Below are 1,153,433 nucleotides of genomic sequence, written 5' to 3' on the forward strand. Positions count from 1 at the left end.
AAAAAACTAGCTATACTTTCCTTCAAAAATGAAGAGGAAGCTGGGTTTGTTGTTTACACATGTAATACCAGCTGCTCAGGAGGCTGAGGTAGGAGGATTCCAAGTTTGAGGACAGCCTCAGCAACTTAGCAAGGCCCAAACAACTTAGGGAGACCCTGTCTCAAAATTTAAAAAAATATGAAAAAGGACCTGGTGATATGGCTCCATGGCTAAGGGTCCGTGGTTCCAATCCCAGTTGCCTCTCCCAATAAATAAATGAATAAATATATGAATAAATATAAAAATAAAATGAAGAGAAGAGTAAGATTTTCTAAGATGAATAAGAATGAAGCAAGATTTATACCTAATACAATTTACATAAAACAAATTACTCAAGTTACAGCAAACACCAAGTCTAATATTTTTTAAAGTAATTTATTGCATTTGGCCATATTTCTAACAGATCCTCTTTTGTGGTAATAAAAATGACCTCGGTTCTGTGGCTTAACCATTGTGACATGGACTTTTCCTTCACTGGGCTTTGTTGTAAGTTCCAGTTCTCACGAACTAATTTAAGTCTAAACAATCCTTTGGATTCCTTACAGCAGATCAAAGGATTTGATACTTATGCTTTTGCCACCCTAGATCCAGGTTTTAAATTCAGAAATCCCTAAGTTGTTATAAAACTCTGCGCATGACAGGAAGTGAAATAACAACAGGAGACAATGCTCTCACCGATCTGACCCAAATTTCTTGTGATTTATCTTTCAGTTTGCTTGGGGCAATCTTAGTTTGTGGCTCTTTTCCTGATTTGATTACTATTTTTTTAGAAGAAAACACAAGTGGTAAATTGTCATGTTTTTGGATTTGACAATGAATTCTTAGGAACAACACCAGAGACATGAGCAGCAAAAGTAAAATTGGACATTAAAACATCATCAAAAAACAAACAAAAAATACAAAACACCTTTTGTCCGGCAAATGATTTTATCAAGAAATTGGGAAGATAACTGCCTGCACAGCCAGCCTACTGGTCCCTGCCAAGAAGCAGCAGCGGGTGGGAAAGTGGTGGCAGTGGTGGAGGATTGGCGTGCAGGTGACAAGCGCCAGCCACAGGCACAGAGTCCGACATGCCTGTGTGGTGGGCCTGAGGTGCGGTGGGTCTGAGGCACGGCAAGCCAATGCACTGACCTGCCATCCCCGTGGGGGCCAGGCCCTGCTATGATGCAGATACCTGCTGTAGAATTCTGCTCCCCCAAATCTGCTCCATGCAGCACTCACTGCAGCCCGGAACCTGCCAGTGTAGATCATCGGACAACCTCAACCTCCCCTTCCTGACCTACAGGGAGTAAATGGAAGTGGAACAGACCCCAGTGTAAGTTCAGACTTGAGGGTTGACCAATAGCATTAGTACTTTGCCAAACCCTAATTAGCATAAATTTGAATCAATATCATTAGCACTTTTCCAAACCCTAATTAGCATTAGTTTGGATCGATAGTATTGGTACTTTTTTCTAACCCTGATTAGCATAAATTTGGACCAATAGCATTGACCCACGTGCACTATATCATGCTCTAGAATAGCATACTCACTGGGAAACCCAGGTATTGATTTTCCTCTTGCAGGGCAAGTGTTCTGTTTCGGTTTCTATTCTTCAATAAATCCTACTCTTACACTCACACATACTTATCTGTTTATTTCATTATTCAAATACATGAGATGAGAACTCAGAAAGAAGGAATTAAAAATGAACTTCTGGGGTCTACTGCAACGCTGGAAGGTATGGCTCACTCTGAAGAACTGCAACTCTTCTTGGTGACAGAGATCTACAGCTTGTGCAGACCCACCTACCAGTAGAAGCAGAGAAACTCTGGTTTCACAGATAAAGAATGGGAAAAAATATTTACAAATGATATATTTGATATGGATACAATATTTGGAATGAGTGAGTGCTGCATGGAGCAGATTTGGGGGGAGCAGAATTCTACAGCAGGTATCTGCATCATAACTTGTTATGGTTTGGATATGAGGTGTCCCCAGAAGCTTCTGTGTTAATGCAGGAATACTCAGAGCTGAAATTATTACATTATGAAAACTATAACCTAATGCATCTACGCTAGGTTGAATGGACTAACTGGATGGTAACTGAAGGCAGTTGGAACAGGGCTTGGGGAAGTGGGTTACTGGTGGTATGCTGTAGAAGGGTGCATTTTCCCTGTCGTCCCTTTCCCCTCCCTCTCTATGCCTCCAGGCTACCATGACTACATCAGTGTTCCTCAACCATGCCTTTCTGCTATGATATTCTGCCTCACCTTGGGTCCACAGCAATGGAGCTGGCAGAACCATGAATATATGTGAAATCACGAGCCCAATGCAAACTTTTCTTTCTCTGAATTGTTCTAGTTCTATATTTGGGTCATAGCAATGCAAATATAACACATAATTCAACAATAGAAACCAAACAATCTGATTTTTTAAATGGGAAAAAAAAAACATTTCTCCAAGGAAGATAAACAAATATTCAGTAAGCATGTGGGGAAAAAATGCTCAAAATTTTTAGTCATCAAGGGAATGCAAATCAAAACCACAATGAGATATCACTTCACACCTACTAGAATGGATGTAACAAAAACAAACAAGAGAAAAGAAAATAACAAGTGTGTGAGGATATAGAGAAATCAGTATCATTGCACATTGATGAAAGGAAATGGTTCGGCCACTTAGAAAGGAGTTTGATAATTATTCAAAAAGTTAAATACAGAATTACCATTTGACTCACTGATTCTATTCCTTTATATATACCCTAAATAATTGAAAACAGATAATCAAGCAGTTAGTTTTCCATGAAAGTTCATAGCAGCATTACTCATGATACTCAAAAGTTGGAACAACCTGAATGTCTACCAACAGGTGAATGAATAAAATGTGTTACATATTTTAATGGAATGGTTTCATCCATGAAAAGGAAAAAAGTGATATATGCTATTTACATGTACCTTAAAAATACTACATTAAGTGAAAGAAGTGAAGCAAAACCACAGATTATACGGCACTATTTACATGGAATATCAGAATATCTAGAAATAGAAGTAGAGAAAAAACAGATGGAGTTTGCCAGGGGACTAAGGAAGGGGGAATAGGGAATGACTGGTTATAAGGTTTCCTTCTGGGGTGATAAAACAGTTTTAGAATGAGATTCGGTTCAACTGGTCTATTTATCTGTATTTCCCCCAATACCATAACTTTACAGTCAGGTATGAAGTTGAGTATTATCAGGGTCCCAACTTCACTCTCCTTCAAAGCTGTGTTGGCTACTCTAGGTCTTTCACTTCTCCATAGAAACATTATATCAGTTTGTCAATACTTAAAAATATGTTTCTTGTGGTATTAATAAGTATTGCTTTAAATTTATAGATCAAATTGGGAAAAACATCTTGACAATGTCGAGTCTTCCTACCCATGAACATAGAATATCTTTCCATTTATTTATTTCTACTTTGAAATCTTTAATCAATTCTGTAATGTTCATCATGTAGATTTTATATTTTTATGTGTATACATTATACATAATGTAATGTATTTATACCTAACTATTTAATTTTTTGTGTGCAGATGTAAGTAGTTTCAATTTAAATTCATTGTCTATTGCTGAAGCAGAAGCAAATTTGACAGTAATTGATTTTTGTAACCTTGTATCATGCAAACTTGTTGTAATTGCTTATTAGGTCCTAAGATCTGTTTGTTGATTCTTTAGCACTTTCAACAAAGTTAATTGAATCATCTGTAAACACAGACTGTTTTCTTTCTTCCCAATCTGATACCTTTTATTTATATTCTTGTCTTATTGTATTAGCTAGGACATTCAGCATGGTGTTGAAAATGTATGGTGAGAGGGGCATCCTTGGTTTTCTATTGATCTTGGAGAGCTTCATTTTCTCATCATTAAGTATAAGGTCAGTTATAGATATTTTTGTGCCCACTTTATCGATATAAGAAAAAAATTAACTCTGTTTCTTGTAACTTGTTGAATTTTTCCAAAGGATTTCATAAGAATTTATTGAAATGATTCTGTATGTTTTTCTTCTTTAGGCTATTGATACGATGGATTACATTGTTTCTCAAACGTTGGAACAGCTTTAAATACCTAGAACAAATTCTAATTGGTTGTAGTGTGTAAATCATTTTATACACTGTTAAGTTGAACTTGGTAACATTTTATTGAGTATTTTTCATCTATATTCCTGAAAGATTTGATTTATAGATTTTTGTGTTATGTTTGTCTTGTTTTAATATTAGGGTAATATTGGTCACATAGAATGAGTTAGAAAGTATTCCCTCTACATCCACCTTTCCAAGAGAGATTGCATAGAATAGGTTTATTTTTTTCTTAAATATTTTGTGGAACTCACAAATATTACAAATGTTAATAATATTAATATTCCATTGTTGAACTTATCTGGGCATAGTGTCTTCTGTACTGAAATGCTATTAATTATTGATTCAATACTTTAATAGTTACAGGTCTATTTATTTATTTATTTATTATTTTTATTTTTTTAATGTAAACAAATGGAGTACAACTTGTTTCTCTGGTGGTACATGAAGTAGAGGCATACCATTTGTGTAATCATACATTTACATAGGGTAATGGTGTTTGATTCATTCTGTTATTTCTTCCTTTCCCCCCACCCTTCCCACCCCTCTTTTCCCTCTATACAGTCCCTCCTTCCTCCATTCTTGCCTCCCTCCCACCTCCCATTATGTACCATTATCCGCTTATCAAGAGAGATCATTCATCCTTTGGTTTTTGGGGATTGGCTTATCTTACTTAGCATGATATTCTCCAACTGCATCCATTTGCCTGCAAATGCCATAATTTTATTATTCTTTATGACTGAGTAATATTCCATTGTGAATTGCAGCTATGAACATTGATTGATATGGCTGTATCTCTGTAGTATGCTGATTTTAAGTCCTTTGGGTATAGGCCAAGGAGTGGGATAGATGAGTCAAATGGTGGTTCCATTCCAAGTTTTCTAAGGAATCTCCACACTGCTTTCCAGAGTGACTGCACTAATTTGTAACCCCAACAGCAATGTATGAGTGTACCTTTTTCCTCACATCCTCACCAACACCTATTTTTGCTTTTATTCTTGATTATCACCATTCTAATTAGGGTGAGATGGAAATCTTAGGGTAGTTTTGATTTGCATTTCTTTTATTACTAGAGATGTTGAATACTTTTTAGCGAGAGACCCCCCAGGTCTACTTAGATAGTGTATTTCTTCATGTGAGATTTAGCAGATTGTGTCTTCAAAGAATTGGTGCACTTCATCTATGTTATTATATGAGTGGGCACAGAAATATTTATAGTATTCTTTTATTATCTTTTTAATGCCTATAAGATCTGAATTGATTGTTTTTTCTTATATGACATTTTTAACTGGGAATCTCCTTTATTGCTAGTTTTCCTGACTTGTGAATTTTATTTGATTCCTTTTATCTACATATTTTGATGCTCTATTGTTAGTCATATGCATATGAAAATTGCTATGTCTTTTTAGAGAATTCACTCCTTTCTTACAATAACTTCTTTCTTTTGAAATCTGTTCAGTCTGAAATTAATAAAGCTACTTTTACTTTCTTTTGATTAGTGTTAGGATGGTTTAACTTTTTCCATCCATTTACTTTTAATTTGTGTTTTATATTCACAGACGACAAAGTTTGGTAATATTGTTTTATCCAGTTTGTGTCTTAGTGGTGTATTTAGACAATTCCATGTACACTGATTATTGATATAACTATTCTTAAATATTTAATACAGTTTTCTGCTTACTGCACTTTTTATTTGCTCTAAATTATTTTTTTAGTTTTAATTATTTTTAATTTGTTTTAATTGGTTATATATGAGAGTGGAAAGCATTTTGACACATTGTACACAAATAGAACATAACTTCTCATTCCTCTGACTGTACATGGTACCGAGTTACACCAGTATTGTAATTATACGTGTATATAGGATAATAATGTGTGTCCCATTCTACTGACCTTTCCATCTCCACCATCCCAACCCTCCCCTCTCTTCCCTCTGCACAATCCAAAGTTCCTTCATTCATCCCAACCCTGCCCCCCACACATACACACTATGATCAGAATCTGCTTATCAGAGAAAAAATTTGGCCTGTGTTTTTTGAGATTGTCTTATTTCACTTAGCATGATATTCTCTAGTTCCATCCATTTACCTGCAAATGCCATAATTCCATTCTTCTTTAAGGCTGAGTAAAATTCATTGTGTACATGTGTCACATTTTCTTTTATCCATTCATCTGTGGAAGGGCATCTAGGTTGGTTCCATAGTTGTGAATTCAGCTGCTAATAACATTGATATGGCTGCATCACTGTAGTATGCTGATTTTAAGTCTTGGGATATAAACTGAGGAGTGGGATAACTGGGTCAAATGGTGGTTCCATTCAAAATATTCTGAGGAATCTCCATACTGCTTTCTATAGTGGTTGCAACAATCTGCAGTCTCACCAGCAATGTATGAATATACCTTTTTCCCAACGTCCTGGACAACATTTATTATTGCTTTTATTCTTGATAATTGCCAATGTGACTGGAGTGGGATGGAATCCTGGAGTAGATTTGATTTGCATTTCTTTAATTGCTAGAGATGTTAGACATTTTTTCATATATTTGTTTATTGATTATATTTCTTCTTCTGTGAAGTAACTGTTTAGTTCCCTACTGTTTGGGTTATTTGGTTTTTTGGTGTTAAGTTTTTTGAGTTCTTTATATATCATAGAGATTAATGCTTTATCTGAGGTGCATGTGGTAAAGATTTTCTCCATTTCTCTTCATATTATTGATTGTTTCCTTTGCTGAGAAGAAGCTTTTAAGCTTGAATCCATCCCATTTATTGATTCTTGATTTATCTTCTTTCACTTTAGGGGTCTTGTTAAGGAAGTCAGATCCTAGGCCAATGTGGTGACAATTTGGCCTACTTTTTCTTCTAATAGTCGCAGGTCTGTGTTCTAGTGCTTAAGTCTTTGATCCACTTTGAGTTGAACTTCATGCAGGGTGAAAGATGAAGGTTTAATTTCATTTTGTTACATGTGGATTTCCATTTTTCCCAGCACCATTTGTTGAATAGACTATCTTTTCTCCAATGTATGTCTTTGGCATGTTTGTCTAGTATGATATTTATGTGGTTTTGTCTGTGTATTCTATTCTGTATCATTGGTCTGCATGTCTATTTTGGTGCCAACCATGCCATTTTTGTTACTATTGCTCTATAGTATAGTTTGAGGTCTGGTATTGTGATGCCTCCTGCTTCACTTCTCTTGCTAAGGATTGCTTTGCCTGTTCAGGGCCTCTTATTTTTCCAAGTGAATTTCATGATTGCTCTCTCTAGTGCTATTAAGAATGTCATTGAGATTTTAATAGGAATTGAATTAAATCTGCATAACACTTTTGGTAGTATTGCTCTTTGACAATATCAGTTCTGCCTATTCAGGAGTATGGGAGGTCTTTCCATCTTCTAAGGTCTTCTTCAATTTCTTTAGTGTTCTGTAGTTTTCATTGTAGAGGTCTTTAATCTCTTTTGTTAGATTGATTCTCAAGTATGGTATTTTTTTGAGGTTATTGTGAATGGGGTAGTTTCCTAACTTCTCTTGCAGTGGCTTCATTGCTTATGTATAGAATGCATTTGACTTTTGGGTATTGATTTTATATCCTACCACTGTGCTGAATTCATTTCTGAGTTCTGGAAGTTTTCTGGTGAAATTTTTGGATCTTCTAAATATAGAATTGTGTTATCAGCAAATAGTTATAGGTTGAGTTCTTCTTTTCCTTTTTGTATCCCTTTAATTTATTCCATCTGTTTGATTGCTTTGGCTAGAGTTTCAAGGACAATGTTGAATAGAAGTGTCAGAGGCATCCTTTTCCTGGTTCAGTTTTTAGAGGGAATGCTTTCAACTTTTCTCCATTTAGATTGATGTTGACCTTGGGTTTCGTACAGAAAACTTTTACAATGTTTAGGTACATTCCTATTATCTGTAGTTTTTCTTGTGTTTTGAGCATGAAGAGGTACTGCATTTTGTCAAATGCTTTTTCTGCATCTATTGATCATATGATCATATGATTCTTGTCTTCAAGTCTATTGATGTGATGTTTTGCATTTATTGACTTCCGTATGTTGAATGAACCTGGCATCCCTGGGAAAAACCCCACTTCATTGCGGTGCAGTATCTTTTTAATATGTTTGTGTATGTGATTTGCCAGAATTTTATTGAGAATTTTTACATCTATGTTCATCAGGGATGTTGGTCTGAAGTTTTCTTTCCTGGTGGCGTGTCTTTGTCTGGTTTTGGTAGCAGAGTGATACTAGCCACACAGAATGAGTTTGGAAGGGTTTCCTCCTTTTGTACTTATTGGAGTACTTTGAAGAGTATCGGTGTTAATTCTTCTTTGAAGGTCTTGTAGAACTTGGCTGAGAATTTGTCTCATCCTTGCTTGGTAGACTTTTGGTGACTTCTTCTATTTCAGTGCTTGAAATTGATCGGTTTAAATTATGTATAACCACTGACTCAGTTTGGGTAGATTGTATGTCTCTAGAAATTTGTCAAAGTATTCAAGATTTTCTATTTTATTTGAGTAAAAATTTTCAAAATAGTTTCTAAGTATCTTCTGTGTCTTAGTAGTATCCATTGTGATATTTCTTTTTTTCATACAAATTTTAGTAATTTGCATTTTCTCTCTCTCTTCATTACTGTAGCTAAGGATTTGTCAATTTCATTTACTTTTTTAAAGAACCAACTTTGTCTTTTGTCAATTTTTTCAACTGTTTCTTTTGTTGCAATTTCATTGATTTCAGCTCTGATTTTAATTATTTTCTATCTTCTGTTATTTTTGGTGTTGCTCTGTTCTTTTTCTAGGACTTTGAGATGTAATGTTAGGTCATTTAGTTGTTGGTTTTTTATTCTTTTAATGTATGAGCTCAATGCAATGAACTTTCCTCTTACACTGCCTTCACATTGTCCCAGAGATTTTGGTATATTGTATTGGTATTCTCATTTACCTCTAAGTATTTTTTTTATTTCCTCCCTGATTTCTTCTGCTATCCGTTTATCATTCAATAGCATGCTATTTAATTTCCAGGTGTTGGAGTACCTTCTTTTTTTATTTTATTGTTGATTTCTAATTTCAGTCCACTATGATCTGATAAAATGCAGAGTAATATTTCTATTTTTTTTTTTTGTATTCGCTGAGAGTTGCTCTGTGGCATAACATATGGTCTATTTTAGAGAAGGATCCATGTGCTGCTGAGAAGAAAGTTTGCTCAATGATGGAAAAAATATGCTCTATATATCTTTTAAATCTAAATCATTGATTATATCATTTAACTCTATAGTTTTGTTGTTTAGGTTTTTTTGGAATATCTATGCAGTGATGAGAGAGTGGTGTTAAAGTCACCTAGGATTATTGTGTTGTGGTCTCTTTGATACTTGAAATTTGGAAGGGTTTGTTTAATGTAGGTAGATGCTCCATTGTTTGGAGTATATATATGTAGGATTGTTATGTTTAGTTGATACATGATTCCCTTAAATAATATGAAATCTCCTTCTTTATCTCATCTGACTAACTTTGGATTGAAGTCCACTTTGTCTGATAAGAAGACGGAAACCCCTGCTTGTTTATGCAGTCCTTGTGAGTGATATGTTTTTTCTCAACCTTTCACCTTCAGTCTGTGGATGTCTTTTCCTAGGAGTTGAGTCTCTTGATGACAGCATATTGTTGAGTCTTTTTTTTTAATTCAATCTTCCAGTCCATGTCTTTTGATTGATGATTGATGAGTTTAGGCCATTGGCATTCAAGGCCTACGATTTGTATTCACAGTCATTTTGGGGTTATTTTGGTTCTTAGCTTGACTAGTTTCTACATTGATTGACCTTTCCTTTACTGTTTTTTTTTTTTTTTTTTTGGTTTGGTTTTGGTTTTTGTTTCCTCCTCTTGAAGTATTTTGCTGAGAATATTCCTTAGTGCAGGCTTTCTATTTCTGAATTCTTTTAACTTTTGTTTATCATGGAAAGTTTTTATTTCATCTTCAAATACAAAGCTTAATTTTGCTGGATATAAAATTCTTGGTTGAAATGCATTTTCTTTCAGAGAACAATATATATTATTCAAGGACCTACTGTCATTGAGGGTCTGGATTGACAAATCGGCTGAAATTCAAATTGGTTTCTCTATATGTAATTTGATTTTTCTCTCTCACAGTCTTTTAAATTTTGTCCTTATTCTGTATGTTAGTCATTCTCATTATAATATGACTTGGTGTGGGTTTGCTGTGATTTTGTACATTTGGGGTCCTGTGAACATCTTGTAGTTGATTATTCATTTAATTCTTTAGTTTTGGGAAGTTTTCTGATGTTATGTCTTTGAAAAGATGATGTACTCCTTTGTTTGGAATCTCCATGCCTTTGTCTATGCCAATAAACCTTAAATTTGGTCTTTTCATGTTATCTGTATTTCTTGGAAGTTCCGTTCATGATTTCTTACCATTTTCTTCGTGTGGTCAACTTTACTTTCAGGAGTATATATTTTGTCTTCATTGTCTGCGGTTATGCCTTCTAAGTGGTCTAGTCTGTTGGTAATACTTTCTATTGAATTTTTAATTTGGTTTATTCCTTCTTTCATTTCAAGGATCCCTGCTTGATTCCTTTTTATCTCTGCCTATGGAAATGATCTGTCACTTCCTGTAATTTCTCTCTGATACCAGTCTTTATTTGGAAGATAACTCTAACTATGTAGTTTCTTAACTCCTTCCCTGACATTTCTTCTACTGCATTGTCTATGTATTCTATTGTAGAAACATCTTGGTTTGTTTGAGGTGCTTTGCTCCCTTATTTTTTCATGTTGTTTGTGTGTCTTCTCAGCTAATGGTATGGATCAGAGGTAGTACAGTTTCTACCCTGTAGTCTTATAGTGTCTCTGAAAGCTTCCAGTACCTTACCTTTAAGGGGGTGTTTTAGTAAGCTTTTTAATTGCTATGACTAAATGATCTGATCAGCACAATTATAGAGTAGGAAAAGTTTATTTGAGGTATCACAGTTTCAGAGGTCTTAGTCCACAGAAGACCAGCTCCATTCCAGGGCTTGAAATGAGGCTGAATATCATGGTGGAATATGTGGTAGATGGAAGCAGCTCACATGATTTTAGGAAGCAGAGAGATTCCATTCTCCAGATACAAAATATGTACCCCATAGCCATGTCCCAATCCCCACCCTACTCCCACCATGCCCTACCAATTCAATTAATACCATCAAGAATTAATTCACTGATTGGGTTAAAACTGTTACAACTCAACCAATTTCTCCTCTGAACCTTCTTGCATTATCTAACACATGAGATTTTTGGGAAAACCTCACATCCAAACCATAACAGGGGGAGACCAGTATTAATAGCACCCAATGCAAACAATATACAACCTTGAACCAATGGCTCCTACTAAGTCACTTACAGTTTTGTTGCAATAAAGAGATGATTTTTTTGATTATTGCTAAAATGGTTTACCATTTAAAATGATGAATAATGAGGGGAAGAGAAGTAGTATAAGATGTGATGTTTATGAGAGAGAAGAGAAGATGGGGTAAAAATTTATAGTAAGAGTGGGAGGAATTAATAGTGATTGACTGATAATATGAGAAATGTGACAAAGAGAATCCAGGGAGGCAGATGGGTAAGCAAAAATGCTTACAGATTTTTTTAAAAAGTAAAAATTTAAGAATACACAAACACCAAACGCACAAAATTACAACAGATCCAAACCAAGGCACATTATAATGAAAATGCCTAACATACAAAATAAAGATAGGATTTTAAAAACTGCAAGAGAAAAGAATCAGATTACATGCAGGGGAAAATCAATATGGATATTTGCAGATTTCTCAGCCCAGACTCTAAAATCTAGAAGGGCCTAGAACAACATATTTCAAGCTCTGAAAGAACATGGATGCCAACCAAGAATCTTATACCCAGCAAAAATAACCTTCAGATTTGATGATGAAATAAAATCTTTCAGTGATAAACAAAAATTAAAAGAATTTACAATTAGAAAATCTGCACTACAAAACATTCTCAGCAAAATATTTCATGAGGAAGAAGTGAAAAACAAAAAGTCAGCAAAGGGAGGAACTACCCTAAAGGAAAAGCCAAATAAAGGAGAAACCAAGTCAAGTTAAAAACCAAAAATAAGTTAAAAACCAAAAATAAGCCAAAATGACCAGGAATACAAATCTTATCTGAGTAATAACTCTGAGTGTTAATGGCCTAAACTCATTAATCAAAATACATAGATTGGCAGATTAGATTAAAAAGAAAGATCCGACAATATGTTACATTATCATTGCCCAGTGACAACGTGTATGCTTCTTTTTCACAGGAACAAAAGACCAAAGACCTTTATTAGAGGAAGTGTCTGAGTTATATAGCAAGCATAAGCCAATCAGAGTCGGTCTGAGATATTAGCCTATCAAGGGTCAGTCACTAGGCAGTTAGCAAGCATATGCCAATCAGAGTCAGTCTGAGATATTAGCCTATCAAGGGTCAGTCACTAGGCAGTTAGCAAGCATAAGCCAATCAGAGTCAGTCTGAGATATTAGCCTATCAAGGGTCAGTCACTAGGCAGTTAGCAAGCATAAGCCAATCAGAGTCAGTCTGAGATATTAGCCTATCAAGGGTCAGTCACTAGGCAGTTACAAAGATCGCCTCATATACAGCAGGCAATCAGAGTTACTTCCTGAAACTTGTTTATGAGTACGGCTTATTCTGGCAAGCTGCCAGGCGCCATCTTAGAGATCAGGCCACGGTGTGGCTCTGGGGCCCTCAGAGCCTGCCCCTGACACTACATTCAAGAGACTCATCTCATAGAAAAAGACATCTACAGACTAAAGGTGAAAGGATGCTAAAAATCATACCATGCATGCAGACTCAGTAAAAAAACAGGGGTCTCCATCCTCGTATCAAGTTGACTTCAATTCTAAGTTAGTCAGAAGGATAAAGAAGGATATTTCATACTGCTGAAGGGAACCATAAGTCTGCAAGACAAACAATTGTAAATATTTATGCCTCAAATGTGTGCATCAAACAAATCCTTCTCAATTCCAGAGAAAAAATAGATTACAAAATAATAATACCGGATGACTTTAACACACTGCTCTCACCACTGGCTAGATCCTCCAAACAAAAATTGAACAAAGAAACTATAGAATTAAATAATATAATTAATGATTTAGACTTAACAGTCATATATAGAATATTTTATCCATCATCTAGCGAATATACTTTCTTCTCAACAGCTCATTAATCCTTTTCTAAAATAGACCATATGCTATGCCACAAAGCAGCCATTAGTGAATATAAAAAAATAGAGATACTACCTTGTATTCTATCAGATCATAATAGAATGAAATTAGAAATCAAAAATAAAATAAAAAAACAGAAACTATTCCAACACTTGAGAACTAAATAATATGCTATTGAAAGATGCAATGATAACAGAAGACATCAGGAAGGAATAAAAAAATTCTTAGAGGTAAACATGAAAGATGATACAACATATAAAATCTCTGAGACACTCTGAAAGCAGTACTAAGAGGAAAGTTCACTGTATTGAGCTCCTACATTAAAAGAATAAAAAATCAACAACTAAACGACCTAACATTACATCTAAAAGTCCTAGAAAAAGAAGAACAGATCAACACCAAAAGTAGCAGAAGACAGGAAATAATTAAAATCAGAGCTGAAATCAATGAGATTGCAACAAAAGAAACAATTCAAAAAATTGACAAAACACAAAATTGGTCCTTTGAAAAAGTAAACAAAATTGATAAACACTAGCCACACTAATGAAGAAAAGGAGAGAGAAAACTCAAATTACTAGAATTTGTGATGAAAAAGGAAATATCATGAGAGACATCATTGAAATACGTAACATAATTAGAAGCTGCTTTGAAAATTTTGAAAATCTATACTCCAAAAAAATAGAAAATATTGAAGACATTGACAAATTTTTAGAGACATGTGATCCTCCCAAACTGAATCAGGAGGACAAAAACAATTTAAACAGATCAATTTCAAGCTCTGAAATAGAAGAAGCCTTTGAAAGTCTACCAACCAAGGAAACCCCAGGACCAGATGGATTCCCAGTCAAGTTCTATAATAACTTTAAAGAACTAATACCAATATGCCTCAAAGTATTCCATGAAATGGAAAAGGAGGGAACCCTTCCAAACTCATTCTATGAAGCTAGTATCACTCTGATACCAAAACCAGACAAAGATGCATCAAGGAATGAAAACTTTAGACCAAAATCCCTGATGAACATACATGCAAAAATTCTTAACAAAACTCTGGCAAATCACATACAAAAACATATTTAAAAGATAGTGCACCATGATAAAGTGGGGTTTAACAAGGTTGGTTCAACATACAAAAGTCAATAAATGTAATTCATCACATCAATAAAGTTAAGAATCATATGATTATTTCAATAGATGCTGAGAAAGCATTTGATAAAATACAGCACCCCTTCATACTCAAAATACTAGAAAAAATAGGGATAGCAGGAACATACCTCAATATTATAAAGGCTATATTTGCTAAGCCCATGGCCAACATTATTCTAAATGGAGAAAAACTGAAAGCATTTCCTCTAAAAACTTGAACAAGGGAGGGGTGCCCTCTTTCACCACTTCTTTTTAATATCATCCTTGAAACACTAGCCAGAGCAATTAGACATACCAAAGAAATTAAAGGGACACAAGTAGGAAAATAAGAACTCAAGCTATCACTATTTGTTGATGACATGATTCCATATTTAGAGGATCCAAAAAATTCCACCAGAACCCTTCTAGAATTAATAAATGAATTCAGCAAAGTAGCAGAATATTAAAATCTATACACTAAAATCTAGCACATTTCATAAGTGATTAATCCTCTGAAAGGGAAACTAGAAAAATCACTCCATTCACAATAGTCTCAAAAAAATAAAATGACATACCTGGGAATTAATCTAACAAAAGAGGTGAAAGACCTCAACAATGGATACTACAGAACACTAAAGAAGGAAATTAAAGAAAATCTTAGGAGATGGAAAGATCTCCCATGTTCCTGGATAGGTAGAATTAATATTGTCAAAATGGCCATGCTACCAAAGACAATATACGGATTAAATGCAATTCCAATTAAAATCCCAATGATATTTCTCCTAGATATAGAGAAAGCAATCATGAAATTCAGAGAATAAGAGACCTCGAATAGACAAAGCAATCCTGAGAAAGAAGAGTGAAGCGGGAAGTATCACAATACCAGAACTTAAACTATACTACAGAGCAATAGTAACAAAAACAGCATGGTATTGGCACCAAAATAGACAGGTAGACCAATGGCACAGAATAGAATACACAGAGACAAACCCACATAAACACAGTTACCTCATATTAGACAAAGGAGCCAAAAACATACAATAGAGAAAATATAGCTTGTTCAACAAATGGTGCTGGCAAAACTGGAAATCCATATGCAGTAAAATAAAATAAACCTCTATCTCTCACTCTGCACAAAACTCAACTCAAAATGGATCAAGGACCTAGAAATTAGACAAGAGACCCTGCACCAAATAGAAGAAAAAGTAGGTCAGAATCTTCATCATATTGGCTTAGGACCAGACTTCTTAACAAGACTCCTAAAGTGCAAAAACTGAAAGCAAGGATCAAAAAATATTATGGATTCAAACTAAAAAGCTTTTTCTCAGCAAAGGATACAATCAATAATGTGAGGAGAGAGCCTACAGAGTGGGATAAAATCTTTTCCACATGCACTTCAGATAAAGTACTAATCTCCAAAATTTATAAAGAACTTACAAAACTTTATACCAAAAATACAAAGAACCCAATTGATAAATGGGCTAAGGAACTGGAGTAGACAGTTTACAGAAGAAGATATACAGGCAATTAATAAATATATGAAAAAGTGTTCAACATCTCTATTAATTAGAGAAATGCAAATTAAAACCACCCAAATATTTCATCTTACTCCAATTAGAATGACTGTTATAAAGAACACAAGCAATAATAGGTGTTGGTGTGGATGTGGGGAAAAAGGCACACTTTTATATTACTGGTGGAGTTGCAAATTAGTGCAGCCACTCTGGAAAGCTGTATGGAGATTCTTCAGAATGCTTGGAATGGACTCACCTTTTGACACAATTATTCCACTCCTTGGTTTACACCCAAAGGACTTAAAATCAGCATACTACAGTAACACAGCCACATCAATGTTTATAGCTGCTCAATTCACAATAGCTAGGTTGTGTTACCAACCTAGATGACCTTCAATAGATGAATGGATAAAGAAACTGTGATATGTATACACAATGGAATATTATTCAGTCATAAAGAAGAGTAAAATTATAACATTTGTAGGTACGGGGAGGGAGTTGGAGAATATCCTGCTAAGTAAAATAATCCAATCCTAAAATAACAAAGGTCAAATGTTTTCTCTCATAAGTGAATGATGATACGTAATGGGGATGGGGAGGTGGTAAGAGAACAATGGAGGAACTTTGGATTATGTAGAGGGAAATGAGAGGGGAAGGGGGCAGGGATATGAAAGACAGTGGAATGAGACAGACATCATTACCCTGTGTACAAGTATGATTACATGAATGGTGTGAATCTATATCTTGTACAACCATAGAATCAAAAAATTGTACCCCATTTGTGTACAATGAATCAAAATGTAGTCTGTAAAAATAAAAAATAAAAATAAAAAGGAAAAAAAAAAGAATACACAACAAAACTGTCCTGTGCTATTCAGGCATCCCTTTCCTCAATAAATTGATGCATGAATAATATTTGGATTTAAAGATGGTAGAGGTGTGAAAGGGCCAAAAAAAAGGAAAGTCTCAATGGAAAATTGAATGATTTCTGTTGGTTTTCAAAAATTTTCTCAGCTTCCCTCATCTGCTGATAGGTGGGATTTTCTGTAGTTTGGTGTTAGCTGTAGTTTGGTGTTAGCTCCAGTTTGGTGGATCCAGACTGGTTGGGTGGGTGAGCAGATAGCAAGATGCCCTCACACCCTCCTGCAATCTTCCCACCCTTTGTAGTTGTCCCCTTCCATCCCTGCACACCTCATGACTCAAGGAGCTGGAGAGAGCCAGTTTGCTCCAGTTTCTCCAACATGTGCTCCCGCCAGGAACTACCCCTAGTCTCTGACTTTCCACAGTCTTGCCAGACCCAGACTGGCCCATGGAAGCCCAGCTACAATCTGATGGAGTTGGGCTTCAGCTTCCCCAGGTCTGCCTTTCTACAGTCCTAAGATCTCAGTGCCCTTTCAACTTGCAGAGAGACCACCAGGGATGCGCTCACACAAAGGAGCGACCCTACAAAGAGGCTGCCAGATTTCTTTGTCTTTGCTTTTATGCAACTTTAATATTTGAATATGCCTAGGTATCATTTTATTTTTGCATTTATCAATTTTGGTGTTCTTTGAGCTTCCTGGATGTATAGTTTTATATTTGACATTAATTTGAAAAAATTCTTCATCATTATTGCTTCAAACATTTCATCTTTTTCCTCTTTTTATGTTACCGTCATAGGTAATGCAGCATTTTTGGTAGTTGTACCAAAATTCTTGAATATTCCTTCATTTTCAGTCCTTCATCATTGTCTTTTGTTTTGAAAATTTCTATGATAAATCCTCAAGATCATAGGTTATTCCCTCAGATATGTCCAGCTTAGTAATTAAATCATCAGAGTCATTTTTCTTTACTTTTTTTAGTCTTAGAATGTACTTATCTCTCCCCATCGATTCCTGCATGCCACTTTGTTTATCCATTGGAGTTCTATTATGGTCATATTGTGTTACTATAACAGAAAACTACAGACATGGCAATTTGTAGAGAAAAAAAATGATTTTGGCTCATGGTTCTGGAAGCTGTTGATGTCCAAGATCCAGGGGCTGCATTTGCTGTGTGAATGCCTTATTGTTGTGTCATAACACGGTGGAAAGCATCACATGGCAAGAGCACAAAAGATAAAGCAAGAGAGGAGCAAATTCACTTTTATGAAAAGCACAGCTCCATCCTAACTAGACCATCTGACTTAATCCATGACCTAATCACTGCTTAAGGAACTCACTTCTCAATACCATTGCATTGGGGATTAATTTGCCAACACACAGGCTTTGGGAGACACATTCAAACAATATTAATCCTTAGCATATTCATTATAATTGTTTTAAATTCATATCTGATCATTCCTACAACTGACATTTCCACCTCTGGTTCTGCCTCCTCAAACTGTCTTTTCTGTTTTTTTTTGTTTTGTTTTGTTTTTGTTTTTTGGCTTTAAATTATTTTAATAGATAAACCTGATATGTGGGGTAAAAGGATCTGTTCTAACTATGCCTTTAGTAATGTGTTGGTAAATAGTGGGAAATGGGATGCGTCCCACATTCCCATATCATGTCTTCAGTGAGCCTGTGTCTCCTCACAAGTGCTCCTCAGTTCTCTTCTCAGCCTTAGATAAGGCTGGGTAGGAAGAATTGTTTAGAGTTGCAGATTTCTTTTTCACTAGGTCACCCAGGCTCTGATAAACCCCCAACAGCTTACATAGTTTACTCAGACCTTTTACAAAAATAATAGAAAATTCAGGTATATTTCAAAATTGGACCTTTTCCTCTCTATTTCCTGCAAGCAGAAGAGGATTTCTTTTAATTGTGAGAATGTGCAAACTCCTGGATGTAAAACTCTTAAAATGTGGAGGCTGACACCCCAAAGTAGCATTCCTCTAAAGTTTTGACTCTCCACTTTCCGTTTCAAGTCATTTGTCAATTGAAGTTTGAGTTTTCCTACCCTGGCAACTGCTCTCACAGAGGTTTATACTCACTGGTTTCTGCTCTGATAAGTTATGATTTTCCATACTTACCTGTCTGTCTCTCTATTTTTAGGAGCAATGCTGTGCCCTGAAACCTGACACTTTTAATTAATATAAGAAGATCTGTTGATTTTTTTCAGTTTGTTTACCTTCTTACTTGTTAGGACTCAGTGACAACTTTCAAGCTCTATGTATGTCAGACCAGAAATTGGAAGTAGAGGCATTTATTTTTGAAACAATGTAAAGGTCTAATGATAGGTTGAAAATATTTCCTTGTAGAAAGATCTTAGGTATCAAAACAATAATGCAGAATTTTGTGACCAAGCAATAATTGTGGGTACAAATTGCTGAAAATATATAATAGGAAAAGCAAGGTCAATAATATAAAAATTTTCAGAGCTCCACACAGGAGATTAATGGGGCTACTTCATGAAGTGCAAGCTTCTTAGAGGCAACCTGTTTAATGAACAAGTATAGCACCATCAACTTTTGAGAAAGGGCTGAAGACAGCCTAGCATTTTTGAACCATAATGAGTCTGGATACTCTGAAATCTACTTCAGTAATGAGACCACAATGGATCGGAGGCATGGATCTCTGAAGCAGTCATGAGTTAACCTTTAAAAATCATTGTGAGATATACTTAAGAGAAAGAGGTGAAAACTCAAATTCTTTAATCTCATTAATTGGAAACTTCCACTGTACACACTAAAAATCAGCTTCATTATAACTGGAGGCCTCAACTATATAAGAGTAGAAGTTGTTTTTACCAGAATATTATTTGAAACTAAACTAGGGAACTTAAATTAAGAGGGAAAGAGCTTTAATCATTCATGAATTCTGGAAAAAAAAAAAAAGAATACAACAGTCTATACTGGTTACATGTTATCAGAATTGACTTTTCAACTCTAGCTGGAGGCTGTCATATTTCTCTTGAGCATGCATTAATGATGCATTTGGAGTTCCAATTAAAAATTCAAAGTGAGAAAATAACAGAAGTTCTCTGCCCAGCTTGAAAATCAGTCTATGATACACTCCTGCCACATCTTCCCTGAAATGACCAAACACATTCAACAGAAAAATCCAACATTTTATCATCAAGAGTTTCTAATAGCAAATGATAGAATTTATTGAAAGAATATTAATTTGCTAACAGAATCACCAAGTGTCCTTTGAGATCAGTGTTGGAAAGGAGGCAGCATCTATGGTGTTTATAAACTATGAGATCTACCTACTATTGCTTTATTCTACTATTCCCCTGTGTCCATGAATGATAAAGGCTCCTTCCCTCTTAATTTAAATCCTCCAGTTTAGTTTCGCTATCGCTATCAATGGATACTGAATGTTTTTGTTTGCTCCACTGGCACTACAGGACAGGAAACAGGATGCCACTAACATAACTCCCCACAGCCAGCCCATTGGTCGCCTGCTAAGAAACAGTAGCAGAGCAAAGGGGCATGGGCTTGGGCCAGCGGGAGGGCCTGAGGGTAGGTGGGCCTGTACCTCAGGTGCGCCAAGGCCCACCGACCTGTCATTCCACCACCACTCACCCTGACCCAGTGCAGACACCCTCTCCACGCAGCACTGCAGCTCCAGACACCCCTACCACTGCCACCAGGCATGCCCAATTCAATGTCCTCAACTGCTGGCTTGCCAAGAAGTAGGGAGAAAATAGAAGTAATGCAAACCTGAATGGGATTCAGGACTAACAACTAGCATTAGTATTTTCCAAATATCATCAACACAAAATGTCAAAGCTATTCAACTTCCAACTCAAATAAAATACTCTTGTGTCCCTAGTGAAAATATTTCTCCCCTTAATATTAAAATCTCTAACAGATGCTAAATGGGAAGCAAATATTTTGCGCCAACAGATCTGAGGCTAATCATAAAAGGACTGTTGCCACCTCAGAAAGTTGAAATGCTTTCCCCAAGAGAATATCAGGCTTCTCCAGAAAGTCCCTCCCAAACATAGTAGATTTCAGGCTGGTAAAAATAGATTATCTTTCCTTTAATCTCATGTTAAAGGATTTATTCAAGATACCCATATAACTTCCAATACCAGATAAACATGACCCCTGCTTTTCCTTCTAAGTGTTTTAGAGTCAGATGGGCCTGGGTCACTTCTTACCAGGCCTTTGACCTGCAGTGTGGTCTTGGGAAAGTCACATAATAACCTTTGAACTCCAGTTTCCCCGCTTGTTAAAATGGAGATAATAGGATGTTCTGTATAGGACCTGTCATGAATAGGGTATATATAAAATTTGTTAAATGTATTTCTAAAAGTTATTGAGAGCCTGATTTGTTTAAAGATTAAGCATGAGAGCATTTTACCACTTTACCACACAAAAGGAAACTTAAAAGCTCTCTCAGCTTTTCTTTAATGCATGTTTTAGATATAATGTTAAATTGTGTTAACTAATTTTCATATAGACTCAGGACTCAATATATGTAAACTTCTTAAAATGACATTTAAGAAAGAGTGTAATGTGCAGTAGCAAAAATGGGACAACAGTGACTGAGATTGGGGTCTCTGATGACCTCATGGCTGTGGCATGCCTGGTGCCTGGGAGTGCTCCTGTGCAGGGGCGTAAGATGCCTAACTGCTGTGGCAGTACATTGATCTCAGGCACACAGCTCTTGGGCAGGAAGGAATTCTTTTGCTAGATAACCAGTGTTTCATCAGCTCCTTTCTCTGGTTCCTGCCCACCTTACAGTAACTTTGAACAGTGGACTTCTTTAAGAGCTACACAGAGCTCCTAACATTGCACTTTGCAGCTTTGAAAAAAGTTTACGTTAATGTCCTAGTCTCTGTAACTTTCCTGAAAACAAAGAATAATGCTTACATACATATATAAAGATTACTGACATAACTCTTTAGATCTTCATTTCCATCAGAGAACAGAGTTCCATCAGATCTCGGCTTAATCTTCAAAATCTGTGTTTATAAACCTTTATTTTCTGATACTCCTTTGTCCCTCACTGAACTTGAGAATTTGGTCATGCTGGTCATGGCAAAAGAGGAAGCTCCACCTTACCTGAAATAAGGTTCTGCCTCACAACCCTGCTGCACGTTAGAATGGCTCCAAAGTAAGCTAGACTTTAACTCATTTAAAGTTGTGTTCAAAAGTTTGATGTTTGTTGTAAAGATTACTGTTCACAGCAAGGTGGATGGAAAGTTCCACTGACCCTTCACACCCACCTGTCACTCAAGAGGACCCCCTCCCATCCTAGTCTATAAAAACCCTGGGCAGTCAGGGCCACTTGTGATTTTCTCTGGGTCTTTATACACCGGGGGTCTGGGAATTTTGCCCGAGAGTCAAATTCCAATAAAGCTTGCTTCGGCCACTTTCTGTCCCATTTTATTTGGCTGCTAACTGTGTCCGCCGAGACCTGCTGAGTTTACATTTGGTCCCGTCGTTGAGCCCACCGAGCCCATCTAAGCTTACAGTTAAGATCAAACTTAGAGATTGAGATTAAATACAGAGGTCAAGAAAAGTCCATATTTGGGTCTTGCCCTCAAAGTCAGCCTGAACCCAGGGAACAAGAGAACTTCTCTAAGGAGGTTTGCAACTCTGGGTCACACAATCTCCTGATCAAGGAGATTGATGAGGTCACTAGAGGAAAAGTCACTCAGTGCACCTGCTGCAAAGGATGGTCAAGGAAAAAGGGAGACATCCCTGGTGCTTTCAAGGGAAGCCACCTCATCGAGGAGACCCTGCCTAACCAATGGCACTAATGGAGCTAAGAAGCTGCTCTTAAGTTCTCTATGAGTGACCCCTGTGGGAACTCAGCTGACTCTTTAACAGACAGGAACAGGTCACTTTGACCAACTTGATCTTAAACACCTAGCAAAACAGTTAAAACCAAAATATAGCCATTCTTGGGCATTTAAAAGAAATAAAACTTAAATGTAACTTAAGATATACACTTGTGTTATCCCACTAGATTAAAGACTAAAAGCTACAAAAGAGATTCTTAGGCAAATGTGCCTGATAACTATCAAGAGAAACTGCCAGAGTCAGAAGATTTAGTCAGTTTAAAGCCGACAGACACAGGTAGGCTTAATCTATGTTTGCTAGTAACAGAAGTATAGAGATCTCTACTAAATGTTGTGTTTACATTCCTGATAACCTGGACAATGTTAAAGTTCCCAAATAAAGGCCTTATCCTCTCCAGCCTTTGCTAGGCTTTGTTATGGGAACAACTTCTCAGTTCTTCCACCCCCTGGTGAGGAATTATTGACTTCTGTCATCTTTATGATATTCATTGGCACGTTCCAGATTCTGCAACATTTATATTGTATCAATCTCATTTCAGTACTCATGTCTTTTTGTTCTTCTCTCATAGAAGCACCCATCCCCAGATGCCTTTACAACCTGCTCTTCCCCAACCAGACTTCTACCATGGACCCCTCAATTAACCCAATTTCTAAAAAGGGAACTCCAAACTGCTTTCCCCATGCTGACCCCTTCCAGCTCGAAGAAGCCAGATCGGTCATCACCCCCTTTCCCTACAGCAGTGAAGGAGTTCCTAAAATTAGAGGGGTGAATGAAGTCAGAATTGGGGACAGGCAGTTAGTGTAGAAATAGGGGATCAGTCAAATTGAGGAAATGAAGTCCATGAAAACCATCTGCCTTTGGAAGTCTGGAAGGAGAATGCACTTTTTACATCTCACCAAAAACCAGCCCCAGTCACTTAGGCAGGAAGGAGAGAGAAGGCTTTGGAAAGAACTAGAGAACAAAAGATTTTCTTATAAAAACAGAAACAGGGGAATGTAATGTACAAAGCTGCTCCCCTGACCTTTCCGGTGCAGTCATTTTCCCCGCTTCCCAACCACTCTTCAATCTGTGAACATCCTAGCTAGCTATTGATTCATCAGTCAGTTTGCAGGTATCCTTCTCCAATATTAGTCCCCTGTTAGCCCAGCAGAATTCCACTGTCTCCTGTAGCTACCCCGCCATCTTTTCTCATCCTTCTGTCTGTCCTCCTCACTTTCTCTATCCCCCTGGCTTTCACACTCTCTCTAGTGAGCGCCCTTTCTCATTCTCTTTCTTTTCTTCTCATTTTCTCTCTTACCCTGCAGGGAGACACTCTGTTTGTTTAATAAACTCCCTTATGTGAAAAAAAAAAAATTGGAGATAATACCAACTACTCAGGGAAGGAGTAGTCTTTTCTTTTGTAATAAGGTAAATGGATTAAAGGGTTTATCACATTGTCTACCACTATGAGAGACTGATTCATAGAAACAGAAGTAACATTTAAGTTTTTTTTTTTTTTTTACAGCAACTTATCATAGTCACTAATTGATCAGAGGAAAATTAGGATTTTATGCTGGAGCAGGTTCTTGGGGCTCTGGCACAGGGACCTGGAGCATCTGCGGCAATGTGGGGAGTTCCAGAGAAGTCATGTTTTACAAAACCATGCTCTAGTATGACAATGGTAACAACTGGGACAGATTCAGTGTAATAGGTGGTTAACAGCCCGTCACAGGAACAAGCGGTATTAAAGGGGCTGATGAGCGTGGATCTGGTGCCTGTGTTAGTCCCTTAGTATAGATAAGAAAAAGAGGCAAATCATCCAAAAATATTAAAGGACTCTTGCTAAGAGAAGTTAAGAAAAAACACTCCACTCACAATGGGAGTAGGGTAAAAAGAAAGAAAATCATAAATTGAATGCAAATGATGTCCTTGAAATTTCAAAGCACTACAGTTGTTCAATATTTTTGAACAGAATAAAAAAATGACTCATTATTTTTGAAAATAGGAACACTCCATAATGTTTGGGTTTTTCCTTTATGAAACAATTAGTTTTCAAAGGAAATTTAATTTTGTTTGTCAGTGTTTTTCTCCAACCAAATGGAAAACTCTTATTGAAAGTTAATTATATTTCATTTCTAGAATTTGTAAGAAAAGAAAAGAGGGGAAAAGGCAGCTTCTGAGCCATATGTTTTACAACAGGAAAGAAAATAATACTCATAATCAACTTTCAGCTTTAGTTTTTATGTTTATATTTTGAAATAATAACTATAATTATGCATTCTCCTTTTGAAAGTCCATATTTATTTCAAGTCACATTTACAGAGCACATATCAAGTACTGAGGTAGACAAGAGGATTCAAAGATGTATCAGGTGCAGTGTTTGTGAGGGAGACCAACATTCAAACTCAATGCTCTCCTACACTGTGGACAAGGCCCTGCCTGACTTTCTGAGCCCATTTCCTGTCAATTCCTTCCTCTTCACTGTGTTTCAGAAAGACAAGTCTCTTTCCCAGTGTCTGGAGGAGGTCAAGCATAAATTGGCCTTGGGTTCTTTGCATTTATTCTGTCTTCTCTCTGAACACCATTTGCATGACTGTCTTCTTAGCATTTACCTTGAAGGCCATCATCTAACAGTCTTAAGTTAAAATACAACAATATCCCACCTGTCATTCACTCCCTGACTCCCTGCCTCGTTTTATGATTTTAGAAACACTTATCATTATCCAAAAATATTCATATGTGTGTGTATTTTTTCCGTATTCCAAATGTAAACTGTATTAGCCTATGGTTTTGGTGTGACAGTCACTCTAGTAATAGGAACAGTTCTTGGCACACAGTAAAATATCAATAACATTTATGTAATGAAACTGCTAACACAGTGTTAGACTAATGCACCTGATTTTCAAAAAGCAGAAATTCAAAGCAAAATTAAATCACTTAATTTCTAACTACTTAGGTTTTGGAATTGCTAGGATGTTACACTATATTTTCAGAAGGTTCATTGCCATTTATATACATCAGGTTCTTGAGGAAACAAATAGAAAACTACCCCTAGGGCTCGGGATGTGACTCAGTGGTAGAGTGCCTGCCTAGCACGTGGCGGGGGGGCCTTGGGTTTGGTACACAGAACCACAAGAAGCAAAACAAAACAACAAGAACAACTAAACTACCTTGGGCATGGTATATAAACGTATTCCATGTGAGTTCTTGACAACTTCAGTAATCTCAGTATAGAAGTGACTTTTATTAAAACAATAAAACAATTTAAGCATCAATTATATTTCTCAACATTTTCCACATTTGGAGACCTGTTCCTAAGGCTTTGAACTAATTTGTACTTATCTATTAAATACAGGGCCACCCCATCCAGTCCCATGCTGTGAGATTTTGTTAATAATGGTTTATCTAATTTTTAAAGCCTGTGCTCAAAGGGGAAACAAGAACATTTTTTTCTTTGGCTCCTTGCGGAGAGATAAAATGGCTTGAGGGATGAAAGAACAATAGATCAAATGTGAAACCACACATCTAAAGCTGGAGTAAGAGAGCAGAAAAGGAGATAGTAAGGTACCAATGTTTAAAGGATGAGACACTCAAACTAGAGAAAGATAAAAGTAAGATGAGGAAGAGAAAGGATTTTGCCATATTAACTTTTTCAGAGTAAAGCAATGTGAATAGTCAAAGCATTTTAATATTTAGCTAGTGTATCCTTGTCACCCAATCCTGATGGATAATTTAATAACAGTTACATAAGAGATTAATGGACAGAAGAGAAATCTATGTAATATAATAAAAAATGTAAAATACAGGGGAATATCACAGTAATACATGGGTGAGACCAAATAAAATCAGTTGTATTGATTTCAATAAATTGATAGATACTGTTTAATCATACAGGAGAATAGAAAGACTGAATAATCTAAATATGTAATGATTCTTAAATTAGTTGATATTTAATTCAATTTGAATCAAAATCCTGATCTTTTTTATTTAGTAAACTATTTTTAAATATTCTAAAATTTCTCCAATTTCAATATAAAAATATAATCTTTCTCTAAATAATTGTTCATTATTTATTCCAGGGAAAATTTATACTTGAATAAATGGAAGCAAACTCTAAAGACTACATGGAGGCCAATAGTAGATATCAAAATTACTTAGTCAACAAAATTTAAATAATATGAAACTGGCTACTGATTACATAGATAAGTAAGCTGAATGGAAAGTCCAGAAATAAATCAGAGTATACTTAATATAAGTAAGATGTTATTTTTTTTAAATTAGCAGTAAATATACAAGTCATTCAAAAGTAATGGCAAAATAATTGATCAAAATGGGAGGGGAAGGGAAAATGCTTTTCTTACTTGAGGCATCAAAATAATTCCAAAATAAGTAAAGAATTAATAATAAACCATGAGAGCAAAATATAATTAGAATATAAATATGAACATAGTATGTAATCTAGAGAAGGGCTTTTAAAACAAGACACCTATGGGAGCAATGAAAAATGAAACTGTTGATGAATTAAAGAGTTCTATCATCTAAAACACAATAAATAAAAGATAAAGAATTAGACAAAAACATTACATCCAAAATAAACCTTTGCTCTTTTTTTTACAGAACTCAAGTCTTATAAAATATCAGAACAATTCAGAAAAGTATGAAAAATAAAAGAAACGTCACTCCCAAACTTTCCCACACAGATTTTCCCATAGCAAGCATTTTGATAAATTTTTGTTCAAATATTGTATTCTCTGCATTGAAACACATAAAATTGTAAGCATATTCTTTGTTATGGTTTGGATGTGAGGTGTCTCTCAAAAACTCACATGTGAGACAATGCAAAAAGGTTCAGAGGAGAATTGATTAGGTTGTGAGAGTCTTAACCCAATCCAGTTAATTCCTCGTGGGATTAACTGAGTGGTACCTGGAGGCACCTGGGGTGTGGCTGGAGGAAGTGGTTAATTGGGGGCATGGCTATGGGGTATATATTTTGTATCTGGAGAATGTACTCTTTCTGCTTCCTCATCACCATGATGTGAGCTGCTTTTCTCCTCCACCTTCTTCCGCCATGATGTTCAGAGGAATGGAGCCAGCCTTCTACCGACTAAGACCTCTGAAACCCTGACTCTCAAATGAACTTTTCCTCCTCTGCAATTATTCTGGTCAGATCTTTTAGTCACAGCAGCGAAATAGCTGACCAAAACTTTTTTTACTTTTTATGTATGTTATTCTGATAATCTGCTTTTCTCCAAATAATATTCTGGAAATGTTTCTGATCTCAAAAAAAAAAAAAGTTTCTTTTAACATGCAAAATAACACTGAATGACTTAAATAAAATTTCACCCAATCTACCCCTGTTCCTGGGTTTGCATCTGTATAGTAACTTGTGTAATTACACTAACATTTTTCTCTCTTGAAAGGTGCGCTGACAGTAGGGACAGTATCCACTGGTGTCTCCTTTTTTGATCCCAGGGCCCAGCTAACATTAAAATATCTGAAATATTTTCTGGGTAAAAGTTAGAGGTGGACTAGATGCTTTAGCATACCTCATTTTGAAAACAAATTGGAGACCATATATAATCTGTAGGAACCAGAAGTAAAATTTGAAGTCTGGATGTGTTAAGAACACAAGTGGTAGGCTGAGATGTAGCTATGTGATGAGTACTTGCATAGCATGTGAGATGCCTGAGGTTCAAACCCCACTATTGCAAAAAACAAATAAGCAAAAAAATCTATAAAACATGAGTCATGGAGATAATGGGTGATAAAACAGTTAATTATGAAAATTTATTATTAAATCATATGAACCTACATCTTTGAACAAATTAAAGGCCAAAATAAGTTTTATGAAATAATTTATTTTTACAACTAATGTAGAGAAATTACATATTGTTTTTTTCAACCGAGCATAAGCTATAGAGACAAAGAAAGTAGTAGACAAGAATGTTACATTTGAATAAAAATACTTTAATAAAAATTATAATGCTATTTTCTTTTCTTTTGGTTCCCCAGAATGGATCTGGGTGAGAAAGAGAAGGGGCTCACATTAGAGTCACTGCATTTCTGTACAGGAATTCACTGCATTTCTGTACAGGAATTCAGAGGCACCCAAATATCAATATACACAGATTTTAAAATAGAGCTAATTCATAATAGAAAAATGACAAAACCTATAGAAACTGTGACAAAGGAAAAGCTAAATCAGTCCATGATTGATTAGCAATGTCTGCATGAAGAGAAGATTAGGGAACGATGACAAATGTGCCATTTCTAGAGAAATCACTCTGCAAACTTCCTGTGGTGTAGATTGATTTTTGTTGTTCAAATTCCAATCTGTCAAAAGTTCATGTATTACAAAATACAAGGAAATATTTTCAACCATATAAAATTGCTATAATTTTTCTAAGTATGTTCCTTTATCTGTATTCATCTGTTTGTGGACCAATTATAAGTACTTAAGAAACTGACACAAGCCTGTGGACCATACTTTGCAGATCATAGTTTTGTACAATTTTGATAAGCAGTTTCAATTAAAAAATGAAATGTATTTTTAAAAATTCAAAGCCCAAATATGCTAAATATGTACATGGTTTATTTGTCGTATTTTACACTATGGTAGATACTTATCATAATAAAGTCTTATGTAATAATGATTATACTCCATAATATGGGACTTAATTTCCATCATCTGATTTTAAACCACAGGTCAAAGCTAGGAACTTTGTGATTACTCAAGGTTTTATATAGTAAAGGCCAAATTGATTTTTAGTACCCTTTGTAATATACTAACTGCTCTCTATAGACAAAATATATTGACTTTTACTTTTATCTTTCCATTTCTCCTCTATAAATAAAACGATTATTCAAGTATATTCTTGAAAAAAATGTTAGCTAGAGTTCACGCACTTTAGGAAACAAATAACTAATATAATCTCAGACAGAATCTTTTCCAAAGAGCTAATTAGTTTCAAAAATTAGAAGCCAACAGGATTGCCCACCCTCACCCTAGAGAGGCCTTGCTTCCCTGTAATACACTCACAACTCTGTTAATAGTTAGAGTCTGGCAATAGAAACCCAGAGGTTGAGTTTTTAGTGCTGTGAGACCATCCCAGGGCAGCATCAATTTCTGGCAATGATAACACATGCAATGGCTTTCCGGCAGGACACAGCCACAGGGTTCCTGGCAGAGTCACTGAGCAAGGTTTTTGTAAGCAGATCCATATCATTTTTGACAGGACTAACATATGGCTTTGAATTTCTGGCCAAAGACTCCTTCGTGGTTCCTATCAGAAGAGACCCTACACGCTCTTTGGCAACACTGCCACACAATGTAAAGGGTTTAATTCCTGGAACTATATCGCCACGATGATTTGCTATAGAGCAAATTTCAAAGTTGGTTTCCTGCCAACACAAAATTCTATAGGTCATGTCAAGGCCAACACAGCAGTGAGTTTTCAGCAAGAAGATATCGAACTGATCTTTTAATAGCCTTCATATTCACACTTTGCCATATTCCTGTTTCTCTATATATTGGGTATAAATGAAATATTTTCTACACTACTGCAATCGTGTAATGTGTTTTGTGCAGGTGCACAAGAGAACACTTGCAGCAGCATTCTCACTTGTCCATCTATTAGAACAAACTGCAATTATTTTAAAATTTCACTTTAATTTGTGTAAGAGCCAAAGCATATTCCTATTAAAAGTGAGGATGGAAAGAACAATAACTTCCCACAGCTCAAAAGGCAATTGAATTCCTTTGTCCCTTTACTCTGATCACAGACTAATTTAGAAACTTAGTGACTGCAAATATCTGAAAGGAGGAAGCCCTGGCCTTTAAAAGGTAATTAAAGTTCAGGATATACAATAGAAAGTAGCAGTATATCCTTCACTGGAGATGATGTATCGTGCTATTTTCCTTAAATAGTGCTTTGCATATGCATATGTTTAAAATACTGTTCTAATACTGCTCTCATGCCACTGCAATTGACCATATCATGTCACATTTTCCTGATATTTTCACCACAACTTGAAACAGTCTGCTTGCGGTTAAATTGCTAAGTACTGATTCAGAGGAGAGGTAGCTCAAATTAAAGATCACAGAATCACTACACTTGATTTGATTTATGTAAAATATAAACAAATGAACAAGAGAAAAGCAAGCATTCTTCACCTCCAACTAATCAAAATGCATTTAAAAAATGGTTATCATTCAATAAAAACAAACAAAAAATGATGCTGAACTATTTGTCTTGGTATCTCTAAAGTCTCATTTTAACAGTTCATTTAGTGAAGCTTTTTAAATTTGTTTATTTTCTTCCTTATATAACATTGTCTCTAAACTGAAGTGTATTCAAACAAGTAATCTTGGTGATGTATGCACATTAACTCTAAGGTATACAATGATTCGGGGAAAGATCTAGGTGAAAGGCACAACTAATAAAACTAACTGTCAAATGAAAGCTATATGTATGACTGTCATTTCTCTGTGTTCATTTTGGTATGTCTGAGAGACAGAAAGTAAAATAAAGTTTAAAAACAACTAGGAAGGAACATTTTCTGAGTGCCATTTGGGACTCATGCACTATGCTGATGGATGGACTACAGGTATATTTCTAAGTGAGCTCTTACTTCACTAAAGTGCCTTCACCAAAGCTTGCAAAAAAGCATGGAAACCATTATTTTTCTTTTTTCTTTAACATGTGCAAAAGCATCTTGCACTAGGAGAAACAAAGGTTTTACTTGTACAATGATCATTCTAATAATTTTTAAATTATTTCACCATACCTGAAACAAAGTCTAAGACATGACTGTCACTAACTCAGTATTTCACTTATTTATTTGTCTAATCAATAAATAGCTATTGAATAACAAATGTGTTAGGGACTCAAAGTGTTTGGGTGTACTTTGTTCTTACATAGCTCAACATGCTAAACTTCAAATCAACCAAAATCAAGGAAGTCATCAATAAATAATTTTTGCCTTGCCAAAATAATGGGGTTAAAGAAGAATAGAAAGATAAGATTTACAGTCCAATGATGTTGAAAAGTCTCAAAATACTACCAATTTTTCATTCGACCATGTGAAATCATGATTTTGTTTGAGAAATTAAATGTCATACAGTATTTAATATTTAACATATATTTAATATTTAGTATATATTTAGTATTTATTATATATTTATACCGAATTTTCATACTAAATTTATATTCAATTTTAGTGTACATTTAGAATTTAGCAATTAAATACATATTTGATATAATGATAGGTATGCCTCATAGATTTTATGGCTTCAGATGAAGACCACTGCAATAAAGCAAATATCACAATAACATTATCAATATGAATTACTTTTGGTTTCCCAGTGCATATAAAAGTATATTTATAGTATACCATAGCCTATTAAATATCTTTATGTCTAAAAAACAAAGTACATAACTTAAAAATATTTTGTTGCTAAAGATTGCTAACAATCATTTTAGTAGAAATGGAAAAATAGCACCCTATTATAGACTTACTTCACATGGGGGTGCTACACCTTCAATTTGTACAAGAATCAAAAACAAAAGCACAGTATCTGTGAAGGGCAATAAAGTAAAATGCAATGAAATGAGATATGCTTGAATATAGCTGAATTTTAATGTAAATAAGATCGGAATGTGTTGCAAGAAAAACCAGTAACATAAATATAAGTAATGAATGCTCCATTTTTCAATTTTGTGTTAACGTGGAATCATCAAATAATAGCTCACTAAGTACCAATGTTTTAAAACAGTTTGAGAAACACCAAGTGGACTGTTTCAGACAACCAATGGCTTAAGCCCAAGAGATGGCAAAAATACAGGGGAGCAGTAAATCTGGCTTGGTAGAATCACTCAGAACTAGCTACAACCACTAGCCCACAGATTATAGGGAAAGGTGGGTTCTCTGGCTTCCCCTCCACTCTAACTGGGGAGGTCTGTGTTTCTTGGATGGTATTTACAGCAGACATAGGTCAACAAGGTGTTGTCTCAACCTTACAAAGCCTGAGGTATCCGTGGGGAAGTCAGAATGTCTGCCAGCTTCGACAGGAGAACAGGAAGAGATGTCCTGGTAAATTGATCAGAGTTCAGTGAACTCTTCCAAGAATTATGGGTGTGTTTCTATGCCAGAATAATGGGAAAAAAAAAAACCTTTTGAGACCTCTAATACAAATTGACCCATTTGTCTCATGGGGAAGGGAAATCACTGCAAAATTTCAAAGCACTTAGTAGGTACCAAAGAAAATCTTCAGATAATGTGTTCATATATTATACTATTTTAAGAATGAGAAAAGAATTCTTAGAAGTTAGATAAATATTTCAGAATTGTAGAGCTAGCACTGGCAGAGGTCACGTTGGCATGCAGGCTTGGCTTTCTTCCAGGCAGCTGGACCCGGCTGGGGCTCCCCATGGGTCTGTAGTTACTTTCTATCACAGAGGATTGGGGGTGGGGATGAAAGGAAAAAGCATTGTCTTCTAGTCATTTCAGAGCAGGGAATTTGCTGACCATGTCCCCTGCGTTTACTCTGTACATGGGACCTTTCCCATGGTGTCTTTCGATGGGGCCAGGAATCTCACATTTCAACATGAAACCCTGAGTTCCTCAATCTTTTTTCTTTTTTTAATCATATTTTTCAAACATAACGACCACAGGAGAAGAAATATTAGCAAAAATTCATTAATTGTGCCATGATTTTCTCCCCAAGGAAAATAATTTTAGAACAACTCTTCAGCATTCATTAAAGCCATAACTATTCCATAGCATAGAAAATATGTTTGAGCTCCTCATGGTCGTGTTTCTAGTGGCTTGTTTTCTGTTACATACTTTATCAAACTGTGGTACAACCCAGGTACAGTTTAAGGTAACACATTATTAGGCCTCCTGAGAGAAGTGTAAATGAACTCTGACTTGTAAATTGGCTTATTATTTTTTTGTGGTACATCATTAGCTATAGAAAGTCTTTAGACTTAAATGTATTATCGACAAAAGTACAGGTCTATCATTTACAAAAAGTACCTTATCATTATTCAAGGGCATGTGATAGCTGAGCTATAAAATAATTATTTCTTTAATTCTACTCATGTTATAATTATTTTTTCTGATTATAAATGTAATAACTATTCATTGGAAAAAATGTAGAAAGATAGAAAACCACAAAGAAGAAAATAAAACTGCTTGAATTCCACAACTCGAGATAATTACTATTGCCACATAGTCTTCCAACATATGTGTGCAAATAAATTTATATGTTCATAAAATTAGGACAATAGTACTAATGGTTAAGGGACAAATAGTACGTGTTAATGGATTGGTTTTTCTCACTTGGAAATAAATCAGAAGCAGGTCATTATATAGTAAAAGATTTTACAAATAGTTACATGTGTGGACATAAAATTCTTAATATGCCAACATTTCTTACCTCAATATAGTCAATACTCTATTATTATTTTTCTTATTTCAAGTTTTTAAACTATTGAGAAAAATCCTAACAAGAACATACTTATAGAAAACAAAATGCAATCAACCTCTATGATGGTTTTTTTAAGAAAGAATTAATGGAAAAAGTAGAACAATATGTATTACTAAATTCTTTTGCCCAAACAGTTGTAAAAATATTATGCCTATTAGCAATAATATGAAATTGTTTATTTCTCGTCATTGCTGACAGTGTCTATTGTAGACACTTTTAAACACTTACCAAGTGAGCAGATTAAAGATTTTAGTCTCACTTTTATTTAACTGCAAGTTCTGGGTTATTAAGTGGAACAAATTTCAATGTCATTGTTGACAATCTGTAGTAACCTTACTTTTTTCTGTAGAGACTTTACTTTTTTATTGTATTCATTTGTTCATTCACTTAATCCATACCTTCTGTGCTCTTGGCATTTCTTTCCAATTACTGGAAATATGGTGGTGAAGAAGACAAACTTCTGTGCTCTTGAGACACACTCGCTCCTGCAGGGAGAGAGAAGATAAGCAGAACGTTAAAGGTAAGTGTAGAGCTTACTAGAGCTGCTGTAACAAATGATCACAAACTAGATGAGTGAAAATAACCAAATATTGTTCTATCAGAGTTGTGAGGGCTACAAATCTGAACTCAGTGTGTCTCCAGGTTCATACTGTGTCAAAAGGCTCTGGGGAGAATCCTTTCTTCCTCTTCCACCTTCTGGTGGTACCAGGCGTTACTTAGCTTGTGGTTTAGTACTCTATTCTCTTTGTGTATCTTCTTTTCTTCATATATATCCCCTGTGTTTCTGAATCTAGATATCTCTCTGGAAGACACCACTCATTGGACTTAGGGTCCACCCTAATCCAGTATTACCTCATTTTTAACTGAATTTCATCTGTAAAGCCTCTATTTCCATATAAGGTTATATAGGCACAAATGTTGGGACTTGGGACTTAAACATACCTTTTCCTGGGAGGACAGGACACAATTGAATTCACTACTACACTAAAGAAAAAAGAAAGGTTTGAATCTCAATTTTTAAGACAGAGAAATCGGAGAGGTTGCGAGGCCTACATCAGATATATTGACCAGGATACTTCTCTGGGAAGTTTCCACTGAGCTAAAACCTGAATGATAAGCAGGAACCAGCCATATTTTGCCAAGCAACAACATCAACAACAGAACAGCCATTGCAGAGTCCCTAGTAGGCAGAATGCAATGGGATATGTAAGGGTTGAAACACGTAGGACTTGACAGAGCAGGTGTTTTAGTCAGCTTTTTTTCTCCTGCTGTGACTAAAAGATCTGGCCAGAACAATTTCAGGGAAGGAAAAGTTTATTTAGGGGCTCATGGTTTCTGAGGTTTCAATCCATAGGCTGCAGACTCCATTCCTTGGGGCTCAAGGTGAGGCTGAATATTATAGAGGAAAGTGCGACAAAGAGAAGCAGCTCACATGACGCAAGAAACAGAAAGATCTCCATTCTCCTGATACAAAATATACACCCCAAAACCAGGCCCCCAATCCCCACCTCCTCCAGTCATACCCTGTCGGGGTTTCTAGGGCCCCCAGCCTTAGGCATGGTCAAGATGGCGCCTGACGCTGAGCCAAAAGCGGCCAGCTATACAGTAAACAACCAGCGAATTCCAATGATTGGCTAGTTAACGATGTGACTAGAGCATGCCCCCCTCGTGTACCCATCCTATGCTTGCAGCTGTCCGCGTTTATCTCGTGTACTCTCCCCTGATTGGTTGAAGTGTATATAAGCCTGGTGGGTGGGAGAGCGAGGGGGCGGAAGAAGCGGCGAAGCGGCGAAGTGGCGAAGCGGCGAAGCGGCGAAGGCGGAGGTTGAAGCCAAGCTGGAAGCTGGGAGTACGCGGGAGCTGGAAGAAGCTGGGAGAAGGGAAGCTGGGAGTGCGCAGAAGCTAGGAGTAAGAGAAGCGTAGGAGAGGGACTGTGCACAATAAACTTCCAAAGCTTCAGACATTTGTCGTGTCTCTCTCTGCGGCCAGAGGGGACGTGATAATACCCCACCTGCCTCCAGTCACCACTCAGTTCATCCCATCAGGGACTGATTCACTGATTAAGGCTTTCACCACCCAATCATGTCTCCTACTTGCATTGTCTTACACATGAGCTTTTTGGGGACATCTCATATTCAAACCACAAAAGTAGGATAAAGACATTATAATCAAACACAGTCTAAGTAATCTTTCAATACAACTGCTATTGAATGGTTACTATCTAGGCAATATTGAAATGAGTTTTACATAATTTACCTAACACAGTTATTTTATTATCTTCTTTTTGAAATAAGAAAATAAAGCCTCAGTCATTCTAAATTACTTTTCTTAAGGTTATAGAAATAATTTAGGAACATTTTTTATGGATTTGTAAGTGCTCTTTATATTTGAAGTATGCTAACATATTTCTTCCAATACATACTTCTTTTTCATTAGTCTTTGAAGATTTTTAACCAACTGTACTAATATAGTCCTATTTAAAGATGTATTAACTTATCTTTCTACATACCTACAACTGTCAATTGTTGTATGTGTTGTGCCTTGAATTATGTAATTAAAAAGAAAATGTCACCATCATGGATTAGGGTTAGGCCTTTATAAAAAATAATTATTTAACATGTACTTCTTGCATCCATCTAGAAAATATTTTGAAAATAGATTGCATTTAGTCTTCTACTACAATATCTGAGAAGAGTTATATTGTGATGAAGGCCTGCTCTCTGTTACAGCCTTTTCCTTAAACTATTTCACACAATTTCTTCTGGCAAAATACATTTTTTTATACCAGGGCATAGTACAATCTCTAGTTTTTGATTTCAAACGACTGAACATGAATGAGGTTTTGTTTTTGTGATATCCTTCTCTACTAGATTCCTGTAATGCTGTATTTCTTTCACCAGGAGGGCTTTTTGCAAATCATACTATAATATTTCAGTATTATGACCTTCAAGAAAGCATAGTTACATCATTGATAACGCTCTTCTAATTTCTCATCAAAATGACAATTTCACCTCATTTTTAAATATAAATTTTTATCATCACTGTCATTGGCTTAAATGAAGTATCTTATTTTCCAAATCAATCATTCACTAACTTCCAAGAATGTCATATCCCCTTAGTTGTAAGTTCTGTATTAGATGGCTAGTCCTTCTGACTGAATCAAATATCAGATTATATCAGAAAGAGGGAACAATGGGATATGAAGTAGCCTTATTGGCCTGGTAAATGATTTGGCAGAAAATTATTATTAAAAATCTGGTTGCTAAATTATACAAAAATATCTGACCATATGTAAGCTGCTCACACAATAGTGTAGTAATAATAGTGAAGTACATAATATTAGTCCAATAAGAAAATCAAGAACAGATTTCAAAAAGGAAAACAACAAGTTCTCTTCAGATAACGATTCTTAGCCATTTATACATGACAAATTAGTTAGATCTCAGTTTCAGTAGATTTCAAGCATAGTATGAATTCCAGACTAAAAACAACAACAACAAAAAAGAGTATTGGTATAAAACTTAGTATAGAAATCTTACAGAGAAAGAAGAAATCCTACCAATTTTCTCACATAGACGCAATTCTGTTTAAACATCTACACTAGATCCATTTATATAATCATAAAATTTGGATGGTTCACTTTAAGTTAGAGATTCTGAGAACTGTGCTCAGAAACTTACAGGAGCTCTGTTATTTATTTTATGCTATTGTGGTTCTATTTTTTTCCTCTAAATAGTAACTCTACACACAAATTCCTCAAAACATGATAAATAAAATTAAATTCCCTTATTATATACACCAGTGTAAACAAGGAGATTAAATGATTTGTTTTGTATGGTTTATCCTTATTCTTTTCCTTGAATAGAACAGTTTAGAAACTGTGACCTTTTTTTCCCCCTCTTTTTATGCCATCTGGGTAGGCAAACCCAATTAGCACATGTTGAAAGCTAGCAACACCTTTTCCAACATTTCAAAGTTTTGGCAAGCTTTAAAAGTTACTGTGTCACATAAAAGCTCATTTGGCACATTACAAGGATTTGCAGTATGAATTTATCATATGGAATGATCATTTTCCAAGTACACAGAGAACATACAGCACAATTGGATTTGGAAAGATCAGTTGAAATAAACTTCATCCTTGTGGTTCTAGGATCAATTCACTCAATCTCTTTAATGGAGTTCTTCACCTTTGTTACTTATGCAGAAGACAAAAAAGAGTACCTTCCAGAAAATCCCTGGCCTTGGTCTGAGATGGTCTTATTTCTGGCAATGTATCAATTCACTAAAGGAATCTTAGAAAGAATGGGGATGAAGACTCCAAGTGTTTAATGCAGGTTATATGAAATCCCCAATTCCTATGTCTTTCTCATTGTGCTAATGTCTTGCAAGTTGACTCAGAGCTCACTAATCATTACTTTTCTCATTGTATGTACCTGATGGTGGCTACGAGTTGTCCACCACCTTCTCCTTTTTACTCGATAGCATGCATTAGAGAAATTCTGTAGGGGTATGTGCTTGTCTGTTGTGGTAGATAGGCTATGTTGCCTTGTTCACCACCTGTTCTAAATTTCTTTTAGGGAAATTTCTTTTATTGCAGAGAGCAGACAATTAAATATTACATTTCCCAGACTCCCTTGCACCTGCAGTTCAAGATGTAATTTAAGACCCACCATGCCTAAATGAGTCTGTAATTAAGTTAAGTTGTGAGACAGGCAATAGCCCTTGAAACATCTATTTTGCTGTTGCATATCAAGCAGTTACAGCAGGGCTGTGGGGCTAATAACCATGGAAGTAACTTCCTATCCCATAATCAAAACTCAAAGAGCTGGGACAATAGCTACCCCATTTCTAAGATTCTGGATTATAGAAGAATTGTCACTACTTTTGGTGGGGTCAGTTCTATGGAGTTTGTATCTAATGTCCTTCTACACATCTCAGTCAGCCCTTTCAGTAATTTGAATGGGCTCCTAATTCCCAGGATTAAATATCTTCATGTTTTGAAGAGCTAGTTTTCAACTGCAACTACTACATTCTGATTCACACAGTGGTACTGTACTCCAATGAGATTGCTATGTCCTTGATATCAACCCATATTTATGGAATGATTTAAGCTCTGACCCATATTCTTTTATCTCCTCCTTGCACACACCAAATTGAAAACATGGAGGAATTATTTTGGAATTAAAAATATCACAGTAGCTCAAGAAAGTGGCTTATTCTAAAACTCTTTGACATCAGGGTAGATCACTTGGAGACTACTCTTAGTTTCCTGCCAGCATTAAGAATGAGATTAAGGGCATAAAACACATATTTGCACACACACACACACACACACACACACACCATTAAAGCACGTATGTTTGTTGCTCTATTGTAAATCAACTACTTCCCCCCAATCAAAATGCAATAGTTTGCTTAAAACCAAAACTGTCACCATGACTAACATTCCCATTCTTTAGTTTATAGTATTTTGTGGTTTAGATTAGGTGTCCCCCAAAAGTTTATCTGTGAGACAATGCAAGAAAGTTTAAGAGCCAGGCTCAGTGACTCAGCCTGTAGTACCAGTGGCTTGTGAGGCTGAGACAGGAGGATTGTGAGTTCAAGCTCTGATGGGCTGACAGATCTGGCTCCATGAGAATGTTACAGGCCAGACTCTAAGGGAAATGACTAAACAGACTCCATTTTGCTCTGAGACTCCATGTTATGTAGGAAATAAGCTTCTCCCATGGGAACACCCGCCTCTGTGCCCATCATCAGTTACTTGGTGTAACATGTTTAACAATATACAATGGCAACTCCTATGTAGTAAAGAATTGCTCTCTCTTGATTCCTATTGCTCCTAAACAATGTACCATGTGAACAGTGATTGTGTGGATGTTAGCAACCATTCATTAGTTTGTACCTAGGTAAGGGTCATTCTGACCCACTTCCCCCTCTGTCGATGATCTCATGATGCTAATGTGTAATTTCGGATCATAGCAACAGACACTTATGATTAATGTGATTTTTGGTATAAGAACCCCTACAACCCTGTGGTCAGGGCTGTTCTCCAAATAGCCATTTTTTGGGGCATTGTGTGAGACAGTTAGCTGGCCAGCTTAATAAAGACTCTCAAATTTGGACTTCTCAGTGGTGATCGGTCTGTTCTTAAGTTGCACCCCATAACAAAAGCCACCCTCAGCAAAAGCGAGGCTCTAAGCAACTCCGTGAGACTGTGTTTCTAAATAAAATACAAAATAGGGCTGGAGATGTGGCTCAGTGGTCAAGTGCCCCTGAGTTCAATCCTCAGTACCAAAAAAGAAAAAAGAAAGCTTAAGAGGTGAAATGAACCTAATCAGTACATTAATCGCTTGATAGGAATTAACTGGGTGGTAACTGTAGACAGGGTGTGGCAGGAGGAGGTGGTGCCCTGGAGGCATGACTTTTGTCCTTGTTTTTTTTTTTTTTAATTAATATTTTTTTAAAATTTTTTTTAATTGTAAGCAAATGGGATACATATTGTTTCTCTGTTTGTACATGAAGTAAAGGCATACCATTTGTGTAATCATACATTTACATAGGGTAATAGTGTTTGATTCATTCGGTTATTTTTTCCTTCCCCCCCACCTCTCCCACTCCTCTTTTCCCTCTATACAGTCCTTCCTTTCTCCATTCTTGCCTCCCTCCCACCCCCTACTATGTGTCATCATCCACTTATCAGCAAGCTCATTTGTCCTTTGGTTTTTTTGAGATTGGCTTATCTCACTTAGCATGATATTCTCCAATTTCATCCATTTGCCTGCAAATGCCATAATTTTATTATTCCCTTGTTGAGTGGCACTCTATCTGTGATTCCAGCTGCCCCTTCCCAGTTTCCAGTTGCTTTCCTTGGCCATACTCTTTTGCCATGAAGTTTTGCCTCACTTCAGGTCCCAAGGAGCAGAGCCAGTCACTTACAGACTAAGACCTCTGAAACCATGAGTCTCAAAATGTACTTTTCCTCTAATTGTTCTAATTTGTGAAAAAGCTGACTAAAAAATGGTATTATGTTATTTTTTACTTCTAAAATCATCCCTGATACCTAAAATGTCTCTATGTCTTACTTATTCTTCTATGACAATCATATTTCCTCAAGGGAATCATGATGTAATCAGACCCAATAAATCTTGCCACACCTAAGTCTATATGTGACATTCTTTCATTGCTCTCAGTTCCTTCATTTGAACAACTCTACACTGGAAGAGTAAGTGACCACTAATTCCTTCCCATCTGTTGTTATCCTTCTCATTCAAGCTCTTGATATTTCTTACTGGTGCATTGTGCTGACCTGGTCATATTTCTGATGACCTGCTGGGGCAGATATTTAGATAGGACTTTGCCTAGGGCTCTTTTAACGGGAAGAGTAGATGCCTTAGAGGAACATGACTCAACTCCTCCTAGGATGCTCTAAAGGCAGAGCTGAACCTTCACTGATGAAACCAACTGACAACCCTTCCTCTTCCAAACATTTGCAATTTTAAACCTTCATGCAATCCCTATATTTTTCACATATTTATGTTTTCTCAGTGACATAATAAACTGGGAACTGGGGTTTATGCCAGGGGCCAAGCAAGACTTATGTTCCATGCTTACAGTGTATCACACTGTAGGTTTAGATTGATCTAACCTGACATCAAGGGTGTTAGAATAAGATGCACCCTTGAATAACTGTAACATATTTAAGTTCCAAAATAATTCTTTATGCCCTTATTTCTGTTTGTCTTTTTATTGATTCAATTTTATTTTTTGGTATACTCTTTAAATAAGATTTTTTATATAAATAGATAACTTGTTACTCAGAGCTCTTGCTACCAGAATTGAAATCTGTCCAATGTTACAAAAATAGCTATTTCTGAAATGATGCTTAGTCACAAAAAATCTGATTTACTGGTGCTGAAATGTCACTTTTAGAATTATCACCTTGTCATAGGTGACCAAAGGCCATACTGAATGGGATCAGCTTATCATGATTATACTTCAGGCTGTCCCACAATGATTTTTAAGTGGCTGACACATGTCAAGTGTCCTAATAAAGACTGTTTCAAAAATAAATGAGCCAGGTGCAGTGGCGCACACCTGTAATCCCAGCAGCTCTGGTGTCTGAGGCAGGATGATCATAAGTTCAAAACCAGCCTCAGCAATGGCAAGGCATTAAGCAACTCAGTGAGACCCTGTCTCTAAATAAAATGGAGATGGGCTCAGTGGTTGAGTGCCCCTCCCTGAGTTCAATCCCCAGTATCAAGTCCCCCCTCCAAAAATTAAATAAATGAGATGAGAATCTACAAATGTACAGTGCCTTCAATAGATAAAATTTTATATTGTTCTTTTAAAATAGATAAGAACCAATGATAGCTTAGTATGTTTAAGGGAATATTGATTCTCATATTTTTCATGTATTATAAGACAATGCATAAATATTATTTAATTGCTAGACCTAACAACTACTAAAGTGTCATGTATTACCTACATTGATCTGAAGAAGCAAAAGTATAGGCAACTTTGTAATTCTTGCCTTAATAGCTGGAATAAGCCAATTTGGGGCTGAAATGACAATTTTCCTTTGTGGCTTAAATGGTTAAGCTTGTCAATAAGGCAAATGTCCTGCAAAGACTCCTTGTTTTCTAACACATCTTGCAAATACTTATGTAATGCAAATCCTGTTCAAAAGACTCAATCTTATAAAAGAAGAAAGCCAAAAATTTGAGTTCCCAAACTGAATGAAAATGTGTTCATCCCTCCCACTTCAGGGAGGTGTCGAAAAAGACTGTCAGTTTCATAATTATGCCTTTTGAGCAGATGGGCGCTAAGACATTCTGTGACATTTGAGAAGAAAATAATTTTAAAATCCTAAAAATAATAATAAAGGAACTTATAAATAAAGTGCATGCTCCAGCACACAAGTAAAATATCTTAAAGTAGGAATGGCTTTTTAAAAATGACTAGAGAACCATTTGTTAGCTAGACCTTTCTATGTTTACAGTACACACACCATCAGGTTTTACAGCAGGTCATAACAAAAGACAACTCTGCAGAATGTTCCAGAATAGCTGCATGAGTTTGGAGACTATGAATTTATGTAGTATGAATCCACAGTTTGGTTCCGCCTTGAATCAACCACAGGAAATAGCTGGTGCAGTGAACAAGGTTAAAATTACAATATAGGGCGGGGAGGTGTGGTGGGGGCTAATTCTCAACCGTTGTTCCATTCATCCTCAAAGAGCAAGTAAAACAGAACACAGGGATGTAACTCTTGGCTCATATTCCTGTCACAATCTGAAGGCTACCTGGTTCTCTGAACTGCCAGTGTATTGATGGATGCTAAAGATTTCTATCCCCTGAATCATCGCACCCTTTCACAGCACTGTATTTTCCTGACAGCGTTTCTCTATGTCCAATGGATAGATAAGCACCACAGCCTTAGGTGTGAATAGTCTATCTGCAGAAGTATGAAAAAAAAACATTGACAAGTCTTTTGTGTCAAGTTTAGAAAACTAAGGAACAGGAGTTGGGAGGAAAGAGTTCAAAGCCACATCATATTTTGGTTGATAGATGGCACATTTACCTGAGTCCTGAAATTACCAGGATTGTTCTAATAATTTGATGGTCTCTGATTTTTAAACCTTATGCCTTTATTTAAATCACATGAGTAATATAGAATTATCATAGTAGAAATAGAAAATAAAGATAAGCAAAAAGGAATGAAATAGAAATTGCCCACAATTCTACTTCTTAGAGGTTTCTGATTAATACTGGTTCTTCCTGGTATTTTTCTTTTCTTTTTTTTTTTTTTTTTTTGGTACCAGGGATTGAACCCAGTTACATTTAACGATTGAACCATATACCTAGCCCTTTTTATTTATTTGTCTGGCTTTGAACTTGTGATCCTCCTGCCTCATTCTCCCAAGTTGCTTGGATTATAAGTGTGCGGCGCCACCATGCCCAGCTTCCTGGTACTTTTCTATATTCCCATGTCTATGGTGGCAAGACTGAGGTAGTTTTTTTTTCTTCACTCTTTCAAAAGTTGCTTTTTCACATATATTTTTGACAACTTTATTAAACTTTTATGATTTTGATAAATATATAGCTTATTTGCACATGTAACATACATACTACAGTTTATATAAATATATATATATGCATAATGATTATTCCTACTACATTCTCCATTTCTTCTAATAGTACCTATAATAAGTACTATATTCCAGACTGTGTTACTTAATGTGGGTTATTTCCAATATTTTGCTATTGTAAATATTTTTGTGATTGATTTTCTGTTATATCTAACTTTTAAAATAAATTTTATGAATTATTGAAATTAATTTTTTAGAATTCTTAGAAGCAGAATTGATAGGTCAAAGACGATGGAGATGCACATTTCTAAAGATTTGATATATTGTCAAGTTCCCTTCCATAAAAGCCATACAAATTTAAGCTTCTACCAGCAACTATTGGAAAATTCAATCTCTACACCTTAGTAAACCCAAATATTCCCTTTTCATTTCTCTTCATCATATAGGGAAAATGTCATTCATGCGTTTTCATTTGCACTATTTGATTATTAACGAGGTTAAATAAACAACCTAAATAATTTTGTTGGAAAATTCTATTTCTTTTTCACAAATATTTTTCATGACTTTCTTAGGATTTAGTTGTACATAATGAAAACTACTAACACTTTTTCAAGCAATAGGAATATATGTAATACAGGACATTATCTGTTTATAAATCATCTTAAGAAATAGCACAACAGACTAGAATCTGAATGTGTCACCTGGTTGATGGTGTTGGTGACTTGCCACATTCATTCCCCTTACCAGTCAATTCACCATGCTCCAGCAGCTGTACTGACTCATAACTCCCTGCTTTGCCATAACATTTGGTTTTGGTCAATGGTGACTGCCTCACCCTGGAGGTTAGAGCATCTTTCTCCCCAGGAAAAAGTAACAGACAATAACTAATTAACATGAGGGCATTAAGGCAGTTGATGCCCCAGACTTCTCTACAAAGCTAAAACTCGCCTTAGGCATAGGCTACTTCTTGCTAAGTCTCTTCCCATTCTAATTTGCTTCCTTTATTTCCTTCCCAAGTGTATTCCCTCAATTAATCACTCATGCAAATGGATCTGTTTCTAGAAGTTCTGAGCAAACACAGTGAAAATGAGAACAGTACTACACAACACTCCCACCATGAATGGTTGGTGGACCAATTCAAAAGGAGGATCCAGAGGGCTATAACTCCAATGCAGTTCAAGGTTTAATATACATAAGTATAACAAATGACCTGGATCCTACATTTTTCTAAAGTTACCAATTGGACACTGGTGCAATCACCATGGCTATTGTACCTGAACATAGTGGGTTTGCTTTTTGGTGAGTGCAAAACCCAGAAGCACAAGAAGGAGATTCGAGTCAAAGAAAGCATTGTCTTCCCAAGCAAAGAAAGCAAGGGGCTTCTATTGGGGAAATGCATACAAATTCACTAAAGAAAACTCATCATCACATGCAGAAGTGGGCATATTCTTCAGTATGATTTTACAGACCTACTTCTTCATGTATCACACATTCAAAAAAGGCAGATAGAAATAATACCTCTGGTTTGAGAATTTAGCATTATAATGAGCAAAGTTTACTTAAGGTCACATAAAAGGAGTGGTTTAAGATAACTTATAATAAATTAATATTCTGGGAATAGGGAAAATTGTTTAATTTTTGTATATTTATGTATTCATTATGTTTCTGCTACTCTAGGGTCTAAAAAATTGTACTTAAGTTTCTGACTTTCTGTCCATTATTTTTCATGTGATTCTCAAATCTTTGTTTATAAGCGTCATTAAAAAAATGAAAACCTCATGACAGTTCTGTCATGTGCAGATTGTAAATGTCATAAATGAGTTAGATTTTTCATTTCAAATATTGATTTTAAACTTGAATTCCACTTTTATTTTAATGTTGTGACAACTAGAGTGATTTTGTTTACATGTCTTTTATACTTTTTTGCAGCCTTTCATTATTGGATTTTTATTTTTTTTCAGTTGCCACATTTAAATGATGACATAGAGTGGAGATTTTTAACTTTAATTGAGATGTGTAGAAGAATAGCAAGCATATTAAAATATGTGACCAAGCCACAAAGAAAGAAGTTAGAAAAAGGAGGCATTTCAACAGAGATGGATCTGACCTCTGGGGGAGCCAGTGCAGATAGTGGAGAGAGCCAGAGAATGTTATCTCACCCTCATTTTTCTTCATATTGTGTCCAATTTATATTACATTTGAGAGAAATTTTCAGCGTTTGGCATTTAGGTAAAACCAATTCTATCACCATTGCAGGATTTTTATTCTCTCCATTCCCACTTTTTGGATAATTTATCTTGGAATTTATAGGACTAAGTTTTTCCAAATTTCCAAGAATTGTTTGAGAGTTGTATGTCTGCGGTGAAATTGCTTCTGTAAATTCAGAAGTTGGAAGAAAATAATTATATGTTTTTAAGTAGCTAAATATTCAAACTTTTTCTTTTTTAATAAACTTTACTTATTAGAGCAGTTTAGATTCACAGGAAAACTAAGCAGAAAGTACAGAGGTTTTTCAATACCTATCTGCCACCACACACACAGTCTTCCCCATCATATGAATATGTAATACATGATATATAAAAATGATGAGGCTATGACAGATTATTATGGTATGACATATTATCATTCAAAGTTCATAGTATGTGTTAGGTTTCACTCTAAGTGTTGTACCTTCTAAGAGTTTGGACAAATTTATAATGGTATATATCTACCATTGTAGTATCATACATAGGTTCACTATCCTAAAATTCTTTTCTCCTCCTATTCATTCCACCTTCCCCATAACCTCTAACATGTGCTATTTCTTTATTGTCTCTGAATTTGCCTTTTCTAGAATGACATAGTGAGAACTGCATGATATGCGACCTTTACATATTGGCTTCTTTCACTTAGTAATATGCATTTAAGTTTCCTGCATGTCTTTTGGCTTGATATCTCATTTCTTTTTAGTTTTGAACAATATTCCATTGTCTGGATATCTCACAGCTTACCAATTTGCTACCTGAAAGCAACTTTTGCTTCTAACTTGGTAATTATGAATAAAGCTGCTATAAACATTTTGTGCCGTTTAATTTTTCAGTTTCTTTTGGTAAATATCAAGAAGTGCAATTACTAGGTGATATAGTGAGAGTATGTTGAACATTTGTAAGAAATGATCAAACTGCCTTCCATCCTTACTTAGTACCTATACAACTTTTCAATACTACAAGCAATGAATGAAAGCTCTGGTCGGTCTACATCTTAACTGACTGCTTTTGATAGTATTCTGGATTTGGGCCATTCTAACACATTTATAGTTCTATGACAATGTCATTTTAATTTTAATTTCCTTGATGACATGTGATTTGGAGTATCTTTTAATATATTTATTTTCCAACTGTATGCCTTCTTTGTGAGTTGTGTGTCAAGGTTGTTGATCCATTAAAAAAAATTAAGTTATTTGGTTCCTTATTATTGAATTTTAAGTGTTCTTTGTGAATTTTGGATAAAGTCTGTTATCCCATATTTTGTTTGCAAATATTTACTTCCAGTTTTGACTTTTCCTTTACTCTCCTGACAGCATCTTACATACAATAGAATCTTCAAATTGTAATTGTCTGACTTATCAATTCTCTCTCTCATGGATCATGCTTCAGTGTTGTATACTAAAACTTTATGTGAGCTGAAAGTTATTTAGACTTTCTCTTGGGTCATCTTTCAGGAACTTTACAGTTTCACATTTACACTTACGTCTGTGATACATTTTCTATTAATTTTTGTGAGGAATATAAAGTCTTTTTATTTTATTTAATTTTTTGCTTGGGAGTATCCAATTGTTCCAACATCAATTTTTTTTGAAAAGGATATAAAGAAAACTTCATTCCTTTGTTAAATATAAGTACAATGTATTTATGCAGATCTATTTCAGACAGTCCATTACCTATCTCTGTTCTATTTGTTTATACTGTCACCAATACCACACTATCTTGATTCATATAGCTTTCTAGTCTTGAAGTCAGGTAATTTCAGTGTTCCAGTCCTGTTTTTCTTTGTTTTTTTGAGTTTTTGTTTGTTTGTTTGCTTGTTTTGCTCATCTTCATTATTGTGTTGGCAATTCTAGTCTTTTGCTTCTCCATATAAACTTTAGATTTAGTTCACAACTATGCACAAAATGACGTGTTGATATTTTTAAATTTGGGATTATACTGAAGCTATAGATAAAACTGAGAACTGAAATGTTAACAAGTATCTTCCTATCTGACTTTGTAATATATATCCATTTATTTAAATCTTCAATTTCTTTTTTCTGATTTTTGTAATTTACTTTATATAGAATTTGAATACATTTTGTAAGATTTATACCTAAGTACTTAATTTGGGGAAGTGGTAATATAAATAGCATAGTGCTTTTAATTTCAAATTCCATTTGTTCATTTCTGGTATATAGGTGAATGTTGCTTTTTGCATGTTAGCTTTGTATAAGGAAATCTTGCTCTAATTATTACTTTCAAGGGGTTTTTTTTGGCACTTCTTTCTACATGGATAATAATGTCATCTATGAACCAAGACAGTTTTATTTTTTTCTTTCCCAATATGATACCTTTTCTTTTCTTTTCTTGTCTTGTCTTGTCTTATTGCATTAACTAGGACTTTCCAATACAATGTTGAAAAGTAGTGGTGAATGAGGACACATTTTCCTCATTCCCAGTCTTGATATGAAAGCAATCGGTTACTTATCAGTATGTATGATAATAGCTGTGGGTTTTTCGTAGATATTTTTTGTCAAGTTGAAGTTGTTACACTCTATTTCTAGTTTACTGCATGTTTTATCATTTAACATTGGACTTTTGAAAATGCTTCTATTTAGTATGATTTTGTGGTTTTTTTAGTCTGTAAATGTGATTACATTAATTATTTTTGAATGTTGAATAGCATTATGCACTTGGGATAAATTCCACTTATCTTAATGTATAATTATTTTTACATATCATTGAATTCAATTTGCTAATACCTTGTTAAGGATGTTCATATCTAATTTCTTAAGAGCTATCAGTCTTTAGTTTTTCTTCTACTTTAGTTTTTTGGTTTTGGTATTAAGTAATATTGGTCTTATAAGAAGTATTACCTCCTCTTTGTTCTGAAAGAGACTGTGGAGAATTAGTCATGTTTGGCTTTTCACTAAATTATATCTGTAAAGTTCCTTTTGCTATATAAAGTAACATTTCCTATATTGCAAAAGTTAGGATGTTGACAAGCATGAAATTCTGCAAAGGACAGTCAGAAAAAAAAACTCAGAAGTCACTTGATTAACCTGTCATTTAGACTTTAGCATGAATTTTACTTCATTTTCTGAGATAAATTTTAACTGGAATTTATGAAATCTCAAAGTCTCCCTGTTTTGGTCAGTTTTTTCACTGCTGTGACTGAAAGACCCAACCAGAGCAACTATAGAGGAAGAAAAGTTTGTGGACTCATGGTTTCCGAGGTCTTAGTCCCTAGAAGGCTAGCTCCATTCCTCAGGGCTTGAGGTGAGGTTGAACATCATGGCAGAATACTGTGGCAGAGGAAAGAAGGTCACATGTTGATCAGAGAGTCTCCACTATCCAGATACAAATACATACCCCACACCCACCCCCAACAAACCACTTCCTCCAGCCATACCCCACCTGCCTCCAGTTACAACTTAGTTAATCCCATGAGGGATTAATTTACTGATTAGATTAAGGATATAAAGCAATCATTTCTTCTCTGAACCTTCTTGTGTTGTCTCACACTTGAACTATTGGGGGACACCTTCTTGTGTTGTCTCACACATGAGCTTTTGTGGGATGCCTCACCTTTTCAGGAAAAGGTGGGGCCATCAATTACAGCTAAAATTTTGCCCAGGAAATGTCCAGTGATATTTCAGGATTGTTCTGTAATTAATCTTGCTCCTTGGCACTGTCCCCTAAATTTGTTGATATTTAAAATGGTAGAATGCTCAATTTGAAAAGCATGGGCCTTGAGACTTCCATGTAAGTGTTTATTCTACTATGTCATAGAATCCCCCAGTGATGTTGTATGGTCTCCGACGGGCTTGGGCATGTCATGGTTCATCAGAGAGACTTACACTCTTAAGCAGAGGGAGCTTCTGGGCTACCCGGTTTTATGACAATTTCCACACATACAGTGATCAATTGACTCTGAAGTCTGCTCTTAGGTTTTGGCTGCTGTGATTACATTTCCTACACAGACAGCTCTCCATGTGGTGGCCAGATTGAGAGGAGTGTCTCCCTATCTTAAAGCACCCTCTAGATGATTAACCCTTCTTCAATTCCTCCCTCCAAAGCTCTGGGGAAATCTGAAGGACACACGTGTCTTCAGAGCCTTTCTTATTATGCCATATCTTTACTGCATGTGCTGAACATCGGGCAGATGTGCTCATTCTGTCTCCTGCTTATTTTTCTTGAAGTGGTTTGCACAGCAGATGTTCCAGTAAGTGTTTTCTCCTTCGTCTCTTTCACAATTCTGCTACAAAATAGGCACTGTACATGTGCTATTGCCCTTCAGAATTTTGAAAAGAAAATTATTCATAGTCCCTTTTCCACCTCAATGGAAATTGCCCTTTTCCTTGTGGGCCCAGATGTAAATTTTTAGAACAACATATCCCATCATGATTTTTTGTTTTTCTTTTTTCTTTTTTTCTTCCATGTTGAGGTGCCTTTCCCTGAAATCTGATTACTGGATAGTTTTTCTCTAATTTTAGACTCTCCTGCTTCTTCTAACCCAGTGGTATAGTTAACAGGTCAGTTTTGTCATATCTGTACTTTTTAACCCACTGATATTCTGGGTTCCAAGCTTATCATCCAGCCTTTTATAATTGTTTCACAATTCAGAGAACATCATAAAGGAAATATATCACTCACTGAGAATCTTTGTAAATTTTATTAAGTATTATTTGCAAAAATTATACATTGAATTGTCATACATGCATTTTATAGCCTTATACACTATTTTAATAACATTGGAATCCATTATATACTGATATTGAAGGCATTCTCTTAATATTTCAGGAGCATCTAATACATGCTGGTTTTGTGCTATCATGCAGGGAAAGATAGGACCGCCTCTAATTCATCTTACATTCAGAGTCCAACACCCTGCCTTGCTTATAGAAGCATTGATTAAATGTTTGTGAAATATAATTCACATATCAAAATAGCAACTAAATAAAATAGGCCTATTTTATCATTGAAAGGCAACATGCTATAGTAGTGAGTAGTATGATTTCCAGATTCAGAAAATCTGAAATCAGTCAGGTGTGGTGGCACATGCATGTAATCCTAGTAACTTGGGAGGCTGTAGCAGGAGGATCTCAAGTTCAAGGCCAGTAGTGGCAACTCAATGAGATCCTGTCTCAAAAATTAAAAAGGGCTGGGGGTAGAGTTCCCCTTGGGTTCTTTCCTCTGTACTGAGGTGTGGAAAATGAAAGAAAGAAAACCTGAGATCACCTTCAGATTCTGATATGCCTCAGGTGAATACTTTTTAACATTTCTAAGTCTCAGTTTTCTCATCTGTTTTTTGTGAGATCAAATGGGGTAATGTCTACAAAATCCTTCTTATACTACCTGTTTCAGTCAACTCTCATCTCTGTGACCAAAAGACATGACAAGAACAATTTTAGAGGAGAAAAGTTTATTTGGGGCTCATGGTTTCAGAGATCTCAATCCACAGACAGCTGACTCCATTGCTGTGGGCCCAAGAGAGGCAGAACATCATGGTGGAAGAGTGTGGTTGAGGAAAGCAGCTCAGGACATGGAACCAGGAAGCTGAGAGACACTCAACTTACCAAGGAGAGATTAAAACCTCCAAAGGCACACCCTCAATGATCCACCTCCTTCAACCTCATCCTATTTGCCTACAGTTACCACCCAGTTAATCCCTATCAACCAGATAAACACACTAGTTAAGTTAAGGCTCTCATAACCCAATCATTTCACCTCCAAACTTTCTTGATTGTCTTACACAGAGGATTTTGGGAGATACCTCACAGCTAAACCATAGCACTGTCTTCGTGTGTCTAGCATATGTTTTTGCTGCCAAGCTGTTGCCTTCATTATCTGTCCCAGGCACGATGTTAAAGTGCTGAGGGACAGAAGAAGCAGATTGCTAGAGCACAAAGAAGGAAAAATTTCACAAACCTCCCAGACAATATGAAAAATCAAGAAACGACAGTCAGAAAATTCAGAAAACAACTCTTCCTTCAGTAGGAAGAAACTTCTTAAATTGAAGGTGAAATTCTTCAATTGTAGGGTTAATGAGAACTAAAGAAATGCTCTAGCCAAGCATGAGTCATGTTAGCAGAGATGTCTGAGATAAGACACTGAAGGAAGGAAGTCCAACCAACAACAACCAACCAACACCTTCACTCATGCGGCTTTCCTGTGCAATACAGTATGGCTGAGGTGGTTTGCAGAAACAATTGAACTATGACTGGGATGCTGTGGTCAGTCAGGGCAGTATCAAGTCTAACTTACAATGTACTTTAATTAAACCTTGCTCCATTCCTATGGTATTGAGTAAAGAAAACCACAGATACTTTTAAGGGGAGAGACTGACCATTTACTCAACTGAACACATCAGATCCTCCTCCTTATGGATACCCAACACCCAGAAACAATGAAAAATGCTTAGGTAGTTTCAGACTTTTCCCAAATATTACAGAGAAGACTTTTCTTAACTTATTTACTGTTTGTCTGAAATTCAAACTTAACTGCACATCTTTTTGTTTATTGCTTTTGGCATTTGCAACCCTAGATGAGAGGGATTCCTTTAGGCTATTTGCTTTTTACCTTTATAGAAAGCATCATAAATTCCCTTTCAAATCATGCCAGGTAGCAGAAAACAAGAACCAAGATCAGTGTGGCCCTAAAGCCTAGGGTCTCTCTAAGTTGCTGAGACTGGCCTCTAACTTGTGATCCTCCTGTCTCAGCCACCAAATCACTGGGGTTTACAGGTGTGTGCCACTGTGCCTAGCTAATATTTTTAAGTTATTAGCTTTGTTAACCTTCAAAAGAAAAACCTCTGTATGATAAAGAAAATTCTTATTCCTACTTAATATATGAGAAAATTGTGAGAGGGATATTTTAAATTATGTGATTCCTTAAAATAGGGATTTTAAGGCCAAGTTTTACTGATTGACGTACATTCTTATAAGCACTATGCTATTATCTTCAAATTATGTAACTTAAGATATAATATAAAAATTACATTTATAGATTAAAAAACCCTATTTTCTCCTGTCTTAATAATGCTTGTCTGAATTATCTACATTCATCACTCAATATCAAACAAATAACAATATATCCCAAAGATGACAATGAATCCACTAGGCTGGACTTCACTATCTCAAAAGTCTTTTCTTTGCCTAGAGAAATGAAAGTTATAATACATGTCCAAATTAACTCTCCATCCTCACCTTTCTCTTTAAAGTCAGTTCTCACACAAGGGTCAATACTCAATCCTCTTTGGTCTGTTTCCAATAGAAACATTGCTGCTCCTTCCCTAATAAGTGATCACTCTAATACAAAATCACTTGACTTCCACATTTCAGTGAATTAACAAGACACATATCATAAGCAAATATCAGGGTGTCATCCTTGTGCTCCCAGGAATTCTAAAATCTTATCAAATCTTAGACCTAGTTTACTAATGGCTGTCTTGAGGATATATCATTCATTATTCTGTTCATTTCTCTTGTTTAAAAGCTTTTATTTCCCCTTGTGGCTTTTCTTTCTGACATTTTCATGCCAGATTGAGTGTGGGCTTTGCCTGAGGGATACATTCTTAATTCTTTTCATTATTAGTGTCCCCATAATTTGAATAGGTAACATCACTGCCCCTATTCTCTTGCTTGGGAACATCTCCAATGCTTTCATATTCCAGTGCTGTTTCTGATGTTTCTTCCTCAAACTGTCGCTTTTAATTAAGGATTTTTCTCAAAAGCCTTGGCTTTGAGATTTTGTAACTCCAAAGACAGTATTCATTATTTCAATCTCAATATTTTTACTACACCTTATGACTCAATTTTGTTATTTCTGAGTTTAACATGTCAGTTACTCACACAACGCCAGCAATGATATGTGAACCCTCTGTCTTAGTCTGTTGGAGCTGACATAATACAGTACTATATAATGGTGGGTTCATTAGCTACAGAAATGTATTGCAGGACTGAAGATTGGAAGTTCAGCATCAAGGAACTGACTGATTCATTGTCCATTGAAGGTCCTCTTCCTTTTATAGAGCCATCTTCTCACTCTAACCTAACATGGTGCAGTGTTATGGGAGTTCTCTAAGACCTTTTCTATAAGGACACAAATCCCATTCTGAGAGCTCAAACTCCATGACCTAATAAGCTTCCAAAAGGCACATCGCCTAAGATCATCACCTTGGTAATCAGGATTTCAACTTAGGAATTTGATGGGGTGGTGTTTATGGGTGACATAGTAGACCATAGTACCCTCAAAGTAAAATTTTTCCACTGAAGTTCTGCAGTAATATTTTCCTGTCCTTGGAAATCAAGCCCTAACTCCACCAAGGCTTCCTCTCCAAGGATTCTACCTTACAATTATTTTGCCTTACAATTTGAGACCCTATATTAGGTTGCCTAAATCCTAAAAGGAAATATACATTTTGCACAAACCAGGTGGTATCATCTAATTTTTAGAAATTCTATCTTTTCTTTTGGAAAAATTATTGTACTATTATGAATTTTTGATATTTTTCATATAAATTTTAGTGAAAACCATCAGATTAGTGTTATGTTCCTCTTAAAACCCCATATAAATATCAGTAAATGGATTTTTATGGGTATAATTTCATAAAAAATCAGAGCAAAAAGTCCATGTGTGGTACCTATTGACTTAGCATATTATATAGCTGAAGTGGGAAAAGTTGAGAAATTATCAAAATGTCTTAGAAATTGTCACCAATGAGTCCTCTACAAATTAGGTTGAAAATGAGGTTAAAAACAGAAAAGTAGCAGGTTAGAACAAAACTGGTATAAGATAATAGGAAAGGTAGCAGGAAATGACTATATAAAAATATGGGTATTCTAACTCTAAGATACTTCCCCAACTCTGTCTTTTCCAGGCGTAATAAGCCAGAGAATGAATACAGAAATTACAGTTGATACATGGATACCTTCATCAAAAAATGAAATGAGTATGAACCAAACAGTGAGACAACCAACTCTCTTTCACCCCTTTCTACCACAGTGTTCTCAGCCAAATCTACCCTCTCCCAGCAACATATTGGAAAGATCCTCTTTGAGGAATCTGATTAGCCCCAGAAAAAAGACCTGAGAAAATTAATATTAAACAGACCACAGAAAAAGCCAAAGAGATAATCTTTCAGAGAATCTCACATCTCTGTTTGTGTGTGTGTAGTGCATTTAATTCTAAATAGAAACAGAAAAACTAAGGATAAAAAATACATGAATATAAGCTTAGACATAAATTTCAAAGTCTGATAAAAAGCAAAAAGGAAATAGAAAATTGAAGGGAACCTGGAAAAGAGAAGAAAATTTAAAAGTTAATGTTAATATATATTGCATATTTTACAGGTTAAGTATGCCTTATTGTAAATGCTTGGACCAAAAGTGCTTTGTATATTCATTTTTTTATTATGCAATATTTATGTACACATAATGATATATGTTAGAAATGGAACACAAATAAAAACATGAAATTCACTTACATTGTATGCATCTACACCCATGATCTAAAGATTACTTTTTACAATACTTTTAGTGTGCCTACACTTTGACTGAAAATCATAACCTGAAGTCAGGCATGGAATTTTCCACTTGGGACATCATGTTAGCACTCAAAAATTTTTCATTTTGGAACATTTTAATTTTTTTTATTTTCAGGTTAGGGATGTGCTATAGTTTGAACATGAGGTATCCTTTGAATGTTTCTCTTAATGCAGGAATATTTAGATGTGAAAAGATTAGCTTGTGAGAGCTGTAACTTAATCAATTCATACTAGTTTGAATGGACTGACTGAGTGGTGACTATAGACAGGTAGGGTATAGCTAGATGAGGTTTATCATGCACGAAAAGAGTGTATCTTCCCTGCAACTCCTTCTCTCTTTCTTTCCCTTCCAAAACCCCACATTCTCTCTGCCTCCTGATCCCATCACAGGCTGAGCAGCATTATTCTTCTGGACTTTTGCTTCATGATGGGCTGCCTCTTCTGAAGCCCAGAACAATGGAGTCAGGTGACCATAGATTGAGACATATGAAACCATGAATGCCTCCCATTCCTCCACTAAGTTGTTTTTTTTGTTTTTTGTTTCTTTTTTTGTCAGATATTCTGGTCACAGCAATGAAGCTGACTAAAACTGAAATTGGTACCAGTGGTGACGTCATTGTGAATAACTCAACCATATAGTTCAGAAGCATTTAGAAATGGTTTGTAGAAAGAATTTTGAAAGTTTTAGAAACACAGGCTGGAAAAGCCTTAGAATGTTGTAAACAGATCTTAATGGGTGATTCTGGTGGGAACTTCAATGACCAGAATGCCTATAGGAATGCAGATCATGGTCAGGATATTTCAGAGGGTAACTAGAATTCTTTTGGAAATTGGACTAGAGGCCATTCCCTTTATATTCTGGCAAAAAACATGGCTACATTTTGCCTATGTCCTGAGGCTTTGTGTAAGGCTGACTTAAACATGATGGACTAATTAATCTGGTAGAAGAAATTTCAAAGCAGCACAGCATTCACTAAGTGGTATGGATATTACTAGAAGATTTTAGCCAGGTTTACTGTGAGACTCAGGAATAGAAAACAGCTAAAGAATGTTTGAAACTTGCAGTTTGGCCAAAAAGTACTTGTAAACCTGGGAACAAAGAAAAGATGTGCATGTTGAAGAGAATACAACTCCTAAAGAGATACTAAGTACTTTGCACAAAGACAATAGAAAACATAGCTTGAGGGCATCTCAGGAATTTCTAAGACTGCACATTCTACAGGTTCCAGGGTACAGAAGAGATAATTCCTTTGAGAAGAAATCATGGTGATACTCTCCTTGCACAGGGCATCTAGGAAGTTGTTTCAACATGTTAAGCCATGCAGTCACTCAGAAGCCATTGTGATAGTTATTCCAGGGAAAACAGGTATTGCTTAAGATGACACCAGACCTTAGTGTCATCCATGTAGTACTGGTTCTGAAAGAATGCAGGAAGGTCAAGTTAAAAGATCATCAAGTCTTCCAGTGGAATTTTAGAGGAAGGCCTTGGAAGCCAGGCAAAGTGTAGCAAGGTTGGAGTCCCCACAGACTTCTCTTGAGAGTTTGATGTGTGAAGCAGTGAAGGTGAAATCAGTGCTGAAATGGAGACCCCATAAATTAAGAGATGCTTGTAATGTTGATTTTTTTTTTTTTTTTACCAAGAGAAACTGCTGGTTATGGAACAAGCTGAGCTAAAACGTGTGCATGTATATTATAATTGGCAAGGCCAAAGGAGTGTGTCTGCCTGAGCCTTTAGGAGAACACAACACAAGGCCATGTGTCTCAGATGCTGTCTGAAGTTACAGCAAGAGTTTTAGGACCTGTTTCTCTGACTGGGTTTTGGGCTTTCTTTGGTCTCATCCCTTCTTTTTATGCCCCTTTTTCTCCCTTTTGGAATGAGAAAGTATGCCCTATGTCACTGTATATTGGATATAGTAAACTTATTCTTCATTTTTACAGGAGCTAATAACCAAGATTTTGCCTTGAATCTCAAGGAGACTTCGGACTTGGATTTTGGGACAATATTCAAATTGTTAAGAGTATAGGATTCTTAAAGATGAGCTGAATGTATTTTCCGTTATAAAATGGACATGAGTTTGGGGGCTGGGGTGAATTGTATGGAATGGATTTGAGGCACCTGTTAATTGGGGAATATTTAGAGGTGAAACAGATTGTGAGAGTTTCAGCTTAATCATTCCATCCTATTTTTAATGGACTGAGTAAGTGTAGGCAGGTAGGACGTTGCTGGAGGAGATGGGTCACTGCGGCTGTGCCCTGGAAGGGTGCATCTTCCCAGAACCACCTTCCCTCCTTCTCCTCATGTGCTTCCTGACCCTGCCATGAGTCAGCAGCTCTCCTCTGCTGGACCCTTTCCCCACAATGTGTTGGCTTATCTCTGGCCCAGAGAAATGGAGTTGGCCAACCATGAACTGAGACCTCTGAAATTGTGAACCCCAAATAAACTTTCCCTCCTCTATATTGTTATCTTTGGATATTTTGGTCACAAAATATGAAAAACTGATGAATACTTAGTCTTTGTGTATTTGTATGTGTGTGTTTTTATTTATATATGATATAAATATGTACAAATAAATTTATGAAATATTTTTATTTTAAAAGTTTTCATTTTAATATTTAATTACTTCAAGTAAAATATTTATTGGTATTTCTAAGATCAAAGTGAGAAATGAATAAAGTCCTGAGTACAGTGTTTAGTACATATGGGATATTCAGTACTGATAATTATTATTTTTTAAAGTTTTTTATGTGAAGTAAAAGTAATCAACCAAAATAAAAATCCATGCTGTCTCTCTATATCTATATCTATATCTATATCTACACATATGTATGATTTTCATCACAAATGAAGAATGATGATCTTTCCTAGAATTGATATGCATTCTATTTTAGATGACAAGTGGTCCCTGTCTCTGACATCTTTCCATTGTTCACTTAATGCTAGATTGAATTTATAACTTTTCAGAATAGAAAAATCTGAAAAACACAGAATATGTGCACAGAATCTAAAGAACACCCAGACAGCATGTAGGAGGATCCATCGCATTTGTTTTTACTCTGGCTTCCTTCTCTACACGCATTTTCAGGGCCTGGGAGACTTGAGGAAGTGCGTGTTTACATAGTATTCAGCTCCTCACTTCAGTCCTCTGCTCCACCAGGCCTTCTTTGGGTGCACTGCACTACAACTGGTAGGTAAACCGCACCCGATGATGTGGATGAAACACCACAGCTCTGAGTAGCAGCAAAATACACAAATATAAAATAAAACTCAAAGGAAATACGTCAATGCATCAGGTTCAGAAATCACAACCTAAAGCATAGCTATTGCTATAGTTAAATGAATTCTCCTTGAGTTGAGGTGATTTTTTTTCCCTGCTGGCATTGTTATCAGGTTTGGCTGACCCTGTGCTTATTCCACGCTGCTCTGGCACATTAGGCTGCTACTACTGTCTCCTACACAGCAGAGGGAGCTGCCTCTGAGAAGCAAAACTACTTGACACAATTTGATAAAACAAAGCAAACTCTTCCCTTTCTTAATGTTTCAGAACATGAAACCCATCAGGTTTTAACAACATGGCTCATTTTATTTTGTATTATTTTTTCTTCTTTTCTAATTCATTTTGTAAAAGATAGATGAGCATTTCTCTCATAAACTTTTATGTAAATAAACTCATCAATAAAATATTGACTTATATTCACAAAAAAGCATGCCTTCTACATAATACAGTTAAAATAAAGTTCTGTTGTAAAGAAATAAATAGGATTAGTAGATAGATGTTAACATTTCAAACACAAATCAGAGCATTTTTTTGTTCCCCAAATAGATGTGTCCACATGAAGATTAGCTGTTTTGTAAGTGGCAGGTTTTCATAACTGCAGGCAAATCTAGAAATACTGTGGCAGAAAATGAAGATAGTTTAGATACTATATTCTCTTTCAATTATAGTTCCTTCTTCTGTAAATATACTCTAATTTGAGAAAAAAGTCATATTGTAATTTCAAATGTGACTGATACTTACATAAAGACATCTTCCTTAGTGCTTCTGCACTTTATTTCCCAGGTGAATTATATTTTAACGTTACATAGTAACACCTTCCCAGATTCACCAAACAAAACAAAACAAAAAAATGAGTTTTATTATCTCTAGATAATAAAACATGGATTTCTTTCAAAACATGGATTTGATTTTATTGCCTCCTCAAATTTAATAGTTCCCAGCCTTTTCGCAACGTTTGGTCATGTACACTCTTCTTCCCTAATTCTCCTTTTCAGTCACTTTATTTTATCCTTACCTCTGTGTGTCTTAACTTTTGAGCTAGGTATTCTGTATAGGTTATCATAATACAAAAACAAAATCTTGTGAGGTATACATTTTGATTTTTAACTCAGATTTGTCCAAATTTCATTTGTGTCTCTCTCTTACAGTTCACAATTTATTGAGTGTCCTGGCGATTTTAGTTTTCTACTCTTTTTATGGTTAGCATACAGGGCAGGTAGCTAAAAAGTAAAGAAATATTCTTATCAAAAATCACAGTTCATGGCAGTTATTGGAAATGATAAAATATAATAGACATCAGCTCAGAAATAAAGAAGAAAAGTCACAGAACAATTTAAAGGTATTAGTATTCTGATCCCAAATGACATCACCCAGAGCCACATGGCAGCTCCTAATGATATGGACTTTTAGAGGGTCTTTTCTAAGCATTTACACATCACACAGCATCCCAGAACCAAGGCACTAAAGGTTTTATATTAATGGACAAGTGCAATTCAGTGTTAAGATAAAGTTAGAACTGTTGGGGCTAATGGAGTACTTTCAGGAATAAACCTGTAAAAGCCTCAGTGATCCATCTTTGCATCGCTCCAGGGTCTACACAAAGAAAGAGAAAAACAACCATGCTGCAGGCCCAGACGCGCTCTACAGTGGTGCCCATTAGCTCTTGGAGAGAATACAGACACCGTCACCTAATGATAGCAATTTCCAGTCAATCTAGCAAAAGACATGACCTGTTCTGGGTTTCCTGGAGGTTATAAGAACATTGACTAATTTACTGAGCCACTATAATAAGATAACCAGATGGAGAGGCTAATGGGCTGAGACAATGACAGTTAAACATTATTTGCTAACACCGGTATAGTAGAGAGTGGAGTACATTATCGTTCAGTACTTACCTTTTAATTAAAATAATACTGTTTTCAGCATTATTTTAATACAGCAGTTAGGCAGCATGGATTCAGAATACCAGCCCTTTTCTTTTTCCCTTGCATTTTTTGGGATGACTGCTTTAGCAAAGTCAGATTAACTGAATATTGCAGTATTTTGATCCCACTGTTCGAACAGCCTGTTTAATTGCTTGTTTGTCACTATGAAGTTATTTATCTGGTGGTACTGGGGATTGAAACTAGGAGTACTCTACCACCGAGCTAGATTCCCAGTTCTTTACATTTTATTTTGAAATAAGTTTTTATTAAGTTGCCCAGTCTGGCCTAGAACTTTCAATCTTTCTGCTTCAGTCTCCAGAGTAGCTAGAATTACAGATGTGAACCACTGTGCCCAGCTTCGAGTCAATATTTTAAAAGAACAGAAACAAATGTAGCAATACTTATAAAAATCAAAAAGCTTAAAATTGAAAATAAAATCTGTTAATATTATTTGGTATAATCTCTATAACCTACATTTGAATACTTTCTTGTAGTGATTCCATAAGTCATGGAAATTTTAAATGTCATTAAGCTTCTGTTTTCAAATACTTCTTGGTTGTTTATTACATCCACACATTAAGGCATGGCCATAAATAAATCCATATCAGTGAAACAACACTCTTCTGTATCTGATTCTGTTAAAAATATTTTAAATAATTTTGAAAACATGTTCTCATCAACCAGGATCTGATCACATAGTACTAGACCTGAGTATCTGTGAGATGTATTTGTAACACAAAGCCTTGAAGGTATATTTCTAACTTCCTATCTTTAAGTATTTTTCTTTTATCTTCACCTATGAACTTCTTCCCTTTCATCTTTTAAAAAATGTTTTTGTTTGCTTATTGTAGTTATACATAATACCATAATTGTAGAGGTTCTATTTTGACATATTCATAAATGCATATAATTTTTTAAAATTTTCAATTATTGCCTCAATTATTGAGTTTTGGTGCCAATACATGAGTGACAAAAATTGATAGCAAAAATAACTGAATTTTAATTAAGTAAAGGAAAATGTAAAATTTCCATTTTCAAAAATAGTGGAAATCCTATATTTCATTTTACAACTTACCTGATGCTGTTCAAGAAATATTTGTATATTATTGTTCCTTAATTTTTTATTTATTTTTATTAGTTCTTTTTAATTATAAATGATGGTAGAGTCAATTTTGACATAGTTATACAAACATGGAATATGTCTTATTCTAATTAGGATCCCAGTCTTGTGGTTGTATGTGATGTGGAGATTCTTTATGGTGTATTCATATTTGTACATAGGAAAGTTATGTCAGATTCATTCCACTGCCTTTCCTGGCAACTTTTAATTTGAACATTTGAAACACATGTCATCCCAGTTTCCCTTTTGTCAATTCTGTCCACGATCCACTATTTTTCCTTGGACTGTTCCATTCACACATTTGAACTCCTTCTATCTCTGCACCTTGTTTTACTCTCTCCCTTTCTTCATCCCTCAATTATCCATTCATTTCTCCTTTTTGCCACCTTTCGTATTTATTACATTTTTCTTTGTCTTCTGAATTTACCAAATTGTCATTCTTATTTCAGTACTTCTATGTTATTTGAATGGTAGTATTATTTTTAATTTTCCTTTCTTGGCTCTTTGTTTTGGAAGACTTGCACACAAACACTGGCAAATCTAGTCACACACACACACACACACACACACACACACAATTTATTCCTTTCCATCCTCCTAGAAATGTTTAAAAAGTGATAATTCAGTCACCTGTCTGGAATTTATTAAAGATTGGTCAACTAAAGAGTATTTATAAGAATGAGACTATAGTTGAAGAAAAATGCTTTTAGAGATTTATTCTAAATTGAAAATTTTATTGTTCATACAACAAGTGTGGGAGATAATATTCCACTACAAGTAATTTAAATAAAATCATATCCACTTCTTGCATGCTGCCATACTATTGCTATCATATTGATTTACCCCCCACAAATTCTCTGCAAGGAATTTATAAAATACTTACTCTACAGTTTTAGACCATAAAGCATTAAATCTTTAAGAAAACTGTCATCTTTCAAACCCTAAGTCTTCTTGAATTAGCTGAAGATTTTTAAACCTGACTTGGACTATTTGATAATTCTGTGATTTTGCAGAAGGTGTTAATTTTCTCTACAACTTAGTTCCACCTGAAAGTGAAGAAAATAACAGCATTTAGCTCATAAACTTATTGCCAACTATATTAATTTTTTTTTTGCTTAAAGATTCATTCTTAGATTGCTATGTCTATGGATTTTGACATGTGCACCATGTTATTTATCCACAATTACACAGTGTCATATACAAAAACACAAAAGTTTCACTGACCTAAAGATATCCCTTCTGCTTCACATATTCAGTGATCCCAAAACCCATCCCTAAATTCCTGGCAACCACAAATCTTTTTAATATCTCTCTGGTTTTGCCTTTTTCAGAATTCAAGCAATAGGCAGGCATATAATATTGTGATCTCTTTGAAATGGATTCTTGCCCTAAGCACTATGCATTTGAGATTCATGCGGTTTTATAGCCAGATCAGATCAATCATTTCTTTTTATCGCGTTTCAATTTGTTTACACACTCACCTATTGAAGAAAATCTTAGTTGATTTCATTTTTTTTCATGATTATGAGTGAAGTTGCTATAAACATGTCTGTGTAGATTTTTATGAGGAGATATGTTTTTCTATCAGCATGCTTGCTGGTTTATATAAATAGGATTATGTTTAGCTTTGTAAGAAACTGGCACACTTATTTCCAAAGAAACTGTTCCCTTTTGCATCCCCTCTAGCAATGAATGAGAGCTCATCTTTGTCCTTACCAGCACTTAGTGCTGCCTGGTTTTTGGATTTTAGTTATTCCAATAAGTATGTAGTTGTATTTCATGACTGTTTTAATTTTCAGTCAATTCCCTAATGCATATGATATAAATCATCTTTCAAATCCTTATCTGTCTTCTGTAATATATTCTTTGGTGGGGGATCAGTGGAATTCTTTCACCCACTTTTAACTGGGTTTGAATTTTGGAGATATTTGGGTACAAGTGGTTTAGCAAATAAATTTTTATAAATACCAATGTTCTTCAACTTACTCTGGGATTATGTCCCCCAAAAAATCCACCATAAAGAATAGTAAATTATTAGTTGGGGACTGTCTTATTTTCTACTAGTGTGTGACTTGTCATTTCATTCTTTTAACAGTATGTTTGGTAGAACAGAAATTTTTTATTTAAACATAATCCAAGTAATTTTTGTTTTAAGGACCATAACTGATGTTTTATCTAAAATTTCATCATCAAACTGAAATTCAGATTTTCTTTTTTAATATCTTTTAGAAATTTTAATTTTGCAAGTGACGTTTACATATATTGACATTTTGGATTAATTTTTGTAAGAGGTATAAAATCAGGTTCTAGGTTCTCTCTTTCATATGGAAATTGAATTTTGTCAAGCACCATTTATTGAATATCAGTGATGAGAAGGGACATTTTTGTTCTGTTCTTGATCTCGGGAGGGTAATAACTTTTACTTTAGCTAATGAATTGCCATTCTATATGTCAGATAGCCAAATTGGATATTTAAAAAAAAAAAAAACACAGCTCAAATCTGTAGTTTATATGAGGTAAATTTTAAAATAAAAGCTTATAAAGTTTAAAACAATGACTTTGGAAAGCAAGTGTCAAGTTCTGAGGGGAGGTCACTATCATCTTCTAAACAGAAAATGACACTGATACCTCATCTTTTTCTGTAAAGACCAGCAGTTCCATTTGGACCTCATTTTTTAGAATCTTATGTTTACTCACAATACAGAAGAAAAACTGTAACTATACAATAAGTGTCGGTTGTCTCCAATTCTCAAAAAATTATTTTGATTTCTGAACCTTCTCTGTGGCCTCGTTCTGAGATGATTCTTGAAATCCCATTGAAAAATGTCTGTTGGGATAAGTGAGCCATGATGAAGAAGTAAACATTATTAAAACATTTTATACTTAAGAATGAAAAGCAAACCTTGTACACCTGTCTCATAAATATTCTTTCAGTAGATTTTTTTTTCCCTGTCACTATTCAGGAGGTCATGATTCATTTATGAAAAAGCCTAAAAATGAGCAATAAGTTATGTTTAGAAAAAAATTCTTAGACTATAAGACATTATCCTACCTTTCCCCAATTTTTCATTTCTTGGTGAAGGTAAATTCAATGGTTAACATTAATATTTTGTTAAATAAATTCCATTTCCTTTAAAAACTATATTAGACATGTTATTATCGCCACTAAATTTGGGAACTGTTTTTTATATTTGTTTGATTTGCTTGACTATTATCCCAGTGGGTGAAACAGATAAAATCTGTGTCATAGATTTAAATTTCTGCTTGTTCTGAAAATGCTCTTCATGATTTCTTGTTTATTGATAACTGTTTAAAAAGTGACTGATGAGACTTTTTAAAAAGTTTAACAAAAGCTATTATAATGTGAACAAACTAGTTCTTTGTCAATAAGTGATTTATACATTTATTTAACAAAGTTCAGTTTATTTGTCCAGTTTTGGGTAGTTTCTAATCATTGGAATTAGCTTCCATTATGAAAGAACTGGACTTGAATGAATCTCTGGTTGAAAATGATATCAGTCTGGAACTCTTCCTACTTCCTCCCCTCCCCTACTTCTCAGTAAATTACCCATGGAAGTGGGAGAAGAAGCTACAAAAACCTCAAGCTCTAAGACTAGCAGGCATCCCAAAGAACTCATCGCAGGAATCCCCAAAGTGATTAATTTGTGGTAGGATTGTACTTACTAGAAGAGCACCTGTTGAATCTTCCCATCCAACATGGTAGCAGGCATTTGTCAGTTTCTCTCCATCTGCTGTAGTCTCATAGATCCTGGGTTTGTATCATGAAGTTGTCTCTGTTTTGTTTTTATGTTTATTATTTTGCCCAGATATTTTGTAAGAAAGGTGTCAGAATATTACTCCTATACATCAAGATCCTTAATCCTGCTTTCTCTTATTTATTCATAAACTAGTAGAAATATCGAACTCCAGAAAGAATTGAGTGGATGTAACTAGAGCGGATTTGGAGGTAGGGTTGGGGTGCTCTCTATAATAAATCCAATGTTGGGTGTACAAGAAAACATGACTGAAGGATAGAAATAAAAATATCTATTTTAGTAATATAATCATTAATGTAATAATCATTAATATATTAATTTGGTTTAGAAAAGGAAACAAATAATGTGTAAAAGAAATATTTGATCTGTGCACACAGAGAACCTACTGTAATCTGGAAATATGTCAGAAACTAGGATTTGAATGTAGATTGTGCCTGCCAACCTGAGATTCTCTATTAACCATCTCATCAGTGAGACAAAAAGTCATACACTGATTTGATCTGTGGGAGATCGGGAGAAAAAATAGGGATAGTGGGAACATTCCTTAACATTGTAAAGGCTATCTATGCTAAGTCCATGGCCAATATCATTCTAAATGGTGAGAAACTGAAAGCATTCCCCATAAAAACTGGAACAAGGCAGGGATGCCCTCTTTCACCACTTCTATTCAACATCATCCTTGAAACTCTAGCCAGAGAAATTAGACAGACCAAAGAAATTAAAGGGATATGAATAGGAAAAGAAGAACTCAAACTATCCCTATTTGCTGATGACATGATTATATATTTAGAGGAACCTGGAAATTCCACCAGAAAACTTTTAGAACTCATAAGTGAATTCAGTGAAGTAGCAGGATATAAGATCAATCAATGCTCATAAATCTAATGCATTTTTATACATAAGTGATGAATTCTCAGAAAGAGAAGTTAGGAAAACTACCCCATTCACAATAGCTGTGAAAAAAATAAAATACTTGGGAATCAATCTAACAAAAGAGGTGAAAGACCTCTACAATGAGAACTACAGAACACTAAAGAAAGAAATTAAAGAACACCTTAGAAGATGGAAAGATCTCCCATGTTCCTGGATAGGCAGAATTAATATTGTCAAATGGCCATACTACCAAAAGTGCTATACAGATTCAATGCAATTCCAATTAAAATCCCAATGACATACCTCACAGAAATAGAGCAAGCAATCATGAAATTCATCTGGAAGAATAAGAAACCCAGAATAGCTAAAACAATCCTTAGCAGGAAGAGTGAGCAGTGGGTATCACAACACCAGAGCTTCAACGATACTACAAAGCAATAGTAACAAAAACAGCATGGTATTGGCACCAAAATAGGCAGGTGGATCAATGGTACAGAGTAGAGGACACAGACACAAACCCAAATAAATACAGTTTTCTCATACTAGACAAAGGTGCCAAAAATATGCAATGGAGAAAAGATAGCCTCTTCAACAAATGGTACTGGGAAAACTGGAAATCCATATGCAGCATAATGAAACTAAAGCCCTATCTCTCACCCTGCACAAAACTCAACTCAAAATGGATCAAGGACCTTGGAATCAGACCAGAGACCCTGCACCTTATAGAAGAAAAAGTAGGTCCAAATCTTCAACATGGTGATTTAGTATTAGACTTCCTTAACAGGACTCCCACAGCACAAGAAATTAAAGCAAGAATCAATAATTGGGATAAATTCAAACTAAAAAGCTTTCTCTCAGCAAAGGATACTATCAGCAATGTGAAGAGAGGGCCTACAGAGTGGGAGAAAATCTTTGCCACTCATACTTCAGATAGAGCACTGATTTCCAGAATATATAAAGAACTCAAAAAACTCTATACCAAGAATACAAATAACCCAATCACTAAGTGGGCTAAGGAAATGAACAGACACTTCACTGGAAGAAGATGTACAAGCAATCAACAGATATATGAAAAAATGTTCAGCATCTCTAGTAATATGAGAAATGCAAATCAAAACTACCCTAAGATTCCATCTATCCCCAATTAGAATGGCAATTATCAAGAATACAAGCAACAATAGTTGTTAGCCAGGATGTGGGGAAAAAGGTACAGTCATACATTGCTGGTGGGGTTGCAAATTAGTGCAACCACTCTGGAAAGCAGTGTGGAGATTCCTTAGAAAACTTGGAATGGAACCACCATTTGACTCAGCTATCCCACTCCTTGTCCTATACCCAAAGGACTTAAAATCAGCATACTACAGAGATACAGCCACATCAATGTTCATAGCTGCTCAGTTCACAATAGCCAGATTGTGGAACCAAACTAGATGCCCATCAATTGATGAATGGATAAAGAAACTGTGGTATATATATACACAATATACAATGGAATATTACTCAGTCATAAAGAATAATAAAATTATGGCATTTGCAGGCAAATAGATGAAATTGGAGAAAATCATGCTAAATGAGATAAGCCAATCTCAAAAAATGAAAGGATGAATGATCTCGCTGATAAGTGGATGATGGTACATAATGGGGGGTGGGAGGGAGGTGAGAATGGAGGAAGGAGGGACTCTATAGAGGGAAAAGAATGGTGGGAGGGTTGGGGGGGAAGGAAAAAATAACAGAATGAATCAAATACCATTACCCTATGTAAATGTATGATTACACAAATTGTATGCCTCTACTTCATGTACAGACAAACAAGTTGTACTCCATTTGTTTATAATAAAAAAAATAGGAAGAATTAGTATGATTTAATTAAAGAAATATGACCCATTTTTCTTGATTATTATAAATTTTATTTTGAAGAAGGAATGTCTTAGACTAGTGGTTCATATGAGCATCATTCAGAACTTGTTAGAAATATAATTTTTAAGGCTCCATAACCCTTGCTGAATCAGAAACTCTGTGGTTGAAGATTAGCATTCATTGTATTAAAAACTCCTCCATGGAATTGTGAAACACATTCAATACAATTTGGACTACCTAATCTAATGTGTATATATGTGTATGTGGTTAGTCATACTAATTAAAATAACATAAAATTGATAGTGGAACAAAATGATTTTCATTGAAAGGAAGAGAGAATTACTCCAAAGATACAAGAATATAGACAAAATCAAATTAGACCATTACCTAGCACTATATAAAAGGTTAGTTCAAAATGAATCAAAACCTAAATGTTAGAATCTAAAACTGTAAAACTCTTTAAAAAAAACAGTGGGAAATTTTCACAGCAATGAATTTTGAATTTGCCAACAATGTATTAGATATAAAACAAAGTGCACAGGCAGAAACACTAGAAAAAGACAAAATGAACTTTATCAAAATTATAATACAATTTTGATTTTTTTCCACAGGAAAATAAATTTGGAATACAAAGAAACATCCCATAGCATGGGAGGAAATACTTGCAATTATGCAACAGATACATGTTTCTGCTAAGGGATTATTGTCCAGAACTTATAAATAACTCCTACAACTCAACAACTACAAAAACAGTGGTGTGCTAGTCAGCTTTGTCACTGAGAACAAAATACCTGATAAAAGCAACTTAGTGGAGCAAAGAAGTTTGTAAGTTCATGGTTATAGGGTGTTCAGTCCATGGTCATTTGGCTCAAGGCAGAAAGCATCATTGGTGGAAGGGTGCGGCAGAGTAAAGCTGCTCAACTTATGGTTTCAGAAGCAGAGGCAGAGAGAGAGAGAGAGAGAGAGAGAGAGAGAGAGAGAGAGAGAGAGAAAGAGAGAGAGAGAGATGGTTGGAGAGAGATGATAAGCTCAGGTCACACCTCCATTGACCTACTTCCTCCAGCTAGGTCCCACATCTCAGTAATGCATTCAACCATCCATGGACTACTCCACAGAAATCAGGACAGAATCCTCACTATCCAATCTCTTCCCAAAAGCCCCACCTCTAAACACATGAGAATTTGGCACACTTTCCAGATGCAATCATAACAAATATGTCACATTCATATTGGTTTAAGTTACAGATATGATCTCAAAGCCAATCTCAAATGCAGTGATTTACTGAAGGCAACATCCTCCTGAGGGAAAGCAATACTATATCTTTATGTGACAGAGGTGGGAAAAAAAAAAAAAAAAAACTAACGAAGGGTTCATCACACCTTCTTTATAAAGTTCCTACTTGTTAATCCAATCTCATTGGCGCTAAGTTTTAACACCTGAATTTTAGAGGAAACACAGTAAAACTGTATGAATGTTAAAAGGAAGAACCTTTTTCTTTTACTAATACAATATGATTTTTAAAAATGTAGAGTTAGTTCAGAGGGAGACCAGGCGTGTCTTTTCTCTTTTCTCATGTCCTTGAACTGGAGGGGAAAAGAAGTTTCAACTGGAGAAGCTGGTGTAACCATACTTAGTTCCATTGGTTAAAATCTTTTTAAAAAATGAAGGTGAAAAAAAATATTAGCCCACTTACTCCTCATGGTCAAAGTTGGAATTTTAGAATATGTTATCTGTCACAGGCTGATCAGTTTGTTTTCTCTAGCCTTGGATTTGGCTCAGAGTCAGATTTCAATGAATGCTTTTCTGAATACACTGTTGAAATACAGATATTTCATTTGTATAATGAGAAACATATCCTCAGAATAAAGGAGATAATACTTTTTAACACATCAGCACAGGGTAGAATCTGAAGGATGCCTTTGGCAATGTAGGTAAAAGCTGAAGTTCAGTTTCACTTGCTTCCTGTTTGGATTCTTCTTACTGAATTGCAATACACTTGTTTTCAGCACACAAAATCAACAAATCTTGGTATATATCACCAGGAGAATAAATTAATTTTATTATTTGACTTAACTACTTTATCATGTAGTCCTCTTTTATAGGCAACTTATTAAAATATTTTTTTACACTTGTATTTTCCATTCATTGGCCACAATATCTAAACTTAGGAAATGTCAAGGTTAAGTCTCTCACCTAGATATAGAAATAGAATGACAAAGTATGACAGCAGGAATTGTATACGATATGCCCCTTCTACTCAATCATGTGTAGCATGTCACTTCTCGTCCAACCTATCATAAGAGCCATTGAATGTATTTGACAGGACATATATTTGACTGTTGGAATGATGGACGTCTCTGAGTGTGTAGACCTAGCTTGATGGGAGGAGATTATGAATGTGTGGCATCGAGGGCAGGTTCCCTGCAGTGAAAACTGAATTTCTACCTGACGCTGCACCAAGGTTCTGGGATATTTGTCCTGTTATGATGGCTGACGGTTTGCATGTGTTTTAACTCTGGCAATCAGTCAATCTGTTCTTGATGGGTAATTGCCAGCAGGAACCTAATTTTTCCACATCAATTGTCACATACGTCTCTAATATTCTTATTCACCGTTAACTAGATTGACGATGTTGTTCCAGACCAGAATAGAAGGAAAGTTACTCTTTTTTCCTAGAAATACAAAACAGCACAACTAAATTCTGCAAATAAAACCCAGCAAATCTTTGAAGCAGTTACTGAAGGTTAAAATAAATGACAATGTTCAATGTCATATTCATGCATTTGTATGTATAAAATTGCTAATATCCTATTATATCATACCCAAAAAAAGTCATGTTGGTTTGTGAAACAGAAAGTTATGAATGTAGTTTGAAAGTGGGACTTTTAGAATCACTCGAATTTTTAAATCACTGTAAATTTTAAATCCAATTTAAAATAGACAAAGTACTTATTTTTCTTAAGATAATAAGTCATTTTAAGTCCATAAATAAGCTGATTATTGATAAAATGGAAAAATCCTAATTACTAACACTTCTATCCCAAAATAAGTTCATATATGTATTTTCAGATACAATAATACATATAATTTTCTACAACTCTGACTGATACTTTTTACCAAAAAATATGGACCATTGTTATTTATAAGTGATCATTTTAAGGGATGTTGGATATTCATTCCACCAATTCTCTATCAGTGTGTATTTGGAGATTTTTGCAGCTTTTAGCTTTTATAAATTATACTTTTATATATAATCTTGATATTACATATATGAAGACTTCCTTTAATATTCCCTTATGAATAACAAAAAGGAATTGCTTAGATGAAGGATATGCAATTCAGATTTTAATATCTAATGTTTAATTTTTCAGAATTTAAACTTCCAGCAGCCATGAACAAATGTCTTCACTTTCACACCAGAGGATATTTTTGGTAGCCAACTTAATAAATTAAAAAAAAAAAAAAACAAGTTTACCTTTACTGTTTTCATTAGAATGAATTGATTACCAATGGGTAAAACATGATACGTGTGTATTTGAGTACTCTGACTAAAATGGATATTTATAAATCTTTTGACAATTTTCCTGACATATTGTATGCAATTTACTTTGTAAACTTTTTATTTGGAGATAATTATAGGTTCATGGGAAGTTGCAAAAATAGTGCAAATGCTTCCCGTATAACGGCACCTTATTCTTTCCTTATACTTGTATTTTTTATAGCTGTAGCACAACATCAAAAGCAGAATATTGACTTTGATCAGTAATTTGGTGAGAATCCTTTGCATATTAAGGTTATTATATAGTTGTGATAATTTCTAGGTTGCTAATTATTTTTATGAACCACCTGTTTTTTCCAATGGTGATTGAGATTTTTTTCTTATACAGTTTCATGTTTTATTTAATAAAACGTATCATTTTTATGGTGTCTGCTTTTAGTATTTTTCTAACTTCATTCATCTATTTTATATTGTTACGAGTAATACTAATACTGGTGGTAGTAGTAGTAGTAGTAGCAGCAGTATTTTTGGTACTTGAGATAAAACCCAGGGGCACTTTACACCTAGCCAGTTTTGTTCTCGCTGAGGCTGATCTCAAACTTGCAATCTTCCTGCCTCAGCCTCCCAAGTCACTGGAATTACAGATATGCACCAAGGTGCTGGGCTTAATTGTCTCTGGTTTGTAAAAAGCAACATTATAAAGTACTAAATTAAATATGCATCTGAAGGTATGCATATATACTCATGAATACTTAGGTTGTTGGGTCTCTTTCTGGAGTTTGGGGTTTTATGTGAATGATTTTTGAACCACCATGTGACCTCTTTTTTTTTTTTAAACTATTATAGTTTAAGTGCATTTTTAACTTTTGAAGATAAAATTTTTCCTCCATTATCCTTCTTTTTCAATATCGTATTCCTATTATCACACATTATTGAATCTGTGTGTGATTTGTGATTTTCAACAATATGAAGTTCCACTGTTCTGGCAAATAAAATAAAATTAATTTTATAAATCATTTTGGAGAGAACATTAGTACAGTGCCAACTCTCTCACTTTCTAATCTCTAATACTTCTCCTTTTATTCACGTCTTTTGTCTTGCATGTTATATGTGACCCAGCTTTTCTACAAGTCTTTTACCTTTCTTGTTAGGCGCCTTTCTAGGTATTTCATAAGTCACATGCTCTCTGCTCACCCCACTAGTTTCTTAGCAGTTGGGACCATTTTAAGGTTCCCTAATCCCTTCCACTACTCCAAATCTAACTGGGATGAGTGTTTCTTAGTCATACTGCCTGGACATTGGACAGCCTTCCCAGGCAGTAAATCTTGGAGCAACTCAGCAAGCCTGACTTGCCCTCCATCTTTGCAGAACTCCTTTGCAAAACCTTGTGGATGGCAACCTGGCAAGGGCAAATGCTCAGTGGAGAGTCTGACTCTCACAGAGATGGTATCTCCTGCTTCTTTTGTCTCTGCTCAGCCATTAGGTGGTGTTTCCCTGGAGAGTTCTCACAGTGACTATATCCTTTGCCTTTATTTTTGGACTTCAGACCCTTTCACTTCCCCTCTTCAGCAGATGACCTGTAACCTACTTCAGGAAGACAAGAGAGACTCTATTATACTCTTAACTCCTTGGCTTCCGATCACATCACCTTACCAATTTACCTGAGTCCGCTCCCACCTACTTTTCCTCTCCTTGCTTTATAATAGATGAGTTGTCCATTCTTCTTGCAGCTTATTTCTCCACCAGTGCTCCTGTTTTCTTGAAGAACTTGCCCTATTGATTTCCCCTCTTGTTCTTCTTCAATAAATTTCTATCTAGTGGCTTCTCACCCTCAAATTTAGAAACACTCAAGTTTCTCCCATCTTAAAAAAGAATCCAATTTTCGCATGTCATCACAAGTTACAGTTCTCTGAGGTTATATAACATTTCTAATTATTTGTCCTTTGAATTGGTGTTTTCTGAATACCATGGTCAGAGGACTATTTGTTTTATCCATCTTTTCAAATAACCAGTGCCACAATTATTTTATTTTTCATTCTTAAATGTTTATATTTTTAATGCATTCATTTTGCTTTTATTCATCCTTTTACTTTAAATCTACCCCACTCTAATTTTAGTTATAGTCTTTATGAATACAGAGCATGCTCTTTTTTCTCACTTATTTAATTAAATGCTGACTTCATTCATTATTGTTTTTCTTGTTTCATAATAAAAGTATGTTGCTTCTATTTTTCTTCAGATGTTACCTTTAGTTGCATTTCATATACTCTGATATATAGTCTTGTCAACTTTGTTTTTTCTATTAAGCCTGTAATTGCAATCTTGATTTCTCTTTGACCCTAAAGTTATTAAGAATAGTGCTTTTAGTTTCCAAGTAGTTTGATTATTTTGGTTTATTTATTATTAATTTCTGAAATCATCTCATAGAAGTCAGATAATGCAATCTTCATAAGATATACTTTGTAATCTAACTTTTAAGAAATGTTCATAGACATTCAAAACAGGACATATTTTCAGTAGGGTACAACACTTCATATGAAACCATTACAGTATCATTGTTATTAATCATAATATCCTATCCCTGTTTTTTTATTTTCTTGTAAATTTCAGTCTAACAGCTAAATCAAAATTTTCCAGTAAAATTGGGGTTAGAGCAATATCTTCTGTATTTGGATGTTATATATTTACTTGTATAAATATTGGGACAAAACATATTCATTTTGAAGTGAATGTTTAATCCAAATAATATAATCTTTATCTAATTTCTTCACCTGAACTAATATCTTACCCATTAGTTTTAGTTTGTAATATAGTTTGCCCAATATGTTTTTGTTAATCTCTTTAGAGTTATTTTTTGATAAGTTATCCATAATCACCATGTAGACAATTTGTTCTTCCCTTGTCTTTGAGAATTATATTTCAACTAAATTTACTTATAACTGCATTTATTTAAAAAACCTTCTGAAATGTTATAAAATTCAAAAGGTACATAATGACATATTTTAAAAAATAAACATTTCTGTGTTCTGATTTCCAGGTACCCATTCATTGTTCTCAGCAGTGACACTGTTACCTCATAATAGAGACATTTGTGAAATGGATCATGTATTCATATACATTTGTGCATATATATATTTTTTCAAATACATTGTAGTGTATTAGCATATTGCATTTTCCAATATATAGTTTCTTTATCTCTGCGACTATACATAATTCCTTTCTCTTCCTAGACAACTGCCAACAATATGGCTTATTTTAAATATGCCATTGTTTTGCTGTGTCATAACTTCTGCCTGACTTCTTCCTTTCAGTTAACATGTTCATTGTACACCAACATTCTTCTTGTTCATTGTGTCTGAGTTTTATGATTAATAGCTCCAAAGATAGTAATTAAAATTAACACACATAGGAACAATCAAAATGCGTTTCAAAATTAGCATGCTGTTGTACTGAGTTAGGTGATTGTGTAATCAGATTAGTCTTAAACCACATGCATTGAATTTGTTGACTTATTGATTAATGTGAATAGAGATTTATTACAGGAATATTTGTTTCTTCAGTCTCTTTTGTTGCACAGGTGGAACCCCAGTACCAATAGGATAAAAATGCACGAGATGTGAAGTCTAGCATCACATGGGTACAAATGCATGCATCTCTAAAGGTATACTCTTTACTTGTATTCCTGTGGAATTGTGCTTTACAGATATCCTACTTATAATCAATTTTATGTTGGTTAATTCCCATAGAATAGAAAGAAATTATATCTGTACATAAGGTATTTTCGAGTACATTCTGACAGAAGCAAAACCTTTTAATTAGATGCCATGAGAACCAAATCCTTTGCATAGTTTTATGGATCTGATAATTAGAAATATTAAGCACTGATTAACAGCTGACTCCATATGTTTCAATATTTATTTATTTTTCTCCACTATTCCACATGTTTCTAATGCCAGGTGCAAATAAGACAAGTTTGCTTAGTGATTTGACCACTGGCCCTACATGCTCAGCTATGAATGAGTCAGCAAATGGGCAATAGGATGATTTTTGGAAGCCATTAATACTCTGAAGCAGGTAACTATAACAATTATACAAAACGGTGACTACTAAATGCATGAATATGCCCTCTAAACCCCAACTAAGTGTATAAAATGTCCTCTTTGTCTAAGACTTCCTTATCTTTTTTGTGTTTCCATGAACCTCTTTGGCAATTTGCAGCATATAGTCTTTTTAGAGTAATAAATGCATAAAATAAATAATTGTATGGAAATATCGGCATAGAATATTAGGTATAGTAAAATGCTTTATTATTATATTGTTACAAAATATAATTTCCATGATTTCATGAGTGATAATTGATATTATGAGATGGTTATTAAAATCCTGTGATATTATATAATGTAGGAAATGCCTATTATTGAAAAAATAATCACAAGTATTGCAAGTTACCTATGGTTTAATGTCTCCACTCATAAATAAATAAAATAATAAGTAATTGATCATAGGCATGTACTTTTCCCAAAAAATTCACCTATGCTCTCTGATTTCTATCCATTGGCACACATGTTAAGACCCTATGGCATTCAAGTTGCCAATTACCACGCGAATACCACTGGAAAAGGAAGAGTAACAAAGGGATCATGGTAATGGAGCAATATGGTGATCCAAACCAATAACTTCTGCAAATTTTACAAAAAAAAAAAAGATAATGTGGTCAAATTTTTAAACTGGACCCTGAGGGAGCGTCCATGAAAATGTGGAATCTTGAAGTTAACAGTCCAGTTAGCTTCTTGGTAAATTCATTGTCATTTACCTTCATGGTAGAACAACATGTGGATTATATGTATATTTAATTTCCAGAAACTTTTCTTCCTAAGTTTTATCTTTTAACTTTCTGTGTATTTTCTGATAATGGCTCTAATTCCTCAAATCATTTAATTTCTTTGAAATTTCTAGCATTTTCTGCTTGCTTGTCTTCACTGAAGAATGTTTATACCTGTCCTCTATTGATAGTTGAGGTTAATCAAAAACTATGGGAGATACTTTCTCTACTTTTTATTCCAGATAAAGAAAGAAGAGGATGGCGAAGAAACTTTACAGTTTCACTTCACCAGTGAGAATATTTAGCAGTGTTACAATTCTCTACTTGGAGTCTTTTAAGACAAGGGAAAGACAGTTTCCACTGAGCAAAAACTTTCACATAATTATTGAGTTAACTAAAACTAGGTAAGATCAAACATCTACTAACCATATTGTTGACAATATCAGTGGTCCCTTCATTTACCTGAGTTAGTCTTCATCCATAATTAGTGCCTTTCCCTGTAATGCCCTTCCCAAGGGAAAGTTTATATATCTTCCTCCTGTAGAAATCAGGTCTAGCCATGAGAGTTTTTTAGGTCAAAGTTCATGATTCTCAGTCAGGAACAATTTTGCCACAAGGGGACATTTGTTAATATCTGGAGACATTTTTGGTTGCCATGACAATAGGGAAGAGTTGTCACTTTAAATTGGTCAATGGTACACAGAATGATCCCTCATAACAAAGAATAATCTAGTCCAAAAGTCAGTAGTACCAAAATTGGGAAATCCTGCTTTAGTTGTTATACTGTGAAAAGAAACAATTTCCTTCCAGGTAGAAAATTTGATAGTTATTTAATTAGTTATTAAGTTCTTCAATAATTTTCCACAGAAAGGTTACTACATGAGCTTGTTCCTTACAGTAAAACATGGAACTATGAAAAAATTAGGAAGAGTCTGAGATTTACCCTATTTAGAAGCTAGCAATTTAACCACCCACTGTGCTGTGGAACAGACAGAACACAAGACTCCTAGATCAGGCAAAAACTAATTACTCATAGAACAGATGAGGAACATTAGCATCATGTTTTAGAATATCTACTTTGAAAAAGTCTTAAGAATTCCAGAAAAGTATTATTGAATGCCCCCAAATCACAACATAAGTTAATTTCTAGGTTCTTTTGGGAAGCTCTAGAGGGTTTCTGCTTCTTTAGGGAGATAAATCTCTATGATTGACTCAGAATTATACACCTCTTTCTAGCAGAGACATTGATGGACTTTACTCTGAACTCCCTTTTCAGAAATGTTTGCATAATGAACAGACTTGGAAAAAGTGAAGTCCATCAGTGATTCTCCTTACAATTTGTACATAATGGTGGGAGAACCAAAAGAAGCAGAAACCCAGTAGAGCTTCCTAAAAGGAGCTAGAAATTAACTTATTTTGGAGTTTCTATGCCTTTACTGGAATTCTTAAGCCTTCTTAATTTTTACCCGTTTACCAAATTTTACTCAGTTGACTAATTCCCATTATAGTTTTGCTAATGCCCAAATTAATAATAGTTGCACTCAGTTTCTAGCAGGAAATCTAAGGAAGATATAAAATATGGTTCCCCTATTCTCTAAGGATATATTTATTTCAATCTGTAAAGCTTCATCTGCCTCACTGAGAACTAACTTGTAAATCACTTACCAATTACTTGAAATAATGAGTATACTAATTAATATTAGTGCAACTGATGTGTTGTAAATATTTTACAAGGGATTTGTTACCTGTCATAATTTTATGTATTCTGTTACATGATAAATCATTTCAAAAGGTTAGTGTGCCTTGTGAATAGTTTGTAAATATTTGCAAACAATTTATCTCTTATAATAGTCCATAAATAATTTGTGATTTATACATTAGCACACACTTATGATCTGATGTTTACCATAAATATTTGAATTCCTGGAAATTCATTTAAAGCTATAAGCCCTGAAGTGATCTATCCTAGTTTGCTGTGAGAAGAATAGCAACAAGGCTTTTCAGGGTTTTGCTTTCATGAGAACAATTGCATATATATTTACAGTTGTGTAGTTATTTAGATAATGTGATTTCTAATGGAGAAAATGCCACATTTAAATAATAAAAAATAATTTATTAAATTAAATGAAAGTCAATTTTCAAAATAGTATTTTCAGAGATTGATCTAGATTACAAAAAAAAGTTACTATTTCAAAATCTCTTTCAAAAATTTCTTTTGCAGTTGGCATCTCCATATACTTGAAATGGAGTTTGCTCACAAATTCAGATAATTATTTAAAAAATGAAACAAAAAATTATTTCTCTTCCCTTTAATATCCATTTAATATGCTATCCTCTTTACTTCCAAATGACTTGCCTCTTTATTACATCATTTCCTTCTAAACCCACTCAAACCTATGCTTATCATTCTTCCACCAGTGATAGCTTTCTCAAATGATAGCGGTATTTCTTGTGGATACGTATATGTCTTCTGATTAGAAAGGTAACAGAAATGTAAAAGTTCTACAATGATAGAATTTTGAACAGTACAGGAAAATAAAAATAAGCAAATACAACCCTCAGAAATATGTATCACCATAACTTGGGCAGATATCTTCCATTTTGTAATCTTTTTTAACAAATTTATATTCTCATGCACTTTTGCAGATGGCTTCCCACTTTAGGTTTACTCGAAGACTTGAGAACAGGTTATTGACTGGACGAGTGTTGATTAATAAAATAAAAATGCTTCTGAGGAAATACAAATTATAAGTAGTGATAAGTGGTGGGTTTTTTGGTAGCATTTTTATATATTAAGACTTTTTTCATTGGCAGCAAATATACATATAATTTTTAAGTGTCATAATTTCATAGTAATGATACACATTTTAGTACTTTCTATTCCCTTTTCTCTTGTATTTAATTTTTATAATGTGACAAGTGATCCTCCAAATTGGTATTACTAGTGGGTCAGAAGTGATGGGTCCCAATTTGCAGTTTGAAAAACACCTTTCTAGGAGACTTCTTCCATACAAGATCTAATAACATGTCCTTAACAACTAATGCAATTTTCTCTGAGAGCTAATGAATTTCTTCAGTTTATTTGCTGTAGTTTTTTTGCTCAGGATCTCTCTGTGGCCACCCTGGGGTGAGTTACTGTTGATCCCATCTCTGTCCACAGCAGAGTTTCCCAGCCTTTGGTTCAGTTTTATTCAGTTTAGTACCAACCTCATTAATTCATAGGTGTTTGATCCAATCAAGACACTCTACCTGGGTTTCTCAGCAGTAACATTACTAACATTTTGTACTGAATAATTCTTTGTTGTGGAGGGTTTTCCTATATGTTACAAGATGGTTAACAGCATCTTTTACCTTTAATCCCCACATGTGAGTTATAACACTACCTACCATTTATGACAATTAAAAATGTTCTCAGATATTATATTTGTAACCTGAAGGAAAGCAGGGATCATTTGAGTTGAGACCCGCAGTTCCACATGTGCAGATACTTAAATGGGAGAAATTTCTGAAGACATAGGAAAAGAAATTCAAAGGGAGCCCACACCGTAGGTCATTCTGCGATCCCTCTGGTTGCACCTTCCCTCTTGCTCAGTTCACCAGTCCCAGGGAATGCTGTGCTCCTCAAGGGCCTCTGCAGCACGCACTGATGTGGTGGCCCAAGCTATACCTCATGTCACTGCTCACCTGAGGAATTCTGACTCGGCCTTTTTTGTACTTTCTTTGGTCATAAAAAATGAGGATGTATTCTCCGTTGCTTTATTATCTATCCACAGACCCCTTTTGTGAAGTAGAGTAATATTATTCAGAAGCAGCAGCTATATACACAATAGAATATTGTCCAGCCAATAAAAAGAAATGAAACCATGTCATCTGAAGCAACATGGTGGGAACTGCAGGTCAACATGTTAAATGAAACAATTCAGCCACAGAAAGACAAAAACGACATGCTCTCCCTCATGGTTAGATACTAAGAGGTCTGAAAGATAGAGTAGAATAGTGGTCACTAGAGACTGAGAAGGGAAGCAGGGAGGAGAGACAGAGGGAAGTTCAATAAGGAGCACCAACACACAGTTAAAGGAGGAATTAACTCTGATTTCTATAGCATAGTAGGGTACAACAAATCTATAATGTATTTCAAAATAACTAAAAGAAGACCACAAAATTCCCAACACATAGAAATGACTAATATTTTAAAAGATAGATATATTTACCTCCTTGATTTGGTTATTACACATTGTATACATGTATTCAATTATCAATATGTACCCCATAAATAGAGATGCACAAATATTATGTTTCAATAAAAATTAATTATTGGCACATAACATTTAAATTTCCATTTTAAAGAGCAATACATAGAATTTAGTTAAAAACATTTCATCCATTTGTTCATGCATTCATTCATTCCATAAGAGAGTTCGAAGCCAGAGATATAACAGGAAACAAAATGGTCTTTACTTTCACAGAAGTTAAATTTTAGCTCTGGATAAAGATTGTTACCAATGCCCCTTGTTTGTTCTAAATGTAAAATAATCTCAAACAAATATTCTAAATGAAAAAGTCTTCATAGATTTTTATGTAGAGACACAAAACATGGTTGGGGTCAAGTTACAAATACTTAATTTTTTACACTTATTTCACATGCGTAAATGAAATAGACCCCAGGCAATGATACAATTTTTATTGTGTTGTTTCCATATATTATGACACTTTAAAGTCAGACCATCCTATTAAATGGGGTAATTTTCAACAGAAATAGCATTAGATAGATCTAATCAAGTCCCTTCATTTTTAAGAGCATAATCTCAATTAGCCAGGTTTCCAGACAAAGGTAGGAAGAGAGTTTGTTTCATTTTAAGTGCAGAGTCTTCATTAAAATAAATCAGGGATGTGACACATGTGAAATTAAAATCTGTTCTTCCCGTTCTTTCACCTGCCACCTCTCTCCAACAGGACCTCATCCTCCTGCTCTTCCCGTCCTTCTCCCAAGGACCCCTCACCCACTTTGGATTATGCACCTTGACTTCACATCTATCGCCGTCTACCTGTTTACTTGCAGTAACTGTTTCGTCCTACTTTTATTTACTCATAGGTTTTAATGCGCAGGTACTAGTTTCAACTCTGAAGTTTCATAATTCTTAAGCACTGACAATGGTTGCAAAGTATGATAACTGAAGAAAAAGAAAAAAGGCAGAATCAACAAGGCAACGCCATACCTTAAGCCTTTGTTCCCACTTAAACCCTGAAGGAATGTTCCCAGTTGCAAGGGCCAGGACTTAGGAATGACCAAACTATGTGATAAAACTAAGAGTATCATAGCCATATTTCCTTAGCAATTAAGCACACTACTTGGGAGGAAGTGGCTATCAGACCAGGTTCTGATCTCTAGGAAAATTCCTTCCTGTTTTTCTTCAGTGACACCCAAGAAGGGTTTTTGGAATTCTCTTGAAGGGATCACCACAGCATAACTTTCATCAGATATCAGCTAAGCTGGTTTATTCAGGAAGCAATCTTGATACAATTCCAGTGGGTCGATTGTTGGTTTCATTTTGAAGAGGACATACTGTATAATTTTTTACGATCATATTGGCTGAATCAATGCTAAACTAGGTAGGGCATCTAGATTTTAGTATACACTGGGGCTGCCACAGATGCACCAACATCTAAGCTCGTTTTACTTAGAAGTCAATATCAGGTTTCCTTATTTACCATACTTGCTAGTATACACATCTTGACAACTGCAGAATTTCCACATTAACCTCACCATTGAGACAACAGTAGTTTAGCAGAGATCTGAACAAGGGTCATACCACTCCCTGAATATTTTATTAACAGCCCTATCCTCAGAACCTTTAGAGTGACAGGTCATTGTAGGCTCAGCAGTCACTGTTTCATCCCACAGTCTTCTTTAGATGTGATAGCATACTTATTGTAGTACCACCTTCATATTATAGCACCAGTCCCGAGGATTCTGTCACAATAGAAAACAAAACAAAACAAAACAAACAAACAAACAAAACCAGACCATCTCTTCACTCAGCAGCGGGGCAGATCCAATGAAAAATGCTACAGGTCTTCAGCATGTCACTATTTTCTGATTGCTATTGCTCTTTCAAAATAACCCCATTCAATTTTGAGAGTCTAAGATGTGTCCAATCAGTCATTAACATTGACTCTGGTATGGAAGAGGATAAAAATATTAACAATCAGTTGTTATATGCCAGGTACCTTTCTAAGTGCTTTAGATAACAACTATAGGATTTGGAAACCATATGGTTGTCTTGATGAGTTTGAATCAGATACTATCCCCCAGAATATGTGAAGTATATGTGAATATGTTCGTTGGTTTGTTGTATATATTTGGATTACTTAAATCACTGGAAGGAACCAGCAAATGAGACTCAAAATGTTATATATAATGCTCATTGCATTATTTTATCTTGGGTCAAAGAATTTTACATCATATAAAAACTGATGCCAAATGGATTTGAGGCTGCCTAAGATTCAGTGTATGGCAAGGTCTCAGCCATTTTACCTGTATTGACAGGGATGATCTAAAACTTGCTAGTAACTAATTCTTCTGTAGTAGCATGTCTATAAATGTACATGCTGCAAATTGAAAATATGGTTAAATGTGATTTTCAGGGCCAAAAGCAGTAAATCTGTCGTAACACTTCTTTTTTGAGATTCATGATGCCATACTGATGAATCTGTGATAAACAGGACTTGGAAAGCATAATACTATATTGGGTTTCTGCAGACACTCATGTATGTTGAACATAAGGCAGTTCTGAGCTGTGCTACAAGTGGGAAGGCAGACACATCATTTGCTCTGAGAGCTCTACCACATGCAGAGCTGCTGCTTCATATTTGTGACTCTCTTGATCTTCTTCCATTCTAAGGAGTTATGGAAGGTTTTGGGTTTTAGCTCTGACAAGACAACCAGCGCTGCCTGGTATGGTGACTGCTCCATCATTTCAAATCCCTTAGTACCTAATGATTAGCAGAGTGCTCTGTCAGCCCACAGTGAGCGTGTAACATGAATAAGAAATAAACCTGTGCCATTTGCACCACTGAGATTTGGGAGTTATTAGTTCCTGCATCAAGTCTATCCTCTCCTAGGCTGATACAAAGTGGAATTATAATTAACATGAAGGTGAATGAATAAGCAAGTACAGAACATCCAAAAACAAATAGAGAAGAGCTTGTAACAGTGGTTTTCATCCCTTAACATGTGTCAGAATCACCCAGAGTGTTTGTCAAAACATAAATTTCTACTACTCACCCCAACTAGAATTTCTGATTCATAAATTTTGGAGTAAAACCCACGCAATTCTTATTTCTGACACATTTCCAGACAAGGTTTCTGCTACTGAGTTGGAAACTACCCTTCGAGGGCCACTGGCCTAAATATCTTTCAAATGAATAGTAATGATAATAAGAATATATAGATTTATCATGCAACAAATCTATAAAGATTCAAGTAAGCTTGTTCTCTGTTACCAATGTTGATATAATCAAATAAAATTGACTAAAAGTCTATGGTCAGATATAATAATATACATAAATGTTTTATTTTGCAGTTTAGACATGATATGCTTTTAATTTTCCAAAATTGCTAGCAACTTGTGTTTGTCAGTTTTCTTTCTCTGTGACCAACACCTGAGATAAATCAACTCAAAAGAAGGAAATGGTTTACTTTGGCTTGTAGTTTCAGAGGTTTCAGTCCATAATTGCTTGCCCCATTGTTGGTCTGCAGCTGAACGGTATATGAATGGCAAGAGTCTGAGGCAGAGGAAATCTCTGTTATCTCATGTTAGCAAGAGGCAAAAAGATGGAGAGGAAGTGTGGTTCCAATATTCCCTTTAAGGACACACTCTGATGCTCAAACTTCCTCCCATAAGGCCCCACCTCCTGAAGATTCCACCTCCTCCCAACAGTACCATAGACTTGTGACCAAGCCTTTAATATATGACCCTTTGAAGGATATTTAAGGTTCAAACCAAAACAGAACTGAAAGCTTATTTCCTCTTGTCCTATCTATTCTTTCAATGATATCTTGGCCCAATCCCATATTGAAAAACATGAGGTTCCTTAAAAAGAAATATCAGTAGCATATGTGACTCAAAGTTTTACTTCTCCCCTACAACGCTCTCATTTCCCTCTTCAGACTGAACTTGCAGAGGGGAATCTCTGGGAGCACTGTGTCATCTCCACATCAGCAACCAACTCCCTGGTGCTTCTGTTTTCTCAAGAGTTAGGGTTGCAACGGGAGTGCCTTTTTTTGTTTGTTCGTTTAATGATGGCCTGGTGTTTTAAATGATCCCTTCTTGATTGCTTGAAATTCTTGGAATGTAAATAGTCCTGTATTTCTAGTGGCAAGATCCTAAGAGGGATGCTAATTTGCAAGGCATTGTGTTTGAGTATTGCAGGAGGTCATATTTGGGGTGATTATTCATGGGGAATTTAATTCTAAGATACTCCACTGGTATTTGTGGCTCTGTGCAGGACTCAGGTCATCTTTAAACTTACCCATTCACCTATTTGAAACATGCCTTTCTTGGTGTCACTCTGCATCAAGATTGACCACATCTGCAGGGTCAGTTCTCATGGCTCTGTGCTTTCTGATCTGAAACTAAGTTAGATTCCAAGGGGAAAAAAGAACACTCTTCTTCCCTTTAAGTAAAAGTCTCCCTTTAATTTTAGAGGGAATTTTACAAATAATGTAGTAAAACTAAGCAGTTTTTTTCTGATGTGGGTGCTACTCCTGCGTGACACTCAGTAGAGCTTTGTGCCTTCAGAAATGTCTAGACGAGAGCACTAACTTTTATGTTTAAGTATAACTGACATTCAGTGGACATGCATCAGAACAGACACTCAGCACTCTGGTCTAGGGAATTGGGGGGTGTTCTGGAGGATCCAAAAGAAACACTCAAGCTGGCCTTGGCCATGTGCACTGTGATTTTTCAGCTACTTGGGACACTGAGGCAAAAGGATTACAAGTTTGAGGCCAGCCTCAGCAATTTAGCAAGACCCTATTTCAAAATAAAAAATGAAAACTGAAAAGGACTGGGGATGGAGCACAGTGGTAGAGCTCCCTAGTTCCATTTCCACTGTGGAAATAAAAAAAGAGAGAAGAGGAGGGAAGGGAAGGGAAGGGAAGTGAAGGGAAGGGAAGGGAAGGGAAGGGAAGGGAAGGGAAGGGAAGGGAAGAAAATAACAAAGAAAAGAGGCAAAAATCAATACAAATCTTCTAGGCTCCAGATGCATTTCCTGATTCTCACTTCTTTTTTCAATGTCCCATGCACCTTTTCCTAAATTTCTTTCCTTTGTGCATATCATGTAGTAGGTGTTACTAGCCAAGAACTAGACACAATTTGAATCTGGTCTTGGAGAAATTGATAAATTTATTTCCAATGATCTGAATATATCTATGATTATCCCTACTACAGTTTGTAAAATCTCTAGGTAAGAAAATATTTTCACACCATTGTCTTATTTTAAATAAATAAATATTGGGGTGGTACTGGTGATTGAATTACTGGTGATTGAACCCAGGGGTGTTTAACCAGTGAGCCATATCCTCATCTTTTCTTATTGTTTTATTTTGCCACAGAATCTTGTTAAGTTGCTTAGGGCCTCCTACATTGTTGAGGTGGACCCTGAGTTTATAATCTTCCTGCCTCAACCTCCAGAATCATTGGGATTATAGGCATGGGCCACCATGCACAGCCTCCACTATGTTATTTAACTTTGCATTGCATGGTAAATAATTTATTTTTAATCATGGAGATTATATTTCTACAACCAAATTACATTCCCAGCCCACAAAATAATTATCTCATAACTTATTTTTAGATAACTAACAAAAGAAAAAATATATATGAAGAGTAGTTAATATTGAATGTTTGCTAGGTATTGTTCTAAACTGATACTTTCAATATTTGATTTAGTTTTCACAGAAATCCTAAGAGATGAGTCATAATCTTCCCCACTTTGTAAATGAAGAAACAGAGGTTAGCAGAAATTGAGGAAACCATCAAACATCTGAGCTCTCTCTGACTTCAGAAGTAGAGGCTAACCAAGTAGTCGTAAGTCAAAGAAAATTCTGGATGAATTTTAGACATAAAATTAAGCCCCCAATAAGCAGATGTTATCATCTGTGCATATGATCCAAGAGATTAGATAGGCTTAAAACCAAATCAAATTTATACATAAAAATTAAATATTAAAAACAAAAAATGCTTCTATATTACACATACACATAGCTTACAATTGTTTTGGTTCCAGGCTTCTTTTCAGCATTTGGGAGGTTTATGAGAACAATAACTCTAGAAACATGGTCTTGAAATACTGACCAGAATGGTGAAATATGGACTCCTTCCTTGATGACCTGTAACTATAAAAGAACATTCTAGAAGACTATTATTGACATAGCACATCATTAAAAATATATCAAAGTAAGTCAAAGTCAGTAATCAAATAATTAGAAAATATAAAAATATTTTTATATTATAGGTACATGCACACACACATACAGACACAAATCTTGAAAATAGGTTTTGTTTTTGGACCATTGAGATTACAAAGAATTTTTCTTTATATTCTCCCCCCCTTTTACATATGTTCTGTATTTCAATAGTAATAATCTTATAATTAGAGGGGAAATTTTTAAAATTCTGCTGATTTTGACCTGAAATATCTTATTTTACTTGTTTTAGGAATCATAAAAGATAATATAAGTGAAAAGGTAATCATGCTACATGTGGTAGAGAAAACATGATGGGTCACATACCACTTATTTGCTATGCTCCTGTTTTTCCAGCAACAATTCTCTGAATGTTCTACATTTCAATTCAATTCTGAGTCTTAACTACCTGGAGTTAGTGCCAGTTATTACGCAGGTTAGAATTTCAGTCTCATAGGACTGCCCCTACTTCGGAAAGAAAGATCAATTGCCAGCTGTAATTTGGGGTGGTGCAGTGTACCTATTCTTCTGTTCAACTTGGCTAAAATTTCAGGGTTTCCCATAACTCCTCTTCAGGTTCAATAATTCACTAGAATAATTCAGAGGACTCAAGAAATCACTATGCTTATGCTTATGGTTTTATTTTCAAATACTCTATTCAAGAACAGTCCTGTGAAATAGGTACATGGGGCAAGGTGCTGGGGCGGGCATTGGCACTGTTTCCATGCCTTCTCTGGGTGCTTCAGCTTCCCTACTCATCAATGGGCTTATGTGTTCTCCAACTGATAAACTCCCAAACCTAATTTTTCAAGAGCTTAAGGAGGCTTTGTTACTTAGGCATGATTGATTAAAGCATTGGTTATTGGTGATTGAACTCAATTTCTAGATCTTTTTCCCAACCTCAAAGGTCAGCAGGGGAGTGGGGCTGAAATTAGTTGGATTTTCAGGCAATCAGACTCAGTCCTAAAGCTACCTAGGGTCCTAGCCTATGCCATGTTATTAGCAGAGCAAAACACTCAGAAAATTCTAAGAGTTCTTAAGCTCTGTGCCAGAAACCAAGGCAAAGATCATGTGTGTGTGTGTGTGTGTGTGTGTGTGTGTGTGTGTGTGTGAGTGTGTGTATTTGGATTCATAGATATGGTATATATGTACACATTACAGTCACAGATAAAATCTATTAAGTATTATTGCTAGTCACGTAGAGGAAAAAAATCTTATTACATCAAAATGATATTTAAAAATATTCTCTGTTACTTGTAAGTCATGCAATAGAATTTATTTCAATCTCAAATGTAAAAATTTATAAAGCTGTCCTTCCTAATTGCTAATCTATCAGTCAATCATCGTGAACTTTGCAGCACAGCAAGTACCACTTTGTCATGGGTACCATGAAAAATCATCTTTCTCTCATTAAGACATTCACCATTTCACAAGCCAGCTGACAGGTGATGGACCATTACCAGTTTCTACAGTTATTAATTCCCTCTATTTAGATTCTGGGAACCAAAAATGTCTGATGAAATAGCCTGCTCCCCACTGTGGCTAGGCCGTCCTGGAATAATTTCTGTCAATTTGTCATGGGATGTCTTCTTCACTTAGAAGTGTCTTAAAAATTAATTCAATGAATAAATGCTTAGATACTCTGTACAATTTTAAGAGGGAACAGTTGTAAATAATGCTTTTCTAACACATTTTAAAATTTTAATTAATATTCCAGGCATCATGACCTAATTGTGATCAATATGGACAAGGGCATGCAGATATAGAGTAGTTCCCCTTATCCAAGGAGAATATATACTAAGACCCCCAGTGGATACCTGAAACCCAGGATAGTACTGAACCCTAAATATCTTTGCATTTTTAAATTCATTCTTACTGTCTATGTTAGCAACCTCACCAGACAACGTTTTAGAAACATTTTTATTTAAGTTGAGAAATTTTACTTTTTCATTTAGAGGAAGCACTATCAGGCTTCTATTTGGTCTATCCAAATTGCCAGCACCACTACTCTGACATCTTTTGGCCATTATTAAGTACAATAAGGTTTTCATGAACAGAAGCGCTGCAATAGCACAGCACTTGATCTGGTAACTACGATGACTATTAAGTCACAAATGGGTAGATAATGCATACAATGTGGATATACCAAATAAAGGAATGATTCGAGTCTCAGGAAAGATAAGCAAGACTGTAAGTTTTCATCAAGCTCCTTAGCACAGTGTGTAACTAAAAACTTATGAATTGTGTATTTCAGGAAATTTCCATTTGACATTTTTTCACTGTTGATCTTCAGTAACTGGAACTATATAAAGTAAATCTCAGTAAGGGGGAATAATAATAAATGTTTTGAGTGTTCCTATTGATTTATAGTACTATATAAGTCTGAGAAAGGGTGACTGTATATTTTAGGAGACAATTTTTAAGAATTTTACTATGCAATAGGCTTTATATGGTATAGAAAATTTCTGATTACTTTATTATTTAGGTGGAGAATCAAGATTTACAAACAGATAATGCTAAGTAATAAGGTGGAATTAGTAAAAATGTGAGGTAATAAGAAAGAGGCCTACAAGTTGGTGTCTAAGTTCCAAATAAGCAATACAAAACAAATAATAATACTTTAGAGGAAGAAAAGAATCTTCAACACAAATCTATTTTTGCACTTAGAGTCTCAATTTAAACAAAGTAACAGAAAAGACTACCGCTGATTTATAATTCAATCTAAAAAGTTATAGAAGTCATATCTCTGGAAATTATTTACACATTTGCAATACCCAAATGTATCTGTTTCATCAACAAAACACCACAATTTCTTGAAAAAGACATTTATAAACCATCCATAATTCTAGCTTCATAAGGTAATTACAAGCAAATTAAAACTAATTTAAGCATCTACCCATATAACTTAACAGAGCATTATATTTCATTATTTACTTGTCCAGACCTTGAAGAATCACATTAATATTTGGGTTGATGTCTTAAAATTTTTGGTGTATTTGTGCTATTCTCTTTTAACAAGAGATTGAAAATGAAGGGTTATAAAAGCCTGATGATATATTTTTACAAAGAAGACATACTTGAAAAGGAAATTATTGTATCCATGCAGCAGTTAGTCAATATTTCCAAAATTTTTACATTTCTACAGAGAGTAAGATAAAACTACATTTAGCTAGCAAGAGTTAGATCCTCAGGGATACAACAGTGCTAATGACTGTAAAGAAATAATGATTTCAAATACCTAGCTTATTAGCATACATGTAGGTAACTTACTTCTCTCTCAAATAAGTGATAGGACCTTGAGAACAGACATATATAAATTAAAGAAATACTCCAGGAAGAGTAATTTATCTTACCTTTGATGGCATATTATTAAATGGCTTCTGTGATTGCTCAGGGGATAATATCTAGTGCCAGGAAGGGAACTGGTGTGCTGTCCCTTTTGATACATTCATTTTTAAGGAGGCAGATTCCAAAAGGCTAAGGTGTTCTTTGAAAAGATAACATCAAAGACAGATAAACAAGAAAAAGGGCTTGAAAAGAATTGAACAATAAAATAGAGAAAAGTAAGTGTGACCTTGGAATGGGTAAGAGCAATCAATAGATTTTGAGAGTAGAATATTTAAAAAGATTATTGTGGAAAAGAGCACTAAAAATACTACTACAGTGAATAATAACAAAATTTTTTCTGCTGGTCCAAACTTCAGTTAGGATCTTAACCTTCTTTTAGCCCTATTTATCTACTTCCTTGTAAATATCCAGGTTTGGGAAAGAATTCTGCTAAGGCAGTTTAGCAAAATTCCCCACCTGGGATATCTGTTCAACTTCAATGTCTGATCATGTTCCCCATTTTTTATCATCTCCCAGGTGATGTTTGATCACCCTGACTGGTGCTCAATCAGAATCCTGGTAGGTTGGTTTAGTCAGAATCCCCTAACCCTTGATAGTTCCTCTTGGTGATTTTCTATCCACTGAGACTGACTTTGCTCCTTGGCTGTACACTCCCACCTGCCAATGCTGTACTAAGTTGAGTCCAGTCTCTCTCCCACATGCTAAACTCATCTGCAATGACCCCTTCGCCTACCACGATGATTCTTTACCGTACGTTAGCAGGTATCATTGAACATTTTTGTGATTTGTTTCACTGACATCAAAGTAACTGGCTCAAGATATTTTAAGGTCATGGAGACATTTAATTGATAAATTGTTGTTTATGGATATTTCTGGAATTGCTTATTTTTAGGCATAAATTGTGCTTTTCAGTAGCAACAAAACCCCTGAAATCTCAGTAGCTTAGCACAACATTGTAATCACCAGCACTGTTAAGTTTGTTTAACTGGCTGCATCTGGAACCTTTTCCTTAATAGTAACTCAGGGAGCCAGGATTTGTACCAGCTACATGAACAGGAAAGAAAGTATGAAAAATTCCCACCTGCTTTTAACTGCCTTAGGCTACAATTGACAGATCACTTTTGTACTGGTAAGAATACAACCAGGAATCTTAAATCTACCCATCAACGATACTGTAATGATAATCTTCCTGTGTTCTATACGAAAGAGGAAAATGATCTGATGAGTGAGTAGCATAGTTTTTACCAGTATACTTTCGGGAACATATGAACAGTTAGATGAGTTACCAAAAGTTTTTACAAATATACATTTGAAAAGAAAACTTACCACATTCATAGAGCAACTAGTCACCATTTCCCAAATTTATACAGAGGGAGTAGGGTAAAGACATGTACATGAGTGGTGTGTATGCGCATATATTTTGTATTTATTTGATAAAACTTTGCAAATATGTAAAGAAGGCTTCTCTGGGTCATTTGTAAGTTGATTAATTTGTTTACATAACAAAAGAAAGAAGATCTAAATCATAATTTGAGATATGTAAGCTTATCAAGGAAGAATAAAGTACGGAAGAAGATAAGATGAAAATCTTTCTAAAAGGAAAAAAAAAATACTGATTCTTCAATGTACCAGTTTTAAAAATGTGACCATTGCCAAGTTCTGTCAGAGAAATCAGTGTTAAATGTTAGATAATTGATAGATCTATCAAATAATGCTCATTCTGTTTTGTTTTGTTTTGTTTTGAAGGGTCCATATGTTAAGATTGATGATATCTGACATGTACCAAGAGTGTATGGAAAGGTTTATTACTCATATTATAGGGCTTTCTCAGAAGAATAGAATAGGCTCCCAAGCTTGTCTGTAATGGTTCTGTAGGAAAAAGGAAAGGAGACTGGCTGTGGATTCCTAGGCACAGATGGGGTTTGCATAGTTTGAACTTCCCATTGACCCCAAAGGGGAGTGCACTCAAGTTTCTCATCAGCTCACCCGGATGTGAGAAAAAGGGGGAAAGTTAAGGCATGAGACTTGAAATTGGTATCAGTCAAAGTCAGATAGGGGTCATACTTTGTAAGTATTTCTGGATCCTGTTTGGAGTTTATTTTAGTCTCATTATATAAACCACCCAGAAAATTCTACTGTTTCAATATTTTAAACAGGACTTGTGCATTGGAACGATTATGAATATTAATAAGAAATGGGACAACTTAATTTTCATGATCTGAAAAGATTCCTCAATTTTTGAAAACTTTTACATGCACAGATCCTTATTATTAACAAATAAAAATTACAGAAATGTATGATAATTTTTCTATTTCTGTCTGGCAGGTTCCTTGACTGTCCTTGGGGTACAAACACTCCAAGAATAACCCTTGGAATGAATTCTGGAACTAGAAAACTGAAAAGTTGTATTAAAAATCAGTATTCTCACAGTAATTTCAAGCAAGAAATTACTTGAAATCACCACGGATTTTTAATTAATCAATTAATTAATTATTTTTTACTACTGGGCTTTGAATCAGAGATGCTTAATCACTGAACCACACTCCCAGCCTTCTTTCTTTCTTATGAGAAACGACCTCATTAAGTTCCTGAGACTGGTTTCAAACTTGAAATCCTACTTCTGTCTCCCAAGTCACTGGTATAACAGGTATACCATGCTAATGCACCCGGTCAATTTTTAAATTTTTTAAAAAAAATTTTCTTTGATAAGTACACCACTTGAGATTTTTGTAAGTGTATAATACAATATTGTTTTGTATAGGCACAATGTAGTACAGCAAATCTCTTGAATTCTTTCGTCTTGTACAACTGAAATTTTATGCCCATTAATAAATAATTCTTAATTGCTCCTTCCTCCAGCCCTTGTCAACCACAACTGTATTTTATTAATTTTTATTGAACACCAACTGTATACCAGGCTCTTGTGAGTAGTTCATTGGCAATTTGAAGCAATTCCAGAAATAGCTTCCTGGCTGTTTCAGTCAACTATTTCACTGCTGTGACTAATGGATCTGACCAGCACAACTATAGAAGAGAAAAGGTTTATTTGAGGGCTCACGGTTTCAGAGGTCTTAGTCCATAAAAAGCTGGCTCCATTCCTTTGGGCTCGAGGTGAAACTGAACGTCATGGCAGGAGATAGCTGAAGAGGGAAGCAGCTCACAGCATGGTGATCAGAAAGCAGAGAGAATGAAGTCCCCACTCTCCAGATACAAATTATATACCCCAAAGTCATGCCCAATTCCAATCTCCTCCAGTCATATCCTACCACTCCAATTAATCCCATCAGGGATTAATTCATGGATTGGGTTAAGATTCTTACCACCCAATCATTTCTCCTCTGAACCTTCTTGCACTGTCTCATATGTGAGCTTTTGGGGAACACCTCACATTCAAACCATAACACTGGCCATTCAATATTTGATTTATGGATTGGATAATTCAACAAATAGAATGTGTGTTCTTATGTCTGATATCAACTACAACTACCAAGTCAGAAATTGGCAGATATGGAGAAAGAGAAAAACTAAATTCCTGGCTGTATTTTTTTTAAAAAAATTCTCAAATACTAAAGTAATCACATAGTTTGGGGCTTTGTAGATATATATAATTCAACATATAATGGAATGGAAAAATGTTGAGAATCATAAATTCTTGTCATTAGAAAGAGTTCAGATGTCATCTAGTTTAAATTCCTAATGAATGCAAACCACTTTGTATATTCTCTGAAGCTGGTCCTCAGACATCCATGTCAATACTTCCAGTAACAGATTTTTACTACTTGCCAAGACAGGCTCTTACATTATTTGTAAAAGTGGAAAAACTGACTTACCTTAACTTGAAGGAAATCTATCATTCTTGTTATGGTATTTTTCTGGATAATCTTCTTGAGTCTCTTTTGATGGCACTTTTGTTGTTATCCAGGGTTCTAATGTGGTCCCCACTCCCTTATCAATCTACAACACTGTCCATAGTTTATTTATGTGATTCCCAAGACTCACCTTCAAAATCTAATATATATAGCACCATCTTTCTTTTGAGTGTCAGGTCTACATATCTCGTCAGCTCCTGAATCATACCACTTGAAAGTTCATAAGCCCTTAAAACTCAACATGTCCAAATAAGAATTTATTGTTTCATGCCACAAACCAAGACATGCCTTCTGTGACTGCTATCTCAAAGAATAACATCAACATGTATCAGTTGCTCAAGACAGAAATATGGGCACTGTCCTTCTAAACTTCCTCCCATTTCTTCAAAATCTTGCCTACTTCTAATGCCTCACTTTGCTGTTTCTACTTCCTAAATACCTCTCATATGGAGTCTTAAGAAGGGTCATTGCATACATGCTAAGAACTCCCCTCTCTTGAGACATTTTGGCTTTGAGTCACAGTTGTATCACTTACTACCTTAACCTCTCTATTGACTGCATCCTCATTTACAAGATGTGATTAACAATAATTTCAAAATCCTTACCTCAAAGTATTGTTGTGCATTATTAAACATGAAATTCTTGAATCTATGCATGCTAGATTAAAAACAATTTACGAATCTTAACTGTCTTCTCCATTTGTTTCTGCTTTCAATTCTCATTGGAATTTTTTTAGATAAGTCCTTTGCCATTTCTCCAGTGCTGTATAACAGTAACTACTAACTCATCTCCACAGTTCTGATCTATGATCTTCCATTCAGGCTTCATATGGAATCCAAAATATGTTTATTGTATTGCTAACATTCATTTATAAGCTCCTGGTTATTACTAGCATGATTTCCATATTCCTTAAATTAAAGTCCAAACTCCTTGACACAGTCCCTCCTACATAACATGATCTATCTCCTGATTACCTCTCCAACTTCACTTTGTACCACTTCTTCCCTTACTTATTGTGTTTGGTTCCTTCAATTATTCATGTATTTTCTGATCACTGAGAAATTTCCCTTTTTGAAATACTTTTCACCTCATCAGTCCTAAATGCAATACTTCCAATCTTACTAATTATGTGACTCTAATATGTGTTTCAATTCTGACCCTTTCTTCTTACTGTGGCTCCTGTGAATGGAATACAGTTGCTAATTTTCTTGTCTATAAAATATCCCTAGAGATGATATAATCTCTAATATGACAAAGATGAGTGGCTGATACATAGTAATACTTATTAAATATTCACTTCATAAATAAATGCATTTAGTTGAAATCTGCCACTGCACACTCTTTGTTGTTTTTGTTGTTGTTGTTGTTGTTGTTTTTTGGGTTTTTTTCTTTTAGCATCTGGAAAAAGAAATAAGCAGGTTCCTCATTCTTATGTTAAAATCATCTCAATCTTTTATGACAGAAACTTTTTGCCCTTTTTGAATTTCTTAGAGAGTCTAAATTTCTCTAATTCATCCAACAATTCTTGTATGATTTTCAACATCTCACTAAATCTACTCACCATACTGTAGGTGAACTTCAAAGTGCAAGTAAACAGTCTCCTACTCTTCATCAAACCATGATACTGAGAATTAAGATGATCTTCTTGTATAAGAATCAGTGCTCTATGCATTTTTTCATGATACTTTGATCAAAAATTAAATACATTTTTTTAAAAAAATGGAATCTTCCAGAAAGTGACATTGATAGGTTTTAGAACTCTACACACACACTAAGTATTCCTTTCTCTCTTCCCTAGGTAAGCTCTTTAACAGATATAAAGTGTGTTCTGAAATGTGCCCTGTGGAAAACTAACTCTACAGGTTCTCAATAGCTTTTATTTCAGTAAAAAGTGTTCCACAATCTAATAAAGTTGGGAAATACTGAATTAAAAATACTTCTTTACTATAGAAATTCTCAAAGCTTTTAATATATTAATGTGCACTGAGAGTCGATAAAATATGCAGATTTCTCTTAGGGTTTCTTGACCTTGTAACCCTTTTTGTGCAAAGTATATCAGGGACTAGTGCAAAATCGGTTTGGGAAATGTTTTTTTCTAAGTAATAGATCTCCTTAAAAAAGTAAGATACTATATAAAACTTGGTTAATTAACTACTTCAAAGACCTTATTAAGAAATATTTTAATACTCCATGTATCTAATATGGAAAGTAAGTCATATAGTCTCTCCTTATTAATACATTTATAGTTCTGCTAGAATAAACTGGCTCTTTCTATTATGCATATTTCTTCTCTCTGAAATCAGATGGATCACTCTCATAGATATTGTGCAGTTGTCTGTTTTTGATTTCCTGCCTGCTGTGAACTAAATTGTATCCCCCTAAAATTTATATGGCAAAGACCTAATCTCCAACATGGCCTATTTGGAGATAGGGCCTATAAGGAGGTAATTAAGGTTAAATGAGTTTCCAAGGGTGGGGAAGTAATTCAATAGGATTAGTGATTTTCTGAGAGGAGACAGGGCAGAGCTCACTTCCTGTCTGCAGGTGAGGACACAAAGAGAAGGCAGGGGCAAGCCAGGAAGAGAGCCCTAATTAGAAAACTGGATCAGAAACCAAACTGCTGAAACCTCAGTCTTAGATTTTCTACCTCCAGATTGTGAGAAAACATATCTTCATTGTTTAAGATTATAGCGTTTTGTTTTGGTGTTTCGTTATAGCAAAGTAGACATACATTTACCTGATTCATCCTTACCTCCAGTATAATTCTGGTGGATTCCCATTACTATCTAAAATCAAATGTGTATATCTCTAAAGGGATACACACATCTAAACTCAAGAATTTGGATAATATGAACATTTTTGATCCCAGAATAATAGTCATATAATTCTTCCATTATTACCAGTAGGATAGCTTTTTCTTAAATTTGAAAAATCTGAGCATGCATGTCATTTTAATTTTTTCATGATTTTGAAAAACAAACAATAATGGATATAGAAAGGGTAAAATTCATTCTGACCCTGCAATCAGCTCCCTGAACCTATAAGAAAATGACCTGGATAGGATAAGTTCAGGCACATGCCTTATCCTCTCATCTCCCCTTTCCACCAGCATTCCTATTCCCAGAAATGCTGGCCTGGAAATTAGAGGAATGAGTGACATCACCAGAGCCTGGTGACTGATCAGGGAACTGTCAACTCACATAATAAAAGCTCTCCACATTTCCATATGTTCTTTGATGATTTATTACGATTTTGATTTACACAGTAGAAACAATGAGCCTAATCTCTTCCAAGAAAAGAAGAATGTCAGATATGGAGAGATCTATTTCCCATTCATGATACCAGGTTCTCATCATTTTAATTATTCATTCTCATTTAATCCAGATGAGCTTGACATTTACTTTATTATTAGAGAGATTAAAATATATTGAGTCCCTGATTTAAAAAAAAGAAAAAAGCCTCTATGCATCTCAGAAATAAGAATACATTGTGTCATTTGCAAATGTATATGTAGTTATCTGCAAAGGTACATGCTTTTCTTGGTGGTCCTTAAATCAACATTTCCCAAATGGGTTCTATAGAGAATTACTTCTTCAGGTTTTTTTGTTAGGTATTAAATAAAGAAGGGTTTTGTTGTGGATATATTTAGAAAACTCAGGTTAATAATACTGCAATATTTCTGATATTCAAATGTTAAATTTGCTAATTTTTTTTGTTTGTTTCTTTGCTCTCATAGAGAATATCACCTGTTAATATTGTACAGCATATTTTAGAAAATGCTTTTTGTGGAAATGTTTGGGCTTTCATGTTGCATGATATTAGAGTGTTATTATTTGTTTTTAATTTATTTTTATTTTAAAGATTCATTTCATGTGAAACACTAGGAAACTATAAAATACAAACTTTGAATGTCCACACTCATCAATCTAAAGAATTATTTGCTGGTTGAAAACATTAAAGTAATACATGTAATCAAGCCATGGAGAGAAGCAAATGGCAGCAAATTCACTCTGCTCCATGGGTGGATAAAGAGCTTCCAACTTTTCTTTATGCAGGGTTATATGTAAGGTAAGTATCTGTGCTTTAAGGCATCCTTCAATGCAGTTTGTCAGCAGCATCAACCTCTTTTGGAGACTACTTTTAAAGGAATCTTCTCAGACCTCATTTCAGACCAAGGGAATTAGACATGTTGGTGTGGGACACACTAATCTGTTTTCAAAAGTCTTTCAGGTAATTTAATAGATGCAAGTATTTGATAACTACTGATTTTGCATATTAGAATATGAGTGATGACTCAAACCTTAGTCATGGAGTAGATTGGGTACTTTTGTAAGACCTTTTACCTCTGGACTAGTCAAGCTCCGGCAGAGTGGCTAAGACAAGAGTCAGTTAGTGAGCAGGGCAAGAGAATACAGCAGGGCAAGAGAATACAGCATATGTCTGAGGGCAGCAGCGAAGGCTGGCCCAGGAAAGCACAGTGGGTGTTGATGGTCATAAGCAGAGGTTTGATAACAAATAACTGGAATTCACAGGAATTGTCTTGGTAATATAGACAAGAGAAACAAGGTATGCAGTCTTAGAAGAACCGGGATCTAGAGGCTCAACAGGGCAGGAGGAACTCAGAACTTCAGGGAACAAAATAGTAGGCAACATATTTTGTTATAGGAACAATGCTGAGACAATGTCACTATATATGTGTTTACTTGGAATGGATGACTTTAAAATGTACTTTTGACCCGTGAAGTGGTGCACTGCTGTAATTCCAGCAGTCCAGAAGGCTGAAGCAGGAGGATCCCAAGTTCAAAGCCAGTCTCAGCAACTTGGTAAGGCCTTAAGCAACTTATTGAGATCCTGTGTCACAATATAGAATGGTCTGGGGATGTGACTCAGTGATTAAGCACACTTCAGTTCAATCCCTAGTACAAAACCAAACCGACCAAACAAACAACTTAGTTTTAATGATGTGTAACCCAGTCTTCTGAACTTTCACGTTTTATGCTGTTCTGAATTAAAGGCAATTAAAGGTTACATAACATTTACATAATGGCAAATATGCATTAATAAGAGACCATGCGGCATCAGAAATTAGATGTAGAGTAGGGGAGATTGACAAAGACCTGGGCAAGTTAATGCCATAAGAGCCTTGGATTCCTCAAAAAATAAACTACCAACACTGGTTGGATGTTATGGGCCTATGGAACAGAGTAAATTAATGTCTTCAGCCAGAAAATAATCCTGCTTCCAGCTCTTCATTAAGCATGGATATATGGAATGCATTGACTTTCTGTGTTCTGATTACTATACTTACAGCTATGTCTTGGAAGTTTGATACCACCACTAAACTCCAAGTGTGTTTTGACCAGCTGGGTTTAGATGTGAAAAAATGATATTCCTTATTTGGTGCACCTCTATGATCTGTTTTTCTTTAGTGGTCTTGTTAAATTATTGAGTAATATTAAGTTATCTGTCAACCCAAATCCCCAAATTTAATTAAAATGTGTAACTGCTGATAATAGACAAAGGTTTGCAGACTAGAATAATACATTTTCTTCTTTTCTCCAGTTGTATGGCCTCCGTGATTATGTAGTGTATGTTTGCCTCTGCTGCACTCAAGCTACTGATGAAAGTGTGGCCCGAAGCCCAGGAGAGATGCTGGGGGCATCTCCCTAGAGCCCTCCTTCCACCCACACTGCTTCATTATTAAATAAAACTACTTGAAATATTATAATTTTATGTACTTTTTATTTTAGAAAGTACTTGGGTTTTTTGGCATCCTGCAAGTGTCTCTTATTATTTATATCCTCCGTTACAGAAGGTCATACATGAAATATGATGAGTTAGAGCTACAAGGGTATGAAAATGTAAAGCACAGTTACTCCTATACACATATCCATCAAGCTGCTGACTTCAGATATTTACTTATGGCTTGATACAATAAGTAAAAGCAAACTCAGCAGTACTAAGAATATTTACGAAAAAAGTTAATCAAAATGCTTATATAATCTGTATTGTGTCACATTCATAATTGATTTTAGGCATAGTTTTAATGCCCTTCCTCTATAAATACTCCATGAGTCTCCTCAATTTTGAAATTAGAACCTGCATATCCTTCAGAGGTTCAATAAACATTATAGTATAAAATCAAATTTCTAATTAGAAAACTATTGAAATAGTGCATAACTTTCTTTAAGAGGGCTCTTTAACATTTCAACATGAACAATAAGTAGAATCAACATCATTCCTGCCTTCTAGAAGACAGTGCAAAGTTTTTATATTAGCTAGGGTCACAATTCGGAATTATAATCATTCTTCCATGATGAGGGAGAAAGAAGAACTCTGGGGAAATCATTTTGCACAGCTAAGCACATGAATGGACCTGAAATGGAATGAAAGTGACCTGAATAGACAAGTTTGCTTCCTATTGTTTAGAGACCCAGACAATCATTTAGCTTGAGTGGTGACTAAATGCAGAAGCCTTGCATTCTCCTTAGTTACATCAGGCTTTCAGTATAAAAATGATTGACTTTTGGGCTTAAAGGATCGATAATCCCATATTAGATTCTTAAGTCCTCTATTGAAATAGTGCTAACTTTTTAAAAAAAATGTTGTTTTCTCTGAAAACCTGATGACCCCTCATACAATATCATGCCTGCATTTTTCAAAACAGGGCTTTCTCAAGCCTACTCAGGTAAAAATCTGATTTTTTTTTTTTTTTTTGCATTTTTGTTTTAATCATCAATAGATTTTCAAAGCTCTGTGTAAACTTGTTCTGACATATGCAAATTATTTTAAATAGTTTTATATGAGGGTATTTAAAATCATCTTTGACTATTGCTTCCATAAAATTTGGAATTAAATGAATAACAACTATTAACTTGGTTCTTAAGAACATCCAGTAGTACCACAATATGTTAGCACCCTTTAGAATGTAAAACTTGCTCTAATAAATTATGGCATGAATTTCATAGTTTCATTTTGTTTAAAAATGAAAGTAAGCCAATCAGATCAGTGAGTACATCAAAAGAATGTCCACCGTGAGTCTCGGAAGTATGAAACAGCATCACACTGCTAAGGAAGTCAAGAGAAAATGATTCAACTGATATGAGAATTATCTTCTTTGTTAAAGAAATATGAATGCACATTTTTCTTTTTTCTAGTTAGTGGTAAATTTTTAAACAGATCTTTCCCTCCTTTAAGATCACAGACCTATAACTTCTATAGATACTTAAATTTTTTTCTTGTGTTATATGATTTTATTAGAGGAAGGCCACATGTCTATAAAAAGAATTGTGAAATATGTTAGCTCATGAACCACATCTTGTTTCTGTTTTATACTTTTTAGGACCTCCCTATCTTGCCATGAAACATACAGAAGGCACTTAGTAGATACCTACTGATTCTTAATGAATTGCCCTGACATAGGCTAGAAACATTACACAAATATAAAGCACTCAACCTTATGTGAACTGTGGTATACCAACCACAAAATAATATATTTATTTTTCAACATGTTTTTCTTTTATTGATAAAAACTACACAAAAGCTAATTGATCATCAATTTAAAAAGCAATGTTACACATCATGTTGTGTTTAGAAATTGGTCAGGTTGGCAGTTTCACTTATTGACCACATGGTCATTGTTGGCATCTACCTTTAGTCCCTGTGGGAATAATTCTGCTGGTCTTCCCATTCCAAGATCTTCACAAGTCTCTTTCTGACTTCCTACAGTGAGGGCTGCCAATGGGAAAACAAAACAAAACAAAACAAAACAAAAACTCCTAATATTGTGTACAATGTGTGTCTTGAAGGAACATTCACTTAGATTTATTGAATTTTCATTCCAGTAGTTTTATCAAACTTTGTGGCCAACTTTATTTGTAGTCTATGGTAAAGCAAATTTTCTTTTGGTACAACATAAGCGTTAATGCCCATGTTTAGAATCAAAAACAGAATCACTTGACCAGGAAAAAAAATTAAATCAACCAAACAAGAACATAGTATTTTTAAAGGAAAAATAAAAAGAAAGCAATTGAAATAAAGTCTGTGAGCGCTACACACAACTAACAAGGAAAACCATATTCTTTCCCCAACTTCCCACCCACCATTTACCTGCCCCCTGTGGTTCTCCAACCCAGGAACCATGCAGTGTAGAAAAATCAAATATACAAACAAACCTATAGATAGCTAGGGTGAAATCTATTTTTATAAGAACTTGACACTCTGGACTATTTACATCCGGGAGCATTTTTGTTTGTTTTATATTTTAAAGCAAAGAAAGTTTGGTAGTTCTCCCGGTTATGCTGCAGGTGCATCCGCTGCCTTCTGTAAGCAGTTTTGGTTTTTCTTTTCTCTATGCCATTTATGGTTTTTTGTTTTTTGTTTTTTTTTAACAGGAACGATGAGCTTGCTTGATTGAGCGGGTTTGGACACCCGTTCTCCTTTAGGATGAAAGCCCTCCCTCCCCCCGGCGATGTCCCCCATGAGGAGTTGGCTTCAGCTCTAGTTTGTTATTCTCTCCAGGTAAATGGCAGGTGCAGCCGACCTGGCGATGGTGGCGATGAAGCTGTGGTCTCGCCCGAGCTCCAGGCTGGGGCTTTCGTCCTGCTCTGGAGACACTGTCTCGTAGCCCTTGTTGACGTGCAGCGGCTGGTGAGCCTGGCAGTACCCAATCACTGGCTGGTCATAGCTGTAGTAGGGCAAGGGCTTCACGTGGTGTGGAATCTGTGTGTGAGAGATGGAAAGACCGGTTGATCACAAGAATGCTTCAGAAAGGTAAGACAATACTCTGAAGATTATGTTTTTGTTCTCCTTGCTGTTTCAAGTCATCAAGTATGGATGGAACTACTAATAAACATTATTTAGGAAAGAAACAATTTCTTTCATTTAGCATAATTTATATATGCTTTGCATATACAACAATGTACAAAAAATGTACAATGCACTATCATCTAGCATGGTAGCCATTGCCATATCCCCATTACAGAAGGTCAGAAACAACCTAAATGTCCATCAACAGGGAATTTTAAACATTATGTACTTCTGTGCATTCAAATGCAGACAAGCAAACATTACAAATATGGGGAGGATATTTGTGTTTTAATATGGCAAGACATTAAATACAGTGAAATTAAGGTGCAAAAGAATGTACAGTATGGTTCTTTTTCTGTACATATTTTACTTACATATGTATTATAAATATGTTTTATTTTCATTTGTACTTTTTTCCTGTATTTCAAATCTTTATAATGGGAATGTATAACTTTTAATTAAACTTAAGTGATAATCCCATAAATTATTTCTAATAATTCATTACTTAAAATATTATTCCAAGGAACTCTGGGATCATGGAAGAAGACATATCTTTGTGTTCATAACATGTAATGTTATTATTTATGTTCAAGCCGAGAAGCTAAATGTGTGTCTACTGATAATGTAATAAATACAAAGATGGTCTACAGAAACTCCTTTAATAGGAGAACCTGAAAATATTATAGTACTTTTGATTTGATTTGCTCTGCAGTTTTTTATTAAACCACAAATTTCTGATAAAGAAAAATGTATTCCAGTGTTAGAAAAAGGAAATTTGATGATTGCTCAATTCTTAATCTCCTTCTAGAACAGTTGTCATAACCTGTTAGATTCTGACACTGTTGATTAAGGATCCAAAGATGGTAGAAGTGCAAATGCATCACTGCCCTGTGAAGTTAGAAGTTGTGGCAGATTTTAAACTCCTGTCTCTCAGCTCCAGTTCCACTTTTGTCATGGGCTTTATGATCCTGGAGTTGGAACTTTGTAGACTGCATCCCTTTTACCTGTTTTAAGAATGGCAAGGCTTAAAAGAAAGAGAGTAACTGCTCTCAGTGTAGGCTGTCTCTCTTCCTTCTGCAGGGATTCATCCAACAATACTACTTCCATTTTGTCTGTTTCAGTTCTTTCCCATAGTAGCAGGTGATGCCTGTTTTCAGTCTTACCAATATTTGCAGCATATGAACATTTGGTCTTATTATACATAACACCCCTCCTGCTCCACCCCATCATACACACCAGATACCAAAACTAGAGAAGTCCGAGGGTCATCTCCTCATAGCCCCTTCTCCAAACTTTTAAGTTTAGTGGCTTCAACATTTTCCTTTTGTTCTTTCAACATGAGGAAGGAGTGCTGGCTATTTCCTGAACTTGTCTCTGTGATACGTTAGCAGTATGCTAGTCTTTTCATTAGTTAATAACTCTGTATATAATGTTAGCCCTTAATTAAACTTATTTGTTAAAATAACCGATATGGTTCCTAACTGGACTATGTTGTTTAACTAGAGCAGAAAGTATCAGAATAAAGTAAGGGTATATTGTTCCATTAGAGCTTCACATTTACATGAATGCAAATTTGTGTGTGTACTAGTCACATTGTGCATTTTTAAAATCTGGAGATCACAGTTAAAGATGTTTCTGAAGAATACTTGTTCAAATCACATATTCAGATTACAGTTTAAGTCATTGCAATAACTCAGATAAATTCCCACCCTGCTCTTATTATTCCTTCTTAATGTATATAATTCAATATTTTTTATGATGAGGTGGGAAATTATACATATAGATAGATAGATATAGTTTATTTTTGTGATGAGGCACATTAACTTCTAAGGAAAGCAAACATTATTTTAAGCAAGGTTTAAGAAATAGTAATAAATCAGAAATAATATAGAATTCCTCATCATATGGTTGATATAATCTTGAATATACAAATCCATTCTCAAAAAAAGGAGGTTTTGAAAAAAATACATGCTAGGTTAATTGTGATTGACATAGAGATATTGTAGACTTTAGACATTTATTTTTGTGCTGACAGCAAGATCAGAGAACAGATTTTAAGGTAACAGGTCTAAATTACTAGATAGTAAATATAAAGTTAGGTCTAAACTACCTGACCACAAATCTATGATTTTGATATTATTATTTCTTATTTAATTAGACCTTCCTCTATGTATCTGTACAGGTTCAGACATGAAATGTTTGTCAGCAAGTTCTATCTTGGGAAATCTCATAGGATTTTTGAAGTGTGTCAGATAGGAAGAGATATGCCCAATGTGGTGTCATAGGTCACCACAACTCTGACAAAGCACAGCATTGGAAGCAGAGACCTTGTTCTGGCATTCTAGACAGGATAAATATTTTGAAGAAGACCTACCTAAGAGTAACATAATCCACTCTTTTTTTTTTTTTGTTATTAACAGGCAGCGAGGTATAGCTTGAAAACATAAAAAATTCAACACATCATTTCCAAATGACACAAATATTCACCAGGTGTTAGACATTTGTTCCACAATTTCTCTTAAAGGAATACTAATTTTATCCAAATTAGCCAAATTACTAAAAAAAAAAAAAAATTAACATTGAGTCTGACTCATGCTTCTATCAAGGTCTTGTAACACTGCAAACAGTCTTTCTCCAGTCATTTCAATGAACACATACTTGAATCACAAACATGTATTAGGAGTGAATATGACAGGAATTCAGAGTCTTCTAGACTCTTCTGTGCAACAGTAGCTCATAGCTGAACAACATCAAATTTCAAATGAGAATTAACAATTTCATAGCTAAGAAATCCTATTTGTCTTCAAATTAAGTTGACTCAACTGTCAAGGGAGCTGCATTAATTACAGAGTTTTAGGGTCATATATTATATAATTTCTGAATATTATATAATCCTGAAATTTATTTTACTATAACAGTTGGACTGGTTTTGTTGATTTTATTTTTGCAATATACAAGGGTTCATTCCATTTTCTTTATTGTATTTTAGACAGGCTTAGAACCTCTTGCAAGACCAGAAGCCATTATAAAGTTGCCTTCTGCAAAACTGACCAATGGCAAAAATTCAAAAACCAAGTGAAATGGCAAGCTTTGAAAAGATAGCACAATGTTTGTTCATTTATTCTAAAAGTCTATTCTGTAGGGCATTTGTAATCAACGGAATTTGTGGTTTCTGAGCAGCTGAGAGACTGAGGTCTTGTACTTTATAGTAATAATGTACAGTACATTAACCACCTGGGTCCCTCTGTGTATCATTGTTTCCTTTCCAGTAGTCAAAATAAAGTATCCTTAAGCTTCCCTGAATGCAGTTTTGGTATTTTTGTAAGTGTGTTCTCAGAGCTTTTCCAAAGGGTCCCAGTGCTCCATAAGTTCTCTGATGGGCTCCACCCGATTGCTCAGCAGAACACCACTATTTAAAGATGTCCTAATTCCCACACTTGATTACACATTGGCTGCCTTGGCAGCTACACTTTACTTACAGACAATGGGTATGGGCCACAGAATTAAAGAATCACATTGAGAGAATATATTATATTATATTGAAATTCTGTCATTCACTTATCTGAAGTAAATGAGCACTTTAATATGAATCACATTTAAACATCTACAGAGGCATATTTTATAACTATATCTGAAATAGGTTGCAAAGTGGATGAGCCATAATTATGACTAATTATAAGTCACTTTAGCTCAAATTTCGAGTTTCATGTGAATCCTCTGAAAAGTGGGATAATAAGGATATCTCATTTACCTCTATAATAAATTTCAGATGACCCTGAAAGTCCTTCCTGACTTTAAAAAAAAAAAAAAATACACCGAAAAGACACGTTCCTACATTTTTTTTTTTTTTTATTCCACACTGATAGTATCTTTTCTGGAAATGTGCCCTGTCTTTTGTCTTAAGTTTTCATTCAGAGAGATACAGGCCATGAGGGTCAGAGAGTGGCTCATTATCCAGGACTTTCAGTTCTACTTTGTGCACTAAGAAGCTGGAAACCTCCATGTGTGTTCTGGTTTTCTGAAAGCATCATTTACCCTTTGCCAGGATATGTTTTCCTTCCAACGCACTGAAGGGAGTGAAAAACTGACACATTCCTCTCAAATACTGGGGCTTATACTGCTAGTGATTTAAAGAGAGAAGTTAGGAAAAGGGAATATTTTTAAATCTGGGATGAAGACTGAAATTATACTCATGTACACCTTCAAAATCTGCAAATTGACTTGGATCCCATAATTTTGCATCTATAATGATTATATTTAAAATGAGAAATGAAAGAGTATAGTAAATGTGAGAGAAATATGAAATGGATTCTTGATATATTTGAGCAAAGGCTTTTGAAGTTCAGTTTTGTTATGAGCATGAAATTCCAACATTGTTAACCTCTTTTCTCAAATGTATTAGCATTAGTTGTAAGTAGTTTAAGAGTCTGATCGTTCTTAAATTACTGTGGACTATCATTAGTCTTATTTATTAACTTTTCATGAACATTGTTCACATTTCAGTATGAGTTCTTTCAATTGAAGTCATAAAAAGTTGATTTTCAATTTCCTAAATGACATTTGGTCTCTAATTTCCAGAAGTAAAGGATAGTGTCTGACTATTCAGACCATTTAAAAAGTACCATCATATAAATCCAGATGAAGAATTCAATACAGTTGAATTGCTTAATGAAGACAGACACTTGGTTTATTGGAAGTAAAACTGATTAAAAATGAAGGGCAATAGCTAAATGAATATATAACTTAAACTTTATTCCAATGAGTATGTGACAAGAATGGAAAAGGAATAAGTACATGTAAACAAGTTTGGGTATTTTTTTTTTTTTTTTAGGAATTTTGATTGAAGCTGATAGAATCTCAATTATTTAAGTCATTTGAATAAAAGTGACGCTGAGTTGGCTCATAGACTACAGGAATGGATTTAATAACTAATTTGAAGGGTGAACAAAGGCACCACTGAGTAACAAAAACACAGACTTCACCAGATTTTTCTCCATCAAACATGCCTAATGTCTTCATACCCTGATTACCAAATAACTTCCTACACCTGACTGAACTCAAGACTATCACAGTTCCTAACTTTTGTGTATTCAACCAAGATAAGTGATGAATATCAAACCATTTTATCATACTACATCATTTGATCCCATTTACCATATAACACTCTTCTTATTTTTTTTTTAAATGCAGACTTTTCAATTGGACAACATCAACAATCTAAGTATTAGTTTCTTTTCATTTAAAAGTAAAACTTTCAAAAGAGCATGGCATTATGTATAAAATGTTTGTTAGAAAGCTTATTTTATGACACTACTTTGAAAAATTATTTTGAACTCAAAAGTTAGTAACTGTTCTTCTATATCTGGATGGAAATTTGAGCCCTGACCTTTGAGTACTAGCTCTCTAATTTACCATTCAAATAAACAAAGGTTATTTTACTTAAAGGGCATTTCTCATTTTTAGTTTTTGATTTTTGCCACCACTAAGTCAGAACTCAAAGAAACCTCTACAAGGTAGAGAGGAGAGTGTTTAAAAAAATACTATCATATAATTCAATGAGGCTGTAGGGAAAGCTGGTTTGGGCTGCTGAGAGTTCCTTTCCAGAAGTATGAACCCCTCATCCATATGATGTTTTTGTACTGGAGAGGAAAGACAAGAAGACTGAAGCGTTTCCTGGCAAATTAAAATCAAGGAGAATATTAGAGGTACAGAAAGAAGAGGAGCTTAGGTCTCACTTCCAGAACTCACACCAGAACACTAAGGAAGGACAATGCCCAAACCAGAATACTAGAACTTCCATTTACAAAATCTCTGTATCTGCCATCTTTATTTATTTATTTATTTATTTATTTTTGGACCCAGGGGCACTTTACCACTGACTCACATCCATGGTTCTTTTTATGTTTTAATTTTGAGGCAGGGCCTTGCTAAGTTGCTAAGACTGGCTTTGAACTCACAATTCTCCTGCCGTAGCCTCCTTAGCTGCTAGGATTATAGACATTTGCCACCGTGAATGGCTCTTCCATTTTATTTCTTGCTGTTCACAAATTTCTTGCCTTCCCCAATAACTCTTCGTTTTCTCTTGGCCAACCCCACAATCAATTAGTTAATGATATTGAATGAAACCTCTTTAAGAAGAGTACTATGCCATTCCTGACATCTTAACACTTGATGCACATGGAAACCTGACTCAAGAAGTAGCTATAATAGAAAAGAATCTCAAGAAATAAGAAAGATTCAAAAAGATTCAAGAATTTAAGAGATGATAAATCAAAGAGATTACAGCAAAGGGCAAGATTTACTAAGAATAAATAAAAACAGAAGTAATGTGAATTGCATTATTATTGAAATTTGTCAACTAAAACATTTCTTTGATATATTATGGGTAGTCACTTATTTGTCAAGTTAAGGAACCATAAAAGTCTTATTCTTTCTCCATTTTGTTTTAAAGATTACATAAGTAATAAATATGAAAACTATCATAAAAATTAAAAATAATTCATTACATTTATTGACCTTGGTTTAAAAACTATCTTCAAAGGAAAACAAACCAGATAAAGTACAAATTGATAACTGATTTACTTCTACTTTGTTCATGGGCTAAAATGTATATGGGAGCTCTAGCATGTGAAATGCACAATGCTAAATACAATCGATTTGGCTTTTTACTTTGCCTGGACTATTCAGACCATTTTCAACTTAAGTGCTGACAAAAGTTGCTATGTAGAACTTGTTTTACTTGTTCTGTTTTTATTCAAGGGTGAAAATGTGTACTATTTGTGCACTCACGGTTGTCCAAATTTTAGCTTTCAAGTCAGTCGTGGGATATCAGAACAAGAACATCCACTTACATCTTTATTGCTCTCCTACTAGGATCTGTTGTCTCTGAGGTGTCGAGAGAGTTGATTAAGTTAATGAATGAGGTACTAGCTGTTCTTTGAAGTTAGCTTTGACTCCATTAACGGGGAAGCTTATTACATTAGCAGCCCTCTCAGCATTCAGTGAGGTTTTGGGCTAATGAGCTGGATTAATTACCTGGTATTAATTTCTAAATTTTCCCGCTATAGTCCTGGCCTCTGAAACAGGAAGAGGAAGATCTTCCCAATAGTGTATTGGAAGCAAATATCCTATCTAAACATATCTACATTGTTTGCTTACAAAGTATTTAAATAAAAATGGAGAGGATGACATTTCAGATCACATTATTTTTCTCCTCTGTGGAAAAACAAATGTAGAAGTTTCAGTAATAAAGGATGATGCACAAAACACAAGTTTTTTCCTAAAATGGTGATCCTTATGTGGATCTAGATTCCTTCCTGGAAAATTAAATGCATACAAAAGTAAACAAACAAAACCGAAATGTACCAGCACATGCAATTGATTCAATTTAAGATAATTTTGTTTTAGTCCCTTCTGGCAATTTGGAAAAGGAAATGAAAGCAGGGATATCTGCGCTAGGGAAGTACTATCAACATTGGAGACACTTTGAAACCAAGACCCTTCTCACTTTCTTCAATGTGCAGAGGAGCCTTTTCTATTCTCCATATGAATTTGCATAGTATTCTACTTGGATTCATGTTAAACAGTTTATCTGCCATAAATTGGTTTTATATAAGACTGTGCCTGTTGACAAACCAGAATGTAACTGATATATTTTCCCTTTGAAGACATATTCACTTTGTGACTCTAATCTAACAATGTAGTGGGCACATGTTTTAAAGTTAGAAATTATTTAACAAACATAAAATTGAAATGAAATTCTCATATAAGGGAGGTGATTGAGTTTCTTCCAGGCATGTATCTTTGTAAAACAAAATTTCATAACCTGGGTAGAACTTTAAAACCAATTGATAGACACAGAAGGAGGAAAGTCCCAGAAGGTTTAACACAATTGATAGAATGAAATGAAATACCATTTAAATGGGACTTCTTGGGAGATTGGCTGTTTCCAATGGAAAAAAATCTTGAGATGTATGTTTAATTATAAAAATAGAAGATGCCCTTTAAGGAAAAGCAATTAAAATTTTTATTCTGATTGAATATATATTAGAAAAGCATAACAGTGATTCATAAATAATAGTGCTTTCATACTTTTTATGAAATGTCTAAAGGTCTAGGTCAATGCCTGGATCTCTGCCATGGGGTCTATACTATTAAGGAGTAATTATATCAAAGTGAATTTGCCATCATAGTTCATGTATTTATGTGTTCATTCATTTATTCACATGACAAATATTTACCACAGGGCTTGGCAAAACCTTTTTTTATAAACAGCCAGCAGTTAAGTATTTTAGGCTGGTGACCCATTCAGTATCTACTGTAAGTACTGAACTCTGCAACAACAACTTAACTCTACTTAACTCTACTTTTATGCTGTGAAAGTAAACTTAGGCAAAATGTGAATGAATAAGCATGACTGTTTCAATAAAACTTTATGTACACTGAACTTTGAATTTCATTGAAGATTTATATGTTACAAAATTAATCTTTCAATGCTTTTAACCATTAAAAAAGCATTAATCATTTAACTCAAGGTTCATTTATCTGTAAGCTAGGCATTGTGTTAGGTTCTAGATACATACAGAAGAGTAAGTACTATCAACGTTGGCGCTTTTTAACAACTGACAGAGTGAGATGAACATGATTACGCTTCCCTGTGTTTTAGACCACATGATCCATATCAGTGAAACACAGAAAGAAAAGCACTCCTAGCATTACAGATTTCTACTGAAGATCCAATTCTTCTCCAGAATAAAGCTCTCAGTGGCTCCCATACAAAGAGTGGAACTCACACAACCTTGGTACTTGGAAGTCAGACTTGAACCTCCAGGTGGGAGTCTGAGGTCACCATTCAGGTCATTTAAATCAGATGTGCTCTGGCAGCATAAAAGCCCGGTGACCTTTTAGCAAAGATCTTACAGGACACTCTTAAGCCAGTGAACCTGCCCTCAAGTATATGATGGCTCATCAGGACCCAAGAGCACTTTGGTGATTTTGTAAAAGAGGTTAAGTTCAGGGGCCATCTAATCATAAACTGATTCCTCCCACCCACACTTTTTCTTGTGGAGAAGTTAAAAATAAACCTTTCTATTTTTCGATCTCACTAAACCTATTCCTGCACCTGGGTCTTTGTACTTACCATTCTCTTTGCATGGGATTTCCTTGTTTTTTTTTTTTTTTTTCTTCAGTGGGTTTATGCTAATCTTTTGAGTCTCAACTTAAATGTCATGTTTCAGAGAGGCCCTCTCTAACTACCTTGCCTAAAATGCCATCCCAACTCCATTTACATATATAGGTCAATCCTGTTTCAATTCCCTGTTTATTTTCTGCTCAGCGTTTATCAAAATGTCGAATATTCTTGACAATGTGTGTCTTTTCTCCTTTACTCTCTGTTTTCCCCAGTGTTAGCCCCATGATGTCAGTTTCTGACTTGTCTGCTATTGTCTGCCTAAAACCCTTCAATAAATATGTGCTAAAAGAATGTGTAAGTGTATGAGAGGTATGTGGTAGAGGACTGTGTTTCATTTCAAAGAGAAATGCCTCAAAAACTGTAAGCTGCTCCCTCTTCTTTTTCCTTTCTACTGTCTCCCTTCCATTCTCAGCTATGAATTTAAACAGGAGGTCTAGGATCACACTCAAACATATTTAATCTACAAATACTTACATGCATGGCATTGTCATGAGAGCTAAAGACATTAGAATTACCAAAGCTATCCATGACCTTAAGTTTTTTTTTTTTTTTTTTTTTTTTTTTTAAAACCTATAAGAAGAGAAACGTGAGCAGAATTTTATACTATAAAATGCCACACTGCAGGAATGTGAAAACCAAGGGGATGGGATGATTACTGACGGTTGCTGTGAAATCACCAAGAGAAAGTCTGGTAAACACAAAGCTTCTGAACACAGGCAGTACTCTGGGTCAGTCATTGAGGCATGACTGCATATGTACCATGGGGTATACCATGAGGTTACTCCTTTACAAATCTTAGCGCTCTATCCAGTTCATCCACAAGTTGCCCTGGTACAAAATGAATTCCACACTCTTGATCTTTTCAGACATCATCCTCAACTCTCAACCCCAAACAGCCTTAGTCTCTTGCAAAGAAAATCATTCCTAAGTTATAATGAGCAGTAGAGACTGACCACTACCCCAATGTGGAAGGGCAAGACCCTGCTACAGCTGCTTTCTCTGCTGCTTCTGAAACTCAAAACAATCAATTCCTGCCTGCCACCCCTAATTCAGAAACAGAGAGAAATGCAATACTTCACCTTCCTTTCATTTGCCATTTGGGATTTTTTTTCAACCATGAAAACTGCCCTTCAAGCAGTGGTTATCAGCCCTGGATGCAACTTTGACACATCTGTAGTTATCTTAAAACTACTTTTTTCTAGTCCCTATTTCACATCAATTAAATCAGAATTTGTTGGGTATGGCTAGGCTATTCTATTTTTATAAAGTATCCCTGGTGATTCAAATGTGCATCCAAGGTTGACAGCAGTGCTTATTGTTAAATTTAGGTTGCTGTGGCTTAAAGATGTAAGCCCAGCAGGGAGCACCAGCTATGATTTACCTAATTCCCTATTCCTGCCAGGAGACTGCTTGACTTAAAACAAAGCAGACTACTTTCTAATCAGACGCCAACAAACATGGTGTGCATGTGTGTGTTTTTGATTTCCCAATTAAACTATCCTTTTTCATAAGTTCAGTTCGTCACTACTGATTTTATTTTGTCTCACCAATTTGGCTTTTTCACTTGATCCCATACATAGTCTTGTCAGTGATTATACTGCCATCTTTTTAGTTATCATCAATTCGGTTATATATATACTCTACTTTTTTTTCTGAAGTTTGGGCTAATTCAGTTGGGTAAATTGAACAACTATCATTATATACTTGTTTTCTAAATAGCTGCTTGTAGGTGAATTTACCTTGCCTTAGTAGAGAAGTGCCCATAAATGTTCAGTCAGCTGGAGAACTCCTTTGGCTAAACATTTTCACAATCCACTCCTTTTATTTTTTTTAAAGTAATTTAATTTACTGGGATGGTAGTAATAGCCCATTCCACTTTGCACTATGGGGAAGAAAGGATATTTTTATCTACTTAAAAGCTAATAAAGACTCCCACTGTTGAAAAATATTCAAACCTTCCAATTATTTCCATCAAGCGATAAATTTAAAAGAAAAGAAAAAGAATTAAAACTCCAAAGTGTTAGCAAGTAAGCAATAATGATAAGGAGAAACTTAGGGAAGGATCATTAAATTCATCTTTGCTTTAAAGCAACCTGATGCTCATACACATAGGGGGCTATAAAAGGATGTCCTCTGACACTGGCAATAATAAGAGTCAACACTTAATTGATGAAATTAGCCATCTGTGGTAATAAATCATAGGAAGGAATTATCTGTATGTGCAAGACTACAGAGAGCAGCTTGAAGGAGTTGATTTTCCATCCTCTACCACTACCCCTAGTTCCAGCTGGTACTCCCAAGTTCACAGGATTTATTTACTTGTATCTCACCACTGTGCTCGAACACACCACCATGTTCACATGTTTAGAGTTCCACACCACTACAGAGCTGGCTTCACAGAATCCCTTAACCCTTATTTCAGAATGAAGCTAAATCAAGTAGCTAGATTGTTTGACAATACTCCAGAGAAGTGGAAAATTCTACCATGCTACATTTCACTGTCTTTCTTGACCAACACCCCAAATAAAACCTTTTCTGGGCATCTGTACCCCTCTATACCATTACTATACTCTTCCTTCTTCTTTCTACATTTCTAGTTTTCCCACCCCAAACCCCTCCCTGACCACTTAAACTCTAGTTCCATCACTAAATACCCTTCATTCCAAACCAAGTCAATGAATATGTATAGCTTCCTCAGCTATTTATCATGATTCAGATACCCTGTACTTTTGACCATGGAAGCAGGCCATTTGTCATCTGACATATTCTAGATCTGCATGTTTCTAATGGATCCTGAACTATGGCTATTTAACCCTAGTCAGTGTACCTAGCCTATGTTACTATCTTCTACTGCTCTTTTGATTTGGTAGTTCTTATTTCTGACTTGTATTTTAACACAGATGTGCCATAGTCTTTCAGCAACAAGTTTTAATGTGTATTATTAAGAATGCTTGGGCTGGAGTTGGGGATATAGCTCAGTTGGTAGAGTGCTTGCCTCTCAAGCACAAAGCCTTGGATTCAATCCACAGCACAGCAAAAAAAAAAAAAAAAGAATGCTCAATGGAACAACTGGAACAACTAGTTTTTTGCAATGCCAACTGAATTGCAGTCTGCTGGTTTATGACAAAAATAGTGTTATTTATCATAAAAAGTTATAAATGCTTTTTAAGTTACTTAAGTAACTTTATTAAATGATTACAAATAAGTTTATTTTTTTTCTTATGAAGTTAAACCCAAAGAACACCTCTTGGGACCAACATTAGTATTGGGATATTAATAAAGAAAGAATTCAAAATATCTTGAATAGATTTAATTTTCTGTGCCTTCCAAATGGCCATGTGCCCAATTAGTATTTTGTGTACTAAAAACATGGAAATTTATATTTAACTAACCTAAGCATTATCAAACTACCAGAGTATGTAGACAATGCTGTTTCCCATCTATTCCCCCTTGATTGGTAAAAAGTTTATATAATCTGACTGATAATGCAGGTGTGCAAGAAGGAACTGGAGAAAATGAGGACAAAAGAGATACTGGAAAGGCATCCCCTTACTATCTGTTGCCTTTGGTCATAGGTCTGTGTAGATCAGAAGTTAATGAAAAGGTTCATAAAAGATTTGTGACACACTGAATGTAAAAACTTCATACATTTGCCAAAGAGCACATTGTTCCTTTTTTCTGGAGAAGAGCAGAGCTCATATCCTTGATCTAGTTAGTGGCAATTTTATGGTGGAACGCTATTATGAATTGAATGTTGCATCGTCCCAAAATTTATATATTGAAACCCTAAACCCGAGTGTGACTATATGAGATTATAGAACCTCTAAGGAAGTAATTAAGGTAAAATGCTGTCATAAAAATGTCTCCTGATCTGATGGGTATAGTATCCTTATAAGAGGTGACAGAGGACTTTTATCCTCTCTTTTTTTCTCCTTATCTTTTTGTCATTGCACAAAGAACTCATGAACACACAGAAAGGAAGAATCCTCAGATTTAATCAGCCTTGATATTACCTTAATCTTGGGCTTCTGGACCCCAGAATTGTAAGATAGATAGATAGATAGATAAATAAATAAATAAATAAATAAATACATTTCTGCTTTTTAAGCTACCCAACTTGCTCTGACTTGTTATGGCAACCCAAACTAACATAGATTTTCACACTGTGATGTGAGTAACTAATACTTTAAAATGTGACCATATCATTGGAACTAGGTGATAGAGGCCAGATGAATTTTGACATACATGCTAGAAAAAGCCAATGTTGCTATGAAGACATTGTTGGTAGACATATGGATTTCAAATTTCATTCTGGTGACGTCTCAAATAGAAATGAGGAGCTGGTTTTTGGAAATGGTAGGGTCCTTGTTCAAGGTAACAAAGAACTGTGTTATAGTTGGTGAAAAGATTTAATGCAAAATATTGGAGATGCATCCTGGGTTCTCCTGGCTGCCTACAGTAAAATGTGAGAGAAGAGAGATGAATTGGAGAAAGAATTGTTAAGCAGAAAGGAAACAATACTTAAATATTTGGAAGATCGTCAGCCTGTCCTTAATTATAAAAACTGAGAAAGTCATAGCAGAACAATCATTTGGAAAAGAGATTGTGGAATTACATGAGCAGAAACAGTATAAGTTTGAAATAAAGGAGACAGAAAAAAATGGAAGAGAAGGAAGGTTGCTGCACTTCTGGGATTCTACAGGAGAGGACAACAGAACTATCCAGCAGCAAACATGGTTCTCTCAAGAAAAAGAAATAATGGACCTGAGGTGATTTAGGGATTATCAGAACTGAGACTTCTTCCACATCTTCAAAGCAAAGGCTTATTCCTGATTGATGTCCACATGCCACACCATTGCTTCCTGGAGCTTTGGGGAAAGACCTCTGACTAATAGATCTAAGTGGGTGGAACTGCCATCTAAGACCCTGGAGGTGGGACTACTACTTCAGCTGGTCAAGAAAGGAATGCCAATTGAGTGGGCTTGTAAGGTGGGGTATCAGACCAAAGATTATTCCTGATCCTTAAGATCCAATGGAATATGTTTTGCCAGGCCCTGAACTTGCTTGAGACCCATTACCCTTTTCTTCCTTCTAATTTCTCTTTTGTTTTTGGAATGGGAATGTCCATCCTATGCATGTCACACCATTGTATTATGGAAGCACATAGTTTCTGTGATTTCTCAGTTTCAGAGTTCCAGAAGAATTTTGCCTCAGGATTAAGCATACCTTCATTTTCCTCTTGTATATGAATTTAGTGATATTTGGGTGAGACTTTGAATTTTAGAGTTGATACAAGAATAAGTTAAGATTTTGAAGACTATGAGAATAGAGTAAATGGCATTTTGTATGCAGGAAGGACATGAATTTTGGATGATCAGGAGCAAAACATTATTACTGAATGCTGTATCCTCCCCAAATTCATATATTGAAATCTGAACCACAAGGATGGTTATATTTGGATATAGAGACTCTAATAAAGAAATTAAAACTAAGCAAGACCATAAATTTGGGGCACTGGATCCAATAACATTAGTGTCCTTTACCAGACAAGACACCAGACAAATCTGCTTTTGTCTTTGTGTCTCTCTTTTTTTCTGTCCCCACAACAGGAAGAATAAGTTATATGAGCATGCAGTAATATGGCTGCAGTCTACATACCAAGAGAAGAGACCTCAGAATGAAGGTCCCTTCACTGTATAAAGGAAGAGTTTGGGTTAGCACTCTGTTTTTTAAGTGTTACAGTACCAACACTGCTGGTACCTTGATCTTGGACTTCCACCCACATAACGGAAATCAATTTCTATTGCTTAAGTCACCCAGCCTGTAGTATTTTGTTATGGTGGCATAAGTAAATGTATTTGGACACCATCACCGTGGTGTGCTGAAGTTTTGTGTGAAGACATGTGGATGACTTCACAAAGGTGGAAGAAATGTTATTACAACTGATAAAACATTTTGTGAGAAAGCATTATTTATTACTTCTGCAGTTGTCAAGGGACCCTTTCTTAAAAGAAGGATTATTGAAATTCTGTAACTTTATAATGGAGTGTAGGGATATAAGTGCCTTTCATCTGATTTATCCATTCTGGACCAAAGAGAAGACCCCAAGATCTGTATATCAGTTGTCACAATATGCTGAGATCTTTCTACTGGGAAAACTCTGTGTTTAGAAGAATGATGATTCATATCTGTCTTTCTTGAACACTGTTATGGTTTGGATGTGAGATTTCCCCCAAAAGTTCACGTGTGAGACAGTGCAAGAAGGTTAAAAGGAGAAATGATTGGATTGTAAGAGTTTAATTCAATCAGTGAATTAATCCCCTGATAGGGATTAACCGAGTGGTAACTGAAGTGGTAGAGTATGGCCGGAGCAGTTGGAAATTGGAGGCGAGGCTTTGGGGTATATAGTTGCATCTGGCAAGTGGAGACCTCTCTTTCTGTTTCCTGATCATCATGTGAGCTGCTTCCCTTTGCCACATTCTTTAACCATGATGTTCTGCCTCACTTGGAGCCCCAAGGAATGGAGGCAGCCTTCTATGGACCAAGACCTCTGAAATCGTGAGCCCTCTAATAAACTTTATCTCCTCTACAATTGTTCTGGTTAGGTCTTTTAGTCACAGTGGTGAAATAGTTGATTAAAACAAACATCTTCCCCATCATCCACTTCTCAATGCTGTTTTTGATAGTTTTTAAATGAGGCTGAAGCTGTGAGGGGTTATACATGAGTGGGTTTTAAAATTTTCTTCCTTATGCCTATTTTTTTTTAAATGAACATTGAAAATTCAAGCTGGAGACATTACAGATCTCTGTATAATTTCTGTTGCCCTTGTTGTCCAGTCAAGGACTATGAAATTAATACAGTTTCTTAAGGTCCTACAAGCCACAGTGCTCCTTACCTTTTTTATGTCACTGTAAAGGATCATGACTAGTGTAAAGGTGTCCAGGTAGTGTAACACAATGTATGTGTTTATTCAATGTAAACATGTAAAAATATGCAGTATATTTGTTACTCTCCTTTTGCTTCCTCAGATCCTTTGCCCATTCTTTGCTGCCTTGCCTTGTACCATGGAAACTCATTTCTTACCTTGATTCCTCCACCTTGTTCTTTGCCTTTGCTAAATATGACATGCTCAGCAGTAACAGGAGACAGAAGTCAAGATATTTACTGACTTTCTATGGTTCTGGAATGTCTGGTTTCCGCTACAGCAGTGTTTGCCAATATGGGACAGTTTTGCTTCCCAGGGAACTTTTGGCAATGTTGGGAAGCATTTTAGATTGTGGAGTTGAGGATTTTTCTAGCATCTAGTTGGTAGAGGCCAGAAATACTATTAAACATGCTGCAATGTGCAAGACATCCCCACCCAACAACACAGAATTATCAGATCTAAAAGGTCAAAAATACTACTGTTGAACAATTCTGTGGGCATGCTCTCTCCTTCCTCTTTCTCTCTCCTCCTCTCTCCATATATCTATATTAAAAAGATATGTAAAGAATAATTCCTATTAGATAAATCTTCTAAAATTATCAGTAGCCTTCATATCTGTAGCTCCTTCTACATCTAGCAAGATGGTATGTTCACTTTGCTCCTCAGGTCATGCTGGAGAAGATGGGAAAGAACTCTTTCTGTTTGCATTGGGATTTTCTACCAACCCTTGAAAATCCTTACTCAACTCAGCTCTCATTTCTATAAAATTCCCTTCATTGAACTCTCTTTGGTTAAAACTCTTGAGGCTGCAGTCTTTCTGGGAGTCTAGCTGATGTGAAATTTAGGTCCATATACAGTAGTTGACATTTCACATTATGTTCAGATTGTTTAGAGGTAGAATGGCAAAGTCTTTCACTAGTCCTAAGTGCAAGCATTTATTGAGGACATTTCTCTGCCTCCCACCTTTATACGTGCTTGATGAAAACTAACTTACCTAATGTTCACAAGAGTTCTATGATTTGGGTGCTAATCTGATTCCTCTTAAAAAGGGTAAAATTTAGGCATAGGAGTGAAATGTCTTGCACGAGGTCACATACTGAAGCTGGCTCTTAACCATCAGACTTAGCCATTACCTCAATAATAGGCACTCTATAACATCTCCAGATACAGAAAGCTGTAGATGACTCCAGTTAGTCAATGAAATAGGAATCAGTGGCAAATTTTCAGACTGGCATCTGGGGCCACTTTTGATGGTATTCCACACCAGAGTTTTGTGCCCGCCTTCCTTTTTTCTCTGTCCTTAACTTCTTCCTACCTCCTGTCCTTCCCTTTTACTTTTTGCTTCTCCTTTCCCTTTTTTTCTTGTATGCCTCTGTACTTCTACTCTTTCCTCTCTTTGCCTTGCCCATTTTTCCAAAAGTTACATTTGCTTCTGGAATCTAAATGTTAGAATGTCCTAGGTTCAGTTTTTATTGAGAGTAGCACTCAAACCATCAGGAACAGAATATTAAATTTTGCAATATAACATTATGCATGAAATATTAATTAAGCCTATTCCTGGGATGTAATGAAATGTTAGACATAAAATCATTTAAACACTAGTTTTCCAAATGCCAGTGACTTGATATGACAATATAAGCCGATTTCATAAGAAATTCATAACATATAATCAATTGATTAATAAAGACTATGTTTAGACAATACAGAAAAAACAGGTTTTAATTGATGTGCATATTATAGAGCAGTAGGAAGCTTTTTAAAAGACAAAGTGATATAATTTATGTAAGGGCTTTGGTTTGAAAACATAAAAAGTTGATTTTTGAAAGCAATAGTTCCTCCTTTCTAAAGAATTATGACATACAATTAAAGTACAGTTATTGCTTCACATGCAACAAACTTAGAGACAGCAAATTCTTCCATTCATTTTCCACAATAAATATCTATTAAAATACTTAATATCAAAAGCTGAGTGTGGCTGACACTATGATAAATTAATGCGTTGGTGGAAAAGTGAAACAAGATTTTGTTTTAGAATGAATATTGGCTTTTCATTAGGTCAGCTCAAATTTTGTAACATGTAAATGAACTACCTAGAATTGACGGTTTCATTAAGGAAGTTTAAATACTCTTTCTAAAGATACATGAGTCATTTTCCAGGGGAAAATATCTCCAATTTCTATGAATAGTTGAGAGCAGAGCCCACCATTCTCTTCCCGTATTTGTAAATGGAAAGACTTAGGACTAGATGTTTGTGTTTTTATGGGCAAAAGGATACCTTTAAATATTAAGGAAATAAACATTCTGTATTTGTTCATGATGATTTTTTTTTTCTGGAAATATCTCACTTGTAGGATATGAACAAGAATAGTCTCCCTTGTTATTTCAGAAACTTCAAAGAAATCAGGGTAAGATTTCTTCTTCCTAATACTCTTCAGGGTTTTAAAAATTGGGGGAGTAAATTAATTATATTGCTCATTCTTTGTAGAATATGGAATGTGCTGGGGATGCATAATATTGAAATTCTCATGAAAGTGACATGTAGAAATATTTTCTCTAGATGTGTACATCACTCTAATTAATGTTAGAGTTATTGAATGAAGAATCTTGTGGTACTGTTTAAGAAATAGTGCATGTTTCTTTGAGGACCTCCTCATAATCACCTGTTAGCTTGGGACTATAAAGTATGTACTTCATTTCATAGCCATAAAAGAGGTAGGTGAAGGTCATTAACTTTATAATGGAGTGAGAAGGGACATGCTACTTCTTGGGTTCTTAAACTGTGACTGCTACTTATGGAACCCCTTTAAGTTAGACTAAGTCTACCCTAAAAAACGTACACAAAAATGCACACAGATAATGAGGTATCCAATGATTACAATCATGTTTTTCTTATTCCCACTCAGATGCAAGAGTAGGAAAATGTCCTGATAAGTAAAATGAAGGAATGAATTAGGATGATGCTTTCTGTGTTCTGCGTTTTGTGTAAATATAAAGTCCTTTCTGTTATGGATACTTGACATGATAATTTAACTTAATTGCATAAGTAAAGAGATGACCTTGGGATTTGAGATTCCCCTGTAAAGAAACCTGTTTGCAACTGAGAAGAAACCCCAGTGTCTTAAGGTTCTCAGGTTGCAATACCCAAGGTCCTCCAGCACCTTGCTTCTCCAAGTGTAGCCTACAGGGCAGAACTTGACAGAAATGCAGAACCTCAGATCTCACCCCAAACACACTGAATCTGAATCAACATCTGGACAAGGCTCCTAGGTGACTCATGTTTCTATAAAACTTTGTGAGGCACTGCTTCACAGATCAGTCATTTGGCAGTAATCATCTACCAGAATGGCAATGGTATTTACACTGATTTGCATCCCTGAGTTTCCACCACCATGCCTAGATTGAACTGCACTAAAACCAAAAGTGATATAAATTTTTATAACTGAGAAATGCTTCTTTCATACAAATAGTAATAGTATCAACTATTAACTTGTTCAAAATACAAATTATTGCACCTCATCCCAAATCTCTGAGTTTGAGGCCCAGGCATCTATATTTGCATAAGCCCAATAGATGACTCCACACAGAGCATGGTTGCACAGCGGGATCAGAAGTTATCAAACAAGCAGAAAATAGACATTCCAAAATGGAACTGAAAGGGAAAATGAACTTTTTCCCTGTGAAAAATGCTGTTTTAAAGTATTAGTATGATAATATATGTGGACTAGACGACAGTTACTATATTTTCTTCAACTTCATAAATCCTTGTCTTTCAAATCTCACAAAATACTATCTCCTTTGGGGAACCTATTCCCTAATAAGGTACCTTTTTGTTGTTTTGACTACCCACTCCCATTATCTGTACTGACCATGTCATGGTTCTTACTTTCAATAATTGTCACCAGGTATGACAGGAGAATTACTTTATTAGGGGTAGGAGAGTAGGGATTGTCTTTCATCTTTGTAACTCCCAGGTATCTAAGACAATATCTGTGACATCATTGATACCTAATATATGTTGGCTAGATTAATGTTTTTTGTTTGAGGTTGAAAAGTCCATTTGTGCCGAGTTATACTTGGATGTTTTATTCTAGTTCATTCTGTTTTTTTAAAGACGAAACATTATCTGTAAGATCGTTTTGAGATATTTTGTTTCAAAGAAAGCAATATTTAGTACCTCTCCTTTTATATATTAAGCATTAGAAAAAAATCTAAAGTCATAGAAGGTCTTTTACCCCCCAGTAGTACAATTGAAACATTTGACATAACATAAAATATGTCTCCATTTTCATGCATTTAAATTTCTAATTGTTTCTAGGTCCCTTGGAGAGCGTTTCTAGGTCAACGAAGTACTCACACTGTGCTACATTACATGTTCTAGTTAGTTCAAGTCTTGACTCTGTAACACTCACAAAATAGAGTGCTTGCACAAGTTATTCCTTTATACAGTTTTGGGGAAAAAAATCATAAGAAAAATGTGACTATTTGACTGCCAAATGCAGCTATTAGAGGCCTGATTGACAATGATATTCTTGGCTCCTTAATATTTATTTCCTCTTCTTCCAGGTTGGCTTCTGATCCAGTTTTAATCCTAAAAGAATTTTTATTAAAGTGACATTGTTAAATATATAGCATTATGATTATTGATTTCTAACCTTCATCTCCTCTCACTTCCAATGTACAGAAATGATCAAAGGAAGAAAAAAAAAATAGGAGAAGGGATACGGGGTTGGAATCACTGTATCAGCTATTTGGACACAGTGCAAAGTACCATCCACTTGCCATGACCTTAGAGGATCTTTGTGAGATTTAATGCAGCAGGAACCAGACAAGAAACAAAACAATGACTGACTCAGAACACTCAGTCTGATTTAGATGAGATGTGGCAAAATTCCACTAAAATGACCTTATTTGTAAGAATGAAGAATGGAGGTGAAGTGGGACAGCAGAAAGGGCTCCACATGGAATTCTTTTAACCACTGTGTTTCCACAGCATTCCTAAATAGCTGCCTGGGGGATGTGAGGCCCAGCCTGTCACTTAGAACAGCTTTGTCTAGAACACTCTCCTGAACCAGCAAGAAGTCTGCACGCTGTCCCTGGAATCAATGCCAGCTGCTGAAAGACAGTTCAGTCTAAGAACAGCTTTCCAATGTGCTTCATGTGGACCAAGCATACAGGAAGTCCAAACTTCACACAAATATCTTTCTCTTATTATACACCAGAGCCTGGTAACTTCTGTTGTCCCTCCTGATCTGGTATCTGAAATTCTGTTTTATTAGCAGCTCTTTACTGTCATACTGAGAAGGTCTTTAACTGTCTCCATATTAACAGTGGAAGATTTGAGGAAAACCCATCCAGGTTATTTTGATAAAAGATGTTGTCTAGGATTTCCCTTATCAAAAAAGAGGGTAAAAAGGACAAAATAAAATTTAGGGTACAGGCATAAGACAAATGCAAATATTTATAGGGGATTATGTAGGAATGGAGTTATAGATGACATGTTCACACACCCCATTTGTATGCTGAGATATTAATCCCCACTGAGATGATATTAGGAGGAGGGCCCTATGGGAATAGTTCAGTCATCAGGGTAGATCAGTCATGATGGAATTAGTGTTTTATAGAAGTGATCCCAGGTACTCTCTCACTCTGCTCTCAGCACATAAGGATACTGTGTGAATAGAGCCATCTGTGAATCAAGAAGGGGCCCCTCCTAGGACACCAGATCTACCTTGACATTGGATTTTACAGACTCCAGATCTATAAGAAATAAATTTAAAGTCACTCAGTCAGTGGACTTCTTTGTTACAGCAACCTAGTATATTGTGGAGAATATACATGGACACGTCAAATCAGACATGTTTCATCACCTTTCACATAAAAATATGGCTTCATTCCAGAAGCTTATTTGAATGAAAAAGTATTACTTTCTAATGAAGTAGATTCCAAACAAAGGAATAATTAAAAGCAAATGAAATATAAAAAAATTAAGTTAAATAATTCTCAAAGATGTGCTCTTTACACAAATATAGCACATATAATGAAATCTATAAATGCAAAAATATTTTATAAAAAAATGGACAACTGGAAATACAAAAAAAAACCTGAATAATTATGTAGAAGAATATAGGAAGTTTAGTCTTGAATTCAATATATTTTATATACTAGACATATCGATAGAATTCCTAATTCCATTAATACAAAATATCTTCAATCTAAAGTTGTTATAGATAAATGGAAAAAAAATAGTAGTATAAAGAGAAGCACAATATATTGGCTTTAAACCACTGGTTTCAGAGACTGTAAATTATTCCTGGGGAGACTAAATTGGACAGTTATCTTAAAAGAATAGACCATATCGCAAAAATTTTAAGCCCTTATTCAGAGATTATAGATTCCTTTAAAGATGGCCTTTAACTTTTATTCTTTGTGTTCTTTTATAACATATATGCAGTATCTTAACTATATTCTTGGTTAAGTGAAAGTTTTATGTACGAGAGTATTCAGAGAAGCATTATTTACAAGATGTTCTACCATCATAGAATGAATAAAATACGTCGCATTTTTGTCATTTAGAGGAAAATCTGGAACCTCGATTTTTTTTGTTTTGTTTTGTTTTAGTTTTAGACAGGAAGAATGCACATAAGTGTACTAACCATTGTTTCAAGAAAATAAAGCAAACAAGAAAATAAAGTAAATTTGTAGGGGAGATTTTAAGAGATTTTCTTAAGAGATTTTAACAAATTATTAGATTGAATAAAAGGAAAGATAGTCATAATATTGTATGAATCACTTAAATCGCTCTCTGAAAATATGTATAAAATATGATGCATGCATTTTTCTTCTGTTTATTTATATATTATAATATTTTCTTCAGTGAGACACATTCATTTATCAGTATTTAATTTCACTTGTCACTAAGTCAGGCCCTGGGAGACGCACAGCAGACAAAACAGACAAGGTCCCTGTCTTAGACAGTTCATGGTCTGTTGGAGAAGAGAGACAACACATTGGTTATGCTAGGAAGTCCTGGCAGTATCATGAGAAGGCAGACAGACACTCCTAATCTGGAGCTCTGATATTATATACCAAATAATGAAGCCAAATTGGGAAAGATGACTTTTCTGGCAAAGGTAGGAGGCAGGTGAACACAAAACATTTTTGAGGTACTGAAAGTCATCCATGGTGAAAGCAGCTCTGTGTCTGTGTGTGTGTGTGGGGGAAAGAGACAGAGACAGGGAAGAGACTGGAGGTTAAGTAGAGATAGGAGATCAGATACAGAAGGACTTTTAAAGTTCAGGGACTTGGACTTCAACTTAAATTATTTCTTTTTCTACCATGCGGATGTGAACATGGGAACGTAGGGGGTGAGAACCACAACTCTCTATCCTAAACACAGTTTGGACCCTGATGACTGAAGGTACTTGACCTCTTCCTCCCTCTTCTCTCCTACCACACACACAATCTAATCTCAAATCATCGTGTCTTTATTATTCCATTGCTTCATTGGCATAGCTCTTCTGCTGCAAGAGTCTTTGGATCAGTCAAGTAAACTGCTGATTCAAAAGGAGACACCAACAGGCAGTTTTCACCTTAAGATTCTTTGAATCCCTGACCTGAAAATGCTTTCACCCTTTCTACCAATTTTAAACTGTTATGGGATGATACACAAACCTGATACGGACTCTGTGTGGAAATAACACATTAAATGAAATTTTGACTCCTCAATAAACCTACCTCTCCGTTTCCTTCCTGTTCAAAGTCCTATTCCACAGCAAGCAATTGGCTTAGCCTTGTCTTATTATCATCAGGTTATGCTGGTGATATGCGGGGAGGTGACTTTGCACAGAAGAAGCGATGTTATTTTCAAACATATTTAAATTAAGACAAATAACCACTGAAAGAGTTATTTTATTTGCCTTATTTTAGTGTATTTTAAATGTTCATAAATTGTGGTTAATATATATATATATATTTTAAAACTGCCTTTTTAGCCATTTTTAAATCTTACAACTCAATACATTAAGAGCAATCACAATAACATCACAGTTCACCCCCAGAACTTTTTCTCTTCCCAAATTGAAACATGGTATCCATCAAATGATAGCTCCCTTTTATACTCCCTCTTGCTCCTGGCAAGCAGCTATGTAGTGCAGATTTTGAAGAAAATGCTAATGTGAAAATTCTCTCAGGAACACTACACTAGGGAATTAAATTATGATAAAATTAACTACCTTTTATGAGTGACAATTGTATGACATGCATTAGACCTTCTGTCCATTTCTTCTCAAATTTACAATGACTGTGAGTATTTTCATTACATTTACAGATGGTTTAGCTGAGGTTGTCTATAGTGCTATTAGCAGTAAAACCAGGATTAAAAATTTGGCCACTACATTGCGTATTTCAAAATACCATTTGACAACACTATTTCCCATACAAACCTTTTACTCTACTGGGATATACATTGCAAATCAGTTGCTTATCTGAGATCAAATAAAGGGAAAATAAATTCATTGGCACTCTGTATTTTAACTGCAACCTCAATTAAGAACATTTCATTAATTATAAATTAATTTATGGTATAAAAGATATAACAAAAATGCTCAGTAATATCTAGACTGTTCATTAGGAAAAATGTACAACTGAAGGGTTAACAAGCTATTTTTGAATTTTAAATAAGGTTGCTACTTAAATTGTCTCTATTTAAAATAATTTTGAAGGCGAGAAAATGTAAATGATTAATTTGGGAAATTAATTTCCAAATAAAATTTCCTATTTTGAACTAAAACAACTACAAAATTCATGGTATATTCATATTTATATGAGTTGACATTTAATCCTGGCTATAGTTGTACCACAACAAAGAAGCATAGATATCTCTCGATTAATGCTTTTGAAAAATAATTCAGTTTCTTCAGTTCATTGCATTATTCACATAAAAAACTAATAACACTTTAATTCATGTGTTGTAATTCTATGCAAACTTTGAAAATTTTTATGAAAAAGCATATGTAATGCGTTAAAAATTTTCCATATGTATGGTGTGATGATAACTGCAGGCCAAGATCCCATTAAAATGCATCTGATAAATAGATAGATAGATAAATGAATGATATGTGAATGCTGTGTTTTAAATTGGGCAATGAGAGAAAACTGATATTTAGGTTCTTCTGCTTGTATTACTATACAAAATTTTAAAGTGCTTTATTTTCAAAATTAGATATTCACTCTAATTGTATTCATTTAAGTAGTATTTATTATTGGACAGTACTGCTTTTTCAGATGATGAATGTAATATTCTCTTTATTTCATGCATGAATTGCTTCCTGTGATTTTTAATATTCCTTCTACTAAACAACTTTTAAAGTATCACAAGAGTGCTGGGCAGTTTTTTGTTAAGAATGAATATCTGTGTGATTTTGTTTTACTTAGTTTCACAAAAATTAAATTCTGTAAAGAGAGTTAAGTAAATATGCCTTAAAGAAAACTATTCGCTTAGTCCCAGAACATCATGAATGCTTTGATTCTATAATCAGTTATTTTGCACAAAACTAATTCAATTTTTATGTGTTCTAATTAGTTATACATGACAATAGAATGCCTTCATGCATTTTGATAAATCATACATAAATGGAGTATAATTTCTCATTTTTCTGATTGTACATATTGTAGGATCACATCAGTCATGCAGTCATATGTGTACATGAGGTACTAATGTCTGTTTCACTCTACTGTCCTTCCTACCCACATACCCGCTCCCTTCCCTTCTTTACCCTCTACCTAATCTAAAGTGACTCTATTCTTCACTAGTGCTACTCCGCAACACCTTTTAGTGAATTAGTACTTTGGAAAAAACATTCAGCTTTGGCTTATTTCACTTAGCATGATATTCTCCAACTTCATCCATTTACCAGCAGATGCCATAATTTCATTCTTCTTTATGGCTGAGCAATATTCCATTTTGTGTATATACATACATGTGTGTATATATATATATATATATATATGTATATATATGTATATATACCATATTTTCTTTATCCCTTCATCTGTTGTAGGACACCTAGATTGGTTCCATAGTTTAACTATTGTGAGTTGAGCTGCAATAAATATTGATGTGGCTGTATTACTGTAGTATACTGATTTTAAGTCCTTTGGTTATAAACCCAGGAGGGTGATAGCTGGGTCAAATGGTGGTTCCATTCCAAGTATTCTGAAAAATCTCCATACTGATTTCCATAATGGTTGCTCCAATTTGTGGGAGCAATGTATGAGTGTATCTTTTCCCCCACATCCTCCCCAACATTTTTTGTTGCTTCTGTTCTTGATAATTGCCATTCAGATTGGGGTGAGATGGAATCTTAGAGTAGTTTTGATTTGCATTTCTCTAATTGCTAGAGATGTTGAGCATTTTTTCATATATTGTTAATTGATTGTATATCTTCTTCTGTGAAGTGTTTGTTCAGTTCCATACTCCATTTATTGATTGGGTTATTTGATTTTTTGGTGTCAATGTTTTTGAGTTCTTTATATATCTTATAGATTAATGTACTTTATCTGAGGTGCATATGGTAAAGATTTTCTCCCAGTCTGTAGGCTCTCTCTTCACATTATTGTTTCTTTTGCTGAGAAGAAGCTTTTCATTTGAATCCATCCCATTTATTGAGTCTTGATTTATTTTCATGAGCTTTGGGGTCTTGTTAAGGAGGTCAGATCCTAGGCCTGCAGGGTGAAAATTTGGACCTACTTTTTTATCTAGTAGTTGTAGGGTCTCTGTTCTAAGTCTGCCTAAGTCTTCAATCCACTTTGAGTTGAGTTTTGTGTAGGGTGAGAGATAAAGGTTTAATTTAATTTCGTTACATGTGGCTTTCCATTTTATCAGCACCATTTGTTGAATAGGCTATCTTTTCTCCAGTGAATGTTTTTGGTGCCTTTGTCTATTATGAGGTAACTATATTTATGTGGGTTTGTCTCTGTGTCTTATATTCTGTACCATTGGTCTATATGTCTGTTTTGGTGCTGATACCATGCTGCTTTTATTACTATATCTCTGAGTATAGTTTGAGGTGTGGTATTGTGATGCCTCCTGCTTCACTTTTCTTGATAAGGATTAATTTGACTATTCTGGGTCTCTTATTTTTCCAAATGAATTTCAAGATTGCTTTTTCTGGTTCTATGAAGATTGTCATTGGGATTTCAATAGGAATTGCATTAAATTGTATAATGTTTTTGGTAGTATGGTCATTTTGACAATATTAATTCTGCCTATCCAGGAGCATGGGAGATCTTTCCACTTTCTAAGGTCTTCTTCAATTTCTTTCTCTAGTGTTCTGTAGTTTTCATTGTAGAGGTCTTTTGCCTCTATTGTTACATTGATTCCCAAGTATTTTTGTTTTTGAGTCTACTGTGAAGGGGGTAGTTTTCTTAATTTGTCTTTCAGTGAATTCATTACTGATATATAGAAATACATTTGATTTACAAGCATTGATTTTATATCCTGCTAAGTTGATGAATTCATTTATTAATTCTAGAAGTTTTTGGTGGAATTTTTTGAATCTTCTAAATATAGAACCATGTCATCAGCAAATAGTGGTTGTTTGAGTTCTTTACCAATTTGTTTATATTTAATTTCTTTCTTCTAATTGCTCTGGTTAGAGTTTCAAGAATGGTGAATAAAAGTGGCGAAAGAGGGCATCCTTGTCTTGTTCCAGTTTTTAGAGGGAATGCTTTCATTTTTTCTCTGCTTAAAATTATGTTGACCTTGGGTTTAACATATATGGTTTTTACAATGTTGAGGTATATTCCTACTATCCCTAGATTTCTTTATTATTTTGAACATGAAGAAGTACTGTATTTTGTCAAATGCTTTTTCTGCATCTATCGAGATGATCACATGATTCTTGTCTTTAAGTCTATTGATATGATGAATTACATTTATTGATTTCCATATGTTGAACTAACCCTGCATCCCTGGGATGAACCCCACTGGCTCATGGTGTACTATTGTTTTAATATGTTTTCGTATTCGATTTGCCAGAATTTTATTGAGAATTTTTTCATCTATGTTCATCAGGGATATTGGCCTGAAGTTTTCTTTCCTTGATGAGTCTCTGTCTGGTTTTGGTATCAGGGTGATATTAGCATCCTTGATGAGTTTGGAAGGGTTCCCTCCTCTTCTATTTCATGGAATACATTGAGGAGTATTGGTGTTAATTCTTCTTGAAGGTCTTCTAGAACTCAGCTGAGAATTTATCTGGTCCTGGTCTTTTCTTGGTTGATAGGCTTTTGATGGCGTTTTCTGTTTCATTATTTGAAATTGTTTTGCTTAAATCGTGTATGACCTCCTCATTCAGTTTAGGTAAGTCATATGTCTCTAGAAATTTGTCAACATCTTCAATATTTTCTATTTTATTTGACTAACAATTTTCAAAATAGTTTCAAATTATCTTCTGTATTTCAGTTGTGTTTGTTGTGATATTTCCTTTCTCATCATGTATTTTAGCGATTCAATTTAAATAGAGGCTTATGATGAACTGAGTGCCAGTTTGCACTCTAGCTTACACCACAGAACTAGGATTTTTGTTTTATTTTATCCTATCCAAATTTCCTGTAGACAATTTTCTGTAGTTGTCACTTTTATAATATGTCTGCAATTAACGCTCAATTTCCTAATAGTTTAGAAAATTAACTATTTAGATGTCAGTTCTTAAAGATGTATTGCTGCATACTTTATCAAAGAATGAAGGATAATTGCTTGAAACTTGTGATCTTGTTAATATCAGCATCTACTTTTTGAATTGTCAGCATAAACTTTGGGAATGAAAACTTCTGTGATGATTGATGTGCTGTATTTTATTTTATTTTAGTTTTGTTTTTTCTATTTTAATTTTTATTTATTTTTAAAAATTATTTATTTATTTATTTATTTTTTACATACTGCATTTTGGTTCATTGTACACAAATGGGGTACATCATTTTGTTTCTATGGTTGTGTACGATGTAGATTCATACTATTCATATAATCATTCATGTACATAGGGTAATGATGTCTGTCTCATGCCACCATTTTTCATACCCCCTCCTCATTTCCTTCTACATAATCCTAAGTTCCTCTATTCTTTTCTCACTCACCAACCCCCCAACCCCATTATATATCATCATCCACTTATCAGGGAAAACATTCGGCCTTTGGTTTTTTGGGATTAGCTTACTTCACTTAGCATGATATTCTCCAATTCCATCCATTTATTTGCAAATGCCATAATACCATTCTTCTTTATAGCTGAATAATATTCCTTTGTGTATATATACCACAGTTTCTTTATCCATTCATCTGTTGAAGGGCATCTAGGTTGGCTGTATTTTAAATGAAAGTTTTCTTCAAATGGTGGAGGGTCTACCATTTTCTTTCTCAAATTAAGCATATGAAACTCATAACAAAATAGAAGGATTAATCAAAATATAGCACCAATTTATAATGATATAATTTATAAGGTCAAATGTATTAATACCATATATAGGTGGCTCAGGAGAATTCACAAGATTGAATTTTGGTTAAGAACAGAAAAAGAAGATGTTTTGATATCTTTGGACTATTTTAGCAACCAATCACCTTTTGTGTGACAATCCAGGAAGGATCTTTGTCTATTTAATTAGATTGTATTTATAGTGTTCACATTATCTACAAATAATTTCATTTGAACATGTTTTTAATAAACTTCTTCACAAAAGACCATACAAAGGATAAATTGTTACATGGCATATGTTTAGGTATTAAGTAAGAAAATTCTTTTCTCATATTTATATATTGAGAGGTTGTAAATAACTAGTGGTTAATGAAATTGATTCTGATGCACAAGAAGTTTAACAAATTCTTATTTAACCCGATAGCTCGGCTTCACACCATCATGTTCTTAGTTTTATTTATGATGGATATTAAAAGACAAAGAATGTACAGAATTGCTGGAGGAAGAGAAAGTCTTGTCTGTGAATAAACCAAGAATAAAATGAGCTCAGGGCAGAAATATCTGTAGCATAAGTTAATCAGTGATAAACTTGACCAAATCCTGCAACATACGCACTTCAGCTGAGTGAAACCTCACTGCTTCTATTTTTTTAATAGTTTGTGAGTCCAGAAAATAAGAGTATGTTGGAAAGTTACATCTTCAACTTTCACCTTAAATTCAACTGCATCTAGAAACCTGCCCTAATTGTTTGGGGAAAAAACAACAATGATTCTTTCCTATTGTTAGAGGGAAAAAAAATAATTCTAAACGAACCATGAACCATTAAAAATAAGCCACACATAAAATGTTGTTTTATAATCAATCAACTTTTCTTAAATTATTAATCAAAAAGGTTTCCTTGGTTAAGAAAATTGATAAATTTCCATGGAAGAAATTTGAGAAAACACAGATGATGAATAGGTAAACTATTATCTGATTTTCCAAGATTTCCAACATTTGTTTAGCAGTATTTCTACAACATTTTCAATTCAGTCATGGATTTCATTATTATAATATTCTAAACTTAAAAGTAGCTCTCATTGAATTTAATGAAAATTATAAATATATGTCATGCAGCTCTTTTAGTCCTTGAGGGAGTTGTCTGATTCAATTTCCCATTACCTTTTCTGCATTTAAATCTACAGAGGAGCAAAATAACAAGAGAACTAAGAGCAGAGGAGTAATTTGGTTTTAAAAATATCCGGAGGAGGTACAGATTAATGCAGACAATATTCCCACTTCTCTGATTCCGGCTCTTTAAGTGGCCCCCTTTCAATTTCTTTATCTGGTGTCAACAGGCTACAAGATTGTTGCAAAGGAATACATCATTTTCTTGGTTGACAAGCCAAAAATAGTTTGCTTAACGAATGCAGAGTCAACTGGATTTTCATATTGCTTCCCTTGCTGTTTCTTTTCTTCATGTTGATAGCATCAAAGTCAAAGTCACCCCAATCAGCAAATTTCTGACACTGTGATTGGCTGAACACAATGAAAAGTTGTTGGGGAGAAAAAAAAAATTAAATGTCTTTTTTTTTTTTTTCAACTTTTTGATTCAGTGACTTGGGGAACCAACCTAAGGCATATCTAAGGGACGGATATAGGATTGTCCATATCTGAAGAAAGTTAGTACCTGGCAAAGCAAATGGAGGGTCAGTGACTATGTGGTAAAGGAAGCAGTGAACTGTCAGACAGAAAAAGAAACTCTTTACTATGAAAAAAAGAGAAAGTAGAAAATAAGAATAGAAGTTCATTGGATTAGACAAAGGGGAATGAAGGGAGGAGAGCAGGAATGGGAATAGGAAAGACTGTAGAATGAATTGGACTTAACTTTCCTGTGTTCCTATATGAACACACAACCAGTGAAACTCCACATCATGTACAAGAAAACTGGAATCTTAGTTAGAATAAGTTATACTTCATGTATGTATAATATGTCAGAATACATTCTACTGTCATGTTTATCTAAAAAAGAACAAATACAAATAAAGGAAAAATAGTTCTGGAAAACATGATGATTGGATGGAGAAAGTTTACTCCAGAGATGAGTCAGAGTTATGTTATAGTTTGGATTTTAACTTTTCCTCAACGGTCCTTGTGATAAAGGTCTATTCCCCAGGGTGGTACTCGTGGGAGGTGGTGTAACCTTTAAGAAGTGGCGCCTAGTGAGATAGAGATCTTCAGGTCACTGGGGGTGTTTCTTTGAAGAGGACAGTAGGGTAATAGTGACCCCAGCCCCTTCCTCTTTCCCTCTCTCTCTCTGTTCCTCCACCATGAGCTTCCTTCCCTCATGTGCTGACTCGCCACAAATTCAAAGTAGTGAAGACAAAAATGGACAAAATAATCTTTTTCTCTTCATAAACTGATTACCTCACGTATTTGTTTTAGAAATAGAAATCTGCCTAACACAAGGGCACGACTGACCCGAGATTCAAATTGGTATTAACAACATAGCCTGCCTTTACTGGCAATTTCTAGTCCATAATTGTTTTTGTCTCTTTTGCCCTCTGTATTAATAGGCATAGTCTGCTCTGCATCTTCTCAAGTATTATTTTCTAGTGTTTCAAACACTTCCAGAGCTCAAGATTATCAAATGGGAAGCTCATTGTCTATTGAGGTAAATATGAAACACTTAATATTTAAGTGTGCTGTTAAAAATGGAGAATGGGATTAAAAACAGGGAAAAGGAAGATAAAGAGTCTATGGAATTAATGGGAAAATGTAGTGCATGGATCACAATGAACAGTATTGCTCTTTTTTGTGAAGATTAAGAGTTGTAGGAAATACTTGTGTGTCAGTGGAAAAAGTCTGCATTGTCTAGAGCACACTTTTCTGGAACATCTGATTCTGATCCAAGGAAGTTATTTTTCAACCATGAAAAGTTATTCTTACCTACAAATAACAAATCTATTCTGTCAGATGGAACTTCAGTTGCTTTCCCTTGCTCTCAATGGAAAAATCCAGTTTTTGTCTAGTTGCAGATTCATATCACCAGGCTTTTACTCTCTATATAAATTTGTGCCTCTTTGACTTCTTTCTTGAACTAATTGTAACATCTTCCTGGTAACTTCATTATGAATTATGTGGGAGCCTCAGCACATGTTCGCTTGCATCTCCAAGAGATTCATGATTTTATCATTTGAAAAGTGCTTTCTATAACAGAGTTAATATGGGTAAAAACACTTAGAACTTGCCTGTTATAGGTAAAGATGAATTAACTTTGCAGTTGTTGCTATTGTTGTTGTAAGAAAGCATTCTTGATTCTAAGTGCCTGGATACGGTCATGATTACAACCAAAGAAGGTCGGAGTTTAGTGAAAGAATCAAGTAAATAAGTAGTTCCAATACAGTGTGTTAAGAAACATAATTGAGGTAAGTACAAGGTCCTGTAGAAATGTGGACAGAACAGCAATTGACTGTGGCTTAGGGTCAAGAGAAAAATGTGTGGGTGGGAGCAACATTTGAGAGATTAGTAAAGGAGTTAACCAATCATATTATTTGCCCCAGATATTCCTGATGAATAACTATAATCAGATATTAGAGTTTTAAACACAGAATCAGGATAAAGGCAATGAGTGAATAAGCTCTTTTTTACTCAATCAGAAAGAAAATGAGCTTGAACACAAGGTCACATTTACTAGTACTAGAAAGTCGGCAGAGACACAAAGTGTAATGTTCTCTACTTAACCCATGTGGACTTAGCAGTGTCTGAGATTAATGATGGCCAAGGAAAAATGAGAGAGATAATTTCAAAATAAGTGCAAGGAAGCTTATAAATCAAGGTTAAGTTCAGATCAAAATTTAATGCTGACTTTTTAAAGGTAATCACATAAGTGAGAAAAGTAGTAATACAATTTTGTACTACTGAGATCTCTGTTCAATGTCATTTTATACTTTCACTATCAATATAACCTCAACAAAAATAGCCAGGGAATTTGGGGAAGGGACTATTAATGTTGTTTTATATTGAGAACTCTTAAAAACAAGGAAGTGTTTATACCAAAATCTGTGATAATATTGATAGATGATTTCATCATTTATCATGTTTAAATATTTAATAATGATAAATGTTTTTATTCTATTGTGCTTATAGTTTCCAAAATAGTTTCTACATGTAGTATTTCCTCTACTTCCCAAATATAATTGCAACAGAGATTTTCTCATATTTTAGAGATGAAAAAGTTTAGTTAGTCTCAGAGAAATAGTTTTTTTACACAACTAATACTTGGCACCCTGCCTTTCTGGTTCTGCAATTTTGTGCCTTTTTTTCTATCGCCAATTGCTTCTCAATAAAGAAATAACCTGCCAGGCACAGTGGCACATGCCTATAATCCCAGCAGCTTAGGAGACTGAGGCAGGAGAATTGCCAGTTCAAAGTCAGACTCAGCAACAGCGAGACACTAAGCAGCTCAGTGAGACCCCGTCTCTAAGTAAAATACAAAATATGGTGGGGGAGGCGGCTCAGTGGTTGAGTGCCCCTGAGTTCAATCCATCATACCAACAGCAACAAAAAAGATATAACCTTATGCTGTACTTAGGAGATCCAAGGGGTCATGACATTCAGGACTGTGAACCCATTTAGGAAAAAGATAGGTTTGAGAATTAGAATTAGAAGGGTGAGCTATGACATTAATCTTCATTTTCTTTAAATTCCAGGAGAATTACAAAGGTGGATGATCAAGGATCCAATTAGGCCAAGAAAGGAAGCAAGATTTTCTCCTGCCTTTCCCACACCCATACAATGATATGTGAGGATTATAAATAATTATATATATTCTAATGGTTTATCCCAAAACTGTTATATTCAGTTTAGTTTCTACCATCTAAGACATATTTATTGCAAATTTTAATGAATGACACAGGATTCTCAAGGAAAAAAACCCCATATGTAGTATCCATAGAGGATACATTCCAAGATTCCCAATGGATACCTGAAACCACAGATCATACAGAATCTTAGCATATATGTAAACACTACTATTATAGTAGATCTGAAAACCTAGATGGCCACTAAGTGACTAATTCATAGGTAGCATATAGTATGGATACAGTGGACAAAGAAATGATACACTCTGGGCAGGGTAAAGTGGGATGGTGTGAGATTACATCTTTCTATTCTGCATAGCACACAATTTTAAAACAAAAGTGTTGTTTATTATCAGAATTCTCCATTTGATCTTTTTAGACCAGGGTCAATCATAGTTAACTGAACCACAGAAAGTGGAGCTGTAAATAAGGGCAGTGCTGAAACTCTATAATTTCAATAATGTTAATGGTCACCCAAATGTTGAATAGTATAAGCATAGATCTTGACTGTCTTCATTGCATAGGACTCCAAATTCCAGTTTTTCCTTGAATTCAGAATGAGCTGTTATTTTAAGTTGCATACCTATAGTATCAACAAATTTATTTATCAATGACCCCCAACTTCATAAAGTGTACCAGGTTGTGCCCTTTACACGTCACCCAGCCATAGAGATGAGATAATTCAACTCTAACCCACATTTCACTTACTTTCCTTATCTTTAGGAAAGCACCCTGGAGTTGAACTGCAACCATCCAGAAGAAATGCAAATTGTCTATATTCATAACAAGCCACCGTGTGTGTTAACAATGGCAGCAATCAAAGGGGATACCAACCACAGAGAGAACACAGGAAAAAGTGACCCAGTATATGAGATTCACCTTTAGGAATCTAATCTTCCTGTTTTATATCATTATAGTTGCTCCTTAGTCTCTTGTCCTCACCACCCATTTCTGCTCTCAGCTCTAGAATAATCATTTCCCTCTTCCAAGAAAAAAAAAATTTGCAAAGGATAATTGCTTGAGTGACACATAGGTCTTCTTTGGGAGTGTCTGTCTTGCCATATAGATAGATGAAGAGGTAAATTTCAGAAAATAATTAGACTTGGTTTCTAAGTTCCAGTGGCTTATGATAAGAGGGTTTTTGTTGGTTTCAGGAGGACTTTGTGGCACCTCCTTCATTCATGCCATGCCCCATTTGTCCTTGCATATGAGTCACAATCATGAAGACTCCAGGATTGAGCCAGAAGAGTCAAATTCTGTGCTCTCTATTATGGATAAATGCTTTGAAGGGATGGAATTCATTTCATGCAGAACAAAGTGATAATCTCTTGTTATTCTTATCTTTTTTCTGTTTCCTGGTAGTAGTGAAAACTCTTTTATTTAGGATAATTGCAAACTCTCTTATCTTCAGCTCTTCATTATCTCACTTCCAGATGGTCTTGTTCTCATTTTCAGTTTCCAGAAGCAAGAGTCTTCTTCTTGGTTAAAGTACTGGGAGCTCTTTCTTGATGGCTCTGCTGGAGGGAATTGGGCAGGTGCTTTTCCTTGCTTATCCATTCTCCATGGCTATGTTCATCTTTTCATTACTGCAGGAGATATTTTCTTGCATCAGACGTTTTGACTTGCTCTTAGAAGTATCAAAGCAGATTTTCCAGACTGAAGGAAGGAGAAACTGAAAAGTCGAACTGAGTTCACAAGACTTCCTTTCTTAGGCCAGGAGTAAGGCTGTGCCTTACTGGCCATATTGTGATGCTTGCCTTTCAACTCTGCAGGGTATTCCTGGGTTCTTCTGTTTCTGGTACCTTATATTTTGGTCTTCCAAGAAGACCCGACATATTAAGAGTTGCCATTCTTCAAAGGGGCAGAACCCTTTCCCACTCTCTACTGTGATTATTTCAACAATGCTGCAAAGTCTTGTCTATTTGAAATAACAAAATTCCTCATTCAAACCTACTCATACTCACTGCCAATTTTGAAACAATGAAAATATTTTTGACTGCAGAATTGGAATACCAGTCTTATAGCAAGAGATGCATCAAAGAATTTACAGAAAGGTAAATGAGAGTATCACATGGATATTGAAACATCAAGGAAGAAAAAGGGCTCAGATGTTTCAGGAAGAAATGGGAGGCTTGTACTTGAGCATAAGTGCTCAGAGAATAACGAATCCTATCTACTAGATATATGGGGAAGCACAATAGTATTAGAAAAACAGCAAATGCTGCTGAATTTTATGCACAACTTTCTAGAGTTGTGAGGACCAACTAAAGACACAATTTCAGTGCCTATTATGTTCTCATACAGAAAAGTGTCATCATGCAAATCGGTGAAAGAATCACGCATGTGGAGCTGCACAGACCACAGATACACGGTAGATAAGCACTGCAGGCTTCAGAGCTATACTTATTTATTTTGCCAACAATATTTGTCATAGGAAATCAAGTCAGAACATTGTAATAAGCTAGTTTTCAATATGAAATGGACTTTCAAACCCCAAAGAATTGTTGAGGAAGAGCAAAATACAAAAACCAAACGAAGAATTCTTAAGTAGTTTAGTGTATCACCCTCTCATGTTTCTGTATCAGATCTGGGTCATAAATTTCATTACTTCCCAGTTTTCTCTATTATATCATTCTATTTCAGAAAGAAAGTTAGCTCTTGTTTATCTAAGCATACAAACCTGGAGGCAGGCAGAATATCTAAACTATAAATGTTCATATTTAGAGAAATGGTGTTTCCCAGCTATAAAGAGAAAGAGAGAGAACTTGCAGAGTTGGAAAAGATCATATGCATGTTTTTTATACAATACTCCTTCTTATGTACCACTATAAAAAATACAGGTTAAATCAACTTAAAATCATGGTACAAAAAGAAAGTCAGAAACTCTTACTTTAAACATTAAGTAAAATATTAACCCCTACAGACCAGGAATATATGGAAATGGAATAATGCAATTACAGAATACTAATATTCACTCCAGGAAAGATGACAGATATTTATTTTCAAAACACTCTGCTAGGAACCATGCATAATCTAAAGACAGAAAGACATATCCAGAGGTTTGGTGTGTTTGTGTGTGTTTATGTGTGCGTGTCCTATTAAACCATATACCTGTGACACAGGGTAAGTTATGTTAAATTTCTAGTAACTATTAGGGAAAAAAAAGCATTTCAGATGACAGAAACTGTCTTATGCATAATAATGCTTCTGCTGCCAACGATCAGTCATCGGATAAATATGTGGTGGGTACCTTCTATAGATCAATGGACCTCTCAGTTCTGACTTGTGTCTTCAAATAAGGATGATAACTTGGCTCTGCCTGAATTCCTCATGCATGGCAGCTGGGAAACACATTCAAATAAGTAACCTGGAGCAATCAGAGTACTCACTTTATTTGCTTCCTATCTATCTTGGATCAGTGTCTTGCATTGCTTAATGTCTGTTGTCTGAAAAGCCTTTATTTCATAATTTTTGAGTTTTTTTTTTAATGAATCTTGTGCCTGCTGTTCCATCCTCATGAAGAGTGAACATCTTTATTGATACTTTAAAACTAAAAATAAATAAATAAATTAAAAAGCCCATTTTCTGGTTCTAAAAGTGGAGCTTTAGCAGTATTGAGTAACTTTTTGAATTTTTTCATAGAACATGGAAGTATGACTTAGTATTCCCACTTAAGTCTCCAGGCAAGTGGGATCTAGAGGTCCCTTGAATAGGGAGAATTATTTATGCCGTTTACCCTCCTCTGTTAGTATTCTTCATACTGGTTTACTGTTCTTTGACTCTTTCTCACCATCAAAGAGGGTTAGATACCAAAGGCATGGATCACAGGTTGGCCAACAATTGTCTCTGGCTGCTTTTGCACTACAACACACTTGAGTAGATATGGCAGAGACTATTTAGAGCTTAAAGTCTAAACTTCAATCAGCCCTCTATATTTGAGGTTTCTGCACAAAGAATTCAACCAATTGCAGATACATACATACACACACACATACACACACACATGTATCTATAATTGTTATTAAATCATGTCCATATTGAACATGTACAGACCTTTTTTACTTGTTATTATTCCTTAAACAATATAGTATAAAATCTATTTACATAGCCTACATTATGCTAGGAGTTCTAAGTCTCCTAGAAATAATTTAAAATGCATAGGAAGTAGGGTATAGAATATATGTGATACCATATCATTTTATATAAAGGACTTAAACATCCTTAGATTTGGGTAGTTATGGGGTCATAGAACCAGTTTTTCATGAATACCAAGGGACAACTGTTTACTATTTCTCTCTTTATATAAATAGTTTAGCAATTCCTAGAGAAAAGGAATCAAGAAGAAATTCAGACATCATTTTCTCTAACCATTTTACTTTTATTTAAGACAAATCATATTTTGTTGATTTACTTGTGGTCAATGCCTAGATATTGAAAAGCTATACCATATTTTGATACGAGAAGTCCCTGGTAGGTGTTCTTCTTCTCCTTGTGCTGTTGGTAAATTTTGAGGGCACTCTCAGGGGCTGGAGCAGGAGAGATAAAATAAACTGTTGTAAATGAAGAGTCAATGACTTGGGGATTGCAAGCCTGAACAGAGTATCTTTCATTTCATCATATTCTGGGACACTGACAACCAATACAAACTTATAAACAGCAGATTGAGATGTAGGAGGCAAAGTGCTGATTTAATTTAAGAAAACAGGCCTCTGAGAAATATTTGCATTCTTACAAACCTGTGAAAAAGTCACAGACTCAATTTACATGTCCCATTAAAATATTAGTTGAGTGATGATTCTTCGTATTGTCCAGAGCAAAGATTTCTGAATTCTAAAAATCCTAGTGCAGCAATATTACACTTATATTTTGGAGAGGATTTTAAAATTGCTATCAACTAGTAACCTGTGTGAGCCAAAATTGGGATTTATATTGAGTGCTAGGGAAGTCCCTTTAGGGACTAAGAATTGCAAAGCAGTTGTCCGTCTCCTAAGCAACACTACTTGGAGTGAAGAAGATCTGGTCTTATAGAGTGATTGATAGGACCAGAGGTGATTTCACTTCAAAGTAAGCGGAGATCACTATGTAAGGGGTAGCTTATTGAGACTGACCTTGTTAAATTATCTGAATATTTCTTATACTCTGAAGAAAGATCCCTATCTTTAGAGCAGACATAAGTAATATCTGCATTAGTCTGAAAGGAAGCCAGATCTCAAAGGAGGAAAGTGAGCCCCAGGGATAGATTGTATACCTGAGGATAGATTGTACACCAAAATCTCTAAATGTTGCCAAAATATGAGATGTCTGCTTTACCAGGCATCTTATTTAGTTTGTTATAATTTTGAATGAAAAGTTTTTGTTTGTTAAAGTTGCTTATCACTGACATAAAATATTCCCCCCTAGTTCTTTTATTTAGCCTAATTAAATTGATTTATTAACTCTAGATGATTTTTATTGATTTTGCTAACCAGGGCCCTATGCTGTTTCTTTCCAAAGAGTGATGATTTTATCTCTTTTCCCAATATTTAAGTTTTATTTTTTTATAAGATATTTCAACTTGGCCTATTGATATTTTTAACTGGCTTTCTTAAATATGGGGTGCTCTCTTGTGCCTTATACGATGTTTAGCAGCCTCACAACCTCTACCAACTAGATGTCATGGTATTCATACTCCAAATGTGACAACCAAAATGTCACTGGGCATTATCAAATATCCTCCCAGAGTGGCAAGATTGTCCTAAATGAAAATCACAACTAGAAGAGTTATACTATGTCTGAGTATACCACAATGAATCCTACTTGTATAATTATAATGCATGAATTTAAAAAAATAATAATAATAGAAGGGAGACCAGTAGTGCAGAGTAAGGGGCAGGAGGGAGGAGAGAAAGTGGAGAAACTAGGGAAAGAGATTGATAAAATGTGCCACGCGTATGTGTGAGCACGGCACAACAAATGCCACTATTATGCACAAGTATAATGCACGAATCAAAAGAATTCAGATTTCAATGTTAAATTTAAATAAAAAGTTATAGAGATTTATAGAAGAATGTCTTAGTAATCTAAGAGTGGTATGACTTCACTAAAAACCATAAAAGAAGATATCACCAGATTTTGTTTCAAAAATATAGTATCTTCTACATGGAAGTTAGCTAATGAAAAAAGTTTTGACATGCATGCAGATAGAGTGATAATATATTCAATACACAGTGCTCTTATAACATTAATATTAAACTGAACAAACACATGAATAGGCCATGACAAATAAACATATGAAAAAACACTCACATCCACTAATAATTAAAAGAAGAAATTTTTTTTTACATTTTAATAATTCTTTTAGTAGATAATATTGTGCATATTCATCATTTATATAATATATATATATATATCTTGAACTTATTCCTTTTAACTGAAAATTTGTATCCTTTGATCAATATTTCTCCAAGCCACCATTCCCAGACTTTGATAAAGCATTCTGTCTCAATTTGTGTTAATTCAACTTTTTCAGATTCTTAGTATAAACGAAATCATGCCATAGTTGTCTTTCTGTACCTGGCTTATTTAATTTAATATAATATCCTTCAGGTTCATTCATTCATTGGTCACAAATAACAGGATTTCCTTCTTTTTCAAACCTGAATAGTATTTAGTTGTGTACATTAACTACATTTTTTGATCTATTCATCCACTGATAGACACTTGGAATATGTCTATATTTATGAATAATGCTGCAGTGAACTAGAGAATACAGATATTTCTTTGACATACTGATTTCATTACCTTTGAACACATATTTTATGAGTCCAGCACCACTCTGACACCAAAGCCGAAGAAGGACACAACAAGAAAAAAAAAAAATTACAGACCAATATCCCTGATGAACATAGATGCAAAGATCTAAACACAACATTAGCAAACCCAATTTAAAAGAACAATAAAATCTCATTTGGCAGGATCAAGTGGGATACACTGCAGGGATAAAATATATACAAATCTTTGAATGTAATATATCATATTAACAGAATAAGAATGAAAATGTGATCATCTCAATTGGTGCAGAAAGGGATTTGAGGATATTTAAAATATTTTCATGATAAAAAGTCTCAACAAATGAGGCATAGAAGAAATGTACTTCAACACAATAAAGTCCTTATATGATAAATCCATAGCTAACAACACGCTTGATTGCAAAAAACTGAAATATTTTCCTCAAAGAGCAAGAACAAGGAAGGAATACCCATCTCATCACTTTAACTTAACATAATACATAAAATCAAAGTTATACCAATCAGACAAGAGAAAGAAACAGAAGGCGTCCTACCTGGAAATTGATATAAAAAAGTTAATTTACCTATTTGCATATGATTTGACCTCATAGAGACAGTCCCCAATTTACAGTGGTGCAGCTGACCATCTTTTGGCTACACAATGGTGAAAGTGGTACACATTCAGTAGAAATCATAATCTAAATTTTGATCTTTTCCTTCCCTAGTAAATTGCAGTATGAGTCTGTCTTATGATGATGGGCAATGGGGCCGAGTCACAGTTTCCTATTCATTATGCCATCACAGGGACTAAGAAACCAATATTCTGTAGTATGATGTCTTGCTAGGTAATGATATTTTGTAAGTTAGGTATGCTAAGTGCATTTTTATCTATGGTATTTTCAACTTATAAATGGTTTAAGAGATTATAACCCCATCAGCCAGATGTGGTGGCACACACCTGTAATTCCAGTGGCTGAGACAGGAGGATCTTGAGTTCAAATCCAGCCTCAGCAAAAGTGAGGCACTAAGTAACTTAGTGAGACCCTGTCTCTAAATAATAATAATAATAAAAGAATATAACCCTAAAATAACTGGAAGAGCATCTGTATGTAGAAATTCCAAAAGGTCTGATTGGAAGATTGTTCGAGCTAGCAAAAAAAAAAAAAAAGAAGAAGAAAAATCAGTAATATTGAAGGATATAAAATCAACATACAAAAATTACTTTCATTTCTATACAATAAAAATGAACTATTTCAAGAAAATGAAAAAAAGGACACTTCCTAAGGTATAAATGTAACCCAAAATTATAAGATTTGTTTACTGAAAACTACAAATCGATGAAAGAAATTGAGAAAGATGCAAAAAATGAAAAGATCCTATGTTTATTGATTGGAGGAAAAAATACTCTTAAGATGGTCATACTACCAAAGTAATCTACATAACCACTGAAATCAAAATTTCAGTGATATTTTTCATAGAAATAGAAAAAAAAACACAAAATTTTTATGGAAGTATAAAAGACCATGAAAATTCAAAATGATCTTGAGCAAGAGAACACTACAAAGCTGTAGTAGTCAAAACAGTTCTGCACTGAACTAAGAGTGAACCAGTGGAAAAGAATAGAGGGCCAAGAAATAAAATCTTATATACAGTCAAGAAAATAATCAATAGTGAAGACACTACCTACCAAATAGTTAGAGAAACTTGAAAACCATATATCTGATAAAAAGTTAATATCCAAAATATGTAAGGAGTTCAAACAACTCAGTAGTAAGAAAACAAATGATCTGATTAAAAATGGGCAAAGAATCGGAATAGATATTTCTCAAAAGCAGACATATGAATGGCTAACAGGTACATGAAAAATGATCAAGTCATTGGTCATCAGAGAAATACAAATAAAAGTCCCAAGATACCACTTAACATCTGTTTAATGGTTATTCATAGAAGGAGGAAAGACAAGTTTGGAAAGGATGTGGAGAAAAGGACAGTTTTCACCTGTTGGTGGGGAATATAAAGTAGTGTAGTTATAGAAGATAGTGTGCCATGTGATCCAGCAGCATCATTACCTGGATAAATACAAAGGAAATAAGATCAGGGAAAATCTTTCCAAAGAGTATATTGTAGAAAACAATGAATGTAGCAGACATAAGAATGCTACCCTCAGAAAGGCTTGCTTGCACTGCTGACACTTTGGATGGCATCTCATAACTGGCATATTGGGAATGTTTCCACCAAGTAACTGATAGAGTGGTTCACCATGCCTCAAAGATTTGTGCAGATAAATGCTATGCCAAAAACCTGCTTTTCTTCTTGGTACCCGGAATTTTGTTATGTGCCAAGCAGAGGATGTTTTCCTATTTTTCAGTGAAAAGGTTGAACATGAGTCTTTAATGAGCTTTCCTCATAGATGACATTTCATACATGTTGTCACAATTCACTGCTTGAGGAATTAAGCAAGTCCCTTTGGGAGAGGATTCTTACAAGGTTGTACTTTGGTTTCCTTCAATTTGCTCCATGTAAACTTTCCCTTTTCTGATTTTGCTTTGTATCATTTTGCTGTGATAAGTCATAGACTAAAAGCAAACACTGAGTCCTGGAAGTCCTCCTACTAAACCAGGAGGTGACCTGAGGTACCTTTAACATAAAAGGATAATTTTGTCCATATTACCATATTTTACCATATAATCATTGCCCAAGCATACTTTTCGCACCCTGTTGTTTCAGTCCCAAAACTGGTTTATAACCTTTTATCCTGTAGTCTTCACATGGTATAAATCTTTCTGTCATGATGCTTTAAAGGTAAACAGAGCAGCAATGCATTCACCAGTGGTATATGGATGCACATTTGTCTTCTCAAGAACTGTGAACCTTGAGCCTAGAATTCTAGCATGTGCATCTAGTATATTTCTGAAAACTGACTTGAATGATTTGTTTAGAGTGCTGCTGTACTAACAGTAAACACTCCCTTTATGAGTGGTGCTAAGGACGGCACATCAGATAACAAAACCTATGACAGTGGTGTAGTATCTTTGGACAAACTAAATTTTGTTAAGTCCATACTCTGCAATACTGCAGTAAATTTTCTCAAGAGTAATTGTGTTTGACTATAATGCACAAATCAATAAGAACTAATGAGTTAACTTTCTTTTCCTAGACTAAAAAAATGTTCCCTAAACTATTGCAAAGAAATGATGTATGACGATTTGGATTATTCATTTTTAATGTATATTCATGAGTATTCTTTTTATCCTAACCTTGCACAGAAGACAGTTGAGTAATGAATGACTTTTAAGTAATACTGGCACAATATTCCTTTAAAAACAGCTTCACATGATGTTTGTACTCTGTTTTTTGCAAAAACAAAATTGAAATAAAATCTGTGATAATTATATGATGAAATACAGAATATAGAAATAGGCAAATTCTTGTAAGAATTTTAATTGTTTCATTACTTCTGGAGACTCATTTGGCACTAGTAACAAAACTTATTATATGTATACCCTTTGATTAAGTTACTGTGTTGACTGAAATTTTACATAAGAAAAATAACATGAGAGCACACACAAACACACAATTTTGAAATATGACTCATAACTATGAAAAACTGGATACTGACCATCAATACAATACTAGGTAAATAAGTCATGACACATCCAGGTATCAGCCATATTCCTGTTCTGACTTGCAGGTATGTCTGGTTTTGTAGTCCTTATTTTTATTGACTTATGCCCTTTTTAATGCCTTGTTAAAATATTTGATCATTTCCACTGAATATATCCATATAAGATGCTGCACATACATATACACTATACCATCATGCTATGAAAAATTGTTTAAGAGAAAAACACTTTTCCAAAGTGATTATGGTTTGGTGTGTTAGAAACATTTCTTAAGCCCACCACTAGTTAATCTAAGTCGATGCCAACCACGACATAAACAAAGAACAGAATTTGTCAAATTTCCTAAATATTTGAGTTGTTTGTCATTCATGCTAACAAAAGTGAATAGACAACCCTTGTCATAATGAAAGGATTTACCATGACTCTTTTGCCTGAGAAAAGCTGTTCTCAAAACCTTTTGAAAGTGTAAGGTAAATTTTTAAACAAGATTAGAAGCCTCATAGGAGAACAGGAATCAAAGCTCTAACTTTTCCTTTTGAGGTTCAATGCTTTCTAATCTCAATAGATGGAGAATATCCTGACAAAGATCCACCTGTGAGAAAAATCCCTAGAAATGCTAATTAAAATACCCATTCAGTTAGACATGTGCCAACTTACTATCATATATATTTTTATTGTCCTGTCTAAACTATTTCTGATTTTGCTTAATCTTTGATCACTTTAAATACATTTCAGTATGTTTACATGTATATTATCTTAGCCCTTATTTTAGAATATCCTATGTCACTCTTCTGTAGGAAAACAACTTATTTAGGTAAGTGCTTTTCTTTAAAAGTTAATGATTTTCTTTCATTATCTCTTGTTTTTCACTGGTTTTGGCAGAGAAGTTGATGCCAACTCAGTTTTGGTTCCACCCTAAGAAAATTTGTCTCCCCCACACACTCCACCTGAGTATTTGCACACCTTTTTCATTACCTTTGCAGTTCAAACATTGATTTTTGGATTTACATAAAGGAAGTTTATATCTATTTCATCTAAAAGACTGTAAGTTCCTTTAGAATTAATAAACAGATACTTCCCAGTTAGGAACTTTGTGATTATATTTTAAGTACTGAAAGTGTGTTTTTAAATTCTGCTTCCTACTTAAGATATGTTGATAATCTCTGTGGTACTCTTAGCTCTCTTTTCCCTGTCATGGTTTTCATGAATTTCTGGTTCACCATCTACAAAATTGAGTAGCATTTTTATCATATTAATCCTTCATTGCCTCCAAATGAGTTGTAGGGAAATAGTAACATCTCAAAGTCCAGACTACTTTCCTAAATGGCAAAGCACTCTTTCTTTCTGCTACATAAAAGAGTAAAAAAATGAACCAATGATCATATAGATATATGATTTTTATTACTTTTGGGGTTTTAGCCTCTAGAACCTTATATATTTGTTGTTGTTGTTGTTCAGAGTGTCCAAATTTAGGTTTAGTAATTTAACTACAGGTTAAATTACTTAACTAAAAATGACTCTTGACTGTTTCTATGTATAATATCCATAACTATTTTAAACATTGAAATAAATTCAGTTATAAATATTACCCAATCTATTAGAAGAAAAATTCAAATTTACTTGAGAACATGCAATATTACAAATAAAATAAAGATTCCTAAATATGAAAACATATTTTAATATGTATGATCCCCTTTAACTAATAGCTTACCTTGAATATTTCACAGGGTATATGAAAAATTCCATAGGAACTTTTTTCCAAAACTTGTAAAAATAAAAAATATGCATCATTTGTGGTCATAGAAAGGCAATCAACAAATAGATATGAAATGAATAAGAGTGAAAACATAGCAATATGAATCCAAAACTTGTCTGGGATTATTAGAAAATAAATGTTTTAACACTTTAACCAATTAGCACGAACATAATGGCGTAAGGCAACAGACATGTCTGTTTTCATAAGTTCTACAGGCCAGAAGTTGAAAATCATTCTCATTGGGCTGAAATTAAAGTGATGTCTGGGTCTTGTTCTTCTAGATCCCAAAGGGAGAATTAGTTCTCTGTGTCTTCTAGATTTTGGTAGCCGCCAGCATTTCTTGGTTTGTGGTCACATCACTCTATACTCCATTACCAACATCAAAAAAATCTGTGCTCTGTCTTCACATTAATTTCTCTTCTGTGTGAGGTCAAATCTCCCCTTGTTTGTCCATCATAGGGGTACTTATAATTTTATTTAGGGTCCACACAGAAAAGATAGGATAATCTCTTCAGCTCAAGATCTTTAATGTAATCATATATGCAAAACCCATTTTCCTAAGATGACACTTACAGGTTTCAAGAATTAGTACTGATATGGTGGGAGCCATTATTCAGCCTGCTACTGTAAGAATAAACAAAATTAAGATGTTCATATAGAGCAAAGCAAATGATCAGAAGCAGAACAAAAAAAAAATCAGGATGCAAATTTAAATATACCTAAGAACTTAATTTTCAATGAGGTGTATACTTCAAATGAGTGGGAAAGCACTTTATTCATAAATAATTAGGCACTTATAAAAAGAAACAATGCATTTCATAAATGAGGATATGCCAATGACAAATGTAAACATAGAAATGTAAATTTAAAAATAATAAAACTTGAAATATCAGTGGAGAAAACTTTATTGCATGTTTTTATTTTTATTATTTTGGTAATAGGGATTGAACTCAGAGGTGCTTTACCATTGAGTTAAGTTACCAGCCCATTTCACATATTATTTTGAGTCAGGGTCTCACTAATTTGCATAAGCCTTGATAAGTGACTGAGGATGGCCTCAAACTTTCAATCCTCCTTCCTTAGCTTCTTGAGTTGCTGGGATTATAGGCATGTGCCATCACACCCACTGTTAGTGGAGAAAAGTTATAAAAACACACTCATAAGATGCACTGCAAGTGAAATGTTGGCAAAGGAACTGCCACTTTATAAGAATGTGAAAACTGACACAAATCCACTTGCAGTATGGAATTAAAGCATACTGAGACAGCTAGCAATTCTATTTCAAGGAACTGAGTCAAAGGAAATAATGTGCACTGTTTATCTATGGAAATGCTCTCTGAAATACTTTGATGAACAACAAAATTCAACTACGAGGACAAACTAAATGAATTGTAGTATAACTACATCATTTGCCACTGTGCAAATACTGCATATTTTATAGTGAATGAATCTGTAATTATATGGAATAGATAAATATGTTCCCAGAATATGTATTATAAACTTCATAGTGGCCTATATAGATATGCCAGTACATACACATGTACATATATATGCAATGTATATTCACACTATAAAATAAATATATATGATATACATATATAAGATAGAAAATAAAATCTTTACCATATTTTTTGTATGTCATGATCAAGTTTTGATTTTTTATTTTCAAAGTTTTTAATTTATTCCAATATATAGTCTTTTATTTTCATTCTAAATTATCTATAATGTTCAGATTATTGCTTTCTAATAAGATATTTCTCAAAACATAAACAATATATGTACTTTTTTGTTTGTTTTGCAGTTCTGGGGATCAAATCCAGGGTCTCATGTGTACTTGGCAACTGTTGTATCATTAAACCTTATCACCAGCTCCAGTACATTGCTTTTGAAAAAGCACCAAACAATTATAAAGCCACAGAAAAGAGAAAGATGCAATCAAACTCTCATTACCTTGAAGAAAGAGTCACATTTAGGATTTGCACTTGCTTTTATCTCTTGATGCACATGCATTCACACACACACACACACACACACACACACACACACCACCAATGCTATTTTTAAATATGCATAAATACTGTTGATGTTATTTTGGTATACAGTTTTATTTTTCTGAAGAGGATCCTGAAGTCCACTTCCAAATTCCTAGAACTGGCACAGGTTATTTTTGGAATGTGCTTTAACCTGCCTCATTGATGTAGAATATAGTTTGTGTGACCAGCACCCTTTTCCACAATCACTGTTAGGAAATTCACAAACAATATAAATTGCTGAGAATTTTATTCTGGATTATTTTTTTAGTTCAACTCAGAAAATAGATGGCAATCTTCTTATTGTAAGGAGATGTTTTCTTCCATTTCTTTTCCATTTTAGCAGAAACATAAAGAATTCAAATTATATAATATCTCTGTCCTCCAAGCCAGCTGTGTTTTGTGTTTGTCAGATGTTCCAAGTGATTTTCAAACAGCTGGGGCTTTTTCAACCGTATTTTACCCCAATTATCTTTCTCCATGATCTTAAAAGTTTTCTCAAATGATTTTCCCCTTGATTCAATACACATGTTTATAGTAAAAAAAAAAAAAAATAGAAAATAGAGAATGAAATGACAAAGAAAATCAGAGATGGCTATAATTGCACCAACCAGTGATAAATAACGTTAACATCTTTTTAGCTCTGGTTAGTTTCCTATATACGTATACATAAATAAATCTTATCATATGTCTTGTTTCATAGCTTTATGCCTGATAACATAGCTTTAATAGTTTCCGATTTTATTAAGTGTGCTTGCAAAGCACAGACTTCAATGTTTGCAGTCCACTGCCACCAGCTCACCACCACCTGCTCCTTCCCTGGTGTCCCCTTATCAGTATGTCAGCTCTATCCTTCAATTGCAAAGGCCTCACGTTAGACTCTTTCATGAATTCTTTCTCACAACCCACATGCAAACATCAGAAAATCTTAAGAATTTTACAAAAGATATAGAAAAATAATAAAATAGTAATTACACTCATAACCTGCATGATTCCTAGGACCTTCTACTGCTAATCCCTTAGCCAGCAATCACTATTTTCTCTCTTTTCTGATCTTATGAGGGAAACCTTTCTTTTAATCTGCCATCCCTACCTTAGGTCAAATGTAAGACAGACCATGTAGTACTCTGCTTAGAACCCATACACTGAAAATTAAACCCAAACCATGCGCCTTAGCTTACCAGCTCATGAGAACCTAGATGATTGCCCTGTGCTGCCCTTTGACCTATTCTCTCTTCTCTCTCACTTGGCTCCAGTCCCAGCTGCTATTTTAATGAACCTTGAACATGCCAAGTTTGCTTCTGAGGGACTTTGTACTTTCTATTTGCTCTGCTCTAAGACACCTCCCTAAACTCCCTGTGGCTCATTTCATACACTTTTTCTCACTTCATATAGTTCCTGTCCAAATGTCACCACCTCAGAGACTTTTCTTTGACCAAACTGTTAAGAAAATCATCACCTGTGATTTCTTCTTCCACATTCTGTTTAGTATTTCTTCAAGCATTGATCACCAGCTGATACTATGTCATATTATTGATGTACCCATTTTGTTTATCTTTCATTTCCTCCAGGGTGTAAGTGGAATGAAGATACATTATCAGGTTTTTTTTTTAATCACTATGTTTCTAATACCCTGAAAGTGAGTAACACAAATCAATTGATTTAACCATTCTCCTTAAATAAATGTTTTTTTTTTTTATTCCATATGAATGATGCTTCTCATTTGTGAATGTGTCTTAACAGTAATTAATACTTTATTTTTTGAGCACTCTATGATAAATCATAATCTTATCTGCCCTGACTTTTGATTTTTTCTTTTATATTCTGCACTTGCTTATGAGGTTAGGTGCTTATTTTCACATTTTAGGTACTATAAAATTACTTTGATGTCATTTATATAAATATTTTGCTATATAGTGGAACAATCAATACAGGTCAGGATTTTTTTTTTTTTTTAAATCCTGCCCATGTTAAATTGATTTGCCAAGAAGTCTTAAAATATGTGAAAATTATATTTTAAATGTTAAAAAAAAACCTTGTATTTACAGTCTGCAGGAACTTAACTTCCTTTCCTAGGTTTCCTTTTCAAATTTTTTCACTAAAATATTAACATTCTTACTTCTAAGGAAAACTATGCTTTGAGATCAATGGATAAACATAAAAGACATGCTGATTAGGTTTGAATGTGTCTTCTGAAAGAAAAAAAAAAACATCCATGAGACTTAGTCCTAGTTGTTAATCAACATTATATACTCTCTTACCACTTACATATCCATCTAGTTATTTTTAGAAGTACTTCTCTATTCAGTAGTACATCTGATAATATTATATACATGTTGAAAACATTAACAATGAGATCCACTGAAAATGAATCAGGAGATATTTGGATTTGACTGATTTGAAATAAAAATGGAAATGGTCAGTCCACTTAATTGAGAAAGTGTCCTCCCACTCCACTCCATCTCCACCCTCGCTCCATCTTTATCTTGATGTGTCAGACAGGAACCCTTCTTTTCCAGAGTCATTTCTTTCTGTTAAAGCTGTATTTCAAAAGGCTGTCACTAACACACTTAAATACAGAGTTCTTCACATCTTGTAAGTCCTCCAACAAACGGTTTTGTGTGTGCATGAATTAATGTTATGAGAGGAAAATAAGCATTAGCACCTCATATTGCCTTCACCTATGTATTTTTTCCAAATCTATAGTTGACACAAAGCTGCTTGCAGAGGTTTAAAGACAGATGAATAGACATTGCGAAGACATGTGAGGGTCAAACAACACTGTGAGGGACTCTTGAGCATCTAGAAGGCACAAAAGGGACAATGAATACTGGCAGGGAGGAAAGCAGTTCACCCAAGAGCTCAGTGGGAACAGTGCACCAGCCACTCTCCCCTACATGGTAAGTTTGCCTAAGGCCACCCACCCATCTAAAGTTGGCTTTCAACTTTCTGGCTTTCATTTAAGTCAGCACATCTGCCTTTGTTTCTGTCATGCTTATATCTAAAAGATGAGTGGGTCTATGTAGCTGAGAAAGGCCAATATGTGACAGCTGTACACAACAACAGAACTGATATCATGTGTGAACCCATCCCAAGAAGGGCCCCATGCTTGCACTGTTAAATAATCTTTGAACAAAATCCTCACATTTTCATTTTACCCGTCCCAAACACCAGTGAGACAGCCAAGTAGAATCCAAGTCCTCAGTGGTTGACAGTAATCCATTAATTGATTTGTAAAGTAGGAACTTGCCGGAACACAGGATGGGAAGACCCACAATACTGCATTTCTGCATTCTTTGGTCTCATTCATTGCTTTTATTATATAATAAGTTTACTCATTTACTTTTTTTATACTCATCTCCCATTTTCCTCGCTCCTATTTTATCAAGTGTGTTTCATAAGAATTGTATTTCAAATACTGAGCTTATTTTTTTTTCCAGCAGCAATAAAACATTAAAATAACTTATACTTCTTTTGATAAATGGAGTTATTTGAACTTCATAAAGCACTAAGAAGAAATTTATAGTGTAACTGAATAATAAACATAGCTAGTGGAAGTCTTTGAGGTCTGGAAGGAGGAATGAAACAATGTATATTTCCTCCCATCTCATATATCTAATCCAATTTTCAGATCTAGGATCCATTCTAGTCACTTAAACACCACATAAACTTCTTTGACATTTAATTATATTATGTATATGCCTGGTACTATGGAAGAACCGACAGAATGAAAAGTTCATTGAGTGTTTTCCTGGCTGCTAACCAATGAAATGCTGTCTGGGAAGGAATACTGGTTAACGAATGCTGATAGGTATAAGGGCTTAGACAGTAAATTCTCCACTCTGAAGACACAGTTGGGAAGGTGGGAGCTTGCTAAACCCTAAATTGATTGGGAATATTTGTTAGTATTGCAATGAGATTTAATAGGCTCAGCATGAGTTTGATAAGAACTGGTATCACCAAGAGACACAGTTTAGTGTAATTATTGGCTTTAGTGTATACAGGTCTCCTCTAGCCCTAATGCATCTCTATGAAGGAGACTGTTACAAAGAAGCTGTTTTGCAAGAAAGGAGTGTTTTTGTACCTAGACTGAAAATGGAATATCTAATCTTGATCGGTGGCTACACTGAATTTATATGTTAAAAAGGAGTTTTCAAAAGTCAGATTTAAAGAAAGTTTGCTTCTTTTTCTGCTAAACAATTCCTCAGACCTCCTAAAGGGGGAATATGTATACATATGTCATACAGAAAGGTATACAGAACATCATCCCACTGGGGAATTGTTTATAGGAACAATTTTTCTTGACCTAAATCATCATGAATGGTATAATCTTGTGCCTGTCAGACAAGGACCATCTCTCATCAGTTGTCTCATCAGATGTCCTTTATCAACCCTGGGCTTTCTTGATTTTTTCTTGTGTCAGAGAAATATGAAAACCCAGGTCTGCAGATAATTTCATGACAGGAAATCCTGAAGATACAGGGGACAAAATTTTTTATTGCTACTTTGCTCTTTATGTCTCATATTCTTTCTATTTTCATTTAAACTTTATTAAAAATATAATTCATGCATTTTAAACACAAATAAAATGTATATAAACTGTAAATAAAATTATCTCACTCAGCAAAAAATTATAAAATAGACCAAGTTAACTTTTGGTACAATACTTTTTTCCTGAGTTGTGGCTTGGGACTGATTGACAGGATTTAGGTTTCTTTCCTCTGTGGGGGTGGGGATAGGGTAGATAAGAAGAATGGTGTCTTCTTTTTGTTTAATGAACTTTTTAAACATAGTTTTAGATTCACACAAAGACTGAAAATAGTATGAAGAGTTCCCACATACTGCATGTAGTTTTGCTTACTCTTAAGACCTCATATTACATTAGTATTATGTCATCACCATTGAACCAAATTAGCACATTATTATTATCCAAAGTTCATTCAGATGTTTTTAGTTATTACTGGATGTTGATTTCCTATTTCAGTATTCCCCACTACATATGATCTTTTTTGTCTCCTTGACCTGCTCTGTGTTGTGACAGTGTCTCATACTTTCCTTATTTTTGATATTTGTATTTGTCAACTTTCCATTACTCTAACAAGTATCTGAGAATCAACTTACAAAGGGGAAAAGCACATTTTGGTTTACAACATTGGAGGTTTCATTTCATAATTCATTGGCTTGGTTACTTTGGGCCTGTGGTAAGGCAGTACATCATGGTGGCAGCATGTAGTGAAGCAAAACCACTCATTCTATAGCTGAGATGCTAAAGAGAAAGAGGAAGGGACTGGAGTCCCACTATTCCATTCCAGGGCACACCTCCAATAACCTGAAGACCTTTCCTTAGGCCCCACCTCTTAAAGGTCTATCCTCTCCCAAAAGGTCCTTCCTAGGGACCAAGCCTTTCATACATAGGTCTTTGGAGAATATTTCATATCCAGGCTACAGCACTGACTTTGAAATTTTGAAAATTGCTCAGGTGTTTTGTAACCTGTCATAAACAGGGATTCATCTGATGTTTTTGCCATAGTTCTTCTCAAATTATGAGTCTTAGTCAGGTGCCATTTTCATAAAATATATCTGTGGTGCATATTATCAGCATGGTATATCACTGAAGATACTAATTTTGATTGATCACCTGTTTGAACTGGAAGTTTTTAGTTACATTCACTGTAAAGTTACGCTTCTTTCACCTGTTTTCCACATTGTAGTCGTTGGAAGGAAGTCAATGTGCGTAGACCACACTTAAGGAAAGGGCATTTATGTTTCACCCCTTTGAAGGATTAGTATTTATATTACTTTCCTGGAATTATTTTGCACTGGAGATTTATCTATTCTCCTTCTTCTTTTTACTTTTTACTTAATAATATAGTGTGACTCAATATTTATTTAATTTTGGACTTACAGTATAGTTTGATATTTATTTGACATTATGACAACATCAGTACTGAAAAGACTTCAAGATCCAAAGAAATGTTTTTGTAAACTTTTTTGTGGTATTGGGGAGTCAACCCAGGGCCTCACACATGCTGGGTAAGCACTCTACCATTGAGCTATATCTCCAGTCCAGAAATACATATTTTTCAGTATAATCACAAGTCCTCTGATCAAAGGTCATGGGTAGATTTTAGTGAAGGATGAGTCTCAAATCTTGCTTCTTCACATCAAAGAAAGCTATTCAGTTGCTGATGAGGAGAGGTGGCAACATCTTTGCCCAATACCTACTATTTCATATGTGTTACAAATAATGAGAATACTAACTGTGAGAGAATGTTCTCAGGCAAATTTTGGGAATATTAACCGTTTCCCATATCTGTGACTAGATTTTAGGTTGAAAAATAGTATATTTATGTTGTTAATAAAAAGTAATGGAAACAAGGAATAAGCAATTTCTAAGGTCCAGGTTCTGAGTCAGATGTAGGAAATCTCTGGTCTTGGTAGCACCAGGTAAATGATTATTATGACTTAATGGTAGATGGAATTGTAAAGTGCATCAAATCTGTTTTGGAAAGCATTTCTTCTTTCCTCCTTTCTTTTTCTTGTATTTCAGCAGAAATCTCAGCCCATGACACTCAGTGTTCTGAATGCTGATTTGGCCTTACCTGTCATTAGGGTAAGCATCTTATAAACCAATGAACTGAATACCTCATGGTTTAACTTGTTACTTAACACATTTGACTAAATCACCCAATTTTTTTTTTTATTCATTACTTAATTCCATTTGGCAAACTTTTAAGGAGTGGCAATTCCATGTTAGTCATGGGCATCATGGAAATCAGCACAGTCTAGGAGAGGTAGATACATAAATAGTTGTGATCCAGTATGATTAGAGCAGCATTGTAGGTATAACTCCTTAGGGTTTTATTTTTCCCAATGGTATTTATGTTTTTCAATAAGACTCCAGACCAAGAAATGCTTACTTCAAAGAAATCATTAATTGAAGAATTTTAGACCTAAAACAGAAAAATGATCATAGGTATGGTATTTGTTCCCTGGGATTGATCTTTAAACTACCTCTGGGCACTGATGTTGACAATACAGTACAAAGTAAGTACCCAATAAATATTATTTGTTCATGTAAGTTTTTGTTTTATTTTGAAACAAATTTAATAGACTTTATTTTTAGAGCAGTTTGGAATTCACAGAAACACTGAGTGGAAGGTAGAAATATTTCTCACATATGCCCTTCCCACAAATAAGGACAACCTGTCTAACTCTCAAAATGCATATGCCTTTTGATTCAGTCATTTTGTTTCTAGGAATTAATTCCATAAAAGTATTCTCATATGTGCCAAATAACAAATGCAAGCTATTATCAGTGGTACATGCTTTATATTAGTAAAATATGTTAAATAGCCTGAATCTTCACAGGGTAAGTTGGGCTAAGTAAAACATAAATATCTATAAAATGGACTACAATAATTTTTTTTTAAAAAATGAGGAAGATTTCTATGAGGAAAATATATCCAAGGTAAAAATATTGGGTAAAAATTTGACCGTGATACCAAAGTAGGGTTTTAATACACTATTGGTTGTATAAAAAATTAGAAAAAGAAAGAATATATGCAGAGCATTTGCTTGTAATCTGGAAAGGCCCTTAAAAAACTAATGGTGAGTGATGGTGGTGGGGAAGTGTGGAGAGGTAGAAGCTAGGGAGATGGGGACATGAATAGTTGATAAGTTCATTGTGTTTATTTCCTGTTAACTTTTTGCCTTTTGAAACACACAGTTATATTTATTTAAAATAAATAAAGCAATATATAAGTTAAATAATTATATTTGAATGAGTCTTCAAACAAAAAGTATGCCACTATATGCCCATGTCACACTTAAGGTTGGACCAGTTCTGTAAATTAGGAGTCTATTGTCTGCAATCAACAGAAATCTAACTCAAAGAGCTTAGGTAAAAGGACTGCTGCATTGCTTAGGTTATGGGACAGGACCTAGCCTGGGCCTGCCTTCAGAAGCCAGGGACTCAATGTTTAACAAGCATATCCTACATCTGTCTCTAAATTATGTTGCCCTTTGCAAGTCCATAAGGCTGGGAATATGGTTGTTGCCAGCTGAAACAGATGTTAAACTTATTAATATGTCTCAGTTTAAATGACCGAATATATGTAGTGGCATAGAACACAATTTGGCAAATAGTGCTGTGCAGTTAGTAAAAGGAGGAATAGTAATTTAAAAAAATAGTTATATAGTTATTTTTGTTAATGCATTTATATGAGTGGATTATTTTGAAGACCATGAAATGTTTGAGGAACCCAAAAAAGTAGAACTTATATAAAATCATAGACTGCATTAGAGGTTACAGTAAAAACTGATTTTGGAAGTATGTATAAAGTAATATATATCAAAGATGAATGGGATAAAATGGAAAAGATGTGGGTAGGAACAGAATAGAATGTTGATAGAAAGAAATGAATTTTTGTATTTTGCTTATTTCAGCTTCTGCCAATAACTAGTGGGGCTCTTTGAAATCTTCTGAAATTGTACTATTTTTTCTCTAAAAGTAATAATATATTCCATTTTGTTTATTGTCAGTTGTTGCTATTCTTATTGATTTGGGGGGTAGAGTTTCTTATATACCTGTCTCTATTTAAACCTTCCAGAATAACCAAAACAACATGGAGAGATCAAGGTCAAAATTCAGCAACTATCTTCTCCTCCCTACAACTTTCCTCTGTCTGCCTGGAAAAGGTGACCTTGCTTGTATTAGACAGAACTGGAGACAGAAAATATTTTATGTAAAGGAGTTCATTAAAGAGACACATGGCAGCATAAATCATTAGAAGACCCTATCCCATCAGCTACAGCAGCTTTCAGATCATGGTCCCCCAGTGCTGCAGTGGCTGCTTTGACTGTGGATCTGAGGAAATCTGCCACAAAATTAGTGACCTCTATCCAAACCCAGTGTTCTCAAGCTGGCTACTGATCAGATGTATCTAAGCATTGCCAAGGAAAAGAGATATTCACATGGAACCATTATAGCAAATAATAATCTATATTTTTAAAAAGACTCCAATATAACTTGAATGATAGTCACTCTTGTATACTGTTTCAATAATTATTTCCCAGCCAGCTCCATATTTCATAAGCTGAGTCAACACTGTGGAATCTCATGAAAGTCACCTGGTGACATTAATCTGAAAGCCTTCTATAGTCCTCCCTTTTATATACTGTTCTCCTTTCTTCAGATTTGTGATTTTCTTCGGATTTGCTATTGGATTATCTGAACTCTGCTTTTACTTAGAAGTAACAAGTTTTCTAGTACTTTAAGGACATTCATGCTCTTTCATATAAAAGTCAAATAAGAAACAGAATGACTGCAGGTTTGAGGGAATTGTCCCCACATCAAAATACAGGCCATAGAAACAATGAGACGGCCATGTAATTGTGCCCTCTACATCCAGATTAAGCCAGATTACTTTATTAAATCCTAAAATTGTGATATGTGGTAGGTTTATTTGCAAGGGTCAAAAAAATCTTAAGAAGGAAGTGGGACTTGTTCTCTAAGGACTTAATAGAATCAATCCAAGGAGAGAGAAAAGAAGAAAATTCCATATGGCAGGAACAGCCTGAAAACTATGGTCTGTGCCAAGAGCAGGGCTGGTTGTTTCTAGTATCAATGGAAGCAAGTGGTGTCAATAGTTGGATAATGTATTCTCATGATATGTCATCACAGTGTAGGATCAGATTGTGCATTTGATTTCAGTTGTTGCTGAGCCAAAGCTTTTGTTGGTGTTGTAGTTGACATGATTACTATACAAATAAAAGGCGGAAGATCAAAGTGGTGCAAAGTGGAGTTAGGGTTGGGATGTGGAGATGGAGTAATTAGCTAACATGTTCTAGTTATGTGACCTGGGAACATAACATTTTTTTTTCACAAAAATATGACTTTTTTTTTAGTGATAAATAATAGCCTTGGAAAGGTTAAGAAACTTATTGGAAGTCACATAGCTAGTAAATTAGTGAGATTCATTCCATAATTCTGTGCTTAGCACTAGAAAGTCCTGGGAACAGTCAGAATTGCAACCAGGAAATAAGGCCATGCCCTTACAACTACCTTGGAAAACTTCCTTTAGTATCACTTTAAAATGAAAAAGTGCTTTAGAATGTACTTAAGTGCTCTTTGAACGAGAGATATTTCTAATGATCCTATCGAATGTGTGTTAATGAATCTGAGCCACAGAACAGCATCATCTTGCTTTAGATATTGCTTTCACATTAAAAGACTGGTTTTCTTCTCTTGGAAGAAGAGGTGTGGTATTTAGCATGGAGAATATTATTATTCATAAAACATGATCATGTTAGACAAAACACTAAGGGGTTTCATGTTCTCTTAAACTCTGAGGGAATAAAAATTCAGAGCATGTTCTTTTAAAAGCTAATGAGAATGCAGATGGCAACCTGAGCTTGGATGTTGTGGTTTGTGCCTTTCAGTCCAAGGGAAAAATAACTACACTGCATATTGTTTGTAATATATATTTATGCTTCAACTTTTTATTTCATAAACAAAAAAGGGCAAATTAAACATTACTTAACATAAATGTTTTCTTTCAATTCATTTTGAAAATAATGTGTCATTGATTTCATGTGTTCACTTAGTGAGTGACTAGTAGGTAAGAACTTAATAGGATATAGTCTTGTAAAGTAATATCATAATATCAAATCTCTCCTCAAGAGAAATAAAAGTAGAAAAAATAATAAAATGCATGGAAACTCTTTTCCTCACAGTGACAACCCACTGACTCATCACGTTATGGGACATGAAATCTGAACTAAAATGGTCCCCCAAGCCCCACTGCTAGAGAAAATGAGTGTTAGCATGAGAACATAACCAGTCTTCCCTTTTGCTATTTCTTAAATAATAATAGTGGTGCTTTCTGTATGGTCTGGATCTGGAATGTTTCCCCCAAAGCTCATGTGTTAAAAGCATGGTGCCTAATGCAGTATGGTTCAGAGGTGGGGTTTTTTGTCTGTGATTGGATCATGAGGGTTCTGGCCTCATCAGTGGATTAATCTATTTGGTAGTTGAATGGATTCCGGGAGTTGGAATGTAGGTGAGAGAAGTAGGTCACTGGGCCGTGCCCTGAAGGAGTTTGCCTTCATTCTTGTGTGCTGCTCTTACTCTCTCAGCTACCACGGGCTGACCTGCCTTCCTCTGCCATGTCACCCTGAGTGAGGTTTTGTCTCACTTCAGGCCCAGAAAAATGAGACCAAATGACCTTGGATTCAAACCTCTGAAACTGTGAGTCCAAATAAATCTTTCCTTCTGTAAATTGTTCTTCTTAGGAAATTTGGTCATAGCGATCAAAAGCTGACTAAAACACTTTCTCACTCTGTAATTTTTTTAAAATAATCTATTTCAAGTAGAATAAGAAATCAAAGACTTTATCATAGCAATAGTGATACTTTGGCATTGTTTTCAATCTTCTTAGTTATTTTCAAACTACCATTGTGACTAGAATTTTAAGTGAGAAAACAAATGATATCATTTGGATCTTGTTGGGATATATGACTCACATCCCAGAGTCATATTAAAATTCTGCTTTCATGTGCACTCATCTGTCCTTCTTCTGATTTCAAGAGTCCTACCATGAAAATCAAATCCATCCAACTTTTCACTTTTTCAGGCATTCTAACTCATCTGTACAACACTCGGTGATCTGAATCTTCAACCCCTCTGTCCCTTTCTCACAGCACCCCTTTTTGTAACAGTGACAATAACAAGAAAGGTTTTCACTCCCACATGTCCCTCCACATGCCCGTTCCACTTTGTCAAGTTTTAATTTTTTTTTTTTTAAAGGAAACTTAAACGTGCTGTATTTCCTCAATTCCCATTCTATTCAGTCCAAGATTTGGGTCATACCACTATAGTGAAATTGTTATTTAATTGTTATTAAATTTAACTGATGTTTTATAAGTTGTCATTTTGTGTGGACTCTTTCAACCTTCGGTGAATTATTTATTTATTTTTAAAATTTCATTTCTTAATATTAGCACTCCTCATTTTTCTGTCGTGGGACTTCTCATTTTCTCTTCTGTTTTATGTTCTCTAACACCTCACTGTATCACATTAGAAAAGACAAGACTCGGGCTAGATTAGGTCCAGAAATAAAGCAGTGCTAGTTTGTAGATGAATGGAAAGTTAAATTTTACTCCATGTTATTATGGAAATAGGAGTGAAAAATTAGGATTCTAGAATAAACCATTGTTTTCATTTTAGTCTTAAGCCCTGAGAATTTGTTTCACTAAAAGAACTTTGTGGTAAAAATAGATTCAGTTTTAGATACACTTTTCTTAAAGGAATTAGACAGATATCACTACCCAACTGCACATAATTGTTTTTACTGCTTTTTTGTCTATAGAGAATTTCTTACAACACATCAATTGTCATAAAATTAATAAGAGACTGAAGCTCTTTTGATTAAAAATAATAGAAAAGTAAGCTTAAATATCAAAGTGGTGATATCGATGATACACATTTATAATTTCATATTATATAAAACTGTGAATGCTGTTATTGCACTAATAAAATTGAAAATCACTGAGGCACAAAGGGAACTGGAAGCAGCTTCAGTATCTGAATTCTCCATTTCCTTAGTTCTCTGGATACTGAGAAAATTAGGGCAAACTGGTAGGATATTGCCTAATGCATTTAGCACATTCAGCATTTGCACTAAAAATAACCTGATTAAATACATGTCTTGCTATAAAATCATGGGTTATGTCAGTAAACTGAGTAGGAGTATATACTCCCACTGATACTTGGAATAAAAAATACATGGGTAAATATTGATGAATCAGAAATAAGTAAATGGGAGACTGCTTTTAAACAGTCTTTGACCAGGGCTCAGAAAAAATGAATTCCTCCCACAACAAAACATGGCACATATAATCACGCAGAAACACAATGCCAAAATTTTTATGGCAGCACATGTTTAAATATATTCCCAAACTGCAAAGGAAAACTTGAGAAAATCATTAAAAGTGAGTAGGACAATGCGTATGTCTGCCCCTCTCCCCTCCAGGAGGGATTATGTTCAAAACAGAAGGAAGATTGCACACTTCTCTAGGTTTTAGGTACAATTGATGATGGATGGTTAGCTCCTTTTCTCCTTGATTCTAGCATAATTCCTATATTTTTAAAAGACAAAGACCATCATCATTTCTGAAACACCAGACAAAATTTAAAGGCATTCTTATAGATGTTAAATTTACAGAACTGAATTGAATCAAAACCCCAGAGACAACATGCATTTCAATGGAAATCAGGAAAGAGTATAATAAAAACAAATCACAAATATTGATATCACTTTGCAGTGAATGGCTTGCAACACCTCCTGTGACTTCGCTGGCTCTTTGGTATTAATTAGTAGACAATGGACTTAGCAAATACCAATCCTAGAATGTAGAATGAATTGGTGGAGTTTCTCTCCACCTTATAAAAATTGGCCATGAAGAAAATACAACCAGTTTATCAAAACTGGCACAAAGGAACTCTCTAATAATTTCACCCTCCCTACTCCTCTGTGCCTTCTGGGCCACACTATAACATAGAATATTCCCCAGAAAATGTTGGCACAGACTCTCATGACTTCTTTTGAGGGAATCCTAAGAAAACTAATCTATTCCTAATTTTATGGGGATAAAGTGAGTTTAAATAAATTCTTGATAACTAAGCAAAGTAAAACAAATTAAATTTGGTTTATAAGAGTATTCACTAAAATTTTGATAGTATGAAAATATGATATTGTAGAGTCAAACAAAGATTATAACCCAGGGAAAAAATTACCCTAAAGGATACTTTTCTTTGTTAAATTGCATATGCTTAGAACTTTCAAAAATAAATGAAATAAAACATAGACTTTATGGCATTAGACCTGAAAACAGGATGATAAGAACTGAATACATGGGGAGAATAAGATGACTAAGAAAAGGCAGGAATAAAAAGTCAATTATATATTGTAATATTTATTCATTTACAAGTAAACTACAATGTTACAGCAGAATTGAAAATGACATTAAGGGAGGAAAAGTAGAAATGAACATAGCAGATTGAACTGAATAATTCTAATACTGAATCCAACTAAGAACTCATTAGCTATTAAAAGAAGAGATTAGTATCAGTGTAGTGAATCATCATAAAATCAGTAATAGGGAATGAAAGAGAGACAAATGTTACCTTCTTTACATGAACACCTTGAACCTTTGGAGGCAGAGTGCTCACTACCTTCCACAAGGGAGTGAAACCAACATGTACAGAAACCTTTGTCTTCTCAAGGAAGAAAAAATAAAACAGCACTAACCATAATTCTTCAGGAAATGAAAACTAATCACTTAACTCTGAAGTTAAGGCAAATATTAGCTATGAAGTGGGGAAGGGAGGGAAAGTGTGGTCCTCTGTCAAACTCATGTCAGAGATGAAGTTTTTACAACACACAGCTGTCCACTGACCAAAGGGTATTTGAAGTAAATATTCAACTCCACAGAACTCCTTCTCCAGCCAATAGTTCACTGTTATAAAAATAATAAAATTCCTCCAGTTATCTCTGAGACAGTGAGAAACAATACTCATAAAACATTTCTAAAGCACTAAAGGTACTACACTTTCAAAAATAGCATTTAAAAATTACAAATCATGTTCAAAAATGACAGGAGAAATCCACAATAATTCAAAAGTGAGAGAAGCAGAAATGGGACAAAATTAAAACAGTTTATTTTATTGTTTTTACATGGAATGAAAAGACCATGTATGTATCTTAATGTCACAATTAGAATATGAGTTGGGGGCTGAGGCTATAGCTCAGTGGAAGAGTGCTTGCCTTGTATGTGTGAGGGACTGGGTTTAATCCTTAGCACCACATTTTAAAAAAAGCAAATAAACAAATAAAATAAAGACATGCTGTCTATCTACAACTACAAAAAATTAAAAATAAATAATATGAACCTATTCAAGAAAACTTTACCATGGTAGAACTGAAAATAAGTTGGATACCATACTGATCTCTAGAGATTCTTAAATGAAAAGATGGGAAAATATATCAAATCAGAAAAAGAAGCATCAGAAAAAATTAAGATGAAAAATTAGAAGCAAGCAAAACGTGCAGAAACATAATAGTAATTAAATTTGCTAATATCTGAAATTAAAACAAAAGAAAAGATTATCAAATCCAGTAAATATGACCATTTGAAAATATATCAGTTCCTCTCTCTCTTTGTTTTTTTTTTTCTTTGTTGACTGTACTTAAAAACTCAACTCTACTAGAATAAGACAGTGTAACAGTGTGACATCAAAGAACAAACCCTTGATGTCATGTGCTTCCTCATAACCTGCATTTGCTTGGACTGCTGGCTCTGGCAGAACGTGGGTGCCCTGTCATAAGTGCACTTAAATCAGTCTATGGAGAGATGGAGAGGCCATGTAGTAATGAACTCTGTCTTCTGTCCACAGAGAGAAACTTCTTCTCAGGGGGCATCCCACCCCAGTGGAGCTAGGTGACTGCCACGCCTGGTAACTTTTATGGAACCATGAAGAAAGCTGAGTCAGATTACCCAGTGTGGCAGCTGTGAATTCCTAACCCAGAGAAATCATACAATAATAGATATCGGCTGATTTGAAATGCTGAATCTTAGAATAATTGGTTATGTAGCAATGTATAACTAATACACTAAAACCTATAAACATATGTTTCAAAATGACAGTATTCTATCTTTAATAATCAATCTTAATACAAAGGGACAGAAAAAAATCAGTATAAGAACTTAGACAAATGCAGGTATAGATACATATTAATATCAATTGGATATGTGATTAAATTCAACAATTATTATTATTACTATTAATATTATTATTATTACCAGGAACTGAACCCAGGGGCAATTAACCACTGAGCTGCATTCTCAGCACTTTTTATTTATTTTTTATTTTTGAGACACAATCTCACTAAGTTGCCTTAGGGCCTTGCTAAATTGCTGAGGTTGGCTTTGAACTTGTGATCCTCCTGCCTCAGCCTCCAGAGCTGCTGGGATTAGAGGTATGTGACATGGTGCCTGGCTCAACAAATATTTTGCAGAACAATGCAACTCTACTCTCTCTTTATAACAAATAAAATAAAAAATAAAGATTTATTTTCTTTTGTTCTATTTTAAATAATTATTAAAATGAAATATTTAAATATTATTAAAATGAAACCAAATAGGTGTAAATACATATTCATATAGATCTATTTTAAACAATTATTTAAATGAATTCATATGGAAGTAAACATCTATGATTACATATTCATATAGAAATTATGAAAGTGTAAAATTAAGTAAGTTCACTGTTAATTATTCATAGCTACCACACAACACACACACACACACACACACACACACACACACACGAACAAAGTAAAACAGTGAACTATTCCTACAAACGCATAAGCAATATTTCATTTTTGTTCCGGTGAAAAGGATGAATTAAGTAATTTGTTGGAGAACATATGGTTAACTACCAAGAAAATATACAATTTGATCCCTAGATCATTTCTTACATTAAAATAAGAGCTAAATGAATTGTAGCATCATATGTTATAGAGTAAAACATTTAGCAAACAAAAAGAAAGACAAATATTCCTTCATTCATGAGGAACAAGACCTCAAAATCTTAATAATAAGCAAAATAAAAGTATAAGTGTGGAGATTAATTATACAAAACTTAAAACTTCCATCTCTCAAACACATAAAAAATTAAACAACAGAACAGAATATTTGGAAAATGTATGCTTTGAAATTTATATAAAATATTACTTAGAAAAATCAGCAAAAGCATGTAAACACATATATTTTACTTACTAAATATGATGTAATACATGATGAATTTCTTGTTGCTTTTGTGAATACTCTATCAACTAGTAAGCTTTACTTACATAGAAAGGTCTTCATTCAGTGACCAGAGAAAAATGTGTGCTCCAATGCAAAACCATGTGCTAAGGTTTGAATATGGGCTACTTGTATTCTTCAAAGGGTCAAGTGTTGAAAAGTTAGTCCACAGTGTGGTAATGTTGGGAGGTGGGATCTTTAAGAGGTGGAGCTTATTGGGAGTTCCTTAGGTAACTTGATATTGTGTTCTTAGAAGAGACTTTGGGTCTGCAAACTCTCTGGCTTCCTGTTTCAAAGGAAATCTCCTCCCCTCACATATACTCCTATAATTTTTATGCACCATGAGATAATGCAGCCAAGGGGAACCCTTGCCAGGATATGTATCATGTAGCTTTCAATATCCAAAGCTTGGAGCTAGATAAACCTTTTTTAAAAAAATATAAAGTTAGCCTGCCTCAGGTATTTCATTATAATAACACAAAATGGATCATTACAACATATGTTGTCTATAGTACATTCCTATGGGGTATCTTATTCTCATATTTCATTTTCTTAGAACTATGTCACAAAAACTCTGAGAGTTTTAGATAACTCATAATAATGCAAAAATAATTTTTATCTTTAGACATGCTAGTTTTATCTTCCATGGTAGAGTTTCAATTGACTTTTTCCAACAACCTGTTTGTCATGGAAGACCCATTTGCCTCTATTCATTATTATTGTTTTTAAGATGTGTTTTCTTTGTATTATCATTTTTTTTGAGTAGTTATAACACTTGCTTTTTCCCCTTATAAATGTGTGTGTATAATATAATTTTGAGTATGTATTTATTTTTATATGCATGATGGTTACAGATCACATATAAATAGAATGTTTCCAGAATCTCCTTGGGGTATTTTCCCGTTCAATCAATAAATGATAAGCCATTTGATAATTTTTTATTCTAGGTAGCACCTATGTTCTCATCTCATTAAATTAATTAGTATGCTGCTTTTTTTGAATATTGGTTATGATTGTCATACTAAGGCAAAAGTAAACTGACAATAATAATACATGACACTAGCCCTAAAAAAATGTTAGATTCTTATTGGGGACTTACGCTGTGCATTATTATTTGTACATATTTGGCATTTGTGAGTAATTGCTGAAAGAACAACCAGTTAATACTGATTTAAAAGTACCAAAGGAGTGTTAGCATTATTCCAGGACATTTCAGAGGTTAATAAAGGTGATGGGTCATAGGAAGTTTCTAATGGCAGAGTAGGAATTGGGAGTGGATTTGACGGACTTACAAGAATGAACAGAGTTTGAGTGGGTGGAAGAAATGATGGACTACTTCCAGAAAAGAGAAGTGGTGGGAACAAAAGCAATCAGGACAAGTTTCAAATATTCCATGTAGTAATCAACAAGTGGCACTTCCAATGTACCTGATTCTTCCAGTCAAGAAGCACTTTATTCATTATTTACTTTATTTGTCCATATTTTCTAAGCATAGTAATATGCTAGACAATTTTCTAGGTGCTACAATACAATGATATAAGCTCAAGTGATTCCATTGGTCATAATTCTAGTAAAGCAAAGGATAAAACATTGTTATTTATTGCTAAATGTCATATGACGGAGAGTGGAAGGAAATGGAAAAACATAAGGAGAAAAAAAATCTGCTTTACATTTTTAAAAAGCCATCCTAATTGATGGGTAGAGAATTGGATTGCACGAATACCCATTAAATCAGAGAGGATAGTTAAGCGACAATGACTGATTCGAATATTCTTACAGTAGTAGTGGTTTAAAGAAGTGAACGGGTAGCTGTGGAAGTACAAGAAAACAGTCTGATTCAAGATATTTTCTAAAAACAGAGTGACTTGATAGACCAAAGACTGAATGTAGTGGAGAATGAAAGATATTACTAAATACTTCTAGCTAATTTACTTGAGTATTTGTGCAGATGGGTGCCTTTTCTGACATGGAAGAGACTGAGGTGCAGAGCAAGGATTTCTCTGGGTGATGGCTATGGAAGCAAGTTAAAAAGTCCATTTGGTATGCATTAAGTATAAGATGATAGATAGACATCTAAATAGAGTTGTCAAGTAGGCTTTTGAATATATTGTCTGAAGTGCTAGGGACAGGTCAGAGCTAGAAATACAAACTTGAGCATATACACTGTGTTTAAATTCATGAGACTGAAGGAGGATATATAGGGAGAGAGCGTAGAGGCTGAGCCATCTGAAAAAGAGCCCAGAGCATTAAAATATTCAAAGGTTAAGTCACAGAAAATTCCAAATAAGAAGAATGAGAAGGACCAGGCAGTAAGATAGGAAGAAAACCAAAAGATTACGGGTGTGCAGCTTCCAAGAGCAGACGTTATTTTCACAAAAGACATATTCAATTTTTCTGAATATGTTCAAACAAAATCAAAGAAATGAATATTGGATTTGCTGCCAAAGAGTGATGGATGGCTCTGATAAAAGTAGTTTCACTATAGTTAAATAGATAGTTGTCATCATAGAATAGATGAGGAGACAATGAGAATTAAGATGAGATAGTATATAAGCATGTCTGTCTACAAAGTTTACTACAAATAGGACATAGAAGTGTCATGGAATCCACATAGAAACATTTTTTTCTTAATATTAAATATCCAAGATTTTAATAAAATGAATTTGTGAATCACACAAAGATCTTAGAAAAACAAAAGGAAAAGATGGAAGGAAAGAAACACATACTTTAATAAAGTAGCAAAGAATTTAGTATTAGGAATGAGAAACAGATGGCTTTGAATCTAGGCATCATTTCACAACAGATGTATAATCTTAAATAAGTTACATAAACCCTTTAAACATCATCTAATCATGTATAAGAGGAAAAAGAATAAACTTTGCAATATTAAGAGCTGCAGGATGTATGCCCAATATTTTGGAATAAAAGGTGGCTGACTGGATTGTCTCTAAAATATAAACTGTGATACAGAAAAAAATTTAAAATATGTATATATGTGTATGTATATATATTATATATATACACACACACACATATGCACCTTTTGAGGGTTTTGATATTTACCCATAAGAAATAAAATAACTAAAAATCCAGAAGGATATAGCAACACTTGAAACAAACTGCATTAAAATACTTAAAAATTATGTTGTACCATCCAGAAGAAGAGTTCAGTCAGTCATAAGAGCAAAGATAAAAGAAAAGTCACCAGGGAAGATGCTTGTCCCGCTGATTCAAGTACTATGTAGCAAAGAGTGCACATTAATCATGGCCTCAAAATATCTGTTCAAGGAAAAGTCATTCGTGGAGTAGAAAGTTTAGTAGCCAACAGGATGGATATTTCTAGTCTTAAGGGAGACTCATCACAATCACAAGTGGCTTCCAGCCATCTCGGAAGCTTTCAGCTTTGATTCAGCCAGCTCCCTTGCTTTGCTTCAGTACTCACTAAGCCACCTTCAGATTCTTGTGCCCATTCATCTCTTAAGGAGAATGCACTGATGTACTGGACTTTTGAGTAATTTTCTCTCCTGAGACCATTACTACTCATGGTAAATCAATAAAGTGGTTTCTGATTTTTATTTGACTTCCTAGAGTGTTGGAATATAGAGGAGATAATATGCTGGTCACATTGACAGTGTTTCTGGTCCTTATGACCTATTTTTCCATTGTGAAATAATAAACACAAAAGTTGGTATGTGGCTGAGTAATATGAGCATTTTAGTTAGCAAGGTTTAGTCTCTTAGGACCTAATTATTCTTGAACACTCAAAGAGAAAAGTTTTGAGTCTTGAAAGAGAAGGATCAAATTCCTGAGTACTTTGCTTATAATTTATTTGTTATACTATTTTCAAATTTAGTATTTTGGATGATGTTAAAGCACTTGTAAAATTATTAGAATTGAAGGAGATAAATGTAGACAAATTGCAAAACACACTTATTTAACTTGTTATCCAGTGGTTTTGTCCCAATGGTTACTGACTATAAGTCTTTATTAAAACAAAAGCCCACAGTACTGCATGGTTTAGGCTAAATCGTTAGGACCATAGTGATGCTGTACACTGCACACTATAAGTAGTATACCTTGATGAATTGATTGCATGTATTTCATAGCTTTGAAACAGATTTTATTTATTTCTGAAATGAGCACTTTAAATGACCAATTTGCAGATCCATGTAAAAATATTTATATTAAAACAAAATCAGCCAACTTATTCTATTTTTCTTTAATTGTGTATTTGAGGTCAACATATTGAGTACTGATAATATTGCAAACCTGTTGCTTAATTTGAGGCAGTCCCAATACCTATCAATATAGAAGGTGCTATGCCTGTTTTTCTATCCCATCATGCATGATTTAGAAGCTATCTCTCTGTGGGAACTAGATATTTACTTATAATAAGATAAGTTTTATTGTTGTTATTTACCAAGAATGATAATTTCCATTTGCACAGGTATTCATTTTAAAATTAAGTGTCCAGAGGAAGAAGACAATAGACAAATTAAAAGTTATTTTCAGAATACAGAAAAAAAATACCATATATTGATTAAGTAGTAAAAGATTTGTTGACTATGTTAGACTAGTCTTGCTTATGCTTGAGTGTTTGGATTTAATAAAAAGAAGAATCATTTTCATTACTACCAATTTTTGAATTAGCATGATCTCCTGTGTGTTTCTCCTTAACATTAAGCGACCTGACAGCAAGTGACCACCTGACTGCCTGAGCATGTCATTTAGGGCACTATTGAGTTTTCTAAAGGGTTGCTGCTCCTTCCAAAACTGCAGTAAATGAGGAAAGCTCTTAGAAGTTCAAGAGCAAAGACCTCCTCCATTTCAACTCTTTCATAATTGCCTCTTATTTAAGGCTCAAATCCTATATGCATAGTGTCTAAAAATGGAGCCACTAGTAACATGAAGTGGAAGCAATATCATTGTAATGCATATTTCAAAGAGATTCAGTGCTAGTTCACTTAACTTTGTGTGCTTTGAAGTGTTCAGAGAATGAAATGATGACACTTATGAAGAAGCTGAAAAATTTCTTCTCAAATATTAGTGTAATGCTGCCCGTTGAGAGAAGACAAAAGGGAAGTGTACAGATCCATTAGAGAATTAACAATTTCTTACTACAGCTATCAAGTTGTGGGTGACATAAATGCTAGGTATGACTGAATTTTCCTTTGTGTTTTCAAAAACATTAGACCTTGATTCTTTACTCTCCAAAGACACTTTAACTAATTTGAGCTCCTGAGAGCACAGTGCCTACTGCCTTTTCCTAATACCTGAAAGTAAATTTGTCTTTCAGCTCCCAGTTTCTTTTTACCCTGTAGCTCTGTAAAAATGAAATGCATTTAATATGCATAGCACTAAACTTATTAATAACCCCAATTCACCTTTTCAATCTTCTTTTGTGATTCCCACTTTCAATGCACCCTGTAAATTATTCTTTTAAATCCTAGTTTCTAATATCTAATCATGATTAGACCTTGAGATCCTTCTGCAATTTCATATCATAAAAATGTGCTTATTGAATTCTTCCCACGACCCATCTGCTTGGAAGAGCCTATATTGACCCTTATTCCAGTTGTAACCCTTCTTGTGTGCCAAAGGGTCTATGGAGACAGGGGAATGCCCCTATTCAATACCTGTGCAGTCTTGCAAGCCTACATTATTAGAAACCAAGATCTCACATTACTATTGAAATGATCCCAAAGTAGTTCCCCTGGAGATGGGCATACAGACATAAGGTAATAGTTGACCAACAAATACTAGTTGCATAGTGATATCCCTAAGAAGAGCCTAAATCCTACCTTGGGAGTGTCCATATAAATGTGCATAGGCTGCTCATGGACAGGAATAACAAGAAGTCCCTCTCTTTTTTTGGGGGGGTGGTGGTGCTGGGGATTGAACTCTGGGCCTTGTGCATGCTAGGCCAGCACGCTACCAACTGAGCTATATCCCCAGTCCTTGAGATATATCCCCAGTCCAAGAAGAAGGAAAGAGGAGCACCAGGATGCAGGCTAGGTGTAATCATTTGTCCTTCACTCCTAACCCATGATTATTAGGAACTAAAAGATTCAGCTTAATCCTACCAAAACTAACTTTACTGATCATTTCATTTCATAGAGAAGCTGGTCACTTATCACCCTGGAGCTCTTAAAATCTGCACCATAATCTGATCTTGATCAGATACTATTATGTCATTGCTCTTCTATTGGTTAGGCTCCCCTGCACTCTGTAATAAGATGTAAACTAGGATTTTTTTTTTTACTGCTTAGAAATCTATTGCTATGCATAGATTAATTTTACTCAGTACCTTTTTGTTAGATAAATGTGTGTAGAGAGCAAGATTTATATTAATCTACTTCTCTCTTTCATTTTTCTTTGAGTTGTTCATATTATTAATGTGCCTTCAGAAAGTAAATGCAATGTATTCTGGTGTTTTAACAGCTTCTTGCCTTTCTCCAAGTATTATATCTCAGCCTTGCATTTTAATTGATCAAGATTGGAGACTTTATAACTTTCTCTCATATATCTTGACCAAATTTATTTTTAAAATAATAAAATTACAGGGAATGAGGAATCATGAATTGTCATTTAGTTTCATCCACCTTTTACTGGCAGGAATCCACAGCATCCTTGACAGATGACCAAAGACTAATTGTTCATCCAATTAACCTTAGACTTCCAACAGCATGTATTACAGGACGCTGAGCAGCTTTAACATGACTGATTTATAATATAAACCTCCCAGGAGAGAAAAAAAAATCTCATCATGTTATATGTTGTACCTAACAGTAACCTGATGATGAGAACTATTGCTTTTACAGGTAAAGCTTGTGACTCTGAATTCTCCCACATCCAGTGTGCTATTTGCCATGTTTTCCTTACCATCACCAAAATACTCAAATACTACACAACAATAAAATCTTACATTTAAGTCAGATATTTCTATCCTACTTTTATCCTTTTAACTGTAGGCCTTTCCTTTAAATATCTGAACTTTTTAATTTCAGTAATTGGCACTAATATGGTTTTATGTTTTTATTACTTTGTCATAGTTATATATAATACTGAGGTCCATTTTGGCATAATCATACATGTGTATAATATAATTTACCCCACTTGAGTTCCCATATTGCCTCTTTTCCTCCCCTTCTTCTCCCCATTTCCTTTATTTTACTCTCCTTGTCTTCCTTCTACTCATTTATAGTTTTGTTGTTTTAGATTGATACTTTATAGATACACATAAAGGTGAAATTCACTGTGGCATATTTACATAAGTACATAGCATAATTTAGTCAATTTCATTCCATATTTCTTCCTTTTGTCTACTCTTTCTCCTTTCTCCTTTCTCCTTCTTCTGGACGTTCCCCCAATTTTTTTCTGCTTATTTTGGTTTGGCTTCTGAATATAACAGACAACATTTGACCTTCGAATGTCTGAGTGTGTTTTACTTCTCTTAGCATGATGTTCTGCAGTGGATCCATTTACCAGCAGATGCTATATTCTTCTTTGTGTCACAATGAAGCTTCATCGTGTATGTATATTTCCTTCATCCATACCATGAGAACTGGGCAGCTTCCCTAAGTGGGCTCTTGGGAACTGCACTACTATAAACATGGAAGAGGTTCTATCACTATCATATGCTGATTTTAGTTCTGCAGTATAAATACGTAGGAGCCATGTGTTGGTTTCATTCCTTCATTTCTCAAAAGACTTTTTGAGGAATCTCAAAAAAAAAAAAAAAAAAAGCAGTATGGTTATGCTAGTTTGCAGTCCCACCAACAATGCATGAGTGTGTGTTTTTTTCTACATCCTCACCAGCATTTATTATTATTTGTATTCTTGATGATTGCCATTCTGATTGGAGTGAGACCAAATCTCAATGTAGTTTGGGTTTGCATTTCCCTAGAATGTTGAACATTTTGTTATGTATTTGTTGGCCATTTGTATTTCTTTTGAGAAGTGTCTGTGTGTTTTTTGCCTGTTTATTGATGGGTTATTTAGTTTTGAACCTTTATTTTCTAACTTTTTGGATTTTATTTTTATTCTGGCAAGGAGTGGTAAAGAGTAAGAAAATAAATATATTTTATCTCTGCCTGCATTTTTTTAAATCTTTTAAAATAAGTTGTCAGCATGTGACTGTGTGTGCTTTTGAGTGTGTGTGTGTGTATGTGTGTGTATGTTTATGCATGAATGTACTAATGCCCCAGGGAACATAATAATGGAATGTAAGTAGAATGTTTTTATCTTTTAGATTCTGAAATTGTATGTTTTCAATTTTGTGCCATATAAACTTAGATTCTATTTCTAAATTTAAAATTAATCATTACATTATCAAAATGTTTTAAAAATGTTATTATCAACAAACATTGCAGAAAAATTGAAAAAAGTGCTTATTTAAAAGTAGGTAACATTGTTTTTAAAAAACATATTTAAAGTACAGTGAACTAAGTTGTGCACATAATGTTGATCTAGTTTTCTTTTTAAATCACAAAGTCTGCTTTGAATATTTACCTCTGACCTAATAAACAAAATATAAAAATCTAAACAATACCATAGTTCTAATTATGGTCACCTTTCTAAAATAGAATGATTTCATGTGGTTATAATTTAGCATAACTCAGTTTTAATATTTAGCAAATTACTTAATTTTAGGAACATTTTAATTTGCTTTTACAAAGTTAATGACATTTTACCTCCAACTTGTTTAAAGGTGATGATACTACTGAAGGTTTTTCTTTTTAATTGTATCCATAATTTCAAATATCTAGGCAAATCATGGTTAACAACATAGATAGTTGTGTTACTCTAAGTACACGCATTTATAAATGTACATATCTTACACATGTCAAAAATATATATTATGCTATATATAGATAAAATGGATAAACATACACAGATATATAGTGAATATAGTATATATATGTTACAACTTTCCAAAAGTGGTTTACCAAAACTGGAAGCTATTTTTAAACTAGTTTTTGCCTCTGTAATTAAATTGATGTCTGTGCATAAGCACATAATTGTCCCTTAAAATAATCACCCTCACTGCATCTCTGCCCTTCTGCTCTATGCATATTTAGGAAGGTTTTATCTTTTGTTTGGTATCTACTTAAATAACCTCTTCCTTATATGTTTCCTGTTTATTCTAGTTTTGCCATTAACTCTCATCTGTATTATTTTGTAGCATATATAATCTGAAACACACAATCCGGTAGCTAATAAAAAGATGTATCCCTTGATACCTGATCATTCAATATTTCAACATTTACTATAATGACTTGCAAAATGGTTTATCCAAAATTCACAATCTAAATTGAAATCCTGCTCTAATGAATATGTTCACACACCAATGAACATGTTGACATCTGGGAGAAAGGATATTAGAATGCTAACATCTCAGTTCAACCCCTCTGTTGTTGTCATTAAACTCTCCCCCATCCTTTCTGAGAACGTAGCCTGTCATAGGCCTCAGTGTTGCATCTAACAAGTTCTGTGGGCACTACCACACTGGGTGCAATTTAAATGCAATCTTTGATATTTTCTCTGCTTTTCTCTTAAAAAAAATACATACTAGTATATATTTGTTTGTTGCAGTATAGAGATAAAACACAATCAACATCTTTGTGTTATCTTTGTGTTCTGCTCACAAACACACCAATTTTGGCTCATTAAATATTACACAACTTGTTAAGTGGTGTCTTAAAAGCATTACATTCTTCAGAAATCCTTGAAAAAATTTTATATGAGTGGTTAAAAATGTTTTAGTAATTTGAAGGAATATGTCTGGGGGTTTGCTTACCATGACAACCCATGAATCTTTTGCCATTCACAATAAGGTATGCAGGCTCCCACATTCTGAAAATTTGCTTTATTATACACTGCTAGGTACAAATTAGATTTTAATACTTAGAAATGTCTGTATTCTGTTTTATTTCATTTGCCTTTGTTTAGCATGTCTGAATTTCCTATAACCAATTTGATTATAAGTAATTTGAAAGTTTATCTTAGACTTTGATGTTTCTTTATTGAGCCTATATTATGGTGAATGTGAAGCAGGTGTTTCACACATGTATTCTAGTTGATTAAAGCAGCAATCTCACACACACACACACACACACTTGCCTGACCACCAACTGGTTTCCACATCTCATGATTTACTGCAGTTCATTTTCTAACTGTTTCAGTGCAACCTTGAAGTAATTCTTCTTTCCACACTGCTTAATAGGACAGAGAAGACTAAGATTCTCTTAGGTCCTGGATAAATATTTGTTGAAGTGTGAAGGAATATTTTACCTTTGTTATTAAGGTTTAAATTATTTCAACACATGTCCAATTTATTTTACAAATCCAGTTTCTTATACAAAGATGTGTTAGACTGAATTCACTGAACACATGAAGACTGAATTTAAATAGCATTCTAATTCCAAAATCTTGCCATTTCATTTAACTACAGTTTTGGGGTTGAGGCAGGAAGGATAATTAAAAGCCATCTATGATGTTTTTATTATGCTTAGAACAAAAGTATCTGAAAATTTATAGATATGATATGATATAACTTGATGAAGCCAGTTTCGTGCTCTGGGGTTTCAATGGGAAGTTATGGAGGATTAGGGGAAAAAGAACCAGTAATATAAGATGAAGTGATGGAACCAGGAGCTAAAGAACCATAGGAATGAAGACATGACTAGATTGATCCTGTTGAGAGATGAGGGTGCATGTGGTACGCTAGACACTTGGTGATACTATTAGGAGTGTTGGAAATTTAGAACATGCCCATTACGCAGGAGGCATGATCACGAACTGTTTGGAGTTTGTGATGACTGATATCTACATGAACCTAAATGTGAAATATGAATTCAGAATTGGGGTGAGTGATTATGGTTGGAAATACAAAGTTGGGAATTGTTTAACATAGAAATAATGGTTGAAACCATAAAAGTAAATGAACTCTGCAAGGGAGTGATCACAAAGGGTGAGGAGTTTTATTTGAAAGCTTCTATTTTCCTTTAAAAGAATTCTCTGTGACTTATCCATCCACATCCCTGCAACAAACTCTGATTGTAAATATGCCACCTCTTCTTACTTCGTATAGATATTTTAAATGGGTCAGAGTAGTCTAATTCATAAATATGTCTATACCCAACTTATTTTATCTATGATCTGGAGACCTAAGGTATTTAAAAAAAAACTTAAAATATACAAGCTTTCCTTGTGTACAATATAGTTTTCAAATGTGTGAGGATGTGATCATTATTAAAACGAGTGGAGGACAACCAATGATTGATCTTTTCCTTCTAACTATATATGGACATATCCATTTGCAAATCAATATTTGTAAATATGATATATTTTTAAGAAATAAAACAAATATAATAAAAGTTATTATTAATGTAGTTTTAAATTGCTAGTCTTCACAGCTGTTTAACTTCATCATAATTATCTCCTAAAGTAAATCTTATGATTACAAAATGTTTACATGTTAATTACAAAACACTTGAAAATAGAGACTATCTTAAATCATAACAATTTAAATGTTCTCCTTCTTGGAGAAATTTGCATGAACATCAAAATATCTAGTTTTCTCATTTATACACTTCTGATAGAGATAATCTATATACGAAATGTGTACTGTTTGGAAAGGTGATTTGTACATAAAATGCTCTAAATAAGAGTAGGCTAACAATAATGCATATTTTATTACATGGCAGTACTTGAAGAAATGCCAAATGAATAATTTCAGACAAAGCTGAAGTCACTTATTCCACAGTAGATTGTGGTCAAGAATAGGTATTTGGAAGACCACAAAGTTCTGTTCTTCCCTTTATTTGTAAAAAGTTAACCATAGGAAGAATACACTAAGTTAAGTTACTAAGTTATTTCAATTTTAGAAAGTTAGGTGATTTGGAGGAGATAGTTAATTCTAGATACTTATAGACTAATGCTAGTCTCAAGCACACATTTTATCTAAAGGAATCATTCCTGTGGTAACATGATAAGTAGTATGTAAGACACCAATAATACTCTAAATTAGCTTAAAAGAGTAAGTCTTTGGTGTCTAATTTATTCTTTGTATTATATATCCATAGATTCAGAACTTCATCTGTATTGGCCAAGCCATGTAAATCCTTAGGTTGATTTTATTCTTTAAAGTACAATGAAAATAACTGATCAGATTGCACATGCTAAGTGTTTGGCCTTCATTTATATTTCAATAAAGCTGAAAAAAATAGCCCTGGTGGGGCAGTTAATGTAAACAAATGTGGGTGGTTGTTTTCTAACATGTGCATAGGTTTATGAAGTGAGAAGTACTTGGTGTCTACCTAAAAATACTAATTTAGATTTTCTTAAACTCTTAATAAATGGTAGAGTTAAACACAGACATGACTTTTTTTTTATGAGGATCTCTAATTCTTGTTTAAAAACATAGTAAGGAAGTGAACTTTCTGACTAAAAAGTTTCACTCATACTCTTTTTAGTCTTGTATTAATATTTCTAAGCTTTAATTATTTGAGACAAAAAAAAGAAGTATTCTAATATTAAATGAAAATAAAAATGGGATTGGTTTCAATTATGAAAGTGTTTTCTGGGAGACAAAATGTACAATGAGAAGCCGGGCATGATGGAGCATGCCTGTAATACCAGCAGCTCAGGAGGCTGAGGATTCCAAGTTCAAAGCCAGCCTCAGCAACAGTGAGAAGCTAAGCAACTTAGTGAGACCCAGTCTATAAATAAAATACAAACGTGACTGGGGATGTTGCTCAGTGGTTGAGTGCCCCTGAGATCAGTCTCTGGTATTCCCCTGACAAAAAGCACAATGAGAAAAGCAGTAAAAAGTTTGTCATACAACCTGGCAATTCACACCTCTGTTTGGGTACATGTTTGTTTATGCATTCACAACATCTTTGAAAAGGTCACTTAAGGACAGTTTCTATTTATAACTGTAACCTAAGCCATGACTAGAAAAATAAGTTTCATCAGAAAATAGATGATGAATATGGGTTTGAAAGGAGTTGAAAACATTTGGATTGGTTAATCACACAATCAGAAATGGACAAAACCAACTTATAATTTAGCAATGTCTTTGAATTTCTAGATCATTGCAGAATTTCCTAAATGCAAGGAAATATTTGTTTTTCTTTCTTGGTATCAAGAAAATTAGATTGTATAAGGTTGGATAGAACCTGAAGAAAGACAAATAGATCAGAATATCAATGATGAACTTATTCCTGTCCTAGTTTTTGAAGATATATTTAAAGGCAATTTTCTAGTGTTCAAATATAAAGCTATGTGATTAAAAAAATAAAAATATGAAAAATTGCTCAAAATATCTGATTAATATAGGTTGAAAATTCCTAATCTGTAAGTATGAAATCCAAAATGTACTCAAATTCAAAACTGATTGGTAACATATGCTACATGGAAAAAATTTCACAACATGAAACTTTGTTTCATGCAAAAAATATTTTAAATATTGTATAAAATTATCTTCAGTCTATGTGTGTATGGTACACATCAAAGATAGATTTTCTATTGAACCTTTGATCTTATCTCTATGAAGTCTATATATGCATATGGAAATAATACAACATCTGAAACACTTCTGGTTCTAAACATTTCAGATAAAGGGCATTTGTAATTCCTCAGAAAACTTGGGGTAGAACCACAATTTGACCCAGTTAGCCCACTCCTCGGTATATACCCAAATTATTTACAATCGGCATACTATAGCAAACTGCCACGTTAATGTTTATAACAGCTCAATTCAGAATAGCTAAGTTATGGAACTAACCTAAGTGAACTTCAAAAGTTGAACAAATAAAGAAAATGTGCTCTACACACACACACACACACACTCACACACACACACACACACTCAAGGAATATTACTCAGTTATAAAGAAGAATGAAATTACAACATTTGCTGGTAAATGAATGGGACTGGAGACTATCATGCTAAGTGAAATAAGCCAATCTCCCCAAAACGCAAAGACCGAGCCGCTGCCTGTGTGCAGCTCCAGCAACGTGCCCCAGCCCAGGCCCACTACCCTTGGTCTCTAGCAAAACCCAGGCCCAGCCCACAGTCTAAAGCCCCCACCCTGCATGGTCTAGTGCCCATGCTGCAACTGGATATCACGTGTGGTTGCCTCTGCCACTATCATGGATTATTCCCAACCTGAAAGCCACCATCCCTAGTGGGGAAGCTCCTGTCTTGGGACACCACATTATCAAGTATCTCTTAGGCATCAGGCTACTGCAGGTTAGGAGGTTTAAACAGTACAGTATAGTTTTATTATATAATTTTTTCTTATTTGTAGTGGTATTACTATTATTCCTTCTTTTCTTTTTTAAATTATTTTTCTCACTCTATTTTCCTCTTATCTATTTCCTTGAAGACTCTCCCTTTTCTCATGCTACAACCAATTTCTTTTGATTCTGCTTTCACTATTCCAATTATGTACCTCTATAGACTCGTTTCTTATCTCATTAACATTACTTCCTACACCCCTCCCCATCCTCTTTGTCCACAATTAGAAATTGTGGACCTCATTACAAGCCTATTGTTTATGCTGTAGATAATAATTGAACTCATCATCTCTGTTTATTAAGACAATAGTGTTAATATCTTAATAGGGACTATTTGGGTTAAGGATGCATATTGTTTGTATTGTGTGCTGCTAATATTGACATCCCATTTTAAGGTGAGGTATTGGAAACCTGCAAGGACACTATAAGTCTGTAGGGGAAAAACTGCAATATCTTGGATTTGCACTGCTAGAGGGGAAGATCCACAAACAACATGAAAAAAACAAGGGAAGAAAGTGTCCCAAACAAACCTAGATGCTATATCAATAGAATGCAATGAGAGCATGGTAAAAGAAATGTCAGAAAAGGAGTTCAGAATGTACATAATTAAAATGATCCAAGAAGTAAAGGATGAGATAAGAGCACAAATGCAGGCAATGAATGATCACACCAATAAACAGTTAAAGGAGCAAATGCAGGAAGCAAAAAGATCATTTCAAGAAAGAGAGATTTTGAAAAAAAGGAAAAAAAAAACAGAAATCCTTAAAATGAAGAAAACAATAAACCAAATTAAAAACTCAATAATAAGCATCACCAACAGACTAGATCACTTGTAAGATAGAAGCTGAGACAATGAAGACAAAATATTTAATCTTGAAAACAAAGTTGACCAAACAGAACAGATGGTAAGAAATCATGAACAGAACTTCCAAGAATTATGGAATATCATGAAAAGACCAAATTTTTTAATTATTGGGATTGAGGAAGGAACAAAGATAAAATACCAAAGGAATGAATAATCTATTTGAAGGAATAATATAAGAAAATTTCCCAAATCTGAAAAATGAAATGGAAAATCAAATACAAAAAGCTTATAGGAAACCAAATCTACAAAATTGCAACAGATCCACACCAAGTCACATTATAATGAAAATACCTAACATAAAAAATAAAGATAAAATTTTAAAGACTATGAGAGAAAAAAATCAGATTACATTCAGGGGTAAACCAATACAGATATCAGCAGATTTCTCAGCCCAGATCATAAAAACTTTAAGGGCCTGGAACAGCATATTTCAAACTCTGAAAGGAAGTGGGAGCCACCCAAGAATCTTATGCCCAGCAAAACTTACCTTCAGATTTGAGGATAAAATAAAATTCTTCCATGATAATGAAAAGTTAAAAGAGTTTACAAACAAAAAGTTTCACCATAGAATATTCTCAGTAAAATATTCCATAAGGAAGAAATGAAAAACAGCAATGTAAGTCAGAAAAGGGAGAAATGACCCTAAAGGAAAAACCAATTAAAGGAGAAACCAAGTCAAGTTCAAAACCAAAAATAAGCCAAAATGACTGTGAATACAAGTCATCTCAATAATAACCCTGAATGTTAATGGTCTAAACTCATCAATCAAAAGACATAGACTGGCAGGTTGAATTAAAAAGAAAGACCCAAAAATATACTGCCTTCAAGAGACTCCTCTCATAGAAAAACATACTCACAGACTAAAGGTGAAAGGATGGGAAAAAACATACCACACACATAGGCAGTGAAAAAGCAGGGATTTCCATTCTCATATCAGATAAAGCAGACTTCAAGACCAAATTAGTCAGAAGGGATAAATGAGGACATTTCATACTGCTTAAGGGAAGCATAAATCAGCAAGACATAGCAATAATAAATATTTATGCCCTAAACAATGGCACATACATGCACATCAAACAAATCCTTCTCAATTCCAGTAACCAAATAGATGACAACACAAAAATACTAGGTGACTTTAACATACCTCTCTCACCATTGGAGAGATCTTCCAAACAAAATTGAACAAAGAAACCATAGAACTCAATTACACAATCAATAGTTTAGACTTAACAGACATATATAGAATATTCCATTCATCAAGGATCCAATACACTTTCTTCTCAGCAGCACAGTATCCTTTTCTAAAATAGAATATCTAAAATGTTATGCCCACAACTACTCTTAGCAAATACAAAAAAATAGAGATTCTACCTTGTATTCTATCAGATCAAATGGAATGAAATTAGAAATCAATTATAAAATTTAAAAAATTACTCTAAAACCTGGAGACTGTATAATATTCTATTTAATGATGCATGGATAGCAGAAGACATCAAGGAGGAGATGAAAAAGTTCTTAGAAGTAAATGAGAACAATCATACAATATATCAAAATCTCTGGGATGCTATGAAAGCAGTACTAAGAGGAAAATTCATTACATGGAGTGCATTCAATAAAAGAAGAAAAAGTCAACAAAGAAATGACCTAATATTACAGCACAAAGTCCTAGAAAAAGAAGACCAGATCAACACCAAATGTAGTAGAAGACAGGAAATATTTAAAATCAGAGCTGAAATCAATAAAATTGAAACAAAAGAAACAATTCAAAAAATTGACAAAACAAAAGTTGGTTCTTTGAAAAAATAAAAAATCAATAAAACCTTAGCCACAATAATGAAGAGGAGAGAGAAATTCAAATTACTAAAATTATGATAAAAAAGGAAATATCATGACAGACACTATTGAAATACCAAAGTAGAAGCTATTTTGAAAATATATACTACAAGAAAATAGAAAATCTCAAAGACATTGACAAACTTCTAGAGACATATGATCCACCCAAACTGAATCTGGAGGACATACAAAATTTCAATAGATCAATTTCAAGCAATGAAATAGAAGAAGTCAACAAAATCATACCAAGGAAAGTCCGGGAACAGATGGACTCAGTCAAGTTCCACAAGACCTTCAAATAAGAATTCATTCCAATACTCCTCAACATATTCCATGAAATAGTAAAGGAGGACCCTTCCAAGCTCATTCTATGAAGCTAGTATCACCCTGATACCAAAACCAGAAAAAGAAACATCGAGGAAAGAAAACTTCATACAAATATCCCTAATGAACATAGAAGCAAAAATACTTTGCAAAATTTGAGCAAATTGCATGCAAATACATATTAAAAAGATAGTGCACCATGATCAAGTGGGTTTCATCCCAGGAATGCAAGGTTGGCTCAACATCTGGAAATCAATAAATGTAATTCACCACATCAACAGACTTAAAGTTAAGAATCGTATAAATATTTCAATAGATGCACAAAAAGCATTTGATAAAATACAACACCCCATCATACTCCAAACATTAGAAAAAAAGGGATAGTAGGAACATACTTCAACTGTGCTTACTTATCTATGCTTCACACTTATCTATGCTAAGACTACAGCAAACATCATTCTAAATGGAGAAAAACTGAAAACATTCACTCTAAATGTTGGAACAAGGCAGGGATGCCATCTTTCAACACTTCTATTCAATATTGTCCTTGAAACACTAGCCAGAGCAATCAGACTGACCAAATTAAAGGAATATGAATAGGAAAAGAAGAACTCAAGCTATCACTATTTGCCAGACATGATTCTATATTTAGAGGATCCAAAAAATTCGACCAGAAAACTTCTAGAACTCATAAATAAATTCAGTAAAGTACAGGATATAAAATCAACACTCTTAAATCTAGTGCATTTGTATTCATAAATGATGAGTTCTCTGAAAGAGAAATTAGGAAAACTGTCCCATTTGCAATAGCCTCAAAAAAATAAAATTCTTGGGAATCAATCTAACAAAAGAGGTGAAAGACCTCTACAATGAAAACTACAGAACACTGAAGAAAGAAATTAAAGAAAACCTTAGAAGTTGGAAAGATCTCCTGTGTTCATGAATAGGCAGAACTTTCAAAGGCATTATATAGATTTAACACAATTCCAATTAAAATCCCAATGACATTTCTCATAGAAATAGAGAAAGCAATCATGAAATTCATGTGGAAGAACAAGACCCAGAACAGCCAATGCAATCCTGAACAGGAAGAGTGATGCAGGAGGTATCACGATACCAGAATGTAAACTCTACTATAGGACATTAGTAACAAAAATGGCATGGTATTGGTACCAAAATAGACAGGTACATCAATGGTACAGAATAGAGGACACAGAGACAAATCCACATAAATACAGTTATCTCATACTAGACAAAGGTGCCAAAAACATACATTGGAGAAAAGATAGTTTCTTTAAAAAATGGTGCTGGAAAAACTGTAAATCCATATGCTGCAAAATGAAACTAAACCCCTATCTCTCAACTTGCCCAAAACTCAACTCAAATGGATCAAGGATCTAGGAATTAGACCAGAGACACTGCACCAAATAGAAGAAAAAGTAAGTCCAAATCTTCATCAGTTTGGCCTAGGACCAGAGTTCCCTAACATGACTCCCAAAGCACAAGAAATTAAAACAAGAATCAATACATAGGATAGATTCAAACTAAAAAGTTTTTTCTCAGCAAAAGGAACAATCAACAATGTGAAGAGAGAGCCTACAGAGTAGGAGGAAAATCTTTGCCACACGCACTTCAGATAGCGCACTAATCTCCAGAATTTATAAAGAATTCAAAAAACTTTACACCAGGAATAGAAATAACCCAATCAATGAATAGGCTAAGGATATGTGTAGACACTTCACTGAAGATCTTCAAGCAATCAACAGATATATGAAAAAAATGTTCAACATATCTAGTAATAAGAGAAATGCAAATCAAAATTATCCTTAGATTTCGTCTCACCCATCTCACCCCAATTAGAATGTCTATTATTAAGAATACAAGCAACAATAGGTGTTGGCGAGGATGTGAGGAAAAAGGTACACTCATACATTGCTGGTAGAGTTGCAAATTGGTGCAAATACTCTGTAAAGCCGTGTGGAGATTGCTTAGAAAAATTGGAATGGAACCACCATTTGACCCAGCTATCCCACTCCTTGTCCTATACCCAAAGGACTTAAAAGCAGCATACTACAATGATGCAGCTACATCAATGTTTATAGCAGCTCATTTCACAATAGCTAGATTGTGGTACCAACCTAGATGCCTTTCAATAGATGAATGGATAAAGAAAATGTGGTATATATACATAATGGAATATTATTCAACCATAAAGAAGAATAAAACTATGGCATTTGCAGGTAAATGGATGGAGTTAGAGAACATCATGCTAAGTGAAACAAGCCTATCCCTAAAAAACCAAAGGCCAAATGATTTCTCTGATAAGTGGATGTTGATACATAATGGGGCAGGGGGAGGCAAAAATGGAGGGAGAAAGGATGGATTGTATAGAGGAAAATGAGGGTGGGGGAAGGAAAGAGAATGAGACAACCATCATTACCCTATGTACATGTATGATTACACAAATGTGACTCTACTTCATGTACAGAGAAATGAAAGTTGTCCACCATTTGTGTACAATGAATCAAAATAGTAAAAATAATAGTAAAAATAAATAAGACTCTTCTCTCTGATATGCAGATGATAACACACAATAAGGTTGGGCAGAGAAGAGAAGTCATTGGGTTAGACAAAGGGGGTTGAAAGGAAGGGAGGGGTCGATCCAAATAGGAAAGACAGTAGAATGACTGGGACATAACCTTCCTGTGCTCATATGTGAATATATGACCAGTGCATCTCCACATCATGTACAACCACAAGGATGGGAAGTTATACTCCATGTATGTATAATATGGTAAAATACATTTGACTGTCATGTATAACTAAAAAAATGTAAAGTAATGTAATTTCTCCTTGTGGGTATTATATTATCTTTGTGACATTGATTTCAACCAAAAACCTTTGCTAAGACTGAATTTTATCATCAACGGTAAGATGTGTTAATATCGAATCAGGTTTCATGAGCTGATTACTTGTGGAGATGAATATTTTCCAAAGCTCTTGGTGGAACTACTGCTGCTCAGTCAATACACCGGCTTCCTTGTTGTCTTTGATCGTGTGCAGGCCAAAGTTTGCAAGTCGCTACTCCAGGGCATTGTGTGTACCTTCGTGTCTTGTTTCTAATCTTCATTTATTTCCACACATTTTTCCAACAGTCTTTTCTCCTCTTGTCTCTTCAATTTATTTTTAGTTATAAAGACATTGGTGAAGACAATATCGATAAAAATTAAGCTAATGAAGATTGAATATTCATGAGAAACTGTGTTCAATGCTTTCTGTACATATCATTTAATTCTGATTACAATTCCATACAATAAGAACTGTGAAGGAGTAAAAAGATTCAGAAGCATTAAGTATTTTCTCCAAGGTTGCACAGTTAGTGAGTAGCAGGTCTGGGATTCAAATTCAAATGTTTTGCTCCTAAGATCTTGTCAACTCAATGTGCAATGTATTTCCCAAAGCCTATTCGGGGCAGGAAGAAAACTGCAAATGGGTACTAAGGTTTAGTTTAGACTATGAATTGTTTATGTAGGTCTAAGATGAATTGTTTTTTCTTTTCCCCTCTGTTCCAAGAACACTTTAAATTCTATTACTACTATTAATCAAAGTAATTTACAATATCAGGAAATCAGAGGATTTTCTCAAAGTTGTGTGCAGGTGAGATGAAAGTTAACTTGGGATAATCTGTCATCTTTGGCCTCTCAGAAGTAAAGTACTGAGGAATGGAAACAGAAGAAAATACTGGAGATATTCAAGTTATTTTAGTACTATTTGTATTTGTGAGTCAGCTAAAAACATAAAAGAGACACCTAATCATCTTGATCATTCAGTTTATATCATTGTAGGGAATGATTTTGGTTGAGTAATCCAAAAGCATATTTGAACTCTTTTACTCTGTACAATAGTAGTTTTTCTCTCTCTAGGACAATAATTAATTCATTTAAGAAGATTTTTGCAATAAATTTAATGTCTATCCCTAAATTAAGAATGATAAATTATTGAGGAGGGACAACTAACGAAAAATTTCAGGTGCTACCCTACTATCCTTAATGATAGTGAAAAAAGACTTCAACTTGCAGCAACTTATTCTGATTTTCTTACCTCAAGAGTCTTTGCAAATTAGGTTTAGAATCCACTTTCCATTTTTCCACTCCTCCTCTATTCTGTATCACTCTTAGAGGAGCCAAAATGTCACTCTCTACTTGAAACTACTATTAACACTTAACTGAGTTCTGAAATGTTATAGTTTCTTCTCTGAATCACAACTGGAATAACATCCACAAATTCATAAAATGCATTTTTAAAGAATTGGTGATATCAGAGTGAAATTATATTCTCAGTTTGACAATTAACATGGAAAGTGTAAATAAGGACTCATAGATGAATTTAAAGAGCTCAGTAAACTCAATACACCTTTGAAATGGATCTAGGAAAATTTCAAAAGTTCAAAATTGATACTAAGTTAATAATCAGTTATTTAGGTATTCTTATTCTCTTATTGAGAAAGCAAATTTTCCTCCTAACTTGTTTTAATTTATGGAATTATTTTGTACTTACTAACAATTATTGTTATGAAATGCCCCATCCCATAATAGAAAGAAAAGGATTTGGGCTACCATTAAGGGAGCCAGATTATCCCATGTCCTCTGTAACACAAATATTCTTCATTGAAATATTTTTGTAGCATTTTCCCAAGGATATTTACCACAATACAGTGTTAACTATAAAATGGTTAAACAGAGAAAAAGAAATTAAAAGAGTACGTGAGGAAAATAAGAAATGCTTTCCAATTATTGTTGACAACAGATGGGAAGTCAATGAGGAAGAGAGATACAGACATTTTATCCTGAAATGACAATTTCTGAAAGGGAAAGTCTCAAAGCATGAACGCTAGATTGTACTAGCATTCCCAGTCAGGTGTCAGAGGAGACAAGACTCACAGGGGAAAGTGGAAAAAATGCTCACTTAAATTTTACTACAACTGAAAGCATTTTATTGCCCTTAAATTCTCCAATGGTGATTTTAAAGTAATAAGAAACCAATAGACTACTTTTCCTGCCTAATAACTTAATACTGTATAATAACTTTGCCAACAATGCCCATTTTATTTATAATTAAGTGATTAATTTTATTTTTTAACATTGAAGCCTTAGTTGCACATCAAGTCATCCTGTTAGATCATTTTGATCCTGCCATTTCCAACTAATCATGCTTTTAAGTAGAGATAATTATTCTGGAAGCTGTCATGAAAATAGTGTTATTGAAACATTATTATTTCAACACAAATTTACTATCTAATGAAGTAGATGGTAATATTCATAAGCATATGTTTGAATATATCTTATATTTCTTTATAAAATAATATTTTACCTACAATTTTTGAAGAATTTGGGTAATTTCTAAATATTATATTTTAAAATATTAAATCTTAGAAAAATGCATAAAGGTGATATTCGTGCCTTTGGCATGAGGAGTACATTCAAGTTTAGTTTACATTAGGAAATTCTTGCTTTACCAAATGATTCTAGAATTTTTCTTGTACTTGCTTAGTAATAATTGTTGAGAGTCTACTACATATTAGGCACTGAACTGGATCTGGAGGTACCGAGTTGAATGAGGTAGGATCTACAGGTCAAATATTGCTTCTACAGCAGAAGAGATCTCCATTAGCTTTGCTTTCAGGGTCTTTATCACACTTTACTCTTGAATATCATTGATAATGATAAATCTTTACTTTTCCTTTAAAAATGAGTTTCCTCATAAAGTGGTATTTGGTGATGACAAGGAAAGAGAACTTAATTTTGAATAAAGTTTTAGAGGAAAACAAAATAATCAACTTTACACCCCTCTTAAAAAAATAGTTTAAATAAAACTAATGAAAGTCAAAAAGGTTCTGAAAGTAATTCCAAAAGGACCTCCTAATTATTTGGGCAAAGGCATTTTTTCAGAAATTATTCACAAGTCCAGCCTTTTGAAGGACAAAGTTGCTCCTTCCCTTCTTTTGTAACTTCAAAACACATTCTTAGGCACTTAACAGGTGCTTATGTGTCCTTGATGAAGTCATGAAGTCAAGAAGTCATGGAGCCATAGAAGTGAGTATGCAAGTTCTACTTGCTGATCCTAACATACAGAAAACAAGATCATAAAGTAAACAAAACCAAAATGATAGCCAAAAGAAGAAGATATATTTTCACATAAGCCCTGAGTAGGTATAATTTCTCAGTTTTGCATGAAAATAGAGAAGAAAAAAAAAAGATGGGTGATGGAGTTAGTATTGATAACTGAATTCTTGTTTCTAATCATAAATGTACTGTCTTTGACCGTATATCCAGGAAAATGTCACTTTTAATTTACTGTGTTTTAAAGGCATTTGTAGCACTAGGGTGTGCTGGGAATTCATTACAATGAAATACTTTGAAATCCTCAACTGTTCAATGCCATATAATTGTGAGGTCCATCAAATATATAGAAGGCCAAGAGTCAGGTGGCAACTCGGAGAAAAGGATGAAATCTACCCTGTGAATATACTTATTATATTTTCAATGGAAAGTTATAAAAAGTATGAAAAGATATAAAAATGTAAAAGGAATAAAAATAAAAGGTAAATAAAATATAATCAAATATTAAAATATACTAGAAATGAAAGGAGTACAACTTTTTTAAAAAGGTATTATTTTCACATATCAAATGGGGAAAATTTGATAAGGAATATTACCAAGGCTGTGAGACAAAGGGATCAAATACATGCTGCTTCTAGGAGGCAAAATTTAGATTTTTTTTCTGATGTCAATTTGATATATTTACTTGACTGGGACATAGGATGCTCAGAGAGCAGGTCAATCATTATTTCTGGGTATGTCTGTGAGGGCATTTCTAGAAGAGATCAGAATTTGAATTAGGAGGACTAAGCAAAGCAGATGACCCTGTACAAGTGAAATCCTGGATAGAACAAAAAATAGAAGAATGTTGATTCTGCCTAATTACCTAAGCTTGTAGGATTCCATCTTCTCCTACCCTTAAGGCACATGTTTCCTAGAACTTCAGGCATGGATTGGACTTTCTGATTCTCAGGTCTTCAACACTGAGTGAGGCAACGTTTCAAAATCTTCACAAACACACACACACACACACACACACACACACACACCATTCATTATCTGTTTCTCTGAAGAACCCCAACAAACACATTCCAATATGTTCTAACCTTATGGAAAATTGAGCATTATATCTATCATTAAAAAATTATTTGTAGCTGAGGGAATTAGCTTGTTGGTAGAATGTTTGCTTAGCATATTTAGGGTCCTGCGTTGAATCCCTGGCACATCAAAATTTTATTTAAACTTTAACTTGTTATATTTAACATCCTTGGATTTCATTTGAAGCAACAGCAAAGTAAGTGATATTCTATATTAGTGCCCAATAAAAATAGAGGAGGGGCTTGTCCTATTTTCTTAGGAGTACAAAGTGATTAGGATATATCTCTGAGATTCATCTGTATTAGGAAAGAAGATCAACTATTTATAAATATATGGTTGGAGTCAGTTATTCCCATTTTGGGTTCAGAGACATTAGAGAATTTTCTTCATCTTCAAAATTGCCCCCAAATCCCAAAGTTAAGTTCTGATGTAAATGGAAGGTTACACATGGTGACTCTTTTTAAAAACAGTAACTATAACATTATAATGTAGTCTCCAAGTGACAACTGTTGATGGCCTGCTTCCTATTAGACACGAATAGGTAAATTTAAGTAAGGAGAAGTGAGAGTAGTGGGTCTGGATGACACCTAGTTGTAGAAGAACATTGCAGGACCCAGAGCAGGAAGAGAAGAGGAAACGAGAGGAATCAGTCGATGGTCAGAGTGTACAGTTTGTAGTGTGTCAAGGTCCATTCTTATTATTTTTACCTGAAAATTTTCTGAGAATTTACATTTAATCTATATTCCAAATACATCTAAAATTGTTCTCTGAAAATATCCTTTTAAAATTTTTCAATGAATTATAATAGTCTGGATTCATTCTTAGGTGTATGTGCTTATTATAAATAAAAATGGATATGTACATACACAGATGCCCATCTGATTTAATTCTCACAGAAAACTTTTCACATGAGTTTTTCAAGTTTATTATATAGGTGAAGGAGATGCCACACAGTAAGTGAAAAAGTAGGACTCAAATATTAGTTCTTATATATAAGTAATTTCGAAGTTGACAGAATATTTGATAATAATTAAACATTTTGAAATTTTGACATCTGATAATAATGTAGTTATATTAACAAAATTAGTTTCTGTTTTGGGAATCACATATTGAAATATAATCAGATAAATAATATGCTTTCTGGGACATAATCCAAATAATTTGGAAGCAGGGTAGATAGTTATTGAGCGTGGGCCAGAGTTGAAGGTAACTGAGACTAGATGGTAGTCACGTTTATTATATAATACTGCTTATGTGTATGTTCTTTATAAAATATGAAAACAACTTTGATTCTAGGCCTTTCTCCAAAGTTCATGCTTTAAAACACTCAAATCATTTCTTTATAAATATTTACTTGAATAAGAGTGACCATTTCTGTTTTGGGGGAGCTGATATTTTCTCTTACATTTTTTAAAATCTGTGTTAGCAAAAGTTAAATGAAACATTTATTGAACTGCTAGTATATAATTTAGTTTTTTTAAACTAAAGTTTGACAAAACAAATAAACAATATATCATTTTCAAATAATGTAGTCTAGAATTACTGAGCCTCATGTTAAAAGTTCTTATTGACAATTTTGTCTCTTAATCGTCCCTTCTGAAGTTATTACATGTCTTACTTAATGATGGATCACTGTTGCCTAGAGATTTTTAATAGAGAATTATGGCATAATGTCACCAAACCCTTACATATTGTTTGACTGGATATCAACTTAGAGTTGGATAAATCATTTCTTTTAAAACACAATATGTTCTCTTCATTTTGAAAAATAAAGTGGGATTTTTTAAAATTACCAATTAGGAGGCATTAAGAAGGATTGAAAAATACATTCACTGGGCCTCTTTTAAGCTTAAGTGTTACAGAGTTGCAAATGTGAATTCATTTTAGTGAATTATCACTCCCCAAACCTACTTTCCTTTATCCTATTTGTCTGCTTTTAGGCCCAAGAACAATTACTTTTAGATTTATTAAAAAGTCTAAATGCAGAATCTGACTTTCAAGAAACTAAGACAATCAGCACAATAAATCAATGTACATAGCGCTGCTGCTAAATGTAATAGTAAACAAGAAAGTGCAAATGAGTAGCAGGAACTGAAACAGAGTGTGGTGGAGACCAGGAACACATTGGCAGCTCTCTGTTGGACCTCCGCAGAAAGACTCTCCCAGGTGGCATGACTGAACAGAGGCTGCAGAGGGACCTGGGGGCAGGACCTAGAAGCAGAAGCAGGCAGGTGGAAGGAAGCATTGAGGACACTAAAAATAAATATTTTTCTACTAAGCCATTTTCAATAAAATGCAAATACCACTAGGGAACCCAACATGAAATATTTTCAGTCTTTTTCACTTCAAAATGAAAAGGCTATTTATAAACACATCTATAGCATGAGTGTTCTTCATATGAATGGCGCGGAAATGACTAGAACTTTGAGAAGGAAGCCGGAAAGAGAAGCTTCTGAACACGATTCTGGTTCAGTGCCTGTTATGGTTTAGATTGAGATGTCCGCTAAAAGCTCACGTGTGAGGCAATGTAAGAATGTTCAGAGATGGAACACTAAGTTTATGGGAGGTATGACCTAATCAGTGTATTAATGCACCGATGTATTATCTGGACAGTAATTGTAGGCAGGTAAGGCGTGACTGCAGGGAGTAGGTCACTGGGGGTGACTTGATGGTTTATATTTCGTCCCTGGTAAACGGAGCTCTTTCTCTGCTTCCTGGTTGTCATTCCTGATGATTTCCTCGACCATGCCTTTCTGTCATGATGTTCTTTCTCATATTGGGCTTAGTGCTGTGGAATTGGCAGTCTAAAGACTGAGACCTCTGAAACCATAAGAAAGAATAGTTATTCTCTCCTCTACATTGTTTTCACTGAATCTTTTGGTTACAGCAATGCAAAGCTAACTAAACCAATGCCCTATCTAGAAGCATAAGTAGAAGTGAGAAGGCTCTAGATATCTGAAAATAAGTTTATAAAATTGGAAACGATTCCAGAAGGGGTGTGTTTTGAGACCAGGGTGATGTGAATGAGATGCCTAGGGTGCAAATTTTAAAGAGGCACTCACACTTAGAGGTTTGCCGGGTACTTGAAACTGTTGAGAACCTGCTTACTGTTCATGTCCTAAGTACCTCAGATTCCTCATGTTGACCTGGTCCAGGCACCTTAAGCAAACTTCACAGATGATATATTGCTCACAAATAATATTACACGTTCTGAATAATCACAAACACAATGTTCAAATAGATACAATTTTAGAATTTATCAGGTTATCATTTTATACATATGCATGTTTCTATATACTAATTATATAAATATTTGTCAAATATCTATCCATATATCCATCTATCTAACTGCTAGCTAGGAATTTCTGTTACCTATCAGAAAAGGTACCCAGTAATGTTAAAGAATTTGTCGTGGAGAGAAAAAAAAAAGATTCTTTTAATCACGAATGCTTTGGGATAGTTAGCATATTCAATTGGTTTTCCTATTTTGTACTATTGTGTACGAATCTTTTTTTTTTTTAATGGGGGTTTACCAGGGATTAAACTCAGGGGCACTCAACCATATCCTTAGCCCTATTTTGTATTTTATTTAGAGACAGGGTCTCACTGAGTTGATTAGTGCCTCAGTGTTGCTGAGGCTGGCTTTGAACTCAGAATCTTCCTGCCTCAGCCTCCCCAGTCACTGGGATTACAGGTGTGTGCAATCACTCCCAGCATACATGCAAATCTTCATAAATAATCACATTTCTTTCCACAACTATATACTAAGAACATTATTATATTTAATAACTGTAAAGTTGAATCTACCTAGAAATATTCCTGAATATAGCCCCCATCTGGTAGGATAAAGATAAAATCTTCATAATGAAGTAAAAATGGTATTATAAAAAGTTCTCATGATAAATGCAAATAAATAACCTTTAGATTTGAAAGGAAATAAAAACAATCTTTCTGAGGGAAAGTGTGAGAATTAATAAACAATTACAGAAAAAGGAAGGTTTTATCAGCTCAACAAATATTTGGGAAATGTGCTTAAAGCAATTATAAAGTTAATTCCCTACAGAATCTTTGGAACAATAGAAACTTTACATATTAATTGTTGCCTTATTTTTTTAATTTTTTTAGTTGTCAATGGACCTTTATTTAATTAATTTATTCATATGCAGCACTGAAGATCAAACCCAGGGCCTCATGAGAGAATTCTTATTGACAGGCATGGTCTATGCCAAACACTTTGAGGAGTCCTTATTTCCAAATATTAACTGGTAGCAGGTCATACAAATCTATATTCATATAGATTCATACAGATCTATATTCTCCACTCTATGCCCTCCCAGGTGTTCTTCTGTCCTTCAAAAGAGCATGAAAATAAGATTTTTTCTGGGTTAAATGACAGCACAGAGTTTCAATAAAGGCCGATAGTTGCTTGTTTGGAAAGTGATGTGGGAATGATCGTGCAGAGAAGAGAGTACTTTGAATCAAGGAAAATCAATCATCTGGAGAATTATTTCTCTTCTTCCAGGTTTCCAGCTTTTGTGCTCAAGAAATTCAGCATTATCAATATGATTCTCTTCCACCTTTTCTTGGGACAGCACAGCCTTACTCTTGGAAAAAATGAAAAATTCTCCACTATGATAACTGTGTAAAACTGAAACTACAAAGCTGGAATATCTCTGACATAAAATATAGTCCCATGGAAAAAATTATCCAAAATACTCTACACATTTCTAATAATAATGATGGGGCAAAAAGACTGCATAAAATGATTATGTCCTCAATTATGCTTCCATAGAAGAGAACTTTAAAAAGAAAATCTAGTTGTTCAAAGAAAAAATTTCTGTCAAATTCTTCCTACTGCACAAAAGAAAAAACAAACTTTGCTAACATTAATACCAAACTGAAACACTTTAACAACAAATGCTTGACACTAGATCATAATCTTCTTGTATTTGAATCTGTATTTTATGGCCAGGGGCTATAGCCCAGTGAAAGAGTGCTTTCCTAGCAAGTAGGCAGCATTGGGTTCGATTCCAGGCACTGAAAAAAAATTATAAAAAGATAATAATGAGAAAGCAATCTCTTGAGTGGTGTGTATTTTATAACTGAAAGTTTTTTCCTAGTATTTAAAAGAATACTAATCCCTTAAAAGTTGAAGACAAAAAAGCTTTAAAAAGGAATGCCAATGTTAAGTTCCTTTCATACAAAGAACTGATTTATATTTCTATTTTTTCAACTTATTCAAACAAAAACGTAGTAGTTAATTAGCGGTAGGTGGAGAAAAGAGTACAGTCCTGAGACAAGGGTATGAATGGTGGGAGAACCATTCTTCCTGTCCACAAGTGGCAGTCTTTTAGTAACAATAGATCATGATTTATGTTTCATTTTTTGACCCTCCACCCTTTAGAACCATTTCAACTTAGATTCAGTTCTTCAAACTTTTTTTTTGTCTCACAAGTTTTCAAGTTAAACATAACACTGTCTCCAAACAAGTTTTCCCATCCTGGATAAACCCTTTCTGCCCTACGGATTTTCATGCCTCATTTTTTCTCTCCTTTTCAGCTATTCACATCTTTTCTACCTTCCAAGTCCTAGTTAAAGGTCAGTGTTCCCCAGTAAGGGATGCATGTACTAGAATCTCAGTGAAGGAGGGAAAAGTTATGCAGTGAACATAAGAGAACATGAAACATAGGGAGATTGTGGATTGGAACTAAGAAAATTGATTCAAATCTTAATTCTATTAATAATTCAGAGATGTTGTGCAGACTAACAAAACTTCTGATCCTCCACTTTGATAACTGAGTGTGAAAATAATTGTGCATCTACAGTTACTTCAGGTATTAAGTGCTATGTTTAAGGAAGACATATAAGAGGTATAAAAATGAATTTTATTATGCATATTTGTCTATTATGGATTCAACACTCTGAACATAGTAGGCACTTAACAGATGTCACTCTCATCTCTCACCTCTGCTCATCTGAAGAGACAATGTCCCAATGACATCAGAAACTTGTGTTCATGTCTGTGCTTCATAGAAACTGGTCCAGTGTTATATACAGTATTTTCTCTCTAAATATTCTGCTCATACTTGACTGGTTCTTAAAATTAGTTAATCCTTGCTAATTATAGGGAAAGTGGAAAACAGAGAAAATTATGAAAGGATCAAATATCACAACTAAGATTTATGACATATCAATTTAATTTCAAACATGTCTTACTGTAGACTCCTTTAGGACGTCTAAGAGATTGACACTATTTCTAAATATATTTAATCCCCAAGGAACAAATTGATTTTGGTTAAATAGAAGCAGCCAGTTTGGGTGTATCTGGAGCCCCACTTGGGCTGAGGGCCCAGTTTTGCTAACAGTGCACATTCAGGGAACACGGTGAGCAATTCTATTTATCTAAGAGTTCAGCCTCTTGCTTGGGTTTGCAGGTGCAGCTGTAAATTTCAGGTGATTTACAGAGTGGGAAGCACACCAAATCTGAAATTATAATGGAGCTCAAGGCTCACAGCATCTTTTGTTAGATGCTCTGGTTTTATGATTTTGGGTGGGTGCCACCACATTTTTCTTCCAAGTGCAATAAAAAAAATGATGCCATTCAAGCTGAAAAGCTTAACAACCACTTTACCTTTATTGAATCTGTAGCTAATGTACTGAAATAGCAGGGGTTTGCTGCAAATGTAATTTGGGTTTTTGTCTGGGCATCTCTTCATGCCTTAAAATTGGGTTTGCATTGAGCACACATGAGTTACCTAAAAGATCTAAAGATAAAGACACAGGCCTGACCTTCCTATTACGGACAGATGTCCACCTAGACCCAATGAGAGGAAAGTACTGACTTAGAGATCATGGACATTTACTCTGGAAGCCATCTGGTAGACTAACTGGATTTAGATAGTTGCTTCATCTTACCAGATTCAGTTTTTCTTTTTTAAACAATGATTTGACAGAGTTGCAGTAGATGATCTTCATGTTCCTTCAAAGTCCAGAAATGTTCTCTTCCAAGGAAACTGGCATGCTTAGATTTTTTAATTAATTGATTAAGTTTTTGAAACTCTTTCCATGTCACCATAAGAAACTTGTCTCTTAAAGCAACACTGTCTTCTACAGAGTTAAACATAAGTTTCTGATACTGAATTATGTTAAAATTTTGGCCCTATTTGCTCATCACAGAGGAAACAATTCCTGTGATTACAGGGAAAAGGAAGAAGGAAAATAACTACTTTTATGATTCTTGAGTTTAAATATAGCTCACTTTTACATAAAATTGAATCATATTGCACATACATTAAAAACTCAAGGAAACTTCATTTTTTTTCTAATCTTATTCAGATATAATTAGTAACTTTGACCACTTTCTAACTGCTTTCCAATGTGCTGGTGAGTTTCACCTGCATTACTGAATGTTATTACAACAGCCCTGCTGAAGGTCACAGGATGAGAAAGGAGAATTTAGATTCCAACTCCAGTCTTCTAATTCCAAATGTAGCATCATTTCATAACAACTTTTCTATTGACTCCACCCCTCCTCATCACCCACCACACACTGGAAGTGCCACTCAACCTAGGCTTCTGCTAGGTTGCAGCTTCATTCCACCTTCAAAGTCATTCCTGCTTTCTGACACTGTTGTCCTTCACTCCTAAACATTTTTTTTAATCTTCCTCTGACTGTGCAAAATTTAGAACTGTCAAGGTACAAATGAGGTTCCAACACCCTTCAGTAAATTTAAATGAAAATTTCAGATTTTATTTACTCACTTTTCTGATATAGTGCCTTTTGTCTATTATCCCTCTAAGACAATTTCCTGTTCCTTTATGTTATTATTTATTAAATTTGTATTAGCCTATCAGTTTCTTCTTGAAAAAGTTTATTTTTTTCTGATCAATTAGTACTTTATAACAATTTCCTACTAGGCTGTTAATTCAACAAAAAATCTTACTTTCATAATCCTGAAATATTTAAATATGATAAGGCATTCTTAACCATTTTGGAACTCAAAGTGTAAGACAGGGTATACATACACCTAAAACAAATAAACTAAAATACTTCATAATCCGATTAATGACTAAAGTTGGCTTATATGTTATTATAAGAATAGTTGTAGAGCCAGGTGCAGTGGTGCACACCTGTAATCCCAGCAGTTAAAAGGCTGAGGCAGGAGGATCGAGAGTTCAAAGTCAGCCTTAGCAAAAGTGAGGTGCTAAGCAACTCAGTGAGACCTTGTCTCTAAATAAAACAGAAAATAGGGCTGGGGATGTGGCTCAGTGATTCAGTGTCCCTGAGTTCAGTCCCTGGTACCTGCCCCCTGGCAAAAAAAAAAAAAAAAAAAAAAAGAATAGATGTGGATGGAAATGGTTTATGGCAAGGATGATAAATTATAATATCTATCAGTGAAAAAAACTACAAATCATTGAAAAAGTGACTTTTTTTTTTTAAACAGGGAAGAATTTTGCTATTTGACAAAGCAACACATATAAAACAGAAGTATGGATTATTCTGGGAAAAGGATATGGGCCAGTGTCGCATAGCAAGTTTCAGTGAGAGGTAGGACTGGGTTCCTGACTAGGTACCTGTCTGCTGAAAGCTGTTTTATGCTTTGCTGAAAAAGTTTATCCTGATATTAGGAGACACTACAGGTTTTTCAGTTTTGTTTTGGGAACAGCAGAGGTTTGATGCGATCAGATCTGGTGTTAGAGAGATAAGGCTGAGTACAATGTGGCTGATGAATTAGGAAGGAGGCTATTGTCACTAGTATAGATGCGGTGAAGAAAGAGAGGTTAAAAAATTGATTCAAGAGACGTTCAAGAAATATAATCAGCAAAACAGAATTGAATTGAGATAGACTCTGGTCCCTCCAGATTGTTTTATTTTTCTATTTTTTTTTATTTTTAATACAAGTCTGCCTTTATTTCAACATCCAAATTGTTGAGAGCACCTGTCACCATCTAAATAGAACTCAATTGCTTTCTTGCTCTTTTTCTTTTCTTTTTTAAACAAAAGAAACTGGTCCTTGCCCTTTAGAGGTTAAAATTATTTTTGAATGAAACACTAAGTTGTAGATGATTTATCAAGGAAATGATACCCAGGACACGTATTTTAAATTACTTCTCCATGGTACTACTTAAAATAGGTTAAGTGGCATGTATTTCTGCATAGAAAAAATGTGTTAATCCTAAAGAAGAAAGATCTTGAAAACAGAATGTTAAACTCTGTTTCACAGTGTATACCAAGAGTAAAAAGCATTACAAAAAGTGTTAAATCCCAGATTAAGTCATTTTCCAAAGGGCAAAGAAACAAAAAATGCAAAAATAATTCTGTTGGTTTTCTGCAAGAACAAATGCAATAGCAGTACTACCTCTGATCTTACGTTACGCTAATCTACCATACATAGTATCAAAGGGATTTTATTTTCTCAGTGTCAAAAAATGTAGCTGACTTTTCTTTCCTGTTGTGGATACCATTTAAAATTCATATGCATCTGCTTCTCCTCAAAATTGTAGATGCTTATGTTTTTGTTCCTTAAAAGTTTCTAATACTGAACAAAAGTCTAATCTCTCATTGCAGTTTCTGTCTATAGCAGCTGCCACTCCGAGTAGCAATCTTATAGCTTTCACATTCCCCTTCTCTCCTGGCAACTAATTCTTGATTTTCCTTCAGGAATGCAATTTCATTCCCCAGAGATGTGCTATGATTACTCTCAGCCAACAGTGGAAGAACATTTTCTATTGTTAGACATTTACTTTTGCAGTTCTTTGTGCAACTAACTGATAGATAGTCCTGTGATAAGAATGGACCAATGAGAGGTGAGCATTAATATTTTAGGAGGCCCCTTGGAGGATTTTGACTGTCTGGTAAAGGAGTTAGTATGTTGAGAGTCTGCTACCTCTTTCCCTCGTCATACACACAAATCTTTACTTAGTGGCAAGGTACCCACTGAAATGGCAGTCTTATTTCAGTCTAAAGTACCAAACAGAGTGACCAAAATGTGGATTGGGAAGACTAGTCAAACAAAAGGAGTAAAACTCCTGGATCCTTAGATGTGCATAGAAATCACTCTCTGAGGAAAAAAAATTATGTCCTGATTTCATTATGATTTGCCAATTATGATGATATAAAGACTTTCTTAAAGCTCAGTAAAATCTACTAATCACTGGTCATCCAGCACACCACTGCCAGGTACCTTTTGACAAAAATGACCTGCTGCTCTTTCTCTATACTATCTATATTAAAATGTCATCTATTGTTTTATTAATGAAATATTTATTGAGCACATATCATACTCTAAAAACTATTAAAAGCATTTGGGATTCGTCAGGATGCAAAGTAGAAAAAAGAGCATCTCTGCTTTCCTGGAGCTGAAGTTCAGAAGAGAAAGACAAACAACAATCAGAATAATAGACATTATGTTACATTATATTTTTAGAAATTATTAAGCCTTATATAAAAACACAGAAAGAAAAGCAGGAACAGGGTAAATAAAAGACAGTCCAGTGACCTGAGAAGGAAAATTGCAGTAAATTTAAATGGGAGTAGATATGATATGTTGAGTCAGGGACATACAAAAAAAAATTGTGAAAGAGAGGAAATATCTAACCACATCTGGGCCTGGAAGAAGATCACTACAAGCAGAGGGAATTGCCAAGCTAATGCTCTTGGTCAAGGGCTTCAGTGGCCTGCAGGAGCCATCAGGAACCAAGTGAGCAAGGGGAGCGGATAAAAGAGGCATCGACCATAGGATCATGGAGCCCTTGAAGGTCATCAGTGAACATTATTGCTCAAATAACTAATGGGAATCACTGACTCATATCTAGGACAAAGACTGACAGTTATGAATGCCCTGCCTCATCCTTTTTGACAATCTTTAACACTAATTCTTGCTCTATGAGATGAATTTCCCCTTAGGACTCAAAATATTCCAGCAGAAAAGAAATTTTTTTCCCTCTTAACCGACAGAGTCCAAGCTACCAAAACTTTATAAATTTCCCACTTTGCTATAAAAGAAAACAAACTCTGATTTTTTTCTCTTGTTTGACAAATAATAGAATCATATCAAATACTTTATCAGATTTCCTTTAAAACCAAACCAAATTATAAAACAAATTCCGGGAAGAGATTAGTGCTGGAGAAAATACACTTCACTTCCATAAGCCTGCTTCTTTGCCCTTGATCCTCTCTTTAATGAAACCACTAAAAGCATATAAAAAGTCAGATGATTTCTAATAAAAATTAGAATAAAAACTAGCAAGTGAGACCATTAGCATGCCAAAAATGTAAAAATATATTCTGAAAGCAAGTAATTCAGATGAGTCTAGAAAGTGGGTCTAAGGGCATTCTCTTGGAGGAGGACAAATCACCCTCCTGTTGGCTTGGTTCCGGAAGTGCTGGTGCTTAGATCTAGGAAAGGTTCATAACAGCTCTCATCCAGGTTGGGTTGTGTTGGGGTGGGTGGCAAGAGAACACATAAGAATGCCACTATTCGAAGAGTAAGTAGACATGGTGTAACTCGTTTAGATAAAGCCTGATGTAGATGTGTGTTTAATGTGGAGGACTGAAATAAGCAAATTATACAAGAATTACACATATCACTGGTTATCAATCACTCCAGCAACTGAAGAAATATAAATTTGCAAAAAAATGATGTTATTGTTATCAGTTTATATTGTCCAGTTAATATTATGTAAGGTAAAATATGCAATTTGATTGAAGTATCTGTAAAGACAGCCTTTTGTATATGTAAATGAAAATACTGAAATAGACATGTTACTAAGAGAGAGAGTAGCCCACATGCATCAAACATCTAGGTTTTACCTCAGCTCTGCTTTCTAGGAATTTCAGTTATGGGATTTAATCCTGCTTAATGTTATAAAAAATTATCTGCAAAGTTTCTTTTACTAGGAAAAAAATAGCCTAAATACTTAATAGAAATTAACATTTAAAGTACTGTTTAAAATTAATTAAATGATTTGGTGCCATGAAAAATAATATATATATATCAAATAAATCAAAAATATTTCTTTTTCCTTACTTAAATTAATCTAGATATATGTTATAAACTATGAAATTTGGGATTTTATGAATATCAAATGATTTCATAATTCTTTTTATTTGAGAGACACATTTATTTAGAAGTATCATAGATGGAATTTTGGTATTCAAGAGTGAAAACATGCTTTAGCAAAGTAGTCTTTTGTATTTTAATTACCAATTAAATGTCCTACATTTTTGTCTGTACTGATAAAGGAAACCATTACACTTTTAGCAACATCTTTTCATGTCAGCAGTTCTGCCTCTTTCCTTGTTTTTTATGAAAATATGCTCTTGTAAATATGTTTTAATTGATGCCTTTTAATTCAATAATATCGTTTGATCTCTTCTAATGGGAAGACAAGCATACACTGTAGACATTAGAGGAATCAACCAACAAAAACACCACATTAATAAAGAAGTAAATGACTTTTGAGAAGAATATAATGAAAAAAACAAGATATAAATGAGCAACTGGGGAGGTTTCTCCAATAAAGTACCACAATGCAGTCTCAGGTAATTCTTGGGGCTATTAATATGTGTATGATTTTATTATGTAAAAAGTTTTATATAGCCATTCATAGAAAATTGATAATGACATTTGTATGAAAAATTAAAAGGGCCATTGACATTGTGATGATTGATTTTATGTGTCAACAGGACAAAGGGTGCCTCATCTTTGGCTAAATAAATGTTGATTGTTTCTATGAGGGTGTTTTGGGTGAGATGAATATTTGATTTGGTAGACTCAGGAAAGCATAGTAAAGCAGATTGCCCTCCCTAATGTTTATGGGCCTCATCCAACCCAGTAAAAGTCTGCATAAAACAAAAGCCTGATCTTCCCTCAAGTAAAGGAGAATTCCTCCTGCTTGACTGCTTTTAAACTAGAACTTAAGTCTTTTCCATTCTGAGTACAAACTGAGACACTGTTTCTTCCTGGGTCTAGCTGCCATCTTTCCAGCTGAAACCACAACATTGCTCCTTCTGCTACTCTTGTCTTTGGATTCTGAATGGATCCATATGTAACAAGCTTTCTTGGGGCTCTAGTATTTGGACTCAACCTGAAGATTTTGAGATGCATCAGCCTCCGTAATTGCATAGACCAAATTCTAATTTTACTGACTCTGTTAGGTTTGTTTCTTTGGAGAATGCCGACTAGTACACTGTCCATCCAATTCTGTAGTGTTCCCCATTATTTGGCAAAAGATAAACAGCTTCATCACTGTAGCAGACTTATTCCTTTAGTGACAATAGATATGTCAAGTAATCCATTGACATTTTACTCTGTTAACTACTCTTTGATAGCAAGCTGTTCTTCCACGGCAATTTTAAATTATAGGAAGATTGTACTACGGTCAGAGAACATGAATCTCTATTATCTTAAATATTGTATTTAATATTGCAATTTTGTGAATATTTCTTGAATTGTTTAGAACTTTGTTTCTTACTAATTGAATTTATATGTGTCAATTTTTAAGACCCTAAATCCCTAGCAGACACTAAATAATTCAGATAGCTGTACCTTCAAAATTCTGATACAGTCGCCAAGAGAATATCTTAAGAGTCAGTTGTCTCTTCTCAGGCAAAAGACCACATTACAGAGTTCCTTCAGATCAACATATAGAAGAAGACATGCTACTGAATTTACACTTAAAACATGGCTATATTTTCCAAAGCAATTTCCCATATTTTTATCTTATTTGTACTTCAATTATTTTTCAGGGTGTATTGGGGATTGAACCCAAGAGCACTTAACCACGGAGTCATATCCCTCAGCATTTTTATTTTTTTATTTTGAGACAGGGTCTTGTTAAATTGCTTAGGGCCTCACTAAATTGCTGAGGTTGGCTTTGAACTTGAGATTCTCCTGCCTCATGCCCTGGCTTTCTGGCTTCACAGGCTTGTGCCACCATGCCAAGCTTGTACTTTATTTTTTTTTTTTAAGTCATAAAGCAAGAGGGCAGCCAAGTATCTGTAACTTAGTGAGGGGGTTGGAGGATACAGGTTGAGTGCAAGCACATTGGAATAAGATGAGTGAATCCACTTCTGTCACTTGCTGTTTTGTTCTGCAATTCATTTATTCTCCTTTCCCTCAGTTCTCCATTTATAAGACAGCTAATGATGTCACCTAATCGTAGGGTTGTTTTGAGAAATATGTACCTGTTAGACACATTGAATACTGCTGAGTACACATTAGACACTCAATTAGAGTGGGTTAGACAAAAGTTTACCTTTTACTTAAGGTAAGTGTGTGTGTGTGTGTGTGTGTGTGTGTGTGTATGTCACTATAGATTTGCTTAGGAAGCCCCTATGATAGTGGAGCTCAATTATGTTTTTCTGAATCTCAGGCATATTCTATTTGTCCACTCCTTTTTTTATAAAAGAGAAACTAACTAGACTTTAGTGATAAAAGAGGGATTTACGTAGTGATTTAAATATAATACTTCTTTCTATAACCTCCAGAGTTATAAATATTTTCCCCAGATTTAGAATATTGTGATAAAAAAAGAATTAAGGACTAGAAGAAGAGATATCAAGAGAGTAATGAATACAGACACATAGACGGAATGGAGGATTTGTATAACATACAGTAAGATTAGGAAAATAAAGCATGCTAAAAGAAGAAAGCCCCACCAGGTATGGTGGTGCATGCCTGTAATCCCAGCAGCTCTGGAGGTGTAGGCAAAAGGATTGGAATTTCAAGGGCAGTCTCAGCAACTTAACCAGCCCTAAGTAACTTTGCAAGACCCTGGTCTCAAAATAAAATATGGAAAGAACTGGGGCTGTGGCTCAGTGGTCTAAGTGCCCCTGGGTTCAATACCCAGTATGAAATAAAGAAAGAAAGTAAGAAAAGGAGGAGGGGAGGGAGGCAGCGAGAGAGGAAGAAAGGGAGGAAGGAAGGAAGGAAGGAAGGAAGGAAGGAAGGAAGGAAGGAAGGAAGGAAGGAAGGAAAGAAGAAAGAAAAAATTCCTAGTTTTACTATAGAGACACTGAGAGTGAAATAGATCAAGGCAACTGGCTGAGAGTTGATCTAGTTTTTCCAGAAATTTCCCCTCTAGTTTTTGAGATTAAAATAGGAAGATGTACTTAGTATTGAATAATAGATGCATTTTGGTAAGTTATTTGGCCTCTGTTAGGTTTGATTTCCTATGTCTAAGTTTAAACAAGTTGTATTTTTTGGAGATTGTTTGTTTCACTTCTAACAATTTAACCATTCAATGATTTAACTTCTGTTTTGTGTATTTATTCTCATATCCTAAATTGTAAGACTGCAGGAGACTATGAAGCCCATGAACACATAAAGCACCCCTATGTTTGCATTCTTTTTTGTTGTTGCTGTTAGGAATTGCCCGAATAAAATTCCTCCTGTGTATCTTCACTGAGAAATTTGATTTTTCTTCCCATGTATAACTACATGTCACTTATCTCCAAGAGAAGTGGAGTTGTTTCACTTCTCCGTCAGAGTGGTCTGATTCATTCACAGTTTCGATTTCTTGCTAATGATCTATTGGGTGTACTTGGCTTTCTCAGTTCAGTTGTCAACAATCTTTGCAACAGGCACAATCTCTGTCCTTTCTTAGGAAATTTGCATGAGTCTTGACTGGTGCTTAATCTTGACATAAGCATTGCAATCTGCCAGAATGATAGAATACTCGCTTGTTTGAGAAAAGCATTTCTTCATTTTCCTCTTTTTAGGAATCTTTATATAATATAGTGATTTATATTAATCAATGGTAATAAAGGTTCTTAATATGTGTAATTTCAGACAAAAGCATGAGATGAGAATTTGAGTTAAGAAGCATGATGCTGGTTTTGAATTTCTCAGGCTATAAAAGAATGTCTGCTTTATCCCTATAATGACATTTATATAAAATAACAGACATATATGAAATATGAAATACATCAATAAAACCCAGAGTTTTAGTGTGGGCCTTTCTAGAGTCTGAAGCAATTAATGTATTCTTATATGAAATAAAGCACTCATTGGCTAGAATAGTCTTTCTGACAATCTCTGGGCTGTCCCTATGCTTAGTATAATCATATTCATCTTGAGACACAGGTATAGACTCTTGCTCATTTAGGCATATTTTAAAAAGACAGACTTTTAATTTTTTTGCATTGCTGTAAGTAATGATGCTTGCACCACTCTTTCAACTACATTAAAATCAAGAAAAACAGGACTATCATGGGCACATATCAACAGCACTGGTATCATTTAGTGCCTTTGTTTTTTATCAATAGGTCTGCAGGTAGTGGGTGCTTGTACTCCTGGAGCACAGTCCCTGTCAGGGTAAAAACACGTCCTTGTGAGATGAAGAAGACTTGGTTAAATGACAATTCATAGCATCACATTGAAAATGCTATCTTCAAGACCTAGCAATCACCTGTCATTTGCTGATTTTACCTACAATTGCTATGAGCTTTGTTCCTCCTTCAGAGAGGTGTATAGAAAGGGTCATAAAGTCAGCTACCACTTCTCAGGTGAGAGATAAATGTTGAGAAATGCTGTTGTCTTGAGAGGATGATTCCTAAGGTCATTACTCTAGACTAGATACAATAACAATAGATAGTAACAGCATGACCTTCCTGACTGAGAGAGATAAAGAAGGTTGTACTTTGAGAAAGAGAGGAAAATATACACATATAAATACAAATATATAGAGAGGTGCATAAAATAAATCTATGATAATATCAAGGGATGCTCTATAAATGCAATTTCTCTGTTAAACTGAATTCTGTTGAATCATGTTTGAACAATCTAAGAACTGAAAATGAGAATCTTATTCACATATATGTATTGACTTTGAAAGAGAATTACAACTAAATAGGAAAGTGCATCTTTAATAAATGAAGACACCTAGCTGGAAAGATGCTTTCTTATTTACAGGACATCCTTTTGTTAAGGGTAATGCTACCTGTATAAGCATTTTTGTAACCCCAAACAGGTTCTATTTCCAAATTGTTTTTATGTCCTTCAATTAAGTTATTTTGTGAGAACAAAATTTCAAATCACATACCATCACATTAAAATTCAAAATTGGAAGCATATTAACTGCAACTTATATATATGCTCCACTGGACTTTTTTTTAAATATATTTTTTGGTATCAGGGATTGAACTCAGGGGTGCTTAACCCCTGAACCACATCCCCAGTCCATTTTTATATTTTATTTAGAGATAGTTGCTTAGTGAGTTGCTCAGCACCTCGCTTTTTTGCTGAGGCTGGCTTTAAACTCTGAATCCTCCTGCCTCAGTCTCCCAAACCACTGAGATTACAGGTGAGTGCCACCACACCCAGCTGCACTGGACATTTTTACCTCACATATGCCCATGGTTTTCACTGAAACTCTTCTATTATTTGCAAACTTGTCTATCTCCCCAATCTCCAAAATTCTGGGAAGAAAGAACATCTAACTTCAAAGATCCATACACTTCCATATAATAATTCAGTTATTGTGATGAAGTTACGATAAAAGAGGTATAACTAAATGTGTGTATTTTTCTATGTCAGGAAGTCTAAATTCAGAGGTTATTAATGTTCCCAAGATCACACAGCTTAAGTAATAGATATAGGAAATGAACCCTGAACTGCTTGACATACATTTGACATTGTTTTTAACATACTTTTCAGTTAGGGGGTTCTATATTTATCTTTAATTTGATAACATAGTTATGTGGAACAAGAACTAAACTGATTGTATTTTTCTTTTAAGTGGTGGAATTCTAGTCAAAAGGTAGAATATAGAATAGACTAATTACCTCTTAATGTGAAACTATGTTATCCAAAGATGGAATAGAATACTTAGGAGATGGAAACTTTCTCATCCCTAGAATTATTTATGCATATATGTAAAAGCTATTTTTTGAGAATTTGAATGATCTGATTCCAGCATCAAATACTGGAAAGGTTTGATTCCTTTACAATCTCCATTCTTACTTATGACCCCAAGCAGATTTTATTTACACATCATCTTTCTTCATTACAATTATATACTTCTTGTATTGTTATGATTAAATTATCATTGGGAATTAAAAATATTCCATACTCTCACTTCTGGGTAGGTTAGGTTGCCTCACTATACTGTCTAATGGCACAATGAATGACACTTCAATTATGGATTGTTTTAAGAACTTATTTAGCATTGTGTGTTCATTCCTTTCTCTTCATTAGCTCCCTGTGAACTTCATGGGTGGGCTATGCCCCTTTTGATACCCACTCTTCACTCACCTTCCTGGAGGAGATAATCAAGATATACTTATATTTCCCCCAAAAGCCTATGTGTAAGAAAATGCAAGTACATTCAGAGGAGAAATGATTGGGTTATGAGAGTCTTAACCCAATCAGTGAATTAATTCCCTGATGTGACTATCAAAAGTGCAATACTTATTTAATGCAATTCCTACTAAAATTCCAATGACATTCTTCATATAAATAGAAAGAGCAGTCATTAAATTCATTTGGAAAAATAAGAGACCCAGCATAGGCAAAGCAATCCTTACCAAGAAAAGTGATGCAGGAGGCATAAAAATACCAGACCTTAAAATATACTACAGAACTATATTAACAAAAATGGCATGGTATAGGCACCAAAATAGACATGAAAACCAATTGAACAGAAAAGAAGACCCAGGGACATACCCACATAAATACATTTATCTCAAATACTAAGTAGACTAAGTGCCATAAACATACATTGGAGAAAAGATAGCCTCTTTAACAAATGGTGCAGGGAAAGCTGGAAAACATTTGGAGCAGAATGAAATTAAACACCTATCTCTCAATTCAAAGTGGATCAAGGACCAAAGGATTAGACCAGAGACTCTGTACTTACTAGAAGAAAATGTAGACCCAGCTCTCTGTCATGTCAACTTGGGAACTGACTTCCTCAATAATACTACTAAAGCACAAGAAGTAAAATCAAGAATCAATAAATGGGATTGTATCAAACTAAAATGTTTCTTCACAGCAAAGGAAACAATCAAGAATGTGAACAAAGAGCCTACAGAATGGGAGAAAAATCTTTAGAGAAAATCTTTACCACCTGCAACTCAGATAGAGCATTAATCTCCAGGATATATAAATAATTTTTAAAAACTTAATACCAAAAAAAAGAATAAACCAATTAATTAAATGGGTAAAGAAACTGAACAGGAACTTCACAGATGAATAATTATGAATGGTCAAAACTATATGATGACACATTTGAAATCTCTAGCAATTAGAGAAATGCAAATGAAAACTACAATTAGATTGAATCTCCCATGAGAATGGCAATTATCAAGAATACAAGCAAAAATAAATGTTGGTGAGGATGTGGGGAAAAAGGTACACTCATACATTGTTGATAGGATTGCAAATTGGTGCAACCACTCTGGAGAGCAATATGGAAATTCCTCAGAAAACTTGGAATGGAATCACCATTTGACCCAGTTATCCAAATCCTAGGTTTATACCCAAAGGACTTAAAATCAGCATACTACATAGAAGCAGCCATATCAATGTCCATAGCCAAGCTATGGAACAAATGAATAAATAAAGAAAATGCAGTATATATTCACAATGGAATATTGGTCACATAAAGAAGAAAGAAACTACAGCATTTGCCAGCAAATGGATGAACTGGAGAATATACTGCTAAGTGAAATAAGCCAATCTCAAAAAAACAAAGTCTGAATATTCTTTCTGATATGTGGATGCTAACCCATGAGAAAAAAGAGTGGGGAGGGGAAGATTAGAAGTTCATTGGACTAGACAAAGGGGAATGAAGAGAAGTGAGGGGGATAGGAATAGGAAAGACAGTAGAATGAATTGAGATAACGTTCCTAACTTTATATATGAATACATGACAAGTGTAACTCCACATCATGTACAACTGCAAGAATAGGGTCCTAATTAGAATAAGTTATACTCCATATATATATATATATATATATATATATATATATATATATATACACACACACACAATATGTCAAAATACACTCTACTATCATGTGTATCTAAAAAGAACAAATAAAAATATTCTCTGATGTGATTGAGTGGTAACTGAAGGCAGGTAGGGTGTGGTTAGAGGAGGTGGGCATGTGTTTGGAGTACATATTTTGTACGTGGAGAGTGCAGTCTCACTGTTTTCTGATCATCATGTGAGCTGCTTCCCTCTGCCACACATTTGATCCAGGATGCCCTACCTCACCTGGAGTCCTGAGGAATGGAGCCAGCAGTCTGTGGACAAGAGCTTTGAAATGTGGGCCCTAATAAACTTTTCCTCTTCTATGTTGTTCTTGTCAGGATGATGAGTCACAACAGCAAAAAAGCTGACTAAAACAACTTATTGATTGATCAATGATTTTTTTGAATTTCCATTCAGAAGCCATTTTTGGATGTTTCTAGGGAATGAGAAGAGAGTAAAAGGCCCATGTAAACTTGAGGCCCACAACATCATTAGGTCTATGTGATCTGCTCCCTCCATGGTCATCTTAAGTTTATAGACTTCAAGAAAGTTCCTTCCAAGGCAATATTGTAAATTTCTTATGCAGTTTCTATCCAAACCTATCACTCTATCAGACAAGTATTATCTTTTCATCCAATGTTTATCCCTAAGTTAAGACTTGTATTTTCCTAGATATTCACTTAACTTCTCATTGAATATCTGAACTCAGATGATTTTGAGTTCTCCGATTGCTAAAAGTTTAGATTTAAGTGATATTTTAGAGTAAAGGAGATATCTTACACCTTTCTTTTCTTTTTTTTTTTTTTTTTTTTTTTTTTTTTTGCCGGTGCTGAGTATTGAATCCAGGGACTCATGCACACTAGGCAAATCCCCAGCCCAGATTTCCCTACTTCAAAGGAATAAATCAGATAGTAATACACTTGTTTGAAACATAGATACTGATGGAATAAAAGGTGAAAACTGTACTTTTAAACAAAGGAGAGAGGACTGTTATCATGTGATGGCCCTATTTCGTATATAGATGAAGAATGGGTTAGGAGTGCCACGTTGCATATTTTAAGAAAGAAATACTACTCTTTTTGAAGATTAAGGAGAAAATCCAGAATATCACTTCACATTTTTACAAACGTTTTGAATACCCAAATTTCCATGTTGGAATGATTAAAAGTATTATGAAGAAGAGACATATTACTAGTTCAGCGATCAGTCAGAACCCTACATCTGATTTCGCTTGTTAGCTAGAATGAAAGGAGTAGGCAGGGATGAGTCTTGGTCCTGTTCCAAATCCCATCCCTGAACGGAAGCAAAATAGAGTAACGTGGCAATATTCCTTCCAGGGTAGGATAGTACTCTCGCCATGGAAAACTCCCCTTATCTAACCTCTCTTCTAGAACTATCCTACGTTAAAGAACTGAGTCTCTTTGGGGCCACTAAAGGTTTCAGAGGTTAATTCAAACCTATCTGTACGTTCTGCCACGGAGCAGCAGCCTCAGTTCTCTCCATCTCTCTCTTTCAAATCTTGAAGAGAGCGCCAAGATGAAATGATTATGATGCAGTGATCTCATTTTGAACATTTTCCTCAGGGTTTTCATCGGCTCTGCTGGTTACCTTTCTTTCCTTAGAGCAATTTCAATTTCCTTATGACTCAGCAAGCAGCACTTGGATCGATACTGTATTTTTTCCTCCTTCAGTTTTGGATTGGCTTTTCATTTTTTTTTTTCCCAAAACAAATGTAAAACCTTTTCCTTGCAAAAGGCAAAAACTTTGAAAACTCTAGACTGTATCCTTTTGCAAACAATCCTTGATTGATGTGTCATGTTGTGTCACATCACTTTAGGTAACTCCTGTCTCCTAGCATTGTACCAGTCAACAAGCAAGTGAGAATGATGGACTGAACTGAACAAGAGGCATTAGGATGCAGGGTGAGGCTTGTTGCATGGATTTCTTTGAGACTTTACAACAAATTCTTCCACTGAATACAAATATGAAAGCCTTCAAATCGTGTTTGCAAACCAAATTGAACACAGATAAGTCCAAATATAAAAGACATAAAGTTAAAATAACTGGAATACAGCCAAAACCCTAGAAATACCTTTTCTGCTCATTTCCTCTGGGTATAATTGATGTGAATCTAAATGTGTTTGTTTTAATTTTTTGTTTCTTCCTTTTTATGAATGCTAGAAGTTAGCTGCTGTAATAAATCCTTCAGGGACCTTTCAGTTGAAGAGATATTTGCCGTTAGCTTAATGTGTAACTTATGCTACAGTGATCCTAAAACCGCAGACGATACATTCCCATCACTGTGTACAGGCCCTCCCACTTGTTAATGCTGTTTTAAGGTGTAACCACTGACTTCACCTTGTGAAATAGGTCACTCTTGTGGCTTCACGTTTTAGGGCCGTATGTTTCCTAAAATAGAATATATTTTGGAAAAAGCTTGTCTGTGTATTCATATTTCTTCTCATTCCAATTAGGAATAGAAACTCACTTGTATTCTATAACACATCAGACTGAGATTTTATTGACTTTTGATATCATTTGGAATTTTCTAGAGAACTTATTGATTACTATTGCCACGTTAACCAAGCAAGCTCTACTGAATCAATTCCACTATAGTGGCATTTCCTGTTGACTCAGATGTTCTGTTCCCATACAAGACATTAGGATCTGGCTAATGTATCAAAGGCTGAGTCAGGAAAAGAATGTAAAGTCATCAGATGGAACTGAGGATATTTTGTAAACTGAAGTCAGTCAGTCCTTAGTAATACTGAAGATATTCTCAACCAAAAAATTCTCAAAACAAAGTTAGATTTTATTTATTATCATTATTGACTGATAAATTTAATAGCTCAGGAAGGTGCCCAATTTAAGTCCCAGTCTATATACTCCTACACAAGTCTGAATCACATGTATTAAAACTCCCATATCTTCTATCTATAGACATATGTTATGGTCAGTTTTCAACAATTTTTTTTTAAGTGTGAAAAGGAAAAGAAAAAATATCTCTCGTTTATATAGCACCTTTCAATCAGAATATTCTTTGTACACTGTACATGGTTAATTTTTCCCTTGAATACCCGTGTTAAACTCCCACGGATATATCAGCAATTTCATGGGGCTATTTTAAGATTATATTAGAGAAAAGATTTAGCAGAATAAAAAAGCCTTGTGGAGCCTTCCTTCAACTTAAGGAAGTTCAAGTTATTTTTATATTGTCTACATTTATGTGAAAATATTGCTAAGAACATAATAAAAAAAAAATATCCAGTGGATTTGCAGCGGGTGACATGTAGGTGGGAGCCTGGTCACTTAATAAAAAGAAATATAAAAAACTTAAACTGAGTCAGACTCAAATGAAAGGGTATGAAGTAGGTCTATGATTGTTCTGAGAACTTTTCTGGACAGTCTTTTTAAATTTTACACCCCATTAAATTACCCTTTGTGCCTTTCTCTTCTTGAGTATCTGTGTTCTCATACCTTCCTTAACCACCCTATTAAAATTATTTTCAGGAAAGGATATGGGATCTACTTAACCCTATATTTTTTCTAATGTTAGCAACTTTACCTCCCTGAGGTTTTATGTTTTAAAATCCAGTATAACGGTAAGGTGAGGCAAAGAAGTTCATGTGTCATGATGAAATAGCTGAACTTTCTTTTTGCCTTTCAGGTTGTATAACAGAATAGCCACCAGTTTTGTAATATTTCTTTCATTAGAGTCACCTTAAATTTAAAATGCAGACTGGCAAAACCAAGAATTCTCAGGGGATACAGCTTGGCTTATTCTGAGGCTGATTTGAAAAATGAATGGGAGGTGGGAAAGGGTATATGATTGATTTTTTTTTATAAAGGTCAGACCTTTAGGGGGAACTTTAAAAAATATCTGCCAACTCTAGATGTATACTTAAAACATGGCTGGCATTATGTGCAATGGAAGTTAACTTATGCTATTAAAATCGAAATACAATATAACCAGAGGCAAAATGAATTTATTTAATCTAGAAAATAGGATTGAGAATTTGTACTTACAAGATTGTATGAGAACTTGAGAGAAAGCCATAGAAAGAAAACAATACCCAAGTACAAGAAAATATTCCATGAAATAACAACATATGAAGTCAAAAATGGTAGTGATAACAACAATAAACTCACAAAATATTTTGCCTTTTGTACAATAAATTTTTATACTTGCTTTCTTATAATATGCCCTTCTGAGTGAATGATAACATGATTCAATTAGGATAGAAGGAGACATTTTCAACATAAATGTAAAGGGAAGAAATTTAGGAAGGCAGAAAACAATTACCCAAGTTGGAATATTGTCAAAACACAAAGATGAATAGTTCTATCTCATGCAGATTATTCAGGATCTTTACTACTCACTAGTAGATAGGATCCTTTATTTCTCACCAGAAAGATATATGCGAGTTCTGCAGGGTTTCCTGTTTGCTCAGCATTTTTTCATATTTGTGTCTTCTCCAGGAAGAATATACAGTTTGCATTTGGATCTGTTGAGTTTCTGGGAGAATCTGACAGGGTTCTGTTCTATGAACAGAACCTGTTGTGTGATAAACAACCCTCCCTGACAATCTCTCTCCAAATCCCATCTTATTGAATAATGATTCTGTGGGTACGGTCATAACACCCTGAACTCCAACTCCACTTGGAGGGTTTCCCAAAAGTTGAACTGAAACCTTTTGAAAACAAAAAAATAATTTTTCCTTCCAAAAGAAAAAGAAAAAAAAAAAAAACACAAAGATTTTAGGAAATGACATTTTTGGCAAGTAGAGGCATGTGGTAGGAGAGTGAACTTGGCAGCTAACTCTGTATAGTTATCTTTGATTCCTTTGTTAAACAGAGTACCAGGCCTATTCCTTTCCTAATATCTTATAGGCTTTTATTTTCCTCTATCTCTATGCATCTTAACTTTATGGAATGCTAAATATTTCCCCTTTCCAAGCGATTTTTTTTGGTAGGACAAGACATGAGATTCAGTGAAAGGGCTTGTCAATATTATTTGTAATGCCATAGAAATGGGATGCTCCTGAAGTGGCCTCATGTTTATTATGTAGTAAATGTAATCACCACACCCAAGGCTCACATGAGTGCAGACTGTTAAATGGTGAGATGGCAGGAAATTACACATAGAAATGCTTGGACACATAGGGGTTATTAGATCCCTAATAATCCACACTTTAATCACATCTCCTTTGTACTAAGATTTGTTCTTGAGTGAATTCAGGGCACTGCTTTTAACTATGCTTAGAAGTTCTACATCTTACAGACCACACAATTAGGCTGCAACACACAGTACTGTGTTGATTATAAAATCTTTGAAAAAAATCAATACAGCATCAGCATGGTCACCCATATTTTAAAATGGAATACTTTGTTTTGTAGAGAACAAACATTGTCCCAATTTCCATACACACAGAGATGCCTAGGTAGAACAAAAAATAACTAAATAAACTTCCACTTAGGAAAAAATATAAAACCTTTCCCTAAACTTAAAACTTCAAATGATTATGTCTGGTATATTCATAAAATATTAACCTTAGAAAATTTCTAGTTCAAGCTCCTGATATTACAGATAATGGAACTGGGCATCAGGGAGACTGAGGATTTGATCAATATTGCATAGTAGTTACTATACACCTAGAGAACAGACTGCAGTCTACTTTAAACAGGAACTAGTGTAGCAATCTAAGTAACTTTACCACATTTTCTGGTCAAGGAAATGTTAAGTTGTCACAGGTATTGAATTAAAAACCTTGTTTTTGCCATAACTTTTGTATTCAAAGCAAATTTGTGTGTATACAGACTTTGAGATGATCCCAAAAGATCTCTCCCTCCCAGTCTCAAACTCTGGTCTAATTCCCTCTCACTGAGGGATCAAAAGCTGTTGCTTGATTCTAACCAATAGAACAGAGCAAAGTTGATGGGATTCCTTTCTGTGGTTAAATTATAGATCATTATAACTTTGGTTTTGCTGATAAACTATCTTCCTTATTAACTTTAATGAAGACAGCCGTCTTCCATGCGATGAACTGCACTATAGAGACTCCACCTGGCAAGAAACGGAGGGCTACCTTTGACACTCAGCAAGGAACTTCTTGCCCCAATCTCACAGCAAGGAACTGAGTCCTGCATAAAATGAGCATGAAAAAGAGAATTCTTCCTCATATGAAACATCAACACAGGGCAGAACCTTGATGCAACATTATGGCGACCCCTAAGTAGAAGTCTTAACTCAGCCATGCCTGAACTCAGAAACTGTGAAATATGAATATGTGTTGTTTTAAGTTGCTCAATTTGTGATAATTTGTTATGCCCCAATAGAGAAATAACAAAATTTGCTTCTGAATGAAATAGCAGTGCATAATATTCAGAGTAAATCAAGAAAATGTAACTATCATATAGGAACATTAAAGTTTTCCTGATTTTAAAGACAGATAAAAGTCAGAACTGTGAAATCTCCCTTAAAGTCACAAATCAATACTGCCACAGTGAATCTGTAAGAGCAATAATGGAAATGACATTAATTAAGGGAAAAAATGTTATTACATGGCAAAATGTCTTTGCTCACAATGAAGTTGTTCTCTCCATGTTACTATTTGCCTATATCTTTCACTTCTTTGAATCAAAGTTTGGGTGATACTTTCAGGAAGCCATTTCTGACCTCCAGGGTCCATATTTGGTTTTGTTTTCATCTGACCTCCATTAAGAACTGATCATGTCATTTATGTGGTACTTAAGATATAGTATTGGTACTGCTATAAGTATTACAATGTACTTAGGCATATCTTGTCTTCTTAATATGGTCTTGAATTTTCTTAGTGGTCCCAAATTTCCTAAGGGCATATATAATGCCTTTTCTCATTTTCTAACAACAGTGTAACATAATATATGACAGAGAAGGTAAACTGGGTTTGTTGAGGATGCTGCCAATTTTGGACACATAAATCATTTATGTACTTTCTATATAAGAAGATAGTTCAAATATCAAAAGTTTTCAAGACATGAGAAAATCCATTTGCAATCTAGCAGTACGAAATTAGGTAATTCAGCTCTTATTTTCAGTCTTAGTGTATTCACTGGCACAACCTCATTTCCTGCCACTTAGTCAGTCATCTCTATATAAATAGTCTGACTGTGAACCAGTTCTGGGGGAAATAAAAGACAGCGAGATCCTCTGAGCAATTATTGATTTCTTTTTTGCCATTCAGCTAGGTAATTAGACTAATGTTTTGCACCATGTTTGAGTTGTGTGATCGCCTGGTAACCCCAGCACATATGAGGTTAACATGTATGCTTCTGGATAACATTTTACCATATGACCTTATTGTTAATAACCATGCTTTGCTCCTGGAAGTCAAATTTTTAATAGGTGAATCATGTGAAGCTGGTTGACAGATTGATATCCCAATTCTGATGCTAATGTACTTAAACACAAGAGAACTCATGAATGGTGTAGAGAATAAATTTAAGTATTGATTACTTCTTTTGAAAGTCAGTCTCCTCTGATAATTTGAATCTCTTGAAAATTTATAAGGTTAATGTTTCCTAACTTAACAGCAAATCATATTTATTATAAATAACATTTAATAAAAATTTTAGAATCTAGAAAAAATATTGATATTAACCAAAATTCTCCCTCTCTCAGAGCATCCTTCTTGGTTCAGGCAACTGTAAAATCGGAGTACTTTGCAGAAATCTCAGTCCACATTGGACAATTTACATTTGGTTTGCTGTTTTCCTTCTGAATATTGTATGTAATTTTCCTTCTAGCTGAAATTTTTTCTAAACACTCTTTGCTACCTAAATCCTGTTCATCCTTCTTTCTAATGTTAACACTTAAGAAAGTGCAAACTGACTTTGAGGAAACAAGCATTGCTTTGTCAAACTTTCTATGCATTCCCTAAGTACCTTGCTCTTACTACACATGCATAAGACATTTAATGTGCTTGAATCTTTGCATATTTCTGTGGCTAGACTTTAATTCTAATGAGAGAAAAGACAAGGTCTCACTTACCACTGTACTGCTAAAACAGGTGTGACACTAGCTATATGGTAAAATAGTGTTAAACATTTGGTAAATGACAGGGATGAATGAAAGACATGAATTGATACACATTATGAGTATACTTAAAGTGGTTAAATAATGAAAATTTGATTTTGAATAGGTATGTGATATCCTATCACATGAATAAACATTTTTTTTTTATTTAGAAAGTTTGGTTTTGTTGTTGAACATTGCTATTATATCTAATGCTTTGCTATTTTACATAACAATTCAATAGTCAACTTTGTAATAGAATCCTAATCTCTATTTCTGATGATTTGCTCAGAATGAAGTCCTAGAAATAGAATACTTTTAAGGTTCTTGTTATTACTGCCAGATTACTTTTGTTAACACATTTTTTTTTTAATTTTGCTTACTTGGTAGGTAACAGAGTCAGCTCTTCTCTTAAAATTGCATGATGGAGGTTGAACATTCCATTTTTATGTATGTTAGATATTGATTATAATCAGTTTCATCTCTTATCATTTTTGGAATTTCTCATTTCCAGATTTATATGCCAATATCTCTGTTCTATTTTACTACTGGAGCAGTATTTAAATTTTAAAATTGTCTTTATGTTCATATATTTTACTCCACAATGACAGAAATTAGAAGGTTCTGCATGAGACAAAGGAGCCTATGAGTAAAAATAGCCACGGGCTCATTAAAGGATAAAAAGTCTGTATTTGCCTTTTTTTAGATAGATAAATGTTTCTGTGGTAAAACTTGAGAAGGTAAAGGATGTGTCTGCACTAGATATCAGCTAAATCCTACAAAATTCTAATGTCAGGAGACTTCCCTCTTTAATACTGCTCAACAATACTTCTTTTCTAATGCTTCTCCATGATTTACACATTCTCCATATGTACTCATTGTATTGCTTTTAGATTATACACCGATTTGGTTTTAATCCTCTAAATTCCCGGGAGGTCACCTTTGTAGTCTCATGTTTACTCCATTTCTGATATATTTTGTTGACAATGGCTATTGGGAAAGGAGTAAGTTATGTGTGAGTGTGAGTGAATAAATACATCAGTTACGGTTTTAAGATCCTTGTTGCTATTGTGGAGAGTGGGGATATGAGGGAATAGGAAAGTTGAATTCTAATAACTGGTAAAACTTACCAGAGAAAAAGACTCTGACCTTTGCTTGTTTCTCTTTAGTTTCTAAAACATTCTTTAATACCTAATTATCTACTAGCATTGAATAATCATTCCTAATGTGAAAAAGTTTGATGTATTTATACATTTAAGGACTGGTTTCTTCCTATTAATTGACACATCTGTCTGGATGCCTCAACTAAAACTATTCTTCCAAAGAAATCAACAAATTTTGGGATAGAGTGTTGGGACAGATGACTCTTACTGCAGCTGAATTTTATTATGGAGTGTGGCTAAAGATGCATCTTTCCTTATAGGGGTATGAACATGGGAACACATACTGAATAAGAGTAGCTATTGACTCGAAATGCCAGTTACGAAAGAAATCATCCTTTAACTTGTTGCCATCTTTACAATAATTGAATTTAATGTGCTTTTCTCCAGTTGTCCCCAAGGATTCTGCTCTCTAATCAAGTCTAATTGGTGTTTTCCCTGGAGGTAAGAGTTATACACACACAGTAAAGAATTAAGTGTGCTGAAAGATTTTAGAGGGAAAGGGAGGTGATTTTTTTTTTACAAATCACTGAAATTTGAATTAAATTCTCTTAAATTTATGTAAAAATAATGTTCTTTCACAATATCTCTTACTTTAAAATACACTCAAAAAGTGAACAATGTACCAATTTTAATGCTGGGTTCAAGAAGCAAAAACTTCCTGAAATGTGCATTGTTTCATTAAGATTAAAAAATTATTACAGAGTTTTTGGTAGTTTAAAGGTTTGTCAAATATGTTTAAATTAATATTATTTTTACTGAAGTATCTCTGTTAAGGCATTGTGTTGTAAGAGAAATTTAATTTTCATGTTCCTTAGGTAAAAATATAGAAAACTACAAAGGATAATATAATGAATACCTATTAGCCTAATAGGTACCTAATAGTCCACATTAATATATGTCTATGATTTTTCATATTTGCCTCAGACACTGTTTGTTAACAAGTTCTTACACACAAAATTGAACATTATCTTTTATGTTCTGTTGTTTTCTTCCTTTATCATATTCTAGATCCTTTCTTCTTAAGTGATAGGCACTACATTATGAATTTGAGCTATCTTTGGTCCATATTTTTATATATAAGCTGGTTATACATGCCTTAAAAAATTGGATATAGTATTCTTACTTATCCTCTTGCACTTTAGCTCTAATTTGTGTGTGTATGTGTGTGTGTGTGTGTGCGCGCGCGCGCACATGCTCATAGGTGTACAGACACAAAACTTGTTGCTTAGCAATAGAAAATTTACTCTAACTTGATAAATGGTAATAAATATAAATTGATAATGCAATGATTGGAAAGAGATAATAGTACATGAAGTTCACATTGTTAAAGTTTTCCAAATAAGAGGTTTTTTAAATTTTATTTGTTTTAATTAGTTGTACATGACAGTAGAATGCATTTATACATTTTGACAGATCACACATAAATAAAGTATAATCTCTCATTTTTCTGATTATAAATATTGCAGGATCACATAGGTCATGCAGTCATACATGTATATGAGGTAATAATGTCTGTTTCACTCTACTATCATTCCTTCCCCCATACCTTTTCTGTTCACTTGCCTCCCCTCTACCTAATATAAAGTATCTATTCTTCCCTACCTGCTGTACCCCACCACACTTATTGTGAATTAGCTTCTGAATTTAAGAGAAAACATTTGGCCTTTGGATTTTTGGGTTTGGCTTATTTCACTTAGCAGAACTTTTAATCTCTGGTTTTCTAAGTATTAAAATGTTAGTGTCTTTAAGTTTGCATTTGATAGAGTATACTTTAAAATAAGAAAATTTTATGAATTGAGGGAAATTTTAAAGATCAAGCCTTTCAGTTAGGTATGATGGTCATGTCTCTTATCCCAGTAACTGTGAAGGCTCAGTCAGGAGGATTCAATTTCCAGGCCAGCCTCCACAACTTAGCAATATGGTGTCTCAAAGTAAAACAGAGGACTGAAGATGTAGAGGACATATGGGCTTAATCCCCAGTACCACAAAACAAACAAACAAAAAAAAAAAAAGAAAAGAAAAAAGAAAAAGATAATAATAATAAAAATCAAAATTTTTTGATATTTAATGTAGAAGGATCTTTGGTAGCATTTTGAAAGTTTTTGTAAACTACTAATACATTTCATTGTGTTTTGAGCAGTTTCTTTTTGCTCTGCTTCATTAGCAAAATTTTTACATTATTTTAGTTTCTTTTGAATTAAAGAATCTGAGGTGAGTTACAAGATGGCAGACTAGAGGGTGACTGCATTCCATGTTGCTCCAGGACTCAGGATTCAAAAAGAGGAGGTATTGAGAAACTCAGGACCAACTCAGAGTTGCCAGGTGAGTCTATCCCACTGGTGAGGCTCCCCAGCCAGGGCAGTAGTCCCGGAATGCAGGGAACTTCATGCAGAAGAGTTGCCCAGGGAGACTCCCACTGGAGAGATGAACCCAGACAGCTGGGAGCATCACAGAGGAGGGCTGCCCAGCGAGAGACTTCCCTGCAGAGTGAGGCTTCCTGGACCGGGCAGTATGTCTGGCCCACAAGAAACCTTACAGAGGAGGGCTGCCCAGTGAGAGACTCACTTGCAGAATGAGGCTCCCAGTCCCAGGCAGTAGTTCTGAACTGCAGAGAACCTCTCAGAAGAGAGCAGCCCAGCAAGACTTTCCCACAAGGTGTCTTCCCCGCCAGGTGAGGCTTTCCACTGGGGCAGTAGAACCAGAGACACAGGCCCAGACTAGCCATGCCCCAGCCCACAGTCTAGTCTCCCTTTGGCTGACCATCAGTCGACAAGTGGAGGCACCTCTGCCCACTAGCAGGGAACATACACTACCTCAAGGTCACCATTCCAAGAGGGGAAGCTTCTTGTGGAGCACTGAATTATCAAGTTCTTCCAAGACTTCAGGATACTGAAGGCTAGGAGGTGAGTTATTGGAAATCTACAGGGACACTATAAGTCAATAGAGGAAAATCGCAATATCTCAGAGTTTCATTTCTAGAGGGGAAGTACTAAGCAATATGAGAAAACAAGGGAAGAAAATGTCCCAAACAAACCTAGAAACTACATCAATAAAATCCAATGACAGCATGGCAGAAGAAATGTCAGAAAGGGAGTTCAGAATGTACATAATTAAAATGATCAGAGAAGCAAACGATGAGATGAGAGAGCAAATGCAGGCTTTGAATGATCACACCAATCAACAGTTAAAAGAGCAAATGGGGATGCAAAAGACCATTTCAATAGAGGTAGAGATACTGAAAAAAATCAAACAGAAATTCTTGAAATGAAGGAAACAATAAACCAAATTAAAAACTCCATGTAATGCATAACCAATAGGATAGAAAACCTGGAAGACAGAACCTCAGATATTGAAGACAAAATATTTAATCTTGAAAAAAATGTTGAACAAACAGAGAAGATGGTAAGAAATCATGAACAGAATCTACAAGAATCATGGGATATCATGAAAAGGCCAAATTTAAGAATTATTGGGATTGAGGAAGGCACAGAGAAACAAGTCAAAGGAATGAACACTCTATTCAATGAAATAATATCAGAAAATTTCCCACATCTGAAGAATGAAATGGAAAATCAAATACAAGAGGCTTATAGGACTCCAAATATACAAATATACCACAAACCAACACCAAGGCACATTTTAATGAAAATACATAACATACAAAATAACGACAGAATTTTAAAGATTTCAAGAGAAAAAAAATCAAATTACATTCAGGGGGAAATCAATACAGATATCAGCAGATTTTTCAACACAGACCCTAAAAGCTAGAAGGCCCTGAAACAACATTTTTCAAGCTCTGAAAGAATATGAATGTCAACCAAGAATCTTATACACAGCAAAACTTACCTTCAGATATGATGACGAAATAAAATCCTTCCATGATAAACAAAAGATAAAAGAATTTACAAAAGAAATCTGGCACTACAGAATATTCTCAACAAAATATTCCATGAGGAAGAGATGAAATACAATGATGTAAATCAGCAAAGGGAGGAACTACCCTAAAGGAACAGCCAAATAAAGGAGAAACCAAGTCATGTTAAAAAAAAATGAGCCAAATGAATAGGAATACAAATCATATCTCAATAATAACACTAAATGTTAATGGCCTGAACTCATCAATCAAAAGACATAGACTGACAGATTGGATTAAAAAGAAAGATCCAACAATATGCTGCCTGAAAGAGACTCATCTCATAGAAAGAGATACCCGCAGACTAAAGGTGAAAGAATGGGAAAAAACATACCATGCACATGACCTCTACAAAAACCCAGAGTATCCATCCTCATATGAGATAATGTGGACTTCAAGTCAAAGTTAGTCAGAAGGGATAAAGAAGGATATTTCATACTGCTTAAGGGAAGCATAAATCAGCAAGACATAACAATCATAAATATCTATGCTTCAAACATTGGCTCATCCATGTACATCAAACAAATCCTTCTCAATTCCAGAAATCAAATAGACCACAACACAATAATACTAGGTGACTTTAACACAGCTCTCTCCCCACTGGACAGAGCTTCCAAACAGAAATTGAACAAAGAAATCATAGATCTCAATAACACGATCAACAATTTAGACTTAACAGACATATATAGAATATACCATCAAACAAAAAGCAAATCCACTTTCTTCTCAGCAGCACATGGATCCTTTTCTAAAATAAACCATATATTATGCCACAAAGCTACCGTTAGCAAATACAAGAAGATAGAGATACTACCTTGTATTCTATCAGATCATAATGGATTGAAATTAGAAATAAATGACAGAATAAAAAACAAACTACTTCAACACCTGTAGATTAAATAATATGCTATTGAATGATAAATGGATAACAGAAGACATCAGGAGGGAAATTTAAAAATTCTTAGAGGTAAAGGAGAACAAAGATAAAACATATCAAAATCTCTGGGACATTATGAAAGCAGTACTTAGAGGAAAATTTATTTCATGGGATGTATTCAATAAAAGAAGAAAAAATCAATGAATAAACAACCTAACACTACAGCTCAAAGCCCTAGAAAAATAAGAACAGAGCAACACCAAAAGTAATAGAAGATAGGAAATAGTTAAAATCAGAGCTGAAATCAATGAAATTGAAACAAAATAAACAATCAAAAAAATGGACAAAATAAAAAGGTGGTTCTTTGAAAAAACAAACAAAATGGATAAACCCTTAGCCACACTAACAAAGAGGAGAGAGGAAACTCAAATTACTAAAATTCAGAATGAACAAGGAAATATCACAACAGACACGATTGAAATACAAAACATAATTAGAAACTATTCTGAAAAATCTATACTCCAACAAAATAGAAAATCACAAGGCATCAACAGTTTTCTTGAGACATATGATTTACCTAAACTGAATTAGGAGGACATACAAAATTTAAATAGATCAATTTCAAGTAATGAAATAGAAGAAGTCATCAAAAGCCTACCAACAAAGAAAAATCTGTGATCAGATGGATTCTCAGCTGAGTTCTACAAAACCTTTAAAGAAGAGCTCATTCCAATACTCCTCAAACTATTCCATGAAATAGAAGAGGAGAGAACACTTCCAAACTCATTCTATGAAACCTATATCACCCTGATACCTAAACCAGACAGAGACACATTGAGGAAAGAAAATTTCAGACCAATATCTTTAATGAACATTGATGCAAAAATTCTCAACAAAATTTTAGCAAATCACATACAAAAATATATTAAAAAGTCAGTACAGCATGATCAAGTGGGTTTTATCCCAGGGATGCAAGGTTGGTTCAACATCCAAAAATCAATAAATTGTAAATCACGATATCAACAGACTTAAAGTCAAGAATCACCTGATTATTTCCATAGATGAAGAAAAAGCATTTGATAAAATACAGCCCTATTTGCTGATGACATGATTATATATTTAGAGTAATGGGAAATTCCACCAGAAAACTTTTAGAACTCATAAGTCAATTCAGTAAAGAAGCAGGATAGACGATCAATGCTCATAAATCTAAAGCATTTTTATTTATAAGTTATGAATTCTCAGAAAGAGAAGTTAGGAAAACTACCCCCATTCACAACAGCCTTGAATAAAATGAAATACTTGGGAATCAATCTAACAAAAGAGGTGAAAGACCTCTACAATGAGAACTACAAAACACTAAAGAAAGAAATTAAAGAAAACCTTAGAAGATGATAAGATCTCTCATGTTCTTGGATAGGCAGAATTAATATTGTCAAAATGGCCATACTACCAAAAGTGCTATACAGATTCAATGCAATTCCAATTAAAATCCCAATGACGTACCTCACAGAAATAGAGTAAGCAATCATGAAATTCCTCTGGAAGAATAAGAAATCCAGAATAGCTAAAGCAATCCTTAGCAGGAAGAGTGAAGCAGGGAGTATCACAATACCAGAACTTCAACTATACTACAAAGCAATAGTAACAAAAACAGCATGGTATTGGCACCAAAATAGGCAGGTGGATCACTGGTACAGAATAGAGGACACAGAGACAAACCCAAATAAATACAGTTTTCTCATACTAGAAAAAAGGTGCCAAAAACATACAATGAAGAAAAGACATCCTGTTCAACAAATGGTGCTGGGAAAACTGGAAATCCATATGCAGCATAATGAAACTAAACCCCTATCTCTCACCCTGCACAAAACTCAGCTCAAAATGGACCAAGCACCTTGGAATAAGACCAGAGACCCTGCAACTTACAGAAGAAAAAATAGGTCCAAATGTTCATCATGTCAGCTTAGGATCAGATTTCCTTAACAGGACTCCCATAGCATAAGAAATAAAAGCAAGAATCAATAACTGGAACAGATTCAATCTAAAAAGATTTCTCTGAGCAAAGGAAACTATCAGCAATGTGAGAGAGAGACTACAGAGTTGGAGAAAATCTTTGCCACTCATACTTCAGATAGAGCTCTAATTTCCAGAATATATAAAGAACACAAAAATTTTTACACCAAGAATACAAATAAACCAATCAAAAATGGGTTAAGGAACAGACACTTCACAGAAGAAGAACTACAAGCAATCAACAGATATATGAAAAAATGTCCAAAATCTCTAGTAATAAGAGAAATGCAAATCAAAACTACCCTAAGATTCCATCTCATCCAAATTAGAATTGTGATTATCAAGAATACAAGCAACAATAGGTGTTGGCGAGGATGTGGGGAAAAAGGAACACTCATACATTGCTGATGTGATTGCAAATTAGTGCAGCCACTCTGGAAAGCAGTGTGGAGATTCCTTAGAAAACTTGGAATGGAACCATCATTTGAACCAGCTATCCCACTCCTTGGCCTATACCCAAAGGACTTAAAATCAGCATACTACAGAGATACAGCCACATCAATGTTCATAGCTGTTCAATTCTCAATAACCAGATTGCGGAACCAACCTAGATGCCCTTCAATTGATAAATGAACAAAGAATAATAAAATTACAGCATTTGCAGGCAAATGGATGAAATTGGCGAATATCATGCTAAGTGAGATAAGCCAATCTCAAAAAACCAGAGGACGAAAGATCTCGCTGAAAAGTGATGATGATACATAATGGGGTGTGGGAGGGAGGCAAGAATGGAGGAAGGAGGGACTATATAGAGGGAAAAAAGGAGTAGGAGGGGTGGGGGGAAGGAAAAAATAATAGAATGAATGAAACACCATTACCCTATGTAAATGTATGATTACACAAATGATATGCCTCCAGTTCATGTACAATCAGAGGAACAAGTTGTACCCCATTTGTTTAAAATAAAAAAATAAAAAATCTGAAAAACCATTTATTGAAAAATCATTTTTCATTGCTTAGTATATCCATATTTTTGTGACTTACAGCAATTTAAAAAGTAAAAAACATGCATTTTATGGACAACTAGTTTACTTTTAAATTACTCGGTATTGATATTTCTAAGTTTTTCTTTTTCCTTTTTCAGAATAAAGGACTATTTTGCCTTTAGGAACAATGGTTAATCAACTAATAGATCATTACATCATAATTACATGCTATTTAGTGTACTTAGGGTGAAGTATAAAATAATGCCTATGATAATTGGAATTTTAAATCAATACACAATGGTTAAAATGAAAATATCTTATCTTTGTTCTTTATATTTTAATATTAAATTAGAATATAATTATTTCTGAGTTTAAGAATATAAAATTTTAAAAATTGCATGTTCATTTGTTGCTTTTAGAAATTTTATTTTTCTCATGTTCGTCATCACTGAAGATTCAATTCAATGTAAATTTTAACTTTTATGAAAATGAAATTGCTGTTTGACAGTCGAAGTCAGAATAACTTTTCATAAGATGGAATGAGAAGTTACAGGGATGAAGATTCAAGGGAAATGCCTTTAAAAGACATGGTGAATCATTGAAGCAAATCTGACATCTGTCTATCAGATATTCCAGAAAAGAACTTAAACAAAGAAAGAAAAGGAGGAAAGTCAATGATCCAAAGAGTACTGACAAAGAACTGTTAGGGGCCACAGGAAGTCAATTGCTTCAAATTGGTCAGAATCCCTGGGTGCTGGAACCTGGAGAGTGACAAGTTCATGACTAGAGAGGGAACTGAATTTTTCTGAGACAGAAACAACAGTCACAGCCACACCAGAAGAACAATAGCAGCCACAGCCTAGTCCCATGTGAATGAGAACCCCATTGGCATTTGATTTTTCCTTAGTGACCATGAAGAGTGGAAGAACATCTTTATCATCTTGAGCACAGTCTGTTTGAACCCAGAATTCTGCAGGGCCTCATTAGAATCAAGTGTGAAGACACAATGAAACACCTCCAGGCATGTGGTCTATCGGTTTCTTCCTTTTTTCAGGTGGAATTGTTTTCATTTACCTTTATAATTCTAATACATGTTTGCAATTTCAGCTATTACCTAAGAATATGAGTTTTCTGAGATGAGAGACTTGGTTTCATTATTTTCTTTTAATTGTTTTCTTGCTGTCTTTTTTGCTTTGTGTTTCTTTTTTTCTTTTTTCACCAGAAATACTTAATGACACTAATTCTACTTTTTTAGAAATCTTAACATTTTGTTTTAAATTCTTCTGGATTCACTCTTAGGAAAAAAAGTCTGCCCCCCCGCCTTTTTTTTCCCTAGTATCCATTATCAGAAATGAATGGAACATATTTAGTCCCTGTTATTCAAGATGAAAAAAAAAATAACAAACATGTCTTTCATATAAGGCAGTTTTAAGTTTTTGCTCTCTCATTTTTGTTCCAGTATATTTTAGTTTTTATATATGCTTCTTTAAAACCTTAACAATATTTTAATTGTATATTTTATTGTAATATAGCATAGTTATTTACAAGTAATTCCAACTGGAAGAGGTTACAATTATTGCCAATTGTATTTTTATGTTAAAAATATATTATGAACCCCATTAGTGTTCCTCTGTGTGTGAAAGTGGTACTCAGTTAAATCCATATTCATTCCTTACATACCTTTTGATAGACATCATTATAAATCACAACTTGGTTTAAAATTGAATTCCTAATAAAAATTCCTTCTTCCACAGCACTTGGCATGCATTGCTGTGCCTCAGAATCTGAGATTGAGAAGCCTGAACAAAGTCAAATTTCTCAAAATATAGTAATTTCTTTTTGGTATTGTGTGTATGTGTTTGCTTTTTTGGTTATGAAGACTATTATTTCTGTATATGGAGGAGTCATCTGGGCTCTTACACCATTTCCATTAAATTTTAATGAAAAATTCATTTACTAATTAATATATTATAATAGTAAAATGATATGAAGAAAATGAGAGTACTCATCATCCTACTTTAAGTTAAAAATGTAAAAAAGGAAATAAAAATGGTAATATAGGGGCATATTATAACATTTTACTGAGTCAATTTAATTCTATAGGAATGAGATTATTATCTTGAAAATAATGTGAATTAGCAAGATGGATTTAAAGAGGTCTGCCACCGAAAGAGCTTAGGAGGCCACAATCTTGACTATTAGTGGCCAGCTGTTTCCAGTCGTCGGAAAGCTGAGGCCAAAAATAGAAGTGCAGTTAATGGAAACTTGTCTCCTGATCGGGAAAACAATAGTTGTTGAAAATGGGGCTGGGGCAATTTGCTGGAAACCTTTCAGGAGGAAGTTTATTTTCTCTAAAACAGGTTATTAGCTCTCAGGTCCCCCAAATCAGAAAGCAGGACGGGATTATTACGACAGAGCTGCCAGTCAGGACTCCTCTCTATCCTTTCCTCCTGCATAGACCTGCTTCCCAAGCCTAGTTTCTTGGGTTCCAGTGTTACCCTCTTTCGATCCGGTGCTCCCTTTGTTGACCTAGTAAAATCTCATGTTTTTATTATGGTCACAGAGACTGAAAACCAGGATATCTTGTGACTGCTGTGTACCCTGTATCCTGATCTGTGCTGCATTTGTCAAGTCCATCATCTCAGCTCTTATGAGTCTTTCCACAAGCCTTTCTTCTATGGTGACAAATCAGTCACTTTGACTGAGGAGTCAGACAGAACCAGTCCTTTCAGGATCACCACGTTTTAGTAGCAGTCTAACATATTCACATAAGAGCAAAGCACTTCAGTGCCAAGCTTACAGGAAAATTCTGTAGCTGGACAAGCTGTGGTTTGAGAGGCTGATTGATATGAGTCCAACCAGAAAGCTTATCAAATTACCCCAATGGGATATGCATGTTTGGGGAATGGGGATGGGAACAAGAGGAGATGAGGAGATCCCTATTAGCAAACAAAAGTTAAAAATATCTCAATATACCCTACTCTTTGCTTCAGGCCCACTTTGCCTACAGATTTTTTTCCTCAGGAACTGCAGAAGTTGGAGAAGAGTTCAGTCATTAAAAATCTTGTTTAAAAATATTTCATCAGTCATCTCAGTTCCCATGGTTTGGGAGAACAGAAGTTGATCACTGTAGATAAGTTCTAAGTGATTATGAAGGTCTGTTACACTGATCCTAACCTTATCAAGATTAGGAAGTTTTATTGGTAACTGATTTAAATTAAACAAACAAGTAAGGGAAATGCGATTATTTAAAATGCCTTTGAATTCTATTTTTGTTGGGCATTTTATAATCGGCATTGTGCTAGACTTTGTTATACTAACTCATTGAGTTTTCACAACCCACAAAGTACATATTTCTAAAATTATAACCTTTTTTGGAAAGAAGAAAGGGGATTAAGGAAGTGAAGTATCTTGCCCAAGTCATAGAGCTAATTAAAACTGAGCAGGGAATTCAAAGCCAACTCTCAAAGCTCGTATCATAACTACTATAAGGTCTACTTTATGCGCAAAAATCACATAGTGTTTAAAGCTGAAAATTGAAACAAAGAATAAACCCCACAATAGGCAAAGGTTTAATCAATCTATAATTTTATCCAAAGACTTAAGCATGTATTAAAGGTTTATACACAGTGTGTGAATACAAGCCAATTTTTTTTGTTAGACTAAAGAATTAGAATGAAAAATTGTATACAAATTATGATTACAATTATATATCTGATTTAAAACAAAAGAAGTATGTTGGGTATGGAGGAGTAAAAGGAACAAGAACCAGTAAAATAGTTTTGTCCTTTGACAATATGTTCTAAAGGCTTTTAAAATGTTGAAACTTTTAACTTAGTTACATTTCTTTCAATCTTATGAAAGAGTAATCAGAGTGAATAAATACTTATGAATAAAAAAGTTCACTAAAATGGAAAAAAGTAAACCACTTACATGTCCAAGTGGGTACTTCCAAGAAAATTATTTTACACATATAAGATAATAATTTTATATATTTATTATGCCTTCAAAATGTCTTTGATGATCACAAAATAGTACCTCAAAATAACAGAAAGCAGAATTACATTATACAAAGTTGTATGCATGATATTATCATGAAATATGAGCATACATAAAATAAATATGCTAACATGTTAATAGTACTTCTTCCTGGGGAGTAAGAAAATGAATGATTTTCTTCTTTATCACTTTCTACATCCTATAATTTTTTTCTAGTATCATCATATATTATTTTTACTTAAAATAACATAAATTACTCTAACTTCCAAACATCCCTTAATAAAAATGATAAATAAATTTTAAAAGATATTTAAATGTTGACTTGCAGAGTAAGATCCTGCTAGATTGTAAATTATAATAGTGAGGAACACTGATTTAGATATACTTCAATTCCCATTGCCTACAACTCTGTGCTCCATAAATGCTAGCAGAATGAATATCGCCAATAAAAAGATGTACAACATTTGAGTTGACAGCTAAATAGGAAATAAACCTTTTCAATAATGTACTTAAAAAAAAAAGAAACTAAAAATTGTCACCATACTGTGGGATTTTTATGGAAAATCTATATATGCCTGTGACTAATAAAGACTAATAAATAATGCTTTTGTATGTAAACATTTCCATATTGTTAAAATGACAGGTTTTTTAAATTCATTTGAATAAACTAGAAATGGTTCAAAAAGAAAATCATGATAAAAAATAGTCCCTAAATGCAGAAGATACTATTACAACTCAGGGGACTATAAAAAACTATAAAAAACCCATTTCTAACATTTATACAAAATTCTTCAATATTATTTATCATATCAAAGATTAAACTGCAAGCATTTGAAAAAACCAACACCCTCAATTGGAAAGCAAAGTAAAACAAACATTAAGAAATTTTAGGGAGAAATGACATTAAAACTTTTTAAGTATTTTTTTCTTAATGTAATAAAACATACATATCCCAAATAAACAGCAAAATTATATGTAATAATGATCAATAGTCTTTGACTATTTGGTTAACAACTCTTTGGAGAATTTATCATTAATGATATTAGACATGTTTAAACTTGCGCAAATAATATTTTAATTCAATATTTGGGGAACATGGATTTACTTTTATGGGTGCATATTAGTTACACAGAATGGGAGTTTATTGTGGCATATTCATGTGTACATAAATGCCTAACTCTCTTAAATACTGATCAAACTGAGGATAATAACCTCTATTTTAGAAATGTAACTTTTAAAGCCAAGAATCAATAAGGATTCACATGACCAGTTCCTTTATAAAACTTTCTTGTATGTGATGTAATAAAAACCAGCAAAGACAATAATATGAGTGAATATGGAGGAAAAAGATATATTCTTACTTGAAGATGACATATTTTACTACCTGGAAAAACCAAAGGAAATAAATTGAAAAAAAAAATAGATTTAATAAAAGTATTTGCTTAAATGATGGGTTACAAAAATAAAAATAACTTTCCTAGGAACTCTAAATAACCTTTTAGAAATGAGATGGTTTTTAAAAAATTGACCAAAAATTCAATACCTTGAAAATTATTGAAAACCATATGTGTAGAACATTTACAATGAAACCAAAGACCTATTCTATAGATTTAAAATAATAAAATAAATTAAATCTCTCTCATTATTCAACGAGAAATAATAAACAGAAAAGCCAATACAAGAAAGGCATTGATTCCATCAAAATTAATCTATAGTTTCAGGGAAATTTTTTGAGTGTAATTTTTTCACATTCATCTATAAATCTAAGGGTGTAGCTCAGAATATATTGAAGAATGAGAATAAAAAAGAACTTGCATCACAATTGTTCATGTTTAAAACTGTGATGCTAATGCCAGAACGCACAGAAAGATCTACAAAATAAATTACAAAACAAAGAGATACATGGAAAATATAAAGTATTTAAAAATGGTTTTGAATTAACTGCTTAACTCTTTAAGCAGTAATGAGTCAATTCTCATATGCCAAAATAAATTCAAGAGGGTAAAAATGAAGAGTAAAAAGTTTTCAAAAATTTAAAGTAATTTTTAATTTGATATTTCCTGCAGGTATACAGCAAGAATTTTTCCTAAAACTCACACTGATGCCAATGAAAATATTAAAAAGTTAGAAGTGAAAGAAAAATAGAACCACAAATCAAAATCAGTAAAAACTGGCAAAAACTGAAACATGCAATGCCCTTAATTTAAAAATATGTATGTGTATATATATATATATAGCATACACATGTGTATTCATAATATATTTTATATATGTACATGTATGTGTATATGTCAAAGAGAAACACAGAGCTGACTAAAATAAAAAAATAGTGTTTTGAGCATGAAGGGATGCTGTATTTTATCGAATGCTTTTTCTGCATCTATTGAAATAATCATGTGCTTCTTAACTTTAAGTCTGTTGATATGGTGAATGACATTTATTGATTTCCGAATGTTGAACCAACCTTGCATCCCTGGGATAAAACCCACTTGATCGTGGTGCACTATCTTTTAATATATATTTGTATGCGATTTGCTAAAATTTTCTTGAGAATTTTTGCGTTGATGTTCATTAAGGATATTGGTCTGAAATTTTCTTTCCTCGATGTGTCTCTGTCTGGTTTAGGTATCAGGGTGATATTGGCTTCATAGAACGAGTTTGGGAGGGTTCCCAAACCTCCTCTTCTATTTCATGGAATAGTTTGAGAAGTATTGGAATGAGCTCTTCTTTAAAGGTTTTGTAGAACTCGGCTGAGAACCCATCTGGTCCTGGACTTTTCTTTGTTGGTAGGCTTTCTCTCAGCAAAGGAAACTATCAGCAATGTGAAGAGAGAGCCTACAGAGTGGGAGAATATCTTTGCCAACCATACTTCAGATAGAGCGGTAATTTCCAGAATCTATAAAGAACTCAAAAAACTCTACACGAAGAATACAAATAATCCAATCAACAAATGGGCTAAGGAAATGAACAGACACTTCACAGAAGAAAATGTACAAGCAATCAACAGATATATGAAAAAATGTTCAACATCCCTAGTAATAAGGGAAATGCAAATCAAAACTACCCTAAGATTTCATCTCACCCCAATTAGAATGGCGATTATCAAGAATACAAGCAACAATAGGTGTTGGCGAGGATGTGGTGAAAAAGGAACACTCATACATTGCTGGTGGGGTTGCAAATTAGTGCAGCCACTCTGGAAAGCAGTGTGGAGATTCCTCAGAAAGCTTGGAATGGAAACACCATTTGACCCAGCTATCCCACTCCTTGGCCTATACCCAAAGGACTTAAAATCAGCATACTACAGACATACAGCTACATCAGTGTTCATTGCTGCTCAATTCACCATAGCCAGATTGTGGAACCAACCTAGATGCCCTTCAATTGATGAATGGATAAAGAAACTGTGGCATATTTATACAATGGAATATTACTCCTCAATGAAGAATGATAAAATTATGGCATTTGTAGGCAAATGGACGAAATTGGAGAATATCATGCTAAGTGAGATAAGCCAATCTCAAAAAACTAAAGGACGAATGATCTCGCTGATAAGCGGATGAGGACATATAATGGGGGGTGGGAGGGGTTAGCATTAGGTTTAGGGTTAGGTTTAGGGTTAGGGATAAGGAGAGCGGTAAGAATGAAGGAAAGAAGGACTGTATAGAGGGAAAAGAGGGGTGGGAGGGATGGGGGGAAGGAAAAAAATAATCAAACATCATTGCCCTATGTAAACGTATGATTACACAAATGGTATGCCTTGACTCTATGTACAAATCGAGAAACAACATGTATCCCATTTGTATACAATAATAAAAAAATAAAAAATAAAAAAATAAAAAATAAATAAATAAATAAAATAAAAAAATATGTACACTCTTAAAAGTTTTAAAATCTAAATGACTGGGGAATGCATGAGAAAACAAAACAATTAAATTACCTAGGAGCCAATAGATTGTGACCCAAAATATTGACTTACTACTTCTCTGGCTGTCCAGTTGTCAAAATGCTGTAGAGAAAGAAGGTAATGCTTAAGTTATAAAGTGGGAATCCTAATATTCTTCTTAGTAGATAAAATAGCACAATTTTCTTGGATCTGACCTTGCTGATGTTTATTAAAAGCTTTAGAAGTATATGAAATTTGACTTGAATATTTCATATTTATATATATGTAATATATTTCTAATGTCTGTGTACACAAACACAAATACACATATGTATATACTTTGTTATAAATACAACTAAAGCATTTCTTCCTTAAAGATTATACATAGATAATATATACACAAGCACATATATATATATATACATATGAACATGTACATGCATATATACATATACAGACATACATTCTATATATGTATGTATATGTGTATATGCACGTAATAAAATTACACATGAATATTTATGTATGTATGTGTTTTTGTGTGTCAATATATATTCATATATGATCTTAAGGAAGATATTCTTTGGTTATAGTACTGAAATAATAAATTATAAAAAATAGTCTTCAAGTTCAATATCAGATACTACATGAACAATGAAATTTTCTCTAATGGTATAATCATTGTTAATTATAACTATGTTATAGTAGTATAGAAGTATACTTATTGACATGGAGTGTTTTTATATGTGCACACACATATAGTTATACAATGCAAAATGTTATGTATAAAGATTTTATACATATATGTATATATATTGTTTTGCACAAATATACAAGGATCACAGAAGTCGTATTCCAAAGTTTAAGTTATTTTCTATGGATGGCAATGTATTTCCTTGTTAACTTTTCTTTTTAAAATGCAGTATCCAGGCATATTTTTTAGTATTAATAAAATATATTAAAAACTAAAACATAGCTCACTTTAAGCAAAAATTAATTTGATAACATGGATCCTGAATTATTCTTCTCATTCAAAATCATTACCTTGGTTTTGAGTTCTATTCGGAATTTATTTTAATTATCCAATAGACTTTTTTGCAAATTCTAGTTTGGACCACTGCTCTGTGTGTGCGTGTGTGGGCGCATGCATGTGTGTGCATGTGTAGTTTGTTAAAATTTGTTTTATTCTACCATGGAGACATAGTATTTAGTACCTAATACCTAGTTACCATATCCAAAGAGAAGGATATTTCTTTTATTTTTATATTAACTGTTCATAAACTCAAGTTTGTAGCTATAAAATATTTAATAAGTAGTTAACTTAGTTGATACATTCTGTTTTATCTTTTATGAGAGAAAAATATAAGACTAAATTTTTTCTGTTAAGACATGTCATAAACCTATAAACCTATATAAAACAGACATATTTCAATAGTTATTTTGTTTGTTTATTTTTGGTTTTTTTGTCTATAAAACCAATGTAGCTAAATATGCCAAGGCAATATTTCCATTTAAACTCAGAACTAGAATGGCGATATCATAAAAGGAAAAAAAGGAAAAATTTAATTTGAAACATTTAATTTATTAGTCTATTCCTGTAGACAGGTAAGATGATGAACATTTCTGTCTTTAGATTATCTACAATGAATGTAAAATTCATGACATCATCTTAATCAAATTGTACTCATCTGTTTATAAATTACATTTTCGATTTTAGTTTTGAAAATGCTTCAGACCACAAACCTCCTAGCTAGAGGCAGTTTAGATAAAGAAACCGGGTATTGATTGTGAGGAATAAATGCTTTTATATATACTTCAAAATATAGCTTTTTGTTTCTATAGTCTTACAGACAGAAATGAAAAGTTCTTTTGTTTGAACTATGTCTTTCATTCTCAGTGAGATTAAAGTAAAAAATCAACCATCACTTCTTTTGATATTTTCATGAATCTTAAAGATTATTAGTGTTCAGTATTGGATTTATGTGAATTTAAGTAATGAAGGTGATGATAATAGAACGGAAACTTGGCAACATGCACATAATAATAATTTGGCTCCAAAGATCCAAGGATACTGATTGAAGCAAATGGAAGATCAAGTTAACTGATGATCCAATTAGCAAAGAGGCAGGCAGGCAAAAGATTGTGATTCAACCTGAGACACTGCCCCAGCATATTCTCAGAGAATGTGTAAGTGATCTAGAAGAAAAATTATACTTGCTTCTATCTTTCTTTGTGTTTTATTTCATGCAGGAGAGGAAAATAGACAAAAAGAGAAGAGAAGGAGATAAAATGAAAGAGAAGAGAGAAGAGAAAAACAGGGGAATGTGATTGAAATAGAATGATTACAAGAGCAAGCATTCAAGCCATAGCTGGAGGTATTGAACCGGTGCTCATCTGCAGGTATTCTGTTCTGTGACCTGGTCTTAGATAAATGATTCCACAGATATTCAGGGAGTGCTGCTATTCTGTCAAGAAAAAAGGATCTAAGGTCATTTGCCAATGAATGTCCTATCCAGGGTCAAAGAAAAGAAATAACTGTAGCACACATGCTATCAAAAGCAAGATGGAATCTTAGGTCCTGGAGCTGGATTTCATCATCCTACCACAATAATTCTATGCCGAGAAGGATGGGATTATGGTTGTGAAAGGTCACCCAGCTAGCTCCCAAGCACTGAATGACAATTAGAGTCTAGTCTCATGATTCTAGATCCAAAAGTACTTTTTATATTTAGTCCCCACAAATAAAAATTCCAAACAGAAAAGTGTTGAACTTCACAGCAAATGATATTATGTCCTGACCATTTTAATATTTGGGTCTACAAGTTTTATCATTGTGGCTAAGTATAATTTATGTAATTATCAAAAACTGCCTCAGAGACTAAGGGATCATATTGGATCTTGTCAATGTTGATTATATTTTTTAGATTATTTCATATTGATATTTCCTCAGACTCAAAAAATTAAGAATTTTTGTTAGTGAACATTGAAATTTAAACCTGAACTAAATAAGAAAAGCAAAAAAGCCTGCTTATATATAATATCTCATATATATGTGTTTTAGTCAGCTGTTTCACTGCTGTGACTAAAGGATCTAACCAGAACAATTTTAGGGACGAAAAGTTTATTTGAGGGCTCACAGTTTCAGAAGTCTTAATCCATAGAAAGCCAGTTCCATTCTTCAGGGCTCCAGGTGAGACAGGAACAAAATGGTGGAAGGGTGTGTCAGAGCAAAGCACTTACATGGTAATCAGGAAGCACAGAGAAAGAGCCCACTCTCCAGATACAAAATATATAACCCATAGCCACACCCCCAATTAACTACTTCCTCCAGCCACACCCCCACCTGCCTCCAGTTACTACTCAGTTAATCCCATCTCAGTTAATCCATTAGGTATTGATTCACTGACTGGGTTAAGATTCTCACAGCTCAACCTTCTTGCATTGTCCCATTGCTTTTGGGGAACACCTCACATCCAAACCCTAACAATATCGTTTTATATATATATGTGTGTGTGTGTGTATAATTTACATATATGTGCTTATATATAATTACATATTTGTGTTTATATGTACATAAATAAGAACATAAACACATTATATATGTTTATATAACATATAAACATGTTTCTACATAAGCTTTATATATGCTTATATATATTTATATGTAAACTATATTACAAGTCATGGTATAAATAATAAAATAGAACATCGTGTTTCTTTAGTATTCTCAGTTTAGCAGTGAACCAATCTAACTTTCCAAAAATCAGATATATTAACAAAATATAAAATAGAATTGATCATAATTCATACCCAAAATATAATAATAGAAAGAGAGTGCCACAACCTTGAGTTCATATAGAAATGGCGAAATGACCACTTTAAACTGGCAGTCATCTTTGACTATTGTGCCAAAAGGGATGGTTACACAGAGCCAACACAGGAAAAACAGAGGGCTGCAAGGGACAAATGGTGGAGGAACTCCCAGAAAGAGAGAAGATCACCCCAGAGAGAAAGAAGGGCACACTGATGGGGGAACAGATCTGTGACTGGAGTCGTAGGATGATTACTAACAAGGCAACCAGAGGTTTGGGAATTTCAAGGGAAGGACAGTAACAGTCCCAAAGTCCCACATCCATGAAAGAAGAATGAACTGAAAAGAGGAGGCATCATTTAAAGGCTGCTCCGTATGGACAAGAAGAAAATTAAAGATTCTGCATAAAGATAAGAGAATCACAAAGTCAAAAGACATGCCAATACTTTCCCAACATCACCCTCCAAGAAGTTTGCTAAAGAAAAAAAAAAAAAAAAAAAAAAAGAACAAAGACATCATCCCTTGAGTATAACAAGGGGGAAAACTCTTAAAGAAATGTAGCTCACTCCTGCTTGAAAAGAATCACCTGTTATTGTTGGTCCAAAAAAAAAAAAAAAAAAAAAAAAAAAGGAATCTCAAGGTAAACAAAGGAGCAGGCAACACCCTTACAAACTTACTTTAAAGGAAAGAAAATCAATGTATTTCATCTGTTGGGTATTGGAATGGAGAACATTCTCACAGATCCACTTATTCAAACCATTTCTTCTCCCCTAAGGTTTTACAAGGGAACTCTACCAAACACAACCATTATTACAATATTATTTTATATCTTCACAGAGAATAAAGAAAGTAGAAAAGCACCCAGACTCTTCAGATTAATGAAAGTTAACCTTATTGTCTAAACATTTACCTACACCATTTCTACACACACACAATTATCAATCTCACTTATACATATTATGTAAAATTTCTAAATAAAATATTATCAAAAATGTTTTAAATGTGACAAAACAATGCATGATGATCAAGTGGAATTTATTATAAGAATGTTAATATTTGATCCTTTGATATAATTTATATTCATAGACCTAAACAGAAAGATGATGATTATTTCTGCAGAAACTAAGGAGGGTTTTATAAAAATCCAACACTTATCCCTGATAAAAACACTTCATAAGGTAGAAATTGTGGACTCTTGCTTTGCACAGAAAAACATTTATACCTTAGAACTAGACCCAACTTTTCACTAAATGGGAAAATACTAGATACATTCCTACTAAGACTATATAAAAGGCTAGGTTGCTCAAAATCTCCACTAACTTTTAGAATTACCTTGGAGATGTTAACGAATGTATTCAGAGGACAACAAAACAAAACACAACACACACACAGACACACAAACCCCAACAATTAGAGTTATAATAATTGAACACAAACTAAAAACATATCTTTCCAGATGGTACAGAAGGGGTGAACAAACTCTAGCTCCTCCACTGGCCATCTGCTTTTATAAATAAAGTTTTATTGAAGAATAGCCACGTTCATTCATTTGTGTATTATCTATGTCTGCTTTTGCACTACACAACAGAGTCAACTTGTGACTGGCAATAGCTCCTTAAGCAAAAGTTTATTACCTCAGCCCTATGATAAGATTAACACAATCAGTAACATGTCATTAAGGTGGCAGAGCACAAAATGAACAGGCAAAATTTAATAATCTTTACATATGAGAAAAACCTAGTTAGAAAAATAGAGAACTAAATCCAAATTATAATAACAGAAAAAATGGAATACTAATAAAAAGGTCTCAAATTGATATGAGGAAAAATAATATAAGTGGACGTTATCATACGATAAACATGTCTTTCCAAATCACTGGGGAAAATATGGACTTTTTGCATAAAAAGTATAAGGCAATTAAAGAGTCAAAAACAATAAAGTTGGATTAATAACTCATATCAGAATAAAAACTGAACAAGATATATAAAATAACAAATGAAGGAATACAAATACAGCATGCCCTCCACATTCTGAATCTGTGGATTCAATCAACTGCAAATCAAAAATACCTGAAAAGAGGATTGCACTTTTACTGCACCTGTGCAGATTTCTTTTTCTTACCATTATTTCCTGATCAATGTAGTACAACAACTACTTAAACAGCATTTGTATTGTATTTGGTATTGTAATAATCTAGAGATGTTTCAAAATACATTGGGATAATGTATGTAAGTTACATGCAAGAGACATGACTTTTTATATGAGACTTGAGCATCAGTAGATTATTGATATCAGTTGGGATCATGAAATCAACATCCTGTAGATACCTAGGGACAACTAGAATAGAAGAAAATATAGACAATTTATAAACTGAAAATGGAGGGTTTTTTAAAATTCTGTTTCAAAATCAAGATGCAATAAAGGAAAAGATATTAATATGATAAAAATTTTCACCAAAATAGCCCACAATTAACAAAGGTAAAATAAAAAAAGATAATTAAGGAGAAAATACTTGCATCATATGCTGCAGATTTAAAAAGAATTTAATATATTAAGAACTAAAATATTACATGGGGATGGATAAATAAAAAATAAATTGCAGAGTAGCCTACATTTGATGTGTGATTTAGAAAATAAGTAACTCTCATGGTGCTATTACATTGCTAAAATTGCCCCAATTTTAGTTATTTTAAACACTAGAAAAATTAAAAGCAATTTAAATCTATTCTAAGTTATTATATGAGGAATTCAGGTAAGAATTTTTAAAAATGGGAATAGTTTAACACTTTTGTAGAACTGTTAAATTACCTGTGTCATTTCTCACTGATCTTTTTTGAATAGTAAGAAGCTAGATCCATTTAGGGAAGATTTTGCAACATATTTGGCCCTTTGATTATTATTGTCTAAACATATATATACCCTGGGCATACATACAATTATCCATCAATTTAACTCATACATATTTATGCAAAATTGATGCAAAACTTACATGTCTTTAAACTTATAGTACTGATGGTGATATAAACAACAATAAAATTGTTATTATTTTAGAAAACTAAATGTGTGCTAGCACTGTTTTATGTAGTTTCCTCATATTACCTTCTCTAAGGTAATAAAAGCTCACTAAGCCATTACCTTTTTTTTTAACATATGAGGAAACTGAAAAAAAAAAAAAAAAAAGGTGTTGCTGAGTAACTTCAACTTCACATTGCTTTTTATGATTCTCAGGATTCAATCCTGGAATCTCAACTTCTAATCATTATCCATCAATATCAATTTCCATGTACCAGCCTCAGAAATCAATTGAGAATTTTGTACTTAAGAAATTTTGGATGATCAGAACACCTGATTCGGAGAAATGATGAGTTGAGGTGAGACTAGACTTATGTCAGACCTTAGTGAGCTTGCTCTATGATGATCATTAGAAGCATCTCAAATTTCAACATTTTTGTCAAGACACTAGTGACTGGAAAATCTGTTCCCAAATCCTATTTCACCACTTCATGGACATTTTAGAAAGTTAATTATCTCATGTAGCTTCCACCTGTGCCTAACTAGCATCCCTCTTCTATCTAGGGAAGCTGTTCAGAGGTGATGCAGCACCTCTTTCCCAAACTCTAAATGATTTAAAAACTATGTATCTTGTTTATCTAATCTTTCCCTAGTTCAAATAACAATCTTTATCTTACTTAACTACTTCTATTTACAAATTTTTTAAATTTGTTCTAATTAGTTATACATGACGGTAGAATGTATTTATGCACTTCATTGATTAAAAAGTACTATCTTATTCTGGAATATAGATGGAAGTCAATAATGTATGGACAAATTGTATACAGATATTTAGCTGGATAGTGTGCAATTCAAAAAAATGTGTTATATAGCCATCATCATGAACTTTAAAAATACTTCCTCAGCCCTTTCTCATGATCCTCTCAAAAGCCATAGGTCATTTCATTTCTAAATATTGTTTGGTCATTGGAAAACATATAGAAGACTCTGAAACTCCCATTTTGGCACTTGGTTTCAGTGAGAAGACCACAAAGAAGAAATTATGTAAGATTGTGCATGTAACATTCGAAACCTAGTCAAATATAATTATTTTAACTTTCATATCTGCCCATTATACATAACTATACTGTTGCTTTATTGCTTTCATTTGTTGGTTCATTTCTAACCAACACAATCCAAAATAAAACAAATCATCAGTCTCTGAACTTTCCACTCTAAAGGGCTTCATGTGGATCTTAAAGAATTGTACTTGTGGGAAGATCTAAAGAAAAATAGACTTCCACAGAATATTTGTAACCTCTGACATATCATCATTGACTCTCTCAATAGAGAAAGGGTATGGAATTATGAACTCATGATGCAGTAGACTCAGAGATAAATAGTTCAGTTCTCTAACTATGGATCCCACCCACCAGTTCACCTCTCTGTTCAGGTAAAATGTTTCTTTGGTTACCTCTCTCAGTCTAATTCTATACTTTCTGATACAAAATTATAAACTGGTCATAAATTTTGCTTATAAATATTTCATTTGGTAAATTTCTTTTCCATGTTTAGATCTTGAACAGCACTTCCTAGTTGTCTGCTTAAGGATGGCAGCAGAGACAATCCATGTACAGGCCCTAGCTATTGCACTCTGCTACCAAATTTCCTGTCAGGTCCATGATATAAATGTGATTAATACTCATCTCATTTGTGAAGATTCTAGGGCAGAGTTTTGGAAAAGCTTTTATGCCTGAATATATGTTTTCTTCCATTTTAGGTCTTCCGAAAAATTATCTTAGTGTAAAATACAATCTTTTTTTCCAGCAAACCTAAGGACAGCGATGTATACCAAGAGTTCCCAAAACATGTTCCAAGGAACCACAGATTGTTAATAGATTTAATCTGAAAATGGAAAATAGTCAGTGGCCAAAGTAAAATTGAAAGTGAAATACATCTAGGAAAAGATGATGATTAATTTTCATTTCAAACTGGGGAAGTCACAACATTTTTAATATTCATCATTGCCCTACAAGAAGGGAATGAATTCGATAGCATTTTCCAAACATTTTTATATCCCACACCATTTTTCAAGGAGCATCTTAAAGTACTGCTGTTCCTCAGAAATTTCTTCGGGAAATATTGATTGAAAAGGAAATGTGATAAGAAACATTGAAACACAGCTCCACTGAATGTTTTGGGATTTTTAAGTCTTTCCTACTAAATTATTCCAAGACCTAAAAGTACATAAAGATGTTTGGAATCACAATTTCATAATTAGAGGACTATTAATTAGTCTGAACCTCAGAGAAGAAGGCATGACGATCAGCAGTAAACAAAGCACAAAAATATAATCATACAAAAGTTAAAGAAAAACCAACCATATAAAGTCATGCATTAATTACCCATTGAAATTAAAGGAGTAAATACAGCCTAACAATCTTAGTAGTCCACACCTTTTTAGGATATTCTCATCTCTTTAACTGTAGATTTCTCCTTATTTAGAGGTGAACCAGGGCCCATAGATTTTCCCTCCCAAATCTGAATAGATTTGTCCCCTGTGAGGAGATTTTTGATCGATTTTTGATGGCCTTACTCAAACAAGTTTATAGAATAGCTGGTTCAATGATCTAGAAGTAACTCTCCTAATTAGATACATTCAAATATGCATATCATGCTGAAAAATTCAGATAAGTAATTTAATATTATCATGGGCTTTATCAAAATATTTTATTAAAAATAAACACAGATAAACAGTAGATGGGATTTACAGAAGATATACTTCAGCTATTCAAAATCTCTGTTCTCTAAGATGAAATCTCTCTTACAATGAAATAAGATTCCTCAGAAGTCAGTAAGCAATCTGTTACTGAAGGCATTCATACACATGCTAGAAGATTTATGATAACAATGATAATGAATTAACAAGAATTCAAGTGCTGGTGAGAAATCAGACAGTATTACTATAGATCTCACTGGACCTGGGATTTCAAAAAGCTTTTTCTTTTTTGCACAACATACTGTAATATTATTCATTACATGTAAATAGATTGGTTTTGTCTACATAGCATATCTAAAATGATCAGTTTTGAATATACTTAATCCATCTTATCAATTATCTTGTTTATAACTGATTAGAATGTCCTAGTGATGTAGCTCAGTGGTACAGTGCTAACCTACAGAATGTGAGGCCCTGGGTTTGATATCCAACACCAAAAAACAAAACAAAACAAAAAATTAAACTGTTGGATTGATTTAATAGCTAGAGATAGTTGAGCTGATTTTTCTACATAATGCTTTTAATCACATGATATTACTTTGGAAAGTTATGTTAATGTTCCAGTTTTTAGTATGAGCAAAGCATTAACTATTTGTAAAGTTCTAAACTGTATTTGGTGATTTATTTTAAATAAAATCAGTTAAAAATCTTTTGAAAATAGCTTGAGTGACTTTTTAAAATAAACTGACTCTCCAACTCAGCAAAACAGTTTTAATCACTTGATTCTAAACCTGATCACCATATATATAAACATTAATGTGGATACATGATACACATACATGTTATGTATGTGTGTTTGCACATATATACATATATATGTATACACCTATACACATTGTTTATACACAATTTAGTTTGCAAATTCATGCACCTAGCTACATATGTAGTTAAAAATAATGATTCAATAAATTAATTTGTCATTATAATATATTATAATAATAAATTATAATATTACATGTTTCACTTCTTCAGAAAAGTCATTTTCCAAATATTGGGAAATGACATTTCATTTTTAAATGAAACAAAGGAAAACACTTTGGCAAAAAACACCATTGTTTAAAATATAAAAGAGCCAGACTTAAAGAACAATCCTAAGTAGATATTTTCCTGTTATAAAATTTTAGCACATCATTTGCATTTCTATTTGTAACTTATCTACTTTTTATAGAATTCTGTGTTAATTTCCAAATCTATTTCTATAACACTTGTGGAAGATGGTAGACTGATTTTCTATGGATAAAAATACTTCATATTTAAATAAGCTTCATAAAGATGATCACCTTTAAATTCTTTACCAGTTTGTATACTGTCAAATTGCTGCACCACTTAAGCCATCAGAGATACAATGTGGTCATTATAAAAAAAAATACCTCATACCAAGTTGTGTAGCCTGTACAATTATCAGTCAAGTGCACAAGTATTATTTAAATTTGGTATTCTCAAAACAAAGGCACACTTGAATGATAAATTAAGCTAAACTGATTTATCCTCCAAGCCAGTGCACATAGAACTCAAAGTATAGACCTCAGAATGACTTATCCTTCCCAGTCATGACTTCTGACAAAAAGAACCAAACAGACTGTCAGAGATTTAAGTATTTCTTTACTGTAATTTTAAACTCTAGGTCTGTCCACTATCTATCCATTAATCCAGCAAACTCTGTATGTTGAACAATTAAAACAACAATTTGTGCCTTCAACACTCCATCTGATTGGAATGTAAAGAGCCACAGGGGTAAATAGATAGTGAAAAATGTATCAGTGGTGTTGAGCCCAGTGCTGTTTTTCTTTTAAAAAAATAAATAAATAATTAAGAGAAATGGCTAACTTCCACACAGTCTGTGGAGGGTGGCAACACAACCCCAATTACTTACATTGACAACTGAATTAATCTCCTTCTTTTCTTTTTCTCTTCTCAATAACATATGGGCTCCATTCAGCTGTGGAAGATGGTGGAACCTCACTGGGATCACATCTGTTAGGTTTACAGGGTGAATAAAAGCACTCAGCAGGCTCCTGTGCTGCCATGTGTGTGAATACAGGTGCGAATGTGTGCCAAGTCAAGTCTCTGTCCTTGGAAAAGCACTTCGCCTTGTCTCATAGATGTTTAACATCATTGTCTCTTTCGTACATGAACACCATGAACTCTCTGTCCTTCATGGGAAAATTTAAAATACATGTAATTATCGAAAAGTCAATATTTATACTATTTGGAATTTCCATTGCATACACACTCATACACTTCACTTTATTTTTTAGCAAACATTTTTTCATGAATTGTATCAAAACAATTACTTGAAAAACACTTTAGATAATAAACATTCTAACCTATGTAGTAGTGGTTCAAAAAAAATAGGGTGAAGAAATGTGGATTAGCTTGAATACAAAGATGACTATTCATCAGATAGGTACATATTTAATTTCTTCCTCACAGTGGTCCAAAGTACTACAAATTATGTGCTGTTCTATCAACAGACAAACAAAACAAACAAACAAACAAAAAACAAAAACAAAAAATTAACATGGCTTATCTCAGAGACAAATTTTCATGAGGTGGAGAAGTTTCAAAACAGTACAAATATTATAATTGGACAAAGTTTATATGTTTGGATTGTTACAAGTCACATGTCATTTTAGTCTTCCCACAAGAGAAGCACTTTACTCAAAATTATGATCTTGAATTTTGATTAGTTAATTAAGCTATCATCTAATTAAATTTTAAGTCAGTCTGATTTTTAAATCTCTTCACTGAAGGCTGCACAGATTTACAGGATGTTCCTTGTACCGGAAGCCCATTATTTGGCAACACTGCACATGCACAAACATGATAAATAACTATATAAAAAAGTTTCTATCAAGTAAAAGAAATTCTACAAATTTTTGAAACAGAGACATTAGAAAAAAATCCAGAACAATTACTGTCAATGGTACTGAATTTGGGAAAGAGAATATTTTGATGAGGATGCCCAGTATATTTAACTAAGATGCACATTCTTAGGTTATTTTAATTTCAGAAAGGAGGTGGTTGCTTAACAACTGCTGTCATAGCTCCACTGAGTCTAAAAGCAACCCACATACTTGAGAACCTGAAATGAGGAGGATAGCTCTGAGCTGAATTTTAGCTTATGCAGTGCAGAATAGACCCTGCCTGAGAATGCAGTCACCTTCCATCCTATATTTAGAGAAAACCTAGCTCACTGAAATCATACTCATGAGGGGATAGAAAAAAGAAATGTGATCACACAACACCTATGATATTTCATTTTTATCTAAAATAAAAATAAGACCCATGTGTAAAGAATAGTCATTGTTATTAGCACTCTCTTAGGCACAAAGGAAAGAAAAGTGTATCAATTTTAATGTTCTGAATTCTCTTACAGATTATTTATCTTATTGTAAGCTCTGTAGACTTCTGTGACATCACAACTGATTTGTCTATTATTGATCTGTAGTAAATAGACATAATATTAGATGTGTGGAATGAAAATAGAAAGAGAGGGCTGGGGAGATAGCTCAGTCGGTAGAGTGCTTACCTTGCAAGTACAAGGCCCTGAGTTCAATCCCTAGCACAGCAAAAAAAAAAAAAAAAAGAGTGAGATGGAATCTCAAACCCTGAGATCTTTGTTGAATAGAGTAAAGCAGTTTTTCCCCCTATATTAACTTGCACATACAATTCCATGTTCCATGAACCCCACCTCAATCAATAACAGCAGTCCATTGACTCCACAGAGGGAGGAAGAACTGTACAGACTTTCTGAATGGGAAGAATTAAGCCATAAACAAGAAAGTATTCAAAATAGTGGAAATTTGACATAGTAAAAATATTTTAATTGCCTAATTTTGCCAGATGTAAACTCTAGCCCCTAAAAAAATGGCTTAGATTATTCCTATGTCCATAGTCTCCTTCATAATTTCTTTTTAGAAATGGAATGAAATGAAGGACAGGGCATGAGTGAATGTCTTCTGGTGTGAGAAAATTTACCCAAAAGAAATGTAAACCTCCAAGAAAACTCTGTTCCCTTATAAATAATATTCCTATGTATTTTAAAGATGATCTTGGGAGTCACCCATATATTTTAATACATTTTTTTCTGCTTTTCAATTAGTATAAAAATAAAATAAATATTCATTATGTGGGGACTATTATTTTCTTTTAAATAAGAAAGTGTGCTTCAGCCAAATCACTGCTTTAATATTTTAGCAATTAGCGATTCTAAATGGCATTTTTTCTGACTGAAAAACATTTGGAAATCAGCAGATTATATAACTATTTCACATATATTAAAGAGCCATTGAAATAATTTTGCTTACATGCTGCAAATCAACATTTTACTTCTATATAACAGGATAATTTGAAAACGTTCTGAAAAGTCAGTACAGTGGTGGGTGGTGGTACAAAATAATGTCTCCTGTTCAAATCTGCATTAATATTTTTATTTTTCACACCCATGAAGAGTTTTCTGAGCAAACAGAATCCAGACATATTGAAACTTACAGAAGATGGTTACTAGATTGAAAAATAACTAGCATGTGCTAACAGAAATATAACATATACATACATATATTTACTTATAATCTCTCACATATTGTAGACAAATTGTCTAATTTTTCATTTAGCAGTTGAAATATTTTGAGAAGTTGAATTTTCCAAAGGCAGAACTTAATTTATATGAGAATGTATTTTTTGATTAACTTGTATTCACAAATCAGCAGAGAAAATTTTATGAGCTTACAGTGTTGTAAAACTCAGTTAATTGCACAATTGAAGAAATATGAGAGTTTTACCCTACTCCTTACGGTCTAGTGAATAATGGGTTCATTAAAAGATCAAACTAAAAATTAAATGAACTATAGATGTATGTTTATATACCTCAAGATAGAAAAGAAATTCAATAATTTATTCGACAAACACACAGAAAGATGCTGAGATGAAGAGGTGAAAAGAACCACAGAAATATCTGCCTCATGAAGCTTGAATTCTGTCAGGAGGGGAGAAAGACTAATTAACATTTATATCTAAATTATGTTTTACGATAGAATATGATAAATATTATTGAGAGAAAAGATGCTTTAAGAATTGTAAATAGACTGCTCATGGTAACCCATATGGAGAAGGTGATATTTGAACAAAACAAGAAGGTAAGAAATAAACTCTACTGATCTCTGGAGGGAAATGTCATATGTGGAGGATACAGCAATTGCAAAGGACGCTAATGTAAACTCATACTTGATGTCTTAAAAAAACAGGAAATTAGTGTAGCTGGAAAGAGAGAGTAAATGAAAATTTATTAAAACTATGAATGAACTTATCAAAAATATTATAGATTTTCTTACCATGTGTCTGACCACTTCTGAACATTAAAGACAAATTGAAGAGCAAAAAACCAAGCAGGTTAAATATTGGTAAGAATTATAGCAAAAGACAATCTACTAGATAGCAAGCACTATGACAACTTCCCTCATTGGGGAAACCAACAGTTCTTAGAGCAGTGTTTTTTTTATGATGACTATGCTAAATCCATCTTGAATATTGTTTAATGACTTAAAATATCTTGGTAGAAATGCAGACTGAAAGTTATTGACATACAATTTTTAGTAGCTGCATAGTGTGAGTTTTTAAAGAATTAGATCACAATATCATAGATTTTAAAACTTCATACTGATTTATGATTATCTTTGTCCTCTAAACTTCCTTAATTATTTTCAAAACAATAGTCATTCCTGATTTTAAATTACACATTTATTTACTTACACTGTGTCTACTAGGGCAATGCTTTTGTTTGGTTCTTTCCTGTATACTGCATCATAAAATAGTTACTGTTATCTCATAAACTTCTATACGTATTTCTTTAAAAAATGAATAATTTATCCTCTACCAAATAATCCATTTGAAATAAGGAATGTGGTCAAAGATTTATTTACAAGGATTACTGAAATGATCATTCTTGTAAATAAAATGTAAAAAATCCAGATAACCTTATGTTTATAAAATCAAAGTAATGGTTAACAATTGTGACATCTGTTTGAGAGAATATCACAAGAATTATCTGTACAGAGAACATTTGATGTTTACCATTATGAGGAAATGGTCCTGCAGCTTGCTAAATAAAAATAGTACAATGCCAAATCCTCTGACATTCAATTGACACTTGTTGAATCCAATCATATTGAATAGAAATACTAGGTTTTAGTATTGTGGGAGACATAAATCTACACAAATCCCCATAATTTTGAATCTTTATTTTCTTTCTTTTTCTTTTGGAAACAAATTCTTTTACTAAAGCAAATGTTTCATCAGAAGCCAACGTGCATACATATACTTTAAATGGAGGTGTATGAGTTGCAGGGGGGACAGTGAGAGGAGAGTACACCAGAGGCACAGAGTCCTTATTCCTGAACCCTCATGCTCATTCCCACATTGCCACCATGGAAGGCCTGTGGAAAACCCTTTAGGAGGATATCTCTTTAGGATATCTCTGAGTAAGCTGGAAAAAAAAAAAAAAAAGAAGAAGAAACAAACAAAACAAACCAACATTTAAGGAGATTTTTCTGGTTTGTGATCCGGAAGAAACTCTCAAAGCCCAGAGTGTCATATCACTCTGGATGTGACTTACCAAAAAAAAAAAAAAAAAAAAAATCTGGGGTCAGAAAACAATCCCTTTGACTTTAGCTTAATACTTTTTAACTATCTCTTTTATTTATTCAGTGAGGACCCTGGTATCTTCAAAATTTACTAATCCATCCATAAAAATTCATACACACACACACACACACACACACACACACACACACACAAATACTCTACTTGTGGTAGTAAGAGCTCATAGGAGTAGGTACCCTATAGATAATTTAGCTGATAATTAGGTACCATATGGATGGAGAAAAAGGTACGCACTGAGTATGTGAAGATTATCTCTTTTGATTGTTTTTGTAACAAATTGTCAAAAACTTGGCAGCTTATAACAACAAAAATTTATTATCTTGCAGCTCTGTGGTTCAAGAGTTAGGCATGGATCTTCTTAACAGGCTAAAATTAAGATGTCAGCAGTGCTGTGCTCCCTTATGGAAGTTCTAGGGTAGAATGCATTTTCTTGGCTTCTCTGTCTTTCAGGCGCTGCCTGCATTTCTTGCATTTTTGGCTAATGGCTCATTCATTTTCAGAGTCAACACTGTCTCTCTCTAACCATTCTTCTATAGTCACATATTACTGTTTTTCTTTTTCCTGCTTCTTCCATTTAAAAGGACCCTTGTGGGTCCACTTGAAAAATCTAGAATTATCTCTCTATTACAGTTGATTAACAACCTGAATTCCACATGTAATCTTTATTCCTTGACCATATAGCCTAAAAGATTACAGGTTTCAAGGTTAAGATATGTGTCTCTGTATTCTGCCCATGAGAAAAAGCAAGAAGATTTATAGAAAATATTCCCAGATGGCAAAGGTTTTTTTAATTGCTGACTCTTTACAGTCAAGGTACAAGGAAAAGTAGTAAAAATGTGAATTTATCTATGAGAAAATAACCTGACTAAAAAATTAAAGGTCAATCTCCGAGTCTTTAAAAAAATATATAGTCTCTAACTTCTAGAGTTTCCAGGCCACTTTGGCTACACCCAAGTATTTCTTTTCCTACCTGCTGCATTATAAATAGGCCAGAAGTAAATTATATTCTCCCTTATTAATCAACCTTGCATAAAATTAAATAACCAGGCTTGTTTTTGATTAATTATCTATCCCCTATTCAATCATGTTTGAAACAATGTAATGTATTTTTAGCAATAATCCACATTCATGGTTTAGCAAGAATTTGTATATTGAGTTACTTTTCATTAACCAGGGGCTTTTGAAGAAAACAACATGAGACATGTGGATTGATGACAGAGAGAAAACTTGAAAGTTTGGAATATCGAAGTGGAGCTAAAAGATAACAGGTATGAGTAAGAGCTTATTAAGACCAAGGGCTAAAATTGGGTCCCTAAGGATAACACAAGAGGGCATACCTGGCTGAGATTTTGGTTCATTTAAGAAACTGCCTTTCTTTCAGTTTGACTTGGACTTGTTCTCTGTATTAAGTTCTGTTATATACCACTGCTTTATTTTTCACTGCATACTTATCTAGAATCAAACTGCCCTAGTTTTAAAATACTCTATTGAATTGTTCATCAGATAGACCCAAATTGATAGATCTCCCTGGTGCATTCAAGGGAGTTTTTGAAAATATTATCATGTTCATTTGAGTTCTTACCATTTTTGGTATCTCTTAATTAGCTTTATTTCCAGGAAACCCCAACTGACTTTTTCAATAATAAACTAATACACTGAGTGGGTCAAGGGTAAATGTAATTGTTAACTGAAAATCATATTCCACAGTTTTTTAGCTCATTAATATGTTGAATTATTTTGCTTATCTTTCATAAATATTTCTTTAAAACTACAAAAGCTTACTTTATCTAAATTTGATAATGTTTGTTGATGACATTGTTGCCTAGAGAAATTAGAACTTTGAGTCACACTATTTAAATAAGCTGATATTCTTTTAAGTAGGATAAATAAAAAGAGAAACATCTGTAAACAATTTTCATTACAAATAAATAACAGAAATGGTACTTTTCCTATATTTCAAGTGCTTACTAACAAGCTAATTACAGAAAGCTTAGGCCAGGAGATGGGGTATACTTCTTTTCTTAATTATGTAATTTTTCCCATTATACTGGGAAAAATGTCCTTTCACTGATAATTCAAATGTTTTAAAATGTAAATGATATCTGTCAAATGTGTCAGCATCAAGATTATGACTATTCTTCAAGTACATGAATCCAACTTAGCAAAAATGTTGAATGCCAAGTGTTCCACGTTCCATCTAAGGTAATCTTCGCAGCAATAGTGGTGGTAGGTTTGTTTCCTACTACTTAGAAGAACTGGAAGGAAGAGGCATGGAGTTCCTTTCCTGGGTTGACACAGACTGATAAAATCAGAATTCAAACACAAGTCCATACTCCTACTCCATTACAGTGCCTTGAGGAGAGCAGCATGCAGCTTGAAGCCATGGGTTGTCTTTTATTGAATGATTGGATAATGTTTAGCAGACCTTCCTGTCTCTCAGTTAAGCTGTGTTCACTATTTGTCTAATGGCATTTTTATATTTTATTGAGAACAAAATTAGTTTTCTTGGGAAACTCATTTGGGGAAGAACGTAAGAGAGAGGAAGAACTATTTGCCTATAGAGAATATGAAATGAAAGATTATTTATTAAAAAAAAAGAAAACAGAACAGAACAACAAATGGCAAAATTGAGTTGATTTGGGATAACCTGGCATTTCATTTTTATGAAAGGAGAGCACAGCAAAAGACAAATGATCTTTTATTTTATACCTAACAAATATCAAGCATTTTCATGTATTTTATATCTTTATGTTCACACCACAAGATTGTTTTTATAAGCCATATGTTGCATATGGAAACAACTTAAGAGTCATGGTTTAAAATGCAAGCCCAAATATATTTGATAGAAACAAATAAAATTGAGAGGAACACAGGTATCTGCCTCTAAGACTATACATTGTCAACAATTCAGCATTTAGCATTCTGTCAAATAATATCAAAGTATTGATTGTGAAATGAAAACAAAACAAATCACTCTTCTCAAAACCATAATGATTATATTGTTATTGTAATTAGAACATTCAATTTTTTTTTTTTACCAATCATGGAATTACAAGTAAAAATATATAAATAAAGCTCAGAATGTTAATAATGATGATGTAGCTATTGGAAACATTTGATAATGAAATTAATTCATACATTATTTTATTTTAATAAGAAAAATATAATGAAAATATGCAGTTAAGAACTTATTGAAAGCAATTTTACTTAAAAAGCCTGATGCAGTAGTGAGTTACCCTTAGTACATCTGACTCAAATAGTAGAAATAATAAAATGAAGATTTTAACATATTTTCAAAAAAGTACCTTCAAAGATTTAGTCCTATTCCATAAAAGAGTATGAAGTCTTGGGTTGAATTCACCAGTATAAGAAAGTATTTTTTCAGTTCAGTAGTAGAAAATAAAATCTGCAAACGGAATGAGATCAATGTTCTGTCTGTCCATAGAAGGAGGTTTTCATGGTGGTGTTAGGTAGCCACTTGATTCCGTTGATCAAGTGGATTCTTCTAATCTCTACAAATACTGATGTTTTTCTATATATTTTACTACTGGTAATGTTAATGTGGAAATACCCACCTACTTGAAAGTGAAACAATAAAAATCAGTGCTTCAACTGCCAAATATTTTCTATAGTTTTATGTGTGTATAGATTATGATGAGTGAGCAAAACATGGATATTACGTTGCATAACTAACTATCTTGTAAGAAGTGTATAACTTGATCATTTGAGTAGCTGTAATTGTAAAGAAGATACAGCTACATCAACTGCATCGATTTAATTCTGAAATTATTCCTTAAGACAGAAGTGAATCATGGATGGAGTGTTATGGAACCCTCCTAATTAAATGGCACTTATGCTACATGATGCTATTACATTTTATAATTATAATACAATTTTCATTATAGAGAATAATCTGTGTCACTCCATGCATGTGAGAAATATGATGGACTAAAACATTATGCATATCTCAATAGTGTTAATGTAAATATTTGTGAGAGTTTTGAAGACCTTGAGTACCCTTAAAGGATCATAGGTCTTATGTCTGAGACATAAGGAATCTGCATTCAGTATCTTAGAAGGTTGTTGGCACAATGGAAAGAATATTGACTTTGAAATTAGAAAATTCATTCTTGAACTCCATACACTCTCAGCAAGTATTGTGACCGAAGGCAACATCAAATATCAAATACTTGAAAAAAATTGCAATAAGGTATAAAATTACCCACCAGGAAATGTTATGGTGAAAATCACAAGAGCCACACTCTTGTCAAAGTGTGGCGAAGAGACTTCATTCTTGGAGCACTATTATTAGGAATAAATATTTCTCAATTTCTCGTATGTCATGGTTTGATGGAATGCTCCTCTTAAAGAATATATGTACTCAACCAAGAATAAAACTAGTATTAAATTCTTTACTTACCACTGTTCATAACAACTATGGTTATATGAAGAGGTCTTTGCAATGAAATAACTACCAAGATGCTAGAGGGTGGCTTAATTCACAAAAACACTTTTAATGTGAAAACATCTGTGGTGTAAAATGTTAATTGGTCTCTTTTTATTTTCTCATTCCCTTTTATGTCAGTTGTCTCCCTATATCAGAATATACTTTGCTTCTCCCATTAGGCACATTCAGTCTTTTCTGATCATTCTTGTGAATTCTACATAAAGGCTAAATAGTACTAGGATGCTAATTATCTTGATGATACTGAGTAATTAATTCATCTACATAAAATGCCTTTATTCAAAGGAAGATGTGAATTGCTATAATGCAAAGAAATAATCCAAAGAAAGCAAAACTGTTGAATACAAGATGTTTCATTTTGATCTATAGTATTTGTACATTTTATTTAGAGAATAAAGTGGAAAAGAAATGTCTTAAAATGTATCTATTAATAATAAATCATTTAGGAAGAACCAATTTTTCTGAAATTGTAGAGTATTGGTCATTCTGGTATTAAATTTGCAAATGAATCTTTTGGTAGGAATTTTTATAGATAAATATACTGAGAAACCAGTGAAGAAAAAAGTGATCATTTCATCACAACTTTTGCTAACTAAATCACAATTAGTAGAATTTTTGCAATTATTTTAAGTTCACTAAAGGTTTCTTGAAAATAAAAATAAAAAATGTTTCCTTGAGACAAAGAGCAAATGCTGTGACAGATTATAATTCAAGAAATGATTAAATCAAACCTGTGAACATCTCTCCATTTTTGTAATCTTATCAATAGTTTTAAAAATTTTAAATCTGTACTTAAGACCGACAGATTTCCTGTGGTTCAAGTTAATGGCAGTGGGCTGTGAATCACTTGTGTCCTTGAATGGATCATTATGAGACTTTGGTATACGCATTCAAAGAGGAGAAATTGAATATAAGAGACAGAACAGAAAGTCAGGGAGGAGAGGTAATGAGGAAGAAAGAGAGAAAAAGATTAAAAGGTAGGATAAAAAGAGAAAGGAACGGCAGTAAAAGTGGAAAGAGCTTATCACTTTTTCTGATAACACTTAATATTCACACTAAGTAAAGACCAGAAAGAAAATGAGAAAATAACCAGGTAGAGGAGGAGGAGGATTAGGAGTAGGAAAAGGAGAAAAAGGATGTGTGTGTTTATGTATGTGTAGCTTGAAATTGTCCATTACTCTACAACTATGAACTAGAAAGTCAGTAATATAGGACTTTTAAATTAGGTATGTGCATATAATAAAACAAAACATATTATTTGCAAAATTTTATAAGATTTTTTCATTTACTTTATGAGAACTCTTATTTCATGTCAATAAATATACTTCTGCAAAAATGGTATAAAAAAACTTTTTTTCCGTTAGATTTCTTCTCATCATTTAGCTATTATAAATAATGCTATGATGAATCTCTTGAGGGTATAAAAATTTCATCTATTCTTAATTATTTTCTTAGGATTAATTCCTATGAGCAAAATTACAAGCAGTTGGTACTGCAGAATTCCAAAATAACTAAAACAGGGACAGTATCATTAGGAAAGCTTATGCTAATTTATATTTGACTAAAAAAGTCTTTGATATCATAAAGCTCCATTTTCATACCTTGGGAAACACTGATATTCATGATATGGTCTAATCTTTGCTAATTAAAAATAATAATTTACTTTGTCAGCAATATTGCTATTCATTTGAACATGTCTTTACATTTATGTCTTACATGCTTTGCTTATTTATGATCAGGGCACATTTTTTCTTTGAATATTTGTTATATTTATTGATTTTGTATAGGTCTAGGTATGTTGGAAGCAAGAAAATTTAGCAATGCATTTTCCCTTTGTGTAGTGTTTCATTTAAATAATATTAGTTGGTTTGTTATATATATTTTTTCTAAAGTGAATGCTATTTTTTTTAATGATTATGACTATAGGGCTATTATGATACAGAATCATTAGTGTTTGTTAATTTATTTAACTGAATATCTTACCAAGTCCTCTGATTAATCAAAATCCTTTAAACTGAATATGATTTTTTTTTCAGTTAGACAATTTTCATATTTACAAGTGAGGACAACTTTTCTATCTACTCCCCAGTCCTCACAGGTCCTACATCAATTATTTTCAATGTATTGACTAGAAGTACTAAAAATGTGTAAACTAATAGTTATATTAAATTGTTTCTCTAGCCTTTTGCCTTTATTATTATGGTTTGAATCTTAAATGTTCCCAAAGCTCATATGCCAAAAGACTTGGACACCAGTCTGTGATGCTACTGGGAAATAAATGGTGGAAACTTTAAGAGGTGGGGCCCAGTGGAAGGAATCTAGGCCATTAGAGATGTGCCCTTGAAGGAGATACTGGAATCCTACCCTTCTCTCTCTTAGGCTTTCCAGACACCATATGTAAACAGGTCTTGATCACACACTTCCACCATGATATTGTGGTTCACCAGAGACCCAAAGCAATAGCGCCATATAACCATGAGCAGAAACCTCTGCAACCATGAGTCAAAATAAATCGTTTCCACATATAAGTTGTCTATATCAGGTGTGTTGTTGCAGTGATGAAAAACTAACAGAGCAACTAAGCTTCAAAATTGTTTAGAAATACATACATCTTTAATATTAAAAAAACTAAATGAAAATTTAAATTTAAATTTAATTTTTCAAAATATATCTGAAAAGTGTAGTAACAAATTTTTTCAGAGTCAAGTTCAAAAATATTCATTCAAAAAATTATCCTTCCTTGCGATTATACTTCAACAGCCTATTTTCCCTGAAATTTCTATTCTATTCTATTTTATTTGTGGTACTGGTGGTGGTTTGGTCGTTGAGTTTAATTAACATTTCCATAATATGCCATTCATTATATTGATGATTTCTAGTATTAGTACAGAATTATATACAATATATGATTATTTAATTTCCTTCATTAATTTTTCTTCATAATTATTTAATTAATTTCCTTCTAGTTATGTCATTTTTCATTTGTTTCCTTTGCAAGAGGATTGATTTCTTCTTATTTCTTTAATCTTCTATTATTTTTGTTCTAAATTGTATTGTGAATAAAGAATGTATACAGAATTCCTTCCACTTTTCTTTGTATTTGCAACACTGTAAATTTTATGGTAAATTTTATCTTTATTATGTAATGATTACTAAACTCTTACTGAAGATTTTATATCATTTATGTGTCAACTTCAAACAAACTGAACAGTACATTAAGATGAAAGGCAGATAATTACGTGTTTTAATATATGAAACTGTGCTCTGATACCCAAAATTTTAATTTTTGTTTTAAAATGCTCAATTGAATACTTAGTGTGTTTAATTTTATTTAATTATCTTTTAATGTATTTAATCTAAGCATGTTCATTTAATCACAAAACAGATTTATTTCTAAGTTTAACTAATTTTCTTACCATCATATGACTTATTATTTCTGTGATACAGATGCACTATTAATAAAGAGCAAAGATTATAGATTGCAGAGTAATTTGAGTTTAGGAAAAGCAAAAAAGGAAATTTTAGTTATGCACATGAAATAAAAATTGAATAACATCCCTTTTCATTGATGATGAAGTCCATTATATACCTTGACTTATGATTCATTGTATATCTTCCAAATTCTCAAGAAAATATAGCAAGAAATGTAAACTGGTATGGATCTGGGGGTTAAGTGTCATGCAATCATCAAAAATATATTTTCTCTTTGTATAAAAAAAAGCTATTATAAGAAAGGGAAAAAAACTGTAAAATATTTCTCTAATATCCTTATCAAGATTCAGTAACACTGGTTCCACACAAGTAGAATATTTTAAATAATGAGCAATGAACTTTACTGAGGAAATGCTTATTGGGGAAAATAAAAGTAATCTTTGCATATTTAAAGGCAATCTGATAGCAGACATAGATTAATTACTGAAAAAGCCCAGTGTATATAACTGAAGACAAATGAAGCAATCAAAGGTTAAAAATAGCAAGGCAGTAATACTGGGGGGAGACGGCATGTAAAGCAGATGTAGGAGATAAAGTGGATGTATAATATGAATTTCAGGAGGAATAATAAAACAGAAAGGGATTATGGTAATTTAACCATAGTGGTGGTAGAATAATGTGATCACAAGTTATAAAAGAGCAGTGAAAAATTACTAGCATCTGATCACAACAATGTTTTAAAACATAAAACAAACTCTTTAGTTGGAATCCAAAATATATTTGGAAGGCCTGGTGTCAGGTAAAACAATCAAATGGGCAATTTAAATGTTAAAAGTGACTATGCCTTCACTAATTTCAAAGCTACAGTGTTTTGAGGTAAAAATATCATGACCTAAAAATTTTAAATCCACAAAACTCAAATGTGCGAGAGTACAATTATGTTTCTAGAACTATCTTTAATATCTCACTGGGAAACCCAACCTGCTTCTTAGCAGGAAAACTCATCTGGTTATTTCTAGTTAATTTAAGTCCTGCTAATTCCAGTGAAGATATCTATAAGCCCATATTTCAAATAAAAGCCCATACTTGAGTTCTTTTGTTCACTTCATTGACTCTAAAATCACAGTAAGATATTTATAGCATCTAAGAGTTGGTGCCCCTGTTCCTTTTTATCAGAGTGTGTCATATATAGGTGCTTTTTGTTAACATGTTCTTTTTGTGTAGACCAGGCTTTGGCCAAGATTTTCTTAAAAGGGCCATAGAGTAAGTATTTTAGACTGTATGAGCCAATACTCTTGTTGCAACTCAGGACTTTGTCACCATAGTATGAAAGTAGCCATGGAAGATATGCAAATTTATAAACATGGCTATATTCTATTAAGTCCTGATTTACAAAAACAGAAAGTAGGCCTCATTTCATTCATGAATTGTAGTTTGCTGAACAGTGGTACACAAAGTTTCCAAAACTCTTCCTAAATTATACATGATTTAAAATTACCTTTACACTCGGTTTCCCAGCACCATTTTGGTTTAGTTTGTTGCTGTTGTTTTGGAAGAGAACACAAATATCTTGAGCACTGTTGTTCTTAAAGAGTGGCTTGTTTTCTGAACAGAGGTACATGCATCCTCATCTCCACTGAGTTCACTCTTTTTCTTAAGTGCTCCGTTTCTTTTAGAATCATGAAAAAACATGGGATCTTCTTCCAGACCGTTTGCCTATATAGAAAACTCAGAAAGATGTTTGGGGTTCTTAATTGTACATACATCTACAGGTGCCCATTCTTACAAGGCTATAGAGTACAATCAATCAAAATGATTGAGCTCCACAATTACTCTCCTTTCCAATGCATGGCCATTTTAATCATGCCCCTAACAGTCCTGTCCAGTCTTGTGTCCCTGACATAAGACACCCTTGTGTTTCTGGTGGGGCAGGACGTCAACAAACTATGCATTCCTTTTTATTCCCTCTTCTTCCTCTATTTTTATTCTTCTTTTAAACATTTCTTTTAACTAGTGTTCCCCACTCCTTGGATTTTTTTATGCTAATCATGTTCCAGGAAGTAAAACTTGCTTTGAAATCATTTCGGTGTACTGCTTTTCATCAGTCTTTACTATAACAGGCAAAAACCTGGTATTTTTCCCCCATTGGGTCAAGGAATAGGGATGAACACATCATTTGATATCTCAAGGTACTAGATGGTTTTCAGTGTTAATTCTTCATATATCATTTTTTTGCAGAACTATAATAATTCTATGTTAACAAAATAGTGAATATTAAAAAATATAACAACATACCAGCATACAAAAAATCCACTTTTATGAAAAATGTCTACTCTCCTAATCCATTTATGAAATTTCCTCATGTAGCTTGAGCAAGGATTCAAATCACAGTTTAGCAAATAACTTACAGGAAATAAAAAGTTAGGTTTTAAAATTTAATTTAATGTGCAAGGGTTTGTATGGAAGGTACAAACAATATTATCTATCAATTCAGATTTAGATTAAATCTTCAATGTATAATTGTGTAGTCATATGAATTATTTGGTTGGTGTAGTTAAGTTTTTACCATTAAGTCCCATTTGCCCATTAGTTTTAACTTTTTTCTCAGAATATATTTAACTTACCATATAAACCATAGAAATGTGGAATATGAGACTTTTTCCCATGCAAAAGTGTAAAAAAAAATAGGTGAAACAAAAATGGCAAGAAAAAGAATATGAAAATATGGAGAAGACAGAAATCATCTGTCATCATTCTTGATGGCATAAAAATCACCCATTTCCTTGCCCTATTTTCCTTAATAATAGCGTACCTCTTATAATAGAAGCTAAAATCTGCTACATTCTCAATTTAGCCTCAGTTACATCTTACTAGATGTTCCTGTGATGTGGGGGTTGCCAATAAAAATTAAGAAGTCTTTGGTGGCAATTCTGGGAAAGTGTTCCCTCTGTGCTAAGAAGATGTAACTACTAATGATGGCCTCATTGCTTCCTACTTCTGACATTATGTTTGCCAGGGACCCCACCTCCCTAAGACTCACTCTCTGAAAGACTCATAGCATCCAGAAGAATTGATACTCTCATTGTTATGTTTTATTACAGCAATAGAAATAGATAAAATCAGGAATGGAACAGGTAGATTGGATTTACTTCAGGAGAGACCAGATGCAAGTTTCTGGGTGACACACATACCCCTGCAGTGGAGTACCATGGACCTGTTAAATGCTCCTGGTAGCAGTGTGTGTACACATGCAAGTGTTACCAACCAGGGCAGCTCACTAGAGTCTTCAAGTTCAGTGTCTGTGGGTGGGGTGGGGGGGATAGTCATGTAGGCATGCAGCACTTCCGCTACACAGCTCAGCTCTTCAGACTCCCATTCCACAAAGCACAAACAGGCATTCACCAAAAATCACACTGCTACCATAAACACACTGCCAAACTGCTACCTCATAGTCAACAACTACTTTAGAAATATAAAACAAAGTTACAAAATTAAAAAGAAAAAACAGGCAGAATATTCTAAGAGCTCAGATGATCTCCCTGGAGCCAGCCAAGGGCCATCCCTAAAGACAAACCCTTCTTGGGGATGTGTAGGGCTAAAACAATGCAGACCTTCTGACTTAAACCTTTCCTGCACACATCTGAGAGGGCAGGATGTTTGGGGCTATACTCTGCATCCTATGATTATAAGAGGAAGGTTGAGAGATGGAAGAAGCTGTCCTAGACATTTTCAAACTTGATTTATTGCTTCTGAACTACCTAGCTGAGAACTCTGTATGTGAAATATATTAAGAAGGTTTATTATTTAATCCATTTTATTTTGTTATTCTCTTTTGTTTGGTGAAATGAATATTAACCATTCTAGTATGTAATGCACAGCATGACATATAACAAAATTTTGAAGGTTAAAAATATATAGATTCTGATGAAATTGGGTCTTAGAATGAATTGTAGATAGGACAAAGGTTGTCTTCTTTTCCTGTCATTTCCCGGTCTTATTTCCAACATTAAGTAGCTATCATATCCCCATTGCTATTTCTAACAAGTATAAAATTCTGATAATAATATGTATTCTTTTTTTCCCCTGGTACTTGAGATTGAACCCAGAGTTGCTCTACCACTGAGATACACCTCAGCCCTTTATATTCTTTTTTTTTTTTTTATTTTTGAGACAGCATATTACTAAGTTGTTGATGTCTCACTAAATTGCTGAGGCTGATCTTGAACTTGCAATTTTTCTGACTCAGTCTCCCCAGTCTTTGGGATAATGGCCATTGAAGGCAATGGAGACATACAAAACTGTCAGGTCAAAAGGAAACTCAGGAATCTGACCTGTCACAATCTCCCTTATCTGCCCAAATCCCCCTGCCTGCTAAAAGCCAGCTTGCCAAAAGTAACTGAACAACTTGTCCCCTGACCAGGTCCTGCTAAATCCTATAAAATTCAGACACTTCTTGTAGACAGTCACCATTTCCCTCTTGAAAATGTGCCCCTCTGCTGTTTAATAAAGCATCACTGATCTTTCTTTTTCTTTTTGTATTCTCTTTCATTTGCTTTCCTGCCAAAACCCATGGTGGGGTTTGGGGCTCTATCCCTCCCCATCCTAACTAACCTCTACTGTCTTTTTTCATCTCCCTTTCATTTCTTTACTTCTTTTCTCCTTATAGAAAGAGGCCCTTCACACCCTCCAAGACAACGATAGTTCAAGGGTAGCTAGTATGCAACCAGAGATCAACCCCAAATCTGAGCTAGACTTTTGCTGCCTTATTGCCTCTTGGATGGAGCAAGGACTTGTATTGCGTCCTTTTTTGGTATTGGAGGCATGCTCCTTCTAACCCTATCCTCTCCAATTCCTTCCTTCTCTTACATATTCAGACTTCCAGATTGAAGGCCACTTTCTGCCATTTTGTTCCCACATAAAACATTGGCCATCTCATTCTTCAGAGAGGTAATATTTTCTGGTCTCTCACAGAGGTGCCCTGCCTGAGACCTCACTTTTTGGCTCATCCAGACCCCCAGGGTCCTCCACCATTGGGATTGAAGTAGGCGACACTTTCTCATTCTCCTGTGGAACTCTGTCTGGTTATGGGAAACATCAAGGGATGATTTGATCTTGACCACCACCAGTCAAACCTCTCCAAAATGGGGGCTCAGCAGTCCATTCCATGGACTCCCCCTTAGGTTGTCTTATTAAAAATTTCAAAATCCCCTACCTCCAATCTGATCTCAAAAGCAAATGCCTTATTAGGCTGAGTACACAGATCTGGCCACAGTATAAATTAGACAACCTTAGTCAATGGCCCAAGTTTGAAATGCAGGACCTTTGACCCCAAAATCCTCCAAAACATACATAATTTCTTACAATGAAATGACAAATGGCCTGAGGTTCCTTACCTCCAAACTTTCTTTTACTTTAGCTCAAGGTCCTCATTATACCAACCTTTCTCTGTTCCACAGTCAATTCTCACTGACTCCCTGCTCCGTAAGCCCCTTAGGTCATATCCTAACCACCAGCCCACCTCTTTGTTACTGCCCCTGAAATAGTAGATGAACCTCCACCCAAAGTAAGTAAAACTGGAGGTCATAAAGAAAAGTTTTATAGATGGGCGTGCCTAATACCTATCATAAGAGACTGTCAGAGTCACAGGCTTTTTTCTAAGTCAATTTGAGATGTACAAATCATCCTAACATCCTACATAGGCAGGCTTGATCTGTTTCTGTGTTTGCTAGTATGATTATCAAGCCCCAATATTGATCCCTCATATTGGTCTAAAAGAGGTAATGCAGAACATAAAAGCCTTAACTGACAGAGATAAAGTGATCTCTACTAAACATAGAGACAATGCCAGAAGAAAGGTATTTTGCAAAAATCAAATGTCATTAGACATCTTAACTACAGCTAATGAGGACATCTGTGACATTACAAAATATTGTGTATAATAACTCTATCAAATGGGCCCACTTTGCTGATCCCCACCTGCTTCCTTATACAAGAAGCAATTAACCTGCAGCCCTGGCTGGCCTCTGTAGACAGGATATGTCACATTCCTAGCAAACTACCTGTTCACTGCAAGAGAAATGCAGGCCCAAAATAATGTTGATAAGAGGAACATGAGGTACCCTGAATTTGGAGACTTTTGTGAGCAGATCTTGAAATTGGGAGATAAGGGTAGTTCCTGCTAGCCATCAATCTGTAAGAATGTATGGTTAGGAATCCAATTAGAACTGGTCAACATGGACCAACGTGACCTAGAGTCACCATGATAGTGGGAACTTGAAAGTCTGAAGTCACCCTGCTATAGTCAGAAGTCAAGAGGTATTTTGGATTCCCTCACCCTTGGGAATGTCAGTTCTGACTTGCTTTGGTTTCTTTTCTGTGGGAGAAACTTGGTGCACTGGACAGACGAAAGCTTGAGACAACTGAAGGCAGCAGGCCTGGGCCACTCCCTGGTGCTTCATGAATGTCTTCTGTCCCAATGCTGACCCTCACAGCCCTCTGGGGTACCAAGTATCAACCACTGTCTGTCTGTTTCTGATTGACTTGGCCTGATGGTGGAAAGCACCCTCACCCAATGAATCTTGGATCCTGAGATGAAATCTCAGTCTGATCTGAGGTCTTTGGGAAAGAGGTGACCCATTAATTCCCAGAGTATGAGCCAAACAATCTCTCCATCTGTCCACACTGACTTCCTCTTAAACAGGGGCCCATTATGAGAGATTCTCAAGATAGAGCTCCCCTACCTTTAAAATTAGAGTACCTTCTCTAGACTCTCATAACACATTTTCTTCTGTACCACCCTCACCTGGCAGGGAAAAGATCAGAGAATCTGTCTCATTTAATTAGAGTAAAACTACCCCTCATCTGACCTCCTTCAAGAATCCACATTATTTATTTTCTGTAGTGGAGATAACACCCCGAGCACTAACAGGCTTGCCTCAAATTGAGAAGCAAAATATGAAATCATGGCCCTGTGAGTATGAGATTCCAAAAGGACAAAGGGAACATGTAAGAAATTTAAAGAGCACAACTAACTAGCAAATGTCCTCCCTTAAATTAAAATAATTATTAAAAAAATTAGTTAGTTTCCTCCATTCTGAGTGAGGCCCTATCCGGAAGTCATGGAAGGAAAGGCACAAACTGCTGACCCCTAGAGGCTCTGGGGTTGGGGAGATGTCTTCTAGCTAAAGACACAACTCTTTTGACACAGGAGCCCACGTTCTGCTCTCTTTCATTTTGTTGTTATTTGTTGTTCAGAGGGGATCCTCAATCTCAAATGTAATGGTAGGGAAAGACCAAACCACAGCTGAGATTAAGGAGATGCCTAATAATTTTCTGCATCCAAACCTGGCCAGATTACTAACTAGGGAAATGAAAACTGGTTTTCATCATTAGGTTCTGCTCCAAACAGCTTTTCTTACTTCTTAGCTTCAGTTAGATCTCTCCAAGGCTTACAGTACCTGCAGAGCTTTCAAGATTTACAAGGCTTGCAAGAGAACTGGTTGAGACCAAAGAAAAGAAAGTGTCACTTTTAAATCCAAGCCCCTTGTGGGACCTAAATGGTTGGCTATATTATCTTCTCTTAGCAGTCTACCATACTGCTTTCTTAACAAGGTCCTTCCTAAACTCTACAGCACAAGAAGAGAAGATGAAATGTTCTCATATATACAAGTCTTCTTTACCTTGATAATCTTTACTAAAGATTTCAGGGCTCTCCCATTCTTTCAATATCTGGACTGACTCTAATCTGATACAAAAGTGCAGTCTGATCTGATAAATATGTTCTGCATTCTCCTTTACTAATTATGGTAGTGTTATTTATTTTTAGAACTCCTGTTTTTTAAAATTCTGTATTTTTGAGCTCATAGTTTTTTGGTGAATTCATATTCGATCCAGGATGCCTAAATTAAAATGTTTCCTGGGAAGATTTATTATATCACTCTGTAGAGAATTTTACACTCTGTCTTTGTCAGAGGACAAATTTTCAAGGTTAAACTCTCAAATACATTGGAGTCTCCTTTTACAAAAACTTGAAAAAGGACATAGACATAGTGATGTTGGGAATAGATCTGATAGTTCATTGAGGACAAATGGCACTTGAGATTTTGATCTAAGTGTCCTCCACGGCTGTTATACTTTAAACCTAGCATTTCCAGCTGCATAGGCCTCTGTTGTTTAAGGAAATACATCATAAATCCATAATAGGAAAGTCCAATAAGCCTACTTTGATTTCTAACATCCTAAATCTAATAGATGCTTTAATAAACATCTGTAGCATTGCTGTCTACATAGAAACAGCAGCAATACCTCTGTTTCCTGTCTATTTTACATATGCGTGCACACCTGTGTATTGTGTTGTTGTGTCTATATATATGCTGTGTTCGTATATCATGTACATGGTCACAAAATTGGCATATGGATAAATGAGTGCTCATAAATTAAAGTTTAAAAGAGAAATGGATCCAAATATCTTTCAGTTCATGAGACTTAAAAAGTTCATTTTAAATTAGGTAAACATAAGAGAGTAAAGATGTCTTAAAATTACTAACTCACATATTTTTCTAGGTGGTCAGACAATTAATAGAGTGATGGCTTTCAGAAAGTAATATCCATCATTTCTAGGATTTTTCTCCAGTTGGGAAGAGACAACTAGTACTGTTAACTACACTTGTCTGATATCTTGGCTTTTATAGTTAAAAATTAATAAATTAAATTTAACATCAACATCAATGTGATTAATCATAAATGTGTTAGTTACAGAAGACATCTGATTAATTTATTAAGTTAAAGTACTAAAACATCAACTGCTAAATATAAAATCAAGTACTTTTGACTTGTTACATTCCGCAAGGAAATATATTTAAACGTTAAATCTGTTTTTATAAGTGGAGAAAAAAAGAGTTTAAGGTTACTTTGTTTCTGGGTCTTCACTAAAGCAAGCTAAGAGTTAAAGTTCTAACAGGTATAACTCAATATGCAAAGAGTCTGAAAAGTTTTAGCTGTGTTTCAATTAAAGTACTGTAAATAGCATAAAGTATTTAGTCTTTTTAAGAGGAGTAATTTGAAACAATTCAGAAATTCCATAAGGATTCTTTCAGAGTGTGATTTTAAAAAGGGATCAACAACTAGGAAAAAGATATAAGAAGGTCCTACATATAGAAATATGTTTTAGTATGAAAGTAGAAGGAAAAAGAAATGTTTCTGACTTTCTGACTTTTGTATGCTAAAGTAAAAAGTTGTAGAGTGTCTAAGTAATTTGCAGAAGATTTGTGGAGGGTAAATTTCAAAAAGTTTGCAAGTAACTAAATTGGTTATATATAATTAGCATAATCTATTAAAATTATTTAGGGCTTTTTGCTAAGGTCAAATAGTAATGTACTGATGTACACCAAAGTTTAATCCTTTATAGGTTCAAGTAACAAGAATTTCTTAAAACATTAATCTGCTTTTATCTATCAAGATAATTTCTTGTGTCTGTTAAGTTTTATTATTTACAGAAATTAGTCTTAATGAATTTAAGGTTCGTAGAACTCTGGATAAAGAACTGTTAAAGATTCGGAATTATAAAAATTATATTTCCTAGTTCATGGCTATTATATAAACTGAAAGTTTTTACACTTGTTAATTTCATTTTGTACTTTTCTTATAAACTTTATTACCTGTTAGGACCTTACAAAATACAACCCCTAATATAACAGCTGAGCTAATTTGAGATAATCGTCCATCATCTATAGGTCAGACAGTAAAAAAGGATAGCTTACAGCACTACCATTGACCCTAAATATACAGGAGGGGTAAATAACTGTAAAGTTATAGATATTAAAAGTAAAGCCCTGTGCTCTCACTTTAAGACTGGTGAAAGTGGCTTGTTGGATGTTTAAGACCAAAACTTAGAGACAAAAGTTAAGGGAAAAAAGGGCCAAAAAGTAAATTGCCAATATATGACTCCTTCCCTCTGAGGTCAACTTGAACCCAGGAAACAAGGGGACTTCTCTAAGACCTGTGTGGCTCTGGGCCTCATGACCTCCTGATCAGGCAGATTAATGAGACCCTGGAGAACAGAAATCCAACCAATGCACATGTTGTACTGGAGAATGAACATCCCTAATGTTTCCAAGGGAAGCTACATGGTCAAGGAGACCCTGACCCAACCAGGCAGATTGTACTAATGAAGCTAAAAGTCTTTTAATAATTTCCCAAGAGTGAACCCCTGGGGGAACTCAACTGACTCTTAACAATAGATAGGAACAAGGTCAATTTGACCAGCTTAGTCTTAAACATCTAGCACAAACAGTTATAAACAAAGTACAGACATACCTGGACATTTAATAGAAAAGACAATAGTTCTTGTAATGGAACTTAAGAAGTACATTTGTGTCAGCCCCACAATCCTGGTGCCCCAAAAATTCTGAAGAATTTTTTTTCTTTGAGAGACTCATATTTATACCTGCCTACCAAAAATTGGATTGGTCTCTATACCTTCATATTCCTTACTCCTCAAATTGACGTTTAACCTAAAAACCAAAGTTTGCCTATCCTGATAATGGCACACACCAGACACAAGAGGGCCCTCCAGTTTATTCCCTTACTCATAGGGCTAGAAATATCTGCCAGGATTGGCACAGGACAGTGATATTGGGAACCTGTATTCACTACTATAAAAAACTGCCAGTACAGGTTTTTAAAGATAGCCATCAGCTTGCCAATTTGGTACTGACTTTATAAAATCAATAGGAATCCTTGGCATCTGGTGTCCTGAAAAATCTTTTGGGCCTGGATCTTCTTCCTGCACAAGGTAGTCTCTGCCTCTTCCTTGGAATTTAACCAATTATGATCCCATTTCTCCTGATTATCTTATTTCTCTCCCTTCTTCCATGTTAGAAAACTTTTTGAGAGGTTTCTAACAGAACTTGTCTCTGCCATCTCCAGGGCTGCCACCCAAGAACATGTGAAAGCTTTGTTCCTCTTTCAGACTCTAGAAGATGTCCCAGTGACTCCCCTTCTTATCAGAAAGTAGCCAGATATGATGATGTAGACCCAACTCATTATACCTATTTTAAATGTCTGGAATGAAGGAAATGGGGACATACAAAACCCTCAAGGAAAAAGGGAGCTCACAATCATACTGAAAGTAAGCCCTCCAAAAGTAATTGACCAACTCATCCCATGACCTGGCTCTGCTAAACCCTATAAAACTCAGACCCTGGTTGTAGCCTGTCACCATTATCCCTCTTGAAAATGCCCCTTTGATGCTTAATAAAGCATTGCTGATCTCTTGGGATCTTACTCCCCAACTTTTTCTTTTTGTATTCTCTTTCATTTGCTTTCAGGCATGCACCACTGCACCTCGCTCATTTATGTGTTCTTGAAGTCTATTTTTACTTCCACTAACATAGTTCAGTATTTTGCAGAGTGAACATTCAAAACATATATTGTATGTTCAATCTGGATTCTAGTTAGAACAGTTTCCAAAGAGATTGTGCAATGTTATTCTTTCAACAAACAATGGGGGAACTTTGTCTGCAACTTACAGGTGATAAAAATTACTCTGAAGAAGATATTCATGTCATTGTAACCTTAAGGAAAGTGGTTAATTATAACCGTTGTTCATTTTTCTTTTCTTTTTTTTCTATTTCAATAGAAATAAAAATATTTTACCCCCAAAGGATAAACTTTGATATAAACCTCTGGTAATTTAGATGTGCTACTTTAGAACCTAATGTTCCAAAATCTTGTCTTCTGCATACCTGTGTTCTTCAGGATAATTTTAGATTTTAGGCCTCTGTTATAATCTCCAGGCCCAAATATTTGGTTTTGAAGTAAAGATGAAGTTTTTGCTTGTGTGAAAAAATGACATTGAGAATTTGGTAATTTATTTTAGAACCTGAAGTGGACCTCATTTTCATACTCATCACATTGGATGTTACATTGTTTGTAATGGCATTCAAAAGTTGTTAATTTGAAATATTTCTATTTGTGGAAGTTTGGCTTGTAGACATTTGCAGGCAGTTTGTTAGTTTAGGGGTGTTATCTTGTATTTCTAAATATATAATAACAAGACAGCAATAAATGAAGTATAGTATGTGAGAGGAATCATGCATTACAGCCTCTCAACAAATGGTCTTCTGTCTTATACTTCATTTGCTAGCACAACATTGTTCTAGGCCTAATCTTTACCATTTTTTTTTGTAAATATTTTTAGTTGTAGATGTACCCAATGCTTTTATTTTATTTATTTTTATGTGGTGCTGAGAATCGAACCCAGTACCTAATATATGCTAGGCAAGCACTATACCACTGAGCTACAACCCCAGTCCTCTACCACATTTTATTTAAATAATTTTAAAAAATTTCTCCTCATTTCTGTTTCTTTCTAGTTAGATAAATTTGTCTAAAATCTTTTAAAATAGTTTTGGATTTGTAGACAAGTTGCAGTGACAATAAATAGTTCCCAAATGCCCCCACCTTCTTTCCCCCATTTTTAAGATCTTACATTACTTTGTTTCATTTATCCAAACTAAGAAACCAGTCTTGGTACATTTTTAACAACTTAACTCCATAATTGGATCGGATATCCCCAGTTTTCATCTAATGTCCATTTTTCTCTAGTACTGGATAATATCCAGGACTAATGTTTTATATAACATTAAATTTAGTCATTATGCCTCTTTCTTCACTCTGATAGTATCTCGTACTTTATTTTTGTTGACTTGCAGTTTTGAGGAGGCAGTGTTAAGTATTATGCTAATGATTTCACAATGCAGGAGTATATCAAAACATCATGCTATATACCTTAAATATTCACAATATTTGTTAATGACACCTCAGTAAACTTGGAAGAAATACTTCACTCTTAGCTTCAGAGGTGACCATGTGGTTTAAATCTCTCCAATCAGAACAAATCTTAGGATCTTATTCAGGAACATTTTTTTTTGATGGGTTGTCTGACACCAACATATACTACAGCCATGATGTGAGGATATAATGATAATGGAAGCTGGAAGGAAAGCAAGACTGAGACAAAGCTAGAACAATCTTCTTCCCCTAGTTAGAAAAAAGTTTTTGAAAATCTTGAAATATTATAAAGACTAAAAAACAAAATTTTTGAAAAATATTAACAAGTTCCTGATACCATTCATTTACCTTTTAACTGACTTTACTTAGGGGAAATGCAATAGTATTATGTTGAACTTTTATTCAGTTTATGAACCCTTTTGTATCCAGTGGTGTCCTAGAGCTAGCTTGTATAAGCTTGCTGGAACCAGTTGTTAAATTTCTAGAAAGTTTTTAAGCTGGTTATTAAACAAAACCATTGTTTAAAAGTACATAAATTTACAATTAAATAATTATATTGAAAACATGATAAATGCTAATGATAAGAGGAAACTAAGATTTGGATGTTGGATGTGCCCACTGCTACTGGATTCATTTTAAATGCTTCATGGAGAAATTCAAATATGCACAAAAGTTGAAAAATTAATGAATCCTGTAAATTCCTATACTTCATTTCAACAATTATCAACACAGGAAAATCTCACTGCATCTACTTTCCTATGCTCTTCTCCCAAAGTTCTCTATACCCCATTATCATTGTAAATGTACAGTCTCCAAAAGAGAAACCATTTCTTTAACAAAACCACAATGTCATTATCAAAATAAAAAAAAAATTATCCTATAATTTCATCTACCCTCAGCATTAAAATATCACTAATTATCTTGTATTTTAAAGTTGATTATTTTTTCTTCTCCTCTAAATTTAAAAACTCCATAAATTTCACAGTAGCCTTAGTATGACCCAGCAGAGTATTATAGTGCTGGTCAGGCACCTAAGCTATCCTTTCATGGACTTACCTCTTCAGCGTTTGTCAAAGAAAACAATGAAATTTCTAAATTAGCACATTACATGAATCCTTAATTACAGTTTCCTTTTCTTATGGTACAGCTCCATGACCAACAGGGCAGAAACATTGAGTGCCTAGTAGAGACATAAAGCCTGACCACAAGACCACTGGCTAAAGCCTGGCTGGGAACTGCTAAAATCATAAAGTCTGACCTGATAGATGAAACACTCAGCAACCTTTCTGACTCTAGTAGACCCTACTTAACATTGTGGAATGAACCATGCATGTACTAGAATTGGACTTTGTCTATTATTATCTAAATTGTCTCTGACTTTTTTTTTTTTGTTTATATTTGCTTACTGAAACTTTATCCAGACCGCTGTTGTTTTCTTTCAGTGGCATTTGTTTTAAGATATGCTTTCAAAAACAGCATGTTTGGGATTCACTGACTTTCACTGAGAACATTTTTAAAAATTCACTTTTATTACTATAGCTGTTGAACATGACTTTATTTTCATGTTTACCCGTATTTTTAGCCACTGCCTTTAATTTCTTTTCCTACTTTTTTCTATTTCAAACAAGACTTTATTCTCAGCTTCATGTGTAACCCTTATATTTTAAGAAACTTTTCTGTGCACTTATGGAATTATGGGTTGTTTGGGAATTTAGTTAAATCCCATTGCATTGGTATTTTGCAGAAAATTCTCACATTTTATATTTGCTTGAGGCTATTTTCTTACTATGTTTCACGAAGGCTAAAAATAAAACTTATTTTATGTACTGTTAGTTATTTCAATTATAATTCAGGTGGTAACTTGAATGAAGTATGTGGTCAGAAATCATTATCTTCAAAGACAATATTCTATTGCCTTTTCCAAATTCTTAAAACAGTCATAAAAGGTAATATACTCAAAAGACATCCTTAATATTGCTTTTGTGTGCATTAAAATGTTTTTTGATAATCAGCTTGTTTTCATTTAAATTCTTAATGATTCCCTCCAATGGAGGAAACTCTACTGGGGATATGTGCTGAAATGTCCTAATTATAGTGGAGCTTTGATAACCTGGACAGCATTTCATAAAGAGCTCAAGTGATAAATAAAGGCAAACTTTGTATTTCTATTATAGAAAATCATCTACTTTTGAAACTCCCTTGTCCAAAATCACATATTTTAAAACCAAAGCAAAATGCGTATAATAGAAATCATAATGACAATCTTTAAATTAGAACTCAGGCATTCAAATTGCCTCCTACTATCTTTAAAATACATATTTTCCTCAACTCTCTTCTTTTTGTTCCTATAAGCTCTATGTGATTGCAAAGATAAATGATATATCATCCCTTTATCTTTGTTTGGCTCGTTGAAGCCATGAACACAATTCAGCAATGACTTGATGGATTTAACTAAAGCCCATTCACATATCTATCCCAAATTCAAAAGTCTATTTCAATTCTATTCAATTTAAAAGACATTACTAAACTTCCACTATATGCCAACATACATTAAAGATGGTAGAAAGATAAATACATATAGTTCACTCTGCTATAATGATTGTTTTAAAAATGCACATTGGTTTCAATGCTACTGATCTATTAGGGAATAATTTGAGCATAATAAAAAATTCACATTTGCTTATGCATGATTTCATCTGTGAGAAAACAGAAGTTGAATGCAGAATACTGCACCCAGCTGAATTGAGCTACCACATAGGAATATATAAAATACACACGGTAAGCATCTACAACCTGCCTCAGTTCACAGAATGTGTTATAAGCCCCAGTGAGCTACCTCTCATGTTAAAATTTTCCATCCAATTTCATATAGCTCTACTTCTACCTCTTCACAATAACTCAAAAGTTGGAGAGTTCCTGTCTTAAGCAGAATTCTAAGATGACCTACAGTGACTCATTGCTTTGCCTTATCCCTTGCTCTTGATTTGAGAGATTTGTAACTTGCTTTTACACAATGAAACATGGCAGAGGTGATGGAATATCTCACCTGTGTTTATGACACATTGTATGCCAAAGGTGAAGAAAATTCAAAGACAGTTAATTTTAAAGGTATGCGCTTCAGAATGATGTTCACCTAATCAGGTGAGCCCTTTAAAGGAAGAACTAGAGGTCAGAGATGGAAGAAGTTATATGGTTTCCTGCTGTTTGTGAAAAGGCATTAGCTGGGCTATGAATTGTCCATCATGGGAGTTGCTGAGGGATTCTGCCCTGTAATCCAAAGTCTATTCTGCCAATAACTTGAATGACCTTAGAGGAGGACTGGAGCTTTATCAGAGATGATAGCCTCAGCTGACACCTTGATTGCAGACTGAGAGACTCTGACCAGAAGAGCCACGTGGATTCCACCTGCCTTATGACCTACGGAACTTCAAGACAGAAAATGAGTGTTGTTTCAAGCTACCAAATTTGTTGTAATTTGTGAAGCATCAAGAACAAAACAAATAGACTTTCTGTTACCCATATTTACAAATTTCGAGTCTTTCTCAAGCAGAGTGCCACCTTGATAGTATTCATGTATTTCCTAACCATTCACTTTGTGTAGAAGTATATGATTCTTATCTTTTCTCAAATGTCTCTGATAAAAAAAAAATTGTATTGTCATGATCTAATATCTTTTTCCCCATAGGCCCTGATGATTTTTCTGTGCAATTATGTACAGCAAAGTGATTTTTAGAAATACATATGTAAGTAGTATAAAACCAGCTATATTCACAGAAGGTGTGTGGAGAAAGTCTTGCACAAATATTTATATCCTATAAAGAGTAACATCTTCTTCTAATAGTATTCAATATAATTGTCATGTTGACCCTCATCTGTGTTATTTAAAAGTAATAAATAGTTAATAAGGACTCTGAAGATAAAACTGGGTTGTGAAGAGGGTTTTTTCCAATTTCTATCCTTATAAACAGAAGATCACTCTGACACTCTTTTAGGAACTGTTAACCCTTAGGTGGATTTGTTCTATTTCTACCTTTCATAATTTGAGAAATCAATTTGCTTACTTCTTTGACTTTAAATAATTTTGTGTTTGGTAATTAGAAGAATGAGCTAAATGTGGAGTGTATGAAACAGTAATTTTGTATAGGATTAATCAAGATCTTAGAAGAACTTTCTTTTAGTTGTGCATGGTGGTGCCCACCTATAATCGTAGCAACAAGGGAGGATGAAGCAAGAAGATTGTTCAATGGAGGTCAACCTTAGCAACTTAGTGAGACCTTGTCTCAAAATAAAATAAGAGGGGCTGGGAGTGTGAGTCAGTGGCAAAGTAGAGAGTCCCTGGGTTCAATCCCCAGGACTGCCAAAAAAATGTTTTCAAATACAAATAAAATAAATCTATAACAAAAATTCTTACTAAGGAAAACTCTTTAAAGGAAGCTATACCATTTACCAAACAGCAGTAGCACCAAATCAGTCTATATTAGATCCAATAAATTTTATACACATTACTTCTTTGATTCCTGCTTTCTAATGAAAGACATTGGTTGTCTATTACTAAAGAGTAAAATAGAACCAAGTTATAGTTGATATGAGATTGCTCCAACTACTACAATAATGGGTTTTCATCAAGAAAATAAATGCCCTTTACCTGTGTCAATTCTATGCATATTTTACTACTGCATTTAGGAAGTAGAAAATTTGTTTTGATTTCATAGGTTCGCAGCTGAAGGAAACTTTCTGGAAGATGGATTCTACTTTGAGAGTTACTTGTACCTGATTTAAATGAGTTTCAGTTCTTTCGAATTTGGGTGCTGGAATAAGACTTTGTGAATATTGGAATGGAATATACTTCCCATATGAAAAAGACATAAATTTTGGGTACCAGGGTTGGAATGCTGATGGTTTGAATGTGTCCCCCCAAAAGTGTGTGTTGGAAACTTAATTACCAATGCAACAATATTAGGAAGTGGGCCTAATGAGAGGTGATTAGATCAAGAGGGCTCAGCACTCATAAAAAGATTAATACCATAATACTTGCAGTGGGGTCATTATGACAGGAGTCGAGTCTTTATAAAATGTTGAGTTTAACTCCTTCTTGCTTTCTCTCTTTTATCCTTTCTTCTCCCTTCTGCCATGGGATGATACAGCAAGAGTGCCCTTGTCAGATGCTTACCTCTTGATGTTGGAATTTCCAAACTTCAGAACTGTGAATTAATGAATTTCTCCTCATTGTAAATCACTCAGTCTCTAGACTAAAACCTGCATTCATTTCTTATTCTAAAATTCCCTGAAACTTGTGTTAGCAAAACTCACATAAATACAAAATTTCTGGTTACACTGCAAGTAAAAGTCATAGAAAAATGTATAAAGATGATAAATGGGAACAGACTATATTACATCTGCTTAATTTATTTCTTCATTCAAGTTACAAATAAGTAATAGTTTATGATGAGTTTAGGACATTTGGAAAACTTATGCTCATGTTTTTGCAGTGGGTCCCTACAGAGGCCTTTGTCAATGATCATCTAACCCTCTTGGAGGAGCTTCCCTTTGCTACACCCACATAGTATATCACCATAGGAAATACCAGATCCCTACTTGAACTCCTACATAATCACCTTTGGAATTATTTGCATAGTTGACTTACTTTGGAATAGGGATATGACCCAAGATGAGGCATTCAATTTCTTCCCTGGGATTTAGAACATGAGGTGATTAAGAAATAAATAAAGTTCTTGTTAATATAAAAATACTAAAAGGTAGGCCTTTGTGCTATTGGATAGTCATGATTCCTACAGGTCAAGAATGAGAAATAATGAAGCAAATGCCAGAGAGAAATGGAGATAGCAGATTAACTGGAAAAAGCTTCATGGCAGAGTCTTAGAGTGTCTGCCTTCCCCATAGTTTGGTTTTCCAATTGTCACACATTTCAAGAACCAATGTTTTCCTCTGTTCCTTTCCACTAATTTACATGGGTTTCTGTCACTTACAAGCAATGGGATCCTGATTATTAAGCTGAGAGTTTTCAGATAAATGAACACATTACTGAGCTTCTTAAGTTCTGCTTTATGCTTCCTCAATTAATAAATTTAGTAAAGTTTTGATTTCATAGTGATATCTCTATTTAAAAGCACTGGTGTCTTTCTGTAGGGTTCTCAACATTTGGGACAGGAGACCATGAGGTAAGGGAAGGTAAAAATGATGCTATGTCCAGGGTCCAACTTTCCTCTAACCAGAAAGAAATATGATTTATTTTCTTATGCAGCTTATTTCAGAGAACTTGTTCTTAAAGAGAAATTAAACAGAAATGATTCAAAAAAACTTACTAATTTTGTGAAATACATGTCCCAATTGTCATTTTAAATTTCCTGCTCTTGTAAGACAGAGAATGTCCTTTTCCAATATTTCTATGGCTTTCCATCAGACATATAATAGTCACATAATAAATGTTTGTTGAGTTGAAAAGAAGGACAGGAGCCATGTGGATGTGGAAATTTGGGTTTGTGATGAAAGTCACACTTTAGAATCACACTTCATATCTGATGCTTAAAATCCTTTAAAATATTGATAAAATAAAAATTCAGTGTTAATTGGAATTCTCTATTTTGACTGTCAGTTCTCTCGTTTAAAACATTAAAACGGGTATCATGTATAATTGACTGAATAACAGCAAAAGCCATTCTGAAGTGTTATGAATATGTTTAAACAAGTGCAGGACTAGAGGCTGAGATGTAAAGACTTTCAATTTTGTGGTTTCTAGATTAAATTCTGCAGTGTGCCTATGGGCCTGACCACTGTTCACAGAGGAGCTTTGAGGATTTTTGATGATGTGGAACAATCAGTGGTGAAAGATCAAAGGCTGGAACATTGAGGGCAAATATGGGTTCATGCATTTTAAAGGCAGTCATGCCTTAAATAATTTCAGGGCATGGGATGAAGCTGCTGGTGCTAGGGAGATGGGATTCCTTTCTATCTCAATATGATAAGGAATCCAACATACCTTCTCTTTAGATGAATGGGAACACAAAGCGACTTCTGAGTCTTTTCAGCCTAACTGAAGTTCCATTAATCCACTCAAGGAATAAAACAATTGTCAAAATTGCTGCACTATTTGTGATCATTTTATTTCATCTGTTCCTTAATGTATACCATGTAAAATTAAACAAGGAGTATAAAAGGTAAGCATGTGGTAAGTCATTTTTAATACTAAAACATACCTAATATGTTTCCTGTGATTGGTTATTTGTTACCATATTGAATTTACATGAACATTACAGTTTTCTGTATCAGTATGCTCTTACTTTAAAGTGAATTAAATATGATTTTTATGAACCCTTGTACATACAAAGGTAAGCAAATGAACAAAATATAGAATTTACTTTCTATTAGTAGACAACTCTGAATGATAACTGGTAACTACATATTATCTATGATCTAGGGATTGAACCCAAAAGCCTCATATGTAATAAGCATGTGCTCCACTGCTGAGCTATACGCTTGGCTCTGGAGGACTATATATTTTAATCTCAAGCAAACTTACTAGCTTGACCTCTTTGGAGGAGCTCTGGAATGTTTCAAGAAAATGGAAACAAATTAGGCCATGAATTTGAGGATCTGATATATTATTGGAATGAAGGATGAGGTTTGGTTTTGTTTATTCATTGGCAGAGGTAGTGTACACTCAAATGTTCCATAAACTAAGGTATATGAACCACATCAATCCCTAAGAGAAAGTTAGGTGGAGGGCTCAAGATCAACACCACATGTCCTCATCAGTCATGTGACTGGCAAGGAACATTGCTTTGAGGAGAAAACAAAGCCATCTCACATATTCTGCCTTTATAGCTTGTTTTCAAAATCAAATAGAAAAAACAAAGTAGGTGAATGTGTCTTGTGTAAAGCTCTAAAGAGTTGATGGATACAATCAGGGTGTGTGTGTGTGTGTGTGTGTGTGTGTGTGTGTGTGTTTGTTTTAATTTGTCTTCTAGGAAATTTTCTTAGAATGGAATCCAGTGTGAGTTGAAAAATTATGTTTGGTGGTTTTGGTTTTTGTTTTTTTTGTTTTGTTTTGTTTTGCTTTCATTTATTACCTCTCTGCAGAAAGTCTGGAGATCAGTACAGTTTGACTTCAGGCTCTGGGTACTAATGGTGTAATTTCTAACAGCCAATCCGCAACAAACCCATAAAACTTTTCTTAATGGGATTTGCCTTGAGCACCATCTGTAATTAGGTAGGGGGTTTCCACTGCAACTCTATTACTGTGATGTCTAGGTGAGTCTCTCGGGGCCCCTTTGGCCTCTGGGTCTCCAAGCTCTGCGGCATTCACTGAGCATTAGAAAAGCATCAGAAAATGCTCAAGTGTGTGTTTACACACACATGTGTGCACACACATTCACACATGCAGCATAGTAATTATCCATCAGCAATTCTGTAGTTACCAAATGTGTCTGTACTATGTGATTTTTTTTTTCCTGATTTTATCATTACTTTTTTTCTTTTGCACATATTGGCTTTTTCGGTGTAAGTACAATCCAATCTAGAGGCACAGAAGTAACCGCAGATGCCGCACCAGAAGTGTGCTGATGACACCATCTGCTTTCTGCAATTCTCTCCTGGTCATTGATTTCTCTGGGAGATTTTCTTCAAAAGAGTTGGACAATCTTATGGCATGTTGTGTGACATATGGAGTGCTTTTTCACTAGTGACTTCAGCATGCTGTAGTGGAAAGAGCAAGGGATGTGGAATCAGAGCGCCAGATTTAGAAGTCTGGCTAGGTTTCCTCACTAGAAAGAGTCAAGCATTCTTCCTGATCTCAGTCTCTATAAAATAATGATAAATTATTATCAAAGATGCCCAACAGGTGCTTCAATGAATGAGAAAACATTAAAAGACTCAAAAACAATGAAGCAATATTTAAAAATAAATCATCATAATTTTATTTTCCTCACACTTTTATTAATGGTATCTGAATCATTTTTTATCATCCAAAGGAATCTCTTTGACCCTTTATCTAGTGATATTTACATCCTTTTTGTCAACACTGATTGACACTTATTGATCTGATATGATTTTTGAGGTATTAGACTTGTTTGAAATTTCTTTTGTAGTAGTATCTTACCCATTTAAGTAAACAGCTATAAGATCATGAAATAAAAGTAATGGGAGAGAAAAGACTGGGGCTGAGAGAGAAGGGGAGAGAGAGGGAGAATTGAGAGATAAAAATAAAAATAATAATGTCCATGGATATTGACATTATGTTAAAATCACTAACAGTCATAAAATAAAGGAAATAGGGAAGGGAACACATTTCCTTATTCTCCACATTATTCCTTGGCTTGGTTCTTATTGTATTCCTAGCCTTGATTTTTCTTGTTATGTCTGCACTGATTGATGAGTGTGGGACCAGGTTCCCTGCTATGCCCACAAGGGGCCTGATTACTCTCTCTCCATCTCGGTCCTCATCACCTAATGCCTTATAAAACCCCACATGGTCAGAAGATACTGCACTTCCCTCTATCCAGGTTTGCCAAATAGAAATTATATATTTGATACCTATCTTACTCTTGTTTTACTTTTCAGAATATTAAGAATTACTAAGGAGGAGAGGTCTGATCATTTAGCACCCTGAAAATTCCGACAACTTTAATATCAAGGTAGTTTTCATTAAATTGAGAAGAAAAGAGGATGGACAGGGCAGAGAGGCTAGTGGGTAAACGTTAGTGTCTTAAGCCTCAAAAATGCATCTCAGACTTTAGGACTTTGACCTGGGAAATGATCACTATAATCACATTGACTTTTGCATTTACCCTACTTCTATTTCATACTGCAGAGTGGCTGAGGCAGAAATAGGCATAATGAGCACTGGGCTGTCACATTCAGAGGTGAGCACATCCCAAGTGACTGGGCTTTGAGCCTAGAATGCAACACTAAGTACACTTACAATGAAAATAAAAATACCCACTTTGCATACTTTAAAACTTCATGATATACCATCAATTCGTTTCATCTGAATCTCATTAAAGTAATCAGTAGATAATTTGTAAGAGAAATATGCTATCTCAAACAACATATGTATAGTTATCCCATTCTCCTACTATATGAGCTGCCAATTACTACATTTTGAACCTTTTTTCCAAACTGGATATCCATATGTAGAAGAACAAAGCTAAATCCCCACCTCTCAGTCTGCCCAAAGTCAGCTCAAAATAGAGTGAAGGCCTAGATATAAGACTGCAAATATAGAAACTTCCAGAAGAAAACAGGAGAAACACTTCCCCATTATAGGCACAGGCAACAACTTCCTTGATAGGAATCTCATAGCTCAGGAAATAATTCTAAGACTAGATAGATACGATGGTATCAAATTTAAAAGCTTCTGCACAGCAAAAGAAACAATTAGCAAAGGGAAGAGAAAACCTACAGATTGGAAGAATTTCTTTGCCAGTTATTCTCTCACAGGGGATTAATATGCAGAATATATAAAGAAATAAAAAAATCGGCACTGAAAAACATAACCCATTCAATAAATGGAAGAATAAGCTAACAGACACTTCTGGAAAGAAGAAGTACAAACAGTCAATTAAATGAAAAAAATGCTTAACATTTTTAGCCATCGGGGAAATGCAAATCAGAATACATTGAGATTCTATCACACTCTAGTCAAAATGACAATCAAGAGTACATATAACAATAAATGCTGAGAAAATGCTGAAATAAAGAAACACTTATACATGTTAGTGGCATGTAAATTGGCACAGTCACTGTGGAAATCAAACTACCATATGATTCAGCTATACTACTTCTTGGCATTTATTCAAAAGAATTAAAGTCAGCATAACATAGAGATATAGCATACCCATATTTATTGTATTCACAATTCACAGTAGCTATGAAATCAGCCTAGGTGTCTACTGATGAATGGATAAATAAAATGTGATATACATAAAATGGAAGTTTATTTAGTCATAAAGAAGAATGAAATTATGTCATTTGCAGGAAAATGAATGGAATTGGAGAACATAATAAGTCAAACTCAGAAAGACAAATGTTATATGTTTGATTTCATATATGGAAGATGAAGGGGGAAAACCAGGAAAAAAAAAAGATCTCATGAAAGTAGAAAGGATACCTCTAGGGTAGAAGAAGGACATTGTGAGGAAAGAGGAGGGGAGGGTGAAGGAGGGGAAGTATTATGTAGTGAAATTGATCACATAATGTTATATGCATGTATGCATATGCCACAAAACCTCACTATTCTGTATCATTAATACGCACCAATTTTAAACAAATATGTTTTTCCTGTGCCTCATAATAGGCAATCTTTTTATGCTCATGTGGCCATAGTGATAGCTACTTGCTCGAAGAGGTGGATCATTATTGAACACTGGTGTAAGAATCAAATTTTACAAACTTAACTGTGTGCAGTAATTAATGGATGATAAACAGAATTGAGGTGTGAAAATGTGAAGGAGTACTTATTAATTTTTTAGAATATATTACTAAAATTAGCCTGGTTTATTACTAATTGCCTTCCTTCCAGAATATCATGTTTTGAAATAATAGTATGCGGGGATTTTGATCCATTGGTGTACTAGCAGTACCTATTACATTGATTGAAAGCTGCCCAGATAAATCTCCTCAGTTACAAGGTGTCGACTGAATCAGAGAGTGATGGTTTAAATAAATAAAGAGGGAGAAATTTCTGAGCACAGCATTAGTGTCAGAATCAATGAATTATTCCTGCTGGGCATTTATTAGCACTTACAAACACTAGCTTCAGAGGCATCCATGACATTTGTGGAAAAGTTGATGAAAAATTTACCTTCACCCCAAACTTACATGCTTTCTTTTCTTATTTGACTCAAGCATTAAAGGTAGAGATTTAAAATGTATTAAGAGTGGTCTGCCTTACGCAGACACTTCCATGCTGAGAAATAACATCTTCAAGTGAGTGGCTAAGATGTTGATAACATTCACATTGATTTAGCAGTGTCCACTTTCCACTGGGGCTCCAGTTCTCATGGCAGGAGTCTGCATGAAATGGAAATGAAGAACTCTCCTCTGCAGAGAATCTCCTGAGGATGTAAATAAACCTGGATATCTGTCCTTGTCACCTACAAGATTTCTTCAGAAATTTCACTACAACTTAATTATAATGTTAAGTACAATAACAAAATTGAGTATATGCTCGTATGTATAACATTATTAGAGATATGAACTAGAATGGAAGACAAATTTTCAGTGACATGGTATAACTACATTAAAGGGTGAAAAGGTAGTTGAATTAGAGGCTCCTGACCTGCATTTAGATCCAATTGTATTTATGACATTTATATGAATAGGGACCGGGCAATTATAATTTTTGGAATCTTGTATGACTCATTTGAAAATTTTGGATTACTGTATTTCAGATCACCTATAAATTGTAAATACAAATTACCTTTTCTTAGATAGGTTTTACAAGGCTTTCCATTTATGAATGTGCTAGTAAACATGTAGCAACCATTTCTCCAGGTAAGAACATGCCCTGATCATAGTGGTCAATCTGCAGTGATTCATATTCCCACCATGGCCAATTTTAAGGGATCAATGTAATGTCAATGAATATGAAATTGGGAAGAGGTGCAGAATCAGTTTGCATAAACTGGCACAAGTTGGTTTAAGCATAGTGCTCCCCCCTCTGGAAAACACAAGTGGTAATACTCTGTAGTGTAGCTCACACATAGCAAATGCTCACTAAATCATTATGGAATGAATCTGTATGTGAAAGAATCCTTTGGACATTTTTCAAGGTTGCAAAAATGAAGAATATATTTATTAGTTTATCAGCTTAATAGAAATAGAAAACTCTAAAGCTAATTTGTGGTCAAAATAACATTCTGAAAAATAGAGATTTTCCTTCTCAATTCTATATTCTTAGGTGAAAAGAAAAAAGAAGAAGACTAAGATGAGACTTTTACTTATATATGCTGGCTACTGAACAGTCTCAATTTAGTATTATTTCAACAAAAATTTTTAAAAAATGAAAGTAAGAATAATAAAATCAATGTAATGGTCTCTGCACACACTCATCAGCATTCAAGAACATGAAAGATAAAAGATAAAAAATGGCATCTAGTAGCTACAATCCAAATAGAAGTAATGGGAACTATTTTTTTCAGGTCAAGTTGCCTATTGTATATGAAAGAATTTTGTAGTAGCACATTTCTTTTTCACTTACTGGTGAATTTCCAATTCAAAGATTCAATTAATTACATATGAAAACATATTTTGTCAATAGATACTTGATATCAATGACACAAGGAAGTTATAGTCAGGTCTCAGTAAGTGTGGTGTGAGAATAAAGGCTGACAGAAACTCAAACCCAAACACATGGGGCTCAGCATGGTCATTTCACTGCCCAACCCCACAGGAAAATTTTACTCAGCACACAGTGAAAATGGTGCCTCTTGCTTATAAACCAAAATTTAACTCCAAAGCCTTTAGCTGTCACCTCAGTATACAGGGCAAAATTATTCATGAAGATTATTATCAGATGCAAACCCAAATCTGAGTTTTTCCCATAATAATACTAAGAGGAAAATGGGTTTGTACATAGTTGTACAATTCAGTGTAATGTTTTGACAGCTCTTTTCTCTATTATGCTGTGAAAAAAAATGTGCAACAGAATCCATATGAGATCAATCATTTTTGAATTTTAGATGAAATTTTCTAGTAATTTTAAACTCGAATTTGCTTATGCAGCAAATCATACTTTTGTTTTAACAAAACAAAAATTTATTACATAAGATGGTATTATATATATATATATATATAAAAGGATGTTATTATATAAGATGATATTATATAAGAGGATAGGTAGACCTTATTGGTCATTATTAAATCCTACATATTTTTGAAAAACATCACCTTAATAATACACTTAAATAGTATATTCTTCAATCAAATTATCACTTATTAGCAAAAAGAAGCTAAAGGAAACATGTTCATTTTATTTAAAATGTGAAGGTTTTTGTTTTATTGACTTTAATTCTTTAATATTCTCCCAAGATTTTTCCCTCCTCAATATTTTACAAATATCCAATAATGAACTTTTCCTTCCTCTTTGTACTATTCGATAAAATAGTTTTTGATAAAATGTTTTTATATCTACTGGTAGTTACATGATATAAGTTCAACAGTTTTTCTTTTTGCCTTACATTTCTCAGTTCCAAGCCCATCTAATTGACAAGTGCAGAAAGAGTTAGATTATGAAGATTAGTCTTGATGTCTCAGACTAATGAACCATGCTTCATTTGGCCCTAACTGTCTCGTAAAGTTAAGCATCCAGTAAAGAGTATCATACTGATCATATTTTAGAAGTTGTGAAAAAACCACTATGAGATATCTTAATTTCCCAAACAAAAGAATATAAATTATTATAAAATTTCTACCTCAAACTATTATGATATTTTCCTAACAGTTTTACCAATGATGTATTCCATTATCTTATTAGAAAGGGCTTCTTCATGTTGCTTCTCCTTCTTGGGAGCCACTGTAGCCATGTTTTGGAAGATGTAATTTGACATTTAGTGTGCTTGCCTATGTAGACTAATGAACTGTATTATAATGAGCTCCATTGAACAAAATGAAATATTGCTTTTTATTTTTTTTTTATCCCAAGTATGCTTAACCACTGAGCCAGATCCCCCACCCTTTTTACTTTTTTATTTTGAGACAGGAGTTTGCTAACTTGCTTAGGGCCTCACTAGTTACTGAGGTTGGCCTCAAACTTTCAATCCTCCTGCCTCAGACTTCTGAGCAGCTGAATTACAAGCCAGTGTGCACCAGCATGACCAGCTGAGATACTACATTTTGAGAGACCAATTTTCTCTCATATTGTTAAAAACTTTACATTTAAAAACTAAGTAATTTTTTTTTTTTCAGAAAGAGGTCCTGGCACGATGTTCTATAATTGTTTGATCATAATTATATGCAAGCAGCAACTATACTATGGAAGACTATTTTTTATGATACTGTTCTTCATAGCATATCTGAAAAAAAAAATACTTAATAGGAAAAGCAAAAGAGAAAAATGTTTAGATTGTTCACATTTTAAAAGTCCTATTTTCATCAGGTGTTCCTGCTAAATTTACATTGTGTATATACACTTCTAAACCAGTCTTACAATATTATGAATCCAGTCTGTCTATCAGGGTATCCCAGCAGGAAAATGCCTAGGGAAAAAGATGGTACAACACTGGATTTAGTATTCAATTGTTTTTTTATTCCATGTATATGTGGCAAAATTATTCTCTGTAGCAAAGTTATTTTCTGTAGATCCTTCCGTGCCTAGAGTAGGATCAGGGCTTCTCTTCACATCAACTGTTGTTAAAGTACACCTTTGACACACTTGCTGTAAAATGTTATTTGTATGAGAGACACCATGAAGATGACACATGTCTATTATTCTAAGTATGGAAACAACAAAGTATCATGATGAAAACTTGGAATTAACCTACATGATCTTTCACAAAGAAAGAAATGACAGCTGGTTCTGCACTTCATTCATTCCCATGGTGCCTTTTCATCCTCACTTCTAGTGGGAATGGAGTCTTCTGAGCAAAATAATTCACTAAAATTTAGCTACATGATCCACATTAGCAAGAGACTATCTGTCCTAAATATGCATCTAGGCTAAAGAATATGGAGCTAGTATGAAAGGAAACTTGAAGTTTTGAGGTACTGAGTAAGAACTAAAATTCAAAGAGTAACAGTATGAAATAGAATAAGAGGGTAATGGGATGAGAGTGTGAAGCCAAGAGCTGGTGTGAATAAGACATGTTGACCAAATACAAAGACAAGGAAATCTGTTTCTGTTAGGCAGACTAACTCTACTGAAGTTAAATACATCACCAGAGAAGCAGTGAAATATGGGTATTACTCTTGCACCATCAAGAACATTGATGATAGTCTGAGAGTACTACAGGGTTTCTACTAATGACTGAGGCATCTGACCTGTTCACATATTTCCAGAATACCCATAGAATTGATGAATTGCTGCCTTATGTCAGTATGGAACTGGCATATAAGTTCTGAGGTAAAGGGTTTTCTAAGGCATCTTGAAGTAAAAAAAAAAAAAAAAATAGAAAAATACTTCTTAAGTAAATCTTATATTAATGAGGATATAATATGTTTTGTTTTTGCAAAAGAAAAGAGTATGCCTAAAACCACATTTTTGATATTATAAAAATCAAATTATTCACAAAAGACACTAAAATACTTGGAAGATTCATGTTCCATTTTTCTTCATGGAATAATTGAGTTACCTAATATATCTATTTTATATTTAAGTGTTCTTGAAAAAGCACTTGACTGGGAATATTGAGATTGGTGTCTTTTTCTGTATGTATGTTTTTGTGTATTCATTAACCTCTTGTCCTCAGTTTATTTATGTATAAATCATGTAGTACACAATATGGAAAATCATTTTCAGTTATGAGTTTCATGCAATAGTGAATCTTCTGGAGGTTCATTGAGGAATGTATTTAAAGTCAAGCTAACATTGGCTTGAAGTATACTAATATTCAATAATAACTTGCATTTCATGTATTTATTTTAACTCTAGGATTAAATATTTGAAAATTAGTTTACATTATACTCTACATGTGAGGGTGTCTATGCAAATGTACACATAATAATACATAGAAAGACATATATAGATGAAGTAATATTTTTACTTGTTTTGTATTTTTTGGAATTCTACCTAAATAGGCATGAACCTTGGAGAATTGTGAAATGTATAATACCTTCTACATATTAAAATTTATAATAGTTACAAATGCAAATATTGCAGGCATTGAGCACAGAACCCTTCTGGCTTCATTGTACACATGTTATTCACTAGCATTTTTAGCTTTAAGCATAGGGTCTACTTCATAAAGAGAACATAAAATAAGAGCCTTAGGATAGATAAAGCAATTCTTAGTGAGAAGAGTGAAGCAGGAGGCATCACAATACCAGACCTTAAACTATAGTACAGAGTTACAGTAACAAAAAAAAAGCATGGTATCGACACCAAAACAGACATGTAGACCAATGGTACAGAATAGAAGACACAGAGACAAACCCACATAAATACAGCTATGTTATAGTAGACAAAGGCGCCAGAAACATTCACTTGAGAAAAGATAGCCTCTTCTACAAATGGTACTGGGAAAAAATGGAAAACTCCATGTAACAAAATGAAATCAAACCCTTCTCACTTTGCACAAAACTCAACTCAAAGTTGATCAAAGACTTAGACCCTAAAACAAAGACTCCACATCTAGTAGAAGAAAAAGTAGGCCCAAAGGAACTGACTTCCTTAACAAGACTCCTAGAGTGCTAGGAGGTAAAATCAAGAATCAATAAACAGGATGGATTCAAACTAAAAAACTTTTTTCCCAGCAAAGGAAACAATCAGTAACATGAAGAGAGAACCTGCAGAATGGAAGAAAATCTTTACCATATTCACTCAGATAAATCATTAATCTCTAGGATATATAAAGAACTTTAAAAAACCATAAAAACAAATAGCCGGATCAATAAATGGACTAAGGAACTGAACGGATACCTCATAGAAGAAGATGTACAATTAATCAACAAGTGTATGAAAAAATGCTCAACATCTCTAGCAATTAGAGAAATGCAAATCAAAACTACTCTAAGATTTCATCTCACTCCAGTCAGAATGGCAAGTATGAAGAATGCAAGCAACAATAAATATTGGTGAGGATGTGGGGGGAAAAGTACACTCATACATTGCTGGTGGGATTGCAAATTAGTGCATCCATTATGGAAAGCAGTATGGAGATTCCTCAGAAAACTTGGAATGGAACCATCATTTGACCCAGTTAACCCATTCCTTGGTTTATACCCAAAAGACTTAAAATTGTCATACTTACAGTGACGCGGACACATCAATGTTCATAGCAGCTTATCTCACAATAGTTAAACTATGGAACCAACCTAGTTGCCTTTCAGTGGATGAACAGATAGAGAAAACATGGTATATAAAAACAATGGGATATTTCTTAGTCTTAAAGAAGAATGAAATTATGGCATTTGCAGGTAAATGGTTGGAGCTGGAGAATATCATGTTATGCAAAATAAGCCAATTCCGAAAAGCTAAATGCTGAATGTTTTCTCTGATATGTAGATGTTAATTCACAATAAGGGTGGGGGGCTAGGGAAAATAGAGGTACTCTGCATTTGGCAGAGACAAGTGAAGGGAGGGGAAGGGATATGGGGGTAGGAATGATAGTAGAATGAATCAGACATTATTTCCCTATATACAAATATTATTACACAACTGGTGTGATTCTAATCATGTACAACCAGAGAATGAGAAGTTATATTCCATTTATATATGATGTGTCAAAATGCATGCTACTGTCATGTATAACTAATTAGAACAAATAAAAAATAAAATGTAATAAAAAAGGAGTACATAAAATCTGTGGTTAACATTATTCATCATTACAGTAATAATGATACTCATTTTATCATCATTGTGTGATACCTGTTGACTTCCATAAAGAACTCCAGGTTCTTATATTTCTTGTTTTAGTTTTTGTTTTTCAGTGCTGAGGACTGAACCCAGGGCCTCCTGTATACTAGGCAATCACTCTCTCACTGAGGTACATCCTCCACCCAAAAGTAGAAATCCATAATCCTAGCCATATCTTTCCCTGAGCCTGTTTATCACTAAAGTAGAAGCATTGATAACATTGGGTCAAAATCAAAAACATTAAACTATATTACAAAACTAGGTGGAGAGCTTGTGCAGATATAGTTTATTTTTTTAAACTTTTATGTCATTTTTCTCTTTTCTAGTTGGAATATGGGATAACCAAATCACCTGGGGCTGCAGCCGACATTATACTAAATATTAAAAAATTATGTACTTTTAAAAAATTTTGTCTAAATTTTCTTGACATCTAAACTGTAAAGATAATTTTCTAGATCAAATATAGAGAAGAATGATAAGGAAAACATTACACCTGTCAGAATATAGGCCTTGGGCTATCTTCTCAATACAAGACAGTGTTTACACATCTATGTACATCTCCATTTTTTGCATCTGTGTAGTTCAGGTTCATTCACCAGGGTCTGAGGGTTAGGTCCACTTGGAAACAAAAAATGAAATTTTCCTTCCTTGGTGTTTCTATATTTACATCTTCCTGAGGAAATTTGCTCCAAGACTTAAGGGAGATTTCAGGGATTGTAGGTCTAGGCACTCTCATCAAACTTTTCATCAGGCTCATGGTTCACAGATCCTCATGGAGAGTTTTTATTATTTTACATAGTTTATTCCATTAGTGTAGAAATCACTGGAAGTTGATCAAAAAGGAGGTTAAAGTTAAAAAGGTAAAAAGTAAAACAAAACCCACAAATGATAAACATCAATACTTGATATGATAAATGACGACAGAGGAGTGGTCTGCCATGAACAGAAGTCAGGAAATGTCAGTGAGAAAGAAGTTACTGGGTCTGTAAAGTTATTTATAAGGTTTGTGGCTGTTGGTCATGAAGAAATTAGGAGAATCTAGAAAACTACCTACATATTCCACTTTTTATTTTATTTTATTTTGTTTTTATTTTATTTTTGTATCAGGAATTGAACCCAGTGGCACTTAACTACTGAGGCATATCCCCAGCCCTTTTTAATAGTTTATTTAGAAACAGGGTCTCACTGAGTTGCTTCGTGCCTGCTAAGTTGCTGAGGCTGGCAATGAACTCACAATCCTCCTGCTCAGCTTTCTGAGCCACTGGGATTACAGGTGGGTGCCACCTTATCTGGCACCAATTTTTAGATTAATATTCAAACTCCAAAAACTTTCGTGTTTTAAATTAATACTTGCTATTGAGTAAAATTTTTTAATTATATTTTTAGGGCAATATTTGTTCCTATAACAGGCAAACCTCAAACTTTAGGTGGTTAACCCAGTAGAATTTATTTTTCATTCAAATAACATCTCAGTGCAGATTTCCTGAGTCTTTCTTCTACATGAAGGTGCTCAGACTTGGATTCCCTTTATCTTGTAACTCCACTACTCCCTAAGGGCTTGGAATCCACTACATTTAATATCAAGTGAGAGAAACGGTAGTGAAGGCATGCATGTTCCATAATAAAAATTGGAAAATGACATGCATCCTTCGGTTCACATTTCACTGTTGAAAGCAGTCCTATAGTCTTGCCAGAATTAAGAGGAAGCCAGGAAGGGAGCTCTTCCTTGGAGGACTCCCTCTCAGTGATACATTCATACTATGGAATGTAAAGCACATTTTTGGTACCTATTTGCCAGTCTGGGTATTGAAAGAACAGAACTAATATTTCATAATTCTGATAAATGCTAGTTTTTATCTTTTGACTATTATAAATAATAAATTTTCTTCTGACCCCAAATTAGCAGAACAATTTTTATCCAAAATTACTGCAGAAAAGCCCAATAGTCTTAGTTGATTTGATTTTTAAGTGAAATTATTTTGGGTAATCAATATTAGCTGTTTTCTAACTGGCCACAGATCATCTAAAATGCTTTTCATTTTCCAGGAATTTTAGAAAAGTAAATGTCTTGGGGAATTTTCCCAGAGTTTTCTCTGTTATTACCACTTTGTGCTGTGTTCAAATGCATATGTTAGTGATGATTATTGATTCTTAAAAGTCAGAAAGAGGTTAGCTGCTCACATACTCTTTGTTTTTTATGATGGGCAGATTCCAGATTCTACTCACTATTTAAACCTTAGAAAGAAAGTTCTGGAAGTATGCAAATTAGGTCTCCCCTTACCCTCCTTACAGGGCATCTACCAAAACTCTCTTCTTATCCTCAGAATTTAAGCCCACTACTTTAGCTTCAGCAGAAATCACCTTCTTGGGGTCCTCTTTCTTTCCTATTCTGCAGAACTAAGAAGTCAAACTTTACACAGAACTTCAATCCTTATTTACTTTGAACCACTTTTGTTTTCTTTCGAATTGAGGTTAATTCTCACAATAGAAGCCAATCAAATGATTGCTTTATTTCTGTGATTTTGTGACTGAAATTTGATTGTCTGTCAAAGGGAGATAAGAAAGGAATGAAAAAGAAGGTAGGACACAATAAAGGAAAAGCAAAAGTATTGTGGTAAATTATAAAGTATTATGAAAAATGACATTTTCCATATTATTTCAGAGCTGAGACCTAAAAATGTGAAAAATAGCAAAGAGAAAAACTATGTTATAAGCAGCATTTCCTAGTAAGATGCACACACATTATCTTTTATATATTGGGTCATATTTGACTAATTCCCAGGTTAAAAAATATACCTACTTGTATTAAATAGACTCTAAATGCATTCAAGGAAGAGTCAGATGATAGAGTATTAAGATTTAGAGATAATTGGTGTTTTGCCCCCTGAGGAGAACAGATAAAAGAATATGTATTCCTGATGCTTAAGCCTCTGGGCTAACTTTGCTTCACAATAAAAACATTCTTGAACAGAGTTTTAGCCAGATAAAAAATGAAATGTGCAAATTTTTATTACAAATATGATATGTCCAAAAGGTTCAACCCCAACTTTTTGAACACTAGGTCTATTAGTGGATTTGTAATGGCACTTTGTACAAGTAATCAACTTCTAGGATTCAGAGCTTTTTGTTTTGGTTTTTATCCTTTATAGAGTAGATATCAGTTTCAAATATATTAGTGTATGATTTAATTTCTATAAAATTCTAATAAGAGTCTCAGGAATACAGAGTACTAAATATATGTTAATTCCTATTTTATGGCTTCTAATTCCAAGATAAAAGTATCCATGAAATAACATGACCTTTTGTAAAGGTAGGTAATATATTTGCCAAAGATTCTGATTTGCATGTTGCAATTAAGTAATTCTACATATTATTAGGTCATAAACTATGTTTTCTGTTTTTTTCCCTTACATAAAAAAGAAGATGAGCAATAAGACTGTAAGACTCAAAAATACAGACACACTGTGGGATTTTGGATATCATAAGATGATTATCTGGAAATGGACTTTATAACCATAGCTTTCATCCCTTCCCAGAAAGCTGTTAAAAATGACAATCCTTGAAGCCTGAAATGGCCAAATCATCAAAATGTGATTTAATCTTTTGATGAGAGGACTAAAATATTAGTTCTCAAAATTTCCTTTGATGATTAATATGCAAACAGGTTTGAACATCACTTAATCCAAAGATTCTCTGGAAACAGTAAACATGCAATCAAGAAATGTCCATGTCTATGGTGTATACTTTGTATAGCTCTCATTACCATTTATTTCATTGTCAATGACGATTTGACTGCCATTTTTGTGAGATCCATACCCTCATATCCTACTGCATACTGAATGACTTCAATTGTGTACTCTGCTTGACTCTGTCAGAACACTCCAATGTAACTTTATTACATTTGCCTAAAATCCACTTTCTCTATTGCACATTTCAATGAAGGGTGCTATAATTCACTGTATTGTTTAAGCCAGAAACATGAGCATCAGCCTTAATGTCTTGTCTGTCTTCTTCCTTCACAAGTAATCCTCTATACCAGAAAGCCCCACATTCTTCCTTATGCACCTTCTGCATTTATTCATGTCCTTCCATACTCAGGCCACTACCCTAGTGCCATTTTCCTATTTTGCTACACTATTTCCATAACTTCCTCATTGGTCTTCCTGATTTCATTCTTTCTCAGCATCATGCTCTTGCTTACCTCTTTGTTGGAACCACTTTTTAAATCACACTTTCCTAATTTCCTTCCCTTCTACTCCAGACTCATGTTTTCAGACCCTGTCCTTCCTACAGTCTTCCCCAACACTCAAATATGGAAGAAACGTCTTCTTAGGGACTCTTATGCTACTGTGTTTCTCTCATCACAGCACTTAAAATATCACATTTAATTCTCTACTTGCTTATTTCTCAAAAATACAGAAAGCTCTCTGGTGGGACACATTGGCTTTGTTCCCAGCTGTTTTTCCAGTGAATTTCTCAGTGTTTGGGAAGTACTAATCACTCACAAATGCTTGGTGAATCAATAAACAGAGGTGAACATATTGTTTGGGAACATGAAGGGAAACACCTTACCATGAAGCAGGTATGGGGAGATTCATCTCCATGTAGGAATTGGAGAGGAGGGGCAGGAGGCAAAAGAAGGTCACAAAAGTATAATGTCCTTGTCTTCAATTTTGCCCTAAAAGCATAATAATGTTCATTTCTCTGAAAACTTGGATTACTAGACATTCAGTTGGAAAACCAAGAATTTTCCCTTCAGAGTTTATAGAAATGGTGAAGAAATAGACCAAACGCAAATGAGAAGATCCTCACGATGAAATAAGAAACAATCAAAATAATCCCTTTGTAAAGATGAAATATTTTGTGACTGAAGAATATTTAATGTGTTCTTCAGTTCAGGTATAAGAAGGGAAATGACAAATTATGGAGTTTGTACAGAGTATGCATGTAAAGTTTTCTTTTTAGGATTCCAGGACTGTTTTAAGATGCTAGTTGGTTTGTTGAACATGGAGAAAATGCTGGGAAGTTTTGACCCAGAAACGAAAATTTGAAAACCTTAATTAAGGACTGGGACAGGTGCATGTTTTAGCCAATGTCATGGATGTAGCACAAGCCAGGATATTATAGCATGTTGATGACTACAAACCAAATATAAGAACCTAACAGGAATCTTGCCCAATGTAATCACTTAAGAGTTTTCCTTTTAATTTTGTAAAGAGAAGACAGACCATTCAAGTAACCTCAACTCCAGGGAAATCGTTCATAAAATAAAGCAACTAATATACCTAAATGACACTTTTTATATTTTCCTGAGGAGAAAGAGATTCACTTTAATGTATATTTATTGGTCTCAGAGTAACAACTTTTTCAGCATAGACACATTTGCTGTGAAAATGCCACCACCATAAAATGTGTCATGTTTTATTTTAGCAGATTGAAAATGGCTCCATAAGGCATGGGACAATATTGATGAAGGGGAAGAGTAACTACAGCAAATGTGGAATGCAGTTAGTGGCAGAAAGATTTGGTGGTAACATTGAGCGTCTGAAATACGAAGCAGCATTTTGATTAAAAAGACATTTTAATCTAAATATCTATTAGACACTGAGAAAAGATCTGCATATCTACAATACAATTCTTTTTTAAAGGTTTTTTACTGGAACTCCAAAGCAAAGAGAATAGGAAAATGTTGGCAAGTGCAGGTGGAAAACAATTTGAGAAGGAAAGTGAAATACATCAAGCAATCACAGTTTGAGTGAGTAAAGATTTACAGCCATATACATGCATGTGCATGTGTACATATGTAACTGTTTTGCAAAAAGGCATTAAAGAAAAGTAGACTCTTGTAATCACAACAGTGAAATTGGCTTCTGAAACTTGAATTTATTTAACTACAAAATCATATCTAGGATTAAGAAATTACAGTAAGAAATCTGTGTATCCATTCTTAAGCTTATTGTCCACTCAATTTCTCTTTAAGAAAAGGGGGTTTCTGTTATAACAGTAGGGTATTTTATCCTTTTAAAGTTCTACCTGAAATTTCCAATGTAGCATCATTAAAGTACAGCATTTTGTCAAGGTTTTAAGTATAGGAACATTGTGTCTTATCTCTAGGGATAATAAATGACTTAGAAGTAAATATTTTTCCTCAACATGAATGATTTCCTGAAAGATGGTAGGTTTTCTGGGGAGAAAATATTCCAAAGAAATAACATCCTTAATTGTTCTAAATGAACGTGGTCACACACACATGAACACACGCACACACACACACACACACACACAAAATCATAATCTTCCTATCTCAACATGTTACTGACATCCCTCTTTATACTAATTTATATCTACAAAGTCAAATTCAAGCAAGAAAAAATATATAATAAATATGAATATTCCTGCTTGCTTGGAAAGAAGATGTACAGTGCTTTTTGTGCCAGAAAATTAGGTTATCAACTTGATGTAAAATCAAGACTTGGAGTTTGATGAAAACTTAGTAGTGAAGCAGTTAAAAAGAAATGCTAACAGGTCATGCACATTGGGCCATTCAGTCACCTCCTAATACTGAATGAACTTATTGTTTTTGAACTTTGATTTTTCATCTTTAACATTGATACAATCATTTTTGCACTCCTAGCTTCATTAAAGGAATAAGTGGAACCGAACGTGCAAAACCTGGCCAGTGTCAACAACCTTGTAGGCATGTGAAAACTGTTAAGTGTTTTCCCAGCTCACACTTAGAGTAAGAATTTGTTCTATAATCTTTCAAATTACCCAACATAAAAAGGGGAAGTTATTTTTTCCTGTAAAGTTTTATTGAACTTTTAAATATTATTTAAAACATCATTCAAAACAAATGAATTTATTTATGCACTGTTATTCACAATATGTCTTCTCTGGCAAATGAGGTATACCTGCCACACACAGGTGGAGAAGAAAACAAAAGATCAAGTCCCTTTCTTTAAAAGGATTTCAGTGTTAACAAGGAAGGCCTGAAAGAAGAGGACAATTATTGAATAATAAACAAAGCCTAATTCATAAATATAATGCAATCACCAGTTTTGGATGCAGAAGGAGAGATTTTAAAACGTTTCTGCTCTTGGAATTTCTAGGAAGTATTGAGGTTTAAGATAGAAAGAAGAAACTATTAAAATGCTAAGTGCCCTTGTCAATTGCAAATCAACAGAAGGAATAATGAAGCGATAAGTTGGTAATAATAAGCATCAAGAGAAGTAGAACTAATATTTATTTGAATGTACTCAATAATCCTGAGGCTACACTGGGATGGTACAGACTTTTCTCATTTGAGTCTCTTAATAGTCTATTACTAATTCTCTCTCCATTATAGAGATGAGAAAGTTAAGAACTAGATTAGATAGGCTATGTAACATGCCCAGAATAATAAAGCCAATAGTGAACAGAGTTTGAAACCAGATGCTTCTAAACAGTAGTCATTATAAACTGAATACAATATTGGAGGAATTTTTAATTGTTTTGTGAAGCTCTAATTATCAATGTCATATTAATTATGAAATATTAAGGTAACTTAGTCTTGGTCTTAACTCATTTATATACGTGTGTGCGTGTGTATGTGTGTGTGTGTATTCAAATTTTATCTAATTTTTGTATGTTCAAGAAACCAATTAATACATAGAACTTCAAATAAGACTTTTTTTTTTACACAGACACAAATGAATAGACATTTTTACATACATGTGATGCAGGAATGGACAAATACACATAGCTACAACATGCATGTTACTCTTGATAAACTGCTCTAGAAGACTGCTACTCTTTAGAAGTAGGTAGCAGTATAGTTAATACAATACACCATTAACCACAATGTCATTTATGCTTGACTTTGAAAAAAAAAATTTCTTCTTATATTTGAAGGAAGAGGCACGTTTACACCAGGTTCTTAACAGATACCATACAAAGGAAGAAAATTGCAAGATGACTCTTCAAATCAAAATTAGAAACTGCCCAGATACTCCCATCTTCTGCTTTATGCACCATACTGGAAAATCTTTTTTAAAATTGTACATTATCACCTTGTTTTTACAGTTTTCTCTTTCCACAATTCCTCAATTTATTTTATTTATAAGAGTATAGAAAATGAAGTTTTAGTTCAAGATAGAGATTCCCAAATACTGTGAGTGTTGCAAGATGCATGACAGAAGTATTCAACATCGCAAATTCATTCACTGACAAGAGGGGGCAAGATTGTATTTATTTCTTCCTGAAGTTATCGCTGTTATTGTTGTGAGTAGGAAACTTCACTGATAGAGGCGATGATAAATATACATTGGAGCCAAGATTTTATTGTCCCCATAAATCCTGTTCTTCATTTAATTAGACTGAAGATGTGTGTTACCTACATAACTGAATTCACTTGAGTTTTGTCAAGTGAAGACAAATGTCTTTGCATTTTAATTTTTTTCTCATTGAAATCTATTGGACCTATTTGCAAAGGAAATTTAATAATCTTACACTATTTAGAAATACTTTATTTTAGGATGTCTCCTCTTTTTTGCATTTATCTGATTTCCATTTCCAGTAGAACTGGTCAGAGTAATTTCATTTGCAATCAATGCCTTGGTCTGATTATGATTCTGCAGGTGTTATATGCTAACTTAATAATAGTTCTTAGACAGTTAAGTCACTGGAGCAAATTTAGAGGGGAAAATGCATATGGAATAATATATTGCTGCTCCACTGAATTTCAAAGGAATTCATTATGATTAATAATATTACAATAGCAATTGAAAGAAGTAATAATGATTTGCCACAAGTTATAAGAACTCATTGAATAGTTTTAATCTTAGTACATTTAAACATTGAACTGTAAGTAAATTCAGCAGTACTTGATAATGAGATTTGGAACTTATAATAATACTATTAATCATGACTAGATTTGTTCATTTAATGGTAAGGAATTTATGATATTTGGTGGATTTGATTTAAAATATTTTACTTATTTTGATTATGCTGCATGTGTGAGATTTGGAGACTTTGGTGATTATGTCTTTACATAAACCATTTTGTTATGATTGACAGGTTTAATTCCCCCTGGTGAATATTTCATATTTGTACCCAACCACTTCATACAATTAAGAGTAATGGAGTGCTGTGAGGGAAATAAACAGTGCTTTAGCTAACAAAAGTAGATTAATATCCAATTCTCTAAAGCTTAACAACTTTAGTTATTGGAAACATTCTCAATATTGAATCTGGGTGAAATTTACAAAAAAATGTGTCCAGATAAATGAACAGTTATTTTGTTTTAGGCTCAGTATTAAACACTAGGGAAACAAATATAAAGGAACCAGGCTGCTCACTCTCTTGAAATTCCCAATAAAGTAGATGCAGGTCCACATACAACTCAATACAATAAAATGTAAAACCGGTTCCACTAGGGAATAGAATAAAGTACCTCAGGAGGGAACAATTACTTCTGCCTGAATACTTTACAGAATACTTCATAAAGATACAATGCTTTCAGCCAGACTTGATGGATATGAGAAATTTCAGTTGCTGAGGGTGGCATGGAAAATGTGCCAAAAATATTAAAAGAGAAATGGTGATGCTCTATGACCACAAGGTGCCATGGAAAAGTTTCACTTTCCTCTGATATTCAGTTTCTCTGTTTCACTGACACATTTGTAAAATGTAAAATATCCCAATAATTGTGTTAATTTGCTCATATCTACTAGGATCTACCTTGTCAAACACATCAAGATGTTTAAAATCTCTTGTGATATTGTAAAGACATTATTATTGAGGTGGGTAAGAAAATATTTTTAATGATAGTAAAATATAGAAAATACAATGATTGTTCTAGTAGATAAGAGGTAAGCAACATTTATCACTGACGGGTCAAGAACATAGGCTAAACCCATCATAGCCAAAATTAAGAGTTGTGCAAAACAGTAGGATGTAGGAAAAATGAGAGATAAGATAGAAGAAAAAAAAATTGGTGAAAAGTGAAAGGTTAAGAGATGTAAGTATGGATACAAACAATTGAGAGAAAGAACCATGATACAAACCTAGAAAAGTGGATTTACAAATTATGAAAATGAGATTTGTAATGGAAATCCATAGGAAGAAGAGATAAGCAAGCCTCCCAAACAGACTTCAGAGCATATGCGTGGGAACTTGGTAATGCTTGAACCGCTTTGCCAAGAAAGAGTAAGAGCAGCCCCCACTTTTGAATAAAAATCTAGAATCATAAGAGTTTTACCTCAAAGTTATTTATGGTATAAGTGAATTTTACCTCATCTATCCCTGGAGGCATATACATGAGGGCACTTAAGGTATGGAGTGGAGCTGGTCACAAATAAAATAAAACCTCACACTTACAAAGCTCAACCTAACAAACCATATGGCAGAAAATCATTTCTGCTTATAGTTTCCAAACTGTAGAATGCCAAGTAAAGGGAGCTGTGTAAGAAAATTATATTCACTTTGAGAAAGAAAAAAAAAAGTGATCTCAATTGAAAAGGTTGCAAAGACAGTCCCTGGTGGATCAACGCAATATTGACTCATCTGCTTAATTTAATGTTTGACTAGAACAGATTGCTGTTCAAACGTTCAAATAAAATATGTTATAAACAATTTCACATAACACTAAATACTTTATATTGTTGTTAGTCCTTCTGTAAAAGTACTTTTAGTGTTAACAAAGAGGAAGAATTGAAATTTGATCAAACTCTTACTAAAAATGAAACATTCTTAAGAGCACTTGCAGTTGGATGTTTTTTCCAAAAGACATTTCTGCCATATTAAGAACAAATTCTAAATCATATGGAACTGGAAATTTTATTTCACTTCCCATTTGCTCATGGCCAATAATTTTTGTGTATGCTGAAGTATAGACAAAACATTCTGAGAATAGCCACACATGAAAAATTGAACTCAAAGTAAGTTTGCAATTATTTCCAAAAAACAAACATCTGAGCATCATTCATCCCTTTCAAAGTACTAAAACAAACCCTCCCATTATACTCCTAAATTTTATCATAATTCCACAATTTGTGCCTGAGAATTACTTGCCTTGTATCAAAGCAAATATAAGAAAAGCAAACTAGTTTAAATGTGTTAATGTTACAGAATTTCATAAAATAAGCTTTTAGTGAGAAAACAATATGATGATTTCATACCACTGAAATCCATAAAGTATTAACTTATTGTTTCCAAAATTTTTATTTATGTTTGAATGCAAAAGAAAACTATTTCCTAACAGGTTGGTGTTTATGTTTGAATGGAAAAGACTATCTCCTAATGGATTGCATCATACATTTGTATCTTTACTGAAATAGAATATAGTTTAGCTCTTCAGTTTCTGGATAATTATAAAGTTTATCACAAGAAAAAGCAATAAAATTCACATGGAAATAAAAGGTTCAGATTATTTAATAATAATGTCCCCTGTATTGCTAATGGTTTATTGATTAGGAATTAATAAAATGCTCTCTGGAAGTACATTAGTCTGTTTGAATGGAAACTATTCCAATTCAAGCTATTACTGGGATAATAGTGGCATATTCTTTTGCCTTCCTGGAAAGGACTCTGCTATGACCATGAATATGTAGCATAATTGAGTTATTTAGGAGCTGTTTTGCCCAATATCTAAATGTACATCATTAATGAAGATAAAATGAACTTGAGTTTCCCAGATGTCAGGAAAGCCTCATTGTTTTCCTGACAATGTGTCCCCAAATACACCAGACAAACGCATTCATGTGTATCCTCTTAAATTTCATTTCAACACTTTGGAGGAGGAATACATCAGTGCAATTTAAGAATAGAACTACATATTAATATTTTCTATATTAAGTAAGAAATAAATATAATTAGCATATCACATTTAATTTAATGATAGTTTTATGCATAGTCAAATGACAAAAGTCAAATGATAGATTATCTGTTCTTTGAATAATAGTTGGAAAAAATCAGTAAATGAAAATGCACACAAAGAAATTCTTTCCACTTGTTTTAAATTTTAAAATTAATTCTACAAGCATGAAGTAATAAAACTGAAGTGATTAATAGACCCTGATTCTGCTGATCAACATGCACATAATTTAATGGCAAATATGTAAGAAGTATAAAGATAAGGATATTATCTGTTATTTTTAAGAGCAGCCTCTCTTTTACTCACTTTTTTCAGTTCTCTCAATCTTTCCATTACTAACATTCTCTGTCTTGACTTGGAGATTCAGCTCAGTAGTAGAGGACTTGCCTAACATGTGCAAAACTCTGGGGTTGAATCCCAGTAACATATAAACACACACACCCCAAAAAGAAAAAGAAGAATTTTTCTCCCTTAAAGGAAAAGATCAGTTTGCTAACTTAAAATTTCAATTCTACTCTCCATAATAAGAAAATATTTCCTCTGTTAATTATAAAAAACAGGTCACTGAATCACACATCTCATTTTTGTTCCAAATGATGTTTTTAATATCTTTTTTTAATCTAATAAAAAAATGTAAAAGTAAGAGAAGGACAGTGATGTCAGCAAAATAATAAAATAGAAAAGTCTAGAACATTTTATTTTCCACAAGAACATGGATTTAACAACAATATGTGGTAGGATAAATCTTTACAAATGGTCACTTTCAAATGAGTTAAAATAAAAAAAATGTCTTTTATTGCAACCAATTTAACCCCTCCTTCAAGCCACAATATTCATTATAGAAAGAAAAAATCAACTCATGAATGCCCCTTTGGAGGGAAAGGGAAGACTGGAACATACATCTGACATTCACTCCTTTAAGGGACTGATCTGGTGTGCTGACAGGGAACTGGCATACTTTGAATGCCAGGGTCACCAGAGACCAAAGAAAAGTTCAACAGATCATGGCAGCACCAGAAAACCCTAATACTACTGAATACTACTCAGGACAATATGGAGTAAGCTCCTAGCTTTCCACATATGAGACTTTTTTCAACTGTGTGGGTCCTAACACAAAGTTACAAGTCTCACAAAGAAACATGGAAACATGGTCCAAATAAAGTAACAAGATAAACTTCTAGAAGTGGAATCTAAAGAAGCAGATGTATTTAAATAATGTAACATGCATATGAATTATGTATATGAATTATGAACATCAAAAAGATTTTTTAACAAAAACGGCATGGTATTGGTACCAAAATAGACAGGTAGATCAATGGTACAGAATAGAGGACATGGACACAAACCCAAATAAATACAATTTTCTCATACTAGACAAAGGTTCCAACAATATGCAATGGAGAAAAGATAGCCTCTTCAACAAATGGTGCTGGGAAAACTGGAAAACCATATGCAATAGAATGAAATTAAACCCCTATCTCTCACCCTACACAAAACTCAACTCAAAATGGATCAAGGACCTTGGAATCAGACCAGAGACCCTGCATCTTATAGAAGAAAAAGTAGGTACAAATCTTCAACTTGTTGGCTTAGGATCAGACTTCCTTAACAGGACTCCCATAGCACAAGAAATAAAAGCAAGAATCAACAACTGGGATAGATTCAAACTAAAAAGCTTTCTCTCAGCAAAGGAAACTATCAGAAATGTGAAGAGAGAGCCTACAGAGTGGGAGAATATTTTTGCCAACCATACCTCAGATAGAGTGCTAATTTCCAGAATCTATAAAGAACTCAAAAAACTCTACACGAAGAATACAAATAATCCAATTAACAAATGGGCTAAGGAAATGAACAGACACTTCACAGAAGAAGATATACAAGTAATCAACAGATATATGAAAAAATGTTCAACATCCCTAGTAATAAGAGAAATGCAAATCAAAACTACCCTAAGATTTCATCTCACCCCAATTAGAATGGCGATTATCAAGAACACAAGCAACAATAGGTGTTGGCGAGGATGTGGTGAAAAAGGAACACTCATACATTGCTGGTGGGGTTGCAAATTAGTGCAGCCACTCTGGAAAGCAGTGTGGAGATTCCTCAGAAAGCTTGGAATGGAAACACCATTTGACCCAGCTATCCCACTCCTTGGTCTATACCCAAAGGACTTAAAATCAGCATACTACAGAGATACAGCCACATCAATGTTCATTGCTGCTCAATTCACCATAGCCAGATTGTGGAACCAACCTAGATGCCCTTCAGTTGATGAATGGATAAAGAAACTGTGGCATATTTATACAATGGAATATTACTCCGCAATGAAGAATGATAAAATTATGGCATTTGTAGGCAAATGGTCGAAATTGGAGAATATCATGCTAAGTGAGATAAGCCAATCTCAAAAAACTAAAGGATGAATGATCTCGCTGATAAGCGGATGAAGACATATAATGGGGGTGGGAGGGGTTAGCATTAGGTTTAGGGTTAGGTTTAGAGTTAGGCTAAGGAGAGCGGTAAGAATGAAGGAAAGAAGGACTGTATAAAGGGAAAAGGGTGGGAGGGGTGGGGGGGAAGGGAAAAAAAAGAAACATCATTACCCTATGTAAACGTAAAAAAAATAAAATAAAAAAAATAAAAAAAAAAGATTTTTTAAATATAAGAAAAACAATGCATGAACAAAATAAGAATATCAACAAAAAGGAAAAATTTAAAAGAACTGAACAAAAATTTTGGAGATGAACACAACAGCTTAATTGAAAAATTCACTAGACATGCCTAACTGCAGATTTTATCAAGCAAAGGGTCAGAATTCAAAGAAAGATAAGCAAAAAGAAAAAAAAAAAAAAAAAAAAAAAGAAAATGAGTGAAGAAAGTCTAAAGAACCCATGGACCATCATCAAATGAGCCAATATGTGATTTCAGAAAGAGGAGGCAAGAGAAGAGGGACCAAAAACACATTTAAAGAAATAATGTTCAAAAATTGTGAAGTTTAGGGATGAAAAGGTAAACTGGAAAATTCGTAAGTCAGTGAAAATTAAACAACACAGTCGAACAACCAATAATACGAGGAAAAAAAAGCAAACAGGATATTAGAAAATATCTTGTGGGGGGACAAAAAGCAATATACCAAAACCATTGAGATAAAGCAAAAGTTGTACTGAGAAGAAAGTTTATAGCAGTAAATGCCTGTGTTAGGAAAGAATAAATATGTTGAATAAACAATCTATATTTCATCTCAAGAAACTAAAAAACGATAAACCTAAAGTTACCAGAGGGAGGAAAACAAGAAAAGACTAAATCATAAGAAAATAAAATATAGAGAATTTAAAATAAAATAATAGAAAAGACCAATAAAACTGAGAATCACTTTTAAAAAAAAGTCAACAAAATTGATAAATCTTTAGTGTACTACACCCCAAAAAAACCCAAAATCAAATAAATAAAAAAAAAAAAAAGAAGTGAAAAAACAGACATTGCCAACAATACACAGTCAGACAAAGGGTTGGCTGGGTCTAGTTGCTGCATGCCTGTACTCCCAATGACTCAGGAGACTGAGGCAGGAGGATCACATGTTCCAGGCCAGCGACAGCAACTTAGCAGGATCCTGTCTCTAAATAAAAAATAAAAAGGACTCAGGATGTGGTTTAGTGGTTGGGTGCCCCTGGGTTTACCTCCCGTATTAAAAATAAATAAATAAAATGAAGGAGAAGAAGAAGAAGAAAGCAATAGAAAAGGTCATAAGAGACTACTATGAACAATTCCATGCCAACTAATTTGATAATCAAGAGGAAGTGGATAAATTCCTAGAAATATTCAAACTAACAAGACTGAAGCATACAGAAAAATAAAATCTGAACAGAATTATAACTACTAAGGTGACTGAATAATAAATGAAAGACTCTGACAGCAAGAACAACAACAAATTCATGTCTATACCAGCATTATTCCCAATAATCAAGAAGTAGAAACTTCCTGAGTGTTCTTCAACAGATGAAGAAAATGAGGTTTACACTGCAGTGGAATCTTATTCTGCCATAATAAAATATCCTATTATCTGCTACAATATGAATGACCCTTAAGGACATCATACCAAACAAAATAAGCCAGTCTCATCAAGGTAAACAAGATATGATCCTATTTCTAGGGGATATCTGAAGTAGTCAGATTCTTAGAAGCAGAAAGAGGAGGAGTTTTTGCCAGGGGATGGAGGGATGGAGGAATGGAAAACTGTTCTTTAATGAGTAAGGAGTTTTAGCCTTGTAAAAATGAACAAGATCTAGAGATACACTCTGAAACATGGCTTATAGAGTTAATATTTTTATTGAACACATAAAAATTTGTTAAGAACATAGACTAAGATACTTTTACCAAGTTAAAAAAAAAACAATTTCAAGGTAAGAAATACTATTTTACTGTGCTTTACCTTTTAAAATGATATACAAATGTATTAAATTTATAGGGGGTTGAATTCAAATTTTGAATTTCAAGAGGAATCTTTATTTTCAACACTAAAATTCATTTTCAATCTTTGGCAAACTTGTATTATCATATTTGACTGTAATTTCATGATAGTCTTAAATTTATTTAATAGTACCTCAGGGAGTCCTATTAGAAAGCAACCTCAGGAAGAAAATAACCACATTAATTTCTATCAATAGGATATAAGACATTACTATGATAAATAATAACTTAAGTTTCTCACAATGGCACACACTCATGGTTTCAACTTACATAACTCAACCAGACAAGCAGTCTCTCAAGATATATACATTTTTATTTTAATTAAGATCAAGTTTTCTGCTGTAATTGGTTTCAATTTCACCTTTTCTTTGCTATCAGCCTTAGGCATTGTGGTAAGAATAAGATTAACTTTAACCCTTGACATAACTCAGAGATGGCAGACAGAAATTTTATTTACTACGAAATTCTGTAGGAAGAAACACTCCTCCACCATTTCCTTTAGTATGACATCAAATATTTACAAAAAAGCTAACCACCTGTCAACCAGTGGCTAGGAAGAGGGCCATTTCATCACCAAAATGTCAACTTTTCTTTCCACAATCTGTTGCAGGAACTAGACTGCAATCTAAGAAAAAATTTGACAGAATCTCTTGATTCCTGAAAGTTGTAGGTCTCTTCTATGACTCTCTGCTATTGCTTTTTGATGGAATTTCCAACTCAAAAAGTGAACAGACTAATCATCTGAAAGTCCATAATCATCTGAACGGGAAACCCCTGTTATGACCCACTTCGACACACAGAGAAACTTAGTGTGATGATTGAATATGCCAACTAAGAGCCCTTTTGAACTCTTAGTTCAGGGGGTTGGATAGGTTTTCAAAATGTGGAAGAGTAGACTTAGTATCTACTTCAGACAAGATATTTATGTCTTACAAGGAGGCTGTGAAGTCTCATACCACCTCCCATTTTTACTTTGCAGAACTCTTGGAGTTCACTCATGTTCTTTGTTCAAGCAAATAGATCTTGGACAACTTTCATGTTTCATTGAATATATAAGATCAAGCTAACTCACTAAACCAGTATTTTCCATAGATCAAAATTGCCCTGGATTATGGTTGGCAATGTGTGTGTGTGTGTGTGTGTGTGTGTGTGTGTGTGTAGAACCAGTCAGTAAATATTTTACTCTTTTCTGACCTGATGGTTTCTCTCAAATATTCTTGCATCTGCCATTGTAGTGTAAAAGCAACCATAGACAATAAATAAATGAAAGTTCATGGTTGTGTTTGAAGTAAAATATATTTACTAAAACAGACTGTGGAATGGATTTAGTCTTCAGGACAGAGTTTTCTGAGTCCGAAACTGAAACCTCAAAGGCCTGGTTCTAATTTTCTGGATCAGGTAATGGAGGCTGAGGAAACCTTACCACTCAATCATAGGTCAAGTTCCTTTCTGCTTTTCTTCTCTGGGTTTCAGAGTTCAAAATCCGACCCTGAAAAATTCTGTCTCTCTGACCAGGTCTTTATAAGCTGTCACTTTTTCATCTTTACTTAAGCTAATTGATCTGACAGTTCATTTCAGTAAAGCAGAAGGCAAAGGTAGTGTGAAAATATCCCCTTCAGGCGTAAAACTCAAGCGAGATCTGAAGAACCAGTTAAATCATCAGCCTGTTTGATAATTTAGGTAAATGATTCTGAAACCATTCAGAATTCTTACACCTTAGCAAGTGTAAGAATTACTAGAGATGCTGTTAGAACTGCAGTCCTCACACTCCTACTTCCCTAATATTGCAATTTGGTATGCATAACTGCCAGAAATCATGTCATATGCTTTGGGACCATGTAAAGATTCTAAGGTCTTAAGGATTATTCTGTTGTGAAAAACAGACACAGAGGCAAATGCAAGTTGTTGAAGTAATACAGATGCTGCTAACCATGTCCTACCGAATTGTTACTGTACATAAATAGTTCTCACACCCGTTGTGGTATTTAGTCTGGGTGACATTTAGTTCATGCACACACATCCTGAGGATCTCTCTCTCTCTGTTCTGACCAATGAAAAGACTGACCTCAGAGAGGCAGGCCAAAGAATCCCAAATAGATCCAGAAAAAAAAAAAAAAAAAAGTTGGAAAATGATTTAAAGGGTACTCCATACACAATCTCTTCCTTTTGCCTCCTATTTGCCTTCAACAAATTGCCTTCAATTGGAATGTGAGCTTACAATTGCCTTCAATTGTTTTTGCCTCCATGTTTATCCCATGGAGCCTAATTTAGAGTTCAGCATACAATCCATGACTTGAAACAGCTGAATAGTCTTTCTGAAATGATGTTCTCTGAACCAGTAGTCCTATAGGATAATGACAGGTATTAAATAAAAGAAAAAAGCCATGCATAGGTAAGAAGGTAGAGTGTGGAATATTTCTGATTTTTAATCTTGAATTATCCTCCACTCATACCACTCATTCACTGCCTAAGTAAGTAACTTACTGAACAAATTTTTAAAACTCTGGGTTTCTTTTTTAAATTATGTTTTTGTTTTTTGCTTTATTTTTGTTTGTTTGTTTTGTGGTTCATTTGTTTGTTGCTTAGAAAATATTTGGTAAAGGGTAGAAAGCCTGAGGGGGATTACATGTAATTTTCATTTTTCAGTATTATGCTTTATGTCTTTAAGTTCATAAAACAAGTATTATTATCATTAAAATAAGAAAATTTAAAATTTAAAAGTGTATATTTTTCCATCTATGGAAACATTACATAGCATTCTCAAAGCTATATCATAAAAAGAAAAGAATAAAACAAAAGCAAAAACAAAAAAAAGCCACTGCAAGACTTCTGCCTGGTGCATGTGATTTTCTTTTCTTTTTTTTAATCACAGAATCTTACAAATGCATGCCCCAGGTATACACACATGCACATATATGCACACATACATCAGATACCCTTTTCAATACTAATCATTCAACAATATTATCCTGAAGATCAATATGATGTGAAAATTAAAGGGACTCTAGGATCACATGATGTAAGTTTTAAACCTGTCATGTCTTGTGTGATACAAGTTTTTTTTTCCTAAATAAAAACCTTAAGGCTTTTTATCTGATCACTTAAATATCTTAACTTACTTTATACCATTTTTATGAGGTTCTAAATGAAAGACATATGTCAAGTGGTTAGGGAACTGTTTGGCATGTTGTTATAAACAGACAATACATGCTCACCATTTTTATTGAATAATGACTATTCATAATATACTGTGCTAAGGTTGTGAGGGATATAAAAGTGATACTATGATTTCTTTTTTCAATGTGATTTTGTAATCAATGTTTGTGAAAGACGAGAGAAAACAAAAAACACTATGTTAATTTACCTATCAGCACCCATGATGTAAATCTATTAAGATATTATCTATTTTCATTTTTGTTATGACTACTGGGTAAAAACATTTTCCCTTATTGGATGGTACTTCCTTTTCTGATCAATAATGTTGTAGACAATGGAATTTGTTATCAGTTGTCATGAGTGAATAAATATTTGTTTAATATAATTGGAAATCTTTGGGCACTGAGAAGAAATGTTGCCCAAACACGAAAGATTTGTATGCCTCTCATTTTCGTAGAATTAAAATTCCCAAATGCTACAATATGACTTAGTTGAAATATCAGAGGAGGAATTTCACAAATCTGTTAGCTTGCCAACATTTTTGTATATCAAGAAAAGAACTATGTCATTCCAGACTTTTGTCTCTGCCAAGGTAAGGAATACTTACGTTACTGGAATGGATACCTTAAATGAACTTTCAGATACTCATTTTATATTTTCTTCTTTCTACTTTCACTAGAATAGTTCAAATAAGAAATATTCAGGGTAATCTAAGTATCTCAACAGAGAAACCTATATAAGGGGAATGGAGATTAGACCCACAATCTTTAGGAAATGTGTTAGATTCTCAGGGTTACAGTGTAACTGGTAAATTTATATTAATGAAGTCATATCACATTCCTAAATCTGTTTCTTCACTTCTAAAGTGAGGGGTCATAATAAAAACAGACAAAAATATATTTTAACTCTCAAGTTCTGGGTGATACATGATATACAAATGTACGTGACTCGGTAAACTTTAATTCAGTAATATATTGTAAATTTTTGCTTTACAAATCCTCAAAATTTTGTTAAATCTTAAGATTAAATATAAGACAATAGCCCCCATTTAACATGGGTCATCTTTGCAATTACATATCTCCCCAGTGAAGTCCTTTCACACTCTGGGTATAGTATTTCTGGTTCTCTGAGAAGTTTCTTCTCAATATAACTCATATACATTGATGATAACCAAATGTCAACCACAAACCCTATAGTTACTAATGGAGTCTCTACTATAACTTTGCTTATGGTTGGAATGAACAACCGTTTGTGTAAACAAGAACACATTTTTAAGCCAACAGCTTGAATAGGACTTTGGTATCACTGCACATACATAGTTTCTAGTGAAGAATCTGAAAGAAAACAACCAAATGAAAACTCAGGTCATCTGAAATGTCTCCCTGATACTTCTGCAACAGCTTCTAACAAGAGTGTTGAAATTTAACAACTTCTCTTGTGCTCAAATAAAATTCAGATAATTCCACAGGCATCTGTACCACCTGCCATATATTTACACTAATAAATTGAAAACTAAAATCATTATTTTTTAGAATGGTATGAGTAAGGCAATTTGTTGGAGAAAGTGAAAGACCTAAACTTAGTAATCTAAGCTTCCACCTTAAAAAGTAAGAGAAGGCAGAACATTGTAAGCATAAATTAAACAGAAAAAGGGAAGCAAATTAGAACAGATATGAGTGATAATGGGGAAAAGATAAAGTGAAGACAAAATTTGCCAATAAGAGAAATGGGAAAAAAAAAAAAAAAAACTTCTATACTTATCCTGTGGACAGTAAGAAAATTCTAAAGGAATATTATAAGCAACTCTATTTCTATGAATTTGATAATATAGAGGAAATGAGTCTACACAAACTACCAAAATCCAAGCAAAGAAAACTAGATTATTTAAATTGACCTATATCCCTTAAAAATTCAATTTACAATTAATAAATTTCTAAAAAGTGAATAATTGAACCCAGCTAGTTTCATTGGGAAATTCTACCATACATTTAAATGGGAATTTTTACCAGTCTCCACACTCTATCCCAGAAATAGATGCAAAGGGAACATTTCTTAATTCATTCTGAGACAAGTATCACTCTCACACCAAAATCAAATTAAGGAATTACAAAAGAGAAAAACATAACAACACACCAATATCACTCATGAAAATAGATACAAAAGTTCTCAAGTTTAGCCAGATGTAGTGGCACACACCTGTAATCCCAGGAGCTGAGAAGGCTGAGGCAGGAGACTTACAAGTTCAAAACCACCTTCAGCAGCTTAGTAAGGCTGTAAGCAAGTTAACAAGACCCTGTCTCAAATTTTTAAAAAATAAAAAGATTGGAAATGTAGCTCAGGGGTTAAGCATCCCTGGGTTCAACACCTGGTACCAAAAAAAAAAAAAAAAAAAAAATCCTCATCTAAACTAAAAAGTTAATATATCAAATTCAACAACTTACTTATATGCAATGAAGTATACTCCTTGAACAAGTGAATTTATTCTGTTATGCAGTTTTCAAAAATTAGTGTCATCTACCACATCAACTGCATAAAGAAGAAAAATCATGGGCTAATAACAATTGGTATAAGGTAGTAGTAGAAATATCTTTAATTTGTAAATATTTATCTTGGGGTTATATAATAAAAGATGATTTCCTGTTTTAGGACTGGAATAAGTGTAGATTTGCATATTTAACTCTTAGAATTATCACAGTTCATAAATAGAAAATCATTATTCAGAATTGAGTTAGCTCATTTATAGTTGCATCCACATTTGAGTAATGCTTGGCCCTATTAAACTTTTTAATTAAGCATTTCAAATAAATACTGCAACATTATAAATGTAAAATGCATAGTACTTGAAAACAAATTTGTTTTAAGTGAAAATATCTGATTAAATGTTGTTACATAAATTAATCTTGCTCATTTAAGATGATAATAAACTGGGCAACTAGAAGTATTTATTTTACATTTATCGTGTTCCCATAGGAACATAAATAAAATAACATAGTGTATCTAATATTGCCTTTATACATGCCCATCATATTGTGTTTTGGGGGATGGTTGAAGTCAGTTTTAAAACCAAAGTACAAAGAGATTTCCCAGGAGCTACTCTGGTGGTAAGACTTGGATTCAAGTAACTGCTGTGTACACGACAATAGTTTTAGAAAGTTGAAATCTCTGCAAAGATAGGCAAAGCTTTCCAAAGCACCGGAAATATGTCCAAAACCAAGTTCTCTTAACAGGGCTTATAATCAGTGGCAATAAATATTTTGCATTTTGCAACATAAATTTGAGTTACAAAGAAAATGGAAGGAGAAAGAGGGGGAGAAGAAACGGTTGGTAAGAAGAATAGAAACAGCAGGTGAAAAAGAAGAAGGTATAGAAGGAGGAAAAGGAAGAGGAGCAGGGGGACAAGAAAGAGGTGGAGCAGAAAGTGGAGGTGGTAGATCAAAAAAAGAAGGGGTTGGATTGGGATGACTTGCATGCATCTTTGTGTCTGTTTTGGTCTTTTTCCATACTGTGCCCTCATGTTTATAGTTTACCTGGTAACACAGGGGGAAAAAAAAAATCACTGGATTCTTCTCATAATCTTTCAAGCATGCATATGCCTTTTCATCCTCTAAGGAAATAATAAATAAACACATAAGCAAAAGAACACAAGCAACCACCACAACAAAAGTTCCTAAATTCTGTATTCCCCTTTTGAAATTGTTTTATTTCTTCCTTTGGAAATTAATTTCCTTAGAAAATTTGTACTTTCTCTCCTTCCATTCTTTCTTTTCATTTTTCTCTCTCTCTTTTTTTTTTTTCTTTTCTTCTTTTTAACCAAGGATGGAACTCAGGGTCGTTTTAACACTCAGCTATATCATTCCTGGCCCTTTTTGTTTTTTATTTTGAGAAAGGATCTTGCTCAATTGCCCAGGATAGCCTCAAACTTGCCATCCTTCCCTCTCAAGTTGCTTGGATTACAGGCTAGCACCACTGTGCCCAACTCCACATCTTATTACAATCTTGTCTATCAAACTTCCTCTACAGAAAATAATAGCATCATGCTTTTAATGACAATTTTATTACCAATTCTAATATGCTATGTTTCCATTCTTGTACAACATTTTACAGTGTTGGACTCTGTCGATTAATCCTCTGTGGGGATCCTTGAAAGCATTCCCTGCTGGTATTCCTTCCATTTCTCTGACAACTTTTCAGGTTGCCTTCACTGGTTGCTTTGTTTCTTCAGGGACCTTAAATATATTCCCAAGATATTCATTTAGCCCTCTCCAATTTTGCTTCCTATATTTACATGAATAATGATATCATTATGTTTTTAGTTTTTGTAGCTACCAACCTACCTATATTCAAACCAATGAATTTATAAATTTATTTACTAGCTCCTAAGTCAGTATTTCTACCTCATATTATCTGTGAATCTGATAACCTACAGGTTTTACTGTCTTCTAGCTATTGCCACCTGTATGCCCTCACACACCCTCTCTCAGAATGTATATCTACCCATGCACTGTTTTTTATTCTTAGCAGAAATCTTCCAGATTTCTCCCTCCCTCATGTTCCAAATTCAATTAATCAGAAAATGTTACAGATTTTTTGTCTCCTAAATATATCTGTAATTCATTCCTTTTTAATTGCATAAGTCACTATCAATTCAGATTCTAATAACACCATATATAGGTACACCCACCAATTCATCTTACACAAGTCAATTGATTTGGTATTTCTGTGTTGCACTTTGATAATGTCACTTCTAATGTACAGTCGTTCACTGGACTCCCCTTGACTATAGAACCAATTTTAATCTTTTGGGTATTGTTAAAATGTGGGCATGCAATCTTTTAACGAACTGTGTATGTTCCCTTTTAAAAGTCTCTTCAGATAACCTTTCTACCTATTGCTCCATTTCACCAAACAAAATAATTGTAATTCATCAAATTGTCCACATTCGTAAAACCTTATACCTTTGACCATGATGATTCCTCTTGTTGGTATGCCTCTTTTTCCTCAACTGCTTATATTGTTTTGTCAAAATCCTATAAATCCTTTGAAGCTCACAATTCTTTTTCTGTCTTTTTTAATAACACCTATGAACACCAGTGTTACAACATACATTGCACTCTCTCCTTGGCCAAGGGTCTCCAAGTGAAAGGGACACTATCTTGCTGTATCTCTATTCTCAGCAACTGGCTCAGAGCCTGATGCGTTAAAGTAGTTTAACAAATACAAAGACAAATGAATGTTGACTGAGGACTCACACATCTTTGTTCATGTATTTATCTGTTTAAACACAAGGATGGATGATTAAAAGATTAAAGATGGAAGTTATCAAAAATGAAAAAATTCAGACCATGATTGCACCACTCAGATCTGTATGTTACTAAAATTTTGATGTACCTTAGGCATTCATTTATGCAAACCTGCACAAGAATAAAAGTAGCTTACAATGTATATATAAAAATGGTTAATTCAGTAATCATAAACAAATTATTGTTAATCAAAACAATATTGGGAACTTTTTTAAAAGGAAAAACAAACTTTTCAAGGAACCCAGAATCTCATGATACATAGGGCTGGTAAAAACATAAAAGTCTATAAAGTATACAAGATCAAAGTAATTCAATCTCTTAATTTTGTATTCTCCCTTCTGTCTTATCTATCTATCTATCTATCTATCTATCTATGCATGCTTACATTCATCTACCTATTTGAATTCTGATACTTGACAGAGATATACCCAGGTGAAACTTTCAAAAATATTTATTCATCTACATCCAACCTAGTCTTCCTTGGTAGCTTTTCTTTAACCCTTAGCTAATTTTCCTTTTAGCTAACTCTTCTATTTTAGGTTTGTCAGAGGAAGAAAGGCATAAGAAGGTATGGTAGAAGAAAAATAGGAACAATTAAGGGATAAAAGATAAGTGTGCACAAGATATCTGGCAAATCCACACTGCCTGGTATGAATCCTCACCTTGTGAAACTGTCCTTCTCTCCGTCCAGGCTCCAGGCCAGTCTTTCAGAGTTCAAAGACTTCTGCTCAGCAAAGCATTTAAAGTGGATCCCTATTCTCATTGATTTGTGGCTTCCTTTAAAGACTTCACAATCCCAGAACTTTGCTGTCAATGTATTAAATGAAAACTTTGCTGCTTCAGTCAGTGCTTAGGAGCTGACAATTATCTTGTATCATTTAGTTTTTGCTAATTATAAAATAAGTAAAATAAGGAGACCACTGTCCTTATGACTCCCCCAAAGGGCTTTGCCTTCATCTATGTAGTACATCCAAGGTTTTATTACTGTCTATTTCACTTTGTAAAATTGAAGAAATCTAATCTTTTGGAACTCAGGGAAAAAAATGTTTAAGTAGCAACTTTCAGTCCTTTTTTTGAAACCAGGGCCACTTAACCACTGAACCATATCCCCAGACCTTTTCATTTTTTATCTTGAGACAGGTTGCACTAAACTGTTTAGGGTCTCCCTAAGTTGCTGAGGCTGGCGTCACACCTGTGGTCCTACTGCCTCGGCCTCCCCAGCTGCTTAGATTACAGGTATGTGCCACCATGCCCAGTTTGGTCCTTCTTAAAAATAAATATTTTTCATGTTAGCATTCCACTACCCAGGTAATTAGCCTCTTCTCAGCATAAGTCATGTACCAAAGGAACAGTAGCATAGACTTTGTCATTTGCCTCGTCATTCTGCAAACTAAATGTTATTCTGTCTTGAAGACTTTCTAGTAACATTTCATCTATTTAATTTTTCATTTTCTGTCCTTCCTGTTTCTAGCTGGTACCAGATATAGAGATGCAAAAATGCAAAGGATTCTGATTTTAATATTTTCCCCCAGATATACATATCCTTGAATTTCTCCAAGAAAGACAGATGTGAAAAAGCTTTGAGTACAGCTTGAAAGATAAAGAAAGTTAGGTCATTCGAGTACTTATCCAGATAGACAAAGAAGATTTACATGCTGAACCAACTTTTGCATTTTCCATAAAGACTTTCTAATAGTAAAAAAATTCCAACAAAATAATTTTTAAAATGTCAGTAACATTGATGGTTGTGACAATGATGATATTTGTAATGAGTTTGAGTTTCTACTAAATTTAAAATACATCATGGACTCCTTGCCATTTGCTCTACTTATGCTACCTTCATGAAGCCTCACAAAGATCACAAAAGCTGGAATCCATAGGTCTTCCTTTCTAGGACAAAAGATAACAAATAAGAAACTGAGAATTGAAAATAATTAGTAATGAGGCTGGGGATGTAGTTCAGTTGATAGAGTGCTTTCCTCACAAGCACAAGCCCTGTGCTCAATCCCCAGCACCGAAAAAAAAAAAAAAAAAAAAAAAAAAAAAAAAAAAAAAATTAGTAGTGATCCAAAGTCTCAAACCTTCTAAAAGCCTTTATTTTGCTGAGAATTCCGGAAATTTTCATGTAACTTCAAGTCAAAATGATTTTAGCGACAACATGGTCCTGATCATTTATTTTAGAGGAAACAAATTGAAACTCACAGAGTTAAATGATGTGTCCATCGTCACTCAACAGGTATGCTTTGAAGCAGACTTCAAAATTTAATCTCCAGAACAAAATACAGTCTTCCTTCCATGACATCTAAAATTGCTCCAAAAAATTAGGACTTACAGTTTGAACAACTGTGAATAAGCATGTAAGGTGAAAAGCAGAGAATATTTAAAATCTCTGAGTCCGAACTATACAATCAACATAGTATGTCAGGTGCCAATTTTGTTCATAGAGGAAATGATGCATCTTACAGAATACTCAATCTTTTCTTCCCCAGGTGCTCATGTGCTCATGACAACTAATAGTACTGTAAATAGTGAGAAATCATTTTTACTTCATTGAAAATTCTCATGAAGTCCCTTGTTGGTTTCTTTCCTATTAAAGTGCTAAGCATATTGGTTTGGGTACTTAACTCTACAAGTATATTATTGGTTCATGAGAAGTTATGTAAGTTCAGCAATATTTGTTGCATATCATATGAATATTATAAATGTTATAGAATAACTATTACCCTTAGCTTAATAACCCCAGAAAAATAATCGGTTTGCATTATGAAACTTGTAATTTCTCATAAAAGGAAAATACCCTGAAGCAATTTCACACCATCTTTACATATGTTCTGCTAGAAGTTATATAAAGCTGAACCTCACAGCCTAGAGCTATAGCAATGTAATTAGATTTCTATTTTACAACTGAATATACTGATTTCATTGGAAGGTGTTCTGTGATATGTTTTACTCATTATGCTAAAATGTCCTGGTTAGAGGTTGGAAAAGTTGAGTTACAATTAATTTCACAGTTTCAGGGAATGACTTGGAGATAAGAACAGTGTGAAGGAATTGCCATTGAGATGGAAGTGACTTCCCAAGGTCATGAGGGCATGGGTTTATTTGCTCTTCCATTCCTGCTTTTCTACTCAAACAATCTCTAGAACTTACAGGAAAGAAAACGTGATGACAGTATACAGCAGAGGTAAATTGAGTAGGTAATCGGAAACATTCTGATTCCTGAGACTGATACTTCAGTGATACTAGTTGTGGCAGGTTGGATGCTCTGCAGAGCAGGGCACATCTGCCAGTGGTGAGCAAAATCTTCCCCGACAGGTAAAGCAGATCTTTAAAATAGGACATAAGAAAGTCTGTTCTGGGAATCATTTGTGTCTGCATCAGCCTCTGTGTTTGTTAAAAATGTTCATTGCTTAGTCAAACCTACCCAAGTCAGGAAGCATTTAGTTAGATTCCTGGAAGAATATACCTCTGACTAGCTCCTAGGGAATTCTTAATGCACACTCAAGTTTGAAAATAGTCTACCTCTGAAGTTTGGTGTCAGACAGTTTGTGAGAGGCAAGCAGATGAGTAGGAGGCTCTAGATCCCCAAAAGGAGGTCAGTTGCATTGGGAGGGTCATCAGGGACATTAGGAGAGATCACATTTGGGGTGTCTGTGAAACCAAGGGTGACAAGGCTCAAACCTCACGTTTGGGTTAAGCTTCAATTCCAGAGAATAGATCTAAGTCTGGCCCCTTGTTGGAATAATGTTGGAAACAGCCTGAATGATAAAAGGGAATAAGGAATCAGCTTGGAATTGAAACACAGAGACAGGGTTGTAGTCATTTTATTTAAATGTATTAATAAATTTAATTAGTAACTGTTATGTTTTATTTTTTTCAAAATTCCATTGAAAAACAGTAAAAGAGAAAAACAGAAAACAATAGCCTCTCCTGACTCCTTCCTAAAATATATGGACAAAACTGAAAAAAAAATCAATAGAATTTAAATTATAAAGGAAACTTTTAATGGTTTTTTACTTTTCTATAAAATGAAGATTGATGATCCTATTGATACTGTTATATTTTATCCCACAAATCATGCTGTTTCATTGACTTGTAGGGGAACAGAAACTTTTACTGTGGTGCCATTGTTATTCTTCTTTTTATGGGCTTCAGTTAAAATGCAGCACTAGAATCTGGGTATCATTCTAGCACTTTAGCAGATCACATCTACTCTTGTAAAAACTTAGTCATTCTCAACTGATGTCTCCACAGAAAAATCGTTCTTAGTGAAAAGAAGGAACCCCATAGTACTTCTCTAAGAAATCCTGGTCAAATCTGCTCTTCTAATTAGAAGTGAGAGGACTGAGGAGGATGAGATGAGAGGAAGTCACTAGGCATGTTTGTATGGCAAACATAGTGAGCCTCTCGGCAGAGAACAAAATCTTTTCTTCCTCAAATGTATGCAAGCTGCTAACTAACAGTACTTTGAAGCCAACTGTTTTAGTTATCTCTGTGTTGCTGTGACCAAAATACCCAACAAGAAAATCTTACAGGAGGAAAGTTTATTTTGGTTCCAGCCACACCCTACTGCCTACAGTTACCACCCAGTTCAGAAGTTCAGTCCATGGTTAGCAAACTCCTTAGCTCTGGGTGAAGGTGAGGCAGAACATCATGGCAGAATGGCATGGCTTAAGAAAGTAGCTAAGGACATGGCAAACAGGTATCAGAGAGAGAGAGCTCACCTCACAAAGGACAAAATATAAACCCCAAAGTCATGCCCCCCAGTGACCTGCCTCCTCCAGTCACACCCTACATGCCTACAGTTACCACCCAGTTAATTCATATCAGTGAATTAATCCACTGATTAGGTTACAGTTCTCCTAACACCTGCAGAAAACCCAAAACCAGTGTTCCAGCTCACTCAACTTTGAATATTCTTGCATTGTCTCACACATGAGCTTTTAGGGGACACCTCATATATAAATCATAACACCACCTTTTATGCTCTGCCTTGTATATACATCATGGTTTATTCATTCACGGAACACTTTTTTGATTCCTCTTTTGCCATGTGGTGGCCTGGGCATATCCTTAAATAAGATTGTTGCTGTCTTTACCCTCATGGCATTTGAAATCCATGGGGGCAGACTGTCATTCTTCATATCATCTTCCATGAAGAATATTAGCCAAGTGAAATCATGGATTAAGTATAATGGAAAAGATTTGCTGGAATTAATTCTGTGTTTCCTATTCCTGTATTTTATTTTAAAGTCAGGCCAGAGTATTGTATAAAGTTTTTTTTTTTTTTTCTACAAATGTTTCAAAAGATTATACTGTGATTTATTTAAGGAAAGTGTATTCTACTATACAATAAAATTAGGCTTTGACTCCTTGAAGTGAATGGAAATCATTATTTATGAGATATTAACTAATTTTATGGCACAAAAGGGCTATATTTGATGGTAGTTGCAGGAAGACTTTGATGGCTGACAATAAAGTGTTGCAAGATCATTGACACTGAATTAGAATGATTCCAATGTGATTTCTATGTTCTTCAAATGTCTTAACAGCAGTAGTTACACAGTGTTCTATGTCACACTATAAAGCAATTTTCTATCATTTTATTATGTTTATAAAATTTTGGAGTTCAAGCTTCTACGTGAATTAAATTACTGAATTTTTATTTATTTTTTTAATATTACTAAACGAGAGCATTTCAACCAACTGTTGTATTACATTTGGCATATATATTCTGAAGGCAGACATGCTGTCTCCGTTCCCTGTTAAGTTTTCAGAAGGACAGAACACTTTCTTGGTATTTGAAGCATTCTGCCCAAGAAAATACTGCCTTTCCTGTGATAAGGGGTATTGCAAACCATATCACTTCTGATGAGCTCTAATACATACTTTTGACGGTAATGCTCATTTCTATTCTATCAGTGCTAATACAACGGAATAACCCATTTATGCAATTTTCCATCTTTCTAGAAGATGGATGAGTGAGCTTAATGTATAAAGGATGACAAAATGAAATACATAAGTCTGGACAGAACAGAATAACCAAGGTAGCGCATACAATTACTAACATCTGTCAATTCTTCTCCATCATTTGTCATTCATTCTCTTACTAATTCTCGAAGTTGAAATTATGTGTCATGGGATAAATATAATGGAGAGTTACTTCTCACCTTTCTTTAAATAAAGGATCGATGAAATGCATGTTCAGAAAAAAATGCAACTGGTATTGCTTGTCATTTTTCACATTTTCAAGATGGAGGAAAATGTCCTGTCCATCTCCTTTTTGAAAAAGTAGTACTGCCAGGAACATAGTACTTAAGGATAATAATTTCTCCTTCCTTAGAGAAAGGTTTCACCACCTGTTCAGATAAATGCACAGTTCCTAATGCTGCATCATATAATTATAATACACTTGCTGTAATATAGCAAATGTTATATACTTCAATATATTCCTATATATACCTGTATATGTACACACTCACATATATGTATATGAGTGTGTGGGTGTGTGATTTTTTGATACCCAATTCATCAATAATAATAATTTTAAACGTATTTGAATTTTTCAATACCAAAATTATAAAAGCAATGTTTTTTATTTGATAATTTTTATCTTGAGAATATTAGAAAGGTTCAAAATAATGATTGCATTATTATTACAATATATGGTGTATTGTAAAGTATTAATTAAAACCTTATTAAAGTTGTAAACTTGTAGTAAATAAAAACCACGTTCTTACCATTTGATGGTAATAAGAAATGAAGAAAATCCGAGAAATTATCCAAGCACATGGAAATTTCAAGTCAGTACAAAGGATATATTTTTCAGTAAATTGTGCTTGGATTTGGGGAAAACTAGTTACCTTTGGGAGAATAAAGTCAAATTAATGTTCTAATATACTAGTATTATCAATTTAATTCTCCAAAAAATTTCTGGAGAAGGATCAACAATACATTTCAAAACTTTTTAAAATTTACATTCTTGCTTATCTTCTTTTTCTCTTTTCAAACCATGGCATTCTTTTTTCTTTAATCTAAGGAACTCATGATAGACATGCATAAATAGGCACAATAATATTCATCTTGGCATGTATCTTTTAAAATAATTTTTTCTCTTTTTTAAACATTTCTATGTTTTCCCTGTTTTCAGACAATCAAAATTTGGTAAATTACATGACTCTTGGAAGTGTGGGCGGCTATTTTTAAATATCACATTAGAAAGGTAGTGTGATATACTAATACATGTTTAATAACAACAATGGCTGATTAGCACAGGGTAATTTCCATAATAGGACTCTTCTTTGCCACCACATATAGGGAGAAACCAAATACGTTAGTGCTTAATACCAAATATAGGCAAGAAGGATCCACTTCCACTTGCTCATTAGGGATTTGAGGACAAAACATAATAAATAAAGTTCATTCTCTTTTTATTCTAGGGAAAATCTGGGAGTAGAAGGAGGCTTTTCACAGAAGAGACAGATAATGGTGTTAAAGAAATCACTTCTCTGCTATATTCCTGTCATCCCTCATATTTCTTAATATTTGGAACACTTTATGTACCATACCTTCATCTTAGTTTTCATAGGTTGAAAATAGAACCATACCTCCACTAAAAATTAAAAAGATGGTTGTGAAGCACATGGTATAAATTAATTGTGGAAGAAAGTTGCTAAGCAGAAAACCTTAAACAGCTGTGAAGGCTTGTCATTGGACCATTGGGGCAGAGTCCTTTATCAAAAGCCCTGAGCTGTCCATGATGTCACAACAACTGGCCAACTTCATAGGTAGCAAGTCAAATGGATCTCTCTTTTTCTTTCATTTATTTGCTTAATTTGTTGCTAATCAAGTAATTGTTTTAATAGTTTAGAAAAGTAATTAGAAGCATACTAGTAAATCATTTTGAGAAGAGCTGACTTCTTATTTCTCTTTTCTTTCTAACGAAATAAGTAGATTTCATTCTTGGTCAGTCATGGGATGCGTGTGCATTTTATTCTTTACTTCTAATTCTTTGGGGAAACTATTTCTTTCCATCGAATTACAGCTTTCATTATAACAAATATGGTCCTTCTTTTGAAAACTGGTTTGTATACATTTTATATAGGATAGTTTCCAACCTATTTACAAGCACACACTATAATCCTGTGACTGGCTTTGCATGCCTAAGTGATAGGGTCGAACTTTTACATTTGCTTTCTTATCATGCCACTAACAATTTAAAGAGCCCATCAGTAATAACACAATGTGTTCATACTGAAATACACTGAGGATAGTAATATCATGAGAATAAAGTAAAATAAAGATATGTTCTATGTATACCCACCATCTATGGAAAGCAGAACATATTGGGCTTGATACAAAAAAACCCCGTATTTAGATGAGGACTATTTTATATAATGAAAACATGGACTTAGGGGGGAAATCATACAAAAACACATGAATAATAAGGCTGACTAAGGTAATTATTAATTATAAAAAATAATTAGATTATTTATCAGTAGTTACTTGCTCCCTTGGTTCCTAGGCAGCTAGCTCCCTAGTCTCACTTGTTAGGTCCTCTTAGAATTTCTTCTTCTCTACTAGTCCTCCAAATGCTAATGTGGCTCAGACTCAAAGAATTTCATTTCTTTACTCTCCACACCCCTTATCAAGCATTCATTTCTATGACATGAAAAGGCTTCAGAATGTTGATGTATATCATATTGTGTGTCCTTGTTGTACCCATGACAATGTATGCTCACGTGTCATTTCTCCTTAACTTCTATGGAAAATTTTCCTTTCATCTAGCAACATCATCCATTCCTTTGGGTTTTTCTTAATCCATATTAATATATCCAAAATTAAACCCTTGACTCCATATGCCCTAACCAACTTCATCACACCAGCAACTAATTCCATTATTTTTTTAAACAAAACACCTAGATGTTATACTGAATTTTTGTACCCCTTCCCAATTGCTAGCTCTTGCTCAGATCTTCTCCTAGGAATAATATGTGACCCTTAATATTTTACCTATTGAAGTGCAAACACCCCAAAACTTATCCATCTGGCAGAAATTATAATTCTTGCAGAGTACAGACAGCATGACGGTATTTCATTCCAAGCAAACTCTTAGAAACTACAAGTGTTGACTTATTCAAAATGTGAGACTAAAATTTCAGATAGCTGGTAGAGCATTACCCCACTTCAGTCATTCATACGTGAACCAGTAGCCTGTTGACTTCTGCAGTACAGGAGTCTGCCTCTCAATACCCAAGGCGTTAATGCAGTAAAGATCACAAACTGTTACTGGAGTTCTAGGTCCCCACAGACACAACCCACAGTAAGGCTTTATTTCCTTTAGAATATTGATAATGGTTAGACTAAGAAAATGTGACATTTCATTCTCCTGGGCGTAATGGTTGTCAATTGGTGATTCTTTATTATATTTCAGTCACGAAGGAGCAATATCAAGCATAGGAAATGTGTTTTCTCTTTCAAAAACCTATTAGAAGAAAACAAATAAGGATTAGGGCATAAACTTTTTTTTTTCATCCAAATGTAGTGGAAACAGTGGGATGCCCTTTTATGCTAACTATGTCGAGAAAAGAATTGAAAGGCTTGCTGAGCCAGAAACATAAATGGCTTTGATAGCACTGGAGTTGAAAACCTTTATTTACATTCACTCAGTGTGAATGTGAGCTTCCATATGGTCAAACCTATGGCTTATGAGTCTATGGGGAAGGTTAATACTTTATCTGGCTCTTCTCACACAAATTATATTCTGATGGCAACCATTAGCCTTCTCATAGTTTTCTTTCTTTTATGAGCCTTCCCAAACTATTCTCCCCCTTGGCCTACAAACAGATTCCCTCCTCCAACAACCAGTTCAGCATGAATGACTCAGAAGGCAAGTTTCTTTCCATCTACTACAGAAAAGTGATGCTTTCCTAAGATGTTGCCTTCGAAATCATTTGGCTGTTTGATATTTAGAAATGAGAAAAAAAAAAAGAAGAAGAAGGAACAAGCTTGGCTTAAGTTGGAGGATTTTATTGCTTTGTTATGTTGGTGTGATGAATGGTAATGGCTGTAGTCATTTTTTTTGTTATATAACATAAAAGTATGTTTTTTTTCAGTGTTCTGCTTTCACATTTATTTTCTGCAATCCAAATGCTCTCTAACTATATTGCCTCTAGCTTAAGGCACTTGCTTTCTAAGCAATAGTTGAGATAGAGAGATACAGAATAAAAATAAAACTGGGTAGATACCGCTGTGCTCTTAATCATTCTTTCATTCATTTTGTCATTTATTCAATCAACATATATTTATAAAAGGTCTATCTCTAAGATTTGCCACTTTCAACAGAAATCGAGGTTCCGACTTGCCTGGGGGTGCCTAGAGAACTGATAATCCTATCCTCAAGTAAGTGATTTGCATGAAAACTTATTTATTTTGGAAGAAGGTGAAGGAGAAATTGAGGAATGTTGGCATCAGGAGATTGAGACTGGGATGGGGGATGGTGCAGGAAAATATAGTAGCCTCTCTTATCATGCAGCTTGAATTGGGGCTGGGGTCTGAGGTGACAGAAATGAAGGAAACTGCAGAAGCTATTTTCGTCTAGCCTAATATGACACCCTGAAATCCTTACATCTCTAGACAGTAGGAAATGACACAGAGAGGTTTTATGTCCTCTTCATCAATCAGAAAAGGGTCAGAGAGAACAGGATGTGTCATGGTCAGTGATGATGCCTACTCTGTATTTAGTGAGTAATATCAAATTGCAGTATTATTAGATATGCATAGGGCCACACATCCGGCATCCTTTAGGGACTCCTTGGAGGCCACTTTTAGATTCTGTATGAGTAGCTGCAAGTAAGAACAAGCGAAATTTCAGCTACTGCTATTAATTTGACCTCACTTTTACTTACATACTGTTGAAGTCTAGGAAAAGCAGATCTCCTCTCAAGGGATAATTTGGATTTTAGGTACTTGGCATGTAAAGGAGGTGCTTGAATTAAATGAGTCCACATTACTCATATGCTAGACAGATAAAGAAGTAAGTACAACCTAGTGTAAGAGGCTGTGATAACTCAGGTTGGGTTATGTGGGAGTACAGAGGATAGGTAGCGAATCCCAAATGGAAAGATGACATTTTGATAGATAAAGTGGGGGAAATAAAAACAGGTGAAGCACAAAAGGCACTACAGTAAGGAGCATAGCAAGACATTCTATATTCATGGACTTGAAAGAGCTTCATTCTATTTGTAGCACAGCTTTCGATTAGGGCACAAACAATAGATGAGACATGGGAAGTTCTTGAAGAGATGACTGAAGATATTTCAGCTTATACAACAACATGGCAATACATGAAAGTAGTGGATTCATGAAGCAGAGTCTAGGCTCCTGTCTCATTACCTGCCACTTATTTTACTTATTATGCTAACTTTCTTCCCTTCTCACCCTTTCTGCTGGGAAGAAACTGTCTGATTCAAATAACTCCATACTATCCAGACAGCTACTTTCAGAGTCCCTGGCCACAGGTGATTGATTCATAGTGGGAGGGAACCTTCTGATCTATGTTAAGCCCTTCATGTCTTTCTCTGGCTTTCAGAAGACAGAGAGTGAGAATAGGTTCTCTCTAGGTAACAGTAGTGGTTTAGATCTAAAATGTTCTTCAAAAGTTCATGTGTTGAAGACTTGATTCCCAATGCAGCAATGTTCAAGTGGAACTTTGGGGAAGTGATTGGATTATGAGGTTTCTAATCTCATAGTTTAATTCATTGAGAGTTTCATGACTAAATGGCATTTTTGGAAGGTGGGCAAGACTGTGGATTGTCAGACCTAGCATGCTAAAGCAGGTCACTGAGGGCATGACTTTGGAAGATTATATCTTGTCTCTGATCTCCTCTCTCTCTCTCTCCTTCCTAGCTGCCATAAGGCCATCAGCTTACTTCTGGTCTTTTTTCATAACACATTTTATTTCTTTGGGGTCCTCAGGCCCAAAGCAATGGAACCAGAAGACCATAGATTGAGAAGCCTCAAATCACGAGCCAAAATAAATCTTCCCTCCTCTAAATTGTAGCTATTTTTATAGGTATTTTATCAGTGTATTTGTAGGTATTTTGTCCCAGCAACAGAAAACAGATTAACACAGTAACAAATTATAGTATGTGAACCTACATAAAACAGGGTAACCATGCCCTGCAATATAGACTGAAGATTATAGAAAGCCAGTCTTCAGCAATGAAGACAAGTATCATATATATCCAGAGAGTAGCACCAATAGCACATGGGGGAAATATCCTAATGACAGTGTAGATCCTAGGTGGATGAGTTATTTTAGGTCTAGACGCCATATCCTTGATTTTCATGAGCATCTTCTATAGCTTAATATCAGATCATACCTCAGGTTCAAGCTAATTGGAGTAAAGCATCTTATATTTGCAAAACAAAATGGTCCTAAACAATAAAGCTGGGTTGTTGAAATTTTTTCCAGTATATTATTTTTTAAAGAAAATCATGCATGAGAGAGGAAAAAGATGAAATACTGCTATTGACCTATGTGCTGATTGCAGAAAGATTCAATAAAAGAGAGTACAGACCCTGATGGAAAGAAGTCACCTCTTCTCTCTTAGAAGACTTGCTGTTGGCATAAGGGAGAATAAGATGTTAAATTCCTACCTGATTTGTTGGCAAGCTAATGAAAACCAGGAGGCACTTCTTAAGGAAGCACCTCGTTGAGCCTCCAGAGTAATGCCTCCAAAAGTGAGGACAGCCAACCTTTTCTGACCATGAGAGAAGAACCTAAAGTTTGCAGCATAGTTCTAAACCAATGCCAGAGATAGCGATTGAATAAATACACTATGAGAGGATTGAAAGAAATTGACTAATATTTGTGTATTACATTTTACTTCTTATAAATCTTGAAAATTCAATGGAAATTGGAGCATTAAGTGTCCTATAGTTAGGTGCATATTTCTAGGTACATATTCTTATCTATCTAGTGAATACAGATGACTAGTTCTGTTGGGGGCTGTGCCATGCTCACATCAGCAGTGAGAAGGTTAATTAACATAAGCACACTCAGGTGATTTACCACTGGCCATATTCAGTTAAGTCCACCCGTACAATGTGTGCACAGGTGTTCCCCAGCGCGCCTGCTCGGGCCTGCTCCATTTAACCCTTGCCGTGATAGGGCAGCTGGCTCCTCGCCTGATTGCAACTGGTGTGGCCCCCGCCCTCCGCCTCCTGGAGGGAATATAAGGGAGCAGTGGGCGGGGCACGAGAGTAAGAGCAGCAGCTAGCAGAAAGAAGCGGAGTAGAAGCCACTAGCAGAAAGGAAGAAGAAAAGGCAGCAAGCAGATAGAAGCAGCTCACAGAGAGAAGCAGCAGGCAGCGGGGGAAGGCAGATCACAGAGCGGAGAATTGAGAACACACCTCTAGATCACAGATAGGTAGATCGCAGTTCGCGGGACACATCACTAAGAAGCACCTCGGATAGACGCACCCTTAGTTCACAGGATGCAGGACGCACCTTTAAGAAGAAGCAGCAGAACTAAGAAGAAATAGATCTCTGATAAGCGTAGAAGCCTATCTTTCTCTAAAACTTTCTCTCTAAGCAAAGTTTCTTTTCCTGATAAGCAAAGTTTCTCTTCCTCTAAGCAAAGCCTATCTTTCTCTCAAAGTCCCTCTTCCTCTATAAATTAGTGAATATAGGAAAAATAGTTTATTTCCAGGCCCCTCCAATAAACACCTGCGCAATTGTTGCCGCGGTTGGTGACATAGTTCTTTAACATTGGCCTTCAATTTCTTTGGGGCAAAATTAGGAAAAACAGGTGAATATAGTTATTAAAATGGTGTTTAGCTCAATTATAATTCCTGGCCACATAATGCATAATTATAAAAATATTCATATGCAATGAATAAATATAATCATTGTTTATCCTGTTGATATTAACAATAATAATGCCAATTCACTTGCTAGTCAGCACTTACTAACATTATTTTAGACAACACTTTCTGGTTATATGTGAGAAATATGGAGATGTGAAATTGTAAAATTAATCTCCTTTGTCTTTAAAGAGAAATGCAGGAAGTAGTGAAACAGAAAGGAAATAATTTCTTGACTACCTCTCACTCAGAAGTTCATAGTTTGGAACAGCAATTAGGCATCATGAACAGAAATCATTCTGCCATGGTGCAACCAGCTGGGCTTTGCAAATTTAAAACTATTTTCATTGTAGAAATTTAATATTATCACTATTTGGAAATATAATAAGCAAAATATGTATTTGGAAATTTATAAACAACAATAGCTACTAAGAAAAGATTTAGGCTTCTATGTAGAGCAATGGGACTGACAATGTGAATTTTGTCATAGTGGACAAATATGTATATACAACTTAAGAAGTTTGAGGATTCTCAAGTTTTCTTGATTTAATAATCTTGATTTAAAAATTAAACTGCCTTGGAGTAGGATTTTTAACTCCTTGGTAGAAAAGCAATTGTTTATAACAATGGAAGCATATTTCTTAACAAGGGGATTGTACTCCATGAATCTCTATTTTCTTTTATGACTTCAACTGTCCAATGTCCTGCTCCAGTATATGGCCATGAATATTGTTTCTTTTGCCAATTATTATATTTCTTCTACTTCTCTAGTTATTTCTTGAAAAGTACATCTGCCATTAACTTAGATTTATTTATTCAGTTTTCTTGCATTTGAATACAAAAAGTAACAAACTCTGAGTATGAAATTCATCAAAATAAAACAAATTCCTAGAAAGTTTCAAAACCATACCAAAAATATTATACAATGTCACTCTAACAATCCAGTGATGTGAAATGGGAAATATCTTGGAACCTTGTACAGAATTGACCTCAAGCAAACAGACTCTTTCTTGGGGCACAAGTTAAGTGGAAAGAAAAGAAGTATTTGAACTATGTTACCCTCATTTTAAGAATAAAAATAAAAAGGTGAATTTCATGATTCTTTGTATTTTTCCAAGCATAATGATTCCCTATGGGTGAGATCAACTGGATACTGAAGGTGAAGGAACTTGTGCCTGGAGTAGGGACTCAGGAGTTGGATGTGACTTCTGATGTTGGGACCAAAAGCAGTTCCAAAGACACAGGTGATGACCTGGGTCAACTCTAGAGTCATAGAGAGAGTCTGAAAGTACTAAAGGATGAAACGATGTCAGGTGTAAAACAAACACCAATGTAAATATAAATGCCTACATTTCAATAGATTTGCAGAAAATAAGATACATATGCAAACATGCAAATTAAAAGGAATAGGAGAAAAGTTACCATTTTTGTTTTTATTTAAAATTATTCCCCAGCTATGACTCTTTTGTCACAAGCAGAAAAGCTTTTTTTGTGTGTGTGGGGGAGTGGTGATGTGAGAATTGAACTCTTGGTCTTGTACATACTAGGCAAGCACTTCAGCAGAAAAGCATTTTATTTATTTATTTATTTATTTATTTATTTATTTCGGTACATGGGATCCAACTCAGGGATACTGAACCACTGAGCCATATCCCCAGTCCATTTTACTTTCTATTTTGAGATAGGGTCTTGCCAAGTTGCTTAGGGCCTCACTAAGTTGCTGAGGCTAAACTCAAATTTCAATTCTCTTGCCTCAGCCTCCTGAGTCATTGGAGTTACCGGCATGCACCATTGTACCTGGCAGAAAAGCATCTTTTAAAACACTTTTTCTTATGCCCAGATGACAGATAAGAAATTTGCAGCTCTGGTCATAATATGGTTTACTCAAGGTCTTACATGAAATAAGGACACACATTTAATTGCTTTCACTATAAATTTGTTGTATTGTTTACACTCAAATGTTAAATAGTCTTTTAGTTCCAATATGTTGTAAAATTGATAAATACTGTTCATTTCTATTGGTATAAATTCATGACTATTCAGTAATATTTTAATAAGTGTATATATGCAAGGTAATGATATAATTAGAATAAGGTGCAAGGGTCCCAACTGATCTTAAGTTCCACATCTTTTTTCTGGGCAGTAAGTCACACATTATTGAACAGAAATGTTTCTTAATTTGACTCTGTCCTTCACAATCATATACTAGATTGGAAAGGAAATGATCTGGGGATCATTTCCAATCATCTTATACTTCAACTCTGCAAATCATTTTAGTGAGATGAAAAAAGATAAGGACATAAAATATTTTGAATTTCATTTACCTTCATAATGATCAAGCACATGGAAAAAAAACTCCAAATGAATAAGTGATATCAGGCCACAAGAGAGCTGTGCTCTCAGAGACATTTTTTTTTTTTTTTTTGGTACACTTTTTGAGACCAAGACTATCAAAATTTGAACAGATACCCATCTGAAAGCAAAGGGGGCAATTCCCAGTGTGACTATCTAGGTATGGGATATTTGTCATCATTCTCTGAATTAATATTCACTATGTGGTTACCTAAAGAGTTATGAATTATTTAAAAGTTTAGTGAAACTTGCATTTTACGGTATTAGTTATCTTATTTTAGAAAATACACACATGCAACCTGAATGGATCATAAAACCAAGAATATATACACTTGATTCAAGTCATCTTTTCATATCCCTGAGACATACTATAATTTTTATAACAACTACTTTGAGTATATACTTAATATCAATAATATACATTGATTGAGATTTATTTTTAAATTCAGGCATGTTTCGATATTTTTTAAAAATGTGTAGAATATTCCCTGACAGAATTGAAAAATGCTGAACTTGTGGTCCATACCTGTCATCCCAGCTATTCTGGAGGTTGAGGCAGGAGGATCACAAGTTTGAGGTCAGTCTTAGCACTTTAGGGAGACCCTGTCTCAAAAATGCAAATAAATAAATAAAAATACCTGGGTATATAGCTCAGTGGTAGAACCTCACTATTTAATAGTACCACAAAACTTTTAAAACTTTAAAAACACACATTGGAAATTTTCACATTTATCTCAAAGTACAAGAGCAGACTTGAAGGCACATATTGTTGAATGGTTTCATTTTTTTACACCCAGAATCAACCTTTCTCTGAGTTTACTGATGTGTGTGAGTGGTCATATGGAAAAATTTTGGCCTATAAACCTGAAGAAGAAAGTGCCTGCAGGGCACAGGCCTTTTGTACTACTCTTGTCTTCCTGCTCTAAGCTGGAGTATGATGTTGAAGTTGGAAAAGGCTGCTGACAACCTGAGGCCAAGGGACAACACCCTGAGACTGCTGAGTCAGAAAATCAGCAGAAGTCTGACATGTTGGGGACTTGGTGGGGCCACTGACTATATCAAACTGCTCATGTCAGGATTTGTTATTATAGGGGGAAACCTCCTACTCGTATAAACTCAAGCATTCCTAACTAGACCATTCGCTCTCAGGTTATCATGATTATAGGATTGAAATGAACATAATGTATTTAGATATGCATAAGTAGATAGTAAAAGGGAGATTGGACAAAGTAAGTATTTCAAAGTAATGTATAGGTTATTTTCTGGAATTTGTAGGAAGTAGGGATTAAAATTTCACTATTATAATCAACACAGAGAAAGTCTTTCTAAAGCATGAGTTGTCCTTGAATCTTAAAATTCCATAAATCCAGTTGATTCCTCTTATATCTTTTCTCTTTTGATAAAAGGATTTCTTCACCTTTTCTCAAAACATTGGTGCTCCTGAGGAAAACCTTTAAATTTTTGTTTAAAGTTATTTTGTCTAAAAGAAAAAAAAAAAAAAAAAGCCTTTTCCATTAGAAAATTTTATCAGAGTTTGTATTGAAAACTTGTAAAAGTTTTGTATAGTTAAACAAGCCCCCAGCTGTGAATTAATTGGGGGGATAATGTTTCCTGAAGAGCAAATTGAGAAATTCGTTTCTCTGTAGAAAAATAACTATCCACAGATCTTGCATTCAGCTTAGAGCCCCAGTGGGATTGCAGTTTCTTTCTTTTTTCTGCCAATATCACAGGAAAGGAAGGCAGAAACAATAAGGAATAGGATGCCCCTTCCAGAGACCTTGAGTGACAGTAAGGCAACCAGGGTCATCACTTTAATTAGCTTTAATAACCCAACACACGGTGAAAAATTTCCTCCTGAGACAAACGTTGCCAACTGCTGAAAGGATGTTAGTGAAAGTTCTGTTATGTCAAAAATCTTGCCGCATGAATTGAAGTTTTTATTAAGGAAGCTGGAAGCTTCTGAGTTACATGTGAGAGGCGATCAGAAAACGAATAAAATCAAATGCCTTTTATTATTATTTTTAATCAAAAACTAATTTCTTTAAATGGCATCGTCTTAGTTTATATCAGCAGCTCTACTAACAGACCACATGCTCATCATTTTTAATGACAAAGAAAAATTATGAAAGACAGTATGAACCATTAATAAATGCACAGGAAAGAATGAATCCTCTCTTCTCCCCCACCCTGCACTCACACACTCACCTAGAAATTCCAAAGAGCTGAAAAAAGTAAAAAATAATTCACCCTCTGAACCTCTGAGCTCTCAACTCACAATCTGTCACTTCGGTGGCCCTAGAGTAATGGACTCCTACAAAATAAGGAATTTTCAAAGAAGTCTCAAATTGTTTTTTCTTGTTTTTAGTTCCAGTCATTTTAGTACTAACTTGTTCTTTATGCTATTTTTCCCAACCCAGCTTCCTATGGGTAGTCAGCTCATGTTGAAAACAGTAGCTGAAACTGGCCCCAAAGCCTTGGGTTCCAAAATCAGGAGGGTGCAACAGAACCCAGAAAGTCAGAATTACAACATACCTCTCCAGTGGATTTGTGGACCAACAGCCTGGCTGAATATTTCTTAGCTTTAGTTCTTCATGAATTGTCTCTTCTATAATCGATACTGCTTCTGTGGGTTAGGGGAAGGTGGATTTGTTGTCTTCTCAGTTTTGATCAAACTGCAGTTAAATTCATTTTTTCTTGTTGTATTGTTTTTTTTTTAATTCCTGATAAGGGCATAAGATTGAATTCAAACATTCAGGATCCACGATTTAAGTCCCTGGTTTGTGCCCCGGTACCACTAAGATGGGATGCAAGACCTAGATCAGAGACTGTCTATACATGCGGCAGATTCTTCCATTTCTAGCCAACTTGTGAGACTGCTGGGGACCACTACAGGAAAAAAGGGCAGATAAACTCTCAGACCTTAATTCGTCATGTGTTACTAAAATTCTCTTTCTACTCTCTCATTCTTACAATGTATGAAGCTTGCTTTTCCTTCCTCTTACTCTTAATCAGATCAAACATAAAAGCCAGGTGTAACCTAGTGCCAGGAGACCCCCTTTAAAGAAATAATCATAAAAGTACCACACTCTACTAAACCCAATAAAAGGGTTGGATCATTCTTTTATTCCTAGGTAGTTTTTTTTTTTTTTTTTTTTTCGTACTAGGGATTGAACCCAGAGGTAACTTACCTCTGAGCCACATCCCCCTTTTTAAATATTTTATTTGGAGACAAGTTCTCACTGAGTTGCTTGAGGCCTGGATAAGTTGCTGATGCTGCTGATGCTGGCTTTGAACTGGTGATCCTCCTGCTTCAGCCTCCTGAGCTGCTGAGATTACAGGCATGCACCACCACACCTGGCTCCTGAGCAATTTTGACTTCTCTATTAGTCAGGGATGTGCCCTCCACCTGAAGGTGAAGCCCCTCTACCCTTTCTTCTTTTGTTAGTTAAAGTTTCACCAGTATATTCCTGCTCATTCCACTCAGCTTGTTTTTAATGTCACACAATCAAAGGTTCTTATTGTAGGAAGCAGACAGAAACAAGCGGTGGGAACATGAGGTTAAGAGGATAATTCTATAGACTTGTCCCAATGTGCTGACCCCCACATGCCTTCTTTTAAAAAGCAATTTACCTATGACCACTCTGACCCTGCCTGGTTTAAAGTCAATACTCCCAATAACACTGGAGAGGAAAAGGGACATGCTCTCCTTCTCTCTGAAAGGACTCTCTCCGTTTCTCCCTTAAGAGGGTCATTTTCCATTTTCCTTTCCCTTCTAATAAATTATGCCTGCTACTATGTGCAACTCACTTGAAATTCTTCAGGAAATAATGCAAGAACCAGTGATCATAGACATGGTGCTTCAGTTCAGAGGATGGATCTCATCCTGTGGCACTCATAGCATCCCCTGTAACTTGTGTCTTTTCCTCTTGGGAGGTTGCTCCTTCTGCAAAGAAAACAGTCTTTTGGTATCTGTGTTTTTGTGTGCTGTATGTCACAGGAGAAGATGCATAATCTGATGTGGTCAATCTGTATAACCTTGATGGGTGGAAATATGAAAGATATCTCTTGGTTTTGAAATCTCAGTAGTTGAAGATCCTGGAAGCCAGAACTAACTGACACAGCTTTTCTGGCATATAGAAAGTTTGCTTGAAAATGAAACCAACAGAGAGAAAATCAGAGTCAAGAGATGGAGAAAAGACGGTATATCTCTCATGATGTTGTTTGCACTCCAGAATCCAGTAACACTTGGAACAAGTTTTACTCTTGAACTTTGCAGCTATAAAGAGCAATACATTTCTTCTTTTCCTTTGGCTAATTTGATATTGCTTTTTATCATAGGCAACTAAAGTCAGCATGGCAAATGTAATTTTTATGTAGTATTACATACACAGTTAAGTTTCCATTTTCATTTTTCTCTTTATTTCTGAAATACTTTTGTTATTACCAATCTTGGACCTACCCCTCCCTATCCCTGAAAAAAGTGATTAAGCAGGAGAGTAGAAGATTAGATTCAAAATATAATAATTTATTTGATATGTTACCAAGAAAGATCTATTCAAAACAAGCATTAGTGGTCAGAGATGGACCCCTTAACAAAGAGATTTTCTTATTAATTACCTCATAATTTGAAACAGAACAGTGTATCTGTGCTCCAGTATAGAGAAATTAATGAAATATTTGGATCTGCAGCTATATAAGAATAGCATAAAAAAAGATTGAAGCTGGGCTCAAGGACACATGCCTGTAATCCCAGCGCGTCAGCTCTGGAGGCTAAGGCAAGAGCATTGCAAGTTCAAAGTCAGCCTCAAAAAAAGTGAGGCACTAAGCAACTTAGTGAGACCCTGTCTCTAAGTAAAATAGAAAATAGGGCTGGGGATGTGGCTCAGAAGTCAAGTACCCCTGAGTTCAATCCCCAGTACCACAAAAAACAAGACTGACATTTTGGGTATAGTAGAAAAAAGAATATGTTAGTTAATATGAAGCTGCAGTTATCTTTTGAGAGACAATGAAACAAATGGCTTAAGAATGAATGTTTAGGAGCAATCTTTCCGTGTCTTTATAGTTGTTATTTAGCTTAGGCAATGTAAATAAAAACTTTAGCTTTGTCAATCTAAATAAAAACTATCAGGGAAAGAGATTCTTCAAAAAATAGTGACAATTATTTGAGAATAGCAGAACATGGCAGTGTGAAGACAAATGCCATAAACTGTGGTATACCTAGATTGTGACAAGGAGAAGCTTTTAAAGACAAAAATGAGGATTATATGAAATTATTTGAAACTCTAATCCTTGGCCACAATGACTAATGATAAGAATGATGTCAGTCAGAGGTGGAATAAACAGTTGCCGGGCAGATATTCTTGTAGAAAAGTTTTGGGTATAAGGTTATGATGGCCTCTGTGCATGTTTTGTGGTTTTGTGACAGTTACTATCAGGAAATTTATGTAAGGGATCCTTATTTTATAACCTTCCAGCTTTGTTTTTTTTTTTTTTTTTGATTAGAGTTGACATTAACAATAAATTTAATTAATTCTGACAATTTTCAGATTTCTTTCACAGTACTTAACCTTCCTAGGTCTCAGTATCCTGAATTACAAAATGGGAATAATGGAGGATTCAATTTAAAAATCACCTAGATCTGTCATGTAAGAGGTTACATTATAATGATTCAAGTATATTCTCTTATGTTTATTTCGTAAAAATCATTCTGAAGATGCCTCTAACTTTCTCTTTTATCTGCCTGTACTTCTCTTGGGCAAATGGCTTAAAATATCTAAGACTTTATTTTATTTTATTTTATTTTTTCAGAAAGGAGTGATTAAAGTACAAGGGGGTAATGATAAAATCTAATTTTGATAAAGTAGATAAGGTATCTAGCACAATAATTAATAATCATTGGTTAGTAAATGAAATACAATTATTGTTCCTATTTCTTTTGAGGAGAGACACTTCCTATACAGCCCTGCAAGTTCTTTCTGGACAAACCTAGAAGCCAATGCCCTAATCGCTCATTATGAGGGCCATTTATCAGGGTTGCATCTGTAGTACAACCTTGATAGATTTGATAATACCCCATCCCCTTTTACCATCTGCTGTTTCAATGAGACAAATTGCAGGCTTACTTTTCCTTTTTAAAAAAGTGGTGACTCGTCAAAGCACAGTTTCTATTCTATAACATAACTAATTTCATGTTTAAGCATCTAAGAAGGGACCTTTCCATTTCCCTTGTAGGAGTGGGTTGCAGGGAGTCCTAGAGAACTGATGAAAACCCACAGGAAACTCTGTTTACTGCTGTTGCCATGAGTAATATGATCATTTGTCTTTGACCCAGGAATCTCACAATCTTTGCCAACATCCTTAAAACTGTGGTGGGCCAACATATTTGCTTGTAAGTAGAATTTCAGAGGCTGCACAGTTCTAGACATAGTTTATTTCCAAAAAACATACTGTAAAATATCAGTTTCCTAAGAAACACTGAGGTTAAAGAATTTTTTTAAATAATTTTAAATTTTGATACACTGAAGATTTGATTCATTATTTTATGAGCATTGCACTCATAATGAAAGAAAACTAACAAAGCGATACATAAATGTATATTATCTGCTATGTTGTTGAAAGTGTGTTCCCTGCTATATTGATGAACATGTAAAATTGATTTCCTTCTACTATCAACAACAACGAACAAAACTTATATTCAGAACAAGTTAGGAAACTATTTTATGGCATTTCAGCCAAGTTAAATGATTACCTTCTCCAACTAAGAAAATAAAATCTGTACTCAATCCCCTCCTGACATTCTGGTCTAAATCAAGAGGAAGTTTCTAAGGGTAGAGCTCAGAGTTGAATCTGATAGCTGACAAGTCTTTCTTACTATAGGACCTGTGACTGTAAGGAAATATATAACCTAGTAAACTAAACTTCTTTCAATTTTAGAGTTTGCTATATGGATATACAGCTCAAAAATACATAAAAGAGACAGAAAGAAAGGCATAGAATAATTTTGAATTGAAATGGCTACCTAGATAATTCCTTATTTTAATATTTCTCATGAGTTAAGTTCACACATACTTGAAAGATAGCACAATTTACTGAAATATATCATATATTTATCTTTTGTTTATTTCTTTGTTTCTGCCTTTGAATTGGTAGCACAAGAAATGTGAATGCAGAATGTTTATGCTTGTGAATTCTGGTCAAAATACTGCTGTGACTTTATGAGGGAATCACTCCCCACCTTCTTCCCCAAAACATAGAATTTTAGTTTAAGTTTTCTTACAACGTATAATCATCCCAAAGAAAGAAAAATGGAACTAGAATCCACAAGAATAAATGAAAGCTGATGACAAAAGTTCTTGAATCAAAAGCTGGTGGAGGCAGTTGGGGGGTTGACTTCATCAAAGCAAGAGGTACCAAACTATCCAGGCTGTGGCAGCTAGCAAGGGGCATGCTTGGCTCTCTCACAAAAGTAGATGTGAAAAAGCTACAATCACTGTGAGCAGTTCCTACTCAAGAATAAGCTTGGGAGACTAGGGCTAAGACCAAGGTTAAACCATCAATTCAGGAACTACAATTTGGTATCTCCATGGGATTAGAACCTAGAAACTCCAATATAAATGCTAGTTTTAAGGAGGAACACCACTAGACAAAGATAGGTGAGCACAGGAAATAGAAAGTAAATATGTGCTCATGTACACACAACCTATTCAAGATAAATTGGTCTAAGTATTAAGGTCTAAAGCACAAAGAAAACCTTTTAACTTAAAAGTGTTATGAAACATTAGTCTCACAAGAAACACCAAAGCTAAAGGAAATTTTTAAATAATTTTCAATTGATAGATGGAAGATTGAATTCTTTATGTTATAAACATGGCTCTTCAGCAAAGGACTATATACAAGTGTATCATCTTCTATGTCAATGAACATGTGAAACTGGTTTCCTCTCACTGTCAACAACAATCCCCAAGATCTATTCACACAAAAAAACAAACTTTTCAAGAAAAAAGAGAGAATTGGCATAGTTTGTGAAAAACATTATAGATAAATCTCCTTCAAATATTCAGAATCATAAAGGAAGAAATAATAATCATAAATCATAAGCAGGAAATTATGAAACAATACATATTTAGATATAAATCGGGAATTAGTTGAGACATAAAAGTACTAGTTAGAAATCCTGGAAATTAAAAATGTTATCATGAAAAAGAAATAATTGAGATAAATTTCAGATGGGCTTCAGAAATAGAGAAAATTATTTTTAAACTATAATGTGATAATGAGGAAATAGTAAGAATAAAATATAGAAAAAAAGAAATAAGAGAAATGAAAGATAGTTTCAAATTTTTTGACTTATAAATAAAGGAATACTCTAAAGAATAAAAGAGAAAGTGGTAGAGAGGCAATCTTTAAATAAAGAATGACTAAGTTGTTTTGTGTATCAATGAAAAGGCACGAATCAGCAGATATGAGCATTGAAGAGGACGGATTTTTGAAGAATTAGCGCCCACCTAAACACAGGAAGACTGCCAATAAACCAGGGTAAAAGCAATTATTTAAAGACAAATACCTACACGGTGATCACAATAACTAAAAGAGTCCAATATCCTTTCAACTATAACTGCCAAAGACCACCAAGCATTTTTTTCAAAAGTCTGAGAGAAAATAATAATAGCCTTGAAATTTTACACTGACATAAACCACTGTTTGTACATCTGCTTTAAACTTCTGACTTCAAATATTAGAAGTTTTTGGTGTGAACAAATGCTCACAAGCTAACTAATAAAGACATAGTTAATTCTTAAGAAATGTGACCCCACGTGGAGTGCTGTGGGGCTAGGAGCCGAGCAGACTTAAAACAATGAAAAATGCATTTGTGTGTGTTTTTACAAGATAGATTCAAAATGCTAAATAACGATAACATGGACTGTGAATGGGGAGTTTAGAGATTAATGCATGAAAAGGCCATTGTCTTGTTCAAGAGAAAGATCAATAGATACCATAAATCACCTCAGACATTTATAGAAAAATACAAAATTAAGCATGTATAAAAAGGCATTGAGTGAGATTTAGTGATTTATTTAATATATATCTAGTTAGTGCTAAATAAATGTCAAGTGGGGTGCTAGGTGCTGAGAGTTGTTAGCCAATGTCCTGAGATAAAGAAAAGGTAAAGTGTCAATTATTCTTAAACCTCTCCCCTGCCACCCAGGGATTGAACTCAGGGGCACTGAACCACTGAGCCACATCCCCAGCCCTATTTTGTTATTTTATTTAGAGATAGGTCTCACTGAGTTATTTAGCACCTCACCATTGCTAAGACTGACATTGATCTGGACATCCTCCTGCCTCAGCCTCCCTAGCTGCTGGGATTCCAGGCATGTGCTACCATGCTGGGCATTCTTAAACTATTTACAGTAACTGAGAGACAGCAACACCCAGCAAGTTTTCAGATCAAATTTGGTCTCCTGTGCTAAACTGCTGCCTGCCAGTGAACATCTAAAGTACTGAAGTTGAGAAATTCTTCATTGTTGAGAGTTCATGAGGAATATTATTCCATTTCTCTACAAAGTCAAGTGAGTACAGTGAGAGGGGCTCCTAAAATGCCATTTGCAAAGATGTGGGATGCTGTCTAGGGAACAGGGGCTGGTACTTCACTTGCAAGTGCTCATGAGTTATATATAGTTGTGGATGTAATAGGAGCTATGAGGGTTCATGTAAGAGAATTCTGAACCCCAGGAAGGGAAAAATAGGGCATGTGTAATGTGTACTTCTGAGGTTTGGGTTGTACTTGAGCATGGAGACTGGTAACAAATTCCAGTATAGATATTTCTATGGAGATGTTTAGGATGGCCTTAATTCAAAGCTACAAAGTTAGGGTGGTATAGATGGGAAGAAGAAAAAAGAAAGAGAATTTATTGGCAGAACTTAGTAGTTCTTTAGCTCCCTCCTAGAGAAGAGTTGGGGGAGGCCCTTGAAGTCATGAATTCTGCATATCTTCTAAGACGTGGCCTGTTCAAGGGTGAGATAGTGATTATTTTCATTTCTAAGAACCCTATTAATAAAAGATGGTATGGATTGTATCTTGTAAATGTTTATTATTAACAGCTCAAATGTATTCACATGTTGTCAAATTCAGTCTCTATTTATTTCATCATCCATGGTTTTAGGCAAGAGTGAGGTGGGAGAGGGGCTACGGGCCTGGGCATGGAAATTTCACATTTAAGTGAAGATGTGTCATTAAAGGCATTCTGTGTGGACTTGATACTTTATTAATAGTTGACTCAACATCTTCTGATTTATTGAAGTCCTTCAATAATATTTCCTTCATGGTTCCCGACAGAATGCAGACCATGAGACTGAGTTTTTCTTCAGTGCAACATTTCTATAATATCAGTATACCATCAGAACAAAAAATAAGTAACTTAGACCCATTTTGTTGATTCAGATGAGCATGGTTTTGAAAGCTCATGGATCTGAATCAAACGTCACCAACCCTCCCATTGGTCAATCACAAAAGAAATAACTAATCATGAGAATTTTCAGTGCCCTACAAGTCTAAGTTGTGTTAACCTGCATGATTTTGCTTAGTGTAATGTGTCCTTCTTCCAGTTTCCCAAAACAGAAAAGAACCATTTCAAAGGAAAATAATAAAGTGAAGCTACTTCCTCGAATTATAGAGAGAAGCCAAATCTTAATGATTGCATAAGATAAAGTGAAATTTCACTTAATAACATATGTCACTGAAAATTAAGAGGAAGAAAACAAGGATGACTATAAAACTTTACTAAGTCTTAAGTTCCATCTTATTAGAAATGATTTCTTGCCTGACAAAGTGGAAAAACATCCTAAGTACTTATGACCACAGTAGGGGTTAAGAGGAAAATAGCTCTGATAATTTTCTTTAGAAGTAAATGTGCAAGGATGCTAATCACTAATGACAATCTTGACAATCTTTTGTCATTCTTGACAACCTGCCCATATGTCATGTAGAAATAAAATTAAGTATAGCTATACAAAGTAAAATTATATATATACATACATGTATATCATCACTGAGTTATTGTTTTAAGAGTCACACCTATTGCAATAATTTTCTTGAAGACACTTCTACAGATAATTTACTGGGACTTGTCAGTGTTTAACTCTACTGAAAAAACAATCAAGACCACATATCAAACTTGGCAACTTTTCAATAGAAAAGGAACCAAAGCTGAAGGACAACGAGATATCAAGTTATTTTGAGCACTTATAAAGAACTGGACTGTTTTTTGTGGTTTTTTTTGTTTGTTTTTTTTTTTTTTTTTTTGATGGCTTTCTCAGAATGTCTTATTCTGAGGCCAGTAAAATTTTAATTAACCTAATTTCCCTCCTTCTGATTCCGTGCTCCCAAAGCAACTATCAGTATATCAAGCTCAATCAAATGGAACTCAAATATTTATGATATCTTTGACAGTGATTTCTAGCAATGAATTATTACTTGCAGTCCTGAAAATCTTTCCCCATTGGTTCCCATTCCGTTTGCATATGGGGAGAGTTTGTTGATCCTAAGTACATTGGTGTATCTGCCAGTGTATTTCATTTCTCACTGTGTTTGAAGATTTAACAAACTCTTAATTACCTTAGCTTTTCTTGGATGTTTTCTTTACCTGATTTGTTCCTCCAGTTCTAACCTCATCACCTCGGAACACTGATATAATATGTATCTGAGATCCTATGATGATGGGGCCAAATTAAAGTACTACCTCATGAGATCCAGCAGAGTCCAAATCAGACTTCCTTGATACCATGCATTGCCCATTTGCTGACTTACTCCACTAATTTAAACAATGTCTGTTTAAACAAGGAAGAACCCATGAGTCATATTTAAGGATATGTGGCTTGTCATGTGGTTAGAAGAAATTAAACTCATATTTTGTGGAATATCTACTCCACACAGTAACCTGTGCTTGGTATCTTATGTAGATTGTTCTGACTAATCTTTTTCTATTTTCTGCATAGGTTTAGAAGGCTTTATCCTCAGTCCAACAATAGAGCAGAGGGACCTGGATCATTTTGACAAATGGTACCCAGTATCTTCCTGGGCTCCTATGGGTGAGGTTAATGTTAATGTGAGTTTACTCTATTATCTATATCAGAATCAATTTGAGTGTGAATTTGACCTATAGATTCATCACATGAGCACACACACATGCACTCACAATAACAACAATAACCACAAACTGTGTAGTCAGAAGACTTTATTATTCATTTATTTATTTATTTGCTATCCTGGAGACCCAACCCAGGGCCTCCCACATGCTAAGCAAATGCTCTAACATTCAGCTGCATCACATTCCTTAGGTGGAGATTGTGGGGTCTGCACAATTAGTAAGAAGTCCCTGGTGATTTTTTGTACACATTGCAGTCTGACATCCACAGCTATAAAATATGTGGGTGTCCCTTTGGAGGAAAAAAAAAATGTAAAAAAAGAAAGTCATTGCCACAGTCCCTGCTTACCCTTTTCTCAGTTTTTTCTTTGTTTTTCCTCATTTTGTTCTTACCATCAGGCGAAAGTTAAAGTTTCGTTCAGTCATGACTTATAGTCCCTTTGTGGTTGTGACTCATCCCAAGCACTTTCAAACAACTGCAGCAAAATCAATAAATCAATGTAATTAAATCACTATCATAAAGAATATTACTCAACAGGATAAGAACTGTAAAGACTTGCCCTAACATGTGTTTCTTTCTATTTCCTATCCTGGGAGTACATACAATTCTCTAGTGAACTGTTTCAGAAAATATCTTGATAGAATCTAAGATGTACTTGAGCAACTGGTACACAGTAGAAATGGCTATGACTTACGGGTCTTGGGGGACCAATCAGACAGCCATAAAATATACTTAAATCCAAGAAAGAAAACACAAAGCAAGAAAGGAGGTTGGGGGGTGAGATGACTGGTGAGGAGTCTGCAAGTGGTAATGTGTGCTACATAAACAGTTTCTCTCAATTTTCTAAAATCAACAGAAATTTAGGCAAGGCAGGATAAAATACAGCTACCCTGTTTTGAGTCATGAGAACAACAGAAGGACATTTAAGTTTCCCTACTCTTTCTGCCTTTCAGGATTTAGAACTTGAATCATTTGAGCTGTGAATACAATAGAAAAAATCTGCATATATCTGGATCATCAAGTTTTCTTCATTCAGCTAATACTGGATGAAGTTTTTCTTCCATAACACACCCTCTAGAATTTCCATACCTGTACCTATTTTCCATTTGTCTTAGGATCTCCCATAAGAAATCATTTTGAAGAATTATATAATATAGATTCCAAACTTTTATAAAAATGCTTCAACATGCCAATTTTAGATTGCTTCTATTGTACTTTAAAACTAAGTTGTTACAATTTAAAAGTGTCCAGGACGGTGTGACAGCCCTATATACTATAGAGAGAAGCAAATGGACAATGATAATAGTTTCTTTCAGCCAGAAAATCGTACAATGGATCATTCTTCTCTACACTTTACTGAAGATAGACTGAAAAATATAACCTACACGAGTTTTTCGTTTCTTAGCCTCATTTAACTTGATGAATTGACAAAAGCTTCTGATAATAGCTGAACAGAGGAAGACAGGGAAAGTACATCCACAGGTGGACAGGCATGACCCTGAATCAAAACTGTGAATGAGCCTGCAGGGGCAGCTACAGCACAAGAGCAAGATTTACCCCATTAAGGAGCAATTTCCTCTTTAGGACTGAACATACAGTCTATCTCTTTCTCAGCCTTAAAGGATTTCCAGGAGAAATAAAGTAATACTAATTGTGTGGTCTTTTCCATAACACAGTTGCTGACATTACAAGTTTCAAAGGTTATACTAAATGATAGCTTGGGAGATTCAGGTGTAGTATGCAAATCTGCTCACGGAAAGATTGAGGATTGCTCTGCTTTGGGTCTCCATATCTGACATGGAAGGAAGAAGGACCACTAAGCAACCTGTAACTTTTAGCATTATTAAGGATTCTAAGGAACAGTAAGCTGTAAAGGAGCAGAAGCAGATGACCTTAATGAGAAGAGGTAGAAGCCAGCACTTTGCTGTCCCATTATTTTGTAAATTGTTGGAACAGGAGGCAAAAGAGAAGCACATGTTTTGAGTTGTCCTAGAAACTTGGGAGGTAGTAGAATAACTAACATTACTTTGGCAATTCTTGCATCTTCCTGTTTTTTTTTTTTTTTCCACAGTCATTATTTAGGTTCTGTTCCTATCTCTGAAAACATTCATTTTTTTTTTTTTTTCCGCTCTTAGTCAATCACTTGTCTTTCCATGGGGGCAGTGGAAGGAAGTTTGACATAGAAGCATCCTAATTCTTATTCACTAGGAATCTTGTTGCCATTGAAGTGGCATGGAGCCTCTTTAACACTTTATTCTGAGAGAAGCCACCTTATATCTAAGAGCAGAAAAGCCTGAGACATTAAAGCAATAAAAAATCAAAGTCACAAAACAACATGCTCTTCCCAAGCCCAAATGATAACAAAAAGATCTGCCCAGTATATATAAATTAGCTAGCAAATGTTGTTCTGCCTTGTTCTCTGAACCAGTAGGCACAGCTGCATCAAAGGACTGATTTCCTGGTCTGTCATAGGTATTATATCAGCCTTCTAAGGAGTGAGACCCAAAGAGAGAAGATACCTCTTCTCCAGCATAATTTAGGCATACCTTAAGAGTTCTGAGTTGGTTTTACTTTTTCTTGAGTAATAGACAGGGGATCTGGAATTATAGGTAAATTCATTGAGTCTGGGTCCCAATTCCAGGAATGTGATTTTCCCCTGCAGCCTCACAGGACAACCTTATCAAAATGCACTTCAGTACTCCTAAGGCAATTGTTTCATGCAGCATGGAGTTTACTGGATCAAACATCCCCCATTGAAATCCCATACATATTTTGTGGATAGGAGCTAAGAAGAGCCTCAATGCATAGCCCCAAATTAAGGCACTGACTTTGAGCCTTCTTTCTTTTACCCTCATTGTCACTTCTCTATGCCTATACTTACTCCAAAATTGGCCTCTCCATATCCAAAACAGACCATATAATGTGTCCTACAAACTAAAATTCAATTACAAGAGACACTGAAGGACAAAAATCATTTTCCAAAGTGTTTTCCATTTATTTGCCCTGACAGCTGCTTCTCCCTCCATCTCTTGTACATGATCTCACCTCCTAACTGCTCTAGTCCAACTATTCTTGACAAAAATCCATATTTCCCAAACACTAGCTGGTGATCTTCACTAACAATTCCTTCCTTTCCAATTAGTTCTGAAACTAGCCAGACTTCATTCAGCTCACCCCTTCTCCTAAAGGTCCTTGCAAAGTATTTCCCCCTCCTTCGCCATTAAGAAAGTTCTGCTCTCTGCTTTCTGGCTACCATGAGCCGAGCAGTTTTCCTCCAGCATTCCCTTTAGTCTCACCTTGGCTAACCATGTACTGAACCTCTGAAACTGGTCTAAGTTGTTGAGCCTGAACTTGAACTCGCAATTCTCCTGTCTCAGTCTCTTGAGTTGTTGAGATCATATATACACATGCAGGTGAGCCTGTGACACCATACCAGGTAGGTGTCCCTTTGTTTATGTGTTTTAGGTAAAAAGCAGTTTCTTCATTCTTTGACATGGTGTGTTCAATAAGTTTACAGCCCTGGTTTCTCCAATATGGGTTTGATATGCCCATGTGTCCCTGTACCTCCAATCTGATAAAGTTCACAGGTGGTTAACTTTTTATTAGCAAGATTAATTTATCAGTTTGTGCCTTATGATTTTGCTCTATAGCTGGGAGTTATTCTTTTCAGTAAGTTCTGTTTATTCAAAATCTCATGGTTATCTATGCCAAGACAAGTTTCTAAGCTATTCTACTTTACCTCTGGTACTTAAAGTGAGGGATCTCAGTACAAACTTCAGTTTATAGAATGGAATCACTCAGGGTTAGGCATAACCTGAAAGCTGCACACAGAGAGGGCACAGCCTGCTCTCCACACTGTAAGAAATTAAAACAGGAAGCTAAAGCTAATTTAGAACACTTTGAGGAAGCTCTCCCAGGTACTCCTGAAGGCAGGGTGAGCATATAAAATGCTCTTTGACCTGTCCACTGAAGGTCTATGCCCAAAGTCAGTGGTCTGATTAGGAAAAAAATTAATTAGAAGGACATAAGTCTATCAACCACCTAAGTCCCCAGAATATGATTTCTGAGCTATTTTGAAACTCCTGTAAAAGACATTTACATCCGTAAAGGAATCTTTCTTATATCAGGGAATGGCCAATTGAGCAATGAAGAAAGAGCTTAAATTTTAATAACAAGTCTCGACCTTGACCATTTTATCTGAGCTGGACCTTAACCTATACCATTCTTTGTTTCAATAAATAATGCTGGTTTGCTTCTTTGAAATGTAAATGTTCTTATTTGTTTCATCTAAGTAGATACCTTTGTAAATACAAATTTAGGGTTGACTTGCTATGGAAACTTTGAGACGATAGAACAAATAATCAAAAAATTGATAGTCTAAAACAAGTAAACTACTTAAAAACTAGAAAATCAAGAATCTGAAAGCTCTAAGATCCTTGTTTCTGTCTGAATTCTTATGTATATATGTGTACATGTGTATTCTATATTACGTCTACATGTATACTTACATTTATACACATATTTATATATTGCCCAAATGGTACCAAATTGAATTAAAAATAAATGAATGTTCATAAATTAAATAGCATGAATACAAATGCTTTTCAAACATTATATAACTTAGGAAAATCTTAAGTAAATAAGATGAGTTTAATATTGTTGATTTAGTAAGAAAGCAGCCATATCATCAGTTGAACATAATACCCATGTTTTTAACTTTAAAATATTTGCTTGGGCAAATACTATGGAAGATCCACATGCTGTGCAAAAGGTTACCAGGGTAATAATTTGAGATGGTGACTAGCTAGTTTTGGTCAATGCCTCGTAAAATTTCCATGAACAACTCACATATAATTTTTAATAAACAAATTACATACATATAAATGGAATAAGCATTTGTACATGGAATCTCTTAGTGTTCTTAAATTATAAGATTATATTATACTAAGTGAATAATATGTTCATTACATGTCTACATCGTATCTAAATAAGTTTAAAACACCAGAACATCAATCATTAAGCATAAGTTTAAAGCTAATATACTATATATGAATCTGTTTCTACCTTCAAAAATTGTGTTGAGAAAGCATCTATTTTCTAAGAAAATACTAGTTTCAGTTTACAGAATGCTATTTCATAATTACCCAGTATTAATAATCAAAACTAAAAAAATAGGGAAGCAACTTTAAGTGTGGGGAAAATGAGGTGTTTCATAAGGAAATTATGGAATATTAGGATATATTGAGGAGTGCAAAATAATTTTATGTCCCTAAAATGATTGTAGTTTTTCCCAGACAGGAAAAAGTAGTATTGGACAAAGAAAGATTTGAGCAAGATGTTAAAAACAGAGGAAGTTTTAAAAGTGTTTTAGGAAAGAGTGGATCTTGTGGAAGATTTTATGTGTGATCAAGTTAGCAAAAACATGTTTTCTGGAGATTGAGCATTGATACAAAATATCCCCAGTGTTAAAATGACAGTTCTCTGAATAGGACATTGTGAAAGGTTTTTACTTAAAAAAGTTTTTTTTTTTCATCTCAGTTATACTTCCTAATTATCCTCTTTAATTATTTCAACCTTTTGATATTCTTGACAAACTTCACTAAATGTAATTCTAAAATTAAATCCTTTTGTTCTACTACTAAATTTAGGATTTCCAGATGGCCCCTGGAAACTCAAGACACATACTTACTGAATGCATTATATATGTGTTCTAAAATTGTATGTCATTCTTAGAAATCAGGTATGTTCTGGTATGTTTGCCATGATAATTTTAATGTTAAAATATAGGCTAGAAAAATAACAAAATTTCCTTGTCAATTGTGAATAATCATCAGATCTTTAACCATCGCTATTTTAAATCTTCTCCACAATTAAATTGCTTTATTCTAGAAAAAAATAGTGCTACTTGGAGGCCTTCTCATGACTGGCATTTTCAATAAAAGCTTATTTAAACTTGATTGATTTTCTTCCACACAATGTAAAAAATACATGCTAATATTTCGTTCTCTTAGAATCAACATCGTGATGTCTTTGCAGGTCTTCAATGTCAAACTCCGTGTTCTTCTTAAGTAAATATTGTATTTCCCCTTGTTCTCAAATGCACACTTGGCCTCTTTTCAAATTCACAAACTAGGTATTCCAAAGTCTCTCCAGAGTCAGTGTCCAGAGTCAGAGTGCCACCCATGTATAAAAAAGAATTTAGAAAAATGATGTGTTAATGAGAGAAGTGTGGTAGAGGCCCAACTCTTAACAGGAGAGATTATTTTTTCCTGCAAGCAGATATTTGACAAATGACAAATTCCATATTTTTAAATTCATAGTACCTAAGCCTTTTTTCCCATAATAACCATTATTGACTGTCCAGCCTGAATGCATCACTCATTTGAACTATTACTATTTACTCCTAATTGGTATTGGTGCTTCCACACGAGCCCCCATTCCTTTCATTGCAGCCAGAGCATTATTTTAAAATGTAAGCACGGTATGCCATTCTTCTTCTCAAACTCCCAAGGTTTCACTTCACAGTGCTTCCTGGAAACACAAAGCTCATTCTTTTACTGCCCTTTGCTGATCCCTTGGTGTCCTGGTTCACACATCTCTCACACCCTCCCAAGATTGGCTTCTTCCCATCATGTAGGTCTTTCTATAAAGATCCCTTTTCAGAGGTGCCCTGGAGCACTCGATCCAAATGCTCCCTCTTCCTGCATGCTCTTTATCACTTCAATCTTTTCTATTCATTTAGTTTTTTTAAATCAATATTTTAGTCTATTCAATTCAGTTTTATTTGTTTGACAGCTTTTTCACTCACAACAAAAATATATTCTACCTAGAGCAAGAAAATTGTCTGTCTTGTTTGTAGTGGTAACCCCAATGCCTGGAACAGACTGGGCACATAGTGGGTACTCACTTTAACTTTTATTCACTTAAAGTTGTAAAATATTGAACCTTTACTTAACAATAAGATGGTATCAAATTTCTCTTTTCTGAGAGTCCCTTAAGTTACAACTTCACTTAATGTTTTTGTAATTATAGTATAGTTTATTATTTTTTCCTATTATCATTGGCAGTATCATTATTTTACAATATTTATATAGAACCTATAAAATGCAAAGAAATATTCTACTACTTGACAGATATTAATCCAACTACTAATATCCTTGTGCTTGTTTACATAGCTATTACTATTATTCTTATTTTAAATATAGTGATATAAAAGGACAAAATTATAAGTAAGACTCATAATCATGTAGACAGTAAATATAGAAGCCAAGATTTAAGTTCAGATCTGCATAGTTGGGAATCCAGAATCCAAGCACTTAAATAAATATAGAACAAAGATTTTATATATATATATATATATATATATGTGTGTGTATATTATATATAAGATTTTTATGTACATATATTTTATTTATATGTATACATATATATGCACATACATATGTATATGTATTTAAATACATTTGAAATATATAAATAAATATGATTATATTTAATAAATATCTTTATGTAAGTATACTATAACAATATGTTATTGTACTATGAATATAATAATATATGTAAATATATAGTAATTTTAAACATACATTTTAAGTATATGTATATGAACAATATATAACATAATATTTAAGTATGTTATATGTTTATATATATATATATTTAAAATATTTTATCATATAGATCCTTCCAAGAATTTCTAGCTTCTATACAAAGGGCATCTATTCCTCCAGGGGTGATAATATGACCTTGAATAAGAACATTACTGATCTTTTTTTATCTTAAACTTAACATTTTTTGAATCCAAGAATTACAGTAACTTTAAACCTAGACCTTCCTTGCTGAGAAAATAATTTTTCTGAATTCCAAAGCTCATTTTTTTTCTACATTTAGAAACAAAGAAATAGTCACTGGGCAATGACAAAGAAATATTTGAAAAATAGTACGTGAAATATCCTTCCTAAAGTAAAGCTTTCAGAAAATTTTATATTGCTGTATGAAGAACTAGGAAAGAGAAGAAAATTAGAACACTAAGACCAACAATGATTGCACCTTCAAGGTCTTTTATTGGTCACAGTATTCTGAGCCATAGAAACATTTACCAACTAAGGAAGATATCTGAGTTAATTGAGTGCAGAGCACCCCACCCTACTCAGAGTGAGGGCACCAACATGACGCAGAAAAATAAACTGAAATCTGCAAGAATATCAAAGAATACCTGATGAGCACTGATAGATTAGAAATGTGTGGGGTGAGAATTATATGGACTACAAAGTTGGACTTTTTTGACACTGGTCTATGGCAGATGGCAACAGGCCACTTAGAAGGAACAGATAGGACCTGCCAACCTTGGATGGGCACCAGACCTTGACACCAAGGAAGACACCAGGGTAGATCTGAATCCTTTCAAACCAGGTAAATCTCCTAAAGACAGAAGTATATTAAATGTATTTCTAGTCAAACACCCTCAATGCAAACCCCTCCCTTGCATCCAAGTTCACAAAGGGCAAAAGTTAAATTATATATTCTCCCAATAAGATTATACAAGCGTATGTTTTTAAACTTTTGATTACCTTTAATTAGGAGAAGTTTGAGTTAAACAGAGAGATCCAATTCAGACTGAGGAAAGTTGAAAAAAAAAAAAAAACTCAAGAGAATTCAAGCTTCTTTAAAAATTAAGAAATAAAGAGTAATATATTAATTTTTTTCACATACAAGATGAAATGTGTGCATATTTTCAATTCTATTATCTAAGAGAAGATTAGGAAATGCAGAGGATTGTGTGTGAAAAGAGAAGGTGAATACCTATTCTCCCTTGTGTATTATATTAAAAGAAACACTGAACACCTGTAGACACTGTGCAAAATATTATAGCAATTTAAAAAGATCAATTGGGAGATAGCAGGCATGCATGTAAAATCTGCTACAATATACTGCTATAATATAAAATTCCATTCCCATGTGAAAGAATATATTTAGAAAGAAGGGAAATCTATAAATAGAAATAGGCATTTTCATCTGTAGAAGGAAAAACTGATTCTGAGGTCTGAGACAGTATTGGTCTGCCATAGTCCCTTCCCTGTTGTAGATCTAGAACCAAACATATATGGGTAAATGCAAAGAAAGTTGAAAAGCATTACCTTAGAATATTATCATTCTAAGTGTAAAACCTCTAGAAAATTTTATTCTGCTGGGTGAGCATGTAGGAAACACAAGCATATTATTAGTGAATATTACTGCAACTTTATCTTACCAAGTAAATCTCCCTTAAGAGGACAGAATAAAACAAGTTATTTAGAGTGCTTTTGCAATGGGTCAGTGGAAAAGAAAGCTTGCACTTCTTTTATGCTGTTTCAGAGGGAGTTCTGTGAATAGAAAATTGGCTCTTTTCCTAATTACTCTCCTGGAAATCAGCTCCTGAGTGTGACTCCATAACATACATCCTCCTGCAAAAGACACGGCAGAGGTTAAGTGATTTTGTCCTACATCCAAGATAATGTTCATATAGCTTCATTGTTCCTTCAGTGAATCAAGTCATTCACTAAAAATACACACTTTTTCTGTGTACCAGATATATTATCTGAAGTATTAATCTCCACTTCACAAAACTGAAATATGGAAGTAAAATGTAAACCACATCCACATGAATAATTGTGGAATCCTGTTGTTTAGCTGACCACTTAGCGTGTTTGCTCATATGTTCTGATGAGGGAGAAAATGAAAAAAGAAAACCAATGAAAACCTCAAATGTGGTTTGCTGTTAATGTAAGTTAATGTAATACTCAATGGCATTCTTTACTTTGAAATCTGAATAACTAAAGCAAATCTACATGCATTGGCCATATCCACATTTATGTTTATGCCAGCATACTAAGTGAGAGCTAATATGTAAAACCTCTAACTTTGGTTTCCCTTATAAATGTCCAATATTTTCTACATTGCATTTTTCAAAAACTCAATCATTCCTAAAAGCAGAATCACAGAAGTATCATAGAATACAAGGTTCATATCCCTATGTTCCAAAACAATGCAGCTCTACTCAAAAGATCCCATAAATGTGGGCAGTTTGACTTCAGCTCTGATCTGATATTGGTTAAGCTTTATGAATAGCATTGCCAATTTTTTCACCATGAACACATAATGTAGGGGCGGGAAGAAGTAAATTCACTAAATTTTGGAAATCCAAGGCCTAACAGCTGTATATTAGAAATACATCTGGAGATCAGACTAACGCTTGTCCTTCTTGCTGAGGTGTTTGCCATACAGCTTATGCTGCTATCAGTAGTCAAATCATGTCCATTAACTTACTCAATTTATTCCTTCTGCCTAGGACACAGTGAATTCCAAGTATACCATTTTTATAATTGTTTTTTAAGCCTGAAGGCATGATAGGGCATCTGCATTGCCTTTCCTGTGGCTTATTACTTTCTCCTTGTAGGATTCACTGTTTCTGACTGGGTTAGCACTTTCTGTCTAACACGTTACTGTTGTTATACAGTATGCCCGGTTTTAAGCCAGGGTCCAGCCAAGAAGGAAAAAAAAATGACAAAATGCAGTTAAACAGTTTTGCTGACATCTTTTTGTCTTCTTTCATTCACAGAGTGTGAACCCCTGGAGTTTTACTATCATTTGAAATTCAAAGGCAAATGCTGAGAGCCCACCATCATGAGAATAGACACCACTGAAAAGTTTGTCAAAACTGAACCACTGTACATTTTCGGCACAAGTAGAAAGCTGACGCAATTCATTGACAACTCTTGGACCAACCCAAAGTAAAACCGTTGGATCCAGTGAATTCTTTCTGTGCAGTTACTGTGTGATTTCAACACTGAAGTCTACAAGAAAAATAGAATGCTCTTTTCCTCTGAAATGTGTTCTGTGGCATTATCTTCTTTATCCTGGGAACTTTTTCCTCTTGCACTTTTCCTTAGAACTTGAGCATGCATTTTGGAATTCTGCTAGTGATATTGAATTTCAAGAGACTATAAACATGATTTATGTACTATGACTCATCCCTCTTAAATGTTCTACTTGTATAAACTATATCCTTCAAAGCATCCTATGGACACATTAAATATTAATAAACACATTTAGAAGTTCCAAGAGGTATGACTCTTTCATGCTTGCCAATAAAACTGTAATTGATCCCCTTCTTCCTGCCTACAATTCAAAATACATCTAGGATTCTGGTAAGCCTTGCAATTGTAGCATTAAACTTGAATGTGCCAGGTCTAACAGCTCAGTAGGCACATCTTCCTTATCAACAGCTGTCAACTCTATTTCCATATTCACAGTTTTCTATAATTTTCCCCTTTGTTGCTTCAAATCTACAAAATTGAAATCATTTATTACACTAAATAAACTTTTTTTATCAATAAACTTGTGTCTTCTATCACAATATAAATTGCTATCTCTTCATAACATGGGAAAAAATAATTCTTTACTATTTTATTGTTCCACTTGCTATTATACTTCTCTTTCTTATTTTGTTCAAAACAGTTTATCATCTTTCTCCCTTCATTAAGCTCAACACTCTTCAGGGCCAGACCTCTTTAAAAAAAATTCATTTCTTTTGTTTTAAATTCAAAAGTAAAAATTGTATAAATTTATGGTGTATAACATGATACTTTTATGAGTGAATAAATTGTTGAATGACTAAATCAAGATATATAATATGTGTATTGCCTCACATATGTATCATTATTTTGTGGTAAGAACTCTTAAAATCTACTCTTAGCAATTCTCCAAATACGTTGTATGTTAGAAATTGTGGTCAGTATGAGGTTCAAAAATCTCTTGAATTTTTCCTTCTTTCTAACTTAAGCTTGGTGTTCTTTGAAACTAACATTTTCCAACTCTCTTACTCTCCTGTCTCTGACAATCAGCATTTTGTTCTATTAGATCAACTTTTTAACACCACATATAGTGAGATTACGTAATATTTGTCTTTTTATACCTGGCTTATTTTACTTAATATAATATCTTTCGAATTGATCTACAATGTCAAAAATTACAGGATTTCCTTCTTTTTAAAGGCTGAATATAATTCCACTGTGCATATACCCAACATTGTCTTTATCCATTTATCTGTTGATGGAGACATGTTGATTCTGTATCTTCCTTACTCTGAATAATCCTTCCATGATCATGAAAGTGCAGATGTCTCTTTGACATACTGATTTCATGTACATTAGGACCCTTTTGTCTCTTGTTCAGACTTATACCTGCCTTCCCTCCATACACTCAGGACCTAGAAAAGTGAAAGATACTTAAAGTGGTACATGAAGAATAATATTTGTTGAATGAATGAACAAATGAATGAATCTATTGACTGGAAAGAGATTAGTTAACTTAAGTCTTATGTACAGACAATTTTTAAAATTGAGACTGGCTGTGTTTTGAGGCCATGAAAGCTAAAGATACTTCACCCTTCTCACTGCACAACCATGTGAAAAGAAACACTGAAACAAAATTAATGAGCTGGACATCAAATGTTATTTTCAGGATTTTCTCTAATAGTACTCTTCCATGAAGGGGCAGAACCTATAAAAGTGGATGAAGATTAGAATTTTTTTTTAAATTGGGGATTGAACTCAGGGGTGCTTTGCCAATGAGCTACATCCCCAGTCCCTTATTTTTTTATTATCTTGTAAAATTTTGAGACATGTTCTTGGTAAGTTGCTTAGGGCCTCACTAGATTGAGCCTGGCTTTGAATATGGGGTCCTCCTGCCTCATCCTCCAGAGTCACTGGGATTATAGGTATGTACCATTGTGCCTAGTCTGAATTATTATTGATAAGTGACAAAACTACTATGAGTGTTCTAGACCAGCAAGAACATAATGTGAGCCACCAATGGGAGCCATATGTGGATTTAAACTTTTTTCTAATAGTTCTGTTTTAAAAAATTATAAAGAAAGGTGTGAAATTAATTATTTTATGGTACTAGAGATTAAACTCAGGGCCTCATACTTTGCCACTAAGATTGTTTGCTCCCAACCCTGAAAATAATTTAATTTCATTTTATCTAGCCTAATATTTTAAAAGATAATGTTTCAACATATACTCACATCAATATCATCAATGAGATAACTTACATTCTTTTTGTAATCACATTACAGTTTTGACATCTAGGTTACATTTTATACCTATAACACATCTGAATTTAGACTGGTTGCACTTAAGTAACCAGCCATATGTGCTAGTGGTTATCACGTTGGACAGAAAGGACCTAGAGTGAGAGATGCATTTTCGAAGTTAGAACTTAACATAATTACGAGCAATGTATGAGTGTGCCTTTTCCCCCACATCCACGCCAATACTTATTACAGAATTTATGGAAGAGGCTATGCAAGTTTAAGTTCTGTGTTGGGTGTTCAGCCTAATAACTCTATAGGTCAGACTTACAAATGTGGAGAAAATGTTTTTATGGACAAGAATAAAGAACACGTGGAAGGCACAGGGAAAACTGTAACACATCTATATTTCTCACTGTCTCTAGCTAGATATAATGACTTACAGGAGAAGTTGGTGCTTCTGCCATGGTCCATCCTCAGGAGTTGCCAAAGAAAGAGAACTATTGAGAGGTGTGGAAGGTACAAGTTCAGATGCTATCCCACACCTACGAGGTAAGTGAACAGATCAATGACAGCATGCAGCCTTGAAGCTTTGCCTCAAAGTTGAAAGCATAATAGTGTGACTGTTGATTTACTTCTGCCTTCCATAACTCTTACAAAATGTTGTGTCCAGTATAAATTCTAAACCACACAAGGACTGAATTCTGGGAAATTCCACTCCAGCTTTTCTAAACTGATAAAGTATAAATACACCATAAGTAGATAGGGGAGATGCTCAGGTAATTACAAGTACTGTCAGATGTTCTAACAAAGTCTCTTGTAGTTAAAAATCAGCTTTTGCACTGATAAATTAATGCCTATACAGTTTATATGGGTATATTTCCCTTTACTCTGGTTCTTCTCTCTCTCTTTTTTTTTTTTTAATTCAAAGTATAAGCACCAAACAAAATCATTTAACTGCAGAGATATCAACGAATATAAAGAATCACACCTGCAAAGTCTGGGCGGGATTGATTAATGCTAATTGCATTTGAAGTCAAAGTTCTAATGGAATGTTTAAAGTAAGAGTATCATAGGCTTTTAGAACTGGAAATCGTTTTTCAAATTATCAGGTTGAATCTCCATAAAAGGAACTGAGACCCAGAAACATGAATTGAGTGACACCCAAAGCATGCAGCAGTTCAGCAAAAGCAGGACTCTGCTTTTCAGAGATCTGAAATAATAGAACCATAATAAAATAAGAAAATCAAATAAGAAGAGTTGGGGATGTGGTAGAACACTTGTTTAGCATATGCAGGACTCTAGATTCAATTCCCAGTACTGTAAAAAAAAAAAAATTAGATAAGATTACTAAAAAATAAACAAAGATTGCTAACTCACCAAAAGTTATGTAATATCTACTTGTAATTACTTCCACAATACTATTAATAACATTCCTATATCATGGGCATGAGACATATTAGGTAACTGGTAGGTTTATGGCGCATACCACCAAGGAAAAGGTAACTACGCAAGAGGTACTTTCTTAATTCAAACAAAATTATATAGGATATAGCATGAATGGTTTTACACATGAATGAATGATAACATGAATGAATGCATTATCTTCTCCACACTTTCCAGCATTCTTGTTGTTTGTCTTTTTTTCTCTAAGTTTTCTCAATGAAAAGTATCACTACACTCACCTTTGGGAATCATCTCAATCAGAAGAGAACCATTCAGAAAACTTGAGGTAGAAGCAGAGAGCAGGAGATTTATGCCTTGATTTCAGTTTATCTCTCCTGCTCTTACCAATTGACTGCACAGAGCAGATATGGTATTGTGCCATGTTTTGGCACAGGCAGAGCCACATAAAGTGCTTGCCATTTCCCTGAACTTCCCAGCAGTATGGAAGAGGAATCTCTATCCAGCTTGCCTGTGAGATCCATCATGAAGAGAAAGTGTCTTTGTAGTGAGCATGGCAGGGTCAGCTGGAAACAAATGAAAGCTGCAGCCAGACCTGAGAGGACTCAAAGAGTTATTAAAAGATGAACTGGGTAGGATATAATGTCGATGGGTAGATAGCTCAGACCTTCCAAATTACATTGACAGCCTGTGCTGAAGAAACAGAATTAAGTACGTCATCCTCTCACTTGTTACTAGTGGTGGCAACATGGGCAAGAGATCAATGCCCAACCTGAAAGCTGGTCACTACATTTTTCTCAATAAATTTATATATCCTCCTTGACAGAAGAACTGAATGAGAAACAAATAGAAAGTGAGAAACAACTCAGAAAATTAAAATTTGAAGCAGTTATATTCACCTCCAATATTATCATACTTTGGTCTCTATGCCTCCCATAATGTGATTCATTACCTACAGAGATCTTCTAGATAGGTTCATTCCCTACCAAGATCTTCTTGGTAGAAGTTAAACACATCTAATTGACTATCCCTTCTATCAATATCAATGCAGAAGAAGCACATGTACCTTTTCCTTAAAACTTCTACAAACCTTACTTCTAGAGACTATGTGATAGTGATCATATAATATCTGATCAGATGTGGTAACATAATTGATATTTTCATTTGTTTCAAAGAGCATTTTATTTGGAGAGTGTAAGAAAAAATGCAGCTCCGCTGGGGACTTGCGGTAGCTCCAGCCTCTCCAACGGAACTGGCGCTCCATATGCCCGGTCTCAGTTGCGGCTCAACAATAGCACCCAGAAATCCATGACTGACACAGGGTCTCACGCAAGAGACTTTATTATGCGGATGACTAGCGCTCTGCTCCAGGGTTGGAAAATAAGGGAAAGAGAAAGATGGCGTGGATGCTTCTCCCAGATATTGGAATCCCCAGGCTAGAAGGAACCAATAGCTGCGGAGAATATCTGCAAGCTGACTGATGAACCAATAGCTAGCTAGGATGTTCAGACCGACAAGTTAGGATCTAACGTGGGGAGCAGGAAATGGCTCTAGCGCAGGCTGAAAATTCCTGCAATGTAAGAGGTGGGGTGGAGCAACTTTATCACAGATTGACAAGTGGTTGGGAGGTGGGGAAAATGGCTGCACCTGAAAGGGCGGGGGATCGGCTTTGTATTACAAAGAGTATTATGATTTTTTGGTCCATCTCTAGTTATTCAATCAGCAGCCATCCAGCTGTCGCTGTGAAGGTATTTTGTGGATGTGATTAAACATCACTATAATCAGTTGGCAGGAGAGTATCCTGGATAATCCGGGTGGATCTAATGTGATTGAAACTGGAAGACCTAAAGAGCAGAGCTGAGGCTTCCCCCATGAAAACTTTCCCTGTGGGCAGCAGCTCTTGTGTCTGAAGTTCCAGTCCGCCCTTCCAGCAACCAACTTGACAAACTTCAGTCCTTCCTGGCTAGTCCCTTCAATAAGCCAGTTCCTCACACTAAATCCCTTACTCTCCATCTACTGATTCTGCTTCCCTGATCCATACAGAGAGGAAGGTTTATATTTTAGAAATAAACTTACCACACAGTATGGGAATCAAATAACCACAAAAAGCTCATCCGACTAGCAAATGCATGAAGTGCCTGAAGAAGAAAACAAACAACAAAAACAGAAATCTTTCTTTAAAAAAAAAGCTTGGAAATTGAAGTTTCTCAGGAAATATATGTAAATACTAGATCTAAAATGTCAAGAGAAATATAAAGAGCGAGATGACTGCTACCCCTAATAACCAGCCTTGCCTTTGGGAGCGAGGATAGAAGAGTGAGGGAGATGGGCAAAGGAAATAAGCTCTGACGGATGAATAGAGCAAATTTGTCAAGTGCAGAGGGTCAGCATAACAGGAGTGAGATTTTCCTCATGGCACCAGTCTGAAGCACTGCCATTCTGCTGACGCGTCACTGCAGCTGGGGAGCGCTCCACATCCATTCACCACTGGCCTCTCTCCTTTTGTGCTATTTCTGAAAAAAGTCAGAACATTTTGCCCCTGGAAATGCAAATAAACCTCCCCCCACGGAGGCCCCCTGATCAAAAATGATAAATGGAGGCCTTGAAGTGTTTCCTCTAGTGAATTACATATTAGAATTACACTTGCTATTTGTGGGAACTTCACATTCTCACCTATTGCCTTGTTCACCATTTGCTGCCTCTGGCTGCAGAAACTGATTAGGAAGCAAGGCCAATTGGAGATTTGAAATGATACTGTATTGACTTTTTTTTTTTTTTTTTTTTTAAATAAAGAACACATAGCCAGCAGAGAAATGCGTAGTAGAGCTTTCTATTTGACTGTAGTTAGGGTTGTATCTTGTTTTTGTTATTTCATAGTAAGGGACCAGGAATACTCCAAGCTTTCTTTTCAATTACACTCAGCTAAAATATATTGGGTGTTACTCATTTTAAAGGCCTGAGGGAAGAGAAGCAACAATACGTTGTAGGCACTCTGCCCTTAGTTTGATATCCCCTAAGTGTCAACAAAATGAATTCTTCCAGGACAAGGATCATCAAAGATGAGGACTCTGAAGCCCCAGAAATGAAGTGTCTTATCCCAAGCAGAAATGAGAGTATTATCCACGGCTTGCTTTCCTTGTGCTCAGCCACGCTGCCCCATTGGATAATTCATGTATTCTCTAAAGTCACTTATAAATTATTCCCCATTTCACTTGTAAAACTACTTGGGAATTACCTACTAAAAATAATGATATTGGAAGCTCCTTTTATAGAACTGATACTCCCTTTACTGCTTTTACTGATCCTTTTTTCTAATTTTGAGGGAGTATAAAAGAATCTTTTCTTCATAATATATCCTCTCCATTACCTGTATTTCATAAGATCTGGTAAATACAGGTAAGCTAAAGCTAAATGAAAGTGGTGTACTTATCTCACACACTCATGTGTGAGAAGAAATAACCTACCTGTAAGGAGGGTTTTGTCAGACCTAGATAAAATCATGGACTTAAACCAAACACATCAGCCATATAAAATAACTCTTCTCCTCCTGCTCCTCTCCTCACTACCCAGGGTAGTTACTAAAATATCTAAAAAGAAAGATAATTGGGAACAGGATTTCAAAGATAATTTTCAGAACAATTATGAATAGTTTCCTAATTAATTAATTAGCTTTTTACAAATTTTTAGAATATGAGGATCTCATGCACTTATATTTAGCAAGTATGCGTTATCAGAACAGTATGTATCAGAAATGTTTTTATTTAAAACAAGAAATTTGGGGGTTTGAAAGAGATAAGATGTAAACAAATGATCATAAGGACATGTTACTACATAAATACGGTTTATGTATAATTAATCTAAATATCTGGTTCATCTATATGCATGTTTAGATCAATATGTATTTGACTTATTTGTAAATATGCTACAATAATTGTTTAGTGTAGGAAACAGTTGAAAGAACTATTTGCCTTTTGATGTTTTTGAAATCTAGTTTCCATTTCAAACGTTTAATTTGTGTTATAAGATGAAAAATAGGTTCCCTAAAGAAAAATGCTTCTGTTTCCTTTGTTCAAAAGTGCATTTCACTTAGCATAGAGTTCCAAGCTCTCAGTTGCTTTTGTTTTTTTGTCTTTTCTCTTTTTCTGACTGTGAGCAGGTGACAGGAGAACAGGAGGGGTGTAAAGCCCTCTTTGATACCAGAAGGACCCCTAAGGCTTCTTTCATTTGTTGATGGCTGGAATTTTCTCATTTACATCCTTTCAGAGAAAAAACCGTGTAGCTGCCATATCATATCAGTGTTTGGATAGCCTTGCTGGCTTGACTGCTGTGTATGGATTACCTCAGGATGGCTGTGGTTATTGACTCAGACTTCTTACAGCATTCTTTTGAGCAGAGGCAGGATTCAATCTCTTCCATTCCTTATGATAACAACAGCACCCAGGCCAATTTCTGGTGTCATTAGATTTTGTTAGGATAAATGATAAATGGACTTTTCTTTCTTTGAGTTAAATTCTAAATTGCTAATAGTTCAGAAGTTAGGCTGAAGGTTGACCCTACACCCCAAAAAATTGCTAACTAAATATACTAAATATGATTGTTAGAGCAAAATTTAAAGACTTTTAAAATATTTATGTCATCTGATGAAATTAAAAATATATAACGTCTATATTTTTAAAATGACATGTTCGTTACAATTATCTTTCTTTCATGAAAACAAGTTCTCAAGGATTTCTAAGTTGTAGTGAAAATATTGTCCAGTTTTAAAATTGGATTGCATTGGAATGTTCTGCAATGTAATTTTTTAAATATTCCAAATTTTGATCATTTTCATTTAGTCCACCATCTCAGTCTCAAAAGAGAAAAAGAAATACCTTGCAACATAATTTTAGTGAATTCACAGTTCCAATCTCCAATCTCACACCTTGGAAGGCTCCAACCTGCTGTTCATTTTACAGTGCTATGTGAAAAACTTAATGAATGGAATATGGAACTCAATTTTTAGGCTTGTTATAGGGAGTCAGAATGTAGTTTCTTTAACAGATAGTATTGAGTTTTACAAAATGGGATTTATTCAAGAACATACTATTGGACACAAAGGTTGTTCCTGTTCTACAACTAAAGGAGACAGAGTGTATTGACCCTACCTATTGATATCCTTTGTCAATATGAAGTCTCCAAAGGCCTTAATGCCAGTGTGCAACATTGCAGACACTGTTGTGGAGTATTTAAGAGCAAGTACTGTCTCTGAAGACAGAATAGTAATCCTACATTTCTTACTTTTTATGTGACCTTGTGAAGGTTACATAATACTGTCAATCTCATTGTAAGAGCTACCATGAAGATATAAAGAGGAAATAGATTTAAACCCTTAGCACAATGTCAGGCACACAGTAATTGTCCAGAAGGGTTAGCATGTATATACACTGTTAGGTGAGTGATAAAATTTACATCAGTTGGAGATAAAGTCAAATCCTTGTTATGATATATCTACATTGATATTAAGAGAAACAAACTTTCTACAATAACAGATTATCACATCAATGGTACTCATTATACAGTAATAGATAATTAGGCCCGAAATTTTTATTAGAAGTGAGGTTTGAATGTAAACACTGAAAAACAAGGAGCATAAGGTTTGGAAATAGATGGTGGGAAAGGCTAGAAAGTGGCAAGAAGACTGCTGCTGAAGGTTGAAGGATGGTAGAAAGAGAGGAGTGAGGCTGGAAAACAAGTGAATTCCTCATTGCTGCAGGTTGAATAGAATGGCGATCTGTGTGTACTTTGGTGGTGAAACAACGGACAATCTCTCTCCTGAGTTACTTGGTAAACATAAAAGTTATTTAACTATGAATCAAAGGGGATTTCTAGGTCCTTAGTGCAAATTTGCTTTTTCTGTTGTATGTAATAAGTTATATATAGAGAGAAAGATGTACAAAGACAGAAAATTTCAGTTTACAGATAGTATTAAGTAAAATATAGATGATGCAGAACTCATTTGAACCAAAAAGAAAACCATTTTTCCCATTCTTTCTATCCAGCAACACAATTTCCAAGTAAGAAAAGGCCTCATAGTAAGTATTTAACCTCATGTGGTTGTAAGCTTCTGTTAATACTCTAGAAAGATGGATGGAGCTACCTGGAAGATCCCACCTACTATACAAAATGGTTTCAAAGAATCCTAAAGTTTTTCTTCCTAATTCTCTACCCAATTTAGAGAGAAATATATTTCAGAAATAATAGTAGACATGGCTTTGGGGCATGGAGTAAACACCAATTACATGCATGTGGAGCCCACAGTGTTTTTAAGGGGCAGGCCATTCAGACTGAAAAATAACCTTTTTTGCACATAAGTGTCTATGATCATGAAACAACCTAAAAAGATTGAGAAGGCACAGCTTCAAACAGTAGCCATTTCTTATAGAAAAGGAAAGACACTTCACAGGGTAGAGTCACAAGTCCACACAAACAAAGAATTTGAGAATCGAGCAACATTCCCTGTCATTGGAGTTGGGAGTCCTGAGAGCACATACCAAATGATTTTACAATTACTATAAGACCAGTGGCTGACTCCCCACCATATAATGGGAGTTTCTATTGTAGCTACCCTCTACTTGACTCACCATTATATAAGGTGTATGACTTGTCTTTTTAGTATGTGAGTAGTTCCTAGAACCTTAAGTACACAATCAAGAAAACACAGGCAAGAGACCTTATCTATCTAGAACTGGCAGAGGGTAAAAGCATTGTGAATTTTAAGACTAGTGCAAAGAATTGATGAAGATATTGGGTGTGTTGAGAGATTGTGAGGGTATTGTATGGACAGGGGAAATATTAATAATTGGAGTCAAAAAGCTCCAGGATAACATTATTTTTTTGTAATCCCCAATCAATCACTCCATCTGGCATTCATGCATTGAGGTCGCCTTTTCATGTTAACATCATGACAGAAGGGGCATTAGCACACATGACACAAAGGAAAATATAATAAGTATTACATAATATAATTGGGCTTGCCAATTGTCACTGTGTTAAGAAAAGATCACACTTTTTGCAAGAGTCCTTAGTTATTCCAGTCACTCCAACAAAGCCCATTTTGTAACCAAACCGCCTGATAAATACAGTTTTATAAATTCTTCTGCTAATCCAGGTGGGATTATCAGAAGAAAATTTCTTCCAACTCACTAAGTTAAAAACAAAAATAAAAAATATATATATTTTTCAGTTTTTTTTTTTTCAGGCATCTAAATTTTGGTAGTGATTACACAACAATAGATAATCGATGAAAATACCAAAACTTTAAACTTTTAAAGCATATATTTATGATATATACTGTGATGACAATATACATATGCATTGCATAATAATGTTCAAAATCAAATTAATTAATATATCCATCACCACCCATGAAGGACCTTAGATCCTTGTTCATCTTAAAGCTCTAGTTTTGTCCTCTATGGCCAGCATCTCCTCAGTTCCCCTACCCACAAGACCCTGGTCACCATTTTTTTACTTTGTTTCTCTGAGTTTGTTTTTTTGAGATTCTACTTATAATTTAAGTCATACATTATTTGTCCTTCTGTGTCTGGTTTATTTTACTTAGCATAATGTCCTCCAGAATCATTTATCCATGTTGTTAAAAAGGGCAGGACTTCCTTCTTTTGTTTTGTTTTGTTTTTTCCCAGTGGAATAACATTCCAGCACCCTACCTCACAAATGCATGCCACTGGCTACAAAAATAATAAAAAGATTAAGAAAATCCAAGTCCTATAAACAGAAAGAAGAAAAGAAAAGAAAAAGAAAAAGTGGAAAAAGCAATGTCTTTGTTCCTAATTAATGGGATGCCTGCAAGAAAGTCATACAACCTCTTCTGTTTTCGTTTTTATGTTTTTTCTCTTCCAGAGAATAATAAAACCTGTATCAGTCACATAACATTTTTTTCCTCTTGAGGATTAAATGAGGTGATAACTATGAATGACTCTGAAAAAATATTTTATATTTTGAACATTTTATGTTCAATGTTAAGATTTACAAAAGTTGATAGTTTGCTGATAAATGGATGAAGTAGGGATCTTTTTTATTGACATGAGTACCAGATCCAATTCCCCTTCTCTGCTATTTACAATAGCCAATCTTTCCTACCTGAATGTTGCTAGCTAGTCTTTCTATCTTTAATAAACACAGGAAAAATTCTGGAAGAGGTCTTTCCTATGATGAGATGTAGGAAACACAGTGCTTGTCCTAATTTCCTGATTGGTGAGTATTAATCTCTTCTTCATTTATAACAATGCAGTTGATAGAAATAGGAGATTTTTATTCTCTTGCCCCTCTTCCTCCTCTCTCCTCTTATTAACGTTCTGAAATGTGTTTCTTTTTGCTCACCGATATGAATGCAAATGAATAGCACCGATATTTCAAAGTATTATATTTTTCATAATATGATCATTATTGGATGCCAAGAAGACTGGGGTCTGTTCCCTCCTTTCTGTTATGTAGTAATTTGGTGAGTGACTAAATAAAAAGGATCAGGGTAAAGGGGAGTGATGACAAAACTAGACAGGCTAGGGATGGAGCCTCCAAAGAATGTTGACCAAGGGAGAAACATAATATGATGAAATCTTAACCACTTCCACCTCATGAACAAGGTTCATGACTCTTATTCCTTGTTTTGGACACCAATTTATGGAGAGATCTTCCCACATATGTTTAGCAAAATTTCCTAATCATTTTAGTGTTCCAAGCACATTGAAATCAATGGCTACTTCTTTCAAATATTGAAAAATTATGCTGTTAAATAAACAAGCCATGGAAATGACTGCATATGCTTCCTATTTAAATCAAAATATAGAATATGCAAAAGGCCAGCAGTGAGTTCATGGCTCTAAAAGTCATGCATTATAAACATTGACTAAACTAAAATGATATTTTCTTTGCCTTGGATAAGTAATTTTACTGGGGATTAAATGATACCAGAGCATACTCCATGAAATGTTCTCTAGTAATTAGCACCACAGGAAAAAGAATCTTTTGATTTATTACAACTAGGATAATAATAGCATCTAGATTCCAAGGGTTGTTTGAGTACATAACATGCATCATCTCCATCAATCATTACTAAAACCCCAGGGTGTAGATGTTATATTTTCCTAATTTTGTAGATAAGGGAGATGAGGCTCAGAGAAATTAAAAGTCTTTTGCAATTTGGAAGGTGGAGCTAAGAATCAACTACATAGCTGTCAGATCCTAAATGATTAGTCCTTGACCAATATAATGATCATGAGAGTAGTTGTCTCACATATGTTAACAAAAAATTGAAGTATCAAAATAACTGAAAGTAAATTTGTATTGTCTTTAAATTATATTGCATAATTATAGTCAAAGTAATCATAAGTGAATAACCTGTATATTTTTTAAAATTTTGATATCAGACTATATTTTCAACTATTATACAATATACAAGTAAATCTAAAACGCAGTTTATTGTCATATATAAATAAAAAAGAATAATTTGTATTTTGTTTGCACATAATACACATACACAAACACACACACACATATTAACCTAAATTTGTTTTAATATATTCTTTCTGGAATAAAACTATGCTTTTGAAGAAACCTATAATATTGAACTTCAGGCATACAGGTGTATTCAAAAGAGGACTTCAATATCTAGAAATTCAATGCAAATAAATATTAAATGTGTCTGAATTTTTAGCAGAATATTCCAGAACATGTTTCTTTGAAGGAAAACATAGGAACTAAATACAAGGTAGGCAAAGAAATGTATCTGTTATATTTGTTACAGTTCTGGAAAAGAATGTGAGTTTTTCCATCTACCACATTGGTCTTCTGATTCCTACCCTACTGCTCATTGAGATTACAGCATACCTCCCAGGTCACACCTTCCTCACTTTCTCATGTAAATTATTTATGGACTACCTTCACCACTAGATGTGATGTTCCTTTTCTGACACAGGTGATGTAAAGCCTTCCCTTTTTAGTCTCATGCAAACTCAAACCAAAGAAGTACTATGTAAGAGCAAGGTTCAAGTTTTAATAGGGAAATACTCTTTAACCTGAGGTTTGATTTTTTATTTTAAGGATATAAAATTGGAAGAGATAAATATAGGAAGGAAATAATAAATGCTTTTAAAAATAGCCTATGCGGTAGACTGAATAGTCACAGCATGCTGAAATTAATTTGCAGTGCATGCATGCTTCAATGATTTGAAGGGTTTAGGAGCAATGAAGTGCTTCTAATCTTAGTAGCCAGGTGGCTAGGATAGAATAGATGGGTATGCACCCAGGGGGCTCATGGTAAAAACGACTTACCAACAGTACAGAAGTATTTTATTATTTTAACAAATGGCATGACAGTACCAACCCTACCAGTGGAACATCAGTGCACATGCTTCTGAATCATGAAGAGCCTTCGAAATGATTATAGTCAGTCATGACTTGTCAACAGAGTCATTCCTCTTCCTTAATCATTTATTGTCTGTAGTATTGGGGATTGAATCCAGGCCCTTGTGCATATTGGGCAAGTGTTATACTACTGAGTCACATTCTCAGCCCAACTGTATGTCTTTTATAATAACATCTTAAGATAAATATTGTAAATTTTAAGATATTTGAATTATAATGTGCATTGCCTTTGTTTTAACATGTTCATGCAATTCATACTGTGCTTATTTTCAATATACAAAAGGATTTATTCACTAAAATCTTATTCGAGAAGCATTGATGTTGCTCAAAGACAATAAAAATTATCAGTACAATTAATGGTAAAATAATTTAAATGATTTTATCATTTGCTCATGTTTTAATAACTGTCCCAAATTTTTAAAAAGAAACACATCCTTACAATAATGTAAAATATGAAAAATTAAGTAGTTTTCACTCCATATTCATATTAGTTTGATAAGCCTTTGCTCATATTAAAAATGCATAAACAATTATTCATGGTGCTACCTTTTATTACACTCCTCATGGATAAAAAGAATGTTAGCTCCGTTTAGAATTTAGCAGGAAAAGGAAAGGCAAGTACACTGGTTTCTAAATTCAAAAGTAAGATCGGAGGAAAGAAGAGGTACCAAAAGGTAGCAGATGATGCACTGAGAAATGAAAGGTACATAGATTAAGAAAGTTGGAGAGTGTTCAATGATATATAAGCAGAACATTAGGAGCCAAAAGCATGAATGGAAATCAAGTGTCAGAAAGCACTTAAAAACATTAATCAGAGAATTTCCAGGAAAAATGTTGAGTTGAGATCAATTTTCTAACCTTCCCCCAATCCTTTAAAATCCTTCGGGAAAAGCCCACAGGAATATAAAGATATAAAAAAAAGATTGTCCGAATGACTGAAGTCTCAAAAATTTCACTCGAGTATTAGGTTCTATGGGACCTTAATGAAAAAAGTTAGGAAGAAGCATACAGTCAACTTATCCTTTCTGTGATTTCAATGACAAGGAGGAAATATAAGTTTTGAAAACAAAGCAAAGTATCAAAGATAGAACAAAAGTGACTCTAATGTTGGTTAAAAGAAAGCAAAGAAATGAACACCATAGGAAGATGAAGATGGTATCAAGAAAGACTAAAAGCAAGCCACAGAGAACTGAAATACTCATAAACCATACAATCTACTGAAGAAGAATCTATCTTTGCACATGTTTGATAAGCCAGATATTTAGAGGTGACTCAGAGACAAAAACTCAAAACAGAGATCATATGATAAAGAGAATAGAAAACAGAAATCTTACATATAATTATTAGATATTCCAAAAAAGAAAGTAAATAAAAGGTAAATAAAAAATAATAAAAGATATAAGTAATATGAAGCACTTTTGAGTAGAAGAAAGATTTATTTGTTTCTGAATAAAAGGAATCATCATCATCCTTGAGATATTAGAAATAAAACCCAGGGCAAAGAACAACAGACCACAAGATAAAACAGGTGTCCATGGTGACCAAGAATCCCACAGACTCAGGGGAAAACACATTAAAAAAAAAATCAGAAGACTAAAATGAACTCAAGAGTGGTAGCAATATAGTGTAGCACTATAGAATAAAACATCTAATTGGGCATTGCAGCAAATAGTACATTCTCTTTATATCAGAGAGGTTACTCTAATAATCTCATGTAAAATACCACAGGATTCAGCATGAGGAATTTGTAAATATATTCATAATTCAATCCTAAACTTAAATTTTGTTTTTACTTTTGTCATTTTATTTGATTCATTAAAAATGAAATGTGAAACAATAAGCACTCCTACACAGGGTCAAATATCACATATTTAACAACAAAAGCAAAGCAATAAAATTGTAAATAATAAAAGAAGCAGGGCTGTGGTTGTCACTCAGTGACAGAACACTTGTCTAGCATAGGTGAAGCACTGGGTTGGAGTCTCAACATGCATATAAATAAATAAAATAAAGGTCCATGGGCAACTAAATTTAAAAAAAAAAGTAAAAAGGAATCTTTAATACACATTTTAGAATTTAATTCTAAATTTATGAAACCTTAAAGATGAGGAATGTCAATATTTTAAACAGAATTTATACTTTCCAATTTGTAGAGGATGAGAAAAAGACTGAGTCTAGCTGGGCCCAATGGCATATGCCTATAATCCACGAGTCACGGTAGGCTATGTCTGAAGGATTACAGTTTTGAGGTCAGCCTCAGCAATTTAGTGAGGCACTACATAACTTAGTAAGACCTGTCTCAAAAATTAAAATGATAAAAAAAAAAAGACAGTGGATGTGGCCAGTAGTAAAGCAGCCCTGAGTTCAATGCGGAGTACCAAAAGAAAAAAATAAATAAGTAAAATTTAAAAAACTAAATAAAAATTTAAAAAATGAAAACCTGAGTCTATATATTAAAACATTTTTAAAGTATGACAAAGAATAACAACCAAACAAGATAACTACTTGATAATGAAAAATTATATTATGAAAACAAAATTAGATGAGGCAAATGCCAACATGAAAAACAAGTCACTATCTCCTTGTAGTAGTGTCCCCAAAGGTGATTTCTAGGCTAAAATTATTGGTTTTGTTCAAAGTTTTGACAAGTACCAACAAATTATCTATCAGAAAATTACACCAACCTTCCTCTTCCCACAGTTTAAAAGAAACTGTTTTTCCTATCCTATCAAAGTTTAGATTCTATGCAGGTTCTAATATTCTTACTTTTTTAGTTGAATATCTGTTCATTTGCAATGTCTTGATTATTAATGATGTACATATTTAAAGATATTTAATGGGTTGTGATAGGTATTTCTCCCTTTGTGAATAAATTATTAGTGCTCTTTTCTCATATTTCTATTAAATTATGTTTTGTTCTAGTGTTCTAGTGTTGCAACTGCAATTTATAGTTATGTTATATACCATATACATGTAGAAGTTAGTACTAATATTATAAAGCATATATTTTTTACATTTCTAAAGTAGCCATTTGTTTTTATTATTTTTTGTTTTTAATGTTTCTTGACATACCAAATATTTGCTGCTTTGATCAAAAAGGTGGCTAAGTCTACCATGCCTTAATTTATCATTTTTTTCCGTTAAAGTAAACTTTCAAATATTTTCACCACTTTTGAGATCAAGTATTTTTCTATAGCTTTCCTATGGCTTTACATTTTCATGTAATAATTTAATCTATACAAAATGTAGTTTGCTGTAAAATCTGAGGCAGAGCTTTAACATCCTTTTCCATGTGGATCACCAATGTCTTAAGGCCAAGTTTGAAAAAATATTTTTGCAGATGGTTACAATTAAGTTTTGTTCAAGTAAAGGCTCTGGAAATATTATGAATGTTTATGAATCATAGGTTTCTCAGAGTGCAGAATATATTTTAGAGTCTTAAGGTTTAGTTCCCAAATCTTTTTTCAGGTCACGTTTATGTCAGTGATTTTATGCAGGAACATGGTTTTAAATATCACCTATGTCAAATAATAACAAACACTATCTTATTTCTTAGTATCTGCAATGTGCTTGTGTGTGTGTGTGTGTGAGAGAGAGAGATATGTTCGATTAATACATTTTTAATAAGAATTAAATTTAAAGATGTTTATCTGCCTATTTGAAATCTTTACCTGAACATCTATCTTCCTTTCCTTCTTGTCCATATCTCTACAGCATCTCTAATCTTCTGATTGCTCAAGTCCCAAATCTTAGCATGACTATCAAATCCTCTTTCTTCCAATCACCACATCTCAAACCTTAGCAAATCAAAATACTTTTAAAATAAAAAGATACCAAGAATATGTCTTTTTGCCTCCTCTACAGCAGATGTTCTGGAGAAAACCACCATCACTTTGGATCTGGAATATTTTATTTGGCTTCTCAAAAGTCTCTCTCCGCCTTCGCCCCTACATTTGATCATTGATTACATTTATTTCGCCACCTAGAAGCCAGAATGAAATTTTAATTTGTACTTTCTCTTCCAAAATTTCTTGTAGTTTCCTTTTTTTTTTTTTTAATATATACTGGGGATTGAGCCCAGGGCATTTTACCACTGAGTTACATCCCCACCCCTTTTTACTCTAAGACAGGGTCTCACTTTTTGATGAGTGTGGCCTGAAACTTGTTATCCTCCTGCCTCAGCTGCCCTGGTCACTGGGATCACAGGTGTGGGCCATGCACCCAGCTGATCTTGATGAGTGAAATCCAACTTCCTTAGCATATCCTACTATGCTCTGTATGATCCATCCTTCTCTAGCCTTGTCAGCCACTACTCCAGCTGCATTTGACCTCCAATTCTTCAGTACTAAAAAACATTCCATACTTAACATTTCCTTCTTTCTGCAAAATTTCCCTGAAATTGCCCCACAGATAACTCCTTCATTTACATCAAGTTCCTGTTGGATTTTTTCCATGTCACAGAGGTTGTTCTAATAATCTCATATAAAATAGTACCCCATCCAATCCTATTACTTAACCAGTTTTCTTTGCAACATTTACCATGGAATTATTCTAGATCCATTTCATTATTATTGTCTTTCTTTTTCTATTAGATTATAGATTTCATGATTGCACATAATTAGTTTTGTTCAATCACCATATGTTAGGATAGAATTTGGCATGTAGTATGAGTATAATATATTTGCTGAATGAATAAATAAATAATTGAATAAATGAAAGAAGGCTTAACTCATTAAAATCTGTTTGGTTCTGTGTTAATCAACTTTTTCCCTAAAGGTGTGAATTTAGGGAAGGGGGAGAAATTGATCATTAATATGTGTTTTATAGTTATGTTCTGTGTGTTATTACCTAATATGTTCCAAAGTGTTGCATTAGAAACTTCTTAAATTTTACTTGTTCAATTCTACTTTAAATTTCTCTAATGTATAAATAGCACTTATTTATAGTAATTATGTTTCAATAACGATGTTTGTAATTGCTCATTTGTATTTACCACCATTTTTTGTCACATTGATTTTATGGGACTTTGCAATGTGCAAGCTTTCTTTCTTGCTGGGTTTTAATTGCCTATTATATCATAGAACACGGTTCTACTGATTTTACTAAATAAGAGCTATCCACTTATGGCACATTTCATCCTTAATAATTATGTTCGAATTCTTAAAAGAATAGCACACCGATGAAAAGATGAAAGATCTTTTGAAAAAATACGACCCATGTTTACCTGGTATTTTTAAGTTGAAAAGTAGCTGAAAAGCTACTGCAGAAATAATATCTCCAGGAGAGCTTGCTTTTAAACTTAGCTACAAAGAACAATAATTCCTGGGAACCAACATGGGCTGTAATCTATTCAGTATTTAAAACTCATATTTTCTAAACAAGATCATTGTCACATGCATTTATTATTTTAAATGGGCTCTCTCAAGAAAGCATTGACTTTATATTTATGAAGACATTTATTGCACACTAAATGCCAAGTAAAGATTATAAAAAATATCTTCATTGAAGTCTAACAGCGACGAAAGACATTTTCCATTAGTAGTGTAATTAGTTCATAATTATGTAAGTAATAAATGCATAATTGGTTTTCTTATTCTTATAATATTAATATTGTATGTAATATTGGTCATGGAGCTGTTAATAATATTGACAAATTAAATCTTCATTTCCCTGTGTACTGAATATCAATTTCATTGAAGAAAGAGACATTTCTAAAACAGAATATTCTAAGGATTCTTCCACCAGCAATCCACAAGTGCCTCTCTTTTGGGATCTGAGAGTAGACAATAATTCTTCACACTTGGTTTGAAGGAATGATAACAATCCAAGCTATGCAAAAGTTATCAGTAGAGATAGGACTTAATCTTTTCATTTGTACTTTAATTGTTTTCAAATTTTAATAAAGCTAATAACTTTTATAATACATATTTGCTTTCCTAACTCCCCAAAGTTAGATGATTTATTAAGGGAGTGTTATGGTTTAGATATGAAGTATCCCCCTAAAGTTCATGTATGAGAAAATGTAAGAAAGTTTAGAGGTGAAATGATTGGGTCTTGAGAGCCTCAAACTGATCAGTGAATTAATTCCCTGATAGGGAATAACTGACTGAAAACTGTAGGCAGGTAGGTGGTATCTGGAGGAGGTGGGCCATTGCGGGTGTGCCTTAGGAGTTTATATTTTCTCTGTGATGAGGGGATCTTTCTCATTCTCTCTGCTTCTTGGTGGCCAGATCCATACCTGCTTTCCTCCACTACACATTTCTGCCATAATTTTCTGCTTCATCTTGGGTTCTGAGCAATGCAGTCAGCCTTCTGCAGGTTAAGACCTATGAAACCATGAACTTCAAATAAAATTTTCCTCCTCTAAAATTGCTCTTGTAAGAGCCTATAGACTGGGAGAAAATCTTTACCACGTGCACCTCAGATGGAACATTAATCTCCAGAATATATAAAGAACACAAAGAACTTAACACCAAAAAAATTTAAAAAACCCTCCAATCAATAAATAGGAAAAGGAACTGAACAGACATTTCACAGAAGAAATATGATCGATCAACAAATACATGAAAAACATGTTCAACATTGGTAGCAATTAGAGAACTGTAAATCAAAACTAAGATTTCATCTCACTCCAGAATGTCAATCATCAAGAATAAAAGCAACAATAAATGTTGGCAAGGATGTGGGGAAATAGGTACACTCACACGTTGCTGGGTGAGACTTCAAATTGGTGCAACCACTTTGGAAAGCACTATGGAGATTCCTCAGAAAACTTGGAATGGAACCACCATTTGACCCAGCTATCTCACTCCTCAGTTTATACCAAAAGGGTTCAAAATCAGCATGCTACAGTGACACAGCCACATCAACGTTTATAACAGTTCAATTCACAATAGCTTAATTATGGAACCAATCTAGGTGCCTTTCAACAGATAAATGTATAAAAAAAAATTGTGGTATATATACACAATGGAATATTACTCAGCCATAAAGAAGAATGAAATTATGGCATTTGTTGATATATGAATAGAACTGAATACTACCATGCTAAGTGAAATAAACCAATCCCAAAAAATCAAAGGTCGAATGTTTTTTCTGATATGCAGCTGCTAACACACAATAGTGGGAGGTGGATAGGGAAGAATAGAAGTACTTTGCATTAGACAAAGGGGAGTGGAGGGAAGGGAGGGAGATAGAAAAGAAAGTAGAATAAATCAGACATTACTTTCCTATTTTCATGTATGAATACATGACTAGTGCAACTTCATATCATGTACAACCACAAGAATGGGAAGTTATACTCCATGTATGTATAATGCATCAAAATACATTCTACTGTAATGTATGACTAAAAGAACAAATAAAAAGTAAAAGAATAAATAAAACAAAATGAAATTGCTTCTGTCAATTTTCAATCACAGACATGAAAGAGCTCACTAAAGCAGAGGGCTAATGCCCCAAATTAACAAATTTATAAAGAAGAAGATAAATTATTTAAGTGTTAAGGACACACTGAAATTGTTCAGGCTGTCACAGTCATTTATTTCCCTTAATTTGGGAAATATAAAGGCAGAGAAGCAGAATACCTGGAGCTGAAACCATAATACAAACAAATTTCCATATCTCTCAATAGAAAATAGTCTTAACATTCTTGATAACTAAAAACTAGCTGTATCAACATTGAATCCTATCACAAATCATTATACATAAATTTTGTTTATCTTGAAACGTTAGAGATGTTCCTCATCTAAAGATAGGATTACCTCTAAAGAAAGCCAAACCAAGTTGAAAATACAGTGAGTTGAATGTACCTTTAGCACACTGGACCTACCAAACATCAGAGACCAGCAACATGGTACATTATGGAGTATTAGTTGCTCATTCTCTTGATCTCAAGGCTGACTGGGAGTTATACCTCTATTGCCACTGCTCAGCAGCACATGAAACTATCCTACCCCTCTCACTAGCCCAGGAATATGCCAGAAATCAAAACCAGAAATGCAGTTCTTATTGAACGCATACTGCTTTTGCACCTTTGTAAAGTCAGAAAATTTGAAAAATTAAATGAAACCAGCCTATTAGAGACCATCAGTATATAATAAAACCTTTTAAGTAAAGATTTCAAAGCATTTATCAAATTTGGAAATTTTTCATTATAAGATTATTTATTAACTCTTTAATTAATAAAAACAGAAAATACATTCAGAGTTTAAAGAAATATTATAAGGTGAATATCCAAGTGAGGAAACAGAACTTGGCTAGACCTCTATAAGTCTTATTGCATAAGTGTCTCAGCTCAATCACAACCCCCTCCTTTCCTGAAAAATTAAACTACTTTCTGACTCACATAGCAATCTCTTTCTTGTGAGTTTTCCTAGTTTTAATATCAAAGTGTACATTCCTAGACATGATAGTTTAATCTTACTCATTTTTTTGAAAATGTAATGTCTTTCAAGTCTCTTTTCAATCTGCAGATCTTTCTATGTTTTGCTCTCTTACCATTTCATATAAATGCCTTTGAGGAACTCACAGACTGGATTATGTTGATTTCATAATCATGGTGCAGTTGTACGTGTCCCTCTGTTTCTGGTGTGTCCTGACAACAGGCAGCTCAGTCTGCAGCCTTGATCATTTTGTAAAGTCTCCATTTGCTTTTTTTCATCCCAAAGCATATCAGGTCTGCTTGTATGTATTGTGGTGAGGCTGCAACCACTGAAATTCAGCACCTGTTTGTTATTTTTGTGAGGGTTATAAAATGGTGAGATTCTACTTGTAATTTTATTTTTCATTTATTAGCAAGAATAATTCTATAAAAGCAGACTTTCACTCATCTGTCACTAGTTTACATAGTGTTACACAGAGTAAAAGTGGGTTGTTTTGCCCATTATTGGTGACTTTTCAAGAAAATGTATTTGTTTGCTACCATTCTGAAGGTAAGTAGACATAAAACATTAATTTCCTTGTAAAATCACATACAATGATAACAAATAATAAAAACGAATCTGAAGAATTCTTGGCTCAGTTTTCCTTAAAGGCAATATCTTGAAAAACTGAAGGTAATATTACAAACTTGTTATTGTTTGATAAAGAAAACTTGTTATTGTCTGATAAAGAAAACATACAGAACATTTCCATCATTACAAAATACTTCCTTTTAAGTCCACGGTTATTTCTTTCACACTCCCAGCCCCTTCATAATGTCAAGCAACGCTAATCTGCTTACAATTTTTATAATGTTGTTGTTTCAAGAATTTCATATAAATGGAATTACTCAATAAGAAACTTTTTAGAATTGATTTTTTTAAAATTTAACATAATTCTCTGGACACCTAGGTTGTTGCACTTATCAACAGTCCTTCTTATTTCTGAGTAATATTTCATGTTATGATGTCCTACAATTCTTTGATAATTCACCAGTCAAAGGACTTCTGAGTTGATTCATGTTTTTAGTTATTATAAATGAAGTGGTTACCTTAAAAGTCATTCTGCATCTGCCAAGTATGTCTAAGTTAGTTTGGCAACATCAAAGTGTAGTTTTATAACATTCTAGAATTTTAAAGAACATTAGGAATTAAAAATCATGTTTATGGTGAAAAAGAACAGTATAATATGATTTTTTAAGTTTAATCTTTTAATTTTTATTTTTATATAATTGTAGATTTATAAACATTTATAACAAAAATAGACATCCAGTGTATTATCTTGCCCAGCTCATCCAAATTGTATGAATAAGGACTTGCAATGTGCATGGGTTTGATATGATTAGGCATCTTCATTTACTTGGGATAAAATGTTAGAAGTGAAATGGATGGTTTGTATGAGAGTTGTACATGTATATTTTTTAAGAAACTGACAATCTTTTTTCCAATGTGACTGTATCATTTTACATTCTCACTAGTAATATACCAGTGTTCCAGTTTCTCTATGTCTTCTCCAACATTTGGGGTTTTCATTAATATTAGTGGAAGCCATTCTGATAGATGTGAAAAGATATTTCATTGAAGTTTTAATTTGAGTTTCTATAATAGCTAATAGCATTAAACATCTTTCCCTGGGCTTTTTGTAATCTATATAACTACTGCAGTGACATGCCTCTTTATGTTTGTCCGTGGATTCAATTGGCCACTGACTAAATTGTCCTTTGTTTTTTTCTTGTTTTGTTTTGTTTTGTTTTGTTTTCTTTTGAGTTTGAGGAGTTCTCTATATATTCTATATACTAGTCCTTTGTTCAATGAATGATTTGTAAATATTTTCTCTTACTCCATTATTCTTCCTGTTTTCACTTCAATAATAAATTTTACAGGTCAAAAAGTGTTTAATTTCAATGAAGTCTATTATTTTTAATCCTTTTATGGTTCATGTTTTCTGTGTCAAATTTGAGAACTCTGTCCAGAGATCAAAGAACTACCTTTTTGTTTCATCAAGTTTCTTTATTGCTTTGTCTTTAGTTTTATTGATTTCTTATCCTATTTTTACTAATTCCTTCTTTTTGCTTTCTTTTTTCTTCTAGTTTCTAAGTTCAAGGACCACGATTAGATTAACGATTTGAGACTTTTTTCTTATGTATGCATTCAGTGTTATAAATTTCCACTTTAACACTGCTTTCTCTATGTCCCATAAAACTCCCACTATTTTCATTTTCAATTAAACACACTTTATGATTTCTCTTGAGACATTGTCTTTCATACAATAATTTTTCAAAATCATGTTGTTTTGCTGTTATCTGTTATGGAGTTATAATTTCATTGTGTTATAGATCACACTTTTAGTGATTTTAAATCTTTTGAATCTTTTGAGATTTGTTTAATGATCTACCTTCTTAGATGTTCAATGTGCACTTAATTAAATGTGCATTATGTATTATGAGTTTAATGTTTTATAAATGTCAATCAGAGCCCATTTATCAGTCTTGTTGTTGAGTTCTTATTTGTCTTAGGTGACTTTCTGTTTATTGAATCAGTTATTGAGAGCAGGTATTGATGATCAAATTGTAATTGGAGTTTTCTCTTTTTCTTTTTTAAATATATAATGTCTTTATATTGTAAATCTTACAGATCCATTGTTTACTGCCTGCATATTTAGAATTGCCATGTTTTTGGTAAAAATGATTATTTTGTTAAAATTTTCATTTCTGTTTCTGCTAATTTCATGTATCTGATGTTAATTTTTTTCATATTAATGTACCTACTCCTGATTCACCTCAAAAACATTTGCATAATATATCTTTTTTCATCTTTTTACTTTCAACCTTTTAATTGGAGTATTTAGAACATTTACATTTATGTAATTATTTGTATGTTAATGGTTAAGTCTTTCATTTTCGTTTTTAGTTTTGAGTTTTCTGTTTTTCCTTTTTTTCTTTTCTGTGCCTCCCTTTGGTTTAAACAATTTTAGGATTTCATTTTCAATGACTTATAAAATGTTTTTGAGTATATATATTTTAGTGAATTTTAAAGAATTGCATTTTATTTATACAAATAAATAATGTATGTATGCAGATAGATATGTATGCATATATGTATATACATAAAAATCAGTCTATTGGTGTTATTATTTTACCAGTTTGAGTGAAGTATACAAATCTTGCTTAACTTAATGTTAATTTAACCTTTCCCCATTTCTAATGTAATAATGTAATATATTTTTCTACATATGTTTAGAACCATATTATACTATATATATTTTTTGTTTAAACCATCAAGTTTAATTTAGAAAGCTCAAGAGAGGGAAAGCTGATTGCACTGACCCATATTTTTGCTTACAAAGTAATTTTTTTTTTCTTTCCTGATATTCAAAACTTTCTTCCTTCACTGTTAACTTTCTGTTCATGGGATTTCCTCTGGTAATTCATTTACTGTAAATCTACTGTTGAAGAACTCTTTATCCCTTTATCTGAGACTATCTTTATGTCCTCTACATTTCTGAAGGATATTTTCAGTGGGTATAGAATCCTGGGTTAAGCTCTTTTCTTTCAGCACTTGAAAGATATTGTACAAATTCCAAGGAAAAATCCATTATAATTCAAGTCAATTTTTCCTGACAGGAATTCTGTTATCTTCCTCTGAATGCTTTCAGGAGTTTTTCTTTGATATGTAACATTGAAATGTAATGCTTCTTGTCATGTTTTTATTGAGTTTATTCTATTTGGAATTTAGTTATATTCTTTAATATGTAGGTTTATATTTCAGACCTGATTTGGAAAGTTTGCAATCATTATTTCTTTGAGTACTTTTTCAACTCATCCTCTTTGTTTGTCCAGGAATCCAATGACAAGAATATGGGAACATTTATTATAATACTTCAGGTAGCTGAGTCTTTATTAATTTTGATTTTCATTGTATTTATCCATGTATTGGGACTGGATTGTTTATGTTATTGTATCTTCCCACTCACTGATTATTTCCTCTGTTCCCAATCAACCTATGTCTACTGAACCTATTTGCTCAGTTGTTTTTAATGCTAAGTATTCCCTTTAGGATATATATATATCCTATATGTATGAATATATATTTCTTTATTGAGGCTTTCTAGTTTATCATCTATTTCAAGTACACACATGACTGTTTATTAAATCATTTTTATCATGACTTATCTACAATCTATGTCAGACAGTTATAATAATTCTGTCATCTCATTGTTGGTGTCTTTTGTAATTTTTTCATTTAGTCCGATATCTTTTGTGTTCTTGGGAGTTAAGTGATTTTCAATCAAAACATGAACTTTTATATTATGTTATGAAATCCTGGACCTTATTTGAATTTTCCATTTTAACTGACTTATTATGACACCTTTACAGCAAAAGAAGAGGAGTAAGATACCTCTTCTTCGGAAGGATATTATACTCTAGATTTCCTTTTTTGTCTCTACTGATACCTAAAGGAATGTGGCTCTACCTTATTGCCAGTTGGAGGTGAATGTTCCAGCTTCTCATGTGGTCTCTACTGATACCCTGGTAAAGATATGTCATGACTACTGAGTTTGGTAAAACTCGTGACTCTCCATTGGTCTTCACTAATATTATCAAGTAAGGAGGGTGAAGGGGCCCTAATTATGCTTGGGGAAGGTGAAAGTTTAGAATGCCTATTTGGTTTCCACTGCCAATGTGACGTAGAGCATCTTGTTACATGCTAACAGTGAAGTTGGACTCATCTTCTGCTTTCTCTGATCACTACCTTTATGGGGGGATTGGAATGCCTTGTTACATCCTCGAAGGGACGGAAGTATATTCTATCCACTCAGTTGTTGCTGAAGTGGGTGGTAGTGGGGCTATGATTTTTCCCCCTACAATTGAAGTTTGGATGCAGAACTGTTTTTATGTAAATAATTTTTGTCTTATTGAATTTTCCTTTGTATTGAGAGAACTGATTTTTTTTGGAGATTCTTTTCTTTGTGCATTTTGGCATTTCTGGGTTACTGGCTTTTTTATTTTCAATTCTTGGATACATCTATCAAAAAGTCCAAAACCAAATTCAGAGGGACTCACCATCATGTTGTTCAAGTCCCAAGACCTCAAGCTTGTGAATCTTCTTTTTTCCACCTTTCTAAAAAATTTTTTATTTGTTCTGATTAGTAATACATGACAGTAGAATGCATTTATGCATTTTGATAAATCATAATTAAATGGAGTATAATTTCTCATTTTTCTGATTGTACATATTGTAGGATCACATTGGTCATGCAGACTTATACGTACATGAGGTAATACTGTCTGTTTCACTCTACTATCCTTTTTCCCACCTTTGAATTATTTCTTACATTTGTTTTATATATAATTTCCATGTATTTTTGTTGCAATTAGTGGAAAGAATAGGTCTAGGCCCGTCTTCTCAAAAAAAAAAAGACAACTCCACTTTTAAAAAATATTATAATTGATTTAATCTTATTAAAGGACTTGAATCAATTATTATCTTTATAATGAAATTCTAAGCCCTGCAGTTTTCATCATTAGGAGCTCTCTTGTGTACTGGCTTATTTTGACATGACTCTAATAGTCTGCTAGATTCAGTGTTATTTAATATTCTCTCATTTAGTCTTAAGTCTGTAAGTCACTGTTTTTCTCATGTTTGCATTATGTTAATTTCTCTATAATAATTATAGCCAGCTGATGCTTGTTCTCTAGTGAATTCTTCATAAATTCTTCATAGAATAATATTTTCTGAGTTCTGGCATTGATTACTTATTTTTACTCTTTATATTTGAATTATTTGTACTCTTTATATTTGAATGTTGAAGTAGGTAGCTATAAAATTCTTTGCTCAGATTTCTTCATTGTTTTAAACATGTATTACTTCCCCCCCCCACCCCCCGCCTTTTTGGTACTAGGGATTCAACACAGGCATGCTTCACTACTGAGATACATCCCCAGCCCTTTTCATGGTTATTTTTACATAAGTTCTTGCAAATTGCTGAAGCTGGCCTCAAACTTGCAATTCTCCTGCTTATGCCTCCTGATTTGCTGGAATTACATGGGTGGGTCACCACACTCAGGTAAATTGGGTTTATCATAGGATAAATCATTGATTTTGAAAATTTGTTAATAATCTCTTCCTTTTTCATAAAATCATTTTCATAATGCCAGCATACATAAATGTTTTTTTTCTCTTTTCTTTCTTCTTCCTTCCTCTTCTATTTCTCTTCCTCCTCCTCCCCATTCTTTTTCGTTTGTTTTTGTTTTTGTACCAGGGATTGAACTCAGGGGCACTCAACCACTGAGCCACATCCCCAGCTCTATTTGGTATTTTATTTAGAGACAGGGTCTCACTGAGTTGCTTAGTACCTCACTTTTGCTGAAGCTGGTTTTGAACTCAAGATTGTCCTGCCTCAGTTTCTGGAGCCCCTGGAATTATAAGCATGCTGCCACTCGCAAGCACTCTCCATTCTTTTTCAAAGTCCAGTAATTTCATTGGAAGTCTCTGGTTATCTGCAGTTTGGGGTCACTACTCTCAAGTACATGGCATGGTTTTTGATTTTGAATGCTATTCTCTACATGCTGTATTCATCTTTTTACCTCATAACTATTTTTCATGTCTTGATCATTTTAAACTTTTCTTTATCTTTTCTGGAATGTTAAATCATTGTTCTTTATCTTACATTTCTCTTAAGACAATATTTGTATGGTTTATAATTTTTTGTGTTTCTTCTAGTTTCATTTCATTTCTGAAATGAGCTTTTGTGTCAAATTTTAATTCTTTTCTGAGATCATCTAATTGCTTTAAGATTTTCTAATTCTTGTTTATTTTGTTCTTTCACATTGTACATTTTAATCTTAATGTGTGTTATCTTAATTTGAATCAGTTTTCTATAATCATTAGGATAAATCTTTCTTGTGGGGATTTTGAAATTTTTCTCAACCTTAATAAGGAGTTATTCAGGATAATTATTCTGACCTGGTATTGCTCCTTTTCCTAGTATCTTTCTGTAGTGTTTGCAAGTGTATCTTAATTTCTTAGGTCTTCTGGCTTTTTCCCTTTTCTGACTTTTTTCAACTTCTTTTTTCTCCACTTCCATTGCCCTTGTCCTACTCAATTTTGGTTCTATTTCAAACAGTTTCTCCTCCATTAAAAAAATATTCTAGAAAAAGAGAAGGTTGATTAATGTTGAGAACTTATTAATATTATGCTCTTCCAAAGCCTATAGACCTGATTCCAGACCATTTGCTATCAAATTATCCCAGACAATAAGGTCACATGAAATGTTTTCAGGTTCAGTATCAATTCAAAAACTGGCCCAAGTATGCTTTGCAGGAAACATTTATTAGCTCTTTGGGATTCTAATGCCTAATCATCTTCTAAAAAGTCTATACTGAAGCCTGTAGATTTTATTTTTCTAACTAATTGAATTTGGGTGTTCATGCATGAGGATTGTCATGTCACCTGGTCTTCTAATAAATAGTATTTCTGGATTTTTAATCAAACTTCAGTATCTTAAAATACCTATTACCACATTCCTCAAAATAACCAAGATAATTAAATTTTAACATGCCTTCCATACTACCCTAAAATTGCCCTTCATGACTCCACGGAAAATAAGCAACCTTTCTTCTTTAGCTAACTCTTTCTCACATAATTTCTCCAGGAAGATAGAGAAGAGTACAAGAATTATATGCATCTTGACATGTGATTTCCAGAAAGGGTACTCGCCTGTGAGGGAGAGACAGATGAAGGGTAGGGTTTCAGAGCATGGGAAAGCAGGGGAAATTTATGCTTTACCATCATTGGTATACTACCCTATAAATTTCAGGAAATAAAAAAAGTAATCTTGAAATAAGGATACTTCTCAAGATAATTTAAAAATATTTTAAAACATCCAAAATTGAATTGAAGGAAGTAAAAACACATTTAACTATGAACCAAGAACTTTATTTCTTCAATGTGTCATGAAAAACAAAAGACAACAAACACATTATGCACAGTTAAGAGTTATTGTGAACTAAAGAGAAGGAAATGAGGGTTCATCTAAGAGCAAGTCAGAGAAGGAATAGGAGCTGCTTCATGGTCGATATGGGTTGACATTAACAAAAGGCTGAGACTGAGCAGAAAATTTCAATTTTCATGTTGCTCATGTATTTTTCAGAATGGAAAATTGTTTGCAATATTGGATGGATAAAAGAAATACACTAAAAAGGAAATCAGAGCTTAGTACATGAAGGAATAGCATGCTAGCATGTAAAAATTTATATATATATATATATATATAAATGTGTTTATATATATAATTCATATATATAGAGATATAAATAGAGATAATAATATAAAAGAAATACTTGGAAATATATGGAAATACTTGAAAAAGCATTGGACTTATTTGTTACCTTGCCTAGCTTCTGTTTAGATGTCTAACACTAATCAGGTTTATATTTGCACTGCATTAGTCAATGGAGGGATTCACAATCTCACACACACAAAAAAAGATGATTGAATGTGTCCATCCTGGATGTCATCTTGAGACCCAAATATAACCTGCTTATTTCACCGTTTCACCTCCCACATCCTACCATAAGGCTGGCCCACAAAAGAGTTTCAGTAAATATGTATATAATTTGATGAATCAATGAGAAGATTTTAGGACTGGGATTGTAGCTCAGTGGCAGAGCATTTGCCTAGCATGTGTGAGGCACTAGATTTGATTCTTAGCACCACTTTGAAGAAAAAGAAACAAACAAAATAAGGGCATGCTGTTCATCTATAACTACAAAAGAATTTTTTAAAAAAGATGTTTCTAGTTATTTAGAAACATTAGTATGTTAATAAATCACTCAATATTTTAAAATGTGATTGATCAAAAAATTAGGGATAAGAAAGAGAAAAAGAATGAAATTTGAGAAGGCATCTCTTCTCCTGATAAGTTAGAAGTCCATTTGAAGTTAGTCCATAGGATAGATGGAATAGCAAAAGAAGTTCAGAATTGATTTCCAGTATACAAGAGAACATCCAGAATCTTGTGATGTCCTGGGATCAACAAGAAGGAAGATGTTCCAAAGAAGGAGATGTCAATTTTGTTGAAGGCCACGCGGGGTAAGATGAAAACAGACAAATGTCAGTTGGATTTAGCCACATGGAGATTACTGATGACCTTGGAAGAGCAAATTCTGTGAGACAGGAAGAATATTATTTTCAATCTATTTTATTAGTTTTAAAGGACATTTTATTCTTTACCGATGGTGGACTTGTATTTTTAGAAGCTAAATATGGAATGAATTGAAGAGTGATTGAAGGATTGAAAATATGGGATTTAAAAAATAATATAACTTAGAAGGTCCAACTTTATACTTGTCGTCCTCTAATCCTCAAGAAACCTTTTTGAATTAAATAGACCAGATAATATCTTTTCTTCTCATAAGAGAGACACTACTAGATAGTGTAGCAGAAAAGAAGCTAAATTCTAGCTTACCTTATCCACAGTCCAGTGCTATTTTTGCAGCAAAGTATAACACAATACTCTCTGAAATGCTCTTTAGCTATGGAATTATATAAGTGTTTAACACTTTGCAAAAATTTTGACTGCTATTGGCAGTTCTACAAATTTAATAAGTAATGGCATTTAATCATTATCAGGGGTTTTTTAAGTCTCTGTCCCTTTAGAATTAGATCTGATTAAGCTCTGAGGAGCAGCCTAATGGTTTTTGAATTCCAGACTTTAACTGTCTCTCTAGGGTGCTAGAGTGCCTCACTCTCCAAAAATTAGTTTGGATCTGTAATTAATTAAGACATATGATTCCCACAGTGATATGGATGTTGCCACATAAAAGCAAAAGACTACAAATTGATAGTTTATTCATATGCATGAGTAGCAATAGATCACCTGCTTAAAGAAATACTGTAGACCATAAAACAGAAATGTCAGAGAAAAACATTTATGTTGGTGTGTGAAAAAAAAAGTGAGGGAAACTTGTGGATGTGGGAAAATATAGAAAAGTAAAACAATTGCAAAATAGAGTTCATCTTATGGGAAGTAGCATTTCTGACTTTCTCCACAATTCTATATAGAGATTTCACCAGGTCATGGACCGAGCATCATTGTCTTGGTATGGTTTTCAATCCCTGGAACATCCTGAATTTTTCCAGCAAATAAAACTTTTAGAAATTAAATTTTCAGAATCCTGCCGAGGTATCTCATTCTCAGCAGAGGTACTCCTGACCAGCCCAGATAAATTAATTTTCTACCAACCTGTAGGTTTCTGCAATCCTAGCTATTCATTTACTTCTCAGCATTTTCTTTTAATGTTTTTTCACCTTAAAATGTATTATTTCTTAATTGTCATACATTCTATGAAACATTGATTCTGTTTATGTATAGTCTTCTAAACATCAAGTAAAAAGACTTTCAAAGAGTATATATTTTGTATCGAAAAGAAGTGGCTCTTGACTTGTCAACTAGATATTTCAGTCTCTGGGAGAAAGATGTCTTCTCTAACTGACTCGGTAATAGTGACTGGAGTAAGAAAGTGGTGAGAAAAGTTTTATCCAGTTGTCTCTCATGACAACGTAGTAATTTCTAAATAAATCTTCTATTGCTCATGCAGGGCATAAAACTTCCTTACAAACCTTAGGTTGTAGGGCAATACTCTAAAAGTTTCCAGAAGTGATTGAGTTCCTAGTTATTTCTGCAGCAATTAGAGCTTACTCAGATGATTAGTATTCTAAAGGCCCCCTACTGATCACTTGATATTGCTCTAGGTGGCCCCTCAATAGGGTGGAACTGAGGGAAACAATTTCACCATTTGCCTCTCACCCAAACCATGTCACTGAGGCAATGGGATAGAATTTCTTTGATAGACTATAATTATCTAAGCATCCAGGGGTGTAAATTCACTCTTATTATCTCCACTACATAAAGAGAAAGAATGTGGGCTTCACAGATCATGATTTCCCAATAAAAGTCCTCATCCATTTCAATGAGCATTAATATAATTTTTACAAACCATGTTAGAGATAAAGTTCATATTGGTTATTAAAGAGTATGGCTTCCTCTAATCTTTGGGTGTCATGTGGTTGTGCATGTGTGCATGCGTTTGTGTATGTGTGATTCAATTTATAAGAAACTAAATCACCAAAATCTCAGAGGTCCATAATATTTCCCTCAATGATGATTGTTTAATTCTTCCTTTCATGAAATGTCTAGCACTGTACAACTCTAAGTGCTCTGTTTGTCTCAATGATTAAAGCATTTAGCTTGCACGTGTAAAAAAGTCCAAAAAGTCTCTTGCCAGTCTTTTCTTTACGACTAAATCAACCAAAGTCTCACATACATTTAAAATATCTCATGCACATAAGATACACAGATCTCCATTTTTAAAAATGTAGAAACTCTAATCATAAAAAGGATTATTTTAAACGTATTTAAAGCATACGATTTGCTTAACTCTCTATATTGGTTTTGTTTGTTTTTGGCTTGTAACATCTACAACTAGATTTTTTTTGATACATAATCAAATAATTATAGATTGCAAGTGCTCCTGTAATGTTAATTTCACAATCCAATTGGTTTCTTTTTAAATCACTTGGTAGAAAGTACACATTTATCTAGTCCACTCTCTTGGAGTGAAATATGCCTGAAAGAGGACAGTGACCAGTAGAACCTTCAAATCCACATGCTCATACTCTTTGTGGAAGTCCAACAGAATTAGTGGTCCTCAAAGTATTCATATAATATTAAATAAGCAGATTTTTCTCCCCAGGGAAGTACTTTTTTTTTTTTAAGACCACTTATATTTATTAATGAATATCTACTACATTTTCACAGAAAATCTCTATGGACCTTTGACTATTAAAACTGCAAGAACTAATCAAATACTTTTTAGTATGATTTTCAATGATTCTTTACAAGTACTTTAGAAAAAGGAAAATGAAGACTGTTTGAATCACCATGTTGCATTAAAAATTCAGCATTTGAAATTTGCCTAATAGATTATTATTTGGCTTGCAGAGTCAGGAACAGCTTTGTGATTAGGATTCACTTGACCTTAGGCATGTTAAGCTAACTTCTGTCCTAAAATAGCATCTGCTTTTGTTTGAGTTTGGTTTGAACTGGTTTGTTTTTCATAAGTTTGCTTTTGTATTTTAATGCCTGAATTTTTATTTTAGAAAAAAATATGAAGTATCATTCAGATTCTATGAAGTAGTAATTTAGCATTATAAATTTCATATGCCAAATATTGAAAAGATGTGAATTCTGGTTTCTGTTCAATTTAATTTCTTTCTTTATCCCTACTAGCACCTGCGTGTTTATAAAGTTCATGCCACTAAGAGAAGTGAGCTGTATCACAACGGTTTCTTACCAGTTTATTAGTTTTAGTGTCCTTTTTTCTTTACAAAGCCAGATCTCAAGAAATTATCTTTGAAATGCAATTAATTGTTTTCTTGTTGATTCAACTTACTATGCAACATAATGCTAATAAGAAATCATTTTCCTCTTTCTTAAACTACTGTATACAATTCTTTCCAATGCATGCTGCATTTATTTTATCATACAGCTGACTCCCATATCAGCCTACATGTAATCAAGTTTAGGAACTATATTATACATGTGATAGTGCCCCTATCATAAGGTAGTTTTAAAAATATGTATACAATGAATAACATAGAAGTTTCAATTTTAGAGGTCCAGTAAAGATCCATAGATTCCTAAAACCCCCATTTGTTCATAAGGAAACAGAACAAGGCTATATATTTCTGTCTAACAATGAGTAGAATTAATGGGAAAAAATCAATCAAAATCTTTTCTTGCTCAAATAGAACAAAGGAAGTAATTAATTTATAAAAGAGTAAAGAAATCTAAGAAATGGCATATTTAAGACTGAATACATCTGTCATCTTAGAACAAGGGGAACACAGAATAGCTGCTGAAGGTGAGAAACTGGGGGTGGCTACATTTTCTCTTTGATTTAGAATGTAAGTCTGAATCAGGAAACATACAGTGAAATGAATCCAAAACCTGTGTCAAACTTTTTATAATTTCTTTTTTAATTAAGGAAAGTTAGAGGATAATATGAAGTGACTTTTAGGTATGCTTGATTCAATCAAACTCTGGATGATGATAACGATGATGATTATTATTAGTAGTATTATTTTGGTACAAGGGATTGAACCCAGGACGTTTAATCACTGAGCTATAGCTCCTATTTTATATATCTTTTATTTTGAGACATGATCTCACTACATTATTTAGGACCTTGATAAGTTGTTTAGGCTGGTCTAGAACTTGCAATCTTCCTGCCTCAGCCTCCTGAATAGCTAAGATTATAGGTATGCACCAGTGAGCCCAGTGAGTTGTGTATATTTTGATTAATGTCAGTTTCTTTAGGATCAATGGTGTATATCTGTCTTCACATTCTGTCATCACCATCATCCTGAGTATTTCTATTTAATTTTGGAAGACACAGAATTAACATTGAGAAACAATTTTGAAGTTAGGTTATAGAGCAACCCCCCACCAAACAATCTTCTACGTGTTATAAAATTATACTATTATAAAATAAAGAAAATATCAATTTTTTGTAACATGTAAATATGAATATTTAATGCTGTCTTGTGTTTGTTTAAATGAAAGATTAGGTTCTTATATTAGAATATTCCCTCTTTTCCAGGTCAGTCATTTCTAAAAAATATTGATTCTTTTTCCCCACTTAGTTTTCTCAAAAAGTAAAACACTAGTACGACATAATTAGAATGGCATTGAGAGAAGATAGATTCAAACCAAAAAGCTTTCTCTCAGCAAAGGAAACTATCAGCAATATGAAGAGAGAGCCTACAGAGTGGGGGAAAATCTTTGCCACTCATACTTCAGATAGAGCACTAATTTCCAGAATATATAAAGAACTCAAAAAACTCTATACCAAGAATACAAATAACCAATCAACAAATGGGCTAAGGAAATTAACAGACACTTCACAAAAGAAGATCTACAAGCAATCAACAGATAAATGGAAAAGTGTTCAACATCTCTAGTAATAAGAGAAATGCAAATCAAAACCACCCTAAGATTCCATCTCACCCCAATTAGAATGGCGTTTATCAAGAACACAAGCAACAATAGTTGTTGGCAAGGATGTGGGGAAAAAGGTACACGCATACATTGCTGGTGGGGTTGCAAATTAGTGCAGCCACTCTGGAAAGCAGTGTGGAGATTGCTTAGAAAACTTGGAATGGAACCACCATTTGACCCAGATATCCCACTCCTTGGCCTATACCCAAAGGACTTAAAATCAGCATACTACAGAGATACAGCCACAACAATGTTCATAGCTGCTCAGTTCACAATAGCCAGATTGTGGAACCAACCTAGATGTCCTTCAATTGATGAATGGATAAAGAAACTGTGGTATATATATATACAATGGAATATTACTCCGCCATGAAGAATGATAAAATTATGGCATTTGCAGGCAAATGGATGAAACTGGAAAATATCATGAGATATTTTCTAAGTGAGATAAGCCAATCTCAAAAAACCAAAGGACGAATGATCTCACTGATAAGCGGTTGATGACACATAATGGGGGGTGGGAGAGAGGCAAGAATGGAGGAAGGAGGGACTGTATAGAGGGAAAGAGGGGTGGGAGGGGTGGGGAGAAGGGGAAAAATAACAGAATGAATCAAACATCATTACCCTATGTAAATTTATGATTACACAAATGGTATGCCTTTACTCCATGTAAAAACAGAGAAACAACATGCATCCCATTTGTTTACAATAATAAAAAAAAGAATGGCATTGAGCTCTCAAAAGGAAAGGTTTTCTTTATTTTAATATAGAATAATATTGCAAAAGGAGCAAGACTCAAATAATTTTTGACAGAAATTGTCAATAAAAACTTTTAAAATTATTATCCCTTAGGTATTGATTATTTAAAATTATAGTAAACTCTCTTTATGAAGAAAAGTAGGAGTAATTTTGTCATATGTTGTTGACTAAATCAGATTATCTTGATGCAAGTCTTAACATTACAGAACAAGTTTGCAGGTAGAATGAAACAAAACCATAGTCTGATGGATACTGCTGTAAATTTCATTGTATTCTACATCTATGAGACCTTAAGAAACTATAGAGATTTTCCATGTTTTCATAAATTACTAAAACATTGTTAAAACAAGACCTCTCTTGAATCTTCCTTATATTCTTTACCTCATGTATAATGGTGATGTGTGCAAGCATAAGTCTTCATTTGCTAAATGCTTGAAGAGATTTTGACAAATGCTACACATGGAATAACTAAAAATAAACAGGTCTTGTTTAATCTACTGAATCTCTAAATGAAGCTTGAATAAGGTTGTATCATCTGAAGCTGAAATAAATTGTCAAATTGACAAATTTCAACTCATTCTCAGTAAACTCAGTAAAGTGGGCAAAAAAGTCATCATACCTATGACTTGGTAGACCTACTTAGAAGTGCTAATAATGGTGGACTAATCAGTGGAGCAAAATACTGTGAATCCTCATGTATGGCAGCTGCAGAAGTTAAATGCTCAAATACAATTTTGAGTACCCATGGCAGAATAGGGGACACATTATGTTGGACCAAGAATGAATTTATGAAGCCAAAGGAGCAAAGATTAGGAAGCCAACCCATCACTCAATTTTAACACCATAGAAAAGACAAATGGTGTGAGTCCATTTTCTTTATTTGCGTATTCAAATTGAGAAATGTTCCAAAATATTTAAAGGACCAAAGAAACTTAAAAATGTAATTTCTAACCAGAGATTTTTAAACCTTCAGTTAATTTACTAATTTTCCATGACAGGGCTGTTATTGGAACAAGTGAAAAATTCTGAGGTGCAAGGTTTGTGGTTTAGATAATAGTACTGCATCACTTCTAATTTCCTAATGTTGACAGTTATGCTGTCAGTATGTGAGAGAGTAACTTTGTTTTCTAGGAAATACATGCTGACATATTTAGGGATGAAGGAACATTATTCATGCAACTACTTTCAGGTAGTTTTAAGAAAATAGTAAAAAGGAAAACAATAAAGTAATATGACAAAATGTTAACATTTGATGAACATAAGGGTGAAGGATCTATGCCATGTCTATGTTCATCCTTGTATGTTTTGTGCAACTCAAATTACATCAACATAAAAAGTTAAAAAGTACTAAAGTTATTAATGAGATTATCTGTCTTCATGAAATTTAATTTGATGTATAATGTCTTTATTAGAAAGACATTTTATTATATATCAAAATAAATAATAATAAATAATTAAATAACATACTTATTAAAGGTATTAAACCAAATCAGAGTTTAGCAGAACTGTAATTTATGTGTATAATAGCATCCAGAATATAATTATGGAGATTTTATTATATGGGAATAAAATAGAAGATCTTTTAGTCATAAAGAAAGTATTTTAAGAAAATAAAATCTAACTTTTTATAAGCTCCATAAAGAAATGCAAATGATTCATGTGACTATTATTGTGAATTAATGTTACTAATGGAATGTTTAGAAACTTGGATTTTTAGAGAGTATTTCTAGTGACTCAAGGAATGGTGATCCTCTCCACCCACCCCCATATTTCAATGGGCTCCAGTGATCATGGAAAGGACTTCCCTGTGCCAAGCAGTCAGGAGATTAAAACTATGTCTGGTACTGTTGGCCTGGGAAATGGGGGGACGCAAGCTCTGGTGTCTTCTTGGGGATCTGTCTTTTTTCCCAGGAGAAGTCCTGGGTCTCTGGAGTTATTCAGGCATAGGCATGTTCCTCTGTGGTTTTGTCTTGCCAACTCTGCCCTTGTACTTAGGAAGAATGTTTTGCTTTCTCATCTTTGCTGATTTGTCTCTTGTACTGTACACAACCACTACAGCCCATTCAAATATGGGAGTGGGTGGTAAGAAACACCATTCCCTGAGATCATGGGGGTCATTATCATGTCTTTACCTTCCCATTATTAGAAATACTCTTGTTAAATCCAAGTTTCATTTCATCATTAGTTGCACATAAGTAGATGTAGTTCTGGGAGAAAAAGAGGCCACTGTTTAAATTTTGGTTGAGGGTCAGAGCCTGCCTCTGATCTAGGTGTTCAAGTCTAGGGTATGTTGTAACTGATCCCTGCTCTTCTGTGTGCTTGAATTGTTCCCACTACCTGGCAGAAGTGTTGTCTACAGGATAGTAGAAAATGAAGATTCAGGCATTGGCTTCCCAACAACTGTTATCCTTCTCTAACACAGCATATAATATTGCAACAAGAAACACTTCTGAGAAATTTCTAATTCCCTGGAGGGCATTCCTGTAATGCTTACACAAGGGTTTTTAAGATGCCTAAATGAATATCACTGAGTTCAATCTATGCAGTTGACTGAAATAAAATTGAAGTCATAATCAACAGTGGCACTGCATGAGAGAAGAAACAGAAAGAGTTAAGCAAGTACAGTCTTACTCAAAAAGTATAATATGGGAACATTTAATCATAACTGGGATATTATCATATAAATGTGCAGATTACAGCCAAACTTTATGAAGGATGATGAATCAGGACCAGTCTAATGATCCTATAATCTGGCAGCATTTCTCTTGCAAACATCCTTCATCTTAAAGTGATGAAGGATTTCTACAGGAATAATAACTAATGGGTGTTAAGCTCTATACGTCAGGTAAGAAAGAAATCAATTATAATTTATTTGCAATTAAAATAGCAAAATGGTCAATTCTGCAGCCTGAAAACAGGCAAAAACAGTTTTCAGCATACATCTTGGGCACAATGTTATTGTGTATCCCAACTAAGGGGACGCCTGCCCACTTATTTGTATAAGGAGGATTTCCTCATTTCTCCTTCATTTCTGTGTGCTCTTGGAAAGATGTTCCCAGATTAAAAGATGAAGACAGAAATCATAAGTGTATTACAACTTTTAGCGAGTGTCCAGTAGGTATTTTCAATGACCTTTACATGCATTAGTATAACTCAAGCCTCACAATATAGGAATACATTTTAAAGACCATATTGTCATTTTATACTTGTGTTCCAGGAACCCAGTTGAATATAAAGTACACAAAAGTTGTTTAATGGAATTAAACATATACTACTTAAATAAAACAATTCAGCTAAAATTATCTGCACAAATATGGTGCCTATGTTTATTCAAAATTCTAAAAATTACATCAAAGAGTCTAAACATTACTGCCAATGGAAAGTTCAAAAATGCTCACCTTGATCTTATTTCTTTGAAAAGGGAGCTACTTGTAAAAAAGAAAAAAAATCCATGCTATTTAAGTTGACATTCAAAATGCTACTAATGGTAATGTGTTTTGCTAAACAAATGGTAATATTAAATGTGTGTTGAGTGTATGCACACACTTATTTGTGAAAAGTATGGATTTGATGGGAGTGAAAATGATTCAATCTTTTCCTGCATAATGCTCTTTTGAATATATGTACATATATACACATACCTGCTGACATATATACACACAAATGTATGAACAATACACACGTTTACATTTACACATGTAAACTCACATCACAAACATACATACATACACATTGTGTGTACGTATAGTGTTTACATATACATATGTGAGTATTCATATTATATATTTGATTCATATGTAAAAATAAAATTTTATATATATATCAAAATTTCCTGACAGCTTTAGTAATATTTTTTCATCCTTGATTTGAATACAGATGTAATTGATGCGGTGCATTTTTATTTATGTCTCTTAAATCTATGGAATATAGTATGATTTCCTTCTTATTTCTTTTAGTGCTTCATTGACTTGTTATATAAACGAGATTAGTTGTCCTGTAGAATGTTCCACATTCTGGATTTGGATGCTTGATTTCTTTTACTGACATATAAGAACATTTCTCTGACCAGGCATGTTGGTGCATGCCTGTAATCCCAGTGGTTCCAGAGGCTGAGGCAGGATAAACACAAGTTCACAGCCAACCTTGGCAACTTAAAGAGGCCCTAAACAAGTTGGCATGACCAAGTCTTGAAATTAAACAAACAAACAAAAAAACAGTCTGGGTTTGTGGCTCAGTTGTTAAGCACACTTGGGTTCAATCCCTGGTTCCAAAAAAGAAAGAGAGAGAGAGAGAGAGAGAGAGAGAGAGAGAGAGAGAGAGAGAGAGAGAGAGAGAGAGAGAGAGAGAGAAAGGAAGGAAGGAAGGAAGGAAGGAAGGAAGGAAGGAAGGAAGGAAGGAAGGAAGGAAGGAAGGAAGGAAGGAAGGAAGAAAGTTTCTTGTTCAGGTGATGCATCACCTGAACAGACTTGATTGTGGTAAACTGTTTAGGAAAATATACTTCAAAGTTGGTTCTATTTTCCATGCATTACTCTAACTTCAGACCAAGAAGCCTAGAAGAAAGGTTATCTGATTCCAAAACCCATGCTCTTTACTTCAAGATCCATTATTCCTTTTTACACTATACTGTAAATTCTATCCCTGAGAACAATTTTTAACAAACTAAGGCACTAAGTCAACCAATCTACAAGATTTGCAAAGAGTAGATTTTTCTTTTTTTCAGGAAAATAAGTACAAATCTTTGGCAAAAGGAGTTTTGATGCCAGCAACCATTATGTTCTATCACCCCACAAAATAGTACTATTGAAAATAATCTGATATTTGAACGCCAAGAAGTCCTGGCTGACAGTCTCAGAGATGCAGTCCCTGGAGAAGCCTTCAGCAAAGTGGTTAGAGTAGATACTGCTCAGGAGGGAGACGCTGATGTTCTGGCACGTGCACCCTTGATGTGGCAGTGCTGAACAATCCATTTTCTTCCCAGGAAGTATTTACCACATTCACACTGAGAAAAATGGTAAGACATAAGATAAAAACAACACATCAGGGGAAAAAGCAGAAGTAAGTCTGCTCCCAGTACATGTGTTTACAGTATACAATATACATGCGTATATCTGTGAGTGCTAGCACACACACACACACACAAACACACACACATGCACAATGACAAGGTGACTTAAGAAATTGAAGCATTCACAGTACAATTAATGAACCAAAACCAGGAAACTTTGACTACCTTAGAGAAGGGGAAGCAGAACCCTGATATTTAGAAATGCAACTATTTTGATTGCTACTTTGTTCTGCAGGAGAATATCCTGCTCCTATCTTGGAGAAAATGTCCAAGAATCAAACCACATTTTCTCATGATTTGGGAACAAAAATGTGGTTAGTGGTTCAGAAATATGTTCTATCTCAGCCAGGGAGGAAACTTTACGAGAAGAAGTGCTTGTTCTTGGCATCTGTAATGCATCTTGGCACACCTTGAGCAAAGTATTTGTTTGTCTTTGTTTTGGTTTCAAACAAAACATTGAATTTAATTAGATGAGTGCAGTGCTAAATGAACTGAGCCTTAGTCATCTCCAGAATGGTTTATTGTTATTATTATTATTTTTCCACATCTGTTCCTGAGTAGAATCCCTAAGTAGCCTGAATACATAGTAGAGAAATTTTAAAAACAGTGTATTTGTTTGCTAGGGCTGCTAAGATAAAGAATCACAAACTCAGTGGCTTCAACCACAAATGTTTATTGTCCTAGAGCTGCAGAGGCCAGATCAAGGTGGATCTAGTAGGATTGGTTCCTTCTAAAGAATGAGAGAAAGAATCTGGAAGAAACTGGCCATGACTACTCCCTTACTTCTTAAGGTTTTCTGATAATACTAAGTGTTCATTGACTTGTAGAAACATCACCCAGATCTCTGCTATCATCCTTACATAATGTCCTCTGATGTGTGTATGTTGTATACAAATATCCCCTTTGCAAAATTTTACCTTGGGGATGGGTGTAGGTGAAAGTATACCACCAGCGCAGAGTCACTGAATTATTAGACAGCTTTCTAGTTATTTTTATATATCCACCAGAATTGGAAAACATAAGCTATTTCTTTTGGCAATAGCAGTGAATTAACTTTTTCAATGTACCACATTTGCAGTTTTGTTAAATAAGGTCATTATTTTCATTTTTAGATGCACATATTTTGATTCAAAACACAACTTATGATTGTATTATCTAGCATCCCTCTGAATTTTTATTTTAATCTTTCATAAAAATGAATTGAAAATAAAGTCAGGCTTAGCAATAGAAGATACTGTGTTAACAAGAGAGGAACAAATCAATAGATGCTTCTGTTTATGCACAAAATAATAATGATTTTATACAGATATATGTACATGTTTCTCTGTGTGCATAAGGGTGTATTCACATGGTCCTGCTAAAATACTGGCAAGAAACTGGCATTTATACCAAGTGAATCAAGAGAAGTGGAACGACATATGTATCTGTGTATTGTGACTATATTTTAGCATAAATCATTTTATTAAAAATGCTTCAACTGCCATTATAGATAGACCACTTTTTATAAGTAGGCAACAAAATTAACTTGTGTTAGAGCATCTTAATATAATCATCTAAAAATAAAATTATAATTGAAAAATTTCTTTATGTACAGGATTAAAACTGTTTTGAATGAGAGATCTAAATGAACACTGATTTGAAAGAAAAGAAAACCTCCATATACATTTGTTTTTAAAGTCTTTTTAAGGACATATCTTAGTAAATTTTGATGGCAGAAGTATAATATTCCTTGTTTGCCCTGAAAAGATACAAAAAACAAAAAGAATATATATAGACATTGTTTTGACAATTGTCTCAATATTTGTTATCTAAGCAGTTCTCCTCTCAGGAACATAACATATTTATATGAGTTGAATAAAACTTTTAACTCTGTAGGTTTCTTTTCTTTAAAATAAGCATAATATCCTCTCAGTTTGCAAAAGTATTCTGAAAATTTAATGTGATAACACTATAAAAGAAGTGTTTGGTAGAATTTTGATTCTTCTCAATGTGATCAAAGAAGCAGTTTAATGGCCAAAAATGGCCAGGAATTGAACTGGTGTAAAAATAGAATTTCTTTCTTGTTTGTGTATTATAAAAAAGAATGGACTCCATGATATGCCCTAACACATTGATTCTTTCCATTTGAAGCAGACATCCAAACCAATTCCAAATGAACTATACTTTTATGTAGATGACTTTTGTTCTTTTCTTTGTTTTAAATCTTACAAATAATAAAATCAGAAGATTTTATGCAAGAAGGTAGGATTCCTACTTATGTTTTGAAAACAGCAGATCCAGAATCCCTGGCTTCATATTTCTGCATGACAACCATTTGCCAATGCTAAAATATTGCCACTCTTTTGGCTTAGCAGGTCTTCTGCAGTTGGCTACTGGCCCTACCACTGCTTGTACTCTCTAAATGGTATTTATGTTTGTGGGGGTTTTTGTTTGTTTTAAATTAGTTCCAATCCCTTCAATTACATGACTTGTAAACAGCTTATGGGTTCATCATCTTGACTTAAAACTGACATTATTGGAAACTAGGTTTGAAATAATTGGAAATTATTGGAAACTTCTGTAAGGAATTAGACAATAAAATAGAACATCAAAGACATGCACCTGCAAAAATCTATTTATTCACACCTTTGACAAAGGTTATTGCATCTACTTGGTGCCATTAGAAACAAAGTAGTTTGTGATCTACACTTCTATGTTGAGTGTTGCAAAGCTACTTATATGCATACCTACTTCTTTTGCTAGCTATGTAATCTTGACATTACTTAACTCTCCAAACCACACTTCCCACTTCTGTAAGATGAAAAAGTAATTGTGTTTATTTCATAGGCTTACGTGAGCATTAGATAAATAAATACACATTAAGTGCCTAGAATCCTGTTTGCTGGAGCAAATATTTTTTAAATATTTTCTCTTAACAAATAGGTTTATATTCCAAACATCTATTCTTTAAATAATCATGCCAATGTTTTATATTTTCGAATGACTGAAACACATTGGTAGTTAACTTCACCTTTGTGTATCTAGGTCAACCAGATCCTGGAAATCAAATAATAGACAATACTAAATGTTAGAGCAATGGTTCTTAACTCTGAGAGTTTTTCCCCCATTTGGTAAAATCTACAGACATTTCTGATTGTCAGGACTAGAGATGGATGCAATTGTCACCTAGTGGGTAAAAACCAGGCGTCTTGCTGAACATTCTACAATGTAAAGAACAGCCCCTTACCATAAAAAGAAAAGTGTTCAGTCTAAACCAATAGAGATATTTATTACCATAAATTAAAGAAATACTATTCTGAAGGTGGGAAAATTTATGTCTACAAGAAGACTGAGAATGAGAGAACTGTTTCCATTTTCACTACATACTTCTTAAAGAAGTAGTTCTCATTGTCAGATGAATTAAGGGCTCTCCTTTGGAAAACAGAAGTTTGACTTTCAAAGGAAAGCTTCTAGGGTCAGGATAAATCCATCATTTTAATGCCTAAGACTAAACAATTGAAACCAAAATAAATGAATTCTTCCAGTGGATCACTAGCCATGTGTACAAGTCTACTTCTAAAATTAATACATGGAATGTCATAGTTTGAAACTACTTTTTCACACTTTTCCTCTGGGATAGATAATACACCAAACTTTTAAGGGTCCATAGATGTCTATAAAACCAGATTTTGTGTAAGATCATCATCTGTTAGCATTAACTATTTACTTAAAGACTAAATTGATAATCAAATTTGCAACCTGAGCACCTGGATAAAAACTTCTTTTCTTTTCTTTCTTTTTTTTTCCCCCCTTGCTTCAACTCTTCATCTCACCTTGTCAAATAGGACACTATAAAAATAATTGTTTGTTTTCTTGACCACGGAAGCATCTTTGGAAATCAACCATCCATTTTCCTCCAGTACACTATGGTTTTAAGAAACATGTTTGGTTTTGGGGTCTTAAAGGCTTTCATTTCCATTTGTCTCTCAAGGCCTTGTTTATATGTAACTTTTAAGAAATATATATTTTGCAAGTGAGAGATTGGATTTGGAGACATTTTTAACTTCGAAGAAGAAGATTTTGAAGATTGGGAAAAGAAAGAGAACTCACAATCTGAGGAATGGAATTAAAGAGGAAACAAAGACAAGATTTCATCTTCCTTTGCATGAAAATAATCAAACTTATAGAAGTTATTATTTATTTATAGATTACTCAGCTAATCCTTTTACCTCATCTATTTCTTATAGATCAGAATGACAAAATTTCTTATAGATCAGAATGACAAAGTCATGCCATATAATGTTTTATAATGATAACATGTTAGAATCATCACAAGCTTTGTTCCAGCACTTTCATAACATTGCATTTACTACTCTATATTAGGGAAGTGTGTGTGTGTGTGAGTGTGTGTATAAAATCCTTGTGAATGATTCTGTTAGTTTTCCATTTAATTATTTTCTTACTATACCAAGGGTGCTGACACAGAAATTCAAATCAAAAGTGAAATATGTGCTTGATGTAAAGCTTAGCTTCATTGATTTTCTTCAGGGGATGTACAATAGAATAGCTTTCCATCTGAATTCACGAATATAATAGGTTTTCAGGCTCCATTCAATAATTTTCCAAAAGGGAGCTAGGAATCCCAGGATATAAGTTAAAAAATAAAAGACTGTCAAATGAAGAGAAAAGGATATTTTATTATCACACTTTAGGAAAAAACAAAGCTTTGTCAAATCTTAGAAAGAAATAAATTTTTGATCATAACTATAATCTCACTGGTTCCAAAACCCATAATTGGGAGACAAAATGAAAATTTATCACTAAAACAAAATGCAGATATGGCAGAAACACTGTGCTTATGGAAAATTTTGCCTCCATTTGTCAATAGATGAATACTCTTTCTCTTACTTTTCCATGTTTATTGCTGAATCCAAATAACTTGCATATGCTTAAAAATATCAAGTAAATAAGAAAATGTTATAGTTTAATAAGACAAAAAAGCAGGAATAGTAGGTGGGAAATAAAGTAAATAGCACAATTAAGTTTCAGTACGAAACTTAGTAGACCAAAGTATTTAAAAATCAATATATATCATCAGGATCTAATGATAACAGATCTGTAGAAATAAATAACAGAGAAATATTCGTAGGTTAATACTCTCAATTTCAAAATAACATGCTTAAAATTTGCTTTGTGTTTTCTGTAGATTTATCCCAGGCCTAAGATGATTGCTTTCAGCTGACAGCTTGCTAGTCTCCTAGTGATTCCAATAATTATCTCTATTGAGTTAAGGTATTGATCTGTAGCTGCTAGCCATTTCAAAATTCCCCTTTTATCCTGCTAGAGGTAATAGAATTAATGAGTATCTTTGCCAAACATAACAGGAACACTGAGTACACAATTAGGTCACAATATGAAAGTGAAAAAAAAAAAAAAACTAAGGGAAAACTAAATTAAAATTTCGAGATAAAATAAATTTCAATAATATTACTTTCATGTAACTTGTCTGTTAAATAGACATGATACCAAAACAACAGCCAAAGAAAATCAGTAAAATTTACTGGAGAATCTTCAAACAATCAGTGTTTATATGAATGGTAGATAAATAAAATAGTAAATGATTATGAGTTAGGAATGCACTTTGTAACATTTTAAAGACATCTTCCTTGGTAAGTATTGTTAGAGAATATTAAGAGTTCTGTCTCTGAGTCAGCATGCCTAAAATGGAAACTGGCTTTGCCTAGTGGTTAGCTGAGAAACTTTGCCTCAGTTTTCCCATCTAAAACATGAGGAGAAGGCCATATCTACCTAAGGTACTGGTTTCTTTATGAGGCGTCCATAAGCAGGCCAGCCACAGGAATGGTGGGCATGGGTAAAAGATGCCTACATAGCTTTAAGTTTCTATCCAAATTGTTAAGTGGTTAGGAGCTACAAGGAAGAATCCCCAGTAAACTCCTGACTACATAATGGGTGGAAAAAATGTACATTGTCCCTATAACAAATGAATGGAATGTGAATATGTTCAATTACTAATTTTAAAACACTTTTACAGAGGCATTCACTCTTGCTTTGTAAATAATTGGTCAAAGTGATAGAGGCTGTCTCCTAGTATGATCAATGAAGGGGATGCTAGACAGATATTTCTCACAATAAAAATAGTAGCCATTTATTTGCTTCAAGTGGCATTTTATGAGAAAGACTTTATCAAAGCTAATTAGTTAATTAGAGAACTAAAAAACCATGTAGAGTAAATGGAATAAATACAGTTAAATAGCTAAAGTAGGTGCTATTTAGAGAAAAATTCCTAATCTAGATTATTTCTCATTAATTTGACAGCACTAATAAGTGTAGGCATTATTACAACCTTTGCCTTAATTGCACACATTTCTAATTAGAAAGGGCTACATGCTTAGTATGAAGAATAGTGGTTTATGAAACTGAAGGGCTTGCCAGTGGCTGACCACTGTTTTTAAAAGTAGAAACAATCATACGACTCTTTCTTTAGTTTGAGTAATTGCTGTTTTTAAAAATAAAGCAGGCATCAGTGACTGGAAAAATTGCAAAATCAGTGACTGGAAAAATTCATTTTTGACCAATTTATCATTTCAACAAGTTTGTTTTTGACTTATTCATTTGCAACCTTCTTCCTCAAACAATTTATTTATAACCAGATCGTCTGCTTCCCACAGAGCAAGAATTCCATGACTGCATTTATTCTTGCTGCAATGGCAAACCTGGTCCAAAAGCCACACCTTGTGACAACTGGCTCCCATCGAAGGAAGAATGCAAGCAGAGGATGAGGTTCTGAATCAGTTAGCTTAGACTTTCCAGGACAACCAGAAAAGGAGCTGTCCAGAAAGAAGGGGCTACCCTTACCTGCTACTCTGCCTTCTCCCTCTGCCTTCCCTAGGCTGCTGAATACCACAGGGAACAACATTAAAAAACACAACATTTAAATTACTCCTTTTCTCTGTGACTGAATTTTTGACAGCCAAGGGAAAACACAGCCAGGTGCTGGTAGAAATTAGCCTTGCCCTTTCTGGGCATACATCCATCTCTTAGGTATAATTCCAACCTGAGAATAACCATGTGGTGTATGAAAAGATGAAGAAATTTCAGGAGAAGAAAACCAGTCAAAGCATATGAACTCTCATATGTGTTATGGTTAGTATCTAAAATGTCCGCCAAAAGCTTGTGTGTTGAAGTCTTGGTCTCCTATGCAACAGCCTTCAGAGGAAGGAGGTGACTGGATTATCAAGAGCCCTAATATCAACAATGGATTAGTCCATTGATGAATTCATAGTTTCATAGTCTAGTGGGAAGTGATGAAAACTTTAAGGGTAAAGACAAGTTGAAGGATGTAAATCACTGGGAGCATGTGTTTCAAGGGTACGTTTTGCCTCTGGCCCTTGTCCACCCCACCCACTGCTTAACTGCCATGAAGGGAGCAGCTTTGTTCCACCACACACACCCAAGATGTTCAGCTTCACCACAGGCCCTAAAACAATGGAATCAAATGATCATAGACTGAAATTTCAGAAACTGTGAACCACAAATAAACCTTTTCTCCTTTAAGGTTTTTGCATCCTCAGATATTTTTTCACAGTGAAGAAAACTGACTAAGACTCTATGAAATAAACTCTGTTCCAGAAAGTGGAAGACTAGAGATGTAGCTCATTGGTAGAATATTAGCATCTGTGAGGCTCTGGGATTGGTCCTTAGCACAGTAATAGATAGATAAATAAATAAATAAATAAATAGGAAAGAAGGCAAGAGGGCAGGAAGACAATAAAGAAATTAGACAACTTTGTAAAGTCTTACTTATATTTCCCACTATTTTAAAAAGTGGAGCATCTCCATATATCAAAAACTGGTAGAAATGAAATGATCATGGTCTGCCATCAAGGACAATAGCAAGAATAAGACTAACATAAATCTAATATACAAATGAGGCAACAGGGAGCAGATTCCCTAGAGCAGAGAACAGAATAAATGAGAAATCAAGGCTCGTGGTCAATGGAAAAGAATGAAGAAATGAAAGTGATTAGAGAAAAAGGATCAAAATGTATGAAAACACTGTTAAGGAAATTTGTACATAAGATGTAATGTGCCAAAGAAATGTTTAAGATTTAACATTACTTCTAACAGGTAAAATTATCTATACCTACATGTATTCTTGGCTCAGTTTTTAATTTTAAAACTATAGGAGAGAAAATTAATGATGCATCATAATGTCCTCCTCCCTAAAAAGATTGCTTATTTGAGGGAAAATTCCATTTATCTAATTGCCCTTCATATCTTAAATGTCTAAATACAAGATCCAACATCTGCACCGTTTTAAAAGATAATGATTAGAGCATAATAATTGTTTATATAACTAACTTACAGTTCAAAGAATTGTTTATATAACTAACTTACAGTTCACATAGTACAGGGAATGACAAATTACAGCTGATGTGCCAAATTAGATTCACCTCCTGTTCTGGTGAATAAAGTTTTCTTGTGCCACAGCCATGTCCACATTTTGCATGCTGTATTTGGATGGCTATTTTTACACTACAATGATGGCATAATTGCAACGAGACTGTGTGGTCTACAAAGCTTTAAATATTTGTTACTTAACTTTTTGTAGAAAAACTTTGCTGACCCCTGATTACTGATCTTGATCCAAAAGATACGTAATGATTCAGAAAATGATAACATATTTATGCTTCCTATAAAGATATGAACTAATTTTAGGAGGATATCCTATAAAATAGTTGATAAAGTCTATATACTGTGATATATTATTATGAAACATATGTATATATACATATATATGTCAAAAATTTGTGGAAAAGAGTAGGATAACAATATAATTGGTATTTTCAATTAAAAGAAATTGCAAAAATATGTATGAAAATGCTCTGAGACCTGGAACAAGCAATGAAAATTAACTGAATTATCATTAGCCACAAGACCATTAATTAAAAGAATAACTAGTTCACAATAAAGTAACATACAATTTACTTGTTAAATCACAGTGCAGCAGTGGTTAATTTTACCTTTTCTTACTATTAATAACATAGTTTTTAGCCTGACTTCCTGCATTTCAAGGAAATGAGAACAGGCACACTAGTCCAGTAGTTCTACATCCTTTTATTGCAATGAGAATCACTGGAGGAGATTGCAAATCAAATGCCAGCCTCCTTACCACTTTCCAGACCTATTAAATGTGAACTTCTTGGCAATTAGCTCCCCAAACGCTTCTAATGGGCAGCCAGGGTCAAGAAAAAACTGGGCTATTAAAATAAATGAATATCTCACTTAGCATGATATTCCCCAGTTTTATCCATTTGCCTGCAAATGCCATAATTTTATCATTCTTTATGGTTGAGTAATATTCCATTGTATATATATATACCACATTTTCTTTATCCATTCATCAATTGAAGGATATCTAGGTTGGTTCCACAATCTGGCTATTGTGAACTGAGCAGCTATGAACATTGATGTGGCTGTATCTCTGTAATATGCTGATTTGAAGTCCTTTGGGTATAGGCCAAGGAGTAGGATAGCTGGGTCAAATGGTGGTTCCATTCCAAGTTTTCTAAGGAATCTCCACACTGCTTTCCAGAGTGGCTGCACTAATTTGCAGCCCCACCAGCAATGTAAGAGCGTACCTTTCTCCCCACATCCTCGCCAACACCTGTTGTTGCTTGTATTCTTGATAATCGCCATTCTAATTGGGGTGAGATGGAATCTTAGGGTGGTTTTGATTTGCATTTCTCTTATTACTAGAGATGTTGAACATTTTTCCATATGTTTGTTGATTGCTTGTATATCTTCTTTTGTGAAGTGTCTATTCAATTCTTTAGCCCATTTGTCAATTGGATTATTTACACTCTTGGTGTAGAGTTTTTTGAGTTCTTTATAGATTCTGGAGATTAGCGCTCTATCTGAAGTATGATTGGCAAAGATTTTCTCCCACTCTGTAGGCTCTTTCTTCACATTGCTGATAGTTACCTTTGCTGAGAGAAAGCTTTTTAGTTTGAATCTATCCCAGTTATTAATTCTTGCTTTTATTTCTTGTGCTATGGGGGTCCTGTTGAGGAAGTCTGGTCCTAAGCCGACATGTTGAAGCTCTGGACCTACTTTTTCTTCTATAAGATGCAAGGTCTCTGGTCTGATTCTGAGATCCTTAATCCATTTTGAGTTTAGTTTCGTGCATGGTGAGAGATATGGGTTTAGTTTCATTCTGTTGCATATGGATTTCCAATTCTCCCAGCACCATTTGTTGAAGAGGCTATCTTTTCTCCATTGCATATTTTTGGCCCCTTTGTCGAGTATGAGAAAATTGTATTTATTTGGGTTTGTGTCCGTGACCTCTATTCTGTACCATTGATCCACCTTTCTATTTTGGTACCAATACCATGCCGTTTTTGTTACTATTGCTTTGTAGTAAGCCAATCTCAAAAAACCAAAGGACGAATGGTATCGCTAATAAGTGGATGATGACACATAATGGGGGGTGGGAAGGGTTAGTGTTGGGGTTGGAGTTGGGTTTAGGGAGGGGGGCAGGAATGGAGGAAGGAAGGACTGTATAGATGGAGGGGAGGGGTGGGAGGGGTGGGGGGGGAAGGGAAAAAATGGCAGAATGAATCAAACAACATTACCCTATGTAAATTTATGATTACACAAATGGTATGCCTTTACGCCACGTACAGACAGAGAAACAACATGTATCCCATTTGTTTACCAAAAAAATAAAATAAAATAAATGAATAAATATATACATATATATATATATATATATATATATACGCACACACACACACACACACACACATATAGACATATACATAAGTGGAGACCTATATTAAGGATGGGTATAAAGTGGGGAGATGAATTTCATGGAAAGCTATAAATGTAATTCATAGTAACCCAGAATTCATGGAACCTAGAACTGAGGAAAATTCAGCAAAAGAATATGTACGTACAAATATGACTCAACCTCATTCACTGAGTCAACTTTTCCATAACCTGCTATCAACTGACTTCTGCTGGTTTCTTCTGTTCCTTCATAAGTTTTTGGCAATAATTTGAATTTTTCATTGACCTCTGGCATTCATTCCACCTTATGATGACATTTTGTGGTAACTTTTTAATTATTCCATCTCTAAGTCCTTTGGTTTCCTGGTTTAAACAATGTAACCAGAAAAAAAAAAAAAGCAAAAAAAAAAAAAAAAACACAAGGAAAAACACATCTGTTTTAGTATGTACATATCTGATGGCATTTTGCATGTAACAGAGCAGAAGTCTTTAGTGAGTGGTCATTTTTTAAATCACCTCTTTGGTTATATAGCAAGTGCTTCTGGTTGAAAAAGAATAAATAGTACTACGGCTGGAGCAAGGCCAGTTAATGTCAGTGATAACTCCTGACCACGAAGGCCAAGTCTGTGGGTGAGTCAGCTCTCTGCAGGGGACAAGCAAGAGAGGCAGGCCCATCGCAAAGTCACTGTGATATGAATCTTTATCATCCCATTTTGACCTATAGTCCCAATCTCCCCTATTTCTAGCATCATCAGGTCTTCTTTCTTGTTTCTCTTTTTCTCCACTTATTATTTTCTTTCTCTAATTTCATCTCTTTTACTATTTTGTTCTCTTGCAAGAAACTAAAATACTCAGTAGTCATCTTTGCATTTCTAATATATTTCATTATAGTTTTCCTGATTAAAACCAGAAAACATGTTATTAAACAATGAAATTTTAAAAAGTTAAAACACACTATGAAGATATAATATAAAACACCAAAGTTAGATTTTTGTTTTCTGCATCTCAACATTAGTCAAAAGACCCAATTAATCTTACTTATTTAGATAATCATTTTAAATAGGATTCTCATTATCAGTTCAATAAGGGTAATATTGAATAATTAGTTCCTTTGAATCTCAGTTGGTCAGTTGCACAGTTGCAGCTTTACTACTTGACTATTTTCATTGAATACCTATAAATAAATTTAGGAATGAAAATTTAATGATTATTAAAATCAGCATTTTTAAGAAACTTTTGTAAACTTCTTTATTACTTAGAATAGCCAAAAAGTCATTTCCAAAACAAAGTCTTTTTCTTCTCTCTCTTAACTTTTTAGTCTGGTTTTTTTATTGCTAAAGTTGGCAATGGTTTCCAGAATCTGCAGCTAAATTTATTCTTTTATACTTGGTTATTTAGCATACTTGAATAAAGGAAACTAGACTATCAACCTAAAAGAATGTACTTCAAAATAAATAGTGTTTGCTTCATTCTTTTTTTTTTTTTTTTTTTGTTTCTTGACAAATATCTTTGAATTTGGAAGACCATTTGTCTTTCAGTAATAAACTATTATCTTGTCATAGTGGATAACACTTCAGTAGAGTTGTCTAAAAATTCCCAAGTCTTTTCCTTTCTTTTTTCTTTTTCTTTTTTTTTTCTTGGTTCACTTAGGTTGCTTTAGCACTTAAATATTGAAATGAAATAGCAAGAAGCTAAGCATAATGGCTTATGTTTTGGCCTAGAATCAGCAATGCAAGCTCTGAAAGTGAGGTGCCAGTTCCTTCTCAATCATCATTTGGAATACATTCCATATACCTGACCAGAATAATTTGTTTAGAATTAAGTCCCTGGCAAGATACTTGATAATTTTGTTTTCTTTTCAAATGAGTTGCAACCCTCTCTTCTGGGTCTGCTCTGTAATAAGTAATTACCCCGCACAGAGTGGCAGGACCGTGGGCAATCATAAAAGAAAAAAAAAATTTGCTTGATGATCTTTGCTTGGCCACTTTAAGGAGGATTGAAGGGTAAAGCAAAAGGTAGTTCACCAACATTTGAATCCACTTTTTTTATTAAGTGTACTTTGCTTGATTCAGTTATATCCCAAATAATATTTCTAATTCCTCTCCAGAGCACCAGACTTAGCTCCCACTGGTTGACATACAGACTTCTACCATGAGAAACAACATAGTCAAAATAAAACACTTAGTTCTTTTGTTTGGTTGGTTGGGTTTTTGTTTGTTTTTGTTTTGTGTGTGTGTTTTTAGAGGCAGGGTAGAGGAGCAGTCAATAGCAGGGACTGGTAATCTATGACCTGAAGGCTCAATATGACCATCTAGTTGTGTGTCACCAGCCAGCTGTGTTTTCTATGGATAAAAATTTGCAATCAGTCTGATGGTGGGGAACAATTGGCATCAGTGTGTTTGGATTCCATTTTTGTTTTACTAAATTACCTTGAGCCAATTATACACAATTTCTATACTGTACATCCTTATAATTTGTACCAAAAAATTCATAGATAATATAGGGTAGAAAAATTATAACCTTTTCCTTTTTCTATGGGATTTTTTTTGAGTAAGCATAAACAAACCTCTCTCTCTCTCTCTCTCTCTCTCTCTCTCTCTCTCTCTCTCTCTCTCTCTGTCTCTCTCTCTCTTTCTGTATTGTAAAGGTGTTCTTCAAATTAAATAGTAAATATTGGCACAATTCAGAATAAATACCTCTGTGAAGAATGAATTAGCATATGTGAGGAAGGAAATTTAGGTTCTTATTTATGTTTTGGAAATTGAACAATATTAATCTAAGGAAATTTAGTTGTAAAATTACTTATTTTTATTAAAATGATTCAAATCTTTTGGGAAAGTTAAGAATGAAACATGATTAAATTGGAGGACTTAACAATTATTTTGAATTAATTGAAAAACACAGAAAATCTAATATTAAGACAAGGGAATATGTATGTATGAAAAACACAGTGTTGTGTTGTAACAAATAGCTCTAGATCTGGAGTTTGTTTATAATTCAAAATGTGGCTTCTCCCACTTTATAGTCCTTAACTTCTGTATGATTTATCTAAAACACTTTAGTTTTTTTTTCCAAAATGAAGAAAAATATAGTATTTCTTAATCATAGCACTTTGAGGACTACATGGGAAAATTCACAGAAAGATTTCAACACAATATTGGACCATGAGTGTTTAATTACCACTTGATCACAATTTATGTGAATTTATTCTACGAACATGTGTAACTTTCTTTTTGAATTCAAGTATAAATTTAAATGATAGGAAATTTTATCAGTAAAAAATAAAAACTATTTTACTAAAGTACTACAAAATGCATTTGGTGTTAAAAAAAGGTTTCAAGTCCTAATTTTGCCATATCCTTGATTTATAACATTGAGAAAATATTCAAATATTTCAAAAACTTGATTTCTTTACATGTATAAAATGAATACCTATTAGGTGTCCTTTTTTCACAATGATATGTTAAGAAGTCAATTAAATAATGGAATATTCTTTATTATAAATAGTGGTACCAATTTTTATTATCATGAGTTTATTTGGCAGATCTGAAAAGTTCACTTATGTCACTAATGCCAGTAATTCAAATTTTTAATTTAAGGCTGCCCTCAACAGTTTCTTAATTTACTCTAGTCCACCAGAATCTGAAAAAAGTAGTCTTCAAAAATCAAAATACTGCCTAAATCTGCTGAGATACTGAGAGCCCACACATTAATTACTTCTGCACTTAATTTAATGCAGAAGCTTTTAAAATGAGATCAGTCCCTCTTTAGGCTGGTCTAGTACATCAGCCTTAGGGTTTATTACAAATTATTCAGATCTCAGGAAGAAAGTTCAGCATGGAGCATGGTGGCTAGATGGGAATGATCAGCACTGCTTTGTTTGTAACACCATTAATTTTCAGGTTAGTAGAAAATTCTATGTATATATGTTACTACACAATTGCTATTCATTAACTTCTGTGAAACTATGATTCATTTGTGTGAACAATCGTGAGTTACTAGAACCATCTCTCTTCTCTCCCCTCTCATTCTCTCTCTTCTTCTACACACACACACAGACACACACACAAACACAAAGAACTAGCCACTGTATTATCATTGTCTGATGAAAAATTGAACCCAAGATGACTTTCAAAGTCATCTACACACTCTTAATAGTTGATAGCTTTTAATGAGCCAATTAAACAAAATATTTTATGCAGTCTCCTTGAGAGTGTGTAAAGCACAATTGATCCTATAAAGCATAGCACAATGAAAATAACTAGTGTTCCAGTATATGCTTGTGACAGGTGTATGAGGGACATGGAGAGGTTAGCAGGATGGCCAAAACATTTACTTCATTTAAAACCTTTGATTTGAATTAACCCTTGGAAAAAATAATCTTTTTTTTTTTTTTTCCTGAATTAGTCTCTGCAAATTTGTGTTACTGGACTTGCCTTCAGACTGTTAATTCCCTCTTGCACCAGACATTAACTCTAAGATCTAAATAAGATGGAAACATCAGTATTTGTAGTTTATTTTAGCTCATAAACAAGATTAATCAAAGAGCACATGGCAGGGAGAAAAGTGGAATGTTAAGTGAAAATGTGATTCATTTAAAATGATAGATGCCTACATAACAGTCCCTGTAGGAAAATGATAAAATTAAAGACTTAGGATAGTAACTAACATAATGTTATGTGATAAATTTGAGATTAATAATAATTTCAAGCAGTGTTTAAACAGATGAGTATTTTGATCTGGTAATTGTGGCAGGTTTTCCAACTCAGGATAAGCTTATCTGGGAAACGAACCAGTGCTTCCGACTCCTCAGTGTGCATATGTTTTTGTGTTGATACTTTAAATCCCAACAGTAGAGGCAAAACTCAGGTGGTAATGCAGGTATTCTGTGCTCTGTCTTTCTCTTTCCTCAGAAAACCTAATATCTTTCAAGATGTCTTATTCTTGTCTTCAGTAAAGTGCAGCTGAGACAGGTGGCTTATGGATCTCCAAAGCTTAATCACTCCTCAGCATTCTGTGATGTTGGCACAGGATACAGCATCCTGCAGTAGGGATGCAGAAAAGCAGAGGTGGGTCTTAAGTCTTGTCAGTGCAAATTGCAGGACTCAGACCTTCTTCTGGTATTTTACTTCTGTGTTTAGTTTCCCTTGTCCTTTTATGGAATCATAACCTACTGGTCATCATTGTGTGTTCAGATTTTATATCATAGTTTAGATCTCTAAAGACTTGTTTTACATCTGTTGAGATAATTCTATTTACAATAATGTAATGCTGCCTCTTTAGCCTTGTGCATTTCCTAATCACAGCCATTATATCATATGTCTGTTTCCACTAAATTATATATACAATTATTGTCTTGGGAAGAAAAAATATATAAAACAGGAAAATAGAGCTTCTATTTGTGGTAACAATTGTTTGTCAACAGAAGATGTGTGTGTAGTATTTTACAAATTATGTGTTCTTTTCCAGAGTCTAAAATTTGATAGAATACATAAAAGGCAAAGTGATTCAAGTTCAAAATCACATAAACTCATTTTATAACTCCCTAAATTCAATAACATTAAAAATTGGCTATTGTCAGTCAAAATTAAATTTACCAGTTTAAAAATATTTCCTTTTAAATACTACTCATAATGCCAAATGCTTATTATAATAAACTAAAACTATAATAAACTAAAAATTCTTCATTATAATAATGCCTTTTTCTTTGTGTTTTCCTCTAATTCAATCAATCAGTGCTCTACCTTTTTTGGAAGTCTAGCACATAACTAAAATAAAAAATACTAATGGCTTATACTTCTTTTAAGAGACAAAGCGTAATTAGAAAAATAGATTCAAAAGGAAATATATATGTGGAAGTAAATATTAAATTGGATTTATGCCTGCGTGCATACTTATAGCCTGAATTTTAAAAACCAAAAAACTTTTACAAGTTGTTCATTACTTTTCTTAATATATTCATACAGTGTAGAAACATAGTTTAAAAGAAATATGTAGGGGGAAAAGTTAACATTTTTATTTCAAAACTGATTCAGTATTGGTTGAAAAACACAGGGGGGAAGGAATTCTAATTTTATCTTTCAGTACCCAACCTAGATAATATTACATAAAGATTAAGGAAGTTATAACTGTAAAATGATGTGTTGCAGCAGTATGATTATGCATCACTTAAAATAGAACTGCAGTGGACCACCTGATAATTACCTCATTTACCACAGTACATACAGTAAAGATAAAGTACTGAGAGTTACAGAGGAAGAAATGGTATCTTAATAATTTAATTTAAATGTAGATTTTAAAGTTGACAAGATATTCTCATTGAGCATTTCAGGCAAATTGTTATAGAAGACATACATAAAAATGCATTGAAAGGCACCTGTCAAAAATACTTTCACAGCACAGTCAACAGCTACATTCTTCAGGCTGGGGAGATGTGTGCGTATCTTAGAAGGGCCCAGTTTATCTTCAGGTAAGGTAACATATATCATGCAGTCCAGAACTGTATCAAATTCCTATTTCTCCCTTAAGATAAAAAGCAACTTAGATTTGCATGACACCTTTTCTTATGAAGAATATAATATGAAGTTATATTAAGAACTTATGCTCATAAAGTTATCCAGCATTTTAGGAAAGAAATTATCATGGACAGGGCGATTTTGGAATAATCTGTCTGGGTTGAGCTTTTTGGATATTCCTTTCCTTCTGCCCTGTAACCCGTCCAGTTTGGCACAACTAGTTCCTAGATGATATATGATTTGATAAAATTTCATAATTAATTGCGTTTTGTTGATTATAGGACCTATTGCACTCCACTATGGGATTGTTCAACACATATTAATCCAAAATTCTAATAATTAATATTAATGTTTTATTGAAAAACTATTATGTGCCAAGTATATGATTGACAATTCATAAGTATTATTTCATTTAATTCTCATCAAAATCCATTCAAGTACTACTACTTTGATAAATGAGGAATTTAATATGCCTACTGCTAATTAAGTGGCACAATAGTTATTTCACTCAGATTTGTCAGACCAGAGCCATGAAATTTTTCCAGTACTTGAGCAGATTCTCACCAATAGAGTTAAAGTAATGCAGATCAACGACAGTCATTAACCTCAGAAAACTCACATTGCAATAATGGAGATCACTTATGAAAAATGTATTTAGAATACAATGGAAAATTTATTTAAGTCCTTCTCTTTGTTGACCTTTTGTTATTGGGTCTTCTTTTATTCAGCATCTCAATTTTCCCATAGAGGATGCTAATGCATGTTTACTCAAAGAGTGGATAAATACTACCATATGCTACTAAATCACACTTTTTAACAACATAGTCTGACAGAGTAACATTCTGGATTATATGAAATGAAATTTCTTGTAACACTGGGAAAAACCTTGCATTGTGGTTCTGGAGAAATATTCTTGATATTAAGTATGGGCATATACCAGGAACAAAATATTTTTGGCTGAGGCTCAGTGCATTCCTGTTTCAAGCCAGAAACCTCTGTTAATCATATCATTTGATTTTCTTCCCATTAGATAATAGAATGGGATTTATTTTTAATTTACCAAACATTTGTATGGTTGATTCAAGCACTAGGATTCAATTTTTAAATTGATATAAAAAAGAATGAGGCCAGTGGATGTATGATATTAAATAAGATCATATTAAATGAGGTAGTATGTGTGCAATAGTTGACTATAGCCCCAAGCAAACAATTGGTGCTTAATACATGTTCTTTTAAAGTGAGATTTAAAAACTAACCATATCAGAGTCTATGCTCTGATAATTTCTATAGGATAAATCAAGGATGTCATAAAAAAAGAAGCTATAGTTTCTCAAAGCATAATAATAAAGGTTTATTTTACTTTTTTCTCTCAAATTCCACATAGCAAAAATCAAGAGTTTGTCTTCATAAGACAAGACAATGTACTGGTTAAGGGTTCAGATGCTGAGCTAGATTGCTTTTTCTAATCCCAGGCTTTATCAATTACTATTTTGTGACCTTCCACATGTTATTTAAGTTTTTATATGTCTCCGTTCTTCTGCCTAAAAAACTGGGTTAATAGTAGTAACTCTGAACCTGCTAAGTTTATATAAAATAAGAGAAGGACTCAGAACTTCACCTGCATGTGGTAAACTCCAGGAAAACAGAAAACTAATGGGCATTATCTTTGCAAACACTGCCATCTCTGGTAACAGAATCATCCTCTGAAGTTCAAGTTCTCTAACTTGATTCATTTTTTAAAGTTCAAGCCACTCTGCAGCAGTCTCTAATGCACATTGAGGTATATTAATAGATGGGATTTGAGGAATGTCATGTGAAAGTTCAAGAGTTTCCCTTTATTTGAGCATCTAGTGTGATTCAAAGTCAACATGAGGAAAAAGCTAGTAGGCCATTCATGTCATAGGGGGTTGCTAGGGAGACAAGCACCCATGTATACATACATAAATGTATATTTACATATAAAAGAAATTCAAGAAATGAGAAAATATGAAAATAATGAAGATCGTCATTTTATGAAAAGTGAATTAAACCTTTAGTATTAATCTTGAAACACCACTAGACATTTTCTCAGTGTCTATAATGTTGTACATGTATGATCATTGCCATATGCAGGACAAGGCAAGTGGTGACTGAATTTCAGCTGATCACAAATTCATGAATCTTACCTCTGTGTTCCTGAGGTGAGGGGTGTACCAAACTCCAATTATTCAAAGAAAAATAAGTTGGTCAAAAGGGGAGACATTCTGATTCCCCATTATAATTGAAATTTAGCATATTTCCTGTTAATAGAACTGGAAGTATTTTTAATTCTAGTTGCTTTATACCATCTATTACAGTCCAATGTTAGATAAACCAAGTTGATATCTTACAGGAGACAATTTGAACTTAACACTATTTTTTTCCTACTTCCTCTTGAAGTGAAAGAAGCAATGATAGTTGTCTTAGTCAGCTTTCTCACTGCTGTGACCAAAGCAAGAAAAATTATAGGAGGATAAGTTAATTTGGGGGCTCACAGTTTCAGAGGTCTTAGTTCATATATGGCCGACTTCACTTTGGGGACTGAGGTTAGACAAAACTTTGTGGCGGAAGTTGGGCAGAGGAAAGTAGCTGGGAACATGGCACCAGAAAGGAGAGAGAGAGAGAGAGAGAGAGAGAGAGAGTATTTCCTGATCACAGACAAAATATATACCCCAAAGGCACACCCCCAGGGATCTAGCTTGTCCAGCCATACCTTACCTGCCTACTGTCACCACTCAGTTAATCCTTATCAGGCGATTAATGCATTGATCAGGTAAAAATTCTCACAGTCCAATCATTTCACCTCTAAACTTTCTTGAATTGTTTCATACAGGAGCTTTTGTGGGACACCTAATATCTAAACCATAATAATAGTGAACTTATAAATAACTTTCAGATTTTAGGATAAAATTCTGAAAACTGGAGAAAATTATATCAGAGAAAGTACAGATGAGACAGGAAGGCAGAAAGGACTGAAAGTCTCACAATATACTGCAAATTAAAGGATAGTATTCCCAGATAATAAAACCTAGCACTACGTTCACCACCAACTTCTGATTAGGATCACTGGGTACTAACTGAAAAGGAAATCCTCAGTGCAGACCATGGGAGGGTGAGGAGAATCTAAGGGGGAAATGGCCTAAAATCTTGATACAAGTAACAAAATTTAAAAGCATATTTGGAAGGTGAGACAGAATACTATACAAAACACGTCAATGATGGTAAGATAAGAACAAGAATTTCTCCAGAACTCAGGGAAAATAGGAGAGGAGATAAGTATTATGAAAATATCTCAGAAAAATAAGTAGGATGTTTGACTTTCAAAGATACATAAATGTGGAATAGCAATTTCAGAAAGAATGAAGAAAACAAGTTGGGGAAGCAATAATCTACTATAGAATAAGAGACATCATCTCTGAGTGCTGCCATTTCCATCTTGAACATCCTCCAAAGGCCCATGTGCAGGAGGCGGTTTCCCCACCTGTGAAGCAGTATTGGTAGGTAGTGGGAGCCCTAGGAGGGGGGCCTGGTAGAAAGGGCCAGGTCATGAGGGCATGCTCTTCAAGGGGATATTGGGACCTATCACTTTCCTTTTTCTGTCTTTGTTCCCTGGTCACTGTGAGGTGAACAGGTCTCCTCTACAAAAACTTCCACCATGACATACTGAGCCACCACAGACCTGGAGCAACAAGATCAAGTGACCATGGACTGAAACCTCTGAAACCATGAGCCCAAATTATATATTTATATATTGATTATCTCAGGGATCTTTTCACACTAACTAAAAACTAACACACAAAGTCAAAAGAGAAGCTGGCTTTAAAGAGAAAATTTCTTACTGAGTGCAGTCAAAATTAATACACAACTATAAATATAAATATATACTAATATTGATGTGCATTGAAAACAAAAAGGGAAAGTAATAATAAACTTATGCATTTTAAAGAATAAAAATTGAAAAGAAGATGACACTGTAATATGTGATCTTCAATATAAAAATTTTTTACAAATTAACACATTTTCATTAATAAAAATATATAAGCACTAGAGGTAAAATATAAAAAAGATCTATGTAGAGTTGTTTATATTTTAGAAATATAAAGACTGGCTTATTAGGGTATAATCTGTTATGAAATAAAAACCATGTATTTCAATTATTTAAAAATATAACTTCATGTTTTCTAAAGAAATTAAAAATGACCTACAGAATCAAAAAAAGGGAAACATTTATGAACCAGAAGTAAGTTTTATTATTGAGCGGATTTTTTATGGGGGTGGGGAGGGAGTACTGGGGATTGAACTCAGGGGCACATGGCCCCTGAGACATACTCCCATTCCTATTTTGTATTTTTTTTAGAGACAAGGTCTCACTGAGTTGCTTAGCCCCTTTCTTTTCCTGAGGCTGGCTTTGAAGGAATGATCCTCCTGCCTCATACTTCTGAGTAGCTTGGGATTACAGGCATGTGCTCCCATGCCCAACTTGGTTCAGAGGTGTTTTTGTTTTGTTTTGTTTTGTTCCTTTTCCCCCTTAGGAATTTAAAACATTTTTTGATCTCTGTTCACCAGTATTTGCAATAAAGTAAACAATGTACTCTTGGGTAACAATGTGATTAGTACAAAGTTATTTTCCTGGCTTATATTAAATAAGTTATCCAAATACTGCAAGGATTGAGCCTACAAGTAAGGAATGAATTGGGGTAAAGGAAAAACAACCAGGTCAATAGTTAAGACTATAAAAGTTTGCTCACCCCTTTATGTGATAGGTGATATATTACCAATTAGCAGTGTTGATATCCTTCTCTAATTGTTAATGACGTTAACCAGGTTTTCATATGTTTATTGGACATTTGTATTTCTTCTTTATATAAACATATTTTCAAATTATTTGCCCATTTTTCTATTGTTTATCCTTTATTATTATCATGGCATTTTAATTGTTCTCAAATTATTTTGAATATTAGGCATTTATTAAATATATGATTAGCAAATATTTTCCTTTCTTGATTACCGTAATTTTGCACCAGATAATGATATCAGGAAGGGTGAGACCTCCAAAGTTGTTCATGTGTTTCAACATTGCTTTTGTTATACTATACTCTTATATTTCCATGTAAATTGTAGGACCATATTGACTATTCACAAGGCAGTGGGAATTTTGTTAGTTAATACATTGAATTTGTAGATAATTTTAGGGAGTATTTTACTTTATAGTTATTAAGTCTATGAACATAGATGTCTTTCCATGTATGTAAGTCTTTATTTCAACATGATTTTTTTTCAATGAGCAAGTCTTGTACTTGTTGATTTTATTTACTATTACAACTCTTAAGATGTTATCTTAAATTACATCATTAATTCAATTCATTTTCAGATTATTCATTGTCAGTTGTATATAAATACAAATTATTTTTGCATACTGTTCTTACAATCTACAGTTTTCTTGGACATATTAATTTGATTTAATGATTGTATGTGTGTTTGTGTATGTGTGTGAATTCTTCCGGTTTTCTTCAATATGAGATCATATTATCTCCACACAGAGTTTTATTTCTTACATTCCAAGCTGGATTTCTATTTTATTTTCTTACCTAATTACCTAGCTAGGAACTCCACCACAAATTAGAAGTGGCAAAATTTGACATTGTTGTTATGCCAAATGATCTCGGGGGGAAAACATCCTATCTTTTTACCATTAAGTGTAAAACTGGCTGTTTTTGAAAGTGTACTTTATCAGGTTAAGATCCGTTCCTAGGTTTTTGAGTATTTAAAAATAAAACAAAAATAGAGAGGTTATTGAATTTTGTTAAGTAATTTTCTTGAGTCTGTTGTGATGATCATGTGCTTTTTTTCTGTATTCTATTAATATGGTGTATTACATGGTTTAGTTTTTGCATGCAACAAATTTTGCTTTCGTGGGATAAATCTCACTTGGTCATGCTGTATGATCCTTTCTTTTATGCTGCTGGATTTGGTCTGCTAGTGCACTTTTATGAATTTGTGAATTTGACACTTATGCTCATAAAGGATATTGGTCTGTATTTTTCTTTTTCATGATTTCCTTTTCTGGTTTGGGTTTAAGGGCAATGTGGAGCTTATAGAATGAGTTTGAAAGTTAAGTTAGAAAGTGTTCCTTTTATCATCATCATCATCATTTTTTTTCCTAAGAGGAGATTGAGAAGGATTGATGTCAGGGTAGCAGTTCTTTAAACTTGCTGTAGAATACTCCAGTAAGGCCATCTGGCTCTGAACCTTTAATTTTGGGAAGTCTTCTAATTACTAACTTCTTCCATTTCCTTGTCTACTTATTTTTTCTATTACTTCACGTAGTGGCAATAGTGGTCCATGACTTCTAGAGGATTTTTCTTTTTGACCAGGCTACCTAGTTTGTTAGTATTCAGATGTTCATAGTATTTTTTATACTCTAGTATTTCTCTAAGATTATAGTTATATCCTTTTATCCTTTTTTAGTAATTTGAAACTTACCTCTCTTTTTTGTTAGTCCAGCCAAACTTTTGTAAATTAGATTGATATTTTCAAAGAAGCAAATTTTGGGGTTTGCTGATTTCTCAAATAATATTTCTCTTTTCCATATGAGTGTGTATGTGTGTGTGTATGTGTGTGTGTGTGTGTTTCTAACATTTCTTCCTTCTTCTTTCTTTTCTTTCTTTCTTCCTTCCTCCCCTCTTCCCTCCCTCCCTCCCTTTCTTTCTTTCTTTCTTTCTTTCTTTCTTTCTTTCTTTCTTTCTTTCTTTCTTTCTTTCTTTCTCTTTGGTGCTGCTTATCTTGCGGGGGGCAGGTGCCATTATTTTTCAAGCTTCTTAAGCTGAAAGATTAATTAAGTTTATCAATTTTCAATTTTTTTAGGGAGAAACTTTTTGAAAGTAAACACTTATAAATTTTATACTAAGTAATACAATTGTGCAGCCTCTAAAATTTTGTTTTTCATTTTCATTTACTTCAAATTATTTTCTAATTCTCTTTCTGATTATTCTTTGACCTATTTATTAACTTGCTTTGTGTTTACTTGTCTTGTATTTCTGTGAATTTTCCAAGTATCCTTATGTTATTGATTTCTAATTTTATTTCATTGTGTTTAGAGGACATACTTTGTATGGTTTCAGTCTTTTCAAATTTATTGAAGTTTGCTTTATGGATAAACAAATCTTGGAGAATGTACCATTTTTCTTGAGAAGATTGCACATTCTGCTTTTATTGGCTTTAAGTGTTTTATAGATGTTTATTAAGTTCAGTTGGTCTACCATATTGGTGAAGTTTTCTCTTTTCCTGTTAATTTTCAATCTAGATGTTCTTTTCATTGTTGAGAGTGAACTAATGAAGTCTCCAACCATATTGTTTAATCATTTATTTCCTTATATCAGTTCTGAGCTTTTGCTTCCAATATTTTTCCAATATTTTGGGGCTTTGGGAGTAAGTGACTATGTATTCATTATTGTTTTCTTTTAAATATGACATGAATTATTGTTATTACTTGGTGGTGTTTTTTGTTTAATGAATTAAACACTAATTCTGTAAAATTTGCATTTACACATCATGTGAAACCACTATCTTCTCTATCTTAGTGTATTCATTAGTTAATGATAGGTTATAGTTTTCCCAAATGCCTATAACCAGTTTCCCAATCTGTGAGAATGGGTTCTTGTGTTTCCTGACCTGACCTCAACATTCAGCCAGCTATTTTTAAATCTGCTTTAGCTTCCTCTTCCTGGGTTTTGTAAAGTTTTGTATCCAGTTGTGAGGGACTAGAGCCTTTTCAATACTTTCTTGAGCATGTTATCAGCCTTACACGTACAAGTTTCTTTCTAGAGTACCAGGAATATATCAGAAGTTTTTCAGAGAACTTAGGAAGTCACATTCTTCAGCTTTTCTTTTAAACCTTTTGGTTAGTCTATTCTTTGCCCAACTTTTGGCTTGTCTATTGTGTCCATTGCCTTGGGAAGTTGAAAATTTTAAAAAAGATGCTGCTGAATGATTTTGAAAAACAACCCTTTGAGAAGCTTTTAGATCTGGCAAGCTTCCGTCAGATCAAATAAAAGCAAGCTTTTTGGGAGAGACTTCTACGTAATGACCTGACAGATCAGATAAGGGCAATTCTTGGAAAAGAGGTTATGAAAGGCTCTTCCTCTGTTCTGCTCTTTCTAGTACCTAAAATGCAAGCTACTTTTTACCAAGGATAGTGATGGGCTTGAGGACAGGGCATGGAACTTGGAGAGGGACCAGGATAGATAAAATAAAATGCCACTAAAGTTATGGTTCCTGCAGAAACTCAACTATTTTTCTTGAATAAATGTTCCACAGGTGGCTTCTGACCTTTGGCTAGTTTCAACAGTCAGGAAAACTTGCTTCTGAAAACTTTTGCCAGTTTCTGAGTGGATTTTAGAGAGGGATAACTTTCTGTAGATCCTTTCTCTTCCATTTTCATTGGTGTCACTTTCCAGAGAATGTTTTAAATATAAAATGTAAATTACAAAATTATCCATTAAAAATGTTCACTATTATGCAGAATAGCAAGCCAAAACAATACTACTCTTTAACAGTAAAAAAATTGGTTAACAGTTTTTATTTCTTTTCATCTTTCTGTTTTTCTTTCTGAATAATCTAGAAAATAATAAAATTACATCTTTTTATTGTATTAGTTGGAAATGAGTTTTGAAATTATCATTTTAAAATTCAATGACTGTGTTTCTTTAGAATCTTGGAGTTTTAATTTTATGTTCAGCATTACTTTCTGTTCCTTTCCAAAAATTTACTCTCTTTTTTTAACCCCAGACATCACATATCCTTTGGGAATAGTACACACAGATAAATACAGGAAAATTAAGAATATTTTTTTTTAAAGTTTTAAAATCCACACTTTGAAGGCCAAAAAAACAAATCATCCAAATCTTTACAAAGCATGTAAACATGACACATAAAATACTACTATGGATTTTGCTTTGTATACAATAATTGCATATCTTGAACTTCTTTTTGTGTGTGGATAAGAATGTTCCAACCATAAGAAGTTCCCAAACCCAAACTGTTGCTGATATATCTATATATCGTGGCAATTTTCCAGGAATCTACATATTATTATTAAATTTGCAATATGCATTATTTTAATGAAATTCAATGAAAATTGAATATTCATATATGATGAGAATATTGCTCTTGTATTTTAAATACTTTTGAACCACCATGCCCAAACCCTCAATATTTTAAGTGTGATGAAGTTTAATAAGCTAAAATGTTCTTCCTGATCTCTCCCCAAGACAAGAAGACGAACAAGAAGCAATCAATTGTGACCTGTAGTGGCAAGAAAAGAGCAGAGAGTTACCCTTCTAAACACAAGCTGACACAACATGAATCTGTTAAAATCTGAAGTTCTAACCATATGCAATTATGAATATGTAACAAAAAATCCAAAATTAGTTGTTTTGTTATGTTTAATATCAATCAACTAAAGAACCTGTTCCTATCTCTGGGGAAGTATGCTCTAGTCTTTTACAAAGAGCAAAAATCATGAAAAACATACAGTATCTGTTGTTGATGAATTTTTCAAATAAAATCCAAAATCCACCATTTGTAAAAGAATGTTGAGAACAAAGTGTGCAAGTTTTAACTAACTACCACCTACAGAAAAACTTAGATAACATCAGGCCAATTGGTAGTATAAATTATGAAAACTGAAATTTTTTAACTTGATTAGCTGTTCTCATGTTAGTTTATAGCCATGAACTATAAAATTTATTTTATTACGCTTCCTAACCCTAAAAAATTCTCATTGATATTACCTTATAGGGAAATATGCATTATTAATGACATGTCTGTATAGAAACATTAAAATGACATCAATCTGGAAAACTGGGTTATAAAATATTATTAAATATTCAAACTTTTGCATTTCCTGCTGTCAGTTTATAAACACCAGATTCAGAACTAATGGTTTCTGTGAACAGTATAACAATGGGAAAAAAATGTCAACTAATTACAATGCTAACTATGTATAAAATTATAGGTTAATCTCTTCGAAATTGATGGTCTTTAGCTACCTATTTAACTAACTCATGTGTGTGTAATTATAAACTAACTATTGAACAAGTTTTTCATCAGAATTGAAGCATTATTTCTGTGAAAAAATGATGGTGTAAATACACACGCACACACATATATATATATATTTGATTTAAAAATAGATGAATTCAAATTCTGAACATATGATTAATTAAGATTTTATCATATCACCCTGACTCATCCCAGACTGCCTTTTCAATCCTTCCTGCAATCATAAAATTTAAGATTTTCTCAGTAATCTAACTGCTTATATCAGATCACTATAGAAGGTTTGGAAACTGATAGATTGTTACGACAAAAATATTTGTGCTGATTTCAGCCCTAATAGTCAGAGAGAAGTTAATAAAAAAATAGATTACAGAAAGTCTATTTAAATTTCCTTTATAACCATTTTATACCATAATGTATTTATAGTACTTTTATTTTATAAATTAATGGCAAATATATTTTAAAAGATGAGTATGAGGGAAAAAAGTTGAATCCGAGAAATAAGTATTGTGGAAAATATAGGACAGAGTCTAGTTGTATATTATAAAGGTATGGTCTGATTCTCCTGTTGTAGATAGAGTATTTTTCTGTCTGGATATTTACACACACACAAAAACAAATATATATCTTTCTTTTAACAATAATTAAAAATTCACCATGGCTAAATAGGTGATCTGCTACAAACATTTTTCTAGGAATGTGGTAAACTCTTTTTTGATTTGTATATTCCTGTCTTAATTTAGCTGAGGGCATTTTATTCAAGATATATGATCTTTATTGTTTCTACTTGTGATGAATGCATTCCTAATGCTTTACATTGTTTTCTTTTGAATATCATTATCATTATGCACATTTGTACTTTTTTGTCTGCCTTCTGAAAGCCTTTAGAAGTCTGCCTTTTATGTCAGTGATTTAGTACTGCACAACGCTATTTTATGCAATTTTACAGTTTCTAATGGTATTTATTTTAACTGCCTCTGAGTTCATCTTTAAATAGTTCCCCTTTAATTTTGTTCTATTGTCTTATCTAAATTTGTATACTTGTCCTCAAGCATAGACATAGTTCATTGAACATAGATCTTAATCAACTTTTGTGATAGTACAGGTATATGGTTACCTTGGTTCATTCAACCTCTCTTCTTGGGACCAGCTGATAAACATCTTCATATCTGCAGGCAGAAAGTACATTTTTGCCCTTAATCCCCTGAAGAGTTCCCACTGTTGACATAGACTTTATCTTTTGGGAATTAGCAGTAATAAGATAACATCTTTTCTTTCCTCTACTACTCGGAATTATGGAAGCTCAAGGTTAAGTATTCGCTGCTCTTGATTTGCTTTTGTTATGTTCATCTTTCTGATGACTACATTTCCAGGTTTCACAATCCTGAATTTTTCCTACGCAGATTTATTCATACACACACACACACACACACACACACACACACACACACACCCCTTGCTGATTGGATTTATCATTGTGGGTTACATTATCAACTGTAAGTAGAAAGAAAGGTGCCGATTTGGAAAAGAGGGAAGGAGAGCTGCTTTGGAAATTAGTTCTAAACATCTAGAATGATGGCAGATCAACGGTTGCAGATCTGGACTTCCCAAACTAAGAGGCAGAGAATGCTGAGAATGAATTTTCCTATAATACCCAGTTAGTACTGCAAGGTGGGCCAGAATTTTAGGTAATCAAATAAATTCCAATAAGTTATGACTTGAAGGAAATTAGCTACATTGGCAAAGATTTGTCTTAAATTTTACTTTTGTTTTTCAGCATCTAATGAGATTTTGCTCTTTTATTTTAGTATGAATATCAAGGGAGATGTTGTTAACATATCCAGTTTCATACCTATTTGCCAATCAAACCCCAAAATACTCCTGAATCAAGGAAGCAGACCAATATTGCTGCATCAAAATTAAAGATTTATTTTATTGTATTTTATTAGCATAATGATGTTTTTATACATAGTATTTAGTAAGTGAGATGCTTCTGTTAATACCTGTAAAACATAAATTTGAAATAGATTAACATAGAATATAGACAGTACATATTTTCATATATTGAAAGTTGATTTTTGAAGGAATAATTTCGTTTTTTAAAAGAGCTAAGTTTTTGATTGTCATTTCTTTAATTGGAAAGCTTAGACTTAATCACTAATTAAGTGGAATTTTGTGTCTGTTTCCTTATTTGTCTTGGGAAGGAAATCAGAAATTAAATTGTTTTAAATTGCTCCCAACTAAGTAGTGCCTTAGCTTTATATTTAGTTTATATGTCACAAAAATTTGCAAATTGCTTCACTGTAATTTGGAGGAAATAGTGGGGGTGACAATAACACTAGTACTTAAGATACCCTTATAAAGTTGCCATAGAAATAAGTTCTATATACTTCATGCACACAAATAGTATCCAAATGTGATAATCATCAATAATCAGGATCAAAACTCAAAATTAATTTTCAATTTTATTTTAAATAAAGTGGAGTGAAGAGTTAAACTGGTTTGTTGTAGGGCCATTCTAAAGTTTGATGCAGACTTGCTTCCAGAAACTGTTTCCATTTATTTCAATACTTTTTTCTAGCACTATGTTGATCAGTGAGGCTTTTGACATTTACATAAAGCAAAAAGGCATTTTCATTCTCTTGGAGCTATTCTTCGAAGAGAAAGATGCTGCAGCTAGGGAAAACATTAATTAGAAGCACATCTAACATAAATGGCTTGTCACTGAGTTACAATACTTAGCAGAACTTATGCTGTCCTTGGAAGATAGAAAAATTCCTTCAGTGCTTGGGTTTAACTTGAGAAGTTAACTACTCTAATTTGTAGGGATACATATTATGCACAGGCTGCAATGTATTTGCATATTTTAAATACTTTAAAGAATATTTCACCAAATGAATCCCTTATGTAATGTAATTTAGTTCACAGGTTGAAAAATGGGATAACAGTTTCAGTCCCTGTCACTCTCCTCATGCTGAAAGTATAGCTGGAGAATAAAATAAGCAGTGCATAAAAACAGATATTACAGTAACAACTGCCATGATTATAAAAAGGATACACTGCACCGTTTTTTGCTTATTTATAACAAATGAGCATAACCATCTTCTTGTGTTTCTTTGGGGAATAGGATTAATTCCTTTTGCTACATTGAAATGAAGCATGGGTAATGTCATTGAATGTGTGTCTAAATGACCCTAAAATATTACATTAGTAGAAATGATGGGATAAAAGTCATGCAAATGAACAAGATGCTTATGTCCCCCACATTCTTTAGTTTCACATTGCATGATAATAAGATAACTCCTTCATTGTCCAAACTACCCATGGATGTCAGTTTATTTGCAAAAGCAGTCTTTAAAACAACAAAAAAAATGTGAGAACTTTATTACTTCATCTGTGCTGGATTTATAAGTACCCAAATCTGCATCAGTTTATCCCTTTATCAAAAATTTCCCCTTTTCCTCTCTGCTTATGCTAACAATAATTACATTAAACAAAGAAAAGCAGAGATTCTAGGACAGAAATTGCAACCTTTGTAACCAATCTTCTTCGATAGATTATTTGTTGGGCAGTACATAGATGGTCTCATATTCAACACATTTTCCTCCCTTTGCATTAGTATGTAGATATAGTATCTCACCACATGAAAAATTTGCATAGAAATAGAACAGCAAATAACTTACATATTGATTCATGATCATGATATAGGAACTTCTTTTCATGTATCAAGTTATCTTATCACTTATAACAGAAGTATCAATAAATTGTGCCAAAGATTTCACTAAGTATCTTATCTGTATATCTCTTGAATAACTATTATCAATCAAAAGATATGAGATAAGGAAAAAATCTTATAGCAGGACCAGTATTACTTACTTCCATCTAGGAATCTAAGTCTTACTGCATCCTAAGAGACCTATGCATCAGGCATGTCAGAGATGTTTTTTAGTTCTTCCAGAAACCGTTTAGAATTAGGTCAGAAATTTTAGGAAATTCTGATGTGACTATATCACCTGCAAGCATTTATAAATTTTGTTAACTCTCCAGAGCTACCTGTGGACCACAGTGGAAAACCAAGTTTAGTAGGGCTGTCCTCTAGGATTCTCAGCAGGGTTCCCCAGTTGCAGTTTAGTAACTTTTGAGACAATTCCAGTTCACAAGACCTGCAAGGATGTCTAGTAGCAAAAACAGGGGTCTTGTGAGGTTATAGGAACTGGGTGGGGGAAAAAACCCCAAAACACCACAAACCTTACATGTTTGCTTTTCGCATGTGTAGAATATACTTACTTAGCAGCAACCTCTAAAAACAATACATTGATCAAGATTGAAAGAGTTTACATTTTGATTAATGAGAAAGTTACATGGAACACATCCATTGTACTTAGTACATGTCAAACAATTAATCTTCATAGGTCCCTGCAACAAAGGGAGCATTATATTTTTAAGGGAAGAAAGACAGACACAATGAAGTAAAATAATGTGCTTCCTCAAATTTCCATCAAAATCTTTTCTAATTTTAGTTTCCCAATACTTCTTGGCAGTGAACTCCAGACTTCTATTTCTTTCTGAAATACTTAACTAGTCTTTTATCTCTGCAAGCAAAACATTCTTTGTGACTATTTTGTTTTTGTGTTTTTATCTGAGGCAATAAGTAACATTGCCATTAACTTTTTATATATCCTTCCCATGAGTAACCTGAGATTTCATTAAGAATTCTGTCATCTCTGTGGCTGACTAAAACTCCATTGTGTAGATATATATATATATATATCACATTTTCTTTATCCATTATCTATTCAATAGTATAACTAAGCTGGTTCCATAGTCTGGCTATTTTGAGTAGTGCTACTATAAACATGGGTATGAATGTATCACTACAGTATGAGGACTTTAATTCTTTAGGATTAATGTCAAGAAGTGGTATAGCTCTAAAAACAGAATTCTGTCATTTTGCATCTTAATATATGCTATAAAAAATTCTGTAAGGACTAGAAGTGTTGAATTTGGTTCTGTTAGTTTCTCTTGTCATCATTTTCTTTTCATACCTGTTCTTTTTTTTCCTAAAACAATAACACATTCAGGGATATGCTACTATTGAAATACATACACAGACACACGCATGCACACACACACACACACACACACACACACACACACGCACATGCACACACACACATATTCTGGTGCCCTATTCTGTAATTCAGTCAATGACAGGAGAGTTATAAGCAAAGAATTAAAAATATAGCAATGTAACTGAGGTGACCTTGATTTTTATTGAATATAGACTACATATTTTAAAGCAATATTTTATTAACACAAAAAGTCTTTCTATGCTTAAACTTGAATCATTTATGTAGAACAATTGCCATGATGTTGTAGATAGGCTGACTTTTAGGGACTTTGGCAAAACTCTGATTATCAGATAACACATACCATATCACATACAAACCTTGTATAATAAGCAAAGACTGTGGAAAATAAGTAAAGACGTCTGTAAAATTGCCTTTTCATTGGAGAAAAACTTATCAAAATGATTTTCAGCCATTCAAGCTGCTGTAACAGAGCATAGAATGAATAGCTTATTCACAATAAAAATTGATTTCTCAAAGTTCTGGAGACTGGGAAGTCCAAGATCCAGGCTCTAGCAGATTCTGATTTCCCTGAGTGCCCTCTTCCTATCTCATAGATGGTGCCTTCTTGACATTGTCTCACTTGGTGGTAAGGTGAGGCGAGCTCCATTGGGAATGTTTTATAAATGTCTTAAAACCATTTTTGAAAATTCCGTCCTCATGACCTAATTGCATCCTAATACCACTGCACCAAGAGTGAAGACTTCAAACTATGAGTTTTGGAGATACAGATATTCAGATCATAGCAAATATATTCTGAGTAAAGATAAAATCATTGAAATCTGTCTTTTCTATCAGTAATGGATTTGAGATTTATGCATACCAAACATTTTCAAAAAATTTTATAGAGTTAAATTTAAGGAATCTTGAATGCCATATCTTTGCATGGAGATCAGTGAGCTATGGGCTACAGGAAAAATTGGGATCAGTGCCTGTCTTTGTATATGCAGTTTTATTGAAACACACCTTTGCCTATTGATTTACATACTGAGTGGCTACTATCACTATACAATTGCCATATTGAACAGTTAGGACAGAGATCTTACGATTTTCAAGCCTAAAGGATTTACTATGTGCTCCTTATCTGAAAAGGTATTCTGAATTTGGGTCTTGCTGTTTCATAAATCAAGATAAATATTAATTAAAAGTTAGGTAAGTACTATTCATTAAATGATAGTATAATGGTGATTTTAATTTCCATTTTTCCCTTTTCTTCTTTCTAGTTTTCTGTGTATTCTAATTCTTTGAAATGTTCACATATAATTCATATCATAGACAATATAGTTTTAATTTAGTTTCATTTTAAATATTCATTTCATAATAGGAATATATTTTTAAAGCACTTTAAAATTATATTTGTTTGCTTCCTATTTTTTTCCCCCTAGTACTGGATCTTCCACTACTGAGTAAATCCTCAGCCCTTTTTATTTTTCTCAACTTCCTGAGTTACTGGAATTGCAGGCATATGCCACCATCTCCAGTTTTTTTGCTCTCTTTTTTTAACAAAATACCTCATAAAAGATTTTTCAAAGTGGTAGAGCTGATCTAGGCAGCAACTCTCAATCATTCCACACCCCAGAAAGGAAGCAGCTAACCTGGGATCAAGGAGGAGGTGTTAAAAACAGAGAAAGAGGAAGAGAAAAACCCACAGCTTACTTCCTTAGTGACAGTGGAAAAGAAAAACAGAGCAGGTTCAAACAGAACCGGAAGAGCAAAGACAGTGGAGGAGATCAAACAATTAAGCCCAAATTGCGGACTGAAATTTGTGCTGGGCAGGGCAGTCATTTTGTAGAGCCTTCAACAAGTCAGCCTGCCTCAAATAAATGAGATCAGCACAGCTTCTCCTCACTTTCAGAAAGCAACAAATAAAATCAGAGAGAATACCTCAGAAATGGATTGTCTCAGTAATCTCTCTGGAAGGAATTGAAGAGGGATTCCTGTTAGATCAATGTAACCAGTATATGACCCAGCCGTACCACTCCTTGGTATCCTGAAAAACTAAAATCTCCATATTAACTGGGCATTGTGGTATACACCTGTAATCCCAGCAATTTGGGAAGCTGAAGCAGGAGAATTGCAAGTTTAAAGTCAACTTCAGCAATTTAGTGAGGCCATAAGCAATTTAGTGAGACCCTGTCTCAAAATAAAAAATTAAAAGGACCCAGAATGTGACTCAGTGTCCCTGGGTTCAATCCCCAGTATAAATAAATAAATAAATAACAAATTGAATGAAAACTTAAAAAATAAGAATAAAAAATAAAATCAGCATACTATGGTGATTATAGGCACGTCAATGTTTATAACAGTACAATTTATAATATCAAAGTTATGGAACTAGCCCAGAAGTCTATCAACAGATGAATGAATAAAGGAAGTGTGGAGTTTTTCTCAGCTATAAAGAAGAATGAAATTTTGGCATTAGCTAATGGATAATGGAACTAGAGACATCATGCTAAATGAAATAAACCAGACCCAGACAGTCAAAAGTAGAATGCTTTCTCTCATATGTGGAAGTCAGACCAAAATAAGGGAAAAGACTGGGAAGGAAATCCCGTGAAAACAGAAGGACTATTAGTGGAGTAGAGAAAGAGGATTGAGGAAGAGGAAGGAGAGAAAGGAAAGTAAGAAAATGTAGAATTAAGTTGATCAAATTATCCTGTGTAAATATATGACTATACCATAGTGAATTTTATCTTCATGTATAGCTCTAAAGCACTGAATTAAAAAAACAAAACAAAACAAACAAAACAAAACAAAACTCTAAATAAATAGAAGACCAGTGAAGTAGAAGCAAGGGAACAGGGGACATGGGAAAGTTACAGAAAGAGCATATACTGGGAACTGAAGTAGAACAAACTATATTCCATGCATGTATGATTCTGTCAATATTTGGTATATCTACAATGTACTAATAAACATATAAAAATATTCCTGGAAAGAGTTATTTATGTTCACACGTCTCTAATTCTTTAATTCTCATTCTTTTTGAATGTTTCAGGATTTCACCACCACAGAAATGTTAAAATCGTTCTCATAAAAGTCTTCCCTGCACCTGCATTGTTCAGTTCAATATTTAATTCTCACTTCTTTCACCTGAACTTTTAGCAACATTTGAAAGGGTTGATCACTCGTCTCTCCTTGAAATTTTTTGGACATTTGCCTTCTAGGATTCCATCCACATCTATTTTCCTCCTACATAACTAGATGCTTGTTTTAATCTCTTCTGCTGACTTTTCCTTGACTTCCCAACCTCCTATGAATAGCCAATTGCCTTTGGACTCTCTCCTTGATATCATTTCTTTTTTTTTTTTTAAGTTTTTTCATTTGTTCTAACTAGTTGTACATGATAGTAGAATGCATTTATACATTTTGATAAATCATACACAAATGGAGTGTGATTTCTCATTTTTCTGATTGTACGTATTACAGGATCACATCTGTCATGCAGTCATATATGAACATGAGGTAATAATGTCTGTTTCACTAAACTATTCTTAATCTACACTCACTTGTGCACACCTCATACCTGTCTTACCATATCCTTAGGTCATTCTGGAACACCAGTCCTATATTTATTTCCTTTTGGACATCTCTACTTGGGAGTCTAATGGACATCTGAAATTTAACCTGCCTAACAAATTGAACTGCTGACCATTCCTCTATTCCAGATTGACTCTTCTAGCATTCATTCCAGGTCAGCAGTGGAAACTATGTTTCCAGTTGTATAAGAAAATCTCTGAAGTCATCCTTGACTCCTCATTATCTAACACCTCATTTTAACAAACTGTAATAACTCCATCTTCAATTTGTGTACAAAACTTAAGCATAACAACCTTTACAAGCAAAATAACTAGTGTTGCACCATCTTCCCCTCTTGCTCTCAAGGTACTTATAATGCCTGTAACACCTTATGTGACAGCCCCCGTTAACCCTCAGTCTAGTATAACTGCTCCTGTTTTGCTCCTCTCTACCACACCATCCGTGCAAAGTTCTACCATGACAGGAGGATTTATTCAGCACTGGGGCTTTCATGCTTGCTTTTTTCTCTGCCCACATCCCTACTGACCAGTAAATGCCTGCATCCTCAGGTTCATGCTTGGTGATTCCCTCAATTGTTTCTTTGTTTCTCAATAACTTCCACACTGCTCTTTTAACTGATCTTCCTCATCCTACTTTGTATTTGGTACTGATCATTGTATTTGGTATCTACTGTTATAGTCTAGAATCTGCTTTGTGATTTTTTTGTATTATTTGTCTTTCTGATTGATCAACCTCATAAAGAAAATAATCTTCATCTTTTTCCATGGGTACCACAAATATTACCTCACAATAGTATATGTGTATATATGTAAATGTATGTATATGTAAACATATATTTATAAGAAAGAAACATATACGTGTGCACAGACAAAGATGTCTACCTCTTGTTCACACTAGAAGAATTCAGGTGTTCATCACTTTCAGAAGTTTTACTGTAGAGAAATGTTTCTCTTCAATAAATGGCAAATATATTTCAAGTTCGGGATCTGGTATATTTTTTCCAAATCTGACGATTCAGTGACAGTTTATCAGTTTGGAAACACCTCCTGGATAGGTTTTTTAAAATGTTCTAGACATAATTTTCTGATAATACTGTACATTGAAAAGTGGTTCAACTTTCTTGCCTTGGGCGATTGCTGAGTCAACTAAATCCTCCCAGACCAATCAAATACACTCATCCCTGGAAGCAATATTCCATTAGTGACAGTCACGAGTTTTGGAGTTAATATTTCCAAATTTCTTCATTATTGGGAAGACTTGGAAAATGCCAAGTCTTTAATTTTCCATAAGTTGAAAGTCAGCATGGTGTAAATTCCATGGAACACAGAAGCCCACAAAATGTAGCAGAGAATTATGGTTTAGATCTGAAAAGTCCCCCAGAAAAGTCATGTATTGAAATCATGGCACATAATATACCAAGTTTCAGACGTAGGGCTTTAAGAATCTTATGAGGACTGTAAGCTCATCAGTGGGTTAATCCACTTCATGAATCAGTAATCTGAATGAACTACTGGGTAGTAACTAAAGGTAGGTAGGGTGTGGCTAGAGGAAGGAGGTCACTGGGTGTGTGGCCTTAGAGATTTTATCTGTCATGGTCCCTTCCATGCTCCTCTCTCTTTGCTTCCCAGCTGCCAGAAGCTGATAATTTCCCTCTGCCATGTCCTTCTGCCATGATATTTCTGCCTTGGAGTGAACAGACCTTGGGAGACTCTGAAACTGAACCAAAAAAAAAACTTTCCTCTAAGTTATTATTGTTAGTTGCTGTTATGGTTTGGATGTGAAGTGTCCCCCAAAAGCTCATTTGTGAGACAGTGCAAGATGTTGTGGAGGAGCAATGATTGGGTTATAGCCTTAACCTAATCAATGAATTAATCACTGATGGGATTAACTGAGTGGTAACTGGAGGCAGGCAGGATGTGGCTGGAAGAAGTGGTTTATTAAGGGTGTGGCTATGGGGTATACATTTTGTAGCTGGAGAGTGGAGTCTCTCTGTCTCTGCTTCCTGATCATCATATAAGGTGCTTTCCTCTGCCACACTCTTCCACTACGATGTTCTGCCTCACCTCAAGTCCTGGGGAATGGAGCCTGCCTTCTATGGACTAAGACCTCTGAATCTGTGAGCTTCAAATAAACTTTTCCTCCTCTACAATTGTTCTGGTTGGGTCTTTTAGTCACACCAGTGAAAAAAGGTGACTAAAAGAGATGTTATAGTTTAGATATGAAGTGTCTCCCCAAAATTCAATGTATGGGAATACAAGAATGCTCAGAGATCAGAGAGATACATTGGGAGAGCTTTAATCTAATCAGTGGATTAATCCACTGAGATGGTTAACTGAGAGATAACTATAGGCAGGTAGGATGTGGAAGGATGAAGTAGGCCACAAGGAGTGTGCTTTTAGGGCTTATATTTTGTCCCCCATGGGTAGAACTCTCTTTCTCCTTCCTACTTGTCATATCCTGAGCTGCTTTCCTCCTCTATGTTGTTCCCCCATGATGTTTTGCTTCACCTTGAGCCCAGGACTATGAAGTTCATTGACAATGGAACTGAACCTCTGAAATCTTTTCCTACTCTATGTAATTCTTGTCAGACTAAAACATCAGGTATTTTGGTCTCAGTGATGAAAAGCTAACACACACATAGGGTAATGTCTCAGTTTCCCAAATCCAAATGAGCAGAACCATGGAGCACACAACCTTTTCAATCAGAGGCTGTGGAATATGCTACATGCAAGGGGCCTTGAAGACTGTTTATACTTGCTGAGATTCCACATCCTAAGGGACTCTAAAGGTTTTGCCGGCAAAAGCATTGAAACAACATAAGAAGTTTCAAAGAATTTAGTTCAGAAGCTGTAGCCAGTAGAAATTCATCCATATATTCCATCAACCACTGATATTAGCATTGGAAATCATTAAGCTAGCCAAAAAGAATAAAGTAGCCACATGGCATTGGAGGATAGTCCTGGCAAATATATGATATTCAAATATCCAAAAAATAGGTTGCTTTCCTATTTCTACTGCCTAATGACCATTTAGTAAAGAACAATGACTCTAATTCCTTATTAGTCTGTCAAGAGCTTTTGTAATACCTCAGTAGCTACTCTCCCTTTCTTCCATAGAAACAGAACTCCTCAATTTTTAACTATACACAGAATCCTTTTTCATTTTGAATAAGAAATGTGACTAAGATCTTAACAATGATATACAGACAAAGGAACGTCTTGGGGAGCTTCTCAAGAACATTATTTAAGATAATTGACTTTGCCTTTTCCTATCTTTTGTTAGTCTTAAGTTCTGACACTTGTAAATTAGGATGTGATGGCTAGGTTACTAACAATTTGGAACTCTGAAGATAGATATTGTACCCTGGGACTGGAGGGTAGTGAGGTGAAATCAGCCTATATCCAGGGCTTTGTGAACAGTTTTCCTATAAGCTCCAGAATTCTATGAGGGACAAGAGTGTCTCTCTTGTTTAGTGGTACATAATATGCTGTTCTCTCTCAGAGTCCCATGTAATTCTACCATATTCAGCATTTCCAGACTTATCCTGATAATATTCTTGGAGAGTCACTTAGTTCCAGTTTTTAATATCATGGTTGTTTAACCAATTGTAATAAAAAATGTAACCACTCTCTGTTGTGCACCTCTAATAATGGTTAAGGGGATTGGCTCTGGAGTTTGACAAACTTTAGCCTTCTACTTCTTAGATGTGAAAGCTTTTTAAATTATTTAAACTTTCTAAGTATCAATTGATTTAATCAAAAAAGTTATTATAATAGTACCTATTATCTCATATCATTAGCATGAAAAAATATTTAGATACAGGACATAATATGGTTTAGAACATACTGTAAGAACTAAAAATTTATAGGTATACAGGCATACACAAAATTACACTTACGTTTTTCCAGTTATGAGTGGTGTAACAAGAACTAGAAGATTACATAGGTTAATATTTTAAATTATTATAATTTATATACACATACATACATAAATAAATTTTAAATTCCAAAATAAATACTGGAAAAGTCAAAGGTGTTATCTTTGCTATAAAGAAAAAAATTTCAAATGTTTATAATATAATAAATATAATATAATATAATATAATATAATATATATAATATATAGGAATCTGATATCCTTTCAGTAGGATATTTTAAATACAAATCTTTCTATAGCTGGACAATACATGTTTTTGTGTTGCTAGTTCAGCTATGTATGAGAATCTTATAAAGAAATATTTTATAAGACTATTTTAATGCCAAATTCTATATACATAAGTGTGTGTGTGTGTGTGTGTGTGTGTGTGTGTGTGTGTATATATATATATATATATGCATATATATGCTAAATACATCATTTTTCACTTATGCAGAAAAATATTTTCACAGACAGTCTTTTCTTTGTGGACAATTATTTACCTATAAGTGATATGCTAACAATTGCTTAAAATACACTGTTTTAATATTTTAATGAAAATACCCTTCCGAGGTTTTCTTACTACACTCTCTACCTGTTTAAGAATATGATTTGTGTATTTTTGGAGGCTTTTTAGTCTGATAGTATATCTCCAAGTAAAAGGTAGATTAACAAACCAAAAATTATTAAAAATTTAATTCCTTAATTCCTTTGAGACAGAATATATATTAAGAAAGAATAATAGTGTGACCTTGCATTCTAAGGAAAAACTAACTGCCTGTATGCCATTTATTCATTTTCAGCAAATTGTATATGAAATACAAATTTCTGTCTGACACAATTCCTTTAATTTTTATCAGTAAAAAATATGCTCAACCTAACAGAACACTCAAAGAGTTTTCTATTTCAAAAGTGATATCCTATTCTATTTTTGGCATTTGCTACATCATCTAGTGATTTTTCTGCTAATTTAAATATGACTTCTTATCACAAACTGATTACCCAAGGTAAAATATATGGAGCTAAAGTGGTTTCTAAATGTTCTCAGTTCCTAAAGCTTTTCAAGATTTCCTGTTTGCATGAGTATTCCTATCCTTACAGAACTTATGTGAATAATGAGGTGTCGAAAGGAACAAATGTTATTGTTATTACACTATAAAATAAGTTGATTTTTGAGATATGGAGAAAGCAGGTGATTTAAATTTGGTTCAGAAAAGTATTCCATGGAAGACTGCCTCAATCATATTAAGTAATTCAGAATTGTGCTAAAGGTAAACTGTATAGAACCTTAAGAATAATTGGAAAAAAAAAAAACAGACTATTTTAATGTGAGGGGACAGTTCTACATGTAGTCTTTATGCTAATTCACTTAGCCATCTAGCCACATCCAATGAAGTAGATGCTGTTATTTACACATGCATTTCTAGATGATAAAAGAAATTCAAGGAGGCTGGCCACTGGCCCAGAGTCTAACATCACAGGAGAAATACAGCCAGAAAACAAGCTCAGGCTGCCTGCCTCCAAAGTTTATGCTTTCCACCAACATACTATGGCCTCTTAAATGTTACTGTTTTTGTCATTTTTAAAACATTTTTCATGTTTGTTTGTTTTTAAGAAATTATGTTTCGAGGCCATATGTAATAATTTAAAATACAAGTAGGTACAAAGCTATTAAGCCCAAGAACAGTGAATTAACACCACAATTCAATGTCAGAGAACAGACTTCAGTTTCTGGCAGTAATATTATCTAAATAACCTGAAGAAACAACTGACAAAGCACATCTAGACATTCTGGGTTAAATATAAAATTACAACCTTTTAAATGTTGTAGCAGAGCTCCCAACATAACATTAGAATTACCAGAGGCACAAAAGAAAACAGAATTATAAATCAGAATATTAGAAACCAGCACACAGGATCAAGGAGGTGGATACACACACACCCACCGACACACACACACACACACACACATACACACACACACACACACACACACATACCCCTCAAGTTGAATGCTCTCAAAAGCCTACATTCCTGACTGATTTGGTGGACCAGAAAAATTCTTCCATCTAGAAAAGGTAGAACCAAGCAAATTTGTCTACCTTGGCCTAGAACCTGGTCAGGAAAAAAAAATCACTTCCATAAAAAGTACAAAGCATAGTCTGTTCTCAGCAGTTAGGAATTTTATTTTACAATTTCTATGTGGTCTAGGAGAAAATGTCCAGCAATAAGTTCACTTAAAATTTTCCTGGATTGATAGTAACTTACAATGCCTGGCTGAACTAAGCCCAAATGTACTCTTGAGGTACAGACATTCAACTCATCTTCATACAGGTCTTACAGATTAAATCTTGCAAAGCTTGGGCTCACCATTTAAAATTAACCAGTACATAAGAACAAGTCACAGTAAGTGAGAATCATCAGAAACAAAAGTACTAGAACTTAAATCCAGCAGCAAAAAAAGAAAATAAATATCAGATTAAAAAACAGGTGCTAAATTGCAGTAATATTAAAATTAACATGCTTAAAATGCCATTGAAAACAACAGAAAAGTATATAGTAGTAATAAAAGAGAATTGAGAGATAAGAAAAATAAATAGAACATTTACAAAGGAATAATATATTACTGAATTGAGGAAGTGACCTCAGTTGATGTGCTAAAGTAGGTAATCCAGGAGAGAGATCCAATGAATCGAGAGATCTATGTGCAGAAAATGACGTAATGAAAATATATCTCTTTGCCAAGGTTTCCTTTCTCCAGAAAGAAAAGATCGTATACCAGCACTCCATTGGGGAGTGCAATGTCACAGAAACATGAGGGGATAGAGAAAGGAAGTAAGCAGGGAAGTGGGGATAAAGAGAGGGTGCTGAATGTGCTGCCGAGTTAGCTATTACACAGCTTCACGTCAGAGAGAAAGATCTTGCCAGAACAGAGACGAGATTTGATCTTCATTACTGCATTTCTTCTCCTGTTGGTCAAAATTTACGCTCTAAGTGTTTATCTTCCTATATTTAGAGACCGTCTGGGTGAAATCAAGTAGATCAGTCAGGCTTTAGGATGGCAGAGAACTGTTGATAGAGTTTGGGCCCCTGTAACCACCATTAGGCCAAGGTGTCTTCTGGGACCTCTGCTTCTAGGCCCTCTTGCCACCAAGTGAATTAACCCATTGCATTAACTATAGGCCTGCACTATATGCCTCTTGCCTTTGACCAAGAGCTTCTAGTTGCTTTTGAGGTATGAGATACTATAGTATCTATTTAGCATTCACATAGGAAAGGAAATAAGTGAAATTGTTTCTGTTGGATAGTGACATATCATATATAGAAAGTAGCCTAACTCTACCAAAAAACTGCTAGAAATGACAAATATGCAATGAAATTGTAGGCTTTAAAACTGATACACAAAAACTAGTACTGCTTCTATATACTAATAACCATCCATCTGAAAAAGTTAAGAAAAAATTCCATTGTAACAAAAATCCCATTATAACATTGTATCAGATACAATGAAATACTAAGGAAGAAATTTAACCAAGATGGTGATAGTTATATACACTGAAGCCTATACAACATGAATGAAAGAAATTACGAATGTTACAAATAAATAGAAAGCTATCCCAGGTTCATTAATTGGAAGAATTGTTAGAATATCTAGACTACTCAAAGTGATCTAAAGATTCAATGCAGTTCCTGTCAAAATTCTAATGTCATTTTTCACAGAAAGATGACATTTCTATGGAACCAGGAAGGACTCTGAATAAGTAAAACAATCCTGAGCAAAAAAAATAAAGGTGGGGACATGACACTCCTGATTTCATAATCTTGAAAATTTGAATTTTATAATCAAGATAGTATGGCACTGGTATAGCAACAGACACACTGACCAATGAAACAGGATAGAAAATCTAGAAGTAAACTCAAAAAATCATGGTTCATTAAATTTGAACAATTAATTCTGAACACACAATGGGTTAAGGACAATCTCTTTAATAAGTAGTTCTGGAAAGACTGGATATTTGCATGGTGAACAATGAAACTGGACTTATATCTTGAACCACAAAAATGAATAAAAATTAAATGTTAGAACTGTTAAGTGTAAATTAGCAGAAAACACCAGGGGTAAGTACCATGACATTTTGGTCTGGGGAATGATTTGTTTGTTCTTTTTGTTTTTTTTTGGATATGGCTCCAAAATATATTTAAGGAACTCTAACAACTCAAAAGCAAGAAAAGAAATAACTCAATTAAAAGAAATGGGTGAAGAAACTAAATAGACCTTTCTTCAAAGAAAAGAAATGTAAATGGCAATCATAGGTATGAAAGCATTCCTGATGTTTCTACTCAAGCAGGTAGTGCAGATTTAGAGAACAATGGATATAACTTCCCTTGTATTAGAATGTCTGTTATCAAAAAGACCAATGATAACCAAGTCTGAGTGAGGATGTGAAGGAAAGGAAACTCTTGCACACTTGGGGAATATAAATTAGTACAGCCATTATGGAGAATAGTATAGGGTTTCCTCAAAAAAATAAAAAGAGAAAAACCTGTGATCCGCAAATCCCACTATTGTTTGAGATCCAAAGAAAATGAACTTATATGTTTGAAGAGATATGTGCACTACCACATTTACTACAACACTCTTCACAATAACCAAGAAATGGAAAGAGCCTAAAGGTCCATCTACCAGAGAACAAATAAAGAAAATAAGGTACATATACATGATGAAACACTATTCAGCTATAAAAAGGATGAAATCCTAATGTTTGTGATGTCAGAGATGGAACTGGAGATTATTTTGCTAAATGAAATAACAGAAAGACAAGTACCATATGATCTCCTACATATGTGGAATCTAAAATGTCATTGGTTGCCAGAGGGTGAGGAGAGTAAGAGATAGGAAAGAATGAGGAGACATTAGACAATGGGTACTAGTAAGGGTTTGTATAGAGGGTGGCTATAGATAACAATAATGTAGGCAGATAATATATTTTTTTACAAAGCTAGAAGAAAGGATTTTCAATGTTATTACCATAAAGAAATGACAACTCTTTGATGATGATGATGATGATGTGTGTGTGTGTGTGTAAGTGATACACACAAATATTTAATGATTTAAACATAATGTATATGTGTATCAAAACTTGTATGGTACCCCATAAATATGTATAATTTTTATGTTTTTGGTGTATTGACTAAAAATAAATTTAAAATCAAGCATATGAATTTCAAATAATTTTAAGTCTAATAAAATCTTGAATAATCTGATGATGACAATTTGTTCCGGGACATTTACAGAACTTTGCATCTATTCTTCCAAAATTATATGTTGTTTTTGTGTGTGTACAAAGCCAAAAAGCATTGTTCAACAAATTTCAAGATTTCATGTCATAGAGTTAGTTCATGGACTAAGCTATAACACATAGAAATTAATAAAAAGATCATTGAAAACAGTAAAACAATTGATCATGTTTCTAAAGTTATGGATTGGAAGAAAATTGTATTGAGAATTAGGAAGTAAAACTAAAATATAATAACAAGTATAATAAAAATTCAAAGGTTAAGTGAATGTGGTATTATGAGGAAATTTTCAACTCATAAAAATTTCTTTTTGGAAAAAGCAAAGTGTGAAAACTAATTATCCAAGCATGTGAGTAAAGGGATTAAAAAGAACAGTGTGATCCAAAAAATACTTTTAAAAATAACAAATATAGAAGAAGTAATTAATGAAATAGAAAGTAAGATACAAGAAAGAGGATCATTAAAGACAAGTGATTATTTACAAAGATTATTAATACCTACAAGCAATTGAGGTTATTTGTATGTTAAAGAAAAAACAAATGAAGAAGATAAGTATAAAAATGTAAAAAATTACAGACCCAAGAGAAAATTTCTACTTAATTAGGGACTATTTATTATTGTGAAAATATATTTGAGGACTCAAAGTGAACACTTAAGAAATGTGTCTAAAAATAAAATTAAATTAAAAATATTTGTTACCAAAAAGTAGAAACTTGATTGAACATCTAGAACAGAAGTCTAAAATATTTGTGGAAGAAATAGTCACTATTATCCAAGATAAATTTAAAGAATGGCTTGGGAGAACAACCTCATCAGATATAACTATGGCAGTGTAGTAATTATTTATGTGGTTTTGATATTGAGATAGACAAATATAGTAGAGGGGAGTAATTGAGAGTTCAGAAAAAAGAATAATCTTGAGGTACAGAAGCTTAATATGTAACCTAGATGACATTGAATATCACTCAGGATAAGATGGGCTATTCAAAAATGACAGGGAAAAGAATATTCACCTGGGAAAAAATAAAGTTATCTAACTCTTACCAGAGACATAATTTATAGTTACAGTTTGAAGATCTAAATATAAAAAAAATAAAACTTTAAAGTGGGTAGAAATAAATATAAGAGCTTATTCATAAGACCTCTTTAGTAATGAAATTTTAGTTGAATGAGACAAAAAGAATACAAACCACAAATAAAAAGATTGATAAAATTAGCCATGCTGAAGTTATAAACATATAACTCAAATGACTATATAATAAATGAAAATATAAATTGCTAACTAAATGCTCTATGTATATAATATATTACACATAAAAAACGAGTTTCCAATAGAGGTCCACACGACTTACGAATCATAAAATAACAGCAGATCAGTAGGAAATAATCAAAAAGTCTGAAGGGGTTATTCATGAGGAGAAAACTGAAAGAACCAAATAAAGGAGAAACTTTTAAATCAAACTGATAGGGAAATTAGCATTAAAACCACAATGAGACTTTTTTCATACCTACTAAATTGATGATAATACAATGGTTAGATAATGTCAAATGATGGCAAATAGTTGGAAAAAAAAATCCCTTACATGCTGGTGGTTATAAAAATTCACTTAAATTTAATGATTTTTACTTAATTTTTGACATCAATTGAAATAAGTTAGTAGTTACTGTCTCTTATGTGGTTTTCATGAATGTGAATTACAAAATATAGATGCAAACTTTCTGCAGTTCATAAAAATATTGTAAAAATAACAATCATTTTATAATAGTTGATTCTTTTTCTACAGATTATTCTTTTCTTTCTCTAAGCAGCTGATAGATATTTCTCTTCTTCAAAATCCTTTTGGTTCTTTGACAACCATGCTACATGCTTTCTGTCATTTCAGCATCATTTACACATTAACCTTCTTGTCAGCCTCAACCCATTATTTTGACACATTTGCATTAATAATGTTGACTGTTGATAGAAGAGGGAATAGCCATCACTTTTTCAAGAATTTGAGTCATCTTAGGCTGAGAAATTTATTTTGTATCATTAGGCATTTCATCAGAACATATAGTATAAAATTTAAATTTCATGCTGAATTTCCACAAAATATTGCAAAAATTTTATATATCACAATAGGAAATTTATAGTACTATTGTAGTATTCTTTTTTTAATTTATGTTTACTGTAAACAAATGGGGTTCATCTTGTTTCTCTGTACATGAAGTAGAGGCATACCATTTATGTAATCATACATTTACATAGGGTAATGGTGTTTGATTCATTATGTTGTTTTTTCCTTCTCCCCAACCCCTCTTTTTCCTTTATAAGGTCCCTCCTTCCTCCATTCTTGCCTCTCTCCCAGCTTCCATTATGTATCAACATCCACTTATCACCGAGATCATTCATCCTTTGGTTTTTTGAGATTGGTTTGTCTCATTTAACATGATATTCTCCAATATCATTCATTTGCCTGCAAATGCCATAATATTATTATTATTCTTTATGGTTGAGTAATATTTCATTTTATATATATATAACACATTTCTTTATCCATTCATCAATTGAGGGGCATCTAGGTTGGTTCCACACTCTGGCTATTGTGAATTGAGCAGCTAGAAACATTGATGTGGTTGCATCACTGTCATATGCTGATTTTAAGTCCTTTGGGTATAGGCCAAGGAGTGGGATAGCTGGGTCAAATGGCGGTTCCATTCCAAGCTTTCTGAGGAATCTCCACACTGCTTTCCAGAGTGGCTGCACTAATTTGCAACCCCACCAGCAATGTATGAGTGTACCTTTTCCCCCACATCCTCGCCAACACCTATTGTTGCTTGTGTTCTTGATAATCGCCATTCTAATTGGGGATAGATGGAATCTTGGGTAGTTTTGATTTGCATTTCTCTTATTACTAGAGTTGTCGAACATTTTTTCATCTATCTGTTGATTGCTTGTGGATTTTCTGTGAAGTGTCTGTTCATTTCCTTAGCCCTTTTGTTGATTGGGCTATTTGTATTCTTGGTGTACAGTTTTTTGAGTTCTTTATATATTCTGGAAATTAGGGCTCTATCTGAAGTATGCGGGCAAAGATTTTCCCCCACTCTGTAGGCTCTCTTTTCACAATGCTGATAGTTTCCTTTGCTGAGAGAAAGCTTTTTAGTTTGAATCTATCCCAGTTATTAATTCTTGCTTTCATTTCTTGTGATTTGAACCTACTTTTTCTTCTACAAGATGCAGGGTCTCTGGTCTGATTCCAAGGTACTTGATCCATTTTGAGTTGAGTTTTGTGCAGGGTGAGAGATAGGGGTTTAGTTTCATTCTGCTCCATATGGATTTCCAGTTTTCCCAGCACCATTTGTTGAAGAGGTTATCTTTCTCCATTGCATATTTTTGGCACCTTTGTCTAGTATAAGAAAATTGTATTTATTTGGGTTTGTGACCATGTCCTCTATTCTGTACCATTGATCCACCTGTCTATTTTGGTGCCAATACCATGCTGTTTTTGTTACTATTGCTTTGTAGTATAGTTGAAGTTCTGGTATTGCGATACCTTCTGCTTCACTCTTCCTGCTAAGGATTGCTTTAGTTATTCTGGGTTTCTCATTCTTCCAGATTAATTTAATGATTGCTTGCTCTATTTCTGTGAGGAAAATCATTGGGATTTTAATTGGAATTTCATTGAATCTGTATAGCACTTTTGGTAGTATGGTCATTTTGATAATATTAATTCTGCCTATCCAAGAACATGGGAGATCTTTCCATCTTCTAAGGTTTTCTTTAGTCTCTTTGTTTGGTGTTCTGTAGTTCTCATTGTAGAGGTCTTTCACCTCTTTTGTGAGATTGATTCCCAAGTATTTTATTTTTTTGAGGTTATTGTGAATGGGGTAGTTTTCCTGACTTCTTTTTCTGAGAATTCATCACTTATGTATAAAAATGCATTAGATTTATGAGCATTGATCTTATATTCTGCTACTTTACTGAATTTATTTATGAGTTCTAAAAGTTTTCTGGTGGAATTCCTGGTTCCTCTAAATATATAATCATGTTATCAGCAAATAGGGATAATTTGAGTTCTTCTTTTCCTATTCATATTCCTTTACTTTCTTTGGTCTAATTGCTCTGGCTAGAGTTTCAAGGACAATGTTGAATAGAAGTGGTGAAAGAGGGCATCCCTGCCTTGTTCCAGCTTTTAAGGGGAATGCTTTCAGTTTTTCACCATTTAGAATGATATTGGCTATGGGCTTAGCATAGATAGCCTTTACAATGTTAAGGAATGTTCCCTCTATCCCTATTTTTCCTACTGTTTTGAGCATGAAGGAGTGCTTATTTTATCAAATGCTTTTTCTGCATCTATTGAAATAATCATGTGATTCTTGACTTTAAGTCTGTTGATATGGTGAATGACATTTATTGATTTCCGAATGTTGAACCAACCTTGCATCCCTGGGATAAAACCCACTTGATCATGCTGTACTATCTTTTTAATATATTTTTATATGTGACTTGCTAAAATTTTGTTGAGAATTTTTGCATCAATGTTCATTAAGGATATTGGTCTGAAATTTTCTTTCCTCAATGTGTCTCTGTGTCGTTTAGGTATCAGGGTGATATTGGCTTCATAGAATGAGTTTGGGAAGGTTCCCTCCTCTTTCATTTCATGGAAAACTTTGAGGAGTATTTGAATGAGGTCTTCTTTAAAGATTTTGTAGAACTCAGCTGAGAACCCATCTGGTCCTGGACTTTTCTTTGTTGGTAGGTTTTTGATGACTTCTATTTCAATACTTGAAATTGATCTATTTAAATTGTGTACTTCCTCCTGGTTGAGCTTAGGTAATTCATATGACTCTAGAAACCTGTTGATGTCTTCAAGATTTTCTATTTTGTTGGAATATAGATTTTCAAAATAGTTTCTAATTATGTTTTGTATTTCAATCGTGTCTGTTGTGATATTTCCTTGTTCATTCTGAATTTCAGTAATTTGAATTTTCTCTCTCCTCTTTGTTAGTGTGGCTAAGGGTTTGTCAATCAATATTGTTTATTTTTCAAAGAAGCAAATTTTTATTTCGTCAATTTTTTTGATTGTTTCTTTTCTTTTAGTTTCATTGATTTCATCTCTGATTTTAGCTATTTCCCATCTTCTACTACTTTTGGTGTTGTTCTGTTCTTCTTTTTCTAGGGCTTTGAGCTGTAGTGTTTGGTCATTTATTTGTTGATTTTTTCTTCTTTTATTGAATGAGCTCCATGAAATAAATTTTCCTTAAGAACTGCTTTCATAGTTTCCCAGAGATTTTGATATGATGTATCTTTGTTCTCATTTACCTCTAAGAATTTTTTTAATCCCCCTTGATGTCTTTTTTTTTTTTTTTTTTTTTTTTTTGCAATGCTGGAGATTGAACCCAGGGCCTGTAACAACTGAGCTATATGCCCAGCCCTCGGATGTCTTCTGTTATCCATTCATCATTCAATAGCATATTATTTAGTCTCCAGGTGTTGGAGTAGTTTCTGTTTTTTATTCTGTTATTTATTTCTAATTTCAAACCATTATGATCTGATAGAATACAAGGTAGTATCTCTATCTTCTTGTATTTGCTAACAGTAGCTTTGTGGCATAAAATATGGTCTATTTTTGAGAAGGATCCATGTGCTGCTGAGAAGAAAGTGTATTCACTGTTTGTTGGATGGTATATTCTATAAATGTCTGTTAAGTCTAAATTATTGATTGTGTTATTAAGATCTATGGTTTCTTTGTTCAATTTTTTTTGGAGGATTTGTGCAGTGGGGAGAGAGGTGTGTTAAGTGCACCTAGTATTATTGTGTTGTGGTCTATTTGATTCCTGGAATTGAGAAGGATTTGTTTGACCTACATGGATGAACCACTGTTTGGGGCATAGATATTTATGATTGTTATGTCTTGCTGATTTATGCTTCCCTTAAGCAGTATGAAATGTCCTTCTTTATCCCTTCTGACTAATTTGGCTTAAAGTCCACATTATCTGATATGAGGGTGGATACTCCAGCTTTTTTGCTGTGTCCATGTGCATGGTATGTTTTTTCCCATCCTTTCACCTTGAATCTGTGGGTATCTCTTTCTATGAGATGAGTCTCTTCAGGAAGCAAATTGTTGGATCTTTCTTTTTAATCCAACCTGCCAGTCTATGTCTTTTGATTGATGAGTTCAGGCCATTAACATTCAGGGTTATTATTGAGATATGATTTGTATTTCCAGTCATTTGGCTCATTTTTGTTTTTTGACACCACTTGGTTTCTCCTTTATTTGGCTATTTCTTTAGCATAGTTCATCCATTTACTGGTTTACATTGTTTTTTTCATCTCTTCCTCATGGAATATTTTGTTGAGAATGTTCTGTAGTGCCGGCTTTCTTTTTGTAAATTCTTTTAGCTTTTGTTTATCATGGAAGGATTTTATTTTTTCATCACATCTGAAGGTAAGTTTTGCTGGGTATAAGATTCTTGGTTGGCATCCATTTTCTTTCAGAGCTTGAAAAATGTTGTTCTAGGCCATTCTAGTTTTTAGAGTCTGGTTTGAAAAATGTGTTGCTATCCAAATTGGTTTCCCCTGAATGTAATTTGATTTTTTTCACTCACAGTCTTTAATATTCTGTCTTTATTTTGTATGTTAGGTATTTTCATTATAATGTGGCTTGGTGTGGGTCTGTTGTAATTTTGTATATTTGGAGTCATATAAGCCTCTTGTACTTGATTTTCCATTTCATTCTTCAGATTTGGGAAATTTTCTGATATATCATTGAATAGATTGTTCATTCCTTTGGTTTGTTTCTCTGTGCCTTCCTCAATCCCAATAATTCTTAATTTTGACCTTTCCATGATATCCCATAATTCTTGTAAATTCTGTTCATGATTTCTTACCATTTTCTCTGTTTGTTCAACTTTGTTTTCAAGATTAAGTATTTTTTCTTCAATATATGAGGTTTTGTCTTCCAGGTGTTCTATCCTATTGATTATGCTTTCTATGGAGTTTTTAATTTGGTTTATTGTTTCCTTCATTTCAAGGATTTCTGTTTGTTTTTTTTTTTTTTTTTTTTCAGTATCTCTAACTCTTTATTGAAATGATCTTTTGCTTCCCACATTTGCTCTTTTAACTGTTGATTGGTGCGATCTTCAAAGCCTGCATTTGCTCTTTCAATTCATCATTTGCTTCCCTGATCATTTTAATTATGTACATTCTGAACTCCCTTTCTGACATTTCTTCTGTCATGCTGTCATTGGATTTTATTGATGTAGCATCTAGGTTTGCTTGGGACATTTTCTTCCCTTGTTTTCTCATATTGGTCAGATATCCTTGGAACTCTGAGATATTGCAGATTTCCTCTATTGACTTATAGTGTCCCTGTAGATTTCTAATATCTCACCTCCTAACCTTCAGTAGTCTGAAATTTTGGAGGAACTTGATAATGCAGTGCTCCAGAAGAAAGCTGCCCCTCTAGGGGTGGTGGCCTTCAGGTGGGGTATATTCCCTGCTAGTGGACAGAGTTGCCTCCACTTGTTGACCGATGGTCAGTCAAAGGGGGACTAGACTGCAGCTGGGGCATGGCTGGTCTGGGCCTGTGTCTCTGATTCTACAGCCCTGGTGGGAAAGTCTCACCCGGCGGGGAAATCTGGCTGGTCAACTCCCCTCCTAGTAGTTCCCTTCGGTCAAGAACTACCACCTGGGCTGGGCAGCCCTCCTCTGCAATGTTCCCAGGGGTCTGGACCTACCCCCTGGGCCAGGCCTCGCCCTGTGCCAAAGCATCTCACTTGGCAGCCCTTCCTCCGAGAAGCTGTAGTATTCTTGATACCAAACCATTGTGAGTCAAGTCGTACCTTTAGCTCTATCTAATAGCAGGATAGAAGACCAAGTGACACCGCACCACAAGGAAGCAATTGACAGACTCAGAATGACAGAAGTTCTACAGCACACATGACCTAGTTTTTCAACAATAATTATTGCAAAAAATAAACAGTGAAGTATTTTATTGTCCTACTGTTGACTGAAGGCAGGACTTAGTGCATGTTAGACAAACACTCTACCACTGTTAGCCCCAATCCAAATGGTGAGATTTCTTAACTTCGTAACAAATTTAACAATGAAATACACTGCATGTTTCAATTGGCTTAGAATAAATCAAGTGTTGGAAAAAAATCATAGAGGCAATCAGAAAAGGACAATAAGGATTAGCTGTTAAATGACAGTAAGATTTTTTTGTTTTGTCAAATGAAATAATGGCATGGTATTTCTCAAAAGTATTGTTATAACTAACAGATAATACTGAAATATATGCAAATTTGGGATTTGCTATAAGCTTATAACAAATTAACTCTGCTTCTTTTAGATAATGTTTTCATCTAGAAACTTTATTAGTTCATTGCAAGTATAAACTTTTTTAGATCTCTTTAGGTTTGAGCACAATGGTATGTACACAGATGACCCTGGAAAATATTCAAATAAACTAATGGAGGAAACTATCTTGATAGTTCTTTTATATATGCACACATATATACATACATATTTTCTTAAAGACCAGGGAATAAAGACATTCTTAATATCAGAAACTCCCTGTATATAAAACTGGGGATTTTCCCAAAACACAATACATAGAAAATGAGGAGATTCAGAAAGTACCATTAAAACTGAATAATGAAAGTAGCCCAATAGAAAACTTTCAAGATTCTGCTTATATTTTGATAGCAATATTTCTGAATAGACATGTTCCCTATTTCTGTACCCCAAAAGTTAACACTATAGTTAGTCACTAAAAATAAAGGTAAAGAGATCTACATTCAGTCTGTGCTGGTCCTTTACCTGTTGTCTTATAGTTCAAAGCCTATCTACTTTAAGATTTCCTTTTTATGCAATTCTGCAAATTCCATTTCCCACATTGGTATTCCATGCCTTTATCTAATGGCAGGAGTTGAGTGGAGATTATGGAACAAGCAAAGGGTCTTTCTTCCTGCTTTCTAGTTTCTGTCTGTTCTTCCGGCATCAGAAGAAAACTGGGTCCTGCTCATAGCTCTTTTCTGCACTTGAACCCCTGGTTAGCCACATTTTCTCTAACCACATTTTCTCAGTAAATAGAGTATCAGTCACACTGCAGTCTGCCACACACTAGGCTTTGGCACCCACTGTGCCCAGGAACCAGTCAGGCCCTACTGCCTCCTCAGAAGCCCAAGCACCTCTTACTCATTGACCTGTGCCTGCTTCCACATCAAAGCACTGTACTTATGGTTGCCCATCCTGCTGCTCCTGAGTTTTATCAATCCCATCTTTTCCCACTTCTTTTATCGACTCTAGAGATGATTTCTGTTTCCTCTAGTGAGGACTCTCCAGGTTCCTTCAAAGTTCCCTAAAAGGAATATAATACTGGAATGGGGTAGGTGGGAAATACTATAATTCCCTAAGCAACAAAAACTCTTCTGCAAGATTTTAAGTGGAGGAAAAAGACTAAAGGAAAGGATAAGAACAAGAAAATCTGTACTTCTCAGATTGATTCAGGAAATCCTGTATTTAAGGAAATGCTTCCAGTGGAATCCCAGTACACTTACACCATGGGGGTCCATAAGCTAAAACTGGTGGAATAAATGAGGTTGGTGTTTGCTTTGAAAATAAAGTTTTATTGAAATATAGTCAGACCCACTTTTTAACGCATTATCCATAGCTACCTTTGTACCATAAGGACTAGTGAATAACAGTGAGAGAGAACAAGTTGCATGAAAAACCTAAATCGTTTACTAGCTGGGAGTTTATAAAAAATACTAGATGGAAGGGCAAATATGATACCTTTTGTACTAAACAAGTGTTAAACCCAATATTAATTCGCAATATTATGCCTGGTGCAAAAATTCACACAGTTAAGACATTGCATCATAACTTTCACTCTAGTCTTTGTTTGTGGCTGGGGCTATGGGCTACATGGGTAGAGATTGAGGCATTAGACATAAGAAGTTGACCACAAGGGAGGTCAGGAAATTTGGAGAAGAAAAATAACACTAGAAAAAGAGAAAGAAAAAATATTCGGTTACCACAGAAAACAGAGGAAACACTTTGGCCTCTCGAGATACAATAGATATGAGAGAGATTGCACAGGCAATTGAAGATTTAAATTGGCAAAGTGAATCTAAACTTTTTTCCATCTCTCTTGTCATGAAAGATTTAAACAACTCAACACAATCTCTAAGAGAATTCCCTATAGTGTAAAAAATAGCCATCACTCTGTAAGAGTAAGAAAGTACTTGTTCACTGGGCATGTGAATAGATTTAGCAGTTGGAAAAGGGGACCAATCATTAAACTCTCTGTATGAGTGTTCTCTTAGAAATAAATTTATGTTGTGAAAAGCTAAAATTTTATGGCATTTTTAATTGGTACTGTCAATGTAACAGTAGAATAAATATATACATATATAAAATAACAGAAGAGGCAGTTTGGAAAAGGAGATAGTCTAAGACAAAGAAATTTGATTTATATGGAAAGATTGTCCTGTTTAAAAATACAGTGGAGGCAGTAAACAGCATATCACAAAATATGGGAAACTTAATGAATTGATTTAAGTAATTCCAGAATTTAGAAAAAAAAGTACTCTAAGAGGACAGAGAGAAGACATTCAGATAGATTTCAGTCCTTATTTGTCCCTGGAACTTAGACACAAATATCCAACTGCTCATTTGTCAATTGCACTTAAATATAATAGGTATTATGAACTAAACAGGATGCAGATAAAATTCTTTATTTCTGTTCCTAAAACCTCCCCCACATACAGTCTTCTCATGTAGTTACCATCACCTTCCTTCAGATACTCAAAGCCAAAATCTAAGCGACATTGACTTTTTTATTCCCTTGAACTCAGTGAGAAGTCCTCAGCCCATCTTACCTTCATTTACCTCTAAGCCACCCTCATCTTCTGTTGTTGACTCTGCCTGTGGCTCAGTGGTTCTGGTTAGCATTATCTCTACCTGAACAGACGTGAAAAACTCACTGTCAGTCTCCTGGCCCCCGCTGCTGTCCCCACTCTCCACAGGGTCATCAGAGTGATCTTTTCAAAATATGAATCAGATAATGCCGCTCTCCCACTAGAGTCTTCAAATGGCTTCCCTTAGTTTATAATTCAATGCAGGACTTTGAAGGCAGTGGTGATACAGATTTTAATTTTCAGAGATACTCTCAAATATTCCAAATCATACTAGGTCTGTGTTTTAATATACTACAATGAATTCTGCTCCTATATAAAACCATAATGCACTAATTGAAATAAGAATAATAATGATAATAGAAGGGAGATGAATAGAGAAAGCAGATAAGTGGAGGGAGGAAGAGAGGGTAAGGGAAGGTACCAGGAATGAGATCAATCCAATCATCTTATGTGGATGTACAAATACAGCATAATAAATCCCACTAGGATGTATAATTATAATGCTCCAATTAAAGACACTTTAGAAAAAAAAAAAAACAGAACTAGGAGAGCAAAACCTCACACCCATGTGCAATATCTATGATGAAAAAAAGTTGACCAGATGATGAATGATCACTAAGAGGAGCTACAGAAACAGGTATACTAGTGTTTCTATAGAGGAAACCACAGGATCTGTGACACCTGAAGAGAGGAAACCCAAATTGTCAAGAAGTTGACCCTGGAAAGTAGGGTCAGGCCAATTTGAGGACACCAACCAAAAAAAGAGGTTTTCTTCTTGCACTCTGATTCAGACCTGAGTACCAGTATAAAAGGGAAGGTCTCCACCAGCTGCTGTTCCTTCAGACAGGCCCACACTGAGGGACGCTGAAGGATCCAGAATGCAAACATGGGCTGGAAACCCATGGAGAGAAAATGAGGTAAATAAAAGCAGAGAGGGAAGCCAGACTGACTCAACATACAGCATTATTAAACATTTCAAAAAGTGACAAGAGGGAGAGTTGAAGAAGAGCAACTCTGAGCCATCCTGTCCTCTGAAAAGTTAGGGAAATTTTAAATGAGCTAAAAGAGAAATGGAAGAAAGCTCAAGGGGCAAGGTGTGGAGGGGGAAGTCTTTAGATTAAGAAAAAAGTGAAATATGTCACCAGTTAATAGATCACAAGAGGTGGATCATATTTGTATGCTGACTTTAAAAATAAACAACACATCCTTAAAAAATGTATAGTTATAGATAGCACTGACTGGGTATTTGTGGATATTGAGGCATTCTTGGTTTTTATGTGTGATGATATTTTAGTTATTAAAGAAGAATCCAGACCTTATAGAAACAGATACTAAAAATATTTACAGAAATAATGAAAAAAAAAAAACCCTGTAAACTAAAAGGAGGAATTGTGGGTCAGCATAGATGTAATAAAAATGTCCATATTTTGATAATTCTTGAAAGTAGATAATGGTGCATGAGAATTCATTGCACTATTCTATGTATAATTTTGATATCCTACATGATAAATTATTTTTTAAGAATATCAAAATGGAAAACAATCCTTAGTTTATAATCTCTCACTGTTGTCCCTCTCATGCTTTCCAACAACTCTGAATCACTTTCCATGTAGTCCAGTCTCCAACCACATTCACCTCCTTTGTATTCTTTGTCTTGATTCATTCACAAGACCTTCACATTGGCTTTCTGTTTCTCTCAGTGATTTACCAGTCTCTGTAGCTAGGACTCTTTTTTGTAATTAATATTTCACCTTAAACATGTCTTAAAGAGGTTTTCCTTGACCTCTTAATTTAAATTACATTTGTAAACATTCTCATCATGATAATCTAAATTATTTTCACATGAACATCTCTGTTCTATGCAATTATCTCCTTGAAACATATGGATTGGTTTTTAGTTTCTCCTCATAGTTAATTGTAATCTCCAGTAGAAAAGAGATCTGTGGGTCCCATTGAAGTGGCATTTCTAGAACCAAGAATAACATTTGCTACATAGTCCTTGTGGACTCCGCTTAATGAACACGAGTCACTTATTTTACTTGTTTAAAATCTTCTATGATTTCTATGTTCTCTCACATCACCTCCTCACATTTTTTCTTGTTGGTTTGACTGATATATCATTGAGCCAGAGAACTACTGGGAAAAAGTAACATAGAGAAAAGAAACAAACTTAATGAAGATAATAAAACTTTATGAAGATAAGAAAGATATGGGGACTTAGATTTTAAAGGTAGATGTGACAAAGTAGTTGATATATTAGAATTGTAAGGCCAGGAAATATCTAACTTTAAATAATTTATTTAGAATTGTAAAGCACTAAAAATAAAACAAAGTACATAATCTGTAAAGGAGGTAGATGCCAAAACAAGTTGTCAAAAATCTTCTAAGCCTCAAAAATAATAATAATAATAACAACAACAATAGCAGCAGCAGTGGCCACAGAAAGCAAGTCTAAAATACCTGAAGAATTTGAAAAAGACACCATTTTTCCCCTAAAATTCTAAACACAGCTATGTTAGTCTGGATAGCAGAAAGAGATTCATAGACATGTACAGACTCAGAAGTAGATGTGTATGTATCTATCTGAGAACAAAAGATATGTGTATCTATCTGATAACAAATAGAAAAGATAGATGTGTGAAAATTAATATTTGTGAGAGATACAAGCAATGCAATGTAGATTTACCTAATGACTTTTGTGATATTGCAGTACAGTCATAAAGCAGTGCATCAAATCTGTTTTTTTTTTTTTTTTGGTACTGGGGATTGAACCCAGAGCCGTTCTACCACTGTACTACATTCCCTGACCTTTTATTTATTTATTTATTTATTTATTTATTTTTAATTTTGACACAGTCTCACTAGGTTGCCAAGACTGTCCCCAAACTTGTGATCCTCCTGCCTCAGTCTCCTTAGTAGCTGGGATTACAGGTCTACCCTGTCTGCTGGATACTGCATCAAATCTTGAAAGATAAATAAAATATTTTCAAAAATAATAACTTAGATATAAATATTAGTGTCATTTCATGAGCAACTGAAATTTTAAAAAGTGAATAAGAGAGAACTCTAGCTAGTAAATTTCTTACTTCTAAAGGGCACTAATGTGGTAACATTGTTTAGAAATTTAAATATCCAGACTAATAGACTGTGTAAAGATATTATATAATTAACCAAAGTGAAACAGTAAAATTACAGTATCTTTAAGGTTAAAAAATAAGTAAGCTCCAGAAAGTATAAAATAAATTACAAAACTATAGGTACGCATAGTTATAAGTTTTAATTTTATATTACTTATTTAAATATATTTTATAAAATGTGTTTCTGAGTTGAGTGTGTTGTTGCATACCTATAATCTCAGTGACTCTGGAAAGGAGGATCATAAGTTCAAGACCAGCCTCAGCAACTTAGGAGGCCCTAAGCAATTTAGTGAGACTCTGTATCAAATTAAAAAGCAAAAGTCCTAAGGATATTGCTCAGTGGCAAAGCATCCCTGGGTTCAAACCCCAGCATGAAAACTAAACTAATCTAAAATAAAGTAAAATACAGTTCTAGGGAATGAACATAGGGTCTAGCATATGCTAGGCAAGTGTTCTATGCCTGAGCTGTACCCCAGCCCAATATAACCTTTTTAAGGGAAAAATAGAGCACTCTAGATAGATGAAAGGTATACAACTATGGGAGATTTAGAGTGAACAAAATTATGTAAAGAATACAAAATAAGAGCATGCATAAAAATATATCAAACTTCCACCAAAAGCAGAATGAAATGGTAATATTTATAAACAATAATGTAGGTAGAATTCATAGCAATTTTTATACTACTGAATATAATTGTAAATTAAAAATATCTAACAGCACAGAAAGACAAGCAGCATATGACCTTACTCACACATGAGATCTAAAAAAATTAATGTCATAGAAGTTGATAATAGGATGGTGGTTACCAGATGCTGGGGAGAGTTGGATGGGCAATGGGAAAGCTTGATGGACTAGTGCTAGGTAACGAATAGGAGTAAGGATTGCTGGGTGCTGTTGCACAGTAGGGCAAATAACGATTATATATATATATATATATATATATATATATATATATTTCAAAAGCTAGAAGAAAGAGTTCTGAATGCTTTCATCAGAAAAAAATAAAAAGTGAGGACTTAGATATGTTTAACCTGATTGAAATATCGCACAATGTATACATGTACCAAAACACCCCATGGTTTTCTCACAAATATGTATAATTCTAATGTTTTTAGGTGTCAGTTAAAAATAAATCGTAAAAGGAATAAAAAGAAAAATGTATCCAATTTGCATTCACTCAAATAAAGAAAACAATTATGAGAAGAAACCTACAATTTTAAAAGGAAACCACATTTAATAACTCTCCTTTGAATGTGAGTTGTATCTCTATATAGATTACATTTATAAATAGATATTTTAAAAACTCTCCTTTGGTTTTGGCACAATAAGAAAAAGAACAATAAACTTCAGGGTTTTTATACATTACAAAAATTGCTTGATTAAACTATGTGTAGGTGTTAAGAAATATATATTTAAGGAGAATGTGAAAGAATTCTTTTTGTTTAAAAAAGGAGAATATATTTTTCAAATATATCTACATACTTTTTTCTAGACATGACAAAATAAAACCTCAATATGTTCCAAAATATAGAAAAGCAATAGCCCATATTCTATGACCATACTGAACATAAATAGCAGGAGATTAAAATGTAATGGGGGACTTAAAACTATTCCAAATTGCTCTTGGTTCAAAAGCAAAGAACCTGCAATTACAAATTGTTTAGGAAATAACAGGGGGGAGTTCTCCACTAAATGTTAGATATGGTGATATTTTTCTCAGAAAACTCTTTGTGGGTATAGAGATAGGTCTCAAAATTAATAAAGGAAATCAAATTTATTGCACATTAAATACAGTGAAAAACAACACAGCAAGTACATCCAGTGGAAGAAGGTAGAAGGAAGGATGGGGGAAAAATTACTAAATCAGAGGGAAATGGGAAAAGAGAAAGAGCAACTGAACAGAAACCTGAAGAGATAGGTTCACTGCAAAGAACAGCAACAACAAAAATACCATTACTGAGATACTAAAGAGGCAAAATATAATTCATACATGTTCACTATTGGCAAAGGATAAGAAGAAGAAATTCAAGAAGGAGAGAGAGAAGGAAAGAAGGTAAAGAAGAAAGAGGAGGTAAGGGAGGAGACAGGGAAGGAGGAGAAAAAAGAGTAGGAGTTTTATCACTCTTTAAAAATAATACATTTTATAAGAAATGTTCCCATTACTGTTTAAAATTTTAAAATATTAATGCAATGGACAGTGCTTTATGAATATTTGAATAGTCAATTAAAAATGAACTGCAATAATTATAGAATTTATATATTTTTTCATTTCTCAAAGAACTGGTTAAGTACAGGCACATGGTTCTAGACTATTTTAGGAAAGAGCTATTTAATTTTTAAAGGAACATGAACACACTATATAATAAAATATAAAAGGACAAAAATCTCTCCACAGACTTCATAATATTGGAAAACACCCAAAGTAAAACCATTTAACATTTTAATTTATGATACTATGGCAGATCTTAATGTAAAAGATAATTTATATTAGTTATATTAAATATAAAAATAATTTATGCAAAAATATGTGCATTAAAATAAATTGAAATTTTTTATAGGTAATGCTGAAGCAACCACTGAAAAATAAAAGGGAATTTTTCAAATAACAAATCAAAGTCATAATTTACATGGATATATTATTGGAAATGTGTTTGGGGTTTTTTTTTAGCCATAATGGTAAACAAAGTACTTAAAATTTTTTGACTTTAATAACTGCTAGGTTGAGAGACAAGGCCTTAAACTACATCAGGTAGAGTACTACAAATTTTTAAAAAGCAATTACATGACTAGGACCCCTCTTAAATTGAAGTTTGAATTAGAAAATAATCTGTAAGGGTATAAAGAATTTAAATGGAAAAAGTATTGCCTTCTTCTAGATTCTTTGTAATATTAAAATTTTCTCCTGTGTGGGAAGCCATCCATGACTCCTATGAGAACCAAGTGCAGTTGAAGCCACTGACCAGGAATATCTGACCTCAGGAACTCACAGTCAGGTGGTATCCTGTATTAGCTCACAGCTCAAGTTCAGATACAAACATGGGATATGGGAGTGACCCACTAGAGTCAATTGGCTTGCTTACCTCCACCCCAGCATCCTGTTTTTCTCAAAGAAGCTCCTACCAATCGCCTATGATCTGCACTGCTATAAATAAAGCAAGCCCAGGCTCCTTCTTTTGTTATAGTCAGACCCTTCTGGATGGCTCAATCCATGCCCCTGCTTTAAAAACAGTCTTGCCTTTTTGTTTTGACAAGGTGGTCAACAGAAAAACAGAATACAACAGGAAAACTTCAGGTAAGCAGATTATCAGATAGAGAATATAAACTAAGCATAAAATGTTAAAGTATAGAAAGTCTGAAGACAGGAAAGAAGACTCAAAAATGAAAGCAAAAAAAAAAAAGAGATCATGACAATTTGAAAATACAATGCTATTAACTTTTATAAATATAAACCGTTGTACTAAAATAAAAACAAATGTCTTAAAGACCTAAAGAATTAGGGAGCTGAAAGATAAATATGAAGAAATTGCCCTCTGTGTATCAGAAACAGCTATGAACTTAAAATTATAAAAGAAAGGGAAATATATATTTCTAATTCAAGAAAAAAGCAGTACAGAAAATATGAAATAAATAAATGAGAATTATGACTTCACATTTCTCATACTTAATAAAAATCACAATTCCTCAAATATAAACATCACAGAAAAATCTAAGCAAGATACAGTGAACTCCACACTTAATTTCCTTGGAGTGCGTCTCCAGCACATCTAAACCATGAGTGGTTTAATTAGGGGGGAAAAAAACTAAGCACTTCTAAAGAAAAGGCAAGAAGCCTTGCAGTTGGAATGGAAGAAAATAGCTGGCAACTCAGAATTTATAACCAACTCAACTATTGTATGAAAACCAATGAAATAACAATATAAATTAAAAGCAATCGTCAAACAGATAAAAACCAAAACATTTTGACAATATTGCTTAATTATAAGGTGTTATTTATGTAGGAAAACAAACATATTTCGTTGGTAAGGACTGTCAATGGAAGTTTGAATTGATAAAAACAGAAATTGGCTTCTATATCTTATGATTTTTAAAAGTGTGCCTTCTCTGTGTGTCAGGAATTCTTTAACTACAATTCTTATCCTAACATTTTTTATATTTGCAAATATTTTATCATAATATCTATTTATTTACATTTATGACATTAAAATAAAAAATATTTTTGACCCCAGACAAAAATGAAGTACTAAACATACCATAAAATGTTAAAACATTATGCCATAATAAATATTAGTATAGAAAAACTTCTGTCTAAAAAAAAATGGATAGTTTTCTAAGGTATATTAGTTTCAAAAGCAATTCATGCTTATATAAAGCTTGATTATAATTTTATTGAAATTATACTGGAGATACACCTCCAAAACATTAAGATCAGTTATCTCTAGCAGTTTAAAATCCTTTAAAACTTCCTTTTGTGCTTGACAGTACTTTTAGAATGTTTCTACAAAAAGATTTTGCTTTGTATTAAAGATTATTAAAAATAAATGCTAGCCAGGCACAGTGGCACACACCTGTAATCCCAGTGACTCAGGAGGCTGAGGCAGCAGGATGGGGTGTTAAAAGCCAGCCTCAGCAAAAGAGAGATGCTAAACAACTCAGTAAAACCCTGTCTCTGAATAAAACACAAAGTAGGGCTGGGAATGTGGCTCAGTGGTTAAGTGTCCTTGACTTCAATTCCTGGTACTCTAAATAAATAAATAAATGCTATCTTTAGACATAAATGTGACTCAGTTTTTGAAAGTTGGAAGGAAGAAACAGAATTCAGAAAACAGCACAAAAGACCTGATTTGGTTAGCTCATGAGTGAAAGGTACTATAGAAAAGACTTCTATGTTGAACCTCTACTTCTAGACTCACAATTTTAATTTAAAAATGTGTGAAACAGGAGGTTGGAAAAGGGAAGAGAAGCCCATGGGACTCCATGGCAGTTTCTAAGGCAACAGGTACATTCTGTCTATTCTCAACATATGATAAAATATCCAGAGGTCTATAAAATAATTTATAAAAATTGCCTTTTGGTGATATCTTTGATGATTACTATTATTTAATTTTTATTTATGTTTTTCTTTCAAATGAAATTTGTAGCTTGCTATTTATTTTCTTGAGAGACCAAGAAAGAAAGTCAGGAACGAGTTTCTACAGGAACTATAAGTGGCAAAAAAAAATGTGGTTTCTTATTATCATATTTACTTTAAATGACTCTACATTTACTCTATTAAACAACTCTAGGCATAAATAACATATTGAAAAGTTGTGCTTGGAAATAAAAAGCTATTTCCTCTCTTATATGGCATTTTCAATTAATGATCTGTAATAGATGTTCAATGTTATACAAACGATTTTATTGATTTTAAAGTACAACATTTGAGAATTTCTTGTGAAGATTTTTAACACAGAAAGAACCCTAAAAGAAGCAGTTCTAGCAAAATTTTTCTGAGGAAATTTCTACTTGACAAAGTGATATGGGTCTGAGAACTCAGATGACTTTGATATCCTGTGAAGGTACTTTGCAAAAAAGTAAAAGTCCCACTACACAGTGAGAATCAGAAGAAATTTGAGTTCTTATACAGATTGGAAGATGTCAGTCTTTAAATCATGGAGGGCAATGAATTTAGGAAATTCAAAAGAATCTCAGGTAACACAGTCAACATAGAATGCTGGATTTATCCTGCAGTATTTCCAACAGCAGAAGAATAAGAATAAACTGAAAATTAATACCAAAACATTCCTTGTAGAGAAACATAAAAGAAAAGGCAACCTAAGGATTTATTGAATGTGTAATTACTGCATGTATATAATTATTGCAGTTGAGGGAGAGCTACTAAAAGCTTAAAGGTTATTTTTAGCCAACTAATATTTTGCATTTAGCATTGCTATCCAGTTATTTTCTAACCATGAGAAAAATAGCCATCTATGCTTTATTTTTTTTAGCCATTATATAGCACAGCATGACAAGCTAACTTTATTTCAGATTATTGGAAATTCACTGGTTAAGAACAGTCCTTCAAAGCCTAACAAGAAATTTCTTTCTTATTGTGAAGGTAAAGGTTTTTTTCCGCTCCCCTACGTAATCAAACAATCTCCCTTTCAAAAGCAATCAATGTATGTACCATTCCAACTCACAAGTGCAGCTCAATGATGTTTTAATAAATGTACCAAGTTGTGCAACAATCCCTGTGAATTTTAGCATATTTTCATCACCCCTGTAAAATTCTCATAGACAGTAACTATGAATAGGCCCATAGCATATGTAAACATACATGCCTCAGGCAGCAGTCTTTGGTCATCTTAGATTTGCTTTTTCTGGTAAATCCTATAAAGGAGGTCAACAAATACATGATCTTTCATCTCTGTCTTCCTTCAGTAAGCACACTGTTTTTAAGGTTCACCCTGCATGCAAAACTCATTCCATTAAATCAATGACTGTCTTTTATTCTATACTTTACCTCTGAATACCAAGGGACTTATTTATCTATTATTTATTTATCTGTTGGCAATTATGATGCATGTTTGCAAATATCTGTGTAGTTTTAATTAATGAAAAATAAGAGGAAAAAAACACGCACGAAAATAGGAAATTTAGGATGAATCAAATGAGGGCAAAAAAATATTCTTTTCATTGTAAATCTTGAAAAAGTTAATTACATATCATCTCTAACACGTTGTAATAATATATGCATCTGCTTTTCTTCATGAGAATTGAGGAATACTTTATGTATAATAAGCAATCATAATTTCCTATGTCATTTTCTTCCTCCCTTTTTATGATAAACTGCTCCATATAGCCATGGTAATTCTGTAAAAAAAATAATTTTTCTGTATGTCAGCAATGACCAAATAAATAAATAACACTGCAAACCAACACTTATTTATGCAATTAAATCGGTGCAAAAAATAAGCCCAGCTAATCCAAGTTATAAAAAAGTTTTAATCGTGTGGGAAATTCATATTGTATCCACACACAGACACACAAATACCCATACATTTTAATTTTAAAAATCCCATAAAAGGCTTAATTTATTCAAACATCCTAAAAACATTCATAGAGACTTGATTGCTCTAGATGCTGGAGCTTATTTCAGCTTTAAGATTTCAAGAGTTAATTGGCGGTATTTATCTGTGTGCTGTGAGAGGAGATGCAATTCCAGCACATTAGAGAAACTTGGCCTCCATTCGCAGAATGCAGTCCTCACAGTGGAGCTACACAGCGAACTGCTGACAGCTGGAATCTATAGTTTATTTCACAAGTAAATCATCATTTCCTGCATTCATTGAATTTGGAAATGCATACTGTAACAAGGAGTAAATTTGTTGTCCTCAGGAAATCTCCCTCCTCATCACACTGACCTGATTTACTTACGTAAGGTCAGAGGTTTTGTCAAACCCTGTCACTGCTAGAAACTGGTAGATTTTGTAGACATGCTGCCACTGGGAGGTAAGCTCCTTTTATGCCACCTTCTTGGCAAAGGAACATACACACATATACACAAACACACACACACAAACACACACTGATAAGAGAGCCTTTAAAACTAATGTGAAAAGTATACTTCCCATTTTTATTAAGTCATAGCATTGGCTTAGGAATACTGAATGCTAATATTGCTATGGTCAGAAAAAAGTGCAGGTCAATCAGAGTAGTTCTACTATTTTCATGAAGGAAGGCTATATAGTCCTTAGTGACATTGCTGCAGCTGAAAAGTTACTAGCTCCTAATTTATTAGCTATGTGCTGTAAACAGATGCATAGTTTTCTTCAATCATGCTTGCTCATTCTTAAAGTTCAAGATCTTCCATGTGGATAGAACATGCATCATTGCTGAAGCATCATGACATTGGGTTTTTTCTGAGATTCTTCAGCTTTTGATAATGTGTAATTTTTGAATCTAGTAAAGTTGAATCAAAGAAAATGAATGTTCATCCCAGAAGGCAATTGACATGTTCCTGGAAAAAGGAAAGTGGTTAAGAGTTTGTGGTTAAGAGGTTGCATTATGCAGCCATAATACCTGATCCATTATTTATTAATTATCTGAGAGCTAGGGATAGGTTAGTCAAATTTTTAGCCAGCAGTTTTCTCTCCTTTCAAGTAATAGGAATATCAGCAGCTACCAATTCTTTGAAGATCAAATGAGAAAATATCATAAGGATAATTTCCTTATGATAGGATAGATGGACCAAATAGATCACATATAACTGTTTCTACTAATTAGGACACTTGAAGAAAGGGAGGTATTAGGAATCATACTGGGATAACATACAAAAATCAAGATGGACTAAACAAGCCTGCCAAGTTATTACTCTGTAAAACATACTTAGCATCATACTTGCCACCTAGTAAGTGTGAATCAGTGTAAGAGAAGATTAGTGTTACATTGGAACTTCATGAATCCGAAAATCCAAAATCTCAAATTCTTCAAAATCACAACATTTTGAGCACCAACATAACACAGAGGAAGATTTTACACCACGAAACTTTGTTTCACACACAAAATTGTTAAAATCATTGTTTAAAATGATTTTCATCCTGTGTGTATATACTATATATAAAACATAAGTGAATTTAGTGTTTAGACTTGAGTCCTATCCCCAAGATATATAATTATGTATTATGCAAATATTTGAAAATTTAAAAAATAATGGAATCCAAAGCATTTTCAGTCCTGAGTATTTTAGATAAGGGATACTCATCCTGTCTTTACAAAATTTTACATATCCTCTTTTTTTGAAGTTCTATTCCCCTTCTAAACTCTCATGAAGAACTCATCATTTCAATGAACTAACTGATCCTGCTGTCTATACAATACGTTCTCCCTTTAGTTAGTGACTACTTACCATCAACCATCTACACCACATCTCCACTCTGCCTCCCACTTCCTTTGTCAGTCTCTCCTTCAGTCTAATTTCTTCCTTTTCCTGTCTGTTTCTTTTTCATCCATAGACATTTCTTAATCAAGTTGTGAATTTATGAGACTTAAAAGAGTGTTGAACTTTCTCCAAGAAATTGTTCCTTAACAATTTCTTCTACTTGAGTAAGTTTCTTCACATTAAATTTTGGGAGCAGATATCTATTCTTTAGATATTAAGGAAGTTGGCTGTGTCCAAGTATCTAAAAGCAACGAAGATAAAATTCAATTCAACCATGGTCCCAAGGACTTCACTCATAGGCATACATAGCTAAAAAATTACCTTTTGTGCCTTCTGTACTCCAAGCACTGGGGCAAATGTCATAGATAGAGCAATGAAGAGATTGTTCCTGCTTCTTGTAGTTTACTTCCTAAAAAACTATACTCAAGTAGAAACAGAATTGCTCAGAGAATATTGATGACAAAGGTTTGCTTCTGTTGCAAAAGTTTCACATGAAGTTTGACGTAAACAGAGTTTTAAATATTATTCCTCTGGGTAACTTATTTCAATATTCTATGTTTATTCCCTGCTCTTTGTATCATGACTGGAATTGAAGTATAAAGAATTTCTGGATTCCTTGGTCTAAGACCTAGTACATATGAAGAAGTGGAACCTAATTATATTAGTATGGATAAACTACTTTTATGGTGAAATAATACATAACCAACTACCCAAACTAAATCTCAGTGCTTAACAAATAAGTGCCCTCTTTTTGCTCATGGACACCTACTGGTACTACATGTGCTGAGTACATTTCTATAACTACTTCAAAATAGTGATCAGGTGATCCCGGATATTTGTATCAACAAAACAAACCATTACTACATAATGATCACCAAAAAAGAAGAGAGGTTCCAGAAGACTGAAAAATGGGTTTTGAATGTTAGTCCAGATAGGGTTCACATCTTTTCTGCATATAACTCATTTGTTATGGTTTGGATGTAAGGTGTCCCCCAAAAGTTCATATGTGAGACAGTACAAGGAGGTTCAGAGGAGAAATGATTGACTTGTAAGAGTCTTAACCCAATCAGTGATTTAATCCTCCGAAAGGGATTAACTGAGTGGTAACTGAAGTGTTAGGGTGTGACTGAGGCAGTGGGAATTGAGTAGTGGTTATGGGTATATATTTGTATCTGGTCAGGGGAGTCTCTCTGCTTCCTGATCTCATGTGAGCTACTTTACTCTGCCACATATTCCACCATGAAGTCCTTCCTCTCCTTGAGTCCCAAGGATTGGGGCTGGCCTTCTATGAACTAAGACCTCTGAAACTGTAAGCCCTCAAATAAACTTTTCCTCCTTTACAGTTGTTTTGGTCAGATCTTTTAGTCACAGCAGTGAAAAAGCACTAAAACACCTTTGGTCCAGGGCATTTTTAAGAGGGTCGAAATACGTAGACAACCATATAGTTATACAAGAAATAGAAGATGTTTCATCTCCATGAGTCTAGAATTTTCTACAATGATTTTGCAAGATATTTAGGACATTGTCACTGGATGTTGGCCACAAGGAGATATACTATTAGCTAGATTCCTAGGACTTAAGTAGAAACTGAGGTGAAGTGTGGTGAATTTCCAAAGATATGCTTCCTTCAAGAATGAAGAAACAGGGTTTCAGAAGGAAAGTTTTTGGAATTACTTAAGGAAGAGCTGTTCCCCAATATTAGCTCAAAAATATAAAGGGAATGATATTAGAATGGGCTATTTTAAGGGATTCAGATAAATAGGGATTTCAAATACATCACTAATTTTCTAGGTCAATAAAGTAATTTCATGCTTCCTATGCTTCATTTTCAAAGCCAGACTGAAGCTTCTTTCTTTTATACGTTCAGTTTCTTAGACTTAAGTCCACTGAGAAATGCCTTGACAGTGCCTAAAAATGTTTTTTTATATAAAGGACAATATTTATCTTGGTAGGAAAACAAAATCTGCACATTCAAAGAATATCTTTGGCATCTCTGATACAGCCAAATAGCACACTCACTTCACTGATGCATGATATTTGTGTCAGTGGAGGAAAACTTTTTCCTATCAACATTTCTTGTTCTCTGACAATCTGAGAACATGTAATTTAATTTGGCTTTGTAACAGCAGTCTACAGTTCTTCAGTGCAGAACCTCAAGTGTTCAGAATAATTTTAAAGCGATTTCAAAAAGGAAAAAAATAACAGGAGATTTACGTGGGGGTGTTTGTGTGTGGGTGGGTAGGGGCAGGTATACTTTTTGGAAGATAATGACAGGGAGGATAAATAAGACAAGAAATGAAGTTTCAGTGTCAAACACTTAAATCTGAATGAAAAACTTGGTTTTTTGAAAGTAGGAGAAAAAAGTGATAGGCAAATTAGGAACTTGCCACTTCATCTAATGTTTCTAAGCACTGTATTAGTCTAAATTTTGTTTTACATGAGAGAAAATACCTTAATTTTAGAAAAAAAAACTATATATAATAATTTTAATCATCAGCTCCTTCTGTATAAAATAACATCAATATCAATATTCTCTTAATATTTTTTTCTTTCTTTTTTTTTTTTTTTTTTTTGGCGCTGGGGATTGAACCCAGGGCCTTGTACATGCAAAGCAAGCACTTTACCAATTGAACTATATCCCCAGTCCTATTCTCTTAAATTTGAACTTCACTTAGACAAGAACATAGCACAATAAATGAACTGTCCCCAGTATAAGGCAAAAAAGAAAAGTGCTCACAAAGACTCTTTTTTTTAATGCTTCACATTGAAAAACCACAATGTGAGATTATCAAATGAACCTGCTTGCTACAAGAAACTGCAAAAAATTTTGAGTTTACAAGATGGACAGTTACTGCTTACCGATATTGATGATTTTTATACCATAAATAAATATGTTGAATTTCAGAAGATGAAAGATCCGTGTGCAAATAAACTTCCAAAAACATGACCAAGGTGTTATCTACTAAGCAGGGATCCAAGATGACTGAGGGTTTCCCCCTTAATCTGAGTGTTAGTTTTAGGCCAGTTTTCCTGGGTAGATGACATTGGCCTATCACTTGTCTAGGTTTCCTTTCCCTTTGAAATATGGAATCTTTGGATGTAACAATCTACTCTAAATATTATTAAAATTTCTGTTTTAGAATAATACAGAATTCTGAAAATTGTTGTGTAACTTGGTTAAGATTTATAGTATCATTATCAGTAATTACTTAACATGTTGACACTGCTACTGTTGTTTTAGAAAGGACAGACATATACAATATTTATATATAAGCATATACTCCATAAAATACATATTATTTTATATATCAGTAAACATGAAAGAGATTTGCTTTAACAAAGTTTATACTAGCAGCTACAGATAATTGTCATACAAGAAAACTGAACAATTTATAAAATTACTAAATTCAGTTCATGAGAACTATTTTATTTAGTCCAGTACTATGCATGAATCAGATCATGAACCTTTGTTCAACATCAAGTACCTGAAAACTATTTTGGAAGAGTGAAAATAAGTGTAATGAGTTATATGGTACATGTGTGTTTTATTTCCTTTTTAAGGACCTTACTTAAGATCAAGAACACCATCATGTTGGATCTAGTAGATTTACATCACATACACATATACATATACACAAACACATCATTTTGGAAAGTACATATTTTGGACAGCTACATACCATTCTTAGAATCTGCAAACATGGCTCAGAAAGTTCAATATTGGATGTTAATATTGTGAAGCTCTGCCACTCACCATAAATGTACTTTTCCCCTTGAGACTGCCTGTTCACCAAGTTATCAGAATATATGACAATCATTCAAATAAAAAGTTTCTGTCAAAATGTAAGGGACAATAAGCTCAGGAGAGGTACAACTCAGAAAATTCAGCCATCCGTGATGAGTGAGAAATAATTAAACTTTAATGTATTATCAGTATTAGTTTATCACTCCAAGTGATTCAGCAGCCCCTCCTAGTACCTTGAGGCTTTTATTTATTTAGAGTATGTCAAGTTTCATACACATCTACTCCAAGAGTCAAAAAATGATGAGACCCTATACAAAAAAATCCACTGGCATTGCTCAATGTGTTGAGAACAAAGAAAAATGGATTTGAATCAGTTTCTGTATGTGAAAAAAATGTTTCCTTATTTTCCCAACATTGAAAATTCAAACTGATTTTCACAGTGGAAATCATCATGGAAGCAAATGATGAGTGAAGGGCATAAAATAAAACATAAGCAACACCCTCCCTCCAAAACATCCTTCTTATGTGCCAGTCCAATCTCACACATGGGGAGAGGTGAATGTTTTCATAATTAATCTTTTAACTTGCTGTTTTGGCATGTTTTTCATATCCTCACACTAAAGTAAATTAACTTTCCTGTTGAACTCTGTTTCATAATCCTTTTTTGCTTTTCTCTTTGCTGGCTTACAGACTCAAGTAACTGAGGAAAAAAAAAAACTAATTGAACTATGTAGAAACTAAATGGGATTGTTAAAGTATTTCCACCACGTTCATTAATTTATCTGTATTTCTTGTGGGACTATGCCTTTATAAACAACAATGATATTGAGAAACACATGAGGGCAGAAAGTATCCATAATCACACAGATTTACGAATCTACTATCTATTCTTTGACCTTAAATATCATGTTTTCAAAGAAAAACATAATGAAAATAAAAAGTGACATTTGTGTAAGAAAATTTTTATTTATTTTGGTCTGTTTTGGATGTTCCTGATTTCCTCTCATTTTATTTTTTGTTTTCTAAAAGAATGATGATGGAAACCATTTTCTGCTTAACACAAATTACAGTTTTTAAAATTTTGTTTTCACATCAGTAGATGCTATGAACTATATTAATGCATGTTGAGTAGCACTACAAATGATACTTATGGCATACACACCAGTATTTCAGTTAAACCCCAAAGAGAAAACTGTACTAACATGGAACTTAACTCTTTATCCTGGGCCTCAACAGTGAGTAACAGTACGCTAAGTGTGTCGTTCAGCACTATTGTGTGGCAATAAGAAGATAGCACATTTTACGTGGCATTTCAAGCTGTATGACAATGGGAATTAAGGATATGCTGAAGTTGGTGAGACAACACTATGGGCTAATGTAGAGTGTGCACCAGGAATGCTATTAGCATTTGCACTAAGGATTTACCCAACAGTCTACGATATAGTCCCAGGTATGTGTGACATCTAAGAAAATAAAGTCATAGGCAGAGCTCAGGGGCAGGACTTGCCCTAAGGATGAATAGGCTAATTCAAATCAGTGTCTGATAATTGGAAAAACTGGGATACGGCAAAGAGAATCAGAACATCATAGCAAGAAGGAAGAAAGGAGTAATGAGAAAGATGGGATGTGTGTGTGGCCTAGGGCTTATACAGAACAATGAAAATAGGAGCCGAGTTAAACATATTCAGGACTGTGTCAAAGCAGAGTGAGGCTGTGGCTCTTTAGGTTATGACATTGAAGACACATAAAGGTTAGTGTTTGAAGTCCCCCTTCTTCAAGGCAAGACTTTTCATACATTTTGGCAGGAAGAAGCACTAGTTCAGGAGATTTTAAAAACGGTGTCAATGAGACACTTTTTGCAGTGAAAGTCACCAACAAGGTAGGGTAGCTGCTGCTTTTGTATCCATGTCACAAAACAACTAGAAGATCCGTACTACCTCTGTAAATCCTTGTCAACCTCCATTCAATTGAAAATATTGGAGTCATTCTCCAAGTTTCTAGATCCCTGAAGGAAATGCTAATATTTTTTTTTATTCAGTTTTGTACTCCTCTAGCCATCAGCCCAGATTTATGTAGCATGTTTTCCAGGCAATAGAACATGGCAGCAAGATATTTTGCTGACGGTAGTGTTTGGGGATGTGATGTAGTTCATGACATCCATCTTCTTCAGGTCGATACATAACATTGTGCTGACTTTTCAAAAGCATGTCTATTGTCCTGCATGTCTTACAGATGTGTCCTCAGGGAATGGCGATCAGCAAAAAAAGATGTGTAGCTTTTGGTTGTGTCCTGAGCCTGGTTGGACAAGATACATTTTGAATGAGCTGTAATAGCTTGCTGGTTGCTTCTTTCTCTATTTTTCTAGTCAGAGTTCCATAAAACTCAAAAATAAATTACTACTTTTATTAACATATGAAACTATTCAAAAATGATTTAAAATAGTTGGATTGACATTTGTAGGATATTTTTCTAAAAATTTCTTGTCTCATAGGTCTGCTGAAGGTTTGTCGACTGTCTTGGTATATCACAAGATTTTTTCTAAACAAAAGAAAACCGTATTTTGTATGTTGTCTGTGAAACAGTAGTCCTGGGTCCTAAGATGCTGTTTACAGTTTCTCTTTCTGTATGTTTACATAACATCCTATGAAGAAGATGTTTTGGAAATGGTTTCATAAGAGACAGAGGAGCATGCAAGTACAGATCTCCCCAGAGGAACTTTCTCATCAATCCCCTTGGACAGTGAGAGATCAGCAGGTTTTGCTTCTATTTTGCTATTCATTCCTATCCAAAAACCCAAGTCAAATTTACTATACCATTAGACTGAGGGGTACTGAGGCAACAGATTTGAAATAGAACTGCCCTGTCCTGAGTTAATGAGTTTGTCACGTTTAAATGTTTTGTAGAACATCCATTCTTTGATATCTACTATTATTTTTTATTTGCCCAACAAATAAAATTGAAGTACATTCTTTCATGCTCCTAATGTGTGTGTGCATGTGTCTGAATGAATGTGTAGTTATGTGTGATTAAAAAAGGATAAAGATAGGAAGTTATTAACCTCCACACTAAGAAATTTAGATCACCATCACTAGCTTATATGATTTGTGCATAATAGAAATTTCATTTGAAATTAGCAACACAGCTCTAAATCCAGTGAGTAAAGTAGAGAATTACATATCAAATACACACATTTGTGCTTGTGTGTGGGCATATGTGTAAATATGTGTGTGTATGTCTGTGTTCATATTTGTGTATTAGATACACTATACACACACATACATATATTCTGGATTATGTATACATACACATAATGTGTCTGTCCTGGGTAAAAAATGAATGGATGAATTATCTGCATTAAGGGATTAAAATAACTATGCTAAAGTCTCAAGAAAATCAGTTTGTGAACTTCTTAGTTGTTTATCTCTATTTGATTGTTTTTTTCTAAAACAAATTATGCTTTTTTGTTTTAAAGCTAACATTCCTTGATTATACTTTATTAATTTATTATATTAATTTTTATATTTGGTGATATAATCTAATAAAGGAATGTATTAGGGAATAGAATTCTAAAGATAAAATAAAAGTTGGAGAAAAAGACAAATACATAAACATCCTTAACAGTGACCGGTTAATGAGGAAATAAATATAGAGATTTTATATTGGGACTATAGGGTATAAAATGAAGAAGAGAAAAGGTTTGGTGTTCTAGGTTTCGGTATCATTTATTGTGTCTTCCCCTTGCCTCTAGTGTGCTATATTTCTCCCTGTTGCAATGAAAGGAAAAAGGTTCTGCATCCAGTGTCCCAAAGGTAGGTAAAATGGTGATTCCATTACAAGAGAGGCTATTTAAGTAAGAAAGATAGATTCTTTTCATGGGAAATCAATTCTCCAAACTCACTTTATATGGATTTCTCTCATCCTACAAGTGAAATGTGGGATGTAGACAGAAATGTGAAATGACATAGGGGTCTTGTCAGGTCATTCCTAGAAAAGTTTAGAGCCATCAAGGGGATCCTCAGGGAGCTGATTTAGTAACACCTAGTATTGGAAGAACAAAGTAGATGAAGGTTTTCAGTATGATAAGAGAAAAATCAGACATTCAAATCCTTGCAAGGTGTTTGCATCCCAGACTTGTTCTAATGGGGACTGAACTCCTTTGAGTTTGAGGATATTTACCCATATTTTTTTCTACTTCTCTGAGGGTGGCTGAGAATTATATTATGCAAAACCAAAGATTCGTGAGAGGTTCTGGAATTTATTTTTGATTCTGTTACTGGCTTCTGGAAGGTTTCTATACTGCCTTTATCCACAAATACATTGTTCCCCCTTCTTACCCTTAATTTTTATTGTCCTCTAAATATACTGAAAAGCTCACACAATATGCTGTGGTCTCCTCACCTGAGATGCTTGTTTTATTCCCCTCTTCCTCAGTTTAGATGTTATGGGTGCAGATGTCTGTCTTGCCTGGTCATCCGTGCTCTGGTGGTCTCACAGAATCCTGAGCCCCACCCAGCGGTAATTTTTCTCAAATACTTTTAAATATCCTGTTACATGACTCTCTTCAAGTTCCATAAGGCTTGTGGTATGTACTTAACAGATACTCAGTTAATAAATAATAAAAAGTATTTCAATCTAATTGCATATATGAATCAATAAACTAACAAATGCTGTGTGTAGCTAACTTCCAAAATAGTGATCTTTGACTTTTGGTATTCACAATGTTTGTATTCTTTTTCCTCTCTGTGTCAGAATTGGTCTTTGTGACCTTTACAATATTGTAAAATGATAGTGTATCACACTTAAGATTAGGTTATTGGTGACTGTTCATTCTTTCTCTCTGGGTATCATTCTCTCTGACCACTTACTGTGGAAGAAGAAATATTATAAACAATCATTGAAATAGCCCACATGACAAGAACAGAAGTCTCCTTCAAAAAATTCACATGGGACTAACACTCCAACATTGAGTTCCCAAAGACAATGGTATTCCTGACCAAGAGTTTGAAGACTACTTCGGGAGAGACATTGAGCCAGAAACACCTACACTCCTGGTTCTCAGAAAATATATGAGGCAAATATTTGTTTCTTAAGCTGTTAAGTTATGGAACAATATAAATTCAATATTTGGGAGGAAAACCAAAAATCAAACAGTCCCTGTGTATAATAAATGCCACTTTTAAGTAAGTGCTAATGTTAGGAAGTTTTCTTCTTCTGCAATTATATTTGAGTATAGGAGATACAAGATAATCAAGAAAGGGCCTAAATCTGAAACTTTACAAGTTAAAGATACAAGTCAAGAAATGTGCCTTCAAGCTGGGTGCGGTGGCACATGCCTGTAATCTCAGCAGCTCTGGAGGCTGAGGCAGGAGTATTGGGAGTTCAAAGCCAGTCTTAGCAAAAGTGAGTCACTTAGCCAATCAATGAGACCCTGTCTCTAAATAAAATAAAAAAAAAAAAAATAGGGCTGAGGATGTGACTCAATGGTCCGAATGCCCCTGAGTTCAATCTCTAGTACCCAAAATAATAATAAAAAAAGTGCCTTCAAATTTAAGACTAAATCTTTTCCCACTGATATACCTGGGACTCTGTATTTATAACAATCCGACACAAGAAGCAATGAATGAATCCTAAGTAATCTTTCCAAAAACTTCCATCAGGTAAAACCTTGCCAACTCTAAGTTTTCCTCTTACAGTCAATAGAAAGATTTTGCTGGATGTTAAAAGAAAGGAGAATTGCACAGATATTTTTCATCTTGAAATGTATTTTTATTTTTCATATTTTTATTTATGTCATTTGGTTTTTCCATTGTGACCATGCAAACAAGGGTTCCCAACAGAAGAAAACTTATTTCTTTCTCTGAATGCACTTAATTTTCTTGGGCTTCTCTTTTTCAAGAAATGTTTTCAGAGATCCAACTCCATTGCCATGGCCTGAGAACATTTATTTCAACTAGAGACAACACTTGCAGTGAAAAAAAAAAAAAAGAATAGTGCTGTCCTTTCTATAGCCACAGGACTGACTGATCTCTCAATTCCCCAGGGGTCTCATCATGGACGCACAGACTTTCCACTGATTTCTGATACCAAACCCTCTTACAGAAAAGCTTGAGGGAAGAACAATACTTCTATAACCTCTATAAAAAATAAGTGCTTTTAAAATACAGATGACTATTCCAAAGGACTAAACAACTCCTACTAGGAAGAAGAAACAGATCGATTAGATTTGGGACTGTGAAAATGTAGAACACTTTGCCTCACGAAGCTCCTCTGAATGAGTGGACACAAGCTTCTATTGTTGTTCATTTTTAAATTTTTTTTTTATTTTAACATATCTTTTTTTTCTTCATATCTAAATAGTTGTTTCCAACTTTTACGCTGTCTAATAAAATGTGTCTGCTCTATACCCTGTTTGACCTTAATTGAATTTCTCACTTGATTGCCATACGAGTGCTCTGGTTGTTCCTTGGCAATGAAAATCAAGGTTTGCCAAAGACGGTCTTAGGTAAGAAGAACGTACTGTCCTCCACAGAAAGCATAATTCTAGTTACATAAAGCTCCCAGGAAAGTCATATGAACGTGGTGTGCAGCACCATGGCCCCACACATGTGTCAAATAAGTGGCTATATATATGGTATGGCATCTGTGCTACCCTAGGTTATCCACAGAATCATCACTGTCCACTATGTCTGCTGATTTTCCCTGGGGTAAGGAATTGCCAAAGCAACTATTAGCAATCTGTTACGATTTGGATGTGAGGTGTCCCCCAAAAGCTCATGTGTGAGACAATGCAAGAAGGTTCAGAGGGTTATAAGAGTCTTAACTCAATCAGTGAATTGATCCCCTGATTGAATTAACTGGGTGGTAACTGAAGTAGTAGCGTGTGCTGGAGAAGGCGGGAATTGGGGCATGAATTTAGGTTATATATTTCTATCTGGTGAATGAAGTTCTTTCTCTGCTTCTTGATCTTAAGTGAGCTGGTTCCTTCTGCCACACTCCTCCGCCATGATGTCCTGTTATGCTGTTGTGTGCTTGTTGTGGAGCCAGCCACTTATAGACTGAGACTTCTGAAACCATGAGCCCTTAAATAAACTTTTCCTCTTCTACAGTTGTTCCAGTCAGATCTTTTCATAGCAACAGTGAGAATAGCTAAGACAACCCATAGTGTTCATCAATAACTTCCTGAAATGTTAGGGTTAGAATTCAAATTGCAACAACTGAGGTATTTGCAGGTATTAGGGTTAGATAGACCTATCATGTATATATGGTCTTCTTTGAAAATGAATTTATTAACATCACATTACATGTTAGAGGTTCTTATTCATTAGGATATGTCTTGTTTTTCAGTATTTTTACAAGTTCTTTGAATCTACTAAGCACTTTTCCTGTACAAAGGTGAGTTAGAAGATTTTTTTCATAAATGTTCCATTTTATCCTCATCAGTGAGTTTAAGTGCCATGTGTTATTTTTGTTAGTAAATGTACCTTATTTTCCAGGGTAATTAAGATGGTTGCCACTAGTTAACAAATGAGAACAATATGAATGAGAAACATAGCTCAGATGCTTTGATAAAGAGGTCTTTGATTACAATTGTTTTTTAAAAAAAAAATCTAGAAACTTTTCCACTCATCCATTTCAGACCTAAACATGTGTTCAAAGTAAAATTTCCCTTAATCTCTGGGGCTGGGGTTGTAGCTCAATGGTAGAGTGCTTTCCCTAGAGTGTGTAAGGCACTGGGTTCAATTCTCAACATTGCATATAAATAAATAAGTTAAAGAAAGGTCAGTCAACAACTAAAAAAAAAAAAAAAAAAAAAAAAAAAAAGTCTCTGCTTCCCAATCTCCATAGCTACTTCATTATCATTTAATCTGACTCTCTCCCTGGAAAAGATATGACTTCAGAAGTGCAGAAAATAAGTCATTAAGAAAAATGAGAGAGATGTTTACCCATTCATATTCAGAAGGATGTGTTGAGTGTTTGTGTGTGTATTGTGTGGGGTGTGTGTGTGTGTTTGGGTGTGAGTGACATGCCTATAAACATCAATAAAAACAAGCTTCCAATTTTTTCTTTTTTTTCCCTCTTGAGTAGCTTTTATTCTATGCCTAGAAATTCTGCTCAATGCAGCTTTCAGTCTGTGACATACTAGACTTATTTCTTGTTTACTATTCAAAGACTATGGAGAAGAACAAAGATGTTTGAAGTGTGTGGCTTAGGGCCAAAAACATGATTTATTTGTCATAGTTGTTTTTAATGTGCATCAGTGCTTTGTAATGGATTTATTACTATGAAAGTTAGAGGGAAAGACACTGAATTTCACACACACACACACACACACACACACACAAATAGGTACAATTGAGTATATCTTTTACTCTGTGCAAATACAATTTTATTTACAAGTTGGCATTATTTACTTGATCCAGGTTTGGAGGTCAACACCCTTTTCTAAAGGATGATAAAACATTACTAGTATTCCATGTCATAATTTAGATTATTTAAAACTGTGTCAGACTAAGAGTTCTGTTTGTGTTTTATGTTCTGTATTATCTGTATAATGTGGAAAGTACTGAAGACATTTTCTTAGTAAAATTAATATCAGTTATTATTTTGAGTGTCAGGTACTATATTGTACATAAGTGTATATGTTTTGCTTTTTATTATCTTATTTCCATGTGTATCACATAAAGGGAGAAATCTTAGGTCTGAATGTGTGTTCATAAAGCTTCAAGCCAGTGATTTTACAGATATTTAATAATCACAGAAAACTATGTGGTGGATATTAGTGTTATTCTCATTTTTTTTTTTTTTTACAGGGAAATCAGGACTCAGAGAGGTTAAACTAATTAAGAGGATTTAGAATATAATATGAAATCTGGAATAGAAATCAGTTCTACTGAAATTTCAGCCCTTTTAAGTACCAGTGTTTCTATCACTGATAAATTGGCTGTTATATTCAGGTATATTAAATGCATAAAAGAGAACTGATGGAGTTGGCCTGTTTTTTGCTCAGTAATATAAATGTATGTTGTTATGGTTTGAATCTGGAATGTTCCCTAAAAAGGCTCATATATTGAAAGTAAGGTCTCCAATGCGGCAGGTTATGAAGACAAGTCTTTTTGGTAATGATGGATCATGAGGGCTCTAACTCTCAGTGGATTAAGGCATTTGATGGATTAATCCATTGATAGCTGGATGAACTACTGGCATGCAGGTCTTGGTTGGAGGAAGTCAAGTAGGTGCATGAACTGGAAAGATTTATTTCTCCCTGGTCCCTTGCCCCGCTCTCTTTCTCTTTGTTCCTCAGATGCTTTGAGTCGAGCAACGTTCCACTGCCAATGCCCTTCAAACATGATGTTTCCATCTTGGATCAAGTTGACCATGAATCCTTTGAAACTGTGAAACAAAATAAACCTTTCCTCTTCGATGTTGTTCTTGTTAGGTGTTTTGGTCACAATGATAAAAAACTTCCTAAAACACATGTGTTTAGGATCTTAACCAAGATTTCAATTCATAATCTGTTGTATGTTGTCAGACTATTATTTATTTGGATGGTATATTACACAGGGAAGTGAGAAAAGACCAAACACCAACTTCTCTATTAGTTAATTTAGTCAAAGATCAGTCTAATCTGGATTTTACACTATTAAAGGATATTGATGATTCAGAGGCCTAAAGAAAAGAATAATGTTTCCAACAGCAAGATCTAAAAGGCTCACATTTTCAATGATGTTTCTGTGAATGTTTCTGACTGGTTAATACTTAGGAGGAAACATTGCTGAAAGACTTGCTCTTAGAATATTTGTGTTGCTAAAACAAAATACTTTAGATTGGATAATTTATAGACAGAAATTTATTTCTCACACTTCTGGGAGATGGGAATTACAAGATCAAAGTCTTGGTAACGTCTGTGTTTGACAAAGTCATGATTTCTGCTTCCAAGATGGAATCTTGAACTTGGTGTCTTCACATGGGAGAAGGACAGAAGAACAAAGTGGGTTGTAAGCTGTGTGAAGCCTCTTTTCTGAGGGTCTTGATTCTGTACATGAAGGTTTTGCCCTTATGACATAATTGTCTCCACTTTATGCTGTCACGATGACAAATAAATTTGAACATGTGACATTTGGGGGACATTCAGACCATAGCAGATACAGAGGCAGAATTTTTAAGAAAAAAGAGAAAAGGAGGCAAAAGAGGAAAAAAAAAAAAAAAAAGGAGGTAGAGGAAGTTAGAAGGAAGAAGGAGGACAAAGGACTAAATGCAGCTTAGAATCAACAATAGTATACTACTGCCAACCATTTATCTGCTTGTGTTCATCTATTTTCCGGAAAACATCTGTCACAACTCAAACAATCCTAGAGTGAATGTTGCAGCTTCACAGAAAATCGACTTCAAGTTATTGAGCATAACCAAGACCACAGTAAGAATTTTGGATTTAAATTATGTCTTCATTGTGTTTTGTTTGTTTAGAAATGCAGTTAAGCTAGTGTTGGCAGCTTTACAAATATCTAAGAGAGAGACAGGCCAGCTCAGCAGTAAATGAGGTAAATATTGATAACACTTCCTCTGACATAACACAACCAATGCCTTTCTTTCATCATTACAAATGGAATGGTAAACACATCCAACCCAAATTTTGAAAACTGTGCATCAGAGCAGAATTCCCTCAATAGAATCAGATGCCTCCAGGCACTGGCCAGGATGTGGAACTTAGATCACTAACCACAGTGTGATGGTGTTAAATGACAGAGTTTCTTGCATGTGGCATTTCATATGTAAGATGAGTCATTCCCTGCTTGTAACATTAAAAGGCACAAGTCTTCTCATTTTTGTCCTCATTATTATCAGGGTCCAAAGTCATCAGTGAAGATTCTCTAATCTATCTATTCTAAAGAGAATCAATTCTTTCCAGAGTTACTTAGTCTATCCTGGGATCACAAAGACACTTGCAGTTTCTGGATTAGAAAATAATATAATCAGTAACAGTGATATATACATATATGTGTGTATGTGTGTATTTGATATATGAATGGGTATATTTGAATGTATACACATAAATACAGATGTGTATAAATACATAATATGATGAAAAAACTTGATCTAGAAAACAAATTCTATATTTACAGTAATGACTCATTCTGAGTACTATGCATCATATCATTTTAAAACTTACCACAAATCCCTCATGAAACCAAACACTACTGAGATTGTCTGAAAATTCTCAATAAAAAATTGATTATAAGGAAGTCTACTATTGTGAATTTGTTGAATTTTATTTGCAACATTACTTTTGAAGGCTATAAAAATAATTTAGAAGGTAGGCTTTTGAAAATAATCACTACAAATATGAAAACTACAAGGAAATAAATAGCAAATCAACTGAAAAAGTATTAAAGTAGAAAAATGAGTACATAAATGTTTATTTCCTTCTATTTTATAGTTCTATTCATAATTTAAAATATTCAAAATATTGCTTTATAAACTATTATCAAAATAGTCTTAAACATTAATACCATAATACAGAACTTGGAAAATTATTTAAAAAATTTTAACATATCAAACTATCAGTTATAAAATCAGTCTAGGAAGAGACCTCCAGAATTTTTATTTTCTAGAATGAGTTGCCAAACTAATCTCATATTTGCTACTGAATGCCAATATTGCTTTCATTATTATTACAAACCTTTATTTTTGACCACTATATATGTCACCAAAGTGTTTACATTATGGCATAAAAGTCATAAGGATATAATAAGCATCGCCAGAGAGTTGAGGATATTGAAGTATACAGAAATCACACTGCAAGTTGGTAATAAATAGGGTCAGTATTAACCCAGGGTTTCAACTCCAGAGTCTCACATCTTCATCACAATTCTGTTCCTTTTGGATTATTACATTTACCTCTCAAAATCATGTTTACAAGCTGTACTAGAGCCAGAGCTAAAGTAGACTGAAAAACCTCCAGCTACAAAGACATTGAAATACAGGCAGAACACGGGGAGTAAGAGTGCCTCAATCAAAGATTATAGATTTTAGATTTTATAGTTGGCCGCAGGTTCATCATTTCTGAAAAGTGGATTCTAGAAGTCCTCATGAATATCCTTGAAAATGTATTAGGACATTTGCAATATCAAATTGTTTTGTATTTTGTTCACCACAAAAAAATATAATTTAAGAACATTTTTTAGCAGATCGAAAATCCTCTCATTCCCTGTGACTGAGTTCTTGTTCTTGTTTCCATGGTTTCCTGGGATGCTCAGTCCAAGGACTAGACTAGATTGAAAACCTAATGAGCCATTCTCTTTTTTATTGCTGCTTGTTACCATCTACACACACACACACACACACACACACACACACACACACACAATCTCTAAGTTTCACTGATTAGGGGAAAAATTGACAGTTCTATTGATTAGATGTACATAAGATATTTTAATTTAGTATTCCAAATAGGTTAATAATTAACCCTTGAATCCAAAGATTAGTTTCTATCACATTACTTATGTCTACCACTGACAAATAAACCAGGAAAATCAATATGATAACAAGACCATTCGCATGGTGAGGACCTTCTACAATCTTTAAGAGAGGACACTGAGAAAGAGAATGATAGAGATGATCTCTTATCTGTTTACAAAACTAAAATGTTTTCAAGACAGTTTCACCTTTATCTCTAATCTGATTCCCCTAAAATATAGTGTCTGAACATTGTATTACACCAGTTTGTTTGTCTGTTTCTAATTTGCACTTAAAGATAAGAAAACTGAGCAACAGAACTATTGAAAACATGTCTCAAGGTCACTCCTCTTGTAAAAAAGCCACACATGAGTCTAAGTTTTCAGTTCAGGGAATTATGTTGCAATAAAAGATTACCTTCTCCCTATATTTCAGTTTTATGTCCCTACACTTAAACAAAAGCAACACCAACAATAATAACACATTAATAACAATAGCAACACACATCATTTATCAAATACTTGTATCACAGGCTGGGTTAAAAGCTTTACTTGCATTTTTCCCCTATAACCTTTATTATAATCCCATAAGTTTACTCTACTCTCCAGTTTACAGATGTAAATATTAAGACAAGTATGTGAGGGATTCAGGATTCAAATTCAGAAGGAATGATCTTTAAATCTGGACTTTTAATTCCAATTATAACTATTCTGAGTTGAGTAATCTTACTTAGAAAATCGGGGGCAAATTTTCTCTTATTTTAACTAAAAGATCTTTATATTAAAAGTCATTTTAAGATAATAATTTTATTTTTATTTCACCTTCAAATATTGTAAGAAAAAACACTCCAATAGTTTTTCACTTGTTTAAAAATGAATTTCAGTGTTCCATTTTACTTTCTTTCTTGGTATTATTTAAAATATTTATTTTAATATCAAGAATATGTCGGGGTTTTAAGCTTCAAGATTGTGATCCATCTTTATAGATTTCCATCCTTGTGCTCATCCTTATAGATTTTCTTGTTTCTCCGGAATTTTTGTGAAAATGATCAATGGTATACAAAAAATAAAGAGAGTAATAAAAATGTGAGAAACTAGGAAAATTGTATCATCCCCAACCAAAAGTATGTCAGAATTTCTGCAAGATGTGCATAAAGGAGAGGTTAGATTGAAGAAAGGCCTATCTATTCATTATTTACAATATAGTAAAAGTTCAACAGTAAAATGAATGGCAAGATCACTAAGGAGTTATCAGTGCCAACTGCTGGCAAGAGAGACTTGGATCAATTATTTGGGGCCACTTCTAGATACTGCATGTGTCTTCTGTAAATTCACTAAGTTAATGAGTTCACACGCAGATGAAATACCCTGTGACATTGCACATAAGTTACTACTTGCAGGGTCAGATCCCCTGGAAGCAAATTCAGAGACAGCCTAATGCGTAGGATATTTATTAGGAAATGCCATTTGAGGACAACTTCTGTGGAAGGAATGAGAAGGACAGCAATTTCTGCAGAGGGAGAAGTTGTGCTGGAATGAAAACCGGGTTATAGATTGGTTCAAAACTATAGGAAGCTCTATGACTGAAATCCTTGAATTGTCCCATGGTAAGTCAAGATGGCCAGGCCTTTTCGATCACATGGCTATTAGTCACTGAATGTGGATGTTCCTGGAAGAGCTGTGGCTTTGTTCCTCATCACTCTGCATAATTAAGGTCATTCCTGAAAGGACTGATATCTGAAAGCTGCCTACTGACCACATTCCCAACAAAAAAAGCTGCAGATCCTTCCATGAAGGGAGATCTGTAAATACTTCACAGGGTTCACAGTGACTCAGGCCACGACAAAATTACTATATTTAGTGGGAACCAAAATAAAACCATTTTCTGTTGACAATAGTCCTACTGAATACACAAGGGAATATAGAATCAGCTGTGATCGACATGGAAGAAAGACTGATGGGCCTGGAGATGAAGCTCCTGGCACCGCTGCCTCCATCTGTAGCTCTACTCTACTGTGCTGATTGACAGAGACCACACCACCTCAGTGTTAGAAAAATAAAACTCCAAAAGAGCTAAAATGTTCCTATCCCTTTTTATGCAAATATGATAATTAGAGGAGGGAGTAACAAATATGTTAGAATTTCTCTTAGCTCTCTAATTGCGTGACTGTCCTGTGGAATGATAATCAAAGAGAAAAGAAATTAAACAATCATGTGAAGAAATTCAGTGATTTCAAATAAAAGAACATATTTGAAGAAAAAGAGCAAATGCATCACAACACAAATGAGTTGATGTGAGGAACACTTGAGAGTACGTACTTTTCATAAGATCTGAGAGGATATTGCATTTATAAACTGAGGAGAGAGAGATTTGAAATGTATATGTATATATATATAAATATGCAGAGAAAATTTTAACAGTAAAATAATGCTAAATAATGGGAAACATAGAAAACCAATTTATGGACTTAAAAGCAACTTCAAATGTATTAAATTCAGCATGAAAGAATTTTAACAGGAAGATAGCACACGAAATAAGGTAGGACAAATACCACATTCATGGAATTGAAACTCTGAAAGTATAGAATGGAGCTAATGAGAGAAACATTAATTAAAGAAATACTAAGAATAAAAATAAAAATTGACACGAAGAAGCTTGGACTTTGTTTCCCTATTCTATATTTTTATTATAATTTTGATACTGATACATGTGTTAATTTCATGGCAAAAACAGCAAGTGCTACACAGAGAAAATATTTGAAGGAATTAAAATCTTAGATTTAATCAGTTTTTCTTATAAAGATTCACCTGTGTACTTGGGTGAAAGAAAGCAGTATTGCTTGAGGGCATTTTATACATTCTTAGCATTGTGTTTCAAAGATTATTCTTCTGTCAAGAAAATTTAAGATCATAGTTTTCAAATCCCATTGCGGGAACAGTTCATTCAATATGTCACCTTTAATCTATAGTCCTCCATCTACTTGAAATTGTGTAAACAACATTAAAATTTTGGCCTTTTAAAATCTATATTCAGACCGTCTCTGATGATGACATATATTTAACTTCTTGTTTCAGTGTACATTTATTTGTATTTTCTTTTAGACCCTACTTTTAGAATTAATGTTCATACACTGTAACACTGAACATTCTTGTCCCTGGAGAAGTAAGGTCTTGTTCTTCATATTATTCCATAACAATTTGAGAATCTAAGGTCTGAGAGCAGAATTATGGTAGCTAAGGGTATTGTGGGTAATTGTAGCAAGACTATTTACAAAACTCTTAATGCCAGGTGTTTTCCACATTCTTAATTTCAACCCTGACTTTTAAATTTTTTCAAGATCAGTTAGTTAGCCTACCATTAGTTATGTGGAAACATAACACATAAAAAGTATATGGAAGTATATGGAAGATTTCTGAGGACACTCTTAACTTGGGTGTGTAGTTTCATGCACACGAAAAGGCGTTATCCTGGCTTCTATGCTTTTCCATCTACCATTGAAGCTCTTTTGACTTTTTTTCACAAATTCTGTCTAGTTACTATTCTCTTGTGCTATTGCCAACATTACTAAAAGGTATTTCATCCTGGGCTCATCCTGTTTTAGCCTTTAGAACTGAAAAGTCGTACTAAGGTTAGGTATTACAGTATAAGTAAATCTATGAAATAAAGGGTGCTGTTTCAACTGAGGGTCTTTGAAAATTAGAAAACAATGAAAACTTTGAAATTTTAGACCATAGGTAACCAGAATTGAAACTTGTTTCCATTGCTGCCACGTGGCTTTTTATTTTCTTTACAAGTCAGAGATTTCTATGAGTTAGAATAGAGAGTTTCCAGAAAAAAAAAACAAAAAAAACATGCTTCACAATATTTTTCTATTTTATTTCTTCCTTATGGAAACATTCCATTTAAAGTATGGGGGAGTAAATCAAATTCCAAGCATTTAATCAATTTTAAATATTATTATTTACTGAGAAAAACAACTTGTTCAGATAATGTAAAGGATTAAAAATTTCTCCTCTTTCTGTCATTCTCCTTTCTTATCAAAAATTACTTAAGCAGTATTTTTTATATGGAAAAGGAATTTAGAGGAATCTAATTCATTTCACAAATTCAAACTAATTTAGTATAAGAACAGTCATCTTTAACTGGCAAGATCTGATTTCAAAAAATTTAATAGCATTTTAAATTTTAAAAATGATATGACTTTCCCAAAGAAAAACAGGAGTACTACATAAATGTCAGGATGAGTGGACTAAAGCTAATATATTTCCTTTATATACATTTATTTTCCACAAAACCTATAAATAGAATAAGTTCAAAAGCATGATTTCAATTTTTTTTTTTTTTTTTTTTATTTAGATCTGCTCTTTACTTTACTTGAAGAAGACACCCAAACAGATATCAACCTCCAAGAGGGATTTTCCATTCCTAGTGACAGGAGTAATGAGTATATTAAGTCTAATGACACAGCTCAGACAATAAAACATATGTTCCAGGAGCACATTTAATTAGGACAGGAACTCTTAGTGTACACAACAGCAGAACAAAATTAGCGGTACAGTGTTTCTGTGTGAGCTTCATGGAGTGGGCTTCATGTGATTAGAAAATGTCTTTCATGGTATCTTAGTCAACTTTTTATTATTGTGACCAAAATACCTGACAAGAACAAGTTAGAAAAGAAAAAGATTATTTAAGTTCGTGGTTTCAGAGGTTCTGACTCTACTGATCTGAGTGTGAGATGAGGCAAACACCATGGCGGAATGATGGGGGTAAGAGAGCGTCTCAGTTCATGACAGCCAGAGCAGAGAGGACTCAGGGACTAGATACAGTCCTCCTAGGCATGTTCCCAGTGACTGAATTCCCCAAGCACACCCCACCTGCTTATAGTAAGACCACATAGTAGTGAAAACTTAATCCATCAAGTGTATTGATCAATTGATGAGATAATAGTTTGCATAATCTAGTCTTTTCACCTCTGAACATTCATACATTACCTAACACATGCACTTTTGGGGTGACTTTAAACATCCAAACATGACATGCATATGGTATGGAATCTTTTTCATTACCTGAACAGTGTCCTTAGATTTGATGTACTCATGATGCTATCACTTAGGAATGGGAAATTCCACTTGGAGCCTTGATTCTACTTCAGTGTCTTCCTCAAGCAAATATTACTTGAGTATAGTATATACTATGCCATCACATTTCTATCCTTTTACCAAGACACTTTGTAAAAAACTTATGTTCCCACTCCTATCCATAAAGAAGATTTTATTTCCTGACTTTTATATTTTCTCATCTAAAACTGAAATTGTTTTCCCCCTAAATTCTAGCTAATTACTCTATTGTACTGCTGCAAATATTACACACACACACACACACACACACACACACACAAAGATATTTGAAAGCTTTGACATTTTTAGTTAATTATCCCTCTTGACTTAATTGAAAGCTAACAAAAATATAATCTGAGGAGGTAAAATATTTAAAAAAGAGTAGTGATATGAATTGGGTTGATTCATAAGGAAGTATAGACTAGACATTATGCCTAATATATAAATAAAGTAAGAAGATTAATCTGCTTTCCAGATATAAAGGTTATTGAACTTTTAATGTTTTTAAACATTGAGGAGTTTTCAATATTAGTTAAATGAAGTTTATCTCATTCAGCTCTTAAATACATGATAAATAATTCAAGTTTTAGTAGCAATAGAATAAGATTTGCAAATGTTGTGATGATGGAAGATTCCACCTACTTTATATTATTTCAATACTTTCTGTAATCAATGTAAGTGGTTTTTATTAGCCATTTTTACAGTATGGCTAACATACCTTGGCATCCAAATCTATACCCCCACCTCTTGGCATGCGACCACTTACTTTTCAGTGCCTTCCTTTCTAACTTGTATCTCACGAACATGTGTAATTAGCTATTTCTTGGGTTGCTATTCATTTCAGTCTGGCAAATGTACTCTGTGAATGCCTTGGATGTCTTGCAAAATGAAAATCATCTTGGCATACTATGAAATTTTAGTGGGAAATGAATGGGGAGATAAATAGGAAAACTACTGTGAGAAGTCAATTGAGTCAGAGACTTTTATCTAAACTGTTATGCTAAGGATGGGAGGAATTTAACTTCTACTTTATCTGTCACTCTTCTTCTTTTTTCCTAAGGCTAGATATATAATGAGTTAGCATTGTCCAAAACACAACCCCCACCCCACATCAGCTGATTGACTTTTATGAATGATAGTTCTGTTGCATTTGAACCATGGAAATGCACCTGCTGTCACATAAGTTAGGCGAATACAGACACAAGTGTGACAGAGAAGAGGAGGGAAGAGGGGAAAAGTGTGTAGAAAATATCTACAATCAATAGTTGAAGAAGCAGGTTTATTTGGGTAATTATAGTGATTCACAAACTGGAAATATTGAGTATATTCATAATCCAATGAAGAAACAAAATTAGGAAATAAAAGATGGTAGATTTATAACAAGAATTCCTAATACTGCTTGCCTTTATTTTTTATAGGCCTATAGATTGCCTATATTTCACAAATTTTTATCTATTATCCCTTAAAGGTATTTCTTTAATTCCTAGCATAAACATGTTTTTAAAAGAAATCCTAATTATACACATAGGAAATCTTAGAGTCCAAGACACCCTGAAATGTTATGCAAAATTGCCTTTGTATTTAGTCACATCATGTTTTTCTGACCAAGTCAAGATTTATATTAGAAAATACTGTGTCTAGTGAACATGTGGACTATGACTTGTCTGAATGGAGATATAAGTGAAAGAATACTGGATTTTAAAAACTGAACATAAAGATATCACAGTAACACCTTTTTACTGATTACATGATAAAATACCATATTTAAGATACATTGAACCAAATAAAATACTAATTTTTTTTGGTCCCAGGGATTGGACTCAGGGGCACTTGGCCACTGAGTCACATCCCCACTACTATTTTGTATTTTATTTAGAGACTCTGTCTCACTGAGTTGCTTAATGCCTCACTTTTGCTGAGGCTGGCTTTGAACACTCAATCCACCTGCCTCAGCCTCCAGAGCTGCTAGGATTACATGTGCGCCCCTCCACAACCAGCTCTAAATTTTATTCTATTTTATTTTTCATTGTGATGGACAGAAAATTTTAAATTCTATACACAACTCACATTTGTCTCCCATTATACTTCTATTGGACAACTGTCATCTAGAATTTTCATTTATTTCACAGATGCCATGGTCTATTACAGAACAGAAACCAGAAACTCACAGGGTTTCTTAATGTGAAGAAATAGTTCTTCTAGACCCATGTGCTATCATGGATACAAAACCAAAGTACTTAAGGTTTTTTTTAAAAAAAGTACTTGCTGAGCATATCAAATCTGTGAAAAATGTGTAAACCACTTTGTCAGGGCTTTAAAAATCTGTGTGAATTTTTGTCAAGGACTTAAGATGGGTTTCTGATATGTCAGACTTTTCTGAGAGAATTTGCACTATTCAGGGAAAATCTCTGTGAGATTTTACTTCTGAATGTGACTTGGTGGGGACACATACTCATTAGAGCTGCATGCCTCCTTGGTGGGCATCTAATGTCCACTTGCCAGGTTCTCACACCTCCTTGAACTTGGACTTCCAGGCGACCATGCAAGTCATTTTCTGCCTCTCACTCTCCTTCCTGCTTTGAGGGTGCTCTCTCCTTGCATCCTTTCAGGAGTCCACTAGCTTCATTTATGTGCATTACAGACTTGAAGACAATTGATATGATGCTCTAAGGATTTTTGTGTGTGTGTGTAAAACAGGGTGAAATTTGTATGTTTTCCACAATGATATTAACATTAATACTTTTCCTGGCTGCTTCTTAGACATCATCTGTTAAGTAGAAAGTAGAGGAGTAAGAGCTTTAAGAGAATCTGAAGCTTAAATAATGCATTGGAGGTCTCATTTTTGGTAAACCTTTTGAAAAATTGGAAGAAAAATTCTCTTGATGGGAGTACATTAGGCTAGGAAATAGGAATACTAGGACAGAGTTAGAGAAATAATAAAGCAATAGAATTCACTTTTCTTTTTGCGTGGGTTTCTATCCTTCAAAATAAGGTGCAAAAATTCCAGTCTTCCACTGTGCTATCACACAAACATGGTCTCTACCATTGTAGACTTCCTCTCTTTTCAACTTTTTATTTCCTAAATAAGCAGAATTGTTTTAAAAAAAATGAAGATTTAAAAAATAAATTCACAGTGAAATAGTGAATCTTCAATCCTGTTAAATCTGTTTTATAATGGGAGCTTAATTGGGGAGAGACAGACAGATTGACTTTCTGACTGAGCAGCTTTATGTATGAGAATGATCCAGAAGCCCCCACTGCTTTTTAAGACCTCATTTAAATGAACTATGCTTTTTCATTACATAACTACCATATATATGTTGAAACATATGTATCATATATGTCACATATGTTTTTTCTGTATAATTGAGGAACTAACTATAGAGATCATCTGTTCATCTGTTAAAAAATAAATAAATAAAAGCCTGTATGCCCAGAGATAGATGAATTAGTTATTGTCAATTTTCAATGTGTACAATGTGCTTATGTTATTAGAAAAAACAATTTCATTTTCAAAGTTGAACCACTGTATCAAGTCTTCCCTGCCACCACCACAATTATTTCATCATCCTCCTTCACCATAATCATTATTTCTGGGAGTCTTCCTTCATTTTCTCAAAGTTATTTTTCTTCCTCTCTCATTTTCACTTATTCCTCAGGCTAAACACATTCAAGCACCTTTTAAAAAGTTTTATTGAAGCATAATTGATACACAAAAACACATGCTTTTAGTATGTAAAGTTTAATGTTTGGTCATAGGCACCCATGATACCATCACAATAATCAAGGTAATAGATACATCTGACACCTTCCAAAATTTCCTTGTGCTCCATATGTCTGCATGTATATGTGCCTATGTTAGAAATACTTAACATGTTATCTACCCTCTTAAGTTTGAGAGTGTACAATATTGTGTTCAATATTAACTATGAGTACTAAGTAATACAGTAAATCCTTAGAATATATTTATCTAGGATTTCTGAAACTTTATACCATTTTTACCCTACCCTGTAGCCCCAGAAAAATCACTATTGTATTCCATATTTCTATATGTTTGACTATGATGCTTCCTCATATAGGTGAATTTATTGCAATGTTATTCAGCAATTCTGCATCTGGCTACAGGTCAAAATAATTGAAATAAGGATCCTCAAAGACATGTCTCTACATTTCTGTTGTTTTCTGCATTAGTCATAGTATTGAGGACATGAAAGCAATGCAAGGGTTCATCATTAAATATGTGGATGGAAAATAGGGTATAAATATGCAATAGAATATTACTTGGCCTTAACTAAAAGAGGGAAATCCTGTTATTTGTGATATGGATAAACCAAGGAAAACATGCTCAGTAATTAGCTCAATCAAAGCAGGGCAAATATAGCATTCATAAACTTTGAAAAATATGCTTTAATGAAAAACACATTGGAATGCATTTGTGCATTGTAAGTAAATTTAGAGAACAAAAAGAACTTTCTTTGTTCATTATAATACAGATGAAATAAATTTTTAAAAAATCCTGTATTCCACTTACTGTTTTTCTTATATTCATGTTTTCTTATATACATCTTTTAATTTTTTAAATGTGAAGAGTTTCATATCAAGAATGCACTTGCTTTTAATGAAATGCTACTAAATTGTATCTCAGTAGATAAACATGTCCCAAGACATGACAGATGGAAAGTTTAACCAACATTTATAAAAATGCAGAGAAGAAAAATAGAAATTTGATGTAGTTCAGGTTTCTCTACTTAAATTCCTTAATTAATTGGCCTGACTTTTTGTCACTTTTTCACATAATTTCTTCTGGGACTTGCCAAAGAAATTTGCAAAAGTTATCTAATTTCGGCCAAATGACCCCAACAAGTGTCCTCATACACATCATATTGGACCTGCCATTTAACCCCACCAGAGGGCAGGGAGAATGACAGTAAGAGCTGGAGCTACATTACTAAGGTACAACACACACTTGACATGACAATTTGGATATACTGCTTCAAATTTCTGTATCTTAATTCATTCATTCATAAAATAGAGAAAAATTATACTTCAAGGGTTTCCTGTGTAAACTAAATGAGTTAGTACATAGGAAGCACATGTAAGGTGTATAATCACTCAGTAGTTACTACTTATTACTTTTCTTGTATTCACATTGCAACCTTCTTTATTGATATCTATGGCAATATTTCTTCTGCCTTCCATTTTGCACCAATTCATTAGAACCTTTAATGCTGTCAAGTGATTTACTCTCCATTCAAAACCAATGCTGAAACTTCCAGAGAAATAAGTGCTGAGGTGTGGCAAGATTAGTGCTATACTCTTTTTTTTTTAATTTTTAAATTTGATTTGTTCTAATTAGTTATACATGCAGTGGAATGCATTTATACACTTTGACAGAGCATACAAAAATATTGTATTCTCTCATTTTTCTGACTATACATATTGCAGGAACACATCTATCATGCAGTCATACATGTACATGAGGTATCATGGCCACTGGTATGTTTCATCTAGGTTTCCTGGGAATGGGGGGAATGCCTCCCTGCCCACCTTTTCTGTTATAGTTGGTCATGTACTTACAGGTAAGGCTGCCTTGCTTCCCAAGTACATCAAACCTTTAATGAAATTAGCTCTCTGAGTCTTCCCCACATATCCCAATTTGAAAAATACAAGACATACTAACACATGTCAATTTAATGTAAAAATTAAAATGTGTCATTTTCTCTCTTTTTAAAAGGTAGGATAAATACAGTCAACACCATGAACAGGGATGCAGAATTGCTTTCTTTTATTATGTCTCAACTTAAAGAGCCCTATGGCTTATTCAAAAAGCCAGGTTTGCATATCATGATAAGAAATATTTTATATAACTTTCCAGGTGGATTACTCCTTTGAGCAGAAAGGCATTTTAGGGTTAACGGGCTCTATTCACATTAATTCTAAACCCCATGAATGCTTTTAGAATTTACCTAAGGGAAAATAGCAAATGTAAACTGTCAACTCATATGTATGCATCTGAAAATCTCAATCAAGCACTGTGAAATCTTGTCAGGAAAAATAATTATCCTCTTGATTTAAAGAGTGCATTTTTGTCCCAAGTGACAAAGGAAGCATTTAATTACTAGAAGTTTATAGTGGTCCACAGTTACCATCTAATTTATTTAATCACTAAATATGTTGTAAGACACTATGTTTAAACTACCTTGCAACTTTAAGAATTATTTCACATGAAAGTAGAATAAATTTTTATTGTTCTCAGTATTCTTCAGTTACTAAACATGATCATTATCAATCAAGCCCAGATACAGAGAAGTTGTAGTATAGCACAAAATGTCCTGGTTTGACTTTGTGAAAATTGAGTTGTAGACCAGGCATTCCTATGAAAGTTGTGACATTGGGAAAGCCATTTAGTTTCTTCTTTGTCTCATTCCATGTCTAACAACTTTAGACTTCAATTAAATATATCTTATAGTCCATCTTAAAATTTCTTTCTTTACCTACTCAATTTTCTGTGTATTTGATCCCTTGATGAAAAGAAAATTATTCATAAAATGCAATTAAACATTTGAAGAAAACATGTAATGATTTCTAGATTTTGACTATGCACTTGACAATTGACAAAGAGGAAAAAGGGTGATCATAACTAGTATAGGCACAGACATATGTACAGAGGTAAAATACAGAAGGTTGACAAAACGAATGAAAAGCAATAAGAATACCCATCAATCCAACGCTTCCACATAGCAGAATTTATACTGAGATATCAGATATATTTATCAAAGCAATTTACATTTGTACTTAAGAATATTAAGTATATAGTTTTTTTATGATGGCAAAGATAAAATGCAAAACATGAAAATACACATATTAAAGAATAGAAGATTATTTATATGGATGTTGAATGAGGCTCTACACAAGATAATGACAGAGGATGCCTGGGTTTTGGAGTCAGAGAGTTTGTTTCATTTTCTGACTTTGAAATTCTCTAGTACTATTTAATTGAGGAACTTCCTTAACCATTCTGTAACTCTGTTTTTGACCCTTTGAAGTAGGAATAATAATGCTGTCTTCATCAGAGGGTTATTCTGAGAACTAAAGAAGATATGATTTCCGTTGGAGCTGGCACTATTAACTTTCAAAGTCTAACTACACTTTTCTACACAAGAAATAATAATGATCAGGCAAAACTATGTCAAATGATATAGGCCATAATTCGTAAGTTGCTACATCTAACAAAATTGAACATCTATATGGCAGCAAAACCTATGTAAGTACAATCTTATTTTAAATATAAATAGTGAAATGGAATGAAAAATCCTTCATGTACACTTTATATTATATTTTATATTACAACTTTTCCACAATCACACACAACTCTTTAATTTTTACAGCTAAAAAAGAAGAATATTAGTCTATGTTAATTCATATATAATGCCAAAGGTTGAGTAATCATTAGAAGTCATTGGTTTTTAAAAAAAATAGAATCTTTAATTGTGCCAAATTATACTGAAATAGCTAAAAGATAAAGTATATAACTCTTAATCTGACTGCAGTTAAATGATATGAGAAAAGACTTGGAATAGAGTCTAATAAATGATAAAACATTTGTAAAGTTTTTGGAAAACACAGGTATTGTGATGAATCAAAGAGATTCCAAATTCTGCTATGAACATATAAAATTTGAATACTACTAGATATATTTCTGTTTATATAATATATACACATTTATACATACATACATAGCTAAGAATATATTACTATTATGGGGGAAAAAGACCTTCTCAAGTGCTAGGAATAGAAAAATAACTCAAAGGGAGCAATGTGGGCCCTGAAACTAAGGTGGTCTATTTGCCCTTGGCCCACATGCCGTGGTTGGAGACTCCCAAGAGGGAAGGTGGGAGCTGGAATTGAAGCCCAAAGTTTCAATGGGCAGATCCATCTTTGAAAAATGCAATAGAAGAACACTGTTCCCATTAGCTATAGTAACTTCTCAAGAAAAGGAACCCCAGGATACCTCCTTATGGCATCAAGGACTCCCAAAGGTGCTTTTATGTAGAAAACTGGGGAGAGCTACATTAAATAAGAGCACTCACTTAAAAACAATTGTAATTTATTAACAACATAAAAACAAAACAATGTATCACAAGAGAGAAGGGTAGGAAATAGGAACATGATTATAAAATAATAGAACAAAAGCTATAAGAATTTAAAATAATTAAAGAAATGTCAAAGAGAGAGAGAAAAGACACACACAAAAGAGAAAATAGAATTGAAAAGATAATTTATATAAATAAGCTGGAAAACTAAGTCTCTGAAATCAGGAATCAGCCAGAAGAAAATAGTTAATAAACTATAACATATTCAAACATGGAAATTTGGATAGAATTGAAAGATGAAGAAGAGTTTACATTTTCAAATGGGCATTTAGCTTAAAAGACAACTAAAATGATACAAAAGACATATGCAGAACTACACCAATAAGATTAAAAACATGCACAACTATATTCTATATAATTTAGAAACATGCAGTATCAGTGCAAAGAAATAAATTTAAACATGAAATTCAGTTAGAGATAAGAAGATATGATTTGAAGGGAGATATACAATGAAACCTTTAACTTCATATTAATGCTTTCTGTTTCCTCTCAAATTACTCTTTAACTTATTAATATTATTATTATTAGTAGTAGTAGTAGTAGTAGCAGTAGTAGTAATTATTTTGGTACTAGGCATTTAACCTGAGGGAACTCTACCACTGAGCCACATCCCCAGTGTTCTTTATTTTTTATTTATTTATTTATTTTTATTTTGAAAAAGAGTTTCACTCAATTGCTGAGGTTGGCCTTGAATTTGCAATTATCCTGCCTTAACTCCTGAGTCACTGTAGTTGTAGGCATGCACCTGTACATCTGGCCTAATATTTTTATTTTTGTTTTTCTAATTTTTGAAGTACTCCCCATAACTTTTTAAAAGTTATTGTGCAAGGCTAAACAACAATTTAGTATTTTCAAAATATAATTTCAGTAGCTCAAAGGATATATCCAATAGGGGATTACTTAACATTGACATATCTAGCAATATAAGTTCAACACATTATTTCATTAAAATAAAAATGATTCAATGCCTGCTTACAGGCAATGTTTGTCATGTTCCCAATTTCATAACAAGGTCTAAACTTTTACACAGTAAAATCTTCATATATATTTATGGGAGGTAGAATTAGAAAGAAGGTAATTATGGAAAGTGTCATCTAAATAATATGTCAAGAACCGGGCAAAGAACCATGCTAGTACACACTCAAAAGTAAATGGATAATAATCCATTGTGGAGTGCACAACCATAGAAACTAAATGATATACCCCATTTGTGTATAATTAATCAAAATGCAGTCTATAAAACCTAAAAAATTTAAAAAATTAAAAATTTTAAAAAAGTACATGGATGTTTTCTGAAGACCAAGAAGATTCCCATGAAAATCAAAGGGAGATAAGTAAAGGAAAGAGACCAAAGGGTGGGAGGTGGGGAAGGAGGGGAAATTGCTAGGGAATGATGTTGGCTAAATTATATTGTTCTATTGTGTACAGGTCTGTATGTATAACAACAAATCCCATCATTATGTGCAACCATAATGCATGAATAAAAATGCAGAAGGAAAAAAAGACAAAGAACATAATTTTTAAAAAGTAACAGCACAGGGCATTGCATTTTGTTTATAAATCATGATTTTTTGGCTTTTTTAAATCTTGTTCTCAATTTTAGAATTCATGTTTCTATCCCATCAGAGTATATGATGTTTGATAGATTTTTAAAAGATAATCTTTTTCCAAATGTGTAAGAATAGTTATCTTTTGATACTGATATATATCTTGACATATTTGTAGTAAGAGAGTGAAATAACATTCTATATCTGACTAGAGATGTATCTAAGATATAAAATTCCTCTGCTTCTTATGGAATTTTTATCTACTTCCTCTATCTATCATTAGAAGATTGGTTTTTGTGCTCCTGAAGGAAGAACCCCCACCACCTGGGGTCTTGCTAAAGGATTGATATGAGTCTGAGCAGACAAAGGATTATGGCGATCTGTGCTATGTATATGGCTTCAGCAAAATTCAGACTGGGATATTCTACAGGTCAGATGGGTTGGTTTTTTTCAACAGATAAATAACATGAAAAAGAGAGGAATGGAGGGAGGAAGTAAAAGAGACTTAAAAGATATCTTGTTTATAAAAAAAAATGAAACACTAAACAATAGTAAACAATAGTGTCCAGGGATGTGCACTGGGTGAATCAGCCATAAAGAAACACAAAGGAATTTTCTCTAAAGTCAAAATATTGATTGCCTTTAGAAAGAGGAAGGGAGGGGCTATCCATGGGAGGCAGCACAGAGAGAGGACATTGGGGACTTCTCATTGTTCAATTTCAAGACCCAGGTGGTGGTTCAAATGCTATTCACCTTATAATAATTAACTTAGTTGTATGCTTCTTCTGTATAACTTTCTGTTTCTCTTAGTTTACTACAAAATGTTTGTAAAATAGATGTATGCTTTAATCTCACACCTAGAGAAAGGATGTCTCAATTTCTCCTTAGAAATATATCAAACTTTATATTACTGACTTTAAAACTATGTTATTTTGTTTTTGTTTTTTTTTTAATTATTTTATCTTCTTGGTGAAATAAACACCTTATAATTATATCCTGAATGTTTCAAAATCATTTCAAACCTTATTTTGCATCATATTGAATAGGGGCAGCAGTTGTGTTTCTTTACACATTTCATTGGTATGTCTTACCTCTTATCTTTTTATTACAACATTTGTGTTTTCTCAAGTTTCAGATATGCATTAGAAATCAAATATTGGACTGAATTTTCCCACATTCTGATAATTTTTCCTTTTAAGGTAAGCATTTAGTTCATTCATTATTACTATAGTTTGGGGTATGTTTGAATTCACAACTGCTCTTATTTTGTGTTTTCTGTTTTTCCTACTATTTTTCTCCCCTTCTTGCTTTTCAATGGAAGGAATTTTTTTTCTTCATCTCCTTTCTATTTAGCCTATTAAAAGTGCAAAATGTACACATTCTATTTCTGTTCTTGTAAAACATAGAAAAATTTAGCATAAATATTTGACTTTAAATTAGCTAATTATATATAAAATGAATTATCACCTGCCTTTTGCAAAATACAAACATTTCACAATACTTTCTTCTCTAACTCTTGTTTATTTATATACATGCTTCTCCATAATACAATTTATATTTTAAACACTAAATAAAACTTTATACTATTATTTTCATAATCATTATGTCAAATTTAACAACACTTTATTATTTTTTATGTAAACTACTCATTTTTGTGATCCAAATATTTTCTTGTAGAATTAGATTTCTTCTTTAGAAGTATAACCTGCATTAATATTTTAGAGAGTTTCCACAGGTAGTAAATTCTCAGGGTTTATTTACTTTATCTCTGAAAATGACCAGCAATTTTTTCTTTGTTAAAATATTATTTCATGGAGTAACCAAGTCTGGTGGTAAAAATTCTTTGACTTTAATTCATTCTCTGTTGACATTTGTTAAGTATTTCAGAAAACAGTTATCAACTACCAGTAAAACATTGTTTCTTTGTGAGTACTCTGTTTCTGTTTTTTTGTTTGTTTTTGTTTTTGGCTGATTTAAAAATAATTTTGTATTCATTAGCTTTTGCAATTATCTTCACTGTGTGTGTGCTTGCAAGACATGTGTGTGCTTTAATTCTAATTGAATTCAAGTGATCTGTCTAAAACTGAGATATTACCTATAAAACAATTTATCTACCAAACTATCTTGCATAGAACAAAGCTTGGCCCCCCTATCAAAAGCAAAGCAACTAGATTTAGCAAGTTGGCTTGCTTGGTCAGAATCATGTTTATGAATCCGAGCATTTCCTGAACATTTTTGATAGCCTAGTTATGCATATAAATATTTGATAAACATATGCATGTTTTAGTGAGTATTTTCAGAAATTTTATAATAGGAAAATTTATAGCAATAAATCATCTCCTACATTGTTCATTTCCAACACATTTTTCCTCTATATTATATTTTTATTTCTTTTTTGAGTTAAAACATACACAAAGATGAAAAAAATGCACTAATATTTATTAAGTTTGGGTGAAGTAGTTAAGTACCATTTCCATTCTTCTGTATTTTTTAAATAAGCCATTGCAATATTTTTTTAAAGAAAGAAAAAGTATAAAGGTCATTGGTTTTAATATAATTAAGTCAGGAAAATAAAGACCACTGTAGATATTCCAAGTAGGAAGGTTTTAATATAGAAAATTACAGAACGGTATAACCATTGTAAAGGCTAGAGCACCTCAAAGTCAAAGTCACAGCTACAAGTGTGTCATTCAGAGGGGCTCATGCCGTATGGATGTACACCTTCTGCCTTTGAAATATCTAAACTGCAACAAATAAGAGTATTCTTTCACTGAATTTGATGTAACTATCTATTACCCAACAAAAATGTGCTTACTTTCTCCCAAAAATGTAGAAGTGATCTCTCTGATATTTTTTCTATACTAGCTCAGTCATGATCCCCCTATGACGAATCAGTGAAGATAGGTAGGATTATGGTTCAGTAACAAATAAACCCCCAACACAGCAGCTCAAAAATAAGAAAGATTTATTTCTAAGTCAGTTTATTTTCATATGCATCAAAAGAAGTTTTCTGAACCATGTTTTCCTCACTTTGGGAACCAGGCTGGCAGAGACTATCTCATTTTCTAGAACATTAACAATCTGGACAACAGAAAGGAAAAGAAAATAGAGAATGGATACAGAAAAATGGAAATGGTACTTAACTTCTGGCTTATAATTGGTTTTTGTTGTCGTTTGTTTGTTTATTTGTTTTGCCCAAGGGAATGAACTCGGGGCACTTAATCACAAGAGCCACATACACAGCCCTTTTTGTTTTTTATTTTGAGACAGGGGTCTCACTAATTTGCTTAGGAACTTACATCTTTGCTAAGGCTGGTTTTGAACTCCAGCCTCTGGAGTCCCTGGGATTACAGGTGTGCACTACCTCTGATTTAATAAGTCACTTCTCTCCGTACTTCATTAGCCAGATCAAGCCACATTGCAATGCCTAATTCCAAGGGTTGGGGAATCTGATGTTTAGATACTCTCAAATGTATGAGGGAGCCAGATATCCATGATGGCAGTGATGTTTACCATAGTAACAGATGATAGAAATTGGGGTTTTGCAAGTTATATAATCAAGGCAGTAAAACAAAAGGTACATTAGATGTTTCTACCTAATGTAATTTGTTATCATGTGTATTTTCATAATTTTATTGTTACTTTCAGCTATTCTATTCAAAATCAAGATTATGCTTATGAGCATACATACATATTTTTGCTGATAGGTGTTACAATATGATTAAGCTTCTCTACTCTTCTCCTCTCTTTAATACATGATTTATTTTCCTTTCTCTGTCCCCATGATTATTAAGTAAAACTGCAAACATTACCACTTGAGTTATTTCCTCAAAGTTATTGCAGAAACAATGTACTAAGATATTTCAAATTCTCAAAAATTGCCCAAGAAATAAGACCAATTGATCATTTATTTGATGTCCTATTGTCTTCTTATTAAAGTTTATCTGAGATAAGTAATTTAACAAATGTAAAATCTTCTGAATAAATTTGGTAAAAATATCACAAAACCTTAAGAATAGACTTGAGTATTTAAATGAAAATTCACTATTTAAGCTGAAAAGAAAGAAAAATAAAAAAGGGCCAAATAGTGACATTATATTAGACAGTTGTTTTCTAGAGTAAAGAAGATGCTTGGGTATTTTCAATGCATGGTTAAAACATATTCTACAAACTAGTTCTACACTTCACATCTTTCATCCTTGTGCAACACAATAGGGTTTGAAAAGAGATGAGAACAGTGTTCTTGAAGAAATATAATGCTACCATAGTGTTTGTTTTTAAGTAATATAATATTCTTCAGCGGTTGGAGTGCCTTGCTAAATCTTCAGCCATGGACCATTTCCTCTCAACCATTTCCTCTTCTCTGACCTCCTCCCTGCCCTTCATCTGTCTCCATTTCTATCATATAACACACAGATCCAATTTTCTATGAAAAGAAAAGAGAATAGTATTGCTATGGCCTACATATGAGACAATGCAAAAAAGTTCAGAAGTGAAAAGATTATGAGAGCCTTAAACTAATCAGTGGATTAATCCACTGATAGGGATTAACTGGGTGGTATAAGCAGGTATGGTGTGGCTGGAAAAGGTGAGTCCCAGGGGGCAAACCTTTGGTGTATATATTTTGTTCCTGGTGAGCAGAGCTTCAACTCTCTCTGCTTTCTGATTGTCATGTCCTGAGCTGCTTTCTTCCTCTACACTCTTCCACCACAGTGTTCTGCTTTGTCTTGAGCCCAGAGCTATGGAGCTGGCCATCTATAGACTGAGACCTTTGAGCCACATGAACATTTCTTCCTCTAAAATTGTTCTTGTCAGATCTTTTAGTCACAGCAGTGAAAAGTTGACTAAAACAATTACCATTTCATATGTTTGTGCATGAAGAAACTTAAACATGCTTTTATCTATGAATGTGTCATATATCTTGCTTACCAAGAGATCTATAGGGAGAGACAGCAATTGGAGAGCTCTCAAACAAAGAGGAATCAGAATATACGTATGTATCATCTTTTCTGACTTTGCATTTCTTGAAGTATTTGCTGCTTAATCAATGCACCTTTTAGTTGATAGAGTAGAAAGCAGTATCATAGGTAGCCGGAACATTAATATGAAGTTGAACTCTTTTTTTCTCTGGATGAAGGAGAGTTCAATGTATGAGAGGCAGAGGGGAATGAATGTTCTAAAGGCAGAGAGAATGCAATGAATGAAAATCAGTATAAATTTTGGTCAAGATTTCTCAAGTACTGGGGTTCTTAAAAATTTCTATAAAGCAAAGAATGATATGATCTCTTGTCAGTGATAGGCCAGTTTTTCAATAAGGGACAATACCATAAAAAGGAAGATATAATCTTGATTAGCTAGAGTGAAGGGATTGATGTGGAAATACACATAAATAAATCCAGAGATCAATAGGCAGAGTTCCAATTGAACTTACACAATCTGAAATTGAACTTGGCTTCTGATTTCATTTACTTCTGCCAGATCCTAAAGATTCCAAACTGATTCGGTGAATGAATGAGAAATGAGTAACAGGCCATTCCAAAGTTTAGTCTGTTTAAATGTGAAGGAAAAGAATGCATCATTTGACTTTCTTCTTTCTGATCCCCTCATAATGTGAATGTCAGAGTTAGAAAGGATCTTAGACTCACAATTCTAAAATCTTCTATAATTCCCAGACATATATTTAGCCTCTGCTAGGGAATCTCACTTTAATAAGAGGAAGTTGTCTACCTGAGCCTTCAAGCTTAAGCATAGTGGGTGCTTGGCAGATGGTATGATATGAATGGTATTTATTGCCTTAAGCTAAAAATCAAGCTCACTGTTCTGCCGCTGAGTACTCTGTTTTAGTGACATATTGCTTTCTCTCTCTTTTATATGAACTTTTCTCAGATGTTTAAAGTCAGCAATCAGGTTAATATTTCCAGACTAGTGAGAACTATCCAGTTTATCAATGCCTCTTCACATTTGTCACCCATCACTCCAGATATAATCCTTGACCTTGGTTAAGGTATATATACAGATTGCAAAATTAAGGTGCTTCTGGTTTGCCTGAGACTGAGAAGGCTCCCTTGGCACATGACATTCTACATTAAAGACTAAGAAAGTTCTGCTCAAATAGGGAAAAGTCAGTGACCTTACAATGTACACAAGTCTCTGGTGGTTAACAACCATCACAGGAAAACAAATGCTTGTACATCTGGTTTTGAACTCTTTCTCTTTTCCTCGCAATTCCTCTAGAACATATGCTAATGATCAAATCAATAGGTCCCATAATAAGAGGCTGAAGGCAGGAGAAAAAATGTTGATCATTTGCAGTTAGACTGTCAGGACCAATGTGTTTTAAAAAATAGGTGGGTTTGCCTACTATGTTATGAATTGAGGGATTTAGAAGACTGATTTTATGATATTTCTGGCATTCCACTAATCCACCCATCCCTGTGAAAGTCATCTACATTAAATTCATGCTGAAGTAACAATAGAAAATTATTTAGGTCTTGTGTTATGGTTTGAATGTGAGGTGTCCCCCAAAAGCAAATGCAAGAAGATTTAGAGGATAAATGATTGGGTTATGAGAGCCTTAACATGATCAGTGAATTTTTCCCCTGATGGAATTAACTGAGAGGTAACTGAAGGTGAGTAGGGTGAGTAGGGTGTGGCTGGAGGAGATGGGCACTGGGTGCATATCTTTGGGGTATATATTTGGTTTCTGGCAAGTGGAATCTCTCTGCTGTCTGATCATCATGTGAACTGCTTCCCTCCGCCACACTCTTCCACCATGATGTTCTACTTCACTTCAAACCCTAAGGAATGAAGCTGTGTGGACTGAGACCTGTAAGGACTTGTATGGACTGAGACCTGTGGAACCATGAGCCCTCAAATAAACTTTTCCTCCTTAACATTGTTCTTATCAGGACTTTTAGTCACAGCAACAAAAAAGTGGACTACAATATCATGTCTCTCAGAATCATTTCTTATGGCTATACTTAGAAAGCAAAAGCATTTTCTTTGTCCAAAATGTGAGAAAGAACTGCATGGATTTGCTCCCCAGGTTACTTTTTCAGTTCTCACAATGTTTTTTCCAAAGTGACTTCTACCTTCGATGTGCTTCAAGGTTTCCTCCAATCTCTTTAAAATTTCTAAAGGTGCAGAGATCTACTAAATATAAGTGAAGCATATTTTTTTCTGCTGTCTGGCTATTCCCATGAAGAGATTCTCAATTAAACTTGCCAAAACCTTGCAGAATCCTTTCTATGACCTCTGCTGCCTAAAAATTCTGAAGAACAGAATCCACATTTTCAAATAAGCACCCCAGAACCCAGGTGACATTGGGAGTAAAGGATCTCTTAGGGACTTGATTCATTTAGACAAATTTCAGCTGTAGTCTCTATGAATTACTCCCTGTGATCATCTGAAGTCAGTTGACTACACTGTTACTCTCAGTCTTTTAATATCTTTTTTTTGTTTTGTTTTCTTCCTACTTATCAAAAGTCTCCAAAACTCCTCAGAAGATTTGCTGTTGATTATAAGTAACAGAATTCCTTTTGAAGAGCTTTACTGCTATGAGAGTTCTAAAGGAGAAAGACCTTTTTCATATGCTTATATTTGCTTGTGTATTGCTATTTCAACAATAAACTCATTCATACTGGTAAGTTAATTCTTTTAAAGCACTTGGAGAAGTGACAGGCACATAACAAGTGCTGAAAGATGTCAACAATTACTAACTGTTGTATCTTAGTACTATATTATAATGAGTAAATGCTTTCTTATGTAAATAGTTAAACTGCATTACAAAATGTATAAATTATCTAGACTTATTCAGCTCAGGTTTGATGATTTTCAACAATTAGTGAATAATATCTATATCTAAAATTATGTTATACATAAATCTTAAAACTTTTTCTGTTTCATTATTTCATATTTTCATTTAATAACTGCAGTCTTTTCTCATGTAGTTATGAACATGGTATTATTAATGTAGCCTTTAATAATGTACATAAATTGTTTCTAACATTTCATTATTCTAAACAAATTTTGTAATTGACATTCTTTTACCTAAACTTTTCAGCAAAGTGTTAATAAGTTCCTTAAGATCAAATTCTGCAGGAAAATTTTGGACAAAAGGATCCATATCATAAAACCCCTCTTAAAGCTGGGCGCAGTTGTGCACATCTGTAATCCCAGTGGCTTGGGAGCTGAGGCAGGAGGATCAAGAGTTCAAACCCAGTCTCAGAACTTAATGAGGGCCCTACACAACTCAGCATGACCCCGTCTCTAAATAAAATACAAAAAAGGGCTGGCGATGTGGCTTTGTGGTTAAGCATCCCTGAGTTCAATCCCCAGTACAAAAAAAAAAAAAAAAGAAAACTCCTCTTAAAGAAGATGTGGCCAATTTCATTCACGCCAATAGTGAAAATTTTCCCACATGCTCTCAAGTATTTATAAATGTCCGTAGATAGCTGAATGGTAGATTTATATATTTATTGACTAATCTTTGTCAAATAATTGTATTTTGGCTTTTCTAAACCTTATTGTAAACATTCTTTAAATAACAATTTTGCATAATTCAAAAAAAATCTTTTAAACTCAGGATGATGATAGTATAAATGTAATTAAGTCACAAAAGTGCTACAGCAAACCTATGGATGACCCAGTCCTTAAGTGGTGAAGAAACAAAAGCTAAGTCTTTGAATGCCAAGCCTGGAACATTCACAATTTCATCAAACAGAATTAACATGTCAGTAAGTCCATTTCTTGAAATATAGAAGTAGCACTAGGATCACTCTATTTTAGGAAATCTAATTTGGCATTGCACCTAAAATAAGTAGAAAAAGTCAATGAACAAAGTTATAATCATGTAGTTACAGATGTCCTGAGTCAGTAGTTTTTGAAATATTTAACTTGTCCCCTTGTGTGTTGTTCGGGGTTTTGCTGAATAATATTATGTTAGGTTTCATAATTGTTCGTTCAGCTGATTGACAAGCATTACATTGAGTAAGTAATTACTTGTCATTCATCAGTATTTCAAAAAGACTCTGTGGTTAAGTTGAGAGTAAAGTCATTTAAGGTTTAGGGGTTTAAAGTTCGATTTTCCATTGATTTATGTCAGGCTTTACTCTATTAAAAAAATTAGACCATAAAACTGTCCTAATAAGGATGATTCGGGCTGCAGCTAGAGGAGAAAAAAAAATAAGAATAAGAGCCAACTCTTTTTATTAGTAGGACAAGACTGATTTCTTATCAGCATAATCAGCTCATATCCAGGATCCTGGTTTCAATGCAGTCAAAATGAAAAGTATTTTGACCTTAGTCTTAGACAGTGAATTCTTTTAAATTGCTAGTTTCTTGGTTGTTTAGAGAAACAAAAGTAAATCTTAACCAATGAGCAAAATCATTTTTCAGAAACATCTGAATATGTTGCATAAAGTTATAACAAAATTTTAAAAGTTTTCTAAAGACATAGAGGAGAACTGAGTAAAATTACTATTATTTGAAAGTAAGGAGCAAAAGAAAACAAGACAGTTTATTAACATTAATTAAAAGATTATATATGCTATTGTCTATCAAAGAATAGGAAGTTAGCATCAGAAAACACATCAGAAGCAATTTAAATATATAAAAGAATTTGCTCAGAAACTTGCTAGACTACCATAATCTCTTGTAAAAGATAAGAATTATAGCTTTCACAGCCACAGAGAGCAATGATAAGACCCTGATCTGAGTGTAATGCTAAGTTCCAAGAGAACTATCTTTCAAGAAGGGAGAATAATCGTATGTGGCAGAATAAACCACATGGCATATATATGGAATTCCATTGGCCTACTCTCTCTCTCTCTCATCTTCTCTCCATTACTCTCTCCTTTCTTCTCTGTTTTGTATCCTCAAAAGAAATACTCATGAAGTTATAAAGTCTCATGACCTGGGTGTGGATCCTGTCTCACCCACTCACTATTTGTATGACTCGCATAGTTTATTTAATCTCTTTTTGTTTCATTTGTTCCAAAAATAAAAGAGACTCATTTCTTCCTATCTCATAGACTTATTGAGATATTCATTCAAAACCCTCACTCCAATAAATTGTAATCATCATTTTCTTTTTCCAGAAAGTTTGTGAAAAATCATGAAAATTATTTTTAATACTATAATGTTGAATATATGCCAATTTCACTTTCATTTGTATTTGGAAGAAAATTCTGACTGCCTCATCTATGTCTCTATATTATGAATTGATGATATCTATTTGTCATAAAAGCTTTCAAATGAGTATCACAAAAGCCATTTGGAAAAAATAAAAAAAAACAAAACAGTGAATCTAGAAGGTTATGGAACACTCCATTCTAATCTCTTTAGACATTGTGTACATACTCTCAAAATCAGGCATGAATAATAGGCATTGAATTATGTGACATCTCAGTACACATACATTTGTTATATAAATTCTACTCTCTATAGCTTTATATTTCACTCTAATAAAGCTCTCTAATCTTTTTTCTTAAAAGATTTAGAAGAATAAATAGACGTGAGGGAGAATGGAGACTATGATTTGAGCCCATAGATCAATCCTAAATGACTTTTCCAAAGAAATATAATAATGAGTAGAAATGAATTCTAGCACAGGATACCATAAACCTAAGACATTTTTCACTGCAGGTTAGATTGGGTTAAGGGCAGTGTCCATGACTTGCTGCTTGAAGGAAAAGCCCACATGTATAATAGGAAGAGTGACCATGACCTATGGACAATATTAATTTGATGTTGGAAGGTGAAGTACATGGTGAAAGAGGAATGAAGGGGAGTTGAACTTTTTAAATCTTCATATCTTAAAGACTTAGAAAAGTAGCCCAGGTATCAGAGATTGCACAAAACATTCCTATCTCAATGTCCAAGGATTTGTATTTGAATAGCTGGTGGAGCAAAGGTAACAATATCTTAAAATGGATTAAAAGGAAGGGCAGTGGTACTGGCCAGGAAAGAATAACTACAATTCTGCCAACACGTTGAGAAAAACAATACAAGCTTATAAGTACAAAAACAGCAAACAATAAGTACAAGAAAAAGTTAATTAGCTAGGCATACATTTAAAAATATGAATACTAATATGAACACAAATAACACAGAATACAGATTATGAGTAAATACACAGATATGAACTCTCTCTATGATAACTAATAAATTTAACATGATGCAATAAAAAGCAATATCTTTCAGGGGTATGATTTAACAAGATTATTTCAAAGTGCACACAGAAATACAATCAAAGTTCTATTTAGCAAACTAGCCAAAATTTTTTAAACCAGCACAGTTAAAAAATTAACACTATAGGAACAAGTTACTGTATGGTATAATATAAAATCTCAAAAAGGAAGCAAAGTACCAGTGGATACACTAACAAAACTTATCAATACACACTAGCAAAGAAGAAAAGGAAAGTTCATAAGATAAAATTTATCAGTTTGATATCAAAGTATAGCATGCAATATGTTAGAAAGAGCTATGAAAAATAAAACCAATTATACACATATTTAACATCATTACTAGTGACACTTGCAAACCACATAATAATATAATATTTATTATTATATTAAGTAGAAATGGATTCATTTGGGACATGAGTAAGTAAAAGACATTCTGTTTAAAAGCCATAATCATCTAGAGCTAAAGTCAAGGGTTTCTTTTTAAAATGGACTATGCTATGTTTAAATGGTGGGAGAAATATAATGGATAAGGATGGTGGAAGTAAAACTTGGCAAACAGTTCTCATTTTACATAGGAAGAGCCAATGCCTGTTTTACCTATGTTTTCAGTATAAATAATTAGTTTTTGCATTTTTTCTTTTATCAAATATGATAATAATCTAACAATCACCAAAGGAGACAGCAGACGAGAAACAAAATATGTTAACTCCCAAATTCTGAAAATTGTCTATGTTAGGAAATGTGATAAAATTCATCACAATAATAAGAGGTTGAAAATGAAAAAAGATATAATCTGGAGCAATGATTCCAAAAAGCATTTCATAAAGTTCAATGCATGTTTTATATGTAAATACAAAATTCGTACTAAATAGAAATTAAAGGATAATTTATTAACATAATAATGATTAATTATTACCAAAGTAACTGAAATCCTAAAGAATGGAAGTGTCTCATTAAAATCAAGAAAAGGTAAGAACATCTCACTTCTCCACTGTTGTGAATTAATTAACCAAGGTAATTGAATTAAAAAAATATTTTTAAAAGGTGAAATAATTAGAATAAAATTTGAAATACCAATCATAGTTTATTTTGAAACCACAAACGAAACAACTGCAAAAAAGACTATATCATTTTAAATACAGTTTTGATCACCAAAAACATATGTGGCTACATAAACAAAGGTTTTATAGTTAATTGTTATTTTTCTTTTCCCCATTTTGTTCAACTGCTTTTTAATTTTTCTTCCATCACAAAACATTTCATTAAAATTTTAATGAAAATTATTCTAAAAATATATTAAAATAAATTATACACCAAAAGAAAAAAATAAAGTCCCTTCCATAACTGCAGTCTAATGAAGTATTAAAATTATATTAATTCCCTGGGGGGTTTCAATATTTTCCTACAATATTTACATGTCTTATTAATATATTGTACCTCATTTTACTTGTATGAAAAAAAAAATTCTGATTTTCCTTGGAGATAGAAAGTTAGGATCCAAAGTCTTTTAGATCCTTAGACCATTATGTAATTCAGATTGCTCTTGTTCAGATCCCTTCCCTTCACGCCCCCCACAACACACACATATACACACACATTCCCATGCAGCTTCATGTGAATCCCTTTGATTAATATTCACAATGTCTTTCCTTAATATTATCATCTTTTCTAAAATGAGAAAATACAGTCATAGAAAGGACAATCCTAACTTGCGCTGGTCCTCCTAAGGAAGAAAGCAGCAGAATTGGGATTTATGCTCATGCCTCATGTCTTACAAAATACCCAGAGACAGATCATTGAAAACATGATTCCTTATAAAAATGATATTCCAGTGAGCATATCTTGAGCATGTTACTTAAAAATTACAAAGGAAGTAGAATTATTGTTCTTGCCCTGCTCCCTAAATGTCACTGCCATATCTGGGCAATCTGAAATAATGCTCTGATTCTTAAAATTATACATAAAACCTTTCCTAAAGGAATTCCATTCAAAGTTTGTCCTTGGAATTGTTCTGGGCCATAATTCCATGTCACTCTATGCCTCTCAAATCCCAGCCATAAATAAAACAAGTACAACTGGGAGATATTGATTTACACATAAATGTTAAATTTGTATGTGCTTATATAAAAGTGAAAATGTTATTTTCAGAGAGAGAAATATTCTAATATTCTCTTCCATGCTAATTAAATTGAAACCCAGGAAGATATTTTATGTTTCTTATAGGTCAATATATTAAGAAATAAGAGAATTGATTGGGTGAAACATTTGTTCACAGTATTTTTTTTTTTATTTTATTTTCTGTGTGGAAAAATTACTGGTACCCAAGCCACAGTTCTTTACTGGTAGATTCTATGAATTGCATAGTATAGCCAGGGAAAAGAACCATGGTTCTAAACTAAAACTTTTGAATTTTGTCCATCCCTATTTCTCCCATCACTCATTCTCTCTTATGGGAGAAGAAATGAATTATTCATTCAGCAATCTTTGGAGAAGGAACTAAGCATGCTCAACACAGCAGCAGCATCTGGAGATGCCAGCTTAATTACATACCACCTGTTCTGGTCTGTTCTGTCTTGTGGTAAGGGAGTCACCCCTAGTAGGGAGACTTCATTGTTGTGTAATGCTGCCCATGAAATGAATCATTAGTAAGCCCAGTTGGCCATAGATCTAGTCACTTTCAAACGGTTGGATCAGTGTCAATGGTCTTGCACTTATCACTCTATTGGATCTGGAAATAAGAGGCTACATTATTTACCTATCACCCTCCTCCCACAAAACTCCAAGTGGATAACTTAAATCTTACTTTACCTTCACAGCAGAGAATCAGGTAAGTTAAGTGATCAAACTCATACACCAAGCATACTGTGTGCATTTTTTTTTTTGGTAGTGGTGGTACGGGGATGGAACTCAGGGGCACTCAACCACTGAGCCACATCCCCAGCCCTGTTTTGTATTTTATTTAGAGACAGGATCTCACTGAGTTTCTGAGTGCCTTGATTTTGTTGAGGCTGGCTTTGAACTTTTGATTCTCCTGTCTCAATCTTCCAAGTCACTGGAATTACAGGTGTACACCACCGCACCAGGCTAGTGTATGTATTTTCAGAGTGATTGTGAGGTTCAGGGTTGGAGAAAGAGGTGAAGTCAAACCAAAATGTGTATAAGGAACAGACTTTAAAATATACAATAAGATTGTTCCTTATCAAAGATTAGTAGGTGGTCATAACCCACATGCATCTTCTTAACCTAACCTGTCCCTGTGAGTTAAGCAGAGCAGTTTGTTGGTAGTACAGTGTCACAGTTAATCCATGGAAATAGAAGCAAACCGGCCTGTGTGAATTCTTGTTCAGCTGTTCACTGGTGATCTGACTTTCAGACAGTGAACGAACCTGTCCGAGTTTCCTTTGCTCCTCCAGAAAGTGAGGGTTCACTTTGAATTTGACATGAGGTTTATGTGATATTATGTTTGTGCACATTTCAGCATTTGGCACGTAGTAGTCAACTGATATTCACTAACATCACTAATTTTTAAATGAAGACCTGATAAAGAAAATGGGCTATATCACAAGATTACGAAGTGGCAGATTGGGGATAATATACCTTGTTTTTAAATACCTTCAATACTACACTCACTTTTGTTCCTGTGAACTTCAGTCAAATTAGTTCCCAGAAATTTAATTGCTTCCTTTGCACATTCAATTCTGTGTCATGAGATAGTCACATCCATCTTTCTGTTCTTCATTGCTATTTATCAGTACTTTAAAAATTATCATTACTTTCTTTGTATCTATTTATAGATCACAGTCTGATACTTTGATACATGGATAGAATGTATAATGATCAAGTCAGGGCAATTAACATTTCCACTCCTTATCATTACTTTGTGTTTGGAGCCTTTGAACTCCTCATTTTTAGTTGTTTATAAAATACATAACAGCTAACACTAGAGTTACTTCTTCTATCTGTGTTTGGGTACCAGTCATGCAGGCTCCCTTTAATGCCCTTCACAACACTTCCCTGACTCTAGTAATTACTATTAAACCTTCTGATCAACTTTTCAATGCTGTATTTATTCCTCCATGAATCTCTTTTGGGTCATCAGGAGTTACCTGCTCTTCCATTAACAAATTTAGCAAGCACCTCTCAGGTGGTTACTCTGAGATTTCCGTGGGTCACTTTGAACTGGGAAAATGTCGAATCATCTCACTGGATTTTATGTTAGAGGATAGGGAGATCTGTGTCTGACTTCTTCATTTAGTTCATTATCTTACATAGAATTAGCATTTAACACTTGTTTGCCAAGTTTAAAAAAATTTAGTGAACCTACCAATATTCACATTGCATTTCCTTAAAAAAATTGACATAAAATTGTGGAAACAATGCCAGTTAAGTTCAATTAACATGCCTTAGTACTTATGTAAGAAATAATTCTCTAGGATAAAAATGAGTTGGTATACAGTAACTTCCCATCCAAGTTATGATTTTATTATATTTGGTCATCAGTTATGTGATTTTTTTCCAACTATTTCATAGAGAGATTTATACTGGGAAATTAATACTTGGTGCTTAGTGTCTAGCTGTGAGCCAAAAGTCTAAATTTCCCATTTTATTGCTAAGTCTCTTAGAAAAATCCCAAGCATTACTAATTAAGTTTTGGAGTCATCAGACAGATGATGCTCAAAAAAGCAATTGCATTGTGATAAAGATGAAAAAAAATGTTTTTTGTCCTGATTAAAAGCAGAAACAGAACTAGATACGAATTCTTCTGACTCCCAAGGAAAGGACTTTTCCCATTATCCACTGTAAGTCAAAGTATAGGTATCTCAAAAGATGCATATCCCATTTATAGCAGATGCACTTTTCAATGGCTGATAAAAGGCTCAGTGTTATATTCTTTCTACACAAGGAGCTTCCATAATCAGAATGGGTGGGTGGCAGATCTGTAGTCCATGTCTGATTGACTAGGAGGTATTAAGAGCCTAGTTCCCTTGCTCTGAGGTAGGACTATTGTGGTGCTTTTGTTATTCCAGAGTTGCTTTTGAGACCAGTTTTAACCTTGTTTTCAGCAAAACCATATCTTTGCTTGGTTCCTTCCCCTGTCTTATCCCATGACTTCAACAGATCACAGACTCTTCTCTTGATAACACTTTTTCAGTAAATCATTTTCAAAGCACAGACTTCTAAGAGATTATCTATATTAAAGTCATACTCAAAGATAACTGTATTGACCATCTCTTTTAAATAGTTATTTATTTTTATTTTTGTAAAATACCTCCATCCTTTAACAAGTAAACACTTCAAATTTTTTAAGTCTCATCAATGAACTGGAAAAAAAATGCTTTCCATACAAGCATGCAAATTAGAAACTTTTAGAGAAAATCAACAGGAAAAAAAGGGAATCATATTAAAATGCTCTCTTCTCATAAAATGGTAATCCATGCCTCCTATGAAAATATCTAAATATAGTTATTTTTAAAATAGCTCTTGCAAGTACTATATTTTCTACAAATATTTTTCTTTATTTTCCATGTCTTTTCAAGTTGTTTTATTGGATGTAAATTGTATTCCATACAAAATTTTACATTCAGCTTTTATTTCTTACAAATGTTGGTCTGATAGCTGAATAAATTGACTGTTCCATGAAACTCTTAACCTGATTGTAAAACCAATGTTTTTCTTTACTGTGACAAAAGAAAAAGGGGATCTTTCTTATAGAAGACCAAGGTCTCCACAAGTGCTGAGCTTCATTATTTCTTACCTTCTTAGGGACTACACTCATCTATTTTTTTTCCTTATACAATTTCAATCTATAATGACTATTGCCATGGTGTTCCCTGTCTATGAGCCACACACTTCACAACGAAATTCTCCATGATCCAGAGGTTCTTCTGCTTAATTTGCTATCTCTCCACTCATTTCATGTCACCTGGTCAGTTCCTTTTTCAGACACTTAGTTCTGTTCTTAGTTTCAGGGACATAACTTATTCCTGATTTTCCCCTAAATATTTGGTCACTTATACAAAGAATCCTGTGGTTCTTATTCCTGTTTGCACCTTATAAATATACATCTCAACTTCAGCCTGCACTAAACCCAAATATCCAGCTATTTATTAGCATCCTCCCTTAGATGCCCTACCAATGTTGCACACATGATCTCTCCACATTGAAAACTTCTCTGTCAGTCACTCACACCTCAGGGATGGCCACCACCTAGTGGGACAGAGATCATGACATATTATCATATCAACTCATAAATGAGTTGGCAATAAATGGAACCCTTTGCCCTCTCCTTTGCTGTGCTCTTGAAGTTTGCAATCGACTACAGGTTAAAACCAAAAGCATAGTGTAGTCCTTGTCTTCTCCCTCCCATTCCAATCCATCAGTAAGTTCTACCATTTGTATTTCCAAAATATGTCTTGAATTCATCTTGTTTCTATCACTATTATGAGCTTCCTTATCCCAATTACCCATCGTGTCTCATCTTCTTCATTTCATGAAAATGGAAGCAGACTTCAAACAGCTAATTAATAGAAGGTGGCAAATTCAAATTCAGTTCAAATTGACAGTGTTCTGCCAAATTAAAATCTTTCTGTACTCAACATTGCTATTTAGATTTTCCTTTGTGGAAAGGAAATCTCAGTACATTTCCAAATGTACATATAGGACATATACTTCAAACACTGTAAATGAAAAGGAGCAATGCAAATTGAAGTACACAACAAAAAAATCAAACAATTCAGAACTTTTTCTATCAAAAACACTTCTAGGTAATTTCTTAATCCATAAGGAAATAAAATGTAAAATAAGACTATTAATAAATCAAGAACATGAAGAACACAGCATATGAAAATTTACAAAATACCATCAAAGCTCTAACCTGATGAATATTTATATGAAAATGAAGTTTATTATTCAAGAATGAAGAAAAAATCTGAATATTTACCTCTCAAACATTATTTTTAAAAACTTTGTAATGCAGAATATAAAGATAGAATCTGAAATTTAAAATGATAGAAATAATAAATATAGGACTGGGGGGATAACTCAGTTGGTAGTGTGCTTGCCTCACAAGCACAAGGCTCTGGGTTCAATACCCAGCACTGCAAAAAAATTAAATAAATAAAAATTAAAAAGAAATAGTCAATAAAATTACAAATAAACATACTGAAATATGATTTTCTCCAAGTTTCACTAAGATAAACATAATAAAGACCAATGGAAATTAAAAATTAAAACCCTAATCCTTTATATAAAAAATATTGAAATTTTGAGATGATTTCTTCCTTTTTTTTGAGACTATTTCTATCTCTGTGTAAACACACACACACACACAATTTAAAATGTATATTCAATGGGAAATATTTTAGTAAAGTACAATTTGTTTCAGGAAGAAAGAGTAAACATGAATACATAAATTGTCATGTAGAAGATCTATTGAGAAAATCTAAGAAAAAAATTTTGTATTAGTAAATAGGTCTTTTCCTAAATCTCTACTAACTATAAATGATCTTAATGTTATAATCATTATTATAAAGGACAGTCCCACTCTTTCCCTTGACTGGACAGCAACGAGAGTCCAGATCAGGCTCCACATACTTTACATTTAAATACTGAAAAGATAAAAAGAGATACCCAACTGGCAAATAAGATGTAGTATGCCTCTTCCCCACAACAAATAAACTTCCCAAATATATGTGTGAAGCTAAACCGTCATATAACTAGAAGTTGAAAAATATGAACGACAGTTGAATTTAATTACCATTAAGCATTCTGAGTATTCATAAGCTTGAATATTTGTAAGAATAATAAAATAAAAGCTGTATTTTTAAAAGAAACACATGTATATTATTTCAAACATTTATTATTCTTACTTCCATTTCAGCAAAATCACAAGTAAGGTCGTTAGAGTCAAGATTTTACCATAAATACATTTTAATGACAATGACATTAAATTAGAAAATCCCAAGTCATTGTAGTTCTTGTTTACTTTTTAACTCCATCATAAATTGATAATATATTCATGATAATTGTTACTTTCTCATCAAAAAGTAATGGGGCTTTTTAGTTCTTCCTTTTCTAAAAAATTTTACTATAGCATGTTATCCCCCCCCCCACCTCCCAAAAAAAGAGAAGAAAATAATCTGGAAATAACAACAAAATATTTACTAAGTCATTTTTTCAAAATTTAGAAAATGCATACATTTAAACTAAATTGAACTTTTTCCAAAGCAAAATAACCAAGTAAAATATGTTCATTGTTTTTAAATCACTTCCAAAATCTTTAGCTAGCACAAGTTCAAAGTTAATTTGATTTTCTACCAAAAATGACAATTTGTTTCTAGTACATTTTGTGTTCTATATTATATCAAAGTTTTACAGAATTTAGATGGTATTATCATTGTGTGTCTAAGTGGGTCTTAAGTTTAAATTTATTGTATATATCATAAGGTATTTCATCTTTGTGTGATTCAGAAAGTATCATGTGTAATATTTGAATTTCTCCAAAGAACATCTTTGGTATTAGCATAGTAACATTTCAGGAAGCTACAGAAAGTATATGGAAGAAAAAAGACTTCTAATTTTCAGTTAGAATTCGGACTTGTGTATCTAACACACAAACTTAATTTTGGGTAAATCACTTAAATGGTAAATATTTTATAAAAAAAATCATAATTTTGTATTTAAGAATCTATTTGCAGTGAAACAATCAGTATCATGTCTTACTCTTGTTATTAAAACTAAATATATACACATTTGAGAAGAAAAATTAACATTACAAATATTTCAGTTATTTTGGGTATCATTAACCTAGATGTATATTAGGAGTACATGGAGAAACGAGAAAATGGAAACTAGTTCCTAGTTGGTAAGGGATTATGCCAGAATCTTTGGGGGCTATTCTAAGAAAAGAATTTTTTTACAAGTCAATTCATTTCTTTCTCTTTTAACTGTTGCTTGCAGTTTCATAGTTCTGAAAGGGATAGCAGCACCACCCACACATCTTGCAGGCATTCAACTATGGTCACATTTTGTTTTGATTGTTAAGATGAGGGATGTAGAGGAATGTTTCCTGGAACTGAGTGTTGGTATGCAATAGGATACCTTTTGCCCAGGTCTTAGAGTGGTACTCAGGTGAGGAGCCAGTCTAAGATAATATGGCAACACAGTCATCCTTAGCATCCACAGGGGATGGGTTCTAGGAGCCAGGTGGATACCAAAATGTGCAGACGCTCAAGTCCCTTAAATAAAATGACACATAACCATTTGTGTGTGAACAACAAACACTTCTCACAGGTACTTTAAATTAGCTCTAGATTTATTATACTTAATAAAATATAAATGCTATGTAAAAACAGTCTTGTTTAAGGAACAGTGGCAAGAAGAAAGGTCCAGAAGTGTTCAACCTGGGAACAATTTTTCTTTTCTCAAATATTTTTGATCCATTGTCTATTGAATCCATGGATGCAGAACCCATGGGAACAGAGGGCCACCTATGTCTTGCAGATGAGGAGAACAAAATGGAGAAAATCATTAGCATTCTGACCTTTAAATTCTGGGGAACATAATTGTTATTATCATGTACTGGATGTTTGCTCTTCTGCAACCAAGGAAGAGTCTATGAGAGAGTAAGTGCTATCATGATGTTAAATTGGCTACCAACAAGCCAATGTATTTATGTTTTCTTTTTTAATTACAGCCCTAAATACCCATATCAAAAGACTAGATGCATTCATATAACTACATTAAAACTGTAGTTATTTTATAACTACATTAAAACTGCCATTCTTAAAAAATACTGTATTTTTTTTTAAGAATGGCAGTTTTAATGTAGTTATAAAATCAAAATCTTGAAACATCCATTGTTTTCTTTACATAAGACATGCTGACACTATTAAAATGTTTGATAGTTTCTATAGCAAAAGTTTTCAAACAGTAAATTCGAAGATATACATGTGCTTTCTTATATTTACTATGTATCAATTTATATTTTTGAATTATTTAAAATAAGCATGTATTATATAATTTAAGAAGTTTATTGGGTACAAGGAATTAAACTGATTAACTTTGTTTTTGAGAAAGTGGTATGCCACTGGAAGTACATTAGGATTGATTTACAACTTGAAAGTGCTTAATAAATTTTAATAAAATGTTTCCATAGATATTTTATTTGACACTCTTCCATAGAAATATAAGCAAGTTACTTCTAAAGAGATGATTTATAAAAAAATTTATAAATTTTTATAAGACCTTCAGTGAATGTATGAAACAGCAGATAATACCAAACCCTTTATATACTATATTTTTGATGTATGTGAATAACTAAATAAAAGTTTGATTTTTTAAATTATTAGTCCACAGTAAGATTAACAACAGTACCTAATAACAGAAATGTTATAACAATGTACTTTAAGTTGTGTGTATGTGGTTTCTCTAACTCTCATTGTTCTCTCTACTTCTTGTGATGATATGAGATGATACATTGTGTTTTAGTCAGCCTTGTGTTTCTGCAAACAAAAATCCTGACAAGAACAATTAGAGGAGGAAAAGTTGATTTTGGCTCACGGTTTCAGAGGTTCAGTCCGCAGTTGTCTAACTCTTGCTATGGGATGCAGGTGAGGTAGAACATCATGGCAGAAGAGAGTGACAGAGGAAAGTAGCTCAATACGTAAGAGTCAAGAAACAGAGAGTGAGCGCTCAGCTCATCAGGGACAAAATAAAAAGTACAAAGGCATGCCCCCAGTGACCAACTTCCTGGAGCCACACCCTACCTGCCTACGGTTACCACCCACCTAATCCATATCAGTGGGTTAATCCATTGTTAGTTTACACTCTCATAATCTAATCAGTTTGTCTCTGAATTTTCTTGCATTCTCTCACACATGAACTTCTGGGTGACACCTCATATCTAAACCATAACACAATGCTTATGTGATAAGATGAAATAAAAATGATGTGGAAATTATGATGCAGCTTTAGGCTATTATGTTAGGGTCATTTGAACACAAGCACTAAGATACTGCAATAGTCAATGTAATATCCATGATAGCTACAATGAGACTAATGGACACTTGTGCATTCAGACACATGTTCTACAAAAAGGGATGATTTGCATCCCCAGAAGAAGGTGCAGAATGGAGTAAGATTTACTCACACTACTCCAAACAGCTTGTGATATTTAAAATGTATAAATTGTTTATTTCTGAAATATCCTACTAAATAATTCTGAACAGTGATTGACCATGGATAACTGAAATCATGGAAAGCAAAACCCTGAATAGAAAGACTGCTATAAATTCTAAAATGCAAAGATTAACAGTATAATGTGATTATACAAAAATATTAATTTTTATTCAGATTTTCTTACTTCTAAGGTATGAGATCATGTTGTTGATCATCCAAAGAGGCCATGAATATCTGCTTAGAGATAATATTGGGTGATGTCAATCATGGCGAATCCTGAGGTTGAAACAACATGGTGGATAGGACATGGTTTCTTACAAGGGGTAGCAGCCACAATGGATTTTGAAGACTGACTCTACGTAGAAAAACATTCAAACATGTAGAAAATAAATTCACCTTCCAGGACAAAAAGAAACCAATCCTTCTTTTATGCCCCTCCCACTTTTCCATTACATTGAATGATGAAGATGTTCAACATTTTTAAAATAATTTACAAATAATAGCACTTTTCTTTAGTTGCTATCACTTACTAAGATTTCAATGACAGTGAAGATAAATGTATATTTTAATAAAGGGATTAAATCTGTACAGAATTAAATAGAAATCTTAGAAAATTAAAGGGCAGTAGAAGAATACCTCAGGTCATCAAATTAGGATAGAGAAGTAAATAAAAAACTCTTTACTATTTAATCAACTTATATAAGTTGAATCTAGATATTAAATTCAATCTGTAAGTAAAATATGTATATTAATATAAGTATAATAACAGTAAAAATATAGGAAGAATTAATTTTAAATAATCAGTTGAGATACTAGGATTACTTAACAGATAGCTCCAGAACCCTGAGTTCTTTATTCTAGTTGTAATATCCTGTAACTTTTTTGGTCTCCTCATGTTGGCTTCAAGAGTTCTGGTTACTAAATCTGTAGCAAATTTGGCATAGTTTTCTGCCTTGATTTCAGTAGAGTTATCTATTTTAATTTAAGGCATCCTAAATTTGTATCTCTATTACAACATTGAACAGCACCATAAATAGTAGATATTCTTGCCTTTTTCCTAATCTTAATGGTATTCCTGCATTTTTTTCCATGAAGTAATGGGAATAGATTAAGGTTTCCTAAAGTAAGTGTGTTCCTGGGAAATTACTTTTGAGAATATTAAGGAAACAGAAGAAAATAAGAAGGTGACCCCAACACATGATTAATAAGTTACTTATTGTAAAGTAAAACTTGCAATCTACACATATCACTAAAATAAAGTAGAATGGTAAAATTGTCATTAAATTTTCCATAAATCTGTATTGTTGGAAATGAGAGATAGCATCCATTACTGTGATTTCAGGGTATTAACTTTAGAAGTTATTTGATTTAAAAAAAATACCTGTCTTACAACTATCTGTTCCATCATATAAATATAACTAATACAATGAACTAGTATTTGAAATAGTTGGGGTCAATTTATTATACTCCTGAAATACTGTTCTGTACATTTTTATACAATAAATCGCATGTTGAAAGTGTGAATGAGTAGGGAGGCCACACACTGGACTGGGATCAATGAGGCATATTTTCATTATTTTGCATCTATTTTTCTGTGAGACATTGAGAAACTAACCATCATAGCTAACTTCAGCTCTTCCTTCTGTACAGTGAGGTTGTCTTGTGTCAAGACCAACTCCCCTTGTTAATTTATATAACATGCTATGACAAGAAATGATGGAATGCTATGAGATTCTTGTTCCTTCATTTATTGAAAACTTATTACCATGCAAAGACTTAGAGAAGATATCAATTCTTTCTCTTTTCATGCATTATATCAACCAGGGAAAATATTATTTGGATTCTATTCTTTCTCATTTAAGTTTTCTTTTCCACTCTTAAAAGAAAAAGAAACACACACACACACACACACACACACACACACACACTATTACATGATTTTATGTTGAGGGATAAATATCAGCTAGGTTAGGCTAGGTTATGTTGCTCCATATCTCAAGAGTTTAAACAAAAATGTTTGTTTCTTACTCATGCAACTTCTTCATTGAGGGTTGCTTTTTTATTTTTTTATTGGTTCTTCTTTGTTTTACATGATAGTAGAATCCATTTTGATAAAATGATGCAAGGGTTACTTTGATCACTGAGTGTTCTCTAAAGCTACTTGAGGCTTTGGTATAGCAGCCTGATGTCTCTTGCCTCAGTGGAAAGGGCCTCTAGAGGGGTGATTCAAGACTCTGGGTATGACACATGTCACATTCCTTGGTTAGAAGGAATAGAGCCCCACCTCACCACAGTGGTGTGGGGAGTTTGACCCTTCCTCACTGTGGTCAGAGGGAGAAGACTTGGGTATCAGGCAGCATTTCTAGAGTCTCACATGAGGCAATCTCATTAGCTCAGAAATCATGAATATGTTTGTATCCATTAGCTTCAGGTGAAACATGATTGTGCTGGTTGAATGGTGCTGTCCTTTCATCAGAAAGAGTGTTTAAATCAAGGTCATTTGTGATCCAACCAAATAAAAAATGTATTATTTAGAGATAAAGGTATGAAAATTTAAAAAGCATAAAAAACCTGTATCTGATCCGAGAATTCATAAACTACACTTTTGAAAAAAAAAATCATATAGCTACAAAAGTCCTTCATTTAGTTATTTGCTTCCAATCACTGGCACTTCCCCAGCTGATAGATAAACTTCAGTCTTTTGTACCAGGACAAATTTATCCCCTTCTCAAAGCCTTTTGTGAATCTAGTCTTCCCTGACTATGTAGTCAAAAATAAGTCCAGAGCAATCTCTTTCTAACCACTCTGATCACTCCCTTTTTAGTTCTCATTGTATTTCCCACACACATTATTTTTCAAATTACTTGTGACCAGCACCTTCCTTAGACTGTAAATGTTGCATAGTCAAGGACCCAACTACTCCATTGTCCCATGTATCTTTGGAACCCACCCACACAGTGATTGATGTGCCAATTTCTGAATTCCTGTGTTCTTGGTATCTGTAACTGTGCTTTGACATTTTGCAGTTTTGATAATAAAGCTTTCTATGTTCTTCCAACAGTATATTGAATGATAATTCATTTTATTATTAAATGCTTCTTATAGAGGCATTGAACAAATTTTCATCTAAAGAACCTTAGTTACAAATCAGAGGTTCGGATTTTAATAGTAATAATAATAATAGCAAATTCTTTTCTAGTTCTTTCTATACACCAGGTAATAAAGTTTGCGTATTTGAACTTACTTGGCCCAAAACAAGCATTTTTTTGAGGCAGGTATTATTATTATGCTCATTTTACACATGAGGGAATTAAAAATGCAGAGGGCAAGCAATTTGCTTGAGATCAAATGGCTAATAACTGGAAGTACAAGGACTTGACCCCAGACTGACTGGCTCCAGAGCCTGTGCTCTTAACCACTGTGTATGATGCCTCATTATTGGTAAATTCTATTTTAACTTAGGTTTCTAATTTTGAATTAGCTTTTTCTTTCTTTCTTCCTTTCTTTCTTTCTTTTTTTTTTTTTTTTTTTTTTTTTGCTTGTTTTGTTTCCCTTCTGTAAAAAAGAAAAAAAAAATTGAGACCAAATGCTACATTCCACTTTTTATTTCAGGAGTCCAAAAATCTTGTTAGGGAGTTATTTCTAAGTTATGAACTTTTAGAAATAAGAATCTTCATAATCTCTTCTAAATATAGCTGACAACAGTGATACAAATTTCACTTACAATATCTTATGCTGTCATATTATTATAATTCAAAGACAAGGAACAATTATAGTATGATGTTAATAAGGAAGGTTTACTCATGATAATTAATAGTAAATGTTAATTTCAAGAAGGCTACACTAAAAATAAAGATACAAAGCAAAAGGATTATTTGAAGGAAACACTCATAAATGGAACATAAATATTCCTGAAAAGTTCAAAAATTTTATTAATTTTTTTCAGTACTTTTATATCTCTAAGAAGAAGGTTGTTATGGTTTAGACATGAAGCCTAACCCAAAAGCTCATGTGTGGGACAATGCAGAAATGTTTGGAGGTGATATGGTTGAAGTGTGAGATTTTTAACCTATTCAGTGGATTAATTCACTGATGTGGATTAACAGGGGTCAGGAGGATAAATGTAGGCAGGTGGGAAGTGGTTGGAGGAGGTAAATCACCACAGGTGTGCCTTTGGGGCATGTATTTTGTCCATGAAGAGAACTGTCTCTCACTCTCTGATTCCTTGTCCTTGTTCTAAGCTACTTTCCTTCCCCACACTCTTTCTTCATGATATTCTGCCTCACCTCAGACCCAGAGTAATGGAGTTGACTGAGATCTTGGAAACTGTGAGCCACAAATAAACTTCCTCCTCTAAGTTGTTCTTGCCAGGTCTTTTGGTAACAGTGACAAAAAAGCTGACAAAAACACAGGTAGACACAGAATCTTAATTTCAAAACTCAAATGTGTGGGAATGCTAGATTAATGTTTTGTTTTGTTTTACTTGTTTTATTATGTTTTGTTTTCTACCAGGGATTGAACCTAGAGGCTCTTAACCACTGAGCCACATCCCTACCCCTTTTTATTTATTTTTGAGATAGGGTCTTATTAAATGGCTTACAGCCTCACTAAGTTGCTAAGGTTGCCTTTGAATTTGCGATTCTCCTACCTCAGCCTCCCCAGCCACTGAGATTACAGGTGTGTGCCACTGTGCCCAGCTTAGATTAACATCAAATCTACTTTAACATTAATTTCTTAGAAGCTTCACTATGATGATGAAATCACATGCTTCTCTTGAAGGGAACAATAGTCTTTCCAAATTTATGGGGCCATAGAACACCCATTTGTTTTATGAAGTACCTTGTGCAATTAATGTTCCCTGAAACATCCCTAGGAAACTGGAATGCTGACTTCAAACTAAGACAGCATAAAATAAGAAATGAAAAAATAGTGAGCTTATTGTAAATGTTCTAGGAGATTGAAAGAAACACAAGATTTTAGCTCTCTTAATATAATTTTCTGATAAAAATTTTTCTCTCAGACCTAATGTAGTTGTTCATTGTCAAAAACAATTAAATGTAAGTATGTGTGTATGTATATGTAAATGCACAGTTGTTTGATTTTACACATACATACACATACACACAAACCCTTTATATATGTGTATACCAACCCTTCCTCAAGTAAGATTTGGACACAGCGATTCACTTTCTAAAATGTTATGAAAAATATAAGTATTCCTATTAAACACTCTCTTTTATGAAAGATACATGTTCTTAGAAGATTTTATCAGAGTGGGTTGTTGTTAAGTATCGTTTTGGATAGGATAAAAATGTTCAGTGAAATATAATCTGTAGTCTTTCTTTTTTTCAAGTTGCAGCTCAGTGCTAAGAAGGCCAGCAGTTCCAGTCCTCTTTGGATTCTCAGAATGTGGAATGAGGGAGATTGAAATGATTTGTTCTATCACCTGTTCCTAGAAAAACTGACATAATTTAATACCATGACTGTTCTTTTTACCTCATTAAACTGGTAAAGGGCTGCTAGATAGAATCCTAAGGTGTTTATGACTTTCTGCTTATCAAATGTAAGTTTGAGACTCAAACTCCACCTGCCACAACTATCTTCCCTCTCGCACCAGCTAACCCAAAGTATCTACGGCATATAATTGAATGCTTCAGATCAAGTCCCTCCTATGTGTTCAAGGCAAGTGAAAATCATAATATGTCACAATGTAAATACACAACAGCATTGTCTTTCCTCAAAATAGTGATTTGAGGAGAATTATCCTTTATATTATTATGCCTTAAAATCTATGACTTACAAAGGAAGAATGAAAAACAGAAAATATTCAAAGTATTAACAACACGTAGTAAAGGAAAAGTAAAAAGGAAATTTAAGACCCTTCAAATAGGGTTTTGGCATAGTACTTCATAACCTGGATTCTTAGATGTTAACTATACAGCTCTTAAAACTGATCTGGAAAGTGTATTTTAGAGTCTCAAAAATCAAAATGGGAGTTCCCTATCATAACAGTATCCCAGAGAAACCAACAACTGCATTTCTTGGCTTTTGTTTGGACTTAGTTTAAGCCTATATACATGCTTTGGTTATGTGAAAATGATCTCTGGAAATTGGAGGTTTTATGTGTATTAAATTACTTGAAATTTTGGAAACTCTGAAAATGTAAATTTTATCACTTAAAAATTATAATTTGGTTGATAAATTTTTTCAGACCATATGTCAAAGATGTGCATTGTGCAATATCAGTATATACACAGGGTAGTATAATCAAACTTAAGAAACAGAATGCCAAGAAAGAAGAGGTAGTTGTTCAAGTACACAGGGCTATACACAAAAGAAAAGATTAGTTTCTTTCCAATCTTCCTTGTAAAATAAATGAATTAGATTGTAGGAACAAAGCATCTAATAAGTTCCAAGAAGGAGCAACATTCCAAAGCATTTTTCAGAAATGTCCTTGTAAGATTAGAAAGTTGTAACTTTCTAAGACTTTTTTTACAGACAAAAAAAATAAATTATAAATAGTTAGGAACCTAACCGCCTTCAATTTATAAAGTACTTATTGAATTTCTAAATATAATCTTTCATTATGCTTCTTATCAGAGGTACTACTGGGGAAGGGTGTCATCCATGCTATTTCAAATCTGTCATATATAATCTTCTAATCTGTCATCTTTTTGCAACTAAAGATGAGCTCATGTACAAACTGACAAAAGGTGTTGATGAAACTAGGCTTTCTTGAAGGTTGTTAAAAGTTTAAGTCCCCCCATTGTGCAGAAGCTCTCTGAATTGGCTTGGCAAATTTCTATAATGATAGCTGATGTTAGGTGATAAGGTAAATTGTTCAGTTCAGAGGATGTTGTCTGAAAAAGTTAAAGGGTGCTAGAAATAGAAATGGACCCAGATATTGGAGACAGTGACTTTTGTAAATCTATGAAATCTCTCTGGGAATCCTGGATGTTTCATTTTTTTCCTCCGGCTATGCTTTAAAACCACTACTTCTGCTGCTGATGACACTTTCTTTACATAGAAAGTGAAGTGAAGTACCAATCAGATTAGTTGAAATAGGAAAATATCTCAGACACATCAATCTGGAGAGTTTGGCCTTGACATTTTCAAGTCTGAAAACTGATAATCAATTTTACTATCAATTATTATTATCATTAACAGTAGTACAAAGATCACTTAAATGTTATACTACAAACATTCATGTACACATCCATAAAAAGTTTTCAATTATCTCTCAAAGTGTTTAACCAAAATAGGTGACAATTTCATATTGGAATTTGGATGATTATTTTCTCTAGCATGACTGGGCCCAAGAAATAAGGATGAGGTTTGCTTAAGATTCATATTACAAGGTGATGTTAATGTACGGAATGTTATTCAGAATCTTTAACTGACTCTGATATTCTGGATGAATACTGTTGGAGTAATATCAGCCATTGCTGTTAGTTGAAAGACTGAGGGAAGTTCCAGATAGTTATCATACTTGCCCTTTCATTTCACTTGTTTGTTTCACACAATATTTTGTCTTCACAGAGTTTGCTTTTAACATTTCTGGATTACTCGTCAATTTTTTAAAACTGGATACTTAACCTAAAATTCAAATTTTCATCTTCTAAGGGAAAGTAGCATATGTGAGGACAAAAGGACTACACTCTAACATGGCCAGAATGAGCCTTAAAGGAATTACTATGGGCCCTAGGATATGTCCTCCAGTCACCATATTTCTGCCTGGTTGGTTTCACACATATAATCATTTACCTGGTCTCAAGCATTAAAAATTTTCCAACAGTGAAGGAATTCAAGTATGAATTAGTTCTTACAGGTAAAGAGAGGCAAAGCAATAGGCCATTCTTTGTTGATAATAACAAAATATTCATAAAGTTAGCTAGGATTTGAAAGATCTAGCAATAATTTAGAGGGAGACCTTTTAGAATTGTTTTATTAATTCAGTTGTCTATGAGGTCCTCCAAAGAGAGGTGGGAAATACAAAAGCAGGTGTCTGTTAACAGCAGAGAAATAGGTTATTCAACAGCAACTGCAAAGGCTTCAGAAAATGCTAAGTTAAATAAGCTGGGCCTCCTGGGAATGGATAACAAGGGGTGAACAATGGAAGAAAAGGATTTCTGGAACTGGATCACCCTGTCATTGTTGGAAGAACAGCACATATAACTGAGTCCCAGCAGACACTTGACCAAGATTGGTGTTGGAAACTGGCAGTGGGGCATAGTTCACAGATAGCCCACTATTGCTGCAAGGATGAGAAGGCACACAGAGCCCAGACCTAGATAGGATAGGCAGGCAAAATTATGTTTCTATAATGATGCTTCAGATTGTGGGCTTAGCAAATACAACTGATGGATTTACCCTAAGGAAAGAGCTTTAGGCTGTGTGAAATGTATAAAAGAGAAAATCAAATGCAGAAGTTTGGTTCAAAGGCAGTGTATCTTATTTAAGGAAGACACAGTTTTAGTACAGCCAGTACAGTGATCTATCCAGAAACTTTATGCTCAGAAGTTTCTACTACAAGGTTAAATTAAAAACATGTTGTTTCTCCAAAATACCTTTGGGAGACTTGAAACTGAAGACTTCAATGATATTTTGTCTGGTAGCCTGAGTTAGAATGCATTTTGCCTCTTTCTGGGTCACAGAGTAAGTCACTATAGCAACCCTAGACTGAAAAGAAGCTACATTCTAAGTATCTGGTACTATTACCTGAAATAACCTGTAATTCATAAGGTCAGTGTCAGGCCTGCAGCACAGGTCACCCTTTGTCAACACTGACATCTGACCAATGTTACAAACCAATGAAGTCATCTTCTGAACAATCCAAATATAACAATATGGAGAGCAGAAACACATGGTATGGACTAGCCAGGAGAACTGGGGTTAAATACTCAGATATAAAGTAAATATAATAATAGGTACCTACTACTAGGGTCATTATAAACTAACTTGATTAAACCATGTAAATTGTTTAAAAGTAACTCTTTGGGGCTGGGGATATAGCTCAGTTGGTAGAGTGCTTGCCTAGCACGCACAAAACCCTGGGTTCAATCCCTAGCACCAGAAAAAAAAAAAAAAAAAAAGTAGCTCTTCCATAAATGATGATGATGATGGTGACAGTGATGGTGATGATGATGATAATGGCAACAACTAGATGGACTCCGTTGGAAGAAAACCATTTTTTCAACACTTCATGGAATGAAGCATTTTGAAGATTGGATTCTACCAGTTATTCTACTTGGAGGTCAGGCCAGGTGGACACATGACATCTCCTGACTAACTCTTACCTATTCTTCCAGCTCCACCTGGATGTCACTTCTTCTGGAGGTCTTCTCTCACATCCTAAATTGAGTCAGGTGCTCTTAACTTTTCATGTGTCCAAGACATTCTTTCATTTCCTTTTCATAGCCCTATTTGTGATTCATTTTGAGGAACTGTTTGATTTCTGGTCTGTCCCTCAAAAACCTGTAAACTCCATGAAAATTGAAGACCTTTCAATTTATTCCCTCCAACAAGCAGAGCACTGGAAATAGGAATGCTCAATAAACACCTGTGGAATAAATTAAATCAATTGTCATAGTATAACTAACTACTCATCAACTTGGTTAAGAGTGCCATAAGTAAATCCTTCTTATATAAAACCAGCAGCATCCAGAAGTGGTGTGATAATTTTGTCTCCTATAGTTCATGTAAAATTATTTTGCAGTGGAAGTTTAAGGTTGTTGATATCACACAATATTAGAAAGAATTGGGGAGTTTTATAATTCTGCATGTGTAGAGGTCCAAAGGTTGACTTCTTATTCACTGAGAGGGTATAAGTATATTTAAGTCCTGTAATAATGCATACATGCAGATACTATACTCATTTGTTCTTTCAAATGGTAGTTATTTAAATATCTGTTATCCTAGGAATTGGGCATGCCATTGTAAATATACAAATAAATATAGTCATTTGTTTTCATGAAGATATGGAGAGGAAGAGAGAAAAAATAAGAAAACAAGCAAATTAATGTCAGATATTTAAAAGTACCATGGAAGAAATGATATTGGGTAATGGATATAAAGGACTAGGAGGTAATGGTTTGGGCTCTTTTACATTAGATGTCATAGAAAGCCTTTCTGAGGAAATATGTGGTTTTTTTTTGTTTTGTTTTGTTTTTGTTAATTTCAGATAAAGGTGATGAGAGTGGCCAGCTCCACAAAGAACTAGGAGGAGACCTTTATTCCAGGTAAAAAAAAAAATGACATTAGTAAAGGCTCTCAGAAGGGTGTGCATGTGCCTGTGCAAAGAACCGGGAGAGCAGAGGAGACTGGAGGAAAATGAGGGAGAATGGAGTGAGATGAGGTCAGAGATGGAGTAACGTTCAGACTCTGAATTTTGAGCACAATGGCAATCTAGATGTTATTCTGATTCCAATGGAGCCCATTCATTTTGTCAGCACATTTAAGTTATTTACAAAAACACATCATGGCTATTATAAGGAGAATGTACCCATTCTGTTATGAACTGAATGAACAAAGTCTATATAAACTTCAGATATCATTAATAATGATGTTGCTAGAGATTTTGCCTCTTTTTCAATACTACATAATGATTTCAAAATCATTCTGGATGAACATTTTAGTGTAATTGTTCTCTATTCTCCAACATTCCCCAAATGATTTTGTTGACAGATCAATAAAAACAGCCTTAATTAAGGCAGTGTGGGTCACATTTCACATCAAAGACAGTTAATTTAAACTGAGACCCAAAATTACCAAAGTATAGAAAAGTCTCCTACAGTAACTCATTTATGTTGCACCAACACTCAAATCATCTCACAGGGGCAGTGAGGTTATTCATGGATAATTTCCCATGATGTCCCTTCAGAGCCCAAAACATTCCTTGCAAAATGTGACTTACCATTTTTTCCTTTGTTTACAACCAATTGAAATTCAGATTCAAGGAACTAAAAATGTTATGTTTTCCCTGATTTCATTTTGTTTTCTCACCAGAAAACTTCTGGGACACACTTCAATGTTACTCTTAGGTCTCCTTGTAAAGTCATCAGAATGAGATTATAATTGATGCTGACTTTCAACCTGCTTGTGACTGATTGTCCACTGCAGAGTTGAGCTCACAGCATTTGACCATTTGTTAGAAATTCATACAAAGCTTCATAAGTAGGTCTGTTTGATGTCTCATTATGCCATTAACATTAAATGCCTATAATAATCACTGACTATTCTGGGTAGTGCAGAGATTTTTAGCAGATCTCTAGGTTCTCTTTCATATATTCAACTCAGAAATAAACTATGAATTATATGCTCCATCACTTGTTTAAAAATAAATAATTTATTCTTTCCTGCATAGATAAAATTGTTTTTGCATACTCTGTTCCCTGCTGTATTGTTTTGTATACTGGTATAAGACAATGTGGCTTCTCTGAAGGGTTATAGAATAAAGTGGGGAAGACCACTAATTGAATCATCCATTAAATGTAGTATATGGGAACTGGGTGCTATAGAGATTTGTTCCCCTTCTCCTCTCTTTCTGCCACATTCAAAAAGGAAAACCTTCTCTTCTGAGGTGAACCACAAGACTTTGAAAAGAAAAGCATAATTATTATGTGAAGAATAAATCCCTCCTATACATAAGGATTCAGGAAGAGTTGGGGTCCAGGGCGGATGTGAAATTGGAGGAAGAATGTTACTTCTATGAAGGGAAGAAGGAAAAGGTTGTAGACAGAGATGTTGGTCAGCTGTTGGAGAAAGAGTTGCAATGGTCACAATGACTTCAGAAGTTATGATGTTAGGTCTTTGGAGAAGGAGTTGAGTTAAAGGATTTGAAAAGGACAACTCCTTGTGGGAACTGAGAAGCCAAAAGTCTAGATGAGAAAACGAAGTCACAGGCAAATTAAGAGTTTGTCAGAAAATGATGAGGTCAAAGTCCTGGCAGTTCTGATGGGAGGAGAAAAAATAATTGTATTTATGATATATACCAAAATAATATATTTGTGGGTGAATTAACCCAGTTGGCTATTTGTACCACACAGGAAAATAAATCGAAGTGTAAAAAATGCCAGCATGTCTTAGAGATGTCATTGATTCTTTGATTCAGTACTAGCTTACAAATGCTCATTTTTTTCAGCTTAAATTTAACCTCATATCTAATCTCCACTCAGCCTTCAAGATCCCTCCTTTGTGGAGAATGCCCAACCTGCCCTATTACCAGCCCTTTCTCCTCACAGGCTCCTTCCTCTCCAATTTTTTATAGAACTTAAGAACTTAAGACTTGGGTTGTCTCATTATCAATACTGTAAAACAATATTTGGAGGAAAACATTTCCTTATTATTGTTATTATTATTATTATTGATACCCTTTTAGCTGAATTCCCAAGTAAGTTCCATGTCAGAACATACTAATTCCCAGGCTTCATGATAAACAATAAATTAGAATATCCAGGAAATGGAGACTGGGCAAAGTTTTTTTGGGAAAATTCCAAAGGTGATTTTAGTGCACAGACTTATCAACCACACTGTTAGAACATAGCTGGCAGTGAGAAAAGTACTGTGTTTGAGCAACTTTTGTGTGGAAGAAAAAAATCACTAATCAACTTAATATCAGTCAAACTGCAAAAACACAAAAATTGCAATTGTTACTTTTTTTTTTGCAATGGCAGGCTCAATGTCCTTTAAATCATAGATAATATTGCATAGCTAGGTATTATCAACAATAGTACAATTTAAATAAAGTTCATTTGTTGGAATATTCAAACATGTTGTCAATCTGACCACTTACCTGCACATAATTTATTTAGCACAAAAAAATTTAAAAAAGAGAGTTCCAGTGAACTGTAATTTTCTTATATGATTTTCTAAAAGGCATAAAAGGCAACACAAAAACAATTACATTGAAACAATGTTCTGACCTCGATAATCACATATTGAAAATACTTTTATCTGGAAAAAGCCATGAGGAAAAACTGTGAAAAAGGTGAAAACAGCTTTTATGTGTGTCAGATAATAGTAACTCAGCAGGACCACAACAGCAAAGGCCTATTAAATCTACCTCTCATTCTAGAGTTCTTCCTTATGCTGAAAGTAACTCTTTGACTCCTGAGTTCAAAAATTTGTGTTCTTGACCCAGAATGCAATCATATAGGCTTCTGTCCAGCTTATCTGAGCATTATACTTTCATTAGGATGTATACATTACAACTATCTCAAGATCTATCTTATTTACAGAGAGAATTAGTAACATTGATGACAATTTCTGACACCCCAAGGCATTGACTAGGCATTTGAAGGAGAAAACAACAGCAAAATAACAAACTTTTTCATTGCCTCCTCCAGGCCTCCTAACGTCCTTTTTAAAATCCATTGTAAGTAGTATCTCTGCTTCTTATCTCACAAAAACAAAAACCCTTTCTGCCTTTCCTAGAAACTGTTCCTAAAAGTTTCCCCCTTTTTCTGTATTTCCTTCCCCTTGCCAACATAAAGCTTTCCTTCAGCTAGCTAACAGTTGAAAATAACATAATCCTTTAAAATAAATTAAAAATCTTAGAAAAAGTCATGAAGCAACATTAAAAACAGTTTAAGAAATGAAAATGATTTTTTTAAATCAATTCACCACTCTTACAAAGCACACATCACTACTGTGTTTTCCTGATTTCATCTTTTTGTCATATTCATGAGTGATTTTCTAAATGTATGCAATTAAGTCTCATCCCAGAGTCTTTACCTGACTCCCTCCTCATAACCTTAGGTCACACAGCTGGCTCATGGTGGTAATAAAACTCTAATCAAGTTCAGTTTGACTCGTAATCTTATATACTATTTTCCCTCTGCATTTTCAGCATCTGGTGATGATTTTGAAGTAGCTACAGAAATTGAGATCACGTTTAAATGTTCTACCTGAGGACCTTCTGTTAATCACCCTCCCAAATAAAAGAGGCATCTTTTTCTATCAGGCAAGTTCACCTCATTCACCAAATCTGTAGAAATGAAAGGAACAGATCTGGAGCACGGAAAAGGGCAAAGTACATTATCTCTACTGTGATGTAGGTACAGGAAACTGTACCTCAGCAATGGAAGAGAAGATAGAGGTGGTGGACCACTCATTCATGTAATGTTTAGTGGTTGTAAAGCCATCACCCCACTATTAACTCCATCAGGAATCCCTTTGACTCCCTGTTGTGCTTAGGATCTATCTGGGAAAACAGAACCCAAGTAACTCCATACAATGATTTAATGTGGTCAACTAGAAATAGAATTATTGCAAAAGCTGAACACTAGGAGAGATGGGGCAAAGCAAAGACAACAGCTGTAGAAAGTCCTTCAGCTTTCAGAGTAGAAAAACAAATAGAGGTCATTGCTACCAAAAACTAATGCTAAGGCCATCATGTGAAAGTGGAAAGACAGAGAAGAGGGAAACCAGTAGATAACTGGAAACATGAAAGAGAGGTAGAGAGAGCTTGTATCATCACCCAAGCAGGAAGAGAAGATGAGAAGCTTTCCCCTTGCTTCTACCCTCAGTGTCCTGTGGCTGCCTACATTCATTAAAACTGATAACTGCTGGCAAGGAAACAGCAAGGGAAATTGATTTGAGAGAAAATAGGCAAGTCATTGGTCCAATCTCCAGTCCACATGACTTGATTCTGAGAAAAAAGTATTTTTAAAGAAAGTCAAAGACTTTTTATCCTTATGCAGTAATATATAAAAGTATATATTTCTTGTTGACTCTAATTATTAGTATAACAATGATCCTTCTACTACCACCTCTATCTTTTTCAGCAAATCCATGCTGGGAAGATGCATTCATTTTGACTAGTCAGGTTCAATTTAATGCCAGTGAAGCCATCAGAAAAGACTCCATCCACACAGCTTTGTCTTGACAGTTTAAAGCCTACTAAAAGAGACTGCTCTGTTAAAGATGTCTTAGATATTCTCTAGGCTATTCAAATCTTTCAATGATCTTTATTTTATATTAGATGCACTATGAATAAAACTTAATTCTTATGTTAGTATATGCAGCTCCATGTCCTAATTTTCTCATGCAATTAAAATTTTATTGTGTACTATAATGTTCATTAATTCTTCATGAATATTTTCTTTCCAACTTAGTAATAAGCTCTTCATGGATAGAAACAATAAGTGATATGCCTGTTAGTTCCATTGGCATCTGATCCTTGCTATGTACATAGTAAAAGTTTTCATAGTTAAAAAAAAACCTTCTTTTCTTATCATACACATACATTAAAACTAATAGGATATATGGGAGATCACCTAAATGTACAAGATAAAAAGGACATCATAAAACATTACTAAAAGTACAGAATATCATTTCTGGGTTTCATATGTTTAGAAAAAAAGTATTATATTAGGTTGATTGTATAAGAAAAATACTACTAATTACTATAATGATAATAACACATTTAAACAGAAGAGTTTCTTTGAAATGAAAATCCACTATTGAATTTTGGAACTATTGCTTAATGAATACCAGGTGGTTCATATTAATTTTTATTTAATCCTCATAGTTAATTCATGTGAAAAACACGTGTATTACTAGTTAATGGACCAGAAAAAGGGAAGGCAAAGCAATTTAATCAAACATGCTTACATCATATAAATTCCAAATCCCAGAACTTTTTTGAGAATCTCAATCTGATATAAAAATATTGACTCCTCACTTTACACCATGCTGTATCTGATCCAATACTTCTGCAGTAGTGTATAAATTGTATCAGATATAATTTACTTCTAGTATAATTGTTTATATGATCTCTTTATTGATGAAAGGTATTGCATTTATTCATGCATGTAGTCTTTGAGACTGAGACCCTTTAGGAATAGGATATGGTTTCTGTGCATGAAAATGTATTACTTTGTTCCCTACTGATCACATAGTGAACTTTATTGTACCTCGTTTAAAATACAGAATATATGCCCTTTAAAGACTTTTATCCATCAAAATTTTGTTTCAAGGTTGCAAGTTGATCTTCCCATCAAACATAAATTAATTGTTTTGAATTAGTGGTGTAGCAATTCTTATAGACATTTTAACACCAGCAAATTTTACCAGGAAACAAAAGACACTGGTAGGTCATTATTCAAGAATAACATTCTTAAATATGATTTTCATCATGCTTTAAATACAGTCAGCATGAAACATAGCTCTAGTTAGCTTGGAAATTAGAGAAGATGTTATCTTTTCAGATCTCTGGGGACATTGCTATTTTGACAGCAAAGGGTAGGGCAGACTACTGGTCAAAAGCAGAAACTCTGGAGTCAGACAAACTAGATTTGAATCTCTACCAGTGTCTCAACTTACTGTGTCACTTGGTCATGTCAGTAAACCTCTGTGAGCCTGAGCTTCTGCATATATAAAATGGTCATGGTAATAATAGTCACTCCCAAGGTTATTATTAAAAAGAAATGAATTTATATGTTTATGTATGATACAGGAAAGTGCCTGCCATACAGTGCACTTTCCATAATATTAGCTGCTACCATGGCACTATGTAAGAATTTGAAAACAGGTTCTTAACATTATTTTCCAACGCAAGAAACAAGAAAGACATCCTTACTTCTCTGTGAACTATTTTTTCCTAGTAAGTGTGGAAGTCTATAATATTCCACCTCAGCACTATCAGCAACCCAGGTGATAATACTGGGATAGGTTGAGTTATCTTTTGTATGCCAGATCCCTTTCCAGAGATGCAAGAGCAACTAGGGGATCCCTAAGAAGATTTTATTGATCCTTTGATGGAACTTCAGTAGAAAAAAAAAATAGTACTTTATTTCATCTATCTCAGTAGTATGGTAGATAAGGAAGAGAGTGGAAGAAAAATGTTAATTAGCTACACACCTTCTGCAGTAAAAGACTGTATCCTGAGCCTTAGAGGAAACAGCAACGCAGGACCTCAGAATTCTCCTGTGGGATTATCTAGACTTCCTATTGAACTTGTATACTGAATCTAAGCAAAAACCTGACTCTGTTCAAGCAATAATAAATTCAGTAAGTTTTGCCTTTACTTTTTGAGTTAATTCTTATGTAGAAGCAAAATTCCAATATTATTCTAACATGCAAGTGAGGCAGTAGAAATAGGGACCCAAAAAAAAAAAAAAAAAAAGGATTCATGAGACAAAGTTTAGCTTGAGAACAAAAGAAACCTGTGTTCATACTCTATGTCTTCCCATTTTAATTTATTTTTACAATAGGGATGATAATATTTCTTTATATAATTGTTAGCATTATTAAATAGCATACCATATGTGATGCCCAGCTCTGTGCCAGATGCACAGCATGATCACAACAAATGAGGCTATTGTTACTTTCTGAGTTTATGTTTTCAGTGCAATGACAATTATTCCATGCAATAGTAGAACTTTACTTAGGCCTCCTTAAATTGACCACAGTATGCTAAATTATTTTGATATTTTCAATTAAAACAGAGTTACAAGATGATTTAATATATTGAGTTTGGATTTATTCATGTTACATGCAATGTCTGTGCATGTAACCTTAAGTACAATTTGAAAAAGAGGTAAGTGGCAAAATTACTAATTTCCATATAATTCATTTTTACCATTGTGAACTTGCTAATATGGACAATCATCTCCAGCCATCTGTTAACTCTTCTCTCAAAAAGATTTATTTATAATTCAAGCAGAATATAGTCCTTCCTTGAATTAAACAGATGTTCTAGTATTTGGCTTCCTAAAGAGGCGATCTCTTATCTTTATTCTGGAATGACACAGTTTTCTTTGAGGTAATATAATAATTTTTTAAAAATTATCTAGAGCATTCTTTATTTGAATTGACTAAAATCTAAGTTCCTGTATAATTTAATTGGCTTATATTTAGTAATTTTCCAATCGCCTCTTTTTAGTAAGCTGATATGAACTATGTATATATTCCACACATGGCTTAATATAATCAATTTAGGATGGCTCCTACACTGACTATCAAATAACTTATGCAAATCTTATGATTTAACAAACAGCTTTCTTTATTAAAAAGTATAAGACCCTTCAGGTTTCAACTGCAATTAGTAAAGTGATGACAGAAAGACATATTTTAAGAGAGAAAAATAATGCTAGTGAGATAGAAAGAAAGGGAAAGTAATTCAGGAGATTTTGAAGGGAATGAAGTCAGAGAGAAAGCAAGTTACCCTTAAAACCTGTAACTTTTGCTTACTAGGAAGGTGTTTGAGATGCTTCGTTAATGAGAAGAGTTACTTGTCCTAAAATACACATCAAAGTTACATGGTGCAATTGGACACTTCCGTGCTCAAATGCCTCACTTGCCTTTAAGAAAATATCATGGGCTAATTAGGAGGTAGTTTAACACTATAACTTTAACAGGGTAGAATTATGACCTATTTTTTTCTTTATTCTTGATAACCCCTCATTAGAGCCAAATTGCCTAATTCCATCATACTTAGAGCAAAACTGAATTGAAGTTTTACTTTTGGGGTGAAATTTTGATCTTGGTTTCTATCAATTCCATTTGAAGTGACTATGAACCACTATTTTATTCATCATGATAGTGAGCTGCTTCAGAACTAACTAAACAGCCGGAATTTCCTTTCTATTAAAGTTTAATTGAACTTGGGTTTGTCTAGTTTCTTTGGAACGATTGATTTTAATTGCCACTGCTGAACAATGTCAATTATAATAAAACTTCAGAGAGTTTAACTTCTCTTATACCATCTTAATTAGTGGAAAATTTAAAGTAATGGGTAAATGTTTATAAGCATTATTTTTTCTTAATAATTATTATTGTTAATGGCGCCATTGACAAATTATGGGTCAACTACAAGAGCTTCCCTCCTGATTACATCATTTGATCCTTGCTCTCTTGTCTTGCTTCACTGCATGAAGACTGTCAGGGCAGTCGTAAGAAGTGCAGAAACTTCTCTTTTTGTGGAAAAACTGAGAATTAGGATGCTTTGAAAAGAACTCCTACTACAGCAATGCAACTAGGACTTGGACAACCAAAAAATATTTTAAAGCATTGCAGGGGTAACAAAAGTATAAAGGAAAGCTTCCTGGAAAAATGACAAGGTGAAACCTGCTTGATACAATTGCCAAAATGCAAAACTAGGATTGACCTGTTTTAAAAAGTATCCCAAGTATTTTATGATAAATGAGAATTTATAACTTCTTTTGCTTAGAGTAATGTGAATGCCTGGCTAATAAAGTGCTTCTTTCAAAAATAATAATGCAGTTACTTTAAGAAATACATGATGTAAATAGCAGCATGTAAATAAAATTTCTTCCTTGAAGATAACTTGTTCATCTATGCAGGTAAAAGTGAATCCTCCTAAACGTATGTTTTCTATTTGAAATGATAATATGTGACAGATGCACAGGAATAAGACTTTTAAGGAGGGCACACTTCTGAGATTTTCACATTTAGATATGCAGCCTGATCACTTAGACTTTGAAAAACTGAAAAGGCTCATCTCAGCCCATTGAATCAGGATTTCAGGGAACTTTCAGGACTGGTATCCAGGCATTGATTTCTCTCCTCTTAAACATTCTTCTGGTGACTTTGATGCATAAAATTGATGTCAATCATTTTATTCTTCTCTACAGAGTTCTGTTAACCTACTCTTCTTATTCCAGATGTCAGAATTGGAGATATAAATATAGAATTTTGCCTAACTAACTTCCGTTTACTCATTAGTATAATCACATAAGTTGGGGATGACTTGAGTTAAATCACAGGATGAACTGCGTGTATTTATTTAGGATTTAACTTGAAGAAAATTTGCCAATAAGATACATTGTGTTTCCAGAACTGGGTTCAGATTATTCCTCACTTACACTAGAGCTGGAAGTGCTGAGGAAAAGTGATTGGTTTTGAGTAATGTTGCTTTTGTTCCTTTTGCTGTTCTGCTGTTCTTTGCTACATGTCCCATCACTTCTATTTTGACATTGTTTCTTTCTTTCCTAAGTGGTTGTATCTCAATTGCAGATAAATCATAAGTCTTTCTGTCTACAATAACTAAAATCTAATTCCCTTAGCATTGTCTGCCCCAGTTTCATTTTCTCATAGTAGCATGCTATAGCCTTGATTGTTCCTGAGGAAATGGAACATACAAATCTTACATACCTTGATTCCCAAATAAATAGGGTGCAATCGTCATTGTATCAAAAGACTGCCTGCTTTGTTGACAACTATAGTCATTGTGCAGCATGTAACACGGGAAAGGTTTCAATAATATTCATTAAATAAAATTGACCTCTATTTTTTCCTGAAAGCTATTAATCAGAATTGAGTTATTTTGGACACTTATAACATATTTTATTTCAGATCTTTTATCTTCAGTGTGTTTTCTGTAAGAAAGGATCAAGAAGAGTGGAGAAAAAGTTGTCTGTATCTTATCCAGAAATTAAATATTTTCTAATGTGATATACCTCCACTCTTTGTTTCCTGTAAGGTTTTTAATATTTTTTTTCTAATATTGGTCCTATGGTACTGTGAATGATTTTAAGGTTCATACTTAATGAAAGGCAGTTTCCACAAGTTTTGACAAAAACTTGGGGATTTTCTTTTAAATATTTGAAGGTACAGGATCCATAATCCTCCTTTGGTGGTATTATCAAATATTTCCTCCAGATATAGTCCCCTAGGCATTCAATTCTGCATTCCCAGCTTCACATGAGCAACAGCTGAAGTTTAGTTAAGGTGAATTTTGCAGAACTGTTTAAACAAACAAAACATAGTATGTCATGATACATTCTGTGCATTTGCTAGTTCTAAAGTTGTTGTGAATGGTGTTAAAATCATATTTTTACTACAGACTTTTTGATAAATAACTAAGCATAGTTAAATTGATTCCTCTTTATTGAAAGATAATCAATAGCGATCCTACAATCTTAGCTTGACCGTTTATAGAATTCCTTGGATGGGTAAAACTTCCAGATGTATACTAGTCTGTATGTGTGGCTTTGGGAGACCCAATATCATGATAAAAAACAACTGGAGAACCACAGAGAAACAAGATTTGCACCATCAGTTTCTCTTTGTATCTACTTTGCAAACTGTTTAAGAAATTTATACTGGTCACTGTCTGGGCTATTGACCAAGGAGCATGGTCTGTTGAATCACTAAAATAAAAAATACCAGAAATTCTCAAGCCATTTACCTTATAAATCTAGATTCCTCACATTCAAGAAGCCCATAGGGAAAGAAAAAGGGAACATATTAAGCAAGTGGGTACAGATGGTAAACAGTATCCCCTGTTCTTATTCACAGTGCTGTGAAATTCTGAGAAGAGATGAGTATTTCTCATCTCTATGATGGTGCTGGGAACACCATTAACACACACTACCCTGACATTTATTCATCTCAGGATGAGGACATGATGGAATGTGTAATTTTGCAGAAAAGAACACAAGGATTTGAGAGACTGTGATTTCTGGGAAGTCATTTCAATGACAGTAACAGCAGTTAATATTTCCCAAGTGTCCATGGTGTGCACCACATTCTAAATCTATATAGTAAGTCATTTCCCCTTCTTTCTCTTCCTTAACAAATATTTATTGAGTAATTCGTTAGGTAAATAATGGAAACATACGGTATTTGGATGGTGTCAGTCTGATGAGTCTTCATTAATTCTTATTGGGTTAATTAATAATGCATGTTCACATTTTAATTATACTTTATACGAAAACAAGTGTTTTCCATTTGCTGAGGCCTATGTATGCCATGGTGAATACACATGAAGTGCTCAGTATAACCATGTCCTTTAATAGATTAAATTTATCCAAAATTAAAATTAAAATGTACATGAAAACTGACTTGAATTGCCTAGCAATTTTATCTTTGCTTTTGGTACAAATTAGCATATGCAAATATAGTATTTTAGAGGGAAAACATGATAGATATTCTTATTTGTACACAGAAATGACATCAAACAGTTATGTTTGGAAATGAATAGTAAGTAGCAATTATATCTGATAAGTAATTCATTCTTACTGCATGGGAGTAAAAATGAAGAATAAAAAAGTATACATATTTTATTTAATATTTTAAATATTTATTTAATAAAATGCATAGCTATAAATTTTATAATTACTATTATTTTTAAAATATTTTATTTTTTTAGAAAAAAAAACATTTATTATGAATTAAACTTATATCCTAAACTTATATACGAACAAAATTAAGAAAAACAACTCTGATTCATCTATACAACATTTCATTTAAAATGTTTTGAAAGTGGCAATACCTTTAACCCATATCTACCAGAAAATTCTTTCACTTTCCTACCCTGCATAAAATGACTGCGGGAAGCATTAGTGATAACCAAGCAAAAACAAAAATTAAGAATTGTTGGCCATAGTTTCTATTTCTCTTTAATAATTATAATTGTAGTTCAAAGTACTTGCAAAGTAGAGCACAGGAATATTTAAAGGTGTGTTTAGGTTCCATATTCCCAACTAAAAGATAAAAAATCACACAACCTTGCTATCATTCATATTTCTTCCTCTGTTTTCTACTAATATGTTTGTTAAAGAATAAATATTATACATTTTCTTGGTGCCAGAAACAATTCTTGCACTTTGTTGTTTTTTGTCATGTGATGTAATGTTTTCTCAAAAATTAAACAAATAAATTATATTGAGCTTAAAACTTAAATACTTTTTTTAAGTGTTTGATTTACTGCTCAAAGCAAACATACATCCGATAAACCTCTCTTTGACATACTTTGAATTCCTAAAAAAAGAAAACAGTTGGGCGCTATCATTCTGGAAATAGAATGTTTTGCACAGAAACAAGAGAGGATGTATTAATAGTTGAGTGATTTTAGATAGATGATTGTTTTAGGCAGCATGCATACACATCACCTGTAAGATATGAACTAAGTCCTCCATTTCAACATTCAATATCTCTTTCCTTGTCTTACAGTTTTTTCCAATGTATTCCCTTATACTCTGCTAGATGGAAAGTTAGTGAAATGTGTTTTCCAATAATAGTCATCTCAGTCATATCTTGGGGCAAAGTGAAATTGGGTTAATACCACCACTATCTGGTCTTCAATTTCTCAAAGCCAGTTGTTGCTCCATTATGCAGGAATAGAGCTTCCATCACTTTTTCTGCCCTTAACCTCAGTTTTGAGAACATTAACAACAATCTGCTTTAAGAATTAAACATACTGCTTCCAAGAAACAAAAGGAAAGAAAATTGCACTATTACGGCTTTCCAAATTGTCATAGCTCGCACTCAATGTTGATTTTATTTTAATATTACTGACAATGGTTTTTATGGAGTGAAATAAATTAAGCACTAATGAGCATATTTTGAAAGTTTAAAACCACAATTTAATAAATGATTCAATGTAATCTCTACAAAATTGACTCTAGGAGGCCAAAGAGTCACTGAGCAGGAGGAAAACCATGAGAAAACAAAGGAACAAAAAATATATAGGTGAAAGCAATTATGATTGTTACATTATCAATGAAGTCCTTGTTTCTTTCCAGTATCAGAAAGACATAGTTGTACAATGACAAAGTTAGGTCAATTTAATTATAAACATTTCTGGACCAGTTACTTGATTGAATTAATTTAGGAGGGCCTAGCACATAGTAGGGTTTATAACTACTGTTTCCTCACTGATTCTGACTTCCCTCTTATTTCACAACATTTGAATAGACTTTATATCATGTAGTCTAATATCTATTTTTCACAGTTAGATTTATGAATTATACCAACAACTGTTGGGCAATAATTATTACCCAACAAAGGTTGTCCTTTAAAAACAGTTATTACTTTATGACAAGGATTGTTTAAAGGAGCATATTTTGTAGTCTTAAAGTATAGTTTCATTTTTTAAATTTTTACATATGCATATGCCAACATTATTATTTTCTTCTTATAAAATGAGATATGACTATTCTGTTTCTTCTTAGTGCTACCATGTAAATTGTAATAGATACATCCAAAACATCATCTGGACTTTTTTAGAAAAATAAAAGAAAATACAAGGGGCACAGAAATATTATTAAAGCTAACATTAACTTGTTTTTGAAACAGGATGCAATAACAATTTTCCTATATCACAATGCAAGCCTGGGCAGAGAAAACATTGAAGAAACTGAGAATTAAAGGAATTCAATTTTTTTTGAAGTTCCACAACAGATCTAAGATTTGAATTACAGTAGGTGCTGTCCAAATTCATGATCTTTCCAACAAACTGTATTATATTCCACATAATAATTTTATGTTTACTTCGGTATGATTTATACTCTTTAATTCTACTTCCCGCCCTCCCCTGTTCTCCTGAACCCATTTTATTCTGGTTTTGTTCCACCTTGAGAGAAGAGTTGACCTTCTTGTTCTTCACTGATCTCTTGTAGACTGGCCACTCAGAAAAGGTACACGTCTTATGCAAAGCTCCATGAAATCTTGATAAAGATGGGTGAATAACTCATTCAATCCTAACCGTACCCAAAGCTGAGATTCAGTCATTGGATTGTATCAGAGGATGGTCTGATGTTCCTCCAGCTGTGTATCCTTCTGCATGCAGGGAGCCTTGTTGTCAGCAATCTACATCCCACAGCTATAAGCTCAAGACTTGGACTCTCGCCCACTGATCACCCTAGGGAGAATGCTGGTGCTTCTACCAACCATTAAAGCTGAATTAGCAGAACTGGACTGCCGCCAAGATTCTGTCACAATGTGCTCCTATTGTGTCCTGTCCTTGTTCTTATCAGGGAAAGAGCTCGTACTTTCTTACAGCAATATAAAATTCTGGAAGGTAGGAGTCACATTCACTTGGTATCCACTAGTCTCTTGGAATTACCTTAGGATAAGTATGCTTCAGGGGTTCTACCCAGCTGTTACTTCTCCTCTTAGTGGACTAGTGGATATGATCTTTGAGATTCCAACACCTTCCCCGTTTTTAATGAAAATCAATAACTTTCCAGCTTCTCTTCCATGTTTTCAAATCAAGTGATTATTTCCCTATCATTATATCACTATCCTAGGAGGAGCATTTGACAGCATAGATTAGGTCTTCTCCATCCTTCGAAAGCTTTTCTTAATTGGTTTCCAGAATGCCACACATTGGATTGTTTTTCTGTCTTACTCCTGATCCTTCTTTGTTGAATTGTACTTGAATCCATAATTTGTAAAGTTAAAGTGTCTTAGCTCTTGGATCTTTTCTATAGTCCTCTATACTCAATCCCCAGATAACCACACCTTGTTTCATGACTTAAAGTATCACCCATAATCAATGAGTAGCCACTTTGCATTTCCAACCTCACATTCCTAAGTCATATAGTTTTTTATTCAATCAATTGTTCAACTTTATAAAAGAGTTTGTTGCAAATAAATTTTAAACTTCCTTGATCTATATGGAAATCTTCACATAGGTCACTAATTAGAACTGCAAGTTTAATAAGTTCAAATTTGTACAACTCTAACTACTCTCTCTTTCCCAACACTTTTAAATGGCAGCTACAGTTTTCTGGAAAATAGTAATTTTTCACCATTTTTGCCCCTTTTATTTCTCTATTATCTCACATTTAAAACACCAATAAATTATGTTGACAATTCTCCTGAAATATATCCAGAATCTGACCCTCACTCTCCAGTTCTGTTGGGGCTGTTGACAGCCTGAGTGCGCATGCTCCTCAGGGTTTTGTTATTAGATGTTCCTCTACCTAGAATGTTAGTGTCATAAATAACTGAGTGGCTTGCTCTATCACTTTGTTACAAATTTCTGATCACAGATCACCTTATCACAGTTGCCATTTTAAAAACTTCTCATAGAAAATATGACCTCTTCTACAATATCTTAATATGTACTCATCTTATTTTACATTTCCTCATTAAATTTACGATTGCATGTTATATCTGTCATTGCTTACTGTCGTCTGTCTTTCCTAAGGGAAAAAATACAGTGCAGGAGAAAGAGGTTATGTTATTCTTATCTTCCTCTAATTTTTCAGGGCCTAGCACTCCATTTATTGGTTCCCTTAAAGATATTCCTCTTGGAGTTCTCAGTCCCTTACAGTTAATTTTAGTTTCAAAACAGAAGATTTTAAGAGTCAAATTCTTTGCATACGTTTAAGGCATATACTAAATGCATATACAACCACATCACTAGTTATTAATCATTCAATGCTAATAAAATTATTCACCAAATATACTTTTAAGTCCTTGAAAGTATGAGACTCTGCTAAATACTGTTGGACATTGACCATGTACATAGTAATAAGACACTATTGTTCTTCTCAAAAACACTATATAAATTAGTAAGCATCATCAGAGGAAAAAAAATAGAAAATAATCTAAGAATGTTCCACAGGAAGAAATGACTTCCAGACGGGCAAAGGGCAGTAACATAAAGCTGCACTGTATAATTAGCAATTGAACAGGGTCTTGATATAAGTTCAACATGAAAAAGAATTGAGAAAAATATAGCAATCCCATCACTTTATAATTATAAGATGTTTGGCATTGTTCCCTAAAACTTATGTTGATGTTTGGTTTTTAATTCTCTGATTCTTAGTTTGCTCATCTGTACCAATGAGGGTTTTATGCATCTTAAACGTGATAACATTAACTGAAAGAACAGCATGATTGATGTAACCACAGAATAACATTTTATCTTTAATATACTTTTAAAGTTAAAGAAATCGTTATTTCTTTAATAATAAGAAAATATAATAAAAATGTTTTTGAAAATATAGACAAAATAAATTTTACTTTAAAATGGTCATTGTTGTCAGTATTATCCACACGTTTTCTAATTAATGCAGGTAGAACTGCCAAGTTTAGCAAAAAAAAAAAAAAAACAAAAACAATAACCAAAAACAATGTCCCTTAAATATGAATTTTAGATAAATAATAAATAATTTTCTATCTATGATCTAAATTTTGAGGTCACATGATTATGCTTTAAAATTTTTTATTTTTGCTGAAAATTTTGATTTAACTGGGCTTCCTGAATTTTATCTGGCAACTCTAAATACAGTTTCTATTTTTATTTTTTAAAAATGCTAATAAATAAGCCTACCAAACACATGTGCACACATGTGGGTGCACGCTAACACACACACACACACACACACACACACACACACACACACAGGACTGACGTGCAATGTTGCTAGAAGGAACCTTAGAAATCAAATTAAGATCCACTTACTGTATAGAGCAGGGATCAGCAAACTACCCATTGGGGTTAAATCTGTTCCATGGCTTGGTTTTTGTTTAGCCCTTCAGCTAAGAATGGTTCTATACATTTTTAATGTATAAAGTGTATTATAATATATTTTCCATATTAACCTATATTTTGTATTTTAATTTATAAATAAGAATATGCACTAATCTAATGTGACCCATAAATCTTAAATTAATTGTTATCTGTTCTTTTATGGAAGTTTTTCAATTCATATACAGAGGAGAAATTAATTTATACACTCACTTATTCCTTCAGTGAATAATTATTGAGAGACACTATGTTGCAGGAACACTTTTAGGTCCCCTTGTAGAGCTCACAGTGTGAAAAGGAGAGACTAAATAATGTTGACGTAAACCTATGAACAAATAAATCATATATGATAGTGTAGAACATTATGCAAACTCATGACTTTAAAGTTAGTTATTTTAACTTTTTTATACAGCAAGTTAATAATTTAAACCTATCCTGAATGGAACCCTATTTTCTGAGTTCTCATGTTTATTAAGCTGCCATTTTAAATACTTAATTCAAAAGTTTGCTTTTTACATACTTTTTGCTTCTGTTCAGATTATCTTTTTGTTCAAAGTTTTCAAGGAAAACTTTTTTTAGTTTATATTTTTATTTTGGTGGTCTTTATTTTGGTGGTCTTTAATTTTCTTTCTTCCTTTTCTTTTCTTTTTTCTTTTTTTTTTTTTTTTTCTGTATGTGTGTGGTGCTGCAGATTGAACCCAGGGCCTTGTGCATATGAGACAAGCACTCTACCAACTGAGCTATATCCCCAGCCCAGTCTTTAATTTTCTACATCAGAATTTCTGTATTTAGAGTTTTTCTGTCCTTATAATTTCACTGTAGAAATTTTATTTTTTTATTCAATAGGAAATTCACATATTATTCAATTCCATTTTAAATGTAAGTATATCCAGGTATGTAGTACATGATGTATCTGTCAATATAGTTGGATTGAATCAGGTCATGAGAAACCTGGTCATACCGAAGAGATATATGTCCTTGTTTTGCTGAACACCCTCCTTTTTCCTAATGTGCTGTGCAGTCCATTTAAAAGAATCTATATTGATAGACTACTCAACCATGAAAATAGAAAAGCCTAAGGGGGTTGATTTAACATCTCAGAAAAGATACTTTCTCTCCTCAGTTCACAAAACCAAATCACTGCAATGATTTCAAATATTCTGTGACTACAGTTCAGATGTGGCCTCTGGTATAATATGGGTCTACAAGTATAAAAAATGTGGTCTTGGTTGGTTTCATTTTAGGAGGTAGGATTCAAAAAAATCTTCAAATAAATTTATGATTATGATATATTTAAAAATATCATGGTTCACATGCTGAGATTTGTTATTCTACACATTGTTCAGATTTATTGGACCATTTAGAATGATCGAAGCAGAAATTCTTCACATTGAATGTACATTAGAATCACCTGGGTAGAGTTTTTAAAAGTACCCCTGCCTAGGGCTCTGCTTAGAGCAATTGTTTAAGAATCTGTGTTGGATGGAACTTGGACATTGATATTTTTTAAAGTGTCCCAAAGTGATTCTTATTGGCATCCAGGGTTGAAAATTACACATTAGAAGACATGCATGTTGCTTGAGTTTCTGAAGTTCTCAACTTTAATTGTACACTGGATGAATATACCTAAAAAAAAAAAAAAAACCTTTCACTGTTAATGGTGGTAGGTGGGTATAACCCAGATGCTGGAGTTCTGCTTCCATGTAAGATTCAGAATTAGAAAGACCAAACTCTCAAACAAACAGAAAAAAAATCAGAGAGATAACCAAAATTATAACTTATTTTTCAGCACAGAATACTGAAGATCAAAGGGTCACAAGTAGCCTGAAATCAAAGAACCTATGGTTTGCAAATGCTAACTAACTTATTGCAGAGCCCCAGAGAGAAAAGACAGAAAGTGCCCTTAGTAAGTAAGAATTCAGCAATTCAGTTCAAAACATTAATGAGTTTCTGAAGGATGAGTGTACTGAATTGCAAACTTAAAAATGGTTAAATGGGTAAATTTTTATGTTACATGTATTTTAACAAATTAAACATTTACTTTTAAAAGGGGACAATTGAAATTATACCCTTGAAATAATATATTTGCATTACTTTTCAGTTTTGTTTAATGGTGTTCTAAGGTCTTTATCATCAATAATAGATACCTATGTCTAGGTATTTTAAAGAAAATTTGTAGCAAAAAAAGGAAAGAAAATGTTTGATATTGATAGATACCTAAAAACAGAGATTATGGTAGGCAACTTTAGAAATGACTCCAAAGTGGGGTTTATCCTGACATGCAGGTCCTAATTCCATCCTCCCCTTCCAAATGTGGGTTAGACCCTAATAGTCCTTAAACTCAAAAGAAATTCAATATGGCAAAAAGGATGGGATGTCATTTTTAGATTAGGTAAGAAAATACTGATACTTGCCTTTCATTGTCATTCCTTTTGTGCAGACTCTATCACAATCTACTAGTACCACTCACCCCTTACTTGGTTGAAGCAAGGTACAATGATGTTTTTAATTAACCTATGAAGAAATTCCCAGGAAAAAAATGAGTGAATCCTCTGGCTAGCAGTCAACCAAGAAATCAAGACCATCAGCCCAAAGTCCATTAAGAAACGAATCCTGCCAACATGCACATGAGTAACCTTAGATGGGGACCTGTTCTCAGAAGAGCCTTGATGGGATGCCCTAGCCAACAACCTAGCTGAAGTCTTAGGAGAGACCCTGAGAACCAGAGGACACATGCAAGTCAAGCTCTGACTCCTGACACACCTACAAGTGAGACAATGGTCTTATAAACCATTGCTTTTCACTGTGTTGTCTTATCACCAAATCAGTAATTAATATATGACACAAGCTACTGAGCAAGACAGTGGAAAAAATGATTCTTAAGCATTACGGAAAAGTTAAAAGGTAGCAGTAATCACCAAAGGCACAGAGAAACACAAATGATTCCCTAAACATATGTCTAAGTGTATTCCTGAAGTTATAAATTACTGATTCTCAGAATTGTATTTCCTGAGGAAAACAACAACAACAACAAAAACAACTCGAATTTATTTTAAGCACATTATTGTAATAGCTTCTCAAGTCAACCTGAAGCAGCCTGCACTTTCTCTTCTTCAGGGAAAACTAGCTCTCAATTTTCAGAAACTAGTTCTCAATTTAGTTTATTAAAACAGAGATTATTTTTATGTCTATTTATAGCATGTGTGTTTTGTTTTTTAGGTTGTGGAATGGACAAGAATGGAAAGGATTGAAATAACATTCTCAATCATTGGTAGAGATAACTTCACCTGGTTATTCCTTCTCCAGTTCAGAGTGAATTCTGGGACTGTGAAGTGATATTTGGACTATGTGAATTATATTTCTGAAATCTTACGAAAGAAAAATCCAGTCCTTGCTAATTACCAGGAATCTACACTGGTCCACCACATAACATGATCAGGCAGGTCCATTAATTTTAAATGCCACTAAATACTCTGTAAATCCTTAGCTGCATTATTTATCTTCTCTTTGTTTTTCCAGTAGTGGTTTAAATAGCCAACTTTACTGTTGATTAGGCAAAGCTTCCTTTAATTCAAACTGTGTGTGATTCTAGATATAAACATTTACAAGTGACAGAATAATTTATTTCACTAGATTCAGTGCCTGATCAACATTTTATATTCTCCTATCTAATTACTAAGCAATTAGAGGACATCTCCATCTGAATGTGCTTTCTAATCTCTGCTCCTCCATAAACTTGAGATTGGGCAAGGAGGTTCACTGGCTTCATAGTGTGATCGGTTTGATAGCAGACCTTTGAAGGCACTGTTCTAATTCTGGCAACATTTCTTCCATGTATTCACACTATAAAGGTAAATAAGTGGATCATTATATAAATAAGCTATGTTGTGTATCTACATTGCTCATAAGTGGAATATGTTAATATTAGCATTGCAACTATAATAAAATTAAATATTTCATTCCTCAGTCACATTAAATATATATTAAGTACTCAATAGCCACATGTGGCTATTGAATTAGACAGAACAAATATTGAACATTTCCATCATCACAGACAGTTCTATTGTTTTTACTGAACAAAGATTTTCTAGGTATTATCATCTTTGATTTTTCCCACCTTGAAAAATGTGAAATTCCATGCCTAACTCATGATATAGATATGAAGATCAACTGATAAGATAAGGACATTATCATCATTGTTTTTTTTTTTTTATCAATCAAAACGCAACACTTCCGGGTGAATTTATAAGATCATTCTCAGAAGAAAATACGCCAATTCATATAAAAACAATTACAATATGCGATGTTTTGTGGACCTTCATAAATTATTATATTTGAAAAAAAATTTAAATCACACCTTCACTGTGATCTATGCATTTTTTACTTCATGGAGGTGGTTTGTTAATTATATTGATTAGTGTCATTTAACATCACATTTAACAATGTACAGAAGTGTATTATAGGTTGTTTTTTGAATAGCATAATAATTACCACTTGACAATACAGCAATCTTTTCAAATGAATGAAATATGAATAGTTAATGTGAAATTAAAAACAAATACACAGCTTCACAAGCAATGGAAAATATTTAATATATAAAACTGTGTATGTGTAATTTCTATTTACTTAAAACTTGGTATATGGAGTTCAATGGTCACAAAACCACACCAATATATGAATAAATGAAGCATTTATTTTTCTTTTTATTTATGTACATGAAAAACTTCTCCTTTATTCTAGTTGCTAGCAATGATGTCTCTTAGTACTGTAGGATTACTAGGCCTATTTTTTTCTTCATATATAACACTCAGAACTACTTTGCCAAATCCATTGCTGTTTTGAAGACAGTGAGCCTGAAAGTGACAAACCACATAAGAATTCTAAGAGGAATGTTATTTTTCATAACCTAGTTACTCAACACATCTCTTTTTGCTTTTGTTATTCTGCCAAAATTTTGTGGGTAAGAGGTTGGAGAGAAAATTTTGAGCAACACAAAAATATCAGAATCAGTTCTTCTTAAAATAATCTATGTTTGAGGAATATTAAAGACAATGTATTAGGATTACATCTATGATATGAAAAAGTCCACAGAAACAAAGATTAATTGATATTTTGAAATGGTGCTTTTACATGTAGTATATGTACTAATTCATAAAAGCAATATGACATTTTTTTCTATTAATATTGGTCAATTGTATGCCAAATAATACCAATTAAGTATATTAATATATAATATACTTAGTTTAATTAGTTTTTACTTTAACTTTAGAACTGTTTTTCTTTGCAAGTTGGTTACTCTAGGACAACAAAATCTATCTGTATATATATGTGTGTGTGTACATATATATTTATATACATATATATATAGAGAGAGATGAATTTGTACATTAATTTGCAAAATAAATACAGACAAAAGTAATTTATAAATGCATATGTAGGTGCATATATATTCATTTTAAAATTATAATATCAACACAAAAACAGTATACTCCAAAACAAATAGGTATATATCTAACAAAATATGTACAAAATATGAGAAAAACCACAAAACTCTGATGAAATTAATCCAGGAATCAAAGAAATAGGGAAATATTTCATGATTATGGATAAGAAGACCCACTCAGTATTATCAAATTATCAGTTTTCTTTGTTTGAGGTATACTTTCAATGCAAGAATCCTGATCAAAATCTCAGAAAGTTACCTTTTGGAGATAAAGAAACAGATGCTAACAAACTTCTGAAGAGTCAAAAGACCAGAATAACCAAAATAATGTTGAAGGAGAGGGACAAAATTGAAAAAGTGACACTGTGCCCAATCTCAAGATTTATTTTGAAGTTACAATAGTAATAGGGACAATATGGTGCTGAAAGAATAGACAGAGATCAATAACATGGAAACGGGAGTTTTGTAATAGGTTCACATAAGTATAATCAAGTATTGTGGAAAAGGAGCTAAGAGGATACAATGGAAAAATGCCATCTTTCCAAGAAATGGTGTTGAAACAAATGGATATTCATACACAAAAGAATGAATCTAAACATAGATCTTGTGCTTTTTAGAAAACTAAATGCGGAATGAATCATAGGTTTATATTAAAGAAAAAATATATTACTTTAATAGGATAACAGGAGAAAATATAAATAATTGACCAAGGGTTTAACAACAACACTCATGTCAACTCATACAACACTACAGTCACGACCTACAGTACAAATATTTGATAAGCTGAAATTAATATAAATGCCAAGAACACTACCAAAAGAATGAGAACAGAAAGAAAACACTGGGATAAAATATCTGCAAAGGACATGTCTGAAATACAATGAACTTTTAGAACTCAACAATAAGAAAACTATTGCAAAATGGGTCACAGATCTTAACAGACACTGTAACACGCAACAAAAACAAAAAATGATATTCAGATGACAAATAAGCATATGAAAATGTGCTCTAAATCTTATGTTATCAGAAAAACAAATAATTAAAACAACTCTTATTACAGTGGCCCAAGTTGAGACAACTGACATTACCAAATACTGGAAGGATGGGAAGCAACAAGAAATCTCTCATTGCTCGTAGAAATGTAATGTTGTACAGTCTCCTTGGAAGAGGATCTGGCTGTTTCCTATAAGAAGGAACCAAACCATATTCATAGTATTTATCCTCCTTGATATTTACCCACAGGAGTTGAAATTACATACACACAAAAATCTGCACAAAGAGGCTTTAACAGTTTTATTTGAATCTGACAAAACTTGGAAGCAAGTGTTCTTCAAGTGAAACTGGCATATCCATACAGTGAAATATTATTTAATGCAAAAAGAAGTGAGTTATCAAGTCCTGAAAAGACACAGAGAAAACTAACATATATATTACTAACTAAAGGAAATCAGTCTGAAAAGTCTACATACTGTGTCATTCCAGCTATAGGACATTTTGGAAAAGGCAAACCCATTGAAGATAGCAAAATGATCAGCCGTTGCTACAAGTTTTAGGAAAAGGAGGGACATAAAAGTAGAGCACAGAGAATTTCCAGAGCAGCAACATTGTTGACAGTGTACTGGTGGATACATGTCATTTTAAATTTGTTAGAACAGAGTACACCAACCAAGAGTGTATCTGAATGTAAACTATGAACTTTGATAATGATGTGTGAGTGTAGACTCATCAATTCTGGCAAATTTATCACACTGGTGGGTGATGTTCAAAACTAGGCGGGCTATATATGTATTGGGGCAAGGAAAACATGGGATTCTCTGTTAACTTTTGCTCAATTTATTTGTGAACTTAAAGTATTAAGCACTAAAAAAATATTTTGAAATATTTTATATATTATAATATGTCAATTAATATATATTTGTGAATGCATTTATAGGAACATTACTGATTCTGTTGTTTTAATTAATATGTCAATATATAGATAAGTATTGTCAGAATAAAATATGAACACAAAGTAATTGTGTGTATGTGAATATGTATCTGTATTTACTTGCAAATCAAAATATGAACATAAAACAGTAAATGTTTATATATTTTATGTAAAATCTGGAGAGAAAATAATGAAACAAAATAATAATTATAAATCTCTATCCCACTAGAATAAAAATGATAAATTTCTATGTTAAGAATTTCATAGAAAATCAATTTGATCCTGGCAGTCTAAAGTAAGTTAGAAGGTTCAATTTTGTGGAAATCTATGAATATCATTCCTCAAAATTCAGAAATAATATGAAATCATAGATATTTAACAGTGAATTAGTAAACCCATGGTGAAAAGCTTAATGATGTTGTTTGCATACTTTGTATATTTTCTTCATTGGTGACAAACAAAAGGGATCATGCCCTCTTGTCAGTTCTGTATTATTATAATTTTATTAACATTATAGTAATACACAACTAGTAAGAGAAATTTATATGTAATTTAGGAGAATACATAAATCTTCTAGTACTGCAACTGCAAAAAAAAATGAAAGCTTTTCAGAAAGGTAAAGGCGTAAGCACAAGGATTTAATTTCTCCAATATTACCTGTAAAGTAATCAAAGTCATAGATTGTGTGAAGCAGAGAAAAATAAAATATTCATATTATCCTTAAGTGTTTACATTTTACCAGCTCCAGAAAGTATTTGGTTTTTTAGGTTTTATGATGCAGATTTTGAATAACTAGAAGATAAAGGCATTCACTCTGTTTGGTGAAATTTTAAGCTCAGCAAAGTGGATTCCTAGGAATTCCAGGGAAATGCAGAAGAAAGGAAAATTAAAAGTCTTGTATGGAAAGGAGACTGAGATTGAGAAGGGAACTAATAAACATGTCCTCAGAACCCACTCCAGGAAGCAGGCAAAACCCTAGGGGCATAATATTAACTACTTTCTTGAGCTAGCTGTGTGCAAGGAAGTGCTCTGTAAACCTCCCCTGTGTTTATTCTCTAAATCCTCACAAAAATCTTTAGATATTAAGAATGAGGGTTTACACTGTGCCAATGAAAAAACTGAGGCAAAGACAGTGATACGATATATCAAGGCCACATACCTAATAGCAGAGATATTATTTGACTCAGAAATACTTGATTCTACTGCCTCTGCACTCACCCACTGAATTCTTTCACTGCTAATGTCCACATGAGATTCTAGGCTTCACTTACTTGGTATCTTGTTAGCAAAGTCTTCCTTGTGATTGCATAAATAAAGCCCCAGATATTTGTCTTCCTGAGGATGATGGTATTTGTGTGGGTAACAGTTGTTAGAGGATGAAAATTTCTCAGATTGAATTTTCTGCCAGACTATTGAATGGGGGCTCAGAGGCATAATTATGTTAATTTAAAACAAAATTTAAATAACATCAATATTCCCATACACTTGCAGAGAACTATCAATATTCCCACACAGTTGCAAGAAACTTGAAGACTTTAGGCAAAATATAATACAGAAATAACTGGATCCAATGAAAGGCTAACAAACCCATCATTCACCAAATTCAAGGCAAGAGTTGACCTCATAAATATGCAGAACAGATTCCAATAGATCTTGTTTCAGAATGTCTTGGTCCAAAGATAGGGAGGTTCCTAGGAAGTGTAAATCTTGATTCAGCAATAGCCTTGGGAAAGGGCACCAGATGCCTGAGTGATGGATGACTCAGGGTAGGGATCCTCTAGAGAAGGCAGGCAACCATGGGGAAGGAAAAACTGTGACCCAGGAAAGAAGTTACTCACATCTCATACAGACACCCCTGGCTTTGGGGAAAGAAAGCATGTCACTTAAACCACAGAAAATTATTTTCCTGGAATTCTGGAGACTAAAAGTTCAAGATCAAGGTGTTTTCGGAACTGCTTCTTCTGAGGTCTCCTATGGCTTACAAATGGTGGTCTTCTCCCTGTGCCTTTATGTGGTCTCCTCTGTTGATGTTGTTGCATCTCTGCCTTTAAAATCTATGTGCAATTGAATTCTTTGAATTCTTTCTGTGCTCCTGCACTGCCCTCTGACTTCCATAGCTTCTGAAAGCCAGTGGTTTCCTGAGCAGCTCTATCAATACCTGACCAATTACAGTCTCCTTACCCTCCTTGTCTCTTTCATTACTCTCTATCCCTAATAAGTTGGTTTTACTATAACCATGGCACTTAGTCATCCCATTTTCAACCACACAAACAAAAGTTACAAAAATTGATTGATTAAACATCCATACACTGAAAATGTGCTGGAGTCCCACAAGGGTAGTCATGTTGAATGCCTCAGAGTTTTCCATCACCTCCACAATTTTCTACACCTCCCTTCTTTCACAAATTACTATCCAATAGTCAGCCTTCATTTCCTGAATATTCCCTTAGCTTCACATCCACAAGTAAAATATTTTTTTTCATGAAATTCTTGTGCCAGTTGTTCAGAGAAGCAACTTTTTCACCTCAGATGAAAAATATAATAACTGATGTAAAAACTCTAAAGGGGGGAGTGTACAGAACATGTATATAAGCCACAAGAGTAAATTAGATGTCAACTTTAAGAAATCTGAGAAAATACCAAAGGGAAAGGAAAAGGAATCATAAATTCTGAGAGAAAGGAAGGTACCTAAGAGTAACCTGAAATACAATTAGTGGTCTAGATTGGGGGAAGAGCAAAGAGAAAATTAATTATCAAGAAGTAATAAAATGTATCTTTCTGTGTGGAAGGAACACTTGAGTTTTAAGATTAAAATTGCTTAAAAACTCCCAGGCAACATAAATATAAAGAGAGATTCATCATTGTGTTTATGCTGCATGAAGTCTTAATTTTGAAGGACAACAACACAAAAAGTTTGTAAGTTTGTGAGCACTTACAGAGAAACAAAGGCATACCAAATCCATAATGAAAAATCTTTCATATTGGAGGTGGACTTTTCTCCCATGTTTGTAATGTCAGAGAGCTATAGCACAATTGTATCAACACAATTTGCAGGGAAGGGATCTACATATACCAATATAGATGAGTGTCTATATCTCTTTCTTTCTTTACTTCTTTCAATTTCTAGCACATGACTAATAGCACCAGAAGGACATTGTCAGAAATACAATAATTTAAAATTCCATATAACAAACAACAACAAAAATTTTGAAAAGTGTTTTCCAGATAATTAAGAAATTAATCCAATAAAACATTGGCAATAGATAGAATGAAACAGAGAAACAAGATGTATCCCATTTGTTTACAATAAAAATGAATAAAAAAAGAATAAAAAAAAGAAAATAAGCAAAATCTGTTTCTGGAAAGATAGAGTAGAAGTAATTTTCTCTACCTTACCTGCTAAATATAATTGAAAACACCAGAAAAGAAGGCAGACTGGAAAGAAATATGGGTGTCTAGGGAATGACAGTGGGGTGTCCTCTGGGTTTTCTTCTATTCCAAATTTGGTGTGCTAGAAAAGTCAGCAAACTGGAAATACTAATAGGCAGAGCCAAAAATAAAGAAAATAAAAATAAAAATGATGCTAACAAAACCCTACTCCTCTCTAACAAACTGACCAGAAAAGAAGTATCCAAGTAAAATAGAAAACCTTATTTTTCAGTACTGAGAATTGAACCCAGTACTTCATGCATGCTAGATAAATACTACGCCACTGAGCAACATCTCTAACACATAAAATAGATTTTAGAAATGAGCCATTTAACTTCATCCTAATTTTATGGGAAAAACCTTTGGTCCAACCAACGTCTATGTCAGTAAGTCCCTATTGTTGAGTCTAGATTTCTACACTCTGCTTGCTACAAAAAACTGCTCAGCTCCTCTCTCCCCATAAACATGGATCAGAAAAGATTGAGTAGTGAACCAGGCCTTGAATTATTGTTGGGTGAACATTAGATCTCTCCCTTTGATTCAGTGTCAGTGGAGACCACAGTCCATTCCTGTGCATACATCCCTACCTGAGACTCATCAGCTACTCCTCCCTTCTCAGCTATAATGTGTCAGAAGGCACACAGTTCCAATCAGGAATTTATCATTGCCTAATATCAAAGAGGATCCCCACCTGCACTCCAGTTGTCAACAAAGGACGTTGAAAATCTGGGCTTCAACACTTATCTGATAGCGGTCAAACTTCCTTTTCCCCACTAGAGCAGTTCCAGAGAAGATGAAGAAAAATAATCTTTAAGTGAGATTCAGAATCTCATACATGATCCCTGGTTATCCAGGATTTAATAATAAGATAAAACCCTTGACGTAGAAAATACCAAGAAAATCTCAACAAATTAGAAAAGACAATCATCAGATACCAACATTAAGATAATACAGATGTTAAAAGTATCTTATAATATTAAACCATATAGCATAAAATTATTTCAATAAGTAACACGTGGTACAAATATAGAATAAAAGAAGTCAGTGAAGAAATAGAACTTGCAAAAAGAAATGTAAAGAGGGAAAGAGGGAGCCATCAAAATTATGCAAACCAGAAGTACAGAGACTGGAAATAAAAAAAAAAAAAAGCAGAGCCTTATGAACTTCTGGGACTATTACAGAACATCTAACATTCATGTCATGAAGAGTTCTGGGAGGAGGAACAAGATAAGTGTTGGAAGTAGTCAAAGAAACAAAACTTGAACACTTTCCAAAATTTTCAAGACAAGAGTTTAAAATTCAAGAAAAGCAAATTTCAAAACAATATATATATGTAACATATATATGTATATATATATATATATATATATATATATATGAAATCATACCTGACACACAGAATAATAAAATTCTGAAATTAAGGAATAAGAAAAAGATGTTTTGAAAAGAGACAGGGAGAAATGACTTCTTCCCTAAAGAGGGAAAAATGTCTAATGACAGTAGATTTCACCTAAGAAACCATCAAGGCAAAACGGAAGTGATCTAATATTTTTAAATGCTAAGGTAAAAGAACTGTCACCTCAGAATCTATATTCAGCAAAAATAACTTTCAACAATAAAGAAAACATAACTATACTCAGATGAAGGAAAATAAGAGAAACAAAAACAAAAGAGAACTTCTGTCCAAAAACCTACCCTAGCACAATAGTTTTGGGAAGTTCTCTAAACAGAAAGAAAAAAAAATGATAAAAAACCGAATCTTGGAACATCAGAAGGAAAATGGAACAATAGAAAACAAAAAATAGGAGTAAAGAGTCCAGACTTCTTTTCTCTTAAGTTTCTTTCTTATGGTTGAAGTGAAAATGATAATACTGTCTAATGTGGTTCCCAATAAATATCCAGAAAATATATAAGACAATTGTCTGGAGTGGCAACTGAATTGAGTTTCAAACTGTCCTGTGACAGAGGGGATGCCCCTCTTAGAATACTCTCAGTTTGAGGGTACCGATCAAGATAGCCCAGTTGCTATGGTGACGCCCTGCTCGATAGGGGATTCTGTGCTAGCCCCAGAGCCAGTCAGATCTTGACCTAGACCTCAGATGCCAGCTCCCAAAGATAGAGGATTTTGAACATAAAAAGATAACTACAATGTTTCACCAGTGCTATAACCTTTAAGCCTGCCCGCTTTATAGAAACTTTGGACAGCGGGCTTCCTGGGTGCCACAGGAAACTCCTAGTTTTGCATCAGTGAAATAGCTACAAGAATGTTTCTCGCCCTGTAACTTTCTAGTGCACAAAGAACAATGCCTGTATAGTCTAACTTCCTGATTATGAGACCCTAAAAAATAAATGTGTTGCACCAGCTCTGTGTCACTGCTTCTTCACAGGCGATCAAAACCCCAGCTGATTCTAGCATTTTCTCTAAATGTTTGTGTGTCTTTCTTAATCCCCCATTGCAGCTTTCCAGTTTCTCAGGTTTGGCCATGCAGGTTGCAGCAGACAATCATGTTACAATTGAGAAGGGCAACAAAATATAAAAGGAGAATAATTTCCCACATGGCATTTCAACTGGCAAAATATTGACCCTAGAAGATTTTGGGGAAAAGTTTTTCTCTGTCTTCCTCTCTCTCCCTCTTTCTTTCCTCCCACACACATTTTACATATACTTAAAGCAAATTCTTTAAAATTTTTACAAAGAGGCACACTATAAAATAGACCATAATTTGTAAAACCACAAAACTTTTTGAAAATATAGAAGAAAATGTTTTACACCTTGGGCTTGGTGAAGAGTTCTTAAACATGATATTAAAAGGACAACTCATAAAGAAAAAAATAATAAATTGAGTTCATTATAACTACTTGATTTATAAAAGTCTTTGTAGAGAGAATAAAAAATAAGTGATAGAGTGGGATAAAATATTTGCAAGTTGCAAACCTAATAAAGGACTTAAGTCAGGAATTTAGAACAAATTCACAAAACTGAGTAAAGACATTCAATTGGAAAATAGGCAAAAACATGAAATGACATTTTAGTGAGGATTATACATAAGTGCCAAGAAAACATGTGAGAAGAAATTCAATGTCAGTACCCATTAGGGGAATGCACATTAGGGAAAGACCATGATATCACTATGCATATATTGGAATGACTAAAAGTTAAAATACTGACACCACTAAATGCTGATGTAAATGTGATGAAAGTCAATTTCTCATAATTGCTAAAGGGAATGCAATATGGCAGATTTACTATGGAAAATAGCTTGGCAGTTTCCTAAATAGCTAAGCAGACATTACCATACAACAGATCAATTGCACAATGGGATCAGTAATTTATAGTGAAGAAATACTTCTGTATCTCAATTGTATATTGTAGTGGTGATTTCATAAATATCCTCATGCAATAAAATGACATAGGACTATGATCATGTTTTATAATAATATCAATTTTCTTGTTTTCCTAATGTACTATAGTTAGGTAAAGATGTATGGCACAGTATGATGAATATAATTAATGATAATGCATTAAATATATCAAAATAGAAGAGAGGAACTTGAATGTACTCATCATCAAGAAATGACAGAAGTATAAGATAACAAATATACTAATTACTCTGAATTGATCACTACACAATGTAAATATGAATAAAACATCTCATAATATGTACAGATATTGTGTCAATCAAAATTTTTTTAAAATAATTCAAAATTTATAACAAAATATCTTGTGCCACTAAGAAACATTTTTAAAGTTTTTCTGGAAATAAACAAAAGGAATCCAAATAGTGCCAAAAAAATAAATAAGTAAAAGAAGAAGAAAATAAATAGATGCAATCCATAAGGGAACGTGAATAAATGGTACTTGAGAACACTATGTGCTCTCTGACAACTTCCTATACATTTTTATTTATTTCACAGTAAAATTTAGCAACAACAACAAAAAAAGTGATCAAAATAGTTAAATAAAGAAGAGTGGGAGAGTAAACCTTATTTGTTCCTATTAAATTTTTGCTTATATTGTGTTGATACAACTATTTAAATATTTAAAGTAAGACAAATAAATGGCTACCTGTCCCTACTACCTTCATCTCAAAAATCTCAGTGGGACCTGTGTTGGAAGGAGTCTAAGTTCTAATAAGTTTCACCCAGAATAATATGGATAATATTTCCAAGAATATACTGGAAAGAGGTGAACATAACACTATTAAAAAAAAGTAAAGATGTGTAACAACAGAGAAGTGGACAAAGGAGTCTGGAGGAGTACAGGAAGTGGACTTTTACCAAATATATCAAAATATATAAAATTAAAATAACAAAATTTGTACATTATTGACCAGAATTTAACACAGAGTTTATGCAGAAAGTATAAAAAATAAAGCTTAAAAGAATTATTTTCTAAAGTACTAAGAGTAGTGACAGACTATTTTGGGCTCAGGAGTCAAGCTCACTTAAATATAAATCTCTGACTGTTGCACTAACTGACTGTGTGATGTTGAAAAACAAACAAAACAGAAAAAGGGATTTAGCCTCTCAAAAAAATCTCTCAAATACTTATGAGAATTACAATACTGCCTTGAAAAATAGCGTTAACCATGACAATGAGGACCTGAAAAATTCTCAATATAGATCATCAATCATAATCATCATTATTGAATTTTTAATTAATTTAACAACTATCTTTTGAGAGTAACCTGCTTCAAGGACCATGTACCACAACACAGGAGAAGCAATGATGATCAAGGCATATTTACTTCCCTGGGCAATCTAAGAAGAATACGGACCAAAGAACAAGTAGCTATGATGTGGTGAGATCCTCCCGCACAGAAAGTATAGGGAAGATGGAGGTCAACATGTAAGAAACCTGACCCAGGATTAAAAGGTGTGAGCGTACTTCTTGAAAAAGTGATCCCTAAGACTATGTATGAAAAATAAGTAAGAGTGACCTTAGTGAAGACCCAGGAATGGAGAGTAGTGGGCTATGGTAGTAGGAAACATGACTCAATACAGAGGACACACCATACTCAAGCCTGAGAGGAAATAATTCTTATAATGTTAATAAAAATCTGCTTATTTTTCATTCCTTCCATGTGTACCAGCTACCTGTTTGATGGACAGAGTGGTCTAATAGAACCACACATATCAAGAGACTTGCAGGTCAAAACAAAGTCGTGACACTTCCATTGACTACTGTGGATAATAAAACAGAAAAGAAAGGAGAAAGCATTCTATTTGGAGAGTCTGAAGCAAGAAAAAGCTTAGTGTCAGGAGGTTCAAGATGTGAATTAATTGAAGTAGTTCAATATAGCATAAGGTTCCTTTTTGCAACTACCAGGAGATAGTTCTGTCTGAACAGAATGTAGAAAACCGGTTACATTTTTTTAAGAGATAATATTTCTTGAATTTACACAATATCCAGCTTTACAAAGATGTGGTCAGGACACAGGTTACCTGGGTAAAATCATCATCTGACATTTCTTAGAAGAGGTCAATATGATAGGAACATGAACAGAGCAGAAGTGCATGGTAAGAGTTCCGCAGGCTTCCTACATTTACTGCTTCAACAAACATTAAAGACACTGGAAACACCAAGAAATGTGTGTGTGTGTGTGTGTGTGTGTGTGTGTGTGTGTATGTAGAGACATGGCTGCCATCAGTTGTCAAATGAGATTTGTATGTAACACAACACCACTACAAAAATGTATAAAAGTATATACCAAACCATTCCTTGCCATAATTTACCCACACATTTTTCTAATAGCCATTTACTACTACAACATCATGAAAGATATTCCAATCACATCATTTTAGTTCTTGCTGTAATTAAGAAAGGTAAATATAAAACAAGTTTGCTAACTGGATGCAAAAGCTAATTCAAATATACTTATAGGCACACATCCAATAAATGAATGTCAAAACATAACATTTTCATAGGCGATTGGGTATTTATGTTTGAATCAGATTGTTAGAATTGCAATTATCCAGTTTAGAAGGCAAGTGCACAATTTTCTTATGAAAATAAAGCTTCACCAAGTCTGATTGAAATACAACTTGGAAGCTTATGGATTTATGTCACTGGAATTGGAGATGATCTTATGGTGATTTCAGATGAAATACAGTATAAATCAAACTTTTCCTTATCACTAGGCAATAACTTAAAAATAATAGTCATGATTCACTAATTTCAAATTTCTTATTACTTTTTTCATTGATAAGTCATGAGCAGGCATAAATTGAAGGACGCCTGAGTACTCTGTTTAGTCATGGTGGGAAATCGAGATCTGTGTTCATCATTTCTCCCAAGAGGAGGCTGAGACTGTTGTGAATACAGAATGTTAAGCACAATTCTCAAATATTTTGAAAGTAAATTACTAACAATAATAAAGAAATTGGGTAGAAGAAGGTGAGGGATGATAAAGAAGGAGAAAATAATAATGTGTGGTGAACTTATTGCTCAACAAATATTGCAATTATTTTTTCTATCTACATTTCTCAGTTTTCTTGCAGTTAGTTCTGATTGTAGGACATACTCTATGCATGGACTGGAAGGGGAAGCACAGTGCACTGTTTTGGAGACAGGCAGTGAAAAGCCCATATGTAATTATTCAGGCTATCTTTCCTTGTTCTGATGAAATGAGAACCTTGTTTGAGATGTGGGTGTCATGTGATACTACCATTAGTCTTGGTCCCTGAGTAAGAAGACACCTTGGTGTACCAAGCTGGAAATTAAATATGAGAAAGAAATAAACCTGGGTTGCTTTAAGTCACTTTTCCTCACTTCCTTCCTCCTTCTCCTCCCTTCCTTCTTTCCTTTTTTCCTTACTTCCTTCTTCCTTGCCTCCTACCCCCATCTGTCTCTCTCTTTCTTTCATTACTTCCTTTTCTGTCTAATCACTAAACTTAGCTTTCCTGACTAATATGCATAGAACTGGCAAAAGGGTTCTAAGATCCAACACTGATGAGCAAGTCCTTACAGAATAATTGACAACATTAAACCTACTGACTGTGGAGAGAGATGATTCTCTATCCTTCTCTGTAAGTCTTATTGACTTTGGATAAGACTTAAATAAACTATAACAATAAACAAATTATCCCTTACATGCATATTTAAACTTTTCATTTTTGAGTACTCTCAGTTTTACTAAAAATCACAATAGAGTTTCTATACACTCCTTACCAAGTTTCCCCCAATATTATTAACATCTCATATTAGTAAAGTACATTTTCTATAATTAATGAACCAATTGTTAACTATGTTCCATACTTTATTTTCATTTTTTTACTTCCTACCTAATGTCCTTTTTCTTGTTCCAGGATCCCATCAAAAATACCATGTCATTTTATGGTACTCTTAGATTTTCAAGTCTTCTTAGATTCTGATAGGTTACAACAGTTTTTCAGACTTTCTTTGTTTTTGATGTTCCTTATAAGTTAGTAAAGTATTGTCTTATATTTTCAAACTGTCTTTCAATATGAATTTGCATAATATTTTTTCTCATGGTTAGATTGAGGTTATGGGTTTGGAGCAGTAATAAACATCATACCAAGGATACTGTCTGATTGGGATTTATAATAAGGAACATATTTGTTCCATTCCTGACACAGATCTCCTAAAGCCCTGAAAATTTTCTCAGTGATAAGAATGATAAAGATAAATGGAAAATCATTTATTATTCATAATCTTTTATTATTCATAATAAGCCCCTTCTAACAGCTCTTGAGTTATGCTAATGAGATAACATTTGAAAAGCCCTAAAGATAAAGATAAGGGGTTAGATTCAGGAGAGTAGCTGGCATTTGTAGTAGAGAGACTGGCAGAAGAACCATTTGACCCCAGGAGCTTTAGAAACCACTTTGAGCCCCTCACCAGTCCTTCAGGGAGGCGATAGGGGCAGGAGGTTAAGTTAACCAACAGTGGACAATGATTCAATCAAACATACTTAGCTAATGAAGCCTCACTAAACCCCCAAAGGATGAAGCTGGGTTGTTGAACATGCAGAAGATGAAGTCCATAGAGAAGGAATGGATGCTCTGTGCTCCTTTCCTATGCGTTTACTCCTTCTGTTTATTCCTAGTATGTCCACTTAAATTAACCAGTCATCTACTAAAGTAAACTATTTTCTTGAGTTGTGTGAGTCACTAGAGGGAAATAATGAAACCCAAAAAGCAGGCATGGGGTTTTTCAATTTGTAGCAAAGTTGTTTAGAATTTATAGGTAACCTGGGGACCTACTACTTTCCTTTCATATCTGAAGTGGGGGCACTCCCGTAGGACTGAGTACATAACTTGTGGAATCCTGCACTGTCTCCAAGAAGATAGTTTTAGAATTGCACTGAATTGTAGGACCCTTGGCCCCCATCAGAGAATTGATGTGCACGGGAAGAAAATCCACACAACTAGAGTCTAAAGTGAAGTATTAAATGAGGATTGAGAGTATAGTATGGGAAAATAGTCCTCCCTACCCAAGTATATATGTACATATTATTAAAAGAACTTATCATTGATAATGCTTATTATCCTTAATCACATGGCTAAGTAGTGTTTGTTAACTTTCTCCCTCTGCAAAGTTGTACTTTTCCAAACTTTCCATACTATACCTCATAAAAGTAAGCTATTTGCATACAGATTCTTATACCCAGACATCTCCTGGTCCAACCATTCTAAGTAGAGTCTCATTCTCCACTTGCACAGCGATTCAATACTTCTTAGTTTCTTTTCATATTGGCTTCCAAACAAAGGAAGACCTTCAAGTGCTAAAGGTCATAACTTGTTATAGAAAATTAAACTTGGATTTCTTCAAGTTTTTCCTGTGGAATTCCATTGAACACTTGTGCATCTCTCACAGAGACTCAGAATCTTGCATTTTCATAACTGCACATTGGAAAGTATATTTTTCAGATCAAACTGCCATAACTAAAAACCACTGAAAGGGTGCTTAAGGAACAGAAGTTTATTTTCTCTCTGTTTTTGGGTTGGGATTTCAAGGTCAATTAGATTCTGGTAAGGACTCTCTTGGCTTGGTGGCCTTTCCCCTATGTCCTCTTATGACTTTTCTTCTCTGTGTGTACATGGAAAAAGAGAGAGAGAAAGAGAGAGAGACAGAAGAGAGATGGGTGGGAGGGAGAGAGAGGAAGGAGAGAGTATGCTCTATATTGCCTCTTCTTATAAGGATACTAATTCTGTCAAATCAAGGCTTCACCCTTAAAACCTCATTTTACCTTAATTAATTCCTGAGAGGTTCCATGTCTAAATAGAGCCACACCTAGGGTTATGGCTTCAACATTTGAATTCTGGAGATATTCCGCCCATAACAGAAGGTAAAGAAATCTAAGTCAACCAAAAGAATTAATAGAGGGCAACATGTGACATCTCTATCCTACCAGAAATTAAAGGACAATAAATTACTAGCGAAAAAAAGTTTTTATTGAGATTATTTGCTTTTGGGATAGCTATAATATTTACCTTTCAAATTTGCATAGGTGTCATGACATGATGAGATATAAATCTCTTCAAACCAACCCTAAAATGAGGCCTCTTATATAAATACACAGCACAATTAGAATGAAATGGTCATCTCAATACTGCTCAACTAATGAGAATTGCCTCTATGAAATGACTATATTCATTTAATTAAAAAGCCCATTATGGATCTCATTCAAAATGCTGTTCACTGAACTCTTCAGAATATATCTAGTTTGTTTTAGTTGAGTGTTTAGAAGTGTCACTTTTATTTGTTTTCAAAGATGGTAAAACAACAGGGTCTTGGAAATTATAATGAGCCATTCACCAAGAGAAGTCTCAGTGAATGGCTTTTGTAAGTTTAGAAAGCTTTAAAATTAAAAGGGAAGTTTTGTCAACAAAGTATGCTAAGAAAAGGACAAAAGAAAGGCTCTACTCCAACTGGAGAGGAAAAAAGGAAAGAGTAATATAAAAATTGTTTTTCCTTCTAATATCTACTTGTTTAGTATCATTATAAAGTTGCAATTATTTATTTGAGATAAAATATTGTTTTGTGCATTTATAAAGTTGTAATTATCTGAGAAAAAAGTACAGTAATCTGTTATTTTAGTAACATGTTCAAAGAAGTGTGCTACATGACTTCATATTTAAATTTGTTCAATTTAATATATGCAAAAGTTGGAGATAAGGCTTTTCAAGCCAAAGCGAGTATATTAAAGTCTTTAATATGTAATAAGGGTAGAATCATTCATTGATATTAAAATAATGGGTGATAAAATATATTATATTAGAACAGTTGATGAATTATTTGGGATGAAACATGCAGCAAGATTACCTAATGGTTATATTCCAACAAAAATTTTAGGTAGAATACAATTGAAATTAAAAAATATAAACATAACGCTACTTGTTGAAAAGTGTTTCTAAAGCAGAAGTTGGAAAACTACAAACCACAGGCAACAACCACTCAGTCACCTGTTCTTGTAAATGAAGATTTGTTGGGACACAGTTTTGCCCCCAATCATATACACATTGTCCATAGTTTCTTTAGTGCTGCAATAATAAAGGTGAGTAATTATGACAGAGGACAGTGGCCTATAGAGTCTAAAAGAATTATTTTTTTTCAGGTATGTTTGCTCATTCCTGATCTAGAAGTAAGAGAAAAACCTTTTAAAACATGACAGAAAGGTAAACACCATACAGGAATAACAGATGCCTTGGCTGTGTTATATGTAAAAATTCTGCATTTAGAACTCAGCCAATCAGACAAAATCAAAGGGCAATTTTTAAGTGGAATAATCATGGGATGGAAAACAACAAAATCATGAGCACAGAGTGTCTTCTTTACAAAATATGAAAAATGTGAATATCAACCTAAAAGGTACTAAAATTGAAATGAATTAAGAAGAGGAAGGAGAAGAAGGAGTAGGAGGAGAAAACAAGAAAGGGAGAAAGAAAAGAAGGGGAGGTACAGACATCTGGACAAACATATTTTAACTCTTTGGAAATGAAAGAAGATGTACATTTATCAATATATCACAGTGAATCTCCACATCATATACAACCAAGACTGGGTTGTCAAATTCCTAATTATCATAAGATACACTTCATGTTTATATAAATATGTCAAAATATATTTTACTGTCATGTGAAATGAAAAAGAACAAATAAAAAAAATTTAAAAATAAAGAAAAAGAACAATAAGTAATTTAATAGAATGAAAGGGTGCACACCAAGAGACTGCAGAAGGAACACAGATGAGAAAAAGGTCTATTAGCTCCACTAATCTCCTGAGAGTAACAGCAGTTAGGATAGTGGATAGAGGGTGCTAAAAGATGTCTGAAGTCCTAGTTCTTCTGACTGTAGGAAGCAGGAATACTATTCTCTAGATCACAGACAGGCTGAGGATTCAGATGTGGAGGAACTTAGGCACAGTAAAATGTAAGAATGAGGCTTCAGGCAAAGACAAAGGGCAGGTGAGGGTCAACATTTAGATGAAATCAGAGATAGCCCCCTCTTCACCCAACCTACTTCCTGTAAATAAGTCAGAGACTGGAAGTTTGCCAAATGAACTGCACAAGCAAACAAATAAGTAAAAGCACTGAAGTGCTGACATTTGGTCAGAGGTGACCTCTCACACAAAAAGACCAAAAAACAAAAACAACAAATAAAAACACCCAATTTTCCTCATGTTATCTGTACTACAAAGCCCCAGGAACATGTCTCTAAATAAATTTTCCCATATTCTCTTTAGTATTTCAATTATTATATAAAGGAATATCTAAGAAAGAAGAAAATGAAGTGATTGAAAGAAGAGAAAAACAGAATATTTAAGTAATTAATCCAGAAGTTCTAATATATGACTAATTTAGGGAGGTCATTTATCTTTGTCCAGTTTGTGCTACTGTAACAAAATACCACAGACAGGATAATTTATAAAAAGAAGAAATGTATTACTCATAGTTCTGGATATAGGCTGATGCTATGGTTTGGGTCTTGAATATCCCCCAAAGTCACATGTGTTAAAGACTTTTTATTCCCGGTCTGCAAACCAAGAGGTGACAGAGCTTTGGGAGGTGAGGTCTGGTAGGAGGATGTTAATTTATTGTAGTTGTACCCTTGAAGAGGATATTGAAGCCCTCTCTGGGTCCTTCCTATCTCTCTTTGCTTCCTATCATTCACAAGATAAACATGCCTCCTCTGCCATGTGTTCCCATCATGATCTACAGGGCTGCCACAGGTCCAAAGCAACAAGGCCAACTAACCATGAACTGAAACCCCTGAAACTATGAGCTAGAATAAACCTTTCTTCATTTTAAATTGCTTAACTCAGGTATATAGTTACAGTGACAGACAGTCAATTATCATAACTGGGGAGTCCAAGTCAGCCTGCAATTTACCTAGTAAGGACTCAAACTCTGCTTCCAAGATGGTGCTGTAAACCTACAACACTGTGTCCTCCTGATGGAAAGAACACTGTCCTCACATGGCAGAGAGCAGAAGAGAGAAAAGTCACTCCTGAAACCCCTACTTATAGTGGCACTAATTCATTCATGAAGGAAAAATGCTAAACACGTCCCATGAGGTCCCACTTCCCAACACTGTTGCATTGAGGATTAAGTTTCAACATGGGTTTTGGAGGGAACAAAAATACTCAAACCATAGTCCCTTTATATTCCTGTTTAGAACTACTTTTCCTGCATATTTTTAATTTTCCTTTTGATTTTAAAATGTCCTAGTTTGAACTATGAATTATATAATCATATCAGACAATTAGAATTTCTTAAAAAAAGAGAGAAAAAGAGTATAAAAAATTAAAATGAGAACATTTCAGAATATTCTGGTGAAGTGCCAGAACATTGAGGTTAAATAGAATATCCTAAACATTCTCAAAACAGGTAAAACAGCACAAAATAAGGTTCCTAGGAAAATGATTTGTCATGTTAGCAGCAACTTTTTTCCTTCAATATCTCTAGCTACTACCTCTCAACTTCCTTTAACAGCTCACTTTGTTTGCTGTCTAGTTTTTCTTCCAGAAACAAATTTATGTTCACATTCTATATTCTTAGATGATTTGGTCCATATCCATAACTTCAAATTCTATCAATAGGTCATGACATTTAAATTTGTTTATTTTTTGTTTGTTTTAGCACATACTTTTCAATTCAGCTCAGTTCCAAATATATCTAAATGCACATTTTACTTTTTTCCAAAGAAAAAAACAAAAACAAACAATCAAAAAAAACCTTCAAGCACCTAAATAAATATCATGCTTCTTTCTTTCTTTCATCACCATCATCTCTGACAACCTGACCTTCTTCTAGGAATTTTCTTTCCTAGGTCTACTAAATTGCATAGCAGAATTCTTATGAGTCATTTTTGTCACCTCACTATTATCTAATTGGTCACCAAATCGTCCTTGCCTATCTTAAATCTTGGTATCATCACTCCTACAACCTGGCATTGCTCTCACCTGAATTCCTGGAAGTCTTCAAACTACTCTTAGACTATGTATTCTTGTCTCCCCTTTGATCCATTCTACACAATATATGCCAAGTGATCTTTTTATAAACCAGATGTGATCACACCCAAAAAAGTCATCCCACTCCTCTTCAAACATGAAAATAAAATGTTTATGCCTTTTTAATAATCCGTCTTCTCCCTACATTTTGCCTGCTTATTCATTTATAACCATAGTTAAACAAGACTGGTCATAATTATCTTTCATTAATACCTTTAATTCAGTGGTTTTCCAAGTGTTCCCTGGACGAACCACAGCAGCAGCACCTGGGAACCTGCTAGAAATGTAATTTCTACAAATACTTGTACCCTAACCCCTCTACAGGAGACCCAGAAATGTGTTTTTAAAAGCCTTTCAGGTGATTCTGGTATACTTTAAAGCAGAGAACGAATGAACCATTGCACATTCTGATTTCTTCACATTTTCCTCCTTTATTCATACATACTTTCTAATCAGTTTCCAGATCTGAGCTCAAATTTTATTTTTCTGGGACATTTTCTCTGAACTCCTATCTTTCCCTATGTCTAGTTTATATTCTCTTGTCCTAAACTGTCATAGTTTTGTGCATTTGGTTTCAAACTATTAAAATGTTTTAGCTATTTTCTGATTACTCATAGAAAGATCTATTTTCTTAATTAGTTATTAGAAATTAGGAAGACTGTGACCTGGTTAGATTGACTCAAAATTTATCCAGGATGGCGGCACATAAATGGTGCTCAATAAATATTATTATTTTGCTATGAATATGTTAAATACAGAGCTAAAATAGTGACAGAAATACATGATAAAGGAAATCAATTAGCAGGCTATGTTTTTAATGACAAGCATTCATGAATTTAAGGCAATCGATTATATGTCATTTTATGAAACACGGTGAATCAAAGTGTCTTCCAAACACTCTAAGCCAGTGCCATTAACAAATACAAATAAAATTCAAACACACAAATTGATGGTAATCAATAATTACTTTATAAAAGAAAAAAGGTATTTGGTTATACAAGACATGATAGAGAGCTCACTTATAAACAAGGACCTTTGCTGTTTTTGTCTTGATTTCTTTTGCTCAGTGTATAAGGAGCTTTGTTCAATATATGTTTGTCTTGCATATACCTCACATAAAAAAAATCTTATAGTATTCAACAGAAATCAAATAATAATAGAATGAATGGTTACATGTTTTATCCTTGGGAACAGAGATTTGTTTGAAAGAGCTTGAACTAAACTCCAGGCTCCCTGGTTCCCTACATTCTGAATTATGTTGCCTGGTAACTAAGCAACATGGGTGCTTCCTGGAGGACGGATGCTTTCAGCGCCAACTTAGCTGTGTCTTTCCTACCTGGGATTGCTGGCAGACACAGAAGTTGAGGTCATCTGGTCACAGGAGCATGCTAAAGTGGAAACGTGATTACTTAAGATTACTGTGACAAAATGTCTGGATTGACTGATAAGGCAGCACTTGTACATTTGCATCCCTCTGCAAAAGCCTGGGCAAAAGTAAAACCCTCTATCTTAATAAGTTATGTATTTGGGTCACTGATTTCAAGAAAGAAAGGGACAGCTTAGAAAAGTGACCTAGAAAATTGAAAAGTTAGGACTTAATTGCAAGGAAAAAATTGAAAAGGTAATAGGTCTTGCTCCAGCTTTGGCAAGGAAAGTTGTGAAATTCCATCCCTTTGCCCTTTCTCTATGCTCACTCAAAGTAGATTATTTAGACCTGAGGTCTCCCCATGATTACTGGTGTGGAAATAAGATCATTCTCTTCCAAATACTCTCTCTGTTGAAAAAAGATAATTCTAATTAGGTATCACAATAAATAAATGGCAAATAACCCCGTAGAATTAATATTGATGAGGACATTTTCTAGAAAGCACACCTGTTCCCCTTCATGAGCCTGCAACTCAAGGATCTTCTTTACATAACCCCTCTTGTGTTTTTTCCTCATAATTTCACCACTCAGATTTCTTACACAGTCTACACTCTCCCTTTCTTAGTTTAAATATTGATAGGTAGCTAGAGTAGAGTATGCATTAGGTCTTCCTGACTGCTACCCTTCCTTTTATTCATTTGTCAGGTTGCTACTTAGTCTGCAGCTTCTATATTATCAAACTGATTATTCATTTGCCCCTCCTTCCATTTTTAGCTACCACTTTTTTTGGTTAATGACTCATGTTCCAATTCCTTTTTGAAACTCTCCATCCCATCCCTCCCCACTTCTCAATAAGCACAGTTATCACTTTCACTGTAACATTATTATTTTCTTCATACTCTTATCAATGCATGACATATTATAGAGATTTGACGGATAATTTGTGGAATTTGTTGGATGATCCTCGCCACCTGTGATTTTCATTGAGCTTTTACTTGATGACTCAGGCATATTGGCACTTTCTTAGGGTATCTTGGAAAAAAAGATTTTAAGGTTAAAGAATGAATCACTAGAAAGGAATTTGAAGAAATATAATGAATGTGATAATGGTTATTTGTGAATGAGTGGGATATGGGGAGAGGAGAGAAGGGGGAGTGGAAGCATCAGTAATTCACCATGACTGAGAATGTACAGAAATTGCTCGAAATGAAGTCATTAAACAGGTGTATTGATCATCATTTCTAACTCCCTGATGATCACAAAAGTTAACCTTCTAAATATTAAGGTGGATTTTTTTCCCGTAAGATACTGATCTTTTAGAATTGTGAAAAGTCATTTTTACATAAGATTCAGTGATTTAACAGTTTTTAAAGTCATGTATTTTGAGTACAAAGAGCTTTCAATGGAAGTTTTTTTAGTGATTTCCATCTTAATATTTTCATTCTATGCAGCATAACAAATTATAATGGGACCACTTTTAATCAACTTGTTTTTTCATCCTGTTAATTTCCATGTCTATTTGGGACATCCATTAAAGTCAATATCCTTAATTTAATGGAAGATTTCCTTTTGAAGTTGCTACATTTTTTCTGTCTAAATTAACACTGAGGATATGTAATGGATGTGTTAAATAGATAATGCTATTAATGGGAAAATGGCATAAATTAAATGCAAGTCCCATAATTTTCAAAGCATCTGTTTTACTTTCAACAGTTTAGGTTCTTTCATGCAGTGAACAGACAGACCTCTACCTTATATTATCTATTACCTTAATTTTATAATCACTGTAGCAAAAAATTTAATTGCTAAAATCCTATTTTTATTTTGATATGGATTTAGCACTTGAAGGATGATAAGCTAATGTTCAAACCCATGTGGATGACACTTTCAAAAAATAACCCAAGGGTTTGGATACATGTAAAGTGGAAGTATTTATTTAGCAAACCATAATAATGAGATGAACCCGAAATTTAGAAGTTTATGAGAATAAGATTTCAGACTTTTAAAATATTTAAAGGGAATAAATGCACAATGCTATCTTCAAATGTAATACTTCCCCATTGGAAGAACATAAAAAGGGAAATGTGTAAAACCAGCAGAAGGAAGTAAGTATTTGCAGTTTTCTGTTTTGCTTTTGACATCTGAAGGCATTTAGAAGTAGATGAAACTTGTGAGCTCTTTAAACTATTGATAATATGTTTATCATGTATTGATTGAATTTGCAAATTTTGGGGCTGGTTATATATCCTAGTGTTCTGTAACAAGCAATTTCTTTTTCTTATTGCTGAGTGCAATATTCATATTTCTTTAGTAATTAGAAAATACTAAGGAAATGACTCTCACAAAATGTTTTGAGTCTTTCCTAAAAATAAACTCTAACAATGCTTCATTTATTTAATTACCCTAGAAGCATTTATGCCCACTCTGAAAATAATGCCATGTTTTATATTTCCAAAACCCTCACTCCCATCATTCATTCACTGCTGTCTCTCTTATATGTGCATTTGCACACATGACCCCACACACACATACATACAACACTATGCCTTTAGCAACCAAGCAGGAACTTTTTCTGTTATCCATTCTATATATTAAGTTACCAAATGATGTATCACCAAAAGGTTAGTGAGTATCTAGAGGTGGTACAACCCAAGGACTTGAAAATTCATTTGGTTGTTTTTATGTTTAAATATACCTTAGCATTCCATTGTATCCTTACCTGTGGAGAAAGTCTTAAACTTCAGAGGAACGTGGAGCAACCTCAGGTTTAATAAAGGTCATAGCATTTGGGTAATAAATCTGTTCATCTTACTAAACATACTGTGCAATTGGGAGAATAATATTTGATTAAAAATCAACAAAATGCTTTCAATGTTGTGTTGGGAAATATTTTAGAACCCTCTAGCTTTTCTTTTTCCCCAGTGTACTAAAAGACAACAATGGTGTTAGTCCATGAGTAATTTCCAAGTGACATTAGTAAAATCAAATTAGAATGTGTCAAAAGGTTTTGACAAAAAAAAAAAACAGCTATTATTGCTGTTTTAAAATGTATGCTCTTAGGCTGGGGAGTTAGCTCAGTGGTAGAGTGCTTGCCTAACTTGCACAAAATGCCACATTTGCTCCACAACACTGGAAAACAAAACGAAAATAAAACAAACAAAAATAACAGTAAATCTGGACAGTTTGAAGGATTTTTGAAAATACATATTACTATAGCATAATAACGTTTAGATTTTACTTCATGACTCATTCCAAATATCCACTAAAGTCATGATATCTAATTTAAAATGGAGATACAGGGAACCACAGAAGAGTAAACTAAACCATCATTAAGTTCTTCCTTCTTTACTAAAATATCAGAACCCATGTGTCTGGACAGGATGTGTAGATGGAGAAGAAACTAAAGGGTTTGGTATAACATGGATATCAGCATGAATCAGGAAATATGTGGTTCACTAAGGACCAAAAGATGAACATTAGTGTGAAAACAGTGGAGTCCTTATCTCAATCCTAGGTGTGAGAATAATGTATGGAGGAAAAAAAGCTTAGGAACAAGAGCAACGAGTATTGGAACAATCCTTTTCTTCCAGCATTTAAGAGATAGGAGTTCTTTCTCTGCTTAAGGCTAACGGGATCCCCCTTAACAAAACAACCCCAAATGAAAATAATCTAGGGTAGAGGCCAAATTTTCAGTTCAGGGAAAGAGGGTAAGGTGTGGATACACATCTTAGTAGATACATTTTACTTTGTCCTTGAGATAATGGTTTCATATCCTCTATCAGTATTCTGTGCTCCTATATGTTCAATCTTTAAAAAGTACTAGGCAAGGTCGGTGACTTACAACTACAGAGTGCATGTCAGGGCAGAAGGAACAATCCAACGTGTACATTTTGAAATGATTTTCTATAGTGTAGCACATACCTCAAATCTTTATACTTACTTTTGAAAACAGTTATTTTCAAAAACAATTGCAGATAGTTATTGACAGAAATGCACAGAGCATACTTTCTGGGAATATAAACTTTAATATTTCCAGTGCTAATACTTTATGAAGCAATGGAGTTGGTTTTATTTAGTTCAGTTTAGCATTTTTCTCTTTGGACTTCCCAGTTATGTCACATAGGAAATAATTGTTTGCGTATTGACTATTGCATGTTATCTCAGAGAAAATCAGAACTTCTGTATTTCCAAAATTTAGGCTGAACAGTTTTTAAATAATTAAGAGGCTAAATAGCAGGGATATGCACCTTTCTTTATTTAAATACTCTTTTGACCCCAAAATACCAAAATAACATACACCTTCAGATTTGCTTTTTCTTTCTTTACCAGCATTCATTAAGACAGGACTAAATGGAGAATAGTCTAATAGTTAGATTATTTGAAATGAAGTCACTGGAAAAATGATATTTTTTCTGACTTCTACAGAGCTTAGTGCACTGTTAAATTCTCCTTTCAAATGTAAAAGCAGATGATCTCATTTTCTTAAGTGACAAATGGATTCTGTGCAGTATAGCTCATTGGTAGTGAACTTTACAAATGACTCACACCATATATGAGTTGTATAATTACATTTACATTTGCTTGTCATATTTACTCTAAAATGTCACTGAGTACTTTTAAAAGTAGCTCTGAATGGCACACCAAAGATGTGAAAGCTGAAGCTATTCATTTCAAATTAAGTCTAACCCTGATTTGTTCCATAAGGAAAATAAATCAAATTCATTTGATGGGGTTAACTGGAGCATTTCACTTGGGATTTTGTTTTTAAATTCTTTCTTCCTGTCTCTCTGTCTCTCTTGCCCCATTCCCAAAAGAATCACTGCCTCAAAGTCACACTAAAAGTTAATTGCCATGTTGGAAAGATGTGGCATTTTACTTGGAAAGGTTACATGGCATAGTAGAAAGAGCACTGAACTTATAATTAGAAGTCCCAGGTTCAAAGCCAGGTTCTTCTCTGTCTAGCACCTCTTCAGCCCTGTTCACCTCTAAACAGTAATGTGACCTTGGGCAAAGGAGATGGATTTCAGTTTCCTCATCATCTATTTTCTTTTCTTTTCTTTTTTTACAGTTCACATAAATACCATAAGAGATTAAGCCTATTGAATCTATACATTTAGCAAAGGTAAACTTACACACAAATGAGTTAAAAAACCACTCAAGTTAAAAAGAGTTTTTGCATGGAACAACGTCTATAACAAGGAGGGAGGAACTTCAAAATTTACCGTACATTTGACTGTGCATGCTTGATTGATACCTCTGAGGTATGCTTTTCATTCATCAAGAATTTTATGACAATAGATAAGAGACTGGGGTTGTCTGAGAATAATGGTGATGGAGTGCCTAATGTCAGTTGAAAAAATATTTTCCTCAAACTAATTTGGCATGGGAAGAATTGGCAAGAAAAATTAATGACCAAAACTTCCAAATTTCAGGACTCATCTAGAGTGATCCAAGGGGACATTTATCCTAATAGAGTTGAAGAGAAAGGATATATGTGTGAGATATAGATACCCCATCCACAACATCTTATTTTACAAATTAGAAAGTAAAAAAATTGTCCTATGGACTATACCACTTTCTGGAGGTTCTGCTACATTATCATTTGGGAAGTACTGGTTTTCCCTACAGTGACTACCCTCATGAGCTATATAGTTTAGTACCTACAAATGCATCTCAATGGTCCTCAGTTAAGAAACATGCATAGTATGCCTCTTGGCAAGTTGACTCCAAGAAATGGGATTTCACTGGCCTAGTAGTTTAGCATGGTTACAATAAGTAAGAATGACTGTAAAAGGAAACCAAGTAGAGCATCAAACATGGTTTTAGGGATGATTCGTACAGAAAAGGCAAAGATTCATCCCTTACCAAATTTTAAGAACTTTGAGTTAGAAGAAACTATAAACATTTAAAGCTGGCCATGGTGGTGCATGCCCAGTGACTTGGGAAGCTGAGACAGGGAGATGGAAAGTTGGAGGCCAAACTCAGCAACTTTGTGACACCTTGTCTTAAAATAAAATTAATAAAGGTCTGAGAATGTAGTTCAGTGGTAGAATGCCCCTGCATTCAATCCCCAGTTAACTCCTCCTCAAACAAACTATAAACATTTAAAGTCTAGGAAAAGGAAAAAAACAAAACAAAACAAAACAAAACAAACAAAAAAAAAACTGCATTTATGTCCTATTTCATGGGTCATTCAACTAATTGCATTTCAAGACAATTCTTTATTCACTGGAAAACTCCAGTGATTTATAGTATCAGGAAATGGTTTCCATAGACCTACTAAAGACTGGTCTCATCAAGGACAAGGAAGGGAAAAAAAAACTTCTTTTTACCATGTAGATTCTTCAGACATAAATAATATTCCAGCATACATTGTCCCCTCTCTTTTGGTTTTTGAACAAGTTAAATATTATTTCCTCACTAAGTTTATTATATATTGCTCCTCATGCATCATTTCAGCTACTCTCCTATGAATGTGTGCCCATTTGTCTATATTTCTTTCCATTGTGGTATCAAAATAGTGTATCATTGTTCAATTGTTTTTTAATCATTGTATCATGAGACAGCATGTTCTCTTGTGGTATATATTACAATTCTACTAATTTAGAAGACATTACATCAACAATTAGGCTTCTTTAATAATATTAAAAAAATCATACATTCTAATAAAATCCCTGGGTCCCTTTTTAAACTTTTATTATGGAAACATTAAATATATAAAAATATATATAATATATAAAAAATATATTAAATTTATGTAAAGGTAAACTAATACAATAACCTCCTCAAATATCTATCACCCAACTTCAATGATTTTCAACTCAAAGACCATTATGTGTCTTATAAGTCATGAAGTTGGTTGAATAGTAACTCTAGGTGATACAGAAAGAACACGAGATTTTAAGCAAGACTTATTAAACTAGAAATTGCACTAGCAAACTTAGGCCAAGTGTTTATGTAAAGGAAAAAAAAAACATATATTCCTTAGAATTCTGTCCTATAATGGAGAATTAATTATAAGAATTGCAGCATTTATAAACTCTTGCCACCTATTTCAATATTTTAAAATTATTTTGATACTTTAAAATTATTTACACTTTTCCTAGAGGAGAAATTGTTTCTAAATTCAGTTCATTTTAATTATCTTATCAACACAGAAAACTTCAGAAAACTTATCATGCCTGGCTGAAATCCAGAACTGTCTGAAGCCTCTCTAATATCCCTTGATCTATTAAGCTACTAACCCTATTAAAAGGAAAAATTGAATTAGTCTGACATGGCCTAGTCCTTGTGAACCCTTATTGAAGCTGAGTGGTATCTGTTCCTTCTTTCAGGTACTCACTAATAAGTTTGTTTATAATTGGTTCAAGAATTTCATCTGAAATCAATATCAATCTCATTTGGCTAATGTTTGACCAATGTCCCTCCATTCTCTCCATTGTTTCATTCAGGAACCATGCTTAGATGCTGCTTATGCAATAAGGTGTTGTAAATTTCTACAAGACGCTCGCAGTCCAACAAATTTTACTCTTAAGTTTCCAGACTCTTATTCTTGATGATCTCTGGAAACCATGATAATATGGCCCATACAGTTACCCCTTGGTATTCATGTGGATGTAATTCTAGCACCTTCTGCACAAACCGAAATTTGCGGATGCTCAAGTACCCCATCTAAAATGGTATAGGATTTGTACACAACCTATACATTTCCTTCCATATATTTTAAATCATCTTTAGACTATGTATAATACCTAACAAAAGGTACATGGTATGTGAATAGTTGTTATACTGTATTGTTTATAGAATAACAACAAGAGAAAAAATGGTACATGTTCAATACTTTTTTTCCTGTAAGTATTTTTGATCCATGGTTGGTTGAATGTGTGAATTCAGAATCTGTGGATACTGAGAACTGGCTACTGCCCTCTCTTGTTTGCTATCTCTAAACATCTAATAAAGAATGAAGAGTGATCATGTCTTAAATAGCAATTTATTTCTTAGACAAATGATAAAGGCAATTTTTTTTTAAATGTGAAGGTAAATATCATTTCCACATATGGCTCAGTTTTTATGGTAGAAAAAAGATTGATATGATTTGTGCTTTAGATAACAGGGCTGGCAATTTTCAAATGTTCTCAACTGCTAACTTCTTCAAAAATATGGGCATAGCATATGTTATATTAAATACCTTCAGCCTTTGAAGAGTAGGAAGGTACATGTCAAGGGTTGAAACAAAAGACCTGACTTGGATAAAGGTGTTAAGAAAAACATGTTATTTAAAACAGTCAAGAACAGAAAGAATATGTGAAGAGAAAACTTGACCACCCAGTTTTGTCATATACATAAAATAATTAGGACATAAGATATAGGTGACAAATATCTTTCACACTGTGAATGATAAAGAAATTTAATTTATACTTTTAATTTTATTTATTTATTGTTTGTTTTTATTGAGAGCACCTTGTCCCTCTGCTACCCTCTGCAAATCTAAAATTAATGCTTTGGATCCTTGGATGGTTCCTCAAGTTCTGCTGCCCTTTTCATTTCTTTGTTGAACAAGTGAAGCTCACTCTCATTTGGGAATTAGAACTTAACAGCTCCTTCCATCCCATGCCTTTCCCTGCGATAAATTTCATGTGGGAAGAACATGTGCCTCTGACCATGGGCATGTGCTATGGTCTGTTAGTGACAATTCTCAAAATGTACTTACTCATTGTCACAGAAAATGATACTCTGTTACTTGCTCTTAAAGTTAGATGATAATATATACAGATGTACACATTTATCTAAAGGACTGGGAAGTTACATTTTATTTCATGTGTAAAATAGTTAGATTTAAAAAAGCCTTTCCCTTAAACATAGAAAGTAGTTAAAAAAAAAAAGACAATTGGACTAAAAATTTCATTGGACAGGTGATATATTTACTCACATTAGGGGTCCATGAATCAATGAAAAGAATACATAGTAGGCACTAAATATATTCTTGAATAATACTAATATTTCCAAGTAAAATGGTTTCTGGTGCTGTTTCTCTGTTCTGCAAGTAATTTTAGTAATTTTCTCAGGCTCTAACTAGAAGTTAATGATGGAGTTAAAAATGCAATTTACATTTCCTAAGTCCTTCTGTGTTCCTTCCACCTTAACACCATGCTTGCTTGTGTGATTTCACAGTAGTGTGGAAAACGTATATTTTAAAGAAATTGGAAAATGAAGAAATCAAAGGAAACGGATGTTGATAATCTCAACAGTGCTTGAAGTCTGCTTATCTACTACTAAACAGGCAATTCACTCAGAAGCTAGGGAAACCTTAAAACACTCATCAAAGTCCTCTTTACAATTACAGAGGTATTAAAGAAAGTGCCCAGCAGTGAGAGGTGAATCTTAAGTAGTCTAAAGATTGCATTTAGATGATGAAGATAAGAGCAATAATACTTAATGCTACTGTAGAGTCTTTAATCCTGGAGGCTAAGAAATTTAACTAAAGGTCAAATGATATGAACCTCTGATATCTGCAAAACTGGGTTGGAAACTTTATTCTAATAGCATTCTGTGCTTTTTTTCCCTTGCCTTTTAAATTTTCTTGCAATAGAAACAAATCCAGTAGTATCTGAAAGCATTCTAGCACAAATTTTCTTTGAAAAGCAATGGAGATGTATTCAACTTGCAGTGAAAAGAAATGTTAGTACTCAGGTTAAATAATTGTTCTGTATAATTAAATCTATGTAAATTTAATCTTATCCCAACACAAAATAGAAAAAAATATTATGTGACTAATAGAAATAGTAAAAATTTTAATAGTATGAGAAATTGCAAGCAAACAGAAATCTCATATGGAAGAGAAATAGTAAAAATAGGTGCTGATAACATAAAATAAAACAGGACAATCAATGCACACTTTCAGTATCTTTTTAAATTTTTCCAATTTGGTTTATCTCTGTGGTCACAATATAGAATAGGATAATACATACTGGTAGATAAGATTAATAAAATAATATAAATCTAAACCTCAAGATTTACTATAAAAAGTCCACATGTGCAAAGTGATTTAGCAAAATATTTTCATTAAACATAAATGATGTTTCCTAACACATAAATATAGATGTTGACCTTTTTGTTTCATGGCATGCAAACTGCAGTTGATGTGACTGATGGGAAAATTATCATGTAATAAAACTTGTGAGCAAATGGCAAACTTCCATGTTTCCTGTTATTTACAGGTTGAAAGAATTCTATGGACTAGTCGATTTGAATAATTGCTTCTGCCTTGTGAATTTCACTGGCATATATTGATCCAACTCTGGATTTTTGGACAGATTAAGATTTTATTCTTCATACTTACTTTAGTAAAGAGTTCAGTAAAATTTAGAATATGGTTTTAAATGTAGAGAATACAAGGTAGTAGTCAAGGTTTAGTTAACAAATCATTCTCTCATTTTTATATTGATTTTAAATATAGAGGCTATTTAAACTTATAATTACTAATAATCTTGTGTTTTTATTTAACAAAAATATTTAAAATGTTACACACATTATAAAATGAACCTAGTTGATTAAAACACATTAAATGTTAACTAACATTTGAGCTTTAAGCATCTGTTATTTTCGACTTGTAAAATGTAAATGACTTTTTTCACAATTGGCAATTTTTCTTTCATCATCCATCATCACCAAAAATTATATGTAAGAAAAAAATTTCTAGCAAAGAAGAAAGTCACATTATAGAAATTACATTAATATTCAACCAAACAACAGAAACTAAGAAGAGGATTTTCATTTTAAATTGGTTTCTTGACATGCGCCAACAATACAGTCCAGATTCTATAAAAGTAACAAAAGGAAAAATGATAACTAAAAACTATCCAGTTATTACCATGTTTTTAAGGAGGAAAAACCCCTCAATTAAAGATCACTGTCTACATGAAGGAAAACATATTCAAAATTAATCTTGTTAAATACTTTAGATTTCCTTAATAAAAGTTAGGAAAATGCTCCATGAACTCCACACTCTCCCCAGAAGGAAAAGATAGTGACATATTTAAATTATCCTTCTTTCCTTTTACCAGTATAGGAGAATAAAATTGCTTTTTTCCTACCCAATCATATCATTTTTTTCTTTATGCAAATGGGGAGAATTTGTACAGAATATCAAGGATAATGTTGTGTTCAAGCCCAGCTAGACTCTTCTCACTGGGTGAGTTAGTACAGGTTATGCACAGACAAGCCCATGCAGATTATTGCAAACAAGGATGAAAGGGAAGGTATAAGAGAAATTCAGGAAGGGGGGACCTAGACCTAATTTATTTTTAGATTATTTGTTTCACACTGTATTATTTTAGCATGTAGAAAATCAGGCAGTATGTAAAGGAGAAATCACACCATCCTAGAACAAAGGAATTACAGTGAAGACCTACTTCAGATTGGAAGCTCTTCGTATCTACTCACCCACTGCTCTGAAATCTTATAATAAAATATACATTTATATATCATTATGAAATATATATATTCTCCAGAAGAAAGTCATACAAAAAAGGTCATAATTAAGAGCTAAGCATCAGACAAGTATTTTATCTGGACATTTTATTAAAACAAACAAACAAAAAGGTAGCAAGCTAAAATAGCATTGTTCTTGTGGTTCGTGTTTTAGTTCACTTTTTCACTGCTGTGACCAAAGACCTGACAAGAGCAATTTTAAGAAGGATGTTTACTTTGAGTTTCACAGTTTCAAAGATCTCAGTCCACAGAAAGCCTTCTCCATTCCTCGGGGCTCGAGGTGAGGCAGAAGAGTGTGGCAGAGGGCAGCAGGAAGCCCCCACATCAGGAAGCAGAGAGAGCAACCCTTGCCAGATACAAAATATATACCCCCAAAGACTTGGCCCTGATGACCCACCTCATCCATGCATACCCTATGGGACTTCAGTTCCCACTCAAATGATCCCTAACAGGGGATTAATTCACTGATGGGAACCCAATCATTTCACCCCCAAACTCTCATGCATTGCTTCACACATGAGGTTTTGGGGGACACTTCATATACAAACCATAACAGTTACAAAAAGGAGACAGGAAGATTGTGGAAGTGAGCTAGGCAGCAAGTTCCAATTCCTCACAACACAGAAAGGAGGCAATGGAGATAAAGCAGAGTTGAGCTGGGTGTGCTGATACACATCAATAATCCCAGCAGCTCAGGAGGCTGAGGCGGGAGGTTTGCAAATTCAAAGCCTCAGTAAATTAGCTAGAGCTTGTCTCAAAATAAGAAAGGTTTGGGGATGTGGCTCAGTGATTAAGTGACCCTGGGTTCCATCCCTGGTACCAAAAAGGGGAAAAACAAACAAACAAAAACAACAACAACAAAAAAAAAAAACAGAATTGAGAGGTGAACAAGAAAATAAATACTCCAAGATTCAAAATTAGAGATCTGGAGAGAATGCAAGATAGGTTACCAGAGTAGAAAAAAATTCAGGGTTCCCTAACCCCAAACCCAAATCTGTGGATGAGAAGGGAGAGGAGATACACAGAGAGAAAAAGAATGGCAGGTAGAAAATCTCTTAAGCTCAACCACTTAAAAACATTTGGAAATACAGACAAAATTTAAAGTTTAACAGTATCAGAAGGGTCCATAAAATGGAAAAAACAACCTAAAACCAAACTGTGAAAAGAAAACTGAACCAGGGTCTGCAGTCATCTGGTGGAGTCCTTGGCTGACCAGTCACCACTTAAAAAGGACAGTGTTTTCCCATACCCAGACAACTGCAAATTAAACCAGAAGGAAGTCCCCTAAAGTGTGACTTCTTAAGAATCTGACCACAAAGTATTTCTCGAAGGACCACTGACCAAAAATCTCCATCTCCCTAACAGTGAATAGGGGAATGAAGAGGGTTGGTGGGGACCTGTGTTGGAAATTGCACCTGTCTCTGCTCAGCATCTGTGACGCAAGCAAGGGCAGAAAGCTCTGTGCAGTGTCTGCTTGCAGGACTCAGACAGAGACAGCCACAAAGCAGCTTTACCCCTAACTGAGGAAAGTAATCCACCAGGCCCTGATCACTGACATTGCGGGGAGGTACCATAGGAAACCTAGGGACTGTTCCTGGGATCAAGGAACCTTATCAGAGTGAAGCTGGCTGAATATCCAATAAAATAGAGACCTGGAAGAAAATTAGTAGCGTCTCTACAGCAGGAAGGGGATGGGCCAATCATTAATTGGCGCACAGCCTGTGATCACAGCTGGCAAGTAAAAAGGCATTACTTGGATATTTGTAGGATATTGTATCCCAGGAAACAGAGGGAATCAGTGTCCACCGTTTGCAACCTGGGGTCATTGGGCCAGTGGAAACTAGAGTGCAGGTGAACCACCTGAGACCCTTCATGACAATATCTTAGAAAGTGGTGTCAGCCAGGGGACTACCTGTCCGTCACGGACCTTCCACAGAAAATCCACAACCAGAGTTCCTTTTCCTTAAAGGAGAATGAAATTATGGCATTTGCAGGTAAATGGATGAAGCTGGAGAATATCATGGTGTGTGAAATAAGCTAACCCAAAATAAGCAAAGGCTGAATGTTTTCTCTGACATGTGGATAGTGACCATAATGGGGGGAAGGGCTAGGGAAGAATGAAAGAACTTTGGATTGGGCAGAAGGGAGTGAAGGGAGGGGAGGGGATAGTGGTGGGAAGGATGATGGAATAAGACAGCTATTATTACCCTGAGTACATGTATGATTGCATGACCAGTATGACTCTGTATTGTGTACAGTCAGAGGAATGAGAAGTTGTGCTCCATTTGTATACAGTGTGTCAAAATGCATTCTGCTGTCATGTGTAACCAATTAGAACAAATAAAAAGAAAGAGAAATAAACTGAAAGTTCATAGTTAAACTGTTCTATGAGCCAAAAATTGATGTAAGGAGCGAAATCAGAGAAAAAATACAGAAAATGAAAGATCATTTCAATAAAGAGCTGGATATTCTGAAAAAGAACCAAGTGGAAATCCTCAAAAGAAAGACTAAACAAATTAAAAATTCAATGGAAAGCATCACCAATAGATTAGACCACTTTGAGGACTGATTTTCAAGATTCAGAGATAAAGTATATAAAATTGAAAATAGAGTCGACTACAAAGAAAAGTTGTTACAAGATCATGAGGAGAATATTCAAGAAATCTGGGGTAACATTTCAAGGCCAAATTTAAGATTCACTGGAATAAATGAAATCTCTGAAATACAAACTAAAAGATGAACAATCTTTTCAAGAAAAAAAATCAGAAAAATTCCCAAACCTTAAGAATGGGATGGAAATTCAAATAGAAGAGTCATATACAACTCCAAATACACAAAATCACAATAGATCCACTCCAAGACACGTTATTATGAAAATGCCTAATATACAGAATAAGAATGAAATTTTAAAAACTGCAATATAAAAATGACTGGTCACATTTATAAATAAACTAATCCCATTTCAACTGATTTCTCTACTCAGACACTAAAAGCCAGGAAGGTTTGTAATAATATATAACAAGCTCTGAAATAAAATGGATGCCAATCAAAAATACATACCCAGGAAAATTAAGTTTCAGAATTGAAGATGAAATAAAAACCTTCTGGGATAAACAGAATCTAAAAGAATTCATAACTAGAAAGCCTGCAGTACAAAATATATTCAATAAAATATTTTATGAATAAGGAATGGAAAATGAAAACAAAAAACAGTATAGAAAGGAATAACACTAGAATAATAGTCAATTAAAGGTGAAACAAGACCAATGTTAACATTAAAAATAAATCAAAATGATAGGAAATAAAAATCATCTCTCAATAATAACACTGAATGTAAATGGTCCAAAGTCTTCAATCAAAAGACATAGACTGGCAGACTGGATTAAGAAACAAGACCAAAATATGCTGTGTGCAATACACTCAGCTCACAGACAAAGAAATCCACAGACCGAAGGTGAAAGAATAGGAAAAACAAAACAAACAAACAAACAAAACATACTATTCACACACAACTTGTTAATATAAAGGATTGCTATTCTCATATCAGATAAAGTAGACTTTGAGTCAAGATTCACAAGAAGAGACAAAGAAGGTCACTTCATATTGCTTAAGGGAATCATACATTAGCAAGATGTAATGATTGTATTTATGACCCAAATCATGAAGCATCTAAGAACATCAAGCAAACTCTTATTAATATTAAGAATCAAATATAACACAATGCAATACTTTAACACACCTTTACAATACTTTAACAAGGTGACTTTAACACACCTCTGTCACCAATGAATAGATTATTCAAACAAAAACTAAGTAAAGATTATATATAACTAAAAACTGCAATTAATAGTTTGTACCTAACAAACTTCCATAGACTATTTCATACATCAATGACAGAATTAACTTTCTTTTCAGCAGGACATGAAACATTTTCTGAAACAGCTCATATTTTAGTTCACAAAGCAAATCTTAGCAAATACAAAAAATAGAGAAAATAACTTTCGTTCTTAGCAAATACAAAAAATAGAGAAAATACCATTCATTCTATCATATCAGAATGGAACAAAATTAGAAATCAATAATAAGATAAAAAACAGACACCACTCTAACACATGAAGATTAAATAATACACTTTTGAACGATGAATGAATATCAGAAGAAATCAGGGGAGAAGTACGAACACTTTTAGAAGTAAATGAGAATAATAATACAACATACCAAATTCTCTAAGACAGTATCAAAGCAGTTCTAAGAGGAAAGTTCATAGCATTTAGCTCATACATGAAAAAAAAATAGGAATATGCCAAATAAATAACCTAAAACTACATCTCAAGGACATAGAAAAGGAAGAACAAACCAACACCAAAAATCAGTAGAAGACAGGACATAATTAAAATAGAGGTAAAATCAATGAAATTGAGATTAACAAATTGATACAAAAGATCAACAAAATAAGAGGTGGTTTTTGGAAATGATAAAGAAAATTGATAAACCCTTAACCAAACTAACCAAAATAAAGAAAAACTCAAATTGTCAAAATCTAAGATGAAAAAGGAAATATCACCACACACACTACTGAAAGCCAGAGGATCATCAAAAATCATTTTGAAAATGTGTACTCCAATAAAATAGAAAATCTTGAAGGTATTGACAAAATCCTAGAGCAATATGATCTACCCAAATTAAACCAGGAGGATATAGAAAACTTAAACAAGTCAATTTCAAGTAATGAAATTGAAGTAACTATCAACACCTTCTAACAAAAAGCAGTCCAAGATCAGATGGGTTCTGTCAAGTTCCCCATACTTTTAAGGAAGAAGTAATGCCAATCTTCCTCAAATTATTTCATGAAATGGGAAAGGAGGAAATCCTTCCAAATTTATTCTGTGAAGCTAGTATCACCCTGATACTGAAACCAGACAAAGACACATCAAAGAAAGAAACCATCAGACCAACAGACTTGAAGAACATAGATGCAAAAATTTTTAATAAAATATTAGCAAACACATACAAAAACACATTTAAAAAATTGTGCACCATAATCAAGTGGGTTACATCTCAGGGATACAAGGTTGATTTAACATACAGAAATCAATAAATGTAATTCATCACATAAATAGACTTAAGGACAAGAATCACATGATTATATCAATAAACGCAGGAAAAACATTTTGCAATAAAGTCCAATAGACAACATCTAGAGCTCATAAATGAATTCAGCAAAGTAGCAGGATACAAGATCAACACCCATAAATCAATCATGCATACACTAATCAATCCCATACACTAATGATGAATTTGCTGAAAAAGACATTTGGGAAACTATCCCATTTACAATAGCCTCAAAAAAAAAAAAATGGAAATCTAACAAAAGAGATGAAGGACATCTACAAAGAAAATCAAAGAACACTAAAGAAAGAAATTGAAGAAGACCTTAGAATATGGAAAGACTGTCCATGTTCTTGGATAGGCAGAATTAATATTGCCAAAATGGCCATACTTCCAAAAGTGCTCAATGCAATTCCCATTAAAATTCCAATGATGTTCTTCATAGAAATACAAAAAACAGTCATGAAATTCATTAATAAAAATAAGAGGTCCAGAATAGCTAAAGAAATTTTTAGCAAGAAAAGTGATGCAGGAAACAATACCAGACCTTACATTATGCTACAGAGCTAAAGTAACAAAAACAGCCTGGTACTGACACAAAAAACAGGCCTGAAGACAAATGGAAGAGAATAGAAGTCACAGTGACAGATAAACATAAAGACTTATTGCTTACTTGATAAAGGTGCCAAAAACATACATTGGAGAAAAGATAGCCTTTTTAACAAATGGTGCTGGAAAAATTGGAAATCCATATGTAGTAGAAAAAAATTAAACCCCATCTCTCATCCTACACAAAACTCAACTCAAAGTACATCAAGACCTAAGAATTAGACCAGAAACCCTGCACCTACTAGAAGAAAATGTAGCCCCAACATTCCAACATATCAGCTTAGGAACTGACTTTCTTAACAAGACTCCTAAAATGCAAGAAGTAAAATCAAGCCAGGTACAGTGGCATATGCCTGTAATCCCAGCGGCTCAGTATGCTGAGGCAGGAGGATTGCCAAGTTCAAAGACAGACTTAGCAAAAGTGAGGCACAAAGTAACTCAGTGAGATGGAGGAAATGTATATTACATAGAGGGAAATGAGAGGGAGGAGGGGACGGGGGTATGAAAGATGGTGGAATGAGACAGACATCATTACTCTATATACATGTATGATTACACGAATCTACATGGTATACAACCATAGAAACAAAAATCTGTACCCCATTTGTGTACTATGAATCAAAATACAGTCTGCAAAAATAAAAATAATAATGAAAAAATACAATCATTTTACTGTTATAATCACATCACATCAATGCAAATTAAATGCAGCCACATCAATGTTTACAGCAGCTAAGCTATGGAGCCAACCAAGGTGCCCTTCCACAGATCAATAGATAAAGAAAATGTGGCATATATAAACAATGGTATATCACTCAGCCTTAAAGAAAAATGGAATTATTGCATTTGCTGGTAAAAGGATGGAACCATACACTATCATGCTAATTAAAATAATACAGTCCCCCAAAGTTTAAGGTCAATGTTTTCTCTGATAGGCAGAAGCTAATCCAAAATAAGGGGTAGGGTAAAAAAAAATAATAGAAGAAAGATCAGTGAATTAGACAAAGGGGAATGAAGGGAAGGGAGGAGAGATGGGATAGGGAAAGACCATGGAATGAATCTGACCTAATTTTCCTAAGTGAGTATCTGAACATACCACAGTGAATCTCACCATCCTGTTTATCCACAAGACACTAATTAAAAAAATAAAACTAAGTAAATAGCAGAAAGCTCAGTAGAGTTGAGGAAAGGGCACAGGATGTGGAGGAAGGGTGAGGAAGGGGAAGTCTTGGGAACTGAATCAGAACAAATGGTATTCCATGCTTTTATAATTATATAAAAATGAATCCTAATATAATGTATAACTAAAAAGTCAATAAAAAAGAAAGAAAATTAAAAGCAACATAAAAGTAAAGATGACCAAAAAGAAGATTTAAAAGACAAACATGGTAAAGGGGCATAGCAAATAGGTGACAATAGAGCATGCCCGTAAGAATCAGAAGCAGAAGGTGACATGGTAAACACAGACTAAAAGGCAGGCAAAATAATACACTTATAAAGTAACCACTGAAAGGAGAAATAGTAAACAATGAACAACAACAAAAAGTAAACAATAAAAAGTAAACAATGAATTACCATATTTGGAGCAATAGATAAATAATAATGTTTTAGAATAATGGTGTGAGAAACAAACTTGCTTCAAAACAAGTACATTTCTAACTTTTGAAAAATAAAGAACAGAAGGAAAAATTCAATGCCATTATAGAAGAGAATATCCATAAAGTATGAAAAAATTAAATATCCTGGCTCACTGTATTTCTTATTTTCCAAGTAAGGTGCCCAATAAACAAACATACCATTGTAATTTTTTTAGATTATAAATATGCAATCCTTAAGTTCATATGTTAGAAAGAATAAAATGGGGGTGGGGGTGTGGGGAGTGAGAGAAGAATGGAAGAACTTTGGATTCTTGTAAAAGGAAATGAGAGGAAAGGGGGTATGAAAAATGGTGGAATGAGACAGACATCATTACCCTATGTACATGTATGATTACATGAATGGTATGAAGCTACATCGTGTACAACCATAGAAATGAAATGATGTACCCTGTTTGTGTAGAACGAATCAAAATGCAGTTTGTAAAACAATTTAAAAAAATAAATAATAAAAAAACTACATACAAAAGAATTAAGATTTGTTTGAATTCAGTTTTATATTGCAAAAATTAATTTTTAGAAGAAAATGAAAGAGTAATTACATATTTTTAAGAAATAAATACTACAATTGGTTCAAACTCATTATTATCCTGCTTGTCAATTTCTCAGCCTTCCTTGAAGTTAAGAGTACTCTTGTGTCAGGGTTTCCTCAGTGGTAACTCAGGATAATTTAGTTGGGGTGTAACCACAAAAATTCAATTATTGGACTGTGACCACTTTACCTTTTTTATATGAAATTTAACAATTAATCTTAATCCACAATAAAAACACCTACTTCATAATTCTAAATATATTAAGTTCCTTTCCTATGACTTTCTCATACTCTGTTATTCATTTACACAGCATGTCTAAAATCATCCAAGCAAGTCACCTAGGAGAATGAAGTTAGTTGTAGGTCTCCAAGGTGTATTGGGTATTTGCCTATAATACCAGAAGTTCTAATCTGTTAATAGGAGTTATATGGTTCCAGGGTCAGGAAAACTGCAATTCATTGACTATATTAGTTATCTCCTGACCAGGGTCAGGGTGGACTTGACTCCTTTCAAGGAGATTCTGAGATTCCAGGATACGTTGTGGGGAGGCAGATATTAGAACTGGGACAAGCCAGAAATCAGTGGACACAGGCTATCTGGGTAACCAGAGAGATCCCCATAGCTGGACAAGCTCAGCTGTTCACAGGTCAGCAGGGAATATACTTGCTGAGCCTGCACCTGGGCTGTATCTTGATTAACTGCCTCAGATAGTGCACTAAGGGAAGTCACAAGGCTGTTTTGAAGAAGTTGCTTATTTCCTCAGTCCCAGGTTCTGGGCTGCTTGTTATGTCCACTAGTAGCACACAGGGGTATTCTTTGGCAGGCACTGTGAATCTTATCAATTTTGCTCCTCTGTCCATACTAGGACTGTTGTCTCTTTTCCAAATTTAAACTGAACTCTCTTCCTGGAAAGTTTCATGTTTTAACTTGGCTGCTGTCTTTGGAAATGATTTTCCTCTACCTACATTTTCCCTCATCTGAATTGAACTATTATTCTGATCTAGCAATGTGGTTTCTGGCTTTGAGATCAGTTTCTTTGGAATTCTCATTTGGATTGGATTCTGATCCTTGCCTTTGGACACAGCTCTCACTGGAAACAGGAAGATAATATCTTGCTCTTTCCAATGGTTTGTCCTCATATGATCCTTTAAAGGTGGTAGCTTGTCAATGCTTTTGTGCTTTTCCACTCTCTCTCCCCTATTGCCTTGAAACCAGGGATGCCAATGAGTACCTCTGTGAGTATGATGTCCAGGGGGCCAATATATCTCAGTAGAGTCTAAGTATGCCTACTAGAAGGTTGGTGACCACTTCTGTCAATGAGGACATGATGATGGTCCCTGGTTCTGGCTATAATTTGCTGGACTCCCATCCTGCCACTATGCCTCCACACTGTGTATACTACCAACTGCTGCCCCACCTCCAGTCCGCAGGACAGCCACCTACAAGATGGCACCAGGGAGATGGGAAGAGGCACCATTTTACATTTATCTTTGTCAATTAGTGTACTATACATTCACAAAATGTAAAAATGTTTGACATTTAAAATATCTTGAAAAAAATTTGAAAATGAATAGTTGTGTGATATGCAAATTAGTGTTTGTGTTTATTAAGGGGGGTCTCAAGTCCATATAGATGGCTGTAATGAACTGTACCTTGCCTATCATCAACAATATATGAAAAGAGTTTACAGAGTTGTAGTAGTACTCATAGTTTTTTAACCTCCTTTCTTGATAAAATTCTTTATCTTTTTTCTTATCCCAATAGCATATCTTAATTTAGGCATTAGTATGAAATAAGAGCTATTCTTTGCAGAAGGAAAATCTGAAATCTAATGGATTTATATTCCCAACATTTCTAAATCTGTGAGTACGGAAACAGTTTAAGTGATGCTATCTTTCATTAACTACATATTTACAGTTGAATTGACAAATCCATGTTTGCTTTACCTGCTACACAATTATCATAATCTCTGGAGCTACTCTCATGACCCTGATTAACATTTATATGAACCACTGGCTTCATAATGCACAACTGACAATGAACCCTGTTATTTCCTCTCAAGCCAATAATAACACATGTGGGATCAAGAAGGTAATTTGTGTTTTTAGGAACTATTGTCTGGAGCTTAGGCTGAGTTTCTAATGATAATTTGAACCCTAGGCTTATACTGAAATAGATCTACTTCTACCTCTAAAGTAGGCAAGATCATTGAATTTAGTATCCAAGGATTATGCAATAAGATTTTTTTCAATTCTATTATTAAAAAGAAACCTTTTCATATTTAAAAACTCTGAGGTGAAATCTTTTTAACACAAATAACCACATGTCATTTATCTCTTTTTTTCATTTCCATATTTCTCAAAATAATGTCCCTTTATAGTTTTTCTTGGCCCCTCTCTCTCAATTTAGTTCTTCATTCCCAGAAGTAAAATTGCTAAAGATCATCCAGGAGGAAGTAGCATCTGATGATGGTGTTATGGATACTTTGACTTCTTTATCAGTTGCGCTTTTTTAAAAAATAATAGTTTATAAGTAATGAAATATTTCTTGGGCTTAAACAAGTTGAAAATGAATGAAAATGTATAATATCAGAAGGAAAACCTTAAACTGAGATTCATTAAACACATCATAGGAGATAAAAAGTCAAGTCCATATTAATGTGGACCCTAATGTGGTTAAGAGGATGTTAATTATTGACTGAGAGCCTTTCCGGTTACCGAATGCATTTATTTAGAAAGAAGTGACTTTCTTTGAATGCTTCCAATCAGTTGTGTCTCATCACCTTCAAAGTTCAACCTCTAGGATTAGCATCAAAGCCCCTTCTAGCTTCCTTTTCCTCTCACCTTCCTACAGTTTCAGAATTTTTTAATGCTCCAGTCACACTGAGTTACTTAAGAGTTCTTGGAATTTGTGTTCTTCCTTGCTGCATCTGTTCCCTGACTTACTTGTATCTCCTGGGTCCCCCGTGATTTGTCAGTTCAGGCATCTTTCTGTCTCATGGTAGGCAAAATTCATACAGGGTGATAATGCCGGGGCTATGTGTCCTTTTCTTGCTGTCATAACCCATAGATGACTCCACTTTCTATCCAACCGAGTAAGGGAGAGAAAGTGATCTTTTATTTTACATTCCGTTCACAGTGGGTTGGTAATATTTAGTAGCTCTCATAGATGTTCTTAATACCTGAAAAATTTTTTATTTTAGTTTATAGGTTAGATATGGGAGTAAACTATAGTTATGTTAATAAAGGTAAGTTTATTACACCTCTCTGATAAAAATATTGGTTTTAACAAAAATTGTGACAGAACTCAAACTGATTTGGGATAAGAAGCGGAGTTTTGTGAGGGAAAAGAAATAGAAGAAAAGTTTTTTCAAGTAAACTGTGTCAAAAGAATTGGACAAAGGAACATCAGCAAAGATTTTAGTATGAAACTCTTTGTTCTTCAAATTCTGCTCTGTTTTACACATCCTTAATTGAAAAACACAGTTTAACTTTTTAGAAGAAGTATTATAAGTTCTTTTGCATTTACATAGTTGTGTCTTATTTACTTTGAGTGATATCACCTTAAATATTGCCTGTAGAGAAGAAAATCTTTAAAGTAATACAATATTCACATGCTAATGTTTAACAGAATTTCTGTATGCTTCAGGTTTCCAGAAAAGACAAAATTGTTTGGATATCTCAACAAGAGAGACTGGGAAGAGAAAAATAAAAAAGCAAGCATGTAATGAAGAGGCCATTATATTTTAGCACCCTGGTACTTATTTTTCTATCATAAGTCTTAACTACAGCTGTTAGTATATTCTTAAATGAATAAAAAATTATAATTCCACTCCATTCAATCTCCATGTAAGTACCCTTTTTTTATCAGGCCACAAAATAAAGGCTAATTTTATGTGAGGATAGAGATAGTATGCACATTTTTTATTTCTATTTTTTTTTTATTTTTTACAGGGCGCATTTTGATTCATTGTACACAAATGGGGTACATCATTTCATTTCTATGGTTGTACATGATGTAGATTCATACCATTTGTATAATCATACATGTACATAGGGTAATGATGTCTGTCTCATTCCACCATTTTTCATACCCACCTCCCTGTCATTTCCCTCTACGTAATCTAAAGTTCTTCTATTCTTCTCTCACCCTCAACCTCACCCCCATTGTATATCATCATCCACTTATCAGGGGAAACATTCAGTCTTTGGTTTTTTGGGATTGACTTATTGAACCAGTATCCCACTCCTTGGTTTATACCCAAAGGACTTAAAATAAGCATACTACAGTGACATAGTCACATCAATGTTTATAGCAGATCAATTCGCAATAGCTAGATTGTGGAACCAACCTAGATGCCCTTCAACAGATGAATAGATAAAGAAACTGTGGTATATATACACAATGGACTATTACTCAGCCATAAATAAGTGTGCACATTTTTGAGAGGCACAAAATAAGAAAAGGTAGGAAAGAGACTAAATACTTGTGTGGAAGAACACTGTGGTTGGTCCTTCCAGTGTTTTTTAATGGCTATATCATCCTCCTGTGGTGTGTGCTGATGGGCTAAGGACAAAGCGTTTCTTTGCTTTTGTGGGACATGGGAGCTCCAGTCTTCTCCTCCCCTGTCCTGACAATGGCTGATACCTTATGATGAAATGAGTAGAATTTTGGTCTCTGTGACTAAAGGGGCAAAGCATTTCACTGAACAGTGTTGAATAAAAATATGAGTGAGAAATAAGCCTCTCTTGTTTTATATCATTGAAAAATTATTTTCTTACTGCATCATATCCATGCAATAGATGTGTGTGCTAAACATATATGTATACTGCATGTTTTTGTGTGTGTGCTTGTATATATATGAGTGCATATACCTCAATTTTCTCATCTCTAGATGGTAGACACACATGTTATGTTACTTTCTTTTTCTCATTTGGACTTATTGAGGGTGCATTTTCTATGCCAGATGGCATGCAGTAAATGTAGAATAACATAATCAAGTATTCAATCAGTACTAAAGGGACTGGTGTTTGGGGAAAAAAAATATGGAGTGAAATGAGTCTTGGATTTTTATATTCTGATTATATCAAGAACCATAACTGGGGCTGGGGAGATAGCTCAGTCGGTAGAGTGCTTGCCTTATAAGCACAAGGTCCTGGATTCGATCCCCAGCACAAAAAAAAAAAAAAAAAAACCATAACTAAAATCAGATTATCCACCTTAGATACTTTTCTTTCCCTGTTAAAAATTATGATTTACAAAACTTTCAGAAAGAGTAAGAATGCATGCATTTGGCCAAACATGTTCATATAAATTAAGCATTTTAATTTAATATGGAAATAGGCAATATCAAAAAAAGGAACACTAATGAATCGCAGTCTCTTTATGTTTGACAACATATTGCAATATCAAAAGCAGATATACAGCTTAAAAAGGGTCTTATACATGTCTTCAGAACCTAACTACATAGGATTTATCTTTTGAGTGGGCAGGAGAGTATACATTAATGGATACCACTGAGACACTTTTCTTGCCCTACTTGTAACAAGACTCAAGTGTGACCTGAATGGCTCCCTGGTGCTTGGATTTATATTCCTCTCAGAGGCATTGGATATTGTATTTCACTACAAAGAGCTAAAAACATTGCAATCATTATTTATAAATCTTTTAGAAAAATGCATTTTCTTAGCAGCAACTATGGCAACAGGGAACTTGAAATGACACTGGAAAAGAATTGAACTCAGTTGCAATGGGTAATGTACATGAGATTTATATTCCATCACTACCTATATTTTAAAACTGGAAAAATTAAAACAAACATTCAGTATATATGATTATTTTCTTTAACCCCTGTATTGTTGCATTTAAGTGACATTTAAATATTGTAACATAAAATATATCTAAGTGATCATCATGAAAAGGTATAACATTAAAATGACTCCAGGTGAATCAAAATCATCTCATTTCCAGTGTAGAGCAACTTTACACTTTTGCAATAATGCTAGCGTTTCTAGCCATAGTGCTTATATTACTGTCATTTGTTATAAATTTAATAAACTTTCCAGAATTGAAAATGTGGTCATTCTTTTTAAGTATTAAATTTAAGGCAAGCATGGGTTTTTTTTCTTTCACACGTTAAATGGCATACTTATAATACCCTTTTATATTTCTTGAGACAAAGAATATTGACAAATTATCATCTCCAGTTCTATAACTTGACAATTATTGTATTAGTTTGCTAAAACTGTCATTACAACTACTGCATACTGTGTGTCTTACACAACAGAAATGTGTTTTCTCATGCTTCTGGAGGCTTAGAGGTCCAAAATGAAGGTGTCAACAGGGCTGATTCTTTCTAGGGCTGGGATGCTGTAGCACTGCAGTGTGGTCAAGGCTGGACTTAAACACCATAGCCTTTTCCCTTTCACACTGATGGTCACATGGACTTCATTCTGTATCTGTTGTGTACAAAATTTTTTTTGCCTTTAGAGACCCTCCTTTGAAACACAGACACTTGCTGAGTTATTTGGGGTTAGGGTCAATTATTTTGGGGGGACACAATTCAGCCTATAACAATCATTTAATTTCATAATATATGTTTGAAATATTTGTTTCCAGTGCTCTTATTTTTCTACAAATTCTATAGTAAATATCTTTATTTTATATTTCTTTATAAACATCTTTGTAGTTAAGTGTTGATAGAAAAACTTAACTATTTCTTAGACTGTTTCGCTCAACATGGATTAAAAAATGTAAACAGTTTGTAAGCCTTTGTGTTTGTTGAAAAAGTCTCAACCTGAGGATACATAGATTTTTGTGGATATAATATATTGGAGGAAACTTTTGCAAATATCTTTCTAATACTAATGATTAGATATTTTTTTAAAATCAACATTTGGGAGGCTGGGAGTGTATCTCAGTTTTAGAGCACTTGCCTACAATTCAAAAGACCCTGTGATTGACCTGCCTCACCACGCCACACACACACACACATTATTATCATCATTATTACCTCTTCTATTAGGGAAATAAAACAGTATATTATTAATTCCATTTGTAATTCTAAAATACTAAATGTATTAAATTATTTTTATATCAATAATTTCTCTTTCTTTTCTGGGGAAATGATCAGCCAATCTTTTCTTCTATTGTTTTTCCTCAATTTGTTATTCGTAATTATATACTACGATATTTGTAATAAAATATGTGAAAGCATTTTCCAGGGTTTATTGTATACCTTTTAATTTTATTTAGGGTATGCTATTCCTATACAATTTTTGAAAGTAATGGACTAGATTTAAAAAACAAAACATTTTTCTACAATATTTAGTTGATTTGGTGGCGTGGTTAATTTATATAAAAATGCACATATTAATTTTGGACAAGTAAAGAAGATACAATTGGATTTTGCATCTTCTTATGATATCAATATCATTATTTACAAATTGGAATTTTGCCTGCCCGAAGTGCTTTGCTTCAGGGCTTACACTCCCTCGGGTGAGCTGGCCACCTCACTGACAATTCCTTCTTACTTGCCTGTGTCCTGAGTGCTGCTTTTTCTCACATGGATATAGAGAAAGTGGGGCTGGGGACACTCAAGGCCTCAGAGTGGAACACCAGTTTGCTGAAGGAATGCCTATTCACTTTCCAGCTCTCAGCCAGGTTGCACAGTGTGGCAAAGGCTGAGCTTCTGTACTCTCACTGTGGTTCTGTGTCATCTGGTAATACCTGGGCTAAGGACGGGAGAGAGAGTTCATGCCCTCATCACAGTCCCATGAAGGACTGTGGGATGCCTCAGTATTCTGGCATTAGTAAATTCTGTTATTGGTTTCTTGTTTGTTGTCTTTTCAACTGCTTTGTGTGTTTTGAATCATTATGGAAGTTTTCTTCAATCAATTCACATGCCACAAGGGGGCTGTAGAAGCCCCTTCTGTGTATTTTACTATTTATATATATATTAAAAAATTCTCCTTTACATGAATTTCATATCATAATAAAACAATAGACTATTTGACCCTTGCAGGTCTATAAAAGTTAGCTAATACTTAATTAGGCATTTTTTTTATTTGACTTATAGAGAACATTCCATAGTCATCACAATTGTGCACTGATGAGGCCACTGTCTCTTATTTAGGAAGAGTAGCTAAGAAGGGTGGGTTGGTGAAAGAGAACACTACAAATGTATTTTAGAGAGATCTTCTAGAGATCCTCCTCACGCACAAACTAGTTACTGTTTTCTTTTCCTTCCTATGCCAGGGATTGAAGGATTAACTAAATCTGGAATGTTTTCTGGTCTGTTCTATACCTCGGATTTCTTCTCCTAACAAGCCAAGTTTTACTGCTCCTGCAGCAAGGAGTCACTGTTTCTTAGGGCAGCTGTCCCAGTATTTTTTAGATTTTTTTACTTTAGTGAAAGAATCAAGAGATCAGGACTTTAAATTAAAGCAATATATTGTCACAGGTTTTCCTTTTTGGTGGCTCTCCTGTTCTTATTTCATCAGTTAAGGTTTCAAACAATCCACATTGGTAATCCTTGTGAACACATTGCTACTTCAGGACTGACTGAAGATCATATCAAGATAGGTTTATCCAATGAAAAGATGCATATATATCTTTTGATATCTATCTAGATATCTTGCATCATTCCCAAAAGGATTCTATATGGTTTAAATTTCCAATTATACACATTATACTGGGGACTTAAGTATGATGGATGAACATATGATCTATAAGAAACTCAAAAAGAGAAGAGTAAATTCTGTCTTTCACTGAGCCATCAAGAGACAAGTGGCATACTGTTCTGTGCATCTCTGTTATTAAAAAGAATCTAAGATAAACAGGTGGTTCTAAAAATTATTTCATATAACAATGACTAAAGGCAAGTTTAAAATCAATTTCCAGATAGAACACCAGATTTACTCAATTACTCCCTAATAGTGCAACCCAAGCACTGATGTTGTATGAAAGTTCTAGGAGCAATTTTTATGTCCCACCAGAGTTGAAAGTAACTGACCCACCACAGTTGAACATCAGTGTGAAAGTTCATCAAACAAAATTACAAACTAACAATGCAACTGGTCAATTCTCTCCTCAATTTGCCCTTGAAATTTGCAACTACTTAATAATTGCATTCACCAGAAAACATCCTGCTGTTCTCATTGGAAAGAAAAAATATAACATGAATAAAAATAATCCCTCTTTCATTTCGTTTTCCAACATATAATTGAATTTTAATCTTATTTTATTATTCATTTGAACTTTGTTATATTAGTGATGGTTATTATTGGTGAAGATCACTCAAAACACCTAACAATTTTTAGATATATAAGAGATAATAAAATAAACTGTTCCTATAAAACATTGACACAAGAATATTCATATATCACAGAAAATTTTTCATCTTTCAATAAAACAGTGGAAGGTTTTCAATCTTGCCAATTTATAAACTAAAAGGATTAATGCATATTTTTTCAGTCTTCAAATATCTTTTATTGGAAGGTCATGCATTGCCTCCATTTATTGTATTTCAAATCACTGTACAGTCACTTTTGTGCAAAGTATAAAAAATTTTGCATTTTCTAGTACAAAAAAAAAAACAAAAATTCAGGAATGTAGAGAAATATCCAACTTAAATAGCAAAAAAGTGCACCATAATGACTGCTGCACTGCAGTCATTTCTGCATTTCCCATGTTTCTTAAATAACTATCATCTGATAACACACAATATAAAGAGCAATTATGAAAAACAGACATTTACATATATTTCTAATGTCTTATTGAGAATATCCTGTTGGCATTGGATAGCCAATCATAGGTGCAGCTGCAGTAGCAGGATATGCATATGCCTGTTCGTTCATAACATTGTGCATATTTGGAACATTACTTCCATATTGCTGAGTGCTGGCATAACCATTCTGGTAAGTCTCTGTTGGATTACCAGTACTAAAACTGGTCTGTAAACCAGCAGCATATTTTTAATATGACATTCTACTTGGTCATTTGTAAAAATTCAGGTCAACTGTGAAGAAGAAAGATAAATACAGAATGGTTCTTACTTCTCGTGATATATGTATGTAGATATCACAATCAGTTTTTCTGAAAAACAGCTCTGTTGAGATATAATTCACATATCATGCAATTTACCCAAAGGATACAACCCACACATTTGTAGCCAAATGATCTTTCCTAATTGGGCTTGTTTCCTTCATTACTACATTATGAGTAGTGAAGGATAATTAATTCAACTTGGAAACAATTCACAGAAGGTTTCTGGACTAAATAATTGACTCTTCAAAATTCAGACTCTAAGAACCAAGAGGTAGTTTTCCTTCTGTGTTAGAAGAATATTTTGTTCAAGCCATCTATTTCCAAAACAGAGTGCAGGAAAAACAAAAGCTTGTCTGAGAAAAGCCAGAACATTATTCTTCACAAGACACTGAGAGTCTTAAAAAGTGGGCAAAAATTTAAAGGAGTTTATGCATTATAGGTTATTGAAAAGATCACTTCTAACCTTTCAAAGCAAAGTTGATAAATTATTAGAAATACAGCAGCACATTTTCACTGACAGAGAGGACAAGATGTAGATAATGATGATTTTTTAGAGGTTTACTTGAAGACTGCACAGTCTATGAGACTATGAAAGTGATGTTCTCTAGAATATATGGTACTACTTTATATTTAACTTAATGAAATGATTTTTCACCACTCATTTTCTTTAACCAGAACTGTTATCATAGCTAGAAATTTTATACTAATCATTTGATACTACTATTTAAATATAAACAAAAAATTTAAACTATGGTTAGACTCCTAGAAGAACACAAAATAATTAAGAGTTAATGGTCTTCACTATTACAAGTTAGGATCATGACCAAGTTGTAACAAAAACTAGATGTATCATTTTGTGCTAATTGCTTAGTGAGTGGCTTAATTTTTCATTTATGATATGGGATTTATAATAAATAGCATGTATGATTGTAAAGAAGGAAAAATTATAATAAGTACACATGTCATTCAATAGAGGATCTAGCACATAGGAAGCCCTTGATGAATAGCAGCTATTGCTGCTGTGAATCAGATCTATGCAGGTATGTCCTCATATACTGATCAGTTAGTACTTCTTAGGAAAGGAACTGAGGCATATAGATAATATGCATGTGCATAGTAGGTTTACCTCCTGCTTATCCATTTTCCTCTGTATTGGACTAGAATGGCAACTTGCACTGAGCAGTATCCTGTGAGTTCTCTTCCTTTATAGTCAAAAATTACAACATATGCTATGTTAAAGGAAGATGAAAATCATAATAAAATTCTGGTTGTAATCAAAGAAGAAGTACTTTAAATAACTTTAAATAGATCAACTCTTCCCTTTTTATCTTTTTTTTTTTTAATAGGATAACAAAGCCATAGTGTATCTCTTTTAAAGCCGTTCAGATTTTTCAGTTTGTTTAGGATCAACAGTCTGAATATGAACCTATCAGAAAAAATACCCTTTACATGTTTTCACTATACTGTACAAAAGAAGCATCATGAAATATTTAATGTTGCTTTTCTGTTCAACTTTGCATTTTAATACAGGTTTTTTAAAGAAAGTGAATAAATTTCAAGCTCCCTAATTTTATAACCACGGATGTTGAATTTCTAATTTTGAGTTTATATAATAAAACAATTAAATTTGAAAATGTAACAACAGCATAGTAACTGAAATAAATTACTTCAAAAGAGAATTTAAGTAGGCACTAGGCACTGCCAACATAAAATATTATCAGTAAGTATTTTAGAAGTAAGATAGCATTTCATGAGGTTTTACCCTGGGATGGTGTATGTTCTAGGAAGATTTTTTTTTATGTCATTATGTCACAGAGACTATATTAAATAGTAATTACTACTAACAAAATGTAATATTGCACAAATTACCAGAGCCATCCTCTTTATTAACATGACTTGATAAAAAATAAAAAAGCTATTGCTAAAACTATCACATTAATATCCCTCTGAGATTTAAACTATAATTGCAGTCACTTTTATTCTGCCCCATGAGACATAAGAGGAATGTGGGAGGCAGCTGGCAATTCACTTGTGTAATTATATTTCTCCCTATGTTTGAATTATGGGCTGAAGTTTTGCTAATAGAACTGTAAATGAATAGTATCCCATTACCTTCATATTAAACTTGGTTATTCTTGGACCATAGAAAGATTTCAAACACAGGGGTGATATTACATATTGTGTGTCTATGACCTCTACTCACAACTTATCAGTAACAGAAACAAGTTAAGGAATTGTAAAAAATAAAGGAAAGTTAAGTTATTGCCTAGCAACACCTCAAAATATGAAAGTCATGGAAGAGTTACCAGGAATGAGAAAAGGCGAAATCATTTGAAAACTATTTTAGACTTATTTTTTTAGTTTCTATGCCATCTAGGTAGAAAGAGAGAGCTAAGCAGAAATAAGCTCATTTTCCATGCATCAGAGAAGCAGTAGAGGAATAGATAGAAATAAAGACATACTTTTCTAGTCATCACGGGAAACTCACATTAGGGCAGTAACATTTCCATCAAAATATTCCGAAATGAGTTCCAAATTTCAAGCAATAAACTATACAACTAATACAAAAATAAAGAATTGAGTCACAGAACTACTCAGTCTTGATTCACCATGATACCATTTCTAGTTATTTTTATTTATTTCAAGCAATAATAAATTCTACTTTTTGTTTTTCAAATTAAAATTTATATAAAATGTATAATACGTTTAGTTTCAATCACTGAACCTTGTAATTCAGATACTGATTTCCTTGCAAATGGCTTTCAAAAAACATTAATCAGGGGACACAGGAATTCCTCTGGCACGGTGGATATAATAATAATACTAAAAATTCCACAGGGTTGAAGTCAGAGTATACCTAACAGTGTTGTGGGGATTAAATAAAATAAATAAACACCATAGTCTCCATGGGAGTGGGGAAGTACTTTCAACAGATATTAGCTCACACCTTCTCTGATTTGTAACATCCCAGGAGAATTCTTTCAGCATGGGGATTTGTGCCAGCAATAGTAGGTGTAGCTACTCAATCTATTAACACCCTCGATGTGCCTTCTGAAGTAGTTTCTACTGAAGTGTCTATTAACACACATACTTTCCCGAGACTGTGAAATGAATATGGGGGAACTGCTATCAGAGGGATACTAAGGAAGGAAGGGGACAGGGCTACTTTATGTGAAGATTATGTTAGGATGATGCTGTCTGTCAATACAATCTAGCATTTGGTTGAAAGGCACTCTGTCTGGCATGGATGGGAGTAAGAAGAAGAAAAAAAGGGATGGAGATATAAGCCAGCAGTAGAACATGTGCTTAGCATGCAGGAGACTCTGGTTCAATCCCTAGCACAAAAGTGGTCAGAAGTGGGGGAAGAAAACAATCTGGCACAGTAGGCTGAAGGATTTGCTGTTTAGGGTAGGGTACATATACTGGGCTTTCCATTATTCAAGCCCTGTTTTCTTTTACTGGATGATTCCAGTGCAACTTATCTGTCCCTTTCTATGAGGCCCAAGAGAAATCTTTCTAAAATACACTGATGATCACCTACTTGAAACTCTTATTTTTCTCTTCAGAATAAAATGTAACTCTCAGAGGTTGGTATGTATTTGAGAGTAGATTTAACTACAGTTGGAGATTTTAACAGAGTAGATGGCTATAATTTATATTTTTAACAAGATAAGAAGTTCTACACACTTCTTTTGATAAGGAAGAGGGAAAAGTAATGCAGAACAGGCATTATTTGTGTAAGTGATCAGATACACCTGAATTTCCCAAAAGGCACACCACTTCATCCTCAATGCTTCCTAGCAGTGCTGGTCATGTGGTATACACTCTACAAAGCTTTGTTGAATGAAAGAATGGAACTTTCATAACGAGAAGTAAATTCCAGGTTCCTGAATCCAGAAGAAGTGATATGGAGTTTAGTAGCAAGAGGTCCTTCATGTAGGTTACTTAAAGAAACTTCTCTCAAACATGAAATGACTGAAAATAAATGGCAAAAAATAATCAAATGACATATTAATGTTATGGTTTGAATATGAGGTGTCCCGCCACCAAAGCTCCTGTTAATACAGAAATATTCAGAGGTAAAAAGATAGATTGTGAGAGCTATAAATGAATCAGCCAATGCTAGTTTCATTGGACTGACTAGATAGAAACTGGAGGCAGGTGGGATATGGCTGGAGGAGGAGCAGCACTGGAGGTGTACCCAGGAAGGGTGCATCTTCCCTGTGGTCCCTTCTCCCCTCTTTTTCTCTACTTCCTGAGCCTATCATGAGCTAAGCAGCTTTCTTCTGCTGGTCCCTTCCCCTGTGATGTGCTGCTGCACTTGGGCCCAGAGCAAAGGAGTCAGCTTCCTATGGACTGAGAACTCTGAATCTGTGAGCCCCAAATAAACATTTCCTCCTCTAAATTTTTCTTGTTGGTTATTTTGGTCACAGCAATGCAAAAGTGGACTGAAACATCTGAAAAAAATACTTGAGACTTTTGAATAAAATCAGACAGGAAAACCAGAGGGTTTATTAATATGTTCTACTATAATGGCTGTCAGACTTTATGTACTAAAGAAAAACTAATAATTGAATTAATGAATTGACTACTATGTACTGAGCTATTAGTATGTAATCAGTCATCATGCTCAATGCTTTGTATATGCTATCTCCTTTACTGTTTAAAATAAACATGTTGAATTTGTATTATGTTGATTTTATGTATAAATAAACTTAGGTTTGTAGTGATTAACATTTTCTAAAATCACACAGTTAGCCCACAGTGAGGCCAGTTCAAATTCATACTTCTCTGACTTCAAAGCTTCTTAAAATATCATATTATATTTAGTTTTGTTTAAGCAATGTCATTCGAGGTCCCTTTATAATATACCAATAATTATGCAGTCTAGATAGCTGATTTTTTCATTTATGCATTGTACATTAGTTCTTCATAGAATGTACTGTCACATGTCTGTGTGAAAGAAAGGGAACATCTTGAACGCACATCAATTTCTGAGAATGTTGGGCTATGCAAGGTACGTAGAAAAGACACAAAACTTAATTATTTGGGATTATTATTTAATCATTGTTTTCTAAACTCAAAACTAATTAATTCAACACTAATGTAACATCAATTATCAAGCTTTCTTTTTGAATTACACCTGCATTGTCAAATCCATTATTTTTTCTATGTTACAAATACTAAGTGTGCATTTCATAAAAATTGAATTGCAAACAGTTCTGAGAACCTTAGGAACATGTTAAAAAGTATACTTGAGAGTCATTTAAATTTTCAAGATTTTGAAATAATAATCTCACAACAATTTTTCTAACTTCACACAGTGAAACAAAGTTTTAGTCCAGGTAGCTAACATAATTGGTTATACAGCAAAATATTTATAATAAACTTTTTCTTTTCAATCTTTCTATTCATTTATTAAAACCAGCACTTTAAAATACTTCCGAAGTTTATACACATTATGTTGAAAGAGGTGCTTTGGGCACTAGCAATTGCAGGTGTTTAATATTCAACAAGCATAGTCCTAAAAGTCAATGCACGTTTTAAAATTTTCATTGCATATCCATGTGTTACTGCCAAGTTTTTAAAAATCATTGCTTTGTTATGCTACTAAAAGTTGGCCTGATAACTTTTTGATATGATACTTGAAAGAAAAAAATGTGGATATTGTGTTTTCTGAAATATGTGCAAAGTGATATACCTAGTAGTATAATCAGAATCACCTACTTTCTGTCTTCACAATAAAATAGTAAGCCTATATATCTTAAACTTCCAAAATATATTAATAAATTCATTATAACTGAATCATTTGAGTCATATCGATTATTTTGAAAATGTATATAAATTGCAATAATGTTATGTTTGTATATTTTGGGTATAAATTGAGTCACATCATTTTGAATTCTATATTTTACTTAAATTTAACCATGTATCCAAGTATCCACATTTGCATATCCTTAAATGTATGGATGCACTAAATTTATGTATGCAATTCTTGATATTTGGATATAATTAAGTTCAATTTTTCAATATTTTTATTAATTTTGCAATTTTCTCATTAAGTAGAGAAGTGAAAACATTAAGTGGAATTTCAGGTCAAAGGTATGTTTTCTGTAAAGAAATTTCAATATGCATTGCTTTTGTTATGTATAAAAAACAAATCAAATTTTGTGCCCTTTTGCATCCTATAGTACCTGACAAATCTGCAAACACCTGAACAATGCAACTTGACAGGAAGTAGTGACAGTGACTCAAATCAGGTTGGGACTCTAAGCTCCTTGCAATAACTGTACTGCAATTTACCATGGCTTTTGGATATTGCTGATTGACCCCATCATGCGAAAACCTTAAATTTGATAGTTTCCATTAAGTCACACCTGAGGCATTAGAAGCTAACATATCCCAAAATGTTATGCAAATGTGACACCACTAGTATTCAAATTACTATTCAGCTTTTGCAGCTGATAAATCCTTAATATCTCTTTCCTTCTCTCCTCCCCAAAGCAGTTAACCTGAGAGCAATTAGTGATAAAGTCGATGCAATTTTCTGTGATGTGGATGGCTTTCCAAGTCAGAATACGAGTAAAAAAATGTATGTGGAGAAGGGTTTAATATGATGACTTTGATTTTCTAAAAAAAAAAAAAAAAAAAAAAGCAGGAAAAAAAAAAGTTGTGTTTTGGTTTTTCTCAATCGGGTTATAAAGTGACAAAATTAAAGAAACAAATTTAAATGGTGAACAATGTTTTAAATCATTTAAAAGTAAAACTAAATAGTATCTATTATTCCAATTACTTTAAAAAAACTAGTATCTATATTCTGCTTTTCTGTATTTTTTATTTTACTTTGAGCACTAAAATCTGAGTGAATTAGAAACCAACCTGAAATATGAGTTACTCATCACTTTTGCTTCTCAGCTGGGCTTCTTATTATGTTTATCCATCCACTATCCCTGATTTCAAGATTTTACACATTCATTAACAGGTTGTTGGATTTTTTTGCATATCATATGCAATGTTTATGATTTATACTTATTTGTAAAATTTAATAATACAATGTTATATATAAACATGTATATTTGGCATTTTGTTTGTTTCTGTGTAAAGAAAGGATTTAAATGAATGAACAAAAATAATGAAATACTTTGTGTGAAATGGAATGAATCATTTATTATTGATAAAATGCAACTCACATTCACAATGAAAGATTCAAATGGTAAAATATAATATAAAATAAAAATTAAAAGACACAAATACCTCACCTTTTAATTTGTAACTCCCAATCCTTAGAGAACTACTTCAACACTATTGTAATCATATTAGTTATACTCTAAGTATAAATGGATTTAAAATCAGTTTCTTGATTTTAAGCCTCAATTAGTAAAAAGGGGAATTTAGTTCATATTTTAATTTGAGGAATTTGGTTCATATTTGCCTTCCTCCTATGAATTTTAGACAAGGTATTTCTTTTTTATATTTATCGTTAATAACTTAAGCATCTATTTATTGTTCTGTCATCTTGAGATGATGGATCTTAATCCACACCAGGTGAGGTAACAAATGCGATTACATTACATAAATATATTCCATTATCCTCATATCCTAATATCTATTATCATAGCAATGCATTTACTTTGATAAGATTTGATGAAACACCTATTTTTTTTAGGCCAACTTTTTTTGGTAGAAGTATCTATTATATTATGCTTTATTAGGTATGAGGGTGGGGGTGAGGTCAGCTAAGCAAATTCTAAATCTGTGGAATGCATAAACCAAAACTCCAGTAAATAAACAAGTAAACAAAAATATTAACCGTAAATTCATAGTCTCAAACTCAGATTCAAACTCAGAATCTCTTGGTATGGGTAATAAAAATTAAAAAAAAAAACAAATAGAAATGTCCACATAAGGAAGGATAATTGAACATAATTGTTACCATTAATCTATTTAGGAAAATGTTTAATGCAAGTTATAGGGAATAAGGAAGCAGAAATGAAGTCATTTTATGATTATTCTTTACCTATCCTTTCTAATGTAGAATGGCAAAAGTTGGAGCAGAGTTCAAATAAAGCACTTTTAAATAACATTGGAATAGCAACATGAACTAAAATACTGAAGGGTTTTCCAGGAAGGAAAGACTGATAAATGTCTGACTTGTCCTCCTATCTTTAAGATTTAGCAAATGTGAAACCATGGAAAATAAACTTTCACGGATATTTTGCAGAATGTCTGTGAAATGAGGTACAGATATGGCCATAATGAAATAGCACACCTATCAAAGGATGTGCTGTAATCCATCTCTCTGATAACATGGTGTACACTTGAGACAAATAGTGGAAGTAATCCACAGCTCATTGAGGCCTTCTGGCTGGGAAGGGGAAAGCCTAGAAGTCCAGTCAGGTGGAAAGAGTTGATAATGCTAGCCCCCACAGATAACAGGCACCACAATGAGCAACATGTAGTAGAATTCTTGGCAGGTAGGGTTTTTTAAAATAACAAAAGGCTGGAAATAGAAGAATTCCTTAGGGACACAAAAGGTTTAAATAAACCATGTCATATCCATAGTGTAGAAGTTTACGCAGCTATTAAAATAGCAGTATTGAGCTATTATGACCCACAGATCAATTCTGGCACTCTTCCTCTTTTTTTAAATAAAGTTTTACTGGGACATGGCCACACCCATTTTTAAAATCTGTTTGTTATGGCTGTTTTATGACACAATGGCAAAGCTTCTTACTTGTGACAGAGATCATCTAGCCAACGAAGTCTGAAATATTTCCTATTTTGCCGTTTTTAGAAATGTTTTCTTTCCTTGGATAAGAAAAAGGTAGATTTGACTCAGAAACATTGTCATTAGCTAGTACTGAGTAAGAAAGCAAGCTACAAAACTATGTATATTAAGCTTTTATATTTGTAATTATAAATCTGTTTGTGTTTGTGCATGTGCATGTCTGTATATATGGGGAAGAATAAATACCATCATGTTAACATTGGCTCTCTTGACTACTAGGATTGTTAATGATTTCATTTTGACATTATATTGCTTTTTAATTGATTCATAAAAATATGTTACTAATACTACCAAAAAATACATTTTAAAGTAGAAAATGAGTAAAATCATGGAGGCGGTTTTTATCATTGGTTGCAGACAATCATAACAGCTGAATTTTTCAGAAAAGAAACAAAGACACGTCTTGGGTTTCAGTAGAGTGGGACTTGCCAGCCTCAAGGACTATGTGAGCCTCATCCGAGTGCAGGGCAGGCTGCAAATTATTTCAAGGTTCCATGAGTTTGATAGCAGTTGTCTGGACGGGGGACAACTGCTCATTTTCAACTGTGGTCTCACAAGCATGGAAAGAATGCTATTTTCATCTGTGCTCCTTCAATCGAACATGGAACATCTGTCACAAAACTATTGTCTGATGTGGCAGCAAAGGCTTCACTCAATCTGGGAGTCTAGCAGCTGTTATAGGAGAAAAGATCAGACAGCTACAACCAATATGTCAATACCTGAATCAGACCACCATGATTAATTATGCTTTTAGTAATAGCACTGTGGAATTAAGAGTAATAACCCTGGCAACAAACTGTAAAGTGGCATAACAATGGATGGATAGATAATTTGATAGATGAAAAGAGAGAGAGAGAGAATATTATATATGTGTATGGGTTTAGCCTACCATTTGACCTAATATAGACTCTTAAAGAAAGAATACAAAAAATGTTTTTTTTGAAAGACTTATCTCATGGAAAATTCGTGCTTTCATTTTCAGTGTAAACGTAGCTTCGGTCTATAGTTTGCTTTACTTTGGCAGACAGACAGAGGTTTGCAAATATGGTTACAGAATGTTCCCAATTGTTTGTGGGTCCTGAGTTTTTTATTTTCTTGTTGCTGTTGTTTGTTTTAGAAGAAAGATCTGTCAAATTTAAATGCATCTGTAAAAGATTTTCCTAGGTTGATGAATTAGAATGTAAGATAGAAATGTGCTGCATTTGAAAAGCCTGAGAATTTTATTACGTTCTTCTCTGTATGCTATTGTTTTTGTTTATTAAGACTTAATTTTTGCTGGTTTCAATGAGGCATATGCCTGAAATCTGGTGCTCAGGAGGAATTACTAATCTAGGGTACCCCAGGGATGAGTGTTAATAGGAAAGAAACCAGAGTATCTGGGTGAAGAGCTTAATCTTTGTAGTCAGAAAACACTTGAGATTGAATCCTGCTTGCTGCCTTTGGAAAATTGGGATGTCCCAAGCACTCATTTTGCACATCTTTAAAGTATTGATGGTTACACTGCTGTCTGTCTCCCTTCTCAGGTTGTTTTGATAATCAAATGGGTTAATATTTAGAAAATGTTTTGCACAATAGATGGCATATATCAAAGGCTGTATATATTGGTTAAATAAATGGTGACAGATGTGATGCTGATTTGAGATGCCATAACAGGTCTCCATTGTAAAGCCACCAAAGGGAGAGAGCAACAATGAAGAAGTACTTAGAGCAGCAAGACATGTACTTGAAAGCAGGAGGCATAGGTCAGACACAGATTAAAAACAAACAAGAAATCCAGAAGACACAGATCATTGAGAATTTTAACATTATTAGCAAATTAAGTTGCATGAAAAAGTAACAGAGTCTCATATTAAATAGACAGAAATTTGGATTTATTCTAACTCTGGCTGTTCTAGATGGAACAACATGTTGAATGCATTGGACTCTAAGTTTTTTTTCTGTATTATTTCACAAATGATTAGCAGATGTAGCATATATTTCCCTTTGTCATCCCTCAGTTTTACAGTATTGATGAATTCTCATAACCTCCACCCACAGCCCACATCCTCATTATGGGCATGCAAACTATTGAAATGTGTTTTTTTGTTTTTTTCAAAAATTATTTGACTTCGTACATATCACTACCCACACAACCCTGTCACTAATATCAATTTCTCCCATCTATTACTCAACAGTATATCTGTTCTATCAAAATGTATAATTTCTCAGTATTAATTAGGTGTCACTTAAATCTTCCTAATGATGTACAACTGCTGACCTGCTTATTCATGTTGCATTTCAACTTCTGGACTTCCATTGCTTCAATCAGTAAAAAATGTTGCTATTGGATCTTACTAAGTTACGTAAACAAGGTATCAACACAATTCTATAAATGCAATTTTATTTTGCTGTCATTATCAGGTAATTTTAGTTTGGGAGACTCAGCTTCAATTTATCTTCTTTTTAAAAAAGTATTTTTAGTTGTCAATGGACCTTTATTTATTTATTTATTATATGTATTTATTTATACATGGTGCTGAGGATCAAACCCCGTGCCTCACACATGCTAGACAAGTGCTCTTCTACTAAGCCACAACCCTAGTTCCTCAATTATCTACTTTGAATCTCAATTTAAAAATCAAAAAAATTAGAAGCTGGGGTTTTAGTTCAGTGATAGAATACATGGTTAGCATGTGTGAGGCTCTGGGTTCTATCTTCAGTACAAAAATAAAAGGAAAGAAAAAATCCAAAATTTGAAGTCAAAAATATTTTTTCAAATTTACACTTCATTAATTAATGTATAAATATCATTTCATTTATTCCTCTTTGGCTTTTAAAACCTATGGTTTAATTAATTCAGTCTGCATAATTACCTGTATGGTTCTTGAAACACGCAAACACCCTTCTTCTTTCAAATTGTAAATTAAACATTGTTTTTCTAAAATCCTAATTAATTCAATGAAAATCTGTCCTCCAATAAGACTGATTTTCACTGGAAGAAATTAAAACAACCAGCTATCAATTCAAATAATTCTAGCAATGACAGAGATGTGATATGCACTTTCTAGAGTCACAAAATGCTTAGGGAGGACAATGAGAAGATTTTGCAGGCACAAAATAAGGTCAAATGAATTGTTAGGAAAGACACTTTTTTTTGAACACAGTTCTGGGAATGCAGGGGAAAGCTTCGGGAAAACAATGATGCACAACAGGAGTTAGAATGATTGCAGTTATTATAAAAGTAAGTACCTTCTCTTGAAGTTGTTTTCTTTCCTTTTGTCACTAGGAAGGTCAAGCCCACAGTGTAGATTCTGAGACTGTTTAAATCAAAACCAACTCTAATTCACAAAATAGCCTCTTGGGTACTGAGATGCTAAATAAACCTCCCTATCTTCTTCCTTCCTCCTGGGATCCAGGACATTCTTCCTGATGCTCTTTCGTCCTGTATCTTTTTTTTTTTTTTTTTTTTCCCCTTCATCTTGAAGACTTAGCATATACACTCTCTCTAGTCTATTCATTGTAATCAGGAGCATCCATGTGATATTCTTGCTCCAATCTCTCCTCCTACATACAACTGATAGGGTTCCTGAAACTTGACTCTAAAAATATCACCCCTTCTCTTCAAATTAAGAAAGTAAAATAAAGCAAACAAAGAAAACCAAAAATAATTAAATGCAAAGGGTTTCCCAAAGCCTACCCAGTAGTATTCAAATTCCACAGGAAACCACACTGCAACCCCAATTAAAAATATTTTATTGGTTGTTATGGTTTGAATATGGGTGTCCCCCGGTGTTAATGCAGGATAGGAAATGATTAAACTTCATGAGCTGTGATCTAGTCAGCCCATCTTAGTTTGAATGGACTGACTGGGTGGTAAATGTAGGCAGGTGGGGCATGGTTGGAGGAGGTGGGTCACTGGGCACAGACCGTAGAAGCATTAACCATTCATCTTCCCTTTAGCCTCTTTATCTCTTTCTTTATGTGTCCTGGTCACCAAGAGTGGAGTAGCTTTCCTCTGCCACATAACTTCTGCCATGATATTCTGCCTCACCTCAGGCCCAGAGCAACCAAAGACTGAACCCATGAAACTATGAGCCAAAATAAACTTTTCCTTCTCAAAGCTGTTCTTGTCAGGTATTTGATCATAGCCACAAAAAAGTGACTAAAATTGTTTGTAATGCAACTTACAATATCCTCTGTGGCTAAAGAGGCAATTTGCAGGTCTAGAGACATCTAGATTTCAGACAATTGGAGAGAACAAAGTTTCACATGTTTTAGAAAAGGCTTATTTATAGTATTAAAAGTATCTATGTTTATACTTATTTGAGCCTCTTCAGTGTTCAAATACTTAAAATATATAACGGGAATATCTATATTTATAGTCCTCCTTATATTCTGGATGTACTTGTTTCATATGCTTTTTCTGTGTTTTAGTGTTCAGTGAAAAAAGTTTAAATATACACATAAAATATACATATATAATAAATATAAATATACATATATAATATACATGACATCTCATATATTATGTATGATATTATAAATTATACTATAAATGCAATTCATGCTCAGATACTGATTAACAAAAATAGAAAAAAAATTCATGCTTTCAACAGTTAAGCACAGTTCAGATCCTGGATTATAGCCTTTTATATACACACATCTGCACTCATTTTCTAAGAATAGGGTCATACATATTTACCACTTTTTAAATCTGCATTGGTCACTTACATAATCTAAGCTTGGCAGGTTTACTAATTAAAAGTTATTTTGCAAGATCACTTACTAACTCTGTGACCTTAAGGTGGCAACTTATTGCCTATGTGATTAAATTTTCTTATCTGAAAAATACAGATGAAAATTATACCTTTCCCTTAGAAATCTTTAGAGAATTAAAACCAAAGTACCTAGAATACATAGTACATTCCATAAAATAAGATATATTATTATGTATTAATATAATCTTATTATTATGCAAATTGATTCTTTTTTTCCAGTATAGTATGTGGGTACACACATTTTTATTCTTAGGCTAGAAAAAACTCTATATGAAATGCAGGGTGTTCTTAAATTATAAAACTGATATAATGTCAGATAAAAATTTTGAGTAATAGTGTAGAAGTATAGAAAATGATATTTAAAACACAAAACTAATTAGAAAAGTGACTTATTTGAATAATATGAAAAAATAGCTAGTGTAAATAAAGGGTATTTTTAACAAGTGTTTTCTCATTTTTATAACAATTAAACTGTAGATTGCTAGTGCTGATAAAATTTACTATTTTTAAAGTAAAATATACTTGTTAAAATTATTTATAATTGTTGCTAACAATCATTTTCTTTGGATATTGAAGGTTACTGTAAGTGACAAAAAAAGGTGTTAATAGTTCCCTCCATTTGACTAAACTCAAACAGGTTATTCCTTCAAGGAATGGAAATTGAAATTGCTGTTGTTTTTCTGCAGGGGATCTGTCAATAGATCTCAAACTTCTTTAAGTTATACCTACCTAACATTCTACTTTTAAAGCTTAGAAACATTTCTACATTGCTAACTATTACTCAGAGATTTTCAAATTAGCTTTATTTTAATAATGAAAATTTTGAATTAATGTAATAAATCATAGAAAATAAATAAGGCAACTACACTAGGAAACATACTACATAAACATTTAGAATCATACGTCAGAACATTTTATAGTTTGAGAAATGTCCATGATAAAATATAAAGTGAAAAAAAAGAACACTTTTAATATATTTCCATCCACATATTCTGTGTAGTGGTTCAAAAAGCATAATAGAAAACATTAAATGTAATTATAAACTTTATAGTTTTCTGCCATTTTACAACTAATTACAAAAACATGTTGAAATGATCAAAGTAACTATGTCTGGTAAATATTCTCTGGTTAAAAAGCAGTAATATTTTCCTTTAGTTCATTTTCTAAACAAGGGAATTAAATAAAAATTTTGTTATATTATTGGTTGTCTTCTCTGTTGACACTTCTTATAGCTTTCTTTTACTGATTTTGAGTTTATTTGTATGAACTATTAACTTCTTTCTATGGACTTCTAGTAAATTATCTTCTAGTAAATTATCTCTAATATAATAGTTCCCAGTATGTTTTATGATTTCAAGACAGTTTCACACCCTAAACAGACTTTTCTTTTCCTTGTACATTTTCTACATATTAGGTGTTGAGTTGTATTACTAGATTAAATAATTCTATTTGATGTTGTTCCTACAAAACAGGTAAACCATGGTCACTTTGGTCATAAGATGAGAACTTGAGAGAGCCTGGAGGGCAATCTGGTTTATTCAAAATGAATACATGTGATTTATTGGTTTATTTCTCTCCTACAAAGACAAAACATGTCACTAAGGGTGTATTGTCTATTGATTAAAAGCAAACCAAAAAACAAAACAAAACAAACAAACAAAAAAACACTTCGCATCTAAGAACAATCAAAATATCCTGAAATCAACGCAGTTCAGTAAGGATGTTAGCAAAGACTCCTATGGAAGATTTTATTTGCTTAGAAGTTATAAAAATATTGCATCATTGCTTTTGTCTCTAAACCAATATTTTCCTTTAAATTCTTAACACTCTTGTATTTATTTTAAACATACTTATATGGTAATGGTTGACATAAATGGGACAGGTTTAAGAGGTGAGATATGACTTCTGTGGAGAAACTCAGGAAGCTCTATAACTAAGAAGTTATGGATTTAAAGGCACCATGAGAAAGCAAACTCAGACCTGAAACTTCCAGTGACCTGCCGCAGATCATATTATCTTCTGCTTGGAAATTAAAATGACACCTGGAAAATAGAACCACCCTTTCCAAGGAACAGAGCCCAAATCTAATAACCTCCTCACTTAATATCATTGTGGCTTGAAATAGGATAGTTTATCTAATTTGGGTAAAGAGAGAGGCAGTATCAATTCCTTTGTGTGTCATGTATTTTGTTTTATTTATTTATTTTTGCATACAAAAGTGATAATTATCATTTTAGTATGGGTAACTTCTTAAAGGATGATGACATACTTTGCAAAAACAGATTATCATTTGAAGCTAGACTAATACAAAAATTTGAGAAAGTGAACATTTGAAACCTAAGGTAAATATGATGGACTTCTGTGGTAATCTGAGTGTCATGGTCTTGTAATATATATTTTCTTCTTCTTCTTCTTCTTTTTTACTTTCTGTTTTGGAAAAAAAGAATTATGAAAATTTGCAAAAATAATAGGATTCCTTTACACTTTTGTCCAACTTCCTCTAATGTTTACAGCCTACAAAAACAATAGAACAATGATAAAAACCAGGAAATCACATGCTCAAATGCTTTTAATTGATTTACAGTTACTATTTGTATTTTTTTCCTGTTTGACCACTAGCATGTGTTTCTGATCCAGTATCCAACCCAGCATCACCTCAGGCTCCTCAGTCTGTGACAATTCCTTTAATTTTTTTTCTTCTGCTATGATTTTAACACATTCAATGACACTGGTCATTCTGTAAATATCCCCTGACCAGTGTTTATCTGATACATTGAAGTACTGTTTTGGAAAGAACAACAAAGAAGGGATTCTCGGTTCATCTCACTAAGGGGTTATGTGATATTATTCCAACTTATCACATCCTTGCTTTTTAGGGTAGGTTATACTCTTGGGATTCCCTCCAGGTAAGAGCAGGAAAGTGAATTAGAATGTAATTCTAAAATGTTCACAGTAATTCACCTCAAAGGAAAATTATTATTAAGAAAAATCGGGCATGCTTTCAGAAGTTGATTCCTCTTATTTTGAATGCCAAGCCATAAGTATTGATGCTTTTCTATTATGCTAAAAATGAGAGCACTATACAAACAAAACAAAACAAAAAAAAAACAAAAACAGAATGTTGCCTTTTTTGGGAACAAAATCTCTGTTTTACTATTTGGGATTTTGATGGAAGACAAAAGTTACTAGGATATGTATAATTCAGTTTATCAGAAACATGTAAATTAAAGTCATGGATAAATTAATGTGACTAATGTTTTGACATTAGTGTATGGCAATTCTAAGAAATATATTAATAACCATGTACATATTAAAGATGAAGATCTGATATTGAATTTGAGAGATCTGAAATGGCTAAGTGGGTAGCTGGGAGAAACAGAACCTATTTTCAAAAATATTTCTTCAAACTTCAAATGGAATGTGAAAAATGGACATTAGGGTAAATTAAAAATCTGTTAACATCATAAATATTACTATCATTCTTAATTATGGAAGAAGTCCCTCCCACCCAACCTAAAGAGGTACACTGAAAGTGCAGTTTCTGACTTTCAGATAAGATAGTCAGGGGTTGCTGGACACAGCTCATGTTCTTTAACTGGGGAGAGTATTTCTCACAGTGTGACTCAGGGACTAGAGTTAATTATAGTGGGTGGACATTGGAACACACCTGTGTTGCTACAGGGTTAAAGCCACAGGTACCAATAAACAGTAACTTCAGTAAAACCCATTTCCTAGTTGATTCTACTTAACCATCTGTCATTCTGCCCTTCAGGTGAAGTAGTTCCTGGCATGAAAGCTAAGGCAATGAGTCAATGAGTGGTTCAGAGACTGGAGAAATTCTCTACAACTTTCACCTTGGTGTTCGTTTGTTTTCTCTCTTTCTCTTAGAATGGGGAATAAAGCAATTTGGGATTTTCAGAGAGTAAACATATCCAACTTTCTGGTGGAAAGACTTATAAAAGTCCTCAAATATGAGTGAAAGTTATACAAGTTCATCACTTTCAATAAAAATTCTAATTGACTTTAAAAACTAAAGACACACACACACATACACACACGCACACACACACACACACACACACACACCAGGGACTGAACTCAGGAGTGCATTGCCACTAAGCCACATTCCCAGTCATTTATTTATTTATTTATTTATTTGTTTATTTATTTTTTGATACAGGGTCTTGCTAAGTTTATCAGGCCTTTGACAATTTGTTGAGGCTGCCTTTGAACTTGCGATTCTCCTGTCTCAGCTTCCTGAGATGCTGGGATTGCAAGTGTGCACCACAATACCTAGATGACAACTATATTTTTAAATAACTATATATATACACATATATATATATACACAAACATATATACATACATATATACATATATAACTATATATATATGCACGCATATATATACACATACACACGTTTGGGATTCAGAATCTAGGCTTGTATAATTGGATGATTTTTATGAACTCACTACAGAATATCATTTTGAGCATTGCCTGATAAGAATGCACATTTCTTTTTCATGAACTTTCACTAAAGATTGTAAAAGAAGAGGTAAAAATACAACCCCCACCCTGTGTCTCAGTACTTCAGGATCCCCATTCACTTTATTATCCCCTGAAGGGTAAAAACAATAATAATAAAAGCAATCCTAATTTCCCATGTTTCAGTTAGTGAAAAGAAGTTGTAGGGTACCCCACCAGCACCCTTTGTTTCATGCAAGGGAAGTCCACCTCATAGATGCTGGCCATGGAAGTGGAATGGAACTCTTCTTGGACAGTACAATATAGCTTTTCATCCATCACACTGTGACAATCTCAGGTGTGCTCTGCATAAATCTTCCGTGAAAATTAAATCAACATGATGTTCTTCTCGAATCACTTTGAGCAGCATATTTGAAATTATAATTATTATCAAAATACTGCCTAATGTTACTTAAATATTTACTTTCAACCAAAGTCTATCTAAAATGTATTTAAACTGGCTAACCAAAAGAGTATTACACAATTATGTTGATATAAGTGGAATGAAGGCTAAAACCAGAGAAGGAAACCAAATAAATCTGGAGGTAATGCTAATACAGTTGTTAAAAGAGATCAAAAATCTTACTCTGATGGTAATTTTACCTATATAAGTTATTCAAAATGTTTGATTTCTACTCTTCCAATATATTACACACACAAAGAGAATAAGCTATCAAACTAACCAGTGTTAAGATGGTAGATGTGAATTTATGCGTGAATAGGAACTAGCTGACAGTTAAATAATTCCAACTACGTAAACATACTTACTTTTAAGTAAGTTATTAGGATACACTAGTTATACTACATCTTCTTTGGTATTTGCATCTTTCACTGTTTCACAAGTACCTAATGGTGATGTTGGAAAAACTACACTGAGTTCTGTAAGAACACATGCTAATAACAATAAAAAGCACAGATTTAGCTTCATGTCATTGCAAAATACCACTTTGTCTCATCTCTGGTTAGTTTTAAAACTAAAACTCTGTGGAAAGGATATTCAGGTAAACTCTTGCAACCTTATTACTAAAAGCACCATCTGCTGGCTAGTGGAAATGGATGCATTTTCAATCTGTCTATCTTGAGATCCTTTGATAAGAGAATAGAAAAACGTTTCTCTCTTGCATGCCTGTGCAGATTTCCCTCTGCATATTGAAGTTACAAGCCTAGAGAAGCAGGAGGTGGATTTTATTGGTAAAATGTTTTAGTTTATGTGTGTGTGCGTGCAAAGGAAATCAATTTTTCAGCTTGTCTTTTATTGGAAATCTTAGGTATATAAATAAGAGTCTTTTCTGATCTAAATCCATCTTATATAACCAGAAGGCAGATGTTAGTTCAGGAAGTACAGAGTCCTCCCTCCTAGGGAACACTACAAAATCTAAATTGAAGTTTTTTAACTACCCCAGGTTGTTGCCTGATTCTAGCAAACGGTAGATATTTGTTGACTGAATAACAGAAGGAAAAAATGAATTAATTACTATGACTTGATGTAAAATAAGACCAAACTGGAGGCAAATATCCTCATGTTTTATATTCATTAGATAGATTATTTTTAACCATGCTAAAATTTGATGTGCAAATTTAACATTAGCAAGGGAAAAGTAATGCTTTTTATTTTTAATAAAATATCATGCAAAGAATAAATGTAGATTTTTTTATTTTTAGATTTTCAAAGTTGTGCAAAGTATTAATTCTAGGTTTACAAAAGTGTTAGTATGAGCATTTGACCTAATGGATTTTAAAAATAGAACAAAGAAATTCACTATTACTACTTAGCTTTGTTGTAAATTCAATAGAACCCATTTTCTACATTTTCTTGAGATGATTGAAATAGATGATTTCAAATTGATATTAAAAATATGAAATTATGAGTTGTAGCAGGGTAAAATATTTTTTTTAAATTTTCTCCAAAACTAACACCCCTGCCTATTTCATATGGAGAAATTGAGTTTCAAAGAGAATCAAGGTAAAGTCAAGTTGCACAGGTAGAAATATGGAGCTGGCATTTAAATTCAACCATTTGTTTCCAAAGGCATTTTTTTTAACTTCATAAAGAAGTCTCTCAATTTTAATAGTACACTTTTTTTTTTTTTTGAGAATTCGGGGTAGGTATATGAGGGTGAATTCAATTTTCCCTACATATAGGTAACCTCCTCTAAACCACATTATGATGCTACTTTGCCACTCCCTCCAGTATGTTGCAAATATAACTCTGTAAGTAAAATCATTGACATTAATAATGTATACTCCATATCTGGCTCTTCTAAACACTTTGAAGACAAACTCTCAGGGATTCAAGATGTGATTTTGAATTATACTTAAACTAAAAAAAGATTCTGCTTTCACTAAATGACAAGGTAAATGGAACAGTTATCCAACAGACACTACTCCAAGTGTTGAAAATTTCTGAATCCAATGGGGAGTAAAAGGCATTCATACAAATTCTGTAGGCAAAGGTGAAAATAAGGGTTTGTCATAGCTTCAGGACGAAACTGCTTTTGTCATAAAAGCTTATCTTCACATTCTCTAATATCTGTAAGGTATCATTATCAAACAAGTACCAAGTAGCTAAAAAAAGTGAAATGTCTAGATTCCACACAATTTTTTAAATACATCATATATATATATATATATATATATACATATATAAACATCCTGAATGAGACAATGGGATTGAACACTGACTTCACCATTACTAGATGTGTTGTCTTGGGAAAGTTGCTTAACTTTGTATATATATATATATATATACACACACACACACATACCAAATTGAGGTTTGAGTTTGAGATATTAGGATTACCTAATGTCTTTCTTTCTCTTCCAGTTTATTACAATAATCAATTGTACAATATAGAAATATTAGCATTAATTATCTGTCATGCTGCCTTTTATATTAGTGACAAAGCATTGTAATAATAATAAATTTCAGTCAACATTCATTTTTTGTCCATCCAATATCCATTGTCTCTCAAAAGTATACAAAATTTCCTTGGGGCCATCACCCTTTATTCACTGTGTCATAGACACAAGATTTGGGTTTGGCCTCTGGGGATAGCTCTGATGATCATACACCAGTTTCTTTTTCTATTCCTTTTGTCCCAGGAAACAGTGGCCCAGACCTTTGATTTGTCTCATAACAATCTCCTGTCTACTAGAATTACTTGAAGACAAAAGTTAGTTCAAGCAGAATAAACCCCAGAACTTCTTTCCTCAGAATTTTTTCAGTGGTCAAACTGAAACTGGAAAGAAGCCAGGATTTCATTGTTTGCTACCATCTTGAGATCATAATAGGAGCTGGCCTTTGATAAGGCTGCTGCTGCCAAAGAACAGAGCCGGAAATAACCTAAACCCTGGGGAATATTGTTAAACTCTATTCTTTGCCAGGAGTCCACCCTACATGTGGAATTTCAGTTGCATGGGCCAACCATTTCCTTTTATTTCTAACACCAGTTTAATTTAGGTTTCCTGCTGCTTAAAAATGAATATTCATAATCCCAATGGCTCCTTTGGAGTGCTCTCCAAAGGATGGATTTGCCAGAGGTTTTTATTGCCTTGGTCTAAAGATAAAGGACAAGAATCAGTGAGGTTAAAAGACTTCTTTAAGATCACACATCTAAAAGAAATCAGAGTTTACTATTCAATCTGAACCTTCCTGATTATAGAACACACACTCTTAAAATTTATAGTATAAACATCCTGAATGAGACAATGGGATTGAACACTGACTTCACCATTACTAGATGTGTTGTCTTGGGAAAGTTGCTTAACTTTGTTGAGTCTCAAGTTCTTCAACCATAAATTTGTAGAAATAATAGTCTCTGATTTATATTCAGACTAAAGAAACTAATACATAGTGCTTAGAAAATTACCCTTAGAACATAAATCACACAATATTAGATTTTTTTATAATCACAAGGCTTGTATTTATGTTTACAAACTAATAGAATACAAATCCTTCAGGCACATCACCAATGTTTATTAATGGAATCAAATAAAGATGGTAACATGGGGTTTTCACAGAACTCTGATTACATTGACTGGAATATTTCTAATTTTCCCTCCTTACCCTACGTTCATTTCACTTTAGTGATTTTTCTTCCTTAAAAAATTTTTGTTGAGAACTTACTTTGTCTTAAGAAGTTTTGGAGAAGGAAGACAGAGTAGCAAACATAAGCATTCTCTAACATACTCAGTAGAAAGAATATTAAGTATGAAATACATAGTTAGGATAGTTGCTGGGGAGGTTGACATGAATATCATTCTGCATTTTATAGGTCATTTTATAAATTTGGCTATTCATCCCAAGAGTTTTAAGCAAGTCAGTGATATGAATTTATTTTATCTTTTAAAGAAGCCAATGACTCTTTTGGAAAAATTAATTAGATAAGCATATGAGCAGATTTGCAAAGAACAATTAATGGGTTATTTTATTTGTCTTCAGCAATAATACCTTGAACAAGGGTAATGGCAAAATGATAAATGCAAGTAGCTGGATCAATGATTACTTAATAAATTGAATTAATAACATTTAATGATAAACTAGATATAGTTAAAAGAATAGATGCTGTGGTATTCACTTACATTCTCATTATTGAACCACTTAGTGTTAAAGTTGGCTCCTAGGCTCACAAGTTATCCCTTCTCCAGAGAATTAGAAGATACATCTAGGAACTGATACATAATTCTTCATTTCTTAGACTCACAACCCCAGCCAATGATGGAGAACTCTAAAGGACTATCCTAATTTATATACAATAACTTGTGTACTTAAATCCCAGTCTCAGTCTCTGTTTCTAGGGAGTCTGAAATAGTAAATAAGATGGTTGATAAAAGACAAACAAGTTACAGGATGATTCTCAGTCTTTTGGCCAAAGTAAACTTCATGAGTTCTGGAGGTAGATCTCATGAAAGATTTGCATTCAAGTTGGCATGTATTGGGTTTAAGACCTTTATGAGGTAAACAATTAGAGATGCCAACTCATTGTTTAATACATAGGGTTCTGAATTTCAGAGAGGAACGGAAAGAAGTTAGATTGTATAGTTATCATAAAAAGTAAATAAATGCAGCATAAGAATGAGAGGAAAATACATGAGAAACAAGTCAAAGCTTCCTTCATAGATATGCAATTGCCAGTGAAACATTTGCTTACAGAATACTCTGTACTTTCTTCTTGAGGACACTTTCCTTTTCTCATTTGGTATATCTACCCTTTTGATTGGTTTGCACAAGGAAACTCCTTCAGAAATTATATCGAATAATTTTTCAGCTTTTTATTGGTAATTGCCCTTGCCCTACCCTCCAAGATAGTACTCCAGCTTCATTTGGTACTGACCCTGGAGGTAGAACTATTATGGGTAGTATTTAAACCATGCTGTTCCTCTCTGAAGGGACTAAAGACATGCAAGCCCAAAATGTGGTACCTTGTCATTTGCAGAACAGCATAAGCAGGAAGGTTACTTTTATCTCCTCTTGCCCTTCTTCCTTGATGCAGATTATAAGACCCTCATTTGAGAGGTGCCCTCTCTGTACTCAGAGGAAAGTTACTGAAGACACAGAAATACCCAGAAAAAAATGCTAAAAGAATTTGCTAAATTTCTGCCCATTTATCAACATTAGATCATATACTTGTATTTTTCAAGAAGAGTCATTCCCTGCTGTCCACTTAAAACAGGAAATTAGAGGTTGCTTTTGCTAAAATCACTCTTTACATGTGTAAAGATGTCCAGTAGGTCAGTGAAAGCATAAAAGCTTGGAGTCAGATTCCTGCTCAGTTCTGGTTAGACATATTAATCATTCAATGAGTATTCATCTAAAACTGGTAATCCTCCCCCTTCAAGGAAGAAAACTCCAAGCCAAGAGTAACCAAGGTTTTTTCAAGATTTGCAGGGACATCACAACAACAAATTTCCAATGGCCAATTTTCACAGCATCCTGTTGCAGACCACCAGAGTGGTTCCTAGAAGACCCCAGTCATTGCCCTAAACATGAAGGAACTCCATCTTGATTTCTCACTTGCCTTTTCTCTGAGTCATTCTGTCCTCTAGTCACCATGGACTTCAAAACCAACAGGTCTGTGAGGAGAGTAGAAACTACCCTCAGGCAGCAACAGCATTTGAGATAATAATCAACCAGACCAGAGTTTGACCTAGACTGCTGTACTGTACATACTTCTTGCCCCACACCCACTTTTATTTCTTCCCTACAACATCTCTAAGCTCTTGTCAGTATCACAAATATAGGGTTGAGGACTCTTGGTCTCCCTTGTTTCTTCCCAATATGGCTACACCAAATACATTTCTTTCTTACTTAATCATTATTTTTTTCATTTGGACTTTTGGGACAAGTGATCAGGCCTGGTTTGTGAAGATTCCTGAAGTCAGGTCTCTGACTGAAGAAGGCTCTGGTAACATAGTCATCAAACCCGTTTTTTTGGTCTCTATTTAATTATGAAGCTACCATGTTTTGTAATACTTATATTAAGTAAATTTATATGTGTTTATCTTGTTAATCTGCCTTTTATTATAAAGGAATCAGTCATAAACCTAGCAATGGTAAAAATTTTTTTTCTAAACTACATCTCTTTATACTCAAAATATATCACACCTCTCCTCATCTCTAATTTTAATAGGATCTATAGAATCTAACCTTATTTCTAGTCAAAGCATGGAAAGTTAATGTGTGAATGAAGCTGGATCACTTTCCCTTCTCCATTACTAGCTTGTCACAACATATCATGCTTATGACATGCATGTCGGAGAACATCATGTGACAATAAATTTCTCCCTGATTCTGCTGATGTGCTTCTGTTTCCCTCTCATGCTTGTTTTAATTTCAGAATTCAAAGACTTCCTACAGCAGGGCCTGAGACGGCTCTGCTACTGAACATGTTACAGGCAAAAAGGAAGTTCGTTTGGTTTCATTTGTTTTTAAATCTGCAGTTGTCTCTTCTGAGACAGATGTGGTAACAAAATGGGGAAATATATTCTTCCTGAATTAAATGTGGAGGATAGCTCATCATCTGGACAGAAGGATGGCAATCGAGCTAATTATTTGTACAAAACAATTTATATATTCTCTGGAACTCAAGCATAATGTTGTATGATTCCAAATAATTTGTGGGTCTAATCACACAAAAAAGCTATAAAAGTTGAAAAAGATGGACAAACCCAAGAATGTGATACTATTGTATATAGAAATATATCATTTTAGAATCCTTAGCTCCTGCAGTTTCCCAATATTACAAACCACTTAGGTGGTTTAGAGTCCTTTTATCCCCAGGGTAATTAGTAACATATCAGTAACAATAGCAATGAAGAGCTATTTGGCTACATGTAATAAGATTGTTGTGTAAAATTGGTTCTTCTTCATGGTACATTTATTATTTAATGAAATAATTTAAATGCTCTATAGGTAAGAGAAAGAAAAGAAGAACAAAATGTCATAAATTGGGTAGGTAGGAAGGAAAGAGAGGAGAGGTGATGTCCCTTAATCCTCCACATAATTACAGTGGTTAGGACAGATGACATTCATTATCCGCCTTGTACTTTTCCTCAATTTAATTATAGACAGCTCTACATTTCCTAGGCAGCATTTTTTTGAGGGGGAATCAAGGGGGACCGGGGACTCTGTGATATTACAGAGATTGGATTTGATTGGGCTTAAGCCCAATCACAATAGTTCCTGGATATAGATGGAAAATATGAGAAAGTATGCAAATGTAAATTAGTAAAAAAAGAAAAAGGGGGGAAATGAAAAAAAGAAAAAGAAGCCAAGAAAGGATGAAAGAGAGAAAAGTTTATAAAAGGGAGGTCAGGGAAGTCATGGGAATAGAAAAAGGAGGAAGAGAACAAACCACAAGAGAGTAAAAACATGTAGGGAGAAATAGGTGGCTTAGTAGATTTGCCATTGTACAGATTTATAGCTGGAATCTGCCTTTATCAAAACACATGTATTGAGAGACATGGTATTGCATTTTTTATTACATATTGTGCTAAACCCTAGGTGACCTCCTATTTTTAGTAATAAAAGTTATAATTTCAGCAAATTGGTTTTATCCATTAACTTCATAGCCCGCTTGATATAACCTGAGATTAAGTTAAATTTAAAGTCCAAGTGAGCTCAAAGGTGTGGGTGAAGGTTGTAGCTATTAGGTCTAACTGAATAATAGCTCTGCAAAATCCCAGCCACATAAAACCCCTGCTCTGGCAGTCATAGCAACCTCACCAGTTTCAGCTGCAATCCCTGACAGAGAGTTCACTGATTTTTCCATGGAGAATCCTGAAGCTTGCTGTTTGGGTTGACATTTTTACAACTGTGTAGTTGAAAAGGGAAAATTTCAGTAATAGAAGGGCAGATGTCATCTTCTTTTCTCGCTCTCTCCCTTCTTTCTTTCTCACTCCTTCTTTTCTTGTCCTCTTTCACTGATCACAACTGACTCATTAGAACATTTTCAGACCATAGTTTGAGGATATAAGGATTAGAGCTTTACAATGACAGTTACTAAAACTATAACTTCCCCAATATATTATACATTCAAGAGCAAACTGTGAAGCCCTGGGGGAAAGTGCAGTGAGCTATGATCTATGGTTTACAAGTGCTGTCGTTGGGAGAAGTTACACGGGACTCTTCAGAGAACTCGGCAGGTGATTTATTCCTGTTTAGGGATTTCAGGCTGCACTATAGGCACATAAATTGAAACAAGCTGACGAATGGTTTCTATACTTCAGTCCTGATATCTCAAAAAGGTACTGCCTTGTGCTCTGGGTACAGAATCCCTTGGAGCAGAGATCTCTGAGAGCTGAGTGTGACAACTTTCAGTTGGGACTTAGAAAATCATACCCCACAATACATGGTGCTCTGACAGTCTGAGAGGCCTTTGTTTCTACCTCAGAATCAAGGTCCCTCTGACCTTTTCTTGTTCCTTCCCCTCCCAGCACACACACAGGCTTTCTGCAAATTTCCCTTATCTGCCTTTGGACTAGTTGAAGAACCAATTACCTCTGGTGGCTTCCATGAGTTTTCAGGAACTACACTCATATTGCAGGAAGAAAGATTGAAATTTATCAACTCCCCTGGGCAGATTTTTGGCACACAACATTGTCCTCTATTTCAGTCCCCAAAAGAGTCATGTATAAACCATTGTCTGTGGGTCAAACAGACATTGTCCCAGGCAATTGTAGTATATTCTCCAAACCCACTGAGGTCCCCCCAAAAGTCATTTAATAGATCCCTAAAATTGCCTTCATTCCCCATACAAATATAAATGCCTGAATAATGTCGGCCCTAGTGGATAATCACACTCTCCTGATTCCCCAGCTGCTGAGATTTTTTTCCTCTTTTACACATTAATATCTCTTTGCCTCTTCTATTTAATCTGAAGTTGTCAGTTTATTCCAGTGAAAATCCATAAGGTAGAGGGGAAATTTCACTTTACCCCTACCTACATTTTTGTGCTGAGTTTTCTCACCCGTCAAATGTAAGGAATAGTCAGGATTTCATGAATCCCAGCTGAGAGGGCTGCCGAACATTATCAACAGCGTGTCTTCCCCTGAGGTTATCACACTCAAAGACAGGTTGTCCCAAGATAAGACTCACCGTAGGACAGCAGCCTGCTCATCACACCAGAGTCCACAGTGCTCCAGTGACTAGTTATGGTACACTCAGCTATGAATAAATTCTCAGAATTCAGCCCAAGATACCTGAATAATTATTCATATAAAATCATACATCTACCATCTGTGCCCTCTGACTTTCTAACCAAACACTGATTTGCATTCAGAATGTATTTAATAAGTGTCTTACATGAGATGGACTAGTAATTCTTTTTGATGAGGAATACAAGTACACTAAAAACAAAATCTTATGTTCAGGAAATGTTCATTCCATAGGGGGTGACCAGCCATTAAAAACAAACCAAAATAGGCCCCAAGAAACTACAGTAGCCATATCCAGAGTATGTTTAACACTTCTAAATGCTTGAAAAAACAAACAACAACAAAAAAATCCAGAAATTTAAACAAAGCTGGTAGGACTTCCTCTACTGTATTTTTACAAAGACTGTAAAAAGGTTCATAGCACAGCCCTTTGAAGGTACTCAGATTAGTGAAGGTATCGGTCTGGTCAGGTCCATGAATGTGTCACAAGGGCCTTAAATGCCCTGAAAGCAGGAGGCACAGGGGCATGTAGGAGGGAGTGGAGGATGTTTACCTAAGACCAGAATATGTGTGAGAGGTGAAAAGGGATGGAAAGCCTCACACAGAGGACAGCATCTGTTTTGGGTCTTCAGGGTTGTACAGGACTTTTCTAGATGACCGAACTGACTAGGCTGAAGATGTTACAGGGGTAGATAATAATCCTATTGTTTTAATAATAAACTGAGTTACTTGCTCAGTTGAAAGGTGTGAATTTATTTAGTCATGGAATGGTCAGGAAGCTGAACAAAGGCGCTGACCTGGGTATGAGGGAGCAGGAGAGGGGCGGCAAGAGAGGCAAAGAAGGCAGATTCACACCATGACAGCTCCTCTTTCTCTCTAAGCAGCAAACTTGATTTTGTTGAAATCTGGGGTGATAGAGTAAATGACTCTGATTTGTACTTTAAAAATGTCACTTGGTAAATTAATGTCACTTGGAGGGGGGTGATTTGAAGTGACAGGATTGTAGGTGGAGAATCACTTTCTCAGTACAGATTAGGAGTTATTTTGTTATTTAATTGTTGATTACCTAATTTTGGTTATTTGTAATGTGCCCACATGGTTCAGATTACTTGCTAACTACCCACAAAAGGAGCTGACATGTATCCAATTAATAATGCTGTATTGAATAGTACTGATTGCAATCAAAATAGGAATATTTAAAATATTACTAATTGTTTATATTTTGTTGAGTGGTGAGAGAAGAAATCCTTCAGTGAGTTTTATCCCAGGCTAACAAAAAAATAATAAGCTGATAATCTGCTCTCTAAAACTTTAAAATAATTTTATTGACGTTAGGAAATTTCCACAGTGAAATTAAGTGAGTAAATGGTATTTTGTATGCATATGTACTTGTTTTTATATATATATAAATATATATAAAACCTATAAATATTGAAGGAAACATGTCAATATGTTAGTCGCTTTCTTTTGCATAATGGGTGGTTTCTTCCTTGTGTTTCTACTCATCTATGTTGTCAACAAAAACCTGTTTCAATTTTCAGTCAGTAAAATCATATATTTGAAAAAATAAAATAAAATACAGAAAGTTTCATGAATCTCATTCTTCTCAGTGTTCAAATGAATTTCAGAGCATTTCATAACATTTTTATATTATGGGAAAAAGAAATGATTAAGTTGTCAAACATCAAAATGCCATTTTATCCATTATAAAATAAGATTGTGTGACTCGGTTTAAGATTTCTCTGTATATATTTTGATTCATTATGACTCTTTGTTTGCAAGTGAAAATAATCTGTTCAAAAATGATTTCTATTATTTAAAACAATGTGTCATTGGTAGATGAACCTAGAGATACAAAGAAAATATAACTTTAGGGATCTAATGTTTTAATCCAACAGTATTCTTTTTTTGTTTCATTTGATTCCCTTGCTTTTTTCTTCAGGTTAGAATCAATCTCTCTTACTTCAGGCTTGTATTCTTTTCCTGGTACAGGTGTAACATTCTAGTAAGGAAACAAAACAAAATTGGGTAAAAATAAATAAATAAATAAACTCTGCAAGGATTATATATCAATCCTAGGTACGGCTCTGTTTGGTTTAAATACCTTCATCAGAGTAGGCATTATTACTAGGCTCATAGAGCAGGGAACAATCAGGATCAAGGAAACTCTGAATGAAAACCTCTGCAAACTGAAAGCTGAGGTACATGGTTAAGTAGCAGTCCTGCAATCTGTCCTCAAGTTGGATTGGAAAAGACAGCGTATACAGGCTATGAACACACGTGAGTGCAAATGGAGAGTCGAGGTGGTCTATTCCCTTCCCTTCTTCCCAAACCAGATGTTGTTTAGAAACCTTCTATGATAATCTGGGCCTGAAGGAAGGCCTGACATTGTGAGCAAGGACGTGGGAAAGGTTGTCTGAGATCTTAGATTTCTCCATCCTTGATCATATTTTATGCTTACTTGCATTCTTAGAAATTTTAACAATAGTGGAAATTGGATAAAATCTCTAACTTTACAAGTATAATTTGACAATCTAATTCTTGTGTTAAGATGGCAAAAATATATGGAATTAAAGTGGGATAACTACTTACAAAATGAGTGGATATACATAATTAAATTATTTTATGGCAATTTTCTGAATCCTATAAATGTATTGCTATATACAAGAAAAATATATTTTAATTAATTAAAATCAATTTCAATATCAAGGCAAAGTGACAAATATTGTCATGAGTCATATAAATGTCAATGTTTCCTAGGAAGAACTTTCATTTCAAGTTTTCCAGGAAAATCTATTTCATATTTTAAACTCTCTAAATTCCTTTATTGATTTTCTTTCCCAAAATGAAAGGAAACCAGGAGCTGCATAATTAGTCCATTGTAGAACAGTCCTCCATTATTATGAACCTGATTTTGCACTAATGTATTTTAAAAACATAGTGAACTAGCAAACTGGTGTATGTGTAGTAATAATATACAATTTGATCATAAGGTTTTCTTGACCATATTGAATATCAAATTGTGCTTGACTTCTTAAAAAAAATGAACTTCAAGGAAATTTTGTTAACCATTTGTCCTTATAAATATAACTAGAGAAGGATCAGATTATAGCTCTAAATATTTTCCTCTGTAACAATAATTAAATGTCCCTTCATCCCTAAATACATTAATCTTTTTAACACTTAACTTGGATTTTTACTCATTTGCAGAATGGGATAGTTACTAGCATTGTATTTCACACCTATACCATATAATTGCAAACTTTAAAACTTTTACATTTATAGTTGTACACATTTTAATTTTTGGAAGCCCCAACCTTTGGTTCCTTATTCCTCCTTGGAATATTCATCTTTATTCTCTGTAATTTGTCTCCATCTTTCTTGTAGTATGATATTCTGTTAGGGATCACGTATGTGTTAAAATACACTGATAGTCTTTCTAACTTTTTTCAGTTTCCAAATCTCAACCATTAGTATCATTAAATGTTGCAGTTTATTTTGTTTATTTAGACATAAGATTATATTGGGCAGTTGCCTCATCTTCAAAATAAAAACACTCTCTTGCATTTGTGTTTCAACCAATAATATAACTAAAATGCTAGTATGCCTAACAAATACGGTACATTTAGCAAATTCAAGTTTCTAATTAGAACACTCACACTTCCCCTTTATACTGTTCTATTTTTAGATTATTTCTTTTATTTTCTAATCTTACTGGCTCTAAATTCTTATAGTTCACCTTTTGCTAATAGCTTATATCAATTTGCATTTTGTATGATAATTTACCTTCTTTTAAAATCTATAAATTGACCCAAAATAGAATCAAGGCTTCTGTTGTATTTTTTTCAGTTTTAATCTGCATAAAATATCTTACCCAAACCTTCAAATCACTCCCACATCAGTAAAAATCCATTATCTTGAAATGGCTAAAAACAAGGAATGATCTGTTTTCCATGCTGATCCTATGATTTTATGATCTCTGCTCCTGTGAGTATAGCTCTTGTTCAGTCCACTTCAGGCCAGTCAGATCTTCCTTGCTTATTCTCTAACAAGCATTCTCCTTTCTCAGGGTCTTTTCTCTGGCTTCCTCCCCTACCCGAAATGCACATGCTTCATATTTTTTCATAGTCAAATGCTTCTCTTTAAGTATTTGCTCAAATTGTACCTGCTCAGAAAGGCCCAACTTCATCATATTTAGACTGTACCTTGACTAGCATCCTCACTTATCTGTATTTTAAAAATTCCTATATATACAAATAAGTTACTTATTGTATTTCTCAATTAAAAGTCATTTAATTTGCATATCTATCATATTTGTTGTTCTCATAGTTTAAGCTACATGAGGGCAGGATTTTAAACATATTTTGAACATTGATAAATCCCTGTTGCCTGACTCAGAGCTGGTACTCAACACTCTTGAAATCATGAATATATTAACCCTCAATCATATACTTGTTCTCCTAATTTTTATTATTTAAGCTGGATTCCTAAAAAATTTTGAGATGTCTAACATCTCTATTTAGTGATGAGGTGAGTTTGCTTTCAGTATTTACTTATATAGATCTAGATGCCTTCTAAAGAAGGTTAAGTAGAAATCCTTCTTTCCCACTGTACTTTCAATACATATTAACATAAATAATTCAAATGTTTTTCTCTTTGCATCCCTAACATACTTAAATTACTATTATATAATAAGTATCTACTTTTATTACAGATAAATTTATTTATATTGGAGACTGTTAACATATTTATATAATTTTTTATAATATGTGAAAATATATTTCAATGGAGACAGTATTGGTTAATACTAATATTACAAAGAGACTGGACTTTGGGGTCTGGCAGGGTTGGGTAATTATACAAATCCTGACACTAATATTTGGTCTCAAATACTGTAAGCATCAGATTTTGAATCTTTAAGAATAAAATAGTACTTTCTTAATGTGACTTTGTGAGGTACTGTGATAAATTCCCTAGTGAGTGTGATGCTCCCTAGACGGCAATGCTGTGAATATTTGTTGGCATAAAGAGGCATTTTTGATCTAACTTTGTGAGATGCAGCGAATAGGTCCATATTCTCCCCTTGGCACATCCTCCAAAATTGAATTTGTATCTTTAATGCAGTCGTATTTTTCAGATAAAAGTTATTTTGGAGCTACTTATAAAGGATTCTTTGTTAATCTGTCATGCCTAATAGTTCTTAAACTTGACAAGTTAGAGTTGAGTGCAGGGGCCAGAAAAATTTTCTATAAAAGGATAGATAGCAAATATTGTAGGCTTCGTAGACCCTACAGCCTTTGTCACAACCACTCAACTCAGCTGTTATAGAACAATAGAAGCTGTAAACAAAGCATAAATGAATAGGAGTGCCTGAATTCTAATAAATTTTACTTACAGAAGCAGGCAGTTATATTTGGTCTGTAGGTCAGAGTTTGCTGACTCCTGACCTAGAAGTTTTACTGATCCTTCCATGAAATGGTTGCAAGGAAGAACAAGAGAGAGAGAGAAGAAATGCCCTCCCCATCAACTTTGACAGCCTTTCTCTTTTAACGGTCAGCTCACAAATGCTTTTTAAATGAAAACTATTATATTTTTCCTGAAACTCCTTTAAGGTATATTTATGTATTCTCAAAAATTCCTTCAAATCACTTTCTGAAAAATCTGTTAAACATAATTTAAAGCAATTATCTTTCCTGAAATTTAACAAGAGTAGAACACATTTTATTTTTTATCTCTTTCTGCCACCAGCAAATTGGAGTTTAGAATTCATTACTACCACCTTTTAAATTTTTTTTTTTTTTTTTTTTTTTTTTGTAGTGCTGGGGATTGAACGCAGGCCCTCTTGCATGGTAGATAAGTGCTCTACCACTAAGCTCCGCTTCACAGATTGGAGGTGATTGAAGTTGACTGACTGATCCTTGTTTAGGGGTTGATTTTAGTCAGGTTTTACATTGCTGTGAAAACAATAACAAATAAGAACAGCTTAGAAATGTTTATTTGAGCCTCACAGTTTCAGAGGTTTCACCCCATAGAAGGCTGATTCCCTTGCTCTGGGCACATGCTGAGGCAGTGCATCACAGTGGAAGGGCCAGGGGAGGAAAGCTGCTCAGCTAGTGGCAGACAGGAAGCAAAGAGGGAGAAAGAAGCGGGAAGGGGCTACAGGAAAGATTCATCCTTCCTGGTATACCCCCACTGACTCAACTCCAGCCACAGCCTACCTGAACAGTTACCACCCTGCCCATTCAATCTGGAAGGACTGATTAGGATTCCAACTCTCAAAATCCAACACTTCACATCCAAGCATTCCTGTGTTAATATAGGAGATTTTGGGGACACCTCATATTGAAACCATAACTTTGGTACAGCCAAGGGTCTTTCATGACCCATTCCTGCATGCAACTGCACTCAAGGCCAGTGTATCTACTCTCCTTGTTTTAAAACTTGAGCTTGCTTAACTGAGCTAAAAAAAGTGTTCTCTTACTGAAACTTTTACATCTAAGTCAAAGAAGAATGTCATATGTCTTCTATGTGATTATAAGTTGATATTATTTGAAACTAGCCTAATTTTTTGAAGTCACACTTTTATTTAATGGAAAGTATAGAAATTTTGTGACTGTGCAGAAACTTTACACCTCCATTTCATACTCCTTTTAGGTTGTAGCCTCTTAAGAAATAGTTAATAATTAACTATTTCTTAAATGTTTCTTTAGTGTAAGGCACTAACTTAAAATGACTTTGTGAAATAATTTGACACACCAAAACTTTATTATGCCACCAGCATATAAAAGCCTAATTGTTCACACAGCTATATTCATCTAGACCTCACAATGATTTGAAGGCCTCAGAGAGCCCTGTGCACCTAGTTAGATGAACTAGAATTTTCTGACAGGCATTTCTCATTCTATGGTTGTTCTCTGTCTTACCTACCTCATTATTCCAAGAAATTGGCCTGTTTCTTTCCTTTGAGATCTGCACTCTCAGTAATGTGAAGAGATTTACATTCACAAAATCAAATATTAACATAGCACTTCACAGTTCAGAAAGCCATGGCTTGCTCTACCATTTCATTTGTGCCTCATTCAAATGCCAATTTCTTGGGAAAATCTTTCTGACCAGTGTTCAGCGTATTGTTTTCTGACTCCCTGGCATGTTATATTCATTTTTGCTTTATTTTCTCAAAAATAATTACCTGTGCACAGTGGTGCACACCTGTCATCCCAGCGGCTCAAGAGCCTGAGGCAGGAGGATCTCGAGTTCAAAGTCAGCCTTAATAAAAGTGAGGTGATAAGCAACTCAGTGAGACTCCTGTCTCTAAATAAAATACAAACTAGGGCTGGTGAGGTGGTTCAGTGGTAGCATGACCCTGACTTCAATCCCTGGTATCCCCATCCCCCAAATAACTATCACAACTTGGTAATATGCTTTATATTTATTACATTTTTAAGTATATGTCTTCCCCATGTCATTTCATAAGGGAAGCAAGACCAAATCAAAGGTTTTTCTGGTGTTCAAATTAGTACCTGGCATGGAGGAGGTGTTCAATAAATATGTGTTAAATGAATAACTAAATAAACCTTGACTATTTGTAATGCATGTATGAGTTTCCCCAATTAGAGATGAGGAAACTGAAACTCTTGAAGAATAAACAACGTGGTGAAGACCATAACTGCTAAAATTTCTAAGATTCTTAGTTCTTAACACCTCCCACTCTATTATGTCCCACACCCAACCTCTGCCATATATAATGGATTGGCTGAGGTCTATGAGGACTCGGTGGAAGATGAGAGGATAGAGTCTTGCCTCCAGTATCAAAGGCTGAGGATGGTGTGATGGTGAGTGAAGGAGAACAGGCTCCCTCTCCTGAGCAGAGTCGATTGTCATGGGAAGCTTGTACATAGGTTTAACTCTCACACCTGATTTATCCTCTCCAATGCCTATCGTTTAATGTCCTAACGAGAATAATGCACATTGATGTCTGTGACCAAAGATTTGGGCAAACACTTAAAGGTCATAAATTCACATTCTGCATGTGAAAGAGTTGACATGCATTTGAAGGATGTTGGTGGAAACAGATGGCAATGAGAAATAGGATGTACCACATTCTGCTATATTTTTAAAAGGCCTATGACACATTATCAATGCAATTCTCAAGGAAAGATGGCAAGAAGAAATAAGAAAATTTTATTGTTATGAAGAAACAGTATGCATATGTTTGGTTTCACTAATATGTATATTTCTACATATATATATTTACATACACACAGTCTCAACTATGAATTGCTAGGAGCGACAGCATTGAGTAATGACTGAGAACTTGGCTTAGTTCAAAAGTCCATATGATTTATGAGCTCACAGATTTGGGATAAAAATCACCATTCTAATTTGGTATCTTTAATTATAAAAATTAGGTAATAATAAAATCTACCATGTAGTACTATTCTGAAGATTGCATGACTTTAATATATCTGAGGAGTTTAATATACTAACTGGCACATTGTCTTTACTAAAGTTTAGGTATTCACATTCAAGGCACTAAATATAAACTTAAATGCTGAAATATCAACAAATTAACTATAATAAGTTTCACAATGCATTGTTGACCTTTTGAACACTCATTATCATATGCTGAGGAAGAGGAATGGAAAAAAATTACTAGGGATGAAATTATGAGTTGAGAATTCAAGTTAATATAGAAATAAAATAATTTATGGTGACACTGTGTTTGTATGCTCTTGATTTATCATTTATTGAGCATCAGAAATGATTTTAATTGACCTTTCATAATTCATGATTTTCAATATTCTTCATCAGCACTTGACACTACAAGTTGTTTAATAGAATAAAAATATGGACCTTGCTCAGTGAACATATCTACATTACAAAGTAAAGATTTTTTTATAAAAAAAATTAGTGAGACTACAGAGTGGGAATTTAACAGTGCATAGCACACAATGTCATAAAAATACTTCTTAGAGGAGATTCAAGCAATGTAAACCCTGATATATGGCACTTTGCAATTACAATTTCAGATAGTCAACTAGGGAAGTGAAATCTTCTGTGGACACAACGGCATACAGTAGCTATCTCTCACGATTCCATGGACTATCTAGAATTTAAGAATTCATTTTCTCAAAAACATTTCTTTAATAACCAACATGGGTCAGAAACTCTGTTAGCCACTGGGCGCACATAAAACTCATAGTCCTCAATGTCTGGATTAACTACCCAGGTGGAAAAAATGCATTCCCATTTGTGTTAGACTCCTCTTGTGCCCCAAATCTTCAATTGGTCCTTTTAGGCTGCTGTTCTTTTTTTATGTGGAAGGACCACGCGCCCTTTGCCTATGAGGTTTGGTTCATGATTTCATTCTTGCCGCCTCCATCTATCTAAATTTTTATTTTCTTGGTGAATACTCCTTAGCTTTGAGATTTCTGTTGCAATATTACTCCTTCATTTAAACCCTTCCATATCCCCTGTACTAGGTTATGTCAGCTGCTATATGAAAATCCATATTTATTCTAGTACAGTGTTTATCACATTCTCATTAATAATTACATAGTAACTTCTTTTCTCCTATTGGCTTATCTGCCCTATGAGAATAACAACCAAATATGCTGCTGTTTAGCACAATACTTTGTATTCAGTAAATATCCATTGGATAAATGAAAAAGAATGAATGCCACCTCACAAATTGAGTTAGACTCTGAGAGATATCTGTAAGAAAAAAATAGTTTATATTTGGGAAAGTTTAGAAAGTTTGCATTGGTCCTCCTTATTTTTTTATATTCCTGCTTTAATAAATATTAAGTGTTCTTAGACAATTTTGGTGCTCATGTATTGGGGGACAAAAGTTATAAGACTCTGTTAATACACCAGAAAGTTTATTTTTAACTCAGAGATCAAGTGTGTCCTAATAATTTTTTTTCATTTAGATTTCATTGACTGGTCATTTTGATACATGTTATTGGAGATCTGTTTATTTTTAAATAACCTATTGCTCATTGGAAAAATAAACCAGTACACAAAATATAAAAAAAGAAAGTTTATATTGAGTAGTGACTCTTTCATATGACTCTTGTAGACATGAACAGGAATTTCCCACACAGACCAGGGTGAAGGAGAAGAGCATTTATGGGAAAAAAATATTTGACCAATACAGAAGATTTTTGTAGAGAATATTTATTTTGGATGTACAAATTATACAAAGTTTAATTGCATATGCAATTGCTCTGAGATAGTAGGTGAAGCATGTAGTAAAACAGAGGTTCTATATCAGTTAATTGGTGGTTCAGACACACAGGAACATAAAGTAAAATGGAATTTGAATAGATTTTATTATTGTAAGAATTTTCAGAGCCATTTTTAATACCAGTGTAATATATCTATGCAGTTTACCTTTTTTGTCACAGTGTATATGGAGACTTTTAAAGCTTGCTTACAGAGCTCTCCCTTTTTTTTTTTTTTTTTTTTTTTTCGAGACAGAGCTTCTTCAGGTATTGAGGTACACAGAGAAGATGTTGGGAATCAATGGTTTAGTTCAGTAGTTCCCAAAAAGGGTGATTTGCCCCCAGAGGACATTGGCATATTTTGGGTCATCATAGCTGTGTAGGTCTGGGGTAGTTAACTCATTTATAGTAGACAGAGGCTAGAGTTGATGTCAAACATCCTACAAAGCACAGGACAATCCCCACAACAAATAATTATTCAACCCAAAATATCAATACCATTAAAGCTAAGAAACCCTAAGAGTGGAAAGAGCAAGAGCTGTGGATTAAGACAAGATCTGAAGTGTCTATTTTGCTGCTTAATAGTTATTAAATATTAAACAAATCATTTTCAATGTATCTTGACCTCAGGTGTTTCACTGGAAAAGCAGGAATGAAATCACTTAATCTGAAGGTTAACATTATGTTAAGAAGGGTAATATGTATAAAATTGTGAAGTGAAATATCTGTCACAGAACAGTCACTGAATAAATAAATACTGTAGTAGCTAGATGGTGTTGGTTGTTTTTGGTTTGGTTTTTCCCAAGAGCCCTATTCACTCTCCTTTTATTAGGAAAGCAGAATTGCTTGCTCCAGACATATTTATTTCATGAACACACTGGTAGAATGTACCCAGACTGGCTCAGATTTAGTACTTTATGCTGCTAGCCACAGTTAAAATCCTGAGACTGGGTAGATGGTTCAAACTGCAGCACTGGTGCCTTTTTCAAAAATTCTGAACAGAGCAAAAAATAATACTGTCTTTACCTTGTCAAGGCTGTGATAAAGTTGTCCCGGATATGAATCAAGATCATTTACTATTAGAATGTTTGAAGGTGGCATTGAGAGGAGAGAAAGTACGAGACATGCAACTAACGAGACTATGTGAAGCCCTCTGTTTACTCATCTTCAAAGCCAACACTTGCTGTCATTTGAGGTAAGTAGAGTCAGCACGTCCTCTTTTTTTTTTTTTTTTTAGCTAGTTCATCTGTCACTTGAGATGACAGGAGTCCTAAAAAACACAGGTACAGTTACTTTTTAGCAGAAAATGGAGAATTCTCATGTGTGCTAACATACACTATCATAGGGTTAATAGGGTTTTTCCTAGGAACCTAATTTAATGGTGTCATAAAACAGATTGCCTATAGGAAATATTAAAATGCTTCACAAATAATAAGGCATCATATTAGTGAAATACAATGTTAGTTTCCCAAACCTAAATTTATGTTTTGGATTTCATCCACCGTGCTAGCTTTCTTTTATTTGTTCTAATTAGTTATACATGACAGTAGAATATGCTTTGTTACATCATACATAGATGGAGTATAATTTATCATTCTTCTGGTCGTACATGATGTAGAACCCCACCACTCATATGATATATATGTACATAGGGTAATAATGTCTGATTCATTCTACTATTCTTCCTCCCCCGTCCCCCCTGGGGCCCCTCCCTTCCCTCCACTCCCCTCTATCTAATCTAAAGTAACGCTATTCTTCCTTAGCCACCCCCTCAAGACTGGTTGCTCTAAACAAGTAGTCATCAATACAATTTTTTCCATATTCTATTTTTGAAAAGTAGTTTCTAATTTTAATCACACCTGACTTGTTATCCTTAAGTAACCAATACTGACTTTCCCAAGAAAGTAAACAATTAATTAAGCAAATTGAAAATATGACTGTGATTATTATATAACATAGATAGAAGAAGGCATATTTAACAGATTTGCTTACTTAGTAAATACTTTCTTATTAAATTTGCTAAATTGTATAACATTAATCACCATTGATTCTTGGACCTGAGCAATCAACAGTTACTTATCTTTCATTGGAAATGTTCTCTTTAAATTTTTCTTCTTTTTTATTCTTATTAAATTTGGGACCATTTCATCTGCTTTAATTAAATATATACTTTTCAAAATGAAAAAAGAAATACTTGCTTATTGAGCACCCACAATGTGCCAGCTACTATTGCAAAGGGACTGATCTGTTTGTATCAATTGCAAAGAAAAATAATAGCTAAGCTAAACCCTTTATAGTTTGTATTATAAGAACAAGAGATTATAATATATTTATGTGTATATATACACATGTATTATGCAAGTGGTCAGTCAAGCTTTTTCTTAAGAAGGAATATTAAACTTATTTGAAAGTAGAGAAGATATGCAAATAGAATTTCTGGGAGAGCATTCCAGGAAATTGTTATTTGGTATAATAGTCCCCAGGAAATTAGACTATTGCAGTAAAGAAATGGAAAGAAAGATAAGAAGACTTAAATACGGCATGAAAGAGAGGATAAAAAAAAATAAATCTACATAATATTTGTCCTAGTCTTGCCACTAAACGTTACCCATCCAAGCTTGATAAAAAAATAAACAAGGCTGGGGACATAGCTCAGTTGGTACAGTGCTTGCCTCACAAGCACAAGGACCTGGGTTCAATCCCCAGCACCGCAAAAAAAAAAAAAAAAAAAAAAGAAAAAAGAAAAAAAAGAAACAAATAAGAAATCATCATTTTCTGTATTATGCAAACATTACCTAGATTTCCATTACATTATATTTAAAAATCCAAGACTTAAGTCAAAGACAAAATTATATTAAAAAGAACAAAAAAAATAAAGAGATAATTAATAGATACCAAAAAATTCTGAGACCATACAGAAGGTAGAAGTCTGAGAATGACTATAACCATAATCCATAAAATAAGGGTAAATGCTTTTAAATAAATAGGGAGTTTAGCATGTCCAAGCAGAAAAGTAGGATATTCAAAAGATTACTAAAGGGAAATTTTAGAATTTAAAATAATTGAATAGGATTTATAGAAAAAAATGGAAATTACATGGAAAATATCAGTAAACTTTAAGGTATATCAATAGAAATTACCTGGTTATAAAGGGAGAAAAAAGATTGGGGAAAAATGAACACAGAGTCTTAGGGTCTTGTAGGGAAGTGCCAACAGTTTAATTTTTGCATTGCTATCATATTGAAGGAAAAGTGTGGTGCAGAAAAACAAGGTTAATTAATGATTGGAAACTCCTAAATTTGTTTAAAGTTTTAGATTTATAAATTGAAGAAACTCAAAATACCCAAAATCAGGTAAATTAAAAACATTCATGCTAAGATACATCCTCATTAAACTCCTAAAAATAACACACAGAAAATTCTAAAACAACTACTAAAATAATCATGCAAATAGATGGTAAAACACTAATTGAAAGTTAAATTATAAAAATGAACAAGTAATTCAAAGAAGAAAATAAGCAAAGGAACAGAAGGAAACGAGAAAAGAAAAGCCAATAAAATGGCAGACATAAGAAACCATTGTCAATAATCATACTAAATGCAAATGGTGTAATGAAACTAATTAAACAGTAAAAGAGATAATCAAAATATATTTTCAAAAGAAATAAAACAAACTTTATAATGGTTAAAATTTATGTTCTGAAAAACACAGTAAAAGAAGCAGCAGCAAGCCAAATCTGGGAAAAATATTTTCAAATCACATATCTTAAGGATTTCTGTCAGGCCTGGTGTTGCACACCTGTAATCCTAGCGGCTTGGGAGGCTAAGGCAGGAGAACTGGAGTTCAAAAACAGACTCAGCAATTTAGCAAGGCCCTAATCAACTTAGCAAGACCCTGTTTCAAATAGACAAATAAAAAATAAAAATAAATAAATAAATAAATAAATGGGGGCTGGGACTAAATATATAAAGAAAACTAAACACTCAACATTAAGTAACAACCAAATGGAAAAAAAGAATGTGTAACAGATTTGAACAGATACCTCTTCAAAGAAAATATGTAGATGACTAATAATCACATTAAAAAATGTCCAACCTCCTTTACCATTAGGATAATACCAATTAAGACCATAATGAAATACACCTTATATCTACTAGGATAAAATAATTATGATGCTAGCACTGTGACAATACCTACTTCTGGCAAGTATGTACATCATTTGATATTCTCACAGTTTGGGAATCAAAAATGATAAAGTTACTCTGGAAGCAGTTTAGCAGTTTACTTTAAAGTTAAATATTTGTCACTAGAATTTGTGATCTCACTATTAGATATTAACTCAACAGAAATGAAATCTTATATTCAGACAAAACTCATATATGTTATTTATAGTATATACATTTATAATCACAAAAAATGAAGGTACTCTAAATATCTTTTATCAACTGAATGTTGCATAAATAAATACATATTATGCATCTTATCACTGCACTACATACCAAAGGTGGAGAAGGGTGATGAGCAATACGTGCACATACTATTATGCCTTTTAAAGATACTAAGAATAGTAAAAATAAATCATGATTAATATGACATACATCATAATGAATGATCCCTTTATATGATATCTGAAAATGGATAACAGTTCAAATATTTGCCTAATCTAGAAGAGGAGGGAACCCTACCAAACTCGTTCTATGAAGCCAATATCACCCTGATACCTAAACCAGACAGAGACACATCAAGGAAAGAAAATTTCAGACCAATATCCTTAATGAACATCGATGCAAAAATTCTCAACAAAATTTTAGCAAATCGCATACAAATATATATTAAAAAGATAGTGCACCACGATCAAGTGGGTTTTATCCCAGGGATGCAAGGTTGGTTCAACATTCGGAAATCAATAAATGTCATTCACCATATCAACAGACTTAAAGTTAAGAATCACATGATTATTTCAATAGATGCAGAAAAAGCATTCGATAAAATACAGCATCCCTTCATGCTCAAAACACTAGAAAAAATTGGGGTAATGGGAACATTCCTAAACATTATAAAGGCCATCTACGCTAAGCCCATGGCTAATATCATTCTAAATGGTGAAAAACTGAAAGCGTTCCCCCTAAAAACTGGAACAAGGCAGGGATGCCCTCTTTCACCGCTTCTATTCAACATCGTCCTTGAGACTCTAGCCGGAGCAATCAGACAAACCAAAGAAATTAAAGGGATACGAATAGGAAAAGAAGAACTCAAACTATCCCTGTTCGCTGATGACATGATTATATATTTAGAGGAACCTGGAAATTCCACCAGAAAACTTTTAGAACTCATAAGTGAATTCAGTAAAGTAGCAGGTTACAAGATCAATGCTCATAAATCCAATGCATTTTTATACATAAGTGATGAATCTTCAGAAAGAGAAATTAGGAAAACTACTCCATTCACAATAGCATCGAAAAAAATAAAATACTTGGGAATCAATCTCACAAAAGAGGTGAAAGACCTCTACAATGAGAACTACAGAACACTAAAGAAAGAAATTCAAGAAAACCTTAGAAGATGGAAAGATCTCCATGTTCCTGGATAGGCAGAATTAATATCGTCAAAATGGCTATACTACCTAAAGTTCTATACAGATTCAATGCAATTCCAATTAAAATCCCAATGATGTACCTCGCAGAAATAGAGCAAGCAATTATGAAATTCATCTGGAAGAATAAAAAACCTAGAATAGCTAAAGCAATCCTCAGTAGCAAGAGCGAAGCAGGGGGTATTGCAATACCAGATCTTCAACTCTACTACAAAGCAATAGTAACAAAAACGGCATGGTATTGGTACCAAAATAGACAGGTAGATCAATGGTACAGAATAGAGGACATGGACACAAACCCAAATAAATACAATTTTCTCATACTAGACAAAGGTTCCAACAATATGCAATGGAGAAAAGATAGCCTCTTCAACAAATGGTGCTGGGAAAACTGGAAAACTATATGCAATAGAATGAAACTAAACCCCTATCTCTCACCCTACACAAAACTCAACTCAAAATGGATCAAGGACCTCGGAATCAGACCAGAGACCCTGCATCTTATAGAAGAAAAAGTAGGTCCAAATCTTCAACTTGTTGGCTCAGGATCAGATTTCCTTAACAGGACTCCCATAGCACAAGAAATAAAAGCAAGAATCAACAACTGGGATAGATTCAAACTAAAAAGCTTTCTCTCAGCAAAGGAAACTATCAGAAATGTGAAGAGAGAGCCTACAGAGTGGGAGAATATCTTTGCCAACCATACCTCAGATAGAGCGCTAATTTCCAGAATCTATAAAGAACTCAAAAAACTCTACACGAAGAATACAAATAATCCAATCAACAAATGGGCTAAGGAAATGAACAGACACTTCACAGAAGAAGATGTACAAGTAATCACCAGATATATGAAAAAATGTTCAACATCCCTAGTAATAAGGGAAATGCAAATCAAAACCACCCTAAGATTTCATCTCACCCCAATTAGAATGGCGATTATCAAGAATACAAGCAACAATAGGTGTTGGCGAGGATGTGGTGAAAAAGGAACACTCATACATTGCTGGTGGGGTTGCAAATTAGTGCAACCACTCTGGAAAGCAGTGTGGAGATTCCTCAGAAAGCTTGGAATGGAAACACCATTTGACCCAGCTATCCCACTCCTTGGCCTATACCCAAAGGACTTAAAATCAGCATACTACAGAGATACAGCCACATCAATGTTCATTGCTGCTCAATTCACCATAGCCAGATTGTGGAACCAACCTAGATGCCCTTCAGTTGATGAATGGATAAAGAAACTGTGGCATATTTATACAATGGAATATTACTCCGCAATGAAGAATGATAAAATTATGGCATTTGTAGGCAAATGGTCGAAATTGGAGAATATCATGCTAAGTGAGATAAGCCAATCTCAAAAAACTAAAGGACAAATGATCTCGCTGATAAGCGGATGAGGACATATAATGGGGGGTGGGAGGGGCTAGCATTAGGTTTAGGGTTAGATTTAGAGTTAGGCTAAGGAGAGCAGTAAGAATGAAGGAAAGAAGGACTGTGTAGAGGGAAAAGAGGGGTGGGAGGGGTGGGAGGGGTGGGGTGGAGGGGAAAAATATAATAAACATCATTACCCTATGTAAACGTAAAAAAAATAAATAAATAAAAAAAAAATAGAGTTTGAAATAAGTACTTGGTAGGATGAAGAAATACTGTATATTGAAATTGCCAAGGTGGTTGCATTAATACAACTATATATTAAAATGCACACAGTGGTAAATAGCAACAAAAAGTTAATTTTTATAATAATGAAAAACTGTAAAGAGTGTGGAAACAATTATAGTTGAGTTTTTAAAATATCATACATTCAAAGGCAGAAATTGTTAGAAAATTAACTTTTCATAAATAAATGTAAGATATGAAAGCAGATTATATTTGGGGGGACATTTTGGTATGCACATATCCATGAAGTATATTAACCATAGTTTATAAAAGTTCTTGCCAATTTTTTTTAAAAAATCATATAAATATAAAAATGGGTAAATTCATGTTAAGGTAATTAATTCATAGAAAACTGCATAAAGAGCTCACATGAAAACTGTTTCATCTCACTGTCAAATAAACATATGTTTAAGAAGCATGAAAATTATATTTTCAAAAAAATGTCAGATGGAAATATGTATATGTCAGTACATTCATGCCTATGTTTGGGTCTATGCACTTACATGGAAACATGGGAAACTAGCATATGGGAAAATAAATATTCATATATACTATGAGCAGAAAATTTGAATTGTACTGTAATTCTTAACATTTCTTCAAAAACTTTGACTGCCTTTAGAAGTCAAATAAGGGAATAATCATGGATATAGAGAAAAGTACATTAATGGACTTTTTAATTGTAGAGTGACTTATATTATTGACTTATTTAAGAAATATGATTAAGGGTTTCCTTAATAATAATGATGAAAATAATAATAATAGTCTTAGTAGCCACAGAAATAATTATGAAAAAATAGTTACTTGGGTAGAAATAATCATAATACATTTTTTAAAACTGGTTACAAAAAAAAAAAGGGATGGCTTGCAATATTTGGATAATCAATATTCCTTAATTGTGCCCCAACCAAAAGAATACAAATATATATATTATGCTATATGTCTTCCACTCCCTCTATATATGCACTCTGTAATCTCTCCTTCCTTCCCTAGGGTAGCAATGATCCTCCCTTGCACCCTGGTTTCCAGTTGGTTTAGGCACTATAGGGCACTATCAGAATAGAATGGTAGGAAGATATTGAAAATATTTATTATTCAGCTTTCTCCTTATTGTCTGTTATTTGGTCCTGGTCATCTGCTTTGATGAAAGGCCATAATCCTATCAAGTGGTTAACCACAAGAATGGGATCCTAATTAGGATAAGTTACACTCCATGTATGTGTGTCAAAATGCACTCTACTGTCATATATATCTAAAAAGAACAAATAAAAATAAATAAATAAAGTCTAAAGCTATAGTTCTATGAATTTCCAACAATCACTGCTTTCTATTAGACCCAGGACTGATGATGGCTTCACACTTACACAAGTACAGAAGTTTTCAGTACATTTTGTTATTATCCCTCTGAGTTTTTATAAGTAGTACCTTTGCTAAAAACTCTGTCTTTAATTACTTCATTTTAATTAATGGTATTGTTTGCCAGTGCCCTGAACAATACCTCCACAAAAATGGTATCAGACTATTTGGATCATTTTTGGATCACAATTTATTATTTATATTAAACTTTTATGTAGAACATTATTTCTTTATGTCTCACATTTTTAGTAAATGTAGACACCATTTATTTATATGTCTATGTGAATTTTGTAATTATATTATTATAGTTATAAGGAAACAACAATTTGCTAAAATAAATAAACATAATAAATGAATTTTCTACAATAATATTATTTTAGTTTTTAAATCAGTCATGAATATATAGTTTTGTAAAACAAAATGTTAATAAATAGCAGAAAACAATTTTTTTTAAAAATGTACAAAACATGTGGACACATTTTATATTTTAATTCCATATGTGCAATTGTGAAATTGCTATAAATATTTATAAATATTTGATTTCAATGTCTCTGTGTGATTTGTGAGCTTACATCAATTTACAGATCATATTCTTGGTAGTTCTTGTCTAAACTATGAGTAAGTCAGTCATGAATAATGTGTTATGTATATCTATATCTATTTGTATATCAAGACCTAAATAATTATACTTATTTAACATACATTTATGTGTCTATTTTTATACATGTGTGTGTATATATGTAATGATGCTTAACCAGAATCTTGTAACTCATTAGGTACCCAATAAATATTTGTTAAATGAGCACTTCTTAAAAGATCAGACAGCAAAATACAAAACATGCACATACAAGCACATACGCACATGCACATATACGTATTTTTTTTGCTTCTGAAGTTTCAGAAGATAAATTATTTCATATATTACCTGGGAAATGCAAATTAGGCATAAAATATCTAAATGTTTAAATGAATATACTTTCAACATGATAATTAAACTTAATACCATTTCACAAGAGCAGAAAATTTAAAAAAACATCAAGGAAAGATCCAAACCAAAAAGAAAAGAGTTTAAATGTCTTGATACATTTTTTAACATTTTTTTAGTAATAGATGGACTTTTATTTAATTTATTTATTTATATGTGGCACTGAGAATCAAACCCAGTGCCTCACACATGCTAGGCAAGAACTCTACCACTGAGCCATGACCCCAGCCCAAATGTCTTAATAAAATTTTAATGGAAAATAATATAGACTCTAAAATAAAATGTTGTACACACACACACACATATAAATGTCATGAAAAGATACAAAATATTTGTTAGGTAATATAGAACTTATAAATAAATTGAAATGCCATATTTAAAAGACTGTATATCTGGAATATTATTAAAAAACATTATGTTAAAATTATATCTTTTAAAGGAATTATAATTTTTCTATATTATCTTTTTGCTTATATATAATCATATCCTCATTGAGCTTATATTTTGAAATGAACAAATAAACACACAAAAATATTATAATCCCATCTATTTTAGTCACCTTTTTTTGCCTGAGAAGAGCATAGAGGAGGAAAGGTTTATTTGGGGCTCCCAGTTTCCAGGGTCTCAGTTCAGGGACAGCCAACTCCATTGCTCTTGTCCCAACTCAGTCAGAACATCAAGGCAAGAGAGTAGGAGGGTGGAGTGGAGAAAAGCAGCTCAGGGCATGACAACAAGGAAGCAGAGAGAGAGAAAACTGCCCCGCAGGAACAAAATAAAAGTCCCAAAGTCATGCCTGTAGTGACCTACCTTCTCCAGCTATATACATCCACCCGCCTACAGTTACCACCCAGTTAATCCCTATGAGGGAATAAATGCACTGATTAACTTAAGACACTCATAACCCGATCATTGTGCCTCTAAAATGCCTTCCATTATTTCACTAAAGAGCTTTTGGGGGATACCTCTCATGTAAATTATAGCACCATCTTATTTACAAACATTTATAAAAAATTTACAAAAAATAATAGCTAATAGAAGAAAAGAATAAAAAATGGATGAATCCAAGTGGAGCTCATTTCCTGAATGCAGAAAGAGTTAGACATAAAATAAAAATTTTATCACCATAATCTTGCATCTATAAATTAATGATAAAATTAAATGAAAAGGCATTTGATAAAGTACAGCAGCCACTTATATTAAAAACTCTAAAGAAAACAAAAATAGAAGACCATTAAAACTGACAGAAAATATGATTATAAATGTCAAGCCTCTAAAAGCATTTCCAGTAATATCAGAACCTGGACAAGGATGCAGGCTTGCTCCATTTTTTAAAATAAAAAATGTATTGGAGGAATCTAGTGAATACAATAAGAAAATGAAATAACATCAGAAAAGTAGAGATAATACTCTGTTTTTAGGGACATTTGAGAGTAGTGAAGACCCGTTAAACTGATTATTTACTTTTTTGTACATAGGCTATTTATAAGATAAATAAATTTAAAACAAAAACCTAGCTTCCCTCTCTTTCACCAATAGTGTCCTAGAAAACTAGACAAACTTAAAAAAAGCTTTTATTTGTAACCAGAAAAAATATACATCTATATAAAAAAGTATGAATGAATTTCAGAAAATTTGTCCAGAAGAAATGATGCCGAAATTTTAACATCGTTTTGCTTTTGAATGAAATAAAATTTGTTTTAAATGGGAAGAGATTCTGTGATTCTGTGCTCTGGATCAGGTTTATTTCGACAATATTTCCACAAATTTAATATAATTATGAAGAAAAACACTTGTGAGAATTTTGTTGTTATTGATGTTTTTTATTGTTGGGGTTAAGTGTTAATGTATCTTTCAAGTTTTAAGAAAAAATACTTGTGTAAAAAAAAGACATTTTCTTTTTCCTAAAGAAAAATGGAGAAAGAGGATACATGTTTTAATTTATATTGGAAAACTCATACTTCAAACACATCTATATTAAAGTTATAAAACATAATGAGTCAATGGACTAGAATGAGAAGACCATAAAAATAAATCTCCAATGTACTTGAAAATATAAATTATGAAAGTTGTATTGTTGTACTCTTCCATTGTAGCATGTACATAATGAATTATAAGTTACTTAGGGTTATACATATTTCTAGTTAGCTGGGGCACTTAAAAATATTCCCATCTTATACTATCTATAATTATAAGTTCAAATTAGTCCCCTGATAACAGAACTAATCTTTAACAATGGTTTTAACAATGGGGGGGGGGTGTAATTTATAAAAAAACTTCAAAATTTTCCCTCATAAATTTTTCTTACATAAGACTTGATGCTGACATGTTAGTGAATGAATTTACAAGAATTTGAGAAAAAATAATGCATTCGAAATAAATAAATAAATAAATAACTTTCTAAAGTCTCTTTAAGAATTACTGTTTAATCACTGTTTAGGTGTGTCTTTGAAATAAAGACTACGAATCCAAAATCCACGCAAAAAAATGAAGCAATGTTTAAACATAAAATAATTTAAAGCAGTTTTTAGCAGTACTATAGACAAGGTAAACTGACAAATGAATATAGTTGGAAAAGTTTATTTCCATTAGCAAGCTGAAAATTTTTCTCTATAAAAGCCAACATTTATAAACTGACTAAATTAGGACAAACCATCCAAAGGAACAAGAATAAAGGATATGGATTGACAATCACAGTGGAACAGATTTAGTCCAAAAATCATATAAAATTTTGTTCAGACTTATCAAGGCACAGGAACAGGCTGCTGAAGTATTCTAATATAGTGAAATACCAATCTAAATCTATCACTGACACATCACAAAAGATATTCAAGTGATCAGCAAATATATAAAAAAATGTTAAACATCTCTAGTAATAAGAGAAATGCAAATTAAAACTACCCTAAGATTTTGTCTCACTCCAATTAGAATGACTATTATCAAGAACAAAAGCAACAATAGGTGAGGATGTTGGGGGGAAAGCTACACTTATACATTGCTGGTGGGATTGCAAATTGGTGCAACCACTCTGGAAGGCAGTATGGAAATTTCTCAAAAAACTTGGATTGGAACCACCATTTTACCCAGCTTTCATATTCCTTGGTCTATACGCAAAGGACTTAAAATCAGCATACTACAGTGATGCAGTCACATCAATGTTCATAACAGCTCAATTCACAATAGCTAGATTGTGAAAACAACCTAGATACCCTTCAGTAGATGAATGGATAAAGAAACTGTGGCATATATACTCAATTGACTATTACTCAGTCATAAAGAAGAATAAAATTATGGCATTTGCAGATAAATGGATGGTGTTGGAAAATATCATGCTAAGTGAAATAAACCAATTCCCTAAAACCAAAGACTGAATGTTTTCTCTGATAAGTGGATACTGATACATAACTGGGGTTGGGGGAGGGGATAAGAGAAGGATGGAGGAATGTTAGATCATGTAGTGGGGAATGAGGGGAGAGGGGAAAGGAAAGATAGTGAAAAGAAACAAACACCATTACCCTATGTTCATGTAGTTGTACTCTATTTTGCACAATGAATCAAAATGCATTCTGCTGTCATATATAATTAAATAAAACAATAAAACATGTACATGAATGAATGCTACCTTCAGATCTGTGTTCTGATGTCTACAGCATTTATGCTTATGTTAGATGTAATTATAAATAAATATCTTGGACACAATACTCCAAATTCAAGTATTTTATTTCATAAAAGACAGCAACTATATTTGAAGGTGTAAGCACAAAGTATTTATTGCAGTATTTGCAACAATATAACATAAAAGGCATGAAATAAATTGATTCCCCTTTAGTAGAATGAGGGCTAATAACCTTATTGCATTGACTATTAAAGAATAAGCAGAAATGTAGCAAATGTTTTAGAAAAATTTCTGTGAGTTACTCCAAATGATAAAGCAAGACACAAAAATAATATGCTTTTGTGAAAAAATGACAAACCCGTATTCATGTATGCTTATATGAGATAATTTATACACACATACTTTTATACAATGACATGAGTGTACAGAAAATTATAAAAGGATTCATATTTATTCATTAAAACAGACTCCTGGATCATTAATATGTGAGGCAGGAACCAAGCAAAATGAAGAGCAAAAGAATCACACTATGTATCACATTACACATCAGGGAGAAAAAAAAGGCAATGAAAAAGTACATATAAAAATTGGTATGTGTGAGTGCAAATGCAATTTATGTTTGTAGAAATATTTTAAGCCCAAATAAGAATAATTACAAAAAAATTTAGAAATGTTTGATATTTCTGGCCTACATTTCTCTGAATATATTGCTTCAGTTCTGTACAACTTGAGTAACGAAATCACCTTCATTGTATGTGAATCGCCTGGTAATGTAAATCACGATGAGCAAGTGAGCACCAAAGTACATAAGCACATCATACTCCCTTGTCAATCACATGATCATCAGTTGGCAATAAGTGCAGAGTCTACTACAACTTTTCTTCTGTTTAGCATTCATGAGAAGATATTTTCTCTCTGCTTGATGCTGAGTTTGATCTTCCATTTCACTTAAGAACAATTTAACTTAGCTGTTTAGATCTTACCAATATTGGAATAATAACCAGATTTTAGGATTAAAGTCATATTATTGATTTGATGTATGACCCACCTGAGAAAAATTTGTAAGTTTCCTACATTTGATTTCAATGAAGAATAAATTGTACCTCTCCTTCAGTGATCTAAAACACTCAAAACAGATTATTCTGGCAATTATTAAGTGATCTGCATCACCCTTGAATCATTTTGTGAACTCTAGGAATATCAATTAATTTTATGCATGCCTGTCTTACTTAAAATACTCACTATCCCAGGACATTGCTTGGAACTGAGTTGTAACCAGTTCTCATTTTTCCAGGTGTTTACATTTGAGAAGAGATCAAGTTTGCCTCTGCATATAGAGCTATATTTAATGTGAGCTATTGGTCTAAATGTGACAACGCGGAGATCCCTTAAGCCCTACAATTCCATTTTCCAAATCAAGACAAGATTTTTTTTACAACTTACATTGAAAATTCTAGGTTTTGAAGGATAAGAAAGAATAATTGAATGTTGTTGTTTTGGGGTACAAGCTATTATAAATGCCTTTTTGGTAAAGTTAACTGATAGAGAAACAAAAGAACAAATGAAACAAACACATGAAGACTAAGAGTGTAATTGGTAATATTACATGAATCAAAACAAGTAGCTATAATTAATTTTATGTATTTGCCTTTATGAATAATTTTAAATAATTGAAATTCACAACTAATTTTATTGTATGAGTTTGAATTGTGAATTTATATTAAGCATTATAAAATACTAAATTTTTATTTTTATGCACCAGAAGTTTAATAAACGCACAAAAAAAATTTAATTAGTTTCATTTTAAAAATATTCATTTATATCACAGCATAAATGTTATAAGTAGTAATATTAGTAAAGACAAAAATTCAAAGTAAAGATTTAAAGGTGAAAGTAAAATCACTATAGTTACATCTCTTTCACTTAATAGATGAATGGTATATATATATTTTAAGACTTTTTTCCTTGCAAAAAATAAAACTAAAATATGAGTATTCTGCTCATTTTATATTTATATTTTTATTTTTATAAACTCTTCAATTCTATGCTTGAAAACTATTTTTTCTTGTATGACTAAAATTAATATAAAACACACATAATCTATTATTAGACATTCAGATGGATTCAACTTTTTTGTTATTTCACAAAAAAACTGTAAAAATAATGCTCCTACATATATTTGTTTTGAATAGTATATAGAGAGATAATGACAGCATGCTGAAATTATAAAATACTTATATTTTTATATAGTTATTTTATACATTACTTTTTACCTTTTGACTTTTTTGGTGTACTAATATGGCTCAATTATCTAAATGAAATCATGGTCTACATATCCTAATATAATTTAGTGAATTTCTTTATTTAACTTGCTAGCTAGGTGTTTGAAAATAAGAAATGGTACAGGGGGGAGTAGTTTCACGTTACTACAATGAAATACCTGAGGCAATTAACTTAATGAAGAAAAATGTATAATTTATTTCATAGATTTAAAGGTTCAAGCCAAGAACAGACAGTCTTAATGGTTTGGGCCTCTAGTGAGGTTGTTAGGTGGGAACATTTGTTGGAATGCTCTGTCACGGCCCAAGTCAAGAAGCAAAAAGCGAGATAGTCAGTTCTTACAATCTCTTTTGGAGGTGTGCCTCCAAAGATATATGGACCTCCTACAAAGTCCCATCTGTTACAGGTGCACAATACTTTCCTATACTGCCATTCTAGGGGCCAAACCGTTACAAATGGCTCTCTAAATAACACTCAAATTCCCAAGGCAAAAGAAATTTGGGAACTGTTGGCTATAAGATATAAAATTACAGTTATATAGGAGAAATCATTTCAAGGAATCTATTGTACAGCTTGGTAACTATAATTACACTATACTTTAAAACTGTATCTTAACGTTGTATCTATTTTGAAAGCAGAAGTTGAATGCTGGGACCACAAAAAAGATAACCATGTGAGGTAATACACATGTTAGATTTAACTATTCTGCATGTATAAATAATTCAAAACATCATGTTGTACATGATAAATACATAAAATTTGTCAAATAAAATAATAATTTTAAAATATAAATGCTAGATGATATATAAGAGGAAGAAAGAGAAAAGGAAAGAAAAAAGAAAGAAAAGGAAAGAAAGAGAGAAGGAAGAAGGGAAAGAATGAATGAAAGAAGGAATATGAGAAAAGAATTCTTGGGAGAAAGATATGGGTAGAGGAGAGAAACCAAGATGAAAAAGCTCAGGAATCAAGAAGTAAGGAGATGCGTGTTCAGACAAATGGTTCTTATACTTTAGCATGTGTAAAATTTATTTCGAGATCTTTTAAAAAGACATGTTTCTACTAGAAATTTTATTTTGGGGCATATGGGGGGGCGCAGCAGAATTTGCATTTCTAATAAACTTCCAGGAAATGCCGCTGATCTTGGTTTGAATAGCATATTATGGACTTGACTGTCCTAATCAACTATGCAACTTATTGAATTTTCCAGAAGTGAACCTTGAAGTCAGTCATCAAGTCAAGCATATTAAAGGAAGTGCTCCTAGAATACCCTAGTAAGAGAACTAAAGAAGCAGGTCCAGAAGAAACAGACAAGCACTGGTGGGATTTTAGGCAGGTCTTGCTTTAGCCAGATACCACGTGGGTCTCCAGGATGTGAATTATGCTGAGTTACTTTCAACTTCACACTGGTCAGCCACTGGGGAAGGGTCTTCTACTATGGGCAGAATATATTCCTGACTCTTCTTCTTCCTCTTTTCACTGGCAGGTAAAGTGGCCTTGCTCAGAACAGAGTCACAGATTCACAGCCAGTTAGTGGCCCACAGACAATGCCCAGGTCTCTTTGTCCTTCATTAGATATGTCTTCCTAAGTATCTCCTCAATTGACTTATATTTGTTTTAAACACACATGGAAATAAAAATACAAGGAAATAAAAGCAATTTAAACCAATAATTTTTCCTTTCTTTACAAGTTCCCTTCATGGAAATGGACTATTGAATATAAGAAAAAATCTGATCATCTCATGCATGCATTTTGTATTACAAACAATGCCTAATAACTTGCATCTAAAGTTTACTATGTTTTGTTCTAATGAATAAAAGGAAAGTGCTTTTTATTATCCTACATAATGTTTCAGGTAAATAATGTGGGAGAGCATCTTTTGGAAATTTCCCTGCCTAATTCCAGTTCATTTCAGATTATCAATTGGGATATTGCTTTTTAAGTTAAGGATGAATAATACAGCATCAAACTTTTTCTTCTCTATAACTTACATTGGACTATAGAAAGTAATGTGGTATGCTTTGCTTTCTGTCTCCAGAGGGTCTCTTTGAGTATTTCCTACCACTTAGAGTATTTATGTTGAAAAATTCTTTTCTATGTAACATTATTCATTTTCACTTATTGCTGACTCCTGATTATTTGCAAGACTCCAGATTGCTATAACAATGCTATTATTGAGTTAAAAAGCATATATTTAGAAAAATCACAAAGAGAACATGGATTTGATTTGCTTTTCTCAGTATAGAATTCTTCAAATAAAAAATATAAACTTTAAAAAATGCTTCATAACCCTGTCAATGGGAAAATTAGTCTGTAAGAGCCAAAATGAAAAGGCAATACATGCATTGTCTGCTGAGGGAATGGCCATTTGATCGTTCTGCTGAAGTGCAGTGGAATTTATGGCAACTCTTCTTTGGGCTTATATTGGAAAAAAATTAAAGGCAGGCCTGGAATGCCAGGATAGCATGTTCTTTTTAATTAAGTCATAGATTAATTGAAATATCAAAAATTTTATATCAGGGGGATATCATGGCCATTGCAACATTTATAAAATATTTAGTGGATACTATTTGTATAGCTTTCCAAAAGGAAAGATGACCATTTGGAGATTTTAGAAGTATTCTAGTCATGAGGTTGCAAGTCTAATGTAACTATGTGTCAGTGACGTTTTCACAGGAGAATGGATAACTCAAAGGAAAATAATAATTGAAAACTTATGAAGATGGAAGAACCTAAGAGAAGGGAGCTTCAAAGATCATGCAGGCATTCCAAACCTCAAACAAGGAAAGAAAACATTTCTAGAAACTACTGTATTATCAAAAATCACACAAAAGGCAAACGGGGTCTTCAAGTTGATTAGAATTGAGAATAAGGATCAATTTGCTTTGAGAAATGCCTATTAAAAGGAATCAAAAATATTTCATCTCTATGTTTGTTATGACTGTGCTGTCATTTTAGAATATAGAGTTACATAATTGTGTATAATGACCAGAGGAGTTAGTGGACAAGGCTAAGTGCCTATGTCCACCTGAAGTAATTATGAAAACATATACCTGAAATCCAGTTTGAGTATTAGGGCTGATTGTGAGACTTTAGACTTATTATTTAAGCATTGGGTATGGCAATTTTCTTACCTGAAAAATGAGAGTGTGCACAATATTCTAGGCATTTTAATTCCTGCAAAGGTCAAATTAATTAACACATTTGAAATTTTTTGAAAGGGTATAATGTGTCATTTGCCTATCAAAATTACAAAGTATTTATCCTTAGAAATTCACTATGCCTTCCTCCAATCAGTTTGAAGAAGTTGCAGTCACATACTAAGTTGTCAGTGACTGAAACTGTTTAGATGATGTACTTTATATTCTCTTGAGTTGCATGGTTATGAACTAGAATCAGATTAAATTATGCCTTGCCTGAGATATTTTATTATGTGTAGGCATGGCATTCACATTTCTTTTCTCTAATTTCAAAATGTTTAAACTGATTCTATTTTTTGTTTAGAGAATGGAAGTGAAGGCTAATTTCAAAAGTCTTTGAAGAAGAAAAACAAATAAAATGAAAACTAAAATAAGAATAACATTTTTCAAAGTGTCATTATAGTGTTGCAAAATGAGTAAAGATGATTCTGACCTTTTCTTGTTTCCCACAGCACAATATAAATTAGCACAGCTGGAATATTCTATAGAAAATGGAGCATCATAGCCACATATTTGATTCTACTTTGGTATTTTAATCATTGCTTACAAAAATCCTTCCCCAATATTCTTTGTTCTTCTGAATACTAATTAAATGGAAAACATCTAGTTAGGCTAAATATCTGCTTCAAATCTTCCCAAGAGTTATGCATATAAATATAAACTTCATTCATTTGCCAAACCAAATTTGACTGTTCATTCTATGCCTGGAGCTGTATTAGGTGTAAGGACAAAGGCATTTAAAAGACAGGGTGTTATCACAGCAAACTTGGAATTTAACTAAAAGTTACATACATTTATGATAAGAATGACATATGACTGACATTATTATACAACTTTATATCTTTAAGAATAACTTGTAATTTTAATACACAAGAAATTAGCACCCACACAACATTTTAAAAGTAATAAGTGCTTATCATAGGGACTGGAGAAATACTGATGGTGCCAAACATAAAAAAAAAGTAAATAATAAGAGAAATTCACCCACCACTCCAAAAGACTGCTATTTTTTAAATATATTTCCTCCCTTCATTGGTATGTTTATGAATAAAGTTTTGGAATATACACATATTCCAATATCTACATTAGGATACAGATTTTTAGATACAGGATATATGTGTGTATGTGTGGAATATATGTATATATACATAAAGAGACAAAATTAGCATCTTTATATACTAGACTCAAACTTTCCCCTAATTCACATATACTGAAATCTTTTTCTTACTCTTTCCCAAAAACATGTTTTACTTTTTTATGTCAAAAAAACCATTGCACTTATCACTATATAGTTACCCAAATCTTTCCCAAAAGGAAATTCTTTTTGCAGTATGTTTTGAGGCAAGAGATTTCTAGATTCTCTCCCCAATCCGAATTAACTATTCAAAGGAGTTTTTTTTAATGTAATCAATCATTTACTTTGTGGTATAAAATGGCATATATAAAGTTCTTTAAGCAATGGAATATCTTTTTGAGTATTTTTCCATTTTTTATTTTTCACTAATACCACTCTATGCTGCTACAATTTATAATTTTATCATCTAATATCTCCCTAATTCCTTTCCTTAGTTTCCTCATTATTCTGAGTCTTTTTTTTTTTGTTTCCACATTTTTTATTGGTGTATTTTCTGTGTATATAATGGCTGGGTTTGTTGTTACATATTTGTACATGCACACAATGTAATAATATAATTTGGTGAGCTTTTTTTTCAATTAGGGAAAAATATAGCAGTTTTTTTCTATATAATATGCTCAGGTTTTATGAAATAGACTGTTGTAAATTTATTTTTTATTAAGAATGAAAAATGAGAGTGTACACAATATTCTAGGCATTATAATATTAAGAAAGCTTCTTATATCTTTCTGAAAATTAAGAGCAATGTAGTTGGAAAAGTTCAGAATTTGAGGCACATATATTTTATTGGCCAGACCTAGATCCTGGAGCTGCTGCTATATGCAATTGACTTAAACTTGTCTTTTTTATCTATAAAATTGTGCAACCACACTTTTTTCAAATGATTGTTACGTATATTGAGAGAGAAGAGTATATTGAGAGTTGCCCCAAATGTAATGCTTATTTTGTATATTTCTTTATACTTTTATTTGATTAAATAAATTAACTTAAGGCATAATATGGTCAGTTTCTAGTTAAAAAGACATTACTGACATTTAAATATTTATGGTCTCTAAATTATTTATTGTGATAGAATATGGATTATCCTCCCGTGTATATCTCAACGACTTGAAATATTGGGCTCTAGAACTCTGAGCTCCAGTTTTCTCTTCTGCTCTCTCATAGGGAGATCCTAGAGAAATATATATCAGGATATGTATACACATTTGAGAAAAAGAAGTGTTATGTGATTCAATGTGTTACAATTCATACCAGCTTTATCTTTTAATTAACTAATTAGTTCTTTATCAAATCTTATAGGAAACCTTCTAAATCTTGATTTCTTCCCTCCATTCCCATATGCCTCCTCTCCTCAAATCTCTTCAATCTTTTACTTCTTCACTGAATGAAAAGTAGTGGGTGGCCATTGGTAAGAACTTTTTAACCTTCCCTGGTTTGCTATGGGCAATACATCTAACTCTTCCATCTTTCCCTTCCATTTTAGATGAAGTATCCTCTCCAAGTTAACATCCACCTGGTTTTCCAGGCTTCCTTTCCTGTTGCCAGCTTGGGCATGCTATTGCAATCAACTTCATGCTCTCCAGTCTCATTGTTTTCTTTCTTTTCTTGTACTATTCTTTTAGACAAATTATAATGTTCAATTTTATCTCAACCTTAATGAAAATGTTCCCTCAAATCTACATCTTCTGCTCACTGAAATCCTGTGGATCCTCTTTACAGCTGTACTACTAGAAAGAATTGTCTGGAAAACGTGCCATTTATCTTTTCAATGTAGTAACCATGCTAAAAATGGTCCATTAGACTCCCTATGAAAGATAACATGAACAGACAAAACTGGCCACAATTTTGAAAATGAAAGATCATTGATATAAGTTAAAGTCTGATGCCACCTTAGATCAGAGCCCTATTGATATTTAATATTTTACCGCTTTAATATATGTATGAAAATCATCTCTCTATCACAAAAGCAATTGACATTTTACAGGCAAGAAAAGGGAGATCCAGAAGGATAACTTGCAGCCTATTTAAGAACTAATTTCAGGTGGAAGCAACTCTGGAGTTCATAGCCTTATTTCATCACCAATTCCCTCCTTTCTCATATGTTCAGTATTTCCTAACTAGAGAGAAGGTTCTAGTATATTAGACTGCACTGCCCAAGTAAGATAAACATAACTGAACTTCTACATAACTCTCACTGGGAGAATATTAAAAAAAAATCAGAGAACAATCTAACACTTCTAATGTAACAGCTTTATTGAAGAAAGCTGCTTTAAAAGATAATAGCTTAAGCTGGGCACCTTGGTGCACACCTGAAATTCCAGCCGCTTGGGAGCTGAGACAGGAGGATTGCAAGTTCAAAGTCAGCCTCAACAAAAGTGAGGCACTAAGCAACTCAGTGAGACCCTGTCTCTAAATAAAATACAAAATAGGACTGGGGATGTGGCTCAGTGGACAAATGCCACTGAGTTCAATCCCCAGTATCCCAACCCCCCCAAAAGATAATAACTTAGAACGGATATTAGAGAAAGATTGAACTTAGTCACAGGTGGGTGGTATGGTCCATGTCACCCAAATCCATTCACATATCACCTTAAAATTGACCCTATTCCTCCTTCTCTCCCATGAAGAGTAATATGGGGACTGGTGGAATTTATCTGTTGGCCCAAAGAAGTCAGTCTAATGGAGAGTAAACATTAGTGATGGACAGCAACACAGTTGGGCTGGCTGTGTCCTGCCACTGCAGCCATAAGATAGAAGACTATGTCTGCTACTCTCTTTCTTTACTTTTTGTCCCCATCAACCAGATAAATGAGTCCTATTTTCAAGTGTATGATTTACTGATTTCTTAGGTAAGACAAAAAAGGTCTTAGGATGAACTAGAACAATGAGGCTATAAAAACTCAAGCTGATGTAGAGTCAATATTAACCTATTTCTCAATTCAAAAAGTAAAACATTTTTTAAACTTAATGATGAAGGGACAATTTATTTAACCATCTTCACAAGAATCCATATGGATACTATTATTGCTCACCATTGTACAGATGAGAAAATCCTGGCCCTAAGATGTTAAGTACCTTGCCTAAGAATATGTATAAGTATATGGCAAGATGAGAATTTGAAGTCAGATAGTTTATCCCTGGAATCTGTGTTCTTAACCACAATGTTATTTTGTATCTTTAGAATTTATACTACATTCAGAATTAAAATCCACTGGAAACTTTACCATGGCTTATAAAAATTATAGTATAGTTCTACATTTTATATGATGTCATTGTGACTGGCTATACAAATATTTTCAGTTCTTCAAACTGAAACAGAAAGAAAACATGGGAAACCAGGAAAAAAAATACAGAAATTGTAAAGTTAGGAAAGCACAGGAAGAGAAAAAATGTCCTCCCAGGAATACAGCCTTGAAGTGACAGACTCCAACATCATGTCTAATAGCAGCGATGCGATGGAATCTAACAAAGCCCAGTATTATTACTGTCATCTTGCTGAATAGGAGTGGTGGTGGTAATTTCCCTTATGTCCTTTAAGGAATCAAGGCCATGCATGATTTCATGTATTCTGTGGCTTGTCATCCTGATATGGTTTACCGAGCTTTGCATCCAACCCCAAATTCCATTCTGACTCAGAATTGTGACATAAATAGTAAATGACTAATGAATGTGCTCTTCAAAATGCTGTCTCATTAACATAAGATCCTCAATAAAAGAAGGCGAATTTACCATAAATAGCTGCATCCCCTATATGTGGACCACAGCTCTAAGTGAATAGAGATTACATATATATTATTTATCTCCTTCATTTCAAGACGGTATTAGGAGGAATGCTTTGGAATTTTAACTAAACATAGTATGTAACTCTGAGTTCAAAAATAAAAAGAACCCTTTAAAGTAATGGAACTAAAATACCTTTTGGCATAATGGAAAGCTTCAATTACAAGTGATATATAATTCCACATATGAGTGACACATTTAACACAGTTACTAAATTACTAAAGGTAAATGAGCTGCACGTGTTCCCTCTCAACACATCTAAATTTGAATCCCAAAAGGAAAATTTTGCTTGGTAAAGGCTCTCTTTTCAACTGTGTATTTAAAAGCAGAGAATGTCATGGATGACTGGCAAAAAAAAAAAAAAAAAAAAAAAAAAAAAGCTGTTATTTACTCTTCTGTGTGTGAACATTTGCATTCAGCATGAGCACACCTGCCACATCATAGCAGGGTGGGTGGCTCTGATCACGAGAGTTTTTACCTTCTGCTCCTCAGCATGTATTTGTTTAAAATCCCTCTAAAAATGGAGTCTTTAAATGATTCTTTAACTGATAGAGATATATATCAAAGACACACATACACACTGTATTTGGAGAAAGCTACAAATTTGATTCAATTTTAAAGGACTTAGAGAATTATAGGAAATTTTGGATTCAAGTTCAAAAAAGAAAGGATATGTTACCACTAGAGGACAAAATGCTCACTTAAGAGACAAAATCTCTCTGGACATATTTTAAAAGGACAATTCTAACAGCCTAGCAGCCATAATGAAAATCGGATATAACTCTCCCTGAATTTATAGGGCTGGCTAAAATCCTATTGTCCTCTGTAATTCCCACCTTGCCCTCTCACTCCCTCCTCTTGCTACAACCTCCATCTCCTGGGGGCTGCCTTACCTTCAGAGAGTCAATAGGTCTAATGCAGCCTCTAGCTGCAGAAGCAAGATGCCTGACTGAATCCATCCCAATAAACAGGTGTCCTAATAATAAGGTGGGAATAGCAAATATGCCTAGATTCCTCGGAGTCAACACCATAACCAGAACTGCCTCTGTCATTTTTGTTACTATCATTGTTGCAAATTGTGTGGGAAAAGTGCTGTTTTTAGTTTCATCAGAGTAGAACAAATCCTCAATAATCATATAATCCCTCCTCTTAGCAGATAACAAACAACGTTCATTTAAATCAAACTTTTAAAACCAACATTGATCCTTCTAGCAAGGCACATACTACTTTGATAGATTCCAACAACACATTCAGGCCCAAACCTCTACTTACTAAATTTTTTATTTTCAGGGCACAAGTTGAACATTAGCAAGATGTAAGAACTAATAATGTTTACAAGGAAAGAAAGAAAAGAATAATGTATTCTCTTTCCACAGGTAGAATCTTGATCTGTATTTTGACTCTTACACATAAAAAATATCCTTAAGTAGAATCAGATTCACCCAAAATGTGTTTACTGAATACTGATGTTTTTGGAGAAATGCTGTACTCAATGAAGAGAATCTTAACCACTTACTTACATTCCAAATACCACAAAGTTCAGCCCCTTCTCTAGAATATAACATTTAATTACTTATTGCTAAGACTGTATTCCAACTCTGTAAAATGCTTACATCTTTTTTTAATTACATTAAAAAATATTAATAAAGAGGTAGTCAGTGATCAAGCAATCTGAAAATCTCTCATGACTTTTTCCTCTTGGTACAGTTATTTTTTAATTAAAGGTAAATAGTTTAAGAGTTTGCATCTCTCTAAAATAATTTGTAAGACCTTTATATAAATAGGATTGTAGATCAATGAGAATAATTTGCTTAAGTAACTTAATTAATATATATTCATGCAAATACTACCTATTAATTATAGCAAATAAAATGTTTGTGTTTTATATATACAGCTAATGTTTTGTCAGTCATTTTTTTAAATTATGACCTAATCAACCTGATGGAATATTACACTGACATTAAAATACTTAACAAATTTTATTATGATAAGGTAAAATGTATAATATTAAGTGAATATAAACTGAAACTACGATTATATTTTCAGAATACCCTAACTACAAATTTGATGTAAACTTCTACTCCAGAAGCAGAAAACAAAAGTACCAATAATGTATGAGGGTGTTGGAATTGTAAACACTTAATTTTTTTAATCTTTATTTTCTTCATATATTTTTTAAAACTCTGAATAATAATTATGTACTTATTGATAAAACAATGATCATGGACTCAGATATATAAAAGAGAAATAAAATGTATCAGATTGATGTGTTTCTTTGAAAGTTAAGTTCATCATATAAATGGAGATATAATACATTGTTTTGAAGCCAACTTTGTTAAAAGAATCATTCATGCTTACTGCTTCCATTGTCTCCCTACCCTCACATATTTATCCAATTCAGTATGTGTTTTCTACTCTCTTCCCTGGTAACAACTTTGACCAAAACCCCCAGATAGTAACAACTTTGACCAAAACCCCCAGATGTGACACTCATGTCAGAGTACTTGTTTTACTTAATTTCCAACTAGACCATTCCTTCTTTTTGAAACCCATTTTCCCTTGTTTTTCAATAATGTGTGTTGACCTGGTCTTTTTCTAGTTATAGATTCTTTGTCTTTGCAGCAATATAACCACCTGCCCAATCACTGACAACTCATATTTTTCAAGAACTATTTCTATGTGGTATCCTTTTCTTACTTTCCTTGGTTGTCTCATTTCTGTCCTGTCTTTCTTGCTCCAATAAGCACATAACTTACCAATTCACTTCTCTGTTTTTACTTCTATAAACTTTAGGAAATCATACTTTCTACTTGATGTCTCATTTAAATGTCCCAAGGCTATCCTCATCAAAAGTAAACTTATAGTCATTTCTACCTCCCCCAAGTCCCTCCTCTTGATAAAATGTACAAATGTTCATGCAACTGTATAAATGAGGCATCCAACAATCATCAATGTTGTTTATCTCCTACTTATCTTCAATATCTAATAATCCTCTCTAATCCCAAGAATTCTACTGGCCACATATCATTCATATACCTCAATTTCTTTCTGTCACTACTAACACTCTGGGTTAAATGATCATCATCTCTGAGATAACGTATTAGTCATTTCAATGGCCCCATGGCTCCCATCTATCTTCTGAAAGAACTTTTAAAAATCATGAATCTAGCTACATCATCAATTCTTTCTCTTCTTCTGAAATGAATTCCCATTGCTCTTTTATGAGGCTGAACTCTTTGACATCATAGTAGCACTTCTTTCTCTCCTCCCACTGTCCCTGTCACTCTGTGCTTCCATTCCATTCGCACTGGGTGTATGCCCCCACATATTCTCTGTGCTCTCCATCACCAACTTGAAGATGTCAATTTCTCTGCTTGATCATCCTTGCCTTTTGCCTAATTATCCTGTATTCCTCTTGTAGTTCTCAGTTAAACTTTAGATCCCTTAAGAAAGCTTCTTGTCCTACCAAACTGGGTAAATGCCCCTTCCTTCCCCTTATAAAGTGTGTTAGTCTAGTCAGTTTCTTTTGTTGCTGTGACTAAAGGACCCACCCAAAACTATTGTAGAGGTGGAAAAGTTTATTTGAGGACTCACAGTTTCAGAGGTCTTAGTCCATAGGAGACTGGCTCCATTCATTGGGGCTTAAGGTGAAGCAGGACACCATGGCAGAACAGTGGTCAAGGGAAGTAGCTCACAGAATGATCCAGAAGCAGAGAGACTCCACTCTCCAGATAAAAAAATAAAATAAAATGCCCCATAGTCACACCTCCAGTGAACCACTTCCTCCATCCACACTCCACCACCTGCCTCCAGTTACCACTCAGTTAATTCCATCAGAGATTGATTCACTGATTAGGTAAGGCTATAACCCAATCCTTTCTCTTCCAAACTTTCTCGTATTGTTCACAGGCGAACTTTTGGGGGACACCTCACATCCAAACCATAACATAATTTTTCCATGGCCCTTACACTTATTGATGGCATTATTTAATTTTTTTAACCTACTAGACAATAAGCTATATGAAAGCAAGATGCTGTTTTTCTTCATGACTGCAACTCCAGTTATTAGCACAAGAACAAGTACAAGAGAAAATGTAAGTAGTTCATTTTCTACTTGAAGTTATAACCCGTTTGGAATTGAAAGATGTGCCCAAAGGACCTCTGTGCTCTAGTGTTTCTCAAGTGAGACTATAGGATAGGCAAAGACTGTTAACGCATTTATTCTCTCTTTTTTGGTTCTACTCTCCAACTTCTAGCAATTCCTCTCACCCTTGAAGATCTTTCAGTGCAGCCTTCAGTTATGTCTACTTGTTCAGAGCAATACCACCCCCAGGAAACTTCTATTTTCAACTATTTAAAGAAAGCAGTAATTATATGTAATATAAAAATTACAGGATTGGTTTGTTCCATTTTTGAGTAAGAGATAGTAGGTCAGTCTGCTCTGTGGCCTTCAAGGTCTGTATTAGAAAAGGTTTGTCCTTTCAGTCAGTCTTTCACACACTCATTAAACAATTATAGATTATCTCACGCTAACAGTTTCTACTTGACAACTATAAGATTTGATGGCTACATTGTCCAACGCAATAGTCAGTAGTCACATATGGCTCTTTAAGTTAATTAAAATCAAATATTCATTTCTTTGACATGATTATATTTTAGGTATTCTTTTCCATCATCATATAAAGCTCCACTAAACAATGTCATTCATTCCACGATGTGTTTTAATACATAAACTCTACAGTGGTAAAATCTTGATTCTTTCTGCCTACAAACTAGTTTTATCTTCTGATCCATATAGTGTCAGTTTTGACTTAGAATGACAAACTTTCTTTTGTATGGTCCTGCAGGATTCTCTTTCTCCCTCATGCAGGAAAAAGTGTGAGCAGGTGCCCAAGCTAGGGAAACTTGTAACTTCCTAAGGAATTTGGAATTTGGACTGAAGGAGAGAAATGTGATTTGTTTGCCAGGTGACTCAGCTATGAATTCTACTATGTGGTTTGGAGATGCAGAAGACCAGAATTCAGGAAACAAAGAAAGAACATGTGTCATAAATTAGTAATTAGAAAAGAAAGCCATAGTTGTATTCTATCCAGTTTTGCTATCAGTAACTTTTTATATTTTTTCTTAGGATGAGTTACCCCTGAATCCTGAAATATAACTATCATCTTTAAAAATACAATCTATCTCAATTAGCCTTTAAGTAAATCTTATAATAAGCAAAGAGATACATTCTAATTTTTATTTACCTATGAGAAAACTTTGGGGTACCTGAGCTCAATAAAAATAGCAGACCACAGATTCAAGTTTATATTATATTTCCATATTTATTGCTCTAGTGTTTGTAAGGTGCAAGGGTGAGATAGAAACTAAGTAAAAGAATGAATAAGTTTTGGTGCTTAGTTATAGTTTTAATCCATTGTGGGTCAAGTTATAGGAAAGGAATAGAGATTAAAGATATAGACGTAAGGCTGCTTGCATAACGTAAGGTTATCCCAGCAAAAGTCTGGGATAGGAGGCAAAACAAAAGTTTTGACCAGCATAAGGAAGTTATTAGAAATAGTTCAGCAGACTGGAGTTGAGACCTACAGATATTATGGGTCAGATACTGGTCTGCTTGTTTATCATGTGGCATTTCCATAGAAATGTTCTCTCCCTGAGGCTAATGAAGCCCAGAGAGAAACAAAGGAAGACACTGACCTTGGTTGAGGAAGTCAGGGCAAGGGCAGAAAACAGGGACAAATCCTGTGTAAGTTGATAGATGCATCAAGTTAAGAGTCTAAGTACAACAGCTACTGCCTTAGCCAATGCTACTTTTTGAAAACATAAATCTTTGCAGAAGATTAATTTGACAGTAATCTTCCTGCTCCTAATTTGGGGAAAATAGAGCATTGTTTCATTTCTCAATGCTTCATTCATTTTCACATTGTAAATGAGTGACTATTTCTATGACTGATGAACAAAAAGACAAAAACAGGTTTGATTTGTTTTTGAAATTTAGAAATATGTCTATGGATGACTAGCCAAAGATGGCAGAATTTAGATATGACAAGATGGATTGATGTAGCTATCTGCCAAACAGCATGATTAAAACCATTCAGATCCCGAAGATGGAGCAGAGTACATTGGCCTTATTTCTGTAAACTAAACTGTCACCATCAGACTTAAGTGCTCTTGTCTTGTCAGAGGATTTATTATTATTAAGAATTTCTCTGACATGCATTTGCCAAGTGCTTCATTGAAGCTCCCCATCACTCATAGCTCCTTGGTGACATGGTCTGGCCAGACTTCAAAAACAAAAGGAACTGAGGTATTCATGCAAATTAGTACTAGTTTCATGCCCAAGGCCCCTCATTAATATATGATTTCAAAAGAAGGTGGATTTAAACTGTAATATAGTTAGTCGTACAAGGGAGGACTAACTCAAGTAGTAGAAAAGTGTTGGAACATTTTCAGTCTCAACTTTTGAGAATCAAAGGGTGAGTTACTCATCCATATCTCATTGGTCAGCTATGTATATGAATTTATAATTAGTTAGGATCTGGGATTGACAGGTTTATCCCAAGATATTCAGTAATGAATGTTATTCCTTCTCCTTATTAAGAGAGTACACTTCTATATTTAGCTTTATCTCCTACTTCAGAGCAACTTAATTCCACCAGAGACCATAATGCAACCATGAGCCTTAAAGACTATTCCAATTTATATTTTCTGAACTTAGCTGGGCTCTCAGCACCACCTGCCCTTTCCATTATCTGCATTTTGTCAGCTACCTCTCCAATTCTCTTTCTGACTATTTCAGAACGATTCCTTTCCCTAAAATGTTCTTTATGTTTAATTTCCACCCAGCTTCCTCCCCTCAGATAGCATGACTACCCACAAAATTGTGTCTCCCAGGTTTGATTTCCCTCAACTTTCCACCTCTTTATTCTACTTGCTACTGTGGTGGCTATCCTTCATCCCTTTTCCCAGCCACACAGGGTGAAGTCACCTTCCTCCTGCTCTAAGCTACCCTTCATTCTCTGTGCCTTGGAGTTTCTCCTATGAGTTCATCTCTAGAACCTGACTCCTTCAACATGAACTCTTTTACAAATCTTCAGAATCTCCTTTTCTGCTGGCTCACCCCTCTCAGCTCCATCCTTCAAGTCTCGGTGACCTTCTCTGTGCCCCATGTTCTCTTTATCTACCAACAAAGTCTTATTGTGCTTCATGTTAAATGGTTGTGTCAGGAATCTTGAAGGGAACGAGATATTCCTGTATCTGAAGGCTAACAAGCTTGTCTGCCACAGTTTGATACATAGAGGCAGAACACTCATAACTCATGGGTGAGAGAAAGTGGACTTTATTACCTGTGGGACAAGAAGCATGAGCTTTATCTTTACATTAGTTTCCCATGACCTGTAGGTCCCAGAGCAGTGGTGTGATTAGCACAGGAGGTTGCTGTGCACACAGTGGGTTTGTGTTACAACCAAGGAAGCACCTACCCTTAGGAAAACTCCAATATCAAAATAAACTGCTGGCAAACTTGTCCAACAGTATGCAAGATGAGGACATTATCTTTGTTATTCTGCTCAGGAACAAACTTGCCCTGTGTCCTTGAGGGAGATTCTATCTGTATCTTCCAAGGCGTTTTGTTATAGAAACATCCTTGAAAAGATAATCTGGACAAAAACTGCTCAAGACATGTAAAAATGCCATAGAGAATTATTCTTTAATAGGTTGCCTGTCATTTATTTGTATTTTTATTAATTTTTTTTAAAAAAGCCTGCTGATTGTTATCTATCTGTGAAACATTTTGCTAGGTGGAGAGCACACTACCAGACTTAAAGAATCCTATGGAATTCTTTAATAGACATAATGAATCTCAACACATTTCAAGAATACTGGTGATTTTTAAAAGCCCTTAATTATAAATCATAAATCATATACAGTCATTTCATTATAAACTGCTGAAAGGTCACTAAGCATTGAGATCTGGTAAAATATCTCCACACATATTAGTATTGATCCAATAAAGAAGAATAAATTGCAAATAATATTTCAGCATTAGCACTGTTTTCTTCACTCTATAAGATATACAAATGGAGCATCATGGAAAATACAATATTGCAGTTGCTCTAAGCCTCCATTTCATTTTCAACCAACAGTCAAAATCACATTTTATTAAATAACTGTGTATGCATGGTCTTTTGGGGTAGGGATAAGAAAACATATTTGCCAAGTTTAGCTATTTGGAGTTCAGAGTTCAGAGGCAAATTTAATTCTTCTGGAAATGAGTGCAATAGAACAGCTGGTCAAACACAATTTACTTGCTCACAGAAACAAACTTAATGATTTCTAAAAAAAAAAAAAAAAATGCTTGCTAAAAAGGGTCATAAAGAATACCAACCAGATTTAGGACACTTTTGGCTTAAAAGGGCATCTGTTTATAGACCCTGATACAACTTTTCCCAGTCCTGAAGACAATGACAAAAATAAATAAATAAGTAAAATAATAAAACAACCAAAAACTGAAAGTATGAAATAAAAGATGATGGAAATTTATAATTAGAATCTTTGAAGACTTTTATTAACTACAAGAATATTACAATGTATTATGAGAAAATAAACAAATAATATATTAGTTGTTACTTTATAGAAAAAAAAACAGGATTTTCTTTCTGTAATAAAACTTGAGAAAAAAAAAATTAGAAAAACATTTCTTTTAAATTGCTGTTCTGCCACCACACTCAGAAACGCAAGGTTGATATAAAATTTAAAATGAGACAGATGTCCTTCTACAAAGGGACATAATTTTCATACTTTTCATACTTCATTTTGAGGTTATTGAAACACTACCTCATGTTCCCTCCCCTTTCATTTATTTTTATTTTTTATTTTAAAAAAATCAGATTCATCAGAGTTTGCAAAAAATGGAGAGTTCTTAGGAACCCTGTACTTAATATCTCTCAATGAAAATATCTTATATAAACCCAGAATATCAAAAACAGGAATTTGACTTTTGTATTATACACAAACAACAAAACTTCAGCTCTTATTTGGATTTCATCACTTTTCTTGCTTCCCCTTTTATTTTTTAAAACTATATTCAGATATAAAGCTCACAGATAATAAAGAACAACAAAATGAAGTAGGTCTGGGGTGGGAGGAAAAACCAGGGTGCCTAGTATAGGTGTACATGCCTATTAACATAGCACTAGAAAAGTCTAGGCAGGACTAAGAAAACAGCCAAGATTACTGCACAATGAAAAGTCTGCATTCTTTTTTCTTGTGCCCTTTAGTCGACAGTACCAGAAAACCATGGAGTGGAAAATAGAGATGGACTTGCCCAATTACAGACTAAAACAAATAATGAAGAGAGAGACCAGACAGGAAGGTTTTGACATCCACTCTTCCATTGGCTAAGATCTGAAGTTAGAGGCCAAGCTTATGTTCAAATCTGGTCTATCCACAGTTTCTACTGCTGAGTTAAAATACATAATTTCATAAAGGTTGACATTATCAAAAGTATAGGAAGATGAAATGCAAGAAAGAAAGAACACACTGAAATTAAAAGTGGATCACCTCTAATGATACATGAGGTTGAGGAGCTAAGAAAGAATTTCAAAGCTGATGGAAATAAATATATTGAAGGCAGGAAATGAAACTAACTTGCAGAGAGTACAATGAAATTAGGCAGTTTGCTTCTTCCCTCCATAATTTACCAAGATGTTAAAAGGGTATTATACGTATCAACACCTAATGCCCATTTCACTATGATTTCCATATTAGGCAGATAAGGTTTTTCATAGAAACCACACACTACTCTTCTCAAAAGTATTTGTTTAAATGTGAGTGATACCAATATCTTTGCATAGATTCTAATCATTTCTAATATGGAAGCAAAGCTCACTAGATGATAATTCTAGGGTTCACAGTGAGAAGTTATTTGTGTAGGGCAGTTGGTCCACCCACTCCCCTGGCTAGGATGGTCCCGCAGAGTGATTACTCACAATGGCTGATTAAATTCATTGATGTCAGCCTTAATTGCTTTCAAAACTCTTGACTGGAGACCATCTGGTCCCAAAGATTTATCTATATCTAGTTTGCAGATGTGGTACCAAGCATTCTGTGGTTGTACCATGATTTCGTCTTGTGGTTAAATTTAAAATTCCAAAGGTCATTTTGGAGTACAAGAAAACAAAAACAAAGTTAAAAAGCCAGTCTGTTTTTAGGAAAGGCAAGAAAAGTACTATTTTTCTTTTTCTACTATGAGCTTCCACTTTCTAGATGAACCTCCTGCAGAGACTACCAGAGGATCCTACTCATCTCTCACTTTCCTGCATTTCTTCTAATCCTCTAAACTTCCTAGCTTTCCTTTTCCCTAAGTTTCTTCTGAATCTGACCATACATTTTTAAATACACTTTATATAAGTTCCATCTCCACTTACTCTTTTCTTCCTTTCACCCTGTTTTCTTCTTCTTCTTCTTCTTCTTCTTCTTCTTCTTCTTCTTCTTCTTCTTCTTCTTCTTCTTCCTTGTGAGCTTCACCACTTAATGAGGGTTCAGGTACTACAAATTGCAGATTGCCACTTTTTCAAACTTAGGAGGATATTTCACTTATTTTTAAAAACAAATAATAATATGAACAAAAGCTGCATATTTATCTTATGCACTGAATGAGTTTGGACATTTGCATAATGAAAGTTTTCTTTAGTCCCTTCTTGTTGGTTGTTTCAGTTTGCAATACAACACTTGACACTGGCAAATTTTTAAGGGCACAGTGTATTGTTAACTATAGGCAGAATGCTGTACAGTAGAACTCTAGAAAGTAGTCATCTTTCATAACGAGAACTTCATACCCACTGAAGAACAACTCCCCTATTTTCCCTTCTCCCCAGATCCCAGTAGTCAACATTCCTCCCCTTTCTATTTGTGTGTATTTGGGTATTTTAGGTAGTTCTTCCAAATGGAATCATGGAATGCTGATTTTTTTCTGTTTCTTCTTCTTTTTCTTTCTGTCTCTTCTTTTTTCTTTTCTCTCTCTCTCTCTCTCTCTCTCTTTTGTGGCTGACTATAGTTGTTATTAGATAATAGAAGCTGCTAGTATTTTTCTTCAGTTACCTTCAGCTTTCTCTGAAGGAAAGGACACGAATTAAGAATCCAAAAAGGGGAGAATCCAAAGAGCACCTTATAATTATAGCCAAGTCTCTGGCTTCCAAGCTTTCTTCCCTTCTCCAACCCCAGACATAACCACTGTCCTAAAGTTGCTGTGATTGTCCTAACCAGTGCTAAGAAAGTATGAACATTGGATGAAGACAACTTGGGTTGGAATTATTTCCTTGCTGCTTGCTGACTATATAATTTTGGAAAGTTGGCTTCTGGTTCTGTACCTTGATTTCTTTCTTCTTCTTCTTCTTTTTTTTTTTTTTTTTGTTTTGTTTTGTTTGGTTTGGTTTTTTGGTGGGGGGGTACCTAGGATTGAACTCAGGAGCACTCAACCACTAGCCACATCCCCAGCCCTATTTTATATTTTATTTAGAGACAAGGTCTCACTGAGTTGCCTAGCACCTCACTGTTGCTGAGGCTGGCTTTGAACTCATGATCTTCCTGCCTCAACCTCCCAAACCACTGGTATTATAGGAGTGCGCCACCATGCTCAGCCTGCACCTTTATTTTTTTTTTCTGTCAATGGGAAAACTATTGATACATGAAGAGTGTACACCAGAAACAAAAAGTGAAGAAAAGTCAAGTCCTTAGCAATTTGCAAGGCACCTAGTAAGTGCTCTGTATGGTTAAAAGCTGTTATCCTTACTATTATTATAAATGTTTTCTGTAAAGACTTGAATAGTAGATATTTTGAATTTCATAAGTTCTTTTTTAAATTCTTTATTCCTTCCTTCTCTCCCTTTCTTTCCCTTGCTACTTTTTCCTCCCTCAATTCTTTAAAAATGCAAAACCAAATGAACCCTGCAAACTCATGCACCATATGATGGATTGGGACTATGGGACAAGGTTTTTTGACCATTACTCTAAAAATTTGGGGATAGTAACAATTTTGTGATATTATTTCTTCTCATTGAATAAAACAATCTATGTCTGTAGTATTCAGATCTTCGTGTGCTTCAAAAAAAAATTTTTTTTTGGTATGAAAACTGTCCCTCTTGTTAGATTTAGTCCTAGGCACTTTGAGGGTTTTCTCTTTATAAGAAATTCTCTCTTTTAAATTTTTTAAAATAAACTTTTCATATTAGAACAGTTTTAGGCTTGTAAAAACTAGCAAAGATAGTACAGTTTCAGGTAGCACTCACCTGGTTTCCCCTAATGATACCTTCCTATGATGCTGTGTTGCATTTGTCCCAAGTAAGAAATCAACATTGCTACCTTACTATTACCTAAATTGCACAGTAAATACTGATTTCACTAGTTTTTCCCTCTTCTTTTTTTTTTTTTTTTTCTTTTCCATCCCTAATATTAATCAAGGTACCACATTGCATTTGGTTCTTCTGTCTACTTAGCCTTTGGTCTGTGAGAGTATCTCAGATTTTCTTTGATTGTGAAGACAGTTTGAGAATTGGTCAGTGATATCTTAGAATGTTCCTTGATTATATACTTTTCTTATGATGAGACCAAGGTTATATATTTTGTGGAAATAAATCAAAGACCATAAAAGTGCTATTTTCATGATTTTTCAACTCACTATCAGCAAGATTTATCTTGTGATGACAGCCTTGATTCCCTGGCTGAGGTGGTGTGTGTGGTCTCTCCACTGTAAATCTACTTTTCCACATCTTCAAACACTTTTCTTTTTGGAAACAAGTCACTAGAACATCCCAACCTCAAGGAATATAGAATTTAACTTCTTTTCCTTGGAGTGGAAGAACAATCTACTACAAGAAATATTTGCAATTCTTTTGTAGTGGGAACTTGTCTTTTTCTCCATATATTTATATTTATTTATTCAATGAATTATTTATGTCAGTAGGGACTCATTTGCTTTATATAGCATAATATGGTAATGATGTAATATGTTATTTACTTTGTTATTTAAATCGTTCCAGCTTTGACAACTGAGAGTTCTTTTAGATTGTCTCCTATGTGCCATTGAGGGTCACCATGTTGTGGGTTGAGCCTTTTTTTTTTTCACTTTCTGGAACTGTGAAGATACTCCAGGGTAATCTTGTACATTTTCTTTCCCAGTCCTAGAATCAATCATTTCAAAAAGGAACTCTGGTTCCTTTTCTTAGAGAACGGTATTAGAAATCAAGGGCAGGATACTGTGTGGCCAATCTTTTAAAAAAATTGTACTTGCTTTTTTATTTATAATATGCAAGATCACTACCATCTATTGTTTATTTATCTTAAAACTGTCAATTTTAATTCCAAAATGTTACATGTAATATTCTGTAGGAAATAATTGAATGTTCCATAGAGATTATCATATTCTTTCACAGTTTTATTTCTTCATTACAAATCATATATCCTTTATTGTTATTGTGCGTTAGAATGAAATCTCCAGGACATTATTAAATGGTGGTATCTTCTTTTTGTATCTGACTTCACATGAATGTTCTAATTCTTCTTGTTAATAGGTATGCTATTTCCAATAACCACGTGATAATACTACTTATCAGGTTAAATAAGTAATCCATCTTAAAAATGCTAAAAAACTAGGTACTGAATGTTGTTATAAGATTGCAAAAATCTCTACAAAAGAATATAATTTTTAAATCTCTAAGTAGTTTATATAATAAATTATACGAATATATTTCTGAATACTACAAGGTCTTTCAGTATCTGAGATAAACTGAAGACATTTAGTTTTCCATTCTTCCATAGTACATGGTAACATGTTATTTTGCCGTTTTGCATCTTTTCCTTAAAGAAAATTCTACCTATTAATCTTTTCAAAATCCATTTAATTTCTTTAATATTTGTAGTCCTATCAACAGTTTATGTATTTAAAAAATATTTTGATAATCTATATTCAAGAAAAGTTCATTTTGCTCATTTTTAGAATTATTGGTTTATAATTATTAATAATACCCTCATATTTTAAATATTTCTATAATTATATTATCTATACCAATTAAATAGTACTTTGTTGAACTTTCGATATATCCCTTTTTTGTGCTCTTGCTAAATATTTGTTTTATTTTACTTTTCAAATGATGCGTTCTGGCATATTATATATATATTTATATATAGTCACCATACATATTTCAATTCATTTTCTCTCTCATTAATCTACTTTTACATATTTTTTCCTTGCTTGAAAGGTATTCCCTCTAAGTTTCCTTATGATAAGTAAAATTAACTGATTTTTTACCTACCTACTAATATATTTAAGTCAATACTATTTATTTTAAAGTCTACTTTGAATTTATTGCATATGTTTAGATATGTGGTATTTTGTTGTTTAAATGCACATTATATTTTAGTTATGATTCAGAACTATATCTTTTCTAAGGGGTGTGTATGTGTGCATGTGTGGATGTGTGTATTTAAAATCTATATAAAATATTTTGAGAGGATCATATACTTGTATGCATAATTAACTAGGAACATTGAGAACTTGCTCTGAGTGTTTTCTACTACCAGGTATGTCTGAGACTTTCTTTTTATTCTGAGATATGAGCAGGTATGTTAAAAGTTTCCAGGAACTTGGACACAATGTGTATTTTTTCCCCTCTAAGGTAAAAGCCTCCTGTTGTATTGGTGGTAGCCTTTGAAACCAGTCTTACCAGGTGCACATTTACCCTTACCCATGGCTGCCCAGCCTTTGAAGCCAGTCTTACCAGGTGCACATTTACCCTAACCCATGGCTAGATGTGTGCATTCAGGAGGGGCAGGGCACAGTAGTTAACACCCACTGCAGTATCTTCATGTTTGCAGTGAACCCTCCTGTCTCTTTATGGTAAGTGTTGAACAAATGGATGTGTGTGGAGCTCCCAGGGCTTACCTGTGTTGAGGAGTTAGAGTGCTTGCCTTTGCACAATGCAAGGACTCATAGATAGTATGTCCTCCTGGAAAACTCCTCTTTTTGTCATTATGCATAATGATGCTCTTTGTGTTCATTTTGTCAAGTGTTCTCATTTGCAAATAGTTGCTTAGTATAATTTTTCACTCTTTCCCTTTAAAACTGTATATTTTTTATGTTTCAGAGGTGTTTATTTCAAAGAAATGTCTTTCTAAGTTCAATATTATTATTTTCAGAGTAGATTTCCTATTTTAATTACTAATATGTTTTGGATTTATTTTGTTTTATTTTGAGCTTTTATTGCCAGGGATTTTTTTTCCCCTTTCTCTTATTTCCAGTCATCTATTCCTTCATGGAATTTTCTTTATTAGTTTTTTTCCTTCTGTATCTTTCCACTGGATTGGAAATGATGCATTGTATTTATGTGATATTAATATTTATGTGTATATTTTAACATGAATATTTGGCATGGCAGTATATAAAGAAAATATACAGCTTCTCTCTCATTTTCAACAATATCTGGCAGTTAGATTAGTTAACTCCAGGGGCTTTTCTCACACACGCATGCCATTGCCGTCTTTTATTTTGCCTGTGCTTTTCCCTTTACATCACATCAGACACTGATATTAATATTGATATTTATAGTTTAATTATGAGATTTCCCTTACATGACTATCAATTTCTTTGTTCATTGTTATTTTCCTGTACTTTCTACTGTTTTCCCCCCATACTTTCTACTGATTTTTTCCTTCTTGAAATATTACTTTGCAATAGTTCTGTAGAAAAGGGCTTATGAGTAATTTTTATCTTGTCTTATATTTTATGTGCCCATCTTTTTTCAGTAGTAGTGTGTGTGAGTCAGAAGACTGCAAGTTATTTTTCTTAACAAGTTAAAAATATGACTTTACTCTTTGCTGGTCTTTCTTGTTGAGGTTGAGAGGTATGCCCTCAGTCTCACTGTTGTTCATTTGTGGTTGACCTATTTCTGATATGTGCCCACTTTTAAGTTTTTCATTTAGTGTTTGGTTATTTGTAGTTTCATAAGGCTACATGTATTTCTAATAAGTAGGCAAAAAAAGAAGTCTGTGGCTCACATTTAAGTAATACTTTTTAACCAGTAGGCAGTGAGGCTATAATGATTAGCAATGATCTCAAATAGCATAGATCATTTACCTTATGATTGATTAAATAATATACTTACTTAACAGTGGGAACAAATGTTGCATAGAAATCAATAATTGCACTTAAAAACACCTTCTACATATTAAATTTTCAAATATTTTATTGTTTTTAGTTTTTGATTTGTTTTTGTTTGATTTAAAAAAATCACTAACAAATGACAAGTTTCCATTTAAATAGAAAAGCTGAGGCACAGTTTATGAAATACAATCAATAAAACCTCTCTTAGGGCAATTTGACAACATATGGAACAAGACAAAAATTTATTCAATAATTTGACCTAGGAATTCAACTTTTCATAACAATCATTTTCTTCAGAGGACTATGTAAAAGGATATTCAACACAATTTTAGTAAATTAGCAAAAACTTAACATTGTAGTAGCATGCTTAATACTTACAGTGTAACTATATGATTAAGTCCTTATATAGCTATCGAAGTAATGTTTCTAAGAAACCTCAGCTGAAATGAGATAGGTCATTTTAAAAAATTTCTTTATAAAATGATATGATAAATGGTATAATAATATGGTCTAAATTAATGGATTAAAATGTTAATAGATGATAAATTATAATACATGAACTAACACCAGTTTCAATATCTTGGTATGAACATTTTAATAATTTTAATTTTTCTTTTATAAATTTTCTAAACTTTTTACAAGAATTATCCTTATGAAGAAACATAAGGAATATAATAATAATAGACATAAACTAGATGTTTTTAGTATTTACCATAAATTATTAGTATTATTAACAAATTGAGAACACCAAAGAAATGGAAGTTTTAAGCAAGAGATTTAAGTCTTAGAGAAATATGAAAGATAATATTTCTAGACATTTACAAATACCAAAGGCAAAAATGAAAATATTAGTGAATTTTATTCTGCAAAATTTTAAATCTCATATGTAGACAATATCATAAAGTAAATCAAAAGATAAATGACAAACCAGAATAACATGGTAACCACTTGAGAGCAAGAGGGAAACTGTTTTAACTCAAAATTCTTCTTACAAATCAGTAATAAAAGATCAAACAGACCCAGATGGAGAACTGACCAAAGAGTATCTAAACAGTGAATAAGTATAAAAATCTGCAATCTTAGCCACAATTAAATAAATACAAATTGCAATAAACATATACTATTTCTCTCCATATTTTAGGTATAGATGAAAAATGCATTAATAGCTACTATGGATGAGAATTTAGACAAGTATTTGGTTCTTTTAATGTTTTAATGAAAGTAGAAGTTGTCATAATCTTTTAGGAAAATGATTTAGTGTTATTTTGAAAAATAGCATCCAGTAAATTCACACCAAGGTATTTGTGGTATCTATTCTTATATATTTTGTATTAAAATCCAGTCATATTTTGCAATGACAGGATGACAGATTTTTGGAAAAGAAAAATATGAATGCTAACTTACTGTGTAACAGAATAAATAACAAGTATGTGAAATATTTTAATTTCTCAAAATACTAATAAATGAGTTATACAATGTTCATCTGCATGGTAATCATACAAAATAAATATCTACTTAGATATTTCAGGGTGAAAATGCACATGAAGATAGATTACTAGAAATTTTCTTTTGTTTTAATTCATGGTAAAATCTCAAATACCTGAGTATTTTTCTGTGTTGAATCTTTGGCATGCATAAAAATATGGCAACACACTACAAGCTAAATATAAAATGAAAATCTTGTTTATTATGTGCTTTATTTTCTCATCTGATCTATTATCATGGATTAATGGACTTAATATTTTTGTATATTTCCCTAACATAAAGGGATGAATTAGTCCTTTTTGTGGTTTTATAGCAAAATACCTGAAACTGAGCATCTTGTGGAGAAAAAGGTTTATTTAACTCATGACCCTGGAGGTTCAAGAGCATGGCACCAGCATCTGCTCATCCCTAATGAGTGCCTCATGGTGATTGGCACCACGATGACAGGAACCCATTTGGAAAAGATGATGTGATGAGAGAGAAAGCAGGAAACTGGGATGGGGCCAAGCTTGGTGTTTTTTTTAACACTGCAATCTCAGGGGACTTCCAATGAGAATGCATTCATTTGAGAAAAGTATGAGTTCCTCTTAAAGACCTAATAAACTCACACCAGATGCCACTTTAACTCCACTACGTTGGTAACCAAGTCTTTAGCATTTGAATCTATGAATGACAACTCATGTTCAAACCATAGCAAGGAAGAAAATGTAATTTTTTTAAGTGCATTATTTCTCCCAGGAAATCTGAATTCAGCAACATCAGATAACTACATGCTCTGTAAAAAATAAAATTGCCCATTTTACTTATACAGTGATCAATCATGTGTCTACCTCCATAGGTTGCAAATGAGTGATCAAATATTCAGAAATTTATAAACATCTTGTTTGATTCTGGGGCAAGTATGTCAAGACTACACTCACAGGAAATCCAAAGGTAGTGTCAGTCATTTACCTGCTCTTGGCAATGTTAATCTGCTTTTATTTCCCTGTTGTCTGTTTCATGGGGATGCAAAAAAAAATTATGAACCTATTCTCACAACAGTGGCCACAGAATGCCATTTTACCTAAAATTGTTAAGTAAGAAATAATGCCGCTGCTTTATTTTCTAAGAATAAATTAATTGTCTTAAAAACAGTAAAAATTTAAAATAATTTTTAATTGTTTTCCTTCAACTGAATTGAAAATAAAAGTGAAATTGAAGAATTAATATAAATGGTCAAATCTAAAACTAAACCAAATGGTAGAGTATTAGCAATACTGAAAAGTATGTTCTTCATATCTTTGGGTATTACACCATGTTGTAGTTACCTTGGCTGTTTAAAACCTGACTTGCGTGAAAGCCTAGTAAAGCATATTCTGTGGTTAATAAAAAAATGCAGATTTAAAGAGTTGCTGGGGTTCTTCATTAGGAGCAGCATATTGCAAAATTCTCCCAGTTTCGATTTTTATTGTTAGCATATTCACAGATAATAGAAGAGTTGATATACATTTGTACCAAATTAAGTTTTAGAAAATACATTTGTTTTATGTTTTATAAACTAAAATAAGATGATTGGGAAAAATATGCATCATGTGATTATTCACGAAATCATGACAATGTTATGGTTAGGAAAATTCATCTTTCATTTTGTCCATTTCAGATGGATCCTTTATTTATCTAAAATTTTCTTGACTTCTGCTCTTTCCCTTTTTAAATCATCTTGCTTTCTCCTTCTTGTTATTGATACTTTTTTTTTTTCTAATGGGGCTCTCTGATTTCTTTGCCAATTGTTTTGGATATGAATATCTCAACTCAGTGTCTCCTTTCCAATGCTTGATTTTTGCTTTCCAACACAAAAGGTAGCCTAGTAATGAGTTGATGATACAGATGTTCACAATTTAGTTATTATTTTTAGTAAGGAAAAAGTAAATGAAGTAATTATTGAGCACTTACTTATATGCCAGCCACTATTCTAAACAATTTACATGTACTTTCTCATCATATTCATACAGAAGTTCTAATGTTTGCTTTATATGAAGAGACTGAGATCTACTTACTCAAGTTCACACAGTTTATAAGTTTCAGTGCTGGGATTTTAGTTATTCACTTATGATTTTTGAGCCACTAATGACTCTCCAAGACCCCAGATCTGTTGAGTTAGACACTTTGGAGGTATGTCTCAGAATCTGTACTTGAATAAGACCTCCAAATAATTTTGATGCAAGTTTAAGTGTGAGAACCACTGCACCAAGGTCTGCTGTTTAGATGTTTAATATAGAGCTGGATAGAAACCAAAGGCAGAGACATTCTTAAATGAGTAAACTATCTTATTATTTCTCTTGATATTTGTGTTTTTTAAACAACCGACTTTATAATTCACTATATCAGTGTTCAGTCAGTGACTTCCTATTAAGAACTTCTAGCGTGCAAGAAATTAGACTCATTGGGGGAGGCAGAAATGTACAAAACATTATCCTTTCCCTCAAAGAACTTGCAATCTAAGGACAATTTTTTAAAAGGGATCACTAAAATCACAAAGTTTGATGATTTAGAATGTGCGGTCTTGAATTTGCAAAACTAAATTTGAGTACCAGTTTCAACATTGATTAGCTGTGAGACTTTATGTAAGTTGTCTCACTATTTAAGGACTTACTATCTTAACTTCCTTAAAGCACTTACTTCTTAGGTTATTAGGAAAATTAAATGAGAAAAATATTTTTTAAAACATGTAATGTATATTAAGCTACCAAAAAGTGTTTATTAGTCATCACTACTTCCCTGACTATTATACTAGATGTTCTTATTAACAATAGTGGTAGTATTACCACTAGCAGTAGGAAGTTTTACTAAGATCTTAATGAAAAGAAAAACAAAAGTATTTAGAAGTTAAAGAAAACTGAAAAATCATCTAAGACTGGGATGTGTAAGAAAAGTTTAAAAGATGGGACCTAAATTGGGTTATCTCTGTCGTTATCTTCTGGTGCAAAAGAAGAAATCGGAAAAAAAAAAAAAAACAGATTTTGAAATAATATTTCTGAGAAAGTGAATAAAGTGAATAAACCAGTGTTGATGGAACCACAAATTTATGAAGGAAATGATGGAAAAATGGAACAAGCTCAGGTTTAAAGTTAACACATATGGACTTATCTTGCTGTAAACCGAAATCTAGCTCCATTAGACAAATTTCACGTTACATAGACAGGCTTCGGCAAAATGTGACCATGAAAACCTCAAGTAGTAGGTGTTTACAAAAAGCCAATAATCTCCTGGTTATGCTGAATTTCTTTTCATCTTCAAGTGCCAAGTCAAAGTGCATGGACAGGAAAGGAGAAGGGGAGAACGGGGACGCTGTGATGTAAGACACTAACAATGCTGGGTAATGCCTTCTTAAGAGGTTAATAATCACAGCAGGATCTCCTAGGCTAAACCTGGAGTCCTGGAAACAGATCTAAAGATAATGGAAAATAGAATCTTTCAAAAGGGATCTGCAGTAGATTGCACTCTAATGACCCATTTGGTTTTATAAATTCCATTAATAATTCTAGCTGTACATTTTTCAACCTTTTATCCTTGGGGCTTAGTCAAAATTAAGTCAACTAACAACTACATTAACAATAAGCAAGAGAATAGAATTCTGTTTACTGTGGTTCCAAAGAGCTTTTCCAAGCAGATTCACTGGTAAGAACAAATCCTCTTAGCTGCTGTTGGCTCTGATAATATTTATGTACTGCAATTCTTTGCTCTGCCATTAACCCACTCACTCACTGAACGGGCAGTTGTGTTCTGACACAGACGAGATTTAAAACAGCAGTTTTCTAACAACTGCAACAACAAGAAACTTCAGATTGAAAAACCACAACTCCTAATATTCTTAAAATGCTCAAAAAGATTACTTTAAAACATGAGAATATGCTTTGGAAATCATAAACCTCAAACTCTCACTCCATTAATACCTATAGCACTAAGTTAATAATAAATAAACGCTCCTCTTCTTTATTTTTTTCTTTTTTAATAAAAAAAAAGGTCTGGAATATACTTAGCTGATAAATTTTAGGTGTTATAGGTTATGATATGGAGGATCAATAGTTTATTTCTAAGAGAAAATTTGTTATGTCATTGATCCCAATTTGTCATAACTGTATTTTAAGAATAAGAGGCCCAAAAGAGAAAGAGGGAGATAAAAGAAGAAGAGGAGGAGGATAAGAAGAGGAAGAGAAGAAAAAGTATATTGGAGAAATTATACAAATAAGCTTTCTAACCCATGAGTGACAAATTTTATAAATGTATTTATAAAATGATAATTACTACTGATAAAGGATAGACATGTGAGTTGTGGGAATACAAGGTTAACGGAATAATTCTATAAAATGGGCCCACTCTGCAGACCCCTGCATGCTTTCTTTCCCAAGAAGCAATTTACCTGTACCCTGACTGACTTTAGTCGACAGGATATGTTACGTTCCTTAGCAAACTACCTGTTTTCTGCAGAAGAAATGCAGGCTGGAAAAATAATGTCAATAAGAGAAACACAAGTTACCCTGAAGGGGGAGACTTTTGTGATGCTTTTCACAAACAGATCACAGAATTCAGGGAGATAAAGATAATTCCTTCTAACCACAAAATCCATAAGAATTTATAGTCAAGAATCCAATTAGAACTGGCCAACATGGACAAAGGTACCTGGCACTGCCATGGAAGAGGGGACCTGAAAGTCTGATGTCTGATCCTGCTGTCAATCAAAAATCAAGAGATCAATGGGAAACTTCTCTAGGATCATTAATAAAACTGGAGTGCAAGAGAAGCACTGTCCCTCTCCTGTCTGAGAGGACATAACTTCTCGCTTGAGAGTGTGCCCTTTCCTTTTTGCTGTCTCTTCAAAAACCTCACACCTGTTACTCTGAGCAACATGCCTGAAATCTTTCTGACCTGATCACAAGAAATTGAAGTTTGAAAGGGGGTTTTCATGCTGCCTCAGTTTCTCAGAAGGTCCCAGCCCTGTAACACTACTTCCTAACAATTGGATTACACATATTCAGTGTATCGGCAAAGTGAATAAAACAAAGAGAAACATCGTATTGAAAAACTCTTTATCACTTTCCCTCAACTTTCAGACTTTATAATGATTGTTTCTCAATGCTCTATATGGAATTTGAATCCTAGTGCTACTATGAATAGTTCTAGGATCAACAACCAGGAAATATTCCTTGCAGGAACATTAGTTTTCTTACCTGTGCAATGGAGAATAGTGTAAAATTCTTCATTGAGTTGCTTTAGAATTAGAGTAGAAGAATTTTTGAAAATGACTGGGGTTCGACAGGTATTTATAGATGTTAGGCATGACTAAATTTGTTTGATTACGGTGTCTCTTATTTCTTCCTCAGGAAAGTGGACATCCTGATTCACATGCATGCTGATTTACATATCCAAATGAATTTTCTAAGTTCTTGCTTTTAATTTTTGTTTGTTTGTTGAGAACTACTGGGAGATAATTTTCCATTTTTCTGTTTCCCTGCAAGTCTTTTGAACAAAGGGGAGAATCACTTGCTTTCCAGGATGCCTCCCTACAGGGGCAAAGTCCGCCGATTTTACTAGCAGCCGTCTTTAAAAACTGGGGTTCCCTAAGCATGAAGTTTCTAAATAGCCTCACAAATGCACTTTATGTGCAACATCAGATTGGACGACTCTGCATCACCTTTGGGGCTTGAAGGTGGGTAAAAGGAACTCAGGAACATGAAACTCTACTACCTCCTGTGCATAGAATCTTCCTGAACCTTCTTCCCACTTCTGTGAACATATGGCCAGGCTAACTTGTGAGCTTCCAGGCAGCCTAACACCTTTCACAATTCTTGACAGGAACTAGCTTACCTAAAGAGAAATCATTCCCCTGTTGATGAAAATTATGTGAAAACTAAGAAAATGGTAGTGAGTTGTAAAGCATATGGCTAGGAGTTAATGAAATTCTTCACTGTGTTATGTTTTGTTGTCGTTTGGTTTTTTGGGTTTTTGCTGTTCTTTTGATGGTGCTGGGAATTGAACTCAGGGCCTCTGGCATGTTAGGCAAGTGCTCTACTACTGAGTTACATCCCTAACCTCTTTGTTATATTCTTTGAATAAGGATCATACTACTTAAAATGTCCTCAAACTTCCTTACATCTTAATTCAAAAACAGTGCAAAAATATGTCACAGGATATTTAAATTTGTTCTCTAGGTTTTCATATGACCAGGGATTATTTGAGGTCCTTCCTCTTTTCCTGCTCAAATCCCTCTTTTGATGCAGGCTGTATGCTACTGGCTGGATGAGGGTCTTGTCACTGCATGGTAAATTGATTTACCTGACACTTATAGCGGAAGACTGAGGGACATGACCATCATTGGCAAAGGAAAAGTCAGATTAGTAACTTCAATCTTTAAAAAGATAAATAAATAAAATAAGAAGGGAAAAAGCAAGGGTTCCTGCAAGGGAACAGTTATTTAAGTTCAGTGTGTAAAGAAGTGAACGAAATGAAACTTCACAGAGAGGGGATTAGCTGAGATGTAGAATGCTGGAGCAAGCTGGAATGGACCATAAATATCATCCAGTCCAAATGGAGGGAGACTCGGTCACTCTCCAAGGTCATGCTGTGCAGTGGGTGGCACACAGATCTCACAACTACAAGGCCAGCATATTATTTATCCCATCAGACATTCAAAACTGTGACAGCAATGTTGAAGGAGTGTGCAGTCGCAGTTTAATTGATTTTGGGGGAAATAAATCCAAGAAATCTCTTTTTTGTTGTTTCTTTCCTTCATTTTAGTGTGGCCATTACATTATTTTTCTCTCATGCAGTTGTCCTATAATCAGATGGAATATAAGCAATTTGGAAATTTATAACTATTCTTTCCTTCTTAGGATAAGTCATAAACTTTCTATTTTTAATATAATTATTAACACATCAAGTCATTCGTAGCACACGTAATAGAATTCTACTTAGAATAAAGCAGTGAATCCGTTTAGTGTTAATTATACTTGAAGTTTTCAACTTTGTTGATTGTTTTGTATGAGTCTTTTTTCAATATTTCCCAAGGCAGCTATTTGTGGTTTAGACATGCGGTGTCCCCCAAAGTTCATGTGTGAGACATTGCAAGGTTCCAAGGTGAAATGATTATAGATGATGAGAGATGTAACTCAATCAGTGCATTAGTAATTGATAGTAATAAGGGAAGACAGGCAGGGCATGACTGGAGGAGAGAGGTTACTGGAGCCATGCCTTTGGGTCTATATTTTGTCCAAGTGTGCTTCCTCACATGCCCCTGCTTCCTGATTGCCATGTTCTGAGCTGCTTTCCTCCTCCATTCATCCACAAACTTCTGCCATGATGTTTTGCCTCATCTCAGGTCCAAAGCAATGGAATTGGTCATTTATTAACAAAGAACTCTGAAACTGTGAGCACCAGGTAAACTTTTCCTTCTCTAAGTTATTTTGGTCTGGTCTTTTGTTCAGAATGACTCAAAAAGCTGACTAAACAGCAGCAGCCATATTGGAGATTATGTTTGGAGCTTTTGTTGTTTGTTTTTGTTTGTTTGTTTTTCAGTACAGGAGATTAAACCCAGGGGCAGTCTACCACTGAGATAGGGTCTTGCTAAATTGTTGAGGCCATCCTGGAACTATGTTCTTCCTCCCTCAGCCCCCTGAGTCACTAGAATTACAGGTGTGCACTGCAATGAGAATGTTTTATGTCATTGTCATTCATTGAAATATATCTATATCAATATCTATCTATATGTACATATAATGTGCTTTAGCTTTCCTACTTTCCTACATTTTTTCATTCCTTCCTCTCTCACTCCTTCTTTTTTCCCTTCCTTCTTTTGTACCTTCTGTTTCTTGAGCTCCCAATATGTGCCAGACACTGTGCTAGGTTTTGTGACTCCAGTGGGGAACATTCATGGAAGCCATTAGTAAGGATAGCAGACAACCAGATAATCATATCAGTACTACCATTAAAACCAGGCAACGGGGGCCTCTGTATTGAGTCCAGGGACTTTGACGTATCACAGACTCCTAACAACATGTGCAGTAAAGAACACACTGACACCTCATTGCTCAGAATTCATCATTCAGGTTCAGTATAATACTTAATCTTGAAGCATCTACTTTTACCTTGACACTGTTCATATTCCATGGAAACTTTTCAACGGTTTTGCCCCATTCCCTTTAAACCAAAGGCAACTTTATCTGAATACTGAAAAATCTGTATATTGTAATGCATTGGAAGTTGAGTAGTGCTTTTGATGCTACATGCAGAATTTTAACATGGAATGGGTTTAGGAAAGAGAACATACATGAATTTACTTGTACAGTTACCATGAAGGCAATAGATTCTGACATAGTAAAAAATAATTTTTCAGAATTGTGAGGCATCTATATTCTATTCTTATTCCATTTTGTGCTTCCAGAGGTGCCCATACATTCTTGAAATTTTCATGGAAGTTTCACATAGCAGCCCAAAAGCATTTTGTACTATGAACTGATTCATATCACTGCAAAGAGTGTATATTTGGTTTAGACAACATACATGTGAAGAATAGTCACTGTTCTTAACATTAGCATCCAGAATATTCTTTACATTCTTGAAAGTTAAAATTACACAGCTTTATTACTACATACATGTGTAAGCTTAACTTTACATACTGGTAAATGAAATTATCTATCCACAAATGTGATTTAAAATTTTTATTTCTATAATTAAAATTGAGAGGGTGACAAATTACAATATGTACTATTGAATATTTTGGAGAAAAATAATGTTTTGGAGGTAAATATTTTTATTTACTTTCACTTTTATTTTGATGAAAATATATCTAACATTGTATGATTAGTGAATAATAGTATTTTAAATTTTAATTCTTTTTAGCATTGAGAATGTATAAAAGGACTAGAGAAGTAGAAAAGAACTTGAGAAACAGTTCAACATTTAATACAGGGGAAAAAACTGGTAAAGAAGGGAATATATTATATTCAGAGAAGCTGTCTATTTAAATCTTTAAAACCTCAAGACAATGAAAAGGAGCATATTTTTGTGGAGCATGACCCACTTAAAATTTGCAATCAGGACATTACAAATTCTTCATTAATGAATATTTAATTACTTAATTACTGATCAAAATAGTGAAACCAAGCAAAAAAACTTTTTTCTTATGAAATAACTGCTTGAGTAGGTCAGATGAAAGCTTTCCAACTTTATATTCTTTACTAGTTAAAGATTTAATTACCCATAGAAACAATGGAAATGTATGTGTGCTTCTATTTGCATATTTGCTCATATTTGAATAAACAGTCTGTGGAAGGCACTTGAGGAGTTCTGAAGATGTTTATACAAGACAGAATGTAAGTGGTTGGAAGGGTAAGACTGGGTGCCTTAGGTACTTTTTGAATACTTTCTAAGCATTACCTATTAAAATCTGTTTTATATCAAATTTTTTAAAAATCCCAATTAGAAGTAGGGAAATTATTTCTTAGGGCATATTAATCAGTTCACATCTATCTTTAATACTTATCAAAATGGGACACTATAGTTTATAATTGTATACAATATTTAAATAAATAATCAGAAGCTATTTACCTAGCATGCAAGAACTGTGTCAAGCCTGTTCCTACATTCATTGTAGCACTATTCACTGAAGTCAAGATACAAATGAACCTAATCTTCCATCCTTGGAAAAATGGATAAGGAAAATGTGGTATACATACACAAAGGAATACTATTTAACCTTAAAAAGAAATCGTGCCATTTGTGGCAATGTAGATGAACCTTAGATATTATGCTAAGTGAAATAAGCAAGTCACAGAAAGACACAGACTTCACGTTCTCACTTACATGTAGAATGTAAAAAAGTTTTAGTCATAGAAACAGTGTATAATACTCACCAGAATCTAGGGTCTGGGGAAATTGAGGAGATGTTAGTCAGAACATAAAATTTCTGTTAGGAAAAAGTCCAAGAGATCTATTGTACCTCTTGGTGACTATAGTTAAAAACAATTTATGGCATATTTGAAAATTTCTAAGAGTGTAGATTTTAATTGTTCTCACCATAAAAAAACAAAACAAAAAAAAAATCCCTGTAAATAAGTGGGGAAATCCATATGTTAATAGTTTGATTTGGCCATTTCACTATCTATCTATATTATATGTCTATGTATGTATATATGGATTTATATATAAACATCATATTATTTTTATATTTTAAAATTCCATGTCACTAATGACTAATCAAAGAAAAACATGAGAACTGTTTAAAAGTCTTTCTTTTTTTTTTTTGCTGCTTTATTGTTTCAAAAATGCTCTTATTACATCTTACCTGCAGTCCTGATATATTATTAACCTAAAAATCTTCTTCCTTCAATGCAACTTTTTAATAAAATGTGTCAAACAGTATTAAAGTTAAAAAAAAAAAAAAAAGTCAATCCTTTCCCTCCCAAGCACAGAGTCTACTGGGGAGACTAAGGAGTGAAGAGGCAATGGAAGTACTATTGGATACTTGCTATAAAATGCTAAAATTGGAACACTAGAAGATAAATTAAGAAACAAGGCAGGTACCAGGCACAAAAGCCTAGGTTGGTGTTCAGTAGTTCTCCAGGGGAGAAAATGGGAAAAGGTTGAGGTCTTTCCAGGCAAAGAAATCAGGACTGGATGAGGCTAATTGTGGCAGAGTTTAATTTACAACCAAAGGAAGAGGAAGACAGACCCAGACCATCTAGAGCTTAACATTATTTACTAAGGAGTTTACATTTTCTCTTGTGGACACCGGAGAGCCATTAACAAGATTTTAGTATGCAAGTCACCTTGATCTGGTTTGTGTTATAGAATAATCATTTTACTACAGGGTGTTGAAGGGAGCAAATAAAGTCAGAGGCAGTTAGTTTGTAGGCTGTTGAAATTACTTAGGTCAGAATAATTATGGTCTAAAGGAAGGAGTGGAGAATAGGAGGACAAAGATGAATGGATTAATAGATAAACTACTCCTTGGTTTGTTTAGGTTTTGGCATATGCAGATGTGTGGATTTCCTACAGTCTAAGATTGTTATACTTAGGAAATGAAAATACGGGATGCGCCATTACATTTGAATTTCAGGTTAATAGGGAATAATTTATTAGTATAAAAATGTTCTATGTAAAATTCAGAATAAAATACACCCGCCCAAAAAATCCTCCTTGTTTATTTGAAATTCAAATTTAATCTTGTGCCCTGTAGTTAACCTGGCAAATGTACCACAGTTGAAGTATCAAATATAGTACCTGAAGTTTTGCAACATTCAGGAGTCCCTCTATCTTATAATGCAGATAAAGCTTTATGTTTTATTTAATACAACTCAACTTTAAATCAAGAATATCAGATCTCATAGAAGTTGAGAGTGGAATTCATGTAACAGAGGCCAGGACAGTTAGTGGGTAGGGGTGAGATGGATGGGCAAGCTTACCATTAAATGGAGACCAAGAAGTTCTGGGGCATCATTACAAAGTCAATTACAATAATGTTTATGTATATCACATAAATTTCAATAATGTTTGTGTATTTCAAAAACCTAGAAGAAAGGATTTTGAAAGTCTTCACCTTAAAAAAATTATAAATGCTTGATGAGATAGGTATGCTTAACTTCATTTACATATTACACAATGTATACATACAGCAAAACATTGCATGTTACCCCATAATGATGAGAACTTTTTATGCAACACTTAGCAAAATAGATTATACCACAAAAAGTAAATTTAGGGCCAGAAAGAACTGGAGGAAAGTAAAACCAATTGTATAAAAATAATAAATTGAATTAAAAAATTCAATGCACTTATTTTTATTTTGTTATAAAATTCCTGACTTCTACTTAAAATTTTCATTCAGGCAAGTAAAGAACTATGATAGCATTAGGATTAATTACTTTCCACTTTCCCATGTCAGTGGTTTCTTTCTCTGTCCCCTGCTGTTGGGTTCTGTTTTTGTTTGTGGGGAAGAGTTAGTTATTGAGAGCTAATTTCTGAGATGATATTATTCTTAAGCCACATGTGTCCAAACTCAATTATTTTTTAAAAACTATTAATGGGGCAGATGTTAATTTTATCTAGACTTTCAGATATCTACTTTGTAAAGTGGCCCGGGAAGATTAAAAACGTCAGAATTCACCAAACAAGACCCAAAAGTACTGGATACTTGTACTTAGTTCTGGTCATGTCAACATATCCATTGCTTTCAAGAGATAGCTTCAACCATAACTTCACTCAAACCTGTTTGGTCAATCTGTAGGATTTTATAAATTCTCAATTCTGAGCAATTGTTCTAATGCTTTCTTCATATTGAATTTGTTCTCTGAAAATTTACAAATCTAACTTGAGCCTGCCTTGCTATAATTAAATTATTTCTGCTCTCTATGTGCAGAAACTGCCAGGGTTATTTTTGAAACCTCTATGCTCTGAGTCCATTGGACAGAGTTCTTATTTCAAATTATTCAAAACACAAATAATTTTTATGAATTTGCATTCACTAATATTCACTTTAGTATTATATCAATTATTCCCCTTAGCTTTTTTTTTTTTTTGATGGTACAGGTTTTGCAAGTTTTGAAAAAATTAGATACAAAAGGTTGTGATTCTATGACATTTACCAAAGTGTTAATTTTTCTTATTAGTAGTCATTTCATATGTTTCTTGTCTTATAATTGAAATTTGTTCTGAAACATTTCTTTGAACATTAAGAGCAGGATCATGTTTTGAATCACTTAGATGCTGTCCTTTGGACATGCTTAATTTTACTGGTTTCATATTAAAGTTACCAAACAATTATTCATTTCAAAGACTGAGTGACATATAACAGAACCACCAACATACATATGTGATCCATGTGTATGTGTGTTCACATACATGCATAAATCTATGTATATGTATTCTGCATTTTATTTCAGCAAGAAAGTAATCTTTACAAGCTGCTGAACTCAATAGACTTTATGCTCCCCTGAAGGCATTTATCATCTTTCCAGCTTGTATTCTAGCTATTTATGCATATTTTTGTTTCCCCTAAGGTTTTTACAGGTAGGCACTGTGTTTAATTCATCTTTATATTTCCCACAGTGCCTACACACAGCTTTGCATACTGTGAGTGCTTGTTAAATGTTGTTAAGTGAATGACAGAAAAAGTAAATTTTGCTTATTTGATCTCTCAGACTAGAAATTTTTCTAATCAAAATGTAGTAAATCTAGTCTTTATAAAAGCTTTCTCCCAGACCTTACTTTAATTTCTTACTGATATATTTTACTTCCCAAATCTTAAATTATTTTTTTATCAATAGACTGTCATCTTCTACCACAGATGTGAGGTGAAAAAGAGATTTTAGATGAAAATAGAAAATACTTAAGATTTATTATCCTGCTTTCTGATTATACAATCCTATATTATCCAGTGAAGCATAACTTTATCAGTTCCTGATATAACAACTTAACTGAATAGTCTATGAATGCCACGTTCAAAAGCTTATTATAAGGAGGTTATGCAGAGAATGCTAAAGGCCTCAGGATTGGCAACTAAAACTACCCTTCTCTTCTATATTAAAATTTGACCTGAATGAACAAAGGTGTATTGAGATAGAGAAAATTGCCTCCACCTTTTGGAAAGGGAAAAGAGAAGACATCTACCTATTGAAGTCTTTTAGGGCTCTCTGCTTAATTCAAATGAAATGGAACCTAATTGAAGGCCAAACATACTTCCTGAAAAGACAAGGTACTGCTAATTACATGGAGAGTAAGTCAAAAGAACTCTTCTGAATTTTCAAACACAAGATCTGGAATGGGGAAAATGGAACTTTTCTAATAGAAAACCCTTTGGCCATCTCAAATTTAAAAAAAATAAAAATTAAAAAATTTTAAAAAGCTGCTGAACCAGTTGGTTTGAGAGCAAACCTAAGGCGTGGCTACACTAAGCTGAAATCAGTTCTGTTTCTTGTGTGGTCAGGATGTCCCCTGATACAACAGACCTCTCTTGATGCTGCTCTCAGTGACACAGAGGAGGAGGCAGAGCAGGGCACTTCCTGCGGCAGGACTCCAGAGGATAGATTTAAACAACATGGAGAAGAAGCAGTGGAGCTTCAAAGTCCTCCTACTGGGATCACCCATGGCAATCCTCACTCAGGTTTTTAGGTCACTGACCTAACTAAAGAAACTTACATCAGTCACCTGCTACATCAAGACTTCCAAAAGAAATTCTACAAATAGATTTGTTGATAGTGAAGCACTCCAAAGTACTTTCTCACCACATTTTAAGCTCAAAATAAAGCCATCAAAGCCATTTTCCTCTTTCAGTGATAAAAACAAATAAATTTGTATAATTCCTTTAACAGAAAAGGGAAATAAAATGAAGATAGAATGAAGTAAAACAATAGCATACATTATAAAAATTTACTATAGACAGCTAATTATTTGTAGCACCTTTGAATTTCATTCAGAATTTTGAAAAATGTGGTCTGCATGCTTAAAAGGAAAGAAAAGTTTCCTAAAACATATTCTGCCACATAAAAGTAAAAGCATATTTTGCACTGAAGTTAAGAGGGAAAAGTCTACAAGTTTATTTAATTGATATTCTTAACATTTATTAACAATCTAAGTTAAATTATTCTTATGTCAGTATTGTCAACAAACATGGAAATCACAGGCTGGTACTTTCTTTTTACTGGATAGAATATAGCACAATTACTACAAGCTTGGGATCAACCTTGAATAAAATGACTTTTTAATACCTGGGTGCTCACATTGTTAAGTCACAGTGTTTCTCAGTGTATTGTCACTGTAAGGGAGAAAACCATATTGGTGTCCTGGGAAGAAAGGTCCTTGTAGAGATTGAAAACATTATTCCTTAAAAGCAAAACATGACACAGAGAAAGCTCCCTTTGTGGCCAGAGAGAATGTGAAAGTTCAATTTTCAGATATCTTTTGAATATTAGGAATTATTAGTGGATAAGAAAGTTTCCTCTACTTGGTTATCTGCCTGATACGTAGTTTGGGGGGGGGGGAATTTAGAACGGCAATTGAATTAGTTATTTTTAAAAATTTAATATTTGCTATTTCTATTAATTTTCTAGAAGATAAACAGAAAATGACTGTCCAAATGGATGTTGCCCCCCAAACTATACTCATATCAAGAAGCAAAAACTTAAAGAAGAATGAAATTATGGCATTTGCAGGTAAATGGATAGAGTTGGAGAATATCATGCTAAGCAAAATAAACCAATCCCAAAACAAAAGGTCTATAGGCAGATGCTAATTCACAATAAGGGGGTGGCTAGGGAAAAATAGAGGTACTTTGGACTAGGCAGAGTTGAGTGAAGGGAGGAGTGGAGGTAGGGGGTACAAAGGATAGTAGAATGAATTGGACATTATTACCCTATGTGCATATGGCTACACAACTGGTGTGATTCTACATCATGTACAACCAGAAGAATGAGAAGTTACACTCCATTTATGTATGATGTGCCAAAATGTCCTCTATTGTCATGTATAACTAATTAGAACAAATAAAAATAAATCAATAAGTTTTCAAAAAAGAAGCAAAGGCATTTCAAGTCCTGTTTCAGTATGTAGATACATGAGAGACAATGAAACAATGGTTTGAAATTTCCTCCATTTAGAGGCACTTGCCAGTGTTAAACCTGTTCTGGGCATATAGTCTCTTGAGGAGCTAAATTACATTCTTTACAATTATTTAATCAGAATGAATGTAAACAATCTGAACTAAATCCTATGTAGTTAAAATAACTTTCCACTTTCTATGAAAGAAAGGCAAAATATTGAAACTTGCAGATAAAATTGATCACTACTTATTAAAAATGTGCTCAAAGTTTTGCATCTAATAATGACAAGTTTCCTGGTAGCATGTATTTCAAATAGCTAGAAAATCATCTTAGATTTGCACATGTGTAAGTGTCTGGGCTGCTTAACGGCTTGGTTTCTCTTCTGGACCTCAGTGGAACTGATCAGAGTTTGGGTCCAGACTGTCACTGACAGGCTGTGAGATCTGGAACAAGTCACTTAAACTGTGTCTCAGTTTTCTCTTCTGTAAAATGGCATTATTTTATACTAGATAGATTAACTTTGAATATTGACTAAAATAATACAATATTAATTATTGTTGGTTTTACTTCTTATTAGTATCTAGTGCTAAAAAATAGCTGTTTCTTGTGTCATGTGAGCACAAAAAGTCAAACACTAAGTCATTCTTTTGTGAATATAAATATATTAGCATGTGCAAACAAATTTATCTATAGACATGATATTTTTAAAAGACTTAATAAGTTAATATAAATAAGGAAGAAAACAACTCTATTCAGCACCATTGAATACTGAAGTCCTTACATGTGTTATACAATTTTAAATGGTAGTTTTATATTTAACATTTTAGTATCCATGTCTTCTCTCCTTTAACACTTAATTCCCTCAATGTTTATCTCAACTTGTTGCATAACAAAAATCTAATATAGTCATCACCACATTACACCACAATACACAGTTCAGTCAACATCAAATCGCTTACACAACAGGACTGATAAAATTACTTGTTCCATTGATGTCACAGTCATCCTAATTTAATTTTCATACACTCTATGATGTTTGCACTTGGCCAACATTACCTACCAATGCTTTTCTCAGAACACTTCCCAATTGCTAAAGAATGCAAGACTACTCCAAAGAGCATTGAATATTCAGTATTCAAATAATTGGATAAGTAAAGAGATTTTTATGATGTATATACAGTGATCTCTTAAAGTATTCTAGATAGAGAGGCACGCCAAGGTGTTGTCTACCTCTGGTTCACTCCACATCACTGTAGGATTATCTATAAGGTTCAGAACATAGATATTGCCATATACCCTCATCTTCAGTCCATAGTGGATTAAGTACTCAATGGAGTTTGCAAAAATCAGAATATATGCTTATGGAATAATGTCTAGATACCTGAATCTTTTTTTTCTTGCCTTACAGAACAAAATATATCAAAAATAAAATATAAAGAAAAAATGAATGAAGAGGAAAGTCAAAGAGAGGAAGAGGGTAAAGAAGAGAGATTGAAAGAAAAAGAGGAGTCAGAGGTTGGGGAGGGAAAGAAAAAGAGGAGAGAGAGAGAGAGAGAGAGAGAGAGAGAGAGAGACAGAGAGAGAGAGAGAGACAGAGGAGAAAGAGAGAATGAGAATTAAAAGAGGGGAAAATCACTAAACTGATAGATATTTCTGGGGTATACATTTTGTAAAAGTGTTTCTAAGTAAATCAAACAGGATAGGTATGGGTGGTTGGGTCTTTCCCTGGTGATTAAGGACCAAACTCAAAATGCCCTAAAGGTCAAAATAGATTCAAGCCCCCGACTCTGATAAACAGAAACAATACAAAGTAGATCAAGAGAATCTGAGGATAAACAGAGTCAGAGGTACATGCTTCCAAGACATGACTGACAAAAGAAGCTATTCGTTAGTCAGACCAGGCAACATGCACAACAGATGTTTTCCTAAACAACATGGAGAACAGTGAAGTGATTAACTGGCATTGTAGCTGCTCCAGTGTTGAGCAACAAGGTCAATTAAAATCAAAGTCTGAATATATGTTTCTTAAAAGAAGACTATTTATACATTGAGGATAGCATATTGCTCTTGTCTTCTCTTATTGTGATTCTTCACTTTACCCTTAGGTAGATTATGAATAACAAGAATCTTTGAACTTTGGCTCAAATAGGGTAGGACTCAAGAATTGATAAACGGATTAATTCTTTGATTTGCTTATTCATTCAACAAATGTATACTAAGTATAGACAGTATGCAATATATACTGTGATCTAACAATGATACATGTATTTTAAACACAATTTTCCCCCATATGTCTTTTAGTATGTGTTGTTTAGTTGATTATCAATACAAGTGGGTAAGGCCATAACTATAGTTAATGTGTGCAACAGGTGCAGTAATTACTCCTATCTCTGAATCTCTGAATAAGCTATACAATCAGGACCGGAACTCAGATCCCTGATTCTGTATTGCACAGTGATTAATTCTGTTTTCAGTCCTCCCTTTATCAATAAATTTTAAGCTGACATTTTTAGTATGATTTGGCTTTCTACACCTTCACCTATGGAAAGACATTAAGGATAAAGGAATCCATTGGCAGTGATGGTTTCCACTGGAAATTACAAGATTGGCATAATAGTTTACACCTCAGTCTCACAAGCTTCATTAAATCAAGTCAAATTTCAAATGACACATCCATTGTCACAGAGATCTGAGGCTGCAAGGCTTGAGACCAGACTCTGAAATGCAGCAAATCCCTATACGTCATGCTACTCATTCAGCCTCCAAAGGAGTTAACTCGCTGACCTGACCCAGAGTAGCTATCCTTTACACTGTGTGCTATTTCAAACTTTTAATTCTTTTGTCTCTGCATAAATACACCAGTGCAAAACCTTCCATCAATGCAAATCATGTTTTTCTAATTGTATTATGATTTATTATGTTAAGGTAAGTCAATGAGATAATGTTCTATGACTCAGCAGAGGGTATATTCATAAATTACCCTCCGGTATCTGGGCACTGGCCTTTTCAGAGTCTAACAAGAAGCCCATAGGCTCATTTTGCATCTCAACCTGTCCCCAAAAGAGAAAACTGGGGCACCCACACTCCCTGGCCAAAGCAGCTGTGCCTGACTTTGCCCCTGGGGTGAGGAGCCAGGAGCCCTCTGCCACTCCCCCAGCACCTGGGACCCTCCACTTGGACGTGGGGTTGGCCCTGCCATGGCTTGACAGAACCAGGTAGTGTGCAGGAGTGCCTTATTACTGATTTCAAAACACTGGATTTAGAACCACAGAAGTCTCACTTCTCCTACTGAGGATCATTCTTCTCCAACATTCCCATATCACCAGTTATTGCACACCCAGTCTCCATAAAAGCAACAGTTTGTACTTGCACACATCTCACTTTATATGCTGTACACAACCTAACCTGAGCCTCTGTCCAAGATACACTGGATCTCAGAATATGTCTTCATCAAGAGATTCTTTCAAGATTTTCTCTCAATATCTTCTTCAGATCAGATTCCCTTTTAATGAATTCTTCAGAAAACTTTTCAGGAAGCTTCATTTCAAGTCCTTCGTTTCTTTATTTTCTCTCACCCCAATTCACAGGTGATGTGGAAGTATGTAAGGGTTTTCCTTATCACTTCTACTTCACAAAAAATGGAAGCAATCTGAAAAGAATGTGTCTATACTCTCCCCAAGTAATTGTTAATCTTGGTTGTCAACTTGACCAGATTGAGAGGTGGCTAAAAATAGGTAAGCATATTTCTGGGTGTGTCTGTGAGGGTGTTTCCAGAGTAGATTAGCCTCCAGTTAGCACACTGAATGGGGAAGTCCCACCCTAAACAGTGTGGGGCCATTGAATAGGTGGGGACCTGGATGGAATGAAAAGGTGGAAGGAGGGAAGGGTTCACATGCATGCAGGTTTGACTTGGTTTTGCTTTGCTTTTCGCTGCTGCTATTGTCACTCATGGATAGCCGACTTTGAGTCCTCCAGGCTTTGAATTCAAAGTCACATTTGCAACTCTCCAGAGCCTTCCAGACCTTCAGCCTCAGACTGGGACTGCTTCCTTGGTACCTCTTGTTCTGAAGTTTCTTGCTTCAGGGATTGAACAGCTACCAATTTACCTGTTTCTCCAGTCTATAGTTGGCCATCATGAGACTATTCAGTCCCTGACTGTAAGTAAATTTGATCCCATCTTATATTATATATATCCCATTGGTTCTGTTCCTCCGAAGAACCCTGACTAATGTACCATGTCACTTTTATCCACATCTTCATGAATTACTCCTACTTCTCTTCTGTTTCACTATGTGAAATGTTCCTCTCTATGGTAGTAACCCTCCAACCATGAACAGAAAGTCATCCTTTTCTAACCAATTCAAGAATAATCTAAATCAGCCATTGTTCACAATCTATTCCCCTCCATCAAGTTTTTCCTCTTGATTGGATAATTTATATGAGCATACAAACATGCTGCAATATTTCCAATCTTCACCACAAGATGTATGTGAAGGAAATTATCTTCATACCTTTCTAGCCCCTTCCCCACTCTTGTTCTTGCTAGCAAGTCTTTCAGAAAGAACAATCCATAAAACCTGTTGCTAGTATTATCTTTCTCCACATCTTTTTATCCCCTTACTTATCCATGTTTTCTGTGATAGGAAAAGTCTTCTAGAACAATCTAGAACATTATTTATCATATATAGCTCTCATCTCTTAACTCTTATTCATGATTTTACAATTTAGCATCTCATTTCTATAGAAATTTCCAATATTATGGCAGTGGCCAATTATCCATCTTTATCTTTGCCTCAGTTCCCAATATCTGCCCATTTGGGCACCATTGTTCTTGAAATATTTTCTTGGTGACATGATGCCATATTTGCCATATGCTTTTATTTTCCTCCTAAGTGGCTATTCTTCCCTTTCACAATTATTGTGTTGTGTTTTTTTTTCAATCTATTGCCTACAGCTGAGTAATTGGTTCTACAATTTACTCTAATAACTACTGCTGAGTAATTGACCCCACAATTCAGTTCCCAAGACTGAAAGATTCAGAACTGTCTCCGACTTTGTCTTTTGTCCCACAGAACATCTATCAGCATGTGTAGGTAGTTTACAGGCTCAAAAAAACCTTTCTTCTACTGCTTCTATTCCATGAACTGAGTTCGAAGAGAAGATTTACCTGGATAACTGGCAGAGGCTCCTAATAAGTCTTCCTGCCTCTCGTCTTATTCTTTTCTCCACAATTTAGTCTCATGATAATATAAACAACCATAAAGGGACATCAAAATGTGACAAAGGGTGCCATTTTCCTGCTGAAAACCTAATAAGTTATTTACTTACTTAAATACAACCCATGAAGCTTTTGTAAGATCTCGTACCTCTGGTGGGTGCTCCAATTCAACAGCCTCTTCACCTTTTTTTCTTTCCTAGAACACACCAAATATGAGCCTGCCTCAGGGATTTTTATCTTTTTGTTTACTTCTTGAATAAAGTCTTCAAACTTCCTGGACCGTATCTGTTTTTTGCAAGGTCCATTAGATAAAGTTGGTTTTTAAATGTTTAAATGCTTGAAAACTAAGGAGGGATAGTATTTTATTACATATGAAATTATACAAAATTCAAATTTGAGTGTCTGCTATGGTTTAAATATGAGGTGTTCTCCAAAAACTTATGTGTGATATCATGCAAGAATGTTCAGAGGTGAAATAATTAGATTATGAGAGGTGTAGCCTAATCTGTGGATTAATCCACTGATATGGATTAACTGGGTAATAAGTACAGACAGGTGGGGTGTGACAGAGGATGTAGGTCACTGGGGGCCCCAGGGGGTTATATTTTGTTCCTAGTGAGTGGAACTCTCTCTGTTTCCTGTTGGCCATGTTCTGAGTTGCTTTCCCCTGTCATACCATTCTGTCATGATGTTTGCCTTCAACTTGGCTCCAGAGCTATGGAATCTGTTGACCCTCCGAAACTGTGAAAATAAACTTTTCCACTTCTAAATTGTTCTTGTCAGATCTTTTGTTTACAGCAATGCAAAAGTTAACTAAAACAGTGTCTGTCTATAAGTAGTTTCATTTGCTCATGTACTTATATATTTACTATGGCTACTTTTGCACAACAACAGTGTAGATGAATAGTTTCAACAGAGATTGTATGACTCACAAAGTCTAAATATTTATCATCTGGACCTTCATAGAAAATGTTTGCTTAACTCTTTATTCTAGAATAGTTCTCAGAGTACGGCACTTGACATCAGTGTCAACAGGGAACGTATAAAAAAGGTAAATCCTTGGTCCCCACCAAACACTTTCTAAATTAGAAAATCTGGTGGAAACTCCTGCAGTCTGCATTCTATCAAGTCCTCTGGGGAAATCTGATGCATGCTAATATTTGAGAACCAACACTCTAAAATATTTGAATACCTAAATCTCTTAGCATTTCTGTAATCCAGTTTCTTGGTAAACTTATTAATCAGGCTATTTAAAATTGCTTCTCTGTTTTTAGGCTACTTTTTTTTCCTTCATATCATATATCACTATGTAATATTACATTAAATATAATTGCTTATATTGTTTATTTTCTCCCTTCCCTCACTGTGACATAAGTCATAGACTTAACTGTCATGTTCATGGTTCTATTCTTAGCACATAGGACAATGCCTGACATACAGGAGGTGTTAAATATCTGTTCATGAATGAAGGTATAAATAAATTGTTTTAATTTATATTATCTAGATAGCTATACCTCTTTCTGAAAGTATGGTCATTTTTTTTCTCTCCCTATTCTGCCACCAGGATAAAATTAAAATAATCTTCCTGATTATTGACTTTCTAAATAAGTTATATATTTCAATAGCCAGAAGAGACCAGTCTATCAATACTTATAAAATTATATAATCTGTATCTTTTAGGGGAATTCAGAAATTCAAGTTATAAAACTGTGTATTAAAGAAAATGCTCACAATCTGAAAATCTCTGGAGAATTCCATTATTTGTTATGTATTCAAATGGCTATTGTTTTAGAATGCTTATTGCTTATAAAGAGATTTTTCTAATTTTTTGCACATAGGAACATTTGAACATATATGCTTATAAAAGGAGGTGTTCTCTTAATGTCAAGATAATTTTAAATAAAAAATATATGTGTTTAACCAAAATCCTCTACTGATCAGTGATTGACTCTAAATTTTTATTGTTCCAACCACTGAGTGTACCTGACTTATGGGTGGTTTGACTTACAATTTTTTTAGACTTTATAATTGTGTGGAAGTGATAAGCAATGAGTAGACATTGTAGCTGTAATTTTGAATTTCAACTTTTTCTTGAGCTAGCGATATGTGGTATGTGGTACATGGTATGTGATGCTGGGCAGTGGCAGTGAGCAGCAGCTCCTAGTCACTGACATGATCATGAGACAAAGTGTGGTTGGTGCTAAGTTATAACATTCAGTAGGTTAGGTGTATTAAATGTATTTTTGACTTATGATATTTTTAACATATGATGGTTTTATCAGAACATAATCCCACCTAAATTGAGGAATATCTGTAAGTATTACAATATTTCTTTAATCTACCATGCACACTCTGGGGTTGACCATAAGGATCTAATAAAACAGACTTGTTCATTGTTACTTCTGTCTTCAATGTGACCTGAATTTTTGCTGTCTTTCCTCCTTAATGATGATTTGGTCATTGTTCTTTTGATAGTCAATATTGTCTCTTTTCTTAGTTTTGTTTACACCTGTCCTTCTCTTTTACCATGTATTCACATCTGGGCAATGGCCTAATCTCTTGCAACAACATTCTGCCTGAATCAAATTCCCACCCTCAACCTCATCAATTAGTATGTGATTTTGAATGCAATAGCTTAAACTTTAGTTTTCAATTTAGATTCCCAAACTGGAATTTTCAAAAATTCCTACTTTGTTTTTTTTTCATGGATGTTTGTACATATTTACAAAGGGATAAATAAGAACTTTCCTCAAGAAAATGTGTATATACTTTTCTACTGCCCATTGATCACTACCTTGTGATTAAATCTCTTATTTCTTAGGTTCTTATAAGCATTTTGTTTTAACTCCATTAAGCCATTCTATATACTGAAGCATAAAAGTCCTGATAAAGTACAAGTCTTATCATAACAGTTTGTGTATGTGCAGTGTTTTAGTCTGCTTTTTTGCTACTGCGACTAAAAGACCTACAATAACAATTGTAGAAGAGGAAAAGTTTTTCAAGGGCTCACAGTTTCAGAGGTTTCAGTCAATAGAGAGCGAGCTCCATTACTCACAGTTTGAGGTGAGGCAGAACATCATGGTCGAAGAGTGTGGAGGAGGGAAGCAGCTCACATTATGTTCAGGAAGCAGAGAGAGAGAGAGAGAGGGAGAGGGAGGGAGAGAGAGAGAGAGAGGGAGAGGGAGGGAGAGAGAAAGAGAGAGAAAGAGACAGAGAGAGACAGAAAGAGAGACAGAGAGAGAGACAGAGAGAGAGAGAGAGACTCTACTTGTCAGATACAAAATATATACCCCAAAGTTATGACCCCAATGACCCACCTCCTCTAGCACACCCTACCTGCCTTCAGTCACTACTCAATTAATCCCATTAGGGAGTTAATCCACTGATTAGGTTAAGGCTCTCATAACTCAATCATTTCTCCTCTAAACCTTCTTGTGTTATCTCACACAAGAACTTTTAGGAGACACTTTACAAATATGCAGAAAATCTTTTAACAATAACTCCTTGTTAATCTTAGGAAAAGATTAAAGTCCCTAACTTGATTGGTACAAACTCTCAATGATCAGTTTGCCTTTCTATCCCAAAGTCCTAATACATATTCCCCCCCTTTTTCTACCCACTACAAGATGAAACAAACAAAAGAACCTCCACAGCCATTTCCATTTCAGGATTTCAATCCTACTGAACTCATTTGAATATCATCTATGATTTTATTGATAGATATTGATAATTATGGTCATCCCCTGCCTTTTCCATATAATGTCCATATGATTGAGGTAAGGATCTATGTGTTGTTCCAGTTGTATATCAGGACTTAATTCAGTGCAGTTCTTAATATAGTGTAGGTGCTAGGTTTATCAATAAAAGATGAATGAATGAAAGAATGAATGAGAAATAATGGGAATTTGTGATTTTATACACTTTTAAAATACATTGACCCTTTTATTTCTTTAATTTTGCTTGACTGAATAAGTATTTAAGGAATGTTTTCTAACTTTAGGAGTAGGGCTGTGATTTGATAGGTTTTAGTGGACTTAGAAAACTTCCACCTTCAAGCCTTGTTTTCTATCTGGTCTCAGATATGTATGTCACATTTTGCTACTCCCATCTTGAGACCTAATACAAAGCTAATCCTGATTCTACCCTGCAATAGCCAAAGCTAAATATGGTTAATTTTTAGTTTGACTTTTTAAAATTAGACCAGTATGTCATTTTCCTCCATTTAAATGAGAAACAGATATATATTTCAGGAAAGGAAATTTTATTGAGAGATTTTTTTTTTTTTACTCATTAGGAGGAAGAAAAATGTTTAAGTAATGCATCATAGTTAAATATAACAATACACTTTATTATTATAGTTTTAAAGGACTCATCTTTGCATTCAGCATGAGTCCATTGGAATCATTAACTTGTCTTGCCTGGATAAATAAGACAATACTATTTCTATTATAGTTTATTGTTTTATGTATGACAATAGTCCTTAGATCAGTTCTTATTATGGTAATGTTGCATGATGATGTTCAGGTTTATGATTTAGCAAGTCACTCTATTTTACAATATGGTCACATAACAAATTTATAGAAATGAAAAGCGAATTTGAAATTGGTGTAATTGTGTGCTGGGGGGAAAAATACACTCCTTAGTTGTGACTATCTCTAATTTTCCCATCATCATTTTTCAGCTGGCTGCTACTTAATACAGAGTTGTGTTCAATTTGATATATCACCATTTTACTATGATAATATTGAAATACTTTAATTTTAAAAATTATAAGAATGGTCTTTCTTGGGCACTACATTTCAGAAAATGACACGCTTCAGTCTCTTAAGAGCAAGAAAAACATTTGCCTTTATGCAAAGTTAAAGTGGCAAATGAAATCTTTAGAAGAAGAAGAAATGCAGGAATAACATAGTGACTAAATATTCTGACTGCCATATTCATCAAAGTTATATTTTGACCTCTGATTACCTCTGCTTAATGACAAATGAACTTAGAAGATTGAAGTTATCTTTCAACCGTATCACAACTCCCCCAGATTTCTATGAAAAAATAGCTAAACCACAGCCAGACTGAGTTAACTCAACACATTATGCTATCTGCCTATCACACAGGAGAAGTGGGAAAGCTAATTAAAGTGGCTGCAGGGAACTTCTAAATGGGTAGTGGCATGGAGTAAAAGTTTTAAAAAATCACATTTAGTTAAGCAACAGGAATTATTGAACATCTGGCATTTAATGTTTCCAATGTTTTACATGAACCCTCCCCCTTCTCCTTTTCAAATCATTGAATTTTTCACATTATTGGTAAATGTGATAATGTCACTTTTTAAGGTAAATTTATAAACTTATTAAACACTCTGCAATCAGCTTTCCCAAATAGCAGGTGTAAGCCATGATTTAAATTACTCTTATAATGTAATTTTAAAAGTCTAATATAAAAACTCAGCTTCCACAGATGTTTGAGTTGAAAGCTTCCACTTATCAGTCTCACTCTAATTGCAACCAAATTAATACTATTTACTTTGATTTATGGGCAAAATGCTAATTTTGACTTCAGGCCCTTTTGGGAATTATACAAAGCCCAGCAGTACTGTTAAGTTCTTCACCCATCCAAATTGTGAGGAAGGGGTTGGCGGAAGTTCCTAAACATGTGGAAGACCTTTGATATCCATGAAGTGGCCCAACTCTTGGCACTGTAACCCTTTAAAAACTGGTTTCTATTCTGTGGAACAACATGGGCATCCCTAAACATGATAAATCTCTCAGACTTGAATATGACTTCCGTTCAGCATAAGAGAAGGAGGTGTTCCTCTTTCTTCTTTCATACCATCTCTCCTCCCCAATGTCATTTCTTCCCCTGTCCACCTTTCACACTTCACCTAGCTAAAACCTTTTTGTGTTCCATATTAAATCCAAACACATATCCTCCCAGGAATTCTGTTCTAATCATCTGTAATAAATTTAGCAACACGGGTCCTCAGGGTCAGGGGAAAGGTATTGGCAGGTATAATTGGTCAGTGGGCTTGAATGAAGTGGAATTTGAGGTCTAAGAATCCGCTCTTTATATCTAGCTGTCTCATGTCTACTGAAAGCATTCTTGCCTTATGTCCCCTGGATTAATTTCTGCCTTACTACACTTGGGGATGGGGGAGGAGGTTCGCTTAGACTCTTCTCAGACTTGTAAAGTATTCCTCCATTGGTTCCATAATTTCCATTTCTCTTTGCCATTTTTGTGCATTCACAAGTCTGACTCTTACACTAAAACTTGTCTTAAAACCATGACTTCATCTTCCTTTTCTTTGTCTTTATATCAAAGCCGAGCACCCTGTATGTTACCAGTAGATACTAGATGAAGAAATGAAAGAATTTATTAATGAACAAACTATGGCAATATCGTCATTCATGTTTTAATAGACTAGATATTTACGATAATATCCTTTCTTCCTTCAGTGGTGAAGAGGGGTGGAAAGAGAATAAATCAAAGAAGTGAGAAAAGAGGACATTCATGGAAATTGCTGACTTGAGTTTAGACCAAGAAATCAAACTGAGACAATTTATCAAACAACTACTAATTTAAGCAACCAATGATATACAATGTGTTCTGCAGTAGGGATTTTTACACATATTACTTCTCTTGCTAACATTAGTTTACATTGGTAGAAATAAATATTTTATGTTAAAACAATAACATGATTGTTACTATGATCACTGATGGGTCTCAGGCCACTTTGCCCAGTTTATGGATTGAATGTAAATATGTTCCATCAATGTAGGGAAAGACTATACCCATTTCATATAAAGAAACACAGTGGGAGGGAAGAGAGAAGGTACTGGGGAATGAGATTGATGAATTATGTTATGTATGAATATAGCATATATATGCTATATATGCTGGATATGTATATATGTGGATGTATGAATATAGCATAATGAATCCCACTCTTCTGGATAATTAAGATGCCCCAATAAACACAAATAAATATAATAAAAATATTTTTCTCATTCTCCAATCCACAATAAAAAGAAAAACTTCAATATAGGAATATTTTATCTTAAGAAAATATGACTACCAAAAATATAGTTTTTCATTTAATAGAGAGTAACTGGGGAAATATATTGCTTAATACTGGGGGAGAAATAAGTTCTTCAGCAGGCTGCTGATGCATATCCCACAAAGTTAACCACTGTTAAGTTGGCAATAAAGCCTATCTTTTAAATGAATAATTTCTAACTGTAGAGAAAGAATTTATTCCTTGGGCTTAGATTATTGAGTTCACGTGTAATTAAAACTAAATCTTGCCAAGAAAAGCTCTCATGAAAGAAAATGATATTTGTCTTTTTTCTTTGTGTTATTAATCAAGCAGAAGAATTTACACTATGGGCTGTTTTTCCATGTCCTCATCTGAGAACAATTTAAGACAGGCACAGGAAAGTAATTTGTCTAGGAGAAAAACAAAATGTATATAAGTCAAGTAAATTTACCTTTGTATTAGGTAAAGAATGTGCTCTGAAATATTTTTAAGTAGGTGAGGTTTACTGAATGAATATCATTATAGATGAATTTTTGTGTAAATTATTCATGAGCATACCCTAGAGAATAAACTTTAGTTTTGGACTAAATCATATCGATTTTTGAGTGTATGTTTTGTTTTTATTTTGAGTTTATTGTTAGTCTGTCTTTTGTTGCTTTAGTAGTTACAGGTCATTGGTAAATCTTGATAGCAAGAATCATGGTAAATATCATACTTATGCAGTTTAAGAACTTCAATTTTTAACCCTACCTATCTTTTTAGGGCTATTTAGGTGCCTCTAAAATTGTCTTTGAACAGTCTTGCACAAGACTTTTTCAAATTCCTTTGAATGATTTCTCCTTCAAGCTTCTGAAAAAATAATGATTTTTTTCACAGAAAATATTTACAAATGCCTAACTTAAGTTCCTTTGGTCCAAACTCATAACTGTCTTTATATTACTGATAAGTTTTAGGAGAAAATTTATAAATTAATCTAGAGGCACACAAGATATGGAAACAACCTAAAAGTCTATTGAAGGACAAATGGTAAAGAGAAATGTGAGGCACACATGCATACACACACCCACACACACACACACACACACACACGAACATACTGGAATATTAGTCAAACTTAAAAAGGAAATAGATCCTGCTATTAACCACAGCATATGTGAACCCGGAAGACATTATGCTAAGTGAAATAAACCAAACACACACAAAGAAAAAAATATCGCAGTCACTAATTTTTTGTCAAAACAAAAAATCAAAAATACTAACCAGAAACAAGAAAATATATATAGAGAGAAAATGAAGCATTAGTTATGAAGGGTGAAGAATAGGGGAAGAAGCAGAGAAATGTCAGTTAAAGGATAGGAACTATGTAGTTATTAGATATTTATGGTGAACAAATTTAGAGATCTAATGTACAACATGAGACATATCATTAATAAATTTGATCGTATTAGAGATTTTTGTTATATAACTAGATTTTAGATGTTCTTGTCACAAAATAAAAACTATGTGAGATGATAGATATGTTAATGGGTTTCACTGCAGTAATTATTTTACCATCTATATGTATTCCATAAGATCGTATTGTCAATCTTAAACATATATAATAAAGTTTGTTAAAAAACTTTTTATAAAAGTGTATAAGTACACACATATAGGAATTTTTATTGCTATATTCAGAAAATGTACTAATCCTTGCAAGGAAAGTCAATTTCTCATCACTATTTTCCAGTTTTAGAATCAGTTTTTAGCACTGACATTTTCAAATACATTTCTTTTCTTCGTTTTACTGGGGATCAATCTCAGGGTCTTGTACATTCTATGCCAGTGTTCTATTACTGAACTACACCCCAGTCATTTATATTTTGTTTTGAGACATGGTCTCTCTAAGTTGCCCAAGCTGGCCTCAAACTTGCAATCCTTCTGCCTCAGTCTCCCGAGTAGTTGGTAGGAGGAAACTACGATGCTGGGCTCAAATCCTATCTTTTAATCATGTTTTCCAAAGGGAATAATTTTTTTCCTGTCTACATTTTTCTTTATAAGGGGATGACCAGTGGTGTGTTTATGACGTTTGTTCCTGATGCTAACACCATAGCATATGTACGACTGAATTTGCCTCCAAATTTAGTGATTTTTTTTTGTTGTTATTAATAGCTCAACACTTTTTATTTAATTTACTTTAACTATACATAAAACAAAAAACTGTTCATATTTACGGGGCACCATGTAATGATTTGATACATAAATACACTGTATAATTTTTAAAACAGGGTGAATATATCTATCACCTCAAACTTTTATGGTTTCTTCACAGTAAAAACATTCAGAATCCTAATAGCTCAGTATTATCATGGTTTGAAATATTTATTCAGACATAACTTTCATAGACAAAAATGGATTTTGAATTAGGTTGTAAACCCCAATCTGCAATAAGTCATTAAAAGATGCTGCCACTAATTAGGACTTTCGTATATCTGCTGAGTTTAGAATTTAAATCTCTAAAAAATGTAATATAAAATCAATTCTTAATTTGCTGAAATTCTGTTCACAAATAATTCTTATTGTGTGTTTTCTCATAAAAATAAGAAATTGCAGCCACTGGACCCCTGACTGCTGTATTCATCCAAATTACCAATGAGCTCTGCATGTTTCCAGAAGCCTGCAAACCCTCCTGCCAGGGATAGGTGCTCCTCCTCTGTCAAACTCTGGTTCCCCATTGTGGCCTTTGTCACTCTGTTTTATAATTGCTTTTTTATGTGTATGTATCACCCATTAGACTAACACTCTTCATAAGATGAAATTGTGCACATATTGAATCTCTAGTGTCTAGTAGAGGTGTAAGAGTATCTGTTTAATAAATATTTCAATAAAAAATGAATACCAATTAAACAGTCAATTAAGAAAATTATAATGAGTCACATGTGCATGTTCTCTACTGATGCTAACAGTTTGTACTTATTGAGGACATTTCATAAATGAGTCAACAACTGTAGGGAAAATATAGTTATTTTCATATCATCATGCAAGTAGCATTCTTCCACTGAAAGTGTGTGTGCATGTGTGTGTGTGTGTGTGTGTGTGTGTGTGTGATGAACATTAAGTTCTGCTCTTCTCTGCTATTGTAAATTCTGGAAAGTTTACCCTTTATGTCTCAACTTCTTGATGTGGAGAGTAGACAATCTTTATAAGAATCTTTACTTGGTTCTTAAAAGGGGATGGTTTGAATAAATCAACCTGTCCCCACTGAACTTGCTCTATGAGGCATTTCCTGGATATTCTGGAAGAATAGTTTGTTTGTTTGTTTTTAAATGTATGTATCCATATCTGCATGGATCTGTCTGTTTCAGAATGCAAAACAAGTCTCGTAGAATTTAAAATAAAATATACAAAAGGACAATCTACAAATAAGTATTTTCTAACATCAGGACTTCAGAATTCAATAGGAGGCAATATCCTGAAATTTTTTCATGTCAGGTACAACTGGGGTCTGATATTTGGGAAAATGGGACCAGCTACATGAGCAGGGAGCCAGGTCTATTGTGATTTTTAAGGTCTATTTTAAAGACCTCCCTTCACTGAAATAGCTCCCACAGTGGTGCTTAAAACCCCTATTAGATATCTTAAACCCTAAAGATTTTGGTCCTTGCATTTCCCTATTAAATTGAAATTGCTTTACAGGATGTAACACCATAGGAAGTACTGGCTAACACCTGATCAGGGATTGCTTTCCAAACTGGCAGACAGCTAATTAAGTGAGATAGGTCCTACGGGAAAGTCCATTGAGGATGGGGTGCATTTAAGGAGAAGAGGAACCCTGACTGAGAAGGCAGGATGCTAAGGAAAATTTGGCCAAATTGAAATTTATCCTAGGGGTGCAAGTATTGGAAATCAACATTCTTTTCTTTTCTACTCACTAAAGTAGTGATTCTGACCAGGGATGTAAGTCAAAAATATCTGGGAAGGTGGGGTGTTAAAAAAATCACATGCACAACTCTAAAATTGACTGAATGCATCACAATCTCTACTGAGTAGACTAGGTCTGCATGTTTTTGAAACTCTCTCTAGGTGATTCTGTTATATATACTAATGCCATAAAATGTAAGCAAGTTAACCACCTTGGGCTCAATCCTGTTCAACAAATATTCATTAAAAACTTGAAAGCACAGAGGTCAGGTAATGCAAACATAAGAGTTGAATCTTATTTTCAAGATTATAACTACCAGAAACAACAAATCATGAGCATTCAAAACACAAGGCATAATATGTAAGATACTCTAAAATTCAACAAAGAAAATGTAGAGGAGAATATTACCTACGAAGGGAACATCCAATAAAACCTTCCTGGAACATGTGTTTTGACCCTTTCTCATCTCTCTACACTCCTTTGTTCCCCCGACTCCCAACCCCGGCAAAGGAGTCTACTGGCAGTCTGTCACCTAATCTTGGTCTTCTTTGTGTCCCCAAGCTATACTAGGCCTAAGGTAATGAGGTACTTATCAACAAAACATGAGATGGCTGGTTAGATTCAAGTGACATATTTTGTGCCCAAATTGGCTACCCAAGCATTTGATTCCAGAGCCTTGGAATTCTATCATAGATGTAACCCTACCTCTAAACCAATGCATTTACATAGCAAATTTACAGGAGGTTCACTAACAGAAATTAGTGTCCTTGGTTCTGAAAGAGGAGACTGCATAACACCTCAACCCTAGCCTTGAGGAACACAGAAACTGCTGATAATGAGATCTCAGTTTTGGGTTCTGAGGCCATGCTGTACTCTGACTTCTCTAACTTTATTTTACAAATGAGATTCTGTGATATCAGCCCTGCTTCATCCCTTGTCTTTCCCTAAGCATAACTAATATTTTGGGAAATGAGACTAACCCCAGGAGTAGGAAGCCAATTCTGTTGTGATTTTACATGAATTTTACTTGATACCCTAAGGGCTGACCACCTGGCCCTGAATTTCACAGACTGAGGTCTGCCTCTGCAGTGCATTATTCTTAGGGACCCCAAAGTACCTCCAATATAAATAATCTCCTCAGTTTCAGGAATGAGAGTAGGTGAGTGGAATAGACAAGGACATGAGGCATAGATAGTGAATCTAGGGACAGTATTTTAGATTGCAGCACAGCCAAGTTTCTAACAGGATGTCATTTGAAAGAAATTTATCTGTGAACAAAGACCAGCACACAGTTGAAGAAAACATTATCTCCTAATATATCCCACTCTTAAAGATTCCCTAATTCTCTACAGCATACTATAATTGCAACTGTTCAGTCACCTAGTAAATATTCTGTATTTGCAAGCATTTTGCAAGCAGTCACCAGTGTTTAATCCTGGGATAATGCCTTCTTGATGTGCAAACCCCCAGAGTATTTCCAACAGCCTAAATGTGAATTATTTGTTGTAAAAAAGAAAATTGGCTGCTTCAAATCATGTCTGCCTGTAACTGAAGATATGACAACACTGAAGCACAAGGTCACGTTGGTGCAATAAAACCTATAAGCTTGACTTTCACCCAAAGACTGCTACCAGGGGGAGTGTGTAGAAATTAATCTGAATTTACCATCATTATTGGAATATAATTTTGAAAATTATCCCATATTAATAACTAAGACTGAGAGCCATTATCTTGAAATATATAAAAATAAAATAAGCAGTGTAAGGTGGACATAGATTTGGATAGAAAGTTTAAATCTCCTCATTTAGTCTTCTGCTACCTAGCTTTTGGACATCAATTTGATTCTTGGTAAGAAGGAAAAAAATAATATTCATCTTACCTAATGCCCCTGAGGTACTAATAATACCCATTTATGGTTGTTTATAAATTTACAACTTAAAAAGTGCTTTCGTATGCATGATCTCTGTTGAGACTCTGAATAAATAACTAGGCAGGAAAGATTTCTTTATTTGTTTGTTTCGGAGTTAGTTTTCTCATTTGTAGAGTTAACTTGGTCCCAAGTGGAGACATGGCAAGACCAAGACTCAAATATCGATGTTGCTATTCTTTGATCCCCTAACCTCCTGGCTTCCCCTTTATGGGACCATTACCCTCAGTTCTACTTTTTCTTCGGGTTGGTCCCTGTTTGCTAAATCTCCTCACTGTTCACTCTTCTACCCACAGGCCACCAACCTGCAGATATCCTTGAAGTTTGCTGGGGATTATCAACCTATCATGCCTGAAGTCTTGTTGCCATTTTTACCTGCATTGGATCACCAGGGCAAAGATTTCCCGGAGCCTTCGGAGTCCTTGAGGCAGGGAATGCTAGAGTAGCCGGTTAGACATCAAGGGATGGGGGAAGGAAAATAGGACTCACTCAATTGGGTGTGACACAAGATCACTCCGCCTCAGGTGACAAAAATCCCCACCCATTGGCCCACCTCCCTCAGGGATAGAGCCTACCTTCTTCAACTAGAAGAACCTAATGTCACCAGCTGAAGGGACTTCACAACTTCAAAACACGCACAGAGAAAATGACAAAATACAGTTATTTGGGGGATCTCGAATCATTGTAATTTGCATTATGACTTTAAAAGCCTGTTTTGCTTAGACAATTTGTAAATTTTCCAACGTGCTGAAATCAGTTCAGACACAATAAGCCATGACCTGAAAAGTGCAGTAATGTCCTAAGTACATTGTACTGTAGGAGAGAGGTTCTCAGATGAAATATAAAAGCCCAGAATGTGGGAAACCCCAGCTGCTTCATCTCTTGGGAGGGTCTGCTGAAGGTGGACCATACTTCCATTTCACTAAATGAAATATTAGCTTTCCTAATAATGATAGCAATAATATTATTATTATTCTTAGTTCGCTTTTTGCATCATTAAAGGTCTTTGGGATTATCTTTGGCAGAAGTACTGATGCAAACTGGATTAAATAAAAAAAGAAATATATTGCCTTATAAACCTGAAAACCTATGTATGGCTGGCTTTTGTTGGAGCTAGGTTTCAAACTAGGTCACTGAGATCCTGGCCTCAGGGCCATTTCCTGTGAGTTGGTCTCATCATCAAGCTGTCTCTGTTCATGTAGCCAAATGACTGTAGTTGCTTCAGTTTCTTAAACTCAAACTAAGGTTTTCAAAGACAGAAAGGTTTTCCTTTTCAAAAGCCCAGTTGTGCCTCTTTGATCTCCTTTGATTTAATGGACTACTTGTCTATTCTGAACCAATCATTTTTAATCAGGAGATGGCAGTTCCAAGACCATGCTGAAGACCATGCAGTAGATGGAGAATATTCCACCAGGACATGAGAATGACAGGGTGGATTCTCACAGGAGATATGGCAAAGTGTTTCCAAAAGAAAGACAATTGTTGTTGAGAAGCAAAACACAAATGGCCATTCAGGGCTCTCCTCCATCCTTCCTCCCAATGCACACAATCACCTCCTGAAGTAAGATTGTGTGAATACATGTGGATGCCAGCTTTATAAACGCAGCACTCCAGGCAAACATCAATAGCATTTTTTTCCTCCCTGCAGGGTTATGTTAATCCCCTCAGAGATATCTGAACTGTGGATAGCTGGGGTCCCAGATCCTAAGTTGGTAAGCAACTTGCTCCAAAAAGTCAATGAGAGTTTGCCCTAAGTAGTGTTTACTGCAAATATGTTTCATTACACAGTGGAAATGAGAATATCTTTGTAATACTCCCTACTGACAAAGCCCTTGAGGGTTGGGAGAAGGTATTGCTACCTGAAATTAAAATGCTCCTAATCTCAAATGATTTTTGTCAGTTTTTGTTTGTTTGTTTGTTTCCATACATTTTTCTCTCTATCTCTAATCTTCTTTTAGTTCAAAACAGATACTGAAGGCTTCCTAAGTGCTAAGCACTGTACTAAGGGCTGAGAAAATAAATGTGAATAAGCCAGCTCCTTGTTTTAATAGCAAAACACACTAGTACACAGATAGTTATAATTTAGTCTAATAAATGCTGTTATAAAAAGAAATACTGAGTGCTCTATGGACAACTTATGTACTAACTTCGATTGTCCAAAAGAAGCCTTCCCCTTCACTTTCCCCAAACTGTGCCTGAGTTAGTGATCTGTGCTCCCAAGGAGCCCTGCTCATAATTCTGTTTATCTTAGATCGTTTTAATTGTCTCTTTAATACTTGGCCAACCACAGTCACAACCAGCAACAAAACCAATTAAAGTCTATGAATTCCACAAGGACAGGATTTTAAGTATAATTTGCTATCAGTAGAGGATGTACTTTTTCCTGCAGTTTCTTACACTGATGAGGGATTGTTCTGACCCAAACATACTTTCTCAGCAAAACAAAGACTATTGAGAAGAACCAACAGTATATGGCAGTCTAATATCTATGCAGGATATTTGTTTACTCGTCCAAGTGACCTATGAGCAATATCTCTGTCCTTCCCAAATAACTACTCTACTCTTTTGCCCTTCACACTTATCCAGTAGCAATAATTCATTTCCAACCCCTGTGTTACCTTGTTGGAAAAATCAAGTACAAGCACATAGATTAAAATCAAAGGTAGATTTTGACATTTTCCAAAGGCTTTTTTATTTTCTTCTGCACTGACATCTATAGTATGAAGAAGTTAGACAAGATAGTCTCTAATGTCCTATTGAAATCCAATTATTCCAAAACAGGCTTTACAAAGATTTGATGGTAGCGATTTAGGAAGAAGCAAATATTGATTATGATTTTAAATTGTAATGCTATGTTTGCACTCCAGTGCATTGCAAATCAAATTCCCTGAAAAATCACTAAGGAAGATACAAGCCTGCCCACTTTACTCAAATGCTTGATAATGTTTCCTTTCTGGGAGAATGTATTTAGGAGAATCATACTGATATACACAATTCTAATAATGAAAGAACAACTACATCTTGACTGTAGATACCAGACTTTGATCAGGGAAGTGCATTTCTTCATGCTAAGCCTTATTCCTTTTATTCATTATATTAAAGTCTGCACTTTATATCTGCCAATGGAAAGTTGTGTTTCATTTTTTAAGGTGTAAGAGCATGTTAATCCCTCAAATTTATTCTTTGTCGATTTGCAGCTATCAAGATTTTTGGTGACATTGCAATTTGACCTTCCATGTGCCAACCATTTTGTTCTTTCAAAATACATACCCCTGGACTCCCCATGAGAACTTAGCACATACTATTCTGTCCCCATGGAACATTTCATCTCCCCACATATGTGTGTGGACAATTCTCATTCAGCATTTAGCTTCATCCCAAGTGTCAATTTTTTGAGGAGACCCTCTAACATCCATGCTACAGGTTACCTGTTGGGGGCTGTGCCAGCCAGAACAGGGCCTGATCACATCGGCAGGGAGGAGGTTAATTAACATAAGCACACTCAGGTGATTTATCACTGTCCGTATTCAGTTAAGTCCACACACACAACGCGTGCACAGGTGTTCCCGAACACGCCTGCTTGGGCCTGCTCGGTTTTAACCCTTGCCGTGATGGGGCAGCTGGCTCCTCGCCTGATTGCAACTGGTGTGGCCCCGCCCTCCACCTCCTGGAGGGAATATAAGCGGGCAGTGGGGGGGGGGGCGGCGTGAGAGTAAGAGCAGCAGCTAGCAGAAAGAAGCGGAGTAGAAGCCATTAGCAGAAAGGAAGAAGAAGAAGCGCCAAGCAGATATAAAGCACCTCTAAAAAGAAGCACCTCAGATAGGCACACCCTTAGTTCACAGGATGCAGGACGCACCTTTAAGAAGAAGCAGCAGAACTAAGAAGAAATAGATCTCTGATAAACGTAGAAGCCTCTCTTTCTCTAAAACTTTCTCTCTAAGCAAAGTTTCTCTTCCTGATAAGCAAAGTTTCTCTTTCTCTAAACAATTCTCTTCCTCTAAGCAAAGTTTCTCTTACTCTAAGCAAAGTCTCTCTTCCTGATAAGCAAAGTTTCTCTTCCTATAAGCAAAGAATATATTTCTCTCAAAGTCTCTCTTCCTCTATAAATTAGTGAATATAGGAAAAATAGTTTATTTCCAGGCCCCTCCAATAAATACCTGCACAATTGTTGCTGCGGGCGGCGACAGTTACCTTTTAAAATTTTTCCAAATATTTTGCATTGTGGGTTCCTATCTATTTATGTGTATACTTCCAGACTTAATTCCATGATAGCAAAAAAAAGTTTCTGTACCACAGAACTTAATACAGTGCTTGATATGTAGTAAGTATTCCTAAGATATTGTAACATGTATAAGTAGATAACAAATAAATAAATGTCATTAACATGTAATTAACAAGTATATTAACTAAAGCTGAACATAATTAATTTTGATTACTAGATTTTGGCTGAAATTCTCAGGAGAAAATCTATATAATTGCCTAATGTTTCCCTTAATTTATAATTTAGAATCAAGATGTCACATGAGAATATACAATTATTTTCTTCCCTAGACTATGTCACATCTCTTTTTCTTTTAAAAAACTTGATTTGCCATTTTCCTTTTGTATGGTGGTTCTGTTTTTCCAACCTGCTTTATTGCAGTGCAGAATAATATGTCTTTCATTATACCTTCTAAATATTGTGGACCTAACAAATCATGACTGCAAAATGAATGACAAAGAGCAACTAAAATTTACTGACCTCTATGAGGTGATTTTGTAGGTTCATGAGGGACCTACAAATGAGAAAGCCCAATGCAATTACACTTCTTGGTTTTTAGTTATAAATATTATTCCTTGGTAACATGGATTATTCAGCCCACTTTTTTGTGTGTGTATGAAATTATATATACCTTGTGGTATGCACTAAAACACATTTGTAAATAATTCTATTTAATGCTTTGAAGTTTGTTCATAAATATATCCTACCTCTTACAAAGATTTATAATTGACCAACACCAAAATGGGTACATACTCATCCTCAATAAAGAGACACATCCTAAAAATAAACTATCGACATTCATGAAAGGCAACTTAGTGAAAACATACTACTTTGGACAAAACTATAGATTGGAACTATACATTCCATCTTCAGTAAAAAGGGGTATATATAATAGAAAGATGGAAGAAATAGCAAGAGAAAAATGAGATAAAAAGAAGTTAATATGGCAACTGAATAAATGGGTCTCCAAAACAAAGAGTTATCAGTCATTAAAATACTATATTTCATTTTTCTTGAAACCTACTTATGAAAATTACTTTAAAAGCTCTCTAAACCAGGCACAGTGGAGCATGCCTGTAATTCCCTTGACATGGGCGGTTTTGGCAAGAGGGTCACAAGAAGCCTGGGCAACTTCGTGGCACCCGATTCTAAACAAATAAGCAAAAAGGGTTGGGAGATACAGCCCAGTGGTAGAGCACTCCTGAGTTAAATCCCCAGGATCACACATCTACAAAAAAGTCTATTAAAATATAAGCTCGTTAGCCATCACATCCTATTCCTTAATAATTAAATTGCAACGCACATGCTTATGGTCACTATTCATGACATTACTTATTTATCCATTTATTCAGCAGACACTTTTCAAGGACTTCTTCTGTGCCTGTGTTAGTTAGCTTTGCGACACTGACTAACATGCCTGACAAGAACAACTTAGAAAAGGGAAAGTTTAGTTAGGCTCATGGTTTCAGAGGTTCAGGCTGACTTCATTGCTTTGGGCGTGAGGGAGCCAGAACATCATGGTAGAAGATGTGGTTGAGGAAAGCAGTCAGGAAGTAGAGAGAGAAAGGGAAAGGGGTCACTGAGAATATGAATTCTTCCAGAGCTTGACCCCAGTGAAGCATCTCTCCTAGCCACAACCCACATGATTACAGTTACCCTACAGTCCATTCATTCAAACTTGGGTGGACTAGTTAGCTCATTCAAACTAGGGTAGACTAGTTAGGTTACAGATCTCATAATTTAATCATTTCACCACTGATCTACCTACATTAACATACATTAACATATATTAACATAAATGTGGCTGGAGGTGCTAGATGTAGATCAGTGAGCAATATTGACGAAACTATAACTTTGCCATAGTTAATTCCCTCCTCAATTACTTAATTCATCAATCAAAGAATATTTGGGAGAGGCATAGGGTTTTTTCATAATTTTTATATTAAAAAGTTTTTAAAAATTGAGAAGTGATAATACTTATTTTTAGAATGCCTAATACAATATAAATGCAAAGAAAGCAATTCTTGCTCATTAAATACGTTAGTGAAGCAAAGTGGGGCAGTAAACACTCAGGTATTAAATTTCTATTTTATTCACCATAGGACATAGAGCTTTAAAGGAAACAGGGCAATAACTAGCATCAGATGCATTTTTTTCATGCCCTAATAAATTATATTGAATGTATAAAATATGCTTTTTCTTCCAATACAACTTGAGTAGCCTACATTACTGAAAAGGCATTTTCAAAAATATTTTCTAAAATCAATGGGCAATGTTCTTAAAGTTTCAGTAGTTGAAAAATATTAAATTTTGCTTGTGCTTATGAAAGAATTTATATTAAATTTTATTTGTAAATACTCTGCAAATATGCCTTAATCCACTAGAGATTCTCCAAGAATATGTGTTTCTAAAACAATAGACATGGAACTTGAAAATATGATAATAAGTAAGCCTTTAAAAATAACATGTACAAGTACTTTGATCTTCTAAGAGGCATTTTAATTATGTATTTTATTTCACTTTAAACATGTGAGTGAGCAAGCTATTATTCTGCCATTTGTTGGTTTAACTATAAAGCAAACATTTCAAAATAATTTTCTAATTCATCATTATATGGCTGAAGGATATACCTACCATTTTGTGTGTGTGTACTACACACTTTCTTTATCCATTTCTTTGTTGATGGGACACTTAGGTTGATTTGCTATCTTGGCTTTTATGAATAGTACTGTTATAAATTTGACAGGCACAGTGGTGTATACCTCTAATCCCAGCAACTTGGAGTCTGAGGCAGGAGGATCACAAGTTTGAGACCAGCTTCCACAACATAAGAAGACCCTTTCTCAAAACAATGTATAAAAAGAGCTGCTCATGTAGCTCAGTGATAAAGCACCCTTGGCAAAACAACAACAACAGCAACAAAATAAATAAATAAATTGTATTCTTGAAAAATGCTAAGAATTATTATAAAGTTTCCTAACCATAAAAATGGCTATATGAGATATTGAATTTGTGAAGTAACTCAATTAATCATTTCACAGTGTACATGTACTTCAAAGCATCATGTTAAGCACAAAAATGCATACAATTTTTTCAACTTAAAAAATAAAAAACTGTCATCTTTAGGATGAAACAATAATCTTATGTTTAAATCACATGATTGAAAGATTAGATATTCTTATTCAGAGTCCCTTTTATAATTTGTGTGCATGCATGCCATGCAGCCCCCTTTTTTTAAAAACTAGCTGAGACCTTCAGGTAAGTAGTTTATACTCCAAAGTGAACCACCCTCAGAACCTGTTTCAGAAATTGCATTTCACTGATTTACCAATTTTAATATAATTTCACCATTTTATTTAAACTAGAAATGTTAAGACTTCACTAGAGTTTCTAAGTCAATGCAAGGAGGAGCATGAGAAAGCAATCTGCCTTTTCAATTTTTTTTTTTTTCCTGGTTTTGGACAAAGCCGTCAACAGCTTATACAGTGTTAGGCTCAACTAATTTCCATCAGGCATCCACTAAAACTCTTGGCTGATCCTCTTTCAGATGATGTATTTGTATCACTTCTGTGTTGCAGAATATTTCCCATAAAGATCTGACCTTATATTGCTAAGAAAATCCTACCCAATTTACCCCACCGATTTTATCCAAGGCTACAGTAGTGAAACTGGTGTGGAGTTCTCATTCAAGGTCTTATACTGTTCCTATACTGACATTCTGGTTAAATCAGAAAATAGGATATATTGACATAATGTATTTTCCCATAGCACAACTAATCACATTGTAAAAACCTGATAATTACCAATGAAACAAAAATGTTTAGCACTTATAAAGTGAGTATGAACTGTGTTGAGTCAATTACAAATTATTTACTAAACGTGTGTGTGTGTGTGTGTGTGTGTGTGTGTGTGTACATCTTGAAGCAAATATTTATTTTATGTTTAGTTATGCCAACTAAACTATCTCTGGCTTGGCTTTCTTCAGAGTCCTCTAATCATCCCTTGCACTTTTATCCATTTCCATATATATATATATATATATATATATATAAAATTTTATATATATATATAATTATTTTACATAGTCTAGGATAACAATTTCACTCCCTTGCATTCACCATATCCTTTAAAACTGCTTTAAGACATCTCCAATAAATCTCCCAGTGAATTCTAAATTCATTCTGACGACTTCTATTTTGTATTTCCATAGGACTTTATATCAAAGTCAGCAAGGATGTTATCCTAGGCTTACTTTAATTATCTCTGTTTATTCAATCATGCCTGAACTTCTAACTATATAATAAACTTGTGAAGGTCAAGAAGTCTCTTTCAATTCCATTATTTATTCAATTATACCTAGAAGAGAACTGCATAAACACCAAGACAGAGAATTATTGCTAAATTAACATTTATTAGATTATTAAACCTATTTTTAAAAAGAAAATAAAACAAGAGCCCAAGATGTATGAATATAAGTTTTAAAAAATTGAGATGGATTTTTGACCCCTGAAAGACAATGATGGAAGAAAAAATAAAATCAAAGTGATATTTAGAGTCGTGACTTGCAGGGCTAAATAATCATAGGAGGACTTTGTTTCTACTGTACTACATCCTGTTGGCTATAATAGAATATATTATTTTAACATAATTTTCAAACACTAGTAGATATGAATGGGAGAGGAGGAAAAGAAAGTGTCTTCTGTCCAAAGGGATGCACACATGTCAATTTTTTATTCTCAGGAATCTTTGCATGTAGGAGCCCATGGAATGTACCTGTTGGATACCTGCTGGTCCAGGATGTCTCCTGACACTAGGATGAATTGCTTCTGTCTGCACCTTAGACTGACATATAAAAAATATTGCTAGTCTTTCTGCTGTGTTCACCTTCTAAGGGCTCTATTAAAGTGTGAAATTACTTCTCTATCGTGTAACAGGAAGAGACCTACTTTTCCATCTCATGTGAAAGACTGAGAACTAGTAACTTCTTGTATGTCCCAGAAAGAGATTCTATTCTGAAGTCCATAAGACTGAGAACTAGTAACTTCTTGTATGTCCCAGAAAAAGACTCTGCTCTGAAGTCCATTCACTTTGTCTACAGGGAAAAAAAAATCCCTTTTCTTGCTGTGTAAGTACCTCCTATTCCCTGCACTCAAGACACACACTCAAAGTGAAGGTTGAGATAGTATAACTGGAACACTAGGAGTAGACAAGGAAGTTTACTATTTGTTTAGGGGAGTCAGTGGTTTGCAAAATAGTGATCGACATGACAAATAACAATAGGTAAATTTTTTCTGAAGACAATTTAGTAGGAAAGAATTTTAAGGAAATGAAATCTGCATGAAGGAAGTACCTGTACTCCCATGATTTTACACAGCTAAGAAATGGACTCAACTTAGGTGTTTATTAGCAGATGTAAAACTTTAAAAACGTGGTACATATATACGATGGAACATTATTCAACCATTAAAAAGAAGGAAATTCCATCATCTGTAGAAAAATAAACAGTTCTAAAGGACATTGTATTAAGTAAGAAAAATCAGACACAGAAGGATAAATGTCTCAGGGTCTCAGACAATATGTGGAAGCAAAAAATGTTGATCTGAGAGAGAGAGAGAGAAAGAGAGAGAGAGAGACTAGAAGCATGATTATCAGAAGATAGCAGGTCAGAGGGAAAGAGAACTAAAGTTACACCGAGTAACAGGTAGCAAAGTACAGTTAGGAGAAATAAATGCTAGTGTTCTACAACACGCTAGGGTAGCTAAAGTTTGCAAGCACCTATTAGCTGCATCTATTATATAAAGAAATAGAGTGACAAGGAGGTGGAAATGCTTTGATCATTACACATTATAATATATATTGAGTCATCACACTGTACATCATAAGCATGTAGTAAAATTATAAGGTGTCAATAAAAATAAAATAATGCTGTGAAAAAAGACAGAAATAATTTGAAATTTAAATTCTTAAGTTAAAGAAGCTCTTACAAAAAAATGATTTGAAAGTATGTGTATAGGTATGTGCATATATACAGGTATACATACATACACTTGTGATTGCATATGACATATATGTGATGTATCCACACACATATCCATATGTACACACATATATACCTACCACATATATACATACGTATATGTACATACTTAAAAAGGCAATGAGAAGAACAGAACAAACAAATGTTCAAATACAATTTGTGGTCTGAAATACCAACAATAATTATGTTTTAAACAACTTTTCTGTTGGACCAAAGTATGCAAAAATTCATATTTTAAATATCCAACCTTCAATGGGACTATATTTGAAGATAGGGTATTTAGATTGTAAATAAGATTAAATGTGCTTATAGGGATAAGATCCTAATTTGATAACATTGGTGGTCTTCTAAGAAAAGGAAGAATCTGTGCCACACATGAACATATTGAGAAGGCAGCTGTCAGTAAGTCTGGAGAGAACTCTTGCCAGAAACCGAACCCTGTTAGAAGCCAACCATGCTAACGCTCTGATCTTGAACTTCCAGCCTGCAGAATTGTGAAAAATATTTTTCTGTTGTTTAAGTCACCCAGCTTATGATATTTTGTTATGGTAGTTCAAGTGAACACAAACACTGAACAAAATTTTAGGTTAATACAAGGTAAGAATGAAAACTTAATAAACAAGAACAAATGTACTGCTATCTACTCTGAATTACAAGGATTCTGGGACAGAAATGACCAAAAAGAGAACACACCTGCATTAGTTATGTGATTACTAACTGGAAATTAGTTCATTGGTGCAGGATAATATCTGAAGGTGTGAACTTCCAGCTGGGAAATCTTTGGTCAATAAGAAGACCCAAATCCAGCTATTCCTGTGTCAAAGGAATTCTTAGTTTAGACTCTAACTAAAAATGTGGTATGTTTTAGAACACTAATAATGTGGACTTGAGGAGCTTTTGAACAGGTTCTGTAATCTAGAAACAACAGTAATGTTAGCTATAGCATTTCTGATGATTTTTAAAAATAATATGCAACATGATCTGGTTGATTGATATATTTTCATCCATTTCAATCTTTTCAAGAATTTTTAGACACATCAATCTGAGAGTCCATTATTTTTTTTTAAATCAAAGATATTTGGGGTCATGTTAGAAAATTATTAGGCAATGATTCCTCCCCTGAAGAATTTCTTTTTCACTACTGAAGGATATGCTCTTGGCTTCCTTTTAAAAGTGTAGGTTGAAGTATGACCTCTCTTGTCCTAACTTCTCTGCCCCCAAATGTACAAGGCCTCTCCAGTTTGAACACACACACACACAAAAATCCTCTTCTGCATGTGTGACCTTGCACAAGCCAGGTCCCCCTCAGCACCTCTGTCACTTTCCCTTCACTCTGTCTCTGCCACATGACCGCCTTGCTGTTCAGGGGCCATAGGAGGTACACGCCTGGCTCAAATCTTTGAGTTTTCTGTTCCCACAGCCTGGTTGGTTCTTCTCCTAAGTTATACACATGACTGTGCATAAAATGTCCTTGTTAAAAGAATCATCAATATCCATCTAGTTTCAATTTAAACCTACCAGCATATGTGTACGTCTTATGTTCCATTCTATCGTATTGTAGTAACTTTTGCCACCTCTCAAAATATGATGCCATTTATTTACTATAGTCGACAGACTCTTAAGTTGGCCCATGAGTTCCCTAACTTCCAACATTTCCTCATTTATTATATTTATTTTGGCTTCCTAATAGATTTCAAGTTCAATGAGGGTATGAGGTTTTGTTTTGTTTTTCATACTGGACATTGAACCCAGAGGTGCTTTTACCACTGAGCTTCATTCCCAGCGCCCTCTGCTTTTTTGGAGGGTATAGGGTCTCACTAAGTTGCTTAGGGCTTGGTTATGGCTGAGTTGCTAAGGCTGACCTGGAACTTGCAATGGTCCTGCCTCAGCCTCCAGAATTGCTGGGATTACAGGCATTCACCACTGCCCCCAGCACCATGAAAGTGCGATTTTTGTTCTTGCCATTTTTTAGTCTACTTTGTTCACTGGTGTGCATTGAATACTTTAAATAGTAATGGATATAGATGAATCCTGACTTAAAATGTTTAAACTGAAGAATTTTTTGACTTAATAATGGTGTGAAAGCAAAATGAATTCAGTGGAAGCCCTACTTTGGCATTTGATCTTTTCCTGGGATAGCAATTGTTGGTAAGATACTTTCTTATGATGCTCCATACTAAGGCACAGCTTCCAAAGAAGCAACCAGGAGGGTAAACAACCAAAACTCTCCAGTATACTGAGTTGGCAAACTATGATGTTCTATAGACTACGTATGTTAAATACATTTTCAATTCACAATATTTGCAATTTATCAGGGTATGACTTCATCATCAGTTGAGGTGTATCTGTAATTAGTAGAAACAAATATTTGTTGCTCAAGTGAATACGTTAATAAATCTGACTACTCTGTCTCTGGACTTGCTTATTCATTGTGCCAAAACTAGACAACCACGACACATGAAAATTTTATATAGATTCCAAACGAACAATTTGGGGGTCAGGACAAACACCAACAATAGCATCTTCAAATTAAACTGTGGAAAGATGATGCATGATAATGTGAGGGAAGGTGGGAGGCTCCCTGTGTCCTCACCTGAGTTCCCTCTGCTCATGGTTGGGTTTCTCGCAATTCTGGCTCCATTTCTCTTGGTTCCAAAAGTTTTGGCCAGCAGTGGGTTTTGCTTAATTTTTAAAGTAATTAATCATTTCAAATTATCACTTTGTATATTTAGATGACTAATGTAAAATTAAGGATTCTTCACCTTTATTTAAGATTTAATTGAAAAATGGTAATTACAGGGATGGGAGTGTAGCTCAGGGGCAGGATGCATGTTTGAAGTTCAGCATTACAAAAAAAAAAAAAAAATGGAGGAGGAGGAGGAGGAAGAACAATTTCCTCCTCTGGACTAAACATCTGGCTGATCCTTTCTAGTATGAGTTCTTGAACACAGTTGTTCATGACAACTTCCCCTCTATTTTTTGTCACTATCTATAGCCAAGAGCTGGGATTTTTATCACAGCTTGGAAGTAGTGTTATAGATTGCCTAAATACTGTACTAAGTAGATGTTATGAGAAAGCGAAATATTATTTCAACTTTCAACTTACAAATGATGCTCAGAAAAATAGACTTACTGGGTTTTCTTCCATTCTGCTTTTTAAAATATATATATATATAGAGAGAGAGAGAGAGAGATATTTATGTAGATAATTTAAATGCAACCAATAAGGTACTTTTAAGATTTCATCCTTGGTTTTATCCTCTGATTTAAATAAAATTAAAGATGATTAATTCAAGTTATAAGCAACACATATATCAATGCCTCATCCTATTTCCCCTCCTTGCAAAAATTTCTTCTAAATACTGATAAAATACCCCTTTAATGTGATTCCCTGATCAAATGTTTCTGTTCGTGTCTTCTCTGACTGATCATATAATTTCTAGGTTTTGTTCATCTCTCATGTTGAGTGATTTTATTTGTTAATACATCACACCAAAACAGAAAATTTAGTAAAACCAACAAATACAAAAATAACATCTTTGACAATAACAATGAAATTATGCTATGCTTACATGTAAATATGTCACAGTGAATTCCATCTTTATGTATATCTATAAGGTACCAATTAAAAATATAAATAAATGGAAGGAAAACTAGGAAAGTAGAGGAAGGGGAACAGATGGAGGTAGGAGGGAAGGGAAAGAGGAAGTCCTAGGGATTGAAATGGAGCAAATTATATTCCATTCAGGTATAATTATGTCAAAATGAACCCCAATATTGTGTATAACAAAAACACCCAAAAAACTATATGTATAACTACAATGAACACTAATAAAAGCATTGAAAAAATGAAAATTAAAACACGCAGAGTTTTAACCATTCCAAAATACACCAAGTTTTAACCATTCCAATTATAGGGTGATGAGAAGTAGACTACACCTCAATGGAAGAAGTCTCAGATAGAGAAACGGGAAAAAAATGATAAGCATAAAATAACTATTGAATCAGTTAATAAGCTAAAATTTTAAGAAAAGAAATTATGCTGAAAATCTAGATGAAAAACATAATTTCTAGAAATAAATTGGTAGAAAAATACAAAATTGCCCCCAATAAAGACAAAGGTCTAAAATGATCAGTTAACATGTAAGAAATAACTTTTTAAATGGAGCACTAAACCAAACAAAAGCCTATATCCAGCTGGTCCCATAGGAGAATTGTCTTCATAATATAAAAATTGATAAATACTTCAGTTCCTAAATGACATTTTTCTTAATGGGAAATTATAGAGCATTTTATGATAATTTTGCAGATAAAGCAAGAATACTCACTATTTCCACTATTGCTTAGATTTTATTGGAGATATTATCCAATCCAATTAGAAAAGAAAATGCAATAAGAGGTTTAAGAATTGAAAAGATAGATATAAAACTCTTTTTTTTATAATTTTCAGATGATATTATTATAGATCTGGAAAGCCCAAGAGTCAATGGGAAATGTACTATAAAGAACAAGATAATTGAGGAAAGTAGAAAATTATAAAATCAACACAAAAATCAATAGCTTTCATAAGAAAACAAAAAAATCTCTTACAAGACATAATGGAAGAGAAAACTACTTTTAAAATAGTTTATAAAGCAAAAGAAATCCAGGAAAAGACTTTCAAGAAAAGCCTAAAACAAAATTCAAGACCAGAGCTGAACCAATGGAATGTTATACCTCATTCTTGAAGCAGAAACTTAATATCATAATGCTGTCTGTTATTGTCACATTTAATAGAATCTTAGGTAAATTACCATTTTTCAAACTAAAGTACAAGAGCAAGAATATCCAAGAATTACCTTATGGAGGAGGGAATCTAGCCTTTCAGATATTAGAAGATGTACTTTCTATAGTAAAATTAGAATGATTTTAGCACAGAGACAAACCAAAGTTAAAGATTAAAAAATTCAAAAAAACCGTTTGGAATATTTTTAAAGTTTAACATAAGTTTAACGTATGATTCAAAAATTCTGCTCCTAGCTATGCATCTAAGATAAATAAAAATGTATGTCCAGACTTGCGTGTGAATGTTGATGGCAGCATTATTCACAGTAGCTGAAAACTGAATCTAACCTAAACATTCATAAATTGATAAATGAATTGAAAGTGTGGTATACCTACATGGAATATTAGTTGGAAATAAAAATGAAAAATGCATACTAAAAAATTGATGGACTGAAAAATATCCACTATGCTTAGATGAAAGAAGCTAGACTTAAGTATCGAATACTGTATGAATGTATTTACATAAAATTTTCAGAAGCAGAATATCTTTGAAGACAAATAGAAGACCAGCATTTCCCTCTGCTAGAGATGGGAATGGGCAATGATGGGAAAAGAAAATGAGAGACTTCTGGGATGATGGAAATTAAACTTGAATTTCATAATGGTTGCATGGTGCTGCAACTTTGCTATCAGCTATTTAGTTGTTGCCTTAAAACAAGCAAATTCCATGGTATTTAAATGATACCTCAATAAAGCTTCTAAAAATTGAATTTAAAATCCAGATAGACCCAAAATATTTGGAAATGTAGTATATGATAATAACACTTCCTCCAATCAGTTTGAAAAATAAACTTCTGAAAATAGTGGTATTAGAATAACTCATAGTCACATTGAAAAAGATAAAATTGTTCCTCTTACTGTATGACAGAATGAATATAAAATGATTCAGAAACTGTACAATTACTAGGGAAAAACATGGATGAATCCCCCTCCTATTTTGGACATAGGGAGGTTCTATGGACTGCAGCTCAAAATTCTGATACAATAAATGAATATATGAACACAATTTTAAAAAGAATACAAAAACGTCAATATTAATAACAAGTACAATAAAATGGATAATTGGAAAAATATTTTCTACTTATACAATAAATTCTTTGTAGAACTAATGTGTAAAGATCTCCAAAGGAGGAAAAAGAAGTGAAACAACAGATAGGAAATGGGCAATGGATATGATCAGATAATTCACAGAAAAAAAAGGGGGGGGAATGAACATCAAATGCAAGAAAGGTTGCTGAGTCTTGCTCATTATAAGAAATACGGAAGTGAAATGACCTTGTGGTTCCCTTACTCCCCTTGAGACTGGCAATAAAGTTTGGCAATGTATTCTGTGGAAAATTCAGAGGGAAACATTCCTACTGCTGGTAGGAAGGTAAAATGGTTCAATTCCTATCATCCAGGAGCAGAATTTACCTGCATCTTGCAAAAGTACAGATGTATTTATGTTCTCATGTAGCAATCCTGCTATTAAGAATCTAGCCCAATGATATATTTTCAAAAATATATACAGAGACTATCTCAAAATTACTCAACACAAGTCTATGTGTAACACCAAACACCTGTAAAAGATCAAAATGTGAATCAAAGAATACTGGTTATAAGCTACCCTATATGCACACAAATGAATAGTATGCAGTTGTAAAAAAGGACTGAAGTATATCTATGTCTAACACAGTACTTCTGAAAATAGAGTGATGTTATTCCCCCAGAGGAATTTTGCAGTGTTGGGAGACATGTCTGATGTTATGACTTGGGGGTAGATGCTACTGTCACCTATGATGTAGAGGCAAGTTAGGGTGATAAACATCCTATGATATGAAACAGTCCTCACAGCAAAGAATTATATGGTTTGTAATGTAAAGACTGCCAAAATAGACACATTCTGATCTAGAATGTGTTGACAAGTGAGGAAAAGCAAGAGGAAGAACTATGAATATGGTAAGCTATGATTTACCTTGTATTCCTAAGACAGGGTATAAATATATGAACTTATTTAGTTTTTATTTCCTTAAAAAGTTATCCATGGGATTTAGATAAAATAAAATGGAGGGAACAGGGTCGAAATTAAAATTTAAAAAATATTCCTTGCTTATGTATTTGATGTTTTACTACATAAATATTGTCATAATTATACAATAAAGCTAAATTTATAACAATGAGAAACAGTGAACCTAATTTGATATTAAGCATAGTCACATAGATAGAAATTAAATTGAGTTTAAAACACAGTAATTGTCCATCCCTAGTAATTTACATACAAAATTAATGACTCAAAAAAATCTTAACTAATTTAAACATTTAAATATTCATATTGTTGACAGCAAGGGTGATATGCATAATTTCTTATGAGAAAAGGTTTTGTGTGTTAGGGTATTATATTAGTTATCTATTGCAACAGCACCCAGAAGTTTGTAATGTAAAGCAATAGACATTTATTTTCTTACAGTTTCTCAAGATGGGGAATCTGGATGCATCTTCATTGGGTGCCTGTTTTTGAGGTTACTCCAGAGATGGTGAAAAGATGGTTTTAGTTATAGTTTCAGTCTTTGGAATCAACTCAGAGATCAACTGGGAAAGAATCCGTTTTTTAGCTCACTCAGATGCTTGTTGGCAGGGTTTGATTCTTTAGGGGTTGTTGGTCTGAGGGCCTCAGTACTCCTCTGGCTGAAGGTAGGAGGTTTCTCAGTTTCCAGCCCTATGGGTGTACCAGAGGGCAAATAATCACATGGATTACCTCAGAGCAAATCAGTGATAGAACTTGATCCAACTGGCAAGACAGAAGTCACACTTTGTAACCTGGTCTAGGAGCAGACCACTTTTTCCAAATTGTGTTCATTTTTAAGTGAGTCACTGTCTCCAGCCCACACTCAAGAAAATGGGATTAAACTAGGGCTTGACTACCAGGAGGTGGGGATGTCACGGCAACTGTAAAGTCTGCCTAACATGAATATAAGCAAATTAGTAACTACACTGATATCATGAGATGTTAGAATGTGCAACAGTGGGGTGAAGGAGATACAGCTGTAAGGTTAAAGACTAGTATGCATTCCCATAGTCCTGAAACTTAACTGGAAGTGTGAATCCATGGGTGTATAGGGGTGTGTGTGTGTGTGTGTGTGTGTGTGTGTGCACGCGCACATATATTTTCTATTTTTGTTGACCCATAAGACGTAAAATTTAATGAGCACTTCAGTCACCCAGACTGTTCTCTCTAAATTCTGTTTTCTACAAAATGTATCATGGACCCTTGGAGAAATAATGGCCAGGGAAGGAAAGATACAAAATTAGCTGGGAAGAACTTTCTACAGCAGAAATTCATATGTGCCAAATGAATTGAGGAAACAACATGAAGACGCTCTCACATATCAAATGTAAGAAAATGTGAGCATAAGTAGAAACAGTAACTGACATAAATGACACTTAAAACTATTGACTTCATAATGATGACTAATAACATATCTCACCTACCACCTCCAGCCACACCCTATTTGCCCACCATTGCCAGTCAGCTAATACATATCAGTGGATTAAGCCATGGATTAGATTACACCTCTCATAACCCAATTATTCCTCTGAACTTTCTTTCATTATCTCACACATGAGGTTTTGGGGGATACCTCACATCTAAATCATAATACTATGGAAACATTATAGCATTCTATTTTTATGTGCTTTTGAAATTTCCTGCAATAGAAGTTTTAAAAGTTTACAATTTCCTATTGAATTATTATTATAGCTGTATTAATAAAAAAATAATGAAATAGAAACAAAATATTCCATAACTTATATCAACTCACAGAAACCCTAGCATTATAGTTGCTCTAATATAGTATTTTAATCATACTCTATATAATTTTAAATGTTAAATTTTTACTTTCTATTTATATAAAAATAAGTTTTATTTTAGCATTACTCATTTTCAAGAGTCATTTTATTGCTAGATAATGGTCTACTAAATAAATATGACTTGTTTAATTTACTATTCATCTCCTACTTGCCATTTATTTTTTTCTACTTTTCAGTATTATAAATAGTGCCAAAACAAACACATTTTGCATATAATATAATTTATTATCCAAATTCATTGATTTTAGGGCATAAAGGTCTTATAGAAATCCATCTCCTTGGAGTAATTCCCAGAATTTAAATTACTGAATATAAGGTCTCATCATTCTAAAGATTACTGAGAAATAAAGACCAATCACTCTCTGCAGAGATTAAGAAAGCATCTGGCTACAAAGAATTGAATCTCTTTTAACAATTACCTAAACAATAAACATTTTGTTTGTCTCAGATAACAAAGAAGGCTGGGGTTAGGACATGGGTAGTACAATGTTGTCCGTAACGTATCCCTTCTGTTCCTATGAGATTCTGCCATATTCACAGGCTTTCTTTTGGTGGTAGTTGGTTGCTGAAGTACACTATATCTAGGGACCACCCTAGATTAGGGTGGAAGAGAAAAATCTGTTTTCAAAGATTCATCTTTGCCTGAGGATAGGCAAGTCAATACTGGAAAACTTGTTCGATTTCTTATCAGTTGGAATTGTTTTGCAAGATCATGCTTAATTAGAAATTGTGTAGGAAAATAAGAAGTTCCATTTTTTTGGTCTCCATAAAAGAGATTGTATAGTAGAGAATGGACACCAAGTAAACTAATCCACAATTCCTGAGGCATGGATTACAAATTACAAAATAATGAAAGACAGCCAATCTTTGGAATGATTATTCATAATCCATCAAATACTTATACATAATTTTATATTGTTTTAAGTTAAATTTATTGAGCTGTCAATGAGGTTAAATTTGTTTTGTATATTTATTAATTTCACTACTTTTTTAAAAAATGATCTATTCATGTGTTTTATCATTGCCCTATTATGTATTAATGTATTTTTAAACAATTTATGTCAACAATTGTGTGTGTGTGGCAGGTGCTACAATGAATGAGAGAGCTGTAAATTCATAATATTAAGTTAAAATGCCTGGCCTTGTATAATGCTTGAGTTCTTAGCAATCGTGCAAACCTGACACACCCTGGTTACATGGCAATCATTCTGTACATTTTAGTTTATTGTTGTTGTGGATAAAATAACTGATCACTGGAAAATTTGATTTGAAAAAAATTTTGAGATGACTTTTTTTCATCCATCTACCATGGAGAATGCTTTAGCTCTAGATAATGTATTCTACTTTTTGGCCTTCAAAAGTTCTTCATAATATATCTCATTATGCAGTGAGCTAAAATTAGCTCACAGTTGCTTTGGAAAATATTTTATAAATGCTTTACTACTAAAGTATTAATAATAAACATCAAGTAATTCATCACTCTTCCCTGGAATGTTTTAATCTTAGTGAAACCAAATCCTTATCCCAATGGAAAATGTATTTCACTATGTGATGTCTCTGTTAGCAACTTTCTGATAGGTGAAATATTTTAGCAAAAGAACATTTCCAGAACCCATCAAGTAACATCTAAATGATGATTATATAAATTTTTATCTTTTTTGACATGAATTTCTGGAGATTATTCAACAAAAAATGCACCAGAACTAACAAGTACTTTGTACACTTACTTTAAATGTAAGAAAAGCCTAGCTTTAATCACATAGCACCCATCTGATGGAAGTCAGACTATATGTGGCTATAGATGCAGGATTGCCTGTTGACAGCAGAGGCAAGTGCTAATAAGTCCATTTCTAGCGTTAGTTATTACCACAAATCTCCAGGATGAAAACTAATACATTCTTTTTATTTTAGATGCTTGGTATTTTAAGTGCAATAATGAAACATCTTTGAATCACAGTTGCAGGTTCTTGAAGATGATTAAGCATGGTGTCTATTAAAAACCTATTCCAATTACGAAAATATGCTAAATAAAAATAGATTTATAAAGTGAGAAATTTAGTATTTAATAATCTTCAACACTTTTCATATATAGTTTTGCAGTTTTTCTTCTTGGTTTTACTTGTTCAAAATAACACAGCATCTGAAAAGTAAAGACTAAGTTAAAGATCTCACAGCTCATAGACAAATTTTTTGTAAGAGCTCTTTCTGACTTTATACAGTTCTCAGTTTGTCATTAGTTTAGTCCATCAGTCTATTTTAGCACTAAAAAAGTTCCAAGTTACTTGCTGAAACTTGTTAGTGCTGAAAGAAATTTGTAAAACATAACAAATACTTTCAAGTCAAATATCTTTACATTCTTTCTTCTTTTATATATGTATGTATAAAATAATATATTGTCAATATATAGTGTATGTATTACAAATGTATTTAGAAAGTTAAATCAACTACTTTTTCCTTGATAACATGCTTACCAAAGTGAAAATAGACATAAATTTGCATTCATGCACAAACACACGCAACAATGATCTATCAACACATAATACAGAGAAAATTCTATTTTATGTGTAGTTTGAAAACAAAATTCTTAGAGCAATAAGAGTTAATTAAGCCATGTGTTAAAGGTAAGTCTTCTGTGTGAAGTAGTTACATAGCTGACACATTGATATAACATATATTTTCACCTTAGATTATGTGATTTGACTGTCAGACTGTCACAAAGACAGAATATTGGGAATAACACTGTAGTTTTGGAATATAAAATCTTTACTTAGATCTTGAAACCAAGGCTCAGCTGAATAGATAAAATTCTTTGTGTATTTTGTATAAATAAATATTAATAATATTTAGAATCCATATACCATAAAACATTTCAAGAAGTGAAGGAGAAAACAGGCATAAATTTGAAAACTGTATCATTTACCACCTTACACATTAAAAATGCTCATATTCCCCATCCTGTAACAATGTTTGTGTATAAAAATACATAAAAATAATCATCAAATATATATAAATACAAAAATATATAATCAAAATTATATAAGAATAGTTTTTTGATTAATTAAATGTTGAACTACCTTATTAAGCTATGATGAATCTCCGTATTTTTATTATTTCACATTGGCCTGGCAAAACCACCATCTGAAAACTTGCCCTGACCCACAATTTGACATTTGGGAATCATTCATATAATGAAAGACTTTTGCCAGACAAAATATTGACTTTTGCCATTCTTTGTAATATTATAATATTTCTAAGAATTGGTCCATATCATTCAGTTACAGATTCAAAATAATTTTAGTATTGACTGCATAAATGTTCAAAACTGAGAAGGAAAATTAAGTCAGCTCATGTTTTGTCAGTAGGAAACACAGATAAAACCATTCATTAATGGAAGAAGCAGAACAGTAAACAGTGGACATAACCAACACATGCTGTTAAGCAAAGTTTCACTACTGAGACTGTTTAGAAATGCAAAGACAGTTTAATTGCCTTGTGATTAAGTAGAATTCCTTGAATGTCTTAGAATTCATCAGAATGCCCTGAGATTCAGGTATGTTTTTAAGCACATAGTGTGCAGCTTAACAAATGCATACTGATTAGTGGATAAGAAGTAGACACAATTAGAAGAAAAAGAACAGAACTAAATTAAGTCTGTACTGGGTGGGAAAGTTTAACAATGTCATTCCCTAGGTTTGACAGTCATTTTATTTAAAGATTTTTATAAATAACCTAAAAGTGGGAGTACACAGCGAACTATGTAAAATCTTTTAAGCAAAGGAATGCTGAGTCAGTAGGAGTAAAGTGCAGGAAGAACTCATGAAGCTCTGCAGGGTAAGACAAATAGCAATTGAGCTCCAGTGTGGGAAAGTGTGAAACAAAGCATTTAAAGAACAATTCTAGATATAGAATGATAGATAATGCAGTATCATTTATGATCCAGGAAAATGATCTAAGAATCACATTATGATCTTTCATTAAAAAAACAATCCTGGTAGTGGAGGTGTGTGTGTGTGTGTGTGTGTGTGTGTGTGTGTGTGTGTGAATTCAAATGAAATGATATCAATATGTCAAAAAGATAGATATCCTTTATTGTTCATTGCAGCATTATTTACAATAGCCAATAGTTGATTCTAAGATACAGAATCAACTTAAGGGTCCAATAACAGATGAATGAATAAAGACAATGTGATATATATATATATATAATGAAATGATATTCAGCCTCTACAAAGAAGGAAATTCAGTCATTTGTGGCAATATGGATGAACCTGGAGAATGCTATGCTAAGGGAAATAAGGCATAGAAAGAAATATGCCATATAATCTCACTTTTATGTGGAATGTAAAGTAGTTGAACTTATAGAACTAGAAAAGATTGATGTTACCAGGAACTGGGGGAGGGGAGAGAGGATAGGACATATATTAATCACAGAATGCAAAATTTAAATTCAATAGGATGATTAAGTTCAACAGACAGTTCAATTATAGCATAGTGAAGCTTTAGCAATCTACATATATGGCAGTAGTCTCATAAGAGTATATCACCTAGTGAAGTTGTAGAGGTCTTGATTTTCCTAAGTACACTCTGATAGTCACACAAAAGCAAAATTGCCTAATGCAATAAAATATTTCTCAGAGCTGATACTGTGTGATATCCTTTATAAATGTAAGAGAGTACATGTTAAGTGTTCTTACAATCAAAATATAACATTGTAAAACCACACATGTTAATTACCTATGCTTAGTCATTCTACATGTGTATGTGAATACATCATGCTGTACACAATAAATACATACAACATTATCTATCCATTTTAGAAAAATTGTTCTTTTGTGCTATATAAGAATTTGAAAACTAGGTAACTTCATGTCCTATTTATGTTGGCATATGTCTAGGTCAATGGGTAAGTTATAAGAAAATATTTTAGACTTGTATGATGGTTAATTTAAGATGTTCACATAACTGGATTAAGAGATAACTATGTAGATGATGAAGTATCTTTTCTGGTTTGTCTGTGAGGGTTTTTCCAGAGGAGATTGGCATGTGAATCCATGGACTGGTGAGCACCATCCAATTGTTCAGGATCCCTGATCTAGTAAAAAGACAGAAGAGAGACAAATCTATACCCTCTCTTCTGGAACTAGAACATCTTTCTCCTGCTTTAAACATCAGAACTCCTGGTTCTCCATTCTTGGATTCCAATGGTTTCAACAGAGCCCATGGTCTTAGACTGAGAATTATACTCTTTTCTTCCTGGATCTCCAGCTTGCAGTCTCCATAATTGTTTGAATAAATTCTTCTAATAAATTGCCACTCATTCATGTATGTGTGTCTGTCTGTCTGTCCGTCTGTATGTATATATGTATGTATGTATCTATCTATCTTTTCATACATCCTACTGCTTCTATATCTCTGGAGAATTCTTACTGGTTATGTGAGTAATTTATAAAATTAGAAACTTACTTCTCACTATTCTGGAGTCTGAGAAGTCCAAGATCAAGATGCCAGTGTATTCAGTGTCTGTCAAGGGCTCTCTCCACCTCAAAGGTGGAAGCTTCTGTGTTCTCAAATGACAGAAAGAATGAACAATCTTCCTAAGATTTTCTAAATGCTTGACCCCATTCATGAAGAATTCAAGGTCATAATTACCTCCCCAAAGGCCCAATCTCAGTACTAGCACTGAGTACTGAGTGAATTCCAAAATATGAATTTTAAAGGAAATATTCAGACTACAGAGATATGCACCTTGCCCCTCCCACAAATTCATGTGCTTTTCACATATGAATACTCATTCCATCCCCAAAGCCCCCAAATTCTTAACTCATTTCAATAGTAATTCAAAAATCTAAAATCCAGAGTCTTACATAGACATCATCTAAATCAGATATGAGACTTCAAGTACTACTCATTCTGAAGTCAATTGCTTTCCAAATGGATATCTACAAAAATAAATAACTTACGTGATTCCAAAATACAGTGGTGAGAATGGCATAGTATAGATATTCCCATTTCAAAAGGGAGAAATGAAAAGGAAGAAAAAGGTAACTGGTCCCAAGTAAATTGAAAACCCAACAGGACAAACAACATTACCTCTTAAGTCTTGAGAATGATCTCCTTTGTCTCTATGTCCTCTCTTCAAGACACATGGAGATGGGGTTGTGTCCCCAAACTCCAGAGAACCCTATCCCTCTAACTGTGTTGGGTGCAGTACCTGCAGCAGTTCTCATGAGTTGGAATAGGATGCCTGTGGATTCCCTAGGAACCCTCATCTCCTCACATTATCACATTGTAATTAGGTTTCAACATATGAATTTTGAGAAATCCAAATTTTCATACCATAGCATTAGGATTATTTCAAATTGTGAGACATGTATTTTCTTTGACAAATTGCATGTGTATACCCTTCCAAAATGTGCCTTTTATTAAACTTTGGTGGCGTAGATTTATCTCATTCAATTTAACAAAAATCTCTGCATTGGCAAAAGCCAGTTCTCATCATCAAATAATTCATCTAACTTTGACTTCTTTTCCATAGAAAAAGGAAGACTATATATGTTTTAATGAAAATCAACATATGGCATATAATCTTGTGATGATCTTTTCACTATTGAAAATCCTGTCATAGATAGAAATATAAAGATAGATTGAGATAAATGTAAATATAAGTATATATGTGCATAAATACGTAGAAAGGTAAAGGTAGTGATATGTGTGCATTTTGTATACAGAAATAGACATACACACACAAACACGCACCTAAAACCCAAGAAAGTGTTGACAAGAAGTATTAAAAGAGGCAGAGTATAATTTCATCCCACCTGTAAACAAGAAGTATGTAACTAGGCTTCAATAAGACTGCCCCTTTCAATACTTCTTCCTAACACTTTCTTTGCTTTGCTCTTGAGACTATCCTTCAAAAACAAAACATTCTCCAATTGCCTCTCTTTTGGTTCCCTGGAGACGTTTACATTTCTTGCCAGTGGAAAAATAGTAGCTGAGTAAGAGTTACATCTTTCTTCTGTAAAATGGTAGAAGGGCAACCGTGAAAGGGAAAGTGGGAAAGAAAATCTCAGCCTTCAGACATTTCTCACTTGGGTTTGTTTAGAAATAGTACATGTGGATCTTGAAATGAAATCCCTTAATTCTAAGCATGCTTTTGTAACCCCTGAGACATCTTCCTGTACCTCGAGGAAAGCATCTGATTGTTTGGACCACTGCCCTGAAGAAGGCCTCAGGGAGAACAGATCACTTATTCCTTAAAGGTGGAAATGGTAGAGAAGAGATGAACAGAAAGTTACAGGTACAGTATGAGAAAGGTTAGACTCCCTGGGAGGCTAACATATTATATTTTGTGGAAAACAGAAATGGGAAAGATCAAACGGAATCACAAAACTACTCAAAACAGATTGCTAAGTTAAAAGGAAGCTTATTTTCCATCTCAATGTTTTACTGATGTTATATAGAAAATGCCTAGATTTCTAAAAACCAAACACTGTAAAGTATGTTTATTATTAAGTAGAATGGATAGTAAGGTATAATGATATACTTATTACATAATACTTTGGTATGTTTACCTAATGTAATAATTCTTTACTGCTATATGATGTTTAGCCATGTTGCCATAAATTAATTTGGGAAGAAATAGCAGACTTGGAAAAAAAAAAGTTTTCTTGACTTTCAGCTTTAAAAACCTGAAGTTCTAACAAAAACAACAGAAGTGGAAGAACGTTTCAAAGATATTGAGATGCTTGTAATAACAGATATACCTCTTCATTTGCTGAGACATGGGAACCATCAGGGAGAAGAACAAATGAATTAAGTTGACTTTGGAGCAGGCATCTGAGGAACAGCTTTCTATCTTATATTTACACCTCTTTCTGGGCTTCCTACTAAAGGGGAACAAGAGCATATGTAGGTAAGTTTGGGGATCCCAGAGCAAAGGACACCTTAGACAGTTTCATGGGTTTGCAAAAAGAACAAGGTTCTAGATTTCCCTGTATGTGAGTATATTGTGGCAATAAAATGGACATACATGACCATTGTTTTTGTATATGAGAATGCCCTACTGAGTTTCCTACAGAGACAAAATGGTAATATCTAATAGGATAATATCTAATAGGTTCTCTGAAGAGTATATATAGCTTCAGAGAATGTCATATTCAAGATATAAGACAGACAGAGTGAAGTGTGTAGGCCCTTTGTCAGAACCCAGACTGAAAAAAAAAAAAGAGTATCTTCCTAATGCCAAAGCAGTATAGCTCTTGATAAAAATGGAAACCAGGGGAATAAAGAAACTGTTAAAGACATAAAATGGACCAATGGTCACCAAGAACCTAAGACCTTTCAAAGGTTTTGATGTGAGTCAGAAACTTACATGCAAGCTTGAAAATAAAGGGAAAACATATAATCTTTAATATGTTAAGAAACTAAGAATGCTAAGATTTAATTTTACTCCAATTAAAATGGCTATTATCAAGAACAAAAGCAATAATCAATGTTGGTGTGGATGTGGGGGAAAAGGCACACTTTTACATTGCTGGTGGAGTTGCAAATTGGTGCAGCCACTCTGGAAAGAAGTGTGGAGAATCCTCGGAAAACTTGGAATGGACCCACCTTTTGACCCAGTTATCCCACTCCTCGGTTTATACCCAAAGGACTTAAAATCGGCATACTACAGTAACACAGCCACATCAATGATTATAGCAGCTCAGTTCACAACAACTAGATGGTGGAACCAAACTTAGATATCCTTCAATAGACGAATGGATAAAGAAACTGTGGTATATATATGCAATAGAATATTATTCAGCCATAAAGAAGAATACTGTTATGGCATTTTCAAATAAATGGATGGAAATGGAGAATATCATGCTAAGTGAAATAAGCCAATCCCAAAAAACCAAAGACTGAATGTTTTCCCTGATAAGTGGAGAATGATATATAATGGGGGTGGTGATGTGGGGAGTGAGAGAAGAATGGAGGAACTTTAGATTATGTAGAAGGAAATGAGAGGGAGGGGGGTATGAAAAATGGTGAAATGAGACAGACATCATTACCCTATGTACATGTATGATTACGTGAATGGTATGAATCTACATCATGTACAATCATATAAATGAAATGATGTACCCCATTTGTGTACAATGAATCAAAATTCAGTCAATTCAGTCTGTTGAGATGCTACCATGTTCTCAAAAAAAAAAAAAAAAGAAAGAAAGAAAGAAAGAAAGAAAGAAACTAAGATTAATGTAACAGCTATAAGTTTTTGAGCACTTACTCTCCAGGTTTGGTATTCAGTACTTTACATGTATTATATTATCCTCAAAACAACCTCATAAGTGAGAAATTGTTACTGCAACATTCCTATTTTAAAAATATAGTGACTTGCCCAAGGTTACCATGCCAACAGGCAGTTGAATTAAGAATAAACCCCAAATATACTCACAACAATTATTCTTTTCCTGAAAACTATACCTCATATTTATAAAAAGAAGGAGGGACAGGGATATTGGTGAGTGAGAATATGAAAGCTATTTTGAAGGTTTTCTGTTCACTTCTACTTTAGTACATCAGATTATTCCAGTTTTAGAGATTTTTTAGTATTGTCACTACTGACATTTTGGGATGCATAACTTTTTTCTGATGAGCTGCCCTATACATTGTATGGTGTTTAGCAGCATCCTGAGCCCCTACCCATTAGATGCCAGTGGAACCCCCATCGCCACTTGCCACAGCAATGTCTGTACACATTAACAAATGTCTCCTGGGAAGAAAAGGAGCCCTTGGTTGGGAACCAATAGATTGCACTTAAAGTGACTGAAGGCCACTTGAATAAATGGATATTTACCAACCATTCAGATTCAAGTTTTCAGATTTCTGTCAATTTCATAGCTAATGTTGAAGACTTGATTTCAAGTAATTAGAAGAGTTAAAGGCACATCTACAATTCATGGAAAGACACTGCATCTTAAGATATTTTCAAGTTTCTTACTCAACTATTGATCAAATTGCTTTATTACTTAGCTGAAAATTCTTAGGTCAATTATCTGTGTACAGTCTCTCACTTCTTAAAGAATGATCATTGTATCTGCCTTATAAAATAAAATTGTGATGATAAAATTAAGCAATAAACACGAAGCTTTTTTAACAACAAAACCAGAAGACAAAGGCTACATTTACCTACTCTATAAACACAGGGAAAAAGAAATCAAAGATCAATACTATGATCGCAGAGATGTTTGATTCATGACTTCACTCAGTTTTATTCCCTTTATTTGCTCAATGTGAGCATCCAACCCTTGATAGTTTTGATTCTCCATTATGTAGAAATATATATGATTAGGAGACATCAATAATCTTAAGCAAGACAGAGTATTGTAAGAAAATATATTAAAAGCAGTACTAAGATTACTGAAAAGTTACTCCATGGAAACATACTGTATATTTTTATGAACTATTATAAGAAAGAATGCTCAAAGAAGAGCTGAAATTACATTATCGACTTTAAACAATGTGGTAAAATTAAAGCACAGGACATATACCCTGGTCTTCTGGTGATGCCTAGCTAATGATGGCTAGAATCTAAAGAATAGGAAATCATCTATCTTTGAAGATCAATGCTAAGACTGTTAAATAATTACAAGTTCAATTACATTAATTAGATATCTTTATAATTTTGCTTATGACATTACACACTATAATTGATTTCATGATATAAAAAATGAAGTTAAAATTAGTCATAGCTTGATGTTAAGAGAAAGCAAATGTAGGACCAATGGAAGAAAGATTAAGTTATCATATTATTCAGTACTTCCAGAAATGGCATGCACTTTAACAAAAAAAAAATTAGAAAGCTATAAAGGTTTGAAATGGGTATTAATTCACAATATACAATCTTCAGGTGATAAAATGTATTAAAAAGTGGAAAAAAATAAAAATATGTACCTTCGATATACCAATACTTTATTCTTTTCTATTAGTTCTACAATGATAAATAATATTCACTTGTTTTCTGCATGTAACAGAGATATTTTATTTGTGCAGACAAATCTTCCTGTCAATTCCTTCTCTAAATTCTTAAAATATCAAACAAAGTTTAAGGAGATGGGCTCTATGTAATTATAGTCTGTTCTAGATACATCTACAATAAAGAATATTTTTATCAATTGAAAATCTGCACAATATGTGCCAACTTAAATATTAATAGACATAATTAATCTGTAATAATAACAAATATCTGGTTTGTTGGATGAGAAAAAGAATCATGATTATCTGCTTTGACAGTGATCTGACTGGAGAGAACCCAGATATAATAAATTTGCTAAGCATATCTCTTTTAATTAAAATGACCTTTCAATAATACTGGCCTGTTACATTCACTGTTGGCAAAATATGATTTTTATGAATTTTTGATCAAGCAAAATGTTTAATATGGTTAAAACTTCAGAAATATTTCTAAACATGAAAAGTTTAGCTTATTACATATGCCATTCTGAGCAGGCAAGCATAAGAAATTTTAAATATGCTTTGCATTTCACAACAGCTTCATATTATACAGAGACTCAACCATCTAATGAACTCTATTTGTTGACTCACGCAAGAATACAAGGTAATTGCATTAGATCAACCCCACTGACTTTTTTAAGCCATAGTGTGAGAGCTATTACACCCCATATTTAAAATAAAATATATTAAAAATAACCAAGTTGCTTTGAGAAAATTGAGGCATAACCTTTTCATATAAAAGAATGGAAACTCATTGAATTAGAAAGTAGTATAGTAGGAGGACATTTAACTCACTCGATAAATGTAAAACATTAATACTGCCCTTGTAAAAGTTACCAAAGTGATTAAGGAGAACATAAAAGGTATATTACAAAAATTAATTGAATAATGTTTGATAGAAAATATAAGGCACACTATTTAATGAATACATGTTTTAGATTTTTTTCCTCTGGGATTTAATATTATATCCATCCTGTTTTGAATATTTTTCTTCCCTGTGTAAAGAAATAATTAAACACATATTTACCCAGTGTTTGTAATATACAATTTTCTTTAGTTTTAATCCACATGGGAGGGGAGAAGCAATAGGTAGGTATGACTAAATAATAATAAACAATTAGTACTATGCATTTAAGCATAAAGCATAGTTTTTCTATATGTTTTTAGCAAGATTATTATCGTTTTTACAAAAATTTAAAGTCTTATAACTGATGGTAAAATTATTGTATAAATAGCATATTGTGCTGAATTTCTTAAAATGAAGATAGCTAAGTCACAGAAAGGTATTGAAGAGCTTGTAAAACATCATTTATAAAGTATGAATAAAATATATACTGACTACCTTGCCAAACTATGAAATGTACTAAAGTTATGGTTTTAACCAAAGTAGCAAATCAGATTGCAGAATTAAATAAAATAAAAACATTAATCTTGACATAGGTTATATAATACAGAAATCAACAGAATAATAACATGGTTTTTAAACTCAGATTTTATATTTGAAAAAACATTTTGTTGGGAGAGTGGAAGTAAAGTATATGTCAAACAGGTTGAAATGAAAACATTACTTTTTGCTTTTGATAATGAAAATTAGAAAATACAAAGCACAAAAGACAAGCAGAGGTATTATCAAATATACACCCATTTGTGAAACTTAGACTACTTTACCAAATGAAGTCTCATTTTCAGTATAAATACAACCTCAAAACTTAATCACAAGTGTAAACCATATAAGTGCTGTTTTGCGGATTAGCTGCAATAGAACCAGAACGTAACAACAAAGGCAAACCACACTACCTTGCCCTTTCCAAGGTAAAGAACTCTCCTGCAAGTGACTAAAGACAGAATAACTCAAAAATGCCCTTCTGGGCTCTTTAGAAAGGAAGAAACCAAGACAGAGCAGTGTTAGGTTCACGGTGTTTGGATTCATGAAAGTGATGTAAAACTGAAGAAGTTATTCTTTTTAAGCCTAAGATTCTATAACCCTCTGCAAAAAAAGGAAATGAAACTCAGATCAAATTAAGAATGTTGTAAAAAATAGATAATTTTCCACTTAAAGTTCCTAGTAAGCCTATATCAAATAATTTTTTTAAGGCTTAAATAACATACTCTTCTTCTTTCCTCTATTTTTGCTTTCCTTCATTTTTCTTCTCCTCCTTCTATCATAAGTTCTAGTCATGGAATAAAGCCAAATATGACCAAAGAAAATCATATATATCTATTTATATATATACATATATTTTATATACATATTATATGTATGTGTGTGCACAGTCATGGGTTTAAAATATTTTTCTGTTTTCTAACAAATTATTCTAAAACATGGTATTTTAAGGACTCTTGTTTTCCCAGTATTAATGTCTAAATTTAGCACAGTAGCAATCAGAAACCAAACAGGTTTATATTTAGACATTAATAATGTTAATATGTTAAGAAACATATGAACTTGCTTGAATCAACCAATAATAATTATAGCTGATACTACTTACCTTGCCAAATCTAAAAGCCATTGCTGTTTTATTTTACCAGTGTTATTTAATCCTCAGAACAAAACTATTTAGAAGGCAATATTTTTGTCATTATATAAGTGAATCAATTGAGAAAGGAAAAATTTGAGTATTATTTTAAATGTTACAACTAGTATGAAATGAACCAAGCTGGTAGGCCCCATAGATAGTGCCCTTAAAGATTATACTGCATATATAAATACAAAAAATTACATCTGCCCTATGAAATAATAAAATGCATTCAACATATAATAATTGAAATAACAATAAAATCTATTTTTAATGGATGAAACTGAATATTCTTCAAACAGGCTGAAGAATGTAACAAAAATCATGTGCTAAAGAGAATACTTTATGGGATTGTAGTCTACAGGGGAAAAAAACTAGAAATACATTTCTCTTAAAGTGTTTAATAACAAATTAAATGTTTGCTGTGAAAATCATTTTATTTTAGATATTGATCTCTCAGAATGTTAATGACAAATAAACGAAAACTCAGCAGCTTCTTTGAAGCTTGCAAATCAGTACCAATTCAGTGGTTATGAATTAATTAACTGATGCTGAAGTGATTCTCACAAAGGAAGTGCAAATATAATTTATTTTTAATGACTGTGGTGTCTTATATAAAATAATATTCTTCAAAACACCAAATTGCTCACAAAGAAATTTTCTTTAAGTAAATATACACTGGAAAAATTCAGATGCCCTAGGAAAATTTAGATACATTTTACTTCTTCAGCCATACAGATTTGATTTTGCAGGAATGCATGTAATAGTTTAATAGAACAATTTTGATTGACCATTTCATATTTAAATTGAGGTCCTCTCCCAAGTTTAAGGAGGAAGTCTCATTACTGTGAAAGTTGTCCATATTAGAGTTTTATTTACTCTTATAGAAATCATTCCAACAATGAACTAAATCTGCTGAAATGGCCTGCCTAAGAGCAGATTTGTTAATAAATTTGTATAACATTTCATATATTTGTGGAAAGTCTAATGTCTAAATGCTCCTATATTGTTGTTTCACAATCTCACAAAAGCCTTAGCATTTTTTAAAAAATTACATATTTTTAAAAATTACATATTTTAAAAAACTACATATTCATTAATAGTTCACTAGGGGAGTGACTATTTTTTATTATTATTTGTTTACTTTTTAAAATATTTTTAATGCTATCTGCCTAATGCGTAGGACAATAATTGCTTCCATGTGGGTGCTCAAAAAGTACTTGCCTAACAAGTAAATGAATGATGTAAAATTGCTAATATTTATTGGATAGCTACTATTTTTAAAGTATCACATTAAACATTTTAAGTATATTACCTTATTTAAAACTTACAATCACCAAATTAGTTCATATTTTTGCTGTCCACATTTACAGAAAAGGGATTATGAATTAATTTTTTACTAGTTATTTTATGAACTTTTTCTCTGTCTGAGCCTTTGTTTCTTCATCTGTACAATGGAGATATTAAGTTTATCTGGCCTGAGTTGTGAGAAATAATGATGAAAACCCAAGTAGTTTAAATATTTATCACCATGTAGACATATAGTTGATATATAAAAAAACTAAACAAGTGAAATTTCAATGAACCTTCACAGCACATTTTTTTTCCATCTTATAATCATGGTCAACCCAAATGGAAGCAGGGTAGTCTTCCTTATTCAAATACTTGTCTAACTGTTATTTCTGGTCGTGTAGCTGCACAATTGTGATTTCACATTAATCTAGTCAAGAAACAATTTAAAGAATATTTCACGTAGGTTATAAGCACTGGTTACTGGCTAGAAGTCTTCTAATTTTCTGTTAAGTAAAGTGATGAAATGTGCAGATTAGAAATCATCAATTTGTAGAGGTAAAGAAGACAGTGCAAAAACACAAGCAAACAAAAAAACAGAGACAGAAATTCCTGACCAGCAACCTTCTCAACATCTTAAAGAACAGTATTGTGTGGGAAGACATGGTCACAGAGGACTCTAGCTTACAATCTGATAAAGAGAAGGGCTTTTAATGTAAAGAGCCTTCAGAAATGTCTTGACCAATTTATTTCAGTTGTGTTTTCCTTTTATCAATGTCCATTTCATTAAAAATGAGTATGAAATATTATACAAGACTCAAACAAGAGAGCACCATGCTGTATTTCTACTGGCAGTCATGTATCTTTCTAAGGAGTATATAAAACAATGGTGAGTCTCACAATTGATAGCATTTCAGATTTCCTAAAATGTAATAGTGTTTTCAGGACATTTGAATTAATGTAAGAAGAAATTTTATGTACTACAACTCAAAACTTCTCTTTCTTCTAGAAATAAGAATTTTATCACTGATAACACCGACCAAGTAGTATAGTGGTTCCATTATCACCTCCAGTATGACTTCCCTCAAAGCTGCATGAGCACCAAGCTCTTCTCTTAACAATGTCAGCTGAAGACATCAGCAAGTCTGAGGATGTGTCCCATTTTTTGACTTCATGTAAAATATATATTGTTGGTAAAGCAAATATTTGGAGTAGCCATCTATATTCTAGACCTTATGAGAAACTGAGAATTCCATAGGAGCAATCAAAGATGCTTTTCTTACTCAGCATCTTGTGCTCAAATTTATGTGGAGAAAGCACCCTGTATTATGACATCTATATTAACTGAAAGATATTCCTGAAGAAATGACTCTTGGGTGGAGTTCTGATTGAGAAAAAAGATTTTAACACTGTGGAGTGAGATCTTCTTAAGCATTTATGTGTCACTCATATCCATTATGACTAAATGACCCAATTCATGTTTAGAACCTTTGTATGCACCTGGAACAAAGTAAAGACTCATTCAGTAAGTGATATTTGTATTAGTTGTATTATTAAAAGCAGAAATACAACATACTCAAAGCTCTGTGCCATCAGAGATTTTGGTTAACAAGAAATGCAGTGTTGCTCAAGTAGAAAGAAAAAGAAGAAAATGTTGTAAGATGAGCCTGAAAGTACAGGTAGAAGCCAATCTAGCCAGGTGTATTCTGCGCTTTTTATTATTATTATTATTATTCAAAGAAAGGTTTTGAAAGGGGAGAATAAAGATAAACTGACCAAATTTGTGCGTTTGAAATATGCTTCCTGCTTCAGTGAGCCACAGGGACTGGAAAGGAGTCACACCAGATTCAGATTTATCAATTAGTGGTTTTGGTTTTGGCTATTCAGAGAAAAGGATGATGCCATAGAGGATAAAACACCCATAGAGTAGTCAATAAACATTTTATTATTTTAGCAGACTTTGAAAATTGTGCACCTTTTCCTTAAAATGGATATTATTATAAATGAAATTCTAGTCCCAGAATGTCTGACACTCAATAAATGCTAACAAGTTGTTCTATTATATTTACTAGTATTCTCAGCTAAATGAAACATGGGAATGATAAAACATACATCTGTGGTTTATTCTGAGTTCAGTGGAAGAAAACCATGCAATATAAAAAATACACCTTTTTCACAGCCACAGGAGGATCTCTTAATATTTTATATAAAGAATAACAACTTTCCTAATATAGACATTTGGTATGAAATCATAGATTGATTCTTTTCTAAATTAAATGTTTTCACCTAATTGTTCCATAGGTATAGCAGTATCAGATAACCCCACATCCATGACAACAAAACTCTTGGGTTGAATTCTAGGAAAAAAGTAAAAAAAGAGTAATAAGTAGGTGGAAAGAGGGAAGCTTGACAAAAGATACAGGGACAAGAGCCAACTGATCACAACTTAATCATACCATAAAATCTTCATTTTAAGGACTTAAATTCAGTTAGGAAATGACTGGGAAGGCCACTTGAACAGGTAAATAAGAGTTAACTAGATACTTCTATAAGAAGGTTAGCATAGCAAAATTCAGGGACTTTTAAGAAGATGATAGGTAGGAATTATAATTATTTCTTAACTATACACAATTACTCCAAGATTTATATAACAGCTCGTTGCTCACAGATAGATATTTAATACATTGTCCATCTGCAAAGGATGTGGATGCACACCAACCAGCTCATATACTCATAAAGTTTCTAAGAGACCATTTCCTCAAGAATTCTTATTTCTGCAGTTTAACCTCTCATGGTAGTGATATAATCACTTACCATTAAGACTTGTGGATGCATTTTTGTGTTATTTTTGTGAAGGAATTATGTGGAAGGACATACTCCAGGCTGACAAAATTGTTTATTTCTGGGGTGAGAACATCAATGAGGAGATATGTTCAATGGAGTTCCCTTTACATAAATCTCTTTGTCCTTATTATTTTGCTTCATAAAATAGGCATATATTGCTATTTAAATATACTTTAAAGTTGGGAAACATCAAGTTAATAAAGTAAATTAAAAATGTAAGGGTATTTTAATATCAGTAGGTACCAAATCTGAGCATTTCTAGACTCAAATTAACAGTGTATTGAACAATTTCCTTCATAAATTACTTCGAGCTTCAGCTTTCTATCTGTGAAAAATACCAGAAAACAAGTCAGTCTTAAACATCTTCATGCCATTTACCCCTACAATTCTATTGGAAGTGAGATCTAAGTACATAACTATGCAGTACATAGACAGTTGCACTACCTCTATCCACTTAGACACAAAGGCATTGCATGTGTGCATACACCCCCCCACACACACACACACACATACACAGACCGATGATCAACAGAAAGGGATAATACCTAATTGATTTATGCTTAAAAATTGTCCAGATATCCTAAGCCCTGGTTTTTTCCTGTTTGGGTCTTGAACATTTATATAAGGCAACTCCGAGTGTGATTGTAAACAGGGATGGTAATACCTTAGTACCCAGGTTCCAGTGAGGTCACAGTTGCTTGATATGCATGACCTGAACAAGCTAGTTAATCTCTTTGTGCCTCAGTTTTCTTATTTTTAAAATAAGAGCAATATATACACACATCCCAGAGGGATATTGTGAGAATTATGTGAATTAACAAATGTAACATACTTGGAAGAAAGCTTGATATCTAGGAGATAACAGTTTTTGTTTTCTTGGTCTCTGGGGAAGCTTCCTTCTCAATTCTTAAAACTGGTGTGCCTTTCTTGCACCACTGGCACATCAAATGTCCACCATATTTTGTTATTCCTTTTTTTTTCTCCTTTCCTGTCTTTTATTTTTTCATTCATTTAACCATACTTTCCTCTGAATCTTCAAATGATTTCTAAATCTTTATGTGATAAAGGGATGAAGGTGAGCAATTACAGTTTATTCCTTTTCTAAGCATCAAAGAAACACATTTAGATATATCCTGAATATGCTCAGGATCTCAACAACTAGTTCCACACTCCCAAACAAAATACAGTTTGGCACAGTTGCAATAAAGTTGAGATCCTTAAGTTCCAGATTTACAAAAAAATAGTTTCTTAAGTAAATCTTCATTCCCCATTTTTTAGTTCTTTGGTGGTAAGCTGAGTAACTTGGGTATTTAACTTCTCAGTTTCCTTATGTACAAAGCAGTAATAAAAACACCTATCTCATACTGTTGTAAGATCTAAACAAAATAAAACTTGTAAAAATATTCAAAACTGCGTAGCACATGTTAAGCAGTGAAGGTTATTTATTGGTGTTATTAATATTTTTATTAATTTTATTTTGCTATATAAGATGTAATCAATAAGGTGAAAACATAATGCATGTTCTGCATTTCTTTGAGATGGGCTGGAGGCTGATACATAATAAAAGCATTTCAAAACAGCATCATCATCTCAAAACAGCATCATCATCTCAAAACAGCATCATCATCACATAATCTTCATAGGGAGCACAGGCCAATGTTTTATTAAATGTTCCACTCAACATGAATTATAGTTTAATTGAATAAATAAAATGATGTATTTCCTTTATGTTATGCTTTTTCCACCTTGACACTACTGACGTTTTGGATCATATAATCATTTCTTGTGGGGAGCTGTCCTGTGACCTATAACCTATTTAGCAGCATCTCCAGTCTCTTACCACTAGATACCAATTGCCCAACCTTCTACCCACTTGTAACATGTCTCCATAAGTTGCCAAAAATCTCTGGGCAGTAAAAATTACCTCTGGTTGAGAACAATTGCTTTATATTGATCTGAAGTGATGTATCTTCAACCCAATATAATTATATTGAATACTAAAAAATAGGTTATTCTTATGATTAACAGTACCATCAATGATCTGCAATAATTAGCCCTTTGTGGAGTACAATTTTGTCTAGTTCCAATGTAAACCCACACTTTTATTTCTCTATTAAGATTTCACATCAACCATACTGATTTTATTTTTCCATTTTATTGATGTAAACCAGAATCAGTTGTTGGAATTTATCCATGACAAAATAACACTTTAAATATGAATCCTATAAAAGTATAGCCACCTGCCTATGTATACTACTCAAGTAAATATCTTTTTTTTTTCTCCCTAAAGAATATCCTGGGAATCTCTTTAACCCATGTTTGGTGAAATTACCACTTCTATCTAAGAGGATATAAAAGTAATATAAATAGCAATTCATATTTTCAAGATTACAAAAGTGTCTATAGTTATGGAAACACATTTGAGAATGAACTTGAAACTTCTTTGACTAAATAAGTGTTTTCCATTAGACAGTTTCCAAACTGCCAAACTTTGATTAGTAAGTACAAAGTAAAAGTGAAGGGAGTACATAATCTAATGGTGCAAAAGAACTTTTCAGAAAAATGCTACAAGAAACAGAGATGATAAGAAATGGGTATTTATTGCAAGTATAATATGCATGAATGCATAAGTGTATATGTGGATATTTATGGGAGAAGAATCTATCATCAGATTCTCAATACCTGAATAACTCCAAATATCGTAAGTTATAACATTTGCTTTGGAAATGCAAATTTGTTCCAAGGTAATTAATTAAAAGACAAACATATCTACAAGGGCATTTATTTCACATATATAAGTATATTTGCTTATGTGCAATTGTGTCCTCAAAAACACTAAATAGATACGGAAAACTGTACTTGGCTGAATGCAGCCAGGTAAAAAACACTTAAACTTCAAATAAATGTCTATCAGCTAATCTGAGCCACATCCATCCACATTTTGTGTGCAATTTCAATAACCTTCCTTCTGACACTTTATAATAACTCACAGACTTTAATTATTCTTTCATTTCCACAAGTAAGGCTATGTGTCATTATTATTGTAATCTGTCTGCCTTTCTTTCCTTTTTCCTGTACTGGAGATTGAAATCAGGTTCATTCTATCACTGACCACTGAACTGCCTTCCCAGTCTTTTATTATAATTCATTTATTTATTTATGTTATTTTCAGAAAGGGGCTCACAACCTTGCTGAGGCTGGCCTTGAACTGGCAATCTTCCTGCTCCAGCTTTCTGGGTTACTGAGATTACAGTCGTTGCCACTGTGCCTAGTTCTGTATTTCTTAACCATGTAATACGCATTAAAGGTGTGCTATAATTTTATTAGGTTCGTACATTTGTTTTTTACTTGTCATTGATAAAGTTTTAGAGTGTTATGCCTTTAACTTCATTTTCTCACCAGCCCTATGGATTTTATTGCACAATTTTGCATAGCTCAATGTTTTTTTAGGAACACATATGTCATGTTACAGAAGACCCAAATGTAGTTTAATGAGTTGGCAAACATTCTTAGAATTGCTGGATTTAGTTCACTGTTACCACATAACGGTTTTAGTAATGAATGTCGAATGTGGAATTTTAGCATTGTATTAGCACAACTTATTTTTTATACATTTCCCTTTTTACATAAGAAGCAGAAAAGTCATTGTTTATTTAAAGAAAAAATTGGATGCATGAACCATAGGGGAAAAGAAGAGAAAGATACAAAAGAAAACAAACTATGAAAATATCCCTTTTTATTAATCATTCTATAATTAATTTCTTACTCACTCTAAAGGGGTTAAAAAGTAAGACATGTGCCATACTACACAGAAGGTGGCATTAGCTCTTTTTGTCAGTGTCAGTATAATTTTGCATATGAATCAGCTGTCCTGACAAGGATAGCTCAGCAAGTTCTGACCTCCTGTCCAGGGCTGTAGTGTAACTATGGACACCAGGAGATAGCTGGCAGGTTCTGAGCCTACCTGGCTTCTGTTAGAGGTCAGCACTTCACAAAAGTGATGAAATCATTGCTCATAATATACATAATACTTCTCCCAGGCTCAACTTTAAGCTATTCTTTTGTCTACAACCACAATAACTAAACTTCTAGGGAAAAATAATTTAGAGTTTTGCATCTGTTATCATTCTAATTGTACTATCAAAAATATCAAATTTCTTTTTCAAGAATTCTTGGTCTTCTCTGTAGACTGAACTTTGAAATTAACATTTTCTGCACTGTTCTAATGGGGAAAGCACTGAGGAGGTCATAAAAATGATTCTTGTTCTCACTGTCTTCCTTTTTTTAGGTTCATTTTTTTCCATAAAAAGTGGAAGTAACATTCTTTTGAATACACACACACACACACACACACACACACACACACACATATCAATATAACAAAGTAAATGTGACCAGCTGGATATGTTTTTGCTAACTGCACTGCCTTTGTACTTTATATTAACAATGGAAAATTGTGGGTCTTGGAGTAAATGACATCACAGCTGTGGAGTGTGAAAAGCTTCCACTCTCTTCCAGTACTGGTTCCACTCCCTCTTCTTTCTTCCTTTGTCTCACATAGGGTAGAAGAAAGGCAGTATTTGCTAATTTGATTATTTAAAGCCAAGAGTAATGATAGTAATCGCTTAGTACATGTTAGGGATGTCCAAGCATCTCACATGTATTCATTCACTATGTCCTTACTTTAGTAATACCCATGCTTCACAGGTGGGAGAATAGAAGCACAGAGTAGTTAAGTGATTTGCCAAAGAAACCATGCTTCCCATCATTTGCTAGGCTGTTATCCTGAGTCTCATGAATGTGAAGTTATGCTGAGTTTATTGTGATCACAGTTGGGAACTTCAACTTCTATGGGACACTATATTGGAGAGAGGAAAAGAAAATTCTAGTTGATGTTTTATATTTCTTTGGGCTTGTTGAATGTTGTAGGATCCCATATTGCTCAACTGTAAGATGTTTCTTCATTATTTGAATCGTGTTCTTATGGAGGACTCATCATATCATCTTTGGAGAGTCTGACTGCACAATAACAAGTGTGAATTATTTGAGATGGGAAATAAATTCAGGGTGAATTTTTGAGGTGGAGAATTTAGGGATTATAGACTTGGCTTCCTCAGGGGCTTGCACTGACTATAAAGAAATTCTGTTAAGCACTTGAGTAATAATAGTACCCCAAACAACACTACCTGACTCCCATTCAGTTTCTAGTCTCCTCTGTGGCAAAGTCCCAGAGCAGAGCCTCATTTCTCCTACCTGTCCTTGCCTTGACCATTACTTTCAAAGGGTCAAGAGAAAAAAAAAAACTGGAGGAGGAAGAGGAAGCCAGGGTAAAGGATTAGGGGAAGTTGTTTGTGCTTGTCTACTCCATCCTAGTTTCCTTCTACCCCTGTCTACATTCTTCTTCAAGGGAGGGGAAGTTGCTCATCAGTTAGTTGACACTGACTGAGCCATGATTACTCCTGGTTGCCTTAAAATACAAGAAGCCATGCCTGTCCTATATCTCCTCATTCTCTCACCTCATGCTCCTTGCTTCCAACATGGGATCTTCTAAATCTCTTTCTGTTTACCAACCCAGATCTGCATGACTGGGAAGATATTGATGACGACTTTACTCAGTCTTCCCAACAACAAGGACTCACACCTTCAAGAAGTGGACACACACCTGTCTTTCCCATTTCATGTGACCAAAAGCATAGCTTGAGATAAGGCCATCTTTGAGTTCCCACAGGCACAACTGAGCACAGGTATCCTAAAATCTAGAAATGGAGGATCGAGGATACTTACATAAACCTCAATTCCAAACAGTCTGCTCTGACTCTGACTTTTCTAGCACTTTCATCTTAACTGAGAACTGAGGTTTCCCAAGAACTTTTCTGACTCTCCTTTTATTCTTGCTGTATATATGACTTCTTTAAGAAACCCTGAGGAAATGAGACATGAGGACATATTGTAAATTTCTATGTGCTTGGATATAATGCACTTTAGTAGAATTAAAATCACATCCTTAATAATTAGCAAACTTCAGTACTTGTTATACCAAACTTTCCTTTTTTCATCAATATGAAACACCTTGGGTTTTAGTCATGAACTTAAACAATGACATTATAAAAATATTTATTTTACTTTTAGGAGGATGGGGATTATGGATGAATGTGTAGGAGGTAGCTGATATGTATCAATGGACACAAATAGCTCCATTTCATTTTTAATTTTCTTAAGGATTCTGAGTAAATAAATTTGATAGGGTGGCACAGGTCACATGCCTGTGTATATTAAGCAATAATTCAAAACTAATTTCACCAGATCCCAAAGTTGATCAAATATGTAATACTTTCATAGAACTTAATGACTTAAAATCAGTTCAAAGAATTTTAGTTAAGGAAAACTTCTAACTGGTTAGATTCACTTTTTAGTGCTGGGCATGAGATTTGTTCTTTACAAAGCTTTTCATGTTTCCTTTGCAATTTCAGTCTTCCTGTCTAGGAGGAATGCCCCTCTATAGAGTTCTGAAGCTGTTGGTCGTTAAGTTCAATGCTAAAGATTGCTAAACATATTTTATAAAAAAAATAGATGTACAATCTAATGTAGATTATACAACTGGAATGTAGACTTAAACACAGAATTAAGTTTAGTCTAAATGGACTGAAACAGAAACACTCAACAAATATTTATTTAGGTATGTGGTTCTTCCATTTCAATGAGTAAAGAAGTTATTCAGAGACCCACTTCCAGAGATTTTTGCTAAGCATGTTTGACACTGGGACCAAATGCTCAGTGATTTCCATGAATTTGGCTCACTGATTCCTTTGCAGGTGAAAAGTAACTTAGGATGCATTTTCTCTAGGTTTACTAAAGATTAGGGAGATAGCTAGAAAATCATCTTTGCAATTAAGGATTTCACAAATGGAAAAAAGATGTTAAGGTAGTTAAAATAAGGAATAAATTAGACAATAATCCATATGATTGAGGAAAAATGCACACAATGCTTGAAAGACCAAAAAGGAAGGGGGCATAACACCACAGTGGAGGTTAGGGAAAGCTTCATAGACACAGGGATAAGTAAAGTAGTGAAAATTCCCTAAGGCTTAATTAGGAGAAGACAGAGGTAAGAGTGATGAGATATTCAGACTGAGAAAGAGAGATAGAGAGAGAGAGAATGTGTGCAGAGATTGAGAGAAAGAGAGAGAGAGAGAGAGAGAGAGAGAGAGAGAGAGAGAGTGGGAGCTGCAAATAATTTGCTAAGCTCAAGATGGAATCACATGTGGGAGAATGAGGTGGTAGAAGAGGCTCTGGAATTAGGCTTGTCCATAATGAATGTAACTGTCCTCTATGAGATGGCAATCTAAGGTTTGTTTTAGATTCAATGTACTACAATTAAAAACCTGTACTGTAGGGGAATACTTACACATTTGATGGGAATGAGGAGAGACTGTAAGCAGGAAAATAGAGATCTCTGGATATAGTACAGCCAATCAACAAAGATATCAACATCAAAAGCAGTGGCAATGCTCTGGGGGTAGGGAAGATAAATAGCATTGAAAGGCAATCTGAAGTTATAGATGATAATATTTGTTGATTGGTCATGAGGGCTATGTGGGACTTCAGACTTGGGGAGGAATACATTCATCCAGGATGAAATGCAGCACATTGGGTTCAATGTACCAGCTGAATGCAACACTCAAATGTAACACTGGATATCCTAATATTTATGTGAAGTTCTCCAGTTTTTAAGGGTTGATAACTAATTCAAAGATTTTTAAATAGCATAACTAACCAAACAGAACATCTTCGTAAACCATATGTGGCCCATATTTTGCAGTATGCACCTCTGAGTTGAAGGAAAAACAGAAAAATGAGAGATCATGCTGAACACACAGGATAGCATCATCTAAATGAATCGACAGGATAGTGGAGGGTGGTACACAAAACAATTACTTGTGTATTTAAAAGTGTGTGTATGTGTGTGTGTCTGCATGTGTGTATACATACCATCACTGTCTTAGTCAGCTTTGCATCACTGTGATTGGAAGATTTGACAAGAGCAACACAGGGGAGGAAAAGTTTATTTTGGCTCACAGTTTCAGAGGTTCAGTCTATAGTTAGTTGACTCCATAGCTCTGGGCTCAAGGTGAGACAGAATGTCATGGTGGCAAGGCTTGGCATAAGGAAGCAGATCAGAACATGGCAACCAGGAAGTATAGGGATCTCCATTCAACAAGGATAAAATATAAACTATCAAGGAACACCCCTAGTGACCTACTTCCTTCAGCCACATCCTACCAGCCTATAGTTACTGCCCAGTTAATCCATGTTGGTGGACTAATCCAATTAAGTTTGATCTCTCATAATCTAATCATTTCACCTCTGAAAATTTGTGCATTGTCTCACATATGAGCCTTTGGGGGATGCCTTATGTCTAATCCATAATAATAACTATAGTGTTTTTAAAATTCTGATTAACTTGACAAGGTAAAGGTAGGGTTCATTATCCTGGGTCTAAATTTCTTTGGTTGAACTGTTTTGCTTTATATTAATTCTTTTAATTCTTTATATAATGATCATCCACATGCACAATATTAAACTCATTGTAATTATCATTCTGAGTCTTTTCTGAACATAAAAGTCAGGTGAATCATGTCTAAGCAGAACCATATGATGAATAAGAAGAATAGTGACAGGGTTGGTAGTAACTGGCATGCTAATAAAACATTCTTAGAGCCAAATTTAAATCATTTGGACCTAAATTGTCAAAAAAAATTATAAAGTACTTTGTTTTCAGAAAAAAAAACTCATTAAAATGATGGATATTCCTTCTTGTATCAAAAAGGGCTCATAAATAACTACCTGATTATAAATGTAACAATTATGACTTTAATTAATAAAATAGTGCTGATACATGAACAAATGTGTATACTACCTGAATTAACCTATTCTTCTTAGAAACTAAAAGACAGTAAAATATTAATAAAATATTATATGAGAGATAGGAAAAGGAAGGTCAGAAATAAGTACTGTTGCTTGTGACTAATTGATCGCTGTATGGCACAAAGAGAAGAAATGAATATCTTGGCAGACAGGGAGTGAGGGACAACAATAAAGGATATTGTGTTGCCTTTCATGTCAGGAAAAGGTGGCAGTGGGTTGGAGGTAGAAAGGGTAGAATTTTTAAAGTTACATGTTCATTCCCAAATACTCTGCATAGAATCAGTAAGAATAGTATTCATGGTTCTCCAAAGCTATTACCTAGTATCAAAGATTTTAAGATTTTGAATTTTGGTACAAAGAATTAGATGCCAGTTGCCTTTCTTTGTAATTTTTTCCTCAAATGTGACTATATTATGTAGATAATAGTGTATAACACCTGTATTTACTCCATAAATGGAATAGAATTTATCCAGATTTAAAATATAAGAATTGCTAGTACCTTTGAGACCCCCTCTGTACTAGTTTCTGAGACTATCTTATTTCTACCTCCTGCTACAATTCTGCACATATTTTTTTTAATTTATTTATTTTTTATTATTGTAAACAAATGGGATACATGTTGTCTCTCTGTACATGGAGCAAAGGCACACCATCCGCGCAATCATATATTTACATAGGGTAATGTTTGATTCATTCCGTTATTTTTTCCCTTCCCCCTCACCCCTCCCACCCCTCTTTTCCCTATATACAGTCCTTCCTTCCTCCATTCTTGCCCCCTTCCCTAATCCTAACCCTAACCCTAATACTAACCCCTCCCACCCCCATTATGTGTCATCATCTGCTTATCAGAGATCATTCAACCTTTGTTTTTTTGAGATTGGCTTATCTCACTTAGCATGATATTCTCCAATTGCATCCATTTGCCTGTAAATGCCATAATTTTATCATTCTTTATGGTGGAGTAATATTCCATTGTATATATATATATACCACAGTTTCTTTATCCATTCATCAATTGAAGGGCATCTAGGTTGGATCCACAATCTGGCTATTGTGAATTGAGCAGCTATGAACATTGATGTGGCTGTATCCCATAGCACAAGAAATAAAAGCAAGAATCAATAACTGGGATATATTCAAACTGAAAAGCTTTCTCTCAGCAAAGGAAACTATCAGCAATGCGAAGAAAGAGTGGGAGAAAATCTTTGCCAATCATACTTCAGATAGAGCACTAATCTCCAGAATCTATAAAGAACTCAAAAAACTCTACATAATTTTTAAATAAATCTTTTCCTTAATAATTTCCCATTATTGATATATAAAAAATAAGATCCTACTAGGTTTTTCTTGATTTCGAATTTTATATAAATTGAATCCTGCTGAGTGTTTAGATTTTTGTGAGTTGCTCCTTTCACCTAATTTTATATCCTTGAAGTTCTTTCATGTTGTTGTATGCAGCTGCAATATAAATAAAATATCATATAAAATGCAGTACAAATAAAATGTTTTCCTGCTCTACAGTATTCTATTCTATAAAGCAAAAATCAATTTTCTATTCTTCCACTAATAGATGTCTTTAAGATTTCCAGTTTGGGCTATTATGAATGGTATTTCTATACTTGTGTGAGTGCATGAGCAAGAATTTCTTTGAAATACAATTTTAAAAGTAGAAAACCAGATTGTACAGTGATCCACAGTATAGCATGCTATATTTTTAAAAGGTGAATGATCTTTGCCAAGAATCAAAACAGGACATTATTTCTTAGTGTGTCTAATGAAGTTGAGAATATATATTTTAATTTCCAGCAAACTATTCAAATTTAACAATATCAATAGTCAATGATCCTCACATACTTATTAAAAGTGGCATGGTTAAGCCATTTTAATGTATTTGCAACAGATATTGGCATATTTGAAATGTAGTGATCTTGAACATAGGTAAGTTAGAATGATTTTAACAATTTCTTCTTTATTTATGTGACCACTAATATAAATAAGAGCAGTGAACTGAGTTGAGAAACAAATTATTCTGTAAGTTTGTATGGTCATTTCCTGTCGGAAATTTTGCATTAATAAAAGGTTTAGAATCTTATGAATTCTGATGATTTCAGTGACTCAGAATACAGGCTAAAGGCTTAAAGTAATTTTTAATGTTTTAATTTACATTTAAAAATGAAAAAAAGAAACCTAACCGTCAAATTTAGACCAATGTTCTTTCCCTGTCTCTGTAAAAATGATGAGATCAAGATTTAGGAGAGTTAAGAAACATGTCTATGGCAGAGCTTGTAAATATAAAGGAGAGAAAAAAGTCTACAAATTGGTAAATTTATAAAAGTTTTGCAACACAGGTTCACTGCAATAGAAGTTAGAATACTTAGACGAGTTCAAAGGTTGGCTTTTCCGCTTATTAATTTTAATATTTGCCAACCAATTATGTTATTTAAAAATAATTATAATATTGGTGTTGTGGCAAGTCTTAATTAGATAACTCATTAACAGTTGAAGTTTGATGTTTTTGTTTCTTTGCCATCTCAGAATTGTGAAACATCTTCTACTTAGTAAATCTTCCACCCCATGAGGCAAAGCATTCCTGAAATTGTAGAAGCTGGGTTGTCAGCCTCATTTCTCAGACTCCCTCATTACTAGGGCATATTTAGTTGACTAGACTCTGCCAGTTGATGCATCCTCCCCAACCTGGAAAGAAAAGCCAAGGATATAAAGCAGCAGGGACTGTAGAGAATCTATGGTGGAAAGCAGCAGCCACTGTGACAATGACATCTACTTCCCAGAAGTGGCAGTTCTAGGGTCCAGTGAGCTATGCTGGTGGGGTTGATGTTGCCAGCTTCAGCCTCTGGTGCCACACGCAACCAGTGTTGCTTCACTGCATCATTTCTTTTGACATGAATTTGGACACCGCTACTGGCGACGTCACTTCAAATCCTCTCTCTCCATCTCCACTGTTAATGAATTCTAATCCTACTGAAAACTTTCAGAGTCAGTTTCTCTTTCTTTGGGAATAACCTTGACTCCCACCACATGTTAAATACTTAAGCAGTACCAAGTATATAGTAACAGTGAATATTAACTCCAAGAAATCAGGAATTGTGTAGGACTTGTTGAGTGTTACATTCCTAGCACCTAGGTCAGACTAGCATAGAGTGGGCACTAAATGAATGCTCAACAGATGAAGGCTTGCCATTATTATTTCAAACATATTTGTCAGATAAAATTTAGTCATAAATATTGTTTCTTGGTATAAAAATCATTATTAAACATGTTTGATATAATATTTTGATGACATCTAACACTACTTGGTGGTTTCATAATTAATTTAGAAAGAAGTTAATCAATAGTTTGGGAGTTATAATAAACCACACACACACACATACCTCCTTTAGGTAAAACATTACAGAAGCCCTAATAAAAATTATCATTAATCAGGGACTACATTACCCTGGTCTTTCTGTTTTGGACTTAAATCTGAATTTCAATTAAAGTCAGGAACAAAGGAAGAGAACAGCTTTATTCATTTTTTGATTCTGTTTTTAACTGAACACTTTGGTAATAAAACTTAATAAAGTAGACAAGTGTATTATGCTTCACCTAACTGCCTACAATCAGCACTGGCCCTGGACTGGACTTTTAGAAACTTCAAAAAATTGAAACATATCTATCTAGGAAAGCATAAATCAAGTTATACTAGGAGCTCCTATCTATTGTTCATCTTCAGATCACAGAGAGTTGAAACAATAACCAAAAATTTGATTTCTGTCCTTTCAAAAGAAACTGTAACTGGTCATGTACCAAAAGTTTGCTATTTTTATCCTCCCCTGTAAACATATGAGTTGAAGCACTTAGCATCTTATATCTAGACAATTATAATCTAACTTTTATTACCAACTCCAAGTTCCTGCCTAGTCTACAAATTTCTGTATATTAAATTCTAATGTATCACTTTCCCTAATATTACTCCCATACCAAAAAAGATTTATGGATCTTCATTGCCTGCATTTCGACTTTTAAATGGATTTAACATTGAAGCAGCTCCACAATTTAAACATAAATCTCCAATTTCTTTTTCATGGATTCTTCATGTAAACTTTTCAATTAAAAAAATATTCATACACGGTGGCACAAAATCCCTTTAAGGAAGTTTATATCTTCATTTGCAAGTCTTGTTCTTAAAACCCAGTCCAGAGAATCTGAAGACTAGTTCTTCCTGAAATCATCCCTGGTCACTCCAATCTCCTTCTCATAAATTTTGTTATTTTTTTATTGTGTCCCATCCGTGACATTAGATAACATCTAGTCCCCTCTAATAGGTGGTACAAATATTGTTATACTTTTTAATTTACCACATCACCTAATCCTGCTCAATGACTAAAAGAGGCAATCAATAAGTATCTGTCAATTGATTTCTAGATGCAATCGAGCATCAGTGCTGTTCTTCCTGATGAGCTGGAAAATGAAACATGGAGGTTCAGTGAACTTGATTAGAGATGAGAATCAGAATACGAAATCAGACATGCATCTTATTTGGATGTGGGCAAAACACTTGCATATGCTTGCTCATTCTTTTAATGCTTAATTTTTAATTTTCTGACAGGAGTTAGAGAATGAAGCTTGCACTGTTTCTCCTTGCAGTTTCTCTACATTCAAGGTACTACACTAGGAACTGAGAAGATGCTTTTTTTCATAGATCTTTAAAATAGTTGGAAGCATAACAACTCTTCATCTAACTAACTAATTACTAAATAAATACATTAGGGAATTTCAGATGGCAACAATTACTTTGAGTACAATCCATGGGGCTGTGAAATAAAAGGTCATTTGAGGTGTGACATCTATTGATAAGATCCTGAACTGAGACAGATAAAGTGAGAAGGAGCTACCTGTGGACTCTGGGAAGCACTTCAGGCAAAGGGATGTATAAAAATCCAGACGTTTGAGTCCTTAATGAGTGCCAGGTGGTTAAAAGTAGAATTTCTGATGTTCTAGTAAACTTTACTTACAGGTTACTGGAAGGACAGAGAATCAGGATTGAAGAGGTGGAAGCATGGGAAAGAGGAGACATGGGATGGACTCAGATTTTACATTACATGCAATGAAAATCCACCAAAGGCTTTAATGAAAGACATCTTTTGATTTTAATTACAGTTTTAAAAATTTACTTTACTAGTGTGTCAAAAAGGGTTTACTAAAAATGAAAAGGGAGACTAGTTCTGCAATCTGCATAATCTGATCCAAGGATACCATCTTCTAAGCTATTGTAGTGGTCCCAATGTAGCATAGAATAGGAGGATAGCAGTGGAGTTGTGAAGCTGACAAATTTACACTATTGTGGGTGGTAGAACCTGTAGAACTCGCTAACAGGCTATATGTGGGAAGTAAAGGACAAGAATGAAATCAGTGCCAAGTTCTGATGGCTTAGTAAGGACTTTGGATCTTATTCTTAGATACATAACAGAATTTTGAGACTTTGAAAATGGATATGTCATGGGCTTACCTTAATGACATTTCTAACAAATGAAGATATTCTGTATTTGTAATGGAAAGTTCAGGACAGTTGTACAAAAACCACAGCAAGAAAACAGGGTAAAATCATTTTAACTGAGGTAAGGAGGCAGACAAAAGTGCTTTAAGGGAGACGAGCTGTGAAATCTGCACAGTGACATAGTCCCCATGCTCTCAAGGACCATTTTTTGGTTAAAACTTTGCTGTCCCAAATGTAAAATTCTTTTGCAACTGTTAGAAGAAAACATATGGAAAACACCCCAACATACAGATGCAGGCAATGACTTCTTCAATAGCATTCCTATAACCCAGAAAATAATACTAAGTTTTAATAAATAGGATAACATCAACTTAAAAATCCTCTGTTTAGAAAACGCTAGTGTGAAGAAAGAGCTTAAAGATGGAAGAAAATCTCTGCTAGCTACTCTTCCAAAAGAGGAATAATATCCAGAATTATAAATAACTCAAAAAAATTAACACTAAAAAAGCCAATAACCTGTTGGATTAATGGGCAAATAAACAAAACTGACATTCTCAAAAGAACAAATATAAATGACTGACAAATATATGAAAAAAGATGTTCAACATCTTCAGCAATCAGGGAAATGCAACTCAAACTACAATGAGATTTATTCTTACTTCAGTTAGAATGCCAATCATTAAGAATAAAATAACAATAAATGCTGGCAAAGATATGAAAGAAAAAGGAACTCTTATATGTTGTTCTTGGGAACATAAATTAGTACAACCACTATAGAAATCCGTATGGGGGTTACTCAACAGACTAAGAATGAATCACTATATGATCCAGATATAGTATTCCTCAAAATTCTCATTAATTTTTTAAGAAGAGGTCCTGCATTTCCATTTTGCAGTGAGTCCTGCAGAAAGTCATGCTCAAGAAGAGAAAGTAAATTTAGGGCATGAATTGACAGTAGTTTCTTAAGCCAAGATTTTATAACTCTGATTCAGTGTACCAAGAGTCACTGGAAGAAAGCAAAGATTTACATTTTCACCTTTTAAGTCTTTATTCAGTGCTATTTTTTATCAGATCAACTGCTTCCAAGTGTCCAAACCAAATCTGTTGATAATTTCTATGTAATTATATGGTTTTTTATGCAAACATTCCATGCACATTTTGAAACATTTTCTGATGTAGTATAGACATTTTGATATAGAAATACTAATCCAAATTTATTACTAATATTGTTTAAATCTTGTAAATCTACATTTTGTCATTTTTATGATATGTCAAAGGTAGATAACTTTGTAAAATAATGCAGTACAATTTTAATTTCTCAACTTCTTAAATTTTTACCTTCTCCGCAAATGTTGAATTTAAAGCATTGATTTTTTGAAGATTCCCTTGTGGTCTAAACTTATAAATGATACATTTGATCCTTGTTAAATAGTTATCAATGCTATTTGATAGCTGCTTTTAGTCTTGGATTCTAATTTTCTTACTATCAATATATCTATCTAAATCCATATTATCTTTTGCATGTCTCCAGCTTGTCAATATTTTTTTATCCTTCTGTTTTTGATTGTTCTGTGGTATTTTGTCTTGGGTGTAGTTTTTTGCAAGATGCAAATTGAATTATTTTCCTATATATTCTTTAATCTATGCATATTTATTTTGATAACTATATTTATACTTTCATGATATTACTTACTTTCTTTTCTTTTGTTTTGTTCTTATTTTCTCACTAGCATTCCATAGTGATTAAATTTTCTCAGTATTTTGATTCTCCAGAGCAATTTCCCTTCTTTTTCACCTGGTTAGCATGTTGAACTCAGGTTTCAACACCAAGTTTCTCTTCATACCTCACAGAAATGATCCCTCCCTTAGTTTTTTCTTCTTGCAACATATCAGGCTTTTATAAAATATGGTGTTATAATTTGCAATTACATATTTGATTAATTACAGTTGGGAATTGGAAATCGTAACTGGTTGATTACTCTATAAAACCTGTTAAAGCAAATATTCATCAAATAATATAAACAAAACTTGTTTTTAAAGTTTTAAATTAAAATCTATAAATGTAGTTTCACTTATATTTGGATGGAGGTTCACCTTTTTTTCTTAAAGAAGAGGTAGAGTAACTTATCCACACTGGCCAGGGAATATGAGAAGAGAGTCCTCATTTTTACTGCTTTTATTCAGTCATTTAGAACTGTCCTAATCACATCTAATTCCATATGGCAGAGGATCACAGTGATCTCTGCTAACCACATATCTTAACAAATTAATGTTTGTTTTCATAGAATAAACAATTTCCAAGGTTTGTAGAATATTTAACTAAATTGTATCATTACAAATCAAGAATGACAGAACAACACACTTTGAAATAAGCTCAATGGACTCTGGTTGCATCAGAAATTCTTGGTATATACTTGAGTAGCAACTAATTGCTATTATTCAGAGTGCTATCACAGAAAGAAAAAGTGTTTTATTTGTTTGTTGTTTTTATATTTTGTGAGTGATTTAAATTACAAAAGTTTAGGAATGCTAGATGATTTGTGAAATAAAGTTAGAAAACATTTTTGTGTTGCTCTATAATGTATCACCAGCATGCAGGTTAGTATTGGACATACAAATAATCTTTCATACACAAGATGGAATGAATAAATGACAAGTTTTCTTGTTTTCTTTTCATGAAAAGCTCCAGATACTTTCTCTCGTGAATGAGCTGAACTTTTATTTAATCCTGAACAATAAAGTCCATACCTAACAATTTTATTATACTTTTAAAACGATGCTAGATGAACATGCAATTGTTTTAAAATTAGATCTTTATAGCTATACATAGTAGTTGGGTTCATCCCAACAAATTCATACATGATGAATTTTTATTTCAGTTCATGATCCCCCTTTTCTCTCCAATCTTCCGTTTTTCCTCTACTATACTAGAATTCCTCCTAATGCAGAAAGCTGACATTCCTGTGGTATATTTATATATGTAAATAACATGATTTTTAAAGAACACATTGTGCATTTCCCCTCTTACCTATTCCTCTGCTATGCCTCTTGATCTCCTTCTTCTATATTACCGATCTTCCCTTTATCTTTGTTTTATCCTAGCTTTCCTTCCCCCTTTCCTTTATTTTACTCTAGCTTTTGCATAGGAGAAAAAAATTCATCCTTTGACTTTCTGAGTCTGGCCTATTTCTTTCAGCATGATAGTCTCCATTTCCATCCATTTACCAGAAAATGCCATAATTTCATTCTTCTTTAGGGCTGAGTAGAACTCCACTGTGTGTGTGTGTGTGTGTGTGTGTGTGTGTGTGTGTATATATATATATATACATATATATATATATATCACAATTTCTTAATCCATTCATCTATTGATGGTACTTGGGTTGATTCCATAATTTAGATATTGTGAATTGTGCTATTATAAACATTAAGATGGCTGTATCACTATAATATGCCAGTTTTAGATCTTTGATCTTTGAGGAAATACTTAGGAGTGGGATAGCTGGGTCATATGGTGGTTACATCCCTAGTTTTTGAGAAATCTCCATACTGCTTTCCTGAGTGGTTATAGTAGTCTGTAGTCCCACCAACTATATACAATTGTACTTTTCCCCCTACAATCTTGCCATGTAATTTTTATACTAATTTTTATAAGTATTTCGATGTTTAGTCCAAAAATCAAAAGACAAGAGGCTAGAATTTCAAGGGAGTCTTCAGTCACACTTTTGTATATTTAACCTCCTTCATGTTATCCAACTTGAAATCTGATTGCCCCACAATGACCCTTCATTGCTGACTTCTCTAAAATGGGCTGTCCCCCACAAACCACACACTTCTAACCTAAGGTAGGATAAATACACCCCTCGCTCCCATTTTACCCTTTTCTTTCATACTGTTCTCACACTTCTGTTTTCCTTTCTTCCGTCCTTTCTAACCCTTCTCTCTCATTATCTCAGAATCACTGGTCATTCTTTCCTATTTATGGACCATGGATCTCTCATGCATCACCTCTTAGCTCCTGAATCTCTTGCAACCCACTTGTCTTTTTTTAGCACCTTGCATTAGCCTTCCACTCGCATTGCTATATGCTATTTTTTTTTAAGTTGAAAGTTGCACTTCAATGCAATCTGTATTTGGAATAACCTACTCTTAAATGTCACTCGCCCCTACTCCAGGATACTTGCTTTCATGGCATTACTGAATATCCCCTTGCCTGTAATCAACTGTTTTCATCAGCAGCACCTCCTTTATGACCCCACTTCCCTCTACACCTCGTTTGGCATACACTCTCTACAACTGGTGTACACGCCTGTCAACATACTTGATTCCATCCACTTCTTCCATCTTGAACTCTGTAGTCAAAATCTCAGAACCAATTATACTCAATCAGCTGAACATTGCTATAGAAAATCACAAACCCTTACTGACTGAATTCACTTTATGGTTGTGCTTATAAATTTCAAGAAGGCACTTAGCAATCCAGAAAATCCTACTGCAGTCTGCTATTTTTTATTTACTATTCCACCCTGAAACTTCACTGAAATCATTAATACCTTTCCCCAGAATCATGTTCTCAACTACTAATGTTTCCTAATTATTTGTAGAGAAATGGTTAAAACGATGATGTATTTTATTTTTCTCTTATTGGGTAAGCCTGCCTACTACTTTCCACAAATATTCTGCATTCTCAAATTAAAGTAGGTTACATGTCCATGCTCATAATAGAGGTAACCCGTCCCTCTGAAATCTGTTCTCCAAACTTTTATTCACCCATTGACTTTATGCATGAAATTATCCTTATTTCCTTCAACATCTACAATTTCTCTATTTCCATGGGATTATTCCCATCTACCTACAGATACATTTTAATGTCATTTATCTCAAGTAAACCCCCCCCTAAATCTGATGTTCCCTCCCCCCAATTTACAACAGGCTGCTTTTCAGCATTATTCAGTAAAACTTCTACTCTATTGAAAAGGTTCTTATCAGGCCACCAGGGACATCAATTCACAAGACCACTTGTATATTTCCTGATCTTGTCTTATCTGTCATGCTTAATATTGATCACAAATATTTTACAGCCTGCTACTGGCTCATTCCCTTCTCTAACTTTCTGTAACACCATCTTCCATCTTCTCTTGTTCTCTATCCCTTCTGATCTTTTCTGACTCCTTATTTTCTGCAAACCTTTTTTTTTTTCTCCCTGGGGTCACATGGTAAGCATTTTTTGGTTCTTTTCCCTCGGTTCTCTTTTTGCTCAGTAGTTTTTTAAATACCCACTGTATACTGATTCATTTAAAACCACATTCCCAATTCCAATCATTCCTTCACAGAGTTTTTAATAACATCTTAAAATTAAAAAGCCATCAGCACATTGGTTTCCACATCTTCAACATAAAACATGTTTTTGCTTCAGATTTCCATTTCTTAGTAAATGGGAGTGGGCTAGGCTAAACATCATCCTGATGTTTTTGTTTCCCTCACTGTCTCCCTCTCTTAACACACATCCCCAAACTCTGGAGTTTTGTTCTATACCAGCACGTAATCCCTCTTCCTAGCCTCAGTTCCAACTCAATCACTTTCACTGCTCACCTGGACTACAGTGACAACTTTTTCCACACCAACTTCCCTACATTCATTCATTTTCTATATGGAAGCTATAATATTTTAAAATATTAATCATATCATATATGTCTCCTAGTTAGAAACAGATAACAGCTTTCCATATTGCCCTTTAAAATGTCCTAGTTCTGCCCTTCAGTAGATTAGTGGATAAAGAAAATGTGATATATATATTATTCAGCTTTAAAGAAGAATAAAATTATGGCATTTCTGGTAAATGGATGGAGTTGGAGAATATCATGCTAAGCTAAATAAGCCAAATCCAAAACACCAAAGGCCAAATGTTTTCTCTGATATGCAGATGCTAATTCATAATAAGTGGTGGGCTAGAGAAGAATAAAGTTACTTTATATTAAGTAGAGGGGAGCAAAGGGAGGGGAAGGGGTATGGGGGGTAGGAAGAATAGTAGAGTGAAACAGACATTATGACCTCACGTACATATATGACTGTATGACCCATGTGATCCTACAATATGTACAATAAGAAAAATGAGAAATTACACTCCATTTATGTATGATCTATCAAAATGTATAAATGCATTCTACTGTCATGTACAATTAATTAGAACAAATAAAAATTTTTCTAAAAATGTCCTCATTCAATATCATGTACTAAAATATCTTAACAAACTTTCCCAATGCTATGTTGCTAATTCCCTGAATTCATTTTGTAACTTCTTCACTTCTGTCAGTGCTAGGAAGTCACTGTATCTGTTTTTGTCCTTCTATCATGAACATGTTATTCCTGAATTAATGCTTTGAACTTTTTGGCTCCACTGTCTAGAAGGGTCTTCCATAATACCATCATCTGGCACCTTCTTCTGCTCCTCCTGCCTCAGCTCAGCAGTTTCCATTAAGAGATGATCTTTCTGGATCACCCCCTATTCCTGCCACAGTTTTATAATGGGCACAGCTTCAGTGCCCATTAGGGATTTCAAGAAAGGAAGACAGACGAGAAGCTAGGGGTGCAATTGGTGACAGTTAAAATTATCCAGGTAAGAGAAATGCCAAATCTGCCTCATAGGTAGCATTGGTTTGAATCCTTAGATTAACTCTCTTTCTAAAACCTAATCCTTGCATATGTCCAATATTTTTCCACCCCTACAAGAGTATAAACAGTCAATGATACTTTTCCAGCTTTGGGATTTGAGATGAGATCTATCAGAGATTATGTTGATCTCTGTTCAAATATTTCAGGACCAGACAAAAGAATAAAGGACAAGTTTTAGAGTTGCTCTATTTTCACTTGCCAGGATGGAGCAGCAAGGGAGCTATAGCCAGAAAGCGCAGAGACATAGTGCTTCACCTTTCTGCCAAGCCGTTTCTTTTTGTATTTCTCAGAGCAGCAGGCATTAGCTGGGTCAGTGGCACTCTTTAGAGTTGGCACCACATCCTTCATTCAGAGCCAGCTGTAGCACTGCCCTGCTTTATTTAAAATGCCACACATGCCAATGCAACCTGGGAGGCAGCACCATGGCAGGGTTGTCCTATGGAACTCACTCCAACGTTTGGTATAAATCTGGAGGGAATAATGAGATCAATTCCTGCTTCTCAGCCACTGCTCAAAGGCTGCCCTTGGCTCAGGCTTCCTCTGTTGCAAGGCAGAGAACAATTAGTTGGAGATTCCACAGTATAGTTCCTGCCCTGGACATCACCTGGGTGGAGTTCTCCTTCCTTGCAGAGATTCTTTGGATGGTTGGCTTTCCTTTTATAATGTTCACGTCTACAATTTATTTTGTAGAAAATTTTCCAAATTTGTGTGCTCTCCTAGTCTTTGATATTGTTAGGGATTTTCACTTTTATTATATTATTCAGTCATTTGGTGGAAATTAAACATAAGGAAGAAAATTTAAATACGAGATCTCCAATGGCCATCTTAAAATACACATCTTAAATACATGGGTGATTGAAAGTTGTAGTACCATTTCCATGGGTTCATGACACCATGTCCTCTGATTCTTCATTGCTTCTCATACTATATTCTCTTTTACATGGATTTTTTAAAAGTTTATAATATTATATGGGAGTTCTTACTTTAGGAAATCTTGAACATATCACAGTGTTGTTTCTATTTTTTCAAAAGTTCAGAGAGTCACTTCGTCTTGCAACTCTAAAACTTGTAGTAACACTAAAATAATAACCCTCACTCCAAATACCTGAAGGAAATATTATCCATCACCTCAAAAAATTCAGCTTTTCTATAGCCTCATTCTTGGGAATAGTGTGCCCTGTTTGACTTAAACTTTGTTACTCAGTATTGAGTTGTAGATCACTTGAGGAGAAATAAATTATCACCAAAAAAGATGATTATTTCAGTGTAACTCAAACCCACCATATTAAAGTTAGGATAATTTTCAATGTTTAAAAAAATAAATCACATATACAAATATAGCAACTAAGAATGGGAGTCCTCCCATGATCCTTATTTAAAAGTTCTTGTTGGGTTGAGGGTATAGCTCAATGTCAGAGAATTGTCTGCAAGGACAGGTCCTTGGCTTCAATCTCCAATTTCCACCCCTGCCCCCCGCCACACAAAAGCTCTTATTGACAAATACAAATTCGGATTTTTTTTAAAATTAGGTTTTAGCCTTTGATTATCACCCTGGTGAAACTCCAGTGAAATATATTTCGGTAAAACAGAGGGAAAAAAAGTGAATTCCTTTTCAGAGATGCATTCTAAAAACTTCATTCTGATAGTGTACAAGTGTATTTGACTTAAAAGAGAACCAAAAAAGCAAAACCTCACCATTCAAATGATGTGACTTTTGAATAATCATTTATGATAATGGAATCTTGAATGCTCATGAATTAATCTTGCCTTCTAGCAATGGGCTTCTGCCTTGTATTATGCTTAGACACATAATTCTTCTTATAATGACCATTTCATCAAATCCCAATCTATCTTAAGATCATGATGAAAATGATAATCAAAATACTACATTTATTTTTCCACTTGAGTGAACTAATTGAAAGAATTCCACAATTCCACATCTGCATTCTCCAACAATACCCTGAGGAATACAAGGAAACATATGGAAACTAACTGAATGCCTAAATATTGAGATAGCTGCTGGATATGTTTAATATACTGCTAATCTGAATATCTCCTACATATTCAGGTTAACCTAGGTTGCTTCCTAAAACTGAAGTCCAGTTTTATTTTGTCTTTCTGAAAGAATATATATTATTAATCACATTTAATTATGTGTGGTGGAAGAAGTATAACACCTGGACTAAAATGGCTGAATTTTCACCCTTGTTAACTATAATTCTGGTTAAATTACTTAAGTACTCTTAGTTTTCTGTTATCAGTAAAAGGAAAGACTTTATAGCTACTAATCTGAAGATGATGTCGATAAATATCTTTTGCATGTCCATTTGACCCAGCACAAGAAAAAAGTTACCCCAGGTGGTTTATTTGTTGAGGTCACATGATGAACAGATTAAGAATCACCCAGAGTTATGCATTGCTACAGGTATTTGATTATTGTGCATATCCTCAAGTGTAGAAAGATTTATTCAGATTCAGTATTGTCAGGCAATGCCAGTATTTGGATTTCCCTGGCTCTGCTCATTTGAGTGTTGGTTCAATATCTTCTCATATTTGTAACTGGATGAACACAGCTTCCTATCCTGGCAGTGTTTAAGAACTTCAGAAGTCATATGGATTAAAATGTTTCCAATTACCATTATGGAATGAGACACAAATATAGTATACTACTGTACAATAATCATAAAAGATATCATTTTTTCTAATGAGAAGTATTTTTATGATATTTCTGAAATAACAAATAACTTTTTCAAAAAATTACATGCATGAGCTGGGATTATGGCTCAGTGGTGGTGTGTGCTTGCCTAGCTTGTGTGAGGCATTGGGTTCAATCCTTGGCACCACATACAAAACCAAATAAAATAAAGTTATTAAAAAAATTTCATGCATAATGCTCCTTTATAGAAATTTAAGTAACTTCTTCATTGATAATCTGATTTATTCTGAGGATTTAGGAACATTAGAGACTTTACACTGAACTTGCCCTGCTCTGATTGATTTTGGTCACTCAACTTGAGGGTATTGAATTATATTGAGCAATCAAGAGAATGATTTTTCAATCAATTGCTTCAAATGGCTGACTTAACTGCTATTCCTTTCTCGTATGGCTTCTTTCATTTTTCTGCTTTCTTTTGGTATAATGTTGTTGGTAGTTTTTGCTATTATGTACATATTAATTAACATTAGTCAGTTCAAAACCCTTGAGCATTTAAATAAAAAGTATCTTGAATTCTTTTCTTTTTGAGAGCAAACTGAAATTGAGAGCATCTTGTCTCCTATTCCCCTAATTATCTATTCATTAAACCCAGCAGCTCAATTGACACTTTCTTTGGAAAGTCAAGCTTAAATGCTTCATATACTCTGTTCCAACAATGTCTCTTGCACCAAAATATTTACTATGACCTGTTGTAAAGTTTAGTTTGTTCACTATTGCTTTCGGTATTGTGAAAACCACAATTTGTGAATTACTTTCCCAGTAGAACTTTCAAGCATCTGACAGAGAGAAGACATTGTCAAGACAAAACCAAGTGGGCTGGGAATGGAGCTCAGTGGTAGAGCACAAGGCCCTGGTTTCAATTCCCAGCACCAGAAAACAAACAATTGAAATAAAACCAACCAAATCTCCCAAGATAATTAATTTCATTGCCAAAAAGGTAATCAGTCAAATCCTTTGAGGAGTCTTCCTCCACATAGGAATTATTGGAGTTTACCACTCTGCCCTTGTAGAAATTTGCATAAACTCAGCAGAAAAGGGCAACAAGGATTATTAAGAGCCCAGGATTGTCCTCACTCTTCTTTATACAATCCTGTTCTTCATCCTCTCTATCACTAACCAGTCAATAAACTGCCTGCCTTGAAAATAAGGAACTCTTATAAGGAAATGTTCTAGCATATAGAAATTCACAACCATTTCACCAGGAAAAAAATAAAAAAATAAAAACAGGTGGCAAGAAGATCTACCAACAGCTCTCTCTTTGATATTCATGCTGTTGCTGGATTCGCAGATGATGAAATACTCCCAGGCTAAGTCTTTTAAATGGAAACAAAACAGGTCTTGCATCCACCCTAATTAGCAATCAGCAGAAGGAAAAATAAAATCACAAATTGCCTACCTGTGCAGAAATCAGTGCACACATGGTTCTTAAAATTGCGAGACTAGGGCAACCTTTCTTATTTTAAGAGAACACTTGGAAAGGACTCATTGTGCTGGTATGTGTGTGCATTGGGGTTGAGGAGCAAGGACAACCTGAATTAATAAAAAACAATCTAGGCAAACATTATGATAGGCTCAAAGAAGAGATGATTAAGAAACCATAAAGAATCAAATTATTATTTGATTTTGTCCTTCTAGTAAATAAATAACAAACCTCCGTTTCTGTGTCCAAGTATTTGTATTAAAAACATGTACACTGCAAACCTTAAATATCATGCATGAATAGAAATATTCTCTTTAAGCAATATATCAAAATCTCCCACATGTTCATAATTGCAAAATTCACAGTAGCATAAAAATACTGACATTATAACGCAACACCATAGAAAATGTTCAGAGCTTCCAAGTGCATTTTTGTGATTGGAATTAGTCCACCAGAGAACAGTGACCACATTTTATATAAATAATAAGTTATTACACATTTTAAAGTTCTGAAAGTGATTCTAAGATTGTATTCATTCACAGACCTTGTCACATTAATCCTGTTTGAACCCCTTTGAAATGCATGTAATAATGAGTAATAAAGTTAATGTACATATTTTATTGTAGTGGTAATGTAGCACCAGCTCCAGTGACATATTTTACAATATTAGTGGAGCTGGTGATTGCACACCTCCTTTGTACACTGCATGGCTGTTCCACTATGTGACTGGTTACACAATGATGAGAAATATTACCACTGCACCATTTTACAACAGTGTCTTCCACAGTTACTAGTACCTTGTGACTGATGAATAACATTTTAGTTAATTGATGAATTAGTGAATACATAGTTATATAAGTACAGGCAAATTAGAACTATTTCTGAGAGAAGATGGGATTGGAATTAAACTTGATGAAATAGTAGGACTGCCAAATATTTGAGATGCATTCTTGTTCGGAAGGAAAGACAAGACACATGACCTGTAGGTAGGCCAATACAGAACCTAGCAAGGGCAGAGAGCACTTGACCTTATAGCCAGGAGATGTGGGTAAGACCAAGCAAGAATCAAGAAGATAACCTGTGATGTAGTAATTTGACCTTGGGAAACAAATTCAAGATTAACAGTGATATTGCTTTCCACAGATTATTTTTTCAAGTGAATAAGCATTTATATTTAAAGTAGCACAGTTCAAAAGAAAGAAAACATGAACCACATATAGAATTTTAATTTTTAGTAGCATCCTAAAAATATAAAAAAGGATTCTCACTGAGCTATGTAACTTCTCTTTTTTCATAGGAACTTTTCAAAATCCAGTGTGAGTTTTGTACTTTCAGCCCACCTCAATTTGAGTACACACACTTTCAGGGCTCCAACTTCACAAGAATTGATAGAGCAGTTCTTAAATATGAACTGATCTTTTATTCTTCAGAGTCTTTACTTCTGGGGACTGGTATCAAGGTTGGTAACCAATGTTAATTATCAATTCTTTGGGGTGATTTTCTCCTCAAAGTATGGCCAATAGATCACCTTCATTAGAATCATCTGAAATGCTTACTAAATAATCTTCTATCCTAGGTGATTAAATCAGAAACTCTGAATTTGGTATTAAAAACTGCGACTGAAAAAAAATCCTAACCTGGCAATTCTTGTGTAGTGATCAAAAAAATTTACTTAAGAATATGCTGTGGCATATATATACAATGGAATATTACTCTGCCATAAAGAATGATAAAATTATGGCATTTGCAGGCAAATGGATGAAATTGGAGAATATCATGCTAAGTGAGATAAGTCAATCTCAAAAAACCAAAGGACGAATGATCTAGCGGATAAGCAGAAGATGACACATAATGGGGGGTGGGAGGGGTTAGTGTTAGGGTTAGGGTTAGGTTTAGGGTTAGGGTTAAGGAGGGTGGCAAGAATGGAGGAAGGAAGGACTATAGAGAGGGAAAAGAGGGGTGGGAGGGGTGGGGGGAAGGGAACAAATAACAGAATGAATCAACATTACCCTATGTAAATTTATGTTTACACAAATGGTATGTCTTGACTCCATGTACAAACAGAGAAACAACATGTATCCCATTTGTTTACAATAAAAAAATAAAAAATAAAAAAATTTTAAAAAAAGAATATGCTCTCCAAATAAACAAATAGTATAAGGAGAGATACTACATGAAACCATTAACATTTTATCATCAAATCTCTTCTAATCTCTGTTTCCCTTGAAAGGAAGAACAGTGAAGGAAAAAATAATGGAACATCTCGTTGTCTCAGAAATTGAAATTCTCTAACAGAGATTTGATTTATGAATGAATGGAATTTTTTCTTGAGTGGATTATTTCCAAGTATCCCAAGTTATTTCTAATAATCCATAAATCGAACATAATATGTATCTTGAAAGATTGTATGAATGAGAATTGAGTATATGTACTTTATTCAACACACCTTTCCCCACTGCTTGTCCATTTTTCTTGTGAGGAAAAAAAGTACATAACATCAATAGTGTTAAAGAACGTGTTATATTTTCTCTCCCCAAACCATTTGCATTTTACTAGCAAATACTCAATGAGATCCTTTTCAGTCTATAAGATGTTGCTCTAATAGTTGTTATTCTGCCTGATGACAATGGTGGGGGACAAGGCAAATTCCCCCCAATTTTATTATATAGCTAGGTTGCTACCATTCTCCCATGCACTTAAACTTGGTTCAAAATAATAACACATTTGCTTTTTCCAAAGGAAAAAAAGTGATCCTGAATAGCATTTTCTTTCAGAATGCAGCAGTTCCAAAGTTATAGTTTCTGTTTGGATTTATTGTTTTAAGCAAAATTTCTCTGGTTTTCACAGACATTGTGTTTCTGGTCTCTGCACTGATTAGACTGGTGTTACAGAACAATAACGTACAGGCAGCTGGCACCTAAGGTAATGGTAAAAACAGCAGGCTTCTCAAATGTAGGACGGACTATTTTCCATTGTGATTTTATTTTGCTTAGCGATTATAATCCATTCACAGAACATAAAACTTGTCTAACTCTGGCCCTAAGCAACCATGACTCTTTTTATGTAAGGAGAAGATCTTTGTTTTGGAGAAAAACAACAAGACTTTAACTATGGGATACATTTCTTAGAAACAATAGAATTAAATTCAGATCAGCTCTCCACAGAGTTTCAATTCTGAACAAAGCTTATCAGAAAGGGGCATATGGGGACACTAAAGGCTTGTGAATTTAATTGAAAGGAAGTGGAAAGAACCCTGCTTCTGCAGAATTCTGATTTTTAAAAGACCCCAAATTAATTACTTCAGGGGAGTCTGAATTAAATTTGTCTTGGCTACCACTGAGCAAAGAAAAATAAAATAATGAGAATATCTGGCAGCTAAGTATAAGTATTTTGAATTTTATAACTTCAAAGATGAGGTTAATGGTCTGGGAGAAATGCCTTTATACAAGGAAGTGAAGGTGCTGATGTGATTTACTAAAGTCGCTTAATAAACAATAGCATCCATCTACTGGTTCATTTTAAAAACATTCTTTCACTTTATATTATTGTTAACACTTAAGTGATAATATGCTTTTACATCATTGATTTTATTTGTTAAAATTCAGCAAATTCTGGTATTTAAGACAAAAGCCCAACAGAATTCCTTTATCTTATCCTTTGTTTCTGGAAGACTCTATCTCCAATAATATATTTGATGCTAGATAAAGGAAACTTCCAAACCATAGCAAATTGACTTTCTTTTTGTAAACTCATTATTGTTACCAAAACTAAAGATTAAATGTTGTATGCTTTTTATATTAATAAGTTTGTTTTTGTTGTTGTTCTGACTTTTTGGTTAAGGAGAGGGTCTAGTCTGTGGGATAGAAGATACATGTCATTGACCGCTCGGACTCCTGGGTTTTTCACTGAGTGTAGCAATCAGCACATTGATTTTCTCTTTTCCAAGTATTCTGAGTTTGGAATGACCACCCTCATGGGTGACAGCAAGACTAAGTCCTCTTCATGAATAGTTCCAGCTATGACATCCCTATTGTATGGAATTCAGAAAGGACAAAAGTCATGCTGTTGTTGCTCTGCTTCTTACCTCTCAGGGACTGTTATGAATGACTCAAGCTGGCTAGTTATTTTCATATTCCTTTAAGGGTCTGAGTGCTTAGATGAAATGCAGATGGACCAGGATTCTACACACATTAAGTCACACAGGTATGGGTGCATGTGTGTATGTATAGAATTGTATACTTGCATTTTTAACTACCAGGATAGTGAGGAAAAGTCTTTTGAACACATTCTAAGAATGACAAATGTAAAAAAAATAGTAATAAAAATAATAATAAGACCAAGGACAACAAGCTGATTATTAGTTAATCTGAGACTAAGTATATTTATAATGCAGCAGTGTCTTTAGACACATTCAAAAAGGAAATTTTGTTCTAAACATCATATATTTTAAGAAAAAAATTAGACAAAATGATGATAATTTTAGATGGTAGAGAAAAATGATAAGACGTTTATGAAAAAAAATCTACATTTTGTGTGCCATAAAATCAATGTGTAAACTCTGAAAAAAATATTTGACTCAATGTTAGAAGTTATTTATTGATTCCCTTTTCTCCTTTATTCCTGTTTACTTTTGGAGTTTCAATCAAAGGCACTTATACAGTTCTCTGTGCCAGTTAAGGGGTTAAAAAAAAAGTCATGTCACCTGTGTTTATGTTTACTTATTTGTATTTTTTTGTTTTATTATATTTTAATTGCTTTCATCAAAATGTCTGTTGTATTATCGATTTCCACCATGGAATAACCTGCCCATGACAATAGTATCCATTTTATACCCCTCCTTTTTTGCTTCTCCACAGAATAAATACCAAAGTATAAGAGAATAGCAGAGAACTCCTTCATCAAAACTATAGCAACTTGGGAGGCTGAGGCAGGAGGATGGTAAGGTGGAGAGAGACCAGCCTTGGTAACTTAGCAAGACTCTGTCTCAAAAAAAAAAAAAAAAAATTAATAGGTCTAGGTATGTAACTCAGAGGTAAAGCACCCTAGCCCTCTTCACCCACTTCCATCTTTCCCTAAGATTCCCAATACCACCCCTCCAAAAAAAACATTATATATATATGTTTAACTATAACAAATAATAATGATGATAATGTTTTTCATTCTTCTATTTGTGTCCTTGTGTAACAAATATTTAATTTTCACTATGAGCTTAGTATTATGCTGTGCTCCATGGAATCTTATGAACTCAGTCATTTATTTAGAATGCAAAGATGCATTATATACATCTTTTGCACAAGTAGCTCAAAGTCAGGCAAATTGAGCATTGTGTTACAATGTGCTATAAAATGAACGCAAAATTAAAGTGCTTTTGAAGTAGTTTTTATTTATACCTCAAATATTGAAAATCTTCAAATACTGAGATATCTAGCACCACATCCACACTGTTCTTAGAGTCCAAAGGGGAAGACAGATGTGTCCAGGGATAATCGCTGGGGCAGAGCTCTGGTGCCATCCTCATTGCTCTTAGCCGAGGCTTGGAGACAATCATTCTGACTGGTGGACTCTGGATGATTTCACCTACTACCATGCCTTTCTTTCTACTTCCAGTGCCTTGCTTAATGACATGACACCCACCTCCATACAATCCACTACTCTAAGTTCCAAATTGATCATTTTTCCTTTCTCTCATCTTAGCAGTACAAAGCGGACATGACAGAAAACATCTGTTGAAAGGAGGCCACCCTGAGATTTTAATGACTTAGAAGTGCTTAGTATGCTGCCTGTTTTTGCCACATTGCTGCTGAAATTGAAAACAAATCTAGCTTTTTACTTAGGAGTGGCCAAACTGTGCCCTGTGTAGATGGTGTCTCAGGTAAGAATTGCACCATAGCTCCCAACTTTAGCTGCTTTCTTAAGGAAAGACAGAAGTGAGTGAAGAGGGGAATACAAGACAGGGCTCCATTGGCCTGCCTGGTGCCTAAGCATTTACATTTGAGGCAAGTAGTTAGACTGCACTGTAGATCTCTAAAATTGTAGAATATGCCTGGGCAAAAGAAGCAGCAAGGGTTTGCCTCTGAAAGCAGAGGCAGCAGGCAAACCACAGTCCACACAGAAGCGCCTTTATTTCACAGAAGGCAACTAATAAACTCCCAAAACAGAAGCCTGTTTGATGGAGAAGGAGAATGTGTCAGGGGGCAGGGAAAAAAATCCTGCAAAGAATTCAAACTGAAATTTAGTAATAGAGAGCTAATGTACTGAAAAAATAAGCTTGCTGCTAACAGTAAAGACACTGCCAAGAAGTAGATGGGAATTAGTGCCAGGTTAACACATAAATCAAAATTTTGCAATTATGCAAATGAGAAAGCCAAAGACTTTATTTCATTTCCATCTGATTCTAGAATAAAGGCCCTAATTTTGATGAATATATAAAAAGATTTTAAGAAAGCGAGATGATGAATTGCAGCAAACTAAAGATATCAATCTCCCTCGGAAAAAGAGAGATGATTAAATCCTTATATATGTATATAATGTATGTATTTGAAACACATATATGAATTCATATATTTCCATAAATATATTCTGTATTATAATTCATACATTTTCAAGCAAAATCATCTTTTTCTAAAGCACTTTATACTCTTTATGATGTTTTTACACAGCTCTTGAGGGCAGATAAGGAAGATATGATTATCTCATTTTTAAGTGCTGATTAGTTTAGTATATTAATTGATTATAGCAAAAGTTTCCTATTTTTAGAAGTGCAGTTAATCACAATAAATTTATATTCTTGGAAATGTAAAATAATAAACTGATTTGAAAGGTATTGTTGGTTCATGAAGGGTAAGAAGTGAAAATCATTCACTATTTGCATTGGCTCCATAAAGCATAGTTTCTTAGAACTGATACAAAATACTACAGGACAATGAGACCACATGTTTGAGACTGTAGGAAAAAAGCATTTTAAAATGTATAAAATTAAACAAGTTTGTTAGGTATGTCATTCATGATTACACATCATACAGCAAGGTAGAGTAATTCATCCTAAGTAGTCTAATTTTCCCCTTAAGAGCTAAGGATTAAGAGCCATATATCCTAGTTTTGGCATATGGACAAGCAGATGGATGGACATAAGAATTTTGGAAGGCACACCAAGTTGATGCCAAATCTGTTGAAAATCACATAAAACAGAGACCAAATAACACAAAGCAAGTGTTCGAAAGCATGGAATAGTTTTGAAAAGGAAGACATGAGAACATATTTTTAGAATAACTAAAATACTAACCTACAAAAAGGCATTTGGTTTGCTACCTAAAAATGCTACAATGAGCATAAAGGTGAATCTGGATCAGATGTATACGGTTTAGATGGAACCGAGCACTATTGCATCAGGTAACATAAGAATGTTTCAGGTTGAACCACAAGTTTTGGTTGTTGATAGCCCATATAAATGCACCCCAGCACCATAGGGTGGATTCTGATCAGAGCTAACACTTCATCTTATTTTTAAGGATGTTTGTCTGAAGGTTGTACATTTGCAGCTACAGAACACAGAATTACACTGTGCAGTCGTTAAAACAGAACCTGATTTTTTCCCCCAATGGACAACTTTTCTTCTCAATTTAGATGATAAGGATTAGGCTACAACAGAATCATGGCAGTTGACTCAAAAAACATAGGAATTTTGTGGGACTAAATTAATACCAATACAGCAGTTATAAACATTTATTAAAACCATAAATATATTGATTCATTGTGTAGGATTCACTTTTAGGGCCTCTTCTCTTACAACGCTTATCCCTTTAGTTCCTTGGCTTTAAAAACTTTTCATATCTTGCCAATTCCTAAGATAAATGTGTGTGCATATATACATATATTTTTGTATGTATGTATATCATCTGAAACTTGTCATATACAAAACCAGATTATTGTCCTTTCCCATAAATCACTCTTCACACAGCTTCTATCTCTCATTGAATGAAATTCCATTTTCCCAGCTACTCAGAAAGTTATACTTAACATAAATTCTTCTATTCCTATAAATTTTACACCATTGATAAATCCTATTAACTCTATTTTCCAACATAATCCTAACTCTGACTACTCCTGATCATCCTGATCCAAAGTATCATCGCCTCTCAGCCAAACAACCTCAAAAAACTCCAGAATTCTAATAGTTCCCTAAGTGAAGACTTTGTCCTTTAGAATGCTTCTCTCTCTTCTCCACAAAAGCCAGGTGATCCATTTTAAGTACAAGTGATTATGTCATTCATTTTCTCAAGCCTTCCTTGATTGATTTGTCATTTCCTTCTCTACTGCCTTACATGGCCTGCCCCTTGGCAACCTCTCTGACCCAATCTCCTTTATAATCCCACTTCCTTCACCTCAGTCCACTTGCCTTCTTGCTCATCCTTCAACGAGCCCATTAAGATTCTGACTCAAGTCATTCACCCTTGCCTTTCTTTGCCTGGAAGTCATTTCTAACAAATACCCACTTGGCATCCTCCCTAATTTTCTGAAGTTCTTTCTTCCAAAACCAGCTTTTCATAGAGGTCTTTTCTAACCACCCTAGTTACATCTACACACTCACCCTCCCAACTAGCTGCAACCTCTGTCCCCTTTGCCCTGTTTTATTTTCTTCTACAATACTTTTTACCACCAAGTATACTTTAGACACACACATATACAAATAATCTGTCAATCATTCATAAATTCCGTATTCAAAGATTTGCTTCCTCACTAAAATGTATTTGTAAAACCAAATGTAATACAGTGCTTTCGTGGTCACTTCAGGCATTCAGGGAGCTAGGAGAAATTTGCATCACCTGGGGCGTCATTCCCAGTTGCGAGTAGGACAAGGAGACTCTGTCTTCACTTTTCAAACTTTGATGGTAAACAAGGGTCCTTTCCATGGTCTATTTTGTACCATGTTCTTTGCATTTTTGTGCTTTTTGCTGGTAACTTTATTGTTAATTTTATTGTTTATTACCCCCAAATGTAGCACTGAAGGGCTGTCTAGTGTTACAAAGTGTAAGAAAACTGTGTTATGTCCTACAGAGAAAATATGTATGTTGGATGAGCATTGTTTAGGCATTAGTTAGAGTAATGCTGCCTGTGAGTTCAATGTTAGTCAAACAACAACATATATTAAATAAGGTGTCTTTAAACAGAAACACATATTAAAAAAGGTTATATACTGATGGGTTCCCGAAAGTATTGTAACGAGAGTCTCACAGGGACTTACCCTGTGTTTCTTTTGGGATCATCAGTTTAGCATGTGCTAATTCAGTTTGTGGATTACTTTATAGGACATGAGATTCAACTACTATATTAGCCTATTTTTGTTTGTTATAACCTTCCTAGATTGAGGACATTCCATAAACACAGGACCTGAGTCTGGAATGAAGTTCAGTAGTAATAATAATACATGATTATATAATTTAATCTTTCCAGAAATACAATGTTGTAGGGCTATTGCATGCATTTAAATATGAAGAAGCTTATAACAGGTAAGTGAACACTTGCTTAAGGTCACACAGTGGTAATTGTCAGTAATAAGATGTAGAACAGGCAGTGTTTTGGGTTTCCTAACTGTTGTAGGACTGTTCATGATGAAGTTATATTCCAGGTAAATGATATGAAAGAAGGGATAAATGAATGAATGAAATAACAATTCATTCAATTTTAAGTATATATAATTACAATCTGAATTTATCATCTTTTCATCACAGACAAGTCTATATCACTTGTTATAAAACAAATTGTGATATGAAGATTTATTATTATTCATAAATTCAAATGCTAAGTAGATATATGCAGAGATTAATCAAAACCTAAAAGGAGCTGAGTGGAGATTGCAGATCAAGGAAATAGAGTCAGAAAATCTGGAATTTACTCCAGTCTCAGGATACATTTTTCTGGAATTTAGGGAACACTGTGATAAACAAATCTTCCCTGCCCACTTTCCTGAATTGTCAAAGCAATCAAGAAGTACAGGAATATAAAAGCAATTTGAAAATGACTAATTATTGACGTATCAAAATCATGCAAACCCATTACTCGGCATTAAGCATTCTTCTATTAGTTTAGAACCACTATTTATCAAGGAATTCAGAGGGAGGCAGTTTTAAAATATATAAGCCTGTTGACATAACAAGAAATCGTGTGAAACCAAAGACATACACACAAATCAGCATCACGCAGACAAAAGAGTTTTGCTTTCCTTCTGGCTAATGAGATTGATTTTATGCACAGTGCTCACCTGATAGCTCTATTAGCCTTTCTTTTTTTCTTTCTAGAAATGAGTGCGACTGGAGTATAAGTAAAATCAAATAAAGAGAGGGCTGTTGACCTGACTGCAACCTGACAACTGTGACACAGAGCAGCTTCTACGCCGACTTCAGCTTTGGTTTTTGCCTCATGAGGGCTTCTGAGCTGTCACTTTGACTTAATTGTTTCTTTAGGGAGTAAGAACTGATAGTTGACCATGATTTGTGTTGATTTTCAATAAAGTTACTGCCAGGGGTATTTAAGCCAAAACATCTGCCTGACAGCTTTATTGGCACTAGTATATGTGACACTAATAAAGAAATGAAAAGGAGATTTCCTTCCATTGTGGGTTTTCTCCACTTTCTTTAGCAGGTGGAATTTTAAGCTCTTCAACAGCCTTGCCAAACCTGCCTGTACATCTCCCAACCCCCGCACCCCCTGCAAGTGATCATTTACTCAATTAGTCCTAGCAATTTAGAATATGTTGTTACTCCCTGCTTAGAATGTGAGCCAGGTGGATGTAAGCTTTGTTCCTATTTTGTTATCATCCATTATAGCTTAAACTGGAAAACTAATTTTTTGTTATTTCTGATTTTTTAAAATCAGAAATGTGTTTTGTTTTGGTTATTTCTGGGTCAATAATACAGAATATATATTAACAATGACATTGAAGATCATTAAATTTTTTTCTCTTTTTTCATAGAAAAATAAGGAAGTCACTTTAAAAATTAGCATGTGGTTGAACTGTCTAACACAAAAGAAAGGAGAGAGGGAGGAAGGAGCATGTGGTAAAGAGGGTGGTAGCAGCTAAGAAGAGAAAAACAAAGGAGTTTAGTAGATTTGGAGATCTACTACTGTGGTAAGATTTTTTAACATAAATTATCAATCTCATTTCTTGCTTTGTTGACCTATACATATGGCTTTCTAAATGAGTTGAGAACTGCCAATTCTTAGATGACTTACTGTATCTTTATATACAGTGGCCAAGGATGACTATTCAGTGACTACTTCTCAATAGAGTCGCTACAACAATGTAAAGGCTAAGTTTGCAACAGTATCAACATGGTAGTTAGATTTGGTTTAACAAAAAACATAATTAAATCTAGACAATAAAATGACCATAATTCAAATAAATCTTATAAGAAATCTAATATCAAACTGTTAAAATAAAATTACAAAATGCTAATTACCCTTTAGTTATTTCTTTCTTTTACCTTTATAATGAACCCATATCTGAGCCTCTTAATAAAACATGTTCATAACAAAGGATTAAAGTCTATTTCCAGTGTTTGGAGCAATGATCACCTATGAGTCATTTATGTTGTTTGTGGGATCAGCAACTCTTTTCCCTCTCACTTCTTATAAAGTAACAAAGGTACACTATGATGGAATGTTCAAATAATCAATACCTACTTTTGTGAAAGGAATAGCTTTAATGTTTTCACAACCCAGTCATTGACTGCCAGGCAGCATCTCAGTGGGATAACATACAATTTTTTTTATTAAAGGCAATACTGAAAAGTTCAAATTCCACTTTTTAAAATAAGTTTAAAATAATGGACAGGGGGAGACAGTATATTATAGACAATTGATTTCTTGAAAGTCAGTAAAACTGACATCAAAAAAATTTTGAGACCACCAATTTTCCTCCAAAATGTATAAAAGATGAAAAATTGTTCTTTCCCTAGTAGAGCAAATATATTATACAGTTAAAGCGATTCAAATACATTGTCTGTGGGAAGCATAGGTGGTGCTGGGTTTATAACTCCATTTATTCATGAGCACTTGAGCTTTAATTTCAGGCAATATTCTTCCTAATGGGGTAGGGGGGTACAACAACTTTAAGCTTCAAACTTGAACAAGTAGCCCATATTACTTTTATTGCCCATGCATACTGCTAGACATTGCAAGTTACTAAAATGATTAACAATGACTAAAGTAATTTTTACAAACATATCATCTATTTAAAATGGTAGTAGTATTTTATTGAAAGAATATACAGCAAACTCATCTAGAATTTTTTCCCTCTTTATAGATTTTTTTTCCCACTGATCAAAGATAATGTCTATTATTCCTTGAGCCAATGTGTCAGATATGTCCTTTTAAATTTAAAAATATACACATTTTTAAAGTATTTTATATTTCTAAATTGCCTTCTACATGTTATGAACATATCGATTCTCATGTTCATACCAATATTAGAGTGATAATTCTAAAACATTTATTAATTCTGCAAGATAAAAAAAAGTTAATTAACTTAGATGTATTTAGTATATAATTTGAATGTCTTTTATATACATTTGAATATAGGTATTTTTACAAACATTGCAAACTTTTTTTTTCTGTTTGCCTGTTCATATTCTTTGCTCATTTTTATTTAATATATTTGATACTGTATCATTGATAATTTTATCTGTAGGTCCACTTTTTCTATTTAATAAACAAACTTATTTTTTCACCATATTATTCTACATATTATCTTTCATAATTTTGCTGAAGGTTTTATTATGCAAAGAAAAAGTAAACTTTTCTATTCCCCTACTGATCAATGATGACCTTTTCTAACGTAAACTATACTTGAAATCTTATTAAAGTAATGAAGTCTTTTCTCAGGGAAAAATGTACCCAGAAAAATGTTTTCTACAGGTCAAAAAGACTCATGAACCACCTGAGCCCATTAATGGACTATGAGAGTGAAAAAGAGCTCCTTTCTTTGTTGTTATCTCTTCCATGCTCAAACTCTAATATTCTTTCCAATGATGTCATCTAAATATCTACTTGAACACTTCCTATTTCTTTCAGAATATCATGTATTTTCATATGTCCATTTATTAAGTAAAGCATTATTGTTGTACTGTGAATAAATTACTTCTTTTTAAACTAAAATAATTAAACTATTAGCCTACTTCTCACAGAGAAAAAATTGTTGGTGCTTATGTGTACAACACATAAATTTATTACCTTTAATTCAAATTTTTAATTTCTCTACTATTTAAGAGCGGGAATACTTGAAATATTAAAATTGTTAAATATAAGTGAATTTTTCAAAACTCAAATAATATAATTGACAGATTTATTTTAGAAATATCTGTAATACAGAGAGGACATTTTCTTATGTACTCCTAGAATATTTGCAAAACTAATAAAAGTAAATAAATACAGAAAGTTCAAACCAGTTAATATATAAATCAAATCATTTGCTCATAATGCAACAAAAGCCACATATTAATTTTAGTGGCAAACAAATCTTCACAGTTTAAAAATAAGCATTCTTAATAATTTGCACAAAAGAGAAATGAATCCAAAACAAATATCTAGAAAACCCTCAAACTATAATGAAAAGTTTAGAAACCCTGAGTTAAATTAAATTGATAATCAAAACCTTATTTATTTTAGAAAAACATTCAATCATCAAATAATGTTATAATACAATATTTCCTGAATGTAACGATTGCCTTGTGAAAGCCAGTTATAAGCATTATTAAGAGCAATTGCCTAAGTTTTGTAAATTAATAGACTAAAAAATTCATTGTAGCCTATTTTACCAGAAAAATAAGCAAACGATGTTTTTTTTTTTTTTTTTTTTTTTTGAAGGGATGAAGTTACAGATGATTCACTCTTTTTTCCTCCTGGTAAACAATATTAATTTATCTTCTAACAGCATCACCCTTAAAAGACACAAAAATAAATTCAGGGGCTGGGGAGATAGCTCAGCTGGTAGAGTGCTTGCCTTGCAAGCACAAGGCCCTGAGTTCGATCCCTAGTACCACAAAGCAAAAAATAAATAAAAAAAATAAATAAATTCAGGAATTTATGGAATAATGATTTTTAAGAGAGGGGTATGCATGTAAGTGTTTTATCTCACAAATGAAGGAGTGTGTTAATATTATCCTTCATAGGGATGGTTTACTAGGTCTTCAATGTCCTTCTCCAGAAACAGGAAAAGGGAAATGTTGATAAAAGCCTGTATAGGAGAGAGATATAGAGGAAGACAGAAAGTCACATAATCCAATACTGACATTAAAAAAGACTCACAGAGGATTTAGGAAAACAATTGTGAGAAAATCAGGAATCATCACAGAAAATAAAAGTACATAATACAATGCTTCTGAAAAATTCCTATTTCCATGTCAAAACAATATATTTCTGAATTAAAAATACTCGTCCTCATAGGAAAGCCTAAAATGAGATTTGTTAAAGCATTGACTCCATTCTAAAAAAATAACGCTATCTCAAATTTTTCTATAGGTATAAATGAAAAATTATGTTCCTGTTTCCTTCCTTTTTGGGAAAAAAAAAAAAAACTATCTTGAAATGCATCTGTATCAAAGTTATATAGCATTGGAAATTATAGTTGATGTTTTGTAGTTGTTTTAAACAATTACATGAAGCAAGAAATATAATATAATTTCATCTTATGAATGAGAGATTCACATTCAAATATGTTTAGTATCTTCTTTAAGCTTACAAAAATTCCATATTAGTAGATTAGTTAAAGTCCAGTTTCAGCAGCCTTAGAAGCTGCTGTTTTTGTTATTACTTGCTGCCCTTTCAATATTTTCCTTCCCCTCTATTTTCTTTTGTATCTCACATATTATCAACCTTCATCAGGACTTACATGGAGACAATGGAAACAACATACCAAACTTTATTCATGGAAAACCTTCATTTTTTATTGTATACCCAAAATGTGATCTGAGATAAAACTTTTTAATCGCAATTTTAACTTTGTATCTATGCAAATACTACTTATCTTTAAAAACACAGTTCCGGTTTCACTCATTCAGGACCAATATGCATTCCTTATTCTGTAGTCTCCTCTTTATTATAGTTCTCAGATTATTTAGGAAAGTTTACATATCTAAGCATATAGTTCCCTAGATGAGCAGCTAGTTAGTATTTTAAATATTTCTTTCTTTCTACTGGATTCCTTAAAGGGAGAAACTTTGTGTTTGCAAACAATTTAGCGTTGATCAACTTTCAAACTTTGCACAAATGGCTGCTGATTCAGAGACACTCTTCTGTACGCATTTACTGACACTTATACACTAATGCCTTTCCTGGAAAGCAATCTGTGCTTTCAAGATTTTCAATTAGATAAAATGAAGTTTTATTTGTTCATGTCATTTCAAAGGCAATTACTTCTATAGAGATGTAACTGGTGTCTGATGTGAAGACAGTGGCTGCTATAATTGCAACATAGGAGTTGACAAGTTTTATCCTTTTAAAAAGGAAAAAAAAAAAAAGTGTTAGTCTTGATCCATCCTCTACGGTGAAGGATCTTTATGTAATTCAGTATTTATTTTTATATAAGAACTTTTCTGTCTCATAAGTAATTGAACTTCCTTGTTGACCTTTTCATTAATGTCAAAGTCTAATTTTTCCCATGAAGGTAAATGTGAAAGTCTCTTAATAGGCTCTGTAGCACTCATAAGACTGTATAGAAAGTCTGATACTCCAGAAATGAATATTTTTCTGTTAACAAAGTACAACTGACAAAAAAGAGATCAAATAGGCAGTCCACTTTGTAAAAGCTCTGGAGGTTTCAAAAAGCAAGTCCTCAGGGCTTACTGGACAGTGTGCACCTTAGCAGGATGCTAATCTCTCCAGACTCCTAAACAAAGATAACTAACAGACAGGTGACTTTGATTGGGAAAGCAATGTGACCTGCGGGAAGTACACAGTACATTACTGCCCTGCAAGTCATCCTGAGCCACAGTGGTTCTCAGGGTTAAGGGAAGAATCCCGCCAGTCCTTCATGTCATTTCCTGCCCTCTCTCCCTCTCATGTCCCTGGCTCCTCGCGCCCTTCAGAACGATTGCACACTTCATCTTCAACCATATGTTATTCAAGTGATACAGAAACAGGAAAAGGCTAAAGGCTTAGGGAAAAATAAATATATTGAATTCAAGTAGTACTTACATACCATACTAGGTATTCCCTTCTAAGGTCTTATTTCACCCTAAGCCCTACCTAGTCTGATCTGGCATATCATGGTGATGCCATCAACAACCAAAAGAAGAAAGCGTACTTCCCAGAATTAGAGTGCTCAGCCAGATTTGGCAAGATTGAGATTTGGTGTAAGGGAGACATGGGGTCTGACTCAGCCAGTGCTCTTTCCATGAAGCTACGCTGCCTCCCATTTTCCACCTCAGCAAATCTTGCCTAATCGGTAAAGTCGATGTTTGTGGATTTTTACCTCGACAAGAAGATTGCCACGTTTAAGGAGCCACAGAAGAGAAGAGGCAAAGGCCTTGCAAAATATCCCCAGCACTGTTGTCTGCCAGCAGATTTTCAACTGATTGAGAAAGCGTTCAGTCTTCCTTAGAGATGTTTAGTGCCAATTCTTGTCCCTTTCCCAATGGAATGGTTTGCTACTTCTAATATAAATGAGTTAGCAATGCAAAGAGAAGACAGCACAGCCTGTGGAAAATCAGCAACTGCCTCAACCAGGGTTAAGGGCGATCTGCTTATTGGACAATTGTTCAACTCAAATTGTGAAGAGAAGCAGGCTGAAGCAAATCGATTAATGTATCATTTCAATTCGTAGATAGATCCCTTTCTGCCTACTCCATTCTGCCACTATTAATGAAGCAGGCAAATTAAGCACTGCTAGCAGCAGGAGGCAAAAAGAAAGTGCAAGCATAAAAGCTCAGAGTGAACAAACATCCATGTGAGTCATTCAGCATCGCTCTTCAACACTGACACACAAGGAATATTTGCTATATGTGTTTTTTTAGGTGTGTGTGTATGAGAGAGACAGGGAGACAACTATTGGATTAGCTCTTATATAAGTTTTTATTTCCTTTTTCTTTTCCTTTACAATTGGATACTGCATGCAAATGAGCAGAACATGACTGAGTCATTCAACACGTCCCAAACTGCCACATCTGACAGAGCTTTGAACTGATAGACAGTTTCTCAGATATGACCTGTGTGGAAAGACAGTGCTGAACAACCTTTCCAGGTTCTCCATATAGTAATTGCCAACTCTTCCACTAGACTTACTCATTCTTACCTCACTTGATTGAACTTATCAGGAATATTAACTAAACGTATTAACCACTTTTCCTATGTCAAGCATTGTTCTAAACTGACACATGTTAACCCATTGAATTCTTACTACAGTTCTTTGAGGCAGGGTCTATTGTTATGTCCACTTTACAGTGAAGAAAATTAAGGATCAGAGGAGTAAAATAACCTGCCTAGGATCATAGATCTGGGGCATGGCAAAATTGAACTTCAAATGCAGCAATCTGGTTGTAGAGGCTGCTTTCCTAACCATGAACATTATCAAAGGAGGGGGAAACTAATGGATTGGCTTTGGCATGAAAATCCATTACTTCCCCCGCCCTTTTGCACATTGCAGAAAGAGCAGATTAATGTAGGTGGATTCTGTCTTTGCCCAAGAACACAAATATGGAGGTTTTATAATACTAAAAGAGCAAAATTAGTGATTCTTTAGCTATTTGAGCTTGCTCATCCTCTAGGATCTAGGTGAAACCCTGGAAAAACATGTCCAGGGCAGAGAAACCACCATCCCAGGTCTTCCCAAATTATAGAAGCCACTCTTAGTTTCCCCTTCCTAGTGCTTTGCTTCTTAGTTTGGGACTGTGAGATTGGACATGCTTGGGATTTGTCTTAGAAACGTCTTGTCATTTTCTTTCTATGGATACACAAAATAGAAAGTCCCATTGCAAAAACAGTGCAATTTTCCAAGGAATGAAGGAAACTGCTGTTCTGTGTTAACTTGTTTCACAAAACAAACATAAGAATGGGGCAGAGGTTGTTTATTTTTTTTCCTTCTTGTTATTTTGGAAGTTGATACTAACTATAAAATGTACCAGTTTTCTCAGCAGGCATAGATTGCTTTAAAGTTCTTTTGTAATTTTTACGAACTAAAACTTTCTAACCAGTTCTATGTAGGTAATAAAAAATGTTATAAAATTTTAAATCAAATGTTATATGTTTCGGGTCAATGAATGGCTAAACTTTTCCTGACATTGAATTAGTACCTTTCTTAAAACAGAAAATAATAGATGGAATAATCATATTTTAAGCCACCATGGATGATTCTCACTAATTTGACATTGCTGGGTTTTTTCCTTTCAGTATGGTTTTTCCAACTGTGAGAGAACAAGAGGAAACTTCATTTCTCATTTGATTTCCTACAAGGCATTGGATTATAAATCGAATACCCTACGTGAGATTTTTGAGACTTTAGGAAATAACTGAAAAGACAGAAAGAAAACCAAGAGATATAAACTGCCATAAAAGATAAAACATTTTTAAATGCAAAAACATCCCATAGTAATATTTAATCACACACACATACACACACCAGGATCTACCTGTGATTAACTTTCTAAACTACTTAAATACATTAGAAAATAAAACTACACAGATCACAGAGAAGTGCTGATTGAGAGAGGAAAAGCTTCAAGCCAATGTTAGTTAGAAGGGATAAAGAAGGACATTTCATACTGCTTAAGGGAAGCATAAATCAGCAAGATATAACAAACATAAACATCTATGCCCCAAACAGTGGCTCATCCATGTATGTTAAACAAATCCTTCTCAATTTTAGAAACCAAATAGACCATAACACAATAATACTAGGTGATTTTAACACGCCTCTTTCACCACTGGACAGATCTTCCAAACAAAAACTGAACAAAGAAACCATAGATCTCAATAACACAATCAATAATTTAGACTTAACAGACATTTATAGAATATACCATCCAACCAAGAGCGAATACACTTTCTTCTCAGCAGCACATGGATCCTTCTCTAAAATAGACCATATATTATGCCACAAAGCTAATGTCAGCAAATACAAGAAGATAGAGACACTACCTTGTATTCTATCAGATCATAATGGATTGAAGTTACAAATTAATGAAAGAGTAAAAAACAGAAACTACTCCAACACCTGGAGATTAAACAATATGCTACTATATGATGAATGGATAACAGAAGATATTAGGAAGGAAATTAAAAAATTCTTAGAGGTAAACGAGAACAAAGAAACAACATATCAAAATCTCTGGGACACTATGAAAGCGGTACTTAGAGGAAGATTTATTTCATGGAGCGCATTTAATAAAAGAAGTAAAACTCAAAAAATAAATGACCTAACACTGCAGCTCAAAGCCCTAGAAAAAGAAGAACAGACCAACACCAAAAGTAGTAGAAGACAGGAAATAGTTAAACTGAGAGCTGAAATCAACGAAATTGAAACAAAAGAAACAATACAAAAAATTGACAAAATAAATAGTTGGTTCTTCAAAAAAATAAACAAAATTGATAAACCTTTAGCCACACTAACAAAGAGAAGACGAGAGAAAACCCAAATCACTAAAATTCGGAATGAACAAGGAAATATCACAACAGACACGACCGAAATACAAAACATAATTAGAAGCTATTTTGAAAATCTATACTCCAACAAAATAGAAAATTTCGAAGACATCAACAGGTTTCTAGAGACATATGAATTGCCTAAACTGAACGAGGAGGACATACACAATTTAAATAGACCAATTTCAAGTAATGAAATAGAAGAAGTCATCAAAAGCCTTCCAACAAAGAAAAGTCCAGGACCAGATGGGTTCTCAGCCGAGTTCTACAAAACTTTTAAAGAAGAACTCATTCCAATACTTCTCAAAGTATTCCAGAAAATAGAAGAGGAGGGAACTCTCCCAAACTCATTCTATGAAGCCAATATTACCCTGATTCCTAAACCAGACAGAGACACATCGAGGAAAGAAAATTTCAGACCAATATCCTTAATGAACATCGATGCAAAAATTCTCAACAAAATTTTAGCAAATCACATACAAAAACATATTAAAAAGATAGTGCACCATGATCAAGTGGGTTTCATCCCAGGGATGCAAGGTTGGTTCAACATCAGAAAATCAATAAATGTCATTCACCATATCAATAGACTTAAAGTCAAGAATCACATGATTATTTCGATAGATGCAGAGAAAGCATTTGATAAAATACAACACCCCTTCATGCTCAAAACACTAGAAAAAATAGGGATAGTGGGAACATTCCTTAACATTGTAAAGGCCATCTACGCTAAACCCATGGCTAATATCATTCTAAATGGTGAAAAACTGAAAGCATTCCCTCTAAAAACTGGAACAAGGCAGGGATGCCCTCTTTCACCACTTCTATTCAATATCGTCCTTGAAACTCTAGCCAGAGCAATTAGACAGACCAAAGAAATTAAAGGGATACGAATAGGAAAAGAAGAACTTAAACTATCCCTATTTGCTGATGATATGATGGTAAACTTAGAGGAACCAGGAAATTCCACCAGAAAACTTTTAGATCATAAGTGAATTAAGTAAAGTAGCAGGATATAAGATCAATGCACATAAATCTAAGGCATTTTTATATATAAGCGATGAATCTTCAGAAAGAGAAATTAGGAAAACTACCCCATTCACAATAGCTTCAAAAAAAATAAAGTATTTGGGAATCAATCTCACAAAAGAGGTGAAAGACCTCTACAATGAGAACTACAGAACACTAAAGAAAGAAATTCAAGAAAACCTTAGAAGATGGAAAGATCTCCCATGTTCTTGGATAGGAAGAATTAATATTGTCAAAATGGCCATACTACCAAAAGTGCTATACAGATTCAATGCAATTCCAATTAAAATCCCAATGATGTACCTTACAGAAATAGAGCAAGCAATTATGAAATTCATCTGGAAGAATAAAAAACCCAGAATAGCTAAAGCAATCCTTGGCAGAAAGAGTGAAGCAGGGGGTATCGCAATACCAGATCTTCAACTCTACTACAAAGCAATAGTAACAAAAACGGCATGGTATTGGTACCAAAATAGAAAGGTGGATCAATGGTACAGAATAGAGGACACGGACACAAACCCAAATAAATACAATTTTCTCATACTAGACAAAGGGGCCAAAAATATGCAATGGAGAAAAGATAGCCTCTTCAACAAATGGTGCTGAGAGAATTGGAAATCCATATGCAACAGAATGAAACTAAACCCATATCTCTCACCATGCACGAAACTAAACTCAAAATGGATTAAGGATCTCGGAATCAGACCAGAGACCTTGCATTTTATAGAAGAAAAAGTAGGTCCAGAGCTTCAACATGTCGGCTTAGGACCAGACTTCCTCAACAGGACTCCCATAGCACAAGAAATAAAAGCAAGAATTAATAACTGGGATAGATTTAAACTAAAAAGCTTTCTGTCAGCAAAGGAAACTATCAGAAATGCAAAGAAAGAGCCTACAGAGTGGGAGAAAATCTTTGCCAATCATACTTCAGATAGAGCACTAATCTCCAGAATCTATAAAGAACTCAAAAAACTCTACACCAAGAATGTAAATAATCCAATCGACAAATGGGCTAAGGAAATGAATAGACACTTCACAGAAGAAGATATACAAGCAATCAACAAACATATGGAAAAATGTTCAACATCTCTAGTAATAAGAGAAATGCAAATCAAAACCACCCTAAGATTCCATCTCACCCCAATTAGAATGGCAATTATCAAGAATACAAGCAACAACAGGTGTTGGCGAGGATGTGGGGAGAAAGGTACACTCTTACATTGCTGGTGGGGCTGCAAATTAGTGCAGCCACTCTGGAAAGCAGTGTGGAGATTCCTTAGAAAACTTGGAATGGAAACACCATTTGACCCAGCTATCCCACTCCTTGGCCTATACCCAAAGGACTTAAAATCAGCATATTACAGAGATACAGCCAGATCAATGTTCATAACTGCTCAGTTCACAATAGCCAGATTGTGGAACCAACCTAGATGTCCTTCAATTGATGAATGGATAAAGAAAATGTGGTATATATATACAATGGAATATTACTCAGCCATAAAGAACGATAAAATTATGGCATTTGCAGGCAAATGGATGAAACTGGAGAATATCCTGCTAAGTGAGATAAGCCAATCTCAAAAACCCAAAGGAAGAATGATATCGCTAATAAGTGGATGATGACACATAAGGGGGGTGGGAAGGGTTAGTGTTGGGGTTGGAGTTGGGTTTAGGGAGGGGGGCAGGAATGGAGGAAGGAAGGACTGTATAGATGGAGGGGAAGGGTGGGAGGGAAGGGGGGGAAGGGAAAAAATGGCAGAATGAATCAAACAACATTACCCTATGTAGATTTATGATTACACAAATGGTATGCCTTTACGCCATGTACAGACAGAGAAACAACATGTATCCCATTTGTTTACAATTTTATAATAAAAAAAAAAAAGAATAATTGCAGATAAATTTAAAAGAAGTTTCAAGTCATTACATAATATAATAGTTGACACATTTTTATATGTATGATGTCATGGCAAAATATATTTTCTCAATCTGTAATTTTAATACAAATAACTGGTAATTTTTATCAAAAGATGGTTTTAAAAGTTTCTCAATTTGTATACTTAGATTAAACTAATTATTATTAAATGAAAAATAAATAAAACTTATTTGTATGCCCCAAATATTTTTCAGCTAGCATATAACCTCATGTTATTAGATTAAATGCCATGAGATTCTAAGCAGCAATGAATGTATGCCCTCTAACAAATTATGTAAAATAAGTTTGTTCTTCACCTTAGATGAAGATCTAGAAGACTATAGGAAATTTTAAAAATTTAGTTGGAAGATGGTGAGTATAGAATATAAGGGAGACAAAATCTTGGAAAGAGAACTGAGTAGAGTTTTTCTTTATGAAAAATCTAATTGGCTAAAGAACAAAAATGACATACAGGGTAAATTGAAATCTGAAAAAAAAATGGGGATTAAGAAAATGTTGGGAGATTGATGTGAAAAAAACTTCTATCTAATAACTTGTACTAATAGTAACTGTGATTAGTATAGCAAGCTAATCATCTAAGTATAGCTGGATGGTAATTATCTTTAAAATAGCTTGAATTTATTGCTCACCTATTCTATCTCAGAGATTCTGTCTATCATTTGATATAGAAACTCTATCTTCACACTTCAAAGTGGGTGTTTTATTTTCAATTACTAGTAATTTGATCCTAAAAGTTCTTCTAAGATCACAAATCATATATGTTGCATTACCAATAAACCACAGTATAGTGAAGTGCAAATGGGCCTCATTTATTTGACTTGTTTGCGTCAAACCAAAAGGAGTCTAGGCTAAGAATTGTGTCACTGAGAATTGGACATAACTTTCCTATGTTCATATATGAATGTATGACCAGTGTAACTCCACATCATGTACAACCACAAGAATGAGAAGTTATATTCCATGTATGTATATGTGAAAATATACTCTACTGTTATTTATATCTAAAAAAAATAAAAAAGAAAAATAAATTTAAAAAGAAAAGAAATGTGTCATTTATAGATAGACAATGTGAGTGTTTGAGGCACCAAATCAGGACTTTTGCCCACAGCACAGTCAAGAATTTATGTCTAATTTAAAACTTTTTACAATCTAATGCTAGTTTTTGATACATTCTCTATGCTCTATTTTGTTCCCCTGGCAATTTTCCACTGTATTTTGTGGCAGATCACATGATACTATATCATGAAATTATTTACATACTTTCAGAAGGTTTACTGTCTGTATTTGAGTGACTTACTGTATTTTAGACAGATGTGAGATGAAAAGTGATGGCCACAGATTCAGTATTAGACTATGGTATAATTACTTTCCTGTCTTTCAAATTTTATAATTTTTTTTAAGTACCTCTTTGTCAAGGTCACAGATAATGCCTAGGGTTAAAGCATTAGCAACTGTAATAAAATTTACTTTGATTTCTTATTGTTAGCATGTGAAATGCATGCTCTAGACATTCACAAAGTGATTTATAACTCTAGAAAATATAACTAACTTCAGAATAATTTTTATAAGATTAAATACAAATTATTATGTTAAAAATATTTTCAGGGGTTTGTGTGTTTTCTGTTCTTTATTGATAAACTCACTTTCCCTTTATTGTTTTTAAGAGTTAATAAAGAATAATCATGGGATCACTGAATTTAATTACTGTAACTCATGGTTCCCCAAGTACAAGTAGGAGTTAATAGCATGTTCATTAATAAATTTCACCAAGGAATATCTAGATATCAAATCTTTGCACCAAGAATGTAAACACTAAGGGTAAAAAAAATGCTCAATGAATCAAGATCTCAAGTAGAATTATAAGTTCCAGAATTGGATTGTTTAATGAGTTCCTTGAAATATTTATGAAAAGATGTTTACTTTTAAAATTTATTGTGGACAAGCTTACATGAGACAGAAAATTTACTAGACTCTTAGATATAAAATATAACAGAGCATGAATATAAGAAGCTCAAATTCAAATGCAAAGAGTGGTATGTAAACAAAACTTTATAGAGTTGGTCATATAATATAATTAAGGGAGAGAGAAAACAAGGGAACTTTGGGAAAACATAAAAGGGAACCAATGTTAGAGGATCAAAGATAAAATAAGCTGGATCTAAAATGACAGTGATTTTGCAAGTAGACAAAATAGGACACTGTAATCTACATCAAGAGGAAACTATGAAAAAAAAAAACAGTGAGTGAAGAAAATTTTAATATTGCTGTATAATTGTGGACCAATGAGCTCCTGCTGCAAAGAAAAATAATACTTAAAAATGAATATTAACAGGACTTTAACTAAGAGAACAGGTTAGAAATCATGTTATAAAGAGACTGGGAGTGTGGATGTTAGAGGAAGATCAAGAGAGCCAAGGTATACAAGTCAAGGTGGGACAAGATTTTGGAAATAAATTTCAGCAATTTATTAGGCTCCCTTTCTCTCCCTAATTAAAAAAAGAATAGGAGAAAGAATATTGATTTCCATTTTTCATATTTCTCTCTTGGAAAAAAAATAATGTTTTTCTCACATACTTTCAAGTAGAATTTTATATAAGAAACCAGAATGTACTTATTTTAAAAATAACATTGAAATGGCATAATTAAAAATTATGGACTGTAAAGATGGGTCCAACATAATCATTTATTTCTTATAAGAAATAGGCTATAGTATTAACCAAGTTACAAAAATTAATTCTTTGGAGAAGCAAGATGGCTAAGACCGTCTACAGTTTGTCTTTGAACAGAAACGAGATAAACAAATATTCACATACCAAACTACCTGCAAAAGAGCTACAGAAATTGGGTGACAGATCATAATGTCTGCTCTTAGTATCACAAACTGAAAAGATACATCCACGAAGTCAGGAAGAAAGAATTGCCTGTGTCACCCTATCCCAACTCTAGGCAACGCAGCCTCGAGAGAGACATCATCTGATATAGAAATGGGGAAGGGAGAGGGATTTAAGTTCAGACGAGATTTTAAAACAAATACCAGGCCCACTAAGTGAAACCTACTACTTGGTAGAGCCACATCACCCCCACCACCAAATTGTTAGAACTTTGGTAACCATGCAGCAGAGACTACCCTCAGCCTTTAGGGGCAGAGAGGCAAACAGGACACTACTTGCTAGGAATCAGGGCAAGAAAGCTAGCACAAAACTTTGTCTTGGATTTCACCTCTGAATCCAGGAGAGGTGACCCAGCACAAGGTAGAAACCAAGAGCACTGTGCATGGGCCAGAGATGACAGATGGAACTTCCAGGTGTGCACTGGCATCAGGCAGACGGGCATACTCGCAAGACAGACTTGAGTTTTGGCTTCCAGCATTGGCGGCCTTAGAGTTGGCCTGGGAAGATACCACCTAAGACTGTGTAGATCTTTGTGTCTGAGAACCTCAGGTGTGACCTAGGTTTGCATCAGTTTGGGTGATAAATTGTCTGTATCTATCACCCATTCTCTAACCTCAGGCAGCACAGCACAGCTATGGTCAGCTAAGTGCTCAAAGACAGAGGTAAAAACCTGCCCTGGCACCAAGCAGTGATCTATATTCCGATACAATAAAATCATGATGGAACTTGGCATGAGCCTTGGCATGTGCCTGAAGTGTGCATGTCCTTGCAACTTTGAGACTTAGGTGCAATAGTTCAGCCTCAGCCTAGTTGGACATGACAATGCCTTCACCAACACTTCTCCAAATTATGGAGCATAGCATGGAACATGTTCCCATTCTTTGGGGGTTGGAAAGAGTAGCAAGCACAGAATGTTGCCCAGAATAGTGTCAAGTTGGTGAAACCTAACTAACGTGCAGATCCTGACAGTTCCAATTCCCAGGCATGCCTATAAGTGGAGCCCCTGAAACAGCCCCAGTGGCTGGGAGAAACATGCAGTCTATTGTGACCAAAAGAGAAGGCGTCTATTCTTTTGTTCTTACTTATGGTTGATGATAATGATCTTGGCCATGAGTTCACTTCAGCAGTAGGCACACCATAGCAGCATGGGTCTTGGTCTTACCCCAGTGCTACGCTGGTTTTGTCAAGCTGTGGGCTCAGGATGTGATATAACCTTGGACTGGTCCATCCATGGTGGAGAATATCATAGTGTCTGGAAACAGGACAGTGACTGTGGATAAGGTGCATGGACCTACACCAGTCCCAGAGAGAGGCTTCTGAAAATTGATTATGCTTTATAGGTACACTCCTGGTTCATTCTGAACAGCAAAACTGCAGATTTGGGACAAATTTGGGTTGCATCAACATTTAGTCTGCTGCAGTGACAACACATAAACAGCTGACTGGTTGCAAACTTAAATTGGATGCCATTCAGAGATGAAATAATGGAAGCTATACTAGACTTAGAGAAAATAAGCAGCCTGCTTAGAATTTCTGGAAATTCAAACACAAACCAAACCAAATAAGGAAAACTGGCATAAATTCCTAATTCTTCAATGCACAGACAACATTGCACACCAGTATCAAGAGCTCTCAGATAACCCCGACTTCACCTACTATTCAAAATAAGGTACCAGAAAATGACTTTATAGTAAACAATATAAGAGAACTCACAGATGGAGAATAAGAAACATCAATTTTAAAGAAACTTGGTGAGAAAAAAATAATAAATAAGGAAGTGATTCAATACTCTAAAAGAGAAGCTTAACAAAGAGATGGAAGTATTAATAAAAAAAAAAAATTCTTGAGGTGAAAAAGTATCCTAAGTGATATTAAAAATGGATAGAAGGCATTAATAGTAGCAGAGCTCAAACAAATAAGCAAAAAATTAATAACCACTATGACAGTTTATTTCAAAATACAAAGAGAAGAACAAAGAGAAAGGAATAAAGATGAATGAAAACTTCTGGAAAATTTGGAACAGGATTAAAAGAACAAATATTTGGTTTGTTGAGGTTCAAGAGGTACTTGTAAATGCAAAAGGAGTAAAATGCTTATTTAAAAGAATAACAAAAGCATTTAGCAAACCTAGAGAATGATACAAATAGGAACAATATGGCCTGAAGACACCAGTCAGATTCAATTCAACCAGTTATACCCCAAGCATATATTCACCTTCCAAAAGGTGAAAGATAAAGAGAAAATTCTCAAGGTAGCAAGAGAAAAGACACAACACTTAAGGGTGTGCAACTGACCTGACAGTAGACTTCTGAGCAGAAACCTAACAGGACAGATGAGTGGCATAAGATTTTTCACAGTACTGAAAGGAAAAAACTTCCAACAGATAATGTTGTACACACCAAAGCAATTCATTAGAAATGGAGGGAAGATGAAAATATTTCCAACTAAAATCTGAGTGAATATATCCACTAAACCTGTCTGACAAGAAATGTTCAAGGTAGTTTTTCAAGTAGAAAGAGAGAGAAATGAGTTAGAAGGAAACAGCAGCAGATTTAAATCTCACTGATAAGAGTAACTATACAAATTAAGAAGGCTTTAATATTGTAGGATTATTCTTTAAACCACTTGTATCTTTAGTATAAAGATTAAATAAAACAATTAAATAACTACATAAATACATTTAGCTATAGGCAATAAATAACTTTTAAAAAATGATTATCAGTGATTAAATTGAACAATATACCATCAAGTTTTATTACCTAGAAGTAAAGGATAAACTTCTGTATGTGTTCACCTTCCAACACTGAATCACGAAAAAATAGAAAACCTGAATACACCAATAACAAGTACCAACATCAAATCAGTAATAAAAGTCTCTCATTAAAGAAATGTCCAGGACCAAACAAATTCACTGCTAAGTTCTACCAAGCATTTAAAGAAAAAAATGCCAATTGTTCTTAAATTATTCAAAGAAATAGAAAAAGAAGGAATTCTTCCAAGCATATTCTACAAGACCTGAAATACCTTAGTACCAAATAAGAATACAACAACAAAAACAAAGAAAAAAAAAAAAAAAAAAGAAAGCTACAGCTCAATATCCTCAATGAACATTGAGACAAAACTTTTCAACAGAATACCAGCAAATAAAATCTAAGAACTGATAAAATATTCACCATGTTCAAGAGGATTCATTTTAGGGATACAAGAATGGTTTGATATATGGAAATCAATTAATGTGATATGAAATATCAACAGAATGGACAAAAACCATATGATCATCTCAGTAGATACAGAAGAGGCAATGGATAAAATTCAACCTCCCTTTATGATTAAAAAAATCACTGAATGGGGAGATCAAAGATGGTGGACTAGAGGGTGACTGCATCTCCTGTCGCTCCAGAACTCAGGATTCAAGAAGGGGAAGTATTGAGAGACTCGGACCAACATAGAGCCGTGGGGCGAGTCTCTCCCACTGGGTGAAGCTCGGCCCGGGCGGCAGGCTGGGACAGTGGGCAGCTTCTCAGAGCAGGGCAGGGCAGCGAAAGACTTCCCCAAGCAACCTGCCTCCCTTCGGCAGCAGGCGCGATCCACAGCCAGCTTCAAGGAGCAGGCCCGCCCAGTGAAGCTTTTCCGCACAGAGCCAACCCCAATCCCTGGATCCAGCTGTGGGCCCCAGCCTGCAGACAGCTTCTGGGACCAAGGCAGGACAGGGAGAGGCTTTCCCCAAGCAGCCTGGCTCCCTCAGGCGGGGGCAAGCCCTGTCTATATCCAGCTTCTAGGAGCAGGCCCGCCCAGTGAGAGGATTTCCATGCAGAACCAGCCCCCAGGCCTGGACCCAGTAGAGGCTAGGAGCAGCTTTCTTTGGAAGCACTGCATTATCAAGTTCCTCCAAGACTTCAGGCTACTGAAGGCTGAGAGGTGATATACTAGAAATCTACAGGGACACTATAAGCCAATAAAGAAAATCTGTAATATCTGAGTCAAACTGATTTTTGACCAATATGAGAAAACAAGGGAAGAAAATGTCCCAAACAAACCTAGATACTATATCAATAAAACCCAATGACAGCACAGCAGAAGAAATGTCAGAAAGTGAGTTCAGAATATACATAATTAAAACAATCAGGGAAGCAAACGAGGAGATGAAAGAGCAAATGCAGGCATTGAAGGAGGAGATGAAAGAGCAAATGCAGGCATTAAATGATCCCACCAATCAACAGTTAAAAGAGCAAATATGGGAAGCAAGACATCATTTCAATAAAGAGTTAGAGATAATGAAAAAAAAAAACAAACAGAAATCCTTGAAATGAAGGAAACAATAAACCAAGTTAAAAACTCCATAGAAAGCATAACCAATAGGACAGAACACCTGGAAGACAGAACCTCAGACACTGAAGACAAAATATTTAATCTTGAAAACAAAATTGACCAAACAGAGAAGATGGTAAGAAATCATGAACAGAATCTACAGGAATTATGGGATATCATGAAAAGGCCAAGTTTAAGAATTATTGTGATTGAAACAAACCAAAGGAATTAAAAGTCTATTCAATGAAATAATATCAGAAAATTTCCCAAACCTGAAGAATGAAATGGAAAACCAGGTACAAGAGGCTTATAGGACTCCAAATATACAAAATTACAACAGTCCCACACCAAGGCACATTATTATGAAAATGTCTAATATACAAAATAAAGAGAGAATTTTAAAGGCTGCAAGAGGAAAGAATCAAATTACATTCAGGGGGAAACCAATAAGAATATCAGAAGATTTTTCAATCCAGACCTTAAAGCTAGAAGGGCCTGGAACAACATTTACCAAGCCCTGAAAGAAAACGGATGCCAACCAAGAATCTTATACCCAGCAAAACTTACTTTCAGATTTGACAATGAAATAAAATTCTTCCATGATAAACAAGAGCTAAAAGAATTTACAAAAAGAAAGCAGCATTACAGAACATTCTCAGCAAAATATTCCATGAGGAAGAGATGAAAAACAATGATGCAAATCAGCAACAGGAGGAACTAGCTTAAAGGAATAGCCAAATAAAGGAGAAACCAAATCAGGTCAAAAAACAAAAATGAGTCAATTGACTGGGAATACAAATCATATCACAATAATAACCCTGAATGTTAATGGTCTGAACTCATCAATCATACGACATAGACTGGCAGATTGGATTAAAAAGAAAAATTCAACAATATGCTGCCTGCAAGAGATTCATCTCATAGAAAGAGGTACCCACAGACTAAAGGTGAAAGGATGGAAAAAACATACCATGCACACAGACACAGCAAAAAAGCTGAAGTATCCATCCTCATTTCAGATAATGTGGACTTCAAGCCAAAACTAGTCAGAAGGGATAAAGAAGGACATTACATTCTGCTTAAGGGAGGCATAAATCAACAAGACATAACAATCATAAATATCTATGCCCCGAACATTGGCTCATCCATGTACCTCAAACAAATCCTTCTCAATTCCAGAAATCAAATAGACCACAAAACAATAATACTAGGCTATTTTAACACACTTCTCTCACCACTTGATAGATTGTCCAAACAAAAATTGAATAAAGAAACCATAGATCTCAATAACACAATCAACAATTTAGACTTAACAGACATATATAGAATATGCCATCCAACAAAGAATGAGTACACTTTCTTCTCAGCAGCACATGGATCCTTCTCTAAAATAGATCGTATTTTATGCCACAAAGCTACTGTTAGCAAATACAAGAAGATAGAGATACTACCTTGTATTCCATCAGATAATAATGGATTGAAATTAGAAATAAATGACAGAATAAAAAACAGAAAATTCTCCAATATCCAGAGATTAAATAATACACTATTATATGATGAATGGATAACAGAAGACATCAGGAGGGAAATAAAAAAAACTTCTTAGAAGTAAACGAGAACAAAGACACATCATATCAAAATCTCTGAGACACTATGAAAGCAGTACTTAGAGGAAGATTTATTTCATGGAGCGCATTCAACAAAAGAAGAAATAATCAACAAATAAATGACTTAACATTACAACTCAAAGCCCTAGAAAAAGAAGAGTAGACCAACACCAAAAGTAGTAGAAGACATGAAATAGTTAAAATCAGAGCTGAAATCAACGAAACTGAAACAAAAGAAACAATCAAAATAATTAACAAAATAAAGTGTTGGTTCTTTGAGAAAATAAACAAAATTGATAAACCCTTAGCCACACTAACAAAGAGAAAGAGAGAGAAAACACAAATTACTAAAATTCAGAGTGAACAAGGAAATATCACTACAGACACGAGTGAAATACAAAACATAATTAGAAGCTATTTTGAAAATCTATACTCCAACAAAACAGAAAACCTCGAAGACATCAAAAAACTTTTAGAGACATATGAATTACCTAATCTGAACCAGGAGGACATACACAACTTAAATAAATGAATTTTAAGCAATGAAATAGAATAAGTCATTAAAAGCCTACCAACAAAGAAAAGTCCGGGACCAGATAGGTTCTCAGCCGAGTTCTACAAAACCTTTAAAGAAGAGCTCATTCCAATACTCCTCAAAGTATTCCATGAAATAGAAGAGGAGGGAACCCTTCCAAACTCATTCTATGAAGCCAATATCACCCTGATACCTAAACCAGACAGAGACATATCGTGGAAAGAAAATTTCAGATCAATATCCTTGATGAACATCAATGTAAACATTTTCAACAAAATTTTAGCAAATCACATACAAAAATATATTAAAAAGATAGTGCACCATGATCAAGTGGGTTTTATCCCAGGGATGCAAGGTTGGTTCAACATTTGGAAATCAATAAATGTCATTCACCATATCAACAGACTTAAAGTTAAGAATCACATGATTATTTCAATAGATGCAGAAAAAGCATTCGATAATATAGAGCATCCCTTCATGCTCAAAACACTAGAAAAAATAGGGATAGTGGGAACATTCCTTAACATTGTAAAGGCCATCTATGCTAAGCCCATGGCCAATATCATTCTAAATGGTGAAAAACTGAAACAAGGCAGGGATGCCCTCTTTCACCACTTCTATTCAACATCATCCTTGAAACTCTAGCCAGAGCAATTAGACAGACCAAAGAAATTAAAGGGATACCAATAGGAAAAGAAGAACTTAAACTATCCCTGTTTGCTGATGACATTATTATATATTTAGAGGAACCTGGAAATTCACCAGAAAACTTTTAGAACTCACAAGTAAATTCAGTAAAGTAGCAGGTTATAAGACCAATGCTCATAAATCCAAGGCATTTTTATACATAAGTGATGAATCTTCAGAAAGAGAAGTTAGGAAAACTATTCCAATTCACAATAGCTTCGAAAATATAAAATACTTGGGAATCAATCTAACAAAAGAGGTGAAAGACCTCTACAACTAGAACTATAGAACACAAAAGAAAGAAATTAAAGAAAATCTTAGAAGATGGAAAGATCTCCCATGTTTTTGGATAGGCAGAATTAATATTGTCAAAATGGCTATACTACCAAAAGTGCTATACAGATTCAATGCAATTCCAATTAAAATCCCAATGATGTACCTTATAGAAATAGAGCAAGCAATCATGAAATTCATCTGGAAGAATAAGAAATCCAGAATAGCTAAAGCAATCCTTAGCAGAAAGAGTGAAGTGGGGGGTATCACAATACCAGATCTTCAGTTCTACTACAAAGCAATAGTAACGAAAACTGCATGGTATTGGTACCAAAATAGAAAGGTAGATCAATGGTTCAGAATAAAGGACATGGACACAAACCCAAATAAATACAATTTTCTCATACTAGACAAAGGGTACAAAAATATGCAATGGAGAAAAGATAGCCTCTTCAACAAATGGTGCTGGGAAAACTGGAAAACCATATGCAACAGAATGAAATTAAACCCCTATCTCTAACCCTACACAAAACTCAACTCAAAATGGATCAAGGACCTCAGAATCAAACCAGAGACCCTGCATCTTATAGAAGAAAAAGTAGGTCCAAACCTTCAACTTGTTGGCTTAGGATCAGACTTCCTTAACAGGACTCCCATAGCACAAGAAATAAAAGCAAGAATCAACAACTGGGATAGATTCAAACTAAAAGCTTTCTCTCAGCAAAGGAAACTATCAGTAATGTGAAGAGAGAGCCTACAGAGTGGGAGAATATCTTTGCCACTCATACTTCAGATAGAGCGCTAATTTCCAGAATCTATAAGGAACTCAAAAAACTCTACACCAAGAATACAAATAATCCAATCAACAAATGGTCTAAGGAAATGAACAGACACTTCACAGAAGAAGATGTACAAGCAATCAACAGATATATGAAAAAATGCTCAACATCTCTAGTAATAAGAGAAATGCACATCAAAACTACCCTAAGATTTCATCTCACCCCAATTAGAATGGCTATTATCAAGAACACAAGCAACAATAGGTGTTGGCGAGGATGTGGGGAAAAAGGTACACTCATACATTGCTGGTGGGGTTGCAAATTAGTGCAGCCACTCTGGAAAGCAGTATAGAGATTCCTCAGAAAGCTTGGAATGGAGCCACCATTTGACCCAGCTATCCCACTCCTGGCCTATACCCAAAGGACTTAATCAGCATACTACAGAGATACAGCCACATCAGTGTTCATAGCTGCTCAATTCACAATAGCAAGATTGTGGAATCAACCTAGATGCCCTTCAATTGATGAATGGATAAAAAAACTGTGGTATATGTATACAATGGAATATTACTCAGCCATAAAGAATGATAAAATTATGGCATTTGCAGGCAAATGGATGAAATTGGAGAATATCATGCTAAGTGAGATAAGCCAGTCTCAAAAAACCAAGGACAAATGATCTCACTGATAAGCAGATGATGACACATAAAGGGGAGTGGGAGGGGTTATTGTTAGGGTTAGGGTTAGGGTTAGGGTTAGGGAGGGGCAAGAATGGAGGAAGGAAATCTGTATAGCAGGAAAAGAGGGGTGGGAGGGGTGGGGAAGAAGGGAAAAAATAACAGAATGAATCAAACAACATTACCCTATGTAAATTTATGTTTACACAAATGGTGTGCCTTTACTCCATGTACAGAGAAACAACATGTATCCCATTTGTTTACAATAAAAAAAATCAGTGAATGAATTTGGAATAGAAAGAATAAAAGTCATTGATAATAAGACACCGACATTATGTCAAATGAGGAAACTCTGGAAGTTTTCTGAGATTTGGAGTAATTGAGGATGCCCACATTCACCATTTTTATTCAATACAGTAGAAAAAATCCTAGCTAGAACAATAAGGAAAGAGAAAGAATAAAGGGCATCCAAAATGGAAAAGAGGAAGTCAATTGTCACTGTTTTTAGATGACATATCCTATGGGGGAGGCAGCAAAGACTTCACACAAAAAAATAGAACTAATAAATTATTCAGCAAGCTTTTAGGATAAAATATCACCATACAAAATTAGGAACATTACTGTATGCCAATAGAAATTATTATCTGAAATAAAAACCTGAAAAGCATTTACAATAACTACAAAAACTAAAGTACCTATGAATGAAATAAACAAAAAGATAAAATATCTAATATCTCTATAATGAAAACTATAAAATATTGATAGTAAAAATTGAAGAAGACCAAAAAAGAAAATATAAAAAGAAATCCCCCGTTCAAGAATTGAAAAAAAGATAATATATTTAAAATGATTATACTACCTAAAACAATCTATAGACTCAGGCAATCTCTGTAAGAACACCAAACCATTCTTCATGGAGCTAGGAAAAAAAAAATCCTAAAATTTGTATGGAAAAAAATCTCAAATAGCCAAAGCCGTCTTGAGGAAAGAATAACAAAATGGGAGCAATCACACTACCTGACATCAAAGTGTATTACAAAGTTATAGCAATCAAGGTAGCATGACTTTGGCATGAATATAGACATATAGATCTTTAGAAAAACATCGAGAGCCTAGAAGTGAACCCACACATCTATAGTCACATGAGTTTCAACAAAGGTGCTAGGAACCCAAATTGGAGAAGCAACATTCTTTCTTGCAAATGCACATGCAGCAGAATGAAGCTACCAGAAGTAAACACAAGGGAAGGGTTGCTGGGTATTACAATGGGCAATATTTCTTTGAACAATACTCCAAAAGCATAGTAAACAAAACCAAAAATAGACAAATATGATTACCTTAAACTAAATGCCTCTGCACAGCAGAAGAAACAAAAACCAGTGAAAGGATAGCCTACAGAATGGGAGAAGATATTGCACATCTAACAAGACATTTATATCTAAAATACATACAGAAATCTAAAATCTCAATAGCAAAAATAAAAAACAACCCCTCTCCACAAACCCCCACAAATAACCCAATTCAAAAGGACTCTAGACCAAACTGGACATTTTTTCAAAAGAAGACATACAAATGACAAACAAATATTTGAAAAATGTTCATCAGTACTTATCAGGGAAATGAAATTTTAAACAGCAGTGATATACCAATTCAACCCAGTAAGAAAGACTATTATCAAAAAGACTAAAGATAACAACTGCTGATGAGAATGCGGAAAAAAAAGAACTTTGCACATTGTTTGTGGAATATAAATTAGTACAGCTACTATGGAAAAATAGCATAGAGGTGCTTCAAAAAACTATAGAGCTACCGTAGGTTCCAGTAATCATACTACTGGGGAAATGAAACAGGGAACAAAGGAAATGATATCTGAATGTTGAAGAGGCAACTGTGCTCTCTTGGTCATTGCAGCTCCATTCATAATAGCCAAGAAATGGAAACAACCTGAGTGTCTATCAACCGATGAATGGATAAAGAAAATGTGGTACATTTGCACAATGAAATACCATTCAGCCAAAAACACACAATGAAATCCTGTCATTTGTGACAACACAAATGGAGAAGGGGATCATTATGTTAAATGAAACATGCCAGGTCCAGAAAGAAAATACTAAATAATCTCACTCATATGTGGAATCGAAAAAAAAGTTGATCTCACAGAGGTTTTGAGCAGAATGGTGGTTACCAAGGCTGGAGAGAGTACCAGGCAGGAGTAAGGAAGGTCAGTCAGTGGGTCCTAAATTACCTCCGGGTAGAAATAAGAAGCTCTCATATGCAATTGCTTAAAAGAGTGGCTCTAAATACCAATCATATACTTTGCATTTCGAAAGCTAGAAGTAAGGATTTTGAATGTTTTTACCAAAAATAAATTATAAGTTCTTGAAAAGACAGTTATGTTAAACCTTATTTAAGTATTACACAACGCATAAATGTTTTGATATATCACATTGTACCTGATTGATATGTACAATTTCTATTTTTATATAATTAAAAATTCAAACATAGGACATATCAGTTTTAATTACACATGATAAATGCAAATATTATTATAAATTTAGTTAATACTTAGGTATATAAGAAAAATTACTATAAGCTACTCTGTCTTACACATTTTGGGATTAATTACTGCCCCCTATACAGTTTTATAAAATTGCACTGAAATGAAGAAATAAGTCAATGAACAAAGACATATGCCATTTGTTGTTTCAGAATGGTGTTATTGCCCAGTTAGAACTATTGTGATAAAGATCTAAGAATATCAGATTTATAGTAGGAATGACCTCCTCTCATTCGAATTCATGTAGCATGTCAGAGATAACTTAGCATGCAGGAAGAATACAAAATTAAATAGCAAAATATGCCTATGTGTACAAATAATTCAAAGCCCATCAAAAGATCATTTTAATTTCATATATGTCAGTTAATTAACGAAAATCTAAAAATTTAATGGAAAGAGCAACATGTTGGAACTTTAATGGAAATTTAAGTGACATATTTTCAGACATAGTAAGCAAACTAACTGGTTCTTTTTTAGTACAAAGTACAAACAAATATGAATTAATTTTAATACTATAGCATAATCAATGTTGTAATTACTAGAAATGATCTACATCTTCTCTTTTTATTTACTTGCTTACAATCTTTGTCAAATTGGCACCTGATACTAAAAAGGGTCTTATATAAGGCACTGAACTATGTGGTAGGAGGTGGACTTTGATGGTCCATATCAACTTGTGACACTATTAATTATAATATGCCGTTACTCAAAGCTTACTACTCTAACAAGTATATAGGTAAGTAATAAATACAATGATGATCAAATGATTTTTCTATACATTTTTTATTTTTTCAGTAATACTATGATATTTACTTCTGATATCTTCAAATTGTCTCTTGTCCAGTAGACTATAAATCTGTCTAAACTTGTGAAAATATCACTCTTTGGGAGCAAATAGCACACAAGTTATTTCCATAGGTACTCTTTAAAATTTTTATTTAGAGATGGGGCACTACAATGCCCAGGAGAACCTCAGAAGGCTGAGACAGGAGGATCTCGAGTTCAAAGCTAGCCTCAGCAAAAGTGAGGCACTAAGTAATTCAGTGAGACCCTATCTCTAAATAAAAAAATACAAAATAGGGCTGGGGTTTTGGTTCAGTGGTTGAGTCCTTCTGAGTTCAATTGCTGGTTCAAAAATTTTATTTACACAAAACTGTAACATATTTGCTACTTATTTACCACTTCATTAGAAGTCTGCTTATTACTGTGATTTGTATTGGCTTCTGATAATCAAAATATTTAAACTACCATTCCTAAAATAGACTCTGAAGTATGGGTGCACAAATCAACGGAAAATATACCAAGAATAACTTGTTTATAAAAACAAACTATTTCCTTGTTTTCATAAGCATGTTACAAGAAACATTAAACATTTACAACAACATGCAACTATAAGATTTTTATTTGATTATAAGATTTTCTTTATTTGGACAACATGAAATATTTTGCCTGAGAAATAATTATAGTAAGCTTTGGAACATGCCAAAATAAATTTGTTTTTCAAAGAAAACAACATGTATGAATTGTAGATAGATGGACCAATATGATAAAAATAGTCCATAGATGCCTAGGTCTTTTATTTCTAACTGCTTTCATGTAATTCCCCCACCTATTATCTGCCTTGGTATTGTTGATACTTAAAGAACAATTACAGTCTTGTACAATGGAGGAGATCAGATTCTTGTTAGAGAATATGCTGTCTATCCTGATTTTTTAAATATGTTCAGATTAAATAAAATTTGAAATAATTCAATTGTTATATAAACATATTATATTAGAAAAGATGTCATACCTAATTTAGTACCTTGTTCAATTAATTAGTTTACTTTAAAAATGGTAGGTCAGACCAAAGAAACTACTAACACTTGAATGTGATATTTGTAGATATAAAATTACACTCATGAGCTTTTTTGTAAATATAAAATGGCATATGGCTAGCAGTCTCTGATACATATTCTCCCAATTTATCATCCAAATATACACAGACATAAATTATGAGGATTTAAAATAGGATTGAAAGCAAGGACCAAAATCATCTTTTTGCAGATATTAGATGTTTTTCTGAAACCCTTAGACACTGGAGCCAGAGTGAGACTATTATATACAGTTTTATATTATCGAATATATTTTGTGTCATGAAATACTAGTCCCATAAATAACCAGACAAACATTGAATCCCTTCCTTACTTTCCACCATTGTTCTCAGAGACTCAGAAACTACACCACAAAGAAAACTAGCCAGTGAACTCTTTCATTTATGATTCTCACACATGTTACATTCTGCAAGACCAAATATCAGAAGTAGAATGGTGTGTGTCTAAAAATTATTTTGGACTCAGTCTTACTAACTTGAGTATGAAGGTAACAGAAAGACTTATTCTACATAAAAAAATCCAAAAGTTTCATCCTTTATATCTGTGCAGTTCTTTAAACAATTACTCAAAGATTGAGAATATCCAATAAGACTTGAAACAAAACTGAAAAATGAAGAATTGTGTGATAAAGTAAAAAAAAAGGAGCACTGACAATATATTGCATATTTGAGTTAAGTGTTTATTCATAAATAGGAAATAAAGTTAAAGCAAAATTTAAAAGGAAAATAACATGGAAAAGAAGAAGCATAATATCTCTATAGATGCTTACATTCTTGTTAGTAGGGGATACTGGTGACTCATCACATTCCAAACAATATCATTTTTGGAATGAGCAACTTCAAATGCTAAGTTGTGATGATGAAATAGGTTGCAAGGATTAGTTCAAAATAAAAAAAAAGGAAAGCACTGTTGTTCAATTCACAATATTCCAAAGGAAAACAAAAATAAAATGCATTATGAAAAATAATTTGAAGTTTATGTGATAATAAGAGTAACAAAATTAGATTTAATAATATCACAAAAATATATTTTTGAAGAGGAGGGAAAGATTGAAGACTATTAAATTCTTCATCTCAGGTAGTGGGCATAAAATAATTTGTATTTCTTTGGGTTTTACTCACATAACTACAGAAATAAAATGTTTTTTAAAAATCCCTTTATTAAATAAAAAGAACTCTTTGTTGAAAATCACAAAACAAGGTATTTATACCTTGTAAAATAGTAATGAGGATGAGACTAAGGTTATACAGTTGATGTGCAAAATTAAATAACAAAAGAAAGAAAAAGAAAGGCTGAAGATAGAAGGCATATAAATATATTTTAAAACATGAATTCATTGTATGTAAGAATAATTTCTAGTGGTCCTTAAAACCCAATTCAATTATATATAAATCTAAATATTTTATATACCTTAAGTTGAAAGAAACTCCACATTTAAAAATAATAGCCATAATATTAAAAATATGTTAGGGAAATATATTTGGAAATTTTTTGAAAGTCAAGATAACAAATTTAAAATGCAATTGAAATAGCACTTAAATAAAGATTATTTTCACATACAAAAATGTCACAGTATTTATTTCTAATAGTATTTTGAAGAGACATATAACTTGCTGAAATTTTACAGTTGAAATAATATAAAGTTTCATTACTATATACACAAACCTAATCACCCTAAAAAAGGAAAGGATCAGATGTAAGAATTTATTATTATATTAAAGATTGAGGTATATGGATTATTTACAAAACCAACACATAGTTCTCAGTTTGGGGAGATGAATAAGCAAAAGGAAGGAGAAATTATACCGTTTAAGCATTATTAGGAGGGTTTACATATTGAAAGTTGTGCCACAAAAATAAATAATAAATTTTCATTCTTAGAGCTAGTGAAACTTAAAGTGTCTGTACATTATTCAATAGATACATATCTGTCTCACAAGTAAAAATAGATTAATGTAAAAAAAAACTACAAAATAACTTACATTGCTTTCAAAAGTTTTATAAATCAACACAAACAAATAGGCAAAATCATAGCATTCTCCTTAACAAATGCAGAACCAAACTAGAAAACCAAGCAGCAAATAAAAATCAATTTGAAAATAATCAATAATCAGAAATGTACCCATTAGAATTTGATAGTGTGACCTTATATACTTTCATTATCGTACAAGAAAGGATATTTTAAAATGTAAACTTTAGTAATATAAATGTTATAAGAATAAATATTTAGAAGATACAACTTATTAAATAGGGAAAATGAGTTCATAATAAGAAATCAGGAGACATAGTATATTCAGTAAATACCTCTTTGAGTCATTTTTGAAACAAGAATAAATACATGCAAACAAAAAGCAAAATCAAGAAAGATGGAATGTGTGTATGTTCAAGTAAATATATATATTTGACATCAGCGTTTTTGTTTGTATTTTTGCTTTGGTGCTAGGGATTGAAGCCAGGGGTGATTTATTGCATCCCTAGTCCTTTTTATTTTGAGACAGGGTATTGCTAACTGGCTGAGTCTTTGATCCTCCTGCTGCATCCTCCCCAGTCTCTAGGGTTATAGGTGTGTGCCAATGTGTCAAGTTTTACACCAGCACTTAAGAAAGATATGGAACCAAAGAAAATTAAACTATTTATAAGACTGTAAATAGAAAGACTAATTTTATTGTAATGTTGAATTTCTTAAAAGTGATTCATTTCTAAAAGATAGATATTTTCGATAGTATTTCAGGAAGAGAAGGATTATTTCAATAGATTCAGAATCATGGAAGTTACATAAAAATGATTAAGAATGTATCTCCTCTCAAAAATTATGGTATTGAAGAATTATAAAGATAAAAATCAAGGAATTATTTCCATTTTGAATAGTTTAAAATAGAGCAGGATTTGAAAATAACCAAAAGCTTTGCAATATAATTTTAAAATCATGTTTAATTTCAGTAATAAAAATGGCAAAAATGTTAACTTGCTTTCTTTAGAGTTATTGGTACAGATACTTAATATTTTATAACCAATTTACTTCAGTTGTATATTACCATTACGCTTCATGAAATAGAAATAAAATTTCTAAGCCTAGTTTCTAGTAGTAAGACAATGATGGTTGAAAATTAGGACACCTCATAAAATAAGTCTACTTTATTAATGAGTGAAAAGAAATCATCTCCATTGATGTGGCATAACAAGGCAATGAACTTTAGTATGTATTTCTTCTAAAATCATAAATTGATGGGCACAGAGTGTGTGTTTGATATGGTAAACAAGATTATAGCCAAATCAACTGCTATTGTTGTATATAATGATCAACCATACTTCTGCCTCTGAGGTTGGAAACACAAAAGAGGAAAAATAAACAAAATTTTTAAAAATGAAGAACCATAAGCTTTCAAAAAACCTCTTCTAGTTTCATTTTTGTCTCTCCCCAGGCAATCCACTCCCTTGTTCTCTGTAACCAAATCATCCTTGATCTTGCTCTCTGCTGCACATGATGTCCTACACACTGGTGGGCAATGGGTAATGCTTGGTCCCTCAGTCCATAGCTCCCCAACGTTTAAATTTCTCTCCATATTCCATCAGCTGAAATCTTTGGATCAGAAAGGTCCTCAGGTTAAAGACTGAAAGGGGATGGAAAATGAGGTTGCTTCGTCCCCTGTTGCTTTTGCTGCTTTAAGGTCTTACCACAGAAAAATTTCCAGTGCTGTATACTGCCTTTCCTATTTTCCTTTTTATCTTGCTGAGTCCATCCAGAGGTTCTTCTTCAAGACTGGTTGAATTTTTTAAAACAATTTATGAAGACATAATTTACATAGGATATGCTGTACATATTTAAAGTGCACAGTTTGATGGTTGGCAAAGTGTATGCACTGATGAAACCAATAACATAATCACAACTGGTAATGTATTCACCTCCCTGAGAACATTCTTTGCGCCCCTATTTAGTTCTCTTATCACAAGTCTCCTTCTTTACCAGAACACAACCCATCTTCTATCACTAGAAGTCAATTTGCATATCCTAGGGTTTTACTAGAAATTGTATGCAGCTGTGTAGAATTTTCTCTTTTTCATTTGGCTTCTTCCATTCAGCATGCATATTTTGAGATTAAACTATATCATAGTTTCAAGACAGTGTTATTTTTTTAATCATTGAGTAGTGTCCCATTATGTGGGGACACCATAATTTATTAATTAACTTGATGATGGCCATTTGGATTATTTCCAGTTGGATAATAGAAATAAAGCCACTATATTTTTGTGTACAGTCTTTTTAGGGCATACACTTTCCTTATCTCCATTAAATACCTAAAGTAGAACGACTAGGTTACATGACTGCATTCACATTTCACTTTTTAAAAAACTCTAGAATACTTTTTGAAAATGATTTTACAACTTTATATTTCCATGAACAATGTATGAAAGCCCTAACTCTTTCATACCTTTGTCAATTTTTTGTTGTAATCCATAATTTCCATTTTACCTATCACTCTTTGTACCTTATATTTTCTTTCTCTTAATAATGCCTTTAAAATATCAGATTTAATTTTAATTATGTCCAGTTTTACTTTGTTCATGAATTGGGCCTTTGTTGTCATATCTAAGATATTTTTACCTAAGACAAGTTTTTAAAGATTTTCTCCCATTCTTTGTTATGTAGGTGTCATGGTTTTACATTTTTCATTTAGGTCTATGTGTGTTATGGCTTTAGATTTCTCATTTAGGTCTATAATACATAGAATCAAATTGATTTGAGTGTAGGGTGATTTTTTGTTGTTTGATGTATGGATGTCAATCATTTATTGAAAAGATTTTGCTTTCTCCCTTGAACTGCATTGCACTATTTTCAAAGGCCAATTTTATGTGTGTGGGAGTTTATTTCTGGACTGTATCAATGATCTACTTGTTTATCTTGATGTCAGTTTTAAAGTGTGTCAGGTAATAAGGATTTGCAAGACTGGAAATGCAGATGTCTTATCCCTTCAAATTACTTCCTCCTTTCCGAATTTGTTTTGGATATTCTTGGTCTTTCAAAGTTCAGGATGAATTTCATTACTTTAAAATGCATTAATTTTCATAAAAGGAGTCTGCTGGGATTTTGTTTGGGACTTATTGAATCTATAGATCAATATGAGAGAATTTTTCATCCTAGCAACACTAAATATTCCCAATCCATCTTGAACATTATGTATGTCTTTCTTAATTTATTTCAGCAAATATTTTGTAGCTTTCAGAGACAAATTTTAGACATTTTTGTTACATTTATCTGTATGTATTTTATATTTTGATGTCATTGTAAATGGTATTGCTTTTATTTTCATTTTTAATTTAATTCTATTTATTTATTTATTTGTGTGGTGCTGGGGATTGAACCCAGGGCCTTGTGCACGTGAGGCAAACACTCTACCAATTGAGCTATATTGCCAGCCCAGCTTTCATTTTTGATTGTTATTAACACAGAAATAAATTTTTTTTCTTAATAATCTGCATTCTATAAACTTACTAATATTTGTAATTTTAGTTGTAGTTTTGTAGATTTCATTATATTCTCTAATCAATGGTCATATCATCTTAAAATAAAATTAGTTTATATATTTTTATCTAAATCATAGTTCTTTTATTTCTTTTTCCTGACTTATTCCACTGGCTAAAACTTTTACATAATGTTAAATAGATGGTGATAACACATACCTATGTCTTGTTCCTGATCTTAGGTGAAAAACATCAGTCTGTTCCTTTATCTATAATATTAATAATCATTTTTCACAGATTTTCAAAATTAGACATACAGAGCTTCCTAGAGCTCCTAGTTTGCTGAATTTTTATTAGAAATATATGTTAGATTTTGTTCAATGTTTTATCTGCATATATTGAGATGATTATATTCAAATTATTTGAAGAATTACATTGATTTGGGGATGCTATTCCAACACTGCATTTCAGGGATAAATCTTTCTTGGTCATGATTATATACTTTTGAATATGATTTGTTAAAATGTGTATGGAATTTTTGCACATATATTCATGAGGTGCATTTTCCTATAGTTTTTTTTTTTTCTGTAATCTATGTGTCTTCTTTGGATGTTAGTATAATGAGTTCCTTTTTAAGTGGGTTGGAACATTTGTTTTTTTCAATTTTCTCATCAGTCTTCTTAATTTTGTGTAGAACTTGCATTATTTCTTTTTGTTTGGTACAATTTATCAGTGATCCCACCAACACATGGATTTTTACTTATGGAAGTTCTATAAGTACATACTTAATTTTTAAAATAGACATAGGGAAACTCAGGTAACCATTTTTTCATAAACTTTGGTAACTTGTGTCTTTGAAGTGATTGGTATATTTTATCTAAATTATCAGATTCATTGGGAAAACATGTTTTCATTATTCCATCTTATGCTTTGAAGTGTGAGATCTCACCTCTCTCATTCCATTTATTGATAACTTGTGTACATGTCTTAAATTTTTGCTGCCCTAATTAGATGTTTCTCAATTGTATTGATTTCTCAAAGAATGTCTTTAATTTCATCACTTTATTTGTATCTTTCTGCTTTTTATTTGATAAATTTCAACTTTTTCTTTATTGACTATGTTCTGTTTACTTTGGGTTTGAGCTGCTCTTCTTTTATAAATTTATTAAAGTAGAAACTTAGTCATTTGATTTGAGACATCTCTTTTTTTTATCTAATATAGGCAAATGTTGCTATCAATTTCCCTTTATGGTAGTGGTTTTATTTTTTTCAGAGTCTGTAGTCATGATCTTCTTCCATGTCTCCTGTGTGCAACATCTTTCTATAGTCTCAAGAATTTAAGAGAACAAATATCTTAAGTTTAAGTCTGTATCTACATTCACACAGAGTGTATACATGTATATACACATATATACATACATATATGTAATGTTTTGCAATTTTTATAATAGTACATTCCAAAAATTATGCCACATATGGTATTCTAGGCTCAAATTACTGTTAACACTAATAGATATCACCAAAAAGTAGCGATGTTTAAGGTTGTAAGTTTGGATATCACAAGCAGAATAACACATGACAATAATTGCTATCATTTGTCATTATGTACCAAAAGTCATTATGAACCAAAGATTATGTAATGCTCTTTACTACCTGATGTCTTCATATCACCCTGTAGGACAAAGAGAATCATTATTTTATAGATAAAAAAACATACATCTGTCCATGATCCCAGAGCTAAATATTGCAAGGCTAGTGTTTGAGTCCTAAGTTTCTTCTAAAGAAAGAAGGAAAAAAAAAAAAAAAAAAAACAGTATTTTCTTTTTAATTTTAGCCTCTCCATGTCAGTCTGTGACATTTGTTCAGATTTGTTCAGATTTCATTACCTGTTAGCCTCAAACTCAATTGTAAGAAATCTTTCATCAAGAGTTTAACCATATCTCTTCCATATAATAGGAGAAAATTCTACCATCCGTGAAAATTGCTTCCTCCAATAGAGCATGTCATCTGAAAAACTCTTCTTAGAGTGTAGAAAATTACAGAAGTGCCTTGCCAGATTCCAAATTTTTTTTTCCAGAGGCTAGTTTCCTCCTGCACATTTTCATTCACTGTGCTCAAAACCATTTATTTCCTTTTTAATTTTCCCCTGACTCTTCCTCTCTGCAGAGCTTCTAAGGTCTAACTGAGTGCAGGTACTCTCTCACTCAGTTCTCTTCCCTTTCCATGCATATAATAGGTAAGCAAGTAAAGACATATTCCTAAATTCACTGATTCCTAGCTACACATTAAGGATTCTCAAAGCTGGAGGAAACTATTTATATTTTCCAAATCCTGCAGAAAGTTCTACCATGTACTATACCCCATGTTGATACTCATTCTGATTTCTCTATGACTATAATACCAAGATGGTAACAAAAAAGTCATTTATTTATTTTCCTTCTTTCCTGGGACTTGAATACTATATTGTCTGTCATCTGAAGAAACTTCTCAATCTTTCAACCTTGATAAGTGAACAATATTGTCAATATTATTAGCAAAATTCTGATATCAATTAGTGAAATACCTACACACAGGTTGAATTGGGTCTTGGTTAACTTTAGAGATACCAACCTCTCTCTGTACAGATTATACCTTGATCAGTATGTATGACATCTGACTTTTGAAGTTTCAGGATTCACAGTGAGACTTCTTAGGCTAATGAAATACATTCTAAGTCTCTTCTAGACCACATATGTTCTACCTCTGTTGTTCTCCATCATGGTGGTTTTGCTTTTGCTTCCCTAATGGGTCATTTTGCAAGATCGGGCAACACAGTTGTCAAGTTGTCACTATTAAAGAATGAGGATTGATACTGGAATCTAGAGGCCAGGCATGCGGCCTATAGTATTCACTCCCACTCCTCACCAATTTTCTAGCCTGAAATGTCAACAGTGTTGAGGACTTTTCACTAGGTCCTTTCCTATTTTAGCAGTTTTATTTTTTTTGTATGGGAATGTAGGTAGAAGAAAAGCTGACTTGACATTTCTAAGTCTCAGAGGGAATGAAATATTTTCCTGGTCTCAGTTCTCTACACACTTACCTGAACCTGTCCAGCTATGCCAGATGTTAATCCTGTTTCTGGGATGCAAAAAGACCAAGGTGAGGTAAAAAAAATAAAAAATAAAAAATAAAAAAAGGATTCAAAATAAACTTCATTAGCTATCTAGTTCTGTTATTATTTTTATTCCTAACCATATTTTTGAAAATTAGAGTGGACAACATGTGACTCAGACTGCTTTCATCCCTTTATAGCCTAGAGGCAGTCACTGTAAGTAGACAGTCACAAAAGAACTTTTAATTAAACCTATTTTCTTTACTCAGTATGTGTTTACATTTTGGTTGTCTTTATAGACACAATGCAAACTGTAGGTCTCCATGGTCCACACTGAGTAATAATCCTTATTATTTATACATTGCCACTTTGTGTACCATGTGTGTTACTTACCTCTCTTACCCTTGAACACATATAAGTTTGCCTAGGCTTGATTAAAAGTAATCTATAGTCAAAATTAAACATAGCACACACCTAACGATTTCCTCTAAACTCACATGCTTATTTTGGTTTTCGTGTTCTCACTACTCCAGAGACAATAAGAGCTGGAGGAACCCTAGTGAAATATAATAAAGAAGGAAAGATATTTCTTTATGTAGTTCAGAGCAACTTCTCTAATTCTATTTCCCCAGGGTAGGGACACTTAATTGAGAATTACTGCCAAGTCACTTCATTGCATCCTCTTCTTGCAGAGGAGTCTTGTTATCTGTTGTAAAGACTCTTCCATAGCTTAGAATGTTCCATGTTCTTGACCCAAATAATCCACAGTAATGCTTTTCCTTCTAAGGCCAGTTGTGGAAGCAACAGAAGGGGAAGTTGGTGAGGAGTCTCAGAGCTTCTAATTGATCAACACCATTTCAACAGTTTGGTCAATGAAATTAAATAAAGAATGTGAATTTAATTTATGGGAATGGGTTGGGAGACAGGGACAAAGACTGTATTGTTTATTAAAGAAAGAAAATAATTTGAAGCACAATTGAAATTAATATTGGTATATTACTATTTTTGGTTGTAATATGCACATTATTAATATAACATGCAAATACATACACACAAAATTTGCATTATAGAAAAATACAAAAAATTATTGAAAAAGAAGTGCATTATATTATATTATGAACAAAAGTCATAAAAATATGCAGCATATTTAAAAATAAAATTTCTCCAATATGCATAGCATTTTAGTGTTTTACTACATATTTTACTCATAAATAGAAATCCACATAGAGTTTTGTCATATACTAAGGTAAAAGATTTAGAATATGAACATTAGAAATTCACTCTAGAATGTTCTTTAAAAATAAAACAATTCAAACAAATATATTACAGACATTTTATTAGATTGCTGACATAATTGTAAAGATCATCTTTATATCCTCAAACATCTCACTTGTCAACCACTAGAGAATCATTTTAGTAAGTTAAAAACAAAGAGATAAGTCTCTGTTTACTGTCATGGGAAAAAGTCCAAAGTATAATATGGAAAACAAAAGCATATAGACAAACAGGAAGTAGATGAATATAGTTAATATAATATTATTAGAAAAGAAAAATGTATTCATAGAAACTATTCAGAAGAACACCAAATACAGTATTAACACTGCTTTGTTGCTAGATTACATATTTCTAGATTATGATTTGGAGAAGATAAAAGGCAATAGAGTAGGAATGAGCCCCATGTGCATGTTTATATTTGTCAATGATTGGTTGAAAATTATAGCCAAAAAAACCTTTAAATAATAACAATGAAATATAACTTAATCTCCTGGATTAACTGAACAACATGATAAAACCATCAGCAAATTAGAAAGTTTAATAGAAAACTAAGTCTTCTTACATATTTGTATGTATGTAGAATACATATATGAAAACATAATCCATACTCATACTACATAAACATATATGTACAAAATCTATAAGTAGCTACTTAGAGCTTTATAAATTAGTAAATATTTAATCATTGTAATTAAATGACAAATGAGTTTGGAGAAATAAGAGAAATGTTTAAAAGTTAGTCAGATGAATTAATGATTTTCATGCTAAAATGATAAATAAAAAGCAACCACCATGAAACTATCAAATGAAAAAAAAGTGAATATTTATTTAATATTTTCTGTAGAGAACTTTGGTATCATGCAACAAAGAAACAATAACATAAATAGAATAAGTTAAATAAATAAAAATAACTTTGACTATACAGTAAAAATTCCACCCAAAATAAAAACAATTCATTGTGTTTACTGAAGCAAAAGAATTAATAAACTATTTTAAATTCTATTATTAGTCAATAAAATTGTGAACAGGCAAAGAAATGAATATAAATTACAGAAATTATAATATACAATATAAAAAGTAGTTTTATGTTTCATTAGTAATCAACATGGCCAATATCAAAAGAATAGAAAAATACATATGAGCTTGACTGAAACATATCACCAAAAAGTAAAATCAACTAAAAATATTAAATTGAGAAGATGAATTAAAATATCATTACAAGTGATAAATCATTAAGTACTTTGGAAAAATATAAGCTCAAGAGATTATCATATTACATGTTTTTGTTCCCCAAATAGTTTCATACCAACAAAATAGAACTGGAACCCATGTAAAGTAACATTATTCACTAAGATTATATGCACATGAATGCTTATTGATACAGAAATATGCTCACAAAATAGTAAATAAAAGTGGATACTTACATTATTTGGGGGCGATAATAATGCATACACATATACTAGGAAAATAAGAAAAATTACATAAAGGTATTTTTCACTTTACTTTTATGCATTTTCTCATTTTGAACATATACTTTTATTAAAAAGTTATATTAGCAAGAATAGTTTGTGATAAATATGTTTATTAAAAATTGACCAAATCAAAATTAGTTAATCTATAGTTTTGTACTTTAGAAAATGAAGTAAACTTACTAAACTTTCTAGACAAATTTTATCAAGAAATTTTTAAAGAAGTGAATATAATTATGTTTAAAATGTTGAAAAATGACACAGAAGTTAAAATTTGGGAATTCATTTACTTATCCATTTATTAAATATTTATTAAAGTCCTATATAGGACTTTAATATATATAGGACATGGAGTGAGTCACTGGAGTTTTAAAGTTCAACATAAACGTCATGTTATCTTCCTTTGGTAGATTAGATTTAAGTAAGAATGTCAGATATTAAAGAAATCATTGTGAAAAAGAAGGTATAACCTCATTTGTACATGTATGATACATGATAATTAGATGGTGGAGAATAAGAAGGAAACAGGGAAGCTTAAACACATGAGGATTTCAGCAATATCTTCCTTGGGAGGTGATGAATGGAAAGTATGGGGAGGAGGTGAGTATTATTCTGGAGTGGGGCTTATACCAAGATATCTAAGGAAGCAGTATTACAAATAGGAGGTACAGGAAAGGTGGTCAGTGCAGAGTGCAGAGAACTCCTTAAATGGAGAATTGAGAGCAAGGAGAGAGTGATGTGAATGTCTGGAAGGTAGAGCCAGGTTATTCTGGGTTTTTGGTTTTGTTTTTGTTTTTTAGGTTATTTAATGGTTTAGATTCTCATTCTAATGAACAGGGTTCCACTAAAAGGCTTTAAATAAATAAAGGAGGAGGAAGAGACTAAGCATTTGTTTTGAAGGACTGTACCCTGTCTGCATTATAGAAAGCAAATCTGATGGAACAAAAATTGAGTTAGAATAAACAGCACAACAAGGTAGCACTAGTAAAGGTAAAGAGAAATGAAGGGAGTGGAGAGAGATTCAGGAGTTAAAAATCAACTGGATGCAGTTACTTTAGGAGTGGGAGAGCAAGGATGGGGTCAAGGATAAATTCCTATAACCGTCTTACCTAAATGGGCAGCTTCACTTGAAAGATGAGAAACATGGGAAGAAAAACACGTTTGGAAAGAAAGATCATAGTTTGCTTTTGGAAAGGGACTTTAGGGGCCACTAAAATATTTGAATACAAATATTTGAATCTGTAAATAAGAAATTGGCATACATGTGGGGACCATAGAAAAGTCGATAAATGCCCTATTTATCATTAGTAAATAAATTGCAGTCTTTTCCATATGTGCACATGAGAAAGACTAAGAAAGAGGGGGAGAGACATGATTTAGTAGTCTAAGAGGAGAGAGAAAATAAACAGCAATAAGGAAAACATAATACTTAGAGGAGTTTGAGGTTATAAAGGAAATGGAAAGGAATTATCTCACATTTAGAGGCCCCAAGAGGAGAACATATGAAGAAAGAAGAACACATTCAGTGTTGAATATTATTGAAATATCAAAATAAAACAAAGAATAAAAAAAGTTTATCGAATTTAATGGTGATGAAATCAGTGGCAAGCTTAGCACTTGATTGCTTGATAGTTTCTGATGATAGATTGTATTGGGTTAAAGAAATTGAGATTGAGAAATTGATGGGGAGAAGTAGACTGGGGACAATCTTCTGGAATGATTTTCTGGGAAATGGAGAAAAAGGATAGGGAAGAAGGAGAATAGGAGTTCAGGCTGGGAGAAAAATCTGTGTCTCATTTTTGAAAGGTGAGACTCAATCATGAAAGCAAACAAATTAGAGTCAGCAAACTCTACCACATGTGCCAAATTCAGCCTTTTTTTTTAAATAAGCCTTTATATTTGTACACAGATATACTCATTATTTATACATTTTTCATGTCTTCATTCATGCTACAATGGCAAAGTTAGTGTGATCTAGACTATATAGCCCATAATGTCTAACATATTTATTACCTTGTCTTTTCAGAAAGAGTTTGCTGACTTCTGCTCCAGATCAAAGAAATGATTTGGCTATATAAGAAACAGAGAAGTAAGCAGTAGGGTAAAATTACCTAGAAAGTAAGAGAATATTATAGGAGTCATTCAGACATGGGTAGTATTAAACTCTTGGAAGTAGTACACAGATAAAATTATCTATAATTTGAAGGCTATTCTCCTCAGGTCTTTAAAAAGAACTCTACAAATCTGAAGATCATTAGCAATTATAAACAAGATTAAATGAACAAAAGTGATATGCAAAAAGCAAGACTAAAGGAAAATACATTTTGAAGGAATCTACCATTTTAAAGAAAAAAATATATTTAATGATCCAAGAATCTTATTTGGGATTTTGGGATTGTGTGTGTACAGATACAAGGAGTTCATGAGTCTCATTTACAGTTTCAGTATAGTGGTCCATAATGATTTCATGAACAAACAAATAAGAAAAGATGTTTAAGAAAGAGTAATTTTGATATAATATTTATAATATTTTCTCAATATATTCAATAAGGAACTTTACAAAGACAGTTTTTGGTGTATATTTTACATATTTCAAGGAAAAATAATTTGCATACTATTTTAACCATTTCAAAGCCAGAAAAAGACAAAAACTATATATTATTCACTGATAAAGAGAATGTAATATTGATTGCCTTATTTGAATAATAAAAATTCCAAATAAAAGTAAACTCAATGAGAACTAATCTGGAAAAGAATGCAACAAATTAATGACCATATTATTCTAGAAATTCAAATAACACTTGATATTATGAAATAAAAACATAACGATTCATACTATAAAAATTATAGTATGTGATAAAAAGATATGCCTCACCAAAAAAAAAAAATGATGACAAAAATTCCTTTAATAAAATTCAGTGTCCTTCCTGGTAAATATGTATTTTATAAATGTGATTTTATTTATGGTAATTGTAATAAATAAGATATGACTAAACAAAGTGATTTTTTTCCCATTATTGTGAAAATAGCATTAAGTCCAATGTTACTGAGTACTAATATAGGTAAACATATATTTTTATGAATAAGTGAATGAATAAAGAGAAAGACAAAATGAGCTGGGTGCCCTGGCACATGCCTGTAATTCCAGTGGCTCAGGAAGTTGCGACAGGAGGATCCCAAGTTCAAAGTGAGCATCAGCAACTTAACAAGGTCCTAAGAAACTCAGGGAGACCCTGTCTCTAAATGAAAACACACAAAAAATGGCTGGGATGTTGCTCAATGGTTAAGCACCCCTGGATTCAGTCCCTAGTACCAAAAAAAAAAAAAAAAAGAGGAAGAAGAAAGATAAAATGAACGAAATACAATAGGTCATCTCATTAAGAATAAAAATAGTTGCTCCACCACATCATAATAATTATGTAATATTATTCTAAAACCTTTAGTCAATAGACTATGGAACTATAAAAAAATGAAAGTTAAGTGCTATGATTTTATATTTTATATATTAAAAAGTATTTTTGAACTAGAAATTTCAAAAGCAGTAACTTAAATCTACTAAAATTAATAGCTATAATCAAAATATTGATAACTATCTATACCTATATAAGTATACATTATATCTCTTAGAATTTAAAAATAAAGCAAATCAACTCTGGAGTCATGAGAATGATACAAATGGAGCTCTATGCCTATTTTTATATTATTATTAAGGATTCTTTAGAACAATGGTAAAGATTTCCATCACCTAAAAATGAATTCATATGCTTATATAACCCTAAATGAAATAACATGTGTGTGTTCATGGGAGGCACATTAGAGAGATACACAATTTTATCTCAAATAAAATGCGGAAGATAACTTAAAATAATTTAAAATATGTATAATTTGCTGGTTGTATCAAGGACAACTGTTTATAAAAATTAAATATATTGTAAAACTTTAATGCTGTTTAAGGATATGGGAATGACACAGTAGTAGAGAGTGTATCCATAGGAAGATATTGAAAATGCAAAAATAATTTGGGTATATGAAAATTTTGTATTACTGTCATATAAAACATCCTTGAAAAATTATAATTATTTAGTGGGAAAAACAAGTTAGTTCTTTATTTTGCATCGTATACAAAGTAAATTTTAAATAGAGCAGTGAATTATATATAAAAAAATAAACTTGTAGAGGAAATTATCAAAGCATAATGTATGTTTGTTATACCCATGATGGAAAAGGTCTTTTAGAAAATAAAAGCAGTTTAACAAATTATAATGAAAACTTATTATGCTGGGTTTCAAGGATGTTTATATGCTGTATGTCAAAATAAGAAATCACATAACACAAACTGTTTTAAAAAAATTCTACTGTAATAGATTCAAAGATATAAAAACCAAAAACTAATCTATCCAGCTGGGAAAATAGCTCAGTAGTAAAGTATATGCCTAGCATGCATGGGACCTTGGATTTGATCCTCAGTACTGCAAATAAATAAATAAATAACCTGTTAACTTGTTATAAAATGGATAAATATTATTGGCAATATATGCTGAAAAATGAAAACTCTTGTAAAGCATGGGGTAATACAAAAAGGTACATTTTTTAAAAGCAGTTTGGCAACATGATTAACTTTTATTGCTTTTGGTCAAGTTTTTCTCTTCTAGGAATGTATCTTCATGAGGAGTTTATTTAAGATATAGGTATGACCATGAAACAGAATCATAACTGTCCACTGGAAGAAAAAAATCGTAAGTAAAATATGGCACATTTTAGGGTTAAAATTTTTAAAGAATTTTAATAAATACTCCTCTATGTCACAAAATGTGAATTTTAAAGAAACAGTATACAAATTTACATAATTTCCAATATCAGGTAATTTTGTACAATTCCCATACTCACATACCTGTGCGTATGATAGAAGAAAATACACCAGAATTTCTAAAGTATTATCTTTGTGTATAATGTTTTTTTAATATCAGTTTTGTTTCATTTATAAATAATTTCATGTTTTCAATACTTCAAAATTTTATATGGATGCATTCATTTTATAATTAGAAAACAATGGAAAATAAAACACATTGTCAATCCACAAAGTTATGTGTCGATATTTCAGAATAAACTGTATCTTTCTAAGTGTTTTTATAGAGGGTAAAAATTAGTTTGATAATGTTGTATGACACAATAATATATATGCTTATAAAATTAATTACCATGTTTCAATAAAGTTTCGGAAAAATTTCAATGAGAAAGAGGAATTATTTTCTTTTCCAATAATCTTTGTGAATCTTCATTTTTTGTTGAAGAATCATATATGTACATGTTTGTGTGTATTTATTGCCAAGAAAGATGGTATATCAAAATTGAAGGGGAAACATATTGGGAAACTGATTTTGAATCATCTCTTACCTTCTAATCATTTGAGAAAAGAACATCATCGTGGACAGACAGCAAAAGGAATTGTAATTTGCAAAAGGTGAAAATTTTATATTTAAAGTTTACAATCTGTTACAAGTTACAAGGTTGGAATCTAGACAGTATTTTGTTATTGTTGTTGTTTGTTTTGGTACTAAGAATTGAATCCAGGGGTGTTCTACCACTGAGCTCCATTTCCAGTCCTATTTTTTTTTTTTTTTTTAATTTTGACACAGGGTCTTGCCGAATTGAAGAGGCTGGTCTTGAACTTGGGATCCTCCTGTCTCAGATTCCCAAATCATTGGGATTACAGGTGTGCACCACACTGCCTGGTTTAAGCAATGTTTCTCAAAATTAAATAAAAATTAGAATGAAAAGAAATTCTGATTAAATCACTAAAGGCCATGACCCAAGATGGGGAGAAAAATATTTGCATAAAGAAGGTTTAGGGTTAGCAGTTCTGTGGTTGCTCTCTTTGGTTCAGAAATTGCAGTGGGAACAGGTGCATTTGGGATCTTTAAATGTAATGGCAACAAGGGGATCCAGGGTTGCAGAGTCCTGGCTGAGCTCTTCATCACCATAGACAAGGTAGACATAGTTACCAGGATGACAACAAGCCATAAGAATAGCCTGGTTCACAAGAGACATAAGATGTTGGCTAGTGGACCACATTGTCCCTAGAAAAGAAGTGCATGGGCAGTCTACTAAATTCTTACTTGGTTTGTATAAGCACAAGAATTCCAGGTTGAATTAACTGAATTCTAACTTGAATCACCAAGAGAGAATCACAACTCTTCAAGTTAGTCCCAGACATGAGCCAGTTTACAAACACACAATACACTGAATGAAACCGAGACCAGATCACCTTCAGCAAATGATCTGCTACCCTACCAAAATTATAGTGTTCCTTTCTCCAATTTCACCTCATAGGGATATGCAGCAGTTTACCAAGGTGACTGTGCATTGAGGAATGTGAAATAAACAGATTTGGGGACTTACTGGACAATTATTGAAGTGATGCTAATATCTGATGATGCAAAACATCACTGTGATCCTCTAGTCAGAGAAAAAACTTATGGAGGTCAGGTGATGACTGGAGATTTAGTTCATGTACATCTCACAGTAAGTTGTGGGTCCCTGAAGCCATCCTGTGGTTATTTCCTCAGTTCCATAAAATCAAATTATAATAGTCATATCAACAAACACAATTCCCCATATTGGAATAATCTGCTTTTCCAGTCACAAAGCAAACCATTTTTCTTCTCTAGCAAAGAGAGGAGTCTTCTTTTGTCTTTTTGCTCTGCTTGTATGGAGTTTGAATTTGCTAAGGACCTTTCCCAGTGTTGCCCTCTCTATTTAATACCACACAAGGGTATCACAGGAAATAATCCACGAGGAAACTTAGAAATGTATGTCAACTTAAAAGGACACAAAAATAAGAATGATGCAATATGTGTTTCTGCAAAAAATAAGAACTGATCACTATTAATAATTACACACATGAAAGCATTAAATGTATATATATATATATATGTATATGTATATGTATATGTGTGCACAGGCACAGAGCTGTATGCTACATATCAATGTCTCAGTTATTGCAGTACTGTGTATATGATGGTGGTCCATAGGATGACATTCCCCAGTGACAGTTTAGCCATCTTAGTTTGTGTAAGGGTACTCTACAATGCTCACACAATGATGAAATGAAAAATCCCCCTTAAGAAGCATTTCTCAGAACATGTCCCTGTTTTTAAGCAATGATCGTGTGTGTGTGTATGCTACAGAAATGTCAGTTCTTGAAGTTAGTTATTAACTTTTTAATCCATAAGGGATATTCCATATATTGTTGAAAGTTCCTATTTGTGATGCATAAACATTTGGAGGATTAAAACTTCCTTCACTTGTTAAGAAAATGAACTGAAAGAGCAATACTTGATGAGATTGGGAACTTACAAGTTGTTTCTATAACCCATTTCATCTTCGGAGTTAGTAACAATAAAAGAATTATAAGTTTTGTTTCCTGAGAAAGGTGAATAAAATGTTCAGTCAAGGGAATATTTTACAAATCTTGGGGTATTATTAAATATTACTGTGTCAGGTACCCAAACTAAATTACAGCTCAGACAAGGGACTGAAAGGTCAGGTTTATTATTCACTTCAGTAAAAATGTAACCACAATACTTGTTTCTACATCAGGGAGGATTATAAGCATCATTATAACTAGTAATAACAATGAAAATAATACAGCCACATTGAATTTTTGCATTTTTCAGTAGACATAGGGCATATAGTTAATAATCATTTATATTTACACTGACTCTTTTATGAAGGAGTTTAGAGTGGTTTTTCAAATAATACCTCATTAATCATTTCAGCAAGTTACTTGGAAAGTTATTATCCCAGTTCAATAGATAGAAAAATTATATCAGAGAAAGGTCAGATATACATTTAGTTGTCCAATATTAGAGAAGTAAAGTGAATCAGTTTCAAACCTGAGACCTCTGTTTCACCCTTGATCCAACCACTGGACCAATGCAATATCAGTCCATGTTGTGGTTAGACCATCAACCTGAAGGCCTTCAAGGCTGACCTCTCTGCTATTACTTTTATAGATCTATAAACACAGAAGAGAATATCAATTTTTCATCTAAGATGACCAACAAAAGGCTTAGGCATAATTAATTTATATTTTCATTTCTTCCTAGTCCTTTAGAAATACTCTATGACTGTTGATATCAATTTAAATTTATAAATATCAAATATTTTAATAGATGCATCATGATCAAAATGAAGATGTAATAAACAAATGATGTATTTAGGACTTCATTTGAACACAAATGTACTTCATACATTTATTAAATTATTACAAGAAATAAGAAATCACACCTTTAATTCTCAATAGCTCAATTATGTAGATGTCTAGGAGCAGAAGAAAGAACCAATGAGTCAGTAAATGTGACTTGAAGAAAGAGGGAAAAATTGAAAAATATTGAATGTATACCCAAAGACCATTTGTTTGTTTGTTTTAATAAAATCACTGTAATTTCATTGCTTTATATAATGATGTTTATTTTTAAAAGAAGGAGGCTAAACAATTGTTACTCCTTGAAAGTAAAAATATACAGTGCATATAAATTAAGTAGTATAACCTTTCCAAAACAAAACATTCTCAGGCATGTTTTCCTCTTTCTCTATATCATTTGTTATTCAAAAATTAGTGTCTAAATGGTTCTGCTTTAACTATAAAAATTCACTGAATGGAACTAATCCATAACTATATATTTCTATTTTGAAGTATAGTTTTTGTTTACCTAGATCCTAAAGAATAACTTCTCTTAGCCTATCAATATTCAACTTTGTATGCTCTGAAACAAATATGCTGTTCAAATAAACATTCAAATATAATGAATTTTTTTCCATTTTTAAGTTCCATGAGATTTGAAGATTCTAATAATTGAAATATTGGATAAAAATGAAATTAAACTTGCATGCTAGAGGTTTTGAATTTATACTTTCTTTCTTCAACTCAGAATTTTCTTTTAAAACCTGACTAAAATCTGTACTGTAACTAACTTTTATAAGAAAAAAATGTGTTTTCAATAAATAAGGCAAGGAAGAAGATGATCTTTCTTGCTAGATTTGATGAATAATTCTTTGACCCTATCTTTGAGGTCTGAGAATTCAGTAAAAGCTGTTATAGCAGAAAATACAACCTTCTAAAGATGTAAGTGTAGAGATCCCAAAATTCAGAAAACAGACTGAACTGAGGCAATGACAGAACCAATAAAAAAAAAAAATGACTTTAAATTCCTTTTTTTATATATATATCTAGTCAAACGATTTGCTTTGTATACAAATCATATAAACCTGACAAGTTAGTATAGAGCTAGGTTTATTCAAAAGTCAAATATGTATTACTCTACTGTTTTTATATATTTCAGCAATTTAGAAATAGTTACATAAGACATGTGGGTATTTAGTTTTATGTGTCCCTTTAAACACAATAATATTTCAGTTACTTTTGTGTTTGCGTTGAAGGGTATCATTTATGTAACATTAAGATATTAGGATAATTCATTTTCATGTGAAAACAATATTTCTAAATACAACCTTAGTTATGCCTGTGTTTTTTATTGCTTGATTTGATAGCCAGGCATCAGTTTTAATATATGTTTTTCTTTAAGTCATGCTTCTTTATAATTTTTGTACAAGATATATCCGAAGATTTTTAAATTTTCATCATTTTCCCACCTTTTCTTAATGTGTATAAACTTTGCTGTCATTTCACTTGCAAATCTTGTATTTGTAAATATTGCAATATAGTTGATGAAGTCAAATATTTTTTCAAAGGGCTCATTTTGCATTTATCTAGATCTTAATTTCTCTTGATAGTATTTAAACCCTGGAGCAGGAGTTTAAATACATGGGCTTTGTTCCTATCTAGCAGTATCAAGCAGATATTCATTTAAAAACCAATGGTTTTGATACCATAGGAAATACTGTGTTTTACTCAACCTTCCTCAACTTACAGTTAAAATTTTAATGGCTTATGGAGAGCATGCGAAAAATAGCCCCATAATTTCTCTTCCCTCTTACGAATATTGAGATTTTTATTAAACTGACTCCATGAATGATGGTTCTTCTGGTACTATAAAAGCAATTTTAATTTTTAAAATATATTCAACAGCACTTCATGCTTTTCACTGGTCGAAAGACGACTAAGTTTTTAAAACTTCTAGTGTCTTCAGATACACACAGGTTGCCACTCTTTCACATTGATTTAGTGAATCATGAAAAACTCAAATGAAAATTCAAATGAGTTACCCAAGTACCCAATGATAATATTACTGAGCAACTTCTAAAGCTTAACACTGTCTGTAATGCAGTTCTTGAGAACTAAGGATGATCAGATTACTGAGTGTAGAAAAGTCTCCATGAATTAAAGTTCTATAATCACGTGGAGATTATAGAGTTTTCTCAAAAGTTGTACATTCCTAAGATGGTAGTCAGACTTCACAGTTTGGAATCTTTAGAGAGCAACCAATTATTCAAACTCTGCCCACGAGATGCAAATACCAGCTAATTCTAGAAAAAATAATTGAACCAGTTTTAGTCAGTATGAAAATCTTTCCTAATTTAGCCATGTCAGACCTTTTTGGCAGCTATCACTCTTTACCACTACCATTTGCAAATTCTAATGAAAACGCTATTCAAAAAGAGATTTTAATTGGATCAAATTCTGACAATCAATTTTTTAAAAGCAGTTATAGTTTTAAGTGCTTTCCCAACAAGTAGCTACTTGGCAGAATTTAAGAGACAAGTATGTGTGAGCACGCACACATGTGCTCAGGTGCGTTGTGTGTGCATGTTACATATTCCCCTGAAGCATGGATACTGTATATGACTATTTACCTGAACACACCAATTTTTAACAACTCAAGAAGCTCTTTCTATTCTCATTAGCAAATGAACATAAATAGCTCATTTTTCCTCAATACCTCATCTCACGTTTTTTAGTCCTGAAAATGAATAGAGAAATTTTTTTTAAATTGCTTTGGGTTGGAAAATACAGTCCTAGTCTTCTACAGACACTCATTGAGTGACTGGTCAAAGAGAAATTAAGTAACTAACCCAAAGTCGCAACAACAATGGCAATATGCAGTATAGGTACAGAATTAACTACCATGAATTATTTTAAAAAAGAATTGTAGACTGTGAAGATGAAAGATAGTATTTAAGATAATAAAATGTTTAACTTAAGAAGTATATTCCTAACTAACAAATCCTGGTTTTTTGTAACCCAAGATTTTTTTTTACTAATATTTCCAAAGATTCAAAGTGGACATGAATTCTAATGAAAACAATTTATATTTCTCTTTCTCATCCTGTATCCCCTTCCCCAAATACATATGTGAATATAAATACAAACTCACATACAAATCACACATCTACACATGTACAAATATATCCTATAGGAATATATAAAGTATGGTTTCAATTATAACATTCTATGGTGACAATATTCAACCACCTAAATAAAGCTCACTTTCTATAGCATTAATTAAATTCGATACTGGACCTGTTCCGCTCAGAATCCTCTTTTAACATAGAATGTACCTTAGAGTCCTTGGAAAGTCATTAAGTACATTGTAAAATGACAACTTTTAAGGTGTTAAAAGAAGTTAATATTACAATTAAATCAGTAATTTGAACTTGATTTAATGCCTTCAATAAATATAAATGTGAATTGGCCTATACCACCCACTGGAACAGTGAAAGTAATACTAAAAAGTTCAAGCCTGTCAACAAATATGTTCCTTTATCATACTTACTTTGAAGAATGAAATCAAAATGTCAAATATTTGTAAAATATATACCTAAATTATCACCTATATTACTATTTTCTCATTAGCCATGCTGTCTGTATTATGGGAAAATAAAATATTGCATTTTGATTATTGAATAGCTAACACACTTTGGGTGGAGAATCTCTTTAGAGACTACTTTGATTTAACATTTCACCATTTGTATTTCTTTTCAAATGTAAAAGTAAAACTAGAAATGTCTTTTTTTGTCCTGTATTCACACTGGCTAATTTTATAAATGTCTTGTTATATTCAGTTGTTAAAACAAATCCTAGAAGAATCAGGTGTCAAAATTTATTCTTTATAACATCTAAGGGAAAATTTGGTGTACAGATTTTTGTAATTTCATAATCTATGAACATTTTAATGAGATATAATTATAATTACAATCAAAATTATAATTTCATAAGCTACTTTCAAAGTAAATATTTCAATTTTCACTTTTTTAAATAACACACCTCACTAAGTTTTAAGCAAAGAGATATCCTGTGGGTCTTCAGTTTTCTTTTCTGAGTACTTACTGAGGACAAATTAAATGATTCAGTTCAACCAAGCACACTGATCCACTCAGAGTATGATGATTGAGATGTATGTGTCTCTTGTACTCATTCCATTAATCATATTAATTATTCATAACTATCTTCCTCTATTCCTGTTTTATAGATACGAGAAATTTTACTGCCTAAGTTATTATAAAATTCTTTCTCAATTTATCAGTATGATATGTGCGCATGGGCTTTTCAAAATTAAAACCTGCCAAGTTTTAAATAATTAAAATTATTTAATTTGAAAATTGCATGCTATATGTATGCAGTTGCTTACAGATGTCATTTCAATAAAGAAATTTAGCACCTCTACTTTTAAAGAAACAGTCACAATGAATATTTTAACTCCATTTAGGCTATCATAACTGAATACAAAATTAAGTAGAAAGTGAAATTTTCAATTTAATGCAATTTTTTTCTTCAAGGCACAATCTTAGAAAATTAACATTTGTTGCTATGATTTCTAGTAAAATACTTATGGTGTTATTGGGTAGAATTTGACATTTAAATTTAAAAAACTATCTCATAAAATCATGTTACAATGGATTACTTGTTCTTTAGCTTCTAAACTGTCAGTATTTGAAATTTATGCAAACAATGCAGAGTTCAACTTCAACATACATTTACTCTTCCTAAAATAATTTTAAACTTAGGAAAATCATTCTTCTTTCTTGATTCCATTTTGTAGAAAAGTTTTCTCTATAGGGATATTTCTCAATAGGAGTAATTTTTCGCTGGGTCAACAAATAAGTCAGGATAAACTGGGGATTTCTGTAATAACAATTGCTTAGAATTTGCTTTTCCTTATTCTTTTTCCACCTATAACTGAGATGGTTGTTGGCATTGTTTGCTTTAATGTGTGTGTGTTTAAAAACAAGTTAATATTCATCTACGTATAGCTTTTAGGGCACCCCGTACCTTCCCAAGTGCAATGGGATTAAATGGATAGCCTACCATTTTCCACTTTTTACGGCATGGAGAGTTTGATCTGCCCTAGTCAATGTCATTTTGACTCAACAGCATCATTACAATAGTTAACAGAATTATTAATTGTTTAATGCCTTAATAACCACTTAATTCTCAACAATGCTAGAGCAATTTCACAAACTTATACTCCACCTATGCAATACACAGAGTACCAGGTTTTTTTTGTTTTTTTTTTTTTTTTTTTTTTCCTTTTTTTTGTATCCTGGTAATGCCTAGAGTCTTACAGGAATAACCTATATTATTTAAACATTGGAAAACTTTTAGAACACCTGTTTTTAGGTCCTAATTTGTTGAGAATCTTTCTACCTTCTTGGTGATTTTACTACACAAAGATTACCATTCTATTCCAGAAGTCAAGAGTAAGTGAATGAATAGACTTGGATTTTCCTTTTGTTTTATATGTTACTATCCTCTAAGAGGAACACAAATATAAGGAGAACCCAGAATAAAACAGTATGACTTTGTGTTACTTATATTCACATTATATCAATGTGGGCCTGCAAGAAAAACATCAAGCTTTATTAGACTTTTATAGAAATATTTTATTTCCTTTATTTTTAAGGGCAATTGCTTATACAGATTTTTTCAGGGATTTATTATCTGAGATTCCGTCTCTTCACTGATACACAAAAAAAGGAGAAAATAGACTCTATGGAGAATAGTTTAATAGTTCAAATTGTACTGAGTTGGATATTGTTTCAAATTCAGTGCTCTGTCTGAAAACATTTTCAATAGAATCTGTATATAGGATTATGGAAAAAATTGAGTATATATTATCAAAGAGAAAATCATGTTTTCCAACTGTTATAACTAATATTAGAAAGGGCAAAGTCTTTAAATGCTCATTAAAACTCTTCTGAAAAAGTAATCATCTAAAATCAGATTCTAAAAGAGCATTTTGCCAGAGCACAACCTCTCTTCACTAGTTTATTCCAGCAACAAGGCCTGGGCAGTCACAGTCTTTTCAACATTATGATCAGTTTTACCAAGAAAAGAGCAATTACATCCAGTGTCACTTATTGACAATCAGAAGCTTGTTACTACTTTTCTAATCATTAACACATACCTATAAGTGATTTTTAAAATTAAATAATCAGAAACTGAGTCCAAATTTACTCTCCTGTATATGAAAATAGCATATCACGAAATGCATACCCTTGTTCAAGGCTGCTACAGAAAGGGAGAATGCCCAGAACAAACCTTACTCCTTTTATTTGCAAATATTTGCATCACTTAATTTTGGGTAAGATTAAGAAGAAAACATGTCATTTCTTCTGGGGATGACAGCAAAACTGACAAACAGTACCTATTATGCCTGTCATTATGTTATTGCTAAATCATCCACAACACTGTTCCTGATATTAGTTACCAGGGACAAAGTCAAAACATGGAATTGAAGTTTCATTCTCATTACACTCAAATAGCCAGCACTAGGGGAAAAAAAAAAAAAAAAAAAAAAAGCCTTTGAAAAGTGATTTATGTCCCAGTAATATAAAAAATAATAACAAAAAGGGATGAAAGGAAGGAAAGAAGGAAGGAAGGAAAGATGGAAGGAGGGAAGGAAGGAAAGATGGAAGGAAGGAAGGATCCTTAAAAGCTTGATACAATTACACAGTAGGCCTCTGACATTCTCTATGCTGGTATAATAACTAAATGGCAAGTGGCAGGGCTATGAGATCCCTGTTGCATGCTTTAATTAAAACTGAAAATTTACAACAAAATCAACCCTTGGGTAAAGTGCTCTTTGGTTTAAATCTTCTTTGTTACCTCCTGAAATTTTGGTAATCTTACTTTGTTTTTAAATTAAGCTGGTCCCTCCTTCTTTACTTCATTACAAAAGTCAAATACCAAGAACCAGACATAAATTTCAGAATATAAAGAGTTTCATTTGTGTATGTGATTTTAAGTCCAACCCCTGTATACAAACTGTTAAAAAAAAAAAAAAAACAGGTGTTTCAACATAATGCTTTATTCCAACTTAATCTCATCCTTGAATGAACTTCCTTCAAGTTTCAACCATTAAAAAAAAGCAGTCAATTTCCTGGTGGTTGTAATTTAATTAAGTAACCTTTCACACTGAGCAAAACCCAAAAGCAAAAGGGTCATTAATCTTTCTAGTGATTAGAGACACCTCTAGAGCTTCAAACATTTACCTCTCCTTCCCCGCAGTAGAAATGCTTTTAGGAGGATCATGGTTCATACCTCACATTCCCTGGAGCCAGAGATGGTATATGTGCAGGGCCCAGATCCATTGACCGATATATCCATGGTCTCAGAGTTTGTAGGCTTGTAGTCCACATAATACTCCTGTAAAGGGGAATTCATTTGTCTTTCAGACTCTCTGGCCTTTTTCCGCCGCCTCTTCATAAGAGAGTGTTGCTGGAGTTGTTTCATGCTGGCTGGATAGCGTTTCCAAGACACATAGATTACCAAGAGGATCATGGCCACCGAGAGAAACAGAGCCACACTCCCTGCAATAATTTTGTGAAATGAAACATGCTCATACTCTTGCTCTGTGCCAGGAATTTGGAAGCCTGGTGAAGGGCTTGGTGTTTCAAGGGTGGGTTGGGTGGCATCTGGTTTAAAGATGGTAGGTTTAGGGATAACCAGAGGCTTGTGGGGAGTTTGGGGCATCAGGTGCGACCTCTCTGTATTGACCACCTGGACTTCAGAACAGATGTTATATGTTTCCACTGCGTCACTAACCTTTTCGCCCTGGATGTGCTTAGGTCCTGCACATATCATGGTGCTTTCTTTATTACCTTTGAAATTCTTAAGCCAGTAATATAGAGGACAGATGCTTCGACTGCATTCCCACATATTTCCAGACAAGGTAATGGATATTAATGATATCCACGCATTCACAGTTTCCTGTGAGATGTTGGTGAGCTTATTGGAATCCAAATTCAATTTCTGCAAATTGGGGAGGCATTTAAATGTGCCCGGCTCAATTCCTTGGATGTCATTCCCTGATAAATCCAAGTTGTGTAAGGAACTCCAAGTCCATGTCAAGCCTTGGCTAATGGAGCGAATCCTGTTCCACTGTAAGTAAATCGAACGGAGGTTGAAGAGACGTGGAAAATGAGCAAAGTTGATCTTGGAAAATTGGTTGTGCTCCAAGTGGAGCTCCTTTAATTTCAAAAGGCCAGCAAAAGCATTTCGGGATAGGCTTCTAAGACGATTGTACCCCAAATCCAGAAAGTCAAGATTCCGACAGTCTTGAAAAACTCTTATCGGCACAGTCTTGAGTGAGTTAGATCTCAAGTGCAAAATGATGAGTTTCCGAAGGCCTTTAAATTGTTCAGATTGCAATGTCTGAAGTTTATTGTAGGAGAGGTCCAGATTGCGGAGATTGGGAACTGGGTGAAATGTTTTATTGTGCAGATAGGTAATTTTGTTGGAGCTTAAAATTAATTCTTTGAGTCGACGGATCCCTTGAAATGCATCTTCATCCACTGAGCTAATGTAATTATGGTCGAGATAAAGCCATATAAGCTGGTTAAGGCCGGCAAACTGATTGGATTTGAGCTTCTGAATGCTGTTGAACCTTAATGATAAGCCTTGTGACCCTCCAGAAATGTTCTCAGGAATATCTGCGAAAGCATGAGACTCACAGTACACAATTTTGCCATCACATCTGCAGTTCTTCGGGCAAGCTCTCTGAGCCCCCGTGAGCACAACAAGCAGCAGTGTAGGAAGTAGCACCAGAACCACACTCATGCCTTTCAGCTGCGTAATTAAATGGAAACCTACAATATTAAAAAGAAGACAGATGCACATTGTGAAGCTATTAAAATACAGCACCACCAGCTTACTCATATCAGGGCATTTTGTCTAGGGCAGTAATGGGACAGTTGATTTAATAACACATTTAACTAAAGCCTCATTTTCTTCAGTGTTGCATATTTGCTGTTTAGGTTTCATTCTTTCTTCCTTGATCTTCAAATCACCACAGAGCTGTAGAACTAAGAAAAGGCTTTCCGAGTTTCAGGAGTTCCTGCGTATCTCAACACAGAAGAGCACAGAGCCTTGCTCTTCACTGAAAGCTGACATTTTAATAACAATAATATTTGATTAGTTACTGTGTTGAATAACAGTACCAAAAAGAAATGTACTACTGCGATACTGTGACTTGGTAAACCCAGTACTTGCACATCTTTCCTAGTTGAGCAAAGAGCCTGTGATTTAGCAAACGAGCTTCAGGAAGCTGTCAAGGTAATCCAAGTTTGTCCTGCCTGAATTCGTACACTTATTGCGTAATGGGATGGAAAGATATGAGCTCTGAAAAATGGCATTGGGTCTAGCATAGGCAGCCCATGAAGCATGGTATGAAGACTAATAACAGCAGGAGGTACTCTCAATTTGTTAATAAGCATATATTGTTGCGTACTGTGACTCCTACCCCAGTGACACATGAGCTAGGAGACAGAAGTACCCCTATCAGACAACACTCCAAAGTTAAGACTGTCAAAATCTTACTAAATATTTGCATAAAATGCAAAATAATCTTGTGCATATTAGTTTGCTGTTATTTTTCAGAGTCACTTTTGCAAATTTAAGGGATAAACAAGGAAAGAAACAGCAGACTACCGGACCCCCTCCCCACCATCCGGACCTGCTCACATTTCTCACTTTTTTTTCCCCCTGCCTCCATTAACTTCAGAAAGCCTGCAAAGTTGCAATCTATTGGCACTTATGCTGCATTTCCAAGTCATTGCATGTTAAGGGACTTCTTTCCTCTGTCGACAGTAGATTTATTATTTCTTAACGGTGGGGAAAAAAAAAAAAAAACTACCGTGTGCTGCAGTTTTTTTCTCTCTCTTTAATATTCATATTTTAACTGAGAGGCATTCAGCCAAACCCCTAATCTAAAAAACCTCCTTCTTCTCAAACAGTTAAGTTTTTTTTTTTTTTTTTTTTTTTTTTAATTTAAAACTCGATCTTGCTCTGTCCTTTTGCCAGCTACAGACTCATTGAAATACATTCCAGCTCTCCCAGACAGTAGAAAGGGGGTGGGGGGAGCCAGTCACACTTGAAAAAATAAGACTGGCAAATGACTGCTGGAAATTTGGAAGCTGTGTTCAGGATACAGCTTCAAAGGTAAGACAAGCCCTTGTGCAACCTTTGATAAAGTAAGGACCCCACCCCAACACACACACACACACACACACACACACACACACACGCAGTAAAGTGTTAACAATCTTCCTGACAGCAACCAGAAATACAAGTGTGGCTAATATTAACAAGGAAAAGAAGCAAACACAATATTTATCTCATGCTCAATTCCCAAGCTGTGGATACGCAGGCGGCAGAGACGGTCTTAAAGATATTTCTCAGGAGTCTGTTTAAGTCCGCGTTATGCATTTATAGATTAAACAAAAAACACTGCAAAAAGGAAAATGATCTAAAAATATAATAGCAACTATAGTGAGTCAACTGGCAAACTCAAGGCTGCCGCTTTTTGCCTGTTTCCACGTCTTTTATCAGCTAATGCCAGGACTGAGGAGAGGAAAGCTAGAGGATCAGCTTTGCTAAGAAGGAAACAACAAAAGTTCACTTACCCATCCTTTGTCATCCAAAAACGTTTCCCCCCTCTCTCAGCTTTCTTCTTATTTGGTCTCTCTTGCTGAAATCACCACCACCTTCATGACACAGTGCGGCTGTCATTCACACCATTCTGATCCCGCATGTGAGCTAGTAGCCCCATACAAACTTCCCCGGAGAAGACAGGCAAAAAATATATATATACATATATATTTTAAAAAATCAGCACGGGGTGGGATGAAGGGGCAGGGAGGAGGAAGCGTTGTGGGGGGGGGCGAGGGGGGAGGGCCTCTAGGCTCTGAGGACCATTGTGTAATTCACCAGAGACCCATCAGCAGTAATTGGCAATCTGTGCAAAAGAGCTACAGCCCATCTCGGAGGTAACCAACTTCTCTGTGAAATGAGAGGAAAAAAATAAAATCTTCAGAATACCTGGCATTCCTTATTGTGCTGGCTTTTGCCATTCCCAGATAAAGCAATTCATCCTCTGGATTTTCAGTTCTTGAAGCAAGCAGGCCTCCTGTGCTGTATGAGACCCCAGTTTAAAAGCTATGCAGGCTAGGTTTATCCATTTAGCTGGTCAGGTTTAAAGTGTTTTGTAGCTGTGCTGAGAGGCAGCCCTTGTCTAATTCAGAAGGCTTTCCAGAGACTGATGATGCTCAGAGCTTGTTGGTGCTAATGCTTGAGTTTGTGATACACTGAGTGCCCTCCGCTGGAGAAAACAGATTGCACATTAAAGACAGGAACAAGTGAGCTTGTCAGTGGTGTGCAGCCTTCCCTTGCTCAGAAAGGGAAATTAAAGGTACAGGATCACTTTTTTCCCTTTCCAATAATATAAATTATGAAAGATTTATGCCAAAGGGTTCCTTCTAGTGACTGCAAATATTAAGTAAGAAACTGCTTCTCTAAATATGACACAGTCCTTTTTACAAAGTTGTCTTGACCCCAATTTTTTTTTCTTCACGTCACAGGTGATTTATCATCATTTCTTCAATGACAGAAATAACTTGAGTTTTATTTAATATTGTCATTGGTTTGTAATTATTTACATTTTTAAACTAACCACATAAAAGCATTCTTATTGCAGGGGGAGTTGCAATTTGATCAATTGTGAAGATAGTTACATTTAAAAAATTAAAGTCTAATTAAAAATTCTCAGCATTCAACAATAATATACATTATCTAATTTTGTGCATTTTATTGAGCAGCGTAGAATGTGACTTTGTAAAAGATAGTTTCAAGGCAATTGTCATATACACTTTTTTACCATAAGTGAACGTTAACTAAGAGATTAAAAGTTTGATAAGAGTACAATTTCACCTCAGAATTCTTAGTGTACTATTCTTAAACTCATTCACTTTTTTCTTATGCAAGTGATTTATTGTAAAGTGCAATAAAAGCACTTCCATCCTATATTATTATGCTATTTCTCTAAAATTTCTAGAAATCCTCAGAATTGGGACAGGTAACTTAAAAAATCTATGATTTTCTTAAAATTCTAAGGACTATTAAAATCCTAATAATATAATGTACCACCTGCATTTTGTTCCCTATTTTTACTACATTATTACGTAATTCTCTGGGAGATAACAACTTTTTGGAATAATCCAAGAGAATAAACCAATGGAATGCAGAAGAGAGACTATTAAGTAAGATTGCTAACCTAATTCAACAGATATGAGAACTTTAAATTAATTTTACATAAGCACCTAGAATTGCTGTGGATCATTGCAAATGAATATTTTTAGAAATAGCTTGGTTTTAGATTATTTGCCAAAATATTAATAATTAAAAGAGGCTTATCATATGAATAACGCACACAATTTGACTGAGATTCATGAGTAGGCAGTCAAAGGCAATTGTCTAATTACTAAGATTTCTCCAGGAACAGAAAGGGATAACATGTCCCTCAAATATATCCTTTTCCCATTAACTGATACCTGAATTTCTATTTTAGAAATGTGTGCCTTTGGCTTAAGGCTTAATACCTATTAAAATGCAAATGCACACCACAAGAGGCAATATTATTGTGGTTACTGAAAGGAAATAAATCAATATAAATGATACACATATAATTTGTTCAAAGTACTGCAGTTTACATAGAAACAAATTCCACCCAAATATTCCATAGTAGATGATTGATTAGTTAAGCAAAAAAAAAAAAAAATTTATGAAAAGGAGTGGATGCTACCATTGAAATTACAATAAAGTTTTGAATTGGCCAACAGGAAAAGTATGACCACCATGTAGAATTGAGGAGGATAGAGACAGAAAACTCAAGTAACTAGAAGATGAAGAGTCTGGTTATCTATATTCTTAGTTTCGTTTGCATGGGGGTAAAATAAAATGTTCAGAGATGATTTTTCTGGAAGATTTAACCAGGATATATTTTATTTTGCCTATTAAAAATACTTTGTCTCTTTTTCTAATTTCTAAGTATAACGAATATATTGTATGCATGATAGTTTTATATCCACGTGTGAGTATAAGTTTTCTTTAGATAGCAGAAAACTATTGAGATATGAGAATAGCTTTTAAAGTAGACTAAAAAACATTTGAAGATGATAACCATTATCTTCATGTTTATAGTGTAATAATGGGGTAAAATGCAAGTTTTGTGTGAGATATCAAGAAAGAGACTGAATTCCAATGTAGGCACTACTATAACAGTGATATTGACAATGCCATGTGTCTTATGTTACCCTATTCTAGATTAGTTTTACTTTGCAAATTGCCCCTGGTAAAGTTATTCTTCGTTTTGCCCCTGTGACCCACATTTTGTAAACCTTTAAGTGACTCAGAGGCTAAGTGCAACCTTTAGCTATTGTAGGAAAGGAACTAGAAAAACCATGGTCCCAGGACCTCCTAATCCATAATCTTTAGTTTTTCAGAATTTGGAATATCTGATAGTCTTCAAATAGCATCAAAGTGCAGACCAAGCATTTGCCAATCCTGTTATTTAATTAAAAGTGGAACTATGTTTAAACTGTGGGGAAATATGTGCTTGTTTAAAGAATTGTGGGGAAAGATAAAGAATTATGGGGACTGACCTAGAAGATAATGGTCAGTTATTATCACACTGTCAGCCAAAGAAAGGAAAACATTCCCTGAGTGATGAAGAAGGTTCCTGAATCTAGATGCAACCCTCCGCATGCAGTCTTTCTATTATCCTACTACCAACCTTCCTTCTCTTTAAAAGCCCCTTTCCGCAGTTGAGTTTCCTAAGATGGCCTTTGTTCAGAAAGAAAGTATTGGGTAGATAGTCAGTCATGAGCAGGTTCATAGGGAGTAGACAATGAAGGACAGTAATTCACAGGGAGGACATTGGACATATTCATCAAAGAGAGCCCATAAGTCACAAAACCAGATAGCAGAAAACTTGATCTAAAGGGACAAATATCTGGAAAATGGAAATTGGAATGTCAACCCCTCTCCCTGCCACAGTAGAGTTGATTATAACCCCTTATGGAAACTGTTGTTTCAAGACCCATGTTACAACTATCTCTTGTAACCGGGTCATCACTGAAACCCTGCCACAGCCACTCCTTGTAACCAGGTCATCAGGAATCTCAAAAAGAAAATTTGCTAAGGGTTATACAAAGGGCAATAAAACACTTAAAGGGGTATGAGAAACTAAGGCAAGAACAGAGGGACCCAGATTCCTTTATAAACTCAGACTGTAAGAGTTGTGTCATTCTCTCCAGAGATGTCCACTCAGTGCCTGCACTGTGTGCTTATCTCACTTTCTTTCTAATAAACTCCTGCTTGTAACTCTGTGCCACCTATTTGAAATCCTTGCTGACAGATCACAGCAACCAGTTGCTGAGGTCACTTCAGCTCTGTGGATTTTCTTTACAGAGATAGCACTCTGCCATCTTCCTAGAACCCAGAATTTAAATAAACCTGGTTTCCTTCCTCCCAACTTTCCTCTCCATCTATTGTTTTTTTAGTGACAAAGAGGTGGGTTTGGGTCTGGTAATATTAGATAATATGTATTATTTTACAAACAATATAGACCTAAATCGGTTTCAGATGTCTTGAACATACTTGTGAGGATATAGTTGGGTAAAGAGAACTGAGAGTGGCAGAGGATTTTGTCTGGGAAATGTGTTTGAAAAGAGCTGTGCTGGTATCTCTTTTGTCCCCACATCACCTGCACACACACACACACACACACACAACCTTGACCTAAGGAAAAGAGGCAGGTATGTCAGCTTCTCTGCCTAAGTGTAGAGACGGGGCTCCAACAATGAGTCCACCAGGCAGAAAAAGCGATTCCTGTTGGGACAATTCAAAAGAAAAATAAATGGGTTCTCCAGAATGAAGGAAAGTTAAGTGTTGTGTTGGAATTGGCCTTCACTTTCAGAATTTGTCTGGAAAAACATATGTACATATGCTTTTCATGAAAGAGAAGATGGCTGTGTAGTAAGTCAGCTTGGAGCCCTTTTAAATCTTGACCAGAATCCCCAGCAGGAAGCATCTATGATTGCACTGCCAAAGCAAGCACAAAACACAAACAGAAACCAATCAAGTGTGGACAGGCACCAGAAAGATGAAGAAAAATGTATCATCTTTGACCATTTTTGTTAATGGTGTTGTTAAGGGTCTATCAGAGCATCCAAGGGAAAAAAAATACCTTTCAATATCTCTAGGTTCAGAGATCTCAGAAATCCTTTTTACAATAGTTTCAATCAGTCCAGAAGTCTCATGGGAAGGGCAGAAATAGCAGTTTATATGTATGGAGGTGAGAAGCAAGAATGAGAGAAGCTGACTCTATGTTCCTCCTTTCTCCTTGGTAGCACAGGCCCACTAGCAACTGGTCCTATCTGAGGACTAGGGGAAAAATAATTAAGATTTACATGAAGTATAAAGTTGACTAATATAGTGGACCTAATACTTGCTTTTACTGACTTGAGAATTTATGAACTAAAGAAATAACACAATTTTTGTTACCTCATGAAGAATTCAGTGATCTCACTTTGGTAACTTGAAAATGATCACAGTGAGAGTCATTCTAACACAGAAATCAGCAAATATGTAATTTATTGTATGGTTATGCTTTCAGACTTGAGAAAGCGATCAAGAAAATATTAATAACAAACTCAACCTAAAAGCATACAGTGTCTGTGAAAGGAGGGAAAGGGGTATGGGGGTAGGAAGGATAGTAGAGTGAAACAGACATTATTACCTCATGTATGTATATGACTGCATGACCGATGTAATCCTAAATATGTATAAGCAGAAAAATGACAGATTACACTCCATTTATGTATGATCTATCAAAATGTATGAATGCATTCTATTGTCATGTACAATGAATTAGAACAAATAAAAACATTTTAAAAAAGAAAAAAGTGTACTATGTCTGTAGTTATTTAATTGTAGATATCACAAAAATATAGAAATAGTCTTCCAATATTTGAAAACTATTCACCTGGTTGAGCAAATAAGTCATTTATGTCATCAATAGGCAAATGAAGTTTCAACATGTCTCTACATCATGTCACTTTTGTCTTATTAATATAAGAAATATAAGACAAAAAATACTCATGTTGTGATTTTATTCAGAGTCAGTTGGTAAACATTTACTGGTACACCACTATACCTAAGGTTTATATATATATATATATATTACTCCAAATGTGAAGTAGTTTTAACAACTACTTGCAGATGATGAACTGGTTTGAGGAATCTACGTCTATCCTCAGACTCAATGTAGTATTAAAGAAAAAATCCACTAAAACACTTATTACATGAGAAATACATTAAAACACTTATTACATGTGATCAATATGCGACTTCTTTTCAACTCTGCCCCTTCATGCTTACATTTTACTTTTTATTAAACACCTGAAATATCAAGACCATTCAAATATGTATGTATTTCTAACATTTTAATAATATTTTGGTAGCATCATGTGAGATTTCTTTTTTGTACACAAACATTTTACACTTAACATGACATTGCCAAATTGTAGATGCCCCATAAAATGTTTTTAAAATGAATGAATTAGTCAATCAGTTAATCACGTAACTTGGCAACCATCAATCAACTGATCAAGTAATCAGTTGTTATTATTGTTATCAATATCATCTTCTATAGCTTCAATAATTTCTCAAAATAGTATTAGTTCTCCCCAATAAAAGACAAAAATTCTGTGTCAATTAACAAATTTGAAGTTATGAGTGAAAGAAATCTCAACTCAAACTAAAAGTAAAATGAAAAATTATTTTATCCTATGTAATTGAAAATTCCATACTCAATATAGCTTGATCAAGTACTAAGTACATCATGGTATACAGTTACCTTGGTTTTATTTATTAGACCTAACTTCCAAATGTGTCATTTCCAATCAATTCTAGTTTCAAGATATCTCTAGTAGTTTCAGTACCATATATATCTAGATTCAGAAGAACAAATGCACAACTCATTGCATGTAGTAACCCTAATGGGGCCTCTTGGTAGTCCCCCCACCCTCAAATGAATTTTCATGTCCAGACAAATGAGATTTTCTGGGTGGTTTACTTAAAGCTTATGGATTCTACTCCAAGGTTAGCGTGAGAAATAGTTTCAAAAAAAAAGTCTGATCTCGAATGGTGGCACATACCTGTAATCTCAGTGACTTGGGAGGCTGAGGCAGGAGGATCACAAGATCAAGGCCAACCTCAGCAACTTAGCAAGAACCTGTCTCAAAATAAAACAACAAAAAAAATGACTGTGAATGTACCTCAGTGGTAAAGTGCCCCGGTTCTATCATTAAAAAATGACTGCCCTGCCAGGGTCATACCCTGTGTGAACCATGCAACTAATTCTTATCCATGGACTATGAAGCAAGGTGGTTCAAAAGATTCTCTTTCTTCTTTCTCTGGTTAAAGCTAAGAACTTTATAGCCCTATTACACTACTAAATTTAGTGGATTTTTTTCTGTTACTAGTAAAGATGGGATAATGGATAATAATGGACAATGACTGAGAAAAAACATATATATAAATGTGTGTGTGTGTGTGTATGCACATATATGTATAGATCATGCAAATAAATTACAAACCAACCAAACAGAAACAATTATGTTAAAAGAGAAAAACCAAGGAAAAAAATAACTGAGCATTACAATCCCTAGTACCCTTCTTGTCTTCTTGCTCAACCCTGATATCATATCTACATGGTTCCTCTTCTTTCCTTAACTCTCCATACTTAAAATTCTACTTATTCTGCATTACTAAATACCCCTGAACCCCCTCACTTCAATCTTCAAATGGTAAATGAACATAACTAATATTTTTGCTGCCCCCCAACAGATAAACATACACTTAAACCCACATCACATATGCTCATGCTTAAAAAATATTTAAGACTCATTTAATTATGTACATAATTCAGTTTCATCAGAAAGAAGAATCTCAAATCATCTTTTGCAAAATGAATGCCCTTTACACCTTTTCAATTTACTCATCATAATTTATTAACTTCTCATTTCTAATAACAGTAATAATTAGTTAACTTGTAAAAATTTGAAAGAAAATAAAATTTTATTAAGTGTTCAGCTGTATTTTGGAATACTGATATTCATATTCAAAACCTGTAATCTCCAATTGTATTTTAATTAAGACAATTCATGTTCATATTGTTAATGTAGTCACAACAAAAACTACTGAAATGCAGACACATAAAAATTGATTCTTTGTCTCATTTTCTTAAATAGTAAATTAACTTATCAAATAAAAATTTGATCATACATGCTAGGATATTAATGAGTTGATAATGATAGTGTACTTGTGATAAATATCCCACAGCTCAGTAGAGATTATGGTGGGTGGAAACTAGAATCAAAACCAACAAAAACAAGAATGATATAATTTTGATGCTATGAAAAATGTTAGTAAGTGAAAAAAAGAGGATGTTATAAAACAATATTGAGAAGTAATTCATATCAGAACATGAGGAAAGGGGTCTTTGAAAAATCATATTTTAAGGGTCATTCATATAAATGACTCTTCTACATTTGTGGACTGAAAATTTACCAATATTTGTGTGATCTATAGAATGTGTGTGAAACAGGACAAAAAAATTAGCAAAGAGATTTATATAGCAGAGAAAATGAGAGAGATGACTGGTTGGTGTGTTCAAAGAAAAAAAAAAAAACACTATAGAAATAGACTCCCAGATGATTAAAATTGGAATTATCAGAAAAATTTGAAAATGACTATTACTATTATGACAAAAATAATATATTACAATATGGATAAATTCAGCAGAGAAGTAGAATATGAAAACAAAAATCAGGTCAAAATTCTAGGCCTACAAACACAGCAACTGAAATTAATTACTGTAAATACAGATTTAAATGGAAATTGGACAGTCAATAGAATTTCTTAGTAAACCAGATAAGACAATAGGGTATAAAATGTAGTTTAGTGGTTTTAATATGCATATCTATACATATATTTTCACCATCATATATAGAAAGGAATATATTTCATTGAACTGACAATACTTTTCATAAAGCAACACTTCTCTGAAGTTTCTATGCTTTAATTTTATTCAACAGCATACTGATAACTATGTATTTGAATAATCTCTCAGAGTATGTAGCATAAATAATTATATAAATATACAGATACAGAATCTAGAGTTAAGAAAATCAACTTTCTAAAAGTCTCACAAATATTTAGTATTAGAGCTATAAATAGAAAATTATGCATGGTCAATGACATTATGATGTTTATATATACATGGGCAATTTTTTATTTTATAACCAATTTTGACAGAAAATTTTATTACCAAGAGGGAACTTTGGCAAAAGAATGTGTAATTATATTCTTGTATATTATACAAGAATCTAATCTATCTATCTAGTATTACTAGAAAGAAAAAGAAAAAACTGTCGTTAAGTTTACAACACAGAATATTTTACTGAAATATGACATATCCTTTAATAAAGTAAATACCAACTAAATATAGGAGTAATTTTTAAGACAAAGGCAAAATTGGAAAGTAAAATGTTATTCATCTAATGATTACAACCATGTAAAAATATATACAAAAAAAGCAGTAAAATAACAGAAAAATATTTATTGGAGGAATTTATAACTCTTTGGATACTTTATCTATGTAAAATTCTCCTTCTACAACCACTTTGAATCAGATAGATGGAAGAAAATAGATTATACCCTAAATTACAGCAAATTATTTAAGATTTTATAAGTCCACATTCCTGACTTTATTAAAGAATTACCTAGAATACTCTTTTGAATAACTTTAAATGCCTTTTCTGATGAAATACACCTTCGATTAGACATCTGCTGGAGGCAGGTAATTCGTTAGAGTAGGTATTTTTCAATGTAATCTTATTTTAGTATGTGAACCAGGCTGATAAATCTCCTTATCCTTTACATATTATGTTTATCTTCTATCAGCAAGGGAATGGTGACACAAATTTATATAATAAAGACATTGAGGACTAAACAAATAATTAGAAAAAATATATATTTAAAAGAAAAAATGTTTAGTGCAAATATAGTATTTTAGTGTTCCCCCCAAACCATATTTGTGAGACAACACAAGAATTTTCAAAGGTGAAATGATTTGACAATGAGATGGGTAATCTAACTAGTAGATTATTCCACTGATATGGCTTAACTGGGTGGTAACTGTAAGCAGGTTGGGTAAACTACAAGAATTAGGTTACTGTAGGTGTGCATTTGGGGTTCGTATTTTGTCTCTGGTGAACAGAGCTCTTGCTCTGTGTCCTGTTTGTCCTGTCCTGAGGAGCCCCATTCCTCTGCCATGCCCTTCTGCTTTGATGGAAGGCCTCACCTTGGGCCCAGGCACTGAAACTCTGAAACCACAAGCAAAAATAAACTTTTCCTCCTCTAAGTTGCTTTGACAGGAACTTTGATCACAGAGATAAAAAAACTAAAACAATTTTCATATCAGTATCCATTATGATAAATGAATCAATACAGTTGTATTTATTTAATTCATGTTCAGTTTCTTCCCCGATAGATTTAATCATATTTGACACAGCCGGTCTGTATATATTTTTGAAGTTTTTCCTATCAATTTTACTTGAAAGAGAAATGTGTTATATTTCTTTTTTATTGACTAATGCTGCTAGTAATCACCAGGCCTGTTTAAGACCTTTAGTCAAATGTGTCTTATATCATGGGCAATAACATCCTGGTGTATATGATTCAAGCTCAACTAGCAATGTGAAAAATGACCTTAGAAACATTGCAATTTAGCTGATTTCCCCCCTTCTCTATAAATGAGGGCATTTTTGATATGTAAATAGTCTCTAATTAATACATACTATGTGAATTATAATAAAGAAATGTAATATTTATATCAGAAAAGTTCAAGTAATTAATAGTTATTCTGCTTCTTGCTTTCTTGTTATTATAAACTTTGAAAAATTTGGATTTATCATGGGTTATTCCAAAAGTTATTAAAAATCCCTTCATTTTATGTACAATATAAAATAATAATGAAAATATTAAATGATCGCTTTTTAGTACATTATAAACCTTAAATTGACCTCTGTTCAGATTGAGGCACGTTTATAAGTCAATTGGTGACTCTACAAATTACCCCTCCTTTTTTAAAGAAAACCCTTCCATAGGGAAAAAAAAATAAACTTAAATATCTCAAATGTAAACTCTCTTTATTTGAAAAGATATAGGGCACAAATGAAACATAACAACTTAAAAGTGGATTTTATACATACAGTTTGTAACAGCTTCAGAGTTAGCATTGAATGTGTTCAGAGTAGTAAGATATATAAGTTGATTTCACAAGGTCCCCAAATCACCAAGTCATTGTCTTATAAAGCAGGCAGCATGCAGTTAATAATGACAATAGTAAATGAACAGAACGAACATACTTCATCAACAAAGAGTACACGACAGAGTAGAGTTTATTCCATTATGCAGGAGCATAAATAGCTAGGCAACATGGACTTAGATGCTTATCACTGTAATTCCCATCTCTGCAGAGTTCAAGGGCTCAAGGGCTAACACATTATTAGAGTGGAAATAAGAACTCTCCAGATATACCAAAACACATGTTCTACCAGGAAATAATTCTGAACTAGAAATGCTGATTTTTCATATAACATGTGCACATAACACAGAAACACACACACATGCACACACACACTCATACAAATATTTAGAATGTCTTGTACAATTTTATTTATCATAAATTATGTCCCAGGAAAATATACTTGTATTGAAAATACTTTTTCCAATTAATATCATTCACATCTAACACCTATAATTGGTCATTGCTATTAGGAAAGAACCATTATGGAATTTTGATGTCACCAGAAACTAAGACAGTAACTTGAAAAGCTGTGCCATAAGTGATGTGATTCTAGGCTTTTAGTGCTCTTCAGAGTCTAAATTTCCCCTCCCTCTTTCACAACTCAGGACCACATAAATTGTACATAGCCTATATCTTATAAATTGTAACATATTTAATAAACATGGTGGATGAAGTGAATAAGTATTGGTAGATTAAAGTACATGGACCTGGAAACTTTCCCAACTAAGAAGCTTCTCTAGCGATTATGACGTGTTGTAAATTTAAGGGAGAGGATTTATGGTGATATGCCCCATTCAAGGGGGATCCAAACAGATTGCCCACTCTGAGTACCTCACTTTGGCTTTAGGACCTGAGAATTTGTTTCAAAGACAAAAGGTCTGGGTGGGATGTATGCTCAACATAGATACTAGGACACCAAAGATGGCTTGTTGGACCTATTCAGATGTGCAATACAACTGAAAGAGGGAGCATATGGAAGAGCAGTTGGTCCTCTCCCTGTGATAGGCTACAAAATCAGATTTCATAGCAATCATCATAATTAAAGTAAAAACTAAAATCTCTTTGTTCCCTTGTGCCAGTCACTGCTCTAAACAGTTTATTTTTAACAAACATATGTGACATATACTGTTATTATTTTTCTTTTATAGGTGGTAAAACTGAGGCACAGATTTTTCAGTTAATTTCTGAGCATTACACAGACAATATGGGATGAAGTCAGCATCATACCCCTGGTAGTTGGATTCCAATGTCCACACCTTTTACCTTTATCACAGAATGTCCTAGACTAGTTCATCCTGAGGGTGTGAGAGAACACAGGCAAGGATATAAATCTCCATCCACAATGGAGGGTAGACTCAGCCCTGTTTAGGTTTGTCCTTTACACTAAAGTTGTATGGACAATGGCAAACATACAAGTTCATGAGGCATTTAACTCATTCTGAGCCAAAAAAAAAAAAAAAAGAATGAGAGCAATAACCTCTGGACATCGACCCCTGAACACTGAGTTTGTGTGGGCTGAGACCAGTTTAGTTCCTTCAGGGAAACAATGGAGGATGCTGAGCTGCTTCTAAAGGTAGTTTCAGGAACTGGAGAAAATAGTCATTTATGCCGAAACTGGAGGTGCAAGACCAAATGATGGAAGATTTGTTGGACTGAGGGCTAACAGAATTTTTATCATATATATACATATTTACACTCACACACACATATATATGTGTATATATGATAAAAAAATATATATATATACACACACACACACGCCCATTTTAAATCAAGGAACTGAACTAAAGGTAAAACTAAGACTTAGGAGAAACTTCTCTTTTTGATCTCAAGTTCAATAATTCTCTTTCTAGTAACGTATCTTTGTAAATGTAATTCATTGACTACAAGGTAGACTAGTAAAGGTAAGAATATGTTACTCCATGACCAAACATTTATGAATGTTCATTATTATTTGCCGAGAATGGCATTAGGAATGAGAGAATACAAATAAATATGATACATATTAAAATTTCAAGGAATTCTCTTTCTAAAATAATTTGTAAATTTTAAGATAGATTAAGAACGTGCTCAAAAACCTACAAAGGAGTGTGATAAACCAAGTATTGAAAGTGTAGAATATGAATGTTATGAATTACCCTGTGGCTCCTGCAACTTTTGACAGAGAACAAATTTGTAAGGCTAGAAGCCATTTGTCTGTCAACAGAAATGTCAGCAAAACTCTCCTAATGTAAGTCTTCTTAGGCTGCATAACAATTCAATCTTTACTTAGGCTGTTCTTTTAGGTCAAATTTTCACAGAAGTAATCACTATGTAGAGGAAACACCTGAGCTTTAATTTGATAAATTTCTATTCAATATTAACTTCTAATTTGAGTCATGAGAAAGTTTTTGCATGATATTGCCTTTTATACTAATATGGATGCATACATTTATGACCATGTATACATATACATATATATGGTATAGAATATATATTATTCTACAAAAAAGTGGATATTATTTGAAGAAGAAATCATTCATTATTATATTTTCAAAAATTATGTTTATGAGAAAGTGCTATATTAGGTAACATCTGGTATCTTAATATGCTTGCAAGTTTTAGTGGACAAGCACAAACTCCATTTTTTAACAATGCAAAAACCTATGGATAAATTACAGAGTAAAAGTGTTTTTGATTAATAAACAATATGTTTAATATTTCCAAAACAACAAAATTGCATATTTCAGAGTTCTGTTTTTATCTCCTAATACCTGCACATACATGGCATTATTTATACTTACATAATTTGAAAATTGTTCTTTGAGAAAATGTTGGAACTAATGATTTTATTATTGATTTGTGAATTGTGGTTGATTGACTCATTAATTTAAATGATTTGACTAAATGTAACACTTAAATCCTCTTATTGGAAATAGCCTTCACCAAAGATGTCTAAATTCTGGGGGTGGCCTTTATAGGAAGTTCTGGGGGTTCATGTTTAAGATTAGGTTTTTGGCGAGCACACACTAATACTTGAGTAGAAGTTTTCTCTAGATTGGCACTATTGACATTCTGGACCAGATAATTCCGTAAGGGGTGTTTCGTACATTGCACTATTTAGTTCCACCATAACTCTACTCACTAGTTAAAAGTAAGAGCTCCCCACACTGATTACAACCACTCAATATGTCTGCAAATATTACTAATTATTCCCTGTTATCAAAATACACTCCATTTCTCCTTCTTATGTACATAAATAAGGCTAAAGAAATTTAGAGACAACAAAACAAAGGCAGGATCTTAGCACAAGAATTTTTCTAGAAAGCTCTTGGGGCACAGGAAACAATATTGAATATAAATTATACTGAAGAATTTAAGTCATTGTGTTTTATTATGCTAAAATAATTAGCCTAAATGTTTAAAAACATATATACTTTCAAAAGTCAATCAAGTTTAGGTGGAAAATAAGTTACTTAGTCATACAGGTTTAAATAATTTGAGTTTCCTAGTTAGGAAAACATAATATTTGCAAACACTGCTGTTCTTAACAATTTCATTTGGTCCTAAATTATTAGGCCCTCAAAGTCTATCTTGTAAAATTTTCAAAATGGAAGATTGGCATAATTTTGTTTCTGAAAATGACTGACATTTTGAGAATGAATTATTTCTCACATCATCAATGGTGGCATTCTTTAGTTACCAATAACTTAAAATGGAAAATTAATTGAGGGAAAATATATCTTAAATAAAAGATCTTATTTGGCTATCCCAATAAAGCACATGAATAGTATTAATAAGATGAGCAGACACTAATTTAGTTATTAGTATAAATAATCACTCTTTTCTTGAAATCAGTAAACACAGTTACAACAAAATCAGAAACATTGTTTATTGCTAGAGTTTTAATTAAACATTGTCTTTAAATAAAATGATACTAACGACGACTCACATTTACCAGCACAAACTCCATTCTCTTCTTATACTGTAGAAATTATCATTTATATTAAAGATCAGCCCAGAGTTAGTTAATTGTGTCTAGAGTGCCATAAAAATAATTCAAACTTGGCAATTCTTAATAAATTTAAACTCTGTAATTTGTGTCAGCCTCAGAACAATTCAATAGGCTAAGAAAGCACTTATCCTTATTCCTAATACTATTAGGAAGGAAACATATGAGATATGCAGTATTCAATTACTTCATTAGCATGTGCTCCTTTATGCTGTGGAGTAGAAAATGAAACTTCTGGCATTTCTGGAAGCCAAGATGTGTCAATTTGTAAATCAAGACAAGATTTACTAAACATGTCTGTGATGTACCACAGACCCACTGATAAGCTTCATGCTGTTCTCCCTGGGTGTTGCCTTAGATTTCTCTAAATAGAACTGCTTCAAAAAACAATAAGAAACTGCAACCACCTCAAGCCATTCAGGAATTACTCAGACAGAATAGCCACACACTATCTGTGTGTTTTCTGGCTGTGGGGTGCTGATAGATGCCTTATTGCATCATTCATTTAAAATGAGATGTTAACCCTAAGGCTGCCTTTATCCACATATTCAAGTTGAGATTGACAGGTGGGGAAATAATAAACATATCACACATAGGCTAAATTTCAAAAGGAAAAACATTGGTTGGTATATTTATTTTAATTCTCAGTAGCATTTAAGCGCTCAAAAGCTTTGTTCTACAATTTTTACATAAGACTAAAGCCATTAAAGATCTTTTGTCTCAAATAATGGAAAGCACGTGTGTTCATTAATGGTGCTCTGGATGACACAACTTTCAGTACTTCATGGAGAAAGTCATGGCTACTGTATGGCTATAAAGGATGCATATTTATTACCTTTTTCTTCACCAATATTTGAGCTAGACTGCACTTCTTCTGAAAATCATTCTTTTAAATCATTGATTCTTTGTAGGTATACAGATCTGTAGAATCCATTTTGTTACTTTAATACGGGAATGGAAAATATCTTATTCTATTTAAGACCCTATTCTTCTGGATATACATAATGGTGGATTCACTGTGTTGTTTTCATATATGTGCATGGGAAAAATTATGTCACATTCATTCCACTATCTTTTCTTTTCCTATTCCTCCTTCCTTCCTTCCATTCCCTATTACTAATCTACTGAACTTCTATTCTTCCACCACATCCTTTATTATGGGTTAGCTTCAACATATCAGAGAAACATTGAAATTTTTGGCTTTTTTGGATTGGCTTATTTCACATAGCATGACAGTCTTCAGATTCATTCACTTACTGACAAATGTAATGAAGTCATTCTTCCTTATGGCTAATTAGTACTTCATTGGTGTGTGTGTGTGTGTGTGTGTGTGTGTGTATGTCTATATATAAATACCAAATTTTCTTTATCCATTCACTGTTGAAGGGCACCTAGGTTGGTTCCATAGCTTAGCTATTGTGTGTTGAGCTGCAATCACTATAGTAACTGCATCAATCTAGTGTGCTGATTTTAACTCCTTTGACTGTATGCCAGGTAGTGGAATAGCTGGGTCATATGGTGGTTTCATTCCTAGTTTTTTTGAGGAATCTCCAAACTGCTTTCCAAGTGGTAGTACCAATTTGCAGAAATGTATGAGTGCATACTATTTCCCTACATCCTCCCAACATTTATTGTCATTTGTATCCTTGATGACTGAATTCTGACTGGAGTGAAATGGAATCTCAGTGCAGTTTGAATTTGCATTTCTCTAAGTGCTAGAAATGTTCAATCTTTTTCATATATTTGTTGACCATTCATATTTCTTCTTTTGTGAAGTATATGTTCAGTTCCTTTACCCATTTATTGATTGGGTTATTTGCTTTTTTAGGTGTTAAGTTTTGAGTTCTTTATATATCCTTTATATATAAATTAATGCTCTATCTGAGGTACAGATGGCAAAGATTTTCTCCCATTCTGTAGGCTCTCTCTTCATGCTCTTGATTGCTTTCTTTGCTGTGAAAAAACTTTTTAGTTTGATGACATCCCACTTATTAATTTTTTTATTTTACTTCTTGCACTTTAGGAGTCTTAAGACAGTCATTTCTTGAGTCAATATGTTAAAGAGTTTGGCCTATATTTTCTTCTAGAAGGTGCGGGGTTTCTGGTGTAATACCTAGGTTCATAATTCACTTTGAGTTTTGTTCAGGGTGAGAGATAGGAGTTCAATTTCATCCTGTTACGTATGGATTTCAAGTTTTTTCAGCACCATTTGTTGAAGAGGCTATCTTTTCTCCAATGTATGTTTTTGGCCCCTTTGTCTAATAATGAGGTAACTATACTTTTGTGGGTTCATCTCTTTGTCTTCTAAACTGATCCATGTGTCTTCTTTCCTGTTTTTGTGTCAACACCATGGTATTTTTGTTACTACAGTTCTGTAGTATAATTTAGGGTCTGGTATTGTGATGCTTCCAGCTTTATTTTTCTAAGGACTGTTTTGGCTATTCTGGGTATCTTATGTTTCCAAATGAACTTCATGAGTGCTTTCTCTATTTCCATGAAAATCATCATTGGAATTTTGATTGGAATTACATTGAATCTATACACTGCTTTTGGTAATATGGTCATTTTGACAATATAAATTCTGCCTATCCAAGAACATGGGTGGTATTTTCATCTTCCAAGGTCTTCCTCAATTTCTTTCTTTAGTGTTCTGTAGTTTTAATTGTAGAGGTCTTTCACCTCTATTATTAGATTGTGAAAATCATTCATTATTTAGGAAAGTGCTATGTCCAGGTAGTAAAACACAGGGGATCTGAACCAGAGCACAGAGGAGATGAAGAAGAACATTTTATTTCATACTCTCAGACAATAGATTGAGAGATGCAAAAGATAAGTATGGACTATTTTGCTGATGCCTCACATGTATTATTTCTGAGTAATTGAGTGCATGGATGTGAAAAATAGGGATTGTTATTTTCTGAAGTATTGTCCTGAAGTCCCCAGGTACAATGTCATAAGCATCTCAACAGAGTCAACATCATTGCAGATATTGGGATGGAAACTAAAGGATACTAGTGGGTAGGCAGCTGGAATGGTGGACTGGACATGTGATAATCCTAGGGAGTCATTCTCACCTGCTAAAAGTGATGTGTCTCTGTAAGGTTTTTGACTCCATGGAATATAAACCAAATGGAGACCAAACATGTAATGACCAGGTCTTGCTACAATTATCTTCTACTTTCAGTGAGCCTTCAAAACATTTACCTTAATACAGAGTTCAGTTTCTGTTACTACTGTTAAAATTGAGGGCAAGGTTTGTATCCAGGCTTTCAATAAAGTAGAGCCAATACATGGAGTGACAAGAGATGACCAAGCCAGATTTATTAATTATTGGAACATTGATAGAACATATGGCCATTCTCTGAAATGTTCTCTATTGAAATAGAGAACCTGAACTGAAAAAAAGAGATTAAAAAATAGGAAAAAGTAATTGAACAAAAAAACAGAAGAAGAAAAATAGGACCAAGGAAAGTCCTGAATGATACAAAATTCAGAGATTATGAGCAAATTATAAATTTTAATAAATTGAGTAAATAATGCCATGAGCTATCAGGATTCCAAATACAAAAGGAATGCCTGAAACTACATGTTGTATTTTAAACCTTCTCTTTTAAATCATAGCTGTTGAAGCAAAGTCCTAAGAAAAAAAAAGTCATGTTTAAAAGCTCATTTACCAAATTTTGACAACATTCTATGTTAGGTCAGTTTCCTTTCCTCTGATTGATAAGAAACTCTCTTTATATACTTTAGCAACATATCTTCTTTTATTTTATAACATTTGACATTTCTTTTTGAGTAATAAATATTCAATAGATGCAATTTGAAAATTTAAAAATATGCATTTTGTATAATACTCTCCACTACAGATAACCATTAGCAATATCTTCAGTAGAAATATAAAATTATCTCATGATCAGATAATCATAGCTACATAATTTATAAAAATGCTAACGTTGCTAAACTGTATTTTTGAATCACACATTTTTACAAATATATATATATATGTATATATGTGTATATATATATATGTATATATGTGTATATATATATACATATATATATTCATATTTATGTCAACAAGTATTTTCTACACTGTTTTATTAATGAAATATACCAAAATATATTTAATTTTGTTTTTAAAATTTTAAGTGATTTTCAGAAAAGCTTTTTGATTTTCAATATCTCTACTCTCATTTATAATTTCATTTTTAATTCCAACAATCAGAAATTACAGAAAAAAAATGTTAAACATTTGTTAATGAGTATTAAAAATTACTTTTATGCTCCTCCATTAAGTATGATATTGGTGTTGGCTTAAACGCTAATCAGCACCTAGGACAGCTTGTAGCAATTATAAGGTCTCTAAAGAATGTGCTAACAAGGGAAATGGAGATGGGGAACTGGCCACTCTCTAATTCTTGAGAGAGGATCTAAATGTGACTTTCTGTATAAAGGAATGTACTCATAAATCATCTGAAGAGAGCCACCTGCACAGCAGGCATGCAATCTATCCTATATATTCCCCCAGCTTGTAGGCATGGCATGGCCCTCCATTGAATCCTGGCCTGCAGCCCATCATGAGCAAGTAATAAAATGTTCAAAATCTCTCCCATGATTCCTTCAAGTTGTTTCTTTGGAATCAGAAACAGTATGCTTGGGGCCTGGAGTTTGAACAATTGGTTAGTAGGATTAACTTTTATTTATTATTCTTAGACCTTAGACTTCTATCAGTTTCCAAGAAATAAGCAAAAAATTTAATTTTAAAATTATCTTGCCTCAATGGAGATAACCAAATTATTTTCTTTCCATGTGCAGTACTGGTATGGTGAATTATATTCAAGGGTGCCTTGTATTGAGCTATATTTTTACTGTTAAATAAAACTATACATTTGAATGTTGTGCTATTCTTTTGTGTTTTTACAATCATCTAACTTTAATTTCCTCTTTGGCACTTAAGTTTTCTTAACTGTGTTATGCTTATTTCTTTAAAATACAATTTTAATTTTTTCCTCAGTTTTAATTACTTAATTTTTAATAAAATTATTTAAAATGATTATTATTTATTGAAATTATTAAAAATCATTAATATTATTAATTAGTTAATAGTAATTATATTATTAATTAAAATTATTTAAAATAATTGTCATTTATTAAAATTATTTAATTTATTGTTATTATTTCATGCCTTACTCATTCTGATAAAAGGTGTTCAGTCTTTCAACTTTTGGAAAATATTAGAAATTTGTTGGAGCTTAATATATACTGAATAGTTTCAAATATATATAAAAAACATTTCGTATTTTTTCATTTATCTTATACACATGTAACAACATCTCTAAAAGTTTGTGAGTTGTTTTTTGTAGTTGAGCCCTCAAAAATGATTGTGACATTTTAAATGTCATTATTATTAACATTTTAATTTGTCCTGATATTTGAAATACCAGGATAAACCAAAATTTGTTTTGTTTTATGAAAGGAAAAAGATTAATAACACATGTTAATTTATATTACATAGCATTCACAAAAATTTGAGGTGGAGAAATGCAATTCTTAATTATTCTTTTTTTGATCACTTCCCTTTATACTTCACATAAACATTTAGTTCTGGCAACTGGTTGCACCTTCTTTGTAGGCCACAGGTGCATTTCAAATCTTCTTCACTTGGACTCAGATGATTATATTTTCTTTTTTTAAGCTTACCATTCTTGAAGACTGGAATTAATTTGGGCAAGCTATACTTAAATAGGCATTTCTAATTTATCATAATTAAATGATGTGCTTCAGATTCTGATTACTGTACTATGACATATTTAACCTGTTACACACTTATTTTTCTGTACTCTAATTTGCAGTTAGACACAACCAGGCTTTACTAGCTCCGTTGCCTTATGTCCTTTCCTTTTACCATATTATGCTTTTTATTATTCTTTAATTTCACATTCTTATGTACTACCTCCAGAATTGTGTGGGTGGCATTCTAAAGGAGTCCTCACATGTTAGAAAATCCTCTATGAGGAACTTAGAGAAGAATGATGGTTTCCTTAACTTACATGTATGCAGTCATAATCTTTCCACCTTAAATTTTGCATTATTCTTTTCTTTCCCTTCTACGTGAAGGGAAACTTGAATCCAATCAGATTCTTTTTGGCACCCATTATAAGTAATATGATGTTTGTGTGATTTTTTTTCTATTACTAATATTTATGAATTTTTATTAAAAGAAAATTTTAAGCATGCATTACATATTCCTAATAGGTAGATAATTACAATTTAATAAAATTAGTATATACTTACACATTTACCAACAGAAAAAGTCAAATGATATAGCAATTGGGCAAATGTTAAAACATTCAATAGTTAATATTCAGTGAAAATAAGAGTTTAACAAAAACTGACTTTTACACTACATTAAGGTAATTATTAGAGTATCTGGAAAAATCAATAAATACACATTCTCCTTCACCCAACAATTTGACTTCTAAGTATTTATTCCAAGGAACTAATTATATAATGCAACAAAGTTACATAGATCCTATCAATCTTAAAATTTTATACAAAATTGTCAAGGAATTATTTCATAGAGATGCATAGGAATTGTGGCTATTGACATATAGACCAGCGAAATAACATAGAGAATCCAGAAATATGCCCTTGCATATATAGTTAAATGATTTTTGACAAAGATGCCAGGACCATTCATTGGAGGAAGGATAGTCTTTTCTATAAATGGGGCGGGAAAACTGACTATTTATATATGAAAGAATGAAGGTGAATCTTACTATTATGACTTGAATAATAGTAAGGTTCCCCTAGCAGAATTCATATGTTGTAATCTAACCCCAACCTCCATGAGGACAGCATGAAAAAGTGGCATCTTTAGGAGCCGACTAGGTCTTGTTGGCAGTCAATAGTTTTTTCAAAATATGTGTGTATAAATTGAGTTTATTCCAGCACTTTCCATAAGGTTACTTAAAACACTGGTATTTTAAGTTGTGCCTACTGAAACCTCAGAAGATAATAAGGAATATATGCAATTTATAGAATCCTGTTTCTCCACAATATTCTATCTCTTAAAGATAATTAGGTATACAAGTGTTGCTTTGAGCAGTGCTTTTTATTATTTTGCAAACACCATCTTTAGATAGCCGTTACTTTCCCAGATGTTTCTTGAAAAAGAATCCAAACAATGAACTGCTTCCAGAATTTAACATCAAGGGAATGAGATTGAGATGGGATGAAAATATGTCTCTAAAATTAAATTTATATGTCTTCTATTATGTTATATATTATATTCAAACTTTTATTAAATAATTAAGACTTTGGCAATTGGAACCAAGGCTCTCTAATATTATATCTCTAATACTATATATAAATAATAATAGGGGATGGTACAGCAGCCATCAAATTTCAGTTGACATATTCTTCATCTATACACATTTTTTTGTGATTTTAATATTATTTAAATTTGTTTTAGAAATCTCTTTTAGTCATGCACATTCCTCTAAATGACTTTTGAAATAATGCTAGTACAATAATGATAGGTAACATTTATGCATTGGTGTTTCTGTCAGGACCTGCCATAATTAAGTTTACTTATGTAATATTATTTAAGCCTCACACAAACTTAGTAGGACATTTAGCAGTGTCTCCAGAATATTACTAGAAATGCTTATGTAGTAGCTAGGATGTAATTTAAATATGTACACACATATGCACACACACAAATCTGTTTTATAATCTCAGAACTCTGATAAAATTTGAAAACTTTTAAAAATATCTTCTAATATAGAAGGATAACAGGAATTACATTGCATAGTTTGTTTTCTATGTGTTTATGTAATAATTTTTCTGCCTCTATGGATTTGAGTCACTACGTGCTAAGTTTTAAAATACACAAAAACTCCCTTTCCACTCCTTTCTCTTTTTTTCTCTCATAGAATCATGCATATTCCTGTTATCAAATAAAATATTCTACTTAATTGAACTCTCCTTGGTTCTTTATTGTTATAAATGCCTTCATGTTAGAGACTGTATAATATCTTTGTGAAGCTATAAATTGCAATTAGCTTACAGATTTAACTTTATATTTTAAAAGGACCATTATCATTGAAACACCAAATAATGATTAAATTAAATGTCTTTCAAAATACCATGGTTTTGTAAAAGGAGTTATTTTTTATAAAAATTAATGCCCAGGCAAGAAGTTAATATTCAATAAAATATCTTTAGGCATGTGAAAATGGAAAATGACAAAGATCTGTTTGTCTATTAAGCTAAATATAATAAGTCCAGCTTTGTGTACCAGTAGTTCTCTGGTTTTTAAAACTAAAACATCACAATGGCCTGAGAAGTTTATTAACACAGAGACTGTAGAACTCTACCCTCAGTTTATTCCAGCACTTTCCATAAGATTACTTAAAACACTGGTATTTTAAGTTGTGCCTACTGAAACCTCAGAAGTTAATAAGGAATATACACAATTTATAGAATCCTGTACCCTCTGATTGGGTAGGTCTAGGGTACTACAGGAATCTGCAATTTTAGCAGTAGGTGATGGTAGTTTGGCTGGCCCAGGATGCACACTTTGGAATCACCACTTTACGATGTCTCCACAATGCACACAAACATACATCATTTTATCTCACTTCACTTCACTTTGCAGATATTGTGTTTTCCACGAATTGAAGTTTTCTGGTGACCCTGTGTTAAGCAAGTCTGTCATAGCACTTTTTCAACAGTATGCACTCATTTCATGTCTGTTTTGTAATTTCTTGCAATAATTCAAACATTGTTATTATTATTATATGAGTTATGGTTATCTGAAACCAATGGTCTTTGCTATTACTATGGTAAACTTTGGTGTTGCCATAAACCACATCCATAAAGGATGGTGAACATAATCAAGTAATGTTGTGTGTGTTCTGACAGCGATATTGCCCAGCCTGTCTCTGTCCCTCCCTTCGTCTCTTCTTATTTTCTGAGACACAACAATATTAAAATTAGGTCAGCTAATAGATCCCTAATGACCTCTAAGTGTTTAAGTGAAAGGAAGTCACATATCTCTCAATTTCAACAAAATGCTTGACACAATTAATCTTACCAAGGAAGACATGCCCAAATCTGAGATAGGCTGAATATAGGCCTATTGTACTAAATAATTAGTCAAGCTATGAATGAAAAAGAAAATTTCTTTAGGAAAAATAAAATTTGTTACTCCAGTTCATAAATGAATGATAAGAAAATGAAATAGAGTTATTGCTGATTCGCAGAAAGTTTTTACTGATTTGTATAGAAGATCAAATGGGATACAACATTACCCAAGCCAACACCTAATCTAGAACAAGGCCCTTAGTATTTTCAATTTCCTGTAGACTGAGAGAGGCAAGGACACGTAAGAAAATTTGAAGCTAGTAGAATTTGGTTTATAATATTAAAAAAATAAAAATAAACCAGCTCCAAAATATAGAAGAGCTAGATGAAACAGTAACTACTATTTCATGTAGAAGCTGAAGGAAGTTTTAGCTATATCCAAGATAACTGATGAGGATTGAAGTAAAAAATAGATTTTCAGTGTATCTTAAATGACTTCATATTTGAAGTAGTTGCCCTAGCTGGAGACATTCATAGCTAGAGAGGAAAGTCAATGCCTGGTTTCAAGGTTTCTTTATAACAGGATGTTCTTTCAGAGGCAATGAGGCTAGTTATTTCCAGTAGAAGCAATGCTTGATTTATCATCCCCAAAATCTTAGGGCCCTTAAAAATTATATTAATGTGACTCAGCCTGTGCTTTATAAATGGAACAACAAAGTCTGGATGGCAACACATCTGTTTACAACGTGGTTTATTGAATATTATAAGCCCTACTGAGAATTTCTCAGGAAAAAAAAAAACTTTGAAAATATTATTGCTCATTGACAATGCACCCAAGAACTCCAATGGAGACATTCGATGAAATTAATTTTGTTTTTCATGCCTGATAACACAAAATGCATGCTGCAGTACATGGATTATGTAGTGATTTTGACTTTCAAGTCTTATTACTTGGGGAATAAATTTCATAAGGCTATGCCTTCCATAGAATGAAGAAAGTGGTTTCTTTGAATGGAATCTACTTCAGAAGAAGATGCTGTGAATATTGTTGGAATGATCACAACAGATAGTGGCTACTTAGAACATTACACAAACATAGTTGATAAGAAAGTAGGAAAATGTAAGAGGGCTGACTCCAGCTTTGCGAAAATATTCTGCTGTGGATAAAATACTATCAAGCAACATCATTTGCTACAGAGAAATTTTTAACAAAATAATTTATTCAATGTTAAGAAATGAACATAGTCAGAACAAACTTAGGCAACTACCACCTGGGTCAATCAAGAGCCATCAACATCAAGGCAAGAAATTCCTTCAGCACACTGAAGACTCCAGCTTTCCTTGGGAGATTTTAGCAGTAAAATATTTTAAATTATGGTATCTACATCATTTTTTAGCTACACTGCTATTTCACACTTAATAAACTTCAGTATAGTGTAGACATGACTCATATTCACTGGGAAACCAAAAAATTCACGTGACTCACTTTATTTCAATATTAGGCTTATGTTCATGGTCTGGAACTGAATTTGCAATATCTCCCAGGTATGCCTGTTCTTACTTTCTTTTTACTTTCAAAAAGAAAAGCCTTAATTCCACCAAAATTTTGCTACTCTCTGCTGATCCAAAGACTCCACACAGCTTTTCAGTATTCTGCAAATGAAAACTGGTGTCAGTAACAACCAGGAAATGTGACTACTTCTGTGATAAAAATAATTGTTGAAAATTATTTTTTAAAGGAAGGATTATAGACCTTCTTATTCCTGAGTTCTGTCAATTTCTTGGTTGGGATTATACATAGATTTTTCATTTAAAAAAACAAATTCCTGAAAATTTGCATGTAATTTTATATTATAATAAATCACACTTCATCCTAGGACATAAAAATAAACATAGACACAAAATAAACAAACAAACAAACAAACATAGACACAAAAGTATTGAAAACTTTGTTTAAAATAAAAAATTTATAGAATTTATTAGGCACACAGGCACAAGGAAAAAAAGAAATCCTGACTAAATTGTGTACACAAAATGAAAAGCAATTTCCCTATCAGAAAAATTTAAAGGAAAAACATATGCAGCGAATACGTAAAGTAATTCTGAGATACACTTATAAATGTATTTTATGAAAAGAGCTTCTAAATATTGACAAAATATATGTCAATATCCCAGTAGGTATACTAGCAATGGGGCATGAAAAAACAATTCTCAGGTGCAAAATACAGTTGAGAATTCTGAAAGTGGAAAAATGTACCTTTTGCGAAATGCAAATAAAGTTGAAAAAAGAAAACAATCATGAATTTAAGAGGTAAAAACACAGTGAATACTAGGACTGGAGTTGTAGCTCAGTGGTAGAGCTCTTGCCTAGCATGTGTGAGGCATTGGGTTCAATTCTCAGCCCCACATATAAATAAATAAATAAAATAAAGATCCATCAACAACTAAAAAATATTATTAAAAAACAGTGAATACTAATATAATGGAGAATCATTCTGGTAGGAGATATAAATTAGTATAACACCTTAGAAATGAATTTCACAAAATTTATCAATAACCATACGTGTCCTTTGATTTATTGGCTTTTCTTGTGCAAATTAAATGTAAGGAAAAAACTTCAGGAAGTTGAAGATACACATTGCTACATCATCTAAAGATGAAATTAATCTTTTAACTATTATTTCATGTGTGCTTAGGTTAATTGCTTCAATCAAAATATAATAACATATTACACAATCTTTAACTAGCACTGAATAACACTCTGTAGCAATAATAATTTTAGGTAAAAACTGGTTTAAAATAACAGGGAAATAATTTTAAAGAAAAAAAAACAACCAAATTATACATAAACACCCATTATATAGTAATAGCTATATAAAATTGTCTGTGAAGGGTAGAAGAAAAGATAGTCACATAAGAGAGATGAAGATTATACAGACATTTTTCTTGTTTAGATTTAGTATGGTTTCAGTTGCATATAAATGTTTTGTTATTACAAACACATATGCACATCACCCTATGTTTATCAGAAAAATGCCCCAAACTGTGTGTTCCAGTATTACTTTTTAACTTTTTGATAGCATAATTAAACATATGAAAGGATGCTGTTTTCTTGCCTTAATCCATTAATAAATTGTGATATAGCAAAGACAATATTCGATGTTTTTTTTAAACCAAGATAATTAAGATGACCTTGATTCTGCTGCAGCAGCTCAGGGTGTGTAAACAAACACTGGGAGGGCTCCCCTGTCCAGGGAGGCCAGCCTGGGCTCTGTCATGGCTCATTGCCTTGAAATAAATCTGCTTCACTCAGAGCCAGAGCTAGCTGGGAGTCCCAGGCAAGGAACAGTGGAGTGAATCCACACACAGTAAGAGGGAGGTTGCTGTGTCAGGTAGCCATTTTTGCAGAAAACATTTTCACCTCTTTTAAACTGGCAGTTACTTTGTATAATACTGCCCTGAAAATAAATTGGTCAACTGTTGATGCTATTTATTACATATAAATGCAGATATACAATTCAAACTTGCAATTCATGTATGGAAATTTTCTTCCTTTATTTAAAAATAAAGTAGTGCACATATGATAACAAATTAAAGGTTACAGAACTCATAAAATTAACTGTCCTGTCTTCATGTACTTTGACCCCTTTTCCCTCTCCCTAAAATATAAGTACTACTTCGCTTATACATTTTCTGTTTGCTTTTTCAGAAATAAGTAAATATATGAATCTGTCGATATGAATATTAGTTCCACATAATAATACAGACATGAGTCTACTCTCAAATTTCTTCCCTTTGTTCTTATGCCATGAGATAAATCATATTTTCCTAGACATAGCTGATGATATATGTGGTCCCTAAGATTTCTTAATTAATCACATTTTGAACAAGCAAATGACATTTACTAATAATTAGTTGGTGTAATTTTGAATAATCAAATATTCATGCAACTGTCCTTTCGTAACTAAATCTAAATCAACACAAGACTCATCTATTCACTCAAGATATACAAATTGACAATGTCTTGACCAAGTTCCTGAGTCAAAGCTCACTCTGGGATGGTAAAATCATACAGACGTGCATGAGGAAATATGAAATCATTTCTTCCCTTTGTGTGGGTGGAAGTATTTGTTCCTTCAGAATTTGGAGTTGGAAAGGGCTCTGCTAAAAGACATGATTTGTTCTTTGTCCATATTTATCAAACGCAGACGAAAATAAAAGGGAGTCATTGAGATTCATTGCATTTCCTTTATCCATGTAGAAATCCAGAGAATGGAATAATTGAAAAAGGACTCTAACACAGCTTATCAGATGTTAAACATAGAGGTTTGTTGTTTTGGGGAAAACAAAGCAAAACCAAAAATGCTTGGAGTCAAGACTTCCGAACAATTTGATGTTTTGGTAGTAGAAATATTTCCTGGAAAATCAGAAATCAAATTCATTTTTTAAAATATTTTGTTTTGGTACTGGGGATTGTAAACAGGGTGCTTAACCACTGGGCCACATCCCAGCACTCCCATCCCTTTTTAAAATTTTTATTTTAAGACAGGGTCTCACTAAGCTGCTTGGAACCTCGTGGGGTTGCTGGAGTTGGCTTTGGACTTGGCACTCCACCTGCCCCAGCTTCCTGAGTCCCTGGGTTTATAAGCATGAACCCTCACACCCAGTCACATTCACTTTGGGCAAATCCTTTGATGTTATAAATTACTCTGTAAGCAATTTTCTGTTAACTTGTTTAAAATATATTGAAATTTGAGGGGGGATAATTATTTCAGAGAGTCTATACTGGTCTTTGTTACTTAGCTTTAGATTAGAGACATAAAAACATGTTTAATGTGGAACATTTTGTTAAGCCAAACACTTGTGAATGAAGTCTACACTCTATAACGGCAATTTAATAACATTATAAACAAAAGTAAACGAGGGCACAACAAGAAGGGAAAGTGTTTGCAAAATATATTAAAGTGAGAGGGTTCATTCATTCAAGTAGATAAATAAGGGTCAAATTAAGTTAAAGTCATCATTGAAAGAAGGTAGATGACTTAAGAAAAGTAAAGATGTAGACGTCAGCACACACAAAAACAACTCAAAGAACAACTGGGAAAAAAGTTTTCCCTGATGAATAATAAGATTAATGAAAAATAAACAGAAAAGAATAACCTTTCACCGTCACTACCCCCTGGGATCTATCTCATCTAAGGCACTGCGATCACTCACCTGAACTATGGGAAGAAACCTCTGCAATTCTACTCTTGTTTTTCTCCAACCTATCCTATGTAAAACAGCCAGAATGATATTTTTAAAATGTACCCAAACCATGTCATTCCTGTGTTGAATGCTCTTTTGGACTAGCTCCTTCTTCAGAAGGCAGTGCAAAGTGTAATCTTAGGGCAGAAACAAGATACGCCTGCTCACATATTTCTTTGTTATGTCTTTAGAAGAGTGTGGTGAGTTCAGACTCTTGACTGCATCTCAAATAGTCAAATCCTCACTCATCAGAGGCTTGCACAAGGTTGTTTTGTTACAGCAAGCGCAGATCAATACAAAGCAAGTTGGAAACAGTGCCTTACTTTGTGCTGATGAAGACTATCCATTCAGGAATAGATTGCAAAATTAAAATTTGCTCCTCTCAAACTTCAGCATGATCATTCCATGCCCACTGTCTATGTAGCCCTCCTTCATTCCTAACTTCTGACTGTTATTCTGATGTCCTAACAGCGTCAGGACAGTTCTTCTTGGCTTCCCTTTTGTTTATCCCACAAATGAACTTTAAATGAATCCTGGTGTTAATTTGTCTTTTCCTCAACCTGGGTGTAGTATATTTTTGAAGAATTTTTAAGAGTGTTCTGTAGGTAGATGGCATTTGCTAAAGCTACTATTGCCTTTTAATAAATTGACTGAAATTTAGTAACAAACACCTACTTTGTTGAACTCATTGATTCTGGAGACAGAAGTTTGAACAGGGCATAGCAGGGATGGCTTTTCTCTGTTGTACAATCTCCAGAACTTCAGCTGAGAACTCCCTACATAGGATGGGAACAGTTGACTGTGAAGGCTGTTCACTCTCCTGTCTGGCAACTGGGATTGGATGGCTTGAACATTGTGAATACCTTCTTGAACCAAACATGGTTTCTCTGAGTGGCTTGGCTCCCTCTTGGCTCAGCCAACTTGGGCTAATTTTATATAATAGCTGGTGGATCTAATCACAGGTGTTATAATTGAACAAGCAGAAACCACTTTTCCTTTTATGTCCCACCCTAGAGAGTTACAGCATCATTGAGTACATAGAGGTAGAAGCAGTCATAAGCATGAGCAGATTTTGAGGAAACTGTCGAAGTCAGGAAATATGTCAAGGAACTGGGGTTTATGCTTTAGAACTTCCAAAGCACTTTCCTCTACTTTTTGTGTTTAAACAGTTAGGTCAACCCAATTTACAGAACTTTAGTCATTATTAAGAAATGAGAGATCAGGATCAGGGGTGGAGATATCTATAAGTGAGACCCATGAGTGGAGTTCACTTGGAGGCTTTATTTGCCTGCATCCATTTGTAGAATAAAGTGCAAATGAACATAGATATTGAAAACAAATCTGATAATTTTGCTGATTAGAGTTCTGTGATGATGAAATTGAGGTTGAAGTTTACTTATTAAACTTTTTGGAACATTTCTATCTTTCTTGGAATTTATGATATGTTCGAAGTCATTATAAAATCAAGGATAACAGGTAGAATTTACAAAGAAAATTTAGGACCAAGATTTATAAAAATAAACCGAATATGCAATGAAAGTTAAATTTTCTTGGGAACTTTCTTGACACTATAGGAAGTAGTAAAAAGTTAAAGTGTAAAATATATGTATATATTTATCATATTTGCTTTCATGACAAGTATTTTCACTAAGTTACAACAGAGAAGGGAAGTCAGAAGAGAACATAATGGGGATATGAAAATAGGTTTTACAATGAAAATGGAAATAATATCTAGCAAATAATTTATTAAATCATGAAATGTGCATATTTGTGTATGTGTATTATGTGTTTCTGTATGTGTGTGTGTGTGTGTGTGTGTGCATATTTGTGTATGTGTACTGTGTGTTTCTGTATGTGTGTGTGTGTGTGTGTGTGTGAGACAGAGAGAGAGGGGGAGAGATGGGACTGGCTAAATAAAGCCATGTCTCTATAATTCAATAAATTATGGACCTAGTTTTCTCTCAGTTAAATTTGATATACATGATATACAACATATTTGGCCCATTTTTCACTGAATATTTATAATACATTATGGTTAATATGCAAAATATTTTAATAATTTTTATTTTATAGTGCCTAACACATGTACATTTCAGGATTATCATGTTAATCATCAGTTTTTAATGAGGTAAGAATTTTAGAAGTAGCCCAGAGAGAATTCTGGACAATTTATGAATGGTTATTTAGAACTTTACTATCTATACCTTTCTTAGAATTAATATATTTTATAGTTTAAATACTCTGCTGCTAACACACAAATGTCCTTTTAAAACAGATGGAATTTTTTTTACCCATGGGTCCAATTAGTGTTTCATAGCAAATTCTTATCCTAGTATCTGTTTTGAGATTGGGGAATATTATCCCTTAAAGAAACACTTGTGAAATATTAGTGATGCAAATGTCTCTTAGCCTCAAGTGGAAATGCTGAAAAAGATCATGCAACATTATTAAACATTATAACAGTGTCATATTCTTTTTTCTCTCAGAGGAGCTCTTTTAATTTTAAGCTCTTATCTCTTAAATTCCTCTCTATTTTATAATTTACCCCATTATTTTAGTCATATACAAATAAAACACAATATATTGTTCTCTCCCAGTGTTGTATTTAAAAAACAAAACAACAAGAAAATGAATGTCACCCTATAAATTATCTTAAACTAATAGCATCAGGTCAAATATTAGGTTTGATAGCACACCACAAATTCCTTTTTGGGTTTGGCAGAGGAACGGTGGATATAGACGATAAAAATACAAATTGAATATTTTGTGCAGAGCTCCTGATAATAATTAATCAAAAATTGTCTGGATGTCACCAACCCTCTATTCTTTAAAACATGCTTTAAGCATGTCATTTTAAAACAAAATGACAGGGGAAAAAAAAGATAAAATTTCATCAGAGTTCAGGAAGATAAAATTAAAATGTATTTTGATTTCAAGTAAAAATGAGCAATGTAAACCCATGGGTTGTAGAACTCTAAACTTCCAAATTTTCATTTAAGTTTTTAAAGGAATTTAGTAAAAAGAAAACTTGCTTCCATGCTGAAAACCACCATAAAATATGCTTCATCACTCACATAATTTAAAACTATTTTTAAAGTAGACAAATTGATAGAATGTCTAATAATTCCACTCTTATTTTCGGTGAAAAGGGACATGAAAGCAAACCCTTAACATTTGATAGCTGAAGTAGTAGCAACTGGATCTCAATATAGTCAGTATTGAAGTCAGTGGAAGGCAGACACTGATCTTTGGCAAATGATTATCTCTGGACATGGATAGACTGTGGAATGATTTTACATTATTTGAAAATAATGAGAAGAATCAATATATAAACAGTGAAAAAAAGCAAATTCAACAAAGGATTCAGGAAACAATCTTGTAAAACATTTTGGTTAAAAACAAGAAAGACACAATCACAAAAGACTTTAAAATTTGTCTTAAAAGGACTTAAAAAGAACACAACTTTGAAACATTTAAGAGTATATAGGGAGTTAGAAATTATATATGTATAAAATTAATATGCTAACTAGTAACAAAATATTACTAACATTGTAACCTGCAAAGTATTTTATAAAAATTATGTAAACATAGTCTATATTATCATATGCAACTAAAACAGAGAGGGCTTGGAATGTAGCTCAGGGACAGAGCACTTAAATAGCATGCACCAAACCCTGGGTTCAATGCCTAGTGCTGCAAACACAAAACAAAAATCAAGCAAATAAAACAAGAGAAAAATGAGAAAAGATAAAAATGTGAAAATTAAAGCGGGTTAATTTCTTTTTATCTAATGAAAAGGGTAAATATAGTTTTATATTATGTCGATTTAAATTGATCCTATTTATTTTAAAATTAATTTATATTTAAAATTGACTTCCACATAGAAGAGTTTCAAATGAGTATTTGAAAAACGTAATTTAACTAAAAGTCAAATGACATTCTGAAGGAAGGGAAAAAATTACAAAATTTATCATAGCTGAAAAGAAACAATTTAGAAAGCATGAATGCAGGTAATAATCTAAAAAGACTACATGATTTATGATCCATTTACACAAATTCACAGAAAATCAAAACTATGAGATGGTAAGCAAATCAGTGGTTGCTGCGGATTCAGGAATGTAAAAGGGTGTAATAGGAAAATAGTAGGAGATTTTTAGGATCTTGAAACTCTACTGGTTTTAGTGCATTACACATTTGACAAAGCACATAAAACTTTACATGAGAAAGAGAAAGCTTTAATCTATGGAAATTTTAAAAATCATTCATGATGTCATGGGATCCCAGGATAGAAGGCTGACTGTGATTTTAAAAAAAAACTCAGTGTATTATAAATGTATGAAAGAGTTTCACTGAAGAAACTTAAATAATTTTGCAAGTGAGAAGAAGCTAAGGTTCCTGTTTATGAGCTATGTGGAATCTACACGCTGGTTAAGAAAGATTTTTGCTTGTTTCCATGGAACTATAGGTTAGTAGTTTTGAAACACTATATATGTAGGTTAAAGTTCAAAAACAATGTACATGGGTGGCACATGGTGGGAACTGGGTTTCTCAATGTCAGAGGTAACAGACAAATAAGCAGAAAATGTTGGCGTGACAGATGAGGTAATAGAGTAAAGTTGAAGCTATCAGTATGAACTCATGTTGTTATGGGGTGCAACTTAAGAACAGACCGATCACCACTGAGAAGTCCAAATTTGAGAGTCTTTATTAAACTGGCCAGCTGACTGTCTCACACAACGCCCCAAAAACTGGTTATTGGGAAAACAGCCCTGACCACAGGGTTGTAGGGGTTCTTATACCAAAAATCACATTAATCATAAGTATCCGTTGCTGTGATTCAAAATTACACATTAACATCATGAGATCATCGACAGAGGGGGAAGTGGGTCAAAATGACCCTTACCTAGGTACAAACTAAAGAATGGTTGCTAACATCCACACAATCACTGTTCACATGGTACGTTGTTTAGGAGCAATAGGAATCAAAAGAGAGCAATTCTTCACTACATAGGAGTTGCCATTGTATATTATTAAACATGTCACAGTAAGTAACTGATGATGGGCACAGAGGCGGGGTGTTCCCATGGGAGAAGCTTATTTCCTACATAACATGGAGTCTCAGAGAAAAATGGAGTCTGTTTAGTCATTTCCCTTAGAGTCAGGCCTATAACATTCTCATGGAGTCAGATCTGTCAGCCCATCACAGTACCAAAAATTAAAAAAAAAAAAAATAGTGACTTCCTTATAAAAAGTACAATAAGGAGAGGGAGAAATAAGAATAAACTTTACAGTAAAGATACCTCACAAATACTACCTACAAATCAGATGATCCAGGTCAAAGTTAATAGTGATTAATCACACTGATGAATATGCACCCTTGATAGAATGCAACTAGAATGATACTTCACCTCTGCTGGTCTTCTTCACCGGACCATATAGCCTAGTCTAATAATAAGAAATACACCAGAAAAGATCTAAATTAAAGGACATTTTGCAAATATCTGGCCACTATGCCTCAAAACTATGAAGATCATGAAAAACAATGAATGTCTGAGAAACTAACAGCCAAAATGATCTTTTTAAATTTTTTTTTTTTAGTTGTAGATGGACACAATACCTTTCTTTTGTTTATTTATTTTTTTATGTGGTGCTGAGGATCGAACCCATTGCCTCACATGTACTAAGCAAGTGCTCTACCACTGAGCTACAATCCCAGTCCCAGAATGATCTTAATAAGACATGGTTACAAAAGGTAATGAGTCTAGATGGAATCCTGGAACAAAAAAAAAAAGATCATTAGGTTAAAAACTAAGGAAATCTGAATAATATACTGGCATTAATTAATAATAACAATGATATTGGTTCATTAATTGTAAATGGAAGAAAATAGATGTGGAATCAATTCTGTCTCTTTTTTTTTTTTTTTTTTTGGTACAAGGAATTGAACCCAGGGTCAGTAAACCACTAAGTCAAATCCCCAGCTCATTTTATTTTTATTTTGAGACAATGTCTCCCTAAGTTGTTCAGTGACTCACTAAAATTGCTGAGGTTGACTTTAAATTTACAGTCCTCCTGCCTCAGCCTTCTAAGCCACTGGGATTACAGGCATATCTCACTGTACCTGGTTTTATACTGTCCATTTATGTACATCTAAAAGTTGTCTAAAATGAGAAATTTATTATAAAATTCTTTAAGCCATATGGGGTGATGGGACTTATAATTGATCATATGTTCTGTAAACACAACTTTAAGATTTCAAAAAAGGAGCAGGTGGCATATTCTGACAAAAGATTTATGAAAATAAATACAAAAAGGTAAATTCTCAGAATTAAAACACAGAGACTTTAAGATTTGGCCATCGAAACCTAAAGATCAACATCTCAGAAAAATTTAAAAATGACACATCAAGAAAAGAGCAAATAGCCATTGTGAGCAAAAAGTCTGAATGAAATAGTGACATCATAACAAGGAACACTGTATAATCATTTCCTTAACAGATTGTATGGAATGATACAAAAGGCTGTTCATATTTATACAAAAATATTTTTAATTATGTTATAAATAGTATACAGTTATGCTATCTTTTACAATGCATATATGCATAACAAATTATTAAAGGAATGTACAACACAAAAGATTATTATATTTATATCTATGTAGCATAATATTTTATGATTATTATCAATTTTATTTTGTGTATGACTATTTTTGGAAAATGAATAGTTACCAAGCATAGCTAAGAAACTGTTATATTCAATCAATTATGATTCCTATCAAATATAAAAGATTTAATTTCTACAAATTTTGCCCTTAAAATATAATAGCACAAAATCAAATTACTTGTGTGAATAAATATTGATTTAGTAATGCTTAATTATTTTCACACTGAGATTTTGACTTTGCTATTTAGTTGATGTAAAGTAAAATCATTTATTTAATTATGAAGTTTGGCAGTACTAAAAGAGACTAATTTCAGACTTTTTCTGGCCTTTCACAAACCATGGAACTCATTGACTCAGTTCTGGCATTAAAACCTATTGCAGGTTGGTAAAATGTTAATGATATTCTGATGGATAGCATTCTATTAAAATGCTTGAAACTTCTATAGACAAGTTTTCTCAAGGCATTGGGTTACTAACTCGTCACATTGCATACCTTCCTATCTAGTCTTTCACAGTGTAAAACACAGAAATAACTAAAGATGATCATTTCTTCTTTCATTATATTTTTCTTCACATTTTATATCATATGAATATGAAGAGAAACTTTTAACTTTGTACACATTTTTATGGTGGTGTAATTAACATGGCACAATCTTGAATGTTTACATGCCAGTGCATTCTGAATAGAATTATTTCCTATAGCTCTTAACACTCTTTGCAGACAGTAACCTACTGGTTTTTATTATTTTTCACCAGTTTTCATTAATCTTTAAGAGAAATAATATTAATCTTTTCACTAGGACATATTTGAAATTGGCTATTTAATAAAATAATCATTAATAATTCATTAAGATTAATCATTTCACTAGATTTGTTTGTATATAATTTCCATCCTCACCATCTCCTACAGGTTAAATTAAACTAGCCTTTTAAATAATATATGATTTTTCTTCTCTTTAAACCATATCAGTCATTAAAATACAAGTGACCATTTATCGTTTGCTTACAGTATGTCAGGAAGAGTTTTAGATGTTTTAAATTAATTAATTCAATGTTAACTCATTTAGATTGGGTTCATCAGAAACAGGTCTTGAGAACAAGCCTTGTGAATATGTGTTCTATTACAGGAGAGGTCTGTGCATATCCAATAAGAAAAAGAGAAAAGCCGGATTAGGGAAAATAAATGTTATGCTTATGCAAGAATATGGGTTCAGGAAGATCTAAGTAAACTTCATCTCAAAGGGATTCTATTGGTAAATTGCTCAAAAACCTCAATCCTTCTTTGCATCAAAGAAACACAGCTTTTGTTCCTATCCAGTAATTGACTGGAGGTTTTTGTGGTTTTGTATTTTTTAATTTATAAGTCCCACAAAGGAGAGGGTTTTAAAGAGGTGTGGAAGAAGAGGAACAAAGGCCAGGCATAATGCCCAAGCATCTTAGTGTTAGGTAGCTTCAGTTTCCTAAGGATTTTCCTTGGAAGAATGTTCAAGTATGAGCCATGGGGAAAAGTACCCAAGGGGTACAGCCATGGGGAATGGCCCCATGGGCGGAACTGAAAAATGCCTTCTAGGAGACAACTCTGGGTTACACCAGTTTTCATTACAATAGGTCTTGAGTTTCTATTGCTTCAGAACACAGGGACACTGAGGTACAGAACAATTATGTTATTTACCCCAGCCATGCAGGTAGAACAGTGGAGTTAGGATACAAATCTTGACAGTCTGGCTGTAGAGCCAGAAGTCCTTCTTGCGCCTATTAAAATGACTCAGGTTTTCAAAATAGCAAGTTATTTGTACACACTTTTAAGTCTGTTCTGGCAAATATTTATGAATTCATACATTTCCTAGGGCATTAAATAAAACCGAAAGTACTACAGATGTTAAAAGACTTATAAGAAAGTTTCTTATTAGGTAACTGAAGGCACTTTTTTAAAAAAAATTGACATGTTTTTGAAACACAAATTGGTTGCATAATTGTTTTGTGTATCTTTTCGATCAGAAGTTCCTGTTTTTAAAATGTTGAATTATATTCCCAGGATATGATTCATATTTTATTATATTATTTGTGTAATTTTTCAGGGAGATCAAAATTAACCTATATAGATTTGATTTTTTCAATTTCAAAGCCAAGAGTTTGTCTAGGAAACTTGTTTAAGAAGGAATCCAGAATCAATATGTAATTAAGGCACTCACATGCAAGATTTTAAAAATTACCATAGTAGGAAATATACAATGGGAAATAAGCATTTTAAGTTGATTGATATGTGGTGCTGCCAACAGCAAAGAGGATGTGACATGCTGCAGAACCAGACATAACATTGACTACAATAATAAACATTCAAGAATATAGTGTAATGAGCACACAATTATGAGTTTTAATAAGGATATCCTATAGCTAAAGTTGGAAATGCATTGTGGGGTAATGAACCTTCATCATTTAAAGATAGGCTGTACACTGCAGGCAGTGAAATTCAATTACAGGGACTGCAAGATGCATTGGAACGTGCTCCCATGAACCGTAGAATTCCCAGCCTCGTTTTGCCAATAATGCTTCCTACAGTTATGGCTGGTCACACTTTTATGCTGATCATTTAATTTATGAACATAACAGAGGAACTAAACAGTGTAGGATTAAAAAAATATTAATATTTTATCATAGTGATAAATTCAATCTTCAGAAAAGCGTATGTGGACTTGGCAAAACATAGTTATAAAAGGCAGGATGTAGCTTTAAACCTGGATCCTAATTCTAACAGGGAACGAAAAAAAAGCATATATCAGTGGAAGAAGAAATGTTTATGATAGTAGAAACATGAAGATTGACAATTATAGTTAGCATACCATTTTGAGAAGGACGGGATGTTTGGTTAGGACTATTCATTTTGAAGATTGTCAGAAAAATTTGGTGGAAGGGATACCCTTCCAATGTTTTCCTCAGGGTGTAGATAGCAACTTAGTGGAATTTTGCTTTCATTACTTTAATAATTTTATCTACATAATGTTTCTTAAAAGGAGTCCAGGCTTGCTACATGGTGGATTTAAACTTCGGTATCACAGAATGCTGGAACAGCATATCTTTTACAAAGAGTAATTGTGTTTAAGAGTACCTCTTCTCCAAGGAAAATAAAACTGTCTACAATATATGCAAATGACATGGAAACTGTTGATATGAATGAAATGTTCAGACCCTTAACTGACAGATTATTACACACTAAGAGGAGAATATATGGCACTACATTTAGCAAATTTACAGGCTATAAAAGGAAAGCACACATTCTAACTCTGTTTATATGAAAACAGCAAGCAATTGAAAAGTTACATATTAAGTTGCACTATTTAATTTTGCCACCAAATACTACCCAAGTGAATGTAAATATTTTTCTGTTCTTTACTATTGTCTTTTTTTTTTAAAGTTGATTGTTACATTTAAAAAACTCAAGAAAATGTCAATCTTACATTTTTCTTCATTATAACCTCCAGCTCCATGCACTAAAATGAAGTCATATAAATAATCTGTCTCTTAGAATCATCTTAGTAGCAGTGTCTTCTTTCACAGTGAATAATAAGGAAAACAAGACTTTCATAATCTTGGAAAATATATTGAGCTATTATCTTCATACGTGATTCTAAATGACATTTTTATCAGAGTTTTCTAGATATTTTCAAGATAAAGATGAAGTTTAAAAAGAAAAAAAAGAGCAGATAAGGAGACTTTGTTTAGGACCTTAAGCCACTTTGAGAGTCCTGCTTCTTTGTTTTTCTTATGTCTTACATTTTTAAAAAAAAATGTACATTTAAATATACTTTTATCTTCAAATTTTAGTAGACATTGTCTTTCAGAAAAGTTTTAGATTCGCAGAGAAAATTTGCACAAAGTACAGAGTTCCCATATATTCTCCACTCCTCTCTCACATGCCAACACTTTCCCCTGTTATTAACATCTTGCATTAGTGTGTGTACATTCTCTATAATTAATATCCCAGTAGGGGTATGGTATTATTACTTAAAATTAGAAGTTCACATTAGGTTTCACTCTTTGTTTTCTAGAGTTCTATGAGTTGTGACAAATGCATAATGTCATGAGTTCATCATTGTAGTCAACTGGAGAGTAATTTCACCACCCTAAAAACACTCAGGGTTCCACATAGTCATTGTTTCCTTTTTCCATCTCCTCAATCACCTACAAATCACTAGGATTTTACCTTCTCAAGAATTTTTTTTCCAGAACATCATAATGTTGATTATGTCATTGATGACATAATCATACAGAATATAGCCTTTTCAATTAAATTTTAAACTTACTGTTTGCATTTTATTTGTCATATGACTGTTAGTGACTCAGTAGCTCATTTATTTTTATCACTGCATAATATTCCATTTTAGGAATATACTACAATTTGCTTATCCATTCTCTTACTGAAGGACATCTTGGTTGCTTGCAATTTTGGCAATTATGAACTAGACCACTAGAAATATTTGTTTATAGGTTTTGTATGTATGTAAATGTATAACTCATCTGGGTAAATATCTAGCATTATGGTTTAGATATGAGGTGCCCTCATCACAAACTCACATTTGGGACAATGCAAAAATTTTCAGAGGTGAAATGACTAGATTATCAAAGCCATAACCTTAATAGTGGATTAATTCCACTATTAACAGGGTGGCAAATTTAGTCAGGTAGGGTGTTTCTGGAGGAAGCAGGTCACTGGGAATATACATTAAGGATTTACATTTTGTCCCTGGTAAGCAGAATTCTCTCTCTCTCTCTCTCTCTCTCTCTCTCTCTCTCTCTCTCTCTCTCTCTCTTTCTCTATTTTCTTGCATGTTGTCATGTACTGAGATACTTTCCTCCACCATACCCTTCTGCCATGATATTCTGCCTCACATTGACCAAGAATTATGGAGTCAATCAATCATGGACTGAACCTCTGAAATTATAAACCAAAATAAAATTTTCCTCTTCTAATTTCTTCTTGCCAGGAACATTGGTCATAGCAATGCAAAAGGTGACTAAAACAGAAATTGATACTCAGAAATGGGGTCATTGTTGTGACTAACTTGACCATATGGTTCAGAAGTTTTTGTGGTTAGTTGGTAGAAGGAATTTTGAAACATTTAGAAATACAAGCTGGAAAATCTTTAGAATATTGTGTGTGGAGATTAATGGGCAAGGAGCTCAAAACACCAGAATGCAGATAGGACTGTGGACAGTGATGACAGGGCTCATGAGATTCAAGAGAAGAAAGAGAACTCTCTTGGAAATTGAACTAGAGGCCATTTGCGTTAAATCTGGCAAAAAAGTTGTCTATGTTTTGTTCATGTCCTGAAACTTTTTGTGAGGCTGAATTTTATAATGATGGACTAGAGTCCTCAGAAAACTTGCAATGGAACCACTGTTTGTCCCAGTTATCCCACTCCTTGGCATATACCCAAAGGATTTAAAATCAGTGTACAATAATGACACGACTACATCAATGTTTATAGCAGTTCTTTACAATAAGCAAGCTATGGAATCAACCTAGGTACCCTTCAGTAGATGAATGGATAAAGAAAATGCAGTATATATACACAATGGCATAGTAATCACCCATAAAGAAGAATGAAATTATGGCATTTTCTGGTAAATAGTTGGAATTAGAGACTATCATGCTAAGTGAAATAAGCCAATCCAAAAAAACAAAGGTTGAATGTTCTCTCTGACATGCAAATGCTATCAAACAGTAAGGGATGGGGGGGAGAATAGAAATTCTTTAGATAGACAAAAGGGAATGAAGGGAAGGGAGGGGTGATGGAAATAGGAAAGACAGTAGAATGAATCCTACATAACTTTCCTATGTTCATATGTGAATACATGACCAGTGTTAGCCCACATCATGTACAGTAACAAAACTAGGAAGTTATACTCCATGTACATATAATATGTCAAAATACACCCTACTATCATGTATATTTAAAAAGAACAAATAAAAAGATGTTAAACTCATTCATTAATTTTATTGTTATTTTAAAATAATTTTGGGGAGTATCATTGACATCCAATAAACTCCATGGATTTACAGTGAACATTTTGGTGAGTTTCGATATATGTGTATACCTCTGCAAGTTGCATAATCATAATGGTAAACATTTTTGTCACTTAGAAATCCCTTTCTGTGCCATTCCAGTCCCCAGAAACGACTATTTTGCATTTCACTGTAGATAAGTTGTCATTTTCTAGAACTTATATAAACAATCATATTCAAATGTGTAACTTTTTTTAAATGATGAACTAAATTAATCTGGTGGTGGAAATTCCAAGGCAGTCAGTATTCAGGTAGTGACTTGAATATTGCTACAATTGCATGGTCAAGTTTACTTTGATAATCAGGAGCAGAAAGCAAATCAGAGATGTTTAATAAACTCACAGTTTGAGCAGAAAAGTGTGAATAAAACTGGGGTTATTGAAGTTGTGGTTCTTAAAGTGATTACAGACACTAAAGAAGGGCTAATTTATTTACCCATGGATAATAGAAAAGATGGCTTGAAGGCATCTCAGGAATTGACAAATAGCACCCATCACAGGTTCAATGGTAAAAAATGAAAATTCATTTGAAAAGAGACCATGGGAGTACCTACTAGCACAGGGGAGCCTTAGAAGTTGTTTTACCATGCTCAGCTGCTCAGACAATCCAAGGGTATTATTGTAATCATCACACAAGGGTGTTGGCTATTGCTCAAGAAGTAGGCACACCTAGGCTTCAACCATGTGATGATGGATCTGCAGGAACAAAGGATGTTGGATTTAGGGGCTCATGGAAACTTCCATTAAGATTTCAAAGGAAGGCCTGTAGAACGAGGCAAAGTGTAGTAAGGTCAGAATTCCTTTGGGCTGCCTCTGAGAGGGTCATTCATGAAGATGTGAGAAGGAAGCCAAAGCTGCCATAGAGAGTCCTCAGAGTAAGAGAATTGACAACTGTTAAGGAAAGTTGCAGTACTTGAGCAAGACACTCAAGAGAGAAGCTACATTAGTTTAATTAGCAAGGCCATAAGGGTGGAACAGAAGCCCTTTGGAGAAAACATCACTATGCATGTGCCCCAGATTCAGGATGTGAAGCTATAGGACCTATTTGGCCAGCTGGTTTTCAGTCTTGTTTTAGCCCTTCCCCTTTTTCATATGTCCCTACATATCCAATGTTGAATGGAAATGTTTACTTTGTGCCATTATATTTTGGATATATATGACTTGCTTTTGTTATTTACAGGGGAAAATATCCATGAATTTTATTTGACAGATAAGATTTCGGACTAGAACTTTTGGATAATGCTAGGACTATTAAGAATACGAAAACTCTTGAAAATGGACTGTACATATTTTGCATTGTGAGATGGGCACAAGTGTTGGGATCTAGGGGTAAAATGGAATGTTTTAGATAATAATTGCATTCCAAAAGCTCATGTGTAACATAATGCAAGAGATGAAATGATTAGATAATTAGACATGTATCCTAAAATTCAGATTACTTCATTAATAAAGATTAGCGGGTGGTAACTCTAGGCCTGTAGGTTGTGGATGGAGCAAATTGGTCACTATGAACGTGCCTTCAGGATTTATATTTTGTAGGTGGAACTGCTTTCTTGTTGCCATGACATGAGCTGCTTTCCTTCACCACACATTTCTGCCATAATGTTCTGTTTCATGTTGGGCTCAGAGCTATGGAACCACATAGATGAACCCCTGAAACTGTTGGCCAAAATAAACTTCCTCTTCTGAATTGTTCTCTTCAGGTCTTTTGGTCACAGAAATGTAAAACTGACTAAAACATCTAGGAATATGATTGCATGCTAAATTTGTGTTTGAAATTAGAAGAAATTGTCAAACTCTTCCAAGGGACTGCACCATTTTGTATTCATACAAGCAAATGAATGAGATTTACTATTGTTTCACATTCTTACCAACATTTAATGTTGCTAGTGCTTTGGATTTTAGCAATTCTAATAGGTATGTAATGGAATATCATTGTTGTATTTTAGAGTTCTTTTCACATGATTATTTGCCATCTTTACATCTTTTATGAAGTATCACATTTTTTATAACAGTCCTTAATCAGATATATGCTCTAGAAATATTTTCTACAAGTTTTTGGCATGTATTTTTACTTTCTCAACAGTATTTCACAGAGAAAACTTTAATTTTAATGAATTTCAACTTTATTTCATAGATCTTACTCTTGGTATTATATCTAGAAACTCATTGCCAACCCAAATTACCTAGATTTTCTTAAATTATCTTCTGTCCTAGAGTTTTTATAGTTTTATGTTTCACATTTATATCTCACACATTTTCAGTTAGTTTTTGTGAGAGGTGTAAAGTCTGTTTAAAATATATTCTTTTCTATGTGAATGCACAGTTGTCCTGGAACCATTTGATGTAAAGACTATTCTTTCTCTTCTGAATTATCTAGCTCCATTTTCAACTATTGATTGATTACATTTGTGTAGATCAATTTTCAGGCTCTCTGGTCTGTTCCCCCGATGATATTTATTGATTCTTTGCCAATATCATACTATCTGTATTACTATAACCATCTAGTAAGTCTTGAAGTCTCCTAGTATACAGTGCTCCTATTCTTCTGGTTCTGTTTGCTGTTTTTGTTGCTGATACTTTATGGCTATTCTTAATCTTCTGCTTTTTATATAAACTGTAAAATCAATTTCTCAATATAAACAGATTATTAACTTACTAGGATTTTGATTGAAATTGCATTGTTTCTACAAATAAAATTGGCAAGAATTAATATTTTAACAATTGCAAATCTACATTTCACTATGAAATATTTATGCATTTACAGATCAAATCTTTAATTTCTTCTTTAATCTGAGGTTTCCTCTTATATATCTTATATATATTTTGTTACATTTACATTTAAGTATTCCATTATTTTGGTGTTACTATAACTAGTCCAGTTTTAAATTTCAAATTATAACATTTTAGGAAGTAATTAGATTTTAATGTAAATTTTGAATCACGTAAACACTTTCATGGTTTATGAGTTCTAGGGTATTTTTTAATTTGGGAAAGATTTTCTATTTTGACAATCATACTCAGTCTTGGAGAGAAAACTCTAGTTTTTAATCAACATCAACCAACATGTACCTAGGGTTCATTCTACAATCTTGTCTATCAGGTGGAGGAAGCTTGGATATGGTCAAATGCTTTTTCAACTACTGATAATTCTACTGTTACACTATTTCTACTGTACTAATAGGATCATTTGATTTTCTTTATTATTTTGATGTTATGGATTACATTAATTTATTTTCAAATGATGACTCAAACTTGAGTATCTGGGAAAAAACCTCCTCTTAGATATGATTTAAAATTATATATTATTGAATTTAGAATGCTAATATACTGTTGAGGATTTCTCATAATATCCTGGTCTTGTGTTTTTTTTTTTTTTCTTCTAATATCTTTGTCTACTTATAGTATTAGAGCATTTTATGGAACAAAATTGTTATTGTTTCTTCATTATCTGTTAGAATTCATATGGTGTTTTCTATTTTGGTATTATTAAATTTCTGTAATCATCATAGGTGTATTCAGAAAATTTTTTCTTTTTGTTGAGTTTTAGTAGCATGTATCTTTGGACAAAAGGGTCCATTTCATCTAATTAATGCTATTTTGGAAATAGAGTTGTTCATAGTATTTCTGTATTATTTTTAATATGTATAGGATCAGTAGTGATAGCCCTTCTGTTACTTCTGAAACGAATAATTTATGTCTTCTCTCTTTATTCCTTGATTAGCCTGGCAAGAAATTTGTTAGTTTTTGAAAATCATATAAAAAGCATCATCTTTAGGTTACATTGGTTTTCTCTACTGATTTCAATTCCATTAATTTCTTCTGCTTTTTACTATTTGTTCTCTCCTGTTACATTGAAATTATTCTTCTTTCTCTAGTTTTCTAAGGTAGAAGCTTACATTATTGATTTCATATACTTCACATATACATATGAATATATATGTATAATAGTCATTGTTATGATCCCTTTAAGAACTACCTTCTTTACACCTTACATATTTTGATATTATATTATCATTTTGTTTTTTGTTAAAAATACTATTTAATTTTTCTCAAGAATTCCTCTTTCATCCATGTGTTATATATAACTGTGTTATTTAATCTCCAGATATTTTAGAATTTTTCAGTTGTTATTACATTTTTAGTGTATTTCCATTATGTTTGGACAGTATATTTTATATGATTTTTATTCTTTTAAATTTGTTGAAGTGTGCCCAATGATTCAGACTATAGTCTAGCTTTGTGACTGTTTGATTTGCAATTTAGAAGAATGTGTATCCTACTAATGTTATTGCACAGGAATTTTATACATGTCAACTAAATCCAGTTGAGTGATTTTGATATTTAATTCAACTACCTTCCCTGATTTTCTGCCTATTTTATCTGTAAATTACTAATAATGACATATAGAATTCTCCAGTTGAAAGGGTGGATTTATCTATTTCTTTTTGAAGTTTTATCAGTTATTGTTTCACAATTTTTGACATTGTGTATTTAGATGCATCCACATTCAGGCTTCCTTCATTTTTTGAAAAAAGTTTAATTTATTATTATGTAATATCATAAAAATTTGTCTGTGATAATTTTCTTTTTCTTATGTTTGCTTTTTCTGAAATTATCTTTTGATTCAAGTTAGCATGGCTTATTTCTCCCCATGGCTTTACCTTAAATCACCAGTGACTCATTCTTTGGACACTAACTTGGTGCTCCACAATTTATACTGCTCTTGCAGTTCTGACACAAACACACCAGAATGTGTCAGAATCCACAAATTTAAAGATCCATTTCATAGTACTGTTCTTACTTCAGAAACTAGTCACAACTATGGGGTTTCAAGGTTACCAATACTTTTTCTAGAGGGGACAAGAGTTGGGTATTTCCCATCAGTCAAGCTGGCTAGGCTGTGTGGTAAAATGCTTTTCTTGAGAGTCTTTTTTAATGAGAACGAAAAGTTCTGGGTGTATTTCAGAATGGCCTATTTTCTCTATCTCCTGCAGAAACGAATGCAGGAGGGAATTTTTCCACCAGTCTTCAACATGAGAAACTGTTGGGGCTTCAACAGGTACTACAAACATCTGAGAACTCCCTTGAATCTGAGTGGTAATGAATTTTTATCTCCCAAGTTTCTTTATTTTCAACGTCTATGAATTTGCAAACTACATGTTAAACATTCCTAACAGACTTCAACTGTTCTCCCACTCAGCTCTGATTCTCTGCATTCACAGGTCTGAGTTTCAGAATAGCAGCTTTTCTCGTGACCTCAATCCTGATTAATACAAAATGTGATATTGATTTTCAGTTTGTTCATTTTTTTTTTTCTTGTAGTGCATTTGGTAGTAACGATATATTGAACCAGAAACTAAAATGTCCTCTTGGATGTTTTAAGAATGTTGCTAAATATATTATTAATATCCATAACAAACTCTTGGTAATAAAACTTAAAACAAACTCTTTACATTTAAACTTTAAAAGTTAAGGATATAAATCATAAATGTAAAAAATAATTTTTCCATTTAAAATATGATTTTTAAAACTTGAACAAACTGTTTACATGTGGAACCAGAAATCCAAAATTCTCTTGGATGTTTTACAGATGTTTTAATATTCTTATAGTATGCACACCCTGTAATTAATTACCATGTATTCCTTGGTGCTCTAAATGGGCAATCTGTCCTTATGAGTAAAGATTCTTTTCCTCAATAATCATTTTCACGGGGTTGCCACTAGCACTAAGAGAAAGAAGCCTATTGGGACATAGCAACACTCAGAACAAAAAAGATCAGAACTCACCACAAAAGATGAATTTAAAAAACACTTAAGTAGATTGATTGTGCCAAATTATATTATTTACTGAAAAGGGTATTTAGAGTTAGAACGGTTTGATTTTTTTACCAGTTTGTATTCATAAATAAGGGCCATCTAGTTCTAACTGCTTTTCTAAACCACTATTTCTATTCTGTAAAGGTTGATAAATTATAAACTATCAAACATTATAGAAATGTAAAAAATGTATTAAATGCATGCAGTAAAGTTGAATTCTAATGATAAAGGCATATTTTTGAAAGAATTCATCCTGTGAAATTACTAAGTTCTTGAACTTTTCTACATCTTACCACAATGTTGCTTCATCTTTAAAATATTTGGTAATCATGCCAATAATAGTCTGCACAGCCAAATTTCACACAAGCTCCTTTTATATTTTCCTTCTTAGTGGGAGAAGCATGCAACTGCGGAGGTATTAATTTGTGACATGCTTGAATTTCACACAGAATATCTTTATTAACTTGAACCTACTATTCATTTTCTATTTACACTGAGTTGTAATCACCCTTGTTTGACTTTTTTACCCACCTGATTTTCTGGATATCATATTTTATTGCCCATAATTAATGTGCTATCCCTATTATTTTCAAATTTGTGAGTAGTAATTAAACAGGTAAAAAAGTCATCACAGAAAGAATCATTAATAATCAGAAGGACAAACTGACCATTTAGAACACTTTAGACTATGTGGTAATTAAAACTGGCATATGTGGATTGTAGTAAAACTCCTTGGTGATGTTATTGTGTTAATAGGGCAATTGCTTAACTAAGTTGACTTTAATGAAACTATTTCATATTACAATTAAAATATTTGAATGAACATAATAATTTTTCTATTAATTGGATATTTCCCAAAGATATGTGAATAGTACACATTACATAATGAATCTTTATACTTAAAAACTAGTTTCATCTTCAAAGTTCTATCATATATTAAAATTTGAAATTATATTTTGATGCCTTCTTAAATATAATCATTGTGAAATAGCTTTACATAACAGATTGACCAAAGGCCATGTATTCTTTGTAGTGCCTATATTAGGCAGAACAAGGAAGTTGAATAGACATTTTGCTATTAATTGGCTTTTAGAGTGTGATAACTGAGACAGAAAACGTCTCTCTAATGAAACTAGATAAATTAGATCTGAGAAGTATGATGATATTTTTGTCTTTGACCTGAGTCTGCAATGATAATACAAAAACTTAATCAATACTTGCAGTTATGTTCTTTAGTTATTTACTTATTTGTTTGTGATTCTGGTATTGAAACTAAGACCTTGGGCATATGCTTTGTCACTAACCTGAATCCCCCAGTCTACAGTTCTTTCTGAGTGACAAATAGACTTTACTGGATATTTTTTTTTTATATTTATGAACTGTGGTGTTAAATTGTATTTAAATTTCAGATACATATTAACGTCATGTGAAATACATGAAATTGTTATTTTTAAACTGTTCAATGCTCACGAAATTTCAGTGAATTTTTTCTTTTCCTGTCCAAAGCTTAGATGAAAATCATATTTAAGCTCCTCTACTCACATTGTTTCTGGAAATGAAGTAGTACCAAGTTTAAAAAAGAAGTGATATTGAAAATCAAATGTTTCCCATCAGTGAGTTTCAGCAATTCAACAGGGCAACTTAGGGAGACAGTGACTCAAAGAGATGCCGCTGACATGGCCCAGAGGTCACCTCTCCCATCGTAGTTGCCCCCAAGGCCGCTGCCACAGATGGCCGGAGGTGTTTTCTCCAGGCACTGTGCTGCATTAGATGTTACCTCATACGCCCAAAGTTCTTTTCTCTGGGCATAGCTGCCATCTACATTGCTGCCACTGAAGCTACCACTACAAACATCACTGCCACCAAAGTCACTGCCGCCCCTCAGAAATCACCTGGAAGTCTTCTCTCTGGGTGCAGCTGCAACTGCACAGTCACCACTCCCGCTGCTACCACTGACCCCCACCTGCTGCCAACACCACCAATGAAGGCAACTGCTGCTGACTCCCTGCCTGCTGCCTCGGACCACCACCACTACTGTTTCCACCACCACCCAGAGTTCTCCTGTCAGGGAGACTCCAGGTTTGGTTGCATGCAGCTGCAACCATCTTGAGATGCTGGCCAGCGGGTTCGCTGCCACTGCCACTTGGGGTGCAGCCACCCCTGTCAGGGGACAGTGGCCAGGACCTGGAGGTTCAGTGTTAGGGTACCTGCAGGTTTGACTGCACCCATGGGCTTCCTTCTGGGAGTGCTGGTTGCCACCATGTAGTTACTATTTCTCGGGATTGATCAGATATGATATCCAGAAAATCAGGTGAGTAAAAAAGTCAAATAAGGATGATACAACTCAGTGTAAATAGAAAATTAATAGTAAGTTCAAGTCTTGCTCCAAATTCCAGTGTCACTGAGATCTGGGGACTGCAATGGCCAAACCCAGGACATCTGAAGTCCAGATTGGTGAGATAGTTACTGGGTCTGCCAGGGCCAGTCTGGGTCAGGAAATCTTGTGAGAAGTAAGAGATAGGGCTGAGAAACCTTTGAACACTGACAGAGACAGCTGTTCAATTTTCCACCATGATTTATTTTATTTTTTTCTTCTCTAACATGTCTCTCTACCCTATTTATAGATAGGTATTTTTCAGGTATAAGTTTGCTGAGGACAGGGGTATACATATGGTATATATATCTATATTTTGCAGTTCTACTGTATATTCTTACATTTTTAATTTTTCTCTTTATATGTATTATTCCTCTCACTTGTCTGTTTTCCTGTTTTCCCTTTCTACCTTGTCTCCACCTAATAGTAAATCTCTGTTGGTTCGTCTTTCATTCTTCCTGTGAATTTTACTTCTAGCTTCTCTCTTTCTCCCTCATGAGCATCAAGTCCTACACAATTTCTGTTCACTCTTTGTCCACTATTTGAAATTATAAACCCTTATCAAATTTTCTGTTTATATTGTAGACAGTGATTGAACACTGTGTATAGCCAGAAAGCACTAGATGCCTTGGCGGGAGCTATCAGATTTAAAGATATATATTATTTACACTGGGTGCTGTTGATATTAGTCTCCCTCTTAAAAGTGGAATACTGGAAATCTTCAGGGACCACATAGGTCTACAAGGTAGAATCTATACTGCTCAGATCCATACAATCAGATGAGAAAACACACAAGCAACATGAAAAGACAAGGGAACAAAGTGACCCAAACAAACTAAGATGACCCAATAAGAGAGTCCACTGACAATAGAGTAGAAGAAATATCCAAGAAGGAGTTTATAATGTACATAGTTAAACTGGTCTGAGAAGCAAAGGATGGCATAAAGAGTGAAATCAAAGAGAAAATACAGGAAGTAAAAGATCACTTCAATAAAGAAAGATTGTGAAAAAAAAAACAAGCAGAAATCCTCAAAATGAAGGAATCAATAAACCAAGTTATAAATTCAATAGAAAGCATCACCAACAAACTAGACCATTTGGAAGACGAACTTTAGGCAATGAAGACAAAATATTTAATATTGAAAATAAAGTTGAACATGCAGAGAAGATGGTAAGAATCCACAAACAGAACTTCCAAGAATTATGGGATAACGTGAAAAGACCAAATTTAAGAATTATCAGGATAGATGAAGGAGCAGAGATACAAACCAAAAGAATGCACAATATTTTTAATGACTTAATATCAGAAAATTTCCCAAACCTAAAGAATGAAATGGAAAATCAAATACAGGAGGCTTACAGGACCCAAAAGGTACAAAATTAGAGCAGACCCACCCCAGGACACATTATTATGAGAATGACTAAAATATGGAATAAGGATAAAATCTTAAAGGCCATGAGAAAAAAAAAAAAACAAGCAAATTATGTATAGGGGGAAACCAATTCATATCTCAACTGCTAGGAGGTCATGGAACAACATATTGCAAGATCGGAAAGAAAATGGATGCCAACCAAGAATTTTATACCGACAAAAATAAATTTCAGTTTTGAAGATGACATTAAAACCTTCCATGATAAACAAAAGTTAAAAGAATTCACAATTAGAAAGCTTGCCATATAGAACATCCTCAACAAAATATTCCATGAGGATGAAGTTAAAAAAAAGTAAAAACCAGCAAAGGGAGGAACAACACTAAAGGAATATTCAAAGGAGAAAGTAAATTAAGTTAAAAGACAGAAGTAAACTAAAATGACCAGGAATACAAATCATATCTCAATAATAACCTCAAACATTAATGTCCTAAACTCATCAATTGAAAGACATAGACTTGAGATTGGATAAAAAAAAACAAGACCCAACAATATGCTGTCTCCAAGAGACTCACCTCATAGACAAAGAAATCCACCAACTGAAGGTGAAAGAATGGGAAAAAAATATATCACTCATATGAATTGTGTAAACAAGCAGATGTTTCCATCCTCATATCAGATAAAGTGAACTTCGAGTCCAAGTTAATCAGAAGGGACGAAGAAGGTCATCTCATTCTACTGAAGGGAATTATATATCACCAAGACACAGCAATTGTAAATATCTGTGCCCCAAACAATGGAGCATCTATGTACACAGTCAAACCCTTCTCAAATTCAAGAATCAATAGACCACAACACAATAATAATGGGTGACTTTAACACACCTCCCTCACTACTGAACAGATACTCTAAACAAAAACCAAATAAAGAAACTATAGAACTAAATAATACAATCAATAATTTAGACTTAACAAAATATATTATAAAATATTTCATCCATGATTACACGTTTTTCTCAGGAGCACATGGATCCTTCTCTAAAATAGATTATATCTTATGCCACAAAGCAACTTTTAGTAAACACAAAAAAATGGAGATAATACCCTACATTCTATCTGATCATAATGGACTGAAATTAGAAATCAATGATACAATTAAAAATAGAAGCTACTCTAATCCATGGAGAATAAATAAAACACTACTGAATGATGAATGGATAGTAGAAGAAATCAAGGATGAAATAAGAAAATACTTAGAGATAAATGAGAATACTAATACAACATACCAAAATCTCTGGGACACTATGAAGGCAGTACTCAGAAGAAAGTTTATTGCCTTGAGATCATTCAATAAAAGAATAAAAAGTCAACAAATAAATGATCTGACATTATATCTCAAAGCCCTATAAAAAGAACAGATCAACACCAAAAGTAGTAGAAGACAGGAAATAATTAAAATTAGAGCCGAAATAAAGAAATTAAAACAAAAAAAAAATTGAAAAAATTGACAAAACAAAAAGTTGGTTCTTTGGAAAAAAAATCAAAAAACTGAGAAACCCCTAACCACACTAACCAAGAGAAATAGAGAAAAAACCCATATTACTAAAATACAAGATGAAAAATGAATTATCACAATGAATACCACTGAAATACAAAAAATAATTAGAAACTATTTTGAAAATTTACACTCCAATAAAATAGAAAATATTGAAGACATTGACAAATTTCTAGAGACCTATTACCTCCTGATCAGGAGTTAATACATGATTTAAACAAATCAATTTCAAAGTAATGAAATAGAAAATGTCATTGAAAGTCTACCAATTAAGAAAAATCCAGTCCCAGATGGATTCTGAGCCAAGTTCTACAAGACCATCAAATAATTAACACCAGTACTCCTCACATTATTCCATTAAATAGAAAAGGAAAGAACTCTAGAAAGAATAAGGAGAGTAGGAACATACCTGAACATCGTAGAAGCCATATATGCTAAATCCAAGGCTGATATAATTCTAAACAGAGAAAAATTGAAAGAATTTCCTCTAAAAACTGGAACAAGACAAGGATGCCCTCTTTCACCACTTTTATTCAACACTGTCCTTAATGCCCTAGCCAAAGAAATTAGAAGAAGAAATTAGGGCATATGAGTAGGTAAAGAAGAACTCGAACTATCAGTTTTTGCTGATGACATTATTCTATATTTAGAAAATTCCACCAAAAAACTTCTAGAACTAATAAATGAATTCAGCAAAGTAGCAGGATATGAAATCAATACTCTTAAATCAAACACATTCCTATAAATCAGTAATGAATTCAATGAAAGAGAAATAAAGAAAAATACCCCATTCACGGTAACCTCAAAAATACTTGGGAATCAATCTAACAAAAGAGGTGGAAGACCTCTACAATGAAAATTACAGAACACTAAAGAAAGAAATTGAAGAACTTAGAAGATGGAAAGACTTCCCATGGCTCCTGGATAGGCAGAATTAATATTGTCAAAATAGTCATACTACCAAAAGTGTTATAAAATTTAATGCAATTCTTATAAAAATCCCAATGGCATTCTTTATAGAACTAGAAAAAAAAATCATGAAATTAATTTGAAAAAATAAGAGACCCAGAATAACCAAAGCAATCCTTAGTAAGAAAAGTGAAGCAGTAGGCCTCAAACTATACTGCAAAGTTATAGTAATAAAAATAGCATGGTATTGGCACCAAAACAGACACATAGACCAACGGTACGGAATAGAAGACAGAGACAAACTCACATAAATACAGATATCTCATACTAGACAAAGGTGCCAAAAACATTTACTGAGAAAAGAGAACCTATTCAACAAATGGTGCTGGGAAAAATGGAAAGCCACATGTAAAAAAAAAAAAATGAAAACAAATCTTTCTCTCACCCTGCCTGAAACTCAACTCAATGTGGATCAAAGACTTAGGCACTAGAACAGAGACCCTGTGACTATTAGAAGAAAAAGTAGGCCCAAATCTTCACCTTGTTGGCCCAGGACCTGACTTCCTTAACAAGACCCCTAAAGTACAAGAAGTTAATAGAAGAATCAACAAATGGAATGTATTCAAACTAAAAAGTTTCTACTCCACCAAAGAAACAACCAATAATGTGAAAAGAGAGCCTACAGATTAGGAGAAAATCTTTACCACATATATCTCAGAGAAAGCATTACTCTCTAGGATATATAAAGAACTCAAAAAACTTAACACCAAAAAAAAAAAAAACAAATCATCCCATCAATAAATGGGCTAAGGAACTGTACAAACACTTCACAGAAGATATACAATTGATAGACAAATAAATGAAAAATGTTCAACATCTTTAGCAATTAGCAAAATACAAATCAAAACTACTCTAAGATTTCATCTTACTCCAATCAGAATGGCAGTTATCAAGAATACAAGCAACAATATATGTTGGCAAGGATATGGGGAAAAACGTACACTCATACATTGCTAGTGCGACTGCAAATTGGTGCAATTAATCTGGAAAGCAGTATAGAGATTCCTGAGACATCTTGGAATGGAACCACCATTTGACCCAGCTATCAACCTCCTGGGTTTATACCCAGAGGAATTAAAATCAGCATACTACAGTGAGGCAGCCACATCAATGTTTATAGCACCTCAACTAACAATAGCTAAACTATGGAACCAACCTAGATGCCCTTCAACAGATAAATGGATAAAAAATTGTGGAGAATATTACATATTTATATATATGTGTATATGTGTGTGTGTGTGTGTGTGTGTGTATAAAAGAAGGAATATTACTTGACTTTTGACTTTAAAGAAGAATGAAATTATGGCATTTGCTGATGAATGGATGGAGTTAGAGAATATCATGCTAAGCAAAATAAGTCAAATCCCCAAAACCTAAGGTTGAATGTTTTCTCTAATATGTGAATGCTAATTCACAATAAGTGGGGATATAGGGAAGAATAGACTTGCTTTATATTAGGTAGAGAGGAGTGGAGGGAGGGGAGGGGGTTTGGGGGTAGGAAAGACAGTAGATTGAAAAAGACATTATTACCTCATGTACATATATGACTACATGACCAAAGTGACCCTACAATATGTACAATCAGAAAAATGAGAAATTACACTCCATCTATGTAGGATTCATCAAAATGTATAAAAGCATTCTACTGACATGTACAACTAATTTGAACAAATTCAAAAGTTAAAATAAAATAAAAGTGTTAGGGATGTATCTCACTGGCAGAATGCCCTGTGTTCAATCCCATTATTAAAAAAATAAAAATTCAGAATTGTGTATGTCCAGAAGGTAAATTTATCTTTACAACAATTAGTTTATGGCATAGACTGTGTGATAAAGGAAGAAATTCACATTACATATGATCTTATATGCTATGACAAGGAGGGTGGATTTTAAGATTGATGAGTATGAGTTTCAAGTTTTTTTCAGGTTTATTAAGGGAGGTATATTTGACAAGTAGGAAATACATAAATATATGTGCATATGTATATACATTATACATAAAATCACACACTTGTATTTCCAATATATATAATATATATGATCATGTTGTACAACTTGATATTTTGATATCTGCATACACTGTATACCCACCCCTACCTGTAGTCTTGATAACCACTTTTCTACTTTGTTTGTATGATGTCACTTTTTCAGATTCCATGCAAAATGAGAAAATGTAGTATGTATCTTTTTGTGTCTGACTTATTTTCCATATAAAGTCTTCCAGATTAATCCATGTTGCTACAAATAGCAGCGTCTCCTTTATTAAGACTGAATGATATTCTGTATTTATCCATTCATCAATAGACACTTAAGTTGTTTCCATATTTTGGTAATTGTAAACAATGTCAAAATTAATATGTAAGTACAGATATCTTTTTAAGATATCAAATTCCTTTTCCTTTGGACAAATTTGAGAACCGAGATTGCTGAATCTTGTGGTAGTTGTATTTTTTATTTCATCGAAAACCTTTCATACTATTATCTGTGATTATACCAATTTACACTTTCACCAACAGTGTACAAGTATTCCCTTTTTTCCATATTCTTATGGCCAATAGTTGCCATCTTTTGTAGGCATAGATGGGACTTACTTCAACACAATAAAGTCCATGTATGAAAAGCCCACAGCTAACATCATAATCTGGGAAAATCTGAAAGCCTTTCTTGCTAAAATCCCATATCATGCAAACATGCTCACTCTTACCTCTTCTATTCAACATAATATTGAAAACCCTAGCCAGAACAATTAGCAAGGGAAGAGAAAAGCATCCAAGTCAAAGGAAAGAAACAAAATTTTTTCTGCTGATGACATGAACACAATCTACAAAAAATCCCTAACGACTCAGCACAAAAGCTTGCTAGAACTATTTTTAAGCTTAAAACTGAGGGATGATATGGTATGATTTAGAGATAAATTATACTATGATAGTGAGAAACAATCAGAGCAGATTTAGAAGCATGGTCACTGAAACTGAGCAAGTATTCTGGAATGGAGGCTGGGAAATGTAGATGAGCTTTCTACTGGGAGTCAGTTCCCGCAGGAATTGGTTGAGAGATTAATAGAAAAGTTAAGAGATATAATAAAACTTAGCAAATGGGCCTGAGTAACTTGGAGGAATACACCCCATTGAGTAAGGGGAAACTATGAATCAAATTTATAGGGAAAATCCAAGTATTCTGCTTTGGACACAATGTTTCACATGATTAAACCTACACTGTCCAATATAGCAGCCATTAATCACACGTAGCTCTTGAGCAATCAAAATGTGGAAAATCAAAATTAAAATGATAGTAAGTAAAAAATGTACAAGGGATTTTAAAAACCTAGTATTAAAGGAAGATAAAGCATCTCAAATATCATGTTAATAATTGTTCTAGTCAGCTTTCATGCTGTTGTGAATAAATGACACAACCAGAACAACTGTAGAGGAGGAAAGATTTATTTGAGTGTTCACAGTTTCAGGGGTCTCAATGCACAAACAGTAGGCTCCACTCCTCAGGACTCAAAGTGAGGCAGGACATCATGGAGGAAGATTGTGGCAGAAGGAAGCAGCTCACCTGGTGATCAGAAAGCAGAGAGAGTGTTTCCACTCTCCAGATACAAAATAATACCCCATAGCCACACAGGGAATGAATCACCACACCCTACCCACCTCCAGTTACCACCCAGTTAATCACATCAGGGATTAATTCACTGATTAGGTTAAGGCTATAACCCAATCATTTCTTCCCTAAACCTCTTGCATTGTCTCACATGTGATCTTTTGGGGGACATTTCACATCCAAACCAAAACAAAAATTTTTATACTAATTATAAGTTGGAGTAATATTCTGAATATACAGAATTACCTATAATGTTAAAATGAACAATAAGAAAATTTTAAAATTTTCATGGGTCACATCATATTTTATCAGACCAAATCTTTTCAAACCAAGAGTCAGCACACTATGACCTGTTTTCATATGGCCTGTGAGGTAAAAGTGGTTTTTACATTTGTTAAATTGGTAGAAAATCAAAGAATATGTGACGGGGACAATATGTGCCCACAAAACCTGTAGAAATTACTGTTTTCCCATTATAGAAAATATCTGGCAATCCTGAATTAGACAGGCATGTGAACTTAAGAAATAGGCAGTTAGTAAGAGCTGATGTGATGGACTGACAGATCTGGCTCCATGAGAATGTTATAGGCCAGATTATAAGGGAAATGACTAAACAGACTCCATTTTGCTCTGAGACTCCATGTTATGTAGGAAATAAGTTTCTCCCATGGGAACACCCCACCTCTGTACCCATTATCAGTTACTTAGTGTGATATGTTTAACAATACAAAATGACAATTCTTATGTAATAAAAAATTGCTCTCTTTTGATCCCTATTGTTCCTAACCAATGTAACATGTAAATGGTAATTGTGTGGTTATTAGTAACCATTCTTTAGTTTGTACCTAGGTGACTCACTTTCCCCTCTGTCGATGATCTCATGATGTTAGTTTGTAATTTAAAATCATAGCAACAGACACTTATGATTGATGTGATTTTTGGTATAAGAACCCCTACAACCCTGTGGTCGGGGCTGTTCTCCCAGTAGCCCTTTTTTGGGGGGCATTGTGTGAGACAGTCAGCCGGCCGGCTTAATAAAGACTCTCAAATTTGGACTTCTCAGTGGCAATCGGTCTGTTCTTAAGTTGCGTCCCATAACACCGAGAGAAGCAAAGAGAGATGAAGAGAGAGAAAGAGAAAGAGAGAGAACACTTGTTCATATCAATCATCATTGTGGGAATTATGAGCAGAAAGATGGTGTTTAAAGTTTGACCTGGAATAAAATCACTTGAAAGAGTATTTAGGTATTTACATATTGATCTCACCAATAATATTTAAACTAAACAAGGTAAATAATGCTGGGAAAAAATAATCTCTCGTCTCAAAACACATAACACATAGATTAGATTATATTGATACTGCATGAGTTAGTTAGTAAATTAATTGAATTAGTGTTTTTATTTTATTTTCAGTAATAATTGTCTTGTCTTATACTCTTTCATTTGTCTGCACATACAACCACAACCAAAGTAAGGAAAGCCACCCCTGTTAACACTATAACAGTTACTTATTGTAGAAACCATTTTTGCAAATTAAAAAAAAATATGTGCTGGCATTTTGGAATAGACAACACTTTTTAGAATAAAATCCAAAAGCATGGATATATCTTCCTATTTTAAAAACACTAAATTAATAAACTCCATTACTTACTTTTTGGGTGGGATGGTACAAGGGATTGAACTCAGGGGTACTCAACCACTGAGACACATCCCCAGTCCTATTTTGTATTTTATTTAGAGACGGTCTCACTGAATTGCTTAGGGCCTTGCTAAGTTACTGAGGCTGGCTTTGAACGTGTGATACTCCTGCCTCAGCCTCCTGAGTCACTGGGATTATAGGCATGCATCACTGGGCCTGGCTTCCATTACTTATTATTAAAAATAATTATTTGTACCAGGTGTGGTGATACATGCCTATAATTCCAGACACTTGGGAGGTTGAAGCAGGAGGATCAAAGTTTGAGGTCAGCCTCAGCAACTTACCCAGACCCTCAACAGCTTAGTGAAACTCTGTCTCAAAATAAAGAATAAAAAGGGTTGGGGATGTAGGTAAGTGGTAAAGTGCCCCTTGGTTCAATCCCCTGTCTCTCACATGCAAATACGCACATGCACACACACACACAAACACACACACACACGCACACATACAGAATTATTTTGCTAAACATTACTTTGTCATGTTATTTAAATTAAGTCTAAACTTTTTAAAAATTTCCCTTATTTCATTTATGAAAAAGAATGAGTTTTGAAAATTAGACTTCAATATATAAGGCAAAAATTTATATAGTTATATAACAATATAATTAACAACAGTACTTGAAATATGGAACTATTTTACACACACACAGTAAGTCAGTGGTATGAGACAAGAACATATTTGTGTCTTTTTCAAGGTAATATCATGCCAAGGCATGGTCAAAACTTGCATGTTGGTGATATGTTTAAACACTGAAAGATATCTAATTATTTCCCTACTTTTCAGAAAAAAAATAGGGATGTCATACATGAATTAGACTAGTTTGAGTGACATTTGAAGTAGATTGAGGTGAGAGACCTCAGCTTTGGTTTTGGTTTGGTTATGAAAAGTCCAGTTGACATTGGGCAAATAACATCTTTCATCCTTATTTTTCTCTCTTATAAAATAAAATAACTTGTTGGGATGGATGATTGCTAAGCTCCACTCACATTCCATCCCTTTTTGAAAATTACACATTTCATTACAAAATAGTCCTGGAACATAAGGAGTCACAAGTTCATATTCAAACATGGTAAGATTATAGAACACTTCCATATTACTCTACTATAATTATAAAGATATTCTCTGGTAATATACCTGTAACTAGGAAGGTTTTACTTGGCAAAGCATTTATAATATCTGAAACATAATGACTTAGTGGTTGTACAGAAAACAAAATATTGACCTTCCTCTCCATGTTCAATTTTTTCCTATTTTATCACATTGAGCAAAGAAGCAGAGCACAAAATTGATCATGTTTCATATGGACACTTTGATACCAAATTTATTGCTTCCTTTGATCTGTAGTAGTTTTTAAACTTCCTAAAGATGGATAAGATATATAATTCATTGCAAAGTAAGAAAACATTATAAGTACTCAAAAGAGATCACTTTCTAATCATTGGATCTTCATAAAATAATTTTAAGGGGAAAAGAGAAAATATTTGCATGCAGTATATCTTATCAAAATATATATTAATAATCATAATAATATAAAGCTGGAAAATTCAAGGTGCCGTAGGTATAGGTGTGCAGATTGAATCCCTGGAAACAATTTTCAAGAAATCAGTACTTTCTTTCAAATACAGAGGTATAAATCAAATAAACTTGAAGAAAATCCATTAATTATTTTTAAATCAAGAGCATAAGACTTAAAAACTTATTCATTTATCTTTTATGTAATGGACTTGGAATATTCAGTATATTTTCTCAAAAAGGAGAAAAGAAGTCTATCTTGCTGATAGCACTTAACTCTAAAGCACACTTACAGATCACATGGCTTCCTAATTGGGCTCTGTCCTTCCAGCATTTTCTTTCCTTAAATCTCTTTTGTACAAGTCTCTCATGTCAAACTTACAGAATATCACTTTAAAATTTACTGCCCTAATCTCAAAAGCTTCTGCAGTCCGAACTTCACCTCCTTTTCTATAGTATATCAAAGAAAAAGCTATTAATATAAGTTTCATTTTATTTTCTTTATTTTTTTTCCCCACACTCCTTTAAAGCAAAGCCAGGGAGATAAGGGATGAGTCCTGGGAAGGACAGGATACAGATCAGGAAGGCAAAAATTTGTCCATAAAACAAAATCTGGAATTGAAATAGAAACCACATTTAGAGAGAACATGCACATATGAGAACAAATCTCAAAGTTGAGGATGACCTTGAATAAGTATGTCTAAGAGATATGATGGAGTGAAGAAATAAGTGAGGTCCCCTGAGTCACCAGACACAGCAGGTATATTTTGGAGGGTTCTTCCACATAGACTGTAGAATAGGAAATCTCTTAAACTGTGAAGATGGCGTACGTCTTTAGTGGTAATGATAAATGAAAAAAAAAAAAAAAAAAAAAAAAGGAATAAGGGAGAGAGAAAGAGAGAGAAAACAAAATATAAGAATAAAAAACTCTGGGAATTTTCCAGACCCTCTTGACCAGAGTATTCCTTAGCTTAGAGGTCGTGGGTGATGCAGATTCCAGTCTAAAGCATTTAAATGCACTTTTTAAAGGTTGGGTTTGAAATCATAGCAACATCACATTCAGATGAAAGATAATTTTTCATCATATTCTTAAACATCAGATTCCTTTGAGCAATTTGCAACACTCAAAAAGTATACGACAGATCAGCAAAAATGAAAGGGCATTTCCATCACCTTGGAAAACGGAGATCAAAAGAAATGTGCCAACCAATTAAAGCATGATCAATGCCTCTATTTCTTTTCTTTGCTGTCATAAACTGTGTCTAAAAAAAGAATTAGTTATTATTTTTTCAAAGCCTACCTCATCTTGATAATGTCATAGTGGAATGTTCATATAAAAACGTGATTTGGAGCATAAGAGTTTAAATATACCATTGGTGCATTACATTGATACAATTTTATGATGGCAATATTAATCATGTTTGAAACACATGGCAATCTGTCTACTGGTTTCATTCAATTTTGAGCAAAGAAATTGGCATTGGTTGACTCAAAATGTCTTTTATGCGTTTTGGAAATATATGTAAAAAACAAAATTACAATGAGTTTCTAGCTTAAGGAGTCATGTTATTTATTTATTTATTTATTTTTTACTTAAAGTCAATTATAATAAAGTACATTTTCTTCCACAATGTACTCCTTTTCTTATCTCAGGACAAGACCTGTTTTTCAGTCAGCATGGTAATTTGGATATATAAAACTCAGAAGCACATTTTCTCTATCTGCTACACAGCCTGTATTTAATTTAGGATTTTGATTTATGGATGCAGGTTAGCTTGGAAAGACAGATATAGGTTTGGCACATGCTCAAGTGTCAAAATATTAGGAACCTGGACACATCTGGAACTTTTACAGTTCTAGGGCCATTGATTATAAACTGTCAAAACCTCACTGAGAGAATAAGGGTCCAAATGAGACTCTCAAGGACAAATGCCTTAAAGTGACAGTCTGTGAGCATGCTTGCTTCTTGCATCTCACCCTGGGGGAGTTTGCTATTTTCTTCCCACTTGTAGTGACTCACACAGTCTTTTTGAGGCACTCTATATGTCAATCCTTGTAGTTTCACAAAGATTTACTCACAAAACGGAACCCGCAGGTGTGGTACCCCATGGAATCTGCTCTGAGGTAGTCACTATGTTAGTTCTCTACCGGTGGGGCCTATTTAGAGTAAACCAAGTTTCACCTGAAACTGATGCATCAACTGTAGAGGACAAACCAGAGCAACTACCTATTTGGAAGAACTTTATAGAAAGCCATGGGAGAGATAATGGTGCGTGAGACCATGTGGTAGATGGGTTGGTGAGAGGGGAGGAGACTGATTTCCTTCCCCTCGGCTTAAATTGTATTTCCAGTGAAGCAGAAAGCAAGGGCAAAGCCAGAGCATGAAGATGGAGGATTTACTGGGCTTAAGGAATAGAGAAAAAGGGTGAAAAATCTGTGAAAAGGGAAGAAAAAATAAAAGTGTGAGTGGGTTGGGGACTCATGGCATGGTTGCTTGGAGGCAGCAAAGTTGAACTCATGATTTGTAATCATGGACTTAAGTTGTGTTCAATAATTGTGCTTGTGAGTTTTGCATTAGTCATTTCAGAAACAGAGGATTAATTATAGGATTAATTATTTATAATCAGAAAAAACAATGTTTATAAATGTAGGTTTTTGTTTTGCTTTTTTTTGTTTTGTTTTTATTTTAATTATATATTTTCATTGTGATGGAACTGAACCCAGCACCTCTTGCATGCTAGACAAGTGCTCTGCATTCCCATCCTTTGTGGGAATTTTTTTAAGGGGAAAAGTGGCTAAAATAAAACTGGTTTGATTTAAGATTGTTCTCCACAGTTACTTACTATCGTAGTGCCTTAGTTTTCCTCCAGCATTAATAATTCATTCCTGTGTCAAAGATATAATGTGTAACTATTTATTTTGTAGTTAGCTAGTTTATTTGCTGTTATAAAGTAGTAAGTATATTAAGTATATTAAGTTACTTGGAAGATATTTTCATAATAAAAATTATTATGTTTTAAAATAAAGATAAAAATTCAGACAGAATAAGAGTTTGCCTTTAAACATATACAAATATATTAATAGTGTTAGTTTTAACACTAAAATTTTGACAAAAATGAAGTCCAAGATCATACTTGAAAGACAAAAATCACATATTATGCTAAGTGAAATAAGCCATTCCCCAAAACCAAATGTCTAATATTTTTGCTAATATGTGGATGCTAAATCACAATGAAGGGGAGAGGGGAAGAAAAGGAGTTCAGATTAGACAAAGGGGAACAAAAGGAAGGGGCGGAATAGGAATAGGAAAGACAGTGGAATAAATCTAACATAATTTTCCTATGTACACATATGAAAATACCTAAGTGAATCCAACCATCCTGCCCACCCACAAGAATGGGGTCCTAATTAGTATAAGATACATTCCATGCTTGTTTAATTTTATCAAAATGGATTCTGCTGTCATGTGTAAGCAAGAAGAGTCAATAAAAAATTTACTCTAGAAAAATGTTTTGCCTATACAAAGGAATACTCTAGTAGTTATAATGTCTAAGTGATAAATACAATCTTTTATTGACTCTATGTGTTTTAACTACTGAAGCAACTAGAAGTTTCAACTCCAAAGGAGGAGGATGGTGTAGTTTCCTGAAAAGTGGCAGATGGATGGAGTGAGAGAAAAGAGAAGAGAGAGGGAGAGAGAGAGAGAGAGAGAGAGAGAGAGAGAGAGAGAGAGAGAGAGAGAGAGAGAGATCCATAAGTAAAGAGCAAAGGCAAAAAGAAAAATCACCCAACCAAAGCATCACAAAAGGAAAGCTCTTCCAATCTTACACAGGGTAACAAAGACATGAAATGTTATAACAAGTCTAATAATACTTCTGATAGGACTGTGACAGCAGATTAAAAATAATATGTATATAGAGTTTGTACTATGATATAAAAGATCTTTAAATTATTATCTTTGGTTGTTTCTCCTATTATTATTGAGAATTCTATAAACAGTTCATCAAGTATAAAGACCCTAAAATATATATATATATACATGTATATATATACACGTGTATATATATATATTTTTAAATGTGATATAGATATTTAATGCAATAAAATAGTATTTTTTAAGAAAAAGTAAAATAGAAACATTTATCATCATAATGCCTATTTTAAAAGTAGTTACTACTTTATCATCATAATGCCTATTTTAAAAATGGTTACTACTCTAAATATAAAATACTATAAATTGTGTTGTGATAATAATGCCTATGTTACTGCTACTATTACTACAGAAGGTCTGGTTCATGTTAGTAAGATAAAAAGTTAACATTAACATTAAGAAAGATAGAGCAGAGCCCATAAAATTATCAGATGGAAGAAAGACATAGCTACTTAGAAATTTTAATGAAACAAAATATTATCTTTTTTTGAATTGGTTTTCTAATCCTTCCATTTTGGTTCTATAGTAACCTAAAATGAGGTTATATTAAGAAAACATTTTATTCCATATCCAGTATTAAGATGCTACTTAATCTTACATAATTAATATTTTGAAATATTATTTAAGAATGTTTAAATTACTCATATTTAATATTTTATGTATAGATTTTTAGTAAATAATGTTTTTACTTTTTAATTGTTGTTACATTTGGTTATAATTTACGCTTGTAATTATGTATACAAGCGACAGTCCTGCTACAGTTACAAGACATCATGATGGAAAATGTACATTAGGTTGTGCAATAGCATTCTTGAGTAATTTGAACATGTTTAGAATAGTCTGTTTTCTCATAGTCTGCATGAAATAAGTGAAATCATTAACTGTGGACCCTCACTTTTGATAAGAGTGTTTTCAATCCTTTAATTTTTCTTTGTATTTCATGTTATTTTTTAAATTTTGTTTGATAAATTATTGCATATACAGGGCAGATTTTCAGAAAACATAAAAGCAAGACTAAACTTTTTTAAAAATTAATTCCCTAACCAACAAATGACTTTTGTGAACATTTCAGTGTGCAGAAGATCCTCCCTGTCTCACCATTCTACATTGAATACTATCTTCTTGTCTTGGTAGTTTATCTTTCTTCCTTTACATTTTACCTTTTCCCCCTAAAAACCACTTTGACAGGGTTGATCTCAACTTGCTCATGAAGAATCTATTAATTATTCCCAAGTCTTCTTCTGGAGGTTGAAATGGATTATTTTAAACAATTCAAAGTCTTTTTGATGCTGATCTTTCTTTCCTTCTTTTCCTTCTATGGTACTTTAATAGACTGCCTTCTAATTTCTGAATTTGAACAAGGTAGAATACATCTAGACTGGTCACTGTTCAAGCAAATGTGTGACTGAAACGGATTTGTTTCTGACCATCTGAGTCATAGCACTGCAATAGTTACGTGACATTTCCTAGTAAGGGAAGAAAAACAAGTTGTGACAATCAGTTACCTAGTTTCCCAGAATGACTACATTCAAAATCATTGCTTATAATTTTGTCATAACAACTTGCTTCCATTAATGATCATTAAATAATTCATAGACTATTGTATTTGGGAAAATAAAATGCATTGAGTAGAGATTCTGTATATTTTAATGCAGATGATTATCTTTTTTACTCCAACTGAGACAAAGATGCTATCTCTAGAGGTGGAAAAAGGGGCTTGGCAGAATACCAGACATTGAGGAAAGGACAGATTTTATACCCTCCTCTCCACCATGAATGCACACAAACATATCTATTTATTATAGTCTACAAAGGTATGGGACTGCATCTGTGGCCTATTAAGGGCTCTCCACCCTTTAGAGAGAGCTTGACATTTTTTATTCTTTTCTCTAGCATACTCAAGTAAGTCTTACAGAACTCCACTAGGTTGACACTTGAAAGTTACCCAGTTACATATTCAATTTTGAACCATTGCATCCTGCATGCATTTCCCCCTCAAAAACATGAAGGAAAAGGAGAGTGGCCTGACATCTTAGTCAAAGCTATTCTTTATTTCTTTATAAATTCTTCTTTTCACATGACTTATGTTTTCAAATATTTTGATTCACCTTCAGTCAATGGCACATCACAAAGATGATCAGCAAGTATAATTTGCATCATAAATGGAGGAAATTTAATCTAATTTGTTTAATTTTGCAAAGGAATTCTGTGTGACTGATAAAAGGATATTGTTATTTTTCAACTTGTGTTTCAGGTATTATTAATTACCCAAAGGAATATTGGAAAGTGAATTTTCACATTCTTTCCTAATACATGCATATAACTGATGGAATTAAGATGTCTCCATTCCCAGGTTCAAAAGGCATAGGCCTTTTTATTAGAAGGAAAACAAATAAACAAGGAAACAGAAATAACCGCACCCATTGTCCCATTTGTTCCATTCTCATTCCTCAAGAATGTTTACTTATATTTTATTTTGACTATATATATTATCACATATAACTATATACTCTATTACACGTTTTAAAAATCATTTTATTGTGAACATAATAGGTCGAATGGGGTTAATTTCAAGAGATTCTTTTAAACTTTTAATTGGGTCATTGGAAACTTCAAACTGTCTATTTCCTCGCATTTGTGGCTCACAATTAATTTCTACTTGCAAGTCCCGTCCTAGATATGTGGATAATAGAATAGACTGATAAAGATTTAGATATTGACAAGTAAATATGGAAGTAATGTATATTTATGTACATTCCTGTTCAGCACAAAATCTGTAAATCCCACCTTCGACTAACTCTGAGTGATGAGTGATTTTTATGAGAGTCCTAGACAGTAATTCTGGCAGAAATGTATGTGGATTTTCTTCTTTTTTACTTTGACAACTTTTTCCTAGAGAGAAGGTCTATATTCATGCTTTTTATAAAATCATCATTTTCTCAAATTTTTTCCTGGTTTATTTTAACATCTTTTGACCTGGACGTCAATGAAGTTAAAGTTCCTCTCCTCCCTCTAGGCTTCTATTTGTCTGTGAAGCTCATTACCTCTACAGAATCCCTGATTTCGGTTCCAGGCCTTGGTACACAGGGAGAAACCATAACTTCTGACACCAGCTTTTTGATACCCTCCTTTACGGATTCTTAATTTGTGAGGCAAAGTTTTCCTGAATCTGCAAGACTCAGAACTTTATCTCATGGGCAAGAGTTAAATCTTAAAGCATACAAAAATTTATTTTCAAAGAAAATGCATTTTAATAAAAGTCCATATCACTATTTTATGGAAAAATTCCTGGGTACCTGGTTGAAACATTTCCCCTCCAATAATTAAAGTTATATAATAAAGGGGAAATATGTTTTTTTCTTAATACTTGGGCTTCCCTCATAAAAATGCCTTACTTATTACCTTATAAATATTCTCTCTGTATCACCGAGGCCTTAGTTTAAGAAAGGCAACTTCTTTTAGCAATATTAAGATATTGACTCTGGAATCAGTCAGGGAATGAAAAATGAAGTTATGCATATTTAATCTACTCAGCAAGGATTTGGGGCTGCCTCTGAGAATAAAGGAGAAAATTAATATCTCCCCACCCTCCTTTACAAGGATATTTATGAGGACAAAATTATTTGAAAACATCTGGGAAAGCATTTAGAAAGTATAATAGGGTATTAAATGTAGAGACTTTTATGATTGTTTTTACGATTGATAATTATATTATTTAAACTTTAGAAGAAACATTCATTTGACTTTTGTGAGTTTAACATTTCCTTTAAGCCCTAAGGGCCAATTCCTTTTTCTCTTTGAATAAAAAAATCTATTTTCACATAAATAATAGAATGTGTATTTTCCTACTTCTTTTTTAACCTTTCAAGAATTCTGCTTTACCTTGAACAGTGTTTAGCCTTGACCACCTTTTCTAAGTAGTCTGTGCTAGGGGGACTCTTATATGTCATTCCTCTAGGCAAAATAAATAATGTAGAGAATACAGCTACTTTCATAGGTATGAAGGAAAGGGCAGAATAGAGAGAAAGTTTTTTGTTTTTTGTTTTTTGTTTTTCATTTTTTACAAACTGCCAGTATACATAGTCCTATAAAATGAAAATATATATGCTACAAGTCATTAATTTATACCATTTGTTTTTAAAATAATTTTAATTTTAATCTAAGAAGTACACAGTACAATGAAAACAGGAAAAAAGGAAAGGAAGAAAGGTAGGTAAGGAAGGAGGGAGAAAGAAGAAAAAATTAGGACTTGAGTTGAAGGATTGCTCAGTAAAATGTAAACTGAAACTTTTACTTTTAGATAGAAAACTGATTACTTAGTGTTGAAAGGGTGCCTGGTTTTCAGGTTAAAGACTGGAATCATTCAGAGGAAGTAATCTCACTTTGCTTTAGGTTACACAACGTTAGGATGGACCTTTGAAGTTATGGGGATTTATGACAAACCCCACCACAGGGGTTCTTGAAGCAATGAATAATGAGGTAACTCAGATATGGATGATTTAGGTAAAAATGCTACTTTTATTTCTAATTTTAAAGGTAGGTGTACTACTACACTCTCTGAGAACGTTTACCCTTCTAAGGCTACCAAATGGGTAAAAAATAATTGCCTAGTACTGTTACCTCATATATGATATGAGGATATAATGTAGCCCAGGAAGGGAGGATGAGATCAGAGGATGCTGCTGCCTCTTAAAGAAACCACTTCCAATAATCATAGTCATCTAGCCACTATACTGAATTTCTTTTTATGCAATGGATTCAGGAAGATCTTTAGATTTTAGTTGGAGTATGGTCAAATAAAAGAACATTTCACCTTTTCCAAGAGCAAAGTGTATTTGTGTATAAAGATATTTAAATTCTTTTTGAGATGGGACCTTGCTATGTTGCCCAGGCTGGTATTGAACTCCTGGACTCATAAGTTACCATTATACAGTATCAGTGTCCAATTGAGTGATAATATTATAAAAGAACTCTACAGTAGAGGCTGACTCAAAGAGAAGGGTTTAATGAACTAGTCTGTGGCTATACAATGTGATCATTAATTTCCCCACACTACAATCAGATGTATAAAAAGTTATAACTTTTTTGCCACTTCTCTATCGGTCCTATCAGCTCCCACACTCTATGGATTAACAAACACCATTAGGCTTGCCAATTAACAATATCTCAGTTTTCCTAGCTTAATCATTTTTATTTTACCTTAAATATTAATTCTACCCAAAGTCCTTCTCTTCACACTGGTTAAAATAATCCCTCTGCATAACTTCTGTCTTGACACTTTTCAGGTTTGAACACTCACTTTTGTTCTTCCACTTTTCTGAAGTCCTCCTGTTTTCTATGGTGGCAGTGTGGTGACATTTTTACTGAACTTTCATCATAATGGTATAAAGGGATGGTGAGCTGTGGCTGTATGTTGCCTGCATGCTGACTTATCTCTGCAGTGGGAAGTCTAGACTCTTCACTGAGCTAATGATTTTTTTTTTTTTTTTTTTTTGTATCAGTGATTGAACTCAGTGTTTTTTATTTTTTATTTTGAGACAGAGTCCTGTTAAGTTGCTTAGGGCCTCACTAAGTCTGGTTTTGAACTTGTGATCCTCCTGTCTGAGTCTTCATAGTCACTAGGATTACAGTCGTGTGCTACTGGACCTGGCTAGTGATTGTTCTAGTGCTGCTGACCTGTGTGACCATTTAACGTTCTGGCACCTGCTACTGAAATCCATGCTGTCATATCATGACTTACATCAGGCAGAATAAGTAGAGCTACCTGGACTGGAAAAATCTCAGGAATGCCTTGTATTTTCTTTACTCATTTCAGTCTATCATATTTATTAAAGAACAGCTTAAGTTTTTTCATTTTATGAATAATAAATGGCGAGGTTAGCTCCTAAACTGATAAGGGAAGTTGGAATAAATACTCCAGTGCAAGATGGGCTTTGTTAAAGGACTTATTGTCTTGTTTAATTTCTAACATTCTTCTCTCTTTCTGTACTGTTTTTTTTCCACTGGGCTACCCCGCTCGTTCTCTCTCTTTTTGTCTCTTTCTCCCCCTTTTTTTTTTCACACAAAAACACACAGACAGACACACGCACACACACACACACACATATACAAGATCTGTGAAGGCAAGGACATGACTCATTTCAATCATGTCTGTGTTTCTACACTTAGAAAATTGCCCAGTATATAGTGAAGGGTCAATAAATACATGTTACATACATGCATGAATATTTATTTATGTAAGCTAATGAAACTTCTCTATGAGAAATGGTCTAATTGATTAGAGAGCATTTATCACATTTGTATTCAAAGTGCAGCTTGTGGACTAGCAGCATCCATATTGCTGATAGGTGGTTAAAAATGCATCATCTTGGGTTCTACCCCAGACCTTAGGAAATAGCATTTACCTCTCATCAATTTCTCCAAGTACTTCCCATTGCACAGGGCAGTTTGGGATGCCTGGTCTTTTGTTAAGTAATCATTCATAATGTCGTAACCTCACCTGCACCTTAATTCATCAGGACAAACTTTCTCAATGAATCTCATTCAGTGAAAACTTGAAAACCCCACATAGTCAACCTTTCCATAGCTTTGAACAATCAACTTTACTTGACACATATGGGGTTGTAAATTTGTGGATGTATATTTTATAAAGTTAGTTTCTTCTTTCTTACCCTTTAAATTTGAGGAATTAGAAGAACAAAAGTAGTTGAAAAACTTAGATGCAGGCATGTATTCATGAATGAGTACTTATAGAAGGATAAATGAATTTTTAACTCTGAATTAAACTTTTAGAAAATAAAAACTTAATATGTGGTATCTTAATGAGTTTACAATTTTGTGTATATGCCAGAAAGGTGAGAAAAAATGGAAAAACTAAAAGCAAATAAATCTGTAATACATATTAATTTAATAGGTGCAAAACTGATATGTTAAAGACATAAAACTGGCATCAGAGCAATTAACTAATGTAGAAACACAAAGGAACATAAAAGGAAAGGATAATCTTATTTTAAAGATATAAAACTATATTCAAGGAGAATAAGATACCTAGGCAAAATGCTAGAGGATAAAATGATGACAGAAGAATTTGATCTCTTAATAGAGACCAAAAAAAAAAAAATACTTTAAAAGAGAAAGGTAGGAATGACTGGGATTAATGTAAGAAAAAATATACATCTGGTGTTTGCTGCTTGTCATCTTTTGGTTCTGAAAGATACTCACTATTTTTTCAATAATATCCTTTATTTTTATTTAGTTAACCAGATAGATTGTTGTTTCATAAAAAGAAATCTATGGGATAAAGAAAGAAGCATGTAAGCAAAGGACTCTCCTATGGTTTGGAGATGAGGTATACCCAAAAAGTTCATGTTAGGCAATGCAAGAATGTTCAGAGGTGAAGTGATTATATTATATTATATTATATTATCAGTGGATTAGTCCATTTAATGTATTAAGAATTTGATTGGATTACAGCATTGTAACTGTAGACAGGTGGGGCATGACTGGAGAAAGTAAGTAACTCAGGTTGTAAGCTTTATGTTTTGTTCCTTGTTCTCCTCTGAACAAATCAATCTCTCTGTCTCTCTCTCTCTCTCTCTCTCCTCTCTCTCTCTCTTCCTGGCTTCCATGAGCTGTGCAGCTTTTCCTTCTGTCATTTTCTGCCCCCCCTCAAGCCCAAAGCAATGAAGTTGGCCAACCATGGACCAAACCTCTAAAACAATGACTTCAAATGAAATAAGGAATAATTTACAAATAATTATTACAAAGAAATTGGATGACATACAGCAAACTTTGTATACATATTCTGGATGGCATACCATTATGCAGGATATATTGGGGAACCAGATATTCAAATATTGAACCAGAAATCCAAATCCACATATTCATTGACAGTAAGATGGGATTAATGGGTCCATGTGGAAATAATTTATTTTAAAGGGGAATAATGTCACTATGATAGATTATTACTTTTTGTTCCCTTTAAACCTATTTTCCTGTTATTTTTTTAAGATCCACAAGATATTTTGGGGGATTTCACCAGCCAAAGACTACATGTACTTGTTAATCTGCAGCTAGATGTGGCCATATTCCTGATGTCCAGTCAATGGTACTTAAGCAGAAGTGCATGTCACACTTCTGGGTCATGCCATTCAAGCAAAGGGGCATGCTCATTGCTTATTCTTCCAAACATTCAATGATTACAAAATACACTTGGCGAAAGGAACTGAAAGAGCAATTTTAGGCTACAATATGGTTTTCAAGAGTTTAGGTTGTCAGTGCTACACTGAGAAACATCCACAGCAGCCTGAGGCTACTTATACTTGGATGACACTGGAAACAACATTAAAATTCTATCTTGTTCTGCCATTGCTATTTTGGCCTTTGTTAGGAAACTTGATCATTATCCTTCCTATTACACCAATGGAGATCACTCACAGCAACATTTAAAGGGAGAGAATGACAAGTACCAACTTAAATTCTTGCCTCAAGGCATGGAATAAAATGCAAAGACTCAGGCAGAAAAAATATCTAAGTGTTTAAACCTATATAGAAAAGTTTACTAATTATTAATTCAGCAAAAGACTTTACAAAATTTGGGATATATATATAGCAACAGTGAAATACACCCTTTTGTACTATTTTTCCTATTTTTGTGTGCATGCATGCATGCGCATGTGAGTGTGAAACTTAGGATATTAATAGAGAATGATCAGGATATTAACAATAGGAAAAGTGATGTCTCTAAAATCTCAGAGGTTCTAGATAACCTTAAACCCTGAAAACGTATGAAAAAAAGTGAAGACATTGAATCTCCCTTGCCTGGAGAACTTTTACTTTAAAAGCAAACCAATAAACAATAACAACAATAAAATAAATAAAACCTAGAAAGATAATACTTGTACTAATGTACTCTGTTTTAGCTTTTTTGTTGCTGTGACCAAAAGACCTGACAAGAACAATTTTAGGGAAGAAAAATTAATTTTAGGGCTCACAGTTTCAGAAGACTCAGTCCATAATCAACCAACTCCATTCTTTGGGGCCCTAAGAGAAGCAGAACAATGTGGTAGAAGAGTATGATGGAGGAAAGCAGCTCAGGACATGACACTAGAAAGCAGAAAGAGAGAACTCCAGTGACTCACCTGCCTCCGATACACTGAACCTGCCTTCAGTTACCATCCATTTAATCCTATTAGGAGATTAATCCACTGAGTAGGTTAAGGTTTTCATAACCCAATCATTTCACATCTAAACTTTCTTGCATTGCCTCACACACAAGCTTTTGGGGGACACATCACATCTAAACTTTAACACTCCCCTCATTTTTTTTAATTAATTAAGAAAGGATTTGATACAGTTGCCACTGGGGCTCTGATCATTTGTTCCTACAATCTAGTGGACCCCTCACACTGCATTCACATGTTGGACTGCAATAGTCATCTCAGAAAGTGAGGAAACAACTGGACTGGTGATGACCCAGTTGACTTCATAGGACATAGTGAAAGGGAAAAGTCAGGTGAGCAAGATGGCTGTGTTACTCATTGACTCGGGGCCTTTGCTTGTTACTCTAACTTAAACTTCTTCAGCAAGCTTTTTACAAGGCCAATGCAACCTATAATCTCTTCCCAGACACTGTCAGTCAACTGTTAGGCTATACAAACAGGGTGAAGGAAGAAAAGCCTTTTCACACTATCATGAAGTAGCTGATTTCCAACAGCACCAAGGACAAGCAAATTGAGACCCGAGTGGAAAAGCCAGGTTAGCATCACAACTTCCAGTAAGCAGTAGTAATAGGATCTGACCTACTTTGTGTAATAGCTGTCCTTCTTAGAATGAGGCCTCTACAAATTGATTACAATTTAGACTGCCTTGACTATCAGATGGGACCATCTTCAGTGCCTTCTTGGATACAATAAAAAATAAAAAAAGGCCTGGAATTGTCCAACAGGGTAGGCACAGGGTACCATCAGCTAAGAATCAGCACCTCTAGGTACCAGCACCTGGCTCGTGAAGCCTGACAATGATGTTGTCATATCTGATACCTGCCATACTACCTGACAGCATCCAAACACCTAGCAGGGAGTTTCCCAAAAGAAACCCAATGTTGTCTTTCAAGTAATGAGAAAGAAAGCAAGAAAATAACCCTGTCAAACATCCATTTCAAGTTCAAGAGCCTGGGAGGTCATTTTGCCTGTTGCTATCTCTGCTGTGCAGGATATTATGTGGGGTGACCTTGAGTTCACTTCCACTTATAACATATGAGTGTGCCTGTCTCTTTTATTTAAATACACAAATGATCTTTATAATGTAAGACATTATAAAGTCATTTCTCCCATAGTAGCTTATCTAAACTGAGTTGAGTTTTTTAATAAACAAATATTTTATATACTTAAAAATGATTTGTACTCAACATGATTCAGTGGCAAAATGCAGAGAACAGCAAAAAGGAACTATTGCCCCCATATATTCAAACAAATTAAGAAAAAATATGCTGTAAACTCTTTTTAGAATTTGTGAAAATAAAAAGGGCATTGGTGACAGGTTAATATTATTTTCCTTCATCCAGTTCAATTTGATGAGCTAAATATGCCTTACCAGAGAAGTTGCATTCAACACTCTCCTAGGCTGTGGTTTTTGCATTATATTGACCTCCAAAGCAAGTCATAAAATGCACAAAATTTCCTATAATGGAAAAAAACAAACAGTTGGAAAAGGATGTTCTATTTCTTTGGAAAAATAAGATCTATCATAATTGTGTGACTGAGTGAGATTTTTAGTGGTCTCCAGGTGTAAAATGATTAATTAACCCGTGTTCAGTTTATCTGCTCTCTGAATGGTTCAACCTAGTGACTGACCTAATGATTCTGATTTGAATGCATAATAGACTTTGGAAACCTAACAGGTTCAAAAAATAATTCTTCCCTTTACCCCCAAATTGTTCTTCTCCATACTCCTTCATTTCTACAGTGGTACATTCATTAAGTTGCCATTGCACAAAACCATGATGTCATCATTTTAAAAAATTTTGGTACTTACACTTTTTGTGGTCAGTCTTTCATCAGATTGGATCTTCAAGATATATTCAGAGTCTGACCACATGCCATAAGTTTTACTTGGACCACTCTAGTGCAAGTGACAATCATCTCTTGCTTGCATGATCATAATAGCCTCCTGACCAAGAGCTCTGTTTTCAATCCCCAGAGCCTCTTTATTATCAAATCAGCATTGTGTATCTTTAGGCAAATTACTTAGTTATACGTCAATTTCTTGCATTGTAAAAATGAGGCCAGTCATACCATCTATCCATGAGTTATTGTGAATACTAAATAATTCATATGGAGCTTTTAATTGAGTGCTTGGCACACAGTAAACTCCCTTTGATATTAGTTTTTATTTTACTTCATATAGAAGCCAGATGAATTCCTTGAAAATGTATGTCAGAAGATATAGCTTCCTGTTCAAAACATTCTAATGGACTCCTATCACATATAAAATAAATGATTAAATGAATATAACTGATTTTTAGAAGTATCTATAAACAGATAAATCTAGTAAGAAAATGTAGTATTCACAATTAATATTAATCAACTATAAAAGAGAATGAAATTCTGTTATTTGGGGTAACATGGCTGAGCCTCAAGGACATTATGTCAAATAAAATAAGTCAAGCAAAGAGAATCTCTGCATGTTCTCACTCTTAAATGGAAGCTAAAACAGCTGACCTCTATAAATAGAGGGTAGAAGAATTATTTTAAGAGGCTGCAAAGGTTAGGAGGTGGGGAATAGGGATAAGTCAGTTAAAGGGGACAAAATTAGATAGGAAGAAGGAGTTCAACATTCCATACCACAGTAGGGTGAATATAGTTAACAACAATTTACTGTATATTTCTAAATAGTTAGAAGACAGGATTTTGAATGTTCTCATCACAAAGGAAGGATAAATGTTTAAGATGATGGGCATGCCAGTTACTCTGATTTAATCATTACACATCATATACATGGACTGAAATATCATGCTGTACCCCATAAATATGTATTCTGTACCATTAAAAATTAAAGGAACTAAGTACCATTTCTAGAACTGGAAGAAACAATGATCAATTTTAAGAATTCAGTGGAGGGATCTTACAATAATAATATTACACAGATGCATGAAGGAATTTATAAACTGCAATCATGAGTATGAAATGATAATTAGTGAAAATGATCTAGAAAGTTGTTGAGTATCAAAAGAGAATTTGTTCTGTCTATATTGTTTTTTTTTTTCCTATTAGGCTGTGAGCTCCTGGATACAAAGAATATCATCACATTCCTCCTGTATTTTGTAGCTGGTCCATAAATTTTGAAATAAAATGAACAAAGTTATGTTCAAAACATGGAAAAGAAACCTAGGTAGAAAACAAAAAGAAAAACCCATTAGGAAAATGACCTAAAATTTGAGTTGTCATTTCATAAACAAAGATACAGTTATCCACACACACACTATATATACACATGCACATGCAAACACACATAAATAAACAAATATGCTGCATAACAATACTTTGGTTGGTGATGGACCATATGTAAGATGGTGGTTCCATAAGATTATATTGCACAGTGATATTATGGCAATATTAGTTTATGTAAGTATGTTTTACAATGTTCCCACAGTGGTGAAATTGCCTCGTTGATAGACTTATCACAATGTATTCCCATTTTCAAGTGACACATGACTATGTATGTTTTCACCTAAGATGTTCAGAAATAAAGTAGGGTGATACCAAGTGCTAGCAAGAACACAGAGCAACTTGAACTTTCATTCACACTGACTGGAGTATAACTCGTTGAAAGCAATTTAGAAAAATATTTAACATTCTAATTTTTTTAATTCAGTTCTTTATATAAAGTCCCTTATGAAAACATAACAGAATAAAAATAAACCCAAACTAAAGCTGAACATACACACAATTTATAAACCAGATATTGTAATTTTAGTTTGACTTAATGGAAATTTCTAGGTTGCAATGTAGAGATGAATTAAAAAAAAATGGAGGCATTAATTACTTTTTCTAACATTAAATATCATCAATAAATATTACAGTATCATTTCATTTGTTTTATGGTAGGACATTTAGGGAGTTGAAGTCTCAGACCTTGTGCTTCCTAAATAATTTAATATGCACAGTCATTCACTAAGAGTGGAGGAGTGAGAGTGAGTTTGAACAGAGAAAAAGTGGTATAAAATTATTATCTTTGGGCACTCTAACGATTGCCTTTGGGAGAAATATATTGTTATTGCTGAGTAGTGCCAAAAGGAGGTCTTGGGATAAATTTGAAGTGAAAATAGTTGACACATTTGTGGAATTTTCCATTGCAAAATTTTACTACTCCCAAACTAACACATAAAATATAGACTGTAGTATTTATCAAAAGATTTTTCTGAGCAAGAGGAGAAGCATTTTTGAGAAGGAAAAATGAGATTATTTGACTCATGAAACTTTAAGATGATACTATTTTTGTCCAAATAACAAATTATCTCACATTGATTTTTAGTTAAGTTTCCTTTTCCCAAAACAATGCTTTTGTTTTTATAATTTCAATCGCCTTAAATTTATGGATGGTTGTTCTGTTGTCTAGAATATTATCTATCTAGGTGAAGGTTCAAGTACACCTGAGCACAGTAAATATTCTGTGTTATTGCATGGAGTGTTACATATGTATACATAAGGTCACATTGATTGACAGATTTGTTTTGGCACTTTATGTACTTACTGGTTTATCTCTTTGTGTCTTTTTTAGTGTGAAAAGTTGTGCATATTTTAGATCTTTTGCATTATCCCATTCTCTTGCTTCTAACCTATTCATGATATTTTCCAATTTCAACTGTTAGCTTTAAGCAACATATAGTTTCACATCAATATTTTATATAGCTGATAAATATCTGAATTTTAATTGGATATTTAAACTATTTGTTTTAATGCAGCCATTGATATAATCAGATTTAAATCAACCTTAATCTTTCTTCTTTTCTCTTTGTTTCATTTGTTCAAAAACTTTTCTTCTTTTTGTTATTGGACTGTGTTTTATTATTAATCCATTTTAACTTCCTATCATCTTATTTATTTGTTATTATATTATTATAATATTATAATAGTTTTATTCTATTTCTACATGTAAATAAACACATTAATTTATATATAATTATAGAGATAAAGATGAATTCACTACATTTGACCCCAGCTACTTATGAATGAAGTTTTTATTTGCTGAAATGAGGAAGAAAGAGGGCTATATTTTAGTGGTGAGGGCACACAAAAATTCTGTTTAAAACTATTGGTTTTTTAGATACCAGAATTCTGATTGATAATATTGATGAAGGAATCTACAATCTATTATATGCTTCTGACGTCAATGAGGCAGACATTTTAAGTAATTCTACTATGATTAATCCAGGGCATTTTATCCTAATAGAATCTGCATATGTAATCTCAAAACAGTAAACATTTACTGAGTACCTACTATGTACAGAGATTATGATGAGATTTCTTGTATCTATCCAAAATTCAGAAACTAATGGGAAAAGTATACAGAAACAGATGGTGCAAAAAAACTGAAAATTCAAAAAAACTTCTATCATAATTTTTCATTAAGAACCACACTGAACTTCTAGTTACATTCCTTGGTATATTTTTAGGATCACTGTTTAAATTTTTGCTGCCTTTAAAATTGTTCATGATATAATCGAAGTAGCTAAAATAACATTACTCTGAAGGAAAATTCATGTTAGAAAATTTTTCAGTGAAAAATGTTTACAGTTAATATTTCAGTGCTGCTAAATGGAATAATATAAATTTCCTAATATGAAGTTTATGACATTATCCCTCAACATCTGAGTCTTAAGATATCAGATGCAGATTATAAATTAATACTAATTTTTTCTCATGATTCTGATCCCTAATTTTTTCATTAGTAGAAATTGAGCAGATACATTTAACTATAGAGATTATTAGGAAATATTGAAGGTGATATTTAATATAAATGTGGGAAAAATGGTCTATCCATCCTTTGGGGCAGGGACATATATCTTACCTGAGACCATATTAAAGAATATAGTCATCCCTCAGTATCCACAGAGAATTTGTTCTAGAATCCCCTCTGGATACCAAAGTCCAAAGATGCTCAAGATCCTAATATAAAATGTCCTAGTATTTGCATATAGCCTACATTACACTTTAAGTCTTTTCTAGATACTTAGAAAAACAGCAACAATGTAAATGTTGTATACATAGGTGTTAGTTATACTGTATTCTTAGGGAATGATGACAAGAACAAAATCTATACATGTGAAGTAAATACATGTTTTTATTTTTTAATAGATCTGGGTTTGTTGAATTCATGACTGTGGAACCTGCAGGTATGCACATGTTTACATTCTAAATGGTTTTAGGAGATATATTATAGTACCAAAAATATATTTCTTTGTGAATTTATTGATTACCTATGTGGAAGTCTACTATAAGGAAAGCAGTAAACCCAGATACCAGAACTCATGATAATACACACCACAAACACTGAGAAGTTACTCAGCCAGACTTTATCTACATTCTGTATTTGAATTATCTTACAGTCCTCACAAGCATGCTAGAATCAGTCACTATTACTTTCTCCTTCTATGTGTTAACTGGCTCAGGCCAAAAAAGATACTGTCCAATTTTCTAGATGTTCTGTATTAGAGCTCGTAAATACAAGAGTCAGTATTAAAAAACATTTAGTTTTATTTTGGAATTATGACATAAAATTTTAAAAATCAGATATCATTTTCAGATTATAATAACTTTTTAAATAATCCTGCACCATTCAGTGATAGCAAAAGAGGAAGAGATTGTTTCTTTACAACGTTGTAATATTATTTGGTACATGGTTTTTAGGACAATTTAGAACTAAAATTTGATTTCAAAATATGCCTACTGCTTGACTCAGTTTTTTCACTTTTATGTATTAATCTTTTATTGGTTCTGTATTACTTTTCCCCCATCTGACTACATAAGAAGGAGGTGTGATTGTGAATTTGAGGAGGCCATTAGGGTTTGTAAATGAACTTCTGGAAAACAAAGTTGAACAAATATGAAACAAAAGCTGGAATAAAATGCAGGTATTCCTTATCATCTAATATGATGGTCAAATAAATTGAGAATCATGGGCATTAAACACTTACTTATATGAATATAGGTAATTGGTATTGGAATAGAAGTGCAATATTATGTTTACTTCAGTGATGAAGCTTTCAATTTTACAGAAGTTTGTTTTTATTTGAGATAGTCTATCAATATTATCTGTGTGATTCTGCAGATGTTTTGTTACTTATGGAAAATAACCATGCCATTTCTTCACAGCCTAAGAAATCATGGATTTTTAAAAAAATTCTGGCACCTCAAAATTTATCTGTGCCAGGTTATTCTTTCTTAATGAAAATGAAAAGATAAAGACTTTGCCTTAAGCAGCTAACCAGATTATATTTATAATCATAGTTTTAGAGTAGTTTATATAAACAGATTAAATAAATACCCTTCATAACTTCTGTCAGTACATATTAAAGCACAAACTGGTGTAGTCTAACAATAGCACTATCCACTAAAGAATTGTCTTAAAATATTTTTGAAAATTAATATTATGATTACTAATGGCAAAATATTCAAATAATACCAAATTTTAAGCTTTTCGAAGTTAAAATATTCCCAGAAGTTCCCCAACCAGGACCATGACACTTTGGAAACTGCTATCCTCCCAGATAATTTTCCATGTACCACATACTTATAACTTTTTACTTAGATTTTGATTTTACATAAAGGAATTTGTGTCTTAGAAATCTTTTCCTGGGGGACTGGGGAGATAGCTCAGTCGGTAGAGTGCTTGCCTTGTAAGCACAAGGCCCTGGGTTCGATCCCCAGCACCCAAAAAAAAAAAAAAAGAAATCTTTTCCTGGTCTGGTGTGGTGGTGCTTGCCTTTACTCCCAGCATCTCTGAGGAAACCAAAGCAGGAGAATCTCAAGTTCAAAGTTAGCCTTAGCAACTTAGTGAGGTCCTAAGCAACTTAGCCAAACACTGTCTCAAAATTTAAAAAAAAAATAATAAAAATAAAAAATGTGAATGTGGCTCAGTGACTAAACAACCCTGTGTTCAATTCCTGGTTCAAAAAAAAATATCGTTCCCTGTATAAAAAATAGACCTATCATTTTTCTTTTAAGTAATTTGGAATACTGTCAAAAATTTTTCCCGGGTGATGGACCTTACTCTTTCAGATTTTCTCCATTATAAGAAATATTAGATGCCTGTTTTGGTTTAGATATGAAGTGTCCCCACAAAACACATGTGCAAGGCAATGCAAGAAGGTTCAGAGAAGAAATGATTGGATTGGAAGAGTCTTAACCCAATCAGTGATTTAATCCCCTGATAGGGATTGACTGAGTGGTAACTGAAGTGGTAGGGCGTGGTGGGAGGAGGTGGGAATTGGGGCCTAGCTATGGGGTATATATTTTGTATTTGGAGAGTTGAGTCTCTCTGCTTCCTGATCACCGTGATCCATTTCCCTCTGCCACCCTCTCCTGCCCCCCCTCCTGCCACGATGTTCAGATTCACTTCAAGCCCAGAGTTAGGGAGCTGGCCATCTATGGACAAAGACTAAACCTCTAAAACATTTGAGACCTCAAATAAAATTGTTCTTGTCAGATCATTTTAGTCACAGCAACAAAAAAGTTAAGACAGATGTCATTATGTATAGCTTTGCTTTCTGGTGCCAGTATTTCTGGTAAATACAAGAAATGCAAGTGGTAGATCAAATGATATGCATTCTATATCTGGTAGCCAAATAATTCAAAAGACCAGCTCCAGTTTAACCTTCCAGCACCATTTATGGAATGAGTGCTTCCCATAACCTTGATAATTATCAAGTGTTTTTGTCTTAAACAGTAATTTCTCATGTCTTTTAATTTGTATCTCAGAGATTGTTTGAGATAGTGAATATTTTAATGCATTTACTTAGATTACAGATCATTTGCATTATCTCTTATACTAACTGACTCATGTTCATATTAATGACAGTTTGTAAACTTTGAGAGGTCTCTTTTTTATTTTTGGTGGGACTGAATACTTTCTATTTTCTTTGAAAATAATATTTATGCAATTATATTCTAATCAATTGATTTAAAAATATTACAAATAAATTCTACCAGGTTGTTTGCTGATTTTTCAGAATTTCCATGTTTTCACAACCTGAAGTTTAATTTATTTTCATCTAATAAAATTCATTCGTACTTTTCTTTACAGACTCTCAATAGTATGCCTTTTTGCTTATCAAGAGCAAATGCATTTTTCAAATAATCTTTAAGTAGACTGCATAATTGTATCTTTATCTATAAATGTACATCTATACATAAATCATGCATTCATGAGTATATATTTGTAATTTTGTGTGTGCATATGTATAATATTTACACATATTATATATATAATTTGTTTGCATATATATAACATACAGAAATTCTTATGCATATATGGATTTCCTTTTCACAGTATTTAATGATGTGATTAGATGCATGCAGTACACTGCAATAAAACTCCCAAATGAAAGTTTACTCTTTTTTTTTTTTTTTTTTTTTTTTGCCTGCTTCCTTCTAGTTAAGGGTCTGAGGTTCAGAGTACAGGTATAGGTTAAATTAGCATAAGTATTCTTGGACTACTTTTGTAGATTCCTTGGCATGACTAGAGCCTTTAGTCTTCAGCATGCAATAACTTTTCCATCACTGTCATATAGCTAAATAGATTCTCATTGTTTTGTTAGTGCCTGTGAAACTGATAGCTTATGAAATAAGTCTCAAAATACCCTCATATGATATGATTACAATATTAAAGTAAGCAAAGATATTACTATCCAACATGACTATGTAACATGAGGATAACTCTCTCATTTAGAAATTAATATGCTGTACTATTGGCATAAAAACAGAAATACAGACCAATGGAATAGGATAGAAAACACATGGACAAATTCACATAAAAGCAGTTATTTAGTCATTGTTAAAGATAGCATTTTAAACAAATAGTGCCAGAGAAACTGGATGTTTGTATGCAGAAAAATACAACTAGATCCCTTCCTCTCACTCTGCACAATAATTAACTCAAAATATATCAAAGACCTAGGAATTAGTGCAAAAACACTGCAACTGCTGGAAGGAAATTGGGTCAATACTCCAACATATTTAGGACTTCTCAAGCTCAATAAATAAAACCAAGAATCAGTAAGTGGGTTGACTACTAATGAAAAAGCTTCTACACAGCAAAGGAAATAATTCATATTGTAAAGAGAGAGCATACAGAATGGGAGAAAATCTTTGCCAGCTACTCTTTTGATGGGAAATTAACATCCAGAATATATGTAGAACTCAGAAGCTTAATGCCAAAACAAAGCAAAACAAAACAAAAAACCCAAATAACTCAATCAATAAATGGGATAATTAACTGAACTCATTTCTCCAAAGAATAAATGCAATGGCCAACAAATATATGAAAGAAAAATGTTTAACAAATTTGCAATCGGGGAAATGCAAATCAAAGCTACACTAAGATTTCATCTTACTTCAAATAGAATGGCAATCACCGAAAATACAAATAATAATAAGTGCTGGTAAAAATAGGCAGGAAATGATTCAGTACACATTACTGGTGGGACTGCAAATTATTATAACCACTTTGGAAAGCAATATAGAGATTAATCAAAATGCTAAGAAAGGAACCATCATATAACCCAGTTATCCCACCATTCCTTCATGTTTATCCAAAAGAACTAAAATCAACAAACTATTATGAAACACACTTATCAATGTTTATAGCAGCACAATTCAAATCGTCAAGTCAATGAACCAGCCTAGGTGTCCATCAGTAGACTATTGAATAGACAAATGTGGTATGTATACACAATGAAGTTCTACTCAGCCACAAATAAGAATGAAATTATGTCGCTTGCTGGTAAATGAATTGAAGTGAAGAATATCATGCTGAAAGAAATAAGCCAGACTCAGAAAGTCAAAGGTTGAATGTTTTACATGTGGAAATTAGAGAGAAAGAATGAATTAAAAGTAGAGGGGGCATCTCATGAAAATAGAAAGGAGTACAGTGGAATAGAGGAAGGGGGAACAAGATGGATAGAAGAGGAATGAGAAAGCAGAGGAATAACAGAAGGAAATTAACCAAACTATGTCACGTGCTTGTTTAAAGTGGTCACAATGAATTCTATTTTAATGTACAACAATAATGCACCATTTTGAAAACAGTTAACAAAGTTAGCATGCTAAATTTCAGTACATTTTGAAAAATCATGTACTTTCAGACTAATAAGCTCTTTGAGGTAGTTGCTTTCTAACCCATTATTTTAGATATTACATTGAATTTGGGACCTAGAGATACCAACCAGCAAACCTTACATCATGTGGTGATCATGCGTAACTGACCTAATAAGAGGTCTTGGAATCAGTAAGTTTGTATTCCATATAGTTTGTTCTGCTAAAAAGTTTCATATTAACTTCATTTGAGTAGTAAGTTAAATTCTGAGAATATTTTCTGTTTAGCCCAATGATAGGACCAAATCAAGGAATGAACCCTAAGTCCCCAAACAATATGTAGAAAACATGCAATGTTTTATATAATGAGATGAATTATAACCGTACCCAGAATCTATGCTCTTTTAGGAAAGAAAATATCAGATATCAGTCCTTGGTTGGAGAGCACTATTTTACTTTGTTGTCTACATTCACTGTGGACACTTAAAAACTACTTATGCTTAAACAGTCTATGAAAAGGTTAAATACCAAAAAGCAGAAGAAAAATTACACTGCAAAGGAACAGAAGAAAAGGTACAGTTGTTAAAAAGTATTTTGAAGTTGCTTTTCAAAAAGCTTAGCCACACAACATTGCAATCTACACAGTAAAAGAGAGTCTGTGGTACCACCTAATTTATTTTTTACCTTTGTAAACCACATTGTAGAACACCTTCTCGTAATTTTCTTTTGAAAGATTTAATGAGATTTTTACAACAGAAAATAGAGTTTTTAATTATGCTCTCTCAGATGAGATATTTCTACAGACTTAAGATGGATAATTTTAGGCCAAAATACATAATATAGATTTTAAAACTTCCATTCCTATAAATAGTATTATTCCAGCATTTCACAGAATTATACATAGTTGAAAATTCTTCTTGATTTAAGTAGAGTGAGCTAACACAGAGGTACAGAAAATTACAGAAGGAAGAGAAGCAGAAGGAAGGAAAGAAGAAGGAAGGAACAAAGGAAGGGAAAGAGAAAAAGACAAATATTCTAATTTGGAATTTTTTAACCAAATACAATCAGAAATTTTATACCTCTTCTATATAAAAAAAATCACAGCATTTCTTCAAAATCAGTAGTAATGACTTTATTTATAACCTTAATAATTTTAAACTAAGAAAAAATGCACTGAGAATATTTTCAATTAATTAAAAATGAGAACACAAATCAAAATAGAAACATTACTTCATCTCCTAACAAATTAGAATACAAATAGGCAAATTGGTAAAAAGATTTGTTAGTAAATACAGAATAATAAACCCCCTACCATCAACTCTGTACTCACTGAATGCATTTTCAATAAATAAAAGAATGAATTGAACATAAAATTATTCTACTGGGTTTTCTGCCCAATGATTTCAGGCATCAGAGAATTATAGTTGAAATTGTAGTATTTAGATCTGGTTGTGTATGGTTCAGGAAATATTCATAGCTTTATAGAAATCCAGTGCACTTCTTCAAACACCACCAGCTCACGGTTCACTTGTCAATCAACTGGAGTCACAGATAAAGAAGGAATTTATAAAGGCCCCATTGAGCACTGCTGGCAGCCACAGACACATAACTAAAAAGAGCATTAGGAATCGTTCTGTTTACAGCAATTAACTGGACCCAAAGCCCTGTCAGCAGTTCTAGTAGTGTGGTCCTTCTTTGTGTCTGTTCTTTAATATTCAAAACTTGCTCAGATAGTGTGAAAAATTGAATACATTCCTCTGCTGCAACTGATACATATGATAAACTCAGAAGCTAAGCTACAATGATGCATCTTAATGCATCCAGGAGCTATCACCAAATGAAACATGTGACATAAAACAGTGGCTTTGTGGAAATTTTATGCTGGGATTTTTTTTCAAGGTGGAAACATAAATATTTTAATCAAAATCCTCAAATCAGCAACTCACTGACCATCTTTCCGATGGTATTTAATGGTACTGCTCTCATTCTGTTAGTAATCTAAGGACAGTTACTCTTAGTTCTAACATTAAATAGCTGTATGACTGAGCATGCATTTTATACATTTAAGTGACAATGTAAGGGAAGAAAGCAGGCATTCATTATTTATGCCAATATCAAATTTGAGGTTTATTTATAATTAGGAGAATTCTCCAATGCTGCCTCTGAATAGTATAAATTAATGGATGTTCTGCATTTAAAAGAAAGAAATCCCCAAATGTATCCTCTTTGCACATGTGGCTCTTTTTCTCCCTACAGCCTACAACTACCTACCACCTCAAAAATCTGCCCAGGGAGCCCAGATGGTGCTCTGCCAATACCACATTTTCCATATTGTCTTAGATCTTTTTTTAGCTTGCAGAATCTCCACTGAGTACTAAATTTAAATATATAAAATTAGTTGTTTTAATTATTTATGGAATCAAAGGAATATTTAGTAGGGTCAGTATGTCAAAGATGATATTTATCATGCAGCAAGAATTGATAAACCAGTGTGGGAAATTACCTTGTTATATAATGATACATACAGTGACTTAATTCTTACCAAAAAGGAAGTGTAATTCCTACTTTATACATTTATTTTTAATTTCTTTATGTTAAATTCTATGATTTATATTATCTTCACACAAAGAAATGCAACCATCATCACTAATAATCCAGAACATTTTTCTCACCATCATATCCATTAGTATTCTCTCCACAGTTCCTGGCAACCACTAATCTACTTTCTGTCTCTCTGCATTTGTGTAGTCTGGGCATATCATCTAAATGGAATCATACCTGGTGATATTTTACATCTGACTTCATTAAGGCAGGGTAAGATTTTCCTAGTTAATTCATTTTAGAGCATGTTATCAGTACTTCCTTTCTTTTTATGGCTAACTACTCTTCCATTATATTGATAGGCAACGTTTTGTTTATTCATTAGTTGGATGGACATTTGGGTGGTTTCTATTGGCATTAGATCTGCTATTTTGCTGCCGCCATTATTCTCCCTCCCCCATGCCATCTTACAACCTAGATTGCTAGCCCTTGAACTTCCTAGTTAAGTCACTAGTCCAGATTGTTAGTCCGTGAAATTCCTTGCCAGCCATTGGTCCAATTGCTATTAGCCCATGAAATTCCACTATTTAAGAATAGCTGCTCCACCATTTTCTCTCTCTCCTCCTCACTCTTACTCTCACTCTCACTCACTCTCTCACTTTCTCTCTCTCACACACGCTGTGGGCAGACACTCTGACTGTCCGCTTAATAAAATCTCTTATGTGAATTCCTGCATCCAGAGTGGTTTCTGGGTGCTTTCATTGGTGCTGTGATTCAGATGGGCCCTTCTACCGCTACTTAGGTGGGTGGAATCCCATCTGCCACCCTGGTCCCTGAGATGCTGGTCTCACATTCCATTCGCCTGAACACTCTCCTCCACATCCACCACCGGCTTCAGATTGGTGAGTTTTCCCCTAGGTTGACTTAAACACTCCTCTGCTGACCCAAGACATGACCATCGAGCATCTGTCACCCTGGAGGCTCTCCGCAGGTCAGGGGAATCCCTAGCCACAATTCTTGCAACTACAGATGAATCCCTACACTGATTGCTGGGGGAGCAATTATTGCTGACAGGGGACTCTTTCCTAAGAAGACTGTCTCTTGTGAGACCTACTTTGGTCCTGGGTTCTCTCTAGGACACTTTTGCCTCTATGAAAGCCCCGGCACCAGGCACCCAGGTACCCCTACGGGTTTAGCCTTGATGCTTTTCTAGTGATAATGACAACTCCCTGGATAACTTGTCCTTCACTCGGGTGATTCCCTGGGGGCTGGGAGATGCCTCACTTCTATATTCACCAATTCCTCTCTCACAATGGGCAGCTCACTCTCAATCCCTACCCATACCCCCCTGGGTTGCCTCTTAGTTGATTTAAGAGTTCCTCTACCTCACCTCAGACCTCAAACTAAACAGCACTTTAGATTCCAACTTTTTTAGGGACCTTTTTAATTTCTGAGAGTACTCAGGGAAATGGAAAGAGATTTCCCTACATTCAAGTTTTCTCTGTCTTGTGACCTTTGCTTTTCCTGCAAACCCGAACTTTCTCTTTCTCTCTTTATCTCTCTCTATCGCTCTCTCTCTCTCTCTCTCTCTCTCTCTCTCTCTCTCTCTCTCTCTCTCTCTCCCTCTCCCTCTCTCTTTACCTCTACCTCTCCCTCCCTCTCTCTGCATTTCTCTTTCTATGCTCTCATGCTATTTTACTAAAATAATTAACAGCCATTATCATTTTTCTTCTAGGTCTCTTATTTTGTTTTGTTTTTCTTAATGCTATATTTTGAGTTCATAATTTTGATACTACATACCGAGGTTAATGGTTTTTTGATCAGTTCTGTTTTATTCAACTCTAGAGTTATTTGTGAACATCTGTTATATTGCAATGGAGATTCACCTATAAAAGGCTTCAAGCCTTTGCTTTTGTGTTATGTGTATATTGTATTGTCTAATATTGTGTTTTCTATGTATGTACATGATAACAAAATTGACATAAATAGCAGTCAACATATAAGAAAGAAAAATAAAAGGTTCTACATATAAAAATATATTTAGTAGAAGAGAGATGAAAATGTTCCTGGGTAGGAAAGTCTTTCTGTGATGAATCCCAGGATGTGATCCACGGTCATTGCCTGCTGGCTCTCCCCTCTCAGGGATCCAAACTGCCTTGACTGTGTCTCTCCTCTGGCCAAAATGAACCATAAGATGTTTCTGTCTCTTGTCTTTACTGACTCCTCACCCACCAGAGAATTAGACTCTGGACAGCCTTCCCTCTACTGGTGGTTAGTCCTCAGAACTCTTTCTACAATGGCCCTGAACACACTCTCTCTCTCTCTCTGAAAACCCCAGCACTGGATCAGGGTCTCCCTCAACTTCAGTCACAGATCTGTCAGGGATGTTGGCAACCCTCACTGATGGTCTGCTCCTACATGGGAAATCAGACAGGTTGTAGGGATGCCCCTTCCTCTCCTGTTTCCCTTCTCTGGGCTCCTGAGAACTCTTAGCAATGGACTCTGCCCAATCTAAAATTCTCTGCCCAATCTACCCCCAACCACTTGGCTATCTCCTCAAAAATATTCATCCTCTCTATTTGACTCCAGATCTCAAACCTCGCAGGCTCATTTTCTATTGCAACATAGTTTGACCCAATATAAGTTAGATAATGACTCCTCTTGACCAGAGAATGGGACTTATACAACTTCTGTCACTACAGCAGCAAGCAGGTAGAGATTCCCTATGTTCAAACCTTCTCTTCTCTTCACTCTTGCCCCTTTTGTGTCAATAAGATAGTATTGGGGATTTATTTATATCACTTAATGTTCTATAACAGGACCTGTTAGATACTGATTTGTTTAAAGGTAAATATCCTGAGACATGAAAGCATTTTGCCACTTTGTCACACAAAAGGAAAGTTAAAAGCTCTCTCAGCCTTTCCTTGATTTATGTTTTGGATGTAATGCCATTGTGTTAACTAACATTCACATAGACTCAGGAACCAATACAGGTAAACTTTGTAAAATAATGTTTAAAGAGGAGGCAAAGATCAACTTGTGAACTAGAACACTTTACCTAACATTTGTAGAGAGCCCTGCCTTACCTGAGATAAGGCTTTGCTTCCCACCCTGCAGCATGTCAGAATGGCTCCAAAATAAGCCAGACTTCAACTTATTTTAAGTTATATTCAAAAGATTGTTTTTTGTTGTAAAATTACTGTGATCTCAAACGGGGATATAATGTATAGCTCAGCCAAAATTCAAGATAGTTATTTCACAAACTAAATGTTTTGCTGTTGTTAATTCCATTTTGTATTTTCCTTGTAAACTCCATAACTATTGCCTGATTAATGTTTTGCAGAAGTACTGCTTAAAGGACAAACAATCTAAATTGATTTGAGATAATAAGTGATCACATATAGGACAGATAATACAGACCCCAATTAAATAAAAAGGGGTAAATAACTGTAAAGTCATAAACATTAGAGTTAAAGTCGAGTACTCTGACCTTATGACTGGTGAGACTGGCTTGCTGGATGTTTAAGATCAAGTTTAAGATCCAGATTAACACAAAAGGGTCAAGAAAACCAGTATTTGGCTCTTGCCCTCTGAGTCAGCCTGAATCCAGGGAATGGGTTCTCTAAGGAGCTTTGTAACTCTGGGCCACTCAACCTCCTGATCAGGAAGATTTATGAGAGAGAGAGGATGAAAAGCCAATCAGTGCACCTGCTGCAAAGAGGAGAGTCATTGAAAAAGGGAAACATCCCTGATGCTCCCAAAGGAAGCCACCTCATCAAGGAAACCCTGCCTAGTAAATGGAAGCTAAGAAGCTGCTCTCAAGTTCTCCACAAGTAACCCCTGTGGGAACTCAGCTGACCCTTAATAGCAGATAGGAACAAGGTCAATTTGATCAGCTTGGTCTTGAACATCTAGCAAAACTAATTATAACCAAACTATAGCCATAATGGGGTTTAAAAGGAAAGACAATAGTTCCTTTATTGGAAATTAAGATCTACACTTGTGTTAGCCCCAAGAATAAGTAAGATTGGAGGCTACAAAAGAGATTCTTAGGCAGGAGTGCCTGATAACTATCAAGAAAAACTGCCAGAGTCAGAAATTTTGGGTTGTTTTAAGGTCCACAGATCTTCCTAAACAGGCCCATGCCTGCTAAATTGCCTACAGAAGTTCCTACAAGATCAGAGACAAAAGTTCTGGAGCTGGCAGACACACACAAGTTCACCAACGAATCAGTCAATCAACTGCTTCTCCTTCAAGACTACCAGCTCCTTACACCCAAAGCCAAGACCTGTGATTCACTATTGACTCCTCCAGCTCCAAAAAAAACCTGCTTCCATCTAAAGCCCTCCCTAATTTCCTTATTTTACAGGAATAAGACTCTTTGCCCCTAACCAGCAGGAAGAAGCTACAGAAGAAAGACCAGCATCCCACTCCTGGTATCTATAAAAACAAAAAGGGAGGAATATTAGCATCAGATTGCTATTTTGCTACTGCCATTATTTTCCCTCCCCACACCATTTTACAACCTAGATTACTAGCTCACGAACTTCCTGGTCAAGTCATTGGTCCAGATTGTTAGCCTGTGAAACTCCTCACCAACCATTGGTCCAATTGCTATTAGCCCACACAATTCTACTACTTAAGAATAGATCCCCCACCATTTTCTTTTTCTCTCTCTCACTCTTTCTCCTTCTCACCCTGTGGGTAGATGTTCTGCCTGTCCGCTTAATAAAATCTCTTATATGAACATATATGTAAATTTTTTTCTATGTGTATGTTCTCATTTTATTTTGGTATCTACCTAGGCATGGAATTGTTGGGTTACCTGGGAATCCTACATTTAGATTTAGGGAAAAATGTCAAAACATTTACCTAAGGTGTTGTACCATGTTACATTCTTTTCACCAATATTAAGAGTTCCAACAGTTCCACATCCTCTTCAACACTTTATTCCCTATCTAACTCTCTCTCTTTACATGCCTATGCATGAATAAATCTTCACTGGCTTCCTGTATAACAAAGAAATTTATTTATATGGGAAATTCCCAGAAATATAAACTGGATGAACCACAAGGAATACTTGTTCTTTAAGTTATTAAAATAAGTCATTACATATTAGTAATTAAAACTATCTCACACCAGATTTAAAGTAAATTTTGGGAAAAGAGAATTTTATTTTTAAAGTCAGGAAAGCATATCCCTATATTGACTATGAAAATGTTAAAGTTTTATCTAGGTAATAAAATTATTCTGTAAGTGCTGTTGACTCAACTGTCTAACCAGCAACAAAATTGTGGCTCTCACTGGTAAAAATGTAATTTTAAAATGGATAAAATATACTTTTGAGATAAAAGCTAAGAAGTATGCTAATAGCATGGAGACAAAATGGTAGGTCTTTCTAAATTTGTTAATTGATTCTAATTAATTATTCATAACAGCAAAATGCATTTTGACACATTGTACACAAATGGAGTACAACTTCTCATTCCTGTGGCTGTACATGATGCAGAGTCACACTGGTAGGGTAATCATACATATATATAGGGTAATAATGTTCATCTCTTCATTCTTCGCTGTCCCCCACACCCCCAGTTATGGGTCAGCATCTGCTTATCAGAGAAAACATTCCGTTTTTGGTTTGGGGGGTTTGGCTTATTTTGCATAGCATGATATTCTATAGCTCCATCCATTTACCTGCAAATGCCATAATTTCATTCTTCTTTAAGGTAGAGTAATATTCCATTGTGTATATGTGCCACATTTTTCTTTATCCATTCATCTGTTGAAGGGCATCTAGATTGGTTCCACATTTTAGCTATTGTGGATTGAACTGCTATAAACATTAATGTGACGGTATCACTGTACTCTGCTGATTTTAAGTCCTTTAGTATAAACCTGGGAGGGGGATAGCTGGGTCAAATGATGGTTCCATTCCAAGTTTTCTGAGTAATCTCCATACTGCTTTCCAGAGTGACTGCTCCAATTTTCAGTCCCACCAGCAATGTATGAGTGTACCTTTTCCCCACATCCTGGTCAACACTTATCACTTATATCCTCAATAATTGCCATTCTGACTACAGTGAGATGAAATCCTAGAGTAGTTTTGATTTGCATTTCTTTAATTTCAAGAGATGATGAACATTTTTTCATAGGTTTATTAATCAATTGCATTTCCTCTGTGAAGTGTCCAGTTCCTTCACCCATTTATTAATTGGATTATTTTAATTTTTAGTGTTAAATTGTTTTTAGTTCTTTATATGTCCTGGAGATTAGTGCTCTATCTGAAGTGTGTGTGGTAAAGATTTTCTCCCATTATGTAAGACTCTCTTTTGTTTCCATTGCTGAGAAGAAGCTTTTTAGTTTGAATCCATCCCATTTATTGGTTCTTGATTTTACTTCTTGCACTTAAAGGTCACTATATTTTTATTTCCTACATTTTCAGTAAAAGTTATCAAGATGAGCTTAAAAAATAAACAGTAAAAAACTTCATAACCATAGTTCAGAAATAATGGAAAAGTTTGGTAATGATTCTATTGGAGATTTACTTTACAAAAATCAGATTGTCTATATATTAGGTAGGATAAGTAAAAGTGAAATAATTAGAAGAATTTTAATTACTATGAAACCCTATGTAAATGTTAATTATTAGTTGCACTAACATACTAATGAGTCAGATAGAAAATGCACAGAAGCAGCTAGTTCAGTTCTGAGGAATATTAGAACAATCTAGGCAAATAACAAGCCAAGTGTGAGATAAGGAAGTTGGTATTGTAAAACATCAGGGACATTAAGCATCAGAAATGACCCTGAGTGATGTATCCAGGGTTCCATTTCTATACCCACATTGCCTTCTGCTGCTTTCCACATCCACATACTCACTTCCAAGGTGTGAGTCTGTGTGCCTGAATTATGTCTGTACATTCAAACAACACAGGTAAGAACAGTCTAATTGAAGATAGGCCATGGAGTTCATGCTGTTAATCCTGACTCACAGAAATTCATATAATAATAATAATTGCTGAACACATTCCTACACAATTTATAAACCCTAATTCATCTCTTACAATTTCATGATCTGAAATATTTGTCCCCAGTGTAAAGGAAACTAAATGCAGGACTTGCCCAAATTATTCAAATTATTCAAGATTAAGGTTGGCTTTAGATTCAGGTTCTATGACTGGGCTACTCTTGAGATGATTAGCACACTTGGTGATTGGGAAAACTTTCTCTGACAGATGCCAAATTGGCTGAAACAACATCTAGGTGTCTTCCAAATCCCATTTCACTTAGACAAGAATATTTCTCTACTTCCTGGTTTCCCTGATTTCTTCCTCCCCACAACCCAATCCTGCACTGCATGTTTGAAAATGCTAAAATAGACATTTGAATTTTGTCTTAATATCTTAGATAGTTAATTATTTTTCAAAAGTGTTAGTTTTCTTTTCTCAAATACTCAGAAGGTGAAGAAAAATCACAGGAGCATGCTAGAAATAGTGAAGACATGATTAGACAGGTCAAGCCTATTTTTATCCAAAATGAACTCAAAATATCAAATCATGACATCTATTGTAAGACTGATAAAGATAATCTGAGAATAGAACACATCTTGGTATTATAAGTCATTATTTAATTCCTCCATTAAATAATATGTTTTGGAGCAAAAACCAATGCATAGCCTATTAGCCACATTGGCTTAAAATCTTGTACCAAAGATATATAGACATACAGTCACCCATAACATATTATATATTATATATATATAAAACATATAATATGTATAATATGTAATATTCTCTCTCTCTCTCTCTCTCTATATATATATATATATATATATACATACATACATATATATGTATATGTACTGCAGCAGAACAAGATGAAAAAGATATTGTATTTGGATGAAATGAAATAGTTTTGCAAAATTTCTCAAAAATAATTGAACAGATATTTAAAGCATAAGACATTTTTTCAATCTGATAGCAAGGTCTATTGCAATGCTAACAGTACTAGTTTGAAATAGATTGAAAAGTGGGGTAGAAAGGAACATAAAAGTAGAAAGGAACTTGGTAAGATGAGGCATGTAATATTATTATTATTTTAATAACTAATAAAACTTTGCCTAAATTTTAAGAGAATATTAATGTATCAGGTATTTTCATACATTAGTTTTATACCACTTTAAATTAACTTTAAAATTAATAATTAAAATTTAAAATTAATAATTTAATAAGATATTATTTTGTTCATCTTTTTAATTATCATTAAATGTGTTCAGATGTAATGAACACATTATCTTATAAATTATCATAAACCATTTGTAGAGAACATGCAAATTTTCTGTATGAATTTTAATATACAGTTACAGAAATGAGCTTTTACAATGAAGAGCAAGGAGGTATGGACTGAAACTTACACAATAACCAAGCTGGAACACCATTTTATTTGGCAAAACCAAGTCAATTCAAAACAAAACCATTTTATAGTATTTACATTTTTAAATACAGTTGTAATGGATTTGTAATATAAATGATAAGTTGAAACCTTGAAATTCAAACATTGCATGAGATGTAGTTTCTAATGATTATGCAGATACATATGAAGAATATATCAGTGTAATCACATACAGAAAATATTAAAATTAAAAAACAGAAATATTTGTATAGAGTCTTATAATCAAAACAAATTTCTTAGATTTAAATATGGATGTGCTTATGTATTGTTTGTGAATGGTAAGATCTTTTGTGAAAAGTGATCTCTATTTTACATACTAAAATTTTCCATCATATTTAGTTTTCTTAAACACACTGCTAATAAAATCGCTTTGCAAAAAGCTAAAATCCTGTTAAGCAGGGAAATATGCAAATGAAGTTACTGTTAAAGCAACAATTCATCTTCTCTACAAACAGAAGTAGTTTTCCCATACACTGAATCATGAAAATAAAAAGTGTCAAAAAAGGGAGGAATAAATATTACTAATTTCTGAAATTCATAGGAAGAGTGGACAACTTGACTTTCTCTAGGCCAGCACCTGCTCTAATAATCTCTCTTTTAATTATTTTATACTTATTCTGTTGAGAAGAGGAACTAAAATTCTTACTGACATTGAAAAATCTGGTCAATTAGCTAATTTCTTAATGGCAAAATTAACATCTTTCTTGACTAAAATAACTCATTTCAAAGTAAAATAATTGATTTAAAGATGAAAAATTACCCATGAAAAAACTCAGAAAAACAAATGATATATGATATTTTGTTTTTCTTTGCTTTTGGCTCTGTTTTTAAAAGTGATTCTTAGAGCAACAGTGGCTCAGAGGAATCTACATGGAGACTTGGTAGAAAAGAACTGTCACTGGTTTTAGGGGGGGAAAAAAAAAAAACTTCCAGCACATTTTGACAATCATGTTTCCACTGTTCACTGTAGATTATTTTCATAAAGATTTTTATATCTATTTTGTTATTCACAGGCAGTACATTTAAGTCCACTTATAATGTTTTAAAATGCAGTGTAAAATTTGTTCATAGGTCTGATCACTCCATGAGTTACCCACTTAGTTGAGCTTAGGTTTGGGGTTTATCATTTCCACCTGCATGCCCTCACCGGTGATTCCTAGTAGTTCTTTGAAAAGTTTTTCCAGCTTTATCTTCGAGTTCTTTTGCAATCAGCATACTTCTCTGCCTGATTACCTTCCCAATTCTAGTCCAAATCACCACTGTCTTTTGTGTATAAAATTAGTACTTAATGATTTTTTAGCACTAAAATGATTTTTAATTGTTCCAAACAAATGAACTCTTACCCCTTTGCAGCCTTTCACTTACACACAGAGAAAGCGATTCTTTCAAAATCCAACTAGGAGAACACCATTACTTTGTTACCGATAAAGACCTGACTGCCACATTAATGACACTTGTCGAATGATCAATTCCTGTTCATTACTTATATTGCTTTGAACCCCAACCTTTGAAAATGTGTACCAGATTGGTAGAACTCATTTATATGAAAGCACTAGTGTTGTGAGAAAATCTGAGTGTACTGGGCTCTAGTTGGGTTAGATATACCCATATCTACAGAAATTTTAAAATAGCAAGTATTCATTAATATCCTCAAATAATGCATTCCTTTACACTCACAGGTTGGCTGTCCCACACCAAATGCACCTTCAGATAAATAAAACTCCATCACCACCACTTGCACCATCAGCACTATTGCTTCCAGCATGTGGGAATGTATCCTCAAACAAATAATTATCTCATGTCTCACGTGTTATTACATGCATCTCTGTCTTTTTTGCTTTCTCCTTTAATCACATCACAATATTAATACTTTATAATTCACAAAGTAAATTTTAACTATGACCTACAATGTCCAAGTGAAATCATAAAAAAGAAAACAAATGGAAAAACACATTACATATTTATAATTTAACTACAGAATCATTTATATGGTTTAATATATATGCACATAAGTTAGAGTACATCTGCCTTTACCTAGATTTATGTTTATTCGCTATACACAGAGATGTACATATGCTAAGAAAGAAAAGTTGTAAAGGCAGCTCTTTAGTCCTGATTTCTTCAAGTAGTTACAAGACTATTGTTGGGTTTATGATTCCTTTCCATAGTACCTATTTCATAATTTCTTCTTATTCAGGAGAAATAATTCTTTGGGATTCTCTACCTAGTGAGTCTAATCAAACGTGGTTGTTCCAATATCTAAAACTTGTTATTATTTTACTACGTACTTCTAAATCAGTGTCATTACTAAATACAGTAATGTTGGAAATGCCCTAGTTCTGAAATGGTCTTATTGAAAGCCCTTTCTACTCTCTTTTAGTGAGTATAATCCTCTTTCCCTGTAATAATGAGGATAAAATACCCCAGGTAGCAAATAATCTCATTTATTATCTGTTGTATCTGTGATATGAAGAGACTGGAGTGACCAGCCTCTACTTCTAATTTAAAGGAAGTAATAGGAGGCTCCACCAACATTTTTATTGCTTTATTGACATTGACATTGTTTTAGTTAATCCTTTTTTCTAGGTTTCCTGTTTCCTGCATCCTAACTTACTCTCCATTCTCTAATAAATATTCCAAAAAATAGTAAAAATATTTAACATTAATTTAGTGCCATAAACTTTTTCACCATAAATATTAACTCATTTCAACCTCCTAGTGAGTCTAAGAACTTGTTAGCATTACTACTCTAATTTCACAATCAGCAAACAGAGGCAGAAAGAAGTTGTTACTTGCCATAGTTAATTCATCTCAGTGGCAGTGCTAAGATTGGAATACAGGCAGGCTAGCTCCAGACCCAGTATATTCATACTGCGCTCTGAGTTTAATCACAGAAATCTCTGATTTGTCCTGTTTGGTGGTCTTTGGCTTCCGTCTGGATAACTCCCAAACACCTGAGCAAGACTTACAAAGACGCTTTTCCAGTCACATATTTTGACATCCTTCACATTCTTCTGTTAAATTATTTCTGTTAAATTAGATCTGTTAAATTATTTCTATTTTCATGAAAGTTCTGAGATTCTTGGCAGATTTGGAGTCTACATAGTTTCTTCTCTTCCAAGGAATAATTCCTTTACAATTCAGCTAAAATGGCTTACTTACAGAGGTAATCAGCCTTAGATACATGATATAAACTCGGGTTACTAAAGATCTCATATATCTTTTGTTGTCAAACCTATGAAGTTCCACTGTAACTGTACAATTTTTCCTCCATACAGCTGTAAGAATTATGAATGTAGATATCACATCACATTTTATTCCTATAATTTACTAGTGGCCTTGATACATAGTATAAAATCAATAGATGTTAATTGAAAAGTTCAATGAATAAATGGGTGAATAAATAAATGGATGTTTACATTAAATACCACAGGTTACATCTAAACTGAAGTCATAGAAATAATTTATCAAATTTATTTACAATCATGTTCAGAATATGGACTGGGAAAGAAATAAAAATAGTATTACAAATCTCTTCATAGATTTATTATAGTTCTCTCAGCTTTGAAGAAATATGCTGATTTTCAAAAATCAAAGCATATGCTAATCAAATCTTATTTAGTTCATTATTTTAAAAATATGAGAAGAAAAGAATAACATTTTTGTGAGATAGTAGTGAGCATTTATAAATGTAAATGTCACTGAATTTTTATAGCTGAAAATGTACCAGATGTTATAAAGTAAGCCAAACTTGCAGGTGCCATGTTTAATGAAAATGCCTGGTTTTAAATCTTGCTTATTTGCATTTTATATTTTGTATCATAAGCTTTGCTTGTGTACAGAACTGTATGAGGTGTCATGGTGTATAGGCTGTTTAAATCACAGCCTTTATTTATTTATTTTAGGATTTGCCTGGGAAGACATAACACAAAGTAAAAAATAGCATTGGATCACAACAAATGAGAGTGATCGACAATAACTGCAGAACTTCCAGAAGGGAAAAAAAGACATGAAAGAAATGAGAAAACCTTCACATGGAAATAAACTTGGGTGGAGCTATGAAGTGGCAAGACTGCTTACAGGCAGTGAAGAAGCAGTAAGATAAATAAATTAAGTGTGGGGAATATGTAGTTTAGCAAGTCTTCTAAATTTCCTGCAGAATGAAGGAATACTTTTAGACCAGGAATAAATAGGATCATATGATATAGATTGGACAGGAAAAGGAAGTTTAACATTTGTGGTGCTAGAGTCACGCAGCAGCCAATAAAAAGTCTTCCAGTTTTCTTACCATAAAGATCACTGAGGTATTTTCCAATGAATTGCACCAAATTATTTCATCTTGTGTCATATTGCTACATGAATAAGAAATAGTCACAGAGTCAATCAGTAAAGTTGGCTACATTTTACTTAATGGATATTGTCTGTTTTTGACCTTTTTATCACAGATAAGTGTAAAAGGGCTAGTGGATTCATTTCCTTGAAATCATTGTGATTCCATTGAATTAACTGGGATAATTGAATATTGTGAACAAAATAAATAAGTTGCGTGGGACAACATTTAACCTATGTCCATTTTCATGTTCATGCTAATTAATTAATCCATTTTTTAAAAATTTCTAACTGGAAGATCCAGAGCCATGATTTCAATTTTGACTGACTACACAGTCAATTTTCTAGTAAACTACAGTTCCTTTCTTCCTATGTTCTGGTAAAATGGAATAGTAATGAATTGTCTGGACGTTTTTAATGAAAGGAATTCACTTTTACATCCTTCGCAAACACTGACCAGCTAATGCCTTTGGTTCTCTCTTTTCTTCAGATTCTCCTTTTCAGAGAATGTTTAAATTAAATGATGTAAGTAGAGTGAGATTAGACAATGCCTAAGTGAAACTATTCCCTATCCTCTTCATTGAATAATAAGTTTTTAAAGGGTCTTAAAAAACTTATTATATTAAGTATGTTTATGCTATGTATAATTATAGTTTATATATATAAAGTTTATATATTTTATTTATTTATATATTTTATATATTTATATAATATATAGTTTATATATTTTTGATCATTTGTTCAATTATCACAAGTCTTTCCAGGAATATTTCTTGAAATATAATTTTATAATTTACCATCATTAATAGTATTTTATAGAAGGAATAACTGTACATCTGATTGTCAGTTTTCTATATGGATTTCTAAAACCACTTTATTAGAATGAAAAACAAGTAGAAAAATAAAAGCAAAACTGTTCAGAGTATATTTGGTAACTAATCACAATCCACATACATATACCCAAATAAAAATAAATTCACTTAAGTAAATCAGTTGGCTTTACTTTCCTACCAAAATTTTCATAACTGGGTTCCTAATACAAAGTACAAATTAAGCATATTTCTATACATATAGATTTAATTCCACATGTTAAAAAAAAGGTCATGCTCCAACTTCTACTGACTACACTTACTTTTGTTTAAAAGATTGCAAAGGGAAGTAATTTGTATGAACAAGAGGCAGTGGAGGTGAGCAATAATGGACAAGAACTTTCAGCACATTTCTGAGAAAAGCTGGCAGATGAAAGAATGTTGACAAAGGGCACGTAATGGAGGAAGTTCCAGGCTCAAATTTATTAGGTTTGCTGTTAAGGTGAAAACTCTTCATAATCCAGAATAAAATAAGAAACAAACACACAGGAGAGAACTGAGACACAGAAAGCATGTTGAAAGGATGGATGGCCCAACTAACTTCATCATCATCAACACTTCCTTATGTTTAGCTATTTACAGATAAAGTTCTCCTCCTCTCAAGTTTCATCACCTTAGGTATTCAACAGAGTTAGAATGATGCAAATTTAATAATGAAAGTTTTAATGGAAAATAATATTAATAATTTATATTTGGTCATTATTATCCACTTTAAAGCCATAATGATAAAGCCATTTTGATAGTGTCTCAGAAATTATTAGATCAATCATTGGAGCAGAACAAGAAGAAAGAGACAGTCTTGAGTATGTAAAGAGCTGTAGTGTATGTTACAAAAATTACTTCATTTCATTGGTAGATTCACTCACAAAACTCTAAATACATCTGAATATATCCATATATGCTTTGCTTTTCTTAATTTCTATAGATGTTCTGACTTCATTTGGTTGACTTGATCTGCCTGTTTTGAAAGAGGATTATTAAGTATGCCCACAGAGATTGTTTTCTTTTTATGTTTAATAATTTTCATTGTTATTGTTCAATGTTTTCATTTTTTTTTGAGACTTATGCTCTTAATCTTGTTGGATTGTACTGTAAATCTTGTTAAAATATCATTATCATTTCAGTTTAATAATATTACATGATGTTAAAATTTGCCTAAAATGTCTTTGTTTCATTGCTTTTATCAACATTCCCTCAGCCATTTTTCTTTCTCTGTTTATATATTTTAGGGGGAAGAAAATAAGTCATTCATTCAAACATGATTTTTCTGTATTTGGAATCCTTAACAGTTCCTTTAAGTTTCTCAAATGAATCCTTTATGGTTATTTAGACTTAGTTATGTGCTTTAGTTCTTAACATTCTTCCTCCTGTTTCTTACATCCAAGTCTCATATATTTTTCCCACAATGGGTATATGAGATATAAACTTTATGAATCCTCAATTGTCACAAATGTATTTTTTTGGTTATTACTTGATCAAAAGTTTGGCAATCTATGGGATGTTAAGTTCAAACATTTAATCTTAGGATTTGAAAGCAATGATCTACTCTGATCAGTATGGTATAATTCAGGTAAACCATACGAAAACAACCTTGACTCATTCCTGTGTAAAAATATTCCCTTTTCCCCTGAAAATTGATGAATGCTGAGTGACTTCACATTTATTTTTTAGTGTAATATTTTATTCTTGTTAATGTATTTATCTCACTTAGTGTTAATTTCTTTTTTTTTTTTACATACATTGGTATCTTTCCATGAACTTTTCTTAAGTTTTGGCACATTTTTCTTCATTAATGCCTTTTTTTTTTTTTCTTGGTACTGTGGATTGAACCCAGGGGGTATTAACAAATGAATCACATTCCCAGATCTTTTTTATTCTTTATTTTGAGATAGGGTCTTGCTAAGTTGCTCAGGGCCTCTCTATATTGCTGAGGCTGGTTTTTAACTTGTGATCCTCCTGTCTCAGCCTCCTGAGTGACTGGGATCAGAGGCATGCATGGTCACACCATCTCTGTGGGCATTAAACTCAATTTTTCTTTTGTATTAGCACAAACGTGTTGTATCAAATTTCTCCTTTTGGGTTTTCTAAAAAAATGAATATCAGAAATAATGAATCAACCGTTGATCTTTCAAGATTTCTTTCATAATTTTTGTCTTTCTATTTTATTGGATTTTTTTGACATATCAGATTTTTCACATGATTAGTGTGATAACTATCTCTGCTATTATACTTTTTAATTCTTTTATTTATTTTTTTTATTTTTTTTAGGAGGGGATTCTGGGGATTGAACTCAGGGGCACTTGACCACTGAGCCACATCCCCAGGTCTATTTTGTATTTTTTTAGAGACAGGATCTCACTGAGTTGCTTAGTACCTTGTTTTTGCTGAAGCTGGCTTTGAACTTGCAATTCTCCTGCCTTAGCCTCCAGAACTGCTGGGATTACAGGTGTGCACCACCATGCCCAGCCTACTTTTTAATTCTTATACACTTACTTTCAAAAAACTATTCTAAAGAGCTTTTATTCTCTCTAAATCTCTAAATTTCTCTCTCTCTCTCTCTCTCTCAGTACACACATCCCACCCCACTGATCTTGTTTGAATTCTACAGAATCCTTTGGTTCTCTCTAAAGTTACTAATTCAAAGCTCATTTTCTTTGAAACATATTTTATTTTTCTTACTTCTTGGTTGATGATGGTCCTATTTAACTTGAAGTTTGCAATATTGTATTTTGATGCTTTTCTTTTTAATCATAAGATAAATACTCATGATCCCAAAGTGCATAAATCAAATTGTTCAGTTAAAGGAGTTATCATCACGTGAATAGCAATGTAGCACTAGGCAGGTCAAGAAAGTAAACTGCCAAACACAAAACCTACTCATTGCATGCTGCTTTGCAAAATTCATTCCACTCTACTTAATCCAAAGTATTATTTTTCTGACATTTTATTCATTCAGAGAAAGAGACAGAAAGGAAGAGAAAGAGCTTTGTCACCCTTTGTGCATTTAAATGTATAAAGATGATAATTAATTTTAGTTCTTGGAAGTTAATTTAAATCAAAATAAGTAGTATGCATTGTTCAGGTGTGCCATAGTACACTCAATTTTATGTTTTCAGATTCTAACACACTGGTGCGTATTTAGTTTATTGCTGAATAAAAATCCATTTTATGAATATACCTCAATATTCTCATCAGAATCTCTATACTCCTTTCCATTATGGTTGCACCAATTTGCAGTCCCACCAGCAATGTATGAGTGTACCTTTTTCCCCACATCCTCACCAAAATTTATTGTTGCTTGTATTCTTGATAATTGCCATTCTTATTGGAGTGAGATGAAATCATAGAGTAGTTTTGATTTGCATTTCTCTAATTGCTAGAGATGTTAAACATTTTTTTCATATATTTTGTATATCTTCTTCTGTGAAGTGTCTTTCCAGTCCATTTATTGATTGGGTTATTTGTCTTACTGTGATTTACACGATGTATGGAACTGCAGTTTTATCAGCTGTTCATGGCATTTCCTATACATCAAGAAATTTTAAAAATGCTCATATTATTCAATAACATTCTTCCAAATATTTTAACATTATTACAGGCATTGATACACACACACACACATACACATACAAACACACACACACGTGTGTGTGTGTCTGTGTCTGTTAATTTTCCTGTTTCAGTAATTATTTGTTGGGCAATTGAATGGGTAAATTAGTGGAGTGTCATAGCCATTTTTAAGCATAATTAAGGAATTTTTAAAGAGTAATGAAGAAACAGAAGGAAAGCAATAAAGACAGCAGCAAATCCCAATAATAACAGTAATATATAACATTTTCTCAAACAGCTAAATGATTATTATATAAAAGACTCAAAAAGTTTAAGGTAAAAATTCATGCAATAATATGTCAACTTAGAAAATCCAATATGGGGTATCTGGTTGAATTACTCTGTAGGCAGTGAGGATTTGTTTCATAAGAAAATAAACTAATATTAAATTAAGAAACAAAAATAGAGAAATATAGAAATGCTTATGTAGATTCCACTTACATGACTGACTCATTCAGTTTTTTACACCAGGGCACATAGAGAAAAAAGAATCATTAAAACATTTCCCTTTAATGATAGTGATATGATGAAAATCTCTGTTGATATGGTGGTAAAAACTAGGAATACATGGGAGGAAAGTGGATTAGGTATAGTCATCAAACCTTAAATTAAAAAATGGTAAGGTAATAGCAAGTCTCCATGAATGATCAGAAAACCAAAGAGTCTCTATAACTTCCTTAAAACAACTTCTTTAATTTTTAGGCATGAGTAATTAATGGCATAACACAGATCAAGTCAGAGGCTATGAGTTATTGAACTACTATGACAAACCTACAGTCTTTTCAGATCTCCCATGTAAAAGTAAAGGAATTTCTTGGGAATCTGAGAATCTAAAAGCAGAAATGATTATGCATGTGGCATTTATAGAACTTAATTACTTGAAATTTATCAGATCCACCTCAAAATATATGCAAAATGTGATTTAAAGATGCTAGACTAAAACTAAAGAAATGAAATTTTGGATCATGTCAAATTTGTCAAGAGGGTATATATATCAGGTACTGCATATGTGTTTTAGGTAAACCAGTTAGGAACAATCTTGTATCTTTGCTCAGCTGGAAAGTACAACCTAGATTCCACAGTGGCCAATATTGACAGAAATTGAGAAGCCAGGAATTTAATTTTAATGCTGAGGATAGAGTCCAAATATTAAGGAAAGCTGGATTTATTTATTCTGTGGACCAATCAACTCAAATTAGCTAAGTTTCATAAAAAGACTTGAAAGATAATTCATACTCGAAGATTTGGTGAGATAAAACTGTAGTGGCCACTATTTTTCATCTTTGTCACAAATGGGAAGTTGTATGACTTAAATGGGTTTCCTCATTTCTCCAGGGAAGATGTGAACCTAGGGTTTCAGAAATTAAAGGCCAGGACTTCAGCAGTTATCATACAATACAGTGGGCCCCATGGGCCAAATTGATGCAATACAAGCTGGTTGTCAATTGTTCTTTGTGTTCCTAGGATAGAAAATACATGAAAAGTTCTTAAGGTCTAGTCTCATCTCCATAATTGGAAAGAAAAAAAGCTATAATAACAACAACAACAAAATAATCCTGGCAAGGGAAGTTTAAGTGGGAAGATTCATTACTTTTCATTTCATTCCTAATCTTATTTAGTTCACAGTCCTGGATATTTTTAAATGAAAAAGGAACTTGATAATAATGAGGAATGTCTCTGCAGTACCCTCTTCCTATTCACTCTTAAATACCTCTAGTGTGCCTCAAATTGAACAGAGGTTATTAACATGGCATCTGGGCCCTAAAGGAGAATAAAATTACCAGATCCTCAACTCTATTTTTGATGGACTTGGAACATCTTTTCAGTATATTGGTTAAAGTAGGAAATTAAGAGGGTTGGAATAACAAAAGGATCTTTACTTTTGGTTTGTCTCAAAGAGAATCCAGCGAGTTTATGAATAACCTCTAGTTATTTTCTCCCAAACTAAATATTCAACAGTAATAGAAACAACACCTATACTACCCACACAACATATACTGTTTAAACTTTGGCAAATACATTATGTGACATGCTCTCTTATGGGGCATAATTGGATTCATTCAGTGCCCTCTATATACACCATGAAATATTACTCAGTCATAAAGAAGAATGAAGTTATGGCATTTGCTGATGAATGGATGGAACTAGAGACAATCATGCTACATAAAATAAGCCAATTTCCCTAAACCAAAGGCCAAATGTTCTCTCTGACATGCAGAAGCTAATATACATGGGGGTGGAGAATAGAATTTCACTGGATTAGACAAAGGGGAATAAAGGGAAGGGAGGGGAAAAGGGAAATAGGAAAGCCAGTAAGATGAATCAGACATAACTTTCCTATGTTCATATAAGAATATGTAACCAGTGTAACTCCACATAATGTACAATATGAGAAGTTATACATGTGTGTATGGTATGTCAAAATACATTCTACTGGCATCTACAACTAAAAATGAACAAATAAAAAATTCTTAAAAAATCAAATGCAACATTCTTACTTCCCTGAATCTTTGGAATCCTTCTTCTACATTACATGTAGGAATTTTCAGCCTTTCAACTCTCTTTAATGTTGGCCACATGACCATCTGGGAGAATACTCATAATGACTAATTATCTCCTGAGTTTAAAGTTATTATGATAGACATTATCCTCCCTCCCAGTTAATTACAAACAATGTCAGAGCCCATATAGAACTATGGAGGTTAATAAAAAAATCTCCACATTTTTAAAAGTTAAAAATGTGGTAATTTCTCTGACCTCTTCATTTTATTGCAGTAAATAATATATTGTGAAAATGTGAAAAGAAAATGATAATGTGAAAAGATCAAATCTTTTTGGAGAATTATATTTAGATTATTCAAATCTTATTTGATCTCAACTGCTTTATGAAGGTATAAATGCATCACGACTTCAGAGGAAACACTCTAAAAAATGTGGTGCCAATTCATAATAGAGTTTATCAGATTATAAATAATTGGAGGTTGCTATAATAAGACTAATAAGACTATGTTCTCACTCCCGAAGACCAATATGAGATTTTATGTTTCCCATCACCATATCTGTGGGTTCCACAAGACTAATGGCCTAGTCTTGCAAGAGCAAAATGGTGAAAGTCTGAACACCTTCACTTCTGATTTGAAAGAAGGCAAAGATAACTAGATGTCTTCTCTTACTATGTCTATTCAACATAGTAGAGGCTATTCCAGAGAGTGCCAAAGGACAAACAAATGTATTAAAAGGTTATTGATTACAATGAAAGAAGTAAAATTGTTTTTTATTAAGATATACTAAGAAATATACCAAAAGATATTAGAACAAATGATTTCACATAAATTACTCATTATAAAATCATTTAAACATATTCTTTGCTTTCTACATGTTTTCTAGCAACCATTAAAAATGAAATTATATAGTAGTAATAGTCACAAAATAATGGAATGGAAAGTCTCAGATTCTCATCAACCACTGGAATGCAAATTCAACAGCAATACATGAACCAATTCCATATATAAGGAATCCAGAGATAAGTTAAGGTGCATCTACACAAAAGGTTTGAGAAACAACCAGAATATTCAGATGAACTGATTGCTAAAAGAGAAAAAAAATCTTAAATCAGGGGAAGAAAATGTGTATGCAGATTCAAGAGTCAAATTGTCTGAAATTAGAACATATGAGAAGAATTATACACAAAGAAGTATACTGCATTCAAATTTTCAAAAGTCAGACCAATAATTTTGAAAGACATGAGAGAATTATTATCATATACAAGGGGACCTCTATAAGATGATCATCAAAATCTTAAACTAAAAGTTGCCAGGTCAAAAGGGAGTAGAATAGTATAGTCAAATACTAAAAGGAAAAAAAAAATATTTCCAGTCAAGAAATATATTTAGCAAACTATCTCTCAAAAATGAAGTGGAAATACAGAATTTCATGGAAAAACAAAAGGTGAGTTCAACATAATTAGACCTGCCTTACATGAATCCTAAATGGCAATTTTAAAGTTGAAACACAGGCATACTAGAAAACATCACAAAAGAATTGCTGATTTGTAAAGTTACTAGCAAGCAAATGTATAAATAAATATAGATTATAGTATCTTGGAATGGTAATATGTAAAGTCCCTTCATTAATAGTTTAGAGTCAAAAAGAAGAACAAAAATTACCATATGTATAATAATATGTTAATGAGAATAATGCAAAAAAATTTTGTGATATCAATAACATAACCTGGGTGAGGGAAAAGTAAAAGTGCAGTTCAATATGCAGTTGACATTTATCAGCTTACATGTTTGTTATCACCATAAGATGTTTTAAGGAAAATCTTTGGTAACCACAAGGAAAATACCTACAAAATTTACACATGGAAAATTAGAATGGAATCAAAGTATATCACCACAAATTATTAATGAAATATAAAGACAAAAGAGAAACAGGAACAAGGTTACAAAAAAGGCAGAAAATAATTAAGAAAATGGTAATGGTAAATTGTTCCCTGTTAGCACTTTACTGTAAATAGATTAAACTCTCCAATTAAAAATCATAAACTGGTCAACTAGATAACAAAAAGAAAACAAGCCCTTTTAAGACAATGGATAGTCTGAACATGAAAGAATGCCATAGATACTCCATGTGAATGTTAACCAAAGAGAATAGGTATAGCCATCATGAAATCATACATACAAAATAAATGTTAGGTCAAAACCTTACACAAGAGACAAGGAGAACAACATATAAAACAAAACAATCAAGCTATCATGACATTATATATAATACACATATATCCAACATCAGAGCACACCAATATACAAGGTTAATATTGTAAAACTGAAGAATTAGACTAGAAGATAATATGAGTTAGATTCTTCAATACCCCATTCTAATAATGCATAGAATAACCAGATAGATAATCCAAAGTACCAGCAGACTTAAACAATACTATTGACCAATTGAACCTAACATGGACATATAAAGAACATTCTTCAAAACAATAGATACATGTTCTTAGAAGTACACAGAACATTCTTCAAGGCAAATCATGTCTCACAAAATATGTCTTAAAAATTAAGAAGCTAATAATCATATCATTGTCTTTTCTGATTGATATGGAATGAGGCTACAACTTTGTTGACAAAGACTAGAAAAGTCACAAATATAGAAATTATATTTTTTAAATTATTGAATAATTAATAGGTAAAAAAATCAAAAGGGAAATTAGAAAACATATTGAAACATACATAAAACAAAAATAGAACACACCCAAAATTTATGAGTTGTAGCAACAGCAGTACTATGACAGAAGTTTGCAGTAGTAAATATCTATGTTAAAAAAGAAGGAAGTTATCAACTAAATAACTTTTCACCAGAAGAGACTAGAAGAACAAACTAAGCTCAAACTTAGCAGATGGAAGGAAATAATAAAGGATGGAGGAAAAATGAATAAAATAATAGCAAAAAAATCAATAAAATTAGTTGGTTTTCAGAAAAGATAACAAAATTGACAACCTTCTAGACCAAGAAAAAAAAAAGAGAAAACTCAAAGAAAGTTAGAAATAAAAAAGAGAAGATACCAAAGAAATAGATTCTAAGAGACTATTGTGAACAATTATATGCCAAGTAATTGTGTAATTTTAAAACTTAGCATAAATTCCTAGAAGTATCAACCTGAATTTTATAATAGCATTAAAAATATGAAATATATAAAAAAACAATTTATCAAAATATGTAAAAGATCTGTTCACAGAAAAATACAAAATATTGGTGAAAGAAATTTAAAAAGACCTAAATAAATTGAAAGATATCTAGCTCCTACATTGAAAGAATATTCTTAAGATATCAATTTTTCCTCACATTTATCTGTATTATTAAAACAATCCCAATAAAAATTTAAGTAGACTTTTAAATATTAACTGAAAAGCTATGATAAAATTCTTATGAAAATGAAAATAACAAAAATGGTTGTCTCAGTCTGTTTTGTGTTCCTTGTTTTGTGTCACTACAACAAAATACATGAAGCTGGAAATTTTATAGACTAAAAAGGTATATTTAGCTCATGATTCTGAAGACTGGACAGTAAAACAGAGGATATCACCATCATTTAAAAAGGAACCCTGGTGGCATCACAATATGGAGGAGAAGCAGAAAGAGAAACAGCCAATTGCAGAGGAGGTAAGGCAGGATGAATGGAATTGCTATATAACAACTTACTCCTTTAAGACAAAAAGAGCTAAACTACTTCTGCTTGACAGTATGTGCATACATATTTCTATATGATGCATATTATATATATGTGTATATATATATAAATATATGTATGTTACAAATGTGAATCCCAGATGTCAAAAAGATCCTTAGAACAATAGTTTAACACACTGCATTGTATATTTCAACATAGCTAGAATATTTTTAGAATATTTTAATATTCTCGACACAAAGAAATGATATTTAAAGTAATGATCATGCTAACTACCCCAATTGTATCATTATACAATGTATAAATCAATTGCAACATCATATTTACCCCACAATATGTACAATCATGTGTCAATTAAAGGTAAAATAAAATAAAAATAAAACAGAAATCCTTAAATTCAAATATTCTAATTATTAGCTAATTTATGATATTTTTTCTTTTTTTATTTGTTCTTATTAGTTACACATGACAGTAGAATGTATTTTGACAAATTATATACACATGGAGTATAACTTCTCATTCTTCTCGTCATACATGATGTAGGGTTACAATGGTCCTATAATCTTATATGCACCTAGGTAAGTGATGTCCATCCAATTCATTCTACTGTCTTTCCTATTCCCATTCCTTCTCCCTTCCCTTTATTCCCTTTTGTCTAATCCAAAGTACCTCTATTCTTCCCTACCCTGCTATTCCTTATTGTGAGTTAGCATCTGCATGTCAGAGAAAACTTTCAGCCTTTGGTTTTTTGGGGATTGACTTATTTCACTAAGCATGATATTTAATGTGTTTCAGATCACATAAAATTTCCAATTACATTTTAATTGCCTAATGATCCAAAGTCCGATAGAACATAGGAAACAACAACTGAGCACAGTGGCACAAGCCTGGAATCCCAGCAGTTCAGGAGTCTGCAGCAGGAAACTCATGAGTTCAAAGCCAGCCTCAGCAAAATGAGGCGCTAAGCGACTCAGTGAGACCCTGTCTCAAAATAAAGTATACAAAAAAGGAGTAGGGATGTTGCTCAGTGGTTGAGTACCCCTGAGTTCAATCTCTTGTAACCCCCAAAACAAAACAAAAAACAACAACAACAACAACAACAACAACAAAACCTATAGGAAACAACTACAATTTAAATAGGAAGAAAACAGAGCAAGATGTTCTTTAGTAATATTTGGGGCTATACATATGTGATCAGCAATTAAATTAGTATTCTATTAAGAATTTACTTAGCTCTTTTATGTATGGATTTCTGTCAGGAACATTTCAACTTACAGAATTTTTTTTAAATGAAATGCATTCTATGAATAAAACAGAGGGAAAAATTTAATGGTGGCTGTGATGATGATTAAAACTTCAAAATTTGTACCAACATTTATATAAGTGAACATATATCATGCAGGCATTAATTTTACTTCATAGTGAATAATATAAATATTTACTAATATTTAGAATAGAAACACAATTCTTGAAGGCATAACAACCGTTTGAGCTTTGTTCTTGGAAATTATAAAAACTGAAATAAACGAGGAAAAAAATAATATAATAATTGAAATTAGAGAAATAATTCAATTTGCTGACAATATGAATATTCTTTTGAGAATCCAAAATATCAAACTTTAAAGGCTAGCATAATTTGACATATAGTACAAAAGTAGGCTTATGTTGCAACAATTTTTTTTAAGAGGCAAATATACAAAGCAAGATGTGATTATTAAAATAACATTATTGGTATTATTATTATTATTGCTATTAGAATGATACCATGGTGTTTTAACTAGAAGGAAGTTCACTAATTTATTGAGTAGACAAAATTTTATTAAAATCCTAACATACATTCTGGTTGAATAATTCAAAATATTTAAAAATATCTAATTTAAGCAGATAAAAATATATATTTCAGTGGATGATTTTACATAAGTTTCTGGATATATAGGAAATATTTTAAATTAGGTTTTAAATATAATAACTAGATTTGGTTTAGACTAAATATACAAATGTGACAGGTGAAAAATTATTATAACTTTCAGCATTTACTATGTGTACACATATAAAATTTTGGCTGGAGAGGAACTTGTAATATTTAAAATGGAGAAAATTATTCATGGAACATATTTCAATATGAAACAATTAATACTAAAATTCAAGTAAGAATTTTAGAAATATTTGCAATATGTATGATAGATAAAAGGTCAATATTACTATTTTATAAAGAGTTCTTACAAACCAATAGAATATTAAATGGTACAAAAATGGAAAAATTCAGGAAAGTAATTTATAAAATAAAAGAGTGATAGACACTTAAGGAAAAGTTGTACTTCAGTAAATTATCAAATTAATAGAATTTCTTAAATGTGAGGGGATTACATTTTCCCTTTCAACAATCAAAAGTAAATATGCTACAATACCCAGCATTGACTATAATAAACTGGCATGAAAAAATGTTCATATTTGAAAGTAATAAAAACTGCCAAATGTTCCAGATGCCTATTTGACAGCTCTCAAAAACAGTTGAGTATGTGCATTTTGTTTAATTAAACCATTACTTTTCAACTAAGTAGTCCTAAAAAATAATAAAAATAAAAGTTATGCTCATAGGAGTAAAACATGGAAGTATAAAAGATGATAATCCTCTATTAAGTATAATATTTCCTCCACATAATGGGCAACAGTGAGGCCACTAAAATGAGATGCCATGTCATATTATATAAGTTTAAGAAGAAAAACAGCAAATCAGAAAGGGGTTCTCCCAGTGTGTGTGGGTACACACACATGCATATGAACATCAATATTTCATATTAATAGGAAAAATATGTATGAAATGAGCAAAATGTTAACTGTAGCTTTAGCTGATATATGGCATTTGGCTTGTATTTTTTCTTTTTTGCTTTGTTACAATGGAAATGGCATTAATAGAAAAAAGTGAATATATTAAAAATAAAATATTTGCCACCAAGTACAAGAAATATGGTTAAGAAAAACTATAGAACTGGAATCATGCCATAAAGAATCACATAATAATATCCATTGTTCCTATAACTAAAGAATTTTTCTGTTTTGACCAATTCCTCACTCTACCTGTTTTTAAAACCTTCTTTTTAAACAAACTAATTTATGTTGGATTACCAAGTTAAAGACATGTTCAATAACTGTTTCTATATGTATTCTAGGGCCTCTCTCTGGTTAAGTCTTAGATTGCCACCTTCTTTTCTTTTTTTATTAACTAGGTAATAAATAATACTCATTTGCAAAATATTACATATGTATCCATGGCAATTACAAAACAATTTTCTGGGGGAAATAAAAGGATCTAAGAGAGTTTCTAGTTGAATAAGAAGAGCTTAAAAGAATGATGTTACCGTGGCTAAATCCTCATTTCTGCTATGGAATGCAATTTAGCTTTGGTTTCTTGCCTTCATTCCTGGAATAAATCAAGGAGCATCTAACTAATACTCTGAAAATCTCACCTTCTTATGCAATGTTACATTTTCTGAAAAAAAAAAAATGAATGGAACTTGAGAAAGTGACCTTTGTTGTAGACTTCATCTTTGATTAGTGGTTAATTTTTTCTGAAATTTTCACACTGGTCACTGAAATCTTGGATGTATCCTCTTCCCAATCTAGTTAAAAGGTACAACCAGCATGTTGGGCAATAATAGTAGTTTATTAACAAGATATACCCTATTTAAATATCAAAATTCTTGTAAGTTAATGATTTTATAATAAGAAAACCAAGTATTTTCAATATGCAAAGTTATATATTTTAATATCATTTAGTTTTGTTATTACTGTGCAAATGCATGCCAAAATTATTTCCTAATACACATATTTATTTGATGACAGGAACCAATTACAATTATTTTGATGTTAAATAAAATAAATACTATTCAATTGTTGATGAAAATATTGGGCTGGAATGATTCAGGTATTTTTATTGAGGAATTTCTAAAATCAAATGAGATCGAAAATGTCCAGTAACTATATGAGAACAAGGAAAATAGCAACTAGTAACTAGTATATTTCAAACTTGCAACTTTGTAATCAGGATACTTTTCCTTTATGTTCAACAGAAATTGTTGTTTCTAATAATGATGTTTACAACTGTCCACTAATTGCAAGAAGAAAACCTAAATATTTCAATTTTTCTGACCATAAAAAAAGCCAAATATGATTGATAATTCTAGACCATCTCTCAATTAACCAATGAAGTTTTCACTAAAATGTATGAATTTGAAGTGTACTTTTATGAATTACTATTTCGTAAACTACCGATTTTTATGGCTTTGCTTTATTGTATCATTGAATCACCTGAGAACATTTGTCCATTTACTCAGAAAGTATTGTTACAATTCGCTTTAGGTGAAAGTACCACTCACAATCTTCACAATTAACCCAGTTGACCAGCTTTGTGGAAAAGTTAACATCAACCTTAACCTCATGCACTGAACAGTTTTTTACTGTGGCAGGTACACATTTCAATTTTGAGAAAGTCATATTTTTATACCTTTTGTGAGTAGAATTTATAATCAATTATACACAATACAGGGACATCATAAGGGCTTTAATTACAAAACATTTTAAATTGGGTGGATGAGACCTACAATTTAGAATCTAGCAATCAAGCAATACAACAAATAATTTTATCCTCTAATAAAAGCCATAGCTGATTCCTCAAATCAAAATGTAAAAGTCACTGGATGCTTTATAAAACAGTGGAGATTCTTATACTTTCTTTTTCATAGACAAATTTCAATTCCTCGTCTTCTAGAGTCTTCCTACACAGTTGGAAAATTTCGTGTTATTAAAACTTTGTCCCTTCTCCATAGGGAAAAAGTTATTTTCTCTTGCAAATGCCCACTACAATAATTTTATCTCTCTCTTTTCTAATACTTAATATTCTAAATCTTGGTAATTATAATTGCTTTAGGTCTTGTCTTCACAGTGAATATTTTGTGAATGATATGGTTTTGTTCTTGATAGCACACATTGATAATCACAAGTCCTTGTACATATTTAGTACTGTGCTCAATCCACATGTTTACACAAAAGAATAAAAGAAGAATGAATTAATTTTACTACACTTATTTTAGCATTTATGCTTTGTATTGCTAATGAAATTATGCATTAGAATTAAATGTAGGGCACCATTTTAGTCAGGTTTTTACTTTTGTTTTATTTTATTTTATTTTGTTTTGTTTTAACCAAAAGACTTAATGAGAACAACACAGCATGATGATTTTATTTTGGCTTATAGCCTCAGAGATCTCAGTCTATAGATGGCCAACCCCATTGCTCTGGGCTCAAGATGAGCCAGAATATTGTGGCAGAAGGGTGTGGTGAAGGAAAGGAGCTTAGGAAAGGAGCAAAGAGAGCGCTCTCCTCACCAACGACAAAATGTAAATCTCCAAGACAAATTCCCAGTGACTAGTACATCAAGTCACACACTACCTAAATGCAGTTGCATCCTTATCAGTGGATTTACTCACTGATTAGATCACAATTACCTTTAATGATCTGATCATGTCACTCTGAAAATTCATGTGGTATCTCACATATAAGCTTTTGGGGGATACCACGTAATTAAACCATAACATTCTGCCACCGATCCCCAAAAGCTCATGCCTTCTCAGAATACAAAATTAATTTTGTCCATTTCCAAGAGTCTTAACAGTTCTAGCACTACTCAAAAGTCAGTCCAAAATCTCATATGAGACTCAAGGCGGTCTCGTGCATGGTTCTCTCCTGTAAAGATTCAAAACAAGCGACATATATCCAATATATATAATGGCACAGAGTAAATATTTCCATTACACAGGAGAAAAATAGGGGCAAAGAAAGGGAATGTTAACATAGAAAGACTGAAATCCAGCTAGGCAAACAAGTTATGGACCACCATATCCAGCATCTTGGGCACGTGCATCATAAAGTTTGCTCCAAATAACTGGTGTGGCTTCTCCCTTATGACCTTGTTGGTTGCAGCCCACACAGTCACTCTATTGATTTTTTTTTATCTCTATTCCTTCAGCTTTCCTTGAAAGACATCCCATGGTATTGGCATCTAGTAATCCTGGGGTTCTCCACTGCAGTTTTGGCTTCTTTCTCCTATCTTCATGCATTACCCTCTAAGGGGCAGCCCAGTGGGACTCTGAACCTCCTACACTTTGCCAGACCTCCCAGACATTTTTTTTAAATCTTCACTGAAGCCTCCTTTCCTTAACTCCAGTCTCCTGCACTACTGTAGAAAGAGAATCATGCAGTTTATGCCAAGGCTTTCCACCATATCAAGCAATTTCCAAGTCTCCTGGAAACATGGCTGAATAATCCTCTGAGTTCCTGGCAGTTGAGCTAAATGAAACAACTTGCTAGACTCCCCTGTGTCCAATGGTCTCAACTCAAATAAATTTTTATTTTTACACCCTTGAATCTGAAATGGGTATAGTCTTGCCAATTTCTAAGATGCCTTCAAGCCATATTTTCTATTACTTCTGGGTAAAATACTTAGCCTTTCTTTAGTGACTCTAATTCCCTTACCCATCCATACCTTCCTTAACCCCAGTAGTTATTGTTTAGATATGACGTATCCTCTAAAAAGCTCATGTGTGGGACAATGCAAGAAAGTTTAGAAATGAAATGCTTGGGTTATGAGAGCCTTAACCTAATGAACACATTAATTCCCTGATAGGATTAGCTGGGTCATAACTGCAGGCATGCAGGGGAGGGACTGGAGGAGGTGGATCACTGAGGGCATGCCCTGGGGATTTGTATTTTGTCTGTGATGAGGGGATATCTCTTCCCCTGTCTCTCTTTCTCTCCCTTTCTCTCTCTTTCTTTCCTGGCTCCATACCTTTACACCATGATGTTCTGCCTCACTCAGGCCCAAGCAATGGAGATGGCCATCTGTAGACTGAGATCTCTGAAATTATAAGCCCAATTAAATTTTTCCTCATCAAAAATTGTTCTTATCAGGTATTTTGGTCACAGCAGCAAAAAATATCTGACTAAAATACCCATTTTTACTCCCTCTTTTCTGGGCAAACTGCAAGTTTTTTTAATCTCTCTGCTTTGCTCTATGATCATGATTATCAAGGTAAACTTGGCTAAAACTGCAAGCAGTACCAATGCTACTGCCTGAATGCTATGCTGCCTTTCCATTTCCTCCACTGGATTATGTAGTCCCTCACCTTAATATTCAACCTCACAAAAAGTCTTAGGTCATGAGCTAAATGTAAGCAACTTCTTTGCCAGAACATAATATGAATGGCCTCTTGTACAATTTCCAGTGAGTCCTCCTTCTCTGAAACCTTATGAGCCCAGTCTTTACTGTCCACAGTACTATCAGCATTCTGGTCTTCTGAGTTCTCAACAAAATCATATATTAAACTCTGCTCACAATATTCTAACACTTTTCCAGCATGCATTCCTAAACATTTCAAAACTTCTCCTGAAATTTAAAAAAGCTTCTGAACTACATGATCAAATTAGTAACAAAGACTCTACTTCTTGGTACCAATTTTTCTTTTTTATTTTGGTACCAGGTATTGAACCCAGGGATGCTTAACCATTAAGCCAAATCCCCAGCCCTTTTTCTTATATTTTATTTAGAGACAGGGCCTCACTAAGTTTTTGAGGTTGGTTTTGAACTTGCAATCCTTCTGCTTCAGCTTCCGGAGCCACTGGGATTACAGGCATGTACCACCATGCCCAGTCAATTTTTCTCAGTCAGTTTTGTGTCACTGTGACCTATATACCTGACAATGAATAACATACTGAAGAAAAAGTTTAAATTGGCTTATGGTTTCAAAGATCTCAGTCAATAGACATCTGACTCCACTGTTCTGAGCCCAAGGCAAGGCAGAATACCATGGCAGAAGTGCATGGTAGAGGAAAGCAGTTGAGAACATAATAGAAAAGCAGAGAGAAAACTCTGCTCACTGAGACAAGATGTAAACCTCAAAGGTAAACACCTGTGATCTATTACCTCCAGTCACATCCTACTGTGCAAAATTACTGCCCAGTTAATCCATAGAAGTGAATTAATCCACTTATCATGTTATACCTGTCATATCTAATACTTTCATATCTGAAAATTCTTGCATTATCTCACACATGACCTTTTGGGGGCCACCTCATATGTAAACCATAACAGGCACTAATAATATGCTGCCTGTGTAGTCTTTCAATGCTTAATATCATCTTTATATGATTGCTATTATTTTTCTTTTCCATTTAGAGAATCATAGTCCTGCCAATTATTTTTTCTACTAACTGCCCAGTGAGTATTCACTCAGTTCATTAAAATGCCAAATTATGCCATTAAGTGATATGTATTGTACTAGAATATTCTGGAGGGTGATAGAAAAAAGATTAAAAGACTATAAGAAATAATGTATATGAAAGCATATGACACATGAAAGCATAAGTGTGAGTGTAAGATTTACCACAATACTAAATGACTGTATGACCTTGTGAAAATTGGAAAATTACATATTCATAAAATAAGAATAGATCTTGATCTACTTGAATTTTGTAGAACTAGCATAAAAATTGATGACTATTTTCAAATATATTTCTACTGAAGAAATATGCTTTGCTCTGTAGAAGTTATTTGAAAAGCATAAGCCCCTTTCCAAATGTTCAAATAAATTAGTTTTGTCAGTTGTGCAAATCACAAATACTATTTTCTATTCTCTTCAAATCACAAAAGTAATATTAAATCAAGGGTTAACATTCTTTGATGTATCATTGATACATAATATTCAATATATATAATAACTAATTTTATTCACTATGTAAAATTACTAGTTTTATGTTAGATTCAATTTCACAATTTGTTAATTCATAAAAGTATTATATTAGGGAAAAGTTTACTTATGAAAAATTAAACTCACTTTTCTGCCATGCATTATCTTGATTTATTGTTTCATTATTTTTGTTATCAAGCATACCTAAGCTATTGATATTAGATGAGAGAAACTCCAACAAAGAAAGGAATCAAAGCTACTTTTTTTCTTAAGAGATTAAATACCATTTCTCACATAGGAATATTGATTGACCAACATTTTGATCCATAGTGTAATGAAAGTTGTAATACTTTGAAGTATTTTTACTATCTTTTATTAACCAGTAAACAAATGACATTTTTTCTTGCTTAGTGCAGACAATACATTTAAGCCTAGGAATTTTTTTTGTGATGTTTTCATCTGCCAAAAGTCTTAAATTTAAAATTGGGTTTTGTTTTAAACTAAAATTTATAGGATCTGTGATAAGATATCAGTTTATTCTTTGGAAAAATTGTTTAAAAATTTTAAAAAAATCATTCACCTTTCACCAGAGATCACCTCTTTTATTAGTTTGATTTTATATTCTTCTAGATAGAATAATACATAAAAATGTAAATAAGTTCCTATGTTAAGAAGAAACTCAGTGAGACTCTGTCTCTAAATAAAATGTGAAAAATGGGCTGGGGATGTTGCTCGGTGGTTCAGCAACCCTCAGTTCAATCCCTAGTACCAAAACAAACAAAAAAAAGGATACGCATTTATATTTTCATAGTTGGTTACCTCCACCATGTATTAATGTATAATATTTTACTTTTATATCTGAGATATTTAAAGATTCCTATTGTTTAAATTTTTCCTATTATAAACAACCCAGTGGTGAACATTTTAAATATGACTTGAAGTTAGAGAAACTAAGAAAAAATTAACATCCTATAATTTAAATGGTAGGAGAGACAATCAAGATCTAGGATACTTTTGCTTTCTACCTCCCAAGAATCTGTGAACAAAACATCTTATATGCAGAGAAAGAATCCAGAAGGCCTTGTCTGCAAGATTATTTATGGATCAGATTCAATAATTCTTTGTATTCACATTTTTAAAATCATAATAATATTGTAGCACTGCAATATAGTGATTCCCTTGAAACTTGATTCAAGTTCTATGGCTTTCTTTTCCTTAAATACTATCCAAAATAACTCAACATTTGAAAAATTCCATATGGAAATTAAAGCTTCTTGGGTGAGCAAATCAAATGAAGCATTCTTTCTTAGACTATTACAGCTTGTATCTGAAAATTATCCTAAAAGTTTATGTGTTGAGGACATGATTCCAGTGTAGTAATGATCCTGACGGTGGATACTTGGGAAGCAACTGGATCATGAGGACTTGGACCTCAGGGGAGGACTGCCAATGGATAGATGAATGGACTATAAGAATGTGACAGAAACTATAGGTGGGTGGGGCCTAGTTGGAGGAGGTGTGATGTTGGGGACTCTACTTTGTACCCCTGACTCTTTCCTCTTTCTGTCTGCTTACCTGCTCCCATACTTGAGAAGTTTCCCTCCTACACCCTTCCATCATGATGTTCTGTCTCACCTCAGACCCTGAACAGTGGAGTCTGCTGACTACGGAATAAAAACCTCTGGATACATGGGTAAAATATTTTTTTCTCTAAGTTGTTCTTGTCAGGTAGTTTAGTCACTGCAATGGAAAGCTAACTAACACATAAGTTTAATAGAAACATCTTGTTGTTTTAGTAGTATGGTTAAAAGTACTCAAGTTATAGATAATAGTTCTAATTAACTTTTTCTACAATTGCTCTCAATTATCAAAACATGCATCTAATATATTTATTGACTTGGAGAATTAGGAAAGGCCAAGATTTCTGATGTATCAGAAGTTTAGATATTAGTAGAATCAAATCAACAGATTTCTAGTAACTGATATGTCACCCGGTTTTATTGAGAAGTTCACTTCAATTTCCTCAAAATATATGAAATGTTTCCTATAATTTATAATCAAAACACAAAGAGATACCTAAATAGCATTAGTACTATAATACAAATGAAATCTTACCCTAAAGGACATGGCTTTTTCTACTTTCCAAATAATATAATAAATGTAATTGTATAAAATACATGTGAAGTGTCCACAACAACAATTTGGCTAAATATACAGTTTCATATACAGTATGTGAGCTATATCATTCCTTACAATTTTACAGTGATAAAATAAAGTTTTGAATAATGTAATTATTAATCACATTTATTTAAAATAGTCGTGTTAATCTTAAAAGAAGTAAAAATAAATTACAAAGTTGACATTGAGTATTGAATAACATGCTACTTCACAAACTTTCATATACATATGTATTTCCTGTTCACCTTATTAAAATACAGGTTCTATTTTAGTAGGTTTGGGTTGGGCCTGAGAAGTGACCTTTCTAACAAGCTCCTAGGGAATGCTTATTTATCCTTGCACTTTGTGCAACAATGTATTATAGTACTAATTATTTACAAGGCAAAAAACTAAGCCTTCTTTTTAATAAGAATTATACAATTGTAGATATTAGAAATTTACACAAATATTTTTAAAACCATAGTAACATATGGTTACTAAGTATTAACATACAATTTTCCCCTGTATGGTTTTTGAATCTTCATTGCTAGAACTGGCTGACAGTGGTATAAAGTTCACAGTGTCTGTTATACCCATATATCTACATAAAATGTTCAGCTTCTCTCATTCTCAGCAGGTATGGTCTCATTAGCACCCGTGATTTAAAAAGCCTGGGTTTCTCTCAGCAAGATGTAGTTTTATTAATATGTGTTATATTTATATCTCTCTCATTTTATGATGTTATTACGTGGAACCAAATCTATAGCTTGCTCTAGGACCTGTTTACTTCATAAATATTGACTGCTAGAGGTGTGAATCTTACCAGGTTCTTTTGCATAATTACATGAGGATAAACATTAAACAAAAATGACTTAAGAATAAATGAAAATAATATCTTAAGTGGCAAGTAAGATGATATAGCACCATGAAATAAGAGTGTGGAAAGAAGATGTCTGCTAACTATTATTATATATGAAAGCTATTATTTTTGAAGAAATAAATGTACAGACATCAAACTCTCTTTTTCAGGAGAATTGTGAGTTGTTTACAGGATACATTTTCTGAAATATCTTTATTTGTTTTTTCTTAGCACTAGAGTGTGATGGTAAATGTTTAACAACAAGTCTTCCATAATAAAAAAGCTAAGATTTGTAGTGTTTTCAGATTTCCATGGTGTAAAAATTCCCTCTGGCCAATTTTAAGCTACCAATATGACATCTCTAAGCAGTTTCAGGAGAAAACACACAAATGGACTCTATCAGAAGCCAGTACACATCATTTCCAACACATTATTTATTTAGCAGACTGAGCACCACTTTGTTTTAACAACAGTGCATTGTGATAATTGTCAGTGAACATTCATTATATAATTAATTATACAGCTTCAATTAAAAATCTGTAAAATGCAAGCAGAAGACAAAATTAGTAATAAATCCAACACCCAAAGTATGATCATTACATATTTGTTTATATTCATTACATTTAATTAAAATATTTATCCATATTAGTTATAAAATTGAAATTTGATTTATTTCACTTTGAATTTCTATGAATTTAACTGACTGACAGTGTTTTCATTTTCTATAATTATTACATATTCATTAAAAATACACAGAAGATTGCTCATTCATGGTGGCACACACCTGTAATCCCAGTTGCTTAGGAGGCTGAGGCAGGAAGACAGCAAGTTTAAAGCCAGCTTCAGCAATTTATCAAGGTTGAAGGAACATAGCAAGACTCTGTCAAAAAAGAAAAAAAGGGGTCTGGGGTCTGGGGATGTAGCTCAGGAACAAACTACCCTGGGTTCTCTTCCCAGTACCAAAACAACAAAACAAACAGACAAAAAATACACACAAGACTGAATGAAACTCTATTGAATAAAATCAAATGATTTTATTATTTATATTTGACTCATCCCTTTCTTTACACTGTTTCAGAATTCTGATAAAACAAGTCAATAAACATGCTCATACAGAAATCTTTATGACCATGATCCATGTTACTTTAGGGTAAATTACAAAAAGGAAATTTATTGAGTTGAATATATAATTATTTTTTTAATTTTTTTGTTCTATTTAGTTATACATGACAGCAAAATGCATTTTGATTCATTGTACACAAATGGAGTACAACTTTTCACTTCTCTGGGTTGTACACAATGTGAGTCACACCATTCGTGTAATCATACAAGTGCAGATGGTAATGTCTCATTCCACAATCTTCCCTTCCACTGCCCCCTCCCCTCCCCTCATTTCCCTCTGTACAACACAATCCAAAGTTCCTTCATTCTTCCCTTACCTCCCTACACCCCTCCTTAGGGATCAGCAACCACTTCTCAGAGAAAACATTAAGTCTGTTTTTTTTGGGATTAGCTTATCTCACTTAGGATATTCTCCAACTCCATCCATTTACCTGCAAATGTCATAATTTTATTCTTCATTATGGCTAAGTAATATTCCACTGTGTGTATATACCATAGTTTCTTTATCTGCTCATCTATTGAAGGGAATCTAGGTTGGATCCACAATCTAGCGATGGTAAATTGAGCTGCTATAAACATTGATGTGGCTGTGTCACTGTAGTATGCTGATTTTAAGTCCTTTGGGTATAAACCGGGGAGGTAGATAGCTGGATCAAATGGTGGATCCATTTCAAGTTTTCTGAGGAATCTCTATACCGCTTTCCAGAGTGGCTGCACCAATTTGCAATCCCACAAGTGATGCATAAGTGTACTTTTCCCCCACATACTCATAATACCTATTTTTTCTTGTATTCTTTATAATAGCCATTCTAACTAGACTGAGATAAAATCTTAGGGTACTTATGATTTTTATTTCTGTAATTAGAGATATTGAACAGTTTTTCATATATTTCTTGATAAATTGTAGTTCTTCTGTGCAGAGACATGTTTGGGTAACCCTAAGATGGCGGTTGGCATTAAGCCAAGAGGTGGCACATAATTAGTGTTTATATGGCATGATCTACTTTTGCCCTGATTAGTTAACATCTCCTCTGCGCTAGTGGTCAATAGATGTTCCTCATTCATTCTTAATTGGTACCTTGGCACATGCTCCAACTGTGCTACTTAATCCTAAACTGATTGGCTGCCTTAGGTATTTAAGACATGTACCTATAGGAAGCACCTCTGATAAGCAGCACCTCTGATAGATCGCAGGACGGAGAACTAAGAACACACCTCTAGGTCGCTAGGTTGCAGAATGAAGATCGCAGAACACAGGACTAAGCAGACAACTCTAGGTCACAAGTTGCAGGACATAGGCCGCATGCCGCACCCTGCACATCCAAGAAGCAACCCACCTTTAAGAAGCAGTAGACCTTTGATAAGCGTAGCCTCTCTGAAAGAGTAGCATTCTCTAAAATTAAGCAAAATCTCTTTTCCTCTAAGCAAAGTCTTTCTTCCTCTCAAAGCCTCTCTTCCTCTAAAATTAAAAGTAAGCAAAGCCATCTCTTCCTCTATAAACTAGCAAACAAGCAAGCAAGCAAGGAAGCAGCCTACCAGATAAAGATAATAGAAGTACTTCAGTTCCAGGCCACCTCCTATAAATTACCACGAGATTGTTGCTGTGGGCGGCAACACTTCTGTTACGTGTCTACTCAGTTCCTTAGCCCATTTATTAATTGGGTTATTTGTATTTTTGGTGTTAAGTTTTTTGTGTTCTTTATAAATTCTGGAGATTGGTGCTTTCTGTGAAGTGCATGAGGAAAAGATTTTCTCCCACTCTGTAGACTCTCTTTTCACATTATTGATTATTTCCTTTGCTGAGAAGAAGCTTTTTAGTGTGAATCCACCCAATTTATTGATTCTTGCTTTTATTTCTTGTGCTTTGGGAGTCTTGTTAAGGAAATCTGATTCTAAGCTGACATGATGAAGATTTGGGCCTACTTTTTCTTCTATTTGGTGCAGGGTCTTTGAACTAACTCCTAGGTTCTTGATCCATTTTGAGTTGAGTTTTGTGCAGGGTGAGAGATACAGGTTTAATTTCATTTTCCTACATATGGTTTCTAGTTTTCCCAGCAGCATTTGTTGAAGAAGCTATTTTTTCACCATTGTATATTTTTGGCACATTTTTCTACTATGAGATACTTGTGAGTTTATCTCTGTGTCTTCTATTCTACACCATTGATCTCCCTGTCTATTTTGGTGCCAATACCATGCTGTTTTTGTTACTATTGCTTTGTAGTGTAGTTTAACGTGTGGTATTGTTATACCTCCTGATTCACTCTTCCTGCTAAGAATTGCTTTGGCTATTCTAAATCTCTTTTTCCAAATGAATTTTGTGATTGCTTTCTCTATTTCTATGAGGTACATCATTGGGATTTCAATTGAAATTGCATTGAATCTGTATAGTGTTTTCTGTAGTATGACCATTTTGACAATATTAATTCTGCCTCTCCAAGAACATGGAAGATCTTTCCATCTTCTAAGGTTTTCTTTAATCTCTTTCTTTAGTGTTCTGTAGTTTTCATTGTAGAGGTCTTTCACCTCTTTTGTTAGGTTGATTCCCAAGTATTTTATGTTTTTTGACACTATTGTGAATGGGGTAGTTTCCCTAATTTATCTTTCCGAGGATTCATCCCTTATAAATAGAAGTGCATTAGATTTATGAGTGTTGGTTTTATATCCTATTACTTTGCTGAATTCATTTATCAGTTCTAGAAGTTATCAGGTGGAATTATTTGGATCCTCAAATATAGCATCATGTCATTGGCAAATAGTGATAGTTTGAGTTGTTCTTTTCCTATTCATTTCCCTTTAATTTCTTTGGTCTTTCTAATTGTTCTGGCTAGAGTTTAAAAACTACGTTGAATAGAAGTGGTAAAAGACAGCATCCCCATCTTGTTCCAGTTTTAAGAGGGAATGCTTTCAATTCTTCTCCATTTAAAAGGTGTTGGCCTTGGACTTAGCATAGATAGGCTTTACAATGTAGAGGTATATTCCTACTATCCCTATTCTGTCTAGTTTTTTGAGCATGAAGGGGTGCTGTATCTTGTCAAATGATTTTTCTGCACCTATTGAAATGATCATATGATTCTTATCTTTAAGTCTATTGATGCAAAGAATTACATTTATTGATTTCCAGATGTTAAACCAACCTTGTATCTGTGGAAAGACCCACACTTGATCATGGTGCACTATATTTTTAATATATTTTTGTATGCAATTTGCCAGAATTTTGTTAAGAATTTTTGCACCTATGTTCATCAGGGATATTCATCTGAAATTTTCCTTCTTTGATGTGTCTTTGCTTTTAGTATCAGGGTAATACTAACTTCATAGAATGAGTTTGGAAGGGTTTCCTCCTTTTCCATTTCATGGAATAATTTGAGGAGTTTTAGTATTACTTCTTCTTTGAAGGACCTGTAGAACTCAGCTGAGAATCCCTCTGGTCCTGGGCTTTTCTTGGTTGCTAGGGTTTTGATGGTGTCTTCTATTTCATTGCTTGAAATCGATGTGTTTAAATTGTGTATGTCCTCCTGATTCAGTTTGTGAGGATGATATGTCTCTAGAAATTTGTCGATGTCTTTAAGATTTTCTACTTTTTGGAGTATAGATTTTCAAAATAACTGCTATTATGTTTTGCATTTCAATAGGGTCTGTCATGATATTTCATTTTTCATCATGAATTTCAGTAATTTGGAATTTCTCTCTCCTTCTCTTCATCAGTGTGGCAAAGGTTTTATTAATTTTATTTTTTCAAAGAGCCAACTTTTTGTTTTGTCAGTTTTTTCAATTGTTTATTTTGTTTCAATTTTGTTGATTTCAGCTCTGATTTTAATTATTTTCTTCTACTACTTTTGATGTTGAGAAGTTCTTTTTCTAGGGCCTTGAGATGTAATGTTAGGGCATTTATTTGTTGACTTTTTATTATTTTACTGAGTGAGCTCAATGCAATGAATTTTCCTCTTACTACTGCCTTCATAGTGTCCCAGAGTTTTTGATGTGTTGAATCGTCATTCTCATTTACCTCTAAGAATTTTTTTATCTCTTCCCTGATGTCTTCTGATATCAATGCATCATTCAATAGTATATTATTTAGTCTCCAGGTGTTGGCGTAGTTTCTATTTCTTATTTTATCATTGATTCCTTATTTCATTCCATTAAGATCTGATAGAATGCAAGGTGGTATCTCTATTTTTGTGTGTGTGTATTTGCTAAGAGTTGCTTTGTGGCATAAAATATGGTCTATTTTAGAGAAGGATCTGTGTGCTCCTGAGAAAAAAGTGTATTTGCTCATTGATAGATGAAAAATTCTACATATGTCTGTTAAATCTAAATTATTGATTATATTATTGAGTTCTAGGGTTTTTTTGTTTGGTTTCTGTTTGGAATATCTATCCAGTGGTAAGAGAGGTGTTTTAAAGTCACCCAATATTATTGTGTTGTGGTATATTTGATTCCTGAAATTGAGAAGGGTTTGTTTTACATACATAAATGCTCCATTGTTTGGGGCATAAATATTAACAATTGTTATGTTTTATTGATTTATGTTTCCCTTAAGCAGTATGAAATATTCTTCTTCATCCCTTATGACTAATTTGTCTTGAAGTTCACTTTGTCTAAGGATGGAAATCCCTGCTTTTTAAATGAGTATCATCCTTTAACCTTCAGTCTGTGGATGTCTTTTTCTATGAGATGAGTCCATTGAAGACAGTATATTGTTGGGTCTTCCTTTTTTAATCCAATCTGCCTTTTGATTGATGAGTTTAGGCCATTAACACTCAGGGTTATTAATGAGATATGATTTGTATTCAGTCTGGCTTATTTTTGGTTTTTAACTTGATATGGTTTCTCCTTTGATTGGCTTTTCCTTTAGTGTAGTACCTCCCTTTGCTGACTTTCATTATTCATTTATTCCTCAAGGAATATTTTGCTGAGAATGTTCTGTAGTGCAATCTGTCTATTTGTAATTTCTTTTAACTTCTGTTTACCATGGAAGGATTTTATTTGATCATCAAATCTGAAGGTTAGTTTTGCTGGGTATAATATTCTTGGTTGGTATCATTGTTCTTTCAGAACTTCAAGTATGTTGTTCCAGGCCCTCCTAGCTTTTAGGGTCTGGGCTGAGAAATCTGCTGGTATCTGTATTGTTTTCCCCCTATATGTAATCTAATTCTTTTCTCTAACAACCTTTAAAATTCTACCTTTATTTTGTATGTTGAACATTTTTATTTTAATGTGTCTTGGTGTGGGTCTGTTGTAATTTTGTGTATTTGGTGTTCTGTAAGCCTCTTGTATTTGATTTTCCATTTCATTCTTCAGGTTTGAGAAATTTTCTGATATTATTCATTGAATAGATTGTTCATTCCTTTGGTTTATAGCTCTGTGCCTTCCTCAATTCCAATAATCCTTAAATTTGGTCTTTTCATGATATCCCACAATTCTTGGAGTTTCCACTCATGATTTTTTACCATCTTCTCTGTGTGTTCAACTTTATTTTCAAGATTTAATATTTCGTCTTCATTGTCTGAGATTCTGTCTGCCAAATGATCTAGTCTGTCGGTGATACTTTCTATTGAATTTTCAATTTGGTTTATTGCTTCCTTCATTTCAAGGATTTCTGATTTTTTTTTCCAGAATCTGTATCTCTTTATTGAAATAACTATTTGCTTCTTGCATTTACTCTTTTAACATTTTATTGAAGTAATCATTCATTGCCTCTATTTGGTCTCTTATATCATCCTTTACCTCACAAGTCATTTTAATTATGTATTTTCTGAACTACTGACATTTCTTCTACTGTGCTGTTAATGGATTATATTAATATAGCATGTTGATTTGTTTGGAGCAATTTCTTCCCTTGTTTTTTTCATGTTGTTTGTGCATCTTCCTCTCTAGCAGTGCAGATACAAGGTATTAGTTCCCCCCCTATAAGTTTATAGAGTCCCTGCAGATTTCCAGTACCTCACCTTTAAGGGGGAGATCAATATTAACAGCACCCAATAGAAACAATATGCAGTCTTAAACCAAATAACCCCAATTAAGACGTTAACAGTATTGTAATAAACAGAGATGACAAGTTTGATTCTTATCTACAGCATAAGCAATAGGTTTGCAATAAGGTCTACAATTTCTAATGGTGGACACAGAGGATGGGGGAGGGGTGTAGGATGTAATGTTAATGAGGTAAGAATTGAGAATATAGAGGTTCTAGATCATATGGAGAGTGAGAATGGAATCAAAAGAAGTTAGTTGTTATGAGAAAAAGGGAGAAAGAGACTCTAGGGAAACAGATAAATAAGAGGAAAAATGAGTGAGAAAAATAAAAAAAAATATTAATATTAAAAACCCTACAACCATACTGTAATATACTATTCGAACCTCTGAGTCTTCAATAGCCTGATGCATGAAAGGTACTTGATTTCAAAGATGATGGTGATATGAGAACAGGAAACAAAAATATAAAAATGAAAAAAATGGGGAAAAAGAAAAAAAGGAAAGAATGAAAACTGAACAATTGTTTCTGTTGGAGTTTAATATCTTCTCTGCCTCCCTTCTCTTCTGATAGGCAGGGTTTTCTGGGTTTTGCTGGTAACTCCACCCTCAGGATAATAACAGTTACTAATATGAGAAGATTAGACTTGGAGGCTGGACTCCTGGAGGCAGGGAATAACAATTGCCAATTCCTCTGGAAGACTGCACCCCAGGACTCTCCTTTGGGATCTATTTGTGTGACACAGGATCCTGATCTTAGCCCCTTACTGCACTTTTGGACCCCACAATTCCTGCTATAATTTAGTCTCTAAATTGTATCTCTCCTGCCCCTGCCCTTTCAACTTTCCAACCAGGAACCTCTCTCCCTGGAGGTCCTGAAGGCTGAGCGCAGGAACTTATGCACCTATCTCAGAAAGCTGTTCTGTGTTGGGCAAGCCAGGACCAGGCATTAAAATCTGTGTGCCAGCCATATAACTGCAGGCACTGGGTCACTTGGTGACCAGGGAATGACTGGGAGACAAGATTGAAGAGCCATAGGGTCCTGTTGGTTGCCAAACCAGCAGGACTGGGTGCTCAGTGGAGTCGTGTACTAGGCTGATATTGGGTCTGAACAAGTGTTCTCGAGTTCTCTACAATCCCAGTGGGTGCTGGGCTGGTTGTCTGGACCAGCCATGATCAAGTTACCCTCACACCTTTTTCCCATCCACCAACCCTTTGCAAGGCTTCTCCTCCCTCTCCAGCAAGATGGTGGCTATTAGTACACCTAGCAGGGATACCTCAGATGCAACCAAGCCTGTAGGGCCCTTGGTGATGGTCTTTCAGGACATGGCTGATGTCCCTGGATGTAAGCAGTCACAGCCCAAGTTGGTGATGGTGGCTCACCTCTAGTTACCCCACTGGGCTGACCAGCACTGGAGATCCACAGAACATATAATTATTTTTAAGATTTTTGAATTGTTGCTAAATGACACTCAGGAAGTCTGTTTCAGCTTCAATTCAAGTGCAATGTCTGAAGGCCCTCTTTCACCAGATTCACAAAAGTCAGTCTGAATTAGAGAGAGGGAAAAATCCAAAACCTTGGAGCTGAGGTAGACCATATGTGATATAATTTAATCTTAAAATCTTTTTAATTTGTATTGGATGGTTATTATTTCTTTCTTGAATTTCCCAATAACATTTTCCTTTAATTTATATAGAACAATTAAAAATAACAATGACATTAATAATGTTTTGTATATCAAATTTATCTCTTGCCTGATAGATTTTCCTCATAATTTCTCTATGTAGTTCTTGATGTTAACATGCATAAATTAAAAATTTTCTTAGTGAAAATGTTACATTGTGCATCTTCTATTATTATAAATTTTATATCAAAGTTGCAAAGTGGTTTCTGCTGTCTCTCCTATTCCTCCTCCTTCATAATTATTTTCCATTTTGACTTAAAAATTGTTACAATTACATATCATTTGGGGAAATAAAAAAGAGCAACAAAAATTTTAAAAATCCACATAATTAAATGTAGCTTATAGGAATACATCCACATGCCCAAAATATGTTTGAATTAACATTCAATTTAAATCTACTACTTTCCTATGCACTTTCTATTCTTTTCATTATCTATTCTTTTTTTTCTACTTTTTCATTAGTTGGCAGAAAATTTCTATTTTCCTATTTTGTATTTATAATCACAGAAACATTAAAAAAATATGCATTTGTAAGGCTGAGGAGGTAGTTCTGGGGTAGCACACTTGCCTAGCAGGTGCAGAGATCTGGGTTCAATTCCCACTACCAGAAAAAATATAAAATAAATTTAAAAATATAAAAAAATGCATTCTTGACTTAAACTATAATATTACTTGATATTTTGGTTAACTGAGAAAAAATGAAGGCCTTCTAAAATTCTGTCTCCATTTATGTTCATCCCAATACCTTTGCTACTTTCATAGTAAATTTTAATGTATGTTCAAAACTCTCATAACATTATTATTGTTTCATATATAAGATATACATTTAAATTTACTCATAGATATAATTTTGTTGCTTATCTACTTCCTGGATCTAACTACCATATAGTACTTTTTTTTTTTTTTCTTAAATGCAAACTCAAGTGTGGGTTCTGTATTGGTGAGTTAATTCAGTTTTCAATAGTCTAAATAGTTTTTCATATCATTGTTTGTGAAGGACATTTCCACTGTGTATGGGATTGTAAACTGTAAACTATTTTCTGTGAGAGCAATGAAGTTATAATTTCATTATCTTCTGGCTTCTGCTATTTCTTTTCAAACATTAATTAACAGTATAAAGTTTGTTCTTTTGAAGGTAATTCTTCCTTTGACCAATGTTGAAATTTTTCTTTTGCTCTGAGTTTCTGAAGATCCTCTCTGCGTCAACAGATCTTGAACTGCTTTCTGTTTTACTTCTTTTTTCGGTTCATTGTTTCCTTGCTGCTAATAATTTAATCCATTTAGAAATATATCATCCTTGTTCTTGCTCTCCTTTCTTGAGTCTCTAACTATGTAAGGTTTTTCATTGACTCTTTTTCTACTATATCTTGTATATCTTCTTTCTTTCTCTGTCATGTTTGATTCTGTGTATCTTAATCTGACCTATCTGATAGAACATTAATGCTCTCGTCTGTTATGTGCATTATCAAATCACTATTGTGTTTGTTTATATTCTGTATAGTTCTTCTTCACATCTAAAATGCTAACTTTACATTTTCTAATTATTTAATGGAATTTTCATATTTTGATATTTTATCTCCAAAATAATACTAGTATTTTGAAAAACCCCACTACCCGATGTAACTTTCCTGTTTCTTCTTTGTGCTTGTTTTCTAGCACATTGGTTTGTCTTCTTGGTTATCTCTGATTTTATACCAGCTGTTATTTTATTAATAGCCTAGTTGGAAAATGCTAAGAGCATTCTGTGGTTGATAGTCTCTAAGATGACCTCTAATTATCCCTAATTTCTAATATCCACATCCTTAGCAATACTACCCTTCTAATATGTGTGAGCTACACTAACTGACTTGTTTTTAAAGAATTTTTTAAAAAATTTTACCTTCAAAATTAGTTTATAAAGAGACAGTGATATCTATCTTAGCTTCTCTCTCAGACTCTCCCAAATGGCTCACTCTGCAGGAGGCCTCCTTCTGCTTGAGACTGTCCTGTGGCATGATCTACAGGGTCATGATGATTACCAATAACCACATGAGTGAACAACGAAAATCATCCCTCACATACACTCTTTGAAGTGAATCTTTAGATAAGAACATAATCCCAACTGACAATTTAGCCTCTAATTCAGGAAGTTCTCAAAGGTCCTCAGTCAAGCCAATCCTAAATTCCCAACCTTCAGAAACAATGAGATAAATGTTTATTACCGTAAGATACGAAGATTTGAAATAGTATGTTATGAGTAGTAGCTACCTAATATAGTCTTCACTCTTCTGTATTATTAGGTGTGTCCCAAACATTCTTTTTGTTCAATCCTATGCCCTCACTTGATTTCTGATACTTCTCCTACTTCTATCTTTCTTCAGTCAAATTCCTAAATTTCTACACCTTCTAACATAACAAAGCATCTATCCTTTAACATCTTTCTGTTCTTTCAGGACACTACTGATGACCTTGGAAAAGGTCCTCTTCCTGTCTTGCCTGTATTTTTTTTAAAATACAGTAGATCTCAGCCCCCCCTCTCCAAATAAAGGGAATATACTTTCCTTGTTTACGAAAATATCTTCTAACTGACTTTTGTACTGCAGGGCAAACAGGTTGGACTCAATGTGCCCAAGAGTTTATTTACAACAGACTTTGCCTTTAGTGGTTGTGTTATAGATTTCTGAAGAAAGGATTCACAGAAAATACCCCCTGCTTTATATAGGTTCAGAAACAGTGTATTACCCACATAAATTAATAATTCAACTTTTGCCTTACATCTTTTTTTCTTAAAACCAATTTACATCAGAAAATGGACCTCTATTTCAACTCAACATTCTGTAGTTTATGACTAAATTTAATAATTCAGTATTAAAAAGCTTCAGTACTGTGACTTTCCCCCTTAAGTTTTTCATTATGAACCATCTCCAAGTACAATAAACTTTGCTTTGTAATTGTTTGCATATTTTCTTAGTCAATTTGGGCTGCTATAACAAAAGTGCTATAAATTTTGTGACTAATATACAAGAAACATATTTTTTACAGTTCTGGAGGGTATGAAGTCCACAATTAAGGCACAAGCAGATCTGGCACCTGGCATAGGTTCCTTCCTGGGAGATGCTGCCTTCTCTCTATATTCTCTCATGGCCAGGGGGGCTACCTTGCTCTCTGATGTCTCTCTTATAAGAGCACCAATACCAATCTGAGTTCAATAAAAAACCTCATTTACAGTTAACTGACTTTTAGTCAACTGTAAATAATGGGCAGTGACACCTACAATGTATATATAAAAGATGCCTAGATTTCTAAAAAAGACTTAAGAGCTAAATGATCAATAAACTGTTTTTTCCCTCTCTTTCTACAAATCAACAGATAATATACCCTGCAACTCCTGGAAGTTATTTAGGACTAAAGACAAATATACACTCATAAGTAAAACTTTAACCATTATTACACAAATGCATTCTTGTTATATAGAACATTATTCCACTTTTCTTGCAAAATATCATTCATTCATTTACTCACTCACCTATACATCCAGAATGATTACTGCTGTACATATTCTCTAAATTCTGGTAAAATCCCTTCTTAGACCAGTCTAAGGGACACACATAATGCAAAGAAAATGGCAAATGTGATGTCACTTCCAAAATTAATCATAAAAAGCTTGTGACTATTCCCCTAATAGATCCTGTCTTGCTTTCCTTTTCCTACAGGGCCTTTATTTTGGAAAGAGCAACAAGGTATAGCCCAGTGGAAAGGCACATGGGCCAAAGAGTTGATGTTTCTAGTTAATTGCCAGAAAAAATATCTAAGGATAGCCAGCAGCCAAATAAGTGACCTTGGAAGAGGAGTCTACTCCAATGGAGACTAGAGGAAATCATAATTCTAGTGAAGACCTTAATTGTGGCCTCATGAGAGATTCTAAATCACAGGCATTCATTAAACAATGCTTGGATTCCTGACTTAGAGAAACTTTCAAATAATAAATGTTTGATGATTCCAGCTCTGAGTTTTGGGGTGATTTGTTATAAAACAATAGGTAAATAACGCAGTCAAGTATATAGTCTCTGACATCAAATGACTTGTAATGGATTTGGTGCCATAATTCTTGACTTTTTTGCCTTGGGAAATGTATAAACTCTCTGTATATCAATGTCCTTGTTTTTTAAAACAGAGATAATAAAAATAGTGCCTCTTATGAAAAGTTCTCTTTAGTAAAAAACAATGTACACACAGACACCCACACACATGTAGACACAAAGAACTCAGAGCAGTGCCTGATCCATAGTAGGCACTTAGTGAGTGTTAATTATTAATGTTCATTCATTTAAAAAATTAAGAATATAAAGAACAATAATAAACTTTGTGAAATTGAACATTTGACATCATATTGAGTTTCAGTGTACTTTCATTTGACAATATTAACTAAGAACCGATTCTGTATCAACCTATATCAGTGTGTGTGTGTCCACCTTGTTAACAATTGAGGAATGCTGTTTTTAAATGAAAAAGAAAGACTACAGGAGAAGCAGATTTATGAGAGAATACGAGAAGCATCAAATGTCCAAGGTGGGGTCCCCTGGGCTGCCAGGTTTGGTGCAGTCAATATAGTATTGCATCATTTGAGAAGGTGAATTCTCACTCTAGAGCAACTGATGAAGGATCTGAGAAGGTGTATGTCAGAAACTTCAAAAGTAGTGCTATAAATAATGCTCCAGGAATTTTGCTAGAGATTATTAATGTGTCATATTTAAAAACTGTAGGATGGTCATTTGGATTGATATTATCATTTATAATCATCAGGGAAAATACTTATCCCCTTAATTTACAAACAATAGCTATGGTTACCATGGAATTTGTGTTTTCAGAATAACCCTCCAATGAGCACATTTTTCTGACATAAAAATTTAAAATATCATTCTAGTCTACATGGATATTAACTAATGGAAATACCAGTTACAATGTCAATCCCAATATACATAGACTCAACTCTATATGTTTGTTTTCAGGGATAAGTTCTCATTGGTATAGAATTTACCCCCACATATTTTATAGTTTAAATGTGATTTAAAATAATTTTTTTAAAATTTCATTTTCTCAGATATATTAATATCATATATAACAGATTTCTATATATTGACTAGGTATTTGGACACCATATTCAATCCTCATATTAGTGCTAATTTTTTAGATTTCTTAGCATTTTCTATGTAAACTTTGTGAACAAATGCAAATACTTGCTTATTTCCAAGCAGTGTGCTTTAATTCATTTTTCTTGCTTGATTGCACTATCTAGGACCAATTTCACAATATCAAGTAAAAGTATTGAAAACATGTATTTTCTTTTTCCTAAAGTTAGGGAGAAAATCATTTTTCACCATTAAACAAATTATTCCATAGGAATTTTATAGATAATTTCAATACTTACATTCTTCTGAAAGTATTTACAAAGGATAAATGTGTCACAAACTTTTTCTGCATTTTTTACAGTGATCATAGAATTTTTAAATTTATTATAATAATAAAAAGAATTACATGAAACTGATTTTGAATGTTAAGTCAACATTGCATCCCTTGGATAATTTTTTTTTTCCGTATTCGAGTTGTTAATCTTTTGTAGTGAATCATTGCATCTATATTTAAGAGGGCATGTACCTGTATTTTTAAATATATTACTGTCTTTTCTGCACTTAGTATTAGGCATGAAGGTGATAAACTTTTAAAGCAAGTTAGAAAGTATTTCCTTTCCAACTATTAAGATTTTGAATAAAATTTTAATTTCTTCTTGAAATCTTTGATATAATTTATCATTGCAGGAAAATAGGTTTAGCTTTTTCTTTATAGGAAGATTTTAAATTATGAATTCAAATTCTCAATACATATAAGATTTTCTGCTTGTATATTTCTTCAGTTATATTGTTAATTCTATATGAACAAATGGAATATATGGCTATATCCCAATGAAATTTTGTTCACAAAACAGGCTGCAGACAAGATATGTTTTTTTAAGACTGAACTTGTCAACTCTTGATTTAGAGATGTCTATCTGTATAGACAGGAACTACTATGGTGTACCCTCTAAAGAGGATATTGCCGATTTGTCTTTTCTTCCATTTCCTCCCATCAGGTTATTTAGGGATACGTCCTTTTTATTCATCTTTACAAAGTACAATATTTTGTTTTGATATACTTTTTCTGTCTCTATTTAATTTTTTCATGTTCATATCTTCACTATTTCTTTTATTTCTTTGGACATAATATCTAGAATATGAGGTGAATATCTAAATAATACATTTTAAACTTTTCCTTTTTTGTAATACAAGCACTCAAACTATGAAATTCCTTCTAAACACATGGACCCCATATAATCTAACAGAATGTTTTAAAATCTCATTCAGTTTGAAATATATTCCAAATGTCCTCATGATTTCCTGTTTGAGTTGTTAAAAATGATTATTTAATTTGAAAAATATCCAGAATTCCCCCAGATGCTTTTGTTTTTAATTGCCATTTAAAGTTCTTATAGTGAGAGCACATTCTGCAAAATTTTCAAATCTTGAAGTTTTTTTAGATTTTTTAAAAAGTCATTCAGTATGTGGAATACTACCTCATTGGACCATATGTGTATGCTTTAAAAAGTTTTTTTTTTAAACATTTGAGTATAGTATCTCATAGATGTCTTTAGATTTAAAATTGTTTAAATGTGTTATCTTCACTGAGTATTTTGGTCTTAACCAATTACTGGGAAATGGATGCTAGAAATCTCTTAATGTATATGTGAATTTCCAGTTTCTACATCAAATATTTTGAATATCTATTGATTTTACTTCATTGGCATTATCTCTTTAATGAATTTACTGTTTTCATCTAAAGAGAACCATTAATTTTTTCTGATATTACTCTCTGTCTTAGGGTGCATTTGTCCATTATTAATATAGCAACCTTAGTTTCCTAAAGATGGTATTGCATAGTTCATTCCTATTTTTAATTTTAGCCATAGTTAAAGTTGTTTACATCTTTTGTGAACAACAAATAACTGTTTTATACAGTTTCACAAACTCTCATTTTATATACATCTATTGTTGAATACCTTTACATTATGCATAATTTTTGATATATTTGGAAATATGCCCATCATATTAGTATTTGATTTCCCTACTGTCTGGTCCATTTTGTTTCCTATAGGAAGTCAGCAGTAATAATGCCATTTACTTTATTCAATGCAAAATTTTCTCTGTTCTTACAAGATATTTCCCTCTATCTTGAATGTTCAGTTTTCCCTATGATTTTCTGAGTGTCTGGAGTTGATGAATGTATGTCTTTTAGTATACTTGGGATTTTTTTGCCCATCAATTCTTTGACTACATTATTGCTCCCAAAGAAATTTTCCTCCTCCTCTAGGACATAAATAACATGTATGGTAGACTTGGTATTTGTTCCCATTATTCTTTGTTTCTTAGATCAGTTCATTTCTCTTCTTCTAAGTTTGTTGAATATTTTCAACACGCCTATCTTCTCCAATCTGTTCTTCAGTTGTCCTAGAATGTGTTTTAATTTCAAGAATTATACATTTTGTCTATAATTTCCTGTTGGTTCTTTTTTTAAAATTTGAGGAGGATCCAGTTTTAACTGATAAACATATGGGGAACTGTATAATGTTTCAGTACACAAATACCTTGCATAATGTTTCAATCAGATTAAAAACATCTACCTCCTTAAACATTATGGACTTTTGAGCCTTCAAAAATATAAGAAATAAATTTCTTCTTTTTTCTTATATGCTAATATTACTTATAGTATTTTTGTTAGAGTAGTCCAAAAGGACTAGGACAGGGTTATATATATTTTTTCCTTACATGTTCAATAATTTTAGATTTCATACTAGGCATTGTGAATGACACGTTATAGATATTCTGGATTGTGTTATGCTTTTTGTGAAGTTCCTGGTTTTTTTTTTTTAATTTGTTGTGTGCTTATTTTAATAGAAAAATAATTTGCATATGATTGAAATAGAATATCTGTCTCTTTTATGGTGGTTAGTAGCAAAAAATTCAGTTCTGTGAGATTCAGCTGTGCTGCTTGGAATATTACTTGGGCATACGTACTTAACAGATCAGACTAATATTTAGACTTAGTTCACAGGTAAGAAAGAAGTAGACTTCTGCTTTATTTTAAAGGAAATTTCCCTCCTTTCCAACTGTGGCAGTCATCCTAATTTACATTCTCTGTTATTAAAGTAAGACAGACAATAGATTTTTTGATTTTTAACCTCTTGATTTTTAACCACTCCTTGTGATACTGGCTGGACTCTTAAAACAAAAATTTTTAGAAGTGAAAAATTCATGCAATGTTTCTTTTTTATCTGCCTTTTGAATCAGTTAATTATTTTATAACTGATTTTTATCTATCTCATCTATTGACTTGTTATATATTTCTTTATTTCTTACTTTTATAGATGTAAAGATTTACATGCTTCTTTAAACTACTCTGCATAATGAAGTACTATAATGTCATTCCATATATAACATTATAATTTTTTTAGCATCTTACCCTACATTAAGAAAAAATTTTCATATATTTAATTTCTACATACATCTTATACCTCACAACATGTTACTATTAATTTTGGCTTTCAGCACTTAGTTGTTTTTCAAGAAATTAGGTTTTATAAAAAGTATTTGAGTATTTGCCATTTCTACTTATCTTAATTTTTAATGTTCTTTGTGTCAATATAGTATCATTTACATTTTGCTTGGTAAATATGCTTGTGTGGTTTTAGATGATGTGCAATAAAACTTCAATGGTACAATAAAGATGAAAACTTTTCAACTAACTTCCAGACAAGTTTGGACATATCAGCAGATCTAGCTACTACACAATCTCTGTGCCCTCAATATGATGGGTCAAGGCCAGTTCTTGACTTTTCTTCTTCCCAACCAGTTAGAGTAGAGTAAACAATGGAGTGGTCATCAGGTACCATGAAACAAAAGGCCCATCTTAAGAACAGAAAAGCAAAAAACTAGAGAAAGTCTAGAACCACATCAAATTCCATGGAATTTTAACCTACGAGCCTCAATTTTTATATAAAAAATATGCAACTATTTGAATTATGTCATTTAAAATTTGAATTTCTTCTATGTCAACTGAAATGATAACTTTACCAATATAAAATTGAGTACCTAAAATAGAATGTTGTTACAGCAAAACTTAAAATATGTGACATGGAATGGTGGTCATTGAGGACACAGTGTAGAAGCCTGTTGATTACTAGCGAGCCTGTGATACCTGGTTTATCTTAAAGATAAAATAGGAGCCAATAAAATCTATAATTAGAGGGGAAATGACTGGAAAATATTTTAATTGCGCATGATTACTTTTCTTCGTACAAAAGTTCTTTAAATTAGGAATGAATGTAGTCTAAATCTAGCCCTTATATAAGCCATTATGCTAACAGTTCTGTTAAGGATGCCCTCTTGCCTGCAGTTTGAACTTCAAGATGACTGAGGTCCACAGAAATGGGGGGGAAAAAAAAACTAGCTCTATATGGAAGCTGACAATGGCTCTCCAGAAATAAGATTATGCCCTTAAGCTTTTTGAAACTTATCCTAGTAATTGTTTTCTACCAGATAAAGAGACAATCAAGCACCATAAACGGAATAAAAGTCTTTTCCTTTCACTGAAACCTATTGTTTCCAATGGCCCCAAGTTATGTGTGATTAAATTGAAAGAGACTGTGATAGAAAGATCACAGAACTAGTATATAAAAGACCATAGATTTTAGGCTTAGGAACTATTCCTAAATATCACTGCCTTAAAATTGTGCAGAACCAAATGGAATCCTAATAATGTTTTAAAGAAATTACTAGTTTTGCTTGAGAAGGACTTTGATTGTAGGATCCCTAAAATAACAACAAAGAGGCCCAAAGATTGAATAGTAACTTGAAAATTGGCTAAAATTGTCAAAAGATGTTTTCCAATGTTCACTTTGGATAAGCCAGAAAAAGGTACAAAGAATTACTCTGCATTTGAGTAAGCTAGGAACCAGAGGAAAAAATGACTGCAGTCCTACCAGCAAGTGAACATAATCAGTGGCAACTAGATGTGCTAACCAAGAAATTTATTCTATTTCTGAAATAGTTGTTACTGGAAATTTCTTCATTAGAGGACTTGATCATTTCCTTCAATGGTGACAATTATGTATTTCTCATTCTCTTAAAGGAATTTTAGCTGAAATAAGTTTGCTTTAACACAACTACTGCATGTTTGCTGCTTTAACTCACTTATGCTGGGTGAGTTTGGTTTATGGATTTCTTCACCAAGAAGAAATTATGTATGGTCCTGCAAAAGAAAAAAAAAAAAAAAAGCATATAACTGAAAGATAGGAGAGACTCGATTGTAAGTAGTAAGTAGTTACTGGTTTGTACTTTGAGATGATCTCCCTTAGGGTTGGTTTGAGTGTCATCTGAACATAAGAAGAAAGAATATGGACAGATATTTGAATGTGCAGAATAACTGACTGTGGAACTTCTCATTTTAGGCAGATATATAATTTTACCTGGACAATTTCCACCCAGACAAAAGCAAACTATATTGCACAGTATCCTTTTTATCAGAATGTTACCATGTAATCAATTTTTTGGTAGGCTTAATATACAAATTTATACATGAACATATGAAAAACAGAAGAAATCTGATGCAAAAAATCTGTAGCGAACACCTTAGGAAATTAAGTCACTAAGTCTGTAGCTACTGGGAATGAAAAATCAGGGCTCCATCAACATTTGCCAGTTTCCCTAAATTTGTCTTTAAATCTAACTCAAGATGAACAACAAAAAAAATCAGTCTCCATATAAATAAGATGCCTATATCTAGTTAGCCTGTCTTCAATATTCCAATGCTAGAAAGAAACAATGAGATTATATCTGAATCTTTCCTTCTTTTCACTGGAAATTCTTCTCAGTTCCTACTACATCCCGTGTGGGCAGGGGAAAGAGTTTCAATCGGAGGAATGGGCTGGCTATGAAATAAAAGCTATGAAATTTATTTATCAAAAGTAAAGACAGAAGGCAAAATTATCTTAAGAGACCAGTTGAGTCATCCAGAAGGGGCTGGTTCTAACAAAGGAAGGAGGCTATGCTTGCTTTATTTATACTGGTACAGATCAAAGGGGACTGATAGGAGCTTCTTGAGTAAAACAGGATAGGGGATGGAGGTAAGCAGGTCATTTGACTCTAGCAGGACTCGCCCATCTCTAGTGTTTGTGCTGGACCCCGAGCAGTGAGCAAATGCAGGATACCAAGTGACTCAGGCATTCTCCAACAGTCAATATCCAACAGTGAGTTCCTGAGGCAGGATATTCCTGGGTAATGGCCTGGTTCTCCCATGTGTCATAGATGGCTCCCTGCACTACCTGTCTTTGAATCTAAATGAAAGTATTGGTGGTTAACTCCCTTGTAACCTCTGAATAAATATCCTATGTTTGTTCTCATTTAGGTTATCTTTGCTTATTTCCACATTCTGGTCAATAGGAAATGTCAAGTAAAATGCTAATCTTTGCCTCAGAAAAAATAGGTTGGGTTTTTTTTTCTGAATCTTGTTCTTTCTTCTTTGCTGATGGTTAAAATAAGGGATAACACAGCATTGCAGACGCTAGAACAGTCATATTCAACCATGAAAGGCTGGGATAGCAGGTGGTGCTTCCTTTGGGGGTAGAGAAAATATACCAATTCGGACTTTGCAAGAAACAAAATAAATATCTCTTTTGTTTAAGATATTGGTGACTTGGGGACATTTGTAATAATATCTGAAATGACACAAGAAATAAGACAGCACTTTAAAAAACACTAGTTACCTGAAGCTCAGATATTAATAATATATAAAAATCCATCTTTTTTAATGATACTATTAAATAAATCTTGGCATATGTATACAGTTATTATTTTATCATCACCACCAAAAGAAAAATATGGAATACACTTATCACCTCAGATATTCACATAAAGCACTTTGAAGTTAATTGCCTTTCCACTTGTAATCAATGTCAAGTACCAATCTGTTTTCTGGCCTTTAGATAGTTTTGCCTTTCCTAAAATGTCATAAATGAAGTGATGGCACAGTCCTTTGTATCTGGGCTGATTTATTTAGTATGATCTTTTGCCATTCATTCATGCTACCTAATGCAAAACAATTTGAAAACAAAGGTAAAGTCACAGATATCAGTAGACAGTGAAACCAAGTCCAAAGAAAAGTTAATATGTTTTACAGTCACATCTAGTGTATAGACCCTAGAAGTTCCTGGAAAAGAATATGCAGGGCATAATAGATGGCAATGGATAAAATCAAATATACAAATCCTCAATGTTAAAAAAGAATAGATAATGCATAAAGATAATGAATTAAAAATTATATTTTCAAAACTTTATTTAGAGACACAGGTTTAATTAATAGTTGCAATACAATTAGAAATACCTGTCAGTTTGTCTCTGTGATGGCAGACTGATGGGGCAGAGGTTGGATCATGAGAGTACTGTTTTCCATTATAATCCTTTGTGCATATATTTTTTAAAATTCTAAGACAATAAATATTTATAATAAGACATATGTACATATGATTTTCTGCCATCTATTTACCTATATGACAAATTGAGAAATAAATAAACAGTTAAAGCTCAAAAGGTTATGGAAAGATGGGGAAAGGGAAGCATTAGAAAGCTATTTTTTAATCAAGATAATATTAACATTGGCAGAGTCATCTGATGTAACTCTTTTGGGACACTGAAATCCAGTGACGACTTGAAACTTTCAGAGGAAGGAATGGACAGTAAATTGAGGCTAATTTTTTTGTAAATTTTAACTCCTAGCTTGACACTGCCTATCATTCCTGTACAGACATCCACACACTGAAGTCTCAAGGCAGGCAGATGTGCATCTGTTCCTGGAGAGGTTTGCACTAAGCTTTCAGGAACCATGATGAACCTTAATGAAACTGATCCCCTGGTATCAGGAATCTATGTTCTGGTCATTTCGTTGTACTTGTGATCATGGAGATGTACACTCAGTAAGGCAGCTGCACTGTTGCATCTCCCTCCATTATTATGTGTCCCTCCTCCTCCAACCAAAGTAGCTTCCAGATGATTTAAAGAATGAGTGCCTTTTGATACCCTTATTTTTTTTTTCTTTTTCCCCTTTTAGGAGACATATATTAAAGTCTGGACATTCAAAATTAACCACATATATGGGAAGAATCAGAGAGTCATCATCCATACTCAGAGAAAAATTCAGAAAATATTCTCAAAGACCTTATAGATGAAGAAACTGTGGTATATATACACAATGGAATATTATTCAGCCATAAGAAGAATATTATGGCATTTGCAGATAAATGGATGGAACTGGAGAATATTATGCTAAGTGAAATAAACCAATCCCAAAAAACCAAAGGCCAAATGTTTTTTCCTGATAAGTGGATGATGATATATAATGGAAGTGGGGGTAGGGGTGAGAGAAGAATGGAAGAACTTTAGATTACATAGAGGGAAATGAGAGGGAGGGGGGATATGAAAAAATGGTGGATTGAGACAGACATCATTACCCTATGTACATGTATGATTACAAGAATGATATGAATCTACATTGTGTACAACCATAGAAACAAAATGATGTACCCCATTTGTGTACAATGAATCAAAATGCAGTCTGTAAAAAATAAAAATTTAAAAAAGATTTAAAAAAAAAACCTAATGTTCATATATCAGGTCAAAGATAGTCTCCAGTAATCAAAAACTAAACAAAAATATCAGCAAATTCTTAGTTCAGCAGAAAATCTAATTTTTAGGTGTACTATATTGTGAAATTAAAATGATCACTTTTCACAAAAATCACAAAGCTTACAAAGAAACAGAAACAATATGGTTTATTCAAAGGAAAAACAAAAAAGGCAGCCAACAGAAACTATCCCTGAGAAATACCTGAAGGAAGATCTACTAGAGAAAAATATTTTAAGGAAGAACTAAGGGAATATGAAGAAAAGGTCAAGAGAACAATGCAGAACAAAAATTAATTCATGAACTGAAAACATGAATACAAAGATTAAAAATATAAAATGAAATTCTATAGCTGAAAATTAAAATAAAGTTAAAAGTTCACCATTTGAAATCCAAAGATACATTTGAAAAGGCATAAAAATAGTAATCTAAAAATTGAAATTATCAATATGAAATAAAAATAATTGAATAAATATGAATAGAGCTTAATGGACCAATGTGACACTATAATTTTGATCAATATATTCATTATGTAATTCCCAGAAGGAAAAGAGAGAGAATGGGGCAATGAGAATATTTGAGGAGGAACTCAGTAAAAATTTCTGAAATTTGATAGAAGATATGAGCATGAATATCTAAGAAGAGCAACAAAATTTCAATAGAATGAGTTCAAAGGGGTACACAGTGATACAGGTTATAATAAAACTTTCAAAAGCATGAGAAAAATGAAAGAGGAAAGGACCAGAATTTTGGTATGCCATTGAAGACAAGTCTCTATAAATTCAAATTAATTTGGGACAAATTATTCTATATAGCAACCAACAATAAAATACCATAGAATATGCACAAAAGGAAATGAGAACAATAAAATCTCAATGATTTTATTTTTTTTTATTAGAAAGATCTATTTTAAAATTCATATAAAATTATACACAACTGCTGGGAATACAAAATAATATAAATATTATTTCCTTTAAAATTTTAAAACAGAATTACTGTATGATTCATCACTTCCACTTCTGGGTAGATCTACAAACTCAAAAGAATTGACAGTAGAGTTGTAATAGATATCTGTATACCAATGTCCACAGAAGCATTATTCACAGAAGTTGCAATGTAGAAGCCACAGAGTGTCTACTGATGAGTGAATGGATAAGAAAAAGATGGGGCATAGATACCATGACATATTATCCAATCAAAAAAAGGAATGTAACAGAAATGTAATAGGAACAAAAAGGTATTTCTACTGACTAGAATCTATATCTCAGACTTTCAGATTTAACCCTTGTATTCTCCTCAGAGAATACACTTTATCTGTCTACTATGAAGATTACAAAACTAAAGCAAAATGTATCTAAATTTAAAACAGACCTGGAGATATAGCACAATTGTAGAGCACTTCTCTAGCAAGCATGAGACCCTAGGTTTGATCCATCACCACAGAAGAAATTTTAAAATTAAATTAATTTAAAACAAATACAGTTGAAACAAATGATTTTCATATTAACTTATTAATTAAAAAACTTAGAGATGAAAAATGTTACTTTCTCAATGGTTATGCTAATTTGGAATAACTTCACCTTCCCTTCCCATTGCAAATATATATTCAAACTACAGGGTTATGAAATGTTATTGTGGTGTAGACTTGAGCTTCAGATCCTTCCAAAACTTCAGTCTTCAATTAATATTTGTACAAAAAGAATGATTTATACAGCATACCAAAATTCATAATAGAAACTAAGGAGCAATGAAAAGGCATGCAGATGTGAAAGAGAAAATGAATTTAAATGTCTGGAGAACACTGCTTGTGAATGTCCTGACTCTTATCATCTGTTATGGTTCAGATATGAGGTGTCCCCCCAAAGTTCATGTGTGAGGCAATGCAAGACAGTTTAGAGGTGAAATAATTGGGTTGCAAGAGTCTTAACCCAATCAGTGCATTAATCCACTGATAGGGATTAACTGGGTGGTAACTATAGGCTTGGGAGAGTGTGGATGGTGAAGGTGGGTCTCTGGGGGATGTCTTTGGGTTATATATTTTGTTTGTGGGAGGGGAGTTCTCTCTCTGTCTCTGTTTCCTGGTGCCATGTCTTAAGCCAGCCACTTTCATCCACCACACTCTTCCACCATAATGTCTGCCTCACCTCAGGCTCCAAAGAATGGAGTTGGCCATCTATGGACGAAGACCTCTGAAACCACGAGCTCCCAAATAAATTTTTCCTTTTCTAATTGATCTTATTGCATCTTTCAGTCACAGCAACAACAACAACAAAATGTATTAAAACATCACCTATATGCAAAGACTTCTAATCCATCTATAACTCCTTACAGAGTACTTCAAACTACATTCATTTTAACTAAACATAAATAACTATTTTACTGACATTTTTCACTTCTGAAAAAGTGCTGAAGCCCCCGTCACATTTTGAATGTTTTACAGCTATAACATACAGGGACAAGATTAGGTGATAAATCGATTTCTTGGTGAGCTTAGTAAAATTTTAAATTCAGTCTTTGTGATATATCTCACAGTAGAGAGTGCCCAAAATAATCTGGCCTATTTTTTTTAGAAGCAGAGTTTATAAAGCATTATAATACTTAAAAATCCATAGTATGGACTGTCAACCAAGAATGAACCTAATGTGAACTATAGGCTTTGAGTGATAAGGATATGTCAATGCAGGTTCGTCAGTTGTAAAAAAAAACCAAAAAACCAAAAAAACAAAAAGAAAAACACCACTCTGATAGGGGATGTTTAAAATAAGAGGAATTATCCTTGTGTGGAGGCAGTGGATTATGAGAAATCTACAACTTCTACTCTACAATGTGAATCAGAACTTGTCTAAAAATTATGTTAATGGAAAAGTATTATCCTGATGGTATCCCTGGGAAGAGAACAAACTGTGCATATTAATGGAGAAAAAGATGTTCATCTACTAGAATTGAACAATTGAATATCATGAATCTTTGACTCTCTTACACCTCAGATAATATATTTTTTCCAAATAAATGATAATAATAAACTGCATTAAGAGCTGTCTCCACAGAGGACATGACAGGCAGTTTGCCAGACTCTTACTTTCTCAACTATCACACAGATTTTCTTTTCATCCTGCACCCTGGAAAACAAAACAAAATGCCCTTTTCACTGTATTTCAGGAGTGCAGATTTATACAACCATATCAGTAGACAGAAATCCCCCACACATGGACTCCCTTTTGATGCAACATTAGAACTCTAGCTGGTATAAAGATCAATGTTCTTGGTTACGCAGCTTTATGTAGGGTCCCCATTACTGAATCAAGATTTTCTTATGTAATCATACATTGGTCTTTTTGTTGAATTTCAATATTAGGACAAAGTTGTTTGTAGTAAAAATTTGTATGAAGAGTGGATCAGTGAAAGGCAATGCATTTTCACAGATCAACCATGATGCAGTGGTAAGCTAATGGAAATCTCCTTTCCATTCCATGTCTATTTGAATTTCAAACTACATTTGTACAAGAGCTAATTACTTGCCATGTGGCAAAACAAAAATCATTTTAACAGAAAACAGTAATTACTTCAAAATGAAAAAAAAAAATGTTTCATACTCAAGAATGATGTTTCAGGGTTCTTCTTTTCTGATCTGAAAGAAGAGTAACTCTTCCTGCAGTGGCTCTCAAACAGTACATTGGGTGAGATGCATATATCTGAGCCTTCAGCAGTCCTATAAGAGTCCTCAGACCTCCCCGGGTTGGAGTTCCTGGATTAACTGAGGAGGGGAAGTAGAGTGTAGTAGTGAAATTAAAATAGCCAGAAATTCAGGATTTGGTGCCTCCCAGACAAGGATTACCCACCAATTCTTTTGAAATATTTTGAGAAAATTCATTTCTTAGATGATAATTATGTAAAACCTCCTGTAAAAAAGTCCTGATTTTTATATTTAAATGCTTGTCAATTTCTGTAATACAAATATTACCAACAATATCTATGTAGCATGATACCATTGATCATTAGGGAAGGATGTGGAATATTATACTATTATATTTATAAAAATTACAATATACTGAAACAGTTGAAATAACCACTAAAGTAAAGATAATAGTAAAATGTAATGAAATAATTAAAAGTGATGAGTCTGATAATGTTGAGGGCTTATGTCATTAAAAATGATTAAAATGTGCATTTATGCAATTTAATTTTTAATAATGACTGTTTTACAACCATACTTAAAGTTCCTAAAAAATTTAAAAAATGGTTCCTATGAACAATTTCAAGTTTGTGCCAATGTACTATTAAATGCTACTATACCTTTTAACGTATACATGTGTTTGTGCACATGTCTTATTGAAGTTACACTATTGTAATTAAAATGTGGTAATCAGCCTTAAGGTTTATAAATACCAACTATCTAGGTTTAACCTGATAGTCAAAATTAAAATAAATGTGACTTTGCAAATGGTATTTTTAGTACTTCATGCCTAGTTTTAGGAAATTGTTCTCAAGACCCAGAACACTGAATTTCCAAATCTCCACAGCTTATTGCCACTTGTAACTACATTTGGGATCACTGAAGAGACATGATATGGCTCTCATTTGTCAAAATAATACTCTTAATTCTTAGATGAACCTTTCTGTTTGAAATTTCTAGCTGGCATACTACCTTGGAATGCTGTGGCAAAACCACTGGCAAATACCCCATTTACCTCAATAAAATTCTTGGTATGAAACAAGTTTCTCTTTGGTTCCTTTCTACTTGTTCTTATTTTGGATTCAAATACTCATGTGAAGGAGAGGGTTTGCTATTTACACAGATGCATTTTCCTCTATGAGAGATGAGGTGACAGACCTCAGATGGAAGGAATTTTCACTCCATTTATTTTTCTGAAGACTCCACCATAAAGTGTCATGGCTTCTGTGTTCTCTGTGACATAAATATCTACTATGGAGTTAGATTAGGGAAGGAACATAGTATAAAACTCAAACTCTGAAAGAAGAATCTTCATTATATAAGTAGGAAGTTGGGAATCTGAAAGGTGGAATAATATGCTCAAGATTAAATAATATGCAAGAGCTAATTAATATCTGAATGCAAGCAGACCAGGTTCTGTAGCTTTATGTTCTTACCAATTCTTCTTTATTTGAGTTTGTATCAAATCTCAAAATAAAAAGAGCATATAGTTCCAGGCATTTAATTTTTCTTACTTTGGACACTCGTCCCCAAGCATTCCTTTGATTGAGCGAATCTTCATCTCATTTCATAGAAATTGTGGTCACATTCAAAGGGAAGACACTGTAGGAAAAATCTACTAATACAGAATTATGGTAATAGTAAATTGAATAAACTAATGTATTAACAAAAATCAGGCAAGTAGTCACTTGTTTATATAATAATCTACCTATTACTTCATTTTTCAATTTTAATTCAAATTGTGCAAATTATATATGGAGAGAGATGGTCTGTGAGGGTTTTCCAAAAGTGGTATAACATGGTCCAAATCAAAATATGTGTAATGAGACAGTACAAACAATCTCAGTCTCTCTCTCTCTCTCTCTCTCTCTCTCTCGCACATATACACACACACACACACACAAATTGTTTTCCAAAGCAAAACTTTCTCTTTATAAATGAAAATTCTCCATTTATCACATTTAATCTATTACACCTCATTCATTTGAAAATGCTTTTCTGATCTACTAAGTTGGTTTCATGACTATTAATAATTTACAACCTATAGATTAAAAATCATATAAAATATGCTATGTATAAGAGTTTTGTCTAAATTTTCTATCTGTAGTTTTTCATAAATAAGTGAAGTTGTATCTTTGAGTATGTCATTTCCCCAAAGTATAGAAAGAGAGGTGAAATTAACCATTGTCTAGTGTTAGTTATCTATTGCTTCTTTCTCCCCGTAGCACTTAAACATGTGTTTATATTCTTTCTAAGCAATTCACCAAAGATGCATTATAATTTTTTATTTATTTATTGTTATATAGTTCCTCCTTTAATTCAGTAGAAATGTATGCTCTGTAACTTCCAGTCTCTCATTCTTACTTGCAATCTGGAGCCACAAAGAATTTGTTTTCTTTCCTGCAGGCTCTTTCCTAAGCATCTGTAGTAATGCATTGTTCGTTTATTCATCTATTCTAGAAGAGGAGCACCCCAGTTATATAACATCTTATAAGTATACAATCTTGAGTGTCTTTACTCTACTACTTCCTCTTTTTGGAATACATCCTAACTCACTTATGTCTCAATTAAAACATTTACATAGGACTCTTAGGAACACAACTCTTAGGAATTGTCTCATTTCACTTACTGTAACTCTCTCTTAAGGGCCAAAATATTCAATCACAAATTCCTTACATATCCTCTTTTTCTAACTTGTGAAAAATTTATTATGGGACATAAAATTCAGGCTTCAAATATGAATTTAAAATGTATCTTTGAGGTGTTATCCTAAATACTGCATGCATAAAATAATCCTCATCTATTCCAATCTGATAGATCATTTCACCCAATATCTAATCTTTCTTCATAACACCTTTCTCAATAGAAACTACTACAGACCAGCTTACATTATCTTTTAATAATTAAGTTGGAAACTAAACTAGTGTGTAAAGAAGAATAATTTTCTGTTAATTGAACTTTTCACTATAAATGAAAATCTAGAAATATGACCTTCAATTTTCCCCTCTCCTTAGGAGGGAAAAAAGAAAAAGATAAAAACCTTCATTTACTTAATACCCAATTTTTGGATGAGAAAGTGTTTGAAAAGGTATGCCTATTGGGGTTAGGTTATAGAATGTGCTCAGTACTGAACTGAACTGATAGTTTCAAAAACTGAATTAATGAGATTAGTTTAGAAGAAGTAATTTAAATTTAGTGAGAGTTTGACAATTAGACCTAATTTCCATCACTTTCTCCCCATTCATTTTAACAACTATTTTTGATTGCCTATTTGTATGAGTTTTTTGTTGTTGTTGGTTCTAATCTCAGTTCAGTTTATGTTATGACTTATCGATGAATGTCACTATTTTCAGATAACATTCTGCTCTTTTGAAGACTTCCTTGAGGAATTTCAACTGGTGTGAGGTTGCCATTCTGTTATTGCCAGATGGTTTGAAACACACTGAAATGTAGTTTCTCCTTTATCTACCAAAATTTATTCATGACTGCACCATTCCAATTCCTCCGCCAAGTTCAATTCTTTTCAACTATCAGTTTCATATCCCGTGATTTAAAGGCCATGTGTTGCTGGGTCCAAACAGAATAATTAGAAGCCTTGGAAAGGAAATTCAACTATGGTGGCATCTCAGATCTTCCATAAAACACCTCTTTTAAGCAAAACATTATCTTCCCTAAAATGGATAAAGACTCCATGACTATACACATCAGAGTAAGGCAGATGGTAGCTAAAAAGAAAATTTTGAGGGTTGCAGGGGAAAAAAGTGTGCACTGATTTCACTGACCATTTGGAAGAAAGGACAACTTCATTAGCACAGAATACATAGGAGTTAATATTGATAGACTACAGTACAGTAAAAATGTATTTTTCTTCCTCTGAATATTGTATAAGCAGGAAGAAAAGAACAAGCATCCTAAGGTGAGACCTTAATGATGAGAGAGAGAAACAATGACAAGTGGATGATTATGCCTTGCTTTCCCTTCACTTACCTTTATCCCTTCTATAATGTGAGAGCAAAGATGTCCTTCTATAATCAAAGCAATCAATATAACTGTAGATGTGGTATTTCAATTTAAATTCTATGGTCATTATCTTGCCAGATCTTGATCTTCCAAAATCATCAACATACTCCTGTTATCATGGTCTTATTTTGGCACTGATTTTCCATATGTTGCACTTTAGATATTCCCAAGTAATAATCTTAATCTCTAGAGCTATTTATTTTCTCTTTTTCTCTCCTTCTCACTGAAGAGTGGCATAATTCACTGTGAGTAAAAGAGAAAGCATTATAAAAGATTATAACTTCTTTCCCTATCCCAAAAGTACCAAACATCCATTGATGAACTGTTGATTAAGGACCTAAGTTATAGCTAAGCAACAAAACCAGATTTTAGCTACATGGTTATCTCTTAATACAGTGATTCATTCTTTATGATCTAATTCTTATATAAAGTATGAAGTGTGAAATGTAATTAAATCAAGTCAAATCAATTAATTACTCAAAACACTAAATAACTCCTTCACAAAAAATGAAATTCTAGTCATTGACTGCTTGTTAGACAATGGGTTTGACTTTTATATCATATACAATAATCTACCCTGTATACTTATTTGGTCTCATATTCATTAAGCATACTTCCTCTATTCTACCACATGTCCCTGCAAACTAAATTTACTTCTCTTTACACATTCTCTCTTACCTTGATTTATAAACAGGAAGCACTGGTACACCGGTAATAGACTAGAAGACAGGAACTACATGCTCTCACTCTCTGAGACTGAATCTCAGGTGCTGGCTACATAATCAGTGTAGTTTGAGACCCCTTGCACAGCCCTTTCTTCCACAGACTCAGCTCCATATGAGAAGACCCCACAGCTATTTCAATTCATTTCAAAAGACCTGAGCTTTTAGTTCTAATATTACTTTTCCCACTTGTACTTTCATCCCTCAAAAAAGTAACAATAACTCTCATTAGTCTTTTTTTTTTTTTTTGATACCAGGGATTGAATTCAGGGGTGCATAACTACTAAGCCACCTCCTCAGACTATTTTTTAATTTTTTAATTTTGAGACAGGTTCTCACTAAGTTGCTTAGGACCTCACTAAGTTGCTGAGGCTGGCCTTGAAATTGTGATCCTTCTGCCTCAGCCTCCCTAGCTGCTGAGATTACAGGCATGTGCCACTTTGCCTGACCACGTCAAAACCAATATCTTTTGAAGAAAATATGCATACCTGAGTGGATCTGTGTTAACTGCTGGGTTTCAACTCCTATTAGATTATTTGGCAAAGCATTTTGAAAGTTAACTCTGAAATGTTAGAAAGATATTTCTGAACTGTATTTCTGTTCTCCTAGCCAGACTATACAAATTTCTATTTATCTAAACAAGTGGCAAAACTTATAAAGGAATTTGTTATATGGACAGTGGAATGTAGTGTTAAATATCAGATGGTGAGGTCATAAGCTCCTGTCTCTTGCTAAAATATGTCTAACTTTATGTCTGATGTATCTGAAGTCCATCTCTGTGATATTAAACAAAACCTGTATTTTCTGTATCTGTTTCCTCATCTATGAAATTGGAAGTATCTATTAAAAGACTGTTTTGAATTTGTTAAGAGGCATGTAAAAAATTTAAATTATAAATTATTAAAGAAATTTAAGATAGTGATATGATTTATTGCTGATAAGAAAATTAATTTCCTGAGTAAAACAACTATCTCCTGCTTAACACTTCTGAAGAATTTAATAAATGGAATATTATGGCTCATAAAGAAAATTTTCACATAGTATCATTAAAATGTTATTTTCGACAAATTCCTTATTTTGTGATTTGGGTCATCTACATGGTGATTCTTAATCTTTATATGACTATTATTCAACAATATTTTCCAAGTTCCTTCGAAATTCAAAACAGTCTTTTGACAACTGTTACATGAAATGCCTTTAATGAAACACTCAAAGTTCTGCTTTTTCATGCTTTATTTAGTTGATGTTCATAGACCCAATGAAGTCAATTCTTGTTTAAGAACAATTTCATTGACTAGGATGCAAGCTATGTAAAACAAATCCAGTACATGGTACCTAGTATGGAACTTGATGCATGATAAATAAATATTAAGATTTTATCCAGAAATATTTTACCCAAATTTATAATTAAGAATATACATTAGTAAATTTCTCATGCAGTGTCCTAATTCTTTTATATACTTAAGAATTTAGTTTCTTAACTCCTCCAATCACAAAAATTTTACAATCTGTCCTGGTAATCTAGGTATACTATAATGAAATTAAGTGCCTCTGTCTTTGGCTTTGTGTTCTATCTATGGGTCAATAAATTGGAGTTTCCAGTTCACTTCTTTCTGCCTCCAGTTGTCTACATATTGATAAATAAACAACAATTTAGGCATAGGATATGGGGCCAGAAATTTTAGTGAAAAGACATGACTTTTGAGGCTTAAAGGAATCTGCATTTCATTTCCCCTTTAGAATTGGATATTCCTGATAGCCAAACAGCTACATAAATGTAAATGATTTCTGAAGCTGGTTAATATCCCATTTCCTAGAAGCTGCTGGCTTCAAATGATTTCTTTTTTGACCGTCATATCTCACTCTGCTCTGACCCTTATAGCCTACTATGTTATATACACACCATATTCTGTCCTGAGTGGGCACCACCCTTTCCATACCACATTGGGCCTAGAAGCTGCAGCCTATACGTGGCTCTGTCAACTTCTCCAGCCATAAACTAGTTTTGCTGTTACTAAAATGATATAAATTATGACTAAAAAATACTAAGCCTTGAAGTAAAATGTGCACAATTACATTATTATTAACAGATAATAGCCTAACTGTAACCAAGCTCTACAATTCTGGGTCCTGCTTATGAAAGCAATTCTTACTTTTGAAAAATGAATTGGCTACAGTTTCCAAGCAGCAGATGAGTAGGTTTGGATCTAATTTTCTGCTACTGCTGAGTTTAATCTCATGATATTTTAATTTACCTCTTCACTCTCTCCTTCCATTATGTATTTCAGATTCACCATGACAACTGCTTTTTTTTCACTTCTTCTCCAGTTTCTTCCACCTCATAATTTAGAATTCTCATTGCTTTGCCTAATAATGTTCTCACCCTCAAAGGAAAGGTTATATATTTAACTTCATGTATTCTGTTGATTCTGAGAAGTGGCACCAGGAGTTCTTTTATAGAAAATATCAATTTTTAAAAACAGTTGCTATTAGAATGTAAAAATATTTACATTTATATATTATATATTAGATGTAAAAATATTTACATTTCTAGGATATCTTAGATAAAACCTAAGCACACAGGTGTATCAGACTGAAGGTGGCCTCAAATTCACTGCCACTTCTACTAAAAAGTGAGTTTGACTGTCCCTGGTCTTAGCCTGGCCCAGCCTTGAAAACTTGCTTGACCAGTATAATGTAGCAATATTACGAGACTTCTGAGGTTGGGGCACATGAAGAATGTAGCTCCCACTTGGTTTTCTGGGAACATCTGTTCTTGGTGTCCTCAGATACTATTTAAGAAGTACAGCTATCCTACTGTAGAGAGCATACGAGAGATCCAGGGAAAACAAGGAGAAAAAGAAGGGTCCAGCTGATCACAGTCTTCCCATCATCACTACTAATTACCAGACATGAATGGAAACTTCTTGGATGCTCTAGACCAACAAAGAGTGATCCTTAGGTTGGAATAAAAAGATTTCCTACAGAACCATGCTCTCATTCAAATGCCACAAATCAATGATATAAAATAATGTGATTATTGTTTTAGTCCACTAAGTTTGGGCACAGTTATTATGATGCAATAAATAACTGGAACATAATTCAACATCCAATGCATTTGGTAAAATCACTGATCAGATGCTCAATAATAGGAGTAGGATTATTATCTGAGTACTTCATAACATAATCATGATGCAGGTTCTATTCTGCATTTAATGATTTGAAATATTGCAGATTCTGAAACAATTCTTGATGTGTCCTTGTGACTACACTGTTAAGTTACATTAGTATCATTCTATTTTATAATTATTATGAATTTCTTTTAAGAACTTGTTTTGAAATTGATAAGAACTTGTTTTGCCATTAAATAAAGAATAGTGTATTAAGAATGAGGGAACACTGTGCCTAAAATGACAGTGACACAATTCAAGGACTCCAACTACCTACCAAAATCTCCTTAAAGAATAAATATGGTGGGTGTGCATGTGCATACACACTCATGTATACGTGCATATGAATAATGTATGTCTGTGCTATATATTGATTTTATTCATTTTATTCATGAGTTAATTTAAATCCAAAACACAATATTAGTCTCAATAGATTTTAACTTCTCTAAACTTTCAAAAATTCACTGTTTTCATTTTTAACTTTTATGACTGCCTGCCAGTTAAACAAAATCTTCTGGCATGTAGTCTGCATCTCTAACTGTTAAGCAGTGGAAAGGATGAGAAGAGAACAGCAGTCAGTGTCTAAGCAACCCTTTCACGTCCTAAAGACGTTACTGATGCTTCTTTTGTTTTTATTTTGTTTTGAATACATATACACCTACAGAAATACAGGACTATCATTGTAGTCTACTCTTAAAAATAGCTTAATTCCAGCCTCAGAAACTACATGGAATTGACAAGAGAGAATAAAGGAAGAGTATTTGTTCCAAATGTGTTTCGTAAAATCACAGTTGAATTATAAAATGAGGTTGACAGAATTCTAACAAAGAAGCATAATGCATTTTCATTCCCCCATCTATATCTACTCTCCCTTTCCACCATTTTCACCATTTTTACTTTTGGAAACAACCAAACAAACCTTGTTTTGCAGGAGAAAAGTGGGGGACTAATTTTTGATATTTCACTTTTACTCTAGAAAATAAAAATTCTAAAGATATAATTGAAATATTATGTTACCTTCAGGATTTCTAAACATTAGATCTTGAAAATTAGTCAAATATCTCTGACATCTATCTCTGTGTCCCACTAAAATGTATTTGGTATTCTTATGCTAATTTTTCTTTCAAAGTCAATCTATTTGGCTCCTACCTATGAGAAATATATTGACTTTTAAACACAAACTACTTCAAGCATTATCAAAATAGACATTTAAGAAATGTAAGTGGAAATAAAAGTTATGAAATTCAATCCCCAAATGAGGCAATCGAGTTTTAAACTTAAGGTATATCTAATTATATATGCACACATACATACACATATACATACACACACACACAAGCATATACATATACATGTACACATATGCACACACAACAATAGCTTTTCCACAAAGGGCATCTGAATGGTTGTCCCCAGTATGGTCTCTCCAAAATTCTAGTGAAAATCTTGATGAATTTATTAGGAATATGAAATAATCTTCTACAAAACTCATCAAACTATATCAAAATGTTAAATCAATAGCAAAAGCTTGCTATTAGTTCTGTATGCTTAGAAAGACCCATTTAGTTAGCATTTCATAAAACTAACTACTTGCAAAAATGTGAAGGATTACTTATAACTATACTGCTTACACACATGCTAAAGCATCCAGAGAACTTGGTACTGTACTGCTAAAGAAATTGAGTTTCAGAGGCTCTTGAGAGGGAGCCAGAATTCACTTTCCTTATGCCTGTCCTAGGACTAACCCCTTTCACCCTCTTTCAGAAGGACTTCTTCCTCTAAGACACAGTGCTGTTCCCAAGCTGTCTGATTGTTAGAACCCAAAGCTACTATTTTGGAAGCTCTGATAGGAGCAAATATAACAAAGTATATGATTTTAATCAGATTTTTTAAAAAATATTTGATTCACTGAGAATATTAAACCACCACCACCAGTGTAACAATAAAAACAAAACAGGCAGTGGAAGTAAAGAAGTTTCCATTTCTGGGAAACAGAAGGTCACTGGGAGAAAATTATTTCAACACTAAAAACTAACCTGATGGTTGCAATCATCAAGTAGCAAATTAATTTAATGAATTAAAATAACAAGTAGAGCAATCAGATCCCAGGGTCATAGAAATGAACATGGCAGAAACAGGAAAAGAAAATCTTCTGGGAAGACACAGAAGAATGTGTCTCGGAAACATTATCTTCTAGAAGATGTCATGGGAATTCCACGAAGGCAATGAGATAGCAGAATAGATCTAGTGAAAATCAAAATAATGACTAACCGGAAGGTATGTCTGAGATCAAAGATCAAATATTTTAAAAATGAAGGATCAGCATAGAAGATATGAAAACCGCAAGTGAGCAGTTGCTAGAGACAGAGATTATTTGAACAGAATAAAAAAATAGTATTTTAAAATAAATAGTTCTTGAAGAAATTAATTGATTAGATAGAAAAGAAGTTAAAAAAATAGAAGAAATAAGTAAGGGAATAAAGTCCCCCACATGACAAACTTAGGTTTTCAGATTAAAAAGTTTGAGTGTCAGATATACTAACTTAAAAAAAAAAATCCCCTGTATCTTGGTGAAATTTATGAACTTATTCGATAAAGGAAAATATATAGAAGAGAGAAAAGTTTATGTATAAAAAAAAGTTATATATACATATATATATGAAAAAATCAGCATAAGAATCAACTTCTCATCCACAATACTAAAAATCAGACATCAGTGGGATTTATACACCCCAGAAAAATAGCATACTATAAATTCTGGAAACTTTGCTAGCTATAGAACATCTGAAAATACTGAAAAATACACATAGATCTCTCCTTCCACACCAACACAAAGACTCAGTTCTTAAGAAAGTAGAAAGTGACCAACCAGTGCAAACTTCACATAAAACCAGAGTTACCCCACCTCAGTGCAAACTTCACATAAAACCAGTTATCCCAAATATATTTGCTGACAAAAATCTGTGGCCCAACGATAGGAGGGGAGACAAAATTGCAATGCCTTCAATGCACAATGGAAGAGAAGGTTAGAAAACACCTTCTTTCTGGAAGAATCCTATTTTCTCGGCTATACATGTGAAAGGAAAATAAAAGTAATTTTCTACAGGAATTTGTAACCACTGTCTTGGGAGTCCATTGACAACTTAAACATACATTATTTCTGTGATCTGAAATCCACTCCAGAAACCATTTTAAAGTGTTCCCATGTTGATATTCCTCCTGGTCAATAAGCAGAAGCAACTGCAAATTCTCTCTGGAGGAATACAGCCTTACCCAAGATTTGTCAGATTACCCAAAGGAGAACATAGATCCCTGAGTAAAGAAACGAACAGGGAAACATCAGTCTATGAACAAATAAAAAATCTGAAATGGAAACTTAAATAGCTTAGTTTAAAAAATGAAAATGAACATATATAAAAGTTAATAAAAGGAAAGGTGGGCTAAAACACGAGCAAATCATTAGAATCTATAAAAACAAGAAAATATGAAATAAACGCAGATTTTAAACTACTTTGAAATTTAAAACTAGTAAGTTATTTAAAAAGAAAATGTAAATCAAATACAGAATTAGCAAATTAGGATGTAAACATGAAGAAATTATTTAATAAATAGGGGGAAATAATTGGACCCAATGTGGTGGTGCACACTTTGTAATCCCAGCAGCTGAGGAGGCTGAGGCACAAGGACTGCAAGTTCAAATCCAGTCTCCCCATTGGTGAGGCACTAAGCAACTCAGTGAGACCCTGTCTCTAAATAAAATACAAAATAGGGCCGGGAATGTGGCTTAGTGGTCGAGTGCCCCTAAGAACAACCCCTAGTAAAAAAAAAAAAAAAAAAAAAAAAAAAAAAAATTGGGATAAAAAATAAGAGATAAATGTGTTGAGGATGGATTTATATATATATATATAAATATTTACAAATTTTATATACAAAAATATTATATAATATTAATAATTATATATAATTATATATAATAAGGGAGAGGTTTCTGTGCAATTTTCAAGTAATGAGTGAGTATGAGCTTTTACTAGAGGGATCTGGACCATTTCTATGGAACATATGGTTGAGAGAATTCCACCATGTATTGGCACCTAAGATACTGGATTGAACCAACCCAGATATCCCCACCCAATCTCTCTGGGTACTCTGCTCTCCAGTGGCCTTGACATTGGTATAGCACACATGGCAAGACTGGAATTTCAACTCTCAGGAATTAAGCTACTGAATCCCTGAAGTCAGTCCTTGGCTTTTTTGTCCTCAGTCTGCAGATGACAATCTGGTTGTCACATATCACCTTAAATTGGTGATTAATCACCCATACATTTTCATTCAATGCACTGGTAACATTCAGCAAGAGACATGATGTACAATTCCATATACCTTTTTAAAATTTATACTTTTCCCAAATTTGTATCAATATGGTAATTTTGGGGAACAAAAGAAGACCTCGAATAATATTTTTAAGAAATTACTGTTGCAGGATCAGTGTAGAAAGACTTGACTATTAGATAATCCTATGGTTTACTGTAGAGCAAAGAAGTTCCCTTGGAGTTGAGGGACACCAAGAAAAAGAAACTATAGCTCAGTATCCCATATTAACTGGTCACTGCAAGCTTTTCCCAGTGGGATGTAATTTTAAGAGAAACAGCTAACATATCCCATATGCAATCCATATGCATAGAGGAATCTACCTGAACTCTTAACAGCAGGCATTTCCAGTACTTAGGGACTGAGTGACTTGGGTCTAGTACTGATTCAGAACACTTTCCATAAGGAATGTATAATTGTAGAAAAATTTTGGAAATTTTGACACAGAAGTGTCAAAACACATGGAAAAGCCACAGATTGAATGTGTGCATAGAGGTACTAATAAGAAATAAGGCGAAATTCAACCGAAGATGCATTTAAATACACTGAGAGATTATAGAGACACATTTTCTTGTAAGTTTAAAGGAAAAATACATGTCCACTAGAAAAGAACAAAATCCAGATCATTATGTTTGAATATTATATTAGATTTAAAAATGATGAAATGATGTTAAAGTGTGCAAAGAAAAAACAATTTTGACACATATTCAAAATGTGTCAAGATTAACTTAGATTTACCCCACATATCTAAAGATTAGGTATTAGAACATGTTTTACCATGATTCCCAATATTAAAAGCTCACAAAACAGAGAGATAATAATAGAATTTTTCAAATTCTAGGAGTAAACTGGCTTATACAATTTATTTTATAAAGCAGTTTCTAGGGGTTACAAGCCAATGGCTAAAATATAGACAATAAGTAGTGCACCAAAGGTCAGGAAAGGAGAAAAATATCACATTTGTTTACAGTTAATTTTATTGCCTGCATACAAAAAATGAGTGTATAAACAAAATAGGTGATATAATAAAAGAATCAAAATATATTTCTAAAAATCACTACAATGTAACAGTGATATTATGTAGATAATCACTATCTCAGTAGAAAATTTTTAAATTAAAATATAAATATCTGAAGATATAATGATGATAAATTTCTCAAAATTCAAAACACATGGAAAAGCCACAGATTGAATGTGTGCATAGAGGTACTAATAAGAAATAAGGCGAAATTCAACCGAAGATGCATTTAAATACACTGAGAGATTATAGAGACACATTTTCTTGTAAGTTTAAAGGAAAAATACATGTCCACTAGAAAAGAACAAAATCCAGATCATTATGTTTGAATATTATATTAGATTTAAAAATGATGAAATGATGTTAAAGTGTGCAAAGAAAAAACAAACTAATTTTGTGATTCTATATGTATTCAGATCACCCTTCAAATGTGATTATGTACCTAAGTATCTACAAGCATACTCAAAATCTTTAACATGCATGGACTTACATTAATAATCTATAATAATGTATTCAAACATTAAATGCAGAAAGTAATCCAGAAGATCCTATACTATATGGAGGGAATATATAAACCATGGTGTTTATTTTTGAAATAACAAATAGGGAGAGAAAGGAAGATGAAAATGATGTTAAAAGAATGCTATTGCAGGCAGGCATGGTGGCCCACATCTGTAATCCCAGGGAATTGGGAGGTTGAGGCAGGAGGATTGCAAGTTCAGAGTCAGACTCAGCAACTTGGCAAGGCCCTGTCTCAAAATAAAAAAAATGAAAAGGAACAGGCACAATTTGGCAGTGGATAAGCACCCCTGGGTTCAACCTCCAGTTTAAAAAAAAAAAAATGCTATTGAAGAAATAGTAAGATAATGAGGAATAGGGGGTGGGGCATGACATTTTCTCCTACAATAATAATTCCACTAAAACTTGCATAGCCTTCAGTCCAAGAGGGTAGCGTACCCTATGTTGTTGCTGTTCTTTACCTCTGATGCGTTCTCCCAATCTGTGAATGATTTCTTTTTCTGGGTCACTGATAATCTTTCCAATCTAAATCATGTCTTAATTCTCAGTGATTTGGATCTTCAAATGAATATTCCTTCCAACTCTCTACCTTCTCATTTTCCTTCAGTGGTCTTTTTCATCACAGACTTCACCATGCAGTCTCCCAGTTATACAATACAATTATTTTCCAGTAGTTATAGTCCTTCATAAGTTTCATTTGGTGGATCTTGCTCCTGGCTACAAAATCCTTGTGTATCCTTCTCATACCCTCTTCTATCTTAACTCCATCGTCCTTTGCCTAATACCATATTCGATATTTTATTTCACCATGCTTTCCCTACCCTGATTCTTTTCTATTTACTTAGTTTAAATTTCATGGTCCAGCACCATAATTACTTCCTTGCAAAAATCCTCATTTTCCCCAAGCTCAGATAGACTCTTGTATCATCATGCTCATTTTCTGAAATCACAACTCTGATTAAATATAATTCAGCCCACTCTACACCCACACCCAGGCAACAGAATGTGGTCATAGGGAGAAATAAATAAAACTGTATTGACAAGTCTCTTTAAATCATGACCATGATCATGAAGTGGTAACCAAATGAACACAGATTACACTTCAGTTCTCTTACTATATACTGTGATATTTCCCTGGACATTTCTAACCTGTTCACTATCCTAAAATCTTATAACACACATTGTCCCATCCTCAATCTCAGCTGATGAACTCTTCCTACTTCACTGAAAGAATGAAGCAAAAGTCCACAAACTCCCACAATTTCATTTACCAACCCTCCACCATCTGCATCTAACTTTCTACCTTCCCACCTGTTACTATAGTGAGCCATCTGTGCTTTATGTGAAGCCAATATCTCCACTTATATACAGCTCATCCCTTCTCACTTACTTAAAGAAGTGGCTTCAATGACCCTTCCTGTCTCCTGTTCTGTAAATCCTCCCTTTTATTTCATTATTCCCATAAACATAGGAATACATTGTTACTTTTTCAATTTTATAATGAATTAGCATGCTGTTATTTCCCCACTTGCCTACCAGGTTATATGCATTTCTTTGCTCCTTTCTAGAGCAAATTCCATAACAGAATTATCTTTACTGATTGTCTCTAATATCTCTATGCTAATTATCTCCTAAACCCTTTCAAATCAGGCTTTTGCTTTCACCATTCCACTCTTCATGTTGAGGACATTGGCAAGTCTGTAGCCGCTTCACTGAGTGGTTAATTTTAAGTATTGACTTATTTGAAGCATTGCCTCCCGACTTTCCTTCATATAAGATCTACCCCTCTGAGCTGATGACAACTTATTCTAACTGTTACAGCTCAGTCTTGATCATTTGCTCTTCCATTCCAAATTCAATATTTCAAGAAACCCTTCTTGATCTACCTTCGCTATTTAGAATCTATTACTTTTTGGAACATAATTAATATCTTGATACTTCCCACCAATTATGTCAGGTAGTTTTTGCAATAAAATATTTTCATTTCTAACATTATCCTTTGATCCATGAGTAAAAATAAGAGAGTGACTCTTTTAACATAAAAGCCTGATTTTATTTTTTCTTCACTTAAAATCATCCAATAATTTTGAATCCTGCTCAAGGTAAAAGAAAAAATCCATACAATAACACACAAGGACTTGTACAAAATGCCTCCCTGTTTTCCTTCTTAATTTGCATTTTACCACTCCCTCATCACATGTGAATACAAGATTGAAAATGTAAAGGTAGAAAAATTATTCCAGCTAACAGAGAACAGGTGTTCAATCCAAGCTTATCACAATGTACAAAGAAATGTTAAAAACTGTCAAGACAAAATGTATACAATTCTATTGATAGTAAATATAGGTAGAGACATTTTCATGATAGAAAACTATCCTTTTATTCTTGTTATACCAGTATTTTCTCTTTTTGATATAAATATCTCACCTTTAAAATTCCTTTTGCTATAATGCTGAATATATCAATATTCATACTTGGATTCTCAAGTTGAGAAATGTGAATAGTTCCAATCCATCTCTTTTTAAGGCACTATAACCTGCTAGCCTACTGTTTAACTTAAATATTGTGCTTAAGATCATTTTTTTTTCTCCCTTATCTAAAATGAGGATCGAAGGAGGAAAGATAATTGTTTTATCTGCAATGTCCAAAGGGCATCTAATTGTGGAAGACACAAGCAGGTACTCAATAAAAATATTTACTGAGTGGTTGAATTACCATACTTCCTACTCTTGATCTCACTGTGAATTCCTAAGATATTTTATGTTTCAAGCATGATAAATTATTTTGTTAATACACTCTTTAATAACATTTACTCAAACATATTGCTGTTTTTAAACCTATATTCTATAAATTATGAGCCTACATCTTTCTCCACTGCACTGTTATCAGGATTTTGTATATTAGCATTGTAAAATGTTGTAAAAACATTTTTTAATGCTTCGTTTCATTTTTAAGCCTGGGAACTTATTTATATGAATAAAATATTTAGTGATGTAATAATTTAAACTTTGGGTATCTCATTACTAACAGCACTAATATTAGTATTGTGACATAAAATCTAGAAAACACTATTTTCACTGGCATGATAATACCAAAATTTAAATATCAATCTGTACTAATCAAATTATATAAATATTAAGTTAAAATATTTTAGCATGTACAATTTATTATGTCACTCAGTGATAATAAAATGAATCATGTTTTTACACAGTTGGCCCTCCCTCTCTATGTGGCTCCACCTCCACTGATTCAACCAAGCTTGAATTAAAAATATTTGGGTGTTAAAATTGTGTTTGTACTGCAGATGTTCAGATATTTTTCTTGCTATTATTCTCTAAACATTACAGTGTAACAGCTACTTGCATAGCATTTACATTGTATTAGGCATCATGCTATCTAGAGATCATTTAATTTACCTATATGGGAGGATGTGTATGTGTTATAAAAAATACTATTATTTTACATAAAGAACTTAAAAAATCTGGTGTCCAATGGGGTTCTCAAACATATCCTCTGTCAGTAATATATTTTCCTATTTAATACTATTTTCCTACTTCTTAAATCATTTATCTGTGAACTTAAAAAAACTATTGATGAAGATGAAAGTAGGCAGATAATTTATTTTTATTACAAACAGTTGTATGAAGAACTTAGGAATTACTAAATCTAAAGTATTTTCATGAGTGGATACATGTGTGAATGATTAATGTATACATATTTGTGGGTGACCATATATAGCCATAGTTGAACAATGAGAAAATAGTTATTTTTATTCTAGAATTAATAGTAGACTATGAGACAAAGTGTAATTTCACCCGCACTATCACATGTAATTTTGACCTGGTGATGGAAATGAGCCTGACATGTTGAAAGGACATGAAGATGACCAGTATTTGTGGGGCAGGGTGAGGTAATGTGATAAGATTTGAAAGGAAGTTAACTATCAGATCATATAGTGCCATACAGACCAGGGAAAAGCTTTCTGATGTTTCTTCAAACATTTTCATTTTAATTATAAATCATTTTTTCAAATAGTTTACAAAAGAAATACATAACAATACCTATAGTCATGCCCTGTAACAGTGCTTCAGTCAACAAGTGATCACATACAAAGATTATAAAGGAATTGAAAATTCCTATTGCCAGCACAGTTGAAGAAGAGATGGGAGACAAGGAAACTCAGAAGAACCACACAAAAAATTCACATTGAAAGGTTTAGCAGAAGCTTTTGTACAAGTGGCAAATGCCTTAAAAGTTTTGAAAATATGGACATCAGTACCAAAAGATTTTCTTTAATAGAGAATTCATGGTGTACTCCTTGTTTATAAGACAATCTATGACGTAAAACAAACAAAAACAAGCAAACCACCATGGATATTTTCTGAAAAGAGTGATACTTCCTTAAAAGAACTTTGGGCAGCTCCCTAAGAAGATATTGCAAAAGATGGTGTTGTTACCATAGGAAGTGACAGATTCATGTGTGATACTGCCCCTGAAGCCCTTCCAGTTGGTTAAGAGGTGAAGGGGGAAGATAGTGACAGTGGTGCTCCTGACCTTGCAGAGGCCTAGGCTAATGTGTGTGTTTGTGTCTTAGTTCTTAACCAAAATTTTATACATAAAAATATTTAAAATTAAAAAATAACAGAAAAGCTCATAGAATAAAGATTTTTAAAAGTATTTTGTATAGCTATCCCATTTTTGTTTTAAGCTAAGTATTATTGAAAACATCAAAAAGCTTTAAAAGTCTAAAAGTTTACAAAGGAAAACATCATAGTAAGCTAAGGTGAATTTATAACTAAGGCAAGAATAATTTTAAATCAATTTAGCATACCCTAATTAAACCATGTGCATGAAGTCTGCAGTACTGTAGTCCCAGGCCCTCACATTAACTCACCTCTCCCTCAGTGATACACACAGAGCAACTTCTAGTCCTGCAAGCTTCCTTCAAGGAAAGTGCCCTGTAGAGATGTACCAGGTTTTTACTTTTTATACTGTAATTTTTCTATGTCTGGATACAGATATTTACCATTGGGTTAAAGTTGCTTAAACTATTCAGCACAGTTATATGCTACATAGGTTTGTGGCCTAGGAGCAGTTGGCTATAATATATAGCCTACATATGTATTAGACCATACCATCTAAAATTTCTCTCACTATACTCTGTCATGTTTGCATGAAATTGCCTATCAATGCATTTACCAGAATGTATGTGTTAAGTGAAGCATTATTCTTTTCACAGTTATTTTTACCTGAAATTTCTTAGGTAAGTATAAATGCTTATTAGAATTTTGTAATATATTGATTTAAAATTTTTCACACCAAAACAAAACCAAGTCATGTTTTACAAATTAATTGTATTCAAATATTGAATAAATTTGGTCCATACAAAAACCAGGCTGTTATTTTAAAAAAGGAATTATTTTTACTAGCATATAGCCTGAATTCAAGGTTTGTATTTATTTTAAAACTTCTATACATTTATAACTTTAAAAAAGTTTTAAGCCAGTAAATATTAGGTTACATAGCAATTATAAGATATTCCTTATCTCAATTTTGTTTATAGCAACCATTGAGATGTAAAAGTCAAATTTGCAGTGCTACATATTTTGTGTCACTTTTGCCTGGCATTGCCTAAATAAAAGCGTTAGGAAAAATGAAAGGTCAGGGGATAAATACAAAAGAATTGTAGAAACCTACAGGTGTACAATCTAGAAAGACCAGTTACATCTCAACAACAAAATGTTCATTATTTAGATGTGTCAAAAGTTGTTTCCATCAAAACATTTAATTAATTTAACCAAATAGAATCCAATCATATACCATATATGAAAATGTATTTGCCTTGTATGCAGATAAAAGTAGAAAATGAAATGTTTTGATTTCTTTATATTTTCATAGCATGCAGAAAAATACATTTATGTCACTTCTGGCATGTAAGGACAGAGGTTTACAACAGGAAGGTGAGCGCTAATTTAATTCCTTCCTCAAAAATATCTATAAACAGAAAAATAATATAGAACATTATAAAAATAGTATGTTCATTCGTTAATTTATAACTTAAAATTACATATATCAAGATGTCAAATTCTCTAAAAAGTCAAAGTGATGACAATTTCACACAAACAAAATGAGCCATCTGTTTGTCCAGATAGCTTTATGGCTTTTAAAAGTATTCCTTTTTGCCTCAGTAAAAATTTGTGGGATTGCTTCTTTTAACGTCAGGCCAATTAAAGATTTTATTTGAGAACAATTGATATTTATTCCACTTCATATATCCCAGAACTTAAGATGAAAATTCTGCTTCTGCATCCAATCAGAAAAAAATTTCAAAAATTTTATCTCTATAAGAAAACATATTGGATAAATTTGTAATATTTTATAGTATGTAGTACAAAGCAGATTTCAATGTGCTGTGTACATGTGCTATTCCTTCTTACAGATTTCTTTTTAGCAATGATTGGGATGGTACAAACACATTTCACTGTTTTTCTTCTTTTTTTTTTTGTTTAATGAACAAGACTCAAATGTCTTGAGGCAAATTAGAATCTAATGTACTTTTCAACAGCCATCATAAATTTTGGAATTATTTCACACAATCTTTATGACACTGTTGAACCAACCTTCACTGTCAGAGATTTAAAAATCTGAACTAGTTCTATACCTGCATTTTCAAACAAGATATTTCCACTTGGCTATTTCTTTAAAATAACCAAAATGCTATGTTAGAATATGAACACATTATCTTATTGCCCCTTCTCCAAGTTTATTTATTATCAGTATTATGGAAACTAAGGCCCACAGACTCAGAATTCAAAAACTTTAGTAGATAATTTAAAAAGATCTATTTAAAAGTCCACTGCAATAAGAAAGGAACTGATCACCAGTGAGGGGCTGAGAGGACACAACCCTTGCACATAAAGGTACAGGTTGTCTTGTGCCCAGAGAATCATCAAAAACCCTTAAGGAGAAGGGGTTTGTGAGTATCAGGAACAGGAGTCTGCATGGTACTCAGGATTAGTGGAATGGGTAGGTAAGAGGAGATTCCCTGGCATTCAGGCAGGGCAGGTGTGGGAAGATGACATGGTAGTACATTAAAACATTTCTAAAAAAACTCTTTGAAAGTGGTACTGATAAACATGTCGAAACAGTTTCAGTGTTTTCACACAATAAAACTTCGAGAAGAATTATTCTTTAAACAGAGGGACTGACTTCCTCACCACTGTTCTGCATTTATCAGGATCCACTTTTAAGCCAGCTCATCCACGGACTCCTGTCTATCTTTTCCCTCCTTCTGCAGTTTTCATAATGAACTCTTGATCTTTAGTCCATAAGCACACCACACACAATGATGAGAATGTACTCCATTATTCCCATTGCTCTTCCACCTCAAGTCAACCAATATGAACTTTTCAAGAGCACAGTTTTGTCTTGCTGAATCCATTTAAAAATTATGCAGACTCCTAAGTCTCTGAAAGGATAAAGTCCCAAATTTCATAGTCTTCTAAATGTTGTATTGACAAATCTTCAAATTTAAATTGAATGTTTATTTTAACCTAATGTCTAATGCTTTGAACATGCTAAATCAACATACTTGTTAGTTTTATTTGAAGATATTGTTCTCCTTGTCAATTGCTGAAAACTTCTAATCAAGTGTGTTGTTATATGTGTTGAGGATACATAGCTCCTGTCATTCCATTTAAACAACACCCTTTATATTTATCAATATACAGCAAAATAAAACTGCCCTATTTGTTACTTATGTAAATTTTTTATTATTATTCTTTTTTATTATTTTACTGACTGCATTTTGATTCATTGTACACAAATGGAGTACATCATTTCATTTCTATGGTTGTACATGGTGTAGATTCAAGTATGTACCCAACCATTTATTTTATTAGTTTTTGAGGGAGGGTGTAGAAGAGGGTAATATGACTTTTTAAAAAATAAACAAATAATATTCAAATCATATTTTCTAAGAGTATAAAGTGCTTTTATATGGATTTTAAATATATCTCAAATTTTACAAGCTTTTTATATATAATATGCATAGCTATATGTCATTCACTCCATCATATGGCTGTATAATAATCGTTGTTGTAAAGATTATCAACAGTTTTTGCTAATTTGCTGGTTCTTTCCTATTTGGTCTCTGAGCTGTTCCAACACTAATCTGTTTGTGTTTCAGGAGACAGACTCCTGCAACTTGTTTGGGTAGGCTCCTAGAGCAGCTGTCTTCTGACTGATTTGATCAATGAGAATTTGGCTGGAGGATAAGAGAGATGGTACTATTTCTCCTTTTCTCTCTTGAGTGAAACCTCTGCTATCAGCTTCATCTTCTCTGAGACTTTGGCACCCATTGGCAAGCCTCAGTGTGGCTCCATCTCTTGTTAAGTGATTTTAGTCTAAGCTTTGAGTCTTTTTCTTTTGTCCATCAGCCTAAGGTGGGTGAAGACTCTTTGCTCTCATTGACCCTAAGAATTCTGATTGGCATCTCAGTTCTAACATCACCCATATAGCCTAATCTCTATGTATTAAATTTCTGTTTGCTTGCTGCAATGGATTAATTATTAATAACCTGGTGTATAAATCTTGGAAAACTCTTGCTGTTATTTTATATAAACTCCTAGATGTTAATTTCTTCATTAAAAATCACAGTATCACCAAACTATTATCTGAAAATTTTATATTCAATAATAATTTTAAGAGAACATTTTAAGACTTCCTATACATGTTCACCAAAATTAGCATCAAAAAATAAAAACAACATTGTAATTTAATAGCTTAAACATGATATTTAATAATTTTCTTAATTATATTTGATCATTGTGAATGTTGCAAAACACATGCTATATTATTTATTAGATCTCTTGGGATTTTCCATAACAACTTATATGTTAACTTTAAATTAAAGGAGGCAACATATGTCAAAATCATTTCAGGGAATGCCTTATCTCATGTTTGGGGTTAATTATGTCCTCTAAGTCCTCTGTATGATTTTAGAATACCACTGCTTAGTGGTGGTATTGGGGTTTTAAACTTCTGAGCAGTTCTCTTTGAAATATAAATCAATGTTTAAAATACAAAAAAATCACAAAATGTAATGCATTTAATAAGGAGAGAAAAATTAATAATTTGATAAAGTATTATAATGGTCATATTAAGGTGCATACCCATTTAAAATTATATTTCTTATTACAGAATTAACACTTGCCTATTTTAGACTCTAGAAAACCCAGAAAAACAAATTAGCCACATTTCTCTTCTAAACAGAAAAAAAAATATTGTTATACTTTTGTTATTCAGCTTTGCAAGATCACTTTCATCCATTATATAGAGAAATTTGAAGAAAATTACAAATTTTAATGTGTGAATCTATATCAAAAATATGAATATTATATATGACATTTATAATATGTTTTTATATGTATAATATACTAATACTGAAGCTTCTTTGAACAATAAAATAATCCATTAATTTATATTTGCATATTCTAACATTTATTCCTATCTGAGATCTGAGACCAGAGACCAAGGCTCACTATTAATATTGAACATTATTATGTTAAATAGATAAGTAAATAAAGGAATGTCCTTTCCTATGTAACATGATCAGCTTCTAGAAATGTCGCAAAATTTATTTTCCCGACTACTGCTCAAATAGGTCAGAGGAGGTAACTCTGAGACTTCCCAAGAACTCCTACCTACCTTTGTATTCAGTAAGATATCTTGTTGGAGCAGGGCCTGGTGGCACATGCCTGTAATCCCAGTGACTTGGAAGGCTGAGGCAGGAGGATCATAAGTCAAAGCTAATCTCAGAAATTTAGAGAGGCCCTAAGCAACTTAGGTAGACTCTGTCTCTGTATAAATGTTAAAAAGGGCTGGAGATGTGGCTCAGTGGTTAAGTGCCCTGGGTTCAATCCCTGGTACAAATTAAAAAATTAAAAAAAAAAAAAAAGAGCAACTGGTCTACTTTCACTTTGTGAACAAGGAACACTACGACAAGCAAACTTCCCTTACTGAGGTCTCTGTGGAATCCTAATCATCTTTGTGGTTCTCAATAAGAATCCTGTAAGGTATGAATAAAGTGTTGGACCTCCTCCCTGGTTCTGTTGGATGTCTTCACTTTGCTCATTTGATCCACCTTGGTGTTTGGCTGTGTGCCATGTATCTGTATAATCCACTTGTTGAAAGAGGATGTATTTTCATTGCTCAATCATATATGATAATTATACAATCAAATTATGTGTAAACTAAGCAGTGGGTCAACAGTTTTCATCATAAAGGATGAACACACAAGACATTAAATTTCTGGGTTATTCATTAATTTTAAGATATCTATTGACTTTTTTCCCTATTTTTTAAAAAACAAGTAACTCAGATATTCATACAATTTCTCTAGTTCTGGAATCCCATCTGTTTTATTCAGAAAAGGCTTCAAAAGAAAGGCCAGAAATTAAAGTATCATAACAGACAGACACAGAGCTTATTTAAGCTTGAATTGTAATAACAATATTTTTAACTAAATAAAAATGACTGTTGAGATAGCTTGCTAAAATATAACAGGAATCAAAATTTTGCATCTGTTGACATATTCTTCCACCTGTGAATTTAAACTGGCTATGTAACAATTTAATCCTAGGAAACATCCTTGTTCTTTATAAAGTAAGATTATACTTTAAGAAAGTGTTGGCCTATAATGCAGTTCTCTGAGCTCTTCTACACAGGGCAAATCAAAAAGCAATTGAAGGTATAAAACAGGGGTGGGCAAACTTGTTTCTGTAATGTGCCAAATAATAAATGTTTTAGGATTTGCTTCCCATATGGTCTTTTTAACAACTACTCAAATTTGCTATTGTAGTATGAAAACAGACATAGAGTATAAATAAACAAATGGTCATAAAAGGGCTTACCTGTGTTCTAATAAAGTTTTATTACAAAACCAGTGCTGATCCATACTGGGCCCTAAGCCGATAGTTCTTCAGACTGTGAAATAAAATCTGTAGTAATTTTTATTAAATATTCTTTTTCATTATTGGTAGATACCAGAGAATACAAAAGCACATCAAGTAAAAATAAAATAAAATATTATCTATAAGAAATAACTGATGTTTAACAGCTTGGTATTTTGGTTTATGTATTTTTAGATATTCTATCATGCATAAATGTAGTGTTACAATAAATAAATATTAGTTGACAAAATGTGATTGTGCGCATACTTAATCTTTTAGCTTTTTAAAATTTAAACATTTTGTTTTGACCCAGATAAGAGAGAGAATCATATTTGTGTTTTCAAAGGGCCTGTCCTTTGTGGTACCTTCAGTCTCTTTTTCCTCCTTGCTGTCATAGGTTCTTAAAGGTTCCTGCACTTCTACTTCGTTTAATTATCATCATCATCATCAAATCACTAAAAATTTATGTTAGTGTACATTTCATACATAGTTTGTGAGTATGGATTTTTAATAAGATACAGATGAACTACTGGAGAAGAGATTTAGGGACTATCTAAACATGATACAAAGCAATCTATCTCCCATAATACTAGATTCTCAGAGGTATAGGATGCAAAACTCATATTCTGAGCTATTTCAAAGGAACAAATATAGTGTTCTCAAGGACTTAGAAAGGAAAGTATGGTGCAGTAGGATGGCGTTTCCATCTGCAAACTCAGCCCAACTCCCTATGTTACAAGGGGCCTAGAGAAATATTGATCACTGGGTCTTGATCATGGAATAGTCTGAATGCCTACTGAAGCATGGGTTTTCCTGCAAGTCGTCAAGACTTGATAATATTTAATACCCATTGTTTAGTTAGGGCCTGGTCAACAATGAAAAAATTAAAAGCAAATACAAAGGTAAGCTTAAATAAGACAAAAGCCTTTAACTACTAAGAATGAGAATGTTCTTGAAACTTCTTGGATATTTTCCTTTAGGAAATACAACTGCATTTCATTGCTTCATCATTTCTTTTCATAAAACCTATACCAAGAAAGAGCATCCTTGCCTGTGCTCTAACTGCCAAAAAAAAAAAAAAAAAAGTAAAAACATGCAGGGGGAAAAAAACAAAAATTTATAATCTATGGATATAGATTGGTCACATTGTGGATACCTGGGAGGACTATATGGTCACACAGTGAGTAGAAGCAAACAAGCATGCAGTTAAATGCTCCTGCCACCTAAATTTCTGTGACCATGGATTAGCAGCAAAATCTCCTGACATTATTTTTCCACTCCCAGTCAGAATTTTGCTCTAGGTTTAATGCAATCAATATCACATTGATAAGTTAAGCTTAAGAATTTTCTTGGCAGAGTTATAAAAATTACAATAGCCTTTCTAAAGGTGCATTCCAGTATATTACTCTAAATCCTTTCTCAATTTTATTCAGTTCAAAATGTTAATTGTTCCTGCTGTGAATGTAGAGAATGCAGAGAATGTAGAGAGATACAAGTACAGGCCCTCAGAGGACTTTAAGAATGTGGGGAGAAGGCAGATACAACAATAGTCCTAACAAAAGACTGAATAAGAGCAGTACCTTAAGAAAGGCAAAGACCTAACAATTTGGTCCTGAGAAAGGCCTGAAGAACTCACATTTGGCAAAGCAGGTTCAGGAAAGGACTTGACAGTGGAGATGGCCATAGAGAAATACATGATGATGACCTGGTAAATGTTGCACTGACAAATTTGCTGAGCCAGGGGAGACTGGCCTCTGAATAGCAGAATAATCATTCAGTTTGGCTGGAGCATAAGAACCTTATGTTATGAAGTATGCAGAAGAATAGGGTAGAATAAATATGGAAAGGAGTCTGATGAAATATTCAAGAACTGAGGGATAATCTGTTCTTCTGATTTGAACCGGGAAGTAGCTTTCATACTAACTTCATCATCACTTTTAACACAGGTCAAAGATTTTCCTTTGTTTCCAGGTAAAAAAGTTAGATACAGAAAAGCTAGATCATTGACATAGTGGGAGCAAGTAATGAGATAATGAAGCAAAATTCAGAAAATACTTATATGTATAAAATATTATAAAAAATATTATAAAAGTGGAGAGTATACTTGGAGAATACAAATATATCTCCATCTTTGTGCCTTAAAAAATGCAAAGCACTTTCACAGACATTATCATATAAAGTTACACACTATACTCTAAGTAGCAAGAGGTATGTTCTTATTTTATAGATGCAAAAACTAAGCATCAGAATATGGGTGGATAATGGAGTGAAAACACAGGAAGACCAACTCATCTAAAACAGGATGAATAATAATACAGTACAATTGCTCTGCACTAAGAAATCAGATATGGTTTTCCTACCATGATATGGTTAAAAGAAATTCTACAGAAACCTAGATGAAGAGGCCAAGAATGAAAATGATTATTTGTTAAAAATAAATAGATCTGGTTTCAGTTTTGGTCTAGGAAAGTAGTTCAGTTGAGGGACTTCATGTAGAGTTAAGCAGTTGAGGTTTAATGTGAAGTTTATTTTGAATAGAAATAAAAATACAAACCAGTAAAAATCAAATCAATGCAAGCATTTGTAATGAAGGAAAAGCACACTGGGACCACACTCTTAATTTCCCTTGTGTAGAAAGTAAAAAATTTGTCCTGAAGGGTCATTCAAAGCATGTGACAAGTGCAAAGCAATTTCACAGACTGACAGTGGTAGACCAACTAAACATTTAATAATGGAATATATTCTTACTATCTGCCACCCAAATGTTCCTTTTTGCTGAAGGATGCTATTATAGTGGATCCTTCTCTAATTCTTCATTTGACATGAGAACTGCACTGTGTGGGACCAGAATGTAATGCAGTTATTTGAAAACTTCTTGGAGAATAATATGTACATGGCTGAAGTGGTCTGTAGCCATCTCTATAATATGTTTCTCAGGAAATTACTGAAGAGTGTAGCTGTAAAATCCCTTTGAAAGACACTGTTGAATGGTTATAACACAAAAATATATGATGCCCTGTTTCCCAAAGTTTTGGTCTTTTTATTCTTAAATTATAAATGAATTACTCGCATTTTTAAATTTCATTTGCTGAGACCAATCACTAAAAATAGCCCATCAAATATGTTCAATCAGATTTGAACGCCTGTGTCAGTATTCACAAAATAATACTCTCTGGATGTAGAGTTGTTGAGTGATTATGTCTTTTTGGTTCTGTTGCAACCGTTTGGTTTGTGTTTCCAATATCCACATGATAATCAAGTAATTTGCTTTCTTATGTGCAAACAAAAAAATCTAGTTCAAGTTAATTTAAGAAAGGAAAAGAAAACTATTAAAAATATAATGAGTAGCTCAAATAAAATATTTGAAATCTGGTAGGTGTGGGCATCAAAGGAAGCCAAGTCAAGCCAAGGCAAACTCCCATTACAGTAAGAGTGGATTAGGTTTATGTCCCACAGAAGCTGCCACTGTCCATTTACTGCCATGTCACTGGATCCTTCTCTCTTGCGAACTATGCAATATTTGAACTCTAATCACCATTCTCAGGGGTTTCCAGGTGATGTAAAATAAAAAGATGAAAAGACAAAACTGACACAAATGTCATTTTTTACTCAAAGATCCTTTTGGAGATATTTAGTAGTTAAACTGCACCCTTTGAACAAACATCAACAAAATTTGCTCCACTGATCCTATGAAAGTTTATGGTAGAATAACAAAGAAATTCATAGTATAAACAGTCTGCATTTTAAGTTAATTAAAAATATGAATTTTTCTGTCTATGAGATTTTGATTCAAGTGACAATTCCTCAACTTTCTGGCTGTGTGATGCTGAATACTAATTTATTTAATCACAGTCATAATTTCTTATGTGACATAGTAAAGGTAACATATTTTCCATTGTGCAGTTAATTGGAATTATTTCTGGTTGAATTTATAGTAATTGTCTCCTTTTAGGATGCATTTTCTTTTTCCATTATTTATACCAATCAATTAAATGGAGAGTGTGATGATGTCTGTAACTCCTATACTGTTGGATCTTAAGGAGGCACTATTCTTATATGCTGCCACTGTCTCCATATACACCATTGATTATGATTTACTGTTATCATGGAGGATGGAAAGGGCAGCATCATTTAGCCTTCCAAACTACAGTAGCTCTTTATGGACCAAGAATCCAATAATTTGGTTATGTCAACTACTGTTCTATCCCAAATAACACAATAGTCTATTCCAAATATACAATTCAAAAATAAAGAGATGACACATGGTGGGTCCATGGATCCAGTGAGACTGGTGGCTTCATATTAATGCCACCTTGTCCAGAAAACCATTTGTTACCTATTCATATATTCCTGCTCTCGCAAGTAACTATAATATTGCTTAGGTCCACAAATACCAATGTTGTCATATATCCTGTATGTAACAGTTCTTAAAATGTCTGAGTACTACCCTTTCCCTTATATATGATTATATAATAGTGTTCTTTGATAAAGAACTCAGGGAATAATTTCTATGTCCTCATATGATATTGTTGTAGGGAACTCTGCACCACTTACTCTTGGGGACATGGTTTCTCATTAAAGGCTTTGAAGTTTGAGATTTAGCTCAGGACCAGAATGATAATTTATTTTTAGTTGGGGTGGCAGTGGTTGATAATTTTCTACCTACTGATCATCTATATTTACTTTATTTTATTGTATAGATTGAGAAAAACTATGGTGGGTTAACAATCAAGGAAGTAGGATTGGTTAGAGAAAGACAATGAATAGTAGGCCAGACATAATGTAAGCCTCATCTAGTCCCATAGATGAGACTTGAATAGCACTACTTACTGTCCTGACGTAAGAAAAGAGGCATGCCTTCAAAACACAACATTGACAGATAACGAACACAATGTGTGTCTAGAAAAAAACCCCAAATATTTGCTTCAACCAAACACAAATCTCGTGCAATATGAAAGGGACAGAGAGAAACTGGGGGTTCGTCTATGTGACCTGTTACCTGTCAATATTTTCTAGGAGCCAGAGAAAAAATGCTTTAGTCCTCCAAAAGGAGAAGGGTCTAAATTTTCCTTAATAAAACACAGCAATCTTAGAGTATAAAGGAAAAGATTGATAAATTTGACCGCATTGAACTTAAAGACTTAGATATTAAGGAATGTAACAAGAAAACCACAAACTGAGATTAATTAGCAATGAGTAAACATGACACAGAATATATGTCCAGAATATTTTTAAATGCTTGAAAAAAAAATCTACTAGACACTTTAGAGAAAGATATATGAAATGAGAGTAAATGCTTTAAAATGAATTAACTTTCACTAGCACTTAGAGAAATGCAAATACATAAGTAATGGATAAAAATTCTATTTATACTCACTAGAACTGACAAATGTTAAAATGTCCAACAATGAATGTCAATTAATGACATTTATGCATATACTTTAGTTGTTAGACATGTAAATTGCTCCATTACAGTTAATAAAATAATTCCACAGGTTTATAAAGTCAAATATATATATATTCTATGACTGGAATGTTACTTTCACTAGCATAATTTTACTTTTTAGAAATGTTGTGTATAAGCTCTAGAAGATACAGAGTTTTCATGACTACATTCTGTGTAGGAAAAAAATAGTGAAAAAATTATCAGAAAATTTCCAGTTGTAGAATTTTCATGTATTACAACAATAAAAATGAAGTAAACATAGTATATACAAAATCATGCAAGAACCTTATGTTAATGTTGAATAAATACTAAGTTGCAGAACATGTTTAACACATACATTTGTATAAATTACATTAATATCAAAGGCTTTCAAAATTAAATAATATATAAATGAAAATGTAGTTACATATTTAATACCTTTAAAGGGGAAAATGAAAGAAATGATAAATAAATCAATTCAGATTATTGTTGACCTGAGTATGGAATGAGACCAGAGATAAAAAAAAAATGTAGATAACATAGAAGAGTAGGCTTTTAAGATTAAGCCCCAGATTTGTAATTATTGCTATTTATTATAAATCTCATATGTGTTATAAACATCCTATTATACAAATTTGATTTTGGACAAAACTATTTTTTAAAGGAATATAACAAGAGATCTATCTCAAAGTTAGTTCTACATGATTTATAGCTACATTTTGTCAAAAATAATTTGTATGGTATACAAATTACTGTCAAGTAGAGAGCAAAATAGTTTTTTGAAATTTTCTTTACCTTTATATAAAGTTCCCACATGTGGATTGTGATAGGGAATAGAACACTTCTGATTCACTAGGTTATCCAAGAACTCAGATACCCATTATTTATTCCTTACTTTTCTATCTCTTGACTTTCATTGTATACATACTCAATTTAGAGTCACTTCTTCCATCATATCCAAAATGCCACACAAGGGTAACTGGTAATAAAGCCATGCAAAGCAAGCATCTTCCTTCAAAGGCTATGATCTGAAAGTTGTATATATCTCTTCTTATCAACCACTAACTAAAACATATTCATAAGTCCTACATTAATTATATAGATCTGAGAAATATAGTCTTCTTGTGCCATGTTTTCAACTACAATGATAGGTTTTATTACTCAGAAGATTATGAGAAAATGAATATTAGAGAAAATGTCTGCCACCCTATAAATTTAAGCATATGAAACAAATCATTAGAATATTGAGTCCACATGAGTGGATGAATGTATTGTAACCAGAAGGTTACAACAAGGTTGTCCCCAGAAATGGAAGAATGATTCAGCATTAGGAAATATATCAATATAATCATTAGATTAAAACATTGAAGGAGAAAAATATAAACAAAGAATGGTGTATTATCTGTTAAAAAAAGGGGGAGGGGGTGAGTACAACACCATGTCCCTTAATGCCTTCTTTCTGTTCCCCAAAACCTAAAAGACAAGGGAGAGCACTCCTGAACTGGAAAGTCCAGATACATATGATCTTGAAGGACATGACTTTCTCTTACATACACTGGAAACTAAGGCAAGTTGTTAATGTTACCTGTAGAAAGCTACTGTCTTGCTTGTACACTAGGATAATTGTTTCTTGGGATGTTGATCATATAAGCAAACTAAGAAAGCTAACTGATGATGTCACTGCTTTGGCAGAGTTATATAAAACACCTCTCTGAACAGAAATAGGCATGGAAATGAGAGCATTGTGAAAAGGGTATCATTCATCCAGTCAGCTTCCACTGGATAAACACTGAGGGTCAGAGGTGCTACTTGGCAAAGTATGCAGAGGGATGGAGTTGCTGTCTTCCAGCCTGTCCCCACTGAACTGTCCTTGGAGCAGTCACTAATCTCCTGTAAGTTTTCACCAATATACATCATATATCTCCTGAGCTGTCTCCAGGCACTTTATGTGTTCTCTCCAAAATGTACCCCATAGCACAGGTAAAACCAAACCAAAGATGTGATTGATGGTTAGGTCAAGAACAAAATTTAATAACATTGACACATATTCATGATAAAAACCTACCTAGAGTCAATAATAGAAAGAAACTTCCTTAAAATAAAACAAGAAATTAGCTTATACATTAGAGCACATGCTTGTGGATGAACACTAGTGCTTGAAACACACAAAAAAGTTTCAGATTCTGGACCCACAATTAGATCCACCACCACCACCTATTTTACCCCTGAAACTTGAAAGCACACTCTTCCTCTCAGTTTAATGCCCTTTAAATATCATTCACAGGACTTTTCAAAATGAGCCTCTCCATAGCACTTGCAGTTAGAATCAATGTCCAGCCACACTGATCCAACATCCATCCCTCAACTAACGAAACAACTTCACAAACTGTGTCTTTGAAAATGCTGCTCACATTTCTTGAACTAAATCAAACCCTTCAAGAGATTAGTCAAAGTATCTTCCTGATCCAAAGTAAATTCCTCTGAATTCCTTCTTTTCAAGACAAAAATTTGCTTTTGAGTACCCAATCACACTTTGTACCTTGTCTATCATTCTTTGCTTATATGATAAGTTTCTCTGACAGAATATGCTATTTTGTTTCATGTATCACAAATCCATAGGGCCTGACCCAGAACTAACTATAAGTACCTTTTTTATTCCATATACTATACCTATTTTAAGATTCTAACTTTCCAGGACTAGTTTGCTACAGGGCAGGAGATCATCCTATAAAGTTTAATTTAAATTAACAATTTATAATTAAAAATTTCATTATCATAATATTGAGATATTCCTAGGTCAATAAAGGTGTATCTATAAGTTGAATATTGTGCCTCAGATATGGTTTTACACTTCTTTATTTAGTTCTTTAACCCACACATCCTCTTATTATGTCCTTATTATACTTCTTATTACTTCTTTTATACTTCTCCCTTGTTTTTATACATTTTGAATGAGGGCCTGTGGGTGGCTTGGCACCTAACAACAACCTACTGAGTATGTTATATTAAAATTAACGTCCCTTTTACATGCTTTGTGATTCATATTCTAATCACATTGTTGACATTTTTTGGAAGTTGATCCACCACGAAAAGTGTGCGTTCATGCATGTGGGTGTATATATTTGTGAATTATGTTCTATGGGATGAATCATAGGCATGAGAGAGTAATCTGTGATTGTCATCTAAATTAGAAATGTTGAAAATTGAAAATAAAAGAGTAATGATTTAAAAGTTAACTAAAATGGAGGAACAATACAAAGCAAGCAGCAGTGAAGGAAGTGATTTTCCTCTTACATTTATAATTCTATTATAAAGCTTCCCATTATGTAAAATAATTGACTTGACATTACAAAAGGAAGAAGGCTAATAACCCCAAGGTTATTTATATATACATATATATATATATGTATATCTGTATACATATATATACATATGAATATCATGTGTATATGTATCACACACACACACACACACACACACACACAACTTGTCTTTTCCAACCAAAAAGAAAAAGAAAAAAGAAAATAAAAGAAAGAAAAGAAAAGAAATTTGAGACAGATATTGAATGTTTTCTTGCAAATTGACATGATAGAGGACACACTTGTAAATCTGGTTTAACAATGGAAACTGGACTAAATATGTGTTTTGCACAATACAAAGTGTAAAATGGATTTACTTTCATCTGACTTATGAGATGTTTGCAAGAGTCAAATCTACATTCAAACTCAGTATTGACTTGAATATCTTTCATGAGTTACCTGGGTCCTATAGGTAGTTAATGATAAATTCTGGGATATGTAAGATTCATATAAAGAATATGCAAATTATGATAATTTATTGTCATGGTTGTTAGATTGGGATTTAAGTAGATACAAAGTTAGAAATAAATATGATGAATTTCAACATGCAGTTACCCATTGGCAATTAAGTACATAATGTGATGATCACTATGCATTATTCTATGAATAAGCTACAAATTTTACTGATTTTACTACTCCCTTGTCAAAGTCTTTCAGTGCACAATTGATTAAGATGTTGCATAATTTCATAGATGTCTGATTTACTCATAATTTTAGATTGCTCTACAACTCAAAAAACAAACTTTACTGATGCAATTTAATTGTATGTTTTTCCCCATTCACTATACTTGACTGAGATGCATGCTTCACTGATTGAACTAAATGACTCACAGGCTAAGGTTTTATAGTTTTTATCAATGGAACAATGTATTTCCATGTCTTGATTTTTCTAAGAAAATTCAAAGTGTGCACAATGTCTCTTGAGAATGCAAGTTCTCTAGTTACAATGATTACCATTTTTATAGGTATTATTTTTATTATTTTATTTAAAGAGTCCCTCAGGTTCGTAAACATTCTAAACATTGTAGTTCTTTTTCACTGTTACTTTTTATCATTGTAGATATTTATGAGTGATAATATTAGGTCTTAGTACACATGTACATTGTACAGTGATCAAATCCGAGTCATTAACATATCCTTTATCTTAAACATATATCATTTCTTTTTTGTGAGAACAGTCAAAATCCTTCCCTCTGACTATTTCAAGATGTGCATTACATAATTGCTAAATATAATCACACCTATGTCCAACAGAGCAACAAAATTATTCTTCCTAACTGTAGCACCTTGCCCATTGACTGGTCTGCTCCTACCTGTCTCTCCCTTCATCCTCCCCAGCCTGCAGTAGTTACTATTCTACTCTCTGCTTCTATGAGATCAATTTATTTAGATTCCATATATATGAATGAAATTCATGCTTTTTTTTCTGTACCTGGATTATTTGACATGTTTTCCAAAATTATTCATGTTGCCACAAATGACAGGATTTTATCTCTTTTATGACCGAATAATATTTTATTGTATATATGTAGCACGTTTTCTGTAACCGTTTATCCATTGATGGACATTTCAGTTGGTTCTATCCCTTGGTTATTGATACAGTAAACACTTAGGTGCAGATGTCTCATTGACACAGTGATTTCATGTCCTTTGGATATGAACCCAGTAGTGTAATTGATGGATTAATGGTAGTTCTCTATTTAAGGATCCCATACATGTTTTCCTTAATAGATATACAAATTTACATCCCCACCAATGTTGTGTGAAGGTTCCCCTTTCTCTACAGTCTTGACAGTCAACATTTGCTATCTTTTGTCTTTTTGGTAATATCCATTCTAACTAAAGTGAGAGGATTTGTGAGTGAGGTGAATGAGTGTTTGTTCTAACTAACATGAGAAGCTTGAGGGTTTGGTTTGCATGTATGCCAGATGGTTAGTGATGCTGAGCCATCTATCATATACCTATGCCCAAATGTATGTGTTTTCGGAAATATCCACTCCAATCTTTGACCAATGTTTAAATTTATTATTTGTTTTTATTTTTTTTTTTCTTCTTCTTCAACAGAAAAAGTATTCATAACAACAATCTGCCCATGTTAGGCCTCCCATTTTAGCTGCAGGTAGGAGTGAATATGGGTGTTAGAAATATAAAGTACTTGCCTTTTTTGACAATGTTGCTTCTCTTCAGTATACACAGAACAGGTTGTTTGGCATACGTCTTCTAATTAGAATAATGCTTTAAAACTTTTTTTAAGTAATAAAAAAGCAAATGGTAATCATTTCTTTAAATAAACCCCGACATTCTTATGTTATATTTTTGTTTCCTTATCTTAGGATTTTTGGAACATAACAACATAGTTTCAAATTGGTAGAAAAAGGCCATAGATATACTTGGCAAGACTAATTTAAGTTCCTAATTTATATATCAAAATATGTAGAAATTTAGCTGAAGATCTTTGGCAAGATAGAGAAAGATAAAATACAATTTGTCTCATCACAGGTTTCTTCAGAACTTAAAAGCCTCTAACTGGTGAGTAGTTACTAACTAGTAATGCTATCTGAACTATGTAAACTTCTGCCCAATTCAAAGAGCCTGATTTCATGCTGTGCAATGGACCTTTTCATCAGTTAGACTGACATCATTGCTCAGGAAAAGTTTTTTAAAATCCATTAATTTATTCTTTCTTTTAAGGAAATGTGGAGTGACAGCGAATGGACCTGGTTCTCAGTTCAAACTCAACATCACCTGAAAGTCTTTTGTCCCTGTGATACAGTGACAGTCATGTGTCCCTGATTATTTTTTGCAATCCAGTAACAACCAACAATTTATAATTTTCTCAGTTCTTATTTTAAAAATATAGTTCATCATTTTTCTGCATTTGATACTAGTCCACCTCTGACAGATTATTTGGTGCTTGTTCTTCCATTTCCGTGTACAAAAAAAGAAAAAGGAGCAAAGTCTTAATAGAGGTGACTAACACCAATTCTGGGCAAGTCTTGCTCAAATTCAGGATGGGTCACTATTATCTGAATAATCAAAGGGTCACCATTTAAGAGTTTAGAGTAGTTTGTTCTTCATCTATAAAACATCACTAATGATTATATAAACTTTTAAGCAATGATATGTGATAACATATTCAAAGCCCTTAGACCAGTGCGTGGTCAGTAAGCACGCTATGGATCAGGTTTATGATGATGATGGCGATGACTTAAGTTCATTGTCAGTTAAATTCTAATTAAAAATTAGTTTGAGAACAAACATTTATGTATATATACAAATACATGACATTTATAATATATGTTTTCTTCTACTTCTTTATTATTGTTATCATCAACTTCATCATCATTGTTATTTTAACATTTAACAAACTTGGCTTGTGAATAGTTTTAGATTTATAGGAGAGAGTCCCGAGATGATGACAAAGGAGTTCCTCACAATCTTGCACCCAGAATCCCCAAAATTCATGTATCTGATCATCCACTGCTGGAAAATTTACTCCCTATATAGGTTCTAAAAACTCATGGCAAACAATCAAATAAATGTGTACTTAACTTTACTAATAATAATCATGGAGATAATTACAATTGTGAATTACGATTTATTAGTGAACAATTGACCAGAAAATCTGTCTAATAACAGTAAATGATTCTATGAAAGAAGAAAATGGTGGAATGCAACAGAAAGACAAAGGTTAAAGCAAGTGTTTATGTTGTCAATTATTAAGTGAAGGTGGTCATGCATCACACCAACCACAAATAGGAGCTGGATTAGGACAAAGTTTCCTTGGCACAACAAAGGAAATGCCTTAAGTTAGGTCTCTTGTGAGGAGGTTGAGAAACCATCATAAGGCGAATGATAGATGATGGGACCACAGCAATGACATGATTCACAATGTTTTCACTTATAAGAAACAAATGGTCTCACGTTCAAACTCTACTCTAGCTAACTATAAAGCAAGTCATTCCAACCTCACTTTACAATGCCAGTTTTAGTAAGTTTTCACAGGCCGTAAGGGGACAGAAATTCACACAGTTTGGAAAGAGCAAAATTGGTAATCACATGGTAACAGTAATTTTAAACTACCAAGCAAAAAAGTAAAAGCATGTAAACTACAATTTTAAATTTAAATCTTTACCCTAGAGAATAGCTTACCTTTCAAAGGAAAATGTAAGAAAGTTTACCATATCTATTTGTGAAGTTTTTTTTTTTTTTAAGGAAAACCTTAAGGTCACTCAACAATTGACAGGTTAGTTATATTTTAGTTTATTCTAACAATTGCAATAGCAAATAGTAATGCAAATGAGCTTGATCTATATAGTAATTGGATCAAGTAAAAGAATGGGAGGGGTAGGGGGAAGGAAAAAATAACAGAATGAATCAAACAACATTACCCTATGTAAATTTATGATTACACAAGGTATGCCTTTATGCCATGTACAAACCAGAGAAACAAACATGTATCCCATTTTGTTTACAATTAAAAAAAACAAACAAGTCAAAGACATGACTTCAGTTTGAAAAGCTCATTGTCACAAGTGTGAATACTAGGAAGTCTAAGACAGTTTTCATAATATTCAAGGTATACAACAAAATTCTATATTTATTTACAAATTTATACAAAGTAAAAGTTTAAAAGTTGCTTTAGAATGATTTCTACATATTTTGTGGTAGGACTTATCTTTTTGAGATAAGGTAGAGAAAACAAGAGGTAGAATGTGACTTAGCAGTCTTTTTTTTAATAGAAAAGTGATCTGCAGCAAATTTGGCATTTATTTCATTCCACTATTGGGTATTTAGATGCACCTGCATCTCAATATAGGGTGTCTGTTTTCTCCTGCATATCCAAAGAAATATATGCAACTTTAAAAGTAAATAAGAATAACAAACAAGCCATAGTCCTCTCTTGACTGCAAGCCACTGTATAAACTTCTTATCTCTTACCATCTCTGAATAGACCAGTTTGTCAGTAAAGTTGCAAGTCATCTTATTTCTGTCTTGGTTTTCTGCACCAATCAATGTACCCTGCAAGTCACTGTGTTAGGATTACTATTGTGACACTACATGAAAACATCCTCACAGGAAATCAGTAGTAAGCTTCCGACTGTTTAAGTGTAGTGGACAAGATTGACCTCATAAGGGCATTCATTACAAGTTAATACTACCCGAATTTCCTTTACATTGTTGGTTACTGGTGTAAGTTTATAACTGAAATTGAGAATATTACACAGAAGAACTTTCTTGAGCCTTGTTATTTGGAAGAAAATATCATTATATACAATTTCATTCATCCCCTAACCTCTACAAAAATAAACAAATTAAAACTACACTGAGATTTGCCTCACTCCAGTCTGAATAATAATTATCAAGAATAAAATAACAATAAATGTTGGCAAGAATGTAGGGAAAAGATACACTCATACATTGTGGGACCATAATCACACTGGTAAGCAGTATGGAGATCCCTCAAAAAACTCCTTGGTATATATCCAAAGGATGTAAAATCAGCATACTACAGTGACACGACCACATGTAATGTTTATGGAAAAACCATTCACACTAGCCAAGCTGGTGACCTTCAACAGAATGAATGGATACAAAATTATGGTACATATACACAATGGAGTATTAGTCATAAAGAAAAATGACTTTATGGCATTTGCCAATAACTGAATGGAACTAGAGACTATCATGCTAAGTGAGTAAACCAGTCCCAAAAGTCAAAGATAGAATGTTTTCTTGAATATGCAGAAGCTAATACAAAACAAGGCGGGAAGGATAAGAGAAAAACAATAGAAGAAAAGTCAGTGAAATAGACAAAGGTGGATGAAAGGAAAGAAGGAGAGGTAGGATAGAAAAAGACAGTAGAATAAATCTGACCTAACTTGCTATGTACATATATGAAATACTACCACAGGGAATCTCCCTATCATGTATATCCACAAGATATTAATTTAAAAAATCTATAAAAGCAATAAAAAATAACCAAATGTAGACATCTCGCAAATTTCCATCAGTGTCAGACTTCTCCCCTGAATTATATGTATTCAGATACTAAATTAACCTCTTTTCTATATGTGTTGCAAATTCTTCTCAACATTTGGAAGTCCAAATTTCATTTTTACTTTTTTATCACAAAATTGTTGTACCTCCTCAGTGTTAACTCATGCACTCATGCTATTCCTTATGCCTAATAATAATGCTGGATATCTTGACTCATCACCTTTCTGCATTCTCCTACATCAGAATCCACATCTATAACATGTTCTGCATTGAGTCATTCTCTCCTCATCTACTAATACACCTAATGCAGATTTGGGTGATCTTTCCTTAAACTTCCATGGTAGCCCAGCCCTGCCCTTGGCCTTTCTGGATGGGCCTCTGCTAACTCATTCCTTATAGAGCAGACAGTAGCATCTTTTATGGAATGTATCTGATAATGTCACACGGTTTCACACTCTGCAATTATATCCCATTGTATCATAGTTAAACACGTGGCCAAATGCCTTGCCTTCAGGAGATACCTTAATACCTGTTGCAAACTCATTTTCCCTTTCTTCATTATGTTCTAGTCTCCCAATCCTCATTCAGTTCCTTGAGCACACCATGTTCCTTCATGTGGTATAGTTTTGCTCTTGCAGTTTCTCCTCCTGGAATGCTTGTTCCCATCCCTGATCCTCACTCATTAATCAGATTGCAGCTCTAGAGACATAGTCCATGAAAGGATTAGCTGAACCTTGTTATGAATCAACATAGCTCCCTGTTCTTTCCTTATAACACAACAGTTTATAGTTTTTATTTACTCTTTTAGTGCCACAGAATGATATGAGTGTCATTAATGTTACAAAAAGAAACCATGAAAGACTATAGCTCTTTCTCAATGAGTTCAATATAGTACGAAACTCTTTTTAACTCTGTGGGGACTCTCTAGCTATGCTAGAGATTAATATTCAAATACAAACTCTTTATATTTTACTTAAAGATTCAATTCCAAATATTCTCAAATTTTGTAAATTCATTTGTAGAGTTTCTGTTATCAATTACTCATAAAGATATTCTGACTTCAGATATTGGTTTTGACCATTACCTTTATGTGTTATCATGCATAAATCATTTAACCTTTGAGGTCTTGAAACAGAATATACCTAATTAGGTTGAAGGATTAAATAAGGTAATACATGCAAACTTTATAAAATTGTCAATAATCTTAGTAATCATTTGATAACTGTGAGCAATCCATAGTTATTTCTTCAACTAGATTTTTAACTTTATAGTGTATTACTATATGTTCACCTCCTGATTCCTATGAAAGCACCTAGCATGTGATTAAAAATAAAAAAGAATCAACAAAGTTAAAGTTAAATGTGGGTATTTATTAATTTCTTTTACACAAATGGTTGCCAAGTCTGTGGTTAAATTTAGAGTAAAATTCTAAATAAAATCGCTCATGTATGTACCTTCTGAAGTATTTAGCTATAAAAATAATTATACCAGAAGAGTAAATACCTGACTTTCCCTGCTTGAAAATCAGGAATAGTCCACAATACATCAAGAAGAGTAGTCTCTTAAAATGAAAAGGATTTAGAATTCTGAAAATTTCTGATTTAACATTCTTATTCTTAGAATACATATAGGTGTTATGAGATTTAAAAAAGTTCTTTGATGCAATCATAAATTTAAACAAAATTAATACTTTTAAACATTTTTAATGTTGAATTTTTAATACCTTAACATTTTTATATATTAAAGTATAGGTATAGAAGGAAGATTTTACCTAGGTAACACTGAACATTTTATCACCAAACATCTTGTGAAAACTATGCTTATTTATCGATAAATATTGATTCAAAAGAGAATCTTTGAAGAAGAAAATGGAGACATTGGTTTGATAGATAGGTTCACTCAGTTATATTTAATTTGGGAAAATCAACTTCCTTCCTTTAAACTAATCTATAAATTAAAAGTGATCTCTTTTTTGGCTTTGGCTTTAAAAAGGATTTTAAAAATATTTATTCATGTTTTTCTGATCATTTTTTCATTGCATATACAGATATTTGTACAAATGAGATAATACTATATCAGAAGTAATATCATTGGAGAATTTTTTTAAATCAATAAATATATTTTTGCATATTTTATCAAAACTACATAGCAATAATTTAATGATTTATTTCCCAATCTCATATTACTAAACATTGAGTGGTTTAAAATTTTCATCAAAAAATATTTAAAGCATATTTGTAGAATTTTCTCATAAAAATAAATTTCTGGAAATGGAATTGCTAAATCAAGTATATTTCAATTTGATAAACATTCACAGATTACCCTCCACTAATAAAAAGTTACATTTTTTCCAACACTCAAAATCAGAAGTAGAATCATATTTTTGTATTCCAGCTTGGAAATAAATCTCTTTTTTTCTCATGGATGGCATGATTTCTCCTCTAATTAGTCAACACAAATAGAATGACCTTTTAAAATGTTTTCTCTACTTTTCCCATCATCTTCCTATTTATGCCTTTCAGGAGACATTTAAAATACTTTCAGTTTTACTTTTTTGACCTCTCACAACATAAATTGTTTTGTTGTTGCTCTTTTCTCCTGGTCAAGTTTAATAGATATCTCTATTTAATGAATCTATTAGGTATTGATTCCATTGCTGTTTCTTTGAATGTCCCCTTTATCAATTTCTTGTTCTTGTTCCCTTTTTTCAAAAAAATTCTGTAATATTTTTATATATATTTATATTTTTATATATTTGTAATATTTTTATATTTTAATATAATATTTAATAATACTTTTATATATTTGTAATTTTTTTTTTTTTTTTTTTTTTTGCGGTACTGGGGATTGAACTCAGGGCCTTGTGCTTGCGAGGCAAGCACTCTACCACCTGAGCTATCTCCCCAGCCCTGTAATATTTTTATATATTTTAATATTTTTATTTTTATGGATGATATGTTCCTTGAATTCTTGTATGACTCCCAAATATCTCTGTTTCTCCCTCAGTTTGGGTCTGTGGTCATTTGCTTTTTTTCCCCTCAGGTATCTGTACTTTCTATTCCAAAACGTTCAACATCTTATTCTGTAGATGAGAAATTCAAAAGATCCCAATGTGATTTGTTAACTATGAGATCTTTTTTTCTAAAAGCATGTATAATTTGCAATTTTCACTAGACTTATGGGATTTTACAGATTTTATTGAGATACATTTCCTATTTTCTCACATTTTAAAAATCTTTTGTCTATACTTAAACTATTTTTTGAACTGAAGCTTCTAGGTAACTAAATCTATCTAGTCTCACCAGTCATCTATGCTTTTGCAGTTTTATAGCTTGCAAATCCACTGTTAAATATCATAAAATATTGGTTATATGATTATGAATGTCCTTCAATACTAGTTATAAAATTCAAGCTATTTAAATATTCAGTGTATATGCTTTGCTTATTCTGGATGGTATTGCTATTTCTAAATGAAGAGTTAATTCTTATTTTTTTTTTATCTCCTCAAAGAAATTCAGGGATATGATACACAAATAAATTTATCAGTTTTTTAAAGGAATTTCACAAGAGGGAAGCTAAAATAAATGGGCAAAAGGCAATATTCAACAGGATGATTCAGGTAAATTCTTAGTGATAATCCAAAAGGGGTTTCTGAATGATGGTATACCTACCTTCAACAGAATACATAAACACAAGTGCATACATACCCATGTGCACAGCTAATCCAATATTAAAAGTAGATAGGCAACTACATAATAATATTTCCAAGATAGAAAATTTATGTAAGAGGGAAATTCTGTATTGATACAAAGAAAATAAAAGCAACAAAAAGTGTATTAAAATTGAACAAGTAAATAACATTCAGTTCCAAAATCTGTTTCTTGAAAAAAATGCATCAGTTGGTTAAAGACATTTTAGAAAAATTAGAAAATAAGAATATTCCAGCAAAAGGTCTCTACTAAAATAATTTTTAAAGGACAGAATCGGACAAAAAAAAACTTTCTCACACTAAAAGCCCAAGATGCACAAAAGAATACAAATAAAGAAGTTGAGAAATGTGGATAAATCTAAATTGAAATTTACTTTATCAAACAATAACAGTGGTATCTAGCTTATCTGATAAAATAAGAAGTAAAATATTCTGATTGCTTTTATAACCGGAAAATGAGTGATTATAGTGATCCTCTCTAATATTGGGGTAACATTCTTTTCTTTGTTAGAGTAACAACAAAGTTATTGAATTAATAACTGCTTGAAATGATATTATATTGTTCTTCAAGTGTTTAGTGTTTAGTATTGGAAAAGAAAACTGAATATAGAACAAGACCAAAGATACATTAGAAATGTTTGGGTAATTAAGATACCAAAAAGCTGAGTTGACATTAGGGAATAGGAGTGAATTAGTTAAAAATTTATTTCTGTAAGTAAATTTTATCTATTGAAAATAGCTCCTTCAGAACCCTTTAAGATCACTTAAACATACTTAAATAAATTAGAAGTCAGAAACCATGTTAATAAAATATTAATGTGATAAATAATTTCCTAACATTGCTTAATTTAGTTTTGTTTGATTTCGTTTTACATTGCTTAGACATCTCTTTTCAGCTAACAGTGATATAATATGTACAACATAAAAATACTCAGACATAGAACATATACTTGGAAATAAAGACATTTTATTCCTTATTTAGCTTTTAACTTTCCACTATATACCACTATCAATTTCAGTGGAGGATCAGTTTTCCCATTATTCCAATACAACAATATATTTTACCATATTCTTTAACTTTTAACTTACAAAAACTTAGAAAATATTCATATTCCTATAAAGTGAAGAGAACTAAATCTATATTTTTTTAAATCCCACATAGAAAACATCAGCCTATCATTCAAATGTAGTTCATTCAAATAAATCCTACTATACAGTCAAGGAAATTATCACTCTCACCTTGTATAAGCTATACCAACTGCTAGGGGAAAATCTATATGTTTTACATTTCATACATCTAATATAACTTAGTTATCACAACTGAGCAAGAAGAATTTATTAAAAGAAAATTGAGCCTTTCTTTCTACGTAACACAAATTACAAACAATAAAACACCATATAGTATTAGGAATTTGTATACAATATGTTAATGCATATAATTAGTATACACAACTACATTTTGTATATGTATCTTTATATACATATGTGTATAAAATATGTCATATAACAAAATATAACTATTAAGAAATAGTAAATAGATATACAGAGTGAAATAATTGCATGCCTTTATATGTATAAACATACACACACATGATATAACAACATTGAAAACATTCTCACAACAAAAGGATGGGTTATAGTTTGAACACTGCAAAGTACAATACACAGTTTAACAACAGTTAGGAGAAAAAAGTGTGTGATCACCTCAGGGCAGAAAAAAAAGCATTTAATAAAATTTAAAACTTTATTCATGCTCATACTATTGTTTACATAGACATAGAAATGCTGTTTTGTTTTTTTTAATATGTATCTGTCAAAAATCCAAAGGGAGCATTATGCTTAGTATAAATACATTATACATAATATTTTTGTAATAAAACATTTATAAGGATGAATTATTACTGTATATATTCAATATTGTCCTGATAATTGATACAGATTTAAAAAATAAAAAGGTATAAAATTATAAATACACAATGAAATAAATATTGTTTGTATATTTACTTAAAGTATACCTTAGTATTTATATTATAACTTTTTATATAAATTTTGTTTTACCCAATTTTGAATATAAAATTATATTTGAAAATAAGAGTTAATTCCACAGTCATTCTGTTGTAAATAAAATTAATCAATAATAAGTGTTATTGGAATAGAGGCTTATTTTTTATCTTTTAAAATATATTAACAGTTTATATAATTCAATTTTGTTTTTCTTTTCTTTGCAGCCTAAGTATATTAAATATTTTTACTTTTTACTAGAAAAGATTAATGGCCAGTATTTTTCCAAGTCATTATTAATTAATTTTACTTAATCACTCTTGAAAATAATTGTGAAAATGACACCTTATTCATTTTTCATAAATTTTACCACACACTAGAGAAACATATGCTCACTTATTCATTAAAAAGCAGTCTGTTACTATATACTAAGCAATAGATCAGGTATCATGGTAGAAATATGAAGAAAAAAGTGGGTCTCCATCCTAAGGCATGGCAAGAATTACAGTAAAAATCAGTTAAAGGATTTTTGGTAGGTGAAGAAAAGCAAGGATCAGAAGCTTCATGGAGAGTATGCAAAATGAGATCTAGTCTTGTTGTGAAGTATAAGAAATGTTTTACCAATCATGTACTATTCAAACTGAGATTTTGTTTTAATAAGTAATCCTCCTGCAAGTGAATATAGGAGATTGCAGAGAGTGGTTCTAGACAGGGAAAAGCACATGTGGCTCTGTATAATGGATCCAACATGGTGAATTAATAGAAACAAGCAAATGCCAAGTTTGAATGAGCACATGTCACAATATGAGGCAACACAGCTAGAAAAGTTTAAAAAGGCCAGGGACTTGTAAGCCATGGCTATTATGCAAACTTCTCGAAAGAGCAATGTGAGGTGATCCAAGATGGCGGACAAGAGGGTGACTGCATCTCCTGTCGCTCCAGAACCCAGGATTCAAGAGGGGAGGCATTGAGAGACTCAGAGGGGGTGAGTCTCCCCACCGGGTGAAGCTCGGCCTGGGTGGCAAGCCTGGACAGGAGCGGCTTCTCAGAGCAGGGCAGGGCAGCTACAATCTTCCCCAGGTAGCCCTGCTCCCTCTGGCAAGCTCCTTCCACATGGCCAGCTTCTCAGAGCAGGCCCCCCAGTGAGAGTCTTTCTACACAAAACCAGCTCCAAGTCCCGGAGCCAGTAGCAAGCTCCAGCCCGCAGGCAGCTTCAGGGACCAGGATAGGGCAGCCAGGGACTTAACCAAGCAGCCCTGCTCCCTCCTGCAGCAGGCTCCTTTCACGGTCAGCTTCTTGGAGAAGACCGCCCTGTGAGAGCCTTTACGCACAGAGCCAGCTCCAAGCCCTGGAACCAGTAGCGGGCTAGGGGCAGCTTTCTTTGGAAGCCCTGCATTATCAAGTTCCTCCAAGACTTCAGGCTATTGAAGGCTGGGAGGTGATATACTGGAAATCTACAGGGACACTATAAGCCAAAGAGGAAATCTCCAATATCTCAGAGTCCCACTGACATCTGACCAATATGAGAAAACAAGGGAAGAAAATGTCCCAAACAAACCTAGATACTATATCAATAAACCCAATGACATCACAGCAGAAGAAATGTCAAAAAGGGAGTTCAGAATGTACATAATTAAAACAATCAGGGAAGCAAACGAGGAGATGAAACAGCAAGTGCAGGCATTGAAGGAGGAGATGAAAGAGCAAATACAGGCATTAAATGATCGCACCAATCAACAGTTAAAAGAGCAAATACGGGGAGCAAGAGATCATTTCAATAAAGAGTCAGAGATACTGAAAAAAACAAACAAACAGAAATCTTTGAAATGAAGGAAACAATAAACCAAATTAAGAACTTCATAAAAGCATAATCCTGTTCTCCAGGATAGAACACCTGGAAGACAGAACCTCAGACATTGAAGAGAAAATATTTAATCTTAAAAACAAAGTTGGCCAAACAGAGAAGATGGTAAGAAATCATGAATAGAATCTATAAGAATTATGGGATATCATGAAAAGGCCAAATTTAAGAATTATTGGGATTGAGGAAGGCTTAGAGAAACAAACCAAAGGAATGAACGATCTATTCAATGAAATAATTTCAGAAAATTCCCCAAATCTGAAGAATGAAATGGAAAACCAAGTAAAAGAGGCTTATAGGACTGCAAATATACAAAATTACAACAGACACACACCAAGGTACATTATTATGAAAATACCTAACATACAAATAAAGACAGAATTTAAATGCTCTGAGAGAAAAGAATCAAGTTACATTCAGGGGGGAAACTAATAAGAATATCAGCAGATTTTCAATCCAGACACTAAAACTAGAAGGCCTGGAATAACAATTTACCAAGCCCTGAAAGAAAACGGAATGCCAACCAAGAATCTTATACCCAGCAAAACTTACTTTCAGATGTGATGACGAAATAAGATCTTCCATGATAAACAAAGCTAAGGAATTTACAAAAAGAAAGCTGGCATTACAGAACATTCTCAGCAAAGTATTCCATGAGGAAGAGATGAAAAACAATGATGACAATCAGCAACGGGAAGGAACTAGCCTAAAGTAATAGCAAAATACAGGAGAAACCAAATCATGTCAAAAACAAAATGAATCAAAATGACTGGGAATACAAATCATATCACAATACTAACCCTGAATGTTAATGGCCTGAACGCATCAATCAAAAGACCATAGACTGGGCAGATTGGATTACAAAGAAGAAAAATCCACAATATGCTGCTTGCAAGAGACTCCATCTCATAGAAAGAGATACCCATAGACTAAAGGTGAAAGGATGGGAAAAAAACATACCATGCACATGGACACAGCAAAAGAGCTGGAGTATCCATCCTCATTCAGACAATGTGGACTTCAAGCCAAAACTAGTCAGAAGGGATAAAGAAGGACATTACTTCTGCTTAAGGGAAGCATAAATCAGCAAGATGTAACAATCATAAATATCTATGCCCGAAATGTGGCTCATTCGTGTACGTCAAACAAAGCCTTCTTAATTCCAGAAGTCAAATAGACCACAACACAATATACTAGGCGATTTTAACACACCTCTCTCACCACTGGATAGATCCTCCAACAAAAATTGAATAAAGAAACCATAGATCTAATAACACAATCAACAATTTAGACTTAATGGACATAGATAGAATATACCATCCAACAAAGAACAAATACACTTTCTTCTCAGCAGCACACGGATCCTCTCTAAAATAGACCATATTTTATGCCACAAAGCTACTGTTAGCAAATACAAGAAGATAGAGATACTACCTTGAACTCTATCAGATCATAATGGATTGAAATTAGAAATAAATGACAGAATAAAAACATAAACTTCTCCAATACCTGGAAATTAAATAATATGCTATATATAATGAATGGATAACAGAAGACATCAGGAGGGAAATAAAAAAATTCTTAGAAGTAAACAAGAACAAAGACACATCATATCAAAATCTCTGGACACTATGAAAGCAATACTTAGAGGAAGATTATTTCATGGGGCGCATTCAACAAAGAAGTAAAAATCAACAAATAAATGACTTAACGCCTACAGCTCAAAGCCCTAGAAAAAGAAGAGCTAGACCAACATCAAAAGTAGTAGAAGATAGGAAATAGTTAAAATCAGAGCCAAAATCAATGACATTGAAACAAAGAAACAATCGGAAAATTAACAAAATAAATAGTTGGTTCTTTAAAAATTTAAAAAATTGATAAACCCTTAGCACACTAACAAAGAGAAGATGAGAGAAAACCCAAATCACTAAAATTTGGAATGAACAAGGAAATATCACACAGACATGAGTGAAATATAAAACATAATTAAAAGCTATTTTGAAAATCTATACTCCAACAAAACAGAAAACCTCGAAGACATCAACAAGTTTCTAGAGACATATGAATTACCTAAACTGAATGAGGAGGATAAACACAACTTAAAGAAATCAATTTCAAGCAATGAAATAGAAGAGGTCACCAAATGCCTACCACAAAAGAAAGTCCGGAACCAGATAGATTCTCAGCCGAGTTCTACAAAACCTTTAAAGAAGAGCTCATTCCAGTATTCCTCAAAGTATTCCATGAAATAGAAGAGGAGGGAACCCTCCCAAACTCATTCTATGAAGCCAATATCACCCTGATACCTAAACCAGACAGAGACAAATCGAGGAAAGAAATTTCAGACCAATATCCTTAATGAACATCGATGCAAGAATTCTCAACAAAATTTTAGCAAATCGCATACAAAAACATATTCAAAAGATAGTGCACCATGATTAAGTGGGTTTTATCCCAGGGATGCAAGGGTTGGTTCAACTCCGGAAATCAATAAATGTCATTCACCACATCAACAGACTTAAAGAATCCATGATTATTTCAATAGATGCAGAAAAGCATTTGATAAAATACAGCATCCCTTCATGCTCAATACACTAGACAAAATAGGAATAGTGGGAACATTCCTTAACATTGTAAAGGCCAATCTATGCTAAGCCATGGCCAATATCATTCTAAATGGTGAAAAACTGAAAGCATTCCCCCTAAAAACTGGAACAAGGCAGGGATGCCCTCTTTAACCACTTCTATTCAACGTTGTCCTTGAAACTCTAGCCAGAGCACTTAGACAAACCAAAGAAATTAAAGGGATACGAATAGGAAAAGAAGAACTCAAACCATCCCTGTTCATTGATGACATGATTATATATTTACAGGAACCCAGAAATTCCACCAGAAAACGTTTAGAAGAGCTCATTCCAGTTCTCCTCAAAGTATAAATCCAATGCATTTTTATACATAAGTGATGAATCTTCAGAAAGAGAATTAGGTAAACTACCCCATTCACAATATCCTCGAAAAAATAAAATACTTGGGAATCAATCTCACAAAAGAGGTGAAAGACCTCTACAATGAGAACTACAGAACACTAAAGAAAGAAATTAAAGAAACCTTAGAAGATGGAAGGATCTCCCATATTCTTGGATAGGCAGAATTAATATTGTCAAAATGGCCATACTACCAAATGCTATACAGATTCAATGAAATTCCAATTAAAATCCCAATGATGTACCTTACTGAAATAGAGCAAGCAATTATGAATTCATCGGAAGAATAAGAAAACCAGAATAGCTAAAGCATTCCTTAGCAGAAAGAGCAAAGCAGGAGGTATGGCAATACCAGATCTTCAACTCTACTACAAAGCAATAGTAACAAAAGTGGCATGGTATTGGTACCAAATAGACAGGTAGATCAATGGTCCAGAATAGAGGACATGGACATAAACCCAAATAAATACATTTTCTCATATTAGAGAAAGGGGCCAAAAATATCAATGGAGAAAAGATAGCCTCTTCAACAAATGGTGCTGGGAAAACCCAGAAATCCACATGCAACAGAATGAAATTAAATCCTATTTCTCACCCTACACAAACTCAACTCAAATGGATCAAGGACCTCGGAATCAGTCCAGAGACCCTGCATCTTATAGAAGAAAAAGTAGGCCCAAATCTTCAACATGTTGACTTAGGATCAGACTTCCTTAACAGAACTCCCATAGCATAAGAAATAAAAGCAAGAATCAACAACTGGGATAGATTCAAACTAAAAAGCTTTCTCTCAGCAAAGGAAACTATCAGCAATGCGAAGAAAGAGCCTACAGAGTGGGAGAAAATCTTTGCCACTCATACTTCAGATAGAGTGCTAATTTCCAGAATATATAAAGACCTCAAAAAACTCTACACCAAGAATACAAATAATCCAATCGACAAATGGGCTAAGGAAATGAACAGACACTTCACAGAAGATGTACAAGCAATCAACAGATATATGAAAAAATGTTCAACTCTCTAGTAATAAGAGAAATGCAAATCAAAACTACCCTAAGATTCCATCTCACCCCAAATAGAGTGGCAATTATGTAGAACACAAGCAACAATAGTTGTTGGCGAGGATGTGGGGAAAAAGGTACACTCATACATTGCTGGTGGGGTTGCAAATTAGTGCAGCTACTCTGGAAAGCAGTATGGAGATTCCTCAGAAAGCTTGGAATGGAACCACCATTTGACCCAGCTATCCCACTCCTTGGCCTATACCCAAAGGACTTACAATCAGCATACTACGGAGATACAGTCACATCAATGTTCATTGCTGCTCAATTCACCATAGCCAGATTGTAGAACCAACCTAGATGCCCTTCAGTTGATGAATGGATAAAGAAACTGTGGCATATATATACAATGGAATATTACTCCACCACAGAGAATGATAAAATTATGGCATTTGCAGGCAATGGATGAAATTGAAGAATATCATGCTAAGTGAGATAAGCCAATCTCAAAAAACCACAAGGACGAATGATCTCGCTGATAAGCGGATGATGACATATAATGGAGGGTGTGAGGGTTAGTGTTGGGTTAAGGAGGGTGATAAGAACGGAGGAAGGAAGGACTGTATAGAGGGAAAGAAGGGTGGGAGGGGTGGGGGGGAAGGAGGTAAAAAATAACAGAATGAATCAAACAACATTACCCTATGTAAATTTATGATTACACAAATGGTATGCCTTGACTCCATGTACAGAGAAACAACATGTATCCCATTTGTTTACAATAAAAAAAAAGAGAAGAACCTACAAATGGCCAACAAATACATGAAAAGAAAGAAACAGTCAATATCATTAGCAATTAGGGAAATGCAAATCAAAATTAACTGAGATTTCATCTCATACCAGTCAGAATGGCAGTCATCAAGAAGACAAATAGTAATAAATGATGGAGAGGATGTGGAGAAAAAGGATCACTTTAACACTGTTGGTGGGACTGTAAATTAGTACAACCACTATGGAAATCAGCATGGAGGTTACTCAAAAGACTAGAAATGGAACCACCATATGAACAACTATACCACTTCTAAGTATTTACTCTGAAGAATTAAAGGCACCTTACTATAGTGATACATGCATAACCATGTTTATAGGAGCACAATTCACAGTAACCAAACTATGAAACCAGCCTAAGTGTCCATCAATGGTTGAATGGATAAAGAAAATGTGGTGTATATACACAACAGAGTTTTATTCTATTTAGCCATAAATAACATTGAGATTATGGCATTTGCAGGAAACATGGATGGAACTAAAGACTATCATGTTAAGTGAAATAAGTGAAACTTAGAAAGTTAAGGGTTGTATGTTTCTCTCATATGCAGAAGCTGGACAGGAAAAAGAAAAACAAAGATGGGGTGTATCTTCTAAAATTCAAAGGGAGAGCAGCAGAAGAAAGGGACCAAGAGGTGGGGCGGCAAGGAGGGAGTGGGAAAGTGCGATATTGACCAAATTATATTGTCATATTGTATGCATGTGTGAATATGTAACAACAAATCGCATCATTATGTACAACTATAATGCACCAATTAAAAAATGTGGGGGAAAATAAAAAAATTAATTGTACACATTAAATCATTGAAGAAAAAAGAGCAGTGCGAAAGTATTGAGGAATTGTAAGAAGATAATGTATGGATCTTTTACATGTTACTGGAATACAATGCAGTGAACGGAAAATGTTAAGAAATAGAAAAGACTGAGCTATGAAAGTATCAGTTATGGCTTCAGTAACTGACATGCAAAATTTGAGGTTATACCTTTAAGAAATCATGAGAAGACATTTGAGATAGGCAGTTAGATTCTCTAGAGGCAAGGTGTGGCCTAAAAATATAATTATGAACACATCAGTGTATAAATGATAATTGAATTGATAGGATGAGTACTGAGAAAATATACACTGTAAGAAAGAAGAATGTCCACAAGGGAGGTATTAATGAACTCAATTGTTTAAAGACAGATAAAGGAGTAGCATGGTAAGTGAATCTGAAATTAGGAATACCGAAGAACAAAATGACATAAGGTTAAAGGAAAACAGTTTATCAAAAAGGAGAGAATGGTTGACAGCCTGAAGTGTCTTATCAAATATGACAAGATAGAGTATGTTAGATTTCAATGGATGATCAAATATATAGACAGACACTAGAATCATGCATCAAACTCCTAATTACATTAAATGTTATTTGTGCAACTGAATGTTGAAGCAGTAATTTTCCAATTTACTTTTAGTGGATAAGTGCTGCCACACATAGCAGCCACAGGAAGCACCATTCATACAGATTTTAAAGTTTTGCCATGCATAAATTGTATTTCCATTCAGAAGCTCAATCCTGTGCCTGGGTGATGAAAGCAATAGATGCCACACTCCAGTTAAGAAGGAGAAGCCATGACACAGGGTTTACAAAGAAAGTAATTGAGTTATTTACAAAAGTCTTAAATCTTCACTGACAGAATGAAAGTGAATCGGAAGTCACAGCAAGTAGAGACAATATTTTTTGTATTTTCAAAGTTGTTGGTGTTTCCCTGTAACTCCAAGTGAGTAATACTATATGAGACTTTCCCCAGCTTGTAGAACTTCATAAATGATCTCCTAAGATTGGGGAACATAATGGACTGTTTAATTTATGTCAACAGAGGAGAAAACGTGAGAGTCGATCAGTGTGGCTTCCTTAACTCTGGTGCCAAGGAGATGTGAATGTGTTGGGTTGGGCCTGATACTCCCAAGTATTTAAGTAAAAAAAAAAAAAAAATGTGAGTGATTCCCTTGTATGAAATGTGGGCTACAGTGGTGAGAGGTTCAGTGTGTGGTTTTCACCTTTAATGCAGGTTCTATCTTAACTGAATAAAAGTGAACTTCTGTTGTCAAGAAACTTAATAAAGGTCATCAACAATTGTTGAAATAGCACTATTCCTTCCTGTACTTTACAGAAACTTCAAGTCTGAGAACCATAGCTAAGTGGTTAGATTTCCATTATGTTCCCACAAAGGGTCCCATGGAAAATAGAACTCGTACTACATATATCACATTACCAAGGAATTTAATGTTATCTCATAAGAATCAGAAGTCAAGTAGGCACTTTTCTAACCTAATCTTTCACCTCTCTCTCCAATGAGCATGCTTGAATGGATTAGAAATTTTGACTCAATAGGTGGGAAATGGATGTAGCAATCATACTTCCCTCCATCACTACAGGGACCCACCTGCTTCCAATACAAGCTAAAATGAGTGGCAGCCACAACTTTAAGTTGAATCAAAAGGTTTTATTATAAAGATACAAAAAATACTATTTGTTAATTGAGACATTTAACTACCAGTATTAGAAAAATCATGAACTTACTCTAATTTTATCCACAAGAAGCACAAAATCACGTATACAGAACAAATATAATGAGTATGTTAATAAAAGATGAAATCACTCTTGATTATAACCTTTGAGTCCAGATTCACTAACAAAACTACTGCACATATATTTATTATAAAATAACTATCTACAATTGTGCATACCTTTGGTATATATTATAAATTATATCAGGATCTTAATCATTTAATATTCCCAGTCAATAAAACTCTACTATGTTTTCCCCATTTTTTGTTTTAAAGCAGAAATCAGTGAACTACAGCTGATAAGCAAAATCTCTCTACTTATTCTTATAAATAAAATTTATTGTAAAAAGCTATATCCATTTATTTATTTATCATCGATAGCTACACACAATGGAAAGAACCTAGTTAATAATTTTTCAAAATTATTAAATCATTATAAAAGGATTAAAAATGAAATGAATTTCAAATTGAAGATGAAAATGAACTTATATTAAATAAACATCATTTATGAAAACATGCAATAGGACTAAGACAAATCTATTAACCGGTACTAATATCTGATATAATGACAAATATTTACCCACATAAAATAAGAAACCACCAATATTAAACTTGGAACCATCCAAGGACACAGTTAGAAATATTTAAGAGAAATACAACATTTCAATTAAAATTCACTACATTATGTAACCAATAATTCTAGGAAAAAACAAATAAAATGAAGATATCAAGCACTTAAAATATGGCATCAAATCAAGTCTGGAACAATTTTTTAAAATTCCTAAAAAGTACTTACAACACCATTATCATTAGTATCAAAATATCATTAATGCTAAAATTGCCACAACTAAAACTCATATAGAGTCTTGAAGTAGAAGATATGAGAAGAAGGTAGAAAAATATAATAAAGGAAACCATTATACAATATTCAATGACTTGATGTTATCTCCTTATGAATAGTAAGACACAAATTAAGGACTGACCAGATGGTCAGGTACCCATTCCATTCAAATATGAAGGATGTTAAGATAGACAGTTTTTAAAACAAAAAAAATTGGAAATACATGAATTGACCCTGCTATCATATAGTATCTTTTAATAAATATTAAACACATAAATATGCACACATATATTCAAAAACAATCAGATACTAAAACTAACTGAAAAATATATAAGTCATAGATCTATATTATAGCTATCCAAATTATTTTATATTATTATGTATTTTATTTTGCACTTTTAAATAAATTATGCCATTTTAATCACCCCAGATTTTATTTTAAAATCTTTAGACTACTTTATAAAGTGTTTTGTAAAAATAAATTCATGTTCACTTTATTCATTTTATTAAACAAACACATAAATTTATCTGTCAATTTGAAAGTAAATGAGTTTGAAATATAGAATAAACCTAAATAATTAAAGATGTTAATAGGGATGAAACTAGATGAAGTGGCTCTATTTTATCTAACAGTAAAGTCAAGCATTTAGAAGAGATGGAAAAGTATCGGTGTATGAGGAATATTGCTTAAAAGGTTCCATAATCTCAGAGATTCACACACAAATGCAGAATAGAAAGACATGCTTCAGCAAGAAAAAAATGAATAAATTAAACCCAGAATGTGCTATGGGGGAAACAGATTAACTCAGAAAAATCAAAATTGTAAAATAAATATTTAATATATATGTACATACATATATACAAATAAATATGTGTATATATACATATATACACAGATTTTTACTTAAAATACTAAAATTGTGAAAAAAGTTTTACTAGATTTGGAAATATGCTCAATTACTAATCATTTATTTGAAAAAAATCATAAATATAAACTTTGTTATAAAAGAAACAATTAAATTCAGTCCCTATAATCTATATGCAAACAAGAAAAGGATATAATTAAAATCTTTTTTTCTGGTACCTGGAATTGAACCAAAGTGCATTCTACCATTGAGCTACATCCCCAGCCCTTTTATAACTTTTCATTTTCAGACAGATATCTGTTGCCCTGACTAGCCTTAAACTTGTGATGTTACTGCCTCAACCTCCCAAGTGACTGGGGTTAAAGGTGTGCACCACTGTCTTGGGATAATCCATCTTTTCAATAGGAGTATTCAAAGTCATTTTGAGAATTAGATTTATTCAAATAAAAGAACAGAAAAATAAAAAAAGAGGAGAAAGCCATTATAGAAGAATAAACAAAATGAAAATTAAATGGCAAATATCAACATGAGTTATTGTTGTAATATAAATAAAACATAAGGTTTATGGAATTATCATATTAATACATATATGTCTCTCCACGTGGATATGTATATAAACATATTTATTTGCTGATTATGAGATATCAAAACAGACACACACATGCACATATAAAAGTTGAAACAGAAGCAGTGATACTATACAAATGTTTAAAAAAAGATGGTAATAATATCAGTATTACTTAAAAAATATACCAATAGGAAAAAAAGAGAGGCTACACCTTGATATACATATAAGTCTAGGGAAGTTATAAAATTTATCAAATTGTATACATGTACTAATAATTTCTTCATTTATTCAATGAATAATATATGCCACTGTCCCACTGTCCCTGAAGTTAGATACAAATGAGACAAAATTTCGGATCTCAGAGAGCTTATGTTTTAGTAGGACAAGGTGTGTTTGTGTGCAAGTACACAATTACACACACACACACACACACACACACACACACACACACACATACACACAAATACCAGAAGGAGAAGGACAGAGTGTGAAAGGAAAAGTTGGAAACTTGCCATATGGGCCCATTGGAGAACATTACAGGAAGTGGAAACAGTTAAGTATCAATGCCATGAGCAGTTCCAATTGTGAATTGATTGTTGTAACTGACTTTAAGTCTTTTACACATTTAAATTCAATATTTGCCTTAGTAAATCTGTTTTGGGGTTTAAGTACACATCTTGATTAGTCTTCAGTCCTACAAGACAAAGGGCATAATTTAAATGCTAAAAATATCTTTTGGTAGTTAAAATGCAAATCTCTGTATTAACTTTTTTCATGCACCTTTGTTAAATTCACTTTTATGATCTAATAGTTTTAAGGAAGATTTTCTTGTATATTTACTTGAACACTCAGGTCTTCTGTTAGTAAAATCTGTTATACTTTTCCCCTTTCTTCTATTTATATCATTCATGTTTTTCTCCTTAGGGCACTAAGACCACAGTCAATGTTAAGCAAAATTGTGAAAGAATATATGCTTGACATTTCTTACAGTCAGGAGAAAATCAATTCATATTTTAATTAAATATAGTAATAAATGTAGATTTCTCATAATGTCCTTTCTCAATTTGATAAAACCTTTTGTTCTACAATTGATGAGTTCTGTAATGAACAGTGATATCATAAAATTATTTTTCTCCATATGTTGAGAAAAATAAGATTTTTTAAAAACTAGTGTGAAGAAATACATGAATTGATTTTGAAGTGTTTGAATTGAACTTCCATTTCTGAGATAAACCCCTTTTATCATAATGTATTTTATTTATTTTTTGTTCATTTCACTTTGTTTCATTAGAACTTTATAGTCATGCCCGGTAGTTGAGTTCATTCTGACAAACTTATACCTACCTACATGGACTTCGATGTCAGTTCATGGTGCCCCTTTTCCCTCCCTATTCTCCTTCCTCTACTGTACTAGATTACCTTTCACTCTCCTATATTTTTATATTTGATTTTTTATTTATACATATAGGTGAAATTCCTAAGGTATATTTTTATATGCACAAAACATTATTTTTTAAGGATCCATTCCTCATTGCCTCTCCTTTCCAATCCCTCTGTTTCTTTATATTTTTAATATTGCAGTAATCAAGTACATAAGATTTAAAAGAATTGGAGTCACTCTTTTTATATGGATTGGAAAATGTCATTTATCATAATGTCCTTAATGAAGTATGGTATTAGGGTTGTAGTAGATTATTCAACATGTTGGGATGTTTTCTCCTCTGCCATTTTTCAGAAATGGTTGTGTGCAAATGTATTCATTTTTTTCATTTAAATATGTTATAATATTCATCAATTGAATTTTGGGGCTAGAATGTTCATGTGTGTGTGTTGGTGTGTGTGTTTCCCATTTCTATTTATTTAACAGATATAATAGGGCTTATGAAGTTGTCTATTTCAACTTGCGACAGTTTTGTAAGATGATATTTAAGAATGCATCCCTTCATCTTTGTTGTTGACTTTCTTGGCATAAAGTTGTGTGTATTATTCTATTAGTATCTTTAAATCTGTGAATATGTGATAGTATTCTTCTTCTAATACTAATACTAATCATTTTTTTTTCCTTCTTCGTTTTCTCTATAAATTTTGTTAGGAATTTATCAATTTTCTTAATTATTCAAATAACAAATTACTTACTTGGGGTGTTTTCTGAATTTTCCTTGCTAGTGTAAGAAAAAATATATGAGTAATTACTGTTGTGTTTTAGACTATTCAAATTCTATTAAATTTCACTTGCTTTCTCTCCACCTTTGCTATTAGCACAAATAGTCTCAATCCAGTTTTTGGTTTTTTTTTTTTTTTCAATAAACTCTATCATCTTCCTTCCTACACTGCCTACATAGACACCATGGATTTGTTTTCAAAAACCTATGATCACTCTGTTCATGTTTGAACAATCTGGAATTCAGCTAATCTGTTCTTCCTTGGAAAATATGCTCTTTGATAGGTCTTTTACCTGGATTTTTGGGTGTATCCACATAGGTAAAAATGTTACACATCCTTTTTATAACACATAACCAGAAAAAAAATTTATGTACTGGCATTTTTAAAACTTTCCTAAGTCAATTTTTATTTTCAAAATTTCCCTGATTTAAAATATATTATTTTTAGTTATTTACACCTTAAATGTAAATGTTTTTCTTTTCAGAAACAAAAGAACACTATTGACTTCTGAGAGATATATTTAATACACTTATCTGTCTACTTTCCCACAATGGATATCAGTTTTATTGACTTTCTTGGTTAAGTGGAATAGTAGTTTTGAGTTTGCAGTTCTAGCCTCATTATCTGAAATTAAGAAGTAAAGAATTTGGAGACATTTTCTTTGATCTTTCTTCCTTTCTTAAAAAATAATGTCTCCTTTATTGTTGAATAATTGTGAAGTTGAACTAAAGAGTAAATGATTTCATTTGCCATTCTAATATTGTTCATTGTTCATTATTCTATTGTTCATTGATTATATTCCTGATGGATTTTCAATGAAGCATATAAGTCTAATGAACTAAAATGTAATTCTGTAATCCATTTAAAATGTATAAGCATCTCTGAAATTTTCATTTTATCCATTTCCTTGGAGAATTGTTGCTTTTATACAATGTTCTGCAGCATTTCTACATATTTTTGTAAAGATATATGTTGTAATAAAATCAGTACAAAATTTGGGAACATTAAATGTTACATAAAAATCATGCTTTTTACTCATATATATATTCTATGCAGAAAGAAGTAAATGGGATAATAAATGCAAAATTATTTTATAAGATGAGAAATAGTATATAATTGATTTTATTACTTGTTAGCCTATTGCACTGCCAGACTAGATGCAGTGACTAAGTAAAAACAGAACATAGCCATACACACATATATGCACACACACCAAATTTGCAATGTAAATGTTTATCACCTGAAGGTGAACTATAAAAGAGCTGAATATGACTTGTCTACAGCCAGCTGGCGGAAGTCCTGTGTTGAGTTACTGTTTCAATTTCATCATGAGTATTTAAAGAACACACATTCAGACACACTCACACACCTGGGCCCCACTTAGTAAATTCTATTATGCCAATTGCAGCTTTGGCACAATCTCTTAGTAGAACTGCTATCAAAAGGTCACTTTTACTCATTCCTTTAGAGCCATTAAAGAATAAGCATCAATTACATATCTTTCCTTGACTATTAGAAAGGTCAAAAGTTACATAAAGGCATACCTTTAACTTTAAAACGTGATTAAACTTCCTGAAAATTATAGCTCTTGTATTACCTGAGAAATATAACAATATTTTCCTCAATGAAGCAAGACAAAAAAGCCTTTTCATAGTTTTATGCTTTTTAGCTGACTTATAAATTATGTGTGGTGTTGAGGAATAGTGTTAGGCAAAGAGAGCAAAACAGTTATTTAATTTTAAGAGAACTGTATTATATTAATGAAAAAACTGATGTTTATTGTAATAATTTGAAAAATTTACACTTTTTGTTTCTAGGATGTTCATTTAACTCTGAATACTTAAATACACTTACTTTCAATTTGTTATTAAAGTGACTAAAACTACTAAATAAGTAAATAATATTCTAATTATTTCTTGAAAAACAGAAAAGGACCTCACCACAGATCAAAATTATATTGAAGGGACTGGGGATGTAACTCAGTGATAGAACACTTGTCTAGCATGAGTAAGAACCTTGGATTAAATCCCCATCACTGATAAAAACAAAAAACAAAAAATTGCATTTTGGATTTATGTATTCCAGAATACCTGCACCTTAGAAGGAGAGTATGGAAACTCTTTTTTGAAATCATTTGACTAATAGAATCATCTCAAAATCATTTGTTTGTTTGTTTCCCTGAGAAAATATCAACAAATACAGCAAATTCCCAAGTGCCAAGTAAAAGAAGACATGACATACGGGTTATTCCCAATCCAAAGGAGCTGTCTTTGTAATTAAGATCTTGATGTTGAAGAAGCAGGGATTAAAAGCAAAGGTGATTAAAGACAAATCATATGATAAAGATATTGGCCAGCAAACTAAGTGGCATTCCCAACAAACTTACTCTGTTATCTCTGCAGATGCCATTGAAAGACACATCACATAAAACAAAGGTATTATCCCATTAGTTTACTTACAATAAACGGCTGTTGTGAAACACAAAAACAATAAATTACTAAACCCAGAAGTGTAGCATCCTGCTGTGGGTTATCTCTGGATTAACTCCCTCCACTTGTCCAAATCAATCAAATTCACAATTTGTTAAAATAATATCAGAGAAAATTAAACTTAGCCATTTCCTCTTTTATGACTACAAATTCACTCAGGGACAAGCAATCACTCAGAGGACTCTGAATAAATAACCCTAGTGGGAAAGGACATATTACCTTCCATAAAAATGAGGTAAACAAAAAATAATTCCTGGATATATTAAAGTATGGAGAGATAGAGATGTATCAAAGAACTCTGGAAAATCTGAGCTAATGTTTTTATTAAAGCAGAGTACAAAACCAACAAATGCTTACTACACATCCCTCCATCCCCCTCCCCACACACATTCTTCTGCTTGGTATTCTAAGTGAGATATGAGAGATTAGTATATTTCCAATAGAGATTTAATTTATTGAAAACATATTATTTGCCAGGTAATTCAATTCTTCTCAAATAGTATTTTCTGAAACATCATAAAACCCCAAACCATATTATTGTCCACAATTTAGACACACACAAAAAACTTTGCAGAAGAGATTGTTAGAATGAAAGGAAGCAGTTAAATAACTATTTTATGAATACTCAAAAATATCAGTTTGCCTTAAAAATGCCATAAACACAAAATATTAAAAATGTCTTTTTATTGATTTAAAAATTCATTTTATTTTCAATTTTTAAGCTCAAAAATAGTGAATAAAGTACAATAAAAAGTTAAATTTAAATATAAATACCCAGAAAAATTTCCTTAGTTATTTTGCATTTCACCTTAGAATTTTTACAAAAGCAAAATAATATATCCAGAAGCTGTCTTTGATCTGTGAAAGCTAAGTGATTCTCACATTTCCAAGAATTGAGGAAATAAAAAAAATCAACATATCCATTACTAAACATCTTGTTTTTTAGTCAAAGATCATTATTATTTAAGACTTCATGTGATAAAAAATTTGGACTGTTCCAATTTAAAAGGCTACATGGAGCAGAGAAAGTAAAATATATGTACTACTTATATATATATACACAGGGGAACTAATAAGCACTGATTTTTTTTTCTTAAAATTGATTAATTTTGAAACTTATGCCTTTATAAATTCACACACTTAAAAGTGACCGTAGAAGACTGATTAGACTCTACTAGAAGAAAATAAATATACTAAAAGTTCAAATATAAAGCAAATAAAATTCTATATCATATATTAAAGTAGGTAAAATAATAAGTATATACAAGCAAGAAAATATAAATTATAAACCAAAAATAGATAATTTGTATTGAACATGGATTATGCAAAAGAACGTTATTGTATGTTTTACATATACTAACTCATTCCTCCCATATCATCTATGAGCTGGATGCTTTTAAGTAACTCAGGCTCTGAAGTCAGACTACCAGACATTTCTTTTTGGTGTTGTTATTGAAGTAATCAAACTCTCAGGTCCTCAGTTCGTTCATGTGAAAGTGAGGATGATAACCCTTTCCTGAATACATTTTTTCAGATGACAAAATATGGTGTTTTGGTTGTTGTTGTTTTACCTTAGAAGTAGCTTATTTTATTGTGAATGCTAGTGGAAAATTTAGATTTTATGTAGAGCAAAACAAGAATACCATTTACTACAGATATTGCATATTGGCTCATCTGGTTACTTGACATAGTACTGGAAAATATCATTTTCACCATGAATCCTCTGTACCTGTGACTGGTACCCAACTGCCATTTCTTTCAAACTTGCACTAGTTCAAGTCTACTCCATCGGTGTGAGTATAGTTCTTTGATAGTTCTTTCTTCAGAACAGTATATAAGAAAACCACTAACCTGCTATGCTATGATTTTATGTCCAATTCTGTCTAATAGTGATTTAGTTGTATGAACTAATACTGACCCTTAGCTAATGTTAATTGATTATTATGTCCTCGATAAATTTAAATGCATTATCTTACTTAACTTTCTCTCATTTAATTTTCACATCTATTCTGTCGGGTAAGTACAGCATGATAATAGATTAGATATAGATTCTTATCCATTATCTCATTTCATAAACAATATTATTAATCAATGTCATAACTTTTTGTTTGAAGTTTACCATTAACCATTAATTTTTGCCCCACTTTTTCCCGAGATACATAAGAGAGACATGTAGATGGCATGTGATAGGGAAGCTTGTCTCACCAATCAGTGGCAGGAAGAAAAACAGGTCTCTGTGGTCTCCCAGTCAGGGCTAGCAATGAAGGTAGTATACAATGTTGCCCCCACTCTATATCTCCTATGATCTCTGTTTTAGCATTCTGCATGTTTACAAAGATATTTTTTTCAACTTAATACTCAATACCTTTTAGAGTGGAGACTCCAAAACCCCAGTAAATTCTCCTTAAGTCTTACTTTTCATTGCCTTCTTTCTGTATTTTCTCTGTAGACATTTTAGGTTGCTGTTGGGACAGATTGCATGAGCTAATAGCAGATGCTCTTTTTTTGGCTGAAATTTACTCTGATGTTTTTGGAAAGTTCTGTGTTCATTAAACAAAAAAGTAAAGTAAGCCAAATATTAGTTTTCTTTCATCTGACTTTAGATTAGTTCATTCAAAGGAAAGCTAAACCACAGCCCTAAAATGTTACCAAGATACAATTATTTTAATAATAATAATAGAATATTTCCTTTAATGGGCAATCATAGTTTGACTTTTTACTTTTTTCATTTCATAAATTCTTGAAAATCTGCATTCCAATAGAAAATTGGAATCTTTTAAATTTGATTGGGGGAAACTTATAACATTACTTTTCAATTTCCACAATAACATATGGAAAGCTATTTTAATTTGATTTCTACAGAGGAGGGCTGGAATTTAAAAGGACATTTCTATTGTTGTACAGCTGGTTAATGACAGAAGTATATTTTATATTCTGATCTAAGTGACTAAAACATTTCTATTTTTAAATATACCACTGCCTTTCCTCATGTAGGAGGACTCAGATTTTTAATAAAACAGAAAAAAGAAATGAATGAAAACTTGTACACTGAAATATGCATTTTAAGTGAATACATTATAAATTTAATTCCATAAATAAACTCCTATAAGAAATTAGGAAAATAGACAATTAGTTTTCATTCATTCATGATTTTCTTATAGGAAATTAGAGGTCCCAGACTAGCTAAACAGAAAAAGAATGCAAGGAAATATTACTCAGTTTTTTTTTTTTTTTTTGAATAGACAAAGAATCAGAGAATTGCTTTCAAAATCAAAGTAAAACTTCACTTTTAGTTTTTCTTTTTTTTTTTTCCTGTTTGTGTGATAACTGGACAAATTGTTCCACTCTTTATGTTTGGATGTCTTTACTGGTATAAGAGTCAGGCTTTATAATATGAACCTATAAAAAACTGGGGGATTTACAATAACTATAAAATCAGCATTTGTTGCATTTTTACTATGTCCCAGGCATGGTTCTAAGAACATTATATGTATTCATTCACTTAATTTGCCCATGGCCTTAGGGCTAGGTCAAATTATCATTGAGGTTTTACAGACAAAATAGAGAAACACAGTTAAGTATTTACCAGATGCACCCCAGGCAGTCTCCAGGGCCTGTGCGATTCATCACTGCTCAGCTGCTTTTCATCAAATGAAAGCCTGAGTCGAAGGTGGTTTGCAAATGGCTATCGAACTCCTATTTTCATTAATGGTTTTTAATATTGTTTTATTTCATTTTACACATATGTAATATCTATGCATGAACTGAACATTATTTAATCTAAGCAGACATTTGCTATATAAATGTGCGTGTGTGTGTATTAAATGCATCTAAACAATAACTATTTGGGCATAAAGTCATAAAGTAAAGCATAAAAATGTGTCAAATATATCAACACAGTTCAACTGTGTACTCTTGCTTTATAATAATTCTTTTCTTTACACATATGTTTGTAATCTTATGTTCAATTCAAAGATGGTGACAGAATATAGAAAAATGCAATTAGGCGTCTCTATATAGAAGCCTCCCTGACCAGTTTAGGCAGTTTTCCTGTCTAATGCAGGGTTTCATGTTCATTTAGTGAACACTGAATGTGATAATTTACATGAAGTCCTTGTGGCTGAAGCCTATCTTCTTATGAGATATTCCTTGCTTCCCTTCATTTCTCATGAGAAATGGCAGAGCCATATACACAGTGGGATAAGAATACAAGTGCTCAGCATCTTCTCAAGGTGCCAGTAAAGAATGGATGTTAGCATTCCCTGCTCTATCCTTTTTCCTTCAGCGCTTTGTGCAGTCATATGCACAACACAGAATTGCAGTAATTCAGATTGCTGAGCAGCTTCTTTCTAGAATCAACATTCCCATACAGGCTTTGGTCTAAGCAAGAAATAAGCTTACGTATGTATGTGTTCATGAATGTGTGTATGTATCAATAATAAAATAAACATCTTCTATCCTGATAAAATAACCCTATACTATCATGATTTAAACAGCATTTCACAAAAATACTGGAGCATTGAATACATAAATGTCTGTTGTTATAATGAGTTGTTATTATGGTTGCTATTGGTACTATCATCATTGACAATAAACCACTACATTTTGCAATGTAATTTTGTTATCTTCTGTGAACTGCAATTGACTTAGTAAGAACTGGGGTTATTCACTTTTCTCAAAATGTCTAAATTGGGACTATATAATAATACTTATTGATACAAATATCAGGCAGTTCACCAGAAATTTTGACCATTGCCCTGTCAGCAAGATTTTGAAAGTTTCCTGACCCAAAAAAGTAGTTTCAAATATCATACAGAAAATGAGTGCAGAATCACAGAAGCATTGGATTTGACGCAGTAAATCTCTTTAAGGGCTATCATTCTAAACATTATTTTGAAGAAAATATTTATCTTTTGTCTTGATATATAATCTGCATATTGGTATACTGTGAATGTATAATTAAAATGGTAAATAGTCTCAAATAAAGAACACATTCAATTTGGTGTGCTTTTCAGATTTCTGACAAATACATTTGTGTTATCACTGAATTTTTCTCTGAAACAACTGAGTGGGGTACATCCATTTCTAATGCTCTACCCAGTAATTTTTTTGCCAGAAACTGATTTAATGATATTCATTCACGTGAGACCACTGCATTGCTACATTGAGGCTCAGGTTACACTGGAGACTTACATTTGCTATCATCCTGGTTTCATTCCTTTATCTATCATTAGGGTGGATTTTCACATTTATGGGCAGGAGAATTGTAAACTATATTGCAATGTTAAGGACAACATAGCTAAAAATAAAAGAACATGAATCTTTTAAGTGTGGTAGACATTGGTTTACTTATTCTTTGCCTTTCCTGTGCTACTCACTGATTTACCACTGATGCTTGGTCTCAAATTAAGTTTTAGAAATTTTATCATTTTTACACATTATCAGAATAGTACTCATGTGTATTCCTTCACATAAAGTGTGACCATAAGAATGCCATATGATATAAAGAAAAATGACAACATAAAGTTAGTGTACTAATGGAGTATGAAAAAAGAGATTTTGTGAAATCCATCTGAATATTTTTGGAACTGTCAACACATTAATTGCATCTTACGTCTTTATTTTAGCTTCCATTAAATTTTTGAGATTTTTACAAAGCTACTGTACCTGAAGTATACATCCTTTGTCTATTTATTAACTAATTCATGTTTGATAACCAACAAAATGCCTTATCCTTAGTAATCAGGCCACAAAATATTTTGAATGAATTAATTCATGTACCAAAGTATTGAATTTCTCACTACTGATAGTAAATTGTTTCAGTCTCTCTGGAAGTTGTTGGCAACTTTTATTAAAAGTTTAAGAATATTATTTACCCAATATGACATAATATTCAAAAAGTTAGCCTATAAAAACAGCTTTCATGTGTCCAAATAAGTAGTGCATAAACATAGACTTTACAAAATTGTGGTAAAGGAAATCTATTTAGTGTTGTTTCATAGGTATGGGTATTTTTACATGACGTGCAATTATCTATTATTTATACTTAAGAATTCTTAATATATATCAATTGTATTTTGATAAATTAACCATAATGCATCCATAGAACTAATATTCTGCAACCATTCAGACAAGTGTTAGTTTCTTATGTGCTAACATGGAAAGATATGTGATACACAGTTAAAAAAACTAAAGGGTAAAGTCTCTGAAAAAAATAACCTTAGACTATTTATTCATTTATGTTCTCTTATTATACATATAATTTTTCAAAAATATATTTAATAGGAATTGTCTGTTAGAATAGGTGAAAGAAACCTCATTTTTTAATTTTTAAATTAAGAATAATTATTAAAAAGAGGTGACTTTATTGATATTATTTCATGCATAAGGCATTTAAAGCAAAATGACACAGGAAAAATATGGCAATACTAAAATGGCAAAATAAAATTATAACCTGCAATACAAAATAATATATGTTATTTTTATAACCATGTATTATTAAAAGTGCCAGGTAATCTCAGTATTCAGCTTTTTATGGGAAAAATTAATTCACCTTTTAAAAATACCCTGTTTCCATACATAAATAACTCATAAGCTACAGTAGAGTGTTCATACACATTGCCCCTGTTAGCTTACTTTATTGAAGTTTTGAAAATGCCAAAACTTCAAAGATTTTGGAAAATGCTCTATTTAGAAACAATTCTGATTAATTCAGTATATCCTTTTTAAATGTCTTTCTACCAAGCAGTTTTGCATGATAATAGTGTATTTATTTCTTAACGTTTCAAATTCTCTAGCTTTTTTTATCCTCTTCACACCAAAGTCATAATTATTTCCATAGCAACCATTCTTATTGTCAGAGGTAGAAATTTTTGACTTCAGTTGGGTATTTTTTTAAGGAGCAAAGGAACATTTAAAGAAACCAAAGGTGCTATATTATGAAAATTGACAAGAATGTAAAGAAAAGATATTCATTGGGTTCTGCTATGATTTGAGTAAGTATTACCCAAAGGCCCATGTGTTAAAAGCTTAGTCCCCAGCATGAAGATATTGGCTGGTGGTGGAATGTTTAAGAGGTGGAGCCTAATGTGAGGTCTTTATGTCACTGGCAGCAAGCACTTGAAGAGGTTGTGGGACCCTGGTCCCTTCTTCTTTCCCTCTTATTTTCCAGTCATGCAGTAAGCAGTTTTGCTCCACCATACCTCCTGCCACCATGTACTGCCACAGGCCCAAAGCAATAGTCCAGCTAATCAGGAATCAAATTCTCCAAAACTATGAACCAAATAAGCATTTTTACTTTATAGGTTGATTAAATGAGGTATTTGTTATACTAATGGAAAGTCAACTAACATATGCATTTCTTTTAAGAACTTACACAGAAAACTAACTATTGTTCTATGCTATGGTCAAACATAACACTTTTCTTTAATAACATCAAATTATGAATAATATGTTCTTCTACACAGGCATAATTTCTTGTATCAATGAACAAGTCTTAACATACATGAAAGGCAGAATATACATTCACATTTTCAGTTAGGAAATCCACTCTATAATTTTCAGACCTTCAGTTATTGAATTAAAGGAAAATCTGTGTTAAGAATACAAATTAAGGTAAAAATAATCCATTCAAAAATTAAATAATTCATTTCCTCTTGGCCCCTTCCAAATTTTAGACAGCATTTTAATTAATGTAGTATTATATGTTGTCATTTACAAAATAGCATTTTATTATACTCATTTATGAAAAATAAAGTATATCTACCATAATACATTCTCAAATAGAAGAAAGATAAACATTGAAACAAAACTTATTTTTCTTGCAGATTTTATTGCTTGAAATTATTATTGAATGTAGATAGTGTGTTAATAAGGAGGAGGGAAATAAGTTTTATCATACCTATAGATGGCAGGTTATTTTAGTTGAATCTTCTTGGCAGTCATTACCACCACCACCAGAACATACTTTATAAGGAAAGAAATGAATGCAAAATATGAGCTCTGTCCTTCCCCAAGTCACACAGAAAATTGGCTGTAGATCCCAAGCTATAGTTTCCATTCTCCTAGTTTATTATTCAATAAATCAGTACATAAAATGAAAGGGCAAAAAGATTAAGCTAGCAAAATGTCAAATATAGGTGCTTTGCATGTGCCACTGTGACTATTTATTCATGAAATTTTTAATTTCAAAAAAATGATTAGCCTATACAGAATTTATTTATATATTAAATAAAAATATACCAAAAACTACTGTATAAAAAATGAGTGCGGTAGCATTTTTGGTCAAAAAAACATGCACATATACTTTTCTCTCTGTTGGTAAGTCTCAATTTAGCCAAGGGGACAAAATAGAGATAAATTAGGCACAAGCAAGGAGAAATGCTAAAGCTGGGCAAACTCTGGAACTAACAGTTTTGAGTTTCAAAGCTAGAATATGAGGATTAAGTTGTGCCTCTTGTAATGTCCCTTTGAAGAGCTGGATGCTCAGCAGGAGAATAATGAGTCCACCAGTGCAGATTGGAGCTCCCTCTGCGTTTTCAATGAGGGTCCATATTTAGGCTAATTATGCTGCTCCTCTAGCTGCCTGGTTTGCAATCTCCTGCTTTTCACATCTCTATGATTGTATTTAAACATTTTCTTGTTTATTTCTTTTTTTCATCTCCCCCAACATATGTGAGCCTCTCTGAGGCAGGAATTGTGCCTAGTTTTAATTTGAATCTCAGATCAATATTTGGCAAAGGGTACAAACTCAATGTGTTATTGTAGACTACATTGATACCATGGACAAACCAATGGAATTTTGAAAAGCTCTATTTTGTCCAGATTCTAACTACTTTCTCATAATTCTCCACCTTTCTATGGCACTAAAATACATTTACACCAAAAGAGTAAATTTTGCAACTGAATATTGTGGAGCTTTGGAGAGTTTAAAAAATAATTTAGCACACATGTGCAGTTTTAGTTTATCTTTAGGTAGATGTTAAAAACATCTACTAAATATCATGCACATAATTACTGCATGTATGTCATAAGGAAGAAAACCAAGCTTCAAAGCGTTTAAAGGAATTGCCTAAAATCAAAGAGATAACTAAAGCAAGCAGTCAAGTTCAAAGACAGAAGCATTTCAATATTTCTTTTCTCAATTCTGGGACTTCATTCTAGAATACCACACTATTATTCTAGAAGTAAGATAAAAGCACATCATGTTAAGCCACAATTAACCGTTTACACTTCAGGGAATGAATCTAAAAGATGTCTGGTTTATATTTTGCTTGTATGTTTATTTTTAACAAGGCTAAACACAATGAATAACAGAAGAGTTAAATTTCACAGAGGAGAAGAATTAAAAATTTTAAACAGCATACCTACTGCCTCACCCAATTTTTAAAATAAACCATATTTTGTGTTTTTTCTAATCATAATAAAATCATATTAACTAGAGCTAAATAAAAAAGGAACATATTAGAATATATTTGTGATCCTGCTAATTAGCATTATTGTTAGATATTTATATATAAATTTGCTTGTGAAAAAGTGAACAGAAATCACAAAACTTATGTCAAATCAGTCTTGTAACTTCCATCTTCAGTAACAAGCAAGAAATGAGCTATTTTATTATTCATTTTAACCTAAAGCAAAACAAAAGAAGGATATAAAGGAAATAAAGACAAAACCTCAAATCAGTGAAATTAAAGACTATAACTCTAGAAAAAAATCAATGAAACAAATAGATGGTTATTTGAAAAATTCAGAAGATTAAGCAAACTCTAGTAATACTAAAAAAGATGAAAGGAGAGAAGAAACAAGTCCCCAGTATTAGGAATGAAAGGGTATCAGTACACATCCTGTAGCTCCTTTAAGAATAATAAGGGAATGATACCATAAAACTGACAATAATTTGAAAACATAATAAAGCAATTACTCAAAACTAAAATCTATAAAAACTCAGTCAAGATGAAATAATTTGAAACCAACCTATAATCAATGAAAAACTAGAATTCTTCATTTAAAACCTATTAAAGAAAGAAATCTCCAGATTCTAAATGAGTTAATTGAAGAATTCCAGTGAATACTAAAGAAAAATTAACACCTACTTCATACAATTTCTTCAAAAATAGAAGAATACCACTACCAACAACAACAAAAAAGTCCAAGGGGGGAAAAAAAAGAGAGAGAGAAAACCCAAAGTTTTGTATGCCATGATGAAATGTCTTAGGTATTCATTGCTAGTTTGAAATTTGAAAACCAATCAATTAGTCTGCCATATCAATAGGCTACATAATAAAAGTCATATATTTACTGTAGATAAAGCATTTGACAAAATTCAACACCAATTAAAAATAAAAACTCAGCAATTTAGGAATAGATGGGAACCGCTTCCACTTAAAAAAAAAAATCAAGAGAAAACCTACAATTAATATTACCATTAATGTGAAAGACTAAATTATTTGAAGATTGAGAAGTTGTGAATGTCCTCCTTCAATACTATTCTTCAAAATTGAAGTGCAAGTTATAGCCATTGCAATAAGATAAAATAAGCAAAACATTTAAATTCCATATTCATATTTGAATGAAAAAAAATGTTTCCATTTGCAGGCAGCACAAGGAATTTACATGAGAACAAGCTCCTACAATAATAAGAGATCAGTAAAGTCACAGCATAAAGATCAAATACAAAGTTAAATTTATTTTCTACATATTAACAAAGAGAATGCATAAACCAAAATTAAATATATAGTAACACCTAAACTTGCTTCAAAGAAATAAATAATATAATAATTCTAATAAAATATGTGTAGAATATATAGAGTCAAATTATAGAATGTTAATGAAAGAGTTCAAAGAAGATCTGACTTAGTAAAACAATGTACTGTATTCATAGACTGGAAAACGCAACAATTATAATGTAAATTTCTTCCAAATTGATGTATAATTTTCTTGCAATTCCTATCAAAATCCCAGCCATGTTTATGCATACATACACAAGATTATTCTAAACATTATATAAAGATATAAATTTTTAGAATACTTAATACAATCCGGAAAATGAAGAATGGAAGAACAATTCATTTATCCTACATGAAATCTATATAATCAAAGCAGTATGATACTGACATAATCAATAAATAGAACAGAGGATTCAGAAATGGTTTCTGTCCTCAACTGAATTTAGACAATGTCACAAAAAAGAATGCTCTATGCAGGATGTATAACTTTTTCCACAAATATTTCTGGAGCATATGGATATACATAGGGTTAAAAAGAAATTCTGACCTCAGTGGCATACTTTATTATATTAAAAGTGGTCATAGATTTACAATTTACAAAGGTGAATATTTTTAATATCCTCTATGAAATTGGTAATCATACAGTATTTGTCTTTCTGTAGTTGGCTTATTTTACTTAGCATCAGGTCCTCCAGATTGGTCTATGTTGTTGCAAATGGCAATATTTTTTTCTTTTCATGGCTGAATACTATTTCATTCTATTCTATTCCAATAATATTCTAAATGTTCTTGACTCATCCACCTATCAGTGGACACTTTATTTACAAATCTTGGCAATTATTAATAATGCCTTGGCAAACAAGGTGGTACAGATATTTCTTATTGACACTCATCTTGATATTTCTTTAAGATATTGATTTCACTTTTATGGGATATATATTATATATATATATATTTATATATATGTATGTATCATGGAGGATATGTGTGTGTTTGTGTGTATCCTCCATGATATAATTACTCACCATTATTCAAACTAATGGAAGAAGAGAAAAATGAGAGTTGAGAGTTTTCAGGGGCTAAGGGGGTAAGGGAAATGAGATATTAGTCATGGGGTCCAAACTTTTGGTAATGAGATGAAAAATTCTTACCAGAATGTGGAGCATAGTAGTTATAGTTAATATTCTTATCTAAAATTTTAATATTACCTTTAATATTAATATTGTTACCTTAAAATTAGCAAGAAGAAGTTTTATGTTCTCACTATACAACACACACAAAAGTGGTAACAAATTGTTGTGATGAAGGTGTTAATTTATTTGATTATTTTTTTAAAAGCAGTATTTTTTGAAAATAAAAATTTAAGGAATTTAAGCTGTATTATGAATCATCTCTTGAAATGACTAACATACTATTTTACTTATTTACTAAAGTAGACAAAGAGTGTGTGCTTTGTGCTGGGCACCCCACTAAGTTAGGAATTCATGACTAAGTACAGAGAAAGGAGAATAAGAACAGAAATAATAATATAATTAAGTTAGTATTATTGCAAATGTTTGAATAAAATCCAAATTAATCCAGAAAAAAAATGTTTGAATTATTTTGAATATTTATTTTTAGTACAATAATTACTCTTAGATTTAATGATTTTACTGTTTGTACACTTCAAAATCTTTTTTTCAAATTCTTTTTCACATAAAGCATCTCTTTTTATTGCAGTACTCATAGATATGGTGGTTGAAAGCATGTCTTAAAACTTTTTTGATTAAAATTATTTTTAATTAATACATAAGAACATAAAAATTATACATGTTTATGGGGAACCATTTGATGTTTCAATGCATGTATATATTCTAATACTCAAATCAGGTATAACTCAGCAATGAAGCCATCTGCTTCTGAACTTTTTCCTTGAAAGATAACTTCTTATAACTATTTTAATGTCATCACTCATCATTAATCTGTTCTATTTCTTTATGACCCCTTCTTGATAAATGTATATATATTCATGAAATTATGCATTATTCTAGGTAATCAAATTTGTTTGCATAGGTTACATAATAATTTCAAGTGATTGTTTTTGAGTGTGTGTTTCCATGGTGTCAGTTGCAAGCTCTCTCTTTTAATCTTTTATTTATTTGACTCTTTAAGTTTTCTCTTTTTCTTAGTTTATCTACTAAGGACTTGTATTTTTCTTATCATGAAGAAACTGGTCTTTGTGTCATTAATCTTTTTTCCTGTGTATATTCTCATTCATTTTTGTTCTAATCTTTTATTATGTTTTCTTTCTGCTAAATTCAGATTTCTTTTTTTGTGTGTGTGTGTGTTTTTCTAGCTCATTGAGATAAGTAACATGCTGTTATTTGAGATGTTCCTGCATGTTGTATATAGACATTGAGTGCTATGAACATCCTTTTTAGTTTTGCTGTACCCCTTAGGTTTTGGTATATTGTGCTCCAATTTTCATTTGTTTCAGGAAATCTGTCTTCCTGTTTTCAACTTTGATCTATTAATTGTTTAAGTTTTTTTTTTATAATTTCCAAGGATTTATATAATTTCCAAATGTATTTTTTTGTTATTTTTGTTGTTTCTTGTTTAATTTACTTATTTTTTGCAATTTTTAGTTTTAATGCACTGAGATCAAAAATGATATTCAATATAATTCTATAAAAAAGTTGTTGAGACTTGGTCTCTGACTTCTTGTATGATCTATCCTGGGGAATGTTTTATGTGCTCTTGAGAAAAATACACGTTCTGCAGTTATTAAATGAAATGTCTATAGATTTCATTTAAATCCATTTGTTCTGATGTTTAAGTCAGTTTGATCTTTGTTGGTGTTTTTTCAAAATGATCTGTTCATTGTTGAAATAAATGTGTTAAATTTCCAGCAATTATGTTGAAGTCTGTCTCTTCTTTGAGGTCATTAAAAGTTGCTTTATATACTTGGTGCTCTAACACTGGGTACATGTATAGTTAAAATTGCTATTTCCTCTTGCTGAACTGATCCCTTTATTATTATGTAATGACCTTCCTTGTCTCACTGTACTGTGTTTGATGTTATGACCATTTTATCTGATATAAATATGGTTATTCCTGCTTTTTTGGGGAAGGGAATTCTAGTTGCAGGAATATCTTATTCCACAATTTATCTTGGCCAATGTTTGTCCTTAGAGGTGAAGTGGGTATCCTGTAACTGACATACAGTTGGGTCTTTTGTTGTCATTTTAATCCATTCAGTCACCATATGTCTTTTAATTGGAGAATTTAACTCTTTGACATTTAAGGTAATTATTGATAGTAAAGGTCTTACTACAACCACTTTTAAATTTCTTTCCTAGCTTTATAACTGTTGTTTTCTTTCTCCCTCTCATGCAATCTTCCTTTGTGGTTATTTATTCTAGCAGATTCCTTGCTTAATATTTTTTGATTTGTCCATTACAGATTTTTATATTATGGTAATCATGAGTCTTACGAAAACAATGTCTGATTACAAGTTATTTTAAAATGATAGCAACATGATTGGGAAGATAAGAAACAATAACAACAACAACCATAAAAGAAAGAGAAAATAGTCCAAGAGAAAAGGTGCATACTTGTAAGACCAACAGGAAAGTTGAGGCAGAAGGATCACAAGCCCAAGGCCAGCCTCAGCAAATTAGTGGGCCCATAATTCAAAAGAAGATGATAAAAGATTAGGGGATATACCTTAGTGGTAGAGTGCTTGTCTAGCATGTGCAAAGCCCTGGGCTCATTCTCCAGTACCAATAAAAATATAAATAAAATGTACTGCTAATAAAACACTATACTTGCACTCTGTTTCTTCCCTCTTTTTGAATTTTTGATGCCCCATTTTATATCTTTATTGCATATCTTTTACATATTAATAAACTTATTATTTAATTGCTTTGTATACTTATTGTATATAAAAGATATCCATGATTTATATAACATGATTACAAGATTATTCTCATTTTATCTGTATAGTTACCATTACTAGTGAGATTTATTCTTTCTGATCATGTTTTTTATTCACTAATATTTCCTATTTTCAGTTTAAAGAGCTCCTTTTAACATTTCCTGTTGAATAGTTCCAATGGAGACATATTCTCTTAACCTTGATTTGTTTGGGAATACCCTTATCTGTTCTTCATTTCTAAAGGACAACTTTACTGAGTACAGTATTCTGTTAGCACTTTTTTGTTGTTGCTGTTTGTTTGTTTGTTTAGAACTAGGAAAAATCACATGCCATTTTGCCATTTCTCTCCTGGCCTAAAAAGCTTCTGCTCAGAAGTCTGCTGTCAGGTAAATAATGATACCTTTATGTGTTGTTTCGCTTATTGTCCTGATAATCTTTTCTTTATCTTCAACCTTTGAGAGCTTGATAATAATTTGTTTTGGGATATAATTAATTTACTTAAATCTGTCTGTTGATCATTCTGCACTTAGATATTTGTATCCCTCTCTAGGTTTGAGAATTTTTCTAGTATTTCCTAGAATAAAATTTTGACTCCTTCGGCATTCTCAATTCCCTCTTAAACACCAATAATCTGAATATTTTCTCTTTTTATGCTTTCTCAAAGTTCCAAAAAGCTGTCTTCATTCCTTTTCATTCTTTTTTCTTTTTCCTCTAAAAATATTTTCACGTACACTGCCTTTGAGCTCACCAATTCTTTCTCTATTCGATCTCTTCTACTTTTGATATAATTTAAATTTTGTTTAGTGTATATTTTAGCTTGAGAATTTCTGTTTTTTTTTATGGCCTCCATTTCTCTGATAACTTTATCTGTTGGGAAGTTATATCATTTCTATTGTCCTCTAGACACTTGTTGAATTTCATTAAAACAGTTGTTTGTTTTAAATTCTCTAGCCAAGAATTCCCCCATACTGATTATTGTGGGTTTGGTTTCTGATGCTCTGTCTTAAGTGTCTGACTACAAAAACCTCCATGCTGTGTCCTATACCCTGAGCCCCCAGTCTGCCTAGTGACCACAGTGGCAGTATTAAGGCTCAGACTGCTATGGACTGCCGACTACTGAGATGAATTCCTGGCCCGAAAACACAGCAAGCAACCACATGTGATGGTGACCAGAACGAAAGTCTGACAGACTAGAGCCATGTGTCTCAGCCTGATTGGGGTTGCTTAGTGTGCAGGCATTGTCCTAGAGATGGAGGACATTGCAGATGCCCCACTTAAAATTTTACCAGCCAGCACACTCTTCCAAGGCAAAATCCTGCACTTACTACCCTTTTCTATCTCTAATGAATGAAGTCGTTTCCTATGCTATACTTCCAGTTTCTAAATACTATTGGTGAAGCAGTCCTATAACAGGGACTCCTTTGAAATTGGAAAACTTAAAATGACACAGCCATTGCCCAATCTCACTCCTCTAAACTGTTCTTTTCTTTCTCTATTGTAGATTCCTATAGGCAGGGAACAGAATCTGAATGGAAACTGCCCCCTAAGTCTTCTTGCCAGGAAGACACAAGCAGGAATTAAACAAAATCAGATTTGCGACCTCACATCATCTAACCACTCTGCAGCGGCATATGCATATCTCTTGATCTACACTTCTTTTTCTTACCTATTTAATCCTGAAGCTATTATCAATATAGGGAAGACATATTTCTAGGCTAACTGCCTTCCCAGTTTTAACCTGACAATAAATCCATTTCTTGCATCATCATCATTTCTCTTTTTGTCAATTTAAGTCTCCATGCAGCAGGTCTCTTAGGACCCACAGAGTCAAGCCTTTGGCTGGTGTCCACAGTCACACTTCCTTAGCCACCCAGGGTGATGCTAAGGTGAATCACTCCTGAGTCTACAAGGACAGGCACAATCTCAGGAGTGCCCTTGGGCCTGAGCATAGTGGGGGCGATATAGGTTAAAACATGAATCTACCTCATTAGTGTGTAGTATTTGCCTGGTGCTGGTACCTGTCTAGAAACTCTGTTTAGAATCACTTGTCTGGGGATAGCTGTGCTTGCCTTAGTTTGAGAGGTGGGGAGCACCAAGTATGTTGCAATACTAATTTATACCTGATTGTCACAGCTAGAGGGACCTGCACAACCTTTGGAGGCAGGTGGTATGCCCCAGGCTCACCCGAGGCTGGCAATGATACAGGCCAAAACCTGGGTCTGTCCCACTGGCACACAGCTCTCTAGCTGATGCCAGGGTAGTTCTTGAGGCTCCATCTGTGAGCACTGGCTTGGGTTCAGGGACCTTTGTTTTCTGCCTTGCAGTGATTTTCATCATGGAGGGCCAGGTCCTGTGTTGGAGTTCATGCTCTGATCCCTAGCAGTGAAGCCTCACTTCCTCGCAATCCCGGGCTCTGCTGCCCAAGGGTGGGGGCATGGTGGTAGAGGCAGTCACTTAGCATCCTGGCTAATCCAGTTCCAGTGACTCAGTCTAGGGATACAAGCATTGGGAAAGAAGTTCTGAAGCCCTGCCTGACACTGAGGTTTACCATCATGATTTCAAGTGCATGGCCTGGCCTTAATTCCTTTTCCCTTGAACTTGAGGGAGGCATTACATGGGTAATTCTTTCCTTTCTTTAATGAATGTTTTCTTATTATGCTAAATCACTATGATCCCTCACTTAACTTCCAAAGCTCCTGTGAATGTTGTTTGATGCATTAATATTTGTTCAATTTGGTGTGACTTTAGGGAGATAACTACTAGAGGATCTTACTGAGACTTGCTCTTGCTGCACCTGTTTCCAAATTACTATAAGAATTTGTTTTCTATTACTCTTGATTCATTTTATCTTTTCTAAGTTAACCTTAACTCTAGACCTTTGTAATGCACACAACTATAGAAGTGATAAAGATTTTATAATCTTCCTCTCACATACCTCCTGGTTGTTTTTAATTATCCTTTCTGTAGGATTAAATAACAATGGTTCCTGTGCCAACATTAGTTGTTTGGAAATTTTTTTTTTTTTTTTTTTTTTTTTGATACAGCTTCCATCTACTCATTGGGCACATGACTTCCACTTGGAAATTCATAGGTTAAATTGATAGGTACCAGATAGACTTGAGCAACAGCAACATGAAGTTAAGGGGATGACTCTATATAGACTGGGCCTACTTCCTGGTCCTCTGCATTCTTTCTTTTTTAAAAAACAATATACTTACATCGTTCTCGCCCTGCTTTGGTTCAACTCAATAGATGTTATGTTCCTGGATTAAAAGACAAACAAACAAAAACCAACCTGTTATCCTTAGGGCTATTCTCTCAGGGCCAAGGAATGCAAGACTCCTCCTTCCAGGAGGAAGATCAGTTTCCTTGAAAGGGGGCTTTTGTGAGTTTTATATAATGAAATTTTCTTCACTATTATTTTTACTTCTGCTCCAGAATCCCATAGAAAGCCATTTAGGATCCCATATCACATATGCTTTTTCAGTCAAGTTTGCTCCTAATTTATAGCATCTTTTTTCCTTTGTCCTTTATGACTCCAAGATTTTTGAATGTCATTGGTCAACTAGATTTTTTTTCCCAAATGTCCCTTAATTTGAATTTATCTGATATTTTCTCATAGACCAAAATGTTGCCTTACTGGCAAAAACACCATAAAATTATGATATGACTATGTCCTTCCCAGTTTGTGGCAACCAGCATGGTACTCAGTTTCCCTGAACTGGGCTGATAAAGGACTGGAAAAAGATGAGCAAACACAAAAATAGAGAAAAGTTGGACTGGTGGGTGGTTCAGCTGACCTCTGATGGAGGAGGACTCACAATGGGCAGGCTCTGCATATTTATTACATTAGTTTTTACATCAAAGGAATTCATTATGAGAAAGTTACTTTAAAACAGAACTGACGTTAAAAGTTTGAACAGCCCAATTACAGTCATGAGCTTGTGCCCACAATTCTCCACTCCAGGGCGGCTTAATCCTGAAGCTTAGATCATGAACTGATACACCCCATGGCAACCAAAGAATTTTCCTTTGAACAGGGTGTCACATTAAAACTGGGCAGGTTCCTTAGCACTGAGGGATTCCCAAAGGAGGTGTCAGCCTCTGTTTCTGGGCAGTTCAAAGACCCATAATTCATTTGTCGCTCCTGTCACCAGTTGGTTATATTCCAGAGTTCGTATCATTGATACCTCTCATTACTGGTGACATTGACCTTGATCAATTGTGTATAGTAGGTCTTCCAGGTTTCTCCACCGTAAAGCCATGTCATTCTCAAGGTAGTTAGTCAATATCTTGGGTAGAATGCATACTTGGATATTCTGTATTTCTATTCCTCCTTAAACTTTTAACATGTCAATGGGTGCTATCTTTTTTATTACAGTGTTATTTACCAATGATGATTTTATTATTTCCCTCTTGCATTTTACATGAGACCTTTTCCTCTTCCTCTATTTGTCTAATCAATTATTATGTGTGAGTATAGTTTTATGCATATTTATTTAATCCCATTTTTATAATATTACATCATTATTCATATGCTTGCTCAATTTTTTTTTCAAGTTTTGGCCAATTAGATTCTTTGAGCTTTTTTTCATATACAACATACATCTCTATCCTTTTATTTACTAAAATGAATTTATATGTTGTATTCTAACTCAATGTCATTTAGTTAATTTTATTCATCCTCTCTTCTTTATGTAACTTCCTTTGGTTATTTTGGTTTAAATCTTGACTTCCTATTATATTCTACTGTGTCTTTGTCTACTGCATTGCCACATTTTAAAATTAGAGACTTATAGTATGTTTTAATGCTTGGTAAAGCTAATTACCTTTTGTAGTTTTTCTTTTTCAGCAATTTCTTGACTATTTTTGAATGTTCTTTTTTTCCTCCTTATAAACTTTTGGATAAAATTGTTAAACTATAAAAATTATTTTTATTATTGAAATTTTATTGAATCTGTAAATTAAGTAAAATGTAAATTTCCATGATGCTATGTCATCCTATATAAAAATCTAAGCTCTTTCAGTTTCTTCAAATGAATACTTTAGTATCATTCAGGAGTTTTTAAAAACTTCTCAAAATGATATTTTGCAATTTCTTGTTGTTTTATTTTTAAGTATTCAGTATTCTTTGTTGCTGTGAAATTCTAGGTACCACTACATTGTGTTTACCATTTGTATATAAGAAGGCCACTGATTTTTATGCTAATTTTATATTCTTCTGCATCACTAAATGATTTTTATTGTTGCAGTAATTTTTATTATTGATTTTCTGACATTTTCCAGGTTTAGTATCAAATCCTCTGTAATTAGAATAGGTATGTTTCTTCTTTAATAATTCTTACTCATCAATTGATTTCCTTTTTCCAGCTTCCCCGGTACATACTTCTCATACATTGATGAACAAGGGCAGAGATTGTGGATATCAAGTTGTGTTCCTGATCTTCTGGGAAATACCACCAGTGTTTCCTCAAGGAATTCAACACTGGCTTTAGGCCTAAGGGAAATATATTTCATCATGTTAAGAATATAGCTCTAAATTTCTTTCCTTTGAATGTTTTATTATGAATGGATATTGAATTTTGTTGCAGGATTTCCCTAAAATGTGCAAAGAAAATCATATTTTTTTGCTTTGGTGTATTAATATCTTGTGTGTCATTAATGATTTCCTGTATTGAAGAAAGTTTATATTGTTGATAAAAATATAACTTGACTCTCTTCTACTAGTCTCTTAATGTGGCATTGCATTCTGCTCTAATATTTTGTTTAGAATTTCTGCATTGATACCGAGTAAAATGGTCTGCAGTTTTCTTCTTAGTTATTTTTGTATCCTAAGAACTATTAGGGAAATTTTGTTTCCTTCCATGGTCTATAATAAACAAAAGCACATTAAGATTGCATGATCTTTCAAGAATTAACAGAATTACTTACCCTGGAAGAGTAACTGAGCCTGTTGTATTTTTGTATGGGGTAGTCTTTAGTATCTTTACATGTTCTATAAAATATGATTTGTTTAGCCTTCTTTAATCCAAGAGGGTCAAATTTTATAATCTTGTTTTCCTCAAAAATTATTGATTTCATTTAGGTTCTCAAACAGATATCCATAAAGTTTTGAAAATTACTGTCTTTTTTATTACTTCTTTTTTAATGGTTATTTCTCCCTTGTTATTGATTGACTATGATACTAGGGATTTAACTCAGGAAAATTCTACCACTGAGCCATATCCCCAACTTTTTTACTTCTTTCTTCCTTCTTCTCTCTCTCTCTTTATTTATTTATTTATTTTATTGTAAGATGGGTGTCACTAAATTGCTCAGGCTATCCTCAAACTTGAAATCCTCTGTCCTCAGCCTCCACAGTAGCTGGTATTATAGGCATGTACAACTCTTCCCTGCTTTCCCTTATGTCTTACTGTGTATATGTTCTCCTTCTTTTTCTGTTTTGGTAAAGTCAACAAGTGACTCACACACTCCCTTTACTATTTTTAATAAGTTTGGGGTTTGGTATACTACTTGGATTTTTTTTGTTCTTTCATTTCTGATTATTTCTGTTTTTGGTTTATATTTTTTGTATTTTTGTTTTAGTAGTTAACTTTTGTGTCCTTGTTTTCCCACTTAACCATTTGCTATCTTGTTTATCAGTCCCCCACTTTTTAGTATCCATGACTGACTACTTTTTATCTTTAAAAAGTGGGAATTTTCTTGTCCTTTTTCTCTTATCTCCAATTGTACTATGTCCACTTAATCATAATATATATTTGAGAAATTGTCTTCCAGTCTTATCCTTAGTTTTGTTTTAAAATATGTATATTTGTATATTCTAAAAAATGCTGCTTCATGGTTATTTTACCTTTCCTGCTTCTAAATACTACTTTTTCATGGCATTTAATTTTTATTATAATAAGGTATTTTAGAGAATCCCAAGTTCAATAAAACACATCTATGTCAGGGTACAAAGTCCAAGTAATTCAGTTAGGTTCTTTATTTTCTCTATTGTGGAAAGGAGTCATGGTTTTCTTTTTCTCTTATAGGGTAGTGTCCTAAATATCCCTATCACTTTTACTTTGTTTTCCGATTGCCATGACACTTCTTTCCCCTTTATGACTTTGAGAAAAAAATAATAGTAAATAGGTTAAGACTGTCCCTTAAATTGTGCTTTGTTAAAATCAACTTTTATCATTAAATAGACCCTTTCCATAAATCACTTTTCAGTCACATATTTTGATGGCTATCCCTATAAGGATTTGATATTTTGAAATTATATCTGTGTAGCTTGGAGTCTGATATGCCTGGCTACTTTCTTTAATATTTTTGTATTTGGGTGTAATTAATTTTTCTGGTATGTGCTAAATCTTATTCTCGGGTCCTGGTCATAATATCCCAACTCTTTTACTCACAGTTTTTCTTGTTCTGCCACTAATATCTGTGGCAAGGTGGGACCAGTGGTAGCACATAAAAGCTTTGGGTTGATAATCATTGTTTCTATATTTTTCTTTTTTGTAATGTTTTGCATTTTTGACACTTTTTGTCTTCAGTTGATACTGGGGTATGGTATGGCAAACATTTTTGCTGATATTAGATCATTCCATACCAATTGGGAAATTTAGGTAAATAGTTTGTGACATTGCCTTTGCTGGTTACAATATTGAATGTCCTTCACCATGTTTTTATATCAGATTGAGAAATTATATTTATTGACATGTTTTCTTAAGATCATTTTTAGAATTAAATGCTTAATTATCCTTTGCTCAATGGCTTTTTGTAAAAGATCAGAGTTTAAATAATAATTGGGTATTAAAATATTTCTCTGCAATTTTAATGCTAAACAGTACAAATCTATCTTTCATTATATATTAATAGCAAATCTTTTCAAAATATTGTTTAATTATATTTTCAAGGCAAAAAAATGCAGTTCTTTTGAAAAATTTCTCCTTCACAGGCTGACACTGCTCTTCTCTTCCATATCCCTAAAAGGTGACACAAACAAAGGTGTCAAAATCAGTAAGGAAATTTTAATTTGCACTGAAAGATAAAAAAACACTCCACAGAAACTTTGAACTTCTCATCAAGAGAATACCTAAGAGAAGAAAATAGTTTATTCTGTTTATTTTTGAAGGTTATGCCAGGAAACAAATCCTAAAGCAAATTCTCAAACACTGTATTGGGAGGCACAATCCCAGGGAGGAGAAACTGAAAAAGAAAATGGTAGAAAGATGGAGAGAGTGAAGAAAGAAAATGAACACAAGGAGACACACTACAGACTGGATATAATTTGTGCTGTGGTTTCAATCTAGAAATGTCCTCCCAAAAGCTCATGTTTTAAAAGCATGATCCCCAATGCAGAAAGGTTCAGGGGAACTTTTAGGCAATGATGAGAGCTATAAATCTCATCAGTGGGTTAATCCATTTGATGGATTACTAATTTGAATGGACCACTGGAGGATAACTGCAGGCTGGTGGGGCATGGTTAGAAGTAGGGTACTGGGGGTTTCCCCTTGGGATTATGTCTTATCTAAGATTTCTGCTCCCCCCCCCCGTCTCTCTCTCTCTCTCTCTCTCTCTCTCTCTCTCTCTCTCTCTCTCTCTCTCTCTTTCTCTCTCTCTTCCTCCCTCCCTCCCCCCCTCTCCCTCCCTTCTTTCCTCCTTCCTTCCCTCCTTCCTACCTGCCATGAGCTGAGCATCTTTCTTCTACCATACCCTTCCACCATCAAGTTCTATCCTTACCTCAGGACAAGAGTAATGGAGTTACCCAATCATGGATTTAAATGTTGCAATGATGAGCCCCAAATAAACTTCCTCCTCTAAGTTGCTTTCTCCACCAGTACTTTGATCACAACAATGTAAAGCTGACTAACATAATTACTCAAAAAAACAAATGATTGACAAATTATGTAAAATATTCCCAATCAAGCCCTTGTTTCTCACAGCAGGGAAGTTATTTTCCCATTTGTCCCTTCTGTCTTCTACTTTTCATTGATACTTCTACGTACATTACCTGGACCCTTCAGGTACCTTAGAGAAGTAAAGCTTTGGTGGTTCTGACAGTCACTTGGCCTGAGTTAAAGATCCCTTTACTTCCTGTGTTTCTTGCTTATTTTCCAGATGAATGGTGTGATGTGCTTATTAATGATACTCTGATACTGAATTAGTTCACCAAAGATAAAGGTTTTATCCTTGGGAATAACCTGAGACATGACTGTGGCAATTCTAGCTAATTAAAATTATAGTTAGATATTGTATATAAATTTTCTTATAAAAAAAGTGAATAAAAATGATAAAACATGTCAAATCAGTCTTGTAACTTCCCACCTTCAGTAAAAAGCAAGAGATGAGTTGTTTCATATTCATTTTAAACTAAACAAAACAAAAGAACAATACAAAGGAAATTAAGATAAGATCCCAAATCACTGAAATTAAAGAATAGAACTCTACACCCAAACTAAGTCAGGTGACAGACCTGGAGGTCAGGAGAGACTAAATTCCTCTGGGTTAATGTATAATAGGTCCTCTTTAAAGGGTCAAATTGAAGACCTTCATATGATAATTGGTATATGTTAATATATAATATAACAAAATGATGTTATATATAACATTTGTTCTTTTAGTTTTGGATTCTGTGATGATAAGTGATTGTTTTTCAGTTACAGGTAAAATGCAACTTTTTCTTAATCAGCCATGGAAAAATTCAATGAAACAATAATTGTATTTACTTTTCCAATAGTATCAAGTTAAAAAGCACAGATAACAAAATATTGCTATTTTTTACACCAAGATCATTTTTTAGATTTTTATTACTTAAAGAATATATTTATTATTTTGTTTCAATGTGTAAGGAAGGAAGGCTTTCACTTTCATTTCAATAATCTCTTGAAAGAATAAGATGTTGAATAGATTGCTATTTCCATTTTTAGAGCCATTGAGCAATTTTACTGAGTGTATTCTACAATAGGAAACACATTAACTTGATGCACATGATAATTTTGGAGCTGTTTGTTTTCTCTGTAATTTTCCTATTCATCTTTAGACTCTGTATAGGGTGACCTTTTCTTCTGCATAACACATAGTGTTATCAAGTTAAAATTGAGCTAGGGTGCAATGAAATTAATACTAAAACCATACTTTTCTGATCTTCAATAATTCCTATCACAGAGTAATTCCAATATTGTGAGAATTAAAACTCTCCCTTTCCCAAAGTCCTCAATATTGTAAATCAAACAAATTCTAGTCTTAAGTGACATTAATTAGTGAATATAAAGTAAATATCATGTTATAATTTATTCATATGGAAGTTGAAGAAAGTAGGAGCAAATTCCTTGCAGGTATTTATATAATTGAAATAAAATTCAAGCATTTAAAAGTTGCATATATATTTTAATAGAAATAATTATGGTATAATTTTCAGTACAATACAGACCAATAAGCTTATAAAATTAATGTTCAAGAGACTTACAAAATATAAATATGTATAAAATTCTGAGAGTAAGCAGTCCAAGAAATCTGATTGGAATATATAAAAGCAGTGTTGATGAAAATAATAATTAGAACTATCTTTATATTTATTTCCTCCTGTAAGAATGTACATTTTGGAGGAAATCGGTATCACAGTAAGTCCTAATTAATCATATCATTCATGAATTTTCATTAATGAGTAAATAATTAAAATTAATCACCCAAGTTCCCTGAAGCCATTCCTCTTCTTAAAAGGAAATGTGGAGAAAGAAACAGCTAAAAAAATAATGGTTAGAATCTGGTCTGTACTTTTAAAATATAGTTGGTTTCTTTCTAGCCATGTCCTACCATTTCAGATTTCTTTCATGTACTATTTAACAGCTAAAATTTTAAGGGATTATCTCTGCTGCTAAATTTAGTTTATATGCCTTTTGTCAACAATGTAAACGGATAGTGAGTTCATATTAATTTATACCAGAAAAATTAGCCTTATGTGACTTAGACAAAAATCCTTTATTTTGATTGCCTATAGGTAGCTCTCATTATCTTGGTATATTATGCAAGAACCTAATTTTCACTAACCAACACAGATGCTGTAAACTTCTCAACAGCAATTTGTTCTGAATACCCTTCTCCTTTTAATTTTACCTTCTAGCCCCAAGGTTGGTATTAATAATTTAAGATCTGAAGGCTGTACTTCACATTTAAATCTCTGAATTAGAATAGTGAAATATTCCCTACTGATGACTTATGAAGGTAAGGTTCAGTAGCATCTCCCCTGACTATTCTGCTTTCAACTGGAACCTTTGTTAAGTAGAATTCTTACCTCCTCATAGACATAGATGCTTCGCCTTCCGATACAGAATCATGGTTAGAAAAAGTCCTCAAATGACCCTTTGAATCACTCTGCTTTCATTTATGTTTCCTCAAGATTTTTGCTTGTTTCAAAAGAACTAGTAACCTTCAGGAAAAAAATACCAAAAAAAAAAAACAAACAAAAAACAAAAAACACTGATCTAAGGAATGAGCTTGTGAATCATCAGTGCTTCTTTTTTCAATGTGAAATACTACTGCCTTTGAAACATGTCTATGGTGATCTTTAAAAAGTCTCTTCTCCATTTACAGAGAAACCTATTCCTGCATGTACTTCTCAACACACTTTCTTCTACTCCCTCTCAAGATTCTCACTGCAAAGAGCACAGAAATGTACAAATAAAAAAAAAAGTTAATAGCCAACCAACCAACCAAACATTGTAGCATCAACTAAAATGTGATCTCTCATCATATAAAATAATCTCTCTACTGGTAAACTTGTGGAAGATGATTCATAATAAGACTTCATCATAAAATTATTTCTACTTTCCTGTACCTTTGCTCTACCTAGAGTGAAAATAGATCTTTTCTGCAGGATATGGGATAGTGGGAAATGTGTGTGGAGGAAAATCCTAGATTTCTTCACTTCTGAGATATAACCTGCATAGCTCATACAGTTCCGGAGATCATTCCTGCCACATAGACATTATTTCCAAAGTCTCTCCTAATACAAAAGTCCAGTTTTCAAGGTAAATTCAAAGATTTTACCTATAGTAGTGAAGTTATAAAGAAAGTTAGTCTTCAGCTTTTAGGGTATGATATGATTTACATGTCAGAACTCTTGTCTCATTGCATGTAATTAAGTCAATCTGTTGAAGTAAACCATTTACTTACTCTGTTGCCATGAAGAATCCTAGAGAGGGAAGAGAGTGAAACAAAAAGGAAAAAGTTCTGTTCTGAAGGTCTGCAGCAGAGCAAACCTAAACTTCTAAGACCTAGGAATGCTCAGTGGGAAAATTTAGGCAAACCATTTTAACACAGCAGAAAACAGGGAAGAAGAATTCTATAGAAGGGTCAATTTGATCTCATTGAAAACAAAGGAATAAAAGCATATGAGGTTACTATATTTGAGAATGTACCTTGACTCACAAAATAATTTCCTTATCTTTGGTTTAACCTGGAAGTGTTTTGCCTTGGAATTTGAGGGTAACAGAAATAGATTTCTTTTCCTTTTATATTCATATATTTTATAAACACTAGGGAAGAGAACCAATATATATTGAACAACGTGATCAGGAATAAAATTTTAAGTTTTGGAAGTGATACAGTTCTGACACCTGTTTTATTCTTTTGAAGTATTTACAGTTTTGCCTTCATTACATCCAAAATTACAAGTATATTCATTGTTGTTACATGGCTGGGGTCTGCTAGGAAATTGAGGCAACTCAAAGAATCCCCCTTAAGCCCCAATTCATGCTATCAAGTAAGAAAGATTTCAGAGGTTTTCAAGATGGTGGCATAGAATAGGTCACATTCCTGGCTGCTCCATGGAGTGAAACCAAGAAAGCAGACAGGCAGCTTCTCAGCAAGGTAGGTAAACACCAAAAAGAAAAGTGAGAGGACATCACTAGAATTTAAAACTGGACATTCAAAGCAGATCAGAGGCTCAGGAGGTTGGATATAATAAAATAAGGAAAACATTCCCAGTGGCACAGGCTCTACCATGGCCAGGTCAGAACTACTAGACAGAGTGGTGCCTCTGTAAGCACAGTAGAGGGATAAGTGATTTAAAGAAACCTGCATTTTTGGGAGGCCTGAGGTGTGTCAAGAGCCTGGATATGGAACATTTAGAGATCAAGGATAATGCCAGCAAACTTGAAAGCCATGCTGCACAATATCCACGAAAGAAGACACCATCGCTCCAGGCAGCCTACAGAGGGCAAAGAAGGAAACATTTTGCATCCACTGCCCAGGGACCAGCAGCTGAAGGGGTCAACAGCTGAGGGGGCTGATTCCTGGCCAACCCAAGTTTGGCCTGAAATACAGGTTCAGTAAACACATACTTCACTACACAGAATGTGCTTAAGTGACAAGGAGAAAAATCAGACACAGAGAGAGGTTTACACAGGGGACAACTGGTCACGGAAACCAACCGGACTCTACCCCTCCCCCTCCATTCCAACTGCTTGAAGGACCTGGTCAGCAACTCAGAAAAGTTGGGGTGGAAGATATTGGAGACTGAACCTGAGACCAGGAAATGTGGGGTCCACAGGTGATGAAGGGGACAAAGAATTGGCTCTCCTACCACACAATTGGAACCGAGGGGTGATTCCTGGGGTACAGTCTTCCAGCATGGACCAGCAAGTACTGGGTGCTAGAGGTGTGCTGATTTTAAGTCTACAGACAAATTGACATTCAGCAGAGAGCCTGGAGCCTGCCTAAATCTAAACCCTAGCTCCAGGAATTCCACCTTTGGGATTACCTCTCTCACTACAGCACTCGAGAGGGTGGAGCATCATGTTCCAGAAGACCCCACCTAAAACTACTGATGGGAGAAACAGAATCTTTTGCACTCAACTGGAAAGAATTCTTTAACTTTTCATCAAAATTTTTTAAAATTATTTTTCTCTCCTTAATTGTGACCTTAATGATACATGGACATTTATACATATTCATATTTTTCTCATTTCTAGTAATCTGAAGCCAGTTATTTTTCATGGATTATTTTTTTGTGAACCATGATAGTTGATTAGTATATTTTAGTTTTGTTTTGTATTCTTTTATTTTTATTTTTGATTCATTTTTTAAGTCTTACTTTATATACATATTTTTTCTCATACTGTTTCCCTTATTTCTCTCTTCTTCTGCTAATAGTCTATCTCTATTGTTCTCTCTTAAACTCTTCCTTTAATTTTTTAGTTCTTTTTCTCTCCTCCTTCCTCATAATCTTCACATCCTATATCATTACTGTTCTCTCACTGTACCATTTTGAAATTATAAACCCTTTTGGAAACTTGCTGTTTTATTGTGGGCAATAATTGATCATATCATTTATGTTTATTGTGATAATTAACATTGCAGATGTCATAGTAGGAAGTATTTGGCCTACTGCAATATATTGTTTGCATTGGTTAGTGCTATTATTTGTCTCCCACTAAACAATGAAGTACTGGAAATCTTCAGGGACACTATAAGTTCACTGTAGAAGTTCTACTGCCTCAGATCCATATTGTTAGATGGGCAGACACTGAAACAACATGAACAAGCAAGGTAACAAATGGCCCCAAACAAACCAAGATACTCCAATAACAGAATCCACTGACACCACAGTGGAAGAAATGTCAAAGGAGTTTAGAATGTACATAGGTAAACTTATCTGCAAAGTAAAGTACAGTGTAAGAAATGAAATCAGAGAGAAAATATAGGAAATGAAAGATCACTTCAATAAAAAGGCAAGAGATTTTGAAAAAAAAAAAAAAAAAACAAGTGGAAATGCTCAAAATGAAGTGTAGGGTTTCTTCCACATCCAGCATGGGTGAGGAAAAATGTTTCTGTCAGAGGGATGAGCTAGCTATAGATTAATCACTAAGAAAGTTATTTAATAAAATAACCACAGGAGACAATTATCTTTTTAAATCAAAGGGGGACGTGATGCATTGATTGAGCCATTCTAAGATCTGGCTTCTAACAACAATGGAGGAGCCCACCTTCCCTTTATTTATAGTTGTACAAGTGAAGGGGGACCAGGAGGAGCTTCTGTGAGGAAGAGAAGGGAGTGGAGTTAAGGAAGTCATTTGCTTTAGCGGGACATCCCAGAAGGATCAGTATACTCCAGACAGTGAGCCACTCTGCACAGAAGCCACATACTTCAGGTGCTCTGGAAAATCTCCTAAAGACTGCCAGTTCCTAGAAGCCAGACTTCCATGTCTGATAGCTGACCAAGCCTGGTTTTAATTGTGCTAGTCATAAATGACTCCCCACAATGAAGGAAACAATAAACTAAATAAAAAATTCAATAGAAAGCATTACCAAAAGACAAGGTCACTTAAAGACAGAACCTCAGGCAATGAAGACAAAATTTAATCTTAAAAATGGAGTTGACCACAGAGAGAAGATGCTAAAAATCCATGATCAAAGCTTCCAAGAACTATGGGATAACATGAAAAGACCAAATTAAAGATTTACCAGGATAGATGAAGGTGTGAAGATATAAATCAAATACAAATAAATGCACAATTTTTTAATGAAATAATATCAGAAAATTTCCCAAACCTAATGAATGAAATGGAAAATCAAATACAAGAGACTTAGAGGACCCCAAATGTACAAAATTACAACAGATCCACACCAAGGCACAATATAATGAAAATGCCTAATATATAAGAATAGAATTTTAAAGGTTGCAAGAGAAAAATATCAGATTATGTATAGGGTGAAGTCAATTCAGATCTTAGCTGATTTCTCAACCCATACCCTCAAAGCTAGGAAGTCCTGGAATAACATATACCAAGCTTTGAAAGAAAAGATGCCAACTATCAACTGAGAATCCTATATCCAGCAAAATTAATCTTCAGATTTGAAGGTGAAATAAAAACCTTCCATGATAAACAAAAGCTAAAAGAATTTGCAAATAGAAAGCCTACACTACAAAATATTCTCAGCAAAATATTCCATGAAGAGGAAATGAAAAAAAAAAGTAAAACAAGGAAAGGAAGGAACTACACTAAAGGAATAGTTAATCAAGGGAGAAAATAATTCAAATTAAAATTTAGAAATAAATCAAAATGACCGGGAATACAAATCTTATCTCAAAAATAACCCTGAATGCTAATGGCCTAAATTTATCAATCAAAAGACAAAGACTGGAAGATTGGATTAAAAAATGAGATCCAACAATATGCTGTCTCCAGGAGATTTACCTCAGAGGCAAAGACATCCATAGACTGATGGTGAAAGGATGGGGAAAACATATCATTTGTGTGCATCACACAAGCAAGCAGGGGTTTCTGTCTTCATATCAGATACAGTGAACTTTAAGCCAAAGTTAATCAGAAGGGACAAAGAAGGACATTTCATACTGCTCAAGGGATAACAATAGTAAATATTCATGCTCCAAACAATAGAGTATGCACATACATCAAACAAACTCTTCTCAATCTCAAGACTCAAATAGACCATAACACAATAATACTGGCTATCTTTAAATGCCTCTGTCATCACTGGAGAGATTCTCCAAACAAATGAAGAAGCTATAGAAGTAAAAATATAATTGATAACTTAGACTTAACAGACATATATAGAATACTTCATCCATCAATGACAGAAGACACTTTCTTCTCAGCAGCACATGGATCCTTCTCAAATATAGACCATGTTATGTAATCTATCCCATATGTTGGCATACAATTGTAATATTACTTTAATATACTTTTAGCATCTGTAGGGTTATTTTGATAGCTCCATTTCCATTGATACTAATTTTTGTGTTCTTCTGCTTTTTTAATTACACTTATTTGATTTTTATCAAATTTTAGCTGTATTATTTCTTCTCTATTTCATATATTTCTGTGACTACTTATTTTTTTATTTCCACTATAAAACTTGAAAATACTTTGTTATTCTAGCTTCTGTCTGATACAAGTTATTTAAGTTATCAATATTCATCTAAGTACTATTTCATCCCATAGATTCCAATATTTTAAGTTTTTATTATCACTTAGTTCATAGAACTTTTTATTTATTATTTTATTTTCTTGTGCTTTCTTCCTTTACCTCTGAGATATTTATAAGTGCACCATTTAATTTTGAAATAGTTGATGTGGGGCTGGGGTTCTACATATCTTAAGGTGACTGATTTCTAATGTAATTAATCATGCAGGAAATAGTCTGCATGATTTAAAATTTACAAACAAGTAATGGAAATGCTTTTTATATTGATTGTATTGGTTTACATACATGTCAAAATTGATCAATTTTATGCATACATAAAATATGTGTATTTTACTATACTTCAATTTTACCTCAGTAAAGCTATGGTGGTGGGGAGAAAGAAAAAAATATTTCAGACAAGTTGTTCAGTGTAAAAAGCATGAGTTTATTGGAAGGGATAGGAAGAGGGTAAGGGAATGCTCTAAAGGAAGTGAGACCCCTCAGAGAGGAGAGGAACAGTATGTCTTTCCTGTTGTCCAGTTTTATTGGGTAGTCCCAGGGAAGTTTACAGAGACTCCTACTCCGGTACACCACTTGACGTTTGACTGACAGCAGGAATGACATCGGACTTTGTAGTCCCTGCTGCCATGACCACAATCAGGTTACTCTGGCCCATGCTGACTAGTGCTACTGGTAATCTTTTCTTACAGATTTTATGGTTAGGAGGAATTATCTTTATTTTCCCAAGTTCCAGGTTCTCATCTGTGAAACGGTAAGAAAAGTTCCCCCTTCAGGCTAACTTGTATTCCTCTTATGGCAATTATTTCAGGCCTACATTTCTCCTGCAGATAATAGGTAGTTTGTCGAAGAATGGGACATATCCTATTCAGTTAAGACAGCCAGGACTGCAGGTAAATAAATCATTTCTTAGAGAAGAAAGGATGTGTTGCAACCACTTACATCTGTCTATCCCATATCGATTATCATTAAAGGACCTCTCCCATTTGACTCCAACCAAATTTTTCATTTATCACTGTTACATTGCTTTAATATTATTGAACCAACAGCTTAAAATTTAACTTACTTTCTTTTTAGATGTTCACTTTTTTTGCCATTTACTAATATATGCATTTGTCTGCCTTCCAGGTTTAACTATCTGATAATGGCAGTTTTCCCCCTCTCTCCTTGCCTCCTGTCCCTTTCACCAGCTCTGCATACTACTTATATTTAAACTCCTTCCAATGTTTAACCCCGCACTAGGAATAATCATATTTATATCATATCTCTCCTTTTATATTTAAAGCAGGGACAGTAAGTATTGTTTCAATTACCTGCTCAGTTAGAATTGGTTCAGAAGTGGAAAAGTTCCTAACAATGTAAGGTGAGGTAAATCTTACCCAGTTGAATGAAGTCAGAGAAAGCAAAGCAGGGGCTGACCACTCTGTCACATGGACTATCACCATTCCTTCTACATAACAAGCCTTTGATGAATAATTCAATACACATTCAAGCTAAATATTTATTTTAAAAATATAAGCCATTAAGAAAAAGGAAAGATTTCAAACTTTAAACTCAACAACCCTAGCCATACTTCTTTACAATGTAGCAGGAAGATTTCTAAAACTGCAGCTCTTTCTCTTGGCTACAAAAAACTTTAGTGACTGAAAAAGTGTTTACTTTATATTTCGTTATAAAATAGAATTAGTTTCCTAAGAGAGATCATTTTCAAAATTTCTCTTTAAAAATATTTTTCCCTTACTGCCTTAGTAAACATCCCACCCTGAAGATTCCTTGTCCTTCCTATGTATCTATCTTTTTTTTATCCAGTCCCAAAGATAACTTTATCATGCTTTGGATACTAATGCCATATCATACTGTAGGATAAACAGGCCATTAGCATTAAAAACACACATTTCTTTTTTATTGAAAAAAATTTTTATGAGAGAGGAACTTAAAATTTGCATTTAAATAGAGACTATTCAATAAGATCCTGCACTAGAACTTTTTTTTTAGATATGTAATTTTTATGAGGTTGGTAAACATTGCCACTGTCACAGGTTTTTTGGAAAGAAGTCAAGGAGTGAAAGGCAAGCTAGCAAACTTAAACATGTATAATCTCTTAATTCAGGCATTTTGATCTGTATTAAGTTCTCTATAAACAGCAGAGTCATTTCTTGATATTCAAAGCATTTAAAAGTTTAAAACAAAACATTTGAAGGCATGGTTAGATCATTCTTCATGCAAACCCAGTTAAATTCTAGATGTAATTACCCTGTACTAAAATCATTTACTGTCAGTCACCTCTTGGAGTATAAAAATATGTGAATTCCTTTCTCAGTGAAAAAGTAACTGAAAAATAAAGTTTCTGGTACAAACCATGTGCTGGGTGAAACCATTACTATCTAATTGAAGTCGATAAAATAATGCAGTCTATGATAGTGGTTCTAAAATTTTATGGAGCTTAACAATTGCATAAGAACTTTCCAAAAGAAAAAAAATATATATATTACAGTCAGTAATTCTGATTTGGGAGGGACACTGAAGGAACATCACATTAACTGTGATGCACATTTTTCATACAAACAAGGAGAGTAGAAGCAAAGGATGCTAACATAACAAAGATGCTAAACTAAGATGTTGAAAAGTTCTTGTGGTGATACAAAGGCTTAAATTGTTAGAACAGGCTCATGGAAATGATCCTTTTGTACCTGAAACCTAGTTTGATTAATAATTCATAATATTCAAACAGGACCAAGTATAAAAATATGATTTCCTTCTGGAGGAGTAGGTGATTATAAATCACAATTTCCAAGAAATTTCTTTCTCTTGCATTAGGACCCTTGGTGGTAGCTACTGTGTAAACAGGTATCATCTGAACGTTGCATTCAAAAACAGTTCACCAAAGAAGTTGTTTCAATTGTGGCTTACTGGTTTCACACTCTGTAAAGTGGATCCTTGACTTCTCCCAATTCTCTAAGTAGCCATAATCTATAAATCTATAATTTCACTTTTATTGATATTAAACAATTTATAGAGGCTATCTATCTCTTCTAAAATCATTTATCTTTCCCAAAAATACAGACTTCTTTCTTGACTGTTAGTATGTTGGCAAGAAGTCCAGTGCAGGACCTGAGTGTATTTATGTAAAGACCACAGGAGGCCTGTCAATCCTATTTTCTAAAAGAACATTCTCATCTTCTATAGCACAGTCTTGCTGTTTAATCTTTTATTCTCACTCCTGACCATAAACTAATCATAAGAAAATTTCCCCTTTTAATCAAGAAATAATCTTTCTGCTATTCTCTTTCTGCAAATATTCATGCCAAACCAAGTATTGTTTCTTGAATAGAGCCTTGAAGGAGTAATTCACATTGCATGTCTGATTTAAACAACTTTTTCCTGATATGTGACTATACATAATTCCTTTGCTTAAAATAACTATTACTAACTAGTAGAAACATACCTGATAAGGGTTTGCACCCTTTACATTGTATATATTACTACATTCTCTTGCACATTTGCCAATATTTATCAATTCTGTTAAAAATCAATGACTTACTTATATTACAGGAATTTATGCAGTTTGTTCAAGTCAAAAAAGTCTTTTGAATTAGAAAAGACCTGGCATTAACTAGCCTCATACAGTTTTTCCTATACAATGTTCAGTGGAATATGCTGTATGAGAAAAAAAAAAAAAGACTGGGGGAGCCCAGATATACACAGAATTAATGAAAAACTTTTGAGCAAGTGAGAGTAAAATTAAAATCAATTTTTCAACCATAGTTCATCAATATATATTTTTTGAAAATATATATTCATTTAAAGCTTGCACTAACAAAATCTTCATCCATTTAGTTTCTCTAAGCTCCACAACTAATAATGGAAGCTGGATTGATTTGGGGTCTCAATGTCTCAATGCCTAAACTGGACCTCTTTCCAAGATAGTGTGTCTTTTCAGTGTGAAAAAGCATTATAGAAAGAGGAAAGAGGTCCTGTGGTAAATTAAGTTTGACAAACATTGAAACAAACAAAAAAAAAATCCATCTATTTACTAGCTATAGGTCGCCTCAAAATTTTTAATACATTCTCATATAATTTAAGTCTTGCAAAGGAGGACATAGAAGGTAATATTTACCAATTTTGTTTAAATTTTATTATGACAGAATGAACCCTATAGTTAGTATTCCTTAGAATTCTTTGTGATTCTGAGCTATAGATTTTAGATTCCATCAGTAAAGGAATAGTATCACTGAAACTGTGTTAGAATGCTGGCTAAGAAAAATACCTCTACTTGGGTGAATCATCTAGAACTGATGATGGATTAATAGAGATGATGTTTTAAGTTAATATTAGTTTTCAGAAGTAATGGGAATCAAAAGTTTAATGATAGCTTTGCCCCTTTCAGAGGTGCAAATGGAATATTAAAAACATTTAGTGGAATAGTATTTGATACTGCAATAAACTAAATTTCACGTACAATTTTGACAGCACCAAATACCAAAGTGGTTCACAGTGAACATGTATTTCCAACACTGAGTCTTTAGAGCAATTCCTTTTCAAAGTTACTTTCACTATACCTGATATAAGATTTTTTAAAACTGGAATTGCTCTATTGTCTGAGACTGTGCTCATTTTCTTGAGCTTTCAAAAGTCCTCTTCTTTGTTTAAAAAGAAAACAATTGCTGCAATGCATTGTGCTAAATTACATCTAAGAATTCAAGCCATTTCTGCAGCAAATTCTATTTAACTGTCCTAATATCCTGTTTTAATAAGGGTTTCACTAGAGAGATAAAAATTAAATGTTTGCCAGAGTGATGCATTAATAACTCAAAACCTTTAATTATAGCAGTGCCCAATTTAATTAAACCCTACATTACAAACTGTCAGCTTTCATATCACAGACCCCGATGTTGAATGGTTTATAGCTGAACTATTTAAAAAAGTTATTCCATGTTTCCGAATATGATACAAGTTCTCCACTTATGAAAGAATGAGCTTTGTTTTCAATTGGGGGAACAAAAGCACTCAATACAAACCTAAAATTGACAATGAGGGCACAATTTTTATTTTATTACAATATTTCTGTACAATTCTTTGATGATTACTACTAACCTAAATTAGTAATTATTTGAAGCAAATTGAAAGCAAAAATGAAAGATGAATGAGGTGCCTCATATGAATTTCCTTTTACACAAAGGTAAAGAACTTGATTAAATTTAAGATGCAAATGAATAGCTATCGGCTTATTCAAATAGTACTGTACTTAATTTGCAGTAAAAGTACAGCTCTGGAAAGGTTCCTAAGTCCTCCCTTTTCTTCCTTATTCCACAACTATTAAGGGTTTTAAGATTAGAATAGTAGATTGACAATCTGAGGAAGAATAAATATCATCTAGAGGACTTGTCGAAATAGATTATTTGGCCCCTCCCTCACAGTTTCTCATTGATAGGTCTGGATGAGACTCAAGAAGTCTCATGTCCAAGACCTTTCCAAGTTATTCTGATGCTGCTGGTCTAGGGACCATTACCCTTTGAGTAGAATGAACAGAGATTAGACTCTTATAATACACTAACAGAAACAAACATGGAATAAACAATGAAAGTGAGACTTAGAGAAAAATTGAGAGGTATGTCTCTAGCTTATGAACTCTTGAAATTTCTGAGTGACAGGATTTTCCTTTGTATTCACCATGGATTCCTCTGACCATAAATGATAATTTATGATAATGAGGTGACTCAGTGTGAACTTCCACCTATGATATTCGCAACACAGAAGCTAACCATGTCAGAAAGACAGCCATGTGGTTTAGATTAGGTCTTCAGTCATGAGGTTTCAGCTGACTTAGAGATAATAGTCAACCACATGCACATTAAATTAATGCCTATCTAATGAAGTTACCATAACAATGGACACTAACCTTGGTAGGTTTCAATACCTTGTGATATTGTAACAAGTGGTTGGAAGTCAGAAAGTGACATTTCAGGAGAAGTTTCTAATGTAGAGCTCTCTTGCATTCCCTATGGGTCTTTTCCTTTAGCTGGTTCTAATTTGTACCCTTCTACAAGAATCCCTATGAATGAGCATAGTATCCCTCAGAGCACTCAGTATTTTAATAAGTTATGAATATATCGTGGTTTGAGAAAGCCCAAATTTTACAGTTAGGGTCACAAAAGGAGGTTAGCCTCCCTAAGTTTGTAATTGGTCTCTATTTCCTTGCAGCTGGTACTAGAAGTCTTGAACAGACTTGAATTTCAAAAGAGCTGTCCCTTTATCCTCAAAGTTCAGCTAAGTTTGAAGGTGGAGGTGGGGAGTTGAAGGAAAGGGAGGCAGAGGGGAAGGGAGATGCAGCAGAGGAGTGAGAGGGAAGGAGGAGGGAAGGAGAGAGACTGCTTAGAGGATGCCAGGTGAAACCCAAATTTTTATGTGCTTCAGAGGACACTTTATCCAACAGTACTAGCTTTTCTCCATACACTGTTAACCTCCCTATCCCCGTAACTACATCTCCTAAGGGACAGATGAAAGTAACAGTGGAAGCATTAGGTATTTTCATTTTCAGCACACTATTCTAATATCACTAGTATATTTCGACGTATCTCACAAGGTACAGTACTATGCCACAAAAATTTGGATATGTTTTAGACTTTCCATGCTTTGGGGACTATTTACAGTTTTGTATGACACAACACTGTATTATCAAAAATCTTAAATAGTATCCATTTCATATATTAAAAGGGAAAAGAAACATTCTACTTTTCTCTTACATGCTAGTCAAAAGAGCCTGCAGCAACTCCAAACATCATATAAATATGCCTATAAAACGCTCTCCTTAGATAATAGAAAAGACTTTTATAAGAGAAGAGGCTACTAAGTATTCTTCAGTTCCTTAGGGGTTGGCAGGGGTAGAAGAAACTCACTTGCCTGAGAAATTTAGGGAGGAAAAAAAAGCATTAATTAAAATTTCTTCATCCTTCTAAGTGGAGTTCATTACAATACTGTGTATCTATAGAGTAATAATAAGCTTCTTTAAAATGAATTCACTGAGGTTTGACAAAGTATTGCCCCTGATAGCAATTATGTGGCAATTCAGAATACAATGATTTGTGATATGCTTTTTTTTTTTTTTTTCCCTATATATTTTATACAGCCATTGTGTATTTATGTTGAATGGTGCCTTTTCTCTTGAACTACAATTTTTTTAGCAGGGTTAGAAATTTATGTACAAGTTCTACAAAGAAGTGAAAACTTCCTAAATACAGGGCTCTGTGCCAAGCTTTGGGGATTAAAAAAAAAAAATGATGGTAAACTGATAAAAATTATCTACCCTGAGGCACTGAAAAGCAAGACTATGACTGTAGACTGTAGAGGTTTCTATTTAGCAAGGTGATGAAATATTTCATTAAAACTCTCTCCCTCTCTCTGTATCTTCCACCCTCTTTGCACATACTTGGCATTCAAAAATATTGATTGCTCACTTGAACTTCTTATAATTTTAAAGTTTAAAACATGAATATAGTTATAGGCATCCCACTCAGGCATACTGTTTCCAAGGGGAGCACAAGAGAGTTATATTAAAAAAAAAAAAAACAAGGAAATTCCTTCTGCAATTATTTAAGTCCATAAATCTAAGAGGAATGAATACATTTTCACCTAAAGTAAAATAGTAGCAATAGAGAATTTTTAGGTGATTAATATTATTTAGTTGTACATTTTCTTAAACTGGATTTGATAGACATATTCTCACTCTCCTACTGCAAATGTCATTCATTTATTTTTTGGGTGTGTTCACACATATTTGTTCTTTTAAGTTACACTAGAGAAGTTCATTGAGGTTTTAAAATTAATCTGCTTTCATATATCTTTCAAAGCTCCTACTAGAGTCAAAATATGGAATATTAGAGAAAAAATTGGTTGGAATGCTTTTTCCCTTTTTAATGCTATATTTTAATATTTATATGTCAAAACATATGTTATTATGATTTAGATGCATCTTTCAAAGGTCCATGTGTTAAAGGCTTAGTGCCTGGAGTAGTGATACTGGACGAGGTAGAACATTTAGGGGGTGGTCCTAGTAGGAGGTAATTAGGTCACTTGGTGTTCCCTTGTAGTGTGATAGGACACTAGCTACTTTCTGTCTCTTGTTGTTTCCTGGCTCATGAGGTCAGCAGTTTGCTCTGCAGTTCACTCCTGCCACGATGAGCTTCTTTTACCATGGGCCCAAAGTGGGGGAGGTCACTAGATCTTGGGAAGAATCCTCAAGAACCAAAAAAAACAAAATAAATATTTTATTTTTATAAGTTAATTGCCTAAGGTATTTTATTGTAGTAATGGAAAGCTTATTAATACATGTATCTATACCCTTCAATCTACAATAATCAGGTATAAGTCTAAGAAAATATGTACAAGATTTACATGAGAAAAACTACAAAATGTGAGAAGTGTTAAAACCAACATTTATATTTGATGTTAAGGGATAGGAAGACTCAATATTGTCAAGATGCCACTTCTGCCCAATTTGATCTACAGATGCAATGCAATCACAATCAAAGTCTTGGTAAATAATCTTGTGGGTATAGATAAATTAAGTCTAAAGTTTATATGCAAAGGCCAAAGTCCCAGAAGTGTCAACATAATATGGAAAGAGAAAAACAAAATTTTTCACTATCAGTCTTCAATACTTACTATGAACTTTAGTAATCAGTAAAGTGTGTTACTGGTGAAATAATGAACACATACATCAATGGAAAAGAAGAGCAGTCCAGAAACAGATTGACCTAAATATAATAAATCGTTAATTAACAAAGAGTAAAGATAATACAATGGATACAAGACAGACATTTAAACAAATGGTGCTGGAACACCAGGTCACCCACGTGCAAAATGAATACAAACAGGAGACCTTACAAAAGTGATTCAAAGTTAACAAAAATTAACTCAAAGTGGATGACAGCCATAAATCCAAAGCTCAAAACAACAAAACTCCTAGGAGGTAAAACAGAAGAAAATCTACAAGACTTTGAGTTTCATGATGACTTTTGGAATAAAATACCAAAGGTACCACCTACAAAAGAAAGAATTGATTAGTTAGATTTAACTATAATTAAAAATTTCTGCTCCAGGAAAGACTTTGTCCACAGACTGGAAGAAAATATGTGCAAAAGATATATCTGATAATGGAGTGCTATCTAAAAACTCTTAAAACTCAATAATAAGAAAATTAACAATCTCACCATAAAAATGGGCCAACATACTAATCAAAACCTCACCGAAAAGATAAGTATAATGATAAAAAATAAGCATATGAAAAGATATTCCATGTCCTACATCTTTAAGAACATAGAAAATCAAACACCGAAATCTCCTTCTTCATCTAATGAACAAAATACAGACACTGAATATCAATTTTCTGGTACGGATGTGAAGCAATAGGAACTCTCATTAACTGTTGGTGTAAACACAAAATGGTACAGATATTTTGGAAGACAATTTGGCTATTTCTTACAAAACTGAAAGTACTTTTACCATGTGATCAGCAGTCACTTTCTTTGCTATTTACCCAAAGGTTTTAAAAACTTACATCAACAAAAACCTGAACACTGATATTTATAGCTTTATTATAATTGCCAAAAATTTGTAAGCAACCAAAATGCCCTTCAGTAAGTTAGTGGATAAACTATGGCATGACCAGAGAATGGTAACCTAGTCAATCCTAAAAATACAATGTGACATAGCCATGAAAGGATGTAAAGATTCTTAAATAAAAATTATTAAGTGATCGAAGTCAACCTGAAATGGTTTTATACTATTTTGATTCACACTATATGACATTCTGGACAATACAAAAGTGAAAAGATCAGTGATTGAAAAATGTTTTTTGCAGGTAAGATAAGATTCTTGGAGTAATGAAACCAAGTTTTATGAATACAGAATGGCAGACACATGTAATCATGCTTACCCAAATCCATGGAATATACCATGCAAAGAACGAACCCTAATGTAAACTATGAACTCTCAGTGGTAAAGATATGTCAATGTGCTTTCATCAATTATAACAAATAATATACCACTTTGGTGGTGGGTATTGACAATGGGGAGACTACACATGTCCTTGGGCAAGGGGTTAAAATAAAATCTCTGTACCTATTCAGTTTTGCTGTGAACCTAAAATATCTCTAGAAAATAAATTATATTTATGTGCATGTGTGTGTGTGCATAATTATTATTAATATATATCATATATTAATATATATGCTAATATTATTAATATTAGTATATAATATATGTGTGTATGTATGTGTATGTTTTCTATAGTTTAGTCATTCAATTATATGACTAGCTTTACATAGTGAACACTAACTTTCATATTGCTATTTCAAAATATTTAAAATGAAAAAATGGTACTAGAAGAAAGCTCTTACAGAAAAATGACAATTAATAAGCATAAAAAATTGTTAGCAAATCATCCAAGGGTGCTAACCCTAATTTCAAGTGTTCCTTTAAACATTATAAGTTACAAAAGAGAAAATATAGGGGTGCTATTTGTAGTATCCCACATTAAATCCTCAAAATTAATATCACTGATATTAAAGAATATTAAAGCAAAGCTTCCCCATGTGTCTCTAAATAAAATATTCTAAAATGGGTACATTATTTCAGTTGCATTCTGTCAGAAGTATATATACTGAATCTATAATGAGTAAACACTTAACAGACCTAAACAGAGGGATATTTAACAAAAATAACTGACCTTAATTTCTAAAAAATATTGAGGGTAAGGAAACAAAATGTACAGAGGCCCAGGAACTGCTCTGGATTAGAGTAGATTAAAGAGGCATGTCAACTAAATGCAAAGTTGATTCTGGCTGTGGAAAATGGCATGAAGGTATTACTAGTGGAATTATCATATGTATGACAAAGAACTTATATTCAGAATATGTAAAGAACTCATATCACTCAACAATAAAAAGACAAATAACCCAATTTTAAAAATGGACAAAGGGTTTGCATAGATATTTCTCAGGAAGATATATAAATGTCCAATAAGCACATGAAAAGATGCTCAACATCATTTGCAAAATGTATATATAAAACTACAATGAGCTACCACTTCATACCCACTATGGTAGCTATAATTAAAAGATGAACAATAACAAAAAAAATTGAGTATGAATTTTTAAACAATAGTGTAAGATTTAGGTTATATTTCTCATTTTTATATCTTCAATGTGGTTGTTTATGTGATTTTTCTTATTCTTGGGATATATATATTAAATAGATTAAAAGAACACAATAATGCCTTCAATTACTTTCAAAACCAGAGGAAAATGGTTATCATGGAACATGCACTAATATACATTTGTATGTGCAAATACTAATTTTTTTGTATTTAGAGAAAGAGAAACAAAGGGGCAAAATATAAACAAATGGTGACATGAAGAATTTTGCTAAAAGATATGGGGGGTTTCTTAATGTTATCCTTGTAAGTCTTTAAAGATTGAAATTATGTCAAAATATAAAGTCATTTAAAATGGAAGAAAATATGTACAAAACTGTGACAAACATAGAATAATTATTTTACCCACAGGAAAATTCCTAAAGGAATCTTCACAGTTAAAGATATTCAATTAATAAAATTTATATCAGTACAACTCATCATGAATATAGAATCTTTATTGTAATTGATAGAAAATTCTGAACTACTTTTGAAAAGATTTGAGTAGTACCATTCAAAATCATGGTTTGTCTTTCAATTTATTCCTGCTTCTCTTTTTTTTCTGTTTTATAATAATGCTGATCAATATTTTTGGGGTGAGAGTATTGAGTTATTGAGAATCCTATACATTTCTTTATTTCACATATACAGAGTTGTGCTCTCTTTCTCCCTCCATCTTACACAAATAGTTATTCCTGCTGTAGTACTGAATAAGATAAACTCACCCTTTTATTTCATATTTAATTTTTGCAAGTATACCCAGGTTTTAAGATGTTATATGTACAGGAAGTGGACACTGGTTTGTGAATTAGAGTGCATTTCTTAAGAGAATTCATATAGTATTTAGAAAGAGGAATATAAAGGAAATTCAAGTAGTTGTACTGCATTCTATCAGGATATCATGCAGGACTTATGTGCTGAGTCCCTCAGCAACAGTAATTTGCAGGGTAAGATGACTGCCTCAACATCAAATCAATTTTGCTTCTCTATCACTGTATCTCTCCTCGTTTTGTGTGTGTGAAGAATTTCTTCACCCTCTATGCAGTATCTTCAATAGTTTCTCTTTCTTCAACCTACCAATTGCTCTTTCTGCATCCTGTGAATTGCTCTATTAGAAGATAAATGTGTCAATTTCCACAACAAGGGGTTGTTTGTTATGATTGCCCACAATCTGACTAATATTATTTTTGATTTAAAAATAAGTTTGGAGAAAATTGTCTTTAAAATCATAATCTTTTCCCATTTATTCAACAATTTTATTTCTATCAGTAAAATTAATGATTATTGGTACAATTTTAGGTAGGCTTGTGACCATATTTTCCTAAGTATTTAGCAGATATCTTCAGGATTTCCTAGTAATTTTATTAATTTTACTGATGTTTAAACATTGATTGCTGGGCACAGTGGCACACGTCTATAATCCTGTAGCTCAGGAGGCTGAGTCAGGATTGTGAGCTCAAAGCCAGCCTCAGCAATTTAGCAAGGTCCTAAGCAACTCAGCAAGACCCTGTCTCTAAATAAAATACTTTTAAAAAGATTTGGGGGTGTTGCTCAGTGGCTAAGTGCCCCTGGGTTCAATTCCTGGTACAAAAAACAAAATAAAATAAAATAATCTTCAATTATATTTTTTACCCAATTATTGCCAGTATGATTTAAAAAATCAAAAAACAAACAAACAAAAAAAAACCTATTGTTTTGGAATTGACCATCAGAAGGAAATACGTGTTGAGTTTTTTTTAATCATCTTTGTTGTTGGTTTTAATAATACTGGTTGATAGCTAAATTGTTTATTGTTCACCATATAAAGAAATTACACTTGAAGTTCTAATACATACATGAACACAAATAAATGAATAAATGAATATTGAGTTTTTTTAGGAGTAAACATTTCTGTCTGTCCAGGCAATGATAATTTATTTTTTTAATTGATATAACTAAATATATAAATTAATGTCCTAGCATTAGATGAATTTTATGATTTAAAATAACCTACTTAAGACTATAGCCTTTTATTATTCAGGTACTCTATTATAAAAAACTACTTCTAAAATTAATGATGGGAATATTTGATATGCGCCACAGATTCAAGACTCCAAACTATCTACATAAGTCAGAAAATATTATACACAATTAGAGACACAACCTGATGCTGCAAAGATTTACCTGGCTAATATATTAAACCTAGGCATTTTTGACTTTAAAGTCTAAATTCTATTTTCTCAATACACTTAACTTCTGTCTTTCTATATTGTGTTATCCCTTAAATAACTTACAGTGAAACTAAACACCTCAAAATTTACCAAATAGACAACATATAATTCCTATGCTATTTTCAAATATTCTTGAGCTAAGAGGAAAACAGTGTAATTTTTGAAATGTATTCAGAACCTTACAAGAAATATTAGTATACAGAGATAAATGTACAAAGTAAAACAAAAGGTGACTATACATTTCAAAATATTATGTGGTACACAGTAAATCACACGATTTTATCTGTCAGATTAAATATGTGATTAAAAGATTAAAAAACAGACTAATTTTGCTTATGTCTATGATTATGAATGTAGAATACTAAATATCAGTATGAAAAGACTCATGGCTTTCAGAGTATTTAGGATAACAATTCTTCACAAATTGATGTGTACAGTTATTTCAAAATCACCATTCCAATACCTCTTTTAAAGACCTTCATAGAATTAGCCTATAATAACTTGAAAAATGTTGAAAACAAATGTGTTATGACAAAGGAGGCATTATTATTGTTAATACCATTAAATATTATTGTAGCAGACAGAAATGGACAAATATTAAGAATATAACATTAAAACCTGGATTTATAAATGATAAGTTAAATAACTGAAAAATAATTATAGGCAGATTCAATATTTAAATGTGCAACAAAAGCTAGAAGAATATTACAAAACATCAAAGTAGATGGATATTAAAATATTAGTCTCTAGGTTAAAACAAAAATCTTCCTACACATTATTAATAGCCATTGTAATTGGGGTGAGATGAAATCTTAGGGTAGTTTTGATTTGTATTTCTCTTATTACTAGAGATGTTGAACATTTTTCATATATCTGTTGATTGCTTGTAGATCTTCTGTGAAGTGTCTGCTCATTTCCTTAGTCCATTTATTGATTGGGTTATTTTTATTCTTGGTGTAAAGGTTTTTGAGTTCTTTATAGATTCTAGAGATTAGTGTTCTATCTGAAGTACGTGTGGCAAAAATTAATACATATTATTAAGTAAATCATGGCATGAACAAAATGTTTAAAACATATTCCAAGTAGAAAGGATTTTTTAAGTGAGTCTTAAAATTTAAAGGTAGGACTGGGGATATAGCTCAGTTTGTAGAGTGCTTGCCTGTCAAGCACAAGGTCCAAGGTTCAAACCCCAGCACTGCATAAATTAATTAATTAAAAGTAAACATTTCTCTCCATTTTTAAATGTGCTAATGTCTTAAAGAAGTTAGTTGTTGTTAAGTAAAAAAAAATAAGCATATGTAATGTTTACATTTGTTATTGGTCAAAGAAATAACAGAAAGAATAATAACATTTTTTTTGGAAACCTGCAGAAGTAGAAACAATAATAGTATTCAGAGATATCAAGATTTTTAAAAAATGATCAAACTTGTGAAGGAAGGATAAATTTATAGAGAAAACTCTCCAAAGGACAGACTAAAATACAGCCAATATCATCAAATGCTTTTAAACAGCATATTAATTTGTTACATTTCCTCTTCTTATTTTAAGGAGCACATCAAATAAAAGCAATTATCATGTTCACAGAGGTTTGCATAGAGGTGATGTCCATCATGAGTTGTATATAAAAATTAGTAGGGTACAAAAAGTTTATCCAACATGAAGTTCGTGGATAAACAAATGACAATAAACTAATAAAAAGGAGAAACTCAACTAGTATCTCTTAAAAGGAGATAAACAATGAAGTTGAAGTAGTTAATGACAGAACATTCATTTAAGAATTTACATTAGCTTTGAACATGTGTGCAGGAATTATTTAACAAGTTTTAGTTGCTTCATCAAAATGTAATTAAGGTTAATTATAGATACTTTAAAAATCAGGTAGGGTTAAAGAAGAAAATTTAAATCAGTGAAAAGCCACTATCAATATTTATATGTGCATAACGCCTATATTGTCAAAACACACAGAAACATAAATTAGTAAGAGTCCAAGTTAAATACATTACAAAAATAATGGAGTTTAAAATGTATGCTCTTTCTTAGTTTTTATTAAACATCCATTTATTATGCATGACAATATAAAAAAGAATGAATTAAAGAATTAAAAATAATCATAAGGGTATGTCATTTGTGGTTACATCAAATACCTAGTGTGACATTTTAGGCAGGGGACCAATACCTTGCATATGTTGTCAGACTGTAAAAAGCACAAATTCTAGTTATTTGAAAAAAACTATCATTATAAAATTACGCAGCAACACATTTGTTACTATTTCATTTCACAGAATTAAGCATTTTTTGAGGATAGATCTATTGAGGAGTTGGTGTACAAAAAGAAAGTTCCTACTTATGAAAGTATGTAGAATTTTTTTTATGTTACATGAAGGAAAATTGGCCAGAGTTCTCTGAACTAACAATGACACTACCAGCTGTTATATGTTTTTGTCTCTTTTTTACTTCTTGACTATAGGATTGGTTCATTGTGTTAGATACTCATTAGTATATAGTCCTTCTCTATCATTGGTAATTTAATCCTACCTTATAGTTTTATCAGTTTACTCATTTTACTTTATGACTTCAAGTTATTGGAAACTTGCAAAGTAATATTTATCGCATGATTTCAATTCTAAATATTATATTATATACATACATAAAAATGTTAACAATTACTTTCAGATGATTTGAATTATAAATTATTTTTCCCTTCTTTGATTTTATCTATTTTGTCTAAGAATCTAAATTTACTCCACACTGCTTTGTTGATAAGAAAAACATTTACATGATAAAATCATATTTGGAAGTCTTAATATTAATAATGTCATTTTATAATAAAAATGACATTAGAAAATGCACCCATTCACTCAACATTTTAAAAAATGCAAAAAAGTCAATATCCCTTATGTTTTACTCTTTTGCATCAAAAAGTTTAAATATTCATAATATGCTTATCTTGCAGTCTTTAAGAATTCAGATTTGTGACTTTTACTCTTTTGTAATGATTTTAGGTTCTAATGAAGAGATTATTATTAGTGATAAAGAGTGTTGTTGTCAATCCAAAAATAATCAGATTTTATTGTTTAACCTGAAAGGTTTCTATATATCAAATTGCAATTTCTCCCACTTAGGCTGTATTTCACAAGGATTATGAGAATTTGGTGTATTTCTTTTGGTATTTGGCAAGAAACCACTCTTTCGATAAATTGGGTCAAACTGGCTAATCTCCTCCAGCTACTTCTGAGAGTCACTCCACATGAGAATGATAAGTGAGAGGTGCAACTCAAGTGCTCCCACTGTGGAGAGACTCCATCATCTCCTGTCTAATATTGATGTAGCACCTCAAATGAAGGATTTGAAACCTTCCACTCGGTTTGGAAATATGCCAGAGCCATCTTTACTCATGAATCCTTGCTGGCAGTTGAACTAGTATAGTGAAAATATGACATAAGTGGCCTTTTTAAGAGAAATTTAAATGTTTCTACTCAAATTTGGGTTACTTATTTTTCAGTGCTTTTAGCTCATTATATATTTACTCTTAGAAGACTAATACCTGGTTTTGTATGCATATTTTACTAATTCCACCTATTGAATAATAAATGATCAACTATTACTTAATCTTTACTAGGTTATAGATTCATACTAAGAATAACAAATCACTAAGAATAAGATGTAGCAACCTAGCACATAAAAATACAAGTATCAACAAATCATCTTTCAAATATCATTCCCTAAATGCAACAAATCATAAAATCAGCTACAATAAAGTTCCAAAGAGTAAATATAGAAAATTCTACATTGATGCAAACATTATTGACAGAAATTAAACCATATGTATTGAAAGCTAAAATAAATGTGAATCTCTGTCCCTATATTGAACAAATCTAGACCATGTCCCTGTATTTAACTTAAAACAGTTGGGGATAAGCAAATATCTGCTTCTGGAGATATGAGAGTGGGTCAAATAAAATAGTTTTCTTATCAACACTTATATCTTGCTTAAGCCTTACTTTAAGACGCTTACCTCACTTTCCACATCCATTTATAGCTACTTTAACACAAACTGCCTAATCTTGGTTATTCAGATTATAAGTCCTCTCTTAATATCACACAACTTGCATTTTTAAACACTATAAATATTTCCTCCTGAGACACTACTAACACTATGCTAAGCTGATAGTCCATCCTTTTTCAATATGCTTAATAATGTCAGAATTGATTAATCAACTTTTTCTGGTAGGTCTTCCTAGAGGATGACATCAATAGTATTAAAATCTTTAAAACATGACAGAACTAAAGGTTCTATTTCCACAAATTTATCCTTAGAAAATAGTTCCCAAATTTAGTCCATACACATATCTAATTACAAAAATGTTAATTGTAATACTTTTTACTATAGAGAAATAAATAACCATAGAGATATGTTAATTTTAATTAACATATTCATCAGACGGAATGTCATAATATCAAGAAAAATCAGGTATTTTAAAACTTAACATTATGCTCAAAAGGAGTGAAATATGATCATTCAAACCTTTTTTTTTTTTTTTTACTTTCCACTCTACCCAAATCTACCCCTCCCTGATTTTATCTATTTTAATAACCAGTGTCAACATTTATTACTCTTCTAGCCAAAACACATAAACATTATTTTGGTTTCTTTCTTCTCCCACTCCTATAGTTTGTCTAAACCTTTACACTTTGTTTTAATCACTTAACATATAAAGCCCATCTTTACTTTTTAATTTTTATTTCCAATTCTTAAAGATATTCTCACCACTTTTCAAGGATACTGTAACACCAACTGGTTCCTTTTCCTGTTTAACTTTTAATTCTTAACACAGTTGCTGGTTGGATCCTTCATAAAATGTAAATTAGATACAGCTCAAATTACTTTAACATCTATTCATGGAAATTAGAATAAAATTTACACTTCTTATTTTATCAGGATTTCTTATAAAACATATGGTGATATAAAATAAATATTCTTACATTTCCTTATAATAGAGAATGATATAACATATACCAGTTTTTCTTACTTCTCCAACTGCATTGCTTACAATTTTCTAGCTCAAACAAATCAGTTTCACTGACTTCCCTTATGTTCTTCCAACTGCCATGCTCTTTTTCCACTGGGCCTTTGCTCTTTTTCTACTAGAATGATTTTCACTAGCATTTAATCATTCGTTGGGGATTATTGGGGAAATATAATTTTTAAATTAGTTTAAATATCAATCAAGAAACCCTTTTCACAAAGGTGGTAGAGAAAGAAAACACATTTATTAATGTATTTTATTAAGCAATAAAGTACAATGTAACACTGCAGGCCATCATTTATGAGATTGCAAATTCAGAAAGAAATCTCACCATTTTAAATAGACAAAAAGATACAATCCATTGCATGAACATTTTTTTCATAATAAACATCAAGTTGAAAGAACTTAGTCATACCTGTTCATCCTAAATTTTTCTAGTAATTCAGGTGAGCATCAATGTAAACTAATTGATTTTACCAGAGGAAAGGAAACATAGAAAATAAATTAAACAAAAATCCAAATTTCTAAATTTTTGATGAAAAATAGTTTCTTACCACGTTGAGCAAGCCTTTCACTGACGTTCCTTTCCTACTATCTGCATACACTGGAAGATAGGGAGACAGTCTCCCCTGATATTTAATTTCAAACACATGGCTTCTAGGTCATTAAAGAAGACTTTCCTATGTCATAAAAGTGAGAATAAGTAAAAGAAAAGAAAACACAACAACAAAAAAGCCCAACTTTGGTTTCTAAAAAGATACATTTCAAAGAGACAACAAAAGTACTTAAATGTGTTCTAAGGTAAATGTTCTGACAAAAAAGGAGAAAATCCATTTCTTTATTTTCTACAAGAGGAATTTAAGCCTTTCTTCCTTTGTAAATTCTATTTGCTTCACAATATATTCCTGGTCTATTATTCCTAGTATGTATACTAGCCAAAACTTTCTACTTGTTTCCTTATTGAATGTTCAATATTTATAATTACCATTTTCCTTTACTTTTAATATTTCCCTCAGAAAGCAAATTTTCCAGTAAAATAAGTCTATCCTATTTAGTTCCTAGAAGTTATTAAGTTGCCTTTACACTAAAAATAAAAAATACATAAAGATAAAATTGAAAAAATGATGAGAAAAAATCTGAAAACTATAAAATATTACTAAGAGAAATTGAAGATCTAAATTAGTAGAGAGATGTACCACTTTCATGGGTGAGAAGACTCAATATTGTTGACAGTAATTCTTTCCAAATTGTTCTATAGATTTAATTAAATTCCAGTGAAAACTGTAATACCTTATTAGTAGAAATGGCTTATATTAAAATCTATAAATAAATTAAAAGGATCACAAATAACCTCAAAATTGTGAAATATGACAAATTTTGAAAGATTAATTTTACAGAATAAGTATAAATCATCCTCAAAGAGAGCCTATTATTTTTATTTCTTAATTTGAAGGTAATAGCAAAAATCTTCTTTTTTTTTTTTCATGTAGAATTTTGGTGCACTTTCTTCTATCTTCATTCAATATTGTTAAATGGACATTAAGGACAAGAGATGACTTATTGTGAACTAAGACCTGAAAGGAATCAGTACTAAATCATTTTAAAAAGCCAAGTCTTAACTCTAAAGAGATTTAACTCTGTGTTCCAAGGAAAGCTTTTTTAAGGAAAAAAAAAATTTTTCTAGTTTTGCCCTTACCTTTCTAAGCATAATTTTTATTGTATTTTTTTAAATTGGTGTTATATTACTTAGTCTCTAAAAGTGTCTTCTGAATGTTATACCATGTAGACCACTTTATAAATTTTACTTTTAGTAAAGGACAAACACTTATTAAGCCTCCAATTCAAGGAAAAGGGCATTTCCAGTTCTTAATGCATATAAGTAGGTATATAGTTTCTCCTCTTATGATTTGGCTACAGTTCACATAAACAACCATTCTACAACTGTTCATATTTATTGTTATATAATTTTATATTTCATTATGAATGTATTACTTTTTTCAAATAAAACCATGCCCATTTAATTTGAATGTTCTTAATTGAAGTCAATCGTGACATTACAAAAGCATATTCAATAGATGTTGCTTTATATATTTTGGAAACAAGGTAATTTCTACACTTTCACATTAGGAAAGCAGGCTTACACACACACACACACACACACACACACACACACACACATACACACAAATTCTTACAAATATAAATAGATAAACAATATTTGTATTGTTCAGATCAGGAAGGAGAACAAAAGTTTACTTCCCTTTCACCATATGTCATTGATTCTGGGCAGTTATTCAGGCAACAAATGGTCTATTTAAATATAGACTCATGAGTTTGATATCTTTTCAAGTTCTTAAGAGTATTTCTGTCATCTCATAAAAGAAGGGTCAATCTTTTGTTTGGCATTGTAAAGGAAGAGAGTTTTTAAAGGAAAGATGATAAAATGCATGAAAGAAACACTATGCTCATCATAATTAGGACCAGGCCATGTTTTCTAACTACTGTGCAGTTGAAGTCACCATAAATCTCCTTAGACCAGAGGACAAGGTAGAGTACCTTTTGAAAATTGACCCTCTTTTAGTAAGCTGCTTTTAAGTTGTAACTTCCTCTAGGAAAGCTTTCCTATTGCTCTCCCCACTTCACCTCTCTTGAATTCAAATCTCTTTCCTGAACTATATAATATACCTTTATTAAAGAACCAACATTTTTTATTTTACATAGATTAAGTGTGTGTAGTTGGGAGGCTTATTACACATATAGAAAATAACATCTTAATTCTTAAAAAGCTAACTTCTGATTCTTCTGCATATGTTTTCACATTGATGTATAAGTTGAGAACATCTGAAATATTTACTGAATTATTAAACAGATACTCTATAAACTACTATTTTTGCTATGATACTTTTTGAAAAATTTAAAACCATATATTGTATAATATGTTAGTATATAAAAGTTTCATAACTCTGTCTACCCAACAATTCATTAAGCAAAGAGCCCAAAAATGTCTCTCAGCCTGTGAGGAACATGGGTGTTTCCTTGGGTTGATCTATTTCTTCTCACATGTCATTCAACAGTTATCAATTCACTTATTTATTGTGCTGCTCCCCTATGCCCTGTTTTTCAAAATAAGTAGATTATATAATGGAAAACCTATTTGGTCCAAAATGCTTTTTATATTTTCTTTTGATACTGAATATGTGCTTAAACATTAATTCAAAATTAAATATGCCAAATATACAACAAACTTGTCTCAATGTTGGACAACAACAGTTTTATACTAGTATTCCATTTAAAAAACTTGATATTTAGAGGCAAAACATATTTCCCCTTGTTCCACCCAGCTGAGTGATTTTCAATGAACCAGTAAAGTTTAGAGAATGTGCTTTAGATTTTTAAGACAACACTTGTAAGCATGTTTCTAGACTGCTTCTACTACTTAAAACCAATGGTATCTTCATTTTTTTTTCCCCACATTGAAATTTTATGCAGTGGATTAAAGCACAGGATTCTCATCAATCATAAATTCATAAAATATGTTTACACATGTGTTTCTTAGTAATGAGAAGACTAATTTTTAGTGAATGAAAAAAAAAATTGTGAGACTGGGGATATAGGTCAGTGGTTGAGTACTCATCTAGCATGTCCATGACCCTGGGTTTGATACCTAGAACAAAAAAAAAAAAAAATTTTTTTTTCTTATACAAAAAAATTATCTATGCCAGTAAGTATTTGTAGAAAATAATCTTTTTTTTTGATTTTTTTTTTTTTTACATTTACATAGGGTAATGATGTTTATTTTATTTTTCCCCTCCCCCAACCCCTCCCACCCCTCTTTTCCCTCTACACAGTCCTTCTTTCCTTCATTCTTGCCGCTCTCCTTAGCCTAACTCTAAACCGAACCCTAAACCTAATGCTAGCCCCTCCCACCCCCCATTATATGTCCTCATCCGCTTATCAGCAAGATCATTCGTCCTTTAGTTTTTTGAGATTGGCTTATCTCACTTAGCATGATATTCTCCAATTTTGACCATTTGCCTACAAATGCCATAATTTTATCATTCTTCATTGCGGAGTAATATTCCATTGTATAAATATGCCACAGTTTCTTTATCCATTCATCAACTGAAGGGCATCTAGGTTGGTACCACAATCTGGCTATGGTGAATTGAGCAGCAATGAACATTGATGTGGCTTTATCTATGTAGTATGCTGATTTTAAGTCCTTTGGGTATAGGCCAAGGAGTGGGATAGCTGGGTCAAATGGTGTTTCCATTCCAAGCTTTCTGAGGAATCTCCACACTGCTTTCCAGAGTGGCTGCACTAATTTGCAACCCCACCAGCAATGTATGAGTGTTCCTTTTTCACCACATCCTCGCCAACACCTATTGTTGCTTGTATTCTTGATAATCGCCATTCTAATTGGGGTGAGATGAAATCTTAGGGTAGTTTTGATTTGCATTTCCCTTATTACTAGGGATGTTGAACATTTTTTCATATATCTGTTGATTACTTGTACATCTTCTTCTGTGAAGTGCCTGTTCATTTCCTTAGCCCATTTGTTGATTGGATTATTTGTATTCTTCGTGTAGAGTTTTTTGAGTTCTTTATAGATTCTGGAGATTAGCGCTCTATCTGAGGTATGGTTGGCAAAGATATTCTCCCACTCTGTAGGCTCTCTCTTCACATTTCTGATAGTTTCCTTTGCTGAGAGAAAGCTTTTTAGTTTGAATCTATCCCAGTTGTTGATTCTTGCTTTTATTTCTTGTGCTATGGGAGTCCTGTTAAGGAAATCTGATCCTGAGCCAACAAGTTGAAGATTTGGACCTACTTTTTCTTCTATAAGATGCAGGGTCTCTGGTCTGATTCCGAGGTCCTTGATCCATTTTGAGTTGAGTTTTGTGTAGGGTGAGAGATAGGGGTTTAGTTTCATTCTATTGCATATAGTTTTCCAGTTTTCCCAGCACCATTTGTTGAAGAGGCTATCTTTTCTCCATTGCATATTGTTGGAACCTTTGTCTAGTATGAGAAAATTGTATTTATTTGGGTTTGTGTCCATGTCCTCTATTCTGTACCATTGATCTACCTGTCTATTTTGGTACCAATACCATGCCGTTTTTGTTACTATTGCTTTGTAGTAGAGTTGAAGATCTGGTATTGCAATACCCCCTGCTTCGCTCTTGCTACTGAGGATTGCTTTAGCTATTCTAGGTTTTTTATTCTTCCAGATGAATTTCATAATTGCTTGCTCTATTTCTGCGAGGTACATCATTGGGATTTTAATTGGAATTGCATTGAATCTGTATAGAACTTTAGGTAGTATAGCCATTTTGACGATATTAATTCTGCCTATCCAGGAACATGGGAGATCTTTCCATCTTCTAAGGTTTTCTTGAATTTCTTTCTTTAGTGTTCTGTAGTTCTCATTGTAGAGGTCTTTCACCTCTTTTGTGAGATTGATTCCCAAGTATTTTATTTTTTTCGATGCTATTGTGAATGGGGTAGTTTTCCTAATTTCTCTTTCTGAAGATTGATCACTTATGTATAAAAATGCATTGGATTTATGAGCATTGATCTTGTAACCTGCTACTTTACTGAATTCACTTATGAGTTCTAAAAATTTTCTGGTGGAATTTCCAGGTTCCTCCAAATATATAATCATGTCATCAGCGAACAGAGATAGTTTGAGTTCTTCTTTTCCTATTCGTATCCCTTTAATTTCTTTGGTTTGTCTGATTGCTCTGGCTAGAGTCTCAAGGACGATGTGGAAGAGAAGTGGTGAAAGAGGGCATCCCTTCCTTGTTCCAGTTTTTAGGGGGAATGCTTTCAGTTTTTCACCATTTAGAATGATATTAGCCATGGGCTTAGCGTAGATTGCCTTTATAATGTTTAGGAATGTTCCCACTACCCCAAATTTTTCTAGTGTTTTGAGCATGAAGGGATGCTGTATTTTATCAAATGCTTTTTCTGCATCTATTGAAATAATCATGTGATTCTTAACTTTAAGTCTGTTGATATGGTGAATGACATTTATTGATTTCCGAATGTTGAACCAACCTTGCATTCCTGGGATAAAACCCACTTGATCGTGGTGCACTATCTTTTTAATATATATTTGTATGCGATTTGCTAAAATTTTGTTGAGAATTTTTGCATTGATATTCATTAAGGATATTGGTCTGAAATTTTCTTTCCTCGATGTGTCTCTGTCTGGTTTAGGTATCAGGGTGATATTGGCTTCATAGAACGAGTTTGGTAGGGTTCCCTCCTCTTCTATTTCATGGAATAGTTTGAGAAGTATTGGAATGAGCTCTTCTTTAAAGGTTTTGTAGAACTCGGCTGAGAACCCATCTGGTCCTGGACTTTTCTTTGTTGGTAGGCTTTTGATGACCTCTTCTATTTCATTGCTTGAAATTGGTTTATTTAGGTTGTGTATGTCCTCCTCGTTCAGTTTAGGTAGTTCATATGTCTCTAGAAATTTGTTGATGTCTTCGAGGTTTTCTGTCTTGTTGGAGTATAGATTTTCGAAATAGCTTCTAATTATGTTTTGTATTTCAGTCGTGTCTGTTGTGATGTTTCCTTGTTCGTTCCGAATTTTAGTAATTTGAGTTTTCTCCCTCTTTCTCTTTGTTAGTGTGGCTAAGGGTTTATCAATTTTATTTATTTTTTCAAAGAACCAACTATTTAATTTGTTAATTTTTCCAATTGTTTCTTTTGTTTCGATTTCGTTGATTTCGGCTCTGATTTTAACTATTTCCTGTCTTCTACTACTTTTGGTATTTTTCTGCTCTTCTTTTTCTAGCGCTTTGAGCTGTAGTGTTAAGTCGTTTATTTGTTGATTTCTACTTCTTTTTTTGAATGCACCCCATGAAATAAATCTTCCTCTAAGTACTGCTTTCATAGTGTCCCAGAGATTTTGATATGATGTGTCTTTGTTCTCGTTTACTTCTAAGAATTTTTTTATTTCCCTCCTGATGTCTTCTGTTATCCATTCATCATATAATAGTGTATTATTTAGTCTCCAGGTATTGGAGAAGTTTCTGTTTTTTATTCTGTCATTTATTTCTAATTTCAATCCATTATGATCTGATAGAGTACAAGGTAGTATCTCTATCTTCTTGTATTTGCTAACAGTAGCTTTGTGGCATAAAATATGGTCTATTTTAGAGAAGGATCCATGTGCTGCTGAGAAGAAAGTGTATTCGTTCTTTGTTGGATGGTATATTCTATATATGTCCGTTAAGTCTAAATTGCTGATTGTGTTGTTGAGATCTATAGTTTCTTTATTCAATTTTTGTTTGGAAGATCTATCCAGTGGTGAGAGAGGTGTGTAAAAATCGCCTAGTATTATTGTGTTGTGGTCTATTTGAATTCTGTAATTGAGAAGGATTTGTTTGACGTACGTGGATGAGCCAATGTTCGGGGCATAGATATTTATGATTGTTATGTCTTGCTGATTTATGCTTCCCTTAAGCAGCATGTAATGTCCTTCTTTATCCCTTCTGATTAGTTTTGGTTTGAAGTCCACATTATCTGAGATGAGGATGGATACTCCAGCTTTTTTGCTGGGTCCATGCGCATGGTATGTTTTTCCCCATCCTTTCACCTTTAGTCTATGGGTGTCTCTTTCTATGAGGTGAGTCTCTTGCAGGCAGCATATTGTTGGATTTTTCTTTTTAATCCAATCTGCCAGTCTGTGTCTTTTGATTGATGAATTCAGGCCATTAACATTCAGGGTTATTATTGTGATATGATTTGTATTCCCAGTCAATTGACTCATATTTGTTTTTGGCATGATTTGGTTTCTCCTTTATTTGGCTATTCCTTTAGGCTAGCGCCTCCTGTTGCTGATTTGCATCGTTGTTTTTCATCTCTTCCTCATGGAATATTTTGCTGAGAATGTTCTGTAATGCTGGCTTTCTTTTTGTAAATTCCTTTAGCTTTTGTTTATCATGGAAGGATCTTATTTCATCGACAAATTTGAAGGTAAGTTTTGCTGGGTATAAGATTCTTGGTTGGCATCCGTTTTCTTTCAGGGCTTGGTATATGTTGCTCCAGGCCCTTCTAGCTTTTAGGGTCTGGATTGAAAAATCTGCTGATATTCTTATTGGTTTCCCCCTGGATGTAATTTGATTCTTTTCTCTTGCGGCCTTTAAAATTCTGTCTTTATTTTGTATGTTAGGTATTTTCATAATAATGTGCCTTGGTGTGGGTCTGTTGTAATTTTGTATGTTTGGAGTTCTATAAGCCTCTTGTACTTGGTTTTCCATTTCATTCTTCAGATTTGGGAAATTTTCTGTTATTATTTCATTGAATAGATTGTTCATTCCTTTGGTTTGTTTCTCTAAGCCTTCCTCAATCCCAATAATTCTTAAATTTGGCCTTTTCATGATATCCCATAATTCTTGTAGATTCTGTTCATGATTTCTTACCATCTTTTCTGTTTGGCCAACTTTGCTTTCAAGATTAAATAATTTGTCTTCAATGTCTGAGGTTCTGTCTTCCAGGTGTTCTATCCTTTTGGTTATGCTTTCTATGGAGTTTTTAACTTGGTTTATTGTTTCCTTCATTTCAAGTATTTCAGTTTGTTTTTTTTTCAGTATCTCTAACTCTTTATTGAAATGATCTCTTGCTTCCCGTATTTGGTCTTTTAACTGTTGATTGGTGCGATCATTTAATGCCTGCATTTGTTCTTTCATCTCCTCCTTCAATGCCTGCATTTGCTCTTTCATCTCCTCATTAGCTTCCCTGATCGTTTTAATTACGTACATTCTGAACTCCCTTTCTGACATTTCTTCTGCTGTGCTGTCATTGGGTTTTATTGATGTAGTATCTAGGTTTGTTTGGGACATTTTCTTCCCTTGTTTTCTCATATTGGTCAGTTGTCAGTGGGACCCTGAGATATTGCATTTTTCCGCTACTGGCTTATAATGTCCCGGTAGATTTCCAGTGTATCACCTCCCAGCCTTCAGTAGCTTGATGTCTTGGAGGAATCTGATAAAGCAGCTCATCCGAAGAAAACTGCCCCTAGCCCCCTACTGGTTCCACGGTTTGGAACTGGCTCTGTGCGGAAATGCTCTCACTGTGGGCCTGCGCCGTGCAGCTGGCCGTGTGGGAGGAGCCCACTGCCGGAGTGTGGAAGGCTACCTTGGGAAGACTCTAGCTGCCCTGCCCGGCTCCAATAAGCCACCTCTATCTGGGCCTGCCACCCGTGCCGAGCTTTACCCAGTGGGCAGACTCACCTGTGGCACTATTTCAGTCCGAGTCTCTCAATGCCTCCCCTTCTTAACTCCTGGGTTCTGGAGCGACTTGGGGTGCAGTCTCCCTCTAGGCTGCCATCTTGGATCGCCCCGTGAAGAGAGCCTGCAGCCAGAGTGGGCAGAGCCGCCTGAAGAGGTCTCTGGCTGCCCTGCCCTAATCCCAGAGGCTGCTTGCTGATCGCGGCTCTCCGCTGGTTCGTTGCCGGAGTACGCTGCACTGCAGGGGCTCCAGGACTCGGAGCTTGTTCTGGTCAGAAAGGCTCTCACTAGCGGGCCAGTTCCGTTCCGAGAACCTGGAGAAGCTGGCTGTGTGGGCGGGGCCCACCGCCGGAGTGCGCAGGGCTGCCTGTGGATGACTCTAGCTGCCCTGCCCGGCTCCGCTAAGCCACCTCTATCTGGGCCTGCCACCCGGGCCGAGCTTTACCCAGTGGGCAGACTCACCCGTGGCTCTTTTTCAGTCCGAGTCTCTCAATGCCTCCCCTTCTTAACTCCAGGGTTCTGGAGCGACTGGGGGTGCAGTCTCCCTCTAGGCCGCCATCTTGGATCGCCCCGTGAAGAGAGCCTGCCGAAAATAATCTTTTAAAATACTTTCTCAATAATCAAATTTATTGCTGGTCATATACTTCAATGGAATAAGCTGAATAAAAACTCAGTCACATTTAATATGTGTGTAAAATGCTTCATTTATTTTCATCTATTAAAATGTTTTATATACATTTGCTTCTGTTTAGTTCTCTATATCATTTAAATCTCCAATTATTTTTTATTCTTTCAAAGTAAAAAAAAAAATTGTAGTCAATAATATGAACCCCAAATTCCCTGTTAATAGCAATTTAGTATTTATTTTCTGGTCTTTAAATTTGTCTTATTTTCATATCTGATTTGTGATGACAGTCAATGGCTTCTCTCAGTTCTGCTGCTATAGGTGTATTTGTACTTAAAAAAGAGAATGTGTTTGTCAGTAAAAAGTAGTTTTCCTTAATTTGTAATAAAGATGTCTTTTTCAACTTCAGATAGAAGAGGACTCAAGAAATGTCATCAGTAGGAAGACATCTGCAGAAATTTTCAAGTCACCTAGTGGAGCTCTCTATTCAGAATATAAATAGAATCATCACCTGAATGCAAACTTGATCAGCTTCACTTGAGTAACTTCATTCTATTTATTTTGCCCATGTATACATTTTTTTTTTGGCAAAACTATAGTTGCCAGACATTAGAAATTAACAGAGTTTATAACTTTCAAAATCAGGACAACATGCCCATATTATGAGTGACTTTTGAAAAATGAGACTTAATATACCAAATGTGAGGAATTAAGTAACTTCAGAATAACAGATTATCTTCAAAACTTATTAAGTTTAACTGTATGAACATTTCATTACATTGCTTTTATTTATCTGATTTTACTACGTAGAATTATGCATTTTATGAGAAGCAGCATCTAGTTTGAAATCAAGATTTTAAGGATTGTTAATCTAGGGTAATGACCTGTGAAATCACATGCAAGTCAGCCAAATGATGTGTAAGAGAATTCATCAGTGTAGTAGCAAAAAAAAAAAAAAAAAATCATTTGAATTTATAATTAGTTTTTAAATTTCACCTTTAAAGTTTTGAATGCTTTGATTTAAACATTTATATATGATGTATAATGTAAAATACATTGGTATAATAGTGCATCATTTTAACATAGAAGCAAGTAAACAGAAATATATTGAATATGTGTCTTTGGTTTTTTAACTAGTCATATATACAATCAAGTTATTGGATTCCATTAATCTAGTAGATTAGTTTTCATGATTCCTAAAGTCTAGTCCAGTGGTTGGATAATGTTTTCATAGGAAATAGAGGGCATTAAATAACTCATTAGAAGGAAGCATAAGGGGGTAAGGAAGGGAGATATTCTAGGACCTCTTTACCTCTGTATACTTTTACAACAGGATATTTAAAATTTTATTTATTTTAATATAAAATATGCTTTAATATTATCACTTATTTGTTGGGAAAACAGTTCCACTCATGACTTTCTTCTTCTAAAAACCACTGCTATGGTGCAATCTAACATTATCCTTTTGAGCCAGTAAAACCTATATTAGGTTACAATGATGGGGAAAAGCAAGAGCCCTGCAAATGGTGTCTAACTGCTGGTGACCCAAAGCTTCAGCGGTGTCTATTATAAACAAAAACTAATGAGCTAGCATAGTGGAGAATATATATTCAACAGAATATCAGATGGCAACTGTGGAATAAAGTAGTTAGCGGAAGTGTCTGAAAAACATGGGCTTCACATGGACCTTTGGAAGGTACAGGCTTAATCAAATGGAGCACGAAGAGAATGCAATAAACCAGTATCACTGGTAGGGTAAAAGTGAGTCTGATTTGGTAGTCACTGACAAAGCTTGGCATATAGGAAATTTGCCTTTAGGATTTAATGAAAATAAGGTTAAGACAGGATTTAGTAAGAAAGAAAAAAGAACTCTAAAAACCATTCCACTTACTTTACTATTCTGCTTCTCTACCACCCATTTTAAAATAAATATAAACATAAAATCAGAGAAATAAACTGAGTAAACACCAAGTCACTACACAGAACTTTCTCCTTTGCTAAAATTTACATATAATCTCAGATGATAAATGTTGCTGATTTTAAAAACCTTATAATCAAACTTGTCAAAGTTGTTGACTTTTGGATTTTTCTTGATGCTTTGAAATATGATGTGCACTTAAAGGAAATAATAGTATTATTAATTAAACTAAATTAAATAGAAAAATGACTTAGTGGAATAAAATAGAAAAAAATCTGAATTGTGAATGTACTACTTTCATGTTTTCCTAAACATGAATATAAAAACCTTATATTTTAAATTTAAAAAGTCAAATTTAATATATTGTTGAAGATAACAGCAATTGTTTTTATTTTTTTCTCACTAAAACATCCTTCAGTTCTTTTCCATTTTTCAAAGATTTTCAAATATTGCATGTTTCCAAGTATTGCAAAATGATTTTATAAATCATTTTGAAAATTTCCAGTTGATAAAATATACCCTTTCCAAATTTCCAACAATGATTAATATTTTCCTTTTTAAATATAATTTTTAGAGAAAATTTTGCCAAGAATATATGAAAAAGAAATCTAATATGATTTCAGAGTTCATAAAGGGAAAAATTTTAAGGAAATAACTCCTGACCAGAGTTATCTACAGGAGTGAAATAATAAAAATAGAGAGAAGACAATAAAGACAGAGAGAGAAGACAAATTATGTGAAGTGCGACATATACTATAAGGACCAGGAAAAGTCAGAGTCCTGTTAGCTCCTATCCTATGTATTCATACAACTCAATCATTCAAATTGTTTTTTAATAAAATACTATTAGAATATTTTAAATTACCAGATTTATTGCAAAGATAATATAGAAAGTCCCATATTATCTCATTTCCTATGTTATTAAAACTCCATTATTTTAGTATTAACTTTCCAGCAAATTTCAACAAACAATAAAACACATTCCTTGTCTTACACTTGTGCAGGCCACAAGTCTGTGTTGCCTCTGGAGACTCTAGGGAATCACCTACTTCCTTGACTTTCTAGCTCCTGCAGGCCACGTTCACTACTCAACTTAAGGCTCCCTGCTTCTGCCTTCAAGTCCAACAATTTAGCATCATTAAATCTCTGTCTCTGTCTGTCCCTCTTTCACATTCATCTTTATGGTGGTCAGCACAGTAACAACTCTGACTCTTCTGCCTGCCTCTTATTCTCACCCTCATGATTACACTGGGTACATTCAATTAACTGAAATAATTTTAATCAAATTAACATCTGTTAAGTTTCCCAATCCCACATATAAGGTACAAGATTCAGGTTAGGGTAGGACATTTTTTTTCTGGGAGGTGGGCATCCTTCTATCTACCACAAACACTTTACAACTCATATGAAGATGGTGTATTTGACACAATCATAAAGCAGTACGGATATATTCTCATTAACATAAGTCTATATGGTATAAGTCTGTCCATAATATTCTTTCTCTTCTAGAATCTTTTTTAATTTTTTATTTGTTCTAATTAGTTGTACATGAAAGTAGAGTGCATTTATACATTTTGATAAATCATACGTAAAGTAGTGAGTGTAATACCTCACTACATTAAGTACTCTTTACTTTCTTACTTGTTGGTGATGTTTTTTAAACTTTCCTTGTTTTGATGACCTTGACTGGAGGATTACTGGTTCGGGTATTTTGCAGACAGTCCTTTAACTGGGTCCTGCCTGTCTGATGTATTTCTCATGATCACACTGGACTGACTATTTTGGGGGAGGAAGGTCACAGTGATGAAGTACCTTTGTATCTCCTCATATTTAGGGTACTAACTATTAATATGACTCATTGTTGTTGATGTTAACCTCAACTGCTAGGTTGGAGTTGTTCATTGGTTTTCTCTCACTAAAAATTTACCCTTTGAAAATTACTTTCCATACAGTACTCTTTGGAAGAAGCCAGTGTTTAAAGATAGTGAGTTATGCTCCACATCCTTAAAGGTGCAGCAATTTCTACATAAATTATTTGGAATTTTTATGCACAGAGATTTGTCCATTCTCTTCCTAGATTTATTTATTTAATCATTTAAAATAAATATTATGAGTAGTTATTTTATACTTTATATTATTCTCCCATATTAGTTTGTTCATTTTGTACTAATATTGAGGGACTGTAGGGTCAATAAAAATTGACCCAAAATCTTAATGAAATGCATTAAAATAAAAGTCTTTGAGATGAATACAAAGGGAACATTATACATAAGCATTATATGTAGTTAAAAGTTGTGTCATGGGGGTATGGGTTAAAATTTCTGAAAACATTCTACATGTATATTGGAATTGAATAACTAAGCAAATAGATATCAGAAGTCAGAGTCCATGTTTCTTGTCACAACTTTAGGTTACAGATAAAGGATAGAGGCTAGAATGTTTTTCATACATTGAGTTTACTCTCTGTAAGTTCTGTGAGTTTTGACAAATAATTACCTTATCATTCAAAATGGATTTAACACCCTTAAATAGCCCAATGCTTTATCTATTTATCCATAGGAAAACACAATTTTAGAACTTCCACAGAACAAATCCTTTGTTTAGCAATGTTTCTTCTGAAGTATTGCAAAATGAAAGGCCCACTGCCAGAATAGAGATTGGTGGGCAGACATATAGCCAGCTAGGTCAAACACATACACCAGAAATGAGAGACTGCAGGCAACCAAAGGTCTAACTAACCCCAAAGGCACCAATCTGGGGCTAAGTTGAGCAGCAGCAGGTTAATCCTAATGCAACTGCCTGTTGGGATCTCTTGATTATAGGTCCTTATACTTTCCTCTCCGTTATCCTGCACTTTAGATCTCCTAATTCTAAGTCATCTGTGCCTTATCCTAATTTTATTTTCAGACCATTACCACAAGTCTCACATTTTATCTAACACATCATTATAAACCCATGAGTAAGCACAAAACCCTCTCTTTCACTTACTTTCAGTCAACTTCCAAGATAGCATATACTTTGTTGTATTCTTCATTAAATAGTCTCTTCTCTTCCTAGAATATTTACTGAGTTCTTTTTCTGCTCACAACCTCTTACCATTTTGTAAATTGAAAGTCAGGTATTAGTCTTTTCTGTCCACACTCACTGGAACATCATCTTATTGAGTTGGATGGCTTTATCATTAAACATTTGGAATAAATCCTGAGTTACACTTTCACACTGGTTCTTTCCCTTCAACTCTAGATGCACATATCTACATGTGCATACCCTCATCTCCACTATGATATCTGACACCCCAAACACACACACACTCATACACATATAGCAATTTTGTTTACTTCAACTGAAGAAAATTCCTTTTTTTGAAGGACTCAGGCCAGAAACTTTGAATCATATATTCTCTATTTCTTTCAGCACATGTAATCTATCAAGAATTTCTACTGGATTTATTTAAAAATACATCATAATAAAACTATAATCTATACTATTGCAACTATTATGGAAGTCATGGGTGTCTCTCAAGCTGATTTATAAAACAGCTTCCAAGTTCTCTTTGCTTCTGCCCTTTCCCCAAATAATCTATCAATACAGAAATTAGAATAATTTCTTTTGACATAGAAGTCAAATCATGGTACTTTCCCATGCAAATCTTTCAGTACTCTCACATTTGATTTAGAAATACAGGAGAAATCCCCAAAGTAGCCCATAATAATTTAAAACAATTTATTCACTTCCATCTTGTCTGTGTGACTCCTGCCACAATGACCTTCCTGTTGTTCCTCAAACACACAGGTCATTGTATCTTACCTTGGATGTTTTGCATGGGGTGTTCTCCCCATCTGGATTTCTCTTTCCCCCAGTATTTGCATACATACCATTTAATTAGTGAGATCTGCCCCAATAACTTTATATAAAACTACAACCTACTTTTCATTGCCAAATTCTTGATTCCTGTTTTAGTCAGCTTTCCTGTCACTGACCAAAAGACTTGAAAGGAACAATTTTACAATAGACACAGTTTCAGAGTTATCACTCCACAGATGACTGACTCCATAGCTCTAAACACAAGGTGAGGCAGAACATCATGGTGAAAGTATAAAAGTACATCATGACATGAATACCAGGAAACAGAAAGAGACTGGGGGGGGGGAGAGAAATAAACTCAAAAAGAACAAAATATATACCCCCAGTGACCCACCTTCTTCAGCCATACACTACTTGCTATTAGTTACCACCCAGTTAATCCATTTAAGTGGATTAACACTCCGATTAGGTTAAATCTCTCATAACCTATTCTTTTCACCTTGGTTTTGTTGTTGTTTTGTTCTTCAGTATTGGAGACTGAATCCAGGAGTGTTTAACCACAGAACTACATCCTCAGCCCTTTTTATTTATTTTATTTTATTTTTGAGACAGGGTCTTGCTGAATTTCTGAGACTGGTTTTGAACTTGTGGTCCCCCTGTCTCAGCCTCCAGAGTCACTGGGATTATAGGCATGTGCTACCATTCCCAGTTCTGAATTTTTTTGTATTGTCTCAACATGAGTTTTGCGGGGAACACCTCCTATTTTAAACACAACAAGTCCCTTTACCCTATTCTATCTTCTCCATGACACATTCTAACACAATATTAAATAATTGTGTTGTTTATTTTTTATTTTTCCCCCACCAAACCTATTTCTATGTAAGGTATACATTAGCAAGAACTGTGGTGTGTTTTACTGACCATTACATTTCAGACACAGAAATCACTGCCTGTACATAGTACAAACTCAATTGATATCATAAGTTAAATCTTACTATTTAACAATAGAATATATAATGTCTGACAGAAACATAAGCATAATTTTTCTACATTTGTTAAAAAAATAGAGTAGTAGTCAACCTAATGTTTCCCAATTTGATATCTTGGAAGCAAAAAAGAGAAAAATTACCTGATATTTAAGCAAAACAAAACCAATAGATTTACCGATCAAGGATTTGTAAGTATATCCAAACATTTAGTAAAACCACAGAAGAAAACTATAGTCCAATGATTCCCAATCCAAAATTTAACCTCTTTATGCAGAGGCAACTCACCAAGACATGCAAGCATTAGATTCAGATACCAATGAAGGCTAAAACAAGAGGGAGAATTTTCCTCCTAAGGGACTGACTACATAGAAATATTTCAACAGGGAAAAATGCATAAAGTTATGATTTCAAGGGAGTATAAAAAAATTTAATGATTTCTCTGAGATTTTAGCTTCAGGTATTTATGAGATACAGGACTACCAAAGTCTAAGTTCCAAAAACAGCACTCAAATTCTATATAGTAGTATGCTAGGTAAAGTTAAAAACAAATTAGTTAGAAGAAAAGACAGGGAATAATAGTTGAAAAATATCTGAAAACAAAAGTCTTCCAATACATCACTTTTAGCATTTAACAAAATAGGGGAAAAGAAGTACAAGTCTATAGGCATGTTCACATAACCACCGATATACATATACAAGCATGACCAACTACAATGAAGAGGATTCCTGTGGTGGTCTAACACCCACCTTTTACAGAACTGTATAAGCCATTATTACAGTGCACACATATAGAGGGAGATCACTTCTATCTCAACAGGGAATTCCAGGAAACTATCACACTTTGTCTAAGGCCTCTCCTTTCTTACTGGCCATATACACAATCATTGCAATAGAGAGTTAAATACCTCCTAATAAAAGGCAAAAAAAAAATTAAAATCTCCATATCTTAACCCAAATATATACATACATTACATACATACATATATCCAATTATTTTAGTTCCAAGAAAACTCAATTTCCAATGACATTTTATATCCTTCCAAGAGATCCTCATATATCTTTGTATATCTAATATTCTGTCTCATTTTCCCATCTTTCATAAAATATTTCCATATGCCATCTAAAATCCATGGTCTGTAATCAGCTAAGCAGTTTACACTTTCAACCTTTTGTGTAATGGACATCTGAACCTCCTCTGTATTAGCTTTGGGAAGCTTACTTACCATAAATCACAGTCCACTGGACCTGGGGGTAGTGCCAGCATTGTCCTTAATCATCATTGCCATTTTCAATTCATCTTCTCTTCCTCTATTAAAAAAAAATCACTGTAAACAGAACTGAATCTCATTTCACAGTTATATCACAATATATTCTCGCTATCCTCATTGTTATCTAACATTTGAATTAATGCAATTACATCTGTTACCTATCTTTTGCAGAACTATGGAGAAATAGAAAATATTGTTTTAAAAATAATTGACATACTCTAATAAATCACATTTCTCCCTTAATACTATATTTTAATAATGTTCTTATACAGTAGGCATTTATTTTTTTCTTTTTTGAGCTGGAGTCTCACTGTGTTGTTTAGTGCCCAGGCAGACCTTGAATTCTTGGGCTTAATAGATTCTCCAGCTTCAGTCTCTGGAGTAGATAAAACTACTAGCTCATGACCCCATGCCTGGCTTACAGCATTCATTTTAATGGTTGCATATTATTGCCTTGTGTGGAATTATTTTCATCTATTTAACAATTTCCAGTTATTTTTTTAATTTTTATTAAAATAATGCTTTGAATTTTTGAAAATATTAAACATTATGTTATGTTCTTTGGTTCAGAACTTGGTAAATATATATTTACCAATATATATGAATTGTACTCTACAACTTTCTATTTCAATTCCCATAGCCTATTTATTAAAAAAAAGTAATTTAGACTATAGAAAAAACTCAATGGATTTATAAAAGGAGATGATTCAGAGGCTAAATTCCATGATTATCATACACTTAAACTAAAATATAGGCTTAGAAAGCAGAAAACACACTTTGGATTGTATAGAAGGAAATGGGGCAGGAGGGGGTGGGGAAAGGAAGAAAGTGGACTGAGACAGACATTATCACCCTATGTACATGTATGACTACACAAATGGTGTCAATCTATATCGTGTACAACCATAGAAATGAAAAGTTGTACCCCATTTGTGTACAATGAATCAAAATGCAGTCTGTAAAAATTAATTAAAATTAAAATTTAAAAAATGAAAAATAAACAGAAAAGAAGAAAACAATCACATGGAAAAGAAATTCTGTTAAATAATTATCAGGTCTAAATGTTAATAAAAGCAACAAAGACAGAATCCTAGAAAATAACACAAATGAGAAAATTGTATATCAATCCTTATAATATTGAAAAACAGTTGAGAGATAAAGAACATTTCAAACAAGGCATTTTGTTCAAGGAGTGTCAAAGAAAAACCACAAAACAAACTTATGGAAAGCAGTAATGTCCCAGGGGTATGAAGATCCAGACTTCAGATCTGCCTGAGCTCTGCACTTTGTAATGTATAATTAAAACAAAGTAAAAGCAAAAGGATTATGTCATTGAAAATCATTATGCCTATTTTAGAGGCTTTAATAAATGTAATGCTTTTACCCTCTGCCAAAAGACCCACAAAGATGCTACCATTCATGGATCATCACAATTCTAAACTGCACAGCATTAAATGCATAGGAAACATGCTGTGGAAAGTACACTTTGTCAAAATATCCTACTTCTCTAGCAAGGTCTTCGAATAACTTGTAAATGAAAAAACAAGCATCATATGTAAGACAGATTGAACATTCAAGGGAACATTTTGGAGCACCTTGTAAACAATAATCATCAAATCCCTCTTGGACTCCTGCCTCCATTTTGGTGATTGGGAAGCAAGATGAAAGTAGATTAAGTGTTTACTACAAGGAGAGGGTGCCTCTGCTATATACAAAGGGAATTGTAAACTCAGTCTGTGTTCCCGGCATTAGTCTTTTTAATGATTCTGAACCACAGTCTCCCTGAGATAACATCTTTTTTCTCTCTATGCTTGAGCTTTGAGAAGCCTAAAGAAATCTTGATATTTTTTTAGCCTTTTATTAAACTTCAGCCTAGAAATAAGGGAAAGTTAAAGGAAAAGCATTTAGAGAGGTTTATTCAACACTGTCATATAAAGAAAACTCTGTCCTTACTGCCAGATATATTAAACTCCTGTTCTTGCAACTGCATGAAATTGTTACTGGCATTATATCTATGTCAATTAAATATAGTGCTACAGAAAATGATTTAACCAGTTCCCCTTTTCAATGTCATCCAAGAACACAAATTCGTGTGAAAGGTGTGTTTCTCTTCTAAGTAATGTTGGTCATCTAGGAGTTATTCAAATGTACCATTAAATCTCATTAATATGAGAGTCTCTCAGAGTGCTTGGGGCAGGTACTATTCAAACATGTGCATTCATAAAATATTTTGGATTAAGAATGTTGGAATAAAGTGCTTTCCGTCATCAGACAATTTTTTTTTTTCAGGATTTAAGGAGACTGATGACATTTCTGTTTTATTTCAAAGGTCCCCAGTTTTTAAAACACATATATTTTTGTTTCTTATTTCACTCATAACCTTCACAGATAAGTGTAATTTCATGTAATATCTTTTTTATAAAGCAGGAAATTAAATAAATCTCAATTGTTTGAGCTTTCTAAGTTAGATAGCAAACTTCATCTCTCCTCTTCATCACTTCCATTTTATTGATGTCCGTAGTTATAAATAAACTTGTTTGAAAATAATAGGTTTATAAGATCAGTAATGGATTACAGATCATAGCTTGGAAAAAAAAAACTACTTTCAGGCTTATAATTTCCATCCTTTCTATATTAAATAGTACAAAAACTCACTGACCCATCCTTCCATTGAATATCAATTAGTTCTTGGGTGATTGATCTATACTATTTTGTAATAGAAGCATGCCTGACAAAGAGATTACTCTCACCCTGAGATTAGAGAGTTGACCTTACATATTCTTAACTTCATTCAACTCAATAATAGCTATATAGTTACAAATTCTTTACTGGTTGTTAATTAACCAATTTATTTTCTAAATACCACAGTTCAGAATCAAAATTAATAATGAAAATATTTGTTTACATATTTTAATAATATAAATTTTATGTGAGTGATATTAATGCATTCTCATACACAGGATTTAACAAATGAATCCTACATATCATGTATAGATTAAGTTTACAGAGATGTAGAAAGTACTATGATATAAACCTGGATCTCAAAATGTTCTAAACTTGATGAAGGAGAGGCATAAATAAACCAAAAGTAATAAAATACTACAAAAAAAGTAATAAAATACCACAATTAGCTAAATAATAACAAATAATAACTAACTGAAGAATACATGGAATAAGAAAGAAATATAGATCAGTGATTCTTAATAAAGTGTAAGCTTGGATAAAGTTGTGGGGCTGAGGAGACTAGGACAGAGAAGGTTTCCTTTACAAGAAAGTACAAAAATAAGTCTTGAAGAACAAATAGAATGTGGCCAAGAGGAAAATTTGAGAAAGTATATTTTAAGCAAAGGATACAATATCTGCTAAAATCAGATGAGGGAATAGGATATAACAAGGACTTCAAGTCAATATCATTCTATTAGAAGAATATATGTGAGAAAATAAAAACGAAGCTGGCTCCCACACACTGGTCCCTTTTCTCTACCAATCTCCCAATGGGTGCGAGGCAGGGAGAGAGAAGGAAAATGCTGGGGAGTAATATTGGCCAAATTATATTGTTATGTTGTGGGCATATATGACTATGTAACAAATTCCATCAACAAGTACGACTATAATGCCCCAATAAAAAAAAAGTAGAAATTAAAAAAAAAAAAGAACTAAAAAAGAAAAGAGAAATGAGATTGGAAAGAAGGTAAGTAAAATAGTGACTATTCAAGAGTTATCACTTTATAGATAGAAAAAGAGACACAGAGGGAAAAAATAGAAAGCACATAATAAAATAAGTCTCAAGTCATAACATATCAATAATTGCCTTAAGTGTAATAGTGTGATGATGCCAATTAAAATAATACATTGGTGGAGTTGGGGAAAAATCACTACCCAACTTTGCACAGAAGTTCGCCCTTACCTGTGAGGGATATGTTCCAAGACCCCAGGGGCTGTCCAAAATCATGGATAATAACAAACCGTATATTCTATGTACATACCTATAATTAAGTTTAATTTATAAGCTAGGCACTTAAGATATTAACAATAATAACTAATAATGTACTAAAATAACAATAATGATATACTAGAATAAAAGTTATATGAATGTATTCTCTTTCTCTCTCAAATTATCTTATTGGATTGTACTCATTCTTCTTCTTGTGCTAATGTGAGATGATGCACCAACTACATGATGGGATGAAGTGACAAGCATTAGGCTACTGAATAAGGGGACCTGGGATCATCAATGTGATATTTGATGACTGGTTTCATAATAAAGATGATTAATAACTGGTGGAGAGTATATACAGAATGAAAATTCTGCAAAAGAGAAATAATTCATATCCCAAGCTGGATAGAACAGGATACCATGAATTGTTTACTGGTGGGATTTTCTGTTTAATATTGGATGACTACTAATGGAAACTTCATGAAGCCAGACCATAAGAATGACTATTGTGTTGTTTAAAATAAATTCAGCTTAAATTTAAGAATATGAGTCATTTGAAAATAAAAGTAAAGAAAAAATTGACCATGAAAATTAACTTTTTAACAAAAGTGAGAATAATTAATAACAACTAAAATATGCATCAGAATAAAGAAAATTTTAAGAGACAAAGAGGAACATTACATGAAGATAAAAAGATTCATGGCTTAGGAAGACATATGTATCCTAAAATATGTGTGCTCAAAACAGCACAGCCTCAAATGATATGAAATAAAAATTGATCAAGCTGAAAGGAAAAATAGACACATTTACAATTACAATTTGGGACTTCAACACCTCTCCTCTAGATAATTGATTAAACTTCAGACCCAAAACTATTAAATATCTGCAAAGTCTAAATAGTACAGTTGAGTGAGAGGCTCTAATGATATGTATAGAACAATCTACTTAACAACATTAGAACACATACTTTAAGAACTATGGAATATTTCCCAAGATAGACTATACTGTGGCTATAAACCAATATCATAAATTAAAGTAAAATTTTACAGTATATAGACTCTGATCAGAAAGAAAATAACAAACTAGAAATCAAACTAGAAATCATAGCAAAAAATAGGAAAATACTTTAGTCCTTGAAAAGTAAAACAAAGATTGTAATGATCCATGGTCTAAAGTAAAATTTTTAAATATATGGAATTCAAAAACATAAATATATAGTATGTCAAAATGTGTGGGATGTAGTTAAATCAAGGCTAAGATGATAAATTTTAACACTACATACTTATATTAAAAAAGGGAATTATCTCTAGTCAGTCCTCTGTGTTCCAACATCAAGTAACTAGGAAAGGAAGAGATAACTAGGAAAGAAAGTAAATACAAGACATGATAAATTAATGTTAATTAAATAATAAGTCTCCAGTAAGGCCAAAAATTTTAAAAAATTAAAACGAAGAGTACACAAATTTCCAGTATCATAATAAACAGGTTGTCTATGCAAACCCTGTAGTTCTTGCAAAGATTGTTAAAGCATACTACAAACAAATTTATGCTTTTAAATGCAAAAATTTTGAAAAAGTGGACCAATTCTTTTCAAAAACACAATCAAAATTCAACCACAACAAAATAATCTGAAGAGTATTAAACCATTAAAGAAATTGAATTTAGACTTCAATTTCATTGAAAAATTCCATTAAATATTTAAGGAATAATTAGCAACAATATGACACAATCTCTTTTGTAAAGCAGAAGAGAATGATTCTGATTCATTTTATGAGGACAATATTACCTTAGGCCAAAATCAGATAGTAAAGAATAAATATATCCACAGAGAAGGAAAAACCTAACCATAGCTGACCAAAATCATTCATGATTGAATTAGAGCAAAAATGTTCAACAAATACTGATAAATTATGTGAAGATATATATATAATATTTAAATATTATTTATACAGCATATGCATGTATCAAATTATCACTTAATATCCTTTACATGTAAAACTTTTATGTTTTTATGCTTCAGTTAAAATAAATTGAAATGAAAAGACATTAGCAAATTGAATCCAGTGAAGTTTTAAAACTATTATACACCTGATTTGTTGAGGTTTAGAGCAGGTATACAAAGGTTATTCCACATTCCAAAAGTATTCAGCATAATTTTATATCCATTTTACCAACAGATTAAAAATACAAATCATAGGATTACATCAATTGCGACAGAAAAAGCATTACAGCTGGGCACGGTAATCCCAGCAGCTTGGGAGGCTGAGGCAGCAGGATTGAGAGTTCAAAGCCAGCCTCAGCAAAAGCTAGGCACTAAGCAACTCAGTGAGGGCTAAGCAATGGTCTAAATAAAGTACAAAATAGGGGTGGGGATGTGGCTCAGTGGTCAAGTGCCCCTGAGTTCAACCCCCTGGATCCCGCCCACCCCCCCCAAAAAAAAAAAGAAAAGAAAAAGCATATACAAAAGTTGAAGTCTGTTCACAATCACAATCATTTAAAGATCTCTCAGTAAGTTGTGGATATAAAAGATTACTTCAAATTCATAAAGATATATAGAAGAAACCTAGGGCTAACATCCTAACATTGAAATATTTAACAGTTTCACTGTGCTGTAGTTTGAATATAGTTTGTTCCCCATAAGTTCATGTTCTGGAAATCTTGTCCTCAGCATAGTGATATTAAGATGGTGGAACTCTTAAAGAGATGGGGCTCAGTGGGAGGTAATTAGGTCATGAGAGCTTCATTTTCATAAATGGGTTAATGCTTTCTCATGAGAGCAGTTTTTAAAAACTAAGGTTAATTCATGACTTGTTTGCTTCTACCATGTGGTGCTGCAATTAGGGCACCCTTTTTAGCATGAGTCAAATAGACTTTCTTTTGGTGAAACATTATTCGGCATCCAGTATTATGTTATACAAACACAGAAGAGATTATGAAGCACTCTAAAATGGGAATGATTGCAAAATATTGCCAACTCTTGCCACTCTTATTCAATATAGAATTAGAAGTTCTAGCTACAGCAATTAGTAAAGAAAAAAGAAATAAAAAGTCATGAAGTTTGGAAATGAAAAAATAAAACTTCCTCTAATTAAGATGGCTGATTTTTATTTAAATGTAGAAGATCCCAAGGAATTTACAAAACAAAAGTCTTTCTAGAATAAGAGAGTTCAACAGGGTTGCCGAATATAATACCATGCATGCCCACACATATCCCAGTTTGTATACGAAAAGTGAATACAAGAAAACCAAAATAACAAATATAGTATCATTCACAATTTCCCCAAATAAATGAAACACTTAGGAATAAGCTCCAAAAACATGCATAGCATCTCTATTCAGTTGTCCCTCAATAACCATGGAGCATTGGTTCTAGGAACACCATAGGTACCAAAATGTGTCAATGCTCAAGCAAAATAGCACAGCATTTGCATATACCGTGCACACAGAACAGAATTAGAGAACTGAGTGATAGATCTCACAACTATGCTCAGCTGAATTTTTCTAATATGTAAAATCTGTTTATGAAGAAAGCATAGTCTTTAAATCACATGATGGTAATGCAATCAGACATTTACAGAACAAGGAGAGGGAGTGGGGAAAGGGATTTTGACAATAACGTAGTATCTTATATAAAAACTAACACAAAAAAGACTTTGGACTTAAATGCAAAATATAAAACTTTTGTAAAAGTTGGATAAAATTTTTGGAACTTAGGCTAGGCAGACTTTTTAGACTTGACACTAAAGGCACCAACCATACAAAATTAAAAATTTGTAAACTGGACTTCATCAAAATTATAAACCTTTGCAGTGTGAAAGACCCTATCAATAGGATTGATAAGACAAGCTACAGAAGTAGAGCAAAAGATATACAAATCTCTCATCCAACAAAATATTTATATCTAGAGTATAAAAAGAATCTCAAAACTCGGCAGTTAAATGTGAAATCAAATCGAAAAATGAGAAAGCAATAATTGAAATACTTTTCATCAGACAGGAAATATAGTGAGCAAATAAGCAAGATGCTGAATATCATTAGCCACCACAGAATTACACATTAAAACCACAATGAGATATTATCACATGCCTATCAGAAAGAAAGATAATAACCAAATGTTGGAATTAATGAGAAACTGAACCACTTATACATTGCTTGTAAGAATATAAAATGATATAGTCACTCTGGAAATGATTTGGCAGTTACTTATAAAACTAGACATATTTTTATCTTATGGAATAATGATTGTACTTTTGGGTTTTTATTCCAGACAAATTACAATCTGAGCTAAGACCAAAATCCCAAAAATGAAGTTTAATGGCAGTTTTATTTCTGGTTGCCAAAAATAAGAACTTACTCTTTTCTTCAATGGGTGCATTTTTACATGAGTTAAGTGTAATGCATCCCACAGAATACTACTCAGTGATAAAAAGAAAATTATACACTTAACAACTTGAATAAATGTCAAAGGTATTATATTTGGTGAAAATAGTCAATACTGCACAATTCCTTTCATACAACTATCTCTGAGAAATTATAGCTCCAAATTGAAAGCAAATTGCTGGCCTTCAATAGATGAATAATAAAACAGTTTATCACATATTCATACTATGTAATACCACTCAGCAATGAAACAAAAGAGATTATGTTTACATGTAGCAACTTGGATGAATTATCATGGAGTTTTGCTGAGTGAAAAAAGCTAATCCCACAACTTTACCTCCTATCTATTCTATTTGTATAATATTACTGAAAAGGCAAATGTATACAAATCAAGAATGAATTAGTGATCAACAAAGGTCAGGAACAGGATAAGTAAGAGATGTGGGATACTTATAAAAGCAATATAAAAGCTCTTTGGGGGACTGGAAATATTTTATAACTTGATCTATATCAATATCAATATCCTGGTTGTGATAATGTATTACAATTTAAAATGTTACCATTAAGAGAAAATGGGAATAGTGATTATTCTTATTTCTTACAACTGAATGTGAAACTATAATTATCTCAATGTGAAAAGATTAATTGAAAAATACATTAGAGAGCTAAATGATATATTTGTACCAGTTATTTTTTCTTCCTAGAAAATATTTTTAAAAGAAACAAAGACAATGAAAATTAAGCTAATAAATTCATTGTGCCTAAATAGTAGAGAACACACTTTAAAAGATGGAAAAATGGTTCCATTTATGTCAGACCAAAGAACAGATATACTGTAATAATGTATTCCAACTTGCAATAAAGCAATTTAAAATTGGTATATTTCTTTTAGGATGATAGAGTCATATATTAAAAAGAGTTAGAGAAGGTCTAAATCAACAAACATTCTGTTTGTAAATCAACTCTTGGCTTTGAGTAAACTTCATTCTGAAAAATAAAATGTTATATCTATAGGCAAAACAAGTAAATTTGTACACAAAATTTTTAAACTCAATTTATTTTGAATGGATTTACATACCAGTGTATTTTTATATCTGTAATTGTTTTTCTATAGTTATCCATACATTTTAATAATTTTAAATACATTCAAACATTTATGTTACTTTCTGAAAGTGAGACCATTTGGCCATCATATCTGAAATTTAAACACATTCTAGAAGATACGCTTCACTTCCTCTCTTTATAACATACAAAGATTGCTACCTTCCAGGTCCTTTACATATCTCTAGCTTTCTTTCTGTCCTTCCTTCTTTCCTCCCTCATCTCTCTCACTTCTTTATTGATGTTACTGAATTACAACTTATAGTTTAAATTGCCATTATCTTTATTCTTCTGCAGAATGAATAAAGTCCAAAAGACATCTGTTCATTCGTATTTTCTTTTTATAACATATATATAAATGCATATGTATATTCATTCATATTCTTTTCTATTGTGTGTGTGTGTGTGTGTGATTTTGATATATGTTGCAAATGTGTAAATATCCCATGAGGAATCACTAGGTCTAAAAAGATCTCAGGCCACCTCAAGCAGAAACCTATTTTTATGACTTTATAATACTGCATTTATATCATAACATTCATTCATCATCATAGAAATTAAGCATGTGTGCTTTATGCTACTGTTTGAATTCAGTACCAATTTGGCAAAATCTTTCATTTATAATTCTGGACAACTTACTCCTTCATTTTCAGTTTGCTCCTACATGCTAGTAAGGGTTACCTCAGAATGTAGCTGAACGATTAAAACTATTAAAATATGAACAGGATCCTTTCAGAACAGTATTGGAACATAGTGAGTACAAACTAAATGGAGTGATTTCATTTAAGCAGATTTTATTTTATTAGACCTATCTCTAAGTACCAGGTCTCTGCTACCAAGTAGCAAGTACCTGGAGGAAAAAGAGTGTTTCTTATAATTTTGTAACTCCAGAGTGACTAATATATATTTATGCACCACAGATACATGTTTTCTATGAATAAAACATAGATGTTTTCCAAGCACAGTATCTGATGAGTGGGCCACAGCTCAATGCCCTTCTCAGATCGTTCTCTAGAGTAAATCAAATACTATTTTATTACTCTATTTTTAAAATCACATATAACACATTTTAATTATTTCTTTATGTATTTATTAGTCTTACCAACTATCTGGGATCATGAATTTTGATGTGCACCTAGCACCTAAAGTATAGCTAGCATACAGTAGGTGGACAATGAATATTTGTTGAATAAATGCATATGAAATTAACATTATTTGTTGTTTCAGAAACATGTATTTTTCAGAATATGGTGTCTTTACTGTCAGTCTATTAAAAGCCACAGATTTTAATAAATCTGCTGGAATATGAATTTATAATCTTTCTATTTTTTCCTAAATTATATGTTTTGCAATTAATATTGCTTTCCATGTCATAAGGATTATTTTAAATTTATTTTTCCAGTGTGTTGGTATTAACACAAAAGATAATAATGGCCAAAAAGTTAATCACTTTTTTAAAGGCACAACCTCCATTTTGTAATTTAGAATATTTTAATGGGAAAACTTGTTATTAATTTTGCTAGAATAGTAATTCAACACAAACTGTTGTAACACACTGAAATTGAACATGAGTACTATAAAAATGAGATATTAAAAAAAAGGCATAGAATTACTCTTAGGAACACACTTTCTCAAGTACACAGACTTTTAGAAGTTCATTTCCAAAGAGCTCATGTGCCTGATATATCACATTTCAAAAGAGATACAAAGCAACATAGGATTTGGGGCAAATACTAGAAATATACAGGACTGAATGAAGGTGTCTGCTAAGCATGTTGGTAATTTAGATGAGTCAGTCAGGATAAGTCTAGAACAGAGATGAGTCATGGTTAGTGCCTGGAATATAGAATGGAAGACTATATTCAAGTATTTTTTTTTCTTTTACACTAAAAATTGTGTTGGGACTAATGACACATTAACTAACTCAGGCTGATTCCTTACTCCCTGGAGAGTGAGCAAGATCAAGGCCTCAAAGGCAATCTCAAAGGTTAATGACGATAAATCGGACCACCATCAGGGATTGGTTAACAACAGTTCCGTGAAGGTGATCAGCTCGTGCTTGCCATATAGTCCTATGGGACTCTCGCCTGCGTGAACTCCCTGTGCCTTGCTGACCTTTAAGCTGATTGGTTCCCACCTAACCTCCACCCTACATAAAAGCTTTGTGATTTCCTCAATAAATGAGTTCCTGCTGTGACTGGTCTCCCTGAAGCGTCTGATTGTCCTCAGCCGGAGGGCTGGGTGCCGGTAGTCAGTTGGCCCTGCCTATCCTTGTCTGACCTTGTTGGGGAGTGTCCCCTTCCCTTGCTGCTGGTCGAGAAGAGCAGGGGGGCTTAAGACCCCGACAAAATTGTACTGTAAAAAAAATTTTTAATTTTTAAAAAAATTTTCCTCAGTTTCACTGAGGTATAATTGATAAATAAAATGCATATACATTTAAGATTTAAACTGTGGTCTTTTGATATGCATACATTGGGAAGCGATTAAATTTACACCAAAAGGAAACTATAGAACAGGATAGAAGAAATAGATTAGAAATAGTACATAATAGTACTCAATATGGAGGAAGTAGAGGACTGAAAAACCTTTGGAAGGAAACTAAAAATCCAGTTTAGGGTCCCCATGAGATCTCTGAATGAGAACCTTACAAAACATTTTCAGAATTTCAAAGCAATTTTTGTACAGTGAGTTTGGATAATTAGACCTCATGGTGAAAGTATAAATAATATTAGAAAATATGAATAGATTAATTTGGTCTGAGGAAAATATAGTTTGGATATCTTAAGCATCTGTATGTTCTGGCAAACTTAGTTTTATATCATTTGGTAGTTCTGAAGAAAGATATGTTGCTGGGATGTCCTCAGTAAGTTTATTATTTCCAATTGGCATTTAACTGAGCATTCATCAAGGTAAACTCAGGACCAAAGTATAAAGGGAAATTAGAAAACTGTCTCTTCCTAATCATACAAGAGGCTGAATAACAGTAACCAAGTCTGTTGGTAATGATAATACCCATCTATTTATTCATTCAATCTTTCAAGAATCAACAACTGAGTGTGTTGTGTCTGACATAGAGTAAGCACCAGGATCTGAAGAGTTATGTAAAGATTCTTGACATTAATTAGCTTAAAGCATAACTATATAATGAATTTTTAAAAATAATAATAACAATATTAATAGATTGTTTAAGGAAATAAAAACTACATTTCTTCCTTGGTCAGTCATCTATAAGCTCTCTTCTATACTGAAGAGACATCACCTATTGTATAGTTCATAAGACATCTCTTTCAATAATACTCTTTTAATCAAATATAAGAGTAGTATAACTGGGTAGGACCACATTTGTGTATCTGTTTTACTATACCTTGAAAATAAAGAACTAAACTTGACATAGACAGTAAATAAGTAAATCTCAAAGTCTGAAGAGGGAGAACAATAAAAAATGATAACCATATAAATTCAAACACTAAGAAAAAAAAAAATAAAACACAGAACAAAGGGTCCTAAGAGTTCCCTCACCTATACTCCTTGCTGGATTCTTCTGATCCCCCTTCTATTATTGTTCTTATTATTTTAATTAGTGCATTATAATTATACATGTAATCCGTATTCTTTGTGGTATATTCATACATGGACATAGCATAACTGGATAGATTTCATTTCCCAGTATTTCCCCATTTACTCCCTCTTCATCCCTTTCCTCTATTCTATTGGTCTTGCCTCTATTTCTGTGAGATCTGTAAGATTCCTTTTCCCTCCTCCTCTCTTGAGGGAGAAGAGGGAAAGGGAAGGTACTAAGGCATGAGATTGATCAAATTATGTTGTGTGCATATACAAATATGGCATAGAATCCCATGATCAGTGTACAATCATAATGCACACATACACACACACAAAGAGACTGACAGTGTGAAATATCAGGTTGCATATACTGAAAGCAGCATAGGAATGTTCATTCAGCATTTATCTTAATTCTAAATTTATTTTGTAAAAATGTATCAAAAGAGGGAAAACAGACTATTCATCCTCATTTTAATTGACAATAATTTCCCATTGACTATGAAGCATTTATGGATTAATTTGTACGAACTACAAATTAATATCTTTGAGATTAAACTCTCTAAAGACCAACTGTTTAGTAGTAAGAAGACTTTGCCCTCCTTCTTAGTATCCTGCATCTGAGCTCTAAAGAGAAAGACTCAGCCCCATACAATAATTGTTTCCGTTACTATAACCAATTTTAGGAATATTTAGTCCACACTTCTGTCAGTCACTGGAAAGTAGTACCTCTTAGGAATGACAATAGTTTAACTCATGCTAGATGTCAGGGGCCATATATCAGTAGATTTACATGATTTGCTCATTTGACTTAAAAGTAAAACTAAGGGGAACTACTGTTAAAATTTTTTAATTTGATGTGTGGAACGTAAGACTAAAAGAAGGTAAGTGAATGTTGAAATAATTTGCTCAAGATCACATGGTTAGCAAATGATAGCACCTAGGTATTCAGAGTTTATTATCTAAAGATGAATAAAAGAACACAAATGGGAAATAAATAGATACAGATAGCTCAGAACTCCTGGGAAATAAAGTTAGCATGCTAATACACATGAACATACACACGCACATGAAATGACAGAGGAAAGAATCAAGAATAGCACAGATTTCAGAGGGAAAACAGAAAAACAAGAATTTCAGATAGATAAAATAGCATACAGAAAGGAAACCTTTGGGTCAATTTAACTATTAAAAGTAGTTCAAATTTGTGGAACAGAAAATTTAACTAGATAAGTGTAGTAAGAAGAAAAGAAAATAAAACCAAAAATGAAGAGCAAGTACAGTATTGTTCACTAGAAACGAGCAAGTTGTCAGATTCTAGAAAGGGGCTAGGCATTCCTCCCAGACAGCACAAAAAAATATCAAGTACACCTAGGAGAAATAGTTGGGCTGCTGCAGCCAGCTGAGGGAGGTGTGGTACAGCGGAAAGGACTTTCATTTTTAAGACTGGGAGACAGTGTGCAACCACAAAAAATATTCACTACAAATTAAAAGGGAAAAAAAAAAAAAGCCCTGGGGGGAAAGATTTGGCACCCTTAATAAAATGCAAAACATCAACAAAATGACTTAAGAGGAGAAAGGCATGAGCAGAGGACAAGACAGGTGGAGATGAACAGAAGTCAGAATAAAAATAGCCCAGAAGTAGATAAGAAGACTCCTGAGATAAGCATACATTTTTAAGAAAGTAAAACAAAATAGCAAAATTGTGAAGCCTAGAGCAGACAGTAAATAAGAATGTTTTGGGCTCTCAGAAATCAAATTTAGATGTGAGAGACAAATACAAGAGTCTTCATAAAATATAAAAATCAGAAGAACTTCATCAACAAAACTAAGTTATACGTGCAGAGACTTAAGAAGTCAGAACCACAACAAGGATAGGGGTTTCTAAAGAACAGAAAAAAACAAATAGGAGTAACTTTAAAACTAGCTGCACAAAAGCCTTTCCAGAGTTGAAGTACAACTCATGGATACCCATTGCAAATATTTTCGCAGGCAAATTTCTTAAAGGACATACTTATCAAGCAAAACAGTATTTTTGTTGTTATTGTTCTTGGTAGTGGCAAAAGATTTCTGAGTGTACTGAGATAATTAAAAATGAAGATCAAATTTCACACATAAATAAGATTAGATTAAGACCTTTTTTTGCAACAATAAAAGTTAAGGGACATAAAGAAATGGAAACATTTGGAGAGGGGGTGTATTTGAGAATCTTACATTAAACTAAATTGTTGTTCATGTGGGTACCAAACAGAAAATATTCTCAAATAAAGAATGACTCATGACTACAACTCCTACACCTTGTGGAAATGAATCAATGGAAGATATATAAGAAATAACCAAAAGATAAGTCAAACATTTGATCACATTTGCAACATCATACTATAACAAGTGTAGCAAAGAATTTTAGAATTAATTAAAATGGTAATAAGCCTAAAACTTGTAACACATTATAACATTAAATACAAAAATTAGGGACGAAATGTTTGTGTCTCCACAAAATTCTAGCATTAAATTTAATGGTATTTGAAAATAAGAAATTTGGGGAGTAATTAGATTTGTATGATATCATGAGGGTCTCCCTTTCCCATATTTGTGGAATTTTATAATAACATCTGTAGCACAGTGGTTTTAATCATAAAAAAAGCTAAATATGTGCATTTACACCCTGCAATGCAATGTAAATTGTTTAAATTCCACATTTTAATTGTATGTTAAGGACCGTAGTCAATACAAAATGGGAAGGATGTATGTTATGGTAGATGGCTAGTGTCCCAACGGAAGACCTCAAATCCAGAGTATGGCAATAGTAGTACGTGCCTAAGTGTTGCAGCACATGGAAGAGAGTGACAGCTAAGTGCACATGTGTACTTCTGATGTTAGAGGAAGGTTGATATTGGAGAAATTGGTGGACTTAATGGCACTGCTATAGAGAGATGCAAAATTAAAAGTAGTATGAAGAGCAGAACTAGCAGGAACTAGGAGGAGGAACAGTAATGAGCGAGGTCATAATTACATAGATTCTCTTTCCCAAACACCATGTGAAAAATAATTTAAACTTCTGAACTAAACCAGAATGATAAAATTGAACTTCAAGAGAAAACAAGTAAATGATCAATGGTACATAGCTAAATTCAAGCTAAAGAGTCATTATCTAAGTGAGCTGAAGGGGGCCTGAATAGATCAGGAAAATTAACCAGGATTTGATAATGTGCATGTCAAAAGATAGGTCTTTTTTAGAAGCAGGAGCAACTGTGGAGCTGAAGCAGGAGTGGGCTGGGAATGTAGGATGTGACTAAGAAGCCAGATACAGTTAACTTCTTGGAGACACAAACAGTGGAGATGTTATTCTGCACACTATCAGAACTTTACTCTTTCACACATCTCTATGAGATAACATGACATACGCTTAGGAGATTTTTCCTCTGCTATTTGCTTTTCTCTTCTGAAGCCAGGAAAGAACCAAAGCAAAGAGACTGCTGTCTGGTGCATTGACCTTTTAAGTTTTCTCTAACAATGACTTTCTTTTCCTATTAGTTGTGAGTTGGACTTGAGGTTCACCCCAAGTTACTACTGGTCAGTTCCTATTATTCAGTTCTCTTATAATGTCAATCAAAGACCAATGAATAATTAGCTTCAGAAAACCTTTGCTCCCCAAATTTAAGTGGCAAACAATTTTACTGCTCTCTTTTATTCACCTCTGGTAGATGTGATCTTGAGGGGAAACAATTCTTGTAAACAGAAAGAAAACAAGTTTTCCACTTTATAATCTAGGAAGAAAAATACTTACATTGATCATGACTGGTATTGATCATAAGACTTCAAATCTGCCAACCAATTTAAACTGGTTTTCTAATAGTAACTATTCTTAAGATTTACTTAACAAAAGGTAATATTTATTATGATCCCTATTTTTTCTGACTTCTTGCAAATATTTCTTTAGCTTCTCTGAGAGTCTAAACAGAACTAATTTTTCCATGATTTATTTGCAGAATTTCAGTGGCCTGAAGGATAGTTCCACTTTTTTCTTATTTGTCTCACAAGTATTTTAAACATTAACAGAAAAGGTAATCCCCAAAGTGCATACTTTTTATACCTTGTAAAATCCTCAGTCTCAGCCTCCTAATCATACTACCTGCCAATACTGTTTGAGTCATGTTCTCCAATTCTAACACAGACCAAAACTATATACTTCAAATTATGTTCCACAACTTCTCTCTCTGAACTTCTCTACCTTCTCACACCTATATATTCACCAACTATATTGCAAAAAAAAAAAAACAAACCTATAAATTACGGCTCTCCTCTCTAGACCCTTCTAATAATGAATGAAAATTTACATCAACTTTGATCCCCTATTACCAGTTTCCTCTCCTACAGGCATTCTTTATCATCTCCTAAAAGTCAAAGTCAAATGTGCCACTTTTTTGCCTAATATCCACTGGCTAGTTTTCACATAACAAATCCTAATTTCAGTAAGTTATTTAGGTGCTCCTCATATTAACTCTTTGGAACTACAAATGAGAGTAGTGCTCATTCATGCCTCCATGACTTTGCAAACACTGCTGCCTAAGCCTCTAATACCCCTGTCCCCAACAATTCGGTCACTTTCATAATCTCAGCAGTGAACATCTCTATACTAACTTCTCAAAATGCCAAACCACTTGAAATAATTTGCTTCTCTGTCTGAACAAAAGTGTATGATGGCCTAAAATGTTTGATAATGCTATTCTTTTCTCTTGTAGGGCTCTTGAAAATAGGATCCACTTACTAAATTTTTATAACTGAATATTATTGACAAAATTCTAAACTTTCTCTAACCCAGAACAGTTTCTAAAGCATGTAAAATTTTCTGAAGTATGCATGCAGGGTATTCCACCTTTGTGCTTAAATATCATGCTGTTCATGTATTTATAGCATTTTGATCTTTGTATTTTAATTGATAAAATTATATATTTACTTTCCTATTAGATTGTGAACAAAGAGTTATTTTGCATATGTGGACTAATTGCATAACACTTGTTTCAATAAACAATGGCTGGGAATTGAATAATTTTTTGTGTGTATGAAATTATACCCAGAAGTCTATTTATAAACTGTATTTGTTATAAGTTAAGCTCCAAAATTTGAAATTTTGGAATCCATGTCTAAACCCTTTAAACTGATACTTCTACCTTGACATTTTTTCCCCATTACTTTATGGATGATGTTACCTAATCTACCCATCTTACAAATTGCAGGTGTTGATGAAGCATATCCATTTTAATTGAACTGTTAACCCATGGGAGAATTTCACTTATTTTCTCTTAATAGCATTTATGTTTTTAGATTATTTAGTGCCTTTGATTATTTAGAGAAACCCCTTATGATTTATCAAGTAAAATGACATGATTAATGTTGTACATTATCCTTTCTTTAATATGATTTTACAAGTGGAAAGAAGCATCTGGATCTAATCACAAAATTACATTGAGCATCAATGGCGCATGTAAAGCAGCTCAGGCTAGTGCTAGATGTAGAATTTCTCTTGTGAATACAGAAATCTACTGGCTATTACAATTTTAGGAAAACTGTCACCTTTTTAGCTAGCATTTAGAAATTAACAAAAGCAGTAGTAAGCACAGTTAAACATGGTTCCAAGGATCAAGGTACCCCTGTATGTGAATATGATTTTATTTTGCTTTAATTAGTTTAGATATCCTGTCTTCAATTTCACTAGTAGTGAACTTTTTTATAATTTCTAAGGATTTAGAAATCCATGGTACTTCCTGTCAATCACCACATTGACTGCCCTTCCATACCTTCTCCACTCCACAGTTCCAACTTTTCTATCTGCAGTCTTTTCTTCACTTTTGGTTTTATGTATCTATGCCTAGTCTTCCATTTAAAGACATATATGACTTTTCCTGGAAATGCCCTAAAAAACAACATTTACTAAGTCTCATTAGGTTAAAATATCACAAATAAATGAAGTAATTTGTTGCATAGGTAAAAGAAAAAGCTTTAGAGTCAAGCCTACTTCAGCTCATTACCATTGGTGTGAGATCATCAGTAAGTTAACTTGTTTAGTCTTAGTTTCTCTGAAAACGATTGTATATACTCCACATGATTGCTTGATGATTAAATGACATCTTCATAAGATACATTTAGCATAATGTCTGACAAATATTAAGTGCTTTAAAACTATTAGCTATTATTATAATTATTTGGGCTAAGTTACTTTGTTTCCATTTCTGTATTGAAAAATATTTAATTTAATTAAACATTTAAATAAAACATGTTTTATATTCTGATTAAAGGGGAATTACAAAGGCAAATTATGTATATCTTTCATTATAAAAAGTGTGAACTTAAAATTATAATATAGTGGAATAACCTAATAGTAAAAATCTGAAAACTATAGACTTGCTATATATCAACAGTTCAAAAATCTGGATATAGTTCTGCACTGAAAATGTGAGTTATTATTCCAACGAATAATATCAGTTAGAAGGAATATGAGGGCATCTCTCATGGTGCACAATTATAGAAAGCAGAAGCCTTAGTTAGGCAAAGATCAAAGGCATGAGTTAAGAGTTGTCTGCAGCAATAATACTCATCATATTCAATTTTGCTTGCATGGCATTTGTATGGGCCTAATGTTAAGGCATTTAATAAAATATTTAAAGTGAGTGGTGTGCTTGGAAAAGATAGAATATCAGAAGTTGAAATGGTATGCCAATGAGTTTTCCTTACTTTTGCATTGAACTGGACATCAGTATTTCCTTTCCTCCTTGATCTGAGTGAAGTAAAGTCTGCCAGTCTCTAAGTCTCTTTCCCATAGAGAGATGGAAGAAAACAAAACAGGCTGACTGGAAAAATGAAGATGAAGAAACAGGAATGAGATGTTGGTATATATGGCATTTCACACATACCTAATGTGAAATTAAACCAGATAATACAGGTGACTGCAGAAAAAGTCCAGGACATATCCTAATTATACATCACAAGAGTTTACATATATAAAAGATCTATTAAACGGATCTATTTGCTAGAATTTGCAAAGACAAAGAATTAGGAAAATGGACTAGGCACACAGAGACAAATACCACATGATTTCACTCATATATGGTCTAAACAAATGATCTTATTGAAGGTCAGAGTACAGTGGTTAGCAGAGGAGTGTGGGGGGAATGGAGAGAGGCTGGTCATTAGTACAATGTTACCATTAGACAGGAGGAATAAGTTCTGATGTTCTGCTCAGTAAGGTAACTATACTTAACAATAATGTGTTGTCTTTCTCAAAATATCTAGAAAAGAGAATGCTGAATGTACTTTCCATACAAAAATATTGAACCTTTAAGGTGATATATAGGCTAGTTACCCTTGTTTGATTATTAAAAATAGACCTGAATCAAAATATTACATTGTTAACTATAAATATGTAACAAATATATAAATAATAAAGACAGATAAATAAATGATAGAAAAAATTCTCAAATCAAAGAAAGACAACATTTTTGAGAGACAGAGCCACATGGATAACTTGTTTCTTAAACATTCCTAACTAGGCATGACCTTCCAGTATATCCAGAGCAAATACAGTATTTTAAAATATTTTCAGTAGATATTAATTCATTTTCATGTTCAAGTTTATAGCTCCTTTTCATGTACAAATTTATAGCTTGTTTATTTTTTCCAGCTTTTTATCAGATTTTGGTGAACAATAGTTTGATTTTTTTATTGAATTTTTCAATATTTTCTTTCACATGTGGTTTCTTTTTGTCCTATTTTGAGAATTTTCTGTGGCCAAAAATACTACATGAATAACTATATTTCCTTCCTATAAATATTTGTTGTTCATATAGTTTTCTTTACTATTAGGCTATTAAGGGAAAGTGATTGGTGTTTTTTTTACCCTACATGAATAATGCATTACTGAGACTGATCATTTTTCCTCTTAAATAAAATAAATTTCTCACAATGAATAAACTTGAGGAATTTAGAGATTTTGTTTGCGGTTATAAAAAATTTTGGTTCATGGAAATTCATGAACTTTATCTCTCAATATAGTTCATTTCAAATATCTTTCCCAAAAATAATACAATTTTCCTCTATGAACCTCTTTCTTTTATGCATATTAGTTCAATTTACTTTTAGAAATATCATACATTTATCTTCACAACTGAGACCTTAAAAAGCATTATATTATTTATGTTTTTATAGCTAATTCATAAGAATATATTTGATTTCTCAAAATGAATATTAGATCTAAATCTTGTTGAACTTTTTAACATTCATACATTACAGTATTTATCTTTGATTATAGTTACATCATCTGTTAAAAGTGACTGAAATTTTCTAATTCTTACATGTTATTTTACTTCATGAGTTGTCATTTATTATTTCATTAATGATCATTTATTTCCCTGAATTTAAATGATCTCTGTAAGATCAGTAGATTAGACAAAGGGGATTGACAGGGAGGGAGGAGGGATGGGAAAAGGGAAGGAGAGTGGAATGAATCTGACTTAACTTTTGTATGTACACATATGACTATACCACAAAGAATCCCAAAATCAAGTACTCAAGACAGTAATTTAAAAAAGTTAAAAAGAACCATAAGTAAATTGCAGGAAGATTAGCAGCAGGAGGAGAGCACAGGGAGGGAAAGGGGAATGAAGCTGGGGATGGGGAGACGGGGATAGGGAAAGCACTGGGGACTGAATTAGAGCAAATTATACGAGATGTTTCTGTGATTATGTCAAAATGTATCTGAATGTTACATAAAACTAAAAATACTCAATAAAAATAAATGACCTTTCTAATATTTTCCAGCAATAAACATGTACTTTTTAAATATTTGTCTAATTTTTCCAAAGATGTTCTTTCTACAGGATGCTGAATGCTGTCTTAAATTTACAAATATCTATTAACAGTAAATTTAATGAAATTACTTTTTTGCATCTCTTGATATATTTTCTTGTTTTGTGTTTTAATGTAATATGTTACATTCAATTTTCATTTATTTCAATAGTTATTATAATACATAAATAATTCTTAAGTTTCCTGAGAAAACTCATCTACCTCTTGAATTTCAGTCTGGTTTACAGAGGACTTACTGTGTCTGACTTCATCTATGATTTGTGCTCTCTATCCATAACTGCAATTGTACTAAGGTGTTTTGTTTCACACATACTTGCCAGTTAGGGTTTTTCAAGTTCACCTTAGCATAATCATAGGTTGGTTATGTTGCTCCTCAAACTAATTTCTATAACGTTTATGGATGGTAGAAATATTTCTATTGCTTATTTCTTTTCTATTGAATATTTCTGTTGTGGAATTTCCCTCTGAACTGTCAGGGATGATTATATGTGCACAGATTTTAAAAAACAGACAACCTTTTAATGACCATGCTTTATTTCACATTTTATTTTCACAGTATTGTTTATATTTGTAAAGAAACTAAGCCTTTAAAATCAGTGAACATAAAAACAGTGAACATAAATTTTTCAAAGCTTTTCTCTTAGATTTTATAAATTCTCCTTTCTGCAGTTGTTTCATTTATTCCCATATCATTCTTGTTTGTCAAACATTTGGCTATTTTACTCGTTTCTTCTAATTTGTATTGTTTGTTTTGTATTGTTTGTATTGTTATCTTTTGCAATCTGTTTCCAAATTTGTTAATTTCTGCCCACATATTTTGTTTTTCTTCTTATTCTTTGATTTTTAACTTACTTATTTTGACATAATTATAATTTAAAATTTTATGAGTCCAGAGAATTATGTGCCTTTACTAATCTATCCCCATTGATAACATTTTATATAGCTATAATATAGTATCAAAGCTAGAAAATTGACATTGGTATATTTCTATTAACTAGATTTCATACTTTATCCAGTTCTCACCAGTTTGTGTATGCATGCACCTTTCCATGAAATTTGATCCCATGTATAGACTTACGTAATCACACTGCCATCTAAATATAGGACTGTTCCCTTCCCACAGAGGGATTTCTTTTTGCTACTCTTTATACTGTAGTTCCACATTCCCTCCCCACACCATCCTTTGGAAATCACTAATCTGTTCTCGCTCTCTCTAGTTTCTTATGCTTGTTTTCTCTTATTTAAGCGGAGTCATATAACATACATTCCTTGAAACTGACTTTTTTTCCACTAAAATTAGTGTCCTTGAGATCTACTAAAATTGTTATATTTGTTGTTTTTTATTTTTATTACTAATTCTCCATAATTTGCGTTAGTTTATTTAGCTATTAGCCTAATGAAAGAGAGAAGTGTTCCAGTTCTATGACTATTAAAGTTTTGGTTAGGTTTTCTAGGATAAATGTCTAAGAGTGAAATTGCTGAATCATATATGGTAAGTACATGTTTAGATTTATAAGCAACTCTCCATTAATGACTAGCATGATTTTACCAGTTAACTTTCTAACTACCAATGTATAAAGATAGTGTCTCTGCATTTGTGTGTGTGTGCGTGCGTATGTGTATTACTGAAGATTGAACAGCACACTCTACCATTGAGTTATATTTCCATCCCTTTTTAATTTTTATTTTGAGACAGATTCCCCCTAAGATGCTGAGGCAGGCCTCCAACTTGTTATCCTCCTGCCTCAACATCACAAATAGCATGATTACAGAAATGTGCCACCAGGCCCAGCTGAATTGTCTGAATTCTTGCACGATTTGAACTATAGCCATTCTCACATTGGGTAGTGATAATTCATTGTGATTTTAATTTCCATTTCTCGAAAGGCTAATGCTTTCAACAAATTTGCATGTGCTTACTTGCCAAGCATGTCTATTCATATCTCCTGCCCATTTTCTGTTTTTCATTTTTTTCTGTTGGTATCTGGGAACTACACATTCTAGGCATAAGTTCTTTGTCAGACATGCAGTTTGCAAACATTTTGCCCCAATCATTAGTTTTTCAGAACTTTTCACAAAGAAAAATATATTTGGGTAAAGTCTGATTTATTTACTTTTCCTTTTTATAGATTATGAATTCAAATGTGTCTACTTTTTTTCCTGTTACAGATGATGATGAGTCTTCTTTGCCCTAGGTCTCAAACATTCTTTTATGTTTTCTTGAAGTCATGATTTAAGTTAAGGTACTTTTGTTATTTCTTTTGTTCTTTTTGTTTTGTTTTGTTTTGTTTTGTTTGTTTGGGTTTTTGCTTATGCATGCCCAATTGCCCCAACACTAATCATTGAAAACATGACCTTCCTACAGTAAATGGTCTGTGGAATAATGAAGGAGTTTTTCCTATATATACACACATAAATGCAGACATTACACTGTGTTAGGGCTAGCAGACTACATAATTTGTATGTTTTCTTTCTTTCTTTTTCAAAATTTTCTTAACTATTCGGATTTTTTTTTGTAATGGGAAAAATAAAAAACAATGAAATAAAATACCTTATGAAAAGATAGTCCATTAACTAAATTCTAACCATTTAAATATGTTTCAATGACTGACTTATAATTTCAGTTCTGAAATTCAGATGAAGAGAATACTTTTCTGTGCAAGATGGCTTGATGCAAAAGATTTTGAGACAGAAATTTGTAAAAGATTAATAGTTTAAGTTAATATGATTCTCTTCACTAAAAAAAATCATTAAAGCAATACTTGAATTAAAATAAAAAATATAATTCAAGTATTGCTTTAGTGATTAAAAAAAAAAAAACTCCTAGATAAATGTGCTAAACATATCCCCCAAACACTTCACTGATGAAAAGGAAGCAATTTATGAAGTTTTGAGATTACTGCCTGAAACCTAAACAGAATCCATTAAATTAGACAAAAGGCATATAAAGATTAAGAGCTGAATATATCATTAGGATGCTGATAGCAATGAGGAACCAAAAAATATGTGAAATTGCATATTTTTATGTTTCGTTCCTTTTAATGAAATATACTTTGGTTTGTATTACCCTCTTAGATCCAATTACTCCAACACAAAAGCCTCTCCAAATATACCCATGTGGATTTTTCTCATATGTTTTGTTCACTCCCATAATCACAACTGATTATATAAAATTCCAAAATGAATAAAGGGAGGCTATTATTACCTAACAAATATATTTTAAGTAGGCAACCCCTTCTCAAATTGGCTTTGAAATACTTGCCAAGTTTTTTTTTTTTTTTTTTTTTTTTTTTTTTTTTTTTTCCTATTACCATTAAAAGACCGTGTTTTCCCTAAAATAATTTATGGAAGCAGATTTTTCTGTTTATATTAGCATGTTATAAAATTCTGAGATCTGGTAATGTTATTATTGATATGAATTAATACTTCACACCACATTGTATATGCCACATACTATGCAAGATTTTAAAAAATTACATTTAATTTCTTTGCATACTCAGTAACTAAAATGACAATATTTATCTTTTAAAGAAATGAGGTCAAAAGGTTTATGCATTTTAATTAATATTCAATAAAGTTTGATATACTACAATTTTTTAAGAATCCTTGAACTCAATACTGCATGAATGAGAAACTGACACATAGGATATTTGTGGACTGTCCAATATGAAACAAATAGCATTTATAACAGAATATGGTGCTGAAATGGGAGGGCCATTGGATTTGTAGCCTTAAAATACAGCATTCCTTTGGTCTGATTTTTGTCAGTTAGTTTGATTATTCTCACTGTATTAGACTAAGGCCAATGAGAATGTTTGAAAAAAGAAAAACAGTATTATAGAAAAAGACCACTTGTAATATTTTCAACACTACTTCACATTCAAAATCCTGAGAATCTAGCAAACCTCTTCTCCTTCTTTACTCCTCTTCTCCAACTCTGTAGTGATCTCCTGTCTCCTGAAATTTCTATTCTTCTCCTGTTATTCCCGACCTGGATTTGTTCTTTTCCTACTCATTCCAAATCTCATAAATCTGTGACCTCAACTGCTTCCTATGCCCTTAAATCCAGTAAGTCATTGCCTTTCACTTTAGCTTCCAGTGATATTCCACCTCATATCAATTCAAATTTCTGTGAGATGTCTGCTACCAAGTCACCCAGCACTACTATAAGGGAATTCCAGAAATAAGTAACCTGGAACTTATAAAAAATTTAATAATACTAGTGAGGTGGGGAGGCGGGGGACAAAAAGGCAGTCAGTGTAGGTAATAAATGATTGGGTCTGAAAAATGGAGGTCAATTCAGAAGGAATGAAATGCTAATACTTCCAGAGCTCTTCCCCCTGCTGCAACCAGTCATCAAGGTGACTTGCCTCAAGGGAATTGTTCCTCCCTGCAAGGGGCTGTTAATGAATGCCTCCTGGGCTGCTCCTTTCCTGCCAGTACCTCTGGGAAGCTTCATTCTGCACTAGGATCACTCCACCTTCACCTTCTGGCCTACATTTTGGTCACCATCCCAGGAGAAGAGTGGGAGGAGAGGCCATGAAAACGAAAGAAATCTAGAGTATAAAAGGGACTGGACACCCCCCCATTTCCTCAGATACCAGCTCTGGATCCCCTTCTCTTGGAAAGAAGTCTATCTCTGTTCTATTCTTTAAAATTTGCTTTCTGCATTTGCCTTGGCATTTCTTGGGTGTTCAATCTTCACATCTGGGGAAATGGAAGTAGGTCCTGATTGATTCTCATCAGCAGCATCACTAATTTAGTTCTCCGCACTAACTTGTAGGATTTTTGTGTCTTTTTTTTTTAACTTCCTTTTTAAATGTATTGTATGACTTAGCGCCACACTGCAACTCTTCTACTTACACCCTCAACTGATGGCAACTCTTTTGAGGCAAGATTAGATCACAAAGAGCAAATTTCTTCTCCTTCCTCTCTCCATATTTCCATTCAAATCTATGCCCTAGTATCAGAAATGAGGAATGATTCAGTGCATAAATCTGTAATACCAAGATCTACTAATGAATCCTGTTCAACAATTTTTTAAAAATCTTTAATTCCACATAAGCTTTTTGCTTTCAATAATTTTGCATCTTAAAAAGTAAAAGAGAAAATCTGATATTTTTCCACATTACCTCAAGTAGAATTTCTTGGTATGCAGCTAAATTTCTTACAAAAAGTAGTAGACTAACCTGTATTTTTTACTTTTCAAGCACTTCATTATCTCAGGATGCGCATTTATATATTAGGCACTTTTCAATTTTGACTTTCTTTGAGATAGAAAATGTTATTAACATATGTTTATTTTGGAAACATGCCTTCACTTCACCTCTAAAGCACATCTTAATAAAGGAGTCTATTGGTCTTCCTTTTAATATCCATCCATCCAGATTCTATTTTTTTTGCAGTTTTTGCATTCCTTTATTTATCATTTAAAAATTCAATTCTCTTTCAGCTTGTTCTCCTTGTCTTTCCCCAGTTTTAGTCCTGAGCATTTCTTCAGAACTAAAGAAAGGCCCATCTGA

General features: G+C 33.5%; 1 protein-coding gene and 1 long non-coding RNA gene across 5 annotated transcripts; one reads left to right on the top strand and one right to left on the bottom strand.

The window, feature by feature from the left end:
* Nucleotides 1-103,364: 103,364 nt before the first annotated feature.
* Lrrtm4 (leucine rich repeat transmembrane neuronal 4) lies at nt 103,365-848,521 on the bottom strand. 4 transcript variants are annotated; one of them, XM_047523586.1, is made up of 4 exons: nt 848,291-848,521; nt 847,876-848,026; nt 844,514-846,060; nt 103,365-103,586 (listed from the first exon to the last, which is right to left on the bottom strand). In XM_047523586.1, the coding sequence occupies exons 2-4, from the start codon at nt 847,877-847,879 to the stop codon at nt 103,365-103,367; spliced, it is 1,773 nt and encodes a 590-aa protein (XP_047379542.1). In that variant the 5' UTR covers nt 847,880-848,026; nt 848,291-848,521. The 4 variants fall into 4 exon arrangements, with proteins under 4 accessions (XP_047379542.1, XP_047379540.1, XP_047379541.1 ...); XM_047523584.1 differs by lacking the exon at nt 847,876-848,026; XM_047523585.1 differs by having other exon boundaries at nt 847,876-848,521.
* On the top strand, nt 474,963-478,677 carry LOC124963727 (uncharacterized). Its single transcript, XR_007104785.1, has 4 exons — nt 474,963-475,062; nt 476,057-476,117; nt 476,740-476,823; nt 478,349-478,677. It is a non-coding gene; the product is annotated as an uncharacterized LOC124963727 (long non-coding RNA).
* Nucleotides 848,522-1,153,433: the final 304,912 nt, after the last annotated feature.

Source organism: Sciurus carolinensis, chromosome 13, assembly GCF_902686445.1.
Source record: "Sciurus carolinensis chromosome 13, mSciCar1.2, whole genome shotgun sequence".
NCBI lineage: Eukaryota > Metazoa > Chordata > Mammalia > Rodentia > Sciuridae > Sciurus > Sciurus carolinensis.

Bases quoted from the DNA above. Each gene is read 5' to 3' on its own strand.
- Lrrtm4 (XM_047523584.1), bottom strand. The intron at 103,587-844,513 runs GTATGAACCATG...TCTCACACACAG, and splicing joins CTGGCTCCAGGGAATGTGAG to ATTCCACACCACGTGAAGCC.